Here is a 1,153,433-nt window from a genome sequence, read left to right as displayed (position 1 = left end):
TCCTGCAACTATATATATAGCTTTCTTGCCAGTTGCTGGTTGTCTGCCATTGCGAACACTTACGTGGAAGCATTCAGCCCATAGTCAGATCCTACAGTGTGTTTGAACCAGGAGGACCTGGGAATTCACACTGAGCCAGATTACTTTTGTTCATCATTGTATTGTTATTCAGACTAGTTCCAGGGTGCTGAGACCACGGACCTCGCAATCAAGACTAGGGAACTGTATTATCATTTGTGTTATACTCCAGACTAGTTCCAGGGTGCTGAGACCACGGACCTCGCACCCAAGACTAGGGAACTGTATTATCATTTGTGCTATACTCCAGACTAGTTCCAGGGTGCTGAGACCACGGACCTCGCACCCAAGACTAGGGAACTGTATTATCATTTGTGTTATACTCCAGACTAGTTCCAGGGTGCTGAGACCACGGACCTCGCACCCAAGACTAGGGAACTGTATTATTATTTGTGTTATACTCCAGACTAGTTCCAGGGTGCTGAGACCACGGACCTCGCACCCAAGACTAGGGAACTGTATTATCATTTGTGTTAGTCTCCAGACCTGCCTGTGATGCCCATCTTCCAGGGGTCACTTGCCATCGGGTCTTCTTGCTATTCAGCCTGGGACTCCGCCTCTTGGATGTCTCAGGCTGCTGCAAGATCTCTGCACTTCCAAAGGGAGGTATTTCTCATACTGCCAAGGACCACCTGTTCCTCGGGTGGTCCTCACTCAAAGTTATTACTGTTGCACCAAACACTCACACTAGATAGGTGTCCAGAGGATAGCAATATATCTGTATTATCAGTAATTCTGCAGTTCATTAATAATCAGGTATATATCTGTATTCTTGGTGATACTGCAGATCACCAATAATCAGATTCTCTCTGCGTGCTGACACCGATCGTCACATAATGTATATAGGAACATTAGCAAATGATTAAAATCCATATTTTATAAATCAAAAATATATATGTTTGAATTTTCGCAATTTAAAAGCACGATTATCAAAATTATGACAGCCTAACATCCAAACTTATGTGATAAAAAGGAATTCTCAGAAAACATAACCTATAAATTAAACCCCTTGTAAAGTTTTACAATCCAAGTTCAATTGATTTCTCCTAATCTTGATATACTGTGTTTTGCCTAAGTGATTCTGAAAGTTGTGCAAAAAGCACAATGAAAATTAAGTTATAGTAAAAAGGCTATTTTCTATAGTTTACCCAGAATTATTGACCTGACAACCACAGTTGTTTATTTTGTTCATATTTGTCCCTAGAGTGAAAATTTTGCTCACCTCTACAATTTATGGATTCTCTAGGAGACAATTTGCTATCTTTGCCATTCAGAGATGACATAACTAACAGTCTAGCTAAGCATGTTATATGCAACCTCTTCAGGACCATAATCGGGATTATTTTTATGCTATTATAATTTGCTGCTGTACTTGGATTGTGTTATTCTCTCTTGTCTCATCAGCTTGATAGTTATTATTCTGGTCACCCATTCTGTAGCCATGACACTTTCATCTGTAGTCTACCTCTCTCTCACATGCAGGTCATCAATCATTCTGACCTGCTGAACTTTTAACTTCACTTGTGTCAGTGTATCATCTCAGTTGCAAGGATGCAGCCAGTGGATACACTGAATTCAGAAAACCTGACCCCCATGCTTATTATAGGCCAGTAACCCAGAGACTGTTAAAATTAAAGAAACAATTCGACAGCAAGGTAAGTAGAACATTGTAGCTACACCTGTTTATACCTAGAGTGTGCCATATGGAAGACGCCGTTGCTGCTGCCTTCCTTTTCAAAATGCTACTTACCTGGCTGCTGTGCTGATCCTCAGTATTTAATTCCTACTGAATACCAGAATGCAGGTATGATTTTTCAACTCTACTGGCTACATGTTTATTGGAATTAGAAGCTGATGGAGGGGAAAAAATAGCATGACAGTCATGCAACTGGCAGTTTTTTTTAAAGGGACAAATGTGCCATATTTCCATATTTGGTCAGCTCAGGTACTCTTTAATTGACATTTGCCGTATTGTAATTAGAAAACCATTAGCATTGTATAATATTAAGTTAACAGTGCTGCCCTTCTTGCTCCTTTTACTATCGTTGAGCATGCATGTTTCAACAGTTCTTATTATATATAAAATTGTTCAGAAATCCAACTTGCACATTTCCACAATGTCAAAAGATATGTGATCCCACAGGGCTAGACAGTGGGCTGTTTTGTCTTTCTTGCGGGAATGGAGGGGGGGGGTAATTTTGTCAGGATTCATGGCCTAGAACCAGTATTCTAATATCTACTATGAATAACATGTGATAGTAGAATATAGTTAACATTACTTATGATTCATAAGATGAGTTTGTGAATCAACTCCATGGATTGCGTGATTTGGAATGTGGAAATATCAGATTTAGACAAACAGTTTTAACTACTTATGATGGTCGGCCTCTCAGGCTTACCCTACACATATTACATAGTTACATAGTTATTTGGGTTGAAAACAAACTTACGTCCATTGAGTTCAACCAGAGAAAAATATATGTCCCAGTGTCCTGGACACTGTTCTAAGTACAAGTCAGCTGACATAGGCATCACAGGCAATGCTACCTGAGCCACCAACCCTTGCTACATGCACACACACAGACATCTGGCACCATGTGTTTCAGTAGAACACAACCCACACACCAGATTAGCTGTGAGACCCTCTACCGATGCCTAACCCTAGGATCTCCTTCTACATGTGCCTCAACCCTTAACCTCCTTAGCGGTAATTCCAAGTTAAGCTTGGGGTGGGAAAAAAAATCCAGGAGCGGTAACCCAGAGCAAAACTCGGGGTTACCACCCGGAGGTCTATGCAGAGCAATGTGCGCAGCAGGCATTTTAACTCACCTCCTTGGGGGATCCCGACATCAGCCGCCATTCTTCTTTCTCTCCTCCACGGCTTTGCTCTTCACTGGGGAGATCGCCGTCTGTCATCATGACGACAGCTGGAAATCTCACTATAGGGTTACAGCGCCACCTGGAGGACAGAGGAGAAACTGCAGCGCTGGATACCAGGAGGTGATTGAGTGCTGGGCTGCTGCAGAACTCCCTAGCAGCATGATTTTTTCCAGGTCTTAGGATCTAAAAGCATGCAAAAAAATTACACTGCTTTTAGATCCTAAAATCCGGAAAGAATCATAATGCCAAGGGGGTTAATCCCCCCAGGTGGTGCCTAAGATTTAACCCCCAGGCGCCTAGCACTTTATCCTCCCCCTCCTATCCTTAACCTACCCCCATTTAGGTATCCTTAGGCGCCACCACAAAACTGCGGTTTGCGGCAAAAAATGTAGGTGCCTGATAAAATAGCGAGAGCTAAGGCGCCTGCTATGAGTGCTGCGATTTGCATATTGGCAGGCCTCAGCATGGCAAGGAATGTAAATTTGGGTGCCTGGATTGCGACTGCGGCACTGCAGAGAAATGTATATTTTATAATTGGCACCTATGGCTGGGCGCTTTTTCCCAAAGGGCTATTGTGCCCTTTTTTTTCCTATTTTGCTATTTATCATTTATACTACACATACAATTCATTATCTCATAAGATTATGTTCACTTAAAGTTCAATTTAATATACCTGTAGAAAAGTGTCAGTCCTGACCCCTTTATTTGTATGTAATACTCTTATTTAACAAATCATATAATTTATGAATTGTTTTGCTTTTTGTGAAAAAAATGTATTATATGTATCTGGCTGTACATTTTGTAATGAACTGTGCTGCCCAGAGTACAGCTGTTGTTACTGAATATGATGCAGACTGCCAATTCTCTTCCCAACACATTGATCACTAAACAAACTTCATTTTTCACACATATGTTCAGTGATTTCTCATAAGAATTAGCACAAAATTGTACTAACACAGTTTTAATCTTGTTTGCTTGTAAGTGGGTTTTGTGTGCTGTGGTTTTACTAGAAAGTTGAATAGATGTTTATAATATTTGTGCACCTTTATACTTAAAAATACTTTTTTTAGATTTGCAAGCAATCTGGACAGCATGGCAGTATTCGGTATCACTTGGAGTATCCAATGGAAGGGCAACAAAATTCCTAGTTCTGCCAGTAAGCCATAACCATTATAAAATGACAATATGTTATTTTAAGACTAGTGCCTTTAGGACTAGTGATGAACTGCCCAATTTGTGAAAGCAAGAGTTTTTGAGTTCCAGTGGCTTATCGCTAAAAGCAAGAGAAGAAACCACCTTAGCATATGGTAAAGTTACAGTAGCTGAATACCCACAACAAGACCGCGGAAGATGGATCTTCTGCAACCCGCATACCACAGGAACAAATGATGGGCGGAAATGCAACTTTGAACGATTACGAGAATTAGCACGGGGTCAAGGGTGATCAGAATGACCATCCGCTACAAAATTTGTCATGACAATCAATCAAAAGAAACAATTCTTGTGGGTAATCCACTGCCATGGGGAGACGAACTTTAAAAACTAGAAACATTTATGCTGGCCACAAAAGTGATGGAAAAGATGTTTCAAGGGGTCTAACACCTGGAGGGGGGCATGGATGAGTGGGATAGACGCCAATAGTGAAAAAAAAGGGGTTGACACAAAGCAGCGTTTTAAGGGCAGAAATCACATTGAATGCTAAATTGCAGGACTAAAGTGCTTTAAAACATCTTGCATGTGTATACATCAATCAGGGAGTGTAATTAGAGTACTGCTTCACACTGACACACCAAACTCACTGTGTAACGCACTGCAAACAGCTGTTTGCATAGTGACGGCCGTGCTGGACTGGTGCGCACCATGGCGATAGTGGTTTTTAAGCCCATATGGTTGCCGGGCTGTGGTAGCTCAATGATAGAACAACAGTGACTGTCCAGCTGATCAAATTTGGTCTGTCCACAATGAAGCAACGACCTTATTATCTTCTTGTATGTAGGTAGGCATAGGTAGGTGCCCCAGTATAGGTAGGTAGGCATAGGTAGGTGCCCCAGTAGTTAGCTAGGCATAGGTAGGAGTCCCAGTATAGGTAGATAGGCATAGGTAGGTGTCCCAGTATAGGTAGATAGGCAGAGGTAGGTGCCCCAGTAGTTAGCTAGGCATAGGTAGGAGTCCCTGTATAGGTAGGTAGACATAGGTAGGTGTCCCAGTATAGGTAGATAGGCATAGGTAGGTGCCCCAGTAGTTAGCTAGGCATAGGTAGGAGTCCCAGTATAGGTAGGTAGGCATAGGTAGGTACCCTAGTATAGGTAGGTAGACATAGGTAGGTGCCCCAGTAGTTAGCTAGGCATAGGTAGGAGTCCCAGTATAGGTAGGTAGGCATAGGTAGGTGCCCTAGTATAGGTAGGTAGGCATAGGTAGGTTCCCTAGTATAGGCAGGTAGGTAGGTATAGGTAGGTGCCCTAGTATAGGTAGGTAGGCATAGGTAGGTGCCCTAGTATAGATAGATAGGTAGGAAGGCATATGTAGGTGTCCCCATATAGGTAAGTAGGTGCCCCAGTAGTTAGGTAGGCATAGGTAGGTGTCCCGGTATAGATAGTTAGGCAGGGCCTGGCTGGCACAGTAATAGCAATTACCAAGGTCCAGCTGCAACAGATAGGGCTGTATAATGCAGTGTCAGTGGGCAACACACAAAAAAAACACATCAGGAGAACTTTAGCTCTCAAAAGAGCTGTTGAGGGGTGCTATTTTAGCAATAACAATCAGCCAGGAGCAAGCTAACAAGCCTACAAGAGCCTAACTAATCTTTCCCTATGAGAGTCTGCCAGCAGCTGTCCCTTCACTAATTAATGCAGGCACACGAGTGAGTGTAAAGATCGGGGCTGCCTGCCTTTTATAAGGGGGGGAGTGGCTCCAGGAGAGAGTGTAGCCTAATTGGCTACAATGTTCTTCCTGCTGACTGTGATGTAGAGGGTCAAAGTTGACCCTAATGGTGCACTATGGAGGCGAACCTAACTTCTGGAAAAGTTTGCGTTCCATGGTGAACCAGAAGTTCGCCTGGAACCGTTCGCCGGCGAACCGTTCGGGCCATCTCTGTCAATAAGATGCATTTTAAACACTTCGCAAACAAGAAAAGACTCAAAATAATTTCGATAGTACTGTTTAAAAAACTTTTTAGTTCTTTTTCAATTGCAAAATGGTGAAAAGTTATTTTAAAGTAAAAATGAAAAATGATCTCCTGGGAGAAAGCTACAGTATATGGCCCCATGGGCCATATGCAATTCACTTTTTCTACTGAGTTTTCTCCTAGGACATAATTTTTTATCTTCGATTTAAAATAACTTTTTAATACTTTGCAACTGAAAAAGTACCAAAAAGTAGGTGAAATGTAGGTATTTGTTTGCTTGCTGGCAGTTTAAAGGGCATTTTATTTACAAATTATGAAAATATCACCTAGGAGAAAACTCAGGTGAAAAAGTGAATTGCATATGGGCCCATGGGGCACACCTTATCATAAAATCTTTTTGAAGTCACAAGCAAGCAAGAAAATACTCAAAATAATGTTGATAGTACTTTTACTTTACTTTTTGGATTCCAAAATGCTGAAAAGTTATTTTAAAAAGAAGTTGAAAAATGATCTCCTAAGAGAAAACGCAAGTGAAAAAGTGAATTGCATATGGGCCTATGTGTCTTTTTGAAAAAAAAATGTTTGACATTCCCCAAGAATCAAATGTCACATTTCTGCTTAATTATGTGTAAGCATGAAATGACGGAACATAATAACGGTCACATGCAAAATCAATTATGAATTTGATGGACATTTTGCTTTATTATGATTTTTCATTGTACTTGTGAATTTTGATGGAAAATTAAAAGTATGCAAAATTGTTGCTCAACATAACTGATCACACAGGGATCCAAATATAAAACAGAGGAATATATTTTTTTTACTGTGGTTTCCAGTAATTGTGCTGTTCTGTTATACAGCTGCCTGTATTAGTTATCGTCACAAATGTGTTTTTACCTCCTCTTCATTATGCACCCATGTTTGCACAGCAGAAACTATACAAGACGATGGCTCTAGCAAATCAATAGGATTATTATTGCTAGTAACTGTGGTAAAAGAGAAAAAAGTTTAGAGTGAGAAAAACTCAAACTCAAAATCATTATGGGTTTTTCCTGTACATCACTGCATAAACGAGAGTCTTGTTTTACAGCATCAGTAAGCACATATAACCCTCTGAATGTGGTTATCTATAAAGAAAAACTCAACCCGCTATGATTGACGTGAGACTTATATGGGTCCCAAATCAATTCCTTTCTGCTGCTAGATGCATCCTTCTATTAAGAATCTAGTGGCTATTGTATCCTCAAGCTTGAAAAAAAAAAAAAAATAAGCATTCTACCTTGTGCCTGAAAATCTCCAGCTCAACTACATTCTCTCTCTGTACATGAAGAAATTGACTGCAAGGAAGAACGTTTGTAAAAGTATATGTGACAACTGACAGAAGTGAAAGCTGCCCTAATGCAGTGAAGGTACAACGCTTACTGGTAGGAATCAGTTTACCTTCTGCAATACGAAATCTTAAAGCAGAACTGTAAACAAGGATTGAACTTCATCTCAGTCAGTAGCTGATACCCTCTTTCCCATGAGAATGTTTACCTTTTCTAGAATAGATCATCAGGGACATCTGTGTGGCTGATATTGTGGTGAAACCCCTCCTACAATATGATGTCAGGACCAGGGCCTAGGTCCTGGCAGTTTCCTGTCTGTGAACCTTGTTGCATTGTGGGAAATAACAGCTGTTTCCAGCTGCCAAGCAACCAGTATCTCCCTCTTTGCATATGTATATCTATAAAAAATATATATATTAGCTTATCACAATGTTAGTGGGTGTGGTTATAAATGGCAGTTGGTGCTGTCTAGTTTTTTCTTGTCTTCCAGTAGTTAAGATGATTACACGGAAGCTCATTGTGTATCAAACAACATGAACAATTTACATGGCGAATATCTATCATTTCTTGATCTCTCTTCTTTTTTTTTTTTTATGTCTCACTTTGCAATATATTGATTTATTTTTTCCCTTTACGTTCCTCTGTAAAGCAGACCTAAATTGTGAATGTTAAATTAAAAAAGAGCCAAAATGACACTCACTCTGACTGGCATTCTTCCAGCATCAGTATTCAGCAAAAAGTGAAACACTGTGGCACCTCTAGAAAGTCCAAAACGGTTGGTACTGTAGGTAGTTTGTTAGAGCTAACTACCTTAAGACTACTAAGGTTGGAGGATAAGTTTAGCCACATTACTCCAACAAACAAATGAAAGCCTGAATTGCACGAGTCCACAGAGGAAATTAGATCACAAGTGTCCTAACACCTCTCCATTATAGTAGCATCTCTACAACACCATGTGGATGGAATGTTAATATGAAAATAAGCTGCTTCCTTCCTTTAAGGCAGTGCTATCCAATTTCATGGATATGGAGGGCCAAATTTTTCGAACCTACATGGTGGATGGCTGACTACAAGAAATAGGGTTACCAATAATGGGATATAATTAACACAAAAAAAAGAATGATATGACAAGCTGATTTACTTTTCTTCCCTTCCCCCAAACACACACATAATTTGGCAGCATACTCCCCCTTAAGAATACATAATTTGGCAGCATTCAGAGTATGCATAGTCTAACAATGTCTCCCACAAAAAATACACACAATCTGTCAGCATTTTCCCCAAAAATACACATAACCTGCCAGTGTTTCCCACAAAATACACATAATAAAGTGAAACACATCAGGCAGCGTTTTCTCCATAAAGTGAAGCAAAACCAGCAGCATTTTCTCAATAAAGTGAAGCACAGCAGGCACTGTTTTCTCTTTTTTTAAATATTTCAAATAAAGTGCAGTTTTGAGCAGCATATTCTGGTTTTTGTGCTTTTTGTGTCTTGTGTTTCACTTTATTGAGAAAGCAGTCATCAGGGAGAGTTTTCCAAATAAAGTGAAACACATCAGGCAATGGTTTACCACTAACGTGAAACACATCAGGCAGTGTTTTTCCAATAAAGTTAAAAACATCAGGCAACAGTTTCCCAACAAAGTGAAACAGATCAGGCAACATTTACCCTATGAAAAGAGAAGCAACAGGCAATGTTTTCCCTATGAAAAGCAACCCTCCTGCCTACCATAAAATACATCAGGTAGAGTTCCCCTTTATTAAAATGTCTACTGCCCTGCCCTAGATATCCCTGGCACCTGAATACAAAATATAATGTTCTTTCCTGGCAGGTGATTCTTCCAGTGCCGATCTCCAGACTTCCGTGTAGTAGCTCTCTCTGCAAATCTCCTGCCCCGGGCTGAGGTAACTAGCAATGTAGTTCCGGGTGATGTGGTTGGAGTATGTATCAATCTGCATCAACTCTGCTCCCATTACAGCCAGCCCGACATGGGCTAAGATTGCTCTGCTGCTGCTCTGCATTACAGAACTTTGCTAAGAGGAAAGGAGCAGAGCACAGCCAAACAGCAATTGGCAGATGGGCCACAGCAAGAGGTTTGGCGGGTCTGATGTTCTTGCCAGTTGGGCAGCACTGCTTTAAGGCAATTCAATGTCCATTTGCCCATTTTGTATATGTAAGATTTCTATTCCCTCTGGAATTCTAGATACTGTTTACCTTGTGTAGTACCTGGCCTGCATGAAATGCAATAGGTAGGTAAATAGTCCAATTAAGCTCAAGGGGGTAACTTGGAATTATAATTATATGAAATGATGATTTCCTATCTCAAATTTATATTCGTTAATGGCTGTGTGTTGCGAGCGCTGTAATAACAGCACAGGAGATTTGGGTGCAGCCAGCGCCACCATAGACCGTAATGAGAATTATAGCTATAGTGGTGCACAGTGAGTAACTTCGGTGCTGTCAGAAGACAAAGCTGAAGTTACTTTCTTTTAAAACACTGTAATTTGGCTGCCAGCAATAGCTGGCAGCAGAATTACATAATTCCCTGCCATCCATGTCAACCTGGAGGGGGAATAGTAATTAGCGCCGCCATGTATCCTGCACCAAAGTCTTCTGGCGGCGATTTCATAGGTATGCGTGTCCTGATAGGGGGATTAAATAGATTAAATGTATTGCTCTGCTAAGGCCATGTGTGGTGTTAATCCAGCTCTGGCGTTGCAGTGGCTCCCAGGTAACACTGATTAAGGTAACAATGAGGTGTCAGGTAGCAGTAGCTGCAGATTCTAAATTACTGTGGGTGCTAACTAGATCTGGTTAATTGGAGCTACTACAACTCAGCATCAACTGCTACCTAAGTAGCAGTTGGTGCTATGTAAGGCCTCGTTTCCATCTATGCGCTTCTGTCTGCTTCTGTCCGCTTTTCAGCAACATGTATCAATCTGTAACATTGATGTGCTGATAAAAAGCGGACAGAAGCGCACTAAGTGGAAACAAGGCCTAACTGTAGGTGTCAAATAGCCATGTGTACTGAGTAAATGTAAAATAAAGTTTAGAACACCTGGTGCATTGTTATTATCCTTGCTGCAGACTTCCAGTTGCTACTTACTCTTTCCTTCCTTTCTTTCAGTGTGAATGCAAGCTCTTGTAGAATCATGAGTTGCAATGGAAGGGGGAACTGTTCCTAGCCTATGTAATGCCTGTCAGTCACTGAATAATAACATATATTGCTAATAAATGCATTCATAGTCCCTGGACTGAGGTTTATGTTTAGAGGCAGGTATTTTTGTTTGTGTGTCAAAACTTAGTGTGATTTTTCCTAGGGTCCCACCTGAGGCTGACATCTAATACTTGACACAAATCCATTTTCCCTGGCAGATTCAATCACTGTGATCAAATCTGTTGGATACAGTGATGTCGCGAACCTCCGATTTTCGGTTCGCGAACCCTGTTCGCGAACTTCCGCGGAAGGTTCGGTTCGCGGAAAAGTTTGCGAACTGCAATAGACTTCAATGGGGAGGCGAACTTAAAAATTTAGAAAAATGTCTACCGGCTGGAAAAATGATAGAAAACATGTTTCAAGGGATCTAATACCTGGAGGAAGACATGACTGAGTGAAATACACATCAAAAGTCCCAGGCAAAAATCTACATTTCACATAAACCCCTATTTTAAGGTCACAAATGTTATTCAATGTTCAATTACAGGCCTACACTGCTTTACAACATCAGGCAGTGTATCCCTCTCTCCCTCTCTCCCCCACTCCCTCCTCCCGGAGGGAGGAGGTCTCATCTTACAGGGAATTGTAGAATTTCAAAAGCCAGCTTATATACCTTGGCCGGGAATTGAACCCAGGTCTTGGCCGGGAATTGAACCCAGGTCTGAGTGCATGGTAGATAGCTCTCTTAACCGCTATACCACCACCAACACTACATTCTGAAACCAGCCTAGCATGTACCATTATGATATATCCTAGAGAAAAATGAGCTTGCTTAAAGATGTGTAGGCTTTCAAAAGCCAGCTTACACATACCTTGTCTGGGAATTGAACCAAGGTCTGAGTGCACTCAGGTCTGAGGGAGTGAGGGAGGAGGGAGTGAGGGAGGAGGGAGTGATGGAGGAGGGAGTGAGGGAGTGAGGGAGGAGGGAGGAAGGAGGGAGTGAGGGAGTGAGGAAGGAGGGAGTGAGGGAGGAGAGAGTGAGGGAGTGAAGGAGGAGGGAGTGAGAGAATGAGGGAGTGAGGGAGGATGGAGTGAGGGAGGAGGGAGTGAGGGATTGAGGGAGTGAGGGAGTGAGGGAGGAGGGAGTGAGGGAGGGAGTGAAGGAGGAGAGGGAGCAGGGAGTGAGGGAGGGAGTGATGGAGGAGGGAGTGATGGAGGAGTGAGGGAGGGAATGAGGGAGTGAGGGAGGAGGGAGTGAGGGGTGAGGGAGGAGGGAGTGAGGGAGGAGGGAGTGAGGGAGGAGGGAGTGAGGAAGAAGGGAGTGAGGGAAGTAATAACAATTAGCTAGGAACAAGCCTATAAGAGCCTAACCAAACTCTCCCTAGCAGAGTCTGTCAGCAGCTGTCCCTTAACTAATTAGTGCAGGCAGACTAGTGAGTAAAACGGCACAAGGATATTTCCTTTTATAAGGGGGCGTGAGGGAGGAGGGAGGGAGGGAGTGAGGGAATTGTAGAATTTCAAAAGCCAGCTTATATACCTTGGCCGGGAATTGAACCCAGTTCTTGGCCGGGAATTGAACCCAGGTCTGAGTGCATGGTAGATAGCTCTCTTAACCGCTATACCACCACCAACACTACATTCTGAAACCAGCCTAGCATGTACCATTATGATATATCCTAGAGAAAAATGAGCTTGCTTAAAGATGTGTAGGCTTTCAAAAGCCAGCTTCACATACCTTGGCTGGGAATTGAACCAAGGACTGAGTGCACTCAGGTCTGAGGGAGTGAGGGAGGAGGGAGTGAGGGAGGAGGGAGTGATGGAGGAGGGAGTGAGGGAGTGAGGGAGGAGGGAGGGAGTAAGGAAGGAGGGAGTGAGGGAGGAGGGAGTGAGGGAGTGAGGGAGGAGGGAGTGAGGGAGGAGGGAGTGAGGGAGTGAAGGAGGAGGGAGTGAGAGAATGAGGGAGTGAGAGAGGAGGGAGTGAGGGAGGAGGGAGGAGGGAGTGAGGGAGTGAGGGAGGAGGGAGTGAGGGAGGGAGGGAGGAGGGAGTGAGGGAGGAGGGAGTGAGGGAGTGAGGGAGTGAGGGAGGAGTGAGTGAGGGAGGGAGTGATGGAGGAGGGAGGAGGGAGTGAGCGAGGAGGGAGTGAGGGAGGAGGGAGGAGGGAGTGAATGAGTGAGGGAGTGAGGGAGTGAGGGAGTGAGGGAGGAGGGAGTGAGGGAGGAGGGAGTGAGGGAGTGAGGGAGGAGGGAGTGAGGGAGGAGGGAGTGAGGGAATAAGGGAGGAGGGGTGAGGGAGGGAGGAGGGAGTGAGGGAGGAGGGAGTGAGGGAAGTAATAACAATTAGCTAGGAACAAGCCTATAAGAGCCTAACTAAACTCTCCCTAGCAGAGTCTGTCAGCAGCTGTCCCTTAACTAATTAGTGCAGGCAGACTAGTGAGTAGAACGGCACAAGGATCTTGCCTTTTATAAGGGGAGGGTGGGGCTCCAGGAGTGAGTGCAGTCTGATTGGCAACAATGTGCCTGCTGACTGTGATGTAGAGGGTCAAAGTTCTGCTCAATAGAGCATTATGGGGCGAATCGAACTTCAGGGAAAGTTCGCCTTCGCAGGCGAACGCGAACCACCCGAAGTTCGCCTGGAACCGTTCACTGGCGAACCATTCGCGACATCTCTAGTTGCATATAGATGCCCCAACATTTCAACTAAAAAAATTATCATTCGCTTTGGATGAAAGATCTTGCTTAAAAGGGATGGTACAGGGGAATGGTGATGGTAGCGATAGATCAATCGCTGGTTGACGGACCCCCCAGGTCTCCCCCCAAGTTTTAATTGTGTTCCCCAGGAGCCTTGTTTTGATGCCCACAATGAAGAAAACTTATCTGTCCACCAGTGTGCTCCCTCTAGGCTTCCTCCTGTGTTCTTCTGTCTCCATCCCTGCTGGCCTGCCTGTTCTCCATGACCTGGTGGCATGTTGACTATGGTCATGGACACAGGGTGATGAAGACAGAAGAACACAGGAGGGAGTGTGTTGGTGGTGGACAGGTGAGTGTGCTTCACTGTGAGTACTCTGCAGGATCTCCTGTGAGGTCTGTCAGCCAGCCCTGCTCTGCGGTGGTTTTATACATTTTTAATCAATTTCAAATTGAAATCTATTAAAAATGTATTTTCATTGTGTAGCAGAAATAGATCCCTCTCTGATCAGATTTCAATCAGAGATGGATCTATCTTTTGGGCACCTCAGCTGGCCCTTTGCCAGGGTACAGCCATCTTACTGGAGGTTTGAGTGGCAACTGATGGAGTTTTGCATAAAAAACATCCTAAAATGGGAATTCAGGCATGACTAAACACATCGTAACAAAATCTGGAATGCATGTCATCTATTAATAAATTGAATCTATAAAATGGTGGACACAACAGAATATAGAAGTTAACAGTATTTGCTTGCTAAATCAAAAAATAACTTTCAAATCCAATTTAGACACAGCATTGGAGTGAGTTCAGGTGCTTACAGCACGGGGGATATTCATATCTTTCATCAGAATCCATTAACATGATTGAAATAAGTATGTCTTCTCTTCTATAAATGTAGAATATTTCTCACCCATACATCTGCTTGCCACATGCTATATCTGTACCTTTAGGCGCACATGCTTTCCATTTGAAAATTTATGGTTATACTTTCTGAAAATAAAACACTGCATTTTTGCTTTAAAGACTGATTTTTGTCCCTCCAATTTCCCAGAGAATTATAATTTTGATCATTTAAATTCTGAGCTTCATAAACCATTCTTTGTTGCTGAATGTTAAGTGTAATGAAAAAGTTGCCACAGAAAATACATCTTTCATTTAGTATCCACACTTCCCAGAACTACAAAGATGCAAGACCTCAATTTCAAAACAACACAATTTTATTTTAAAGTTGTAATCTTAAGATCATCATCCTTATAATTGTGTTGTTAGATTTCTTGTCACGGACGCAAAACAATAATGCAGAACAACACTAATAAAAAAAACTTGGTCTGTTAAAGATGGTACAAAACATTTATACGTGGTATATGATTGGTTACTGAAGGCACAGTGTACTTTTACCTGATAAACCCGAAATAATAAAGAAGTGTTGTTGTTTTTTTTCCCAAAATACAAAAGACGGTAAAACATTTTGAAATATTGCATATCTACTACTCTATACCTCAGTGGCCATAAAGTAAATACATTTAACACCCCCAAAAACACACAAACAAGATTCCACTGAGAAAGGAGAGCATAGGCATAGGCTTTCCCCCCAGCGCTTAAACTATATGGTTTTACCACCTTGGTGCAGTACAAGAGTTCACCTACACATTCTGTTAATACAGTATAATCTCATTGTAATAAACTCTGGTACAGTAAACATTTGGGTATAGTAAACTGCCTCTCCAGGTCTCGACCAATCTCAATTTATAAGTGATTGGGGTTCACTACTTGTTTTTTGGATTGACCGCCTGAAAGGCACTTACAGGCAGAAGGATCTGGACACTCCAATTTTTGTTTTTTAGTACCACCACATGGGTGCTGATACCCTCTTTTTTCAAAAAATCTGTTGACTTGCATACTGAATGGAAGTGTTAAAATTGTGTGGCGGTTGATTCAATGATTTTGATATTGTTGATGCAAGGATCTGTCTATACTGTCCTTTATATAGACCCAGTTGATTCTGAAGACATCATAAGATTCAATCCAAGCCTTTTTCTTCTTACACAAATCCCTCAATCCAAAAAGAAAAAACCCGAAAAAAAACATTGTTCTAAAAAATACACATTTTGTCACAACAATGGACACCAGATACCACTGCCCAAAAGCTCCATCAGAAAGAGACGTAAAGAGGTATGTACATGTTGTGTACATGTATTAGGAATTACAGCTGGTTATTATCCTCCAGCTTTTGATCTCTGGCTTGGATGATGATAACTCTCCAGGTTCTGACTTCTGGCTCAGCTGATTATCACTCCCCAATGTCTGACCTATGCCTTGGCTGATGACCACTCTTTAACCACTTGAGGACCACAGTCTTTTCGCCCCTTAACCTCCTTAGCGGTAACCCCGTGTGTGACACGGGGTAAGCCGCTGGAGGGTGCCGCTCAGGCCCTGCTGGGCCGATTTTCATAAAATTTTTTTGCTGGATGCAGCTAGCACTTTGCTAGCTGCGCCAGCACCCCGATCGCCGCCGCCGCCCCGCCGCGCGGCCGATCGCCGCTATCCGGTGCGGCGCGCGCCCCCCCCAGACCCCTGCGCTGCCTGGCCAATCAGTGCCAGGCAGCGACAAGGGGTGGATCGGGTCTCCCAATGACGTCCCGACGTCGCTGACGTCGGTGACGTCATCCCGCCCCGTCGCCATGGCGACGGGGGAAGCCCTCCAGGAAATCCCGTTCTTTGAACGGGATTTCCTGATCGCCTATCGCCGGAGGCCGGGGCTGGGGGGATGCCGCTGCGCAGCGGCTATCATGTAGCGAGCCCTGGGCTCGCTACATGATTTAAAAAAAAAATATCAAAAAAAAACTGCTGCGCTGCCCCCTGGCGGTATTTTTCATACCGCCAAGGGGGTTAAGGACCAGAGCCTTTTTCTCCATTCAGACCACTGCAGCTTTCACGGTTTATTGCTCGCTCATACAACCTACCACCTAAAGGAATTTTACCTCCTTTTCTTGTCACTAATACAGCTTTCTTTTGGTGCTATTTGATTGCTGCTGCGAGTTTTACTTTTTATTATATTCATCAAAAAAGACATGAATTTTGTCAAAAAAATGACTTTTTTAACTTGCTATGCTGACATTTTTCAAATAAAGTAAAATTTCCTATTCATTTGAGCGCGAAAGTTATTCTGCTACATGTCTTTGATAAAAAAAAAAAACATTCAGTGTATATTTATTGGATTGGGTAAAAGTTATAGCGTTTACAAACTATGGTGCCAAAGGTGAATTTTTTTCAAGCATCTCTGACTTTTCTGCGCACCTGTCAGGTTTCATGAGGGGCTAAAATTCCAGGATAGTACAAATACCCCCCAAATGACCCCATTTTGGAAAGAAGACATCTCAAAGTATTCAGTGAGAGGCATGGTGAGTTCATAGAAGATTTTATTTTTTGTCACAAGTTAGCGGAAAATTATGTGTTTTGGGGTGTATTTTTACATATACCCATGCTGGGTGGGAGAAATATCTCCGTAAATGACAATTGTTTTATTTTTTTTACACACAATTGTCTATTTATAGAGATATTTCTCCCACTCAGCATGGGTATGTGGAAAAATACACCCCAAAACACATTATACTACTTCTCCTGAGTACGGCGATACCATGTGTGGCACTTTTTTGCACCCTAACTGCGCTAAGGGGCCCAAAGTCCAATGAGTACCTTTAGGATTTCACAGGTCATTTTGAGAAATTTCGTTTCAAGACTGCTCCTCACGGTTTAGGGCCCCTAAAATGCCAGGACAGTATAGGAACCCCACAAATTACCCCATTTTAGAAAGAAGACACCCCAAGGTATTCCGTTAGGAGGATGGTGAGTTCATAGAAGATTTTTTTTTTTTGTCACAAGTTAGCGGAAATTGATTTTAATTGTTTTTTTTTTCACAAAGTGTCATTTTCCGCTAACTTGTGACAAAAAATATAATCTTCTATGAACTCACCATACTCCTAACGGAATACCTTGGGGTGTCTTCTTTCTAAAATGGGGTCATTTGTGGGGTTCCTATACTGCCCTGGCATTTTAGGGGCCCTAAACCGTGAGGAGTAGTCTTGAAACCAAATGTCGCAAAATGACCTGTGAAATCCTAAAGGTACTCATTGGACTTTGGGCCCCTTAGCGCACTTAGGGTGCAAAAAAGTGCCACACATGTGGTACCGCTGTACTCAGGAGAAGTAGTATAATGTGTTTTGGGGTGTATTTTTACACATACCCATGCTGGGTGGGAGAAATATCTCTGTAAATGACAATTGTTTGATTTTTTTTACACACAATTGTCCATTTACAGAGAGATTTCTCCCACCCAGCATGGGTATGTGTAAAAATACACCCCAAAACACAATATACTACTTCTTCTGAGTACGTCAATACCACATGTGTGACACTTTTTTGCAACCTAGGTGCGCTAAGGGGCCTAACGTCCTATTCACAGGTCATTTTGAGGCATTTGGATTCTAGACTACTACTCACGGTTTAGGGCCCCTAAAATGCCAGGGCAGTATAGGAACCCCACAAGTGACCCCATTTTAGAAAGAAGACACCCCAAGGTATTCTGTTAGGAGTATGGTGAGTTCATAGAAGATTTTTTTTTTGTCACAAGTTAGCGGAAAATGACACTTTGTGAAAAAAAAAACAATACATATCAATTTCCGCTAACTTGTGACAAAAAATAAAATCTTCTATGAACTCATCATACACCTAACAGAATACCTTGGGGTGTCTCCTTTCTAAAATGGGGTCACTTGTGGGGTTCCTATACTGCCCTGGCATTTTAGGGGCCCTCAACCGTGAGGAGTAGTCTTGAACCCAAATGTCTCAAAATGACCTGTGAAATCCTAAAGGTACTCATTGGACTTTGGGCCCCTTAGCACAGTTAGGCTGCAAAAAAGTGTCACACATGTGGTATCGCCGTACTCAGAAGAAGTAGTATAATGTGTTTTGTGGTGTATTTTTACATATAACCATGCTGGGTGGGAGAAATATCTCTGTAAATGACACATTTTTGATTTTTTTTTACACACAATTGTCCATTTACAGAGAGATTTCTCCCACCCAGCATGGGTATGTGAAAAATACACCACAACGCCACATCCTGCAGCATCATAAACTGAGGAATATCTTTAAGCTTATGTATTCTTAAGCAAAGTCTATATACAGAAGTTGTATTTTTAAGATTCCATCTTTGTAATAATTCGATATGTCTTGTTTTGATATCCTGTTTGCTGAACTTTTCAATAAACCTCTTCAATATAGAAAAAAAATACACCACAAAACACATTATACTACTTCTCCTGAGTATGGCGATACCACATGTGTGACACTTTTTTGCAGCCTAGGTGCGCTAAGGGGCCCAACGTCCTATTCACAGGTCATTTTGAGGCATTTGTTTTCTAGACTACTCCTCACGGTTTAGGGCCCCTAAAATGCCAGGGCAGTATAGGAACCCCACAAGTGACCCCATTTTAGAAAGAAGACACCCCAAGGTATTCCGTTAGGGGTATGGTGAGTTTATAGAAGATTTTATTTTTTGTCACAAGTTAGTGAAAAATGACACTTTGTGAAAAAAACAATAAAAATCCAATTTCCGCTAACTTTTGACAAAAAATAAAATCTTCTATGAACTCATCATACACCTAACAGAATACCTTGGGGTGTCTTCTTTCTAAAATGGGGTCACTTGTGGGGTTCCAATACTGCCCTGGCATTTTAGGGGCCCAAAACTGTGAGTAGTCTGGAAACCAAATGTCTCAAAATGACTGTTCAGGGGTATAAGCATCTGCAAATTTTGATGACAGGTGGTCTATGAGGGGGCAAATTTTGCGGAACCGGTCATAAGCAGGGTGGCCTCTTAGATGACAGGATGTATTGGGCCTGATCTGATGGATAGGAGTGCTAGGGGGGTGACAGGAGGTGATTGATGGGTGTCTCAGGGGGCGGTTAGAGGGGAAAATAGATGCAATCAATCACTGGGAAGGTGATCGGAAGGGGGTCTGAGGGGGATCTGAGGGTTTGGCCGAGTGATCAGGAGCCCACACGGGGCAAATTAGGGCCTGATCTGATGGGTAGGTGTGCTAGGGGGTGACAGGAGGTGATTTATGGGTGTCTCAAGGTGTGATTAGAGGGGGAAAATAGATGCAAGCAATGCACTAGCGAGGTGATCAGGGCTGGGGTCTGAGGGCGTTCTGAGGTGTGGGCGGGTGATTGGGTGCCCGCAAGGGGCAGATTAGGGTCTAATCTGATGGGTAACAGTGACAGGTGGTGATAGGGGGTGATTGATGGGTAATTAGTGGGTGTTTAGAGGAGAGAAGAGATGTAAACACTGCACTTGGGAGGTGATCTGATGTCGGATCTGCGGGCGATCTATTGGTGTGGGTGGGTGATCAGATTGCCCGCAAGGGGCAGGTTAGGGGCTGATTGATGGGTGGCAGTGACAGGGGGTGATTGATGGGTGGCAGTGACAGGGGGTGATTGATGGGTGATTGACAGGTGATCAGTGGGTTATTACAGGGAATAACAGATGTAAATATTGCACTGGCGAATTGATAAGGGGGGGTCTGAGGGCAATCTGAGCGTGTGGGCGGGTGATTGGGTGCCCGCAAAGGGCAGATTAGGGTCTAATCTGATGTGTAACAGTGACAGGTGGTGATAGGGGGTGATTGATGGGTAATTAGTGGGTGTTTAGAGGAGAGAAGAGATGTAAACACTGCAATTGGGAGGTGATCTGATGTCGGATCTGCGGGCGATCTATTGGTGTGGGTGGAAGATCAGATTGCCCGCAAGGGGCAGGTTAGGGGCTGATTGATGGGTGGCAGTGACAGGGGGTGATTGATGGGTGGCAGTGACAGGGGGTGATTGATGGGTGATTGATAGGTGATTGACAGGTGATCAGTTGGTTATTACAGGGAAGCACAGATGTAAATATTGCACTGGCGAATTGATAAGGGGTGGTCTGAGGGCAATCTGAGCGTGTGGGCGGGTGATTGGGTGCCCGCAAGGGGCAGATTAGGGTCTAATCTGATGGGTAACAGTGACAGGTGGTGATAGGGGGTGATTGATAGGTGATTGATGGGTAATTAGTGGGTGTTTAGAGGAGAGAAGAGATGTAAACACTGCACTTGGGAGGTGATCTGATGTCGGATCTGCGGGCGATCTATTGGTGTGGGTGGGTGATCAGATTGCCCGCAAGGGGCAGGTTAGGGGCTGATTGATGGGTGGCAGTGACAGGGGGTGATTGACGGGTGATTGACGGGTGATTGACAGGTGATCAGGGGGGATAGATGCATACAGTACACGGAGGGGGGGGGGGCTGGAGGGGGGTCTGGGGAGAATCTGGGGGGTGGGGGGGGGGTGATCAGAAGGGAGTAGGGGGCAGATTAGGGACTAAAAAAAAATAGCGTTGACAGATAGTGACAGGGAGTGATTGATGTGTGATTAGGGGGGTGACTGGGTGCAAACAGTGGTCGGGGGGGTGGGCAGGGGGGGGGGGGTCTGAGGGGTGCTGTGGGCGATCAGGGGCCAGGGGGGGGGAAATCAGTGTGCTTGGATGCAGACTAGGGTGGCTGCAGCCTGCCCTGGTGGTCCCTCGGACACTGGGACCACCAGGGCAGGAGGCAGCCAGTATAATAGGCTTTGTATACATTACAAAGCCTATTATACCACATTCATGCGGCGATCCAGGTGCTAGTAACCCGCCGGCGCTTCCGAACGGTCGGAGGGTTACAGCGAACGGGGGGTGGAGCCAGTCCCCGGCGGCTGATCGCGTCACGAATGACGCGATCTCCGCATAGCAACACCCGCAGCCGCCCCCGCCGATGGGCGTATTGCGGTCGTTTGGGCCCGGACTTTGCCGCCGCCCATCGGCTGGGGGCGGTCGGGAAGTGGTTAAGCGTCTGATGGCTGGCTTAGCTGACAACTACCATCTTGACTCTGATCTGACACTCTCCAGCTTCTGCTCTGTAGATTGGCTGACAATCATCCTCTGCCTTCTGACTCATGCTTTGGCTACATCTAGACTTCTTCTGCCCGGTAGATCTCTGATAGGGATGGGCTTTAAGAGTGTTGATTTCAAAATAATTTGCTCACCATGGCACATTCTATCCCCCAAAAGACCAGTCTTGCTTCTACTCTCTGGATTCCTCCCAGATGTTAGCCCCTATGGGGCCCAGATGCAAGTTTTACATTGGGCCCCCCAAGCACTCTGTACATAACAATTGATACAGCGCCCCAAAACTTGTCAATGGCAACTACAGTGTCAGAGGTGCAAGATGGGAATGGGAAACAGTTTGTTAATGATTACTACTACTCAAAGTATCTATAGAAGTGATTATTATGAGCACAGGACCAATAGAGAGCTAAAACTTCAGTTGAAGGAGGGCCCTTCAGGGCCCCTCTGGCCCATGGGCCCTGAAGCGGTCGCAACCTCTGCACCCCTATTGCTACACCCCTGAGGGTATGTGTGGTTACTTTTTATATGGAGTAAATAACGTAAACCGTTAAACAATTAATTGCCACCATACTGCAAAGCCATACAATAAACATAAGTATAAACAAAGGTGGAACTAAAACACAATATACTGAGCTACTGCTTGAATATATAAGATATAACATTATTTAATCCACAGAATTCCCCATACTTTCATTTTAACTCTTTAGGCACCAAAGACCCCAAGTCATTGGCATAAGAAAAGTAACATTGATGTGTGCTGTATGTGTACAGCAATGTGTTACACATTGATCCCTAATTTTGTACCAAAACATATTTAACATTTTATTCGAATGTTGGGCTGTCCATCCCACATGTTGCAGACTGCACAGACATTCAATGATGTAAATAATTGAATCATTTTTTACAAATAAACTTCAGCCTTATCACCCATAATTTGCCATATGTTTTGGATTGAAAATGTGTGTTGCCAGGTGTTATATGTGAGCAACATGCAACCAAATGATATCACTCTGCATTACCACTACATTCTGACGCCTGCTTTTAGTCTTTCCAAACAGATTTTTTTCTTGATTTACTTGCTTACTGGGAGCAAGCCAGGCTTTGAAAGTTTGTGCCAATCTATAAATAAGCTTGTAGTTTTTTGGAATCACTTTTTAAGTAATGGGTCTTGGGCAAAAAAAGTGCTTTAAGCAAAAAAAAAAAAAAAAAACTTTTATTTTATGTGTGGTTATAAAATTCAATTTTCTAGCTTTATCTTTATTCAGTTAAATTTTTTTTTACTGTTTTTGTTTTCTGTACTTTAAGACATGATTCTTGGCATCTTTTGAATTGCTTTTTTAATGTTTCTGTTACTAATTGCTCAGGGCAGCACTTCTCTATAAACCTTTTGCTCAAAAGCTGTGGCTGATAAATAAAATACTAACAAATAAAAGTGCAAGTTTTCCACGAATCTCTTAAACTGACTAAAATGTATATTTTAAAAAAACAAACCTTATGTTCACTATTACAATGTATATATCTATTTACATCTTCATTTTTTAAAATGTTTTCATGCAGATTTTAAGATCATCATACATAAATAATCTCAGACAGAGAACATCTTTGCATGGAATACAACAGTAAACGTTAGGACTATTCCATTCTTATTCACAAAACTCCACATACTTGATTGTCTTAATCGCGATCCACCTAATGGGCACCCCTGGTGTAGACCACTAGCTCCAGTATTTATAATGTAGCAAAATGTGACACAAACCTTGTCCCTACTGCCATGCTACTTGGGGAAATATTGAAAAGAAATGTAAAAACATTTCTTGTCAATAGAAATTATGTAAAATTAATATTTGTTGTACATTTACCATGAAAGGATCTTGATTTAGGCTAATTTCACACCAGGATGTTGCGTTAGAGGGGGCGTTAAGGTCGCATAACGTCCCCCTAACTCAACGCCTGGTGGTGCTGGATCTGGACGTCAGAGTGAGCCGCGTTGTGCAGCTCACTCTGGCGTCAGTGATGCCGTGATGCGCACTCTTGTGCCCATGCGGCATCACGTGGTCCCGCCGGCCAATCGCCGCACAGAGCGGCTGCTCCAGGAAGTAAACACTGCACGTCATAACGTGCAGTGCATATTAATTAGCCATGTGCCTGGCCGCTCTCCGCTCCTCCCCAACATTACTGAGCATGTGCAAGCAGTCTAACGCGGCTCAGCCACGTCCAAAGTACTGCATGCAGTACGTTGTCTTGTGACGCAGCGTTACAATGTAACGCAACATCCGCACTGTGAATAGCCCCATTGATTTTTCATTACTGTGCGGTGGGCTGCGTTACAGGCTGCTCTAACGTGCGCCTGTAACGTCCCACTGTGAAACCAGCCTTAAAATCAACCAATGGAAGCTCTACTCAAATTCTGTTTTGTTTGATACAGAGATAATATGTCTACTATCCTTAGATGGTAGATTTTTTTTTTTTTATAACTTTCTGTAGATATGCAGCAACATACTGTACCTGACGTGATTACTGATTAGGCACCTTAATGGAATGGATAAACTCTTTGCAAGTTCTAATGTTTCAATAGTTATTCAATGCTAGTTTTCAATCAAACAGCCGCAATTTCCTGGAATTTTAGCATCCTATGAAACTGCCCTTACTTCCTAATTTTCCCAGCATGACACCGGCAGGAATAATTAAAAAAAAGTATGGTCTATCCTAATTGAGCGCTATCTTCAGCCCTGTGCCTCTCATTTGCTCCAGTTCCTTGCCTTCTGCCAACTACTTTCAAAGGTCATTTTGGCTTCAGGAAGTACTTCTACTGACAATTGAGTGATGACTTTTAGCCACCTGTTTCGCAATTGCCGCGCAAAGGCTTAAAAATCGCAAGTATCCCAAGTGGAATTTGTTATTTGACCAGGTTTGCAGGTGAATTTATAGGCACTTTCTGCTCTTTCCAGTCTTGTTTCCTTTATTCTTCTTTTGCAAACAGACAGCATAGTTCTGTGATCCTTAAAATTGTATTTTGTATAATTTTAAACACTGCTCTCTACACTGCTCTGTATTGCATTTGTGCATGCCATTATGGCATTTGGTGCAAGTGATTTGGTCTTTGTGGTAGGTGTATTTTTGTGCAACGTATTCAATAAAGATGATTCCAGTGGGCTAGAGCACATGCTTTTGTTTACTATCATTAGCAATGAAATTTGGATTTCAAATGGATTTACATTATAGAAGTTTTTTTACATCACTTTTGAACTTTATCAACATGAACTTTATCATCCTACTGTGCAAACCAGTTTATCCTCAAGAAGAAGACAGACGGAGTATGTCTGTCCTGTCTGCACCTGGAAATGCAATGTGCTACATTTATGTTGCAATGTTGTACATTTACGTTTGTCAGTTTTTATGGTCTAAATGAAGTGGAGAATCCTGCAACTTAATCCTTTTAAATGGACATTTTCTGGATAGTGATTTTATTGTAATTGATACTGTTTCAGCATACCTTGGATTTTCATGTATATTTTCTTGTTCCGTATGAATATCCTTGGTTATGACAGTACAGTAGTAGACAGTGGTTACCATGGTTATAGCAGTATAGTATTATTGCTGATTCTTTAGGGGTATAGTACCCTAAATGGGTTTGATGGAAAAGTATTCACATCCCATCTTTTCATCTTTTACATCTTTGTTATTTGGCCAGCAATGTCAGGATAATATTGATTATTCTCTTACTCCTTCCATGCAAGCTTCTTATTTGACAGCTTATATTAGAATTGGTAGCAGTTTGTGGTGTGTGTTGAGGTTTGTGGGGAGATGATTTCTGAAGAATGATTTTACGTTATGATTCAGCCACACGGGGTGGAGCTTCTTAACAATACCAACCCATGTGGCCCATATTAAAGTGAACTTCCAGACTAAAAATCTACTCAGCAACACTGAAAAGGCTTGGTGTTTCTTTAACAGTTTCACAGCATCAGAACTTTGTTTTTTCTTACACAAGCCTCATTTTTAGCTGCACAGAAGCTAAGCTTCCTCCCATCAAAGAAAATTTCCTGGGCATTTTTCCCCTGATGCTGTGCAAAGCATGATGGGATTTTTGATGTTGTTGTTCTTGTTGCCTAGCGAGCGCAGCTGGGAGGGGTGATCTGGACACAGGACAGTAGGAACTGTGTCTCATGCTCCCTGTCACCTCCTTTCAACCCAAAAAATGGCTGCCCCCATAAAATCACAAACATTTTCCTGTTCTTTTAAAACAAGGTGGGGAAGAGATTATATTACCTATCTACTGTATTTTCATTAACATAACTAATGTAACTTAATGACAGTATGTTTGTTTAGGCTGAGGTTCATCTTTAAAGACAAGGGGCTCATCCTATCTTCTAGTGTCCAGGACAAATAAGAATAGTAAAATCATGGGTTAAAGTACACGTGTCACCTGAACTGTAAAGGATATGGAGGCTGCCATATTTATTTCATTTTAAACTATACCAGTTGCCTGGCAGCTCTGCTAATCTCTCTTGCCTCATTGTTTAAAAAGAAATAAATATGCCAACCTCATGTCTCTCAGTTCAGGGGTACTTTAAGTCGTGAAGAAGAGATAACTCATGAGTTATGTCAATTATGGAGAGATATATTATGAGTTAAGTCAGTTGAGAATAGAAATATAAGGTGGTAAGTTAGTTAAAGAGAGATAAGTCAGATAAGTCATTAAAATAGAGGTAAATCATTCATTAATAAATAAGGTGTGATAATTCCAGGGATAGATTTTGAGAATCATCCCGTGTTAGTAAGGGTATGTCTTCTCTTGTTCCTATTCATGCAGTGTTTTTGTTCAGTATAGATTCTGAATCAATTAAATGTCTGAGCATTATGTGAATGTATGTGGACAAGAGCAAATGATTACAAAATATCTTCCCCAATAGTATTAAATTCTTTACAGTTCTTTACATGCAGCACTTAATTGTAATGACCCACTCTGTATGCTATTATTATTGCTCTTTTAGAATGTAATTAATTACATTTCCCTGCAGGATGAAATAACAATACTCTTTTCAATAATCAAATACTCCCTTTAGAATTAAGAAAACCATGATTTAGAATACAATCAGCTAATTATGTAACCCTTTCTCCATCCTAAACTAATTCAAATGTACAAATGTGAAAGAGTAACAGAAAGACAAATGAGATTGTAGTACGTAGCATAAATAGGGATGATGATACCTACTGATGACACAAAAACTTAAAGTGGATCCGAGATGAACTTTTACACATTGCATAATTGGGTTCCTTTCCTATTGTTTACAGGGCATTCCTCAAGCCAAATATTTTTTTGTTTTTGTTTTAATACTATAATTTCCTATAAACTAAACAAGCCACGCCCACAGGTTTTCAGAGAGCCAGGGCACTTTCTGACAGTAGCAAGGGCTCATGGGAGTTCAGTCTGGTCAGGAGGAGGGGGAGGTATTACTAGCCAGAGATTTCAGAGGCAGAGGGGAGGAGGGAGGAGGAGGGGGATTAGGTTTTTTTGCTCAAGATGCAGATAAGGCTGCCTCTGTGTAATGTTTACAAACAACATGGCTGCTGTCATTGTATCACAGGAAGAAAGAATCATATTATATTAAAGCTGTTTGCAGCTAGATTTGTTGTGTAAACTATCTAAACCTTAGATAAGATATATAGACAAGTTACTAGTTATAGTTAGTTTTTCATCTCAGATCCGCTTTAAGGTGCAGCAACTTTGCTTACACTGCTGCTGTCATTTGACTGGAATTAGCAGCAATATCATTGGATCTCCTTGGACCAGGTCTCCCTCCTACAGCAACACCTCAAAGCAAAGTTTTCCCATAATGGTGAATGTATAGCGCTTGTTATGGTAAACTGTCACAAACTGCAGGAGTAAATAAGCATTTCTACAGTTAAATTAAAATTAAAAAAAGTATTTTGTGATGCAAACATTCAGAAGGATCCTGGCAATCTTTACGGGTGCAAAAACAAGTATGTTTAACCACTTCACCCCCAAGGGTTTTTACCTTGACAGACAAGAGCAATTTTCACCTGTCAGTGCTCCTACCTTTTATACACCAATAACTTTATCACCACTTGTCACAACAAAATGATCTATATGTTGTTTTTTTGACACCAATTAGGCTTCCTTTGGGTGGTACATTATGCTAAAAATTATTTTATTCTAAATGCATTTTAACAGGAATAATAAGGAAAAAATGAAAAAAAAAAAAAAAGACTTATTTCTCAGTTTACAGCCATTATAGTTTTAAAATAAAACATACTACTGTGAATAAAACCTACATATTTCATTTGCCCATCAGTCCCGGTTATTAGAATTTTTAAACTATATCCCTAGTAGGGATGGCCCGAACGGTTCGCCGGCAAATGGGAACTGGCGAACTTCCGGGGTTCGCGATCGCGGAGAACCGCAAACTTTTCCGAAAGTTCGATTCGCCCCCATAGTGCATCATTAGGGTCAACTGACCCTCTACATCACAGTCAGCAGGCACATTGTAGCCAATCAGGCTACACTCCCTCCTGGAGCCCCACCCCCTTATAAAACGCAGGCAGCGTCAGGCATTGGACTCACTAGTGTGCCTGCAGTAATTAGAGAAGGTAGAGCTGCTGCTGCTGCAGAGAGCGCTATAGGGAAAGCTTAGTTAGGCTCTTGTAGGCTTGTTAGCTTGCTCCTTGCTGATTCTTATTGCAAAAAAAAAAGCACCCCTCAACAGCTCTTTTGAGAGCTAATCTCAACCACTTGCATTATATACAGCCCTGTCAGTCAGTCGCAGCTGGCCTTTGGCCCCTTGGTGGTAATTCCTACTGTGCCACTGCCAGGTCCAGCACATTCATTGAGTGACTACCTTTGTGTGTGACAGGCAGCTTCACATTTGTAATCCCAATCACTGCACCTGTTCACTGTTCAGTGCACCTACCTACCTATACCTACGTAAGCGCACGCATTGTTAAGACCACCAGTCATTGCACCTGTTCATGGTGTGTGTGTGTGTGTGTGTGTGTGTGTGTGTGTGTGTGTGTGTGTGTGTGTGTGTGTGTGTGTGTGTCTGTGTCTGTGTGTGTCTGTGTGTGACAGGTGCACATTTGTAATTCCAATCACTGCAGTGCATACCTGTAACCTGTTCAGTGCACCTAAGGGAGCGCAAGCAGTGTAATATACCACCAGTCATTGCACTTGTTCATGGTACCTGTGTGTGGCAGCTGCACATTTGTAATTCCAATCACTGCACCTGTTTACTGTTCAGTGCACCTACCTACCCACCTACGTGAGCGCAAGCAGTGTAATATACCACCAGTCATTGCACCTGTTCACGGTACCTGTGTGTGACAGCTGCACATTTGTAATACCAATCCCTGCATACCTGTTCACTGCACCTGTGTGACTGCACGCTGTTTAGTATACCATTCCGTGCAGACCTGTTAACTTAACCTGTGTGACAGCTGCACATTGTATTGTAATACCAGTCACTGCTACCTTTCACTGCACCTGTGTGACCGCACGCTGTTTAGTATACTAGTCCATGCATACCTGTTAACTGCACCTGTGTGACAGCTGCACATTGTATTGTAATACCAGTCACTGCTACCTTTCACTGCACCTGTGTGACTGCACATTGTATCAGTCAAGTCAGTGCATACCTTTCACTTCATCCCCCCCAATATGGACAAAACAAGGCAGAGCCAGAGGCAGGCCATCTGGCAGGTCTGTTCGAGGTCGCGCTGTCGTGATTTCGTGCAGCCCTCGACCAAAGTACAGTGTTCAGAAGAAGGCGAGTGCCATCAACCCCCAATATTGTCAGGACGTAGTTGACTATTTAACACAGAACACCTCATCTTCCTCAGCTTCCGCACGGAAGCATGACATATCTTCCTCTTCCTGCTCTGATTCTGGCACCCAACTTAACCCTCCATCGGCAGCCATCACCAAAGTGCCATCATCACAGGGCTCAGCAGTGTGGAATTTTTTGTGTGTGTCTGCCTCAGATGAGAGCAATGCCATCTGTACTCTCTGCCACAAAAAATTGAGCCGTGGAAAGACCAAGACCCGCGTAGGGACAACTACCTTACGAAGGCACATGATTACAAAGCACAAACTGCAATGGGTTGACCACCTGAGGAAAAGCGGCACACAAAAGCAAACTCACACACTGCAGTGGAAGATACCAGGCCGCAATTATTTCTCAAAAAAGGAGATACCTAAACTGTACCGTGATGTTGAAAGGCAAGTGGTGTCATCTCTGGCACACAGCATTGGGTCAAGGGTCCATCTGTCTACGGATGCCTGGTCTCCAAAGCACGGTCAGGCCCGCCCGAAGACTAAGTCAGTCCCCACACAGAGCATCTATGCCTGCACGCCGTGTGACTGGCTGCCAGTCCCAAGACTAAGTCGGTCCCCACACAGCATCTCTGCGTGCAGGCCGCTTGACTGCCACCACCAACAGGGTCCACCAGGACTCCAGGCGGATTACTGAATTTTTAAGGCCGCTGCTAGCAGCGGCCGCTATAATAATTTTTCTGGTGCGTGTACATGCCTGCCTAATTTTTCTGGCTGCACTGCAGCTGCAACAACAAAACAAAAGGCATGTACATGTGTCAATTCCCCTGCATGATCATTACCTTGCCACGGTGAAGGGGCTTGCGTATCACAAGGAAGCAATGACCGCTGGCTATATGAGTGTTTTGGGGTTGGGGGGCACACCTGACCCAAGAAGATAGATAATAAGGTCATTGCTTCATTGTGGACAGACCAAATTCGATCAGCTGGACACTCAGTCACTGTTGTTCTGTCATTCAGCTACCTCAGCCCAACCATATGGGCTTGAAAACCACCATGGCCTGCACTCTGGCCATGGTGCGCACCAATCCAGCACGGCCGTCACAACACAAACAGCTGTTTGCTGTGCATTACACAGTGAGTTTGGTCTGTCAGTGTGAAGCAGTACTCTAATTGCACTCCCTGGTTGATGTATACACATGCAAGATGTTTTAAAGCACTTTACGCCTCCAATTTAGCATGCAATGTGATTTCTGCCCTTAAAATGCTGCTTAACGTCAAATCCAGATTTTTACCCGGGACTTTTGTTGTGTATCCCACTCATCCCCCACTCATCCATGCAAAAATGTGGTCAGCATAAATGTTCCTATTTTTCAAAGTTTGCCTCCCCATTGAAGTCTATTGCGGCTCGAAAATCGGAGGTTCAGGCCATCTCTAGTCCCTAGTACAATGCATGACAAGAATATATTATTTAGAAATAAAGGTACATTTTTTTCAGTTTTGCGTCCGTCGCTAATTACAACCCTGTATATGCAAATATACACTCTTTTTTTTAAATGGTGTCTTTTTTTGTTTTGTCTTTGTTTAAAGTGTTTTTATTTTGGTAACTATGGGGGCAGGGGTATCAGGGAGGGGGGAAGGAGATATTAATTTATTTTTATTTAATTTAATAAGTGTAAAATATAGTGTGAAATATGTGTTTAATTTTTGCATGTATTTTATTTTACCACTTGATGTCCTCACACTCTCTGTCTCTGTGAGACTGAGAGGGTGTTGTAAGAGCTTCTTGTTGAAGCCATGATCTGTGCTTACAGGCACTTTGACTGGTTCAGGGAAGACTTTTTCCCTTTCTCCAATCAAGGCTCTGCGGGTACCGACGGTACGCAGAGCCTTACCGTCGGGGCCACAGTTTAAAACATACTGTGGCGGGGGCGACAGTTTAAAACGTACTGTGTTCTGTTAACAAGTACCAACAGAACATTTTAAAATGACGTGTGGGCGGGTAATGTGTAATGAGTATTCTGACTTCAGTCTTAGTTTTGGTAGCTTCCTACCAGAGGTTCGTTATGCCCCCTCATGGACAAAGGAAATTCACCAATATGATTACTTCAGTCAGATAGCGGAAGAACCATATCAGACATCTGTATCTTGATAATCACATATTTTAATGGTGCAGCAGATTTGGTGCTGGGAGATACATACCCTGATGAAGTTAAAAAAAGAATGTGTTGCTCCCCAAACCTCTGTAAAGTTACCTCAGATATCTTTCCCAGAATGCCCTGCTCAGACAGAGTAACTGTCAACAGAAAGGGGGAAAGATTTAAATAATGGAAAAAGGGCTTACAGAAAAAGACAGCAGGGTGGCATTACTGCATACTAACTGAACAAAATACATGCTGTAAAGAAGCACGACAACAGTCAGAAAGGCAATGCAAAATTGAACTTCAGCTGAGGCCGAACACTCTCCATCTGACATTGTTGTCACAATATTAAACATAACGAATGGTATGCATACAGTTGTTTGTTGTATCTGAAGAACCTGAAAAAAAAACAAAGAAAACCATATAAAGCAAATGTTTAACTGTAACTGGTGATAATTAAATAATCCTGTAATGGGTTCAAGTAATGTTCTTGATGTCTTCACAAGATTATTCCTCAAAGGGTAGCAATAAAATGAGTTTGGTAATGGGTCTGATAAAGGTCTTTACAGTTCCTAGTCTTGGAACTCTCACTTCTGCCTTGTTCACCTTTCCATGATGAGACCCATAGGTCAATCAATCCTTTGGGCTTGTTGAACCTTCACAAGTACAATGTACTCCAATACTTAGGTATGGAGTGTGTAGGTAGGTTGCTGCCCTTTCCTTCAAGGCTGAAAAAGAGTGAGGTACTCCGTCTTCCACTGACTACAGAAACAATTTGCTAGGTTTTGCACATTTCTGTTGACTTTGTTATGAGTCACTTTTTGTGTAGTCTCCTGAGGTGAGGATAGTGGGTGACTCTAGATTAACGTCTATATTATTTTCATGGCCCAGTAGACTAAAGGTGTCTTTAGCAGAAGTTTCTTCTGTATTGCATTTCTGGGACCCTTGCATTGCTGGCGTACCTTATGTTTTCTGGAAAAACCTCTGCCCAGCAAGATTAAAATCTTGTTGTGGTTTTCCAATGCAGGAATCTGATTTGCAAGGCGCCTACTTTCTACAAACTGGCTCCCAGAAGAGCTTTCCTTTGTGCCTTTTCAGCTTCAAGGAGGGATTCCTGTCACTTTAACTTTTCTTTTCTCAGCTAAGCTGTTTTGGACTTTCATGTGTTTAGTGGCACTGGATCTGTGAGATCTGGTTTCCTGTAGGCAAACCATGCGTAGTTCTGCCTTATTTTTTATGTCTTGTACTAAAAGGTTTATTTGCTGGGTGAGAGCCTCATGGTTATTTAGCTCTGTTAAGGAGTGTGTCTTGCTCTTCTAGTAATCATGTCCCTAGGCATAATAACAGTAAGATCAGTTGTTTCTCACTCCTCATACTATCTTGCTGCCACAATTGCATTGCGTAGAAAGTGTGGTTGAGGGGGACTTCAAATAGATTATTCCATCCAAATGTTCACAGGTTGGTATCTCCTATAAATATGGAATAATTGAACTGAAGCCATCATTGTCTTTTTGGTACACCGTCTCCCTATGTACTTTATTGCTCGTTGTTTAATTTAAGACTCCAGGAGCATGGGTGTTTCCATTCTCAAAATGACCCGAGTTGTTGGAATCAGGCTTGTGCTATTGTCTCTCCTGGAGACAAACTGGTGACAGGTTGGCAGAGTCTTGAGGACTCATGGATCATAAAGAATTGTGTGGTTGCTGAAAGGAAAGTTGCTTGGATCTGACAACTGTAAGATTGTACTTTCTGCAGTCATCTTGCATTCTAGGGTTGTTCTTGATGGTTTGAAACTTGTTATTGCTTTGGTGATTATTCCAATCAAATTGGCTGTTGCGCCATGAAATGTTTTGAAACATTCACAGGTCTGTAAACTCATGAGAAAATCTAAATCCTTGTACGCACAAGACACATAACCATTACTTTTATTTGGAGTTGCCACACATTGAATTTGCTGCACATTCTTGGCTTCTTTCTAATGAACTGATAGCTGGTATGAAGCTGAAGGAATGTGGTTTTCCTTCTTTACTGAAAGACGCATTGTCTCCAAAGAATACATAACATTCTTATGTTGTCGTCATTATGTATGATGGAAAACACACATACAGCTGAGTTCCTTCTATTATTATGAGGCTCATGTTACCTTCTTGCAAATGGTCAATTGATTTAATTTACCATTTGTAATATTCATTTAGACTACACCTAAAACTACAACTTTACCCTGTACCTGAAAAAAGAGTATAATGCAGAAAAAAAATCTAAACTGTACTGGACTTTCTCACTATCCGGCCTACATGGCTGGAGATGTGGTTAAAAATACATACACACACATTATAACAATGATTCACGTATGCAGTGCAAGATTCTATTATAACTCTTGTCTATTTTTTAACTCTTGTCTATTTTTTACCTGTAGCTACCTAATGCTAAGGGACACCTGTAGCTACCTATGACGGTTAAGGGAAGTAAGGGAAAAGTGACAGTTGGGACAGCCAGCACACTTGTGGTGCACTTCGGTAGGGGTTTGTAGGTTCATGGAGGGCGAAGTCTATGGTGCTGGGACATCTGTGCCTATAGGCTCCTGTGAGGTAAATCCGGGCCTGGTGACAGAGAAACATGATAAACAAATTCCATTTCACCCTCCAATACACACACCTAATATGGAGCAGTTACCTGTTCTTTGCTATTATAGTGTATTAGCAATAGATTTCTTAGCAGAAATAACAGCTTAAGAAATATCACTCCACTGAAACCCTATAAAGAGAAATTTGAGCTATTTTGACTAAACCTACATTTCCATTCTCTACTTCCAAACATAAATAAAAATGTATGTGAGAAATAGCAGTGATGTGACCAATAGAGTTCTCTTCCTGCCAATCATTTCCTGGTGTTTGAGAATGATAGCTTTGTAGGAGCTTAAGCTTTTCACAGATCTCAACAAGTTAGCCTTATGGCCTTATAAGTTTAGTTGCAACTATAAGGTTTTTAAGGGTAACAGGATGCCCATTGTTTATTCTGAATAAAAGAGGAACTGCAGTGAAAATAATGTAATGAAAAAAGTGCTTAATGCTTACAATAATTATTTATTATTATTTATTTATTGTATTTAAAAAGTGCTAACATATTACGCATCGCTGGACATTAGTTAAAGTTACAGACAATATTTAGGGGTTACATACAGCAATAGGACAATACAGGAATACAAGAAAAAACAGATCACGCAGCACAGTATAAGTACGAGGTAATGCTTAGTCTTTCACTGGATGGGAGCATGGGGATTAGGCAAGTTGCGTTCACTCAAATGCATAGCATGGGTGCACAGTAATGGAGGTGCATGATCAAGTAGGACATAAAAGAAGGAGGACCCTGCCCGAAGGCTTACTATCTAGAAGGAGAGGTAGGGACACGAAAGGTAGGGGAGCAGAGTTCCTCTGCGGGTTTAGAGCACTAGTGAAGGGTGGTAGGCCAGAGTGAAAAGGTGAGTTTTGAGGGCCTTCTTGAAGGTGTTGAAGGAAGGGGCTGCCCTAATGTGTGGAGGCAGGAAGTTCCATAGTGTTGGAGCAGCTCTTGAGACATTCTGGAGGTGTGCATGGGACTGGGTGATGCAGGGGAAGGTCAGGCGAAGTTCATTGGAGGAGCGGAGTAAGATCCAAAATGTAGGTTGGACAGGTTTTGTGGACAGATTTGTAGGTCAGACACAGTATCTTGAATCTGATTCTGGACTGGATAGGAAGCCAGCGGAGGGATTCACAGAGGGGAGCTGCTGTGGTGGAGCGATGGGAGGAGTGGATAATTCTGGCTGTTGTATTCATGATGGACTGCAGCGGACAATTCAGGTCATTGGGAGACCAGACAGAAGTGCATTGCAGTAGTCAAGGCGGGAAATTATGAGGGCATGGATGAGGAGTTTGGTGGTGGCAGAGATCAGGAAAGGACGGATCTTGCAGATGTTATGGAGATGGAATTCGAAGGACTTTGTGAGGTTTTGGATGTGAAGGAGAGTGCAGAGTCCAGGGTGACACCCAGACAGCGGGCTTGAGAGCTAGGGCGAATGGTAGTGTGGTTAACAATGACATGCACATCTGGGAGGTTCAGGGAAGGCTGGGGTAGGAAGATCATAAATTCAGTTTTGTCCAGATTTAGTTTCAGGAACCTAGTGGACATCCAGGAGGAGATGGCTGATAGGCAGGAGGAGACCTTGTCTATGGTAGTGGTAGATAGGTCAGGGGTGTGGAGGTAGATCTGAGTGTCATCTGCACAGATGATAGTTAAAACCCTTGGAGGAGATAACCTTGCCAATGGAGGATGTGAATAGGTAGAACAGTAGGGGGTCAAAGACCAAACCTTGGGGGACACCCACCGAGAGGTGGTTGGGGGTGGATGACTCATTGAAGGAGGTCGTGAAGAAGCAGTTGGAGAGGTAGGATGAGAGCCAGGCCAGGGGGAGGTCATGAATACCCATGGACTGGAGGGACTGGAGGGAGTTGGCATTGAGGTATTGGGTCAGGCGTTTGTGAACCAGACACTCAAGGAGTTTTGAGGCAAAGGGGAGGAGGGAGATAGGGCGGTAGTTGGAGGGTAGTGAGGGGTCAAGGGAGGGTTTCTTGAGCAGGGGTAGTACAGTGGCATGCTTGAAGTCTGAGAGGACGGTGTCTGTGGATAGGGAGAGGTTAAGCAGGGTAGTGAGGATAGGGGCCAAATCCATGAAGTGAGGATGGAGTAAATCAGAAGGGATGGGGTCAAGGGGGGAGGTAGTGGTATGGGAAGTCTACAGTAGGTGGTTGACTTCCTCAGTGGTAGTAGGAGTGAAGGAGGTAAGGGGAGGATAGGGTGGAAGAGGAGCTGGATGGTAGGGGGTGGAAGGTGAGGATTGAAGATTGGATATTTATCATGTGTATAATTATGTATAAACTAGGCAACCTAAGCCCGTTTAAAAATGGGCTCTAGGTCAGTCCTCACCACAGCATCACAGCGCGCATGCGCGCCCACCCATTGTGCAGCCGCATGTGCACACACCCAGCTGGCCCCCCACCCGGCCCTGTCCTGCGTCCTGTCCCAAGGATGCCAGTGCTTGACATGCGCAGTAGCGCAAAAGTACTGACGCACACAGGAAGCAGGGACACTTGCAAAGTATTATATAGGATGATTTAGTCAGTGTTTGCCAATTGTAAAATCTTTCCTCTTCCTGATTTACATTCTGAAATGTATCACATGGCGATGCACGTTACCCTAGCTTTAATGTTGGCAGGTGATGTCACTGGAAGGAGATGCTGGTTGCTTGGCAGTTGGAAACAGTTGTTATTTCCCACAATGCAACAAGGCTCCCACAGTGTAATATCAGGATCATGGTCATGACAACACACTGTGGGAGGGGTTTCACCACAATATCAGCCATACAAGAGCCCCCTGATTAACTATTTGAGAAAAGGTAAAGATATCTTGTAGGAATGAGGGTATCAGCTACTGATTGGGATGAAGTTTAATCCCCGGTTACAATTCCTCTTTAAGTTTGTTCATATTACAGATTGGGTTTGATCCACAAATTATCAAGCTTTATCGATTTTCCTTATGATTTATTTCTCGCTGTCAGTTTTAACTCATAATTTATGACTCCTCGGCCCCAATTCACTAAAGTGTAGACAAACCGAGAGCCCAATATAGGCCTCGATTCATAAAGCATTCCCGCATTCGGAAATGCAAAAAAACGCTCACTTTACCGACCACACACCAAAATATGCATTCATAAAGGCTTTTTCCGCATGAAAAGCCGACATTTGCGAGCAGAGTGATCAATCACCGCCTTGCGCGGTGATTATCACAGCAACAGTAACAAATGTCAATTCATAAAGATTAGAGGTAGCGGTATGCGGACGGGTATTACCGCTACCTCTGATGTGGCGAGAAGCGTGCGGAATCCGTTGCAGTGAATGGGACAGACCTCCCAAGCAGCTGCAGAGAGAACACCGCACGGAGGGATTCCGCCTGCTTCCCCTGTTTCCGCACGTCTCCCGACAGCCTAACGCCTGCCTACAGCGGAGTATCTCCGCACGTATATCACAAGTAGCTAAATTTTTATGAATTACCACCCTGAAGGCGGAAATACCGACAGCGGTGTTTCCCCGCTCGACTTTCCCCGCTCGCAGGCAGTTTTATGAATCGAGGCCATAGTGTAGTATGTTAAGCATAAATGAAATAAAGGTTATCGTGAGAAAATTATACTCACAAACATGGGTTACCACAAAGGCAACCACTGTATAGGCAGGTGAGGAGATTAGACCTGTCCTCACTCAGGGATAAGAAGTCGCTCTCTGTAGATGCGAAAGGGGGTAGATCACCCCTCCACCAGGGGTGGACACGGTAAAGCAGTAGGAGAACAGAGGCGCCAGCAGGATAAAAGCGGATAAAAACTTTAAAATTTGCTGGGAGGAAGTGGTGGACTTACCTCCATAAAGCAGACACGAAAGACTGTCTGAATAGTAGCAATCACATTTATTAAATAGTACCCCAAAAAAGTGCAACGCGTTTCGCAGGCCCAGCCCGCTTCATCAGGCAATAAACGTGGGAGAAAAAAACAGAATTTCGGCATTAGCAGGTGTAGCGCCTGAGGCGGGCTGGGCCTGCGAAACGCGTTGCACTTTTTTGGGGTACTATTTAATAAATGTGATTGCTACTATTCAGACAGTCTTTCGTGTCTGCTTTATGGAGGTAAGTCCACCACTTCCTCCCAGCAAATTTTAAAGTTTTTATCCGCTTTTATCCTGCTGGCGCCTCTGTTCTCCTACTGCTAATTCACTAAACTGTGGTAAGATTGTCATAAATAGGTAGTGCACAACAATTTTACCTTTATACAGCTGGCAGTGTAGCACTAGTTGCTTAATTAGCATGACCCGTGTTACTTAAGTAACATAAGCATTGCTCTGGTAATGCGTGCTACAATGCACGTTACCGTAGCTATGCTCGAGTTATTTAGGTAACGTGGATCACACTAATTAGGCAACTCATGCTAAGCTGCAAGCTGTCCTAGTGGTACAATTTCTGTACCTGCTTACAACAATCATTCTTAATTAATTAAGTTTAGTGCATTAGGGACCCATGTCTGCCTAGGGTCCCCTAACTGAAGGAAAAGGGATATGGAGGCTGCCATATGTATTTCCATTTCAGCAATACTAGTTGCCTGGCCATCCTGCTGATCCTCTTCCTGTAATACTTTTAGCCATAGACCCTGAACAAGCATGCAGCAGATCAGGTGTTTCTGACATTATTGTCAGATCTGACAAGATTAGCTGCATGCTTGTTTCTGGTGTTATTCAGACACAACTGCAACCAAATAGATCAGTAGGGCTGCCAGACAACTGGTATTGCTTAAAAGGAAATATGGCAGCCTCCATATAATTTTCACTACAGTTGTCCTTTATATCTATCTATCTTTTATTTTATTTACTTTTTTACTCTTATTTTTTATTAAATTTTCAAGGCGGCAATACAAAAGACAGCTCATGCAAAACACAGTTGAATGTATACAGAGTGTATAAATGCAAAATATCCAAAAAGTACAACAGTACAAGACAGTGCTTTGAGGTTAGATACAAATGACTCATGACTAGTGCAGTTTCTCTCATATGCAAAATTATTTCTATCTATCTTAAAGGGAACCTGAAGTAAGAGGGATATGGAGGCTGCCATATTTATTTCCTTTTAAACAATACCAGTTGCCTGGCAGCCCTGCTGATCCTCTGCCTCTAATACTTTTAGCCATAGACCCTAAACAAGCATGAAGCACATCAGTTACTTTGGCTCAGCTGACTCAGGTGTTACTAGATTAGCCATATGCTAGGGTTTTGACACTACGAATGCCAGAAGATCAAACAGGACAGTGTCAAACCTGGGAAAAACCCAGACCTTTGTGACTCTTACCGTCCCATTTCTCTGTGAAATTCAGATATTAAAATTTTAGCAAAAATTCTAGCCAGTCGATTGAAGCTGTTGATTGAGAAACTAGTTTTCCAAGATCAGACCGGTTTTATTCCCTCCCGTTCTACTAAATTGAATCTCAGACGACTTTTCACTAACCTCCAGTACTCTCATAACAACTCAGGCTCCAGAATTATCCTTGCTAACAAGGCATTTGATACTGTCTCATGGCAATATCTACTGGAGGTCCTTTCAGCATTTAGATTTGGGGATACATTTAAGAAATGGGTGAAAATATTATATACAAAACCTTGTGCCCGGGTTCGGGTTAACGATCTGTATTTGATATCGGGAGGGGCACTAGGCAGGGATGCCCTTCATCTCCCCTGCTGTTTGCATTGGCTATGGAACCCTTGGCCGCCTATATTAGAGATGATCCGGGTATAGGTGGTTGGGTCATTAAAAATTTTGAAAGAAAGGGGGAGAACCGAGAGCCCAATATGGTGTAGTATGTTAATGAGGTGATGTCTGATGCAAACACACACAATGGTTATACTCACAAGGACGGGTCGCCTCCAAGGCAACCACTGGATAAGCAGGCGGGGAGAATTGTAACCTGACCCCGCTCAGGGTTAAGAAGTCGCTCTCTGTAGATAGAAGGAAATGGGGATACACCCCTCCACCAAGGGTGGACTAAACAGTTATGTGGTATAACAACAGAGGCGCCAAGTAGAGTAAAATTAGTTAAAATTGTTAAAAAGGGGGAAGTGGGTGGACTCACCTCCCTTCTGAAAAAATGGCCAGACAACGGGCAGGTTACTTCAAGTTTAAAGTAACATTTATTATGAGCTCCAAAAGTGCAACGCGTTTCACGGACGGGCGGGGGGGGGGCTATGGGGGCGGCGGCAGCAACTCTGCTAAATTTGCCTCAGGCGGCAAAAAGTGACGGGCCGGCCCTGGCTCCAGGCCTATACATTTGTCTCTAGAGCTAATTACAGTCTTCATGTAAGTCTCCTCAAAATCTGCCTATTCTAAAGAAGAAATTTCTTCCCCCCAGTCCACCCACTTAGCTCTAACATTGGCCAGTTTAGAACTTTATGTTGAAGTTAGCAGGTTAGAGTAAAATTTGGATATTAATTTACTGGAATCCTTATTCAATAGCCACGATTCAACAATGCCCGGGCGCAGCACCACATTAAGACTACCAAATTGGGATCTAGTTGCATGGCGGAGTTGGAAATATTGACGACGAGCTGAGATCGGTAATTGAAATTCTCTTACAAACTGAGGCCACGATTTGAATTTGTCATTAGAAAAGAGGTGATTGAGGTATTTTACACCTCTTTTAACCCAAAAACCTACATTCTCCATAGACTGAAATTCTGGTAGATTCGAGTTGCACCAAAGAGGAGCGCTGGGGGAATATGGTGTCCTGCCTTCACCCACCAACTTCTGGCATTTGTGGAAAATTTTAAGGGAATATTCTAAAATTTCCATACAATGTAGCCACCTATACATGTACGTTAGCTGGGCAGCAAAATAATATAGCTGGAAATGAGGTAATGCAAGACCTCCCTTACTTACTGGTAGGTGTAGCGTATTCAATGACAACCTAGGAGCTCTATTGGCCCAGATAAAGTATTTTACTATATAATTTATTTTTGAAAATAGCTGATTCTGAACCCAGATAGGAGACATAAGCAGAACGTATAGGAGCTTAGGGGCCACTATCATCTTTATAGTGTTAACGCTACCCATAAGGTCCAGAGGCAGAGAGGACCATCTCTTTAATTTATCCTCAATATTTTGCATAGCTGGGAGTAGGTTTAACTTAATATAATCATCATTACAGAATGTAATCCATATACCCAGATATTTGAAGGAAAGGCTGACTTGTAGGGGGAGATCTTTTGGTAAGGAACTTGGGAATAACGAATCAACCGGACACAGAATAGATTTGGCCCAATTTACCTTTAAACCAGAAATATTCCCAAACATCTCACAAACTCCCAACACTCTATGCAGTGACGACCCAGGTCCATCTAAATATAAAAGAACGTCGTCCGCATATAGTGAAATTTTCTCGTGAACATTTTTAATGACCCGTTATGTGGTATAACAACAGAGGCGCCAAGTAGAGTAAAATTAGTTAAAATTGTTAAAAAGGGGGAAGTGGGTGGACTCACCTCCCTTCTGAAAAAATGGCCAGACAACGGGCAGGTTACTTCAAGTTTAAAGTAACATTTATTATGAGCTCCAAAAGTGCAACGCGTTTCACGGGTAACAGTCCCGCCTCTTCAGGCAAACAATTTTTGGAGGGAGCAAAGTCGGGTCAAGAGCCAGATATAGCGCCTATATCTGGCTCTTGACCCGACTTTGCTCCCTCTAAAAATTGTTTGCCTGAAGAGGCGGGACTGTTACCCGTGAAACGCGTTGCACTTTTGGAGCTCATAATAAATGTTACTTTAAACTTGAAGTAACCTGCCCGTTGTCTGGCCATTTTTTCAGAAGGGAGGTGAGTCCACCCACTTCCCCCTTTTTAACAATTTTAACTAATTTTACTCTACTTGGCGCCTCTGTTGTTATACCACATAACGGGTCATTAAAAATGTTCACGAGAAAATTTCACTATATGCGGACGACGTTCTTTTATATTTAGATGGACCTGGGTCGTCACTGCATAGAGTGTTGGGAGTTTGTGAGATGTTTGGGAATATTTCTGGTTTAAAGGTAAATTGGGCCAAATCTATTCTGTGTCCGGTTGATTCGTTATTCCCAAGTTCCTTACCAAAAGATCTCCCCCTACAAGTCAGCCTTTCCTTCAAATATCTGGGTATATGGATTACATTCTGTAATGATGATTATATTAAGTTAAACCTACTCCCAGCTATGCAAAATATTGAGGATAAATTAAAGAGATGGTCCTCTCTGCCTCTGGACCTTATGGGTAGCGTTAACACTATAAAGATGATAGTGGCCCCTAAGCTCCTATACGTTCTGCTTATGTCTCCTATCTGGGTTCAGAATCAGCTATTTTCAAAAATAAATTATATAGTAAAATACTTTATCTGGGCCAATAGAGCTCCTAGGTTGTCATTGAATACGCTACACCTACCAGTAAGTAAGGGAGGTCTTGCATTACCTCATTTCCAGCTATATTATTTTGCTGCCCAGCTAACGTACATGTATAGGTGGCTACATTGTATGGAAATTTTAGAATATTCCCTTAAAATTTTCCACAAATGCCAGAAGTTGGTGGGTGAAGGCAGGACACCATATTCCCCCAGCGCTCCTCTTTGGTGCAACTCGAATCTACCAGAATTTCAGTCTATGGAGAATGTAGGTTTTTGGGTTAAAAGAGGTGTAAAATACCTCAATCACCTCTTTTCTAATGACAAATTCAAATCGTGGCCTCAGTTTGTAAGAGAATTTCAATTACCGATCTCAGCTCGTCGTCAATATTTCCAACTCCGCCATGCAACTAGATCCCAATTTGGTAGTCTTAATGTGGTGCTGCGCCCGGGCATTGTTGAATCGTGGCTATTGAATAAGGATTCCAGTAAATTAATATCCAAATTTTACTCTAACCTGCTAACTTCAACATAAAGTTCTAAACTGGCCAATGTTAGAGCTAAGTGGGTGGACTGGGGGGAAGAAATTTCTTCTTTAGAATAGGCAGATTTTGAGGAGACTTACATGAAGACTGTAATTAGCTCTAGAGACAAATGTATAGGCCTGGAGCCAGGGCCGGCCCGTCACTTTTTGCCGCCTGAGGCAAATTTAGCAGAGTTGCTGCCGCCGCCCCCCTAGCCCCCCCCCCCCGCCCGTCCGGGGGTGGGGGGGGCGGCCGCCGAGCCGGAGGGGTAGCGGGCAGGTCGGGGGTATTGGGCCTAGTGGTGGGGAGGGGGGTTGGACCCCCCCCTCCCTCGCCTGGGTCCCCCGATCTGCGCTCCCCTCCAGCCTGTAATTAGTAAGCTGCTGCCAGATCGTAAGAGGCACGGGCGGGGAGGACTCACCTTTTCCGCGTTCCATCGTGCGCTCCATTGACGTCACTTCCTGCATCGCCGTCCACTTACAATACAGTGGGCGGCGATGCAGGAAGTGACGTCAGTGGAGCGCTCGCTGGAACGCGGAAAAGGTGAGTCCTCCCCGCCCGTGCCTCTTACGATCTGGCAGCAGCTTACTAATTACAGGCTGGAGGGGAGCGCAGATCGAGGGACCCAGGCGAGGGAGGGGGGGTCCGACCCCCCTCCCCACCGCTAGGCCCAATACCCCCGACCTGCCTGCTACCCCTCCGGCTCGGCGGGCGCCCCCCCCCCCGGGCGGGTGCCGCCCTTTGAAGTCTGCCGCCTAAGGCAAATGTTTCACCCCGCCTCATGAGCGGGCCGGCCCTGCCTGGAGCACACCAGAGGAGTTTTTCTGAGAGTTTTGAGTTTTTAAATCTGCTGCTAATGTTATCCTATGTGTCTGTGCACACTGGAGCAATGAGGTTTTGTAAAAAAAAACCCATAGCATTACATTGGGAAGAGCTTTTGAAACCTCTAGCGTTTGGGCGCTAGAGGTTTCAAAAGCTCTTCCCAATGTAATGCTATGGGTTTTTTTTTTACAAAACCTCATTGCTCCAGTGTGCACAGACACATAGGATAACATTAGCAGCAGATTTAAAAACTCAAAACGCTCAGAAAAACTCCTCTGGTGTGCACCAAGCCATACAGATGCGTTGGCTTCACCAAGCTTATTACACTCCTCAAAAGATTTCTAAATTTTCGCCAGACTCTAATGACGCTTGTTGGATTTTAAGCATATGACCTGGGACTATTCGTTGACACAGTCCTTCTGGAATAAAATCCTACAATTTATAAATGACGAGCTTGGTATTCATGTTGTCTCCTCTTATAAACATTTTAGAAATGCTGGAGGATGTCTCGTTAAGCTATAAGAAAAAAAACGCTAGTTTGTCTACTGTGCTTCTATGCCAGGAAAGCAATAGCTATAGACTGGAAAAAACCCTCTGAACCCTCTATGTCAGTTTGGAAACAATTGATAAATTCGGCCCTCCCTTTTTATCACTTAACATGGATGATTAGAGGATCTAGTTCTAAATTTGATAAAGTATGGGGTGTGTGGCTTCGTTGTGTTGGATCAACTAGTGACAATATGGATATTACTCCTAACATTATTGATATTATATAATTATTTCTTTATTCTGTACTGATTGTCGCTGCATTGATGGGAATGTAATAATGTACCTCTGTATCTCATTGTCTTTATTGATATTATTCGTATGAAAGTTATTTACTGCTATCCTTGATATATACTTCATGTCATTTTGCACTGCCGGTTGTCATGTGGTTTGTGTTGTTGGAAAACAATAAAAAGTCTTTAAAAAAAAAACAGGACAGTATCAGGCAACTGGCATTGTTTACAAGGAAATAAATATGGCAGCCTCCATATTACTCTCACCTCAGGTTTCCTTTGACATGTCCTCTATTTCTCTTTATCTGTTCATCACATACATTATCTCTTTTTGCCTAATTTAAGTAACTGTCCTCCAGAATTTTCTCACAGGAGATGCTTTCACACTTTTCAATAAAATACCTTTTAAAGACAAATGAGCACCAGGACTTTTTTTTTTTAATGCACATTGGAGTAAGCCTCACTATTGACCTACCAGGTGCTGGTAGGTCCTTTTTCACCCGGCCCGTATGGAATGCACCATCTTCTCCACAGATCGACCCCATCTGCTGAATTTTTAACTTCCCAGCAGTGTCTACTGCTCACACTGCAATGTACAATGTATGCCGGAAGATGTATTCCGGGGATGCAATAATATCTCTGTACTATTGACTACATCTCCTGGCATGCACTGTGGCGCATACATGTGAAAGACACTGCAGGGAACTACAAAAAAAACAGTAAGGCTCACCCCAATCCCCGCTTTCCTCCAACACCCCGCTATGACACACTTCTTACAAACCTCCATTTTAATAATAAATAATGATGCTCAGCTCCCTTTAAGAAATTGCTTAAAACTAGTTTTGAATACTTTTTTCTTTACTGGATGCTGAAAACAGATTTCATGGATTAGATGAAAAATGAACTCTTGGGCTCCTAAGAGTCCTTGGCCTATATGCAATTCTCTCCTGGGTTTCACCTAGGTGATATTTTCACACCTTATCAACAAATGCCTTACCAACAACAAGCAAGAAAATACATTTGATAGTACTTTTTCACCAACTTTTCGGGTACTTTTTCAATTGTAAAATGCTGAAAAGCTATTTTAAAGAGCAGATGAAAATTAACTCCAAGGAGATAACTCAGGAGAAACAGTTGCATATGGGTCCTTATCTGAGTGCAAAGCAGGAGCTCTTATTCAATGTAAACCATTTGTCAGAGACATTTCTTAGATAGCAGATGCCCTGTCAACAGAAAAAAAAATAAAACCCTGCTCAGGTGGCCTATGCTAGGAAATATTATATAGAGTATGTTTTGTGAGTGGTGTATGTATAGATGTTCTTCCTTTTCATATTGTAACACTGACTCCAGATAAAGAGGAAATATCGATATACTGTATTCTGACAGCATTTTATATAGTGTGCAAAAAAGACAAAACAAATACACTTTTGAAAAAAAATCCACTGTAAAAGGTCAAAAGAAAGCATGAAGAATCTTGAAAGACAAAATTGCAAGTTGAAGTTCTCGCAGCATTTAATCTTTCTTCTGTTTATTTCTAATAAGTCTTTGAACAAAATGCTACATCACATGCTTAGGGAGTATATTAAACCGGAGCGGCCATCCCTATCTGTTTAAAGTATAATTATAAGATTGCATCAGCAAATGTCTGATCCTGAAGCACTCCTGTTTTCAGGCATAATTATTAATACATTAGCAAAAAGATCAGTAATGGCGCTCAATCTAGCTGCTTTTAAATGTTATTCTCTATAAGCACACATTTGGCATTGTTGTAGTATTTGATTTTTGAAGTGAGTTTTATATTGCTGCATATGCTTCTCCGTGTTCCAAAATGATTTTAAACATGCTGTATGATTATTAGCTACTGAGTAACCTATCCGTTTCACTGTGTTTAGTCTACTTCCTTGATTGACACATGCTGCTGAGATAAGTCGTTACCCACCAAGTGGATCAACTGGGATATTTGAGAGTGCAGGACAGAAAGATACCTAACCTTTACTTATTATTATTGTGGTTGGATTGGATGGACAAATGTGTTTTTTCAACTAAACTATGTAACTATATATAACTATGTAAGTGCAAGCACTGTATCCAGAGAGTATAGCAATGTACAGACAATAGATATTTGTCGCCAGACTAGACCACACACCAGTACAGGTTTTTTCTAACATCTGCCACTTTAGCACTCCACAGCCATGGCTCTTCTTCAGCTGAGTGCTTTTTAAAGTGTTCATGTACTTATATTTTAAAGAGAACCTGAAATAAAGTAAACATAAGGATTTATAGGTGGTAGCCTCCCTTACCAGCCTACCAGGCCTCTCCATTCTCCCGCAGTCCGGACCTCTGCACATGCTCGGCCGTGGCCGCATGCTTTCTTGGTTGTGCTCCCATGGCTTGGAACCTTCTGTGCCTATGCAGTTAGTTAAGGCTTGTAACTGCACAGGCTCAGCAAGAGACTTCACCAGGGCAGACAGCAGAGGAACTGGCAGGACTGGATAGACATCAAGGGAGGGTCGCCCACGGTCTACAGGGAGAAGTAGGAAGCCCCAGGTAAGTGTAAATTCTTATATTTGCTTGATCTCAGGTTCTATTTAAAGAGGAACTATTATGCCACACAGCATAAATTATCCAGGATACCAATTTTTACCTTAAAGTAAACCTGTAACAAAACAAACCACTCGGGGGTTCTTACTTCAGGAGGGGGAAGCCTCAGGATCCTAATGCGGCTTTCCCATCCTCTCTTGCACCTCCAATCCAGCGCTGGCATCCCCAGAAAATGCACTGACTTGCTTAGCCAAGATCCTAACAATCCTGTGAGAGCCTCATGCAGGCACATTTGCAGCTTCCATTTGGGTTTAAGCGAAAATAGCTCTACTGCGCAGTAAAGCGGATCCAATTGGGCTCTGCTACTACAAATTGCAGCATAATATAGCAGGTGCTAATGCTGCAATTTGCAAATCATCAAGCCTCGGCGCCCACAATTTTAGCAGGCGCCTCCTGGCTACCAAATTTCCTTTCTTTGCCGCAAATCGCAGTAGTAGAGTAGATTAAGGTAAGGAGAAAATGGGGTTGGGGTTAAGTGATAGGTGCCACTGGGGGGGATTAAGTGTTAGGCACCACCTGAGGGGTTAAAGGTTAGGCCTCAGTAGACAGAGAGTTAAGAGTTAGTCTTCGGTAGAGGGAGGTCTTAGGGTTAGGCATTGGTAGAGTGAAGGCATAGGCATCAGTAGAGGGAGGGTTCTATGTGAGATTAGGGATAGGTTAAAACATAGTAAAATGTCTTCCCACTTCCATGTGCACCTGCAGGATTTCTCAAGAGCCTCCCCCACTCTCTGGAATTCCCTTCCACTGTCCATCAGACTTTCCACCTCCTTCAAAACATTCAAGTAAGCCCTCAAAACCCACCTCTTCAAGATGGCCTACCAACCCCTACCACACAATAACTCTCTAACTGAATACTTATTCTACAGCCTTACCTAGTGTGTCCATCTCCCCTCCCCTTAGATTGTAATCCTTTGGCAGGGTCCTCTCTTCCCTAATGTATTCTACATAATCTTGTTCTCCTTTCCTATGACTACCTCGTACTTGTATAACTGGGCCTACCTAACCAGCCCAAAATTGCATGATCATGTATTTTGTTCCATGTTTGCATGTTTGAAGGGCTTATAAAAGAGCAAAATCGGTCGCTAGAGATGACATACTCCTTGGAAGACAATCAGGGAGAGATAGGGGTAACTGCACAGCATGGAGATATTGTAAACATCATTAAGAAACATTGATATATTTTAACCAATGATCCTAAATTAAGCAGTCTCGTTACTGAAGAGCCCAGGGTGGTTTATAGGCGCGCTGTGTCGCTGGGGGACTTGGTAGTTGAGTCGTTTTGCTGGATGGGAAGTAGGCATCCTCATTATGTGGTGACTGGCAACTATGGTTGTGGTGGATATACTACACGTCACTATTTACAGGTGGGTAGGGACGTTATGCTCCCCAGTGGACATGTCTGGCATCTTCAACATTTTGTTAACTGTAGTACCCCTCTGGTAGTATACTTACTCTTTTGTCCCTGCGATGGGAAAACAAGATGTGACTGTCACGGAAGAGCCGTGAGACCAGAAAACGCAATCGCAATCAGTTTCCTGAACCGATTGCCGTTGACGTGCCAGATCAAAATCGTATGTCTATGGATACCAGACTGTCAAGCCTGGGGGTCTCTGTTGTCTTCATAGGTGTTAGCAGAGTTCTTTTCATGAGAGCAAGTATGCTCTCTGATAAAGCCTGTGTGGTTAATTAACTTGATCAAAAGAGTCCCTTTCCTGGCCAATGACACAGAGGTGTGAAAGCTCTCCAGCAGTAAGCCCCAAATGGCAAGTGTTACTGCCTTTTGAAGAGACAGGATAAACTCAGCATGAGACCAGATTGCCTGACTCCGTCAGAAGCAGAGAGAAAATGAATGCTGTATATGATTTTTTGCCTATTTATGGAATACTGTATCTAGGATAGTTATGAGAGTTGTATCATTGGGTTTGTAGTGTCTTGCTGAACCTTTTGATACCAGTCTTGAGGGGCAAGGGGTACGCTACAACCAAGTTATTAAACTTCTCAGGAACTGGACCCTCTACCCTAATCAAGTCTGATGTCATAGGAATTGTCATAATCTGAGGAATATTTATCTGTTATCAGCACAAATGTGGCATGTATCGGTTTTGAATTACAGTGTTTTAGAAGTTTAAACCTAAATCTCTCTCCGAGGGAATGAACTGTGATTGGTTTGTGAACCGGAGGGGGCTAGCTTTGTTCCACCCCCAAAACTAGCTTGCATAAAACCAGGGTGCATACAGGGAGGGGCATTCCTCCGATTCCATCCTCATGTGACCCTGCTGCTGTCTTGAGAACGGGCAGCGGCCATCTTCTCTGAACGTTGGCTCCTGAACTGAAACAAAGAAATGCCCGTGTTTTCCCAGAAAGGACATATTTCCACGAACTTAAGTATTTTCTCCCTTTTTATTGTTATACTGGCTACTAATGTCTCTATAATTGTTGATTTTCATGATTTTCAGTATATATTAATTATTTATATTGCATTAATAATAAAGACTTTATAAAAAGTAATTTTATTTGTTCAGCTACACCTGCTATTCAGCCACACAGAAAGATTCCTAGCTTCTGAAGAGTCGCTACTATTGTTGATAGCTAGATAAACTAGGGTGTGTTTAACCATTTTTATTTGCAGGTATTAGTCTCAGTATAGTTAGGGCTCCTACTCTTCTGTAGGATGGTGGCAGTTATACCCTGAAATAGTGTGTAAATTGTATTACCGTAACTCACAAGTTCCCTTCTAGTCGATCTGCTGCCAAAATCCCAGCGGTTTCTGTGCACCGATTGAGACCGCAGATTGCATGTTCTGTGTGCTGATACTGATTCAAAGGCATTGTGCCACTAGAGGGCTTGTGATAGTGACCTTAGAGATAGAGTGGGGAACATGTGGCAAATATCAAGAGTAGTACATCCACCATACCTGTGGCCAGACACTTTTAATCAGCACACGGCGGTGACTGGACTGAATACAAAGGACAGTAAGAGGCGGTGATGATGACCATCTCCTCCTTCAGGAGTAACGCTGGATCTTTGAAATGAAGGCTGGATAGTGACTTAGATGGTTTCCTGTTGCCCTGTGTCTGTTCCTTGAATTCCCTCTCCTCCTGTGTTCCGTTGTCTCTTGTGATATGGTGGTTCATTTTACTGATTTTGGTTCATTCTTGACTCCAAAAGTTCCAGGATAGGAAATCACTAGGGGTACAGTTTCCTCTATAATTGATTTATTTAGGTTGATACTGTATGACTAGTGACTGTAGCTACATTGCGATTATAGATATTTTTGATATCTTTATACAATGATTGTTTAACCACTTGCCGGCCGCCCACAGCCGATGGGCGGCGGCAAAGTGGATGCCGAAAGGACCGCAATACACCGAATGGCGGCGGCTCCTTTCGGCTCGTAGGGGCAGCGATCGCGTCACTGGTGACGTGCGCTGCCCCTGGCAACAGGCTTCGCCCACCCGCGACATCATCCTGCCAGCCGGTAGTAAGCGCCGGCAGGATGTTAACGCTCGATCGCCGCAATGTATACAAAGTGTATTATACAGGCTGCCTCCTGCCCTGGTGGTCCCAGTGATCGAGGGACCACCAGGGCAGGCTGCAACAACCCTAAGTCGCACCCAAACACACTGATCTGACCCCCCCCCTGCCCTCTGATCGCCCACAGCACACCTCAGAGCCCCCCTGCCCACCCCCCAGACCCCTGTTTGCACCCAATCACCCCCCTAATCACACATCAATCAATCCCTGTCACTATCTGTCAGCGCTATTTTTTTATTAGGTCCTAATCTGCCCTCTGGGGTCTCCTTATGACCCCCCCATGTACTGCTTACATCTGTTCTCTCCACTAATCACCTGTCAATCACCTGTCAATCACCCATCAATCACCCCCTGTCACTAACACTGCCCCCTGGGGGCTCCTGATCACCCCCCCCCCCACCCTCAGATCCTCCCCAGACCCCCCCCCCCGACTCCCCCCCCCCCTGTGTACTGTTTACATCTATTCTCCCCACTAATCACCTGTCAATCACCCGTCAATCACCCCCTGTCACTAACACTGGGTCCAGTGCTCTTCAATTTATTTATTAATGATCTAATAGATGCAGTAGTGAGCAATGTTGCTGTTTTTGCAGATGATACAAAATTTTGCAGAATCATCAACTCTCAGGAAGATAGTGTTAGTGATAGTGTTAGTGATAGTGTTGAAGATTGCAACAGGATCTGAATAGGATGGCTATATGGGCACATACATGACAGATGAAATTCAATGTTGACAAATGTAAAGTCATGCATTTTGGTCGTACCAATGGCCTAGCACCATACAAAATAAATGGGATACAGTTGGGGACATCAAACTTGGAGAAGGACTTAGGAGTACTCATCGACAACAAGTTAAATAATCGTACTCAATGCCAAGCCGCTGCAGCTAAAGCTAACAAAATTTTGGGATGCATTAAAAGGGAAATAAAAACTTGAGATGCTAGCATAATATTGCCCCTGTTTAACTCTCTAGTAAGGCCACATCTGGAATATGGAATTCAGTTCTGGGCACCACATTACAAAAAAGATATTGCAGTATTAGAGCAGGTGCAGAGACGAGCAACAAAATTGATACGTGGGATGGAAGGTCTCGCTTAGCAAGAAAAGTTAGATAAACTGGGTTTATTTAGTCTAGAGAAAAAACGCCTTAGAGGAGATCTAATTAACATGTATAAATACATCAGAGGGCAATATAATAGCTTGGCGGATGAGCTTTTTGTCCCTAGGCCTTCTCAAAGGACTAGAGGACATGATCTGCGCATGGAGGAAAAACGTTTTAGCCATTTATTTAGGAAAGGGTTCTTTACAGTAAGAGTGATTAAGATGTGGAATGTATTGCCACAGGAAGTCGTTATGGCAAATTCTATACCTGCATTTAAAGGGGGCTTAGATGCTTTCCTTGCGTTGAAAGACATCCATGGCTACAATTACTAGGTTATGCCTAATGATGTTGATCCACGGATTTTATCTGATTGCCATCTGGAGTCGGGAAGGAATTTTTCCCTTTTGGGGCTAATTGGACCATGCCTTGTAAGGTTTTTTTTGCCTTCCTCTGGATCAACAGGAATATGTGAGGGAGCAGGCTGGAGTTGTACTTTGTACTGGTTGAACTCGATGGATGTATGTCTTTTTTCAACCAAAATAACTATGTAACTATGTAACTGCCCCTGGGGGTTCCTGATCACCCCCCACACCTTCAGATCCTCCCCAGACCCCCCTCCCCATGTACTGTATACATCTATCCTCCCCTGTAATCACCTGTCAATCACCCATAAATCACCCGTCAATCACCCCCTGTCACTGCCACCCAACATGTCAGACCCTAACCTGCCTCTTACGGGCATCTGATCACCCACCCACACCATCAGATCGCCCGAAGACCCACCCTCAGATCACCTCCAAAGAGCATTGTTTACATCTGTTCTGCCATCTAATCACCCATGCACTGATCACCCATCAATCACCCCCTGTCACCAACTGTCACTGCTACCAATCAGATCAGACCCCTATCTGCCCCTAGGGCACCCAATCACCCGCCCACACCCTCAGAACGCCCTCAGACCCCAGCCCTGATCACCTCGCCAGTGCATTGCTTGCATCTATTCCCCCCTATAATCACAGCTTGAGACACCCATCAATCACTCCTGTCACCACCTGTCACCCCCTAGCACACCTACCCATCAGATCAGGCCCTAATTTGCCCCGTGTGGGCTCCTGATCACTCGGCCAAACCCTCAGATCCCTCTCAGACCCCTTTCCGATCACCTCCCCAGTGCATTGATTGCATCTATTCTCCCCTCTAATCACCCCCTGAGACACCCATCAATCACCTCCTGTCACCCCCCTAGCACTCCTATCCATCAGATCAGGCCCAATACAACCTGTCATCTAAGAGGCCACCCTGCTTATGACCGGTTCCACAAAATTCGCCCCCTCATAGACCACCTGTCATCAAAATTTGCAGATGCTTATACCCCTGAACAGTCATTTTGAGGCATTTGGTTTCCAGACTACTCCTCACGGTTTTGGGCCCCTAAAATGCCAGGGCAGTATAGGAACTCCACAAGTGACCTCATTTTAGAAAAAAAAGACACCCCAAGGTATTCCGTTAGGTGTATGACGAGTTCATAGAAGATTTTATTTGTTGTCAAAAGTTAGCAGAAATTGATTTTTATTGATTTTTTCACAAAGTGTCTTTTTCCACTAACTTGTGACAAAAAAAAAATATATTCTATGAACTCACCATACTACTAACCGAATTTTCCCTGGCATTTTTGGGGCCCTAAACCATGAGGAGTAGTCTAGAAACCAAATGCCTCAAAATGACCTGTGAAATCCTAAAGGTACTCATAGGACATTGGGCCCCTTAGCACGGTTAGGGTGCAAAAAAGTGCCACGCATGTGGTATCGCCGTACTCAGGAGAAGTAGTATAATGTGTTTTGTGGTGTATATTTACACATACCATGCTGGGTGGGAGAAATATCTCTGTAAATAGACAATTGTGTGTAAAAAAATCAAAAAATTGTCATTTACAGAGATATTTCTCCCACCCAGCATGGGTATATGTAAAAATACACCACAAAACACATTATACTACTTCTCCTGAGTACGGCGGTACCACATGTGTGGCACTTTTTTGCACCCTAACTGCGCTAAGGGGCCCAAAGTCCAATGAGTATCTTTAGGATTCCACAGGTCATTTTGAGAAATTTGGTTCCAAGACTACTTCTCACGGTTTAGGGCCCCTAAAATGCCAGGGCAGAATAGGAACCCCACAAGTGACCCCATTTTAGAAAGAAGACACCCCAAGGTATTCCGTTAGGAGTATGGTGAGTTCATAGAAGATTTTATTTTTTGTCACAAGTTAGCGGAAATTGATTTTTATTGTTTTTTTTTCACAAAGTGTCAATTTCCGCTAACTTGTGACAAAAAAAAAATCTTCTATGAACTCACCATACTCCTAACAGAATACCTTGTGGGGTTGGCTTTCTAAAATGACAGTGTGTGTTGTAGACGGATATATAAATAGTATTGAGATTTGATATCCCGTAGCTTTCTTTTGAAGTGTGTGTTGTATGTTGTGGAACGGCCCTTCCTTTTTTGGGTTCCAGTTTAAAAAAAAAAAAAAAAAACACACACACACACAAAAAAAACTTGTTTTGTATATGTGGGTTTTTGATTACTAAAGCAATTTTTTGCATTTGTATACCATAATATTATGAAGTAAGCTTTTTTTATTGTTGCACACACCTTCCAGTTTTCTATTTCTCCTGACTAGTACGTATGGCAACATTCCTTTTCATCACCAGATGTGGGTGTGTTCGGATTTTGTGTTGGTGCTGGCACCATATGTGATACATATAGAGGATCAAGGAGATACATGGCTGGATGTTGTGTATGAAAGTCAAACTGATAGCAGACATCCACTGGGTCTACACCAAGATCCATCTTATAGTTCAGAGCATGGTCACAGGGTGTTAAAGCTGCTTTATATGCAGCTTTACCACCAGTTTATTTTCATTAGAAGCATTTCAGGCTTTTGTTAAGAAATGGCATCACAAATACTTGCCTTGGCCTGATTTGTGTTGTTAGTGACCTGCAAGATATAGTGGAACATGAGTGCATAAACACACAACTTGTAAAGATGATGGGTACTGGAGCAGTGCAAAATTTCAAAATTTCCACTGAGGAAAAAAATCTGCCTGAGATTAAAAAGCTTTTACTTGACAAACAACTAACAATAAGTTAAAATTAAACTGAAGATCTTTTCTACATTTCAGCTGTGTTTAATACAAAGGTCTGAAGCTATGAGTGGAGTCAGAAGAACATCTGGTGAAAGTGTTTGGTTGTATTGACCATGGTGCATTCCTTTTTGCAATATAGCAGGATCGCATAAAGTTAAAAGCAATATTATTTGTTCAGCATTCCAGTGTAGACTGAAAATGTGTATTTGCTCTTGTTAGTGCTACAACCAAGAATCGTCTATTTATGTTTATTTTATTGCGTAAGTCAATGCACAATTAAATGCTAAAAGTGTTTAGCTGTGGTCTGAAAAATTGGAAGAAAGAAGTTCTGTTAAGGGCCTCTATTTATTTATGTTCCTAAGCATTTAGGCATAATTAGGCCGAAATCTGGTTTCTGTTTGGCCAAAAAGCAATTCTTAGTGTTTCCTTTAGTTTGTTCTCGGGGCAACAAAAAAAATATAGTGTTTTTTCTTTTATTTTTTTTCATTAGCATCTCTGCCCTGTAGTACAAAAATCTAAAGCCTTCTTTTGTTGCAACAGTCTTGTTGTAATTTATTACTAACAGGGTCTACAATCGTAATGGAATTGCGCTAATGGCATAAACTTAAAGACAGTGCTCTAGTCACTTGAGGCCTTGCATTGGTTGTGTCTTTATAGTGCGTATCAAGAGTTAGTAAAACTATCTGGACATGCTATTGAAAAGAACAAATCGCACGTCAGGGAGAAACAGTCGGAGGCTACATCTGGAATCACATATACAGATTCAAATGTTGTTTTGTTAACCCTTTTGTTCCCAAAAGCCCCGTAATGCTAAAGTTGCTTCATGTGATTCTTCTTTCAACAAACTCTGTGAACAATATCTGCTGAAATTAAACATTCCCTGGAAAATAGCCAATTGGAAAATGTATGGTATGTTCTTTAGGGTAAGTTCTGCAACACATATGGTTTATAGCATGCCATGAGTACAGCTGAGAAAATGATTTAATCCATGCAATTCCCTACAGATAGAGAACACAGATGTGGATCTGTTTTTGTTCTGCACCTCTAAATCCCTTTCTGTGCTGTTGTCAAAGCCGAATGTTTCACATATTTCTCACATTAGGTAAAGCTTCATGCGATGACAAATGGTAACTTGACTGGGCTGTACTCATGAAATTTGTATTTAATTAGTTAAATTAGTACAACAAAATGAAGAAATGCATGGATTATTACTGTTCATTTCTTCAGGAACCTGCTATCTACTGATATGGACAGCAGAGGCAGTACAGCTATCCATAGGGACCAATGTTCTCTGAGCCTTCTGCTTCTTCTCCAGATTTTATCTAGCTTTTAGTAAATTATGCAGAGCAGGGGAGATTCTGATTTCATGCATGGGTCCTGGAGGTACAGTTGATATGTGTCATTTCACTTCAGTTTTTCCTCTGCTGTTCTTTCCATTTATAGTGTAAGTAATTAGCAGAACTTGTATTCCAGCAGCTTTTTGAAGCTTCTTCTCAGTCCTAGGTTTTTCAGTATGAATAAAAGGTGAAATCCATTCTTAGTAGCACAGCCATCAATTTGTTAAGCAAACAATGATGTAACATTGGTGGAGAAAGAACAGGGGTTTTTCCTATCACGGTAATTCAAATTTTCTTAATTACATTTTTAAGGCACATTGAATTAAAAAAAAACTGATTAAGGCTAATTTCTGATATACCTGTTTTTTTTTTGTTTTGTTTTGTTTCGTTTTGTTTGGTTTTTTTTATGTGCTGATCTCCTCAATGATTATATCCAGGTACTGTACCTTCTAGACATGGACAAAAGCTTTGCCACATTTTCCATAGGGTTTCCAGGGGGTCATTATGCACTGCATACTGACCCCATGGAAATCCCGTTATAAAATTCACTTTTTTGTTGTTGTTGTTGTTTTTTTTTATATATATGTAAATTTACACTATTTAATGTAGTGTACATTTACACTACACTAATAGGTTGATACATTATATGTAATTTAACTGCATTTAAATGTAGACTTTTTTTCCTATCGTAACCTTAAAATCTATTTTCTCCAAAACTACAAGGTCTTTTCAAAAATGTGATCTTTTTGCTCCCACTGTTCTTCTTAACAACCCTGCAAATTTAGTGTTTCTAGCACATACATGGGCTTTGTTATTAAATGATAAAGTCGGCGGCCATTGACTTTAATGTTAAATGCAAAAGCAAACTTTTGACAAAAAAAAGTAAATTTGATGCGAACCGCAAACAATTCACCTGTAATTGTTCAGGCCATCGTTACTCTCCAGTCATCAGAAAAAAAACATAAAAATACAAAAAAAACAACACAATAGTATAGTCCTGCAAGATATTTTCAAACTTAAAGTGACCTGTGCTCCTCCTCTGTGCTAAAAAAGCAGAGGAGGATTCTAGAGAGCAAGAAGTTGCTCACAAGATTGACAAGATCAGAAAACTGCACAAAATTGTATTGTGTTTATGAACTTCATTATATTTTATTATATTTCTATTACTTTATTATACTTTACTATATTTATTATAATTGAATTTATAGACGGACATATGAACAGTTAAAGGAGTACTGCAATGGGTAAAGGGCAAAAAGAGTTGAACTTACCCTAGGGCTTTCAATGGTCCCCCGCAGACATCCTGTGCCCACGCAGCTACCAGTGTTGCTCGGATACCCCTTAAGCACGGATCTGAATGCGGCCGTTTTTATTGGTGCCGCATCCGGATCACCCGTGATTGCGACCCGTATTTTTGTTATGCATAACCGGCCCGACCCGTCTTTTCTGCGGCTACGCACGGCTACCATACACGGCCGTGTTCCAGATACTTTTATGCTTACCTGTATGCTCGCATGCGTAAAAATGTACGTGTGGAAAGAGGGAAGATACTTTATGCGTACATACATGTCCGCATGCGTAAAATTGTATGTGTCTAAAGAGATAGTGTATGCGTCCTTATTTTCCCGTATGCGTAACAATGCGCTTGGATGTGATCCGGATTCTGTATGCGTGCATATATACACGTATGCCTCCCCTCCTGTGATTGGTTGCTCTAGCCTGCGTCAGGGGCCTCTGATTGGCATCTTTTGAAAAAATACGCAATTATTGCCGCATCACAGCCGTGATTACGGGCCGTGACCCGTATTTTTTTACGCATGCCGTGATCCGGATTTGACGCGATGCCGTGATCCATGCTGATCACGGTATGCGGATCACGCCCTTCGTGTTGCTTACAAATGGCCGTGAATCACGCGTACCTGTGATCACGACCATCCGTGATAGCAACACTGGCAGCTACTCGCCAATGCTCCAGTCCCGCTGCGGGTTACTTCCGGAATTTGTAAATTTAAAGTCGCAAATCCACTGCCCTTACTGTGCTTGCGCGGCCTTCTACTCACTTTTGCTGACGTCCCAGGGAGCGTACTGCGCAGACCATACTGCGCCGGAACAGTACGCTCCCATGACATCAGCAGGAGCGAGGAGACGGCTGCGCAGGTGCAGTGGCAAATCTCGGAAGTGAACCGGTGGCAGGGACCAGAGCATCAACAAGTGGCTGTGTGGGCTCAGAACATCTGCAGGGGACCATTAGAGGCCCCAGGTAAGTTCAACTCTTTTTTTCCCTTTGCCCCTACAGTAATCCTTTAAGCACTGTACAGAAGAGACTGTTCAATTTTGAAAGGCCTATACCATCTTATGTACAGCACACCAATTGTTAAAGTTGGTGTTTGAATTTTGTACAAGTGGAGTTGTTATTTTTTTTACAGTAAGAATCAGTTTTATTTTAATTGTAAAATAAAACTGATTCTTATACTGATAAAAAATCAATGGCTCATGTATACGAGAATTCAGTATTACAGCTTCATATTTACTTGCACATATTTTCAGACCACATAGTGTGAATTGTATGAAAAAAACTGGACACTTCATTAACACTTCTTTGCTATTACCATGTAGGATGTATAATTTGTATTTTGAGTCAGGCTTTGAAGGATGTTCTTCTAAAAAAAAGAGTGAAAGAGAGACATCCTCTTGGCAGTAACATAGTTTATTCACTGTGTACATAAATTGTAGTCTGGCTTTGGCTTAGATCATTTGAAGTTTTTATGACAAATAAGAGAACTCAGTCATCTTATGACCCCTGCTGTTGGAGATTTAAATACATCTATTTTGCTCACGTTCAATATTATTTTTACTGTCTTCCAGTTATTGCTATGGTGGTGAACAACAACAACACCGTTTTAAAATGCAGCTAAACTACTTTAGGAAAGTACAGACATGCAGGAGTCCACAGCAGACTTATAGACATCATAAATGAACTGCTTGATGGGCAAAAAAAGCTATTTATCCTGCATGCCCAGTTTCATTGTCTGCACAAAACAAGGAGAAACAGTACTTGGCAGTTAATGCTTTTTTTTTAATTCTGTAAACAATGTATACAAATTGTTAAAATTATGGATTGGGGGTATAATGTTATGTTTGTTTATTGCACTGACACATTCTGATAAAATTTCACTATTTTAGTTACTGGAAAAAGGACCGAAGGAAATCAAGGGCAAGCAGAACTGGAACGAGGACAACAAAAATAAACAAATACAGAGTCTGTATTGTGAATTGTCAGTAAAGTAATGCTGGAATCTATCCAGGGACATGGGTGAACAAGGCTTCTGTGTAAAAAAAAAGCCTCTTTAGTTGTGAAATATTAGAAATTCCAATACGGCAAAAGTGTATAGAACAGATGTTTTATAAGTAGGCTTTATAGTATATGTTTTCTTCAAAATATGTGTACGTGTTTTTTAAGTACCACAGTGACATTAATTGCAGGCTTAGCAGGGACCAGATAAATAGGCTATTTGACACTTGAACATATAATAGTTCACATTATGAGCCTAAGAGAAGCAGTAGAGTGTTGCAGTGTTAGCCATCCTGATAAATGGTATCATCCTGATTCAAAACTTTTTGTTTTGATTATGTGTGTCACGATCTGTTCCTGCTGATGACATTTGTGAACTTTCACATGGACTTCCTCTGTTCACCAGCAGATGTCCCCTCTCTCAGCAAGAACATTTTTGCAATCCTCCTGAAGTTCCCTCTGCCCACCAGCAGAGGTCTCTGTACTCAAGAACTGTGTTTCTGCAGCATTTGAAGATGTCACATGACCATCCTGCAGAGTATATAAGTCCAGCTCCAACGGAACACCTTTGCTAGTTTATTGATGTGGATAGCCCCAGAGCCTGTGTTCTGGTCACTACTTTGTTACTTGGTCCTTGATTTGTGTTATTTGATTCTCGATTCCTGTTATCTGTACCTGTTTGTATGTTTTCCTGATTACTGTTTGCTTGACTTCCCTGTGTATGATATTGGCTTTTGACTGTTCTTCTGCTTACCAATTGTATTGCTTGACGTCCTGGTCCTGGATCTCGGCTTGTTGACTAACCTATTGCCTGCTGCATTTGTCCTGCGTTTGAATGTATATATGTAACGATTGGTGTCAGCAAGAACAGATTTCTCTGATCATTGGTGATCTGCAGTATCACCAATAATACAGACACTATACCTGATTATGTGTGATCTGCAGAATCACCAATAATATTGGTATAGCCAGGACCAGGACAACCAATGTGAGGGTATGTGTTTGGTGCAACAGTAATGATAGAGATACTCACTATTCCCAGAGGAGCTGGGAGATAGGATTATCTCTAAGTAACACAGGAATACAAACTCCAGCAAGCTGGAGATACAGACAATAGTGAGATAGTCCACCCTAGGAGCGGGTGGAACTATGTTACAACAAGTGTACTGATCACCTGAGGAATGGGTGATTCAGACTGTAATGTAGTCACTATTAGAGTTGGGCCGAACGGTTCGCCGGCGAACGTGGTTCGCGCGAACGTAGGTGGTTCGCGTGCGGGTACCGCACGCGAACCTTTTGCGGAAGAAGTTCGGTTCGCCCCATAATGCACTGAGGGTCAACTTTGACCCTCTACATCACAGTCAGCAGGCCCAGTGTAGCCAATTAGGCTACACTAGCCCCTGGAGCCCCACCCCCCCTTATATAAGGCAGGCAGCGGCGGCCATTACGGCCACTCGTGTGCCTGCATTAGTGAGAGTAGGGCGAGCTGCTGCAGTCTCTCATATAGGGAAAGATTAGTTAGGCTTAACTTCTTCCTGGCTGCATACCTGTTCTGTTCAGTGAGCCCTCAGCCCACTGCATACCTGTACTGTGATCCTGCCACTGCATACCTGTTCAGTGATCCTGCCACTGCATACCTGTTCAGTGATCCTGCCACTGCATACCTGTTCTGTTCAGTGAGCCCTCAGCCCACTGCATACCTGTACTGTGATCCTGCCACTCCATACCTGTTCAGTGATCCTGCCACTGCATACCTGTTCTGTTCAGTGAGCCCTCAGCCCACTGCATACCTGTACTGTGATCCTGCCACTGCATACCTGTTCAGTGATCCTGCCACTGCATACCTGTTCAGTGATCCTGCCACTGCATACCTGTTCTGTTCAGTGAGCCCTCAGCCCACTGCATACCTGTACTGTGATCCTGCCACTCCATACCTGTTCAGTGATCCTGCCACTGCATACCTGTTCTGTTCAGTGAGCCCTCAGCCCACTGCATACCTGTACTGTGATCCTGCCACTCCATACCTGTTCAGTGATCCTGCCACTGCATACCTGTTCAGTGATCCTGCCACTGCATACCTGTTCTGTGAACCCGCCACTGTATACCTGTTCTGTTCAGTGGACCCGCCACTGTATACCTGTTCTGTGAACCCGCCACTGTATACCTATTCTGTTCAGTGGACCCGCCACTGTATACCTGTTCTGTTCAGTGGACCCGCCACTGTATACCTGTTCTGTTCAGTGGACCCGCCACTGTATACCTGTTCAGTGAACCCGCCACTGCATACCTGTTGTGTTCAGTGAACCTGCCACTGCATACCTGTTGTGTTCAGTGAACCTGCCACTGCATACCTGTTCTGTGAACCCGCCACTGTATACCTGTTCTGTTCAGTGGACCCGCCACTGTATACCTGTTCAGTGAACCCGCCACTGTATACCTGTTCTGTTCAGTGGACCCGCCACTGTATACCTGTTTAGTGAACACGCCACTGCATACCTATTGTGTTCAGTGATCCTGCCACTGCATACCTGTTCTGTGAACCCGCCACTGTATACCTGTTCTGTTCAGTGGACCCGCCACTGTATACCTGTTCTGTGAACCCGCCACTGTATACCTGTTCTGTTCAGTGGACCCGCCACTGTATACCTGTTCAGTGAACCCGCCACTGTATACCTGTTCTGTTCAGTGGACCCGCCACTGTATACCTGTTTAGTGAACACGCCACTGCATACCTATTGTGTTCAGTGATCCTGCCACTGCATACCTGTTCTGTGAACCCGCCACTGTATACCTGTTCTGTTCAGTGGACCCGCCACTGTATACCTGTTCTGTGAACCCGCCACTGTATACCTGTTCTGTTCAGTGGACCCGCCACTGTATACCTGTTCAGTGAACCCGCCACTGTATACCTGTTCTGTTCAGTGGACCCGCCACTGTATACCTGTTTAGTGAACACGCCACTGCATACCTATTGTGTTCAGTGATCCTGCCACTGCATACCTGTTCTGTGAACCCGCCACTGTATACCTGTTCTGTTCAGTGGACCCGCCACTGTATACCTGATCTGTGAACCCGCCACTGTATACCTGTTCTGTTCAGTGGACCCGCCACTGTATACCTGTTCTGTTCAGTGGACCCGCCACTGTATACCTGTTCTGTTCAGTGGACCCGCCACTGTATACCTGTTCTGTTCAGTGGACCCGCCACTGTATACCTGTTCTGTTCAGTGGACCCGCCACTGTATACCTGTTCTGTTCAGTGGACCCGCCACTGTATACCTGTTCTGTTCAGTGGACCCGCCACTGTATACCTGTTCTGTTCAGTGGACCCGCCACTGTATACCTGTTCTGTTCAGTGGACCCGCCACTGTATACCTGTTCTGTGAACCCGCAAATGTATACCTGTTCTGTTCAGTGGACCCGCCACTGTATACCTGTTTAGTGAACACGCCACTGCATACCTATTGTGTTCAGTGATCCTGCCACTGCATACCTGTTCTGTGAACCCGCCACTGTATACCTGTTCTGTTCAGTGGACCCGCCACTGTATACCTGTTCTGTGAACCCGCCACTGTATACCTCTTCTGTTCAGTGGACCCGCCACTGTATACCTGTTTAGTGAACACGCCACTGCATACCTATTGTGTTCAGTGATCCTGCCACTGCATACCTGTTCTGTGAACCCGCCACTGTATACCTGTTCTGTTCAGTGGACCCGCCACTGTATACCTGTTCTGTGAACCCGCCACTGTATACCTGTTCTGTTCAGTGGACCCGCCACTGTATACCTGTTCTGTTCAGTGGACCCGCCACTGTATACCTGTTCTGTTCAGTGGACCCGCCACTGTATACCTGTTCTGTTCAGTGGACCCGCCACTGTATACCTGTTCTGTTCAGTGGACCCGCCACTGTATACCTGTTCTGTGAACCCGCCACTGTATACCTGTTCTGTTCAGTGGACCCGCCACTGTATACCTGTTTAGTGAACACGCCACTGCATACCTATTGTGTTCAGTGATCCTGCCACTGCATACCTGTTCTGTGAACCCGCCACTGTATACCTGTTCTGTTCAGTGGACCCGCCACTGTATACCTGTTCTGTGAACCCGCCACTGTATACCTGTTCTGTTCAGTGGACCCGCCACTGTATACCTGTTCTGTTCAGTGGACCCGCCACTGTATACCTGTTCTGTTCAGTGGACCCGCCACTGTATACCTGTTCTGTTCAGTGGACCCGCCACTGTATACCTGTTCTGTGAACCCGCCACTGTATACCTGTTCTGTTCAGTGGACCCGCCACTATATACCTGTTTAGTGAACACGCCACTGCATACCTATTGTGTTCAGTGATCCTGCCACTGCATACCTGTTCTGTGAACCCGCCACTGTATACCTGTTCTGTTCAGTGGACCCGCCACTGTATACCTGTTCTGTTCAGTGGACCCGCCACTGTATACCTGTTCTGTTCAGTGGACCCGCCACTGTATACCTGTTCTGTTCAGTGGACCCGCCACTGTATACCTGTTCTGTTCAGTGGACCCGCCACTGTATACCTGTTCTGTTCAGTGGACCCGCCACTGTATACCTGTTCTGTTCAGTGGACCCGCCACTGTATACCTGTTCTGTTCAGTGGACCCGCCACTGTATACCTGTTCTGTTCAGTGGACCCGCCACTGTATACCTGTTCTGTTCAGTGGACCCGCCACTGTATACCTGTTCTGTTCAGTGGACCCGCCACTGTATACCTGTTCTGTTCAGTGGACCCGCCACTGTATACCTGTTCTGTTCAGTGGACCCGCCACTGTATACCTGTTCTGTGAACCCGCCACTGTATACCTGTTCTGTTCAGTGGACCCGCCACTGTATACCTGTTTAGTGAACACGCCACTGCATACCTATTGTGTTCAGTGATCCTGCCACTGCATACCTGTTCTGTGAACCCGCCACTGTATACCTGTTCTGTTCAGTGGACCCGCCACTGTATACCTGTTCTGTGAACCCGCCACTGTATACCTGTTCTGTTCAGTGGACCCGCCACTGTATACCTGTTCTGTTCAGTGGACCCGCCACTGTATACCTGTTCTGTTCAGTGGACCCGCCACTATATACCTGTTCTGTTCAGTGGACCCACCACTGTATACCTGTTCTGTGAACCCGCCACTGTATACCTGTTCTGTTCAGTGGACCCGCCACTGTATACCTGTTCTGTTCAGTGGACCCGCCACTGTATACCTGTTCTGTTCAGTGGACCCGCCACTGTATACCTGTTCTGTTCAGTGGACCCGCCACTGTATACCTGTTCTGTTCAGTGGACCCGCCACTGTATACCTGTTCTGTTCAGTGGACCCGCCACTGTATACCTGTTCTGTTCAGTGGACCCGCCACTGTATACCTGTTCTGTTCAGTGGACCCGCCACTGTATACCTGTTCTGTGAACCCGCCACTGTATACCTGTTCTGTTCAGTGGACCCGCCACTGTATACCTGTTTAGTGAACACGCCACTGCATACCTATTGTGTTCAGTGATCCTGCCACTGCATACCTGTTCTGTGAACCCGCCACTGTATACCTGTTCTGTTCAGTGGACCCGCCACTGTATACCTGTTCTGTGAACCCGCCACTGTATACCTGTTCTGTTCAGTGGACCCGCCACTGTATACCTGTTCTGTTCAGTGGACCCGCCACTGTATACCTGTTCTGTTCAGTGGACCCGCCACTATATACCTGTTCTGTTCAGTGGACCCACCACTGTATACCTGTTCTGTGAACCCGCCACTGTATACCTGTTCTGTTCAGTGGACCCGCCACTGTATACCTGTTTAGTGAACACGCCACTGCATACCTATTGTGTTCAGTGATCCTGCCACTGCATACCTGTTCTGTGAACCCGCCACTGTATACCTGTTCTGTTCAGTGGACCCGCCACTGTATACCTGTTCTGTGAACCCGCCACTGTATACCTGTTCTGTTCAGTGGACCCGCCACTGTATACCTGTTCTGTTCAGTGGACCCGCCACTGTATACCTGTTCTGTTCAGTGGACCCGCCACTGTATACCTGTTCTGTTCAGTGGACCCGCCACTGTATACCTGTTCTGTGAACCCGCCACTGTATACCTGTTCTGTTCAGTGGACCCGCCACTATATACCTGTTTAGTGAACACGCCACTGCATACCTATTGTGTTCAGTGATCCTGCCACTGCATACCTGTTCTGTGAACCCGCCACTGTATACCTGTTCTGTTCAGTGGACCCGCCACTGTATACCTGTTCTGTTCAGTGGACCCGCCACTGTATACCTGTTCTGTTCAGTGGACCCGCCACTGTATACCTGTTCTGTTCAGTGGACCCGCCACTGTATACCTGTTCTGTTCAGTGGACCCGCCACTGTATACCTGTTTAGTGAACACGTCACTGCATACCTATTGTGTTCAGTGATCCTGCCACTGCATACCTGTTCTGTGAACCCGCCACTGTATACCTGTTCTGTTCAGTGAACCCACCGCATCAGTGCGCATACCTGTGCAGTTAAGTGAACCCACCTACCTACGTTAATGCACGCAGTGTGATATACCACTCCGTGCATACCCAATATGGACAAAACAGGTAAAGGAAGAGGAAGAGGTAGTGGCAGAGGCAGAGGAAGGCCACCCGGCAGGTCTGCGCGAGGTCGTGTAAATGTAATTTCGTGTGGACCTGGCCCACAGTACAGTGCTCGGAAGAAGGCACGTCCCATCACCTCCCAAGATTGTCAGGACGTGGTTGAGTATTTAGCGACACAGAACACCTCATCTTGCTCAGCCACCAGCGCTACTACTAGCACCACTTCCGCTGCATTTGACACTTCGCAAGAATTATTTAGTGTTGAAATCACTGATGCACAGCCATTGTTGTTACAGCCAGATGAATTTTCACCAGCTAATATGTCTGAGTTACGCGGCAACACTATGGATGTAACGTGTCAGGAGGATGAAGGACCTACTGATGGTGCAAGTTTGGATTTGTCTGAGGCAAGCGAAGCTGGGCAGGATGACTACGATGATGACGGTAATAGGGATCCTCTGTATGTTCCCAATAGAAGAGATGAAGAGGGGGACAGTTCAGAGGGGGAGTCAGAGAGTAGTAGGAGGAGAGAAGTTGCTGAAAGAAGCTGGGGCAGCTCTTCGTCAGAAACAGCTGGTGGCAGAGTCCGGCACCATGTATCGCCACCTATGTACAGCCAGCCAACTTGCCCTTCAGCATCAGCTGCTGAGGTCCCCATAGTGCCCACATCCCAGGGTGGCTCAGCGGTGTGGAAATTTTTTAATGTGTGTGCCTCAGATCGGACCAAAGCCATCTGTTCGCTCTGCCAACAAAAATTGAGCCGTGGAAAGGCCAACACTCACGTAGGGACAAGTGCCTTACGAAGGCACCTGGAGAAAAGGCACAAACAGCAATGGGATGGCCACCTGAGCAAAAGCAGCAGCAGCACACAAAAGAAAAGTCACCCTCCTTCTCCTCTTCCTCCTTCAGGTGCATCATCTGCTTCTGCCGCTTTCTCCCTTGCACCTTCACAGGCACCCTCCTCCACTCCGCCTCTGCCCTTGAGCGGTTCCTGCTCCTCTGCCCACAGCAGCAGTCAGGTGTCCGTGAAGGAAATGTTTGAGCGGAAGAAGCCACTTTTGGCCAGTCACCCCCTTGCCCGGCGTCTGACAGCTGGCGTGGCGGAACTGTTAGCTCGCCAGCTGTTACCATACCGGCTGGTGGACTCTGAGGCCTTCCGTAAATTTGTGGCCATCGGAACACCGCAGTGGAAGATGCCAGGCCGCACTTATTTTTCGAGAAAGGCCATACCCCAACTGCACCGTGAAGTTAAGAGGCAAGTGGTGTCATCTCTTGCAAAGAGCGTTGGGTCACGGGTACACCTGACCACGGATGGCTGGTCTGCCAAGCACGGGCAGGGCCGCTACATTACCTACACAGCCCATTGGGTGAACCTGGTGGTGAACGATGGCAAGCAGAAAGCGGCGGACCAAATTGTGACACCTCCACGGCTTGCAGGCAGGCCTCCTGCCACCTCCTCTCCTCCTGCTACATGCTCTTCGCTGTCCTCCTCCTCCTCCTTGGCTGAGTGGCAGTTCTCCTCTCCAGCTACACAGCCCCAGCTCCGCAGGGCCTATGCTGCATGCCAGGTACGACGGTGTCACGCCATCTTAGACATGGCTTGTCTCAAAGCGGAGAGTCACACTGGAGCAGCTCTCCTGGCTGCTCTTAAGAAACAGGTGGATGAGTGGCTGACCCCGCACCACCTGGAGATAGGCAACGTGGTGTGCGACAACGGCAGCAATCTGCTTGCCGCTTTGCATATGGGGAAGCTGACACACATACCCTGCATGGCACATGTCATGAATCTAGTGGTTCAAAGATTTGTGGCAAAGTACCCTGGCTTAGCGGATGTCCTGAAGCAGGCCAGGAAGTTCTGTGGGCATTTGAGGCGCTCTTACACAGCCATGGCACGATTTGCAGAAATTCAGCGTAAAAACAACATGCCGGTGAGACGCCTCATTTGCGATAGCCCCACTCGCTGGAACTCGACCCTGCTCATGTTCTCCCGCCTGCTAGAACAGAAGAAAGCCGTCACCCAGTACCTCTACAACTGGAGTAGAACGAAACAGTCTGGGAAGATGGGGATGTTCTGGCCCGACAACTGGACACTGATGAAAAATGCATGCAGGCTCATGCGGCCGTTTGAGGAGGTGACCAACCTGGTGAGCCGCAGTGAGGGCACCATCAGCGACTTAATTCCCTACGCGTACTTCTTGGAGCGTGCTGTGCGTAGAGTGGCGGATGAAGCTGCGAATGAGCGTGACCAGGAACCGTTACGGCAGGAACAGGCATGGGACCAATTTTCATCAGACCCAGCTGTTTCCTCAACACCTGCGGCAGCACAGAGGGGGGAGGAGGAGGAAGAAGAGAGGTCGTGTGCAGAAGACGAGTCAGACTCAGAGGATGATGAGCAAGGTGTTTCTTTGGGGGAGGAGGAGGAGGAGGAGGAGGGGACAGCGGCAGGAGAACAACCGCAGCAGGCGTCGCAGGGGGCTTGTGCTGCTCAACCTTCCCGTGGTATTGTTCGCGGCTGGGGGGAGGAGGTTGACTTACCTGACGTCACTGAGGAAGAGCAAGAGGAGATGGAGGGTACTGGATCCGACTTTGTGCAGATGTCGTCTTTTATGCTGTCCTGCCTGTTGAGGGACCCCCGTATAAAAAACCTCAAGGGGAATGAGCTGTACTGGGTGGCCACACTACTAGACCCTCGGTACAGGCACAAAGTGGCGGACCTGTTACCAACTCACCGGAAGGTGGAAAGGATGCAGCACATGCAGAACCAGCTGTCAACTATGCTTTACAATGCCTTTAAGGGTGATGTGACAGCACAACGCCAGCAAGGTACCACTGCCACTAATCCTCCTCCCGTGTCCACGCAGTCAAAGACAGGACGCTCCAGCGATCTCATGGTGATGTCGGACATGCGGACGTTCTTTAGTCCAACGCCTCGCCGTAGCCCTTCCGGATCCACCCTCCACCAACGCCTCGACCGGCAGGTAGCCGACTACCTGGCCTTAAGTGTGGATGTAGACACTGCTGTGAACAGCGATGAGGAACCCTTGAACTACTGGGTGCGCAGGCTTGACCTGTGGCCAGAGCTGTCCCAATTTGCCATCCAACTTCTCTCCTGCCCTGCCGCAAGCGTCCTCTCAGAAAGGACCTTCAGCGCAGCTGGAGGCATTGTCACAGAGAAGAGAAGTCGCCTAAGTCACAAAAGTGTTAAGTACCTCACCTTTATCAAAATGAATGAGGCATGGATCCCGGAGGGCTGCTGCCCGCCCCAAGACTAAGTCAGTCCCCGCACACACAGCATCTCTGCCTGCACGCCGTGTGACTGGCTGCCTGGCCTGCCCCAAAAAGACTAAGTCGCTCCCAGTCCCTCCACACAGCATGTCTGCCTGCAGGCCGCTTCACTACCTTCTCCGCCACCACCAACAGGGTCCGGGACTCCAGGCGGATTACTGAATTTTTTAGGCCGCTGCTAGCAGCGGCCGCTGTAATAATTTTTATGGTGCGTGTACATGACTGCCTAATTTTTCTGGCTGCACTGAGGGCAGCTGCAACAACAAAAGAAAAGGCATGTACATGCGCCCATTCCCCTTCGTGATCATTACCTTGCCGTGGTGAAGGGGCTTGCGTATCACAATGAAGCAATGACCGGCGCCTAGATGAGTGTCTCGGGGGGCACACAAAAGATAATAAGGTCGTTGCTTCATTGTGGTCAGACCAAATTTGATCAGCTGGACAGTCACTGTTCTGTCATTCAGCTACATCAGCCAGGCCGACGATATGGGCTGTAAAGCCACCAAAACCTGCACTCTCGCCATGGTGCGCACCAGTCCAGCACGGCCGTCACTAGTACAAACAGCTGTTTGCGGTGCGTTACACGGTGAGTTTGGTGTGTCAGTGTGAAGCAGTACCTTCATTACACTACCTGATTGATGTATACACATGCAAGATGTTTTAAAGCACTTTAGGCCTGTCATTTAGCATTCAATGTGATTTCTGCCCTTAAAACGCTGCTTTGCGTCAAATCCAGATTTTTCCCGGGGACTTTTGGCGTGTATCCCACTCCGCCATGCCCCCCTCCAGGTGTTAGACCCCTTGAAACATCTTTTCCATCACTTTTGTGGCCAGCATAATTATTTTTTTTTTCAAAGTTCGCATCCCCATTGAAGTCTATTGCGGTTCGCGAACTTTAACGCGAACCGAACGTTCCGCGAAAGTTCGCGAACCCGGTTCGCGAACCTAAAATCGGAGGTTCGGCCCAACTCTAGTCACTATTACCTGAGGTGCAGGTAGAGGTGATAATACTGTAGTGACTAATCACCTGAGGAGCAGGTGATTCAGACTGTACTGCAGCTACTGACCACCTGAGGAGCAGGTGATTCAGATAGTACTGCAGATAGTAATCTCCTGAGAAGCAGGTGATTCAGACTGTACTGCAGCTACTGACCACCTGAGGAGCAGTGATTCAGATAGTACTGCAGCTAGTATTCACCAGTAAAAGCAGGTGATACTGGCAGAGAATCCCTCACCAGTGACTAGGCTCACTGGTGAGGGTAGAAGAGTCAGACAAGCAGGTTTGGCAACGAGTGGACAGATACGGTATAGAGACAGAAAGCTAGATCAGAGTAGTATTTCAGGCAGAGTCGGCAACTATATCAGATAGGCAGAGGTACAGGGTCAGTAAACAGAAGAGTAGTCAAGCTAGCAGAAGGTCATAACAAATAATACAATTAAATTAGTACTTTAAGCTATCAACAGAATCTGGCTAAGTGTGGATCCCCAGCTCCAGCTGGTTCTAGCACACTTTGGGATCTGACTAGGTCTGAGTGCTAACACGTAGCATTTGCAACAGCAGATGCGGAGCAACTGAATGACCTGTCCTATTTATACTGCAAGCGCTCCACAGCGCCGCCCCAGTCACTCAGCCAATCCGGAGCATAGCTGGAGTCAGCTGATCGCCTGATCAGCTGACTCCCCTTCTAGATGCATAAAGGTCCTGTCACCTGGCGCGCGCACGCAAGGACCAGGCAGAGCACCAGCATGTAGCCGCGCGGCGGAGACCGCCGGCTGTGACCCGGAGATAGCCGCCATGCCGCTTGCTGTTGCGGCCGTATCTCCGCTATTCATTACAATATTATTCTGTGTATATATATATTAGCTAGTTAGCTTAGTTAGACAAGGTCCGGGGTTCACTGTGTGCACACTGTATATTTATATTCATTGGGTTGTTGTATGTCTGATCATAAGACATTCACCTGCTATTGTATTACCAGTTGTTTGCAATCATATTGCTACTTGTACAGATCACTTACATACACTTGTATTTATGTTCATGCACCAACTGCATTTTCACCCGTATATATCCTGCACTTTGTAAATAAACCTTAACTTTATTTCACCTTTATCCCGTGGTTTGGTCTTCAGTATTTCCACAATAAGTGACAATCTGCATTCAGTGCAAATCTGCATGCACTGCACATTACAATGTGCCTAACAAATGAACCAATAACCATATGGGCCTAGCTCAGTGGCATAGCAATAGGGTGTGCAGAGGTAACGATGTCATCAGGGCCCTTAGGCTAAAGGGGCCCCAAGGGGCCCACCCCTCAAACTTAGAATTAGCTTTTTATTGGTCCTGTGCTGATAATATTCACTTCCATAGTTGATTTGAATAGTTGTAAACATTAACACACTGTTTCCCATCCCCTTCTTGCACCTCTGATACTGTGGTTGTCCTTGTTGGTTTTGGTGTGTTGTATCAATTGCTATCTATAGCATGCTTGGAGGCTAAATTTGCACTGGGGCCCATGGCTTCTTAGCTATGCCACTGCCCTAGCTACTCATTTTTACCTCTGTTGCGATGAGAAGCTTTGTAATAAAGTGTGTGGGTAAAGTGTGTGGGTATGAACACGTTTGTTTACTTTTTTAATTATTTCATCAGTATGACGATGGGAAAAACTATGATTAGTGATGGTCAAGTAGATGCAAATAACTTTGAGTTGATGCAACTGTATGCACATTTTTGAAAATGAACCAATCAAATTGTACCTTAGCAGGATTTGATTGGTTCATTTTCAAGCTGCATACATTTGCATAAAATTTGCATAAATGTGCATCAACTTGAAGTTATTTGCATCTACTTGGCCATCACTAACTTTGTCTCAAGAAATTCACTTAACTCAACTTTGTGCTAAAAAATGTTGATTTCTAACTAAAACATTGATTTTCATCTCTGTACATCCTGGTTTAAAACCAGAATTATCCATTCTGACTTGCTAAAGAAATGCTGCTGCTTGATAGTGAAGCCAGTCAGGGCACCAGCCAGCCAGCAAACAAGAATGCCGTTTAAACAGAAAATCCATGTATTACTACAATGGATGCCTGTTATCAGTCAAAATAGATAAAGTCCAGATGGCCACAACTTTTATTCAATGGACCATGGCAAGAGCATATTGGATCATTAGAAGAAATAGCAACCAATATGGAGGACTTCATGACCACCCTCTCTAATCCACACTATGGATCTGCAGCAGAGGATAATTCCACTAAGGCACAGGTGGAAAAGGCTGGAGGAATAATCTCTGGATTCTGGACCTACCTGAAGCTGCGGAGAGCTCTGACTGAGGACCTACTTAGACAGCTTCTGCCTGTCAGTGTTTTCTCCACATAGATGATGGCTCACCAGCAACTAGAAAAACTGTGTGCTCAGGGGGGTATCCTGTTTTTACAGAGAAAGACTCTTCATTGGCAGCCAATGCTTTGTCCTACTATTTATGGGTGTCACTGCAAAGAGTGAAAGTTAGGCCTGGTGCACACCAGAGGAGTTTTTCAGAGCGCTTTGAGTTTTTGAAACCTCCTGCTAATGTTATCCTATGTGTCTATGCACACTGGAGCGATGAGGTTTTGTAAAAAAAAAAACCATAGCATTACATTGGGAAGAGCTTTTGAAACCTCTAGCGTTTGGGGAGTTTTTCTGGTGTGTCTCAGCCCTAAGTGGCATTTACAAAGGTCACTTTCGAAGGTTTGGCTCTACAAGGCTTTTAAACATGTCTTCACTGTTTTACTAAAAAATTATACCTATCATAAAGATAAATAGTGAAATTGCAAACAACGCAACATTTTTTTTCTTTAACCAGTTCACCCCCAAGGGTTTTTACCCTAACAGAGCAGAGCAATTTTCACCTGTCACTGCTCCTCCCTTTTATTCCCTAATAACTTTATTACTACTTATCACAAGAAAATGATATATGCCTCGTTTTTTTTTTTTTTGCCACCAATTAGGCTTTCTGTGGGTAGTACATTTTGCTAAGAATTATTTTATTCTAAATGCGTTTTAATGGGAAAAATAAGAAAATAATGGAAAAAATTCATTATTTCTCAGTTTTCGGCCATTATAGTTTTAAAATTAAACATTCTCCTGTGGATAAAACTACACACTTTATTTGCCCAGCTGTCCCAATTATTAAACCGTTTAAATTATGTCCCTATCACAATGTATGGCGACAATATAATATTTTGAAATATAGGTGTTATTTTTCTGTTTTTTTTTTTTGTTTGTTTTTTTTGTCCAGTCCATAATTGCAAGCTCCCATGTAGTAAAGTAAAAGTAATTTTCCCTCATAAAATATAGATTAAAAAAGCTGAGTCCCTAAGGCAACTATTTATTTTTTTTAAACTGATTTTTTTACAAGTGTTTTTTTTTTTTGGGGGGGGGGAGGGGGGATTTGGTAATGTAAGCTATTAATTGTATTAGTATTGTGTAAGTATGTGTGCCTGTATGTGTAATTTTACTTTTTGGCCACAAAAAACTTTCCCGTTATAGGAAGTGTTCACTTTTTTTTCTTTTTTTAACTACACTGTTACTGTTTCTTGTTGTATGAATGGACGTGGCCGCTAATCGCGGTCATGTCCTTTCATTCTAGGCATTGCGATTGGGTAGAGGACCACTCGGTCCTCTTCCCCAATCGCTGAACACGGAAACTCGATGGAAATGGCGGCGGGAGCGGCACGCACACGTGCTGAGCGGTGGTGGGAACGCGCAATGTATTAAAACGTCATGTTGCTGTTATAAGGCTAAAACATGACGTTTGAATACGCTAGAATGACATTAAGTGGTTAAAAGCTCTAGCAGCATTTCTAGAATCCATTTTGATGTTTATCTTTATAAAGAAATCATAAAACTGCAGCCTCCTGTATTCTCAGACTCCGGACTGGCAGAGAAGATCAAGTATGCTACCAGTCCACATCATCTTTTCCATAAAGTACTAATGGACCATAATGACAATAGCATTACAAGGGCATGCTTTCTTAGTACTCAAAGAAATACTCCTGAGCTTGCATTAAAGGGGATCAGAAAACAAGAGAGAACAATCATGTGACAATTATTTTGAGGTCTTATAACAAATATTTAGGGTGCTAATTATTTTAAGGATGTGTATTTTTATACAGTCTTTTTGTTTGTTTTGCTTTGTGGTTGTGGAGGAGTGGGGGCTGCGTTGACCAGTACCAAGCTAGCAACCAAGGATTCCAGCCCTGCCTTCCTACGATGGAGAATCTGGACACTGCCAAGCCTGATCCCTGGCCAGAAGGGACACATGCTCAGCCTACAAACCTGTACAGGCTTGCCAGCAACTTTCTAAGGTGAGATTACTCCAGGCATCCCTGCCTTTCCTATTGCTGGTTCTCTGAGTGCACTCTATTTCTTGTCTTTATCCTAGATTTCACGGCCACTGAAGTGGATTCTTAAAGAGACTCTGTAACAAAATTTTGAGCCTTATTTCTTCTGTCCTATAAGTTCCTATTACTGTTCTAATGTGGTCTGTCTTACTGCCTTTCCTACTTGCACTGTCTCTATAATAAATCGTATCTCCTTTCCTCTGTCGTGTCTGTCGGGCTGAGACTGGAATGTGTGGAATGTGCAGCACTGCTTGTCATTGGCAGAAGCTTTACACACCCCCTCCAGGCTCTGCATGAGTCACACAGTAAGCTAGTTCTCAGCCTATGTTACTCTGGTTAGAAGCCAGTCTTTTGTTTGTAAACACTGCCTAAAACTGTTAATTACAAACCAGGATTGCAGCAGGGAGTGGCAGAAACAGCACAGAGGGGCACAGGAGAACATAAGGAATAGAATGGTATGCTTTTTATTGTAAGAATTCTAGAGTACAGATTCTCTTTAAAGAGCAGCACCATTAAACAAGCTTCACTGCTCACTCCTTCTAGCTATAGAAGTAGCTACCTATACCATTGCGGGCAAGTGTTTTATGGCTTGCAATCAGCTATCAGTGAGAGTTGTGCTATGGTCCAACTTAAGTCCTAATGAAGAGAATGTGTCATTTGCATATCAGAATTTTTAAGCCTTATGAGAAGTAAAAATTAAATAAAAATGGAAAGCATACTAATTCCCTGTAAGCTTGGACGTGTACACATTTGTTTCATCATGTTACATATTAGTTCAGGTATCCTTTAAGTACAGATTATATTTTACTTTCTGTGAGGGTACCATGAGAACCTAAAACCTGATCAGCTTGATTTAGAAAGACCGACCTTTGTTTAGTCTTATCTCCTATCTTTTGAGTCTTGATGTTGCTCAAGGAGACTGGCCATCACATTATTGAACCATCGTATAATTACTAGAAAACTGGCGAAGCATGGCTTACTTTATTTGTGAAGTATAGTAGTGACTAGTTATGGAACCACCTAAGGACTTCACAGAAAACAAATTCTGATTATTCTTTTCTACATATAGACATTTTACTTTATTTACATCAAGTGGCAAAGGTTATTTACACTACATTTTATCTTAAGAAGGCTTCCTAAAGGGATGTGATCAATTAAGCATGTATACTGACCATAGATCTATGCAGACATTAGATATTAGTATTTCAGTGAAATCTTTAGTGGAGCTGGATACCAACCTTTGCATATGCATAGCTCCACCATTACTTAATAGAATGTGAAATGAATAACAGATGTTTCACTTAGTACACAGAGCTCTATGTGCATTTACACATCTTGCTTCAAATTTCTTCCCCATCCCACAATGCCACCTACATTGCCTTTCTGGAGGAATCCTCACTGGATGCCTATGGATAAATGAGAACTCTACTCAAGTTTGGTGATCATGATCAATAACTAAGTCATCCGAGTTTTAATAGAAATCCATCAGTTTTCTTTTTAAAGAGCGCCACATATAATAAATATATAAAACAAACCTCCCCCTAAGGCAGGTTCACAAATGCTGAGGGTTTTTAGGGTGGGCAACATGCATTTAATTACCAATTGGGGCTGCTCCATACCTTATCCTCTACGTGAGGACCCCTGTCTTTTTTGCCCCTGTGCCACAGAACCAGAGGTTCAAATACACATGGTGATGTGATGTGTCCCCTGGCTGTCAGAACTCATGCCAGGAGATGTAGTCTATTCATGGCTGAGAGAAGTAATAACATGAATGGAGTACATCTTCCCTCATGCACTCCAATGGGTGGGGGTGCACAACATTGCTGAAGGTACGGCAATCTGCACTGCAGCAGCACAAGGTCAGAGAAAATTGGAGGCCCCCATAAAGACAGGGGCTACATAGCAGCCCCCAATAGGAAAGTAAATGCATACTGCCCACTCAAAAAGCATTTACGAACATCCCTTGGGAGGTTCATTTTATATATATTTATTTTACTTAGGAGCAGGTGCTCAGATTCCTTTAACTGTTAATGCACAAGTGGATTAAAGGAAGTAGTACTCTAAAGGGGCCCATACACTGGTCAATTTCAGCCTTTGATCGATTGGTCGATAGATCGATTTGCGGCTGATTTCGATCTATTTGATCTTTCTGACAGGATATTTGCTTCTAGCAGCAGATCGATGGCCCATAGAGTTGCATTGGATCTAATAGTCCAATCATTATCGGACCATTAGATCCAATGCAACTCTATGGGCCATCGATCTGCTGCTAGAAGCAGATATCCTGTCAGAAAGATCAAATACATCGAAATCAGCCGTAAATTGATATATCGACCAATCGATCAAAAGCTGAAATTTACCAGTGTATGGCCCCTTTAGAGTACTACATTTAGATCGATTTTCAATAGATTTCCAATAGATTTCATTCTGAAATATATTGGAAATCTGTTCCTGGTGTGTGGCACACATCAGATAGATTCCTGTCAGATTTGACTTGACAGACATCTGACAGAAATCTATCTAATGGTCGAATCTGCTGTAAATCTATAAGTGTATGGCCACCTTAAGGGTTCTTTTACAGTACATCAGTTGCTATCCGTTATAACTGAATAGACAACTGATGTGCAAGGTAATGTCCATGTCTCCCTATGACTCAGTTCACATTATATGCATTTTAACTGAAAGGCTAGCTTTTTCACAATGCACTGCTATAGAAAGTTAAAACACATCAGTTTTTAGCGTATAGTGTAAAAGACACCATAATTTCTTTATTACACATAGACTAAGCAGCTGAAAATGCCGAAGTTGCAATAGTCTTATGATATATCATTGTCCATAATTGGACAATTATTGTAAATGGACAATTACAACTACAATATAAATATAAAAGCAATGGGTTATATAACTATTCTGGAGGTGTATATCACTGAGGACCATGAGAGCATTTTATATAGTGTAAGTAGCAAATAGTACTTCAAGTCTTCCTTGAAAAAATCTCTTAGAGATTCTGAACTGTGATATGCCTAACCTTTGTTAGCTCATTGCTAATACATTTATACAACAACCAGGCAGCAATTTCCTGTGTTTCTTCAGGCAATCATATAAATTGTATTTTAAGATAAGGAAAAGCATTAAGCAGAAATGGCTATCAGTCAGATAAATTCCTAGGTAAAAAGCACGAGTGGAAAGAAAACGTATGCATAGAAATTAGTCTTTCATTTTTTTTTGGTAGTTACTTAGCTTTTTCAGCATCTGTAGTTCTCAGGCCATAATGTAATTTTAAGTTCATTTATTTAATTTAATAATGATGTGTAGTTAGGTCTTTTGTGTCCCTAATTTAAATTCTGTTTGAATAATGTCAATCCTATGCAGTATTATTCCAAATGTATACATACAGTACATAGCCTTACAATCCACAATTTTTCATGGCAAATATCATGTATATAAGTTGTGTGCCCAAAAAAAACCACGGTTTCAAAAATACATGCATTTTATCAAAGCATTAGCAATTTTGTTTGCGAGAACAATTTAGGGAAAAGCAAAACCATCCCAGAGTGTGCGGGGGGCAGGGGGCGAACTGTGTATGGTTAAACGCTCACCTTGGCCATCACCTCCCTTCTGATGCATCCCACGCTGCTCATCTTCAGCCTCTTACACTTCTGTCTTCACAATGTAAATTCCAGGTTTGGAAGGCAGACATGTAAAAAGCTGGAGAGTAGAGTGGAGCGCATTGGAGGGACCCAATGGCCAAGGTGAGTAAACCCTTTGAGTACACAGCCTGGACCCCTGCACACTCCCGGGCGATTTAACTTTTTTGCAAAATCGCTTTTGCTCATCAACTGGTGCCTTCTTATCAGCTGAAGATTTCAGCAAGAAATATATTTTGGTGGTATGTCTGTGAGTTCAGTGGTAACAAACTGTAATAAGCTTGTGTTTAAGTGAAAACACGTTTTAATGGGGAGAATGATTAATGTTAACATAAAATTAAGAATTAACATAAAATATTAACATCAACAATGAATTCATTTAAAGGTTGTAATGTTACTATTATGTTTAGTTGCTTTATTAAGCCTGATGTCCTACACCCAGCTCAAGACGCCAATAAGAGAGCATAGTGAGTGTCTGTACACCTGCAGGCAATTCATAAACAAGTGTCTAATAACACCTACAAGTGATAATGTATGGTTTGAACACCTGTAACTTGGTGTATTTTATCACTGTAAGTAGTAACAAATGTAGAATTGGAAGCATCCCAAAGCAACAAAGAGCTCTATTCATAATTAACTATATATCTTAAGATAATGTAGAGGGTAGAAGACACCAATGCACAGGACCATGGCCAAACACCTTTCGAGTGCAGCTTATACCAGTATTTAAATGTCAAGTGGTCAAAAAAGATGATGCAGCAGCAGTGCACATCTAAGTAAAACTTCACCTTTAATCAAACAATTAAAATGGATTACAGGCAGCCAACCCCATGGTGGAGAGAGGTAAAAGCAGTGGGAGATTGACAGCTGTTTTGCACCTTACAACATGTGTGCTTCATCATGACCATATATCTTAAAGGACACCCGAGGTAAAAATAAATTAATGAAATAAGCAATTGTATCTATCCTCCTTTTCCTAAAAATGACTTTTTAAGATATTACACATTTTTATTTTATAGTTAAATCTACTTTAAGTTTTTTTTTACTGTTGTATTGTTTTTGCTCAATGACACATTCATTGAAGAATGCCAGAGCTAAATCTATGAACTATTGACCCTTTTTATCTTTTTCCTGCTCTCAGAAGCCATTTTCTGCTAGGAAAGTGTTTTATAGTTATAATGTCTTATTAGTAATGGTCACACTGTAGTCTGACCTTGTCCTGATTTAGACAGGAACTGCCACTTAAAAACCTGATGTTTAACTCTTTCAGACAGGGAAAGAAAAAAAAGGAACACAGCATAGTTATTTGTGTGCTAGGCACTGTAAATACACATGTCTATCTCATCATGCCACATGTCACCTTGGGTATCCTTTAACCACTTAAGGACCGTGGGCTTTACCCCCCTTAAGGACCAGGCACTTTTTTTCCATTCAGACCACTGCAGCTTTCACGGTTTATTGCTCGCTCATACAACCTACCACCTAAATGAATTTTGGCTCCTTTTCTTGTCACTAATAAAGCTTTCTTTTGGTGCTATTTGATTGCTGCTGCGATGCATCAAAAAAGACATGAATTTTGGCAAAAAAAAATATTTTTTTAACTTTCTGTGCTGACATTTTTCAAATAAAGTAAAATTTCTGTATACATGCAGCGCAAAAAATGTGGACAAACATGTTTTTGATAAGAAAAAACCCATTCAGCCTATATTTATTGGTTTGGGTAAAAGTTATAGCGTTTACAAACTATGGTGCAAAAAGTGAATTTTCCCATTTTCCAGCATCTCTGCCTTTTCTGACCACCTGACATGTTTCATGAGGGGCTAGAATTTCAGGATAGTATAAATACCCCTCCAAATGACCCCATTTTGGAAAGAAGACATCCCAAAGTATTCACTGAGAGGCATAGTGAGTTCATAGAAGATATTATTTTTTGTCACAAGTAAGCGGAAAATGACACTTTGTGACAAAAAAAAAGTTTCCATTTCTTCTAACTTGCGTAAAAAAAAAATGAAATCTGCCACAAACTCACTATGCTCCTCTCTGAATACCTTGAAGTGTCTACTTTCCAAAATGGGGTCATTTGTGGGGTGTGTTTACTGTCCTGACATTTTGGGGGGTGCTAAATTGTAAGCACCCCTGTAAAGCCTAAAGGTGCTCATTGGACTTTGGGCCCCTTAGCGCAGTTAGGCTGCAAAAAAGTGCCACACATGTGGTATTGCCGTACTCAGGAGAAGTAGTATAATGTGTTTTGGGATGTATTTTTACACATACCCATGCTGGGTGGGAGAAATATCTCTGTAAATGACAATTGTTTTATTTTTTTTTACACACAATTGTCCATTTACAGAGATATTTCTCCCACTCAGCATGGGTATGTGTAAAAATACACCCCAAAACACATTATACTACTTCTCCTGAGTACGGCGATACCACATGTGTGGCACTTTTTTGCACCCTAACTGCGCTAAGGGGCCCAAAGTCCAATGAGTACCTTTAGGATTTCACAGGTCATTTTTGTTTCAATACTACTCCTCACGGTTTAGGGCCCCTAAAATGCCAGGGCAGTATAGGAACCCCACTAATGACCCCATTTTAGAAAGAAGACACCCCAAGGTATTTCGTTAGGAGTATGGCGAGTTCATAGAAGATTTTATTTTTTGTCGCAAGTTAGCGGAAATTGATTTTAATTGGTTTTTTTCACAAAGTGTCATTTTCCGCTAATTTGTGACAAAAAATAAAATCTTCTATGAACTCACCATACTCCTAACAGAGTACCTTGGGGTGTCTTCTTTCTAGAATGGGGTCATTTGTGGGGTTCCTATACTGCCCTGGCATTTTAGGGGCCCTAAACCGTGAGGAGTAGTCTTGAAACCAAATGTCGCAAAATGACCTGTGAAATTCTAAAGGTACTTATTGGACTTTGGGCCCCTTAGCGTACTTAGGGTGTAAAAAAGTGCCACACATGTGGTACCGCCGTACTCAGGAGAAGTAGTATAATGTGTTTTGGGGTGTATTTTTACACATACCCATGCTGGGTGGGAGAAATATCTCTGTAAATGACAATTGTTTGATTTTTTTTTTACACACAATTGTCCATTTAAGGAGAGATTTCTCCCACCCAGCATGGGTATGTGTAAAAATACACCCCAAAACACATTATACTACTTTTCCTGAGTACGGTGATACCACATGTGTGGCACTTTTTTGCACCCTAACTGCGCTAAGGGGCCCAAAGTCCAAGGAGTACCTTTAGGATTTCACAGGTCATTTTTGTTTCAAGACTACTCCTCACGGTTTAGGGCCCCTAAAATGCCAGGGCAGTATAGGAACCCCATTTTAGAAAGAAGACACCCCAAGGTATTCCGTTAGGAGTATGGTGAGTTCTTAGAAGATTTTATTTTTTGTCACAAGTTAGTGAAAAATGACACTTTGTGAAAACAAACCAATAAAAATCAATTTCCGCTAACTTTTGACAAAAATAAAATCTTCTATGAACTTGTCATACACCTAACAGAATACCTTGGGGTGTCTTCTTTCTAAAATGGGGTCACTTGTGGGGTTCCTATACCGCCCTGGCATTTTAGGGGCCCAAAACCGTAAGTAGTCTGGAAACCAAATGTCTCAAAATGACTGTTCAGGGGTATAAGCATCTGCACATTTTGATGACAGGTGGTCTATGAGGGGCAAATTTTGTGGAACCGGTCATAAGCAGGGTGGCCTTTTAGATGACAGGTTGTATTGGGCCTGATCTGATAGGAGTGCTAGGGGGGTGACAGGAGGTGATTGATGGGTGTCTCAGGGGGTGGTTAGAGGGGAAAATAGATGCAATCAATGCACTGGGGAGGTGATCGGAAGGGGGTCTGAGGGGGATCTGAGGGTTTGGCCGAATGATCAGCAGCCCACACGGGGCAAATTAGGGCCTGATCTGATGGGTAGGTGTGCTAGGGGGTGAAAGGAGGTGATTGATGGGTGTCTCAAGGTGTGATTATAGGGGGGAATAGATGCAAGCAATGCACTGGTGAGGTGATCAGAGCTGGGGTCTGAGGGCATTCTGAGGGTGTGGGCGGGTGATTGAGTGCCCTAGGGGCAGATAGGGGTCTAATCTGATAGGTAGCAGTAACAGGGGGTGATTGATGGGTAATTAGTGGGTGTTTAGGGTAGAGAACAGATGTAAACACTGCACTTGGGAGGTGATCTGACGTCGGATCTGCGGGCGATCTATTGGTGTGGGTGGGTGATCAGATTGCCCGCAAGGGGCAGGTTAGGGGCTGATTGATGGGTGGCAGTGACAGAGGGTGATTGATGGGTGGCAGTGACAGGGGGTGATTGATGGGTGATTGACAGGTGATTGACAGGTGATCAGTGGGTTATTACAGGGAAGAACAGATGTAAATATTGCACTGGCGAATTGATAAGGGGGGGTCTGAGGGCAATCTGAGCGTGTAGGCGGGTGATTGGGTGCCCGCAAGTGGCAGATTAGGGTCTGATCTGATGGGTAACAGTGACAGGTGGTGATAGGGGGTGATTGATGGGTGATTGATGGGTAATTAGTGGGTGTTTAGGGTAGAGAACAGATGTAAACACCACACTTGGGAGGTGATCTGACGTCGGATCTGCGGGCGATCTATTGGTGTGGGTGGGTGATCAGATTGCCCGCAAGGGGCAGGTTAGGGGCTGATTGATGGGTGGCAGTGACAGGCGGTGATTGATGGGTGATTGACAGGTGATTGATGGGTGATTGACAGGTGATTGATAGGTGATTGACAGGTGATTGACAGGTGATCAGGGGGATAGATGCATACAGTACACGGGGGGGGGGGGCTGGGGGGGGGGGCTGGGGAGAATCTGAGGGGTGGGGTGTGATCAGGAGGGAGCAGGGGGCAGTTTAGGGAATAAAAAAAAAATAGCGTTGACAGATAGTGACAGGGAGTGATTGATGGGTGATTAGGGGGGTGATTGGGTGCAAACAGTGGTCTGGGGGGTGGGCAGGGGGGGGGTCTGAGGGGTGCTGTGGGCGATCAGGGGGCAGAGGGGGAAAATCAGTGTGCTTGGGTACAGACTAGGGTGGATGCAGCCTGCCCTGGTGGTCCCTCGGACACTGGGACCACCAGGGCAGGAGGCATCCTGTATAATACACTTTGTATACATTACAAAGTGTATTATACACTTTTTATGCGGCGATCCGGGTGCTAGTAACCCGCCGGCGCTTCCGAACGGCCGTCGGGTTACAGCGCGAGGTGGGCGGAGCCAGTCCCCGGCGGCCGATCACGTCACGAATGACGCGATCACGCCGCCCATGCCCCTACAAGGACCTCCGCCTTTGGGCATGAGCTGGTCCTTGCGGGCTCCACTTTCCGGCCGCCTCTGTGCGTTAGGCGGTCGGGAAGTGGTTAAGATAAGTGATAATGTATAAAACTAAACTGCAAAGCAATTATTCTTATTATTATTGGTTTATATAGAGCCAGCATCTTCTATACGAAATGAACATATATCCTAAGCAAAGTGATAGTATACAGTATCAAGTGATGTTAGCAAGCTAATAGTAATGCTGGGCGTAATGGAAAAAAACTACGCTTACGGATCATTACGCGTAATTTTACGTTATTACGCATTACGGAATTACGGTTACGGCGTAGACATTTATCTACGGTTCATGTCTGTAATTACGCATGGTCCTTACGCAATTACGCGTAAGAATACCGTAATGCTGGTTGTTACGGAACGGTCTTACACGTAATTTTCCTACTAGCAATTAATGCGTACGGCCATGCTCCCAAGCGGAAAAGTTGACGCATGGATCAATGTTAGGTAGCCGCCGACTTTAAGGGTTAATAGCAAAGCCCCCTTAATTGCTAAGAGCCTCAAATTTGGAGAATATATTAAGGAGATCAAAAGGAATAAGAGGAAAAAACATTTTTCAAAAAGACCTTATAGTTTTTCAGAAAATCGATTTTAAAGTTTCAAAGGAAAAATTCAGTTCATAGAAGATTTTTTTTTTGTCACAAGTTAGCGGAAATTGACACGTTGTGAAAAAAAAACAATACAAATCAATTTCCGCTAACTTGTGACAAAAAATAAAATCTTCTATGAACTCGTCATACACCTAACAGAATACCTTGGGGTGTCTTCTTTCTAAAATGGGGTCACTTGTGGGGTTCCTATACTGTCCTGGCATTTTACGGGCCCAAAACCGTGAATAGTCTGGAAACCAAACGTCTCAAAATGACTGTTCAGGGGTATAAGCATCTGCAAATTTTGATGACAGGTGGTCTATGAGGGGGCGAATTTTTTGGAACCGGTCATAAGCAGGGTGGCCTCTGAGATGACAGGTTGTATTGGGCCTGATCTGATGGATAGGGGTGCTAGGGGGGTGACAGGATGTGATTGATGGGTGTCTCAGGGGGTGGTTAGAGGGGAAAATAGATGCAATCAATGCACTGGGGAGGTGATTGGAAGGGGGTCTGAGGGGGATCTGAGGGTTTGGCCGAGTGATCAGGTGCCAACACGGGGCAAATTAGAGCCTGATCTGATGGGTAGGTGTGCTAGGGGGTGACAGGTGGTGACAGGAGGTGATTGATGGGTGTCTCAAGGTGTGATTAGAGGGGGGAATAGATGCAAGCAATGCACTGGCGAGGTGATCAGGGCTGGGGTCTGAGGGCGTTCTGAGGGTGTGGGCGGGTGACTGGGTGCCCTAGGGGCAGGTAGGGGTCTAATCTGATGGGTAGCAGTGACAGGTGGTGACAGGGGGTGATTGATGGGTGATCAGTGGGTGATTAGATGGCAGAACAGATGTAAACAATGCACTTTGGAGGTGATCTGAGGGTAGGTCTGCGGGCAATCTGATGGTGTGGGAGGGTGTTCAGATGCCTGTAAGAGGCAGTTTAGGGTCTGATCTGATAAGTGGCAGTGACAGGTGGTGATTGACGGGTGATTGACAGATGATTGCTGGGTGAATGACAGGTGATTGATAGGTGATTGAAAGGTGATTACAGGGGAGAATAGATGTATAAAGTACACAGGGGGGGAGGTCTGGGGGGGTCTGAGGTCGTTCTGAGGGTGTGGGCAGGTGATTGGGTGCCCTAGGGGCAGATTAGGGTCTGATCTGATGGGTAACAGTGACAGGTGGTGACAGGGGGTGATTGATGGGTAATTAGTGGGTGTTTAGAGGAGAGAACAGATGTAAACAATGCACTTGGGAGGTGATCTGACGGCGGGTCTGCGAGCGATCTGATGGTGTGGGTGGGTGATCAGATTGCCTGCAAGGGGCAGGTTAGGGGCTGATTGATGGGTGGCAGTGACAGGGGGTGATTGATGGGTGATTGACAGGTGATTGACAGGTGATCAGTGGGTTATTACAGGGGGGATAGATGCATACAGTACACAGGGGGGGGGTCTGGAGGGTCTGGGGAGAATCTGAGGGGTGGGGGGTGATCAGGAGCCCCCAGGGGGCAGTTTAGGGCATACAAAAAAAATAGCGTTGACAGACAGTGACAAGGTGTGATTGATGGGTGATTAGGGGGGTGATTGGGTGCAAACAGTGGTCTGGGGGGTGGGCAGGGGGGGTCTGAGGGGTGCTGTGGGCAATCAGAGGGAAGGGGGGGAGATCAGTGTGCTTGGGTGCAGACTAGGGTGGCTGCAGCCTGCCCTGGTGGTCCCTCGGACACTGGGACCACCAGGACAGGAGGCAGCCTGTATAATACGCTTTGTATACATTACAAAGCGTATTATACGCTTGGTGTGTGGCGATCTGTGAGCTAGTAACCCGCCAGCGCTTCCGAACGGCCAGCGGGTTACAGCGCAAGGGGGCAGGGCCTGTCGCCGCATAACAACGCCTGCCGCCACCGATGGGCGTATTGCGGTTGTTTGGACCCAGCCCTTTCCGCCGTCCATCGGCTGTGGGCGGTCGGCAAGTGGTAAATACATCGCAGGTGCTAGGTCTGGTGCCACAAGTTGTCAAATGCACCAACAAAAATAACCTAATGAACAGCAGGTTAGCTAATTAAGGGCATCATTAACTCCCTGATTATCAAACCACTCTTGCTATGGATCATTTCCAGTGCTGAAACCCTTACATTGCTGGACGTGATTGCTCTCACCTTAAAGGGATACTGTAGGGGGGGTCGGGGGAAAATGAGCTGAACTTACCCGGGGCTTCTAATGGTCCCCCGCAGACATCCTGTGTTGGCGCAGCCACTCCCCAATGCTCCAGCCCCGCCTCCGGTTCACTTCTGGAATTTCTGACTTTAAAGTCAGAAAACCACTGCGCCTGCGTTGCCGCGTCCTCGCTCCCGCTGATGTCACCAGGAGTGTACTGCGCAGACACAGACCATACTGGGCCTGCGCTGTGCGCTCTTGATGACATCAGCGGGATCGAGGACACGGCAACGCAGGCGCAGTGGTTTTCTGACTTTAAAGTCAGAAATTCCAGAAGTGAACCGGAGGCGGGGCCGGAGCATCGGTGAGCAGCTGCGCGGGCACAGGATGTCTGCGGGGGACCATTAGAAGCCCCGGGTAAGTTCAGCTCATTTTCCCCTGACCCCCCTACAGTATCCCTTTAAAACTTTATCTTCCTCTTTTTTCTAAAAAAAAGTAATCTATTTTGTAGTTAGTTTTGTTGTTTCCTTACAAGAGAGAAACCAATTTTCTTTTTTTTAGGTTTGTAGCCAAGAATTCCTGGAAGCAAATCTGATATGGTTGTACATTCCCAGATGAGAAAGTAACACTTATGAGCCTCAGACAGGATATGAACACTATCACAGACATTTAGTTGCCTGCAATTGTTTAATTGGGAGTATCATGAATGTTTCCAGTGGGATATTTTACATTAGATGCAGCATCTGTTAAAAAGTTAAAGCCTTTCAGGTGTGAATATGATGGGTTTAAAGTGACCCCAAGGTAACGTGTAACATAATGAGATAACCTTGCATTTACAGTACCAATAATACTAGTGTTCCTTTTTCCTTTCTTCTAACCGTAAGGGTTAATAACCCAGGGCTATAAGTCAAAGTTTCTTATTTAATATTTATAAAGCACAGAGGATGACATAGTCTGCAGCGCTTTATAGAGTATATATAGTCTTGTTACTAACTGTCCTTCAGGGGAGCTTATAATCTAATCCCTACCATATACACATGTCAATCGCAGTCTAGGGTAAAAAATTTGATGTGTGATGCCACTGTATGTTTTTGGGATGTGGGAGGAAACCGGAGTGCCCAGAGGAAATCCATGCAGAAAGGGGGGGAATATACAAACTCCTTGTAGATAGTGCCCTGGTTGGGATTTGAAACGGGGACTCAGCACTGCAAGATGAGTGCTATCCACTATGCCACCATGCTGTCCCACTATGCCACCATAAAGCCCCAACGCGATTAGAAAACTGAAAAAAAATAGTTGTTCTTGTATTGTAGATTACTGCACTTGAAAATTATCCTTACTGATATACCAATGTGATTAAACGGCATCATTTTTATATTTCCAGTTATATATTGCATGCAAAATATTAAAGAGAAACTTTAACCAAGGAATAAACTTCATTCCAATCAGTAGCCGATATCCCCTTTCCCACAAGAAATCTTTTCCTTTACTCAAATAGAGCATTATCTGTGTGGATGATTTTGGATGAAACCCCTCCCACAGTGTGATGTCATGACCATGGTCCTGACAGTTTTCTGTCAGTGAACCTCAATGCATTGTGGGAAATAATGGCTGTTTCCCACTGCAAAGCGAGCAACACCTCCCTCTGTGCTTAGAACTCTCAGGAACAAACTTTCCAAATACTTCACCTGCCATTAGCAAAGATGTTGCCACCTGTGATACATTTCAGAATGTAAATCATTCTAAATTATAAATTGATATTGTAAAGAAAAAAAAAAGCAATTTTATTCCTCACTACCTTTCCTCTTTAACTGTAGACAAAATATGTATGCAAATCATAGTTAGTACCCAGATAACAAGTGTATCCACAAGATCTCACAGCACACCACCAATTAAAGCACACCTTTTATTGTGCCAATATCCACAGTATTCCAACAATTGTTTCGGGGGCCAAACAGGGTCCCCCTTTATCAAGGCATGTGGTTACACTGCACATAAAAAACATTTACTCTATATAAGCTTCTAATCCCCAATACCCCACCCGTGAAATGACCTCACAATGACATCATGATAATTAGCATAGATAAATATACTCTAACTTTGCATATTATAAATCATCATAAAGCTGTTTACAATAACTATGCCTTCATAAGTGCACACTGTGCGACTCTGCCTCTGTACCTACCGACTCAGATGCCCCCAGATTGCCCTGGATGTGCTTCTGTGCCAATTACAGAATATTTCAAATCTCAGTGCCATGGGTCCCCCGTCCTCGGCTCCCCTCCAGCTTTAAAAAGTTAGGTCACTGGCAGGGCCGGCACGCCCATGAGGCGGGGTGAAACTTTTGCCTCAGGCGGCACTTCTGGAGGGGCGGCACCCGCCCGTCCATGGCTGTGGGGGGGCCGCCCGAGCTGGAGGGGATAGCGGGCAGGAAGGGGGTATTGGGCCTAGCGGCGGGGAGGGGGGTCGCACCCCCCCTCCCTCGCCTGGGTCCCCCGTCCTCCGCTCCCCTCCAGCTTTAACAAGTTAGGTCGCTGGCTGCAGCTATAAGAGGCAATGGGCGGGGATCACTCACCTCTTTCTCGTTCCAGCGTGCGCTCCACTGACGTCACTTCCTGGGACATAGCAGGAAGTGACGTCAGTGGAGCGCAGGCTAGGCTGGAACGAGGAAGTGGTGAGTGATCCCTGCCCATTGCCTCTTATAGCTGCAGCCAGCGACCTAACTTTTTAAAGCTGGAGGGGAGCGGAGGACGGGGGACCCAGGCAAAGGGAGGGGGGGGTCCGACAATGAAGCAACGACCTTATTATCTTTGGCGTGCAACCCCGAGACACTCATATAGCCGGCAGTCATTGCTTCTATCTGATACGCAAGCCCCTTCACCGCGGCAAGGTAACAATCACGAAGGAGAATTGACACATGTACATGCCTTTTGTTTTGTTGTTGCAGCCACAGTGCAGCCAGAAAAAATAGGCAGGCATGTACACGCACCAGAAAAATTATTATAGCGGCCGCTGCTAGCAGTGGCCTTATAAATTCAGGAATCCGCCTGGAGTCCTGGACCCTGTTGGTGGTGGCGGAGAAGGCAGTCAAGCGGCCTGCAAGCAGAGATGCTGTGTGGGGAGCGACTTAGTCATGGGGTAGGCAGTCACACGGCGTGCAGGCAGAGATGTTATGTGTGGGGACTGACTTAGTCTTCGGGTGGGCAGTAGCCCTCCGGGATCCATGCCTCATTCATTCTGATAAAGGTGAGGTACTGAACACTTTTTTGACTTCTCTTCTCAAGGACAATGCCCCCAGCTGCGCTGAAGGTCCTTTCTGAAAGGACGTTTGAGGCAGGGCAAGACAGAAGTTGTATGGCAAATTGGGACAGCTCTGGCCACAGGTCAAGACTGCGCACCCAATAGTCCAAGGGTTCATCGCTGCTCACAGTGTCTACATCCATACTTAAGGCTAGGTAGTCGGCTACCTGCTGGTCCAGGCGTTGGTGGAGTGTGGATTCGGAAGCGCTAAGACGAGGCGTTGGACTAAAGAATGTCTGCATGTCCAACATCACCATGAGATCGCTGGAGCGTCCTGTCCTTGCCTGCATGGACATGGGAGAAGGATTACTGGCAGTGGTACCTTTATTGCGTTGTGCTGTGACATCACCCTTAAACGCATTGTAAAGCATAGTTGCCAGCTTGTTCTGCAAGTGCTGCATCCTTTCTGCCTTCTGGTGATTTGGAAACATCTCCGCCACTTTGTGCCTATACCGAGGGTGTAGTAGCGTGGCTGGCCACCCAGTACAGTTCATTCCCCTTGAGTTTTTTTATACGGGGGTCCCTCAACAGGCTGGACAGCATGAAAGATGCCATCTGCACAAAGTTGGATCCAGACATACTATCCATCTCCTCTTGCTCTTCCTCAGTGATGTCAGCTAAGTTCTCCTCCTCCCCCCAGCCATGAACAATACCACGGGAAAGTTGAGCAGCACAAGCCCCCAGCAACACCTGCTGCGGTTATTCTTCCGCCTCATCCTCCTCCTCCAAAACAACACCTTCCTGATCATCTGACTCCTCTTCCCCAAATGACTCTTCCTCCTCCTCCTCCCCCCTCTGTGCTGCCACAGGTGTTGAGTAATCATCTGCTTCTGCTGAGAATTGATCCCACAACTCTTCCTCCCATTCCTGTTCCTGTTCACGCACCTCCACAGCTTGATCCACCACTCTACGCACAGCACGCTCCAGGAAGAAGGCATATGGGATCAAGTCGCTGATGGCACCTTCACTGCGACTCACCAGGTTTGTCACCTCCTTAAACGGCCGCATGAGCCTTCAGGCATTTCGCATGAGTGTCCAGTACTTTGGCCAGAACATCCCCATCTCCCCAGACTGTGTCCTTTGACTGTAGTTGTAGAGATACTGTTTGACGGCTTTCTCCTGTTGTAGCAGGCGGTCAAACATCAAGAGAGTCCAATTCCAATGAGTCGGGCTATCGCAAATCAAGCGTCTCACCGGCAAGTTGTTTCTCCGCTGAATATCGGCAAAGCATGCCATGGCCATGTAAGACCACCTGAAATGCCCACACACCTTCCTGGACTGCTTTAGGACATCCTGTAAGCCTGGGAATTTAGACTCAAATCTCTGAATTACAAGATTAAGCACTTGTGCCATGCAGGGTACATGTGTCAACTTTCCCAAATTCAAAGCCGAAATGAGATTGCTGCCGTTGTCACAAACCATGTTGCCGATCTCAAGTTGGTGCGGGGTCAGACACTGATCCACCTGTTTGTTCAGAGCAGCCAGGAGAGCTGCCCCAGTGTGATTCTCCGCTTTGAGGCAAGACATGTCTAAGATGGCGTGACACCGTCATACCTGGCATGCAGCATAGGCCCTGGGGAGCTGGGACTGTGTAGCTGGAGAGGAGATCACAGCACCAGTAGAGTTGATCTGCCATTCAGCCAAGGAGGAGGACGACAGCGAAGAGGATGTAGCAGGAGGAGAGGAGGTGGCAGCATGCCTGCCCGCAAGCCGTGGAGGTGTCACTAGGTCCGCCGCACAGCCACGTACTCCCTGCTTGCCAGCGTTCACCAGGTTGACCCAATGGACTGTGTAAGTAATGTACCTGTCCTGACCATGCTTGACAGACCAGGCATCCGTGGTCAGATGGATCCTTGACCCAACACTGTGTGCCGGAGATGACACCACTTGCCTCTCAACTTCATGGTAGAGTTTGGGTATCGCCTTTTTGGAGAAATAATTGCAGTGTCCCAATGGCCACAAATTTTCGGAAGGCCTTAGAGTCCACCAGCTGGTATGGTAACAGCTGGCGGGATAACAGTTCTGCCAAGCCAGCTGTGAGACGCCGGCAAGGGGGTGACTGGCAGACATTGGCTTCTTCCGCTCATAGATTGCCCTTACGGACACCTGGCTGCTGATGTGGGCAGAGGAGCAGGAACCGCTCAAGGTGAGAGGCGGAGTGGAGGCTGTGATTGTGAAGGTGCAACGGAGAAAGCGGCTGAAAATTATGCACCTGAAGGAGGAAGAGGAGAAGGAGGGTGGATTTGCTTTTGTGTGCTGCTTATCCTCAGGTGGTCTTCCCATTGCAGTTTGTGCCTTTTCTGCATGTGCCTTGGTAAGGCAGTTGTCCCTACATGGGTGTTGGCCTTTCCACGGCTCAATTTTTGGAGGTAGAGAGAACAGATGGCATTGCTCTGATCTAAGGCAGACACACTAAAAAATGTCCAAACCGCTGATCCCCCTGGGGTGATGGCACTATGGTGGCATCAGCAGCTGACGTTGAAGGGCATGTTGGCTGGCTGTACATAGGTGACGATACATGGCGCTGGACACTGCCACCAGCTGTTTCTGACGACGAGCTCCCCCTTCTTCTTTCAGCAACTTGTCTCCTCCTACTCCTCTCTGACTCCCCCTCTGAACTCTCCCCTTGGTGTCTCTTAGGATTCCACGTGGCATCCGTGGCAGTATCATCATCATAATCATCCTCCAAAGCTTCGTTTGTATCAGACACCTCCAAAACTGCACCAACAGCAGGTACTTCATCATCCTCCGACAGTCCTTTTTGTGGTTGCCACGGATGCAGCTGGTTCAGGTGTACTCAACCTGACTATTTGCCGGTGCCAAGTCTCAAATCGGACTGCTCACACGGTTTAGGGTAATCTCCAAACAGAAAGAAAGAGATGGCACTCCACTGGCTGCAATTTCAAATTGCTGTATTCAGGAACAAGACATTACATGTTACGGATAAACTCCTTCATCAGATGTCAAACAGCGATTGAATGCAATTGCACAAATATATAATCTCATCCCAGGTGCTCCACCCGAGTAATTGCAAACCCCACCCCTACATCAATTAACCCTGAAAAGTCCACGTCCTCCACAGTGGTTCAATTTACAAAGTGCATCATAATCTCACGGTCATATGGCACTCCTGATAGGTTACCAAATAAAACAATATCATATAACTGACCGTGATTCTGTCTGGCACTTAGTGCGCGCCGCGGACTGCCACATAACCACCTGTAGAAAAACATGCAGTTAAAACAGTACAGATACATTTCATCATAAAAAGCATTTGAGAGGTAACCTCTTGTTCATTCCTCTAGGAGATACAACATCTAACAAGTATATCCACTTTGCCTCTTTTTGCTTCAGCAATTTTTCAATATCTCCACCACATTTAGGTAGACTGACTGTTTCCAGTACACACCACCTCAATTGAGCAGAATTATGACCTGCATCTTTAAAATGCCTCGCTACTGAAGTGTCATAATTCTTTTCGCCCGCAGCATGTTTTGAAATCGCCCTCTTATGTTCTTGTATTCGTGTCCGGACCGGTCTCGTGGTCTCGCCCACGTACATTGAACCGCAAGGGCATTTAAAGGAATACTATCGATACCCAAGTGTTCTAAAATGACAGTGTGCAAATAATGTCTAAGTAGCTGTGTAAACATTTTCCTACTTTTCATGTTAAATATCAGAGGCAAAAACTGTAATTTATTGATGGTAGGATTTAGCTATATTGGGACAAATCAATTGCAGAAGGGGTGTCTGATATGCAACTCTGGCTGTGCATTGAAGCAGACTACAGAAAGCAAATATCAAACATATCAAACTCTGAAAGCAAAAACTGTATGAAATGCTGTGAGAATTAGTTACATTTCCTCTGCTCTCTTCAGACACTTCAGTGAGAAACACAGGACACAGGATCTGCAGCTGTTGGGAGCTATCTCTCTCTGTCACACACAGAGCTACACATAGAGTTAACTGATCAAGTGTGAGGGGAATTTCCCCTCTCCTCATGGCTCAGTCAGCCGTCAGTTTTGGCGTCAGTAAACTTTGAAAGTATTTTGCTAACAGTAAGCAATGAAGTTGCTACTAAAATGTATACACCAGTACTTAGCAGCACTTCTCAAACAATTCCTGTGTCAATTGAAAAAATATGTGAATCGATAGTATTCCTTTAAGCCCATATACTACCCCTGCTGTGGAGCAGTAATGCCTCCCCTTGATTCTGTTCTTTTAACCTGTATGTGGATGACATAAGGTGTCACCTTTGATTATTCCACTACATACATTTCAATTGAGGCATGGCACAGTCCCTGCTTTTCCAGTGTTGATCTCCTTTGTTTTAGGGGATGTATCTACATGTCTCACCCTATCCTGGATCGTTTTGCCTCTTCTGACAGAGAAGATGGGTTCATTTTGAAACAGCGGTCCCAGTTCTCTGTCAGCACTCAGCAAGGGCCAAAACTTACGCACCACTTGTTTGATCATTTGGGTATTTTTTCCTAAGTTTGTTACCAGAGGTATGCCTTTAATTTTTGCAGAACGCTCTTTTCTAGTTAATAAAGTAGACCTGTCTACAGTTCCCACTTCCTCTTTAATCCTCTCTATTTTGCAGGCACTATACCCTTTCTGCAAAAACTTAGTTTTCAGCTGTTTACTCGTTCTTTCAAAGGCCTGATCCTCAGTACAAATACGTCTGGCCCTGAGGAACTGCCCCCTTGGGATAGCTTTGGTTACGTGGCCCGGATGGTAGCTGTCCGATCGCAATAGATTATTGCGGTGGGCTTGCGAAATAACTCCGTGAAAAACCGACCTTCGCCGCGCTTAATCGTCACATCCAGGAAATTGACTTTGTCTCTCGACAATTCGCAGGAAAATTTTATGGTGGAATGAGCAATGTTTGCCTGTTCCACCATTTCAAGGAGCAGTTCCTCAGGGCCATTCCACAGCAGTAAAATATCATCCACAAACCGAAAGTATTGGAACAAATGTCCCCTATACTTTGGGTTGTTCAGGAAGAGGGTCCTCTCTAGCGATTCAGCAAATATGTTTGCAATGGACAGAGCAGCTGGCGACCCCATACTGGCTCCTTGTTTTTGTATATAGATATCTTTATGGAACCTAAAGTAATTGGATTTGAGTATCAACTCTAGGCTATCCAGCAAAAAATACACTAAACCATTGGACAGACTTGTTTCCAGCAGCCGATCTTCAATAATTGTAATAGCCTCATTCTGCGGTATTGCTGTGAAAAGGCTTTGTATATCAAGGCTGCAGAAAATTATGTCGTTTGGTACGTCCCGCACTGCCTCCAACCTCCTCAGTAAGTCTGTTGTATCCTTGAGATAGTGCTGGAACGCAGCAACGACAATCTGTAGATACCTGTCGAGATAACCGGCTAGAGGGTAAAGTGCTGACCCCCTACTAGACACTATTGGGCGTCCAGGGGGGTTAATAAGTTGCTTGTGCACCTTCAGGAGCAGATACAAGGGAACCTTGGGGTGTTCAACCTTCAACCCCTTTGCTGTTTTACTATCAAGAACCCCATCCTCCTCTGCTCCAGATAACAACCAATCTATTTTTTCTTACACCTTGGGAGTTGGGTCTTCATCACATTTTACATAATGCATGGTATTAGTAACCTGTTTTAACCCCTCATTCAAATAACAGTCAATGTCCTGAATGGCCATGGCCCCTCCCTTGTCCGCTTTTGTTATAATTATGCTGGGATTGTCACGCAGACGCTTCAGGGCCTGTTTCTGTGCTGCTGTTAAGTTGAGATGTGTATGCCTGCTTCTATCCCACCTCTGCAGCATTTCTTGTCTGACTGACTTTTCAAAAAGATCTATAGCTGGAAAGGCGTCCTTGGGTACCCAGTCTGATTTTTGCAGATATTTGGACACTCTGGGGTCGCTATCTCTATCCTCTTGATTTTTTAAAAAAGCTCTTAGCCTGAGTCTCCATGTGAACTTAAATAGGTCCACTTCCCAGTCAAAGGCAGAGTCACTGTGGGTTGGCACAAATCCCAGCCCTTTCTCCAGCACTGACATTTCTGCAGCATCAGGTACATACTGAGAGATATTAATCACATTGCTCACCTCTCCTAAGGCCTTTTCCTCAAATAGTACTCGTCCCTCTGTTGCTGGCGCTGGGCCTGTTTGCTGCTGCCTCCTCCATTGCCCCAAATCCCCCCCTCCCCCCGTTTGTCTGCCCCTTCTGATGTGCCCCTTTTGTCCAGGGCATGGGTCTTTCAAAAATCCTGTTGCTGGGAGTCTGAATCATCAGTCATAGAGTCTGCAGTTCCCCATTCGAAGCGTGGCCAAGCTCCACCACCTCACCGTGGTTTTCCTCTACACGAATACAGGAACACAAGAGGGCGATTTCAAAACATGCAGCGGGCGAAAAGAATTATGACACTTCAGTAGCGAGGCATTTTATAGATGCAGGTCACAATTCTGCTCAATTGAGGTGGTGTGTACTGGAAGCAGTCAGTCTACCTAAATGTGGTGGAGATTTTGAAAAATTGCTGAAGCAAAAAGAGACAAAAAGGATATACTTGTTAGATGTAGTATCTCCTAGAGGAATGAACGAGATGAACAGGTGGTTATGTGGCAGTCCGCGCAGGAAGTGCCAGACAGAATCATGGTCAGTTATATGATATTGTTTTATTTGGTAACCTATCAGGAGTGCCAGTGAGATTATGATGCACTTTGTAAATTGAATCACTGTGGAGGACGTGGACTTTTTAGGGTTAATTGATGTAGGAGTGGGGTTTGCAATTACTCGGGTGGAGCACCTGGGATGAGAGTATATATTTGTGCAATTGCATTAAATCGCTGTTTGACATCTGATGAAGGAGTTTATCCATAACATGTTATGTCTTGTTTCTGAATACAGCAATTTGAAATTGCAGCCAGTGGAGTGCCATCTCTTTCTTTGTGTTTGGAGACTTCATCATCCTCCTCCTCACACCTTACGTCCATAGTGTTGCCTAACTCAGACATATGAGGTGGTGTAACTTGCTTAGCGCCTTCATCTTGTTGTAACAATAATGGCTGTGAATCAGTGATTTCCCCACCAAATAACTCCTACGAAGTGTCAAATGTAGCGGATGTGGTACTTGGAGTAACGCTGGTGGATGCGGAAGATGAGGTGTTCTGTGTTAATTAGTCAACTACGTCCTGACAATCTTGGGAGTCAACGGGACATAGCAAAGAAATGAACAGCGCTACTTAAAAACAGATAAGTACCTACCTGCAAGAGAGTGCAAGCCCGACTTGTGGGATAAAATACACACCTAGCATAAACATAACCTGTCTACCACTGGAGGATGTTGGTTTCCTGTAACAGCTTGCATGCAACTTGTTAAGTACTCGTCCCTCCCGCTGTGGAGAAGTCATCCCCCTATGGGAGGAGACCTAACACTATCGAAATCCTAACCTATGCATATGCATAGCCTGGGTGCGCTACCAAGTAAAATTGAAAATTGAAAATTGCGCAGAAGGTGGATCAGCGCATCACCAGGCCGCCTCCGAATGGCCTACAATCAGAGGTGCGCTGAGCCCCCCCAGAAACAGCAAGCGCACCTTGAACCCAAACAGAAGCTCTGCATTCACACCAAAAGCAAGGCTGCTAAGTGGAAGCAGCTGACCAAAAATGAATTAAATTAGTGCATAGCAAAGAAATGAACAGTGCTACTTAAAAACAGATAAGTGCCTACCTGCAAGAGAGTGCAAGCTCCACTTGTGGGATAAAATACACACCTAGCATACACATAACCTGTCTACCACTGGAGGATGTTGGTTTCCTGTAACAGCTTGCATGCAACTTGTTAAGTACTCGTCCCTCCCACTGTGGAGAAGTCATCCCCCTATGGGAGGGGACCTAACACTAACTAAATCCTAACCTATGCATATGCATAGCCTATGGGACATGCCTTCTTCTGAGCACTGTACTTTGGGCCAGGGCCGCACGAAATCACGTCAGCACGATCTCAAACAGACCTGCAACGTGGCCTGCCTCTGGGTCTGCCCCTGCCTCTGCCTCTACCTGTTTTGTACATCTTGGGGGGGATGAAGTGAAAGGTATGCACTGACTTGACTAATACAATGTGCAGTCACACAGGTGCAGTGAAAGTTAGCAGTGACTGGTATTACAATACAATGTGCAGCTGTCACACAGGTGCAGTTAACAAGTATGCACGGACTGGTATACTAAACAGCGTGCGGTCACACAGCTGCAGTGAACAGGTATGCAGGGACTGGTATTACAATACAATGTGCAGCTGTCACACAGGTGCAGTTAACAGGTATGCACAGACTGGTATACTAAGCAGCGTGCGGTCACACAGGTGCAGTGAACTGGTAGCAGTGACTGGTATTACAATACAATGTGCAGCTGTCACACAGGTGCAGTTAACATGTATGCACGGACAGGTATACTAAACAGCGTGTGATCACACAGGTGCAGTGAACAGGTATGCAGGGATTGGTATTACAAATGTGCACCTGTCACACAAAGGTACCGTGAACAGGTGCAATGACTGGTGGTATATTACACTGCTTGCGTTCACGTAGGTAGGTAGGTGCACTGAACAGTGAACAGGTGCAGTCATTGGAATTACAAATGTGCACCTGACATACACAGGTACTGTGAATAGGTGCAATGACTGGTGGTATATTACTCTGCTTGCACTCATGTAGGTGCACTGAACAGGTTACAGGTATGCACTGCAGTGATTGGAATTACAAATGTGCACCTGTCACACACACACACACACAGGTACCGTGAACAGGAGCAATGACTGGTGGTATTAACAATGCGTGCACTCACGTAGGTATAGGTAGGTAGGTGCACTGAACTGTGAACAGGTGCAGTGATTGGGATTACAAATGTGCAGCTGCCTGTCACACACACACAGGCAGGACCCTGAACAGGTGCAATGACTGGTGGTATTAACAATGCATGCACTCATGTAGGTATAAGTAGGTAGGTGCACTGCACAGTGAACAGGTGCAGTGATTGGGATTACAAATGTGCAGCTGCCTGTCACACACACAGGTAGTCACTGAATGTGCTGGGCCTGGCAGTGGCACAGTAGGAATTACCATGGCTGTCTATGCAACACTGTGGGACACACACAAAAAATAGATCACAAGAACAAGATTAGCTCTCAAAAGAGCTGTTGTGGGCTGCTTTTTTAGCAATAAGAATCAGCAAGGAGCAAGCAGCATCAGCTCTCCCTTCTCTAATTACTGCAGGCACATGAGTGAGTCCAATGACTGACGCTGCCTGAGTTTTATAAGGGGGGTGGAGCTCCAGGAGGCAGTGTAGCCTGATTGGCTACAATGTGCCTGCTGACTGTGATGTAGAGGGTCAAAGTTGACCCTAATGATGCACTCTCGGGGTGAATCGAACTTCTGGAAAGGTTCACGGTTCTCCGCGATCGCGATCGCGAACCCCGGAAGTTCGCCGGTTCCCGTTCGCTGGCAAACCGTTTGGGCCATCTCTACATACTACCCTCTTCCCCCCACACACACACACACACATCAGTGCTGTCCCTCCCTCCACACACTACACCCCACCTTCACACTTAGAGCCTTGCTTAGAAATTGCTTAGCATCTTACATTAAGTGAACCTGAACAAAGTAAATTATTTAACATAAACACATGATGTACCTTCTGCATGATGTATTGAATATTACTTACTTCCCTTATCCTCAGTTGCTGTCAGAAACTCACCATTTTCTTCTAATAATGGTTCCTTCCAGTTCAGTTATGACTAGATCTAGTCACAACTGAAAGCTTTAGGGACCTTTTCCCTTGTATCATTTGCTGTCAGTTATAACTGAAAGAACAACTGATGTGCAAGGTATTGTCCATGTTTCCCTATGGCTCAAGTGGGTGATATTACAATTTCAGTAAACTGTTACTGGTTCATCTCCATTTTTAAAATGGAGGACAGTGAATTCCATTAATTACAGAGGACAAACCGCGTCATCATCAGCTTCATGTCATGAAAAAACACCCATGCAGTGGGTTACAAAGGAAAAATGACGTCTTCAGGTGAAAAATAGAGATGGCCCGAACCTCCGATTTTCTGTTTGCGAACTTCCACAAAAGTTCAGTTCGCGCAAACTTTCGCGAACCGCAATAGACTTCAATGGGGAGGCGAATTTTGAAAACTAGAAACACTTATGCTGGCCACAAAAGTGATGGAAAAGATGTTTCAAGGGGTCTAACACCTGGAGGGGGGCATGGCAGAGTGGGATACATGTCAAAAGTCCCGGGAAAAATCTGGATTTGACGCAAAGCAGCGTTTTAAGGGCAGAAATCACATTGCATGCTAAATTGCAGGCCTAAAGTGCTTTAAAACATCTTGCATTTGTATACATCAATCAGAGAGTGTAATTAGAGTAGTGCTTCACACTGACACACCAAACTCCCTGTGTAACGCACTGCAAACAGTTGTTTGTGTTGTGACAGCCGTATTGGACTGGTGCGCACCATGGCGAGAGTGCAGACCGTGGTGGTTTTATAGCCCATATGGTCGCCGGGCTGTGGTAGCTCAATGATAGAACAACAGCGACTGTCCAGCTGATCAATGAAACAACCCCCCCCCCCGAGACACTGTCGGTCATTGCTTCATTGTGATATGCACTTCACCGCGACAAGGTAATGATCACGAAGGGGAATTGGCACATGTAAATGCCTTTAGTTTTGTTGCTGCAGCTGCAGTGCAGCCAGAAAAATTAGGCAGGCATGTACACACACCAGAAAAAGTAGTATAGCGGCTGCCTTTTATAAGTGGGGAATGGCTCCAGGAGCGAGTGTAGCCTGATATAGAGGGTCAAAGTTGACCCTCATGATGCACTATGGGGGCGAAACCGAACTTCTGGAAAAGTTCGAGGGTCTCCGCAATCACGAACCACAGAAGTTCCCCGAGAACCGTTCGCCGGCGAACCGTTCGGGCCATCTCTAGTGAAAAAGCCTCGGGACTTGGCAGCTTATTTTAGCTTTTAAAACCAGATGTAATATCTAAACCCCTTTTCTCCAGATAGGCCATTCAGGGTTAATGTAATGTCTTGCTTTGTGAGTCCCTTCTGTCTGTCAGAGGTTGTGATTAAGATGATTAAGAACTGCACCTTACTATCCCTGCCATAAAGCCTGCTTAGAAAATTATTTTTTAGTTTTGATTTATTTTTTCTCTCTGATCAGATGAGCATTTGACTCCCTCCTTACAATTTTCAAATCTGTTGCTATCTTTATGTATTTGAATTAAATTAAGGAAGTGGTCTGTAATTGTGGCACAAGATCACATACTTCTCTATCTATAGCATGGGGAGGGGGGGAAGGGCACATGAATTTTAGTTACGCCACTGAGGTTAAATATGTTTAACCACCCAGCCCTTTTCCACTAGCAATCACAATCACAAATCACAAACGCCAGCGGTTGCGATTTTTCAATAATTCTGTTATGCGATTTGCGATTTTCATTTGCATTGCATTATCATTGTAAAAATAGCTCCAGAAAGCGATTGCGATTTCCAAATCGAATCACTGTAGTGGAAAATACTTCTCGTGATCGCTATGATAAAGTAACAACCCTAGCGATTTTAAAATCACTAGCGATTTGCGATTTTGCGAATCAGCAATCGCAATAGCTCTAGTGGAAAAGGGCCCTTATACTGTCCAAAACTAAAATAAGATGTTTCCAAGAATTTATTTTTAAAGAGAACCTGAACTGAAAATAAAATGTCAAAATAACCGTACACAGGTCATACTTACCTCCTGTGCAGTCTACTCCTCGGTCTCTTTCTCCTCTCCTGCGTCTCATTTGTCCACTGTGATCAATGGAATTCTCCATCCTCCATTTTAAAAATGGCCATTACCCCATAACAGTTTCCTGGTCAGCACACTGTTAAACTGTAATATCACCCACTTGAGCCATAGGGAAACATGGACATTACCTTGCACATTCAGTTGTAACTGACAGCTGCTGATATATAACTGACAGCAACTGGCATATTTCAGTTCTGACAAAATCTTGCCAGAAAAGGAAGGGATCACTGTAAGAAGAAAATGGTGAGCCTCTGAGAGGAACTGACGGTGAGGTAAGTATGTAATATTAATTTGCAGCTACATCATGTGTTTATTTTAAATAATTTTCCTCAGTTCAGGTTCCCTTGAAGTGTTTTAAGTTTTATAGTTTCTGTATCTGTGTAACTGGGTAAAAGGTGTAAAAGATTGTTAAAGGGGCACTACAGCGAAAAAATATGTGCAAACATATACAAATAAGAAGTACATTTTTACGGAGTAAAATGAGTCATAAATTTATTTTCTCCTATAATGCTGTCACTTACAGTAGGCAGTAGAAATCTGACAGAAGGGACAGGTTTCGGACTAGTCCATCTCTTCATAGGGGATTCTCAGCAAGGCTTTTATTCTGTATAAAAATATTCCCTAAAAAGGATTCAAACAATGATGCTCAGCAGCTTTGCTGCTCCCTACACAGTTTTTTGGCAGTTGGACAGAGTAACTGCCATTCACTAAGTGCTTTTGAAAATAAATATATTCCTCAGAATCCCCTATAAGAGATTGACCAGTCCAAAACCTGTCACTTCTGTCAGATTTCTACTACTTACTGTAAGTGGCAGCAACATAAAGAAAAGTAATGTATGGCTCATTTTACTCTGAAGAAAATGTACTTCTTATTTGTGTATGTTTGCACATATTTTACATTTTACAGTTTTTCGCTGTAGTGCCCCTTTAAAGGAGTCAAAAAGACCCCACCGGCAAACTTATTGAAGTCCAACTGCAAAGAATCTGGGAACATTTTACTTATCTTTTCTTTCAGTTGAAATGGCAGTTTTGCTGAAAATTGATTTTTATTTTTTTTAAATGCCAGCTCATCTCTAAGCGGAGACAAGACTGAAAATTTACTTTTTCATAAAAATTCAATATATCCACATGGTTTTATAAAACAATAATTGTAGACAGTTGTGCACCTCTTTCATCGATTCTGTTTGGTATGTTTCTTCTAAACAATCTGCTGTTTTAAGAACTTCAGACTACAATAATAACAGTAGTAAAAATAATAACACTCACAACCTAAAAACATTGTCATTTTTTAAGTGAGTTCAGTGTAGAACATGTTTAAAGAGGGGCTCTCAGCCATACTATCTCATAAAAAAACACATATATAAGCAGATAAATACTTGCTCTACTTACATAATATATGTATTGCACTGTCCACGTTTTGATTTTAGTGATTTTTTATAGTAAAAAAAAGAGAAAAATGTCTATCTTGAAGCCAATCCTGATGTTATATCCTCGCTTACTCTCCTCTGCCTGATTGTGTATGCATTGCCCACCCCCCTCCCAGGCACTTCCACCCAGCTCTGCAATAGAAAGTGCATTGTCTCAGCATGAGAAATATTGGCCAATCAGAGAGGAACAGAGGCGTGGGAGGGGAAAACAGGAGGGAAAGAGGCTTCAGCCAATCAGGCTGCATTAGTTAAGTCTAAGGGCAAAGTAAAGAAGCAAAAAAAGACGACCCAGCATGTCCTGCAGCTTCCTTTGTGTGGCAATGTATCAAATAAGAGTCAGGTAAACTGGGGAATGATCATTTATCAACAAGAAAAGTAATAGTGATTTTTAACTTTTGGATTGCCTGGTACTTGTTTACCAGATAAAAATAAAGACTTGATTTTTTATTTTATGCCCGACAGTTATACTTTAAAAGCATTAACTTGTTTTAGGATATAATCTAATGAGTTTAAACTTTCAATGTAAGCTAAAGATTTAGATTTCAAAACAATTAAAAACAATTACTATTTATGAAGTACCGTAGCTCACCTACCACAAGACCATGCCAACTGGTTGCTTCAGATATATGGCTTTGATTGTGAAATAAGGGGCCATCCCAAAGGGTGATCACTGCCCCCACGTATTGCAATAAAAATGTGAGGGGGATACCCAAACAATATAATGTGATATCAATACATTGATGCAAGGGTCACACTTGGGAAAAACGTCAGCGTTTTGCCGCATGCCGAAAACGGATGCGGAAACGCATGCAATAATAGTTTATGGTACAACCAACACTACTTTTCCTCACAACAAATGCTTTTTCTCATTGAAATCTATGGCTGCTGTAGAAAACCCATACATTAAAACAAACCCCAAAATGCACAACTGTGTGACAAAATGATTGCAGGGAATTGTCTGCAATTCCCACAGATGCAAGTGTGATCCCTCCTTTAAACTAAAAACTAGCTAGACCACTATAGGTCACAGTCTTTACAAGATAAAATCCAATTGTGTGTCTTATCCTGGGTACACACGATGCAATTTCCAGCCCGATTGACAGGTGATTGAACGGATAGTTGCATCGTGTGTACATGTCCAAAGTGCACCCGATTGAAAAAGCGATCGATTTTCCAGTTATAAGTACGCAAAAATTGATAACTTCATCGATCAGGAGCCGATCGTGAATCGGGCGGGAAATTGCATTGCGTGCATTAGGCATTTTACCCTGTACTATATACATTTGTAAGGATAAGTAAGTTTTTCAATCTTTTGTGTTTTTTTTTTATTTTCGTGCATTTTATTATTTATTTTCTCTTGGCACATATTTTTCTAGAATGCAATTTTTGCTTTCCACTGAGACATTTCTTCTGTTTTGACTTGCATTTTCTTTCCTTTCTTTTGTAACTTTTCACATGGATGATCTTCATTTTTTATTTGTTCATTATTTGTGCTTATATTTATTCCTAGTCCGTTCCCTTTGTAAGCATATTCCAATGTCTTAAATCTTGATAAAGGATCTGTTGAGGTCCAAAATGCACTAGTGGCATCACCATTATACATTGATTCTTATTCTTATCTACACTGGAATAATACGCATTTTTGGCTCCTTAGAAAATGGAAGCTTGGAACTTTTTTGGTATATGTTAAGCATAAGCAGGAGCATTTTGAATTTGTTAGATACATTGCTCATTGCTTCACATAACTCTAAGACAAAGATCTGTTCAGCTATTGCTATCATGTATGTGGGCTGTTGTTTTTCTAATTGGGTTCAGATTTAAAATGTAGAAAGTGATATCCCATCTGAATTTCAAAAAATTAGATGGGAACTTTTTTTTTTTGCACCTCAGTTGCTCATCAATTTGAATTATGAATTGGGATTCACATTTTCACATAAGCATTATGTAGGGTTCATTGTACAGTTGTTTAATACATGAACTGTAACCTCTAAAAGTGGGGTAATTCAGAGAGCTTCCTTGAATTTTATTTTTAGCCACTTTTTGGGGAGTGATCTAAAACATTCTAGCTCACTATAGGCAGACATATAGTGTGTGTTCCATGGCATCTTAAAGGGAGTTTCTAAGCTGGAGTTACAAAAAAATACAGTGAACTGGATCTCAGTGGTGAGGAGCATGTAGCATTTTTTTAGGTATACAAAATAAATGAATGGGGCAACACAACTGTATGATAAAAATAAGCTATTTATTGAAGGGCTAAAAAGACATATGAAACACCCACATGGACATTCTACTGTTTCAGTCCTCACCCTGCTGATTATCTTTCCAACTTCACAAAGGACGAGGAGCTCGAAACAGCGTATTGATGCTATGAGTTCTTTAATAAAGAACTTATTTTTTTTTACCACACAGTGGTTTTACACTTTTTTCCAGATCATTACAGTCCTGGTGGTGCATTGAAGGGGTCTTTTTTGGCACAATGGATCTATTATACATTTGTACTACCCCATCCTTGCTTTTTGCCTTTTTGTAGGTAAATACTTGCAGTTTAAAAGGGGACATGTGCATTATAAAAAAATATGGTTTTGTGTATGTTTCATGCAGCCAGAAGAACAATCTAATATGCTCATTGAACTTTGGTGAATCTGTTGATCCATTGGTTGTTACTTAATATTTGTTTACAACACATTTAAACGTCGACATGTATGATTTGGAGTTGACTTGTAGAAAGCTGAACTGCGGGCTCATTTAAAAGGAGCCTGTTACCCTATAGCTGCTCCTTTAATTGAAAAAGTTGCATATATATATATATATATATATATATATATTTATATATATATATATATATATATATATATATATATATATATATATATATATATATATATATATATATATATACAGGGCCGTGTGGAGGATCTTAAGTGGGGGCTGCTCAAATTTTAAAAAGGGGCCTTTCCCCCCCAATTCACACCTACAAGTGTTGGGGGATAATCCACCCAGCCCCCTTGCCCTGCAGTGACATGTGACATTTACTCCCCCCCCCCCCGGCTCTCCAACTGTCCCGCCCCTTCGCTTGACACATACGTTCAGTCACAGGAGCACTGGCAGCATTCAATGGTGTGGAGTCAGTTGGACCTGTCACCGATGGTTGCACGGTTCCCCCTCCTCGTTTCTGGCTAGGTGGGTATTGGTTGTCATGTGGGTACTGAACAGTGAGCGAAAATGCAAATATTCTTTTCGCCGAATTTTTGCCGAAAAAAGCACTAATTTATTTTTGACAGGTGAATTTTCGATCGAATATTTTCGCGTTAATTTTCGCCTAATGCCCGTTATGGTCGCGTCAAATACATGGTTTATCGCGTATGTATTTCCGCGTAGTCATAGTACCGCTATTGCGAAGCTTCGCCCGCTACGCGTAGTTGACGTATGTATTGCGAAGTCAACTACGCGTGCGGTAACTGTGTCTATACGGATCATTGCGCATGCGCAGAAATATTATTGCCCTTCTATTCGTATACAATTCCGCATTGGAAGGTGGAATGTACGCATGTATTAGTTCACCCATGCACGGATTATTGCTGACATTTTTCTGCATAAGGGCATAAGCGCTCGCATACAGCGGATTATTGCGGAAATTTTTCCGCATAAGGGTATAAGCTTCCGCATACAGTGAAGTTTCTTTGATTTTCGCTGCTGGTTGAAAACGCGAACATTTCCAAAGATTTTTGCGAAAATTCACCAAATTCAAAAATGGGATTTTCGATGCAAAAATGACTTGGGCGAAAATTCGCAAGCAACACTGGTGCTGAATGCAGATGCTGTGTACCATATGGATTCTGGGTACGGGTACAGGGTGCATGTGGATTCTGGCTATGGGTCGGTATCAAGTGCCATGTGGGTGTTGATTGCAGGTACTTAGTGCCATGTGAGATCTGGGTGTTTGTACTGGATGTCATGTGGGTGCTGAGTGCAGGTATTGGGTCTGACATGGGTGCAAACTCTTGGTGCCATGCATGTACTGGGTGCTGGCTATGGGTGGACATTGAGTGTCATGTGGGTTTTAAATGCAGGTACTTGGATTTTCAATGCAGGAAGGAGAAGTTATTGGGAGAGGTCACTGGGGAAGTTGGGGGAGAGAGAGGTCAATTTAGGTGCTGGGGAAGGTCACTATGGGTGCTGCTGGGGACAGGAAGTGTGCTGCTGGGGGAGAGAAAGGTCAATGTGGGTCCTGGGGGAGGAAGTGGTCAGTGTGGGTGCTGGGGAGGCAGGATGCCTGGAGTGATAATGCTGGGGAGGGAGAGCTCAGTGTGAGTCCTAGGTGGAGGGAGAGGTCACTGTGGGTGCAAGGTTGAAGGAGAGGTCACTGTGGATGCTAGAGGAGACACCATCTTACCTGCCCCCACACAGTTGCAGGCATGGTTACATTAGGATTCCTGTATGGCACCTCTTTACTCCAAAGTGTCCCAGATGGAGGAGGAGTGGGTGAGGTTTGTCGAGGTTAGTGGGCGGAGCTTATCTCACCCGAGGCAGGGATTAATTTTGGCAGCCAAAGGAACCTTTTTATGGGCATTTAAAAAGCGTGGTGATTGAGCACCCAGAGCCCCCCTCTGCACATGCCTGTATGTGTATGCATGTATATATGTATATATATATATATATATATATATATATATATATATATATATATATATATATATATATATATATATACATATATATATATATATATATATATATATTACAAGTGTCCCTGTGTCAGTGCTTTTGCGCTACCGCGCATGTCCTGCACTGACACAGCCGTTGGGACAGGATGCAGGTCGGGGCAGGAGACGGCCCGGCCAAGCGAGCGGGTCGGCGAGCGGTTGCGCACGCGCACAGTGGGCGGGTGTGCGTGCATACGTGCACGTCGGGCCAGTGTGCGCATGCGGCCGGCAGTGAAAGACCAAAAGGCCGTTTTTAAATTATATATAAATATATTCAGCTAGTATATATATATATATCTATATATATATATATATTTTTATTTTTTTTTTTGATCATGCTGCTGCTGCTTAATTTTGTAATAATCATACCTGAAATCTAACTCATTAACCTCTTCCCTGACCTACTCTCTAATACTTCTCTACTTTGATTTCTAACTCTTAAGCTCATAAACTATACAGAAATTGGTCCGGTGTCAGACTTTGAATAGAACTAGACATTTTCCTTTTGTCAAAAAAAAGGTGCTGTTGGTGCTATCTTTTAAAGACGAAGGTTTAAAAATACTGCAGTCAGGTGCTCGCCAGATCTCCCAGAATTGCTTTGCTTGCAAATGCTGCATCGGTTTAGCCTGCTACTTTGGTGCCCTTGCTCCTGTGGTGCCCTAGGCCATGGCCTAGGTGGTCTTGACCTAAATACAGCCCTGAGTCCCAGGGATGTAGATATTAGTCTATTGCCATGATTGCTGCTGTGCACACTCCCTTTGGCTCCCACATGCCGTTCGCGTCCCGATCCATTAGTATACAGATCAGTGAACAGGAACACAGTTCCCGTTCACTGATCGAAGTGCCCAATATCAATGAATACCAGCGTCAATGAGATGCCGGCGTACATTGACAAAAATTATTATATGGTAGAAACAAGTAGAAAGGCAGTTGGCACTGCAGCAGTATGTAGTCAGCATGGAAGGGGATTAGGCAGGTAAAACACACCTCACCCACAGTGTTGTAACTTGCGTGCTCTGATCCAAGGGAAGTACATACTTGGAAGAAGGAGAAGGAGCAGGAATGATCGGCACTGCAATGTACATTTATTCTTCAAAAAGTGAGGCACAGTCCGAATGCATAAATACAAAACAGTTGTGCAGCATACATGGACATACCGGTGCTCAGAGGTGTGATGGTGACGGTGGGTGCTGGGCACTGCTCGCCTGACGGCCGTTTCGCGCTGTAACGCGCTTCTACGGAGGCTCAAAGAAGCCTCCGTAGAAGCGCGTAGAAGCGCGTTACAGCGTGAAACGGCCGTCAGGCGAGCAGTGCCCAGCACCCACCGTCACCATCACACCTCTGAGCACCGGTATGTCCACGTATGCTGCACAACTGTTTTGTATTTATGCATTCGGACTGTGCCTCACTTTTTGAAGAATAAATGTACATTGCAGTGCCGATCATTCCTGCTCCTTCTCCCAAAAATTATTATATTGTGTGCGCATGTATGCCATCAAAAAATAAATCAAAATAAAGTGTGGTGGACATAGAGTAGCCAAAAAGTAAAATTACACCGTAAAACTGCAATGCTATTTTAATATATTTAAAATAGCATTGATTAACTCCTTACCTCCCCTCTCATAGTTACACATATAAAATATTTAATAAAAAAAATGACATTTAAAAAAATGCATAGTTAATTTAGGGACTAAACTTTTTTAATATGTATGTTAAGAGTGTATACTCCTGTTTTCCCAAATAAAATATTGTCGCCATACAACAGGATAGGGACACAAATTAATCAGTGTAATAACCAGGATAAATTGGCAAATAAAATACGTGGGTTTTAATTACGTTAGCACATATAATTTTAAAACTATAATGGCTGACAACTGGAAAAAAAATGTTTCGTTATTTTTCCTATTAAAATGCATTTGGAATAAAATAAGCATAATGTACCACCCAAAGAAATTGATGGCAAAAAACAAGGTATAGATAATTTTGTTGTGATTAGTAGTGATAAAGCTATTGGTGAATGAAAGGGAGCAACGCTGAAAGGTGAAAATTGCTCTGGTTCTAAAGGGGGAAAAAAACTCAGTTGTTAACTAGTTAAATCATATGTGTGTTAATGAATCCTATGGACATACATACATAGGATCCACTGACATGTTCATTGGTGACCATTATGGAAAAGGGCCTGATTTTGGCCCACATGTGAACCCAACCTAACCATCTCCATCATGTACGAATCCTTCATTACAGGTTTCCAGTTTTTGGTCACTAACTGGGGGAAGAAGGGAGATCTTGCAATTCAGAAAAGCACCAAGTTTCACTTGAAAGCAACGGTAAATGAAATGCTGTATCCATTCACCATAGAAATGATTGTGCATCTTGATTTGGTCAAAATAATCCATTCAAAATTAGTTTAAGAAGAACTAGCATAAATGCTTATGAACATTAACTGGTTCCCCGCCGCCGTACAGTATATCTACGCTCCTTTGGACTTCACTTCCCCGCCCGGAGCGTAGATATACGCACCCCCCGCCGCTACCGCCGCTACCGCCGATGTCCGCTCTCCCGCTCGCACTCCCGCGATCGTGCACGCCGCTGCCCGCTCGCCCGGAGATCAATGAACGGGAAAATACATTCCCGTTCGTTGATCTCTGCAACCGCAATGATCTGCTGCTTTCGCTAAGCAGCTCGATCATTGTAAAAAAAAAAAAAAAATACCAGCCTCTTTGTACTTCCTCCAAGCTTCCGGAAGGAAGCTTGGAGGTCACATTAAACTGTTGCCATCTTGTGGCCAAATAGTAAACTACACCCTAAACTATTTTTCACACACACATACATTACTTATACAAAAAAAATTAACTCATTACCTCCCACACTCCCCATTTTTTTTTTTTTTGTAATTAAAAAAAAAATAAAAAATGTACAATTAAAAAAAATACATAAATAGTTACCTTAGGGACTGAACTTTTTAAATATTTATATCAGGAGGGTACAACACTGTTACTTTATAAACTATGGGCTTGTAATTAGGGATGGACGCAAAACTGAAAAAAATGCACCTTTATTTCCAAATAAAATATTGGCGCCAAACATTGTGATAGGGACATAATTTAAATGGTTTTATAACCGGGACAAAAGGGCAAATACATTTCATGGGTTTTAATTACAGTAGCATGCATTATTTAAAAACTATAATGGCCGAAAACTGAAAAATAATGTTTTTTTTCCCATATGTTTTCCTATTTTCCCATTAAAACAGATTTAGAATAAAATTATTCTTGGCATAATGTCCCACCTAAAGAAAGCCTAATTGGTGGCGAAAAAAACAAGATATAGTTAATTTCATTGCGATAAGTAATGATAAAGTTATAGGCGAATGAATGTAAGGAGCGCTGAAAGGAGAAAATTGCTCGGATGCTGAAGGGGTAAAACCCCTCAGTTGGGAAGTGGTTAATTAACTAGATACTGACCTCTAGGTTAGCTTAGAAATCTTATTATAAGTAGGTTCAAACAAAGTTACTCACTTAGCATATTTATCTAGCAGGTTGTCGCTGTGCATAAAATAAGAACCATATTGATTCTCTTGTAAGCGTTTAGCTTTCTGCATGTTGAAAGGATTATTTAAACAGCATTAACCATTGACCGAGATGAAGTGACCTTCATCAAGAACCATAAACTATTGAGATTAAGATAAGTTAGCAATGTAAAATCCATTAATTTTTTAATGCTTAGAATAATTTAATGCTGTGGCAAAATGGAACCTGTGTGTGAGTTTTTCCAACTGATCATTATTTCTTCTAATTTTCACTTATGAGCTACAGAATATAAATTAACATGATAATCTATTATATTCCAGTATTATTTAGGACCTTTTCCACATTCTTTTACAATTAAAAGTGACTCTTTTTTGCATAGACTTTTATGGATTTCATATCAGTTTATAGGGTATCAATTAAATTGTATGAATTGTACTGTAGCTGCTTATTAAAATGAAGAATAAAGATCTACAAAAGGAATATTACAAGTAGCACAACAAGAAAATAAAGGGGAGAGAGAAAAGAGATAAAGTGGCAATAACTACCACCTGGATCCTTTATCATCTGCTCTTTACCAGCCATTATTTTTATACTTTTTACACGTATTTAGCTACTTTTCCATTTTCTAGTTGACAAATGTTATCATTAAGAGATCTGTCAGCTAAAACAACCATTAATTGTATTTCCAAGTCAGAATTGCAAAGTTAAAATGTGCCCTCAAATATTTATCTTCAGAATTCCCATTTCTGTTGGTTTTTTTATGTGTTTGTTTTTCATCTTTTACATTGAAATCTATAGGTATCCATTTTGTCACCTTTATGAGGTAATAATAAATACACATCAAACACAGTGAAGGGTGGACAGACAAACAACATGTGGTACCTCATCCCAAGTGATTCTGAACCATTATCCTCACCTAGTATGCCTGGTCAAGAACATTAGGCGTACTCTGCAAAAATGAAACAGAACGACCCCCCCCCCCAATTCTTTTGCAAAGTCTTGCTGCTAGGGTATTTTTCACCACATCTCTTGTGCCCCCTTTACCCCTAATGTTATGGACAATGTGTGGACTGTTATTGTTCAAAGGTTCAAAGGGCAAAGTTCATTTCCATGGAAAATACCAGCCTTTGTGGGGATAAGGGGTTAAAAATGTGCTGGAACTGGTCTTTCTTACCCATGTTGTTTGTTTGGTTCTGTCACAACATCAGTGATTCACCCGGGGGGGGGGTGGGTGGGTGGGTTTAGAGATCACGGGTGTTAAGGTATTTTTGGATGTTGTGTTAATACTATTACACAGATAAAGCCAATTGTAAACTATGAAGAAACAACAACAACTATTACTAGATATTGTGCACTATTACAAAGTCAGCAGTATGAGTTAGTCTAAACATATCAATTATTTGAACTCAATAAAACAACCTCATTAATTTTTCTTTTTTTTGAAGTTTACTGTAAAATAACAATGGATTTGAATACCTTCATTTGCTTGTATATTGCTAATTATTTTGCCATTCTGCTGAGCTGATTGACTGGCATAAACAATATCACAACATGTAAATGAAGAATAAATAGATTATAGAACCAAATAAATCTTAAATAAAACATTTGTGTTTATTTGCCCCATGGGCATGTTTCAAATGAAAGCAAAACATTAGAAAGATATTTGTGATGCAATGCACACGGCAAGAAAAAATATGTTTGCTTTTGACACATCATTTCATATGTCTTGTAAAGATTAATGACTGGAAAGAAACGATATTAAACTTCCTTGAAGATAGTTATATAGCTAACTGTTTCAATGATTTACACATTCTGGCATGGGGAAGCCAGAGGTCTCTCTTTGAGTAATGTGAATAGTACATATTGTATTCTTTTTGTCAAGTTCCTAATCACAGATTAATGTGGATTCGTCCAACATTCACATTTGATTTGTTGTATGTATACACTGACATTTAATTTTCCTTATTTGAAAAATACACTCATCATCTTCATGTTAAGCAAGAGGTATGTGAAAGCTGTCACGTTTATTTCCTTTTAAACAATGTACATTGCCCGGCTGTCCTGCTGATACTGTGCCTCTAATACTTTGAGCCATAGACCCTGTGACAAGTATGCAGATCAGATGTTTGAGTAGCTTTGCTGCATGCTTGTTTCAGGTGGGTGACTCAGACACAACTGGTGCCTGAAAGATCATCAGGATGCCAGGCAACTGATATTGTTTAAAAGGAAATAAATATGGCAGCCTCCATATCCCTCTTACATCAGGTGCCCTTTAAAGCAAATGTATGATTTACATTCCAAATCTGAATACCAGTATGTAAAATGCTCTCCTGTCTCAATATCTAAACTAACAAAAATTTACTGCCAAAAATAACCTAAATTATTAGTAAAAGTTAAAAAGTAGGCCAGGTGGAGTTACCAAGGCAATGACAGTTATGGTCTCCTCACAGGAGCTTGTTCCCATAGCAAGAACTAGCAAGAAGCTTCCAAGGCTGTGTGCATTTAATGGAAAACAAAATCTTTTAATCTGAAGCCACATGAGCCATATTCTCCAGAGACTGGATTCCTTGTGATGAAATATAGTTGATCTTTCTTACCTTGGGTTATAAGAAATGGTGACCTTGAGATCGCAATGTCCTTTGAAAACCCAGAAACTGATGAGAATGTAAGTTAATGAAAAAACCTGGGTTATTAAACAGACAAGGTCAACTCCTGAATGAGAGTTTGTAGAGTTTCCTAACAGTATCCCATATAGAAGGGATTGTTGAGGTAGAACTCAGAGGTCTTTCTCTCATCTTTGACCAAGACAGAACTCTGACACTTAAAGAACTAAAATTTTGTTCTGCCAAAATCCACATTTTAGAATCTCTGTTAGTGAACCTGTTTGCAAGGCAGCTGATTTATAGTAAAGATTAAGATTAGAGAGACCTATTCCTACATCTTCAATCTTCCTTGAAAGATGTCTGTAAATGTGTTGTAGGTGTTTGTTGGACTATGCAATGTTTATTATTGTAACTAACAAAATAATTTTAATAATTCAATAGTTCATCAGTTCATTTTATAAATATTACTTTTTCAACTATGAGAAAGTTAGTTTGTGTTCAGAAAATAGTCAAATTCCCACCAAATATCACACATTTAATTTGGGAAAGCTCAAAGTGAGTAGCAGTGATGCTAGCAGGAAAATTAAAGGGGCAATCCTAGAATACTCCAGGCCTCTGTAGCAGCCAATCAGCAGCTAGCATGGCATTGAAGCAAAAAAAATCATGTGGGGAAAAAATGTCTTACCACACTAATTTTGTGTTCACAGGTTTCTTATTGAATGCCTGTCATTAGAGATAGTCAATGAGATCATATTTTTCCAGTGTGCATGCAAATTTATTTTATTACAAATGAATTAAAGCTCAGAACAAGACCAATCAAATGCATTTCCTTCCAGTTTGATTGGACTAATTACAAACTGTAAATAATTTGCATTCAATTTGCGAGCCAGCTGCAAAAAATAGTATCTAATCTCCACCTGACATAAAATGGGATATGAAGCAGGCGCAGATTTCAGGGGTTAAGGTAAAGGGGGTGTTAAGGTTAGGTGCTAGGGGTTAAGTATAATTGCCCAGGGGGGATTTAGGTTAGGTGCCAACCAGTGGAGGATTTAAGGGTTAGGCACCACAATGGGATTAAGGGTTAGGCACCATCAGGGGGAGGTTAAGATTTAGGCACTCCAAGCAGAGGGTTCTGTGTGAGAGTAGGGAGAGGTTAGTCATAGTAAAATATTGGTAAATATTACCGATATTATACTATATGAATATAGTAGAATATCAGTAGATTCACTGATATTCTACTACCACTATTCTGTGCCCTTTGAATCAAGCTCCTTTTTAAAATATATGCGGCTTTATGCCCTCATACATCTACTGTAGTTCTCCCATATTAGATCAGGTAGTCAGAGACAATTCTGCACTGGTTTCATAGTATTAGCATTTTGTAAACTACTGTTACTATTCTTTGTTTGGTGCTCTGAGGTTTATTCTATAGCATTTACAGATTATTAGAAAAGATAGGCAGTTGGCCATCATCTTAGCCATCGCTGACATAAGCACCAACATTTCCTATAATGGTGTTCACCAGCCAGCTTTTCATTCCCCACATTTTGGAGTAAAAAAGAAAAGAAGCTCCCATCTAACCACTTTCATGTCTAGAGATGAGCAAGAATGCTCTTGCAAAAAGTGAGAATCTCCTGCAGTGTGTGGGAGGCGAGAATGAGATATGCATGGGTTAACTCACCTGGCCCCCAACCTCATTCCGATGCTGTCTATGGTATGTTCCATTGGCCTACTCTTCCTCATTCGGGGACAGAACTTTTAGCTCTGAATTTAGAAGTGTAAGCCGATAGCTGAATGTGGATAAATGTGACCTAAAACATCATTCAAATTGGTCATAATAGTAGGTGACGGAAACTACCTAGTTAAAAACAAAACACATATAATTATATTTTGTCATATATTTATTAAAAATTATCCAATAAAACAGAGTCTGTTTTTTTTCCTTATAGGACAACTGAAGTGAGAGGGATATGGAGGGTGCCATATGTATTTCCTTCTAAGTAATACTAGTTGCCTGGGTATCCTGCTGATCCTTTGCCGCTAATACTTTAAGCCATAGCCCCTGAACAAGCATGCAGCAGATCAGGTGTTCCTGACATCATTGTCAGATTAGCTGAATGATTGTTTCTGGTGTTATTCAGACACCGCTACAGCAAAATAGATCAGCAGTGTTGCCAGGCGAAGCTGCGGGCAGAGGAGGACGGCAGTGTGGGAGTGATCTGAGCGTATGGGGTGGAGAAAGCCCCAGGTATGTATAAATCTTTTTGCTTTCCTCAGCTCTGAGTCCCTTTAAACAATAAGCACTAGAGATGTAGGCGAAGAGCTTACTCGCTGCGAGCAGCGGGCCTTGTACTACTTCCGGGTCGCAATGTCCCACAGTAGTACGCCTGCCCATGTCTGCATGCATTCTTTAGTATGCATGCAATGGCCCAGTGGTGCACGTCATTACAATCAGTGAATTTTCGCCGAAGAAAAGCGCAATTTTGTCTTGCCAGGCGAATATTCGATCGAATATTTTTGCATTTATTTTCGCCTAATGTCCATTATTTTTGCGGTAAATTGCAATGCCCCCTTACAAGCTAGAATCAAATTAGCAGAGTGTGTTAAGGAGAACAGTGGGTATAAGGGGGAAAAATTATTTTTCAAAAAGACCTTTTTGGAGAAAATCAATTTTAAAGTTACTATAGGAAAAAGTATACATTTACGTTATTGGTTTTTGTTAAATGCCTCAATATACATAGTGATTTGAATAAAAAAAAATTATTTTATCAAGTGCACGTGTCAGTATTATTTATTACAGAGGCAGAGGGGAGCAGCAGCTCCTCAGAGTGATCATCAGCCCCATAAGTCAGGTCCAGGAGAAGCAGGCAATGTACATATCCCATAAAATGACAGTGGTGGGGGGAGCAGCGGCTCGGTCAGAGTGACCATCACTCCCATAAGTCAGGTCCAGGAGAAGCAGGCAATGTACATATCCCATAAAATGACAGTGGCAGGGGAAGCAGCGGCTCGGTCTGTGTGACCATCACCCCCATAAGTCAGGAGAAGCAGGCAGTGTACATATCCCATAAAATGACAGTGGTGGTGGGAGCAGCGGCTCGGTCAGAGTGACCATCACTCCCATAAGTCAGGTCCAGGAGAAGCAGGCAATGTACATATCCCATAAAATGACAGTGGCGGGGGGAGCAGCGGCTCGGTCAGAGTGACCATCACCCCCATAAGTCAGGTCCAGGAGAAGCAGGCAATATACATATCCCATAAAATGACAGTGGCAGGGGAAGCAGCGGCTCGGTCTGTGTGACCATCACCCCCATAAGTCAGGAGAAGCAGGCAGTGTACATATCCCATAAAATGACAGTGGTGGTGGGAGCAGCGGCTCGGTCAGAGTGACCATCACTCCCATAAGTCAGGTCCAGGAGAAGCAGGCAATGTACATATCCCATAAAATGACAGTGGCGGGGGGAGCAGCGGCTCGGTCAGAGTGACCATCACCCCATAAGTCAGGAGAAGTAGGCAGTGTACATATCCCATAAATTGACAGTGTCGGGGGGGGGGGGGGAGGTGTCAGCGGCTTGGTCTGTGTGACCATCACCCCCATAAGTCAGGAGAAGCTGGCAGTGTACAAATAAAAAAAAAACATCGGAAAATCGGCTTGGACACAGCGGCCATGCTTAAAGGAGAACTGTAGTGAGAGGTATATGGAGGCTGCCAAATGTTTTTCTTTTAAAACAAAACCAGTTGCTTGCCAGCCCTACTGGTCTGTTTGGCTGCAGTAGTATTTGAATCAAACCAGAAACAAGCATGCAGCTAATCTTGTCAGAAATCTGACACAAATATCAGAAACACCTGATCTGCTGCATGCTTGTTCCGGGTCTATGGCTAAAAGTATTAATGGTAGAGGATCAGCAAGATAGCCAGGGAACTGGTATTGCTTAAAAGGAGATAAATATGTCAGCCTCCATATACCTCTCAATACAGTTTCCTCTCAATACAGTTGTCCTTTAAAGGACAATTGTAGCGAGAAGAATATGGAGGTTGTCATCATTATTTCCGTAGAAACAATACCAGTTGCCTGGCTATCTTGCTAATCCTCTGCCTCTAATACTTTTAGCCATAGACACAACAAGCATGCAGCAGATCCGGTGTTTCCGACATTATTTTCACATCTGACAAGATTAGCTGCATGCATGTTTCTGGTGTGATTCAGACACTACTGCAGCCAAACAGACCAGCAGGGCTGCCAAGTAACTGGTTTTGTTTTAAAAGAAATACATTTGGCAGCCTCCATATACCTCTCACTATAGTTCTCTTTTAAAAAAAGGCTTTTGTTTTAGAATACAACTACAATCCAGCCTGCTGTAGCTTGTATTTGTGGAGATTTTCAAACCACAAACACACAATAGACTTCAAATAAATTAGCAGTAGCTAGCTAAGCTCTCTTAACACCTATCACATCCACTAACTCTTCCCAACGGAGGCTGGTGTGTCAGAGAGCTAGTCTTATACTCAGGGGGCTGTCTGTTGTCCGATTGGTTGTAGTTATATGTTTCCTGAGTCAATTGCGTTGCTAAGAATCATGGGAGGGCTAATATGGGGAGAGAAGACATTACTTCCTATCAATTTTCGATTTTTCGTGCTAAGCACATGTCGAATATATCAGTTATTTTCGAAATTTCGCACGTCCCCTTTAAATTTTGCTACTGATCGAAAATGCAAATATTGCTGAAGATTTTCGCGAAAATCCGGCAAATTCGAAAACGGGATTTTCAATGCGAAAATGACTTGAGCAAAAATTCGCAAGCAACACTGCAGGGATGCACACCGGCAGGCCAGGGCATGCATAATAAAGGACACTTGCAGACACTGGCAGGTGTACAACTCCGGGACATTGCGACCTAAAAGTAGTAGGCGGCCAGAATGCCCATAGAGGTTCGCTGGCAAGCTGTTCGCTAGCATCTCTAATAAGCTCTACTCTATGGGGTTTGTATGTTATAAATAGAATAAACGGTACCATATTTCTTATCTTTATCAATGTTCAAAAAATAAAAAATAAGTGTTCCTCTAATGGATTTTTAACAGCATCATTAACCTATCTTATGGTCAGCAGCTCTGAACAGCACATGTTAGAACATCACTAACTAGCAGTTTAGATGTGACACCTTTAACACCAATAATGCACTGCAATCTTCCTCAGAGCAAGGCTGATTTAATACATAGGCTGGTATGAGAAAGCTTGGCTGCCCTTAAGAAATTACAGCATCCAATGTGTTTTTAAGAACTCTCAAGCCAACACTTTCTCAGAATGTCAACACATTTGCTGAGTACATTTCACTTGGCATAAATGAACATTCTGCAAGACTGCCAGCACTAATGCCCTTTACTATTGGATGCAACTAAGATGAAAATGTTAAATATATTGTACAAGGTAGCATTTTCTCTGTCACTTATTGCTATTAGCTGACCTCTTCAATTAATGTCAGTGGACAGAAATAAGGAACAAGCTCTCATTATGTAAGCTGCTTATATTTCAACAAGAATAAACTATATGGATAATATAAAATGTGACACCAAGCCTCACATAACCTAATAATGTTTAAATCCCGAAAGATAAAATGTAACCTTGAGATTATATTTCCTACAAAGTCCTACCACAATTTAGGGCTGGTGTACACCAAAGCGGTTCTGAAGTGTTTTTTAAAACGTTTGCAGGGGGGAAACCGATTGGCTAATGAAAGTGAATGGGATGGTGCACACCAGATCGGCTCGTTTTTCCCCCAAACACAAACTCCTGTCATGCAGCATTTTTTAGATTTCTGAGGCATTTCTGCCTCAATGTTAGGTATAGAAAAGTGGAAAACTGCTCTGAAAAACACTAGATCAGAGCGGTTTTCCAAGCGTTGTTACAGAAGCTGTACTGTAACAAAATATGACATCTGCTACACAAAAACGCTCCAAAAAATGCTAGGCATGTTTAGAAAATGTCTCTAAATATGCCTAGAAAATCTGCTTCAAAAACCTCTAGCGTTCTGCGGATCTGTTAGAGGTTTTTGGTGTGCACTGGCCCTTTAACAGTATTAGGCTATGATCACAGTGGGGCATTGGAGTTGCAGTGTGACGTAAAAATCACATTGCAACCCAGGATGTCATACTGCAATGCACCGCCTATAGCAGCATTCACAGTGCAGCTGGTGTGCTGCGGTTTAATGGTGTGCGGCATCCCAGTGCATCATTGCAAAACATTCGCATTAACAGTGATATTGAATTATACTTTTCATAAATTGTTTGCTTTACAGTATGTGACGCAACGTGTGGATAATGTGCAGCATGACATTCCTGTTCTGTTGCATATCTGTTTTTACAGGGAACGCAATGCAATGCCCTCTGTGAATGTAGCCTAAAACAAAAATACCCCCTAACCCCCCTAACCTGGCCCATTTCCTCCTGCACTGATATGTTAACTACTTCACCACTATGACATTTTTCCCCTTATGGACCAGAGCAATTTTCACCTTTCAGGGCCCATTCACACTAGCAATCACAAAACGCTAGCATTTAGTGATAGCGTTTTGTGTGGGTGATTTTACCACGATTAGTGCAGTAAAATAACTGTACACTCTCGTGATTCCCTCACGATCAGTGCTTTTTTACGCACTTTATAGCAATCGCTCCAGAATCGCAGAAAAATGCTGCAAGCATTGCGTTTTGCAAATGCCGCTAATCGCGAATCACCCGTGCTCAGCGGCAATTGTGGCAGTGAGATCGCTGCCATTATTAGGTTTGTATTGCGCAAGCCCTTTAAAAGGCGCTAGCACTTTAAAAGGCGTTAGCAATTTGGCGATTAGCGGGAATCACCCGCTAAACACCCAAGTGAGAAAGAGCCCTCATCGCTCCTCCTATTCATTCAAGACAAGACAAATAACATTTTATATTGCGCTTTTATAAATATAAATATAATCTACTTTACCATGAAGAAACCAGTAATAATAAGGAAATCAAAATGTTATGAAATGTTTTTACGAAGGCATTGCACAACCACAATTTAGCAGCTGCCTTAACACAATTCTCAACTAGGGGGAGGAGGGTGATGATTATTCTAATGAACACAGATAACAATTGTGTATAGTTTTACTTTCAGATACGCATATAATAAAATGCAACCCGCCTTTCCCTGCATCCAAAACTACATAGCAGCACAAAGGTTCACTTGCCCATGAGCAATTAGATATTTGATGATCTTTAGAGCACAAAGGCAGCTACCAGATCATGATTTAGCTTCAGCATACAGGGAGAAAAATAATGAACAATGAAGCTAAAAAATTAATAACACTATAAAAGTTATGAAGCCTCAAGACTTTGCAGACTGAAATACACTTACAAATAAATGTAACTAAAAATCATTATAACTAGTTTTTTGCATGTTAATGTATCAGTAGGGTAGAATGAAGAATTAGTATGTAGAGACAGATTTTCAAAGTAGGTATATGCATAGAGATGTCACTATTGGAGGTGTGCCTGCTGAATTGAGAAATGTTATTGAAAAAACTAATGTCGACCAGCTATGCGACAGGGTGTGGGGTGTGAGGTTTGGAATGTATGGATTTTGTGTGATTTATGGTCGTGGATTCATTTGTGCCTATAAATTCCTGAGATACAAATACATCCATAAATATTTAGTATGGACCACAAAAAAGGACAATTTTGTTGACTCTATCTCTCTCTCTCTCTTTCTCTCTCTCTCTCTCTATCTCTTATTCAATTGGCTTTTTCTCATAGGTGATATTTATACACCTTATTAATAAAATGCATTTTAAGCCACCAGCAAGCAAGAAAATACTCAGGTTAATTTTGACAGTAATTACTACTACCTATCTACCTATATATCTCACCACCTAGAACTTACCACCTACTTTTTACTGCTTTTTAAATTGAAGAGTTATTTCCTAGGAGAGAACTTATGAGAAATATATACTGTACTTTTTGGACTATAAGACTCACTTTTTCTATACCAAAAGTGTGGCAAAAAAGTCACAGAGTCTTATAGTCCAAATGCAGGTCATTCCTGACTTGTGAACACCTACCAATACAAACCTTCAACCCGCCGTAATGTTGGGGACTCCCCTGTACTGTGCCCATGCAGAGGAGGACACGAGGACAAACAGAGGACACAGGAGGACACAAAGGGGCATAGAGGAGGACACATGGGGACACAAAGTGGCATAGAGGAGGACAGAGGCAAGGAGGGCACAAGGGGAATAGAGGAGGGCACAGAGAGACACAATAGGTACAAGATTTAAAGGGGGTTTAAGCCACAAGATGCCCCTTCACCATGGATGCACCAGATTAAGTATATATATTTTCCCCTGTTTTTTGTCCACTAAACCTCAGTGCATCTTATGGTCAGGAGCATCTTATAGTCTGAAAAATATGGTATATATTTTAGGTTATTCTTGGCAAAAAGTGTGCTGGGAAATCTGTATAATGTATGTAGTCAGGTAGTCTTCATTCTTCAGCTGGAGCCTGGGAAGAGTTTATTGAGAACTCTTTCCTATACTTATATAGATTAAAGGAATAGAAAACCTGTAATGGTGCCTAGAAGAAAAGAGCAGCATATGTTTTCTTACAGTTAAATACAACTTGACAGTAAAATTGTTTGAAAAATGTACAGTTGATTTGTTATGGTTCTTCAGAGCTGGGATGAATAAAAAAAAAAAATACTGTAGCAGTTATTAGGGCATGATCGCTGGTCATTGCTAATCCCCAATCCATCTTCATGTGGGTACTTACTACTTATCTTATACTTAAATGATGACTGTTACAGGCAGTAACAGTAATCATTCATAAAAACAAGTAACAATCTTAGGTAAATAGTAAGGCATTGTTCAAATGCACGTGCAAGTAGCAGAATATAAATTAAATGAACATATCGTTACCTTAGGGCTCATTCACACTGAGTGAGTTGCAGTGAGTTTTAACATTTTACAAGGAAACATGAAAGTCCATAGACTTTCATGTTATCATTCACACTACAACAGTGAGTTTCTGTGCAGTGCATTTCAACTCATTGGGAGTTAAAACTCATGCATGGAAATGCACAAAAAACTCCCAAACCCATTCACACCCATTCATGAGTTTTATTCATGCATTTTCATGTATTTCAACTCACTGACTAGTGTGTATGAGCCTTTAGGGTCTCAGATTTTTAAATATGTATGCCATAAGGGTGTATTACTGTTACTTTTACAAATAAGGGCTTGAAATTTTTGCTCGGGTACAAAAGAAAACAAACAAAAAATAGAAAAAAATACACCTTTATTTCCAAATAATATATTATCCCCATACACTGCACTAGGGACATAATTTAAATGTTAAGATAACCAGGAAAAATTGGCAAATAAAATGGGTGGGATTTATCTATGGTAGAATTGTTTATATTAAAACTATAGTGGATGGAAATGGAGAAATATTGTATTTTTCATTTGTTTTCTCATTTTCCCCTTAAAATGCTTAGAGTATAAAATAATTACTAAAAAAAAACACCTCCAGCTTAATTTGTGGCAAAAAACATAAGTTATAGCTCATTTAGGTGTGATAAATAGTGATAAAGTTATTAAAGAACAAATAGAGGGAGTACTGAAATGTGAACACTGTGAAAAGTCCAGGTTTGGATTTGTTGTATTCCTTTTGTTCTTCACTGTGCACCCTCCTAATATTTTAGACATCATGCTATTGAAACTTTAGTGCAGATGGGAATGATAGCCTAGCCAGTAGCCATAGTGGGAACATCTTAGCTGTATGCATTTAAGAAGGTTCATTACAGGTGCTCTATTGTATGTATTTCTTTCTTATAAAAAGAGGTAAATGAACAATGACTGCAGCTAAGATTGCTTAGAGCTTTGACTGAAAGCTGACTACATTTCAAATGTTCTATTCCAAATCTGTGTCCTCGTGTTAATATTCCAGATACAATTCTAAAACTTTAACATTCTTTGTGCCGCTGAAGACGGCTCATACCTGCGCAAAGATTGATGGTTACTGATAGCTTTTATCTGTGATTGGCATAACTCATTTCATTATTCTGCAAAGCTTCACCAGGTCAATCATGAGGAAACCAATTGTGTTCTCTTCATATTGATTGTAATTATGCTTGATGCCAATCATTCTTTGCCAGCTGCCTCTTTGTGGACCACTCTCATGTGAGAGCTAAAAGGAGTGAAGAAAGGAAGCTCACACATTAAGAAAGGATACGCAACTAGCAGGTGTAGCTTTGTAAAGATAATACTTAACACCTGTGCAACATCTTAATTGTACATCATGAATTGTTTAGATGTACAGGGGACACGCTGTCAGAACCTTGATTTCAAATCTGGGTATCAATGGTGCTGGTAAGTTCCTATAAGCGTGATGAAACCTGGCCTAAGTCTGTAATACCTTTTACACACTACTACTGTGTCTTTGAAATGGTATAAAAAAGGTGTATCATTGTGGTATACAACATATTTTTAAGTCCCATCCCTCTCTGATTAATGACAATGTAGAAAAAGCTGTGCTCAGCTTGTTCTTTAAATGATAATGCCTCACATTGGCTGGTAAAATGGTCAGTTTAGCAGACCGTACCAGAATGGATCTTAACGGATGCAATGTTAACCGATGGATTCGTTCACATTGCTTCATTAGAACAGATCCATTCGGCACGACTACAAGTTTGAGGTGGGCTGCAATAAATCTAGAGCACTGGACGCATCACATTTACATCGTGCTAAAGGAATGGATTAAAAAACTGATGCCTAATCAAAACTGATTCATTTCATGGATTAGTTTTTACATGGATCAGTTTTTGACCTGTCCAGTGGGAACTGGGCCTAAAAGTGCAGTAGATATTAGTAGAAAAAGCACCAACTAAAAGCAGATTGACTTCCTTACAAATATAGACATCATTTCATAGAACGCCTAAGTCCTTCTCCAAGTTCCACAACTCTTTGTTTTCTGTCCATTAGCCAGTTCCCTATCCATGCACACAAACTCTTCCCCAGTCCTTGCATCCTCAACTTTTTCACCAGACTGTTGTGGGTAACAGTGTCGAAGGATTTTGCAAAGTCCAAGTATATAAATTCTACAGCATTCCCAATATCCACACTAGCATTCATCACCTCATAAAAGCTGAGCATTTTAGTCACACAAGACCTGTCCTTAGTAAACCCATGATGATGCCGAGAAAGATTATGCTATGAAGTCTTGTATAGCATCTCTTAGGAACCCCTCAAATATTTTGTAAACACAGCTTATGTTAAGGTTACAGGTCTATAATTTCCCCGATCTGATTTTTTGCCTTTCTTAAATATTGGGGGGCTATGCACCAATCTATTGGAACTATCCCACTTGAAAGAAAGTCACAAAAGATAAGATAAAGGGGTTATTGATGACTGAACTTAACTCCCTTAGCACCCGAGGATGTATGCCATCCGGGCCAGGTGCCTTATCAGATTTGATTTTATTTAGTCTTGCCTTTGCTCCTTTCTGCGTTAAGTATTTAATATTAAAAATGGAAAATTGGGACCCTTCCTCGTCTGTACTCTGTAATTTGCAAAAACTATGTTTTCCTTGTGTAGACAGAAGCAAAGCAAGCATTCAATAGCTGCATCTTACTTTGGTTGTCCGCAACTTCATCCTTTAGGAGTCCAATACAGTCCACTTTTTTTTAGCTAAACTTGCAAAACGTCTTATTAGATTTGATATCCCTAGTGATTTGATTAGCAGCTTCAATCTTTGCCAGGCTTATTTCTTTTTTACAACTTTTACGGCACTCCTTATAATGTATAGGCATTATTTTTCCACTTCATTTTATCTTTAACCTTTCTATTGAACCATAGAGGCCTTTTTTATTCCTAGAAATGTTGTTTCTATATGGGATATATGTATTACAATATTCATTTTAAAAGTTACTGGATTTTTACCCTAAATATTATGGCACTTAAAGTGGTCTAAAACTCTGACATAACATTCAATAAACATGTGCTTTCCTACTTTTTATTACTCATACAGTTATCATACTTGCTTTTGTGCACAAGTAATATTCTCTGTCTACAAATTACAAGTTTCCAAAGTGTAGTTTATCTTGCCCTGATGTCTGCCATTGCATTGTATTGCAGCTGTTTTTTATTATATATTAAAATCTTCTTATGAGCTGTTCTGAACTGTATGTGTGCTTGAAGCACAAGGAGCTTCTCAGAGAGTGTTTTCAGTTGTTCACACACAAATGTAACAACATTGGAATGTAAACAAAGATACTGTTATCTCCAGTCTGGATGCGGATTTAAAGCTGAATAGCTTTTGCATAGCAGGACAAAGTGCTGTGTTTAACCATTTCAATGCTGTTCTGGTACAATTTTGTTTCTGGGATAGTAGCTTTAAAGCTGTAAGGAATCTTTTAGAGCAATGTAGAAACATTGACTTTCAGACCACTTTAAGGGTCTTAATGTAGAAATGGAATTGTTTGCATTTTTGAAATGATTGTTTGAGGATGTAGTTACATTGTGCCCCATGAACACCTGGTACCCTACGTTTTTATTTCAATATATTTTTTTACATATTTTATATAGAAGAGACTGATTGCTTTGGCCTGCATGGTAACCACCTTTTCCTAATGGCTGGTTAGTGTGGTGGTTGGGGACTCTGCTTCTGATGTGGGAGATCAGGGTTCAGGTCTCGGCTCTTCCTGTTGAGTGCCTTTTTTTCTCTTTTTTTCTTCACATAGTTCAATTTAACTATATATACATAGCACTCCAGAATTCCCCCATGCGTCCTCCACTATAGTCAAGTGCCGTATGTGTATATATAAGTATATGCTTGCTTTGTACTATACTGTATCTGATTGTATGTGTTGAAGATCGCATGTATGTGTTTGTACCATCACCGACCCTGTATGAGCCAAAAACAATTCCGGGTACAACCCCCGTTGTACTTGGCGAAATAAATGATTCTGATTCTGATATATATGTATATATAGATAGATAGATAGATAGATAGATAGATATTCTTAAGTTTGCTTTTATCTTTATTGTCATTTTTATTTTGAATGGAAGAAGTGTGGATTAAAATACACTGTATATAGGGACCTTAGTTGCATATAACTGCAACCATTTATGTTGCGAAAGATAGAGCCCCCTTTAACCTGCTGAGCGGTCTGGACGAGCTCAGCTCGTCCAACACCGCCAGAGGCTGCCGCTCAGGCCCTGCTGGGCCGATTTCCACCAAATAAAAAGCAGCACACGCAGCCGGCACTTTGCCAGCCGCGTGTGCTGCCTGATCGCCGCTGCAGCGCGGCGATTCGCCGCGTGCAGCGGCGAAAGAGGGTCCCCCCAGCCGCCCGAGCCCAGCGTAGCCGGAACAAACAGTTCCGGCCAGCGCTAAGGGCTGGATCGGAGGCGGCTGACGTCAGGACGTCGGCTGACGTCCATGACGTCACTCCGCTCGTCGCCATGGCGACGAGGGAAGCGAAACACGGAGGGCCGCTCATTGCGGCCTTCCGTGTTATTTCTTGCCGCCGGAGGCGATCGGAAGATCGCCTCCGGAGCGCCCTCTAGTGGGCTTTCATGCAGCCAACTTTCAGTTGGCTGCATGAAATAGTTTTTTTTTTATTTAAAAAAAACCCTCCCGCAGCCACCCTGGCGATTTAATCAGAACGCCAGGGTGGTTAAAGTGGGTCTGAACTCTTGCACAGGACAGAAGGAAAACATAGAGAAATTAACCCTGTATGTATTTAGAGAGTTTAGCCTGTTTAATCCCATTTGTGTCTAATCACAATTTGTAATCTGATCTCTCCCCCGTGTCACATGACTGCCAATGGCAGAGTTGGCAGATAAGCTCATTGGAAAGCACAGGCTGTTAACAAGATGTCTGCTTCCACGAATCTGGAAGTAGAAACAGTGCAGATTTATTTTAGGATTTGTATCAGCTGTAACAAAGAAATGTTTTTCGTTTAAAGGTTATTATGCTGTAGCATGTCTTTTAGAGCAGAGATGACTTTTGGGTTCAGGTCCGCTTTAAAGAGAAACTGTGACTTGATTTGGGATGAATTGAACTTCATCCCAATCAGTAGCTGATACCCCCTTTCCATATACGAAATCTATTCCTTTTCACAAACAGATCATCAGGGGGCTCTGTATGGCTGATATTGTGGTGAAACCCCTAACACAGGAAACTGTTAGGATCATGGTACTGGCAGTTTCCTGTCTGTTAAGCTCATTGCATTGTGGGAAATAACAGCTGTTTTATTGTTTACAGCTGTTTCCAACTGCCAAAAAAGCAAGCAGTGACATCACCTGCCAGCAGTAAAAATGTCACCATGTGATAAATGTCAGAATGTAAATCAGGAAGAGGAAAGATTTTACAATGGACACTGACTAAATCATTTATACATCATTATTGTAAAAATGAAGCACTTTTTTATAACATTATTTTCACTGGAGTTCCTCTTTAAAGAAGAGAAAGCAGGTGTTAGACAAGGCCGCTTTAAGTAATAATAATGGGTGTGGATATAAGCTTTGTGAGACATACAGTATACTGTATGTATATATAAGCAGCATTAAACTATGTAATGTTAGAATGTGCTGTCAAGAGACAGGTAGCCTACTGGGCTAATCACAGTGCGGAGATCACGTCCTATGAAGCCACTGGACCCAACGGGGCTCAGGCCGGGATGAGTGAAGTGGCCATTATGTAAATGGAGAGCATGTAATTTACCAGCACATCCTACCCAGCACTACCTCGCTTAGCATGTGCACAACTCACGCTGCTCACATTAACCTGCGCAATATATATTGCTAAAAAAAAAATAAAGGGAACACAAAAATAAGCAATCCTAGATCTCAATGAGTGAAATATTCTTTTTAAATACTTTGTTCTTAACATAGTTGAATGTGCTGACAACAAGATCAAACACAAAAATTATCAATGGAAATCAAATGTATCTACCCATGGAGACCTGGATTTGGAGTCGCACTCGAAATTAGAGTGGAAAAAACACTATAGGCTGATCCAACTTTGATTTAATGTCCTTAAAACAAGACAAAATGAGGCTCAGTAGTGTGTGTGGCCTCCATGTGCCTGTATGACTTCCCTACAATGCCTGGGCATGCTCCTGATGAGGTTGCAGATGGTCTCCTGAGGCATCTCCTCCCAGACCTGGACTAAAGCTTCCACCAACTCCTGGACAGTCTGTGGTGCAATGTGGAGTTGGTGGATGGAGCGAGACATAATGTCCCAGGTGTGTTCAATTGGATTCAGGTCTGGGGAACAGGCCCCCAGTCCATAGCATCAATGCCTTCATCTTGCAGGAACTGCTGACACACTCCAGCCACATCTTGCGTTAGGAGAAACTCAGGGCCAACCATACCAGCATCTTGTCTCACAATCGTTCTGAGGATCTCATCTTGGTACCTAATGGTGGTCAGGCTACCTCTGGAGAGCACATGAAGGGCTGTTCAGCCCCCCAAAGAAATTCCACCCCCCACACCATTACTGGCCCACTGCCAAACTAGTCATGCTGGAGTATGTTGCAGGCAGCAGAACGTTCTCCACGGCGTCTCCAAGCTCTGTCATGTCTGTCACATGTGCTCAGTGTGAACCTGCTTTCATCTGTGAAGAGCACAGGGTGGCAGTGGCAAATTTGCCAATCTTGGAGTTCCATTGCAAATGCCAAACGTCCTGCACGGTGTTGGACTATAAGCACAACCCCCACCCTTGGAGGTTAGGCCCTCATACCATGCTCATGGGGTCTGTTTCTGACCATTTGAGCAGACACATAAACATTTGTGGCCTGCTGGAGGTAATTTTGCAGGGCTCTGGCAGTGCTCTTCCTGTTCCTCTTTGCACAAAGCCTCCATGCTCTGGGCACTACGCTGACAGACACAGTAAACTTCTTGCATCAGCTCGCATTGATGTGCCATCCTGGATAAGCTGCACTACCTGAGCCATTTGTGTGGGTTGTAGACTCGGTCTCATGCTACCACTAGAATGAAAGCACAGCCAGCATTCAAAACAAAACATTAGCCAGAAAGTATAGTAACTGAGAAGTGGTCCGTGGTCACCACCTGTAGAACCACTCCTTTATTGGGGAGGTCTTTCTATTTACACTCCATTTAAATCGTATATGCTTGTCACCACAACGTAGCATAAACAGTCAATATTTCCTATTACAGTCTAACTAACATAACTGTGTTTTTGTGTTTTCAAAGAAATGGAAGAATATTAACACCCCCCCCACCACACACACACACACACACACACACACACACACACACACACACACACACACACACACACACACACACACACACACATATCTCCCTTTTCTTCATGTGCTTCAAATTCCCCACTCACTTTTCGAATAAAAAAAATTGTTTCCCTTCCTCAATTACGAAATCTTATTTGATGGGACAAAAGTCCTAATGCTGTACATTCATCAGTCAGCCGTTCAACCTCTGTTTCTAAAGAAATCAGTACTAAAACTTTTCCACCTTTCCAAAAAAAAGTTCAGTTGCAAAGTGAACACTGCTCCACTCCACCACTTCAACTGCAGTGCTCGACCTGGTTGGCAGGACCAAAAGATGCAGCACGCAAGGAAAGGTCTGTACTTGTCAGTTTGAAGTTACCTTTATTATGGACATGTCCAAAATACAAGTTCGGCAGGCATCAAGTAGCTGACATGTTTCGGACTTAACCGTCCTTACTCATAGCTCATAGTTTTCGGATGGTTAAGTATTTTGGACATGTCCATAATAAAGGTAACTTCAAACTGACAAGTGCGGACCTTTCCTTGTCTGCTTTCCAAAAAAAGTGTTGGACTTTTCATCACTATTCTTATTTTGCCATAAACTCAAGTTTTCCATTATAAAAACCTGGGCTAATTCTTGCCCTGAGAAACATACTTGGGGATCAGTTTTCCAACCATTTCAGAAACAGGCGTCATCTGGCTTTGGATAAGTAACGTAACTGATGGGGTTTTCTTTCTACGGTCTCAAATCTCTCTCAAGGAATAATTAAATATTCATTACTCTCAATTAGTGTTGGGCGAACAGTGTTCGCCACTGTTCGGGTTCTGCAGAACATCACCCTGTTCGGGTGATGTTCGCGTTCGGCCGAACACCTGATGGTGTTCGGCCTTTTAAGTTCGGGTTCGCCCCGAACTTCTAATGGCCGCCGAACAGGGCCGAACAGGGCCCCTGTTCGGCCGAACAGGGCCCTGTTCGGCCGAATACTGCCCCCCTATGGGGTCGCAGGCATAAGGGGGGAGCATGTCCCGATCGCGGGGGGGGTCGGAAATTCCCCCCACCCCCTCCGCTAGCGCTCCCCCCTCTGCCCGCTTCCCCATTCAAAAGTTTAAGCAAAGTACCTGTAGTGGATGGCCTGGCAGTGGGCGGCACTGTGGAGTGAGGAGGAGGAGTCCGGAGAGTGACGAGTTGAGGGAGGCCGGGCAGCGGGCGGTTCAGCGGAAGTACCCTTGTGGTACTTCCGCCCTTTCTCTGACCTCACGCCCGCTGCCCGGCCTCCCTCAACTCGTCACTCTCCGGACTCCTCCTCTTCACTCCACAGTGCCGCCCACTGCCAGGCCATCCACTACAGGTACTTTGCTTAAACTTTTGAATGGGGAAGCGGGCAGAGGGGGGAGCGCTAGCGGAGGGGGTGGGGGGAATTTCCGACCCCCCCCGCGATCGGGGCATGCTCCCCCCTTATGCCTGCGACCCCATATGGCCCCCAAAAGCTGGATGTTCGGAAAGTTCGGGGTTCGGCCCGAACATGCCGAACATCTCGGCCATGTTCGGCGAACTTTCCCGAACCCGAACATCCAGGTGTTCGCCCATCACTACTCTCAATCTAAGTCCAAAAAAACGGAGCAGGCCCCGAATTCACTTATCACCTTCAAGATGTCTGGGATCTGTGAAATGGCATCCTTAATAAACAATAAAATATCCATAAAAATTGCTTGTTGGAATATCCCCATTTTTTCCCTAAGCAGGTTTACCATGGGCCAAGTTGAAAACAGTGGAGACAACAGGCATTCCTGATGGGTACCTTTTTGTAAATCATTGTATTCTGAAATGCAAGTTGATATTACTATTTTTGTGCTTGGGTTGTTACACATCGCTTCTGATGCCCTAAAAAGGAACATTCACATTCTTGACAGTCAGGCCTCTCACTTTATTTGTCAAATAAATAGATATGGTGGCCTAGGAGTGCAATGCCTGGCAATATCCAGCACTAGGCACACAAAGTGCACAATTGCATGTGTGGTGTATAAAATGCTAAACTTTTTCTTTAACCACTTCAGCCTTCAGTCATTTTTCACCTTATCCATCCAAGCAATTTTCACCTCACATTCATTTGGCAATAACGTTATCACTAATTATCACAATGAATTGATCTATCTCTTGTTTTTTCGTCACCAATTAGGCTTTCTTTAGGTGGTACATTTTGCTAAGAATTATTTTTTTCTAAATGCATTTTAAATGGGAATATTAAGAAAAAATTGAAAAAAATATCATTATTTCTTACTTTTTGTCCATTATACCTTTAAAATAATACATGCTACCATAATTAAAACCTATGTATTTTATTTGTACATTTGTCCCGGCTATTACACCATTTAAATTATGTCCCCAGCACAATGTATGGCGCCAAAATTTTATTTGGAAATAAAGGTGCATTTTTTCAGTTTTGTGTCCATCACTATTTACAAGCTTATAATTTAAAAAATGTTCGTAATATACCTTCTTCACATGCATAAAAAAAGTTCAGACCCTTAGGTAACTATTTATGTTTTTTTTTCCTTTTTAATTGTAATTTTTTTTCATAAAAAATGTTATTTGGGAAATTTTTGGTGTGAGAGGTAAACAGTTAATTTTAAATGTAATAATGTGTGTTTATTCCATTAAAAAATGCATGTAGATGTAGTTTTACTAGTTGACCACAACATGGCCACAGTCAACCTTTTTTTTTTTTAGTCCTGGAAGCGAGCATTCTCGCTTCCAGGTAGTACAAGGAGGATGGGAAAAAATGTCTTAATGGGGGTGGCACTGGAGCGCACGGGCGTGCACAGCAGTGCACAGCAGCAGCCTTTTGGAAATGACAGTCGTTACCCTTCTCCTAAGCCACATTAACCTCATATTCAACATGCAAACAGAATGCCTAGGAAGACGTACTCTTCAAACATCAGTCTCCCCTCCCTCACTAAAGCCAGCCCCACGTGCATGTGTGCTCCCAGCCGGGGATCGTTAGCCCAGGAATCAGTGAGTCAAGCCATGGTGCCCGATCACTGGTTCCTCTCCCTCTTACAGAAAAAGCGACAGCTTCTCTCGGAAGCTTCGCTTTTTCTGACTCCTATGTCCCACTAAGTGAGTGATGTCATGTAAACAAACTCAAGGTTGCCATCTTGTGGCCAAAAAGTAAAACTACATCTAAAAGTAAAAAAAAAAATTAAAATGCACATATATTTCCCCAAATCAAATACTATTTACATCCCACCCTTGCAAAAATACTCACATAAAATGTTTAATTAAAAAAAAACAAAAAACATTACAATAATAAAAAAACCACATAAATATTTACCTAAGGGTCTAAACTTTTTAAATATCTATGTAAAGATGAAATGTTTCTATTTTTTTATAAGCTTGTAAATAGTGATGGATGCAAAATGGAAAAAATGCTTTTATTTCCAAATAAAATATTGCCGCCATACATTGTGATAGGGACATAATTTAAATGGTGAAATAACCGGGACAAATAGGCAAATACAATACGTGGGTTTTAATTATAAAGGCATGTATTATTTTAAAACTATAATGGCCGAAAACTGAGAAATAATGAATGTTTTCAGTTTTTTTCTTATTCTTACTGTTAAAATGCATTTACAGTAAGGTAGCTCTTAGCAAAATGTACTACCCAAAGAAAGCCTAATTGGTGGTGGAAAAAACAAGATATAGATCAGTTCATTGTGATAAGTAGTGATAAAGTTATAGGCTAATGAATGGGATGCTTGGATGCATAGAGTGAAAACGACCGCGGGCTTAAGTGGTTAATGTTATGGACAAGGGTCTCTACCCCCACCTTTGTGTGGCACCAAAAGCAAGGTGTGAATAATAGTATAAGAGGTGTTTATAGTGCTATCTGGTCATACCAAGCAATCAAATAGCCACCCCTATACAATTGATGTTGTGCACATGCGCAGAGCGCACCTGGCCATGGGCGTGTGATCAAGGACACATGCCTGCGCACTACTGCCCAACCCGGCTGACCCAGAAGAGGTTGAGGGGGGCTTTTAGGTGAGAGTGGAGGGGGATGAAGTAGAATGTGGAGAATGGGGAGAGCGGGGGGCTTGAGGACTGCTTTGCATACATGCCTGCTTCCTCATTTTTAACATTTTTGTCAGCTCTGGTATCCTTTAAAATAACTTTTCAGCATTTTATGGTTGAAAAAGTACCCAAAAGTTGGTGAAAAAGTACTGTCAAAATTATTTGTCAAGTATTTCCTTGCTTGCTGGTGGTTTAAAATGCATTTTATTGACAAGTTTCAAAATATGACCTAGGAGAAAACTCAGGAGAAAAATGTAATTGCATATGGGCCATACAGTGTTAATTATGTTCTCCTATCTATTGATCCCAACTAAAAGAAAAATCAAGAACTATTCTACTATTTTACATAGGATGCCGCTATTTGACTTTTTAATGGAATTTAGAGGACAGATTTTTCCCTAAAATATATTAATTTGGTTATGCAATTTTCATTATAGAGATATTTTTTTACATAAATCCCTTGGGTAAGTTTAGTTTAATGAACATATATTATTCTTAACCGCTGAAATTTGCTAAAGCTATAACAATTTAGACATGAAAGAGCTTCCAATGATGTATTTCCTACATAACAAGAGCAAATCAGTAGATAATACAATTCTATCTTTCTAACATCTTCTAATTCTTTTAAAATAGGCTTCAAAACACATATTCACTAGTCTTTTATTGTTGAAGAAATTTTAATTAACTAGAAGCACAATGCAGAGGTATTGCCATGATGATTTCCTGTGAGTTACTTTTAAGTCTGTTTTTAATAGTTCAGCATTTAATAGACTGCCTCTTGGATGTTAAGAAAATTGCTGCTCTAAAAGATGGACAGTCACATTTATAGAAATTTTCATTTCCAGATGAATGATAACCACGACCCGTGTGATTTTCATTGCAAATAGTTTGTTCCTCTGTTGACCTCCCAGAAAAATCACTGTAGAGCTGAATTTTACTCATAGTGATTCAGTGGCTTAATTTTAATAATTATCTTGTTATTTATGCTTTCTAAACCTAAGCAGTATTGTGTTTTATTGAAGTATTTATTTAACCAGTTGGCTCTAAGGTCCCAGTTTTTAACCTGGGACCCTTGAGCCAGGATAGGAAACTGTCCATATGCGTATCTGGAGACGTGCAAGCATGGCTCGTGCCATGGGCGCCATGCCTGCCACCCTGTCCCCATTGCCTGCACTACTCAGACCTCAGATCGGGTGACCAGACCTGAGAGGCGAAGAGAGGCATAGCAGCACACGTGCGACCTGCAGGATGCGAACACTTCAATGCCCAAGTGACGTCATTGGTCACTTCCGCATGTGAAGTGTACGGGTCCTGGTGGGTAGCGTGCGGGCTGCTATGCCTCTCTCTGCCTCTCTGGTCGCCATGATCTGAGGTCTGTAAGTAGCGTAGGCAGCCCTCTAGCCATGCAAAGTGCCCAGCAAAGTCCCCCAGCCATGCAAAGCGACCAACAGCCTCCCAGCCATGCAAACCCCACAGCCATGTTAAGCACCCAGCAAAGCCCTCCAGCCATGCAAATCACCCAGCAAAGCCCCCAGCCATGTAAAGCACCCAGCAAAGCCCTCCAGCCATGCACAGCACACAGAAAAGCCCCCAGCCATGCAAAGTGCCCAGCAAATCCCCCCAGCCATGCAAAGCACTCAGCAAAGCCCCCCAGCCATGCAAAGCCCCCTAGCCATGCAAAGCACTCAGCAAAGCCCACCAGCCATTCAAAGCGCCCAGCAAAGCCCACCAGCCATGCAAACCCCCCAGCCATGTTAAGGGCACAGTAAATCCCCCCAGCCATGTAAAGCACCTAGCAAAGCCCCCCAGCCATGCAAAGTACCCAGAAAAGCCCCACAGCCATGCAAAGCACCCAGAAAAGCACCACAGTCATGCAAAACACCCAGCAAATCCCCCCAGCCATGCAAATCCCCACAGCCATGCAAAGCACCAAGAAAAGTCTCCAGCCATGCAAAGCACCGAGACCAGCAAAAACTCCCAGCCATGCCAATCGCCTAGCAAAGCCCCCAGCCATGCAAAGCACCCAGACCAGCAAAGCAAAGCTCCCAGCAGAGCAAAGCGCCCAGCAAAGCAAAGGTCCCAGCCCTGCAAGCAAAGTACCCAGCCCTGCAAAGCATAACCCCTAGCCCTGTGAAGCAAAGCACCCTGCAAGGCAATGCACCCAGCCTTTTTATTATTGTTTATTAATATAGGGGAAGGGTGCTGGGGGGGCGCAATTTCATTGTTTGCCATAGGCTCCTTATTACCCAGATCCACCTCCGACACTGTCTTTATGGAGTTTTTATGTTCTCCCTTTCTTTACATAGAATTCATATGTCTATTGCATGAGGAAAATAGAGGTGTGTGCTTAAACCAAGCAGCACCTGTCTTATATGAAAATCCTCTGGGCACTTCAATTTCCTCTTACATCCCATATAATGTAGGTAGAAAAAAACAAAGGGTACTTACGCGTATTATCCCGTCGAGCAGGACGGCTCGGCAGTTAGACAGGCTGGAAAAGTGTATGCAACTTTTTTTCAGCAGCTGATTCATCATGAATTCCTTTCAGCTAACAGTGAGGGAAGGGTGGTGATCGCAGTGCAGTGGGCGGAGCTTGTGCTCCCGGCAGGATCCCTACCACACTGACTCCCTCGGGAGCTAGCGTGGGAGCAGAGGAGGTAGCGGGGCCGCACAGGTTGTGATGGAGAGTGACGAGTTCGGGCATGTCAGGGCACTGCCGTTCTGATTGGGGAGAAGAGGTAGTGGAGTTGCTGAGGGATCATCAGGCCGGATATAGAGTTCAGAGCTCTGCTCCCCACTGGCCTCTAGCTGCAGCCTGGGTCACTGTCACTCCCTCCCGAAGTTCGTTTGCATAGAGTTCCGGTCACCAGAACAGAGGCAGCCGACAACTCTATGGCAGCACAGCCAAACACTGAGTGTCGCGGCCTCGCCTCCGTTTGATACTACTGGGGGAGAGCTGACAGCTCCTGCAGAGCGGAGAGAGCGAGAACTGCTCTGTCTCTATTTACAAAGGTCCCCAGACAGTACGTTATCACACGAAACACTTGGGTACCTTGCCACAAGGTCACAAGAAAGTTGTGCGGAACAGAGCAGCTGGTCCATGGTGAATCAGCTGCTCACGAAACACTGTGCAGACTTTTCCAGTCTGTCTAACTGCAGAGCCATCCTGCTAGACGGGATATTACGTAAGTACCAGACAAAGTCTTGTAAAAGTGATAATTTTTAATGGCCAGGCTAACTAATAAGATTAAATTATGCAAGATTTCAGGGATCTAGTCCCCTCCTTCTGGCATATTTCCAGATGTTAGCTGAAGTAAAACACTGATGCAGGTAAACACAAAGATGACAGTTTTGCTGGTTACTATTTAGCAGTTAAATGTCAGTTGATCAATTGGCTGGAGCCAGTGATTGGCTGAATGGGACTGGGCGGCGTTGAGGAGTGCTCTGCTATATATACATATACATACATACATCTTGCCTGTCAGTTGCTGGTTGTCTGCCGTTGCGAATACTTATGTGTTAGCACTCAGACCATAGTCAGATCTCATAGTGTGTTAGAACCAGGTGGACCTGGGAATTCACACTTAGCCAGATTACTGTGTTATTACTTTGTTAAACTTTAGACCAGTTCCAGGGTGTTGAGACCACGGACCTCACACCCAAGCTTAGGGATACTGTGTTATTACTGTGGTATACTTTAGACCAGTTCCAGGGTGTTGAGACCACGGACCTCACACACAAGATTAGGGATACTGTGTCATTGCTGTGTTATTCTTTAGACCAGTTCCTGGGTGTTGAGACCACGGACCTCACACTCTAGACTAGGCCTCTGCTTGATATCTGTTATGACCTATTGCTCTCTTGACCCTTCTCCTGCTCTCTGATTCAGTACCTACGCATATCTGATTACCTGTTGCCAACCCTGCCTGTCCCTGGTTACCGAATCAGCCTTCTGTCTCTGTACCTTATCTGCTCGTGTGTTGCCAACCCGGCCTGGCCAACCCTTCTACCTGTGACACCCCCCGGTGGGGTGTCCAGTAGCTGCAGGGACTCCCTGTCTCTCAGAGGGACCTCTCTGCAATCCAGTCAGAGACTCTATCTCATAGGAGTCCTTTGACTGCAGTAGAGTCTGACTCCCAGCAGTTCAGGGAATCACTGGCTCTCTGGTTATCTCCAACCCTGACTTGGAGATACTCGTTATACGGTCTAGGGTCACCTGCTCCTCAGGTGGTCCAGGCTCATGTACTCTTGCACCAAACGCTTACACTTTATCAGGTGTCCAGAGGTTAGTTATACTTGTATTATTGGTGATTCTGCAGATCATCAATAATCAGGTATATATCTGTATTCTTGGTGATACTGCAGATCACCAATAATCAGATTCTCTGTGTGTGCTGACACTGATCGTTACAATTTATTTGTAAAAAATGTTTGGAATCATGTATGATTTTTGTTCCACTTCTCACGTGCACACCACTTTGTGTTGGTCTTTCAATTCCAATAAAATTGATTCATGTTTGTGGCAGTAATGTGACAAAATGTGGAAACCGCCAAGGGGGCCGAATACTTTTGCAAACTACTGTATATAGATAGATAGATAGATAGATAGATAGATAGATAGATAGATAGATAGCAAGACAGCACAGTAAAAAGAGAGAAAATGGGCTCATTTGGTAAGCAATACATTATTAGAATAATGTTATCTCTGCACTGTTATCTCTGCACTGGAGTTATTTTAAAGTCATTTTTGTGTCGATGGAGGTTTTCTACCTTTTTCATCATAAGGTATGTGAAAGACCCATGTTATTTCATGTTCTATTTTAAGAACTCGTGGAATTTTATTCATTATTGCAGTGTAAGAAAAATGAAAACTAGCTGTCAAATGTTTTGCATTTTTATTATTATTATTGTTACAGTAGGCATTCAATGTATATTCCTTTATAAAAGAAAAATGAAGAAAGAAAAAAATCTATGCACGTGTGTGGAGTTTTCACTGTAGTTATTGGACACATGTCTTGCAGTGGAAAGCTTAAAGGATAACTATTAAAGTTAACTAAAATTCTAAATGCCAGTGCCACATATACTTCCAGTAATTACTAGCAAATAGCAATACAAAGGCTTTTTTTCATCTTTTCATGTATTATATATGAAGAAAATATGACATTTATAGAGAACCGTTCTCATTGTGGGCATTACTATGGAGGACTGTGCCAAGCACATCCAGCATACAGAAACAATCTTCACTGGCTCTAATAATGTGACTGGAATCTGTTCAGAATGATAGGAGGCTGAAGCTCTGTGTTCCTGTCTGTGTGTGTTTATCTCTCTGCCACGCAGTGTAAAGTAAACAGTTTACAGCCAGGTTACAAAACAGCTGATAAACACAGCTTTTCTTTTCACACAGGCTGTACTGAGAGACCTCTGAAAAGCATTTTATTGTAGCTGGCCAAAAGCTCTATAGGTATGTGGGGTTTATAGAAAAACAGTTTCTTTGATAGTTTAATACAGCAATACAGAGATGATTTCTTTGGCTAATGCCAGAATGTCAAATAAAAAAAATGTGGGTCATTATTAAAGTTCACTAGCTGGGATGCTCAATAAGATGCTAATTGTAAGGAACTCACCTGCTGGCTCCAGCGATGCCCTGTTTTTGGCAGGCTCGCGCACACGTCCTAGAACTTCTTCTGCTCACTGCTCCGTTCCCGGCATCCATGGCAAAGAGGACGCTTGGGGAGTCCCTGGTGACGTCAATGGGCAAGCATCAGCCGTCAGGCACTCGTACTACACACTTAAACGCCAGAGGGTTTCGTGTCAGCTGACACACTGTCAGCTGACACTCTGATTAGAGCCTGGCATTGATTGGTTGCTGTGGGTTAAGGCCAGCCTTGGTCAGGCTCTAAGTGTATTTAAACCCTCGTCTCACATTCAGTCCTTGCCCGTGATAGCAATCAGTATGCTGGTTTTGCTAGGCACTTTGTCACTTATAGAAAATATTATATCAGACAGGGGAGTTCAATTTGTTTCACAGTTTTGGCGTGCTTTCTGCGCTCGACTTGGTATTGCACTTTCCTTTTCCTCTGGATTTCATCCTGAGACAAATGGGCAGACTGAAAGGGCCAACCAGACGTTAGAGCAGTATTTGCATTGTTTTGTGTCTGACTGCCAGAAATCTTGGGCTGAGTTTCTACCGTTTGCGGAATTCTCCTTTAATAATCAACGCAGTTCTTCTACGAAATGTTCACCTTTTCAGGTAGTTACTGGTCAGAATCCCAAGTTTTCCTTCTTGTCGACTTCACCTTCTTCTTTCCTGGCACTAGAAGATTGGCTCTCGCATATGGATTCTGCATGGACACAGGTTCAGTTAAATTTGAAGAAGGCAGTCTCCCAACAAAAGAATTATGCTGATCAGCACCATTCCCCAGACTTTGAGTTTCTTCCAGGGGACCTAGTGTGGGTCTCCACTCGTAATATTCCCCTGCATCAACCTTCCTCTAAGTTGGGCCCTAGGTTTATAGGACCATACCCAGTCCTTGAAAGGATTAATAATGTCACTTATCGGGTAACTTTGCCTCAGTCTATACAAGGAGTTAATTATTTTCATGTTTCTTTGTTAAAACCAGCAGTTAACATCATTCAAGCTTCTACTTCCCCTGTGGAGATTGACAGTGAACCAGAATATGAGATAGAAAAAATATTAGATTGTTGTAAGATTTGTAACTCTCTGCAGTTTCTTATCGATTGGAGAGGTTATGGGCCTGAGGAGAGATCTTGGGTACATGCTGATGATCTGGTTAAATTATTTTTTTAACATCCTGATAAACTTCATTTGGATTGTCCAGAGGCCACTCCTCGGGGGGGGGGGGGGGGGAGGAATGAAAGGAACTCACCTGCTGACTCCAGCAATGCCCCGTTCCCGGAAGGCTCACGCGTCTAGGCACGTCCTCTTCAGTGCGGCGCACTTCCTCCTGCTCCGTCCCCGGCGTCCATGGCAACCAGGACACTTGGGGAGTCCCTGGTGATGTCAATGGGCGAGCATCTGCCAGCAGGCGCTCGTACTACACACTGAGATGCCAGAGGGCTTAGAGTCAGCTACACGCTGTCTAGAGCCTGTCGTTGATTGGTTGCTGTGGGTTAAGGGCGACCTTGGTCAGGCTCTAAGTGTATTTAAACCCTTGACTAACATTCAGACCTTGCCTGTGATAGCAATCAGTATGCTGGTTTTGCTGGGCACTTTGTCACTCTGTGATAAACTAATTATTGTATTTCAATGCGACTCTTGATCAATCAATTATTGTATTTCAATGCGGCTGCCTGACTGACTTAGATTTGACCTTAGCTTTACTGACCACTCTCTTGCCTAGTCCTCTGTACCTCAGCTATTTTATCTCTTGTGTATGACCCTAGCCTGTTATCGACTCAGCCTTTGTCTCATCCTTTGTAGCTCTGCCATCTGATCTCTCGTGTATGACCCTAGCCTGTTATCCATCTAGCTTTTGTCTTAGCCTTTATACCTCTGCCATTTGATCTCACGTGTATGACCTTAGCTTAACCACTTCCCGACCGCCGTATATACAATTGGCAGCCGGGAAGTGGACGCCGCAAGGACCGCCGTATTGACAATTGGCGGCGGTCCTTGTATGGGCATGGGCGGAGCGATCGCGTCATCCGTGACGCGATCCTCCGCCTCCGCCTGGCGCCGCTCACCTGCCGCAACATCCCGCCGGCCATACGGAAGCGCCGGCGGGATGTTAACCCGACGATCACCGCATACAAAGTGTATAATACACTTTGTAATGTTTACAAAGTGTATTATACAGGCTGCCTCCTGCCCTGGTGGTCCCAATGTCCGAGGGACCACCAGGGCAGGCTGCAGCCACCCTAGTCTGCACCAAGCACACTGATTTCCCCCCCCCCCTGCCCCAGATCGCCCACAGCACCCATCAGACCCCCCCCTGACCACCCCCCAGACCCCTGTTTGCACCCAATCACCCCCCTAATCACCCATCAATCACTCCCTGTCACTATCTGTCAACGCTATTTTTTTTTTATCCCCCCCTGCCCCCCGCTCCCTCCTGATCACCCCCCCACCCCTCAGATTCTCCCCAGACCCCCCCCCCCCATGTACTGTATGCATCTATCCCCCCTGATCACCTGTCAATCACCTGTCCATCACCTGTCAATCACCCGTCAATCACCCCCTGTCACTGCCACCCATCAATCAGCCCCTAACCTGCCCCTTGCGGGCAATCTGATCACCCCCCCACACCAATAGATCGCCCGCAGATCCGACATCAGATCACCTCCCAAATCCATTGTTTACATCTATTCTCTCCTCTAAACACCCACTAATTACCCATCAATCACCCATCAATCACCCCCTATCACCACCTGTCACTTTTACCTATCAGATCAGACCCTAATCTGCCCCTTGCGGGCACCCAATCACCCGCCCACACGCTCAGATTGCCCTCTGACCCCCCCTTATCAATTCACCAGTGCATTAATTACATCTGTTCTTCCCTGTAATAACCCACTGATCACCTGTCAATCACCTGCCAATCACCTATCACCCATCAATCACCCCCTGTCACTGCCACCCAACAATCAGCCCCTAACCTGCCCCTTGCGGGCAAACTGATCACCCACCCACACCAATAGATCGCCCGCAGATCCGACATCAGATCACCTCCCAAGCGCAGTGTTTCCATCTATTCTTTCCTCTAAACACCCACTAATTACCCATCAATCACCCATCAATCACCCCCTATCACCACCTGTCACTGTTACCCATCAGATCAGACCCTAATCTGCCCCTTGCGGGCACCCAATCGCCCGCCTACACGCTCAGATTGCCCTCAGACCCCCCCTTATCAATTCGCCAGTGAAATATTTACATCTGTTCTCCCCTGTAATAACCCACTGATTACCTGTCAATCACCTATCAATCACCCATCAATCACCCCCTGTCACTGCCACCCATCAATCACCCCCTGTCACTGCCGCCCATCAATCACCCGCTGTCACTGCCACCCATCAATCAGCCCCTAACCTGCCCCTTGCGGGCAATCTGATCACCCACCCACACCAATAGATCGCCCGCAGATCCGACGTCCGATCACCTCCCAAGTGCAGTGTTTACATCTGTTCTCTACCCTAAACACCCACTAATTACCCATCAATCACCCCCTGTCACTGCTACCTATCAGATTAGACCCCTATCTGCCCCTAGGGCACTCAATCACCCGCCCACACCCTCAGAATGCCCTCAGACCCCAGCCCTGATCACCTCGCCAGTGCATTGCTTGCATCTATTCCCCCCTCTAATCACACCTTGAGACACCCATCAATCACCTCCTGTCACCCCCTAGCACACCTACCCATCAGATCAGGCCCCAATTTGCCCCGTGTGGGCTCCTGATCACTCGGCCAAACCCTCAGATCCCCCTCAGACCCCCTTCCGATCACCTCCCCAGTGCATTGATTGCATCTATTTTCCCCTCTAACCACCCCCTGAGACACCCATCAATCACCTCCTGTCACCCCCCTAGCACTCCTATCCATCAGATCAGGCCCAATACAACCTGTCATCTAAAAGGCCACCCTGCTTATGACTGGTTCCACAAAATTCGCCCCCTCATAGACCACCTGTCATCAAAATTTTCAGATGCTTATACCCCTGAACAGTCAATTTGAGACATTTGGTTTCCAGACTACTCACGGTTTTGGGCCTGTAAAATGCCAGGGCGGTATAGGAACCCCACAAGTGACCCCATTTTAGAAAAAAAGACACCCCAAGGTATTCTGTTAGGTGTATGACGAGTTCATAGAAGATTTTATTTTTTGTCAAAAGTTAGCGGAAATTGATTTTTATTGTTTTTTTTTCACAAAGTGTCATTTTTCACTAACTTGTGACAAAAAATAAAATCTTCTATGAACTCGCCATACACTTAACGGAATACCTTGGGGTGTCTTCTTTCTAAAATGGGGTCACTTGTGGGGTTCCTATACTGCCCTTGCATTTTAGGGGCCCTAAACCGCGAGGAGTAGTCTAGAAAACAAATGCCTCAAAATGACCTGTGAATAGGACGTTGGGCCCCTTAGCGCACCTAGGCTGCAAAAAAGTGTCACACATGTGGTACCGCCGTACTCAGGAAAAGTAGTATAATGTGTTTTGGGGTGTATTTTTACACATACCCATGCTGGGTGGGAGAAATTTCTATGTAAATGGACAATTGTGTGTAAAAAAATCAAACAATTGTCATTTACAGAGATATTTCTCCCACTTAGCATGGGTATGTGTAAAAATACACCCCAAAACGCATTATACTACTTCTCCTGAGTACGGCGGTACCACATGTGTGGCACTTTTTTTTACACCCTAAGTACGCTAAGGGGCCCAAAGTCCAATGAGTACCTTTAGGATTTCGCAGGTCATTTTGCGACATTTGGTTTCAAGACTACTCCTCACGGTTTAGGGCCCCTAAAATGCCAGGGCAGTATAGGAACCCCACAAATGACCCCATTCTAGAAAGAAGACACCCAAAGGTATTCCGTTAGGAGTATGGTGAGTTCATAGAAGATTTTATTTTTTGTCACAAGTTAGCGGAAAATGACACTTTGTGAAAAAAAACAATTAAAATCAATTTCCGCTAACTTGTGACAAAAAAATAAAAACTTCTATGAACTCACCATACTCCTAACGGAATACCTTGGGGTGTCTTCTTTCTAAAATGGGGTCATTAGTGGGGTTCCTATACTGCCCTGGCATTTTAGGGGCCCTAAACCGTAAGGAGTAGTCTTGAAACAAAAATGACCTGTGAAATCCTAAAGGTACTCATTGGACTTTGGGCCCCTTAGTGCAGTTAGGGTGCAAAAAAGTGCCACACATGTGGTATCGCCGTACTCGGGAGAAGTAGTATAATGTGTTTTGGGGTGTATTTTTACACATACCCATGCTGGGTGGGAGAAATACTTCTGTAAATGACAATCTTTTGATTTTTTTACACACAATTGTCCATTTACAGAGGTATTTCTCCCCCCCAGCATGGGTATGTGTAAAAATACAACCCAAAACACATTGTACTACTTCTCCAGAGTATGGCGATACCACATGTGTGGCACTTTTTTGCACCCTAACTGCGCTAAAGGGCCCAAAGTCCAATGAGTACCTTTAGGATTTCACAGGTCATTTTGAGAAATTTCGTTTCAAGACTACTCCTCACGGTTTAGGGCCCCTAAAATGCCAGGGCAGTATAGGAACCCCACAAATGACCCCATTTTAGAAAGAAGACACCCCAAGGTATTCCGTTAGTAGTATGGTGAGTTCATAGAAGATTTTATTTTTTGTCACAAGTTAGCAGAAATTGATTTTAATTGTGTTTTTTCACAAAGTGTCATTTTCCGCTAACTTTTGACAAAAAATAAAATCTTCTATGAACTCACCATACTCCTAACGGAATACCTTGGGGTGTCTTCTTTCTAAAATGGGGTCATTTGTGGGGTTCCTATACTGCCCTGGCATTTTAGGGGCCCTAAACCGTGAGGAGTAGTCTTGAAACGAAATTTCTCAAAATGACCTGTGAAATCCTAAAGGTACTCATTGGACTTTGGGCCCTTTAGCGCAGTTAGGGTGCAAAAAAGTGCCACACATGTGGTATCGCCGTACTCAGGAGAAGTAGTATAATGTGTTTTGGGGTGTATTTTTACACATACCCATGCTGAGTGGGAGAAAGATCTCTGTAAATGGACAATTGTGTGTAAAAAATTTTTACAAATTGTCATTTACAGAGATATTTCTCCCACCCAGCATGGGTATGTGTAAAAATACACCCCAAAACACATTATACTACTTCTCCTGAGTACGGCAATACCACATGTGTGGCACTTTTTTGCAGCCTAACTGCGCTAAGGGGTCCAAAGTCCAATGAGCACCTTTAGGCTTTACAGGGGTGCTTACAATTTAGCACCCCCCAAAATGTCAGGACAGTAAACACACCCCACAAATGACCCCATTTTGGAAAGTAGACCCTTCAAGGTATTCAGAGAGGGGCATGGTGAGTCCGTGGCAGATTTCATTTTTTTTTTGTCGCAAGTTAGAAGAAATGGAAACTTTTTTTTTTTTCTCACAAAGTGTCATTTTCCGCTTACTTGTGACAAAAAATATTATCTTCTATGAACTCACTATGCCTCTCAGTGAATACTTTGGGATGTCTTCTTTCCAAAATGGGGTAATTTGAGGGGTATTTATACTATCCTGGAATTCTAGCCCCTCATGAAACATGACAGGGGGTCAGAAAAGTCATAGATGCTTGAAAATGAGAAAATTCACTTTTTGCACCATAGTTTGTAAACGCTATAACTTTTACCCAAACCAATAAATATACACTGAATGGGTTTTTTTTTTATCAAAAACATGTTTGTCCACATTTTTCGCGCTGCATGTATACCGAAATTTTACTTTATTTGAAAAATGTCAGCACAGAAAGTTAAAAAAATCATTTTTTTGCCAAAATTCATGTCTTTTTTGATGAATATAATAAAAAGTAAAAATCGCAGGAGCAATCAAATAGCACCAAAAGAAAGCTTTATTAGTGACAAGAAAAGGAGCCAAAATTCATTTAGGTGGTAGGTTGTATGAGCGAGCAATAAACCGTGAAAGCTGCAGTGGTCTGAATGGAAAAAAAGTGGCCGGTCCTTAAGGGGTAGAAAGCCCTAGGTCCTCAAGTGGTTAAATTTTGACTACGTCTTATCTAGAACTCTGTGTATCTGTTTAGGACCAAGCGTGATACTAATGATTTTGAGTTTAAGAACATTATATGTTAATTTTATTCAAATGTGTGCAGATTTTGAATTGGATCAATCAAAATCTTTAGCTACTGCATAAAAGGTGCCCATTTTGTCATCAAATACGATCTTTCAGTGCACTTTTTACGACCTCTTCAGATATGATCATAAAATCCAACTTTCGGTTCAATTACATTTTCTGTTCCAATCAACCAAAGAATCGTTGTACATCAATTAAATGGGATCACACACTGTCCAGTTTTCTGTACAATCTGTAAAAAGTGAGTTAAAAGATCGCCTCTGATTTAGAAAATTGTACCGTTAATGGACACCTTTAGACAGATCCATTTCCAAGCTGTGTAAATTTGCATAAAATGAACATAAAATTTGCATTAAATTAAAATGATTAGTCTATTATTGACCATCGCTTTTTGTTACAGCAATCCTGGAAAAACATCCTTCAGATAGAAATGTATTATACTGAAATTGTGAAAATGTTTTAATTATCTCTACTTTTTATTTGTATCTCTTTTCTCTATTTCCCTCAGTTCCATTCCATCTTCCTGATCCTTCTATAGAACCTTACACATTGCTGTTTGTCATCTTATCACCAGCTCTAGGCAGAAGATAAAGTAACAAAACACGGCACTTGTAATGCTGCATGTTTAATTCTCTGTGAATAAGTACTTTTTGAGATATTTACTTTAAGCGTAATTTATCTTTTAAGCCATTGTTTTACCACTTCTGTCAATATTTTCAATTCTGAATTGACATTTCTATGAATATTCATTAAAATCAGTCACTTTTTGAGACGTTTTAGTTTAATACGTGCATTAATTCTTTTAAACTGAGCCCATAATCACAGAACATTTCTTTACTTTTTTATATGTTGATTGATAGATTTATTTATTTATTCCATTCAGGCAAGTAAAAACCCTAAACTAATTCCTTCTTAACTGTCTATAGGTATTCCAAGCAGGGCATATCTCTATGCAAGAATTGCGCAGAAAAAGTGGGATCAGCGCATCACCAGGCCGCCTCTGAATGGCCTCAGCTCAGAGATGTGCTGAGCCCCCCCCAGAGACTACAAACGCACCTTGAACCCAAACAGAGGCTCTGCATATACACCAAAGAAATTTCTTTGCTCAGCGCATCTCTGAGCTGAGGCCATTCAGAGGCGGCCTGGTGATGCGCTGATCCCACTTTTTCTGAGCAATTCTTAATTTTACTGGTAGCGCGCCCAGGCTATGCATATGCATAGGTAGGATTTAGTTAGTGTTAGGTCCCCTCCCATGGAGGAAAGACTTCTTCGACAGTGGGAGGGACGAGTACCTAACAAATTGCATGCAAGCTGTTAGTGGAAACTAACATCCTCCAAGTGGTAGACAGGTTGTATGTGTGCTCATTGTGTATTTGTATCCCATGAGTGGGGTCTGCACTTTTTTGCAGGTAAGCATTCATCTGTTTTTAAGTAGCGCTGTTCATTTCTTTGCTATGTTTGATTTAATTCTGGTCAGCTGCTCCCACTTGTTAGTTTTTCTTTGGTGTATATGCAGAGCCTCTGTTTGGGTTCAAGGTGCGTTTGTAGTCTCTGGGGGGGGCTCAGCGCATCTCTGAGCTGAGGCCATTCAGAGGCGGCCTGGTGATGCGCTGATCCCACTTTTTCTGCGCAATTCTTAATTTTACTGGTAGCGCGCCCAGGCTATGCATATGCATAGGTACGATTTAGTTAGTGTTAGGTCCCCTCCCATGGAGGAAAGACTTCTTTGACAATGGGAGGGACGAGTACCTAACAAATTGCATGCAAGCTTGTTAGTGGAAACTAACATCCTCCAAGTGGTAGACAGGTTGTATGTGTGCTCATTGTGTATTTGTATCCCATGAGTGGGGTCTGCACTTTTTTGCAGGTAAGCATTCATCTGTTTTTAAGTAGCGCTGTTCATTTGTTTGCTATATCTCTAAGCAAGCACTAGTAGTTATCTCATTTGGTGTTCTGCTAGAAAAGTTAACTATCTACTTAAACAGTTAAGGCAGAACAAAACTATAATTTTGATCAACTTTTTTAGAGCAGAAAAGTTCTTTTAAACAGAAGATGAAAAAATATCTCCTATGTCAAAATTATTTTTGTTTCTTGCTGATGGTTTAAAATGCATTGGGCCTTATTCAGTTCACTTTTTCACCTAAGTTTTCTCCTTGGAGATATTTTACATCTTATCAATAAAATGCCTTTTAAGCCAGTAGCAAGAAAGAAAATATTCATAATAATTTGGACAGCACTTTTTTACCTATTTTTTGGTACTTTTTCAATTGCAGATTGCTGAAAAGTTATTTCAACCACTTGCCGACCGCCCACTGCACATTGGCGGCGGCAAAGTGGCAGCCCCAGGACCACGTAACGCAGATTGGCATCGGGTCCTGGGACACTGTGTTGCCGGGGATCGCGCGCTGGGATGCGCGCGCATCCTCCAGCAATAGGCTCCGCCCACTCACGTCATCAACCCGCCGGCCAATCGGAAGCGCCGGCGGGTTGTTAACCCGATGATCGCCGCATAGGAAGCGTATAATACGCTTTGTAATGTTTACAAAGTGTATTATACAGGTGGTGCCCTGGTGGTCCCAGTGTCTGAGAGACCACCAGGGCAGGCTGCAGCCACCCTAGTCTGCACCCAAACACACTGATCTGCCCCCCCCCCCTGCCCCCTGATCGCCCTCAGCACCCCTCAGACCTCCCCCTGTCCACTCACCTGTCAATCACCCCTGTCACTGCCACCCATCAATCAGCCCCTAACCTGCCCCTTGCGGGCAATCTGATCACCCACCCACACCATCAGATCGTCTGCAGACCCGACGTCAGATCACCTCCCAAGTGCACTGTTTACATCTGTTTTCTCCTCTAAACACCCACTAATTACCCATCAATAACCCCCTATCACCACCTGTCACTGTTACCCATCAGATTAGACCCTAATCTGCCCTTTGCAGGCACCCAATCACCCGCCCACACGCTCAGATTGCCCTCAGAACCCCCCTTATCAATTTGCCAGTGCATTATTTACATCTGTTCTTCCCTGTAATAACCCACTGATCACCTGTCAATCACCTATCAATCACCCATCAATCACACCCTGTCACTGCCACCCATCAATCACCCCCTGTCAATGCCACCCATCAATTAGCCCCTAACCTGCCCCTTGCGGGCAATCTGATCACCCACCCACACCATCAGATCGCCTGCAGACCCGCCGTCAGATCACCGCCAAAGTGCATTGTTTACATCTGTTCTCTCCTCTAAACACCCACTAATTACCCATCCATAACCCCCTGTCACCACCTGTCACTGCTACCCATCAGATTAGACCCCTATCTGCCCCTAGGGCACCCAATCACCCGCCCACACCCTCAGAATGCCCTCAGACCCCAGCCCTGATCACCTCGCCAGTGCATTGCTTGCATCTATTCCCCCCACTAATCACACCTTGAGACACCCATCAATCACCTCCTGTCACCACCTGTCACCCCCTAGCACACCTACCCATCAGATCAGGACCTAATTTGCCCCGTATGGGCTCCTGATCACTCGGCCAAACCCTCAGATCCCCCTCAGACCCCTTCCGATCACCTCCCCAGTGTATTGATTGCATCTATTTTCTCCTCTAACCACCCCCTGAGACACCCATCAATCACCTCCTGTCACCCCCCTAGCACTCCTATCCATCAGATCAGGCCCAATACAACCTGTCATGTAAGAGGCCATCCTGCTTATGATCAGTTGCAGATGCTTATACCCCTAAACAGTCATTTTGAGACATTTAGTTTCCAGACTACTCATGGTTTTGGGCCCGTAAAATGCCAGGGCAGTATAAAAACTCCACAAGTGACCCTTTTTTAGAAAAAAAAGACACCCCAAGGTATTCTGTTAGGTGTATGAAGAGTTCATAGAAGATTTTATTTTTTGTCAAAAGTTAGCGGAAATTGATTTTTATTGTTTTTTCACAAAGTTTCATTTTTCACTAACTTGTGACAAAAAATAAAATCTTCTATGAACTCACCATACACCTAACAGAATACCTTGGGGTGTCGTCTTTCTAAATTGGGGTCACTTGTGGGGTTCCTATACTGTCCTGGTATTTTAGGGGCCCTAAACCGTGAGGAGTAGTCTAGAAAACAAATGCCTCAAAATGACCTGTGAATAAGACGTTGGGCCCCTTAGCGCACCTAGGCTACAAAAAAGTGTCACACATGTCGTATCGCCGTACTCAGGAGAAGTAGTATAATGTGTTTTGGGGTGTATTTTTACACATACCCATGCTGGGTGGGAGAAATCTCTCTGTAAATGGACAATTGTGTGTAAAAAAAAATCTAAAATTTGTCATTTACAGAGATATTTCTCCCACCCAGCATGGGTATGTGTAAAAATACACCCCAAAACACATTATGCTACTTCTCCTGAGTACGGCAATACCACATGTGTGGCACTTTTTTACAGCCTAACTGCGCTAAGGGGCCCAAAGTCCAATGAGCACCTTTAGGCTTTACAGGGGTACTTACAATTTAGCACCCCCCAAAATGCCAGGACAGTAAACACACACCACAAATGACCCCATTTTGGAAAGTAGACACTTCAAGTTAGAAGAAATGGAAACTTTTTTTTTTTTTGTCACAAAGTGTCATTTTCCGCTAACTTGTGACAAAAAATAAAATCTTCTATGAACTCGTGAGTTCTTCTATGAACTCACCATGCCTCTCAGTGAATACTTTGGGATGTCTTCTTTCCAAAATGGGGTCATTTGGGGGGTATTTATAATGAAACATGACAGGTGGTAAGAAAAGTCAGAGATGCTTCAAAATGGGAAAATTCACTTTTGGCACCATAGTTTATAAACGCTATAACTTTTACCCAAACCAATAAATATAGGCCGAATGGGTTTTTTTTTATCAAAAACATGTTTGTCCACGTTTTTCGTGCTGCATGTATACAGAAATTTTACTTTATTTGAAAAATGTCAGCACAGAAAGTTAAAAAAATATTTTTTTTCACAAAATTCATGTCTTTTTTGATGAATATAATAAAAAGTAAAAATCGCAGCAGCAATCAAATAGCACCAAAAGAAAGCTGTATTAGTGACAAGAAAAGGAGGTAACATTCATTTAGATGATAGGTTGTATGACCGAGTAATAAACCGTTAAAGCTGCAGTGGTCTGAATGTAAAAAAGGCTCTGGTCCTTAAGGGGTTTTATGACTGCAGTCCTTAAGTGGTTAAACAGAATATAAAAATTATCTCCTAAGAGAAATCTTAGGGGAAAAAGTGAATTGGATCAGGGCCCTTTTTATGACAAGGTGTAAGAATATCACCTAGGAGAAAATTTAGGAGAACAAGTTAATTATACTCAGCACTCATAGATCTAATCAATGTTCCATAAAAGCATCACACAGTGTGGCAATGACAGCACTAGTTACCCACACTGGCAGTTAGTCCATCTACAAGATGAATGGAAGTCCTTCTGGCATATACGTGGTGATCTGCTTACTTTCATGAATGTTCCATTCAGTCACAATGTGCTTCATGCCACCAGCATGTGGAACACTGAAATCTGTCTTCTTCACGTTCACATAGACCAACCATAGACCAACCAGAGCGGGCCACCTCGTGACTGCACTACAGGGAGGGATGAGGGACAAAACAACCTAGTGTAGAGTGTACCTCAAGTTGAATGCACGCAAGCCATGTGTAAACTTACAAAATAGCTTCTTTATACACAGCATATTACACATCATTACTAGGGATGCTCGTTTGGATTATGCAGAAATTGCATTTCCGCATCGGAATTCGGAAATCGGTAATGCCAGTGCGGTAGGTGGATTTTCACGGAAATTGCAGAAATTTTTGCTGACTTTAAAATTGATTCTCTCAAAATTTTACCTCTTGTTCTCACTCTTCTGCTTGACATACTCTGAAAATATGGTGTTTCTAGCACCTACAGGGGCTTTGCTATAAACCACTAAAGTCAGCGGCCATTGACTGTAAACTTGAAATGTGGAAATTCCTCTTTACCGATATGCGGTAATTTTAACCACTTGACGACCAGGTGTGGTTTGCCTGCTGGAGAGCCCACGCAGCACAGATCAGGATTATGCCAGGGCGATCAGACTTACCTCCTTTTTTCCCCACTAGGGGGATGTCCTGCTGGGGGGGGTCTGATCGCCGCACGCTTGCTGCGCTTTGCGGGGGGGGGTCTTCAAAGCCCCCCTCCGCAGCGTTTTCTGTGCTCCCTCCCTCTCCCTCCCTACCTCTTCCTCCCTGGGCTGCGCAGGACGGAATTCCGTCCTGCGCATTGAAGGGTAGGCTTCCGCCTATCAGATGCCGACGATCCCCGGCCAATCAGAGGCCGGGGATCGCCTTTCTGCCTTATGGCGCTGCTGCGTAGCAGCGCCGTTTGATGTAAACAGCGGGGATTTCTTCCCCGCGTGTTTACATTTTGCCAGCGAGCCACGATTGGCGGCTCTCTGGCTGTTCACGGAGACACACTCCGTGAACGGACATGGAAAGGTTTCCATGGAAACCCGCAGACGACCAGTTTACACCAATCGGCGTTAGCTGGTCGTCAAGAGGTTAAGCCAATCAGAAGACTCAGAATGAATAAGCCAGAGAATGCGGAAATTTCCGCCTAAATTCCCATTCTCTGATTGGTTTATTCATTCTGAGTCTTCTGTCATAAAATTACTGCATATCGGTAATGCAGATTTTCCGCATTTTACATTACAGTCAATGGCCGCCAACATTAGAGGTTAACAGCAAAGCCCCCATAGGTGCTAGAAACACCAAATTCGGTGGAAATTTCTGTGAAAATCCGCTGCGGAAATTGGTAGTAGTGGAAAGTGGAATCGGTAGCGGTAATTTGCAGTGGCAGAAAGCGGATTTTCTGCGGAAGCTGAAATTGACATTTCCGACCATCCCTAATCATAACCCCTAATGTATGATATGCTTTAAATAAAGAAGCTATTTTGTAAGCTCACACATGGCTTGCACGCATATTCAACTTGAGGTGCAGTCTGCACTGGATTGTTTTGTCCCTCCTTTCTCCATGTAGTGTAGTTACAAGGTGACCCATTCGGGTTGCTCATCTATATGGAAGTGAAGGAAATGAATTACTGCATTACACAAACTGGTGGCATGGAGCACATTGTGTATGAACAGTACATTCCCGATAGTAAGTGGATCACTGTGTATATAGCAAAAGGACTTCCATTCATCTTGTGGACAACTAACTGCTGGATTGGGTAACTAGTGCTGTCATTGCCACATGGTGTGACGCTTATGTGGAACATTGATTACATCTATGAGTGTCGGGGTATAATCTTTATTGTGTAATAAGCGTTACTAACTATGCCTTAGAACAGCTTAGAAAATTATAGAAAATGAGGTCAAGCCAATTAGACAATTAGCTACTGATAGCAAGTTATCCTCACTGGAGTCAACATGTGGATGTATTTTAAGGATTACCATCAAATTCACTGCATCTTTGTTTGACATAATGGGGAAAAGAAAAAAAGTCAAGGGCTCAGAAAAAAATTTAGACCTTGTACTGATACAGGAGGAAACAGGTAGACAAGTATCTACCAGTAACTCCACAATAAAATGAGTCCTATAATAACATAATTTGAAGGTCAAGGTGTTGGAGTGGGTATCACAAAGTTCTGACCTCAATTTAGTTCAAAATTTGTGGGCAGAGTGGAAAAAACATGTGGAGCAGGAAAGCCTATGAACCTATCCCAGTTATATCAGTCCCATCTGGAGGAATGGGTCAAAATGACTGGCCACTCATTAGGCTCATTTCAGACAATTTACAGGCAATGTAAGCATAATAACAGAGTCTATGTAATCTTGTGACCCTTTGGAATATAGTCAGTAAGAAGTAAAATAATCCGTGTTGTTGGGGAAAAAAAATTTGCCGGTCACAAATTAGGTGTCATAAACGATATGTCATATTTATGACATAGTATAAAAACTGAATAAAGTGAGTTTTTACAGAATTCATCCTAAGTGTATTTAAACTTTTAACTTCAGTAGCTGTATATATTCACTAAATCACCTTCTATCATATTGTCCACTAGGTGTCACAATAGCACAGATTCACATTGTTATTATTGTAAACAATATTGTATATTGTAAACAAGACAATATACAGGTCCTTCTCAAAAAATTAGCATATTATGATAAAGTTCATTATTTTCTGTAATGTACTGATAAACATTAGACTTTCATATATTTTAGATTCATTACACACAATTGAAGTAGTTCAAGCCTTTTATTGTTTTAATATTGATGATTTTGGCATACAGTTCATGAAAACCCAAAATTCCTATCTCAAAAAATTAGCATATTTCATCCGACCACTAAAAGAAAAGTGTTTTTAAAACAAAAAAAGTAAACCTTCAAATAATTATGTTCAGTTATGCACTCAATACTTGATCGGGAATACTTTTACAGAAATGACTGCTTCAATGCGGCGTGGCATGGAGGCAATCAGCCTGTGGAACTGCTCAGGTGTTATGGAGGCCCAGGATGCTTTGATAGCGGCCTTAACCACTTGAGGACCGCCCCCAGCCGATGGGCGGCAGCAAAGTCCGGGCCCAAACGACCGCAATACGCCCATCGGCGGGGGCGGCTGCGGGAGTGGCTATGCGGCGATCGCGTCATTCGTGACGCGATCAGCCGCCGGGGCCTCGCTCCGCCCACCGCTCGTAGTAACCCGCCGGCCGTTCGGAAGCGCCGGCGGGTTACTAGCACCCGGATCGCCGCTGCACAAATGTATAATAGGCTTTGTAATGTATACAAAGCCTATTATACTGGCTGCCTCCTGCCCTGGTGGTCCCAGTGTCCGAGGGACCACCAGGGCAGGCTGCAGCCACCCTAGTCTGCACCCAAGCACACTGATTCCCCCCCCCGCCCCCTGATCGCCCAGAGCACCCCTCAGACCCCCCCCCCTGCCCACCCCCCAGACAACTGTTTGCACCCAGTCACCCCCCTAATCACCCATCAATCACTCCCTGTCACTATCTGTCAATGCTATTTTTTTTTATCCCCCCCCCCCTGCCCACTGCCCCCTCCTGATCACCCCCCCACCCCTCAGATTCTCCCCAGACCCCCCCCCAGACCCCACCCCCCCCGTGTACTGTATGCATCTATCCCCCCTGATCACCTGTCAATCACCTGTCAATCACCTGTCAATCACCCGTCAATCACCCGTCAATCACCCCCTGTCACTGCTACCCACCAATCAGCCCCTAACCTGCCCCTTGCGGGCAATCTGATCACCCACCCACACCAATAGATCGCCTCCCAAGTGCAGTGTTTACATCTCTTCTCTCCTCTAAACACCCACTAATTACCCATCAATCACCCATCAATCACCCCCTATCACCACCTGTCACTGTTACCCATCAGATTAGACCCTAATCTGCCCCTTGCGGGCACCCAATCACCCGCCCACACGCTCAGATTGCCCTCAGACCCCCCCTTATCAATTCGCCAGTGCAATATTTACATCTGTTATTCCCTGTAATAACCCACTGATCACCTGTCAATCACCTATCAATCACCCCCTGTCACTGCCACCCATCAATCACCCCCTGTCACTGCCACCCATCAATCAGCCCCTAACCTGCCCCTTGCGGGCAATCTGATCACCCACCCACATCAATAGATCGCCCGCAGATCCGACATCAGATCACCTCCCAAGTGCAGTGTTTACATCTCTTCTCTCCTCTAAACACCCACTAATTACCCATCAATCACCCCCTATCACCACCTGCCATGGTTACCCATCAGATTAGACCCTAATCTGCCCCTTGCGGGCACCCAATCACCCGCCCACACCTCAGAACGTCCTCAGACCCCAGCCCTGATCATCTCGCTAGTGCATTGCTTGCATCTATTTCCCCCCTCTAATCACACCTTGAGACACCCATCAATCACCTCCTGTCACCCCCTAGCACACCTACCCATCAGATCAGGCCCTAATTTGCCCTGTGTGGGCTCCTGATCACTCGGCCAAACCCTCAGATCCCCCTCAGACCCCCTTCCGATCACCTCCCCAGTGCATTGATTGCATCTATTTTCCCCTCTAACCGCCCCCTGAGACACCCATCAATCACCTCCTGTCACCCCCCTAGCACTCCTATCCATCAGATCAGGCCCAAAACATCCTGTCATCTAAGAGGCCACCCTGCTTATGACCGGTTCCACAAAATTTGCCCCCTCATAGACCACCTGTCATCAAAATTTGCAGATGCTTATACCCCTGAACAGTCATTTTGAGAAATTTGGTTTCCAGACTACTCACAGTTTTGGGCCCGTAAAATGCCAGGGCAGTATAGGAACCCCACAAGTGACCCCATTTTAGAAAGAAGACACCCCAAGGTATTCTGTTAGGTGTATGATGAGTTCATAGAAGATTTTATTTTTTGTCAAAAGTTAGCGGAAATTGGATTTTTATTGTTTTTTTCACAAAGTCGTGACTAACTCGTGACAAAAAAAAGTCGTGACTAACTCGTGACAAAAAATAAAATCTTCTATGAACTCACCATACCCCTAACGGAATACCTTGGGGTGTCTTCTTTCTAAAATGGGGTCACTTGTGGGGTTCCTATACTGCCCTGGCATTTTAGGGGCCAGTGGCGTAGCTACAAATCTCTGGGCCCCGATGCGGATCTGGATGTGGGCCCCCCCCCGGCAACAACAGCCCCCCCTCCCCCGGCAACACCCGACGGATGCACACACATATCAAAATCCCTATAGCCAGCTATAGGTACCCCCAGTATAGGTAGTCAGGCATAGGTAAGCCAGTATAGTTGCCCCCGGTATAGGTGAGATAGGGAGGCGCCGCCGGTATAAGTTAGATAGATAGGTGCCCCCAGTACAGGTTAGCTAGGTGGGTGCCTCTAATATAGGTAGCCAGAATAGTTGCCCCCAGCGTAGGTTAGATAGGTAGGTGCCCCCAGTATAGGTTAGTTAGGTAGGTGCCTCCAATATAGGTAGCCAGTTTAGTTGCCACCTGTATAGGCTAGCTAGGTGCCCCCAATACAGGTTAGATAAGTAAGTGCCCCCAGTATAGGTTAGATAGGTAGGTGCCCCCAGTATAAATTAGATTAGGTTGGTGCCCCCTAGTATAGGTTAGATTAGGTAGGTGCCCCCCAGTATAGGTTAGATTAGGTAGCTGCCCCCCAGGATAGATTAGGTAGCTGCCCCCAGGATAGATTAGGTAGGTGCCCCCCAGTATAGGTTAGATGAGGTAGCTGCCCCCCAGGATAGATTAGGTAGCTGCCCCCCAGGATAGATTAGGTAGCTGCCCCCAGGATAGATTAGGTAGCTGCCCCCCAGGATTAGGTTAGAATAGGTAGGTGCCCCCCAGGATAGATTAGGTAGCTGCCCCCAGGATAGATTAGGTAGGTACCCCCCAGTATAGGTTAGATTAGGTAGCTGCCCCCCAGAATAGATTAGGTAGCTGCCCCCCAGGATAGATTAGGTAGGTGCCCCCCAGTATAGGTTAGATTAGGTAGCTGCCCCCCAGGATTAGGTTAGATTAGGTAGCTGCCCCCCAGGATAGATTAGGTAGCTGCCCCCCAGGATAGATTAGGTAGGTGCCCCCCAGTATAGGTTAGATTAGGTAGGTGCCCCCCAGGATAGATTAGGTAGCTGCCCCCCAGGATAGGGCAGGTAGGTAGGTGCCCCGTCCCCATAATGGAGGGGGGGGCCGCAGCCGCGGGGAGGGCAGCCCGACCTCTCCCTCCCTTCCTCTCCCCGGGCCCCCCCCCCCCCTCAGATGCAGAGTGAGCGGCTCACGGAAGCGCTGTAGGCAGAACTCACCTCCGTCCCTGGTTCCAATCGCCGCTGATCTCCTCTCTGGCTGGCTCTGCATAGATGCTTACACACGCAGCTTCCTGTTTAGCTGGAAGCTGCGTGTGTAACAACATCTATGCAGAGCCAGCCAGAGAGGAGATCAGCGGCGAGTGGAACGCAGGGAGGTGAGTTCTGCCTACAGCGCTTCCGTGAGCTGCACTCTGCATCTGAGGGGGGGGGGGCCCGGGGAGAGGAAGGGAGGAAGAGGTCGGGCTGCCCTCCCCGCGGCTGAGGCTCCCTCCTACCAGCGCGCACGGTCGCATGGCCCTCCAAACCCCCCGGGCCCCTCCCCCGCCTCCTCAGGAGCCGGGCCCGGTCGCCAAGGCGACCGCTGCGACCACGGGCCCTACGCCCATGTTAGGGGCCCTAAACCGTGAGGAGTAGTCTAGAAAAAAAATGCCTCAAAATGACCTGTGAATAGGACGTTGGGCCCCTTAGCGCACCTAGGCTGCAAAAAAGTGTCACACATGTGGTATCGCCATACTCAGGAGAAGTAGTATAATGTGTTTTGTGGTGTATTTTTACACATACCCATGCTGGGTGGGAGAAATCTCTCTGTAAATGGACAATTGTGTGTAAAAAAAATCAAAAATGTGTCATTTACAGAGATATTTCTCCCACCCAGCATGGTTATATGTAAAAATACACCACAAAACACATTATACTACTTCTTCTGAGTACGGCGATACCACATGTGTGACACTTTTTTGCAGCCTAACTGTGCTAAGGGGCCCAAAGTCCAATGAGTACCTTTAGGATTTCACAGGTCATTTTGAGACATTTGGTTTCAAGACTACTCCTCACGGTTTAGGGCCCCTAAAATGCCAGGGCAGTATAGGAACCCCACAAGTGACCCCATTTTAGAAAGAAGACACCCCAAGGTATTCTGTTAGGTGTATGATGAGTTCATAGAAGATTTTATTTTTTGTCACAAGTTAGCGGAAATTGATATGTATTTTTTTTTCCACAAAGTGTCATTTTCCGCTAACTTGTGACAAAAAAAAATCTTCTATGAACTCACCATACTCCTAACAGAATACCTTGGGGTGTCTTTTTTCTAAAATGGGGTCACTTGTGGGGTTCCTATACTGCCCTGGCATTTTAGGGGCCCTAAACCGTGAGCAGTAGTCTAGAATCCAAATGCCTCAAAATGACCTGTGAATAGGACGTTAGGCCCCTTAGCGCACCTAGGTTGCAAAAAAGTGTCACACATGTGGTATCGCCGTACTCAGAAGAAGTAGTATATTGTGTTTTGGGGTGTATTTTTACACATACCAATGCTGGGTGGGAGAAATTTCTCTGTAAATGGACAATTGTGTGTAAAAAAAACCAAACAATTGTCATTTACAGAGATATTTCTCCCACCCAGCATGGGTATGTGTAAAAATACACCCCAGAACACATTATACTACTTCTCCTGAGTACGGCGGTACCACATGTGTGGCACAATTTTTTGCACCCTAAGTGCACTAAGAGGCCCAAAGTCCAATGAGTACCTTTAGGATTTCACAGGTCATTTTGCAACATTTGGTTTCAAGACTACTCCTCACGGTTTAGGGCCCCTAAAATGCCAGGGCAGTATAGGAACCCCACAAATGACCCCATTTTAGAAAGAAGACACCCCAAGGTATTCCGTTTGGAGTATGGTGAGTTCATAGAAGATTTTATTTTTTGTCACAAGTTAGCGGAAAATGACACTTTGTGAAAAAAAACAATTAAAATTAATTTCCGCTAACTTGTGACAAAAAAAAAATCTTCTATGAACTCACCATCCTCCTAACGGAATACCTTGGGGTGTCTTCTTTCTAAAATGGGGTAATTTGTGGGGTTCCTATACTGTCCTGGCATTTTAGGGGCCCTAAACCGTGAGGAGTAGTCTTGAAACGAAATTTCTCAAAATGACCTGTGAAATCCTAAAGGTACTCATTGAACTTTGGGCCCCTTAGCGCAGTTAGGGTGCAAAAAAGTGCCACACATGTGGTATCGCCGTACTCAGGAGAAGTAGTATAATGTGTTTTGTGGTGTATTTTTCCACATACCCGTGCTGAGTGGGAGAAATATCTCTATAAATAGACAATTGTGTGTAAAAAAAATAAAACAATTGTCATTTACGGAGATATTTCTCCCACCCAGCATGGGTATGTGTAAAAATACACCCCAAAACACATTATACTACTTCTCCTGAGTACGGCAATACCACATGTGTGGCACTTTTTTGCAGCCTAACTGCGCTAAGGGGCCAAAAGTCCAATGAGCATCTTTAGGCTTTACAGGGGTGCTTACAATTAGGCACCCCTCAAAATGCCAGGACAGTGAACACACCCCACAAATGACCCCATTTTGGAAAGTAGACACTTCAAGGTATTCAGAGAGGAGCATAGTGAGTCCGTGGCAGATTTCATTTTTTTTTTGTCGCAAGTTAGAAGAAATGGAAACTTTTTTTTTCTTTTTTTTTGTCAGAAAGTGTCATTTTCTAACTTGTGACAAAAAATAAAATCTTCTATGAACTCACCATGCCTCTCACTGAATACTTTGGGATGTCTTCTTTCCAAAATGGGGTCATTTGGGGGGTATTTGTACTATCCTGGAATTTTAGCCCCTCATGAAACCTGACAGGTGCGCAGAAAAGTCAGAGATGCTTGAAAATGGGAAAATTCACTTTTGGCACTATAGTTTGTAAACGCTATAACTTTTACCCAATCCAATAAATATACACTGAATGTTTTTTTTTAAGAATAACTTTCGCGCTCAAATGTATAGGAAATTTTACTTTATTTGAAAAATGTCAGCACAGCAAGTTAAAAAAGTCATTTTTTTGCCAAAATTCATGTCTTTTTTGATGAATATAATAAAAACTAAAACTCGCAGCAGCAATCAAATAGCAGCAAAAGAAAGCTGTATTAGTGACAAGAAAAGGAGGTAAAATTCCTTTAGGTGGTAGGTTGTATGACCGAGCAATAAACCGTGAAAGCTGCAGTGGTCTGAATGGAGAAAAAGGCTCTGGTCCTTAAGGGGCGAAAAGACTGTGGTCCTTAAGTGGTTAAAGAAAACCTGAACTGAAAATTAAAAGTCAAAATAAGCGTACACCAGTCATACTTACCTTCCATGTAGTCTACTCCTCAGTGTCTTTCTCCTGTCCCGCGTCCTGTTTGTTCACTGTGATCAAGGGAATTTTCCGTCCACCATTTTGAAAATGGCCAGTACCCATAACAGCTTTCTGGTCAGCACACAGTTAAACTGTAACATCGCCCACTTGAGCCATAGGGAAACATGGACATTTACCTGGCACATCAGTTTTCCTCTTAGCTATAACTGACAGCAACTGATATTTTACTGACAACAACTGATATATTTCAGATCTGACAAAATATTGTTAGAACTGGAAGGGATTATTGTCAGAAGAAAATGGTGAGCTTCTGAAAGGAACTGATGGCAAGGTAACTATGTAATGTTAATTTGAAGTTACCTCATGTGTTTATTTTAAATATTTTTACTCACTACAGGTTCTCTTTAAGCTCATCCAGAGTGCTGGGTCTCTCAACTTTCTCTTCACAATATCTCACAGATTCTCTATGGGGTTCAGGTCAGGAGAGTTGGCAGGCCAATTGAGCACAGTAATACCATGGTCAGAAAACCATTTACCAGTGGTGTTGGCACTGTCAGCAGGTGCCAGGTCATGCTGAAAAATGAAATCTTCATCTCCATAAAGCTTTTCAGCAGATGGAAGCATGAAGTGCTCCAAAATCTCCTGATAGCTAGCTGCATTGACCCTGCCCTTGATAAAGCACAGTGGACCAACACCAGCAGCTGTCATGGCACCCCAGACCATCACTAACTGTCGGTACTTGACACTGGACTTCAGGCATTTTGGCATTTCCCTCTCCCCAGTCTTCCTCCAGACTCTGGCACCTTGATTTCCGAATGACATGCAAAAGTTGCTTTCATCCGAAAAAAGTACTTTGGACCACTGAGCAACAATCCAGTGCTGCTTCTCTGTAGCCCAGGTCAGGCGCTTCTGCCGCTGTTTCTGGTTCAAAAGTTGCTTGACATGGGGAATGGAATTGGTCCTTCTCCACAATCTTCCTCAGGGTCCAGTCACCTCTTCTCGTTTTCTGACATACTTTTTCCTTTTCACAGACTTCCCACTGAGGTGCCTTAATACAGCACTCTGGGAACAGCCTATTCATTCAGAAATGTCTTTCTGTGTCCTGCCCTCTTGCTTGAGGGTGTCAATGATGGCCTTCGGGACAGCACTCAGGTTGGCAGTCTTACCCATGATTGCGGTTTTGAGTAATGAACCAGGCTGGGAGTTTTTAAAAGCCTCAGGAATCTTTTGCAGGTGTTTATAATTAATTAGTTGATTCAGATGATTAGGTTAATAGCTTGTTTAGAGAACCTTTTCATGATATGCTATTTTTTTGAGATAGGAATTTTGGGTTTTCATGAGCTGTATGCCAAAATCATCAATATTAAAACAATAAAAGGCTTGAACTACTTCAGTTGTGTGTAATTAATCTAAAATATATGAAAGTCTAATGTTTATCAGTACAATACAGAAAATAATGAACTTTCTCAAGTTTTTGAGAAGGACCTGTACTCTGTACAGCGCTGCGGAAGATGTCGGCGCTATATAAATATTAAATGATAATAACAGTTGTCTGCCTTGTCTATGATATCATAAATATGTCTCCCTGCTCTTTAACCCTCCTGGCAGTAACCCCGACCTGAGCTCGGGGTAGGAAATACATGCTACTAATGGTAACCCCGAGCTCAGGTCAGAGTAGCTAAAAATAGCTCTGTGCGTTGTGCAGGAGTCCCGCGCGCCGATCTGCGCTGCTCAGCGGGACTCCTGCATCTGTCCCCCGCAATGTGGCATGTGTGTTTGGCCGCTGGGATCCCCAGATTCCCTGTAATCTAGCGGGGACCCGGCGGCTATGTGATCGGGGCTATTGGCGGCTGGCGGCGGCGTCAAATACCTGCTTTGCGGGAGTCCCTAGCATGATCGGTGCTCCCCAGGGACTCCTGCCTGGCTCCCCCAGCAGCATCGGCTCTCCCCTCTTCTTCTGCACGGAATTCCGGCCTCCGGGTCCCCCATCGCCCCAGAATTCTCCTGGGGACCCGGCGGCCAATCAGAGCTGAGCGGCGGGACGTTGGGCGGCGTGACGTCATGGGGGTGGGCGGGAAATTTGAAAATGATAATTTTTGATTGGCCCTAAAGTGAATTGTATTGGATACACGTGTATGAATTACATGTGTATCCAATACACTGTTGCCACTTGCATCCCTGCTGTGAGCTGTCAGCTGTGAGCAGTGATCTTTGTGATCTGCTTTGATCTTTGTGATCTGCCTGGATTTTTTGGATTTCTGTGTACCGACCTCTGTCTGAATTCCGACTACCTCTTTGCCTGCTGATATTGCCCGATTGGATTTCCGTGTACCGACCTCTGCCTGAACTTTGACCTACGCTCTTTGCCTGCTGATTCTGACCGAAATTGGATTTCCGTGTACCGACCTCTGCCTAAACTTTGACCTACGCTCTTTGCCTGCTGATTCTGACCAATTTGGATTTCTGTGTACCGACCTCTGCGTCGATTTCGACTACTCTGCCTGCCGCCTGTACCGACCTCTGCCTGGATTTTTACTACGCTCTTCTCCTGCCACCTGCCCGTCACCTGCTATGGCGTCATCTTCAAGGCATCTCACAGCGGAAGCGCTGATGCAGTTAGAGGACAGCGATCCGGATATGCCGTCGCTGGAGGACTCCAGTGACAGTGATGCGCCTGGCAACCTGTCGTCCGACAGTGAGAGTGACAGCGACTCCATCCCCAGCGACACGGAAGTCAGTGACGCAAGAGTTTGGTGCCCAGTCAACACCACTCGGGCCCCACCACCGCTTTTCCCTTTTACTGGGGAACCCGGCCTGAAGGTTGCTTGTGAACACTGCCCCCTGGCCTACCTGCAGCTGTTCTTCAGTGATGCTGTGATTGAAAAAATTGTGGTGGAGACGAACCGCTACGCCGCGCAAGAAATTGCTACTTTACGAAGGCCCCTTTCCAGGACCAGGATGTGGGAGCCAATTACCAAGGAGGATTTGTGGCGGTTCCTTGGACTGATTATTCTGCAGGGGGTGGTGGGAAAACCCCTGCAGAAATGGTACTGGTCGACCAACAAGGTCATCGCCACCCCGTTCTTTGGCACGGTCATGTCAGAGTACCGCTTTGGACTCATTATGAAATTTCTACATTTCGCAGACAACACTGCCTTCGATGAGTCCACCCACCCTGCGCCAAAGCTAAAGAAGATTTGGGAGGTTCATCAGCTGGTCGTGGAAATCTTCCGCAACACTTATGTACCCCAGAGGGACATAAGTGTTGATGAAAGTCTGATTGCCTTCAAGGGCAGACTGTTCTGGATCCAATATATCGCATCCAAGAGGGCCCGGTTTGGAGTAAAGTCCTACACTTTATGTGAGTCTGTCACCGGATACATCTGGAACAGCGTACTGTACACCAGGAAAGGGACACAGTTCAACCCTGCATTCAGCAATTACGGGCTGGCGACTTCATCCGTGCTGTCCTTGGTGGAGCCACTTTTGAATAAGGGGTACTGTTTGACGCCGGACAATTTTTATAGTTCACCTGAACTGTTTAAGTTTCTCATCAGGAACAAAACCGATGCCTACGGCACCGTTCGTCCTAACCGGCGAGAAATGCCTACTGCCTTTGCCAAGCAAAAGCTGAAATCTGGGGACATTGTGACTTGGCAGAAGCGAAAAATGTTGGCACTCCGCTGGCGTGACAAGAGGGACGTGTGTGCGCTCAGCACTGTCCACGATGCATCGTCTGTCACCACCAGAACGCGAGGAGGGAAAGTCCTGGACAAGCCGCAAGTCATCCTGGACTACAACCATACAATGGGTAGGGTGGACCGAGCTGAGCAGGCGATGACATACTACCCTGCAGTGCAGAAACAGCAAAAAGAATTATAAAAAATGTTTTCGCCATCTGCTGGAACAGGCATTGTGGATCTTGCATAAGCAACGCAGTGAAAGGCCAGTATCACATGCTGACTTCATATGGAAACTGTGTGAAACCATATGCCTGAAGTACCCAACTTCATCATCAGATGTGCGAGTTGGGCGCCGTGCATCATATGTGGTAAATCCTGAGCGCCTCACTGGCCGCCACTTTTCTGAATACATCCCACCCACTCCAAAAAAAGCGACACCAACAAGAATGTGTGTTGTTTGCTGCAGAAAGACGGATAGCAAGGGTAAGAAAGTCCGCAAAGAAACCCGTTTTTACTGCCCGGACTGTGATGTCGGCCTGTGTCCCGTTCCATGTTTTAAGATTTACCACACACGGGAGGTGTACTAGTACTGTACTAGATACTGTACTAATTATTGTATATACTGTACTGATTATTGTGTATATATAATCTGCTGCTTATTTGTACAGTTTTTCTATTATTTTAGTTTATTGATAAAAAAAAATTTTCAGCAAATTTGTGTTCCAGTCTTTTATTTATATGTAAAATGTCTACCATGTGTAATGATCGCTGCTGCAGCAGCTATTACTGGAAGTAGTAGTGCTGCAGCTCAGGCAGTTCTGATCTATTTCCATGCAAGCTGCATAGCTTTGTCTGTCTTTCCCTGCTGTCAGCTTGTGACTGATTATCATTCACCTGTGTGGGAATCTGCATGTCTGCTCCCATTGGATGACCTCAGTATAAAGATCTGCTTCCTGCAGGGTTTCCTTGGGTTTTCATAGCTTCAGTGTAAGCCAGTCTTGCTGTCGCTTTAGCCCCCGATCGTGTTTCTTGTTATAAAGATACTTTGCTGGTCTTTGCATCATATATTGGTTCATTGCCAATATATATGCATACCAGCACGTTTATTATTTTCCTTGTATTTGTGTTACGTGATACATCAGTGTCGCTGATGTATACGTACACAAACTGTTTATATCCTGTGTGCAGTTAGTCAGCTTTCCAGCACGTTTTGGTAGGTTGCGCGTACCGTGACCACCCGTGCTGAGGTAGTTACCCTGCTCCTGGTTCTGTTTGTGGATTGCGTTCATCTCTGCGAAGAGATAACGAATCCTTCTGAATCCTGTTCTGTTACCGTTTGTGGATTGCGTTCATCTCTGCGAAGAGATAGCGAATCCTTCTGAGTCCTGTTCCCTGTATTACTCCATTCCTAGTCAGCGTTCCTGCTTATGTCATATATCGGTTCATTGCCGATATATACATATGTTAGTCAGATGTTACAAATAGTTTCATTGATAGCTGTAATTGTAATGCGCTAGGAAAACATACTTATTGTATATTTATCTGTGTTACGTTCTTCTATCTCAATCCTGCTATTTCCTGACTATCCTGTCCTGTCTTTGTGAGGCACGCCATCGCCGCATCGCATTGGCTGCCTCATTCCAGTCTGTCTGGTTTTGGACGCTTGCTGTCGCTAAGTAGCCGCTAGCTAGCAAGCGTTCATTCTGTCTACCTGTCCTGATCTCCTCAGTTCTGGTTTATGCGCTCAGCGCTACTTTGCGCTGAGACGTTATAACGAAAGCATTGTTTGTGGCTGTCAGATCTGCACCGGCTCTGTGCGCCACAATCTCCTATTGGAGTCAGTCCTCCCCTCCACTATACTAGGGATAGCCTGTTTCCTGGTGCTAGTGTGTGTACCTCCTCCACGCCAGCTCATGCGTTGCATGCTGACTGTGGAGAATACACCACCAAGCCTTACATTATGAAAACCCCATTACCAATCCCCATTGTGGGGGGGATTCCCAGAAAGTATGACACTGTTAATTATGGTTCCTGTTCCTTTAAGAAATTTGAAGAACTTAGCTCTGAAACAGAAAATGAGTTTTTCTCTGAATGTGCCAGGTTCCTGACCAATCCTGATCTCCAAGCGACTCCTGTTTCAACCTGGGCACTCCAACTAAGTTATATTTTGTTTAAAGGGGAATTATTCCAGTGGGCATTTGATGTTCTCAATCATTCCGATTTGAAAGATAGACCGCTGGAATTTCTAGCGTTTGTGATCCATAACTGGTTGCGCATAGATCCATTGCCTTTTCCTCTTAATGAACTCCTGGCAGCAGGCCAATCAGCTGCTCCTTCAATTGCTTGCAAGAATGAGCAGCAAGCAGAAAGTGTTACTGATAATTTTCCTGCAGCTTTGAATAAATCACCAAAAACCGCAAGGTCAAAGGCAAAACGCAAACGTTCTAAGAAACGTGTCCAATCTGCAGAGTCGTTATCCTTAGCGACTGAGACCTATAATGAGATTCTGCCATTAACAGATAATGAAATGCAATTGTCTTTCAGGGGAGTTAAATGGACTTATGAAACTACTAATGAACTTTCCTCCCTGGCTAGGGAAAATAAAGATTTTTGTTTAAAAAAATTATCTGAGTATGATTATGAGGAGATATTACAGAGTATTGAACAAATCAACTTATTTGTAAAGCAAGGAAAGTTTGCATACACTACAGTTCAGCACTTGCTACAGGTATTGGAGATTCTTAGGAATAAGGAATCTGCCAATCACCTGCTAATTAACCCAATATATGTCCCTGCTACAATCATATCTGCAAACCATGATCTGCCTGTTAAGTATGCTTGGAATCCTCCATTTGAGAAAGGAGAGATGGAAGCTCTGGTCAATGAATGGAAGAATGATTCAAGTTCATTTTGTCAATTTTACAGTGCAAAAAGTGAATTGGTATTGAATGCATGCATTAACCACCCTGGCGTTCTGATTAAATCGCCAGGGTGGCTGCGGGAGGGTTTTTTTTAAATAAAAAAAAAACTATTTCATGCAGCCAACTGAAAGTTGGCTGCATGAAAGCCCACTAGAGGGCGCTCCGGAGGCGATCTTCCGATCACCTCCGGCGCCCAGAATAAACAAGGAAGGCCGCAATGAGCGGCCTTCCTTGTTTTGCTTATATCGTCGCCATAGCGACGAGCGGAGTGACGTCATCGACGTCAGCCGACGTCGTGACGTCAGCCGCCTCCGATCCAGCCCTTAGCGCTGGCCGGAACTTTTTGTTCCGGCTACGCTGGGCTCAGGCGGCTGGGGGGACCCTCTTTCGCCGCTGCTCGCGGCGAATCGCCGCAGAGCGGCGGCGATCAGGCAGCACACGCGGCTGGCAAAGTGCCGGCTGCGTGTGCTGCTTTTTATTGCATCAAAATCGGCCCAGCAGGGCCTGAGCGGCAGCCGCTGGCGGTGTTGGACGAGCTGAGCTCGTCCAGACCGCTCAGCTGGTTAAGTCTGCCTATAACCTAATAAAAACTGGTGTGTGTGAGTATGACTTTGTGGCTCCATTGATTGATGTGTGGGAACTGATTTTGGATGATTTTTTTGTGACTCCGAATTCGCAAATTTGGCGTTCTGACCCGCCTGCTTCAGCACCTTTGGCTGATTCAGCAGGTGATTCGGAGCTCTTTTTGTGTGAAATTGAAGTTCCTGCAATTCCACCCTGTACCATGGATAACTCAGTGTTACTTCCCAGTAAAACAGAAGCCACTGATACATTCTTAACCTTGCCCTGCGCAAATTTTTCAGCAGAGAATCCAGAGGTCCTGCTGACTTCCGAGTCCAGCCTAGCCAGTACTCATGACTCTTTGTTTAGTGAAACAGACACCAGAAAAATCTTGCCTGTCTCTGCAAACACTTCTGCAGAAATTACCTGTGTTAATAAAGTTCAACTCCTGTCTGATCCAGCAGATGCGCAAACATTGTGTCTTGATCTTCCTGTTTCTACACCTCGCTCTAGTTTCGTCAATAGCTCAGAGCATCTGCTATGTGAACCTGAAATCGCAGAATTATTACCTTGTTCAGAAAATTTTCCAATAAATTTGCCCTGTACCATGAATTGTGCAGTAGATCTCTCCAATGAAACTCAGGTCACAGAATCATTATGCTGTCCAGCAGGTGCTTCCATGGTTTTGCCCTGCAATATGGACTGTTCAGTGATCCTGTCCAGTGAAGCTGTGGTCGCAGAGTCTTATGCTTCACCCAGTATTTTGGATACTTTAAACCCTCTAGCAGAGGAGGCTGAAGCACTGCTTACCTCAGTTGGTGTTGCAGTAATATTCACTTGTCTAGCAGCTGTTTTGGAATTACAGTCTGCTCTAATAAAACTTGATGAATTTCTGCCCAGCAAAGCAGAAGCCATTGAAATTTTGTCCTCGTCAGCAAGTGTGTCAGATACCTTGTCCTGTACACAGTCTGATTTAACCAATGTTGTTGAGTCCCTCTCCAGTGTTGTAACAGCCGAGGAACTCCAGCCCTGTCCTCTGAATGTTTCAGAAGTCTTGCCCTGTAACATGGATAATTCTGATTCTCTGGTCAAAATAATAGAAATCTCAGAATTTCAGTCCGGTCTGATGAGTGTTCCTGAAACCCAGCCCTGTATCCTGAAAGATTCTGGTTCTCTGGCCGCTGTGGCAGAGGTTCCAGAGTCCCCTTCCTGTCCAGGGAATTCCTCAGTTTTGCCTAGTCCAGTGGGGGCTGCTGCAATACTGACTTGTTCTGCAGCGCCTCATGAGCTCCAATCCAGTGTATTAAATGAGTCTCTGTCCAGTCCAGAGGTAGTTGTGGAGTCCCTGTCTGGTTCAGTGCATACATCAGAAGATTTGTCCTGTCTTGTTAGTGCCCCTGAATCTGATTTGTTACTGACTTTGCTGGAATCAGCGACATCTAAGTCTGATCCAGCATTCTCGTGTAAAAGTCCAGTAGTTGCGAAGTTTAGTCATGATGATTTTTTTTTGTCCAGTCCTGGTTTTGGTCCTGTCTTGGCTGACCCTGAGGCTCACAGTTCCTTGACATGCCCAGAGGTTTCTCTTGTGCCGGTGTGCCCAGATGTTCTTTGTGTGCCAGAATGCCCAAGTGTGTCTAAGGTGTTAGCGTGCTCTGATGCTTCCTTAGTGGGAACACGTTCTGATATTGCCAGTCTGCATGCATGCCCAGAGATGGTTCTGGTCCCTGAAAGCCCTGATATTGATGTTTGTCCTTGTGGCCCTGACTCGGGAATTGCCCTAGGTTCCATAGGGGTTCTTGATGGTTCTCCATGTGAGCCTAAGGGGCATTCTGACCTATGGGGATCTCTTTGGAGCTTCAAGGTGTTCTGGGAGGTCTCTGAGAAAACTTGTCCTGGTGCCTTGGACTGGTTCAACAGTGGGTTTTGTGTTGGTAAAGACAGTACCGGTGGGCATTGCAAAGGCTTTGGCGTTTCTGAACAGTTCCTGGAAGGCGGTGGGTATCGCTCAGGGAGTTTCGGAGGGCTTTCTTCTGGAAATCATGGTTCTGATGGGTGTCACACTGGGGCTTGTAGTACTGATGGGCATGGTTCTGTAGGTTCTGGTTCTGATGGGTCCAGTCTTGTGGGGACTGATTCTGGAATTCGGTCTTGCCGGGCTGTCCCGGTCATCATGAATTATCAGTCAGACTGTTTTGTTGGGAATTTCAGTTTTGAAAAGCGTCTGGAATCCGCTTTTAAAGGCGGGGGTACTGTAATGATCGCTGCTGCAGCAGCTATTACTGGAAGTAGTAGTGCTGCAGCTCAGGCAGTTCTGATCTATTTCCATGCAAGCTGCATAGCTTTGTCTGTCTTTCCCTGCTGTCAGCTTGTGACTGATTATCATTCACCTGTGTGGGAATCTGCATGTCTGCTCCCATTGGATGACCTCAGTATAAAGATCTGCTTCCTGCAGGGTTTCCTTGGGTTTTCATAGCTTCAGTGTAAGCCAGTCTTGCTGTCGCTTTAGCCCCCGATCGTGTTTCTTGTTATAAAGATACTTTGCTGGTCTTTGCATCATATATTGGTTCATTGCCAATATATATGCATACCAGCACGTTTATTATTTTCCTTGTATTTGTGTTACGTGATACATCAGTGTCGCTGATGTATACGTACACGAACTGTTTATATCCTGTGTGCAGTTAGTCAGCTTTCCAGCACGTTTTGGTAGGTTGCACGTACCGTGACCACCCGTGCTGAGGTAGTTACCCTGCTCCTGGTTCTGTTTGTGGATTGCGTTCATCTCTGCGAAGAGATAACGAATCCTTCTGAATCCTGTTCTGTTACCGTTTGTGGATTGCGTTCATCTCTGCGAAGAGATAGCGAATCCTTCTGAGTCCTGTTCCCTGTATTACTCCATTCCTAGTCAGCGTTCCTGCTTATGTCATATATCGGTTCATTGCCGATATATACATATGTTAGTCAGATGTTACAAATAGTTTCATTGATAGCTGTAATTGTAATGCGCTAGGAAAACATACTTATTGTATATTTATCTGTGTTGCGTTCTTCTATCTCAATCCTGCTATTTCCTGACTATCCTGTCCTGTCTTTGTGAGGCACGCCATCGCCGCATCGCATTGGCTGCCTCATTCCAGTCTGTCTGGTTTTGGACGCTTGCTGTCGCTAAGTAGCCGCTAGCTAGCAAGCGTTCATTCTGTCTACCTGTCCTGATCTCCTCAGTTCTGGTTTATGCGCTCAGCGCTACTTTGCGCTGAGACGTTATAACGAAAGCATTGTTTGTGGCTGTCAGATCTGCACCGGCTCTGTGCGCCACAATCTCCTATTGGAGTCAGTCCTCCCCTCCACTATACTAGGGATAGCCTGTTTCCTGGTGCTAGTGTGTGTACCTCCTCCACGCCAGCTCATGCGTTGCATGCTGACTGTGGAGAATACACCACCAAGCGTTACACCATGCTTTTATTCTGACATATTTTGGTGAGTTATAACTTTTGAATCGGAGGCCCTAAAATTCTTGAAAACAATGTACCGCTTTTGACTCCTAATTCCAGACAGAAATGAACCGCCAGGAGGGTTAAACTTCACCCATGTCATGTGCAGCACAATCACGTGGCACGCCTTAAAGGACAACTGAAGAGAGAGGTATATGGAGGCTGCCATGTTTATTTCCTTTTAAGCAATACCAGTTGCCTGGCAGCCCTGCTGATCCTCTGCCTGCCAACTGGTATTGATTAAAAGAAAATAAATATGGCAGCCTCCGTATACTTCTTACTTTAGTTCCCCTTTAACACTGGGACACAGTGCATTCCAACCACTGTGAGTATATGTGTGTTCCGATTTGATATTGAGATGATATTTTCTGAAGTGAGTTATGATATTTTTTAAAAAATGGAATATGATCTACATGCATTTCAAATAATTTGTTTTTGTTTTTGCTCAGTGAGTATGACTCTACATTATGCTGTCTTTGATTAATATGGGAAAAAATATTTATTTTATACTAGTTTTGATTAAAATTGTTATTGTGAAATATGTACCATTTCCCCTGGCCTTTCCTTCACAAACAGACTTTCCATCCCCTACTAGAGATGGCCCGAACCTCCGATTTTAGGTTCGCGAACCTACCGTGAATGTTCGGTCCATGTGAACTTTCGCGAACCGCAATAGACTTCACTGGGGAGGCGAACTTTGAAAACTAGAAACATTTATGCTGGACAGAAAAGTGATGGAAAAGATATTTCAAGGTGTCTAACACCTGAGCTCGTTCAGTGACTACAAGAAGGGACATTTTTTTTTTCAAAAAGACCTTATAGTTTTTGAGAAAATCATTTTAAAATAACTCCTTCTGAACATGGAAAAATTAAACGCCCACTGACTTTAGCAGTTTATGGCAAAGCCCCTTTAAAAGCTAGAAACACCAAAATTACTGGGAATGTTAAGAAGAAGTGGGAGCAAGAGGAAACAATTTGAATTGAATTTGGCCATAGCCCTTTGAAAAATGTGAGATTTTGGAAAGTGAAATAGGAGGCCCAATGAAAGCCTATGGGGGATTTTACCACTTTTGCACCCCTGTAACTTTGGTTTGCAGCGATGTAGGGAACCCAACATTGAAGTACAAGTATAACAATATGCCTTCTACCTGCGTGAGACATGTCGTGAGATTCAGGCTTTGCTAACGGCCATGGCTGCGATTTATGTTCGTCAGAATCTCCACCATTAACATTGCCCAAATAAACAGGTTTTTGTGACCCTAGGCTAAGACCTCTTTGGCCTAGGGGCCCGAAACTCACCAGTCATGATCACCCTAAGAGTCCCTACAATGATAGAAAATGTGCCACTGCTGAGCCATCGCCCTTTGAAAAAATGTGAGATTTTGGAAAGTGATATAGGAGGCCCAATTAAAGCCTATGGGGGAATTTAGCATTTTTGCACCCCCGCAACTCTGGTTTGCAGAGATGTAGGGAACCCAACATTGGAGTACAAGTATAACAATATGCCTTCTACCTGCATGAGACATGTCGTGAGATTCAGACTTTGCTAACGGCAATGGCTGCGATTTATGTTCGTCAGAATCTCCACCATTAACATTGCCCAAATAAACAGGTTTTTTTGACCCTAGGCTATGACCTCTTTGACCTAGGGGCCCAAAACTCACCAGTCATGATCCCCCTAAGAGTCCCTACAATGCTATAAAATTTGTCACTGCTGAGCCATCGCCCTTTGAAATGATGTGAGATTTTGGAAAGTGAAATAGGAGGCCCAATGAAAGCCTATGGGGATTTTACCACTTTTGCACCCCTGTAACTCTGGTTTGCAGAGATGTAGGGAACCCAACATTGGAGTACAAGTGTAACAATATGCCTTCTACCTGCGTGAGACATGTCGTGAGATTCAGACTTTGCTAATGGCCATGGCTGCGATTTATGTTCGTCAGAATCTCCACCATTAACATTGCCCAAATAAACAGGTTTTTGTGACCCTAGGCTAGGTTTTTGCTCAGTGAGTATGACTCTACATTATGCTGTCTTTGATTAATATGGGAAAAAAATATTTATTTTATACTAGTTTTGATTAAAATTGTTAATGTGAAATATGTACCATTTCTCCTGGCCTTTCCTTCAAAAACAGACTTTCCATCCCCTACTAGAGATGGCCCGAACCTCCGATTTTAGGTTCGCGAACCTACCGTGAAAGTTTGGTTCGCGTGAACTTTCGCGAACCGCAATAGACTTCAATGGGGAGGCGAACTTTGAAAACTAGAAACATTTATGCTGGTCAGAAAAGTGATGGAAAAGATGTTTCAAGGTGTCTAACACCTCAGCTCTTTCAGTGACTACAAGAGGGGAACATTTTTTTTCAAAAAGACCTTATAGTTTTTGAGAAAATCATTTTAAAATAACTCCTTCTGAACGTGGGAAAATTAAACGCCCACTGACTTTAGCAGTTAATAGCAAAGCCCCTTTAAAAGCTAGAAACACCAAAATTACTGGGAATGTTAAGAAGAACAGTGGGAACAAGAGGAAAAAAATTGAATTGAATTTGGCTATTGCCCTTTGAAAAATGTGAGATTTTGTACAGTGAAATAGGAGGCCCAATGAAAGCCTATGGGGGATTTTACCACATTTGCACCCTTGTAACTCTGGTTTGCAGAGATGTAGGGAACCCAACATTGGAGTACAAGTATAGCAATATGCCTTCTACCTGCATGAGACATGTCGTGAGATTCAGAGTTTGCTATCTGCCACGGCTGCGATTTATGTTCGTCAGAATCTCCACCATTAACATTGCCCAAATAAACAGGTTTTTTTGACCCTAGGCTATGACCTCTTTGACCTAGGGGCCCAAAACTCACCAGTCATGATCCCCCTAAGAGTCCCTACAATGCTATAAAATTTGCCACTGCTGAGCCATCGCCCTTTGAAATGATGTGAGATTTTGGAAAGTGAAATAGGAGGCCCAATGAAAGCCTATGGGGGATTTTACCACTTTTGCACCCCTGTAACTCTGGTTTGCAGAGATGTAGGGAACCCAACATTGGAGTACAAGTATAACAATATGCCTTCTACCTGCGTGAGACATGTCGTGAGATTCAGACTTTGCTAACGGCCATGGCTGCGATTTATGTTCATCAGAATCTCCACCATTAACATTGCCCAAATAAACAGGTTTTTGTGACCTTAGGCTAGGTTTTTGCTCAGTGAGTATGACTCTACATTATGCTGTCTTTGATTAATATGGAAAAAAAATATTTATTTTATACTAGTTTTGATTAAAATTGTTAATGTGAAATATGTACCATTTCTCCTGGCCTTTCCTTCAAAAACAGACTTTCCATCCCCTACTAGAGATGGCCCGAACCTCCGATTTTAGGTTCGCGAACCTACCGTGAAAGTTTGGTTCGCGTGAACTTTCGCGAACCGCAATAGACTTCAATGGGGAGGCGAACTTTGAAAACTAGAAACATTTATGCTGGTCAGAAAAGTGATGGAAAAGATGTTTCAAGGTGTCTAACACCTCAGCTCTTTCAGTGACTACAAGAGGGGAACATTTTTTTTCAAAAAGACCTTATAGTTTTTGAGAAAATCATTTTAAAATAACTCCTTCTGAACGTGGGAAAATTAAACGCCCACTGACTTTAGCAGTTAATAGCAAAGCCCCTTTAAAAGCTAGAAACACCAAAATTACTGGGAATGTTAAGAAGAACAGTGGGAACAAGAGGAAAAAATTTGAATTGAATTTGGCTATTGCCCTTTGAAAAATGTGAGATTTTGTACAGTGAAATAGGAGGCCCAATGAAAGCCTATGGGGGATTTTACCACTTTTGCACCCTTGTAACTCTGGTTTGCAGAGATGTAGGGAACCCAACATTGGAGTACAAGTATAACAATATGCCTTCTACCTGCGTGAGACATGTCGTGAGATTCAGACTTTGCTAACGGCCATGGCTGCGATTTATGTTCGTCAGAATCTCCACCATTAACATTGCCCAAATAAACAGGTTTTTGTGACCCTAGGCTAGGTTTTTGCTCAGTGAGTATGACTCTACATTATGCTGTCTTTGATTAATATGGAAAAAAAATATTTATTTTATACTAGTTTTGATTAAAATTGTTAATGTGAAATATCCATACGGTAGTAGAAGAGAAGATGGAGCACCAGCTCTTGCAATTAGGATTTATTAGCGTTCACATAGGCATTACAGGTATACCAGTAGTGAGGGTAGGAGTACCGGCCTGACAGCCGTTTCGCGGCTACTGCCGCTTTCTCAAAGGCACAAGAAGGTATCAAACATTGCAGGACAGTGTAATCAATATATACAATATGTTGACACTTACCACACCCCTCCATCTCTGCATCACAGATTGGTACCACGCCGCCCGTTACAGCGTTCGCGTGCGCTTCCGGGTAGTAACCCGCCCATTTCCGGGGTCACGTGACTCATCCCCCAATCGGCGCTCAGGAACGACGGACCTATCCAAGGCTTGGGATAGGAGGCCAATCCGGCGCTACGTTCGGTCCACGTCACGACGAGCGTCTATAGCTACCATGGTAGCTCCAATCATGATGCAGAGTTTTATTTGGGGCGGGTACCTGCAAGCAAAGTGAAAATAAAGATTAAAGAATTAAAAGGCTACCTGCGTAAACAGATTAAAAACAGTTAAAAGGACATATAGCGAGGCATGCTGAATATAAAGCTTAGGAACTCCAGTTAATATGCATCTAAAAAACAGTGTAGTTCATTACGTTCATTAAGTCCTTGCGCATAACAGGCATAAGTTAATGAGATAATTTTTGCTTCCTCCTGTAAAAGAACTTGCTGGCGATTACCACCTCTATGGGGAATAGGTACATGTTTCAGGCCCATAAATTTTAAACCACCTGATCTTCCATTATGACATTCCCTCATGTGCAGTATAAATCTACCCGCTCCAACACCCGTACGTATAGAGTTGACATGTTGCTGGAATCGGGTTGCTAGTTGCTGTTCAGTTTTGCCAACATAAAATCCTTTACAAGGACACATGATTGCATATACCACGTAGGTGGACCTACAGTGCATATAATCCCTAATAGCAATATCTGTACCACCCAACTGTACACTTTTTCCAGGTAGGAATTGGTCACAATGATTACATGTTCTGCATCTAAAATTACCTTTGGGGTAGAGATTCTGAAGCCAGTTATCCTTTTTGATCGGTCGTAACTCACTAGATATGACAACATCACCTACTGTTTGGGCTCTCCTAAAGGTGATTAGGGGTTTCTCTTTAGAAATACAATTTAAGGAGGGATCGCATTTTAGGACAGACCAGTGTTTGAGGATACTGGTTCGTATCTGTGTAGCCATTGGAGAATAATCAAACACCATCGCTACTCGACCACCTTTAGAACATGATGTCTGTAAGTTCCAGAGGGACCAGGACGACTACTTAAAGGGACGGCTATTTGATTGGGGACAAGCATCCAACCCTAAACCTCACTACTGGTATACCTGTAATGCCTATGTGAACGCTAATAAATCCTAATTGCAAGAGCTGGTGCTCCATCTTCTCTTCTACTACCGTATAGATATTTATCTGAATTGTGAGCACGGCTACTAACTGGGAGCGACCACATTGTGTCTTCTGTCAGCCAGCAACTGGTGCCAACCGCATTTATCTCTCCTACTTGTTGAATTTGTATACTTGGAACGTGCACAGATGCAGGAACCCACATCAATTGAGGATCAAACTGCTATACCGTCTGCGAGTGGGACGGATAAGAATCCCGTGGGTCGGTTTTTAGCTGACAGAACAGACTGGGAGACCTTTTTAGTGGATCCCGCAAAAGGTAATGAATCCAGTAAAGTGTTGGGTGTGAAAGTAGCTGAGCAAAGACTCTTTCGCCTGTCTGAGCGAGAAGTTAAACTGTTCTGGACAGTGGCCAGCCTTAGAAGATATAAAGAAAAAGGCATAGCAGCAAGAGGTTTCAGACGATATAGCGAGGCTGCTGAATATAGGAATGACCCTGATTTTATGAAGCGATGGAATGATCAACAACTGGAAAATGCACTAAAACTTCAAACCATTGTCCTGGAGCGTACAGAGAAGGAGTATAATAAAGCAACTACAGAGATAGACGACTGTAAGAAAGAACTAGCTAAATTGACATCAGTAGAGCAACTAGAAATCATAGTGAATAAAGTAGAAAATAAACTGGTGAAAACACAAAGTGATATAAAAGAAAGGAAACTTCGTAAGTTCCAGAGGGACCAGGACGACTACTTAAAGGGACGGCTATTTGATTGGGGACAAGCATCCAACCCTAAACCCAGGAAAAGGAGACCATCTAAACAACGTAGAGGATATTGGACAACAGATTCAAGTTCCGATTCAGAGTCGGAGAAACTACCAAAATCATCTGACCCGGACTCCAACCCCCAGGAATCATGTGCAGGAGCCCCTTTAGGAGGAACACCCGTAGGGGCGGGCGGAGATTCAAAACACGAAAAGAGAAAGAAAAAAGTAACCTGGCAGAAGAAAACCCCTGGCAAACGATATCCCAAGAACAAATAATGAACTTTGAGATGCAGGAAGGACAGAAAATCATCAATATCTCAGGTAAAAATCTTTCTTTAGAATGTTTAAAGGGGTTGGAAAAAGGCCTCAACTTTTCTATGACTTGTCCCTTTGATAAACCTAGATTTGACGTGGACTGGTACAAGTCTATCAGGAGACTAAATATAGCCTCCTGGCAGAAAAATAGAGATGATATGGGGGCGGAACAACTACCGAATAACCTGGGCTTCATTCCAGAGAGAAATCTGGACACTAGTGATTTGGCAACATTACAGATACTTGAGTCTCTTTTGAGGGAAAACAATGATGTATCAACCTTGGAACTGATACCTGATGAAATAACCCACCCGGACTCTGTATATAATCCCAGGAAATCCACTAGAGACTTCCCCAGCACTCCCGGATCCGCAATAGAAAAATTTGAACTGTTAGTAAAAGCAGACATGAGAGCCCTCATTTACCCCCAAGATGAACTAAACATTAATCCTGGAGAACTGAAAGCTCTAAGACAACTCAGCAGTGATACTAGCTTGGTCCTTAAAAGGGCAGACAAGGGGGGTAATCTTGTTGTGATGTCTCGGGAATACTACGTTAGGGAAGCTTTGAGACTATTGGAGGGAACCCCTGGTGACTATATTAAGCTATCATCGAACCCTATAGAGCAGTACAGAAACAAATTGCAGTCTGTGCTGCGTATAGGTGTAGAAACAGGCCAAATCTCCAAAAAATTGGGAGAAGGATTGTTACCACCATTCCCTTGTAAACCGGTATGGTATTTTCTCCCAAAGGTTCACAAGGATGTACAGCAGCCACCAGGGCGACCCATTGTGTCTGCCAGAGGCTCACTGTCAGAACCCTTGTCCAAATACCTGGACCACACCTTGAAACCATTTTTGGGAGCAATACCGTCCCTGCTTATTGACACATTAGATGTCCTGAGAAAAGTGTCTGGTGTGCAATGGAGGACAGAGTATAAACTGGCCTCAATTGACGTTGTTAGCTTGTATACACGCATCCCACAAGATCATGGTGTAAGAATGGTGTGTGACTTTCTGCTGGAGCATGGAGGGGACCATGCAAAGGTAGAGTTCATCAGTAACTGTTTAAGATTCGTGTTATGCTATAATGCATTTCTATTTGAAGATAAATGGTACCAGCAGGCGTCCGGAGTTGCGATGGGGACAGCTGTGGCCCCCACATTTGCCAATTTGTATTTGGCTAGATGGGAGGAACTGATTATCCACAATGACTCTAACCCCTTTCGCGACTCGGTCGTCTGCTGGTATCGATTTGTGGATGACGTATTAATTGTCTGGAGAGGTGACCAGGAAGGTTTCGAGGATTTCGTTAAATACATCAATGTAAATACCTTCAATATGCAATTCACAGGAGTGTGGGGGGGAGACAGGGTGGAGTTTCTTGATTTACAATTGTTCACCAGGGGAGAAGAACTTGCAACTAGAGGGTATCGAAAAAATACCGCTACCAACTCTCTCCTAAAATATAACAGCTACCACCCTAGACATACCCTTGAGGGGATCCCATACGGACAGTTCTTGCGACTCAGACGAAATAATAGTCTTGAAGAAGACTTTGAGTCTCAAAGTTTTGAACTGGGTATGCGATTCCTAGCCAAGGGCTATCCCACAGAACTTGTGATTAAATCCTATCAAAAGGCAAAAAGTAGGGATCGTATGGACCTTATTTTAAAAGAGAGAAAGTCTAGACAGACATCATGTTCTAAAGGTGGTCGAGTAGCGATGGTGTTTGATTATTCTCCAATGGCTACACAGATACGAACCAGTATCCTCAAACACTGGTCTGTCCTAAAATGCGATCCCTCCTTAAATTGTATTTCTAAAGAGAAACCCCTAATCACCTTTAGGAGAGCCCAAACAGTAGGTGATGTTGTCATATCTAGTGAGTTACGACCGATCAAAAAGGATAACTGGCTTCAGAATCTCTACCCCAAAGGTAATTTTAGATGCAGAACATGTAATCATTGTGACCAATTCCTACCTGGAAAAAGTGTACAGTTGGGTGGTACAGATATTGCTATTAGGGATTATATGCACTGTAGGTCCACCTACGTGGTATATGCAATCATGTGTCCTTGTAAAAGATTTTATGTTGGCAAAACTGAACAGCAACTAGCAACCCGATTCCAGCAACATGTCAACTCTATACGTACGGGTGTTGGAGCGGGTAGATTTATACTGCACATGAGGGAATGTCATAATGGAAGATCAGGTGGTTTAAAATTTATGGGCCTGAAACATGTACCTATTCCCCATAGAGGTGGTAATCGCCAGCAAGTTCTTTTACAGGAGGAAGCAAAAATTATCTCATTAACTGATGCCTGTTATGCGCAAGGACTTAATGAACGTAATGAACTACACTGTTTTTTAGATGCATATTAACTGGAGTTCCTAAGCTTTATATTCAGCATGCCTCGCTATATGTCCTTTTAACTGTTTTTAATCTGTTTACGCAGGTAGCCTTTTAATTCTTTAATCTTTATTTTCACTTTGCTTGCAGGTACCCGCCCCAAATAAAACTCTGCATCATGATTGGAGCTACCATGGTAGCTATAGACGCTCGTCGTGACGTGGACCGAACGTAGCGCCGGATTGGCCTCCTATCCCAAGCCTTGGATAGGTCCGTCGTTCCTGAGCGCCGATTGGGGGATGAGTCACGTGACCCCGGAAATGGGCGGGTTACTACCCGGAAGCGCACGCGAACGCTGTAACGGGCGGCGCGGTACCAATCTGTGATGCAGAGATGGAGGGGTGTGGTAAGTGTCAACATATTGTATATATTGATTACACTGTCCTGCAATGTTTGATACCTTCTTGTGCCTTTGAGAAAGCGGCAGTAGCCGCGAAACGGCTGTCAGGCCGGTACTCCTACCCTCACTACTGGTATACCTGTAATGCCTATGTGAACGCTAATAAATCCTAATTGCAAGAGCTGGTGCTCCATCTTCTCTTCTACTACCGTATAGATATTTATCTGAATTGTGAGCACGGCTACTAACTGGGAGCGACCACATTGTGTCTTCTGTCAGCCAGCAACTGGTGCCAACCGCATTTATCTCTCCTACTTGTTGAATTTGTATACTTGGAACGTGCACAGATGCAGGAACCCACATCAATTGAGGATCAAACTGCTATACCGTCTGCGAGTGGGACGGATAAGAATCCCGTGGGTCGGTTTTTAGCTGAAAGAACAGACTGGGAGACCTTTTTAGTGGATCCCGCAAAAGGTAATGAATCCAGTAAAGTGTTGGGTGTGAAAGTAGCTGAGCAAAGACTCTTTCGCCTGTCTGAGCGAGAAGTTAAACTGTTCTGGACAGTGGCCAGCCTTAGAAGATATAAAGAAAAAGGCATAGCAGCAAGAGGTTTCAGACGATATAGCGAGGCTGCTGAATATAGGAATGACCCTGATTTTATGAAGCGATGGAATGATCAACAACTGGAAAATGCACTAAAACTTCAAACCATTGTCCTGGAGCGTACAGAGAAGGAGTATAATAAAGCAACTACAGAGATAGACGACTGTAAGAAAGAACTAGCTAAATTGACATCAGTAGAGCAACTAGAAATCATAGTGAATAAAGTAGAAAATAAACTGGTGAAAACACAAAGTGATATAAAAGAAAGGAAACTTCGTAAGTTCCAGAGGGACCAGGACGACTACTTAAAGGGACGGCTATTTGATTGGGGACAAGCATCCAACCCTAAACCCAGGAAAAGGAGACCATCTAAACAACGTAGAGGATATTGGACAACAGATTCAAGTTCCGATTCAGAGTCGGAGAAACTACCAAAATCATCTGACCCGGACTCCAACCCCCAGGAATCATGTGCAGGAGCCCCTTTAGGAGGAACACCCGTAGGGGCGGGCGGAGATTCAAAACACGAAAAGAGAAAGAAAAAAGTAACCTGGCAGAAGAAAACCCCTGGCAAACGATATCCCAAGAACAAATAATGAACTTTGAGATGCAGGAAGGACAGAAAATCATCAATATCTCAGGTAAAAATCTTTCTTTAGAATGTTTAAAGGGGTTGGAAAAAGGCCTCAACTTTTCTATGACTTGTCCCTTTGATAAACCTAGATTTGACGTGGACTGGTACAAGTCTATCAGGAGACTAAATATAGCCTCCTGGCAGAAAAATAGAGATGATATGGGGGCGGAACAACTACCGAATAACCTGGGCTTCATTCCAGAGAGAAATCTGGACACTAGTGATTTGGCAACATTACAGATACTTGAGTCTCTTTTGAGGGAAAACAATGATGTATCAACCTTGGAACTGATACCTGATGAAATAACCCACCCGGACTCTGTATATAATCCCAGGAAATCCACTAGAGACTTCCCCAGCACTCCCGGATCCGCAATAGAAAAATTTGAACTGTTAGTAAAAGCAGACATGAGAGCCCTCATTTACCCCCAAGATGAACTAAACATTAATCCTGGAGAACTGAAAGCTCTAAGACAACTCAGCAGTGATACTAGCTTGGTCCTTAAAAGGGCAGACAAGGGGGGTAATCTTGTTGTGATGTCTCGGGAATACTACGTTAGGGAAGCTTTGAGACTATTGGAGGGAACCCCTGGTGACTATATTAAGCTATCATCGAACCCTATAGAGCAGTACAGAAACAAATTGCAGTCTGTGCTGCGTATAGGTGTAGAAACAGGCCAAATCTCCAAAAAATTGGGAGAAGGATTGTTACCACCATTCCCTTGTAAACCGGTATGGTATTTTCTCCCAAAGGTTCACAAGGATGTACAGCAGCCACCAGGGCGACCCATTGTGTCTGCCAGAGGCTCACTGTCAGAACCCTTGTCCAAATACCTGGACCACACCTTGAAACCATTTTTGGGAGCAATACCGTCCCTGCTTATTGACACATTAGATGTCCTGAGAAAAGTGTCTGGTGTGCAATGGAGGACAGAGTATAAACTGGCCTCAATTGACGTTGTTAGCTTGTATACACGCATCCCACAAGATCATGGTGTAAGAATGGTGTGTGACTTTCTGCTGGAGCATGGAGGGGACCATGCAAAGGTAGAGTTCATCAGTAACTGTTTAAGATTCGTGTTATGCTATAATGCATTTCTATTTGAAGATAAATGGTACCAGCAGGCGTCCGGAGTTGCGATGGGGACAGCTGTGGCCCCCACATTTGCCAATTTGTATTTGGCTAGATGGGAGGAACTGATTATCCACAATGACTCTAACCCCTTTCGCGACTCGGTCGTCTGCTGGTATCGATTTGTGGATGACGTATTAATTGTCTGGAGAGGTGACCAGGAAGGTTTCGAGGATTTCGTTAAATACATCAATGTAAATACCTTCAATATGCAATTCACAGGAGTGTGGGGGGGAGACAGGGTGGAGTTTCTTGATTTACAATTGTTCACCAGGGGAGAAGAACTTGCAACTAGAGGGTATCGAAAAAATACCGCTACCAACTCTCTCCTAAAATATAACAGCTACCACCCTAGACATACCCTTGAGGGGATCCCATACGGACAGTTCTTGCGACTCAGACGAAATAATAGTCTTGAAGAAGACTTTGAGTCTCAAAGTTTTGAACTGGGTATGCGATTCCTAGCCAAGGGCTATCTCACAGAACTTGTGATTAAATCCTATCAAAAGGCAAAAAGTAGGGATCGTATGGACCTTATTTTAAAAGAGAGAAAGTTTAGACAGACATCATGTTCTAAAGGTGGTCGAGTAGCGATGGTGTTTGATTATTCTCCAATGGCTACACAGATACGAACCAGTATCCTCAAACACTGGTCTGTCCTAAAATGCGATCCCTCCTTAAATTGTATTTCTAAAGAGAAACCCCTAATCACCTTTAGGAGAGCCCAAACAGTAGGTGATGTTGTCATATCTAGTGAGTTACGACCGATCAAAAAGGATAACTGGCTTCAGAATCTCTACCCCAAAGGTAATTTTAGATGCAGAACATGTAATCATTGTGACCAATTCCTACCTGGAAAAAGTGTACAGTTGGGTGGTACAGATATTGCTATTAGGGATTATATGCACTGTAGGTCCACCTACGTGGTATATGCAATCATGTGTCCTTGTAAAAGATTTTATGTTGGCAAAACTGAACAGCAACTAGCAACCCGATTCCAGCAACATGTCAACTCTATACGTACGGGTGTTGGAGCGGGTAGATTTATACTGCACATGAGGGAATGTCATAATGGAAGATCAGGTGGTTTAAAATTTATGGGCCTGAAACATGTACCTATTCCCCATAGAGGTGGTAATCGCAAGCAAGTTCTTTTACAGGAGGAAGCAAAAATTATCTCATTAACTGATGCCTGTTATGCGCAAGGACTTAATGAACGTAATGAACTACACTGTTTTTTAGATGCATATTAACTGGAGTTCCTAAGCTTTATATTCAGCATGCCTCGCTATATGTCCTTTTAACTGTTTTTAATCTGTTTACGCAGGTAGCCTTTTAATTCTTTAATCTTTATTTTCACTTTGCTTGCATGTACCCGCCCCAAATAAAACTCTGCATCATGATTGGAGCTACCATGGTAGCTATAGACGCTCGTCGTGACGTGGACCGAACGTAGCGCCGGATTGGCCTCCTATCCCAAGCCTTGGATAGGTCCGTCGTTCCTGAGCGCCGATTGGGGGATGAGTCACGTGACCCCGGAAATGGGCGGGTTACTACCCGGAAGCGCACGCGAACGCTGTAACGGGCGGCGCGGTACCAATCTGTGATGCAGAGATGGAGGGGTGTGGTAAGTGTCAACATATTGTATATATTGATTACACTGTCCTGCAATGTTTGATACCTTCTTGTGCCTTTGAGAAAGCGGCAGTAGCCGCGAAACGGCTGTCAGGCCGGTACTCCTACCCTCACTACTGGTATACCTGTAATGCCTATGTGAACGCTAATAAATCCTAATTGCAAGAGCTGGTGCTCCATCTTCTCTTCTACTACCGTATGGATATTTATCTGAATTGTGAGCACGGCTACTAACTGGGAGCGACCACATTGTGTCTTCTGTCAGCCAGCAACTGGTGCCAACCGCATTTAACTCTCCTACTTGTTTAATGTGAAATATGTACCATTTCTCCTGGCCTTTCCTTCAAAAACAGACTTTCCATCCCCTACTAGAGATGGCCCGAACCTCCGATTTTAGGTTCGCGAACCTACCGTGAAAGTTCGGTTCGCGTGAACTTTCGCGAACCGCAATAGACTTCAATGGGGAGGCGAACTTTGAAAACTAGAAACATTTATGCTGGTCAGAAAAGTGATGGAAAAGATGTTTCAAGGTGTCTAACACCTCAGCTCTTTCAGTGACTACAAGAGGGGAACATTTTTTTTCAAAAAGACCTTATAGTTTTTGAGAAAATCATTTTAAAATAACTCCTTCTGAACGTGGGAAAATTAAACGCCCACTGACTTTAGCAGTTAATAGCAAAGCCCCTTTAAAAGTTAGAAACACCAAAATTACTGGGAATGTTAAGAAGTACAGTGGGAACAAGAGGAAAAAATTTGAATTGAATTTGGCTATTGCCCTTTGAAAAATGTGAGATTTTGTACAGTGAAATAGGAGGCCCAATGAAAGCCTATGGGGGATTTTACCACTTTTGCACCCTTGTAACTCTGGTTTGCAGAGATGTAGGGAACCCAACATTGGAGTCCAAGTATAACAATATGCCTTCTACCTGCGTGAGACATGTCGTGAGATTCAGACTTTGCTAACGGCCATGGCTGCGATTTATGTTCGTCACAATCTCCATCATTAACATTGCCCAAATAAACAGGTTTTTGTGACCCTAGGCTAGGTTTTTGCTCAGTGAGAATGACTCTACATTATGCTGTCTTTGATTAATATGGAAAAAAAATATTTATTTTATACTAGTTTTGATTAAAATTGTTAATGTGAAATATGTGCCATTTCTCCTGGCCTTTCGTTCACAAACGGACTTTCCATCCCCTACTAGAGATGGCCCGAACCTCCAATTTTAGGTTCGCGAACCTACCGTGAAAGTTCGGTTCGCGTGAACTTTCGCAAACCGCAATAGACTTCAATGGGGAGGCGAACTTTGAAAACTAGACACATTTATGCTGGTCAGAAAAGTGATGGAAAAGATGTTTCAAGGTGTCTAACACCTGAGCTCTTTCAGTGACTACAAGAGGGGAATTTTTTTTTTCAAAAAGACCTTATAGTTTTTGAGAAAATCATTTTAAAATAACTTCTTCTGAACGTGGGAAAATTAAACGCCCACCGAATTTAGCAGTTAATAGCAAAGCCCCTTTAAAAGCTAGAAACACCAAAATTACTGGGAATGTTAAGAAGAACAGTGGAAACAAGAGGAAAAATTTTGAATTGAATTTGGTCATTGCCCTTTGAAAAATGTGAGATTTTGGAAAGTGAAATAGGAGGCCCAATGAAAGCCTATGGGGGATTTTACCATTTTTGCACCCCTGTAACTCTGGTTTGCAGAGATGTAGGGAACCCAACATTGGAGTACAAATATAACAATATAACTTCTACGTGCATGAGACATGTCGTGAGATTCAGACTTTGCTAACGGCCATGGCTGCGATTTATGTTAGTCAGAATCTCCACCATTAACATTGCCCAAATAAACAGGTTTTTGTGACCCTAGGCTAAGACCTCTTTAGCCTAGGGGCCCGAAACTCACCAGTCATGATCCCCCTAAGAGTCCCTACAATGCTAGAAAATTTGCCACTGCTGAGCCATCGCCCTTTGAAAAAATGTGAAATTTTGGAAAGTGATATAGAAGGCCCAATTAAAGGCTATGGGGGAATTTAGCATTTTTTCACCCCCGTAACTCTGGTTTGCAGAGATGTAGGGAACCCAACATTGGAGTCCAAGTACAACAATATGCCTTCTACCTGCATGAGGCATGTCATGAGATTCAGACTTTGCTGACGGCCATGGCTGTGATTTATGTTCGTCAGAATCTCCACCATTAACATTGCCCAAATAAACAGGTTTTTGTGACCCTAGGCCTTGACCTCTTTGGCCTAGGGGCTCAAAACTCACCAATCATGATCCCCTAAGAGTCCCTACAATGCTAGAAAATTTGCCACTGCTGCGCCATTGCCCTTTGAAATGATGTGAGATTTTGGAAAGTGAAATAGGAGGCCCAATGAAAGCCTATGGGGGATTTTACCACTTTTGCACCCCTGTAACTCTGGTTTGCAGAGATGTAGGGAACCCAACATTGGAGTACAAGTATAACAATATGCCTTCTACCTGCATGAGACATGTCGTGAGATTCAGACTCTGAAGACCCTAGGCTAAGACCTCTTTGGCCTAGGGGCCCGAAACTCACCAGTCATGATCCCCCTAAGAGTCCCTGCAATGTTAGAAAATTTGCCACTGCTGAGCCATCGCCCTTTGAAAAGATTTGAGATTTTTGAAAGCCCAATGAAAGCCTATGGCATAATTCAGGACCCCTATAATTCTGATTGGTTATCACCCGGTAGACTTTAGCAGTTAATAGCAAAGGCCCCTTACATCCTAGCAACACCAAATTTGCAGGATATGTTAAAAAGATAGCAGTACACAATATTTAATGGACTTCCGAGGCCACAAATGTGAAAAAAGTTAAATACCTTTTCATAATCCAGATCCTTGGAGGACGCCATCCGCACCTTCCCGTTCATTCTGCCATGGCTCCCGCAGTAACTCTTATAATGCAGCTTACCACACTGCAATGCTTATCCTATCGCCTAGCGACGAGTGAGGGCGGGTGCATCGGCGGTGCCTTGGATGGCAATGTGGCGGTATTTAGTAACGTCAGGTTCAGCGTGCAGCCAGCCCCTGAATGAGTCGCTTTAATGAACCGCGTAGGGTGGAGCCAGGCTGCACACTGACGTTACGCTGCGCAGGTCACCCGGTTGTACGCACTGCCCCGAGTTGTGCGGCCGGGGCATAGAGTGGTCGTACGCCGGAAAACCGTGGCAAGCTGGAGTAATAAAAAGGCAGGTGGTGGATGGCTTGCTCTAGGTGGTGTGAGCCCTGGAGTGGGCTGTCTGTGCCTGTCCTCCCCCCCCTTCTGGAGTGATGTGTGTGAGCCAGCCCTGAGCCCTATAGCTCGGGGTGACCCATAAGTCACTCCTTTCCCATACAGTGCCCCCAAGTTAATGCGCAGTAGCAGAAAGCAATGGACGTTAAGGTAAGTGCCTGTTTTTAATTTTGGGAGGTGGGTGCGGATGGCCCTCCCCGGCGCTGGCCACGCTTGGGGGGGTCGTCTGCGCCACCCAGCCTCTCCCTCTGGGGTGTCGCTGTGGTCCCTAGGTAGTGAGAGAGCCTGGGGCCCCGCAGTCCCCCCGGTTGTATGGGGGTATTGGGAAGCCTCCCCGTGGCGCTCCTGGATAGTGCTATGTAGCATGAACTAATTCCCGCAGGGCAACCACTTCGCGGTATTAGTTTTTGACCTTGCAAAGTTTGGCATGCGAAAGCAAATGCAATTTTGCATGAGCTATGCCTCATGATAAGCCAATTTAGCCAGATTTGCACAGCCAGACTTGTAAGGGTTAAGCTTGGTGTTGAGCACGCATACATTTTCTTGTGGTTGGAGTAATAAAGATAACCTTATTGTTGAGCCGCCCGAGGGTCTGTTTATTTGATGTGCATGAAGCAAGTCGCCATCTGGTGAGTGGATTCACGAGAGGGAGAACCCAGTTGTGTGTATCCCTAAGGTTACCACCTTTTTTAGGCTTTGGTTGTAATGCTGCGTTGTGACTTTAACGACGCATTACAACACAACATCCCACTGTGAATGAGGCCTCAACCTACTCTGTACATTTATAAACATAAAAGAAAACCCTGGTATACTTAAATAAAATATTTTTAGGAGTAGGAGGATAAATATAATTGTTTACAGTATCTCATCAGTTTATTTTCACCTTGGGTTCACTTTACATGAAATAAATCTGGAATTTTATAAACACGCTGGTATATCTCCCAATATTTGCACGGTCAATGTCATCCACTATTAACTATCCAGCCTCTTTATAGAGTAATAGCAGAATTTCCGTTTTAAGTGTATAACATTTTTTTCCCTCACATCTCATTTATCTGATGAGTGCTCACAAAGAAGAAATCTCCTATAAGACCTTCTGTTAACAGTGCACACTATTCAGGTTTGACTTATCATTGTCTTTATTCTTTTAGATATTAGTTTGATAATAAAAAGATTAACATCACAGTGCATTTCACATTAGTTATTAGTCATAGTGATGGGAAGCAATCTTGCTAAAGCTCCATAATGAATACATATAAGCTTATTATTCTAAATCTGTGTTGGGTTAGCTAATTAAAGTAATTATTCGAAAAGGAAGAAATCAGAATGATATTATGTACTGTTTCTGCTTTTTCTTTTGCTGCAGGGAATGTGGGTTTCACATTCTCCCCATTACATCCTTAATATTGGAGGACACAAACTTACATACAAAATAGAAACATGATGAGATGGGACTAAAGGGTGTTACAAGTTAGCATGGTTTTCAGGTATAAAGTGAAATTATGTCTATCTGTCAATGTTATATTATTAAAGATTATGGTTATTAACAATAACTCATTTCCTTTCAATTCAGAGGAGTACTAGTTTAAAGTGGGATTGTCACCTTAAAAATCTAAATTTAACAGCAACTGGTCTGAATGTATTAAGTGATAAAGATGCTAATCCTGCATACAAAACCTTCAAACCTTTTTCTGCTGTTATGGTTTGGAGTTATCACATACATTAGGAGAACTGACCCTTTAATTGCCATTGCCAAACAGCTGCGTGCTGGGGGATCTCTTTATCTATAATATATTATTTTCTTCCCTTTATTTCCCCCTCCTTCTAATGACATAAGACAGTGCACTTTTTAGTATAGACCTCAGTGGGAGGGTCTTAAGACTCTAAGCGGAGGGTGGGTAACGAATACACAATTAGCAAGAGGAGAAAAAAAGAGTGAGGGAGGAAATGATGTCAGGATTAGCTTCATTCAAAGGTAACCAAGATGGAAACTACCTAGAATAGGATTCTCTGCTTTTCCTTTATAAAATTCACAGGAATCATAATGTGGACAGTGCAATACATCTGTTATGTAAGTAGAACTAGTATTTATCTACTTATATATGTGTTTTTTATTTTTAGGTTAGCATGGATATCATTTGTTCTTTAACCACTTAAGCTCTCAGTCGTTTTCACTTTATGCATCCGAGCAATGTTCACCTCCCATTCATTAGCCTATAACTTTATCACTACTTATCACAATGAACTGATCTATATCTTGTTTTTTCCGCCAGCAATTAGGCTTTCTTTGGGGGGTACATTTTGCTAAGAGCTACCTTACTGTAAATGCATTTTAACAGTAAAAATAAGAAAAAAATGAAAAAATTTATTTTTTGTCAGTTTTCGGCCATTATAATTTTAAAATAATACATGGCTCTATAATTAAAACCCACGTATTGTATTTGCTCATTTGTCAAGGTTGTTTCACCGTTTAAATTATGTCCCTATGACAATGTATCGCGACAATATTTTGTTTGGAAATAAAAGAGCAGTTTTGCATCCATCACTATTTACAAGCTTATAAAATAAAAATAGAGAGAAATATTTCATGTTTTCATAGATATTTAAAAAGTTTAGACCCTTAGGTAAATATTTATGTGTTTTTTTTTTATAGTAATGTTTTTTGTTTTTTTTATTAAACATTTTATGTGGGTATTTTTGGGAGGGTGGGATATAAATAGTGTTTTATTTGGGGAAATATTTGTGTATTGTAATGTTTTTTTACTTTTAGATGTAGTTTTACTTTTTGGCCACAAGATGGCAATCTTGAGTTTGTTTACATGACGTCACTCTAAGCGTACAATGTACGCTTAGAGGGGCATAGCGTCAGAAAAAGCGTAGCTTCCGAGAGAAGCTGTCGCTTTTTCAGCGGGGGAGAGGAATCAGTGATCGGCTCCATAGCCCGATACATTGATTCCTGGGCTAACGAATCCGCATCCGGGAGTGCGTGTGCACACGGGAGCGCGTGGGAGCGCGCATGTCCTCCTTGACGTTTTTATACGTCAAGGAGGACAAAGTGGTTAAAGAAAACTAACGGTGAGAGGGATATGTAGGCTGACATATTTATTTAATTTTAAACAATACCAGTTGCCTGGCAGTCCTGCTGATCCTCTGCCTCTAGTACTTTTAGCCATAGACCCTGAACAAGCATGCAGATCAGGTGCTCTGTCTGAAGTCTGGCAATGTATGCTTTTTTTCTGGTGTGTGATTCGGATACTACTGCAGCCAAAGAGGTCATCAGGACTGCCAGGCAACTGGTATTCAGGGCCGTAGCAATAGAGGATACAGAAGTTGCAACCACACCAGGGCCCCTGGACCAGAGGGGCCCGCTAGGGGCCCTCCTTCATCCATCTTATTAGCTTTTCATTGGTACTATGCTGGTAATGAACACCTCTATATGCACAATGAATAGTTGTAATGCTTGGCAAGTGGTTTCCTTACCCTGATTACACCTCTTGGACACTGCAGTTGTCCTTGGTAGGTTTTGGGGCTCCATATCAATACAGTGGTTGGGGCCCCATGTAAAAATAAAACTGGGGCCTTAAGCTCCTTTGTTACACCAAATAAATATGGCAGCCTCATTTTGCCTCTTACTTCAGGTTACAGTAAAGCATTGTGGAAAACCTCATATCTTCACTCCAACCTGAATAATCGCAAATACCTTCTGTTTTAAGAAGCCACATTTCTGAATCTATCACTGTGAAGGTTTTCTTGTGTTTGAGAACATGGTGACTTTATGTGCTCTTTACAAAAGACATATGTACCTGGAAACGGTGCGTTGCACTGAACATGTCTACATAAGTGAACATTGGCATTGTTGGTTGGCACAAAACATGTTATGAAAGTTCATCAGAAGGCTGCTTCTGCAAGCCACAGATTATTGGACTTCTGCTTTGTTGATTAATGATATACCGTATATATTTTTAGCTTGCTGCTACACAGTTATTCAGGTGAATGAAGTACTGCATCTGTTCGTTTCAATGGTCTAGTCTACAGACATAATGCTGTCTGCCCCAGATGTGTATAATACTGCTGATGTGCTTGTGTACCCCTAGAATACAGGGGGAGAGAGAGAAATAGCAGTTGTACGTGTGCGCCTACTCTTTCCCCAGAAACCCTACCCTTACTTAGAAAACCTATCTGTGCTGAAGACAGCCATAGGTGACCAAATACACTGCAAAGTTAAGTGTTTAAAATGCTGACAGGAAAACCATTGCCTTGCTCTTCCATGAAGATGTGCCATCTTTGGCATTTAATCAGAAAATAATTTATAATATCCTCACTCTATTATGGCATCCTGCTAGCCCTGCTCTAGTTGTCCTAACCGCGATTATGCACTTTTTTAGTTTTTAGTTCAGATTGCTTTCTGAGACCCCGAAAAAAACTTAGCAGCTGATTTCAAACCGTAATTGACCAGCAGTTGACCTACCTTTGCACTAAGCTTAAAATCATAAAAAGACAGGAAGTCATAGATCCAAGCACATTACCCTCAAGGTCAGAGGGCTGTGTTCAATTGGACCCTACTGGGTATTTGGTTGCTTGAGTGTTAGTATTTCTAACTACTTTGGTGCCTTAAACAGGATAATCCACTGTCACTGGCCACCTCACCCTCTAAAATACAACAAAATAACAACAATAAAGTAAACCTGTAACACTTAAAACTGAATAAAACTACATATTAAACAAGTGCCCATTAATAAAAGTCAATATGTAGTTTTAATCTTACACTGTCATTATCATCGAAAATGTAAATACATGTTTTACATAGAGTACACTCAAGATGTATATTTGCCCCAGAGCAAACTCCAATATAAGTAACTATTTTGTCACTTACAGCAGGTATTGATTTGACATTTCTGATAGGTTTTGGACTAGTCCATCTCTTAATGGAGTATTTTTATATTTTCTTTTATTTATTTTAAAAGCAACCCCTGGCAAGTGGCAAGGACTTATACAAAGATATCAGTTGGCCTTCCTACTTATGTGCACATTAATGTGGCTGTTGGACTATACCACTGCCACTCAGGGAGTGCTTTTGAAAATAAAGGAATTCTTAAGACTCCCCTCATAAGGAGTTGGACTAGTTCAAAACCTGTCAGAGCTGTCAGATTAATTGTACCCAATGTAAGCACTCGCTTCACTCCCTAAATCACTTTCTCTTGAATCCCTCATTCCTAATTTCTTCACACACACACACAGTTCTAAGACTTCTTTATGGCTGACCCCACTCATTGCAATTCCCTTTCTCATTTTATTAAGCGTGCTCTTTTAGTTTTAACATATTTAGTCAAGCCCTCAAAAACAAATGTTTACATGTCATCTGCTCTTCCTCTCTCTTAACCATAATAAATAAACCACAGTACCACTTCTATTCTACCTATTGTCTACTATATTCTCCTACTTCCTAGACTTTCAGTTGATTGGGCAGAATCCTCTTCTCTTCAAGTGTCTTGTTATGTATGCAGGTTTGTAATATTCAACCCTGATTTATTGTTCTGTGCTGTAAAATATGCTGGCACTTTATAAAAGATAATAAAATAATATTCTGTATAAGATTCTGTATGCAAATCACTTTCATCATTGAAAAGGGAAAATGTGTACCAACATAATATCAGCACATGTGCTCAGTCAATGTACAGACAGACAATTCATCAGAAATATTTGTAAATATGGGCATGATTAAATTAGTGCTGTGCTCCTAACTGTTCAGGTAAGCGTGGTGAGATCAAACGAGCTGTATGAGGACTTCAGAAAGAAGATTGTAGCAGCTTATACATTTTGTAAGGGATTTAAACAGATCTATAAAGAATTTGAAATCAGCCATTCTCTCTGGAAAATAATCTACAAGTGGAGCACCTTCAAAGCAACTGCCAACATGCCCAGATCTAGCCATCCAAGAAAGTTCAACCTTAGAGCAGAACAAAAGATGCTAAAATAAGTTTCCAATACCCCTAAATTGTCCCCATGGGACCTAAAACAGGCTGTTGTTACTATTGATGTGAAGGCATGTGCCTCTGCAATCGGAAAGAGACTGCACATCTTCAGCTTGCATAGTAGATGTGTATGGAGGAAACCTTTGCTCTGTAAGAGATACATTAAGGGCAGACTCACGTTTGCCAGAGAGAACATAGACAAAGACCAACACTTCTGGAATAATGTTCTGTGTACAGATGAGTCTAAAATGTAATGATTTGGACACCAGAACAGAGAACATGTTTGGTGTAAACCAAGTAAGGTATTCCAGGAAAAGAACCTCATACTAGCTGTGAAGCATGGATGGTTTGGAGAGGCATTGCTGCAGTAGGACCTGGCCAGCTCACCATCATAGAATCCACCATGAATTAAACCACCATGTATAAAGGGTGCTTAAGGAACACTTGAGACCAGCTTTAAGAAAATTAAAGCTGAAGCAGACCCTGCAACATGGCAATGACCCAAAACATAGTAAGTCCACCAAGGGCTGTCTAAAACTATAAGAAATGGTGAGTCCTGGCGTGGCTGAGTTAAAGCCCATGTAAGCATCTCACAGCTGGAAAAAATCTGCAAGGGGCAAACCTTCCTCAGACCAATATCAGACATTGGTAAATGACTACAAGAAGCGTCTCACTGCAGTTATTTCAGCCAAGGAATTTGCACTAGTTACTAGAGGGTATGGTGTCCTAACTTCTTCCTTAGTTAAAATACACATTTTTGTTTAACAATGGTAGACGTAAAGGGTGGCTGGCACCAGATGCTGGCTGCGGATTGGCTCTGTGTAGTATACTCCCCACAGGTGTGTGCTCACGTAATCCAGATGTATAATCCAATATCAAGAAGCAAAAAGACGGAGCACCAGCACTGCTCTTTAAGGGTTTAATTGTAGTTTACACAGGCATACAGGCAACAAGTAGGATGAGAGTACAAGATACCGGCCTTACAGCCGTTTCACGGCAACTGCCGCTTCTTCAGAGACCAACAAAGGTATCTAATACCTTTGTTGGTCTCTGAAGAAGCGGCAGTTGCCGTGAAACGGCTGTAAGGCCGGTATCTTGTACTCTCATCCTACTTGTTGCCTGTATGCCTGTGTAAACTACAATTAAACCCTTAAAGAGCAGTGCTGGTGCTCCGTCTTTTTGCTTCTTGATATTGGATTACACATTTTTGTTTATATCTTTTGTTTAATGAGAAAATCCAGATACATTGTTGTTATTTGCCTGTAATCAAATCACTTCCTTTTCTAGAGATAAATAAATAGTATACATCAAAATGTGAACATTTGCTAATTTAAAAAAATAAATATTTAATTAGGCATCCTATTTTTTCACTTGACTGTAACTTATTTTTACAATATTTATTATTCATCAATGTTCGTTCATTGTAAAATCTTTCTTAACCTTAATTTACACTCTTAAAGGACAACTAAAGTGAGAAGTATATGGAGGTTGCCATATTTATTTCCTTTTAAACAATACCAGTTGCCTGGCAGCCCTGCTGGTCTACTTGGCTGCAGTAGTGTCTGAATAACACCAGAAACAAACATGCAGCTAATCTTGTCAGAGCTGACAATAATGTCAAAAACACCTGATCTGCTGAATGCTTGTTCAGGGGCTGTGGGTAAAAGTATTAGAGGCAGAGGATCAGCAGGGCAGCCAGGCAACTGGTATTGCTTAAAAGGAAATAAATATGGCAGCCTCCATATCCCTCTTGTTACAGTTGTCCTTTTAATGTATCAGTGATGCTGGCATCTTTGCTGCTGGCAAGGTGAATCACTGCTCTTTTTTTTTCCTCTGTGAAGTGAGCAGGAACATCACATGATTTCCAAATAATTCTCTAGTAAGAGTGGACAGCTGATCACTGGCAAGGGAATCAGAGACTTCTCGGTGCTGGAAGAAGCCCCAGGTACGCAAAGCTGTATACAGCTTATTTCCCTCATGTATCCTTTACAGACCAGAGACTTTTTTCATTAATTTGCTGTGATCACTGTGATTGGCTCACAGTGATCACCTGGTAAGGAGCCAATGAAACGGGCTCCTTAACAATAGAAGCTCAGCAGTCATATGACTGCTGAATCAGCAACCGCACGTGCAACCAGATTCTACGTCAGGGTTGGGGAGACTCTGCCATACGCCGCTTAACCAGTTCAGGACCATAGGCTTACACCCCATAGTGACAAGGCTATTTTTTACAATTTAGTGCTCTGCAGCTTTATCAGCTTGCTGCAGAGCCATAACACTGAGCACACACATGACCCCCCCCCCTCTCTCTGTTGGTGGGCTCTGATTGCTGCTTCATTGTTTGTTTGTTTGTTTGTTTTTCTATTAATTTATTTCTTTTTTTTTATAAAATAATCTATTTTTTATTTACATAGTTACATAGTTATTTGGGTTGAAAAAAGACATACGTCCATCGAGTTCAAACAAAGAACAAAGTACAACACCAGCCTGCTCCCTCACATATCCCTGTTGATCCAGAGGAAGGTGAAAATCCCTTACAAGGCATGGTCCAATTAGCCCCAAAAGGGTAAAAAATCCTTCCCGACTACAGATGGCAATCAGATAAAATCCCTGGATCAACATCACTGGGCATTACCTACTAATTGTAGTCATGGATATCTTTCAATGCAAGGAAAGCATCTAAGCCCCCTTTAAATGCAGGTATAGAATTTGCCATAACTGCTTCCTGTGGCAATGCCTTCCACATCTTAATCACTCTTACTGTAAAGAACCCTTTACTAAATAAATGGCTAAAACATGTTTCCTCCATGTGCAGATAATGTCTTATAGTCCTTTGAGAAGGCCTAGGGACAAAAAGCTCATCCCCCAAGCTTTTATATTGCCCTCTGATGTATTAATACATGTTAATTAGAACCCCTCTAAAGGTGGCCATACACTGGTCGATTTGCCATCAGATTCGACCAAAAGATAGATACCTCTCTGATCGAATCTGATCAGAGAGGGATCGTATGGCCATACTGCAAACAGATTGTGAATCGATTTCAGCCTGAAACTGTTCACAATCTGTGGAGCTGCCGTTGCCTCCCCCCCCCCCCCCCCCCGCATACATTACCTGTTCCGGCCGGCACGAGTCCCCTTGTCCACCGCTGTCTTCTTCTCCGCCTGGTCCCGGCATCTTCTCTGCATCTGCTCCCGGCTGGCATCTTCTCCCATCACCTTCCGCATCACACATCCGGCATCCACGTATAACTTTCTGTCACTCCAGTGACAGCGTAAGTTCAAATAGAGCGCCCTCTATTTGTACTTCCACTGTCACTGCAGTGACACAGGAAGTAATGCCGGATGCCGTGATGCGGAAAAGATGCCAGCCGGGAGCCGGGAGGTGACAGCGGGGACTCGCGCTGGCGGAGCAGGTAATGTATCTCTGCTGTATTGTGTCAGCCGTCGGACATTCGAACGACGCTATCGACGTACTCCCGACCTGCCGGCAATCGAGAAAAATCTTCCGCACGGATGGATCGACGGGAGTCGACGGGAACGATGAATTTAGGACGGAAATCCATCATTCTGTCAACGGTGTGCGTGGCGATTTCACGGCCGTTTCGATCACTGTGATCAAAACGGCCGTAGTTCGGCGGGAAAATCATTAGGTGTATGGGCCCCTTAAGGTGTCTTTTCTCTAGACTAAATAAACCCAGTTTATCTAACCTTTCTTGGTAAGTGAGACCTTCCATCCCTTGTATCAATTTTGTTGCTTATCTCTGCACCTGCTCTAAAACTGCAATATCTTTCCTGTAATGTGGTGCCCAGAACTGAATTCCATATTCCAGATGTGGCCTTACTAGAGAGTTAAACAGGGGCAATATTATGCTAGCATCTCGAGTCTTTATTTCCCTTTAAATGCATCCCAAAATATGCATCCTGAAATTTTATTAGCTTTAGCTGCAGCGGCTTGACATTGAATATGATTATTTAACTTGTTGTCGACTCGATTTATCTTTGTTTTATTCCTCCCTCTCCCTGACAGCCAATGACAGCGATCGGCTCTCATAGGCATCAGCCTATAAGAGCCGATCACTTTGTGAGCCTCTCCAGAGGACAGCTGAGTGACAAGGCTGTCCCCAGTACAGTGCTGCCGTAGCATGCAGCACTGTACAATGTAAATAGACAACAGTTTAGTTGTCTAAGAGTCTACAAGCAGCGATTGCGCTGGCCGTCACTCAAGCAGGGATGCGCGCGAGATCTCCTGCAAAACCCCACCCCAGGACTTGATGCCTTTCAGCGTTAGGTGGTCCTAGGGCTGCCACCTTCCCAGCGTTAGACGTTCGGGAAGGGGTTACGGAGCACATAAGTGGGGGACAGACTAGTTTGCATTCCTAATTTATTACAAGGATATACAATACTTTGGTCAAAAAGTGTTCTCCTAACTCAGGATGACCACCAGGATTGGTAGAATGAACACACTGAAGAAAGCACACCAAAGGCTTTTTCTTCATAGTAAGATATTGGTGTGAAAATCACTGCAACATATTTTAGGCTGATGTCCCTCCTCATACCTGAGGAAGGACATCAGACCACAACATTCACCCCCAGTATATTGCTATAAAGCAGAAGCCTTTGGTGTACCATCTCCAGTTTGTTTTATTATCTGTGACTATACTACTAGATGCCATGTACCAGGTTGGTCTCAGCGCCCCATACCCAAGAAACACCTGGGTAGTGATGAGGGCTGAGGGCCTTTTTGTTTATTTATGATAGAATGAACCAATCTCTTTGCATCTTCAAAAAATGTTATTGAAAAACATGACAAAGAACTTTTTTCCTTGAAAAGAGAGTCTGTTGTTTGTCTAGTTCCAATTGTAACCAGAATGTGTGTTTCTTTAAATTTCCTAAATAATAGTTGTTTTACAGTAACAATAACACCCCTAGATGTAGGATCCACTCAAAATAGATTTCCAAAGGTTGTACCTCTACACAAATCTTGCAATATTTATTGGAAGTTAAAATAATATTTGAATTGAAGATATCAAAAGTTATCCTTGTCACTGAAATACAATTTATGCTGAAAATCCGTGCAAGGTTAATCTTCATTCGACTTAAAGGAAGCTGCCAATAGTAAAATGTAAGTGCCTATTCTTAGTTATATAAAATACTATTCCAAATCATTCTAGATGGTTAAAACATTTACTTTGTGTAATGATAGCAGTGCGAGCTTGTACTGCGCTTGCAGCTGGCAATACAAATACTTACCAGCCACAGGCAGGAGAAGCCTTCACCCCTTCCTCCTCTGCAGAAGTGACACATCAACAGCAACAGCTGATGTGTCACTGCTGTCAATTTTGCAGCTTTTATGTGACCACTATTACCATTTTCCATTACCATTACAACTGTACTGTTTTTTTTTTGCTTGTTTGTTTCTTTATTTTTTCCAATGTTTTGATTCAGCAGAAAGTGTTTGAGTTCCATGAGGGTGCTGGTAATGGCGCCCATACGCGGTACAATAAAAAAAAGTTTGATTTTCCTGTTTATTCGGCCAAAACAAGCAAATCAAATGAAAGTCAAAAATATATTTATTCTTTTTTATCAAGAAAAAGCATGTTTTTTTTTCAATAAAAATCTGATCAGACTTGTTCGAAAAATCATTATATTCAATCTAACAGAATAATCAAATAAAATTATCCAATTGAAAAAAAATGAAAAATGTGTACCATGTATGGGTACCATTAGGGCCTGTACACACTGCTGCATTTGCGCTGAGTTTTTAAAACCGCATGCATTTTTTAAATAGCAAGGTCTTTTGAAGACTCAAGAAAATCGTGATGCCCTGTACACACTGGAGCGATGTGCTTTTACAAAAACGCAATCGCAGTGACTGCTGCACTTTTTAGGTGCTGCATAAGAAAAAAAACGCATGCAAAATGGAATGCATACAGCTTTCGTTGCGTTTTTTAGGTAATCGAGGAAACCAGGAAAAGATAGCTTCAGCAAAATCGCAAGCGCACAAAAATTGCTGGTAGCAATCTGATTAAAAAACGCAATCGGATCACATTGTTAGTGTGTACAGTCCCTAAGCCGAGTGATGGAAATTAGGATTGTTTCAAGTAAAAATTTTGATTGCTCAGCTGTTTTGTCACTCATGCAAATGTATTATTATTACTCTAAATTTTTGCACATAAAGTACTTTTCTGAGCCTCACAGTATGTTTTTTTCACCAGAAATACCCAAAAAGAACAATTTGCAAATCTGCCTCAATGCAGGAATGATTCTTACTTCTTACTAAACTGGCACTAGCATCCTTAGCCACAAACTGTGGTGAATTTAAGGAGGAATGTGCCATTAAGACCAATGAAAATATTGGATATTAAGTGTCATTTACATTTTATTACTACAAAACTATAAGCACATATCATATACGTAAATGAAACTTTTATTCTCACAAAGAGCATAGCAATAATTATGCAAGCAGATAAGTAGAAAAACTGAAAGTTAATGGTTTTATGACATTTTGTTTCATGGATAAAAACAATTAATGGTGTTGAGTGAAATATATTAAATTCGCTCAGTTAGCAATTCTGGTAAATGTGGCATAAAAGGCATTTTGCAGAGTTTCAAAGTCTATATACAGTAGTAATGCTGTACGAATGACAATTAGAAAATACACAGTGATAATATATTTGGGAAAGTTTGCAACTTTCATATTCTCCATCATCCAAAATATCCATAAAAGTAAACAACTAAGAGATATGAAGTCCAAGAATAAAAGCTCAAGAGCAGCAGTGTGTATATTGTGAAGATTATGTGCACAGCCATAGCTATTCCAAGTTTGACAGATTAGTTCACTTATAAAAAATATACTGACTCAGACTCAAAATGGTACCTTGATCAATACTGCAGTAATGCCCTTAGGACTCTTTTGCATGGACAGGTGAGAAGTTAATGTTTTTTCCTTCAAGAAACTGTTGCATAACAATGCAAAACTTAGGTGCATAGCACTCTATGAGACACAGTACACATGGGCAGAATAAGTATCATTTGTTCAAAGTCATGCTTATCAAACAGCCAAGAACTATTCCAAACCAGTGACAAGCACTTAGTGGTGGCTTAGATAATGCAGTGAAAGATTGGAGGACAAAGGGACTATAAGGGCCCTTTTCCACCTGCAATCGCTAGCGTTCACGCTGAACGCTAGCGATTGCTGAATCGCAAAACCGGCGATTCCCCCGACGTTTGCGGCCGCGATTTTGCTATGCTATGCACTGCATAGCAAAATCGCGGCAATTATCGCTCCGCCGCGCGTTCGCGTTCCCGACAAAAGCGAATCGCGGTAGTGGAAATGACCTACCGCGATTCCTATGTTAAAAAGCAAACCATAGCGATTGTAAAATCGCTAGCGGTTTGCGGTTTTGCGATTCAGCCAGCGCAAACGCGCTGGTGGAAAAGGGCCCTTGGGGCTGAATCGCAAAACCGCAAACCGCTAGCGATTTTACAATCGCTACGGTTTGCTTTTTAACATAGGAATCGCGGTAGGTCATTTCCACTACCGCGATTCGCTTTTGTCGGGAACGCGAACGCGCGGCGGAGCGATAATTGCCGCGATTTTGCTATGCAGTGCATAGCATAGCAAAATCGCGGCCGCAAACGTCGAGGGAATCGCCGGTTTTGCGATTCAGCAATCGCTAGCGTTCAGCGTGAACGCTAGCGATTGCAGGTGGAAAAGGGCCCTAAGGGTAGCCAGGTGTGTGAAGGAGACCTTATCGTGATCAAAACTCACTGGTTACTTACTATGTACATGTGTTTCCAGTTAACCATCAGTCTACACAATGTGGTGGCTTGCTTACAGTTGGTCTTACAGTTTTCTTACATTTGTAGGCACAAGCGAATTCGGCAGGTAACTGGGGCACTACCTAGTGGTGAGAGAGTGTAAATACCCATGTACAGGTAGTCCCTGGTTTACAGACCCCCAACTTACGAACGACCCGCCAATACGAATGGCCCGATCCCATCGCAATGATGTAATTTTCATGGGGAAGTTTGAGGAAGCGGTTTCAAACGTCCCAACTTAAGAACGGATTCAAGTTAAGAACAAATCTACAGTCCCTATCTTGTTCTTTAACCGGGGGCTACCTGTATATGTATATGTTTGAGATATCTTTGTGTGTGTGTATCTATGTGTGTATGTGCCAGAAGTATAGGAATACCTTTTGTCTGCACTTTTTTGACAATTATTTGAGATTTGAGAGCCTAGTAAAAAAAATAAAAACTAAAGTATATGGGAGAACATGGAATCAGAATGGCCGTTGAGGTTTGATCAGACCATGGGTGTTATGATCGCTTCTGCAGCGTTTTCTGCTGACTGCAGTGGTATTGCAAACCAAGCAGTTCTAATGTCATTACATGCATTTGCTTGCATAGTTTGGTTTGCACTTAAACTAGTTGCTGATTCCATCTGCAGTCGCTCTGAAGTTAATGACAGTTTAATATGCTTTTGTGTAAACAAACATTGTCTGCTGCAGTGGAGGGGCGGTCCCTTTCCTGCAGGCTGCATATCATTGTCTGCCTTTTCCTGCTGTCAGCCTGTGATTAATTACCATTCACTTGTGTGGGAATCTGCAGGTCTGCTCCCATTGGATGACCTCAGTATAAAGAACTGCTTCCTGCAATGCCTCATGGGCTATCATAGTTTCAGACTCTATCTGTTACTCTGCTCGTGCCCCACCTCGTTCCTGGTCCGTGTGGACTGCGCTGACTCCTGCGAAGGGGTCAGCGAGTCCTCCTAGTTCTGCTCTTGTTCTAGAAGTTGCTACTTGCTTGTCTTGTGTCATATATTGGTTCATCGCCAATATATACGCATACTTGCGCATTTTGTTATTTTCCTTGTATTCGTGTTACGTTAATATATCAGTGTCGCTGATATATACGTACACGAACTGTTTATTTCCTGTGTTCAGTTAGTCAGTTTTCCAGCACGTTTTGGTAGTTTGCGCGTATCGTGAACACCCGTGCTGAGCTAGTTATCCTGTTCCTGGTCCTGTTTGTGGATTGCGTTCATCTCTGCGAGGAGATAACGGATCCTTCTGAATCCTGTTCCTGGTCCTGTTTGTGGATTGCGTTCATCTCTGCGAAGAGATAGCGAATCCTTCTGAGTCCTGTTCCCTGTATTACTTCAGTCTTAGTCAGAGTTCCTGCTTATGTCATATATCGGTTCATTGCCAATATATACATATGTTAGTCAGACGTTACGAATAGTTTCATTGATAGCTGTAATTGTAATACGCTAGGAAAACATACTTATTGTATATTTATCTGTGTTACGTTCATCTATCTCGATCCTGCTATTTCCTGTCTCTCCTGTCCTGTCTTTGTGAGGCACGCCATCGCCGCAACGCATTGGCTGCCTCATTCCAGTCTGTCTGGTTTTGGACGCTTGCTGTCGCTAAGTAATCGCTAGCTAGCAAGCGTTCATTCTGTCTACCTGTCCTGATCTCCTCAGTCCTGGTTTATGCGCTCAGCGCTACTTTGCGCTGAGACGTTATTACGAAAGTGTTTGTGGCTGTTCAGATCTGCACCGGCTCTGTGCACCACAATCTCCTATTGGAGTCAGTCCTCTCCTCCACTAAACTGGGGATATCCTGATCCCTTGTGCTGGTGTGTGTACCTCCTTCACGTCAGCTTATGTGTTGTATGCTGACTGTGGAGATTACACCCCCAAGCTTAACATTATGATAGCCCCATTACCAATCCCCATTGTGGGGGGGGTTCCCAGCAAAAATGACACTGTTTGTTATGGTTCCTGTTCCTTTAAGAAATTTGAGAAGCTCAATTCTGAAACAGAAAATGAGTTTTTTTCTGAATGTACCAGGTTCCTGGCTAATCCCGAGCTCCAGGCTACTCCTGTTTCAACGTGGGCCTCCCAGCTAGTTTATGTTTTATTTAAGGGAAGATTGTTTCAGTGGGCCTACGATGTCTTAGATCATACCAATTTAAAAGAAAGACCACTGGAATTTCTAGCGTTTGTGATCCATAACTGGCTGCGCAAAACCGATTTGCCTAGCCCTTTTGATAAGCTCCTGGCAGCTTGTCAATCAGCTGCTCCTTCTACTGCCTACAAAAATAATCAGCAAGCAGATAATTGTTCTGATAACTTTTCTTCTGCTAAGGCAGCAGGGTCTAAAGCCAAACGTAAACGCTCCAAAAGAAAGGCGTTACAATCAGCGGAGTCGTTGCCCTTAGCGACTGCGCATCAGATCTGTAATGAGACTCCGCCAGTAGCAGATAATGAAATTCAGTCACCATTCAGGGGAGTCAAATGGACCTATGAAACTACTAATGAACTTTCATTGCTAGCCAGGGAAAATAAAAGTTCTTGTTTAAATGAATTATCTGAATATGATTATGAAGATATATTACAGAGTATTGAACAGATCAATTTATTCGTGCAGCAAGGGAAATTTGCATACACTACAGTTCAACGCTTGCTACAGGTATTGGAGATCCTTAGGAATAAGAAATCGGCCAATCACCTGCTAAATAACCCAATGTATGTTTCTGCCACTAACACATTTGCAAACTATGATCAGCCGGAATGCTCAGCTGTTAAATATGCATGGGATCCTCCATTTGAGAAAGGAGAGATGGAAGCCCTGGTCTATGAATGGAAGAAAGATGCAAGTTCATTTTGTCAGTTTTACAGTGCAAAGAGTGAATTAGTATTGAATGCATGCATTAAGTCTGCCTATAACCTAATAAAAACCGGTGTGTGTGGGTATGACTTTGTGGCTCCATTGATCGATGTGTGGAGAATGATTCTGGACGATTTTTATGCGATTCAATCAGTTGATACCAGGGAAGACACACTGTCTAGTGGAGATTGTTCCACTTCCTCAGTTCCTGAGGACTCGCCTGCTTCAGCACCTTTGGCTGATTCAGCGAGTGATTCAGAGCTCCTTTTGTGTGAAATTGAAGTTCCTGTAATTCCACCCTGTACCATGGATAACTCAGTGTTACTTCCCAGTAAGACAGAAATTACTAATACTTCCTTAATCTTGCCATGCACAAATTTCTCAGCAGAGGACCCAGAGGTCCTGCTGACTTCTGAGTCCAGCTTAGCCAGTACTCACGAGTCTTTGTTCAGTGAAACAGACACCAGAAAAATCTTGCCTGTCTCTGCAAATACTTCTGCAGAAATTACCTGTGTTAATAAAGTTCAACTCCTGTCTGATCCAGCAGATGCCAATAGATGCACTACATCAGTTTCTGAGTCCCAGCAATCCTGTCCAGAAATCTCAGAACCCCAACATCTGAATTTTCCAATTTCACAATTGAATGGTGATTTAGATGCGCAAACATTGTGTTTTGATCTTCCTGTTTCTACACCTCACTCTAGTCTCATGAATAACTCACAGCGTCTGCTATGTGAGTCCGAAATCGCAGAATTATTACCGTGTTCAGAAAATGTTCCAGTGAACTTGCCCTGTACCATGAATTGTGCAGTAGATCTCTCCAATGAAACTCAGGTCACAGAATCATTATGCTGTCCAGCAGGTGCTTCCATGGTTTTGCCCTGCAGTGTGGACTGTTCGGTGATCCTGTCCAGTGAAGCTGTGGTCACAGAGTCTTATGCTTCACCCAGTACTTGGGATACTTCAAACCCTCTAGCAGAACAGTCTGAGGCACTGCTTACCTCAGTTGGTGTTACAGTAATATTCACTTGTCTAGCAGCTGTTTTGGAATTACAGTCTGCTCTAATAAAACTTGATGAATTTCTGCCCAGCGAAGCAGAAGCCATTGAAATATTGTCCTCGTCAGCAAGTGTGTCAGATACCTTGCCCTGTACACAGTCTGATTTAACCAATGTTGTTGAGTCCCTCTCCAGTGTTGTAACAGCCGTGGAACTCCAGCCCTGTCCTCTGAATGTTTCAAAAGTCTTGCCCTGTAACATATATAATTCTGACTCGCTGGAAAAAATAATAGAAATCTCAGAATTTCAGTCCGGGTTAATGAGTGTTTCTGAAACCCAGCCCTGTATCCTGGAAAATTCTGGTTCTCTGGCCGGTGTGGCAGAAGTTCCTGAGTCCCCTTCCTGTCCAGTGAGTTACTCAGTTTTGCCTAGTTCAGTGGGGATTGCTGCACTACTGACTTGTTTTGCAGCCCTTCATGAGCTCCAATCCAGTGTATTTGATGAGTCTCTGTCTAGTCCAGAAGAAGTTATGGGAACCCTGTCTAGTTCGGTGCATACATCAGAAGATTTGTCCTGTCTTGTAAATGCCCCTGAACATGATTTGTTAATAACTTTGCTGGAATCAGAGACATCTAAGTCTAATCCTGCATTTTTTAGTGACAATCCAGTAACTGTGAAGTCTAGTCATGATGATTTTTTTTTGCCCAGTCCTGGTTTCGGTCCTACCTTGACTGACTTTGAGGTTTGCAGTTCCTTGACATGCCCAGAAGTCTCTCTTGTGCCAGTGTGCCCAGATGTGCTTCGTATGCCAGAATGCCCAAGTGTGTCTGTGTTGGCGTGCTCACACGCTTCCCTAGTGGAGACATGTTCTGATGTTGCCGGTTGGCCTGCATGCCCGGAGATGGTTCTGGTCCCTAAAAACCCTGATCTTGATGTTTGTCCTTGTGACCCTGACTCTAGAGTTGCCCTGGGTTCCATAGGGGTTCTTGATGGTTCTCCATGTGAACCTAAGGGGCGTTCTGACCTGTGGGGATCTCTTTGGAGCTTCCAAGTGTTCTGGGAGATCTCTGAGGAAACTTGTCCTGGTACCTTGGACTGGTTCAACGGTGGGTTTTGTGTTGGTGGGGACAGTTCCGGTGGGCATTGTAAAGGCTTTGGCGTTTTTGGACAGTCCCGAGAAGGCGGTGGGTATCGCTCAGAGAGTTTCTGGGGGCTTTTCTCTGGAAGTCGTGGTTCTGATGGGTATCACACTGAGGCTTGTAGTGCTGACGGGCATGGTTCGGTAGGTTCTGGTTCCAATTGGTCTAGTTTTGGTGAGACTGATTCGGGAATTTGGTTTTGTCGGACGGATCCGACCTTCATGAATTTTCAGTCAGATCAGTTTGCTGGATTTCCCACTTCTGATTTTTTGGTTTGGGTGGTTCAGGAGAAATATGTCAGTTTTCATAGGCGTCCAGAGGCCGCGTTTAAGGGAGGGGGTACTGTTATGATCGCTTCTGCAGCGTTTTCTGCTGACTGCAGTGGTATTGCAAACCAAGCAGTTCTAATGTCATTACATGCATTTGCTTGCATAGTTTGGTTTGCACTTAAACTAGTTGCTGATTCCATCTGCAGTCGCTCTGAAGTTAATGACAGTTTAATATGCTTTTGTGTAAACAAACATTGTCTGCTGCAGTGGAGGGGCGGTCCCTTTCCTGCAGGCTGCATATCATTGTCTGCCTTTTCCTGCTGTCAGCCTGTGATTAATTACCATTCACTTGTGTGGGAATCTGCAGGTCTGCTCCCATTGGATGACCTCAGTATAAAGAACTGCTTCCTGCAATGCCTCATGGGCTATCATAGTTTCAGACTCTATCTGTTACTCTGCTCGTGCCCCACCTCGTTCCTGGTCCGTGTGGACTGCGCTGACTCCTGCGAAGGGGTCAGCGAGTCCTCCTAGTTCTGCTCTTGTTCTAGAAGTTGCTACTTGCTTGTCTTGTGTCATATATTGGTTCATCGCCAATATATACGCATACTTGCGCATTTTGTTATTTTCCTTGTATTCGTGTTACGTTAATATATCAGTGTCGCTGATATATACGTACACGAACTGTTTATTTCCTGTGTTCAGTTAGTCAGTTTTCCAGCACGTTTTGGTAGTTTGCGCGTATCGTGAACACCCGTGCTGAGCTAGTTATCCTGTTCCTGGTCCTGTTTGTGGATTGCGTTCATCTCTGCGAGGAGATAACGGATCCTTCTGAATCCTGTTCCTGGTCCTGTTTGTGGATTGCGTTCATCTCTGCGAAGAGATAGCGAATCCTTCTGAGTCCTGTTCCCTGTATTACTTCAGTCTTAGTCAGAGTTCCTGCTTATGTCATATATCGGTTCATTGCCAATATATACATATGTTAGTCAGACGTTACGAATAGTTTCATTGATAGCTGTAATTGTAATACGCTAGGAAAACATACTTATTGTATATTTATCTGTGTTACGTTCATCTATCTCGATCCTGCTATTTCCTGTCTCTCCTGTCCTGTCTTTGTGAGGCACGCCATCGCCGCAACGCATTGGCTGCCTCATTCCAGTCTGTCTGGTTTTGGACGCTTGCTGTCGCTAAGTAATCGCTAGCTAGCAAGCGTTCATTCTGTCTACCTGTCCTGATCTCCTCAGTCCTGGTTTATGCGCTCAGCGCTACTTTGCGCTGAGACGTTATTACGAAAGTGTTTGTGGCTGTTCAGATCTGCACCGGCTCTGTGCACCACAATCTCCTATTGGAGTCAGTCCTCTCCTCCACTAAACTGGGGATATCCTGATCCCTTGTGCTGGTGTGTGTACCTCCTTCACGTCAGCTTATGTGTTGTATGCTGACTGTGGAGATTACACCCCCAAGCTTAACAATGGGTTTTGTTCAGGTAAAATGTTCAGATTAGGGTTATTAGGGCAGAAGCAGGAAGAAGGTGAGGTTAAACATATATATGTAGTGTGACAGTTTTATTAAAGTGGTTTTAAACTCAGACAAAATATTCAAAAAAAGTGTTTTCCTAATTTGTATAACCCATACAATTATCATATTTGCTTTTGTGCACACGTATTATTATTCATTTAGAAATTATGAGTCCCCAAAGTTCAGCTTATTTACTTTGAAAGCTGCTGGTGCATTTTATTCATAACTGTTGTATTTCTATTTTAATTGCAGCCAGTAATGATTTCTGAGCAGTGTTTCAGTTCAGGACTCATTAGCAGAAGGTTCTGCACAGACAGAGAATGTTTACTTAATTGTATCAAGTGAAGAATGTAAACACAAGATAAGGTTATCACCAGTTTGGAGGCTGCTGCCCCTGCAGGAGAAAAAGTCAACCCTGTGATTTAACCCTTTGAATGCTGTTTTACTAAAAAAAAAAGTGTTAGTATATTGTATGCTGTAAATAATCTTTTAGAGCAAAGAAGAAATGCTGGGTTTCATTCCACTTTAAACAATGATTTCTTGAAATGTAGTGTAATATAGTGCCCCATGTCATTCCATGCATATTAACAATGTGGCTCTTTAATTTAAAAATGTCAGTTTTACCAAATTTTTTACATTTAAAAGTTCAGTAGAGGCTGTGTTCCCCTACTTCCGCTGGAGGCCCACATAAATTGCAGGCCGATAAGGATTGTTGTAATTAGTATTTATTGCACAGTAGCAGAGAGCAAACAAAAGCTTTCATCAGCAGGGAGGGGACGGGGCAGGACACATGCTTAACTTCACAGCCTGATGCAGGCTAAGGGCAGTGAGAAGGGGGAGGGGATAACTTCCCCATACTTCCTGGAACATAGCAGCAAATACAGATATTTAAAATCAGGAGAAAATGCAGGAAAATAAAGATGAAATAATCCAGGGCACTGCTGCAGATTGTCATTAAGATACTTTAGGTGATGCATTGCGTCTGCCACTGATTTTGAACTTTGTTTGGTATTTGCTGCTAAGATCCCTTTAAAGCCCTCGTTCAGTTTCATTCCTTGAACTGCATTTGCTCCCTCTCTCCTCCCATAGCTCTAATTCCTCTCTTCTTCTCCCAATTAAATATGGAGCAGATCACTAAGTGCAATCCCACCCACAGCCACACTACTATAGAGAATTAAAAAGTAGAGTGAATTGCAGCTTTAAACTGTCCTGTCACCTGAGCCAATTCTACATAATAAGGAGAAATGCAGGTGTTTTGAAGCAAGCCCGTGAGAGCACTACAATGCAAGAGCATTAATGTCCTGCAACAAAATGATTTGTTTTTCATTACATGATGTAAAGATCGCATGACTCAAATATAACCCTGGAAATATGACATGCCAAAATTTGTATAGTTTAATGATCACAGTTCATGATGAGTCCCGTTTCAGGAAGTGGAAGCCCGACACCTGGCTAGCTGTATGCGGCGGAGGGACTGGGAGAGGAGCAAGGACCACGCCAGGGGACCTCCCAACCTACGGTGGGCTGCAGAAAGCCCCAGGTAAGTACCAATTTTGTTTATTTTTAGAGCTCGGAGTCCCTTTAAAGTGTAACTGTCGGGCATAAAATCAAAAATCAATTCTTTATTTTTATCTGGTAAACAAGTAATACGGATGCTAACCAGGCAATCCAAAAGTTAAAATATCTATTACTTTTCTTGTTTATAAATGATCATTCCTCAGTTTACCTGACTCTTATTTGGTACGTTGCCTCAAAAAGGAAGTTGCAGGGTATGCTGGGTTGTCTTTTTTTGCTTCTTTATTTCCCCTCAGACTTAACTAATGTATAGAAGCAAAAAAGGACAACCCAGCATGCCCTGCAACTTCCTTTGTGCGGCAACGTACCAAATAAGAGTCAGGTAAACTGGGGAATGATCATTTATAAATAAGAAAAGTAGTAGAGATTTTAACTTTTGGATTGCCTGATAAGCATCCTTATTACTTGTTTACCAGATAAAAATAAAGAATTGATTTTTGATTTTATGCCCGACAGTTACACTTTAACCACTTCACCACTGAGGGGTTTTACCCCCTGACCACCAGAGCAATTTTCACCTTTCAGCGCTCCGTCCATTCATTCGTCTATAACTTTATTATTACTTATCACAATGAAATGAACTATATCTTGTTTTTTCTGCCACCAATTAGGCTTTCTTTAGGTGGGACATTATGCCAAGAATTATTTTATTCTAAATGTGTTTTAATGGGGAAAATAGGAAAAAATGTGGGAAAAAAATATTATTTTCAGTTTTCGGCCATTATAGTTTTTAAATAATGCATGCTACTGTAATTAAAACCCATTAAATGTATTTGCCCATTATTCCCGATTATAAAACCGTTTAAATTATGTCCCTATCACAATGTTTGGCCCCAAAATTTTATTTGGAAATAAAGGTGCATTTTTTTCAGTTTTGCGTCCATCCCTAATTACAAGCCCGTAGTTTATAAAGTAACAGTGTTATACCCTCTTGACATAAATATTTAAAAAGTTCAGTCCCTAAGGTAACTATTTATGTTTTTGTTTTTTTATTGTATATATTTTTTTTTTTTTTTAAATTACAAAAAAAAAAAAATTGGGGAGTGTGGGAGGTAACGAGTTAATTTATTATGTAAAACAATTTATTTGTATGTGTAAAATGCATTAGGGTGTAGTTTACTATTTGGACACAAGATGGCCACAGTGAGTATGTTAACATGCGACCTGTAAGCGACCAGAAGGACGCTTACAGGAAGCAGTAGGAGGCTGGGAGACTCACAATGATCGCGCTGTTTCTGAAAGAAGCAGCAGATCATTGCGGGGGCTTAGATCAACAAACGGGAATGGATTTTCCCGTTCATTGATCTCCGGGCAAGCGGGCGGCGGCGTGCACGAGCGGCGGGTGCGCGCGCACGAGCGGCGGTAGCGCGGACAGCGGCGGGAGTGCGGAAGGTACGGATTTCTCCGTCCCTGTTTTTTTAGGAGTGAAAAAAGGGGCGGAGAAATTTGTACCGCCGGACGTAAAGTGGTTAAAGGGACTCCGAGCTAAAAATAACCACTTGAGGACCACAGTGGTAAACCCCCCTAAGGACCAGGCACATTTTTACTAAAATGGCCACTGCAGCTTTAAGGCCAAGCTGCAGGGCCACACAACACAGCACATGAGTGATCCCCCCCCTTTCCCCCCACCAATAGAGCTCTCTGTTGGTGGGTCTGATCGCCCCCAAGTTGTTTATTTATTTTTTAATAAATATTTATGTTTGTGGGGTTTTTTTTACTGTTTTTGACTATTTTTTTATTTATTTATTTTCCAATCACCTTCCTCCCCCCAGCCGGCCAATCACGGCGATTGGCTGTAATAGGCTTCTGCCTATGAGAGCCAATCGCTCTCTTGTCCCCAGGGGGACAGCCGTGTCACACGGCTGTCCCCAGTACATTGCAGCACTGTACTAACAGTAAAGATGGTGGTTTCGCCATCTAACAGTCGAGACTGAAGGTGAGGCGGAGCTCCGATCCCCGAGCAGGAGATGCGCGTGCAGCCTGTGCGCGATCTCCTGCAAAATGCAGGCCCAGGACTTGACGCCAATCGGCATTAGGCGGTCCTGGGGCTGCCGCCACGGCCACGCCCGTTGGCATGAGGGGGTCCTGGGGGGTTAAAATTACTTTTATTCAACCAGCAAGTAATTTTTTGATGGCAAATGACATAGGTGCTTACCAAAAGATAATAAGACAATGCACAAGAGGCAATATTTTGGGGAAAAAATTATCCGCTTTTATTAACATTTCAGCAAAAAGTGTCCAGTCCAAAAATATTCATACCCTTCTCAACAATCAAAAGAAAAGCCTTTATTGGCTATTACAGCAATCAAATGTTTCCTATAATTGCAGACCAGCTTTTTGCATGTCTCCACAGGTATTTTTGCCCATTCATCCTTAGCAATGCGCTCCAAATCTTTAAGGTTGGAAGGTATTCTTGCCATCACCCTGATCTTTAGCTCCCTCTACAGATTCTCAATTGGATTAAAGTCAGGACTCTGGCTTGTCCACTCCAAATTGATAATGTTGTTGTCTACTAACCATTTCTTCATCACTTTTGCAGTGTGTTTTGGGTCATTGTCATGCTGAAAAGTCCACTAGTGTCCAAGGCCAAGTTTCTCTGCAGACTTCCTGATGTTGTCGTTGTTCCCAATTAATCAGAGTAACTAGGATACTTTAGAACAGCTTGGACTAGTTGGAATGGTATAGAACTTTGGATTTTCCCACAGACTGTGACAGTTTGTGAAGGGTATGAATAATTTTGGACTGAACGCTTTTTGCTCAAATGTAAATAAAAGCTGAGAAATGTTTTTTTTCCACAACAATGCCTCTTGTACATCGTCTTATTATCTTTTGGGAGACACCTATGTCATTTCACGTCAAAAAATTACTTGCTAGTTGAATAAAAGTAACTTTAAGTCAAAAATTGTCAGGGGTGTGAATAAGTATGGGCAGATATATATATATATATATATATATATATATATATATATATATATATCTGCCCATAATTATTCATATATCATAACATATCCATTACAGTAAAGTAATATGGTGATTAAAGAAGATGCTGTAATGTAATCTTGTTGCAGTCAGCAGGGTTGTTTCATAAGACATAATTCAGGTGTACGTTAATGTCACTTGCTTCCATGCATGTCACACTGTTGGTGGTGATACTTAGTGCAGTTACTACAGACTACTCTGAAATAAACCAACATATAATATATAATGTCTCTTCCAATAATTACGTGTCTCAGGTTAGCTGAGCCCCTTTGCATATGGAAAACAACTCTTTATCTATGATCTGTCAGGTTACTGATTTTGGAGATAACCATTAAAATATATCCTTTAAATATCTTTCCCTTTTCTTTGTATCTGGTAAAGCAGAATAATGTAAAAAATATTCAGCGCAGTGATATGGATGAAAGGTTATTATTACTCTGATGACACAGACAAAAAGATAACATCAGTAGGATGATGTCAATGAAAGGGTATCATTACTTTTTGTGCAGTGATCATTCATAGAGTTATAAAGAATACTGTGTAGAGCATTTATTATATTTCATTCCTTTATTAAGTGCTGAGCCTATCGCAGGGACATCTAAATTTCGTGTGATATTTTTCTTCTTTTTTTTTTTTTTATAAGGTTTCTATAGCTGTTTTTTCCATAAATAGCACCAACGAAAAAGAAAAAAGTTACTTTCTTGTAATTTTCATTCTTTTTACCCCTTGAATTTTCAGGACATGTTCACCTCCAAAGTATTTTTCTAAGCAAATTATATATAGCCAAAATAATGGTACCTTTGCACTTTTTCTAAGAATGCACTGGTTCTGACAGAGCTGTTAGGAATAGATTGGCATCCAAATATATATTTCTTTCCTTGCAGTAGCAAAAGAAAAAAATAACAACAACAAAAGAAGCTGGAAAAATACACCAAGAAGATTTCCATATTTATAATAGTTGCAAATTGACAATCAGTTTAAAGGGAACCTGAAGTTAGAGGAACACAAAGGAAGCAATCTTCATTCCTGTGTACACAGTTCCAGTTGCCTGGCTTTCATGCTGAGTTTATGAATTTAGTTGTTTTTGTTGTCACCCACCTGAAACAAGCATACAGCCAGTGGAGTCAGACCAAAAGTCAAAGCATCTGATCTGCATGCTCATTCTGAGCGAGTGACTTATAAGGGCCCGTTCACACTAGAGCCATTAGCGGGTGATTCCCACTAATCGTTGAAGCGTTAGCGCTTTTTAAAATGCTAGCTCAATATTAACCCTAAGGCAGTGATCACACTGCCACGATTGCCGACAATAGCAGGTGATTTGCGATTAGTTGCTAGCACCAAATGTGTTGCATGCAGCATTTTGCCGCAATTGTGGTGTGATCGCAATACAGTGCTTAAAAAAACAGCTGATCGCAATCGCTCAGAATTGATTGCTCAGAGTGTTCAGTGATTTTACCACGTTAATCGCGGTAAAAACACCCGTGCAAAATGCTAACAGTAAGTGCTTGCTTTTCCAAGTGTGAATGGGCCCTAATATAAGGGACAGAGCATCAACACAGTCAGGTAACTGGCATTGTTTATTAGAGAATGAAGATGGCAGCCTCTGTATTCCTCTCTGGTAGCTATGTGTGGTTAATATGTAGAAGCTTTCCAGAGGCGCCAATAGAATAAAAGTCACTTAAACGAGCTTAAAACCGACGTGGCAGTTGTTGTTTGACTGTTGATGCCACAGTCCTTCCTTTGTTTGCGTTGTCTGCATGGATGGGATAGGCCCACCACTGCCACATCGGTTTTAAGCTCGTTTAACCTCCCTGGCGGTATGGACGAGCTGAGTTCGTCCAGCAAAAACTTGCAAAAAGTGGTAATGACGAGCTGAGCTCGTCTATGCCGACAGGGAGATTTCCTGTTTCTCTGCCACGCCGGCTGCCTTTTTTTTTCATCAGAGGGATTCCCCAGGATGGCTGGATGCCTGACTGCACGCTGTGGGTAGCGATCTGTGCTACCCACAGCGTGCAGAACAAGCATCCAGCCACCCTAGGGAATCCCTGGGCAGCCAGCGGGGCAGAGAATGTGCGGGGGTTCCCCCTTGTATGCAGAGGCTATGTGGAGGGGGATCCCCCTCTGTGCGGGTGGGGGGATCCCTTTCAATGATGGCTATGTGGGCGGGGGGGGATCCCCCTCTGTGCGGGTGGGGGGATCCCCCTTCAATGATGGCTATGTGGGCGGGAGGATCCCCCTCTGTGCGGGTGGGGGGATCCCCCTTCAATGATGGCTATGTGGGCGGGGAGGGGGGATCCCCCTTCAATGGAGGCTATTTGGGTGGCCTATCCCCCTCTAAACCCCCTCCTTCCCGATCCCCCCTCCCCCCGTCTCAGCCCGTTGAGTAAATGCGTGTACTCACCCGAGGGCTTTCTCCAGCGACGGCTGCAGCGCACTGTCTCCTCCATCTCCGAAGTCTCGTTTGCCGTACAGTTACATTACGAGACTTGGTGACGTCACCAAGTCTCGTAATGTAACTGTACGGCAAACGAGACTTCTGAGATGGAGGAGACAGTGCGCTGCAGCCGTCGCTGGAGAAAGCCCGCGGGTGAGTACACGCATTTACTCAACGGGCTGAGATGGGGGGGATCGGGAGGGAGGGGGTTTGGAGGGGGATAGGCCACCCAAATAGCCACCATTGAAGGGGGATCTCCCCACCCGCACAGAGGGGGATCCCCCCTCCCCACCCACATAGCTATCATTGAAGGGGGGTCCCCCCACCCGCACAGAGGGGGATCCCCCCGCCCACATAGCCATCATTGAAGGGGGGATCCCCCCACCCGCACAGAGGGGGATCCCCCCGCCCACATAGCCATCATTGAAAGGGATCACCCCACCCGCACAGAGTGGGATCCCCCTCCACATAGCCTCTGCATACAAGGGGGAACCCCCGGACAGAAGCATACAAGGGGGAACCCCCGCACATTCTCTGCCCCGCTGGCTGCCCAGGGATTCCCTAGGGTGGCTGGATGCTTGTTCTGCACGCTGTGGGTAGCACAGATCACTACCCACAGCGTGCTAGGATGGGGGGGGGGGCATCTGGCAACCTATAAATATGGCTAAACACCTGGCTCACTATATTCCTGGCTGCAAATCTGGCTACCTATACATCTGGCTATACATCTGGCTAATTATACCTGGCTGCACATCTGGCTACCTATACATCTGGGTCTTATACTCACCATTGGCGTGCTGATCCCTCGTCTCGTACCTCCGATAGTTTCCCCAGTGTCTTCTTCCATGTCCCTTGGCAGATTTTGCTTCTCCCTCGGCGATCACATGTCCCCCGTTTATCGGCGTTGATGACACCAAGGTCATCGGCGTTGATGACAACAGCGTCATCAACATCTTGCAGAAAACACTTTTTTAAATTAAATTCAATACAATAACCTGTATTGAATTCAATTTAAAAAAAAAATTAATTGCAAAAAAAAAAAGGTTGAAAATTATTGGAAATTAATTGAAACACTTTTTGCACAGAAATCCTGGGGAAATTGAACGCCAGGGTGGGTAATTGACTTTTATTCTATTGGCGCCTCTGGAAAGCTTCTACATATTGCTAAGTCCACCCTTGGTGGAGGGTTGTACCCATCTTCTTCCCATCTACAGAGAGCAACTTTTAACCCTGAGTGGGGTCAGGTTAATCTCCCCACCTGCCTTCACAGTGGTTGCCTAATGGTAACCCTGGTTTGTGAGTATTAAATTGTTATATTACTAATTATTAATTATCATCTATATACAATATCACACTATTGGGCTCTTGGTGTCCCCCTCCCTTTATGTGTGGTTAATATTTTTTTTGTCTTTCAAATATCGCAATTGGTATTTTCGGGGGTAGGTACCAATTCTGTAAGATTTTTCCTCAAATGTGGTAAAAAGTGCGGAAAATGTGGAAAGTGCGGGGAAAAGGTGCAGTATTACAGTGGTAAGCTTGTGGTAAATAATAATAATAGTCTTTAATTGTTTTCCATAAGTTAGGATAGTCTTTGAAAGGTGTTTTTTGTTTTTTTTTGGTGGGGAAGGTGTATTTGATTATGTAGCAACCTATGGAAAGTATATTTATAGGCATTCCCTATAAAAAAAAATCAAGTAAATATATGGAGTTTTATTTCTACTATTCTTCTCTATTACTCAGCCTGAATAGGAACTTCACTAAAGCAGCAATACGAATTCCACTAAAAACTGCAAAATGCATACAAATTGACTTTACCACCAGGTACAGGATGGTCTTAATCTGATTGGTAAATTATGTGCTAACATGCCTCTTATTTTTCATCAGAATTCCGTTTTTGGTGAAATTTCGCTAAATAACACAATTTATGACCTCATTTATGACCTCATTTACCCCACTAGGTGGGGTCGGGGTAGGTCAAGTGCCCCCGGGCGCCGGGTCCCTAAGGGCGCCCAGCTGAGCTGCTTTTTTTTTTTTCTGGGGAGGGGAGCAGCGCAGAGAAGAGGGGAGAGCTGCTCTCCCTCCCTCGCTGTCCCCTCCATTAATGTCCAGGTGTCTGGCGCAGCGGGTGGAACTTACCTCCGTCTTGCTCCAGAGCCGGAAGTTCGGGTGCCGCAGCCGCTGCTCTGGTCTGGACCAGACCAGAGTAGCGGCAAATCCATCCGGTGCTGCGATGAGACGGAGGTAAGTTCCGCCTGCTGCTCCAGACACCCGGACATTAATGGAGGGGACAGCGAGGGAGGGAGAGCAGCTCTCCCTCTTCTCTGCGCTGCTCCCCTCCTGCTGGGGAGAGGGACACCTGGCTACCTACTCTGCGCACATATACCCCTGGCTACATATACGGGCACATATACCCCTAGCTACATATACTGAGCACATATACCCCTGGCTACAAATACTGGGCATATATACCCCTGGCAACATATACTGGGCACATATTATACCTCTGGCTACATATACTGGGCATATATACTCCTGACTACATATACTGGGCATATATACCCCTGGCTACATATACTGGGCATATATACCCCTGGCTACATATACTGGGCACATATTATACCCCTGGCTACATGTACTGGGGACATATACCCTTGGCTATATATACTGGGCACATATACCCCTGGCTACATATACTGGACATATATACCCCTGGCTACATATACTGGGCACATATACCCCTGGCTACATATACTTGGCACATATACCCCTGCCTACATATATTCTGGGCACATATACCCCTGGCTACATATACTGGGCACATATACCCCTGGCTACATATACTGGGCATATATACCCCTGGCTACATGTACTGGGCATATATACCCCTGGCTACATATACTGGGCATATATACCCCTGGCTACATATACTGGGCACATATACACCCTAGCTACATATACTGGGCATATATACCCCTGGCTACATATACTGGGCACATATTATACCCTCTGGCTACATATACTGGGCATATATACCCCTGGCTACATATATTGGGCATATATACCCCTGGTTACATATACTGGGCACATATACCCCTGGCTACATATACTGGGCACATATACCCCTGACTATATATACTGGGCAATGGATAAAAAAGGCTGCTACACTCACATTCACCCAACAAGGGAGCAGGGAGTCTTGACCAGATTCAGCAATGCACAAAGGAAATCCCGCTACACCAGTGTTGTATGGTGAAAAAGTAGAAAAATCTTTATTCCATATCCAAATCACAGCATCACAGCGTACAGATAAAAGCTCACGCGTATCGGAGCAAAGATGGCTCCTTAATCATAGCTTGATATATACTGGGCACATATACCCCTGGCTACATATACTGGGCACATATACCCCTGACTACATATACTGGGGACATATACCCCCACTACATATACTGGGCACATATACCCTTGACTATATATACTGGGGACATATACCACTGGCTACATATACTGGGCACATATACCCCTGACTACATATACTGGGGACATATACCCCCACTACATATACTGGGCACATATACACCTGGCTACATATACTGGGCACAAATACCCCTGGCTACATATACTGGGGACATATACCACTGGCTACATATACTGGGGACATATACCCCTGGCTACATATACTGGGCATATATACCTCTGTGTACATATACTGGGGACACATACCCCTGCCTACATATACTGGGCACATATACCCCTGGCTACCTGTTCTGTGGACATCTCTACCCCTGGCTACCTGTTCTGGGGACATATACACCCTGGCTACATATACTGGGCAAATATACACCTGGCTACATATACTGGGCACATATTATACCCCTGGCTACATATACTGGGCATATATACCCCTGGCTACATATACTGGGCACATATAACCTCCTGACTACATATACTGGGCACATATACCCCTGATTACATATACTGGGGACATATACCACCCACTACATATACTGGGCACATATACACCTGGCTACATATACTGGGCACATATACCCCTGACTACATATACTGGGGACATATACCCTCCACTACATATACTGGGCATATATACCACTGGCTACATATACTGGGTATATATACCCCTGGCTACATATACTGGGCACATATTATACCCCTTGCTACATATACTGGGCACATATACCCCTGGCTACATATACTGGGCATATATACCCCTGGCTACATATACTGGGCACATATACCCCTGGCTACATATACTGGGGACATATACCCCTGGCTACATATACTGGGCATATATACCTCTAGCTACATATACTGGGGACACATACCCCTGCCTACATATACTGGGCACATATACCCCTGGCTACCTGTTCTGTGGACATCTCTACCCATGGCTACCTGTTCTGTGGACATATACACCCTGGCTACATATACTGGGCAAATATACCCCTGGCTACATATACTGGGCACATATAACCTCCTGACTACATATACTGGGCACATATACCCCTGATTACATATACTGGGGACATATACCACCCACTACATATACTGGGCACATATACACCTGGCTACATATACTGGGCACATATACCCCTGACTACATATACTGGGGACATATACCCTCCACTACATATACTGGGCATATATACCACTGGCTACATATACTGGGTATATATACCCCTGGCTACATATACTGGGCACATATTATACCCCTTGCTACATATACTGGGCACATATACCCCTGGCTACATATACTGGGCATATATACCCCTGGCTACATATACTGGGCACATATACCCCTGGCTACATATACTGGGGACATATACCCCTGGCTACATATACTGGGCATATATACCTCTAGCTACATATACTGGGGACACATACCCCTGCCTACATATACTGGGCACATATACCCCTGGCTACCTGTTCTGTGGACATCTCTACCCATGGCTACCTGTTCTGTGGACATATACACCCTGGCTACATATACTGGGCAAATATACCCCTGGCTACATATACTGGGCACATATTATACCCCTGGCTACATATACTGGGCATATATACCCCAGGCTACATATACTGGGCACATATAACCGCCTGACTACATATACTGGGCACATATACCCCTGATTACATATACTGGGGACATATACCACCCACTACATATACTGGGCACATATACACCCTAGCTACATATACTGGGCATATATACCCCTGGCTACATATACTGGGCACATATTATACCCTCTGGCTACATATACTGGGCATATATACCCCTGGCTACATATATTGGGCATATATACCCCTGGTTACATATACTGGGCACATATACCCCTGGCTACATATACTGGGCACATATACCCCTGACTATATATACTGGGCAATGGATAAAAAAGGCTGCTACACTCACATTCACCCAACAAGGGAGCAGGGAGTCTTGACCAGATTCAGCAATGCACAAAGGAAATCCCGCTACACCAGTGTTGTATGGTGAAAAAGTAGAAAAATCTTTATTCCATATCCAAATCACAGCATCACAGCGTACAGATAAAAGCTCACGCGTATCGGAGCAAAGATGGCTCCTTAATCATAGCTTGATATATACTGGGCACATATACCCCTGGCTACATATACTGGGCACATATACCCCTGACTACATATACTGGGGACATATACCCCCACTACATATACTGGGCACATATACCCTTGACTATATATACTGGGGACATATACCACTGGCTACATATACTGGGCACATATACCCCTGACTACATATACTGGGGACATATACCCCCACTACATATACTGGGCACATATACACCTGGCTACATATACTGGGCACAAATACCCCTGGCTACATATACTGGGGACATATACCACTGGCTACATATACTGGGGACATATACCCCTGGCTACATATACTGGGCATATATACCTCTGTGTACATATACTGGGGACACATACCCCTGCCTACATATACTGGGCACATATACCCCTGGCTACCTGTTCTGTGGACATCTCTACCCCTGGCTACCTGTTCTGGGGACATATACACCCTGGCTACATATACTGGGCAAATATACACCTGGCTACATATACTGGGCACATATTATACCCCTGGCTACATATACTGGGCATATATACCCCTGGCTACATATACTGGGCACATATAACCTCCTGACTACATATACTGGGCACATATACCCCTGATTACATATACTGGGGACATATACCACCCACTACATATACTGGGCACATATACACCTGGCTACATATACTGGGCACATATACCCCTGACTACATATACTGGGGACATATACCCTCCACTACATATACTGGGCATATATACCACTGGCTACATATACTGGGTATATATACCCCTGGCTACATATACTGGGCACATATTATACCCCTTGCTACATATACTGGGCACATATACCCCTGGCTACATATACTGGGCATATATACCCCTGGCTACATATACTGGGCACATATACCCCTGGCTACATATACTGGGGACATATACCCCTGGCTACATATACTGGGCATATATACCTCTAGCTACATATACTGGGGACACAAACCCCTGCCTACATATACTGGGCACATATACCCCTGGCTACCTGTTCTGTGGACATCTCTACCCATGGCTACCTGTTCTGTGGACATATACACCCTGGCTACATATACTGGGCAAATATACCCCTGGCTACATATACTGGGCACATATTATACCCCTGGCTACATATACTGGGCATATATACCCCAGGCTACATATACTGGGCACATATAACCCCCTGACTACATATACTGGGCACATATACCCCTGATTACATATACTGGGGACATATACCACCCACTACATATACTGGGCACATATACACCTGGCTACATATACTGGGCACATATACCCCTGACTACATATACTGGGTACATATACCCTCCACTACATATACTGGGCATATATACTCCTGGCTACATATACTGGGCATATATACCCCTGGCTACATATACTGGGCACATATTATACCCCTTGCTACATATACTGGGCACATATTATACCCCTTGCTACATATACTGGGCACATATACTCCTGGCTACATATACTGGGCACATATACCCCTGGCTACATATACTGGGCACATATACCCCTGACTATATATACTGGGCACATATTATACCCCTGGCTACATATACTGGGCATATATACCCCTGGCTACATATACTGGGCACATATAACCTCCTGACTACATATACTGGGCACATATACCCCTGACTACATATACTGGGGACATATATCATCCACTACATATACTGGGCACATATACACCTGGCTACATATACTGGGCACATATACCCCTGACTACATATACTGGGGACATATACCCCCCACTACATATACTGGGCACATATACACCTGGCTACATATACTGGGCACATATACCCCTGACTATATATACTGGGGACATATACCCCTGACTACATATACTGGGGACATATACCCCTGGCTATATATACTGAGAACATATACACCTGCCTACATATACTGGGCATATATACCCCTGCCTACATATACTGGGCAAATATACCCCTGGCTACATATACTGGGCACATATTATACCCCTGGCTACATATACTGGGCATATATACCCCTGGCTACATATACTGGGCACATATAACCCCCTGACTACATATACTGGGCACATATACCCCTGATTACATATACTGGGGACATATACCACCCACTACATATACTGGGCACATATACACCTGGCTACATATACTGGGCACATATACCCCTGACTACATATACTTGGGACATATACCCTCCACTGCATATACTGGGCATATATACCCCTGGCTACATATACTGGGTATATATACCCCTGGCTACATATACTGGGCACATATAACCCCCTGACTACATATACCGGGCACATATACCCCTGGCTACATATACTGGGCACATATACCCCTGACTACATATACTGGGGACATATACCATCCACTACATATACTGGGCACATATACACCTGGCTACATATACTGGGCACATATACCCCTGACTACATATACTGGGGACATATACCCCCACTACATATACTGGGCACATATACACCTGGCTACATATACTGGGCACATATACCCCTGACTATATATACTGGGGACATATACCCCTGACTACATATACTGGGGACATATACCCCTGGCTATATATACTGAGAACATATACACCTGCCTACATATACTGGGCATATATACCCCGGCCTACATATACTGGGCACATATTATACCCCTTGCTACATATACTGGGCACATATACCCCTGGCTACATATACTGGGCATATATACCCCTGGCTACATATACTGGGCACATATAACCCCCTGACTACATATACCGGGCACATATACCCCTGGCTACATATACTGGGCACATATACCCCTGACTACATATACTGGGGACATATACCATCCACTACATATACTGGGCACATATACACCTGGCTACATATACTGGGCACATATACCCCTGACTACATATACTGGGGACATATACCCCCACTACATATACTGGGCACATATACACCTGGCTACATATACTGGGCACATATACCCCTGACTATATATACTGGGGACATATACCCCTGACTACATATACTGGGGACATATACCCCTGGCTATATATACTGAGAACATATACACCTGCCTACATATACTGGGCATATATACCCCTGCCTACATATACTGGGCACATATACCCCTGCCTACATATACTGGGCACATATACCCCAGGCTACATATACTGGGCACATATACCTCTGGCTACATATACTGGGGACACATAAACCTGCCTACATATACTGGGCACATATACCCCTGGATACCTGTTCTGTGGACATCTCTACCCCTGGCTACCTGTTCTGGGGACATCTATACCGCTGGCCACCTATTCTGGGGACATCTATACTGCTGGCCACCTATTCTGGGGACACCTATAGACCTGGGGCTACCTATTTTTGGGGAACCACTGCTGTCAGATTGAGTGTATTTTGGGGAACTGCTGCCAGGTGAGAGGTGTCTACCATATTAAGGGGGCATTCTGCCTATTTATGTGAAATGCTGTCTATTTATGTGCCTCATGACTGCTGAATTTGTCTTGTTGGGGGCCTCATGGTTACTGAATTTGTCTTGTTGGGGGCCTCATGATTTGTTGGGGGCCTCAAGATCGCTGAATTTGTCTCGTTGGGGGCCTCATGATTGCTGAATTTGTCTTGTTGGGGGCCTCATGATTGCTAAATTTGTCTTGTTGGGGACTCATGATTGCTGAGTTGGTCATGTTGGGGGCCTCATGTTTGCTCATGATTGCTGAATTTGTCTTGATGGGGGGGCTCATGTGTGCTGAATTTGTCTTGGAACATGCTGGAAGATACATACTGAGGGAGGGTGGGTGAGCGTGAGCCAGCTAACCTCCATGTACATTTGGCTCCACCCATAACTACGCCCACATTTATTATGTGGCCATGCACCCTTTCTGCGCGCGCCGCAACCTTCACCTTGGGGGGGGGGGGGGGGCGCATTAATAGTCTTTGTCCCCGGGCGCTGAAAACCCTAGCTACGCCTCTGAATACCGTGTGTGCAGTAAAACTGATGCTAAGCCTTCCAGAATGGGGGTCAATGTTTACCATGTCTGCTACATATCACTGCTTTAAAGACACATCCGAGCCATATGAAAATAAAAAAATCCACTTACCTGGGGCTTCCTCCAGCCGATGCCAGCCATTGTGTGCCATCGCCGAAGCTCCATTCACCGCCGGTGGCCCAGGGTCCCCTCCGGCGCAGGATGTCCACTGTGCCCACGAGCATCTTTGAGTTGCATTGACTGTACTGCGCAGGCACAGTAGTTCTGCACCTGCTGTGTACAGTCCGGATGACGTCAGTGTGACCAGTGAGCCTCACGGTGGAGCGCAGGAGAAGCCGACCCGGAAGCCGACCTGGTGAGCTCAGCATCTCCAGTGGAGGGGACCCGGAGCCACCAAAGCTCCGACAAGGGCACAGGATGGATGCAGGAGGCTGGAGGAAGCCCCAGGTAAGTGGATTTTTTTACTTTTAAAGTGCTCAGACCTTCCCTTTAAGAAGCTGGTGAACTGTTACTCCATTCAAATGAATGGAGCTAATGGCTCACCAATTTAGATTATAGTACTCATGGTCAAGTACTGATCAGCAACAAACAAATCCCAATCCCTTTTTATAAACATTGCATTATATAAGTGACACTGATTTTAAAAAATGGAGAACAAAAATGGGATCTAAATTTAGATCACCACTATTTATAAATAGGTTTTTAAAGAGGAGCTGTTAGGTATAGGGTCTCAGAGAAAAAAAACACATATATCAGTAGCTAAATATTGGCTGTACTTACATTACATATGCATTTCACTGTGCACGTTTGGATTTCACCGAATTTTTATATAGTATTTGCAGAGAATGATGCTCCTGACAGCTCATGGCAGGTTCCATGTTTGTCTGTCTGCTATGAAGCCAATTGTGATGTCATATCCTCCCTGCTTCCTGATGATTCGACTCACAAAAAAGATCATAATGGACAACACTACTGTGCAGTGAATATTAATTAGCCATGTGGCTAGGAACAATAGCGGGCTCATGCAGTATACTCTAACGGAATATGTGCCCTGTGATTTTTCAGTGCTGTGAATTAGGCTGCTGTTACAAGCTGCTGTAACATGAGCCTGTAACTTCTCACTGTGAAAGCAGCCTTAGGGAGTGATAGGGTAATTAAGGGGATGACCCAAGGTAGTGCAGTGGGGAGAAGAGGCCGCCCCAGAATGCTTTGCAGTATCTGTTATGCGTCCTGCGGCCTCCTTAGGAGCTTGGGAATAACCAGCCTTGCTGTTCAGCACACATCAAAGTAAGAGAGATTTTTAACTTCAGTATTGCCTTTTTGGCTTCCTTCTAAACTGGTTAACACAGGAGAATAGAGGTTTAAATTAGCTTTTGCAGCCTGACAGTTACTCTTTAAGTAAATCTTTCCTTTTTTCACAAAACTGACAGAACAAAATGACTGGCCATTCTTAAATGCTATAATATATATTTGCATTGAAAATGGCTTATTCATGCTATGTTTTTTAATGTTGCCTGTGTTGATCAGCAGGTACAGTACTGCTATGTAAGAAGCACATATTCATCCAGCTGTAGTCAGGAAAAGTTCATCTTATTCTGCTGTTAAGTGTCACGGCACACAATGCTGAACATAGAGACATAAAAGAACAGCAAAGAAGTGACTGAGGATGGAAAACAAAGAATTATAATGAAAAATGGGCAATTGGAAGGCTGTGCAAATATGCCATGGGCACAAGTGCAATTTACTGGTGTCATGGTAGAGTAAATTCAGTGGCAGTGTCACCACAGTACTGAATGTTTTATATTGTTGCAGGAGCTGCCAGAGTCACTGTGCATGAATGGGCAGGTGGACATTATCGTTTAATCATCCTTCCTAGCTGCAAGCAGACTACAGAGGCACAGGAAATGTCAAATGAGTTATGCCAAAAACATTTATACCTATCCATGTACCATGCAAAACAGCAGGGCAGCTAATGGAAAGCAGGTTAATTATTTTATAGAGAACATTGAACAAGTCACATCACAAACTGTCCCCTAGCAAAATACACAGCCTGTATATCTAATGTCCCCAAATAGAGAGAAACAAAGGGTACATCCTATGGGAGTATAGAACAATTCTGGTAGTTACAGTATGCGTGGTAAATATTTTTTTTTGCTGGCAAAATACAGCAATTGGTATTTTCTGAGGTTTTTGCACAAAGCAAAGGTCTTTCCAAAAATACGGTAAAAAGTGTGGAAAATGCGGTAAAAGTGCGGTATTTCAGCAGTAAGCATGCGGTAAATAATAATACTCTGTGTGTGTGTGTGTGCGTGCGTGCATGCGTGCGTGTGTATAGGTGTGTAGGTGTATTTGATTGTGTCGAAACCTATGGAAAGTATATTTATAGGTACCTCATATATAATAAAAAAATATATTCGGAGTTTTATTTATTCTATTCTTTTCTACACAGCCTAAATAGGAACTCCACTAAAACAGGAATAGGAACTGAATAGAAACTTCATTAAAAACTGCATAATGCACACAAATTGACTTTACCGACAGGTACACGCAGGTTTTAAACTAGTGGGTAAATTATGTGCTAACATGCCCCCTATTTTTCATGAGAATAGCAATTTTCAGTAATATATTACACATTTTATGACCTAATTTACCGCACTCATTAAATTATGACTAAAATCTACCAGAATAGCAAACTGCTTTTATCGCATGTGGTAAAATACCGCGTATGCGGTAAAATGGACGCTTAGCCTACCAGGATTGAGGCAAATGTGTGGGAGTGTAGCATTTAAATACTTCATCCTTGTGTACATATACAGAATGTAGTTTCAGGGGAAGCAGGAAAAAGGGCGCATATGGCTAATAGACAAAAAGGGCACACCCATGCACTGCAATGCAAAATATCAGCTATTGGGCGTCCGAGAGTAAATTTTGGCGCCCGAGAAATAGCGGTTGCAGGGATCGTGTCTACAAATATCGTTTACAAGTTCGTTTTTACTTTCAGTTTAATTTATTTTATCATTTTAAAATTTCAGAAGTGTAATAAGTACATTTTCGTTTTCATAAGTATATAATGCTTAAATATCGTTTTCAAACTTATTGTATTACAAATATATAGTTTTTGGTAAAAGGAGGGGGGACACCAAGAGCCCAATAGTGTGATATAGTATAGATGAAAATTAATAATGAGTAATACAACAATTTAATACTCACAAACCAGGGTTACCATTAGGCAACCACTGTGAAGGCAGGTGGGGAGATTAACCTGACCCCACTCAGGATTAAAAGTCGCTCTCTGTAGATGGGAAAAAGATGGGTACAATCCTCCACCAAGGGTGGATTTAGCAATATGTAGAAGCTTTCCAGAGGCGCCAATAGAATAAAAGTCACTTAAACGAGCTTAAAACCGATGTGGCAGTGGTGGACCTATCCCATCCATGCGGACAAAGCAAACAAAGGAAGGACTGTGGCATCAACAGTCAAACAACAATTTGCTTATACTCCACAGTAAAAATAGGCAACGCGTTTCATGGGCTCAATCCTGCTTCATCAGACCAATCAAAAAGAAGCATACAGCTTATCAGCATGAAAACCACACTGAGGCGCTCAGTGTGGTTTTGATGCTGATAAGCTGTATGCTCCTTTTTGATTGGCCTGATGAAGCGGGATTGAGCCCGTGAAACGCGTTGCCTATTTTTACTGTGGAGTATAAATAAATTGTTGTTTGTAGTGTTGGGCGAACACCTGGATGTTCGGGTTCGGGAACGTTCGCCGAACATGGCCGCGATGTTCGGCATGTTCGGGCCGAACCCTGAACTCCCCGAACATCCCGCTTTTGGGGGCCCTATGGGGTCGCAGGCATAAGGGGGGATCATGCCCCGATCGCGGGGGGGGGGGGGGCGGAAATTCCCCCCACCCCCTCCGCTAGCGCTCCCCCCTCTGCCCGCTTCCCCATACAAAAGTTTGACGAAAGTAAAATAGTACCGGTGGTGGTGGCTGGCTGCTGCAGTGGCTGGCTGGCACTATGAAGTGACTGAGGAGGAGGAGTCGGAGTAGGACGCGTTGAGGTAGGCCGGGCAGCGGGCGGTTAAGCGGTAGTACCCTTGTGGTACTTCCGCCCTTTCTCTGACCTCACGTCCTCTGCATACGAGGGTACGCGTCACGCGTACCCTCGTATGCGTCATCACGCAGAGGACGTGAGGTCAGAGAAAGGGCGGAAGTACCACAAGGGTACTACCGCTGAACCGCCCGCTGCCCGGCCTACCTCAACGCATCCTACTCCGACTCCTCCTCCTCAGTCACTTCATAGTGGGGAAGCGGGCAGAGGGGGAAGCGCTAGCGACCCCCCCCCGCGATCGGGGCATGCTCCCCCCTTATGCCTGCGACCCCAAAGGGGGGTCGTATTCGGCCGAACAGGGCCCTGTTCGGCCGAACAGGGGCCCTGTTCGGCCGGGCATTCAGCAGTTCGGGCGAACCCGAACAGTTTGGCCGAACACCACCAGGTGTTCGGCCGAACTCGAACATCATTCGAACAGGGTGATGTTCTGCAGAACCCGAACAGTGACGAACACTGTTCGCCCAACACTAGTTGTTTGACTGTTGATGCCACAGTCCTTCCTTTGTTTGCTTTGTCTGCATGGATGGGATAGGTCCACCACTGCCCCATCAGTTTTAAGCTCGTTTAAGTGACTTTTATTCTATTGGCGCCTCTGGAAAGCTTCTACATATAGTTTTTGGTATACTACATTTTCGCTTTCATAAGTATAATGCTTAAATATCATTTTCAAGCGTATTGTATTACAAATATATCGTTTTTGGTATTAACCTTGCTTTCAGAATTATAATGCGTAAATTATAGTTTTCAGATTTATTATCTTACTAATATATCACTTTTTAATATTACCGTTATTTTAAGATTTTTAATGCGTACGTGATTGTAACGCTATTTATTCTATTACAAATATATAACTTTTACTATTCATAATATTTTAAATGTTTACGTGATTGTAAGGCTATTTACTGTATTAAAAATATATAAATTATGCTATTCATGTTATTCGTAGTGAAATATTTTACGGTACCAAATATATTATTGTTTCAATGTGTGTAAGAGTGTTTGTGCAGTGGGGATGGTTAGGGTTAGGCACCACCAGGGGGTGGTTAGGGTTAGGCACCACCAGGGGGGTGGTTAGGGTTAGGCCCACCAGGGGGGTGGTTAGGGTTAGGTACCAACAGGGGGGGGTTTAGGGTTAGGCACCACCAGGGGGTGGTTATGGTTAGGCACCACCAGGGGGTCTAGGGGTTAGGGATAGGTACAGGGAGGGTTCTGTGTGGGAGTAGGTTTAGGTATAGTTACAGTAAAATATTTGAAATATATATACAATGCATTACATTATGCATATTTCCACAAAGGGGGGGTCTAGGGGTTAGGGATAGGGAGAGATCTGTGTGAAAGTACAGTTAGGTATAGTTGCAGTAAAATACCTGTAATATGTACAATTGTATTACTATGTTTAAAACAAGTGTAAATATAATTTTTTGTTATAGACGGTAGTTTGCCGTTTCATTTCCAATATTGTTTGTTGTTATACACGGTATTTTGCCATTTCATTTCCGTTTATTCAACATATTTAGCACTTGACTTTCATTTATAAGCTATTAACAAAAAGTGTTTTAGATAGAAACTTATCATTTCGGCTATATCCCGTGCCCTTATTTCCCGACACCCTTTTGCATGGACGCATTTCAGGTGCCTGCCATGGTCAGCCTATTTGTCCTGACACCCACCAGCCCCTTTTGTGAACTGTACATGGTACCTGTACTTCTCATTCATAAATCTCCCTCCTTTTGTAATTGAAGTTGCATACAGCTTCCATAGCACACTAGCTGGGTATAATTTCTGAAATCTTATCTGCACTCATTAATACATTGTATTATCATTCTTGTATATTTAAATAGCACTGATGTCTTCTGCAGTGCTTTACAGAGTTCTAGTCATATAATTAACTATAAATCCAGTTGGGTATTGGTTCGGTCTGGTGATTTCCTACCAATAGGTATGCTGCACTTCTTGTGTCGTATCTATACGCCATGCATTAAATGTTCTTCAAAAAAGTGTGCTTCCTCACAACTTCCTTAAACCTTAGTCCAGTATATAACCACTAGTTTAACTTTCCAGTTCTTTTTAGCCAATGAGAGGTCAACAGTAGTCCAAACCGCAATGTTTAATACAGTCTTCTACCGAGGATCAAGCTTCCAAGCAGACGAAGCAGTTCATCTCGGCGCGGCTCCAAGCGCCGAGCGCAGAAGCTGGGTGCCATCATAGCAGCAATGCTATGCTGCGCGCCCCACATAACAGTAATTTGGATCTCCGACGGTTGGCAGACCTCAAATTACATCTCCTTCCAAGCGGCGACAACTCGGAGGGGAAATAGTATTTAACGCAACCTCAGAGTTTAGAAGCAGCAGCGAGAGCTGTCATCATTAGGCCCACCCTGCGCCGAACTGCCCGGTGCCGAGATGACCTGCACTCCCAGCAGATGTGTATGCCCTCAGGAAAAAAAAAATAGTGCAGGCTACTTAAACACTATCAAGGGGCCTCCACTGGTTGGAAAATACTCCGTATGCCTATGCGATCACCCATCCTGCACCTTTGTGCATCCACCACCATCAGGAAATGTGCTTGCCTTATGTGGCACCTGCCCTGACCAACAGACAGCCCCACTAGTGTAAATCCTTTTGGGCTGGCATCAGCTCTTATCCATTGTCAATGTTCAACATGTTTGTATTATGTATCGTAGTACTATTGGTTTCATTTTATCTTTAAATTGATGATGAATAAAAAATAATTTTAATAATTATTATGCTTATTCAGTTGTGGCACTGACTAGGCCTCATTATCGTGTATACTGCCCAATTTTTTACAATTTACCTTCAATTAAACTCCATTTTCAGATCTTTTCAAGCTCATTTTTAACACTGGCTTTATTAAAGAAAATTTCCCATTGTGGGCTCCTGCATGAGATGCAAACACATAGCTGATAATTTTACTAACCTTTTAGCAACCCTAACTATGTTTCAGCATAGCTCAGATGGGGTCTGCATATTCCACAACAATAATAGTACACAGTTTTTTTATAAATGCAGTCTAAGTTTTCAGGATTACTTGTGAAATGGGGCAATTTGGGGTCCATGGACATAACCACCGTAGGTGAATGTTTAAAGTAATGGTAAACCCCCCCCCAAAAAAAAACTAAGTTAGATACTCACCTATAGAGAGGGAAGGCTCTAGGTCAGTGTTCCTCAAACTAAGGCCTGCAGGCCAACTGCAGCCCCCTAAGGCTTTTTTACCGGCCCCCCACACATAAAATGTATTACTTATAGATGTGGTCCACAGCATCTTTAAATAATGGTGGCCTGCATATAGAATAGCAGTTCTGGCACCACCGTTCCACATTGAAGCCAGAAAGCAGTCATTTGCTGGCTTCTGGATTAATGGCTGGAGGGGATGACTAGTAACAAGCATAGTCACATATATTTTGGTCAGTGCTGTGCAGAAATGTTATGGGATTGTGCTGCAGGCTTTTGTAGGCCATTGGGTGACATTATGGCTCACACATGACTTGCTGTGTTAGGGTCACGATATCTGCACTGTGTTGGTGGCATAGTAGCTGTAGCTGCACATGCTGTGTTGGAGGGCACAGTACCTGAACATGCTGTGTTGGAGGGCATACTACCTGCACATGCTGTGGTGGAGGGCATACTATCTGCACATACTGTGTTGGGGGGATACTATCTGATCTTAGTAAAATTGAGAGAGATCAACTGACTCTTGGGTGCATGTAGGAATAGCTTTATTAATGTCAATATCCAAATATCAAAACCAATAAAAGTACACATATAATACAATACAGTGCCCCAAACATCAACCCCCCCTTAAAACCTAGCAAAACCTTGAGAAAAAAACATTGCACTAACACCCTGAGTTGCACACAGAAAAGGAGCTTATGGAGGCTGCAGTCCTCCTAGCTCTCCAAAAAAAAAAATGTATATGCGCCAGCTGGTTTATAGAGTTTCTCCTTGTAAATTAGATAAGGAAAAAGGGGTTCATCACAGGTAACAAAGCCAGCATAAATCCAGCTAGATCGTTTGGCTGTTATTCCAGCAAATGTCAGTCCTGGACCCAAAAGCGGAACAGGAATATCTAGGAAACATCATAGATCATCAAAACATCAGAGGGCATCCATCTCTGGCTATTATGCACACTTTGCTACGCATTTATGTCAATGTTGGACTCAATCGCAGTCCTCCAGACGATCATGCAGATGTAATCACATTACAATATGGTCACTTAGATTGCTCCTCTAAATTCCAGCTTAGACGTGTTTGATCATACAAGATGCGTGAAGCGGGACAGATGCATGCAGATTAGCATAAAGCAAGCACAAGGTTATGCAGATTGACTGTATATTAGTGTCCATATATGTAGCCAGCGTTAAACTTTGATGCAGCTGTTTAGCTTAGATAAGGTCAATGTCATAAGCCATGCAAATTGTGATGCGTGATGACAAAGTTGATAATAGACTTGATGTCCGTGTGCATATAGCCACCTGTTGTGCTAGACATCAACGCATAGTCCGGATTAGGACAGAAGCATAGTTACCAGCCTGGCGCGTTGGTGCGTGCAAATTCCTGTGGGTGTAGTGGTTAGCCTCAGACGCTATACATCTGACATGTTTCGCCGTTCACTAACACGGCCTCTTCGGAGATAAGCGTCTGTTTGTATGCCGCGCTATGCGGCGTGCTTTCAATGGCGTTCTGTAGAGTCCGCCCATCTCCTCCATCCCCGCTCGGCCAATCACGGCACATCTCGTCACGGGGCCTAAGTTCCGCCCATGCCGCCCAACTGGCAGCGAGAGAGTGTGCGCCAAGCGCTCCACAGTGGGACGCAAACAGGAAGCGTCCCACTGCGCATCAGAGGGGGAGAAAGGGCCGGATACAGAACATTCTACTTCGTTATAAGAGCTCAGAAGCGGCTTATCTAGCTATATCTGTAGAATAAATACCTACATTAAGCTAACGATTTCCAATCATATATGATAACTAGAAACTGAGTATCATTTTTACATGCCTAACAAAACCCTCCACAGAAAAAAAAAATAATATATATATATATATATTCATGTAGCAATAAAAATTGCAAATACACTGAGGCAAAATCAAAACACACTTATATAAAAAGATCAAATGTGTGAAAGACCATATATATAAACGAAATTATTATTATATATATGCATGTGTGTTCCCATACGCTACACAGATCTTAAATTAGGGACACAAGGGACGCATTACTGCGAAAAAACACACAGTTTTTTGTGAGAGACAAGTAAAGGAGAGACAGACAAGGGAAAAACATGAGGGGGGAGGGAGGGAGGGAGGGAGGGAAGAAAGGAAAAAGAGAGAAGGAAACGAATAGAGAAAGGAGGGGGAAGGAGGAAATATAGATAGTAGATAGGTGTGTATATTGTAGATTCTTGAGTATGGGACCTGAGGTTGTGCTCCCGAATGGACGCAATTGGAAATTGCGCCATTTTGTAAACTGCAACACCATCTGTGTGATCTACTTGATGACATGCAGATGTGGATGCTTCTATACAGGAAAAACTACTCGAGCGTTCAAAGAACGCATCAAAGAACATATTGGTGATATTGGGGGGTGCAACTTCAGATCTCCCATCTCGAGACATATTAATTTGACACACAGGGGTGATTCCAGTTTTGTAAAATTCGTAGGTTTGGATAGAATACATCCACATGAAAGAGGGGGTGATGTTGACAGGACCCTCCTACAGGCAGAACTGAGGTGGATCTTTACTCTAGATGCAACTAAAGGTAAAGGCCTTAACGATGCAGTCCAATATGGGGCATTTCTTCCCACTTGAAAGGACCTATCTACTATCTATATTTCCTCCTTCCCCCTCCTTTCTCTATTCGTTTCCTTCTCTCTTTTTCCTTTCTTCCCTCCCTCCCTCCCTCCCTCCCCCCTCATGTTTTTCCCTTGTCTGTCTCTCCTTTACTTGTCTCTCACAAAAAACTGTGTGTTTTTTCGCAGTAATGCGTCCCTTGTGTCCCTAATTTAAGATCTGTGTAGCGTATGGGAACACACATGCATATATATAATAATAATTTCGTTTATATATATGGTCTTTCACACATTTGATCTTTTTATATAAGTGTGTTTTGATTTTGCCTCAGTGTATTTGCAATTTTTATTGCTACATGAATATATATATATATTATTATTATTTTTTTCTGTGGAGGGTTTTGTTAGGCATGTAAAAATGATACTCAGTTTCTAGTTATCATATATGATTGGAAATCGTTAGCTTAATGTAGGTATTTATTCTACAGATATAGCTAGATAAGCCGCTTCTGAGCTCTTATAACGAAGTAGAATGTTCTGTATCCGGCCCTTTCTCCCCCTCTGATGTGCAGTGGGACGCTTCCTGTTTGCGTCCCACTGTGGAGCGCTTGGCGCACACTCTCTCGCTGCCAGTTGGGCGGCATGGGCGGAACTTAGGCCCCGTGACGAGATGTGCCGTGATTGGCCGAGTGGGGATGGAGGAGATGGGCGGACTCTACAGAACGCCATTGAAAGCACGCCGCATAGCGCGGCATACAAACAGACGCTTATCTCCGAAGAGGCCGTGTTAGTGAACGGCGAAACATGTCAGATGTATAGCGTCTGAGGCTAACCACTACACCCACAGGAATTTGCACGCACCAACGCGCCAAGCTGGTAACTATGCTTCTGTCCTAATCCGGACTATGCGTTGATGTCTAGCACAACAGGTGGCTATATGCACACGGACATCAAGTCTATTATCAACTTTGTCATCACGCATCACAATTTGCATGGCTTATGACATTGACCTTATCTAAGCTAAACAGCTGCATCAAAGTTTAACGCTGGCTACATATATGGACACAAATATACAGTCAATCTGCATAACCTTGTGCTTGCTTTATGCTAATCTGCATGCATCTGTCCCGCTTCACGCATCTTGTATGATCAAACACGTCTAAGCTGGAATTTAGAGGAGCAATCTAAGTGACCATATTGTAATGTGATTACATCTGCATGATCGTCTGGAGGACTGCGATTGAGTCCAACATTGACATAAATGCGTAGCAAAGTGTGCATAATAGCCAGAGATGGATGCCCTCTGATGTTTTGATGATCTATGATGTTTCCTAGATATTCCTGTTCCGCTTTTGGGTCCAGGACTGACATTTGCTGGAATAACAGCCAAACGATCTAGCTGGATTTATGCTGGCTTTGTTACCTGTGATGAACCCCTTTTTCCTTATCTAATTTACAAGGAGAAACTCTATAAACCAGCTGGCGCATATACATTTTTTTTTGGAGAGCTAGGAGGACTGCAGCCTCCATAAGCTCCTTTTCTGTGTGCAACTCAGGGTGTTAGTGCAATGTTTTTTTCTCAAGGTTTTGCTAGGTTTTAAGGGGGGGTTGATGTTTGGGGCACTGTATTGTATTATATGTGTACTTTTATTGGTTTTGATATTTGGATTTTGACATTAATAAAGCTATTCCTACATGCACCCAAGAGTCAGTTGATCTCTCTCAATTTTACTATTTAAACTTACTGACATGGTGCATGTGGGAATTTATAACGTATATTTTTCTTTCTGATATAGATTACTTTACAGGTGATGTAAATCCCCTATTTTTTGAGGTTATTTGCTGTGTGGGTGCCCTTTTTCCTATTTTTTGTACTATCTGATCTTGTTGAGCTGGCGGGGCATACTATCTGGACATGCCAAATTTGTGGCATAATAACTGCACTTGCTGAGTTGGGGGAAGCTATCTGCACATGCTGTGTTGGGGGGATACTACTTGCACATGCTGTGTTGGGGGGATACTACCTGCATATGCTGTGTTGGGGGCATAACATCTGGTCTGGTTAAATGGGAAACATGAGGGCTGCCCATGTTAATAGGCACTGTCTACAATACCCAGGCTCAATAATCTGTTTTTCTACATCATTTTATGTATACTCCGGCCCCCCAGCAGTCTGAAGTATGTTGACCCCGGCCCTTGACTGAAAATGTTTGGGGACCTCTGCTCTACATCCAATAGAGCCTTCCTAGTCCTCTCTCTGTGCCCTCAGTCCACTGTTGTCCTCTCGTGAAAGTTCAACCAACTGGTCAAATATGCCTTCAGGAGTCCTTGTGATTGCTTCAGAAGTACTCACATCCCTGGACCCTAAGTAGTTTTGAATACGAACAAGTCCATATTGCGCACACCCAAGTACGTGTTTGCGCATATGCAGTACGGATGCACCCGTTTCAGAAGCACTTGCGTCCCCATCTTCCGAGGACTCCAGAAGACTTTCGGGGGGGGGGAGGGGGAGAAGCTGTGGACAGAGGGTATGGAGAGAGGACTGGGAAGGCTCTATGGGATCCATAACAAATACAAGCAATGTGCATTAAGCCAGTGGAGTGCCGCCTCTTCATTTATTTATTTGCCAATCGAGAGGTCTGGAATTGGTGACCAGGTTGGGGTATTAGCACCGGCTTCCAGGATTGTGATTCCTGAGTCTGCAGCACCGTGGATTACTGAATGTCTATGGGATCCAAAGCCTTTCCTCTCCATAGGTGAGTAGCTTACTTTTTTATAGGTTCACTTTATATTTGTGTTAAGATGGGAATATGAAAATGAGGAAGTGCTGCTTAAAGAGAGTCTGAAGCGAGAATAAATCTCGCTTCAGAGCTCATATTCAGCAGGGGCATGTGTGCCCCTGCTAAAACGCCGCTATCGCGCCGCACAACGGGGGTCCCTTACCCCCAAATCCCCTCCGTCCTCGCCGGGGATCTCTTCCGGATAGAGGCAGGGCTAACCGCCGCAGCCCTGCCTCATGCGCGTCTGTCAGCGCGTATCTCCTCCTCTCCCCCGCCCCTCCCAGTCTTCCTTCACTGAAAGGGGCGGGGGAGAGGCGGCAATGCGCCGCTGATAGACGGCGCTGAGAGGCAGGGCTGCAGCCGTTGGCCCTGCCTCAACAGCAGCAAAATTTACGACCAAGTTGGTCGTAGATTTTGCAGGGGGGGTTTGGGGGTGAAGGGACCCCCGTTTAGCCGCGGGATATCGGGGTTTTAGCAGGGGCACACATGCCCCTGCTGAATATAAGCACTGAAGCGAGATTTATTCTCGCTTCAGTGTCTCTTTAAATGAAAGCATTCATCCACAGTTAAGAAAGTGCAATTATCTAATTGACTATTCTGCTAGTTACATTTTGATTGGAATTATCTCTGTGGTTGGGAACAATCTGCAGTTTATGCAGAAGACTCTAAGCTTTTCCACTTCAGCAGAATAAAGTGTGTTTAAACTGGGTGGATCCATCTAAGCACTGCATATTGCCCACTAAGTAGAGGCCGGTATAATTTGCAAGCACTGGACAACAATACTCATAAATGCTGGCAATATAGCATAATGGTAATAACTTGCAGTTGCAGGTATTGGACACAAAATTAATTTAAGCCTTTAAAAAATGTTAGATGCAATTGTGATAACTGTGCATGTTTACAAATTGTTCAAATCATTGTTCTGTGTAGGCTTTAACACATTTTCAAGAGCCAACTTCAGATGATTCATTTAGAAAGCTAACAATATGTATTCACAATATCAGAGGCAGCAGATACTCCAGCTATGTAAACACTAAAAGAATAAAAAGAACATAAAAAGAACTAGTTTCAATATTTCTGTATTTGATTGTGCATTTTTAGCTTAATGGACAGCCTTGATATACTCATACAAAAGGCCAATGCTAAAGGCAGATTTGATGACTATTATTTATTCAATGCATTGTCCTCGTTTGTCTTCTCTAGTGTTTAAAGCATAAACATGAAAAACATTTTTGTATTTCATTTTCATATAATTACAGTTACAAAAAACAGTGTTTTTGTTATCTAAAAATCTAACAAATAGGCTGCAAGATGATAGCCAGCCCTTCTCTTCCTGTCCTGTGAGCAACTGGCCTGAACCTATGTCCCTGACAGTGGCAATTAATATAGCAGTGGGACAGGGTTTAGTTTAACCACCACTACAGCCATACTGGCCGGCTCTGGATAGGCTGTCGCTGTAAGGAGATATTTTTTGACCCTGTTCCCCATGGCATGGACTTGCATGGGTGGGGTAGGGAAGGTTTTTTTTCAAGGAAGGCTGGATGCGGGAGAGAGTACAGGCATTAAGCTGCCAGATAGAAATTCATATATATTTCTTGCTAAAACTAAATATTCTCGCAAAATAATTGTTAATGAACATTTTTATGATATGTGAATGTGGGATTTAAAGTTTATTTCCAGGAAAAATTTCTAAAGGAATCAGACCTTTGATATAGCAGGCACCAATGCCAGTGGCGTAGCATAAGGGGGTGCAGAGGTTGCGTCTGCATCGGCGCCCTCAACCACAGTATTAGCTCATTATTGGTCCTGTGCTGCTAATAATCACTTCTGTAAATGTTTTGAATAGTAGGAATAGTAGGAACGGAATATGTTGATGTTATAAATCAATAATAATAATAGTAGTAATCATTACCAAACTGTTCCCCATCCCCTTCTGTCATTGTGGTTGTCCTTGGCAAGTTTTAGTGCGCCGTATCAATTGTTATGTATGGAGTACTTGGAGTGGCCCCATGTATAACTTGCACCGAGTCCATAGCTCCTTAGCTTCGCCACTGACCATTGCCATGTAATGAATGCTATAGGACATTTTTGTTCCATTTCAGAATCGAGCTAGCTATGGGTTTTTTTCAACATACCTATAATTCAAAATGGTTTTGGGGCTGCATTGCCAGTATACCAGCAGTACATCATTTGGCAATGGAATCATAATAGAAAAACTCCCAGATTAAAATATGTTTGTAGTATGGGGAAAAATTGCAAGGTTGTTGGCAGCAAATATTTCATGTATGTGAGTGGAGGCCATTTAATATAGGAGTACGTATTTCAGCACCACTGAATGGGTTGAGTGCAGGGTGATGCCGCTAGTAAAAAATATCAGTAATTTAAATGACCAATATTTGACTATGCATCTAGATAAAGTTTGCAGAATATCCTATACTAAACGAAGGCTGGAATTATGCATGGGTACACTGCAGACAGTTCACAGATAAACTGCTCTATAAAGAACCATGATCGCTAAAAAAAATTAAAATTTCAAATGCATGTATACAAATACAGATAAAATAAAATGAGCTATAAGTTACTTTTCTCCTATCTTGCTGTAACTTACAGTAGTTGGTAGAAATCTGACATAACTGACAGTTTTTTTGACTAGCCCACTTCTTCATGGGGGAGTCTCAGTAATTCATTTTATTCTTTATAAAAGAGCTCCCTGGAAAGGATCTCTACAAAGATACAGGCCACCTCTCCTCCCTCCCCCCCCCCCCCCTCCATATTTGTTTGCACACTATTCTGGCAGTGGCGCTGAGAAAATGCAGTATACTAAGTGCTTTTGAAAATAGAGAAAACCCTGAAGATCCCCCATGAGGAGATGGGCAAGTCCAATACCTGTCAGTTCTGTCAGTGACAGCAACATTGGAGAAAAGTCATTTATAACACAATTAACTCTGGGAGAAATGTACTTTTAATTTATGTGTTTTTATATTTTTTCAATTCTACAATTTTTTTGTGATAGTGCTCTTTTAAGCAAGCAGCAACTGCTCATGCAACAGCTGAGCTGCCAGGAATCCTATACACTAAATAAAGGATGTAATTATTCTTAGCATAATGTTTACCTCCTTCCTTAGTGAGTGGAAATTTCACAAAATGTTTGGTAAAATTAGTGGTTTTCTGCTTTACTGCATGTGGTGATGCTTGGTGAATTGAAGCCTATGTGACAGTCCATGTCTTATAGTCCCTGTTTTTATATAGTGATAAGTGACAGCTATAACATGGTGGAATGCAGAGGGTTACTTTCAATGTTGAATCATATGGTCACACACCCCCTTAGCACTTGCTGCCAGGTATACACATGCTGAATGGTGTGAGCAGGCTGTTTTGTCTCTAGTTTATAACATGCAGGTTCAGTGACCAGATCTGAGCTTGCAGCTCCATTCCAACTTGACAAACCTCTGCTGATTTGAAATTGTTCAGTCACATAGGCATAGTACCATAGGCATAGTGCAGAGTTGGACTTACTAGATCACTCAGGCATGCATTGCCGGTAGGGATGCTCAGCATTTCCGAGCGGAATTCAGAAATCCGCAGAAATCCGTTTTACCTTAATTTGGTAATTTTAGCCCAATCACAGAATTTGGAAGCATTGGACCAATCCGAGAATGCAGAATTTTTCTTTTAGGCCAATCACAAGACTGATTTTCCTTTTTTGCAGATTTCTATTTTTCCAATTTCTGCTTTTCAGATGTTTGGGGTGAGTGGTTTGTTTTCAATATAACTAAAGGTTTATCATCACCGGCAGACAACTATGGTTGCCTTTTTAGTCCTAGTGTGACAGCCAGGTGTACTTCCAAAATCCTTTTACATGTTTGTAAACCAAATAGCTCTTATATATTGCAGTCATCCTATTGTTAATTCATGATGCACACAAATAAAGTAGGACAGATATTTACATTTCTAAGATTTTTCCTTCCTTAAGAATTTATATTGTATTATTTTATTTAAGCTCTTACAAAAGTGGGATTCACTTTTTACTCTTGCATGCTCAGAAGACAAAGACTTCAACAGCTACCCAAAACTTAATAGCTTATACGTTTTTAAAAAGTGTGTCCTTATGAAACTGTGTTACATCTTTTACAGCCAATCAGGATGTTAACTGACACTACATATAAGGATAAAATGACAAGCAGCAGAGGCGGGACAAGGTCCTCCAGCACCCAAGGCTGAGACACCAAAGTGCGCCCCTCCATCCCTGCCACCCCAGCCGTCACACACTGATTACTATTAGACTAAGAGGTGCCACAGGGCCCACAACCTCCCCAACACCTTAGTATCTAGTTATCTGGCTTGCAGTGACTGCTATGTATGCCCTTTTCTTATTTCTTTCTGCTTCATACACAATTAGGAATGACAGCTGAATGAATTGTGCGCCCCCTCCTACACTGCGCCCTGAGGCTGGAGCCTCTCCAGCCTATGCCTCGGCCCGGCCCTGCCAAGCAGCTCTTTTCAAGTACATCAATCTTTGCTTGAAAGCATTCCGATAATAGGCAGTTACAAATTAAAGTGTTTGATAAATCGTTCTTGCTTAATTTTATTCTCTGTCAAACAATCCATCACTGGTGGTAATATGTAATTCTAACAGTTCCTTTTAAATACCTTTTTAATGGCTTATTTTCCATACCCCCAAAAAAAATATTTAAACTAGCTACAAATTCTCAGCTACTGGTGTAAAACTGACTGCTAAGCTTTCTGTGGAAGTTATAGAAGGATATCCTTTGGTGAGAGCTCTGTTTCCTTCTCATTGATGGAGACAAATGTAGAGGAAAGACATATGGGAGGCTGTGTGTATAATTCAGTGTGGCGGGTACCACAATACCATAGTCATTTTAGGCAGAGATAAATTCAAGGGTATAGAAATGATGTAATAGTGAAAATGTTTCCGTTTTATAGCACAAAAAAATAAGAAAAAAAAGGGGTTTTAGTGGATGTATCCCACTTCTTTAGGTCAGTAATGACAATAGGCCAGTGGCTGGGCTTAGTCAGACTCTAGTGCCTCTAGTGACAGAGGCACTCAAGCTAGCTGTTGCCACATTATCATTATTGACCTGAAGAAGCGGGAGAGACCCACAAAACGTGTTGTCCTTGTGCTTTTGTTAAACAAAATTGAAAAATGTATACCACATAAGTCTGGTGTGTATCTTCGAGAGGTAAGCCTACAGTAACTTTCCTTTTAAACTGTTTTTAACCACTTCAACTTACAGGTCTACTCTTTTCACCTCAAGGACGATAGCAATTTTCCCTGTCATTGCTCCTCCCATTCATTTGCTAATAACTTTATCACGACTGATCATATGTAAATGATCTATATCTTGTTTTTTTTTGCCACAAATTAGGCTTTTTGGAGGTGCTACTTGTTTTCAGAAATTACTTTATTTTCTATGCATTTTATAGGGAAATACAGGAAAAAAATACACAATTTCTCCAATTCCATTCCCTATACCAGTTATCACAACATTTAAAGGGATACTGTAGGGGGGGGGGGGGGGGGGTCGGGGGACAATGAGCTGAACTTACCCGGGGCTTCTAATGGTCGCCCGCAGACATCCTGTGCCCGCGCAGCCACTCACCGATGCTCTGGCCCCGCCTCCGGTTCACTTCTGGAATTTCTGACTTTAAAGTCAGAAAACCACTGCGCCTGCGTTGCCGTGTCCTCTATGCCGCTGATGTCATCAAGAGCGCACAGCGCAGGCCCAGTATGGTCTGTATCTGCGCAGTACACTCCTGGTGACATCAGCGGGAGCGAGGACACGGCAAAGCAGGCGCAGTAGTTTTCTGACTTTAAAGTCAGAAGTTCCAGAAGTGAACTGGAGGCGGGGCCGGAGCATCGGTGACTGGCTGCACGGACACAGGATGTCTGCGGGAGACCATTAGAAGCCCCGGGTAAGTTCAGCTCATTTTCCCCCGACCCCCCTACAGTATCCCTTTAACCACTTCAGGACCACAGTCTTTCTACCCCTTAAGGACCAGGCACTTTTTTTCCATTCAGACCACTGCAGCTTTCACGGTTTATTGCTCGCTCATACAACCTACCACCTAAATGAATTTTACCTCCTTTTCTTGTCACTAATAAAGCTTTCTTTTGGTGCTATTTGATTGCTCCTGCGATTTTTACTTTTTATTATATTCATCAAAAAAGACATGAATTTTGGCAAAAAAATGATTTTTTTAACTTTCTGTGCTGACATTTTTCAAATAAAGTAAAATTTCTGTATACATGCAGCGCGAAAAATGTGGACAAACATGTTTTTGATAAAAAAAAAACCATTCAGTGTATATTTATTGGTTTGGGTAAAAGTTATAGCGTTTACAAACTATGGTGCCAAAAGTGAATTTTCCCATTTTCAAGCATCTCTGACTTTTCTGCGCACCTGTCAGGTTTCATGAGGGGCTAAAATTCCAGGATAGTACAAATACCCCCCAAATGACCCCATTTTGGAAAGAAGACATCCCAAAGTATTCAGTGAGAGGCATAGTGAGTTCATAGAAGATTTTATTTTTTGTCACAAGTTAGCGGAAAATGACACTTTCTGACAAAAAAAAGAAAAAAAAAAAGTTTCCATTTCTTCTAACTTGCGACAAAAAAAAATGAAATCTGCCACGGACTCACTATGCTCCTCTCTGAATACCTTGAAGTGTCTACTTTCCAAAATGGGGTCATTTGTGGGGTGTGTTCACTGTCCTGGCATTTTGGGGGGTGCCTAATTGTAAGCACCCCTGTAAAGCCTAAAGATGCTCATTGGACTTTTGGCCCCTTAGCGCAGTTAGGCTGCAAAAAAGTGCCACACATGTGGTATTACCGTACTCAGGAGAAGTAGTATAATGTGTTTTGGGGTGTATTTTTACACATACCCATGCTGGGTGGGAGAAATATCTCCATAAATGACAATTGTTTTATTTTTTTTTACACACAATTGTCTATTTATAGAGATATTTCTCCCATTCAGCATGGGTATGTGGAAAAATACACCCCAAAACACATTATACTACTTCTCCTGAGTACGGCGATACCACATGTGTGGCACTTTTTTGCACCCTAACTGCGCTAAGGGGCCCAAAGTTCAATGAGTACCTTTAGGATTTCACAGATCATTTTGAGAAATTTCGTTTCAAGACTACTCCTCACGGTTTAGGGCCCCTAAAATGCCAGGACAGTATAGGAACCCCACAAATTACCCCATTTTAGAAAGAAGACACCCCAAGGTATTCCGTTAGGAGGATGGTGAGTTCATAGAAGATTTTTTTTTTTTTGTCACAAGTTAGCGGAAATTGATTTTAATTGTTTTTTTTCACAAAGTGTCATTTTCCGCTAACTTGTGACAAAAAATAAAATCTTCTATGAACTCATCATACTCCTAACGGAATACCTTGGGGTGTCTTCTTTCTAAAATGGGGTCATTTGTGGGGTTCCTATACTGCCCTGGCATTTTAGGGGCCCTAAACCGTGAGGAGTAGTCTTGAAACCAAATGTCGCAAAATGACCTGTGAAATCCTAAAGGTACTCATTGGACTTTGGGCCTTTTAGCGCACTTAGGGTGCAAAAAAGTGCCACACATGTGGTACCGCCGTACTCAGGAGAAGTAGTATAATGTGTTTTGGGGTGTATTTTTACACATACCCATGCTGGGTGGGAGAAATATCTCTGTAAATGACAATTGTTTGATTTTTTTTTACACACAATTGTCTTTTACAGAGATATTTCTCCCACCCAGCATGGGTATGTGTAAAAATACACCCCAAAACACAATATACTACTTCTTCTGAGTACGGCGATACCACATGTGTGACACTTTTTTGCAACCTAGGTGCGCTAAGGGGCCTAACGTCCTATTCACAGGTCATTTTGAGGCCTTTGGATTCTAGACTACTGCTCACGGTTTAGGGCCCCTAAAATGCCAGGGCAGTATAGGAACCCCACAAGTGACCCCATTTTAGAAAGAAGACACCCCAAGTTATTCTGTTAGGAGTATGGTGAGTTCATAGAAGATTTTTTTTTTGTCACAAGTTAGCGGAAAATGACACTTTGTGAAAAAAAAAAACAATACATATCAATTTCCGCTAACTTGTGACAAAAAATAAAATCTTCTATGAACTCATCATACACCTAACAGAATACCTTGGGGTGTCTTCTTTCTAAAATGGGGTCACTTGTGGGGTTCCTATACTGCCCTGGCATTTTAGGGGCCCTAAACCGTGAGGAGTAGTCTTGAACCCAAATGTCTCAAAATGACCTGTGAAATCCTAAAGGTACTCATTGGACTTTGGGCCCCTTAGCACAGTTAGGCTGCAAAAAAGTGTCACACATGTGGTATCGCCGTACTCAGAAGAAGTAGTATAATGTGTTTTGTGGTGTATTTTTACATATAACCATGCTGGGTGGGAGAAATATCTCTGTAAATGACACATTTTTGATTTTTTTTTACACACAATTGTCCATTTACAGAGAGATTTCTCCCACCCAGCATGGGTATGTGTAAAAATACACCACAAAACACATTATACTACTTCTCCTGAGTATGGCGATACCACATGTGTGACACTTTTTTGCCGCCTAGGTGCGCTAAGGGGCCCAACGTCCTATTCACAGGTCATTTTGAGGCATTTGTTTTCTAGACTACTCCTCACCGTTTAGGGCCCCTAAAATGCCAGGGCAGTATAGGAACCCCACAAGTGACCCCATTTTAGAAAGAAGACACCCCAAGGTATTCCGTTAGGGGTATGGTGAGTTCATAGAAGATTTTATTTTTTGTCACAAGTTAGTGAAAAATGACACTTTGTGAAAAAAACAATAAAAATCTAATTTCCGCTAACTTTTGACAAAAAATAAAATCTTCTATGAACTCATCATACACCTAACAGAATACCTTGGGGTGTCTTCTTTCTAAAATGGGGTCACTTGTGGGGTTCCTATACTGCCCTGGCATTTTACGGGCCCAAAACTGTGAGTAGTCTGGAAACCAAATTTCTCAAAATGACTGATCAGGGGTATAAGCATCTGCAAATTTTGATGACAGGTGGTCTATGAGGGGGCAAATTTTGTGGAACCGGTCATAAGCAGGGTGGCCTCTTAGATGAAAGTATGTTTTGGGCCTGATCTGATGGATAGGAGTGCTAGGGGGTGACAGGAGGTGATTGATGGGTGTCTCAGGGGGCGGTTAGAGGGGAAAATAGATGCAATCAATGCACTGGGGAGGTGATCGGAAGGGGGTCTGAGGGGGACTTGAGGGTTTGGCCGAGTGATCAGGAGCCCACACGGGGCAAATTAGGGCCTGGTCTGATGGGAAGGTGTGCTAGGGGGTGACAGGAGGTGATTGATGGGTGTCTCAAGGTGTGATTAGAGGGGGGAAATAGATGCAAGCAATGCACTAGCGAGGTGATCAGGGCTGGGGTCTGAGGACGTTCTGAGGTGTGGGCGGGTGATTGGGTGCCCGCAAGGGGCAGATTAGGGTCTAATCTGATGGGTAACCGTGACAGGTGGTGATAGGGGGTGATTGATGGGTAATTAGTGGGTGTTTAGAGGAGAGAAGAGATGTAAACACTGCACTTGGGAGGTGATCTGATGTCGGATCTGCGGGCGATCTATTGGTGTGGGTGGGTGATCAGATTGCCTGCAAGGGGCAGGTTAGGGGCTGATTGATGGGTGGCAGTGACAGGGGGTGATTGATGGGTGGCAGTGACAGGGGGTGATTGATAGGTGATTGACAGGTGATCAGTGGGTTATTACAGGGAATAACAGATGTAAATATTGCACTGGCGAATTGATAAAGGGGGGTCTGAGGGCAATCTGAGCGTGTGGGCGGGTGATTGGGTGCCCGCAAGGGGTAGATTAGGGTCTAATCTGATGGGTAACAGTGACAGGTGGTGATAGGGGGTGATTGATAGGTGATTGATGGGTAATTAGTGGGTGTTTAGAGGAGAGAAGAGATGTAAACACTGCACTTGGGAGGTGATCTGATGTCGGATCTGCGGGCGATCTATTGGTGTGGGTGGGTGATCAGATTGCCCGCAAGGGGCAGGTTAGGGGCTGATTGATGGGTGGCAGTGACAGGGGGTGATTGATGGGTGGCAGTGACAGGGGGTGATTGATAGGTGATTGACAGGTGATCAGTGGGTTATTACAGGGAATAACAGATGTAAATATTGCACTGGCGAATTGATAAAGGGGGGTCTGAGGGCAATCTGAGCGTGTGGGCGGGTGATTGGGTGCCCGCAAGGGGTAGATTAGGGTCTAATCTGATGGGTAACAGTGACAGGTGGTGATAGGGGGTGATTGATAGGTGATTGATGGGTAATTAGTGGGTGTTTAGAGGAGAGAAGAGATGTAAACACTGCACTTGGGAGGTGATCTGATGTCGGATCTGCGGGCGATCTATTGGTGTGGGTGATCAGATTGCCCGCAAGGGGCAGGTTAGGGGCTGATTGATGGGTGGCAGTGACAGGGGATGATTGATGGGTGGCAGTGACAGGGGGTGATTGATAGGTGATTGACAGGTGATCAGTGGGTTATTACAGGGAATAACAGATGTAAATATTGCACTGGCGAATTGACAAAGGGGGGTCTGAGGGCAATCTGAGCGTGTGGGCGGGTGATTGGGTGCCCGCAAGGGGTAGATTAGGGTCTAATCTGATGGGTAACAGTGACAGGTGGTGATAGGGGTGATTGATAGGTAATTGATGGGTAATTAGTGGGTGTTTAGAGGAGAGAATAGATGTAAACAATGGATTTGGGAGGTGATCTGATGTCGGATCTGCGGGCGATCTATTGGTGTGGGTGGGTGATCAGATTGCCCGCAAGGGGCAGGTTAGGGGCTGATTGATGGGTAGCAGTGACAGGGGGTGATTGACTGGTGATTGATGGGTAATTGACGGGTGATTGACAGGTGATTGACAGGTGATCAGGGGGGATAGATGCATACAGTACACGGGGGGGGGGGGTCTGGGGGGGGGGTCTGGGGAGAATCTGAGGGGTGGGGGGGTGATCAGGAGGGGGCAGTGGGCAGGGGGGGGGATAAAAAAAATAGCGTTGACAGATAGTGACAGGGAGTGATTGATGGGTGATTAGGGGGGTGACTGGGTGCAAACAGTGGTCTGGGGGGTGGGCAGGGGGGGGTCTGAGGGGTGCTGTGGGCGATCAGGGGGCAGGGGGGGGGGAAATCAGTGTGCTTGGGTGCAGACTAGGGTGGCTGCAGCCTGCCCTGGTGGTCCCTCGGACACTCTGACCACCAGGGCAGGAGGCAGCCAGTATAATAGGCTTTGTATACATTACAAAGCCTATTATACAATGTAAATGCGGCGATCCGGGTGCTAGTAACCCGCCGGCGCTTCCGAACGGCCGGCGGGTTACTACGAGCGGTGGGCGGAGCCAGTCTCCGGCGGCTGATCGCGTCACGAATGACGCGATCGCCGCATAACCACTCCCGCAGCTGCCCCGGCCGATGGGCGTATTGCGGTCGTTTGGGCCCGGACTTTGCCGCCGCCCATCGGCTGGGGGCGGTCCTCAAGTGGTTAAATTATGTTTCTAGTATAATGTATGGCAACAATACATTATTTGGAAATAAAAGTGTATTTTTTTCTGTATTTTTTGTATCAGATCATAATTACAAGCCCTTATATGCTAATATAACAATAATATACCCTCATGAGATACATATAAAAAAGTCCTAATAAAAATTTTTTGAAAAGAGAAAAAAGCTGAGTACCTAAGACAACTATTTATGTATTTTAAAAATATATATATATATATTTTTTTTTTACAGTGTTTGGTTTTTGGACGGGGAAGGGGGGGTTTGAATGGATTAACTTTATTAATTTTTAATTAAAATGTTTCCTGACTGTATTTTTACTTTTATGCCATTAGATGGAGCTACAAACACTAGCTTAGGTTACCATGAAGTGCTCGATTTTGTTCTTATTTTTTTTTACTTTTACTATTATGAATGGACATGGCCCCTGAGCCCCATGTTTATTCATTCCAGGCACAGCCTGACACTTGACAGGCAGCCTATTGGGCCAATCAAAGTGCAGGGATCGTGTCCTATGAAGCTACTGGACCCAAGGTTGGGATGAGTGGAGCAGCTGTCACGTAAATGAAGCACACATAAGTGACCACCGCATGCTACACAACACTACTACATGTAACGTGCACACAACACGCGCTCCTTACATTAAGCTTTAGCAGCGCAGCTTAATGAATTAAATCCATAATTAGGTAGTATCTCACAAAGAAGTATAATAAGGCAATTTGCACCAAACATAATAAGCCAGTATTCCACAAAGAAAGCTAATAAGGCTAACGTGCCCCAAACATAATTGGGTAGTGTCCCCCCCAAAAATGTAATAAGGCCAATATGTATATTGGACAATTAGGGCTCTTTTCCACTGAAGGTGATCGTGGTGCTGAATCACAAAATCACAAAACTAGCAATTTTTAAATTGCTAGGGTTGCTGCTTTAACATAGGTATTTTCCACTACTGTGATTCACTTTTTTTTTTCAAAGTGGAATCCCTTTCTGAAGTCATTTTGAGAGCGATTTTGTATGTAAAATTGCAATCGCTTAACTAAATGAATGAAAAATCGCAATCGCTGGCGTTTGTGCTTAGAGATTGCGATTGCTAGTGGAAAAGGGCCCTTTGAGACAGCTGATATTACCTCTCTTCAGGGGTCACTGGGAGAATGGATTATAATAAACAAGGCTACAGCACATTAAAGAGAATCTGTACTGTCTGATTTGTACAATAAGAAACATACAAATCGAGTCACTGTGATCTCTTGGATCCCTCTTTGCCATTTCCGCCGCTCCCCACCACGATCCTGGCTTTTAATTACCAGTTTTACGCAGTGTTTACAAACAAAAAAACATGGCCGCTAACCAGGTGATGTTTGTGTATATATATATCTATCATGTTACAATATACTGCAAGTTTTTATTACATAGTGAATTATCTGCACTCAAGTCAGGGATTTTCACAGTTTCTCAGCATGGGCAGCTACCCCCTCAGACAAGCTGAAATTGAGAGCAGAGACCTGTCTATGAGGTATAAACAAAGCACACCCACAGAGTCTGCAGGGGTCGTGGAGGGGGGTGCATAACTTCTCCCTATCACAGCAGAGGCAGTGCATTCCTCTCTGGGTCGACAAAGCTTGACAAAGAAAAGAAGATTAGATATACAGGGAGTGCAGAATTATTAGGCAAGTTGTATTTTTGTGGAATAATTTTATTATTGAACAACAACCATGTTCTCAATGAACCCAAAATACTAATTAATATCAAAGCTGAATATTTTTGAAAGTAGTTTTTAGTTTGTGTTTAGTTTTAGCTATTTTAGGGGGATATCTGTGTGTGCAGGTGACTATTACTGTGCATAATTATTAGGCAACTTAACAAAAAACAAATATATACCCATTTCAATTATTTATTTTTACCAGTGAAACCAATATAACATCTCAACATTCACAAATATAAATTTCTGACATCAAAAACAAAACAAAAACAAATCAGTGACCAATATAGCCACCTTTCTTTGCAAGGACACTCAAAAGCCTGCCATCCATGAATTCTGTCAGTGTTTTGATCTGTTCACCATCAACATTGCGTGCAGCAGCAACCACAGCCTCCCAGACACTTTTCAGAGAGGTGTACTGTTTTCCCTCCTTGTAAATCTCACATTTTATGATGGACCACAGGTTCTCAATGGGGTTCAGATCAGGTGAACAAGGAGGCCATGTCATTAGTTTTTCTTCTTTTATACCCTTTCTTGCCAGCCACGCTGTGGAGTACTTGGATGATGGAGCATTGTCCTGCATGAAAATCATGTTTTTCTTGAAGGATGCAGACTTCTTCCTGTACCACTGCTTGAAGAAGGTGTCTTCCAGAAACTGGCAGTAGGACTGGGAGTTGAGCTTGACTCCATCCTCAACCCGAAAAGGCCCCACAAGCTCATCTTTAATGATACCAGCCCAAACCAGTACTCCACCTCAACCTTGCTGGCGTCGGAGTCGGACTGGAGCTCTCTGCCCTTTACCAATCCAGCCACGGGCCCATCCATCTGGCCCATCAAGACTCACTCTCATTTCATCAGTCCATAAAACCTTAGAAAAATCAGTCTTGAGATATTTCTTGGCCCAGTCTTGACGTTTCAGCTTGTGTGTCTTGTTCAGTGGTGGTCGTCTTTCAGCCTTTCTTACCTTGGCCATGTCTCTGAGTATTGCACACCTTGTGCTTTTGGGCACTCCAGTGATGTTGCAGCTCTGAAATATGGCCAAACTGGTGGCAAGTGGCATCTTGGCAGCTGCACGCTTGACTTTTCTCAGTTCATGGGCAGTTATTTTGCGCCTTGGTTTTTCCACACGCTTCTTGCGACCCTGTTGACTATTTTGAATGAAACGCTTGATTGTTCAATGATTACGCTTCAGAAGCTTTGCAATTTTAAGAGTGCTGCATCCCTCTGCAAAATATCTCACTATTTTTGACTTTTCTGAGCCTGTCAAGTCCTTCTTTTGACCCATTTTGCCAAAGGAAAGGAAGTTGCCTAATAATTATGCACACCTGATATAGGGTGTTGATGTCATTAGACCACACCCCTTCTCATTACAGAGATGCACATCATCGCGTAATTGGTAGTAGGCTTTCGAGCCTATACAGCTTTGAGTAAGACAACATGCATAAAGAGGATGATGTGGTCAAAATACTCATTTGCCTAATAATTCTGCACTCCCTGTATTACAGAGACAGTGCAACTGGAAAAGGCTGCAGTAACCCAGACCACATTAGAACAGGTATAGGAACTTATAGGATAGAAGAAATAAGGCTAAAAATGTTGTTAGAGTCTCTTTAAGGTCACTGGAAAGTTGATGTAGCAATCAATGTTAGTCCCAGTTCATATGGACGCTTGCCGGGCAGTAAATGACAGCCACAGAACTCGTCATTTAAGTGAACCTTTTAAACATGCGGCTTTTTCAAATGTATGCCGTGTGAACCAGGCCTAAATAAAAATAGCGAAAAGTATGGCACTGCTAAGACCATTTATTGGAGAGCTGTGCATTTCACAGCATTCAAAACACTGTAATTATTTATTGTTGATACTTTTGCAAACAAAAAGAAGGACATACCAATGTGGTGTGGAGATGGTGGTGCTAGGTGGGACATGCTTTAGGTAGGCATGCTCCGCCTAGCACACACCATCTCCATGCCACAATGGTATGTCCTCCTTTTTGTTTCATCAACTGCAGAACATAAAGGGCAACTTCCCAAGTGGAAACCCCAACAATAATAAAATCAGGATGATGCTTCAGTCACTTTCCATTCTATCCAAAGCAAAAAAAGTCAAGTTTTCACTGAAGTTTATTTTTCCGCATTGGTGGTAATGCCATACGGTTATTGCAGTCATAATTCTAAACAAAGCTGTTCAGATATATTTTATATATCATGCCTTGTTTTCTTTAACCACTTCCCGACCGCCTAACGCACAGCGGCGGCCGGGAAGTGGAGCCCTGAAGGACCGGCTCACCCACAGAGGCGGCGGTCCTTCTAAGGGCATGGGCGGAGCGATCGCGTCATCCGTGACGCGATCCTCCGCCGGCGCCTGTCACCGCTCGCCCGCCGCAACATCCCGCCGGCTATACGGAAGCGCCGGCGGGATGTTAACCCCGCGATCGCCGCATACAAAGTGTATAATACACTTTGTAATGTTTACAAAGTGTATTATACAGGCTGCCTCCTGCCCTGGTGGTCCCAGTGTCCGAGGGACCACCAGGGCAGGCTGCAGCCACCCTAGTCTGCACCCAAGCACACTGATTTCTCCCCCCCCTGCCCCAGATCGCCCACAGCACCCATCAGACCCCCCCCTGCCCACCCCCCGGACCCCTGTTTGCACCCAATCACCCCCCTAATCACCCATCAATCACTCCCTGTCACTATCTGTCAACGCTATTTTTTTTTTATCCCCCCCTGCTCCCTGCCCCCTCCTGATCACCCCCCACCCCTCAGATTCTCCCCAGACCCCCCCCCCAGACCACCCCCCCCCTGTTTACTGTATGCATCTATCCCCCTGATCACCTGTCAATCACCTGTCAATCACCTGTCAATCACCCGTCAATCACCCGTCAATCACCCATTGTCACTGCCACCCATCAATCAGCCCCTAACCTGCCCCTTGCGGGCAATCTGATCACCCCCCCCACACCAATAGATCGCCCACAGATCCGACATCAGATCACCTCCCAAATCCATTGTTTGCATCTATTCTCTCCTCTAAACACCCACTAATTATCCATCAATCACCCATCAATCACCCCCTATCACCACCTGTCACTTTTACCTATCAGATCAGACCCTAATCTGCCCCTTGCGGGCACCCAATCACCCGCCCACACGCTCAGATTGCCCTCTGACCCCCCCTTATCAATTCACCAGTGCATTAATTACATCTGTTCTTCCCTGTAATAACCCACTGATCACCTGTCAATCACCTGCCAATCACCTATCACCCATCAATCACCCCCTGTCACCCCCTGTCACTGCCACCCATCAATCAGCCCCTAACCTGCCCCTTGCGGGCAATCTGATCACCCACCCACACCATTAGATCGCCCGCAAACCCGCCGTCAGATTACCTCCCAAATGTATCGTTTACATCTGTTATCTTCTCTAAACACCCACTAATTACCCATCAATCACCCATCAATCACCCCCTATCACCACCTGTCACTGTTACCTATCAGATCAGACCCTAATCTGCCCCTTGCGGGCACCAAATCACCCGCCCACACGCTCAGATTGCCCTCAGACCCCCCCCTTATCAATTCGCCAGTGCATTCATTACATCTGTCCTTCCCTGTAATAACCCACTGATCACCTGTCAATCACCTGCCAATCACCTATCACCCATCAATCACCCCCTGTCACTGCCACCCAACAATCAGCCCCTAACCTGCCCCTTGCGGGCAATCTGATCACCCACCCACACCAATAGATCGCCCGCAGATCCGACATCAGATCACCTCCCAAGTGCAGTGTTTACATCTCTTCTCTCCTCTAAACACCCACTAATTACCCATCAATCACCTATCAATCACCCCCTATCACCACCTGTCACTGTTACCCATCAGATTAGACCCTAATCTACCCCTTGCGGGCACCCAATCACCCGCCCACACGCTCAGATTGCCCTCAGACCCCCCCCTTATCAATTCGCCAGTGCATTCATTACATCTGTCCTTCCCTGTAATAACCCACTGATCACCTGTCAATCACCTGCCAATCACCTATCACCCATCAATCACCCCCTGTCACTGCCACCCAACAATCAGCCCCTAACCTGCCCCTTGCGGGCAATCTGATCACCCACCCACACCAATAGATCGCCCGCAGATCCGACATCAGATCACCACCCAAGCGCAGCGTTTACATCTATTCTCTCCTCTAAACACCCACTAATTACCCATCAATCACCCCCTATCACCACCTGTCACTGTTACCCATCATATCAGACCCTAATCTGCCCCTTGCGGGCACCCTATCACCCGCCTACACGCTCAGATTGCCCTCAGACACCCCCCCCCCCTTATCAATTCGCCAGTGCAATATTTACATCTGTCCTTCCCTGTAATAACCCACTGATCACCTGTCAATCACCTGCCAATCACCTATCACCCATCAATCACCCCCTGTCACTGCCACCCATCAATCACCCCCTGTCACTGCCACCCATCAATCACCCGCTGTCACTGCCACCCATCAATCAGCCCCTAACCTGCCCCTTGCGGGCAAACTGATCACCCACCCACACCAATAGATCGCCCGCAGATCCGACATCAGATCACCACCCAAGCGCAGTGTTTACATCTATTCTCTACCCTAAACACCCACTAATTACCCATCAATCACCCCCTGTCACTGCTACCTATCAGATTAGACCCCTATCTGCCCCTAGGGCACTCAATCACCCGCCCACACCCTCAGAATGCCCTCAGACCCCAGCCCTGATCACCTCGCCAGTGCATTGCTTGCATCTATTCCCCCCTCTAATCACACCTTGAGACACCCATCAATCACCTCCTGTCACCCCCTTGCACACCTACCCATCAGATCAGGCCCCAATTTGCCCCGTGTGGGCTCCTGATCACTCGGCCAAACCCTCAGATCCCCCTCAGACCCCCTTCCGATCACCTCCCCAGTGCATTGATTGCATCTATTTTCCCTCTCTAACCACCCCCTTAGACACCCATCAATCACCTCCTGTCACCCCCCTAGCACTCCTATCCATCAGATCAGGCCCAATACAACCTGTCATCTAAAAGGCCACCCTGCTTATGACCGGTTCCACAAAATTCGCCCCCTCATAGACCACCTGTCATCAAAATTTGCAGATGCTTATACCCCTGAACAGTCATTTTGAGACATTTGGTTTCCAGACTACTCACGGCTTTGGGCCTGTAAAATGCCAAGGCGGTATAGGAACCCCACAAGTGACCCCATTTTAGAAAAAAGACACCCCAAGGTATTCTGTTAGGTGTATGACGAGTTCATAGAAGATTTTATTTTTTGTCAAAAGTTAGCGGAAATTAATTTTTATTGTTTTTTTTTCACAAAGTGTCATTTTTCACTAACTTGTGACAAAAAATAAAATCTTCTATGAACTCGCCATACACCTAACGGAATACCTTGGGGTGTCTTCTTTCTAAAATGGGGTCACTTGTGGGGTTCCTATACTGCCCTGGCATTTTAGGGGCCCTAAACCGCGAGGAGTAGTCTAGAAAACAAATGCTTCAAAATGATCTGTGAATAGGACGTTGGGCCCCTTAGCGCACCTAGGCTGCAAAAAAGTGTCACACATGTGGTACCGCCGTACTCAGAAAAAGTAGTATAATGTGTTTTGGGGTGTATTTTTACACATACCCATGCTGGGTGGGAGAAATTTCTATGTAAATGGACAATTGTGTGTAAAAAAATCAAACAATTGTCATTTACAGAGATATTTCTCCCACTTAGCATGGGTATGTGTAAAAATACACCCCAAAACGCATTATACTACTTCTCCTGAGTACGGCGGTACCACATGTGTGGCACTTTTTTACACCCTAAGTACGCTAAGGGGCCCAAAGTCCAATGAGTACCTTTAGGATTTCACAGGTCATTTTGCGACATTTGGTTTCAAGACTACTCCTCACGGTTTAGGGCCCCTAAAATGCCAGGGCAGTATAGGAACCCCACAAATGACCCCATTCTAGAAAGAAGACACCCAAAGGTATTCCGTACGGAGTATGGTGAGTTCATAGAAGATTTTATTTTTTGTCACAAGTTAGCGGAAAATGACACTTTGTGAAAAAAAACTATTAAAATCAATTTCCGCTAACTTGTGACAAAAAAATAAAAACTTCTATGAACTCACCATACTCCTAACGTAATACCTTGGGGTGTCTTCTTTCTAAAATGGGGTCATTAGTGGGGTTCCTATACTGCCCTGGCATTTTAGGGGCCCTAAACCGCGAGGAGTAGTCTTGAAACAAAAATGACCTGTGAAATCCTAAAGGTACTCTTTGGACTTTGGGCCCCTTAGTGCAGTTAGGGTGCAAAAAAGTGCCACACATGTGGTATTGCCGTACTCAGGAGAAGTAGTATAATGTGTTTTGGGGTGTATTTTTACACATACCCATGCTGGGTGGGAGAAATACCTCTGTAAATGACAATCTTTTGATTTTTTTACACACAATTGTCCATTTACAGAGGTATTTCTCCCACCCAGCATGGGTATGTGTAAAAATACACCCCAAAACACATTGTACTACTTCTCCCGAGTATGGCGATACCACATGTGTGGCACTTTTTTGCACCCTAACTGCGCTAAAGGGCCCAAAGTCCAATGAGTACCTTTAGGATTTCACAGGTCATTTTGAGAAATTTCGTTTCAAGACTACTCCTCACGGTTTAGGGGCCCTAAAATGCCAGGGCAGTATAGGAACCCCACAAATGACCCCATTTTAGAAAGAAGACACCCCAAGGTATTCCGTTAGTAGTATGGCGAGTTCATAGAAGATTTTATTTTTTGTCACAAGTTAGCGGAAATTGATTTTAATTGTGTTTTTTCACAAAGTGTCATTTTCCGCTAACTTTTGACAAAAAATAAAATCTTCTATGAACTCACCATACTCCTAACGGAATACCTTGGGGTGTCTTCTTTCTAAAATGGGGTCATTTGTGGGGTTCCTATACTGCCCTGGCATTTTAGGGGCCCTAAACCGTGAGGAGTAGTCTTGAAACGAAATTTCTCAAAATGACCTGTGAAATCCTAAAGGTACTCATTGGACTTTGGGCCCTTTAGCGCAGTTAGGGTGCAAAAAAGTGCCACACATGTGGTATCGCCGTACTCAGGAGAAGTAGTATAATGTGTTTTGTGGTGTATTTTTACACATACCCATGCTGAGTGGGAGAAAGATCTCTGTAAATGGACAATTGTGTGTAAAAAAAATTAACAAATTGTCATTTACAGAGATATTTCTCCCACCCAGCATGGGTATGTGTAAAAATACACCCCAAAACACATTATACTACTTCTCCTGAGTATGGCAATACCACATGTGTGGCACTTTTTTGCAGCCTAACTGCGTTAAGGGGTCCAAAGTCCAATGAGCACCTTTAGGCTTTACAGTGGTGCTTACAATTTAGCACCCCCCAAAATGTCAGGACAGTAAACACAGCCCACAAATGACCCCATTTTGGAAAGTAGACCCTTCAAGGTATTCAGAGAGGGGCATGGTGAGTCCGTGGCAGATTTCATTTTTTTTTGTCGCAAGTTAGAAGAAATGGAAACTTTTTTTTTTTTTCTCACAAAGTGTCATTCTCCGCTTACTTGTGACAAAAAATAATATCTTCTATGAACTCACTATGCCTCTCAGTGAATACTTTGGGATGTCTTCTTTCCAAAATGGGGTCATTTGGGGGGTATTTATACTATCCTGGAATTCTAGCCCCTCATGAAACATGACAGGGGGTCAGAAAAGTCAGAGATGCTTGAAAATGGGAAAATTCACTTTTTGCACCATAGTTTGTAAACGCTATAACTTTTACCCAAACCAATAAATATACACTGAATGGGTTTTTTTTAATCAAAAACATGTTTGTCCACATTTTTCGCGCTGCATGTATACAGAAATTTTACTTTATTTGAAAAATGTCAGCACAGAAAGTTAAAAAAATCTTTTTTTTGCCAAAATTCATGTCTTTTTTGATGAATATAATAAAAAGTAAAAATCGCAGGAGCAATCAAATAGCACCAAAAGAAATCTTTATTAGTGACAAGAAAAGGAGCCAAAATTCATTTAGGTGGTAGGTTGTATGAGCGAGCAATAAACCGTGAAAGCTGCAGTGGTCTGAATGGAAAAAAAGTGGCCGGTCCTTAAGGGGTAGAAAGCCCTAGGTCCTCAAGTGGTTAAACTGCCAGAGATATGTTAAGATGTGCCTTTGAATTCATGGACACGTGAATCAGTTTTAAAAATGGGGTACCAGACTAGCTGGAAATATATATGTGTGGTGGTTTGAGTAAATTTATTTTAGCTAACAATGTTTGATGGCTGACCTTGTTAACATGAAGAAAATAATCTTTATATGTTCAGGGATTATCATACCCAGATAAACACAATACTAAATAATGCATTTCAGCACAGCAAGATCAAAAACTATTAAGAGTAGAATATCTTATATTTCACTGGAAGTCTGCAAATGGAATTGCATTAGTAAATGACCTAGCTGCTAAGCAAAAAGAAATATTGTAAACAGATACATAAAGAAGTGCCTTTTTTTTGGAAAGACTTCTGAAAGTTTAGCAGATGAGCTAGGAGTAATGTTCATGTCACACATAAATCAAATAATAACTCAGCTTCCATTTCCATGGTTAATTGTCTCTTAGCAACAACGGATATTAGCAGTTACTGAGACTTCGCTAAGAAAGAAGGTTAATGAATCATAAGAATGCAATGTAGCAGGATTATTAGAGACAAAGGAAATCATAATTTCATCAAATTTTACGATATACAGCTTTATGCAGACAACACAGCTAATGACATCTTTAAAGAAAAGAAATATCACTGCTCTGTCTGACTTTTCTGCATCATTCAAATTTTATATAACCAAAGCTGTAGATTATTTAAAAAAAATACTTTCTACGATTTTTCATTGGGGTATGAGCAAAGGTCATAATACCTTCATTAAATAAAAACGACATACCTCACTAGTAGAAAGCCTTTGGAAAATTCAGCATTGGGTCATTCTGAACATATTTAATAAATGCTTGGTGAATTTGCTCTTGTGGCCACACTTCCATCCATGTACAAGTGTATCTCTATCTGCATGTGCGAGTACAGTCCACGCATGCCCAGTAAAATGAAGCCACTTATGCACAGCTTTTTTCCTATGTGCACACACATCTTTGTTCTACTCCTCTTATTCAGCTGTCTTTCACTTTTTGGCTTCCTCTTGGACCCCTCCTATTCTTTATTTATTCATGTGTATATTGGAAGATATAAACCCCCTGTGGAAATTGCTTGTCCTGATCTCTTCTTCCCCTCCTGAAACTCAGAAGACCTCTCCCTTTTCTCATTTCTCTCCTTCTTTTGAATGTCTTGGTGGTGTGCTGATCTGCAATATTAATATATCTATAAGGAGATTCAGATGTTTCTCTTTCCATCCCTCTCTCTGTATGGATCAACATTTTCCATTTTCTCTCTCTTTATTCTCCTCCTCTTCTCTTGAAACAGCTAGTGTATTGAGAGAGGTAGGTGGCATGGGGAGGGGGTGTGGGCACAAACTTTGCCTCAACCCCAAGAAGGATCCCGATGTGGTACAGTTTCGGTATGGGATGAATCCCAAAATGATTAGAATATCTCTAGCATGTCTCTGTTCCCACCATCGGCATTTACCGTTCACATGTATGTTGCAGCAATCGCTGCGATCAGTGTATGTGAGTGCTCCTAGGATTTATCCTGATGATGTCTTCTTAGTAAAGGACTCAGAAGGCAGAGTCCTTTACTTCTTAAAAAACCTTCCATGGATCCAGATGCTATGAGCAGCTACAGACCTGTCTCCAACCTCCCCTTCTTAGGTAAAGTTATTGAAAAGGCTGTCTATCATAAACTTGAAACCAGGCTGTCAGTAAACAACATCCTGGACCCTCTACAGTCTGGCTTTAAGAAACACCACAGCTGTGAAACAACCCTCATCCTAGTCTGCAACGATCTGCTCATGACAAGGGACAGAGGGGAATGCTCCATCCTAATCCTGTTGGATCTCTCAGCGGCTTTTGATACAGTTGACCACGAAATCCTGTTTAACAGACTGCAGGAGTGCTGTGGCATCAGTGGATCAGTCCTCCAGTAGTTCAGATCATTCCTGACTGACAGAACACAGAGAGTATCCCTAGGTCCTATAATGTCCAAACCTGCACCTCTACAATTCGGAGTGCCACAAGGATCAATCCTATCCCCTCTGCTGTTTGCAATCTACATGTATCCACTCGGTACACTTATCCAACGTCATGGCCTGACGTACCGCTGCTACGCCGATGACACACAGCTATACCTGTCCTTCAAACCTGATGGAACAGACCCTACTCCAAAAATAAACTCTTGCTTAGCTGAGCTACAGGCATGGATGAATGATAATTGGTTGAAACTGAATGCTGACAAAACTGAGGTCCTGTTTTCCAAAGCCAGCACTTGCCATCAAAACAGCTCTATCCTAAAGCAACACCAATCAGAATTGGGAATTCAGACATAAACAGCTCCAACCTTGTGCGCAGCCTTGGCGTACTAATCGATGGAAAATTGAGTTTCAGAAACCAAGTTTCATCTGTAGTTAAATCTTACTACTTCCATCTGAAGAACATTGCAAAGATTAAACAACTGATTTCCCCAGAGGATCTTCCAACCCTAGTCCACGCCTTCATCACATCACGGCTGGACTACTGCAATGCCCTTTATGCTGGCCTCCCCAAAAAGGACCTGCGTCGCCTGCAATTAGTGCAGAATGCTGCTGCCAGATTGCTAAAAACCAGCCTCGCCACTGTCACATTACACCGTTCCTTCGCTCACTGCACTGGCTACCAGTAGAATGGAGAATACTCTTCAAGATTGGACTGCTGACATTAAAATCCCTGCACAATCTGGGCCCTGGATACACGAAGGACTTGCTGAAGCTGAACCACACCTCTCACAACCTCCGATCAGCAAGTTCTATAAACTTGGTCACTCCCAGAGTGCTCCTCAAAAAATCTGGAGATAGAGCCTTCTGTCATGCTGCCCCTACTCTTTGGAACTCCCTGCCACACCCAGTAAAGACAGCACCATCCCTGGAGCTATTCAAATCCAGACTGAAAAGCCACCTGTTTAGCCTGGCATTTCCAGACTTATAAAATTCTTCCTCTGTACCACGATGGTCTGAGCCATGCTTATGCGCTTTGAGTCCCACAGGAGAAAAGCGCTTTACAAATGTTATTTGTTGCTGTTGTTGTTGTTGAAGGTTCCCATTCCACCGTGCATGCTGCTGCCCTTAATGTTAGTGGCTGTTTTAAATAATTATAGCTTTTGGGCGTACATATTAGTATACCGCCGGTAAGCTGGGTGCAGGGATAGATGATTGACAGCTCACCCTGCTGCCGCTCAAATTCCCGAGGGGCATTAAATACTATTCCCCCTTTGAGACCTAACAAAGGGAGGAGTATACGCGCCCCGCGCAGTATAACATTACTGCTATGGAGGCGCATTACACTTTGAAGGTGAGTTCATCTTCTCTTGCAACTCATGATCCAGAAACCCTGGGAAAATGCACAGAACCAGGATGGCAAGGGGTTAGAGTGCCTTGATAGAACAGCAGCAAATGAGTAGTTAGCCAGGCAGACATATCAGTAAAAAGGCATGAAGTGAAATGAGCAGAGGTTAAAGTGGATCTGAGATGAACTTTTACTCATTGCATAATTGTGTTCCTTACATATAGTTTATAGGGCATTCCTCAAGCCAAATATATATATATATTTGTTTTAATACTCTACAATTCCATATAAACTAAACAAGCCTCACCCACAGCTTCTCCAAAACACCAAGGCACTCAGACCCATGTGGCAAGGGCTTATGGGAGCTCAGTCTGGGCAGGAGGAGGAGGAGGTTACTAGACAGAGACTTCAAAGGCAGAGGGGAGGGGGAGTGAATTTTTCACAGGCTGAGAGGTAGAGATGCAGTTGCAGATTACCTGTGTAATGATGACAAACAGAACATGGCCGCTCTCATTGTATCACAGGAATACACCTTCATAAACTGTTGAAGCTGTATGCAGCCAGATTTGCTGTGTAAACTATCTAAACTTTAGATAAGATATATAAACAAGTTACTTGTTATAGTTAGATTTTCATCTCATATCCGCTTTAAGGTTTCTAGTCAAATGGTCAAAGTTTTAACAAGAAGGCTAGTAGTCAGGATTAGCAAGGTCAAAGGAGCAAAGAAGATAACACACTATAAGGACTAGATAGTAAGCCCCTCTGAGGGACAGTTAGTGACAAGACAATATACTCAGTACAGAACTGCGTAAGGCCTGGTTCACATTAGCATTCCCTGTCCGGATCCGCCTGATCGTATCCGGACCGTATACTGTACAAACGGAACGTACGTTCTGCATAGCAATGCAAAGTCTATGCGGACGTTCATGCGTACAGAACTGAGCCGGATCGGATCCGGACTCCGGACACTTTTCCAAAATGCGCTATTTTTCGGGTCCGGATCATCCAGCCCACGCACCCGGACCAGAGCCTGACTGCACCATCCGGAAATAGAAACCTATGGGGAACGGAAAGCACAGAACACACAGGATACCAACACCTGACGTTCTACCCCACTTCCTATGTGTATTCTAGCGGCCATTTCAGATGGGGACACATGGGCAGCAGTGGAGCAGCAGTGACTAACGTGCTGGAGCTGTTTGGCAGTATGTCGGAGGTGGAGGTGAGGCCTAAACAGCGGAGGACCTGATTCTACAGGTGCACCTTCTGCTGACCCCAACAATTTTATTAGTAATTTCGCTGTTTTTACCACACAAATCCGGATGGCAGCCTGATACATTCCTGATGCAAATGGACCTGATCCGGATCGGATCCGGATCCGGTCCTGATCCAATCCGGATCCGGTCCGTTTGCATGCCAAAACGCAAGTGTGAACGGGGCCTAATACTGTATGTATATAAATACTTAAATAAATATCTAGCTGTAGCACAGATCATTAATGCACTCTTGGCTTTTGATGGATATTTTGTGTAAAAATGTTTATGTATGAGTGAATTCTCATGCACGGAAATAGCACAATGCATAACCTTATGTCTATTGGCACAAAGTCCTATAGCATTTTATATATGCACATACACATGCCTAACATCTCAGCCGCATTCTGTCATGTATGGGCATTCAAGTGTGCTGGACACTAGGCCAGGGTGAGAAAGTAACCCTGATGTGAAGGGAGGTAGAGAACAGTGAAGGAGTCAAGGCAGCTAAAACGTCCTCTTCCAGAGGAAAGAGGGACAGAGATGACGGGCAAATAAAGATTGGGTTCTAAGACGACGCATATGGAAAAGAGTATACAAATTTTATAGCATTTCTGCCTTTCACCCTTAGTTACATTCAGACAGCTCCAAATCATTCACTTGCTTGTTTGTGATTTCTCTTAGGCCATCATCTCTAGAGGCAACCAGTCAAGATGTATTTCAATACTAATTCTATACTTTAGCAAATGGAAAACAGAAAGCAATAAAGTGAACAATATGTATATTTTTTATATTAGTTCATACATACAGTATAAGGCCATGCAAATTAAAATGTGTACAAAGTGCACTTTAGTTGAAATGGATAATTTAAAGCAAACCTGTAAGTTTTCAAGGAGAAAACATCAGACACTTACCTAAGTAGAGGGAAGCTTCTACTCCAGAGGCTTCTACCTCCTCCTCCAGACCACCAAGGGATTCCAGGACTCCCTGAAAGTTTGCAGCTGTGCTCCCATCTGTGAATGAGCATGGTCACACTGATTTGTTATATAGTATACACACCTGTATAGTGGCACGGAGCCACCCAGGCTTGTCTGCTACTGCACAGGTGCAAGGCATCGTTGGAGGAGATTTTCCAGAGGCTTCCCTCTAATGTGGTAAGTACCCATTTAGGACACTTTTTTCCTGTCAGGTTTCCTTTAAATGTTGGATTTTATCCTATTGATAAAGATGTACTACCCCAAATTGTCCACAACATGGCTATGGCATAAGTATAGGATTTATTCCAGGACAATCTGTCTACGCTAGCGCTATTGCTTAGCAATGACTGGAGCGAGACTTAGGCCTGTTGGTGAGGAAAAGCAGAAGCATGAAGGGGTGGAGTAGCAGCGAGATGCCAAAAGGTGGAAGACGCCAATCTCCGCCACACTAGATGTCAATGAGTGTGATGAAAGCCCATGGTTTGGTCCTCTGATGAGGCACCGAGTATAAGGGCAAAACGGCTGTTAGGACACAGTGGGCCACATGTCCCAAATAATGTGTTGCTATCCACACCACTGCCTGTTGCTAGCATGTCACTAAGCTTCAGACACGCAAGTATCTTAGCCTGCACTGCTAAGCTTTGTTCCATGCCACCATACTATGCCTGCTATGCTACAATGCTATTGCTGTGATGCTATGCTATTCAAATGCTGTTTATACCTTCTGACAGTAGATTCCAGGGATACTGTGATTAGTCTGTGGAATTATGTCTTTTTTGAAGGATTTAAAGGAAAAGCAATGTCAATTTTTACCTCTGTTGCACCTGTCTATTTCTGTATTACTATGGTACAGTCTTCATTTGTATTCAATTCCACCTCTGTTGGTAGTACTGTATATTACATGTAAAGACACTAAAACACGTCTGTGATGAGGTTAAAAGATTTTTTTTTTCAGGTAGACCTCAGAGCATACGGCTCATAGAGATTGATGACTATTCAATAGCTCTTTATAGACTTCTTCCTGGCCTGATTTATTAGTAACAAATCACCTTTCCCTTTCCTACCATTTTCTAATTTAACCTTTACTTACAGATCACTGTGCCTTTTTAATCCATCACCTTCAAGCAGCACTTGTTACTAATGTTTACAGACAGTGTTATACTGCTGGACCTGATATCGTTATTGCCAGAGGTCTGTTCAAAGGCTGTTATTATTTTGTCTTGCCACGGTTAAAAGACATTTAACGTTGTTTCATTAGAAAATTTGAAGTCCGCTAGAGTGATATAGATATATTTATATATAGGTGTTCTGAGATCTGAGATGGGAATTCTCTTTTATTTCAGATATGGAAAGAGACAATTTATGTCATGTGACTTGTACAGCATATCATCCGTAGGGCAAATACCAAAGATAAATCTAAACTCTAGCACTCATAGTCCACACATTGTTAATCTTCCATCTGAGGGGAACAGAACACTTTTATTCTTTACTTAGCTCTGTAAAAAGCATGAAGAGCTGAGTTTAAGTGCTATATAACTGCTAAGTTATTGCTGTGTTAAAGGAGAACGTGTGCCCTTTCATGCTTGAAAGCAAGTGCTTCAGCGCACCTCTCTACTGACAATTGATTAAAATAAGCTCATTTTGTTCAAATGATTATGGCTTATAGCCCAGGAGGAAACGGACTATTGAGGAAAACCTAAAATGCTACATGGAACACATTTTTTTGATCGGTGTAATTTGTAAAGAACAATACAAAATGTTTAAAAACTTAGCCTTACATCTTTTTATTTTATTTTTGAGAATTGTATTATAGACAATTCAGTCTCTTGATTGTGCTTACACTTTGTGCAAATTAGATTCTATTTTATCAATTCTGTTAAAAGAATAAAAACAAAAAGAAAGAGCAAGACCTCAACAAAGCTTGTCAAAATAAATGTAATTATAGGGTAAGTTTTTACTGGAATTTCAAGCTCTAATGTAGGTTTGATTTTCATATTTGCATGCCTGTTAAATGCTTTGTTTCTGCAAAGCCAAAGTTTAGGCTGAGAACTGTCAGTATTACCCAGGTCTGTAATGCAGACTGCCTGCACCTTCCCTCTTCACCTCTGGTGCTCAGGATCATAACTGCAAATCATCTGACACTAGCAAGCAAACACACTGTCATTAAGTTACATACGTTTTGTTAATTAAAATAGATAGGTAATATAATCTCTTACCCACACTGTTTTAAAAGAACAGGAAAAATGTTGTGATTTCATGAGGGCAGCCATCTTTTCGATTGAAAGGAAGTGACAAGGAGCATGAGACACAGTTCCAACTGTCCTGTGTCCTGATAACCTCTCCCAGCTGCTAGTCAATGAGAACAACAACATCAGAAATCCCATCATGCTTTGCACAGTATCATGGAAAATGCATGTGCAGTTTTCTTTGATTTGGTGGAGCTTAGCTTCTGTGCAGTCAAAAATGAGGCTTAGATAAGAAAAACAAAGTTCTGATGCTGTTAAAGAAACACAAAGCCTTTTCAGTGCTGCTGAGTAGATTTTTAGTCTGGAGGTTCACTTTAACCAGTTTGGCCACCGTGATCTCTACCCTAATATAGTATGGGCACCGGTGCATGATTCCCCATTTACATCAGGCATAGCCACAACAAAACCTGCTCTGGCTCCCTCAGGGACGCTGCAGCCTCTTTTCCACCTTAGAAGTGAGATTGTCCCAATCATGGAGGTAAAACCAACTTTAATGCCTACCACAGCCACACCTCCCTAGTGACTACAGCCAATGGATAGGCTGTTAATCACTTTGAAGGTGTGGCTGTGAAGAGGATTACAGCAAATTCCACCATTCCTACGAGTTGGACTACATCAAGACATTTACCATATGACTTCTGTTGAGATTAGATTTTCTCTGGGAGAAAGCATAGGAAGAAGGAGGGAGAGGACAAGTCCACTGCATCAATCAACTAAAATCATCTTGAATAAACATTTCCCAAATGCTGGCACACAAACTACCACCATACTACTATGCACAATAATAACATAGCTGAACAGCAGCAACCATTCCTCACACACTTGCCAGCTCCATCCTGAACTTATTTTGCTTTGTGCTAAAGTTTCCTAACACGTACATTTTCTGAGCTTAAAATGTACTTCAGGTGAGATGATGAAATAAACATGTATATGTACAGTGCCAAGCACACACATAACTAGGCTGAATTCTTTTTTTTTCTTTTTCTGCCTGGTAGAGTTAAAATTTTGGTATGCCAGTGACAGTTTCTCTCCAGTCAAGACCTAGTCAGACTATAGGGATCCCGCGATGGCGCAGCCTCCCAATCATCTCCAGGCTTCGCTATGGGGAGGATCGGGACTGCGCATGATGTCATGTCCGATCGTCGCCATAGTGACAGTGAAGCTCATTGGTGAAGCTGCGGCTCTCGTGGGATCACGGACAGGTAAATATTGCCTGTGGCAATCGGGGGGGGGGGGAGGGAAGGGTCAGAGAGGCGCCGGGGGACTTGGGACACATAGTTAGCAAGCCTAGTTCTAGCTAACAAATAGAAAACATTTTTTATTTAAAAAAATCCCTCCCTCGGACGCAGCTACTGCATCTGCGTACCGCCAGGGAGGTTAAAGAGAAAATAAAAAATCAGGAGTCTAAATACAATTGTTTATCTTTGTCAGTTTATTTTCACCTCAAGTTTCATTAAAAGTGAATGGGAACCGTCAGTAAAAAAAAAAATAAGCCAGATACTTACCCATGGATAAGGAAGACCGTGGGTCCTATACAACCTTCGAGCTCCTCTCCCGGTGCCCTCAATACAGCACTGTCCCAGGGAGCAGTCTAATTTAGTCAAATACTGCTCGCTCTGCTGCTGAAGGAGGCTTCAGAAAGTTTTCGGGAGCCCGAGTGCTCTCGAAGACGGACCGCTCCATACTGCAAACACGCGAGTGCAGTATGGAGCCGCCTGTCTTCAGAGGAATCGGCTCCTGAAGACTTCCAAAGTCCCCCGCGGCAGGGGATTAAATAAAGAAGAGCCAGCCCTGAACTGATGGCACTGGGAGAGGAGAGGGAAGGCTTATTAGAACCCAGAGCCTTCCAGGGGCGTAGCAATAGGGGGTGCAGAGGTAGCGACCGCATCGGGGCCCTTGGGCCAGAGGGGCCCCGAAGGGTCCACCCTTCATCACAGTATTAGCTCTCTGTTGGTCCTGTGCTGGTAATAATCACTTTTATAGATGCTTTGAATAGTAGTAATCCTTAAAACACTGTTCCCTATCTCCTTCTTGCAACTCTGACTCTGTGGTTGTCTTTGGCAGGTTTTGGTGCGCCAAATCAATTGTTATGTATAGAGTGCTTGAGGGGGCCCCATGTAAAACTTGCACCGGGGCCCACAGCTCCTTAGCTACGCCACTGGAGCCTTCCCTCTCCTTAGGTAAGTGTCTGGCCTTTTTTTAAATTCATGACTCCCAATAGCTTTAAAGTGGATCCGAGGTGAACTTTTACTCATTGCATAATTGTGTTCCTTTCCTATTGTTTATAGGGCATTCCTCAAGCCAAATACTTTTTTGTTTTTGTTATAATATTCTAATTCCCTATAAACTAAATAAACCACGCCCACAGGTTTTCAGAGAGCCCTGGCAGTAGCAAGGGTTTATGGGAGCTCAGTCTGGGCAGGAGGAGGAGGTGTTACTAGCCATTGATTTCAGAGGCAGAGGGGAGGCGGGGGGATTAGGTCTTTTTCACAGGCTGAGTGATCAAGATACAGATAAGCCTGCCTCTGTGTAATGTTTACAAACATCATGGCTGCTGTCATTGTATCACAGGAAGAAATAATCATAAACAAGTTACTTGTTATAGTTAGTTTTTCATCTCGGATCCGCTTATACTGCTACTGTCCTTTGTGAAATCAATTTTGAGTTAGTATGGATTAACTCTGTGCAGGTTGCATAGCACAATATAATGTGTGTGTGAACTGCAAAGGAGACTGGACATTAGACATTAATCCAAACGTTATACTTATTCACACTGTATGCATGCAGTGAGTTAGTATAACTAAATCCATTACAGTGCAGAGATGTGAACCGGCCCATAAAAGTGTATGGGCACTTGACACGCAGAGTTTTTCTGCAACACTACTGATGCAGTGTGAAAGCACCCTAAAGGTGCTGTTCACCTCCTTTGGGACAAAATGAATCTCACAGATCTTCTTGCTATTTTATAGCTTCTACACAGTCTTGCCACATAATACCTTTTCTAAGCAAAAAAAAAGTAGGGAGCATGGGATACATAGAGTGGATAGGCCTATATTTGTCAAAGAGCAGAGCAGTGGTAATACAGAAAGGAGGAGTGGGGAGAGAACACAAATCCAGTGAGTCAGGAAAAGTGTGGCCGGAAAAAAGTAATACTGGAGCAATCTACAGCAGCAGCTGGTGGGCACGTGTCCCCCAGTGTGGTGTATTCAGTCAGGAAAACTGAAGAGTGATTTTGTAAGATATTGACTTATTATTCTGTAATAGATAACATGGTCTATTATAAATGATAGTACTTTACAATTAAGTTTTTATTATCATTATTATTTTATGAAGCCTTGTTATCTCTTATTAACTATACATATAATAGATGGAAAAACGTGCCTCTTAAACCATCAAGGGAGATTTTCGATTTCACATGGACAAATGGCTGCAATGATTTTCTGTAAACCTCATGCTGATCTGCAGAATAATCTTTTTTTCTAGCCACAATATATGACGGTCCTGGCACCCAGCAACGCTAATATATTTGAGCGGCGCTGGGTGTAAAAGAACCATAACACCTTTCATTCATCCAATTTGCTGTAAATCAGGATCACAGGAGGGGTGGAAAGGAAAAAGATATGCTTCCAGGTGCAGTTTTGTCAAATACAGGTTTAATAATGTAAGTTTTACGGTAGCTTTTCGGATTCAAACATCAGCAATGCGAGCTACCCCTGGAGTACTAATTTATCATTGTGAAGCTTAAAGGAAAACAAGAGAAGTTAATAAGCAATTAATATACAGAAGCCTGAAACATTTGCTGTCATATTTAATGCCTTCTGTTAAACTATAAGGCTTTTCTCTTCGTGACCAAAAGCAACAATCCACATCACCATATAATTACTCAGTGTTTCACGATCTATGTTTTTTCATGCTACCACACACACAAAGTCAGGAGGCAACAAGAGGAATAGCAGATGGTTTTTAGCACAACTGTGCCAGCATCTAACTTACTTTGTACATGAGCTGATAGGGGTTCAGTCATCTAATTATTCGCAGGCAGCCAGTGAGACAGCCTAGCCCTCTTTTTCCAATAAGAACACAGTGTTCTAATAATTTTGTGCAGAAATTTGGTTCAGATCATTAAACTAATCTGCTCCGCTCCATGTGTACAATTACTTCACATTATTGTTGTATTATTCAAGTTACGGATAAGTCTTAAAGAACAGAAAATAAATTGATGAGGTTTACAATTGTATTTGTAGTTCTAGTTGAAATTCTACATTCCTATTTTGTACTTAAAAGCTAAAAAAAAAAACACAAAAAAACCTGTTGTTTGACAGTTTTAGATGTTTGACAACTTTTTTCTTAAAGTATTGACCATTTTTATCTATTCCTCTCACTCAAAATTATCTCTCTGCCTTTGCTGTAGTTTTATAGCCAGTAAATAAGGTATCAGTGAGAGTTACGCCTTATACACATGTAAGAGGACGGAATCAGTTGAAAAGTGTGCCTGAGCCCTCTGTATTAAAAGGGCGCCTCCAGTGGCATAGCTAAGAAGCCTAGGGCCCCAGTGCAAGTTTTGCATTGGTGCCCCCCAAGCATGCTATAGATAACAATTGATACAACACACCAAAACCAATCAAGGACAACCACAGTGTCAGATGTGCAAGAAGGGGATGGGAAACTGTGTGTTATTTATCACTACTATCAGCACAGGACCAATAAAGAGCTAATATTGTGTTTGAGGGGTGGGCCCCTCAAGGCCCCTCTAGCCCAAGGGCCCCGATGCGGTCGCTAGCTCTGCACCCCCTATTGCAACGCCACTGGGTGCCTCAATGGGCTTCAATGTTATTTCTGCAAATATGGGCTACAAGGTGGTGAAAAGGGCATCTGATTTTTTTTTCGGCTACAAGGTCTTCCATTCGGCTACAAAAGGGCGCCCCTTTGAAGCCCATATTTTTGATTCGGCTACAAGGTTTTCAGCGACAAGTTTTTTGATTCCGCTACAAAAGGGCACCCTTTAATAGCTGAGATTTTTGAATTGGGGGTTCAGGGGGATTAGGCATCACAAGCAGGGGGGAGGGCCTTAGGGTTAGGCACCACTAGTGGGGGTCTCAGAGTAAGGCACCACCAGGGGAGGGTTCTGTGTTAGAGTAGGGAAAAGTTAGGTCATAGTAATCACCAGGGAGGGGTCTTAGGGTTAGGCACCACCAGGGGGGTCTTATGGCTAGGCACCACCAAGGAGGGGTTAGGGTTAGGCAACATCAAGGGGGATCTTAGGGTTAGGCACCACCAGGGGAGGGTTCTGTGTGAGAGTAGGGAGAGGTCATAGTACTCACTGGGGGGTCTTAGGGTCAGGCACCACCAGGAGGGTCTTAGGGTTAGGCCCCACCAGGGAGGGGTTGGGCACCACCAAGGGGCGTCTCATAGTCTTAGGCACCACTGGGGGGTTAGAGTTAGGGACCGCCAGGGAAGGGTTCTGTGTGAGAGTAGGGAAAAATTAGGTCATAGTAATCACCAGCACCACCAAACTAAAACTAGATTTTCGGCTACACCAGGCACCCTTTGTAGCCAAATGTGGCATATGGGCTATACCAGGCACCCTTTGTAGCTGAATTTGGCATATGGGCAACACCAGGCGCCCATTGTAGCCGAATTTGGCATATGGGCTACACCAGAATTAGAATAATTTATTTCACCGAGCACAATGGTGGTTGTGCCCGGAATAATTTTTGGCACATACAGGGTTGGTGATAGTACAGTACAACATACCAGTGGCGTTCCTACCATAGAGCGCAGGGGGGCGTGGCGCACCGGGTGACTGACAGCTAGGGGGATATCACCACGACCCCCCACAGCAGCAGAGCAGGAGGGGGAAGCAGCGCTAGAAGGAGGGGCAGTGGGGGCAGCAGCAGGGAGGGGGGCCAGAACCCCCTTCCCTCACCTGGGACCCCATCTTCTGCCTCTCTTCCCCTCCATAGATTACCGGCAAGTGCAGGTTCAGCGGGAGGCATGCGGAGAATTACTCCCCTCAGTATGCCGTATTCGCTATGTCGAGCTATGTCGAGCGGAGCTGCCACAATCTGAGTGGCGCTCACTGCTCTGCAGCAAATTTCAGATGCCCCACATGGTGTCCAGGAAAGTACAGTAGAAAAAAAGAGATAGAAAGGAAAAAAGAAAGGAGAGATAGAGACTGAGAGTCCCCTAGTCCCCATGGTTGGAAAATATCTGTCCTCAACAGTCCTGGCCTGGAATACCCCAGTGGCCTTGCTTACAAATTTAGCCCATGGCTTACAGGCCTAGTCTGAGCAGATGGTCAGTCGACTGGCAGGGGGCATTGTTGATGGCACTGTTGAATGGCCGCAGTGGTGGTGTGGTGTGGTGGGCTCGGGCCGGACGCTGCTGACATGGTCACAGTGGAGGTGCGATTTGATGCAGGCAAGACCCTGCTTCCATGGCCGCTGTGGTGGAGCGGTGTGGTGGGTGCAGGCCGGATCCTGCTGACCTGGTCGCAGTGGAGGTGCTGTGTGATGTGATGCAGGTAGGACCGTGCTTTCAATGCCACAGTGGTGAGCGGAGCAATGTGGTGCAGGCAGGACCTACTTCCATGGCTGCGGTGGTCAAGCGGGCAAGTCCAGTGATGGTAGTGGAAGGGTGTCAGCTTTATTGACTTGAGCAGCTGTGGTCCTACAGGAGTAGCAGAGGCATCCTGGTCCTCCATTGCCGCGATAGTGGAGTCCTGTTAGCTAGGCGTCCTGGTTCGCTAGGCAGTGGCGGCTCAATTGGCGCACCTATGTCATTCACTGGAGAGTGGAGCAGGAGGCATGGGTTCCCCAGCCAGCCACGTGGGTAGTGGCTGAATCTTACTAGAGCGGCTTTTCATGATTGCTGGCACTCCGGAGAACGAAGCCCGGCCTATCTGTGTTCCCAGGAGGAGAGGAATCCATCATGGCAAGAGGATCGGGTGAACCACGAGGGAGAAGGAGGGAAAAAAGAATAAGAGCCAGAGCCCTGTGTCTCATGGCGTCCTCCTATGGCACCATCTTAGTGACGCCCTTTGTAGCTGAATTTGGCATATGGGCTACACCAGGCACCCTTTGCAGCCGAATTTGAATATGGGCTACACTGGGCACTCTTTGTAGCCGAATTTGACATTTTGCCTACACTAGGCTCCCTATGGGCTACACAAGGTGCCCTTTGTAGCCGAATTTGGCATATGGGCTGCACCAGGCGCCCTTTGTATACGAATTTGGCATATGGGCTATACCAGGCGCCCTTTGTAGCCGAATCTGGCTTTTATTCGTCTATATTCAACTATTCTAAAAGGAATTTCTCTGGAATGGCTGTATCAAATATGAACATTTTGTGAGTGATTGCATAGTCCCTTATTCCCTTTGACTAACCATGGAAAATCCTGGAGGAATAGTCCTTTGACAAACAGGTGAGAGAAGGCACCCCCCGCCCCCCAAAAAATAATAATTTATTGGACACTAAGGCCCATATGATGCAATTACCTTTTTGTCCTACGTTTCTCCCAGATTATTTTTCATCTTCCATTAAAAATAACTTTCCATCATTTTGCAATTGAAAAAATGCCAAACGTAGGTAGAAAACAGTTCTGTCAAAATTATTCTGAGTATTTTCTTACTTGATGATGGCTTAAAAGGCATTTTATTGACAAGGGCCCATATGCAATTAACTTTTTCTCCCCTGAGTTTTTGCCTAGGTGATATTTTTGCAACTTGTCAATAAAATCCCTTTTAAACCACCAGCAAGCCAAGAAAATCATAAAAATAATTTTGATAGTACTTTTTCGTTTACTTTTTGGTACTTTTTCAATTGCAAAGTGCTGAAAAGTTATTTTAAAAAGACATTGAAAATGTATCTCCTAGGAGAAAACTCAGTTTACTTATTCAATTCACGTTTTAAGATAATTTTTAATCTTCTATTGAAAATAACATTTCAGCACTCAGCAAACTGAAAAAATAGCAAAAAAGTAGGTGAAGAAGTACAAGATTATTCTAAGTATTTTCTTGATTGCTGGTGGCTTTAACTTCTCCCCACACCAATGGGCGTGGCTGCAGCCCCAGGACCGCCTAACGCCAATTGGCGTCAAGTCCTAGGGGCTGCATATTGCAGGAGATTGCGCGCAGGCTGCGCGCGCATCTCCTGCTCAGGGGGCGGAGCTCCGCCCCACTTCAGTCTCCGAGCGGCAATCGGGAGACTGTTAGGTGGTGTAACCGCCATCTTTATTGTTAGTACAGCGCTGCGATCAGCAGCAGCGCTTTACTGGGGACAGCCGTGTGACATGGCTGTCCACCTGGGGGACAAGAAAGTGATCGGCTCTCATAGGCAGAAGCCTATGACAGCCAATCGCCAGGATTGGCCAGCTGGGGGGTGGGAGAGGTTTTAAAATAAAATGAAAACAAATAGTAAAAAATAATACAAAAAAGAGAGAGCTCTGTTGGTGGTGGGAAAAGGGGGGGGGGGGGGGGATCACTCATGTGCTGTGTTGTGCGGCCCTGCAGCTTGGCCTTAAAGCTGCAGTGGCCAATTACAGAAAAAACAGCCTGGTTTGGGGGGGGGGGGGGGGGTTAGCACTGTGGTCCTGAAGAGGTTAAAGAAATGTTATTGATTAGGTGTGAAAATATCATCTAGGATAAAACATAGGAGAAAAATGGAATTGAATAAGGGCCTCAATATCCAATAAATTATTCTCCTTCCTCTACCAAGGTAGGATTGTTTATTTCATACTGCATCCCAGCTATTCACAATTTATGGGGGGGTGCCTCCTCCCACCTATGCAAGTTTGTTCCCTACTGGTTAGGGGGCTCCACTGTATTACTATATCCATCTGGGTTTTTATTCCTATATATCTCCATGGATACAGAATTCACTAGTTCTTTTCAGCAACCCAGCCTTGTAATTAGCATTCTTTTACCAGTTATCCCCTTCTTTGGAACACTGGACTATGACGCTCCTGGTTCTTCTGTATTTATTCCTATTTAGTTCCTGATGTTCATCTTTTGGATTTAATTCACCGGATACATCCATAGGCTTTTAACAGAATCCCACTCATTCTGGATTCGAGTACATTCTGAATGGACAGCGTTAAACAAGGAGCGCCAAGACCATTATTTAACGTTGCAGAACCGTCCGTGTAAACCACCCCTAACTCTGCCTGCCAGCTCAACCCAGATAAAAAAGTAGAATGCATTTGAAGGTTTCCACAGATGCACAGACTTTTGGGCACAGACTTTGCCCAAAAGCTGGACATAAACATCAAAGGTGTACAACTCACATGAGGTCATGAGGTAGACCATGAAGTCATCTTTGAAGGAAAATACATATATAGCATAACCATAACATATATCACAGTAAGAATAGCTGTTAGAAAGGATAGCACTGCCTCGACGTAGATCTCCCAAAAAGAAAAATCCAGTAAAGCAGTATAATTGCATTACTAATCACATGGTATCTTGGACTGTATATGTCATTGCATTTATTAATTGGTAGTTATATTTGGATTACATATTAAGAATAAGAGATTCAAACATATCAATGAACCACCTTACTAACAAGAACTATAACAAAAAAAATGTTCTTTACCAAGTACATGCTCTGTGTCATTAGCTTTTCTGTTGCAGAGTTGTAAATGGCATAAAATTGTAGTACAACCGTCTTTTCTAAGGAACAGAAAAGGACAATGTGCTCCTCCTGGAGGAACAATGCTGAATGAGTGTGGCTGTTGTGTAGACGCTACAATTACTGCTGGCTGCCATCCATACTCTGTTTGCACTCGCATTTAGTCTTCTGGACAGATAACTGACAGATCTTTGGCACACAGTTGTAATTCTGTGTTTATTTGACTAGTAGTGTAAATACTGTTTTGTAAATGTTACTAGGTATTTTAGGACAAAGAGTCTGGGTGCACATGATTGTGGGGTTTTTTTATACTGTTAACCAAACATTTTGCAAGAACCTGAATTGCTTGTATGCTAATATCTATTGAGTTGTTGTAAATAAAAATTTTGGAAAACGTTTTACGATCATATGTTTTCAATCATGTGCCATTTTTAGCTGCAAGGCTGTATTTACAGTGTTCAGGAATATATTATAAACGTGTTCATTAAGCATTTCTGCTAAGTATTTACTGTATATGTATTTTTTGTTTGTTTTTTTCAATTATGTGTACTAAAATAAAATTTAAAGAACGTTAATCGCTACCCTTTTTTGTTCCCATGACCTTAGACTTCCCTCACTAGGGCCATTACTATTCAATTACCTTTTTCACCGAAGTTTTCCCCTTGGAGAATATTTTTTATCTTCTATTTAAAATAACTTTTGAGCACTCTGCAAGTGAAAATGTACCACAATGTAGGTGGAAAGGGGCTGTCAAAATGATTCTCAGTGACATCACACAAACGCCACTTGCTATACGCAGCCATCACATGGTGGCTGCGGCGCTCAGGGGAAACAGCGGATGAGAAAAGGATCAGCTGAACAGTGGTGGCAGCTGGAGCAGATGAGATTTGAATGCATGGGCACTGGCGGGTAGGGATGATCAATAAGATGCAAATATTTCTGAGTTCATGCAGATTTATGTACATTTATATGCAGCTTGAAAATGGACAAATTCATTTAAACATGGGTGGGACTTGATTGTTCCATTTTCAAGGTGTATATTTTGTGCATAAAAATTTACATAATTCTGCTTGAGCTCGGAATTATTTGCATATTATTGATCATCCCTACTGGGGAGTACGTTAACATAGGCCAATTCCCGAGAATTCATGCTGAAATAGATTGAGAATCGACGTGCAGTGTATGGGAAGCCAAAAGATCTTTTTCAGATCAGATTCAATCAAAGAGAGATTTGTCTCTTGGTCGATCTGCGCATACATTGCTAGATGTATAGTCTACTGCAGATTCTCGGGTCTGCCCTTTTCATGTTATAGTACTTTCCTACCCAAAATGCTGGACTCCTTACTGACACCTTACTAGAAAGAGAAAGCCCATGCTACATGCTAGATAATGGGTTGGGAGGGTGTCACACTGTGCAGCATGCATTACATCTACATTACCCTAGACCTAAAAGTTAAACCTAAATATCAAATTTTCAATTGGTATAAACCAGGTGAATAGGATGTAAATGGTTGGACAAATAGAAATATTTGCAGAAATGTTATGCACCTTGAAGAATTACGGCCCTGCACTTGCCGTCCTCTGGAAGTTCATATTTTACCGAGCTGCATCATAAAATATAGCGTGGCATAAAAAAGTTAACACTCATTTATCAAGACAGTTTGAACTTTATAGGCTGTAACTCAGTTATTGGAAATGGTGTGTGGGACCATTATTTTTCATTGTGTAGACTGCTTCACTATTTCATGTCTGGGCATCAATGAGGATTCTGTGATGAGCAGTGATTTACTGCCGGTGATGTTAATAACATTTATTTAAAAACAGGTATGTGAATTTCATTTATGGATTTTTACTGTGCTGGTGTCCTTCTTTTTTTTTTGTTTTGTTACTTTTAACTCTTTTTGAATAGTCGAGGAGCCTGCAATGACCTTCACTCTTATTCATGTTGTTACTTAGGCAGGCTCCATACTATTACCATGCTCTTCATTCTGGGAGAGTCTGAGCAGCCGTTGATTTTCAAAATTGATGACAAAGATTTGTTTTGGGGAGGGGAGGCTCCAGCCCATTATCCTTGCAATATTAAAAGGCATATTGCTTTATATTGCATATTGCATATCGCTTAATAAGGAGAGCTTCACACTCCCTGTCTTCCCTTTTCTGGCCACCTAGTCTGCGTGTTTAGCCAAAAAAAATAAGATTATGAGAAAAATGGTTCAGGAATGGTGCAGCAGACCTACTGTGTTGTTTTTTGCAAACCTGCTTCACTTTGTCAACTCTGCTCACAATTTACTGTTTACACCAATTATTTTAAACTGTGTGGGTACATGAATTCATTACAACTTCCTCACTTTGCCAGCTGGCGTACTGTCACTTCACCTTTCTTTACCTTTGGTTCTCTTCTCTAAACCATTCCTTGTCCCATCATGTTCCCCATCTCCTCTTCAGCACCCCATACCCTCCACCACCCCCCTCTCCCCCCATCATGTTCTTCCCTGTCTACCTCCTCCTTTCTCTCTCTTTTTATCCTTTGCTTTCTTACTTCTCCCTCCTACTATGTTTTTCCCCACTATCCCTCTATTTTACCCTACCCTGCTCCCTCCCCACCTCTACTCCAGCATTCTTCCTTGCTTTCCCCACCTAACCCCCCCCCCCCCCCCCCCCCATCTCCCATTCTACATATTACGTTCTATTACCTTATACATTCGCCCAGGCATTGTTACTTAACGTTGTTTAAAACATGAGGAGTCACTTTTGTATGAAATTGACAGCTGTACTGTTACTATGTTTTTTGCTGTGAGGCCCCATTCACACTTAGAAACGCAAAACGCCAGAGATTTTTTCCAGCGTTTTGCAGGAGTGATTTTTCCTCAATTTCACATGGAAAAATCCCTGAACACTGCGGCGATTTTGCCGTGATCGCGTTTAGCTCTTCTATAGCACTGATACGCAATCGCCGGGAAATCGCCTGAAAATGGTGCAGGCGACGCGTTTGCGTTTTGCATTTTTTGCCCGTTTTGGGCTATTTGCGGCGATTAGCGCAAATCGCCCAAGTAAGAAGGGCCCATAGGGTTTCATTACGCTAGCGCTTTTAAAAAGCGCTAGCGTTTGAGCGTTTTGCCGAAATAGCGGCAAAATACTCTAGTGTGAATGGGGCCTGATAATGATTATCCCAGGAGATTTTTCTCCCAGGAGAAATGAGTATAGAGGTAAAAGTACTCCTTACCCATTTCCACAAAGGGTTACATGAAAAAAACACACAACCACGAATAAAGTCCTTTATTATTCTTAATTAACCAAAAATACTTACCTGTACCTTTAAAAAAAAATTCCCACGCCAATGTCCTCGGAAAAGGTCTCACGCCAATATCTTCTATCCTGCGACCTTTTTGATTAATTGAAGATCTCCGCACACCCGTCGACACACACCGCCGCTCACCGCGGACAGCTCTGCTAAATTGCACTGCGTACGGACCCCCTGGAAACTCCATCATGAAATTCATTGCTCGTTCTTTTGATATACGTAAATTTACTCTACCGTTAGGTTTGCTACATTATCTGTCATTTACCGCATTTAAATGTATTCTTTTTCCTATGAAACTTTTACATTGATTTTCTCAAAAACTATAAGGTTTATATTAACCTTAAATAATATTAAATTACATAGCAGGAAACTTCAAACCACTATTATATCTAATTCGATTCAGGATAAATCCAGCTTGCAATAGAATGTCAGAAAAAAGAAAAAACTCCAGTTGCTCTGCATTTCTTAGAGCATCATAACTCAGATCCCTCTAATCTAAAAGTAAAGGCTATCTACCACTTAAATCCTGGTGCTAGATATATGAACACAGATGTACAACTATATAAAAAGGAAAGTTATTGGATTTATGTTCTAGATACATTGAGCCCAAAAGGCCTAAATACAGACCTGAATTTAAAAGTATTCCTATAGTGGGGGATCGCTACTTACTATGATGTGTATATATAATGTCTGGTTCTATGTGCTGTTATTTGTCTTTGGAGTTGGGGGCTCTCGGCTCTCCTGTGGGGAGGAGAGGGGAGATGGGTGGGAGTACATAGTTGTCCCAGCCTAACGAACCCCTCCACTCAGATATCTATAGTTGAGAATTGATTGATATCTAAATAGATCGGAGGGATAAGGGGTAATTTTACCTAATCTATGGTCAGCAGCAATAATTTTATGTGGTAGGAGTGTACCTGGGATGATTAAATGTATTAGCGTAGGGAGTATATGGGCCTATTAGATAAGCTAGTAATGAATTTCTGTATTTTATAGGTAAAGAAACATATAGCCACAAGATGGTGCAAAATAACATCAATGGAACCTTACTTCTGAGCAGAAATGCAATAAGAAATATCCCCACAAGATGGTGCCAAACCCCCATGATGGGAAAAATATATGTAGTTATTCAACTGACCACTAGATGGTGATATGCCCCAGACGTCACGTTTTTTCGGCTATAGATACGGATCCTATGCGGAATTACGTGATACACGTTCTGACGAACCTCCGGGGGCGGGGCGAAATGCATTAGCGCGACTCACAAACACATCCGCACGCCAAGCCGCCATGCCAGTGTGACAACTACATTGCTGAACTTCTAAAGCAGTCTGGGCCCAGCAAACAGATATGGAGACATACAGCGCAGCATAAAGCGGATAAGTATCATCTTAACCTTAATGTCTGTGGACACTTATTTCTATAGAAGCCCCTGTTGCGAGTGGACAGGTGGACAATATTATTCCTATCAATAGGACTGAGACCAATCTCTTATATGCATGACGCAGATGATATATCTACACTATATATGCTGTGAACCACGAGGATTATACAGATGGCTTTTATTTATATATAAAAAAATAAGGAGGCCTAACTAGATGGTGGCTATTATAAACACTGTTGTTGCAACGAAGATATATGTGATGCAATTCAAAGTGCAGTCTCTGCCATAGATCCGGAATCCTATATCTATCTTGTGGTGAATTTTTAGAAAGCATGCTTACAACCTTTTTTCTGATGGTACCACAGTTTTTGTCTATGGACATTTGAGCTCTGTATATGGTCTGCAAATCTATAGTAGGCCCCTAGCTGGTTGAGTCCTTTAGGCTTTAATAGGCCCTAGCAATATATGTAATATTGTCATGACATTTCTATGTGCAATTTGAGCTGGCGGCAATATAATTATGATCATATTGGTCCCTAAATTTTTGCCTCTGTGAGAGTATTATTTGGTTACCTGGTCAAATCCCAGCTGGGAGGACTCAGGATACCTCACGTTATTTACAGGAGGCTCTGTGGAGTACCACTATGGTCTAAAATTATATATGGCGAGGGTTTTCCTATCCATGATGGGATGGGTGATGCAGGTGCACTCCACGGTTGGCTTGGCACTCACTGATATATGCTAATATTAGCTTTAACAATTTTTTCTATTTATTTAATAAAATATTTTCTAATTTTCGCAATATGTGTATGGCAATGAACTTTTTTCCATGCTTATAGTGTGCGACATATACTGGCTTGGCAGTCTGTGGTTTCTCGTTGATACATATCAGGAAATATGGCAGTAGTTTCTCATGTAGGAGTGGTCTGCATTCTGTAGTATTATTCTTTTGATCCACCATACACTCATTATCAAGATAGGTTTATTATTTAACAAATTATTGTAAAAAGGATTTTTATTTACTTTAAAGTCAAAATAAAAACAGGAGCCCTACTTTCAGTATATTCACACTAGAGCAGCAGTTATCAGTATGTGAAATGCTGGTAATTGTAATTCACCTGAAAGGAGCTTCTATGATGTTGTGAGATCGGCAACATCTCTCTAATCTCGCAGCGTGACAGGAACAATCTTACATTACTGGCATTTCAGATGCTGATAACTGCAGCACAAGCGTGGATGTGCTGGAAGCAAAGTTTCTACTCTTTTTACTTACAAAGAACTTAAAAGAAAATGTTTACAGTCCTTTGTTACAAAACTTACGCTAGGTTCACAGTGGTCAGTTGCATAATGCACGTGTTATAATGAGTGTGAACTGCAATGGACACTGGACTGGACATAGATTTTAATACAAAGCTTGCATGCTTTAGATGAATAACGTGATACATTATTGTAATCAGGCCCACTGAATTGTATGGGCAGTGAGTTAACGTCCAGAATTATTCTGCAACGCAACTGACCACTGTTAACATTGCCTTAAACTTTTTTATGGACAGTTTCTCATAGGTAGTATTTCTGGTAAATGGACACTTGGCAGTCATTGTCAAGAACAAAAATACCTAATGTTCTAGAAAAAGCAATCCAAGGTCATACTTTGCGGGGCTTATGCTGTTCATTCAAATAACAGACAGTGAGTAACGTACATGGTAGACAGATATACAGACATACAGAAATAGGTTTAAGACATCAAGGCTAATTAAGGCATTGGTAATTTCAGTAGTGCAAAAATACCAGGAGGCAGATAGTGAAGGCTAGGATTAACTGGAGAGAGGACTAGAGTTTAGGAGGAGGACTGCTTGGAGAAAGGTGGTGGTCTTTTCCCTGGAGGTTTGGGTGGGGATGGTTTTGCAGCAGGGGCTGAAGGGAGTGGTCATACCATGTCCTGTTGGTCCTGGACCTCAGGCTATATGTGTATAGGAGGACTAACATTGGCAGAGGTGACCTGGTGATCCTCTCACCAGCATTGATTACTCTTTGAAGTTTGTACCCATCGCTTGTAGTTGTGCCTGCATACCAGACGATAATGGAGAAGTATGGGATAGATTGGATGGTAGCAGCGTAGAAGCTGGCCAACAGCTCCCTTGGCATTCCAAACTTACTCAGTTGTCTCAGGAAGAAAAACCTTTGCTCAGCCTTTTTCTGGGTCTTGGTGGTATTCTCCCTCCATCTCAAATCTTTGGTGATGGTGGTGCCTAGGAAATGAATGCTTGGTATCCTGGAGATCACTGCCTTCAATGGAGACTGGGTTAAAGGGAAGGTCCAAGCGAAAAAAAAAATAAGTTTCACTTACCTGGGGCTTCTACCAGCTCCATGTAGCCATCCTGTGCCCTCGTAGTCACTCACTGCTGCTCCAGTCCCCCGCTGGCAGCTTTCTGACCTCGGAGGTCAGGGCCACATTGCATACATTTTTACGCATTACAGCTAGTGCAGGAAAAAAAATGTACGCGTTACCCCACTAACGCGTAAAAATGTATGTGTTAATGTCCCTGCACTAGCGGGAATGTGTAAAAATGTACGCAATTCGGCCCTGACCTCCGAGGTCAGAAAGCTGCCAGCGGGGGACTGGAGCAGCAATGAGTGACTACGAGGGCACAGGATGGCTGTATGGGGCTGGTAGAAGCCCCAGGTAAGTTAAACTCTTTTTTTTTTTTTGCTTGGACCTTCCCTTTAAGTGTGAGTGGGCACCTTCTGAAGTCCACAACCAGTTCAACATTTTTTTGCCTCATTTAGGATGAGTTTGTTGTCCTTGCACCATCTGAAGATTCTCTCAATCTCGCATTCTTGCAGGATTTCCAGGAGCTGTGGAAAGGAAAGATTATGTGGTACAATATCTCACAACATTTTGCCCAGTTTTTTTTCAGTTGAACTGATTATTGCTTTTAAATGTGCCCTGTAGGGTAATCCTTGATGCCACCCCACTCATCCCCTCTGCATAAAGTGTGCATATATATGTGGGAAAGGTAGAGGTTCACAGGTAGATATAAATTGGTTAAAATTGCACACTAGGATGTGTATATATTTATAGATCGCCCGAACGGTTCACCAGCGGACAGTTCCCGGCGAGTTTCAGCTGTTCGCATTCTCTGCGAACATATGGCGTGTTCGACCAGCCCCCTATACATCATCGTGGAGCCAAACTTTGACCCCTTACCTCACAGTCAGCAGACACACGGCAGCCAATCAGCTAGCACCGCCTCCTGGACCCCCCATCCCCCTATCAAAAAGCAGTTGCAATGGCCATATTTGATTCATTCTATGCTGGCTGCTGACTGTTAGTGAGAGCAGGGTCAGACTTGCTGCAGATAGGTAGGGAAAGCATTAGCTAGGCCTGTGTTCTTGATCCTCACTTGCTGTGAAAGCACCCCAAACAGCCCTTTTGAGGGCTAGCACATTGGTCTCCTGTGTTTTTTTGTGTGTGTGTGACAATCCACAGCCCACTGATACCCAGAGCTGCGTGCATACTACTGCTGTTGCTACATTAAGCTGCATGCACAGTACCACTCCAGTGCATTATTATGTAACTGTATTCTGACAGTACTATTGCATTTCTCTGTGTGTGACACTCCACAGACCATCAACACCCAGAGCTGTGCATAATGTGATTTCTGCCCTTTAGGGATTAAAACCTGAAATTGCGTCAACTCCGTAAATTTTGGTGGGAATTTTGCCATGGATCCCCCTCCGGCATGCCACAGTCTAGGTGTTAGATCTTTTGAAACAACTTTTCCATCACTTTTGTAGCCAGAAACAATCTTTGTAGGTTTTAAAATTGGCCAGCCCATTGAAGTCTATGGCAGTTCGCCGGGTTTGCATGTTCGCGAACATTTGCGGAAGTTCGCGTTCACTATTCGCGAATGGAAAATTCTATGTTTGCGACATCGCTATATACATATCCAATTGTACCACTTCTATGTATTATTTGAGCTTACCTACACAATCTGTTAATAGTATTGAAAATCTGTTGGCACTCATACTACTACAACTATTGGTCAATCAAAGTTGGATGTGTGTACACACCCTTACACATTCACTGTATGCACACAAGTTGTACAAATGCCCACACAATCCTCTAACTTACACCATGCTCAACAAGTACCAGTCTGCTAGTCATGTACAGTATATAAAACAAACGCATGAGCCAAAGCATAGGGCATATGAACACCATGGAACTTTTATTGGTATACATTAAAAAAATCAGAGATGCGTTACCTTAATCTGCAGTATTTACAAATTATACAATGGCTGTTTCCTTGTTAGGGACACCACTTCTTTCTCTATTACTCAAAGATAGGTACATGTAAATTTTATTGTTAGGTATCTATCACTGTAAAGCAAAAGAGGCTGACCGTCTGTACCCATTAGGGCAGTGGTCCTCAAACTAAGGCCCACGGGCCGAATAATGTTGCCCCCTGAGGCTTTTTACCGCCCCCCCCCCTCAAAACGAATTACTTATAGATGCGGTCAGTTACATTTGTAAGTACTGGTGGTCCACATATAGAATAGCAGTACTGGCACCACCTATCCACATGGAAGCCAGAAAGCAGTAATTCGCTGGTTTCCAATCAAATTCCACTTCAGGTGACACTGCTGTCCAACTAGACTGCAGGTTGTCACCTGGGTATGCTTCACTGTCTGGCCCGCAAAAACATCTACATCATTTTATATATACTCCAGCCCCCCAGCAGTCTGAAGTATGTTGACCCTGCCCTCGACCTAAAATGTTTGGGGACTCCTGCATTAGGGTATAAGGAGACGTCACTGTAGTATATGAACAATCACTAAGCACTTTGGGCCTGATTCATCAAGCTGTGCTGCTTAAGCAGAGCAGCTTAAAGGACACCCAAGGTGAAAATAAACATTGGAAATAAACAATTGTATTTATCCCCTTTCTCCTAAAATTACTTTTAAGTTATTCCACAGATATTCCAGTTTTATTTTATATTTAAATCTACTTTGTAAGTTTTTACTGTTCTATTGTTTCTGCTCAATGACACATTCATTGAAGTATGCCAGAGCTAAAATCTTTGAACTAGTGACCATGTTTATCTCTTTCCTGCTCTCAGAACTTCAGAAACAATTTTCTGATAGGAAAGTGTTTTATAGTTGTAATTTCTTATCAGTGAGGGTCAAACTGTAGTCTGACTCAGCCCCGACCCAGTGACAGGAACTGTCATTTACATACCTGATGTTTAACTCTTTCAGGCAGAGATATAAAAAAAAGGAACACAGCATAGTTATTTGTGTGCTTTATTTGTGTGCTAGGCACTGTACATACCAGTGGCGTAGCTACAAACCTCTGGGCCCCGATGCAGAATCTGGATGTGGGCCCCACCCCCCCCCCCCCGGCAAAACCCGACGCACACACATATCCGAATTCCTATAGCCAGCTATAGGTCCCCCCAGTATAGGTAGCCAGGCATAGGTAAGCCAGTATAGTTGCCCCCGGTAAAGGTTAGCCAGGTAGGTGCCTCCAGCATAAGTAGCCAGTATAGTTGCCCCCAGTATAGGTTAGATAGGCAGGCGCCGCCGGTATAAGTTAGATAGATAGGTGCCCCCAGTACAGGTTAGCTAGGTGGGTGCCTCTAATATAGGTAGCCAGAATAGTTGCCCCCAGCATAGGTTAGATAGGTAGGTGCCCCCAGTATAGGTTAGTTAGGTAGGTGCCTCCAATATAGGTAGCCAGTATAGTTGCCACCTGTATAGGCTAGCTAGGTGCCCCGAATACAGGTTAGACAAGTAAGTGCCCCCAGATTAGATAGGTAGGTGCCCCCCAGTATAGGTTAGATTAGGTAGCTGCCCCCCAGTATAGGTTAGATTAGGTAGCTGCCCCCCAGTATAGGTTAGATGAGGTAGGTGCCCCCCAGTATAGGTTAGATTAGGTAGCTGCCCCCAGGATAGATTAGGTAGCTTTCCCCCAGGATAGGTTAGATTAGGTAGCTGCCCCCCAGGATAGATTAGGTAGCTGCCCCCCAGGATAGATTCGGTAGCTGCCCCCAGGATAGGTTAGAGTAGGTAGCTGCCCCCCAGGATAGGTTAGAGTAGGTAGCTGCCCCCCAGGATAGATTAGGTAGCTGCCCCCCGGGATAGATTAGGTAGCTGCCCCCCAGGATAGATTAGGTAGCTGCCCCCCAGGATAGGTTAGATTAGGTAGCTGCCCCCCCCCCAGGATAGGTTAGGTAGGTAGCTGCCCTCCCAGGATAAGTTAGATGGGTAGCTGCCCCCCAGGATAGGTTAGGTAGGTAGCTGCCCCCCCCAGGATAGGTTAGGTAGGTAGCTGCCCCCCAGGATAGGTTAGGTAGGTAGCTGCCCCCCCAGGATAGGTTTGGTAGGTAGCTGCCCCCCCAGGATAGGTTGGGTAGGTAGCTGCCCCCTCAGGATAGGTTAGGTAGGTAGCTGCCCCCCAGGATAGGTTAGGTAGGTAGCTGCACCCCAGGATAGGTTAGAGTAGGTAGCTGCCCCTCAGGATAGGTTAGAGTATGTAGCTGCCCCCAGAGCTGGGACAAGGTCCTCCAGCACCCAAGGCTGAGACACCAAAGTGCGCCCCTCCATCCCTGCCTCCCCAGCCATCACACACTGATTGCTATTAGACTAAGACCTTAATCTCTAGTTATCTGGCTTGCAGTCACTGCTATGTATCCCCTTTTCTTATTTCTTTCTGCTTCAAACACAATTAGGAATGACAGCTGAATGAATTGTGCGCCCCCTCCTACACTGCGCCCTGAGGCTGGAGCCTCTCCATCCTATGCCTCGGCCCGGCCCTGGCTGCCCCCCAGGATAGGTTAGAGTAGGTAGCTGCCCCCCTGGATAGATTAGGTAGCTGCCCCCCAGGATAGATTAGGTAGCTGCCCCCCAGGATAGGTTAGATTAGGTAGCTGCCCCCCAGGATAGGTTAGATTAGGTAGCTGCCCCCCCAGGATAGGTTAGGTAGGTAGCTGCCCCCCCAGGATAGGTTAGGTGGGTAGCTACCCCCCCAGGATAGGTTAGGTGGGTAGCTGCCCCCCAGGATAGGTTAGGTAGGTAGCTGCCCCCCCCCCGGATAGGTTAGGTGGGTAGCTGCCCCCCAGGATAGGTTAGGTAGGTAGCTGCCCCCCTAGGATAGGTTAGGTAGGTAGCTGCCCCCCCCAGGATAGGTTAGGTAGGTAGCTGCCCCCCCCCCAGGATAGGTTAGGTAGGTAGCTGCCCCCCCAGGATAGATTAGGTAGCTGCCCCCCCCCCAGGATAGGTTAGGTAGGTAGCTGCCCCCCAGGATAGGTTAGAGTAGGTAGCTGCCCCCAGGATAGGTTAGAGTAGGTAGCTGCCCCCCAGGATAGGTTAGATTAGGTAGCTGCCCCCCAGGATAGATTAGGTAGCTGCCCCCCAGGATAGATTAGGTAGCTGCCCCCCAGGATAGGTTAGATTAGGTAGCTGCCCCCCAGGATAGGTTAGATTAGGTAGCTGCCCCCCCAGGATAGGTTAGGTAGGTAGCTGCCCCCCCAGGATAGGTTAGGTGGGTAGCTGTCCCCCAGGATAGGTTAGGTAGGTAGCTGCCCCCCCCCCAGGATAGGTTAGGTAGGTAGCTGCCCCTCAGGATAGGTTCGGTTAGGTAGGTAGCTGCCCCCCCCAGGATAGGTTAGGTAGGTAGGTAGCTGCCCCCCCAGGATAGGTTAGGTAGGTAGCTGCCCCCCCCCCAGGATAGGTTAGGTAGGTAGCTGCCCCCCCAGGATAGATTAGGTAGCTGCCCCCCCAGGATAGGTTAGGTAGGTAGCTGCCCCCCCAGGATAGATTAGGTAGCTGCCCCCCCAGGATAGATTAGGTAGCTGCCCCCCCCAGGATAGGTTAGGTAGGTAGCTGCCCCCCAGGATAGGTTAGATAGGTTAGGTAGGTAGCTGCCCCCCCAGGATAGGGAAGGTAGGTAGGTAGGTAGGTAGGTGCCCCCCCCCCCATAATGAAGGGGGGAGCCGCAGCTGCGGGGAGGGCAGCCCGACTTCTCCCTCACTTCCTCTCCCCGGGCCCCCCCCCCCCCCTCAGATGCAGAGTGAGCGGCAGAACTCACCTCTGTCCCTGGTTCCAATTGCCGCTGATCTCCTCCCGCTGTATAGATGCTGATACACACTGCTTCCGGCTAAACAGGAAACAGTGTGTATCAGCATCTATACAGCGGGAGGAGATCAGCGGTGATTGGAACGCAGGGACAGAGGTGAGTTCTGCCTTCAGCGCTTCCGTGCGCCGCTCACTCTGCATCTGAGGGGGGCAGGGGAGAGGAAGGGAGGGAGAGGTCGGGCTGCCCTCCCCGCGGCTGCAGCTCCCCCCTCCCAATAGCGCGCACGGATCTCCAAACGGACACGGGCCCCCCGGGCCCCTCCCCCGCCTCTTCAGGAGCCGGGCCCGGTCGCCGTGGCGACCGTTGCGACCACGGGCCCTACGCCACTGGTACATACACATGTCTATCTTATCATGTCACCTTGGGTATCCTTTATGTGCAGTAGTGCTCCCTACTGCACATGCTTTACATAGCAGCGCTCGCTGCTTTGTAGGAGCGTGCCTTCCCTTAGTTGTGTGCATTGCTTCCTTAGCAATGCGCGTAACTTTCAATGTGAGTGGTCCTGTAAAGTATCGCTACCGCGATACTTCACTAACAGCTACTACTATGAAAATTAACATGTTAATTATCATAGTAGCGTCTGTTAGTGAAGTATGGCGGTAGCGATACTTCACAGGACCATCCGCATTGAAAAGGTTAATTGTTAATTGTCATAGTAGCGTCTGTTAGTGAAGTATTGCGGTAGCGATACTTCAGAGGACCATCCGCATTTAAAGGGTTAATTGTTAATTATCATAGTAGCGGCTGTTAGTGAAGTATCACGGTAGTGATACTTCACAGGACCGCCAGTATTGAAAGTTAAGCGCGTTGCTCAAGAAGCAATGCGGGTAACTAAGGGAAGGCACGCTCCTACATAGCAGTAAACGCTGCTATGTAAAGCATGGAGTAGCAGTGCAGCTTGAGGATTCAGGCCCTATAAGTCAGTGCTCCCATTATCTTGTAGCTAGACAGTTGGACAGCTCACAACACCTTCTAGACACAGACATTGGACAATGTATATGCCTGTCCTCTATTAATTGAGTACCAAGTGTTTTCCTGCATAAAGAAACATACGGATATGAGCGGTTGTATGCTAGATAGACGGTCAGCCGCCTTTGCTTTACAGTGATAAACACTTAACAAACCATATACTGTTTGTGTTGCCTATCTTTGAGCAATAGGGAAAAGAGTGGTTTCCCTAACAAAGAAACACACTGATGGGAGTGCGCTGATTAGTTGTATATTGTATAATTTTTTTACAGCTAAAGGTAACTTTTTAACATATACCAATAAAATGTACATTTTATGAAAAATCCATATAGGAGCTATCTTTAAAGTTTGTGCTTGCATAGATTCCCCTTGCATCCTTTTAAAAAGTGTTTACAGTTCATGTATTTAAAAGCAAGGCTTTGGCATACAAGTTTATAAATATTTGGTTAACATTTCAAATTGTAATGTATTGTATAGTTTGTCTTTAAAGGACGTGTGTTTTAAGGGGATGTGTGTTTAACCACTTCACCGCAAAGGGGTTTTTACCCTAACGGACAAGAGCGATTTTCACTTTTCAGTGCTCATCCCTTTCATTTGCCAATAGCTTAACCACTACTAATCACAATGAAATGAGCTATATCTTGTTTTTGTCACCACCAATTGGGCTTTTTGGGGTTGATATTTGTTTTCAGTAATTACTTTATTTGCTATGCATTTTAAAGGGGAAAACAAGGAAAAAATGAAAAAATACACTATTTCTCCAGTTTCATCCCCAATAGTTTTAATATAAACACAGCTACTGTACATAAAACCCACACATTTTATCTGCCTATTTGTTCTGGTTATCACAGGATTTGAATTATGTCCCTTGTACAAAGTATGGTGACAATATAGTATTTGGAAATACAGTAAAGGTGTATTTTTTCTATGGTGTTTTTTTTCCCACTATTTTCACGTGAACGCGCACGGGAATGCACGTGCACGCAGGGGAGGGAGCGCACACATGCACAGCGGCAGCAGCACTGTCTGACTTATAAAAATGTCCTGGACCCATTAAGAGGCTCTAGCAGGACGTTTTTTTATAAGTCAGCTTGTCATTAAGTGGTTAAAGGGCATGTGTGTTATTAATAAAAATATATAACATTATACTAATTTTGTAAATGACAAGCTCCACACTAAGATTGATGAACTGTCTGAATTTCTGTGGTTTACAACAATGTTGCCTCCAGAGTAGTCTGTATTCCATGTATATTGTACTCCAGATGAAATGTTTCAGTACTTTTCCAGCCTCTTCATGCTTCTCCCTGCTCTCTGTACACCCCATGCAGCTGACCCAAAGGCAAACACAGGGGGGGATTACAGCTGCCCAGAATCCCCCCTCAGACCAGGGCCGGTGCAGTTTCTGGGGACAGGCTCAAGTTAAAACACCAGAATATCTGCAGGTATCTTGCAGCTCACAGCATTGCCCCCTTTCTTTCCCTGTTACAGGTGACTTTGGATGTAGCAGCACCGTGTGTACAGAGCATGGAGCAGCTCTGGGGAACTTAACAGAGGCAGGTATAAACACAGCCCTGTGCCTCTGCTTCCCCCTTCATTACCAATGTTGACTGTCCTCATTATTATCTGTATACAAACTGCTCCTGATCGATCCGGTTGTTGGTCAGGTGGATGGGAAATTGCATTATGTGTACCCAGCATGATGTCCTACCATATTATTATACTGTATTGTGCATGGAAGAGGGAAACCTTTCAGGAATCCCCCCCCCCCCCCCCCCTTCCCCTTGAAAATCCTGGGTTTGCCCATTTGATCATGTGTGTGTAAAAATGTACTTGATTTTGACTTACCTGCTTTTCTGGTGTTTGTGTTTCCCTTCCTGTTCCTGTCTATACCATGAAATAAGAGCAGGATTTATAGGAAGATAGTGCATATCACAGTCATGTGAATAAAACCAATGCAGGGATTTATAGACTCTAGAGTTTACGTACAGTGTCCAGAGTATAGAGACTACTATGAGAAGTGTGCAAACAATATGCATTAAGTGGGGTTTCCTGATCTCCTCATGGGGAAAATCCTTTATACGTTATGATTGTATTACTGATTAGGGTGCTGATACACTTATTCTTTAAAGTGGAACCAGTGGCGTAGCAATTGGGGATGCAGAAAATGCGACAGCACCAAAGCCCTTGGACCAGAGGGGCCCACTAGGGGCCCTCCCTCAACCACAGTATCAGCTCTTCAATGGTCCTATGCTGGTAATGATCACTTATATATATGCTTTGAATAGTGGATATCATTAACATACTTTTTCCCTCTGCTTACACCTGTCATACTGCAGGTGTCCTTGGCAGGTTTTGTGGCACTATATGAACTGTTATGTATAGAATGCTTGGGGCCCAATATAAAACTTGCACTGGGCCCCAAGGCTCCTTAGTTATGCCACTGTGTGGAACACCATCTGTTGCTGGACACTAAATTGGGTTAACTATATTTAAAATCCAAGGATGACAAAAAAGCTTTAGAAAAGTTTAAAAAAAATAAAAAAAAAATAAAAAAACACAATAATGAATTGGCATAAACTGAAAAAGTACACCAGGCAGGAAAACATGAAAAGAGTTATTAAATCTTCGAACCCCCTAAGCCAGTTACATCTTAGTTCATTGAAACTGTCAGTATATTAAGACATCCTCCTAATAAAAATAACCAGAGCTAAGAGACAGGTGCAAGAAAAAGGGTGCTTTAATTAATACTTCCTTCATTCAGCCCATCACACAGCCTGACAGAGAAGTGTGTAAGCAGGATGTAGAGGACTCATGAAGCAGCTAGACAAAGTGTCAGTAGGAAAAATACTTTATCTACATATGCCTAACGGTGTATGGCTGAACAATTAACGCTTATGCACTATTTCAAGTTCCCACTGTTCTTGAAGAAACTGTTCTTGTTGTTTGAAATATATTTATAAAATCTGATTTTAAATATCTAATTTGTACCTGGCAGGCTTCAATGGTCTTAAACATATGATTAGTGTAAATGGGCCTTTTCACTCTTCTTTGTTTTTGAAACCATGGTAACAAGCATCTTTTTTTTTTTTTTTTTGCCAGACCTCATGAACAGAAAAGAATGAGATGTTTGGATGTTTTTCTTTTTCACTACTGGTTTATAGCTCACAAATATTATTAAAATACCAACACCTCTAAAAGCATATTGCACTGTATAGATTGTACAGTATATTACGATATCACTTGTCTTAATTGGGACTACTATCTGTAAACGGCACTCTCTAAGAGGTTTCTAAAAGCTATTTGTGGTGATATTATTTTTAAAAGTGTGCATGCTATACAGCATTTTATAGTGTAGCATGTCTTGTGTTGTGTTAAAGGATACTTAATGGACAACATTGTTCTTTCAAAGGCCCGCTATCAGGAGAAACTGAAAAAATGTTAACGCAAACATATGATTTATATATTTCTCAACGTGTAAGATGCTCTATTGATTCCTTTTTTCCTGTGTTGTTGTTACTTACAGTAGATAGTAAAAATGTATACAAAGATGCCAGTGACTCAAAAGCTGTCAATGCTCTGGTTGTTCCTTCAAAGAGATGAGTTGCCAACTTGCCATGAATTGAGAGCAGGTGCTCTGTTCTGTAGCTGGATCAGTTGCCATGTATTAAAGGATACCACAACTGAAGGGTTGTGGTAAAAATGATTGCAGCACTGTTTAGGTAGTCATGAGCACATACCAGCTGTTCTTCCACCCCCATCCCCCCCCCCCCTCCGTCTGCCGCCATTCTCATTGTATCCCTCCTGGTGTGCGGCGACTTTCCTGAACTTTTCCCCGGACATACTGCACCCTGTGTGCGCAGTATGTCCTTCCCCCTTCACTTCTGGTCATGCATAGTGCGAGGCTCAGAAGCACGCTGTCCACTCTGTGCTGCGTGTGCGCTACATTACACCAAGTGTCACATGCTAATCATGTGACGCTCGGTGTAATGGAGCGCACACGCAGCACAGAGGAGACAGCGTGCTTCTGAGCCTCGCACTATGCGCCGGACAGAAGTGAAGGGGGAAGGACATACTGCGCACACAGGGCGCAGTATGTCCAGGGCAAAGTTCAGGAAAGTTGCCGCACACCGGGAGGGATACAATGAGAACGGTGGCAGACGGAGGGGGGGGGGGGTGGAAGAACAGCTGGTATGTGCTCATGACTACCTACACAGTGCTGCAATCATTTTTACCACAACCCTTCAGTTGTGGTACCCTTTAAGGCCCAGCCCCATATGCATTACGCAGCGATTTTTCCTTTGATTTTTCAGACTACTGTCGATTATTTTGAACAACAAGCAAATGTTTCCATGATCTTGTGGTGTGGGTACAAGCGCACGATTACACAAACAATGTTTGGCAATGCGTGGGGACAATGAACATCACGATGGATCTTTAAGATACAGAGTGCAAAGTACTGTGATTCCTTGAAGTCTCGTTCACACCCATCATGTGTTGTTGTGTGACGTCATGTATGCCCACCGACAAGAAGATGGATCAGGGAACGCTCATTGTCAGGGGACGTTGCTGGGATCCATCTTCCTGCAGCGTTAGGTGAGTATTCAGCTTTAGAGGAGGTGCTATTGAAAATCAAACTGAAACGGTCAATATATCATATCTTTCTATCGACATCATGGGCTGAAAACAATTGAAAGATCATGCTAACGTTGAGAAGGTGTAATTTACAAGGGAAAACCTCAGAAATCCTTGCTCTTGTCTATAGCCGCCGCATGGCAAAATTGGCTGTTGATCTCATAAGAATCACTATGCAAGATTGGGAGAAAAAAATTGCAGTGAGGCGGACTTAAAAATTTCCTTTGGTTATCTCTAGTCCTAGTCCAAGATCATTAATGCACCCAGCCCCATATGCAATTAACTATAATAAACTTGTTCTCCTGAGTTTTCTCCTAGGAGATAATTTTTGAAATTATATTTAAAATAACTTTTAAGGAATTTGTAATTTAAAAATACCAAAAATAGGTGAAAAAGAACTATCAAATTTGGGAGATAAATGTTCATCTTTTGTTTAAAATAACTTTCAGCACTCTGCCATTGAAAAAGCACCAAAAAGTAGGTGCAAAAATGTCTTCCAATATTATTCTGAGTATTTTCTTGCTTGCTTTCTGGAGCCTGGGGAGTGGGGGCTGTTAATGCTAGAGATAGTCCAGTGCTGGCCTGGAAATTAGAAAATAGGGTAGGGAACTGTGGCTACTGTCTATATTAAAAAAGGCACTAAAGTGTTTTCGCAGAGGTCACAGTCCACACAAACAAATTCAATTGTTTAACTTCTGCAGGTTTTCACTATTTTTCAGCTATCCACAGAATAGTGTAGGCTGAGCCAGGGGTGTGTTACTTACTGCGTAAAGTCTTTGGGTGAACACACCCATCACAAATATCTCACTTACATTAGTTATTTCAGAAAGGAAAATGTGGTGGTAAGTATGAAAAAAAAAAGTATTAGCTTAAATGTATAAATCAGTCAATACCATAAAAGGGCTTGTGGCAAATTGACTTTTAATCCAAGAACAGTTTAAAGTGGGTTACTCAGCTTTGATAAGCTGCCAGTTTAAAGTGGGTTATTCAGCTTTGATAAGCTGCAAAGTAGAGGACTTTACACTCTGTGTCACAGTTTTTCTTTTGGAAACTCAGATGTGTGCATAACTTGCACATGGTTAGTGCAGAAATTTAAATATTAAGATATTACAAAGACTGGGCATGAAATTTATTTAACAGGGGTTCCTGTTACCCATCCCACATACTGAGTGGCATTGAAAACAGTCTGCTGTGCTATTTGAATGACAGTTATTTTATGACTTATGTCACAAAAACTGTGTACACTATTAACCGGAACTGCCGCCTGTAAGTGAAGCTCACGTCCGGGCGGCTGCTGTGCTGTGGTGCCGCGCTTCAGCATGGGCATGCCCCCCGTGCCCCCGTGCTGTCCCCTGGTAGCCCTGGGATCAGTGAACGGAAGCATGGTTCCCGATCACTGATCCATGTCCCCAGCAGAGAAACCGAAGCGCTTTTACTAGAGGCTTCAGTCTTTCTGCACGTAAAAATTTCCACGTCCCCCTTGTGCTTCTACTTAGCAAGAAGCACAAGGAGGAAAAAAAACTGAAGGTGGCAATCTTGTGGCCAAATAGTAAAACTACATCTACATATTTTTTACATTACAATTTACACATATAATAACATTAAAAATTATCTGTTTATTTCCCACACCAAAATATTACCCAAATAAAATGTTTCATGGGAAAACAAAAAAAATTACAATAAAAAAAAGACATAAATAGTTACCTAAGGGTCTGAACTTTTTAAATATGCATTTGAAGGGGGTATACTACAAACATATTTTTAATTATAATCTTGTAAATAGTGATGGATGCAAAACGGAAATAATGCACCTTTATTTCCAAATAAAATATTGACACCATACATTGTGATAGGGACAAAATTTAAATTGTGTCATAACCGAGACAAATGGGCAAATAAAATACATAGGTTTTAATTATGGTAGCATGGATTATTTTAAAGCTATAATGGCTAAAAACTGAGAAATAATGATTTTTTTTCCATTTTTTCTTATTAATCCTGTTAAAATGCATTTATAAAAAAATAATTCGTAGCAAAATGTACCACCCAAAGAATGCCTAAATAGTGGCAGAAAAAACAAGATATAGATCAATAAATTGTGATAAGTATTGATAAAGTTATTAGCGAATAAATGGGAGGTGAAAATTGCTCTGATGCATAAGGTGAAAAATCCCTGCGGGCTGAAATGGTTAAAGATCCTTTGAAGGTGTTCCCTTGCAGACTCCTATCCTAGCATCCATCTATGCTGGCATCCTAGCTAGTGTGAAATGTTACATTCTGGTTCTGCTTGGAAAACTTCTAAGGAGGGAGGGAAAAGAAATGAAATCAATATTTAGTAGAGCCTCCTAGCCTCCTGTTGCAGAAATTACAGCCTCTAAATGCTTCCTGTAAGCTCCAATGAGGGTCTGAATTCTGGTTGAAGGTATTTTGGACCATTCCTCTTAACAAAACATCTCTAGTTCATTCAGGTTTGATGGCTTCCAAACATGGACAGCTCTGTTTAACTCACACCAAAGATTTTCAATTATATTCAGGTCTGGGGACTGAGATGGCCATTCCAGAACATTGTACTTGTTCCTCTGTATGAATGCCTTAGTGGATTTTGAGCAGTGTTTAGTGTCGCTGTCTTGTTGAAGAATCCAGCCCCGGCACAGCTTCCTGGACATTGGTCTCCAGACTCCGCTGATACTGAGTGGAATCCATGCGTCCCTCAATTTTGACAAGATTCCCAGTCCCTACACTGGCCACACAGCCCCACAGCATGATGGAACCACCACCATATTTTACTGTGGGTAGCAGGTGCTTTTCTTGGAATGCTGTGTTGTTTTTCCTACATTCATAACGCCCAAATAACTCAATTTTAGTTTCATCAGTCGACAGCACCTGATTCCAAAATAAAGCTGGCTTGTCCAAATGTGTTTTAGCGGCTCTGTTTGTGCTGTGGGCGGAGAAAAAGCTTACTCTGCATCACTCTCACATACAGCATCTCCTTGTGTAAAGGGCGCCAAATGGTTGAACGATGCACAGTGACTTACTCTGCAGCAAGATGATGTTGTAGGTCTTTGGTGCTGGTCTGTGAGTTGACTCTGACTGTTCTCACCATTCGTCGCTTCTGTTTATCCGAGATTTTTCTTGGTCTGCCACTTTGAGCCTTAACTTGAACTGTGCCTGTGGTCTTCCATTTCCTCAATATGTTCCTAACTGTGGAAACAGACAGCTGAAATCTCTGAGGCAGCTTCCTGTATCCTTCCCCTAAACCATTATGGTAAACAATCTTTGTCTTCAGGTCATTTGAGAGTGGTTTTCAGACCCCCATGTTGCTACTCTTCAGAGAAAAGTAAAAGAGGAGGGAAACTTATAATTGACCCCCTTAAATACTCTTTCTCATAAATGGATTCATCTGTGTATGTAGGTCAGGGGTCACCGAGCTTATCAAGCCAATTTGATTTCTAATAATTAGTTCTAAAGGTTTTGGAATCAATAAAATGGCCCAAATTTATGCACCTGCCTAATTTTATTTCAACAATTATTGCACACTTTCTGTAAATCCAATAAACTTAATTTCACTTCTCAAATATCACTGTGTGTGTCTCCTATATGATATATTTAACTGACATTTTTCATCGTAACAGCCAATGATTTATACAGGAAAATCATGCCGATTAACAAGGTTGTCCAAACTTTCGCATCCCACTGTATATTCATTCATTTGTTAGATACTAGCTGATGGCCCGGCGTTGCTCGGGTATGTATTTGGCTGGTTTTGGTTCCGCCCACTTTTTATAACCTTAACACACAATTACTCAATTACTCCAAGTAGTTTGTGAGCTTTGCGGCCTTTGGCATCAATAATTTGCATTGAAATGAAACAAATCTGATTGGCTGTGGTCCCACCCCCTTTTTTGAATTTGAACACCAGTCACCCAATGACCAACTGTACCAGGTTTGAGGCTTGTGCCATTAACAGGGCAAGAATGGCAGCAATTAAATATTTCCCTTGAAAATCAATAGGTGAATTTTGATTGGCTTTTGCAGGCTCCACCCACTTTTCTGAATATTAATTCCAGTCACCCAGTGACCAACTGTGTAAAGTTTGAGAACCCTACCATAAACAGTGTAAAAATGGCTGCTGTTTACCCCCCCCCCCCCCCCCTAGTTTGTATTTGTCTCCGCCCACTGATGACCCGGCATTGCCCGGGTATGTATTTGGCTGGTGTTGACTGTGCCTACTTTTTCTAACCCTAACACACATTGGGCCTGATGCAATTGTCAGATTGGCCCCGTTAAACGCTGGTGAGTCCGATAATCAGGCGACTATAAAGTCGCCTGATCCAATTGTATTTAGCCCTAGGCAGGGTGCTAAAAGAACTCGCTTGGGCGATATTATCGCCCAGCAAGTTCCTTACACCCTATCCTATTGCACTTTGCATGCCTTCGGGAAGCGATGCTTCCCGGCAGACCTGAGCGTCAGCTTAGACCTGCAAAAAGCAGGTCTAAACATGCTAACGCATGTCATCGCCGCTGCATCTGGGGGTCTCCTTTAATAAGGAGACCCCAGAGCTCCCCGCCAGCCGCCGCTCGTCTCCTCAACCCCCCACGTAGCTACAAAGTTAATTGTAAGCTATTTTCTCACCGACGCTTTACACCCACCAGCCGCCGCATCTCGCCGCTAGTCCCCGCTGTGTAATTACAGTGTACGAGTTACTGCAATTACACTCGCTAATAACAGAGTCCCGGCAAAGCCCCCATTGGTCACAGGCTGAGCCATTTTCATTGGTCCAGCATGTGAACCAATGGGGAGCCCCGGTAGCTGATTCAAAGATGCTTTGCCGGGACTCTGTTATTAGCGAGTGTAATTACAGTAACTACAGTAACTCGTACACTGTAATTACACAGGGACTTGCGGCGAGATGCGGCGGCCGGAGGGTGTAAAGCGTCAGTAAGAAAATAGCTTACAATTAACTTTGTAGCTATGTGGGGGGTTGCGGAGACGAGCGGCGGCCGGCGGGGAGCTCTGGGGGTCTCCTTATTGAAGGAGACCCCCAGATGCAGCGGCGGATGTTTGGCGGCAGATGTGCGCATGTGTGGGGAGCGAGGCCGTGGTGCTGATGGACAGCACCACAGGGTAAACTTTGCTCCACATTGCCCGGTAATAGGGAGCATCGCTTAGGCTTTCGCCTGAGTAATGCTCCCTAACGAACAGCCATCGCACGAGTGAAACTGGCAATAGGACTTGCCGGTAATCCTCGTGCGATGGCAAGGTGATAAGTAGCTCGCATCTGCAAGCTACTTATCACCTGGAATAGCATCAGGCCCAATTACTCAAGTTACTCAATGACTAAGTTTGTGAGCTTTGCGGACTTTGGCATCAATAATGCATTGAAATGAAACAAATCTGATTGGCTGTTTGTGACTCCACCCCAGTAAGACCGAATGACCAACTGTACCAGGTTTGAGGCTTGTGCCATTAACAGTGCAAGAATGGCAGCAATAAATATTCCTCTTGAAAAATCTATAGGTGAATTTTGATTGACTTTTGTAGGCTCCACCCACTTTTTATGAATATTAATCCCAGTCACCCAGTGACCAACTGTGCAAAGTTTGAGAGCCCTACCATTAACAGTGTAAGAATGCCTGCAGTTTACATTTCCCAGTAAAATTTGTATTTGTCTCCCCCCCACTATTTGGTCATGGGGATAAAAAGTATACTACATGTTATTCCAGGTAATGTACTATGTGTGTGCCAAATTTCATTCAAATCTGTTCAGCCATTGTGTGATTGAGTAACAAACATACAAACATCCAAACTTTCGCATTTATAATATTAGTGAGATGAACTTTAAGTGTGGAAAGTACTTGTCTTTTAGTGCAGGCATGATCAGACTGGAGTAAGTTTATGACGAGCGCTTTAAAACAGTGCAGGAGATTTGGGTGCAGCTGGCACCACCATAGGCCATAATAGGAATTACGACTATAGCGGCACACAGTGAGTAACTTCGGTGAAATCAGAAGACGGAGCTTAAGTTACTTTTAATTACTTGAGGACCGTGGGCTTTACCCCCCTTAAGGACCAGAGCCTTTTTCTCCATTCAGACCACTGCAGCTTTCACGGTTTATTGCTCGCTCATACAACCTACCACCTAAATAAATTTTGGCTCCTTTTCTTGTCACTAATAAAGCTTTCTTTTGGTGCTATTTGATTGCTGCTGCGATTTTTACTTTTTATTATATTCATCAAAAAAGACATGAATTTTGTCAAAAAAAATGATTTTTTTTAACTTTCTGTGCTGACATTTTTCAAATAAAGTAAAATTTCCGTATACATGCAGCGCGAAAAATGTGGACAAACATGTTTTTGATTAAAACAAAACCCACTCAGCCTATATTTATTGGTTTGGGTAAAAGTTATAGCGTTTACAAACTATGGTGCAAAAAGTGAATTTTCCCATTTTCCAGCATCTCTGACTTTTCTGACCCCCTGTCATGTTTCATGAGGGGCTAGAATTCCAGGATAGTATAAATACCCCCCCAAATGACCCCATTTTGGAAAGAAGACATCCCAAAGTATTCACTGAGAGGCATAGTGAGTTCATAGAATATATTATTTTTTGTCACAAGTAAGCGGAAAATGACACTTTGTGACAAAACCAAAAAAAAAGTTTCCATTTCTTTTAACTTGCGACAAAAAGAAAAAATGAAATCTGCCACGGACTCACCATGCCCCTCTCTGAATACCTTGAAGTGTCTACTTTCCAAAATGGGGTCATTTGTGGAGTGTGTTTACTGTCCTGACATTTTGGGGGGTGCTAAATTGTAAGCACCCCTGTAAAGCCTAAAGGTGCTCATTGGACTTTGGGCCCCTTAGCGCAGTTAGGCTGCAAAAAAGTGCCACACATGTGGTATTGCCGTATTCAGGAGAAGTAGTATAATGTGTTTTGGGGTGTATTTTTACACATACCCATGCTGGGTGAGAGAAATATCTCTGTAAATGACAATTGTTTGATTTTTTTTTACACACAATTGTCCATTTACAGAGAGATTTCTCCCACTCAGCATGGGTATGTGTAAAAATACACCCCAAAACACATTACACTACTTCTCCTGAGTACGGCGATACCACATGTGTGGCACTTTTTTGCACCCTAACTGCGCTAAGTTCATAGAAGTTTTTATTTTTTTGTCACAAGTTAGCGGAAATTGATTTTAATTATTTTTTTCACAAAGTGTCATTTTCCGCTAACTTGTGACAAAAAATAAAATCTTCTATGAACTCACCATACTCCTAACGGAATACCTTGGGGTGTCTTCTTTCTAGAATGGGATCATTTGTGGGGTTCCTATACTGCCTTGGCATTTTAGGGGCCCTAAACCGTGAGTAGTAGTCTTGAAACAAAAATGACCTGTGAAATCCTAAAGGTACTCATTGGACTTTGGGCCCCTTAGCGCAGTTAGGGTGCAAAAAAGTGCCACATATGTGGTATCGCCGTACTCAGGAGAAGTAGTATAATGTGTTTTGGGGTGTATTTTTACACATACCCATGCTGAGTGGGAGAAATCTCTTTGTAAATGGACAATTGTGTGTAAAAAAAAATCAAACAATTGTCATTTACAGAGATATTTCTCCCACCCAGCATGGGTATGTGTAAAAATACACCCCAAAACACATTATACCACTTCTCTTGAGTACGGCGGTACCACATGTGTGGCACTTTTTTACACCCCAAGTGCACTAAGGGGCCCAAAGTCCAATGAGTACTTTTCCTGGCATTTGTTTTCTAGACTACTCCTTACGGTTTAGGGCCCCTAAAATGCCAGGGCAGTGTAGGAACCCCACAAGTGACCCCATTTTAGAAAGAAGACACCCCAAGGTATTCCGTTAGGTGTATGGCGAGTTCATAGAAGATTTTATTTTTTGTCACAAGTTAGTAAAAATGACACTTTGTGAAAAAAAAAACAATAAAAATCAATTTCCGCTAACTTTTGACAAAAAAATAAAATCTTCTATGAACTCGTCATACACCTAACAGAATACCTTGGGGTGTCTTTTTTCTAAAATGGGGTCACTTGTGGGGTTCCTATACCGCCCTGGCATTTTACGGGCCCAAAACCGTGAGTAGTCTGGAAACCAAATGTCTCAAAATGACTGTTCAGGGGTATAAGCATCTGCAAATTTTGATGACAGGTGGTCTATGAGGGGGCGAATTTTGTGGAACCGGTCATAAGCAGGGTGGCCTTTTAGATGACAGGTTGTATTGGGCCTGATCTGATGGATAGGAGTGCTAGGGGGGTGACAGTAGGTGATTGATGGGTGTCTCAAGGGGTGGTTAGAGGGGAAAATAGATGCAATCAATGCACTGGGGAGGTGATCAGAAGGGGGTCTGAGGGGGATCTGAGGGTTTGGCCGAGTGATCAGGAGCCCACACGGGGCAAATTAGGGCCTGATCTGATGGGTAGGTGTGCTAGGGGGTGACAGGAGGTGATTGATGGGTGTCTCAAGGTGTGATTAGAGGGGGGAATAGATGCAAGCAATGCACTGGCGAGGTGATCAGGGCTGGGGTATGAGGGTGTGGGCGGGTGATTGAGTGCCCTAGGGGCAGATAGGGGTCTAATCTGATGGGTAGCAGTGACAGGGGGTGATTGATGGGTAATTAGTGAGTGTTTAGGGTAGAGAACAGATGTAAACACTGCACTTGGAAGGTGATCTGACGTCGGATCTGCGGGCGATCTATTGGTGTGGGTGGGTGATCAGATTGCCTGCAAGGGGCAGGTTAGGGGCTGATTGATGGGTGGCAGTGACAGGGGGTGATTGATGGGTGATTGACAGGTGATTGACAGGTGATCAGTGGGTTATTACAGGGAAGCACAGATGTAAATATTGCACTGGCGAATTGATAAGGGGGGTCTGAGGGCAATCTGAGCGTGTAGGCGGGTGATTGGGTGCCCGCAAGGGGCAGATTAGGATCTGATTTGATGGGTAACAGTGACAGGTGGTGATAGTGGGTGATTGATGGGTGATTGATAGAGAACAGATGTAAACACTGCACTTGGGAGGTGATTTGACGTCGGATCTGCGGGCGATCTATTGGTGTGGGTGGGTGATCAGATTGCCCGCAAGGGGCAGGTTAGGGGCTGATTGATGGGTGGCAGTGACAGGGGCTGATTGATGGATGGCAGTGACAGGGGGTGATTGATGGGTGATTGACAGGTGATTGACAGGTGATCAGTGGGTTATTACAGGGAAGCACAGATGTAAATATTGCACTGGCAAATTGATAAGGGGGGTCTGAGGGCAATCTGAGCGTGTAGGCGGGTGATTGGGTGCCCGCAAGGGGCAGATTAGGGTCTGATTTGATGGGTAACAGTGACAGGTGGTGATAGGGGGTGATTGATGGGTAATTAGTTGGTGTTTAGGGTAGAGAACAGATGTAAACACTGCACTTGGGAGGTGATCTGACATCGGATCTGCGGGCGATCTATTGGTGTGGGTGGGTGATCAGATTGCCCGCAAGGGGCAGGTTAGGGGCTGATTGATGGGTGGCAGTGACAGGGGGTGATTGATGGGTGATTGATGGGTGATTGACAGGTGATTGACAGGTGATCAGGGGGGATAGATGCATACAGTAGACAGGGGAGTGGGTCTGGGGAGAATCTGAGGGGTGTGGGGGTGATCAGGAGTCCCCAGGGTGCAGTTAGGGACCTAATAAAAAAATAGCATTGACAGATAGTGACAGGGAGTGATTGATGGGTGATTAGGTGGGTGATTGGGTGCAAACAGGGGTCTGGGGGGTGTGCAGGGGGGGGGTCTGAGGGGTGCTGTGAGCGATCTGGGGCAGGGGGGGGGGAATCAGTGTGCTTGGGTGCGACATAGGGTGGCTGCAGCCTGCCCTGGTGGTCCCTCGGACACTGGGACCACCAGGGCAGGAGGCAGCCTGTATAATACACTTTGTAAACATTACAAAGTGTATTATACACTTTGTATGCGGCGATCCGGGTGCTAGTAACCCGCCAGCGCTTCCGAACGGCCGGCGGGTTACAGCGTGAGGGGGGTAGAGCCAGTCCCCGGCGGCCGATCGCGTCACGAATGACGCGACCGCGCCGCCCATGCCCGTAAAAGGACCGCCGCCTCTGTGCATGCGCCGGTCCTTACGGGGTCCACTTCCTGGCCGCCTCTGTGCGTTGGGCGGTCGGGAATTGGATAAAACACTGTGATTCAGCTGCAAGCAATAGCTGAAAGCCAAATTATATCATGCCCCACTATGGACCTGGAGGGGGAATAGTAATTAACGCCGCTGGGACTTGTGCAGGAGCAGGTTAAGCCCTATATCGGCTGTATCCTGCGCCCAAGTCTCCCAGCGGCGTATTCATAAGTATGCATGTATGATGTTTAGTTAGGTTTACGTGATAATACTGTATTAGGAGAGGGTAACAGGTGGTTTAAAAGACAGGTAAATGTCAGTTATTTGGCATGGGTTAAAATTAGCACACAATTAAAATCAGGAATAATATGGATTGGGATTAGTAAAACATTAATATTAGTAACAGATTATAAAAAGGGAGGAGGTTAAGTTTAGGATAAAGTTAGAGAGACAGCTTAGTGTAAGAGACAGTTGGGGTAGATTCAGAGCAGATGAAGAATATGGAACATTTTAGAATATTAGGCACCATTTCTACAGCAGAAAACTTTTATTGTCCGTTTTACCACATCGGAAAGCTGACAGTCGATGGATCATATAGTTATTATAGATTCTGTTCATACTTGTCAACCTGCAATGGATCCATTGGAGGTTAGTAGAACAATAAAAATGAAACCTGTACGGTAATTCCCAGACAGCGGATGCATTTACCATAGAAGCCCGTGGAGGAAACTAATCTGTAGAGATGGCCTGGCCCACAACTCCGATTTTCGGTTCGCGAACCAGGTTCGTGAACTTCTGCAAAAGTTCGGTTTGCGCAAACTTTCGCGAACTGCAATAGACTTCAATGGGGAGGCGAACTTTGAAAACTAGAAACATTTATGCTGGGCAGAAAAGTGATGGAAAAGATGTTTCAAGGGGTCTAACACTTGGAGGGGGGCATGGCGGAGTGGGATAGATGCCAAAAGTCCCGGGGAAATATCTGGATTTGACGCATAGCAGAGTTTTAAGGGCAGATATCACATTGAATGCTAAATTGCAGGCCTAAAGTGCTTTAAAACATCTTGCATGTGTATACATCAATCAGGGAGTGTAATTAGAGTACTGCTTCACACTGACACACCAAACTCACTGTGTAACGCACCGCAAACAGCTGTTTATGTAGTGACGGCCGTGCTGGACTGGTGCACACCATGGCGAGAGTGTAGGCCGTGGCGGTTTTGAAGCCCATATGGCCACCGGGCTGTGGTAGCTCAGTGATAGAACAACAGTGACTGTCCTGCCAATCAAATTTGGTCTGTCCACAATGAAGCAACGACCTTATTATCTTGCATGTGCCCCCCCCTCCCCCCGAGACACTTATATTGCCGTCGGCCATTGCTTCATTGTGATACGCAAGCCCCTTCACAGAGGCAAGGTAATGATCACGAAGAGGAATTGGCACATGTACATGCCTTTTGTTTTGTTGTTGCAGCTGCAGTGCTGCCAGAAAAATTAGGTAGGAATGTACACGCACCAGAAAAATTATTATAGCGGCCGTTGCTAGCAGTGGCCTTAAAAATTCAGGAATCCACCTGGAGTCCTGGACCCTGTTGGTGGTTGGCGGAGAAGGCAGTCAAGCGGCCTGCGGGCAGAGGTGCTGTGTGGGGAGCGACTTAGTCTTGGGGCAGGCAGTCACATGGCGTGCAGGCAGAGATGCTGTGTGTGGGGACTGACTTATTCTTCGGGCAGGCAGTAGCCCTCCGGGATCCATGCCTCATTTATTTTGATAAATGTGAGGTACTGAACACTTTTGTGACTTAGGTGACTTCTCCTCTCAGTGACAATGCCTCCAGCTGCGCTGAAGGTTCTTTCTGACAGGACACTTGAGGCAGGGCAAGACAGAAGTTGGATGGCAAATTGGGACAGTCACAGTCACAGCTCTATACCGAGGGTCTAGTAGTGTTGCCACCGAGTACAGCTCATTCCCCTTTGAGTTTTTTTTATACGGGGGTCTCTCAACAGGCTGGACGGCATGAATGACACCATCTGCACAAAGTTGGATCCAGACGTATTATCCATCTCCTCTTGCTCTTCCTCAGGGACATCAGGTAAGTCCTCCTCCTCCCCCCAGCCACGAACAATACCATGGGAACATTGAGCAGCACAAGCTTCCTGCGACGCCTGCTGCGGTTGTTCTTCTGCCGCCACCTCCTCCTCCAAAGAAACACCTTCATCATCATCTGAGTCTGACTCCTCTTCCCCACACGGCTCTTCCTCCTCTTCCTCCTACCCCTCTGTGCTGCCGCAGGTGTTGAGGAAACATCTGGTTCTGAGAATTGATCCCACAACGCTTCCTCCCATAACTGTTCCTGTTCACGCTCCTCCACAGCTTGATCCACCACTCTACGCACAGCACGCTCCAGGAAGTAAGCGTACGGGATCAAGTCACTGATTGTGTCTTCACTGCGACTCACCAGGTTGATCACCTCCTCAAACGGCCGCATGAGCCTGCAAGCATTTCGCATGAGATTGAGTGTGCAATTGTTGGGCCAGAAAATCCCCATCTCCCCAGACTGTGTCCTTCTACTGTAGTTGTAGAGGTACTGGGTGACGGTTTTCTCCTGTTCTAGCAGGCGAGAGAACATAAGGAGGGTCGAATTCCAGTGAGTCGGGCTATCGCAAATAAGGCGTCTCATCTGCAACTTGTTTCTCCGCTGAATTTCTGCAAAGCGTGCCATGGGCGTGTAAGACCACCTGAAATGCCCACACAACTCCCTGGCCTGCTTCAGGATGTCCTCTAAGCCTGGGTACTTTGACACAAATCTTCAAATGACTAGATGCAGCACATGTGCCATGCAGGGTACATGTGTCAGGTTTTCCAAATTCAATGTGGAAATAAGATTGCTGCCATTGTCACACACCACATTGCTGATCACCAGCTGGTGCGGGGTCAGCCACTGATCCACCTGTTTGTTAAGAGCAGCCAGGATAGCTGCTCCAGTGTGACTCTCTACTTTGAGGCAAGACATGTCTAAGATGGGGTGCCACCGTCGTACCTCGCATGCAGCATAGGCCCTGGGCAGCTGGGGCTGTGTAGCTGGAGAGGAGATCGCAGCACCAGTAGAGTTGAACTGCCACTCAGCCAAGGAGGAGGAGGATGACGACAGCAAAGAGGATGTAGCAGGAGGAGAGGAAGTGGCAGGAGGCCTGCCTGCAAGCCATGGAGGTCTCACAAGTTGGTCAGCTGCACAGCCACGTACTCCCTGCTTGCCATCGGTCACCAGGTTGACCCAATAGGCTGTGTAAGTAATGTAGCGGCCGTGACCGTGCTTGGCGGACCAGGCATCCGTGATCAGGTGGACCCTTGACCCAACACTGTGTGCCAAAGATGACACCACTTGCCTCTCAACTTCTCGGTACAGTTTGGGTATCGCCTTTTTAGAGAAATAATTGTGGCCTGGCATCTTCCACTGTGGTGTCCCAATGGCCACAAATTTACGGAAGGCCTCAGAGTCTACCAGCTGGTATGGTAACAGCTGGCGAGCTAACAGTTCCGCCAAGCCAGCTGTCAGACGCCGGGCAAGGGGGTGACTGGCAGAAATTGGCTTTTCCGATCAAAGATTTCCTTCACAGACACCTGGCTGCTGTGGGCAGAGAAGCAGGAACAGCTCTGCTTAAGGTCAGAGGCGGAGTGGAAGAGGGTGGCTGTGAAGGTGCAAAGGAGAAAGCGGCTGAAGATGCTGAACCTGAAGGAGGAAGAGGAGAAGGAGGGTGGCGTTTCTTTTGTGTGCTGCTTTTCCTCTGGTGCTCTTCCCATTGCAGTTTGTGCCTTTTCTCCATGTGCCTTCGTAAGGCAGTTGTCCCTACGTTGGTGTTGACCTTTCCACGGCTCAATTTTTGGAGTCAGAGAGAACAGATGGCATTGCTCTGATCTAAGGCAGACACATTAAAAAATTTCCAAACCGCTGAGCCCCCTGGGGTGATGGCACTATGGTGGCATCAGCAGCTGACGTTGAAGTGCATGTTGGCTGGCTGTCCATAGGTGGTGATACATGCCGCCGGACACTGCCACCAGCTGTTTCTGATGACGAGCTCTCCCTGCTTCTTTCAGGAACTCGTCTCCTGATACTCCTCTCTGACTCCCCCTCTGAACTGTCCCCCTGTTCATCTCCTCTATTGGGAAGATACGTGGCATCCGTATCATCGTCATCATCATAATCTGCCCAGCTTCACTTGCCTCAGACACTTTTAAAACTGCACCAACAGCAGGTACTTCATAATCCTCCTCCTCACACGTTACGCTCATAGTGTTGCCTAACTCAGATATATGAGGTGGTGTAACTTGCTTAACGCCTTCATCTGGTTGTAACAATAATGGCTGTGCATCAGTGATTTCCCTACCAAATAACCCCTGCGAACTGTCAAATGTAGTGGATGTGGTACTTGGAGTAGCACTGGTGGCTGCGGAAGATGAGGTGTTCTGTGCTAAATAGTCAACCACGTCCTGACAATCTTGGGAGTTGATGGGACATGCCTTCTTCTGAGCACTGTACTTTGGTCCAGAGCTGCACAAAATCATATCAGCACAACCTTGCACAGACCTGCCGGGTGGCCTTCCTCTGGGTCTGCCTGTACCTCTGCCCCTACCTGTTTTGTCCGTTTTGTCCATATTGGGGGGGATGAAGTGAAAGGTATGCACTGGCTTGACTTATACAATGTGCAGTCACACACGTAAAGTTAACAGGTATGCATGGAGTGGTATATCACACTGCGTGCACTTACGTAGGTAGGTGGGTGCACTGAACACAACAGGTAGGTATATGCAGTGATGGGTATTACAAATGTGCAACTGTCACACACACACAGGTACCGAGCAGGTACAGTGACACTGCGTGTGCTCACATAGGTAGGTGGATGCACTGAAGTGAACAACAGGTAGTAGGTATATACAGTGATGGGTATTACAATGTGCACCTGTCACACACAGACAGGTACCGGACAGGCACAGTGACACTGCATGCGCTTACATAGGTAGGTGGGTGCACTGAATACAACAGGTAGGTATATGCAGTGATGGGTATTACAATGTGCACCTGTCACACACAGACAGGTACCGGACAGGCACAGTGACACTGTGTGCGCTCACGTAGGTAGGTGGGTGCACTGAAGTGAACAACAGGTAGTAGGTATATGCAGTGATGGGTATTACAATGTGCACCTGTCACACACAGACAGGTACCAGTCAGGCACAGTAACACTGCGTGCGCTCACGTAGGTAGGTGGGTGCACTGAAGTGAACAACAGGTAGTAGGTATATGCAGTGATGGGTATTACAATGTGCACCTGTCACACACAGACAGGTACCGGACAGGCACAGTGACACTGCGTGAGCTCATGTAAGTAGGTGGGTGCACTGTAAATAACAGGTAGGTATATGCAGTGATGGGTATTACAATGTGCACCTGTCACACACACAAACAGGTACCGGATAGACACAGTGACACTGCGTTCGCTCACGTAGGTAAGTGGGTGCACTGAACACAACATGAAGATATATGCAGTGATGGGTATTACAATGTGCACCTGTCACACACAGACAGGTACAGGACAGGCACAGTGACACAGCGTTCGCTCACGTAGGTAGGTGGGTGCACTGAAGTGAAGAACAGGTAGTAGGTATATGCAGTGATGGGTATTATAATGTGCACCTGGCATAGCAGTAATTATACCACCTAGGGGGCAAAGGCCAGCTGCGACTGACTGACAGGGCTGTATATAATGCAAGTGGGCCACACAAAAAAAAAAATAGATCACAAAAACAAGATTAGCTCTCAAAAGAGCTGTTGAGGGGTTCTTTTTTAGCAATAAGAATCAGCAAGGAGCAAGCTAGGAAGCCTACAAGAGCCTAACTAAGCTTTCCCAATAGGTCTCTGCGCTCTCCCTTCTCTAATTAATGCAGGCATACAAGTGAGTGAAAAGCCTGATGCTGCCTGCCTTTTATAAGGGGGGAGTGGCTCCAGGAGGGAGTGTAGCCTGATTGGCTACAATGTGCCTGCTGACTGTGATGTAGAGGGTCAAAGTTGACCCTCATGATGCACTATGGGGACGAACCGAACTTCCAGAAAAGTTTGCGGTTCTCTGCGATCGCAAACCCTGGAAGTTCGCCGGGAACCGTTCGCTAGCGAACCACTCGGGCCATCTCTACTCATCTGCTCTGGACTTCCACTGGACCACAACAGACTATTGGAGCAGACACTACACTGTCTGCTTCTGCTGGCCATTGGAGCTTCAGCTCCACTGGGAATCAAGCATTGGTATTTCTTTCTTTAATCCATTTCCTACACCTACACCAGACTCTAGGAACGAAGTAGTAATAGCATTTATATACCTGAAAAGGAAAAGGAGTGTTATATAAACTTGTGTGCTTTTCACCATACTCCTTTACAAAAAAAATACTTCCCAGAGAATGCAACAAAAGTTTCAGATTTGTTGATTTTAACATTGCAAAGTTTCCAGGCTATTTCTTATACATATAATAAACCGTTATCTATATAGTGATAACATCAACTCTATAGCAAACGTGATATTATGAATCAATACTGGGTATATAAGCACTAGCACATAAAAGAAAAAAAATGTAGTAAACCACTATCCGAGTGAATAAAAATAGGTTCCCTTGACAAATAAAAGTAAAAACAAATGGTAGGTTTAAAAAAGGCAGCTGCACAGTATAATGTATAATGTGCAATCGTAAGACAATCTACCATTTTAATTAGACTTGCTTACTAAATGTGAAATGTACAACTTTAACTGATATGGGGCTTGTTGCTTAATGTACTTTTGTAGCAGATTCTGGGAAACTGTCCAGTAAAGTAAAATCAAATATTAATACCGTAGGGATATAGCAGTTGGACCAACCTGTCTCAGGCTACTGTCTATTTAGCTTCTATTAATTCTTTGCTCCAGGCATTGTGTGTCCACAGAAAAATCATCGTGGCACATAGTATTCAGATTCTTTCAATTTCAAAGAGCAACATATGACAAATGAGAAGTGCTGATCGAGTATAGAACATACATCCCATAGTCTTTTGAGGTCAGTTACAAGATAATTATCAGTTAAGCCAAGCGAAAGCAAATTTGAAACTAATGTCATTTGGTGTTAAATTTAGATAAATGAATGTGTGCCAATCCAGCATGACAATGGTTACACTTTTGGCAGCAAGCAACCAACTGAAATAGAGAGTCTTATAAACATGAACTTTTCTAATTATTATACCTCGTGCTACGTCAGTATGGCTGTGTCGGAATCTTATGTCAATTTCCTGCTTTTTAATAAAGTAAATGTGTCACAAAATGTGACCAAACTAAGAATACTGTCAGACTGCAAGTACCTTGAGGGGGCCAAAAAATATCTTCAATAATCCTTAAATCCATTTCCGTGCAGCTGTGTATATCTAGAATCCGTATATGAATTTTAAACAAGGAGAGATCAGCTTTACTATCTTATGGCCTGACGCTCTAAACTTCAGTCAGGCTGCAATAACCAGCGCATAAATTACCAATATTTACAGCTCCTTGCTGATACTGTACCTGTCTTCAGGCCTAATTCATTATAGTAATGTTATTATGGATATTATTATTATTATTATTATTAATAATAAGAATTTATGTAGCACCTTCATATTCTGTCACTCTACAAAAAGCAAAATGTACAACACTGAGAAAAATTAGTCATGAAGAGAGTCCTATATATAATTGAAGTGGTGCAAATATACAGTTGAAGTGGTGCCAGTCTGTAAGACAGAAAAGCGCGCAGCAGAAAGCCACAATAATCAAGGCAGAATACAATAACAGTGTGCATTCCCATTGTAGTAATTGCATGTGCGAGGAATTGGCAAATGCAGGATATGTTTTTAAGTTGAAGATAACAAAATGTAGTTAGAGAGTGAAATGCAATCTAAATGAGAAAGCATACTTACATATCAGTGTTAGTGTTTGGGGGCTGAAGCTATAGGGATATCATTGAAATTGATCTCTTTATTGCCAGGAAGGTGAATAAAGGGTAGAAAAAATAGAATTTCTGTTTTAGGATTGGCAGGACATAAAGGGAGATTTGGCATTGGTGGAAAGACATTTGGGGAAATAAAATGGTGTAGTGATCAGATGGCTGAGCAAGATGTTTGTGTCATCCTTGTTAAAGTGGTATTGGAATCTAAATGAACTTAAAAGTTACCCAAGACCTTGAGTATGGATAAAGAAAACGAGACCAAGGGCATTACTTGTGGTTTCCTAACAGACAGAGATTATGCTAAGCAAGTGGAGTTTGTCAAATAGACAGTTTAGGAGGTAGTAAAAAAATAATAAAACCCTGTATACCTAAAGTGCTTTGAAAAACAAGGAAAATACCGAGAGCCCAATCTAGTGTAATATGTTCACAAAATCTGAAGAATGTATGCAATTAAGATTATACTCACAAACACAGGTCACCACACAGGCGACCACTAAAATGGCAGATGGGGAGAATTATCACCTGACCCCACTCAGGTTTAAAAGTCGCTCTCTATAGACAGGAAAAAATGGGGATACACCCCTCCACCAAGGGTGGACTAAATATAAGCAAACAAGAATAATAGAGGCGCCAAAACAGGATAAAACATTTTAAAAACCGTCTAAAGGAGGGACATGGGTGGATTCACCTCCCTCAGGTACATAAAATGACCAGGCCAAATTCAGCCGTTAATTTACAACTGTATTTATTCCAAAAACAATCTCCAAAATATGATGCAACGCGTTTCACGGGCCAACATCCTGCTTCATCAGGCAATCGAGAAAGCAGAACACAATTGTAGATCAATGTAAAGCCAGAGCGCCTCTATAGCTATAATACAGTTGTAAATTAACGGCTGAATTTGGCCTGGTCATTTTATGTACCTGAGGGAGGTGAATCCACCCATGTCCCTCCTTTTAGACGGTTTTTAAAAAAATGTTATCCTGTTTTGGCGCCTCTATTATTCTTGTTTGCTGTATACCTAAAGAGCAGAGAGAGTGCAAATGAGCAATGATTAATCTACAATGTCAAATGCTGTAGATTACAGATCAAGATTGCTGGGTATAGATTTTAGACACTAAGATCATTAGCAACTTTGGTGAGTGATATTTCTGTGAAGTGGTTGGAGTGAAAGCAAGCTGTAGATTATCAAAAAGGGGGATTAGTGAAGGGGTAGTTAGTTAGTTAGTTCTGAGTAGAATCTCTGTTTTATGACACAGCACTGCCCGTTATATGCTGCACCTAGCTAAATGTTCCTGTTCAGCTCAGATTACAGAGGTGCTCAAAGGGCAGAATATGTTGAGCAAAAAAAATGTCTCCTACCTCTAAAAGAAAGTGAAAGCTGTCAGTAGTGAGGGTGTGATACTGAAACAGAGGAGCAACTCCTCCAGAGGCTCTTACAGTAATGGCCCATACTCACGGGCTACAATTGTCGCCGCAACACACGGCGCGCGCGTGTTGCGGCGACAGGTCGCCCATGAGTATGGGCCGTTGAACGGGCGCGCACCCCGAACTGTCGCCCGTCGCTGATGTCGCCAGGCGATTGAAATGTTCAATCGCCTGGCGACAGTCGCCGCCGCAACTCCGCCGCAGCTGTCGCTAGTCCGCGTGAGTACGCAGACTAGCGACAGCAACCTCCATTGAGGTATGCAGAGCTTCCGGCGGGGGGAGGAGGAACGTCGGCGACAGCTTCCGTCGCGCCGCTGGTCTCTCTTCCGTGTGTGTACGCGGAGGGACCTGGCGAGGAGCTGTCGCCGGCCTGTCGCCCACATGCTCACGTGTGCTGGCGACAGGCCACTTTTGCCGCCCGTGAGTATGGGCCATAAGACTGCAAGCAACAGTGCGAGAAGACCTCTATCAACACGGATAGAGCCAGAGGGCAATTGTGTCTTCCTCTTACCAGTTCTAGCAATTTCCTTAAGTGGGGACAGATGTGTGAGGACCTTTATTACTAAAGTGGGATTATACTCCCAAAACTAAAATTTCAGTAACTACTAGTCTTGGTTACATACAAGAACATTTGAAAGCATTCCCTGTGCATACAAACCTTCATTTTCAGGAAATTGTAGCTTTAAGGAGTGTAAGTGTAAAGTAATGTGATAGTTACTTAATTGGGACTTCTTCCATTCCCCTGAAATCATCCTGGCCCCTTGCTGTCATTTTACGCTGCTCTGTTCCTCCATTGTCCCTCTTTAAACACTGCATGTGCAGCTCAGTACTGCGCACCTCCTCCATCATGCTCCCTTGGCAGGGAGTATTCTGCGCTTGCAAAGAAAGTAAAAGTTAGTACTGCACATGTGCAGAATGCTCCTAGCTACAGGAGCATGATCAAGGAGTTGCACTGCCAGCTCTGCGCATGGGCAGTGCCCAGTGATTTGGCTAGTTGCCCAACTTATGGAGAGGGACATCAGGGGAATGGAGCAGTAGGAATGATGATAAGGGACCAGGACAGTTTCAGGGGGCTGAAAGAAACCCCAGGTAAGTAACTGGACATGTTACTTTTTTTCACGTAACAGTCCCTTTAAGGGTACTTCCATACTTCACCAGAGGTCCCTCATTTCATTACCTTCACTTTTCAAAGTACACCCCAATATCAAAAGCCACTTAGGTTGTTATTGGTCAGGGTGTAAACTTGCCAGGTTCCACCTTACTTGCCACCCAAAAATTGTAATATCTTTTTTCTAAATACTACTTTTCAAACATTGTGCTTGTGTAAATGCACGTCCAGGCATATTTCATAAATGATTTGAACAGATAGCGCACCCAATTCTGCAATGTCTAGCGCTTGCACTTTTCCCAATTAATTTAAATGCAGCTGGGTGAAAACCAGACACAGATCCTGGTGTGCCAAAGACTGTAGTTTGTGGTTTATGCACCTCATGTCAACTCAACGGTTGGCAAGATGCTATCACATTCAGCATGGTAGCCAGATTCACACCCACATGAAGCAGGCTTTATAAATTGTACTCAAAAAGAATTAGAAGTAAAGTCAACACAACGGCCTGTCAATTTGTCAAACAGCATTTTTAAGAGTAAGTAAAAAAAATGTCCCCACATGTACCTCTTTCACTTTTCACTTCATCTTATTGTTGGAGACCGACCATCAGGGCCAGATTTCTGGAAAGGCCCAGGCCTTGGGCGGCAGCTGACAACAGAGTGGTGGGATGCTGAAGATGGATTGCTGCATATGTAAGAGGCATCTGCAAATGGAATAGAGAGGTTGCATATAAGACGTAACACATGGGAATAGGGAGTTGCTGCCCAAGCGATCTGTATATAAGTGAAGGAGGATGCTGTAGATTAGTATTACAGATGGAAGAAGGGGATGCGCATGGAATGGGGGGGGGGGCTGTTGCACATGAAAGGGGAGCCCCAAGAAAGCTGGCCTAGTGCTGAAAAAATATAAATCCTGCCTTGCCGACAGTGCAGGTGATGGCCAAATGTAGGCAAATGAATCAGCCTGGATTCCCTCTTTAATCATGTAAGCATTCATGTTTTATATTTTTTGCAAAAACACTGCATATATATTTCCTGGCAGACTGCCAATCTAAAGAGAAAGCCCAAAGAATTTGTGTTTTCCGATTGATCTTCCCATAGCCACTTTGCATGAATCTTTTTACCATAATATAAATTCATTCCTCCAAAATAAAACAAAAACAAGATAATGCAGTTTATGGGACACATTTATGAAAGAGCATATTTTGCCAAGTATTATTAGCTATAAAACTGTCAATGAAATCCTTTTCTTTGTAATCATTTAAAAACATGAAAAGAAGAAGATACGGCTTATGAATTGCGTCAATTTGCACAGTATATTAGAACGGGCACAGCAGGAATCCATTTACTGGTACTGTTCTACATTTTAAGAATTGGGAAATAAAAGACAGCAAATATCATTGTTATTAAAATAGTCACATCAGTCATGAGCTTTGTAGTTATACTAAACTGTGGTTCTTGCTGCAGCCCAAAAAGTAAGCTCTGGCATTATGTATACCATTACAATCAGCTTTATACGGTATTATTAAATATTTGAGCATTGGGAAATTATACTATTATATATGATCTGTTCATTTATATAAGCATTTGGATAAGCAAAAATAGATCTAGAGCTGTTCAAAACCTTTATCATTGGCAAAAAAAAATGGCAAAACAGAGGACATTAGCCATATTTTACCTTTCTATGGGCATGAACAAATGTTCTGGTAATGTGTGACAGGGGGGTTCAACTTGTACCACCAAGAAAAGACAAGACAAATAAAATTTAAATTGCGCTTTTCTCCTGGTGGACTCGAAGCGCTTGAGCTTCAGCCACTAGTGGGTGTTCTGTAGGTAGTAGCAGTGTTAAAGAGTCCAGCCAAAGGACTCCTTATTAAATAGGTGCTGGCTTAGAGAACAGGAAGAACCAAGATTTGAACCAGCCACCCAGCACAAAGCAGCAGGGACAAGGTAGTAGGGTTTCCCCACATTAAAGAGAATCTAGTCCCGTGCTTTGTTAGTTCATCTCTCAGTACCAATCACTTCGCTGCAAATAACCTCAGCTTTATTGTTCTCATTTTATATTTTTTGACAAATTGTTCTCACGATGGTGATGATTTTGAAATTATGTAAGATATTCTTCTACGTACAGTATTGCCGAGGAGAAAACTCAGGAGAAAAAGTGAAATGTATATGGCCCAAGGTGTTGAAAACACAGGAGAAAAGTTAATTAAATAAAAAAAGGGGATACTGCTGCACATAAAAGGGGATCCCCAACATAGTTGGTCTAGAGCAGTGATGGCGAACCTATGGCACGCATGCCAGACCCGGCACACGTAGTCTCATCTGCAGGCACGCTATAGCTGCTCATCTGGCCACCGTATGATTGCATTGAACTGGCCACGGCGTCTAATAGACGCCGCGCCAGTTCATAGCCTGCAGCCCCGCTCCAGCCTGCATAGTCTTCCGGCAGGCAGAGCAGGGCTACGGGAAGATGGCGTCCAAAACCCTGTATTGGAGACACAAATAGTCTCCAGTACAGGGCTTCGGGCGCCATCTTTCCGTAGCCCTGCTATTGCATTCAGTGTGGGAGAAATGCAGGAGGATCGTCCGGGGAGCTGCGCGCCAAAGGCTGGCCGGGAGAGGAGACTTCTGTCAGGTGAGTAAATTATTTTTTTTTTGCAGGTGAAATGTTGCCCTCATTGCGTTTATTTTCTGGTGAAAAGCTGCCCTCATTGCGTTTATTTTCTGGTGAAAAGCTGCCCTCATTGCTTTTATTTTCTAGTGAAAAGCTGCCCTCATTGCGTTTATTTTCTGGTTAAATGCTGCCCTCATTGCGTTTATTTTCTGGTAAAAAAGCTGCCCTCATTGCGTTTATTTTATGGTGAAATGCTGCCCTCATTGCGTTTATTTTCTGGTGAAAAGCTGCCCTCATTGCGTTTATTTTCTGGTGAAAAGCTGCCCTCATTGTGTTTATTTTCTGGTGAAAAGCTGCCCTCATTGCGTTTATTTTCTGGTGAAAAGCTGCCCTCATTGCGTTTATTTTCTGTTGAAAAGCTGCCCTCATTGCGTTTATTTTCTGGTAAAATGCTGCCCTCATTGCGTTTATTTTCTGGTGAAATGCTGCCCTCATTGCGTTTATTTTCTGGTGAAAAGCTGCCCTCATTGCGTTTATTTTCTGGTGAAATGCTGCCCTCATTGCGTTTATTTTCTGGTGAAAAGCTGCCCTCATTGCGTTTATTTTCTGGTGAAATGCTGCCCTCATTGCATTTATTTTCTGGCGAAATGCTGCCCTCATTGCGTTTATTTTCTGGTGAAAAGCTGCCCTCATTTGTGTTTATTTTCTGGTGAAAAGCTGCCCTCATTGCGTTTATTTTCTGGTGAAATGCTGCCCTCATTGCGTTTAATTTTTGGTGAAATACTGTCCTCATTGCGTTTATTTTCTGGTGAAAAGCTGCCCTCATTGCGTTTATTTTCTGGTGAAAAGCTGCCCTCATTGCGTTTATTTTCTGGTGAAATGCTGCCCCCATTGCGTTTATTTTCTGGTGTCAAGGGTATCTGTTGCTGCATTTATTATTTAACGGTTATAGTTGGCTATATTTGCTGCTTTTGGGTTACGGTATACTATTAAATAGCATTACACCATTTCTGCACACCCATGATGCGAATCCTCGTTTTACCACATCATGGCAGAAACACTGCTTTCTTATGCCTCACTGTTACATCATTACGTTAGCTTCACCCATAAAATGTCATGGCCTCGCCCATTTTTTCAGACCCCCGCCCCGTGTTAAAACCAGAAAAATCTGGTCACTGTAGGTTTGAGGGCCCGGTATTTGTCATCTCTTCTGAGGGGGTGGGGGGTCATTTTTATTCAAATTGGCGTGTTGGGACTTTACGAGAGACAAGAGACTTTTGAGTTGAAGTTTGGGCACTCAGTCTCGAAAAGGTTTGCCACCACTGGTGTAGAGGCTCAAAAAGTATAAATCCGGCCTTGGGAATATCACAAGTATATTCCACTACTGCTTACTTAATTGTCCTTCTTGACACATAATTTGGGGTTCAGCTATTGCCAGCACCTAAATTACTGTGATTTTAATGAAATCCTGCCCACCCCGCTATAGTCGTAATTCTTATAATGGTCTATGAAAATACACAATGCTTATTGCATATCATTCTTTTTATTATACAGACTTGCTGATAAGTTATTATTGTATTTAATAATTTTATATTTTCTTACCATGAATTGAAAGCTGTCATAAAAACCACCAAAAATACCTTCATACAGTTTATGTTTGATGGTAATTTCAAAAGAAACTTAGACAGCTGTCTGAACTGTTTCAGTGATCAAAAACATAACAATAATTCTGTACTTTGTGTAAAGGGAAGGTGCTGTTCTTCAGCTGCAAATGACTGGGTCTTAAATTGTATAGAATTTCTTTCGTATGTACAAAGAAGACATGGCAATTTTTATAATTTATATATTTTTGCATCCAGTTGCAACAGTAATCAAATACTTTCTTACTGAATTCTCAAAAATGTATTTTGTACCAAACGGTAAAGGACAAAAAAAAAACTTTATTTCAACTGAACACATACATCACTTCCAGTAAACACGCAATGAAAAATAAATAGATGGGTTTACCAAGATTTGTCTAAGCTGATTACCATAAATTGTGTGTTTATTAAATATTGTAAATATGTAAATATGACAATATTTAAATATTGTAAATATGTAAATATTTTCGGGACAAAAATTGGTCACATTGTCGATCGCGCATGCTGCAAGATGTAAGGTGACTTGCGCGACCGGGTGCGCGACGGGAAGGGAACGGTGTGCAATTTTGCGCCAATTGACGAACTCGATAAAACCCCCAACCCCCTAAGGTAAATGTCGTCGCCCCCCCATGCCCAGTGTAAAGTATGCATTAAATGTCCGCGGCCTGCGTGTGTCCCTCCACTGGCCTTGGCGCATTCCACTGTCCATACACGTACACTCAACGTGGTTTCTAAGTAAGGGCGTGCGTGTGGCATCACACACGCGTGCCCTTACTAGGAAACCACGTTGGGCGCACGTGTATGGACAGTGGAGGAATCCCGGAAGCCAGCGAGGGACAAGCGGAGGCCTGGACAGGTAATGTATAGTTTACACTGGGCACTGGTGACATTTTTCATTAGGGGGATAGCGTCGGGGGGCGGCAAGGCAGCGGATGCGGTGCACAAGGCCGATTCCGGATCAATTTCAGCATGAAATTGATTGGGAATCAGCCTGTGGTGTATGGGCAGCTGACAGATCTCTCTCTTATCAGATTTGATTAGACTCTTGGTTGAATCTGCCCATGCATCGTTATACATCTGTTTAAAGTTACAGATATGTCACCAGGTAAACAAATGAGGCCAGAAATGCAAATAGTATTAATGAAAGTCACTATATGCATTCCTGCAATTGGTAAATAGATGCAGTTGGTGGTCAATTCATGTGCAAGTCTGATGGAATGGGATATACACACTAATACTAATATTTGTTAGATGCAGTTGGTGGTTAATTCATGTGCAAATCCAAATTACAAGTATTTCTCTCCTAATACAATACAAGTTCCTATAAATGCATTTTTACGGATACTGCTAAAAAAACCAAAACATTCTAAATTGCAGCCTGGACAACAGTGCTCGTCTCCGTGCTCCTGTAATTAGCTTAGCAGCTCTCCCAGAAATATGCATGAACATTCTGATCATATTTACAGTTCTGTGAAATATGTTATCATTGTAACAGGAACCAAGAGTCCATAGTACTGCCAGTATAACTATTTTAGTCATTGTTAAAAAAACCTAAATTGCTTATGCACATTTCCCACGATCCTTTGTGGAATTAATCAAAATTCTATGGCTGTAGCAAGTGGTACTATAGTACTATGACAGCTCAAGGTAAGAGCAGGTTAAAGGGTTTATCTTACAAGTGCAGCTTTTACTGACTTATGACATGCTGTTCAGTGCTCATCCGGTTGGAGTGTTTGGAGCTCTGACAGAAAAAAATAACCATTATTTTTGGATGGCAGCCACAGCCATTGGCAATTTACTGTAGCAATGTAATAAATCTTACTATATTATTAACACCTACTTAGACACATTTTATTTTTGGACTTGAGCTACACTTAAAGAGGAACTCCAGTGAAAATAATGTAGTAAAAAAAGTGCTTCATTTTTTACCATAATTATGTATAAATGATTTAGTCAGTGTTTGCTCATTGTAAAATCTTTCCTCTCCCAGATTCACATTCTGACATGTATTACATGGTGACATTGTTACTGTGGGCATGTTATGTAGCTGTTTCTAGCTGTTTTGGCTGTTAGAGACAGCTGTAAACAGCTAATTCCTGTCTGTGAACATTGTTACATTGTGGCAGTTTGCCCAGAGTACCGCGGTACTCAGAGCTTCTTGTGGGAGGGGTTTCAGCACAAAATCAGTCATACAGCGCCCCCTGATGGTCTGTTTGTGAAAATCATTATATTTCTCATGTAAAAGGGGGTATCAGCTACTGATTGGGATAAAGTTCAATTCTAGATTGGAGTTTCTCTTTAAGGTTGCACATTTATACATCTGTGTTTGTATATTTGTAAACTTCTTAAAGGACCACTATAGCTATAAAAGTAAGCAGTTACAATCTGACAGAACAGGCAGGTTTGAACTAGTCCATCCCTTCATGCTGGATCTTCAGGGTTTTCTTTGCTTTCAAAATGTTTTCCCGAGTGGCTGTTTAACGGCAAAAATAGCAAGATACCAGCCACTTGCACACTATTTTTACAGTTAGACTGTTGTTCAGGAAATGCTTTAGAAAAAAAAGAAAACCTTGAGAATCCCCAATGAGGAGATGAACTAGTCCAAAACCTGTCTGTTCTATCAGATTTTGAGCCATACATTACTTTTCTCCTATGTTGCTGTCAGTTACAGTAGGTAGTAGAAATCTGACATTACCGACAGGTTTTGGGCTAGTCCATCTCTCTATAGGGGATTCTCAGCATGGCCTTTATTCTTTATAAAGACATTACCTGAAAAAGATTTATACACTGATGCTGGCCAGCCTCCCTGTTCACCGTACACTTCTTTGGCAGTTGCACGGGGCAACTGCCATTCACTAAGTGCTTTAAAAAATAAAGAAAATCTGTTGGTAATTAGTAGTCAGATTTCTATTATTTTACAGTAAGTGACAGCAACATGGGAGAAAAGTAATTTATGGCTCATTTTACTCTGGAAGAAACGTACTTCTTATTTGTATGTGTTTACATATATTTTAAATTTTAAGATTTTTGCGACAGAGGTTCTTTAAAGACATGGACATTTGCCTTTACCCTACAAAGTCATATTCAACGACATAGTTGATTTCATCACTCTTTTTTTCTGGCACAATGTTTTTTTCTTTGTTCTTCTAATAACACAACCTTTAGTATTTTGGATGTAAAAGCCTTCTGTCAGATTTGGCAGAATTCAATATTTTTTGGCGGAAGAAATTCATAAGAATTTTTTTTTACAGTTTAGATGTGTTTCTTAAAGGGACCTGAAGCAAGTAAAATTATTTAAAATGAACACATGATGTAGCTGCAAATGAATATTACATACTAACCTCACTGTCTCAGAAGCTCACCATTTTCTTCTTACAGTGCTCCCTTCCAGTTCTGACAATATTTTGTCAGAACTGAAATATACCAGTTGCTGTGAGTTATATATCAGCAGCTGTCAGTTACAACTGAATGTGCAAGGTAATGTCCATGCTTCCCTATGGCTCTAGTTGGTGATTTTACAGTTTAACAGTGTGCTGACCAGGAAGCTGTTATGGGGTAATGGCCATTTTTAAAATGGAGGACGGAGAATTCCATTGATCACAGTGGACAAATGGGATGCAGGAGAGGAGAAAGAGATTGAGGAGTAGACTACACAGGAGGTAAGTATGACCTGTGTATGGTTACTTTGACTTTTTATTTTCGGTTCAGGTTCTCTTTAAATTGGATCATAAAACCTTTTCCTGGCCATCTCCTCAGGGTTCTCCTTTATCTTTCCTCCCATTGAGATAGATGCACAAAAGGATGGTAAGCTTAACGTGCAGAGAGCACACAAGGGGCTCTATTCATAAAACATTTGCGGTAAAACAAATCTTGAAAGGAAAACACCACATCTGTATTTTAGACTTTTGTGAGCTAATTCATAAAAATGTTTACACGTGCGATAAAAGGTCGGGGAATTCCCGCACTAAACTAGCAGTGCTGGCTGAGTTGATACATTTTCTCTGTGCAGAGACAGAGTTACTATAAAGGAGGCAGCCCCAGCATCTCTTTAGATGTGCATTTTTTTTTAAACTGCCTCTCCTTGCCCTGAATCTGCTCTGAATCTGTCTATTAGTCTTTCTAAACAATCTATTTAATTGCCGCAGCTTAGAAGAACTTCAAGAAATATTACACATGCAGGCTTTCTGATGTGAAATTTATCTGAAAACAGGTACCCAGGGGGTTAAAAAACACAGCCTGGGTATTCTGGGGTGCTTTTGGCTCTTCTCTCACTGCTGCTGCCTGGGAGGTCTGTCTCCATTAGCTTGCCTGTTATCTTGCATGTTATTGCTGGCTTATCTTCTTTTCTAAACAGTCGGTATTCTCCGTTCACATTCCACCTGCTCTAATCTTTATGAATTGACATTAGTGACATGTGTTGTGATAATCACTGCATAAGGCGGTAATTTCCCCGTACTACTCACGAATGTCAGCTTTTCATGCGGAATCAGCTTTTATGAATGGACACTTTGCTAAATGGTCTGTAAAGTCAGCTGTTTAGAGCATTACTGCATGCGGGAATGCTTTATGAATAGAGGCATTAGAGTTTACCAAGTGTATGCAATTTACATAACAAGTTGCGTAAACAAATGTAACTCCCTTGATACATGCAACATTCACATTGCTTGTATAACAGGCGGCATAAGGTTGCATGTATTGAGAAAGTTGTGCTATCTGTGTAACTGGCTATGTATATTGCATAAACTCAGTACACTTTAAAGAGGATCCATAATGACTCATACCATAACATAAAAAAATATTCAGGATACCAACTTTTATATTATCTTTTTTATATCTATATATTGCTGTATATTGGTATATAACCCCACCCTCCCATTGATGTTTAGCCTAGGCTATGATGTCAAGGAGCCTTCTGCCCCCGAACACTGTGGGAGATAAATTGGCTTTCCTGCTCACTAGAAAGAGGAGGGGAAAAAAACATCCCACAGTAATTCACCTTGCCAGTAGTAAAGATGCCGGCATTAATGATACATTTAGGCAGGGGTCACACTTACCGGCTTTCGTACGCGTTTTCTGCACAGAAAAACTGACTTCAACTGAGAACTCATGTTAATCAATGAGCTAGGTCACACTTTAATGCAGATTTTGCATGCAGAAAAAAAACTGACATCTTGCGCAATTTGTCAGTTTTCTCTATAAATTACATTAGCTGTTGTAAGGTAGAGGTCACATTTGTCTTTCAGTTTTCTGAAAAGTGTAGAAACTGAAAGACAAGTGTGACCCCTGCCTTAAAAATATAAGAGGCAAGATTTTACAATGGCAGACATTGACTGAATTATTTATAAATTGATATTCTGAAAATAAAGCAATTGTATTAATTATGTTGTATTCAATACTTCCTCCACGTTAAGTGTGTGCTCTGTACACACTAAGCTTATTGTCATTTTGTACATCTAGAAATGCAAAACCTAAAGTTACACCAATAATATAATGCAGTTGCCTATGGAGCATAACATGCCGCCCACACTCTTGAGTTCAACAGCATATATCGAAAAACTCCAGGCATCTACTCAATTGTCTGCCTAGCCTACTCAACTGAACATTTTTTAAATGAATTGTAACAACAGTAATTAGCCCACAATCTTGCAAACAATACAACTTAATTGTAATTAATTAAAACTTATTAAACTTATTTAAACTTATTAAACTTATTAAAGTTTTTTTTCTATTTTTTTATTCATTTAGTCATCAGAAAGCTTCTGTTTTTTAACCCACGATTATCATATACAGATCCCCAGCTTTGCTCTCCAGCACTCACTGTAGTGAGAGTGTGTGCAAGTGTGTGTATTTATGCTGTGTTGTATGGTTTACATGATTGTGGTATAATTACTGTTGTTTTAATTCATTTAGTGAATGTTCAGCTGAGTAGACTACTTAGCACCTGGAGTATTTTTACATATCATTTTGTTTATCTACCCCATAGTTTCTTAAGGGGTGAAAGAAAACAATAAAGAGGACATAGAGATGATTTACAAAAGCACTATGGAAGGCCACTGAACAAGTGTAACATTGGGAACATACCAACTTTCCTACAACATGCCAGCAGGGAGGATTTGGTTGTATTTTTAACTTCAGCTGTTTTTGTTAACCACCACCAGTGATTGCGTTGCTCTACAGTTCAGTCGCTAAATACACAAGTGACGGGGCCCTCATTTGTTTTCCTTTCATACTTCTACTACTTCCATATTGTGTTGTTTATTTTACCTGCTAATGGATTATTTAACATTAGAGCTCCTTTAATGCTTCCCTGTCTATTTGTGCACAGCACTAGGTACTGACCTTCAGGCTAAAGCAATGGCCTCTTGCTCTTATCTGGTAGAGCGTGGGATATAACTGTTTCCAGTATGTGCAGATTACAACACAAGTCAATTAATGTACGGTGATCATACGTCCCGCATTACCCGGGACGCTCCCCGCCTTCGGGGTCCATTGTCCCAGGCTGCATGAGGTCCCAGGAAACGTCCCGCTTTTAGCCACAGGACGTCCCGGCCTCGGGACTCTGGCCACCATACTGAATGAACTGGCTGCAGCGTCTGATAGACGCTGCGCCAGTACATAGCACGCAGCCCTGCTCCAGCCTGCATAGTCTCTGGCAGGCAGAGCAGGGCTACGGGAAGATGGCTGCTGAAGCTCTGTACTGGAGACTATTTGTGTTATTTTCTGCTAAAATGTTGCCCACATTGCAATTATTTTGTGCTGCCGTGTTGCCCATTGCGTTTATTTTGCGCTGATATGTTGCCCACATTGCGTTTATTTTGTGTTGACATGCTGCCCACATTGCTGTTATTTTGTGCTGATATGTTGCCCACATTGCGTTTATTTTGTGCTGACATGTTGCCCACATTGCGTTTATTTTGTGCTGACATGTTGCCCATTGCATTTATTTTGTGCTGACATGTTGCCCACATTGGGTTTTTTTTGTGCTGACATGTTGCCCATTGCGTTTATTTTGTGCTGACATGTTGCCCATTGCGTTTATTTTGTGCTGACATGTTGCCCACATTGCGTTTATTTTCTGGTGTCTGGGGTAACTGTTGCTGCATTTATTATTTAATGCTCATAGTTGGCTATGTTTGCTGCTTTGGGGTTACGGTATACTATTAAATAGCATCACACCCATGCTGCGAATCCTCGTTTGACCACATCATGGCGTAAACACTACTTTCTTATGCCTCGCTGTTACATCATTACGTTAGCTCCGCCCATACAATGTCATGGCCACGCCCATTCCCCATTTTTCGCGCCCCCCCCATTTTTCGGTGCGCCCCCTCCCCCGCGTCCCAGGTTGAACCTACAAAAATCTGGTCACTGAAATTAATGCGAGCACAAAGAATTGAAATGCACAGGTATGTCACCTAATGGTCCCAGTCTTCACTTTACATCCCAGTTGCTGACCCAGTGTCTAACTCCATGTTACTAAGAATCAAGAATTCTTGCTATTATTGGTATCAACCAGATGAAAGATATGTCATGTCACCACTAGTAAGATGGTAAACATCAATATTTGCTAGTTCTTACTCATCATGGTTCATAACACAGTCATGATCAAGACCACAGATTTTTCAAAGGATTCCAATAGCACAGTCCTTTTGGAAAACTGTTACATACAACATTTCTTATCACATTCCCTGCATAATATCTAGATGTGCAGATGTAGATGTGTGATGTAGTAATGGCATTTTGATGTCATAATGGCATCATGATGAACAAATGGTACACAAAGTAAATCTTTTCAGAGTCACCAGTCATTTATGTCATTGGTGCCAGTGACTTTTTTTACATCCTATGAAGCAAAATGTAACTGGACACACCACTTACTATGATTATGGGGGGAAGAAACTGAAAAAAAAGATGTTCTGAATAAAAGAAACACCGGAACACATATGGAACATTCAACAGCATCCCCTGCTGGTTAACGCCAACATTGCGGTCAACACTCAACATGCCTTAAAGCGGATCCGAGATGAAAAACTAACTATGACAAGTAATTTATCTTCATATCTTATCTAAAGTTTCGATAGTTTACACAGCATATCTAGCTGCAAACAGCTTCAACAGTTTATGTTTATTTATTCCTGTGAGACAATGAGAGCGGCCATGTTTTGTTTGTCACATTACACACTGGCAACTGCATCTCCAGCCCTCAGCTCACTCTCCTCTCCTCCTCCCTCCTCCCCTCTGCCTCTGAAATCTCTGGCTAGTAACCTCCTCCTCCTTCTGCCCAGACTGAGCTCCCATAAGCCCTTGCTACATGCAATGCCAATGCACTTTGAGCTGTTGACAAGGCTTGTTTAGTTTATAGGGAATTACAGTAGTGGTGCTCAAATACCCCTTTTCAAAATTCGAGTTAGGTCGAATTCGAATAGTAAATTATTCGAGATCAGTCGAATATTCGAGTCGAATAATTTTTACTATTCGATTCGACCTCGGAATTCGAGCTCACTATTCGAGTCGGTATTCGAGCTCATTATTCGAGCTGACTATTCGAAATGGCCTTAAATAGCTTCCAACACTTGTTTTGAGGGTGAATGATGCAAGAAACCTCTTTTTTTCCAAGTAACAACAGCAAGTGATTATGTGGGGATGTTCCTTTAAAAAAAAAAAGTTGAAAAGAGAAGTTGTGTCCAGAAATTTGTTCAGTACTGTATATACTTCTTCTTCTTCTTCTTTATCTTCTATATCTTCTTCTTCTTCTTCTTCTTCTTCTATATCTTCTTCTTCTATATCTTCTTCTTCTATATCTTCTTCTTCTTCTTTTATATTGTCTTCTTCTTCTTCTTCATCTTCTTCATCATCATCTTCTTCTTCTTCATCTTCTTTTTCTTCATCTTCTTCATCTTCTTCTTCATCTTCTTCATCTTCTTCTTCATCTTCTTCATCTTCTTCATCTTCTTCATCTTCTTCTTCTTCTTCTTCTTCATCTTCTTCATCTTCAACTTCTTCATCTTCTTCTTCTTCTTCATCTTCTTCATCTTCTTCATCTTCTTCTTCTTCTTCTTCTTCATCTTCTTCATCTTCAACTTCTTCATCTTCTTCTTCATCTTCTTCATCTTCTTCATCTTCTTCTTCTTCTTCATCATCTTCTTCTTCTTCATCTTCTTCATCTTCTTCATCTTCTTCTTCTTCATCATCTTCATCTTCTTCTTCATCTTCTTCTTCTTCATCATCTTCATCTTCTTCTTCTTCTTCTTCATCTTCTTCATCATCTTCATCTTCTTCATCTTCTTCTTCTTCTTCTTCATCTTCTTCATCTTCTTCTTCATCTTCTTCTTCTTCATCATCTTCTTCTTCTTCATCTTCTTCATCTTCTTCTTCTTCATCATCCTTATCTTCTTCTTCATCTTCTTCTTCTTCATCATCTTCATCTTCTTCTTCTTCATCTTCTTCTTCTTCATCTTCTTCTTCTTCATCTTCTTCATCTTCATCTTCTTCATCTTCTTCTTCTTCTTCTTCATCTTCTTCTTCTTCATCTTCTTCATCTTCTTCTATATCGTCTTCTTCTTCACTTATTTCTCTTTTCAAATTTTTTTTTTTAAAGAAATGCAGCTATTTTTGAGCGTAACAAATAGCTGGTGGCGCACGCATGTTGGAAGCGCCATTGTATGTGCTCCCTGGCAGTGGAAACACACAGACAGCAGGAGGTAAATTCAGCAGCAGGAGGAGGAGGATGAGTGTGTGGCAGTCAATGAGGCAGGCAGCGTGACATAATAGCCCTGGTACCTAGCGGTGATACCAGGGCTGTAAATAAACACAGCAGGCAGGAGGTCCCAGACAGCGGTCGTGCAGCCCACATTGTGTCCAATACACAACTGGGACAACACAGTTTTCAACCCGGGCACCTCAGAAAAATTAAACCTTGTTTTTTTTTTTATGGTTTTGTAGTTTTGTTTTTACAACAAATTACACAGACAGATATAGCTATTTTTTGACGTAATAGCTGGTGGCAGAGTGGCAGCAGAAGGTAAATCTGTGTACCCTGGCGTTGGGAAACACAGACAGACAGACAGCAGCAGCAGCAGCAGGAGGAATGGAGGAGTAATGTGAGCAGCTATTGTTTGACGTAATAGCTGGTGGCAGAGTGGCAGCAGAAGGTAAATCTGTGTACCCTGGCGTTGGGAAACACAGACAGACAGCAGCATCAGCAGGAGGAATGGAGGAGTAGTGTGAGTGTGGCAGCAGGCAGGCAGCGTGACATAATAGCCCTGGTACCTAGCGGTGATACCAGGCCGTAAATGAACACAACAGGAGGTCCCAGACAGCGGTCGTGCAGCCCACATCGTGTCCAATACACAACTGGGACAACACAGTTTTCAACCCGGGCACCTCAGAAAAATTAAACCTTTTTTTTTTTTTTCTGGTTTTGTAGTTTTGGTTTTACAACCAATTACACAGATATAGCTATTTTTTGACGTAATAGCTGGTGGCAGAGTGGCAGCAGAAGGTAAATCTGTGTATCCTGGCGTTGGGAAACACAGACAGACAGCAGCATCAGCAGGAGGAATGGAGGAGTAGTGTGAGTGTGGCAGCAGGCAGGCAGCGTGACATAATAGCCCTGGTACCTAGCGGTGATACCAGGGCTGTAAATAAACACAGCAGGCAGGAGGTCCCAGACAGCGGTCGTGTAGCCCACATTGTGTCCAATACACAACTGGGACAACACAGTTTTCAACCCGGGCACCTCAGAAAAATTAAACCTTTTTTTTTTTTTTATGGTTTTGTAGTTTTGGTTTTACAACCAATTACACAGATATAGCTATTTTTTGACGTAATAGCTGGTGGCAGAGTGGCAGCAGAAGGTAAATCTGTGTACCCTGGCAGTGGGAAACACAGACAGACAGCAGAAGGGCAGTACACAGCAGCCCACTGTAGGTGTAAAATGTGTGGCTGCAGGCGACTTAATAGTCAAAGTGAACCAGGCTGGCTTAGTGAGCAGGAGCCAGGAGGTGGTAAAGGGTGGTAAGGCACATTAACGATGGTTCTTAGCCAGTTCATGTCCCCCTCTCGCCGACAACAGGGGCCAGGAACTCGCCTTCCACCCACGCCTGGTTCATCTTGAGAAACGTCAGTCTGTCCACAGACTTGTGAGACAGACGTGAGCGTTTCTCGGTGACCACACCACCAGCTGCACTGAAGCAGCGCTCGGACAGCACGCTGGAAGGGGGGCAGGACAGCACTTCCAGGGCGTACTGCGCCAGCTCGCTCCAGATCTCCAGGCGCTTGACCCAATACTCCATGGGATCAACAGGGGCATCGCTGTCAAGCCCGCTGTAGGACCCCATGTAGTCAGCCACCATGCGGGTCAGGCGCTGGCTGTGACCGGTGGAGGATGCTGCTGCATGCACCTCCTCTCTAGTCACTGCTGCCGGAGCCTCTACAGTCCTGTAGAGCTCGTGGCTGAGAGACAGCAGGTCTGTGGGGCGCTTGCTGCTGGATGCAGGCACCTGCTGCTGCCTCTGTGCTGGCTGCTGGACAGTGGGGGTGGAAGGCTGGGGGAAGGCTTCCACCAAGCGCTCAACAAGGGCCTGCTGCAAGCTCCTTATTTGTTGCGCTGGGTCTCCTCCTGCAGGCGGCAGGAACTGGCTCAACTTCCCCTTGAGGCGTGGGTCCAACATCATGCTGATCCAGATGTCCTCCCTCTGCTTCATCTGGATCACCCTGGGGTCTCTGCGCAGGCACGTCAGCATGTGCGCTGCCATTGGGAAGAGGCGGGCCACGTCTGCTGGCACATCGACGGCAGTGCTGCTGTCCTCATCCTCCTCCTCTGCCTCGTCAGCCTCATCCTCTCTCCACCCCCGCACCAACTCAGCTGCACTGTGCTGCTCCCCCTCATCAGCAGCAAGGTCAGGGACCTCCACCAAGTCCTCCTCCTCCTCCCCCTCAGAGGTGGACTGTGCAGCTGCTTGCCGCTCCTGCTGGTCCAAGGCTGCCGCTCCCTGTTCCAGCAAAGCATCGAGGGCCCTGTTCAGCAGACAAACCAGGGGCACCCACTCGCAGACCATAGCATGGTCCCTGCTCACCATGTTAGTGGCCTGCAGAAAGGGAGCCAGCACTAAGCACACCTGCTGCATGTGCCTCCAGTCATCATCGGGGACGATGGACGGGATGTTGCTGGTCTTGTCCCTTCTCTGAGCGGCGGAAACAGTGGCCAGGGCAAGGTACTGTTTGACAGCGCGCTTCTGTTCAACCAGACGCTCCAACATCGCCAGGGTGGAGTTCCAGCGAGTCGGAACGTCAAGGATCAGCCGATGGCGTGGCAGATCCAGCTCCTTTTGCACGTCTTCCAGGCTCGCACAGGCTGCAGCCGAGCGCCGGAAGTGACGCACAACGTTCCTTGCCGTTTCCAGCAGTTCGCCCATCCCCTGGTAGGTGCGCAAGAACTTCTGCACTACCAGGTTCAGCACGTGGGCAAGACAAGGGATGTGGGTCAGGTTTCCCCTGTCTATTGCGGCAACCAGATTGGCCCCATTGTCGGCCACCACCTCTCCGACTCTGAGGCCTCTGGGGGTCAGCCAAATCCTCTCCTGCTCCTGGAGTTTGGCCAACACATGGGTTGCCGTCAGCTTGGTCTTCCCAAGGCTGACCAAGTGCAGCAGCGCTTGGCAGTGGCGGGCCTTCACGCTGCTGCTGAGGCGGGGGGTTTGGCCAGGTGTGCCGGAGGATGGCAGAGGATCGGAGGAACCTGCTGCAGTTCCCCTGACCCTGCGGGGTGGCACCACCCACTGTGTTGCTGCTGCTGCTGTGCCCGCTGCTGCTCTCCCATCCTCACCCCCTTCCACCAAGCTGACCCAGTGGACAGTGAAGGACAGGTAGCGGCCTGTCCCGAAGCGGCTGCTCCAGGAGTCCATGGTGACGTGGACCCTTTCACCAACCGCGTGCTCCAGCCCTCGCTCCACATTGGCCATCACAAAGCGGTGCAGTGCAGGAATGGCCTTGCGGGAGAAAAAGTGTCTGCTGGGGAGCTGCCAGTCTGGGGCTGCGCAAGCAAGCAGCGCACGAATGTCGCTCCCCTCCTGCACGAGCGTGTACGGCAGGAGTTGGGAGCACATGGCCCGTGCCAGCAAGCCGTTCAGCTGCCGCACGCGACGGCTGCTGGGAGGCAGAGCCCTAACCACCCCCTGGAAGGACTCGCTCAAAAGGCTCTGGCGTGGCCTTTTGCTGGCACGGGAATCAGCAGACACAGCGGAGGAGGCCACTGAGGACTGGCTGCCAGAACAGGCCTCAGTGTCGGCGGCAGGAGTTGCAGAGGGGGGAGGAGCAGTGCGTTTCCGCACTCCTGCTGGTGCTGCTGGAGGAGCAGGAGGGCGGGTGGCTGCTGTTGCTGCTGCTGCTGAAGGCTGTGCAGTGATGGGTGTGGTGCCACTGCCAGCACCAGATGCCTTCAGCCTCTGGAACTCCTGATGCTGGTGGAAATGTTTCGCAGCAAGGTGGTTGATGAGCGAGCTGGTGCAGAACTTTAAGGGGTCTGCACCTCTGCTCAACTTCCGCTGACAGTGGTTGCAAGTGGCGTACTTGCTGTACACTGTGGGCATGGTGAAAAAGCGCCAGATTGGTGACAGAAACATCCCCCTACGGCATGGAAGCGCTGCTGCCTGTCTCCCTGTGGTGGTTGGGGGTGGGGCTTGGGGGGCTTGGGTGCGGCTGGTGGTGGTACTGGCAGATGCTGCTGCTGCTGCTGCTGAGCCTGAGACACCAGCAGGCTGTGGGACCTGCCTACTGCTGCTGCCAATGCTTGCAATGATGCGCCTCCTTGCAAGGCCCACAAGAGCATCCTCCTCCTCCTCCTCAGAGCTGCTGAGGACGACATCCCCTGGAGGTGGTGGCACCCAGTCTCTGTCTGTCACCGGGTCATCAACATCCTCCCCCTCCTGAAACATGTCCTGCTGGGATGAGGACCCCCCAAACTCCTCTCCTGATGCATGGATGGGCTGCTTGACTGTCGCCACAGTCTTGCTGTCCAATCCCTCATCCCCCAAAGTGCCCATCAGCATCTCCTCCTCAAGATCGCCAACAACAGCAGACAATTTACTCATGATGCCTGGGGTCAAAAGACTGCTGAATGACAGGTCGGCGAGTGACGGTGAACTGGCCTCCTCCCCAGACCCTGCTGGGCGGCTGCTGCGAACAGGGGTGGTGATGGTGGTGGTGAGGGTGGAGGCCTCAGATGCAGAGCTGATGGTGGGCTGCTCATCCTCCGTCATGAGTTGCACCACAGTGTCTGCATGCTTTTCCTCAATGGGACGTTTCCGACCCGGCTGGAGGAAAATCGGAGCAGGTGCTACACGCTGCTGCTGCTGTGTCTCTGCAGCGTGAGTTGCAGATGCTCCTGCTGGGCGGCACCCAAGGCGTCCACGGCCAGTGGCTATGGGAGGAATGTTAGCCACTGACGCTGCTGCTGCTGCTGCGGAACTGTGCATGGTGGCGCGCCCACGCCCGCGGCTTGCCACAATGCTGCTCCCTCTCCTCCTGATTCCCTTGCTGCCCTTCCCCTTGCCCAAACCGCGCTGGCTGCCACTTCCAGACATCTTCGATGTTTTGGGCGTATAGACAAAAGTTTTTTAAAAGGGCGGGTGAAAAGTGGGGTACTTTAATGGAGTGGGTTGGTGGGTGAGGTGACTGAGTGAGTGTCCCTAGTACAGTAAGTAAGTAGTAACAGTCAGGAAGTACAACTAGCAGTTACAATAATCAGTAGTAATCACAAGTAAATTTAGTGTGTGTACACTACAGACAGTGAGTGCACGCACGCGCAAACACGCGCAGGAGCTAGCCTATGAACAGTGACTGAGTGAGTGTCCCTAGTACAGTAAGTAAGTAAGTAGTAACAGTCAGTAAGTACAACTAACTAATTACAATAATCAATCAGTTATCAGAAGGAAATAGAGTGTGTGTAGTGTGTACACAGACAGTGAGTGCACACACGCAGGAGCTAGTAGCCTATGAACAGTGACTGAGTGTCCTAGACTCCTAGTACAGTAAGTAGTAACAGTAAGTACAACTAACTAATTACAATAATCAATCAGTTATCAGAAGGAAATAGAGTGTGTGTAGTGTGTACACAGACAGTGAGTGCACACACGCAGGAGCTAGTAGCCTATGAACAGTGACTGAGTGTCCTAGACTCCTAGTACAGTAAGTAGTAACAGTCAGTAAGTACAACTAACTAATTACAGTAATCAATCAGTTATCAGAAGGAAATAGAGTGTGTGTAGTGTGTACACAGACAGTGAGTGCACACACGCAGGAGCTAGTAGCCTATGAACAGTGACTGAGTGTCCTAGACTCCTAGTACAGTAAGTAGTAACAGTAAGTACAACTAACTAATTACAATAATCAATCAGTTATCAGAAGGAAATAGAGTGTGTGTAGTGTGTACACAGACAGTGAGTGCACACACGCAGGAGCTAGTAGCCTATGAACAGTGACTGAGTGTCCTAGACTCCTAGTACAGTAAGTAGTAACAGTCAGTAAGTACAACTAACTAATTACAGTAATCAATCAGTTATCAGAAGGAAATAGAGTGTGTGTAGTGTGTACACAGACAGTGAGTGCACACACGCAGGAGCTAGTAGCCTATGAACAGTGACTGAGTGTCCTAGACTCCTAGTACAGTAAGTAGTAACAGTAAGTACAACTAACTAATTACAATAATCAATCAGTTATCAGAAGGAAATAGAGTGTGTGTAGTGTGTACACAGACAGTGAGTGCACACACGCAGGAGCTAGTAGCCTATGAACAGTGACTGAGTGTCCTAGACTCCTAGTACAGTAAGTAGTAACAGTGAGTACAACTAACTAATTACAATATTCAATTACAATAATCAATCAGTTATCAGAACTTGGAAATAGAGTGTGTGTAGTGTGTACACAGACAGTGAGTGCACACACGCAGGAGCAGCTAGTAGCCTATGAACAGTGACAGTGAGTGTCCTAGTACAGTTACAGTATATAACTACAATACTAATACAATCAGTAGTAAAGGACAGCAGAAATACTGGTATAGAATAGAGAGAAATAAACAGAGGACAGGAGGACAGCTGCCCACACAGGCAGGCCCTGAGGCCTAAAGCTGTAAGCCTGCAGCAGCTGGCCTGTCTCTATGTAACACAAAAGCTACTAACTAAAATACAATGTCTAACTAACTAACAACAATATAGGTGTGTATAGGAGGTGTATGTGAGCAAAAACGCTAGGTAAATGACCACAATAAAGCTCTTGCTAAGCCAAAGCACAAAGGAGCAACTCTCTCTATATGCAAGTCTCAGGCAAGGACGGAGAAACGTAACATGGCGGCCGCTATTTATAGGGTAGGGGCTGGCCAGGGTCCCCCTCTGTGATTGGCTGCCGTCAGAGGGCCTGGGAGCCCTCTGATTGGCTCTAAGGACATCAATCTGGGCTATGACGCTATTCGAGCTCGGTACTGAGCTCGAATAGCGCCGTTTGCTCGAATAGCTCGAATAGTGAATGGGCTATTCGAGTGTACGCGAATAGCCCATTCGAATAGCTACAGCTATTCGGAGCTCGAATACCGAGCTCGAATAGCTGGAAAAGAGCTCGAATATTCGAGCTACTCGAATATTCGAGCTCTGCTGAGCACCACTGAATTACAGTATTAAATTAAAAAAAACGTATTTGGCTTGAGGAATGCCCTATAAACTATATGTAAGGAAGTGGCTTCGGACAATCTCACAATTTCGCCAGCTACGGCTTGATAGGAGCCTTTTCTGAAAAAATGTAGTGAACAAATGGTACACAGTGCAGCTAGCAATTTAGTTAATTTGGCACTGCCTGTGTTCTCTTACAAGATGATTCAAGAGAAATGCAGAATATGTCCTGTTATAGCAAATAAATCCATTCTCTTGCAGATTGATACGGTTCTAGACCTTATTCTTGCCCTTCTGCGCCTTTGAATCACTCTCAGCTGATAACCACTTCAAATAGCTCCATCTTCTCTGTCAGCAATGATCTGACAGGAATAACGACAGAGCAGTGAAGGAGATAACTAATCCTAAATTTAACACTAAACCACACCCACTTTCATATTCATGAATTGCACTTTCTTCCATTTTATCGCATCCTTACCGAATGATTACTGAATGCTCGCTAACAGCTGTATATAACTTTGATGAATCCTGAAATCAACTTATCGAGTTCTGTATTTTACCGAGCTGTCCGTAATTGATTCAATAAGTCTTGATGAATCGAGGCCATAGTCTTTCCTTTTAACAACTCCAAGACATGTGACTATCAGCGATTACCAGTCCATTATGCAAATAATATGGATTAATATAGTGACAGAGGGATGATGACTGGCAGGTTTAGTCATCTAATATAAATGGGATTGCATGAAGAATAACTGTCGCCCAGGCATGGTAACAATATCTAGATGCTTGATGTGTATTTCACAGGTGCTGCTGGATTCCTTCCTTCTAAAGTGAAGCCTTATTAGAATAAAATGCTTTTTGATTGATTTTATCTCAGCACACTTTGACTGCTGTACTTTAGAAATGGTGTATAATTGGCACATCACAGTGACTGGTAATTCCTGAGCTTTGATTATAGCTCCCCAGGGAGACAGCCAGAGCTTGAACACATGGCAATTTTACCACTAAGTATTGGCAGACCAATTATTTATTCACAAACTGTGTGGACATCTGCAATAAGTTATCTGACACACTCTAATTTTACAAGTAGAGTGTGTATAAAATGGCACGATAAGCCATTTGTGTAAATAATTATTATGGATTCTAAAATACAATCTCATGTATTTAATAATGTATTAAATAATGGAAAAGCAATGTGCAAAGTGCATAACTTATTGCATAGAATCATCTTTCATCTTTCATTGTTCTGGCTGCATACGGCTTTGTTCAGTCTGACACTGGATGCAGAAAAGCATCCACTACTTGCAGCCATTTCAGACAGCATTCTCTCACATTTTGTGCAAATAAATAAACAGGCAAGCCCCATCTGAAATTTGGTTGAGCGAGCCACTACCCTATGGATGTGTGAAGTGTATGTATTCCCCAATGTAGTATCAACCAGTATTCAGCATTAAGGGCATTTGGTCAGATATGTTTGCTGAGGGCGAATAAAGTCTCGTAGGAAACCTGTGGAAGTTTGCATAACAGCAAACAGGTGGCAAGACTGTTCTTGGCACAGCAGTAGCACAAGCTGCTCCCACCCCAACAGACCCATCAATGAATCTCAGTACTTGGCTGGGCTTATTGGTAAAGAAACCCTGCCAAGTCTCTTCCCTCTTCTGCTTGTCTCTTCAGGAACGGCTACCACACATCCAAGGAAGGCAGCAGGCATAGCATGCACGTCCCGAGGTAGTGACCAAAAATAACAATACAGGAGGACTTTCGAGGCCCTGCTTTATATGAGATGAATCAACTTTAAATCCTTTAACGAAAATCTGTTATGGAGGGCAAGTCTGCCATCCATTCAAGTGAAAGGTGTGCACTGACTGGCAAGTATAATACAATGTGCAGTCAAAGATGCAGTGAAAGGTATGCAGTGACTGCAAACAGCTGTTTGTGTAGTGAAAGCCGTTCTGGACTGGTGCGCACCATGATGAGAGTGCAGGTGATGGTGGCTTGGTCGCCGTGCTGAGGTAGCTGAATGACAGAACAGTGACTGTCCAGCTGATCAAATTTAGTCTATCCACAATTTATTATCTTGCGTGTGGCCCCCCCTTCCCCCCGAGACACTCATATAGCTGGCGGTCATTGCTTCATTGTGATAAGCAAGCCCCTTCACCGCGGCAAGGTAATGATCACGAAGGGGAATTGGCACAATGACATGCCTTTTGTTTTGTTGTTGCCAGCCAGAAAGATTAGGCAAGCATGTACACGCACCAGAAAAATTATTATAGCGGCTGCTGCTAACAGCAGCCTTAAAAATTCAGGAATCCACCTGGAGTCCTGGACCATGTTGGTGGTGGTGGAGAAGGCAGTCAAGCGGGCTGCGGGCAGAGATGCTGTGTGTGGGGACTGACTTAGTCTTCGGGCAGGCCTGAGCATGCTTTGCAGACCAGGCATCCGTGGTCAGATCTTGACCCAATGCTGTGTGCCAGAGATGTCACCACTTGCCTTTCAACATCACGGTACAGTTTAGATATGGCATTTTTTGAGAACAAATTGCGGCCTGGTATCTTCCACTGCAGTGTGTGGCTTTGCTTTTGTGTGCTGCTTTTCCTCAGGTGGTCATCCCATTGCAGTTTGTGCTTTGTAATCATGTGCCTTCATAAGGTAGTTGTCCCTACGCGGGTCTTGGTCTTTCCATGGCTCAATTTTTGGTGGCAGAGAGTACAGATGGCATTGCTCTCATCTGAGGCAGACACACAAAAAAATGTCCACACCGCTGAGCCCTGGGGTGATGGCACTTTGGTGGTGGTGGCCGACTGAGTGTTAAGTGGGGTGCCAGAATCAGAGCAGGAGGAGGAATATATGTCACACTTCTGTGCGGAAGCTGAGAAAGATGAGGTGTTCTGTGTTAAGTAGTCAACTACGTCCTGACAATATTGGGGGTTGATGGCACGTGCCTTCTTCTGAACACTGTACTTTGGTCGAGGGCCGCACGAAATCACGAAAGCATGGCCTCAAACAGACCTGCCAGGTGGCCTGCCTCTGCCTTTTGTTTTGTCCATATTGGGGGGGATGAAGTGAAAGGTATGTACTGACTTGACTAATACAATGTGCAGTCACACAGGTGCAGTTAACAGGTATGCATGGAGTGGTATATCACACTGCGTGCATTCACGTGGGTAGGTAGGTGCACTGAACACAACAGGTAGGTATATGCAGCAATGGGTATTACAATGTGCACTGGTCACACACAGACAGGTACCGGACAGGCACAGTGACACTGCGTGCGCTCACGTAGGTAGGTGGGTGCACTGACTGAGTGAACAACAGGTAGGTATATGCAGTGATGGGTATTACAATGTGCACCTGTCACACACACAAGTAGTCACTGAATGTGCTGGGCCTGGCTGGCAGTGGCACACACAGTAGGAATTACCAAGGCTGTCTATGCAACACAAGTGTCAGTGGAACACACATAAAAAAAAATAGATCACAAGAACAAGATTAGCTCTCAATAGAGCTGTTGAGGGGTGCTTTTTTAGCAATAGGAATCAGCAAGGAGCAATCTAAGACACCTACAAGAGCTTAACTAAGCTTTCCCTATGAGAGTCTGCAGCAGCTTTCTCTTCTCTAACTAATGCAGGCACACGAGTGAGTCCAAAGCCTGACGCTGCCTGCCTTTTATAAGTGGGGGAGTGGTTCCAGGAGGGAGTGTAGCCTGATTGGCTACAATGTGCCTGCTGACTGTGATGTAGAGGGTCAAAGTTGACCCTCATAATGCACTATGGGGGCGAACCAAACTACCGGAAAAGTTTGCGGTTCTCCGCGATCGCGAACCCCGGAACCATTCACCGGCGAACCGTTCGGGCCATCTCTACTAGCCACCCCTCTCCTTAGATAATATTGTCATGGGTAAAAGGAGCCTGGGACGGGGTTAGAATAATTAAGACACTAAAAGGGGATGTAAGTAGCTATCCCCCGGAATGGGCAGCCAATACGGTACATCTTGACAGCTTAATTGGTAAGGGAGATGGTGTGCACGCAGGCCTCGGAAGAAGCAAGGCTCACCCCATTTGTGCAATGGTCATAAGGCCGTGCACCCACTAGAATCCACAGCCATCTCCCTCACCCCAGCAGGAGCACATAATGTACCACGCATTGTTCAACTGTGAACCTTTATGATGTTACTATATGTTCATCTACAGTGACTTGCAAAAGTATTCGGCCCCCTTGAAGTTTTCCACATTTTGTCACATTACTGCCACAAACATGAATCAATTGTATTGGAATTTCACATGAAAGACCAATACAAAGTGGTGTGCACGTGAGAAGTGGAATGAAAATCATACATGATTCCAAACATTTTTTACAAATAACTGCAAAGTGGGATGTGCGTAATTATTCAGCCCTCAACTCACAGGCCAAACAATGAGAGTGCTGATCAGAAATGCAATCAAGAGGCCCATAGTAACTTTGGACGAGCTGCAGAGATCTACAGCTCAGGTGGGGGAATCTGTCCATAGGACAACTATTAGTCATGCACTGCACAAAGTTGACCTTTATGGAAGAGTGGCAAGAAGAAAGCCATTGTTAACAAAAAAGCATAAGAAGTCCCATTTGCAGTTTGTCACAAGCCATGTGGGGGACACAGCAAACATGTGGAAGAAGGCGCTCTGGTCAGATGAGACCAAAATGGAACTTTTTTGGCCAAAATGCAAAATGCTATGTGTGAAGGCAAACTAACACTGCACATCACTCTGAACACACCATCCCCACTGTCAAATATGGTGGTGAGCACATGTTGATGGGAAGATGAATGGAGCCAAATACAGGGCAAGCTTGGAAGAAAACCTCTTGGAGTCTGCAAAAGACTTGAGACTGGGGTGGAGGTTCACCTTCCAGCAGGACAACGACCCTAAACATAAAGCCAGGGCAACAATGGAATGGTTTAAAACAAAACATATCCATGTGTTAGAATGGCCCCACCAAAGTCCAGATCTAAATCCAATCGAGAATCTGTGGCAAGAGCTGAAAACTGCTGTTCACAAACGCTGTCCATCTAATCTGACTGAGTTGGAGCTGTTTTGCAAAGAAGAATGGGCAAGGATTTCAGTCTCTAGATGTGCAAAGCTGGTAGAGACATACCCTAAAAGACTAGCAGCTGTAATTGCAGCAAAAGGTGGTTCTACAAAGTATTGACTCAGGGGGCTGAATAATTATGCACACCCCACTTTGCAGTTATTTATTTGTAAAAAATGTTTGGAATCATGTATGATTTTCGTTCCACTTCTCTCGTGTACACCACTTTGTATTGGTCTTTCATGTAGAATGCCAATAAAATTGATTCATGTTTGTGGCAGTAATGTGACAAAATGTGGAAAACTTTAAGGGGGCCAAATACTTTTGCAAGCCACTGTATGCACTTGTGCACTTGCCATGTACCATTAAAGCTACAGTGCCAGACATCTCTGCTTTTCTCCTCCATTTGTCTGTGAACCCTGGTCTATTTGGTCTAGAGCACGTAGCCACTGCTGAGGGTTGGACTTACAGTTCTTGCAATAGCAAGCATCCTACTTCCACACTGTGTGCCTGCCTAGCCTCCTCTACATGTTGTATCTCTCATTTCCCCAACAACTTTTGAACTCGCTGCTAGAACTCCAGGCTCACTGCTGTCACATGACAGTGAGCCTGGAGCTTTAGTGGCCAGTTCAGAAGCTGTTCGGGACACACAAGACGGAGTGAGTGAGGATAGGTAACTATATCCTCTGCGGCACTCTCCAGGACACTAGATTGCATGCTCTGCGTGCAGCACACTGAATGGTTGGCCAATCAGTGGGTCATAGCTTTTTGCCTATTTTTTACACCAAAAGTGAAGGGTCAACAAATGCACACGAGGGCTTATCCATGCATTGTGCTTGATATCTAATCTGCATGCCCATTTCAGGTGAATGATTGAGAAATTAAGTATCAGCATTATAATGGCAAAAACTCTTGTTTTTGAAGGAGGATAGCAATTGCTTATCCAATACTTTTGTAATGATAAGTAAACTTTAAGGAAACACATATTGAGAGGAGTATGCACATGCTGCCTCACAAGGTTCCTGCCAGGGGAGTAACTACAAGGGAGCAGTCCCTGCAACTGCAGGGGGGCCAGAGCTGTAAGGCGGCCCCAACTACCTCTGGTAAAGGGGTCCATTTCTCAGATCAGGTGTTTTTCGGCTATACTTGTTATGGATGCAATGATTATGATTCCACACTTGTTGTATGGCCCTTGCAAGATGTGCCCCCAGGCTGTGAGGGTCACCAAGGAAAGCCAAGAGAAAGGGGGTGAACATTGGGGGGCCCCATCATGGTTTTGCTGGGGGGCCCCATGATTTATTGTTTTGCCCGCAGGTCCTGCATTAGTTTACCACATAAAGGTAAATATGACCATAGTTGTGTATTTGCCTGTAAATATGGCTCTCCTTATAAGCTAAAAAAAAAATACATATTTTTTCACTGTCTGCAGATAGTGTTCTTTTATTCAGGCTAGCAGAAGATTCAAGATATATTCTTTTAGCACTGCAGCAGTTTACTTTATAGATCTTCCTTTGCTTTTTTATTTTGTCTCAAGCAAAATAAAAAGGCTGCTGCTGCATGTGAATATATATCAGCAGACTGGAATATAAAGTAAAGTAAGGTAGTTCCTTATGGCCAATAGCAACGAAATTGGCTAGCTGTCTGCTTCTCTCATGATGAAAGCACCTGCAAATTCTGAAGCTTAGACCTTAGTCAGGGGTTGTTTACTTTGTTGTCATCTAATGCTTTTCTCTCCGTATTTTTTAGCTCTTTAAAGAAGAAAATACTAAAGGTAGATACAAAATAAACACAGAAAAAAACTACAGATACCTCAGTGTGAAGTGATACATCTGAAATTTGCTTAGCACTCAATTTTGAAAATTGATTGTTTACTTTCAATCTCAACCCCAGTTTGAAAAATAGTGCATATTAGCTGGCTTCTTAAACTTAGTAAAAATGTTGCAACAAACACAGCGATCTAGAAAGAATTTCTCCTATGAAAGTGAAGTTCCATATTACTGTAACAATACAGAACTTGAGAATTTGTAGGTTTGCACTGCAGATGCCTTTTATATTAAAGAATACCTGACCCAAAGCAAAGCTACCCAAAGTAGTGGTAGTACAGAGCCATGTCCATCCTGGATCCACATACTGTGCCTTGTACACTCCTCTCTTCATAACCCTTGGTCCCGTAATCACTTCCTGAAATTTTTTACTTTTGGCTAAAGTCAAATTTTCAGACAGGAATAGTCAGGCTTGCCGTTATGTTCCCTGCTATCACCCTTTCGTTCCTACCGCTTAAAGAAAATCTGTATTGTTAAAATCGCACAACAGTAAACATACCAGTGCGTTAGGGGACATCTCCTATTACCCTCTGTCACAATTTCGCCGCTCCTCGCCGCATTAAAAGTGGTTAAAAACAGTTTTAAAAAGTGTGTTTATAAACAAACAAAATGGCCACCAAAACAGGAAGTAGGTTGATGTACAGTATGTCCACACATAGAAAATACATCCATACACAAGCAGGCTGTATACACCCTTCCTTTTGAATCTCAAGAGATCATTTGTGTGTTTCTTTCCCCCTGCAGTTCTCATGCACTGAAGTTTCAGGCTGCTCTTTTCTTCCTGCAAACAGCTTTGCCCTTGTCTGTAATTCCTCAGTATGTGAAAGCCCAGCCAGCTCAGAGGACGATTTATCCAGCTTGTAAAAGATAAGAGAGAAGAGAGAAGCTGCTCTAATCTAAATAATACACAGGCAGTGTGCATAGAGGGGCCTGGAAGGGGGAGTTTATAGCAGAACCACAACACTGAAGAACTTGGCAGCCTTCCAGACACAGTCTGACAAGTCTGACAGGGGAAAGATACATTGATTTATTACAGAGACTGTGATAGTAGAAAGTGCTGCAGTAAGCCAGAACACATTAGAATAGCTTTTGGAACTTGTAGGATGATAAAAAACAGGATGCAATTTTTGTTACGGAGTCTCTTTAAAGAGGACCTATGACCAAGGATTGAAACTTCATCCCAATCAGTAGTTGATACCCCTTTTACCATCAGAAATCCTTACCAATTCTGAAATAGATCATCCGGGGGGCTCTGTGTGTCTGATAATGTTGTGACACCCCTACAACAGTATGATGTCAAAAACAACCTTTAAGCCTATCACATTGTTAGGGGGTGTGGTTATAGATAATGGCAGTTGGTGCTGTTTTTTTCATATTTGCCAGTAGTAAAGATGATTACATGCAGACTGATTGTGGATCAAATAATATGAACAAATGATATGGAGAATATCAATCATTTATTGGGCTCTCTTCTATTTTTGAACTTCTCAAATTGCAATGAATTTATTTTTTTGGGCCCCCTTTTCACTAACATTCCTCTTTAAGGGGGGTGAATGTGGCAAGGAAAAGGAGGGAATAGGAGGGTTTTTACAAGAAAAACTCACTTTTTGAGACAAGCATACGTTCTAACATAGGCTGTTCCCCTTCAACCGCTGGCTAAGTTGTGTCCCTTATTCAATATGATCTAGAAATGTACTGCCTCTAGGTACACACATTATATATTACCTCACCTCGTGTTTCCCCTATATTACTTTAGATTGTAAGCTCACAAGGGTAGAGATCTCTCATACTTTTGTGTCTTGGAATTTGTTATACATTTTGATCAACATGTTACACTGGTCGCTGAATTTACTATGTCTACTATTTCTGTATGATGTACCAAAGTTGATATTTTGTGTATACTATTGTCTGTATTATTGTACAACCTGTTTGTTTTCTACTCTTTACAGCGGCACAGAATATGTTGGCACTTTGTAAATACTAATAATAACAAACACTGACAAGGAGTCAGCATTCTAGAGTGAGCCTGTTGACAGAGAACGCAAAACAGAGGGGGAGAACCAATAAGAAGAACAGGACCTGCCAATGTGTAAGCCAAATGAGTCAGTGTCTGTGCTCAGCACTTCACAGTCCATGTCTGACAAGGAACCCCGTTTGGTGCTGGTGAGGACCAGGAGGATTTTCACTGGATGCTAAAATACTTTTTTTAGGGCTCTTTTACACTATATGCAATTCCGATTCTGAATCACGATTTTGATGCAATTTAACATGTAATTGTTGCGATCTGGTTTGGTTAGGATCATCTGCACTATGATGTCTTTGGTTCCTTTTGTTTGAGATGTGGATATATGAAGAGCAGTGGAGGAGAGTCCAGTCCCTATTCCATAAGCACAGCTGCTGTCTGTAAGGCGGGGCAGCCTTGCGGCAAGGTGAGTGTGCCATTTGTTGGCCACTGCATAGGGTGACACTGGTGATCCTGTAGTGGTGCTAAACTTCACTGGGCCCCAATAGGGTGATGGTCCCCCTACAAAAAGGAATACAGCAGACTATGATGCACTATGATGTTTCCCTTTGTGTTTCCTTTTTGATTTTTCTCCAACCGATTCTTCCTAAGTACCTGGATAATCAGTGACCTGGAGTGATATATAATTTAATATTTATATAATTTACTCATTTACGGCTACACCGGATATCTTGAACACATATTCTGTTATTGTCTGAAGATACAACCATTATGGGAAAGAGGTGGACCGCCAACTGAAAAAATGACCAATGAACCTCAGTTCTCTACCTCCTCAAAAGCTCTGCTACACCTCCATGTAATCGACTTACCCCCACAGGAGAGGTTTATACTAGCATATATAATCCTTGCCACAAGAATCTCCATTGCTGACAACTGGAAATCCTCATATATAACCAATATTTATGAGATATTAAAAACAGTAGACTTCCACTTACATGCTGAGAAATCTTGGGCAAGCTGTTCAGATTCTATTTTAACTTTTGCATGGAAAGCTAGTTACTGGCCACTAATATAATCTGAAACCAAATTATTTAAAAATCCCCTGCTGTAAATCAAACTCCATGTTTCCATGTTAGAGGTATTTACTCCTCGTTGGATATTCTTTGGGTTTTTGCAAATATTTTGCAAATATTATCCACATTTGGATCCATTATTATATTCTATGCATTTATTCATAAGTTTCCATTAACCATTACATACTGCCCATTTCCATACGTATGTGACTTCTTGCATTTTAGAAGGGTGTACCCCAGGTAGCCAGAAGAATCTCATATGTCCATTGTTTAAGTACCATTCCAGTATGTATAAGAAACAACCCCAATTTAACTCAATCTGAATGCAAAGAATACATTTTAGAAGGTTTAAGTTATGCTCTATTTTATTGATAGAATGTGTGCAATTGTATATGTAAGTTTTTGAAGTGATTGTTCAACACCATGATCCGTACATGAATCTGCTACTGTGTACTTTTATAAAACTATGACGGTGCATCAGTCTACCTTACAAGATACATTATTGTTGTAAACTTGAAAAACCCAATACAAATGATTGAAATATGTTTATTTATATAGCACTAACATTTCTATTGTACAGTACATAGTATGAACACAAAAATGGGGATATTATTAATTTTTATTCGTAGGGCCTTTTTTACCTGTTAGTGACAATGTAGTGTATATCCTAAACTTCAGTAAAATTTAGGTATGCAGACGGCGCATGTAAATTTTACAGAGCAATACCCAAACTACATAACACATTTTATATATACAATCAACGCACATGTGTGTATGAAGCAAGTGTGTAGCGTGCGTTACATAGTGCGCTTAACACCCTGTAAAATGTACATGTATATGTGCATTTTACCAATGTTTAATCAAGACATCCCAATTTTTTCCTGCCAACTGTGTAGGTGCCTCTTTATTAGAATGTTCTTCTCCAAGCACTGTTTACATGTAAAATAAAAACACCATAATGAGTGATAGACACCATCTAGAGTGGCAGAAGTGACAAGGTGGAGGCGACTTCCAACACTAAAGATAGAAGCAACATACATGGAAACATGCATTCCTTTGAACCCGTAGAACACACGCATTCTTTTGATTAGTGTGTCGGAGGCCATAAGTGCAAGCTTCAAAAAAGTACTATCTGAATAAGGTAAATCTACTTCACAATGCTAAGCTGCACAACTGCAGACAATGCTGCCGCACTAGTCCAATTACTATTAGTTTTATCAGAAATGTTTTATAACAAAAAAAATGTTTTTATATTTTTATTAGTGTTTGATAAACTTTATTATATGTTTTTAGTTTAATTAAAATACTATTTAAACAAAAATGGAGCATGCTCCCTCCTCCCCCTTCCCCATCCTCATTGATCCCTAGTAATTTTCCCTTTGTTCCTAATAAATGGTTGCAAATATATATTTTAAATTAAAATGCAATTAAATATTGTATGAAAATATCAAATAAAAATATTAATTTCATCCTTTAATCTCCTACAGGCAATGACAGATTTGACAGACTTCTGTATTGATTATTTTAAAAATATTCAACTGTCTTTTTTAATCCTTTAGCAGCCACATTAAGGCTTGCAAGGGCTCTAGGACAATTTATTTTAGCACATTTTTTTATTTTTAATGTGTAACATTTCCTTACTTCTAATTAGAGCTGCTGTATTGTCACTAGGGGGCAGTGTGAGACAATAACAGATCATTTCTGCTTTCAGTTTCTATATCCTCTACTAGCAGAGAGACATCAAAACATTCCAAGAATTTACAGCACAACGAGTTCTGCCGGCTGAGATCAAAAGCAGTGCACTATCTCAAATGAGATAATTCATTTGAAGCTGCTAATGGGTTAATTAAATCTTATTATTAAGATTTTCTTGTTGTTGTTGTTTTTTGTGCTTGTTTGCACTCCTGTGCAAAAGTGGTAACACAACCCAATTTACTGAAAAGATAAACACATATACTATATACCCATGGGGTTGTTATTTGTGCCTTTCAATGCTACCCCATGCAAATGTGGTGCTGCACAGTTCTTTTTAACCCTCAAACCAAACAGTTTTGTTTTCTACCCCCTATTACTTTGCCCATCTTTATACTGACTCCTTATTCTGGTGCTTTTTATTAATGTGATCATTATTATTCTGACTCCCAATTTAGTGCTTTTTTTTTTTACAGTACCCCCTATTATAATGTGCTCTATTATACTTCCTCCACGATGGGAAAAATGCCAAGCAACCCCTGCAGAGTACTCAAGGAACCCTGGTTGAGAAAGCCTGGCCTAGATGCTGCTTTTAAATGATGGTACTGTATTTAAAAAAAAAAAAGAGTTGATATAGGGAAGAAAGTATGTCCTGCCAACGTACAGTGTAACTGTTGGAATTAGCGGTAAAATGTAAGCTTTTCTCTTTCCCATGTTGCCTTCCAGGACACATAAACTGGCCACTCCCCATAGATGTACTGTGCTATATAAAGTACTATACACATTTCCCCCCTTTTCAAATGATTACACATTCCTGAGCAATTTGAAAAGCTTTTTGTGCCATTAGTTACATTTGGCCAATGTAGTTGCCCCCTCTCCCCCCACCCCCAACTGCGACATTCAAATCGTAAAGCGGACCTGAGCTCAGAACTTCTTCTCTGCCCTAAAAGATAGGCAAGAGCATAATAACCTTTAAATAAAGACATGTCTTTGGTTACAGCTGATACAAATCCTGCAATAAATCTGCAGTGTGTCTACTTCCTGCTTTCATGGAAGCAGACATAGGGTTAACATCCTGTGCTTACAAATTAGCAGCTGCGCCTGGCAGAAGAGATTCCTGAGCTGACACAGCTTAGACAGGCTAAACTCTCTGAATACATACAGGGCGCATTTCTCTATGTTTTCCTTCTATCCTGTGCAAGAGTTCAAGTCCATTTGCATCTGTTCAGCTGAACAGTCCTTGAACCAAATAAAGACATATTCAATCAACACTATTCAAGTTATCCAAACATACACTGCTTGATAATCCATGCAAGACTTTTTTTGTGACATGTTAATTTAGATTTCCAAATAAATCTGTATTTTTCAGTCAATGGCAGTTCTGTGATCTATTCTTCTTTTAAATTAAGAATGGTGACAATTCTCAAAGAATGGTTAAGAATCTAATCAAATACTTGCCTCAAAAGATTTATAGCAACCACCTCTTGTAAGCATTAATCAGAGGCTGTGCCCGTAATATATAATAGGAGGAGAGACAAAAATATTAGTGAGCACCCAAACTAAAGAGGTTTGAAGTGGAGAATGCTGTGCTGACATTCCCGTTCAATAATTAGTATGTACATCGCACAATCAAAAAAATGTCTCCATGTGTTTTGTTTTCTTCAATTATTCTAATTATAATGAAAGACTCTGCATGCAGTAGCTTAGTTCAATTGATACTAATATGCAGCAAATACCCCAGCCTAGAAACACTGTGAAGCAAACACCCACTCAAAGGTGAGGTTACAAAAAAGCATAAGTACCCACAAGGCTATTACGTCCTTTTGAGAAAATAATATGTTTCAAGAAGGCTCACTAAATCACTTTTAAAGTATTGATTTTGATCTGTAATAAAGGAAATGAGAAAAAAGACAGCCTGATTTGGTTGAGATTTACTGCACTTATTCCTGTGCGCTTGTAAATTGCAGTTGTATTACATGAGATCAGTTATACAACAAAAATAAACTTTTCTGATCAAACGATGAGAAGTGCGCTATAACAAAGAATAGATTTCTTGCACTTAATGAATCCCATACTGGCAGTTCATTTCGGTGCGATGTGATCACTTCTTTTCCGTCGCTGCAATGTACTCTTTTAGGAATTCACTTTTTTCTTTTTGACAGTATGGGGCTTTTCAACTATGATCAGCCTACAGCTCTTGGCAGGAGGTGCCAACGCATTACACATTATTGATGCTGATGTCCCATAAATCAACTCAGTCTGCAGCCTTGGAAGAGCCTGACATCAGTGGGATCAGTGAAAACCTCATTCTCTCTATAGGCAATGAAGAACTGGCAGAGCTTTGTCGTCAAGAAAAGTGTGAATGGTTTTATTAGAGAACAGCGTGTTTGCTGAAACATGTAATTTCTTTCATTAATGTATTCCTTTTTCTGGTTCGCTGAGTCAGTCTCCTTTATGTCTTGCCCCAGCTTGATAGATTTAATTTTGCATATTTTTCAAATTGCTTGATGTTTCCATAACAGTTTTGCCATAAAGTTGCTTCCTTTAGATGTACTTGCGTGCTGATTATTAGAAAATCAGCAAGTACTTATGCCCTCTAGTGGCTGCTCCCAGGGAGGAAGGCATGGCATCTGTTGTGCCAGTCACATTACTTAGAGATCAACAGGATATAAATCTGTTTAAAGGGAACCAGAGAGGAATGCTTTGGTAAAATAGAAAAAAGATGTTATACATACCTGGGGCTTCTTCCAGCCCCATAAGCCTGGATCGCTTCCACGCCACCATCCTCCGCTTCCTGGATCCGCCGGTACCTGGCCCGTCACTTCCGGCGGACGCGGCCAATTGTCCGCATCACAGGGGCTCACTCCATACCCGTACGCATGCGGCTGCGCAGTAAGCAGCCACACACATACCTGTATGGAGGGAGCCCCCTGTGATGCGGAGAATTGGCCGACTGGCCGACTCGCGGCAATGACGGGACCTGGTACCGACAGATCCAGGCAGCGGAGGACGGCGGCGTGGGAGTGATCCAGGCGTATGGGGCTGGAGGAAACCCCAGGTATGTATAAAAGCTTTTCTTCATCCTCTCTGGTTCCCTTTAGGCTGCTTACACACAGGGACGTTACAGGCGCACGTTAGTGCAGCCTGTAACGCTCCCCCAACGCACAGCAATGTAACACAAGTGGGCTGTTCACACTGCCCACGTTGCGTTACATGTAACGCTGCACGTTCTTCTGAAAGTGCAGCATGCTACGGCGTTACAGCGGCTTAAGCCGCGTTAGACTGTTTGCACATGCGCAGTCATGTTGGGGAGGAGCAGAGAGCGGCCAGGCACATGGCTAATTAATATTCACTGCACGTTGTGCCGTGCAGTGTTTACTTCCTGGTGCGGCCGCTCTGTGCGGCGATTGGCTGGCGGGACCACGTGATGCCGCATGCATCCAAGAGTACGCATCACGGCATCACGGACGCCAGAGTGAGCTGCACAACGCGGCTCACTCTGACGTCCACATCGAAGAGCACCAGGCCTTGCGTTAGGTGCACGTTATGCGACCTTAACTTAGCACCTAACGCAACGTCTTGGTGTGCAAGTAGCCTAAAGGTAAAGTTCGAGTTACTGACCAAAGACATTTCTGAACTCTTTCTTAACCTGCTGATTTTGTGTCAGCCCCTGGTTGGTATTAATGCCTTCATTTTCCCTTTGACTCATCTTGTCTGAGCTGTCTACTTGTCTTTTCCTAGTTTTACTATTACTGGTGTTGTCTCCAGGTTCCCTCATTTTTTTTTTCTGCTAACATCTGTGTTGGGTGATGCATCCATTTATTCTAATGGGCAATTTCCAAGCTACATGCAACCTGCAGGAATGCAGATCACTGGCCATCTGTACTGGTGACTGTGTCCAGTGGTAATAGCACATTTTATTAGCACCAATAATATTTTTTTTAAGGATTAGCATTTAGGAGTGCAACTTTTTTCCATCAGTTCCATGAGCATACTAATTTAAAGGACCTCTGTTGCGAAAATCTTAAAATTTCAAATATATGTACACATATACAATTAAGTACATTTCTTCCAGAGTAAAATGAGCCATAAATTACTTTTCTCCTATGTTGCTGTCTTACAGTAGGTAGTAGAAATCTGACAGAATCGACAGGTTTTGGACTAGCCCATCTCCTGATGGGGGGGTTCACAGGGATTTCTTTATTTAAAATGCACTTAGTGAATGGCAGTTGCTCCGTCCAGCTGCCAAAAATGTGTACGGTGAGCAGGAAGGCTGGCCAGCATCTTTGTATAAATCTTTTTCAGGAAGTGTCTTTACAAAGAATAAAAGCCATGCTGAGAATCCCCTACGGAGAGATGGACTAGCAGTAAACCTGTCGGTAATGTCAGATTTCTACTACCTACTGTAAGAGACAGCAACATAGGAGAGAAGTAGTTTGTGGCTCATTTTACTCAGGAATAAAAGTACTTCTTATTTGTATGTGTTTTAAGTTTTAAGATTTTCACGACAGTTCCTCTTTAAAGGGAATCTTAAATCAAATTTAAAAAAATATTTTAATTACCTGGGGCTTCTTCCAGCCCCCGGACCCCTACTGTACCCACAACCTCCTGCTGATCCCCTCTGGGCAGCAGCAACAACCCCTGCAAAGCTTAGCTGTCACTGCTAGTCGGCAGCTACTGCACATGCGCTGCACCAAGCACCATGCACCCTGGTCCCAGTAACGGGAGCGTTCTGCGCATGCACAGTAAGGCTGTGAAGTCAGTCACTTCTCATGCAGCTCCTCCAATCCGGTTGTCATACATACAACAGTGTGTCCAAGTCTGGGGGGAGGGATTCTTGCACACTCACAGTGAAGGTGGCCACACACTATACAATAATGATCTAATTTTACAGCAATTTGATACAATTTCCCAAAAAATCTAAAGCTTTTTTTTTTTTATTCAAGCAAGAAATCCGATGAAAATGAGTTTTCAATAATTTTTTTCATAATTGGGGAAAAATGTAACATAGGTGTGTGGTACATTGGTCAGATTTTTTAAATGTTACAATCAGTCAGAAAAATTGATTGCCATTCTTGAATTGGAAAGATATTTAAACAATTGTATGGTGTGTGGCCACCATTAGAGCTATTTAGCCTAGAAACTACCCTGGAATAGTGAAGTAGAGCAATTTAATATGTACCTGCGTAAATGATGAGTCATGTCTCTTTTTCTCTTTAGTGCAGCTTATAGCTAGATACCTCCATGAGCCTCCAGATGCATGTGCTCTCCCTTCAAGTGTGCCCTCATGGTGGAGGGCAGGGGAACAGGTTTGGCAACTCATCCCTTTAAATACTGACACATCTAAGTAATGCAGGTCCTGGGGCTACTTGCACATAGTTAGTGCCTAAGCTGCATCTAATTAACCACAACATCTGTATAATTCATATGTGTCAGTATTTAACCACTTGAGGACCTAGGGCTTTACACCCCTTAAGGACCGGCCACTTTTTTTCCATTCAGACCACTGCAGCTTTCACAGTTTATTGCTCGCTCATACAACCTACCACCTAAATGAATTTTGGCTCCTTTTCTTGTCACTAATAAAGCTTTCTTTTGGTGCTATTTGATTGCTCCTGCGATTTTTACTTTTTATTATATTCATCAAAAAAGACATGAATTTTGGCAAAAAAATGAAAAATGTGGACAAACATGTTTTTGATTAAAAAAAACCCATTCAGTGTATATTTATTGGTTTGGGTAAAAGTTATAGCGTTTACAAACTATGGTGCAAAAAGTGAATTTTCCCATTTTCAAGCATCTATGACTTTTCTGACCCCCTGTCATGTTTCATGAGGGGCTAGAATTCCAGGATAGTATAAATACCCCCCAAATGACCCCATTTTGGAAAGAAGACATCCCAAAGTATTCACTGAGAGGCATAGTGAGTTCATAGAAGATATTATTTTTTGTCACAAGTAAGCGGAAAATGACACTTTGTGACAAAAAAAAAAAGTTTCCATTTCTTCTAACTTGCGACAAAAAAAATGAAATCTGCCACGGACTCACCATGCCCCTCTCTGAATACCTTGAAGTGTCTACTTTCCAAAATGGGGTCATTTGTGGGGTGTGTTTACTGTCCTGACATTTTGGGGGGTGCTAAATTGTAAGCACCCCTGTAAAGCCTAAAGGTGCTCATTGGACTTTGGACCTCTTAGCGCAGTTAGGCTGCAAAAAAGTGCCACACATGTGGTATTGCCGTACTCAGGAGAAGTAGTATAATGTGTTTTGGGGGTGTATTTTTACACATACCCATGCTGGGTGGGAGAAATATCGCTGTAAATGACAATTTGTTAATTTTTTTTACACACAATTGTCCATTTACAGAGATATTTCTCCCACTCAGCATGGCTATGTGTAAAAATACACCCCAAAACACATTATACTACTTCTCCCGAGTACGGCAATACCACATGTGTGGCACTTTTTTGCACCCTAACTGCGCTAAGGGGCCCAAAGTCCAATGAGTACCTTTAGGATTTTACGGGTCATTTTGAGAAATTTTGTTTCAAGACTACTCCTCACGGTTTAGGGCCCCTAAAATGCCAGGACAGTATAGGAACCCCACAAATGACCCCATTTTAGAAAGAAGACACCCCAAGGTATTCCGTTAGGAGTATGGTGAGTTCATAGAAGATTTTATTTTTTGTCACAAGTTAGCGGAAAATGACACTTTGTGAAAAAACACAATTAAAATCAATTTCCGCTAACTTGTGACAAAAAATAAAATCTTCTATGAACTCGCCATACTACTAACGGAATACCTTGGGGTGTCTTCTTTCTAAAATGGAGTCATTTGTGGGGTTCCTATACTGTCCTGGCATTTTAGGGGCCCTAAACCGCGAGGAGTACTCTTGAAACAAAATTTCTCAAAATGACCTGTGAAATCCTAAAGGTACTCTTTGGACTTTGGGCCCCTTAGCGCAGTTAGGGTGCAAAAAAGTGCCACACATGTGGTATCGCCGTACTCGGGAGAAGTAGTACAATGTGTTTTGGGGTGTATTTTTACACATACCCATGCTGGGTGGGAGAAATATCTCTGTAAATGGACAATTGTGTGTAAAAAAATCAAAAGATTGTCATTTACAGAGGTATTTCTCCCACCCAGCATGGCTATGTGTAAAAATACACCCCAAAACACATTATACTACTTCTCCCGAGTACAACAATACCACGTGTGGCACTTTTTTGCACCCTAACTGTGCTAAGGGGCCCAAAGTCCAATGAGTACTTTTAGTATTTCACAGGTCATTTTGAGAAATTTCGTTTCAAGACTACTCCTCACGGTTTAGGGCCCCTAAAATGCCAGGGCAGTATAGGAACCCCACAAATGACCCCATTTTAGAAAGAAGACACCCCAAGGTATTCCGTTAGGAGTATGGTGAGTTCATAGAAGATTTTATTTTTTGTCACAAGTTAGCGGAAAATGACACTTTGTGAAAAAACACAATTAAAATCAATTTCCACTAACTTGTGACAAAAAATAAAATCTTCTATGAACTCACCGTACTACTAACGGAATACCTTGGGGTGTCTTCTTTCTAAAATGGGGTCATTTGTGGGGTTCCTATACTGTCCTTGCATTTTAGGGGCCCTAGACCGTGAGGAGTAGTGAGGAGGAGTACCTTTAGGCTTTACAGGGGTGCTCAAAATTTAGCACCCCGCCCACTTGCCAGGACAGTTAACAAACCCCACAAATGACCCCATTTTGGAAAGAATACACAACAAGGTATTCCATGAGGGGAATGGTGAGGTCATTGAAAATTTTATTTTTTGTCACAAGTTAACGGAAAATGACACTTTGTTAAAAAAAAAAAAAAATTCTGCTAACTTGTGACAAAAACTAAAATCTTTTATGAACTCACCGTGCACCTCACATAATACTTTAGGGTGTCCTCTTTCCAAAATGGAGTCATTTGTGGAGTCTGTCCTGGCATTTTAGGGTCTCTGCAATCATTACATGTATGGCCAGTATTAGGAGTTTCTGCTATACTCCTCATATTAGGTATACAAGTAATGCACTCTGGGCTGAAAGGAAAAATGAACGGCAAACATACCTTGCTCCACATCCATGGCAGATCTTCCTCCACATCAATGGCAGTGATAACCTCAGGAGAGAGACACCCCGTGCCACCCTGCACTCAGGGTGAGCCACCAACTTATGTGACTGGGCCTCAGAACTTTAGTATACAGCATTATGCCTGTAGGATACAGCAATATGCCTGCCAATAGAGATGACTCTGTGTGGCATTAAAGCATCATCATAGGCCCAAATCACATATAAACCGGGGGTGTCCACACTCAAGGGAAATTCAAACATGCCGTCTTATATCGCCAACCCAGGACAGATCAGCAATATCAAGCATGGAAACCGATCCTCCTTCCGACTTTTATGCTTACCCGTTGTTTTGGTTTTCAAGCTCACCTCTCCTCCACCTGGGACAATGTGCGAAAGACCACTGAGTGTGTGCCTACTCTTATGTCTGGAGTTCCCTAGGTTCTAATAGTGTACCTGCTCGTGGTACCTCTCAAAGCACTCCCCTACGCATAGGCCAGGCTGGTCAGGACAGCGGGGACAATAAAAACTGGTGTCATTCCTTCTTCCAGTCCTGCTGCAGACACGACAACTATTTCTTCGGATGCGTTGACCTGGGGCACACGGAATCTGATAGGCATAATGCCTACCATGCAGTCGGCTAGTTGCATCTGGGGGGGGGGGGGGGGCCCTGGCACCTCCTGGATACAGGATGTCCAGAATGATCTGTTCCTGAAATTGGAGGAAAGATCCAGTTCTCCCAGTCTTACTGTAGAGAACAAAGCTGTTGTAAACTGCCAATTGAATCAGATAAAAAGACACTTTCTTATACCAGCGTCTTGTTTTCCGGGTAATTAAATAGGGCGCTAACCTCTGGTCATTGAAGTCCACCCCTCCCATGTTGACATTATATTCGTGGACGACAAGGGGCTTTTCAATGACCTTAGTTGCCCGTTGAATTTGGACTGTCGTGTCTGTGTGAATGGTGGACAGAAAGTAAACGTCCCTCTTGTCCCTCCATTTCACCGCGAGCAGGTCTTCAGTACGCAAGGCGGCCCTCTGCTCCCGTTCAAGTCTGGTGGTAACGAGCCATTGGGGGAAGCCCTGGCGACTAGGCTGCGCAGTGCCACAGCATCGGATTCCTTCTAACTTTAAGTGCTGAAAGAGGGCCACACTTGTGTAATAATTGCCCACAAAAAGATGGTACACCTTCTGGAACAAGGGTGACACCAAGTCCCACACAACCTTTCCACTGCTCCCCAGGTAGTCAGGGCATCCGACCAGGTCCAATTTTGAGTCTTTTCCCTCATAGACCTTAAAACGACATGTATAGCCTGTGGCCCTTTCACAGAGCTTATACAGTTTCACCCCATACCGGGCGCGCTTGCTTGGGATGTACTGTTTGATGCCAAGGCGCCCGGTAAAGCGTAAGAGGGACTCGTCTACGCAGATGTGCTGTTCAGGGATATAAGCATCTGCAAATGTTGATGACAGGTGGTCTATGAGGGGCCGAATTTTGTGGAGCCGGTCATAAGCAGGGTCTCCCCTTTCATGACAGGTTTCATCGTCGTTGAAGTGCAGGAAGCGCAGGATGGACTCAAATCGTGTCCTGGACATGGCAGCAGGGTACAAGGGAACATGATGTACTGGGTTCGTAGACCAATACGACCGCAATACATTCTGTTTCATTAGTCCCAAGTGAAGGATAAGGGCCAAAAAGATTTTAATGTCGGGAACTTGGACTGGTTTCCACCCGAAAGGCTGGGCATACATGCTCTCCGGGTGCTCGGTGATGAATTGTGTGGCTTTACGGTTGGTCTCAACCACAATTAAGTCCAAGAGAACCTGGGTGATGAACAGCTGCAAAAAGTCTAGGGCCGTTCCTAGATGAGCTGTCGCCACCTGGACTCCAGACTGGGCGGTGAAAGGGGGCACTACGGGTGCGGCGGAATCAGGGGATTGCCAATCTGGTTGTGCCAGCACCTCTGGGAGTCTATGGGTACTACGGGCCCGTCTTCTTCTTGGTGGCTGCGACGGGGGTACTACTGCACTTGCCACCGTACCAGTTTCAACTTCCATGCTGATGCTCACCACTTCTCCAGGGTCTACAGAAGTACTGGTACCAAGTCCAGGAGATGCTGCGCTGCTGGTGCCTGTCTCACCAAGAAAACTATCAACAGCGCTAGCACCACCCTGCTGCCCTTGAGGCGGATCCTGCGCCACCTGCGGTCTAACGACTTGGGGTCTGGTACGCCTGGCTCTAGCCGGGACCAAAGCCTCGTCATCACTTTCGGTCAGGGAACCACTGCTTTCTACAGGTTCAAATTCGGACCCGGAAGATTCGACGGATGATTCTTCCCAAAAGAACTCATCCGACTGGTCCATGTACCTGTATACCTCGTCATCGGAAAGCCCCCTTCTTGCCATTGTGGATTGCTAAATTTATGGGGTTTTCCTCCGAGACTACCCAGAAAAAAAGAGCACCTACCTAGCAAAAAGGGAGTATTTGAGAGGTATTGGGGTTGGTGGGAAGTGGGGTCTCAGAGGCAATCAAACAATCACGGGACAATCAAATACAATTACAGCACAATCGACTCCAATCACAGCACAAGCAAATCTGATGCACTCGGAAGGTGGGGGGGGAGGGTGGGGTTGGGTGTGGTGGGGGGAGGGGGGGTTGGGTGTGGTGGGGGGGAGGGTGGGGTTGGGTGTGGTGGGGGGGAGGGTGGGGTTGGGTGTGGTGGGGGGGAGGGTGGGGTTGGGTGTGGCGGGAAGTGGGGTCTCAGAGGCAATCAAACAATCACGGGACAATCGAAGCCGATCACGGGACAATCAAATACAATCGCAGCACAATCGAATACAAGCGCAGCACAATCAAATCTGATGCACTCGAAAGGTGATGGGGGGTGGTGGTGGGGTGGGGGTTGGTGGGAAGTGGGGTCTCAGAGGCAATCAAACAATCACGGGACAATTGAAGCAGATCACGGGACAATCAAATACAATCGCAGCACAATCGAATACAAACACAGCACAATCAAATCTGATGCACTCGGAAGGTGATGGGGGGTGGGGGTGGTGATGGGGGGTGGGGGTGGTGGTGGGGTGGGGGTTGGTGGGAAGTGGGGTCTCAGAGGCAATCAAACAATCACGGGACAATCGAAGCAGATCATGGGACAATCAAATACAATCGCAGCACAATCGAATACAAGCGCAGCACAATCGATACAATCACAGCACAGTCAAATACAATGCACTTGGACGGTGATTAGGGGGGGGGGGGGTCTGAGGGCGATTTTAGGGGGTGGGGGGTTGATCAGGAGCCCGCACGGGGCAGACTGAGTCCTGATCTGATGAGAGGCAGACACAGGGGGTTACTAATCGCAGATCAGTTAGTGATTGCTGGGGAGGACAGATGTAAACAAAGAGCAGGGGATGTAATCAGGAGGGGGGTATGAGGGCAATCGAGGGCCTGGGCAGGTGATCGGTTACCCCGCGGGGCAGTTAGGGTCTGCTCTGATGGGTGGGGGTGCTGAGGGGTGATGGACAGGTGATAGACAGGTGATCAGAGGGGGATCAGAGGGGGATCAGGGGGTAACGTAGCTGTATACAGATGTATACAGTATACAGGGGGGTAGTCTGGGATGGGGTCTGGGGGTGATCTAAAGGTAGGGGGGGGATCAGGGGTGACTAGGAGGCAGTTAGGGACCTAAACTAAGGGACAGCGTCGCTAGTTAGTGGCAGGTGGGGGGGTGGGGGTTTTATAGAGGTGCAAGGGTGCTGGGCAGGGTTCTGCTGGGGTGATCAGGGGGGGTAGGAAGGCTGGGGTGGGTGATCAGGGAGGCTGAGGGCAAAAAAAGCAGTGTCAATGTATACTCACAAAGTGGTTCCTCCTCGCTGGTGGTCTCTGCAACAATGAGACCACGAGGCGAGGAGGAAGCACGTATAAGGCACTTTGTTTACCTAACAAAGTGCCTTATACATCCTGATTGGCTGATTTAACGGATTCCTCCGCTCGCCGGCTCTGCTAAGTGGCCGGCGAGCAGAGGCAAAATGCCGGGCTTCCGACTCCCGGCGGAGGATCGCGTCACGGATGACGCGATCGCTCCGCCCATGCCCCTACAAGGACCGCCGCCATTTGTCTATACGGCGGTCCTTGCGGGGTGCACTTCCCGGCCGCCATTTGTCAATACGGCGGTCAGGAAGTGGTTAAAGGGATGAGTGGGCAACACAGTGGGGACAAGGAAGGCACATCATTGCTGTTTGCTTTAGGCAGCAAAAAGTCTAGAGCCTGCCAATTTAAAGCAGGAGTTTTAGCAGTGTGCTGGTCTGGAACATTCAGGGGTATGTTAGCAGAATACTTAGGGAAAAACTTCAACAATTGTATTAGAGAAGCAATAGTTGCTACCCATTGATTTTGAGGGGGGGGGGGGGGGGGCTTGTTAGCCTCATCCCTACAATTTGAAGTCCGACATTTATAAGTAAGGAGGATTATTGGTATTTTCAAGACAGTTGGCACTCTCCCAAAGTCAGACCACGCAATGATCAAAAGAAACTGCAAAACAAAAAGCAAACAAGCTACATCTCAGATTGTATAGCCCTTATTTAGAATTAAAGTGATCTAAGCAGCTCCTGGCTTCAAATAGCTGAAAGGGCTGCCATGTTTCAGGAGTTCAAAAACTCCTGCTGCTTTTACAATGTCTTATCCAGGCTAGGTGTGAAATTCTTCAAGTGCGTCTTATGTTTTCTGTTTGAAGTACAATGGGGAAGGCTCAGGGTTTGTTTGTGGTCAATTAAGTCTAATGAGGTGATTTCTTATCAGCCTTCCATCATCTGTTGATCTCTGTCCACAGGTCCTTTCAGGGACCCAAGAAGTGTGTATTTTAACCCTTAAATGTAAAAAAGTTGAGGTAAAATGAAAGGTTTTTTTAATAATAAACCACATTTTTAGAATGCATTTTTAATTTGCTATAGAGCTGCACTGCGTGTTAAAAATGATGCTCGGTTCACTTTCATGGCAGTACAAACAGAAAAAGACTGTACACTTGTATAACTATGGCTTGTTTAGAGGGGTTGCCGGGAGAAAGCCTTATCACTACAAAACATGGAAGTATGGCACAGGTATGCAAAGTTGCATCTGAATAAACAACAAGACTTTTGGAGACCAAAGTGGAGATGTATGGCTATAGCGTATGGTTAAAGTCAAACATAATAAACAGTATCAGCACAAACCACTCACACAGCTGTCAAGCACAGTGGTGGAGGGGTGATGATCTGGGCTTGGTTTGCAGTTGCTAAGAACACTGGTCTACTCTAAAATCTCTTCACAGTGATGTGAGACTCAATGGCCCATATGCAATTCACTTTTTCTCCTGAGTTTTCTCCTAGGAGATAATTTTTCATCTTTGATTTAAAATAACATTTTAGCGCTTTGTAATGGAAAAAGTACCAAAAAGTAGGTGAAAAAGTACTGCCCTAATTATTTTGAGCATTTATTTGCTTGCTGGTGGTTTTAAAGGCAGTTTATATACAAGTTGTGAAAATATCGCCTAGGAGAAAACTCAGGTGAAAAAGTTAATTGCATATGGGCCATTAAGCCTTACAGAAACTGTTCTTTATAGAGGAACTGTAGTCAAAATGGAATCATAAATAAAATTGCTTCTTTTTTATAATATTAATTACTTAGTGGTTGCCCATTGCAAAAACCTTTCCACTTTCTTCTTTACTTTCTGAGAGTTATCACAGGCTGCAACATCTTTAGTACTGGCTGGTGATCTGTACATAATGTTGGTCTACTGAGAAGTTCTAAACCCAGTAGAGAATATAGCTGTTTTCCCAGAATCCTCTGGGGGGGGGGGGGAGAGAATTCCCACATAATAAGCCTCAGTGCGAGGGCAGGGCATTCTACAATATATTGTGACAGTTCCTCTATAAGTTATTGCTGCTAAAAGTCGTTCTGCATCCGGTTGAATCATTGGCTGTATACATAGTGTTTCACAAATGGCTTCTTCATTTTGGCTTCATATAATGTTGTAGTGGAATCTGTTTGTTTCTTGATGCTTGGGGTTAGATTTAAATTATTTTAGATCCTGCTGTAAAAGGATCCAGTTTATTTTTCTCGTGGCTGTGTATAGTTATATAGTACATAAAGGAGTAACCGTGCACCTGTCTCTTTAAGAGCTTTTATTCAGTTGTTCAGCCACAAATACAACAGTTCTGACAGATAGCAAGATGTATCAAACCTGTGTTACAGAGGATGTGCTGGTGGGTGAGGGAAGGTGACCAGGGGTTGATCAGGACGGCACTACAGCCGTTTCACGCCACACTGGCGCTTGCTCATGTGCAAATGTCCTTAGGGAGACAGCGCCGCACGACGCTGTCTGTTGTATTTGTGGTTGAACGACTGAATAAAAGCTCTTAAAGAGACAGGTGCACGGTTACTCCTTTATGTGCTATATGTCCTTTAGTTGTGCCCTGCACTGTATAAACTTGTTGCACGTCTCAAAGCTAGATATCTACAGCCAACCCAGAGGAGTGTGCGAATAAGTTGTGGATTTTGACTTTATATTGATTGCAGGCTTGCAAAACAAGGGCCATCCTCTCAATAATCAGCTGAGTGCCGGGTGAAAATTTTCTACTCCAGTGTACAAATTTGCTGTGTATAGTTACACCTCAAGACTTTTTGCTATACAATGTTAGTATCTTCCAATTTAAGCTTTCAGTCAGTTATGAATGCTCTTCTTTGCCAGCATAGAACCTGTGTCCTCTTTGTGGCATGTGGGCAGCCCATAAACCTCCCCTCTTGCTGTATGAGTGATAGGCTGCACAGAGCAGGAGCTTGTTACTTATTTTCACCATGGTGACTTATTTATTGATTGGCAGCAAATGAATACACTCCCATATCACATACTGTACATATACATTTTTTTAGGAATCATGCGGTATAATTCTAATATGACTATGTTTTACAAGCACACTTACAAATAAGCTAGCTAAAATTAAACTTTCCATTAACCTCCCTGGCGGTACCCAGTTTCAGAGACTGCGTCCGCCGGGAGGATTTTTTGTAGCAAATTGTGTTTTATATCAGTTAGCTAGCACTTAGCTAGCTAAATATGTCCCCCAAGCCCCACCGCCACAGGCAATACGTACCCCTCCGTGATCCCGCGAGAGCCGCAGCTCCCCATTGAGCTTCACTCGTTGCTATGACGACGATCGGAGATGACGTCATGACGTCATCCGCAGTCCCGATCGCCGCCATGGCGAGGCTTGGAGCTGATTGGGAGGCAGCGCCATCGCAGGATCCCTGGGTGGAACGTATTTTACGACGGCAATCGCAGGGCATTGGGGGGGAGTGGAGGCACTTGGAGAACATAGTTAGCTAGCTAAATGCTAGCTAACATATATAAAACACATTTTGCAAAAAAAAATCCTCCCGGGGCCATGTGATCCCCTGCTGCGGCTAGCCCGCCAGGGAGGTTAAAGCGGACCTGAACTCAGAACTTCCTTTCTGCTCTAAAAGATAAACAACAGCATAATAACCTTTAACCACTTAACGACCAGCTAACGCCGATGGGCGGCGCCTGGTCGTTAGTGGTATAGTCGTTAGTGGTATAGCATGGAAACTTTCCATGCCAGTTCATGGAGGGTGCCTCCGTGAACAGTGTGCGAGCCGCCGATCGCGGCTCGCACACGTAATGTAAGCACGCGGGTAAGAAATCCCCGCTGTTTACATCATACGGCGCTGCGCAGCAGCAGCGCCGTAAGGCAGATCAGCGATCCCTGGCCTCTGATTGTCCGGGGATCACCGGCATATGATAGACTGAAGCCTATCCTACAATGCACAGGACGGATATCCATCCTGCGCAATACATGAAGGCAGAGGTAGGGAGGGAGAGGGAGGGAGCGCATAAAACGCTGCGGAGGGGGGCTTTGAAGACCCCCCCGCAAAGCGCAGCAAGCCGGCGGCGATCAGACCCCCCCAGCAGGGCATCCCCCTAGTGGGGAAGAAAGGGGGGAAGTCTGATCGTTCTGGCTAAATCCTGTAAATCCTGATCGGTGCTGCGGGCTGTAAAAACATGTCTTTGTTACAGCTGATACAAATCCTGCAATAAATATGCAGTGTGTCTACTTCCTGCTTTCATGGAAGCAGACAGTGTTAACATCCTGTGTTTACAAATTACCAGCTGACACAGCTGAGAGATCATATTACTGTTGTGATTAGTCACGGAGGAGGGGGAATTAGACAGGCTAAACTCTCTAGATACATACAGGTTGTATTTCTTTATGTTTTCCTTCTGTACTGTCAAAGAGTTCAGGTCCACTTTAATGCCTCCAAATTTGCAATGTATAGAGTTAAAACAAAGTGATTGGTCTTTTCAATAGATAGAATCCATCGGACAAAGAGCAGCATGGATGAGCTTTACTTTAAAACCATGGGTATCTGTACTGGACACATGAGGAAAAGCTTCACACTAACTGAGTCCCTCTTCCCAGAGCAGGATCATCCACCAGGCAACCTAGGCAGGTGCCTGGGTCGTAGTGGTTGCCAAGGAGCCCACCAGCCACCTTCTCTGACTTCTCTCCACTGCAGCTTACCAAAAAGACCACAAGAGGGCACCAAATCTTCTACTTTGCCTTTGGCCCAATTACATCTTAATCAAACTCTGCTTCTTTCTGACCATCCAACATGCTCCGTTGCATAAGAAATTAGTTAGGCTTGGGAGGAGGGTTGTGTTTTTGTTTTTTTTGTTTTTTTGTTTTTTTACACACTAGCCATGCACATGTGGGGTTTTTTGTTTTTTTTAAAGTCTTCATCAGAAGATTGCCACAGCACAGTTTTTTTAAATAAATGATGCCACCTGTTATGTGAGTGCAAGTGGTAGAATGGTGGGAGCTGAAGCACATGCACAGTCCCATCACTAGGAGGGAGATAGCTCAGGTCTTTAGAAAAAAAGCTATATGACTCTCCCCATTTTGATGAAACCACAAAAGAGAGTAGTTTATTTTGGTTATTCTGCAGACATTATCAAAGGGAAAATTTGGGAAAAAAAATACTCTCCTTTAGTTTGATCTTTTTAACGTGTAGTTTTTAATTGTTCCCAATACAGTATAAATCCAGTTTATGCTACCTATTTTAAGGTTAAATATGTTTTTTTGGACTTTTCTTTCAAACAGAACAGAGTCATTTCCAGTCACCTGGTGTAACACCAGCGTACAAATGATCCTCAAGAGCACTACAATCCTAAATTATTCATAGACTGGATGGAGGGACATTCTGTGGCTGGCTCATAATACGTCTGTATACAGCATTTAACAGGTTGTTTTTCACCTTTAATATAAACAGAAATATTGGAAATGGCAGAACAGATGGAGAATGGGGAGAAATATAATACAAAAAGCTGGATTCTATTTATAATGATTTCACCTCACAACATTATTTTTCAAAACACTTAAAACACAAAATTCACTTGTGACTGATGAATAGATTTCTGCCACTTTTGGTAATGCATGCTGTTTTCAAAAGTTGACATGTTAGAACACAACTTTATTCAGAACTGGGTTTCAGGGCCCTTTTCCACTAGCAATTGCTTCCGCTTGAGCTAAATGCTAGCGATTCCGATTAAGCAAGTCCCTAATTTTTTTCTGCGATTGCAATCGTGATTTTGCTATGCAATGCATTGCATAGCAAAATCGCAGTAAAAATCACTCCAAGGCGCGATCACGCTTTGGTAAAAATCGAATCGCCGTAGTGGAAAATACCTACCCCGATTCCTACACCAGGACGGAAAGACACAGAAACAGATTCTTTTCCTCAGCTGTAAACTCTTTGAACTCCATGAACTCTCTATCTGCCCCCTCCCAGTAGCAATCGGTAGCACATGTCTGCACTGCTGCACATTTTACTTTTCTACATACTCGAGCTCAAACTTTGGGTAAACATTATGGTTAAACCGCTGTATCGGTACTGTTATTGTATTTGTTTTGTATGTCATTGTACTGTATTGTATTGCATTGTGTTGTATTGTATGTCTTGTTCCACACCTAGCCCTGTACATGCCGAAAACCAATTCCGGGCATGACCCAGTCGTGCTTGGCGAAATAAAAGATTCTGATTCTGAAAATTTAGCAAACCCTAGCAATTTGCGATTTTGCGATTCAGCATCGCAAATGTTCACAATGGAAAAGGGCCCTTACTCTCACTGGATCATATGACTGCACTGTGTACATGTGTATGTGTGTATATATGTGTTCATGTATGTGTTGTTTGTGTGTGTGTCTTTTGTTTGCATGTGTGTGCATGTGTATAATTAAGCATGTGTGCAATTGCATGTGTGTACGTGTTTGTGTCTGTGTATGTGTGTGCATGTGTATAAGGCCCGGTTCACATTAGCGTTCGCTATCTGGATTTTCCGGATCTGATCCGGACCGCATACTGTACAAACGGAGCGTACGTTCCGCATAGCAATGTAAAGTCTATGCGGATGTTCACACGTGTCCGTTCCGTACAGTACGGAGCCGGATCGGATCCGGACTCCGGACTCTTTTCCAACATGCGCTATTTTTTGGGTCCGGATCTCCGGCCCACGCACCCGGACCGGAGCCGGACCTGAGCCTGACAGCACCATCAGGAACACAGAAACCAATGGGGAACGGAAGGCACAGAACACACTGCCTACAAAAACCTGAAGTTCTACCCCACTTCCTATGCGTATCCAAGCGACTATTTCGGATGGGGACACATGGGCCAAGCATGTCTGGAGTGGAGCAGCAGTGACAGACATGCTGGAGCTGTTTGGCAGAATGTCGGAGGTGGAGGTGAGGCCTACAGCGGAGGAACCTGATTCTACACGTGCACCAGGCGCACCTTCTGCTGACCCCAACATTTTTTTTTTAATTTCGCTATTTTTTGCCCACGGATCCGGATGGCAGCCTGATGCATGCCTGATACAAACGGACCGGAACCGTACGGTTCTGATCAGGATCAGGTCAGGATCCGATCAGGATCCGATCAGGATCCGGTCCGTTTACTTGCCAAAACGCAAGTGTGAACGGGGCCTAAATGAGTAAGTATGTGTGCATTTGTGTGTATGTGTGCATGTGTGTGTACGTGTTGTTTGTGTGTGTCTGTTGTTTGCATGTGTGTGCATGTGTATAAGTGTGTGTGTGTGTGTGTGTGTGTGTGTGTGTGTGTGTGTGTGTGTGTGTGTGTGTGTGTGTGTGTGTGTGTGTGTGTGTGTGTGTGTGTGTGTGTGTGTGTGTGTGTAGTGTGTAGTGTGTGTGTGTGTGTGCTATTTACAGGCCTATGATAAAGAACTTAATTTAGTAAAGTTCCTCTGTGTGGAGAGCCTAAATGAACCTTTCCTGCATATCTCTATAAAGTTACGTACAATTTGGTGTCAAACGTCTCAAGAGGATTTAAAGTGCACCATGCCAAGGATTGCTGACAAGATACTAATACTAGGGCTACAACATTACTGAAATAAGGGTTATATTCCTATCCAAACACATTTATGCAGGAGAAGCCATACCCAGAGCAGGTTTGTTTAGAGACTCAAGCCTAGAGTTTGGCTTAAAAGGATATCCACTACTGATTATATTAACTGTAAAAGAAAAAAAATCCATTAACACTGTGTAGGAAATGGTACAATCTTTGAATCCTTTATTGAAGAATAAACAGTAGCAACATACAGTTATGTCCAGAATAATTATAAATGCCACCATAAACCGATCTGCATCTGTATATCCTTTACAATAATATAATCCCATTCGCGTAACTTGTTAAGCTACATTTGTAATACGCAGATACACCAAATATTTCAAACATTGATATATGAAGAATGTTTCAAAAGTGCACAGCTTCCTACCTGCAAATAGTGCTGGGCCGAAATTACGCATTAGCGTAATTACGCATCGTAATTCACTACAAATGCACCGTAAGCATTAGGTGTAAGGTTACGGTATTACACGTAATTAGTTACGCGTAGACCGTAGGTTACGTTATTATGCGTAACAAATTACGCGTAAGACCATAAACTCCTATTGAAATTACACAGTCTGCCGTAATCGCGTAATATTACGCTCCCGTATAATATAAAAAAGCCGCCGAATTTAAGGGTTAATAGCAAAGCCCCCTTAAGTGCTAAGAGCCTAAAATTTGGAGAATATATTAAGGAGATCAGAAGGAATAAGAGGAAAAAATTTTTTTTTCAAAAAGACCTTATAGTTTTTGAGAAAATCGATGTTAAAGTTTCAAAGGAAAAATATATACATTTAAAAACCCGCTGACTTTAACGGTTAATAGCAAAGCCTGCTTAAAATTTAGGAACACCAAATTCCTAGGGTATATTAAGGGGATCAGTGGGAATAAGAGGAAAACAATTTTTTTCAAAAAGACCTTATAGTTTTTGAGAAAATCGATTTTTAAGTTTCAAGGGCAAAAATGTCTTTTAAATGCGGAAAATGTCAGGTTTTTTTGCACAGGTAACAATAGTGTATTATTTTTATAGATTCCCCCAAGTGGGGAGAGTTTTCCTTACTTCGTTCTAAGTGTGGAAAATATTAAAAAAAACCGACGTGGGGTCCCCCCTCCCAGACCTCTTTAACCCCTTGTCCCCCATGCAGGCTGGGATAGCCAGAATGCGGAGCACCGGCCGCGTGGGGCTCCGCACCCTGACTATACCAGCCCGCATGGTCCATGGATTGGGGGGTCTCGGAAGGGGAGGGGCAGCCAAGCTTTCCCCTCCCCCTCCGAGCCCTTGTCCAATCCAAGGACAAGGGGCTCTTCTCCACCTCCGATGGGCGGTGGAGGTGGAGGCCGCGATTTCCTTAGGGGGGGGGGGGGTTCATGGTGGCATCTGGGAGTCCCCTTTAAAAAGGGGTCCCCCAGATGCCCACCCCCCCTCCCAGGAGAAATGAGTATAGGGGTACTTGTACCTCTTACCCATTTCCTTTAAGAGTTAAAAGTAAATAAACACACAAACACTTAGAAAAAGTATTTTAATTGAACAAAAAACATAACCACGAAAAAAGTCCTTTAATATTCTTAATTAACCATTAATAATTACCTGTCCCTTTAAATAAATGATCCCTCGCAATAGCCTCGGAAATGTTCTATCAGTTACAATGTAACAAAGTTATTACAATGTAACAACTTTGTTACATTGTAACTACGCCGCACCCGACGTCACTCGCCGCTCAGCCACCGCATACACTTACGCGTCCGTGCAGGACGCTAAGTCCCCGCCGGCTCCCGCTATCCACCCCGCCCACATCTGTCACCCACATGTCACCCACATGTAGGTGACATGTGGGTGACATGTGGGAGAGGCGGGGAGGGCAGCGGAGCCGGCGGGACTTAGCGTCCTGCACGGACCCGACAGAGCTCTGAGCTATATAGCTCAGAGCTCTCTAAGCATCTTTGAATTTGGGCTCCAAGGAGCCCCATTGGTCCTTAGCAGACCAATGGGGTTCCTTCTGATTTGAAGGAACCCCATTGGTCTGCTAAGGACCAATGGGGCTCCTTGGAGCCCAAATTCAAAGATGCTTAGAGAGCTCTGAGCTATATAGCTCAGAGCTCTGTCGGGTCCGTGCAGGACGCTAAGTCCCGCCGGCTCCGCTGCCCTCCCTGCCTCTCCCACATGTCACCCACATGTCACCCACATGTGGGTGACAGATGTGGGCGGGGTGGACAGCGGGAGCCGGCGGGGACTTAGCGTCCTGCACGGACGCGTAAGTGTATGCGGCGGCTGAGCGGCGAGTGACGTCGGGTGCGGCGTAGTTACAATGTAACAAAGTTGTTACATTGTAATAACTTTGTTACATTGTAACTGATAGAACATTTCCGAGGCTATTGCGAGGGATCATTTATTTAAAGGGACAGGTAAGTATTATGGTTAATTAAGAATATTAAAGGACTTTTTTCGTGGTTATGTTTTTTGTTCAATCAAAATACTTTTTCTAAGTGTTTGTGTGTTTATTTACTTTTAACTCTTAAAGGAAAATGGGTAAGAGATACAAGTACCCCTATACTCATTTCTCCTGGGAGGGGGGGTGGGCATCTGGGGGACCCCTTTTTAAAGGGGACTCCCAGATGCCACCATGAACCCCCCCCCCCCCTGGAAATCGCGGCCTCCACCGCCCATCGGAGGTGGAGAAGAGCCCCTTGTCCTTGGATTGGACAAGGGCTCGGAGGGGGAGGGGAAAGCTTGGCTGCCCCTCCCCTTCCGAGACCCCCCAATCCATGGACCATGCGGGCTGGTATAGTCAGGGTGCGGAGCCCCACGCGGCCGGTGCTCCGCATTCTGGCTATCCCAGCCTGCATGGGGGACAAGGGGTTAAAGAGGTCTGGGAGGGGGAACCCCACGTCGTTTTTTTTTTATATTTCCCACACTCAGAACGAAGTAAGTAAAACTCTTCCCACTTGGGGGAATCTATAAAAATAATACACTATTGTTACCTGTGCAAAAAAAACGGACATTTTCCGCATTTAAAAGACATTTTTGCCCTTGAAACTTAAAAATCGATTTTCTCAAAAACTATAAGGTCTTTTTGAAAAAAAAAATTTTCCTCTTATTCCTTCTGATCTCCTTAACCACTTTGTCCACAGGTCAGTAGATATACGTCCTCTGGGACTTCATCTAAGCCACAGGTCAGTAGATATACGTCTTGTAGCAGAAGCAGTGCTGTGCAGGATTGGGCTTGCTCCTGTGCACATTTCTGGCACTATCTGATGCAGCACTAATTGGTGAATGGGAATATAAGTTTCCTGAGCTAATGAGATTGATTTTTACTATGAAAAATACTTGTATTTTCTCATTTCATAGTGAAAAACACACTCTGTAGCATTATTTCAGAATCAAATATCTTCACCATAAATTATGACAGGAACATAATCTAAGTTTTGTGATAAGCAGTAAGAATTGCCAAACAAAATGTGTGTTTTTAATCTACAGTAGCACTTTTTATTTTTAAACTGGAATTGGTAAAACTGAAAAATACATGTTTTTTCTATTTTTTTCTTTGTTTTCCCATTAAAATTCATAGAAAACAAAATAGTTTGAGGGAAAAAATGGCATACAATGAAAGCCTAGTTTGTCTTGAAAAAAACAATATATATTTCATTTCTGTGTCATAAGTAGGGATAAAGTTATTTCTGATTAAATAGGGACATAGCTAAACTGTCAAAACTGCTCTGGTCAATAAGTACAAAACAAGGTCTGGATGCGAAGTGGTTAATATATTCTCCAAATTTGAGGCTCTCAGCAATTAAGGGGGCTTTGCTATTAACCCTTAAAGTCGGCGGCTACCTAACATTGATCCATGCGTCAACTTTTCCGCTTGGGAGCATTGCCTTACGCATTAATTGCTAGTAAGAAATTATGCGTAAGCCAATAACGTAACAACCTGCATTACGGTATTCTTACGCGTAATTGCGTAAGGGCCATGCGTAATTACAGACATGAACCGTAGATAAATGTCTACGCCATAAGCCTAATTCCGTAATGCGTAATAGCGTAAAATTACGCGTAATGATCCGTAAGCGTAGTTTTTCCATTACGCCCAGCACTGCCTGCAAAGTCAGCCAAGAAATGGTATCACCCAATACATAAACTGACTACCATGCTACATCAAGTGTTTTGTCATTTTTTTTTTACTTACTTTTGTTGTCTGTATCTCCAATGATGCAGTGTATCTACTCTTTTTAGCCTGTTTGTACATATTATGGGGGGAGTAAGAAAGACGCCCCCACCCCTCCAAAAACACACACACACACACACATATATATATATATATATATATATATATATATACAGTATATATATATATATATATATATATATATATATATATATATATATATATATATATATAAAACTCCCATCATATATACCTCATATCATATACACCCCCTTACACACCCCATTGGCGGTGAGAGATCACCATGGCCAGTCAGAGGGAAAGCGTTAGCACGCAACCAATCAGGCCGGGATGGTGGCACCAGACTGGCCAATCACAGCCGTCTGCTGATCCTTTTACTAACTGGTCTTGTGGGCAGGACCACAGCACTGTCCTTGGGCCAGTCAGTGCTCTCGATCAGTAGCAGTGATCTATCACAATGGAGCGGTGGTCAGGGGGAGCAAAAATAACATTGCGATCAGGCATGTTTGGGTATCGTTAGGGATCCAACATGTTGGATCTTTAAGTAATGTTGGCCGTATGCTGTGCACATGTCGGCCGAAGCATTATCACATATTTTAATGCTGGGGTGAAGAGCAGCATCCCAGGGTAAAGAATTATGTAATATATTTTTAAAATCTCTGCATCTTCAGAAAAGCAATGTGGAAGGGAGGAGTCTCACATTATGTAACATCTGTCATTCCTGTGATACTGGTGCTTTCACGGCATTTATGACCATCTCTAGCTACTGTATGTAGCAAAAATGGGTAATCCTTATAGACATAGCGCAAACAGATAAGACAATTGGCTTCCCCCTAAAAAATGACACTAAGATGGTTTTATGAGTATGGCAGGGATAGGATTGTGAGCTTCTTCGATAGATGGTTAGTAACAAAACTATATACTCTGTACTGTAAAGTGGAAGATGTCAGTGCTAGATAAATACAAAATAAGTTTAATTTAAAAAAAAATTGCCTATTTCACATTACCATGCTAATAGATGCCCCTGTTTCTCATCTCAAAAACTCCTGAAGACTTCTAGCAACATTTACAGGAAATAAAATATCAATGTTATTGTGTGGTATATTGACTTCAGTTTAACCTCCCTGGCGGTAACCCCCAGCTACGCTTGGGCTAACCTCCAGAAGCTCAATGCAGAGCAATGGAGTGCAGCGGGCGTTTTTACTCACCTCCCGGGGATCCAGACGCAGGCACCCATTCTACTTCCTCTCTACAGAGCCTCTTAATCACTCTGGTGAGATCACCGTCAGTGATCTCACTACAGAGTTACAGCGCCACCCGGAGGACGGAGGGAAAATTGTAGCACTGGAGCCTAGGAAGGTGAGTGAGAGCAGGGGCTGCCGCTGGTTTTCTGGCAGCATGATTTTTTCCTGGTTTTAGGGTCTGAAACATTTAGAAAAGACCCTAAAATCTGGAAATAATCATACCGCCAGGGAGGTTAAAGCAATATTGAAGTGAACCTGTAAAAAAGGAATCTGTAAAAAGCCTGTAAAAAAGGACTGCCCTCAGTCCCCCGCTGTCCCACCATGAAACTTGTTCAACCAACTGGTTGAATACAACGTTGGGAGTCCTCCTGGAGGCTTAGGAAGAACTAGTGTCCAAAAGTACTTCCAAAGATGAGCAGGTCTATACTGCGCATGTGCAAACCCAGACTCAAGTGTGCCAGTATGGATCTTCTCAAAAGTACTCAGGGACGCGAGTGCTTCCAAAGAGTCCCAAAGGCATGTACTTTCACAGGGGCACTGCGCTGGACCAGGGGCATGAAGAGAGGATCGGAAAGGATCCAGATGAACAAAAAATAATACCAAACGCTGCTTCAAGTCACAATTCTTCCATTTATTTGACTTGAATTAGGGTTTGGTATTATTTGTATTCACCTTGTTTAGCTTGCACTTGACCAAAGCTCTTCTCATTTGAGAGTATCACTATTCCGTAAGTTGCCATTGTGTTCCGGGACTTTTTATTGTATTATGAGTCTATGGGATCCAGAGCCTTCACTCTCCATGGTTGAGCATCTACTTTTTTTTACCGGTTCACGTCAGTATTGCTTTAAAAGACAAATGAGTTTAAAAAATGAAAAAAGCTTTACTTACCTAGGGCTTCCGCCAGCCCCTAGAAGTCTGTGTGTCACCGGCTTCTGCGCACGCAGGTTGCTGATCACTACGGGTGCTAGAGCAGGACCCTGGAGCACAGTGGACTGGACCCTGGAGCACGTAACTGGATAGTGTAATGGTTAAGGGCTCTGCCTTTGACACAGGAGACCAGGGTTTGAATATTAGCAATTCTCAGCTCTTGCTGTTCAGTAAGCCAGCACCTATTCAGTAAGGAGTTCTTTGGGCAAGACTCCCTAACACTGCTACTGCCTACTGAGTGCGCTCTAGTGGCTGTCTTGCAAGCGCTTTGAGTCTGCCATGAGAAAAGCACTATATAAAAACTGGAATTATTATCATGTATCTTTTAACCAATAATGATACATAGTCAATAGGATTTTACACCCTCATAAACTAATGACAGCCAATCCTGTTTTTTCAAAATATTCTTATTTTTAAAAAAGAAAAAAAAAATCATTGTTTAGACATCACTGTAAGCTGTATAAATTTTATGCACCCTATTTACGTTTTTTAAAAGTCCTTAACTGTGCTGTTATAAAGTGATTAAATTGTTTAAGAATTATGGTCTTACATGTTCTTGACAATATACTTTACAGCTGGTATGAATTATTAAAAGAACCAATTATAAAAGCTCATAATTTATCCCTTTTTATCAAGAACTTTCTTTATGCACTTTAAAATGTTTGGTTTTTATATGAGATATTCAAACACAATTATTATTTTTAAATTTATTATTAATGATGCCTTAGCCTTGCACTTAAAGCTTCTGCATAGAATAAATAAATAAAGCAAAAGGAAAAAGTAATTATTTATCATAGTTTTGTTCTTATACATTTATCATAAGTATTAAGATAGCAAATAAATGTCTGAATCTAACTTTCATCCAAATGGGTATTCATCCAGGCATTCACTATGGTTCCTAGTTACTAGGGTTCCTCTGAGCAGGAGAACAAAAGTGAAACTGCAGGCCCTATTTATTAATATGGGGACAAAAAATAGGTTTTAGTTTCATCCATGAAGGGTGAGGAGCAAGGGCTCCTGCTTTGTTCTGTATTCAGGAAAAGGAACAATTCACATCATGTTGAACAGAATATTAATGGTATGGTTGCTGGGTTTTTTACACTTGGTACAGGGCCATTTCTTGGGCAGTGTGGGCAGGGTGACCGCTCTGGGCGCAGACCGGCAAGTAGAAAAAGAGGGGGTGCAGGCAGAAGGACATAACCGCTAGGGACCTGGTGATGCGCTGTGCAGCCAAATGGAAGAGGAGGATTATCGGCTCGATCGCCTTCCTTGACTCCTCCTAGGCTGCCTGCATCAGATGTCAAGTCATAATCACGTCACCACCGTGTGATGACACCTGATGTCCTGTAACGGTACTGCAGGCTGTCCATGTGCTGCGTCCATGGAGGATTCGGCTTTCTGGGCTCTCTTCGCCTGTGTTTTTCTGGTTCCTGCTTCCTCCTGGATGAGCAGTTGGTCACTAGTAAGTAGGCAGATCTACTTGTGACCTGTGGCTGTGTGACTGTTCCTAAAGAGTAAGGATTCGTGAGTCCACAGGGGTGGAAGGAAAGGGGTGCAATTTTTACACCCTCGCCCTAGGTGTAATTTAGCCTAGAAACTGCCCTGACTTGATGCACTGCACCATTACACTCACTTTGGTATAAGCAGCAGAAACTATTGACAGGGACATGGGAGGCAACCTGCCTTCAAAAAGTCGCAACCCTTCAGTCACTTGTTTACTGCTGGACAGGAAGTCCATCATCAAAATATTTTACATGTCAAATGCACAGGTTTGTTGCATGGTATTATTGAACATCTACTGTTTGCTGGTTTTCACTTGGTCACTAAGACACACATTAGAAGTGGCTGTAAAAGACAAATGAACAACTCAGTCATTCAAAAAACAGTAGTTTATGTGATAATTATGCACCAGCTATTACATTTTTATTAATGTGTAAGTAAAGTAAAGGTGGCAGAATAATTGAAATAAGAGTTAAAATAGGCAACAAAGGCATTTGATGAAAAAACCCAATGTAGTTGGAATATTGGATTCTTATAAGATGGGTTGCAGAGATTCTCAACTGCCCAAAACAGCTGGGCTAGTTTGCTGGCTGACTTGTAATAGTCTATGGTTGAAAGCACGGAGGTTAAATTAGGGTTTGGGAGGAATAATATTTGGCATCAGAGGTGTTAAGCTAAATTTGGTTGCGGTGATCGGCAGGTATCCAAGCAGTGACTTGGGTGCCTGATAAGGGAAGTAGCCAATTGGCTACTTCATAGGAATTAATGATAACTAGTGGCCGTTTGGGTGCCTGGGTTCTGAAGTTCGGTTTAAGCATTTAGAGTTGGGGGCAGGATTAAGCATTATGTGAATGAATTTATTTTAGGTACGTAGTGTAATGATCCGCTCAGCTGGCTGCACAGGCAGACAGCTGTTTGACCATTCCTCTAGTCTGTGGGCTGCAGGTCTCTGGAAGAGAGACCTGTCTTTTCTTTGCAAGTTTCTGACCTGCTCTGCTGCTGAGGAATTTGCATACATTTGTTATGCAAATCGCCTAGCTGCCTCCTTTGAAGGCTGGCAGTATAAAAGCCATGTTTTCCCAGAATCCTTTGCTGGTCATCCTTCATGGTTTGTTTCTGATGAACTCTCCTAGAGTATCAGCCCTGTTGGTTTGCTAAAGTTATCTTAGAGTGATTCTTGGGACTGCGCTAGGCAGCTCCTCTAGTGCAGTTAGGTTGCTTATCTGTTTTGTCTGTGTTGCCTCTCTGCTGCGATTGTCCTGCCAGCGGTGGTCGTCAGGAAATCATTCTGTCTGTCTGGGGGTGCTAACCAGAGCAGCGGTTGCTACTGGTAGCCCCTTCTGTTCATCTGTTTGGATCGCACTAGCCCCTAGCGGTAGCGGCTGTGGATCCTTCTGATCTGTGTTCCTGCTTGTACTCGGATCGCACTCGCTCTGGCGGAAAGAGCAGTGGATCTTTCCTGTCCTGTCCCTGAACCCGGATTGCACTTGCTCTGGCGGAAAGAGCAGTGGATCTTTCCTATCCTGTCCCTGTACCCGGATCGCACTCGCTCTGGCGGAAAGAGCAGTGGATCTTTCCTATCCTGTCCCGGAACCTGGATTGCACTCGCTCTGGCGGAAAGAGCAGTGGATCTTTCCTGTCCCTGAACCCGGATCGCACTCGCTCTGGCGGAAAGAGCAGTGGATCTTTCCTGTCCTGTCCCTGAACCCGGATCGCACTCGCTCTGGAGGAAAGAGCAGTGGATCTTTCCTGTCCTGTCCCTGAACCCGGATCGCACTCGCTCTGGTGGAAGAGCGGTGGATCTTATCTCTCATATTCCTGTTTTCCGTTTGTCTGTCTTGTCTGATACGAACGCTTGCTGTAGGCTCGGTGAGGTAACCGTTTAGCAAGCGTTCACATTCTCTATTTTTGTGTTTGTCTGTCATTGGTTAGTCAGGGTGGCGTGCTTGTCTCTGTTGCGCTTTTCGTGCGGAGACCGGGCCGTTAATGCGTTCGCTGTTGCGAATGAGTGCGGTGTTCGCGTTTAGCTAGCGTTTGTTATTTTCGTTATTTTCTCATTGTTGTTTGCTGTGCCTTTGCTACTCTCGTGCTCTGTCCTTCTCTGTCTGGTGTCTCTTGGCAATCACCATTCTTTGCGATTGTGTTCTTGCTTTGCTTCTGCTGATGTGTGTTCACCGTTGCTGGGTGGCGACTAGTTTGGTGGACACACATTCATCCTGTTTCTGTGCTCTTTCTCTTTAAGGGCTGTTCAGCCCTGCATTGCCGTTATCTGTACAATTTCCATCTGGCATCTGTGGCAGCACAGAGGGTTTATTCCTCTGCACTCCACGACTCCATCTGCCGGTAGAAATTGCTCTCTGCTGGTGCATTGCACCTAACCTGGGTTCTCCAAATGACACGTTTGTGGAGGATTTCCGCTGTGTCAGCGCGCATCTTGTGCGCTGACCTCGGAAATAGAAACCCGCAAACGTTACACGTAGAAGGTGGATTAGGGTTAGGCATTAGGTGTGTGTGGGGGGGGAGTAGCTTAGACACTTACAGGGTAGGTTAGGCATTAGGTAGGGGTTTGGTTCAGGAATTATTAGGTGGGGTTAGAATTAGGAATAAGGTGGAGGGGCTTGGTTTAGATACTTAAAAAGGAGGCGTTAAGAGAGAATTGGTGCCGGGTACTGCATAGTAAAATATTGGTAAAATAATTTTGGGCCAGTGCACACCAAAAATCGCTAGCGTAAAAGCAAACGCTCAGCGCTTTTTTTAAGGGGATTCTAGGCATGTGGCTAGCGATTTTCTAAGCATGCCTAGCAACTTTTGGAGCATTTTGGTGTAGCGTTTTTTTATATTTTGTTACAGTAGAGCTGTAACTGAACAGCTTCTGTAACTAAAATGCTTGGAAAATTGCTTTGATCTAGCACTTTTCAGAGCGATTTTCCACTTTCCTATACTTAGGCTAAATCGCCTCTGAAATCAGCAAAAACGCTGCAGGACCCGAGTTTGCGTTTGGGGAAAAAACGAACCGCTCTGGTGTGCAGCATCCCATTGCAATACATTAGCCAAACGCTTTTCAAAGCGCAAACGTTTTTAAAAACACTCAGAACTGCTCTTGGTGTGCACCAGCCCTTACTGAAATGTTACATTCTAGAGGAACCACATGGTGCCCAACTGAAACAGTGCCACTGCAATATGTATCCTGTACGGGGGGGGGGGGGGGGGGCTGCAGGTATAATGGTTTATAACACCACATGCACTAAAATAGGCTTAGGGAATGCAAAACATGAATTATCAGCAAAACCCAAATAACTCAGCTGTAGGAAAATACATTTGACAGCTTGCCATGAAAACTCCCAGTGCCAACCTGTCAAGGCCAAAATTGTCAGGGACTCCCCATAAAACATGCTGACTGACCAAGCGGATTTTATCAGTGTCAGATTTATAGCTAATAATTACCAAAGCAGCAAAATAACTTTCATTTTATAAAGTCCTTATCTCTATAGTTTGGTAATCATATCTGTCTGTGTGCATGTTATTTTAGCACAATGTGAAACAATAAAAAAAGTGAATTTCACATTCTAAAACACTCCATAGAATGAAAGCTGTAAGAATATTGAGAATTATAGATGTATTCTTCTGTATGAAATGTCCTTGTAAACATTGTAGCTATATAAAGAAATGTAAATATACTTGTCTTTCATCCTTGCCCTTTGACTGTCTACTGTATGTCAGAATAACAGCAACTGTTTGGAATCCATCTGAACACCTATGTTTTGTACTTTTGCTTCTCAGCTGTGGAATCGAGTGCTGAAAATACAGCCTAAAAGCCCTGGTAATAGAACTGTAATTTTCATCAAGGTGCTGCTGAGAAATAAGCATTTTGAAGTAGAGTACAAAGGTGTGAGATAAAGAACTTACACTAATCAAGATATATGACAGCTCTTGCTTTGTAGAAAGCCTCCAGACACAAGAAGCAATACAACATTATGATGTTTGCTACTCTGCTTTTCAGAAGATTTTTTTTTCACAGCTGCGGAAATGCAGCCTAATATGAATGTTGTAAATGCATATATTTCTTACTGTGAAGTGAAACTCTAAAATTCTCTACAGACGCCTTGATGCTTTTGTTAACAATAAGAAAGGTGATTATTTAAAAATAATGTCTGCAGACACACTTGCCTCATCCCTTCTCCTCTTTTTTGTTCTTTACTATGATTACTTCTATTATGTGCAATAGAAGTGATGCTACTTTCATTGTTTCATCTACAGTGAACAAAGAAGTTTCCAGTATTCCGCTTTGCCTGCTAGGCTACATAGGGTTTGAGAAAAACTCACTGTGAACAGAGGATCTGCATGACTGTGTTGGGTAGGATCACAAAAAGGTCTGTACAAAGCTGATGATGGATAGCTTTGTGCTGCATTCTGTAATTTCATTCCATCTTAGTGTGAATAAATATCAGCCTAGACAGCAATGGAATCACACTATTTAAAGATTCTTTCCACTTTGTTGTTACACTACACCACTACACCACTACACCACCTTCCAAGCAGCCTGAAATTGAATTCCTATAGCAAACAAAAATATATCTTTGTGTTTAGCTCTGAGCTCATGGTCACATGACCATGGATTAGTTTCTACCTTTCAACCAGACCTCTGGGTAGAGTGGGGCCGAACCTCCGATTTTACCATATTTACCGCAATAGACTTCAATGGGGATGCGAACTTTGAAAAAAAAAAAAATTATGCAGGCCACAAAAGTGATGGAAAAGATGTTTCAAGGGGTCTAACACCTGGACCCCCAGGTGGAGGAGTGGGATACATGCCAAAAGTCCCCGGGAAAAATCTGGATTTGACGCAAAGCAGCGTTTTAAGGGCAGAAATCACATTGAATGCTAAATGACAGGCCTAAAGTGCTTTAAAACATCTTGCATGTGTATACATCAATCAGGTAGTGTAATTAAGGTACTGCTTCACACTGACACACCAAACTCACCGTGTAACGCACCGCAAACAGCTGTTTGTGTAGTGACGGCCGTGCTGGACTGGTGCGCACCATGGCGAGAACAGGTATGCAGTGGCGGGTTCACTGAACAGAACAGGTATGCAGTGGCGGGTTCACTGAACAGAACAGGTATACAGTGGCGGGTTCACAGAACAGGTATGCAGTGGCAGGTTCACTGAACAGGTATGTAGTGGTGGGTTCACTGAACAGGTATGCAGTGATATAAAAGCGCATTTCCGCCACCAATTAGGCTTTTCTTTGGGTGGTACATTATGTTAAGAATTATTTTATTCTTTTTATTCATTTTATTTGCCCATTTGTCCCGGTTATTGCAACATTAAAATTATATCCCTAGTATAATGTATGGTGACAATATTTTATTTGGAAATAAACGTACATTTTTTCAGTTTTACATCCATCGCTAATTTTTAGCCCATACATTTATAATAATATGCCCTCTTGATATTCATATTATTATTATTTTGTATTCCCTAAAGTCAGCAGATGTAATTTTAGTATTTGGCCACAAGATGTCCCCGCTGAGCAAAATCCTATGTAGTGTACTTGTAGAAACAAGGTGTTGCTATATTGTAACTAGGGAAGTGATGCAGGCTTCAATGGAAGCCTGCATCACGGGTGGCCTGCAGAGAGATTATTGAATGGGAACTTTGTTCCCTCCCATGTGTGGGATGGTAACAAAGTTCCCACTTTGTTCCCATTCATCAATCTACCGATCGATGGGCGGAAAGCTGCGGAAATTGTTGGCGGAAGTAAGCGTGGCGGCTCTATTTAAGAATAAAACACTGTTTTGAACAAAAACAATGTTTATTCTCAGCAGAAATGTACGGATTGGCATCCCCTGCAGCCAATCCTCCCTGTTACCGGCAACATCGCGATCACGGGCATCTGCCCACACGATCGCCTGCACAGCCCCCCAAACTGCAGGGACATGACTAGCGCGTCCATGCGGCTGTAGCAGCTGCTGCTGCGGACCTGAATCTCCCATGCGCGTGGCATAAATGGTTAAATAACATGTGACATGAACAGAAAACATAGGTACATATAGTACTAGTCCTATCTTAGGAATCCCGTTCTGCCAGTTTTTGCCTGCTGATGACAGCATTGACTTTCATGGACTTCCATTATTCCACCAACAGGTGGCTCTGGGGACTTTGCATGTCTTGGATTTTCGCTGTTCCACCATTAGGTGGCTCTATGCTGTCTGGAAACAGCTCTGCCACTGCAAGGGTTGATCTGTACTGTGTACTCCTTATATAAGAGCCCTGCAAGAAGTAACCTGTGCCAGAACTTCGTGCTCACAGGCCTAAGTATCTGGACAATCCTGGTTCTCTTGTGTTCTTGTACTCCTGTATCTGCTTTTCTGTTGCCTAATCTACATTCTGTCTGAGACTCTGATTCCTGCTTGCTCCTTTGTACTGCGATTGTTTTGTTGCAAAATTTACGTTATGTTCTGACCGTGATTTCTGCCTGCTCCCTTGCACTGCGATTGGTTGTATATAGTGATCCTGTGTATATTTCTTGTATATATTTAGTTAGATAGATAGGGTTTGGGGTGTATTGCACATTGCTCAACTTTGTATGGTGTGTGGTCTGTTTATGGTGTCTATGCATGTGGTTGCACTTAATTTGCATTATATTGTTGTATGCACGACTTTGCAATAAATACTTTTTGCACAGTATTCCCTGTCTCAATGTCTGTGTTGCTGCAAACTGTGATCAATCCCAGTTACTCCATTCAAACGTATAACACCTACTGAGAAATTGTATAATGTCAATTTCTGTTTTCCTGCTTAGCAAGTATTAACCACTTCTGGACCTTTGGTATGCATATCTACGCCCCGTATATACTTCACTTGGGGACCAGGGGCATACATATGCCTACTGTTTACTTACCGCCGCCGTTCGCAATCCCCGTGCCATTTCTGTTCACCTCGCTGTCGCAATCCCCTCCTTCTGCGATCAGGGTATGGGAAACAGCTGTTCTCAACCCCGATCATCATGTCTGTGATGAATATAAGCCGATGTCAGCGAGACGTCAGCGAGACGTCAGCTTTTATTCACAAAAACAAAAGTAAATTCACTTGTTCCCGTCTTATCAGGAACCAAGTGCAAAGCCATTGTGTGGCCAAAAAGTATAAATACACCCAAGTACACTATTATACACTACCTACCACATAGTTACCAAAATAAAACACTTACATCCACCTTTGTTTAGTGATAAAATATTATCATCATACCCTGTACTAGGGACACAATTTCAATGTTGTAATAACCGGGACAAAGGGGCAAATAAAATGTGTGGGTTTTATGTATCCAAGCATGTTTTATTTTAAAACTATAATGGCTAAAAACTGAGAAATAATGATTTTTTTCCTTTATTTTCTTATTATTCCCTTTAAAATGCATATAAAATAAAATAATTCTTAGCAAAAAGTACCACCTAAAGAAAGCCTAATGTGTGGCAAAAAGAAAAACAATATAGAGATCAATTCAGTATGATAAGTAACAATAAAGTTATCGGTGAATGAATGGGGGAGCACTGAAATGTGAAAATTGTTTTGGTTTTTAAGGGAAAAAACCTGTGGTACTAAAGTGGTTAAAAAACTAGAATTTTTAACAATGCAAATGAGCTTTCCACCAGCTTGTCAAATTCACCCCAGCTTTCTGTAAAGTAAATAGAAGCCAAACCCCTTTTATCTGGATGAGAAAGAAACTGCTGATAGCCTTTTAGTGGTAGAAAGTTTAACGTCATAATTTCTGTTTGTTTTGTAGCTGAATAAAGATGATTTTTTAGATCAGACTGTCATGGCTGCTGACAATAATTCAATCTTAAAAATGAAAAAAAAAATCTGAGACTCAATTCTATGTTACTGATGTTTTATTTGTTATTTGTACTACACATACAGTTGCTTATCTCTTAGGTTTTATTTCAGTTCAGGTCTGCCAAGGGAGTCATGATTAACCTCCCTGGCGGTATTCACGAGCAGAGCTCGGGCTGGCTGACACATGTCAGGAGCGGTAAGCCCGAGCTCTGCTCGTGTGAGCAAAATACATGGCTGCATTGAGTTCCTGGGTCCCGCGCGCGATCAGCGCTTGTCAGCGGGACCCAGGCTTCTTCCCCCCGGCCGCCGGAGTCCGCATTACCTTCAGATCTTCCGGGACCCGGCGGCCAATTAGCTGGGAGGATTGGCGGTACGTCGTGACGTCGTGGGCGGCGAGAAATCATCGGGGAGGGAGCCTGTTGTAAAAAAAAAAAATGCCTGCAGCCAATCCCTGGGTCCCGCGCGCGATCAGCGCTTGTCAGCGGGACCCAGGCTTCTTCCACCCGGCCGCCGGAGTCCCCCTTACCGCTCTGATCTTTGGGGACCCGGCGGCCAAAATTAGCCCATAATTAGCCGATCAGCGGCAGAGTGACAGGGGCAGCGTAGGGTCACAGGGGAGGGAGGGAGGGAGGGAGGGGAGGGGAGGGAGGGAGGGAGGGGAGGGGAGGGAGGGCGGGAGGGAGGGAGTATAAAAAAAAATTGAAATAAACTCCTCTGATTGGGCCAAAACAGCATTGTATTGGATACAATGGGATTTTGTATCCAATGCAATGTTGCCTTTTGCTTCCTGGATTGCTGAGGTGTTGTGGCTGTTGAGCTGGAGAGGAGCTGGCTGTGATCTCTGTGAGTGCTTATCTAATCTTGATTTCTGCCTACCTATTACCGATTTTTGCCTGGACTTTGACTACTCTTTTTGCCTTCTGCCTGGATTTGATTGATTACCCGTTGCTGATTTTGCCTGGACTTTGACTACTCTTTCTGCCTTCTGATTGGATTTGATTGATTACCCGTTGCTGATTTTGCCTGGACTTTGACTACTCTTTCTGCCTTCTGCCTGGATTTGATTGATTACCCGTTGACGATTTTTGCCTGGACTTGGACTACTCTTTGCCTGCTGCCTGCACCGACCTCTGCCTGGATTTACTATGGCATCATCCTCCAGAAGACGTCTCACCGTGGAAGCGCTGGCGGAGTTGGAGGACAGCGATCTGCAGTCACTGGCGGACTCCAGTGATAGCGACGCACCTGGGGATCTGTCATCCGACCCAGATAGCGACAGCGACAGCGACGCCATCACCAGCGACGTTAGTGATGTCCGGGTTTGGTGCCCCATCGACCTTTCTCAGTCTCCGCCACCGCCCCCACGTTTCCCTTTTACTGGGGAGCCTGGCCTGAAGAAGGAGTGCGAGTGCAACCCCCTGGCATACCTGCAGCTTTTCTTCTCGGAGGCGGTTATTGAGAGGATAGTGGAGGAGACTAATCGCTATGCGACCCAACAATTGGCTACTCCTCAAGGACCCTTTTCCAGAAGCAGGACCTGGGAGCCGGTAACAGCAGCGGATATTTGGCTGTTTTTGGGCCTGATCATTCTGCAGGGAGTGGTGGGGAAGCCCCTGCAGAAATGGTACTGGAGCACGAATAAGATCATTGCAACCCCCTTCTTCGGTACAGTTATGTCCGAGTACCGTTTTTCCCTTATAATGAAATTTCTCCACTTTTCTAACAATTAAACTTTTGAGGAGTCGACCCACCCTGCTCCAAAACTAAAAAAAATTTGGGAGGTCTACCAGATGGTGGTGGAAAATTTCAGGACCACGTATGTGCCACAGAGGGACATCAGCGTGGACGAGAGCCTGATGGCCTATAAGGGGAGGCTGAGCTGGCTCCAATATATTGCTTCCAAGCGGGCCCGCTTTGGGATCAAGTCATACACGCTATGCGAGTCAAGTACCGGTTACATCTGGAATACTATTTTGTATACGGGAAAAGGCACAAAATTTTGTCCCAGGTTTAGCGAGTTTGGAGTGGCGACATCGTCTGTATTGTCCCTTCTGGAGCCTTTGTTAGACAAAGGCTACTGTCTCACCACAGATAATTTCTATACCTCCCCTGAACTGTCTGAGATTCTTATAAAGCATAAGACTGACACCTATGGCACTGTTAGGGCTAACAGGAGGGAGATGCCGTCGGCCTTTGCCAAGCAGAAGCTGAAGACTGGGGACATAGCTGCTTGGCAGAAAGGGAAGATGTTAGCCCTCCGGTGGCGGGACAAAAAAGACGTCTGTCTCCTCTCTACTGTTCACGACACCTCCACTGTCCCCACCAGAACGAGAGGAGGAAAAGATATGGTAAAACCGCAGGTCGTGGTGGACTATAACCACACCATGGGTGGTGTGGACAAAGCTGACCAGGCGGTGACCTTTTATCCTGCTGTCAGGAAACAGCAGAAAAAGTATTACAAGAAGATTTTCCGGCACCTACTGGAACAAAGCATTTGGAATGCATACATTCTGCACAAGCAGGGAAGTGACAGGCCAGTGACGCACGCTGATTTCATCTGGAAACTGTGCGAATGTATCTGTCTAAGGTACCAGACTGCATCGGATGCCAGAGTTGGACGCCGTGCCTCTTATGTGGTAAATCCGGAGCGCCTCACTGGACGCCATTTTATGGAATACATTCCACCAACTCCCGAAAAAAATGCCCCAACTAGGACATGTCATGTGTGCTGCAGCAAAAGCGACGAGAAGGGGAAAAGAATCCGGAAAGAATCACGATTCTACTGTCCAGACTGTGATGTTGCCCTGTGTGCAATTCCTTGCTTTAAAATATACCACACACGGGAGGTGTATTAGGAGTATATATGTACATACTGCATAATCTGCTGCATTATTTATACAATTTTATTTCAGATTATTGATAAATTTATTTACTTCAACAATTTTGTGTTCCTGACTTTTATTTATATGCAGAATGTCTACCACACTTTTATTCGGATGTATTTTGGTGAGTTAAGACTTAAAAATCGGAGGCCTAAAATTAACGAAAAAAAATGTACCGCTTTTGACTCCTAATTCCTGACAGAAATGCACCGCCAGGGAGGTTATGAATTGTCTGAGGGGTGGGGAGACTGCAGCTAAGAAATTTAAAAAGGTGCAAATGGGTGATTAACTAGCTGAAAGTTTGTAACCCTTGGTCTTGCAATCCATTTGGACAGAAAAGTAACAATCCCAATTAGATTTGGAGTACAGCTATAAATATGGCCGGATTTGTACTCTTTACCGCCAAAGGCCACTGTTACCAGCCGCCCCCCTTCGGTATAGGTAGCGTGATGACCCCTGCCCCCTTCCCTCCAGTATAGGTAACCAGATGACTCCCTTAATCCCTACTTTTCCAACCCCCCTCCAGTATAGGTAGCCAGCTCGCCTTCACACCGCACTACAGCAGCCATCAGTGTCACTCATTTCTCTGCTCATCTCCAGTGCAGAAGCATCCACTTCCTTACCCTCTCCAATGCTGCCCATGTCCATAGCCACTGGCCACAATGAAAAACGTGCACAGAGAGCAAGGTGGCTGCTGCACTGGTGGCTAGCTGCAGAGTACCGCAGTCTGGCGCTCGCCTGATCTCCCTGCATTGCAGCATTTGCAAGCTTGCACCAGTTTAGCCTGCTGCTTTGGTGCCCTTGCTCCTGTGGTGCCCTAGGCCATGGCCTAGATGGCCTTGCCCTAAATCTGGCCCTGGTTATAAACACTCTCGCTTGTGCACTGTAGTCTGAGGAAGTTTTAAGTTAAACACAATGTTATTGGAGTACAAGTATTATGTGTTTGATTCTTCACACATGGTACTTGTACACTAGAGGGCAGTTTAGTTGGGTTTAGGGGGCATCATAGTCAATCCATTATAGTAAGTTTTGATATTTAAAAAAAAAAATCACATGCAAATAAAACTGAATAAATATTTGGTGTAAAATAAAAGCACCAAGGAATGTTTGAAAAGCATTTACATACACCTATTGACCACTCCTAACAAATCAGATGAATCACGGGATGCTTGAGATGATGTTACTTATAATCAGGGCCACCGCCAGAGTACAAGTGACCCACGTGGCGGCCAACTACCTACACTAGGCTGGGGGTGGGGGGCATCTGTCTAACTATACTAGGATGGGGGGGGGGTGTAGGACATCTGTCTACCAATCCTGAAGTGGGGGGGGGGGCAGTGGGAGGACATCTGAGTACCAACAATGTGCTGGGGGGACATCTGACTACCCATACTGGGCTGGAGGGTGGGGACATCTGACTATACCAATGATGACAGCAGCCCCTACATCAAAGGGGACCCTGTTACCATTACACAGGACCCAGTCCCAGGAAGTAAATATGAGGCACGCATGGATTCCTTGAAGGTAAGTTATCGTAACCCTCCCGTTGCTCTGCATGCGTTCCGTCCACAACTGTGCAATTTCCCCTCTCCACGACGGCTAAGTCTCGAGTAATGCCTTGCTCTCCCCTAGAAAAGGGACTGGCTACAATCGTAGAGAAAATATTGAATCAAATAAGATATAATATACCCGAATTTATATGGTGACTGAACAAAATATTCAAGATTTCTGGTTTCTTGTTAGGGACTCTTTAGCAATTTGTTTATCTCAAAGTAGAAGCCCAACAGCCTGGACCCCTAAAACTAAGCAAACTGGACCCTGATTCCATAAACTTTTCTCCTGATTTTTCTCACATGAGATATTTTCTCACCTTATCAATATAATAACTTTTAAGTATCCATCCAAGAGTACTCAAAATAAGTAATCTAGATCTAACTGAAGTTTAATATTACTGGGAGAAAAGTGCTTTACAAATGTTATTGTATTGTATTATTGTATTGTACTTTTCTTTCACATGTTTTGTAGCTGTGAGAAGACAACACCGTTTGACGGAAATCTCCGGAGAAATGTTTACTGAATCAGAGCCCCGGCTTGTTAAAAAAGCAGGGGGGATTCAGACTTACTTTTTCCTACCTTGACTATTGCAGCTCCCTTTTGTCAGGCCTCTCTTTAAACTGCATCACCCCCCTTCAATCCATAATTAATGCAGCAGCCAAACTGATCAACTGATCCCATCGCACTGTCTCCACAACTCCCCTCTGTAAATTCCTCCACTGGCTCCCCATCTGCTTCAGGTTCAACCTCAAAGTTCTGCGCTTGGCCTACCAATCGGTGCACATGACCTGCTCAACCTACATCTTTGATGTTATCCACAAGCACATACCCGTCCTCCAATCTTCCAACAACCTGTGCCTTTTCACACTGTGCACTTTTTTGTGACTGCAAAACTTCGCCAGGGCTGCCCCCCCTTTCTGGAACTCACTTTTACTAGCCATCAGACTTGTCCTCTCCTTTAATACCTTCAACTCAACCCTCAAAACTCACCTTTTCATACTCGTCTACCCCCATCAGTACCATAATACATTTTGCTGCAACTCATGTGCCTCTACCCCCGCCCTTTACATTTTAAGCCTCTGGCAGGGCCTCCTCCCTAATGTTTTCAGCTTGATCATGCTTCCTCATTGTCGGGGACCCTACTCATGGACTACAGCAAACTTGAACTATTGGTATCAAAGACATTCAGCCACATTGTATGATTTTGCTTTTGGTTCTGTGTGTCTTCTATGTCCTTCTTTATATATTAACCCCTTATATTTATTGTGCAGTGCTGTGTAATATGTTGGTGCATTATAAATTCAATAAATAATAATAATACTCCATCCACTTAGAGTGACACAGCAATGGCAATCATCTTGCACCTGTTTGACATGGCTTTGCATCACTTCCACTTTAGGAGTAAAGCTGTAATAGAGAACAGAAACTGAACCCAGTTTTCTTCTCCAAGCATCAAAAATAATTTTCATTTGAACTAAGGACTATGTGGTGTAACTGAATGCATAGTAGTATTTCTTTTTTTTAACATCTTATAGATTGATGCTATTTCTTATAGAGTTTGACTGCATTTTCCAAACCTAAACAAAAATTCTTAACCAAGAAAGGAAACATTGACTTCCTGCCTCCAGCCTGTAGGTGTCACTGCTACATTATCTACACTGAAGTATATTAGTATTTCAGGGTTTCTTCTAATTCTGTCTACTATCTCTTAGCCATAGCCAAGCTTTGTGTGGGCTAAGAGATAAAGCGGGCACTATTTGTTGACCTGAGGAAGTGTAGTACCTGCCCACGAATAGTATTTCCATAGCGGAAAAAATTCAACTTTTTAAATGCTTGCATCAAACCACCTTTTACTTTTTATTTTTATTGTTCTTAATATTTTTTGCCCAAACTTGGTTATCTCTTCTTCCCATTATCTCCCTGATATATTAGGGTGACCACCATCACAGTAGAGGGTAAACCAGTTGGTGTGAGCAATCTGAATTGTAGAATACATATATATATATATATATATATATATATATATATATATATATATATATATATATATATATATATAAATATATATATATATATATATATATATATATATATATATATATATATATATAGTGCTACCCATAATTATTCAGTAATATACCCCTGGCAAATTTTGACTTGAAGTTCATTTTTTTTTCTTTTCCAAGCTCAGCCCTCCCACCGGGGTATATCCTGATTTGTTTAAGGTATTTACCTTAAGTCAGGCACGGTTTGCATCATCGCTTGAAAGAAGAAACAAAAAAGCGAGAATAGGAAAGATCAAACTACTTATAGTACTTATTATTAAAGACTATTACTAATGCCAAAAAGTCAACACTACACAAATATAGTGTCTAACGATGCTCCAATTTTCCCATATATCCTTCCATTTCCATTTAGTGGTGGGGCAATATGATCTTTATTGGGAATAAACCATAATGGGTGGCCCCCGAGAACACTTACTAATGCCTTTATTATATATCCGTGACAGATAAATATTCCTTTATATTAGTCCAAACCTCTCTAAATGTTTTATATTGGGTTAGATTCACTTCAGAACCAGAAATCTCTAATCTATCATAGGCAATGTCCATTTCCCTAACCCAGTCTGAAAAATAGGTATGATCTAAGCTCTTCCAATTTTTGGCAATTAGCTTCCTCAGATAAAGAGTGCCCACCTCTTTAAAGAGTAACTGTCAGGCTGCAGAAGCTAATTTAAACCTCTATTCTCCTGTGTTAAACAGTTTAGACAGAAGCACAAAAGGCATTACTAAAGATAAAAATCTCTCTTAGCTTTGCTGATAAGAACACATCAAATGTAAGCTCCTAAGGAAGACGCAAGCCGCATTCCATACTGCAAAGCATTCTGGGGCCCTCCCCTCGGCTGCTAAGGAGAAGACGGGATCAAGTTTCAGCAGCTTCTAACTCAGTCCAGCCACAGCACAGATAAATCTCCGGGCAGAGTACACTGCAGGAGTCCGCTATTGTTCCTAGCCACATGGCTCATTAATATTCACTGCACACTGTGTTATTCTGTACGAGCTGTTCTGTGATCAGAAGCAGGCAGGACATGACGACACATTTGGCTTCACAAACATGGAACCTGCCATGGGCTGTCAGGAGCATCATTCTCTGCATATACTATATAAAAATTCTGTGAAATCCAAACGTGGACAGTGAAATGCATATGTAATGTAAGTACAGCCAATCTTTAGCTACTGATATATGTGTTTATTTTCTCTGAGACCTTATACCTAACAGCTCCTCTTTAAGGAAGGTACACTCTCTACTTTCCTTCTGCTCTGTTATGCCGAAAATTGCATTCGTTACTGACAAGTTGAAATTAGGGTCTATCACTTGTTTTCCAAGATCCATTAATTTTTCCATAAAGGTGAAACCGACGGGCAGCTCCACCACATATGTATTTCTGACCCCCCTGACCGCCCGCATCTCCAACAGTCACCGCTCATCCCCGATCTAAATTTACCCACCCGTTCTGGCGTTAAATACCACCTGGCTACCACCTTAAATTGCATCCACTGTACGTCTAAGTCATAGTTTGTCCACACAGCGGACCAAATTCTTGGCCATTTTTCTCTCAAAGAAGTTTTTAAGTTAAGATCCCATTTTTTACAGTAGGGCGGGAAATCACATTGATTAGTGATTTATAGACAATCATGCAGTGAAGACAATATTTCAGGTGGTTGTAACGATTGGTGACAGCAACACAGATATTTCTGATTATTGGTGATCTGCAGTATCACCAATAATACAGATGCTATACCTGATTATATGGTGATCTGCAGAATCACCAATAATACTAGTATAGCCTGACACGTGACAACCAGTGGAGGATCGTGTTTAGGAATACCAGTAATACAGATGAAGGAGCCTACCCGAGGAGCGGGTGACCCAGCCTGCAGCTGATGCTCACCTAATGGCGGGGTGAGTCAGACAGTACTGCAGCCAAGAAGGCTAACGTAGATGATACAATAATGCTGGATAACTGATCACCTATAGATCAAGTGATTCAGAGCGTACTGCAGCCCAGTAGTGTTTGGTGCACAGTATAAGGGGAGAACCACAGTAGAGCTGAACTCAGGCTCTCAAGAAGGACAGATAGAGCGGGCTGTCTTGCAGCCTAGGAGTAGTTGATACAATTGGTACTGGCTGAAGGTGTAATGGTTAAGGGCTCTGCCTCTGACACAGGAGACCAGGGTTCGAATCTTGGCTCTGCCTGTTCAGTAAGCCAGCACTAATTCAGTAGGAGACCTTTGGCAAGTCTCCCTTACACTGCTACTGCCAATAGAGCGCGCCCTAGTAGCTGCTGCTCTGCTCTGGCGCTTTGAGTCCGCAAGGAGAAAAGCGCAATATAAATGTTATTTGTCTTGTCTTTTGTCTTGTACTGTGGCCCGATTTGATTCAGGCGTTACTGCAGCCTAAGCTGGAGTGAGACAGACAGTACTGCAGCCTAGCAAGTGACACAGATAGTACTGCAGCCTAGGATACCTGAGGAGCAGGTATCCTGACTAGAAGGCAGTATCTTACACCTAGGAGATTGGTGCAGGAAACTGATTTCCCTCACTGGTGGCAGGGCCCACCAGTGCGGGTAGAGTGGTCAGACAGGCAGAGTTTGGCAACGAGCGGACAGACAAAGTACAGAATCAGAAGACTGATTCAACGTCAGGGACAGGCTGGGTCGGCAACGTGAATCAGATAGACAGAGGTACCGAATCGACAAACGGAAGAATAGTCAGAGGAAGCAATAGGTCATAAAAAATAAACAATGCACTAGTACTTTAAAGCCGGATTGGCTGAGGGATGGGGGCGGTGCTGTGGAGCTTGCTGGGTATATATAGAGCAGGCCTGTCAGTGGCTCCGCGTCTGCTGTTGCGTATGCTATATTGTGTTAGCTCTCAGACCTCAGTCAGTTCCCAAAGTGTGTTAGAACCAGCCGGAGCTGGGAATTCACACTTAGCTAGATTCTGTTTATAGCTTAAAGTGAACCTTAAGCCAGGAAAAAAAAATGAGTTTTACTCACCTGGAGCTTCTACCAGCCCCCTGCAGCAGTCCTGTGCCCTCGCAGCCACTCACTAATCCTCTGGTCCCCTGCTGCCAGCTAGTTTTGTTTTTGCCGACAGGCCCGCCAGGGCTGGCCACGCGTAGCTTTTTCCGCATTCGCGACTGTAATTAGCACTATTGTGGGCCGCAATGCATACAAAAATACGCGTTGCCGCATTACGCACGCATAGATATGCGACAACACGTATTTTTGTGCGCATTGCGGCCCGCAATAGCGCTAATTACAGTCGGGAATGCGGAAAAAGCTACGCATGGCCAGTCCTGACGGGCCTGTCGGCAAAAACGAAACTAGCTGGCAGCAGGGGACCAGAGGATTAGTGAGTGGCTGCGAGGGCACAGGACTGCTGCAGGGGGCTGGTAGAAGCCCCAGGTAAGTAAAACTCATTTTTTTTTTCTGGCTTAAGGTTCACTTTAAGCTATCAACAGAATCTAGCTAAGTGTGAATTCCCAGCTCCGGCTGGTTCTAACACACTTTGGGAACTGACTGAGGTCTGAGAGCTAACACAATATAGCATACGCAACAGCAGACGCGGAGCCACTGACAGGCCTGCTCTATATATACCCAGCAAGCTCCACAGCACCGCCCCCATCCCTCAGCCAATCCGGATGCCCGCTGGAGTCAACTGACTGCAGGATCAGCTGACTCCCCTCTTAGCTGCATAAAGGTCCTGTCGCTCTGCTCGCGCGCGCATAGCCCTCAACCTGTGAGCAATGGAAGGACCAGGCATAACTTGAGCTTTTAACCGCGCGGCAGAGGCCGCCGGCTGATACACGGAGATAGCCGCCATGCCGCTAGTCTCTGCGGCGGCATCTCCGCTATTCTTTACAGTGGTCTTTTATTAAGAAGGAGACATTTTTCAAATAGATTTACCACTTTTCTAATGGGCCCATTTTTTTCCATATAGCTTTTCACCTGAATAGCCCACCAGGTAGGATTTACTCGTATTTCCTCCATTAATCCAGTGATCCCCAGATCTCTATCTCCAAAAATATGTATTAGGCGTGTATCCCTATTCAGTCCAACCCTGGATTATGATTTAATGAAGTGATGGATGAAATGTCTCCCCCCGTCTGCCATTTTTTCATTTGAGTATACAGACTTCCCAGAGTGGGTTTTATTAAGGGGTGAGATGACGTCCTCCATAATTTATGCACATGAGTAAGATGCCAAGCAAATAACTGATCCAGATCTATCTCTTCTTTGTCTATCTTTGTCCATAATTTTTTTACCTGTTCCTAATGTATATTCCAATTTCCAGTCAATAACTCTTGTTAAATGTATACTATTGTAATATGCTAAAATGTCTGGAGCCGCCAACCCCCCCCCCCCCCCCCATTTTATCCCTGCAAATTATATTATAGCTTATTCTACGTGGGGTTCTGGCCCAGATAAAATCCTGGAAAAGTCTATTCCACCCCCTGAACCATATGCTGGGGAGGGCAATCGGAACACACTGCATAATAAACAAAATTCTTGGTAAGATACACATCTTTATTATTGAGATTCTGCCTAACGAGTTGAAGTAAGGACGATCCCATCCCCTAAGTTTTCTTTTGCTCTCTCCCATCACATTTTTATAGTTGTAATCATATAACTTTTTTACATCCCAACAAAGTTTTACCCCCAACTATTTAATTACTTTTGCCCAAGTAAATTTATTATATTCCTGTACCCGTGTTCTTGTTGCTTGTGTGCAGCCAAGATCTAAAATTATTGATTTATTTATATTTATCTTAAGATTTGAGCATGATCCAAAACTGTTAAGGATTTTTTCACATCTATATAAAGATTCCCCCGGGTCTCTTAGTATCAGCAGGAGGGCGTCTGCATAAGCCAATGTCTTTATTTCGTCGCCTTGTATAGTTACTCCCTTTATTTTTGCATCATTCTGAATAGAGCGAATCAGAGGTTTAAGGCAGAGGTTAAAGAGTCCGGGTGATAGGGGACATCCCTGTCGCACTCCATTAGACAGTGTAAAGGTCCTGGAGGTAGAGGAGTTAATCAGCAATTGAACACTCAGGTTACTGTACAGTTTCCTAATTCTATCAATATAAAGGGGACCAATACCAACATTTTTTAAACAGTTAAAAATAAAATCATGTGATAACCGATCAAAAGCTTTTTCCGCATCAATTGCTGCCAGAATAGTTTCTTCTCTCAGGGGAGCCTCTAGGCATAGGCAGTACAGGCCATTGCCTGGAGTGCCATTGGTCCTGGGGGTGTCATGTTGCTGGATTAAGCCATGCCCCCTGACATAAGCCATGCCCCTGACTAAGCCCCGCCCCCATGGGTGTTCTGCTTAGCATAAGTTGCAGTGGCTTGTACATCCTCCCCCCCCCCTCCTTTGTGCCTCCTTCTGTCCCTTTTGTGTCTCCTTCTGTCTTTATGTGCCTCCTTCAGTCCCCCTATGCCACCTCTGCCTCTTTCTGTCCCCCTGTGCCTCCTTATGTCCCCTTGTGCCTTTCTTTGTCCCCCTGTGCTACCTCTGCCCCCCTGTTCCTCCTTCTGTCCCACTCTGCCTCCTTCTGTCCTCATGTGCCTCCTTCTGTCTCCCTTTGTGCCTCATTCTGTCTCCATGTGCCTCTTCAGTCCCCATGTGCTACCTCTACCCCCTGCGCCATCCTCTGTCCCCTTGTTCCTCCTTATGTGCCCCTTTGTGCCTTCTTCTGTCTCCCTGTGGCTTTGTCTGTCCCCCTCTGCCTCCCTGTGCCCCATACATCCCCCTCTGCCTTTTTCTGTCACCCTTTTGTGCCTCCTTCTGTCCCCCTTTGTGCATCCTTCTGTTCCCCTTTGTGCCTCCTACTGTCTCCCTGTGCCTCCCTTTGCCCCCTTTGTGTTTTTTTCTGTCCCCCACCATGCCTCCTTCTGCCGCTTTTTGTGCCTCCTTATTTCCTTCTGTGCCTCCTTTTGTCTCCCTTTGTGCCTTAATCTGTCCCCCATTGTGCCTCAATCTGTCCCCCTTTGTGCCTCCTTCTGTCCCTGTGTGCCTCCTTCACTCCCTCTGTGCCTCTTTATGTCCTTTTTTGTGCCTCCTTCTGGCCCTCATGCCTTCTTCTGTCCCCCTGTACAACCCGCTGCCCCTCTGTGTACCTCTTTCTGTCCTCCTGTGCCTCCTTCTGTCCCCCATTGTGCCTCCTTTTGTTGCCCATGTGCCTCCTTGTGTCCCCCTGTGTGCCTCCTTATGTCCTCCTTTGTGACTTCTTCTGACCCTCATGCCTCCTTCTGCCCCCCTGTGCCTCCATATGTCGCCCTGTGTGCCATATTCAGTCTCCCTGTGCCTTCTTCTGTCCCACTTTGTGGCTCATGAAAGTGGAGCCCTGCCTATGTGTATTTTCTGGTGAAACACTGCCCGCATTGTGTAATTTCTGGTGAAACAATTGCGCATTATGATTATTTTCTGGTGAAACATTGCCGCATTACGATTATTTTCGGGTGAACCGCTGCTGCAATACGATTATTTTTGGGTGAAACGCTGCTGCAATACGATTATTTTTGGGTGAAACGCTGCTGCAATACGATTATTTTTTGGTGAAACGCTGCTGCATTACGATTATTTTTGTTGAAACGCTGCTGCTTTATGATTATTTTCTAGTGAAACGCTGCCGCATTACGATTATTTTTTTTTGGGGGGGGGGGGGGGGCGCCACAGGTTTTCTCGCCTGGAGTGACAAAATGGCTAGAGGCACCCCTGTCTTCTCTTTTAACTTTACTATTATGGATAATATTAATGGCTGTATATATATTATCCTGAAGATGTCTATTTTTCCTGAAGCCCGTTTGCTGGTTCCCCAATATTACCTCCAAGGCCTCCTCCAGTCTGTATGCCAATATACTTGAATAAAGTTTAACATCCGTATTTATTAGTGATATCGGTCTAAAATTAGCACAATACTGCAACTCCTTACCTTCTTTCGGTATAAGAGTGATAAGAGCGTTGTTAGTATGATCAGAGAAGGTAACATCTTTTACGTTATTAACCATTTTACAAAAGAGGGGGGCCAATTATTTAGCATATTAGTTATAAAATTCAGTGCAGAAATCATCTGCACCCGGACTCTTTCCCCTCGAACCCCTTCCCGCAATAAATTCTGATTCTACGATAGGATCTTCTAAAGCTCGTTTAAGTTCCAAACTTATCGTTGGAAGTTTACTCTGTTCCAGAAAACCGTTTAAAGTATCTGATTATTTCGCTTGGATATTATATATATGTGTATAAAAGTCGAAGAAAGTCTTGCTAATTTCCTCCTGCTCATATACCAAGTTACCCTTATCATCGGTTATTTTTTCTATAAACCTTGCAGTTAATTTTTTTTTTTTTTAATAAATCTGCTAAAACTTTTCCAGGTGTATTCTTTTCCTTTCTGAAAATTTCAGATAAGATGCAATAATTTTTCTTGCAGTCCTGATCCAGAATTTGATTTAGATCATTCCTTATCTTATCCATAAACTGAGTCGATTTTTGGGTTGAGCTTGATTCTTTATGAACTCTTTCTAATCTAGCTAGTTCTTCTAGAAGGTTTGCAATTTTTTCCCTTTTAATTTTATTCCTTACAGCTTTAATCCTTATAAGCACCCCCCTGATCACACACTTCATTGTATCCCATTTAATGTCAGGGGAGTGCTCCCCGGAATCATTGTACTTCAAAAATTCCAAGATGCTCAATCTAATTTTTTCCTGTACTTCCTCCTCTTCCAATAGCTTAGGATCTAATCTCCATCTGGTTCTAGGTGTATTCTTGTTTGTTAGCTTTAACGTTAAAAAACTGGAGCATGGTCAGAGAAGGTGAAGTTCCCTATGCCCGCTTCAGTAACATCCATTATATAAGTATGCGGTATAAGCCAGTAATCAAATCGCGAGTAGCTTTTATGTGGTGGGGAGAAATAAGTGTAATCTTTATCTAATGGATTCTTTATCCGCCAAATATCGATACGTTTATAAGAGTGCAGAACCTCTTTTAGTCTCTGGAGATTACCTACTTGGGATTTCCTGTTGCCCTTTGAGCAATCTAGTTCCAGGTTAAGAGTTAAGTTAAAATCACCACCTAATATAAGCATCCCTTTCGCCATTTTAATCACTTTTTTAAGAAATTTGCATAGGTAATCAACCTGGCCCATATTTGGCGCATATTCGTTTGCAATCGTTACAGGTGTTCCCCTTACCCTCCCCAACACAATCAAGCCCCTCGCTTCCTTATCTTTATATACTTTTTCGACTGTAAAATTTAATTTGGAGTTAATAATAATGGCTACACCGCATGTTTTTTTTTCCTATCGTCATTGTTTGTGATCCATTGTCTATACCTCTTGTCAAAAAAGGAGGGGATTTTACCAGTTTTAAAGTGGGTTTCTTGTATGAGGGCAATATCTATTTTCTTTCTGACTAATTCGTCAATGATTCTACCCCTCTTTTGGCCTGAATTGGCTCCTGTAATGTTAAAAGTCATCAATTTTAATAAATCCATTTTTATTTTATTAATAAGCAAAAAAGACAGAAAAAGAAGAAAAGAAGAAAAAACACAACATGAAAGAAAAAACAAGAGTTTTTAGATATATCGTGAGACATTTTCCTTGCCACCCCAAGCCTGAAGCACCAGTCACACCTAACATTCATACCCTTCCCCTCACTTGAGCCCAGTTTGAGAGCCCAGAGTGAAAGATGCCTCATCTCTGGACGTTTCAAACTTCCCAACCCTGATCCTACTGTATTCTGATCAAGGTGGACCTGTGAGACCGGGTGCCCTCCCCCCCCCCCCCTCCAAACCCTCCCACCCCCTACCACCTCCCCATTCTTGTAAGCCTTTAATAAACGGTCATCATTCCTCCCATTCTTTAATATCTATTATGGGCAAGTCCATAAAGGCTAGGAAGGGTTGCAGTGGTTCTCCATCTTTAAGCACAGAATATCTGGAGTCAATTGTTGCTCTCAAGGAGAGGGGAAAACCCCATTTGTATTGCCCCCCAGCCTTTTTAATATTCTCAAGAATTGGCTTTAGTAGCCTCCTTCTTTCTATTGTTCTTTTTGAAAGATCTTGATATAGCTCTATTTTAAACTCCTTAAATTGTATTGTACTTTGGGATCTTGTTTTGCCAAGATTTCCTCTTTAACTTTGTAATGGTGCAGCCTACAAAGAATGTCTGTCGTTTTGACTCCATTTATCATCTTCTACTTCCCGACTTTATGAATCCTGTCGATTTCTAATTTTTCATATGGAATATCTCCCATTATTTCGTTGAACAGATGTTGAGCTGTTTGCTGCAGATCTTTATACTGACTTAAAGTTACTTTTATTCAACCAGCAAGTCATTTTTGATGGGAAATGACATACGTGTCTCCCAAAAGATAATAAGACAATGTCCAAGCTGTTCTAAAGCATCCTAATTAACCTTATTAATTGGGAACAGCTGTTTTATTCAACTCAACAGGTGAGAAACAGCAGCTCTCTGCAGTCGGTTTGTGGACAGTCATGGGTCAGACAAAGGAGCACATTGAGGACCTGCAGCTGTGCATTGTGGCTGCTCACAAGTCAGGAAAGGGCTACCAGGCCATTTCTAAATGTTTTCAAGTTCCAGTGCAAAGTATTATTAAAAAATACGTGATGTTCCACACTGTGGAAAATCTCAGAGGATGTGGTCAGAAGCCAAAAGTGACACCTGTGCTGGCCAGGGGGATAGTGAAAAGGGTGAAAAGGAATCCAAGGATCACCACCAAGGCCATCCTGGTAAATATGGGCTCTGCTGGTGGCAATGTCTCAAGGCAGACACTCCAATGAACACTGCACACTGCTGGGTTACAAGGATGCAGACCAAGGAGGATGCTATATCTCCAGATAAGGCACACAAAAGCTCGCCTGGCCTCTGCAAATACTAATCTGGACAAAGAAGAAGACTTCTGGTCTTCTGTGTTATGATCAGATGAAACAAAAATTGAATTGTTTGGTCACAATGATGTTTCCTTCCTTTGGCGAAAAAAAGGAGAAACCTTCAACCCAAAGAACACCACCCCTACTGTCAACATGGTGGAGGGAACCTAATGCTTTGGGGGTGTTTTTCAACCAATGGACCAGGGAACCTAATCACAGTAAACAGCAGCATGGAAAAAGAGCAATACATGAGGATTCTCAATGACAACATCAGGCAGTCTGCAGAGAATCGTGGTCTTGGGCACCAGTGGACATTTCAGCATGACAATGACCCAAAACACACAGCAAAAGTGGTGAAGAAATGGTTAGCAGACAACAACATTAACATTTTGGAGTAGCCCAGCCAGAGTCCTGACTTGAATACAATTGAGAATCTGTGGAGGGAGCTAAAGGTCACGGTGATGGCAAGAAGACCCTCCAACCTGAAAGATTTGGAGCTCATTGCTAAAGATGAATGGGCAAAAATACCTATGGAGACATTCACAAAGCTGGTCTGCAATTATAGGAAGAGTTTGATTGCTGTAATAGCCAATAAAGGCTTTTCTGTTTATTGAGAAGGGGGTGAATCATTTTAAACTGGTTAATTTTTACTCAAATGTAAATAAAAGATGAGAATTTTTTTTCTTTCCCACAATAATGCCTCTTGTACATCGGTTTTCTGGGGCGGAGGTTCAAAACTTTTACAGCTTGATTAAAAAAAAGCAAGTGCTCTGAGGTCTAAATAGTTGCTGTAGGATAGATCTTACATAAAAGCATTTTTTTCTCATGGAACATGTTAATTATGAGCTATATTAAGGGTGATTTTATAGATGGATGGTACTGGCTAATTTTTCAGTTTACATCAGGACACATGATGACATAATGGACTTGATGAGATAAAGAGAAAATAACACTTTGGCTGTTTTCTGTTCAAATACCCAGTCTGGTTCAGAGAGAATCAAAAATGTGAAATTCAGAAATCTGGGTAAGTGAAAATAGGCAGGTAGGTAAATAATTACTTTATTCATAGCATGGTGCCAAAGGAACTTTGAAGTTCTTATGAAGTCATCACAGAAAGGAGAGTGTTAAAAAAAACTTAACTCTTTAATATTGCTGGTAAGTATTTCATGCAACGTCTCAATTGTAGGTTACTGCATATGTGCACAAACACCTACTCCCATGTGTGAATAGACGTACTGTCATCATGCGTCATGCTGGACCATTAGATCTTATCTTTATAGGTAATTGACATTTAAAAGAATAATAGATAGATGATGATACAGTGCAATCACTAGCAGAGCTGGGACAAGGTCCTCCAGCACCCAAGGCTGAGACACCAAACTGCGCCCCTCCATCCCTCCCACCCCAGCCGTCACACACTGATTGCTATTACACTAAGAGGCGCCCCAGGGCCCACAACCTCCCCAACATCTTAATCTCTAGTTATCTGGCTCGCAGTCACTGCCATGTATCCCCTTTTCTTATTTATTTCTGCTTCATACACAATTAGGAATGGCAGCTGAATGAATTCTGCGCCCCCTCCTACACTGCGCCCTGAGGCTGGAGCCTCTCCAGCCTATGCCTCGGCCCGGCCCTGATCACTAGTAATGTACATGCACTACACTGTAAATGTAGTGGAAAGTGTTATAAACTGTTCTTATCACCTTGCTTCGACACCATCGTCTCACAGACTGTGAGATCACTTGACTCACCACACAGCAAACAGGAAATAGACTTTCTCAGGCTTCTCCAATGTTTCCGTTGTTTATTCAAGTCACAGAAAGACAGATAGATACAGTCATCATATCCTAGCTATGCAAATCTTCATGTTGCATTACAAGCTCTTGATTAGACTCCCTACCGAAGTCTATCAGGTACCTTCTTCCTACCTACGTTACACTAAACTACCTATGTACATAGCATACATTATATCAGCTTACATAAAGGAATAACATGCTTAGAGGTCCAAGTCGGCCTTGCGAGCTAGTGCAGAAGGAAGAAGCAGAAGTGAGTTCTCCATCGCTCGCTCCAGATTTAATACCGACTAGGAAAGAGTTAAATATGACATCATCTTCGCCACCCCCTATATCAGTCTATTGGTGGACCCACTCATGGTGTCATCATACCCGCCTACTCGATTAATAATCAATGAGGCACTTGACCCAGATGCAGGCATGTAAATGTTTAGTAAACATGGCCAATGTTTACTGTTCCTGTCCTGTAAGTGGAGGTCAGAGTAAACCGATGGCCTTCTTTAGGAACATGTTCTCAGTATCTGCGTGTATCCTCTGCTACACGTAGACTCTGAGATGCCTCTGCCTGCATCACCAAACCTCTATCTATTTTAAAGGCATACACTGCGGACAAGCCTTTTACATAAAACTCAGGCCAAGTAACTGAGGCCTACTTAAATTATAACAGAAAGAGGCAATTAATGATCTGATTATGATTTCAGTGTTAAGCAGCAGTATAAGAGTTATTAGAATCAAATGCTTTAGTGAGGAGATTGACAAATGTCCACGCATAATTACACCAAAGTAATTATTTAAATTGTTTTTAAGCTATAGAAATTAAAATAAGGAAGTGATCTAAAGTTAAAGAGCAACTGTAGTGAAAAGAACATAATGAATAAAATTGTTTATTTTTATCATTATTAATTTATAGATTATTTAGTCAGTGTTTGCCCATTATAAAATCTTTCCTCTCCCTTATTTACATTCTGAAATCTATCATTAGGGGTGACATCTTAAGTTCTGCCAGGTGATCTGTACGGAGCGTTCATTACTGAGAGCACAGAGGGAGATATTGCTTGCTTGGCAGTTGAAAAAGCCGTTACTTCCCACAATGCAACAAGGTTCACAGACAGCAAACTGTCAGGACTTTGGCCATGACATCACACTGTGGGAGGGATTTAACCACAATATTAGCCATACAGACCCCCTGATGATCTATTCGAGAAAAGGTAAAGATTTCTCATGGGAAAGGGGGTATCAGCTACTGATTAGAATGAAGTTCAATCCTTGGTTAAAGTTCCTCTTAAAGGTCTCCACTGCAAGCAAATGATCCTTTCTGTTACTGTGATTTGGGACAGCCATAGCAGCAGACACTGCATTGTGTTCTCCTTCTTATTTCCAGGCACCATGATAATAAATGCAATGCATTCAAGTTTAATCCCACAGCACCACAGTCTTCTGGGAAACTAAACCTGAGATGCACCCTAGCAGCACCTAACTCATTTGTTAGACACTTCGAAGTAAACATGTGTTAGGAAAAAAAGTTGTAACTACAGTGAAGAATTGTTTATATTGTTCTTCATTGAAGTACTACAATAAGCAATAAATCTTTGAAGCTGGAGGCTGAATCTGAAAAAAAAAGAAAGAACAAAATTATTATTTTGTGTACTGCTCATTGTAGAAGAAAATCACGTAGCCAGTTAACTTGTTTTTCTGTTTGTTTTATTAGACCTGAACAGTGATGTTTCAGCTATGAAATGAAAATGAGTTGCTTTATGTGGGCGAAGTGCGCATTCACAGCAATGCCTTTTCTTCACATCAATTGATTTGTTAGCTTATCAAATTTAACAAATTAAATGGACAGCGTACCCCCTCATAGGTTATGCCGTGTACACATGAGTGGGCTTTTTTATACTGAATTTCCTGTGATACATGAAGAGTTAGTGAAAAATATTGTCTCTTTTGTTGCTGAGATAAAGCCTATTGACAACGTAAAAAATGAATATAACCTTTTTTGCTTTGCTTAATGCTTTCCTGTGATGAAAGATCCACGATTATCCTGTCCTTGACATGATCACCAAGCAACCAAGCATGAGCATTGCCCCCAACTCAAAAGCTATTTTTTCCAAGCTTAGTGAAAGGGAACAGAAGAGGATGGTGATATGTTTGAATGAGTCTTTCTACTCAGTCATTTTTAAACCTGTACACAACGCATTTCTTGCCACTGTTGCTCAGATTTGTGTAGGAAAGAACGCAGTGACTAGGAACACCCAGTTATTGGGCATGGGGTATCAGCAGCATAGGTTTCCTATGATACTTAGCTTCTGGTGGTACCTTAGAAACAGCCCGCACTCCCTATCTCCTAATGTAGACTTACCCTAACCAAGGCAATTGTAAATAACCAACCCTCCCACAGTGTCAAATTTTGACCAAAATCGCTATATTTCTTCAACTTCCCCACCAAATGTGCATATCATAGTCTACCTGATGTCATATTCTTCTCCTCACTGCCTAATGCTTAAAGAGAAACTCCAACCAACAATTTAACTTTATCCCAATCAGTAGCTGATACCCCCTTTTACATGAGAAATCTATTGCTTTTCACAAACAGACCATCAGGGGGCGCTGAATGACTGATATTGTGGTGAAACCCCTCCCACAAGAAGCTCTGAGGGCCGCTGTACTTTTGACAGTTTGCCACAATGTAACAATGTTCACAGACAGGAAATAGCTGTTTACAGCTGTCTCCAACGGCCAAAACAGCTAGCAGCAGCTACATAACCTGCCCACAGTAAAATGTCACCATGTAATAAATGTCAGAATGTAAATCGGGGAGAGGAAAGATTTTACAATGAGCAAATTTATACATAATTATTGTAAAAATGAAGCACTTTTTTATTACACTATTTTCACTGGAGTTGCTCTTTAAAGAGACACTTAAGTCAGAAAAAAATGAGTTTTACTCACCTGGGGCTTCTACCAGCCCCCTGCAGCAGTCCTGTGCCCTCGCAGCCACTCACTAATCCTCTGGTCCCCCGCTGCCAGCTAGTTTTGCTTTTGCCGACAGGCCCGTCAGGACTGGCCACGCGTAGCTTTCTCCGCATTCCCGACTGTAATTAGCGCTATTGCGGGCCACAACACGTACAAAAATATGCGTTGCCGCATTACAAACGCATAGATATGCGGCAACACGTATTTTGCGGAGAAAGCTACGCGTGGCCAGTCCTGACGGGCCTGTCGGGAAAAACGAAACTAGCTGGCAGTGGGGGACCAGAGGATTAGTGAGTGGCTGCGAGGGCACAGGACTGCTGCAGGGGGCTGGTAGAAGCCCCAGGTGAGTAAAACTCATTTTTTTTCTGACTTAAGGTTCACTTTAAAGAGTCTCTGTAGTGGCATATAGTAGAGTGCAGATAAGTATTCAGGATACCCATTTTTCCATTAATTATCCTGGTTTTAGCAGCAGAAACACTTCCTATATCTATATATTGATGTATATTGGTTCATACTCTATTAGTATATTGGTATACTCAATTGGTATATTTAGCCACACTCTACCAGTGATGTCACAGCATAGGCTATTTAGCTATGTGGAATTCACCTCCTAAAGCATTCTGGGAGACCAGGAATTACTTCTAATGGCTTTAGAACACAAAAGAAACAAACATTCTGCAGAGATGGGAATGGGACTACAAATGCAGAGTTTGAAGCATTAGGTAAAAAGGTGTTCCATTGTCAAAAGTAAAATTAACATAGGATTACTTATATCTTAAAGAACATAAATTTAAAGGACATCTATCGATTAAAGCATTTTTTCAAAATGCTGTATGTTAGGGCGCACATTACCACAAGTACTAGAGATGATCGTAATAAACAAATTACAATTTCACGAAATTTCACGTACATTTTCGCAATTATGCTTATACGTAATTACGATTTGCAAATTCAATTGATTTTGTGTAGTTATTCGTACTTTCGCATACAATTTCGAGAAATTTCGCGTAATTTCTTGCCGAGTTTAGCCCCCCCCCCCCCCTTTACATGCTATTGACACCAAAATTGCTACCTATGTTAAGGAGAATCGTGGGTACAAGTCAAAGAAGAATTTCGCAAAAAGACCTTATAGTTTTTGAGAAACTCGATTTTAAAAATTCAAGTAAAAATGTTTTTTAAACTCAGAAAAATTACAGTTTAAAAACTGACACTTATGACTTATACCCACTATTCTGCTTAACGTATGTAGCAATTTTGGTAACAATAGCATGTATGGGGGCTTTGCTATTAACCTCTAAAGTCGGCACAAAATTATGCGAAATTTCCAAAAAATTATGCGAAAAACTACGCAAGATTTTGAAATACTACTATTACATACGAAATGAATTACAATTTTCTCTGAAATTTCGCCTTACGATTATGATGCGTAATTGCGATTTCAATGCGAAGCTTCGCACATGCGAAATTTCGGCCCACCACTGACAAGTACTAGGAGCATTTTCTTTCCTCACACAGCTCTGCCTTTGTGTTGTAAAATCTCAAGATAGAAGAATGTGAAAATGTGTTGAGCCTGCAGGACAGACCATGTTCCTGCACAGGGGGGGTTGCTATCAACTCCTCAGTGTATAGTCTAGTAATCACCCAGATGAAAGAATCTTAAGGCACGTACACACACACTATTATAACAAACAACGGGTCCGTCAGACCCTCCCGCTGGGCGGACGTTCTGCCGACAGTAGGACGTGTGTACAGTCTGTCGGCAGACTGATAAGACTGTTTTTGACAGATCCACTGAGCGGATCAGTCTGCCAACAGACTGTACACACATTCTACTGTGGGCAGAACATCCGCCCAGTGGGAGGGTCTGACGGACCCATCATTTGTTACAATAGTGCGTGTGTACACGCCTTTAGTCAGGTGGTGATAAGGGGTTAAATTAGCAGAAATGTGTGTGTTATTGTCTTCACTTATTTGATTGTTCAGAAAGGCATTAGCAGCATATCTTTATGAAGGTTTCCTCTCTCCCAGCATGGAGCCACCAGAGCCTTGTTACATGGTACAGACTCAAGCCAGAAGTGTAACATCCCAAGCAGCCAGACAGTCAAGAGTAGTGTATATATATCTCCCTGACTGCTAGCTATATTACAGCAATATCACAGCACATCTAGCTACCTGTTACCGTATCTGATCAGATCAGCTTTCCTCCTCCTCCAGCCTCTGTGCATGCTGTGAGGAGAACACAGTGAAGTATTTGTGAGCTGTGTTAGGGCTCATTCACACTACAGAGCGCATACACGAACGTGATTTCATGTATGCATTGCCATCGTGCGGCCAACTCACAGGATACATGTTGTGGTGCGCTAGGAGCACAGACGTTGGCAGCCAACTAATCAGGACTCAGGAGACTGTGTGCGTTGTGCGATTAGATGTTCCCAGATGCGTTACATCGTATTACATTGTAACGCATGGGAACACACACCTGTAATGTGAATGGTAACATGAAAGTCTACGGACTTTCATGTTGCCATGTAGATCGTACACTATGTGCGGTGCGTCAAAACTGACAGCACAGCACATAGTGTGAATGAGCCCTTAGGAGTGAAGGATTTTAAAGCAGACAGAGAGAACTGGGGTAATAAATACAGTGCCCTGGCACCAGTGGTAATGTGAACCCTAATACAGGATATTTAAAAAAAAAATTGTTTATCGATAGTTGTCCTTTAAGACAAGTATAGAGCTATAGATACAGAATGTCACAATATCAAATATATTATGTTAGCACTATATTAAAGGGGACCCTTATGCTAATTTATACTACTCAAGAATCAGTGCTGCACAGTCAAACTGAATTAATTGATATTTATTGATTGCATAATGGATTCTGCACAGTTGTGGAACCGAAAACGTGCACAGTACACACTGAAAAGTCTTTATTCCACATGTAGTTGCTGAAAAAATCAGCAAGATTGGGTGCAGAATGGATGCAGAAAAACTGACTCCAATGAATGCCTATGGGCCTGTTTCCACTAAACGCAATTTTTCTGATGCAGATTTTCCCATAGGCATTCATCTGAGTCAGTTTTTCTGCATCCAATCTGCGAGTAGTGGAAATAGGCCCTTAGGCTTATCCCCTTTCAGTGCCCCCTGCAAGTGAAACCAACTTGTAAAACCGACAGGTTTTGAGCCAGTCCATCTTTTCATGGGCGATTCTCAGGGTTTTCTTTGTTTTCAACAGCATTTCCTGAAGAGCAGTTTAGCTGTCAAAATATTAATATATCAGCCAGCCTCCCTACTCACTTGCACACTATTTTGTATGTTAGACTTTGCAACTGCTGTTCAGTAAATGCTGTTGAAAACAAAGCAAACCCTGAGAATTCCCCATGAGGAGATGGACTGGCCCATCTCCAGTAGGCAGTTAAAATTTGTCAGATTTTAACTGCCTACTTTTTTGTGATAGTGGTCCTTTAAAATAGCATGGAATGTGTCCCACTGGCTTTTAGACAGTCAAAGCAAGCAAATGCTTTCCAGTTTTTGTTTCTGCTTTTAATGGAAAATGCTATTATGGCTCATTAACAGGAATAAATATTAAACATCTCTGCTCTCATTACAATTGTTAATTAGTGAATGTTTTTCATTTGTCATTAATGAAATACAGGTAGTATTTTGGAGCTTGGCTGCTTAACCTATTTTTAATTCCAGATTATCAGTTCTGATTATCATTTTTAAGGAAAAACAACATTTTATATTATAATGCTATGCCTATTCGATGACCTCTGCCCACTGTCTTACAATTTTACTTTTCTTTAATATAGTACATGTGTTTCATTAATTTCCCCACTGCCAATGAAAGCAGCAACTATCTATCTGTGCCCAGTGCGCTTCCCACTGTTGGCAAGCCTCTTTGGCAGACTGACAGCCTTATTTAATTAATAAAATTGCACAACAGTCTTAACAGGCCTGCTAGCATCTTGGCAGCAGATGGTTTTGTCCTCTATTTGCTGTCAGTGTTCCTGGCAATTTTCCCTGTGCAACAGTGTAACCCAGGGTTTTTCTTTACCTGCTTCATTAGAGCATATACAGTACCTCTTAATAAAAGCCACCACGTGCCAAGTACCTCCTGGTGTCACAGTATCTCAAGTACTTGACACATACATTCATTAGCTCTCAAACATAACTGTGGAACAGTTTATCTTGGCACAGATGAATCTCAGCATAAGAAGAAGTAGTGAGCAAATATGGCCGGTTTTGCATGAACAACATTTTTGCAAAAATCTTCCTGCTTATGTAATGATGAGAGTGTTATGTAATGATGAGAGTCAAGCACATTTTTCAGAATACATTGAAGTCAATGGGTAGAAGAATGCATGCGTGAAATGTGTATGTGTAGGTGTGCATTCATGCGTGTTTATGTTTTGTAAATGTCCACAATATTTTTCCGCAAAAATAGAGTTGAGCAAACTATAAACTTTTAGGCTACGATTCCATTGGTGCATTGCGGTGTGACGTAATGACTGGAATGCTGTACTCCAATGCAAAACCTATGCAACATTCTCAGTGCTGCACTGGTGTGGTTTAATGGCTTGTGGCATCCCAAAACATGCGTGCTAACAGTGATGCATTCTTTTCACGGACCATATGCGACACAATGCGCAGATAAGGTGTGGCATGACTTTCCCATTCCGTTGCATTCCCTGTGAATCTAGCCTTAATGGAATATTGTTGAAGTAAAATGAGAATCAAAGTGCAACAGTCCACATTTTCAAAACATTTTACTAAAACAAAAATGAATGCCACTCAACTATGCAACACAATAATCAGATACGGTAATTAAAAAAAATAGCTTCAAAGAGCAAATACATGTAGTATTTTACCGCTGCCAAAAGTCATAAGCTTAGTATAGGCTTACTAAAAAAATACTTCTTAAAGCAAATACATTTAGGACAAGCTTTAAGCACACACAAGAAACATTACAGAATGTATTAGGTCAGACCACTTATGACTAGGAGTGTTTCACAAAGCTAGTATGCACAGCTGTAGCCATTGTTGGATGAAAAACTATTTTTTCATTTTTTTTTTTAATTGTATAGAAAATTTGCAGTTTATGAAGGCAATCGATAGTGAACTATTCTTTGGTCGATTCCTTTATAGGATTAAATCAATCCGAAAGTTGGAAAATATGATTGAATTTGAAGAAAGAATCATTCCGTAAATGTGAACATTCGATAATTGCCTTCAGATTACTTACGATCATTCAAATTGCATCAAAAGTTCGCTTTTAGTGAAACATTGTACCGTTAATGGGCACCTTTATGTGTTCCATGCCTAACAGCCATTTTGCATCAAGGATCCATAAAGTGGATCTCACTTCACCCCACAAAGGGTTGTATACTAGTGAGACCTTCCAGTAAATTACAAAATAAGACTGCAGACTGCTGCAACAAACAGTTATAGTTCAGTGGTAAAAGTGCGTGTGTTCTATTATCACCATCTTGCATGAAAATCTTTTCCAAAGTTTGGTTTGTTTGTTTTTTTTCAAGTTACAAAAATACAGTACTTACTAATATCGCATACAGCTCTAGATAAATGCAATGAATTTATGAGCAGAAATATCCCCTGGAGCATACATGTCACTGGCTGAGATCTTGCGGTAAAACCCATTATCCTTTCTGCAGAGGCTAACATCACACTGATGCATAATTTATTATTATCATGCCATGAACACAGAGTATGTTTTGTAGTACAATTATAAGACATAAAAAAAGAAAAGTAAGTCTGGTATAATATCACAGGCAGTCAACTGGCCAGGGACGTAACAATAGCTCCTGCAAGGGATGCAGATGCAGGAGGGGTTATGGGGGGGGGGTGAAGCTTGGTGGGGGGCCCGTCCTGGGCCATTTTTTTGGGAGCGCAGCACCGGAAGGGGAGCAGTGGGCACACAGTGGTGGGTAACCTATACTGGGGCACATATAGACCTGGCTAACCTATACTGGGCCACCTATACCTGACCAACCTATACTGGGTCACCTCTGCTGGTGGCAGTGACATGGTGCGGTTTTTTTTTTTTGTGATGCCGCTTTGTGTTGCATCGCGTTGCACCGCACCACTCCATCGCACCACCACCAATAACAGACCTATTAATGGAGCACGCCTTACTGTGCCTACCTCCCTTACACGACGCCCAGGTTCCAGCCACTAACCACTCCTGTACACTTTCTCACGGAAACCCTCTCGCCATTACGGTGACCTAACGCGGCACTTATGTAGCGATCAGCACTATGCAGCAATCGCATCACTCCTCGACGAGTTGCTACGCAGCAGTCGCACTGTCCCCCTGCTTTCAGACCCTCCAGGGGAGATCAGTATATAATCTGAGACAGAAGGGGCATTTTCACGGTTGTTTATATGTTTTGATCTCTGTTTGTGAACTAATTGGCACCAATACCCTTAAACTCCAGAGTATTTCCTTCCTATATTATTATGGGGAATCAGAGGCTTAAGATCCATAGCATGGCTGCTACGACAACCAGCCTTGTTTACATATATATAAAATCATTTTAAATATTTTTATTTCTATATTATATTTTATATATTCAATTACCTATAGAATGCTCCAGTTGCAAATGGTTCAGCTTTCAAAATTCATTACTTTTTAACTACATTTTAATTTAATTAGTAATCCCCTCTCATGGGGCTGTCTTCATTTCCTGACAGCCCTATGAATATGCATTAAAGCTTTTACATAGCCCCATCCACTTTGATGCTGATTTGGCAGGCTTAAAATGCTGCATCATATATAAATTTGCATGCCGCCATTTTGTTTTTTTATAATCTCTTGACCTGAAGAAACGGAGGGTGTCTCCTCCGGGAAACGTGTCGTTTGTTAGTCCAATTGTTAGTCACTTACTGTTCCCCTGTAGTCCTTGATATAGTCACAGTAAGCGTTGCCTAGCAACTGCATGACTTCTCAGCCCTCCTTAGAGCTGCCAGCAGCACTGAAAAAAGGCTGATACCTTTGCCTCTTCTGTGGATTCCCTCCAAAGAGATCAACGGTCGTATCTAGCTACACCGCGCCTCCCTTCCTGCATCCTGGACTCCTTGCTGAGGTCTGGTGCCCACTGCTGACTGGGGAGCCCGGTCGCCGGCTGCCATCTAAGAGAGACACAAGCTGACTCAGGCTGATCCTTACCGACAGCCACTACATTCCAGGTGAGACCTGTCCTGGATAGAACAGTGTGATTGCCACTTACTGCCAATTTAATTAGTAATCCCCTCTCATGGGGCTGTCTTCATTTCCTGACAGCCCTATGAATATGCATTAAAGCTTTTACATAGCCCCATCCACTTTGATGCTGATTTGGCAGGCTTAAAATGCTGCATCATGTATAAATTTGCATGCCGCCATTTTGTTTTTTATAATCTCTTGACCTGAAGAAACGGAGGGTGTCTCCTCCGGGAAACGTGTCGTTTGTTAGTCCAATTGTTAGTCACTTACTGTTCCCCTGTAGTCCTTGATATAGTCACAGTAAGCGTTGCCTAGCAACTGCATGACTTCTCAGCCCTCCTTAGAGCTGCCAGCAGCACTGAAAAAAAGCTGATACCTTTACCTCTTCTGTGGATTCCCTCCAAAGAGATCAACGGTCGTATCTAGCTACACCGCGCCTCCCTTCCTGCATCCTGGACTCCTTGCTGAGGTCTGGTGCCCATTGCTGACTGGGGAGCCCAGTCGCCAGCTGCCATCTAAGAGAGACGCAAGCTGACTTAGGCTGATCCTTACCGACAGCCACTACATTCCAGGTGAGACCTGTCCTGGATAGAACAGTGTGATTGCCACTTACTGCCAGTCTCAGAGAGCTCTTTTTGTTTGTTTTTAACCTATACTGGGGCACTTATACCAGGCTTACTATACTGGGGGCACCTATACCTGGCTACCTGTACTGTAAGTATGTTGTTTTTTTCAATATCCCGCCTGGCCTGCCTTATCAATTTCTTTTTGAGGGAGGGGTGTTGGTGGAGAGGGGGGCCCAATGATTTCTAGTTATGCCCCTGCAACTGCCATACACTTCATGTTACCTAATATTACAACAAGCAAACAACACAAAGCAAGAAGTAATGCCAACAACTCTTCCAAGTACTTAGATGTTTAACACTATACTGAGACAAAAAATACTATGTACCATGTTGTTTTAGGTCTCATGTATAACTTATTATTTAACAGAATGCATATAGAAACTCAGAACACTGTAGGGCTAGTAGCTTGGACTTATAGGTATGATGGAATTTTCAGGAACATGAAAATTCACTGTTGGTAAGACAAAAGTTTGACTCAAATGAGGCCAGTTAACCACTGGAAACAATTTGACCTTGGAATTATACACCCCATGCCAGAAAAAAAAAAACTAAAATGAAGGCTCTATGAATTTGTTTTTCACGTTGTTGGTGGCGTTTTATTGACGACGTATTTTGCATGTGGATGGGGCCACGTTCGGACCTAGATACCTTCATTCAAGATTTAGGGGTTAGTTGTCCATCAATTAAACTAACGTCTCACTCTAGTAGTGAGCAAATTGCTTTCCTGGATACTACAGTCTTGTTCTGCAATGGAGTCTTAAGCACAGACTTATTTATAAAAAAAACGGACAGGAATGCAGTTCTTGAGTACTCAAGTTTCCATCCAAGACATATAGTGGAAAATATCCCTCAGGGACAATTCATGAGGGTCAAGCGTATAGTCTCGGATGCTGATGTGTGTGAAAGTAGATTATGGGACATGGAACAGAAATTTGTGCAGAGGGGATATCCTAAATCATCTCTTGAGAAACAAAGCAAGAAAAAGAGGGTTAAAAACTGTTCAAGACAACGTATTCCATGTGTAACCACTTATTCAACAGTTAGTGAACAAGTGTCCAAGATTATTAAAAAACATTGGAGTATAAATTCATGAAGCATATCCTAATACAGGATCTTCTCAAAAAATTAGCATATTGTGATAAAGTTCATTATTTTCTGTAATGTACTGATAAACATTAGACTTTCATATATTTTAGATGCAAATACACACAACTGAAGTAGTTCAAGCCTTTTATTGTTTTAATATTGATGATTTTGGCATACAGCTCATGAAAACCCAAATTTCCTATCTCAAAAAAATTAGCATATTTCATCCGACCAATAAAAGAAAAGTGTTTTTAAAACAAAAAAGTCAACCTTCAAATAATTATGTTCAGTTATGCACTCAATACTTGGTCGGGAATCCTTTTGCAGAAATGACTGCTTCAATGCGGCGTGGCATGGTGGCAATCAGCCTGTGGCACTGCTCAGGTGTTATGGAGGCCCAGGATGCTTCGATAGTGGCCTTAAGCTCATCCAGAGTGTTGGTTCTTGCGTCTCTCAACTTTCTCTGCACAATATCCCACAGATTCTCTATGGGGTTCAGGTCAGGAGAGTTGGCAGGCCAATTGAGCACAGTAATACCATGGTCAGTAAACCATTTATCAGTGGTTTTGGCACTGTGAGCAGGTGCCAGGCCGTGCTGAAAAATGAAATCTTCATCTCTATAAAGCTTTTCAGCAGATGGAAGCATGAAGTGCTCCAAAATCTCCTGATAGCTAGCTGCATTGACCCTGCCCTTGATAAAACACAGTGGACCAACACCAGCAGCTGACATTGCACCTCAGACCATCACTGACTGTGGGTACTTGACACTGGACTTCAGGCATTTTGGCATTTCCCTCTCCCCAGTCTTCCTCCAGACTCTGGCACCTTGATTTCCGAATGACATGCAAAAGTTGCTTTCATCCGAAAAAAGTACTTTGGACCACTGTGCAATAGTCCAATGCTGCTTCTCTGTAGCCCAGGTCAGGCGCTTCTGCCGCTGTTTCTGGTTCAAAAGTGGGTTCATGCTTCCACCTGCTGAAAAGCTTTATGGAGATGAAGATTTCATTTTTCAGCATGACCTGGCACCTGCTCACAGTGCCAAAAGCACTGGTAAATGGTTTATTGACCATGGTATTACTGTGCTCAATTGGCCTGCCAACTCTCCTGACCTGAACCCTGTAGAAAATCTGTGGGATATTGTGAAGAGAAAGTTGAGAGACGCAAGACCCAACACTCTGGACGAGCTTAAGGCCGCTATCGAAGCATCCTGGGCCTCCATAACACCTGAGCAGTGCCACAGGCTGATTGCCTCCATGCCACGCCGCATTGAAGCAGTCATTTCTGCAAAAGGATTCCCGACCAAGTATTGAGTGCATAACTGAACATAATTATTTGAAGGTTGACTTTTTTTGTTTTAAAAACACTTTTCTTTTATTGGTCGGATGAAATATGCTAATTTTTTGAGATAGGAAATTTGGGTTTTCATGAGCTGTATGCCAAAATCATCAATATTAAAACAATAAAAGGCTTGAACTACTTCAGCTGTGTGTATTTGAATCTAAAATATATGAAAGTCTAATGTTTATCAGTACATTACAGAAAATAATGAACTTTATCACAATATGCTAATTTTTTGAGAAGATCCTGTATACCAGAATTTGTGGAACCCCCGCTTTTGTCATACAGGAGAGTACCTTCTATTCGGAGTAGTTAAAATTAGAGATCATTTCTCCAGGAAGAACACAGTTCTGGAATTGCCATGTGTGCAATAACATTAGGAAGGGTCCCTGCTTTACCCATCCATCAACCGGAAAAAAAAATTACAATAAGGGTCTACTATACGTGTGATTCTGCATATGTGGTCTACCTGCTGAAATGCCCTTGTGGCTTAGGGTATGTGGGCCAAACCACCCAGAGATTAAAGGACAGGATCTGCTCACATAAATCTTCAATACGAACTAAGTGCAAGGAACAAGCTGTCTCTAACCATTTTCTGACTAATAGACACTCAGTTTCACAACTAAAATTTCAGGTGATAGATCTGGATTGTTATCTATCTTGTGGTAGTTTGTATAGCTAGTATGTTATTATTTCCTGAATATGTATTGTAACTGTATAATGCTTTATATAAATTTTTTATTGTTCTCTTCACTTTAGATGGGGGAAGGCACAGTGGAGGACCCTTCATTTTTACACTGCAGTAGTGAGTATGTATGATCTTTTTTAGAGTTAAGTCCCCTTTAAATATTCGTATCTGGGTGCTGGCAATATAACTCAGTGAGTAAACTGTTATTAAAGACTGCTATTGAAGAGGGCACTTATATATGTGTGATACACAGGATGTCTTGTACAGAGGCTGCATTTGTTTAGGTGGCGTCTGCTGCTTGGATTGAGCCGGCGTATTGTGTTTACAGGCTGTGTATCTAACAGTATGTGGCGGTGTCTGTATGACGCGCTGTATTTACCTAGCCATGTGTTCTCGAGTCCTTGGACTCTGATTGGCGGAGGAGGGAGTAAAGTCAATCCCCTACATTACGTCATTGATTTCCAGGTAGAGCGGCCGATTTTAATGTTTACACACCGCTTTTGCTGGCAAACAGATGGGGCAGACAGTGCAATTATGTAAGTGTGCTTTTTTCTATGAAAGCAGCAGGATCGCCGATGAATGAGGCTGCTTACCCCCGTGTTTGATGGGGGTTGAGTGAGTGGATGAGGGGTTCGCTGCGCACTCTTTTTCAGGCGGAGGGATCCCTTTGGTGCTGTCTTTGTTGTGCACACGGGATCCATACTATTTGCACTCATTGGTCCATCTGCCTTTGCACGCAGTCTTCCATCAGGTCCTCCACAGTGCTGACTCCTGATTGGTAGGTGAGGTATATATAAGTTGATGTTTTTGAATGTTTGGGTAGTGTGGGACTGTCCAGCCTGAAGAAAGGCGGAAGTCTGAAACAGCGGGCTGTCGTTGGTTATCAGCCCCATACCATTTTTCACCATTTTTATGGATTTTAATATATCCTAATAAAGAGCTATGTTTTAAGTAAAAGAGCATTTTTTGGAGGTGCTGACCACTTTCTTGGGGACATCACCCTTAAACGCATTGTAAAGCATAGTTGCCAGCTTGTTCTGCAAGTGCTGCATCCTTTCTGCCTTCTGGTGATTTGGAAACATCTCCGCCACTTTGTGCCTATACCGAGGGTCTAGTAGCGTGGCCACCCAGTACAGCTCATTCCCCTTGAGTTTTTTAATACGGGGGTCCCTCAACAGGCTGGACAGCATGAAAGACGCCATCTGCACAAAGTTAGATGCAGGCGTACTATCCCTCTCCTCTTGCTCTTCCTCAGTGATGTCAGCTAAGTTCTCCTCCTCCCCTCAGCCACGAACAATACCACGGGAAAGTTGAGCAGCACAAGCCCCCTGCGACACCTGCTGCGGTTGTTCTTCCGCCTCATTATCCTCCTCCAAAACAAGACTTTCCTCATCATCTGACGCCTCTTCCCCAAACGACTCTTCCTCCTCCTCCCCCCTCTGTGCTTCTGCAGGTGTTGAGGAATCATCTTCTTCTGCTGAGAATTGATCCCACAACTCTTCCTCCCGTTCATGTTCACGCTCCTCCACAGCTTGATCCACCACTATACGCACGGCACGCTCCAGGAAGAAGGCATATGGGATCAAGTCGCTGATGGCGCCTTCACTGCGTCTCACCAGGTTTGTCACCTCCTCAAACGGCCGCATGAGCCTGCAGGCATTTTGCATCAGTGTCCAGTTCTTCGGCCAGAACATCCCCATCTCCCCAGATTGTGTCCTTTGACTGTAGTTGTAGAGATACTGTTTGATGGCTTTCTCCTGTTGGAGCAGGCGATCGAACATCAGAAGGGTCGAATTCCAGCAAGTCGGGCTATCGCAAATCAAGCGTCTCACTGGCAAGTTGTTTATCCGCTGAATATCGGCCAAGCATGCCATGGCCATGTAAGACCACCTGAAATGCCCACACACCTTCCTGGACTGCTTTAGGGCGTCCTGTAAGCCTGGGTACTTAGAGAAAAATATCTGAATTACGAGATTGAGCACATGTGCCATACAGGGTACATGTGTCAACTTTCCCAAATTCAAAGCCGAAATTAGATTGCTGCCATTGTCACACACCATGTTGTCGATCTCCAGTTGGTGCGGGGTCAGCCACTGATCCACCTGTTTGTTAAGAGCAGCCAGGAGAGCTGCTCCAGTGTGACTCTCCACTTTGAGGCAAGACATGTCTAAGATGGTGTGACACCGTCGTACCTGGCATGCAGCATAGGCCCTGGGGAGCTGGGGCTGTGTAGCTGGAGAGGAGATTGCAGCACTAGTAGAGTTGCACTTCCACTCAGCCAAGGAGGAGGAGGAGGATGACAGTGAAGAGGATGTAGCAGGAGGAGAGGAGGTGGCAGCAGGCCTGCCTGCAAGCTGTGGAGGTGTCACAACTAGGTCCGCTTCACAGCCACGTACTCCCTGCTTGCCAGTGGTCACCAGGTTGACCCAATGGGCTGTGTAAGTAATGTACCTGCCCTGACTGTGCTTTGCAGACCAGGCATCCATGGTCAGATGGACGCTTGACCCAACGCTGTGTGCCAGAGATGACACCACTTGCCTTTCAAATTCATAGTACAGTTTGGGTATCACCTTTTTTGAGAAATAATTGCGGCCTGGTATCTTCCACTGCGGTGTCGCAATGGCCACACATTTTCGGAAGGCCTCAGAGTCCACCAGCTGGTGTGGTAACAGTTGGCGAGCTAACAGTTCCGCCAAGCCAGCTGTCAGACCCCAGGCAAGGGGGTGACTGGCAGACATTGGCTTCTTCCACTCAATGATTTCCCTCACGGACACCTGGCTGCTGCTGTGGGCAGAGGAGCAGGAACCGCTCAAGGTGAGAGGAGGGTGGCTGTGAAGGTGCAAGGGAGAAAGCGGCTGAAGATAATGCACCTGAAGAAGGAAGAGGAGAAGGAGGGTGGCTTTTCTTTTGTAGGCTGCTTTTGTTCAGGTGCTCTTCCCATTGCCATTTGTGCTTTTTCTCCATGTGCCTTCATAAGGCAGTTGTCCCTACTTTTGGCCTTTCCACGGCTCAATTTTTGGTGGCAGAGAGTACAGATGGCATTGCTCTCATCTGAGGCAGACACACAAAAAAATTTCCACATCGCTGAGCCCTGGGGTGATGGCACTATGGTGGTGTCAGCAGCTGACGTTGGAGGGCATGTTGGCTGGCTGTCCATAGGCGGCGATACATGGCGCCGGACACTGCCACCAGCTGTTTCTGATGACGAGCTCCCCCTGCTTCTTTCAGCAACACCTCTCCTCCTACTCCTCTCTGACTCCCCCTCTGAACTGTCCCCCTGTTCATCTCCTCTATTGGGAACCCAGGTGACATCCATATCATCATAATCACCATCATAATAATCATCCTCCCCAGCTTCGCTTGTATCAGACACTTCCAAAACTACACCAACAGCAGATACTTCATCATCATCCTCCTCACACCTTACGTCCATAGTGCCGCCTAACTCAGACATATGAGGTTGTGTAACTTGCTTAGCGTCTTCATCTTGTAACAATAATGGCTGTGAATCAGTTAATTCCCCACCAAATAACTCCTGCGAAGTGTCAAATGTAGCAGATGTGGTGCTTGTAGTAGTGCTGGTGGCTGCGGAAGATGAGGTGTTCTGTGTTAAATAGTCAACTAGGTCCTAACAATCTTGGGAGTTGATGGCACGTGCCTTCTTCTGGGCACTGTCCTTTTGTCCAGGGCCGCACGAAATCAGGTCAGCACGACCTCGAACAGACCTGCCGGGTGGCCTGCCTCCGAGTCTGCCTCTACCTGTTTTGTCCATATCGGGGGGGGGGATGAAGTGAAAGATATGCACTGACTTGAGTAATGAAATGAGAAGTCACACAGGTGCAGTGAAAGGTATGCAGTGACTGGTATTACAATACAATGTGCAGCTGTCACACAGGTGCAGTGAACAGGTATGCAGTGACTGGTATGTAAAACTGCGTGCTGTCACGCAGGTGCAGTGAACAGGTATGCAGTGACTGGTATCGATACAATGTGCAGCTGTCACACACACAGGTACCGTGAACAGGTATGCAGTGACTAGTATTACAAATGTACAGCTGTCACACACAAAGGTACCGTGAACAGGTATGCAGTGACTAGTATTACAAATGTGCAGCTGTCACACACACAGGTACCATTAACAGGTATGCAGTGACTAGTATTACAAATGTGCAGCTGTCACACATACAGGTACTGTGAACAGGTATGCAGTGACTAGTATTACAAATGTGCAGCTGTCACACACACAGGTACCGTGAACAGGTATGCAGTGACTGGTATATATAACACGCTGCTGTCACGCAGGTGCAGTAAACATGAACAGGTATGCAGTGACTGGTATTACGAATATGCAGCTGTCCCACACAGGTGCAGTGAAAAGGTAGTCAATGAATGTGCTGGGCCTTGCACAGTATAGCAATTAGCAAGGGCCAGCTGCGACTGACAGGGCTGTATATGAAAGTGTCAGTGGGCCACAGTGGTGCTCGGATACCCCTTTTTATTATTCGAGTTTGGTCGAATTCGAATAGTAAATTATTCGAGTTCGGTCGAATATTCGAGTCGAATATTTTTTACTATTCGATTCGACCTCGGACTTCGAGCTCACTATTCGAGTCGGTATTCGAGCTCATTATTCGAACTGACTATTCGAATTGGCCTTAAATAGCTTCCAACACTTGTTTTGAGGGTGAATGATGCAAGAAACATCTTTTTTTCCAAGTAACAACAGCAAGTGATTATGTGGGGATGTTCCTTTAAAAAAAAAAGGTGGAAAGAGAAGTTGTGTCCAAAATTCTGTTCAGTACAGTGTATATACTTCTTCTTCTTCTTTTGTATCTTTTATATCTTCTTCTTCTTCTTCTTCTTCTTCTTTTTCTTCTTCTTTTTCCTCTTCTTCTTCTTCTTCTTCTTCTTCTATATCTTCTTCTTCTATATCTGCTTCTTCTTCTTCTTCTATATCTTCTTCTTCTTCTTCTTCTTCTATATCTTCTTGTTCTATATCTTCTTCTTCTTCTTCTTCTTCTTCTTCTATATCGTCTTCTTCTATATCTTCTTCTTCTTCTTCTATATCGTCTTCTTCTACTTCTTCTTCTTCTTCTTCTTCATCTTCTTCTTCTTCTTCATCTTCTTCTTCATCTTCATCTTCTTCATCTTCATCTTCTTCTTCTTCATCTTCTTCTTCTATATCTTTTCTATATCTTCTTTTTCTATATCTTCTTCCTATTATTATTTTTCTATTTCGTATTCTTCTTTTTCTATATCTTCTTCTCCTTCTTCTTCTTCTTCTCCTTCTTCTTCTTCTTTTTCTATATCTTCTTCTTCTTCTATATCGTCTTCTTCGTCTTCACTTATTTCTCTTTTATTTATTTATTTTTTAAAGAAATGCAGCTATTTTTGAGCGTAATAAATAGCTGGTGGCGCACGCATGTTGGAAGCGCCATTGTATGTGCTCCCTGGCAGTGGAAACACACAGACAGCAGGAGGTAAATTCAGCAGCAGCAGCAGGAGGAGGAGGATGATTGTGTGGCAGCAGGCAGTCAATGAGGCAGGCAGCGAGACATAATAGGCTGTGGTACCTAGCGGTGGTACCAGGCCGTAAATACACAGCATGAGGTTCCAGACAGCGGTCGTGAAGCCCACATCACGTCCAATACACAACTGGGACAACACAGTTTTCAACCCGGACACCTCTAAAAATAATATCACAAAGTATTAATAAAAAGTATATATATGTTTATCTTTCTTTTAAAGAAATGCAGCTATTTTTGTGCGTAACAAATAGCTGGTGGCGCATGGTGGAAGCGCCATTGTATGTGATCCCTGGCAGTGGAAACACACAGACAGCAGGAGGTAAATTCAGCAGCAGGAGGAGGAGGATGAGTGTGTGGCAGCAGGCAGTCAATGAGGCAGGCAGCGTGACATAATAGCCCTTGTACCTAGCGGTGATACCCGGGCGTTTACTTTTTTTTTTTTTTTTTACAATTACACAGATATAGCTATTGTTGGACGTAATAGCTGGTGGCAGAGTGGCAGCAGAAGGTAAAATCTGTGTACCCTGGCAGTGGGAAACACAGACAGACAGACAGCAGCAGCATCAGGAGGAATGGAGGAGTAGTGTGAGTGTGGCAGCAGGTAGGTAGGCAGCGTGACATAATAGCCCTGGTACCTAGCGTTGATACCAGGGCTGTAAATAAACACAGCAGGAGGTCCCAGACAGCGGTCGTGCAGCCCACATCGTGTCCAATACCCAACTGGGACAACACAGTTTTCAACCCGGGCACCTCAGAGCTATTGTTTGATGTAATAGCTGGTGGCAGAACGGCAGCAGAAGGTAAATCTGTGTACCCTGGCAGTGGGAAACACAGTGGGAAACACAGACAGACAGACAGCAGAAGGGCAGTACACAGCTGCCCACTGTAGATGTAAAATGTGTGGCTGCAGGCGACGTAATAGTCAAAGGGAACCAGGATGGCTTAGTGAGCAGGAGCCAGGAGGTGGTAAAGGGTGATAAGGCACATTAACGATGGTTCTTCCGGCAGCCAGTTCATGTCCCCCTCTCGCCGACAACAGGGGCCAGGAACTCGCCTTCCACCCACGCCTGGTTCATCTTGAGAAACTTCAGTCTGTCCACAGACTTGTGAGACAGACGTGAGCGTTTCTCGGTGACCACGCCACCAGTTGCACTGAAGCAGCGCTCGGACAGCACGCTGGAAGGGGGGCAGGACAGCACTTCCAGGGCGTACTGCGCCAGCTCGCTCCAGATCTCCAGGCGCTTGACCCAATACTCCATGGGATCAACAGGGGCATCGCTGTCAAGCCCGCTGTAGGACCCCATGTAGTCAGCCACCATGCGGGTCAGGCGCTGGCTGTGACCGGAGGAGGATGCTGCTGCATGCACCTCCTCTCTAGTCACTGCTGCCGGAGCCTCTACAGTCCTGTTGCTGAGAGACAGCAGGTCTGTGGGGCGCTTGCTGCTGGATGCAGGCACCTGCTGCTGCCTCTGTGCTGGCTGTGGCTGGACAGTGGGGGTGGAAGGCTGGGGGAAGGCTTCCTCCAAGCGCTCAACAAGGGCCTGCTGCAAGCTCCTTATTTGTTGCGCTGGCCCTCCTCCTGCAGGCGGCAGGAACTGGCTCAACTTCCCCTTGAGGCACGGGGCATGGGTCCAACATCATGCTGATCCAGATGTCGTCCCTCTGCTTCATCTGGATCACCCTGGGGTCCTTGCGCAGGCACGTCAGCATGTGCGCTGCCATTGGGAAGAGGCGGGCCACGTGTGCTGGCACATCGACGGCAGTGCTGTCCTCATCCTCCTCCTCTGCCTCCTCAGCCTCATCCTCTCTCCACCCCCGCACCAACTCAGCTGCGCTGTGCTGATCCCCCTCATCAGCAGCAAGGTCAGGGACCTCCACCAAGTCCTCCTCCTCCTCCCCCTCAGAGGTGGACTGTGCAGCTGCATGCTGCTCCTGCTGGGCCAACGCTGCCGCTCCCTGTTCCAGCAAAGCATCGAGGGCCCTGTTCAGCAGACAAACCAGGGGCACCCACTCGCAGACCATAGCATGGTCCCTGCTCACCATGTTAGTGGCCTGCAGAAAGGGAGCCAGCACTAAGCACACCTGCTGCATGTGCCTCCAGTCGTCATCGGGGATGATGGACGGGATGTTGCTGGTCTTGTCCCTTTTCTGAGCGGCGGAAACAGTGGCCAGGGCAAGGTACTGGTTGACAGCGTGCTTCTGTTCAACCAGACGCTCCAACATCGCCAGGGTGGAGTTCCAGCGAGTTGGAACGTCAAGGATCAGCCGATGGCGTGGCAGCTCCAGCTCCTTTTGCACGTCTTCCAGGCTCGCACAGGCTGCAGCTGAGCGCCGGAAGTGACGCACAACATTCCTTGCCGTTTCCAGCAGTTCGCCCATCCCCTGGTAGGTGCGCAAGAACTTCTGCACCACCAGGTTCAGCACGTGGGCAAGACAGGGGATGTGGGTCAGGTTTCCCCTGTCAATTGCGGCAACCAGATTGGCCCCATTGTCGGCCACCACCTCTCCAACTCTGAGGCCTCTGGGGGTCAGCCAAATCCTCTCCTGCTCCTGGAGTTTGGCCAACACATGGGCTGCCGTCAGTTTGGTCTTCCCAAGGCTGACCAACTGCAGCAGCGCTTGGCAGTGGCGGGCCTTCACGCTGCTGCTGAGGCGGGGGGTTTGGCCAGGTGTGCCAGAGGATGGCAGAGGATCGGAGGAACCTGCTGCAGTTCCCCTGACCCTGCGGGGTGGCACCACCCACTGTGTTGCTGCTGCTGCTGTGCCCGCTGCTGCTCTCCCATCCTCACCCCCTTCCACCAAGCTGACCCAGTGGACAGTGAAGGACAGGTAGCGGCCTGCCCCGAAGCGGCTGCTCTAGGAGTCCATGGTGACGTGGACCCTTTCACCAACCGCGTGCTCCAGCCCTTGCTCCACATTGGCCATCACAAAGCGGTGCAGTGCAGGAATGGCCTTGCGGGCAAAGTAGTGTCTGCTGGGGAGCTGCCAGTCTGGGGCTGCACAAGCAAGCAGCGCACGCATGTCGCTCCCCTCCTGCACGAGCGTGTACGGCAGGAGTTGGGAGCACATGGCCCGTGCCAGCAAGCCAATCAGCTGACGCACGCGACGGCTGCTGGGAGGCAGAGCCCTAACCACCCCCTGGAAGGACTCGCTCAAAAGGCTCTGGCGTGGCCTTTTGCTAGCACGGGAATCAGCGGACACAGCAGAGGAGGCCACTGAGGACTGGCTGCCAGAACAGGCCTCAGTGTCGGCGGCAGGAGTTGCAGAGGGGGGAGGAGCAGTGCGTTTCCGCACTCCTGCTGCTGCTGCTGGAGGAGCAGGAGGGCGGGTGGCTGCTGTTGCTGCTGCTGCTGCTGAAGGCTGTGCAGTGATGGGTGTGGTGCCACTGCCAGCACCAGATGCCTTCAGCCTCTGGAACTCCTCATGCTGGTGGAAATGTTTAGCAGCAAGGTGGTTGATGAGCGAGCTGGTGCTGATCTTTAAGGGGTCTGCACCTCTGCTCAACTTCCGCTGACAGTGGTTGCAAGTTGGCGTACTTGCTGTCAACTGTGGGCATTGTGAAAAATCGCCAGATTGGTGACAAGAACAACCCCCTACGGCCTGGAGCCGCTGCTGCCTGTCTCCCTGTGGTGGTTGGGGGGGGGGGCTTGGGTGCGGCTGGTGGTGGTACTGGCAGATGCTGCTGCTGCTGCTGCTGCTGAGCCTGAGACACCAGCAGGCTGTGGGACTTGCCTACTGCTGCCAATGCTTGCAATGATGCACCTCCTTGCAAGGCCCACAAGCGCATCCTCCTCCTCCTCCTCCTCAGAGCTGCTGATGATGACATCCCCAGGTGCTGGTGGTGGCGGCACCCAGTCTTTGTCTGTCACCACGTCATCATCATCATCATCATCCTCCCCCTCCTGAAACATGTCCTGCTGGGATGATGACCCCCCAAACTCCTCTCCTGATGCATGGATGGGCTGCTTGACTGTCGCCACAGTCTTGCTGTCCAATCCCTCATCCCCCAAAGTGCCCATCAGCATCTCCTCCTCCAAATCGCCAACAACAGCAGACAATTGACTCATGATGCCTGGGGTCAAAAGACTGCTGAATGACAGATCGCCAACTGACGGTGAACTGGCCTCCTCCCTTGGCCCTGCTGGGCGGCTGCTGCGAACAGGGGTGGTGGTGGTGAGGGTGGAGGCCTCGGATGCAGAGCTGATGGCGGGCTGCTCATCCTCCGTCATCAGTTGCACCACAGTGGCTGCATCCTTTTCCTCAATGGGACGTTTCCGACCCGGCTGGAGGAAAATAGGAGCAGGTACTACACGCTGCTGCTGCTGCTGCTGTGTCTCTGCAGCGTGAGTTGCTCCTGCTGGGCGGCGCCCAAGGCGTCCACGGCCAGTGGCTATAGGAGGAATGTTAGCCACTGACGCAGCTGCTGCTGCTGCGGAACTGTGCATGGTGGCGCGGCCGCGGCTTGCCACAATGCTGCTCCCTCTCCTCTTGATTCCCTTGCTGCCCTTCCCCTTGCCCAAACCGCGCTGGCTGCCACTTCCAGACATCTTAGATGTTTTGGGTGTAAACAAAAAAGTTTTTTAAAAGGGCGGGTGAAAAAGTGGGGTACTTTAATGGAGTGGGTTGGTGGGTGAGGTGACACTAATCACTAAGTGATTAGATCGCTAAGTGATTACTAGTACAGTACTAATACAAAATACAATAATTCAGTAATCAGTATAAGTGTGAACAGTGAGTGTGTCCCCTAGTACACTAACTAGAAAATACAATAATCAGTAGTAATCAGATTAAGTAGAAGGAAATAGAGTGTGTGTACTGAGTGCACACACACACACACACGCAGGAGCTAGCCTATGAACAGTGACTGAGTGTCCCTAGTACAGTAAGTACTAGTAACAGTAAGTAGTACAACTAGAAATTACAATAAGTAATCAGAAGGAAATAGAGTGTGTGTGTACTACTGTACAGACAGTGCACGCACACACACACACAGGAGCTAGCCTATGAACAGTGACTGAGTGTCCCTCCCTAGTAGTACGTAGTAAGTAAGTGTACAACTAGCAATTACAATAATCAGTAGTAATCAAAAGGAAATAGATTGTGTGTACTGTACAGACAGTGCACGCACACACACACGCAGGAGCTAGCCTATGAACAGTGACTGAGTGTCCCTAGTACAGTAAGTACTAGTAACAGTAAGTAGTACAACTAGAAATTACAATAAGTAATCAGAAGGAAATAGAGTGTGTGTACTACTGTACAGACAGTGCACGCACCGCACACACACACGCAGGAGCTAGCCTATGAACAGTGACTGAGTGTCCCTCCCTAGTAGTAAGTAGTAAGTAAGTGTACAACTAGAAATTACAATAATCAGTAGTAATCAAAAGGAAATAGAGTGTGTGTACTGTACAGACAGTGCACGCACACACACACGCAGGAGCTAGCCTATGAACAGTGACTGAGTGTCCCTAGTAGTAAGTAGTTAGTAAGTACAACTAGAAATTACAATAATCAATAGTAATCAGAAGGAAATAGAGTGTGTGTACTGTACAGACAGTGCACGCACACACACACACGCAGGAGCTAGCCTATGAACAGTGACTGAGTGTCCCTAGTAGTAAGTAGTTAGTAAGTACAACTAGAAATTACAATAATCAATAGTAATCAGAAGGAAATAGAGTGTGTATACTGTACAGACAGTGCACGCACACACACACGCAGGAGCTAGCCTATGAACAGTGACTGAGTGTCCCTAGTAGTAAGTAGTTAGTAAGTACAACTAGAAATTACAATAATCAATAGTAATCAGAAGGAAATAGAGTGTGTGTACTGCACGCACACACGCAGGAGCTATGAACAAACAGTGACAGTGAGTGTCCTAGTACAGTTACTACAAAATACAATCACTCAGTAGTAAAGGACAGCAGAAACACTGGTATAATAAATTAACAGAGGACAGGAGGACAGCTGCCCACACAGGCAAGGCCCTGAGGCCTAAAGCTGTGAGCTTGCCTGCAGCAGCTGTCTGTCTCTATGTAACACACAAGCTACTAACTAAAATACAATGTCTATCTAACTAACAACAATATAGGTGTGTATAGGAGGTGTATGTGAGCAAAAACGCTAGGTAATTGACCACAATAGAGCTCTTGCTAAGCCAAAGCACAAAGGAGCAGATCTCTCTCTGTACAAAGTCAGGCAAGGACGGAAAAAACGAACATGGCGGCCGCTATTTATAGGGTAGGGGCTGGCCAGGGTCCCCCTCTGTGATTGGCTGCCGTCAGAGGGCCTGGGAGCCCTCTGATTGGCTCTAAGGACATCAATCTGGGCTATGACGCTATTCGAGCTCGGTATTCGAGCTCGAATAGCGCTGTTTGCTCGAATAGCTCGAGTAGTGAATGGGCTATTCGAGTTCACTCGAATAGCCCATTCGAATAGCTGCAGCTATTCGAGCTCGGTATTCGAGCTCGAATAGCTGAAAAAGAGCTCGAATATTCGAGCTACTCGAATATTCGAGCTCTGCTGAGCACCCCTGGTGGGCCACACACAAAAAAAAACATCAAAAGAACATTAGCTCTCCAAAGAGCTGTTTTGTGGTGCTTCTTAGCAATAAGTATCAGCAAGGAGCAAGCTAACAAGCCTAACAACAGCCTAACTAAGCTTTCCCTATGTCTACAGCAGGTTGCTCTCCCCTCTCTAATTACTGCAGCTACACCGAGTGAGATAATGGCCAATGCAGCTGCCTTATATAAAGGGGGGGGGGGATGGGGCTCCAGGAGGGAGTGCAGCCTGATTGGCTGCCCTGTGTCTGCTGACTGAGGTAGAGGGTCAAAGTTGAGCCTAATGATGTAGTATAGCGGGCGGGTCGAACTTGCATATAGTTTGCGGTTCACAGCGAACGCGAACCACCAATGTTCACGCGAATACGTTCGCATGCGAACCGTTCGGGCCATCACTAGTAGAATGTGGGGATTATGTTGATATTATTAAACACGACATACTTAACAGAAAAAAATCTTCTTTTCTTCTAGGCACTGCCTCATCTTCTGAGTTACTCATCCTTGGAAGTTGCTATGAAGCTTCTTTTCAAGTTCCCCATCATGGTTCAGCTCCCTGGACCAGCATGGAGAGGGCCAAGAATAGCCTATGGAGGGAGAGGCAGGCAGAGGAGCTCAGTAAGCCTGGCTTTGTCCAGCCTTATTCAAAACAGGAGGGACTGGTCAGTTTAAGGGAGAAAAAGTGTTAGTGCTACCATGGGAAACAGTTTACAGGACACGCTTTGCTTGGTATACTTTCCAATGAGAAGACATTGCATTGAACAATAGTGTGTCTGAATACTGTGCCACTGTATAATAAAGGTTGATGTACAGTGTACACTATAGAATACTGCTCAGAGGACATTATAATTAAATATTTGAGGTTGTATTTTTTTAAATTAAGCAAAACTTAGTAACTTTTGACCTCATATGCGAAATGGCTGAATACCATCAGTGAACTGGAGCAAGGCAGCTATTATGGGGCTTGATAACCCTACTGTCTCTACATATTCTCTACCATGTTCCTTACAAGTGGTGACATTAAAAATAAAGTGTCCCCCCCCCCTCCTTAATTTTGTCCAAACTAAATTAGCCTCATGGACTAAATTACCTTTATCAGTGGCAGGATGGGTGAACCTCATAAAAATGTTCTTATTTCCCAAGGTTCTTTATATATAATCATCATACATCAAACAATCATACATAATTTGCCCACATATACTCTAAACACCTTTTTTAAGGAGCTTAGATCCCTTTAGTTATCTATAACATGGGGCATGCTTAACTATGACATCCTCCAGTACCCCATGGCTTCAGGAGGTCTGGCCCTTCCAGTTTCCCATCTTTACTATCTGGCCTCCCAGCTGGAACAAATCTCTCATTGGTTCATAACCAATTCCCTACCATCTCTTGATTTTTTTGGGTTTCTCCTCCTGTGACAAATCCAACAATCTACTCTTTGCCCTCCTGAAAGGAATTCTGACCAATGCCTTTCTTGATAATACAATTCTAGAACAGGCCTCTAGGGTCTGTAAATTATCCTTTAAGTTGGCCACCTTATCGTGCTGTGAATATTATACTCCCCTCTGGCACAATCCTCTACTGCCCAAGTTATCCTCCCTTAAAAACCCTTTCCTTTGGGCTGATAAAGGAGTGTTGTACCTGGGCCAAGTTGTTCACAATTCTGTTCTGGTCCAATATATTAATCTGCAAGAGCAATTTTCCCTCCCTCCAATAATTTGTTTTATGTATGTTCAGCAATTTCCCTCTGGTCCCCCTAACACAGGTGTTTTACCTATAATGGAATTAATCAAAGAAGGCCCTGTGAAACACCATATTGGATCTTTGTATTCTCTGCTTCTAGAACAACAATCCACCCCTGTAATTGAGCGCTCCCTCTCCAAATGGGTTTTCAGGTGAATAACGAGGAATAGGAGGACTGCCTTCTGACCCCACGCTTGGTGTTTCCATGCATCAGGGAAAGACTTACCTACACCAAAGCTACCTCACCCCTGCCCAGATAGATACATTCTCTCCCAATGCCTCATCTATATGCCCTAAATGCTCCTGTTCCAACCCCCCTTTTCTCTACTTAATATGGTCTTGCCCTCCAATTGCAGACTTTTGGAAACAGGTCACTTACTTTCTTCATGATGTAATGGGCTTGCTGGTTCCTATGTTCATTAAACTCTGTGTGCTGAATCTTATAGAAGAAGACATACCCAGAGTCCACTTGGAAACTTTTGGTCCCAGAGCCTTCTGTCATGCTGCTCCTATGTTCTGGAACTCCTTACCTCAGCAGATCAGGACAGCTCCTTCCCTGGACGTGTTTAAATCCACACTGAAAACCCACCTGTTCAGTTTGGCATTTGCAGAAATATAACTTTTGTTGTGTGAATACTTCATCCTACTACCAATTACTGAATCTGAGAGAGCTTAAGGGCTTTGAGTCCTATGGGAGAAAAGCGCTATAGAAATGTTATTGTATTGTATTGTATTGTACCCCTAAGTTTAATAAAACCTTTTTGGCTGAGACATTATTTATTGCCAAACAATGCATCACCTACAGATGACTGTCGTCCATAATACCTACTCTTGATACTTGGAAATCTAAAAATCAGGGGCTGACTTCCCTACAAGAAATTGGTATATGCCCATAGAAACTGTCCTTCCAAATTTAAGGTTTGGGACTGATGGTGGAACAATACCTAGATTTCCCCCAAATTTAGTACCACTCTCTGAGCTACTGTGTGATTATTCTCTAATATGTGCATATATGCTATGCTTATTTCTTCTATGTACCTCTCGTTGGATTTGATACTATGTTTATCCAGATATTTGTTACTCCCCCGATTTGTAACATTTCTGATATTGCATATGCTTTGTTTTGTGTAAATTTCTCAATAAATCCTTCTGATAGATTAAAAAAATTAAGCAAAACATGAAGCATAGCTGTACTAACGCACACAAGTAAAAGTATCTATTTTCTTCCTAAAATGCATCAAAAACATCAACTGCATTCTTTACCTTGGACATTTGTAGAGACACCTGGCTACTGTGGCCTATATCACTCCTCCACTCCATACTGATAGTTATAAACAACAGTAATGTCTTCTTTTCTGTAAGTGGCTTTTGGCAGGGGCAATGATTCTGCTAGCCAGGAAGGGTTGTCCAGCATCATATTCACAGACTGATACAGCCCCCCACACCACTCCCAATGAAATTAGAAACCTCACCTTTTGTCTATCTCCCAGCTTCTTTATGTAGAGAAAATATGATACCACTATTGTTTACAACTGCCAGCATGGATTGTAGAGGCATTAGGCCATGTGACCAGATGTGACCACATCTTTGCATCAATTCTGTAGCCATGCCCCTGTCTAATTGACCATACGTTAGCCTCAGCACTAAAGCTTATAGCAGGTTCAGTGGTCCAGGCCTTACCAGTAACAGGGCCAGCGCTAACATTAGGGCAACCTGGGCAATTGCCCCAGGCCTACTAGTCAGCAGTGCCCCCCAGGTGTCCGCCAACTTAATTGTTACTTTCTGGGGAACCTGCAGAGTCTTATGCAGAGTACAGAGTAGCATATCACCTGTCCTGGTGAGCGCACTCCTCTGTCAGTCTGTGGCTCCATGCACTCCTGTCTTAATACTCACAGCGGTGCCTCTCCTCCGTGACCGCCACATGTTATTATGTAAGTACATGGGTCACAGAGAAAATGCAGCTAGCAGTGGATGAAGTCAGGGAGCACAAAGACACAGACTAACAGAGAAGTGCACCCACCGGGACAGGTGAGACGCTACTCTACCGATAACTCTTCAGGGGCCCCGGGGAGAAACAGTTTAAGTTTGGGGCATGTGAGACAGCTGGCTTGGGGGCCCTGGGGGGAATTAGGCATCAGCAAAAGGGCCCCTGATGCCACTTTAGGCAAGAGGGGTTAGGTCTGTCGGGGGGGCAGGTTAATTTTGCATTGGAGCCCCATTGAAGCTAGAACCAGCTCCTACCAGTAAATTCCCACCTCTCTCCTGCTCAACTAGTCATGTAGATGTACTAAAGTGGATGGTGGTTTTGCTGGACATATTTAAGTTCACTTGATTATAGTTCAGCCATCCCTTCAATGCAGAGGTTGATGCATGGTTGCACAAGTAGGGGACATGGCATCCCTGCATCATAAAGTTGACTGCCTTTGGCCCTGTGAATGTTCTGCAGACTCATCTTTGAAAACCGCCAGAATCACTAAAACTGCAAGAAGAGTGTTAAGTCTGTAAAGAATGCAGCATATAATGCATGAAGCTGCTTCACTTTAACCTCTCTGCCTAATAGAAGAAAGTCGAAATGTATGAAATTATGTATTCCTTTAATGTTTTCATTTCAAGTATACAAACTGCAGTAATGAGAATTATTTGATTTAATCCTGCTTACACAATAAGGTTAAGAAGCTGTAATGGCATTATTTGTTTATAACATAATATGCAATGCATATGTTATGTTGTAATTCCTTGTATAGAAACAGAATCACTCACATATAAATTGCCCATTGATTAACTTGTATGCTAATCTACTCTGCACCTTGAGTGCATTTCCTCAAGCAAACAGCTGTATAAGCTCTTTCATTTTGCAGGCCCCATTCCCCTCTGCTGATGTCTAATAAGAATAGAGTTGCTATGTTTCATTTGGTGTTGCGTACAACTCTGTATTTATTATGCTGCAAAAAGTTTCATTTCGACAGTAAAACAGTAGCATTTTTCGACCTTCTTAAAGTAAACCTGAGATAAAGGGAAGGAGAGGATTTTTACTTACCTGGGGCTTCATCCAACCCCTGTAGTCTGTTGGCTCCCTCGATGTCCTCCTGGTCCGCTGTGCTGCTGCGAAATTCATGATCCAGCTGGGTTGCGCTGTTGTGGGCAGGGGCGCCGCGAGGCATAAAGCAGACCACGCGGCCGCTTGGGGCCTCAAGATCTTAGGGGCCTCGGTGGCTCCGTGACGTCAGTGTGACATCACTGTTTTCCCGCAGCCCCGCGGGGCTGGCAGAGCAGAGCAGGGCTACGGGAAGATGGCCGCCGCCGAAGCCCTGCTCTGGAGACTATTTATGTCTCCAGTACAGGGCTTCGGGTGGCCATCTTTCCGTAGCCCTGCATTCAATCAGCGTGGGAGATTGGAGGAGGGAGGGAGCTCCGTGGGAACTGCACGCCTGAGGAGCCGGCCGGGAGATGGGGAGAGAAGACTTCTGCCAGTGCCAGGTGAGTAAATTCTTTTTTTTTTTGCAGCCTTAATTGCGTTTATCTGCTAAAAATGTGCCCTAATTGCGTTTGATTTCTGCTGAAAATGTGCCCTAATTGCATTTGATTTCTGCTGAAAATGTGCCCTAATTGTGTTTGATTTCTGCTGAAAATGTGCCCTAATTGCGTTTGATTTCTGCTGAAAATGTGCCCTAATTGCGTTTCATTTCTGCTGAAAATGTGCCCTAATTGCGTTTGATTTCTGCTGAAAATGTGCCCTAATTGCGTTTGATTTCTGCTGAAAATGTGCCCTAATTGCGTTTGATTTGTGCTGAAAATTTGCCCAAATTGCGTTTGATTTCTGCTGAAAATGTGCCCAAATTGCGTTTGATTTCTGCTGAAATGTGGCCCAAATTGCGTTTGATTTCTGCTGAAATGTGGCCCAAATTGCGTTTGATTTCTGCTGAAATGTGGCCCAAATTGCGTTTGATTTTTGCTGAAATGTGGCCCAAATTCTGTTTGTTTTCTGTTGAAATGTTGCACAAATTGCGTTTGTTTTCTGCTGAAATGTTGCACAAATTGCGTTTTTATTTTCTGGTGTCTGGGGTAACTGTTGCTGCATTTATTATTTAATGGTCATAGTTGGCTATATTTGCTAAGCTCCGCCCATACAATGTCATGGCCACGCCCATCTGTCGGTGCGGCGCGCTGCACGCGCCTCAATCACCCCCACATCCATTTTTCCCCGCAAACAGCCCCGCCCCAATCCGCCCTCCCGCTCCACCCACATGTCATGGCCACGCCCACTTATGCGGGATAGCCACACCCATTTTTCGCCACTTACTACAGTCCGTTTGGGGCCACAAAAACCTTAGCTGCACCCCTGGTTGTGGGCCACGTGTCTCCTCCTTTGCACTCCCATGGCCAGGAGCATTCTGTGCAAGCGCAGTTACAAGTCTCAATTAATTCCACTTGTGCAGAACGCTCCTGGCTAAAAATTGTATCACGCTGCTTGCTGATCACACAACACGTATTAAGTCTTTACAAAAGACCACTCAAAACCAATAAAACACTCAAAGATCCAAAGAAACAAAGCAATATGCAAATTAGTCATCATGATAAATAAAAAACAGTTTCTATCAATATATAATGTAAAGCTCCATACACCTCAGGGGAGGACTGGCCAGGGGGGAAGGGGGGAAATTTCCCCCCAGGCTGCCTCTCATTTAATGATTTAGGGCTGGCCGATCCACCAATCTTTTCGACAATTATTATTGAATCAGATGAAAACCTGTGCTGCCACAAGCATGCCCAATCAACGATTTGACTGATTTTGGGTGGAAAATAGTTGAATGTATTGATCTGAGATGCTGGGAAATCTCAGGTCGATGTGGTCGATCAAGTGCAGCAATCACGAACTATGAATGTGACGGAAACCCGGGCCATTGTCCCTCAAAATATATTATGTGCCCCCCGATGCCTGTCACGCTGTCCCTCAAGTGTCCTTGCTGCATTTCTGTATTGGCGCCCTACATTACCGTCGGCATATAGCACGTGGGGCGCATGTGTGAAATCATTTGGGCTGGGGCTGCCGTGAAAATGGGCCTCTAGTTTGTGTTTTCCCTCCAGGCCAAACGGCACCAGTCCTCCCCTGATACACCTGCTTGATTAAAGTCGCCTCAGGCGGCCAATAATGACCACCTCAGCAGTTAATCCAGTGTGTGTACAGAATCCACCGACCACCACCCTGCAAAAGACAACTTGGCTGAGCAATGGACAATTCCTTTGTGCCACTATTGCCCCAACAGCCACATGATGTCTCACACGTGACACACCATCATCCCTCCACACAGTGGACACGCATTGCAGTAGTTCAAATGGCAATAGTAACAATTGGCAGAGCCTGCATAGGACGCCTAGTTCCCACAAAGAAAACCAGAGCTCTGATTTTCCCTGTTTTTCATGGAAGGATTGTATTACATATGTTTGAAATATCAGCCCCTTCATTTATTTTTTAGGACAAATGTCCAAATTTACTCTGTTAGCAACAAAACAAGCACCACCATAAGAATTAAGGACATATTTGGGGAAAAAACATAGTGGCACATACCTAGTGTAGCAATACGTGACTATAGCATTATTGGACTAAGCTTATAGGTTCACACCATCTTTCACGTTCAACCAAGTCAGTAGTGAGTTTGTTGTTTCCTCTAATGTTTAGCTTGCAATGAATTTGGCTCTGTGTACTGTGTCACATTTGTATTGAACAGACAGTAAAGAAGTAAGGAAGCTAAGCAAATCCATTAAAACAAATGTTTGACAGTGAAGGAAAGAAAACACTTCAAGTAAAGTTACAATCAAGAAAATAAAAAAATATACCATATGTGTTTCTGCAGAACCATGAATATGTACATTGCGGATTAAATGCATACATTATACATCCAACATAATTCTTATTAATTATAAATCCAGGCAAAACTGATTTAACTGTATTTCTCCGCTGCCAGAATTTCAAAAACCCCATGTCTCATTTTGCCATTTTGTTACAGAAAGGGAACATTCCTTCCCATGAAAATCCCCCTTCCCGTGATGTTGATAGTCCTGTGACCACTCCAAGATTCCCTACACACGTAACTGGGATTATCCACCCCCTTCACCTTTTAAACAAGGCACAAAGGGCACACAGGTAAAAGGAAAGATCATTCATGTCCCAAAAAAGAAGCGGATGGCTTCCAAAATAAGATCTTGGAGGCCTGCCAGGTAGTTCCTGGGGATCAGCAGCAATTCAGTACAGTCACTTACTAGAAGGAACTAACACAAAAAAGAGTCATCCCACAAAAGTGCAGTACATAAAATTGTTGTGTTGCACTAAAACTGTAATTACATTTAGACTAGGATTACAGGGTTGCTTCTAACACCCAATCGGAAGATGTAGAGTACTGTGGGGATATATGCACAGTCACTACAGATGCCACTCCAAAAATGGTGCATTTTGGGAGCAAAGATTAATGGATCTATCCACAGAGATACGTACGTTGGAACTCAAACATAAAAGGTCCCTAAATCAAACTGACTTAGACAGACTCAAAGAAGCCAGAGAGACGTTGATGAAAATCCTGAATGAAAGAGCCCGACTTGCCGCACATAGATGCCAAAGCTTATTTTACACACATGGCAATAAATCTGGTCGCTTACTAGCCAGGGCTCTGCGTCAACAACAGCAAAGGAACTACATCCCCCAAATCATAGACGCCCAAAAAAAAAGACACATACGCAGCGAGTCTATCGCCAATTCATTCAGGGATTTTTACTCAGCACTATATAACCTTAAGCAAAATTCCACAGACAAAACACAAGGGCTGCAAGATAAAATAAAGAGATATTTGGCAGAGTCTGGAATGCCCCGCCTCCCCCCTGAGGCAGCAGAAACACTAGAGGAACAATGCACTGAGCCGGAGGTGCTTGCAGTGATAGCCCAAATTAAACCAGGCAAGGCGCCGGGTCCCGATGGCCTACCCATCGAATATTACAAAAAATATAAGCAGATGCTCCTCCCACACTTATGCAAAATGTTCAACGACATACTAGACCCTGATAAAATAGCTTCCTTCACTCCCCAAACATTGGAATCACACATATCAGTAATTCACAAGCCTGGCAAGGACCCTAACGCATGCCCAAGTTATAGACCCATATCCCTGCTTAACCTTGATTTGAAAATTTTTGCAAAACTAATAGCTAACAGAATTGCGCCTCTGATAGGGAAAGTTATAGAATGGGACCAAGTGGGGTTTATCCCCGATAGAGAGGGTCGAGATAATACCATACGAACACTGGATCTTGTCCAGTATGCCCGGTCGAGGGATATTCCATGCATGCTCCTATCCACAGACGCTGAGAAGGCCTTCGACCGGGTAGACTGGATGTGGATAAATGAGGTCCTTGGCTATATAGGGCTGGGTCCTGGGATGCTACGGGGCATATCTGCTCTTTACTCTAAACCATCGGCACGTGTGAGGGCCAATGGGGTCCTTTCTGATTCCTTTAATATATCAAATGGCACCCGACAGGGATGTCCCCTCTCCCCCCTCATTTTTGCACTGTCACTTGAACCACTCCTGTGCCATATTAGGGAAAACCCAGATATAAAAGGCATAGCAGTTACTGCTAAAGTACAAAAAATAGCTGCATATGCAGATGACCTGCTCTTTTACATCACGAACCCCCTGATTACCCTACCTAACTTAATGTCTGAATTTAAAAATTTTGGAGACCTTAGCCTATTCAAAGTTAATTATGATAAATGTGAGGCCCTGAATATCTCTCTGCCACATGATTTGCAGACCCACCTAGCAAAACAATTCCCGTTTCGCTGGTCTCCCTCCTATATTAACTACCTGGGTACGAAAATTGCACCAGACATAAAAGATGTCTTTCAGTTGAACTTCCCGCCCATACTCGAAACTCTGAAAGCGGACCTGACCAAATGGGATTTCCCACACTTCTCGTGGATGGGAAGAATCGCAATCTTAAAAATGAATATTATGCCCAGGTTACTATACTTATTCCAGACTCTGCCAGTTCAAGTCCCAGACTCCTTCCTACGATCTGCTCAGACGGCATTTGGGAAGTTTATCTGGAAAGGGAAGCCCCCCAGACTCAAAAGATCCATACTACACAGGTCTAGACAAATGGGAGGGCTAGCTGCGCCAGATATCAAAAAATACTACTATGCGGCAGTCCTAACCAGGATTGTAGACTGGCACAGACACCACACTACCAAACAATGGGTAGAGGTGGAGCATCACCTGTCCAAGTACCCCCCTACTACTTTACCATGGTCCTGCTCTTCTCCACGACGTAGTTGGACAGACTCACACCTAACACATAACACACTTAGAGTGCTGTCTATCACTAGACATAAAGAAGACATCTCACCCTGCCCCCCCCCCAGAGTGCCACTGTTTGATAACCCAGAATTTGAACTGGGCTGTCATCACAATTGCTTCAGGAAATGGAAATTAGCTGGCATCACTTTCACAGATAATCTTTGGAGTCAGGGAAGGTGGCTCACAATTGAGGAGCTAAGAGCTAAGACTGGAGTCTCCACCCTGGAATGGCTGAGCCTTATACAGCTTCGTTCTCTCTGCAGAGCGTTGGAAGTCTCTCCGAACCTGTCCAGATCCAAATCTGCTTTTGAATTGCTTTGCACTGCAGAGGGCCCATCACGGAAAACCTTGTCTGCAATATACTCCTTATTGATTTGCCAATCACCTAGATCACTATCATACTTTAATAAATGGGAAAGAGACCTCCAATGCACGTTTTCTGACGCTCAGAGAACCAAGATGTGTATACTCACCCATAAGTCCTCGCCTACAGTCAAACTACAAGAAATTAATTTTAAGATCTTATCGCAATGGTACCTTACCCCGCAGAAATTGCACACTATCTTTCCAGATAGAGAGCCTCACTGTTGGAGAGGGTGTCCATCGGTGGGATCCTTAATGCATCTACTATGGGAATGCCCCCTGATCACCCCCTTTTGGAGGACAGTGGAACACCTAATTAGAAAGATGACAGATAGAGAGGTCCACTTCAAACCGGAATTCTTTCTTCTCCATTTCAATAACTGGAGCATAAGGGCCTGCAAAAACTCTATAGTAAAACACATTTTAAATTCCGCCAAGCTGCTCGTGATCCGCAAATGGGGTACCCATACTATACCCACCGTGCAGGAACTAGATAAGGAAATGCGCCATATTAGTGAAATGGAGAACACACTAATGACCCTTCAAAATCGAACTGAACAATACACTAAGACATGGAGATTCTGGAACTATTATAGAGAATCTGAGGAATATAAACTTCTATTGGGGAGATCCTAAACACTCCAAACGATAGCCCTCCTCCTACCGCGCCCTCTTAATGTGCGTTGATTGGCAATATACACACATGTGATCTGAGCCGATGTTGGACATCCCGCGAACGGACCCTACACTCAATGTCTCTTTACTTACTTATGTCTTCTTTCTATCTCTCTTCATCTCTCTCCTCTCATAGTTTTTCTATAGTTCTGTCTCTCTCCCTTCTATCCTTACTCAATTTCAACCTGATGCACTGCTATGAGGATGGACTTTACATATGCATCAAAATGCAGTAATCGACCCTATTCATGAACACAAGCTCTACTGGACTCTACCTTTGCATATATATCCGCCTTCACACTATATGAATGGACTTGGCAATCAAGGCTAGTGGTACTGAATCCTATGAGTCTAAATACAACTAACCGCGGCGATGTATTTTTTTTTTTCTATTATATAACTACATGATGATATTACCTGAGTTTGTGTATATGCTCACATGTGGCAGTGTGATGGTTATCTCTGTCTTGTTTTGTGTAAAAAACTTTTGTATAAATAAAAGTATTTGAAAAAAAAAATGGTGCATTTTCATTTGAGAGGATAAGAATGCTTGAAATCATTATTTATTTCACGATATTAACCAGGGGAGAGTCAGAACCGCATGGCACGGGTGGGTTACACATTGCAGTGGTTCTGGGGCGGGAGAACCACACACTGTCCAAAAGTGTGTACAGCTGTAGCAAGAAATTATGCAGACGGAGCGGTCAAATAACAGGAATAACTGTAAATTACAAGACCCCAGGCTACATGCTGTAGCTGATGTGTTAATGCACCACACTTATTTCAACCAGCATGCAATAAACCTCAAATATTACTGTACCACAAGCAAGCATCACTGGCCAGTGTCACACATCCTTCTATGTATATAAATTAAAGTATATAAAAGGAAAAAACACTACAAACTCATAGTATTGTATTAAGCAAGCATTGCTTGGTAAAAATCAATGCTCTGTTCCATTTCAATGATACGCAGATAATACAAATAACAGACTGGTAGTTACTGTATGATATGCAAAAGATACTGATGAGCAGACAATATCAACAGGCAGGTAGCAATAATCATGTCTACCCAAGTATAGCCATGTGTCCCCCCCACCCTTCCTCCCCAGGTTAACCATGTGCTTTCAGTATTGCAATCTTGCTATAACGATCGGTGTCAGCACACAGAGAGAATCTGATTATTGGTGATCTGCAGTATCACCAAGAATACAGATATATACCTGATTATTGATGATCTGCAGAATCACTAATAATACAAGTATAACTAACCTCTGGACACCTATATAGTGTGAGTGTTTGGTGCAACAGTAATGACTTTGAGTGGGACCACCCGAGGAGCAGGTGGTCCTTGGCAGTATGGGAAATACCTCCCTCTGGAAAGTACAAAGACCTTTCAGCAGCCTGAGACATCCAAAGGGGTGGAGCCCCAGGCTGAATAGCAGGAAGGCCCTGTGGTTGAGTGACACCTGGAAGGCAGGCGTCACAAACAGATCTGGAGACTAATCTCTCAATGGAGAGGGATAGTTCTCAAGGTCGGACAAGCCAGGTCGGCAACACACGGGCAGATAAAGTACAAAGACAGAAGGCTGATTCGGTAACCAGAGGCAGGCAGGGTTGGCAACAGGTAATCAGATATGCGTAGGTACCGAATCAGAAAGCGGAGGGATAGTCAGGAATGCAATAGGTCATAACAGATATCAAACAATGCCTAGTCTTGAGTGTGAGGTCCGTGTTCTCAACACCCTGGAACTAGTCTGAAGTATAATATAATGATAACACAGTATCCCTAGTCTTGGGTGTGAGGTCCGTGGTCTCAACACCCTGGAACTAGTCTGAAGTATAACACAATGATAACACAGTATCCCTAGTCTTGGGTGTGAGGTCCGTGGTCTCAACACCCTGGAACTAGTCTGAAGTATAACACAATGATAACACAGTATCCCTAGTCTTGGGTGTGAGGTCTGTGGTCTCAATACCCTGGAACTAGTCTGAAGTATAATATAATGATAACACAGTATCCCTAGTCTTGGGTGTGAGGTCCGTGGTCTCAACACCCTGGAACTAGTCTGAAGTATAACACAATAATAACACAGTATCCCTAGTCTTGGGTGTGAGGTCCGTGGTCTCAACACCCTGGAACTAGTCTGAAGTATAACACAATGATAACACAGTATCCCTAGTCTTGGGTGTGAGGTCCGTGGTCTCAACACCCTGGAACTAGTCTGAAGTATAACACAATAATAATACAGAAGTAATCTGGCTCAGTGTGAATTTCCAGGTCCTCCTGGTTCTAACACACTGTGGGATCTGACTATGGTCTGAGTGCTTTCACGTAAATGTTCGCAACGGCAGACAACCTGAAACTGACCAGCAATAACTATATATATAGAGCAGCGCTCCCCGGCGCCACCCATCGCTGATCAACCAATGGCCACTCGCTCTGAGATCAGCTGACCAGCCTGGTCAGCTGATCCCTCCTCGTTTGTCATAAAGGTTCTGCCTCTCAGCGCACGCGCGCGTATTCCTCAACCTGTGTGCACTAACAGACCCAACCACATCAGACGCACGCTGCTGCGTGCAAACCGCCGAGCTGGACGCGGAATCAGCTGCCTTGCTGTCAGTCTGCACGGCGGCTTTTCCGCAATCTATTATACTTGCTTTCTATAATCATGCCATCTATTTAATGCTGACCAAGTGAGCCAGTAATATATGTTATACATGTTATACCTACAATGTGCATACCCTTGTTACCCACCTTGTAATGCTTGCAAATCTCTATATACAATGTCAACACACTGTAAAGTTTAGGAAATTAGGCCCTATGTATGGCCTGGATGTACAGTAGACGTTGCCTCTTTTTAGATGTACATAAGGTCCTGTTTATAGCCCTGGTGGCATTGCCCTTTTTAATAAAACTGAGTGTAGCAGGAAACAGAAAAGTGCAGGTGGAGAACTGTAGAGGTGAAAGGGCTTGGAACCTAATGTAAGACGGGCATGCCACACAGGAGCTCGGCTGAGATTTGGGAGCTTATCTGCCTTCTCCCTTCTTTTGCCAGTTGACTGAGTTCCTTCCTGACTCCAGGAGACTTGGGGACTAATAATGGGAGCATTGAGCCAGAGACCCATAGGTGCTGGGAGCTTTGGGTGAACAAGGCGTGACCAGCAAGGTGGGCCTTGAGCAGCTACTCCCACCCCTCTGCTACTTCACTAGGCCCAGGGGGCCCAGCAAGTAAGTGCTGACCTCACACTGCTTCAAGCAGATTCCAGAGTCTGATCTGAATGGTCTATAAGGAAAAGTCCCCTGGCCAAAAGAACCATGCCAATCCCGCCCACCCACAGTTGGAGCCTGCACATATAGCCCCTGGCTTCACTAGGCTGACTACGTCTCAATGTCGGCTGATTCGAAAAATATCCCGCTGTCTTCCCCAGTGGTTATCTGACTGCACAGACCTATTCCATCACCCAAAGACACACTAACAGGCTGCCAGTGGGCACCCCACCATGATGCTGGCATCAAAAGATAGTCCCTACATAGAACCACAATACATTTCAATGTGAGAACGAAATACCAGCCAAGAGTGACACAACCAAGCAAGCAAAATCCTACTTACTGAGAAAAGATTCTGAATCCCAAATTGTAAAAATGCGCTGAAAATATTTAGAACATGGAGCCACAATACTTAAGGTAACACAGCGGCCAAAAATAGTGTCAGGGGGATCAAAAACATAAAAAGTTACATTCAACACACGCAATACACCGGTAATGATGTTGGCCGCAAATGAGGAAGAAGAGTGCGGAGACAGAAGTGGACAGGTAAAGTATTAATGCACGGGAACCGAAGGGTTACATGTAAATTTGGGGGAAGGTGGCCGGGGGGCACTGAAGCCATGTCACTAGGCCGATTCCTGAAAGATTTCATGCTGAAACCGATCGGGAATCGGCCTGCGTTTTATGCGGCCAACAGATCTCTCTCCGATCAAAGAGAGATCTCTCTCTTGGTCGATTGGCCATCAAAATCGCTTGATATATGGCCACCTTTATTAATCATCAAAATATTATCTATTGCTGTGAAGTCTGTATCAGGCCATGCACCAATTTCTTCCTCCCTTCAACTTCCAAAGATCATTATTAAGATGTGGTGCTGGAAACGTAATCCTCTCCTACTAAACAGGAAAGAAAACTTTGCATAAATGCAGGAGGCAATCCGGGAGTATATTTAGATGAACCAATCTCCTGACATCTCCTCCTTAACAGTCTGGGAGGCCCATAAACTGTTGGTAAGGAGATTGCTCATTAGAATAGGTAAAAAGGCAAAATAAAAGTGTTAGTTGTCAGTGCAGTTAGTGATAGAATTAAGGTTAACTTGTTCATCAATGATAGGAACCAAATTTAAATATCACAAACAGAAATCAGAGTTTTTTTTAGCAAAGCAGATTGTCCAAATGATGGTGCAATTATGGAAGAAAAGTTACTTACAGATGTACTTGACTAGTTCGCTGGCATGCTTTAAACCTTACTTGTTAACAAGTTGCTCCTGTGTGGACAGATCGCTGACAAATCTTCCAGCCTTCTGTCTGTGTCTGAGGATTCTTCAAGCAAGGGGAGAGGAAAAGGGCAGCAAGGTGAGAAACACTGTGTGTAATTCCTTATCTTAGTAGCTAAATATTGCTGTGGACTAGAGCTTGTATTTTACAGACAAAAGCTTTTAATCAGGGTAATACCATTTATTATCTAATTTTAAAGAAATACAGTAAGCTTTCAGCTAGTAAGCATTCTTCAGACTCAAATCCTCTTGACTGACAACGTTAGAACAAACAGTATGGGCCTGATTCACAAAGCGGTGCTAGCAGTTAGCACGCTAGTGAAAAGCCCTTTATCACGCCTAAACTCAGTTTAGGCATGATAAGTTTAGGTGTGATAAGTTTAGGTGTGATAAGTTTAGGCATGATAAGTTTAGGTGTGATAAGTTTTTAGGCGTGATAAGTTTAAGCACCAACTGGGTTAGCACCGCAGTGCACAGCTGATCAAAAGTTTTGCGCTAGTAAAGTCTGGTGCACTTTGCATAGAGTTTAATGACGCTGCTTTGCGTGCGGGACTTTGCCCGCGATCTAAACTTATCTAAACTTATCATGCCTAAACTTATCATGCCTAAACTTATCATGCCTAAACTGAGTTTAGGCATGATAAAATGGTTATCACGCCTAAAGTCTTTAACTGGGTTATCACCGCTTTGTGAATCGAGCCCTATAAGTGTAATTCAGATACATGAATTACACAGGATTTGCAATGATTGTGGTATAATTATGGCAAATAGATAAAACCCTTGGGTTACTTAACACCTACAACTCAGGCTGACATGGAAGTTTTTTACAGACCCTATCCTGTTCAGTGTACACTGCTGGAATCTGGAAACAGTTAACTGCATGTTACTGACTGGGGGGGGGCACTCGAGGGGAAGGGGCACAGTGATTCCCAGGAGAGGCCAGTGCCCCAGCATGCCCCAGTGTAGCGCCGCCTATGAGTGGCAACCTTGAAGTGAAGCTTTAGTAAACTCCATGCCTAAGAGAGTACACTTACTACTTTACATTGTATCAAAGCATCACATCTTCAGTGTTGTCCCATATGACGATATAATAAAATATTTATAAAAATATGAGAGGTATACTCACTTTTGTGAGATACTGTATCAACAATGTTACAGGTTCTGGGGGTGATCCCGATTTGCTGTTAGAAATTTCTTTATGAAGATGCTTTGAATTTCTTACATTTCTGTATTAGTACTGTTTCAAATAGTACACTTGAGAGGAAATTACTCGGCACCCAGTAAGCGGAGATGAAGGGCCCAGCCCGCACATACAAAAAGCAAACATGTACTGTAGATAACGCCATGCAAAATCACTTGTATGAAAGTGGCTTGGTCAGCTCAGGGGCGTGCAGCCGGACAAAATTCAGAAACACACATAGAATTAAAATTGCTATGTACTTAAAGGGGAACTCCAATAGAGTCACGGAATGGGCGCCATCTCTTCTTTCCCCTCCCCCTCTTGGATTGGGGTTGGTACCTGTGTGTGTGGGGGACGGGGGGCATGACACTTCCCCCATAGCTGGTTGATGGCCAGGACCAGTGAAATTAGGTGGGGTTCAGGGGCGCACAGGCAGGGGGGCATTTTGTGTTTGGCCCTTACCCGTTTGGTGCGCCCCTTCAGCTTTAATGGGAAAGCATGGTGATGGTGTATTAACCCATCCCACCCTACACCCCCCCCTGATTCCCGATCCAGATGTCACGTACAGGACTTATTAGGATGGAATGACTTCCGCTGCCTGGTTGTACCCGGCTTCGAGTGTGTGTGGGGGAGTGGAGGCCCCCCTGCCCAGACGTGTGACTGTTCTCTCGCCCGTGCTTCCTGTGCCCCTTTGACTCTTCCCCTCCCTCTGTCCCCTGCTCATTCTCTCTTCCTCACCCCCCCCCCCTTTTTCCCTTCCCTATAATTTTTCCTAATATGGTCCCTTGTTGTTTTTAAGATACACCCCACAAGTAAGTTATGGATTCCCCCCCCCCCCCATCAGGAGGGATATTTATACACATTAGATGCACGTTGCACTTACCCTACCTCCTTGCCCTTTAAGAACAGGAATAGAATAGGCAGGGGGGGTGGGAACCCCCGCTTTTAAAGAGGTGAATACACCTCGTAACAGTCTCCTATCTGCGCACATGCATCCCCAGGACAACATGGGAGGATTAAGGAGGATTAAGCATCCCCAGGACAACTAGGAGGATTAAGATCCTTATTTTTACATGATTAAATAAAATGTGCTTTTATGTTTAGATGGTTCATACATGCCGCTGGAATGCCCCATATTAGAATACGCAGGGTGTACATGTTCACAATGTTATTTATGTCTATGCACGATTAATGCACAATGTCTATGAAGCTGGAAGTCACTGTATAGGTTTGCACAACTACAGTGGCTTGCAAAAGTATTCGGCCCCCTTGAACTTTTCCAAATTTTGTCACATTACTGCCACAAACATGAATCAATTTTATTGGAATTCCATGTAAAAGACCAATACAAAGTGGTGTACACGTGAGAAGTGGAACGAAAATCATACATGATTCCAAACATTTTTTCCAAATAAATAACTGCAAAGTGGGGTGTGCGTAATTATTCAGCCCCCTTTGGTCTGAGTGCAGTCAGTTGCCCATAGACATTGCCTGATGAGTGATAATGACTAAATAGAGTGCACATGTGTGTAATCTAATGTCAGCACAAATACAGCTGCTCTGTGACGGCCTCAGAGGTTGTCTAGGAGAATATTGGGAGCAACAACACCATGAAGTCCAAAGAACACACCAGACAGGTCAGGATAAAGTTATTGAGAAATTTAAAGCAGGCTTAAGCTACAAAAAGATTTCCAAAGCCTTGAACATCCCACGGAGCACTGTTCAAGCGATCATTCAGAAATGGAAGGAGTATGTAACAACTGTAAACCTACCAAGACAAGGCCGTGTACCTAAACTCACAGGCCGAACAAGGAGAGCGCTGATCAGAAATGCAGTCAAGAGGCCCATGGTGACACTGGATGAGCTGCAGAGATCTACAGCTCAGGTGGGGGAATCTGTCCATAGGACAACTATTAGTCGTGCACTGCACAAAGTTGGCCTTTATGGAAGAGTGACAAGAAGAAAGCCATTGTTAACAGAAAAGCATAAGAAGTCCCGTTTTCAGTTTTCCACATTGCCATGTGGGGGACACAGCAAACATGTGGAAGAAGGTGCTCTGGTCGGATGAGACCAAAATGGACATTTTTTGGCCAAAATGCAAAAAGCTATGTGTGGCGAAAACTAACACTGCACATCACTCAGAACACACCATCCCCACTGTCAAATATGGTGGTGGCAGCATCATGCTCTGGGGTTGCTTCTCTTTAGCAGGGACAGGGAAGCTGGTCAAAGTTGATGGGAAGATGGATGGAGCCAAATACAGGGCAGTCTTGGAAGAAAACCTCTTTGAGTCTGCAAAAGACTTGAGACTGGGGCGGATGTTCACCTTCCAGCAGGACAACAACCCTAAACATAAAGCCATGGCAACAATGGAATGGTTTAAAACAAAACATATCCATGTGTTAGAATGGCCCAGTCAAAGTCCAGATCTAAATCCAATCGAGAATCTGTGGCAAGATCTGAAAACTGCTGTTCACAAACGCTGTCCATCTAATCTGACTGAGCTGGAGCTGTTTTGCAAAGAAGAATGGGCAAGGATTTCAGTCTCTAGATGTGCAAAGCTGGTAGAGACATACCCTAAAATACTGGCAGCTGTAATTGCAGCAAAAGGTTGTTCTACAAATTATTGACTCAGGGGGCTGAATAATTACGCACACCCCACTTTGCAGTTATTGATTTGTAAAAAAATGTTTGGAATAATGTATGATTTTCGTTCCACTTCTCACGTTTACACCACTTTGTATTGGTCTTTCACGTGGCATTCCAATAAGATTGATTCAGGTTTGTGGCAGTAATGTGACAAAATGTGGAAAACATCAAGGGGGCCGAATACTTTTGCAAGCCACTGTATGTTTATATGTACCGCAGTCTGCACTATATGTTAGTTCCACGCCCACTGTTGTCTATATTCATGGCAACAGAAGTCACTGTTCCCCTTCGCCGATGCTCGGCGGATCACCACCTCTTCACCTTCCACCCCTCATGACGCCCCTCTCCCTGGGCCAATGGCGATGATGCTGGGCGTGGCCAAATGGCTTATCTCGGCTGTTGTGCCGTCCTACATCCCCTGGTCACTGTCTCCCCTACCCACCCTTCACCACCTGGTATTGTAGTTCAGAATTATCTTGCAAAACTTGTATGTATGAAGTTGTCTTGTATCCTGGACATGGCGGCAGACTGAATTAAAGCCTTAAAGGGAAAGTGCCTGGACTCACTTTTTTGCACTTAGTACTGTTTCATACAGTTTCATGTAGGTCTGCATCATACAGCAGAAATAAGCCTTCATATGACTAGAGATGTCCCGAACTGTTGGCCGGCTGACCGTTCCCAGTGAATTCTCTGTGAACTGCGAACATTTGGCGTGTTCGACGCACTCTCTCTATATCATCCTGGAGCCAAACTTTGACCCCTTACTTCACAGTCAGCAGACACATGGCAACCAATCAGCTAGCACCCCCTCCTGGACCCCCCATCCCCCTATCAAAAAGCAGTTGCGGTGGCCATATTGGATTCATTCTCTGCTGGCTGCTGTTAGTGAGAGAAGGGTCAGACTTGCTGCAGATAGGTAGGGAAAGCCTTTGCTAGGCCGATGTTCTTGTTCCTCACTGACTACTCACTGAAAGAAACCAAAATAGTGCATAGGGCCCCCTAAAACTCCCCTTCCCCTCCCATGCGGTAAGCACAAATCATGCGGTAACGCTTTGCAGCCTTTGGGTCCGCATTGTGGCAATTTGGATACTTCACGTCACATCACAGCAAGTGTGCAAGTCTCCATAAACTTGCATGGCCCTTATGGCAGGGATGCAGCAGGGAAGAGTAACGCTATGCAGTGTGCAAGGGGTCTAAGGTTTTTAAAATGTAAAAACATCAAAGAAAGGAAAAGAGGAATAAGTTAATGGGTGATTCAGTCTGAAGACCAGTCTTGTTGCAATCCCAGAAAGTTACAGCAAGCTACGCTTGAGATAAGGAACTATTTGTAGAATAAATGTATTATAGAACAGCATTCTTAAAAATTAAAAACATATTGTACTTTTTATTAGCGTTGTTATGTGACATGGCTATGGCAAAAGACTTGACATTTTAAATGCAGGTGTGCTTTAAGGTTGAGAGATGAATTGTTGGTCCTCATAACAACAGAAGGTTCCCATAACAACAAATCTTGTATTTATTTCATTCAGCTAGTGCAAGATGGAAGGTTGAAAGTGGGATTTGATTGGTTACTAAGAAAGGATTTGTCTCTTACTGCATTATTATGCATTAAAACATTGAGGTCAGTTCTGAATGCTTTGTAGATGTGTGCACTTACATTAAACCTCAATGTGATTAATGTACAGCACATGAGCAAGAAAAGATATGCATGGCATATTGCACAATGCTATCCGCTTAAGTGCTTGATTTGGTTTTTATAGCCTTTGGAAATAAATAATCAACAGATGAAGAAAAACTTGCGAGTAGGTACCCTATTTATCTCAACATGCTGTTGTAAAAACCTTCCAACTGAAGATATCCAAACCATTTGAATTTCTAAGGAAAAACATTGCACTGGTGAAAATGCCACACATGTTTGACCTTTTTATAACCTTTTACATTCTTCTTCATATGTATTTGAATGAGATGAAAAGGATGTTGCTGGTTGTGATGCAGTTCTTCTATGTATGACTGATATTTAGTGAAAAAATCAATACATTTCAAGTTTGTATATGCAGGTAAGCTGTGAAGATACAAATAGCCAATTTTGAACTGTGTGTACATAAAAAAAATATATTAACCAGTTCAGCCTTCAGTGTATTTTCACCTTATGCATCCGAGCAATTTTCACATTTCAGCACTCCTCCCATTCATTCGCCAATAACTTTATCCCTACCTATCACAAGAAAATGATCTATATCTTGTTTTTGCCCCCACCAATTAGGCTTTCTTTGGGTGGTACATTATGCGAAGGATTATTTTTTCGAAATGCATTTCAATGGGAATATTAAGAAAAAAATTGAAAAAAAGCATTATTTCTCAGTTTTTGGCCATTATAGTTTTAAAATAATATATGCTACCATAATTAAAACCCAAATATTTTATTTGCCCATTTGTCCCGGTTATTACACTGTTTAAATTATGTCCCTATCACAATGTATGGCGCCAATATTTTATTTGTAGATAAAGGTACATTTTTCAGTTTTGCGTCCATCACTATTTACAAGCCCATAATTTAAAAAACAATAGTAATATACCCTCTTGACATACATATGAAAAAAGTTCAGTCCCTAAAGTAACTATTTATGGTTGGTTTGTTTGTTTTTTTAAATTGTATTTTTTTTTATGCAAAAGTTTCATGTGGGTATTTATGGGAGAGTGTGGGAGGTAAGGTGTTAATTATAGGTTATGTGTAGATCTCCTTATTAAAATAATTGGGTGTAGGTATAATTTTACTATTTGGCCACAAAATGTCCTCAATCATTAGCTTACTGTGCATGCTTTTAGTAAGCAAAACAGGAAGCAATGAGTGTAAGGGTAATTACAGTGTTTACAAATGACCGCAGGCATCACATTGCTGCTGCGATCCTTGACACGGGGGCCTAAAACAATGAATGGGAACTGTGTTTCCATTCATTGATTTCCGGGCTAACGGGTGGCGGTAATAACAAGCACAGGATCGCACGCACGGGCAAGCAGGAGAGCGCAAAGCAGCGATTTCGACAGAGTACGTATATTTACTCCCCTGAGGCTTAGATGAAGTTTTTAGGGGAGTAGATATACTGTACTAAAACCATTAAGTGGTTAAACAACTAATTTCTGGGGCATTCAGGTGGCATTTTGGGGTTGATTCACTACAGGAAATAGCAAGAGTAACAGGAGATGTCAAGTGACAAGCGGCCTATTGGGCCAATCAGAGTGCACAGATCACGTCCTTTATAGTGATTGGACAGGAAGGGGCTCAGGGCGGGAGGAGAGGAGCGCTCCTTACTTGCTGGAAGGAGGCTTAAGGTAATAGCGTTCGCTATGCTACACTCCCAGCAGCATAGCGTGCGCTCCTGTGTATGCAAGCGCTACGCATCTAATAGCGCATGTAGCATGCAGCACATTACATTTAAAGCATGCTGTGGAAATAGCACGGGTAACAGGAGATTACTGAAACTATTTCCTTTATTGAATGAACCCCTTTGTGTCTTTCTGGATAACTTTTATAGGCTACTTTTGAAGATGTTTGCCACATTCTGCGTGCCTTAAAGTGTACCCGAGGTGACATGTGACATGATGAGATACACATGTGTATGCACAGTACAAAACATATTCTTAACCCGGCTGTTTTACTTGTTTTATTTTGCTGCCTGAAAGAGTTAATTTTCAGGTAGGCAAGTGACAGCTTCTGTCTTGAGGGTACCTTTCAGGAATATAGTAAACCTCGCTGATAGGCAAATTACAGCCACAAAAGTTTTCCTGGCAGAATACAACTTCTGAGAGCAGGGAAAAGATAGAAAAAGGTCAATAGTTCATGTAGTTTAACTCTGGGACACTTAATAGGTCGCCATTGAGCAGAAACAGCAAATCATTCAATCTACTTTGTAAATGTTTAAATATAAAGCAAAACCATGATTGCTTATCTCATCAGTTTATTTACATCTCGGTTCACTTTAAAGTGTACCTGAGGCAACGTGACATGATGCGATAACCACGCCTACTCATAAGGCGTCATAAACTCTATGTGCCTAGTGACAATGGCTGTCACTGGGTCTTCAAGTCTTTTCCTGCAAACTGCAATTTTAGGGCAATTAAACTAAAGCTTGGTGATGACACTGTGTACCACTAAATTAGGTAGCCAGTAAGTTGGAAAAAAAAAGTTAGATTCTTACCCATGTAAAGGGAAGCCTCCAAATGCTTCATGATCAAGTGGCAAGGCTATATATACACAGTACAGCGCTGCGGAATATGTCGGTGCTATATAAATACTAAGTATAATAATAATAAAAATGATCCACCTTGGAATCCACTGCTGTTGGATATGTTCCCATGGCCATGCTTCCCTGTACTCATTCATGAGTGGCTTCATGCTACCGTGCAGGCTTGGGCGTACTTGCACATGCACAGTATGGCTACGTTCGTACACAGATGGGAGCACAGCCGCGAACATGAAGAGGTACCTGGCTTTTTTCAAGTACAGGTTTGCATTTAAGCATGGGGCCTCCTCCACACTACAAATCTGGAAAGCGCACCAAGATCTCCACTGTTAATTCTGTAGATGGGGAAGAGGGCGTGACACCTGTGTTGACATGTTATCATGTTACCATGTAAGATTAGACTGCACTATCCCATTCTAGATGCAATGAGAACAGGTTGAGAAGTAGCTATTGAGAATTATGAGAATTCTGCAGTGCACAAAGATAAATTATATTTGAAATCTAATGGATTTAAGTTGTTGGTGCCAAAACAATGTCTACACCACAAACATACAGCACTAGGAATTCTGTGCCTTCAAAGGAACCCGAGGTGGGAGACCTATGGAAGCTGCCATATTTATTTCCTTTTAAACAATATGTAGTTGTCTGGCTATCCTGCTGATTTTTCTGGTCAGTAGGGTCTAAATCAGTGGTAGGAAACCTTGGCTCTCCAGCTGTTAAGAAACTACAAGTCCCACAATGCATTGCAGGAGTCTGACAGCCACAGTCATGATTAATAAAGGCAAATGCATGCTAGGATTTGTAGTTTTATCACAGCTGGAGAGCCAAGGTTCCCTACCACTGGTCTAAATCAAACACCTGATACAAGCATGCAGCTTGTCAGATTTGTCATAGACATCTGATCTGCATGCTTGTTTATGGTCTATGGCTTAAAGTATTAGAGGCAGAGGATCAGCAGGACAGCCAGGCAATGGGCATAATTTAAAAGGAAATAAACATGCCAGCCTCCATATCCCTCTCACTTTGGGTTCCCTTTCACCGTTCTTCTCTCTGTTAGGTGTTAGCAAGCAATATAGTATTTGCAAAGCCTTTCCCCAGCCAGGTGATTTACTGGACAGTGCATGTTAACAGCTAACTGTGTTCTCATCATCATGTGAAACACACTGGAACCTGATTGGCTATTTCTGCTTCCGATTACATGAACTTATATCAATGCAGAATCAGGTACATATTGTGGCTGCACAAAAAAAAAAAAGAATTATTCTCTGACTACATTACTGAATTAAATCTTTATTTTTCTTCATTGTTCTGGTGTTCAGCTTTAGCAATGAGAAAATGTCATCAGAATAAACACAGGACAATGAGAAGCATTTGGTACCAACAGCAGGGAACATAATGACTCTTATAATTTTAGTACAGCACTACTTCAGATACTTTTTTTTTTACTTCATTTTTTTAGATGTTGTCATAGATCAACAGATGCTAATTGCATTGAATGCATTCATTTCATTTTCATATGACACTGTAATTATTTGTGTCTCATTGTCATTAGGCACAGTTTTATCTGCAGTGTATCTCTTTATCTTTTAATAGTCTGAAAACGAGTTTGGAGGTTTATTTGAAGTAGCTAAAAGATTTCTTTTCATTTAAAATACATTTTTTCCATTATATAAACATGGCTGTTCATACATAGTACTGCACCTGTGTATTTGATGAAAAATAAAAAAACACACATACAGAAATATTATGGTCTGATAGTAGAGCAATCTTGATGTTTTTTAAGTAACTATAGTGAGAGGGATATGGAGGCTGTCATATGTACGGTATTTCCTTGTTAACGTGAACTGTTAGGGCCTGTACACACTGCTGCGCTTGCGCTGCGCTTTTCAAATCGCATGCGCTTTTTAATCGCAAGGTCTTTTGAAAAATAATGAAAATCGCGGAGACCTGTACACACTGCTGCGATGCGCTTTTCCTATTCTCATGAAGGCTTGCACTTTTAAAAATCGCATGCGATTTTAAAAGCGCAGCAGTGTGTACAGGCCCTAACTGAGGGATAAAAAAGGCCCCCTGCAGACATCCTGTGCCCTCGCCATCTCAAACCAATACGCCGATCCCCTGCAGGCAACCTGTTACATTTTCAGCAGTGCGCCTGCACGGCTCTGGCTGTGCACTTACTTGTTCGCGCTCCCGCCGCCGTGACCGTCTTGCACAGGCACAATACGCATGTACGCAGTGTATGTACTGCACCTGCGTATGACGACCACGGCGGGAGCCCAATCAAGTGCACGCGTGGCCAGAGCCGCGCAGGTGCACTGGCCGGCGACAACTAACCTAGCTGCCTGCGGGGAAGCAGAGGATTGGTTTGAGATGGTGCAGGCACATGACATCTGCAGGGGGCTGGGGGAAGTCCCAGGTAAGTGAAAATTTTTTTTGATTCCTCAGTTAAGGTTCCCTTTAACCATGTCAGTTGCCTTGAAGGAATACATGAAAAAAAGGCGCCTGGAAAAAAGGGCGCAGGGGATTCCTGCTAGCAAAATAATGCTAAAGTTAGCGATATTCTGCCACAGGATTTTGATAGTAAAATACTGGTAACATTTACAAATATTTTTCTATGGCTAAACCTAGCCCTACTCTCACTCAGAACTCTTCTCTGGTGGTGCCTAACCCTAACCCCCCCAGGTGTGTAGCCATAAGACACCGCCCTCCAGTGGTGCCTAAACCCCCCGGTGGCCCCTAACTCTATTCTAAAAGCTCGGATTTGTGGCAAAGAAGGTAGCATTCAGCCCCATGAGACACCCGGTAGCGGCCACCACTATCCGCCCAAATTTCCCTTTCATGACGCAAAATGCGGCATTCATTATAGGCCAGCAGCGTTTTTTCCGAAAGGGCTCCTGCGCCCTTTTTTCCTGCTTTGGCTTTGAAGTCCTTCTGATATATCTAGCTACAGAAACATCTGAATCACACGTCTGAAACATGTATGCCTTAAACCTGCTTGAACTTTAGGGCCCGTTTCCACTAGCCACTGAGCACGGCTGGGAGACGCGCGGCGGCACTTCCGGGTCTGCAGGAACGCAGATGAATCCCAGAAGCCGTGCCATACATGGCTATGGGATTCGCTGCCTCTCGTGCGAAAACTGTGGGCAATGCCGGCCGAATCGCTAGGGCAAGTGATTCGGCCGGCAGCTCCATTATTTCCTATGGCAGAGTTTCCCCGTGTGATTTTCCTGCGGGGAAACTCTGCAGATTCGGCCTGGTTTCCGCACTAGTGGAAATGGGCCCTTAAGCAGGCCATACACTGGCCCGATTTGCGCCCGTTTCGACAGCAGATTCGATCACTGGGATCGAATCTGCTGCCAATCGTTCACGCTACACGCCGAATTTCGATCCATTTCGTCCGATCCCGTCGATCGTGCCGTGCGGAAAATAACCGTCGATCGCCCGCGGGTAAAGAGCGCATCGCTAGCGGCGTTCGAGTGCCCGACGACCGACGCAATAGAGCCCGCATACATTACCTGCTCCGCCGGCGCGACTGCAGTCTCCCGGTCACCGCTGCTCCGTCTGCGCTCTGGTCTCCAGGTCCGGCATGCCTCACTTCTTCTAGCCCGGCAGGAAGTTTAAACAGTAGAGCGCCCTCTACTGTTTAAACTTCCTGCCGGGCTAGAAGAAGTGAGGCATGCCGGACCTGGAGACCAGAGCGCAGACAGAGCAGTGGTGACCGGGAGACTGGAGTCGCGCCGGCGGAGCAGGTAATGTATGCGGGAGGGCGGGGGCAGCAGCACCACCACAACAGATTGTGAACGGTTTCAGGCTGAAATCGGTTCACAATCTGTTTGCTGTAAAGGTAGCCATACGATCCCTCTCTGATCAGATTCGATCAGAGAGGGATCTATCTGTTGGTCGAATCTGATGGCAAATCGACCAGTGTATGGCCACCTTTAGTCAAAGAGCCTGATTTGCATCCTCATTCTGAGTCAATAGCTTAAAGTTTTATAAGCACAGAATCAGCAGGGTAGCCAGGCAACTGACACTGTTTATCCACTTGCTGCAAAATGGATATTCATAAACATCCTATTTGTGCACCTTTAGTGCAAATAGGACATTTGCATAAACATCCATTCTGCCAATGCGCACATTCCCATGCTTCATGAGAGAACATGCATGTTTGTGTGCATTTACCCTTCAGCCCATGGTATGAATTGGTTTAAGGGAAAGAAATATAGCAGCCTCTATATCCCTCTCACTACAGAGGTATTTTAAGTTTTTGATCAATCATCCATCTGGTGTGAAAGAAGTAAAAGCCAAAATAAGAGTTCTAAAAAGCTCTAATCATGTCAGATGTACTACTGATGTGATATGTCGGAAATAGCAGACTTTTGTATCTTTAACTATTTACTAGTTTGGATCTATGGTCTGTAGTAGTGTTGGGCGAACACCTGGATGTTCGGGTTCGGGCCGAACAGGCCGAACATGGGCCAGATGTTCGGCATGTTCGGCCCGAACGCCGAACTCAATGGGAGTCAATGGGACCCCCGAACATGCCCATTTTGGGGGCCCTATGGGGTCGCAGGCATAAGGGGGGAGCATGCCCCGGTCGCGGGGGGGGTCGGAAATTCCCCCCACCCCCTCCGCTAGCGCTCCCCCCTCTGCCTGCTTCCCCATACAAAAAGTTTAAATCAAGTTCAATAGTACCTGGGCTGGTGGCATTGGCTGGCAGTGGAGTGAGGAGGAGGAGGAGTCCGAATAGCAGAGTGACGTTGAGGCCGGGCAGCGGGCGGTTCAGCGCTAGTACCCTTGTGGTACTTCCGCCCTTTCTCTGACCTCACGTCCTCTGCGTGATGACGCATACGAGGGTACGCGTGATGCGTACCCTCGTATGCAGAGGACGTGAGGTCAGAGAAAGGGCGGAAGTACCACAAGGGTACTAGCGCTGAACCGCCCGCTGCCCGGCCTCAACGTCACTCTGCTACTCGGACTCCTCCTCCTCCTCACTCCACTGCCAGCCAATGCCACCAGCCCAGGTACACTACTATTGAACTTGATTTAAACTTTTTTTATGGGGAAGCGGGCAGAGGGGGGAGCGCTAGCGGAGGGGGTGGGGGGAATTTCCGACCCCCCCCGCGATCGGGGCATGCTCCCCCCTTATGCCTGCGACCCCATAGGGGGGCCGTATTGCGGCCTGTTCGGCCGAACAGGGCCCTGTTCGCCCGAACAGGGGCCCTGTTCGGCCCTGTTCGGGGGCATACAGAAGTTCGGGGCGAACCCGAACTTAAAAGGCCGAACACCATCAGGTGTTCGGCCGAACTCGAACATCACCCGAACAGGGTGATGTTCTGCAGAACCCGAACAGTGGCGAACACTGTTCGCCCAACACTAGTCTGTAGATCTAAAGTCTACAGAATTTGTTAATAAATTACCATACATTTCCTATATCAAATATAAATCTTCATTACTGGGAAAAAGGATTGTTTTTGTTTTGGGGAGGGCGGAGTTTTTTTTTTTTTTTGCTTTGTTTTTTTGCAATGTAGAACAGCCACACACCAACTGTGTTGGTTTTAGTAGACACCAAGTGCAAATTTAGAGTAGTTCCCATAAACTTTGGTAGTAGCAGGGATACTGACTGGGGTTAATGCTGCCTTCAGTACCTACTTTATTTGGACATGGGACTATATATTTCATAGGATCCTAATAATGCCTGATAACTGCTATTTCCCAACTGACAAAGCTGATGTCAGTTTGTAGCCTGCTAACCATGGTATGACAATGGAAGGAGCAAAATGACAGTAGCTGATTAGGCCCTGTTTAACCACTTAAGGACTGCAGTCATAAAACCCCTTAAGGACCAGAGCCTTTTTTTCCATTCAGACCACTGCAGCTTTAACGGTTTAGTGCTCGGTCATACAACCTACCACCTAAATGAATTTTACCTCCTTTTCTTGTCACTAATACAGCTTTCTTTTGGTGCTATTTGATTGCTGCTGCGAGTTTTACTTTTTATTATATTCATCAAAAAATACATGAATTTTGTAAAAAAAATGACTTTTTTTACTTTCTGTGCTGACATTTTTCAAATAAAGTAAAATTTCCTATACATTTGAGCGCGAACGTTATTCTGCTACATGTCTTTGATAAAAAAAAAAACCATTCAGTGTATATTTATTGGTTTGGGTAAAAGTTATAGCGTTTACAAACTATGGTGCAAAAAGTAAATTTTCCCATTTTGAAGCATTTCCGACTTTTCTGAGCACCTGTCATGTTTCATGAGGTGTTAAAATTCCAGGATAGTATAAATACCCCCCAAATGACCCCATTTTGGAAAGAAGACATCCCAAAGTATTCACTGAGAGGCATGGTGAGTTCATAGAAGATTTTATTTTTTGTCACAAGTTAGCAGAAAATGACACTTTGTGACAAAAAAAAGGGAAAAAAAAGTTTCCATTTCTTTTAACTTGCGACAAAAAAAATGAAATCTGCCACGGACTCACTATGCTCCTCTCTGAATACCTTGAAGTGTCTACTTTCCAAAATGGGGTCATTTGTGGGGTTTGTTTACTGTCCTGGAATTTTGGGGGGTGCTAAATTGCAAGCACCCCTGTAAAGCCTAAAGGTGCACATTGGACTTAGGGCCCCTTAGCGCAGTTAGGCTGCAAAAAAGTGCCACACATGTGGTATTGCCGTACTCAGGAGAAGTAGTATAATGTGTTTTGGGGTGTATTTTTACACATACCCATGCTGGGTGGGATAAATATCTCTGTAAATGACAATTTTTTGATTTTTTTTTACATACAATTGTCCATTTGCAGAGATATTTCTCCCACTCAGCATGGGTATGTGTAAAAATACACCCCAAAACACATTATACTACTTCTCCTGAGTACGGCGATACCACATGTGTGGCACTTTTTTGCACCCTAACTGCGCTAAGGGGCCAAAAGTCCAATGAGTACCTTTAGGATTTCACAGGTCATTTTGCGACATTTGGTTTCAAGACTACTCCTCACGGTTTAGGGCCCCTAAAATGCCAGGGCAGTATAGGAACTCCACAAATGACCCCATTTTAGAAAGAAGACACCCCAAGGTATTCCGTTAGGAGTATGTTGAGTTCATAGAAGATTTTATTTTTTGTCACAAGTAAGCGGAAATTGATTTTAATTGTTTTTTCACAAAGTGTCATTTTCCGCTAACTTGTGACAAAAAATAAAATCTTCTATGAACTCACAATACTCCTAACGGAATACCTTGAGGTGTCTTCTTTCTAAAATGGGGTCACTTGTGGGGTTCCTATACTGCCCTGGCATTTTAGGGGCCCTAAACCGTGAGGAGTAGTCTTGAAACCAAATGTCGCAAAATGACCTGTGAAATCTTAAAGGTACTCATTGGACTTTGGGCCCCTTAGCGCAGTTAGGGTGCAAAAAAGTGCCACACATGTGGTATCGCCGTACTCAGGAGAAGTAGTATAATGTGTTTTGGGGTGTATTTTTACACATACCCATGCTGGGTGGGAGAAATATCTCTGTAAATGGATAATTGTGTGTAAAAAAAAATCAGAAAATTGTCATTTACAGAGATATTTCTCCCACCCAGCATGGGTATGTGTGAAAAATACACCCCAAAACACATTATACTACTTCTCCTGAGTACGGCAATACCACATGTGTGGCACTTTTTTGCAACCTAGGTGCGCTAAGGGCCCTAACGTCCTATTCACAGGTCATTTTGAGGCATTTGGATTCTAGACTACTCCTCACGGTTTAGGGCCCCTAAAATGCCAGGGCAGTATAGGAACCCCACAAGTGACCCCATTTTAGACAGAAGACACCCCAAGGTATTCTGTTAGGAGTATGGTGAGTTCATAGAAGATTTTTTTTTTTTCACAAGTTAGCGGAAATTGACACTTTGTGAAAAAAAAACAATACAAATCAAATTCCGCTAACTTGTGACAAAAAAATAAAATCTTCTATGAACTCGTCATACACCTAACAGAATACCTTGGGGCGTCTTCTTTCTAAAATGGGGTCACTTGTGGGGTTCCTATACTGCCCTGGCATTTTAGGGGCCCTAAACCGTGAGGAGTAGTCTTGAACCCAAATGTCGCAAAATGACCTGTGAAATCCTAAAGGTACTCATTGGACTTTAGGCCCTTTAGCGCAGCTAGGCTGCAAAAAAGTGCCACACATGTGGTACTGCTGTGCTCAGAAGAAGTAGTATAATGTGTTTTGTGGTGTATTTTTACATATACCCATGCTGGGTGGGAGAAATATCTCTGTAAATGACATATATTAGATTTTTTTTTTACACACAATTGTCCATTTACAGAGAGATTTCTCCCACCCAGCATGGGTATGTGTAAAAATACACCCCAAAACACATTATACTACTTCTCCTGAGTACGGCGATATGACATATGTGACACTTTTTTGCAGCCTAGGTGCGCTAAGGGGCCCAACGTCCTATTCACAGGTCATTTTGAGGCATTTGTTTTCTAGACTACTCCTCACGGTTTAGGGACCCTAAAATGCCAGGGCAGTATAGGAACGCCACAAGTGACCCCATTTTAGAAAGAAGACACCCCAAGGTATTCCGGTAGGTGTATGGTGAGTTCATAGAAGATTTTATTTTTTGTCACAAGTTAGTGAAAAATGAAACTTTGTGAAAAAACAATAAAAATCAATTTCCGCTAACTTTTGACAAAAAATAAAATCTTCTATGAACGCTTCATACACCTAACAGAATACCTTGGGGTGTCTTTTTTCTAAAAAGGGGTCACTTGTGGAGTTCCTATCCTGCCCTGGCATTTTACGGGCCCAAAACCGTGAGTAGTCTGGAAACCAAATGTTTTAAAATGACTGTTCAGGGGTATAAGCATCTGCAAATTTTGATGGCAGGTGGTCTATGAGGGGGCGAATTTTGTGGAACCGGTCATAAGCAGGGTGGCCTCTTACATGACAGGTTGTATTGGGCCTGATCTGATGGATAGGAGTGCTGGGGGTGACAAGAGGTGATTGATGGGTGTCTCAGGAGGTGGTTAGAGGGGAAAATAGATGTAATCAATGCACTGGGGAGGTGATCGGAAGGGGGTCTGAGAGGGATCTGAGGGTTTGGCCGAGTGATCAGGAGCCCACACGGGGCAAATTAGGGCCTGATTTGATGGGTAGGTGTGTTAGGGAGTGACAGGTGGTGACAGGAGGTGATTGATGGGTGTCTCAAGGTGTGATTAGTGGGGGGAATAGATGCAAGCAATGCACTGGCGAGGTGATTAGGGCTGGGGTCTGAGGGCGTTCTGAGGGTGTGGGCGGGTGATTGGGTGCCCTAGGGGCAGATAGGGGTCTAATCTGATGGGTAGCAGTGACAGGTGGTGACAGGGGGTGATTGATGGGTAATTAGTGGGTGTTTAGAGGAGAGAACAGATGTAAACAGTGCACTTGGGAGGTGATCTGATGTCGGGTCTGCAGGCGATCTAATGGTGTGGGTGGGTGATCAGATTGCCCGCAAGGGGCAGGTTAGGGGCTGATTGATGGGTGGCAGTGACAGGGGGTGATTGATGGGTGGCAGTGACAGGGGGTGATTGATAGGTGATTGACAGGTGATCAGTGGGTTATTACAGGGAAGAACAGATGTAAATAATGCACTGGCGAATTGATAAGGGGGGGGTCTGAGGGCAATCTGAGCATGTGGGGTGGGTGATTGGGTGCCCGCAAGGGGCAGATTAGGGTCTATTCTGATGGGTAACAGTGATAGGTGGTGATAGGGGGTGATTGATTGGTAATTAGTGGGTGTTTACAGGAGAGAACAGATGTAAACACTGCACTTGGGAGGTGATCTGATGTCGGATCTGCGGGCGATCTATTGGTTTGGGTGGGTGATCAGATTGCCTGCAAGGGGCAGGTTAGGGGCTGACAGGGGGTGATTGATGGGTGGCAGTGACAGGGGGTGATTGATGGGTGATTGATAGGTGATTGACAGGTGATTGACAGGTGATCAGTGGGTTATTACAGGGAAGAACAGATGTAAATAATGCACTGGCGAATTGATAAGGGGGGGTCTGAGGGCAATCTGAGCGTTTGGGCGGGTGATTGGGTGCCCGCAAGGGGCAGATAGGGTTCTAATCTGATGGGTAGTAGTGACAGGGGGTGATTGATGTGTAATTAGTGGGTGTTTAGGGTAGAGAACAGATGTAAACACTGCACTTGGGAGGTGATCTGACGTCGGATCTGCGGGCGATCTATTTGTGTGGGTGGGTGACCAGATTGCCCGCAAGGGGCATGTTAGGGGCTGATTGATGGGTGGCAGTGACAGGGGGTGATTGACAGGTGATCAGTGGGTTATTACAGGGAAGAACGGATGTAAATAATGCACTGGCGAATTGATAAGGGGGGGTCTGAGGGCAATCTGAGCGAGTGGGCGGGTGATTGGGTGCCCGCAAGGGGCAGATTAGGGTCTAATCTGATGGGTAACAGTGACAGGTGGTGATAGGGGGTGATTGATGGGTGATTGATGGGTAATTAGTGGGTGTTTAGAGTCGGATCTGCGGGCGATCTATTTGTGTAGCTGGGTGATCAGATTACCCGCAAGGGGCAGATTAGGGGCTGATTGATGGGTGGCAGTGACAGGGGGTGATTGATGGGTGATTGACAGGTGATTGACAGGTGATCAGGGGGGATAGATGCATACAGTACACAGGGGGGGGGGGTTGGGGAAAATCTGAGGGGTGGGGGGTGATCAGGAGTACCCAGGGGGCAGTTTAGGGACTAAAAAAAAAATAGCGTTGACAGATAGTGACAGGGAGTGATTGATGGGTGATTAGGGGGGTGATTGTGTGCAAACAGTGGTCTGGGGGGTGGGCAGGGGGGGGGGTCTGAGGGGTGCTGTGGGCGATCAGGGGGCAGGGAGGGGGGGCAGATCAGTGTGTTTGGATGCAGACTAGGGTGGCTGCAGCCTGCCCTAGTGGTCCCTCGGACACTGGGACCACCAGGGCAGGAGGCAGCCTGTATAATACACTTTGTAAACATTACAAAGCATATTATATGCTTCCTATCCGGTGATCGCCGGGTTAACAACCCGCCGGCGCTTCCGATTGGCCGGCAGGTTGATGTCGCGGGTGGACGGAGCCTATTGCCGGCGGATGCGCGCGCATCCCAGCGCGCGATCCCCGGCAAAACAGTGCCCCAGTTTTTTTTTTATTTCATAAGCCTCGTACTCTCATTAATTAACTGTCCCTCAGAGGGGCTCACAATATAAAACCTACCATAGTCATATGTCTAGGTCAAATTTTAGGGGGGAGCTGATTGATGTATCTGTATGTTTTTGGGATGTGGGAGGAAATCCACACTGACACAGGGAGAACATACCAACTCAGTGCAGATAGTGCTTTGGCTGGGATTCGAACCAGGGACCCAGCAAGGCAAGAGAGCTATCCATTATGCCACCATGCTGCTAACACTGTAAATAAATAGGCAGTTTTAAATAAAATATGTTGTACATGGAAAACAGTTGAATCGCATTTATCAGGGAGTGGTTTGGGAGGAATACACAAATCATCAGACATACATAAAATAACATACATGTGCCTTACTGAAATATAGCACTACCATAGTCCCACTGTGGAGGTGATATACTGTAAACAAAACCATTTACCTACTGGAGACAGCGGGATTCAGATCATATGTAATTGTTTTCCTATGCATTTCTCTGAGAGTATCTGTATAGAGTCTTGGCATCTCATCAGCAGAAGCAGCAGATGGAGAACATCTTTCCTACGTGCTCTGTCAAGGGAATTAGAAGTTTAGGTGTTATAATAGCTATCAATGATCTACTGATGTGCAGAAAATTGCATGCTTTCATCCCTAGTGATTATCAGTGCCTGGTTGTAACCATTAATGTAAGAGAAAACAATTAGATTTTGTATTTCCCTACTGCATATGTTGTGTGTTAGGAATGCAGTCATGTTAAAGCACAAAATAAGACCTGGATGAAATCCTTTCTCCTCAGTGGAAAGTCTACACTTCCAATGATGCATGGCCCTTTGGGGATTTTTCCCTCCTTTACAATAAACTTGTTCTCCTTTAGCTCTTATTCCAGACATACCCCTGAGATTGTGATAAGTGCCTTCACACCCTCTCTGTGGTTCCTGGGCTGAGGTGTTTTCAGGGTCCTGCTGTCACACTGCAGTGCCTGCTCCCTGTTGAAGACCGGTGGAGGCTCATTGGGAGGAAGTTGCTGCAACCAAAGGATGACATGAGTTGTTATCAACACGGAAAGCAAAACTGTTCTGCCTAGGAAGTTGTGGCAGAACTAATGTAAAGACAAAACTGTGGTAATCAGATTCCTTGGAGCAATGGGTTATGAGGAAGAGGTGTGTCTCTTCCACTGCTTGGCACACTAAGCTTTCACCAAACTTTAATAGGGCTGGAAATGACAGTAGAAAATAATATCTGCTAAAAGGCTTTACTGTTCATGCAATGAAATAAAAATGGTTTATCTTGAATATTTTCTGTCTAATTGATTATAATGCATTAGTTTAAAAGTATTAAAATCTTAGTTGGATAATTCCTATTAAAGGGAAACCCTGACCAAGAGAAGTCCAGGGTCTATGGCGGTGAGCTATGTGCCTTTTGGAAGAGGAATTGAAGAAGGTTGGAGGTCCAAGAGCAGCCTTGGGTATGGTAAGAGGCATAAATAAATTAAGAACTTGGTGGAGAAGCAGATTAGAGGACAGTTGAAGGATACGGTGGCCCCAGTACCGATTGACACATTAAAGTCCGACCGCAGAAAAAATATCTCTGGATGGAGTGGAAAGCTATTTTATGCTGTCCGATTTTACACCTTAGAAAATGTCCTACACTGGACCTGAGAATAATATTTAGAGAGGAAGTGTCGAAAAAACCCTCCATTCCAACAGCAATGGGTTCCAACAGCACTGAGTAGTGCAAAACCATGGTGATCATTTTTCCTTTAAGGCCTCTTTCACACTTGGACATTGCGTTTTAGGAGATGTTAAGGTCGCATAACGTGCCCCTAACGCAACACATGGTGGTGTTGAAGTTGGACATCAGATTGAGCCGCGTTATGCTGCTCGTGCTGCGCTGTTTTCCTTCTATCTATACTGATAGAACAGCCGCTCCAGGATAGTGATGGGAAGTCCGGATCTTTTCAAGGATTCGGATGATTCGAATCAGATCGTTGAAAAGATCTGGATCTTTGAACCAAATCATTTGAATCCTTTTACTAGGGAAGCAGACTGGGGGTGAAATGACTAGCAGGACACGACTTTCCCTGCACTGTACATTCTGTATGTTCCTGTTTCTTCCAGACAGACATCCACTGTGAAACGAATCGTTCATTGTGATGATCCGGATGATTTGACTTACAAAAAAGATCTGGATCAAATGAACGATTCATTCATGATCCGGACAACACTACGAGTCCAGGTTACGTCACCACAGTGCAGTGAATATTAATTAGCCATGTGGCTAGTCACTGAGCATGTGCAAGCAGTCTAACGCAGCTAAAGCCCAGTATAACGCACAGCATGCTGCACTTTCATTCAACGTGTAGCGTTATAATGTAACGCAACGTGGGCACTGTGAACAGCTGTTAAGCTTGGGGGTGTAATCTCCACAGTCAGCATACAACACATAAGCTGACGTGAAGGAGGTACACACACCAGCACAAGGGATCAGGATATCCCCAGTTTAGTGGAGGAGAGGACTGACTCCAATAGGAGATTGTGGTGCACAGAGCCGGTGCAGATCTGAACAGCCACAAACACTTTCGTAATAACGTCTCAGCGCAAAGTAGCGCTGAGCGCATAAACCAGGACTGAGGAGATCAGGACAGGTAGACAGAATGAACGCTTGCTAGCTAGCGATTACTTAGCGACAGCAAGCGTCCAAAACCAGACAGACTGGAATGAGGCAGCCAATGCGTTGCGGCGATGGCGTGCCTCACAAAGACAGGACAGGAGAGACAGGAAATAGCAGGATCGAGATAGATGAACGCAATCCACAAACAGGACCAGGAACAGGATAACTAGCTCAGCACGGGTGTTCACGATACGCGCAAACTACCAAAACGTGCTGGAAACTGACTAACTGAACACAGGAAATAAACAGTTCGTGTACGTATATATCAGCGACACTGATATATTAACGTAACACGAATACAAGGAAAATAACAAAATGCGCAAGTATGCGTATATATTGGCGATGAACCAATATATGACACAAGACAAGCAAGTAGCAACTTCTAGAACAAGAGCAGAACTAGGAGGACTCGCTGACCCCTTCGCAGGAGTCAGCGCAGTCCACACGGACCAGGAACGAGGTGGGGCACGAGCAGAGTAACAGATAGAGTCTGAAACTATGATAGCCCATGAGGCATTGCAGGAAGCAGTTCTTTATACTGAGGTCATCCAATGGGAGCAGACCTGCAGATTCCCACACAAGTGAATGGTAATTAATCACAGGCTGATAGCAGGAAAAGGCAGACAATGATATGCAGCCTGCAGGAAAGGGACCGCCCCTCCACTGCAGCAGACAATGTTTGTTTACACAAAAGCATATTAAACTGTCATAAACTTCAGAGCGACTGCAGATGGAATCAGCAACTAGTTTAAGTGCAAACCAAACTATGCAAGCAAATGCATGTAATGACATTAGAACTGCTTGGTTTGCAATACCAGTGCAGTCAGCAGTAAACGCTGCAGAAGCGATCATAACAGTACCCCCTCCCTTAAACGCGGCCTCTGGACGCCTATGAAAACTGACATATTTCTCCTGAACCACCCAAACCAAAAAATCAGAAGTGGGAAATCCAGCAAACTGATCTGACTGAAAATTCATGAAGGTCGGATCCGTCCGACAAAACCAAATTCCCGAATCAGTCTCACCAAAACTAGACCAATTGGAACCAGAACCTACCGAACCATGCCCGTCAGCACTACAAGCCTCAGTGTGACACCCATCAGAACCACGACTTCCAGAAAACAACCCCAAGAAACTCTCTGCGCGATACCCACCGCCTTCCAAGGACTGTCCAAAAACGCCAAAGCCTTTGCAATGCCCACCGGAACTGTCCCTACCAACACAAAACCCACCGTTGAACCAGTCCAAGGTACCAGGACAAGTTTCCTCAGAGATCTCCCAGAACACTTGGAAGCTCCAAAGAGATCCCCACAGGTCAGAACGCCCCTTAGGCTCACATGGAGAACTATCAAGAACCCCTATGGAACCCAGGGCAACTCCAGAGTCAGGGTCACAAGGACAAACATCAAGATCAGGGTTTTTAGGGACCAGAACCATCTCCGGGCATGCAGGCCAACCGGCAACATCAGAACATGTCTCCACTAGGGAAGCACGTGAGCACGCTAACACAGACACATCTGGGCAGTCTGGCATACGAAGCACATCTGGGCACACCGGCACAAGAGAAACCTCTGGGCATGTCAAGGAACTGCGAACCTCAAAGTCAGTCAAGACAGGACCGAAACCAGAACTGGGCAAAAAAAATTCATCATGACTAGACTTCATAGTTACTGGATTCTCACTAAAAACTGCAGGATCAGACTTAGATGTCGCTGATTCCAGCAGGGTTATTAACAAATCATGTTCAGGGGCATTTACAAGACAGGGCAAATCTTCTGATGTATGCACTGAACTAGACAGGGTTCCCATAGCTTCTTCTGGACTAGACAGAGACTCATCAAATACACTGGACTGGAGCTCATGAAGGGCTGCAAAACAAGTCAATATTGCAGCAATCCCCACTGAACTAGGCAAAACTGAGTAACTCACTGGACAGGAAGGGGGCTCTGGAACTTCTGCCACACCGGCCAGAGAACCAGAATTTTCCAGGATACAGGGCTGGGTTTCAGAAACACTCATTAACCCGGACTGAAATTCTGAGATTTCTATTATTTTTTCCAGCGAGTCAGAATTATCCATGTTACAGGGCAAGACTTTTGAAACATTCAGAGGACAGGGCTGGAGTTCCTCGGCTGTTACAACACTGGAGAGGGACTCAACAACATTGGTTAAATCAGACTGTGTACAGGGCAAGGTATCTAACACACTTGCTGACGAGGACAATATTTCAATGGCTTCTGCTTCGCTGGGCAGAAATTCATCAAGTTTTATTAGAGCAGACTGTAATTCCAAAACAGCTGCTAGACAAGTGAATATTACTGCAACACCAACTGAGGTAAGCAGTGCTTCAGCCTCCTCTGCTAAAGGGTTTAAAGTATCCAAAGTACTGGGTAAAGCATAAGACTCTGCGACCACAGCTTCACTGGACAGGATCACTGAACAGTCCATATTGCAGGGCAAAACCATGGAAGCACCTGCTGGACAGCATAATGATTCTGTGACCTGAGTTTCATTGGAGAGATCTACTGCACAATTCATGGTACAGGGCAAATTTATTGGAAAATTTTCTGAACAAGGTAATAATTCTGCGATTTCAGGTTCACATAGCAGATGCTCTGAGCTATTCACGAAACTAGAGCGAGGTGTAGAAACAGGAAGATCAAGACACAATGTTTGCGCATCTGAATCACCATTCATTTGTAAAATTGGAAAATTCAGATGCTGGGGTTCTGAGTTTACTAGACAGGATTGCTGGAACTCGGAAACTGATGTAGTGCATCTATTGGCATCTGCTGGATCAGACAGGAGTTGAACTTTATTAACACAGGTAATTTCTGCAGAAGTGTTTGCAGAGACAGGCAAGATTTTTCTGGTGTCTGTTTCACTAAACAAAGAGTCATGAGTACTGGCTAGGCTGGACTCGAAAGTCAGCAGGACCTCTGGGTCCTCTGCTGAGAAATTTGTGCAGGGCAAGATTAAGGAAGTATTAGTAATTTCTGTCTTACTTGGAAGTAACACTGAGTTATCCATGGTACAGGGTGGAATTACAGGAACTTCAATTTCACACAAAAGGAGCTCAGAATCACTCGCTGAATCAGCCAAAGGTGCTGAAGCAGGCGAGTCCTCAGGAACTGAGGAAGTGGAACAATCTCCACTTGACAGTGTGTCTTCCCTAGTATCAAATGATTGAATTGCATAAAAATCGTCCAGAATCATTCTCCACACATCGATCAATGGAGCCACAAAGTCATACCCACACACACCAGTTTTTATTAGGTTATAAGCAGACTTAATGCATGCATTCAATACTAATTCACTTTTTGCACTGTAAAACTGACAAAATGAACTTGCATCTTTCTTCCATTCATAGACCAGAGCTTCCATCTCTCCTTTCTCAAATGGAGGATCCCATGCATATTTAACAGCTGAGCATTCCGGCTGATCATAGTTTGCAAATGTGTTAGTGGCAGAAACATACATTGGGTTATTTAGCAGGTGATTGGCCGATTTCTTATTCCTAAGGATCTCCAATACCTGTAGCAAGTATTGAACTGTAGTGTATGCAAATTTCCCTTGCTGCACGAATAAATTGATCTGTTCAATACTCTGTAATATATCTTCATAATCATATTCAGATAATTCATTTAAACAAGAACCTTTATTTTCCCTGGCTAGCAATGAAAGTTCATTAGTAGTTTCATAGGTCCATTTGACTCCCCTGAATGGTGACTGAATTTCATTATCTGCTAATGGTGGAGTCTCGTTACAGATCTGATGCGCAGTCGCCAAGGGCAACGACTCCGCTGATTGTAACGCTTTTCTTTTGGAGCGTTTACGTTTGGCTTTAGACCCTGCTGCCTTAGCAGAAGAAAAGTTATCAGAACAATTATCTGCCTGCTGATTATTTTTGTAGGCAGTAGAAGGAGCAGCTGATTGACAAGCTGCCAGGAGCTTATCAAAAGGGCTAGGCAAATCGGTTTTGCGCAGCCAGTTATGGATCACAAACGCTAGAAATTCCAGTGGTCTTTCTTTTAAATTGGTATGATCCAAGACATCGTAGGCCCACTGAAACAATCTTCCCTTAAATAAAACATAAACTAGCTGGGGGGCCCACGTTGAAACAGGAGTAGCCTGGAGCTCAGGATTGGCCAGGAACCTGGCACATTCAGAAAAAAACTCATTTTCTGTTTCAGAATTGAGCTTCTCAAATTTCTTAAAGGAACAGGAACCATAACAAACAGTGTCATTTTTGCTGGGAACCCCCCCCACAATGGGGATTGGTAATGGGGCTATCATAATGTTAAGCTTGGGGGTGTAATCTCCACAGTCAGCATACAACACATAAGCTGACGTGAAGGAGGTACACACACCAGCACAAGGGATCAGGATATCCCCAGTTTAGTGGAGGAGAGGACTGACTCCAATAGGAGATTGTGGTGCACAGAGCCGGTGCAGATCTGAACAGCCACAAACACTTTCGTAATAACGTCTCAGCGCAAAGTAGCGCTGAGCGCATAAACCAGGACTGAGGAGATCAGGACAGGTAGACAGAATGAACGCTTGCTAGCTAGCGATTACTTAGCGACAGCAAGCGTCCAAAACCAGACAGACTGGAATGAGGCAGCCAATGCGTTGCGGCGATGGCGTGCCTCACAAAGACAGGACAGGAGAGACAGGAAATAGCAGGATCGAGATAGATGAACGTAACACAGATAAATATACAATAAGTATGTTTTCCTAGCGTATTACAATTACAGCTATCAATGAAACTATTCGTAACGTCTGACTAACATATGTATATATTGGCAATGAACCGATATATGACATAAGCAGGAACTCTGACTAAGACTGAAGTAATACAGGGAACAGGACTCAGAAGGATTCGCTATCTCTTCGCAGAGATGAACGCAATCCACAAACAGGACCAGGAACAGGATTCAGAAGGATTCGTTATCTCTTCGCAGAGATGAACGCAATCCACAAACAGGACCAGGAACAGGATAACTAGCTCAGCACGGGTGTTCACGATACGCGCAAACTACCAAAACGTGCTGGAAACTGACTAACTGAACACAGGAAATAAACAGTTCGTGTACGTATATATCAGCGACACTGATATATTAACGTAACACGAATACAAGGAAAATAACAAAATGCGCAAGTATGCGTATATATTGGCGATGAACCAATATATGACACAAGACAAGCAAGTAGCAACTTCTAGAACAAGAGCAGAACTAGGAGGACTCGCTGACCCCTTCGCAGGAGTCAGCGCAGTCCACACGGACCAGGAACGAGGTGGGGCACGAGCAGAGTAACAGATAGAGTCTGAAACTATGATAGCCCATGAGGCATTGCAGGAAGCAGTTCTTTATACTGAGGTCATCCAATGGGAGCAGACCTGCAGATTCCCACACAAGTGAATGGTAATTAATCACAGGCTGATAGCAGGAAAAGGCAGACAATGATATGCAGCCTGCAGGAAAGGGACCGCCCCTCCACTGCAGCAGACAATGTTTGTTTACACAAAAGCATATTAAACTGTCATAAACTTCAGAGCGACTGCAGATGGAATCAGCAACTAGTTTAAGTGCAAACCAAACTATGCAAGCAAATGCATGTAATGACATTAGAACTGCTTGGTTTGCAATACCAGTGCAGTCAGCAGTAAACGCTGCAGAAGCGATCATAACAACAGCACATTGATTTTTCATTACTGTGAGTTGGGCTGCGTTACAGGCTGCTCTAACGTGCACCTGTAACGTCTCACTGTGAAAGCAGCCTAAAGAAGAACTTTACTGAATATGGTTTAATTAATAAAAATGCTTCTATTTAACAATATTACAATGTAAATTATTAGGTCAATGTTTGCCCATTGTAAAAAATATTTCCTCTCCCCGATTTAAAGCGGCATATAACCCAGCATTTCATCTTTGCTCTAAAACATTATTTACAGCATATTATATGCAACTAGCATTTTTTTTTTTACTAGACCAGAATTCGAAGGGTTACACACTGAGCTTGAAATTTCAGTGCAGTGAAATGCAGAGGCATCCGAACTTTAGATAATGTTATCTTGTGTTTACTTAAATGTATCAAGTGAGGAATGTGACACATTCTCTGACTGTGGAGAAGGAGCTCCACACAGACAGAGAGTCAAAGCATGTCTACCTGAATGAATGAATGAATGAATAAAACCAGTTATTAATAAAATGCAAAGACAGCTCACAAAGAAAAAAACTGTACTTTTGGAAACCTATAACGTCTAAATGAATAATAATACTTATGCACAAATGCAAATATGATAACCGTATGGCATATAAAAAGTAGGTAAACATGTTTTTATTGAATATTATGTCAGGGTTTTAAACCGCTTTAAATTTATTACAGGTGGCAACATCTTTACTGCTGATAGGTGCATTACTGCAGATGTTTGTTTACTGTATGTTCAGAAGTCAGTAGAAACAACATCAGGTCTCCAGAATGATTTGAGAGGAGAATTTTGTTGACATAAACAGCCTAGGCTGAACATAACTGGGATGGAGGCTTACATACCAATATACAGCTATATATATAGGATATAAGAAGTATTTCTGATGCTGGAACAAGGATAATTTATGTAAAAGTAGGTATCATGAGCACAGTAATTTACTACATTATACTATATGTTGCTAACTTTTCCGTAATAAAAGATATCATGTATAGCCGGCATTGTGTTCACTTGCTATGAAAGGGGAAGAAGGGATTGTGACATAGCCCTCCAGCTTCTTTTCTTTCATGTAATAAGATCTGAATAATCTGATTGAAAAAGGATTTTCTCTAAAATAGTACTGTTAATGGCCACCCTTAGTCATATGGAAAAATAAGCTGCATTAGAATTAATGATTGGTTTAAAGAACAAAGCATTAATAATGGTTACAGGGGGTAGCATTGCTCTTGTTTAATTTTACTCACTGCCTGGAATTCCACTCAGAGTAACCAAGACTTCTTGCAGTAAACTTCTTTAAGTTATTATGAAAGCATACAGCTTGGATGAAAGATTCTTTAAAGCGATGGTGATAGTGAACACAACAACAAATAATTAATGTTTCTGAGAAATGCCACTGTTATCATTTTCAAGATATATTGGTTACTGGAGCTCTGGTCAGTACAGAACAACATAATTTCACAGAAGGCACATAATTTCTGAAGATATATTTTAGTTTATGGTTTTTCATCTAACTTCAGATAGTGTTTATGGCTTTTAGGCAACCAAAACAAAGACACATTAATCATTATTCTCCATTACTCAGTGGAATCAGCACTCTTGGAGACCAGCAGACAACTTGTAACAATATATTTTAGAGTCACTCCTCAAAATAGACTGGATAGCAGTGCTTTTATATGTCAAAGCTTGCCAGAGTATATGGTGGGACACATAATAGTATGAAACAGCAAAGTTAGCTTAAAGCAGAATTATCGTTGCTTTGCTCGCTATGTGAGATTTGGACTAATTCACTATGAGACCAAACTTGTAAATTTCATTCACTTATCTCTACTGAAAAGTTACTATTACCAATGTTAAAAATACACACACCCAACACTTGGGGCTATATGCAATTAACTTTTTCTCCTGAGGCTTCTTCTAGGTGATATTTTTAATCATGTCAATAAAATGCATTTTAAACCACTAGCAAGCAAGAAAATAGTTAAAATAGTTTTGATAGTACCTGTCAACCCACTTTTTGGTACCTTTTCAATTGCAGTGTTGAAAAGTGATTCTAAATTAAGGATGAAAAATGATCTCCTAGAAGAAAACTCCTAGAGAATTGCATATGGCCCTTGGTGTCCATCCTATTTTCCTTAAAGTGGATCCGAGATGAACTTTTATTTTAATACTCTAATTCCCTATAAACTAAACAAGCCTTGCCCACAGCTTCTCCAAAATGCCAAGGCACTCAGACCCATGTAGCAAGGGCTTATGGGAGCTCAGTCTGGGCTGGAGTAGGAGGTGTTGCTACCAGAGATTTCAGTGGCAGAGGGCAGGGAGGAGTGAATATTTCACAGGCTGAGAGGTGGAGATGCAGTTACAGATTACCTGTGTAATGATGACAAACAGAACATGGCCGCTCTCATTGTATCACAGAAATAAATCATCATAACCTGTTGAAGCATTACGCAGCCAGATTTGCTGTGTAAACTATCTAAACTTTAGATAAGATATATAGAAAAGTTACTTGTTATAGTTAGTTTTTAATTTTGGATCCGCTTTAATCACATCCAAAACTCCTGAACTTTTTTTAAGTGGGCCTAAAGGGCTACCAGCAGAAAGCATGGTGAATCAAGTTCAGGTACATGTTCAAATGCAGTGATTGTGAGGGTGAAGCTTTGGTTCTTCACCCTGAAGCAGTAGCTTGAGATCTAGGATGTCTATGACATTTTAGTAACCTTTAAAGTGAACCTTAAGTCAAAAAAAAAAAGAGTTTTACTCACCTGGGGCTTCTACCAGGCCCGTCAGGACTGGCCACGTGTAGCTTTTTCCGCATTCCCGACTGCAATTAGCGCTATTGCGGGCCGCAACGCGTACAAAAATACACGTTGCCGCATATATATGCGTTTGTAATGCGGCAACGTGTATTTTTGTACGCGTTGCGTACCGCAATAGCGCTAATTGCAGTTGGGAATGTGTAAAAAGCTACGCGTGGCCAGTCCTGACGGGCCTGTCGGGAAAAACCAAACTAGCTGGCAGCGGGGGAGCAGAGGATTAGTAAGTGGCTGCGAGGGCACAGGACTGCTGCAGGGGGCTGGTAGAAGCCCCAGGTGAGTAAAACTCATTTTTTTTCTGGCTTAAAGGGGAACTGAAGAGAGAGGTATATGGAGGCTGTCATGTTTATTTCCTTTTAGACAATACCAGTTGCCTGGCAGCCCTGCTGATCCTCTGCCTCTAATACTATTAGCCATAGCCCCTGAACAAGCATGCGGCAGATCTGGTGTTTCAGTGGTTCAGACTTATAAGTCTGATCTGACAAGACTAGCTGCATGCTTGTTTCTGGTTTTAATCAGATACTACTGCAGAGAAATAGACCAGCAGGGCTGCCAGGCAACTGGTATTGATTAAGAGGAAATAAACATGACAGTCTCCATATACCTCTCTCTTCAGTTCCCCTTTAAGTGTCCCTTTAAGAAATGACAAAAATAGTCAATCATGATCAGGCTTTCATCAGGGAAACCATCCCTATTGTCCATCTGCAGGTACAAACACTGTTTGGGCTTAGGGAAATGAAGTGTTTTCACAGGGTTACTAGAACCGGGAGGAGGAGGCGAAGAGTTCATTGCTAGCTGAGAAGTACTAAACACCAGACAGGAAAAGGCTTTGCTAAAAATATGGCTGATCAAGTAGAAAAGAATCCTACCTGTCATATGTGTCCACCCTGGGTTACAGATTGAGGAGTAGGAGGAGGAGAGGCAAGCTAGTCCAGGAGTAGTGAAAAAATAGAGCAATGCTGCAAAGCAGAAAAACATCACCACCACTGTCACAACCTTAGGGCAGTCAATGTTGACAATCATTTCTGAGGAAGAGGAGGCCTACATAAGTGTCCTCCAAAAAATTTTTTAATTCAAAATATTTAGTTGCACCACTCTGACACATACAAATATAAATAAACACTCCTTCAAGCCTATGAGCATTTCAGGGCATGCTTTTCACCCTCCTCTTTGCATAGCTAGGGTTATACAGGTGGCAGCCATTAGCAATTCCTCCTTTGCTGGACACCATCTACTCCACCAGTTTGCCGGATTATTTGCCGGCAATATGAAAGGAAGGGAGGGGTTTCTCCAATAAATGTAAAATATTTTATGTTTGTCATCATGCAGCTGAAAAAAGGCTGGTATTTATTATTATAATTTAGAAAATAGATTTTATTTCTGAAATCTTGTATTTTTAGTTTGGGTCCACTTTAAAGGGAAGATTCAGGGTGCGTAAAAAAAATAAAATAAAATAAAAATCCACTTACCTGGGGCTTCCACCAGCGCGTGGCAGGCAGGATGTGCCCTCTGCGCCGCTCCGCAGGCTCCCGGTGGTCTCCGGTGGCCGACCCGACCTGGCCAGGCCGGCTGCCAGGTCGGGCTTCTTCTGCGCTCCAATCTGCGTTTCACGCGGGCGCACTGACGTCATTGGACGTCCTCCGGGCTGTACTGCGCAAGCTCAGAACTACTGAGCCTGTGCAGTAAACCCTGGAGGATGTTCAATGACGTCAGCGCGCCTGCGTGAAAAGCAGAATGGAGCGCAGAAAAAGCCGACCTGGCAGCCGGCCTGGCCAGGTCGGGTCGGCCACTGGCATGGGTGTCCACAGCCAATTTTCCAGGGGGGGGGGCAAAAAGGGGGGGAGGAAAAAGCGCGGGGAAAATTTGGGGTGGTGTTGTGTGGCACGCATAGCGCGCCAAAAAATGGGACTACGTCATGCGGCGCGCATAGCGCACCACGCCGAAAGATGGGTGTGGTCACAAACCAGAATGTGGGTGTGGCCGTGGGTGGAGACAAGTTTACAAGTTTAAAACAAAACATATCCATGTGTCAGAATGGCCCAGTCCAGATCTAAATCCAATCGAGAATCGGTGACAAGATCTGAAAACTGCTGTTCACAAACGCTGTCCATCTAATCTGACTGAGGTGGAGCTGTTTTGCAAAGAAGAAGGGGCAAGGATTTCAGTCTCTAGATGTGCAAAGCTGGTAGAGACATACCCTAAAAGACTGGCAGCTGTAATTGCAGCAAAAGTGGTTCTACAAAGGATATTTTTTGTTTTAAACCATTCCATTGTTGCCCTGGCTTTATGTTTAGGGTTGTTGTCCTGCTGGAAGGTGAACCTCCGCCCCAGTCTCAAGTCTTTTGCAGACTCCAAGAGGTTTTCTTCCAAGACTGCCCTGTATTTGGCTCCATCCATCTTCCCATCAACTCTGACCAGCTTCCCTGTCCGTGCTGAAGAGAAGCACCCCCAGAGCATGATGCTGCCACCACCATATTTGACAGTGGAGATGGTGCGTTCTGAGTGATGTGCAGTGTTAGTTTTCCCCACACATAGCTTTTTGCATTTTGGCCAAAACGTTCTATTTTGGTCTCATCTAACCGGAGCACCTTCTTCCACATGTTTGCTGTGTCCCCCACATGGCTTGTGGCAAACTGCAAACGGGATTTCTTATGCTTTTCTGTTAACAGTGGCTTTCTTCTTGCCACTCTTCCATAAAGGCCAACTTTGTGCAGTGCACGACTAATAGTTGTCCTATGGACAGATTCCTCCACCTGAGCTGTAGATCTCTGCAGCTCGTCCAGTCACCATGGGCCTTTTGACTGCATTTCTGATCAGCGCTCTCCTTGTTCGGCCTGTGAGTTTAGGTGGCCAGCCTTGTCTTGGTAGGTTTACAGTTGTGTCATACTCCTTTCATTTCTGAATAATCACTTGAACAGTGCTCCGTGGGATGTTCAAGGCTTTGGAAATATTTTTGTAGCCTAAGCCTGCTTTAAATTTCTCAATAACTTTATCCCTGACCTGTCTGGAGTGTTCTTTGGACTTCATGGTGTTGTTGCTCCCAAAATTCTCTTAGACAACCTCTGAGGCCGTCACAGAGCAGCTGTATTTGTACTGACATTAGATTACACACAGGTGCACTCCATTTAGTCATTAGCACTCATCAGGCAATGTCTATGGGCAACTGACTGCACTCAGACCAAAGGGGGCCGAATAATTACGCACACCCCACTTTGCAGTTATTTATTTGTAAAAAATGTTTGGAATCATGTATGATTTTCGTTCCACTTCTCACGTGTACACCACTTTGTATTGTTCTTTCACGTGGAATTCCAATAAAATTGATTCATGTTTGTGGCAAGTAATGTGACAAAATGTGGAAAACTTCAAGGGGGCCGAATACTTTTGCAAGCCACTGTAAGTGTTTGTTTGTTTGTCTATAAGGTCTCCCGATCTGACCCCCTTAGACTTTTATCTTTGAGGTCACCTGAAGGCAATTGTCTATACTGTGAAGATACGAGATGTGCAGCACCTTAAACTACTGGATACTGGAAGCCTGCTTGCATTTCTCCTGTGGTGTTGCTATCAGTGTGTGAAGAGTGGGAGAGGAGGGTTGCATTGACAATCCAACACAATGGGCAGCACATTGAACACATTTTATAAGTGGTCAGACACTTGTTAATAACTCATGAAAAAATAAAGTTACGTTAAAACCAAGCACACCATTGCTTTTCTTGTGAAATTCCCAATAAGTTTGATGTGTCACACAACCCTCTTCCTATTGAAAAAACAAAAGTTGGATTCAAAATGGCCTCCATGGTCACCACCCATCTTGAAAAGTTTTCCCCCTCACATATACTAATGTGCCACAAACAGGAAGTTAATATCACCAACCATTCCCATTTTATTAAGGTGTATCCATATAAATGGCCCACCCTGTATACATTTTTTCCTATCATAACTTTAAAATCTATTTTCTCCAAAGCCAGGGCCGGGCAGAGGCATAGGCTGGAGAGGCTCCAGCCTCAGGGCGCAGTGTAGGAGGGGGCACACAATTCATTCAGCTGTCATTCCTAATTGTGTATGAAGCAGAAAGAAATAAGAAAAGGGGATACATAGCAGTGACTGCAAGCCAGATAACTAGATATTAAGGTGTTGGGAAAGGTTGTGGGCCCTGTGGCCCTCTTAGTCTAATAGCAATCAGTGTGTGATGGCTGGGTGGGAGGGATGGAGGGGCGCACTTTGGTGTCTCAGCCTTGGGTGCTGGAGGACCTTGTCCCTGCTCTGTCCAAAGCTATAAGATATTTTTGAAAAATGTTTTTCTTCTTGTACCCACTGTTCTCCCTATCATATCCTGCAAATTTGGTGATCCTAGCTACTAAGGGGGCTGTGCTATTAACCGCGAACGTCTGCAGCTATTAGGCGAAAAAAAAAAAGCTAAAATGTTCGGGCGAATTTTCGCTTGTCGAAGCGAAAATTGCACTTTTTTTTGTGAACATAAGGTGAAAAGAATATTGGCATTTTCGCTCATTACTGCTAGGAAATCACTAGGGATGAGCTTGTACTGCTTCAAAATACATAAAAAAGGGCATGTCAAGACTCCCACGGCTCTGCGTAACACTGTACAAACCAAGAAAAAAGGTGGGGGCTGGTAAGGTAATATGTGAGATTTTAAACAGGCTTCAGAGTAGAGGCAGAGGGCCCAAAAGGAGGGGGGGGGGGGGGTCTTCCAGTCAAGAAATTTGACAGGCTTCACAGCTCTGTTACAAGTGATGTTTATACACAGGCCTTAGAGTAGAGGCAGAGGGCTCAGAGTGAGATTCTATGGACAAAAGTTAGCTGGTTTCACAGCTCCATTACATTGATATACATGCTTCAGAGAAGGAGCAGAAGGCCCCGAGAGGGTTCCTCTGGTAATATTTTTGTGATCAGGTACTTCTTGCAGGACTTATTATGGATCACATGCTGCGAACAACTTTTGTACTATCAACTGTGTGTAATGATCCGCTCAGCTGGATGCGCTGGCAGACAGCTGTTTGACCATTCCTCTAGTCTGTGGGCTGCAGGTCTCTGCAAGAGAGACCTGTTTTTCCATTACAAGTTTCTGGTCTGTTCTGCTGCTGAGGAATTTGCATACACTCGTTATGCAAATCCCTTACCTGCCTCCTTTGATGACTGGCAGTATAAAGAGCTATGTTTCCCAGAGTCCTTTGCTGGTCATATGGGTTAGTTCCCGTGTAGCACTCGCCTGGAGTGTCAGCCTTGCTCTTTGTTTGAAGATTAGCCTAGAGTAATTCCTGGAACTGCACTAGGCAGATTCCCTAGTGCAGTTAGGATTGCATATCTGTTTTGTTTGTCTGTTGCGATTGTCCTGTCCCAGCGGTGGTCGACAGGAAGTCGTTCTGATCCTTGTTCTTGGAGTATAGCTGGAGCAGCGGTTGCTACCAGCTATCTCATCTGTTCTGTCTTACTTGGATCGCACTCGCCTTGTGCTAGTGCTGTGGATCCTTCTGCTCTGTCTTCCTGGATCGCACTAGCCTCTTGCGCTAGTGCTGTGGATCCTTCTGCTCTGTCTTCCTGGATCGCACTAGCCTCTTGCGCTAGTGCTGTGGATCCTATCTCTCGCTTATTTCTGTTTTCGTGTATCTGTCTTGTCTGCTACGAACGCTTGCTGGAGGCTCGGTGAGGTAACCGTTAAGAAAGCGCTCGCGTCCTCTGTTTCATATTTGTCTGTCGGTGGTTAGTTAGGCGTGCTTGTCTCTGTTGTGCTTAACACGCGGAGACCGCACATAAATGCGTGCACTGTTGCGAATGAGTGCGGTGTTCGCGTTTAGCTAGCGTTTGTTATTTTCCTGATCTTCTCATTGTGTCATTTGCTGTGCCTTTGCTACTCTCGTGCTCTGCCTTGCTGTAGCCTTGTGTCACCTCGGGCAATCGCATCTCTTGCGATTGCGTTCCTACTTCATATCTGCTGTTGTGTATGCACCGTCGCGGGTTGGCGACTAGTTTGGTGCACACACATACAATCTGTCCCTGTGCTCATTCTCTTTCGCAATCGCTTCTCTTGCGATTGCGTTCTCACTTGGTTTCCTCTTGGTTTCCTTTGTTGTGTGTCCGCCGTCGCAGGGTGGCGGCTAGATTGGTGGACATACATACATTCCTCATCTGTGCTTATTCGGTCTTGTGTCACTGTTAGCAATCGCCATCTCTGGTGATTGCCTTCTCATTCTCACTTTGTCTTCATGGTTGTGTGTTCATTGTCGCAGGGTGGCGACTAGATTGGTGGACACACATGCCCTCTGTCACTTTGATCTCTCTCTTTCAGGGCTATCTTGCCCTGCGTTTCTTCCCTTCATGCAATTCCTGTCTTGCGTATGTGGCAGGGCAGAGGAGCTGTTCCTCTGCACTCCACAGCTCCACCTGTCGACAGGAATTTCCCTCTACAGGTGCATTGCACCTCTTGCTGGGTTCCCTCAAATTACACGCTTGTGGAGGATTTCCGCAGTGTCAGCGCACGTCTTGTGCGCTGATCACGGAGAGAATTCCACAATCGTTACACTGTGATAATGATGAACACTGACCTAGGGTGCTGCATAATATAGTAGGATAACCAAATTTTACTGGCCACTTTTTGCAAGACTTGTTATGCGCGTCACACTCTGTGAACAAGTTTTGCCCTATTAATTATAATAAGGATGTAAAAACTGTGGATAATATAGCAGGATAACACACTGTAACATTCATCTCAGCAGATTACAGCAGTGTACTGTATGTATAATAATACCAGTCTATCTATCTATCTGTCCGTCCGTCTGTCTGTCTATGAAACAATCTACCAATCTATCAGTAAAAAAAACAAAAAACTATCTATCTAGATATCTATCTGTCTGCAATGAAACAATCTATCTATCTATCTATCTATCTATCTATCTATCTATCTATCAATCTATCTATCTATCTGAAATTAATTTGTTAATCCATCTATCAGCAATACTGCAGCTAGCAAATAGAGGAACTGTGCCACTAGGACAGATCAGCTCACAAGTGCTGCAGGCAGCGAAGCCCCCTGCTAATATAGGGCTATGGCTGGCCTTTGATGCTGTGGTGTGTGAAAGCCAGTCATTAGCCAGCAATTTTTAGGTCAAAATTAATGGTAACCCTTATTCGAAGACCAACCCTAATAGCCATATTCAAAAGAATCAAATTGTCAGTAAAGGTAGGGTGGTGTCTAACATCTCCCTAGTGTGGGCTGAGCTTTCAGTGGAAGAAGTAAAGACTTGCAGGTCAAAAGAGCCATGAGGCTTCCACCTGTACTCCTCTGATTCCTCCTCCAGTCTTTTCCCCCATTCCAAAGGTGCAGAAAATGTTCCAGATAAGACTCAGTTCACACATGTTTTAAAAATGTATCCGTGGCTCCATTTTTTGGCCCAGACCAAAACTGGAGCCACGGATACCAATGTTAAAAATAGTGGCCGTCTTCACACACTTCAAAAATGGATCCGTGGGTGATTCGTTTTGAAAAACTGAACTGAGAGTCCGGATTTTTTCAGGACTTCATGGACCCCCATGGACCCCGGATACACGGAGGGGTAGTGAAAGGCAATACAAAAACGGAAAACTCCACACAGACAAAAGAGCACACAAAATGGAAGGAGATTCGGATTGCCTACTGCTTGCTCCTCCCCTCAACGTCACCCCATCCGACCCCCCACCTCCCGCCCCTGTGCCCGCTGCCCCCCTTCCTGGCTACTACCCCCTCCAGCTCTGCACCCCCCTCCACCCATGGACAGAGCTGGGGGGAAGTTTTAAAAAATGCAAATGGACCTGGAAACGTATGCTGCAAAAGGGCAGCATGGATCCATTTGCGTTCCGTTTTTTGAAAACCGGTGACCGGACCATGGATTGCATTCTGCAACCATACATAATGTGGACCAAGCCTTATACTAGTTATTCCTCTGGCTGCCAAGACTTAAGAGGGTGTAGCATGGATATGAGCCACAGAAATGAAAGCCAGCAGTGTATGAAAAGTACATATATTTTACTAGGAGATTACTGAGCTATTTTGATGGTATAACTGGGGGGGGGGGGGGGGGACCCATATTCTAACCACGGTACACACTCAACAATTTAACACAGTAGTACATGGGCCAGAACAGGAATCAGAAATGACATGTTTGTCCTAGCTTTAACAAAGGAGACCAGATTGGACCCAAAATGATCATTGGCATATGGTCATATGTCTTGTTCGTGTATGATAGGACTATACATTTGCACCAGGGGCGTCGCTAGCCCTATTTTGGGGGGGCACGTGCCCCCAATCTGTCCTGGGGTGCCACGGATCTCCGCCAGGCCGCCCCCTCTGTCAGCGGCTTCCTCCAGCCGCCGCCGCGTCCTCAGACCTCAGGATCAGGCGGCGAGCCGGCGACCAATCGTGCGGGCGCTAGGACCCAGCGCCCGCACTGATATGCGGAAGTGACATCACTTCTGCATATCGAGCGGGTGCTTCTGGCGCCCGCTGGTACTGGTCGGGTCGCCGCTGATCATGAGGTCTGACTCTGCTGCGAGGTAAGGGGGAGGGGAGCGGCGGCGGCGGCTGGAGGGGGGGCCTCCCTGTCACTCACTCACTCCCTAGGGGGCCACCCTGTCACTCACTCACTCACTCACTCACTCACTCCCTAAAGGGCCTCCCTGTCACTCACTCCCTAAAGGGCCTCCCTGTCACTCACTCACTCCCTAAAGGGGCTCCCTGGCACTCACTCACTCCATAAAGGGGCTCCCTGGCACTCACTCACTGCCTAAAGGGCCTCCCTGTCACTCACTCACTCCCTAAAGGGCCTCCCTGTCACTCACTCACTCACTCCCTAAAGGGGCTCCCTGGCACTCACTCACTCCCTAAAGGGGCTCCCTGGCACTCACTCACTCCCTAAAGGGGCTCCCTGGCACTCACTCACTCCCTAAAGGGGCTCCCTGGCACTCACTCACTACCTAAAGGGCCTCCCTGTCACTTACTCACTTCCTAAAGGGGCTCCCTGGCACTCACTCCCTAAAGGGGCTCCCTGGCACTCACTCTCGGCCTAAAGGGGCTCCCTGGCACTCACTCACTCCCTAAAGGGGCTCCCTGGCACTCACTCACTACCTAAAGGGCCTCCCTGTCACTCACTCACTTCCTAAAGGGGCTCCCTGGCACTCACTCACTCCCTAAAGGGGCTCCCTGGCACTCACTCACTGCCTAAAGGGGCTCCCTGGCACTCACTCACTCCCTAAAGGGGCTCCCTGGCACTCACTCACTACCTAAAGGGCCTCCCTGTCACTCACTCACTCACTCACTCACTCCCTAAAGGGCCTCCCTGTCACTCTCTCGCTCCCTAAAGGGGCTCCCTGGCACTCACTCACTCCCTAAAGGGCCTCCCTGGTACTCACTCACTTCCTAAAGGGGCTCCCTGGCACTCACTCACTCCCTAAAGGGGCTCCCTGGCACTCACTCACTACCTAAAGGGCCTCCCTGTCACTCACTCACTTCCTAAAGGGGCTTCCTGGCACTCACTCACTCCCTAAAGGGGCTCCCTGGCACTCACTCACTACCTAAAGGGCCTCCCTGTCACTCACTCACTCACTCCCTAAAGGGCCTCCCTGTCACTCACCCACTCCCTAAAGGGGCTCCCTGGCACTCACTCACTACCTAAAGGGCCTCCCTGTCACTCACTCACTCCCTAAAGGGCCTCCCTGTCACTCGCTCACTCCCTAAAGGGGCTCCCTGGCACTCACTCACTCACTAAAGGGCCTCCCTGTCACTCACTCACTCACTCCCTAAAGGGGCTCCCTGGCACTCACTCACTCCCTAAAGGGGCTCCCTGGCACTCACTCACTCCCTAAAGGGGCTCCCTGGCACTCACTCACTGCCTAAAGGGGCTCCCTGGCACTCACTCACTCCCTAAAGGGCCTCCCTGTCACTCACTCACTCCCTAAAGGGCCTCCCTGTCACTCACTCACTCCCTAAAGGGGCTCCCTGGCACTCACTCACTGCCTAAAGGGGCTCCCTGTCACTCACTCACTACCTAAAGGGGCTCCCTGGCACTCACTCACTGCCTAAAGGGGCTCCCTGGCACTCACTCACTGCCTAAAGGGGCTCCCTGTCACTCACTCACTGCCTAAAGGGGCTCCCTGTCACTCACTCACTGCCTAAAGGGGCTCCCTGTCACTCACTCACTGTCTAAAGGGGCTCCCTGTCACTCACGCATTGCCTAAAGGGCTCCCTGTCACTCACTCACTGCCTGAAGGGGCTCCCTGGTACTCACTCACTGCCTGAAGGGGCTCCCTGGCACTCACTCACTGCCTGAAGGGGCTCCCTGGCACTCACTCACTGCCTGAAGGGGCTCCCTGGCACTCACTCACTGCCTGAAGGGGCTCCCTGGCACTCACTCACTACCTAAAGGGGCTCCCTGTCACTCACTATCGGGGTCCCTGTCACTCACTACCTAACTGGAGGCGCCTGTCACTCACTAGCTAACCTGGGGGTCCCGGTCACTCACTACCTAACTTGGGGGGCTACCATATTAAGGGGGCATTCTGCCTATTTATGTGAAATGCTGTCTATTTATGTGCCTCATGACTGCTGAATCTGTCTTGTTGGGAGCCTTATGATTTGTTGGGGGCCTCATGATTGCTGAATTTGTCTTGTTGGGGGCCTCATGATTTGTTGGAGGCCTCATGATTGCTGAATTTGTCTTGTCGGGGGCCTCATGATTTGTTGAGGGCCTCATGATTGCTGAATTTGTCTTGTTGGGGTTCACATGATTGCTAACTGCGAGACTATGGGAAAAGCTGAATCCTTATCATATGAGACAATAGCATTAAACGTACTTTTTTAGCTTTTTAAACAGAAAATAAAACTGGGAGGTTCTAAAAAATTGAATACATTTTTCAGGAGTAGGATGGATGAAATTGTTTATCTTCACAGTTTATTTTCAACTTGGATTTTCCATAATGTTCATGTATGAGTTAAAACGTTTGTACAGTATTTAGTTTAAATTGCTGTTGCCACTTTGCGATAGATAAGTGACTTTTGGGTTGCAGTTCGGGCACTCGGCCTCCAAAAGGTTCGCCACCACTGTCATAATCTAATGTCCCACCATTGCTAGGTTCATGTAAATTTGTCTCCACCCGTTACCACACCTATATTCTGGTCCATGGCCCACCCATTTTTCGGTGCGGCGCAATAAGCACGCCGCACAACGTGATCCTCATATTTTTGGCACGCTAGCTGCAGTGTGCTGAATTCTGCTGCCTACAGTATGTACAGTATACGCTGTTCTCTAGTGCCTGCACTGTGTGCTGATTTACCTCCAGTGTGTACAGTGTAAGGTGTTACTCTGTGCCTTTACTGATTGTAAACCAGCTATATTGTATGCTGATCCCTGCTACTTTCAGTATGTACAGTATTAGCTGTAAAGCCTGGTACACACATACAATTTTGATTAGCCAATTTTAGCTCTGTTCATAAAATGCATTGTCTGTTGGCCCACTTACTGCACGGGGGTGGTAAAATTGGGGGTCAGTGATTGACCAATCAAAATTGTATGTGCGTATACATCTTTGATCTATGCCTATACTGATTGTAAATTATCTAAATAAAGGACAGGGGGCTCCATCCAATATTTCGATGGGCAGGCCCGTTATCTGTAGCTTACACCGCTGCTAAGTTCATGTACATTTGGCCCCACCCATGGCCACGCCCACTCACCTCATGGCCACGCCCATGTTTTGCCATATACCTCCCCGCCTGGTGCCCACAGGTGCCCCCGATCTCCAAGGACCCTAGAAACGCCCCAGATTTACACTGTTCCTGTTAGTCTGTGGCCCATATGCAATTCAGGTTTTTCTCCTGAGTTTTCTCCTAGGAGATCATTTTTCAACTTATTTTTAAATTAACTTTTCAGCACTTTTCAATTGAAAAAGTTCTAAAAAAGTAGATGAAAAATTGCTAGCAAAATTATTTTAAGTGTTTTCTCGTTTGCCAATGGTTTAAAGGGAATTTTATTGACAATTGTGAAAATATTACCCAAGAGAAAACTCAGGAGAAATATTGAATTGCATATGGCCCTGTGTGCGAATCTCTCCTTTTGTATTGAGAAACTACCTAAAGACATGCGACATATATTTGTTATTTGTCTCTAGTACATTTTAGTTGAGTTTATTTGTCAGAATCTGCACTGCTGGCCTTGTTTCCCTGGACTGCTTTGTTTCCTATGCAGCTTGCATAGTTCAGTGCAGGGAAAAGAGGCCTTTCTGTCAGTTTGCAAGGCTGACTGATTTGCATCCACTTGTCATGCAAATTGCTTGTCTGCTTCCTTTGAAGGTTTCTAGTATAAATGTCACTTCCTCCCAGAATTCCTCGCTCGACATAGTTCCTTATTAGGGAAACTTACCTTGGAGCCTCAGCTTCTTTTGATCTTGTTGCAAATATTCTAGTGTAGTTTATTCTTGGGGAGTGCACCCTGCACTCCTTTTAGTATAGTCAGGTTCTGTATTATTTGTACTGTTTATTCCTGTTCTGTCTTGTCCTGTCCTTGCGATTGTACTGTCACCTGCGGTGGCTGACAGTGAATCGTTTGGTCTCGCTCCTAGATCGCATTTACCCTAGCGGTAGAGGCGGTGGATCTCCCTTGTCTGACTCTTGGAGTGTAACCTTAGCTGCGGTTGCTACTGGTTACTCCTTCAGTCTGGCTTGTCTAGCACGAACGCTTGCTGTTGTCTGGGGTGAGGCAACCGATTAGCAAGCGTTCGCGTTATTTGTCTGTCGTCATTTTCTGTGTCCATTTGTTAGTTAGGGTTGGTACGGTTTGCCACTGTTGCGCTTAACATGCGGTGTCCGTACCATTAACGCGCTTGTCTCTGTGGTACATATCGTTCGGGGACCGCGTTTAGCGAATTCTTTTGTTATTTTCCTTGGCGTTCAGATTGTGGTAATTTGCTGTGTCTTCCTTACTCAGTTCACGCTCTGTCTTTGCTCAGTCTTGTGTTGCTGATAGCAATCGCTTCTCTTGCGATTAGCTTTCTCACTCTGACCTGCTATGATGTGATATGTCTACCGTCGCGGGGTGGCGACTAGATTGGTAGACATTCATATTGTCTATCCCTGTTTTTGCTTTCTTCTGAGTTGTTACTTTATATTGCTCAGTGTTGTTCAATCGTGCAATTTCAATCTGGCATCTGTGGCTGTACAGAGTATTTATTCCTCTGTACTCCACAGCTCCATCTGCTGGTTGGAATTCCCCTCTACAAATCTATACTGGGTATTTAGCTCTTTTGATTGTGGCGATGTCCTTCTGATTCAGCGCACATGGTGTGCGCTGACTGGAAATCGCCCGCAGATCATTACTTTATTCCACCAAACCATGTCATACTATGAAACAATCATGTATGACCGTGTACACTATAATTTATATAAATGTGCAATTTGTTTTTGTTTGTTAATTTAATCATTTTTTTATTCATGAAATAAATTTAAATGTAACTGTGCGTATAAGGTTGGAGCATAAAAAATATGTGCAATGAAAGCTGTTTTTGTGAGTATGAAGTATGGCAATCAATCTGCAATCAAAGCAAAACTGAAAATTCCTGGAAAATGAAATAACAGAGCAAATTAATTATTGCTGGCTTCGCTGCAAGTAACAGACTATTCCAAGTCTGAGGAGGAGTACATTTTCTGCCTCGTGTTCAGTTCCATGAATGTTTTGTAAGGCAAGGTTGTCATGTAGATACATATTTTATAATTTATTAAACAGAAATCATTTATGAAATTAGGAATATCTGGAGGTCTGCTCTGACGCAGGTGCTGCACAAACAACGTCCTGTGCCAGTTTGCCACATTGGGCAGACATCTTGTCATCCACCCAACTGAAATGAGAACAATCAGCACAGGATATCCGAAATGTAATAAGGCTTTTTACCTCAAAGCTTGTTTTTATTTGCCAACTGCTATGGAGATCCAAAGCTGCACTGTGATCTTGACAAACAAAATTTTGTCAGAATTGTGCTTTATAAATTGAATGTGTCTGCAGATTTAATGGGTTATAATAAGGACTTGTAATGCTGTCTGTTTTCTAATTTGTGGTGTGTACATTTTCTAATTTATGTCTATAGTCTGTCATAGTCTATAGTATGCAATCGAACCAGTTAATTTAAGCAGAGATCATGCCTGATAATTTGGGCAACGCCATAGTCCGCTGTAGAAATTGCAGCTATGGCAGATACTAGAGTATCCCTTTACTATAGTGTAACTCTGCCTTTTAAATTTTACTGTGAGAGCTGCTGTCAGGAAGGTAAATTGGGCGGTGGATCAATTGCAGCTATGGCAGATGATGTTATATTGTGCTATGGCGGGCATATAGTGGAACTCCAGCTTTCAAATTTTGCGGTGAGACTTGGGGCTGAGAAGGTAATTTTGGCACCAACTCAATTGCAGCTATGGCAGCAAAGGTTAGTGTTATGTGTAATTGGGGAGGAATTGTAATGCATAGATGGGGGTTAATGTAAGGTGTTGGTAGGGGAGCAGGGCCAGATTTGTATTTTCTAGCACCCAAGGCCCGCTGTCACCAACCGCTGCCCCACCACCACTCCCCTCCCATTGCGATGCTCTGCCGCCCAGTTGACAAAGAAGAAGTGCATGATCTGTCTACTCATGCCCCCTGTAATTTCTTGCTTCAGTCTGGATGTGCAGCCAATAGCGTTTTGAGCATGCCTACTTGAGAAATGACTCTTGTGTATGAGCAGCACTTGTCAAGTACACATACCCATAACATTCTTATTGCTGCTGCAATAAACTTCCCTAGGGGAAAATGTAGAGAAAAAGATAAGCATGCAAAAGGGAGAGAAAGAGGAATGCAGGGCTCAGGTCATTAATAGTGTCTGTTCGGGAATAAACTGCCTGACAGCTGGAGGTGAGGAGAGAGTGAACTAGTGTAGCTGATATTGCCTGTTTGTAAATGTTTGTTGTGCAGGAAAACTCACCAGTCAAGAGTTGTGCTCCCACATTTCTCAGAGAAGCTTGTATGTTACACTCATCAAACAGAGGACAGGACCATCAGGAGAAAGTAGATGTAGAAGAAGACTCTGTGACTGCCATCACACCTTACTCCCAGGAAGTGAGGGAGATGCAGGGATCTCTGGAATTCAGGCTGCAAACAGTGTGTGCAGAGAAAAGCAGAGAAACTCCTGCTGCCCTTCTGGTTTTCTGCCCAAGACTATGGCCTTTTTGGCCTTCCTAGAAATCCAGAACTGTAGGGGAGGGGTGATGTGAGAATTAGGTTAGGGTGAAGTGATAGTAGAATATCAGTAAATTTCAGTGGTAAAAAGAGGTAGTAAAATATTGGAAACATTGAATGATATACTACTATCAGGTAAATACACACCCATTTTAACTCACAACTTTTTTAAATGTGCGCCTCTGCCATTGTCTTCCTCAGTATATGTGAGTATATGGCTGTTGGTTTCTATATAAAATTTGTGACTGTCCTGCATTCAACTTTTTTTACAATGTTCTTCTGCAAATTAATAAATAAATATAACTGGATTGCTAAGGGCAACAAGCACAAATCTTTTCGACACATGAAGCCCTGGGATGCAGGGATATATCTCTCATTAAAAAGATGTTCTCGGTAAGCATTCCTTAACATTATTACAGCATGTAACCTGTTATAAAAGATGGTGTTTGCCGAATACACATTGTGAATAACAATGTTTCAAGTACCACTTGACACATATATCTTTGTAGAGAGTGCTCATCATTTGCTAAAAGTGCTATACAAATGTTAGCATTAGTCAGTTTCTTAATAGGCATTTCCCATCTTTTACAATCAACATAATGCAAGTGACAAGCAACTGGCAAGGCTGAATATTTTCAGCCCACTACTCAATCCTCAGGCAGTGCAGCCTTCTTCATAAAGCTCCCATCCTGCTGCTTCCGTCATAGATAGAAGTGCCTTTGTCCCAACTTGTGTCACAAATCATTGAAGTTCCCTGCTACAACAGCCACGCAAAACACATTGCAACCTCAAAGCAAATCCATTGTAAATCAATTCCTATGTAAGTAGCAACTGATTTCTGATGTAAGTGTACTTGTAATTCATGTCATTTGAGACATTGCATTAACTTCTAGATCTTCAAAAACCATCAGGAAGTTGAATCTAAAAACCTTAAAAGTTTTTGTTTGTTTGTTTGTTTGTTTGTTTTTAAAGTTTCCTAAAGGCAAATGGATTGGTTGCCTTACTGAGACATCTGGCAGGACTACAATAGAAGTGTAGGATAGACATAGCAACTATATGCATTGTATGGGATGCTTACTGACCCTAAATTGGGTATGATGCTCATCTGGTGTAATGTTTCTCACAATTAGCATTTTGGTGGTGGCAGTAAACCAAGTTTTAAAGTGCATGGTAAAATCCTAACGCCCATATCATCATATAACTTTTCTCCTCAGTTTTCCACAAGGAGATATGTTCAGACCTTGCTAATAAAATACTTGTAAAGCTCACTCCAAGCAAGAAATTACTAAAAATTATTAGATTTTTTTTAACAATATTTTTATTGAAAAGTTTTTCAAGATTTTTGCAGAACATGCAAAAACAAATAAATACAGAAATATCCAAAAGATATAGCCTCATTCTAGGGAGAATACTAGAGGAATATACTAAAAGAAAGTTGTAGCAAATAGCATGTGACCCCCATCTCTACTACCCTACAAATAAAGTATAGTTAGTGTACCAAGCTGAGCATGGGGTCCAAATGCCATTAAATTTGTTGTGCTTTACCCTAAATGCTGAGGTAATCTGCTTAAACAGTTAAGTCTTGTGCATTTTCCAAATGAGGGTATGTCTGTGCAAGGGTTCTGAGAGTATGTGCAAATGCGCATTACGGCGTATGCATTAGTGCCGCAAGGTGTCTACATGAGCATTGTATGCATGCGCACGTGAGGGTGCTCTTTCTCATCAGACACCAACTTTTACCTGTGGGAGCATTTTTTCACCTATCTGGTCACGGGCCTAGTCTTCAAGCTGGTGCACCTGCAAGCACTCCTCCTCCTTGTTTACTGGAAGTCCCTGTTGTGAATTGGAGCCTCTGAGGTTGGAAGTGCTGCTGAACTCAACACTGCAGTTTCCGTCGCTTCAGGTACATGACATTGTCAGAGAATCAACTATTCAGGGAGGAAACGAATCTAAATTAATGTCTGGCCTGCCAGTCTAGAGTAAACTAGGGTATATCAGAGTGGCTTCTAGATAGACCCATCTGGCAATGCAGCTAAGAAATATGAAATTATATGACGGGCTCCAAAAACTTTATTGATGTTTACTTCTTGCCAAAAAGTTGTATTGTATACTGGGGGTTTACCCTGGAGCTTAACAGACATGCAGGAAGACTCTGAGGCGGGACAGGAATGAGGCAGCGAGAAACGGGGGAAAACCTACAGGCCTACCCAGGAGGCATGGGGGAGAGCCCGTTAATACTCTAAGCTTATGTACCTGTCACCGGCATGTGAGTGCAATTTCTTAATATTTATTATATTAGATTAATAAAATGCACTCACATGCCGGTGACAGGTAGATGAGCTTAGAGTATTAACGGGCTCTCCCCCGTGCCTCCCGGGTAGGCGTGTAGTTATTCCCCCGTTCTCGCCGCCTCATTCCTGTCCTGTCTCACAGTCTTCCTGCACGTCTGTTAGGCTCCACCCGACGCGTTTCGTCACTGCGCGTTATATGGCAGGGTAAACCCCCAGTATACGATACAACTTTTTGGCAAGAAGAAGTAAACATCAAGAAAGTTTTTGGAGCCCCTCATATAATTTCATATTTCTTAGCTGCAAGAGCTGCTCATCTCATCTGCTCATCTAGTTTTTAGCCTAATGGAATTATGCTATGCGAGCCTCTTTTTTTTATGAGGTGCTATTGAGTGCTGGATTTGCCTAATATCTGCACGCTGAAGTGAGAGACAGCTGACAACCCACAGAGCCTGATGCTGGTTACCTACTGAGCACTGTATGACCAATCTAGCAGTGGTCATAAAAACGGGGTGAGTCTATTCCCTGGCGGGGTGTTTGGTGGTGGATAGAAGAACACTGTTGAGCGCTGTCTATCAAAATCAACATATAAATATACTGATTCATTTCTGAAGTACTTTCATGTCCTTAAAATTGATTCCAATAGGAAGAGCCATGAAAAGATACAATATCATAGGCATAATCTTCATTTTAACAGAGATAATGCAGCCTGATAATGAGATACCATAAGTCAATCCTGTTACAGTGGATGAATTTTAGTCAGCAAAGGAGTATAATATGTTTTGTGTAGGTCTTCGTATCTCTGAGTTAGGTGGACACTCAAATGCTTGAAGCCCACATTTTTATTTTTAAAGCCAAAAGGACCACAAAGAACATCACAAAAAAAGCACAACCCAGTGAGTGCCCCCCCCCTCCCCCCCTCCCCCCCCCCTCCTTTCCCACGCACACCTATGAGGTCTTGTATGGAAATATTGTAACAAGATGTCTAACAACATTTTAACGTTTATTTGCTGCCCCTGGAAAATGTATGCCCCTGAAATAAAACATCAGTGGTGTTAGGAGATTGAACTGCAGCATCAGAATTCTCACATGGCTTAAACATAGTGTAGGCCTACATAGATTCAGCATTGGCACAGACACCACCTTGGGGATAAAAGATGTAGAGTCACAGGAGTCAGAGTGAGCCGACATAAAGACTATGGGCTTGATTCGCAAAGCCATGATAACTCTTATAACGGTCGCGCCAGCGTTTTGCTATAATGCCCATAATGTTTTTTGCACGAAATCTCGGCTGTTTTCGCACGAAACTTAGCGTTTGCACGTGAAAATTTGTGTTTTCACACTAAACCGCTAACGCAATTGTGATAAGAGTTATTACGACTTTGTGAATCAAGCCCCATGTGGATTGTAACTTAGTAACAATACACATTGTCCACCCACTCTCTATTTTTTTCAAAATCTGGCCTTTTTGCCCTGAGCTTTTAATACAAATAATAAAAAAAAAATACTAAAACAAATCTAGAGCACCAACTCTGGGTATAGTACTTGTATCCTCTGTTACGTAAAATGCATTGTGTATACTCTACAGGAGTCAATGTATACTAGTCTGCCACTATATAATTCAGAACAGAATGCAGCTGTATTCAGTCTAACACCATAAATACACAGAATTTCTCTAGGACAATTGTTAGTTGTTCTGTTTCCAGTTGAAGCAACACATATCCCATGTAGGGTGTAATGATGGTTATTTTGTGTTCCCTTAACAACACCTAGGTCATGTACTTTACTAGTTATTATGTAACATAAAGAGAGAGCACATGGTAGCTGTAGATCATCTCTGTATTTTGTATTTTTTTTTTTATTTCCCCGAATCTTCACTGCTTAGTCTCTGTACTACATTCACAATGATATAAACACACTTTCTGTTGACTCATTAATAGCTACCTCCTGGAATAAATATCATAGTTTGGCCTTTGGGCTTAATGTTTATTTATGCCATAAGCAATTATTAACGTATGCTTACCCAGCACTCCTAAGTCATCATTTTATCGTCTACAGCAAGCTGGAAATAAGGCAGACAAACAAGAACTACCTTCTTTTGTTCCAAGACGCAGTTCATTTGTATAACAACAGTCATTAGCATTACTGAAAATGAAACGTTTGTCTATTTCTGACCTTGGAAGATATGTCAGTGATATTTTATAGGTAGCTTTAAGTAGGTTAAACGGTATTAACTCCATAGGGGCTGTTGTTTTAGTTGTTGTGGTTATTTTGGTAGAGGTGAAGGGTGAACAGTTAAAGGCTAGAGAGAAGAAAAAAAATCAGATGTAGAAGAAGGATGTTAATTGCTCTTTCAGCTGTTGTTTATTTGGGTGTCTTTCACAGGCCATTTTACTGTTCATCTGTCCCTGGCAAAAATAGTTAACGAATAAAAATGACTGAGAATCATGCCTGCTTCTTCCAGCAAAGTCCCTTCCAATGTTCCCTTTAATAATATGCCATTGTTCCCCTCCAACCACCTGCTATCATTGGCCCAAGGTCCTGTGCTCCAGACAATGGAACCAGGACACAGAAACAGGACACTTGGCTTCAGACGGAAGATCATTTGGGGAAATAGAGTGAAATTGCATCGAATTTCACACAGGCCAAATAACAGCTTTTTTTTTTCTCTCAGAGCATTTTAGATGGTATTTTCTGTGTGTTTCTCCGCTTCAGAAATTCAGTGATTTTATAAATGAGGCTGCTGTACTTTGTAGCTGTTATGTAGCATTTATGAATAAATATAATGTAGAGTATACAAAGCAATGGCTACATTACATTTTGAACTATTGTGCCTTTTGCTCTGTACGGACTCTATAAAGATTATAGCAGCATGGCACTGAACACAGAACCTGGAACTAATCCCCAAAGCAGCATTAGCTGTCATTTTATGAAGCATAATCTGCTTATTTATAGCTTTACTGTCAGAGGCCCATTAATATAGTTCAGGCACCTAGGCAGGGTAACTGCTTCAGGACCCGCAGCCCATAAGCCTTCAGATTACTTGCAAGAGAGGGAGCAAAAGAGAGAAAATAAAGAAAATTAGTGTGAAGGGGAAAGCATTTGTGTTAAACATGAAAACGAAAGAGAGGGAAGGGGAAATGGGGGAGATAAGGGGAAAAGAGGTGGCGGGTAAGAAAAAGCCATAATATATGGGTGATTACCTTGCTAATGGCATGGCATATCACTATGGCATTGCTAAGCTGGAAGCACGGTACAATACTCTACTGCTACTACATTGCTAAGCTGGAAGTCAGATTGGGCAGTGCATTTGGAACCAAGTATTGGGACAAAGGGTTTTGGATCATACTTCACAATGTCCCCCATGCGTACATGAATTTCATGAAAAATCGGGAGAAGGAACAATGCCGATAGTAGAATATTGCTAAATTTACTTATTCTCTACCATTTTGTGTTCATTTTTGTTAGTAGAATAGTAGAATATCAGTACCAATATTTTACTATAGCCAAACTTTGTGGTTCTTGGGTTTCTAACCCTAAGAACCCCTCCCCCGGTGGTGCCTATCCCTAAGACACACACACATACACACACAACCCCATGGTACAGAAAAAAACACGGAAAAAAGTAAAAAACAATAATTGCCAAATGCCGCCTGGCGCCCGAATTTCCGATCTGTCAGGGAAAAACCCAGCAAAAATTAATAAGTATTGTACGTTGCCTGCCGCCTGAATTTCCCTTTAGGCGATGACTAGCCAATATTTTCAATTAAAGTCTATGGCAGTGCCTGATTTGTCCAGAAGCCATATGCACCCGATTTGCCTGACACCAACCTGACCTATTCCTAATCTCACTGCATAGCCTCACTCTCTACCCTGTGCTTAACCCTGACCTCCTCTTCTCTCCTGTGCCTTACACTAAGGATAAAGTATACCTGAAGTATCATGTTGCATGATGTGATAAAATTGTATATATAGTAACAGCTTTACATATAAATTACCTGTGTTGCCTTTTTCCTTTTTGTTCCTTTTTTTCCTTGCTGTAAGTGGTTATAATCCAAGACTATATATCACAATTTCTCTGCAGTTGATGATGTTGGACTGCAGCACAATTCTCTCTAGTAAGTAATTAGAGATGATAAAACTTGTATGGATGCACAAGCATTCCTGACTGCAGGGGCAGATAAGAAGTCCAATAAATCATTATTACTATGTACAAAAGCAGAATAAGCATAAAGTGCACCAGCAGTTGTTAGGGAGACCGTAACCCTAGTTCACCCCATGGATTTTTTTATTGTAAGTAAAGGTGAATATACAATGCATCTTACACAATTTTTGTATATCATATTTGACGCAGCTATTTTATGCGTGCATGAAAAAAGGGCCCGGGTGGATAACGAAATGGCGCCCGTGGATAACAAAATCTCAATAACGATAAACATCGTTAGTGAAGTTGGTTAACGATAAATACCAGTTTAAAATAGATGGGAGTTGATAACGAAAATATGTTAACGTTAAAAATCATTACGTAATTAAACAATACAGCTTAACCAAATCCTACTCTCGCACAGAACCCTCCCCTGGTGGTGCCTAAAACTAACCACTCCCCTGGTGATGCCTAACCCTAACCCCCCTCACGGTGGTGCCTAACCCTAACCCCCCCCGGTGGTGCCTAACCCTAACCCCCCCCCGGTGGTGCCTAACCCTAACCACTCCCCCTGCAGAAACATCCTTTTACACATAGGAACGATCAGAGATGGGCATCCGAGTAATTCTAAATAGCATGCAACTCGGAATTGAAACGCTAATGAATCGCTGATTAATCAGCTGTAACCATAGGTGACGGGGGGTTAACTTTCCCAGAAGTCTGCGCAATTGTTTGCGATCCACTCGCATGATCGCATCATAGGAGAACAGTGAGCTGCGTTGCATGGCTCACTACCGTGCTTCCTCTTTCAAGCTGGTAGCTACTATAACTATAGCTATATTCCTATTCCTAGCTATAACTATAACCTAGCTACTAACTGTAAAGGGGCCCATACAATAGTCAATTTCAGCCATCGATGCACGATCTATCAGAAAAGCGATCAATTTGCGGCCGATTTCGATCGAATCAATCTATCTGACAGGATGGAAAGTCTAGGTCGATCTGCTACTGCCGCAAATTGAGGGCCCATAGGGTTGCATTGAATCTAAAGCTGGGAATACACCATCAGATTTTTTGCCAGATAGATGGTTCGATAGATAATTTCGGACATGTCCAATCTTATTTCCGATCATTTTTCTGATCGATTTCTCATAGAAGCTAAGAAAATCTATCAGACAGTAAATCTGCTGAAAAGTCTCATCGTGTATTCCCAGCATAATGGTGCAAAAATGCATTCAGATCGATTTTCAACACATTTCCAATAGATTTAATTCTGAAATCTATTGAAATCTGTTCCTAGTGTGTGGCACACACCAGATAGATTCTTGTCAGATTCAACCTTACAGGCATCTGACAGAAATCTATCTGATGGTCGAATCTGCTGCAAATCTATCAGTGTATGGCCACCTTTAACATGCCATGAAGAGATTAAATCAATCACTATATGATCAAATCAGTTGAGCTCTATCCTGTGGGTGTCACAGGGGGACATTTATCAAGAGTGTCTTGACAAAATATTGGTGGGTTTCTAGAAATCCTTGCAGAACTGTCTCAGACATCCTAAAGGTGGCCATACACTCGGTAGATTAGCAGCAGATAGATCATCAGATAGATTTCTGATCTTTCTGATGTGTTTAGGGACATTTTTTACTAGGAACAGATTTCCAATAGATTTCAGTATGAAATCTATTAAAAATTGATCTGATGGCATTTTTTTGCCATCAGATTTCCATTAGGTCCAATGCAAATTGATAAGCAATCTCATCAGATCGACCTAGATTTTCCAGCATGTCAGATCGATCGAAATTGATCGAAATCGGCCACAAATCGATTGATTGGACAATAGATTTGTGATTGATCGATTGATTTTGATCAATCAGCCGCTAATCGGCTGAGCGTATGGGCCCCTTAAGAAATAACTTAATAGTGCAGTTTCCTTCTTGTCTCTCAAACAGTGCAGTGTGTGAGGGAAATTGCTGTTGCTATGGTAACCAATACATCTGCTATATTGATACAGAAAACAGTAGTTATAATAGCTTAAATATATTATATATGGTAGATTATTTTAGTTTAACTGACAAGATGTAATGTTAATAAATATAAAATATAAATGTATTAGAACCGAAAAACAAAATCAAGCCTAGGGATCAATGCCCAGCACGGGAAGGGCTAAGCACAGAACAGCTCCATAGGATTGAGCAGCGGGGAGGAGCACTTCACAAATCATGTCTAGTCTGCACTATCTGTAGAACTGCTATTAAGCACTTCTTAATCTGCAGCAGTTTAGAAATGGATTTGCACTTTTCTTAACTATAACGCAGCTCTAGAAATCCAAGCTAAACTGCCGCTATAACGTAGGTTTTAGGAATCTTCTTCTTATCATGCAGAACAGTCCCCCCGCTGGTTAGAACTGTTTAAAGGGAACCTGTACTGAGTAAAATTATTTAAAATAAACACACGCGGTTACTTCAAATGAACATTAAATAGTTACCTTGCCATCAGTTCCTCTCAGAAGCTCACCATTTTCATCTGACAATGATCCCTTCCAGTTCTGACAACATTTTGTCAGAACTGACATATATCAGTTGCTGTCAGTTATAGCTGAGTGGAAAACTGATGTGGCCGGTAATGTCCATGTTTCCCTATGGCTCAAGTGGGCGATGTTACAGTTTAACAGTGTGCTGACCAGAAAGCTGTTATGGGGTAATGGCCATTTTCAAAATGGAGGATGGAGAATTCCCTTGATCACAGTGGACAAACAGGAAACAGGAGAGAAGAAAGAGATTGACGAGTAGACTACACAGGAGGTAAGCATGACGTGTGTATGTTTATTTTGACTTTTAAGTTTTCAGTTCAGATTTTCTTTAAGAAGAAAAAACTGTCAGTAATGCTTTGATAAATCTGGCCAACAGTGAGGAAGAAGTGCTGATCATATCAATTGAGCTCTATCCTGTGGGTGTCACAGTGAGGAATAAGTGTTGTGCAGATTAAGCTCCTCCCCCCTGCACCCTGGCACAGTTTCAGAGTTTGCTGTAAGTGATACAGTATTTCTCTAGTGACATTACTTAAAGTGAACCTTAAAGAAAACCTGAACTGAAAATTAAAAGTCAAAATAAACATACACAAGTCATACTTACCTCCTGTAGTCTACTTCTCAATCTCTTTCTCCTCTCCTGCATCCTGTGTGTTCACTGTGATCAATGGGATTCTCCGTCCTCCATTTTGAAAATGGCTAGGGAAACATGGACACATCAGTTCTCCTCTCAGCTGTAACTGACAGCAACTGATATATAACTGACAGCAACTGATATATTTCAGTTCTGACAAAATGTTGTCAGAACTGGAAGGGATCACTGTAAGAAGAAAATGGTGAGCTTCTGAGAGGAGCTGATGGCAAGGTAACTATGTAATGTTCATTTGAAGTTACCTCATGTGTTTATTTTAAATAATTTTACCGGGTACAGGTTCTCTTTAACTGTAAAAAAACAAAAACAAAACAGTTTAACCTGTGCATTTTACCAGCCCCTGCAGCCACCCTGTGCCCGCACCGGGACAAACCTATCCACCCGGTCCCCCGCTGTGCCCTACTTTTGTTTTTATGCTTGGTCTGCCCACCTCCTAATTGCACTCCTGTAGACTGGAGCGCTCTGCACATGCACAGTATGAAACAAATCTCTACTGTGCATGTGCAGAACGCTCCCTGCGACAGAAGCGTGATCGAAGACGCGCACAGCCATGGTTGCACATGCGCAGTAGCCCGTCTACTCGCAGTCGACCGTCAGGAAGAGGGTCGCTGTGGGGGACTGGGGGGACACTTAGTGACTGCACAGGCACGGGGCAGCTGCAGGGGGCTGGTAGAAGCCCCAGGTAAGTTAAACCTATTTTTTTCTACAGTTAAAGGAAACCAGAGTTAAACTATATTAAAAGATTTATACATACCTGGGGCTTCCTCCAGCCCCATCCACACGGATCGCTCCCTCACCGCCATCCTCAGTCTTATCCAGCTCCGGAGAATAGTACTATTCTCTGCCGGAGAGAGACGTGAGAGAGATGGAGAGAACACACTGTGCTTGAGCAGCCGCAGACTGGCTGCGACTGGCCGAAATTACGGGACCCGGTATCAGAGCTGGAGAAGGCTGAGGACAATGGCAGGGGAGGCTGGGAGCGATCCGTTTGGATGGGGCTGGAGGAAGGCCCAGGTATGTATAAATCTTTTAATATAGTTCATCTCTGGTACAACACTTAGCAGTAATATACCCTCACCACATACATATTTACAAAAGCTGAGTTTCTCTCTGGTGCGCATTGCAGTTATACTTTACCTGTCACGCCCGCTAGTGTCCACTGCTGTGTCTACCATATTTACGCATTCTTGTCCCGTCACACACATGATCCATGTGCTATAACACCGGCAACCATGTGGTGGTGCAAATGTGGAAGTACGAGGATGGCGGCAGTGCAGATGACAGCAGATAAAGTATAACTGCACAGAACACATAAAAAATTAGGGGGACAGTGGCCGGGGAAGAGGCAGGTCCAAAGATGTCCTGGGTATTATGGGATCCTAGCAACACCTTTGGCCAGCACTGCAGTTATCCTACTTCTACGCTGTCCACACAAAAAGGATGGTGCAGATGCCATTTTGCTGGAGAAGCGTTTATGTGCCATGTACGGCAGCGGATGTCCACCTGGTGCTTTCTCCTGGGTCTTTTTCCTGGGTTCATTTTTACGGACCCCTCTAGCTATGCCTTTACTCTACTTTCTACTCTATGCCTTGTATATGCATTGTAACTACTGTATGTATCTAATGTATGTATATGTATACGTCAAATAGGAGTGGGGTACCAAACATTGGCACTGCTGTGAACTAGAGGAGGGTTGCAGTTCAGCCACTCGGGGCCGGCTGGTTAGTCAAAACACCAAGTTGGCGTGCTCAGACCACAGAGTATATTGCAGTAGTGGGAGACAAAAAAATAAAGGTCGGCACAGCAAGCAATCCGGTTTATTCAATAAATAAGTGGAAATCAGCGATATATATATATATATATATATATATATATATATATATATATATAAGTACTGTCCAGTGCAAGAAAGCATGAGGTGCACATACCGGTCCCGGTGGGCAGTCAGTGTAGATGGGTGCTGGGCACAACTGCCTGACGGCCGTTTCGCATGAAGGTGCGCTTCTACGGAGCCTTGGCGTGGGTTTGCGGACTTCTTGGATTAATAGGTGTCTGACGTAATTTCCATGAACGTCGCAGCTTTCTACCTGTAATTTCTGCATAAGGCGTTATTTGGAACGCATACGTGTTCCAAAATGTTACACGCAGAAATACGCATGTATGCAACGAGAGGATGACGTCTTGCGTACTATTATCCACCTGTGACCATTGCAAACAGGGGTAGCTATTGCAGCAAAAAATACGTTGGAGGCCTGGGTATTAATCCAGGAAGTCCGCAAACCCACGCCAAGCCTCCGTAGAAGCTCAAATTTCTGCGAAACAGCCGTCAGGCAGTTGTGCCCAGCACCCACCACCCATCTCCAATGACTGCCCACCGGGACCGCTATGTGCACCTCATGCTTTCTTGCACTGGACAGTACTTATATACAGTATGTCGCTGATTGCCACTTATTTATTGAATTAACCGGATTGCTTGCAGAGCTGACCTTTATTGTTTTGTCTCCTGCTACTGTATGTATATGTATGCACTGTGTATATACTGTATGTCTACTGTACCTAATGTATGCTTACTGTACCACCACTAACCCTGTTTGTGCCAAAATTAATTCCGGGTAAAACTCAAGCTGCACTTGGCGAAATAAATGATTCTGATTCTTTAAAGTCAGGTGGTCTGAGCACACGGGGAGACTGGCTGCTGCCCTCTCAAAAGTTCCTTTCTGTATATCTCCTACTAGTTGACCTAAGCCCATTTAAAAATGGGCGTTAGGTCTTTTCACGCCACCGCCAGTCAGTGCGCATGCATGCGCACCCGTCCGCCACGCACACGCGCAAGCACCTGGTTGCCCGGCTCCCCGGCCCCGTCCTCCTGTCCCAACGGCTGTCCGTCCTGCACATGAGCAGAAGCACAACATACGGACACGGGGACAGCATGACGCAGGGACATTATTAGATAGGATGGGTGATGATGGCATAGGTGGATTTTAATCTCAGCAGGGAATTTAGTTTAAGCATCCAGGCATCCTGTTGTTTTAAATATATTTAAAGTGAACCTGAGATGGTACACTGGGCTTTATTTATACTTACCTGGGGCTTCCTCCAGCCCCATGAGCACCGTGGCCTCCCTCGCTGTCCTCTTCGGCCCCTCCGTTCTTGCGCTATGCCTCCCGGTAATCCAAATGGCCGTGCTCTTTTGCGCCTGCGCGGCTCGGCCACATGTGCACCTCTCGTCGAATGCACCTGGCGGCCGGAACATGGGGGGGGGGGGGGGGACCGACTGTATTACCGGGAGTCATAGTGTCAGAACGGAGGGGCTGAAGATGATGGCAAGGGAGGGCACAGTGCTCATGGGGCTGGATAAAGCCCCAGGTGAGTATAAATAAAGACCAGTGTACCATCTCAGATACACTTTAATGTACAAACTTTGTGCTCTGCTGTTTAACCACTTCCTGTCCCATAACGTGAAAATAAGTCTCTGCATTCCCCTCCCTACAAAATCCTAGATAACACTGTTTATTTATCTCTGGGCTGACAACAATGCTACACAGTTGTAAAGGAATGACAGCAACCCCCTCTCTTCCTCCCAGGGAATTCAATGGCAGGATTAATGTGTAAACAAGTGCAAAACAAACATTCCAGGAGCAGACAGATGTAACAAGAGAGTAGGGTATATACAATGTGTTACTAATACATATTAAACAAATTAACTGTTTAAATAGGAGACACAGGAGAGATAGACAAATAAAATGAGTGGGTTTAATGTACAATAGAAGCTATTTACATTAAAGCTATAATGTACGAAAGTGGATAAATTGTGTATTTTTTCACTTTTTTCTTTATTTTCCTTTTAAAATACATGGAAAATAAGGTCATTAATAAAAACAAGTATCAGCCACAAAAACCCTAATTTATCCTAAAAGAAACAATATATACTGTATGTGATAATAATTTATAAAGTTATTGCCATAGTAATGAGAGCTGAGCTGAACTGTGAAAATGACCAGGGTAGTGAAGTGGTTAAGTTTACTTTAATGTACATGAATAAATAATAATAATAATAATAATAATAATTGAAAGTGGAAGGCTGAACAGGGGCTTTAACAGCCAGCTATTATAGTTGAGGTATCTGTAACAAATAGATGTTTTGCAACTTGATGGTTTGTTATCACCCTGCAAATCATTCTCAGGGAGTTGTCTTTCTTTGGCTAGCTCAGCTATCTGCTGAAATACAAATAATTATGGTAATAACAAGTAGTCATATATAGTATTGAGCATGTAGTTGTAGAGGTGTGTGTTACATTACCTCCTTATGATGATTCAGAAATGACTTTCATGTTACGCCTATTTAACTACCATCCTAAATACAGCATATCTAAGCAATAACACAGGGTAGATGTTACTTCACACACACTAAACTGTGCTTTTCAGTGCCAGCTAGCTGGACTTTTTGGTCTAATTCTTTTTTTGGAATGAACGCATATTTCTGAAAACAATAATACTCTGGTTCGATCTGTTAATTATGAGGCAATACAGCTATCATTAGGTAGTTTACAAATGCCTAGATAGCCTGATCAACAACTTGGTATTGCTTTTTAATTAGTTCCTGAGTTGTTAGTTCTAGAGCTTCCCAGATTCATTTTGGAGTTAGAAGGTGTCTGAAGAGATGCCAACAAGGTAATGCAGTGATCATTTTCATATCACCTTGTATATTAAACCAACCATACAATGCTGATATAATAAAATTTTATTTTGGCTGCTGATGTTTTACAAATAGCTTGGCTCTTGGAATGTTGATTGCTCTAATGGAAATATATGACAGTCTGTTTCTAATAAGAGGACACTAAAGTGGAGAAGAAGCCCTTCTATAATTTTTTCATCAAACGCTGCATTCATTTTTAATTATACCTACCAAAATGTATTTTCTGTATATCAGTTGATTCCCAACTCAGCCCTTTGAACCAGCTGTGAAAATAATACAATTACAAGGTAAGCCACATAGATATGTTATTGTTTTAGACATTACAAGTCTGCTTAGTTAACTAAACAAACTTGTAATGACAATGGGGAATAGTAAAGAACCATCACTGTGACACACTATTCAGCAGAAAATAGAGAGTATGTATGTCAGCACATACAGTGAAGACGTCAGATGCAGTGAATAGACTTTCTATGCTCATGATCCCCAATCAGAGATTAAAGCCTCGTACACATGATTGATCAAAGTCGTCTGAGGCGGCCAATAATCAGGAGTGTGTACAGAGGCACCCGATCTCCAACACACAGACTCCCATCTGTGCAGCCTGGCCGAGTGATGTTGCCCAAGGGGATCGGGCCCCGATCCCTGACGGCCGGGTGACTTCCATCAAAGGAGTGTACACACCTTTAAAGCCTGAATTAGAAAATCCTTAGGCCACACAGAACAATCTTCATTTTAACTTATTATTGGGTATCTGAAAAGGTGGTTTATTTACTAAGTACACTTCCGATACAGGTTTGCTTTAAGGTGTACCTGAGGTGGATTAAAAGAAAAAAAAATTAGATACTTACCCAAGAAGAGAGAATACTATGGGTCCTCTAGAGGCTTCCTATGTCCTCCTGGCCGGCCCGCTTCTATGGGTGGGTGAAGTGGGTGCCCGCCCGGGGTGCTGTGAAGAAGGAGGGCGCATCCAGAGCAGTGATGGAGGGGGGAGCAGCAGCACACAGGGACTCCACCGCCAGATGGGGGACCCGACACCTCCCTTACTCACCTCGCCTTCCCCCCTCCATCGTAGCAATACATGGCCGCCGGAGCGGTGAAGGAAAAGACTCACCTTCCAGGCTCCATGCAAAGATCACTATCGCCTGGAAGTTCAGTCTCCAGCCGCTTACTCTTAAGGGGCCCATACACTCAGCCAATTTTCTGGCCGACCGATCGATCCCGATCGATCAATCGATTGATAGATCGTTGGCAAATCGGTTGGCCAATCGATCAATTTCGATGGATTTCCATCGCACTGGCAGGGTGGAAAATTTAGGTCGATCTGTTGAGATTGCTTATCATTTTGCATTGGCCTTAATGGAAATCTGATGGCAAAAAAATGCCATCAGATCGAATTTCAATAGATTTCAAACTGAAATCTATTGGAATTCTATCCTGGTAAAAAATGTTCTAAAAACGCATCAGATAGATCATCAGATGCATTTCTTATCTATCTGCTGCCACTCTAACTAGTGTATGGGCACCTTTACTACTTCCTGCTAATCAATACAATCAAGACACAATAACTCTACACTGAATATTTATTCCTCTATACTTCAGCCAAAATTAAACAATTTGTTTTGTGTGGACGAGATAACAGCATGCATCAGGGCTAAAGGTAGCCATACACTGGTCGATTTGCCATGGCATGCTTTGCTTCTTCCTGCCCGGCAGGAAGTTTAAACAGTAGAGCGCCCTCTACTGTTTAAACTTCCTGCCGGGCAGGAGGAACTGAAGCATGCCGGAGACCAGCGCAGACACGGAGCAGCGGTGACCGGGGGTAGTCGCGCCGGTGGAGCAGGTAATATATGCGGCTCTATTGCGTCGGTCGTCGGGCAATCGAACGCCGCTAGCGACGCGCTCCCTACCCGCGGGCGATCGACGGTAATTTTCCGCACGGAACGATCGACGGGATCGGACGAAATGGATCGAAATTCGGTGTGTAGCGCGAACGATAGGCAGCAGATTCGATCCCAGTGATCGAATCTGCTGTCGAAACGGCGGCAAATCGGGCCAGTGTATGGCCAGCTTTAGTCAAGATAAAAGCTAAGGTGCCCATCTACAATTTCAGAACAATTGACTGTGCGATTGATCTGTCAATCTGGGTTTCTGAATTATTCTTTTAGTCTGATCAGATTGATTATCATTTTTTGTTGGTAGGACTGAACAATCATATTAGATGGGTTGCAATGATCGGATTGTCCATTTACCAGGAAAATGGATAGTTAATGAGGTGGCCGACCATTAAAGCGGACTTCCAGTTCATATTAGGGACACTGTCTTCATATGCTATTATGTATTTGGATACTGGCACTTCTATTTACTCACCAGCTCGCCCACTCTACGCCTTATAAGGAGAAGGCCCCGCCTCCTTTATGAAAAAAATGCCATGGTGTTTTTTAAGAAGACAGGTTTACATCTTCCGCAGATCAGCCTGCAACTCTAGCCAGCCCCCAACTCTGTGGTGGTGGCGTAATCACGTGAGATTCCTCTTTGAGGAGAGGAGAAATCTAATGCGATTTTATACTACGGCCACAGAGCTGAGAGCTGGGCTGTGAAAGAGGTAATACCGCCTACAGAAAAACACCATAGCATTATTCCAAAACAGGGGTGGAGCCTTTTCCTTGTATAAAACAGACTAAGGGTCCTTTTACACTTAAAGGGGCACTATTGCTAAAAACCTCTTTTTTAAACCTTTTAGCACACATATTTGTTGATGGAGGACTGTTTTTCCACATTATGCACTCTTATTTGTATGTATTTGTTTGCACACAATAAACATTTAGAGACATGTAGTCACGTCAGCAGTTGCACCTTTAGAGTAGAGCAGTTACAAGGTGGGAAAACCGAACTGAAATGGCCAGAGGGGTAGAATATAACGACAACTCGCACACCACTACAAGCTGCCTCCCTATTGCAGAATGGTATGAACTAGATTGGCGTCGGAAAGGTACAACTGCTGACGTGACTACATGTCTCTAAATGTTTATTGCCTGCAAACAAATACATACAAATAAGAGTGCATAATGTGGAAAAACAGTCCTCCATCAACAAATATGTGTGCTAAAAGGTTTAAAAAAGAGGTTTTTAGCAATAGTGCCCCTTTAATCAGTTGCTTTCAGTTATAGCTGAAAGAAAACTGATTTTCAAAGTAATGCCCAGGTTTTCTAATGGCACCTTTCACACTTAACGCGTTTTAACTGAAATCTTCTTCCCAATGCACTGCTATGGAAACAGCGTGTACTAACGCATACTAAACGCTGACCAACTGATTGAGTGTAAATGGGGCCTAAGCGGGCAGGTGAGTAAATAGAAGTGTTGATATCCAAATGCATTATATCATATAGTAATGGGTAAGATGGAGGCGCCCAATGTGTGCTCTATTTTACTGTTTTAAAATATAAACAAAAATAAAGAACAGAGGTAAATGCTTACCTCTCCAGAAGATACAGACACAAATAAAACTGGAAGAATACAAAATGTCTTGATAGGGGATAGGGGATAGAGTGTAGGTGCTTCTACTCCTGTTTGTATTTAGAGATTGCCTGTCTAATTCTCCCTTATCTGTTAGTAATGAGCCACTGTCATTTGAGCTGTCAGCTCTGTCTAATCTGTGCCCAGGTTTGTGCTGCTCAGATAGGCTATATGTAAAAACAGGGGTTAACCATTTCTGTGCTTCCATGAAACCAGGAAGTAACTGCACAGCAGAATCTCGGTAGGAGTTCTGTGGGCTGTAACAAAGAAATGTTTTTCTGTAAAGGTTATTATGCTGTTGTTTATCTTTCAGAGCAGAATGGAAGTCCTGGGTTTAGGTCCACTTTAACTGAGTTCCTGGAGAAACACCACAGCCACACAGTCACCAATCATATACCACGTACCGTTAAATAGCCTGAAACCTGAATGGTTATAATTGGCAACAGCATGATATTTGCTTCAGTTTTATTACACTAGTCTGGATAAATCAGGCCCAATGTGTTGCTAAGCACATGCTTTGCTGCTTGTTGCTAATGTAGATATACCCTCAAATCAAATTAAAACATTTACACAACACCATGTTGAAATTCAAGTCATTTTGCAATGTAACTCATTCATTGTAAAATAAAGAGCACGTCTCATAAATGTATTCTTAGTTTTGTAGAAGGTGCTACTTTCCTCATTAATAGTTATCATGTTGCTGGTATGCCACATCCATAACAGTTTTGGAAGACATGGCAGTACCTCATGTTCACAGAATGCCGAAATAGCTCCCTAGTGTGTAGACAAACAGCATATGCATCTTTCAGGTAGCAAATCACAGGAGCTTCCAAGTGCAGAATGGCTGTGTGCATTTCCTGTGGCAGAATAGTGAGAAGTTATTCTACCTCCTTATGAGAAAGATCTGGTCTGGCTGTAAGGTCAGCAGCACTTCAGACTGTAATCAGTAAAATGTCTTCCTTGCTTGGCCATTCCCCACTCATCACACACAGCAGCCTGTCTGTTATTTAAACACTAATGTAGACAGCTAACAGCAATCTCCTCCACTGTGCTTATTATTTCTGCAGCTCCCTCTGTCTGCTAGCTTTACTTCATTTATCTTGTGACTGACACCACACTTTCTACAGCTGCAACACCCCACCATATGGATTCATTCTTACAAAACACAGAAAGGAGCTCTATGCTTCACCCAATATATTAAACTCCAGCCAGAAAGTTCTCAGCTTTGGACAGAGTACAAAAATACATATAATCATTCCATAATGCTTGCAATAGAAAGTGGCACATAGTTAAAATGTTCTGCCTGTCATTGGATTAGTGTAGGTGTTGAACATTTATAACAATAGTTGCTTTTCGGTGTAGGTTTATGGAGAATCTGTACCACAGAGAACTGTTGGCATGGCTGCAAAGACATACAATTTGAGTTTATGCTTACTACCAGTTGTTCATTTTATGTTTACCTGGCTGTAAATTGAAATGTTGGAAAGGTAATTTTATTAGCATTAATTTAAGGATCTGATGTTTTTGACAGTTTAATAATAAAAGTGGAATTTTTTAGTCACAGTGGAAACCTGATTGAGGCCCAGTGCACACCAAAACCGCTAGCAGATCCTCAAAACGCTAGAGGTTTTTGAAGCAGATTTTCAGAGCGATTCTAGGCATGTTTAGAAAAGTTTTCTAAACATGCCTAGCGTTTTCTGGAGCATTTTTGTGTAGCAGATTTCATATATTGTTACAATAAAGCTGTTACTGAACAGCTACTGTAACAAAAACGCCTGGAAAACCGCTCTGATCTAGCATTTTTCAGAGCGGTTTGCGCTTTTCCTATACTTTACATTGAGGCAGAAACGCTTCTACAAACCGCAAAGTGCTGCAGGACCCACGTTTGCGGTTTGCTAAAAACCTCAAACTGCGTTTTCACAGGCAGAAGCGGTTTGCGAAACGCTTCAAAAACCGCTCGGTGTGCACCAGGCCTGACTTTTCTGGGCCAATGGTCTACTTCTGTTCCAGTTTTTTTTTTTTGCATCTGTCTTTTATAATTAAAGAGGAACTGTAGTGAAAACAACAATTAATACAATTGCTTATTTTTTTACATTATTCATTTATAGATTATTTCATCAGTGTTTACCCATTGAAAAATCTTTCCTCTCCGATTTACATTCTGAAATTTATCACAGGTGGTGACATCTTCTGCCAGGTGATTTGTTTGGAATGTTTGTTAGGGCCCTTTTCCACTAGCAGTCGCTAGCGTTCACGCTGAACGCTAGCGATTGCTGAATCGCAAAGGTGCAGGAAACCTCCGGCGATTGCGTTCACGACTTTGCTATACACTGTACTGCATAGCAAAATCGCGGCAAAGATCGCTCCGCGGCGCGATCGCGTTTGACAAAAAAACAAAACGCGGTAGTGGAAATTGCCTACTGCGATTCCCATGTTAATGTGCAAACCGTAGCGCTTTAAAAAATCGCTAGCGGTTTGTGATTTTGCGATTCAGCATCGCAAATGCCGCTAGTGGAAAAGGGCCCTTACTGAGATTTCTATACAGTTGGAAAAATCTGTTTTTTTCCCACAATGCAATGAGGTTGACAGACAGCAAACTGTCAGGACCTGGGTCATGACATCACACAATGGGAGGGGTTTCACCACAATATCAACCTGATGATCTATTTGAGAAATGGTAAAGGTTTCTCATGGTAAAGGGGGTATCAGCCATTGATTGGAATGAAGTTCAAACCTTGGTTAAAGTTCCTCTTTAAGCCACACTGATGTTCACTTGAATTCTGTCCCAATTACCCTCTTTTGACCAGCCACAGCTAAGTCAGTTTTGTTAGAGGTTGTTCGCTAGAGGGATATATGAGGTGAAAAAAATACATGCACTACTCCTATAAATCCCACAGTTACTGCATAGATTTCTGAGACCAAACCATATCATGAATATAACCGGAGCTCATACCTACCGTAAGTTAAAAGCAGGAAATTATATTCATCAATTTGAATGAGACAAAACCAATCAAGGAAAATTGTGACCTAAACTGTTAAAAACAGGAATCGGGGGAGCCGTGACCCACATTGTGAAGCCCTGGCTAAGTGGATTGGTCCAATACAATTGCAACGCACAAGCCCTGGCCAGCCTTTATACAAGCCCTAACTGGTAACCCAGCATTGAAAGCGTCCAACTGATATCCAATGTTTAAATGGATGGCTGTGGAAGCAAACGGACAATCTCACCGCTCCTCCTCAGATGCACAGTAGCAGTCACTGGTTACCATCAGTGTAGAAGACCACATGACCACGACTTGTTATCACCGCTCGATCTCAATTGCAGTGTGTGTGGTGTGGGTGCAGTTGTATAAGACTGGTCCAATTAGTCAGGGCTTCACACTTTGGGCAATGGGGTCACCCTGATTTCTGTTTTTAATGAGTTCGGGTCACAATTTTTTCCTTGATTGGTTTTCTGTCATTCAAATTGATGAATAAAATGTCCTGCTTTTAACACAGTTATGAACACTGGTTACTTTATTCTGCTGTACGTATATATATATATATATATATATATATATATATATATATATATATATATATATATATATATATATATATATATATACATATACATACAGTGATGTGAAAAACTATTTGCCCCCTTCCTGATTTCTTGTACTTTAACATGTTTGTCACACTTAAATGTTTCTGCTCATCATAAGCCATTAACTATTAGTCAAAGATAACATAATTGAACACAAAATGCAGTTTTAAATGATGGTTTTTGTTATTTAGTGAGAAAAAAACTCCAAATCTACATGGCCCTGTGTGAAAAAGTGATTGCCCCCCTTGTTAAAAATAACTTAACTGTGGTTTATCACACCTGAGTTCAATTTCTGTAGTCACCCCCAGGCCTGATTACTGCCACACCTGTTTCAATCAAGAAATCACTTAAATAGAAGCTATCTGACACAGAGAAGTAGACCAAAAGCACCTCAAAAGCTAGACATCATGCCAAGATCCAAAGAAATTCAGGAACAAATGAGAACAAAAGTAATTGAGATCTATCAGTCTGGTAAAGGTTATAAAGCCATTTCTAAAGCTTTGGGACTCCAGCGAACCACAGTGAGAGCCATTATCCACAAATGGCAAAAGCATAGAACAGTGATGAACCTTCCCAGGAGTGGCCGGCCGACCAAAATTACCTCAAGAGCGCAGAGAAAACTCATCCGAGAGGCCACAAAAGACCCCAGGACAACATCTAAAGAACTGCAGGCCTCACTTGCCTCAATTAAGGTCAGTGTTCACGACTCCACCATAAGAAAGAGACTGGGCAAAAATGGCCTGCATGGCAGATATCCAAGGCGCAAACCACTTTTAAGCAAAAAGAACATTAAGGCTCATCTCAATTTTGCTAAAAAACATTTTAATGATTGCCCAGACTTTTGGGAAAATACCTTGTGGACCGACGAGACAAAAGTTGAACTTTTTGGAAGGTGCATGCCCCGTTACATCTGGTGTAGAAGTAACACAGCATTTCAGCAAAAGAACATCATACCAACAGTAAAATATGGTGCTGGTAGTGTGATGGTCTGGGGTTGTTTTGCTGCTTCAGGACCTGGAAGGCTTGCTGTGATAGATGGAACCATGAATCTACCAAAAAATCCTGAAGGAGAATGTCCAGCCATCTGTTCGTCAACTCAAACTGAAGTGATCTTGGGTGCTGCAGCAGGACAATGACCCAAAACACACCAGCAAATCCACCTCTGAATGGCTGAAGAAAAACAAAATGAAGACTTTGGAGTGGCCTAGTCAAAGTCCTGACCTGAATCCTATTGAGATGTTGTGGCATGACCTTAAAAAGGCGGTTCATGAAAGAAAACCCTCGAATAAAGCTGAATTACAACAATTCTGCAAAGATGAGTGGGCCAAAATTCCTCCAGAGCGCTGTAAAAGATTCTTTGCAAGTTATCGCAAACGCTTGATTGCAGTTATTGCTGCTAAGGGTGGCCCAACCAGTTATTAGGTTCAGTGGGCAATTTCTTTTTCACACAGGGCCATGTAGGTTTTGAGTTTTTTTTCTCACTAAATAATAAAAACCATCATTTAAAACTGCATTTTGTGTTCAATTATGTTATCTTTGACTAATAGTTAACGGTTTTTGATGAGCAAAAACATTTAAGTGTGACAAACATGCAAAAGAATAAGAAATCAGGAAGGGGGCAAATAGTTTTTCACATCAATCACTGTGTGTGTATATATATATATATATATATATATATATATATATATATATATATACTGTGTATATATATATATATATATATATATATATAGTGTTCATAAAAAAGAGTATTATCAGGAAACAATGTTATAATTTTGACTGAATCAGAACCAATGTCGCATAAACACACTTTATGCAAGGTGACTGAATCAGAACCAAAGTCGCATAAACACACTTTAAGCAAGGTGCCAAGACCATTCTTAAGGCACACATGCCTCTGTCACTGCATTACTGGTGTGGAGAAACACTATACTGGTTATGCGAAGAATACAGTAAAGATCTGACATTAGGTTTACTGAGAGGGTTGACAGTAGAGATATTAAATATATATGGTATTACACAGGGGAAAAGTTATGGTGTTCAGTTAAATTACATATACACTGAACTATCTACATCTTTTGATGTCCAGCTAGGAGTGGATGACATGTGCTCAGGTATAGAGTGCAAATAGCCCCAGTGTTCACCAGTATCCCTCAAATGATAGGTCCATAACCCTAGTGGGTACCAGACTATTTGGTGCTGTGGTCTGACAGGTCACAGAGCTGAGTATTGCCCTTCCATCTACCACTGGAAACAGGGAAGGTTACTGAAGACTCTAAAGCAGGGGTCCCAAAAACGTTTTCGGTCAAGGGCCGGGTCAACATAGTTCAGACTGCTGGGGGGCCGGAACATACATAAAATGATGTAGAAAAACATTACATTGAGTCAAGGTATTCATTCCTCCAATCATGCCTGGAGGAGAACTGCCAGCAGCAGCCATTCAGTCATGCGGCCACCGAAGAACGTCTTTGTGTGCCAGTGAAGCATAACCAGGTGACAACCTGCTGTCCAGTTGTACAGCAGTGTCACTTGATGCAGAATTGGATTGGAAGACAGCAAATTACTGCTCACTGGCTTCTACAGTATGTGGATGGGTGGTGCCAGCACTGCTATTCCATATGCGAGGCGCTGATATTTAAAGGTGCAGTGGGCCACAACTATAAGATTTTGTGTTTGGGGGCAAGTAAAAAAGCCTCGCAGGGAGGGGGGTTGCATTTGGCCCGTGGGTCATAGTTTGAGGACCACTGCTCTAAAGAGACTGGTGAAATGATGACAGAGATAAAATTGACTCCCCCCTGCATCCTGATTGGGGGTATAGACATAGGGCACCCCAGGTATTGTTTAGCTGACTAATTATGTTTGTCTATAGGACTGAGGCCCCCTTTAAACTGCAAATCCGATTTTGCGATTCCGATTTTCCCTAGAAAACCAAAAGAAAAACGTAAAAAATGCAGCAAGTACCGATTAAAAATCACAAATTGGAATCGCATGTAAAATCACAAATCGGAATCGCATGTAATGTGCAAGAGGCCTAAGGGTGAACACCAGAGGAAAAAAAGAAGTACAAACTTTAACTTTCTTGCAAGGTTTTGAAGTGAATTTGACCCTTTCATTATAGACATATAGTAGTCAGGCAGGGCATGGATTCTCACAATCTCCTTGATGAAGACTTCAGAGGTATAATTAGCAGGAATTCTCTTCTTGGACTGGCTCTTCTTGGACTGGCTCTTGGTGAGTCAGTCCATTACAACCATGCACAACCTAAATCCTTTAGCCTAGAGCAACTGTACAACACAACCCAACAAGATCATACCTTAAAGGGAACCATAGATGAACAGGAAAAATATGTTATAAATACCTGGGGTTTCCTCCAGCCCCATACGCTCTGATCGATCCCACGCTGCCGTCCTCCACTGCCCGCAGCTATGAGACCCGGGACCCCGCTCTGCCATCAGTCGGAGCCAGTCTGAGTGTAAGGGAAGTACGCTGTTTGCGTATCTCTGCAGCAGCCGCTGGAGAGATACGTAGAGGGCGCACTTCTCCTGCGTAGCTGGCTCCGATGACGTCAGTGACGGGACCTGGTTCTCGTAGTTGCAGGCAGCGCAGGACGGCAGCGTGGGACCGATCAGAGCTTATGGGGCTGGAGGAAGCCCCAGGTATGTATAACATCTTTTTCATGTCCCCATCTCTGGTTCCCTTTAAGGGCAAGAGAGGATGGAGAGAAGACTTAAAGAGAAACTACGACCAAGAATTGAACTTTATCCCAATCAGTAGCTGATATCCCCTTTTACATGAGAAATCTATTCCTTTTCACAAACGGACCATCAGGGGGTGCTGTATGGCTGATATTGTGGTGAAACCCCTCCCACAAAGAAATTGTGAGTACGTACTCCTGGCAGTTTCCTGTCTGTGAACCTTGCTGCATTGTGGGAAATAGCTGTTTACAGCTGTTTCCAACTGCCAAACAAACATGCAGCAGCTACATCATCTGCCAACAGTAAAAATGTCACCATGTGATAAATGTCAGAATGTAAATCAGGGGGAGGAAAGCTTTTACAATGGGCAAACACTGACTAAATCATTTATACATAATTATTGTAAAAATGAAGCACTTTTTCATTACATTATTTTCACTGGAGTTCCTCTTTAAGGTGGCCATACATCTAGCAACTTGGCTGCTGATCGACCATCTGATTCGATAATCATCAGATCGCATGAAAATTTGTGCAACCAGAAGCATGCCCGATCCACTATGCAACTGATTTTGGGACGAAATTGGTCAAATGCATCGATTGGACAGGCTGGGAAATCTTGGGTCCACATGGTCAATCGGTTCTGTTAAAAGCGCTTTTCTAATCGCTTTTCCAGAGCGATTTTGTAATTCACTCCCTGACGCAAGTCAGGAAGTGAACTCTTTCATCCGGAAAATAATACAATGTATTTATTCTTAAAAACGCAAACGCAATTGCTGCACAAAGCGATTTTGTTAGTGTTTTGCATTTTTCCTATACCTTCCATTCAGGGCAAATCGCCCTGAAAAGGGTCCATGCGGCGCTTATGTCAAATGACAGCGCACCGAGTGCCCCAATCTGAACTACCCCATAGGAAAGCATGGTGTAGCCGCTTTTAGGGCGCTTTTCAAAAATTGTCAGCACTTAAAAAAGTCCAAAAGCGCCTCTAGTGTGAAGCCCTTACAGTCCAACTAGCAATGGGTGACATGGAGTCACCCAGGGTGCAGATTGTAAAGAGTTCCCAGTCTTCACAAGAACACTGTGCAAAGGCTAGCCTGACTGGTACACTTAGTGGGTACCAATTTCTGTGTTATATACTTTTATAAGCCTTATTGGCAGTGGAAATGGAGTCCGCTTTTGCAATTTGCACTAAAAGATGTGATGCTAAATATGATGCAACAGTGTTTTATAAAGGAATTAATGCCAAAATATAGTAAATGTAAACCCTGTCAGCAACAAAGCAGCCAAACTGAGAAACCCCTGAAGACAGTAAACAAAACCTACTGTACATAATAATTACCCTATGCTAGTTACAGGGTGATCCTGAAATGTGCAGAACGGCATATCAATATCCATGTAAGCAAAGAAAACAGCTATGACCTCAAAAAACCGCACCAGATCAGCGTAATTAATGATATACAAAAAGCCATCCTTTATTGATATTACACATAAAATACTAAAAACATCATTAAAACGTGGGGAAGCAATAATCACCCCAAATAACGGAGAACCCGGAGGAAATATAAAGTGTTAGTAATTATTATAATACACCACAAAGGGTCTGAGAAAAGTGCACAATCAATAATGCTGGATCATTCAAGTATGCAATATACAACAATCAATAATAAAAATAGCAACCATATAACAGATGCAATTCAAATAGTGAAAGAAAAAAACAACAACCTGAAAAGGAATGGATGAAAAGCCCAGGGGCTATAAAGTGACAATAAGATAGTGCAAGGGAAACAGCGCTGCTCCGATAAGTATTGAAAGTGAAAACAAGATTGAAGTAATGTGCAGTAAGTGCAGAAAGCAGCAAAGTGATGTGAAGTAGGTCCTAGTCCTACCAGATAGAGTACCCCCATGAGTCCGGACCGCTGTTTCCCTTAGGTGATTATTACTTCCCCACCATGTTTTAATGATGTTTTTAGTATTTTATGTATAATTACAATAAAGGATGGAATTTTGTATATTATTAATTACGCTGATCTGGTACAGTTTTTTGAGGTCATAGCTGTTTTCTTTGTTTATAGCGCATGCTGCAAGACGTCGGGCTAAAGTTGGTTGGTCGGATGCGTGGCTGGAACAGCGTGTAATTTCCCCACGAATAACACAACCATCCGCCGCCTTGCCCTGCGGTGCCAAGGTGTATACATTACCTGTCCGTGGCCTCCGCTTGTCCCCCGCTGCTCCAGGCGCATTCTTCTCTTCCGCATACACACACGCCCCATGAGGTTTCCTGGTAAGGGAGCACGTGTGACATCACACAAGTGCGCCCTTACTAGGAAACCACGTGGGGCGTGCGTGTTTCCGAAGAGGAGAATGCGCAAGGAAGCCAGTGGGGGACAAGCGGAGGCCGCAGACAGGTAATGTACCACTTTGGTACGGCGGGCATTAGGGGCGCACAGCAGCAAGGCAGCATACAGGGCCAAATTCGGATCCCTTTCAGCATGAAATTGATCGGGAATCGGCCTGTGGTGTATGGGCAGCTGACAGATCTCTCTCTTATCAGATTCAATAAGAGAGAAATTTGTCTCTTGGTCGTATCTGTCCATACATCGCTAGATGTATGGCTATCTTAGCACTTGTAAGGTGATCCTACAAGGAAGCCTGCTACGGGATCACCACACTGCACAAATCTGTACTCATATGACCCCGCGGCAGAGTGCGCTGACATGGTCATATGCACAGGCCTGTTCCCAGCTCAGCAACATACTCTCTGCTGGTCAGTTATGCTGGGTACACACTATTAGATTTTCTGGCAGATTTACTGTCAGATCGATTATTTCCAACATGTCTGATCTGATTTCCAATCGATTTCCAATTGTTTTCAGATCGATTTCTGAGTGTTTTTCGTTCGCTTTTATCGGAAATTGATCAGAAATCAGATCGGACATGTTGGAAATGATCGATGTTACAGTGAGGCTACTTACACACCAGGACGTTGCGTTTAGGGGACGTTATAGGGCACATAACGTGCCCCTAACGCAACGCCTGGTGCTCTCTGATGTGGACGTCAGAGTGAGCCGCGTTGTGCAGCTCACTCTGGCGTCCGTTAAGCCGTGATGCGTACTCTTGGACGCATGCGGCATCACGTGGTCCCGCCCGGCCAATCGCCGCACAGAGCGGCCGCTCCAGGAAGTAAACACTGCATGTCACTGAGTGCAGTGAATATTAATTAACCATGTGCCTGGCTGCTCTCGACTCCTCCCCAACACTACTGAGCATGTGCGCACAGTCATAACGCACAGCATGCAGCACTCTCAACAGATGTGCTGCGTTACGATGTAATGCAACGTGGGCACTGTGAACAGCCCATTGATTTTTCATTACTGTGCGGTGGGGCTGCGTTACAGGCTGCTCTAACGTGCGCCTGTTACGTCTTAATGTGAAAGCAGCCTAAATCTGCCAGAAAATCTCATAGTCTGTACCTAGCATTAGTACTACACAGGGTCTGGCTGGGAAGTGAGCAGGTGTGAATTTAGACTGGGAATCAATTGGTTGCTTCCAAATTTGCATGGGGAAAAAAACGTACAGTTGGTTGCATTTTTATATGTCACAGTTATGCCTCATTCTCACCTAAAATCGCAAACACAAGCGCTTTGCGTTTTTGTGCGCTTCCCCCCCCCCTCCCAGCGCTCCTCTGCGAGCTGCACTTCTGGTAAAAGCGCTTTTCTAATCGCTTTTCCAGAGTGGTTTTGTAATTCACTCCCTGACGCAAGTCAGGAAGTGAACTGTTTGACCTGGAAAATAAAAAATATAATATATTTATACTTAAAAATGCTCACGCAATCGCTGCACAAAGCGATTTTGTGAGCGTTTTGCATTTTTCCTATATCTTCCATTGAGGCAAAATTGCCTCAAAAATGGTACAGGCACCGCTTTGCTGAGCGGATCTCAAACGAACCGCTCAGCTGTGAACTCTCTCATAGGGAATCATTGCACAAGCGTTCTTAGGGCGATTTTGAAAATCGTCTGCGCTTGAAAAAAGGGCCCAGAACGATTCAGTTAAGTACTCACATCAGACCAAGTGCTGGCGTGTCTCAGAGATGCACGCCACCAGAAGTGGAAACAAGCCCTATGTCACGGAATTACAAATTCCAGTATAATTATGGCTCACAACTTATTAAAATTGGAAATACATGTTTTATTAGTGCAAAATATGCAGTGGTTCGCAACAGTTGTGAAGACCTGAAAAATTCCTAAGCAAAAATCAAAGCTCACACTCAGACCCAGATTTACCTCACAGGAAGGAGCCTATAGACACAGATGTTCTGGCACCTTAGACTTTTCCCTCCATGAACTTACAAACCCTCACCGAACTGCAATGCAAATGTGCTGGCTGTCCCAGCTGTCACTCCTCCCTTACTTCATTACCCATCATAGACAGCTACAGGTGCCCCTTAACCACTTCACCACTGAGGGAGTTTACCCCTTGAGCACCAGAGCAATTTTCACCTTTCAGCGCTCCTTCCATTCATTCATCTATAACTTTATCATTACTTATCACAATTAAATGAACTATATCTTGTTTTTTTTCACCACCAATTAGGCTTTCTTTAGGTGGGACATTATGCCAAGAATTATTTTATTCTAAATATGTTTTAATGTGAAAATGTGGGAAAAAATTCATTATTTTTCAGTTTTCAGCCATTATAGTTTTTAAATAATGCATGCTACTGTAATTAAAACCCATGAAATGTATTTGCCCATTTGTCCCTGTTATAAAACCGTTTAAATTATGTCCCTATCACAATGTTTGGCGCCAATATTTTATTTGGAAATAAAGGTGCATTTTTTTCAGTTTTGCATCCATCCCTAATTACAAGCCCATAGTTTATAAAGTAACAGTGTTGTACCCTCCTGACTTAAGTATTTTAAAAGTTCAGTCCCTAAGGTAACTATTTATGTATTTTTTTAATTGTACATTTTTTTAATTTTTTTTAATTACAAAAAAAAAATGGGGAGTGTGGGAGGTAATGAGTTAATTTTTTATGTATAAGTAATGTATTTGAATGTGAAAAATGCTTTAGGGTGTAGTTTTACTATTTGGCCACAAGATGGCAACAGTAACTTTTTGTTTAACCTCCTTAGCGGCAACCCCGTGTGTGACACGGGGTAAGCCGCCGGAGGGTGCCGCTCAGGCCCTGCTGGGCCGATTTACATAATTTTTGCACTTTGCTAGCTGCGCCAGCACCCCGATCGCCGACGCCACGCGCCCGATCGCCGCTATCCGGTGCGGCGCGCGGCCCCCCCCCCAGACCCCTGCGCTGCCTGGCCAATCAGTGCCAGGCAGCGCCAAGGGGTGGATCGGGTCTCCCAATGACGTCCCGACGTCGCTGACGTCATCCCGCCCCATCGCCATGGCGACGGGGGAAGCCCTCCAGGAAATCCCGTTCTTTGAACGGGATTTCCTGATCGCCTATCGCCGGAGGCGATCGGCGGGGCTGGGGGGATCATGTAGCGAGCCCTGGGCTCGCTACATGATTTAAATTTTTTTTTTTAAAAAAAAAACTGCTGCGCTGCCCCCTGGCGGTATTTTTCATACCGCCAAGGGGGTTAATGCCACCTCCAAGCGTCCTTCCGGACACTTGGAGGAAGTACTAGGAGGCTGGTAAAGTTTTTTTTTCTTACAATGATCGTGCTGCTTATCGGACAAGCAGCGGATCATTGCGGGGCTTAGATCAACGAACGGGAATGGATTTTCCCGTTCATTGATCTCCAGGCGAGCGGCGGGCAACGTGTTTACGAGCTGGAGTGCGCACTAGAGCGAGCGGAAGCGCGGAAAGTAGGGATTTCTCCGTCCCTGGGGTGAAAGGAGGGAAAAAGGGACGGAGAAATTCATACGGGCGGGGGTAAAGTGGTTAATATTAGGTGGCCAGAAGTACCCTCAGTATTAAGTAGCTAGAGGTGCCCCCAAACTGGAGGGAGATCTCATCAATAGAATGCCGAACGCAGGGTGAGCAACCTCTCATTTACACTCTCATCAGAACTCTTCATAGGGAAGGAGGAAGGCACTTTATGGAAGGGAGTGAGCTGCCTTTCCATTATCAGGCGCCTGTAGGCATCTGCCTATCCTACAGTGCCTTATGGTAAAGAAGAATATTACTACAATTTTGGAGGTTGTGTATAAAGTACCAAAACTTGCAGTCATTCAAAATACATTTATTCATACAAACCTATAGATAAAACCTAAAGAGGGACAGCTGGACTTGGTTCCGAAATAAGGACTGGTCAGCGGCGTAGCTAAGGAGCTGCGGGCCCCGATGCAAGGTTTACAATGGGGCCCCCAAGCACTCTATACATAACAATTGATACGGCGCACCAAACGCTGCCAATGGCATCTATAGTGTCAGAGGTGCAAGAAGGGGATGGGGAACAGTTTGTTAATGATTACCACTATAGAAGTGATTAGTCTGAGCACAGGACCAATAGAAAGCTAATACTGTAGTTGAGGGAGGGCCCTTTGGGGCCCCTCTGGCCCCGATGCGGTCGCTACCTCTGCAACCCCTATTGCTACGCCCCTGGGACTGGTCCTGTTTGCAAGTATGCTTTATTACTGTCAGTGGATTGTATAGTTTACAGTAAGACTTCCTTTCCCACATCACGGTTCTCATATTACTGTATATAAAAGTGAATAAAGGCAAGGAGCTGGATGAGACAGCTGCTACTTATTTGCTATTCTCCCCAGTCCCCACCGTTCAGCAGCGTTATTACAGCACACAAGTTGTGAAGCATCGCATCCATGCGGAGATCATCTTGCTGGAGGAGAGGTGTCTATCAGTCCCTCCCTGGTCCAGATGTAGCGCTTCCTCCGTGACTCCCGGCTCAGTGTGTCCCGGGCTGGAGGATGCTCGGCTTCCCTCTGTATCAGCCGTGTGACTAGTTGCCGCCTGTATATCGCACAGCCACCAGCAGGCAGCTCGTCCCTCCTCGCTCGCAGGAATCAGCCCGGTCTCCGCTGTGCTTCCAGCAGGAGGCGCTGTGCTTGTGTCCCCTGGGATTACACATTCCCGAGCGGGCTTAGTTTGGTGTAAAGGGGTGACGTCACGGCCTCCTCCTCCTCCCTCTCTTCCCCCAGCCGAGCCCCTGAAAGTAACTCTGGACTGGGAGTGCGAGGAGGCGCTGAGCATGGAGAGCCGTGATTGCGGAGCGCCTGGTTCAGCTCTCATGTGATCTGCGGGGATCTGGCAGTGCTGCCCGCCGGGGATTGGTGCCTGTTGTGTGGATCTGTGTCTCCTGTGAAACTTGGGATCTCGTAGAGCGGAGGAAGTATGTGTGTGCTGGGGCTGCTGCTGCTCCTGTCTCCCGTGCTGGCGTCCTCCCTCCGCGGCCAGCTCTCTGCAGGTGAGTGATGCTGCCCGGAGAAAGTTCCCCCGGATCCCCGGGCTCACTGCTGGCGCTGTCCCGTGTGCGGAGAGTGCTGACCGCTCGGGAAACTTTCTCCCAGCTTGCCCTGGCCCGCTGTATGCCGGGGTCCCTGCCACTTCTATTGTTCCCTCTCTCTGCAGGTATTTCCTGCTGCCCGATCCCAGCTCTCTCTGCCTGTAGTGACATGCCAGCCCCTGTCCCGTGCTCTGCCTGCCAGCATATGGGGTCTGTTTACCTAAATCTGCATGTCAAAGGGCTGCTGCTGCTACACCTCTGCTGCTCTCAAACGCCATGGGGTGAAACCTCTGCCACTGGATGTGGCCAAAAGATCGATCCCTCTCCGATCAGAATCTGATCCAATCCTCCTACACACTTACATCTATAAAACTACTACATTCCTTACAACTGAGGTAATGATTTAAGTTGCTGTTCTCCCATCTGGTACGATTGACCAATCTGATGGACTCTGACCGAAGATCAATCTGATGATCGGTCAAGCCAGCATGTTGTGACATTGATTTCTAGCAGATCCGATCAAGGTGATCAAATCTGTGGTAAATCATATAAAAATGAAGTGTATGGGCACATTTATTACATTGTTTTCTTTTCTTTGCTGAGTTGTTTTGAAAAGTGTTGCAGAGGTTGAGGAAGTGGGGCTGGATTTCAGGTTCCCCCTCCCCCCTCCTTGTCTTCAGCGCAGGGATCAGTTTTCAGCTTTGCCATGGACAGAACTTTTTCTGTTTAAATGCCTTGTGGGTGGTTTGTGCAGCTTTCCAATAAATACCTGTTGCAGTTTTGTGGTTTGGACTCTCCTTCCAGCCCCTTCTGCTGTTGCCTGATTGTATTCCTTCAGCACACAGCATTGTTTGCCTATTTCTGAGAACTCCCTATTGACATAAAGCAGGCTTGTTAGCTGTAGACACTTGAATAACCCAAGTTAACTTTGCTGTGAACTTGTTCAACTGTTGCCTGCTCCCCCTTTCCTCAAACTCCTGCTCACAGCCAACTTACACTTACAGAGTCAGCAGGCTTTGAGCATTTTATATTCTTCTTTCCTAAAGAGGAGAAAAAAAAAGGTATAAGTTTTACTAGGAATTCACAGTCCTCCCAGGAGGTGAGTTAGCGATTTTAAAATAATTACCTCTTGGTGAAAATTCCCCTGTAGTGATCAAAATGTATAAGAAAGGGGGAAAAAAAGCATACTACTCAGCTGAAAAAAAAACCCTGTGCATAGCTGAAGTCTTCGATTAGCAGCGAGCTGAGCTATTCCTTCAAGCGCTGAAAAAAGCCTTGGAAGCATGAAGATATGCGGCCGGTCTGTGTGCTTACACTGCCTCCATGCAGAGAGTGTTGTAAGCCCCAGAACAAAGGATTATGCCAATTCTGTCACTACCTCAGGTATAAAGCAGGTAGATTAAGGCATTAAAGCATTTAAAAATGCCTTTCCAACAGTGTCCAAAATGATCCAAAAGCTATGCTGCTTAACCTCTCATTTTATTTTTTTTGGTCGGGTTGAATTCCCCCCCCACCTTCCTCTACACACTGCTGCATTGCCTAATGACCATGTTGTTTCTCTAATGAGTACACTTGGCTGTTTGTAAACTGACATCTCTGGTCATTACTGAGATCACTTGTAACCAAAATGAATGCGCCGAATAAGGTTCCTGCTCTGCGTTATTAAATTATTACAGTTTCGTGCCACTGAGTTGGATTGCTTATGACGTGTGATCATTATCTGGACTGCTCGTACCCTAAATAAATGGGCTTCTGTTTGGGATGAAACGATTGCAGTGCCATGTCCCACGGCTTTCACTTACTTGCATATAAAAAGTATTGGTTTACATAGGGAGTCTACATCCTGTTTTGTAGATCTATCCATTATCTTTTAAGTTCTTTTTCGAAGACCTTTGTTTATTGTTGTCAACAGGTTTATTGTACTTGTCAGTGTGAGATTTCTTTTTATGTAACTGCCGTATTGACAGCGATCGCCTTCCTTCTAGATTGCTTTTCTTTTCCATATTATTGTGTCATATCGTGTGCGAGTCGTCTCCTTAACTGTATAGATGATCAATTTTCTGAATGCGCTGAAAGGCTTTTCTGCTTATCCTGCAAACAGTGTGATTGCCACTGTTGCTGCTGATCCTAGGCTGTCGAGAGAGGGACGTGAAGTGTAGTATTGATGTCCCTGCGTAACTTGCCTTGCTTTATCGAGTTCTTCAGCTTACAGAAGTGTTACTGGTTAATTGAAACTTTCTTCCTTGGCAGGGTCATCATTGCATTTCACAAATCACCAAGGACAGGCTGCTGTTACCACTGTTGACACCGATGTAAAAGAAAAAAACCAAATCGCAAAGGTTATGGTTTTATTTCAGTCTAAGCTATAGGCATCTCATTGACTTGTAAACTCTTCTTTAGATTATGATAGCTTAGGTCATCGTTTTCTCTGCTGTAATTGGATTTTAATGTGTCAGTTTCTCCTTTATGCTTCCTCGTTAATTTTTTTGTGCCTTGATTAATCATGCGCAGCTCTCTAGGGCAATGGGTAAGTCTAGGTTACAGTAAAAAGTATTACATGTTTTCGGAGAAACAAAGTAATAGTCACCTTTTTAAGAATCGCCAACTATCATCTGATGCTAGCAGACTTTGTGCCACGATGATTATGATAATAATAATAATAATAATAATACAGATCTGTTTTAGGTGTGATCCTTGTTTGTGTAAATACAAGTCCTTGCTCTGGTAATGTTTATACTCTGCTAGACGGCAGGTAGGAAGAGAGAGTCTGGTTTTGCAGGTGACTGCTTCCTCCTCCAGGTATGCTTCTGATGATAGATGGCACTGGAACAAGGTGAATGAGGAGGTTAATGTGTTGTTTCTGATGCACACAAGTTTTATGAATGTTCATGGCACAGGCGGCAGTTTTTGTTCATATCCAAAGCTGCCGCTTGTCAGAAAGTATTGTTTCCTTTATAAACCTGATGATGATACAGTAGGATTGCCTGCTATCTGCTTTATTATAGCCTAGGTAATGGTATAATGCACCCCTTAGGAGGGACAACTGTGTATGTGTATTATACTCAAGTTGCAAAAGACTTTGCTTAGAAATTGCTAATAAATATACTTTTTCTTACAATATCATAGCATTCCCTAGTGTTCCATCACAGCTTCTTGAAATACTATGATGACAGCTTCAGATAAGATATTCTTTTCTTTCCGGCAGCTACAGTTTTGACACTGATTAATTAGACTTTAAGGATACATATTGGCGTAATGGCTACCGCTGCTTTAGTTTTATTGCATTTTTTTTTTTTAATTCCAGCTTAGCACCAACCCAAAATTGTACTTGTAGAAACAAATGGAAATATAATGTGTAAGCTGGAGCATAACTGTGTTTTGTGTGGGCACTGCTCCAACAAAGATCACACTGCCACCCTCTGCCCCCCCCCCCCCCCCCCATATAATGGCTGGAAGGTTGGAGGGGCTCTAGTTTGTGAACCCAGCTGAGGGACAGTGGTGCATGTCTTTAGATGTACTCTCTCTATAGCACTGCCAAAACTGTCAGAACTATATAAATGCCTAATGCTATGATTGCCCAATATGGGGTACAAGTATAAAGCTGCAGACAGATGCTAGATTTTCACTGTTGTGCAACAGCTGTTTGTGATCATCTTGTGCAAAAATCTAGCCTCTGTACTACTGACTGATGTTGTTTTGTGATCGGTCACGACACAGATCACAAATAGGCGCTTTTGTTTTGTATTGAGGACCACTCTGTTCAGTGCTTTTCCTCCTCTCCATAGTTGTCAATACACCATTCGCTCCATAAATTGGCACCCTAACATGTCACTTAATGGGCATTTGGGTGAAATTAAGTTTAACTTGATTACTGCTACTCCTTAAAAAGCAAACCAGATCCAGAGTAGCACTCATGTGAAGGAGAACTGGTATACCCAGACCTCCAGTCAGTGTACCATCAGGACTTTAAAATGCAGAAGGTTAATCTGGGTCAACACCACCCTGTAATAAACAGCTGTTTATTGTGGATCATGTGGTTAGTGTTTTAAAAAAGAATGAAGTACAAAGAAAGTAGCAGACTAAATGGAAGATTTGCTTACAAGCCTTACATTTGTATCTCTTAAAATCTAGTTAATACAAGGTTGAGCATATAATTCTGGAGCCAGTCTGTCCAGCCTGGCAGCCCTTTTGTTGGTGATGGTTGGGATTAATGAGTCTTGGCTACATACCTCCGCTTGAGACTATACACTGGTCGATGTGCCATTAGATCGACCAGCTGACAGATCCCTATCTGATCGAATCTGATCAGATAGGGATCGTATGGCTGCCTTTACTGCAAACAGATTGTGAATCGATTTCAGCCTGAAACCGATCACAATCTGTTCAGCTGCTCCTGCCGCCTGTCCCTGTCCCCCGTATACATTACCTGAGGCTGGCTCCCGGGCGTCTTCTCCGCACTGCACCGCACCGCTGTTCTTGCTCCATCCCGGCGCTTCCTGTGTTACTCCGTGACCAGGAAGTTCAAATAGAGCGCCCTCTATTTCAACTTCCTGGTCACCGGAGTGACACAGGAAGTATAAGCGTACACTGGGACATGCGGAAATGCGGTGCAGCGAGGAGAAGAGGACCCCGGAGCCAGCTTCAGGTAATGTATACATGCTCGGATCGGGCCCGAATCGTACGCCGCAAGCGACGCGCTCCTACCGCCGGGCGATCGAGGGTAATTTCCCGCACGGCGCGATCGACGGACCGATCCGATTTCGGGAGGGAATCGGATCGGCGGGTGCGTTTAGCGCAAGCGATTGGCAGCAGATTCGATCCCAGGATCGGATCTGCTGTCGAAACGGCCGTGAATCGAGCCAGTGTATGGCCTGCTTAATTGTTGCAGTTTTTTTCTTCTTGGGGTTTTGATAACTCTACACGATAATGAGCACAGACACAGTGGACCAGCACAGGGACGTGTACATACATTCCTACATACACAAACAGTCCACACACCATTCCATCTCACCTGCTGGTACTTCAGCTCTGCCCCACTTCTCATATGCAACCCTCAGATCTCTGCTTATAAGGCTGGCAGCAGTATGAGGGAAGGGTGAACCTTCTTGTTCTCCTCTACCTATCATGTTCTGTAGAAAGAACTAGCAACCAGAGCACCATGTCATGTAGTCACGGGTGGAACCGAAGCAGGAAAATTGCCTGGCATGTTGGAGATGCAAGCAGAAGGGATACAGCAGGAGCCATCTGAATGGTCAATGGAGCTTGATCTGGAAGTAGTGGCTGCCTCTGCCCATCTTTGCCCATGTTGTGATGCGCCTCTCTCACAGTAGAAGTGAAGTCTGCAGTTGTCTCCACCCAGCGAAGTTCCACCGCAGTAGTCCTTGGGGTTGACGCTCTGCCAGTTAATGCTAGCAAGTACCAGAAGGGGTAGGACCGGTGACTGCAGAACTGCAAAATCTTTGCTGCTTCAACAGTTTATTACAGGGCAATGGACTTGTTAAAGAGGACCCCCTTCCCCCAATGTGCATGTGGCCTGAAATGCCATGTAGGCCTTGCTTTCTCTCCCCATGTGTGCCTGCATCTATGCTTTAAGTGGATACAGACTAGTGTGGAGATACCCACAGTGTACTGTGTGATGTCATCATGCATGCATTGTGGGGTATATGCTGCCACTCAAAGTAGTTTGGGAGAGCAAATGCATGTTTGTGAGAGGGAGACGGGAGCAGCGGAGAAAGAACAGTATCTCTGCCCAGATGCAGCCTTGAGGTGGTCATACGCTACCTGTTTTGTTTTCTTTCCCCAGCAGATTTGATCACACTGATCAAATCTACTAGAAATCGATGCTCCCATGTTCCTGTCTGAGCGATAATTAGATTGATCTCGGCCTACTTGTGTGATTTCCCTATGCGCCATAAAGCCCCTCCTCCCAAAAATCACAATGAATGTAGAAAAACGTGATGCAATGCACAGGATTTTTTTTTAAAATCTATTATGATTTGCCATCAGAATCACAGCGACATTACAATTGATATTTGCTGTGGAAAAGGGCTCTTAAGAACCTGTCAATTGCTCATGATTCTCCATAGGTTTTTATGCCTGGTACACATGATGCAATTTTCCAGCAGATTGACAGTTGAATTTATTATTTCTGACAGGTCTGATCTGATTTCTGATTGTTTTTCCGACCACTTCTATACAAAATTGATCAGAAAAATGATCGGAAATCAGATCGGACCTGTCGAAAGTAATACATTTGACCGTCAATCTGACAGAAAATTGCATTTTGTGTACCAGGCATTAGAGAGTCAGAGACCTGGATTACCATTCGGGCTTAAAATTAACAAGGAATATCTATAGGATCTAAGGGTGTTTAAGATAACATTTTACTACATACTGCTGACTTCTTTCTGGTAATCCTAGAGAATGACACAGTAGGTAGTTTCTTCGAACCTTTATGGCTAATAACCTGGAACAACACTCAGGCAAAGGGTACATTTAAATATTTGACTATGGCAGTGGCAAATATTGTGAGTTATGTAAAAGCATGGATGTTTCCAATAAATGGCTACCTTGTTACCATAAGATAACGTATGTTTTAAGTTGGGCGTTATCTGCAGTGGAATAAGCTAGCAATATACTTTATTAAGCTGTTAGACATTCAATTTGATAAAAACATCAAAGCAAATGAAAATTGATTTAACAGCTACAGCCTGGTCAGACAATTTGTCAATACATTTTTGCAGATAGACAAGGGGCACTGATAAGCTCCTGGCTTGCCCAGAAAGAGAACCAGAGTTATGCAATTTATTTATTCAACATATTCCCATTGATACTGATGCACGTTACAGTAAAGTTGTAGCTTTTATAGACCGTTCAAATTAAAGTCCTTTAGTTTGGCCTCAAACCAGCTCCCAGCAGCATGTTTAACTCCGGTAATGTTCAAAAAACGTTGCCCCTTCAGGTGTTTCTTTAAGATTGGGAACAGATAATAGTCCAGAGGGGCCAGGTTAGGTGAGTAGAGGGGATGGTGGACCAATTGAAAACCTAAGTTGTTAAATTTGGTAGCCACAAAATTTGGGCATGTTCAGGGGCATTGTCCTGCATAAAAAGAAAGGATTCCCTTGGTCAACTTTCCACGGCATTTAATCTTAATTTCCACCTTCAGCTGGTCCAGGAGGTTAGCATAATACTGTCTAGTAATACTAGAGCTCTGGGGTCTGTAGTCCACCAACAGAATACCGTAGTTGTCCCATAAAATGGATGCTATGACTTTTGGGTGATTTCTGGGTGCAGGACTTTTTCAGCTCCTATAATTGCAAATCTTGACGTTTTTAACGTATCTGTTTCCGTCTTCTTACTATGCGCATGTGTGCACACACACTCGCGCGCGCGCGCGCACACACACACAGTCTCCTGCCAGTATTGAGACTTCATTCCTTAGGGAACAATTTGGGGCTGAGTTCTATTGCTATGGAGGGGGGACGGAGGGATGGCGGCATGGTGCAAGATAAAGAACGATACCCATGGCCTCTGTACACCTGCTAGATTCTTGTGCCTACGGCTTTAGACTCAGAGATTTTACAACCTGTTGCTTATGAGGATTGCCGTACAGTACAACTAGAGTGAGAAAAAGGCAACGCAGCCTAGTTCCATGTAGGAATGAGACTACATGCAGTACATTTAACCCATCATGTCACATTATTTTTGGTACCCACTAAAAAAAATCTTTTGTATTGATTAGGGATTGAGAACAAGATATACCCAGCATAATGCTTGGCTTGTTTTGTTATACCCTGTTCCTAGAATAAGAGCTGAATAGTCATGTGACTTTAGTTTTTTGGAGCCCATAAAATGGGAAATCATTTTAAAGTGAAACCACTTTTATTGAAAACTGCCTGTTTACCTGTTTGTTAGACTTGATGTCCGATTATGATGATTAATAACAGTAACTGAGTGTGTGTGCATACCTACTCTTCTCAGTAAACATAAATTCACCTTCTCAGTGGCCGTCCACTGTAGAGTGTTGGCAAGCCAGCACAAAGGCGCCTCAGAACTGGATAAAAGATTCATGGAGTCCTAGTTAGGCAGTTTGATCTGCTCATTACTTATCTTGCCACTGGAAAGAAAATCATTGCCTTTTGTTGGTTTGCACACAGTTTGAATCTCTAATTTTAAGTTGTCATGTTAATTTGTCTTCATTTAATGCTTTCACAAACTGCAGACATTTAAATTAGATCACCTGTAATGCAGTTTCCTCCAACTGAACTTATCAGACGTTGAATACTTGTGATTTTGTTTTAATGGCTGTGCGGAAGCCAGTCAGCTTCTCTGGTATTTCCACATTTTAACTGATTACTGTGGTGAGGCTATGCTGATGGCTTATTCAAACCCTGGAAAATCAGCTGGTGAGAAATCACATCTAACTGAGGAATGTCTTCAGCTGTCTGGATTTATTCTTAAATGGCTGTGAATCCTTATTAAACAAACACCTCCCATTATTAAACAAATGTTTCCTGTGCATGGGCACTAATTGTCATTTATACTGACAATGATGAGGCCCTTTAAGAGGAACTGTAACCAAGGATTGAACTTCATTCCATTCATTAGCGGATACCCCCTTTCCCAGGAGAAATCTTTAGCTTTTCTTGAATAGATCATCAGGGGGCTCTGTATGGCTGATATTGTGGTGAAACCCCTCCCACAGTGTGATGACATTGACCATGGTCCTGACAGTTTGCGGTCTTTGAACCTCGTTGCATTGTGGGAAGTAACAGCTTTTTCCACCTGCCAAGCAAGCAGTCTCTCCCTCTGTGCATAGAACTCTCAGTAGCAAACCTACCATACAAATCACTTGGCAGAACCAAAAATGTCACCAGTGATACATTTCAGAATGTAAATCGGAGAAGGAAAGATTTTACAATGGGAAAACACTGACTATATAAATTAATATTGTAAAAAATAACATTTGCTTATTTTCTCTACTGTTCATCTTTAAACATTTATGCCAGTCCTGACTGGAGCTGGTCATACACAGTAGATAGAAATCTAATAACTGGTCATGCCAGTTAGGAAGTTAACAGGCTCTCCCAGAGCCAGCCAGCAAATTTGGGTGCCAGTGGCCACCTTTGTAATTTGGTTGCTGCCATAAAACGTGGTATTAATTGCTGCTGCTAAAGTGGCACTCAGTGTATAGCTTGTAGAAAAAAAGAATCGCACACCTCTATGCAGCGGGTGCTGGTGCTGGATCCTTAGCAATCAGTAATCCATCAATCCAGAGTATGGATCTGCACACAGTCTTGTCAGCAACAATCTAACTTTTATTGTACCATCACACACATACAATAATCTGACCGTACTCCGACAATCGTTTCGGGGCCAATCTGGTCCTCTTAGTCAAGCAAAAGACAGACATACTTTGGATTGATGCACTGTATAGCTTGGGCTCAGGACATGGGCAAAGTAATGGCAGAGAAACAGGAGTTAGGCCAACTAAAGCAGTAGTAGAATGACAGTGATATTGGCAAAATTCTACTAGTGGCTTTACTGGGCGCCCTAAACTTGAGGACACCCTTTTTAAGTGTTTCCATAGCCTGCCCTAGACTAAACATCACTGGGAGAGCAGGTCTGCATACCGATATATAGATGTAATAAGTATTTCTAATGCTGAAAGCAGGATAATTAAGGTAAAATTGGCTATCCTGAGTAATTTATTGCATTCGACTTTATGGTTCTTTTTTCTCTAAAGATACATTATATAGAAGAAAGCCAATCTACAGGAACAGTGCAAAACGTATGAAAGTGTATGACTATGTTTCAGTTTTCAAACGTTTTCAAACGTTTCTGAAGTGTGGATATTTAGGATGTCTGCATGAGTAGCTATTTTGTCTTTTAGAATTCATTTTTCCTCTCTCTCTCTCTCCCTCTCCCCCCCCTCTCTCTCCCCCCCCCCCCCCCCCCTATTTATTATAGGGCACAGCTCTCCAAACTTTCTGCACTATTTCAGCAGAAATTACTTTCCAGTTACATGCTTAAAAACCAGCCTGTGTGTACAAGTGCGAAGAAGAAAGGTTCATAGATCATGGAGAGGGAGCAACATTCTCTCTTGCATTCACAAAATGTATTTAATTTCCAATTGAAGGCTAGCAGAAATGTTGCAGCAGAGTTGGTTTCATGGCAGATAGGGATGCTTTGTATACAGCAGGATTTCTGAAAGGCTGCGTCACATAGTGTATGGACTAATCGATTTCAGGCGCATGCAATCATTTTGTTTGAATTTTCCAAGTCTGTTGAATCTCAGAAGTTGACCCGTAAAGTTTGATGGATTTTTAAGGTTAGAATTGATTAAATGTGTGATTGGGGAAGATGTAATATGCTGGTAGTTCATATAGCAGCGGTTTTGATCATATTTTTTTAGCAAAAACGGACGGACGTCCTCCGGGCTGTACTGCGCAGGCTCAGAACTACTGAGCCTGCGCAGTACAGCCCGGAGGACGTCTGATGACTTCAGCGCGCCGCCATGAGGCGCATTTTGGAGCGCACAAGAAGCCCGACCTGGCCGCCGGCCTGGCGCACCACCGGAGACCACCGGGAGCCTGCGGAGCGGCGCCAAGGGAACCTCCTGCCTGCCACGGGCTGGAGGAAGCCCCAGGTAAGTGGATGGGGATTTTTTTTTTTTTTTTTTAAGTGTCCCTGAACCTTCCCTTTAAAAGGAAACATCCATATCCCTTTCAGTTAATGTTACCTTTAAAGATGTTGTGTAGCCTATGGCTCTCCCTGGTGTCAAGGTACCACCAACAGTACATGTTTTGTATAAATCCACAGGGGTAGTTAATCAGCTCTGCTGAGACACTAATTACCCCACCTGTGCATGTTGGTGGTTTCCTGCAAAATATGTACTGTTTGGTGGGCCTTGAAGAGAGGGTTGGGGAACTCTGGTAGCACATTAATCAGTAGACCCTGCTTAGAATTTAAATCCAATTTTCAAAAAAGTTGTGAATAGATTTTGATCTACAAATAATAGAAACCCTATATTGAATAGAAATGGTACAAAGACCGCACGTTGAGGCTGAGAATTGTTTGAATAAACATTCATTTTGAATTTAAAGCCAGCAGCACATCTCAAAAATGTTGGAACAAGGTATGTTTATTATCCTATTGCCTCACCTCCTCGTTTATCAACGTTTGATAAATGTTTAGTGTGAGAACAGTTGCTGCTCAAGGCTGTTGTTTACAAACATGGCAGTAGTTTAACCGCTTCTGGACCACAGTAATTGAAATCCGTGCCCTGTTTATGGCTGCTTATTCCTGCCAGGGTGTATATTTCAATTACAGCACTGCACGGACTTGCTGCTTGCGCCCTCTATCTCGTTGCTGCAGGCAGAGCTGTTTGAGCCGGTCGGGAGCTGATTTCATTGGCTATTGACCCCATGATCACTGTGAGCCAATCTCAAAAATGGGGCTTAGTGGCATCTTGGTGAACGGATCCGCCACTCTCCAACTACTGAAACCCACTCATTTCATTGGCTCCTGACAGGCTCACAGAGCTCTGCTGTCATAGAGATGGCAGAGCGAGTGGGCTTCAGTAGTTTGAGAGTGGCAGATCCGTTCAGCAAGATGCCGCTAAGCCCTGTTTTTTGTTACCAACAGTCTCTAGTCCTCACATGGCCACAGATTGCTGGTATGCAGGTGGTTAAAGTGCAAACTTCCCCCTAAAGGGAGGTTTGCAAATGACGTGTGTTGCAGTGGGAGGTGCACGAGGTTGGCATGTATTACTTTTAGCCTCCCCCGTCTTTATGCAGGCATTCATCTTCTCTGGGGAGAACCGCAGCTGCAAGTCTGAAGCATGCTATCGCGTCCTCCCAGCCAAAGCATTGCTTGCCAGAACATGTAGTCCTTTGATGTGAGCACATCTCCTGGCTGGGAGCATGCAACACCACCAGGAGCTTCAGTCTGCAGCGCCTGCAGCTCTACCTGGAGTGGATACAAGTGTAACTGTCGGGCATAATAGCAAAAATTAATTCTTTATTTTTATCTGGTAAACAAGTAATGAGGTTGCTAAACAGGCAATCCAAAAGTTAAAATCACTATTACTTTTCTTGTTGATAAATTACCATTCCCCAGTTTACCTGACTCTTATTTGTTGCACACAAACTTTGGTACACAAAAAGGAAGTTGCAGGGCATGCTGGGTTGTCCTTTTCCGCTTCTCTACTTCCCCCTCAAACTTAACTAATGCAGCCCGATTGGCTGAAGCCTCTTTCCATCCATTTTTCCCCTCCCACACCTCTGTTCCTCTCAGATTGGCCAATATTTCTCTTGCTGAGACAATGCACTTTGTATAGTGGAGGGTGGGCAATGCATACACAATCAGGCAGTGGAGAGTAAGGAAGGAAATTACACCAGGATTGGCTTCAAAATAGCCACACTTAAAATGGGAAATGCTAAGGATTTTTTTTTCTGTAGAAATGATCACTAAATCCAAAACGTGGACAGTGCAATACATATGTTATGTAAATAGAGCAAGTATTTATCTACTTATATATGTGGGTTTTTTTTTGAGGTAGTATGGCTGACAGCTCCTCTTTAAAGGCGTTGTCAGGCATATTTGAATAAAATAAACTCAACGGGGGCTTCCTCCGGAGCGACCTGGAGGTCGTCTGTACTGCGCCTGCGTGATCGGCGCTGTCAATCACCGCCACGTGATTGACAGCGCAGTCCGCTCCGGCCCACGTGGCGGTGATTGACAGCACCGATCGCGCAGGCGCAGTACAGAGCGACCTCCAGATCGCTCTGACGTCATTGCCGGGGACCGGGTCGGAGCTCCGGCAAACGGCTGCGGGCAGAGCTGCGGCGAGGGAGGACCTGGGAGCTTGGGGCTGGAGGAAGCCCCCGTTAAGTAGAGTTTATTTTATTCAAACATTCCTGACAACTCCTTTAATGCCAGCATATAGACAGAGGGCCAGGGAGGAGCCTCCTGAAAGTAAGTAAAAATCTGAACACCCCCCCCCCCCCCCCTCCCCCCTCATGGCATACTTCATTTATGAACCTCCTGGGGGGAGGTTTAGTTTATATACAGGTCCTTCTCAAAAAATTAGCATATTGTGATAAAGTTCATTATTTTCTGTAATGTACTGATAAAATTAGACTTTCATATATTTTAGATTCATTACACACAACTGAAGTAGTTCATTGTTTTAATATTGATGATTTTGGCATACAGCTCATAAAAACCCAAAATTCCTATCTAAAAAATTTGCATATTCCATCCGACCAATAAAAGAAAAGTGTTAAAACAAGTCAACCTTCAAATAATGATGTTCAGTTATGCATTCAATACTTGGTCGGGAATCCTTTTGCAGAAATGACTGCTTCAATGCGGCATGGCATGGAGGCAATCAGCCTGTGGCACTGCTCAGGTGTTATGGAGGCCCAGGATGCTTCGATAGCGGCCTTAAAGGGGAACTGAAGAGAGAGGTATATGGAGGCTGTCATGTTTATTTCCTTTTAATCAATACCAGTTGCCTGGCAGCCCTGCTGGTCTATTTCTCTGCAGTAGTATCTGATTAAAACCAGAAACAAGCATGCAGCTAGTCTTGTCAGATCAGACTTATAAGTCTGAACCACTGAAACACCTGATCTGCTGCATGCTTGTTCAGGGGCTATGGCTAATAGTATTAGAGGCAGAGGATCAGCAGGGCTGCCAGGCAACTGGTATTGTCTAAAAGGAAATAAACATGACAGCCTCCATATACCTCTCTCTTCAGTTCCCCTTTAAAGAGGATCTGTAACATGAAAAGATCCCCTGGGGGGTACTCACCTCGGGTGGGGGAAGCCTCCGGATCCTAATGAGGCTTCCCACGCCGTCCTCCATCCGTCAGGGGTCTCGCTGCAGCCCTCCGTGGAGTCCTTGCAGCGGTGACGTCAATATTTACCTTCCTGGCTCCTGCGCAGGCGCTCTGACGGCTGTCGGCTCCGAACTACACGGAAATACCCGATTGCGGTCGGATCTGCTCTACTGCAGAGCGGACCCGAATGAGATCGGGTATTTCCGTGTAGTTCGGAACGGAAAGCCGCCACAGCGCCCCCGCTGGAGCCAGCAAAGGTAAATATTGAACTGACAGTCGGCACAGTCGCCGGCTGTTCGGAGGGCTGCGGCGAGACCCCCGTGGGACAGAGGACGGCGTGGGAAGCCTCATTAGGATCCGGAGGCTTCCCCCACCCGAGGTGAGTACCCCCCAGGGGATCTTTTTAATGTTACAGAGTCTCTTTAAGCTCTTCCAGAGTGTTGGGTCTTGTGTCTCAACTTTCTCTTCACAATATCCCACAGATTCTCTATGGGGTTCAGGTCAGGAGAGTTGGCAGGCCAATTGAGCACAGTAATACCATGGTCAGTAAACAATTTACCAGTGGTTTTGGCACTGTGAGCAGGTGCCAGGTCATGCTGAAAAATGAAATCTTCATCTCCATAAAGCTTTTCAGCCGATGGAAGCCTGAAGTTCTCCAAAATCTCCTGATAGCTAGCTGCATTGACCCTGCCCTTGATAAAACAGTGGACCAACACCAGCAGCTGACATGGCACCCCAGACAATCACTGACTGTGGGTACTTGACACTGGACTTCAGGCATTTTGGCATTTCCCTCTTCCTCCAGACTCTGGCACCTTGATTTCCGAATAACATGCAAAAGTTGCTTTCATCCGAAAAAAGTACTTTGAACCACTGAGCCAGTGCTTCCTCTCTGTAGCCCAGGTCAGGCGCTTCTGCCGCTGTTTCTGGTTCAAAAGTGGCTTGACCTAGGGAATGCGGCACCTGTAGCCCATTTCGTGCACACGCCTGTACGCGGTAGCTCTGAATGTTTCTACTCCAGACTCAGTCCACTGCTTCCGCAGGTCCCCCAAGGTCTGGAATAGCTCCTTCTCCACAATCTTCCTCAGGGTCTGGTCACCTCTTCTCGTTGTGCAGTGTTTTCTGCCACATTTTTTTCTTCCCACAGACTTCCCACTGAGGTGCCTTGATACAGCACTCTGTGAACAGCCTATTCGTTCAGAATCTTCTTTCTGTGTCTTACCCTCTTGCTTGAGGGCATCAATGATGGCCTTCTGGACAGCAGTCAGGTCGGCAGTCTTACCCATGATTACAGTTTTGAGTAATAAACCAGGCTGCGAGTTTTTAAAAGCCTCAGGAATCTTTTGCAGGTGTTTAGAGTTAATTAGTTGATTCAGATGATTAGGGTAATAGCTCGTTTAGAGAACCTTTTCATGATATGCTAATTTTTTGAGATAAGAATTTTGGGTTTTCATGAGCTGTATGCCAAAATCATCAATATTAAAACAATAAAAGGCTTGAACTACTTTAGTTGTGTGTAATGAATCTAAAATATATGAAAGTCTAATGTTTATCAGTACATTACAGAAAATAATGAACTTCATCACAATATGCTAATTTTTTGAGAAGGACCTGTATTTGGAGTAATAGGCGCTTAGTGCACTCAAACAGAGCTTTTTCTTATCCTTGGTATACTTATTGGATGAAAAATAAATTGCTTTTAAAGAACCTTGTCAGGTGCCGCTATGCTATCCATACTATATACTTCTGGCTTACATTGCTATAGGCTGCGGACTTCTGAGTTTTTAGCTGGTGCCTGGCTAAACAGCAGGATTATACAAGCCTAGCAGTAGTCCCTTAACAAAAATCCTCTACCCCTTCCCCTGACATTGTTTAGATAACTCTTTTCTGCACGCTTTGGTCTCTGGGAATTTCTCTGCAGTGATGTCAGTTATTACACTATTACAAACCTACATAAATAATAGAAGAGGACAATATTTTCATTGCATGTTACAAATTAATGTTGTTCTGCAGTTCAGCTCCTCTGTCACTTTTCATGTGTGTTCAATATTAAACTAGATCAAAACTGTTAACCTCAGCTGGGTTGTTGGTGTAATACAGGGCTCTATTCTAAGGACACTTGTGTTGAGGTTTGGAAGCTCTGTTCCCAATGTCTGTAGACAAAGTGCTTTGTTTGACCGCTCAGAAGTTCACTGTTCCATTGAATACTTACTGCAGCAAACAACGTCTGAATTATACTGTTAACATGAACACAGTTCTGTTACAATAACTACAAACGATTGACCCAAAATGTCATTTTGATTTCCTAAGTGCAGCACTGATGGGCGGCACGTGCTAGACTTCTGAAATGAAAAATAAATCTCTCAGACAAAGGTGGTTCTTTATTACAGGATGTGACACTGATTTCCGTGCACTGGCCTCCATAATTTCAGCTCAGTACTTTAGTATTATTCATTTTTCTGGCCAAGCAGTGCTCTACTTACAAAGTACATTTGGCATTCGGGTTGAAGAATAGAACTTGGATTTCAGAACACGCATTTTAACGTTTGTTTGACAGTTCCAAAAGGGAAAGAAGAAAAAAAATCTTGGCAGGTTGAAATATATGCTCAGATCATGCTGGTGAATAACAGCTTGAAGTTAATCGTTGGCAAGTCACGTCTGATGGTGAAAACAGGCTTGTTTTATCGGAAAAGCTTGATTTGTTTTGCATAGAACACGCATCTAGGTAGAGGCATCATCTGTGCAGCAGTTTTTGGGAGGAAAATAAAAGCGTGAATATTTTTGCCATCTACTTGTAATGATGGTCACCTATTTATAGCTGATTTCTAATAGCCATGTTGTTTATCCAGTATCCCTGGTGATAAATACGCAGTATAGGACAGACCCATAGCTACGTGAGTGTTCAAGCTGAGTGGCATCTGCAGGCCTGATGCATCAAGCTGTGATGAAACGGGCAGAAAGTGTCCATTCACATGAATTTTCACCTGATAATCTCACTTCATTTGTATTATTAAAATTGGTTTGGACTTCTGTCGGCTAATGAGGCAAATATCGATCAGTCTGTTAGTAATATTGTCATGATTGAAGCATTAAATGGTACTTTTAGAGCTGCTTGCATTTGATTTGGAACTATTAGTGTATAGTTACATTTTCTATTGAACGTCATTCAATATCTGACATTGGCCTTTTTCCAGTATAGGCCCAATGTTGGACATAGACTGACATAGGGGAAAATGGATGTTCCTGCATAAAATTCGTCACAGTGCCTAGTCCGACACTTTGATTGCTGCAGGCACTATCATCCACCACTGCGCCACTTAATTTAAATATTACTTGGGGGCATTTAGGCTTGTTGTAGGGGCACTGCTCTGGTCCAGCACGGTGTCGCCCTATGTGGAGAAAGTGCTAGAGAAAGCCCAACACTTTGATCCCCTCCAGCACCAAACACTGCCGCATAACTATGAATTTCCGCTGCCGTGTGTGCAAGAGGGAGGCACCATAGAGCTTGAGCTGGTGGCAGGCCCTCCCCTGGATGCCAGGTGGCCTCCTCGCTGTAGTGCAAGGAGGTAGGCTCCCTGCCACTGCAGAGTTTTCAGTTACCCACCCCAGCACGCTGTAAAAATGAAGTGCTGGGGGGATGTGGGTGATCGTGAAAATGAATCAGAAAGGGTTCAGAAAACTCCTTCACAAATTTCTTTTACTACATCCCCCCAAAAAAGAGAGCAGGTATGTTTCACATAGGCACCTCCTCTTGATTTCAAAAGTGATCAATTACTTTCCATTTGTAAACTGATCTGGTAGTACGGTACCAGCCAATGTGCTACCTTTCATCATGCAGTCTTGTTCATATTTCACCAGAAAGCTTATTGAAAATCCATTGAGCCACTGCACCTGTTTCTGCTGTGTTTCATTGATCCAGGCACTGAGAATCTATGCAGCCACCTATCTTATTCTCCTCACTGCCTGCTCAACAAAAATACACACCTGCCTTTTCAGTTAAAGAGTAACTGTCGGGCATAAAATCAAAAATAGATTCTTTATTTGTATCTGGTAAACGAGTAATAAGGATGCTGACCAGGCAATCCAAAAGTTAAAATCACTCTTACTTTTCTTGTTGATAAATTATCATTCCCCAGTTTACCTGACTCTTATTTGGTACACAGAACATTTGGTACACAAAAGAGAAGTTGCAGGGCATGCTGGGTTGTATTATTTTGCTTCTCTACTTCCCCTCAGACATAACTAATGCAGCCTGATTGGCTGAAGCCTCTTTCCCTCCTGTTTTCCCCTCCCACACCTCTGTTCCTCTCTGATTGGCCAATATTTCTCAGGCTGAAACAATGCACTTTCTATAGTGAAGGGCGGGCAAATCAGACATAGGAGACTAATGCTGGGAATACACGGCTAATCGGCTGCCGGATCGACCCCCATCCACGCCCCCGCTTGTCCGCGCGGATCGATTGCTGCTCACCCCCACCGGCGCTTCCTTATCAGCGCTCAATTCTCTGCCATTGTCCGCCGGCGGGGATCGGGCGGGACTCGAATGGCTTGATCAGGCCAGCTGAATATTATCAGCTGGTCGGATCACCTGGTCGATACACGGTACAGAAACGTACCGTGTATCCCCAGCATTTGGGCGGATATTACATTACGACTGGTTTCAAAATAGCCACAGTAAATATGGAAACTGTTTAGAATAGGATTCTCTACTTTTCCTTTATAAAATTCACAGGAATCATAACGTGGACAGTGCAATACATATGTTATGTAAGTAGAGCAAGCCTTTATCTACTTATATATTTGCTTTTTTTCCTGAGATAGTATGGCTGACAACTCCTCTTTAACTGGCCAATGCCGATCTAAAGTTTATAGATCAGATGTGTTGGGTTTAAGAGACCACTGATAGATGTGATCGAATCATCTGGAAATATTTATCTGCAAATGATCTCCGTTAGCATTCAATGCCAAAGAGCCTGCAGGCCATCTAAATCCGATATGGGAGCTTTAGGGAGGAGTGGTCCTTTATTTCTTTCTCAAAAAGCTACTTTTTGCTATAGAGGATATATGCAAGATTTAGCATAGCAGAAGGTCACATGCTTACAGAAGCTATATAGTAAGGATAATTGTTTGCATGCCTTTTGTGCTGGGCTGGTACTGCCAACAGAGTTCTCCAGAGCACAAAGGCCTCAATTCACTAAGATCATGCTGGAGATAATAAGGCAAGAGAAAACTTACCTCCACATAAGAGAGAGTTATCTTATCTCTTCATTCCTTAAGTTACCTCCTCTGTAGTTATTTTCACATGCAGTTAATAAACAGCCTGTCTTTAACTCTGGAGTTATTTTAAGGATTGAAGAGTTAACTTAAAGACAGAAGAGTTAACTTTAGGTTTGCCTGAGGTAAAATGTTTCCTGAATACCACATGCCTTATCACCATGGTAACAACTCTAGAAGAGTTATTAAAGACAGAAGATAAGCTTAGTGAATTGAGGCCATTGTGATAAAACAGGTTGAAAACCTTGTCCATATGTATGTGTGCAGCTCCACCCACTCCTCTGCATTGAAATGAATGGGAACATTTTTGTTGAGCATTCCTGACAGATCCTGAGGCCAGTTGATTAATTTATTTGATTTACCTGTATAGTCTGTCAGCACATTACACCTGATTGCTATACCTGATATCTCTTTTATTAAGTGGGGGAATAAAGAATCAAACAAGTCTGAAAGCCTTGTGCAGCCACTGATAAAGCTCTCGAAAACTTCTTTTTGTGTATACTCAGTTGACTTTTATGTGTATTTTTATGCACCAGTATGTGACCTTCAAGTTGTATGATGATGCTTGCTATGACCATCTCTCTGTCACAACAGGTGCCCATGAGCACCAAAGGACCATAGATTTCACCAAAAGGAATCTCTCTAAGGCTCAACACACACCATACAATCTTAGTTGCTCAATCTTACCATTTCCATGTAGTATAAGAGCCTATCCAATCAATCATTCAAGGTATTTTCAATCTGTTGGCCCTTATACTACATAGATTTGGTAAATCTGTACAACTAAGATTGTATGGTGTGTGTTGAGCTTAAGGCTCAGCATTTTTGTGTAAAAGGGCAGTTGTGATGCACAAACACAAATGATTATGTATTTATATAGTGCTGGCATCTTCTGTAGCACTTCAGAGGATATCATACAAGTCATGTCACTTTTGTCAAATTTATTTCAGAGACTACAAACTTTGCAAGAGGGTACAAACACATTTGTCAAGGATTGTGTGTGTGTGTGTGTGTGTGTGTGTGTGTGTGTGTGTGTGTGTGTGTGTGTGTGTGTGTGTGTGTGTGTGTGTCTCTGTTGGGATATGACATTCTGGAGTATTAATAGCCCCACCATTAGGCTACGTTTTCACTTATGCGATTCCTGATCCGATTCCCTCAGAAGCCATTTTTTAGTTTATGGAAATCAATAGGCTGCATCCGAATTCTCATGTGAGGAAAAACGGACGGTCAGAAGCATATCACATCATGCATCTGAATCCTATAGGTGTGCAATGCATAGAGGAATTCAGATCGAACACGCTGAAACCAGCGCAGGAGATTTCGGTGCAGCTGGCGCCACCTTAGGACGTAATAGGGATTACGGCTATAGCAGTGCACAGGGAGTAACTTCAGTGCCATCAGAAGACGGAGCTGAAGTTACTTTTAAAACATAATAATTTGGCTTCCAGCAATTACTGGAAGCCAAATTATTTAATTCCCCACTATCCGTGGCGGCCTGGAGGGGGGAATAGTATTTAATACGGCCGGGACTTGTTCGGCAGCAGGATCAGCCATATACCGGCTGAATCCCGCGCCCAAGTCTCCAGCGCCGTTATCTCTCGTACGCATTCAGATGCCATCTGCCATCACAGCAAGGCATCATATCTTGCAGACGCATGCCGGCACTGTCGAAACGGGGCTAACTATAAGAAGTGGTGAGTTGCCGCTTCGAGTCTTCTGCAAGTAACATTCAAATTTTCTTATAGGTCAGTTAGTACTGTGCTCTCTGACCATAATTAAGTCTGCTGGAGGCTCACACACAAAACAGTCAGTGAAACAACCACTGTCTTATTCAGGGGGAGCAAAGTTACTTCCTTTTGCTTTTATGTGGGAAGTTTTCCCTGGTATAGGTACCTCTCTCATACATTTGTTTAGTGAAGTTCAGCAGTTAATACTTAGCTGTATAGGAATAAACAGACAGATCTAGGCAGCAGCTCTGTGAGAGATCAGGTTTACGTTAGTCTGTAACTGAGGTAAACCACAGCCCTGCCCATAAAAACAATTGTGATCCTTCATATTGTTCTTCGTTATGCCATGGCTTATTTACTTCTAGGAAAAGTGAGAAACTTTAACCAAAGTAACGTCTCTTTGTGAATCTTCGGATTGTAAGCTGGCAAGGGCAGGGTTCTCTCATCCTTTTGTATCTTGGCATTTGTTATACATTTTATTCATCATGTTAGATTTACCGCTGTAATTACCAATTCTGTACTTTGTATCAGTGTCTATATTTGGTGTATACCATTTGTCTGTATTATGTACCCCATGTTTGTTTCTTACTTTGTAAAGCGCTATAGAATATGTTGGCACTTCATAAATTAATAATAATAATGCAGCTCAGATGTCTCCATAATGAGGGGCTGCAGTATTATTTTTTAGTATTTATATAGTGCAGACATATTCTGCAATGCTGTATAGAGTATAATATATTGGCCTCAATTCACTAAGATCCTGCTGGAGATAAGGCAAGAGAAAACTTACCTCCACATAAGAGAGAGTTATCTTATCTCTTCATTCCTTAAGTTACCTCCTCTGTAGTTATTTTACCTCCTCTGTAGTTATTTTACCTCCTCTGTAGTTATTTTACCTCCTCTGTAGTTATTTTCACATGCAGTTAATAAACAGCCTGTCTTAAACTCTGGAGTTATTTTAAGGATTGAAGAGTTAACTTAAAGACAGAAGAGTTAACTTTAGGTTTGCCTGAGGTAAAATGTTTCCTGAATACTAAATGCCTTATCTCCATGGTAACAACTCTAGAAGAGTTATTAAAGACAGGAGATAAGCTCAGTGAATTGAGGCCATTGTCTTGTCACTTAAATGTCCCTCAGTGGGGCTCATAATCTATAATCCCTACCACAGTCATGTATATTTATGTATGTACAGTATCAGTCTAGGGCCAATTTTAGGGTGCAAGCCAATTGGCGTGCTGTAAAATTAGCGCAGGAGAATTGGGAGAAGCAGGTGCCACCATAGGATGTAATAGAAATTAGGGCTATAGCGGCGCTCCGTGAGTAATTTGGGCGCCATCAAAAGACAGTGCACAAATTACTACAAAACCACTTTAATTTGGCCGCCAGCAATAGCTGGAAGCCGAATTACATCTTTCCCCCACTATCCATGGAGGCCGGAAGGGGGAGTATTAATTAATGCAGCCAGGACTTGTGGAAGGAGCTTGGTAAGCCGTATATTGCCTTTATCCTGCACCCAAATCTCCCATCGACTGTGTAATAGGTACGCATCCAATTAACTTATCTGTATGTTTTGGGATGCGAGAGGAAACCAGCGTGCCCAGAGGAAACCCACACAGACACAGGGAAAACATACATACTCTGTGCAGATAGTGTTCAGGCTGGGATATGAACTGTGAACCCAGCGCTGCAAGGCATAAGGGGCTATCCACTACGCAACAGAGTTTTAGGCTGGACATGACATGTGGGGTTACAAATGCTGCCATTCAGCTGCATGAAATTGCAGCTGAACGGTGCTCGTGGCCAGCAGGCAGGAGGCTAAACTGCTTGTGAAAGCCTTTTTTTTTTTTTTTTTTTTTTTTTTTTTTTTAATTTATTTTTTTTAAAAGGGTACCTTGCACCCCACATTCAGTCCACTGTACCAGTGCAGAGGTTGGTATATGATTATATAGAAAGTTGGGGGGGGGGGGCAATTTATCACGGTTTATTGAAGCACAGCATGCTAATTAAGGCAACTGCAATGCACCCATAACCTTGCATGCAATTTGCAGACCTGAGTTAACAGACCTCAAGCTGAATCTGCACTTGGATATGAGAACCATTCTGCAGTCGTCGTCCCCATGCCTCCCCTCCTGCCCCCCCCCCCCCCCCCCTCCCAAAAAAAAAAAAAAAAAAAAGCACACAGCAGTCATTACAAAGTGACCATAAGCTTATAAGTTCATAATCAGAAATTGAAATATTGATGTCAATTTCTGTTCCCAAATGTATAGGAAGTGTTTTCCACAGGCAAACAAAAATGAAGGCGGTCTGCAATGATCGAGCATCGACAGTCCTTACCCACTTAATGCTGGAATGATTTTTGTGCTGCACTTCACAGGTCTCATGTTAATGAATCATCTGTTTCATGCACTGATTATTGTTGTCACAGTTCCCATGTATACACCCTGCATTATGGATGCATTCAGCTGCTAAAGTCACGCCTGTGTATGGCACATCTCATAAACCTTTCTAACAAAAGAAGTCTGGGCTCCCTGCTAATGCCCTGCCTCTAGATAAAACAGTAGGTGTGCCCAATTACCTCTCAGTTTCCACTCTTTGTAATTCACTGAAAAAAAGAGTTCCTTTGATTACTATCATTGCTATATTCAGCTGAATAATTACGTTTATTAGCACCCTTTCTCCTAATGAGACACCGTATCCTGGTTCTGCCCAGGGACTCTTAGTTACATCGTGAATGACACGCCTTCTGATAACTTGCAATACCTTCTTTGTATCCTTCATACTCCAGGGATAATAGATTCATGTGTGTAAACATGTGGTGTGGTGGTCCTTTTTTTCACCTTATGAACCGGAGTAATATTGGGATTTTCACTATGGTATATCTCATCCATAAATGTATTATTAATGATCCCTAAGTGATTTACAAGATGATCTCATTTCTGGGTATTTCAAACGAAGAAAGAATTTTTTTTTTTAAAGTACACTTTGAGGCCCCCCTATACACTTTTTTTTTGCGTTGCGTTACCCCTCCTGCAAGCAGGATAACGCAACAGAAAATAAAGTTTATGGGGTCTAGTTTCCAATTCGCCGCCAACCCACCACAGTCAACAGCACATTATCTTTGGATTTTTGCGGTGACTGAATGCATGCAAGTCAATGGGCGAGGCAGAAATTTTAATTACGTTGGTAGTGTGCATGCGTAAAACAATGCAAATACGACGGAAGGCTGGGAATCCCAGGAAAGTAATTCCTGTCCAGTAGGGAGTACGCCACTGGGAGAGAGAGGCACTAGCTAGCAGTGAAGGGAGTGCAGGAGTGGTGCTAGGCTAGGTCATGTGAAACAGTTTTCTGGGGTGGTGCGATGAGAGGAGCGGAGCATCACACTGCAATGCTCAACACAATTAGAAAACCGACCTCATTTTTCACACATCTTAACCCTTGAACATTTAGGAGAAATGTCACCAGAGAGGGATTGGGACTCGATCTCTGTTTAGTAAACGACACCTAAGCCTCCAGGCTAGCAACGCTATGCTTAGGGGTGGAGGCCTATAGAGCAGCGAATAATGAAGTGGGCAGGGCGAGGGATAAAACACCCTCTGTATCGCATGGCTGAGTCTATTCGCCATACCTAGCTACGGTGATTTGGGACCTCTGTACATACGCTTGATTCTCGGTAGAGGAAGCCCTGATCGGCCACCTTGGCTGTGAACCATCTAGTTCACAAAGCTTTCGTTTTAAGATGAGCAGTGCTGCAGTTCGAGACTTAATCCATCAAGTGACCGTTTTGGGGCAGAGTACTGTACAGATGTGTTGCTAACCTGCACGGCTTTTTTGAATAGTAGATCCGTTGCTATACATCCGATATGTCAGCAGGCCGCCACCCCCCACACTGCCCTGCAGCCTTAAAGCGAGTAGGAACGGAGGTTCCTTTTAGGTACCTTGTAGGACCTGAGGGCCCGTTCACACTGGCGCGTTGCATTGTGGCACATTACCGCACTGCTACCGCAGCCTAATGTAACCCTATGGGGAAGTTCATACATACCACGTTGCGGTAAGCTGTGCCAAATTTAACGCTAGCACAGAACCATGTTTCTGTGCGTCGACGTGGAAGTCATTTTAGTCTATGGCTTCCATATACCCAAAACAGGAAGTGACTGCAAGCACGCGACCCTTCCGGCTTGGAAGATTGTCGGACAGGGAACACAGTGTACTAACGCGGTGTTCCCTGAAGGCCTATTTTTGAGCGTTTGACGGGCGAGCCACGCGGCAATGCTACTGCCAGTTTGCAGTGTGAAACCAGCCTCAAGCTTCTTAAACATGCTAGCTTAATCTTGGCAGGGTGGCTGATAAAGACCACCTCAGGCAAGAATCAAGGGTGAATCTAGCATGTGTTCTGAGGCCCCCTGCTGTTGCCTAAAGATCCTGAATCACTTGAGTGTGGTTACAACAAAATACCTAAGCGGCTCTGGTGACCCAAAACTACTAGGAAAGTGTAGGGGCCTAAAAGAGACTGAAAAGCCCTCCTACTAAAAAAGCAATGTTCAGTGTAGTTTGCCTTCTTCACCACTTAAAGAGAACCTAAAGTCACAAAAAAAAGGAGATGAACTCACCTGGGGCTTCCCTCAGCCCCCTGCAGACGATCGGTGCCCTCGCAGCGCCGCTCCGATGTCCCAGGACCCGCCGGCGAGCACTTCCGGTTTGACCGTCACCGGCCGACAGGCTTGGGAACGCGAGTGATTGTTCGCGTTCCCAGCCTGTATATCGCCCCCATGCTGCTATTGCGGCAAGGAGGTGACGGCCAAACCGGAAGTGCTCGCCGGCGGGTCCTGGGACATCGAAGCGGAGCTGCGAGGGCACCGATCGTCTGCAGGGGGCTGAGGGAAGCCCCAGGTGAGTTCATCTCGGTTTTTTTTTGTGACTTTAGGTTCACTTTAAGGACCATAGGCTTACACCCTCCCTAGTGACCAGGATATTTTTTACACTTCATGCCACTGCAGCTTTAAGGGCTCGCTGCAGGGCCGAGCAACTCAGCACACAAGTGATTTCCCCCCCCCCCCCCCCCCTTTTTCTGCCCACCAACAAAGTTTTTTTTGTTGGTGGGTTCTGATCGCTGCTGCCCTGTTTGTTTGTTTTTATTTTTGTGGGTGTTTTTTGTTGTTTTGTTTTTTGATTTCCCAGCCCTCCAATGCTTGTCTCAGAAAATGCTGAGGTCAAATGATATGGGTGAAAGCCAGGTAATCATTTTGTTAAAGGAAATTAAGCCGGAATCGTGCATAATCTGTCACATCAGGTTCCTCTTCTGTATCCACGGTCATAGGGAAGGAAGCAGAAAGAATTTCAGCAGTATTTACACACCTTTTTGAAATCTTCCTTGAAGTTTGGCCTCCTGTATTTGGCACACGAAGCAGAGGTGAATCGCATACGTACACATTAGAGGAAATCTTTGCTAGAAAATGCAATACCTCCTTTGTCACAGGCAACTGAGTCGAGTTTAATGCTGTCTTACAAAGGAAAATCATTTTGGAAAAAATCATCGTTGCTTTAGCTTTCAAGTTTGCCCAAAAGAATTGATTGCCTTTTTATTTTGTCTCTCTAATCATTCTGCTCATAATTCTCTTTGAGCTTAACCTACCTACAGTGAACTAATCGCCACTTAACAAAAATTACTCAGGGGATCCAATTTCTGTGTCCTTGGGCTGAAGCAAAATGCCAAAGAGGGTGTATGGATCTTTTTTCTCCTCTTTATTTCTGATAGCAGGGTGACGTTTTATCTGCTTCAAAGATGCAAGAAGCATCAAAAAATCTTATTTAAAAGAGATTTTAATCAGGACTGCTCTAATTCAGAGATGTGATACACCAGGTTAACTTAAATCCTTTTTTCCCCCTTTGATCTGCTTGTAGATGAAGTTGTGCTGGAAAACACACTCTAATTCAACCCATCTCAACTTTCTGAGAATTTACGTAATGGCTGTTGCACAAGACTGACATACTCCATATTGTCTGATAGTGTACATTTGTTTTACAGCCATGCCACACAGGCAACTTCAGTGTTATTCCCAGAATTTTTTTTCCAGCCGGGTGGCATAAAAAAAGTAGCCGGGTGGCATGAAAGAGTAGCCGGGTGGGGCGAGATGAGAATGCTGGGCCGGTGCTGCTGTGGGCAACTCTGCTTACAGAATAGGAGGTGGTGAGCCTATGACAGCAGGGTGCTCACCAAAACTAGCCGGGTGGAGCACCCGGCTTAAAGAGCCTGGGGAGAACACTGCAACTTTTTCTTAAAGCAACAGGTTATTGTGACGTGTTGCTGTGACTAGCTGCACATAGATTCCAGCAGTCTGTGGTGGGAGATGCACAGTAACTGCGCAAAATCGTCCATGGAAAGCACCTGTGGTTTGCTGCACTTCTCGACACTAGGCCAGTGATCTGGAAACTTGGCTCTCCAACTGTTAAGGAACTACAAGTCCCACAATGCATTGCAGGAGTCTGACAGCCACAGACATGATTCATAAAGGCAAATGCATTGTGGGACTTGTAGTTCCTTAACAGCTGGAGAGGCAAGTTTGCAGATCACTGCACTAGGCCATCCTCCAAAAGTCTTCACCTCACTGTGCATGCAGATGCACTCGCACCTGCCTGCTGCCACACCTGAACATGCTCTGCACGGGTGGCCCATTGATCCTGCAGCTGAATCATCTTAATGAGATGGGCCTGTTGCTTGCTGGAATTTCTTGGGTGCCCTGAAGCCTTCTTAAAGTGGTCTGAAACTCAGCATTTCTTCTTTGCGCTAAAAGATTGAGCCTACTGGCACAAACAAACTGTAGCAGAACAGCATTCAAACAGTTAAACACACCACTTTGTCCTGCCATGTAAAGCCCCTTCAGCTTAGAATTCAATCCGAAGAGGAGATAACAGTATCTTTTGTTTACACTACTCAGTTGTTATATTGTGTGTAACAACTGAAAAGGAGCCCTCTGTGCTTCAAGTATACACACAGTTTAGAACAGCTCACTAGAAGATTTTAATATATAATACAAAACCGCTTGAATAAAATGCAATGGCAGCTTTCAGAGCAGATAAACTGTTCTTTGGAAACTTGTAATTTGTAAAAAGACAATATTAATTGTGCACAACAGCAAATAGGATAACTGTATGGGTAATAAAAAGTAGGAAAACACATTTTTATTGAATGTTATGTCAGAGTTTCAGACCCCTTTAACAACAAATACAAATTCCCTTGAAGTTGTTGATTTACTGATAAATGGTTGATTTAAGTGCAAGCTTAGTAGCAGCAATATCCTTGCCTGAGAAGCTTTTGCAACGCAATGATGACTGCATGTATTTCCTTACAGGTAACCATGATTAACAGAGGAAGAACTATTATTTCAAGCATCACTCTCCTTTTTAAAGCATCCAGTCTACTGTTGTAACTTAATCAGCATGACATAATGAACTCCAGCCTTGTTCTTGTCACCACTCTCACCTGTGTTAATGAGACGTTAACTGAAATAATAATTCAGCAGATCCTTTTTTGGCAGGGCTGAAATACATTGGGAGTTTTTTAGGGGATTAAAGTGATGCTGGAACAAAAAGATAAAATCTGATACTTACCTATGGAGAGGGAAGCCTCTGGATCCTGTTGAGCCTTCCCTGTCCCCTCATTCTAGCACTGTCACCCCCCCCCCCCATTCCACGTATTCGACCTTACTGGTTGAATACGTTTCAGGGAGCCTCGGTCTTCGGCAGACCCCTGAAGATTTCTGAGGGCTCCTCGAGGTGGTGAATTTGAACCAGGTACAGGCTGGAACTCTGGGACTGTGTGAGGAATGGGAAGGCTCAATAGGACCTAGAGCCTTCCTTCTCCGTAGCTAAGTATCTGCCTCCTTCTTTTAATATCACCACAGATTTGTTTCAAGTTCATTTTCATGGCAAAGAAGGACTTTGCCATTCATCTAATCACTCATAATACTATAGAGTATTTGCAATTTGCCATTATAAGAACTGAAGCAGGACATTTTGGGAAAACCAGTGTTTATGCCATTCTCTAAACTTTTGGCCATGACTGTACATGGACTAGGGAAGCAACTTATGTAAACATGAATGTACTGGTGCCCCAACTAACACTTTCAAGTGATATGAAACTCAGCGTTTTCTCTTTGCTCTAAAAGATTATTTACAGCATAAAATCTACTACCACAAAAAATTGTAGCAGAACAGCATTCTAACAGTTAAACACTGCTTTTTGTTCTTCAGTGGAAAGCTCCTTGCTTCATTGGGCAGCTTCTGGCCTCATCCAAAGAAGTGCTAACATTTATCTTTTGTTTACATTCCTTTGTCAGATACATTTAGTAAGCATTAGCAAACTGGAGAAACTGAGCTGAGAAATGTTCACTAGATATGTTTAATATATACATACAGCAGCTATGCAATAAAATGCATTGGCAGCTTTCAGAGCAGATATACCACACTTTGGGAACGTTTCATTTGTAAACAGACAATATTACTTGTGAACAAAAGCAAATAGGGTAATTGTATGGGTAATAAAAATTAAAAAAACACATTTTTATTAAATCTTGTTTTAGAATTTTTTTTCCCACTTTAAAGAGTTTAAAGGTGAGATCCACGGACATGTTTTTAAAAAATAAAAATACTTATCCACTTGCCTGGGGCTTCCTCCAGCCCGTGGCAGGCAGGACGTGCCCTCAACGCCGCTCCGCAGGCTCCTGGTCTTCTCCGGTGGCTCACCCGACCTGGCCAGGCCGGCTTCCAGGTCGGGCTCTTGTGCGCTCCAAAAAGCGCCTCACGCCGTCGTGCTGACGTCATCGGACGTCCTCCAGGCTGTACTGCGCAGGCGCAGAACTACTACTGGAGGAAGCCCCAGGTAAGTGGATTAGTATTTTTATTTCACCGTGAACCCTCCCTTTAAATAAACGAATGCCTCTCATTTTGTTGTAGGTAGAAAGCCGCCTAGAGTGGTTTGAAGATCTACATACACAATAGATGATGATGATGATGATTCACCAGAGTTTCCCACCTGACCATTATTTGTGTAATGACTACTGCTGATGAGCAGCTGTACAAGTGGGGAAGCACTGGCACTGTTCTTTTTGTTATGATTGTGAGCTATCCATTCATGTGTCTTAAGTCTGAGAAAATTGTGTAGTGGAATATCGCCAGTGTATTCGCTGGATCATTCAGACCTCCAGATAGGTCCAATTATATTATCCCAGTTTTCCTTTGGACTTCAGTGCAATGAAATGGTGGTCATGTAAATTTTGTTTACGCTTGGCAGTGAGCCATAATACTTCAAGAGGATGCCATGCTATTGCAGATGATACATTCATGTGCTTGTGTTTGCATAGAGTATTTATTTCCTTTGCTTGCGTGTTCACCGTCTGTGAAAGGAAAATACTGCCAAAATGAGCTGATTAGACCTGCTGAGAACATAAGACTAAAAGTAAAACCTGCAGAGTAAATTACTTTTAAGTGTATAGCAAGTTGCAGTACGTGCCAATCTTTACATTCCACCTGCAGCCAGATTAGTCACTCTGGTCCGAATTCAGCGTTTTAAGCATGAGCCTAAGGGTCTGTTTTACTGAAGTGGGATATGTAGAGGAGGGCCCTCCTTGGTCTGTTTGTTGGCAAAGTTCATTCTTGTTAGTATTGAAAGCAATGCTGGTTCCTTTTATTTGCTTGGAAGTTCTGGAAGTGAGTGGGTTTTTTTTTTTTTTTTTTTATGGAGTGCTGCTGTTCTTAATGAATAATTGATGTTTTTCACTTCATTCTGGAAATGGCACATCATTTAAGGATTACTCTCTCCTAATGCAACTTGGCATTGTTGTATTTGCTTTGCCATTTTGTATATTTACGCTTGCTGGGTGTGCTGTTTGCCTCTCCATTACTGTACCTGTGTTAAGCTACAGGCAAGCTAGATTTTCATCACCAGAGATCATGCTGATCAGGTAAATATATCTAGTGTGAGAAGTCAGAGGTTAAATTGGCCTTCCCTGCAGTAAGCTGTCATGTTGGATCTCTCATACCTGACCACTGTTGAAGTTCTATTGTCTTCCTATTGTGGGCAGCACTGTGATGTAGTGGATAGCACTCTCACTTTGCCACTTTGCAGTGTGGGGTATCCAGTTTGAATCCCAGCCAGTGTACGGAGTTTGTATGTTTTCCCCCATGGGTTTCCTCCCACATCCCAGAAACATACAAATAAGTTATTTGTCTTCCCCCCTAAATTGGCCCTAGACTACAAGGGAAACATGAGTATGGTAGGAAATAGATTATAGTAGTAATAGATATTTCGCATGAGAAATCTTTTCCTTTTCACTAACTGATCTTCATGGGGCTCTGTATGGCTGATATTGTGGTGAGACACTTCCCACAGTGTGATGTTCGGACCATGGTTCTGACAGCACACGGTGGGAGCCTTGTTGCATTGTGGGAAATGTCAGAATGTAAATGGTGGAGAGGAAAGATTTTACAACAGGCAAACACTGACTAAATCATTTACACATAAATGTAAAAATGAAGTACTTTTTTATTACATTATTTTCACTGGAGTTCCTCTTTAAGTAACAAGACTATAAACTGTGTAAAGCGCCGTGGAAGATTTCTCTCTGTAAATACTAAATACTACCTCCCACTCACCTCCCACTTGCCTTCCCCTTTCCTCTCCAAAGAACAGAGCACACTGCTCCACACTTAAAGAGAATCTGTGTTGTTAAATCCGCACAAAAGTAAACATACCAGTGCGTTAGGGGACATCTCCTATTACCCTCTGTCACAATTTCGCCGCTCCTCGCCGCATTAAAAGTGGTTAAAAACAGTTTTAAAAAGTTTGATTATAAACAAACAAAATGGCCACCAAAACAGGAAGTAGGTTGATGTACAGTATGTCCACACATAGAAAATACATTCATACACAAGCAGGCTGTATACACCCTTCCTTTTGAATCTCAAGATATCATTTGTGTGTTTCTTTCCCCCTGCAGCTATCTTCCACTGAAGTGTCAGGCTGTTTCTTCCTGCAGAGTGTAGACAGCTCTGCCTGTATGTAATTCCTCAGTATGTGAAAGCCCAGCCAGCTCAGAGGAGGATTTATCCAGCTTGTAAAAGATAGTAGAGCAGAGAGAAGCTGCACTAATCTAAATAACACACAGCAGTGTGCAGAGAGGGGCCTGGAGGGGGGAGATGCATCACAGAACCACAACACTGAAGAACTTGGCAGCCTTCCAGACACAGGCTGACAAGTCTGACAAGAGAGAGATAAGTTGATTTATTACAGAGATGGTGATAGTAGAACGTGCTGCAGTAAGCCAGAACACATTAGAATAGCTTTTGGAACTTGTAGGATGATAAAAAACAGGATGCAATTTTTGTTACGGAGTCTCTTTAAGCGTTGCCTACATAGTGATAATTCCCAAATTGCTACTTGAAACTATCACAGACCATCTTTGACATTAATAGCACCTGTGTTCTAGCAATCCTTTTCCCCAAGTGCTTCACCCAGCTGTCACAGTGCAACCCTCTAATAGGTGCTGTAATGCCAGGGCATACTGCAAGCATTCCAACAAAACATTGGACACTAACACCCCCCCCCCCCCTTGGGTGTGTGTGTGTATTGGGGGGAGGGGGGGCATGTGTTTGAAGAAAGGGAATAAAAGCTGCGAGAGGTGGGGCTGCTGGGACTGAGCTGCAAAGCATAGTGAGCGGAGGAAAGATTCACCACATAAGTGGGGGCATTGAAACCTTGGCACATGTCGCTCTGCCCACTGTTCAATGCTTAAACTTTTAAACCACGCAGCTACTGCTTAACCCCACTTTGATAAAATTCATTTCTGGGTAAGAACCCTGTGACATCTGAACCTTACACTTGGTTTCATGTAAGCTATCACTTTAAATTTTATGACACCAAGGAAGGTGCAAGTACTATATAAAATAACATAATAGTTGGCATTAACTTTTACATGCTGTGTAATATCCTATTCAGGTATATCCTATGTAGGCTAAGTGGTAATTTTGCCGGATAGATAAAAATACGGTAGCCTCATTACAAGACACTGAAAAATATGTTGGCACTTAATATAGTAAAAAGTTGGGGGGGGGGGGGGGGGGGGGCATAGATCATTTTACCTCATGACCCATGCCATGTCTGAGGTCCGCATTACAGATCAAAAAAATATTACCCATTTGACCTTTCATTTTATCATTCAAGGTCCACCTGGCAATTGTATATTTGTGCTGGAGCTCAGAATATGTTTGTTTACGTCTACTTACTCCTCTTTATTTGCTTTCTTGCTTTGCATGGATTGCTTATAGATTTTTTTTTATTTTTTTTTTTCCCTTTCCCCTACAACCAAAAGAAATCAATAAGCGTCTCTGGTTCCGTCTCCTTTTTGAGCATGATACATGTAAGGCTAGACTGTAGGAAGGAGTACTCTTGGATAAATTGTGTCTAAATACATCTCAGCATATTAACTAATAAAAAGACCTGAAATTCTATGAAGCAAATATTGTTCTTCGTAACCAGCTGTCATTCTGTCTATCCATTTCTTCAACTGTTTGGAGAGGTCTCCTATGCAGGTAGCACAACTGGTGCGCACATAAACTGAATGGAGCTAATTAATCGTAATCTATCCTGGCTTTGGTTGTTTATCATGCTTGATGTAATTCGTTGCTCGATTACTCATTGCGTTGATTTTGTAGCTCAGCTGTAATGCGTTTTTATTGCTCTCGTGATTGCTGAAATGTTCAGAACTTTTTAAAGCTGTCGCTAGTTAACATGTATAAGCTTGAAAATGAGCTATATGTGATTGATGAAGACTGTGAAATCAAAGCGATTGTTGAGGTGTGACATTGGTGGAGTGTGTTTTCAGGCTTTGTTTTTAAGTCCTCTTCAGATTATTCCTTCCAGTGTGTGTAATTATTGCCACAGAGATGAAACCAGAATCTGATCTGTGAGATCTCTTTTATCAAGGGTGACTGAAAGCAGGTTAGTCAGTGCTTATCAACTGCTCCCATTCACTGGTTTAATAGAACTCTGTATGGAGGATGGAAATGGCCCGAACGGTTCACCGGCAAACGGTTCCTGGTGAACTTCGGTGGTTCGCGTTCGCCAGCGAACGCAAACTTTTCTGGAAGTTCGCCCCCATAGTGCATCATGAGGGTCAACTTTGACCCTCTACATCACAGTCAGCAGGCACATTGTAGCCAATTAGGCTACACTCCCTCCTGGAGCAACTCCAACCCCCCACACACCCTTATAAAAGGCAGGCAGCTTCAGGCATTGGACTCACTCGTGTGTCTGCATTGATTAAAGAAGGGAAACTGCTGCAGACTCTCATAGGGAAAGCTTAGTTAGGCTCTTGTAGGCTTCTTAGCTTGCTCCTTGCTGATTCTTATTGCTAAAAAAGCACCCCTCAACAGCTCTTTTGAGAGCTAATCTTGCTCTTGTGATCGCTTTTTTTTTTTTTCTTTGTGTGTCCCACTGACACTTGTGTTGCATAGACAGCCTTGGTAATTCCTACTGTGTGTGTCACTGCCAGGCACAGCACATTCAGTGACTACCTGTGTGTGTGACAGGTGCACATTGTAATACCCATCACTGCATATACCTACCTGTTGTTCACAGTGCACCCACCTACCTACGTGAGCGCACACAGTGTCACTGTGCCTGTCCGGTACCTGTCTGTGTGTGACAGGTGCACATTTGTAATACCAGTCATTGCATAATTGTTCACAGTACCTGTGTGAGCGCACGCTGTGTAATGTACCACTCTGAGCATACCTGTTAACTGCACAGCTGTGACAGCCGCACATTGTATTGTAATACCAGTCACTGCATACATTTCACTGCATCTGTGACTGCACATTGTATTATACCTGGCAATCAGTGCATACCTTTCACTTGAATGGATGGCAGACTTGCCCTCCATAACAGATTCTCGTTAAAGGATTTAAAATTGATTCATCTCATATATAGCAGGGCCTCAAAGTCCTCCTGTATTGTTATTTTTTGTCATTACCTTGGGACTTGCATGCCATGCCTGCTGCCTTCCTTGGATGTGTGGTGGTAGCTGTTTCTCAGGCTCCAACTCAGGACCGGAATCGAACCTTGACTCCCCAGCCGTACGCTTTCTTTAACAATGGTAGAGAAAGAACCATCGACAGTATGAGCAGCGATGGACTACTGAGTGCGCAGGCTTGACCTGTGGCCAGAGCTGTCACAATTTGCCATCCAACTTCTGTCTTGCCCTGCCTCAAGCGTCCTGTCAGAAAGGACCTTCAGCGCAGCTGGAGGCATTGTCACTGAGAAGAGAAGTCGCCTAAGTCACAAAAGTGTTCAGTACCTCATCTTTATCAAAATGAATGAGGCATGGATACCGCCCCAAGACTAAGTCAGTCCCCGCACACAGCATCTCTGCCTGCATGCCGTGTGATTGCCTGCCCCAAGACTAAGTCGCTCCCCGCACAGCAGCTCTGCCCGCAGGCCACTTGACTGCCTTCTCCGCCACCACCAACAAGGCTCAGGACTCCATTTTTAAGGCCGCTGCTAGCAGCGGCCGCTATACTACTTTTTCTGGTTCGTGTACATGCCTGCCTAATATTTCTGGCTGCACTGCAGCTGCAACAACAAAACAAAAGGCATGTACATGTGCCAATTCCCCTTCATGATCATTACCTTGCCGCGGTGAAGGGGCTTGTGCATCACAATGAAGCAATGACCACCGGCTATAATGAGTGTGTAAATATTTTTGTTTTTTTATATAAATTTACCTATTTAATTTCCCCCTCCCCCCCCCAACTTCCTCCTTTCCCCCAGTCGGCCTATGATGGCGGTTGGCTGTCATAGGCTTCAGCCTATTAGAGCTGATCGCTCTCCTATGTTCCAGGGGGACACGGCTGTCCCCAGTACAGCGCTGCTGAAGATCGCATTGCTGTACAATGTTTATAATAGATCGCCGCTGGGAGACTTCCAAGAGGAGGCACGTGCGATCTCCTGCAAGCCCCATAAGAAGCCGTTCATGCCAATCTGTGTGGAGCGGTCCTGAGGCTGCCGCCGCATTCACGCCAATTGGCGTGGATCAGTCGGCAACTGGTTAAGATGGTTCTATAGATAATTTCCGACATGTCCGATTACCGTTTGATCGTTTTGCCGCTCTATTTCTCATTAAATTGAAAAAAAAGATAATAGAATTGAGCAGGCAAAACGATCGGGCGCAGAATCGAGAGCCAGAATTGACCTGTGTATGCCCAGCATACGTCTGTTGCTTGCACTCCTCAGATGCAACAAGTCCCAGTTTTTTGCTGCTGGGTAACACCACTTTGCCTCACATGATGGCACGCACACGTGGTGTTACAAATGCTGTTTCACTGTGTTACAAAAGTGTTTCACTTACCTGGAGCTTTTGCCAGCCCCCTGCAGCCGACCGGTGCATGCAAAGTTACCAAACGATCCACCTGTCCCTCGTGTCAGCTCACTTTAATTCCCGATAACTTACAAGTTGACGTCCACTGCTGTCCTCGTGCTCTTGTGGCCGGGAGTGTGCTTCGGAGGCACAGTACGAGAAAATCTCTGCTGCGCCTGCGCAAATGAGGACATGTGCGCAACTGCCAGAATCAAAAGTGTGCAGCCGTGGGAGGGGTTGGTGGGTGGTGTTTGGGAACGGAGGATCATTTGGTAACGTTGCGGGCACAGAGCGGCTGCAGGGGGCTGTCAGTACTCGGCCGTGCAGAGGCATCCGCCACATTGATCTATATGTGAGCGCTGCGGCTACACTCAAACGTGACATGATGTGGAGTTTTTCTGCAGCCTGGTAATTGCACCGCGTTTCAAGTGCTATCAGACTTTGGGTTACAAATGGAATTGATCATATGACACATTAGTGTATGAGCATTGTACGGATGGACCATATGGCTTCCAGCTGAACAGTGTGTATTCTATGGAGAAAGGAAGAGGGAGGCAGCATCAGTAAGGGCTCTGATGTCACCCAACTGATTCACGTCACGCAACGGACGGGGGAGTAGCATGAACAATGCAATCGGTGGGGATCGGCGTCACTGGGGTTGGGTAGATCCGTCAACTCGCGCATTGGTTGGTGGGTTCCGTATACATGCCTGATTGATGGCTGAGGCGGTGGTTGTTATTGGCCGTCTTATCTGACTTAAAGGGGAACTGAAGAGAGAGGTATATGGAGGCTGTCATGTTTATTTCCTTTTAAGCAATACCAGTTGCTTGGCAGCCCTGCTGATCCTCTGCATCTAATACTATTAGCCATAACCCCTGAACAAGCTTGCAGCAGATCAGGTGTTTCAGTGGTTCAGACTTTAAAGTCAGATCTGACAAGACTAGCTGCATGCTTGTTTCTGGTGTTATTCAGATACTACTGCATTGAAATAGACCAGCAGAGCTGCCAGGCAACTGGTATTGATTAAAAGGAAATACATATGGCAGGCTCTGTATACCTCTAACTTCAGTTCCCCTTTAAATCAGGTGTGTGCACGAGGCTTAACCCTTGTAGGCTAAAGATACATCTGTACATCACTTAGCCCTAAACCATTATCCGTGGGGTTGAGTTCCAGCCTCTATGGATGTCAGTAATTGTATGTGTGAATGCAGACTAAAGCTTAGTACACTCCTTCAGTTTTGATTGACCAATCCCTTACCAATTTTACTACCTCCATGTAGTATGAGGGTTTACCTACACAATCTGCTTACAGTATACAATATCTGTTGACCCTCATACTGTATGACGGTGTTAAATTTAATCAGCAGTTGGCCAATCATAATTTAAAGTGTGTACCAGGCATCAATTTCAAGGCATTAAAGGACACTTGCTGTGAGATGGATATGGAGGCTGCCATATTTATTTATTTTAACAGTGCTCATTCCCTGGCTATCCTGCTGAGCCTTTGTCTCTGATATGTTTAGCTATAGACCCTGAACAAGCATGCAAATCAGGTGTTCTGACTAAAGTCGGACTGGATTAGCCTCATGCCTGCTCCATGAGTGATTGAGACACTACTGCAGCTAAAGAGATTATGAGAGAAGAAAAAGAAGCGCTCCGATAGTGCATTAACTCCTTTTTAATTAGAAATGCAATAAAATATTGCCCTTACATTAAGAATTCTTTAGAACGAGCGTGCATGTGGCCTGCCCATGATACTTCCTCTGAGCCGTGGTCTGGCCAGGAACCAGGGCCACTCTGTAGTACCTTCGCGATGTTCCTGCGGTATAGTAAGAGGAGAAGAGGGGGTGTGAGCACCACGTGTGTGCCACTACGGCACTACCGTGTGCCTCTCGCTATACCGCAGGAACGTTGCGGAGGTACTACAGAGTGGCCCCGGGTCCTGGCCAGACCACGGCTCAGAGGCAGGATCATGGGCAGGCCACATTCACGCTTGTTATAAAGAATTCTTAATGTAAGGGCAATATTTGATTGCATTTCTAATTAAAAAGGAGTCAATGCACAATCGGAGTGCGTCTTTTTCTTCTTTCACTTTCTTCAGCATCTGGAACCACCCAGTGAGAAGCAGATCCTCAGTGCACCAACAAAGTAGATTACCTTACGTGTGCACAATTTATGAGTCCATTTACATAGCACAGGGTAAAAACTTTTTTTCTTAGCCAAAGAGGTTACTCAGAAGTAAATAGGGAAACCTCCATGTCACACTCACTTCAGGCTAAAGATCATGAGCTATTGTATTGCATTTATGCACCAAATGCAGGTTCAGAATGTAATTTGTCACTCTGATGTCTTGTTAAGTTAAATCTATTTCTATGCTTTCTCCTAAACAAGGATTATATACCCATCTTTAGTGTGCTTCTGTGACATCTCATTATTATCCTCAATAATTCTATTGGTTCTGCAAGCATTTAGCATTAGTTGCTGCTCTGCACTGCCCCCCTTCCTCTTGTGCAAGCAGTGCTATATCAGTGAAGCCTAGAGTCGGAAAGTAAGTGGTTAGAGTCAAAGAGAATGCAGGCAGTATCATTTCCAGAGTTAGAGGAGAGCAAGATTGATATCTTCTTCTTGCAGGCAATGATTGTGTCCAAAATCTGTTATTAATATCAATCAGTTGAAATGGCTGCCTTATTGATGATTATTTTATAGGCCAGGCATTATGTGCATTTTACAGGTTATTTAGACAGTCATTGGGGATTTTATAAACGGGGGTGCGACTCTCTGTGGAGTTCCTGATAAGTACAGAGGCATCAAGCAGTTGAAACCTTATTTGTGTTCCCTGAGGAGTGTGTGGCAGAGGGTGAGCTTCAGTTTATTTGCTTATCCAGTGACATTTGGTGTAATGGTGCTGAAGTAATATTGTGCACACTGTAGAAAGTGATACTCTCCAGTCCCATGCTGAGGAAATAATATAGCGGATCAGTCATCTGTCTCAGTTTCTTTTCAGCCATGCCTGCGCTGTAAAACCATTTTTTCCCTTTCTTTTTAAATTTAAATCCACGTTTTCAATTTCCATATCAACAAATATCACAGTGAGTGAACCACAGTTCTTAAAGGCACCAGATAGTGAGTCGCTGGCCTTCATCTATCAGTAATACTGGGGTACACACATGCAATTTTATGACAGATTTACTGTCAGATCGATTATTTCCAACATGTCCGATCTGTCTTCTGATCCATAGAGGTAAATGGAAAATTGATCGAAAATCATATTAGGCATGTTGGAAATAAGTACAGTACAGTAAATCTGTCAGAAAATTGCATTGTTTGTACCAAGCATTAGGCTGCATTATACAGAGATTTACTACCTCAATAATACTTGCTGCTATCACAAATTGGGATTTACAGAGCCCTGTTCGAGCTACAGTGCTGCCTATAATTATTCATAACCCTGGCACATTTTGACTTAAAGAGGTTCTCTTGCACCTTTTAGTTTCAAACGTTTTTATTGAACAGAAGGTAAAAGAACATCATACAGCTTTTAGGTTTTGCCCCTAGAGGGGCTAAATGCTGGAGATAACAGGGTATGTTGAAAACAAAGGTATTGGTACTACAGATACAATGCACACATTTTGTAGTTATACATAGGGAGTAAAGTTACCCGGGCAGGGGTAAGGGTTGTAAACAGTAAATACTTTATATTGAGAATGTACAGGAGCGGAGACCTAAAAGAGTGGAGGCGCTCATCCAGGGCTGCCATGTTTTCATAAAGGTGCCAAAGGTGTCGTTAGTGATAGCTAGTAGTCTTTCGGAAATTATAATATCTAATAGAATTTTGTCTACCATTTGGATTGAAAGGGTTGGTTGCTGCCATTGGCGGGCGATGTGCGATCTGGCAGCTTTAGCTATGTGCTGGGCTAATCGGTGTGAAGGATGTTTCCATTTTGGGGGTTTGTCTCCAAATAGGAGAAGGGTTGGGTCAGGGCTTAGAGAGGTTTCTAGCGCAGTATTGATTATCGAGGTGATTTTGGCCCAAAAGTTCTGGACCTCTGGGCAGTACCACCATATGTGCGCCATATCACCCACTCTCCCACATTTTCTAAAACAGAGATTTGATTTCGAGGTATCAATGTCATGTATTCTGGAGGGGGTGATATATGCTCGGTGCAAGAGTTTATAATTTGTGTCGATGTGGGAGTAGTAGCTACTACCTTTAGATAGAGTGATGCAGCAGTTTGACCATCTCTCTGGAGTGAGGGCAACTCCCAGGTCCGATTCCCAGGCTATCATAGTTTTGAGTTTCGATGGTTGTGGGGGTTGTGATAGATTGGAGTATAATAGGGATATAAGGCCTCCTTCCAGAGGTCTAAGATCGCACCATGCCTCATATGGCGATCGCTGGGGGACAGCAGTCCCCTTTAAGCCCACAGATGTTAGGAAGTGATACAGCTGCATTGCAGCAAAATACTCAGATGGGGGAGGTTCAAGCTTAGTCTTAAATTGCTCCCATGAGGGGATCTTGTCATTCACTATAAGGTGCTTTAAGAGGGTAATTTCCTTTGCTTTCCACCATCTGAAGGCTTTGGGATCTAGTCCTGGAGGGAACATGGGATTGCTAAATAGCGGTAGGGATAGAGGAACCCTTGTTTGGAGTTCTTTTTTGAATCTAATAGAACGCCATATGGACAGGGAATGGGCTGATAAGGGAGATTTTTGCTTTATTAAGGTGGGTAGAGGTGTCAGGGACCATTGTAATGCTGGCAGGGTGAATGGTTGTAAGAGATCTGTTTCGAGTTGTGCCCATAGCGGTGCGTTAAATTTTGAATGTATCTGCGCGAGTTGTGCAATCTGGGCCGCTCTGTAATATACTATAAGCTTAGGGACACCAAGCCCACCCCTTGTCCTGTTGAGGTACATTAGTGTTTGGTTTATACGGCTTCTTTTATTGTTATTGATGAATTTAAAAATTGCATTTTGCAGGTCTTTGAGTTTTTGTTGGGTAACTAGGAGTGGGAGGGTGCGAAATAGATATAGTAAGCGGGGGAGAAGGTTCATGCGTACTGCCTGAATTCTACCTGTCCAGGAGATAATTGGGAGGTTCCATTTTGCCAAATCTCTAAGGAGCTGTGAGATCATAGGCTTGTAGTTCAGATCATATAGGTCATTTGGGTTGGTAGAGATTTTAATGCCTAGGTATGTGATATACTTGTGTTGTAGGGTGAGGCCCAGCGTAGATGTCAAGTGTTCAGCTTGGACTCTTGGGAAGTTAGCGAATAGAATTTCAGTTTTGGCCACGTTGAGTTGGAGACCCGAGATGGAACCATAGTTTTTTGCTAGGGTCAATAGATTGGGGATTGATGTGTGCGGGGAAGTAAGTGTGAGGAGCAAGTCGTCTGCAAAGAGGCTTGTTTTATATGTCTTATTCGCTATTTTTATGCCCTGTATATCGGGAGATTGTCTGATTTCCTCCGCTAGTGGCTCAATCACCAGTGCAAAGAGTGCCGGTGAGAGCGGGCATCCCTGCCTTGTGCCTCTTCTAATTGGTATGCTAGTGTCAGAGGTAGATGGTAATTTCAGCTTGGCCGTGGGGGTTGAATATAGCCCTTTGATTGCTTGCAGGAAATTTCCCCCAATACCTGCTCTCTGTAGGGATTGTAGCATGTATTCCCAATCTATGGTGTCAAAGGCCTTCTCCATATCCAACGCAACTAGTGCTATAGGCTCTTTTCGTTGTTTAGTGACATGGAGAAGGCCCACAACTTTTCTCACGTTATCTGGTGCTTGCCTAAGGGGTATGAACCCCACTTGATCCTTGTGAATCAGTGGAGACAAGAATTTATTTAATCTAGTGACTAGAATAGAGGTAAAGAGTTTGTAATCTAAGTTGAGAAGTGAGATGGGGCGATAATTTTTTACATCAAGGGGGTCCCTATTAGGTTTAGGGATTACTGTAATTAATGACTGAAGAAATTCAGGCGGGGGAGTGTTGCCCTGGAGAATAGAGTTGAAAAATTTAAGAAGGTGTGGGACAAGGTGATTCTTAAATTTTTTATAATAAATGGCCGAGTAGCCATCTGGCCCAGGGGCCTTGCCGTTTTTAAGACGCTTAATTGCATTTTTTATCTCCTCTTTAATAATAGGGTGGTTAAGTTCTTGTGCTTTTTCAGGTCTAAGGGAGGGAAGTGGTAGTTGGTGTAAGTATGCAGCTGGTGATGTTTGAGGTGTAGTAGTGGATTTTTGGGCGTATAGGTTAGTATAGTATTCAGCAAATTGTTGGTGGATTTTTTGGGGATCTGAAGTGGTAGCGCCTTGTTTAGTTCGGATTTGGAGAACCTTATTGAGGCATTGGGTTTCTCTGAGTTTTTTCGCTAGCCAGGAATTGGGTTTATTATATTGGGCGTAAAGCTTGGATCTCGTCCATCTCAGGGCCTTTTCAGTTCGCGAGGATAGGTTAATGTTTAGTTGGGCCAGGGTCTCTTCAATCTGTCTCTGGAGGTAAATTGTTGGGGTACGGGCGTGGGCTGTTTTTAGTTTAGATAGTTTGAATTCCAGGTTGGTCTGTTGTTCAAGTTTGTGTCGTTTGTGCTGTGCTGCTAGTCTTATTAGTTGTCCCCGGATTGTTGCCTTATGTGCAAACCACACTGTTGATGGCCTGATTGATGGTAGGTCGTTAATTCTAAAATAGTCTAATATTTTTTCTTCGATGTCTAGTTCGTTTTCAGGGGAGGTTAGTAAACTTTCATTCAGTCTCCATGGCGGTCGTGTCAAGGGCATTGAGAGGGAAGTACACGTGGTCACCACCATATCATGGTCTGACCATGAACTTATATGTGTTCTTGAGTATATCAGATTGGGTACGAGAGATGAGGTAATGTATATAGCGTCTATACGCGAGTAGGTTTTATGAGCATGTGAATAGAAAGTATAGGATCTAGCGTGGGGGTTGTACTCTCTCCATGAGTCCACTAAATGTCGCGAATCCATGAGAGTTTGCAGGGTTTTTGAATGATGGGCTTGTCTATGGGAGGACGAGGAGGTCGATCTATCCAGTGCTGAGTTAGGGGCTATGTTGAAGTCTCCAGCCCAGATAATTTGGGCTCTGGGGTATTCTTCAAGCTTATTAAGGATTGTTTTGATGGTAGGGACAGGTGATTCAGGAGGGGAGTAAGAATTGACTATGCAGATTTCGCTATTTTGGATGAATCCGTAAAGGATCATATAGGTCCCATCATCGTCTGTTATCGTTTTGTCTACTCTAAAGGGTAGTGAGTTATGGAGGAGAGTGATTACACCTCTATGTTTAGTGGAGGCTGATGAGGCAAAATGGCGTCGAAAATGGTTATGGAAGTATTTAGGTCGGGAAGTTTTGGTAAAATGGGTCTCTTGGAGACATATGATGTCCGGAGAGCATTTTTGATAGTCTATGAATGCTTTTCTCCGTTTGATTGGCGAATTGAGCCCTTTGACATTGTGGGATAGTATTCTAAAGGAAGTCATTGATATTAAGGTAGTTTAATCTTTTTGTTAGCACCATTGTGCCTCCCCTGCCCTGGTAGAGTTGCTCTTGCACCTTTTAAAAAACAAAAACTGCCAATTACCTGGGGCTCCTATCGGCCCCCTGGAGCTGGAATGTTCCGCGCCATCCTCCTCCGATGCTCCGTTCCCCGCTGCCGGCACTGGTGTAATTGTCTAACTAGACTAATAGAACTGCGGCTGTGCCGCCGTGGCCGCGCTCCTGTGCACGCTATCGGGCGCTTACTGCACAGTAAGCGCCTGATGACGCGTGCCAGAGTGAGCATGCGCACGGACGTGCAGCTGCAGTCCTATTCATCTAGTTAGAAGAATAATTACACCGGTGCTGGCAGTGGGGAATGGAGCATCGGAGGAGGACGGAGCGGGACATTCCAGCTGCAGAGGGCCTAAGGAAGCCCCAGGGTAAATGGAAGTTTTTGTTTTTTAAAAGGTGCAAGAAATCCTCTTTAAAGGTACTTTTATTCAACCAGCAAATAATTTTTTGACGGGAAATGACATTGTTGTCTCCTAAAAGATAAGATTATGTGCAAGAGGCATTATTGTGGAAAAAAAATTCTCATCTTTTATTTACATTTGAGCAAAAAGTGTCCAGTCCAAAATGTGTTCATACCCTTAACATGTCAGTCTGTGGGAAAATCCAAAGTTCTATACCATTCCAAATAGTCCAAGCTGTTCTAAAGCATCATAATTACCCTGATTAATTGGGAACAGCTGTTTCAATCAACAGGTGAAAAACAGCAGCTCACTGCAGTTGGTTTGTGGACAGTCGTGGCTAAGACAAAGGAGCTCAGTGAGGACCTGCGGCTGCGCATTGTGGCTGCTTACAAGTCAGGCAAGGGCTACATGGCCATTTCTAAATGTTTTCAAGTTCAAGCAAAGTATTATTAAAAACTACAAGATGTTCTGCACTGTGGAAAATCTCATAGGACGTGGGCGGAAGCCAAAAGTGACACCTGTGCTGGCCAGGAGGATAGTGAGAGAGGTGAAAAACAATCCAAGGATCACCACCAAGGCCATCCTGGTGAATCTTGGCTCTGCTGTTGGCAATGTCTCAAGGCAGACAATCCAACTGCTGGTTTCATGGATTCAGACCAAGGAGGATGTCACTTCTCCAGATAAGGCACACAAAAGCTCGCTTGGCCTTTGCAAATGCTCATCTGGACAAAGAAGAAGACTTCTGGTCTTCTGTGTTAATGGTCAGATGAAGCAAAAATGTAATTGTTTAGTCACAATGAGGTTTTCTTAATTTGGCGTACAAAAGGAGAATCCTTCAACCCAAAGAACACCATCCCCACTGTCAAACATGGTGGTGGTAACCGAATTCTTTGAGGGTGTTTTTCAGCCAATTGACCAGAGAACCTAATCACAGTAAATGGCACCATGAAAAAAAGCAATACATGAGGATTCTCAACATTATCAGGCAGCCTGCAGAGAAACTTGAACTTGGGCACCAGTGGACATTTCAGCATGGCAATGACCCAAAACGCACAGCAAAAGTGGTGATAAAATGGTTAGTAGACAACAACATTAATCATCTGGAGTCCTGACTTGAATCCAATTGAGAATCTGTGGAGGGAGCTAAAGATTAGGGTGATGACAAGAAGACCTTCCAAACTGAAAGATTTAGAGCTCATTACTAAAGATGAATTGGCAAAAATACCTGTGGAGACATGCAAAAAGCTGGTCTACAAATATAGAAAGCGTTTGATTGCTGTAATAGCCAATAAAGGCTCTTATATTGATTGAGAAGGGTATGAATAATTTTGGACTGGACACTTTTTGCTCAAATGTAAATAAAAACAGATCATTTTTCCCCTACAATAATGCCTCTTGTACATCATCTTATGTTTTGGGGGCACATATGTCATTTCCCGTCAAAAAATTAGTTGTTGGTTAAATAAAAGTAACTTTAAAGGGATACTGTAGGGGGGGTCGGGGGAAATGGGTTGAACTTACCCGGCGCTTCTAATGGTTCCCCGCAGACATCCTGTGTTGGCGCAGCCACTCACCGATGCTCCGGCACCGCCTCCGGTTCACTTCTAGAATTTCTGACTTTAAAGTCAGAAAACCACTGCGCATGCGTTGCCGTGTCCTTGATCCCACTGATGTCACCAGGAATGTATAGCACAATCCCAGTATGGTCTGTGTCTGCGCAGTACGCTCCTGGTGACATCAGCGGGATTGAGGACATGGCAACGCAGGCGCAGTGGTTTTCTGACTTTAAAGTCGGAAATTCCAGAAGTGAATCCGAGGCGGGGCCGGAGCATCGGTGAGTGGCTGCGCGGGCGCAGGATGTCTGCTGGGGACCGTTAGAAGCCCCGGGTAAGTTCAACTCATTTTCCCCCGACCCCCTACAGTATCCCTTTAAGTCAAAATTTGCCTGGGGCATGAATAATTATGGGCAGCACTGCATGTATTCACACTAGATAGTTCTCAGTTGAGGCCACCTCTGTTGAGAATCCAGCATTTACATAGCAGCCCCAATCTGCCTGGTGGATCAAGTGCTGGCTTGAGGGCATTGCTCTTTACTCACCTGGTCCACTCTGTGTCACTGTCTTGCACTGTATCATCCTTGTGTGCATGGGCTTTACATCACCACAGTCAGACCAAAATCAGACCAGTTGAGGCTGTTATCTCCACCTTTATATAGGCTATTTACGGTAACTGACCTCTGTACAGAGACTAGGCTATGATACCATCAGAGGTGTGGGCAAGGGTGAAAGTGGGCGTGGCTGGCTTTTTGAACCTTTCCATATGGGTAACCATTGTTCCAAATACAGGTCAGTTCATATATTGGAAAAGGGGAAATTCCAGAATATAGTACGGGCGGATCCCTACTTACAAACAGGATCTCTTCCAGGAGATTGTTTGTAAAGTTGAATTTGTTAGTAAGTTGAGTCCTGGTGAAGCGTGAATAAATGAGTTACTTTTGTACAACTCTGGATTTGGACATATAGTATGATCGTTTTATTTAGTTGTTTTCGATGTGGTTTTAAAGGGGAACTGAAGAGAGAGGTATATGGAGGCTGTCATGTTTATTTCCTTTTAGACAATACCAGTTGCCTGGCAGCCGTGCTGATCCTCTGCCTCTAATACTATTAGCCATAGCCCCTGAACAAGCATGCAGCAGATCAGGTGTTTCACTTATCACTTATAAGTCTGATCTGACAAGACTAGCTGCATGCTTGTTTCTGGTTTTAATCAGATACTACTGCAGAGAGATAGACCAGCAGGGCTGCCAGGCAACTGGTATTGATTAAAAGGAAATAAACATGACAGCCTCCATATACCTCTCTCTTCAGTTCCCCTTTAAAGGTTTTTTTTAACTATTTATAACAGCTTATACAATACTGTAGCATTAGACAAAAATATGTATTAAAGTATTGTTCATTTTGTACATGGTGACAACTTTTGTTTTTATCACTGAAACATTGTAACTTGAGTTGTTTGTATGTAGAGGACTATCTGTATATATGTTACGGCCAGAACCCGAAGTTTGGCCAGAACTAGAAGTGGCCGGCCACTTCGGGTTCTGGCCGGCCAATGCGCGAACTGGCCGCTGCGCTGCGGCCAATGTGAGAAATGAAACAATTCCTGTAAGGTTTAATGTGATGTTGTGGCCGCAGCGCAGCGGGCAAAATGTATCACACATCTTTACTTTATTCAATGGCATTAAGCCGCCCGGCTTTTTCCTCTGCCTCTCTCTCCTCCCCCCCCCCCCCCCCCCCGCCTCTCTCTCCCCTTCTCTTATGGGCAGCCGGGCGGGGGACACGCGTGTCCAGGAGAGTCGTTCCTCGCGGCAGGAGAGCAGAGCGGGGAGGCTGCAGACATTGCTTCTGCCAGCACCCGCTCTGCAAGAACGGCAGGATTCCCCTGCCGCGACGAACGACTCCGGAGGGACACGCGTGTCCCCGCCCGGCTGTGCCCATAAGAGAAGGAGAGAGAGAGAGGCGGGGGGGGGGGGGGGAGGAGAGAGAGGCGGGGGGAGGAGGAGAGAGAGGCAGAGGAAAAAGCCGGGCGGCTTAATGCCATTGAATAAAGTAAAGATGTGTGATACATTTTGCCCGCTGCGCTGCGGCCGCAACATCACATTAAACCTTACAGGAATTGTTTCATTTCTCACATTGGCCGCAGCGCAGCGGCCAGTTCGCGCATTGGCCGGCCAGAACCCGAAGTGGCCGGCCACTTCTAGTTCTGGCCAAACTTCGGGTTCTGGCCGTAACATATACATAAAAACCTAACTGAACATCTGACAGGAAGTTACCCCCAAATATGATCCATTGAAGGTTACTCCTGGACCTCTGTGCACATAAGCCTGGGGCAAATAGGAGTAAGTCATTCATGGCAGTCTGTTGATGAAAATAGGTGGAATCCAAATGCACTAAGGGCTTGTTCATACTAAAGGTGGCCACACACCATACAATTTTTTTAACATGTGTTCAATTTAAGAATTGCAATCAATTTTTCTGACTGATTATAACATTTCAAAAATATGACCAATGTACCACACACCTATGTTCAATTTTTCCCCAATTCGGATAAAAATTATTGGAAACTCTGAGAAAATTGCTAGGGTGTGTGTATATTAACAAATTGACAATCTAACACACCATACAATCTTTAGAAAGATTGAAAAATAATATCTGGCATTCCGGATAGATAAAAATTAAAGAAACCGGGAAATCCGATCAGATTTTTCAGTCAAATGGAAAAAAAGCTTTCGATTTTTTTTTTTTTTTTTTTTTTTTTTTGGGAGATCCGATAGTTTTTATCGAATTGCCGTAAAATCGGATTATTTTGTTCTATCGTCAGTGGCCACCTTAAGAGCAATTTCGCTTTTTATCGTCTTAAAAGCGTTAGTGCAATGGTTGCTTGTTTATGTGCTCTCAAATAAGCGATCCGCTTTTTATTGAATCACAAGCGCAGCTCCTGCACCATTTTCTAAGCGTTTGTGATTCAATAGAAAGTATAGGGGAATCACAAAGCGCTTTGTGTAGCGATTTCCCCAGCACTTTCATGAATAAATACATTGTCTTTATTCATTTCTGGGTTAAAGAGTTCACTTCCTGACTGACATCAGGAAGTGTAAAAATTCATCGCTTCACAAAAGCGCTTAGAAAAGCATTTTTTTAGGCGCAAAGCGCAGGGAAAAGCGCTTTTAAAAGCGCTAACCAAATCACTCAGCGATTGCGCTAGCGATTTGTAATGTGAACAAGCCTAAATGTATGTTGGCATCACACTGCCTCTTTCTCTATGCAAGATAAAGAATATTTAGTTTCACTATTGTATTGATTTATATACATCCAAGGACCGCCAATCCAATAGAATTTCCATAAAATCGAAATGCGTGCAGGAAAATAAGCCATGGAGCAGCAGAATAGTGTAGGGGAAGGGATTGCTGAGCCAACACAAGCAAATGCTAGCGGTGCATTTTCTGTCATATCTGTATGTGTTTACATTCAAATCCCCCTCCTATTCAATATCATTTGAGTGCACACATTTTCTCCAAAAATGCATCCTGCAATGCATATTTAAAAAATGCAAGTTAAAAAGTAACGTACATTGGAAATGCTATTATGGAGTTCGCTGGCAACTCATATGCACATGTGAATTAATATTACTTCCCCTTTTTATAGCTCGATTTTTTTTTTTTTTTTTTTTTTTTTTTTTTATAATTTAGAGCTAACCTCTTCCACAGTGAGTTCATCAGAGTGCCAAAGCGTACATTAACAAAAGCACTTAAATGTGTATAGTGCGAAAGAGTCTTTATGTATGCTAGTGATGCCAGGCCTTTAGAAATGTTTGATTTGTTACTGTTGGAGGACGAAAGGTTTATATTGCCTATATATTGTCGTTTGCTGAGCTATGGCCCCAAGGTGTGAGAAACCTGACATGGTAATACAAGCCCTAGCCTCATTAATCAAGTGAATCAGAAGAGATCTCTTATACGTATTTCCTAGAGAGCTCATTTAGATGCAGCAGGTAGGCTAAGGTCTGTTCCCACTAGCCCTGTCACTAATTTCCCTACCACTGATCAGAGTAGATATCCCTAAAAGATAATTTTCCTAGCTTCCATTATTTCCAGGCATGATTTATACTACCTGGAATATTCTCAGGGTAGTTGACATACACATGGCTTTAAAGTGGACATAAACTGTGAATTTCAATTTAAGATAGAAGAGGACACTGTAACTGTTCTTTCTTCTTTTTGTCTGATGCAGCAGCTGATTTACATATTCAGCAGCAGGGAAGAACCACTGTACCTACAAAAGGCCCCATACATGGATAGTGTGGATGGCACTCCTCACCTTACCCCACCAACTCTCTTCTCCTCCCTGCATTCTGGTGGACTCGGGGATACCTTTCTGGCCACAGCTTTTTAAAAGTCCAGTAATTACATCATTTGGATGCTTCCAGCCTGTGTCAGATATCTTTTGGAGGTAGCAGGGCCGGCCTTAGGTTTCACAGCGCCCTAAGCGAAACCTGATTTTTGTGCCCCCCCCCCCCCCCCACTCACCCTCTTCCAACGTGCATATACACGCACTTACGTGTATACACACACACACACACACACACACACACAGGCCCATATGCAATTCTCCTTTTCTCCTGAGATATCTCCTAGAACCGTGCTTCCAAACCTTTTTGACGTTGTGACACATCATGCCAAATGCTCAGATCTCTGTGACACGTCACGTATGTATATTGGAAAAAATACTATTAATAACCACGAATGGATGGTAAGAGTGCATTATCCTGAATACACTTAAAAATGAAGGCTAGAACCTTTCAGGAATATTAATAAAAACAATCAGTGGGACAGTTAGCCGCCTTTCCCCCATTTAGAATGATAGCATAGCATTGACAATTTGCACCACGCGTTATAGCCGCAGTGCGCCCACCCCTCCAAAACGCCCTCAGACTCAGTATAGGTAGGTAGCCAGGTATAGGTGCCCCCAGTATAGGACCTCATGTGTAGGTGCCCTCAATATAGGTTGCCAAGCACAGGTACCACCAGTATAGGAAGTCAGTTGAAGGTCTCCATCCTCCCCATAGGTAGCCAGGCATAGGTGCCTCCAGTATAGGTAGCCAGGTGTTGGAGCCCTCAGTAAAGGTAGCCAGCTATTGGTGCCCTCAGTATAGGAAATCAGGTGTAGGTGCCCTCAGTATAGGCAACCAGCTATAGGCGCCCCCTTGGAGGCTGGCGCCCTGAGCGACCGCTCCGGTCGCTGATAAAGTCCGGCTATGGGAGGTAGTTTACCTTGTTGTCAGCGCCTTGTAGAGTAACAAATGCTACTTTATGGAAGTCACCATTGCCTGACTCCTGCTGCTGGATTCAAGTCAGTAATGCCCTGAATAGGGTTAGCATTGCTGACCTGGAACTAGTATGCAGCACATCAGGCATGGAATGCTTGTTGAGAAGAAGCTCATTGACAGGTGTTTTTGCTTTGTGACAGATTCCCTTCTAGTTCAGAGCCTGTGTGTATCCTTTGCCAACAGCTAATCATCAGTGTGTAATGTGTGCCATATGCTCATGGAACAGGTGCCAGCTGAGGTGGTGCTGGCATGCTCACAGAATGATATACTGCAGCTGTGTGCATACTTCTGCATGTCCCTAGAAAGCACAGTTGCTGCCGTTCTTGTATGTGTAATCATGTCAGATACTCAGATTAAGGTTTGAAATGATCTATTTTACCAATTTGTAAGGGCAGCTGGTTAAGGGTGTTGCCTTTGCCCAGGGTTGAAATCCTGACTCAAGCCAGTAGATAAAACAGTAAGTAGTCTCCCTAATATTCCTTGTCGCTGTGGAGAGCGCCCCAAGTGGCTGCAACTCTGAAGTGCTTTGACTCTGTTAGGAGAAAAATACCATAACATTTTTTTTTTTTGAATTTTTCTTTTATTATAATCTCTTTACTTAGTTAAATATACTCTAGACATTTTTAAAAAAGGTATACGGTACTTGCAGTGCGCAGCACAATTAAGCCAGCCATACATGGTCAAAAATAGCCCAGTATGGCAAGTGATCGATCATTTCCCTATAGAAAGTAATAGATTCTCTACCATGGACATAAACACTTGTGGATAGGCAGGGTTTAGAACTGTTTAAAATCAGCCATGTAAGTGTTACCACAAATGCTCCTGGCACTGGGATGTTTTGAAGTGAACAAGGGAAAATGGCATTGCAATTATTTGGGCACAGGAGAAAGCCACTAGTAGAATATTGGTAAAATGACAGATATTCTTCTATTGGGCAGTGGGTAATTCTGATCACTTAACCATCTTCTCACTTGAACTCTCCCACTACCGATCCCTAACCATCTATTCCCTTACCCCTCCCCTGCTGCAATATCTCCTAATAACATCCCTACTGTCTGCCGATATAGGCACCACCTATATCACTATTTATTTATAGGAAATCATCAATCAAATTACACAGTGGGTGTCCATCTATGTTACGCCCATTTCACCAGACTCCGCCCAAATAACCTGCTTCAGTTTGAAAGCTTTAGAAAATCGTTCATAGTATTATAAACTATGTTGCCACTATACTTGAAGCATGCAGCGTGCATTATTTTTAGTAATGTATTTTTAGTAGTGTTAACTTGTTTTCTTTAGTTTCCAGTTTAGGTGTTACACATCAAAGATCTTCACATTCCATAGATATTTCTAGTTAGATGTAGCAGCCCAAGCCTCTAATTTATACGCAGACAAATTCTTTTAACATTTGTCCCCACTGACTCATTCAAATTAGCATTTTGAGACTGACAGTTCAGTCTTTTGGAGTATTTGGATCTCTCAGGCAGCAGAAGTTCTGTAGCACTTTACATTTTGTGGAAGCGTATATTCTAGCACACGTTACTTATGCTGATTGTTGTCTCTGCACAGAAATGTCAGGTTACTGTGACAATGGTAAAGTATGTTAAGAAGTAAACTGGAACACCCTAAATACAGTAAATTCTTTAAAACTGCAGAAAACAAACTTTTTTTTTTTTTTAAATGAAAAGTTAATCTTAAAGCGATTCTGAGCCAAAGCTGTGGATCACAGTAAGATGCACACCTGATTAGAGGGAAGCCTCAGGATCCTGTTGCTGCCTCCCTCGGTGGTCCATGTACCCGGGCGCTGAGTGTGGTACCTCTCCACATCGGGGCCGACCAGCTCCTCTTCTTGCGGCGTGGCCGTGCAGCAGACACTTGAGCACTCTTGTCTACTGTGCAGCCACGCTACAAGAAGAGGAACTATGTGGCCACTATAAATCTTTTTTTTTGGGGGGGGGGGGGTATGCGCTCAGCGATGGGGGACATCAGAATACCTAGGGAAACCTCAAAAGGATCCTGAGGCTTTCCTCCGTTTTAGGTAAGTATCTCAATTTGTACCCGAGCTTCGGCTTCCCTTGACCTGTATTTTTAAAGTGAAGTTGAACATGTTTTGTTTACTACGCAGTCCCAGTGCTGGAGACGGGCAATGTGTGTATGAGACATGCATAATTATCTGCCTTAATGACACCCAAGACATGCTCATGAAAGATGCTGGGGTGCCTAACCTGTGTATTTAGCTATGTTTTAGTTCAGCTTTGCGCATTGCAACAATGTATAATAGGAAGTGTATTTCTCGGACAGGCTGTTGTGAGAGGTTTAGGATGCAGTGGAATGCATATGGATGCAGGAACTTTTTTGCTGTTTTGAAAGTCTAGTTTGTGACTACTCTGTGACCTAATTCAGTCCCTTTCTGTAACTATTGACGAGGCTCAACTGGTTCCTGCCTAGAATACCGTATACCCTGTGACTAGCATTGCTGACTTGCTTAGACGAGTGTATACATTTGATTGATATGTTTTATTGCTGATCCTGACAGTTATCTCCATGCTACCTAGGTGAGGTGGAGGCAAGTTGTCAGATAGTTTAAGTCCCTGCAGTGCCTGGCAGTTAAGCCAGAGAAAGGGGAGTAGGGAATACTAATGATGGGGAGTTGATTTCTGTGTATCTATGCAGTCTCTCCAAAGCCAGCTAAAGATACACAGGCACCATGTGGGAATGATAAGGAGTTAATGTGCTATGTCTCTGTGTTATAGCACTGTGGCTTGGCAGATGGTATAATTAGTCAGCAGTTGTGCATTGTGCTGTTATTAGCTTCCTTTTTTATTAGGAAGTATCTGATTTTATTGATCTTATTTGGAAATGTCATTATAAGACTACATTATATGCCTTTCACCTGCATGATCGTGTATTCCATAGCAGAATCTATGAACATGTGTACCTTTCTGTTCAGTGTTCTAGGCTAATTGTTTAATACATGGTTACATTGTTCTGTAGGCTCATTTAAATTGCTGTCTTTGTGTTACATTTCTGTGAGGATGTTTTTTGTTCAAATAAATCCGCTTTAAAGGGCATATACTGGGGTTGGGGGGCAATGGGGATTTAGGACTTTGTACTTGTATAGATATATCTACCCTTTAATCCTTTAGCAGCCAATTTATTTAGAGGCTTGAAAGTGCTCCAAGCCAATTTATTTTAGCTCATTTTTTTTTAATGTCTTATTTGTTAAATTTCTCTGCTTCTAATTAGTACTGCTGTATTGTGCATATATGGCCACTTGTTACTAGAGGGCAGTGTGAGACAAGAGGACTTCTGCTTTCAGTTTCTATATTTTCTGCTAGTAGAGAGAGGTGAAAGCATTCCAAGACTTTACAGCACGTCAAGTTTTGAGGTCAAAGACAGTACACTTATCTCAAACAAGATAACTCTATTGAAGCTGCTTATGGGTTAAAGGAGAACTGTACCTAGCTACCACCATATGGCAGTGGAGATAAGTGCAAATATGTGGGCCAGACATACCTGTCAAATGGTCAGGGTCTACTTAAAGAGGAACTGTAGAGAAAATAACATACTTGCTTATTTGTATAGAATATTCATTTATAAGTTAGTGTCCATTGTAAAATCATTCCTCAACCTGATTTCCATTCTGAAATGCATCACAGGTGGTGACTTCTTTAGTCCTGTCAGCTGCAGCTCTACGGATCGTTCATTTACGGAGAGTTTTTAATCCAGTAAAAAATATACCTAATTTCCCAGAATGCTGTGGGGTGGAGTTACTTACCAATATATAGTTCTACGAAGTGAATATGAATATAAAAGTATCCAGAATAATGCCTTCTACTATGTCATTATGATGCCTCTTTAATTGAAGTCATGGTGTACCAGTGGTTGTGTGTTCCCTCACCAAACTCCCTCTTTGTGGCAGCTGTTGAATATACAGTATTTAGTCAGTCACCTACAAACACCCACAGTAGAAGTACGTAGTTTTCAAATGGACCTCTTTGAAGCTCCTGCTGATATACACAAGTAACATCATAGACTGTGTCTACAGGTATATCCAGATATGACCATCTGACAGGTGAATATTGAACTCACCCCTGTACTCAGCCTCATCTATGCGATTTAAGTGGTGTTGGGTGGAGAATACCATACAAAATGATGATATTGTGGGTGTGATGATCCTTCTTAATCCTGCTGAAGGCCTCCACAATAACTTTGATGTTGATATAACCAGTTTGTGATCTCATATGAATGCGCAGTGCACTCTCCCACTCACCTGACTGCTTCACTTCCTGTTCATGATCGTACAATCTTATTAATTGTGTTTAATCTGTAATCCAAAGCATGAGGACCAGGGGATAGCACTGTACACATGTGTGTCAGCACCTAGGCATTTCAAGAATGACTATTGCTTTAATGTACGCCTTGCTTCCCAAAAAAGGTTTCAAATTAAAATACTGATTACACAAGTCTGGATTAATGTTTTTCAAGCGCCTGTGTAGAAATTTTTGATGGTTTGACAGTTAACCCTTTTTAGATGGCAGGCTGAAGTGACAAGCTACAGAACCAAAATAAAAATAGTGTAAATTCTTTGAGACCAATGTATAGTGTTGACATAATGGACAAGGGGGAAATACCATGCATGCATAAACAAAAAAAAAAGTCTGCAATCCCTTGCCAGTCACATGACCGTAAACCAGCTTCTAGTCCATTGCAGAGCTGGTGTGGTCATGTGGATGGGCAGGTGGCTCTTCCTGCATCAAAAAGTACGGGAGAAGCGCTCCATAGCGTCACTTATGAAAATAAGCATTGTAGGGTGAATGGTGAGGCTGTACACTATGCAGCTCTATCCCCAGCAGACACGGCGTTCAATATGATTTCTGGCTTGCTTTAAAATTGTAATCATCTGGCAACAAGTAGCTGATTTGAGGGAGCTGGTTTCAGGATCTGTGGATTTAAGGACCTCTGAAGCAAAAAAATCAGTTTTTATATATAGCTATGTAGAGTAAAATCTCTGGCTACCATAGAGTCTTCCCTGTCCATCATTCCCATACCATCTCCTGTGAAAGCCTACTAGCTCATCTAGTTCTTTGGCACTGCTGTTGCAGCCTTTGGAAGTACTTGCTTCCCTGTTTACTTCCAAAGATGAGCACATCCGTTCTGGGCATGTGCAGAACAGATGCTCTTAGCTTTGGGAGTACTTGGAGGTGCAAGCATTTCTGTAGGCTTCCCAAGCAGTGCTAAAGACGTAGACTAACAGGGTGCTCTCACCAGGGTCAGGACAGAACGAAGTTTACCTTCCACATAGCTATATAGAACAAATAGTATCAACTGCTATTCAGACTGCAAATAGACAGGCACAGTCTAAATCCAGAGAGCAATATTGCAGCCTATAGTAAGGGAGTCTAAGGTCCAAGAAGTGGCCAATTGCTGAGCTTCCAACCAGGGGTCCTTTTACAATTCTAGGAAAATATTTGTCTCTAGAGTGACACTATGCATGAATACTGCAGTTTTCATATAATAAATGATTTCAGAATGGTATGGCTGCTATTATTATTATTTGTTGCATTTATAAAGTGCCAACATATTACACAGTGCTGGACAATAAATACATACCATGATACAAAGGATGATAGACGTAACAAGGTTATACAACATAGGACAAAGCTGTACATGGCAAACCGGGTACAAAATAGGATGATAAATATGAACAATATATAACAGAAAAATATGCTACGTTTCTGCCTGTTGCTGCGTGAGTTACAACACACATGAAGAAAGGCGTACATACGGTAGGTTAATTTGGAAATTGCAGATAAAATTTCAAATCCGTTTCTGCATTTTTCCCTCATGTATATAATTTAAAATAGCAGTTGTGTATAATTAAGCAGTGTGCATATTTTGCGTGGGCGGTACACTCTGTGAATTTCCTCATCCTGTTTTGGGATTTGGTTTTGCATTGTCATATTTTGCAAGTAGGAGTTGGCTTTGATAACAGTGTTCTGCTCATCATTGTGTAAGAATACATATTTGATGATTGATTGCCTTTGGTAAGATGTTTTTGCCATCTCCCTTGTTCACACATGGAGAACATTTCGGCATCTGTTTTGTCATTACAATAAATATGTTCGTGTTAATCGAAGCCTTGCAAATCTCCCACTTAATTTCTGCAGAAGTGAGGGCACTTTTCAGATTGGCGTGTTTATAAACGTGCCAATTGGCTTAAAAGATTAGCACTTTTCAGCCTGATTGTCCCTTTTATTGGGCTTTACGGTTTATTTAAAGGGTACATAAAACTGATGAGATAAACAAAATTGCATCAGTCAAACTAATCCTAAATGGTACTTTCCTAAATTCTCATATTTTTGTTTAGAGAATTAGTTTGATTGAATTATCTCATTGGAATCTGCTGCACTTTGGTTATTCATACAGAGCTATCTATCGATCTATCGAACTTACCAGTTTTCTGCTGTCACAAATGTTTTCTGAGCCACACACACAAGTTTTATGACTGATAATTAGTTATCTGCTAGAACTGAGCTGCAGTGGTGTTTTTCCTAGTGCCAGGAAACACTGATTTAAAGCGCTGCATCCATTGTTAACCTTTGCAGTGGAAAAAAATAAGAGAGTGTAAACACCGGCAAGATCTAAAGCGTGTGTTATGCTGGAGATACACGGTACGTTTCTGTACCGTGTATCGACCAACTGATCTGGCCAGCTGATAATATTCAGCTGGCCCGAGCATGCCGCTCGACCCGCGCCCGCTCGATTCCTGCCGGCGGACAATGGCAGGGAATCGAGCAGTGATAAGGAAGCGCCGGCGCGGACGAGCGGGGATGCGCCGGCATCGAGCCGCCGGCTCGATCCGGCGCATAAAACGAGCCCGTGTATGCACGGCATCACACAAGCTTGATTAAACTCGTCTATGGAGGCTATTGGGAAACAATCTAGCTTGTGTACAGGAACTCCCGATGTCCCCTTAAGATTTGGCCCTTTGTAAGCATTTCCTACTTACCCTGCTTATCATTTAATCTCCATCCTGCGCTGCAGATTGTCCCTCCTCCCCTCTCCATAGCAACAGATGTGTCGACAGCCTCCAGGCCAGTGGCACAATTGTACAGCGCTCAACCCCGAATTGTTTATGGAGAGATTGAGTTCCGATACCTGCAGGCGATTGTCCTCCTAGGTGTGTACAAGGCTTACGTGAGATTTGTATTGTGTGCATATAGTATATGTATATCTCATCTTGCTGCATGTCAGTCTAGGTACACTCTGTTATTTTAAAGGATACCTTAGCCCTTTTCAAAATTAAAAAAAAAGTAAAAAATTGTCACCACCTGTGATACACAACGGTACAACTACATAGTGCTCACTGCCACGCGATCCAGTATGCACGGCACTGTGCCTCTGTGCGGGATAGAGGATAACTGCGGAGGGGGGGGGGGGGGGGGGGAGAGAGCGGTGGGCATGAGGAGAGCCTACACATGCCTGCTCCCCGTTTTTGAATTTTTTAAACTTAATGTATACTTTAGGTCTATTCTTACAAATGTCCCCCTACAGCCGCTTTAAGAAAAATGTAATGTATGTTTGTTTTTTTTACTTCTCTGAGTTCTTGTATTCACTTGAAGCCCTGACTCTAATTGCATCAAAAATCAAGGCCAGCTCTGGCTTTTCTCCAAAGGAGCATGTTTGGAAGCACTGTCAAAACCAATGTGCACGTTTTCCCAGTTACATGCTGTCCGCAGAGCATTGCATTGTGTGCTTATGGAAATGGAGTCCAACCCTCTGTGGAGCTGCATTACCTGCCTTGTATGCTAATGAGGATATTAGTATTTTTCATATCTTTTCTGCGGAGTGCAGCAAGGTGCTTCAATTTTGCGGTCTGTGTACACGGTAGAAAAAGGAGCCTATTGGCTGTGTTTTATTTCTTTTGATTTTATTAAAATGCCCCGTAGATAGGTTCTTTCTTGTCTGTTTATTTAATTTAATGCCCTCTTGGGCCAGGTTGTTCAACTCGATCTGTTCTTGCAGGAAAAACACTCGCTCCAGGCATGTTTGACTTTTATTTCAGACACCGTAATTGAATTAGATTGTGAAATGTAAATGTGGTTTGCAGCAGTTGTGATTTTTCAGCCTGTGAGTCTTGGCCGCAGCATCCTTCTGTGGCAGTAGTTTGTTTTGAAAAGTTAAAATATCTGTAGTTTTTTTTTTTTTTTTTTTTTTTTTTTTTTTTTAATATGCCCATATGGCACTTTAACATTTTGTCAGATGGAATTGGAACAGAAGTGGGAACATTAATTTTGTAGCAGCAGTGACACGCAGAGGTACATGGGTGCGAGGACACTGCAGCTATCAACAGATCTGCTGATGGCCACTTACATCAGAACTCAGAGCTTGTTTTTGTTTCTGTTTGTGCAGAAACTGCTTGATTATCTGATGTGAAATGACTCACTTTTAAAAGCCCCAGTCCAGCCTTCACTTTTCATTAGTAAAGGCATTCAAAAATAAGCAGCTTTTTTTTTTGAAAGCGCATTAAAGGTACACTTAAGTCAAACAAAAAAAATGAGTTTTACTCACCTGGGGCTTCCAATAGCCCCCTGCAGCTGTCCGGTGCCCTCGCTGTCTCCCTCCGATCCTCCTGGCCCCGCCGGCAGCTACTTCCTGTTTTGGTGACAGAAGCTGACAGGCTGGGGACGCGAGTGATACTTCACGTTCCCAGACACATTAGCACCCTCTATGCTGCTATATGGTATATGATATATGCTATAGCAGCATAGAAGGCGCTATTGTGGCCAGGAATGCGAAGAATCACTCGCGTCCCTATCCTGTCAGCTCCTGTCACCGAAACAGGAAGTGGCTGCCGGTGGGGCCAGGAGGATCGGAGGGAGACGGCGAGGGCACCGGACAGCTGCAGGGGGCTATTGGAAGCCCCAGGTGAGTAAAACTCATTTTTTTTGTTTGACTTAAGTGTCCCTTTAAAGTACCCTAAACCAGGGGAAAAGCTACTAATACCATGGTGGGCTAATTACCTTTTCAGAAGTGTCCTAGTGCTGCTTTTTGTCCATGGGGTCTACCTGTTCCGTTCTCGTAGCGCCAAGTTCCTCTAAACGGAGCACAGTTATTCTGCGTAGTCTGCGCAGTGATAATAAGCACTTGTGGACAAGCTTGCTTTCTCTGTGCTCACATGGCTTGAAACTTGCGCCTGCGCAGTTCAGTATAGTCGAAGAAAATAGCCAATAACCTACCAAACAAAAGTTCTCTTGGTATGTATACTTCTGGTGAGTGCCCACTGTTATACAATAGGCCTCAGAGGTTGTCTAAAGGCCCATACACACGGGGTTCGGCCGTCGCCGCAACCACGTGGCACGCGCGTTTTGCGGTGACAGGTCGCCCGTGTATGACGCGTGCGCCACGAACCGTCGCCCATCGGAGCTGTCGCCAGGCGATTGACATGTTCAATCGCCGGCTACAGCTGTCGCTGCAACTTCACTGGAACTGTCGCTAGTCCCGCGTGAGTATGCGGGCTAGCGACAGGAGACCTACGCGAGTGAATGGAGCATCCGGCCGGGGGATGCTCCATTCACAAACAGCTTCCGCTGCGTCTCTGCCTTTCTGGCGAGATGTGTAGACAGCTGTCGCCGGCAGGGAGCTATCGCTCCCTGTTCGTGTGCGCGCATGCAACGGGGGACAATTGTCCCCCGTGTGTATGTAGCTTTAGAGAATATTGGGAGCAACAACGCCATGAAGTCCAAACAACACACAAGACAGGTCAGGGATCAAGTTATTGAGAAAATGTTTTTTCCAAAGCCTTGAACATACCACAGAGCACTGTTCAAGCGATCATTCAGAAATGGAAGGAGTATGACACAATTGTAAACCTACCAAGACAAGGCCATCCACCTAAACTCACAGGCCGAACAAGGAGAGCGCTGATCAGAAATGCAGTCAAGAGGCCCATGGTGACTCTGGACGAGCTGCAGAGATCTACAGCTCAGGTGGGAGACTCTGTCCATAGGACAACTATTAGTCATGCACTGTACAAAGTTGGCCTTTATGGAAGAGTGGCAAGAAGAAAGGCATTGTTAACAGAAAGCATAAGAAGTCCCGTTTGCAGTTTGCCACAAGCTAAGTAGGGGACACAGCAACCATGTGGAAGAAGGTGCTCTGGTCAGATGAGACCAAAATGGAACTTTTTGGCCAAAATGCAAAACGCTATGTGTGGCAGAAAACTAACACTGCACATCACTCTGAACACACCATCCCCACTGTCAAATATGGTGGTGGCAGCATCATGCTCGGGGGGGGGGGGGGGCATCTCTTCAGCAGGGACAGGGAAGCTGGTCAGAGTTGATGGAAAGATGGATGGTGCCAAATACAGTGCATTCTTGGAGTCTGCAAAAGACTTGACTGGGCCGGAGGTTCACCTTCCAGCAGGACAATGACCCTAAACATAAAGCCAGGGCAACAATGGAATGGTTTAAAACAAAACAAATCTATGTGTTAGAATGGCCCAGTCAAAGTCCAGATCTAAATCCAATCGAGAATCTGTGGCAAGATCTGAAAACTGCTGTTCACAAACACTGTCCATCTAATCTGACTGAGCTGAAGCTGTTTTGCGAAGAAGAATGGGCAAGGATTTCAGTCTCTAGATGTGCAAAGCTGGTTAGAGACATACCCTAAAAGACTGGCAGCTGTAATTGCAGCAAAAGGTGGTTCTACAATGTATTGACTCAGGGGGCTGAATAATTATGCACACCCCACTTTGCAGTTATTTATTTGTAAAAAATGTTTGGAATAATGTATGATTTTTGATCCACTTCTCACATGTACACCACTTTGTATTGGTCTTTCACATGGAATTCCAATGAAATTGAAGCATGTTTGTGGCAGTAATGTGACAAAATGTGGAAAACTTCAAGGGGGCCGAATACTTTTGCAACCCACTGTATATCAGTTGTAACAAATGGTTTTTTCGTTAAAGCTTATTATGCTGTTGCTTTTAAAGCTGAGAGGAAGTTTTGAGTTGAGGTCCGCCTTAAAGGGTTATCTTCAATCCTTTTCTCTGCCAATGGTGGGACTCCATCGTTGTGGCAAAATAAGGGTAAAAAATAAGCTGATGACTTTAGGGCAATAACACCAATAAAGCTTTTTTTCAAATTTTAGGTGCTGGCTGCTTTCTGTTGGTAGGAGTGATTGAAGAGCCAGGATTTTAATAATGTATGTGTATTGTGCACTTTTATTCATACAGGTTAAAAATGATAGAAAACCAGGGCTTCAGGAAAAAGTTACCACCAAGGACTTTTAGTATGTTTTTCTTTTTGTAAATGTTGCATACGGATTTATCAAAATTCCATCTAGATAGAAATCTTTTCTGCTTCTGGCATGCCTTCTGTTTTCCAAGCTGGTAAGACAGAATATGTCTGTACAGTAACGTGCACAGTGTTCTTTGTTTTCTTCCAAATGAGTAGGTCACTTCTTGATGAGGTCTGAGGTATATAGATACCGGTTGGTATATACCCATAGGCATAGCAGTAGGGGAAGCTCAGGTTACGGCTTCGATGGGGGCCTCCATCACCTGTGGGTTTTTTTTGTTTGTTTGTTTTTTAGCTCTTTTGCTATGCTCTTGTTGCTGTGCTGGTGATGATCACTTCTATATTTGCTTTGACTAGTGATAATCGCTAAATAAATAGTTCCCCTTCTCTGCTTACACCTTTCTGACACTGTGGCTGTCATTGGCAGGTTTTGGTGCTCCATATCAATTTTTTATATATTTAATGCTTGAGGGAACTGAGTGTAAAACTCAAACTGTTTTACACTCAGTTCCCCAGTTTGAGTTTTACACTCAGTTCCCTCAAGCATTAAATATATAAAAAATTGATATGGAGCACCAAAACCTGCCAATGACAGCCACAGTGTCAGAAAGGTGTAAGCAGAGAAGGGGAACTATTTATTTAGCTCCTTAGCTACACCACTGTGTGTACTATACTTGAAGTGCACATGAATTTAAACAAAAAAGTATATTTTTCCTTACCTAGCACTTTATTTTCAGCCCCCTGTAGTCTCCCAAGTCTCTCAATGTCCTCCAGGTCCCCTCTGTTGTGCCGCTGCCCTCTCCAAAAGATTCTTCACTTGCACGGAAATGGCTACTGTGTATGGGCAATCGCATTCCTGCACCTCCTCGATTGGGCTTCTGTGGCCAGGAACTGCACATGCGCAGAAAGCAGAATGCAGAAAGAGTGCAAGACAGCTTGGTAGTTCCGGCATTGAGAAAATTAGAAGTCTGGACAATTTCAGCTTAAGGTGGCCATTAATGATACAATTCTTTGGACAATTGATCAGGAATGATTGCTAAGGCCCACTAACAGTGGGATAGCTTCTATCCAATTCAATCAGATTATTGGAAACAATTTGATAAATGGATCGATGCAATCGACATTACGATCGAATAGGAAAATGGATTATCCGAAGAAGCGTATTGTTAGTTGCCACCTTTAGTTGGTTTAACTGCATTGCCGTCAGTCTGGATTACATAGTCATTCTGCATTGCCATCAGCCTGCCTTTGCCCAGTGTCTGCTCCATTATACGTTGCTGCTGTAAAGCTGAACTGTAGTGTTATTAATGTGTGTTTTAGGTAAACATGTGAACAAGATTAGCTTTGTGTAATTCTTCAGACTGGGTTACATTGTTGGCAGTCGGTGCTGCTTGGCAGAGATGTTCGTCCATGTCAAGTGTCTTTCCTTTCACAGTTGTTTTAAAAGGAACTATAGACTTTTTGTTAAAGATCATTTGATTTTACTGTAGTTTTCTCTGCTATATGTTAACATTTTCAGAAATTCCTTTTCAAACTTTCTTTGTGCTGTTTTTCACTCCGGGGATATAGTTATGCCTAGGGGTAGTGTGCACTGCTCTTTGACATCAGTTCGCTGTCATTTTAACACTGGTTTCAGTGCAGGTCAACTTCAATTTGAAGTGAGCCGCTCAGTTTTCCAGGTGTACACAGACCTTTCTTCTGTAAGCTCAGCTTGATATCAGAAAGTGACAAAAAGTCAAACATGATAGCCCTTAAGGCTGCCTAAAGATTTAAACCAGTTTTAGCAGGTTTGTCCATTTTTGGAAGAGAATTGGTTTTCTGGCTTGGTTCTTCCATTTACTTTGCTGTTCTGCGGCTATTTTGCTGTCCTTGTGAGAAAAGGTTGCTAGGAGGTCTAGTAATTCTCTTCCCTGTCTCCTCTATAGTAAACAGTGTGGATGTTAGGGTTAGTATGCATGGCTGGGAAACATTCATTGTTCTATGCAGAGAGGAGGAAGGGCTTTACACATTGAATGAGCAAGTCGCATCCCTAAGTTTAAAGAACAAAGGCTACAACAAACAACTTGGATTGCTAAACAACATTGTAGGGCAGCTGCACACATCATTTTCTTGGCTGAGGTGACCATGAACAGTACTTTTGTATGAGGCTTAAAGGCGTACCTGTGGGGAAAAAAAAAAAGATTAAAGTTAGATACTTACCCTCCACAGAGGGAATTTCCCCATCCTTCTCAACTTCACCGATCCAGCGCTGGAACCCTTCAAACACATTTAACAAGAGCTTGTCAAATATATTCTTGTGGCGCTCTGCCATCCATGTATGAGTGCAAACAAACTGGACTGGTATAAGTACGGCCAATACATGGCTTTTTTTACCCCCGTGACTCCATGCAACTGCACAGGCGAGGGTCTTCCTTTGTTTGGGCGTCAGCACTAGCCTATTGTATAGGCATTCACAGGCGAATCACCCTACAGCTGGTAAAACCAATATCCTGTGCTTGAGTAACTAAAGCTCAACAACAATTGGGTAGTACGTTTATACAATAGCTGAGCGGTAGTAGCTAAATTAAACAGTCTGCACCACATAGCCCACTGTTGACCTGCATTGTTTTGTGGTGCCTAGTTTAAAATGTAACATGGTGGCCATTTTCTACTCATTCTTGACACTTAGGCTTGTCCATTGATTGGCAGCAAGCTTGGACTTGCCCTCAGCAAACCATGCAGATTGACTGTTTTATGTAAACAAGCTGAAATAATGTTCACCGCCGATCACAGCAATATACAGAGGCTTCCATCCTAGCCACCGTACAAGCTAGGTTGGAAGCCTAGCAGTTGCTATGGAGATGTACGGGGTGGAGCAAGGGAACTGCTTTTAAGTGAATGGGCCGGCTTGACTGGCCACACCCTGATTAAACACCCAATGTGGGCGTGAAACACGCCTGTGGGCGGTGCTATAGCCGGCGCAGTTGACGGCAACTTGATGACGCAGCATCCTGGAGCTGCATGTATCCCGGGCAGTCAAACCAGCGTGTTCAGCGTGGACACAGGAACACACGCAGCGGGATATATGCTTACAGCCTGTGGGGTGACTGGACCCGCAGCGCACTTGCTAAAATTACCGCTACAACGCCATTGGAAGTGAACGCGGAGCTGCCGTGATTACCATGGACTATCTATGCGGGTGAGACTCATCCATACTGTTATATCATACCTTTGATGCCATAATTTTACAAGTTATCCTGAACTTTACATCCTTTGAACTGGAACTTGGTATATATATATGGACATTTTGTCCTTGGCTGGATTTCCGTAAAGGAAGTTTAGGAAGGGGAGCCCCCCGGATATAGAGACTATGTGGCCGATTGAATGCTGTATGTATGCGTGGGCAGATGGATGTAGTGGATAAACTCTCTGGCCAGAGATAAGTTATTTCCATATCTGCACAAGTTGCACAAATGCGCCATGGCTAATTTGCACTGCATTGTTCTTTGGTTTTAACTAAGGGGGTGTTATGCTATATGGAGGGTTTTGTATTTAGGGGACTGTGCTTATTTGGTTATAATAAATTAAACTTTTTTGGTACAATTATGGTGGCCTTATGACCTAATTTTGTATATATTTGATTGACAATATACAGAGATGAACTGAAGGAACTGTATTTTTCTCAAAAGTAAGTTTTTTTTTTTTTTGCTTTTACTTTTATAAAATGTGAAGTGAGCATTGTTTGTAAATTGTTAGCATTCACATTCTGTAGCTTCCTTATTTAAAGGAAACCTGAGACAATGGGGAAAAAAATGTATACATACCTGGGGTTTTCTCCAGCCTCCTTCAGGCTGATCGTCCCTTGCCATTCTCTGCTAGGTGGCCCGGTAATTCCGCCAGATGGGGTGTACTGTGCACGTGCGGCCCAGCCGCATGCCCCTTTGCGCTCTCTAATCACCAATGGGAGGAATTTGGTGTGCTCCAGTTATTTAAATAATAATCACAATAACTTTTATAATTATGGTGTATGTCTTTAGCACTGACATCCTCTGCAGTGCTTTTGTATAGTGTATATAGTCATGTCATTAAAGGGAACCTGTACTGAGTAAAATTATTTAAAATAAACACATGAGGTAACTTCAAATGAACATTGCATAGTAACCTCGCCATCAGTTCCTTTCAGAAGCTCACCATTTTCTGCTTACAGTAATCCCTTACAGTTCTGACAAAATTTTGTCAGAACTGAAATATATCAGTTGCTGTCAGTTATGTCAGTTATGTCAGTTGCTGTCAGTTATAGCTGAGAGGAGAACTGATGTGTCCATGTTTCCCTATGGCTCAAGTGGGCGATGTTACAGTTTAACTGTGTGCTGACCAGAAAAGAAAGCTGTTATGGAGTAATGGCCATTTTCAAAATGGAGGACAGAGAATTTCATTGATCACAGTGGACAAACAGGATGCAGGAAAGGAGAAAGATTAATAAGTAGACTACACGGAAGGTAAGTATGACTTGCGCATGTTTATTTTGACTTTTAATTTTCTGTTCAGGTTTTCTTTAACTGTTCATCAGAGCAGCTCACAATCTAATTCCTACCACTGCCATTACCTTACATTCCTATTTTCCAGTTATAACCCAACCTTTATAATGATCTATAGTTTTTATGTTTCTTCTGGTGTCTTCAGAAATAATTGCAATAAAAGAGTAGATGTTTATATAGGTAGTGCTCTCCTGGTTTAGGAGCTCTTGAGTAATGGCAGCCCATGTCTCACTGTGACCACATCATGATAAGTACAGTATTGATTATATTTGCTGTATTCTGCAGAGTATAGGCAGGTGTTTGCCTGCCTAACATCTACAGAGTAGTTTTTCCTTTAGAATAATTATGTATCCAGTGCAGTCAGCGTATTCTAGTTCTGAAACTTTGTAGCTGTTCTGTGTGCTTATTAGGTTATATTTTCAGCCCCTCCATTCATCTCCTGACTACAGTAGTTAGTGTCACGTATGTGCAGCAGTCTGTCAGTGGGTAAAGGAAGTTATATTTCATCCTGTTTCAATGCCCCCCAGCTCCACTCCTCCCCAAGGTGTTTTGTCTGCTTCGTCTGAGGCAGTCATAATATGCGCTTTCAGCCTTTCTGTCCCCAGGGAAGGATAGAATCATTTTCCATTTTAATTGCGTGGTTTGCACTCTACCTGTTAGAGCCTGCAAATCCTTTAGCTGCAAATTACAAATGCACTATTTAGTTTTGCTCTGCTGTTTGGTTGTGTTTAAGCGTAATTATTTTGTGCCGGTTGCTATAAATGGCACACTTGTTCAGACTCATCAGATGGATGTTAAAATTCATTTCTCCTTTTTAAATTAACAAAGTAGAGGCATTTATCTGTGCACATGTAGTTTTGAAAGTTTTTATATGCAGTCTCGGAGTCTTGTCTAGCAAACTGTGGGTCACACACACACACACACACACACACACACACCCTCCCCCCCCCCCCATACACACACCCCCTCCACCCCCCCCCCCCCCATACACACAGCCCATCTCATTGAGATTGTTGGTGTGTGACAGGTTTGGTTTAGATGACGTTTATCTACAAAGTCATAAGGGCTGTTTCACACCAAGAGCGTCTTCTCGTTGCTTTTTCTTATCCTGCTTTTCAAAATGCTAGCGATTTTGAAAATGGCTAAAAAGTGCTCTTGGTGTGAAACAGCCCATACAGATATGGCTTATGTACTGTCATTCTTCATAATGCATGCCTTAATGTCTTGTGCTCTGCATATGATTCAATCTGTAGGGCAAGGGTCAACAAACTAAAATGGAATTCAGGAAACCTTATATCCAAATCGTGAGCCAATAGGACATTTGTGAGGAGCCCGCTCTAATCACATCATTTGGAGACAGTTTTTTTTTTTTTTTTTTAATGAACTCGTGCCTTTTGGGATTGTTCCATCTCTGATTTAAGGGGGCTACAGAAGGAAAATAAGATGAAAGTGTGAAGAGCTCAGAGGATTCTACTGCATAACATTTTCCATAGTAACCAATCCACAACCAGGCAAGCATCTTTTATGGAGAGCATTTCATAATGTCTATTTTCACTTTTTTATAGAAATTCTTGGGAACTTTTAGACCGGGTTGAGTATGAGATGGGAAGAAGTGATTAAAGGTTTTCATGCCACATAATACAAGCATCTTAGGTTGTCCCAATGTCTGGCACCCCCACAAAGTCTGTCCCACTATCCCAATACCAACATGTCCACTACTGTCTCACTACAATGCTCCTCCTGTAATTATATTTTTTATTTTAGTGCCTCCATTCTAATGCTCCTCTCCTGTTTTAAGGCTGCCTCATTCTAGTCTTTGCGTAAATGATTCTCTCCTCATCTTAGTGTTCTTCCAGAATGGCTTAAAGTTTACACTAGAGTGACATGAGCTCCATCCACCCCCTCCCCAGAAATGAGCTGAGATTGACATGTAGGAGCATCCTGTGTGTCACAAGGCCTCAGGGTCAGTGAAGGGCTGTGTTTCGGGAAGGAGCCTTGGAACAGTGAAAAGGGACCAGGCTGTTTAACGTGAACAAGCTGGTATGAGCTGCCAAATGCATCTTAAATATGAAAATCTCTATGTATCTTTTCCCACCAATACAACAAATGATTAGTGGTTAGCTTCCCTTTAACTTTTTAACGTTCCGGACAACCAAACCCTTGTGTATCATCTGTAGCACCGCTTACCACATGCAGTGTTTTCCTCAGGCTCTTTTAGCCGTGTGCTCCACCCAGCTAATTTTGGTGAGCACCTGGCTGTCATTTGCTAGCGTCCTCATCCTCCTCCTATGCTGTAAGCAGAGTTGCACTGTCCCGCCTTCCCGCGTCGCGCCCCACCCCGCTACTTTTTTATTTTACCCGGCTGGAAAACATTTCTGGGGAGAACACTGCACATGGGATACTATGTTTTGTACCGTAGTGCTCTTATTTGCTCTAGAGAACATCATCTTCAGCCACAAGACTGAAAATAGGTATACAATAAAATCCCTTGATCGTAAACTTCATTCACCCTGCCAAGTAGTAGTTTACTACATCAGTAGTTTACTATGTAAGGATTGGTCATGCATTGTATAGTCATTAAGGTGCGTACACACGCACTACCGCAGCCAACGACTGGTCCGTCGGCACCTCCCGCTGGGCGGGTTTTCAGCAGACTGTAGTGCGTGTGTACGCACGGTTGGCGGACTGATAAGGCTGTTCCTGAACGATCCGCCGGGTGGATCGTTCAGGAACAGCCTTATCAGTCCGCCGATAGGCGTCTGTGGCAGCTGTAGTGCGTGTGTGCGCACCTGCTGTAGTGCGTGTGTGCGCACCTTAATGACTATACAATGCATGACACCCCCCCTTGGTCACCTAGCTCTTTCTGCCTCTCAGAATATGTGAATCTCACAGCATACATTTCATTTTTTACTAGCTTGGAGAATAATACACTCAGTGGGGCTCCTTTGTTTTTTCTAAGCTTAACATTTACTTGTGTTGTGTTTGTTTGCTTCTCTCCTTTGTTTGAGTTGTTCAAGGTATAACGACAGTCTGTGGAAGGAAAATGAACAGTGTTTTGGCTACCTGCCTGCTTTGGCTTGTTGCCTTCTTTGTTTCTCTCCCAAGCTCAGTCTGTATTTTATACTTCAAACTCAGTTTTTTAAATTTGATTTTACGCATTTTAACATTTTTACTCGCAGTTCCTAAATGCTGTTCTCTGTTGGAATGACACCGTGGGGAAAAGGAAACCATGTGGAATAAAGTTAGTGTGTATAACAGCTTTCGGCTACATGAAGTATAAACTAATCTGCAGAACCAAAGTTAAATAAAGCAGCCTGGTATAATGCCAAGTTACCTTAGTAACAATGTTTAAACTCTTGCCCTTTAAAATGACATCCTTCTTTAGAATCTGTTATGTTATTACTGAGTATATTTTGCAGTCAACTGTCCCCTCAGGTGCTGTAGTTAAAGTCTTCTGTTTAAACTATGCATGTCTGCTGAACTTTTGTAGTACGTGTTCAATACAGATCTGGGGATGAGATTTTCTGCTGAAAAACGTTTAGTGTTATTACACTGAAATCAAATGTTCTTAAAGTGACGCTCTGATCTGTCATGCTGCACTCTTTATTTTGGGAAATAAAGTTATCAGTAGTAATCCTGTTCATTGTTCGCAGTAATGATTAGCAGAGGGTTAGGAGAGTAGAGCGATATTGCAGAAAGTCAGTTTACGACTGTGGGACTGATTCATACTGGGAATGACATGCCTGTATCTTTAAAAAGCACATAAAATAAATAACAATAACATTTCTATAGCACCTGCACTCTGTGGATCATCTCCCCATTTGAGACTTTTTAAACACACTAAGGCCTGGCAAATTATGCAAGTGCTGTACAATATTGAAAAGTGAGGGTCTTCAGATACTTTAGTAGCAAGCTTTTGGGTGAGAATGGGGAACATACCACGAAGCCTTGCACACACACACTAGATGGTTCTCCATCCTTCTTTCAAGAATACATAATTTTGCAGCAGTAGTTCAGAAATATGCATTAACAGCTGCTGATTATGTAATGGGGGAGTGCTGCAAAATAAGATCACATGGCATCGTATAGTATAAAATAATGCATAGCACAAGGCTTCATGAGTTCCACCAAACAGCTCATCTCATCAGAATTGGAAGTGGACTGTGGTACATTTATGTTTTTTGTTTGTTTGTTTTTTTATAGAAGGTTGTTCGTATTCTCAATTTATGTCTGGCTTAAATTTAGGCATTAGGTGAGATGAAACTTTCAAAGGCCTAGTTCTGCATACTTTTTTTTTTTCTAAATGCCTATTCTAAAACCTGAAAACTTTTGGTTCCAGAGCCTTCTGTCATGCTGCTCCTACGTTATGGAACTCCTTACCTCAGCAGATCAGGACAGCTCCATCTCTGGACATGTTTGACTCCAGACTGAAAACCCACCTGTTCAGTTTAACATTTGCAGAAATATAATTTTTGTTGCGTGAATACTTAATTTTACTACCAACTACTGAATCTGAGAGAGCCTAAGTGCTTTGAGTCCTATGGGAGAAAAGTGCTTTAGAAATATTTTAAAGTTACTTGGCTTTCTAGTCACTGTAGCCGCATTTCTTGTTGAGATCCGACTGTAATTTTAGTGGACAGAAAGCTTGTTAGACTCCACTCCTATTCTATCATTACTCACATGAGTTAGTTGGAAATGGGCCACCAGCCAGGCTTTCCATGTCAGCAGAGATCACATGACCTCCTTGTGTGCTAGCGGACCATTTATCCTTTGTGGCCAGCACTGCAACTAAGCAGTCTCCCGATGCTTGCCTACCATGTAGGCCATAATGAGTCTCGCTTGCAGAGTTAGGATTGTGTGCTCAGCTGTGAGATATGTTCAATACCTGAGGAACACTCATGCTCCTTTGGACAGCACGGTGGCGTAGTGGTTAGCGCTCTCGCCTTGCAGCGCTGGGTCCCTGGTTCGAATCCCAGCCAGGGCACTATCTGCAAAGAGTTTGTATGTTCTCTCCGTGTCTGCGTGGGTTTCCGTCGGGCACTCCGGTTTCCTCCCACATTCCAAAAACATACAGATAAGTTAATTGGCTGCCCATAAAAAATTGGCCCTAGACTACAGTACTTACAATACGTAATATAGACATATGGCAATGGTAGGGATTAGATTGTGAGCTCCTTTGAGGGAGAGTCAGTGACAAGAGATAGATAGAGATATATATATATATATATATATATATATATATATATATATATATATATATATATATATATATATATATATATATATATATATATATATATATATATATATACTGTACAGCGCTGCGTAATATGTCGGCGCTATATAAATACTAAATAATAATAATAATTCTCCTGGCAGCTGCAAGGCTTTGTGGATTCTGGGCTACATTACTACTAACCTTTCCGAAGGGAATCCCGCTATACTGATTGCATTTATTGTAAAAATTGTGTGGTTAACAGTCCCATATTCTCCTTAACTAATGTGCTAATAAAATGTACTTTTTCCTTTAACTGTGTCATCCTCAGAGGTAAGACACCTCTGTTTTTTCGATTTTATGTGTTTCTAACCTAGTTAAAGCCAATCCTGGGCACCTCTTTACCCCAGCTGTGCAAGTTCCACACCCTTCTTCCTCTAGATAGGGGAGTTAAGTAACAGCTGATAGTACTAGTTCCTTCTTCGGGGTTGTGTTCTCCACCTGCTTCATATGGTTGGTTGCCTCTCACGCAACCCACCTTTGTGAGTTGATATCTAACTGTAAGTTCTTCAAAGTGACATATTGCGCTGTTGGGCTCCCGTTGTCTGTTTTTTCCCAAGGTGTTCATCACCCAACCCTGTTTTGGTAACTAACAAATGTATGCTGTGTCTGTATCTTTTGGATGACAAATGGATTACAGGTGATCAGTAGCATACAGTTTGTAGGCCCCTTATGGTGCCTGTCTTGAAGTGGCATTGGCTTACAACAATGCCAACCCTGACAGGGGTCACTTTAACAGTTGCACCACTTGTGATGTCTGGAATTCATATAAAGTTGTAAATGGAAAAGGACAGCTGGAAAAACTGCTTAGCAGGGAACCTAGCCAAATGTCTCTGTTTTATGGGGTCCTCTGCTGTGGAAATACAAAGAAATCTTTGTGAAATATGAGGTGAGGAGATCACTTGAGGCTGTGTCACCGTTGGGTGCCTTGCCGGCTGTATCGGTGTTCCCTTTGCCTTTAGTGTAAATTCAGATCATTTTAAATTTCACCAGAAATCATTTTCCTCCTGCCAATGTCATTTAAATGTCAGTTAACCATGAACTTTTTGCCTGTAATCCCAGAATAATAGAGTAACTGTAGTGTATTGTTGAAAATCCCTTCAAAATTGACGTGAAAGGAAGAAAGCCCCAAATGCATTAGTTTTATTAAGAATTATTTGCTTCAGGAGGTTGCAGAAGGAAATGGGATGTCTGAGCAATAGACGTGTTTTTTCAGCATTTTTAGATTTTGCCTTCAGGTTGAGTTATGAATAAAGAGCAAGTGAAGAATGCAGGATGGTTTTAGCGTTTTAATCAAATCCGCTGCTTTTCACTGAGCTTTTCTTGCCGCAGCTAGTCTGCTAGTGCCTGAGTATCATATATTCATTTTTTTGTTAAAGGAATGCTTTCCACCTTCCTTCAGGCTCTCTAATTGCTTGCACAGAAGTGTGTATGATTGGGACCAAGTCAAGCCTAACTGCAGCCAGATTATACAGTAATTGTTAGCAAACCCTGGAGTCATTTGTGAGTGGAGCACAAATGCTTGGTATAAATAAGTGGAGGGTAGGGGAGAAATAAAGGGCTCCCGTGTTCAAACAGACTAGGAAATGTAACCGTTCTATTAGCAAGTACTTCAGATATTGCAGTTTTGTGTCTTGGTGTATTTGTGTCCCCTGTGTAAAATTTAGTTTGCTATGAATATGTGAAAGGAGCATGCCCGATTCTAACAAAGATTTATAGTGAAGGAAGGGGAATCCGATCAACATGGCAGGGAACATGGCTTGGTTTAGCCTGGAATTCCAGTTATGCCTTCTGAATTTTATGACTGGACAGAACTCTTTAAGTAAAAATGCTTACTGTAGCCACATAGACATGTGCCCTATAGTGGCTGTAACACCACATAGGAATAAACAATTATGATTACAGCATGAGCATGAAAAAAAGAAACTGGTGCACAAAGGATCTTTAAAGTGGACTTGAACTCTTGCACAGGGCAGAAGGAAAACCGAGAAATGCACCCTGTATGTCTATAGAGAGTTTAGCCTGTTTAATTTCCCCTCATTTGTGTCTAATCACAAGTTGTAATTTGATCTCTACCCTGTCACATGACTGCCACGTCAGAGATGGCAGATAAGCTTATTTGAAAGCACAGGCTGTTACCAATATGCCTGCTTCTATAAATCAGGAAGTAGAAACAGGGCAGGTTTATTTTAGGATTTGTATCAGCTGTAACAAATGTTTTTTCTTTAAAGATTATTAAGCTGTTGCATATTTTTTAGAGCAGAGGATGTTCTGCGTTCAGGTCCGCTTTAAAGAGAACCAGAGACGAAGCACCCTCATGTATTTTACCATATATATCAGTGGGGACATTAGAGAAAACGCCTACCATGCTTTCTGTTTTATACTTCACTGCTCAGCCTGCTTGTTATCAGCCCTGATAAAATCCCCGACTGAGCATTCAGTCTGGCTTTGCTCAGGAATCATTATAGCTGAGTCATTATAGAAGAGCCAGAAGGGGGCAGGCTTGGGCTTGAAAAGACATCACAGAAGACAGACTTAGCTATAATGATTCCTGAGCAAAGCCAGATTGAATCCTCAGATGGGGATTTTATCAGGGCTGATAAACAAGCAGGCTGAGCAGTAAAGAATAAAACGAAGAGCAGGATAGGTGTTTTCTCTAATGTTCCCACTGATATACATGTTAAAATACATGAGGGTGCTGCGTTTCTGGTTCACTTCGAGGAACTTTTTAATCAAAAGATAGTAGTAGGGGGAAAAAAACTAATCAAGACTTTGCAAAGTGAGAAGTATAAAAAATAGACGTTAGATCAAGAAATGATTGATATTTCCCATGAATGAATTCATTCATGTTTGGTCCTCCGGGAGCTTGCAGGTGAGCATCTTTACTTAAGGCAGACATGGAAAAAAACACACCACTAACAATGTGATAGGCTAAAATATTAAGATAGAGCACACACAGGAAGATACTGCTTGCTTGACAGTTGGAAACGACCATTATCTCCTGCAATGCAACAAAGTTCACAGGCCATGACATATCCGCCACACAGATTTATTCGAGAAAAGGTAATGATTTCTTGTTGGAACGGAGCTCTAGGCTACTGGTTAGGATGAAAATCAATCCTGAGTTAAAGTTTCTCTTTAAATGGTTAGGGCTCATTCACACTTTAAAAGCGCAAAACCGTTTTGCGCAGGTGTTTTTACCACGATCAGCACGGTAAAATCACTGTACACTTCAGTGATTCCCGACGATTGCGATCAGCACTTGCTGCAGGTAACACGTTTTGTGATTGCCATTAATCGTAAAACGCCCGCGATTGATGGCAAACGCAGCAGTGCGATCACTGCCATTAGATCTCTATTGTGCTAGCGCTTCGGCGATTAGCGGGAATCACTCGCTGATTGCCCTAGTGTGAACAGGCCCTTACTGTACACAGCATCAGGATTAGAATCCATAATGTAATGTACATGCATTTTTAGGGCTCTTTCACAGTTCCAATCTGCGTTAAAAATGACGGGTACTTTTTCTCCCACACACTGGGGTCTGTTTTTTCAGGCATGTTATGATGATATTTTAGTTTGCATCTCTGCCTGTGATCAGTTACACTAAAATGAATGCAAAAGCACTTGAAGCAAGCCTAAACTAAAAATAAATTTGAGATCATTAGTGGTAATTGTAGCTGTCCTTCCATTATCATCCCTTCCTCACGTAAAGCAGTGTGTGTCGAAGTGCTGGGAATGAACTACACAGGGAGGATAAGTAGTGCAAATAGTGAGGAAACATTTTACAAGCTATAGGAACAATTTTAGAAGCACACTTTCTTTCAGGAGTTATCATCACATACTTCAGCTAGTTCAGCCATCAGTAAAAAAACATTTAGGCCTTGTCACATTGGTATTCATTGTAAATGTTATGAAATTATTTTGGAAAGTGATTATTTATATAGCGCATGTATTTTTTTTTTTTTTTTTTTAGCGTTTCCTGCAGCTAGTACACCGGCCATAGAGGTGTACTGTGTTATCCCTTATGTGAATGCTTACCAGATGTGTAAAAGAACTTTGATGTTTGGCAGGTGTTCCCATAGACTCCACTTGTAACCCAAATGTTGGCCAAGCGTTTTATAAAAGATGCAGCAGGCTTTGATTTTATCAGCTATCTCTGAAACCAGTGTGAACTGTTCCATTAAAACTGAAGGGAAATTCACACCATTCTTTTTTTTTTCTCCACTTTTAGAAATCAGATTTTCCCTTTAAACTCCACTATCTTTGTAAAGTTGTATTTATTTATTTTTTTCCACCCCCTTTCTGCTAAAGGATGCGTTCAGTGCTTTAACCACCCTGGCGGTAATGACGAGCCTGGCTCGTCCAGCAGAAACCTGCTGAAAGTGGTAATGACGAGCCAGGCTCGTCAATACTGCCAGGGAGATTTCCTGTTTCTCTGCACCGCCGGCTCCACTTTTCCCTTATCAGAGGGATTCCCCAGGATGGCTGGATGCCGGACTGCACGCTGCGGGTAGCGATCTGTGCTACCCACAGCGTGCAGAACTAGCATCCAGCCACCCTGGGGAATCCCTGTGCAGCCAGCGGGGCAGAGTATGTGCTGGCTATGCGGGCGGGTGGGGGGATCCCCCTTCTATGTGTGCGGATGGCCGGAGCTGAGGCTCCCCCTTCTAAGCGGGGGGGAATCCGCCTTGTATGTGTGCGGATGGCCGAGCTGAGGCTCCCCCTTCTAAGCGGGGAGGAATCTCCCTTCTATGTGTGCGGATGGCAGAGCTGAGGCTCCCCCTTCTAAGCGGGGGGGGGGGGGGGGGGGGGGAATCCCCCTTCTATGTGTGCGGATGTCTGGGTACAGGATCCCCCTACTTTGAGGGGATCCCCCTTCTATGCGGCGTGCTGTGGGTGTCCCCCTCCTCCCATCTCCTCCCTCCCGATCTCCCCCCTCCCCCCTGCCCCCTGATCTGCCCCCCCCCTCGAAGCACCTTGAGGTGGAATCTACTCACCCGAGGGCTCTCTCCTGTGGCGGCTGGCACACTTCCTCCTCCATTGCCGAAGTCCCGGTCTGTGTAGTTACAGTACGAGGCTTGGTGACGTCACCAAGCCTCGTACTGTAACTACGAGGCTTGGTGTCGTCACCAAGCCTCGTACTGTAACTACACAGAGAACGAGACTTCGGCAATGGGGGAGGAAGTGCGCCAGCCACCGCAGGAGAGAGCCCTCGGGTGAGTAGATCCCACCTCAAGGTACTTCGAGGGGGGGGGGCAGGAGATCAGGGGGTGCAGGGGGGAGATCGTGAGGGAGAAGATGGGAGGAGGGGGACACCCACAGCATGCCGCATAGAAGGGGGATCCCCCACCCAGACATCCGCACACATAGAAGGGGGATTCCCCCCCTCCCGCTTAGAAGGGGGAGCCTCAGCTCGGCCATCCGCACACATAGAAGGGGGATCCCCCCCCCGCTTAGAAGGGGGAGCCTCAGCTCGGCCATCCGCACACATAGAAGGGGGATCCCCCCACCCGCAAACCTGGCTCCCTATACATCTGGCTCCCTATACATCTGCCTACCTATACATCTGGCTCACTACACATCTGGAAAACGTCTGGCTCACTATATACCTGAAAAAACATCTGGCTCACTATATACCTGGCAAAACATCTGGCTCACTATATACCTGGCAAAACATCTGGCTCACTATATACCTGGCTAAAACATCTGGCTACCTATTCCTGGCTAAAACATCTGGCTACCTATTCCTGGCTAATACATCTGGCTACCTATTCCTGGCTAATACATCTGGCTACCTATTTCTGGCTAATACACCTGGCTAATACATCTGTCTATACATCTGGGTCTATAGCCGCATCTACACACGTAGATGCGGCCGCGATGCTCCTTATCAATCGAGCCGCTGATGTGGCTCGATTGTTAAGATCCAACAGGACGGATCTTGCTTCCGCCGATTCCCTGCTCGCTCCCCGCGAGGGGACAATGGCAGGGAATCGAGCGGAAGATAAGCGACGCCGGCGGGGACGAGCGGGGAATCGTATGCGGCGGGCACGCGCGGGAACGCGGAAGAGGCGATCCGGCGGCTAATCGAGCCGCCGGAACGCAGCCTCATCTACACGTGTAGATGAGGCTTTATACTCACCATTGGCATGCTGATCCCTCGTCACGTACCTCTGATAGCTTCCACAGTGCCTTCTTTCATGTCCCTTGGCAGATTTTGCTTCTCCCTCGGCGATCACATGTCCCCCGTCAATCGGCATAGATGGCACCAGGGTCACACAGCATCATCAACATCTCGCAGCAAACACTTTTTTTATTTTTTTTTATTGAATTGAATACAATAACCTGAATTGAATTAAATACAATAACCTGAATTGAATATATAAAAAAAGATTGTTTGCAAAAAAAAAATTGGTTGACAATTATTGGAAATTAATTGAACCACTTTTTGCACGGAAATCCTGGGGAAATAGAACGTCAGGGTGGCTACAGTAGTGATCCACAGCTCTGTTCACTTGACTGGGGTCTCTAAATGGAAGTGGTAAATAGAAGTCTTTTTAAAATGAAGCTCCTCTATAGACTTTGAGGTCTTGTAACCACTAGAGCATTTTTTTGAGCTTTTAGGAATCGCTAGCGAATGTCCTAAACACTCTGCTAATGTAAATAGATGGGACAGATTCCACTAGAGCGATTGCGTTTAGACAAATCGCAGAAAATGCAATATTTTGTTTTCGATTCTAATGTTTTGTATAGGAGCAGGGAAACCGCTCCAGAAAAGTCAAATGGTAAAATTGGATGATTGCTGCTTATAGAGCTGCTCAGTGAGATGGTAATAATTCCAGGTTGCATGCATATTCTGTTTAGCTTAGAATTGGGCCTATCAAAATTTGCAGGGCATTTGATGTGCAAACATTCAAGCTGCATACAGTTTTCAATAAGTTTGCATGCAGGATGGAATTGGGTGCATATCCGCCTTGAACCTTTTCACACCACAATTCACAGAACTCAAATAACAATGTCCGTGTCATGCGATTATGATTTTGAGTATGCAGGGTGTTTTTTTTTTTTTCTTCTTTCCTTGCTGTCTTTTTAATTTTTTTTGTGTTCGCGGTTTTGTTCATACTCAAATCAATCCCATACAAGTTCAAACATGGAGAGAATGTAGCAGAAGAGGTAAGGGAAATCTGCAACGCAGCATGTAGCGTAGGTGGCGGTGGCTAGGGGGAGTTAAGCACCAAGTCATCCCCCCCCCCCAAGCCTCAGCTGCGTGTGTAAAGGTTCCGATTCGGACCAGAAGTATTCAGGAACAAGTTTCTGAATTTGAACATGTAAACATTTTCTTGATCTTGTGACTCCACCAATGTCAGCCTTCCTGTGTACTAACTCGGACTTGAATTGCTGGATCTCTGTAAAATTGCTTGATCATGTGTGCTATCATGTTGTATAACTGGTAGCTGCCTCTCTAGCTGACATCCCTTGTTAACATCGTATTTATCCCTATTTAATTTCCAGCGCTGCGTAATATGTTCGCTCTTTATGAATACAATAAATGAGATTTTTGATCCATTAACAATACAGTGGGGAACTATCTCATTGCTGGGATGATGGTAAATGACGAGGTAAAACTATTCAGGCCATTCTAACTGGTGAGTTTCACAAATAGGAGGCATGGAAGCTGCTCCCCTTTTCTTTATCTTTACCTCAGAAACTTGTGCCTTTGGCAGCGGCTCGCAAGTTCTGTGAGTTTTCCATTTTCAGTAATGGCACAGACTTTATCTGTGTTCTGCAGTCTTGTGAGTACACCATATAATCTATATCTTCAGAAAGAAGCCTTTTGTTTTTTAGCTCTGTTTTTGAGAGAAATAAGGAGAAATAACAAAAGCAAAGGTTTTTCAGATAAGGGTTTATCTCTTGTGACAAGTATTGTGGGCTTCGGGGCGCTCTCTCACAGAAATAATTTACATTCATCTCATTATATGAGCCTGGTCTGAGCTTTTTTTTTTTTCTAATTCATTTTTTTTTTCAGATGTTAAGAATGCTGTGCAAAGCCATACATGGCAATGTCTGAATTTGCTTAAAGCAAATCCTGTCACAATAGGAGATAAGCATATGATGGAAAAATACTTAATCGGTGAAAACTACGCGTCAGAAAAGATTAGCAGTTCCAGAGATGCAGGTTGCTGAAGCCAAAGCGAAAGTTAGTCATTTTCTATTGCCAGGATTTGTGACAGGTGTGCATTAAAGCAAACCTTCACTTGGTGCATACGAACGTGGACAAATTTGAATCGTCTAAAATAATTTGAAAATGATAAAAGTAATGGCCTCCCCCACCCAACTATTGTCCTACATTTAGCATAAATCAAACTTTGCCTTAGAGTTTGATTCAACAGAATATTTCAAATAATATTTGAAAATGGCAGGGACAAAAGTAATGGAGTCTGTGCAGATATTAATCAAGCTCTCCAACTGTGTGCCTTCACAAATCTAAATTAACCTTTACACCTGAATTGGGTTTTAAGCAAAGTTAATCTGGACTACTGCTATATATTCAGCCGGTTAGCCTGTTTGCAAGTTTCTTATAATCTGGAGGGTGGTGCCCTTTTAATATTTGGGTGAAATGCAGATTTATGGAAATCAATTTAGCTACCTTAGCTTAGGCAAAAAAGTGTTTACTAAAGTAAGCTTGGCTGTGTTCCATTTGCTGTATCTTTAAATACACACGCCTACATCTTTACATCAGAATGATGCAATATATGTTTGCATTCTAGAAACAATAATAATGTACATTGTGGGAGTTGAGGAAGTTTGAGTAAGACTTGGGTATTACGTCCTACCCTGGTGGAGAAGAGGAAATGGTAACAGAACAAGAAACATATTTTTCTAGGAGATTCAGACCATAAATATCAATTAATAGTTTTATGGAGGACTGGTTAATAACCCTATTTCTGGTACTGTATTTGGATGTATCCTGGACTTCAGCAGTCAATGATTTATAAAGTAGATGGCTAGGAATATTTTTGTATCCCTGGCAGTGTTTTAAGGGACCCATTACTCTACTGTAAGGCACATTGTACTCCCCTTAAAATAAGAGGTGCTAGGTTGTTGCTCAAAAATTCTGAAACTGTTGCAGCGAGGAGCTCTTCCACTTGGAAGTGATGGTCACAAGACCCTCAACCTGTATGGTTGAATATGAGAGGATGTTTTTGGGCAATCCCCACTGTAGTGGGTAGATTTGGGATATAACAATAAATAAGTAAATCCTGGAATTATGAAATAGGACTTTAATGTCATAGATGTAACTGTCACTCTGAACATGTCTGTTTAACTGGTTCTTGACCTTGATGATTGAAATGTATGCCCTGTGTGTCCTGTTACTCTGGCCAGGGTGTAGATTTCAATCATCCCCGTCACGCGGTCTTGACACTCTCACCATTTGCTGCTGTTTGCATCGCAGCACACACTCACTCTGCTGTCTGTGGCTTTAAGTATTAAAGCCAGATGATCAGCAGGAAGGCCAGGCAATTTGCATAGTTTAAAATTAAGCAAATGTGTCAGCCTCTATATTGTTTTTGCTTCAGGTGTGTTTTAAACAAGCTTGGAGAACTCGAACACACTCCGTTTTTGGTGTGTGTGTGTGTGTGTGTGTGTGTGTGTGTGTGTGTGCGTGCGTGCGTGCGTGCGTGCGTGCGTGCGCGCGCGTCCAGAACAGGCATGGGCAAACTTGGCCCTCCAGCTGTTCCGGAACTACAAGTCCCACAATGCATTGCAGGAGTCTGACAGCCACAGTCATGACTCATAAAGGCAAATGCATTGTGGGACTTGTAGTTCCGTAACAGCTGGAATGCCAAGTTGTCCCATGCCTGGTCTAGACTCAAGTTCCTTGTGTGGATCTCCGGGCCACATTAAATTTGAGAAAAATCATTTAACATTAGGTCCAGGAAAAACCTTTTATATTTGAAGGTATTGAACATCTGGCTATGTTTTATTGTTGTATTCCCTTTAGTTAGGTTTTCACTGATTTCCTGTCATGTTACTATTAACTTGAAGCGATTAAAATATTTCAGACAAAGGCACAGACCGGAATAGTAAGCACACGTTGTGATAGTGGTGCCAGATGTATTGTATTATTGTATTACTTTAAGCCATGAAGTGCTTATTAAACGTTTTCTTTTACTGGCACTGTCTTACACCCTGTAGTTACAGTGACCAGGAATCTCTATGGGGATGCTGGCAGTATTGACCAATGAAAGCATGTCTGTGGTATAGGAAACTAATATGCTGGAGTTAATGTCAAACAAGATTGGGCTGTACTGCACCAGTATGTTTCTACATGAGCAAAAGGCTCCTGGAAAAAAGGGTGCAGGGATTTGCCGCTAATAGAATTTCACAGTCGGTGGGAATTACCAATATTTTACTACAGCTAAACCTAACCCTATTTTCACACAAAACCCTTCCCTCTATCGGTGCCTAACCCCCCTGGTGATGCCTAACACTAAACCTCCTAAACCTCTACTGCCCCCTCTACCACAAAGCTAAGATATGCAATAATTTTAAAAACCGCGCGCTCGATAAAATCCCGCTATGCAGCTATTTCCAATTTCACAAGCCCTGGTAAATGATTGTCGGTAAGCATTACCACTAATTGGGCGCCTCTGGGCGTCACATTGCGTCAAATCCGCACATTGCGACCATTACAAAAGCCACGAGTAGTGGCAAAGAATGTAAATTGAGGTGCTCAATAGCAGCCGCCGCTGTGCGCCAAATTGTCTTTCTTTGATGCTAATAGCGACTTTTATAATAATAGCCACTTATTGCTGTGGTGGGGTTTTTTTTTTCAAAAGGGTTCCTGTGCCCTTTTCCTGCTTCGGTTTCTACCCACTCTGCATAGAATCGGCAAGCCCTAAAGAGCTGATCATTTCTGTGTCCTGCTTGTCTAATATAAAGGGTAAACTTGGTTTTTAAGTTGATGTACTATCCACAATCGTGCATTTATGTTTTAGTAATTGGGGTGCATGATTAAGTTATAAAGATTTTAACCACACAATTAACTTCCTCACCAGGAGCAAGGATATCATTTGTGGTGGTTTATGTAGTATGTAAATGTGACAAGAAAAATTGGTTTTATATTGTTTTTAACATTTTAATATGTAAAATTGAATTAGTTCACAAGAATGCAATTAAGAACATTCATCTTTTTAAATGGTGAAACGTGTGATCTAATGGTAGTTTGAGTTAATATACTGGAGGGGGTTTTTAAGTATTAAGTAGGGTAATGGCTGCGTTGCAGGCATAGGTCTCCATTGTATGTCATCTTGTCTTCTGCAGGCAAGGTTACATTTGCAGCAATTAGTAATTCCCATTGCTCATCACTATTTTCTGCGTTGATATAGGGCTTTAATTGGGTGTCATATTTTTGCCTTGTATAGTAAATGCAACAGAAGAATCACAAACAAAGGACGGCTGGAAAAGTGGCAATGTAACTTTCATTAAGTAGCATATTTTCCCGTCCCCCTGATGAGTGCTGAGGCTCATGTAGATGCTATTTTCACCTACAGGTATACTTTCTCACAATAGACAAATAAGGTAGCATAGCTTTCTTCAGCAATAAGTATATTCCTCTAAAGTAAACACATAATTCGGTTTGTAATTTGTTGTTGAGTTCATTGTGTAAAATTGTCCTAAAAAATCACGCCGTGGGTATGGGCCAATAGCCATACAGTATTAGTGAACGTTTATGCCTTTTAGGGCTAGGGCCATTTAATTGTGAAGTATTGCGATTTTCAGAGCGGTTTTTGGACTAATTCCCTTATTCCCTTGAATGCAATTGATCTGGGATTGCAGGAAAAATTCTGCTGGCATTGCTTTTGTGATCGGTGCACTTGAACCACCACGTAGGGCTCGACTGTTGCAGCACTTTTCTGATCACCGGCGATCAGAAAGGGCTGCTAGAAACACTGCAGTGGGTCCCAGCCCTTATACTGAAAGCCCATGTGCAGCAGCTAATTAGGGCAAGACATGCAGATAATGTATTCCCCATAGATATCTTAAAGCTTGATCTTTGTTCTTGTGACTTTTGTCCAGCTTTAAACGTGTCTCTTTAGGAAAAACCACATGGCACAATTAACAAAAATACCGTACATGGCTGAGATGTACCATAATAATTGTGTCTTGTAAAGCAACAGGCAGCGAATATGCAACTTGGCAGTGAAAGGGTTTATTTGACATAAAACAACTGATTTGAACAAACATGTCCAAATTTGGTACAACAGAGAAGTGATATGTAAGCCATGGTTTTCTGACCTGAGTAAATGCCAAGTTTGCAATTTTGTAATTAAATTTCTGGATTGATGTTCTTTTAATAACAACATTAGTCTGTCTGGAATTACCATCCAGAATCCATTACATTAGCCATTTAAACAATAATGCATAAAAATGAATCTTTCAGTTAATTTATTATATCTCTGTGCTTTTGACAGAGGTTAACTGGGATGGTGATGGGTTTGTAGATTGAGAAAGACATGGAAATGTTCAGTGGCTCATGAAGGCCAGTATTAAGGGACAACATTTTCAAGAGGAAATCTAAAGTAATTATTACAACTTGCTAAGAAGGGTGATTTTTTTTTTTTGTTAACTTTAATCTAAAGGTAGATTTCCATAATATAAATTTTTAATATAAAACCCCCTCGCTAATGTTCCTACTTAGTACATCAGTATTATTGTACCATTGGTCCGATGAAGCTTTTCTGTTTTACACCAGTGGTTCACAAGATTCTATTAACAGTGGTTCACCTTAAATGGAGTACTGAGGAGCAATCTTAATATATATAAAAAAAGTTTCCCATATAAAAATAATACTGAAGAGCATATATAGAAAGTACTAATATTTTGAAAGATAATTTCATATCTTGTTCTCTGTAGCAGGGCAGTGGAGTCGGTACAAAAATCATCCAACTCGGACTCCTCAGTTTATCAAACCTCCGACTCCAGGTACCCAAAATTGCTCCAACGTCTCGACTTGGTCTAATACTTACCAAGGCGATGGGTTTGGTACAAAAATCATCCGACTCCAACTCGGACTCCTCAGTTTATAAAACCTCCAACTCCCGGGACCCAAAATTGCCCCCACTCCGATTCCTCGACTCCAACTCCGACTCTACAGCCCTGCTCTGTAGTAATTTTGCAGTGTGTTTTTCAGGTAGAAAGTGCACAAAACCTTTGATGCCTATTAGGGCCCGTTTACACTTAATCAGTTGGCATGCGTTAGTGTGCGTTAGTATGCGTTGGTACGCGTTTTTTCCATAGCAGTGCGTTGGGAAAAAGATTTCAGTTAAAACGCGTTAAGTGTAAAAGAGGCCATAGTAAAACATGGGCATTACTTTGAAAATCAGTTTTCTTTCCATTTTAACTGAGAGCAACTGATTAAGTGTAAAAGGACCCTAACGGTTAATTTCTGGGGACCAGCCAACATGTTAGGGTCCTCTGCTCTCAGTTATAGCTGAAAGGGGAACTGATTTTCAAAGTAATGTCCATGTTTTCCTATGGCTAAGTTCCCACTATACGCATTTTAACTAAAAAGCTTTGGAAAGATGAATGTCCTCAGTTTTTCAGCATACAGTTTAACCTCCTGAGCGGTATGGACGAGCTCAGCTCGTCCATCACCGCCGGAGGCTGCCGCTCAGGCCCTGCTGGGCCGATTTTTATCAAATAAAGTGCATCACACGCAGCCGGCACTTTGCCAGCTGCGTGTGCTGCCTGATCGCCGCCGCTCTGCGGCGATTCGCCGCGAGCAGCGGCGAAAGAGGGCCCCCCTAGCCGCCTGAGCCCTGCGCAGCCGGAACAAAAAGTTCCGGCCAGCGCTAAGGGCTGGATCGGAGGCGGCTGACGTCAGGACGTCGGCTGACGTCCATGACGTCACTCCGCTCGTCGCCATGGCGACGATCTAAGCAAAACAAGGAAGGCCGCTCATTGCGGCCTTCCTTGTTTATTATGGGCGCCGGAGGCGATCGGAAAAACGCCTCCGGAGCGCCCTCTAGTGGGCTTTCATGCAGCCAACTTTCAGTTGGCTGCATGAAATAGTTTTTTTTTAATAAAAAAAAAACCCTCCCGCAGCCTCCCTGGCGATCTCAATAGAACGCCGAGGAGGTTAAAGAGAACCCGAGGTGTGTTTAAAGAATGTTATCTGCATTCAGAGGCTGGATCTGCCTATACAGCCCAGCCTCTGTTGCTATCCCAAACCCCACTAAGATCCCCCTGCACTCTGCAATCCCTCATAGATCACAGCCGTGCTGTGAGGCTGTGTTTACATCTGTAGTGTCAGTCTCCGCTGCTCCCCCGCCTTCTGCATATCTCCGGTCCCTGCCCCCGTCTCTTCCCTCCAATCAGCAGGGAGGGAAGGGATGCAGGCGGAGACTGGAGTTCTGCAGGAGGCGGGGAGAGCAGCAGACTGACACTATAGAGATAAACACAGCCAGCTCTGACAAGCTGTTTGTCAGCAGCGTGGCTGTGATTTATGAGGGATTGCAGAGTGCAGGGGGACCTTAGGGGGGTTTGGGATAGCAACAGAGGCTGGGCTGTATAGGCAGATCCAGCCTCTGTATGCAGATAATATTCTTCAAACCCACCTCGGGTTCTCTTTAAAAAAGGCTTTATAGTCCACAGGTGGTCCAAAGATCACCACAAAAAAGCAATTTATGTTGCAAGTGTGCATAAGTGCATGGACACTACTCATGTCTGCTGTCTTTAGCACAGCCTAGGAACTCATTCACACCGTGTGCTCTTATTTTAAATGAGTGATTCTAATTTTGAGTATTTTTTTTGTTCACCATATCTATAAAAGTACCAAAAAGTTTTAAAATATCGCCGTATTTCCTGTTCTTTCAATTTGTCACTCGTGGTTCACTAGTTTTAAGAATATCTCCATGCTTGTGTTAAAGCAAAAAACCCTGTTAACTAAGTAGAAAACTTTATAGGGGTCTATAATGGGGCTGATGAGCTTATTTCCCAAGAAAGTAGCATCGTTTTAGTATAAACAATCCCTGTTTTTCAGTTCGCCATACTTCTGAAAGTGAGAAATCTCTTCAAAATGAGCCAAAGTAATAGAAAGCTTTGACTACATTGCACCCACCACATTATAAATCGTAAATACAAGTGAACATATTCATAACAAAGTAGTTGCAATAATTTATTAGTTACTGTCACATTATCTTAGTTTATTTTTCTCTCTTGCAGGGGGTTGCGCATTCGATGATGGCCCAGCTCCTTGCGACTATCATCAAGACCTATATGATGACTTTGATTGGGACCATGTCAGTGCACAAGAGCCTCATTACTTACCAGCAGAAATGCCAAAAGGTAAGAAGAATTAAAATAAGTGGACTTTAGCAACAGTAGTCAACTAAAAAAATAAAATAAAATCGATGCTGGTTATGTTTTGATGTTGAAATAATTATGTCTTTGGAGAATGACAACCTTGTCTACACCAAATGTTTAAGGGCATTCTCTGGTATAGGTGCTGGGGGGGGGTTCAGTGCAGCTAGCATTTTTTTTTAAGGCCACCGTGGCGTTACATTTATTGAGGCCATGGGTGGCTTTAAAAAAAAATGCTAGCTACACTCCCCCCCCCCCCCCCCCCCCTCAAGTCCCCCAGCACTGTTCACCCCCCCCCCCCCCCCCCGATCGCAGCCGACGATATTTACCTGGCCGCGATCCTGCAATGGCCGAGACTTCAGCCATAGCTTCAGGCGTTGCTATGGCGACAATCGTGTATGGCGTCATGCGCAGTTCCGATCGCCGCCATAGCGACCCCTGGAGGCTATGGAGAGGCTGCCCCGGCGCGGGCTCCAGGGGGGTATGTATTCAGCGTCGATCGGGGGGGATCAGAGCGGGCCGGCAACGATCGGGGGGTGATGTAGCTAGCCAAGTGGCAACTACACCCCCCACAGAAAATTTTATTAAAAAATACCCTCCAGGGGCTGAGCAATCCACCGTGGCGGTAATGGACGAGCTTACAGCCAAGGTGGTTAAACCAAGACTGTCATCTTTAAAAAGGCATAGTAGTAGTATGACTGCTTGCTAGGCAGTGTCACCACTGTGCCAGTGATTTGAAATGGGTATCCATTGAGTCCCTGTCTTGCGCTGTTTCATACATGGCCTATGAACCAGCAAAGTTACTGAGCAGATAACACAAGATTGGGCCTGTATTTGGGCTCCAGCTGAATTTTGATTAGAGTTAGGATACCGTATCTCCTGTGGTTCTGTAGAGCCCATTTTTAACACTGAACAATGCTGACTGTTTATTAACAATGACTACAAATACATTGTAACCAAAATGATTTGCATCACTGTTTGACATTTAACAATTTCTATGTTGGTAGATTAAAATGTTGGTAGTTTAAAGTGGCACACCATTACAAAATGTTCCAAGGCGCCCTCTTGACCAAGGTGATAGGCCACACTGCTAGTAACAATAGCAAAGTCCAAAGTAGGTCAGCACACCACTGAGCAATTGCAGGTTTATTTAATACATCAACAGTCCATGGCAGATCCCCTTTGTCAAAGCAGGGTGAAGACAAAACATACATACACAGGAAGTGTATGTGTTGTCTGCACTATGCTTTAATGAACAGGACCTGCTGTGGCCCCAAAAGTATTGTCAGCTTTGATGGTGGGCAGTTGATGTATTGAATAAACCTGGAATTGCACATAATGGTGTGCTGACCTGCTTTGGATTTACTTGTGTACACTACCATTCAACTGTTTGCAGTTCAATATTTCCTTGCTTTTAAAGACAAAATGTGTTCTGTGTCCTTTAGTCTCTGAAGCAGAGAATAAGGGGGCCATGGTGGGGCCCGTTCCTGTGGCCAGTTGCAGAGCAGCGTCATCCATTAACTAGTTTCAGTGGAGCGACTTGTTTTCACTCTTCTCTTCACTATAGCCACTGTAAAGACTATCACCTTGCGGCTCCTGTCAGTTCATGTCATGTGACATGCATCAAGAGTCACTAGGAGATGGGCTGTATGGCGGCTACAGTGGAGAGAGGAGATATGTGTGATGCTGCTTCCAGAGCTGTCTCCGGGTCCCCTTCATTGGGCCACTATCCCAATATTAAAGACTGTCAATTAGATGAGTTGCAGGCTACTGTGCGCCAGTGGCCCTGACAGCGTGCCTCGTTGATCGTGGGATCGTTCTGTGCATGCACAGTTACAAGTCTTTACAAACTGTGCATGAACAGAATGCATCTGGCAACAGGTGCCCTTATGAGCAGGTGCCCCTGGGGCCCCACATGTGCAACAGCACGTGCCTCGTCTAGTCGCCGATCTTTCAGAAGGGGACAGGGAGGTAAGTCAATGGGCAGAAAGTTAGACAATTAGTCATAATGATTACCATGTTAGCTTGATATTAGTATTTTGTCGTAAGACTCTTTATCGATAAACCAGCAGTGGGCGCGATGGTGCTGCTGCCCTTAGTATGAAAGGTAAAGATTCAGAATATGTTGTTCTCATTTACGAAGAGGTTTTATCATTTACAGCTGCACATCTGGCTTCAGTCATTGGAGCCGACTTGACCCCTGTATGTAAAACAGCTTCGTCCCCAATGACATTGTATAAACGTTTTTAGCAAGTTACGGAATTAAAAAATCAAACATTGTCAGAATGAAATTCCCCTACCTCACAGGATAAGAGTACAATCAGAGGGAATGTGATTTATGTAAATGTTGGCATTGTTAATTACCATGGAGAGTCAGTAGCGAATAGATGAAGAAGGTACTGCCTTGCTGACCTTGCCTACTCACCTTTGATGAACAGCTTAATCGACTGTTCTAAGACAGAATGATATTCAGGGAAAATGAAAGCAACTAAGTTCAACTAAGTATTCAATTAATGTTATATTATGTAATTAATCATTTGATTGAGGTCACTGCTATTTAAGAAATGCTTGCTTTTGGCAAATTAAAATGGACAGCAGTATTGTCATTTCTAGGACTACTGTAGAGAATGTCAATCAGTTTATGGCTCAGCTATTAATTAGCCGTAGGTTTTTATGCATGTCTACTTTGGGGTGAGTGGCTTAAAGTGAAGGTCTTGCATATATGTCCATTTCCGAGATATAATGTATGCTGGCCATGACCTACCTGTGTGTAAAAATAGCAGTATGCCTCATCTAAGCTTCGTAGAGGTACCGGTAATTGGATATTGTAAAAGTTGAGAAAGAAGTAATTTGTAAAACCAAATAATTCAATAAAACACATTTTAGATAAGACTGTCATGATGCAATCAGCTAGTTAAAGGACCAAGGTACAGATTTATTTTCTGTCACATGCATTTGTTAGATTATGCATAAAATAGTTTATTGCAAATATTGTAGCATTTGTATAATACAAAGAAAGTATATTACTTCCTCAGACATGCAGATGCCTGCTCACTCGTAGTTGGGCTGAGCCACACCCAGTAAAGTCACATGGTCATGCATGGAAAGGCTGAAGCCACGCCCCCTGGTTAGTATGCCACATTGACAATAACAAACTATGTCCCAACAGGGGACCTGATGTAGTATGTCACATTGGAAAAACCTCAGTTAATTGCTTTTTTTCCATAAACGCTGCCTATGGAATCTTTTGCCTTTCATCTCTCCTCACAACAGGACCTGCTGAGTAACATGTCTGAAAAGCGATTCACTGTCATAAGACAGAGCTCTTAAGCTGCCCATGCTTTATCAATAAAATTGTTGTGGAACAGCAAATTTACCCGCCTTTTCTGCATCAGGCCCATGGTAAGCTGTAAGGTAGCAAATCCGGTGAATGGAAAATATCAGATATGGATCATATATCTGATGAACCATAGATTTTAAGAGTTTGTCTTTTTGTGCTGAAGGTGCCCCTATTTGCACTATGCAGTTTGTATGGAACAGGGCACATAAGCGCTTTGTTGAGATAAAACCATAGCATCCCTGTGATGACTATTACTGGCACCGGTAATGTCTTCTCACAGATATCCTCCCACTTTCATTACAAGACCTGGATTCCAAAGGCGCAAAACCCATTATGTTAATAATAATAATCCTAACATTTGTATAGCGATTTTCTCCTGTTGGCCTCAAAGCGCTCAAGAGCTCCAGCCATTAAGGACGTGCTCAAGAGGCCACCCTTATGTGTTAGGAAGTCTTGCCCAAAGACTTCTTACTGAATATGTAGCGACCCTAGCTAGGATTTGAACCCTGGTCTCCCATGACAAAGGCAGAGCCCTTAACCAGTACACTATCCAGCCACTATAACGTAGTGAGTGACAAGGAACATTTATATTTTGCTTTTCTCCTGGCGGACTCAAAGCGATTAAGCTGCAGTCACTAAGACTTGCTCAGTAGTCAGTAGCAGTGTTAGGGAGTCTTGCCCAAGGTCTCCTACAGGATAGTTGCTGGCTTACTGAGCAGGAAGAGCTGAGATTTGAACCCAGGTCGCCTGTACCAGAGGCAGGGCACTTAACCATTACACTATCCAGAGAGAGACTTTCACATTACACTATCCAGAGATGTTGACATATCTAAGTGCACTTACTGGCTTTTCCTTTGTATTTGAGGTTTGGTTGCACAATATAATAAAGTGCAGTGGCCAAGTTTCTCTTTTTGTCTTGAATTTTCCACATTGTCAAAAGGAAAAGCTTTAATGAACCTGGAAAGCAAGATTCATTCTCCTGACTGCCTGTCATTGCTTTACTGTTAAGATCACTGAAGCTTTACTTTTGATGGCTAACACAGGAGTCTGGCTGTAATATTACAGAGTAACAGCAGCAGCATGATGGCAGCATTTTCTCAGCAGCTGCAAATGGCAGATTACAGCGCAGCCAGAATGCTGTACATCTGAAGCTAATGCAGGAAGGCTGCAGCGAAGCTCAGACATGGTATTTAATACCAAAGTTAAAAAGAACCTGAAGCATCAGACTACCGAAAAAGTAAATGCTTACCTAAGGAGTAGGAAACCTCTGGATCCTTCATAGGCTTTCCACATTGTCCTTCCCTGCTGCCCAGGACCCCTCATAGCCATGCTTCTTTTCTGGCATGAGTGTGACATTGTTGCACCAGTGTGAGTATGGCCGTGAATGCCCAGTAGCACAACAAAAACAGGGTACCTGGAGCGCCCACCAAAAATCAAGAATGGTGTGCCAAAGGTCCTCACCCCAGTACCAAGGGGTCGTAGTAGTCCAGCAACAGCAAAGGACTGGCACCACATGATGTATTATAGCTCAAATTGGTTATTGCAGCATGAAAGCAATCATCAGCAACGACAGCCCGCTATTTCGGCCAAATGGCCTTTGTCAAGTTGCACAAAAGGTCATCACACCACATAAGTGCACAAACACCTTATATATACATAAAAACACACCCCTAATGCAGCAAGTAACCAATCCAAGCAAGGGGGGACAGAGCGGACCTGATGAGGAACAGGCTAGACAGATAACTAGCTAATAAAATTCAAGTATTGTTCAAAAATGACAACTCACCAATCAGATACAGCGGAGTCAGCTGGTCAAACAGCAATGCAGAGGTGTGTATTGTAATGGCGCATCATCCCCGCGCTGGCTTCCCCGATATACGGAAGTGCCCGGCAAACACAACATGGTCACGTGCATAGAAGCACATGGTCAGAGGGAACCAATCACATGCGCCCAAATCTCGACCAATGCAGAGCCGAAACAGCTCTGGCATCTAAGCGGTGGGAGGAGCGCCACTAAGTAACTATGGCAATGTAAACATAAATAGCCGCGTACTCACGCTCTCCGCCGGCCAGAATAAAGGAAACCGCCGTAATGCTCTGTCCACCCGCCCGGAAATCTGTGGAAATAAAAACAAGATGTTACAAAAAACATAAGAGCAATACATATAAATGTTAGCAGATGAAGAAATGTCAGTATCCAATACAAAAGCCAAAATCTACTGTATCTTTCTATTCAGACCTTCTCTCCCCATAGGATCCAAACGCTTAATCGACCCTGCCTCCAAACGCAAAAGTTCTTTGACCTGGTCACCTCCCCTCCACCCCGCTGGTACTCCATCTATGGCCATTACCCTCAATTGTGCTACACTGTGGCGACAACTAGAAAAATGTTCTGCCACAGCCTGGCCCGCAGTAGCCTTGACAAAGGCCATTTGGGCGAAACAGTGGGCTGTCGTTGCTGATTGCATTGATGCTGCAATAAACCAATTTGAGCTATAATACATCGTGTGGTGCCGGTCCTTTGCTGTTACTGCCTAGTAGCACGGAGCTACTCGTGCAAGAGCTGCTCTGGCTTACTGCACTGGCCTGGCTGCGATTGTTCCTGAAGAAGAGCGCGGCTGTAGGTCCCTACTGTCAAGCCCTTGTTGACAGAGTCTGGAGGATGGCATGGGAAGTATCTTACCTTAGAGTCTAAAGCAGGGGTGTCAAACTCTATTACAAAGTGGGCCGCAATTGAGCTCTAGGACCATGTTGCGGGCCAACCTCCATGTCTAGTGGACACCTCTCTCCCTTATAAAGTTCCCTGGTGTCTAATAGCCACCCCCCCCCCCCCATCCCTTATACAGTTCAGGGATATTTAGTGGTCCTCTCTCATCTATACAATTCCCTAATGTTTACTAATGCTCCCTCCCCATACAGTTTCCTGGTGTCTAGTGGCTCCCTCCTTTCCCTATACAGTTCCCTAGTCTAGTAACCCACCTCTCCAATACAGCTCCCTGGTATCTAATGCTTTTCTCCTCCAATATGGCTTCCCTGGTGGTCTAGGGCTTACCCTCCAATATAGCTTCTCTGGTGGTCTAGAGTGGGCCAAACGTATGTAAAGTGGGGAAACCACCCGAGGGCCAAGTCTGATGGCTCTGAGGGCCAGATTTGCCCCAAGGGCCGGAGTTTAACGTATACGTTTTAAAGGATCCAGAGGCTTCCCTCTTCTTAGCTATTTATTTTTGTACCCGAGGTTTGCCTCAGGTACACTTTAAACAGGACCCAAACTTAAAAATAAGCTGACCACAGTGCTGGTCTGGAACTTTATGCCTGTGTTTGGAGAGGATGTGTATGTGCACAGCATTTTTGTTTAAACATAATAGGTCTCCCATTTCTGGTGAACATGACGGAGAAGACACTTTTACTACATTTAAAGCTTATATAATGGCTTAGTTACAGTCATCCAATATGATCATTTCTGATCATACCATTTGACAATTCTAGAAAAAGATGCTGTATGGACTGCTTTATTTAAGGTATGGTGTAGGGGGGTTGGGTGGTGAAGGGAAGAGTGCTTGTTGACTTTTAGGGATCTGTATTGGCAAACCACTTAACTGTGTCATAGAACATTTGTACTTGCTCTATAATTTTGCCTGGGATGATCATGGAAATCTAGAGTGTGTACAGGGCTCGTGGAGCATGAGTACATTGGCTCATGGTAGTGGTACTGGTGTCACTGGTGAAATACAGAGCTGGTTCATGCCCTGAAGCCCAAGGTGTACATCTCTGTGAACATTGGTCCATGGTAGCTGTACTGGAGTAACTGGTGAAATACAGAGCTAGTTAATGCCTGAAGCCCAAGGTGTACATCAGCTCATGGTTGCAGTACTGGAGTCACTGGTGAAATACAGAGCTGGTTCCTATTCTGAAGCCCAAGGAGTACAGCTCTCTGTGCATATTGTCTCATGGTAGCGGTACTAGTGTTAATGGTGAAATACAGAGCTGGTTCAGGTTCTGAAGCCCAAGATGTACATCTCTCTCTCTGTGTACATGGGCTCAAGGTAGCAGTACTGGAGTCACTAGTGAAATTCCGAGTGGGTTTATGTTCTGAAGCCCAAGGTGTACATCTCTATCTGTTTACTTGGGTTTATGGTAGCAGTACTGGTGTCACTGGTGAAATTCCAAGCTGGTTCAAGTTCCGAAGCCCAAGGTGTATGTCTTTCTGTGTACATGGGCTCATGGTAGCGGTACTAGTGTCACTGGTGAAATACAGAGCTGGTTTATGTTGTGAAGCCCAAGGTGTAAATTTCTCTGTGTACATGGGTTCATGGTAGTGGTACTGGAGTCACCAGGAAAATAGAGCTGGTTCATGTTCTAAAGCCCAAGGTGTACGTCTCTCCATGTACATGGGCTCATGGTAGTGGTACTGGTGTCAATGGTGTAATACCGAGCTGGTTCATGTTCTGAAGCCCAAGGTGTACGTTTTCCCTGGCTGTGGTTTATCTGTATCTCAAGACATCTGAATGGTATATGCAAATGATGAAATATTTGACATATAATGATTAATTACAAAGCAATGTCATTTCACAGAGGACACTTGCAAGATTAAAAACTTCATATCTCTTGTGACACTTGATAAGCTGGGATGTTCCATCCCCTTTGCAGAACATTTAATATGTCTGTCCTTCACGAATCCTTAAATATGATATAATTTAACAATTTCAACCAAGTTTTATATGCTTTGAAAGCTTAATTGCTTTGTGCTATGCATTTGTTCATGGAATCTTCAGCGCCAAATGAAAATGTGATGTGTCACTAACTTTCAAAGTTAAACGCTAAAACAGTTAAATAATTTGATTGTCTCCACGTATAGTCACATTAATAACATTATTTAAAGGTAATTATTCAATTTCCCAAACCATTACAATAGTTCAGAAATAATCTTTCGAGCCCAGCAACAATAGGGAAAATGACAAGTAATCTGATCAATACATATGGTGATTGGGGAGATTTTACCGTTAATGGTCACCAAGGGAACCTAAACTGAGAGGGATATGGATGTTCCCTTTTAAACAATGCCAGTTGCCTGTCAGTCCTGCTGATCTCTTTGGTTGCAATAGTGACTCAATCACAGACCTAAAACAAGCATGCAGCTAAACCAGTCTGACTTCAGTCAGAGCACCTGATCTGCATGCTTGTTCAGGGGCTGTGGCTGAAAGTATTAGACACACAGGATCAGCAGGCAAGTCAGGCAACTGGTATTTTAAAAGGAAAAAAAAACTCAACATCCTTCTCAGTTTAGGTACTCTTTAAGATCTATCTTCTCTCACATGCTCTTGCTTATTATTTCTTCCTTCCTTCCTTCCTTGATAAAGCAGTCTTGTTTCCTCCCCATCTCTCCCATTCTCCTCTTTCTTCTCCCTCTTTCTTTAATTCCCTTTTCTCTCTCCCCACTTTCCTCTCTTCTCTACCTTTTTCACTCTCCCCACCTCCCATTTTAGAGAGGAAATGTTCTACCCTTTCACTGCTTCTAAAACCAAAGCACTTCTGAGTTGAGCATTTCCCAATTGACTGTTATTGATCACTCAGCAAGACTGATGATCAGAAGTGTGCATTGCGGCCAAAGATTTCATTTAGAGTGCCTTTTGAAGTGCCTAGAACACTCTCATTAGCTTTTGGTATCATTTTCTTATGCTGGGAATACACGGTTCGTTTTTGCCTTCGTTTAAACCTTCGATTCGTTCGGTAAACGAATCGAGTGTTGAAAATGTATGTGAAAATAGTCATAATCTCATTATAGTTTTGATTAATAGACCCCAAAAACGAACGACTAGTGATCGAACATGTTTGATATTATCTCTCTTTATCCATCTAATCGAGCCATTGGTAGGCTTGATGGCTGTTCAGATCGATTATATATTCGTTTATGCTAGTCCGTCCCTGTAAAAAGGGATTTTCGTTTCGTTTCTTTGCAGCCTTCGATCATTGGAAAAACGAAACCATCAGAATCGAAAAAAAAACCGAAACCGTGGGTGGTGATATTAACCGTATGACCGATTATTTCGGGATCGAAAAGGACAAAAGGCACAATCGAAACGAAGGTTTAAACGAAGGCAAAAACGAACCGTGTATTCCCAGCATAAGACGTTGAGCTCAAAGATATGGAGTACCAGGGTACATTTAAAAGACTGTTAGACACTACAATACAGCGGAGAAGGCGAGGGCAGATATCAATACTTTATTGGCAGGATTTGTTGATGGAAGCAGTTCACCTTTTGCCCTAAAGCAAAACTTTAATAGTTTTTTTTTCTTTAGTTTTAAAGTGAGGAATTTATAAAATGGCTACTAGTGTTTATTTTATTATGGTCTGTGTCCCTACTGGGAAGGACTTTTTCATAATCTTCTTGTGGCCTATGATACTAGGACAGGAAATTAACATTTTAGAGGTATTAATGGGAAAGGGTTCATGGGCTAGTAAGGACATTTGCAGTGACAGCTGCCCTGGGCAGGAATTCATCAATGTTGGTCACACTTCATGTAGCATGTTTTGTAACAGCTAATGAGTAGATTTTGTTACAGTAGGGAAACTTGCCGCTGTGAGATTTTATCCCTTCTCTACCCTACCCAGTACACAATAACAACCAACTGTTCACTGTGTCTGCATGGTTTTAATACCCTACGCAGCAAAACAAATAACTCTGCATATAAAGGAATAATTCACATTTATGGAAAAAAAACAATTTTCAGTTTGGTTTTGTAAATGTGTGGGGATTAATGGCAATCGCTGCTTACCTCAGTAGGTTTGGTTTTCTTTGCAGGAAATTATTGTGAACTTAAAAAGTGTGACTCATGCCTAGCTGGCTGCTAGTTGAAATGTATTTTTTTCATAATATAACATTGCAAAAAGACATGCAGCCCCCACCTATATTTACAGAAATGTTATAGTCACAGTGGAATGTCCCTTGAAGAAACACTTACACTACTTCTTCTCTCAGAACACTTCTAGGTTTCTGTGTGTAACATTCTTTTACTATTGTAAAGCAACTTGCTTTTGCTATGTTTTGATTGAAAGTTGGTAGCTAAACGCAGTGTTTTGGGCTAAGAAGGTGTCCCCATCTTTTTTTAATTGGTAGTAAAGCTCCAGTAGCATGCATTTTCCTACCTCTGAAAATCGCATATACCGGTAGTTACCCTGGCAGAATTTTTGATTTCTTAACCTTTTTAAATAGAATATGAATGGTAATGTGATTGGCTAGAAGCTATACACACCCTCTCCAGGCCCCCTGCAGGCACTGTATGACTCACACACTCTGCTTATGTGAGCCTATTAAAAGCTGGTTAGTTTGTTTGTAAACACTGCCTAAAACTGGCAATTACAAGCCAGGTTTACAGCAGAGAGGGGCAGAAACAGCACAGAGGGGCCCAGGAGAACATAATTAATAGAATGGTATGCTTTTTGTTGTAAGAATTTTAGAGTACAGATTCTATTTAAGTCCTCCTGAGGGATGGTTGTGCTTCTTTTAGACATGATAACATAACTGCACACTTGTCATGAAGTTCATCCTCCCATTTTCTTGCCAACTTGTGCCTTTTGGCTGCAATTTTTGTTTGTAACACAATTATTGTCAATTTTTGAAACATGTTCGTTATTAGTCCGTAAAAAATGCATTATGCTGCATCTAAACACAGCTGTGCGCGGGTGTAACGCAATACGGTGACCACCTCTCTACCACTCTTTCCAAGTGCTAGCAAGCACCCAGGCGTTGCATGGTAGCAGTTGACAGGCAGTTGTTTCACCGCATTTACCCTCCCCTGTGAAACAGGCCTTTATTATATAAATAGTTCAAAAGTAATATGCAAAGCACTGCATAAAATGTGTGTGCTGTGAAAGTGTGTTTTCAAGGATACAATGTGTACATAAACATTCACAGAATTAATAAAATGCTACTGATATTAAGCTAAGTACTTGCATGAAACAAAGATGAAATTGCAATATAGTAATGAGTCCATATCCTATAGTATGAATTTTTCTAATTCCCCTACTTTTGATTCTTTCATTCACCTATTTTATACACTTCGTTGCATTAATTTAATTTGTTTCTGTTGCACTGGAACATTGGACTCATTAAATGTTTTTCATTTTTCATAAGCTCTTAACGTCATAAATGAGTTTCTGCAGGTGCATTGTTGTTGAACTATTCTTGTGCGTGAGCGTATTACTATCTTTCATTTGAGATCTGTAATACAAGTAATACTGCTGTTGGTTGCAACTTTAAAGTTGAGCATCAGCCAGAACTGATAAGTTTTGGATGGCACAAAGAGAAGAACATCTGAGGTTTTTATTGCTCATTGCTCCCATTCAATAGATTTTTCCTCATCTTCTGTTCTGGATGATGGTTTTACTGGGGGAGGAAGAGAGGTGTATGTTCTCCACAGGAGCACAGACATCAGTCAAAACCTTCAATAATGTCCTAATGCCTGTACTATCCTCACTGGAGAGATTATGGCCTCAATTCACTAAACTTATCTCCTGTCTTTAATAACTCTTCTAGAGTTGTTACCATGGTGATAAGGCATGTAGTATTCAGGAAACCTTTTATCTCAGGCAAGCCTAAAGTTAACTCTTCTGTCTTTAAATTAACTCTCCAATCCTTAAAATAACTCCAGAGTTAAAGACAGGCTGTTAATTAGCTGCATGTGAAAATAACTACAGAGGAGGTAAATTAACTACAGAGGAGGTAAATTAACTACAGGAGAGGTAACTTAAGGAATGAAGAGGTAAGATAACTCTCTCACGTGTGGAGGTAAGTTTTCTCTTGCCTTATTATCTCTAGCATGATCTTAGTGAATTGAGGCCTATGTGCAGCATCTCCAGCAATTTAGATTGAAACTCCAGACCAGAGCGGTCCAACTCCAGTCCTCGAAGGCCATATCCATGCCAGTGTTTAAAGATGGGCTCAGAAATGTTTTCTACTTGATGAACCTCATCTTTCCAGATTCAGTCCTATCAATTAAATTTGATCTGTGCCAAAAATGTTTGAGAACGGGAGTTGGACAGCATTGCTCCAGACAAAGCCTTTTAGAATTTGATAAAGTGGAAAAGGTTTTTAACACAGGTCAGTTTTATTGTCTGTTGTCACTAAAGAGATCATCTATCCTTTTCTCTTGCATCGGGAAGTAACTGGTGGTTTACTACCAGGATCCACTGCGTCCCTCATTGAGATGAATGGCAGCATTCATCTCAATGCATTTACCATCAATTGTGCAGTCAGTTGACATTGCTGATACCCTGCGTGCAGCATCTATTGTCGGCTTTATTCTCGCAGTACAACATAAAGGAGCTGTGGACCTCACTTTCCTTAGGCCTGGTTCAGCTGCTACTCAATCCTCCTGTGGGTCACCAATCCACAGAGATGTAACACAATAAATAGGAAGGAGGCGCTCAACTGGCTCAATAAACTTGCATCTGTCAAATTTTTAGCTGTAACTTGACCTGTTTTGGGTTGGCCCCCTACGCCTGTAAAGGGGGTCACCCCCAAACTTGTTTTTTTTACTGCTGAGAATTTGATAAACACAATTTTATTTAGCTAATTGATTGCCTCTTTAATACTTATTGTATTATTCTCGCACTACCATGTCCCCATGAAAGCTCAAAACATCAGTAGCAGATAAGAGTTTAGTATTGGCTGTGTGAACCCGTCCTACAGCCGGCACGAATCCTTTGCCATTGTGCTCTATGCAGGCTTCCCACTCCTGTCCTCAAGTGCACCAATGGTGCATGTTTTGTGGAAATCCACAGAGATAGATCATCAGCTCTACTGGGACACTTATTATCTCACCTGTAATTATGTGCAGTCTCCGGAAAAAGCAATGTACTGTTTGGTGGTACTTTAGGCCAGGTTTGGGAAGCCCTGCCCTAAAATATAAAGAAATAACATAGAGTTCTTATTTATGTCTTTCTGATTACTTAGTAAAGCTTCTTACAGGTATGCGATGTCCTCAGTTCAAGAGGCAACCTTTCCTCTGAGGTCAGTACGAGGACAGGTTTTCTTGCAGACAAGCTTGGTTTTTGTTTTTTTCTAGCAGTATTTCCTTGGCTGATGACAGTACTTGCTAACAGACACTTTTTTTTTTCTTGCATTCACAGAGTAGCTTCTGCAGGCTGTCACCTTTCAATGCTGTTATGGCATTGCTTTATAGCTGTAACCTCCATGTAATTATGTTGTTTATTTTCTAGAATGTCATTAAAACAAAAGTTCCAAGCTTTACATTTAGTGATGACCATAATGATTGAAAGCACAACAAAATAACGCATTGTGTTGTCTGAGTGCGGCTGCAGTCGTGTTCAGATGTCACCCAATGCTGTAGCCACCTCTCTACTTCCTGTGCTGAGGGCTAGCAAGCTGTCAGCCACTGGTCAGGAGCAGCTGACAGATAGCTGGTATATATTTACTATAATCTAATAATAAATAATCCCCTCCTCAGCACATACTTATCTAAACCTCAAAGAGAGAATCGTGGATCAAGACTATAGATTGCACAAAAGAGGGGACGTCCGACTCCTCAGTTTATTGAAACCACCAACTCCAGTTGCCCAAAATTGCTCCGACTTTGATTCCACAGCTCTGCATGCGGACTCAGAGACCCTAGATGAGACACCCACTTTCAACCAGAACACTATTGCAGGGAATAATCCATCCTGTTTACCAAGAAATCAAGGAATTTTTTTTTTATTCCGACACATAAAATAGCATTTTTTTCCCCTTATGGAACTGTTGTATTCTTGTGTTCTGGTGTGCATGTTTGCAGAACATTCACACAGTCAATAAGGAAAAAGCCTAAACGATTGAAGGACTTATCTAGCACAATGCTGCACCTTTTACACATGGCACGAAGGATAATGGCCTCAATTCACTAAGATCATGCTAGAGATAATAAGGCAAGAGAAAACTTACCTCCACACGTGAGAGAGTTATCTTACCTCTTCATTCCTTAAGTTACCTCTCCTGTAGTTAATTTACCTCCTCTGTAGTTAATTTACCTCCTCTGTAGTTAATTTACCTCCTCTGTAGTTATTTTCACATGCAGCTAATTAACAGCCTGTCTTTAACTCTGGAGTTATTTTAAGGATTGGAAAGTTAATTTAAAGACAGAAGAGTTAACTTTAGGCTTGCCTGAGGTAAACTGTTTCCTGAATACTACATGCCTTATCACCATGGTAACAACTCTAGAAGAGTTATTAAAGACAGGAGATAAGTTTAGTGAATTGAGGCCAATGAAATAAAGATGCTGGGCTGGGGGGGTTTGAGAATATTCTGACATTTTCCGTCCACGTTTAATGCACAGCTACCTCCTCTTCTCTACAGATACAGTATGTACACCATTCCATAAACTTTACATGGCATGGTAGCCAACTCTAGAAGTTTGTGTCGGGGGAAGTTGTCTAGCTTGTTTGTGCTTAAAGAGGAGCTGTCAGCCATGCTATCTCAGAATAAAAACTCCACATATATAAGTAGATAAATACTTGCTCTACTTACATAACAATACATATGCACTGTCCACGTTTTGATTTTGGTCAATTTTCTGCAGTAAAAAAAAGAAAAATTCCTTCTTAGCATTTCCCAAGAGTAACTATTTTGAAGCCAATCCTGATGTAATTTCTTGCTCTACTCTCCTCTGCCAGATTTGCCCGCCCTTCACTATAGAAAATGCATTGTCCCAGCATGAGAAATATTGGCCAATCAGAGAGGAACAGAGGTGTGGGATGGGAAAACAGGAGGGAAAAGGGCTTCAGCCAATCAGGTTGCATTAGTTAAGCCTGAGGGGAAATAGAGAAGCAAAAAAGGGACAACCCAGCATGCCCTGCAACTTCCTTTGTGTACCAAATTTTGTGTGTACCAAATAAGTCAGGTGAACTGGGGAATGATCATTTATACGCAAGAAAAGTAATAGTGATTTTAACTTTTGGATTGCCTGGTTAGCATCCTTATTACTTGTTTACCAGATAAAAATACAGAATTGATTTTTTTATGTTATGCCTGACAGTTGCACTTTAAAACAGCCCTGTTGATAACAGTCTAATATAATATAATTACATTTTTAATTTAAAAATTTGAGGGTTTTAAAAAGTGTTTTATTTTTGGAATTATTTGCAAATCTGTTGAAAGGACAGTTTTTTTTTTTTTTTGTTTGTTTTACATTGTATGCTCCATCATGATGGGTTAAATTGCTGGAATTGTCCTGTTCTGACAAGCACAGTAAAGTGTGGAAGTGTTCACGCCTGTGGTGCTGATGCGGTGTGACAGCACAAAAGGTCAAATAATAGCACATCATTAAATAGCTGGGAAAACGGTTTCCCTCCTAAAGTGTGCAGTTTAGTTGTTTGTAGCTAAGAGCGACTGCAGTGGTTACACCTGCAGTTTTTCAGTATTATTACTAGGATGTGGTTTTTAAAGGATTACATAGGCTAAATGTTAGATTAAGCTAAAAGCAGCAAGCAGTTTTGTACAACACAGTACAGCACTTTCAGGGTGATGTAGGTTTGGCCTTGGACGCATGCCTGTTGCCAAATTTGGTGCATGCCTGTTGCCAAATCCTAATATTCTGAGTGGGATGTTGCTGTGTGCAGAGAGAATGGGGTGCATTTTATGATATTTACTTATAAATGATGTACAAACCCTATAAAGAAACAATGTATTGAATGTGGCAGTTATCAGTAGAGTTGGGCCGAACCTCCGATTTTAGGTTCGCGAACCCAGTTCGCGAACTTCCGCAAAAGGTTCGGTTCGCGAAAAAGTTCGCGAACCGCAATAGACTTCAATGGGGAGGCGAACTTTCAAAGTTTTAAAACATTCTATCAGCTGGAAAAATGATAGAAAACATGTTTCAAAAGCTCTAATACCTGGAGCCACACCTAATTGAGTGAAATACACATCATTGCTGGAGGACCCACCCTCCCTCCTCCAAGCAAGGTCCTTTATACCATTTGCCTACCTACACTAATTAGTTATGGGACAGCTGCTACACACTCTGCTAGGGAGATTTTATCCTCCCTCCTCCCTCCTCCCTTCTCCCTCCTTCCTTCTCCCACCTCCCTTCTCCCTCCTCCCTCCTCCCTCCTCCCTCCTCCCTTCTCCCTCCTCCCTTCTCCCTCCTCCCTCCTCCCTCCTCCCTCCTCCCTTCTCCCTTCTCCCTTCTACCCTTCTACCCTTCTACCTATTCCCTCCTCCCTCCTACCGGAGGGAGGAGGGTCTCTTCTGCCAGGGAATTATACTATTTTAAAAACCAGTATACATCATACCATAGCTGGGAATACATACATGAGTATACATCATACCATAGCTGGGAATCGAACCCAGATCTCACTGTGTGGTGGGCACGTCACCCTAAGCACTGTACCACTACAGAAGTAAGTGAAGCTTGCCTAAAATTTAACATTTATGCTCAATGCAATAGAACCATTAGGTTGCTTAAAGGAGAACTGTAGTGAGAGGTATATGGAGGCTGCCATATTGATTTCCTTTTAAGCTATACCAGTTGCCTGGCAGCCCTGCTGATCTATTTGGCTGCAGTAGTGTGAATCACACCAGAAACAAGCATGCAGCTAATCTTGTCAGATCTTACAAAAATGTCAAACACCAGATCATACCATAGCTGGGAATCGAACCCAGATCTCACTGTGTGGTGGGCACGTCACCCTAAGCACTGTACCACTACAGAAGTAAGTGAAGCTTGCCTAAAATTTAACATTTTTGCTCAATGCAATAGAACCATTAGGTTGCTTAAAGGAGAACTGTAGTGAAAGGTATATGGAGGCTACCATATTGATTTCCTTTTAACCACTTGAGGACCCACCCTTTACCCCCCCTTAAGGACCAGCGCTGTCTTAGCTGATCTGTGCTGGGTGGGCTCTGCAGCCCCCAGCACAGATCAGCGTGCAGGCAGAGCGACCAGATCGCCTCCCTTTTTTCCCCACTAGGGGGATGATGTGCTGGGGGGGTCTGATCGCTCCTGCCTGCCGGGTGTTGCGGGGGGGGGCACCTCAAAGCCCCCCTCCGCGGCGAAATCCTCCCCCCTCCCTCTCCTACCTGGCCCCCCCTGGAGATCCGGGCTGCACAGGACGCTATCCGTCCTGTGCAGCCAGTGACAGGCTGTCTCCTGTCACATGGCGGCGATCCCCGGCCACCGATTGGCCGGGGATCGCCGATCTGCCTTACGTCGCTGCTGCGCAGCAGCGCCGTACAATGTAAACAAAGCGGATTATTTCCGCTTGTGTTTACATTTAGCCTGCGAGCCGCCATCGGCGGCCCGCAGGCTATTCACGGAGCCCCCCGCCGTGAATTGACAGGAAGCAGCCGCTCGCACGAGCGGCTGCTTCCTGATTAATCAGCCTGCAGCTGGCGACGCAATACTGCGTCGCTGGTCCTGCAGCTGCCACTTTGCCGACGCACGGTATAAGCGTGCGGTCGGCAAGTGGTTAAGCAATACCAGTTACCTGGCTATCCTGCAGATCCTCTGCCTCCAATACTTTTAGCCCTAGACCCTGAACAAGCATGCAGCAGATCTGGTGTTTGACATTTTTGTAAGATCTGACAAGATTAGCTGCATGCTTGTTTCTGGTGTGATTCACACTACAGTGGCTGGATAGTGTACTGGTTAAGGGCTCTGCCTTTGACATGGGAGACCAGGGTTTGAATCCTGGCTAGGTCAAGTACCTATTCAGTAAGGAGTTCAAGGCAAGACTCCCTAACACTGCAGGGTGGCCTCTTGAGCGCGTCCCTGTGGCTGCAGCTCTTGAGCGCTTTGAGTCTGACAGGAGAAAAGCGCTATACAAATGTTTGGATTATTATTACTGCAGCCAAATAGATCAGCAGGGCTGCCAGGCAACTGGTATAGCTTAAAAGGAAATCAATATGGCAGCCTCCATATACCTCTCACTACAGTTCTCCTTTAAGCAACCTAATGGTTCTATTGCGTTGAGCATAAATGTTAAATTTTAGGCAAGCTTCACTTACTACTGTAGTGGTACAGTGCTTAGGGTGACGTGCCCACCACACAGTGAGATCTGGGTTCGATTCCCGGCTATGGTATGATGTATACTGGTTTTTAAAATAGTATAATTCCCTGGCAGAAGAGACCCTCCTCCCTCCGGTAGGAGGGAGGAGGGAATAGGTAGAAGGGTAGAAGGGGAGGTGGGAGGAGGGAGGAGGGAGGTGGGAGGCCAATTAAAATCTCCCTAGCAGAGTGTGTAGCAGCTGTCCCATAACTAATTAGTGTAGGCAGACAACTGAGTCAAATTGTATAAAAGGACCTAGCTTGAAGGGAGGGTGGGTGGGGTCTTTAGCACTGAAAGCAGTGTGCTTCACAATAACATGTCTGCTGACAGTAAAATGGAGGCGAAAAATTTTGCTCAATACAGCTTTATGGGGCGAATCGAACTTCCGCAAAAGTTCGCCTGATGCAGGCGAACGCGAACCCCCAAAGTTCGCCTGGAACCGTTCGCCGGCGAACCGTTCGGCCCATCTCTAGTTATCAGTTTTCTTTTCTCTTTTACTGGCTCCCTTAAGGGGAACCTAGCATTCGAAAAATTACATACACTCCAATCCCTTGAAAAGCGTACCAAAAGTTTCTTCCAGCTCTGGAGGAAGCAGGGCTGTGGAGTCAGAGTCGAGGAGTCTGAGTCGGGGCAATTTTGGGCACCCGGAGTCGGAGTTGGAGTAGGAGTCGTGGTTTCAGAAACTGAGGAGTCGGAGTCGCATGATTTTTGTACAAAATCCACAGCCCTGTTAAGTATTAGACTAAGGAGTCGGAGTCGAGGAGTCGGAGTCTGAGCAATTTTGGGCACCCGGAGTCGGAGTTGGAGTCAGAGTCGTGGTTTCAGAAACTGAGGAGTCTGAGTTGGAGTTGGGAGTCGGAAGATTTTTGTACCGACTCCACAGCCCTGGGAGGAAGTTTATCATTCGGACCTTTACACCTGAGGAAATAAAGATCCTGATGGGATTTTGTTTTTATTGATTTTGTGTTTACTTCGTGGTATTGCCTGGAGCAGATAGGGGGAGCTCTTGGAGCATTGGTGGTCGACTGACTTACGGATTTGTGGGTTACTTGGTGCTTTCTGTTTTTAACAGTCACTTAGGTTTGCCTTTGTCTGATCTCATAACTGCTATGGTGACAGTTATTTTAATATCCTTTATCTTGTTCCCTCATAGCCCAGTCACAAGGATGTGATTGATTGATATTTATTGGTCAACACTGGGGGAGAGGGGTGGAAGGGGAGGGATGCTATGGGCTTGGATTCTTAGATTATGTACCAGTTATGTCTGCTACAAATGTTGCCCATTGGGGTGTTGTAAAACTTTTGAAAAACTGATAAAATATTTTTGAAAAAAAAAAAAAAACTACACCAACATTTTGGAGGACAGCAGCCAGGCAATGGAGGTGGCATCACATGCTCAAATTGATCGAGAATCTATGGGCAGCCAACAGATCTCTCTCTGATCAGGTTTGATCAGAGAGAGATTTGTTGATCTGCCCATACATCGCTAGATGTATGGGCACCTTAAGTCATCTGTAACCATAGAGAAGTATTTTTAAAAACTGCTACTAGATTTCCCTGTACTAAAGCGATCATTCCTAAAGTGAGTACAGGTGTTCTGGCTTACCCTTTATCGATACATTGTCATTGAGATGCCTCTTTTTTTTTCTTTTTCTGCAGGAACTCAAAAGAAGTTTTTGCAATGTGATATCACTCATGTATCTCCCTTTACCATTTCCTTTTTCTCCATTGAGCAAAACATGTCGCTCAGCCAGGAGCCCAACACTGTGTGTTAGAAATCCTTCCCAAACTGCTGCTCAAAAGTACCTCTGAGGGGCCAGTTCACACTACCAGGGCCTTTTAAGCACCAGTGATTTGAAAGGCTCTTGGTGCTCTCAAATGCTATAGGTGATTTTTTTTTTTAAATCACATCCCTCAAATGATAACACACACATAGCATTACATTAGCAAGAGCTTTAAAAATCACTGGCACTTACAAAAGCATGAGCAGTGGGAACCAGCACTCAAGGTTATTTTGGGCAACAGGTGGTTAAATTGTATACTTGGCTTAGGTGCCTTAAGGTGGCCATACATCTAACGAGTTTGTGGCCTGATCGACCATCTGTTTCGATAATTTAATAAAAATCATATAAAAATCTAAAAGATTCAAAAGAACTTCTGACTGCTCTCCCCCCAAAATGTTTATATGACACCATCCAGCCCATCAACCCCCAGCTCCACCCCCAATGTCCATGCATTAAAATCTCTCACCTGTCCGGCTGCCGCTGAGTGTCTGTTCCTTCTTCCCCATTTGCGTTGTTCCACGTGGCTCCCATGTATAGACTTTGTGTGTCTGTGTGACATCATGGAGGGAAGTGTGGACATTGGGTTTGCTGGACTTGCCTAGCAGCCTAAAACGTGATGAAGAGAAGCTGTCACTTCACTGCTATGGCCCAGATTAAAAAAAAAAAAAGTCAACGTGTTTTTTTATTTTTTTTATTTTTTTTATTTACAGCACTATGGTGTGTGCTGCATGCTGATTATTTTTTGGGGGAAATCGTCTCTTTAATCGTTGTTACTACCGATCTGTACTAGGCTGTTTTCTATCCTTATGTTTAGTTCTACTTTGTCTCCTTTATTTAACCTTTCCATGATGTTTGTTGTCTTTAAGAGAACCACCTTTTAATTTTGTAATGTGTCACAATTTCTGTAGACAAGCTGGAAAGAAACTAATAAAACTATTTACTATGAAACGAGGGGTGTCAGGCCCCAGGGAAAGTCTGCTGAGCGCAGCCAGAAAAATCCAAACATGCTTTCGTATTGTGCTTCTACTCTCTATAAATGCCTCTAAGAAACATTTGTAATATTTGCAATGAAGCTGAGTTAGATTTGTGTTGGTGGGGTGACTTGCAGAAGGAAAAGGGCAAAGAGAAATGAATCCAGTGAAACCAGCAAAAATACAAATTGAAATGGGATTTGGGTAGCATATAGTAATCATGTTATTGAGCTGACACATGGGTAAGGAAATTAAAATGGGAAAAGTACAAAATGCTTAGCTGTGTTAGTCCAGCAGTAGAGAGCAGAAGGAAGCCTGGGATAGATTTGTTCAGCCCTGTTGCAGTTTCTGGCAGCTGCCCGCCTAAGACAGTAAAGGTGGCAAAAGATTAGTCATGAGACAGCCTGCACATTGCACATCTCATTGCAATGCATTGCATCATATGCATTTATTTCTTCCAGCTTTACTTGGTAGTCTGTTTATAGAACCTCCTTGTAAGTGAAGTTCAAGTGAAAATGACCAACAACATTATGCAACAGTCTAACCATGCATGAAAGGTAGCCCTCTGTATTTCTACTTCCTTGCCAGCGCAAGTGCCCCTTTTGGAATTGGGCATGCGCTAAGGGCTGGTTCACTTTCTAGTAAATGGATCCATGAAAAAGGATCCAATTTACAGTACCAACAGATCTGTTTCCATTCAATTGCCATCAGTTTTACAACGGAAGGTGCAGAATAGCTGCAGGGGAAAATGGCAGTGCTGTGTGTTGATGTTGAGAAAGGGCTAGTATTTGGATAGTGCTGACATCTTCTGCAGCGCTGTACTGAGTATATAGTCATATCACAAGTACGGACTATTCATTGCTGCATTCCAGACCCCCATCCCTTCCCCCCCCTAGACCACTATTACCAAAGTAGCTTTTCCTGGCTAGAGTGGTCCGTTTTGTCAGTGTGTTGTGCAGATCTGTTTCTCATTGCCTCCTATGCAGTGCTTCAGTGTCCATTTCCATTCCGCTGTCTGGAAAAATCCCTGCAGTGCCAAACTTGTGGTCCATTCAGGGGAGCTTTCGGAACGGATCCGTTTGAACGGACCAATGTGAACGGATCTATAGGTTAACATTGGATCCATTTGCATCCGTTAGGATCCATTTCGTTATGATCTGTGACACGACCGTTTTTGGTTCCAATGTGAACCAGGCCTAATACAGGAACTTTTATGCTTGGCATGTACCTGTGGACTCTTGAGCTCCCTCGGTGCACAGAAATCTATTGGAAGATCATTTTAGATACTTGAAGACACAACCGCCGTTTTAAAGTTTCACTTTAGAGCCAACGTGTAGGTAGTAAACAGTTAGGAATAGTATCATACACTTATGTTATGCTTAGCTAACAAATTCCACTATTACCGAGGCATCGTAATTAGTTTTGTCAGAAACTGTGTGACTTTGCAGGTTTACCATATGTTGTTTGTTAGCTGGTGAACAAAAATGTATGATTGCAGTTTCCGTATTAAGGATAATTTATTTTTCTTGGTACACAAGGCTCTCTCGTCAACAGATTATCAGAATATGCAATAGCATTTTTATTGTCTCAGTTCTCTGCAGTAAAATCAATCCCGCCGGTCGGCTGACAACCTGTGCTTCACTTTCCATACCAAATTATGCTATTACATTATGAAAACCGCAGACATGGACAAAATCTTTTGGACATGCTGGAGCTGTGGACTTTTGATTAAAGCTCCAGGAAAAAAATGGCTTTGATAGTACACACAATGATGTGAATCTGAGTTTTTAATGCTTTCTGTGTTCCCATTGGGGAAAATTTGTATTCTCTTCCATTCTCTTGTGATCCTGGCGATAGGCAATAAGAATGCACTACAAATGCTTTTTTTTGGTGAGATTTAACTGCTGTTGGCACAGGAAGTTAAAGGATGTAACAGTGGATGCTCCCTAATGCCGGCTGAGTATGCAGGCGGAAGGTAGTACCTATATTTTTCAAGGCTCTGTAAATATTTTTGGTATTTTTTTTCTCTCTATGTCTTTAGTGAAGACCATCTTGCAATAGATATATTCTTCCCAAAAGTTGGATCTGGTGAAGCTGGAATGTTTCTGCAGTTTACTGTTGGTCAAACAGTCTGTACACCTCTGTCCTCCAATCTGCAGAACGATCATTTCTTTAAGGAAATGATCGATAATGCAATCCTTCAAGATTGATTCAGCCCATCATAACCTGTAAGTGTGAAAATATTTGCCTAGATGGAAGCCACCTGCAGAATAAATGTCAAAACCTCCCTAACCTTCAAACAGTAAAGACCTTTGCCCATTATACATCACTCATTAAAGCCTTAGTTGAAGCAGAATAACTATACACATTTAATAGAACATTGTTTTAATGAGTGATAGATAAAAATGTGAAAAAAATGCATTTTTAGCAAAGTGAACTAGCAAAATAGCTGCTGTGGGAATGTCCAGCTTGCCTCCTCCCATCCCCCAGCCACAAGGGAGAGGGGGGGAGCCATGACTGACAAAGCCATCACACTTTTCTTTCATGCTCCCATGAATTAAAGGATACCTGACCCCAATCAAACTTTTCACATTAAGCACAAAGGTATTTTTGCAGGAAAGGTATGTACCTCTGTGCGTTTAAATTTGTCTGTTCTACTCCCCCCCCCCCCCCCCCCCCCCCCCAGTCTGCAAATCCATGAGATCCTCTAAACTGGTAGAGCAGGTAGTTAGTTTTTTGTTTTGTTTTTTGTAATAAAACTTTTTGTATGCATAAATGATTTACAATATTATTATGCATGTTAAAATAAAAACTGTGCCTGATTTATGTCCTTAGTGATATGGTCTGCATTGATATAAACCAGAGTTTAGATCTTTTTTTTTTTTTTTTTTTCTTCACTGAATTTAGCGGACACAAGTGCCCCTCAGGGCATTGATGCGATTTCAAATGACATATTGAAATCTGCTAGACCTGCTGGTGAACCCAACCCACCACTTCACTGCTGCATTACCTCATAGGTTTTACTCCTGTACAGTCAAATACTGGGCATGCATTCTTTGAATGGTGAGGCATTAGTGCTCCACTCAAAAGAGGTTTAATGCAAATTTAATACACAGTTAAGGCAGCCATACACTGGTCGATGTGCCATCAGATCGACCAGCTGACAGATCCCTATCTGATCGAATCTGATCAGATAGGGATCGTATGGCTGCCTTTACTGCAAACAGATTGTGAATCGATTTCAGCCTGAAACCGATCACAATCTGTTCAGCTGCTCCTGCCGCCTGTCCTCCCCCCGCGCATACATTACCTGACGCTGGCTCCCGGGCATCTTCTCCACGCTGCACCGCTCTGTTCTTGCTCCATCTCGGCGCTTCCTGTGTCACTCCGTGACCAGGAAGTTCAAATAGAGCGCCCTCTATTTGAACTTCCTGGGTCACTGCAGTGACCCAGGAAGCGCCGGGATGGAGCGGGTGCAGCGCTGAGAAGATGCGGAGAAGACGCCCGGGAGCCCGCATCAGGTAATGTATTTTTCATCGGATCGGCCGCCGCTAGCGACGCGCACTTTACCCGCGGGCGATCGAGGGTAATTTCCCGCACGGCGCGATCGACGGACCGATCCGATTTCGGGAGGAAATCGGATCGTCGGCGGCGTTTACCGACGATCCGGCGGCGTTTACCGACAATCTGTTTCGAATCTGCTGTCGAAACGGCCGGGAATCGGACCAGTGTATGGCCACCTTTAATACGTTTTTGTAAGTTAACCTAGTCAAACTACAGGGAGTGCAGAATTATTAGGCAAATTAGTATTTTGACCACATCATCCTCTTTATGCATGTTGTCTTACTCCAAGCTGTATAGGCTCGAAAGCCTACTACCAATTAAGCATATTAGGTGATGTGCATCTCTGTAATGAGAAGGGGTGTGGTCTAATGACATCAACACCCTATATCAGGTGTGCATAATTATTAGGCAACTTCCTTTCCTTTGGCAAAATGGGTCAAAAGAAGGACTTGACAGGTTAAGAAAAGTCAAAAATAGTGAGATATCTTGCAGAGGGATGCAGCACTCTTAAAATTGCAAAGCTTCTGAAGCGTGATCATCGAACAATCAAGCGTTTCATTCAAAATAGTCAACAGGGTCGCAAGAAGCGTGTGGAAAAACCAAGGCGCAAAATAACTGCCCATGAACTGAGAAAAGTCAAGTGTGCAGCTGCCAAGATGCCACTTGCCACCAGTTTGGCCATATTTCAGAGCTGCAACATCACTGGAGTGCCCAAAAGCACAAGGTGTGCAATACTCAGAGACATGGCCAAGGTAAGAAAGACTGAAAGACGACCACCACTGAACAAGACACACAAGCTGAAACGTCAAGACTGGGCCAAGAAATATCTCAAGACTGATTTTTCTAAGGTTTTATGGACTGATGAAATGAGAGTGAGTCTTGATGGGCCAGATGGATGGGCCCGTGGCTGGATTGGAAAAGGGCAGAGAGCTCCAGTCCGACTCAGACGCCAGCAAGGTGGAGGTGGAGTACTGGTTTGGGCTAGTATCATCAAAGATGAGCTTGTGGGGCCTTTTTGGGTTGAGGATGGAGTCAAGCTCAACTCCCAGTCCTACTGCCAGTTTCTGGAAGACCCCTTCTTCAAGCAGTGGTACAGGAAGAAGTCTGCATCCTTCAAGAAAAACATGCAGGACAATGCTCCATCACACGCATCCAAGTACTCCACAGCGTGGCTGGCAAGAAAGGGTATAAAAGAAGAAAAACTAATGACATGGCCTCCTTGTTCACCTGATCTGAACCCCATTGAGAACCTGTGGTCCATCATAAAATGTGAGATTTACAAGGAGGGAAAACAGTACACCTCTCTGAACAGTATCTGGGAGGCTGTGGTTGCTGCTGCACGCAATGTTGATGGTGAACAGATCAAAGCACTGACAGAATCCATGGATGGCAGGCTTTTGAGTGTCCTTGCAAAGAAAGGTGGCTATATTGGTCACTGATTTGTTTTTGTTTTGTTTTTGAATGTCAGAATTGTATATTTGTGAATGTTGAGATGTTATATTGGCTTCACTGGTAAAAATAAATAGTTGAAATGGGTATATATTTGTTTTTTTGTTAAGTTGCCTAATAATTATGCACAGTAATAGTCACCTGCACACACAGATATCCCCCTAGAATAGTTAAAACTAAAAACAAACTAAAAACTACTTTCAAAAATATTCAGCTTTGATATTAATGAGTTTTTTGGGTTCATTGAGAACATGGTGGTTGTTCAATAATAAAAGTATTCCTCAAAAATACCACTTGCCTAATAATTCTGCACTCCCTGTAAAGACTATGATTCGATTTGAGATAGATCTTTGGTTACAGCTGTTACTGTCCCTGGTTTGCTAGTTATGATTATGTTCTAAAGCAGGATGTGATCACAGCAAATCAGAGCTTAGCAAATCTATCAGCTGATCAAACAAATCACATGCTTCTCCATGAGTTCTCCTAGACATGACCATCACTATTGCTATACTATTGGCTATAGTATATATTTTTGTTCAGTCACTATTCAGTCTTTTCCAACTCTTTGCGAGCCCATGGAGCACAGCATGCCAAGCCCTCCTCTATCTTCTATTGACTCTCGAAGCTTTTCCATGTTTGTTGATTCCACTATACTATATACAGTGGTGTCAAAAACTATTTGCCCCCTTCCTAATTTCTTATTCTTTTGCATGTTTGTCACACTTAAATGTTTCTGCTCATCAAAAACCGTTAACTATTAGTCAAAGATAACATAATTGAACACAAAATGCAGTTTTAAATGATGGTTTTTATTATTTAGTGAGAAAAAAAAACTCCAAATCTACATGGCCCTGTGTGAAAAAGTGATTGCCCCCCTTGTTAAAAAATAACTTAACTGTGGTTTATCACACCTGAGTTCAATTTCTGTAGTTACCCCCAGGCCTGATTACTGCCACACCTGTTTCAATCAAGAAATCACTTAAATAGGAGCTATCTGACACAGAGAAGTAGACCAAAAGCAACTCAAAAGCTAGACATCATGCCAAGATCCAAAGAAATTCAGGCACAAATGAGAACAAAGTACTGTAATTGAGATCTATCAGTCTGGTAAAGGTTATAAAGCCATTTCTAAAGCTTTGGGACTCCAGCGAACCACAGTGAGAGCCATTATCCACAAATGGCAAAAACATGGAACAGTGATGAACCTTCCCAGGAGTGGCTGGCCGACCAAAATTACCCCAAGAGCGCAGAGAAAACTCATCCGAGAGGCCACAAAAGACCCCAGGACAACATCTAAAGAACTGCAGGCCTCACTTGCCTCAATTAAGCATTGTTCATGACTCCGCCATAAGAAAGAGACTGAGCAAAAATGGTCTGCATGACAGATATCTAAGGCGCAAACCACTTTTTAAGCAAAAAAGAACATTAAGGCTCGTCTCAATTTTGCTAAAAAACATCTCAATGATTGGCAAGACTTTGGGGAAAATACCTTGTGGACCGACGAGACAAAAGTTGAACTTTTTGGAAGGTGCGTGTCCCGCTACATCTGGCGTAGAAGTAACACAGCATTTCAGCAAAAGAACATCATACCAACAGTAAAATATGGTGGTGGTAGTGTGATGGTCTGGGGTTGTTTTGCTGCTTCAGGACCTGGAAGGCTTGCTGTGATAGATGGAACCATGAATTCTACTATCTACCAAAAAATCCTGAAGGAGAATGTCCGGCCATCTGTTTGTCAACTCAAGCTGAAGCGATCTTGGGTGCTGCAGCAGGGCAATGACCCAAAACACACCAGCAAATCCACCTCTAAATGGCTGAAGAAAAACAAAATGAAGACTTTGGAGTGGCCTAGTCAAAGTCCTGACCTGAATCCTATTGAGATGTTTTGGCATGACCTTAAAAAGGCGGTTCATGCTAGAAAACCCTCAAATAAAGCTGAATTACAACAATTCTGCAAAGATGAGTGGGCCAAAATTCCTCCAGAGCGCTGTAAAGGACTCGTTGCAATTTATCGCAAACGCTTGATTGCAGTTATTGCTGCTAAGGGTGGCCCAACCAGTTATTAGGTTCAGGGGGCAATTTCTTTTTCACACAGGGCCATGTAGGTTTTGAGTTATTTTTCTCACTAAATAATAAAAACCATCATTTACAACTGCATTTTGTGTTCAATTATGTTATCTTTGACTAATAGTTAACGGTTTTTGATGAGCAGAAACATTTAAGTGTGACAAACATGCAAAAGAATAAGAAATTAGGAAGGGGGCAAATAGTTTTTCACACCACTGTATCTATCTCATTCTCTGCCGTTCCCTCTTACTTTTGCCCTTGATCTTCCCCAGCATCAGGGTCTTTTACAATGAGTCCCACCTTCTCATTGTGATAAATCTATCAATTGATCTATCTTGAACCAACTGTTTTGTTTACCGTATTTTCCGCCGTATAAGACGCACTTTTTCTCCCCCCAGAATGGGGAGAAAAAGTCCCTGCGTCTTATACGGCAAATGCAGGGAATCCCCGACTTACGAACGCCTGCAGATACGAACCGCCGCCACGTCGGGGATTCCCTGCACTGGCTCCCTGTGTGGTCCGCTCCCCCTTCCCCATGTAAATAGTCTAATGGGCGGCATGTATGTATAGAGTGGCCCCCAGATCACTGCCTGGCACCCCATGTGTCAGCTTGCCCAATCCCCTCTCCCCGCATCTGTGTGCTCACCCCCGCTGATGTGTCCGCACTCACCCCCCTGCTGCCGCTGATGTCCGCTCACCCCCCGCCTGATGTGTCCGCTCACCCCCCCACCTGATGTGTCCGCTCACCCCCCGCCTGATGTGTCCGCTCACCCCCCGCCTGATGTGTCCGCTCACCCCCCGTGCTGATGTCCGCTCACCCCCCGTGCTGATGTCCGCTCACCCCCCGTGCTGATGTCCGCTCACCCCCCGTGCTGATGTCCGCTCACCCCCCGTGCTGATGTCCGCTCACCCCCCGTGCTGATGTCCGCTCACCCCCCGTGCTGATGTCCGCTCACCCCCCGTGCTGATGTCCGCTCACCCCCCGTGCTGATGTCCGCTCACCCCCCGTGCTGATGTCCGCTCACCCCCCGTGCTGATGTCCGCTCATCCCCGGTGCTGATGTCCGCTCATCCCCGGTGCTGATGTCCGCTCATCCCCGGTGCTGATGTCCGCTCATCCCCGGTGCTGATGTCCGCTCATCCCCGGTGCTGATGTCCGCTCATCCCCGGTGCTGATGTCCGCTCATCCCCGGTGCTGATGTCCGCTCATCCCCGGTGCTGATGTCCGCTCACCCCCCACGCTGATTGTGTCTACTCCCCGCCGGGTGTCAGGTTCAGCATAGCGGCAGTCTTACTCACTTTAGCCGCTCAGCCTCTCCGGGAATGCAGACCTGGTCTCCTCTCTCGCCGCCCCTCTAGTGATGGCTTCTATAATACGCGTCATTGATGAAAGCCATCACTAGAGGGGTGACGAGAGGAGACCAGGTCTGCATTCCCGGAGAGCGGCTAAAGTGAGTAAAACTGCCACTATGCTGAGCCTGACACCCGGCGGGGAGCGGACATCAGTGCGGGAGGTGAGCGGACACATCAGGCGGGGAGTGAGCTGACATCAGCGCGGGGGGTAAGCGGACATCAGCGCGGGGGGTGAGCGGACACATCAGGCGGGGGGTGAGCGGACATCAGCGGCAGCAGGGGGGTGAGTGCGGACACATCAGCGGGGGTGAGCGCACAGATGCGGGGAGAGGGGATTGGGCAAGCTGACGCATGGGGTGCCAGGCAGTGATCTGGGGGCCACTCTATACATACATGCCGCCCGTCAGACTATTTACATGGGGAAGGGGGAGCGGACCACACAGGGAGCTGGGGTCATTATGCTGTTGCTGATCTTTTAGAGAAGAGAGGAAGTTTTGAGCTCAGATTGCTGCACCATTTCTCTGGGTACACATAAGGGCTCATGGGGGACACTGGGACCACCTAAGGGCACATGGGGACACCTGAGGGCATATGGGGGACACTGAGGGCACATATGATACACCTGGGGGCCACACTGGGAACACCCAAGGGCACACGGGGGGCACCTGAGGACACCTAAGGGCACATGGGAGACACTAAGGACACATACGTGACAAGGGGGGGGGGGACACTGAGGGCACATGGGGACACTGAGGGCACATGGGGACACTGAGGGCACATGGGGACACTGAGGGCACATGGGGACACTGAGGGCACATGGGGACACTGAGGGCACATGGGGGACTCCTGAGGAAATTAATTGGGGTAGAACACCTACAAGACCCTCCTGGAATATAGACGCACCAGGTTTACTATGAATTCTTTTTTCCCCTGGTTTTTGCACTTAAAACCTGGGTGCGTCTTATATTCCGGAGCGTCTTATACGGCGAAAAATACGGTATATAGTATAACACAAATCTGCTTACAATACTGGTTTTAACTCACGATACAGTATGTGAATATTATATGTAACACCTTAGTACCTATCTTTACACACACACTAAAAAGAATACTGCCTATGCCAAGAAATCCCTGGCATTTTATCTATTAGAAATCTAACAAAAACCTTTGCAAGTAAAACTCTTTGACCATCAGTTGGCTGCATTGCTAAGTGACCTGAGAATAGGAAGCGCAGCTAAGCTCCATGCCAAGAGGAAGGTAATGTCTCTGGGAAAATTGCTGTTTGATTATATGTCTGCCTACAGGTTTTCACTAAAATAACTGAGAAAGTGTTCTCCGTATACACGAACATCCTCTACCTGGGAGCATAGTTTTGATATTTCCTAGCACTACTACATGTGCTGTTTTATGATGGAATATTTTGCTAGATAGTGGTCATCACTCTTATCTGAAAGATCCCCCTATGAGTGAGATTGTTCAATCGGAATGCCTCTAGCAATCAGACCGCAGATTAACACACTATCTTAAGGTGGCCACACTCTGTTAGACTAGTAGCAGACTTGGTAAAAGCTTTGTACATGTTAAACATGATTTCAGTAGAATCTTTCTCCAATACCCATATTACTACTGCAACTTGTAATGTACTACCTGATGCAGTACAGAACTGAACAGAGCCTTGAAGTCATGCAATTGCTGCCCATGCCCCCAATCTCTCGTGCCTCTCCCCCTCCCCCGAATGCTCTTGGTGGCTCCTGGTGAAATTTGTTCCTGCAAGAACAGACATGTTTTGTCTATGTGAAATCCATATGTCAATCAAAATACAGTAAAATCTCTTTATAGTAAACTCTGATATAGTAAACCTCTGGTTATAGTAAACTCAATCCTCAGGTCCCAGCAATTGCATCTGTATAAATATACAATGTATGAAAATTTCTGATATAGTAAACTTCTGATATAGTAAACTACTTTTCCTGGTTCCTTGGAGTTTACAATAAAAGAAATCTACTGTACTAATCAGAAATGCTATAGTTTCTATAGACTTTCATTAGATTCAATGTTTAGATAGAATCTAGTGTCTAATGAAAAAAATGACTAATGCATGGCCACTGTTACAATTATTACTCCATCTAATAGCAGTAGATGATCATCCACATGTGTATTTTGGCAGTTAGAGCAGTCCTTTGGCAAGTACGCTATTGTCAAATTGGACAGGGATCTGCCTGTTTAGTGCCACATTTATAGTTGCTTGTGTGTGATTGGTTAGTGGAGCATTGCGTACAATAATGTTTTTCAGAACTGTATTATTTAGCTTTTACGCTGCAGTCAGAAGAGCCTTTATTGCATTTTATGTACCACTATAAACACAGAGTTAAATGTTAACGGGAGATTTAAAAACAAGAAACATAAGGTGTGCTAATGACATTCTGTGCTAAGGGTGTCAGAGAGGCAGTAATATGTTTAGACTGATTAACCGCTTGTTATTTCCAGAGAGAATATGCATTTGGTTGATAAGAAGTAATCTTTCAGCGGTAAGACCCGCAGCCAAGACCAGCGCAGAGACACCAGGACTTTGGCTGAATTATTGCACTTCAGACTTTTTGGAATGGGCAGCTTTCAACAATTGATCATTTGCATATTTAATAGCATTTCAAGGGCAACTGGGAGACTAATCATGGAGGAAGCATTCTACACCCCCAAAAATATTCGTAGCCATAATGAATAATTCTTCACGTTCTGTCTTTTTATGAGAAGTACTTGCAGGGAATGCTTTGTGTCTTGTATCTGACCACTGTGCTTGCCTTCCTTAAATGTCAATCTGTAAAATGGATTTCCTTAACTGTAAAGCCTTTTTCCTTTCATTTTTTCATAATCGTGATTAGGCAAGATAAATTGCCTGCTTTATCCACGTTATCATGTCTATAGCTGTTAATAAGACTTCTAATGAGTAGCAGGCAACCTTTTCCCACAAGTGCAATCTCTTGTTAAAGGAGCGCTCTGCCAAGTGTCACTGGTCTGCGAATAAATTAGAAAGAAAACTTCTAATTTCTGCCTATTATTTGTTTTGTCCTTCAAAAAATGATTAGCAGCAAAACTTCTCAATCACGTTTAAACACTGTCTTTAGTCAGAAATGTGATTAACGCCTGGGACAGAATTAGGGAAACTGATATCTTTACTTACAGATCCAATGATAATGGAGTCACCTTGAGCAATAATAGACTCTGTCTGAGGGAGCTTGCTTATCTTAGCACAGCAAGAGTTATAGAAGCAGCTTCTGGTAGTTTATTTAAACAGAGTCCAAAGGCCCATACACACGTCGGATTTCCGCGAACGACGGGTCGTTTGAACGTCCCGTCCGCCCGCTAAATCAGGCGTGTGTACAGACTGTCGTTTGCTTGATAAGGGTGAGTTTCAAACTCACCCTTATCAAGCGAACGACAGTCTGTACACTCGCCCGATTTAGCGGGGGAACGACGGGGCGTTCAAATGACCCGTCCGGAAATCCGACGTGTGTATGGGCCTCAAGACTCGCTAACTTTTCAGTGGCAGATAAAAGGATATTTAAAGTGGGATAAAACTCTGACAAAACATTCAATAACAATGTCTTTAATTACTTTAATTACCCATTCAGTTACCATATTTGATTTTGTGCAGAAGTAATCTTGTCTGTTTACAAATAACAAGCTCACAAAGTACAGTTTATCTGCTCTGAAAGCTGCCATTGCATTTTATTCCATGGCTGCTATATTTATATATTCTCTATCTAGTAACCATTTCTCACCTCTCTGCTTCGCTGTGCAGTTCCGTTTCAGCACTCTGCCGGCTGTATACTAAAAGTATATAACAAAGGAATGTAAATAAAATATAATGTTATCACCTCTTCGGATGCAGCCAGAAAGAAAGGGGCTTTCCACTGAAGAACAAAGTGCTGTGTTTAACTGTTTGAATACTGTTCTGCTACAATTTTTTTTTTTGGGGGGGGGGGGGTGGATTTTATGCTGTAAATAATCTTTTAGAGCAAAGAAGAAATGCTGAGTTATATACCTCCTTTAAAGGAGTTATCAGGGGTAAATGAATAAAATAAGTTCTGCGCCTGCGCAATCCGCTCCGGCCCACGTGGCGGTGATTGACAGCGCCGCTCGTGCAGGCGCAGTAAAAGCTGACCTGGAGGTCAGCCTGCCTTCATCGCCGGGGAACGGGACGGAGCTGCGGTGAATGGCTGCAGGGAGAGCTGCGGCGAGGGACATGCTGGGAGCTTGGGGCTGGAGGAAGCCCCCGGAAAGTAGCACTTATTTTATTCATTTTTCCCTGATAACTCCTTTAAGGAGTTTTCAAAGTGCTTATAAGCAAGGGGAAAATGTGTTAATTGCCTTAACTGCGGTACACTTTTGGAGTCAATTTGTTTTATGGAATTATTATTCCCATCCAGGGCTGTGGAGTTAGTACAAAAATCTTCCGACTCCTTGGTTTATGAAACCACGACTCCGACTCCTTAGTCTAATACTTAACAGGGCTGTGGATTTTGTACAAAAGTCATCTGACTCCTCGGTTTATGAAATCAACGACTCTGACTCTGGGTGCCCAAAATGACTCTGACTCCACAGCCCTGTTCCCATCTCTCCCCTATGTTGGTTGGGGGGGAAAGAGGTAATGGGCTGTAGAGATGGCTATAATATATGCTATCGTGTGTCCATGAAGTAGTGATTTTCCAAGATTCTGCAGGAAGTAAAGCTTGGTTACTAGCTGAAGAATGATCTAAGTTACATTATATGTAAGAAATGGATTGTGGAGAACTTTGTAGTTTAAAGTTAGGAGTTTGTCATGGATCTTCTGGATTACTGGAAGCCATGGAAAAGCTTGGCAGAGAGGGACAGCAGTTGTAGATAAGCTAATTAGGGTTCACTGGATTGGAGAGGGTTATTAATCTGATGATAGGCCACAGTGGTGGATGTTACCATAATTAAGGTGGGGTATGATTAGGGCATGCCCTAGCATTTTAGAAGTACAGTTGAGTCTCAGTTATCTGGCATCAAAAGGGATCAGCTAATGCTAAGGGATCAGCTTTCTGGTTACTTGAGACTTATGCTGGGAATACACGTTTCGTTTTTGCCTTCGTTTAAACCTTCGTTTCGATTGTGCCTTTTGTCCTTTTCGATCCCGAAATAATCGATCGTACGGTTAATATCACCACCCACGGTTTCGTTTTTTTTTCGATTCTGATGGTTTCGTTTTTCCAATGATCGAAGGCTGCAAAGAAACGAAACGTAGTACAGGGACGGACGGCATAAACGAATATATAATCGATCTGAACAGCCATCAAGCCTACCAATGGTTCGATTAGATGGATAAAGAGAGATAATATCAAACCTGTTCGATCACTAGTCGTTCGTTTTTGGGGTCTATTAATCGAAACTATAATGAGATTATGACTATTTTCACATACGTTTTCAACACTCGATTCGTTTACCAAACGAATCGAAGGCTAAAACGAAGGCAAAAACTAAACGTGTATTCGCAGCATTAGTGTTAAAAATAGGCCTAATACAGAACTATACCTTGCTCTAGAGAAACAGAGAATGTCCGCACGATGTCCCACCAATCAGGTTCCTTTATTGTGGACGTATCCAAGCAAGCTCACATCATATAGCTGACATGTTTCGGACCAGAGGGTCCTTACTCAAGCCATGAGTAAGGACCCTCTGGTCCGAAACATGTCAGCTATATGATGTGAGCTTGCTTGGATACGTCCACAATAAAAGGAACCTGATTGGTGGGACATCGTGCGGACATTCTCTGTTTCTCTGACTTGGTGGATTGGCCTACATTGGTCCTGGCACTGTCCTAAGGGAGTGTGAGCGGTTTTCTCCAGTGGTTTTACCTATACCTTGCTCTACATACATACCATGAACTCTGTTAAATGTTAAAATACAGTAATTGAAAGTATATTTACCTTGGGGAAAGCTGTGGAACCCAGTCTTTGAGCACAGCAGAGCCCACAAACAGCCTTCATCATTGTGAGTACTCCTGGTGATTTGTGTTGGTTGGTTGAGACTGCCGGTTGGTTGAGTTCTGCATAACCGTGACTGTACTGTATCATGCATGAGGGGGAGGTGGATACAAGAAATGTTTTTGAGATAAGTGGAGGTGGCTAGGGAATGAATATTCAGAGAGCAGAGTCAGATGTTTCCTCTAGGCTTTTGTGCTTGCCAGGAAGGGGTTATAGGAGTGGTAACATCAATTTTATATGCCAGAGAAGTTGATTTAAGATGGTAAAATAATTTGCTTTTTTTTCTTTTGTTTTGGTAAGCAAGGGGTCATGAAAATAGTTGCGGTGTTGATATCCTGCAAATTCCAATAAAAAGTTATTGGTTGTTATGAAACCCAAAGCTGTAGGGTCACAAACAATCAAATCATGGTTATGTTATTATGGATTCACTTCCTTTCAGGTGTAGGCATTCAGTAATTGTTGAAGATACTGGTCCTTAAACTTGTAATGTAGCATTGATTGTGCTCTGCTCTGCGGAAGATGTTGGTTATACAGTCCAATGACTAAGGTAAAACAAAATGAAAACATAGTTGTAATGATGTGCTACAGTTTGCACGGAGCTGCCGCAGTCATAAACAGATGCTGCACTGTTATCACCAGTCATGTCTGTGGTGCGCTGCCACTCTTAAAATCAGTCATGTAAATTTAAATATTTATGACCCCTTGTGAAAGAGAATACTCTATTGCACAGTAGCATGATCTGATTCATCCACATGGCGGAGGACTTGAATGCATCAAACCATGCTACATTATTGCTTTAACCATGAGTTACTACATAATAACAATAATAAACCTTTGTATTACTCTTTTCTCCTGTTGGACTGAAAGCACTTGAGAGCCACAGCCAGTAAGGGCGCACTTGGTGTTAGAGAGTCTTGCCCAAGGAATACTGAATAAGCGACTGGCTTACTGCACAGGAGTCGAGGTTCGAACCAAGGTCTGTCTGAGGTGGAGACCTTAACCAGTACACTATCCAGCCACATACATTATGATTATTTGTAGTCCTGCTTAGCACCACTGCAAAGCTCCCCTAGATCTAATATGCTTAATAGAGACTGTTCTCTGGACTGTCGTTTACATAGGCATTGGGCAATACTCACCACTGGATTATTTGGCAATCTAAAGGTGGCCATACACTGGTCGATGTGCCATTAGATCGACCAGCTGACAGATCCCTATCTGATCGAATCTGATCAGATAGGGATCGTATGGCTGCCTTTACTGCAAACAGATTGTGAATCGATTTCAGCCTGAAACCGATCACAATCTGTTCAGCTGCTCCTGCCGCCTGTCCCCCCCCCCGTATACATTACCTGAGGCTGGCTCCCGGGCGTCTTCTCCGCACTGCACCGCACCGCTGTTCTTGCTCCATCCCGGCGCTTCCTGTGTTACTCCGTGACCAGGAAGTTCAAATAGAGCGCCCTCTATTTCAACTTCCTGGTCACCGGAGTGACACAGGAAGTATAAGCGTACACTGGGACATGCGGAAATGCGGTGCAGCGAGGAGAAGAGGACCCCGGAGCCAGCTTCAGGTAATGTATACATGCTCGGATCGGGCCCGAATCGTACGCCGCAAGCGACGCGCTCCTACCGCCGGGCGATCGAGGGTAATTTCCCGCACGGCGCGATCGACGGTCCGATCCGATTTCGGGAGGGAATCGGATCGGCGGGTGCGTTTAGCGCAAGCGATTGGCAGCAGATCCGATCCCAGGATCGGATCTGCTGTCGAAACGGCCGTGAATCGAGCCAGTGTATGGCCTGCTTAAATGTTGTATTTCTAGGGCCATACACTCATAGATTTTTAAGTTTGATTACTGGAAGATTTAATCACACTGATTGAAATTTCCCAGAAATCTGTACGACGATGTCAGATTGATCATAATTTGGATTGTTAATTTCAGGAAAATATTTTCTCTGACAGAAAATCTGTTGGCCGGGGCCTTAGCAGCAGTTGAGTGATGGCTCGTGTTGGATGCAGTTCAACACTGTGGTTCAATTGCTTTTCAGTAGATTTTATGTTGATATCTATCGATAATCTAGGTGAAGTGTGTGGTGGAAGGAATCAATCCCTCTCTGATCAAATTCAAATCAGAGAATGATCTATCTTTTGCTATATCAGTTGGCCGTCCAGTAGCAGTACAGCATCAATATTTTCAATCCATCAATCCTACTGTTTTTTTTTTTTTTTTTTTTTTTTTATTTATTTATTTAATGCTCATAGGTTGAAGTGTCCAACTATAATTTACATTTTAGTGGAATACAAGCTTAGAAAACATAGGTACTGCTGGTAGGGTAAACCCCAATTTCGAGAGGTGTTTTTTTTTTTTTTTTTTAATTATTTTTTGTAATTTTAGTTTTCGATAGTGATTTGGAAAAAACAAAATTGAAGATGGGCTTTAAAATGGGTTTTGTGGCTTGTTTTCACTATGGTGCTTTCACAGTGTGACCCTAGAGAGAGGTGTAATCATGATGCTCTGCTAAAAGGAGCTATTTTTCTTCTACATCATTGAGAAGCCAGAACAAGCTGAAACGAAAATGCCTTAAGTACTGTTTGATACGTATGAAAAGTCCTAAAACGTTATTTAGAAATGACTTTAGGCTTTTAGCTGTTTAAGGCATCATTAATAAGCCAAGAAGTTTTATATTCATGGCTACTGAGAAGGAAATGCTTTTTAGAATGTCTTGTTAACTGGCATAATAAAAACAGAAAATATTACCCTCTTTAATAATGTATATCAGGAATGCAGATTAGGAATACAAAAGATACATGATAGATAAATTTGTCTACATCACACTCTGCAGGTATCCTGCAACAAGTTTTGAATCAGGATATTATTTATTGGCGAACTTAGAGCTAAATAAAAAGTAAGCTTTTGGCTAATAAGCCTTACATTGGACTTAGCTCCTGTATATTGAATATCTGATGTCTGATGAAGGCGTATTAGCCGAAAGCTTACTTTTTATTTACCTGTAAGTTTGCCAATAAATAATATCATCCTGATTCAAAACTTCTTGCTTTTACTGATGGCTAAAGGGGACCATACACTTGTCTATTTCAGCAATCGATCGCTCGATCGATTCTATGGAATCGATCTATCAGAAATCTATTCTATCAAATCGATTTCGATCGATTTGATCTATCTGATAGGATGGAAAATCTAGGTCGATCTGCTGCTGGCAGCGGATCGATGGCCCATAGAGTTGCATTGGATCTAATGGTCCAATAATGCATTTAGATCGATTTCCAATACATTTTATTCTGAAATCTATTGGAAATCTATTCCTAGTGTTTGGCACACATCAGATAGATTCCTGTCAGATTCGACCTGACGGGCATCTGACAGAAATCTATCTGATGGTCGAATCTGCTGCAAATCTATAATTGTTTGGCCACCTTAACACAGTACAACACTCTACTGCAAGGTACTCTGCAAGTTTCAGTAAACTGATACAGAACTATAGAGTCCAGTTGGAAAGGCCGGTGTATTTTGGTATAGTTTACGTTGTGAAAATGGGAAATGGAAAGAAACTTTTTTTTTTTTCTTTGTAATTTTGCATGCGGTGTCTGAAATAAGCGCATATGAAAAGACCACCGGGTGTTAGTGGAAATTTAGCTTTAACATTATTTTGGTTTCTTTTCTTGCTTTTATTTCGGTATGCAAACATCAGCTCATTTCAAATGGTTTCCAACAGAAGACTATAGATGGGAGTGTCAGTCTGCTTTTCCTCAGCTACAAGTGTACAAAAATAGTAAGTTCCAGATTTGAGCAGCCTATAAGAGATTCAGAAAGATGGGAATGTGTGGGCAGTCTGCATAAAGGTGTGTACACGCATCCAATTTTGATTGGTCAAATCTACCACACACATGCCTGGTGTTACACCATGCCATTTCCCATCACACAGGTCGAAGCGATTATTTCCAACAGGTCCGATCTGATTTTCGATAGCGTTTCCAATTTTGTATATAGGTGATTAGAAAATTGATAAGAAAGATGATCAGAAATCAGATCGGACCTGTCGTTAATAATTCCACCTCTCAATCTGATGGGAAATTGCATGGTGTGTACCAGGCATTAAATGTAGTGTGAGCGTTCACCTACACAATCTATTTATAGAACCAAAAACCTGTTGGCCCTCATACTACATGGAAGTGGTGAAACTGGCCAGTCAGAATTGGAGATGTTCATGCACCCTAAACAATGTTGCCACCCTCTGAGTCCTATTAAACCCACAAAGGCAGGTGCTTATAAGTAGGCGTGAATGAAGAGTATTGGCTCTGAGTCCGTGTTGGGACAAGGTACTCCAGCACCCAAGGCTAAGACACCAAAGTGCACCCCTTCATCCCCCCCCACCCTAGCCGTCACACACTGATTGCTATTGGACTAAGAGGCAGCCTAGGGCCCCCAACAACTTAACCTCTAGTTATCTGGATTGCAGTCACTGCCATATATCTTTTTTTTTCCATTAACCCTCCAGGACAGGTATACATAGAGATCTGGCCCCTCCCAGGAAACAGGAAACATCCACCAAGCCTCTCTATAAGTAAAAATATTGATGTTTCCTGTTCCAGGGACAGGTCTCTCTATACCAGCGCTGCATGTCCTGGAGAGCCTGGGGGGCTAGGGGCTGTTGGTGCTGCGGGAACATGTGTGGGGCCATTAGGTAATGTTGCCCTGTGTTGCCCGCTTACCACTCTAAAAGGCATTGTGGTGTTCTGGGGGGAGAGATGGCAGCAGCAGCATGCTCTTCTGTTTTTGGCTTGCGCCGCCGGCTGGAATGGCGTCCGGACGCTGAGGAGTAGGCGGAGGCTGTGTTTGCATCAGCGTGCCAGTATCCATGATGGCGGATTGGATACTTCCGGTTTTCTGGTGACGTCACTTCCACCCGCTGGATTGAAGAGTCTGCGGCGTTCCCCGCGTCTCCGCACTCATGCAGGTCACAGAATGGAGGCACAAGCAGCGGCAAGTTTGGGAGCTGGGCAGGAGCAGAGACAGGAGTCTAGCAAGGTAAATGTCCAGAGTTCTGGTAATACCTGCTGCTATTGCTTATGGTGCCTGGGGGACTGTTAGTGATTATAACTTTCTGTAGGGAGTTTTTTTTTTTCACTTACGGTGTACTGATGTAGGTAGACTAGGGAGCAGGTGTGCTGATTGGTCTTTTGCTGTGTTTGTGTAACACTGAACACTGCAGCTTCTACTTCAGCTTTAACATCTTCTTCTGCTACTGAAGCATCAGAAGCTGCTGGGCCTAAAAAACGCTGTCCCTCTTGTAATGTAAAACTGCCAGTGCCTTGGAATAAGTCTTTATGCCAGCAATGTGCAACTAGAGTGTTAAATGAGGAATCTGCTGTTACAAAGAATGGTGCGGAAGGAAATGACTGAGTCTATGAAGCTTTTCAGAGAGTCTGTCAGCCCAAGCTGCTGTTAACCAGCCACCAATTGTCATTGCTCAAGTACCTAGTGGTTCTGGAACAATGTTTCCAGCTACACCTGTTTCGCAGCCAGTAATACAGCAGCCTGTGGTTATTGCTCAATCTCCTGCTACTGCAGGTCCAAGTTCACAACCATCACCTGTTCCTCATGTTATGGATCAATCACCTGTTATGGCTACAGATAATACTATTGATAGATCAACAGGGGAATCTTTACCATCTGTTACAGTGCATAGAAAGGCTACCTCTAAAACTGATCGTCCTGTCTTATTGGATTCTGAGCCCGAAGAATATATGGATGAAATTTCTGAGTGCGATTCTGAGGAAGAATTATCTGATAAGGGTCAAGATAAGCCATCTAAATTCAGATTTTCTGCCAATGAAACTGATGAACTGTTAAAAGCCATTTACGATTCATTAGGATTAAAGGCGGATGCTCCACCATCTGTTTCTACTCATGATGCGTTATACGCAGTGATGGAGGGTAATAAACCAATGGTTTTTCCAGTTCACACATCAACCAAACCATTGATTAATAGTCAATGGAAAAACCTGGATAGAAAGGTCTTTCTTTCAAGAGGCTTTAAAAGGAGGTTCCCTTTTGCTGAAGAGGACTGTAAGCAGTGGGATATATGCCCTTAAATTAGACACAGCTTTTTCACAAGCGCATAAGGAAAATGAATTCTCTTTTGAAGATTTGGGATTTTTGAAAGATCAGATAAAAAGGCAGAATTTGCTTTAAAAAAGTGGTGGACTTACCTCCATAAAGCAGACACGAAAGACTGTCTGAAAAGTAGCAAAACAAAACAGAATTTCAGTAATAGCAGGTGTAGCGCCTCAGTGACCTGACACCTGCTATTACTGAAATTCTGTTTTGTCCCCATGTTTATTGCCTGATGAAGCAGGCTTGGCCTGCAAAACGCGTTACACTTTTGGGGTACTATATAATAAATGTGATTGCTACTTTTCAGACAGTCTTTCATGTCTGCTTTATGGAGGTAAGTCCACCACTTCCTCCTAGCAAATTTTAAAGGTTTTATCCACTTTTATTCTGCTGGCGCCTCTGTTCTCCTACTGCAAAATCGTGTCCACCCCTGGTGGAGGGGTGATCTACCCCTTTTTCTCATCTACAGAGAGCGACTTCTTAGCCCTGAGTGAGGACAGGTCTAATCTCCTCACCTGCTTATACAGGGGTTGCCTGTGTGGTAACCCACGTTTGTGAGTATATTCTTCTCACTGATTTGCCTTACTTCGTTTATGTTTTAACATACTACACTCTATTGGGCTCTCAGTTCTCTACATTTTATTTGCTTTAAAAAAGACTTGCTCGGCAATCTGTGCGAATTTTCGACCAGCCGCAGCCACTACATGTGTAGGCCGTACTTTCGATTTATGGATGCATCAGGTAATGCGTCATATTAAAATGGGGTCCAGTAAACTATTTTAAATTCTTTCACTGTTAGGTTTAAAGCCATAAACTTTATCATTGATGCAGCAACAGAATCAATCCGCCTTACAGTAAGGGCAGCTGCTTTATCTAACGTGGCCAGAAGGAATGTCTGGAATAAAACCTCGGACGGAAGTAACGTATCTAAAAGCAAGTTATGTACTATCCCCTTTTCAGGCAATTTATTATCTGGATTTGGATGAGATACTAGAAAGGACCTCTGATAAAAAGAAAGGGTTTCCCAAGAAAATTCAATTCAGACAAGAGAAGAAGTTTTTTCGCAAAAACCGACAAGAAAAGTAAGTAACAAAATAGACGTAAGCCCTAGTCTTTTTCACGAGAGCAGAACAAACCAAACGCCTTGTTTGGGAGTTCTGAATCCACCACAAAAAAAGCAGCAGTAACAACGAAGATGCTGTGGGGGGAAGGTCGGGCTTATTCCTTCCACAGTGGCAAAAATTTGCAACCAGACCATTTATTCTCTGTTTGATCCAATCGGGGTATCACATTGTTTTCCAACAAAGACCCCCGACCAGATTTATTGTAACAAGAGTTAAGATCAAACGAGGAACAAATGGCCATGACTTCCATTCTGCAGGACATGCTGGTGAGGAAGGTGGTCACTTTGGTACCAATCCTAGAGCAGGGGAGAGGATTTTATTCAACGGTCTTCTTGGTAAAAAAGCCATCAGGGAAGTATCGTCTTATCCTAAATCTCAAACAATTGAATCCATTCATAACGCATCAGAAATTCAAGATGGAGTCAATTTATTCTCTCAGAACTTTGACTGCCAATTGCTTTATGCTAATTATAGACCTCAAGGATGCTTATTGGCATGTCCCAATCGAGTTGAAATACCAGAGATTTCTCAGATTTGCGGTGAAGGAGGGAGCGTTAGGGACTCATTATCAGTTCCGCTGCCTCCCTTTTGGCATAAAATCTGCTCCAAGGATTTTCACCAAAGTGATTGCCAAACTAGTTTTGGACCTGCACAAGAAAGGAATAATGATTGTTCCTTACTTGGACACCCTATTGATAATGGCAGAATCAAGACAGACACTATTACAACACAGAGAGATAGTTGTGAGAGAACTCCAGAAGGCCGGATGGATTAGAAGTCTGGAAAAATCACAACTGGAACCCACTCAGAACATTCTGTTTTTAGGGTTCATGATAAACTCGCTAGAACAAAAGATTTTTCTACCAGAGCAGAAGATTGTGAAAGTATTGCAACAGGTGGAAGATTTCAGAGCACTAAAAGTAATATCGATTGGAGATGCAATGAGGCTCTTAGGACTTCTGAATTCAGTAGCGCTAGCAGTTCAGTGGGCCATGAAGCATGCACGGTTGCTCCAGGCTTGGGTTTTAAAGAACTGGGACAAATCAATTCAGTCTTTAGATTAGGTGATAGTAATTCTGAATGCTGTAAAATACGACTTACAATGGTGGACTGTTCCTCACTCACTTATTTCTCTCTGCTTCAAACACAATCGCGGAATGATAGCTGAGTGAGCTGAGTACACTGCGCCCTGAGGCTCTGAGTTACTTTCTATAACAGGATTTCTTATATATGTTACGGCCAGAACCCGAAGTGTGGCCACTTCGCGTTCAGGCCAGCCACTTCGGGTTCTGGCCGGCCAATGTGCGAAGTGGCTGCAGCGCACCGGCCAATGTTAGAAATGTAATGATTACACTAAGCACAATGTATTTTACGGCCGTCTCGCTGCGGCCAAATGTATTACAACTTGCTTAATTTAATTAAATATAGCCAGCGGCAATGTAATAGATGAAGCCGCCGGCTTTCGCACTGCCTCCTCCCCCCCTCTCTTCTCTCCCTGCCTTGTATACAATACGGAGCAGCCGGGGACACGCATGTCCCCGAGAGTCGTTCGTCACAGCAGAGCGGGGAGGCTGCAGACATTGGATTCCCCTGGATTCCCCTGCCGCGACGAATGACTCTCGGGGACTTCTCGGCCGGCTGCTCCGTATTGTATAGGAGGCAGGGAGAGGAGAGAGGCGGGGGGGATCGGGGGGAGGAGGAGGAGGCAGTGCGAAAGCCGGCGGCTTCATCTATTACATTGCCGCCGGCTATATTTAATTAAATTAAGCAAGTTGTAATGCATTTGGCCGCAGCGAGACAGCCGTAAAATACATTGTGCTTAGTGTAATCATTACATTTCTAACATTGGCCACTTCGCACATTGGCCGGCCAGAACCCGAAGTGGCTGGCCAGAACGCGAAGTGGCCACACTTCGGGTTCTGGCCGTAACATATATAATGCCAAAAAGATGTTAAAAGCTGAGTCTGAGAAATTTCAGGCCATATGTGTGTCCCATGTTTAATTCCAGAATTATAGAGTTGCCATGTATTTTGTGACTCATTCTTAATTCGGCTTGAATGGTCTCTGATCAAAGCTGCAACCGCTTTCATTGTTCAGCTGGCAAAGCTACTTCTCTAGTAAATAAAGGTGTCACAATGAGCTTAAAACCCTAGGCTATGAGTCATGTTTTGTAATACATCTACTTATGTACACCAGTTACGGCCGCTCCTCATTTCGTGTTCTATGAGAAAAATGGCAGGATTATTTCTATATGATTTTTTTCCTAGACTGAAATTATTCCTGGCCAGGTGTGTAATCTATGTAATGGTTATGACGTTGTTTTTTATGTTTTTTTTTTTTTTTCTTTTAATGCTTTTGAATAACTGTTTTGTGGCTGTGTGCACGTAAAACCTTATGTTTTATTCATGTTAGTACAGTAGAAAAAGACCTAGTCATCTCCCACTGCAGGGTATTCATACTGTCCCCAAACAACTCTCACACAATGATTGGTTGTCACGGACGGTTGCGGGGCCGCAGGCGCGTCCTGGAACCGCCCGTGAAGAAAAAGCGATCGCACTCGATTCCCTGCATCGATTGCGCTTCAAATCGATACAATCGGGGTTGAGTGTGTAGGGGGAGCTGAAGTCCTTTTCTTAGCAGAGAGAGCACCATCCTAAAGGCTGGATGGCTCTTTTGATATGCTAATGAGCCTGGGCCCAGAGAGTCCCTGGCTTCAAGCTGTGCGGATGGCCCATCCATCAGGTATAAGGTGACACCTAGCTGATCTCATGTAGATGTTAATTAACCAAGGGGTGATCAGGATGCCTAGGTGCAGCCAGGCAGGCTACAAATCTCCGGGAGGTCTTGACACCTTGCTCACTGGTAAAGATCAAAGGGAAGCCAGCTGTTAGGTTTATTCAGGATGTGTTCTAGCTGCTGAGTCTCATAGCATAATCCATAACTTCCCAGATCTGTCATATTTCTGGGGTTCCTGAGATGGCAGCTTCGTCAAACGTGGGGGAAGTGTAGCATGAGCCCCGGTGCTGGTTCTGAGGAAGTTTCAGAACATTCTGAGGTAAGGACTGCCAGTTAGGCAGTTTGAAAATGCCCTGATGATACCACAGGGGTGCCACCCCTCATGTCTGGTATCAGGGCGCTGGGTAAATCGAGACAGACCTGAAAATGTTAATAAATCTGCCCTGACCTGTACGGTTCTGTGAGATAGAGCCCATATATGGGTAGATATGATTTCTAGCCCCCAGGATAAGGGGAGGGCTCATCTCATCTTCTAAGGGGGTGTATGGCTCCCCGCCCTCACTCCCTCCTACTGAAGCAGGGGCATAAGAATGGCTGAGGACCCAAACTCAGTGTCCTCCACACTGAAACATCTTGCACTCATCAGATGCCAGCTTGAGGATATGCTGGCATCCACCTGGTCTGAACTCTGAACTCAAATTGAAACCCAGAACTCTGTTTTCCCACAAAAAGGACATCTTTCCAGGAACTAAGTATTTTTCTCCCTTCTTTTATTTTTTATACTGGCTATTACTGTCTTAATAATTGTGATTTTAATAATTGTCTGTATATATTAATTATTTATATTGCGTGAATAAACGACTTTCTTCAAGTCATTCACTATCCGCTACCCTGCTTATCAGCACACGCAGAACTGATCCCGGGTCTCTGAAGATACGCTACTGTTTGTTTGTTGTTGGCTAGACAGAATACCGTGTGTTTAACCGTTTTATTCGCAGGACTAGTCAGTCAGTTAGTGGGCTCCACGGTCCCATGGTAACCGCGGTGGTGGCAGTTTACTCTGAACCAGTAGGTGACGTTGTAATTACCCGTGTCTCACAGGCTCCCTTCTGAGTTGTCTGCGGCTAATTCTTAACGGTTCCTGCGCATTGACTGCGACCAGAGTTCGTACGATCTGTGCGCTGGCACCGTTTAGAAGGCTAAGTGCGGTCAGCCACTAGGGCTCCTGTGACATTGGTAATTGCTTTATTTCACTCTGGACCTAATATTGTGTTTCTTTTGGAGCATTTGTATATAAAGTATCCATGTATAGGGGAGAATTTGTAGTATAGACAAAATACGTGTAAGCTTAAGCACTTATTCCCATAGTCCCTCTGCAGATCCATGAACTTTTTAAATAGTTGTACCAGATTCTTCATTCCTTGGGAGAAGAAACATTTTAAGTGCTGCTGAATCCAGGTCTGCACCAGAGGGAGTTATCCTTGTTGTGTATTGTTCGCTATTGCCGTCTGTGGGTCGCTATTGCCGTCTGTGGGTCTGGCCAGCCAGGGGACCAGGTGAGCGTGCTACGCTGGTGGTTGTCTCATGGTGAAGGCTGGTGATCCACTAAGAATATCACAGGAATCCTGTTATCACCTTCATGTCAGACTAATTTGTGTATCATAATCAGATTACCCTTTGTTGTTCTCCTTCTCATTATTCTTCAATATGTTTGAGGTCGCTGCAAGGCGACAATGAGAAGGAAGAATGTTCAAAGAGGACTTTTATGTTTTATATTGCTGTAGACATTAGTTTGATCACTCTCTATTGTTCGATTATAACCTAACATACCAAGTAAAGGTGTACGTGTAATGTTGGGCATACACGGTAAATTAATGCGCCGGTATCAAGCCAGCGGCGTCACCGCTCGTCTGCACGTGCGCGTGTGGATCGATTCCCGCTCGTCCCCGTGGGCATGCCTTATTAGCCACTCAATTCCCTGCTGTTGTCCGCCCGCGGGGATCGAGCGGGGAATCTATCCGGCGGGTCATCGGACCTGTCGGATATTATCAATCGAGCCATCAGCGGCTCGACTGATAAGGAAACAAACTTACCGTGTATGCCCAGCATAACACTGTTTGGAGGTGAAGCAGACCCAGTGTCCCAGTGCGTGTAGGAAGAGTGCTCCTTTTTCTTAACTTATTTGGATTTCTAAATAATATTCTCCACACATAGTATGGCCTTTCTTGCTAAGTTTACAAAACATTTTTTAATATTAATTGAGATGGTCTTCATTTTCAGTAGATTTTTTTTTTTTAATTTTATGTTCTTAACAAATCTAATGTCAATCTGTGAACATTTTTAAAGAGACTCCGAGCAGTGCAGAAACTATGGAAAGATGCACATCATTTTAAAGCTCTCTTTCTTCTCTTTCCAATGATATATAAACCACCACCCTACGTCTTTTAGTTTTCGCTATTTTCGCGATTGAAATTGCAGCGACCGCGATTTCGATCGCGAAAATAGAGAAAACTAAAAGGTGTAGGGCAACGATGTAGGTGTCGTCAGAAAGAGGAGAAAGAGAGCTTTAAAATGATATCCATCAAGCCATAGTTATATTGTATTACACAGGATGACACTTTCCCCAGTGTCAGCAGCTCCATTCTGCTGAATGCAGCTGCTGACTTTGACAAAAAGTCGCCCTGTGTAATACAATATAACTATGGCTTGATGGATATCATTTTAAAGCTCTCTTTCTCCTCTTTCTGACGACACCTACATTGTTGCCCTACGCCTTTTAGTTTTCTCTATTTTCGCGATCGAAATCGCGGCCGCGGCAATTTCAATCGCGAAAATAGCGAAAACTAAAAGGCGTAGGGTGGCGGTTTATATATCATTGGAAAGAGAAGAAAGAGAGCTTTAAAATGATGTGCATCTTTCCATAGTTTCTGCACTGCTCGGAGTCCCTTTAAGCGGTGTATGGCTAGCTTTACCTTTTTTAAATTCTTTACATTATAGTGTTGGCTGCTGAAACAGGTCTCTGCTGTTTTTGGTCAGATAGCGGGTAGGCTCAGTACCTCAATGTAGTCATGTGTTTGTGACAGATTTGAGCAATTGAATCCTTAAGCCCAATCTACATGATACAATTCTTTGTGCGATTTGATTACGATTCTATTTACGATCCGATTAAATCCATGTCCGATCGGGATTCGATACAATTCGATTTGCCATTGCAAAACAATGGCAAATCGAATTGAATCCCGCTGATTTAAACGGATTGTAAGTAGAATCGTAATCGAATCGCACAAAGAATCGTATCGTGTAGATGGGGCTTAAGTTTGCAATGGGACCCTGCTCACTATATTGAGCAGATGTTGCATAGGCTTTGCTTGCATTGGAGACAGGTTTGCTGCCAGCTTTGCTTGCTTGCAGCTATTGTGACCATAGAAGGGTGTTTGTTACTGATATATCTTGGGCATATTTCAAAATACTGAGCTGTCAGCGTCTGGTAAATTTTTATATACTGGTTTTTCTTAACTGACTGTTACTATTTACTGATTTTACAATCTAGATCTTGTATGGAAGTGAGGTTCAGAAACTGTTGACATCAGTTTGCATGCCCTTCAGAAGTGGGCTAGTGGTTCAAGACATGGTGAGAGGAGCCTTCGGAAAATGGAGTTGCCTCCCCAAAAGAGAACTCTGGCATTTGATTGTATTAAATATTGTGTAGCAATGTCATTTTTTTACCTTCCTTTTTTTCCCCTTAAAAATCCACTAAATTCTGAAGTTTTTAATAGACTAAGATGTCTGTCCAGCATTGTGGTCAGGAGTGCATAAGAGCTGTCTACAAACAAACGACAATTTAGGTAATACTTTTAACGACTAACTGTAGAGAGTTTTCTGCAAACTTTCGAACATTTCTTCTTCAAACATGATGCAGGACTGGATAAAAATCATACAAAAGTTAATGTAACATGCAGCATGCAGAGCAGCATATATGTGATATTGTAGGCTTATTCAGCAATCTGACACCATGGCCCTCATTCACTAACCTAAGTAATGCAAGACTCAGGTCATGCTAATCTCTGCAACATGCGTCAACAGTGGTAACTGTAAATTGATGTACACTGCCTGTGCAAGGCAATCTTACCATAGGTTAGTAAACCAAGGTGTGTGTTCTTAAAGCTCTGTACACAAGCATGAGACCTGTCGCCAGGCAGGGATTGGGATCTGATCTGTTGGGCAACATTGCAGAGCCGAGGCTGTGCAGACGCATCGCTAGTGCCAGCATAGTGTTGCGGGAGTGGTGGCAGACAGGGTGGGTGGGGAGAGCATTGTGCCTGACTGAATCGATCCGCCAGGCTGAATGGAGCATTGGGGGCTGCTGTACACACACTGTCATGTAACCTATACTTCACAGATCTATAATGATGCTTGGGTAAGTTGTAGAGTGTTAGTGAATGGCTACTTTTTATTCCCAATATCGAGTCATTTTATATTTGCTTGGGTTCTAGCTGTGTTTCTCTTTGATTCAGAGAATGGATTTCTGACAGTGAAAGGGTAAGCTTAGCTTGAGGTAGTACATGACACGGTTTATCCTGACCGCAGTGTCATAGTTTTATTTGTTTGCTACCCATGCACTGCTGTTATTTTGTCCTGAACACCTATTCAAGAGAAAATGACAAAAATGACTCTCAGGCATTTGGACAAAGACATTTTTCTTCCTGGTTTTGCCTAAAGACACAGGTGATCTGGCAGCTTCCTTGTCTGATGGATTCACTGGGTCTACAAACACTTTTGTCTGGGTAGGGAGGTTTTGAGGGCACCGTATCCTGGCGACACAGAGGGTGAGGCTGAACGTTCTGTTTTGTGCTTTCACTGTAGTTTTTCCTCACAATCTCACAAAAGTAAAAGGAGCTGCAAACACAGAATTTTAAATGCATTTTATTTGCACAAAATGATTTCACTCGTGGTTTTGGGTTTGTGTGTAGGACTGTTCTTTTATAACAATAATCACTAATATCATTACATGTAATAAGTCGAACAAAATGTTCTTTCAAAGTTGTGCAGCTAAAGTAAGCTTGTCACTATACTGGCAACGGAAACCAACTGTGTGATGAAAACGACTTATTAGTAGTTCAGGTCATACAAGCAGATGAAGCATTCATTTAGTTCCTGAGCTTTGGTACGAGTTAGTGAAGCCAACCATTAAACTAAAACCAATGCTAGCTGAAGTTTGAAATAACCATATTTAAGAGTGGCCAAATGTTTTTCTCTACAGCTTTGCAATGTGTCTTTACAGCACTCAACACCGCCTTTCCTCCGGAGGATCGGGTCCCTTCATGCTTTTTGCATGTGGGCGCACCTTTAGTTTTCTGTTGTTCAGGTACTCTGACGCTTAGATGTAGTTTGTTGTCTCATTGCATTGAACTCAGCAAAGCAGGTTATTTCAGCACTCAGCGCCGAGTGCCGAAGGTGGGCGCCGTCATAGCACTAGTGCTATGCTGTGCACCACACGCAAGAGTGATTCGGGACTCCAGCAATTGCCAGACCCAAAATGACACCTCCCTCCGAGATAATACAACTTGGAGGAGGAATAGTATTTAGTGAGGTCAGGGGATTACAATTTAACTGCAAATGTAGGCAAAGCCAGAAGCTGTATGTAGTTCCTGGGAAAACTCAATTGACTTTGGTGCTTGATTAAACGACATTAGTAAACGCTTTGAGATGTATGCTCCTATTTTTCTTAATTACAACGCACTGGATCCTTAGCGGTAAACATCAGAGACAAACTTAAAGGGATACTTAAGCCACCTAGAAAAAAAAATCACTTACCTGGGGCTCAAACCAGTCCCCTGCAGCCGTCCTGTGCCCACCCCAGTCCTCAATAATCCTCTGTTCCCCCGCTGCGGCTTAGTTTTTTTGCCGACTGGGAGTTGACGCGCGACTGCGCCTATGCATATCCTTGTTCGGATACCCGTCTGCAAGAACGCTATTGCGGACGGGAACATGCGCAAGAATACACGTGGCCAGAGCCGCGCAGTGGTCAGCGAAAACCAAACAGCTGCAGAGGATCATTGAGGACCAGCACGGGACAGGATGGCTGCACTGGGCTAGTAGAAGCCCCAGGTAAGTGAAACTTTTTTTTTTTTTTTTTTTTTTTAGGTGGGGAAAGAGGGATATGGAGACTGCTGCCATATTGATTTCCTTTTTAAACCATACCAGTTGCCTGGCTATCCTGCTTATCCTATGCCTTTTAATACATTTAGCTATAGACCCTGAACAAGCATGCAGCAGATCAGGTGTTTCTGACATTTTTGTCAAATCTTAAAGATAAGGTGCATGCTTCTTTCTGGCGTGATTCAGACAATACTGCAGCCAAATAGATGAGCAGGACTGCCAGTCAACCTGTATGGCTTAAAAGGAAATAAATATGGCAGCCTCCATATAGTTCTCGCTTCAGGTTCCCTTTAAGAGGCAGCAGCTGTGCAACTCCCTGAGTTTTGGGAAGCAGGTAGGTCCTGGTTGACCCTAAGGTTCCGTAAGCCAGTAAGTACTGGTTCATACAGATAAACAGTGCAGCTACTAGTTTCAAGTAGCTGAAAGGGCTGCCATGTTTGAGAAGTTAACCCTCCCTGCTCCCTTTTCACTACCATTATCCAGGCTAGGTGTGAAATTCTTCAGGTGTGACAAATGTTATCTGTATGAAGCATGGTAAAGAAGACTAGTTTCCCTCCTTAATGCTTAATGGGTTGGTTTGATCTAAGCTTGTGAGTAATTAGGGGAGTTCTTATCTGTCCTTCATGTTGTTTGCAAAAGGTGGACAGACAGAGGAAGTACAGGAAGTATTAGGATTCTGCCTGTAATTAACCCTTAAATGTAAAAAAATGAGATAAAATGAATTTCTTTTAAATAAAACACATTTTTTGCATTTTTCATTTGCTGTTGAGCTGCCCTAGGAGTTAAAAATGATGCTCGGTTCCCTTTAAGGCACTCACCAGCTATGGATCAACCTCTGCTTTGTCGCTCCTTTGCAGCGGATTGGGAGCATCCACCCAAGCACCCACCGTATAAAAAACGTGATAAGAGGCTGCTATCTGCTCAGATCTTTGTTAATGGTGTGCACTGTTCAAGCAGTGTGATACCACCAGCAGTTTCAGCTCCCCACAGACGCCCGTCATACAGCAGCTTCCAGTAGGTTAACCCACCACCTCTCATCGGTTATGTTAACTAGGTCTCAATCCATACACTCGTCCAGTTTTAATTGGCCAAGATTACCAATTCCATGTGGGAGGGGATCTTACCTACACGATTTTTTCATGGTATTTTAAAATCTCTTGGCCCTCATACTACATGGAAGTGGTAAAATTTCCCAATCATTGGCCATTCAAAATTGGATGTGTGTAAGTGCTGCGACTGGGGCAAATACACAAGAGAAATTAACTCATCATTATATGGGAGGGAGGAGGACATGAAAGAGATCAGCTCCATGGCAACTGGGTTTAAGAGTTTCATATACCCAGTGCTTTTTATATCTTGGTATCTAACAGAGAAGCAAGATCAATAATATAAGTATGTTGCCTTATTGATTGGAGTACCATTTTAACTCATTTTAACTAAAGCAGTGTAGAAGTGCTATTACACTTAATGTCAATAGAGGTTTCACAGAGCCTGATTCTGTGTGCTGAAAGGAATTGGATAGCTGTGTAATGTAACCTCTGTGCTAATGACTCGGCTGACTGTTTATAGGGACTAGTAATGCCTTTTGGTAACAACAATGTGGAATACTAGACGTAATTTGTGATAATTTTTCAGAAATTCTGACGTTCTTTTCTTCTTAACAAAAAAGAAAAGCAATAAAATTAAATACCCACTTCACCACCATTTTTCAATAACCATAAGAATAGGTTACTATCACTGGAAATTTAATGCCATCTCTGTGCCCTTTGAGGAAATTAACAATTACTTTCTGAAATGGGGAGAAAGCAAGTGTCACTCCACTGTACAATCTTCAAAGGATAACTATCTTCATCAGGTTCATCAATCGTTGCACTGTTGACCTCCACGCTCTCGATAAAGCCCCTGCAGCCAATTCCCATACCCCCCATCCACCGACATTCCCGATTGATCCATTTGCCTCATTTTGGTTGGACATTGTATGAAAGATTGGGCAGCCGTGTTGCGGCACCAATTTTCTTCCGATTAGATAAGGTCAGGCATCAATATCGAGTGACATATGGGCACCCTAAGGCACAGAGATCTCGCCTTCCAGATCACCAAATGGAAGACCTTGATGTTGCAGAACGCTGAGGTACATTTGTACACGCTTAAACTTTCAAGCCTAGAAACATCCCAGATGTAAAGCAGTGCCAAAAAGCCTTATGCTGGATACACACGGTGCATTCCCGCACTCGATGCGCCGCACGATTCCCGGCCGCTCGATTATTTCCGAACATTTCCGAGTGCATTTCGATGATTGTTAGGTCGATTCTCATGTAAAGTATGCCAAATCGACCTAACGATCCATCGAAGCGCGAATCGGACATGTCGGAAATAATCGAGCGGCCGCGAATTGCCGGGAATCGAGCGGCGCATAGAGTGCGGGAACACACTGTGTGTATCCAGCATTACATTTTTCACAAAGCTGGAAAGGGTTAAAGCATTTCACAGATTTAATTTCTCTCCGTTTTTAAAGCTGGTGAGATTTCCCCTTATGCCCGTGCCGGCCACAGGTATCAGGAAGTGAACTTACAGCAGATCTGTCATGCGATCATGCAACAATGCATAAGTAGGTGGCAAAATCCTATCAGGTTATGATCAGAGAGGGATTGATCTGTCTGCTGAACCGTGTGTATGGCCACCTTTACTTAAGGTTTTTTTTTTATGGTTTTTGTACAAAAAAAGTGTCATTTTAAATGGGAGAATAAAAGAGATATTTGGTGAACGTTTTCCTGACACTGTGCCCCCAATTGTAGCCAGATGGGGCATGGATTTCATGTTTATAGATGTAACATAGACTACTCCATCCAACTGCTTTCTGTGGAGATAGAAAAACCTATTTGAGGCCTGGAACCCACTGAAAACCGCAAATGCAAAACGCAACCGCTAGCGTTTTGTCTGAGCGGTTTGCAAGCGGATTCATGCGCGTTTTTGGTCGTGTTTTGCAACATTGTATTTTTTTCCCCAGCGGGTGCCTAGCGTGTTGCGTTTTGCATTTTTATCCTGATTGGTCCTGTGAATTATTTTTCATTTTGTTACAGTGTGCTGAACCGCAAAACGCTAGCAAAACCGCTCAGTTTAGGTTTTGCTGAGCGTTTCCGCTAGCGGTTCAATACTTTACATTGAAGCGCTAACGCTCCCAAAATGCTGCATGTCCTGCGTTTGCGTTTCTGAGAAACGCAAACGCTCCTGTGGAAGTTGCCCCATCCATTAACATTAGCCCAGCGTTTTGGCAAACTGCTAGCGTATCGCAGTGCTGCCAAAACGCTGCCAAAAGCGCTCCTGTGGGTTCCAGCCCTGATAGTCTATTTTTGTGGTCCATGACATGCCTTGAGAGTCTCCTCTTTCCTCACATGGGAATCTATCCAATACGAGCACAGACCATACTAAAATCCTCTTCACTTGTCTAAAGAGAATCCTGTGTATTGCTTTCTAAGCCATGGTTATAGAGATTCCTTTACTGTCTGCTGCCAGTGGCATTGCCTGAAGGGAAGGAAAACTTGCCTAAATTGGTGCACTACAGTAAAAGCAGGGGTGAGCTCTTACTTCCCCCTCAGTATCAAAAAAGGATAAAAATTACTTTGGCTCATGTTACAGTGTGCGCAAAAAAAGTGGCCTTTTTCTGCAAGTGAGAATTTGTGCATTTTTTCAGCACACAAGGTTCGGTTAGCACACCAGTGAATTGCTATGGGCCTGTTTACATTCGATTTGAAAATCGTATCCAGGAAGAAAAAACTGACAGCAGGGTTAATTTTTTTGGGATGTTGCATGCGGTTTTGGTGTGCATTTACAAATTTGCGGTTTTTGCACATTTTCACGTTGGCAATCAATAATGTCAATAAAACTTACTTCCTGGATCTTTGTAGAAAATACGAAAATATTTTTTAAGTGTGCATGCAATTATGCATTAAAAGTGTATGTATGCAAATTGAATGCAAATTTTGCATCCCAAAAATGACCTGTGAATCTCATGCCTAATGCAATCCGTCTGCTTGTAAGTTCAGTAGTGTGTGCAAATGAGTGCTTTTCGCAGATGTGCAGGGAGGAGTCGGCCCTATCTGCTGTTACCCATAGACATAAGATCATCCTCTGGAAAACATCAAGTGACACTCATCTGTCTATAGGCAGGTTTAGTCTGAGCTCTTATCAAAGTTTCCCGTGTCTTTGTAGTGTAAAGTTAATGAAGGACAGTCTTTTCCACAGGGTTAGCTTTTTGCATTGTCAGATGCTGGCAATGTTATCAGATCTGTACTCTCAATGCAGCTATAAAATCTTTGGGAAGGTGCTTTTTTCTCTGCTTTACACTGTTAAAAGTCTTTCAAGCAAATTCAGCATCCTTTCCATAGAATCTGTATGTCCTCAAAGAGATGAAAATTCCCTGCTGTGAAAATGGAAGCTCTGTTGACATGGGCTGTTTTTTTCAGATCCTGTGCTTAAAATAATTCTTTAACTTTTTTCTTTAAAGGTTCCTACATGATTGTGGATTCGTCAAAGCATGATCCTGGAGAAAAGGCTCGTCTGCAACTTCCCAACATGAAGGAGAATGACACTCACTGCATTGACTTCAATTACCTGCTCTTCACTCAGAAAAGGGATAGTCCTGGGACCTTGAACATTTTTGTACGTGTGAACAAAGGACCTCTTGCCAACCCCATCTGGAATGTCACTGGTGCTACTGGCAAGGACTGGCTGAGGGCTGAACTAGCAGTTAGCACCTTCTGGCCCAACGAATATCAGGTAAAGCCATGCTAATCTGAGCATCATAACACCATTGAGAATAAAGCCCATTACATCTAATGCCACGATTATCCTTCCATTTTCAGATAAGTACGGGTTTTAAAGAGGATTGTCTTTTCCTCTTCAACGATTTTACAAAACAGATTAAATCACAGTTTTGTTTGCCTGTTGAATATGGCATTTTACAGTAAGGCCGACTAAACAAATATGTTTTCATTTTCGGCGATGGGAACGACAAACATTTGTGACGTACAAGTTTCTTATTTAAATTCCATTGGATAGGCCATGTTTGCATTTTTATTATTTGAAAATCTATTTACACACTCAGATATCTAGTGTTAGCAATAGCAGGAACACTGTTTTCAGCAATATTGGGCTATGTCCTGTTGGGGATTTCTGTGCTGGGTACAGAGAAAAACCCCTCTATTGTGTATGTTCTGGGTTTTCATAATATCTATTCTTTAATTCCATAGAGGTATTTTAGGCAAAAAACAAAACTGATACAAAGGCTTAAATAAATCACAATTTATTTACTGAATTGTAAAGACCATTCATTATGTCATTACTTACCAGGCAGCTACATAGAATATTTTAATAAAATGGGTAGTTTTCTTAGTCCTATACCTAAATTGCTTATTAACCCCATCTGCCCCCTCCTTGCCCCCATATAACACACTTGCAAAAACACACAACAAAAAAACAACCACCAAGTGATGGAATTTAAAAGCATATACATAAATTGTTACCTTAGGGATTCAGCTTTTTAAATATATGTAATAAGGTTATATTAGTTATTTTTGCAAATAGGATCTTGTAATTCTCAAGACTGTATAGTGAGAAAACAAAAACTTTTGTTGTCATACATTGTACTGGGAACATAATTTAAACGGTTGCGATAACCAAGACACATGGGCAAATATAATCTGTGGGTTTTATCTACAATAGCACTGTGTATTTTAAAACTATAATATACTGTATGTAAATTGAGAAATTGTGTTTTTTTTTTCATTTTCCTCTTATTTTTTTCATTTAAAATGCATAGAAAATAAAGTACTTCTTAAAAAAAGACACAATATAGATAATTTAGGTGTGATAAGCATTGATAAAGTTATTGGCAAATGAATAGGAAGGAGTGCTGAAATGTGAAAATTGCTCTGGTCCACAAGGAAAACAAAGCCTGTAGTGGTGAAGTGGTTAACAATAACTGTTACTCTAAATGTACTTTTATCTAACATGCTCTTGAGTTCTTTTTTTAAACTGCAAACTGTATTTAAGTTTAAATGTAGTAAAGGTAGCCATACACTGGTCGATTTGCCATCAGATTTGACCAACAGATAGATCCCTCTCTGATCGAATCTGATCAGAGAGGGGTCGTATGGCTGCCTTTACTGCAAACAGATTGTGAATCGATTTCAGCATGAAACCATTCACAATCTGTGGTGGTGGTGATGCTGCCGCCCCCCCCCCCCCCGCATACTTTACCTGCTCCACCGGTGCGACTCCCCAGGTCTCCGCTGTCTTCTCTGGTCTGGTCTCCGGGTCCGGCATGCTTCACTTCTTCCTGTCTGGGGGAAGTTTAAACAGTAGAGCGCCCTCTACTGTTTAAACTTCCTGCCGGGACAGGCAGAAGTGAAGCATGCCGGACCCGGAGACCAGACCAGAGCGGAGAAGACAGCGGAGACCTGGGGAGTCGCGCTGGTGGAGCAGGTAATGTATTGCAGCTGTATTGCGTCGGTCGTCGGGCACCCGAACGCCGCTAGCGACGCGCTCCCTACCCGCGGGCGATCGACGGTAATTGGCCGCATGGAGCGATCGACGGGATCGATCTATTTCGGGACGAAATAGATCGAAATTTAGCGTGTAGCGTGAACGATGTGACGGCAGATTCGATCCCAGTGATCGAATCTGCTGTCGATCGGCGGGGAATCGGCCTAGTGCATGGCCAGCTTAAGGCAAAAGTAGACTAGTACCTTCTTACCCCTCTGTCCAGGTTTTACTAGTTTTATGTCCCTCACCATAAGCTCCTGTGTCTTTTTGTGCTGCATCTTCCTTATATCCAAGATGTCTTATTAAATCTTTGAGTTCTACAGAGACTGTAGTGATGATTTATAAAAGTGCTAGTTTTCACCATTGGGAAATTAAATACATTAACAAAATATAATTTTCCTTTGCTTGTGATTGAATTTTCAAGTGAATTTTGGTTTGAATAAAAATGACTTTCTCGAAATCACACCTTTTATACCCGATATGTGGGAAAAAGGAAAGCACATAGCAGTTTCCACTAGCATCTACATGCATGTGAGCCTGAAAAAGCAACGCGTTTCTGTACATTAGACACATTCAAAGCTTTTTGCGAAAGAAGGCTAAATCCTGCTGAAATTATGCTCATCTAGGATAGACAAAATTGAAGTTCTCATTTACATAACTGAATGTAATGTAGAGATGTGAAATAAAGCTGACCTTAGGTATACGATGCGCCCCCATAACATTTGACCCTTTCAAGTTGATAAATATACATAGACTGAAGTACAAGAAAAAAGTATTGTTGTTCCCCCTCACCAAAATTAATATCCAGTGACAACTATTGCCATATCAATGTCCCCTAGTACAGCCATTATTATTTGTACACTGCTACAGAAGATAATTTTGCTGTATAGAGTACAATGCAGATAATGGTAGGAATCATACAAAAATAATGTACAGGACATTCAATAACACAAGTTCAAAACTTTGTACATAGTCAGTGCATGATATGAAGATATCCAGAAATACATCTACATGTTTAATTGATAGAATAAGTACCAAAGAGATGAAACATTTTCATTGCTATCTTACAATTCAGAGAAGTGTGGTATAGAGACTCTAGGCAAGGAAACAGAGGACATAGTGAATGAGGCAGACTGACAAATCGTAGGCTTGTTTTAAAAGGTACTGAGTGACAGAAGTCACCAAGCAGTCCATCAAGTTAGCCAAACCCTGGCTTAGTGGTGGAGGGTGGGCCCCGTGTTTTTAAGTGTTAGGCTTAGGTAAAGAAGGGGTTAGTGTTAGGCATAGGTAGGGGAGGATTACTGTGAAAGGTTAGGGAAGCTAATAGCTGAATTTTGGTAAGATTACCAATCTTGTATTGGCAATACTTTAACATTTGATCCAGCACCATAATTACCTTGGTGCCTTTTTTCTTTTTTACACATACCACCAACACAGCATAGATGCCACCAATACTGGTCCCTAATGAGATGTTTGCGTTAACCTGAAGTGTGTGTGTATATATACTACTGTACCCATTGATATCTACATAAAAAGGTAGTTTTAGTAGAAGAATTTATTTCTTGCCATATTTATGTCTAATTGCATAATCTCGACAATACAAAGTTTTCTTTTGTTTTGTTTTTCTAGTACATCACTACATTTATTTGCTAGTTTTACAAGCATGATGGAGCTTTTTTATTAAAATTAAAGTCTGTAAGAAGCTTGCTAGATGGTAGCAGTCTATAGCAACATGTGCAGGACTGATTCTTCTTTATGATAATGTCCAACTGCTGAAAACTATCATTTAATGGTTGTTTTCAAGCAGTCTTTTGGAGAATTAATTTTCTTGCAATGGGCAACCAATCATTCTGATTGGACTAGACGTTGGTTAAGTGTAGGGATGGTCAATGATGTCTAAATGACTAGGTGATGCAAAACGTTAAGCTAATTTGAAAATATATGCAATGCTATGTTTTCAAGTTTCCATAAAGCAACCCCCTTCTTCAGCTACACCACCTAACAACAATTGGAAGGAACACACAAAGCTCAGAAAATTTAGTACAACTTAATTGGTCTCAAGCTACCAATCCAGTCCTTGATTGTTCATGTTCAATTCCCTGCAAATTCAATTCATCTGCTGGTAATCCATTCCCCCAAAATGTTTGATCAATTGAATTTTAATCAATTTTGACCAAAAATGTATCAAAAGAATCGATCGTACAGGACACAAAATCTAGGTCAATCTGGGGCAGGGCAGAAGCAGTCCTCTATCGCATGGCACTGCTAGAGGGATTAGAATGCGTACTCGCATAAGCACAAGTGTTGGCGTCCATCTCTGAGACACAAGTTGAAACGGGGCCCTGGCATATATTTTGTATAAAACAATAACTTTTTTGCCGTTAAACATTTGACATGCTGTCTTTGTACTAAGGCATTGTCAGTTGGATTGCTTTGATGCAAATCCCACATGTTAATAGGTGTTACAGTAAAGTCCCTATTATCTGACACCAGTGGGGATCGCCTGATGCCAGATACACATGCTTGCCGGTTGCTTGAGCAACTGGCTGAAAAAAAGCACATCCTCCCCCCCCCCCCCCCCCCTTTCTAAATGCTCACTGAGCCTCCAGCGACGTCTTGCAGCCTTCCTTTTGCTCCCAGTGGCTTTCCGGCTTTCCTCATGTACGGAGGCCGGCGTGTCGCACTTGACGTGTCGGGAGCCGCGAACGGAACGACGATAATTGCTATGAGCCCACTGGTAGCAAGAGGAAGGCTGCAAGACATCGCTGGAGGCTCAGAGGCTGCAAGCACCCCAAAAACTAAAGTCCCTGTTGTCCCCTCAGGCATGCCAGTTACTTAAAAAGAAACTCCGACCAACAATTGAACTAGCTGATACCCACTTTTACATGAGAAATCGATTCCTTTTCACAAACAGACCAACAGGGGGCGCTGTATGGCTGATATTGTGGTGAAACCCCTCCCACAAAGAAACTCTGAGTACGTACTCTTGGCAGTTTCCTGTCTGTGAACCTTGCTGCATTGTGGGAAATAGCTGTTTACAGCTGTTTCCAACTGCCAATAAAACTTGCAGCAGCTGCATCACCTGCCAACACTAAAAATGTCACCATGTAATAAATGTCAGAATGTAAATCAGGGATTTAAAAGATATTACAATGGGCAAACACTGACTAAATCATTTATACATAATTATTGTAAAAATGAAGCACTTTTTTTATTACATTATTTTCACTGGAGTTGCTCTTTAAGGCTTCTGGTGTCCTGAGTTCCGAATAAGGTGGACTTTGCTTTATATTTATTTTAGTAGATTAAAGTACCTAATACTCTACTGATGGTGAATTTCTGACAGCAGCAGGTCGTAGCCACATTGAGTGATCAGTGTGGGCAGTTTCCAGGTTTGCATATTCTTTATTTCCTGTTGATAATGACAATGCTCTGCTCATGGTTCTATACCAGACTGCAACTCAGTATGGCAAGTGCAGGCAGATTTCAGAATCATTTTGAAAATTAATGAATTCCTTAAGTAGTTTGGAAAACAGTTGTTAAGCACAGTCTTTCCTGCGTTTGAGCAAGTGCCAGGAGCTTATAGTATCCTGGCACACAGTTATTTGCTCTGCATGACAAGCCCAGAAGGTGATGCGTTTGCCAGTGTACTTTTGGCACACAGGAAAGATTAGGAATTGGCAAATGATACTCCGTCGTTGTTTCCTACTGTCAGATGGCCATTTCTTTTGTCGCTCCTTTTGCAGCTAGCGCACCCATTGAATAACCAAGTGGGATAATTTCTCTACAACCATTGCTCATTAAAATGCTTGCTGTTAAAATGGGGGGGGGGAGAGGAATAAACCATTCATGTTAGTTTTTTTTTTACTTTTAGTCCATCAAAGCTTTATGCTTGTTCCAGGGAAATAAACATTAAAACCTAGTAAAATATTTCAAGAGCAATAAATAGCAGAGCAAACGTTAAAGGTCAGGACTCTGTGGTGTTCCTACACATTAAAGAGGAGGGACAAAGATTTGAAAATTGTGGGGGGTACATTTTGGACATGGGATCGCTGGTTCCCAGGAGGTGTAAAAATGGTAATATACATGAAACTTGCGTCATACTGCTTTACAACATCAGGAAGGGTATTCTTCCCTCATCCCCTCCTCCTTGTCTTCCAGGGAATTGTAGGATTTCAAAAGCCAGCTTACATACCTTGGCCGGGAATTGAACCCAGGTCTGAGTGCTTGGTAGATTGCTATCCTAACCATTATACCACCACCAACACTACATGCTGAAGCCAGCCTAGCATGTACCATTATGATATATCCAAGAGAAAAATGAGCTTGCTTAAGGATTTGTAGTATGTCAAAAGCCAACTCACATTGGCCAGGAATAGAACCCAGGCCTACCGCTCTGTAGGCTGCTATCCTAACCATTATACCACCAACACAACACACTACAATGCTACATGCTGAAGCCAGCCTAGCATGTACCATTGTGATATATCCAAGAGAAAAATGAGCTTACTTAGGGATTTGTAGGATTTCAAAAGCCAACTCACATTGGCCAGGAATCGAACCCAGGCCTACCGCTCTGTAGGCTGCTATCCACACCATTATACTTCCAACACTACATGCTGAAACTTTTTGGAGCAGACTTACTTCCTCCAAAAGACACACATACATCCCCATAAAATCATTCAACAGCAACTGCGTGCACAGTCTTTGTGGTACAGTCTCTGTGGCATAATTGGTTAGCGTGTTTGGCTGTTAACTGAAAGGTTGGTGGTTCAAGCCCACCCAGGCATGGCCTTGCCTTTTGTATTCAACAGTTGTCCGAAGAGAACCCCAGATAGCCATGTAGATTCATCTCTGTCTCTAGTAGGGATGGTCACTGCTTTCCGCGGAATTGTATTTTCCGCAATTTTGGGAGGAAATTGGTCATTCCATTCCGTTTGGTCGAAACGGAATTGCTTTTTCAATCCGGCGGAATTCCGAAATTGCCTGTGAAATTCTGCCAGTATCCATTGATTGATAGAGAGAGAGAGAGCGAGCGCTCATTTTTCTCTTGGGTATATCACAATGGTACATGCTAGGCTGGCTTCAGCATGTAGCATTAAAGTGTGTTGTGTTGGTGGTATAATGGTTAGGATAGCAGCCTACCACGCAGTAGGCCTGGGTTCGATTCCTGGCCAATGGGAGTTGGCTTTTGAAATCCTACAATTCCGTAAGCAAGCTCATTTTTTCTCTTGGATATATCATAATGGTACATGCTAGGCTGGCTTCAGCATGTAGCATTGTAGAGTGTTGTGTTGGTGGTATAATGGTTAGGATAGCAGCCTACCGAGCACTAGACCTGGGTTCGATTCCCAGCCAATGTATGTAAGCTTTTGAAATCCTACATTTCACTAAGCAAGCTCATTTTTCTCTTGGATATATCACAATGGTACATGCTAGGCTGGCTTCAGCATGTAGCATTGTAGTGTTGTGTTGGTGATATAATGGTTAGGATAGCAGCCTACAGAGCTTTAGGCCTGGGTTCTATTCCTGGCCAATGAGAGTTAGCTTTTGACATACTACAAATCCTTAAGCAAGCTCATTTTTCTCTTGGATATATCATAATGGTACATGCTTGGCTGGCTTCAGCATGTAGTGTTGGTGGTGGTATAATGGTTAGGATAGCAGCCTACCAAGCACTCAGACCTGGGTTCAATTCCCGGCCAAGGTATGTAAGCTGGCTTTTGAAATCCTACAATTACCTGGAAGACAAGACCCTCCTCCCTTCTGGAGTGAGGGAGGAGGGAGTAATATAAGGAATAACAATCAGCTAGGAACAAGCACAACAAGAGCCTAACTAAGCTTTCCCTAGCAGAGTCTGTCAGCAGCTGTCCCTTAACTAATTACTGTAAGCAGACGAGAGAGTAAAATGACAGGAGAACCTTGCCTTTTAGAAGGGTGGGTGGGGCTCCAGGAGTGTAGTCTGATTGGCGACAATGTGCCTGCTGACTGTGATGTAGAGGGTCAAAGTTGTGCTCAATGAAGCATTATGGGGGCGAATAGAACTTCCGCAAAAGTTCGCCTTGGCCGGCGAACGCGAACCACCTAAAGTTCGCCTGGAACCGTTCGTGGGCGAACCGTTCGGCCCTCTCTATTCACAAAATGACCAAATGTAAAACAAGAAGTTTAAAGTTAAAAAACAAATTGTAATCAATTCATAAAACCACTGATAAATAACTTAACACCTAATTTATTAAAATAACCTTCCAGCACATTTATAAGCAAAATAATCACTCAAATTAAGTTGTTCCTAATTATCTTAATTTCAATATTACTTTTCTTACCTTAATTCTATTATATGCTAGAAATTGATGCTGCAAACTATGCCTGATAGTTTTTCAGGCAAATGCGGTTGATCATGCTGGACGGAAAATATTGATAGTTGATGTGTTAGGAGCGTGTGATGGTAGAGGTGTTTGATTTGGAGATGACCAACACAGAGTGTTGGCATCAAAGCTAACTCTCACCTGTTCTTGGACGTACCTCCACCCATTCCACCTATGTTCTAAGTCTTTTCTCCATGCTGTGGCGCTCCTCCCTTTGTCTTTTCTCTTGGCCGACTGTGTCATGTGATAAACACTAGTGGTCAAACACTAGAGTCCCGGTGGTATACATGCTGGGCCTATTTTGTTATGTCTCTAGCGTTTGTCCCATAACGCAGGCACCCTGGGAGAGAAATGAGCACTGTGAAATGGAGAGAAAGGCGTACCAGCAGACAGTTGAGCTAATTCTCACCCAACACCCAAGAGGAGCATTTTAGATGGGGGACTCCTGGGGTGACTCCACAGATTTTTAAGAGATTTTATGTTGAAATCAATTGAAAATCTGTGTACAATGTGTGGAAGGATTCAATCCCTCTTAGATCGGATTTGATCTGAGAGGGATCGATCTGATGGTCGAATCTGGTGGCCATCGGGACCCAATCCCCTAGGACGACACCGCTGGCCGTCCTGTACAGACACATTTAAGCCATGTAGCTGACAGCGCATTCTGTTGCTATGGCGGGGCAAGGAGTAACACGTGCGTGACGTCCTAGAGTGGATTGCCGTAGACCAGTCGATCTGCTATCGCGTCAGTGAGATTGATCCACTGCTGTACACACGCCTGACTATCAGCTCAGGCGGTTGTTATTGGCCGCTTTATTCAGGCATGTGTACGGGCCTTAAGTATATGGCCACCTTTACTTCTGTAATTAGCCAGTCTGCTTTTTGTTGCTGATTATCATTTTCAGTTTTTGTTTGTATATGTCTATCTGGTTTGTCCTCTACTATGAGTACAGCAGTAACCTTGATAAATCTATACATAATGTAGTTTTTATCAGGTAGGCATGGGTGGCAATCTCCCTCCCAGACAAAGACAATCAGTCAACAAATTCTTTTGTCTCTTATGTAACATGGGTACTAAAATGTTGAGCATCACTTTAAGTATGATGGACATGAGTGCCCTAGCCATAACTTTTAATGTGGTCAGGAGTCATTAAGTTTTAGTAATTGGGCATTCCAACATCTAAAGCTCTACCACAGTTTACATTGCCATCATTGGCATTAATCATGAACCGCTCCCTATATGAAGAAGAGGTAATGAGAGAGAGAGAGAGAGAGAGAGAGAGAGAGTGTGAATGTGAATGAATATGAATTTATCTCAACCCAAGTTCCTACTCAAATTGTTTATTTATGGAATGGCTTTTTCAACCAATGTACAAAAGAACTCTGCTCAAAATATTCAGTAGTTTGTATTTGTATCCCCTCGGGTTGAATTTGGATTCCTAAATATTAGTTTTTGGTTTTTTTTGTCATCTCCTTGTTACTGAACATGAGTTTTGAGCATGCAGCAGGTTAAGAATTCAGGACCGTTTGCTGTTTAATCCAATCAATAATTATAAGAATTTGCAAACAGCTCAAGTAGTTGGGGCCTTTTTCCACTAGCAGTCGCTAGCGTTCACGCTGAATGCTAGCGAGTGCTGAATCGCAATCCCGCCGATTTCCCGATGTTTGCGGCCGCGATTTTGCTATGCTATGCACTGCATAGCAAAATCGCGGCAAATATCGCTCCGCCGCGCGTTCGCATTCCCGTCAAAAACGAATCGCGGTAGTGGAAATGACCTACCGCGATTCCTATGTTAAAAAGCAAACCGTAGCAATTGTAAAATCGCTAGCGGTTTGCGACTTTACGATTCGGCCAGCGCAAACGCGCTGGTGGAAAAGGGCCCTTAGTGTGTTTTCTTTACCTTTTTGTAGCTCTTAAATGTATATGTTACGGCCAGAACCCGAAGTGTGGCCACTTCGCGTTCTGGCCTGCTACTTCGGGTTCTGGCCGGTCAATGTGAGAAGTGGCCGCTGCGCTTCGGCCAATGTTAGAAATGGAATGATTTCTGTGAAGATTAATGTATTTTCTGGCAGTCTCTAGCCAAATGTAGCAAAAGTTAGTTAATTTAATTAAATGAAGCCGGCGGCAATGTAACGGGTGAAGCCGCCGGCTTCAGCTCTCTCTCCTCCCCCCTGCCTCCTCTCCTCCCCAATACTAGCAGCCGAGGGGGGGACACATGAGTGTCCCCCAGAGTCGTTCGTCGCGGCAGGCAATCCTGCTGTTTGTTCCTGCAGAGCGGGTGCTGGCAGAAGCAATGTCTGCAGCCTCCCCGCTCTGCTTCCCTGCTGCGACGAACGACTCTGGGGGGACACGCGTGTTCCCCCCGGCTGCCCGTAGGAGAGAGCGAGAGAGGCAGGGGGAGGAGTGAGAGCTGAAGCCGGCGGCTTCACCCGTTACATTGACGCCAGCTTCATTTCATTAAATTAACTAACTTTTTCTACATTTGGCCAGAGACGGACAGAAAATACATTAATCTTCACAGGAATCATTCCATTTCTAACATTGGCCGCAGCGCAGTGGCCACTTCTCACAGTGGCCAGCCAGAACGCGAAGTGGCCACACTTAAGGTTCTGGCCGTAACATATACACTGATCTGACATCAATTTATGCATGCCAAAATAATGGATATTCTTGTCTCAGTAGTTTTGCCAGGACTTCAGTATAAAATCTTTACATTTCATAGACTGATGGAATTCTCTAAATCCTACAAGTCGCATAAGAGATCCTTTAACCACTTGAGGACCTAGGGCTTTACCCCCCTTAAGGACCGGCCACTTTTTTTCCATTCAGACCACTGCAGCTTTCACGGTTTATTGCTCGCTCATACAACCTACCACCTAAATGAATTTTGGCTCCTTTTCTTGTCACTAATAAAGCTTTCTTTTGATGCTATTTGATTGCTCCTGCGATTTTTACTTTTTATTATATTCATCAAAAAAGACATGAATTTTGGCAAAAAAATGATTTTTTTAACTTTCTGTGCTGACAGTTTTCAAATAAAGTAAAATTTCTGTATACATGCAGCGCGAAAAATGTGGACAAACATGTTTTTGATAAAAAAAAAACCATTCAGTGTATATTTATTGGTTTGGGTAAAAGTTATAGCGTTTACAAACTATGGTGCCAAAAGTGAATTTTCCCATTTTCAAGCATCTCTGACTTTTCTGACCCCCTGTCATGTTTCATGAGGGGCTAGAATTCCAGGATAGTATAAATACCCCCCAAATGACCCCATTTTGGAAAGAAGACATCCCAAAGTATTCACTGAGAGGCATAGTGAGTTCATAGAAGATATTATTTTTTGTCACAAGTAAGCGGAAAATGACACTTTGTGAGGAAAAAAAAAAAAAAAAAAAGTTTCCATTTCTTCTAACTTGCGACAAAAAAAAATGAAATCTGCCACGGACTCACCATGCCCCTCTCTGAATACCTTGAAGGGTCTACTTTCCAAAATGGGATCATTTGTGGGGTGTGTTTACTGTCCTGACATTTTGGGGGGTGCTAAATTGTAAGCACCCCTGTGAAGCCTAAAGGTGCTCATTGGACTTTGGACCCCTTAGCGCAGTTAGGCTGCAAAAAAGTGCCACACATGTGGTATTGCCGTACTCAGGAGAAGTAGTATAATGTGTTTTGGGGTGTATTTTTACACATACCCATGCTGGGTGGGAGAAATATCTCTGTAAATGACAATTTGTTAATTTTTTTTACACACAATTGTCCATTTACAGAGATATTTCTCCCACTCAGCATGGGTATGTGTAAAAATACACCACAAAACACATTATACTACTTCTCCTGAGTACGGCGATACCACATGTGTGGCACTTTTTTGCACCCTAACTGCGCTAAGGGGCCCAAAGTCCAATGAGTACCTTTAGGATTTCACAGGTCATTTTGAGAAATTTCGTTTCAAGACTACTCCTCACGGTTTAGGGCCCCTAAAATGCCAGGGCAGTATAGGAACCCCACAAATGACCCCATTTTAGAAAGAAGACACCCCAAGGTATTCCGTTAGTAGTATGGCGAGTTCATAGAAGATTTTATTTTTTGTCACAAGTTAGCGGAAAATGACACTTTGTGAAAAAACACAATTAAAATCAATTTCCGCTAACTTTTGACAAAAAATAAAATCTTCTATGAACTCACCATACTCCTAACGGAATACCTTGGGGTGTCTTCTTTCTAAAATGGGGTCATTTGTGGGGTTCCTATACTGCCCTGGCATTTTAGGGGCCCTAAACCGTGAGGAGTAGTCTTGAAACCAAATGTCGCAAAATGACCTGTGAAATCCTAAAGGTACTCATTGGACTTTGGGCCCTTTAGCGCAGTTAGGGTGCAAAAAAGTGCCACACATGTGGTATCGCCATACTCGGGAGAAGTAGTACAATGTGTTTTGGGGTGTATTTTTACACATACCCATGCTGGGTGGGAGAAATACCTCTGTAAATGGACAATTGTGTGTAAAAAAATCAAAAGATTGTCATTTACAGAGGTATTTCTCCCACCCAGCATGGGTATGTGTAAAAATACACCCCAAAACACATTGTACTACTTCTCCCGAGTACGGCGATACCACATGTGTGGCACTTTTTTGCACCCTAACTGCACTAAGGGGCCCAAAGTCCAATGAGTACCTTTAGGATTTCACAGGTCATTTTTGTTTCAAGACTACTCCTCACGGTTTAGGGCCCCTAAAATGCCAGGGCAGTATAGGAACCCCACTAATGACCCCATTTTAGAAAGAAGACACCCCAAGGTATTCCGTTAGGAGTATGGTGAGTTCATAGAAGTTTTTATTTTTTTGTCACAAGTTAGCGGAAATTGATTTTAATAGTTTTTTTTCACAAAGTGTCATTTTCCGCTAACTTGTGACAAAAAATAAAATCTTCTATGAACTCACCATACTCCGTACAGAATACCTTTGGGTGTCTTCTTTCTAGAATGGGGTCATTTGTGGGGTTCCTATACTGCCCTGGCATTTTAGGGGCCCTAAACCGTGAGGAGTAGTCTTGAAACCAAATGTCGCAAAATGACCTGTGAAATCCTAAAGGTACTCATTGGACTTTGGGCCCCTTAGCGTACTTAGGGTGTAAAAAAGTGCCACACATGTGGTACCGCTGTACTCAGGAGAAGTAGTATAATGCGTTTTGGGGTGTATTTTTACACATACCCATGCTAAGTGGGAGAAATATCTCTGTAAATGACAATTGTTTGATTTTTTTACACACAATTGTCCATTTACATAGAAATTTCTCCCACCCAGCATGGGTATGTGTAAAAATACACCCCAAAACACATTATACTACTTTTCCTGAGTACGGCGGTACCACATGTGTGACACTTTTTTGCAGCCTAGGTGCGCTAAGGGGCCCAAAGTCCTATTCACAGGTCATTTTGAAGCATTTGTTTTCTAGACTACTCCTCGCGGTTTAGGGCCCCTAAAATGCCAGGGCAGTATAGGAACCCCACAAGTGACCCCATTTTAGAAAGAAGACACCCCAAGGTATTCCGTTAGGTGTATGGCGAGTTCATAGAAGATTTTATTTTTTGTCACAAGTTAGTGAAAAATGACACTTTGTGAAAAAAAACCAATAAAAATTAATTTCCGCTAACTTTTGACAAAAAATTAAATCTTCTATGAACTCGTCATACACCTAACATAATACCTTGGGGTGTCTTTTTTTTCTAAAATGGGGTCACTTGTGGGGTTCCTATACCGCCCTGGCATTTTACAGGCTCAAAACCGTGAGTAGTCTGGAAACCAAATGTCTCAAAATGACTGTTCAGGGGTATAAGCATCTGCAAATTTTGATGACAGGTGGTCTATGAGGGGGCGAATTTTGTGGAACCGGTCATAAGCAGGGTGGCCTTTTAGATGACAGGTTGTATTGGGCCTGATCTGATGGATAGGAGTGCTAGGGGGGTGACAGGAGGTGATTGATGGGTGTCTCAGGGGGTGGTTAGAGGGGAAAATAGATGCAATCCATGCACTGGGGAGGTGATCGGAAGGGGGTCTGAGGGTTTGGCCGAGTGATCAGGAGCCCACACGGGGCAAATTGGGGCCTGATCTGATGGGTAGGTGTGCTAGGGGGTGACAGGAGGTGATTGATGGGTGTCTCAAGGTGTGATTAGAGGGGGGAATGGATGCAAGCAATGCACTGGCGAGGTGATCAGGGCTGGGGTCTGAGGGCATTCTGAGGGTGTGGGCGGGTGATTGAGTGCCCTAGGGGCAGATAGGGGTCTAATCTGATAGGTAGCAGTGACAGGGGGTGATTGATGGGTAATTAGTGGGTGTTTAGGGTAGAGAATAGATGGAAACACTGCGCTTGGGTGGTGATCTGATGTCGGATCTGCGGGCGATCTATTGGTGTGGGTGGGTGATCAGTTTGCCCGCAAGGGGCAGGTTAGGGGCTGATTGATGGGTGGCAGTGACAGCGGGTGATTGATGGGTGGCAGTGACAGGGGGTGATTGATGGGTGGCAGTGATAGGGGGTGATTGATGGGTGATTGATAGGTGATTGACAGGTAATCAGTGGGTTATTACAGGGGAGAACAGATGTAAATATTGCACTGGCGAATTGATAAGGGGGGGTCTGAGGGCAATCTGAGCGTGTAGGCGGGCGATTGGGTGCCCGCAAGGGGCAGATTAGGGTCTGATCTGATAGGTAACAGTGACAGGTGGTGATAGGGAGTGATTGATGGGTGATTGATGGGTAATTAGTGGGTGTTTAGAGGAGAGAATAGATGGAAACACTGCGCTTGGGTGGTGATCTGATGTCGGATCTGCGGGCGATCTATTGGTGTGGGTGGGTGATCAGATTGCCCGCAAGGGGCAGGTTAGGGGCTGATTGTTGGGTGGCAGTGACAGGGGGTGATTGATGGGTGATAGGTGATTGGCAGGTGATTGACAGGTGATCAGTGGGTTATTACAGGGAAGGACAGATGTAATTAATGCACTGGCGAATTGATAAGGGGGGGGGGGGGGGGGGGTCTGAGGGCAATCTGAGCGTGTGGGCGGGTGATTGGGTGCCCGCAAGGGGCAGATTAGGGTCTGATCTGATAGGTAACAGTGACAGGTGGTGATAGGGGGTGATTGATGGGTAATTAGTGGGTGTTTAGAGAAGATAACAGATGTAAACGATACATTTGGGAGGTAATCTGACGGCGGGTTTGCGGGCGATCTAATGGTGTGGGTGGGTGATCAGATTGCCCGCAAGGGGCAGGTTAGGGGCTGATTGATGGGTGGCAGTGACAGGGGGTGACAGGGGGTGATTGATGGGTGATAGGTGATTGGCAGGTGATTGACAGGTGATCAGTGGGTTATTACAGGGAAGAACAGATGTAATTAATGCACTGGTGAATTGATAAGGGGGGGTCAGAGGGCAATCTGAGCGTGTGGGCGGGTGATTGGGTGCCCGCAAGGGGCAGATTAGGGTCTGATCTGATAGGTAACAGTGACAGGTGGTGATAGGGGGTGATTGATGGGTAATTAGTGGGTGTTTAGAGAAGATAACAGATGTAAACGATACATTTGGGAGGTAATCTGACGGCGGGTTTGCGGGCGATCTAATGGTGTGGGTGGGTGATCAGATTGCCCGCAAGGGGCAGGTTAGGGGCTGATTGATGGGTGGCAGTGACAGGGGGTGATTGATGGGTGATAGGTGATTGGCAGGTGATTGACAGGTGATCAGTGGGTTATTACAGGGAAGAACAGATGTAATTAATGCACTGGTGAATTGATAAGGGGGGGTCAGAGGGCAATCTGAGCGTGTGGGCGGGTGATTGGGTGCCCGCAAGGGGCAGATTAGGGTCTGATCTGATAGGTAAAAGTGACAAGTGGTGATAGGGGGTGATTGATGGGTGATTGATGGGTAATTAGTGGGTGTTTAGAGGAGAGAATAGATGTAAACAATGGATTTGGGAGGTGATCTGATGTCGGATCTGTGGGCGATCTATTGGTGTGGGGGGGTGATCAGATTGCCCGCAAGGGGCAGGTTAGGGGCTGATTGATGGGTGGCAGTGACAGGGGGTGATTGACGGGTGATTGATGGGTGATTGACGGGTGATTGACGGGTGATTGACAGGTGATTGACAGGTGATTGACAGGTGATCAGGGGGATAGATGCATACAGTAAACAGGGGGGGGTGGTCTGGGGGGGGGGTCTGGGGAGAATCTGAGGGGTGGGGGGTGATCAGGAGGGGGCAGGGAGCAGGGGGGGGGGGGATAAAAAAAAAATAGCGTTGACAGATAGTGACAGGGAGTGATTGATGGGTGATTAGGGGGGTGATTGGGTGCAAACAGGGGTCTGGGGGGTGGGCAGGGGGGGGGTCTGATGGGTGCTGTGGGCGATCTGGGGCAGGGGGGGGAGAAATCAGTGTGCTTGGGTGCAGACTAGGGTGGCTGCAGCCTGCCCTGGTGGTCCCTCGGACACTGGGACCACCAGGGCAGGAGGCAGCATGTATAATACACTTTGTAAACATTACAAAGTGTATTATACACTTTGTATGCGGCGATCGCGGGGTTAACATCCCGCCGGCGCTTCCGTATAGCCGGCGGGATGTTGCGGCGAGCGAGCGGTGACAGGCGCCGGCGGAGGATCGCGTCACGGATGACTCGATCGCTCCGCCCATGCCCTTAAATGGACCGCCGCCTCTGTGGGTGAGGCCGTCCTGCAGGGCTCCACTTCCCCGCCGCCCCTGTGTAGTGGGCGGTCGGGAAGTGGTTAAGAAAAAAAAATCTAGTGGGCTTCAGTGGCTTAAATGGCCTGTCAAAATTTTAGAAAGTTATCTGTTTGGCTTTCACCATCTAGTATATATGGGACAACGTTTTTTAGGCAGGAGAGAATTGTGTGAATTCTTGAACCGAGGGATTTAGTGCACTCCACACATTCACTAAAGATTTAGTCTATAGTTGTATAGTGTTGTGGGAGTTGCTATCCATTCTTACAGTGTTCTTAGTCTGACTAGATAGTAATTTTAACCTTTACCTTTAGTAATGTTAAAGAGAACCCGAGGTGGGTTTGAAGAATTTTATCTGCATACAGAGGCTGGATCTGCCTATACAGCCCAGCCTCTCTTGCTATCCCAAACCCCCCTAAGGTCCCCCTGCACTCTGCAATCTCTCATAAATCACAGCCACGCTGCTGACAAACAGCTTGTCAGAGCTGGCTGTGTTTATCTCTATAGTGTCAGTCTGCTGCTGTCCACACCTCCTGCAGGACTCCAGTCCCCGCCTGCATCCCTTCCCTCCCTGCTGATTGGAGGGAAGGGATGGGGGCAGGGACCGGAGCTATGCAGGAGGCGGGGGAGCAGCTGAGACTGACACTACAGATGTAAACACAGCCTCACAGCGTGGCTGTGATTTATGGGGGATTGCAGAGTGCAGGGGGACCTTAGTGGGGTTTGGGATAGCAACAGAGGCTGGGCTGTATAGGCAGATCCAGCCTCTGCATGCAGATAACATTCCACCTCGGGTTCTCTTTAACCTTTATTCATTCCATTGAAATGCAAAATAAAAGGTTTTTGTTCCATTTTAAATATTCTACCAGTTATTCCACTACTAGCCATTTCTGCGGCTTCTAAAGTCAATGGTGTCCTCCTTACTGGGCAGTTATTGAATGAAGCAGGTGCTCTATTTTTGTTTACATTACCATGCTGCACTGTAGCGTACCTGTATTGGTTATTGCCACAGCTGTGCACAAATTTACAGGTACTGCTGATAGTGTTGTGCATAATTCTAGATACGGGTGTCTGCCTGAAGTTCTATCCTAAAAGGACCGGTATCTTCCAGTTTAAATTGGAATGTCTTTGTCACATCTGTAGATGGTAGCGGTTTGAATTTACAGGAGAAAAGAGCAATATATCTCGTAATAGAACTGTTGGATGTCAGGCATTTCATAGTAACTGGAACTAGTTGGATAGTTTCTAATGTTTCTTTTTTTGCCAATTACCAAAACAGCAGTCTGTGAATTTTGTTTTGAGTTTTTTCTTGTGTTTTTTTAATCTCAGAAGCATCTTCAGCTTTGATCTGACACCAAATAAATTGGGCATGATTTGTAAGTGAGAGTAACCTGTGTCATTCATGCATGGTGGGGAATTTATCATGCTAAGCAAGATTATCTGGACCCAAATTACAGTACAACGTATTCTTAATATACTTCTCTAAAATTGCATTAAACCCACATTAAAGATATTCACAGCAGAACTAGTGACTAGTGATGACTAGTTCAGCACTAGCTTGAAGTGCTCACTGTTCCCTGCCACATTTTTCCATAGATAGTGGGGTGTGTGGCCTCTCTCCTGAATGGCTTTATCTGCATTGCTATGGTATTGATGCTGCACCTTACCTCTGGTGTACCTTTTATTGCTGATTATCTGTGGTATGCATATTCACCACATCATCGAAAGTCAGTAACACAGTTCCAGATGCATACCTTTTTTATGTAGATTTCTGCAAAGAAAAGAGGTCACACACCACACATCTTATAGAAAAATGTTTTGCCAAACAGGGAGCATTGCAGGCTAGTGCTGCGTTAGTCACTAGCGGTGCTGTACATTTTATTATACGTCTTCTCTGTAAATCCTAGTCATGTAAGTGTGCTGCCTCTTATTTCACCCACCTATTGGCACTGTCAATAGAGGGGGGTTGATGCATCTTTGGTTTCCATTTAAGCGATTCTCCTCACACAAATTCGGATGTGATTTGAAAGTCTATTGAAATTAATAGGCTGCATCTGAATTTGCATGCAGGGAAATAAATGTACAGCATGCAGCATAAAATTGGGTCTCACATGTTCGAATCTTGGCTCTTTCTGTTCAGTAAGCCAGCACCTATTCAGTAAGGAGACCTTGGGTAAGACTCCCTAACACTGACACTGTCTATAGAGAGTGTCCTAGTGGCTGCCTAGTGGGGCTTTGAGTCCACCAGGAGTAGGGTTGCCACCTCCATCCCTTTAAATACCGGCACATATGAATTATACATGCCTTGCGGCTAGTTAGATGCAATTTAGGCACATATTATATGTAAGTAGCCCCAGAACCTGTATAATTCATGTCTGTATTTAAAAGGAGTGATTTGACTGTGATCCCACATCAAAGCAAGTGTTGGCATTGCATCTCGTAGATGCATTCTGGCACAGGGGAAAGGAGGCCTAAAAGATGGTTGAATCTAGAACCATCAGCTGTGCTGTTCAGTTTCTAGAAGCTTATTAAATAGACTCTGTGTTATTAAATGCTTACTGTTAGTTACCATACATAGGGATCTAATAAGGTTAGAAATAGCTGAAGATGATTATTTTCCTGAAACGGTAGAGTGATAAACATGAAGTTTAGTCAATAAGGAGTAATGTTCAGTGAAGCCATGTTTGCTTCAAACTTCCTACCTTGTGCTACTACATGGCAATGCTCTTTAGCTGTGGTAGGCTTCATCGGTAAGTAAAACTTGCCTTATGCTAACTTTTTTAACACTGTCAACTTTATTTAATAAGTTTCCAATGTAAAATATTTGATCAGTCTCGGGCTAATATCCTCTTAGCTGAAGGTAGCAGTTCCAGTTTCTAGTGCAGCCCTCTCTGCATGAACATTAGACACAATGCCCAGCTGCTCCTTTCCATTCTTGCTGGAGAATTTTCTCCATTGGAAGTCTCTCGCAGCAGCTCAGTGCCGCAAGTTTATTTGCAAGCTGGCTAACTGTCCTCCTGCTATGATATTAATGAAGTGATTAAGGTTTGTGATGTGGAACCACGGGCAACACTTTACCTAAACTGCTCTGTTGCATTAAGTGGCTATAACATTTTGATTAAGAAAATATGAGTCTCTTTATTGGCCACTCGGTGTGCAAAATATTCACAGGCTTTTCAAATTTGCTTTCCAACATCTAGGAGCGGATCAGAACTGAAATAAAATTCCCCACTCAAAGGTCAGCGCTAACAACCGCATCATTATGTAACTAACCCAGTCAGTTTGCAGATAGAAAGACTCAAATGTCTAATGGTCAATGATGACTTTCCGGCACTCAGGAGTGTAACTAAAACTGAATTTTACATCTTCTTGGTATTTACATATTTTTACAGAAGATTGGATACGTGCAAACTGCAATGACAGAACACACACACACACACACACACACACACACACACACACACACACACACACACACACACACACACACACACACACACACACACACACACACACACACACACACACACACACACACACACACACACACACACACACACACACACACACACACACACACACACACACACACACACAATGAGAGAGTAAAATGCTGTACACATACATATGTAGACACATGTACGCTGGCCATACACTATGCAATGGACTATCAATATTTCTCTTATGTAAAATCAGTCATCAGTCGGGGACTATAGAAAGTTTTACCTCTTTGCACCATTTGCTTTTTTTTTTTTTTAAATCAAGTTTTACAGAGCAAATATATTGAAACGTTAATCAATCTGAAGTTTACACTTTGTACTGATCGATCTAGTGCAAAGCCATGCAACTACTTCTTCCTACACACAATCATTAAAATCTTCTGCTTTTCGTGATCAAGTGTCATATCCAATGATCTTTCAGAATTTATTGGCTAATATATGTGTTGATTAAACACAAGACGCTCTGCTAGATATTCAGGATATTCAGTTACCCACGGAACACAGATGAGTTGTCAGACAGGCATGGCATGCTCTGAGCACAATAGACCTATAAAAGTACCCAGGGTCATAATACTTGGTCAGCTAAAATGCCCAATATTGCCCATTGGAGTTGTCTACTGTACAACAGATTTTTTCTTTTAGGGGTGGTTTAAAATATTTTTTTTATTAAACATATTCTTCTAGTGGAGCACTAGGCATGTATTGCATATACATAGTAACCTGCTCAGGTGTGAGGAGAGAACACAGAGAACATGGTGGGCCCACCACTGGTTAAACTGGCTAACCTGGTTTCAGATGGCACTGTTTCATAGACTTGAGGGTCTATTCTGTGGCTTTTGCCACAGTGCTACAATGTCATGTGGTCCCTAAAGAGTTTGCTTCAGCAGTCCATGTGCAGGTAACCTTCTTTTCTTGTGGCATCATGTTTCTAAACAGCTGCTAATGCTGCTCTGTAGTGCAAACTTACATGCAGTTTTCATAAAATTATCTGACACTTAACTCCCAGGAATCTATGTGGTTATATGTGGAATAAAATACGAGTGGTGATGCACTATTAGATGATAAAACTACAGCTGGCACTAGAGGAAATGGTCACTAACCTCCAAAAGGAAAAAAAAGTATATAGAATATCCTTTTGCACTAGTAAATCTAGAACTCTAAAGCTAGAGTTTCTTCAAGTCTCACCATCCCTGGGCTGGAAAGCAGCACTTGCTGGTTGTCGTACAGAGAGGTCAATGTGGTTGAATGCCAGCACCAAAACAGTTGTTGTCCCCAACCTTCAGAAGAGTATAAGCCTCAGAAGAGTCTCTTCGCCCTCTAGATTCTTTTGGGATGTGTTTTTAGCTTTCACCCTATTTCAGGCCAAAGATTCGAGGTGCAGACTCCTCTGTCTTCTGCTACCTGACTATGGACCCCTAACCTAGGCTGGTTCATCTGCACTAATCTAGCAGCTTGAAAATAATGCATAAGTAGAGGTAGTCTGTCTCCTTGGTACCTTGACCTGGATTAGGTACAATACAAAGTGAACTTCAATATTTGAAGAAAAAAAAATCTGTTGTGATGGGGAGCTTAAAAAGTAGAACAGTGATATGGATAATAAATTAATATGACCCCAAATAGGGATGCAATAGGTTTTACAAATAACGGATTGTAATTTGCAGGGGAGAAGTGCTGACAATTTCATGTTGCCTATTTGTTACCTGGATCCCTGAATATTTTAGCCCCTTTTAGGACCATTAATATTTAAAAGCTCAATCTCTAACAAGAGAAATGTAACATGTCCTGTGACCCTTTAATAAACGTGATCCTGAAGGTCTGGGATAAATTAGTGAAGCATCAGCACATTTCATCATTCTTTAGTTCCATGATCCCTGAATTCGAGGAACCCAGGAGCATGTAAGCTCTTCAGCATTTAAACATCTCTTGCAGACTGGTTTGAACACTTATAAAGATCTGGCTGGGGATGGAGTGATGAAGATATTATAGCAGTTATCTCCTAAAAAAAAAAAAGCCAGCTAATGATCCCTCTGACCTTTTGGGATACTGGGGGATTAAAAGCGGACTAAACAAATAATGTAGACTAGGAGATCTTGCAAGAGACCTCTCGCCATTGGAACTCACCCTATTAAATGACTCTACATGCAAATATGCCATTTCCAAGCTTTATAAGCTCCTTAACAACATAATACTGGATAAACCCCAGGGGTTTATGGAAGCCTAGTCTAGGAATTTAAGTAAAGAATTTACTCCCTCGACCTGGCAGAAGGGCCTAAGCTAATCCACAGGTGCTCAGTTACATCAAGAAGTTGAAAAGTAGTAGCAAGTAGCAAGGTGGTATAGAACCCCAGTCAATGGTCATAAGTTTCTCATTGATTCCATATATTTGCCGAGCTATAACAAACAGGACCAATGCTGCATATCTGGTGGTGAGGGCATTGAATTATATTTGGACAGAATATGTGAGACTATTAAATCTGTATCATCTCTAAAGGTCGATTATTCTCCCAAATCCTTTCTTAATATGAATCTTATGTCGCCTACCAAATATTTGAAGTCCATCTTGAACCATGTGCTCACAGCAGTTACAAAATATGATCCCAAACCACTTGAAGTTAGCTGGTTCTCCCTCAGTTGAATGAATAGCTTGAGGAAATGGATAAAACCAGCAAGATGAAAGGATGTAACAAACCAAGACTTTGAAACTTGGCTATATGGGTTAATTTTTACAGGCTCAGAGATGGAATGGGCTAATCTTGTATAATCAAATACAATTTTTCAACTGGAACCAGCCACTGTACTAGTAGGGAATGTATGGACTTGGTATATAGTATTGTATATGGTATTGTCACTTGATGTGGCAGATTGCCTTAAAGCGGACCTGAACTCACAACTTCCTCTCTAAAAGATGCACAACAGCATAATAACCTTTAAAGAAATGTTTTTTTGTTACAGCTTAAACAAATACAGCAATAAATCTGCAGTGTGTCTACTACTTGCTTTAATAGAAGCAGACATGTTAACATCCTGTGTTTACCAATTGGCTTGCTCTGCCATGGCAGAGGAGATTCCTGAGCAGAGAGCTTAAATTACAGTGGTTATTGGACACAGATGAAGGGAAATTAGACAGGCATAAATACATACAGGGTGAATATCTCTAGGTTTTCTTTCTGTCCTGTGCAATAGTTCAAGTCCACTTTAATACCAGTTATGTTTACAGTGCACAACTATATTATCATTTTTAAAGCTCACTATTAAAAGTTTCCAGCAATCACAGTTATTGTGGGTTAAATGGTCAAGTAAAATACAATATGCAGACATTGATGATGCCATAAGTTGTAGGTAAGGCTGTCTGCAGTAAAATTGGAACCAAACTGGTGCAACAATGGAACAGTTTCTCTGGGAATCTGAGAATCCATGGTTTGACCAACTGCTTCAATTGTGTATCAGTTCTGCTCCAGATTTTCATTGTATTGGTTTGTATTTAGAAAGTTGGCCACTGCTGCTCTATGGTGTCTATTGGCTAGTCTGCATATGGTAAGCTAGATGTAGAGGTTTGCTAGCCTCCCATTTGTAGAAGGGATGGAGAATTGTTTCTGAATTCTGCTGAATGGTTTCTGAATTCTATACTAGGTCACAAGCAGAATACATGCACAGACTGCAGTTTATATAGTAGGTTGCCAGGTTTCTTAGATCACTTTGTAGTAAAGTGGATAGGAAGTAGTTTTAAGTAGATGCACTGTTGATTACAGGAAGTATACGTTATTAATTTAGGCGCTTGAATGTATTAAATAAATTACATTTGCTGCCTAAGCCCCAACTACAAATGTTACTATTTAAAAAAAAACCACATAGAATACCTTTAACTTCAAATTAAACATTTATAATGTCTACATCCAGGAAACACTTCACTTCACTTGTAAGATAAAAATTCCTGATTATTTTTTTTCAGATGTGCTTTCTGTCCTCCTTACTTCTGGAGAAGCCTTGTGAGTCTGTACAGTAGTTATCTGCATCCTGGTTTCATTACTACCATTGCATTGTTGACATCTTATGCAAAGGCTGACTTAAAGAGTACATGAACTGAAAATAAAAAGTCAAAATAACCATACACAGTTAATACTTGCCTCCTGTGTAGTCTAGTACTCAATCTCTTTCTCCTCTCCTGTGTCTCATTTGTCCACTGTGATCAATGAAATTCTCCGTCCTCCATTCTAAAAAATGGCCATTACCCCATAACAGCTTCCTGGTCATCACACTGTTAAACTGTAATATCACCCACTTGAGGCATAGGGAAACATGGACATTCAGTTGTAACTGACAGCAACTGGTATATTTCAGATCTGACAAAATATTGTCAGAACTGGAAGGGACCACTTTAAGAAGATAATGGCGAGCTTCTGAGACAAACTGACGGTGAGGTTAGTATGTAATATTCATTTGCAGCTACGTCATGTGTTTATTTTAAATACTTTTACTTCTTTTGCTTTAGGTTATCTTTAAGAATTTTTGGGTGATGCAGACGGATAACAAAAGATCTGAGGATGTAAATTGTTGTTGGAGTAACTGGGAGGGTATTTTGAAATGAGAAGTCATCCCAGCTTATGATAGGCCGGGGGTCTCAGTAAGGTCTAAGGTTGAGTATCCATACCATATTCCAAATGGCTAATTAGTTTGTCTTTCTTTAACCACTTGTCTAAGCAGGTAACAAATGGTGCAAGAAAGTACGTCCAGAAGCCTTATTCTAATCAGATATGAGGTTCTTATCTTCTGATATTTGAAGCTCCAGGTGTTATCACGCCATCTTTCTTCAGTGGTATCACTATTCCTGGCAGTTACTATACCAATGGATAGTGATATGGGAGGAAGTTTGGCAGAGCTACAAAGCTGGATTTTTCATTGCTTGCTGTTTACTTCTTTAATCAGAATCTGTAATCAAATCCAAGTTATACTGGCAAAACACTGAAATCTCTACTGGGAGTCAAAGAAATAGTGCCTGCTAATATCCTATTCTAAAAATTCTTCTATTTAAAACAACGTGCATAAAAAAGTATTTCAAGCCAGAGCTAGAATTTGTCATTGCTAATGTGGCAATTCATGGATCACTCATCAGTGGCAGATATTCCAGACTTGGGAAGCAAAACTATACTTTAAGAGAGCTACTCTATCTTCACCGTTATTTTGCATTTATTGAACCAATATGTTTGAAGTCTAAGAGTGTGGAGTATCTGTGGAAGAGGCCAAAATAGTGTCTTAAAGCACATTTCATTAATATATAGTAGACATGATCTATGGTGTAATTCGGAGTAAGTGAAATGCCCTATGGGACATTGATCCCCAGGGTCATTAATCCTGGCTGTCTGTGTGGTCTATAGATAACCTCCAGCTGTGTTACTAATTTATTTTCTGTGTGTGCCGGTGTCTTTCATTCTTTCAAATGAATAACTAGTTTACACACCTGAACTGCATATTAGGATGGATATCTTTTAACTGGAGCAACATTGTGGTTTTTAACGTGTAGGAGCTGGTTCCATTTTGGTTTCACATAAGGATAAATTAGTTTACCCATTTTAGTGCTCTTAACCTTTAGTGGTTGTGGTCTATACGCTATACTACTTGCATGTTCCCCCCCCCCCCCCGTAATATGTCTCGTATTGCAAATGCTAAACTGTAGGTCATTTTATTTCCTCGTATTTAACCCTTGTTTTTAGAATGCTTGTTTACTTGCATTATGTAAAATTTGGAAGTGAATCGCTTCCAAAAGCTTCTCATTCAAGGAGCTCCTGTTAGTGCCAATATATAGTGTGACCTACAGTACTCAACCTCATTTTTGATGATTTTTATCTAGCTAAAGCCTAACTGAACTTTTGCTATGGCTACTGGTTATTAGTATTTCTCAATACTGGTTTAACTTTATAAACCAGAATTAATAACAATCTACCATAATATTTATAAACCAGAATTAATAACAATCTACCATAATATGTCAATATTTTCCTTCATACAATACTATGGGCATTCAGAGGCAAAATTAAAATTGGCATGCTTTACTGCAATATATAAGGGCACCTAATATTATAAATTGACCTTCAGAAGGCCGATTCACCCTTGGATGAAATTAAATAATATATACCGTATCTTTTCCAGTGAGATGATATGCTATTATTAAGGACCATTGTGAGTCCAAACGTCAGTAACCTGGCTGTGTGAGTTTTGGGCCAGTCCATGTCCTCGGGGGATTCTCAGGGTTTTCTTTGTTTTTAACAGCATTTCCTGAACAGCAGTTTAACTGTTTAAATACTAATATACCAGCCAGCCTCCCTACTGGCATACGGTTTTGTCATTTAGACTTTGCAAGTGCTGTTCAGGAAATGCTGTTGAAAATGCAGAAAACCCTTAGAATCTCCCATAAGGAGATGGGCTGGCCCAAAACTTGTCAGTTCTGTCAGATTCTAACTGCCTGCTTTTTTTTGCGATAGTGGTACTTTAATTCTCTTGCCAGCTTCCTCAGTTGCGGAGCTATAGAGAAGCAGCGAGCGGTTAGGGCTGCCTGGAACCTCTGCTAATGCACATTACCCAGCATGCATCTTTGCAGGCAATATTGAATTGACCTAGTCACATGATCAGTGGCTTTTAGCTTTCTCCGCTATAAAATGTGAAGTAACCGACAGAGTAAAAGCTGGATAACTAATCCTGCTAAAGATAATTGCAGGGTTCAATTCTTTATGTCCTCTTTAAAGATCTGCTTCGAGATGCACCATTTTATGAAAATTAACCCAGTAATCAGGAAAAAATTAGGGGAAATTAGTTTTCTTTGGCAGAAGTAAAGAGTGCTGCACTTTCTATGGTTCCTTCAATAGCTTTCATGTAGCTGAGAGAATATGAAATGTCAGCCAGTGTTAGAGATTCAACTGCTCTTTTCTCATTTGTCTGTTCCCAAATAATAGAGAATGCTTAGTTAGTATCCACCAAACATTTATAATCCACCTGTCATTTATGGGAATGCCAGTGAGAATATATGTAGAATGTAGTTTTGCGTGAAGACAACGATAGATTAGCATACGTTTTATTAAAGGATGTGCATTTAAACTAATGGAAAAGATGCTCATTTGTTTTATGTAATTGTTGCAATCTCCTCTCCTTGCCATGTCAGCTGTTTACAAGTCTGCTCACGCTGTTATTTTGTGAGGTGCTAAGTACTGTAAGTGTTATTAATGTACCATCTCTGGCAGAGTGCGCTTGTTTGTGGAATTGAGATGCTGCTGTTTCAGAGATGGACAAAATAAATATGTATGACCATTATTTCAGATACAGGAGAGAAATTTGAAGGCGCTAGGTAAGAAATCTCTTGGCTTAAGTTTCACTTGTTCCATTAGATATTAGTTATTATTATTATTATTATTAATAATAATGTTAAGTTATAGTCAACAGTACAGTAAGGCCTCATTCACACTTTGTGCGCTTTCTTTTAGCACATCAATGTTACAGATATACAGTATGTTGCTTAAAAAAGTTAACAGAAGCGCATTGGTGTGAATGAGGCCTAAATGTTGTGTGTTTTGCTCCCAAAACCTTCACCGAGCCCCATGTCAGTCAACCCCCTGCTAAAAACACGATGGTGTTTTCTCTACTTGAGATAGAGAAGTCATGTACTTTTTCATTAGGGGGTAGGACTACACCAAAGAAGCAGTTTGAGCTCGAGAAGGGATATGGAAGAAAAGGACACGACAGGTAATTATAACTTAATATTAGAAGAGGACCCATTGAATGTGTAATTTAAAGTAGAGGTCCGCTTTAGAATTCTGAAGTTTTCTAGATTTCTTCCCAACTTCTGGATTGGAAGATCAGTAATACTGGCAACGTAAATAGTGATTTCTTTTTTTAAAGTGTTGGAACATTATCATCGTATGTATTTATAGAACACTGACCTCTTCTCCAGTGCTTTATAGAGTCCGTAGTCATGTCACCAACTGACACTCACTAGCTAAACATCCAGTAGAGAAGGTGGGTGCAAGACCAAGTAGCCAGAGTTTGTACAAGTATCAAAGGAAGGTCCACACACCACTTTAACAGGAATTCTTATTGCTTCATCACCATATGCACTCAATCAATCTAAAGCAATGATTGTTTTGGGGCATCACAGGGTCCCATTTGTCAAGCCACAGTTACGATCATGATCGTAGCTGTGCATCGACAAAGGGTGTCAGGAAAATATTGGGGTGCTGATGCTGTTAAGGATAATACAGTAATATATTTTCATTTTCCCATTTTTATATCTGCTGTGGTATGTCAAAGGTGTAGATATGCAGGCTAGATTCATGGACTTTCATTCACAACAAAGATGTATGAAGATCCGGCACTGCTTCTCGCTTTAAAAAGAGCTTTATTGCCAGCGGCTCTTTCAACATGCAAAAAAGTTTCCAACAAGTTTCCAACAAGGTAATTCATGCGGTAAAAACATGCAAGGTGCACATACCCGTTGTGGTTAGTAAAGGCTGTGGGGCATGGTGGTAGGAACGGCCCGCCTAACGTCCGTTTCGCTTCAGTAGCGTCTTCAGAGGCAGTGTGGCAATTCACGACTGTCCGTTTCCGGGTTAAATACTGTATGAGGAATCATTTCCGGGTCGCTTCTACGCGTACAAAAGTACGCATGCTCCCACTAACGTACGCATGAAAGCGTAATGACGTCAATGGAGAATGCGCACACTACCGGAGCTCCCCTGCGTCGTTTCATGCTTACGTAATTACGCATACAAACATCGATGCACGCATGCAAGCGTATGAACATCGATGGGAGTATGCAAACCATGCTTAAGATTGCCATTTACAAGTCGGATCTAGCAATCTGCTACATGGCCACAAGGTGGCAGCACAAACGGGTATGGGCTGGTGTATTAGCAATTTAAAGAGATAAAATATATAGGGGAATATATCTGCACATCAGGAGATGCAAAAAGCTCCCAACAAAAAATTGTTGAGGGCTTCATGGAGCTAAGACTGGGCAGTGGCCCCCCCCGTTGACAAGAATTCATTTGAGAGAATATTTTCTACTGATTAACATATTAAAGCAAGTCGGAGACCCACGTCCCAATCAGCCCCATTATGGCACTCCCGATGCGCAGAGATCGCCCCCATCCTAAAAACAACACACTTCCTATAGTAAAGACATAAATGGACCTACTCTATACTCTCAATTTTTAAAGCTAAACCATACTCTAAGGATCCAGGAAACATGCCATTTCTATATTTTCGTTCAGGCCTAAAGGGCCCATCGCATCTGTTTTTATGATCCAATTTGATTCCTTTCTTAAGAGTAATCGTTCTCTGTCTCCTCCTCTATGTGGCACTGGCATATGGTCTAAGCCAGCAAAGGTTAGGCAGTTCACATTGCTTCCATGAGCCATCCTGACATGCTCTATGAGCCTTGGGCATCCTTTCCCTGAATCCACAGATCTGAAGTGCTCCAACACTCTCGTTTTCATTTCTCTAGTTGTCATACCTATGTAAAACCGGTGACATGGGCACCATATTATATAAACCACGAACTTTGTTTGGCAAGTAAAAAAGTGTTGTACTTTCGTGTCCACAGGACCCACTCGTACATTTCTCCCTCTGCCTAATTGTGGGCAGATTGAGCAATGCCCACACCTGTAATTACCTTTGGTCTGTCCTCTTTCTAGCCAGTTAAGTTCCCTTGGCATCGTGAACTCACTGGAGGTGACTTTATCGCCTATGGTTGGGGCTCGTCTAAAAGTTATCAGGGGCGGCTCTTTGTAAATATCTTTCAGGGATGGATCCTGTTTTATTATATTCCGTATGCGTAATTACGTAAGCATGAAACGACGCAGGGGAGCTCCGGTAGTGTGCGCATTCCCCATTGACGTCATTACGCTTTCATGCGTACGTTAGTGGGAGCATGCGTACTTTTGTACGCGTAGAAGCGACGACGCGACCCGGAAATGATTCCTCATACAGTATTTAACCCGGAAACGGACAGTCGTGAATTGCCACACTGCCTCTGAAGACGCTACTGAAGCGAAACGGACGTTAGGCGGGCCGTTCCTACCACCATGCCCCACAGCCTTTACTAACCACAACGGGTATGTGCACCTTGCATGTTTTTACCGCATGAATTACCTTGTTGGAAACTTGTTGGAAAATTTTTTGCATGTTGAAATAGCCGCTGGCAATAAAGCTCTTTTTAAAGCGAGAAGCAGTGCCGGATCTTCATACATCTTTGTTGTGAATGAGCTTGATATCTTTGTTTTCTTGATCCTGAGCACGCTGTGCTGTACATGTGCGGATACCTGGTGGAATCAATGCCTCTTTGTTTTGCAAGCTGTGACATATTTTGAGTGCCGCCGTAGTGCCAGTCGCTATACCCTCCATTGTTACTAGCTGTTTGTATCTTCTCTTTTGACTTGAGCACACGGCATGCAGCGGAGAGACACTTGCAACGATAATGTATCTAACGATAATGAGGATTTAGATCTAGAAGAGGATTTCTCAGATTCCAGTGGAGAAAGTGTAGTAGAAGAAGCTGTGGAAGCCGGAAGGCAGGATGCAGAAAATTTGTTTGACAACCCAGCTGTCTTGACTACGCGGAATAAGGTTGTGGGAGCTAAGGTGGCAGAAATCAAACTAGGGAGGCTGTGTGAAAAAGAAGTTAAGATATTTTGGACAGTAACTACTCTTAAAAAATATAAAAGTAAGAAAATTGTGGCAAGAGGGTTCAGGAAGTATCAGGAACCAGCAGAATACCAAAATGATACCAAGTTCATGGAAAAATGGCGTGAAGCGCATCTAACATACGTAACAACTTTACAAAATATAGTCCTAGAAAGGACCGAAGAGGAGCATACGGGGATCCAGAAAGAAATAAAGGATCTGAAAGAGCAATATAAGGGTCTCGTAGACCAGGAACGCTATAGTGGAACCCTAAAGAAAATCGATAAAAGGCTAGCCCCAATTCAGGAGGAAATAAAGAAAAGGAAATTACAAAAATATCTTAGAGATACTGACGATTTTAAGGCCGGGAAAGAGTTTAATTGGGGTTTTTCCAGACCACGTTTTGGCAGACCTGGAGGTCCGAGACCACAACGTCCTTAGAAAGGTTACTGGACGACAGACACAGAGACCAGTGAAGAAGAGACTGCAAAAGTAATACCCAAAAATAATAAAAAAAGCAATCTTGAAAATAATCAATCAGAATGTGCATCCAATCCAAAGAGTGCCCCTTTAGGGAAAAAACACGCAGAGGAAGGGGCCGTCTCAAAGGGAAAAGGAGGGAGGCAGCTAACTTGGGAGGACAGCCAGAGCAATCCAGTCCAACAGAAATCAAAGAAAAGGAAGTACTACAGAGGGAACAACAAATAGAAATAGTCAACTTGAGCAAAACGCCACTACCGGCAGCATGTGAATCAATATTGAAGAAAGGACTTAACTTTTCGGTTACACAGAAATTCGACTTTTGCCGGTTTAAGGTGGATCTCTATAAGGGAGTGAGAAAGATGAGCATCAAACAATTTTTTCTGAAGAGAGAGACCTTTCTTCAAGCTAAAGCCGAAGAAGCGTCGGTGGGCCCTTTGGGGTTTACGCCAAATGCATCTTGGACAGATGAGGATTTGGGGAATTTAAGGATCTTGGAGGAACTTCTAACAGATAATAGGGAGCATAGTGAACAGACCCCCCAAATAGAGGATCACCTAGAAAGCCAACAAAAATTTATACCTTGTAAGTCAATCAAACCATTCCCGGTGACCCAGGGATCAGCACTTGATATTTTCCAAAGCCTAGTGGAGAAGGACATTAAGGCCCTCACATACACCCAAGCAGATCCTAATTTAAATCAGGATGAAATGAAAGCTCTACAATGGTTTAAGGAAAGACCAGAACTAATAATCAGAAAAGCTGATAAAGGGGGAGCGATAGTGGTACTCACAGCAGAGCAGTATAACAAAGAAGCTTTACGCCAGCTAAATGACCCAACGACGTATAAAAGAGTAGCAGGGGATCCAACTTTTAAATTTCAAAATGCTATGAGGTCGCTACTGAGAAGGGGGGTGGAGGGGGGCTTTCTGTCCAAGAAGCTAGCAGAGGATCTTTTGCCAGAGTTTCCTAAAAAACCTATCTGGTACCATTTACCAAAGTTCCATAAGTCCCGGACCAATCCGCCGGGACGTCCCATTGTATCGGGTATTGGTTCCCTCACCGAAAGAATGTCTAGGTGGTTGGACCATCTCCTGAGGCCCTTGCTAGGACGGGTGCAGTCCCACATCAGAGACACATTGGACGTGCTTGAAAGCATAGAAGATGTGGTCTGGAGAGAAGGGGATGCTTTGGCGACCATAGACGTGGTGAATTTATACAATCGCATACCGCATGATATCGGAGTCCTTGCTGTAAAGACGTTTTTGTCTCAGACTGACAAAGATGAAAATTTCATTGATTACATATGTGAATGCCTCTATTTTGTACTTACGCATAATGCGTTTATGTTCGATGGTAGGTGGTACTGGCAGCTGTCCGGCACAGCTATGGGGACCTCGGTATCATGCACATACGCCAATCTTTTTTTGGCATGGTGGGAGGAGAGGTATGTGTATGGTACCGATGTTCCCCATGGGGGAGGCCTCAGGAGATGGTCCAGATACGTGGATGACGTGCTGCTGTTTTGGTCCGGGACTTATGAGATGTTTATGCAATTTATGGGCTACTTGAATGATGGTAAAGAAAACATGCAATTTACACATGAATTCAGTAAGGACAAGGTAGCCTTCTTAGACCTAGAATTATGCATAGTAGAGAACCAACTAGTAGCAAAAGGCTACAGGAAGCCAGTATCAGGAAATACATTCTTGCATCGGACCAGCTATCATCCATCTCACGTCTTCAAATCACTACCGTATGGCCAGTTTTTACGCCTGCGTAGAAACAATACCACTTTTGATGATTTCCTTGAACAAGCAATGGACCTTAGAGCAAAGCTATTGGATAGGGGTTATACTCAGACAGAACTAGACCAAGCAATACAAAAAGCTAGCTTGATAGATAGGAAAGATATAGTGAAAAAGAGGAAAGAGGAAAGAATCAAATAAAAACATAGGAGAGAGGTTAGTGTTCTCATTTGACTATAATCCAATGGCAGACGCAATAAGGCGCAATATTTTAGAGAAATGGAATATAATAAAACAGGATCCATCCCTGAAAGATATTTACAAAGAGCCGCCCCTGATAACTTTTAGACGAGCCCCAACCATAGGCGATAAAGTCACCTCCAGTGAGTTCACGATGCCAAGGGAACTTAACTGGCTAGAAAGAGGACAGACCAAAGGTAATTACAGGTGTGGGCATTGCTCAATCTGCCCACAATTAGGCAGAGGGAGAAATGTACGAGTGGGTCCTGTGGACACGAAAGTACAACACTTTTTTACTTGCCAAACAAAGTTCGTGGTTTATATAATATGGTGCCCATGTCACCGGTTTTACATAGGTATGACAACTAGAGAAATGAAAACGAGAGTGTTGGAGCACTTCAGATCTGTGGATTCAGGGAAAGGATGCCCAAGGCTCATAGAGCATGTCAGGATGGCTCATGGAAGCAATGCGAACTGCCTAACCTTTGCTGGCTTAGACCATATGCCAGTGCCACATAGAGGAGGAGACAGAGAACGATTACTCTTAAGAAAGGAATCAAATTGGATCATAAAAACAGATGCGATGGGCCCTTTAGGCCTGAACGAAAATATAGAAATGGCATGTTTCCTGGATCCTTAGAGTATGGTTTAGCTTTAAAAATTGAGAGTATAGAGTAGGTCCATTTATATGTCTTTACTATAGGAAGTGTGTTGTTTTTAGGATGGGGGCGATCTCTGCGCATCGGGAGTGCCATAATGGGGCTGATTGGGACGTGGGTCTCCGACTTGCTTTAATATGTTAATCAGTAGAAAATATTCTCTCAAATGAATTCTTGTCAATGGGGGGGCCACTGCCCAGTCTTAGCTCCATGAAGCCCTCAACAATTTTTTGTTGGGAGCTTTTTGCATCTCTTGATGTGCAGATATATTCCCCTATATATTTTATCTCTTTAAATTGCTAATACACCAGCCCATACCCGTTTGTGCTGCCACCTTGTGGCCATGTAGCAGATTGCTAGATCCGACTTGTAAATGGCAATCTTAAGCATGGTTTGCATACTCCCATCGATGTTCATACGCTTGCATGCGTGCATCGATGTTTGTATGCGTAATTACGTAAGCATGAAACGACGCAGGGGAGCTCCGGTAGTGTGCGCATTCTCCATTGACGTCATTACGCTTTCATGCGTACGTTAGTGGGAGCATGCGTACTTTTGTACGCGTAGAAGCGACGACGCGACCCGGAAATGATTCCTCATACAGTATTTAACCCGGAAACGGACAGTCGTGAATTGCCACACTGCCTCTGAAGACGCTACTAAAGCGAAACGGACGTTAGGCGGGCCGTTCCTACCACCATGCCCCACAGCCTTTACTAACCACAACGGGTATGTGCACCTTGCATGTTTTTACCGCATGAATTACCTTGTTGGAAACTTGTTGAAAACTTTTTTGCATGTTGAAAGAGCCGCTGGCAATAAAGCTCTTTTTAAAGCGAGAAGCAGTGCCGGATCTTCATACATCTTTGTTGTGAATGAGCTTGATATCTTTGTTTTCTTGATCCTGAGCACGCTGTGCTGTACATGTGCGGATACCTGGTGGAATCAATGCCTCTTTGTTTTGCAAGCTGTGACATATTTTGAGTGCCGCCGTAGTGCCAGTCGCTATACCCTCCATTGTTACTAGATTCATGGACTGTTCATGTGATTGTGTGGGTGGGTCACTAGACCTACATTTGTATCTAAAGAGGACTTCAGTGAATAGAGCTTGGGTAATCAGACAATGGCAGAAGTGAAGTGTTGAAGTCCTTGACACTTGAAACATTTACACTTCTGTTGAGGAAGTGAAGAACTCTAGACTAAGTCAGGAAGAGTCGCTACACCAAAAGTTGACGTGTGTTAAACACTATTTCATTGTGAGGAAATTGAATTATTGGTGGAGGTGCAAACTATACCCTGTAAATCACATCTATGGGAAGGGGGTGGAAATCTCTGCAGACTTTAAAAACGGAGACAGGAAAAAGCCTTAAAGGGAAGGTTCAGGGAAACCTGTAAAAAAATAAAAATCCCTATCCACTTACCTGAGGCTTCCTCCAGCCCGTGGCAGGCAGGAGGTGCCCTCGCCGCCGCTCCAGAGGCTTCCGGTCGTCTTCGGTGGCCGACCCGACCTGGCCAGGCCGCTCCAAGGACGGGCTCTTCTGCGTCCCACGCGGGCGCGCTGACGTCATCGGACGTCCTCCGGGCTGTACTGCGCATGCGCAGTAGTTCTGCGCATGCGCAGTACAGCCCGGAGGACGTCCGATGACGTCAGCGCGCCCGCGTGGGACGCAGAAGAGCCCGTCCTTGGAGCGCAGAAGAGCCCGACCTGGCAGCCGGCCTGGCCAGGTCGCGTCGGCCACCGAAGACGACCGGAAGCCTCTGGAGCGGCGGCGAGGGCACCTCCTGCCTGCCACGGGCTGGAGGAAGCCCCAGGTAAGTGGATAGGGATTTTTATTTTTTTACAGGTTTCCCTGAACCTTCCCTTTAATCAAGTTTCCACCTGGAGTTGAAAGCCTCACTTCACAATCTTTTGATGTATAGACTTTTACCTGGAAATGGAATATGTGTGAGATTTAATTAAAAACTAGTTCCTCCCCTCCCCAAGGAAGTTGCAGCCTCCAGGCGTATCTCACAGTATAAAACAGCAGCTAGGATAACCACAACTTGTAGTTCTTGGAGGCAGCACACACGGCTAGAACTAACCTGGTTCCTGACCAGAAGTGCGTACTCCTGCAACGCCAGATCGATACGCTGGTACGTTTATTTCCCCGTTTATTTTGGTAAGCAAAATCGCTTTGTGTGTATTTTTGTACTTTGATCTTTGTAACTTTTTACTTTGTTTTTGTAATCTTTTGTATATATTCTGTTCTGCATTGTTCCACCTTTTTCCCTGGAATATTAAATTATTATTTAATAAGCTTGACTTCTGCCGTACTAAATTAACACTCATAGCCTAGAAGAGATTGAAGTGTGTATAAGTCCATGCCTAATTGTATGCTTGAGCAACACTACCATATGAAATTGTAATTGCATTGTGTGTGGGGGCGTTTGTCATACGTTGGCCTAAACCGCGCAGCTGACCCAACGTACGAAAAACGCCAGTGTGAGTAGTGACAGCAGAGTGGCTAACAGTATCGTTCGGAACGACTGTTAGTGGTTTTTTGCTTCACTACAGTGTAAGATTGCAACTGTGTGTGTGTGTGTGTGTGTGGGTGCGTGGCGTTCCCGTATTCGGCCTAAGCGCAAAGCTGACCCGAATACGAAAACACGGAGTGCGCGCTGAGGACTCGACAGCAGAGTGGAAGTGTCTAGCGAACAGCTAGTGGTGGCAGTGAGAGGTGTTCTGAGGGGTCCCAGCCTTGTTTTAGCTCAAATACGGCTGCTCCCCGCTTGATCTGGTCAAACCCGCAGTCGAGAACCGTATACGCAGGCGTGCCGCGGGCCGGTTCCTGACCAAGGGGACCCTGGGTGTGCTCCCAAAACGATTGTTGGTTTTACAATCGATTGTGTGAATATGGTGATGAAGCAATAAAAAGTTCCTGTTAAAGTCGTGTGTGGACCTTCCTTCGATACTTGTACGGACTTTGGCTACTTGGTCCTGCACCCACCTTCTCTACTGAGGTTTATGTGCGATCTTTTGGAAAGGTATAACGAGCTGGTGCAGCACAGAACAGGAAAAACTGATGCCAACATAACAAACTGATCTATTTGAAATGGAAAACGATTAGTTTTTACAGGATCAGTTTCATCAGATACAGTGTAAACACAGCCTACGAAAGAATTTATAATACCATAGTTAATTTAAGAGTGAATATTAAATCTACCACCTGTGATTGCTTTTGCTGAGCCTTTCCTGTGTATATGAATAATAACTAATTTAGCTATAATTATTTGGAAAGTCTCGATATATTTAACTGTATTGTTCCTAACGCTGTATATACTTTTTTTTCCCCCCCATACCAACATACCCGCCAGACTATTTTTTTTTTTGTAAATGCTGTCAACCACTAAATGTGTTCTTGTCACCACAGTTGCATTTATAGTTTTTCTTACTTTACTTCTTCTTAGCATTATTTGGCTTGGAGGAACCGTAACCCACAAACAAATATATGAAGAAAAATAATGATTTGACTAAATAAGCACAATTAAAAGGGATGAAACAAAGCGTGCCTGCTTACCCTGGAAACTAGAGGCACAGCTTGGAAATGAGGTGCTCAGTTACAGCACACTGGTTTTACTCAAGGCTCTTTATCATGAAGAACTGCTTAACAAGTTGTAATAGCTATATTGTTCAGTGGGGCATGGCAGTGCAGTGGAGCAGCACTAACTATATTGCTGGAGCATCCACACCACACTCCAACGTATTGCTGTGTTCCATTCACTCTGTGTCCGCTACCTTCACACAGCTGATTTATATTGTGCTTTAAACTAGGTTTCATCATTACTTGGCGCTTTAGGTATTAGTCTGTTGGTGTTTTGCTTACCGATGTTATAAGGCACGGTTATTGAATAATCAATATGGTAAATCATTTTTATTACTAGTTTTTAGTAGACTGGTGTTCAAATTGAATTGGTGCACTCTGCAGTTGATCAGCTCAGGGAACTCCTGAAGTCACCACCACCAGTTTACTGCATGACAGTGTGAATCAGTGGCCTGCATGCTGCAAGTGGTGGAGAACCTCGACTAGCCTACCTTTGTACATTATTGGGCTACTCTTCACTGGTGCTTTGTACAATGGCAGGAGGAGGCATTTTACACCTAGCTTTTATGCCTAATTCATCATCTTATGTGATGCTACTTTTAAACATTGATTTCTCAGGCAAAACATATGCAAAAATGCAGACTTTTTTTCAGACTGTAGCCAGAACGCGACTTGAATAGTCCTGGCCGACCAAGTCTCAAACCTCCTTTACTGCTGCCTCTTACCGATTTGTTTCCCTGCACCTCTGTTCCCCTCCAGTTGCAACCATAAGCCACAGTTATAATCAGGAGGAAACGCACCGTGCAGGGGAAGGAAACTGTGCTCTCGGGCCAACTGGATTGTTGTGCAGCTGCAGTGCCCTTCCTGCCAGCTTCAGGACTCACTCAAAGGGCACAAAAGAGAAGCTGCAGTAGTGGAAAGCTACAGTTTCTGAACTGCACAGCAGGGACTCGGAGGCTCATAGCTGCATCGGGAAAAGCACTTTTGGATTTGGCCAGCCAGGACTAGTCAGATTGTGCTCTGGCCAGCCACAACCTAAAAAAAAAGGCAGCAATTCGTGTATTGACCGCGTCTTCCCATTTTCCATTTTGACTGGCCAGAACCTGAAGTAGTGTGACTTTGGTTTCTGGCTGTAACATATATATTATCTTATTAACATCTTAATCAAAAAATACATTTTAAATAGCCTATAGCAGCATTTCTTTCCCAACCCCGTCTTTAAGGCTCACTCATGGTGCATGTTATGTGAAAATCCACGAAGTAATGTTAATTAGCATAGGGTTGGAGAACAAGGGAGTCAGCAAACGTTGAGTTGTTTTCACTGACTAATATTAACCTGCATGACTTTCAGCATTGGAGGCAATGCCTTGCAGAGGGGGGAGGGGGGGGGGCAGCAAAACCTCTCCTATTGCAGTGCCCTTGTTCCTTTGTTGAGGGGTTCAGCCTCTCTTCAGGTGCCCCAGTGGAGATTGGGGAATAGAGTGAGTGGGGTTTATTGTTCTGTCTGATTGCTTTTCCAATAAGGGGGTGACCAGATAGTTACACCTGCCCAGGCTACAGACGAGGCAGTGCAATGCCTGTTGGTGAATTGCGAAGCATGCCCATACATGCACTAGTCCCTGTCCATTTTAACAGGGCTGATTGTGGCTCCTGGTGTGCAGAGATCCATGTGACATAACTGTTCCCTGCACATCCTGGCTGCCTGGCTGATTGATTATACTTTTTAAATGAAAAAAAGTCATAATTCTTTCATAGACTTAGTCCTCTCCTTCGATTGCATGTAAAGGTTAGAGCTAGTGACAGTGTAGGATATATACATATGTTGGCACAGTGGATGGCACGCTTGCATTGCAGCGTTAGGTTCCCAGGTTCAACCCTGGACTAGGACAGAATGTGCTTGCATGGGTTTCCTTTGGGTCTGGATACTCCAGTTTCCTCCAACACTCTAGAAATCTATAAGTAAGCTATTAACCGCTGCTCAAAAATTGACCTTGCACCTCAGAGGGACAGTTGGTGAAGTGTAAAGCGCTGGTCAAAGAGTTCAGCGCAATGTAACCACATGATGATTTTATGATCGATATTATGCAAATATAGTTTTCGGATGTACTGGCACAAGGCAATGTGCAAAGCATAATCTAAGGCTTGGCAATCAGTGGTAAAATTGGCCAATCGCTGACCAATTTTACCACCGTCATGTAGTATGAGGGTTTACCTTCACAATCTGCTTATAGTATTCAATATCTGTTGACCCTCATAATACATGGAGGTGGTAAAATTGGTCAGTGATTGGCCAATAATAATTGATAGATTTTTGGGGCGTGGGAGGTGGTGTGCTCAAAGGAAACCCACACTACCACAAGGAGGACATAGAAACTCTATGCAGACAATGTCCTAGCTCAGGTTTTAACCAAGGATCCCAGCACTGCAAAGTGACAGAGCTATCCACCACGTCACTGTGCTGCTGCCCAAGTTGCCACATGTTATAAACAGCTTTATAAAGTAAGTACACGATTGACTGGATGAGAAATCACATTGTCGCATTTGACTTTAAAAGTTTTCTGTTTAAAGGAACACTTTAAACCTCTGGCACCTAACTGAGCTACTGCTGATTTGTATTTCCAATCCTTTGACCTTTTTAAGGGAGTACAACTATTTAAATAGCATAGTTGAAGTCTTTAAAGAGAAATGTGAATTCCACAAAGAGGCATTGGAACGCCTTAGATTGTGCTACAAAGGAAATACATTTGTGCATTTCTGTTATTTTATATTACTGTCACAAGTCAGACTTAAACTCCTAATCTCTTTAATAGTAACTGCAGCCTGCCAGATTTGTACTGACGCTGTAGGAAGCTATGTTCGCTGCGTTATGGGTAAAGTACGACTGGCCCTATCTCAAAAACTTTCAATTGTCAGGAATTTAATTAACTTTTACACTGGTACTTCATGTCTTCATTTTAAAGAAAAAGTGGCTGACTACTTTGCGTACATTCGCGTTGTGTATGGCGTATATCCAAAATGCTTTATAACTCTGCGGTTGTATAACTGTGTGGTTTAAGAGGGTGAGTGTAGTTATTTGCCAGAGTTAGCAGTAAAAGGTATGTTTTATCTCTATTTTCTTTCCAGCTCTTGGATTTGAATGTACATGCACTGAATTTTTCTTTACTAATGCAACAGGCAGTGCTTGTATGTCCTGAATTTAAATGGCTGCCAGCTGTTACTGAACTCTTTCATAATGTGTATTCACAGGGCCTGGAGCCAGTGGGGAATATTGACTGATGTGCCCCAGTTTAGCCTCATCTATATCAGTTTGCTACCAAAATCTGATTAATACTGATAGATACTGCTCCAGTGAGCATTCCTACGCTGCTTTAAATAGTAGTACAATACAACTGCTCCGGGATGTATGTTATTAAATGTCTCAGTCTTGTAATAGATCTAATGGAGCATGGATATGGGGACACAAGCTCTTACAGCTGTAGGTAAAGCTGGCCATATACTGGGCAATGTGCATAAAGGCCCGTACCAACCTCACGATTTTTCAGATGATCGACGACTGGTGAATACATTTTTGGGCAGTGGCGAGCGATTGTTTACGCAATCTCCTGACGTGGGTTCAAGCGCACGATCACGCAAATGTCGCTAAGTGTCGCACATCGATAACAGTCACGGCTGATTAGTCCTTTAAGATCCCTGATGACTTTCGCTTAAAGTACCACGATCGTTTAAAGTCTTGTTGCACCCGTCGTACACATTGCGCATACCCGGAGGCCGAAAGATGGTGGAAGATGGATAGGGGGAGCGTTCATCAGGGAGACTTCGCTGGATCTATCTCCCTGCATCTCGAAGTGAGTACATAGCTTAACCACTTGCCGTCCACATCACTCTGATGGGCATGGCCGTAGTGGCAGCCCCAGGACCGCCTGACGCCGATCGGCTTAAGGGCCTGGAGCAGTGGTTTGCGGGAGATGAAACAACAAACAAACATCTGGGGAGCAATCAGACCCCACCAACAGAGAGCTCTGTTGGTGGGGAGAAAAGGGGGGGGGGAATCACGTGTGTGCTGAGTTGTGCGGCCCTGCACCAAGGCCTTAAAGCTGCAGTGGCCCTTTTCGTAAAAATGACCTGATCTTTAGGGGGTTTAAGCCCTGAAAATTCAGCTTTTTATTGTAAAAACCTGTTCAACTTTATTGCCCTAACTAAAACGCCGCATCCCGTGGCTGAAATCTAACCAAATCCCCCCCCAAACTCCCTGGGGCGCACTGCGAGGCTCGCTTCCATGAGAGGCAGAGTTTTCAGCTGCAGCTTTGCCTCTACACACGTCTATCAGCGCATATCTCCGCCTCTCCCCGCCCCTCGGCCTTCCTTCACTGAGACGGGCGGGGGAAAGGCACGGAGATGCACGCGGATTGATGCGCATGGAGGCAGAGCTGCAGCTGAAAGCTCTGCCTCCTGAGGCAGCAAAATCCACGACCAAGAAAGTCGTGGATTTTGCAAGGGGAGTTTGGGGGGATTTAGTTAGATTTCAGCCGCGGGGATGCAGAGTTTTAGTTAGGGCGATAATGTTGAACAGGTTTTTACAATAAAAAACTGAATTTTCAGAGACTTCAGAGTCTCTAAGTCAAGAAATAGAACCCTCTCAGATAAAAGCTTAAGGGGGCTGCATTCGGCCTGTGGGCCTTCGTTTGAGGGCCACTGCTGTAGGTGCTTGAATGTTTTCAAGTGAGAAATGTTTTGCTGTTAGCCCGCAGACCTGTTTTCTGATCTATTCTTACATTTTCTGGGGAATTGAGGTGCAACTTGTAAGAGGTGGTAAAATTGTGGTCAGAAATTATCTTGGTGTGTTATTAATATTATTAATAAACCTAGATACAGTAGTACATGTACACGATTGTTTTAGTAGTACAGTGAAAAGTATTATTTGACTTGTATGTTGCATTTGCATACATACTGACTTCTGCCTTTTCCCATCAACATGACTATTCATTTTGGCTTCTGTTTATACTCTGAAGAAATCTATGTATACAGCACTTCAGAACTTTGTGACAAGATGTTATATTGCCCATCAGTTGTTGTCCTCAGGCAGTCATGTATGACCTGACCCTTCAAAGCACAACTAAACGTCTAAACATGAACAAGGCAAATTATCTAAACCAACATGTCAATTGGTTTGAATAATGATTATGATGTTTGGAACAGAAGTGTAGCTCTGCACCCATCCAGACCTGAACACAGGTGTCAAACTCAAGTCCCACATTTTGTGATCTCTGAAGTCTGAGTAACATCCATACATTGATCCAAAAGACATTTTCCCCCCACTTTTGCAGGTACATCTTCTGAATTATTTTTATGCTATTTTAGAGTTTGTCTTACCAGGCTTTTTTTTTAATGCAAATTGATGGATGTATAATGTGACACAAGTGCTGAGGCGTCATTTGCTAGAAAACTTGTGCAAACAAATGCATTGCGTTTTCTACACCCTCACAGCTTGTACTGGGAACAAGCCCTTAGCAAAAACAATACGATTAGAATTGCTGTCTAGAAAAAGCAGTACTATATCATTAATTTGTGCATTGTTATCCTTCTCAGTTGTATGGGGTTTCTTTCTTTTCTTTTTTTTTTTTTTTTTTTTTTTTTTTTCACCAGCTGCAGTAATTTTAGAGCTGCTAATTTGCTTAGCATATCTTTACAATGTGTAAATTGAGGGCTGGCTCCATTATGTTTTGTGTTGAAGAAATAATTAAAGTTTGTAAATCTGATTTTGTTTTTTGCTATAAAATAATTGTCCAAGGGTCACTAGGGGACTGCGCAGTGCAAGTCTGGACTACTCTGTTTGTAAATAAGCCTATAACTTCTAAACACAGCTTACACAGCCCATTTAAATGTAATTTTATGTTTAAATAGATGAAAGCGAAAGAACATGCCAGCGAAAGTGATTTATGTGATGTATTTACTATTCTGGTCTCTGGATGGCCTTGCTAATCTCAACAATATATTTTTATTAGTCTGTTATATTTATCCAGTGAATGGAATGGATTTTTTTTAAAATAATACAAACACCATGAAAGAGTACTCTTAATACAGTTGGCCAATATGGAGTGATAAAACTGCAAAATATAAAGTCAAGCCACTGTGGAGTGGAAATGTCCTTTATGCTGGGAATACACGGGTCGATCCGGCGGCTGATTAGCCACCGGATCAACCCCAGCCGCGTCCCCGCTCGTCCGTGCAGATCGATTACCGCTCGTCCCCGCCGGCGCTCCTTATCAGATGCTCGATTCCCTGCTATTGTCCGCCGGTGGGGATTGAGCGGGCGGGGGTCGAGCAGCGTGATCGGACCAGCTGAATATTATCAGCTGGCCGGATCAGCTGCTCGATAAACGGTACAGAGACGTACCGTATATCCTCAGCATTACAATGTGAAATCTCAAGCATTTGACGCCCACTGGGCTAAGATGTGTGTAAATATGTTAGGGTGTGGGTTTATGTGGCATACATCCAAAACTCACAGAAACAGAAACATTCTCTTTATTTATGATATAAAAGTCACTGAAATCTAAATGTGGACAGTGCAGTACATATGTTATGTAAGTAGAGCAAGTATTTATCTACTAATATGTGTTTTTTTTCTGAGATAGAATGGCTAACAGCTCCTCTTTAAAGGTGTGTATGCACTTTAAGTACTTGCCAATAAGATTAATCCACTCCAGCCCTAAACCTTAACCATTTTTATTGGTGCATACAAGTTCATCAAGCAGTTGAGCACCAGTTGAATGTCAGAACACTATCTAATATGTATAAAGCCTGTAGAAAAGAATTACGGAGGCATATGGGCTTTTTTAGAAGGCGCAATAAAATCGTGAAAAGGGCTTTTTGAGTTTAATCAATCTTTGATGTTATTGGTGCTTTATTCTTTATTTACAAAGCAGTAGTAAATAAGTGAACTGTATTGTTCAGCTCATATTCCTGCCCCTTATGAATAGTTATAGGCCTCATCACCCACAGGGAAAAAGCATTACAATTATTTTCACTGCATAAGTGTCAGTACTGACATCACAATGTCTATTTGAGGTAGATGGAAAAACAGCCCTGAGTGCTTTTCTTCTTGTTCTCAATATCACTGCTTTTGTTGGTTGTTGGTTTTTTTTTTCCCCCTTTAAATATTAGTCATTCTTTTACTTTTCAATGGCTTTTTTTCGTCCATCACACATGGCCTGACAGTTTTCTTTTTTACCCTTTTCTAAATGGCTACATACGGCGAAGAGAGGGGAAGATGTAAAATGTCATTTATTGTACATTTTTTTCTTTTTACATACTTGTGTTGCATTTAAGTTCATGTTAGAGCTGCACGACGTTTATGTGCAGCCCAGCACAACAGTTTTGCTCAACAGCAATATAAGTGTATGGAGAAACCATACTTATTTGCCAAGATTAAGCCGAGACCTTTATTGTGTCAGTAGTTATCTAGTTGTCACAAGCTCTGTATCCTACTTTTTTCTAAAATGTCATGAACCAGTGTTGGTGGATGTCCTCACTATAGTTATAGACCCTGCATTATGCATCCTCTTTCATCCAGCTTACCCACTGCTACTGACACTAAAAAAAGAACTGCAAAATATCAGGGCTAATGACACTACAAGGGTGGGGACATTTGGCTGACTATGATAGGTATTAGATCGTGAACTTCTTTGAGGGCCTCTTAAGCTGTATATGCACGCTTGATCACAACAACTATCTACCAATGGATCTTTAGCAGAAGCATTAAACTGAGTACCTGGAGGTGCATAAGTAGCTACATGTGAGATGTTTGGAGTAATCGTTAGTTATTGTTTACGAATGACTAACATGGATTATCGTCCGAAGGCAGCAGGAAGGATCGGTCTACATGGACGATAATCGCTGTATTTTTCCATCGTTGATATCCTTTATTCAATGATTTTCTGCCAACCCATCATTCCTCGTTTCTTTAAAGGGAACCCGAGGTGAGAGGGGTATGGAGGCTGCCAGATTTATTTCCTTGTAAACCATGCCATTTGCCTTGCAATCCTGTTGATCTTCTGCCATAAGTAGTGTGAAGATCAACACACTACTTATGCCAGAAGATCAACAGTGAGTGAAAACCCTGGAACCCATGATATGGCTAATCCAGTAAAACCTGAGTCAGCTGAGTCTGAGTACCTGATCTGCTGCATGCTTGTTCAGGTTCTTCGGCTAAAAGTAATAGAGGCACACTATCAGGAGGACTGCCAGGTGACTGGCATTGTTTAAAAGGAAATATGGAAGCCTCCATATCCTTCTCACCTCAGGTTCCCTTTAAAGTGGCAACAGTCAAGCGTGTGTATGGAGCTTAGGTGACATGACTGTGTAATAATATGTAGACTGCTGCAGAAGTTGTCAGCACTGTATAAACAGATTATAATTAAAATCTATCTAATTTTTTTTTTTAAAGTGAATAAAGCCAGCAGCCTCTGTATTACTCTCATCTCAGTGTTGTTTCATGGAAATGTCCATAAGTTGTTTTTTTTTTTTGTTAGTTTTTTTTCCTTTTTTTTTGTGTTTTTTTTCTTTATGTAAAATCTTACAGCTACCATGGTTGCCATTTTGGAGGGTCTTACTGGGGGGGGGGGGGGAATACACCCTGACAGAATATTTGCACAGATGTTGTCCTTTCCCGCCTAAACTCTATGACCAGGAATTATGATTAGTTTAGACTGTACATTCTGAATCTACAGTAGTTGATTATTTGCCAGCTGTAAAGCACAGGCCAGTTCTAAGCAAAATCACCACACAGACCAGATTGTTTTTAATCTCAAGTGCAGCAATTTGTCGTTTTTGCATTGAACGGTCATTTTTAATTACAGGAGCGTGATCACCAGATAATTAAATGTTATGATCCTTCTGAAGTGACACTGCTTTTTAGAGTAAGCAGCGCAGCACAGAAGGAGCAGTTTGACTCTAACCAGCGTTTGGACTCCAGTCTCCTGAGCGCTGATGATTTTGATGTGTGGTTGAGTGACCCTCTTTCTTACATTTCATGAGTTGACGGTGCTCTCCGAGGGAAGCATCTTTACAAGCTGTCTGAAGCTAGCGGAGGTTACATATTGCTCAGTTTGCTGGAAGCATTTCATTGTGCGGCCTTCCCATTCCATCTGTGCTTGCTGAAGTAATGCGTGCCAGGATTTGTAGGATGTCTGCTCGAAGCAGTTAAAAGTGGATGCAAGCAAAGAACAAGAGAGCAGTGGCCAGATTGTTATTTGGAAATGGCACAAGAGGAAACGAAAGCTATTTCCAAAGTGTTTCCAATATTCTAATTAACAAGGCATTGTTGGAATTATAATCAATTTGTTTGCCTGTGCTGAAGTATTCTGGAATTGTATTCCTATACTTCTTTCTAGCTTTAGCCAACCATACATCAGTTATGAAACCTGTTAGCGGATGCCTGATTGAGATTAGCAATCAAACATGGTCAATAAGGTGTTTATAATTTGATGATGCAAATTGTTAATTTTATGCATATTTAGCTTGGAAGTGAACTTATCCAATGCGGAGGATTTTAATTGGTCCAAGTCCAAGCCGCATGAGTTTGCATAAAGCTTACATAAAATTTGCATCAACTAGTTTCTCACTAACCATCTCTAACAGAAGTTAATAAAAGTAGGAAGTGTGTGTGTGTGTGTGTGTGTGTGTGGATAGGATTAACTGTATGTATACAGTATTTGCAAATGGCCAAATCTGATGATTGTGTGGCATCTAGAAAATCAAGGTCATAAGGTCTATACAAGTACTATCCCATCTAAGCAATATCTGACTGGATAGGTGGTAAAGCCAGCTGCAACTTTATATATGCACAGAGCATAGACATGGAGTTTGTATGTTGTCGCCGTGTCTGTGTGGTTTTCCTCCGGGCACTCAAGTTTCCTCCCACATCCCAAAAACCTACAGATAAATTAATTGGCTTTCCCCTCGAGATTGGCCCTAGACTACAATACATACACTACACAATACATAGACATATGACTATGGTAGGGACTAGATTGTGAGCTCCTTCGAGGGACAGTTAGTGACAAGACTATATATACTCTGTACAGCACTGCGGAAGATGACTCTATATAAATACTAATAATAATGATCTGATAGCCTGCACATGCATGTGCATATTATTATTATTATTATTTATTGTATTTATAAAGCGCCAACATATTACGCAGTGCGTATATATCTTAAGGAACCCAAGGTGTGAGACCTATGGAAGCAGCCATATTTATTTCCAAACTATTGTAGTTGCCTGGCAGTCCAGCTGATCTTTCTGGTCAGTAGGGCCTGAATCAAGCATGCAGCTTATCTTGCCAGATTTTCAGACATCTGATCTGCATGCTTGTTCAGGGTCTATGGCCTAAAGTAATAGAGGCAGAGGATCAGCAGGAGAGCCAGGCAATCTGCATTATTTAAAAGGAAACAAACATTTCAGCCTCCATAGCCCTCTCACCTCAGGTTCCCTTTAAAAGCTAACTAAACTGAGAACTGAACGCAAATTCTAATAGCAATCAGGTTGATGTGACCATGTGACACAAACTTAGTAGAATAATGGGAGGTGACTGAAATTCCTAAACTTGCTGTAGAAAAAGTATAGCGAAGGGTAGATCATGGAAGTAGCAGATGCACGTGTCCTGTGTTTCCTGTCTGCTATGTGTTTGGGGAGTATGCTGGAGAGGTGATCAGAGCGTGTATTTGCTACTGCCAGTTGTGTTGCTATCCCGTAAAGCAGGCTGACTCATGATTTTTTTTTTATTTCACTTGCCACCAACCTCATTCATATGTGTTATATATTAGAGATGGATATGGATCGTGGACAGGTAGATATGCATTCATCCGCACACTCCAATGTGCGCTCTAGGGGGCCCTGCTTTTGGTATATCTCTCACAGATAAGTTGACCTTCACTTTACACCGAAAATTTGGCTTACAAAATTGGCTTTGGTATATATTTCAGGTAAATGTCAGCGGGAGTCAAATATCTATAGGAAAGGTTCAATCTTTATATAATCCTGCATTCCCATATGTATACCAAACCCAGCAATATACATGAATAAAAAATGAATTGCAGCTAATCCCGGTTTTATAAAAAGTAATTAATCGTTAATGAAAACAACTAGTTTGCAGTAAAAATGCCCCAGTGCCTCTGCTGAATGGATATATAGCATCATGTTCCACATCAACATGTTAGTCTGTGAAACCTGATGCTGTAGAGCCAGATGAACCTAGATAGCATGTGCTTTTGTTTACCTGCATCCAAGAGCAGAATGATGAGCCTGAACTGGCTTTGCTTCTCTTCACCTGCCTTGGAATAACTCTATAGCCCCATCTACACAATACGATTCTTTGTGCGATCCAATTACGAGTCTATTTACGATCCAATTAAATCCGCCATGTCCGATCAGGATTCGATTCGATTAAATTCAATTTGCCATTGTTTTGCAATGGCAAATAGAATTGAATCGAATCGAACCCAAATCAGGCATGTCGGATTTAATCGGATCGTAAATAGAATCGTAATCTAATCGCACAAAGAATCGTATTGTGTAGCTGGGACTTAAAGTGAACCTTAAGTCTGAAAAAAATGAGTTTTACTCACCCGGGGCTTCTACCAGCCCCTTGCAGCAGTCCTGTGCCCTCGCAACCACTCACTAATCCTCTGGTCCCCCGCTGCTAGCTAGTTTCGTTTTTGCCGACAGGCTCGTCAGGACTGGCCACGCGTAGCTGTTTCTGCATTCACGACTGTAATTAGCGCTATTGCGGGCCGTACAAAAATACGCGTTGCCGCATATCTATGCATTTGTAATGCGGCAAGGCGTATTTTTGTACGCGTTGCATCCCGCAATAGTGCTAATTACAGTCGTAGATTGCGGAAAAAGCTACGCGTGGACAGTCCTGACGGGCCTGTCGGCAAAAACGAAACTTGCTGGCAGCGGGGGGCCAGAGGATTAGTGAGTGGCTGCGAGGGCACAGGACTGCTGCAGGCGGCTGGTAAAAGCCCCAGGTGAGTAAATAAAAAGTAAGTTTTTTTTTTTTTTTCCCTTCCGGCTTAAGTGTCTCTTTAAAGACTTGGAGTAAATAAGCAGACTGTACCTGTCTATCTCCCCTCCCCTTGGATTGTAAGCCTTTGGCAGGGTCCTCCCTGCCCTACACAATTGTGTGCTCCTTTCCTATGACAGCCTGTACTTGTATTACTGGGCCTACCTAACCAGCCCAAAATTGCATGATCATGTATCTTGTACCCTGTTTGCTTTGTATAGCTTTGTCTTATGTTGTATAACCTTGTTACGTCTGTCATTCTTGTATCATTGTATGTATTTATTGTCCAGCACTGCGTCATATGTTTGCACTTTATAAATACAATAAATAATAACAAACTGGAAAACTGAAGAATTGAACCAAAGGCACTCCTGTGGGCTAATGGCAACGTGTTTTGAATTGCAATTGAAAGGACCACTATCCCGATAAATGTTAAAATTGACAATACACATACAGATAAGGAGTATTTTTATTCCAGAGTAAAATGAGCTGTACATTTCCTCCTAGGTTTATGTCACTTACAGTAGTTAAAGTGGTTCTGAGATAAACTTTTACTCATTGCATTATTGTGTTCTTTTCATATTGTTTATAGGGCATTCCTCAAGCCAAATACTTTTTTGTTTTTGTTTTAATACTCTAATTCCCTTTAAACTAAACAAGCCACGCCCACAGCTTTTCAGAGTGCCTTGGCATTTTCAGACAGTAGCAAGGGCTTATGGGAGCTTGTCTGGGCAGGAGGAGGGGGGGGGTGTTACTAGCCAGAGATTTCTGAAGCAGAGGGGAGGAGGGAAGAGAGGTAATTAGGTTTTCACAGGCTGAGTGCTGATGGTGCAGATAAGCCTGCCTCTGTGTAATGTTTACAAACATGGCTGTTGTCATTGTATCACAGGAAGAAATAATCATATTCTGTTGAAGCTGTGAAAGCTGTTGCAAGATAAGATATATAAACAAGTTACTTGTTATGATTGGTTTTTCATCTCAGATCAGCTTTAATAGAAATCTGACCAAACTGACAGGTTTTGGACTAGTCCATATCTTTATGGCGGATTCTCAGTATTTCATATTTTTTTTTTTTTTTTACAAAAGCACTCTCTGGAAAGTATTTATACAAAAATTCAGGCTGCCCCCCTCCTGTTTGCACACTATTCTAGCAGTTGGACTGAGCAACTGCCTTTCACTAAGTGCTTTTGAAAATGAAGAGAACCCAGAGAATCCTCCATGAGGAGATGGGCTTGGCCCAAAACCTCTCCGTTTTGTCAGATTTCTACTACCTACTAGTAGTAAGTGTGATAGCAACATAGGAGAAAAGTAATTTATAGCACATTTTACTCAGGGAAAAATATACATTTTATAATGCATTAATGTGTGTTAATGCATTTTAAATTTTTACAAATTTTTGCGATGGTGATGCTTTGTTGTATGAAGCGTAAAAATGGATCGGTCAAGAATGCCAAGCAGTGCATTTATTAGTCCAATTCCAAGCTGCATACATTTTGCATTAAATTTGCATGCAAGCTGGAGTCATGAGCATCGCTTTTATGATTGCTAGTTCTGAAGTGCTGTGTAACCAGGAAGGATCTCAGTGGCTTTCTGATACTTTCATAGATACACCATGTTAGATCCTACAGTCTTTCCAATTGCCCACCCCATTCCCTTTATCCTGCTTATAAATAGTGGATATCACTTTGACAGCTGCTGCATTAATTCTTTTTGCAGTGAATTATGAAGAAATAGTCTGGCTTCGGGTTTTCGTAGTATAAGGAGATCTTGTTTAGGTTCATTTCCATTCCTCTTCAACTGATGAGTTATGCATACATGTTCTGCATCTTTATAAGTCCAGTCTTCTCTCCGCTTTCTTTTTTTTCTTTTTTACGCCAGATGTACTTGTGGAAATGGCTTCCTTCAGGGCTTAGGAGATTGAAGAGAGAGAAAAAGGCAGAACAAAAACCTCATTGAGTGTCCAGAGCTGACTGCAGCATAGCATTATTTCATCATTCACAAGTGCAATCATTTCTCAGCCCATCCATACCTGACTCTGGAAATTAGAAATTGAATTTGATGTAACCTAATTCTATGCAATATTAAATAGAAGCTACTGGTGTGGTGGATGTTTGAGCATTAGTCCAGGTGCAAATGTTTTCCTAGAGCTGCGTAGGCATTCAGTGACAGAGTTTAAGTTTCTGTATATATGCTTTGATTAGCTGATTTGAAACCTGTCGCTTTTAAAGTAGCTAGTTGCCTATATCCCCATCCTGACCTGAAGCACTAAGGCAGGGGGCACATTTGTTAGAATCGTCATTGTTTTCTCCACATCCAAAATTGCATGACAGTGTAAGTCAATGAGATGACTCACATTTGTGAGTTGAGATCAGGAAAAACATCCCACAGCATGATCTCTCACACTGCGTGCACTTCTTAATAGTGAAAATGTAGCTGCTGTGAGTTGACGGGGATGACCTGCACACTGAAGAAGTTGTGCTCACTGCTGAAATGTCTGTGTGATAAGCTGCAATCTTTTCAAACAGATCTAGCCTGTAGTCTGAACACTGGGGATACATTTAAAGTGATACTGCAGTAAGATGGCTATAGGAGGTGTTACTTTTATTTCCTTTTAGGCTTCTTTTACACTTAGACGCTTTCGTTGCATTACCCTTTCTACACGTAGGTTAACACAGCTGCAATGAAACCCTGTTGCATTTTGGCAGAAGTTTCCAATCGGCCACCCACCCACCACAAAGTCAACGGCGTATTACCATCAGACTACTGTAGTGCTGGAATGCATGGGAGTCAATGAGCTATGCAGAGATTTTAAATTTGTTAGTGGCGGTGCGCATGCGCGGAACGACACAAGTACTGTAGAGAAGTCGGGAATCCCAGTGACGTGTTTTCTGTCCAGCAGGAAGTACCTCACTGGGTGAGTTGTGGGGAGAGGGGGCGCGGCACAATGCATATGAGCCAGTTGGCACATTCTTCCACAGGGTTATATGAATGTAGTTTTTTGGGGTGCGATGGGGCAGAGCATTGCACCGCAACACATGGGCCAGGTGTTAAACCTGACTCAAACAATTCCAGTTTGGGGCAACAGAGCAGCATTCAACAAAGCAGGTGGAGCAAGTGAGAGAACAATTCCAGTGGCTGAATCAATCCACCAGCCATCTCGCTTGCCGAGGCACCAAGTGGGAGAGTGGGATCAGGCACTGCTTTACACACACAAGAATGTTGCCTGAGGTGGCCTCAACTGCCGTCTCAACCGAGGACCATCTAAAATGTATATTAGTCTGAACTGTTGAATTTACAATTTATTTCAGCACATCTCCTTCCTCCCTCCTGCATAGAGTTGAACAGGCAGGCTTAAATATCTTATTTGATAACTGGTGTCTTGTAACACTTGCAGACAATGGTTCATTGAAGCGTTATTAAGTATGCTTGTTTTTCTTGTACTTTGGCAGGTTATCTTTGAAGCTGAAGCCTCTGGTGGAAGGGGTGGATACATTGCCATAGATGACATTCAAGTTTTGAGCTACCCTTGTGGTAAGGATTAATTAAAATATTTTCTCATCTGTGTTTTCTTGTAGACAATCTATACCCCAGCAAATGATTATCCCCTCCTAATGCCAGGGGCTCTTATGCAGCTGCTGTATCGTTTACAGTGCCACTTCTCCGAAGACAATGCCTCAAAACAACAATGGTTAAACCTCTTTTGTTTGTCACTCCATGCGGAAAATGATGTGCTTGCTACATTAATTACTGTCTAATCTGAACTGTGAAAAAAGACTTTAGTAAATAACAGCTAATCCTTAATTAAAAGAATAAATGCATTATTTGTGCTCCAACTTAATTGGTTACTTTCAGTTATGGCTCTGCTGTTAGACACTATAATGAAGATACAACTGCTCACTCCTTTAATATGACTCAAGGGATTCCGTACTTCTATCATTCCACTCTCATTTGTTGGTTTTCTTTTGTGTTTCTAAGTAGATCTTGCACTCCTCCCTGCTACCTAGAAGGGATCAGGTTAGAATACAGTTATTACATTACACATATTTGTGTTTAAACAAAAACTGCTCTTTTAAATCTGTCTTCGCGGAAAACTTTAGGTGGCCATACTTTTATCGATTTGGAGGCCGATCTACCATCCGATTAGATAATTACTATTGAATAGAATGAAAATCGGTGCCCCCAGGAGCGCGTCCGATCAACAATGTGACCAATTTTGGGCCGAAATTGGTCACATGTATCGATCACATTCTGACAGATGTCAGGCTGTTGTGGTCGATTGGGTGCACAACAGTAATGGCGTACAATTTTAAGATGAGCGACGAACCCCCGGGAGCTTTCCCCCTAATGTAAAATGTGCCCCCTCCTGGTGCAATATACTTTACCTGTCCATGTTGGCAGCTTGCTTCAGGCTCCATCAGCAATCCATCACACAAGTGCCCACGTATACACCGGCAACCGTGCGGAGCCAAGGATGACACAGGTAAAGTAACCTGGTGGGGGAGGGCCACATTTTAGTTTGGGGGGACAGCGCATGGAGCTACGGATGCAGCATCACAAGGCCGATTACCGAGAGATTTCCTGCTGAAATTGATGGGAATCTGCCTGTGGTGTATGGACATTCGATCAGAGAAAAATCTCTCTTGGTCAATCTGGGCACCTTTTCAGAGCAGCCCTGGACGCGATGCAAGGATACTGCCTAATTTATTTTTTTCTAGTGGGTATTGGGGAGAAATACACGGAGATAGGTTCATAATCTTCTCTAGGTTTCGGTCGTACACATCAGGAGACATACGGTAAGATAAAACGGCCTGCAGTTTACATACGGCTTCAAAACCTGGTATCCGCATGCACTTCTTGTTTGCACTTTCATATACTTGCTTATTGACAATATCCCTACACTAATTCTTCAATGTATGGCCAGATGGACCATTAGATAGATCCCTCTCTGATCAAACCTGATCAGAGACTGCCTTGCGACCAAGATTTTCCTCCACTTCAATCCATTTTACCGATTTAAGCCGGAAATAAACGAAATGGTTGATTGAGTGGCACAGATTGCCTACCCACACACTCCATGCTGAAATCTATTGAAAATCGCTGTGAAGTCTCTATATGAAATCGTCCTGCCACTTCCTCCTCTCTGCTGGAGTGACTCCTGGTAACACATAATTCAGCACATGTGATGTCACACATGAGCCAGTGCCATGTGGTACAGGTGCGCGCAGTGATGGCAGACACTCGAGGAGGATAATTGAGCCTTTAACATTGCATGCAGGGGATGGCATTTATCCACTGGGGGGGGGACACTGGCTGGTGTCCATCAGTTGTTGCGATATCAAACCTTGTTATTGCCTTGCGACCAAGGATTTTTTCCATTTCAATCTATTTGACCAATTTAGGCCAGAAATCAACTGAAAGAACGATCAGGTGGTGATATTGTGGCACAGATTCCAATTTGAAGGGTCGATCGGGCCAAAATATCGAGTTTTGTTTGGGCACCCTAAAGCCTACAGTAACTTTCTTTAACTCTAAACCACCTTTAATGACTGTTCCGGCAGACTATTTCCCACAGATAACTGCACAGACTTACTTGTTTGGCTCTCAGCCAAGCAGCATGTAGCATCTTATAAAAGAGTGGGGGTGAGAGGTGTTCGGCTGAATGAAACACAATGGAAATCGCTAAATAAAATGTATCCCAGCCCATTGCAGAGCATGATAGGAATACTGACATGAATGTTATCCAGTATCCTCAGTCATTTTTGGATGACAGAAATCTAATATGTAGAGTAAAGCATATTTTTGGCTACAGAAAAAGGATGTTATTGATTTCCTTGTGGTCAGGCTGAACCCCAATGGTCTGTTATAACTGCAAATGCCATGAAAAAAACAAACACAAACAGGGAAGAACAGATTAATTGGGAAGAGCTTAGTTTAATTCCAGTTTCATCTTAGCTGGCTGTGCAATGTAACCCTTCATGAAATTCAGCTGAGGCAGCCTTTTGGGAAAGTCCTAGATCAACTAGGGGTAGAGGAAGGGATGCACACCATAGTGCGTGGCCTATATAGTTCTGGGTGGTAACTGGATGCCCACTAGATCAGAAGAGTAAATGGTCAGCACTCCAAACAAAAGTTAACTGTCTTTATTGCTGCATATTAAAATATTCTAACATTTCGAGACACCGATTTCTCTCTTTCTCAAGGAAAATAATGCCAAAGCAAGTATACTCTCCTGGAGAGATAGCTTTCTCTTTAGGAGTACATTTGCTTTGGCATTATTGTCCTTGAAAAAGAGGCGCATCGTTGTCTCGAAACTGTGGAATATTTTAATATGCAGCAATAAAGACAGTTAACTTTTGATTGGAGTGCCGACCATTTACTCTTCCCATTCGGGAAAGTATTGACCGAGAATCTAGCTTGGATATAGGCTCCTCCCGAGGCACTTTGGATTTTTAAATGACAACCAAGAGCGTGTTGCTCCCCTCCTTACACCACCTGCCAAAAGCTGCTCCATTGGGGTGGTTGTCGTCCCTCCCAGCCCCAGTACAGGTCACTCTGATATACCAGAGTAATACATGTGTACAGAGTTCATTCCCTTAAGGTGGGTACACACATTAGATAAAAGTCTTTTAAAAATGAAGGATCACGGACCAAATTTACACAATTCCATGTAGTATGAGAGCATACCTGCACAGTCTATTCTATTGAACTGAACTCTCCATCAGATAAAAATCTTTGCAAGATGCTGTTCACATTCAAAAGATCAGTATCTGCAAAAGATCAGTTCCTGCAAAATATCTGTTCCTGCAAATTGCATTCATAGTCTGACATCTGCAGATCTCATACACACCTTGTTTAACGGACATTCATCTGCAGATCAGATCCACCAGAATGCATCTTCAGATCAGCAGATGGTCTGATCTGCAGATGAATGTCCGTTAAACAAGGTGTGTATGAGATGAGCAGATATCATAGACTATGAATGCAATATGCAGGAACGGATCTTTTGCAGATACTGATCTTTTGCATGAGTGCAGCATCTTGCAAACAGGGATGCTCGGATGTGCCTCATCCACGAATTCGGAAATCCGCGTGGTTGCAAAAAAAAATCCGCATTCGGCCCCGCCGCATGCGGATTTTCGTCCGCGTCCACGCGGATTTTCTGCCGTGAATGGCGTAATCACGCGTGGATTCCCGCCCGGAGGCGGATTTTCTTTTAACGTTAATAACAAAGCCCCCATACATGCTACAATCCCCCAAATTGCATGGATTATCGAGGTGATAAGGGGCAACATAACTTCAACATAAACAATTCCAAAAATTTTTTTTTTCTAGAGAAAATGGATTTTAAAGTGAAATCAACACTTTAATTGGGGCTGTTAATTGGTAATAAGTGGTTTTAAAAAGGGATATACGCGTTAAGCAGTCAAAGAGGTGAAGGCGAGTTCCAATGGCACTTGGCGGCGAAGGTACCGCTGGAGGAGGATGAGTGGCTGACGCCAAAAAGGCCCCAGAGAGGTTTTTGTAATTTTTTTTTGTTTTTTTTGCAGCAATTAGCAATGACATCGCAGCAGAGTTGTCAGTGGACACGGGCAGTGTGAACGCAGAGTGCAGTGGTGGTAGCGACTGAGTCAGGAGAAGGACTATGCGGGCGGTCAGTTCAGCAGCACAGAAGGACCACGGCAACATACTGGTAGTAGTAGTAGCAGCACAGCGTCATAGTGCTGGCCAAAAAATTAAATGCACCCGGTGACCCGGGCAGTGTGAACGCAGACAGAGTACATTGGTGGAAGCGACTGAGTCAGGAGGAGGAGGACAATGCGGGCGGTCAGATCAGCAGCAGCAGCACAGAAGGACCATGGCAACATACTGGTGGTAGTAGTAGTAGTAGCACAGTGTCATAGTGCTGGCCAAAAAATTAAATGCACCCGGTGACCCGGGCCGTGATAACGCAGACAGAGTACATTGGTGGTACCGTGGTAGCGACTGAGTCAGAAGGAGGACAAAGCGGGCGTTCAGTTCAGCAGCAGCAGCAGCACAGAAGGACCATGGCAACATACTGGTGGTAGTAGTAGCAGCACAGCGTCATAGAGCTGGACAAAAAATTAAATGCACCTGGTGACCCGGGCAGTGTGAACGCAGAGTGCAGCAGCGGGAAGCGACTGAGTCAGGAGGAGGAGGACAATGTGGGCGGTCAGTTCAGCAGCAGCAGCACAGAAGGACCATGGCAACATACTGGTGCTAGTAGTAGCAGCACAGCGTCATAGTGCTGGCCAAAAAATTAAATGCACCCGGTGACCCGGGCAGTGATAACGCAGACAGAGTACATTGGTGGTACCGTGGTACCGACTGAGTCAGGAGGAGGAGGAGGACAAAGCGGGCGTTCAGTTCAGCAGCAGCAGCAGCAGCACAGAAGGACCATGGCAACATACTGGTGGTAGTAGTAGTAGCACAGCGTCATAGTGCTGGCCAAAAAATTAAATGCACCCAGTGACCCGGGCAGTGTGAACGCAGAGTGTAGTAGCGACTGAGTCAGGAGGACAAAGCGGGCGGTCAGTTCAGCAGCTCAGGAGGAGGACCATGGCAACTTACTGGTAGTAGTACCATAACACCAAAAAATTAACCAAGGTAGGCACTAGGCAGGTAGTAACTGTCTTTATAAAGGCAGGCATAGTTAACAACAGCACATGCAGCAGCCACTTCATGTCCCCCTGTGTCCGACAATAGGGGCCAGGAACTCACCTTCCACCCAAGCCTGGTTGATTTTCAGGAAGGTGAGTTTGTCCACAGAGGCGTGGGAGAGCCGAGAGCGCTTCTCTGTGACCACGCCACCGGCCGCACTGAAGCATCTCTCTGAGAGGACACTGGAAGGAGGGCAGGATAGGAGTTCCAGGGCGTACTGGGAAAGCTCGCTCCAGATGTCCAGTCTCTTGACCCAGTACTCCAAGGGGTCCACGGGGCTGTCGGTGTCATTGAGCCCGCTGGATGACCCCATATAGTCAGACACCATGGTGGTCAGTCGTTGCTTGTGCTGGTTGGTGGTGGATGCTGTGGCGGGCACCTCTGTTCTGGGCTGCTGCACTGCATACAGGCTCTTGCTTAGGCTCTTCAGGTCTCCGGGGCACCAGTTGCTGCTGCTGCTGGTGGTTGTTGTTGTGCTGCTAGTGGCAATGGCAGGCACCTCTTGCTGGCTTGGCAGAGCAGTTACAGTGGGGGTGGAAGGCTGGGGGAATGCTTCCAGTAGTCTGCGCACAAGGGCCTCCTTCAACTCCCTTGTGCGTTGCTCGGTGGTGGATGGCGTCATTAAGTCTCCCAGCTTCCCCTTCAAACGGGGATCAAGCATCAAGGTAATCCAGATGTCCTCCCTTGAACGCATCTGGATCACCCGGGGGTCCCTGCGAAGGCAGCGCAACATGTGCACAGCCATGGGAAACAAGTGGGCCCTGCCAGCAAGATCTTCCTCGTCCTCGCCATTGTCCCATAACGCATGCCTGTCCTCTTCCTGTGCCATGTCGTTGTCCTCCTCAAACCGCCATCCACGTACAATGCCTGCTGCACTCTGCTCCTCCTCCTCCTCATTCAGGTTAGGGACCTCCAACTCTTCCACTACCTGCTGTGAGCCCTCCTCTGAGCTGGACTGTGCTGCCATCTGCTCCTGTTCTTCCAACTGCCTCAGGGCTTCATCCCCACGCTCAATTAAATTGTCCATTGCCTGCTCCAGTAGACAAACCAAGGGCACCCACTGGCACACAGAGGCCCGCTCCTCACTGACCATCTTGGTTGCATCCAGGAAGGGACTCTGCACCAGGCATACTTGCTGCATCAGTGTCCACTGAGTGGCAGTAATCATGGGGACTTGCTGGTTGCTGGGGACACTTGGGTCTAGCATGTAGGCCCTAAGAGCCAGCCTGTGCTGACACAGCCGCTCCAACATGGCCAGAGTCGAATTCCAGCGAACTGGCATGTCGATGATCATCCGGTGTTGTGGCCTTCCATACTGCTGCTGTAAGGTGGACAAGAGTGCAGAGGCAGTGGCTGACAGGCGGAAAAAGCGTACCACCGCCCGGGCATCCTGCAGCAGCTCACTCATCCCCTGGTAGGTGCGCAAGAAGCGCTGCACCACAAGATTGAGCACGTGGGCCAAGCAGGGGATGTGCTGGAGGTTTCCCTGCTGCACTGCTGCCACCAGGTTGGCCCCGTTATCGGCTGCCAGATACCCCACTTCCAGGCCTCTGGGGGTCAGCCACCTCCGCTCCTGCTTCCTGAGGGCGGCCAGGACGTTGGTGGCCGTAAGCCTCTCCTTCCCCAGGGTCACCAATTTTAAAAGGGCTTGGCAGTGCCGAGGCTTGGCGCTGCTGCTGCCAAGGCGGGCTTGCTTTCCGGGTGCAGAGGGAGTGTCGTGACAGGACCCTTCTGCATCCCCCCCGATCCCGCGTGGTGGCACCACTAGCTGAGCTGATGCGCTCTTGTCCTCCCTCCCTTCCATCAGTGTCACCCAGTGGGCCGTAAAGGACAGGTAGCGACCTGTCCCAAATCTGCTACTCCACGAGTCCATGGTCACGTGGACCCGCTTGCCCACAAAGTAGTCCAGGGAACGGGCCACGTTTTCCACCGCAAACTTGTGGAGTGCTGGGATCGCGCTCCTGCTGAAATAGTGGCGACTGGGGACTTGCCACTCGGGGATGCCAAATTGGAGCAGCGTCCGCATGGTGCTCCCCTCCTGCACCAGGGAGTAGGGAAGCAGCTGTGATGCCATGGCCCGGGCCAGCAAGCCATTTAGTTTGCGGATCCGCCTGTGGCTTGGAGGCAGAGGCTTGGTCAGACCCTGAAAGGTGTCACTCAGCAGGGTCTGACGACGCTGGGATGCAGGGGAGACAGAGGAGAGAGACGAACACTGGCTGCCAGCCTCAATGTCTGTGTCCTGAGTAGCCGAGGTGGAAGAGCGCTTGCGTGCTACTACTGCTGCTGCTGTGGGGGATTCACGACCCTGAGGGAGGGATGATGCTGCTGCGCTGGTGGGCCTTCTGCTCTCAGGAACCCCTGTCAGCAGTGCCTGCTTCCTCTTAAAGTCCGCATACTCGCGGCAGTGGCGGCTTCTCAGGTGGCCCTGGAGGGATGAGGTACCCATCTTGCTCAGACTTTTCCCACGGCTCAATCTTTTGCTGCATAACCTGCACACAGCATACCTTTTGTCATCAGTACATTCCTCAAAGCAATCCCACACTGGTGACTTTAATTTACTGCGGCCCCCACTAGCAGAGGGTGCAGCGGAACAATGTGTGGTAGTAGTTGCCGGGGGGTGCATGGTGGTGGTGCCGGCTGAAGCAGTGTCCTGTCTACTTCCTCCACGCCCACTGCTGCCGATGCCCATGCCTGACATATGGCGATATCCTTGCCTAGGCCGAGGTGACTCGTCATCCTGCTCTGCCTCTGACCATTCTTCCACGGACTCAGCAGGCTGCACATAGTTAGGGTCCACAACGTCGTCATCATCATTAGCATCTTCATAATCCAGCTCTTCCTCTGACTCCCCTGCCTCCTCTTCTGTCCCTACATCCCCAGACACAGACCTCTCTTCTTCATCACCAGAACTCAACAACGCTTGTGATTGTGGCCCGATCTCAATCTCTGCCACATCAGTCCCCAGTAAGTCCTGAGCTTCTTGCATCAGCAGGTTCCCAGAAGCCAGACTGAGGGACAGAACGCGGTCATCCTGGGAGGGCTGCTGACCAGTGGGTGCTGGGGTGGATGTCACAACAAGCGTGGGACGTTGGCTGCTGCTGCTGCTTGGAGTGGTGCTCACAGTAGAGGTCTGGGAGGAAGTCATGATGTCCATGATTACGTCAGGTTCCATTTGCTCAACCACCACACGGGGACCAGAAACTTTAAAATATTTGGACAATGGTGTCCGCTGACTCGGCCCAGGCTTTGCTGCCCCCCTTTCTGCTGCATCACGACCACGTACAGCTGGGCGTCCTCTCCCTGGACGTGGAGCAGTCCCAGAAGTGGCTGAGGCAATTGAACTCCCTTTCCTCTCACCCCGCGAAACCCTGCCAGACATGTTGCTAGTAATGAATCACTGGATGCAGTGGGCACAGTACAAGGTCACTGAAGGATGCACCAGGCACAGTACAACGGCACTGAAGGATGCAGTGGGCACAGTACAAGGTCACTGAAGGATGCAGTGGGCACAGCAGTGGGCACTGGATATACACCTAGGTCACTGAAGGATGCAGTGGGCACAGTACAAGGTCACTGAAGGATGCAGTGGGCACAGCAGTAGACACTGGATATACCACTAGGTCACTGAAGGATGCAGTGGGCACAGTACAAGGTCACTGAAGGATGCAGTGGGCACAGCAGTGGGCACTGGATATACAACTAGGTCACTGAAGGATGCAGTGGGCACAGTACAAGGTCACTGAAGGATGCAGTGGGCACAGCAGTGGGCACTGGATATACAACTAGGTCACTGAAGGATGCAGTGGGCACAGTACAAGGTCACTGAAGGATGCAGTGGGCACAGCAGTGGGCACTGGATATACACCTAGGTCACTGAAGGATGCAGTGGGCACAGTACAAGGTCACTGAAGGATGCAGTGGGCACTGGATATACACCTAGGTCACTGAAGGATGCAGTGGGCACAGTACAAGGTCACTGAAGGATGCAGTGGTCACAGCAGTGGGCACTGGATATACACCTAGGTCACTGAAGGATGCAGTGGGAACAGTACAAGGTTACTGAAGGATGCAGTGGGCACAGCACAAGGTCAGTGAAGGATGCAGTGGGCACAGCAGTGGGCACTGGATATACAACTAGGTCACTGAAGGATGCAGTGGGCACAGTACAAGGTCACTGAAGGATGCAGTGGGCACAGCAGTGGACACTGGATATACCACTAGGTCACTGAAGGATGCAGTGGGCACAGTACAAGGTCACTGAAGGATGCAGTGGGCACAGCAGTGGGCACTGGATATACAACTAGGTCACTGAAGGATGCAGTGGGCACAGTACAAGGTCACTGAAGGATGCAGTGGGCACAGCAGTGGGCACTGGATATACACCTAGGTCACTGAAGGATGCGGTGGGCACAGTACAAGGTCACTGAAGGATGCAGTGGGCACAGCAGTGGGCACTGGATATACACCTAGGTCACTGAAGGATGCAGTGGGCACAGTACAAGGTCACTGAAGGATGCAGTGGGCACAGCAGTGGGCACTGGATATACACCTAGGTCACTGAAGGATGCAGTGGGCACAGTACAAGGTCACTGAAGGATGCAGTGGGCACTGGATATACACCTAGGTCACTGAAGGATGCAGTGGGCACAGTACAAGGTCACTGAAGGATGCAGTGGTCACAGCAGTGGGCACTGGATATACACCTAGGTCACTGAAGGATGCAGTGGGAACAGTACAAGGTTACTGAAGGATGCAGTGGGCACAGCACAAGGTCAGTGAAGGATGCAGTGGGCACAGCAGTGGGCACTGGATATACAACTAGGTCACTGAAGGATGCAGTGGGCACAGTACAAGGTCACTGAAGGATGCAGTGGGCACAGCAGTGGACACTGGATATACCACTAGGTCACTGAAGGATGCAGTGGGCACAGTACAAGGTCACTGAAGGATGCAGTGGGCACAGCAGTGGGCACTGGATATACAACTAGGTCACTGAAGGATGCAGTGGGCACAGTACAAGGTCACTGAAGGATGCAGTGGGCACAGCAGTGGGCACTGGATATACACCTAGGTCACTGAAGGATGCGGTGGGCACAGTACAAGGTCACTGAAGGATGCAGTGGGCACAGCAGTGGGCACTGGATATACACCTAGGTCACTGAAGGATGCAGTGGGCACAGTACAAGGTCACTGAAGGATGCAGTGGGCACAGCAGTGGGCACTGGATATACACCTAGGTCACTGAAGGATGCAGTGGGCACAGTACAAGGTCACTGAAGGATGCAGTGGGCACAGCACAAGGTCAGTGAAGGATGCAGTGGGCACAGCAGTGGGCACTGGATATACAACTAGGTCACTGAAGGATGCAGTGGGCACAGTACAAGGTCACTGAAGGATGCAGTGGGCACAGCAGTGGACACTGGATATACCTCTAGGTCACTGAAGGATGCAGTGGGCACAGTACAAGGTCACTGAAGGATGCAGTGGGCACAGAAGTGGGCACTGGATATACAACTAGGTCACTGAAGGATGCAGTGGGCACAGTACAAGGTCACTGAAGGATGCAGTGGGCACTGGATATACAACTAGGTCACTGAAGGATGCAGTGGGCACAGTACAAGGTCACTGAAGGATGCTGTGGGCACAGCAGTGGGCACTGGGTATACAACTAGGTCACTGAAGGATGCAGTGGGCACACAAGGATGTCACACTGTGTAATGAGATGCTCATATGCCAGCGAGCGAGCAGTGGGCACTGGGCACGGCACAAGGTCACTGACAGAATGAATGAACAGCGCTGGCAGAGAGTGGCGGCGCCGGCGGTGTGACTGACTGCCTGCAAATAGTACAAGTGTATAACTGTCACTGGAATATGCAAGTGAACACTGCAGTTGCACTAGCCTGCCTGCACTACACACAGATAATCCCCACTCCCACTACACTGACTACACTGCAGCACTGAACCTGCCTGCACTACACACAGTTAAATAATCACTAGACTCCCACACTCCCACTACACTACACTGACTACAACTAACTACAGCAATCACTCACTGACTAGCTAACTGTGTACAGTATAAGAGCAGTGTTAGCAAAAAAAACGCTTTGTTTTTAACACAATAAATGCACTTGCTCAAACAACAATGGCCTGGAGATAATCCTCTCAGCACCACAGTCTAGCAAGGACAGAGCTTTTCCATCATGGCCGCCGCTTTATATGCAGGAGGGGAGGGCATAGCTCCCCTCCTGTGATTGGTTGCTAGGGCCTGGCTGGGGCACTCTGATTGGCCTGCAATGTGTCACTTCGGCATAGTTTGACGCATTTCCGCAAACCACGACTTCAGCGCCGGGTTTCACGAGCGTGAATGCGGATTTCTGTCCGCATTCACGCGTAGCCGAAGCAGATTTTCGTGGTTGAAAATCTATTCACGGATTTTCGTGTCCGAGGCGGAATGCGTCAAAATGGTCGTGAATCCACGCGTAAGCGTGATCACGACCTGGCGGTGAGCACCACTGCTTGCAAAGATTTTTAGCTGATGGGGAGTTCAGCTCAATAGAATAGACTGTGTAGGAATGCTCTCATACTACATGGAAGTGGGTAAAATTGGTCCATGATCTTTCATTTTCCAAAGACTTTTATCTGATGTCTGTAGCTTTAGGCTACTTTCCCACCAAGACGTTGCGTTTTAGGGGACGTTAAGGTCACATAACGTGCCCCTAACGCAACGCATGGTGGTGTTGAAGTTGGACGTCAGATTGAGCTGTGTTATGCCGCTCTCAAAGCAGCCGCCCCAGGTTAGTGATAGGAAGTCCGGATCTTTTTAAGGATTTGAATCAGATCATTGAAAAGATCTGGATCTTTGAACCAAATCATTTGAATCATTTTACTAGGGAAGCAGACTGGGTGAAATGACTAGCAGGACAGGACTTTCCCTGCACTGTACATTCTGTATGTTCCTGTTTCTTCCAGACAGACATCCACTGTGAACCGAATCGTTCATTGTGATGATCCGGATGATTCGGCTCACAAAAAAGATCCGGATCAAATGAACGAGTCGTTCATGATCCGGACAACACTACAGTTCCACCAAGAGTCTCCACAGTGCAGTGAATATTAATTAGCCATGTGGCTGGCCGTGGAGGAGGAGGGGAGCATTACTGAGCATGTGCAAACAGTCTAACGTGGCTTAGCCCAGTATAACGTACAGCATGCAGCACTTTGTTTAAACGTGGTAACGCAATGTGTGCACTGTGAACTAGCACATTGATTTTACAATGCTGTGAGTTAGTCTGTGTTACTGGCTGCTGTAACGTGGGACTTTAACGTCCCACTGTGAAACCAGCGTTATACATTCTGACCTCTCTATAAAGCACACTATATATTGCCTGGCCATGAGTCATGCAGTTTCTTTCCATCATCACTCTTACACTGCCTCCTGAAACAATATGTGAAAATTGTCATGGGTGATAAATATTAAATGTGTGTACACAGCTTGAAACTAACTTTGAAACTGAGGCGGTATTCACTTTTTACAATATTATTATAGGTATTAGTGATGATTGTAATCTGCTCAATACAATTACTTTGAATTTCACATACATATTCGTAATTACTTTTGGACATTAAACTGGTTCCGTGTAATCCATTCGTAATTTTGCATAATTTTGTGCCCCACTCATGCTAGTCTCCAAAATTACACCGCATATTAAAGGGAAGGTTCAGGCAGCGCTTAAAAAAAAATAAAAATCCAAATCCACTTACCTTGGGCTTCCTCCAGCCCGTGGCAGCCAGGCTGTGCCCTCGGCGCCGCTCCGCAGGCTTCCGGTGGCGAGCCCGACCTGGCCAGGCTGGCTGCCAGGGCGGGCTTCTTCTGCGCTCCACAATGCGTGTCATTGGTGCGCGTTGACGTCATCCGACGTCCTCCCGGCTGTACTGCTCAGGCGCAGAACTACTGCGCCTGCGCAGTACAGCCGGGAGGACGTCGGTAGACGTCAGCGCGTGCCAATGACACGCATTGTGGAGCGCAGAAGAAGCCCGCCCTGGCAGCCAGCCTGGCCAGGTCGGGCTCGCCACCGGAAGCCTGCGGAGCGGCGCCGAGGGCACAGCCTGGCTGCCACGGGCTGGAGGAAGCCCCAGGTAAGTGGATTTGGATATTTATTTATTTTTAAGCGCTGCCTGAACCTTCCCTTTAAGGAGAAGGGTAGGAACAATAAATATTTTTTTTTTTTTCAAGAAGACCTTGCTGTTTTTGAGAAAATCAATTTTAAAAATGCAAAGGAAAAATGACAGTTTAAGAACCATTTTTCCTTTGCAATTTTAAAATTTCAAAAAGGTCTTATTGAAAAATTCCTTTTTTTTTTTTTGTCTTGTTCCCACTATTCCCCTTAATATACATATAGTAGCAGTTTGGTGATGGTAGTATGTATGGGGGCTATGCTATTAACCACTAAAGTCACTGTTATGACACAACAATTATGCAAAATTGCAAAAAATACAGTTCCTAATTACGTTTGCAAGCAAAATTAATAACGATTATTCCCAAAATTCCACATTACGATTTTGCATTGTAACTGCAAATTATGCTGCAATACTACATTTATGTGAAATTTGTGCTCATCACATTATTATTATTATTACCACCATCATCATCATCAGTATTGTCCTTTATTTATAAAGCACGAAGATACAGTATTATGTAGTGCTAGGCAATACATCATTCTGGAGTATAGATGATAAATGTGAGGCAGATAATCAGGAGACATGACAGAAAGGGCACCGTCACTTCAGGCGTACACTCCTCTATAGTAGCTGACAGGGTTTCGGACTCCATCTGATGCCACTTTGATCTTGAAGTCACGGCTCCAGCCATGTTCTAATCCTCAAAGGTAACCTTACTGAAGTGTATAGTGAAACGCTCCAACCAGTAAATAAGCTATTGGCTATTGGCAAAGGATCTGCAAAAAATGAGCCATGAAATCCTGTCACAAGTTTGTTAGCCTTTAGTCATTCTTTTTAACAGCCATTACTTACATAGAGTTCAGTTCCATTACACATAGCCGGTGAGTATTGTATTTCTCTGAAATGTTCTCCCACTAGACTTCCTGTGTTAAAGTGTTAGCTCTCATAGGACAGAGACATTGATCCACACAAACTCAGCAGCGCAAGTGCTTCATCTGGGCTATGCGAGTCTTGCAGCATTGCCGATTCTCTCTGTGACTGAAAGCTGAAGTGATGACAAGTGGAATTGTTGTCTGTGGCAACTGGATAGGCGATCAATGTTATATTCCTAGCATCCTAGCATAAGCTTCACCAATATGGTCCCCAAACTGCCTTTTCCCGGTTTCTTAAACCATTCTCATTTTAGCTTGCAATTTTATTTCAAGTGGGAACTGAAGTATTTCCGTTTCCCCCCAAATAAAGTTCTGTTTCCACTGTGCAACTTAAAACACACAAGTCCATAAGCATAAGTATGATCAGGTCAGCACACTGGTGTCTCAATGCAGTTACGCGTTTATTGCATCATGAATCATTGTACGTCTGCACTTTTTCTAAAGAAGGGGACCAGTTTTTGGCCCTGAAACAATTGTCAAGTCAGTGTTGACTGATGCAATAAACTCCTAACTTCATTGAGACACCAGTGTGCTGACCTGATCATACTTTTGTTATAGTAAGATGAGACGAAGGCTCATGATGGAATGAGGGAAAAAATGCGCTCGCTCATGCTGGACCTTTAAGCGACCTTGAGGGACACACCTGTACACACACTGGATTCTATACCTAGATTGCCGCAAGGGACCGATTTAACCAGTCAGCAAATCAAACACAGTGGCTGATTTGAAATTTAGGGTAAATTTGGGGCTGTTGAGTCTGATGCTACGTACACACATGCGACAACGATCGTTCGTTGTTAACGACGAACGATCTTTTAATTGACGAAAGAACGACCGAAGTAAAGTTAGTTGTAAAAAGTGTGTAACGATCACATCGTTAGAACGAACGTTACACCATGTAAAAGCACTTATTGCGCCTGCGCATAAAATTGTAAAGTTCCTTGGAGAAAAAGTGAAATGCGCATGTCCAGCCTGGTACGAACGATCGTTTCCAACGATGTACCACTTTTGCTAAGATCGTCGGTGGTAAAAATCCGCCAAGACAGAACTTTGTTTTGTAGCGATTTGACTCGTTCGTCGTTTGCCTTAATAGTCGTTGGTTCGTTTTTTGTAACGATCGTCGTTGGTAAAGATCGGGGAACGATCGTTACAAACGACTATAGTCGCATGTGTGTACGCACCTTGAGTCTAGGAGTCAGAACAATTTTTGGGTACCTGGAGTTGGAGTCGGTTTCATAAACTGAGGCGTTGGATGATTTTTGTACCCATTCCATAGCCTTGCAAGAGCCTGTAGTTTGAATCGTGGTTTCATAAACTGAGGAGTCTTGAATCAGAGTTTGAGTCTGATGATATTTGTACCAACTCCACAGCACTGGGAAATATACACCGGGCATAAAATGAGATCCACAGTAAGATAAAATTGCTAAGTAAGGAAGACCAACCAACCCCACCTACCTTGCCCGATGCCTAACCCAAATACATGTTAATGTTAATAGCTCTAATTAATAGCTGGTAATTTGGGCTCCTGAGGCATCCGATAAAATAGTAGGCGGCGCCCTGGCACCCATATAACTGCTAATTGCTGCTAATGCCGACTAATAACTTTGCCACCTACGGCAGCACCCTTTTTACCTTTTTGCGCCCCAGTCTGCACTGTATTTCTCACATGGTGACATCAGGTAGGTGTACTTGCATTGCACAGATGTGTTTGACCTCTGTGGAGTTGACGGGAGACTGATACATGCAGTGGGGATTATCAGAAAAGGCCGGTATGTTCGGTGTATGTATGTTCAGCCATACTTGCATGTTACATAGGCAGCTTAATTATTTCCTACTGTAAAAGAAATGTGCAGCTGTAGCTTCCATTTAAAAAGATAGGGTTTCTGTAAATACAGGCTCTTCACCTGTTATAATGATGGCAATCTATATAAGTGTTTACCCTAGGGCCACATGGGTGATTGCTAATTGCATTTTTTTTCCTGTTAAAACTCATGAGATCAATAACATTGCATGTATCACATGATTTAAAATGAGAGCCGTTACATTGATTTTCAGTCATGCAAAGAAGAGATTGATCTCCCTTGGTCGTGCACTGCCACAAGTCTGTCATGTCATGTTACATATAAACCATTCCATGGAGATTAGTGAAGCTTTTTTTTCCTCCAGTGTCCTTTTTTTTTTTTTTTTTCCCCTTTTCTCCAAACCTCTATATAAAGCTAATACATTTAGTATAGATGTCAATCTGTTTGCCGCAGAATGCTGACAGTATTCATATTAATAATTTTATAATACCAATATTATCCTATTGTAAACATAATGCTTTCATCAGACTCTTTTCCTAATCCCTCCTCTCATACTAACTCATCCTACGCCCAATGCACCGAACACTAACCTCACTGCTGCTACACCTAACACTACCCTTCCTGCCCCCACATCTTAAATTGACCTTACTTACAAATGTATGATGTTAGTTGGCCGATCGTCATTCAGTTGCACCAGCACTTCCCATTTACAGTACCATTGCGCTGGCACTTACCAATCACAATACAGTTCTGACATTTGCCAAGTCACGCTGAGTCTTTTGCCGAGTGGTGCAGAATCTAAGAACTCTGGTGATCCATGGATGCAAGTAATCTTGCAGGCTAATGTACCGCTGACGATGCCATGTGTGTCTAAAATGAGTGCTTCACTCACTCATCATGCAAAGATCCAGCACAGTAATTCGTACATGTGATTTTATTTGGATTAAAAAAATCACCCATGTAGTGTAGCCCTTGGGTTCTTTAGGGTAGTTCAGACTGTAACTGAAAAAATAAGCAGCAATACTAATTTTTACTCAGTTAAACATAAAAATGTTTGAAAAGTCTTAAAAAAACATTTTACAGTTATGGATTATGGATTACTTACCCAGCTTCTTAAGCTGGCCACTAACGGTCCAATTTCTAGCAAAAAATCGTTCGAGCGATCAGAAATTCTGATCGGACGAAAAATCGTTCACTACACCATCAACTAACCAATCATTGCTTCCTACCTATCACGACCACCAAGAAAATCCAAATTTTCGTTCGACGAAAATTCATTCGGGCGACATTTTTTTCACTCGTTCATAATCGATTGTGTCCACCAATGGAGATTATTTACAACCAATCCGATCAGAATTTCTGATCGCTCGAACGATTTTTCGCTAGAAATTGGACAGTTAGTGGCCAGCTTTAGACATGCTAGATAATCTTCAGCCAACACTTCTTGTTCAGCTGCCCCCAAGGTAATTTAGCTATACTTTCTGCAGTATCACTAAACGATGGACAAGCACACACTTACCTGTCTGCTGAAACTCATTCTCCTGTGTGCCACTCTTCTGTCCCTTCTCCGCCCTGTTGCACTACATGCTCTTTGGCTATAGCTGGGAAGTGTCTGTTCAGTGTTTATTCCTTATGTTATCCTAACAACTTAGTAACAATCATTAATGGCAACTTAAATCCAGTGTGTGTAGCTGGCTTAACACATATAAATGCTAGAAATGGTATTTGTCATAATAAGTTACTTGGCAAACACCTTTTTTTAAGTAAGGGATATGTGCTATAATAATGTTGGAAAGCACTGTTGTAGCCCTCAGGTTACAGATTATAGAACAGCTAATCTACTTTCTTGCTGGGTGTCGGCCAGGCAGTCATGGAGGTGCAACACGCACTTGGAAAACAACTGAGTCACATCTCCAGCAAAAGCCAATGATAACACTAATATACAGGGAATGCTTAAATGTATGCTTTGTTATTAAGTTAGCAATTCATGTTAAACTATGGCAACCAAACAAATTTTGTTTCCATTAAGCTAGCTGGAACGAGAATGTTTTATGCAATTGCTATTGGTTATAGTCTGTTTGTGCCAAGCCGTGTAATTAAGTCAGCCAAATTGTGATAATGATGTTGCGTCAGGGCACGTTAGCTTGCATACTTGCTTCTTGTTCCAGGCAGAAAACATTTCTGCCTGCATTCCCATTAACCCAGTGTCCTTCTGTGAGTGCTGTCTACCTGGGGCGCAAAGAGTCATTAAAACAAAAAAACACCCTGTTTTCAGGTGTCTGTGAGGACCTGTCCTGAATCACAGCCCTGTGTGTCACTGTGTGGAATACAAGTGATAGATTCTCATATGAAATTGCATAACAAGGCAGCATTTCCCTGCTAAGAAGCCCAGTGCAGACCAGACCTGTTGTGCCACAGTTTTACCTGATCCAATCTACAAAATAATGTCCTTTTTGGCATTGTTTTCCTTGTTTTAGTCTTATTTTTTAAGACTGGTGATGGCATAAAGCATCTAGATGAGGAATCTATTGCATCCACAAGTTAGGGCTTTTCTTTACCCCCTTTTTTCCCTGATTGCATCTCGCAGTGTAGATTGCATACAGTGGATATCATTTCACATACCAGTGCTCAGCATGTAGTGTTATTAGAAGTCAATAACTCTCCCTGTGCATTTCCTATTCATATCTGCTTAGAGCTGATGTAGCTCAGCGGGGTGTAGACAGTGCACTTTTCCATTAAGGAAATGTCAACACATAAGTGTGCCTGTCTAACTCTGCTTTTAAGGTGGTCCTGCTCCGACAGTCTGTTGTTTGGAAATTAAAGACTGCTTCAAAAAGACTATTCTGTTCTTCATTGTTTCACCTTAATCAAAATACAAATCTGTGGATGACAGTTGTGCCGCCCTCCACTGGATTTGAATTTGGGGGGGTAAATTTCTCAATGAATTCAGAATCATGTGGATTCCGAGCTTGCATTATGAATACGCAAACCTGTAATTTATTGCAAATATATTTTCACACTATAACAATAAGGTTAAATATAATTAGTGAAAATGTGTTCAAAATAGGTTGCAAATTCTCTTAGGCTTCTTGCACACGGTCTATTGCATTGCGTCGCAACAGATGATATTGTTGCTTTCACAAAGCAACGTTATTCCTATGGGGCTATGATATTGTTTGCAGTGCGTTTACAGAGTTATGGGTTTGTTTACAGTGGCAAGTGATGCGTACATTCAATGGTAATGTATGATTTACTGTATACGTAGCAATGTATTGTATGTTTACCCTGCGATGCAACTTTGCTGTTCTCTTGTGATTCAATCGCTCGAGAGTCTCACATCTGCATTGTTACTTTAAAAGCATTTAATTTATTGAAAAATGTTAAAGTAACATAAGTGCTTTTGGCAGCCACAGCCCGTTGTTTCGGGCAAACAGCCCTTTTAGGAGCACTTATGTTATTTTAACTTTTTTTTTCAATAAATTCAGTGCTTTTAAAGGAATACTGCTGATCTGAGACCCTTTTTCGCATTTTGGACCTTGTCAGTACACAGGGAAGATCCTGCACATTCCATACTGCTGGTTCATGAGTGCAACTTACAACTTTTACATTTTTGCTTTTTCACATTCTTGAACCTCAAGCGCATGCTCAGTAGAAATTTCTCACTATTTATGTTAAATTAGAGATTGATGTTTTCTGAGCATGCTCAAGGCACAGGAGCGCAAAATGAGTTCGGAATCTACAAGTCAGAATTCAGTTAGTTCCAGATTCCGACTTTGAACTTAATATTGCGAAATTCTGATGCAAAAATCCAATGCACTCATCCTTAGGGACACATCACTTGGGGGATGGCATAAGCTAATCTTCGCACTGCTTGGTGTCTGACCATATACAGCATCCTGCTCCATTCGTGTTCTAGCAGTGCTGGGTTCTCAGGTAATCATGTCCATTTCTCTTCTCTGCAGATAAATCCCCTCACTTCCTAAGATTGGGAGATGTTGAAGTGAACGCAGGACAGAATGCTACATTTCAGTGTATTGCCACAGGAAGAGACGCAGTAAATAATAAGCTGTGGCTTCAGGTAAGCTTCCTCTCTACTTTCCTTCTGCCTTTCAGCTTTTCAAAACACACTTTATATTTTCCTTCCAGAAAATGTTAGTTTAACGTTTAAACTTGTTCTAAAGTGCCATTAGGAAGAATTTTATCTTCATATATGAAAGATCTGTAGAAAAGCCCTCACGTGTTAAAATGCGCTCTCAATAATGCATCTCCATGTATATTTTATTTAATTTCCATCATGTGTAACCTCTTAATGTGCAGGGACTAAGGTTGCGTATGAGGAACACATGAGAGATGTCAGATGTCCTAATAATAGCTCTGGGCTTGTATAATTGTCACAATCCATCTCCATTTTCCCTCACGGGCCTGATCCCTCTTTAAATCGTTGTCCGCATCTGATATTCTTAAAAATTTCCCAAGGCGGAGGACACAGTAATTCAACATTTATCTGACTGAATGCATCATGTAGCAGTCTATGTTATAAATGACTAGCAAATGCGTTAGCAAGTTGTCACTAGGCAGCAAAATGGAGCAGTTTGTCATGTTGCACATGTCAGTCCTCATGGAACATTGTATGCCATGCACATTATTATAAATGAACTGTTCCTTTATGATTAACTACTTTATCTCCAGGGCTTTTAATCCTCCCGCAAGTATATATAGTGTTTAAATATTTATTTTTTAACACTCATCTGTATTCTTTAAGGGGGTTTCAAGCCCTGGAGACAATAAACTGGAATTTGCATAATATTTAATACGTTTAGCGGCTAGCCTATCACTAACGGTCACTTTGCCTATCTGCAGAATAGGTTTTTAAAGTGAGATGCCCATTGGTCTTATGGGTATTGTCTGTGCCGGTGTGCACTGGTCAGTGTTATGCATCCACAGTTGCATAGGACAGAGACTTGTCGTGTGGTGGGGGTGTGGCAACACTGTGCACTGAGAGTATGTTGGAAAGACCGCGCGCTAAACAAAGTTGGGTGCTGACTGTCAGCATAAAAACAAAAGATTAAAGGTGGCCATTCATCAGAGGACTTGGTGGCTGATTTGATTATTTGTATTGGATGAAAGCCGGAACCGCAATTGGTTGCATCAATCGGTCGGACATGCTGCAAGATGTCGGGCTGACTTGCTCGATCAGGTGCGTGGCGGTAATGGCAAGCAATATTTGGGCGAACGACAAAACCCTCCGCGCTGTTTCCGCAATGTGAATGTCTATGGGCCTTCTTGCAAATCACAGCTCTTTGTGATGGCACAGCTCTTTGTGTTTGGCAATGTACCAGTTTTAAATTGCATGTTGATTTTTCCCGCAAACTATATGTGTATTGCATGCGATTCACATGCAATACTCCCCTATGGAGTCACAAAAATACATACATTGTGCGTTTTTGTATAAAGAAAGGGATGCTTTCTTTATACAAAAACGCACAATGTATGTATTTTTATATAAGGTCATATACAGTATATACTATAGTGGTATACTGGGTGTAGGCATAAAATATAATGTATGAAGTGTTTAGGCAGACCAGTGTAAACCTTTTTTCAAGGATTGTCAATAAAATCAGTGAACCACTATTTTTCACCATAACCCATTTTTTCATGGTAGCCACCTATATCCAGTCATTTCCATCCAGAAATTGCCATTACTTTCTACACATCTTCCACTCAGATTCACGTATGTTCTACCGATCTTCCTCTCTTGGCACTTGGCATTGAGAAGATGGGCAGGGTTTACATTTATATTTGGGCATAGAAACAAAATCCACTCTGAGTTCTAGGTGACTGCTGACACCCAGGTTTGCCTGTGGTCTCATAGAGATCATCACACCGACTGTGACCAATGTCTCCCTTTTACAAAGGGTCATCTTTACTTTAAAAAGTCTCTTAGCCTGGAGCCTACTACAGCAGTTTTCTGCAATTGCAAAATGCTAGCAATTTTAAGTAAGTACCTTCATTTTCAGTGAGATTCCTGGAAAATTGCGTTTTTTTTGTTGTTTTTTTTTTTTTTTTAGGACACCCGAGGCGAAAAGAAACGAATGAAATAAATGATTGTATCTTTCTTCTCCTAAAAATGACTTTTTAAGATATTCCACAGTTTTATTTTATGTTTAAATCTACTTTTAAAGTTTGAACTGTTTTTATTGTTTTTGCTCAATGACCCATTCATTGAAGTATACCAGAGCTAAAATCTATGAGCTATTGACCCTTTTTATCTCTTTCCAGCTCTCAGAAGCCATTTTCTGCTAGGAAAGTGTTTTATAGTTGGAATTTCTTATCAGTGAGGGTCACACTGTAGTCACTTCCTGTCTGAGTCAGGACTCGTGGGAGTCAGCCACTTACATACCTGATATTTAACTCTTTCAGGCAGAGAAAGAAAAAAAGGAACACTGCATAGTTATTTGTGTGCTAGGCACTGTACATACCCATGTCTATCTCATCCTGTCACCTCGGGTATCCTTTATTCACAAACAGTACCATTTTGCAATTGTGGAAAAACACTGTATCTGGGCCCCGGTTAAAGCCACTATACAGCTTGGAAATACATTTTTCAGTTAATGGTGTGATTGTCATGTCTTCTAAAAATTTTAATTACCTGCCTGCTCCATTCCTCCCCAAAACCTCCTGGAACCAGTGTGTAGCCCCGCCTCCTGCTGGAATAACATCAGTGTTTTCTTTGCTCGAGGTAGGAAACACCATGTCAGCTCCCCAGCAGGGGGCGCGACTACGCGCTGAAAGACTGCAGCCACAGGTTTTCCGGGTGGTTTTCTGGAGGAACGGAGCCAGTAGGGAAGTATAATATTTAAAGGAAACCAGAGCTGAGGCAAAAACAATAGTTTTATACATACCTGAAGCTTCCTCTAGCCCTCTACGTATCTCTTGGGTGGCTGCTTGAGAGATAAATAAATAGTGCACTTCATTTGCGTCAGACTGGCCGTGAATGGATGAAGTAACGGAACACGGTACAGAAGACTGAGGACAGCAGTATTGGAGCAATCCGAGCGCATGGGGCTGGAGGAAGCCCCAGGCATGTATAAAACTTTTATTGCCTCAGCTCTGGTACACTTTAAATGACATGATGATACCATTAAATAAAAATGTTGTTTTCAGGCTGTATAGTCTCTTTTAAATTAATAGAAAACCCACTTAACCTTGTGAAATGTAATGCTGGATAGCAGGTAGCCAACCTTTTGTGTGGTTTATGTAGAGGGTGCCAACAAAATATCCACACAATGCCTAAAAATATACCTTTTATTGAAGATTATATATTTAAATATGTATCCTCTTTTATTTTTATTTTTTTAATCAGTCTCTTATACCAGATTGATAAATGCAGGTGTTCTGACATGTCAAGCTCATCATTATACTATATCCATATACTGCTGCTTCTTGTTTGGACACATACACCCCCACTCCCCATTTGGAAGGCTTCTTTCTGCTTGTTTCCATATCAAATGCAGTGAAGTCATCCTGTTGCTGTTGGCCTCTCAGGGGAGAGCTGCCATATGGTAATAGATTCTGGAGTACCATCCCTAATGCAAAGTTCTGACTGTACCAACCCATTCAGCCATCCATCCCTTTTTTCCTCAAAGGTTTACTTTAATGTACCTGAATCATATCATATCTGGTAGCCGTGCAGAAGCAATCTGCTCTGTTTCAGTTTAGCCAGAGACATCCCCGGTGGATGATTTGAAATGTGATTGCTCAGTACACAAGGGCTCTCAGGCTGTTGAAAGAGCAGACTAGAATTCATTCTCTTTGACAGCTGTGAACGGCTTCAGGTTTTTGCAATTAAAGTGGGTGGATGCACTACACTTCTACTCAGGAATGAGCAGTATTGGGAGGGGGATCACACTCTGGCTCAACCAAATCAAAAAAGAAGAACCAAGAGGGCCAGACACATCTGATTAGTTTTAACATGTTGTTGACATCCGGAGCAATTAGTACTTTGCTAATTAAGTCATCAGTCACTTTATTTACTTTATCAACTGCTGCTTTGTCACACAGTTTAACGCTTAACTAAAGTCATACGGGGAAGAAAAGGCAACACAAAATCAATGGAAGTTAACAGATTCACATGTTTCCACATTAAAGTGGACCTGAACTCTTGCACAGGTCAGAAGGAAACCATATAGAAATGCACCCTGTATGTATTTAGAGAGTTCAGCCTTTCAAATCCCCCCTCACCTGTGTCTAATCACAAGTTGTAATTTGATCTCTCCCCTGTGTCAGCTGACGGCCACGGCAGAGCTCATTGTAAACACAGGATGTTAACAATATGGCTGTTTTCATGAAAGCAGGAAGTAGACACTGCAGATTTATTGCAGGGTTTGTATCAGCTGTAACAAAGAAATGTTTTTATTATGCTGTGGCGTATATTTTATAGCAGAGAGGAAGTTCTGAGTTCAGGTCCGCTTTAAACTGTTCGTTACTATAATAATAAATACAGTATGTAATAATAATTGGAAACAGATTCAGCATATAGCCATCCGTGTCAATGGACACGGATAAATGACTTGTGCTAGAAAACTAGAGATTGTCAGAGAAGCTAACAATTCCCTAGGGGCTGGAGAAATGTCCAAAGAAAATAAGGCATTGGTAGCCCCTACCTAGAAGAACAGTGGGGGTGGAAGAGGGAGGCCTCTGTAAGGTTTTTACAAGTTCTGTGCTAGTTTATGCTTGGTGCTTTTTAACTCTTCCAAGTGTTAAGTTGCTGTGGCAGGGTCTTAGCAGTAGCTAGTAATAGGGCCAGTGCACACCAAAAACTTCTAGCAGATCTGCAAAACGCTAGAGGTTTTTGAAGCGGATTTTCGGAGCTATTTTAGAGAGGTTTTCTAAACATGCGTAGCGTTTTTGTGTAGCAGATTTCATATATTGTTACAGTAAAGCTGTTATTGAACAGCTTCTGTAACAAATTTACAAAGTTTGCGTTTGTGGAAAAAACGAACCTCCCTGGTGTGCACCAGCCCATTGAAATACATTACCCAAGCAGTTTTCAAACAGCTAGCATTTTTAAAAACACTCCAGAACCGCTCTGGTGTGCACCAGCCCAAATAGATGGTCCTCTATTTATTTAGAACCTGCAAAGCTGCTGGTCCTCGTTGGAACATTGGCCTCAATTCACTAAGATCATGCTGGAGATAATAAGGAAAGAGAAAACTTACCTCCACACAGTGAGAGTTATCTTATCTCTTCATTCCTTAATTTACGTCCTCTGTAGTTATTTTCACACGCAGTTAATTAACAGACTGTCTTTAACTCTGGAGTTATTTTAACCAGTTCACCCCCAAGGGTTTTTATCCTAACGGACCAGAGCAATTTTCAGTTGTCAGCGCTCCTCCCTTTTATTCCCTAATAACTTTATTACTACTTATCACAAGAAAATGATCTATACCTCGTTTTTTTCGCCACCAATTAGGCTTTCTGTGGATAGTACATTTTGCTAAGAATTTTTTTATTCTAAATGCATTTTAATGAGAAAAACAGAAAAAAAAAGAAAAAAAATCATTATTTCTCAGTGTTCAGCCTTTATAGTTTTAAAATTAAACATTCTCCTGTGGATAAAACAAACACGTTGTATTTGCCCAGTGGTCCCGATAATTAAACCGTTTAGATTATGTCCCTACCACAATGTATGGCGACAGTATATTATTTTGAAATATAAGTGGTTATTTTTCTGTTTGTTCTGGCCATAATTACAAGCCCCTATGTAATAAATTAAAATTAATTTTCCCCCATAAAATATAGAATAAAAAAAGCTGAGTCCCTAAGGCAACTATTTTTTTTTTTTTTTTAAGCTAATTTTTTTTTTTACAAGTGTTTTTTTTGGGGGGGAGGGTTGGAAGTGTAATTTTATTAATGATGTGTATATACTTGAAAATGTATGTATTTTGTAAGTGTAATATACTTTTTGGCCACAAGATGGCGCTGGTGAACACTCATAGGACGTGTTCACTTTTTTTTTTTTTTTTTTACACACTTTATTAAACTGTTACATTTCCTGTTTATGTGAATGGACGTAGCCGCTGTTCGCGGTCACGTCCATTCACTCCAGGCACTGCGATTGGGTAGAGGACTGTTCAGTCCTCTTCCCCAATCGCCCAGCACGGGATCCCGACGGTAATGGCGGCGGTAGCGGCGGACACACGGCGGTAGCAGCGGCGGGAATGCGCGACGTATTAAAACGTCATGTTGCTGTTAATAGCGGTAAGCATGACGTTTTAATACGTTAGGATGGCGGTAAATGGTTAAGGATTGGAGAGTTAACTAAGACAGAAGAGTTAACTTTAGGTTTGCCTGAGGTAAAAGGTTTCCTGAATACTACATGCCTTATCACCATGGTAACAACTCTAGAAATAGAAACGTTATTAAAGACAGGAGATAAGCTTAGTGAATTTAGGCCATAGTGTCTTTGTTAGGGAAGAATCATATGATCTCTACAACCATTTTTAGTAACTCCACACTACCTTCCTCCGATTTGTCATGCACATTGCACTGCCCTGAAATTGTTGTCCTCTCTTGTTGAGAAAAAAAATCACATCTGGCCTCAGAGCTTGGAAAGATACTTTGATTACTTAACTGAGCAACTGTGCTATGCATCCACCCAGCAACATGCTATGTTTGCATGCCCTTCTCATGTTTAACTGTTTAGAACACTATCCTAATTGAGTAATACCTGACAATTAATCAGTCAAACATTCTTGATTACTTTTTTGGGAAGCAGAAGGTCACATGGATCAAAGCAATTTAATCTTCAGATTATTAATTGGAACCATCATTGCATATACTGTATGCCAAATTTTCAACACCAAGAACCTAACCCTTTGGCTAAAGTCCCTAAAAGCAACAGTTGCACCGAGATTTAATTATACCAATACTTCAGTGATTCATAACATTACAAACTTTGTGTTATAAGTCATACAGCCATAAATGACTCCACTAATATATATAGGTACATTATATGTGTCAGTATGTCCACATGCACTTCTGTACAACGAAGTCTTTTATTTTACCGTCACAGTAAGCACGTCATTTATAGAACATGGTTTCATCCTTCTGTGTATAGCCATAGCAAAAAAAGTTATGCTTGGGTGGGCTGCAACTTTGATGCCAGATAGGAAACTTTCAACTTTTGGGTAAACCCGAGTCTCAAATAGCATTACAATGCGATTGTGCAATTTTTAAATGTACTCATTGCCTTCTATTGCTATGCGTCTCTGACCGCAACGGACAGAAATGCATGCAACAGTTACAAAATTGCATACCACAGCAGCATACAAACGTGAACAAGAGAATATAACTGTTCTAATGTCCTTGCGGATCGCATAGCCGTATGCTTTGCTGAATAACAGACCGCCATGCATATAATGTGAATGAGGCCTAAGTCATTACCACATCTGAAATGTAGAAATAAATCCAGCAAATAGTTCTTCACAAATCTATGATGTGCAGGTGATGAGCACCTGTGCATTGCTTCTCTGTGCTGTGACATGTTTCTTTAAATATACACCCAGATTTTTTTAATTTAATTTAACACATTTCCATCCATTCCATTATCTTTTTTTTTTTTTTTACATGACTTTACTCATGCTGGCATTAGTCTGGGATAAAATTTTGACAGACATCAAATCTTGCCAACAAAAAAGCCGTAGACGTTTAACACATCCAAAACGACGTCCTAAAAAGTGTCACACTGTGTCTTTCAAATATATGCCATTTTCTAATCGCAAATGTCACCCATTGGTGCTAATGGCAACCTATTGATGGCCTTTTTCTCAGCCTTGGAAAATGTGAAAGTTTCTTTTCAGTATTATGTTTAATGCTGGCATTCATTTTCTGTTAATAGGAGGAGCTAGAGTGAAGTTAAGTGAGCAATATGTTTGTTCCATTACATCAATAAAATAGCAAATGTAGAAAGGAGGCTGGCACCACCAGAAGTAGAAAAGTAAAAATTAGCTCTTTATTGATCAGTCATAAAATGACAGCATGGTCAAAAATAAGGCTTTGGCGGCGACAGCCCGCTGTTTCGAGCCCATACAATGTTAGCAACAATGACCACACCCTTATATACTGGTCTATGCATCAATTAGCCAATCATTTCAAAATCAGAAACACCAATCAGAGTGCAAGGGCATGTGGATGGACCTGATGGGGAACAAGGCAGTGTGTGATGTCATCAAAACATACCTCTCAGTCAGCTGACCAAGGACAGACCATCGCAGCATGGTAGAGAAAGTTCCACATGTAAAAGCAGGAAGTGCATTGTAAACAAAGATCACATGCACCAATAGGGACAGGCTCCAACAGCCCACCCATCATAATATGGCATGGTATACGCGTACAAATGTCCGCATAATATGCATCCTATAGACGCGATATCAATGCATAATAGCCGCCGTAACTCGCCATCCAAGCGCATTATCAAAAACGATGCGTACAGAAAGACGCATAATGCGTAATAATGGACGCTAGAAAACCGCATACTGCTACTAATGCCAACGCAATAATAATGCGTACAAATCGACGTAAAAACGCCCCTGGCCGCATAACTCTATAATGGACGCGTACAAAAAGACGCATAACGCGTGGTACTGAACGCAACATAGTCGCATACTGTTCATACCAATGCCATGTTAATGCGAAAAAAAGACGCAAAAATGCCTTCCGGGCGCATACAGAATGGATGCATAAAAAGAGGATATAATGCATAGCATCATGGCGGAACTCAAATCAAGTCACGCCTAGAACTAATGCACAACATTATACACGTGGAAATCGCATAGCTAGAAAGAACAATTCTCACCAGGCCACAAAGTTCTTCCCTCCATCAGCTCACAGGGACTAAAGAAAAAGAAAAAACACATCACTGCAAAAAGTATCAGAGTATTCAAAATATTATAATGCTCCCAACCAGTACTCCACACCTCCTAGCACAGCATAATAGTTGCCTCTTATCATAGTAAATATCCCACATCACTGTTTACAGATTCAACAGGAAAATTAAACACAAAAACTTAGATCGTATTCCCTATTAAGTCCTCCCTTTCCCATCACATGCAACCTTTTAATCCACCAGGCCTCTCTTTTGGCCAACTCATCCTGTCTATTTAATCTCCCTCGCCAATTACTCGGAACACTGTCAATAACCTGAACTTTAAATTGGGACAAATTGTGTCTAGCTGAAACAAAATGGCTGGACACAGCCTGGGTCATATCCTTGCCACGTATGGCTGTCTTATGGCCAGACATTCTGACCTTCAAAGCATTGGTGGTCATACCCACGTATCCCAACCCACAGGGGCATTTAATTAAATACACTACGTAACTAGAATCACAGGTGTATCTGTGTCTAACCGTAAATCTTTCCCCTGTGGTGGGATGCGTGAAAGACCCACCTTTAGCTATATGGCTACAAAGATGGCAACTGAGGCACGGAAAAGTACCATGTCTGTTTTGCATGACTTGTGTCCTCGGCTGGTGATGATGGAAGACCTTGTCTCTAACAGTAGGGGCCCTTTTGAAAGACATTAATGGAGGGTACCTAAATTCAGGTATCGTGGGAAACGCATCTTGTAACAGATGCCAATGGTGTCGAATTGCCCGTCCAACCAGTTCGCTACACGTGTTGTATGTAGAGACAAATGGCATACGAAATTGCTTAAGATCACGACGAGTTTTGTGATTTCTTGGAATCAGGGTCCTGTCAGGATAACCCCTGTCCAAAAACTTTTGTTTTAATATATTCTTCTGAGTTACTGCCTCAGCATCACAAGAGACTATTTTTTCAACACGTTTTAACTGACCGGTTGGAATGGCATTTTTCATTGGGGGGGGGGGGGGGGGGAGCTTTGGTAGTGTAGCAATGAATTTCTATCGGTGGGTTTTACATATAAATTGGTAATTAATTTATCCTGTCTCCTAATAATACGTGTGTCCAGAAAAGTTGCCTCACAGCTGTCAGCATGTACAGTTAGTCTAATCGCTGGACAACAAGAATGTAGGGAGGCAACGAAGTCAACGAAGGTCGAATGTGGCCCCGCCCACAAACAAAAAATGTCGTCAATATATCTCCACCAGCATTTAGCGTGCTGGTGAAAAAGTGGGTGGGTGTATACAACACTGTCTTCATACTGACCCATGAAAAGTCCCGCATAGGACGGGGCCACATTCGACCCCATCGCAGTACCTCTTCGCTGGACATAAAAGGAATCCTGAAAAGAGAAATAATTACGTCTCAAAATAATATTCAACAGCTTCACAATGAACTGTCTCTGAGGTTCAGACATATCTGCATATTGCATCAAGTACCATTCTACAGCCTCTACACCCCCATCGTGAGGGATGGAGGTGTAGAGGCTCTCGACATCAAGAGTAACAAGGAGAGTCTCATCTCTCAGCCTTTTTCTCAGCCTTGGAAAATGTGAAAGTTTCTTTTCAGTATTATGTTTAATGCTGGCATTCATTTTCTGTTAATAGGAGGAGCTAGAGTGAAGTTAAGTGAGCAATATGTTTGTTCCATTACATCAATAAAATAGCATTTATTTGCTTTTTAGCTCCATTTTCTAGACTCTAAAGAGGGAAAAAAACTGGTTGCGTGAGAGCGAAGACTCTGAGAGCCTTGTGACTCTTCTTGTCAGTCCCTGTATTTCTCTAACTTGGGATACTACGTTTTTCCAGTATATTCAAGAACTGACTAAGCGGAGCACTTTCAGGGCCCGTTTCCACTGTTGCGACGCGATTTCGCCGGCATCCCGGCGCTTGTAAAAACGCATGCGGATGCGTTTTTACCCGCGATTTCGCGTGCGATTTCGCATGGCAGGGTGCCATGCGAAATTAACCATGACTCTGCCAGGGCAAAATAACATTGAAAAAGGTGCGAAATCGCACGCGAATCGCGGGTAAAAACGCATGCGTTTTTCCTATTAAATACATTAGCGGCGATTCGCATGGATTCCCGACGCAGGCGAATTCTGTGGGTCCCGTCGTGCAGATTTGGCCCGCCACCAAATCGCTCCCGCACGCCGCACATATGGAAACAGCCCCGGCCACTTCAATGTACCAAGCGAATCCGCATGTCGGCGCCGCATGCGGATTCGCTATGGTGGAAACGAGCCCTTACATCATTACCTTGTGTGATTTATTCTCTGCTTTCTGTACCAAATACGACCATTGGCAGGATAGAGAAAAACTAGGCTGAAGAAATGTCTCATTAAAAAAAAAAATTAGAGAACCTGATCTAGTTATATTTTTGTGTGTGTATCTTAGAACCGAGGTTCCCATCATGGTAGAGCGAATGCCGCAGGAGTTACTTGAACTTATTGCAGTCAATTCATTTTTTAGAGTTTTGAAATAAAAAAAAAAAAAAAAAAAAAAGAAAAATTGATAAATGAATGAGAACAAAGTTGAATAAATATTGTTGTTAATAAAGCAGACCTGTGACCAACTTAGTTAAAAAAAACAGATACTTGCCTAAGTACTGGGAAGCTTCTGGATGTGTCAAATGCTTCCCAGATCATCCTTATATTCACTGTTCCTGCTCGGGACCACTTTCTTCTTTGCATCCACGCTACTGTCCATATATGAGTGAAGGCCATACAGCTCATGCGTGAGTACAGTAAGGGCATGCAGAGTAGCATTAAGCTGCTCGTGCAGAGAGGAAAAAAGCTGTGTGCAAGCAGCTCCATGGTACTGGGCATGCTCAGATCATACTCACACAGGCTCCAGCCTTTCTGGAATGGGAGCAATGCATTGAGAACATATTCAACATGCTCTTGTTGAATATTTTCAGACAGTCCCTGCAGTGGGTACCAGGAGGATCTTGTAACATCTAGGTTATCCACATTCTTCCGCCTACTGAGGCAAGTATTTTTTTTCCCTTCAGGTTCCCTTTAACGGATATAAAAGGTTTAGAAATCCTTCATACACAATTTGAGTGCTTCTATCAAGAATAAATATATCAATTGGTACTTGACCTTTGGTTACTCACCAAAGGGTGTACTTGGCAAACTCCACCTTTCACACATGGGTACATGCTAATATAATGTTAAGAAACATGCTTATGATGTAACCACCTTCTGAACATTGCAGCAGATGATTAAATGTGGCCTTTACTCTGTGATTAAACTTTTAAAGGACAACTGAAGTGAGACACATATGGAGTCTGACATATTTATTTCCTTTCAAACGGTACTAGTTGCCTGACAACCCTGCACTCCCTGGAAACAGCCTGTTTTGGTTGAAAAAATCAAACTGTCTGTAAATATTGGGACTAGGCAACCAGTCATTTGATGTCTGTGTGTAATCTGTATGTATTATGAAAGAAACCCTGAGAGGGCACCAGCTGTAATGTCATTCCACAATTATATTGGACAAAGGCTTTTGCCAGTTTTGTATTTTTGGAGGTTACTTAGCACTTTAGTCTGTTTGGAGTCCTTATGGCTATACCATTGTATGCACCTACCGTAATCAAGTAAACAAACCAGCATATAGTCTCTATAATTGCACTGTTACGCATTTTAAAACTTGCGGTTTTGTAGTGACACTCTCTATGTATGACCTGTGAGGGTCATGTCATTGGACGTCCCGAAGTTGTGAACTACTAGTAATATTATTCAGTGCAGCTGTTATTGATTGTAAACAAAAGTGGTCAATAAGATGCAAATATTCCAAGTTTGCATATACACTGCACAGAGCTAGTCAGCCAGAGGCCACAGCTCCTGCACTTGTTAGGCATAATTCCAAGCTGCATGCAAACACAGGAATGTTTCCATTATATCAGCCACCACGTTCAAGGAGCTTTAGCTTCACGTAATTATGGATCAATTGTCAGGTTACCTAGCATAAGTTTTGCATCAGTTTAAAACCTACATGTCAAACTCTGGCCTACGGGCCAAATCTGGCCCTCAGTCATTAAATTTGGCTCTCAAGTGGTTTCCCCACTTTGCATTATGTTTGGCCCACTCTAGACCACCAAGGAATCTATATTGGAGGAGAAGCCCTAGAACACAAGGGAAGCCATTCGGGGGAGGTAGGGGGAAGCACTAAACACTAGTTAACTGTATAGGGTTGGGTGTGGGCCTCTAGACACCAGGGAACTGAATAGGGAAGGGTGTAGGCCTCTAGACACCAGGGAACCATATGGGGGGCAGGAACACTAGACACCAGGGGTTGGAGGCAGGGTCATTAGACACCCGAAAGGTGGCCAATAGACATTGATGTTGGCCCACGACTAGGTCTCAGTGTACAATTTCAGCCCACTTTGTATTTGACACCCCTGGTTTAAAGCAATCATGAAGTGAAAATAAATTTGAGATAATGAAATGTATGTGTAGTACAGCTAAGAAATAAAATGTATAGTAGCAAAGAAAAGTCTCATATTATTTCCCAGTTTAGGAAGAGTTAAAAAAATTAATTTATCTATGCAAAAGCGCTTCTCTGAGTTCTTTGACTTGGATCCATGGCAGTCCTGTTTTCTGAAGCACTTAAAAAAGAAACTCCGACCAAGAATTGAACTTTATCCCAATCAGTAGCTGATACCCCCTTTTACATGAGAAATCTATTCCTTTTCACAAACAGATCATCAGGGGGCGCTGTATGACTGATATTGTGGTGAAACCCCTCCCACAAGAAAGGTCCTGAGGAAGCACTAATTTGTATAGTGCGAAACAGCTGTTGACCAGTCTTACATGCTTATCCCTCTCTCTCCTGGCATTATTGTGTTGCTGATGCTAACTTTTAAATGTTTACAATAAAAGCTTTTTTTTTTAACTGGATGTGCCCAGCCGCTCTTGTCTACATAGTAACTCCCTCCCACAAGAAACTCTGAGGACCGTGCGTGGTACTCCTGGCAGTTTCCTGTCTGTGAACCTTGTTGCATTGTGGGAAATGGCTGTTTACAGCTGTTTCCAACTGCCAAAAAAAGCATGCAGCAGCTACATCACCTGCCAACAGTAAAAATGTCACCATGTAATAAATGTCAGAATGTAAATCGGGGATTTAAAATATTTTACAATGAGCAAACACTGACTAAATCATTTATACATAATTATTGTAAAAATAAAGCCCTTTTTTATTACATTATTTTCACTGGAGTTCCTCTTTAAACAAGAAACAGTGAGAGACAGCTTGAGATAAGGATTTGCTGCAGGAAAGTTCAAACTGTAATTATTTTTGCTTTGTTTTATAGCTTAAAATACAGAGTGTGGTTTGTAAACTACAAATATGACAGAATGATGCAATATTATAAAAAGCTCTTTTATTTGCTACTAATGTTGTGTTCATTATCCGTACCACACATACAATTCATTATATCATAAGTTGTTTTCTGTTTTTTGTTTTTTTTTTTGTTTGTTTTTAGCTTCAGGTTTGCTTTGAGTCAGTTTATTTAGAAAATTCTGCAGAACATCAACCTGATGTGAAAACTGTATACAGGCTATAAAGAATGGGAAGTTAGTATGTGGAGCTGTTAACAGCTGTGGCCCACTATCCGTTTCAGTGGTCACCTGAGAAGGCATAGATGTACTTTTTTGTTAGTGACTGCTGTATGCACGGTTGCTGCCTTTATTAGACTTTAATTCTACTTCACTGCAGCTTTGACTCATCAATATACATGATACTGGTTATGTATTCTAGGGACTGTGTTTTTTTGGTGAGAAATGTGTGTGACATTATTAATAATGGTAAAAGAACTGTCTAAGCTAGGCCTGCATGTCATCTTTTCCTGTCTAATGTGATTGAGTGCATAGAGAAGTTTAATTTGTTCCTTAGCCCGGTAGATGGTACAGAAAGGTTACAGTGTTAATAGCTGTATAATCACTCTCAATTGACATAAACGTCCTTTTCATTTGATGACTAAAAGATCTGGAAGTTTATTGGTAATCACAAGACATTTTTGCCTTGTTTTCTTATTTTTCTTTTTATTGCAACAGTCCCTTTCGGATGCAGGATTTTATCATCTCTGAACGGATGGTGTGTTTTGTGGGAGATCACAGTCTTAAAACAATAACTTCCCATATCCTTTCCATCCATCTGTACAGCATTCTGTCTTAATGCCTTGTTATTTGTCATTTCCTCCTACACTGTTGCTGCGAATTATCATACTTGGGTTTGTATGTATTGCTCGTAAATCCTTCCATACCTGCAGTTTTTTGTTTCAGTATATTTTTACTAAATAAAATGTATCTTAAATGGAGAGTAGTAAAACAAGCACAGATATAACAAATGTGTAAACGTGGCGTATAGGTAGCAATTCACAATTCGATATTTCATGGAGATTTGATCTCCTTCATAGGATCTGCCAGTGATTTATTGACTTCCAGCATATTGAATGAATAAACTTCACATCAGTTTTCAACAGTATATCAATTGAAGGGGTGCACAGTTTCAGGTTTTGTTGAATTGAGGGGCATGGATAGCTGCATAACTTTGTACTGCATTTAAAGAGTAACTGTTAGGCATGAAAAACAAAATCAATTCTCTATTTCTATCTGTTGAACATATAAAAGGAATGCTAAAAAGGCAATGCATAACTTTAAAATCAATCTTACTTTTTTATTGCAGAGATTAATCCTCATGTCCCCAGCTCCTTAGTACGCAGCCAGTATTCAGCCGCAAAAGAGAAGTTGCAGTGCAGGCTGGGGCGGGGGGAGTTTCTGCGCAGACACAGCTAGTTCAGCCTGATTGGCTGCAGCCTGTGTCACTCTCACTCATTTTCGTTTCGTTGGCTGCCTCCCATGACTGTCCATGTCTGCCCACACTCCAGCCCGACAGGCATCTCAGCCGATTCATGAGGGCAGTGGCTGCAACCACCGCATCGCATCCATGGGGACCTCCGCCCCTGCTACCATTTCCTTAGGGATTCCCTGCATTTACAATCAACGCTTGCTATTGGTGTGGAGAGGAGGGAGGAGTAAGGGAGGAAATGACCTCACCATTGACTTCAGCTGGAGGGAGTAAAGATGGCCCCTGTCAGCGAACAGAATTCTCTCCATTTATTTTTTATAAAGTTCACTGAAATTAACACTTGGACTGTGCAATACACATGTTATGTAAGTAGAGCTAGTATTTATCTACTTGTATATGTGCTTTTTTTATCTGGAATAGTATGGCTGACAGCTCCTCTTTAAAGGACACTTGACCCGAGAGAAAGCTACTTAAGATGATGTTCATGCTGCATCCACATACCTCTGTGTGTTGTCTGTTCCTCTCCTCGCTCCCCTGAGACCTCATAAGCACTTCATGAAAAAGTTACGTTTGGCTTATCTCAAATTTTCAGACCGGAAGGGACAGGCTTGCTATTATGTTCCCTCCTATTGCCCACCCTATTCACTCCCATTAAGAGAGGGGGGGGGGGAGTGAACATAGCAGCAAGCCTGCCTCGTCCTGCCTGAAAATTTGACTTTAGCCAGAAGACACATTTAAAAGGAGTAATTTCAGAGTGCAAAGGAAACAGAGAGGAAAGGGAAGCTAAACTGAGAAGGATATGGATTTTTCCTTTTATAATAATACCAGTTGCCTGACTCTCCTGCTGGATTAGCTGCATGCTTGTTTCAGGTGTGTGATTCAGCCACTACTGCAGCCAAAGAGATCAGCAGGGATGCCAGGCAACTGGTGTTGTTTAAAAGGAAACATCCATATCCCTCTCTGTTAAGGTTCCCTTTAAACAGAAGATCAACTAATTCCTCTTCAGATTTCTGCTGAAATCTGAGCCAGTGAGGTAAGATGGAACATGGGACAGTACTACCAAGATCATTTCCAGCTGAGGAGTGATCAGTTGCTTGCTGAATCAAGACCCTTTCAGCCTCAGTATGACCTTTAGATGGCTCACTATCATTAGCAAGGCCGGCCCGCTCATGAGGCGGGGTGAAACTACTAACACTAGCTTTTAAGTAAGGCTGTAGCAGCACACCTAAAATATATCATTTGCGATCCTATTGGGCACACCCTAACTATTGACTCTAAAGTCCATAGTCCACCCTACTAATATCTATGCCCTGCCCTAGCTGTACCCTCATCCCATTTCATCTCCGGTAGCAGATGATGTAAGCTGTCCCAAGAAGATAGATTGAGCACACACACGCCAGCTCTGTATATGTAACAGTTACACACTATAAACCTGATTTCCAGAGACTGTGTGCTAGAGATTCATGCAAAGAGATTGGAGCAGTTGGTTAATCGTTTACAGTATCCCACGTGTAGATAGCTATTACAATTACAGCACCAATGAAAGCAGCAGCTAAATGTGGGTCCTCGGGTTCAGAAGTTCCAATATAGTCAAAACTTCTCATCCCTTATAGTTAAACCACTAAACAGTTGTCTACTCGGGAAGCACTTCATCTTCACTTTAACAACATACTTTTTTTTAGTAGGTCTTGTAGGTCAGAAGAATTTAGTTATGTTGCCACTGTTTAAAATCTTTGCAATGGAAACAGGCGCCAGCAGAGTAAAAATTGATCACAGGTAAAAACAGATAAGTACAGCGCCTCTGAGGCGCTGTACTTGGCTACACAACTTTTGAATTACTTCTATCTTTATTATTGCCTGAGGAAGCAGGCTAGAGACCCGCGAAATGTGTTGCCTTTGTTCTGGAGTACCAAATAAATCTTGTCTAAACCATACATAGTGGTTGTGTTTGGTTTTGGGGAGGTAAGTCCACCTTTGCCCCCCAACTTTTATCTGTTTTTACCTACGATCAATTTTTACTCTGCTACCGCCTCTGTTTCCATTGCAATTATTGTTATCCACCTGGTGGATGGGTGAACACCCCTTCTTTCCTTCTTCAGAGAGTGACTTTTTAGCCTGAGTGGGGACAGGCCTAATATCCCCATTAGTGCTTTAAGTGGTTGCCTGAACCCGGCAACCCATACTTCTGAGTATATTTCTAATTGCTGCTACCCTGGCATTCCTTTATCATCAATAATACACTATTGGGGGGCTCTCGATTATGTTTTTCCTTTCTTTAACTATTTAAAATCTGTTCGTCAGTCTATCAGTAGTTTTCATTTGTCTTAAAACTATAGTGTAAAAATTATTTTTATAAGGATTTTCAGTCTTTGCATTGAACTTTTGGGTCCATGTGAATAATTTACAGCTTCTGTCCTCTTATTAGACTCTTCCCTCTTCTATTCGTGAGAATAGTATGATTATAAGTATTCCTCTTAGCCCTGCAGCATTTTGCATCAGTAGGATGTCCTTTAAAATATTAACGAAACATAATTAAAATTCTTTATTGAAAGTGATGCTTTGAATTTCTGATCTGCTGAAGGCTGAAATGCCCTAATTAAATGGCACAAAACACTTGTTAAAGGAATATTACTGTCTTTGCAGTTGCTAGTTGTAGCCAAAATAAATTGGATACCATCCTTGCTTTGGTAATGATGGTCTAAAATATGTTTTTAATTATTAGAGACAAATTACACATTGTTGGATCAGCTCGTATTCTCTGGTTTTACATGTTCGTTTTGAGGGCTAGTACTTATGATTGGGTCCTCACTGCCTTCTCAAGTGTACTATGCAGTCAGATGTTGAACAGATATGCATTGTATTCTTACAGTAACACTAAAATTATTTTTTTAACAAGTTTTTTTATTGAAAAATGTTCACATAGTTGAAATGAAATAAAAACAGACATACATATTGAAAATGAGATGCATCAACCGGCAATAACAAGAAAAGACATGTTTACTAATGCAAGATATATAGTAGTCAAGCTGGGGAGTAGGTGACCAGATGGAAGAACTTGCTAGTTGCACTGCCTAGTGTCATAGTTTACTAGGGGAGCTCGGGTGATTTTTCCCTTCTATAACCGCTACCCCTGGAGTTTCAAACAACTAGCTGATGCAGTAGCTTAAAGAGACTCTGTAACAACATTTTGAGCCTTATTTCTTCTATCCTATAAGTTCCTATAGCTGTTCTAATGTGCTCTGTCTTACTGCAGCCTTTCCTAGTTGCACAGTGGCTGTGTTATCTCTGTTATATGATCTAATCTTCCCTCCTCTGTCGGGCTGAGGCAGTCAGGCTGGAATGTGCTGTGCTTCTTGTGATTGGATAGAAGCTATACACACCCTCTCCAGGCCCCCTGCACACTCTGTATGACTCACACACTGAGCTCCTCTCAGCCTATCACTTGCTATGTCTTTTGTTTGTAAACAATGCATAAAAATGGCAATTACAAGCCAGGATTGCAGCAGGAAGTGGCAGAAACAGCACAGAGGGGCCCAGGAGAACATAATTAATAGAATGGTATGCTTTATATTGTAAGAATTTGACAGTACAGATTCTCTTTAACCACTTGAGGACCCACCATTTACCCCCCCTTAAGGACCAGCGCTGTTTTAGCTGATCTGTGCTGGGTGGGCTGTGCAGCCCCCAGCACAGATCAGGGTGCAGGCAGAGCAACCAGATCGCCCCCCTTTTTTCCCCACTAGGGGGATGATGTGCTGGGGGGGGGGGGGTCTGATCGCTCCTGCCTGCCTGGGTGTTGCGGGGGGGGGCACCTCAAAGCCCCCTTCCGCGGCGAAATTCCCCCCCTCCCTCTCATCCCTGTCCCCCCTGGCAATCTGGGCTGCACAGGACGCTATCCGTCCTGTGCAGCCAGTGACAGGCTGTCCCCTGTCACATGGCGGCGATCCCCGGCCGCTGATTGGCCGGGGATCGCCGATCTGCCTTACGGTGCTGCTGCGCAGCAGCGCCGTACAATGTAAACAAAAGCGGATTATTTCCGCTTGTGTTTACATTTAGCCTGCGAGCCGCTGCTTCCTGATTAATTAGCCTGCAGCTGGCGACGCAGAACTGCGTCGCTGGTCCTGCAGCTGCCACTTTGCCGACGCGCGGTATGAGTGCGCGGTCGGCAAGTGGTTAAGGGGAACATATTGTTAAAGAGGTTAACACTATACAAATCAAGTGGCAACGTGCCAAATAAAGCTCTACAGTAGCTCAGAAACCTTGTTACTGTAGGTACTTTTAACTGGTAGGTGACACATCCCTATTAGGGAAGCCAAAAAATTACCTCAGGGAACAAAATTATAAAGTGGGTGGGGGGGGGGGGGGGGGGAGTGGAAAAAAAACAGGTTTGCTGCTAGGGAGCCATTAGTACCAAGACTAAAATTAATTGAAGGCAAATAAACAAAGCCAATGAACTATACTATGCACAAACAAGAACACCTCCTGTGTGATGGAATAGTTAATTATGTAATAGTTAGGCTAAAGCTTAGCCACAAGTCACCACTGGGTGGTCAGAAGAAATGTGCACCCTCTTTCTTCTGGCTGATTGAAGTATCTCTTAGCTTTGTATCCTATTGCCGTGGGAATTGTGGCAAAATGCTTCATTAAATGAGTGCCTGTGTCTATAAAGCCTTATCTACACACGTAGATGAGGCTCCGATGTGTGTTATGCGGCTCGATTGATAAGATCCGACAGGTCGGATCTTGCCACCGCCGATTCCCTGCTCATTCCCCACGAGGGGACAATGGCAGGGAATCGAGCGGAAGATAAGCGGCGCTGGGCGGGGACGAGGGCGGATCGAATCCGACGCGCGCGCGGGGATGCGGAAAAGGCGATCCGGCGGCTAATCGAGCCGCCGGATTGCCTCCTCATCTACGCATGTAGATGAGGCTTAACAGCCTGTTCTTATTGACTGGGCCACAAGACTATCCAATCTGAGAGTAATTCATTAGATTATTGAGTTTACAGCAGGTAGAGCAGATAAATATTTTTAATTGGTTGCTGTGGCATTTTGTGGTGTGCATATTGCTGTCTGCCATATGGAGTAATCTGAATATTTTTTACAATATTTATCAATTATTTATTCAGTGTTTGCCCATTGTACAATATTTCCCACTCCTCACTTACATTCTGAAATGTATCCCAGGTGGCAACATCTTTAGTCCTGTCAGGGGCAGCTCTGCAGAATGTTTGTTTCTGAGAATTCTGAAGCCAGTACAAAATATTCCTCTTCTCCCAGAATGCTCAGGGGCGAAGAATTCTACATAGCTAATCAGCCTAGGCTAAGCATCGTAGGAAGGGCAGGCTACATTTAATATACAGCAATACTGTACATAGCAAGGAAATGAACAGCGCTACTTAAAAACAGGCAAGTGCCTACCTGCAAAAGAGTGCAAGCCCCACTTGTGGGGTCGAATACACACCGAGCATACACATGACCTGTCTACCACTAGAGGAGGATGTTAGTTTCCTGTAACAGCTTGCATGCAACCTATTAAGTACTCGTCCCTCCCACTGCGAAGAAGTCAATCCTCCATGGGAGGGGCCTAACACTAACTAAATCCTAACCTATGTAATAGCCTGGGTGCGGCTAATCAAATAAAATCGAAAATTGCGCAAAAGGTGGATCAGCGCAACACCAGGCCGCCTCCGAATGGCCTCCAATCAGAGGTGCGCTGAGCCCCCCAGAAACTACAAACGCACCTTGATCAAGGTGCGTTTATAGTTTCTGGGGGGGCTCAGCACACCTCTGATTGGAGGCCATTCGGAGGCGGCCTGGTGTTGCGCTGATCCACCTTTTGCGCAATTCTGTACATACATAGGTGTTTCTGATGCTGAAAGCAGGATAAGTACAGTAAAAGTGGGTATCTGCATTCTACTATATGTCACTATAGTGCCTGTTTAAGTAATGGATTCCCAGAATCACCAAGATTTTGTGTACTGGATTGAAAAGAACTTGAAGAGGAACTTTAACCCAGGAGTGATCCCAATCAGTAGCTGATGCCCCCTTTCCCACGAGAAATCTTTTCCTTTTCTCAAACGGATCATCAGAGGGTCTGTATGGCTGATATTGTGGTGAAACCCCTCCCACAGGGTGATGTCAGGACCATGACAGATTGCTGTCTATGAACCGTGTTGCATTGTGGAAAATTGCTTTTTCCAACTGCCAATCAAGCAAGATCTCGCTCTGTGCATAGAACTCTCACTAAACGGACATTCCTTACAGATCACCTGGCTGAACTAAAGAGGTACTGTACCAGTAATGTACTGTATTTCAGAATGCAAATCGAGGTGAGGAAAGATTTTACATTGGGCAAACACTGACTAAATAATATTTAAATGAATATTGTAAATAATAAGCAATTTTGTTTAGTGTTATTTCACTACAGTTCCTCTTTAAGCCCTGTAATTAAAAAAACAAACAAACTAAAAACAAACCTACAATATTTAGTATTTATTTCTCAAATGTACAGGATAATAGGATATTATTGCTTTCATATGTGTGAAAACAAAAAAATAATGCATTCAGGATAAGACAAGAAACTGAACATTTATATCATGCTTTTCTCCTGGCGAACTCAAAGCCCCAGACCTACAGCCACTAGGGCGAGCTCTATAGGTAGTAGCAGTGTTAGGAGTCTCCTTACTGAATAAGTGCTGACTTGCTGCATAGGAAGAGTAGAGATTCAAACCCTGCTATCCTGTGGCAGAGCCATTAATCACTACACTATCCAGCCACTGTAAGGCCTCCGTTCACACTGGGGATCGCAAAACGCTAGCATTTTGTGGAGGGCAATTTTCTGTGATTATCCAAGTTTTTTTCATCGGACATTTCCGCAATTTTTGAGCAATTGCAATTTGTAATTCTTTAACGTTTGAACCACGATTGCTCTAAAATTGCGGAAAAGTTCTGCTTGCACCACATTTGCGTTTACCACAAATCACCGGGGATCGCTGCAGTGAGATCACTGCCATTTTACTTTTGTGCTTTTTTATTTGTGTTCTGTTTAAAATGTACCTTTGATGTAATTTTAAACATTGTGACCTTCTTGCCTCTGTGAAGTGTTTGACTAGGACAATAGACAGTGAGCTGAATTAAATAAGAATGAGTCTTTGCGGACACTCTAAAATAACAAGTTCTAAGAGATTCTGCTGTTCATAGCTATATGCACTCTCATGTGATTAATGCTGTGATTTCCTCTTCAGAAGCTAGTTGGCTCAAGGTTCTTGATTTTATTATAGGAATTGATTGCGGGGTGATGGATTCTAGATAGAAGTTGGTGTATGCTGAGACCACTTTGTTGTCTATTTAGAGATTGCTGCTGCTAATCAGATGTTGTGTATGTGTTTGCTGATAAAGGTGTGAATTATTTTTGTTTAACAGGATTACAGTTATCTGATGCTCCTTGGTTTGGAAAACTTGAATGTTGTATTCTCCTTTGATAGTTGTAGAAGACTCTTCAAATGGCTGATTGCCTCTGGATTTAAAAGTTATTTCCACACAGCAGAGAGCTCAAACCATTGACAAAATATATAACTATAACACATGACTGTAGGACACTGTAAGATAAATAGCAGAATTAGAAAGAGAAAACTGAACACAATTACAGCTACTGTTGTGTAAAGGAAAATCTGCATTGGTTATCTACAGGATGGATGGGAATCATCTGAAATTGATGGGTTCTAAATGGAATGGGGCCGTAGGCAAAAATCAACATGGGGCCACCCGACCTGACTGGCTGACTGCCCCCCCCCCCTCCCCCCAGGTCTTCCCCCAAGTTAAAGTAGACCTGAACTCTTGCACAGGTTAGAAGGAAAACTTAGAGAACTGCACCCTGTATATATTTAGAGAGTTTAGCTTGTCTAATTCCCCCTCATCTGTGATGAAGCACAAGTTGTGATTTGATCCTTCAGTTGTGTCAGCTGACTGCCATGGCAGAGAGCTCATTTGTAAACACAGGGTGTTAACCATATGTCTGCTTCCATGAAAGCAGCAATTAGACAAACTGCAGATTTATTGTAGGATTTGTATCAGCTATAACAAAGGAATGTTTTTCTTTAAAGGTCATTATGCTGTGGCACCCCTGTAGAGTTCTTTCAGCAAAGTAAACTTGTCCAGCCGGCACGCTCCCCCTTTAGTTTGTGTTCTTTCGTCTTTATCATCAGCTCCTGTGATCCAGCGGCATATTGCGTATTTGCTCCATAGTGTTTATTTTTATTGCATGGTTTATTCAATGTGTATTTCTCACATTCTTTTGATGATCTAACTTGTACAATATAAATGTTTTTCCAGAAAAGAAATGGAGAAGATATCCCTGTAGCCCAAACAAAAAACATCAATCACAGGAGATTTGCAGCCACCTTTAAACTGCGGGAGGTGACAAAGGCAGACGAAGATCTGTACAGATGTGTAACCCAATCAGAGAGAGGATCTGGAGTCTCCAATTTTGCTCAGCTGATAGTCAGAGGTATGTAATTAGAGTTCCGTGTTTACAGTGGAGACCTGCAGAAAGTAGTGGCGGAATGTACATGGTGTATGTATTGTATGTGTTTTTGGCAGTGCTCACTAATGGTACATGATGTAGATAGACAGATCTTTAGAAGAAGAATCTTGTTTTTTTACTCTTAAAGTGAATCTTAAGCCAGGAAAAAAAAATGAGTTTTACTCACCTGGGGCTTCAACCAGCCCCCTGCAGCAGTCCCGTGCCCTCACAGCCACTCACTAATCCTCTGGCAGTGTTGCCAACTCATCCCTTTAATTACTGACACATATGAATTATACAGGTTTTGTGGCTAGGTAGATGCAGTTAAGGCACTGATTATGTGCAAATAGCCCCAGAACCTGTATAACTTAGATGTGTCAGTAATTAAAGGGATGAGTTGGCAACACTGTCCTCTGGTCCCCCGCTACCAGCTAGTTTCGTTTTCGCCGACAGGCCCGTCAGGACTGGCCACGCGTAGCTTTTTCCGCATTCCCGACTGTAATTAGCGCTATTGCGGGCCGCAGCGTGTACAAAAATACGCGTTGCCGCATATCTATGCGTTCGTATTGCGGCAACGCGTATTTTTGTACGCGTTGCGGCCCGCAATAGCGCTAATTACAGCCGAGAATGCGGGAAAAGCTACGCATGGCCAGTCCTGACGGGCCTGTCGGCAAAAATGAAACTAGCTGGCAGCGGGGGACCAGAGGATTAGTGAGTGGCTGCGAGGGCACAGGACTGCTGCAGGGGGCTGCTAGAAGCCCCAGGTGAGTAAAACTCATTTTTTTTTCTGGCTTAAGAGTCCCTTTAAGCTCTGTACACGCCTCAACTGCTGTATGTATGAACTATTACAAATAATCTCTCCATTCAAACAACTCCCACGTGGCTAGCTACGCACTTTCAGGTCCTTAGTTTAGCACTTCTGCTAACGATCTGATTGGTAGACCACCAATGTCGATTAATTCAAATGTACACTGCTGTTTGTCGCTAACCGTCCAGGATTGCTTGCTTTACGACGACTGTGATCGAGCATGTGTACTGAGCTTTAAAGTGATCATGAAGGGAAAGAAAGTGCCCCCAAAGGCATAATTTACAGCTGGAAAGAATGTTGACGTAAAGCAAACCTGAACTGAAAATAAACTGATGAGATAATCAGTTGTATCTATCCTTCTACTCCAACTCAATATGAAGGGAGGGTGTGATGACACATTATGACCTAATAGCAGTCAGGACATCCAGCCTCTCTAGCAGGTGGTACAGCGTGAACAGAACCCTGACGGCTGGCAGATATGTGTATGAATGGCAAGCACTAGGCAACATTCATCTAATTTCTAAAGGTACATGTAATTGTACCCATAAACACGATCACAACAAGATCTGACTCCTGCGCGGATAGTGAAATTAACCTGCCTGATGGTTTTGCCTGAGTGAGTATGCCGATATACAGAGCAGATTTACCTGGCGTTATGTATTGATGGAAATCTTAATCAGTCAGGAAATTCCATCTGCAATGAGCTGGCTGCAGGGTGCCTGCAGTAGTTTAATACAGATATAAATAGGATCAATAGTAATCTTCTGCATCAACTGACCGTGATGAAATGGTTTTCGTGTTGTTGTTTTTTATTATTATTATTCTTCCATCATAGGTTATGTGCATTTCCTTATAAAGGTCATTTTGGCACTAACAATGTACAGTATATTTGTGAAACTGTGTACTTTATTTTTAAGCAGCCATTTCCTCGTCCCTCCCCCATTGCAGAGAATAGCACACTTTATTGTGCTCAACTTACACAAGGAACAGACAGTTGTATTGGGGGTACTGCAGGGCCCCCCTTTATGAAGGTGTGTGGATGCTTTGATAAAGGGGGACCCTGCCTGGCCCCCAAAACTATTGTCCGTTCCTTGTGGAAGTTGAGCACAATTAAGCCTGCTATTCATTGCAACATTGGTGCGCTGATATCTTCTGGAATTTGGTTGCAGGGTGGCATTGTCTATGCCACCATATCAAACACCCGGCCTTTTGACAGAGTGCCCGCTCAAACTTCTGCTGCCCTCCCCCATTATAGTTGACACTAAAGTTGTTTGTAATAGAATACCCCCTATCTGATGACCCCCTTTAACTTTAATACCTTCCTGATGCTTATCCCTAATCTTGCCTTTTAACATGAGCTTCTGCATGATGCCCAACCATAACCTCCACTCTGAGATTAAACCCTTCCTGATGGCGAACACCCATCCCCCCATATGTGTTCCTTTTCCCGTACCCGTAATACTAACCTTCCTCAGTAACCCCTATTCCTAATATATAACAATAGCTAATTGACACCATCTATTATTCCACTTCTCGGCTATATGATAACTGAGCATCCAGCACCAAATCTAGCCATCAGTAGCAGAGAACGGCATTTGGTTACTTACCGGTAATAGCTGAATGCAGGACTTGCCCTTTTAGCAGTTATGCAGGCTGTAGTTTGGTGTCTGAGAACAAACACGTTTCAACTGATTAAAAGGAGTATTGCAAGCATATTTATCTATATGCCAGTTCAGAAAGCAGCAGATCAGAGCAGTGCATGGTCGAGTCTAGCAGACATCAATCTTGCAATTGCCATTTAGATCGATTTCCAGCTGAAAAGATCTTGCTCGAAACTGCTCAGTCGAGTGCATGATGTTTTGAGGTATGATTTGTCCAATGACCAACGGACCTCTGGCCGGTTTCACCCCATGTAAAATATGTACCCACCCGGCCTGTGGTGAGCCTTGTATCCTCACCTGTCCCCTGATACACCTCCTCCTGTGTACCGTGTCTTTCTCCATGGTCACCAGGGGGCACCTGTAGCATGCAACACCGCTGCATGTACGGACATTGTGTGCATACGATGGGGTACAGACCCCTCCCCCCAGCAGTAATGGAGAAAGATGCAATACAGGAGGAGGTGCACCAGCAGACAGGTGAGCCTGCAACATTCACAATGGGCCCGAGGGGTACACATTATACGGTGGAGACGTGGGGCTGGCAAGCGGAGGCAGCTGCAGATTTCCAATAGATTTCATGTCAATATCTATTGAAAATCTGGTTGTACTACACTGGCAGGAATAGATCCATCTCTGATACGATTGAATCAGAGAGAGATCTATCTGATGGTCGAATCTGCTGACCATCTGCCAGTGTATGTGCACCTCGAGAGACGCCTGTTATCTCTTTTCAGACTCTGATGGATACAGTTCTATGTAATAGGCTATCAGATCTCACCATGCCCATATTGAAAGCTGTATATTTTATTTTCTTTGACTGGCGATACCCTTTAAATAAAATAAGGATTGGATGGTTAGATATCCTTTGAAGGCTTTCTTTTATCCAGGTCATGATATATCCAGAGACTATAAAGATAGATAAAGCCAAGCAACTCCTACAAATATGGAACATTTATCCTAGCTGTGCATGTATTAAAGGCTGGCCTGTGATCACTTCAGCCATATAAAGGAGATAAGAGAATGGAAGATATATATAGCTGATAAAATCCTGTCTCTATTTGTAGGAGTGTTTTGAGTATACATAAAGAAAATCGCTGGATTTAAAAGTGAAAAAGCAGGAAAAGCAGCGTACATAAAAAAGCTTAATGGCATGTTAAGCTTGTTTGGTGTTATGGTGCCCATTTAGTATTGCCAGAGTGTTTACGAATACTTTTTTCTTCTGTACCTTATGTTGAAGCTTGAGATTATTCAGTATTTTGTTGACAAACAAGATGCATTTAAGAGCTTACTGTAGTGTGTTTTCGCTGCATCCTTGTTTAGCCCAACAAATCATATTAACTGAAGTTAATATTTCCCTAATCCCAAGCAGGGTTAAGCTTACGTGGTGTTAAAGCTACATTGTATTATGGATTTATGGTGGTGACAACTCCAGTATCTCCATGGCACGTTAAATCTGACATCCTGCTATAACCAGAGAAGAGAGAGTAATTCTAAGGGAAAGTTTGGGGCCACTGATGTGAATTCCCTTTAATGCAACTTGGCAGTATATTGCCCGTTGTCAACCATGACCCAGGGGCAAGAGTTTATTAGTGCATTTCCTTCCAAAGCAAATGTGACAGGGTATGCCCAAAGCCTTAAATTTTTCCCTCTTAAGTTCATAACGAATGAAAATTTCTCCATAGAAAGCAGCTTCGGTGTAATATTGATCTGGGTGTTAACATAGCCAGAGGATGAAGAAAAAGCTTACAGTTTATTTTGTCATGGTTTTAACATTGCTTTCAAGTCACTGTGACTAATACTAATGTCTTTGGCTTGTAGGCTGTGAAATTTTTTTTTTTCCTTAATGAAAAATAGGCGGCGTAGGTGTATGACATATATTCTTAATGGGGTTTAGCAGTGTGTGTATGGGCAGATATCTTACAAGGAGCAACAGGTAGGAAGTGTCTGCCCAGCTGTGAATGTTGTACGTCGTTGCCCAATGAGTTGTTATGAATTCATTTACATTATAGCGATATTTTAGGTCCATAACTTCTGAAAAAAAAATTATGTTCAGATTTTAGCGGATGAATGTTCATTTTTGGGATATTGCCCAACCATTGTTTAACAAAAATGTGTTAAATGATTTTAAGACCGCCGACATACCGCGATGATCATTCGTATTAAATGACAGATCAAATTGCGGATGATCGTTCAGATTTTTACTAAAGACAATGAAGTCAATAGCGTAAAATGTGAACTCCGTTTAAATGACCATTTGCATCCTGTCCGCTTTTCGTGTTGCACAATTCTGAAAGATGGATTGGGGAATGATCGTTCATGGATCGGGGAATGATCGTTCATTGGCGGAGTTTCCTCAATCCTTTTTTCCGTAGGTACTTGGCCTTTGTTTCAACTAGCTGTAAAATTTGTGTACAGCAAGTCTAAGTATCCATGGAAAGATGGATGGAGGAACCTCCGCCAAACGACCGTTCCGGATTCTTCTTTCAGAATCGTGCAACCCGAAAAGCGAACAACAGAATGTGAACGGTCATTTAAACAAGCATTTTAAATTTAGCTCTAGTCTATTGACTTTACCGAAAATCTGAAAGATCATTCACAATTTGATCCTTTGACAGTTGTTCAAAATGATTATCATGGTACATGGCAGCCTTTAACCATCGTTTAATGAATTTCCCTAAGTGATGGTTGCCCGATATCGCAAAATAAATCTTTCAGTGCGTATGGACTTATAATAAAGAATGCTTTGTTACTGAAGCGGTCAGTTTCCAGTGTAGACATTCCTGACAGATTATTATACCTGATAGTACAGCAGCATGTTGAACTGACAATGGACCAGGCACTTCTGGAGTGGCATTAGGATGTGGCCACAACACATTTCCCATTAAAGCAGAACACCTGGACAGTACCCATCCGTTCCTCAGGGTCCTATGAAAAGCACCATAACTCACATCTACCTAACAAAATACAGAATCTTGAAATCTCCTCCGCTCTCCCACTGACTCCTATGCTGCCAGTACAACCAACAAGCTGTTTGATATAGAATTTGCGGGGCATTCCCACAGGAGTGGTGATATGTCAACAGCAGCGAAAGTCTGTAAAGACTGCTGCAGCTCAAAAGGTCACAGAAGACCTCCTACTGTGAGAGCAGTTCTAGCCTCTATTATGCAGTAGTTGGTCAACTAATTCTCAGGGTTGGAGAGAAATCGGCAGGGGGCGATTTGGCATCATATTTCCCTGTCACCGTTATACTGTATCTTTTTTTTTCTGTATTAGGTTTAAGTTGCAATTATAATGCTGGGAATACACAACGCATTTTTTTCCGCTCGATTCTCTGCTCGATCAATTTTGCAGCTTGATTCTCCACTCGATTCTCTTATCTTACGCTTGTTTTTCTTCTCTTTTCCATTCACTTCTATGAGAAATTGAGCGGCAAAACGATCGAACGTGAGCTCGAACATGTCGGAAATTATCTAATCATCTATCTGCTGGAAAAACACACGTGTATACCCAGCATTAGTCTCTGAAGAATCTCCCCACTGACTTGCCCAGTTCTTGTACCAGTTCAGTGTATTTCTGGTCACAGAAATAGGAGCAGCACTGCTTTCTATGTTGCCAGGCTGAAGTACAGTAGCCTTGTTAGTATCATGCCCCATTTATAAACGGTTTTTATTATGGGCATATTATTGCCCAAATAGCTGCAAATGTGTCCCATTTTCCTGCCTGACCAGCATTCTTTCCTCTGTAGCCCATTTATGGAGTAGTTCCCAGAAGTTACTGTTTAGACCTTTCTCTGAGCTTTCTGGTATTAATCATATTCTTAGTCCCTCATGTCAAATAAGACCTCCATAAGGAAGTCTGCTGTACAGAAACTCCTTTTAGAAAATGAGAATTTTTAGGGCTGGTAGTAATATTTTTCTATATTGTACAAACCTTTGAAGCTATAAAAGGTTAAATGTTTTTTTTTTATATTGTTTCTACGTTTTTTTTATAAAATAAATAAATAAAACTTCAAAATGTCTGGCTGAGGTTAAAATATCTAATTTTCCTCTCATTAATTTTCTCTTTGTTAGCTCTTCACATCAAACCCACAAAGGACGTACCAGTTCAGAGAGAACATTTATTTTGCTAAAGTTTTCTCTCCTAATAATTTCATGTTTGAATTGTTAGAATTAGACTCTTCTCGGAGCTTTCTCATCTTCAAGGAATTTATTTCTAATCATTTTTAATGCATCTAGCCGTCATTTCCTGCCCTGAGCTGCGTTTCTAATTGATGATCTTCTCATTTTCACCCTCTGCACAATCCGAGAAGGAGACATTTGTCTTGAATACCTATGAGCTGCTAAATGGTAATAAGATGTACAGTGTGTGAATACCGACAGGTGCACAGCTGGACAGCAGAGTCATTAAAGTAGTTGAAATAATATGCAACTCCAATAAGGCTTTCAAATAAAGCCATCTAGAATGAAAACATTAGCTGTAGTACTTAATCAGGGTGGACATTCTTGTGGTTTAGGCTATTACTCAGAGTAGAAAACCAGTATGGTAGTGTAATAGCGGTGAAAAAAGCCCTTATTGACCTACACTGAAGTAGCCAAAAAGTGAAGACACATGCCAAAATTTGTCATTTTCTAAGGTGCTCACTACTATCAAAGCTTTTTCGCAGAGTATGCTCCCATTTGTCCTAAATGAGCGAGTGCTTGACTTAGGGTGGGTTCTTCAGTGTCAGTCAGTCCAAAAAAGCAACCAACCTTCTTGAAGATATGTACAAGTAGAGCAAATCACTGCACTCATACTAAAGTGTGTGCTAGAGCCCGTATAAAGTATAGCCAAAGAAAGGGATTAAGCTCATAGAAACAGCACCACACTTTTTTTATGCAAAAGTAACTAAAATTTTTATAAAGTATGAGTCATTCCACAAAGAGAAATAAAAACCATTAAAAACCAGTCATACCCTCTGTCATAATAGTAATCACATAATAATGCATCTGCACAATATTTTTAGCACTTCATATAAACAATGCAATAAAGATTATTCAATGTAGAGCACCCGCAGACTGAGAACTCAGAGGTTCAGAACCTCTGAAAAACTGAGTGAGTGCAAATACATTCAATATGAATTATAAAAGGTGCTGCAAAATGAGTGAACACAATCTATCAATTCAAGACCCCATAATAATACTGAGGGTAATACAGTGCATAGTTTGAATGAGACAGGTATAGGTTAGTGGTGCAGACAAATAGGAAAAAGTGTAGAGGAGGTATACTTAGCTGGGCAGAAGTGTGAGAGACAGGCGGTATTGGAGAACAGAATCCCCCGGTGGACTACTCCACCGGTATCGTGTCCGTCACACCGCTTTTTTTTCAAATAGCGGGGGGGGGGGGGGGGGGTTCTCCAATTTCAAATATATGATTATATAATCTTTATTGCATTGTTTATATGAAGTGCTGTGATTTAAATATTATGCAGATGCATTATTATGTGATTACTAAAATGACAGAGGGTATGACTAGTTTTAATGGTTTTTATTTCTCTTTGTGGAATGACTAGTACTTAATAAAATTGTTGTTACTTTTGCATAATCGCAAGTGTGGTACTGTTTCTATGAGTTTAATCGCTTTCTTGAAGATATGTAGCATAATTCAGCACAGTCACAAAAATGACAGTGCAACTCCTGTGGCATGGTGTGTGAAAACAAACTGCAGCTATTCGAGATCATGGAAAGCAGGTCAGAAAAATACTCACCTTTTCCCTCCAAAGATTTACCTGGACAAAGTGTGCTTTTGTTGAGATATGACGCTTCTGCATAGAGCAGAACCAAAGCTGTCTTTACCTTCACTCATCCGGGAATGGCCAGATGGGTTGGGTAAAAGCGACATGCCAGGTATTAGGAAGTAATCAAAGCCAGCAAGCAGGTCTCTAGAAACCATCCATACACTTTACAAGACTTATGTGTTCTTTGGAAAGATTGTCTAGATTATTATAATAGAAATATACAAAACCGCCAAGGTAGGCAGCTATCAGAAGCAGTTTACTTGTACAGATAGTTAATTGAATTTACTATGCTTGTTTGCAATGTACCATGGTCCCACCTCTCTTAACACTGCCAGGTATATAAGCTGAACGGTGTGAGGACAGGCTCTTTTTGGTCTTTACATGGATATTGATCTATAGAATTTTGGGAAAATCTGAGATACTATATGATATAATTGGTAAGGTTGGATGTTCATCTAAATTGCATTGTTTCCACCAAGCTAATACTCTTTAAAAGGAACTCAAGGTGTGAGACCTATTAAAGCTGCCATATTTATTTCATTTTAAACAATACCAGTTGCCGGGCAGTCCTGCTGATCGTTCTGGTCAGTAGGGTCTAATGCCTGGTACACACCATGCAATTTCCCATGAGATAGACAGGTAAAATCGATTTCACACACCTGAAACAGGCATGCAGCTCATCTTGTCAGATTAGTCATAGACACTTGATCTGCATGCTTGTTTAAGCTTTATGGCTCAAAGTTTAATTCTCTGATAGATTTACTGTTAGATCGATTAGATCCAAATTCCGATTGATTTTCCATTCACTTTTATGGAAAATCGATCAGAAAATTGATCGAAAATCAAATCGGACCTGTTGAAAATAGTCGATCTGACAGAAAATCTGTCAGAAAATTGTATTGTCTTTACCTAGCATTGGTGGCAGAGGATCAGCAGGACTGCCAGGCATTGTGCATTATTTAAAAGGAAATAAACATGTCAGCCTACATATCCCCCTCACCTCCGGTTCCCTTTAAAGGTTTTACTTTTTACTCATGCCCCTCTGCAGGAAGCTACATGTGCAATCAGTCAAGCTGAGCTTACTTTACAGCACTCAGTTGTGATAGTCACTTAGTCTTAATAGAACAATCATTTTTTGATCGTTTTGGCGATAGTCTGATATTTTTAAAGGCTTTTTTTTTTTTTTTTTTTTTTTGCTGTGGACAGCAGGGAGACTCCTGCTTCTCCTTTGTCTCTGTTCTTTATGGGACAGTGTATTCCACTCCTCCAAGCCAAGAATGCATGAAGTGCTAGTGAATGTTGGAAGACTTCTGACCAAAACAATCATTTCAGCTAGTTAATGCCCCTGCCACAGTCGCACATACTACAGTCCTTCTGCTCTGTTGCCAGTTAATCTAGCAGAATATTTTTGTTATGTGGGAGGAAATGCCTGGAGGAAGCACACTGAGACTCACTGAGAACATAAAAGCCCTTTGCAATAGTGTGTTTGGTAGGAATCAAGCCCAGAACCTACAGTTCCAAGGCAAGAATGTTTCTCCATTGCGCTGCTTGTAGAACTCATCAATTTAAGAATTATTTTTAACATATTTGCATCTAATTTACCAAGTGTACAAATTCTGTAATCAGTCATAGAGCAATAATTAGAAATGCCCCATTTAGTAGTTTCAGCATGTGTGGACCAAGAATAAAATTTGACATAATATCAGTAAACAATAATTCCCTAGCCTCTGATGTTTATTTTGTGAAATCAAGAAATGCAGCATCTTGGTTTCACAGTGTCTCGGAACTAGGCTGTTAGGATAATGTATTGCTCAGCGTTTGCGGAGGATTTTGCAGCTTAAGGAGGAGATCTGTTTAATTTTCAGCGCTGTTAATAGGCTTACTTTTTGCTTCTGCTAGTTTTTTCTTTTTTGTTTATTTTTTATATATAAATTAGAGGATGTATTTTCAGTCTGAAGTTTGTGTCTTGCTGCAGTAGTATGGCGCACTACAAACACACTGGTTAGTTTAATCCTATGTGGTGTTTACTGGTTGGTGGGCGGGGGAAGACTGGTGACTGACCCATGAGTAGAAAATCAATGAATTGAATGATTCTCCTTTGTCCATTTATCTGCAGCTCTGTGTACTTAACCTTTTTTATTTTTTTGTGTACCGTATTCTTATATTTTTATTTTAACCACTTGAGGACCGCAGTGTTAAACCCCCCTAAAGACCAGGCCATTTTTCTGTAAATAGGCCACTGCAGCTTTAAGGACTCGCTGCAGGGCCGCACAACTCAGCACACAAGTGATTCCCCATCCCCCCCCTTCTCCCTATCAACAGAGCTCTCTGTTTGTGCGGTCTGATTGCTTCCCTATATATATATATATATATATATATATATATATATATATATATATATAATTATTTTTGTATTAAATGTTACCATTTTTAATTTATTTTTGCAGCTGTATCTCCCTCCCCCCGCCAGCCAATCAGCGTGATCGGCTGTCATAGGCTTCAGCCTATGACAGTTGATCACTTCCTGCACTACAGAGGGGACAGCCATGTCACACGGCTGTCACCAGTACAGCACTGCCTTAGATCGCAGCGCTGTAAAGGAATAAAAGACGCCGGTGTCGCCGTCTAACAGTCTCCTAGCGGCGATCGCTGCTGGGAGACTGAAGGTGGGGCGTAGCTCCGCCTACCAGAATGGTATCCCAAAAATTAATTTGATTTCCATCACAATGAGAGGTAAGTTTGATTGGTTCACACTGACCATAAGTTCACCCACAAATTGATCGAGAGTGCAACGTGGCCCCCAGAGTATCGCCACACAAACATGCAATCCGTGAACGCATCGTTGAGCAACCTGTCGCTTGTCATTTTGTACAAAACAATCGTAATGTTGGCCAATTACGCTGTCAAATTATTGACAGTGTTCTATTATTAAAGAGAGGAGGTGATAGACATAAACGACTGTTGCTCCGCGAGGCATACTGGATTCGAACCTTAGACACTCTAAAACCCCGGGGCATGAACCGGGAATAGGACCTACTGCCACTTATCTAATTTTTCAATTTTACTTTCATTTTATTTGTATTAATATTTTTTAAATTTGCCAAGGTTGTCTAGCATATGCTGATTATACTAGAGATGTACAGGTGTATTTATATTGGTGGACCTTTTCCCTATTAACATACAACTTGGCTAACTTTTTAATATTTGTACTGTTGCCTTCTGTAGTTAGTACGCACTGTCAGCCCCATTTGTGTTCCATCGCTATGACAGCGCGGATTCCAGCCGCTGTTGTCATTCCGGGAGACGGAAAGCCGACTGATTCGTGGATACTTTCCACGTGATCAGCCGGCATCAGCAGTGACGCAAGCCTCCTACCTTCTTGGAGGCGGGTGGACTCTGCCGCTCGCCTCCATGCCGTCTCCCAGGTAACGTCTGTGACGTTACAGCACCGCCCCGTTCGCACGGCATTCCCCATCAGGTTCGCCTGACCGGTGGGTGTTGCCATCTGCCCTGACGACGGGTGTGGGGCTGTACCTTAGTGCGTGCATAGTCAGGAGACAATGTGGAGAGGATTTGCTAATTTCCATTGGTCCTTATCTGTTTAAAATAGTTCCCCATCAGGTCCGCTCTTGACACAGTGGACAGGTATTGGTTCTTTTTGTATCGTGAACTATGATTGGTGCTTTCAAATGTTATGATGTAGTATATAAGCTGCTTTGTGAATACATGTAATTGAGACTGTCATGGCTTGAAAAAGGAGCAGGTCATCACTCCGAAACGTCGCACTCTGTACTTGTGTACTACATGACAGTCTTTTAATAAAAGTAAATGAGCATTGATGGTGTCGGCTGCATCTTTTCTATTTAATACGTATATATGCATTTTCCCATTGCCCACTGCTATATTTTGTGCTCTGTGTAACACTGCATCCGATTTCGATTTTTAAACGTTACTGCATGCTGCGTTTTTTCCTCTGTTTTTCTGTTGATTGTATTCAGGGAAAATCAGATTGCAAATCGGAAACTGAATCGGAATCACAAAACTGATTTGCAGTGTGCAGGGAGCCTAATGAGCAGTAAACCTACTGTAGCAGGTGATATGACACGCGGGTTAAAGATTTTGTACATTTCTTTACTGATGGTGAACTAGATGATGCTGAGTCTAGATTGGGAGCAATGCAAACAGTGGATGAGACCGGTTCAAGGATCAGCAAAGTAAAGGTCTAGCTTTATCTTTCCAGGCTGTCAGAATCCATATGATGAATGGCTTTGTTATGACTAAACACATAGCCCGGAAACGGACGCATGTATCTGCTCATCTGCACATTATCTGTGTGGCGTTCTGCAATGAAACTCCTCCTGACTCGTTATCATAAGTTAAATAATAGATTTGGAATATACATCAGCAGTTGTTTAGGCAAAGCAAGTTGCATGTCAAGCCCTCCTGCACACTGTAAATTGAATTAGCTCCTATTTATGCAGTGTTGCTGCTGACAGGCTCTTGTAAGCTATGCTAATATGAAAGGTAATTTGTTACCTCCTGAAATCACTTTCCTTGTGGTTAGTGATCAGTGCTCTAAAACATGATAAACGATTTAAACCACAGGCTGGAGACAAAGATGAACTGTATGTATGAATTGTCTGTATTCTGGCTGAAAGTTTATTTGCATGCTGTCAGGGGATTCAGATGGCTTTTTTGTTGCCTGTATCATATTTAGCGTGTATAATCGCATTTGCCGCAACCATGTACCAGGATTGTGATCACATCACCGCCACAAATAGAATCTTTGTTACTAAGTTAAGGTAGTTTCTTTTTGAAGTACTGTACAATCACAGATCTGCTGCCCCTTTCTATGGGGAATTACTGATTGTTTAAACCAGAAGTGGCAGCCAGATTTATAAACTGCCTCTGATACCTGGTACACACCATGCAATTTTCCTTTGGATAGATGGGTCAATAGATCATTTCCGACATTTTTCGGATCGATTTTCTGATCACTTGTATTCAAAACGATCGGAAATCAGATCGGACCTGTCGGAAATTATCTATTCAGTGTTCTCCCCCAAAATATTTTCCAGCCGGGTGGCAGGAAAAAGTAGCTGGGTGGCATGATAAAATAGCTGGGTAGGGTGAGATGAGAGAATGGAAGGCCGGTGCTTTTCTGCACAACTCTGCTTACAACAGAGGAGGAGGTGAGCCAATGACAGCAGGTTGCTCACCAAAGCTAGCTGGGTGGAGCACCCAGCTAAAAGAGCCGGGGGAGAACACTGCTATTCAACCCATCTATCTAACGGGAAATTGCACGGTGTGTATCAGGCTTAAGGGCCAGTTTCCACTTGTGCGGTGGGAATCACCACAGAAAAAAATTGCATGCGGATGCGAATTTCACATGCGGTTCTTGCAAATTCTCATATGATTTCGCATGGATGACTATGTATGTGAATTTAACCATAGCAGTGCAAGGCACTTTAACTTGTAACTTGTACCTACGCATGGGCAGCGAACTGGGCATTTGTGGTGATAAAAGGCAAGCATTGGTTGAGGCCCATTTCCACTGTCTAGCATGCAATTTGAGTACAGTTGCGAACATGTGGTTTTCATGCAGTCTGTGAAAATGCATGCTTTTATGTATGTTTTGAATGCAAATTTTCACTTCTAGTTTTTATCTCCATAGCAACTTGACATCACTTTGACTACATAGGAGGGTTTTTTTTTTGTAGGAACAGATTACAAAAAAAATTGCATTCAATGGAAACTATGCCACTGAAATTGCATTGGTGTCAGTACTAAAATGCAAATGTTCGCATTGCAAATTCACACTCCGTTTAAATGGTCCCTTAGGATTGTGCTTCAAAACAATGTGTTTGCAGAGTTCCCCAACCCTGTCCTCAAAGCCCACTAACAGTACATGTTTTGCAGGAAACCACAAGCATTCACAGGTGGGGTAATTAGTGTCTCAGCAGAGCTGATTATCTACCTCTGTGGATTTCCACAAAACATGCACTGTTGATGGGCCTTGAGGACAGGGTTGGGGAACACTGCTTAGGGCTGGAACCCACAGGAGCGCTTTTGGTATCGTTTTGGCAGCGTTGCGATACGCTAGCACTTTGCCAAAACGCTGGGCCAATGTTAATGGATGGGGCAACTTCCACAGGAGCGTTTGCGTTTGCCAGAAACGCAAACGCAGGACGTGCAGCGTTTTGGGAGCGTTAGCGCTTCAATGTAAAGTATTGAAACGCTAGCGGAAACGCTCAGCAAAACCTAAACTGAGCGGTTTTGCTAGCGTTTTGCGGTTCAGCACACTGTAACAAAATGAAAAATAATTCACAGGACCAATCGGGATAAAAACGCAAAACGCTACGCAACCGCTGAGCAAAAAAAATACAATGTTGCAAAACGCAAACGCGCATGAATCCGCTTGCAAAACGCTCAGACAAAACTCTAGCGGTAGCGTTTCGCGTTTGCAGTTTTCAGTGGGTTCCAGGCCTTAGAGGATAATTGTAGTAAGTATTGGCTTTGTAATTTGTGTTTGCTAAATAAGGCTGAGTATCATTTTCATATTAAAGAGAGCCGTAAGTGAGAAGTATATGGGGGCTGCCATATTTATTTCCTTTTAAACCATACCATTTGCCTGGCACCCCCGAAAGAGATAAAAAGGGTCTGTTTCAGGAAAGCGATGAAAAGGGTCAATAATTCATAGATTTGAGCCCTGACATACTTCTTTGAAGGTGTCATTGAGCAGAGACAATGAAACACTAAAAACTAGATTTAAATAGAACATAAAACTGTGGGATATCTTAAAAGAAAAAAAGTTATTTTTAGGAGACTGATGATGGATACAATTGTTTTTCTCAGTTTATTTTCACCTCGGATGTCCTTTAAATTCACCAGAAATTAATGCTGATAAACTCACTGCAACAAATGCAAATCACTATTTCTAGTGGGCCGTCCTTACACAAGTGGTTAGGGCAACCACTATGCTCCAAGTAGCTTTTTTTTTTTCTTTACTGCCCTCAACTGTGCCACATCGAACCCCTACAGTCAAACACACTGGTTTTAGAGGGTTAAACTGCAGTGGTTTACATCAGTGTGAACAAGCCTGAGAGCGTTTACTGTTACTAATGAGGGAATAATATGTGGCTAATTCACAATTTTTATGGTTCCTTTATTAATTTAAGAAAACACTGCATGCAGTGTTTTTAGCTATGCATACAAAACAATGGAAAGCTTTCATTCTGCAACTACCATTTCCAAATGTGTGTAGCTCACTGTGTAAAACACTAACACCAGCTTTTCATATTATAATTAAAGGAATACTATCGATTCACATATTTTTTTCAATTGACACAGGAATTGTTTGGGAAGTGCTGCTAAGTACTGGTGTATACATTTTAGTAGCAACTTCTTTGTTTACTGTTAGCAAAATACATTCAAAGTTTACTGAAGCCAAAACTGAGGGCTGACTGAGCCATGAGGAGAGGGGAAATTCCCCTCACACTTGATCAGTTAACTCTATGTGTAGCTCTGTGTGTGACAGAGAGAGACAGGACACAGCAGCTGCAGCTGTTGCGAGCTCTGTTTCTGACTGAAGTGTCTGAAGAGAGCAGAGGAAATGTAACTATTTTTGCTTTCAGAGTTTGATGTTTGATATTTGCTTTCTGTAGTCTGATATGCAACTCTGGCTGTGCATTGAAGCAGACACCCCTTCTGCAGTTGATTTGTCCCAATAGAGCTAAATCCTACCCTCAATAAATTAGTTTTTGCCTCTGATATTTAACATGAAAAGTAGGAAAATGTTTACACAGCTACTTAGACATTATTTGCACACTGTCATTTTAGAACACTTGGTTATCGATAGTATTCCTTTAAGTCATATTGTCTAAGGAGCAGGGATTCAGCCAAATATTTGTAATACTGGAGAAGCATTAGAACTGAGTGTTTGTGGCATTCTGTGTGCTCCTCACTCGTCTCCTGGGCGACACCTGTGGCCAGGACAGGAAGTACAGGGAAATCTGCTCAATCCGATTCTTTTATTCTAATTATTCTAATAACTTAACTGAAGGTGTGCATGTACCTCTTTTAGGTGGCACCTATGTCAACATAGTAAACTAAATGTAGCCATACAGTGATGTGAAAAACTATTTGCCCCTTTCCTGATTTCTTATTCTTTTGCATGTTTGTCACACTTAAATGTTTCTGCTCATCAAAAACCGTTAACTATTAGTCAAAGATAACATAAGTGAACACAAAATGCAGTTTTAAATGATGGTTTTTATTTAGTGAGAAAAAAAACTTCAAGTCTACATGGCCCTGTGTGAAAAAGTGATTGCCCCTCTTTGTTAAAAAATAACTTAACTGTGGTTTATCACACCTGAGTTCAATTTCTGTAGTCACCCCCAGGCCTGATTACTGCCACACCTGTTTCAATCAAGAAATCACTTAAATGGGGGCTATCTGACAGAGAAGTAGACCAAAAGCACCCCAAAAGCTAGACATCATGCCAAGATCCAAAGAAATTCAGGAACAAATAAGAACAAAAGTAATTGAGATCTATCAGTCTGGTAAAGGTTATGAAGCCATTTCTAAAGCTTTGGGACTCCAGTGAACCACAGTGAGAGCCATTATCCACAAATGGCAAAAACATGGAACAGTGATGAACCTTTCCAGGAGTGGCCAGCCGACCAAAATTACCCCAAGAGCGCAGAGAAAACTCATCCGAGAGGCCACAAAAGACCCCAGGACAACATCTAAAGAACTGCAGGCCTCACTTGCCTCAATTAAGGTCAGTGTTCATGACTCCACCATAAGAAAGAGACTGGGCAAAAACAGTCTGCATGGCAGATATCCAAGGCGCAAACCACTTTTAAGCAAAAAGAACATTAAGGCTCTTCTCAATTTTGCTAAAAAACATCTCAATGATTGCCAAGACTTTTGGGAAAATACCTTGTGGACAGACGAGACAAAAGTTGAACTTTTTGGAAGGTGTGTGTCCCGTTACATCTGGCGTAGAAGTAACACAGCATTTCAGCAAAAGAGCATCATACCAACAGTAAAATATGGTGGTGGTAGTGTGATGGTCTGGGTTTGTTTTGCTGCTTCAGGACCTGGAAGGCTTGTTGTGATAGATGGAACCATGAATTCTACTGTCTACCAAAAAATCCTGAAGGAGAATGTCTGGCCATCTGTTCGTCAACTCAAGCTGAAGCGATCTTGGGTGCTGCAGCAGGACAATGACCCAAAACACACCAGCAAATCCACCTCTGAATGGCTGAAGAAAAACAAAATGAAGACTTTGGAGTGGCCTAGTCAAAGTCCTGACCTGAATCCTATTGAGATGTTGTGACATGACCTTAAAAAGGCGGTTCATGCTAGAAAACCCTCAAATAAAGCTGAATTACAACAATTCTGCAAAGATGAGTGGGCCAAAATTCCTCCAGAGCGCTGTAAAAGACTCGTTGCAAGTTATTGCAAACGCTTGATTGCAGTTATTGCTGCTAAGGGTGGCCCAACCAGTTATTAGGTTCAGGGGGCAATTTCTTTTTCACACAGGGCCATGTAGGTTTTGAGTTGTTTTTTTTTTCCTCACTAAATAATAAAAACCATCATTTAAAACTGCATTTTGTGTTCAATTATGTTATCTTTGACTAATAGTTAACGGTTTTTGATGAGCAGAAACATTTAAGTGTGACAAACATGCAAAAGAATACGAAATCAGGAAGGGGGCAAATAGTTTTTCACATCACTGTACATCACTCGATCGACCATGAGGCAAATCCCTCTGTCAAGTCCTTAAGCGGTTTTATTAATGAAGCATATCCGCATTCACACTGGTATGTGACACTTTCATTCAGGGGTCCTAATTCCTTTAGGACCCTTTGGCAAGCAGTCCTTCCCACACCAGTGGTATTCAACACAATGTCAATCAGCAAACAGATGTGGTACAGGTGCTCGCATTGATAGCAGACACTGGAGGAGGCCAGGAACCAGTTGGCAGAGAGGTGAGACACTGCTAACATGGGGGGAGGACACTGGCTGGGTTGTTGAGAGACTGAAAGTCGTTACCACCGTGCACTTCATCGAGCACTAGTAACCAATATTTTCTAGCATGTCTGATAAATCCTTTTCACCGACTTTGGACAGAAATCGGTTGAATGATTGATTTGGCAGCCATGTTGTGGCACCAGTTTTCTTCCAATGCGATGAAATTATCAAATCAGAAGGTCTATCAGGCCCCAATATCGAGTGGTGTATTGGTACCTTAAGAAGAACAGGGACATAAAAATCTCTATCTGCAATCTGTTAAAAGTTTTTCTCCTTCTCAAGTGTATCGAACATTATGAATAATAATAATTAAAAAAAAACTTCCCAAGGGTGCTCTAAGCCTTTTATAAATGTAGCAAGTGCTTTACATTTAGGGAGCAAGTTATCTTATTTTGCAGCAGTTGGTAACATTTCAAGACTCCCATTCTGCTATACTGTATTAACCATAAGAAGGTGATTAGCCGTTTAGATAAATGGCTTATCCGATTCTCACATGCAGGTAATTGTGTACAAACACTCACCACAATTCATATGATGGTTAGATATGCAGCACAGGCAGACATAAATGGCTTTGTGGTATTAATCATGATATACAGTTAGAACAGTTAATGCTTAATTGTCTAAGCTTCCATCTGGGCAAGAGATCAGCAGTCCTCACTCAGTTGCTAACTACAAGCAGCATAGTGTGAGAGGATTAATGGGAATCCCCTGCAGCACTGTTTACTGTTAAACCAGAAATAGAAAACACTATGGCAAAACACCAGCTTATAATAAGCGCTCTAACAAATGAATTTAAATTAGAAAATAACAGTTGTTCAGATGGAATAAAAACAGAAACACAACAACCCTTTTCACTTTCAGTGATGACTAGATCCAACTATTGCTCCATTTATCATGAAGTCACTGAAACAGAGCAAAGACCACCGTGAGGTCCCGAGCCATAGGCCTTTCTCCAGCCCCATAACTAAACTCCTCTTCTTGACATGTAATCCTAACCTCAACCCTCCTGATCCCTAACCTGCCTTCTCACACACAAAAAAAATCTCCCTTTCTGAACCCCCCCTCCCCCCGCCTCCCCTCCCATTTCCCCTTAACCACTTGCCGACCGCCCACAGCCCATGGGCGGCGGCAAAGTGGACGCCTAAAGGACCGCAATACGCCTTCAGGCGGCGCGTCCTTTAGGCATGCCGGGGGAGCGATCGCGTCATTGATGACGCGCGCTTCCCCCGGCAACTGGCTCCGCCCACCCGCCGTAACATCCCGCCGGCCATACGGAAGCGCCGGCGGGATGTTAACCCCGCGATCGCCGCTACAAAGTGTATAATACACTTTGTAATGTATACAAAGTGTATTATACAGGCTGCCTCCTGCCCTGGTGATCCCAGTGTCCGAGGGACCACCAGGGCAGGCTGCAGCCACCCTAGTCTGCACCCAAACACACTGATCTGCCCCCCCCCCGCCCACTGATCGCCCACAGCACCCCTCAGACCCCCCCCTGCCCACCCCCCAGACCCCTGTTTGCACCCAATCACCCCCCTAATAACCCATCAATCACTCCCTGTCACTATCTGTCAACGCTATTTTTTTTTTTTCCCCCCCTGCCCCCTCCTGATCACCCCCCCACCCCTCAGATTCTCCCCAGACCCCCCCCCCCTGTGTACTGTATGCATCTATCTTCCCTGATAACCTGTCAATCACCCGTCAATCACCCGTCAATCACCCATCAATCACCCATCAATCACCCATCAATCACCCCCTGTCACTGCCACCCAACAATCAGCCCCTAACCTGCCCCTTGCGGGCAATCTGATCACCCACCCACACCAATAGATCGCCCGCAGATCCGACATCAGATCACCTCCCAAATCCATTGTTTACATCTATTCTCTCCTCTAAACACCCACTAATTACCCATCAATCACCCATCAATCACCCCCTATCACCACCTGTCACTTTTACCTATCAGATCAGACCCTAATCTGCCCCTTGCGGGCACCCAATCACCCGCCAACACGCTCAGATTGCCCTCTGACCCCCCCTTATCAATTCGCCAGTGCATTAATTACATCTGTTCTTCCCTGTAATAACCCACTGATCACCTGTCAATCACCTGCCAATCACCTATCACCCATCAATCACCCCCTGTCACCCCCTGTCACTGCCACCCATCAATCAGCCCCTAACCTGCCCCTTGCGGGCAATCTGATCACCCACCCACACCATTAGATCGCCCGCAAACCCGCCGTCAGATTACCTCCCAAATGTATTGTTTACATCTGTTATCTTCTCTAAACACCCACTAATTACCCATCAATCACCCATCAATCACCCCCTATCACCACCTGTCACTGTTACCTATCAGATCAGACCCTAAGCTGCCCCTTGCGGGCACCCAATCACCCGCCCACACGCTCAGATTGCCCTCAGACCCCCCCCCCCCCCCCTTATCAATTCACCAGTGCATTAATTACATCTGTCCTTCCCTGTAATAACCCACTGATCACCTGTCAATCACCTGTCAATCACCCATCAATCACCCCCTGTCACTGCCACCCATCAATCACCCCTGTCACTGCCACCCATCAATCAGCCCCTAACCTGCCCCTTACGGGCAAACTGATCACCCACCCACACCAATAGATCGCCCGCAGATCCGACATCAGATCACCACCCAAGCGCAGTGTTTCCATCTATTCTCTCCTCTAAACACCCACTAATTACCCATCAATCACCCCCTATCACCACCTGTCACTGTTACCCATCAGATCAGACCCTAATCTGCCCCTTGCGGGCACCCAATCACCCGCCTACACGCTCAGATTGCCCTCAGACCCCCCTTATCAATTCGCCAGGGCATTATTTACATCTGTCCTTCCCTGTAATAACCCACTGATCACCTATCAATCACCCATCAATCACCCCCTGTCACTGCCACCCATCAATCACCCGCTGTCACTGCCACCCATCAATCAGCCCCTAACCTGCCCCTTGCGGGCAATCTAATCACCCACCCACACCAATAGATCGCCCGCAGATCCGACGTCCGATCACCTCCCAAGTGCAGTGTTCACATCTGTTCTCTACCCTAAACACCCACTAATTACCCATCAATCACCCCCTGTCACTGCTACCTATCAGATTAGACACCTATCTGCCCCTAGGGCACTCAATCACCCGCCCACACCCTCAGAATGCCCTCAGACCTCAGCCCTGATCACCTCGCCAGTGCATTGCTTGCATCTATTCCCCCCTCTAATCACACCTTGAGACACCCATCAATCACCTCCTGTCACCCCCTAGCACACCTACCCATCAGATCAGGCCCTAATTTGCCCCGTGTGGGCTCCTGATCACTCGGCCAAACCCTCAGATCCCCCTCAGACCCCCTTCCGATCACCTCCCCAGTGCATTGATTGCATCTATTTTCCCCTCTAACCACCCCCTGAGACACCCATCAATCACCTCCTGTCACCCCCCTAGCACTCCTATCCATCAGATCAGGCCCAATACAACCTGTCATCTAAAAGGCCACCCTGCTTATGACCGGTTCCACAAAATTCGCCCCCTCATAGACCACCTGTCATCAAAATTTGCAGATGCTTATACCCCTGAACAGTCATTTTGAGACATTTAGTTTCCAGACTACTCACGGTTTTGGGCCCGTAAAATGCCAGGGCGGTATAGGAACCCCACAAGTGACCCCATTTTAGAAAAAAAGACACCCCAAGGTATTCTGTTAGGTGTATGACGAGTTCATAGAAGATTTTATTTTTTGTCAAAAGTTAGCGGAAATTGATTTTTATTGGGTTTTTTTCACAAAGTGTCATTTTTCACTAACTTGTGACAAAAAATAAAATCTTCTATGAACTCGCCATACACCTAACGGAATACCTTGGGGTGTCTTCTTTCTAAAATGGGGTCACTTGTGGGGTTCCTATACTGCCCTGGCATTTTAGGGGCCCTAAACCGCGAGGAGTAGTCTAGAAAACAAATGCCTCAAAATGACCCGTGAATAGGACGTTGGGCCCCTTAGCGCACCTAGGCTGCAAAAAAGTGTCACACATGTGGTACCGCCGTACTCAGGAAAAGTAGTATAATGTGTTTTGGGGTGTATTTTTACACATACCCATGCTGGGTGGGAGAAATTTCTATGTAAATGGTCAATTGTGTGTAAAACAAATCAAACAATTGTCATTTACAGAGATATTTCTCCCACTTAGCATGGGTATGTGTAAAAATACACCCCAAAACACATTATACTACTTCTCCTGAGTACGGCGGTACCACATGTGTGGCACTTTTTTACACCCTAAGTACGCTAAGGGGCCCAAAGTCCAATGAGTACCTTTAGGATTTCACAGGTCATTTTGCGACATTTGGTTTCAAGACTACTCCTCACGGTTTAGGGCCCCTAAAATGCCAGGGCAGTATAGTAACCCCACAAATGACCCCATTCTAGAAAGAAGACACCCAAAGGTATTCCGTTAGGAGTATGGTGAGTTCATAGAAGATTTTATTTTTTGTCAAAAGTTAGCGGAAAATTGATTTTTATTGTTTTTTTCACAAAGTGTCATTTTCCACTAACTTTTGACAAAAAATAAAATCTTCTATGAACTCACCATACTCCTAACGGAATACCTTGGGGTGTCTTCTTTCTAAAATGGGGTCATTTGTGGGGTTCCTATACTGAACTGGCATTTTAGGGGCCCTAAACCGTGAGGAGTAGTCTGGAAATCAAATTTCGCAAAATGACCTGTGAAATCCTAAAGGTACTCATTGGACTTTGGGCCCTTTAGCGCAGTTAGGGTGCAAAAAAGTGCCACACATGTGGTATTGCCATACTCGGGAGAAGTAGTACAATGTGTTTTGGGGTGTATTTTTACACATACCCATGCTGGGTGGGAGAAATACCTCTGTAAATGACAATCTTTTGATTTTTTTACACACAATTGTCCATTTACAGAGTTATTTCTCCCACCCAGCATGGGTATGTGTAAAAATACACCCCAAAACACATTGTACTACTTCTCCCGAGTACGGCGATACCACATGTGTGGCACTTTTTTGCACCCTAACTGCGCTAAAGGGCCCAAAGTCCAATGAGTACCTTTAGGATTTCACAGGTCATTTTGCGGAATTTGATTTCCAGACTACTCCTCACGGTTTAGGGCCCCTAAAATGCCAGGGCAGTATAGGAACCCCACAAATGACCCCATTTTAGAAAGAATACACCTCAAGGTATTCCGTTAGGAGTATGGTGAGTTCATAGAAGATTTTATTTTTTGTCACAAGTTAGTGGAAAATGACACTTTGTGAAAAAAACAATAAAAATCAATTTTCCGCTAACTTTTGACAAAAAATAAAATCTTCTATGAACTCACCATACTCCTAACGGAATACCTTGGGGTGTCTTCTTTCTAAAATGGGGTCATTTGTGGGGTTCCTATACTGCCCTGGCATTTTAGGGGCCCTAAACCGTGAGGAGTAGTCTGGAAATCAAATTCCGCAAAATGACTTGTGAAATCCTAAAGGTACTCATTGGACTTTGGGCCCTTTAGCGCAGTTAGGGTGCAAAAAAGTGCCACACATGTGGTATCGCCGTACTCGGGAGAAGTAGTACAATGTGTTTTGGGGTGTATTTTTACACATACCCATGCTGGGTGGGAGAAATAACTCTGTAAATGGACAATTGTGTGTAAAAAAAATGAAAAAATTGTCATTTACAGAGATATTTCTCCCACCCAGCATGGGTATGTGTAAAAATACACCCCAAAACACATTCTACTACTTCTCTTGAGTACGGCAATACCACATGTGTGGCACTTTTTTGCAGCCTAACTGCGCTAAGGGGCCCAAAGTCCAATGAGCACCTTTAGGCTCTACAGGGGTGCTTACAAATTAGCACCCCCCAAAATGCGAGGACAGTAAACACACCCCACAAATGACCCCATTTTGGAAAGTAGACACTTCAAGGTATTCAGAGAGGGGCATGGTGAGTCCGTGGCAGATTTCATTTTTTTTTGTCGCAAGTTAGAAGAAATGGATTCTTTTTTTTTTTCTTTTTTTTGTCACAAAGTGTCATTTTCCCCTTACTTGTGACAAAAAATAATATCTTCTATGAACTCACTATGCCTCTCAGTGAATACTTTGGGATGTCTTCTTTCCAAAATGGGGTCATTTGGGGGGTATTTATACTATCCTGGAATTCTAGCCCCTCATGAAACATGACAGGGGGTCAGAAAAGTCATAGATGCTTGAAAATGGCAAAATTCACTTTTTGCACCATAGTTTGTAAACGCTATAACTTTTACCCAAACCAATAAATATACACTGAATGGTTTTTTTTTTATTAAAAACATGTTTGTCCACATTTTTCGCGCTGCATGTATACAGAAATTTTACTTTATTTGAAAATTGTCAGCACAGAAAGTTAAAAAAATCATTTTTTTGCCAAAATTCATGTCTTTTTTGATGAATATAATAAAAAGTAAAATCGCAGGAGCAATCAAATAGCACCAAAAGAAAGCTTTATTAGTGACAAGAAAAGGAGCCAAAATTCATTTAGGTGGTAGGTTGTATGAGCGAGCAATAAACCGTGAAAGCTGCAGTGGTCTGAATGGAAAAAAAGTGGCCGGTCCTTAAGGGGTAGAAAGACTGTGGTCCTCAAGTGGTTAATGAAAATGAAATGCTTTTTGTGCAGCTTAAAGAACACTTGGGCCCATATACAATTCACTTTTTCTCCATTATTTTATCCTAGGTGATAATTTCACATCTTAAAGAGACTCTGTAACAAAATTTTCAGCCTTATTTCTTCTATCCTATAAGTTCCTATACCTATTCTAATGTGTCTAATGTGGTCTGTTTTAAGGGGCCCATACAAAAATCGATCAATTTTGTCGATTGCAAATCGATTGAGCAATCGACCGATTTGCTGCCGATTTCAATCGATCTGGCAGGCTGGAAAATCTAGGTCGATCTGTTGAGATTGCTTATCATTTTGCATTGGCCCTAATGGAAATCTGATGACAAAATAATGCCATCAGATCGATTTTCAATAGTGTATGGCCACCTTTACTGCAGCCTTTCCTAGTTGCACAGTGGCTGTATTATCTCTGTTATATCATCTAATCTTCTTTCCTTTGTCGGCTAAAGGTCCGTACACACGCCGGACTGGAGGCAACAACGGGTCCGTCGTCACCTCCCACTGGGTGGGCGTTCCAGCGACAGTCCGGCGTGTGTACAGTCTGTCTGCAGACTGATATGGCTTTTTCTGAGCGCCCACCCAGCGGGAGGTGACGGACCCTTCGTTGCCTCCAGTCCGGCGTGTGTACGGACCTTAAAGGTGGCCATACACTCGTTAGATTAGCAGCATGTAGATCATCAGATAGATTTATGATCTATCTGATGTGTTTAGGAACATTTTTTACTAGGAACAGATTTCCAATAGATTTCAGTTTGAAATCTATTGAAAATCGATCCGATGGCATTTTTTTTTTTAAAGATATTTTTTATTTAACAAATTTTTATCACAAAAGATAACATATAACACAAAGTCACATACTATGTATAAAAGTAAGGAACATAGGCAATGGTCAGCTGTCAGTGCTGACTTGATGAGAGTTGCATCACAGTATGGACATAAAACAAGCACATGATGGACCTTATGAAATAAATCAGGCAAAGAACAACAATATTAGCTACACCAGTAACCTATCAATCACATGGCTGCCCCCATGTGTGCCCAGGTGGAACCTCTACCTTAGACTCCCCAATAGGGAGGATTCAAAACTAGGGTGGGTCCGGGGCCCTGAGGGAACAACCACCCAGACCCAACCTTTTATTAGGAAAAAATAAGACCTAGAGATTCATGCTACATGGTGTGACTTTTTAGGCTGACGGGTGACAGAAGAGATCAAACCCTTCTGACCCGGAGCATCTCTACTTATACAATACAACTAACAGTAGGGAAAGAGAAAGTCTCTAGAAAGAAGAGGAATAGAAGAAAAAAGAGAAAACAAAGAGAACAAAGAAACTGGAGTGTAAACTCGCGGCCATTTAAAGGGCAGTAAGGTGGTGTGAGAAATAGACCTCGGTGAAGGGTGAGGAGGAGGGGAGAGAGAGCAGGGCCCATGAAGCTTTCCGTCTGCATACGTCTCAATGTCCACGTATGCCAACCCCCCGATTTTTACTGAGTAAAAAGAATATCCAATCCCTTATGTGCGTGTGTGTTGTATGAACTCATCTGTTTGCTCATATTCATGCCAGGGGGCCCACGTACGGCTAAACTGCTCCTCCCTATCATGTATGGACTGGGCGAGGCTCTCCATCCTTTTGATATGTTGCACCTCCAATAGCCACTCCTGGACCGAAGGCGCGGATGCGGATTTCCAGTGCCGGGCAATGAGCAGCCTAGCAGCATTTTATCAAGTGTTTGGATAATGATTTTTTATATCTGCTCAAGCTTCTGGGGGTGTTGTGTATCAGATAGTATGCTGGATCCGTGGAGGGTTCTACTCCAGTAACCTTGGACATTATTGTCCTCACCGACTCCCAATATGTGGCAAGGTCTGGACAGCTCCAAAAAATATGCAAAAACGTCCCCTGCTGTAACCCACTTCTCCAACAAAGGGGGCTCACTGAGGGGAATATTTTATTAAGTTTAACAGGCGTACGGTACCATTGTGAGAATAGCTTGTAGCCTGACTCCTGTATATGAGCAGCAACGGACGTCTTTTGGGCTAGAATAATCACCTTTTGCCATTGGGAGTCAGAGAAAACAGTGCCCAATGTATCCTCCCACCTAGAACGCAAATATAATGCAGGTTCTCCATAGGAAGATAACATCATGTAAATCTGAGATATGCTTCTGGTGATATAGCCTTCACCCCCGATGGCATTTTTTTGCCATCAGATTTCTATTAGGGCCAATGCAAAATAAGCAATCTCAACAGATCGACCTAGATTTTCCAGCCTGCGAGATCAATTGAAATCGGCCGCAAACCGATCGATTGGTCAACAGATTTGCAATCGACCAATAGATTTTGATCGATTGGCCAAAAATCGGCTGAGTGTATGGGCCCCTTAAGGCTGGAATGTGATGCTCTACTTGTGATAGGAAGAAGCTATACACACCCTTTCCATGCCCCCTCCTGGCTCTGTATGAGTCACAGACTGAGCTTCTCTCAGCCTATCACATGCTGGTTAGCAGCCATGTCTTTTGTTTGTAAACACTGCCTAAAACTGGCAATTACAAGCCAGGATTGCAGCAGGGAGTGGTAGAAAAAGCACAGAGGGGCCCAGGAGAAAATAATGAATAGAATGGTATGCATTTTATTGTAAGAATTTTAGAGTACAGATTCTCTTTAACAATAAAATGCCTTGTAATCCACCGCCAAGCAAGAAAATACTTGCAATTATTTTGATACCTTATTTTTCGGACCATAAGACGCAGTTTTTCTCCCCCAAAAATGGGGAGAAAATGTGAATGCGTCTTATGGTCCGAATGCTAACTTTTGCCCCCCCACCCCGCACATCACAAATATCCGCCGTGGCACCTGCAAATGCCCGACACCAGCCAGCCTACTTCAACTCCTCTCCCAGAGATCAGCTGATCTCCCCACCTCCAGCCTTGAGTCCAGGCTTTCACAAGCAGCTAGCAGCTCCATGTTTGCTGTGCATCCAGCTCCCACGTGTGGCTCCAGGTTATTTCCACATCTGTTGTCTGGCTGCTGCTGGGGGTGATCCCGTTAATCCATGTGTGGATCCAGGTTATTTCCGCATCACTGTCATCTGGCTGCTGCTGCTGGGGGCAATCCCCTTAATCCATGCGCGGCTCAAGGTTATTTCCGCATCTGTTGTCTGGCTGCTGCAGGGGGGATCCTGTTAATCCATGTGCAGGCTCGCATTGGGAAATAAAGGCAGTGTGGGATGTGCAGTAGCCGCGTTCCCTTCTGGGAGCCCGAAATTCTGTTTATTTTCTGTTTATTTTACGAGCATGGCCGGCAATAGCGTGTGGCTGATGCATGCTGCTCCCATACCAGGACTACTTTTGGTTCATGTAAAATTAATGTAAAAACACACAGGCACTGACATGGTTAGAATTGCATACTTACAAAAATACACAAACGCATATGCATTTCGCATTAAAATTTGTATACAAAGGCGTACGGATTCGCATCTGCATGCAAATTCATTTACACCTTTTACGCAATGGAATCGCACCTCACTAGTGGAAACGTAGCATTGAAGGGAACCAGAGACGCCGGACTTATGAAAAGAAAAAAGATTTTATACATACCTGGGGCTTCTTCCAGCCCCATAAGCCTGCATCGCTCCCACGCCGCCATCCTCCGCTTCTTGGATCCGCCGGTACCGGGTCCCGTCACTTCCGGCGGACGCGGCCAATTGTCCGCATGAGCAGGGTCTCCCTCCATACCCTTAGGCGTGCGGCTGCGCAGTATGCAGCCGCACGCGTAAGGGTATGCCGGGAGCCCCTGTGATGCGGACAATTGGCCGCGTGCTGACGCCGACTGGCCGAAACTACGGGACCCGGTACCACCGGATACAGGAAGCGGAGGACGGCGGCGTGGGAGCGATCCGTGCGTATGGGGCTGGAGGAAGCCCCAGGTATGTATAAAATCTTTTTTCTGGGGCCTCTGGTTCCCTTTAAGAAACTTCAGTTGTTATCTGTGCAAAAGAGCTTCTGTTAACTCTGCGACTTTATAAAGTCGTGGACAGTACTGTCTTTTGAAGCACTTATCTCAACTGTCTCTCATTGTTTCTTCTTTGTTTGTTTTTTTCTGCAGAGAAAGTTCAAAGGGTCAGTAGCCTGCTCTGTGAAATCATTTAAAATGCTGTGTGTATTGTGGAAACTGCAATTATTAGAGAATGATGCAATGTTATAAAAAAGTTATATACCTGAAAATAAAAATGACACTTTTTTTTTTTTTTTGCTACTAATGTTCTATTAATTATCTGTACTTCAGTACCAATTCATCATATCATGACGGGTTTTTTTGCTTCAGTTTTACTGTAAAAGGTCCTATGAACTCTGTGGCTTCCTATTGGTTATTTCCTATTTGCTAGCAGTTAATGTACACAACCAACACAGGTCGGTCTGCATCCACCTATCCCTGTAATTAATCACTCACTACTCCACATTGCTGTTTGTCGCAAATCTGTATTCTCTCTCTCATACTTTTTTATAAACCGAAAGCTGCAAAGATATGGGAGTGCCTTCCTGCTCATTCGAAAGAGCATTGTGTATAGCACCCATAATCCCTGGAGCTTTGGATGTGTTTCTGCATCTAAATAATAAGAGCTAAACAGAGCTGTCTTGATGCAAGCGGAACTCTGTGCTCCAATGCTGCTTATGTGGTTGGCAGCGATGCTGATGTAATGCAGATGGGCATGGGAGCACCATATCAATTTCACATGCTGGATTTTGTGCCTTGATTGCTCTTTTCTTACACAGAAAATATTGGCTCTATTTACTCCAGTAAATTCTTTATTTTTTTCCGGTTTTTTTTTTTTTTTTTGTTTAAAACAAAAATTGTGTTGAGTCTCCCTCTGTCATTTTCTTGCCTGGTGTATGAACTTTTTACAGCGTGTGCTGACCAAAGTAAAATATGTCTGGAGTTTTGCTTATTACATGAAGAGGGATAATAAAATGATTGCCTCAGTGTTTCATATCAAGGTGAACAAGATGCCATAGTGATGCATAGGATAGGAAATTCAGTATGCAGAAGTTAGCAGTTTCTGGCGTGAAATAATTCCAATTTCAGCACTTCAAGCAGCCGGTAAGTGGCATGTCACAAAGATTAAATGCTCCTAGTCCAACTGTGCATAGAAAGATGGTGAATGTGGAGTTGTACGACTTGTGTAGTTCAAAGGCTCAACTTTCCACTTAACCTCTCAGGTGCCATTGTGCAAATGATCCAGTCCTTTTTTGTCCATGTCATAGTTATTACTAGAATTTACCTCATAACGACTCTTAAAGTAAACGTGCCACATTCACATGAGAGATACCATCATATTTCTTTATTTTTATGAGCCTGCAGTAGCTGAGGGGCCTCAGAGCTCAATATGTAAATGACGGCTATCTATCTGTGTATATGTAGGATTTTTCCCCTCCTCACAGAGCACTAGTTTCTAGGAACCAAATGAGATTTTTGTAGCCTACCATATTCAATATACATTATAGGCTGTAAGAAATTACGCATCTGCCTTACCCAGAAAGACATCATAAATCATTGTTCCCGACGTGCTGACTAAACTGTTTCCTATAATGTCTTTTTGCTCTAGTCAATTCAGCTAACACATTTAATAAAAAATAATTTGCAAGGACCCTGTGTTATACATCGGTAGAGGGGAGAAAGAATCGTGTGTTTTGTAGGAGCGCTTGCTCTTGGCATGATGCTATAGTCAGAAGATGTTTGCTGCCTCAGAAGCCTACAAAATGGCTCTCAGTAATTGGCTAAACAATTTTGAGTGTACAGGAAAGTACTTAGCTGTGCAGACCCCAAAATTTGTATGCTAATATGCTGATAACCCCCCCAGAAGAAAGCAGTTGTGTTTAGCAAATCAAAGCTGCTGGCATATGGATTAATTCAGAGATTGTTTGCCTCAGCTTAATTAGTTTGTTAGTAATTATAGAATTAAAGCATGGAATTTTCCAGACTTTTTACCAGGAGTATGTATCTTACAGGTAACATCAGTTGCTGATGTGGAGACATTAAAGTTAAACTCTAAGAACACAGATGACGTTTTTCTACAAATCAATTCTCATTTAGTTAATATCTGTATGAGAATGTATAAATCTATTTCCAACAGCCCACAACACACAAGGGGTAACAGGTGGTGCCCAAAAATGTATAAAATGATTGAAACTATTCAAAAATGTTTTTTATAAAAACAAGGAAATGTATGGTATGTTTTACCTTTCCTGTATTATTCAAAACACCACTACAACTTAGAGTAGCTGTCAGCAAATACGATCTCAGGAAAAAAACAAAACCTATATAAGTAGATAAGTACTTGCTCTACTTACATAACAGATGTATTGCACTGTCCACGTTTTGATTTAAGTGATTCTTCTGTAATAAAAAAAAGAGAATTCTCCATTTGAACTGTGTCTATCTTAAAGCCAATCCTGATGTCATTTCCTCCCTTACTCTCCCCTGCCTAATTGTGTATACATTGCCCGCCTTCCTCCTAGTCTTCAGGAACTCCCACTCAGCTCTGCAATAGAAAGTGCATTGTCTCAGCATTAGAAATATTGGCCAATCAGAGAGGAACAGAGGTGTGGGAGGGGAAAACAGGAGGGAAAGAGGCTTCAGCCAATCAGGCTGCATTAGTTAAGTCTGAGGGGAAAGTAAAGAAGCAAAAAAAAAGACAACCCAGCATGTCCTGCAACTTCCTTTCTGCGGTGATAAGGGAACTAGGGGAGGGAAATTTTTTTGACCATAAATCACCCATTACACCACCTTCACTAGGTAATTTTTACCCAACCGCCACAATTGTATCAAGCAATTTCAAACGTGACAAGATTGACGTGAAAAATGTAAGGATTATTTTATTGGTTGCTTTGTGACTATACCAAAACGTAAAAAGGCCGTGTCAGAGCACAACACAATAAAAAACAGCGCTGTTGTACAATAGCTGTATCAACTTCCTTTGTGCGGCAATGTACCAAACAAGAGTTAGGTAAACTGGGGAATGATCATTTATCTACAATAAAACGAGTAGTGATTTTTACTTTTGGATTGCCTGGTTAGCATCCTTATTACTTGTTTACCAGATAAAAATAAACCATTGATTTTTGATTTTTAACCCCGACCGTTACACTTTAATAGGAAGGTCAAATATTTGTTGCAAAATGGGCTCAGACAATGCATTTCACTGGCATTCCCTAGTTTCATCAGTGATGACAAAAAAAAGTGCTGTTGGCTCAAGTTCGATGTTTTGGTCATCACTGACCATAGAAAGCAGGGAGTGGCAGCGAAATGAGTTGTCTAATCCTATTGTGCAATAAATAATTGTTCTTCCTTTTAAGTCATAGTGGCATTTTGAATACTACAGATGAGGTAAGCTAACTATCTCTCTTTCTTAAAATGTTTTAAATAGTGGTATACATTTTACAGTGCTTCTAACCACCTGTTATCACTGTGTATACCTCTGTTGGGAGGTGGCAATTATAGCATGCCGGACTAACCAAATTACCAGGAGCACAACATTTATGGACTTTCTTTGAACCCGAGTGGGCACAGGAATTCATCCATAAGCCTTGTTGGTGGTTGCATTCTTTGCGGCTCGATTTTGAGCCATTTAGATGGCTCGATAGATAATTTCCGACATGTCCGATCTCCCGCCCGATCATTTCGCCGCTCGATTCCGCATTAAAGACAATGTAAAAGGAGCAGAAGATGAGAGAATCGCCTGCGGAATCGAGCGGGGAATTGAAGAATCGAGCAGCAAAGTCGAGCCGTTTATGCCCAGCATTATATATCTTGGTATCCCGGGTTTATTGTACTATTGGCTTTTGGTGCTTTTCTTGTCCCCTTTGTGTCTTTTCACTTAGTTCCCTATTCCATCCTCGTCCAACACACAAGTAAGCTTGTTTATAAAATACATATTTGGGGACTCAAATCAATTAGTAAGTTTGTGCATTCCGGCTGCTTTTTAAAATGTGGTTTACTTACATTTATTTTAATAATGGCCTGTGCAGACATGTTCAACATCAACAATGCTGATAGTGGTGATTTGTTGTGGTAACGTTGACTATTGACAGGTATGTTATCTCAAATGGCTACTAGTGGTCACTGTGTGCCTTCACTGCCCCTCCATTCAAATTGATGTAATAAGACACACTGAAAGGGGCCTATTACAAACAGTAAGTCAATGGGTGAAGACAGCTTTACACAGTCCTATAAATAGCCTGGCCACCTTCATCATATTCAAAGAAATGTCTATACCTTGTTGTCACTATGTGGCAGTGACAGCTTAAATAAGCTGTCACTGCTGTTCTGTAACTTATGACCTGTGAAAAGAGCGCACAGAAATAAATGTGTCCTTCACAGTTTTGCACACTTGTGTATGTATAGTCCCGTGAGCAGACTTTCTATAATTCAGTTTTTCTGCATGAGAATGTCTTTTCAGAAGATCCAGGGTGGATTGATGTAGAGACAGCATTGCACTTTGCTGCAGGTGTGTGAGAACATGTCAGAGTGGGGCTTCCAATCTCAGAAAAAAATGGTCACTCCCAAAGCTATGTACACACATCCAGCAAAGTGCACGACCAACACCACAATATGACCGACACCATGACAAACCGTTTACACGACGTGCATTTTCCATGCACCAACCAACTGAATGATCAACTCATCTACATAATGCACACGCAAGACAAAACTTTCGGATTGTACAACATGGCTACATTCAAAACAAGTACGTCGTTCAAACAACATTGTGCACACTTAAGGTGGCCACTAACGGTCCAATTTCTAGCGAAAAATCGTTCGAGCGATCAGAAATTCTGATCGGACGAAAAATCGTTTACTACACCAACAACTAACCAATCATTGCTTCCTATCTATCACGACCATCAAGAAAATCCAAATTTTCGTTCGACGAAAATTCATTCGGGCGACATTTTTTTTCACTCGTTCATAATCGATTGTGTCCACCAATGGAGATTATTTACAACCAATCCAATCAGAATTTCTGATCGCTCGAACGATTTTTTGCTAGAAATTGGACCGTTAGTGGCCAGCTTAAGGCAACTACTCAATATCAGACCAACAGTCATGTGAGTTGATTCGCCAGATGGATCAGGCAAACCTGCTCGTATAAGTTTCTCGTCTAGTCGTTTGCCACACGTATACATGCCAGACTGTCGTCCAACAGACCAAAATCAGACGACAATCATGCGGTTTTGTTGAGCATGTGTACGTGCCATAAGTCTTGACACACAAGCAGCTCAATGCTTAACAACCGATCACTCAGGGCTGGTGCACACCTATAAGTTCTAGCGTTATCACAAATGCTAAGAGTTTTTTTTTTTTTAAAGCTATTTTTCAAAGCTGCTTCTATGGCTGAATTGTCCTGCTGATGTGGATTTCCTGAACAGCCTTATGCAATTGTCATCTTCTATTTTTTCATTACCCTGCTACTGAATCCTCTTCTTTGTATAATCCTGCTAGCTGAATTGCTCTATGACTGGATTGTCCTGCTTATCTGAACTGCATTAACAGTCCTATGTATATTACCACCTGAATAATTAGAGACCGTTGTTTCACTATATCCATTTGATTGCAATGACAGCTGCATGAACATTCTCTCCTTATGCTGGGCATAGACAGTTAGTTCCTCCTCATCAATCGAGCCGCTGATGGCTCGATTGATAATTTCCGACGTGTCCGATACCCTGCCGGATCAATTCTGCGCTCGATCCCCATGGGCGGACAATGGGAAGAAACCGAGCGGAAAATAAGGAGCGCCCGCGGGGAGAAGCGGGAATCGATCCGGGCGCAAGCGGGGGCGTGGCGGGAGTCGATCGTGTATTCCTAGCATTAGGAGGAATATAGCTGTGGTGACCCAGCCTTTTTTTTGGTTTCTGTAACCGAGTACCTGATAGATATATCGGGGGTTAGATGGTTGCAAGTGTGTGAGATGGTGCAACATGGCCACGGATCATACATTTTTTTTAATATATATTTGAGTTGTTCACTAAAGAATTATATTTTACTAAATTTGTTTGTTTATGGCATAATTGGAGTGCACACTCGACCCTTTTACTCTAAAATTTTCAATTATTTTTCAAAGCAATATCAGGCATATGCCTAGCGATTTTCTAGTTATGTGGAGCTTTTTGGTGTAGAGATATTTAATTTTTATGTACATTTTTATGCAAATATATGCAGCTTGAAAATAGTCCAACCAACTTAAACCTGGATGGGACTCGATTGGTCAATTTTCAAGCTGCATATATTTGCATAAAACTTTACATAAAGCTGCATGTACTCAGAAATATTTACATCTCATTGATCACTCCTAGCGGGCAGGATGATTAGGAGAACTATGTGCTCAGGGGCGGGTTGGGTGTTGGACATCACTAATGAGCTGGCATGTCGGTTAATCAGTGTCGGGGGGGATAGAGGTATCTCCTGTATACATACTAGATTCTTGCTTCAGGCAGTCCTTATCGGCTGCCCCAGCCAAGTATATCCCAGCCTGTGTACATAGCTTTATTAGCCCTATGCAAAGTTCTTTTTCAGCCTCCATTCATTCCAGTTATTACAAAGTAAAAAAAAAAAAAAAAAAAAAGTTCATTGGAACTTGGTGGCATTTTTATGTTGTAGTGATCATGTTACCTGTGTGAGTATCACCTGCTTGTAATAAGCACAGGACTTGGCTTACAGGACTATAGCAGACAAGTGGATCAAGCACATCGCTCCACAATCACTCTCTGCTTCTGCAGGAGGCATGACAAGCATGTTTGACAGATGACTCACACATAAATACCCGGAATTCAGTTTAAATAGCAAATTCACAATTCTGCTGTTTTTGCAGCATTTTTGAACAGCTGTTGAAAGACTCCTATTACCTTTATGCAAGCTTCATATTGTTATATGAGTGTTAATTAGAAAGTATACATTTGCTGCAGTCTATTTAGATTCAAGTCAACAGCCTGGACCTTAGGGATTCTCAGACACTTGGCTTGTCAGGACTGATATTCTTTTCTCTGTGTTTTCTAAGGAATAGTAAAATAGCTGCTGAACACTTTCTTGTTATATCACCAACTGATTAAAATATATGCATAATTTATAAGTACACGCAGTTTTATAAATAATTATTAACGCAACCTCCATGGTCTCTAAGCAAAATGCATATATGGTAATTTTCTAACACAGGATTTCAACAACATAACATCATAATTGTTCTAATGTTAAAGTTATTAAGAATTGTCTGGAATATGTGAGTGTGAGAACATGAAAAAAGTAAACTTCAACTGCATCCAAAACATGTTTGATCAGCTCGTGAAGAAGCAGTGTCTGAAAAGAAACAGATTCTTACCTGTTTTCTTATAGGTAGTTCACCTGACCTACAGAGGGAGCTTCCATTCTTTTCACTATAAAGTAAATGAGGCCTGTTTCATTTGAATGTGCCCACTGTCAGATCAAATCCTCTCTAGTAGGGCAGCCCTGACTTGTCCCACTACAAAGCCATGTTGAACAGTGAAGACCAAGAAAAACCATGTGCCCTGAAAGAACTTTAAAGCTGGCCATACACTGGCCCGATTTGCCGCCGTTTCGACAGCAGATTCGATCACTGGGATCGAATCTGCTGCCAATCGTTTGCGCTAAACGCACCCGCCGATCCGATTTCCGATACAGGTATACATTACTGGCTCCCGGGCATCTTCTCGGCGCTGCACCGCTCTGTTCCTGCTTCCATCCCAGCGTACATAAACTTCCTGTGTCACTCCAGTGACCAGGAAGTTCAAATAGAGTGTACGCTGGGATGCGGTGCAGCGCGGAGAAGAGGACCCGGAGCCAGCTTCAGGTAATGTATGCGGGGAGGGGGGGGGGGGGGGAAGGACAGGCGGCAGAAGCAGCTCAACAGATTATGATCGGTTTCAGGCTGAAATCGATTCACAATCTGTTTGCAGTAAAGGCAGCCATACGATCCCTCTCTGATCAGATTCGATCAGATAGGGATCTGTCAGTTGGTCGATCTAATGGCAAATCGACCAGTGTATGGCTACCTTTATGCTTCTTCCAAACCCAGATCCACAGGTCCTAATGAGTCCCAATAAACACACCACAGCGAAAATCAAAGAGGACTATGTGGATAAATGGAGGAGTGAAATAAAATAAAAAGCTAACCATATACCAGTCCCTATGGAGAGAATATAAATTGGTCCCAAACTTGGAAAATCTCCAAAACTCTCGAGAGGCAAATGTCTACAAACTAGAGTGCTTACAACCTTGAAATGGGGTCTGGGAAACAGACAGACATACAAACCCAGGAAAACTAGACTATGCCAACACTGTGAGTAGAACATGCTCGAAGATGAGAATACCTTCCTGCTGCACTGCCCCAAAATATGCTGCAACCAGGGACACCTTCTTTAAAGGGTAACTGTACTGAGAGGTATGTGGAGACTGCCATATTTATTTTTAAACCATACCAGATGCCTGGCAGTCCTGCTGATCTATTTGGCTGCCGTAGTGTCCTAATAACACCAGAAATAAGCATGTAGCTAATCTTGTCAGATCTGACAATAATGTCAAAAAATGCCTGATCTGCTGCATGCTTATTTAGGGTCTATGGCTAAATGTATTAGAGGCAGAGGAACAGCATGATAGCCAAGCAACTGTTATTGCTTAAACGGATATAAATATGGCAGCCTTCACATACCTCTTGCTACAGTTGTGCTTTAAGAAGTTGATGGAATGATTTCCAGACTTTCATTTATTATAGGATGAGAGAAAATTCTACCTTCTACTAGTAGAAGAGGAATCCACAGGGACAATCGCTGCATGCTATGTCACAGCATGCCACTGACTGAGGAGCATAAATGAACTGTAAATCTTAAAATATGTCCACAAACTGCTTATCCCCACTGTACCTCTATCCCACCCCCAATCCCCAGGACTCACCCCCTTTCATGTCCCCCATTTCCCATTACTTTGGCGAAGCTTGTATGTATCTTGGTCATGCCAATAAAGCTACTTTTGATTTGGTTCTGTGCATTTAAGTGAATTTGGAGACATGGAGGGTGCACTTTAGATGTCTTTTGAAGGGTTGTGAACGCTCAATATTAGCACTTAAGGGTTCATTCACCCTAATGTGGCAGCATATTTCTGTGGCAGTCAGTGCTATAAAATATCAAGTGGATAGGAATGCAGGTCACAACTCTCAGAAATGCACCCTATGGAATTTCTATTGGCTGGTATTGTACTACAGTGCTGTGAGAGGACTACTATACAAGTCAGCGAGAGAGAGTCCTTTGAGTCTGGATACACTGCCGCAATGCACTCTGCGTGAGTGCGTTGTGAAGTTATCTATAGACATCAGCTGATTGTTTCTCGATCTGACCATGCATTTGCAAAGCTTGTTATGCACATCTGAGTTTTGCTGCCCAATAAAATCTGTAAAGGTGGTTTCTGGTGGCAATTTTGGAACAATGGCTATACAGATACACTGGTCTGCTTCTGGCCTGAGCAGCGTGCATTGCTCTATGAAGAGGGGAGGGGATGGACAACCAACAAGCTTCCTCTGGAGGTCCCTTATGGACAAATGACATCAGGAGAGGCACTCGGTCCTGTTGGCTTACAGCAGAGAAGGCTAGCAATGCCAGAACACGCACACAAATTAAACTTCTAGCTAAGAAAATCACAAATGATTGTTTTGGGCGAGGGTAATCTAAAGTGTGTACGGAGGTTTAGATTCTGAAATGGGATATGCTACACCTTTTGAAATTGGTTTGCTAAATTTACTCTGTGTGCAAGCTTTTCAGTGAAATTATCTTTTAGCAGCTTCTCTGTGCATGTGTATCCACCTACTATCTTGCTTCTTCAGTAAGATTTGATTATTGTTGCCTAGTTGAATGGTGCCTGTTGAAATTAATGCTTTCAGATTTCTGTCTTTACCTTGAACTGTATTCCGTATTCATTACAAAAAAAAAAGTCCTGCAGGGCAGCGAAATATGTTGCAAGGAGTTTGGTAAACATTACTACATCAGATTATATTTTCTATCATTATTCTCTATTCCTGGCCTAAAGACAGGTAATGCCATTCAGCTGCTAAGTGCAAGTGATAACTTGTTATGTCTTCACAGGATCAACTGAAGCTTCTGAAACAAATTTGGCATCTCTAGCTTTTACTTATATTTGTATACTCCCTTTCTTCAAAACATTCCCCACAGAAAAAAGAGGATTTCTCAAGGAAATGCTAAAATCACTGCTACCAGTTGCGTACACACATCTAATCTTGATTGGCCAATTTTTTTCACCTCCATGTAGTACGAGAGTTTACCTACAAAATATGTGTATAGTATTCAAAATCTTTGGGGCCTCATACCATGTGGAGGTGTTAAAATTGGTCAATCAAGAGGTGTGTAAGCACCTTTACTCACTTTAGTAGATACATGAGAATTTGGGGCTGTCCTATCCACCAAACAGTGAGCTGTTTACAAGGAATAATTATTTGTATTGTATGGCATAACTGGAACATTAAAGGGGACCTAAACTGAGAGGGATATGAATGTTTCCTTTTAAACCATACCAGTTGCTTGTCAGTCCTGGGGATCTCTTTCGCTGTAGTAGTGGCTGAGTCACGCACCTGAAACAAGCATGCAGCTTATCCAGTCTGACTTCAGTCAGAGCACCTGATCCTCATGCTTGTTGAGGGGCTGTGGCTGAAAGTATTAGAGACACAAGATCAGCAGGAGAGTCAGGCAACTGGTATAATTTTAAAAGGAAAAATCCATATCTTTCTCAGTTTAGGTTCCCTTTAAGTTTGTTGCACAAGGAAATAGAAAAATATTATTAACAGATGGTAATAAAAGGGTTGTGTATCTATGGTTTATCAATGTTTTCACAAAATGGATTTATTCTATGGCAAAGTCTAGTATGGTATGATATAAATATATATCTTAAAGCACAACTGAAGTGAGAGGTCTATGGAGGCTGCCACATTTTGTTTCCTTTTAGAGAGGGATTGTCAGCCACAAAATCGAATTCCATTTACCCACTGCTGTGTTTATTATGTAGCTTGGAACCTTACCCTGCATTGCAAGCACTCCAATCTATTCCGCTATGTTTCTGCTGTAATAAATCTTATCTTAGTCAGCCTGGTTTTCTCTTTGCCATTGCTAAAGAAGGATGAGAGGGAAGTGTGTCATCACCCCTCTCACATTCCTGCTCCCCACCCTATTGGCTGAGTGCAGCCAATCAGTGGCTGCACAGTGAGTGCAGTTCACTGTTAAGATGAAATGGAGTCTATGCCTGTGCTCTCATGAGTTACAAAGCAAGCTAGCTATGACAGTGCCGATTCTAGGATTAAAAAGTAAGGGAGGAAATGACATCAGGATTGGTTTCAGTTAGATGGGACTAAGATGGCAAATGCCAGGAACAGAATTCTCTTTATTTACTATATAAATGTAACTGAAATTAAAATGTGGATTGTACAATATATGTTATGTAAGTAGAACAAGTAGTTATCTACTAATAGAAGTATGTGTTTTTCTTCCTGGCATAGTATGTCTGACCCTGTTGCTTTAAGTGATACGAGTTGCCTGCCTATCCTGCTGATCATCTGCCTCTAATACTTTAGCCATAGACCCTGAACAAGCATGTAGCAGATCAGGGGTTTCTGACATTTTTGTCAGATCTGACAAGATTAGCTACATACTTGTTTCTGGTGTGATTCAGACACGACTGCAGCCAAATAGACCAGAAGGGCTGCCAGACAACTGTTATTGCTTGAAAGGATCAGGGGCTGATTATTCCTCTGAATGAGGAATTGTGTGTGTGTGTGTGTGTGTGGGGGGGGGGGAGACACCCAAGCAAGTAAGTTCTCATGTATTCCATACAGAAGTACTGTAGTTCTTCCCTGGCTAGTATTTTATGTTGACTTTATAATTTAGCAAGAATAAAACCGTGGCAACAGCTTCTAGTTTATAAACATAAATTCCCCGAGTATTCTATACCTTCTCACTCCTGTAATTAGCATGAGGCAGATGTGCATTTCCTTTATTTAAATTACATTTTACTTGGTGGTAGCAATTATAAAAGATTCCTTATTTGGGAAATGTTTTCTTCTAAGCATCTCTAGTAATCGCTATTCTTCTTTATATCTGTAGAGAAAATTGCAGTGTTTTCAGTCTGAGTCTGTATAATGTAAACACTATTTCAGTTTGATTACCTTGTTTTAATATGAATATAAAACATAATTCTATGGTGCTTCTAGCAATCTGGGTGATAGGAGTGTCAGCTTGCAGCCGGTCAATGGATTAGTGCAGGTGAAAATGAATAATAGGCTCCTGCCCTGTACAGGGAATTACTCCTGCAGGTTAAAAACCAGTAATAAAGGTACCTGCCCTGTACAGGGAATTACTCCTGCAGGTTGAAAACCAGTAATAAAGGTCCCTGCCCTGTACAGGGAATTACTCCTGCAGGTTGAAAACCAGTAATAAAGGTCCCTGCCCTGTACAGGGAATTACTCCTGCAGGTTGAAAACCAGTAATAAAGGTACCTGCCCTGTACAGCGAATTAGGCCTGGTTCACTTTGTACCTGACCCGGGACGGATCCAACGAAACTGATCCGTTTTCCGTTCGATACGTTTTGCAACCATTTCGCATACGTTCTGTTCCGGTACAGTATGAATGAAAACGTATGGACAATGGGGAAGGGAAAGGGGTTGGCCAGGGTGGGGTTGGAGAGGGGGATGGTTTCAGTAGTTGTTTTTATCTATTGAGTTGTAGTTCTGGCTGGGTGATGTGGCTTGCAATGGGCCTATGTTGCTGGGTCTATGTTGCAGTGTGCCTATGCAGCAGACAGACAGCCTGGAACCTGCTGTGTCTGGTGTGGTGTGCATCAATTTGTGCCCCGGAAGTAGAGAAAATCAAAACAGGAAGTGATCTTTTGGTACAATTCAGGTATGTTTTCTAGCCAATGGGGTCGGTATTGTCCGTTCCCCATTGAGATACATTGCATACGTTCAGCGTTCAGGTCCGTGTCAGTTCCGTGAAAATGGTACAGGTCAGGAACGTCCAATCAGTTTAGCGGAACGTAGCAAGCGGATCCGTTTTAAAATACCAATGTGAACTTTCCCATTGAAATGTATTGCATCCGTCCACAGATACGCTTCTACGCTCGGCTTAACGCTATGGTTTTTGTGCAATGTGAACCAGGCCTTACTCCTGCAGGTTGAAAATTAGAATAAATGTTCCTGTCCTGTACAAGGAATTACTCCTGCCAGTTGAAAATGAGTGATAAAAGTTCCTGCCCTGAACAGGGAACTACTGCAGGTTGAAAACCAGTAATAAAGGTACCTGCCCTGTACAGGGAATTACTCCTGCAGGTTGAAAACAAGTAATAAAGGTTCCTGCCCAGTACATCCTGCAGGAAGGTGGCAGTTCCTGGTCCATTTCATAGCAACGGTACTAAAGTACACAGACTACTGTTGCCAAGGTTGTAAAAAAAAAAAATGAAGTTTGGGTTACTGTCAGCTTTATGACTTTCTTAGCTGGCTGCAGATTGAGATGGATATATGTATTATTAACCTGCTGGGCGGTCTGGACGAGCTCAGCTCGTCCAGTACCGCCGGAGCCTGCCGCTCAGGCCCTGCTGGGCCGATTTGGCTCAAATAAAGTGCAGCACACGCAGCCGGCACTTTGCCAGCCGCGTGTGCTGCCTGATCGCCGCCGCTCTGCGGCGATCCGCCGCGAGCAGCGGCGAAAGAGGGTCCCCCCAGCCGCCTGAGCCCAGCGTAGCCGGAACAAAAAGTTCCGGCCAGCGCTAAGGGCTGGATCGGAGGCGGCTGACGTCAGGACGTCGGCTGACGTCGATGACGTCACTCCGCTCGTCGCTATGGCGACGATATAAGCAAAACAAGGAAGGCCGCTCATTGCGGCCTTCCTTGTTTATTCTGGGCGCCGGAGGCGATCGGAAGAACGCCTCCGGAGCGCCCTCTAGTGGGCTTTCATGCAGCCAACTTTCAGTTGGCTGCATGAAATAGTTTTTTTTTTATTCAAAAAAAACCCTCCCGCAGCCTGCCTGGCGATCTTAATAGAACGCCAGGCAGGTTAATAATAATAAATTACAAAAGGCCTTTAGCAGTGCCGAGCTATGTGTATGGCAATTTTATAACAAAAGTAGAATTTCTGCCTGGCACAGTGCAAATGTCATTGATTTATTAGATGAAACTGACATTTAATGTTGCTGGTTTGACTCGCAATGCACAGGGAACAGTAGCAAAGTCCCTTAAATCGGTTTGGTGTCAGCAAGAGGAATTAGAAAAAAAATCCTTTTTCTAGACACTAACATTTCTCTTCATTCGTATGTAATCACAGCAGGAAAGGCTTTGCCTTGTTAGAAGGGCAGAAAAGCCGTGACTTGGACCACAGGGTCAGGTAGTCTTTGAACACTCTGTTTGAAATTCATTTTCATGGTTGAAAGAGAATTTTACACTTTCCTGAGTTAGCTGAAAATCAAAACAATGTTTACTTAGCTTGCTAGGCCAATATTCAGCAGGCCCACAAGTACAATCGGAGAATGCTGCAACAAATGTCTTTAGTGCAAATGGGTTCTTGTTATGGATTCTAGCTGCTGATTCCACTGGTCACCAAGCTCATGGATCTGTGCTGGGAATGGTTTACTGTATTATATAAAGGCAAATTAAAAGTTTTAACACCTGCATGAATAGTTATAGCTTAAAAAAAATGGGCTGAGCTGTCACCTATAGAGAATGTCATGCTTTTTGAGAGGTTTTTGTGTGTATTACAGGCTAATTGTGAGAATTTCTTTCCTGTTTGCCATATAAAGATATTGCTGTATTTTATTTATGTGCCAGTATTCCTTGCAGCTCAGTAATTGGCACATGCCGTTTAGCCTGTCACTTTGGTGCTACAAATAGCACTGATTGTAGCCAACATTAAAGTGCTCTTATGGAGCGGATAAGTACTAAGCTTGGGTTGTTAAATAAATAAAGTATATATATATATATATATATATGTATGTATGTATGTATGTATGTATGTATGTATGTATGTATGTATGTAAGTATGTATGGATGTAGTATTATCCTGGTTTTAGCTTTAGAAAAACTTCCTATATCTATATATTGCTGTATATAGTTGTATGTAGTCCTGCTCTTCTAGTGATGTCACAGCCTAGGCATTCAAGATATGTGGAATTCTTCCAGAGCATTCTGAGACACTAGTTATTATTTTCTCTGGCTTTGGAGCGCTCAGTAAACCTTCCACAGAGATGCACCTGACAGAATGAAAGATTTTACAATGGACAAACGCTGACTAATTTATAGAGTAATATTTGAAAAAAAAATAATTTTTTATTCATTAAGTTATTTTCAGTACAGTTTACCTTTAAGTTAATTCACAGTCTTTCTGAAGTGGAACTCCTATTTGAAGGATCATCACATTTGCCTTGATGATAGTATTCTGCAGTCAGTTGTGGTGGTGCCACATTATCCAGCATGCATTGTGTGTCTGTATGTATGATGGGCCTGAACCCACTGCTGCATTTTAAAAAATGCATAAGTTTTTGAAACCAGTTTGATGCATTTAAACACCATTTCCATGTGAAAACATATTAAAACACCTGAAAACGCATTTCAAAAACGCATGCATTTTTATGCGTTTTTTAAAACACAGACGTGTGCTCAGGCCCTTATAAGTTCACACTACACCAGCCGAAGACTTGAGTAGCGTATGTCCGCCAGTTCAGGGCTTGATCCCTCAAATGACAGTTGGGACGTGATGCTGTACTCATACATTGCTAGCCTAAGCCTACAGGCTAGCGACACATTATTTTGCTTTGGAGAGGAGAGACGATGGCACGGCACACCATAGAATGGCAGAGTCGTCCTGCCAGGTGGAGCACTTGCCAAAGCATCCAGGAGGATCAGGCCGCTTTGCAAATTCTGGCTGCCTTGGCTGAAAACCATCTAACGTGTGTGAGCAGCTTAAATGATGGCCAGTTTTCTATGATTCTCACTATTGTCGATAATCCTTGGCAATAAGTGACAATCACTATATTTGTAAAGCCGCATTAAAGAGGAACTGTAGTGAAAATAATAAATACAATTACTTAATTTTTTTTTGTACAATATTTATTTATAAATTATTTAGTAAGAAACTGTCTAGTAACTTAGAAACCAATAATATGGTTTTAGCTATTAGTTTTATGCTGTTAAACCACTTACCGACTGCCCACTGCACAAGGGAGGCCGGAAAGTGGATCCCGCAAGGACCGCCGCATGCACAGAGGCGGCGGTCCTTGTACGGGCATGGGCGGATCGATCGCGTCATCCGTGACGCGATCCTCCGCCGGGGATCGATGGCCGGGGATTTAGCCTTCAGCTCGCCGGCCAGTTAGCAGCGCCGGCGGGCGGAGGAATACAGAATTCCGCCGATCAATCGTATAATAGGCTTTGCAATGTATACAAAGCCTATTATATAGGCTGCCTCCTGCCCTGGTGGTCCCAGTATCCGAGGGACCACCAGGGCAGGCTGCAGCCACCCTAGTCTGCACCCAAGCACACTGATTTCCCCCCCCCCCCCCTGACCCCTGATCGCCCACAGCACCCCTCAGACCCCCCCCCCCCTGCCGACCCCCAGACCCCTGTTTGCACCCAATCACCCCCCTAATCACCCATCAATCACTCCCTGTCACTATCTGTCGACACTATTTTTTTTAATTCCCTAAACTGCCCCCTGCTCCGTCCTGATCACCCCCCCCCCCACCCCTCAGATTCTCCCCAGACCCCCCCCCCCCCCCCCCCGTGTACTGTATGCCTCTATCCCCCCTGTAATAACCCACTGATCACCTGTCAATCACCCCCTGTCACTGCACTGCCACCCATCAATCAGCCCCTAACCTGCCCCGTGCGGGCAATCTGATCACCCACCCACACCAAAATATCGCCCGCAGATCCGACGTCAGATCACCTCCCAAGTGCATTGTTTACATCTGTTCTCTACCCTAAACACCCACTAATTACCCATCAATCACCCCCTATCACCACCTGTCACTGTTACCCATCAGATCAGACCCTAATCTGCCCCTTGCGGGCACCCAATCACCCGCCTACACGCTCAGATTGCCCTCAGACCCCCCCTTATCAATTCGCCAATGCAATATTTACATCTGTTCTTCCCTGTAATAACCCACTGATCACCTGTCAATCACCCATCAATTACCCCCTGTCACTGCCACCCATCAATCACCCCCTGTCACTGCCACCCATCAATCAGCCCCTAACCTGCCCCCTAGCGGGCAATCTGATCACCCACCCACACCAATAGATGGCCCGCAGATCCGACGTCAGATCACCTCCCAAGTGCATGGTTTACATCTGTTCTCTACCCTAAACACCCACTAATTACCCATCAATCACCCCCTGTCACTGCTACCCATCAGATTAGACCCCTATCTGCCCCTAGGGCACTCAATCACCCGCCCACACCCTCAGAACGCCCTCAGACCCCAGCCCTGATCACCTCGCCAGTGCATTGCTTGCATCTATTCCCCCCTCTAATCACACCTTGAGACACCCATCAATCACCTCCTGTCACCCCCTAGCACACCTACCCATCAGATCAGGCCCTAATTTGCCCCGAGTGGGCTCCTGATCACTCGGCCAAACCCTCAGATCCCCCTCAGACCCCCTTCCGATCACCTCCCCAGTGCATTGATTGCATCTATTTTCCCCTCTAACCACCCCCTGAGACACCCATCAATCACCTCCTGTCACCCCCCTAGCACTCCTATCCATCAGATCAGGCCCAATACAACCTGTCATCTAAAAGGCCACCCTGCTTATGACCGGTTCCACAAAATTCACCCCCCTCATACACCACCTGTAAAAATTTGCAGATGCTTATACCCCTGAACAGTCATTTTGAGACATTTGGTTTCCAGACTACTCACAGTTTAGGGCCCGTAAAATGCCAGGGCGGTATAGGAACTCCACAAGTGACCCCATTTTAGAAAAAAGACACCCCAAGGTATTCTGTTAGGTGTATGACGAGTTCATAGCAGATTTAATTTTTTGTCAAAAGTTAGCGGAAATTGATTTTTATTGTTTTTTTACACAAAGTGTCATTTTTCACTAACTTGTGACAAAAATAAAATCTTCTATGAACTCGCCATACACCCAACGGAATACCTTGGGGTGTCTTCTTTCTAAAATGGGGTCACTTGTGGGGTTCCTATACTGCCCTGGCATTTTGGGGGCCCAAAACCGTGAGGAGTAGTCTAGAAAACAAATGCCTCAAAATGACCTGTGAATAGGACGTTGGGCCCCTTAGCGCACCTAGGCTGCAAAAAAGTGTCACACGTGGTATCGCCGTACTCAGGAGAAGTAGTGTAATGAGTTTTGGAGTGTATTTTTACACATACCCATGCTGGGTGGGAGAAATCTCTCTGTAAATGGACAATTGTGTGTAAAAAAATATATCAAACAACTGTCATTTACAGAGATATTTCTCCCACCCAGCATGGGTATGTGTAAAAATACACCACAAAACACATTATACTACTTCTCCTGAGTACGACGGTACCACATGTGTGGCACTTTTTTACACCCCAAGTGCGCTAAGGGGCCCAAAGTCCAATGAGTAACTTTAGGATTTCACAGGTCATTTTGCGACATTTGGTTTCAAGACTACTCCTCATGGTTTAGGGCCCCTAAAATGCCAGGGTACTATAGGAACCCCACAAATGACCCCATTCTAGAAAGAAGACACCCAAAGGTATTCCGTTAGGAGTATTTTTGTCACAAGTTAGCGGAAAATGACACTCTGTGAAAAAAAAACAATTAAAATAAATTTCTGCTAACTTGTGACAAAAAATAAAATCTTCTATGAACTCGCCATACAACCAACGGAATACCTTGGGGTGTCTTCTTTCTAAAATGGGGTCACTTGTGGGGTTCCTATACTGCCCTGGCATTTTAGGGGCCCTAAACCGTGAGGAGTAGTCTTGAAACAAAAATGACCTGTGAAATCCTAAAGGTACTCATTGGACTTTGGGCACCTTAGCGCAGTTAGGGTGCAAAAAACTGCCACACATGTGGTATCGCCGTACTCAGGAGAAGTAGTATAATGTGTTTTGGGGTGTATTTTTACACATACCCATGCTGAGTGGGAAAAATATCTCTGTAAATGGACAATTGTGTGTAAAAAAAAAATCAAACAATTGTCATTTACAGAGATATTTCTCCCACCCAGCATGGGTATGTGTAAAAATACACCCCAAAACACATTATACTACTTCTCCTGAGTATGGCAATACCACATGTGTGGCACTTTTTTGCAGCCTAACTGCGCTAAGGGACCCAAAGTCCAATGAGCACCTTTAAGCTTTACAGGGGTGCTTACAATTAGGCACCCCCAAAATACCAGGACTGTAAACACACCCTACAAATTACCCCATTTTGGAAAGTAGACACTTCAAGATATTCAGACAGGAGCATAGTGAGTCCGTGGCAGATTTCATTTTTTTTTGGTCGCAAGTTAGCAGAAATGGAAACTTTTTTTTTTTCTTTTTTGTCACAAAGTGTCATTTTCCGCTAACTTGTGACAAAAAATAAAATCTTCTATGAACTCACCATGCCTCTCAGTGAATACTTTGGGATGTCTTCTTTCCAAAATGGGGTCATTTGGGGGGTATTTATACTATCCTGGAATTCTAGCCCCTCATGAAACATGACAGGTGGTCAGAAAAGTCATGGATGCTTCAAAATGGGAAAATTCACTTTTTGCACCATAGTTTGTAAACGCTATAACTTTTACCCAAACCAATCAATATAGGCTGAATGGGTTTTTTTTTTTAATTAAAAACATGTTTGTCCACATTTTTCGTGCTGCATGTATACAGAAATTTTACTTTCTTTGAAAAATGTCAGCACAGAAAGTTAAAAAAATCATTTTTTTGACAAAATTCATGTCTTTTTTGATGAATATAATAAAAAGTAAAAATCGCAGCAGCAATCAAATAGCACCAAACAAAAGCTTTATTAGTGACAAGAAAAGGAGCCAAAATTCGTTTAGGTGGTAGGTTGTATGAGCGAGCAATAAACCGTGAAAGCTGCAGTGGTCTGAATGGGAAACAAAGGGTCTGGTCCTTAAGGGGGGTAAAGCCCGCGGTCCTCAAGTGGTTAAAGCTCTAGACACCAGATGAAATTTATAAGAACACTTTCTGTCCCTTTATGCAAAAGATGTAAGTGTGGAGAAAAAAATCACATAATTTCTTAAAGATAAGAAATTCAAAGGATTGAAAATCTCTCAAGACTGACATCTACGTTTAATTATTATTTCTGTGCTCCCATAGCTGTTTGAATCATTTGTGTTTCAGTATTGGTTATTACATAATTCCGAGCTCCCTGTAGGCATCCTCAGTTACTGCATGAGCTCCTTAGGTCACTTTCAATAGATCATGATTTTCACACAGTTTAACAAAGCAATACATTTGTTAGTGCCTGTAATGTGTCTTATACAGATCTGCATGAAGTCTGCAGCAGGGAGTTGTTGGTTAAATATTTATATACCACTAGTGTTTAATGCTTTTCAGGATTTAACAAGCTGAAGTCTGAAATAAATGTGAAGCATTTTTGGTAAATTAGGGCAGTGTGTAGTCAGTCGAGGGCACAGCACAGTGTCATTATAAAGGGACATGGGACACTGCAGTTACCTTATTTTTCTGGGCCATAAGACGCTCATGACCATAAGACACACTTAGATTTAGAGGACAAAAACCAGGGGAAAAAACAATATATAGTAAACCTGGTGTGTCCATGATGCAGGGGTGTCTTGTGGATCTTCTCCACACAGTTATGTCCCCCTTGTACCTCTTGTGTCCCCCTTGTGTGCCCCCCTGTGTCCCCCTTGTACCTTTTGTGTCCTCCTCTGTCCCCTTGTGTCCTCCTCTGTCCCCCTTGTGTGTCATCTTCTGTCCATTCGTGCCCTCTTCATGAGCCCTCCTTTGTCCCTATGTGTCCTCCTCTGTGACTCTGTATCCTCCTTTTCTTCTTCTATTTCTTTGTATCCTCTTCTGTCTCTGTGTCGTCCTTCTGTGTGCCAAAGAGCTTACCAGACTGGGGGGCATCATGCAGGCTGTGATCTCCTTAACGAGAGCCAGAGGAGAGAGGCTCCCTGCTGGTCAGCGATGTCTGGGAGGCTAAACAATTTACCAGACTGGGGGCATCGGGCAGGCTGCAATCTCCTTAATGAGAGCCTAAGGAGAGATGCTCCCAACATGGCTGTAGGTGAGTGGTGTGCAGCCCTGTCAATCACGGCTGCCCACTTAGTTACTGGCACCGATGGTCTCGCAGATAGGACTACAGCGCCATTATTTGGCCAATCCCTGAACTCGCTGTTACTAAGCGAGTTCAATGATTGGCCTTATGACGGCGGCGTGGTACCGCACACAAGACCATCAGTGTCAGTAACTAAGCAGGCATCCGTGATTGGCAGGGCTGCACACCACTCACCTACAGCCATGTTGGGAGCTCTCAGGGAGATACGTAGAGAGCGCACTTCTCTTGCACAGACTGGCCGAAGTTACGGGACCTGGTACCAGTGATACAGAAGGCTGAGGACAGTGGCGTGGGAGAGATCCGTGTGCATGGGGCTGGAGAAAGCCCCAGGTATGTATAAAACTTTTATGTTCTATCATCTCTGGTACACTTTAAAGGGAATCTTAAATTGGAACTATTAAAGAAACTGTCTTTCTATAAACCCCACATACCTATACCTATTGAGCAGCAACAATAGAAAGATTTTCAGAAATCTCTGATGACTGCCTGTGTGAAAAAAATGCATCGTTTATAAGCTTTCGTAACGGGGGGGTTGAGCTGTACCATGTAGATAGGTTCCACTTCTCTGTCACTATTCACAGAGAATTATGTACTATTCTGCCCTGTACACACGCACACGCACACACACACACACACACACACACACACACAGCTTTCTCACAGATCATATGAGAACAGCTGAGGGTTTTCTTTTTTAGCTACAGAGAAGGGTCTGTTCTTGGATGCTTTATCCCCCCCCCCACAACTTCCCATTCAGAATTTGCTTTTTCTGTAAACTTTGCATGAGGCAAAGAGAGAGAGGAACACAGAGCTGTAGCTGCAGCTGATGAGTTATTTAAATACTAATTGAAGCTATATTTCTGCTTTCTATAATTCTGAAGAGATTCCAGTCACAGTATTACAGCAAGTGAGGCTTGTTTCTGTATGCTGGATGTTCTGGACACAGTCCTCCATAGTTATGCACAGAGTGAAAACTGTTCTCTGTAAATGTCATATTTTCTTCACATAAGAAATTAAAATATGAAAAAAGCCTAAGTATTGCTATTTGCTAGTAAATACTGGAAGTATATGTGGTATTTAGAATTGTAGTTAACTTTGATAGTTGTCCTTTAAGTACAAAAAAAAGGCAGTAAAATGTGACTAGTAAGCAGAAATAACCAAATATACTGTATAACACGCAAGTCTAACTGCCTGTGGTGAGAAGTGAGAAAAATGTGACTCTGAGCGAGGGCTTTAAACAAATAAATGATTGCTATCTGGCACGTATTTCTTGCTTTTTTTCAGACAGGAGTGTGTGGAAAGTTGCATTATTTTTGTCTTTATGTAATTGTTTCACGTGATCTATAAGTAAGTATAGTTTTACTCCTTTTTGTTCTTTGTCTTTGCTTCATAAAAGCAGGGGATGTCTCACAGTCCGCATCAAATTTAATACAAAACGACCTTTGAGGTTATATCTCTTTTGTGTTCTAAAAATAAAAGTGCACTGGAGTGTAGTCTGACTCTGTTTATTCAGGATATTTGTTTTGGCTGATGAACATACTATTGTGGCGTGTTTCCTCTGGGATACAGTACATGTTCTTCATAGACTTTCATTTATGCACAGCACTTGGTATGATACCATCACATTTAGGGGCAGACAATAAAGGGCCTGTCTTCTACCATGCAGATGGGTTATGCCGTGCCTGGTTTTTCAAGAGCTTACATGATTCATTCTGTAAATCAACCCTGTTCTATAAGTAAAGGATGTTTCAAGAATTCCATCATGATTGGTTAGTGCTATATTTGTGCCCATTGAAGGAAATAGTAATTAATTTTTCCAGACGATGTCACTCAGTCCCCCTACAATATGATATGGACATAAAACCGGTATTGTTGGGAAGTGCAGTGTTTCTGTTGCAAAAATCTAGATATTGGTATATAATTGTTGCAGGTTGGCAGGCAAAAAAAGGGTCTGATAAATGACTTAAGCTAGGTACACACAGAGCGATGTTACTTATCGGCTCGATTGATAAGATCCGACAGGTCCGGTCTCGCCTCCGCTCGATTCCCCGCGAGCGGACAATAGCGGGGAATCGAGTGGAAGATAAGCGGTGCCGGCGGGGACGAGCAGGTACCGAATCTGCCGCACGCGCGGACGAGCGGGGACGCGGCAGGTATGCGCGGGGATGCGGAAGAGGCGATCCGGCGGCTAATCGAGCTGCCGGATCACTCCGTCTAGATTAGGCTTAATGCATTGGCACTAACAAAATGTTAATCAAATGCGCATCTTTAGTGTATCTTTTCCTACTTCGGATATGTTTGGAAAGCACGTGCATACACCCCAAATAATATTGCCGCCACGTCCTGTAATAAATCTTTTGTCTGACAAATTATTGTTGAAGAACAGTGTTTGTGATTAAAAAGAACTTCCTGAAGTATCATTGGATTGGCCATTTAACGGCAATAAGTATTTCTTTTGACCTAAAATGAAGCATCAGCCCAGATAATTGTTCTAGGTAGAAGTATTGTCTGATCCTCTGAATGTACTATCATTTTAGCCACTTTTGTTCAAGGCAAAAATATAGCTAGGTATTTTGATTATAATATTTTTTTTCTTACATTTATTTTACAGAGCCACCACGACCAATAGCTCCACCACAGCTCCTTGGTGTTGGACCAACATACCTCCTCATCCAGCTGAATGCCAACTCAATCATTGGAGATGGGCCTATCATACTAAAGGAAGTGGAATATAGAATGACCACTGGGACTTGGACTGAAACCCATGCAGTGAATGCCCCAACTTACAAGCTGTGGCATTTGGACCCAGATACCGAATATGAGATTCGAGTTTTGTTAACAAGGCCAGGGGAAGGTGGTACAGGACAGCCTGGGCCTCCACTGATCACACGGACAAAGTGTGCAGGTAATACACCAATGCTAGGTCAATTGACAGTGCTGTTTTAATCATAGTCACATGTCAGCAGATGTCTGTATATTTGGCTTACAAGAGGAAAGCCTGACACTGGTGAGTAGGACCAGATATTTGAACATTTCTTCTAAGAAGGGTAAACCTGTAGTTATATGTTGAACTTGTAGACTTGAAATTTTGGGATCCAGCTAAAAACAGGCTTATAAATAGATAAGGGCAATTGTGAAAATTCCTGATTTTTATGTAGCACTGGGTGCTACATAAAATTAGGAATGGGTGTCAGTTCTTCAGAGAATGTGTGGCATTCCCTATAGCTCTGTTCTTCTTTATGGAGCAAAAGATGAATGTATGTAGGAGATGCTTTCTGGCAGTAGACAAAGGTAGAGGTCATTTTAGTATTAGTAATGCACGCTGTATCAAGAATTAATGGGAAATGCAGAGTTGTCCGTTATAACAATTAACAAATGTCAATCCTGCTCCTACATACATGCACTCTATTTATCCCAAGGGCTAACATGATTACAAGAATGTATATTAAGCTGCTATTAATTAGCAGCATGCATAATGTGTCAATATAAGTATACAGTCCAGTGGCTCTACATGGTTGTTGTGAGCTATATTAAGCACTTTTAATTTGGTTATTTCACTGAGTTGTCTTTGTGCTTCCACTTAAGCCTAATCATATGCAAATATTTTCACACAACTTCATTTTATTAATATTTGTCCTCTGTCTGCCCTTGGAATAAGGCTCCATTGTGTAGACTGCAGCGGATTGCAGGAGAGAGAGAAGAAAAGTTAGTAGCCATGGTTCTGCAGTGGGCACTGACTACTACCTGTCAGTGAACTGTATCTTATAGACTTCTAAACTGCTAGCATTGCTATGATTTTCTTTTGCTATACTTAAAGAGGAACTTCAGCCTAAACAAACATACTGTTATTAAGTTACATTAGTTATGTTAATTAAAATAGATAGGTAATATAATCTCTTACCCACCCTGTTTTAAAAGAACAGGCAAATGTTTGTGATGTCATGGGGGCAGACATCTTTTTGGTTGAAAGAAGGTGACGGGGCAGCATGAGACACATTTCCAACTGTCCTGTGTGCTGATCACCCCTCCCAGTTGCTAGGCAACGTGAATAACATAGGAAATCCCGGCATGCTTTGCACAGCATCAGGGAAAAAAGCCTGGGCAGTTTTCTTTGATGGGTGGAGCTTAGCTAAAAATGCAGCTAAAAATTATGTTTTGGTAAAAGAAAAAAAAAAAGTTCTGATGCTGTGAAACTGTTAAAGAATCACCAAGCCTTTTCAGTTCTGCTGAGTAGATTTTTAGTCTGGAGGTTCACTTTAAGTATGCCACACTCTGTAATAAGAATGTCAAAAGGAAGTTCTCTTAAAGCAGATCTAAACTCAGAACTTTCTTTCTGCACTAAAAGATAAGCACCAACACAATAACCTTTTTAAGCATTACTTTGTTACAGCTGATACAAATCCTGCAATAAATCTGCAGTTAGTCTACTTCCTGCTTTCATGGAAGCAGACATCGGGTTAACAGCCTGTGTTAATTAAATCTCTGCCATGACAGGCAGCTGATTACGGCTAAGGGATCAAATTACAACTTGTGCTTAGTCCCAGATGAATGGGAATTAGACTGGCTAAACTTTAAATACATTCAGGTGCATTTCTATATGCTTTCCTTCTGTTATGTGCAAAAGTTCAGGTCCACTTTAGGATAACCTGGATGCAGAAGGCTCAGTTACACCAAAGCATTTTCTTGCACTGAGGAACGGTCTAAGAGCCCATTTACACTGAATCAGTTGGTATGAGTTAGTACGCGTTGGTGCGCGGTTTTTTCATAGCAGTGCATTGTGAAATAGATTGCAGTTAAAACGCGTATAGTGTAAACTGTGCCATGCGAAAACATGGGCAGTACTTTGAAAATCAGTTTTCTTTCCGTTATAACTGTGAGCAACTGATTAAGTGTAAAAGGGCGCTAAGTGGAACTGGCATTTGAATTTCTGAGTGGAGCGTGCTTGTCTTTAGCAAAGCAGATATGCTAAGCAGTTCTTCAAAGGCTTGTTTTGTTAGGTCACATCACAGAACTGACAAGTACATTTGGCACTGTTAGCATTTAAATCACATAGGCCTCAATTCACTAAGCTTATCTCCTGTCTTTAATAACTCTTCTAGAGTTGTTACCATGGTGATAAGGCATGTAGTATTCAGGAAAAATTTTACCTCAGGCAAACCTAAAGTTAACTCTTCTGTCTTTAAGTTAACTCTTCAATCCTTGAAATAACTCCAGAGTTAAAGACAGGCTGTTTATTATCTGCATGTGAAAATAACTTCAAAGGAGGTAAATTAACTACAGAGGAGGTAAATTAACTACAGAGGAGGTAAAATAACTACAGAGGAGGTAACTTAACTACAGAGGAGGTAACTTAAGGAATGAAGAGATAAGATAACTCTCTCTTATGTGGAGGTAAGTTTTCTCTTGCCTTATTATCTCCAGCATGATCTTAGTGAATTGAGGCCATTGTCTATGGAAATTCTTTGAGATTAAAACAACTCAGCCAAGTCAGATGGTGAGTAGAAAAAAGCCTAATGAGTTCCCCCTTCCCCATGCTGCCTTTTCTGCAACATGCCTATACCAAGCAATAAGGCTGATACTGTATCTGGTATATTTGCTACGCCATCCTTAACCACTTGAGGACCCACGCTTTACCCCCCCCCTCCCTTAAGGACCAGCGCTGTATTCTGTGATCTGTCCTGGGTGGGCTCTGCAGCCCCCAGCACAGATCAGGTAGCAGGCAGAGCGACCAGATCGCCCCCCTTTTTTCCTCCCTATGAGGATGATGTGCAGGTGGGATCTGATCGCTCCTGCCTGCGTTAGGTTTGCGGGGGGGGGCACCTCAAAGCCCCCCTCTGTGGCGACATTCCCCCCCTCCCTCTCCTACCTCCCTTCGTTCGGAGATCCGAGGCTGCACAGGAACGGATCTGTCCTGTGCAGCCTCTAACAGGCTCCTGCCTGTCATGTGACAGCGATCCCCGGCCGCTGATTGGCCGGGGATCGCTGATCTGGTACAATGCTGCAGCATTGTACAAATGTAAACAAAGCGGATTATTTCCACTTGTGTTTACATTTAGCCTGCGAGCCGCGATCGGCGGCCCGCAGGCTATTCACGGAGCCCCCTGCCGTGAATTGACAGGAAGCAGCCGCTCGCGCGAGCGGCTGCTTCCTGATTAATTAGCTTGCAGCCGGCGACGCAGAACTGCGTCGCTGGTCCTGCAGCTGCCACTTTGCCGACGCGCGGTATGAGTGCGCGGTCGGCAAGTGGTTAAAGAGTACTTCATTGTGACTGCCAATAAGTTCTGGATTGTATTTAAATAGTGACCAGATTTTTGTGGGTCCAACCTGGGACAGGGAGGGGGGCGCGGGGAGAAAAGTGGGGAAGACTGGGGGGGGGGGGGGGGGGGGGCAGTGCGCCGCGGCGAGAAATGGGTGTGGCCATGACATTGTATGGGCGGAGCTAACGTAATGATGTAACAGCGAGGCATAAGAAAGCAGTGTTTACGCCATGATGTGGTCAACCGAGACTTTGCATTATGGGTGTGCAGAAACTGTGTGATGCTAATAGTATACCGTAACCACAAAGCAGCAAACATAGCCATCTATGACCATTAAATAATAAATGCAGTAACAGTTACCCCGGACACCAGAAAACAAACGCAATGGGCAACATGTCAGCACAAAATAAACGCAATGCGGGCAAACATGTCAGTACAAAATAAACGCAATGCGGGCAAACATGTCAGTACAAAATAAACGCAATGCAGGCAACATGTCAGTACAAAATAAATGCAATGCGGACAAACATGTCAGTACAAAATAAACGCAATGCGGGCAACATGTCGGTACAAAATAAACGCAATGCGGGCAAACATTTCGCCAGAAAATTACTGCAATGCGGGCAAACATTTCCCCAGAAAAGAAACGCAATGCGGGCAAACATTTCCCCAGAAAGTAAACGCAATGCGGGCAAACATTTCACCAGTAAAGAAACGCAATGCGGGCAAACCTTTCCCCAGAAAAGGAACGCAATGCGGGCAAACATTTCCCCAGAAAAGAAACGCAATGCGGGCACACATTTCCCCAGAAATGAAACGCAATGCGGGCACACATTTCACCAGTAAAGAAACGCAATGCGGGCAATCATTTCCCCAGAAAAGAAACGCAATGCGGGCAAACATTTCACCAGAAAAGAAACGCAATGCGGGCAAACATTTCACCTGGAAAAGAAAGCATTTACTCACCTGGCAGAAGTCACCTGCTCCCGGGACCACCTTCCTCCTGCTCTTGTCTCCCGCGCTGACAGGGCTACGGCAAGATGGCGACCGAAGCCCTGTACTGGAGACACAAATAAACACAGTTGATATTCTAAGTTGGGTCAGATTGGATGGTGGAGTTTCCAAGCTTTAAAATGAGCTTCCGACTTTTGACTTCATACCACAAATGCTCAATAGGATTGTGGTCAGGGGAATGAGCTGCCCTTGTAAGCAGGTTAAACTCTGGTCTGCTGCTGCTAAAGCCCTTCCTTTAGGCATATCCTAATGCAAAGTCTCTTGCTGTGCATTGGGATGTGCTTTGTGATGCACCTGCATTGAATTCAGCTGTAATTTGTTGTGTTGTTGCCCATCTATATGCGTGCTACTTGCCTTTCACCTCTCTCATTCACCAGCCAGAATAGTCCTGATAACTTGAAATGTTTTCCTCCATTGCCCCTCTCTGAACAACTGCCCCTCTCTAATTACCCGAGGTACTGTTGGCAAGAAAATCCTAAAGGAGTTGTTGTTTCAGAGATGCTAGCAGTAGCTCTTCTTCCGCTGACTATCGTTACTTGTTCAAAGTCACATAAATCTTTTGTCTTGCCCATTTTGTTGACCTTCACAAAAATCAGACGTTTTTATGCTGGCTTATTATTCCTGCTTTGAAAACGCTGTCTTTTTGCTTGCTGTCAAATTTATCCCACCCCTTGACAGGTGTCATTATAACAAGATAATGTTATTCATGTCACCTGTCTTGGGTTTGAAAGTTGTTGCTGATCGGTGTATGTGTACTTGATTTAATTTTTTGGGGGGAGTTTTGTTGCTTTTTTAAAATGGGATATTTGAGCTACTTCAAGCTTTGTTGCTCAGCTTATTTAGTGTGACTGTTTAAAAAGTGGAATGCAATATATGAACTGGTAAGTAAGGCGCATACACACGTCCTAACAATCTGCCCAACTATCTTCTAAACTTTGTCTGTTGGAATGTAGTTGGGCATGTGTACAGCTGGCAAACTACCAGGCGCACAACTGATAACCGGTTGTTTACCAGATCCAACTGGTGGATCAATCTGCCCAACTATCATGCAGGTTGGAACATGTGTAAGAGTCCTTTGAACAACTTTGTTTTTGAATGCAAACCTGTTATGCATTCAAAAACAAAGTTGTTAAGCTTGCGGACATAGTATTTAAATAAGTTGGTTGTTTAGTTGGCCAGTGTTTACGTACTTGTTGTGCGGTTGGTAATTATTATTGTTATTACTATTGATTTATAAATGGTCATTTTGTGCATGTCATGATTTGGTCATGTTGTGCATTATGTTGGACATGTACCTGAGCAGTGCATGAACAGAAGTACACGTCTGCATTCATCTGCTGATTGCAAGAAAGTTGTATTTTGAAATCATCTGTTTAGATCTTGTTTTGCACAGCATATATATCTCCAGTATGTATTTGCTCTACCAACTGTAGAAAAATGGAAGCAGGTCCCGTATACTACAGGAAAAGTATTGTAATTAAATCTGCACAAGATCTTTTCCTATTGTCATTTAGTTCTATACAACAGTTTCTTACCGGTAACTGAACAGGATTATACTATTTCCTTAAAGTTCTCGTGAGAATAACACGTGCCGATAGATACAATTTGGTTACTTAAAACCCTTTATTTTTCCGCATTGAAACCAGTACGTCAGGCATTGTGATATGCCGTGACCTTTCTGCCTCTTGAGAGGCCCCTTCTAGTGTTTTTTGTTATCACAAAATGGGAAATCAACATCTGTGTGTCTAAAATTTCGCTATTTGGATGTCCAATTTGATTTTTCAAAGCACTTCATACTACTACTGCTTCAAGAAGTAGCTATTTTCTGACTATTGCAGAGTCTTTATTCAACTACTGTCAACTTCAGAGTGTGTGTGTGTGTGTGTTTTCTCCTCCTGTTCCATTAGCCTCTAGCCACCATTTTATCAGGGGTAGGATAACTGGTATTGATTTTACTGTTGTCTTAGATGGTTATCAGTGATCGTGACAAATCGTCAGTGATTATCTGCCTGCAGGCCGGAATCTCATTAGGTTACAAGACATAGTTAAGCAATTGGTGACTTCTTGAAATGTGGGTTGTTTAATTTGTTGTATTGACAAATTTCCAACATACAGCCTAAAGGTTTACATACACTGGCCCGATTTCCCGCCGATCGACAGCAGATTCGATCACTGGGATCGAATCTGCTGTCAAACAGTGTGCGCTAAACGCACCGGACCGATTGATTTCCTCCTGATATCAATCGGTCTGTCGATCGCGCCGTGCGGGAAATTACCGTCGATCGCCCGCGGGTAGGGAGCACGTCGCTTGCGGCGTACGATTCGGGACATTTCGACGCATGTATACATTACCTGAGGCTGGCTCCCGGGCATCCCGTCCGTCACTGCTCCCGTCATGACACCTCCGGCATCCTCGTATAACTTCCGCTGTCATGCCAGTGACAGCGGAAGTACAAATAGAGGGCCCTCTATTTGAACTTCCGCTGTCACTGGTGTGATGGCGTAAGTTATATGCGGATGCCGGGGCCGGAGGTGCCACATGACGGGGACATCACGTCCGGGAGCCAGCCTCAGGTAATGTATGCCGGGGGGGGGCGGCGGACAGGCGGCAGCAGCAGCTCAGCAGATTGTGAATCGGTTTCAGGCTGAAATCGATTCACAATCTGTTTGCAGTAAAGGCAGCCATACGATCCCTATCTGATCAGATTCGATCAGAAAGGGATCTGTCTGTTGGTCGATCTGATGGCAAATCGACCAGTGTATGGCTACCTTTAGTTACCCATGATGAACAAGAAATCCCACAAGTGCCAGCCGCTAGAATTAGATTTTCTCAGGTAGATTTTTATGCTGTTGTCAGATATCAGACAATTTGGTGTTAACCATGTAACTGGGAGTTTTTTAGGGAGTGGTATACAGTCATTGTCATAAACATAGGCTTTGAAGGAAAAGCTGTGAAAGGATAGAGTAGAGGCCATGCACATCTACCCAATCCATGCACTCTTGGTGGCATCACTCTGGCAAAGAGCTAGCATTTCCAGAGTATATGTTTCCATTAAGGTGAGCATACAACAGGCGACTTGGCGGGCAATCGTCCATCCGATTTGATTATGATAATCAAATCTGATGAAAATAGGGGCCACCAAGTGCATGCCCAATCAACTATGTGATCCGTTTTGTGCTGAAATTGGTTGCTTGAATTGGTCAGACATGGTGCAAGGTGTAGGGTTGGCTTGCTTGATCGGCTGAGTGGTGGTAACGATGAGTGATATCGAAATGAGCGTCAAATTCCCTGACGCTGTCTATCCCCTAATGTGAAATGTGCCCTCCCCAGTGCCTAGAGCGCTATGCATTACCTGTCTGTGGCCGCCACTTGTCCTCCGCTGGCTCTGAGCGCTGTCCTTGATCCATATAAGTGCCCCATGGGGTTGCTGGAGTAACTGGGGCGCGTGTGTGACATCACACACATGCCCATGTGTACGCCGGCAACCACATGGGTCGCATGTATGGACAAAGGACAGCTCAGATTCGATTAGAGAGAGATTTGGCGAATTTGCCCATCATCGTAATGATAGGTACACACCATACAATTTTTCTGGCAGATTTACCTGCCAGATCGATTATTTCCAACATGTCTGAATTTCGATCGCTTTTTCGATTTTCTGATTGTTTTTTTTAAATCGTTTCTTGATTGAGTTTCATTCAGTTCTATGAACGATAAAAAAAATTGATCGAAATTCAGATCAGACATGTTGGAAGTAATCGATCTGGCAAGTAAATCTGCCAGAAAATTGTATGGTGTGTACCTAGCATTCGATGTATGGCTACCTTTAGATGTAATGCTTATATTGAATCTAAGGTCTAATCTAATAATATAAAAAATTACTATATGGCCACGTTTAATGTTTATCAGTAGTAGCAATGGTTAAAACAAGTCATTGTCTTGCTTTGACTTTCAGTTATTAGTATTTTCTTTTTGTAGACTGTAATTATTCAGTGTCTGCTTTCTTTAAACATTCTTATGCTAAATAGCCTTTGATTAATGCTTAAAGAGCTACATTGTTTTCTTTTTCTATGCAAAGTAGGCTATGTCTGAGATGTGCTGTTGGATATGTGTGTTTGAAGGTGTACAGCACTTTTAAAAGTTTTTTTCTTTGTCCCAGTTTCAAGGATGGGATGCAGAAAACTTATGTGGAGGCAGTAAATCATAAGCATTTACTGGATGTAGTGTGCTTTTGAGTTGACATTCAATCAGCGGGTAGTCACATATATGTCTCTAGGGCTTGATTTGTACCAGTGTGATGAACTGCTATTGCATATCCATGATTACGTTAAAGCGGATCTGTACATAGAAATGAATCTTTTACCACTAAGGTTTCTGTTGGGTGGAACAGCGAGAGAGAACAGCGCAGGCCCAGTATGGTGTGTGTCTGCACAGTACACTTCTGGTGACATCAGCGGGATCGAGGACACGGCAACGCAGGCGCAGTGGTTTTCTGACTTTAAAGTCAGAAATTCCAGAAGTGAACCGGAGGCGGGGCCGGAGCATTGGGGAGCGGCTGCGCCAACACAGGATGTCTGCGGGGGACCATTAGAAGCCCCGGGTAAGTTCAGCTCATTTTCCCCCGACCCCCCTACAGTATCCCTTTAATGTAGATATGGAGCCGCACATGCACAGTTACCCAGCACTGCTGGCATCCTTCATATACTGGGGATGACTTAATCTTACAAAGAGATGGAACAAGTATACAATAGTTATGGCTATACATGTCCCGTTCAATGAATCGGTCTAGAGACATACACATTTTACACTTTCTCGCTTTAACCTATTGTTTTTCATCATTTTGGGTGATATTTTATTAATCTTTGCTATGCATATGTGTTGCTCTGATGCTGACTGACTGTGGTGTTTTGTTCTGTGAAGGGGGGGGGGGGGGGGGGGGGGAGATGAATGGGAAGCAGCCATGCTACAGAAGCTACACTGCTCATAGAAATAAAGGGAACACTTAGACAACACAATGTGACGCAAAGTCGATCACACTTCTGTCCACTTAGGAAGAGGCACTGATTGACAATCAATTTCACATGTTGTTGTGCAAATGGAATAGACATCAGGTGGAAATTACAGGCAATTAGAAAGAAATCCCCAATAAAGGAGTGGTTCTGCAGGTGGTGACCACAGACTACTTCTCAATTCCTATGCTTTCTGGCTGATGTTTTGGCCACTTTTGAATGCTGGTGGTACTTTCACTCTAGTGGTAGCATGAGACTGAGTCTACAACCCACATAGGTGGCTGAGGTGGTGCAGCTTATCCACATCAGTGAGAGCTGTGGCAAGAAGGTTTGCTGTGTCTGTCAGCATAGTGTCCAGAGGATGGAGGCGCTACCAGAAGACAGGCCAGTACATCAGGAGACCTAGACGAGCCCCGTAGGAGGACAACAACCCTGCAGCAGGACCACTACCTCCGCCTTTGTGCAAGGTGGAAAAGGAAGAGCAATGCCAGAGCCCTGCAGAATGACCTCCAGCGGGTCATAAATGCATGTGTTTGCTCAGTCAGAACATATTCCATGTGGGTGGTATGAGGCCCTGAAGTCCACAAATGGGGGTTATGATTACAGCCCAACACTGTGCAGGGCATTTGCCAATCTTGGTGTTCTCTGGCAAATGCCAAATTCACCACTAGTGCCCTGTGCTCTTCACAGATAAAAGCAGGTTCACACTGAGCACATGACAGACATAAGAGTGTGGAGATGCCGTGGAGAATGTCCTGCTGCCTGCAACATCATCGAACATGACTGGTTTGCCAGTGGGTAAATAATGGTGTGGGATGGCATTTCTTTTGGGGGCTGCACAGCCCTCCATGTGCTCGCCAGAGGTAGCCTGACTGCCAATAGGTACCGAGATGAGATCCTCAGACGTCTTTTGAGACCATATGCTAGTGCAGTTGGCCCTGGGTTCCTCCTAATGCAAAGACAATGCTAGACCTCATGTGGCTGGAGTGTGTCAGCAGTTCCTGCAAGATGAATGCATTGAAGCTATGGAATGGTCCATCTGTCCCTCAGACCTGAATCCAATTGAGCACATCTGGGACATCATGTCTCGTTCCATCCACCAACGCACATTGCACCACACACTGTCCAGGAGTTGGTGCGTGCTTAAGTCCAGGTCTGGGAGGAGATTCCTCAGGAGACTATCCACAACCTCATCAGGAGCATGTGCAGGCAATGTAGGGAGGTCATACGGGCACATGGAGGCCACACACACTACTGGGCCTCGTTTTGTCTTGTTTTAAGGACATTTCATCAAAGTTGGATCAGCCTGTAGTGTTTTTTTTTCCCTCTAATTTTGATTGTGACTCCAAATCCAGACCTTCATTAAGTATTTAATAAGAATATTCCATTCATTCAGATTTAGGATGTTTTATTTTGTGTGTTCTTTTTTTTTTTTTTTTTTTGAGCAGTGTACATTAGCAATGACAAAGTATTTTCCACTTTAGAAACCTGCCAAAGGGGAGGTTGGCCACACCTTTAAAAAAAAATCTGGATTAAGCTGTCACAAACAATCATTTTGGGCAAGAAGCGCATGTTGAATGTGAATTTAATGTATACAATGTTCTCAGACACCACCTATGAATTCAACCTCTCACTAGAAGTTGATATCTAAGATTATAAAGGTCTATGCACTCATAGGCAAACACGGGGGGGGGGGGGGGGGGGTTGGGGGGATTACAGCTGCCCAGAATCCCCCCTCAAACCAGGGCCGGTGCAGTGTCTGGGGGCAGGCACAAGTTGAGACGCCAGAATAACTGCAGGTATCCTGCAGCTCACTGCACTGCCCCCTTTCTTTCCCTGCTACAGTTGACTTTCAATGTAGCAGCCGCGTGAGCACGGAGCATGGAGCAGCCGCGTGAGCATGGAGCAGCGTCAGGTATGAGCACAGCCCTGTGCCCCTGCTGGGTGAATGCTTCACTTTCCCTTTCATTAGCAATGTCTGCTGTCCTCATTATTATCGGTATCCAAACTGCTCCTGATCAATCCTGTTCCTGACATTTAGGAAATAATTGTCAGTCGGATGGGAAATTGCATTATGTGTACCCACTACCCAGTATGATGTCCTATCATGTTATTATACTGTATTGTGTGTGTGGCTGAGGGAGACCTTTCAGGAATTCCCCCCTCCTTGAAAATCCTGGGTTTGCCCCTGGCACTCATTTTCTGTTTCCACCTCAGGATATCCCTGATGATCTCATGTTTCAGGAAAATTGTGTTAGCCCATTAACTTTTCGTGTAATATTATAGAAAATGATTACCTAATGAAGTATTATTATTTTGATCAATATATTCAAGCATGTCTGATTTGCTTCTGATTGAGAAAGAGATTGATTATGAGCTTGGGATTGGTCGCTGGCTATACATATGCTGTATATTTTTTGCCTGATCAAATCATTTTCCTGACCGGAAGTAGAATCTGAAGTAAAAAAATGTATGGTGTGTACCGGGATGAGCCAGCATATTACACGTATTAAAAAAAGAATGTGGCCCCCAGTCAGTAGCCGGCGGCCTTGACCGGTTAAACTTTGCCCAGGCCTGTCATAGACCAAAGCCCGCTTTCTGCAATTTGGTCAGGTCCACTAGTTTGTAAGAAATAAGGGACACAGGAGCAAACACTAAAGCTAAAATTGCACACCAGGATCTGTGGCGTTTGGCTTTTGACACAGAACTTATTATTCGATTGGTGGCATGGATAGTGTTTCCTGCTGGGTTGCGCATTTATTACAAGCTAGTGGTTGTATCCAAATTACAGCAAGCAGGAAGCAGCCATGGGTCCCCTCAACTAGACTACCACCTATTATCCCTACAAGTTTTGTGTGATACAAGACGTTTTGAATCAGGATGAAACCATTTATTGGCTAATTTAGAGGAAAACAAAAAAGTAAGCGTTTGGTTATTAAGCCGCTTTCAGGCAAAGTCTGAAGAAGGCTTATTAACCACCCTGGCGTTCTGATTAAATCGCCAGGGTGGCTGCGGGAGGGTTTTTTTCAAATAAAAAAAAAACTATTTCATGCAGCCAACTGAAAGTTGGCTGCATGAAAGCCCACTAGAGGGCGCTCCGGAGGCGATCTTCCGATCGCCTCCGGCGCCCAGAATAAACAAGGAAGGCCGCAATGAGCGGCCTTCCTTGTTTTGCTTATATCGTCGCCATAGCGACGAGCGGAGTGACGTCATCGACGTCAGCCGACGTCCTGACGTCAGCCGCCTCCGATCCAGCCCTTAGCGCTGGCCGGAACTTTTTGTTCCGGCTGCGCAGGGCTCAGGCGGCTAGGGGGGCCCTCTTTCGCCGCTGCTCGCGGCGAATCGCCGCAGAGCGGTGGCGATCAGGCAGCACACGCGGCTGGCAAAGTGCCGGCTGCGTGTGCTGCTTTTTATTTGATTAAAATCGGCCCAGCAGGGCCTGAGCGGCGACCTCCGGCGGTGTTGGACGAGCTCAGCTCGTCCAGACCGCTCAGGTGGTTAACTGAAATCTTACTTTTTGTTTTCCTCTAAGTTAACCAATCAGTGGTATCATCCTAATTCAAACGTCTTGCTTTTACTGACTGCTAAAGCAGCCCATACACTCAGCCGATTTTCTGGCCGACCGATCGATCGCGATCGATCGATCGATCGATCGCAAATCGGTTGGCCAATCGACCGATCGACGGCCGATTTCGATCGATTTCGATGGATTTCCATCGAACTAGCAGGGTGGAAAATTTAGGTCGATCTGATGAGATTGCTTATCAGTTTGCATTGGCCTTAATGGAAATCTGATGGCAAAAAAATGCCATCAGATCGAATTTCAACAGATTTCAAACTGAAATCTATTGGAATTCTATCCTGGTAAAAAATGTTCTAAAAACGCATCAGATAGATCATCAGATGCATTTCTTATCTGTCTGCTGCCAATCTGACGAGTGTATGGGCACCTTAACACCATACATCACTCTACTGCTTCTACAATGGCCTCAATTCACTAAGATCATTCTGGAGATAATAAGGCAAGAGAAAACTTACCTCAACTAGTAAGAGAGTTATCTTATCTCTTCATTCCTTACGTTGCCTCCTCTGTAGTTAAGTTACCTCCTCTGTAGTTATTTTCACATGCAGTTAATGAACAAGGATTAAAGAGTTAACTTAAAGACAGAAGAGTTAACTTTAGGTTTGCCTGAGGTAAAATGTTTCCTGAATACTACATGCCTTATCACCATGGTAACAACTCTAGAAGAGTTATTAAAGACAGGAGATAAGCTTAGTGAATTGAGGCCATTGTGTGATGCAGTGAGCCTGTGTTTGCAGAAAGACATTCAGTCTCATACAGCGGAGATTCTTTATATTTCTGTGCTCATAAATTGATTGTTTGAAGAGAACATGCGCCACTTCACTGCAATTCCCTTTTACTTTATTAAAGGGATACTGTAGGTGGGTCGGGGGAAAATGAGCTGAACTTACCCGGGGCTTCTAATGGTCCCCCGCAGACATCCTGTGCCCGCGCAGCCACTCACCGATGCTCCGGCCCCGCCTCCTGTTCACTTCTGGAATTTCTGACTTTAAAGTCAGAAAACCACTGCGCCTGCACGCCCGTGTCCTCAATCCTGCTGATGTCACCAGGAGTGTACTGCGCAGACACAGACCATACTGGGCCTGCGCTGTGCGCTCTTGATGACATCAGCGGGATCGAGGACACGGCAATGCAGGCGCAGTGGTTTTCTGACTTTAAAGTCAGAAATTCCAGAAGTGAACCGGAGGCGGGGCCGGAGCATCGGTGAGCGGCTGCGTGGGCACAGGATGTCTGCGGGGGACCGTTAGAAGCCCCGGGTAAGTTCAACTCGTTTTCCCCCGACCCCCCTACAGTATCCCTTTAAATCTCCTCCCTTATTCTTTCCTTCCCTTCACAGAGCACCTTTGTTATGTCTTTGTTACAGATGCTGTGTGACAGATAGGAAGGAACACATGATTAGTGTATATTCCATTTCTCTCTCTGCTCACATAGCCTCTGCTGTTCCTTTTCAAAGCATTCCAGAGTGTCACAATAAATCTCTAGAAGATTTAGTAACCTGGCGGGCAGGGAGGTTAGTCCTCTACCTAGTGATAGTGCTGTGCCTCCCTATATCATGGCAATGGAGGAAAAATCCCAGCTTACCAGCTCTTTCCCTTGACTCATAAGAATGAGAACATTGGAATTTTTAAAAATTCCAGTTGGGAACTGGTCTTTTCATCAATGAAATTATTGTATAGCAAACAAGCGCATTTACATACAAACACTAAAGATTTTTTTTTAATGCATTATAGTCAGCTTTCACAGCTAGTTTATTGTAAACCATAGTATTATTTGGTTCTAAGTTATGCCTGGCTTTACATGGATAACTGTCTTAAAGTGATGCATAATTGGAGTAACATCTTGCTCATATTAAGCTCAGAATTTGCAAATACTTTTTGTGTTGGGAAGGCAAAATAAAACTTGGCAGTTTTTTTTTCAGTTGAGTTTGCACACATCTTTTCCTTTTTGTACTCTATAAAGGTCCTAGTGGTTCTGGGTGTCCACAACTTAACTAGGTACTAGGCACCTCTGCATTACAAGTCCTACCATAGAGTAGGAGTAAATTGCACTGATGTAGGCTAAAAAAGCCTGAAGCAGCTGTCTGGGAGGACTTTGTAAAATGAATGTGGTATAGTGGTTCAGGTTGTTTGCCTGACTTCAGGGACATATAGAATTGATTTGCAAATGCATTATTTGAGCTGAATGGTTCATTAAGTGAGTCCATTATTGCTCACGTGAAGCTGAATACTTACAAATAACCTCTGTTTTAAAGTGGACCCAAATTAAAAATACAAGATTTCAGAAATAAAATCTATTTTCTAAAGTATAATAATAAATACCCTTTTTTCAGCTGCATGATGACAAATATAAAATATTTTACATTTATTGGAGGAACCCCTCCCTTCCTTTCAAATTGCCGGGATTTTTCCGGCACACTGGTGGAGTAGATGGTGTCCGGCAATGGAGGAATTGCTAATGGCTGCCCCCAGTATAACTCTAGCTATGAAAAGAGAAGAGTGAAAAGCATGCACTGAAATGATCATAGGTTTGAAGGAGTGTTTATTTATCTTTGTATGTGTAAGAGTGGTGCAACTAAATATTTTTCATTAAAAAAATGTTTGGTTTGGGTCCGCTTTAAGAGTTCAATATTGTACATGGCATACATTATTAATGTAAACTCTTGGCATTCCTGACACATTTACTGAAGCCCTTTACATTTAGGCTCCTTTCACATCTAACAACGCGTTCCTGCACGCGTTGAGTAGCCTGCGGCTGTCGTCGGGAATGTACGGTGCGACGCAGATTCCCGATGATAAAATGCGCCCGGATGCGTCGCACCGCAACGCATCGAAATGCAGCGTCGGGTGTGAAAGGTAAAATGAAAGTCTATGGACTTTTACCTTGGTTAACGCAAAGTATAGACTTTGCGTTAAAATGCTGAAAAAGGGCTCTGGTGTGGAAGAGCCCTGAACACAACTTTTATTTTTTAGTACTGAAATACAGGGCAAATTTTAGGGAACAGCCAATATACCTACCATCACAAATCTTGCTCATCAATCACCACTCTCACAGCCTTGCCCAGCACGTACGTTTTTCATTATTTAAAACCAAAAGCTTAGAGCAGGGTCACAGACAGCTGTTGCTCATACAGAACAAATTGCTTGCCACCATGTCTAAACAGGAACACTACCTGAAAAGAAACATTTATGCCAAACAACTTTTGTGTAACGCTTTGCTTTGTGCAAAACTACAATATTTGTATAGTAGCTTCCAATGCAGTTCTACTTAGAATAGGAGATGGCCTAAAATGATTTTATAAAATGTATTTAAGAAAGGTGTAAGAGTGCATTAAACAGATAAACTATATAGCGCAAAGTAATTAGCAGTAACGAGGTAGATTTTATTTACTATTTGTCTTTTCTAATCTTTGGGGTAATTGTGGATGCTGGGGTGATTGAGTTACAGTCCAGAGACTGTGTGTCCAGCTCCACTTGCTTGCGATGTTAAATTGGAAGGCTTTTATGCAACAACCCCATTGGGTCCACAGCGGGAATCCCAACCAAGGCACTATCTGCACTGAGTTGTTGTTGTTGTTATTATTATTATTATTGATTTATAAAGCGCCAACATATTCTGTGGTGCTGTACAAAGTAAGTAACAAACATGGGGTACATAATAATACAGACTATGGTGTACACCAATATACAGGATACATAATTAGGGGCAAAATACAAAAAATGATACAAAATACAGAATTCAAAATATAGAATTGGTAATGACCGTGATAAAAGTAACATGATGAATAAAATGTATAATGATTTCCAAGACACAAAAGGGGGAGAGAGCCCTGCCCTTGCGAGCTTACAATCTAAAGGAGTTTGTATGTTCCCCTCGTGTGTGGGATTCCTCAGAGCACTCAATTCTTTCCCCACGTCTCTAAAACATACAGATAAGTGAGTTGGCTCTCCCCATACATTGGCCCTAGACTACAATGGACATATGACTATGATAGAGATTAGATTGCTAGCCACTCTGAGGGGCGTACATATAGTATGGCCGCCGGTGAGTTGGGAGCATGGCTAGCCGAATGACAGCTCTTCCTGCTGCCGCTAAACTCCCTGGTGGCATTAAATACTATTCCCCCTCAGAGTTGTAGCAGCTCGGAGGGAGGTGTAATTCTGGGTCTGGCGATCCCTGGATCTCCGATTTTGCTCTTGTGCAGGGGGTGCATCATAGCATTGCTGCTATGACTGGTGCACAGCTTCAGCTCTGAGCGACATGCGCCAAAGTTAACTGCTTCGTGTAAGGGAGAGTTAGTGACATGCCTGTAAACTCTATAAAAGTGCTGTGGAAGATGTCTGCGCTATATGAATTCTAACAAAAATATTAATTGGATGTGGCCTACCTGGGGCATGTGCTGAGATCCCAAAACAAAGAAAGGAATGACATGAATTGAATGTCTGTGGCAATACTTCCTTCATCTAACTATGCACTCTAAAAAAAAAAAAAAAAAGTGTCTGTCCCTCTGGCAGCAGGCTTCTTTAGTGAAATCACTTTATGGTATTAATTATATGAAACTGAATTGCATATTCTTGGGCGATGTGATTTTTAGACTGCTGCAATCTCCAGAGTCTATCTTATAGTAAACAGAATGCTACTTTACATGATTTCAAGTGATTAATCTAATGAGCGAAAATCTCTCATGATTATACTTAGCAGCAATCGTCCTTTTTGCATCACATTGATGTCAGATGCATTACAGATGATATGATTTCTTTTTTAATCATTCTACAGTTTGATTACATCCTTTAGTCACAGTATGCTGTAATTTAATCTCATAATATGAACAATAATGCCTTTCATTACATTCATACATTTTAATGTTTCGATGTTATCACATAACATTTAGGCTATAAAATTAAGTTGTTATATTATTCATTTGAAAACAACTTTATCTCTACAGAACAAATAAATTACCTGTTGGTCATATCTCGTGGATGATGGGGATTTTTTAAACTACATAATAGTGGAATTGAGCCATTTGATTCACCTGGTATCAGAATATGTTAAAACGGATATTGCAAACCTGTGCGCCTGAAATCCCTACTATGTCCTGGTTGATATTTGGTCTAGGTACCAATGTGAAAGAGTCTACTGTGGTAGAGTTGCCAACAGTGTTCAAATTGGGCATCCCTTAAATATGACTCAGTTGGTCTACAATTTTACATACAAATGTTTTAGATGAATTAAACCCAGTATTTGAGCGAAGTGACTAGAAAGTAGAATGTTTGGCACTATCTGACACAGGTCTAGTTACTGATCCTCCGGGTTCCCGCCTTCTACACTTCCTGTAGCTATCAGCGGCTTTCTGATGTCGTCTGTGTACGGCTCCTGATGTGTTGCACACTCACCTTGGAAAAAGCTTGGCGTAAGCCACGCGAAACAGTCGTCGAGCCGTGCACCCTTTGGCACCCACCACCGCTGCCTCCAACCTACACCCAGGTATCACCAGAGACACTATTGGTATGACTTGTGAATTGCCATTTTGACATGGTTGTCATATCTCGCTGATGTTCACCAATATCTGCATACTTTGTGCCATTTTTCTGCATAATTAAACACTATAGTGCCAGACTTTTTCTCTTACTTTTTAGTTCATGATAATGGAAACTTAGCCTGTAAGCACACACACATATACACACACACCACATACGTGAATGTAGTTCTGAAAATTGTAAACCTACTATAGTGATACATTTATTGCCACCAGACAATGTTTTACTTTTTTTTCAGATGTTCAATCTAAAAGTGAATACAATATCAAATGTGTCAAAATCATTTCAGGTGGTATTACCTAAGCTATACCACATGCAATGTGCTGGGTCTGTACCATCCATCAAAATAAATGTATAATCATTCCTGAATCAAACTGTAACTGAGTTGTCCAGACAAGCACCTACACTACTTAGCACTGCACCTTCAGTACCTGGTATCCTAATATGGAAATACTGCCACACCAGACAAGTTCAAGTGCCTGTACAAGAACACCAATGTAATGTTAAAATCTCTATCGTAAGGTAGAGGGGAACGCTGCTTACCGATGGTCGTGTTAAATTCACATATTTGGTCGTGTTAAAGTCAGGTTAAGATACCAGATACAAAGATGTCTTACAGCACAGCTTTTAATGAATGTTGTTGTTATTATGGGTGGGATGCTTGTGCTGTTTTCTTATGTGCTTTAGCTTGTGTGTACATTTTAATTCATGCTTCTTCTCAAGTGTCCTGCTGGCCTAAATGACATTGATTTCTCTCTGGTCAATGAATGCTATGAATTGCAGTTAATGTCTTCATGTCATACAGAGTAGGATCTGGATGCTTTATTGTCATCTGCTGGATCTTTCATCATGTAGGGTACTCCCCTCATATTTTTATAAACATTTTATCTGCGATTTCATCAGTGAAAGTGGTGCTTATTGTTGCTGCCCAGTGATGGGTAAAATCTGTATCGCGTTAACAAACACATCTAGCTCATCTCTTGAACGAAGTAGGTTTTGTTTAATGACTAGTAGCATTTAGCCTTGTCACAAGCACAGTGCAAGAACAGAGCCAAAGATTACATCGACTGCTAGTTTGCCAGATTAATTGGATAATGCTTTCTACATCTTCTATAGATTAGATTGCTGGAGACACCGCAAAAGCCATTAGAGAAGTAATCAGAACTGGTCTAGTAATTGTATTAGCAGTGAGTATCTCACCTTTCCCGTTGACCCTTCTGTGAATGACTGCAATTACAGTCAGTATAAACAGACTCGGGTCACATAGGGCCTAATGACTTCCTCTAGATCAGCTCTTGACTACACTGACGCAGAGCCTACCTAGATTCCAGTGCAGACAAGTCATTTTAAATGCTTATTATTGCTTTTACAAATGTGGACCGTTTGCTGCTAGAGGTATTAACAGTATAATGTATAAACAGATGTCACCTGCTGTTATTGAAGAGATGCTTTCAGCAATGTTCTGTCTTTCTTTTGTTCGAGTGCGGTGTTATGGTAACACCTGGCAGCCGAGTAAACAGCGTAGACCAAGGAGTTGTACATTTACATTTACAAAACCATGCATTTCTTTTTATTATATCATGGAAACGTTGTTGTAAATGGTATGTTCAGTCATAGCACCTGTTATTGTCTTTTATTTGTTTTAAGAACAGCCCGGTTCGCCCTGGCTGATAACGCCCTTTGCAAGAAGGGATGAAATGACATTTTGATTGAAATCCGCTAATTGAGAGGCCTGCCATGTGGCACTTTTCTGCTTTAGTACTAATACAGACCTGGAAAGTTGCTTGAATTACTAATTTTTGGGACCATGAACCTCTCTAATCACCTCCTTAAATTCTACTTGAAGCGAGATGATGACATAAACATAGGTACATATAGCCCTAGTCCTACTGAGAAATTGTCTGACGTCCATTACTGTTTTCCAGTACAGAAAGTGTTAAAAAACTAGACTATATTCCATGTCCAGTAATGAAAGCTCCTATATATGCATGTGTGATCCCATATTTTAACACACATGAAACTCATTCAGAAGTGGATGATTGGCGCTATAGCAAGTAGTAGCAATTATTCATTAAAAGTTAAAAAAAAGGTTGCAGATCTTATCACAATATGAAATAATGGTTCCCCCCCCCCCCTCCCCCGTAGTGAAGTGTTAACCCCTACTTAGTCTATTAATCCCTTGTGTCAGCTGTACTTGGCCTAAAGATGTGTGCACCACTAATAGCGGTCATCCGTAGCAATCATATGCAATTGATAGGGTGACAGTTTGAGGCCCAAATGCTTTGCTCTGCCATTGGCTAGTGATGCATTTGTACAGTATTTGGGATTACAGTATTTGAACGCTCACCCTAGAGATCATGTCCTATCACTACACAGCTGCAGTCTGGGGATGAAAGTCCACTACAAGTCCAACTAGTAATGAAGTAAGCGTATATGGTGTCATTTTAACTGGGAAGATGCAGAGAATAATGCTGAGGTGTAAAATAGTGGCAATTTTAATGTGAACATTAGGAAGGGTGAAACATGAGTGAAAAACATGAATGACTCGCACACCACAGGCCACATCCTGTGCATATCAGAAGCCCTGTTTCACACATAGTACAGACCACAGCCACACTCTGTCTATATCACAAGCCCTGTCCCACATGGTGAAAGGAATTCATCTGGGATCACACTTCAGTTTTCTGTGCACGGTTTTCTGTGTACAATTTCTGCACACCATGCATGTCGTTATGTGAGAAAATGTGCATTTTTTCACAGAAGCTATTGTAATTGATTGAGAAAATGCACACAGTTCTTGCATGCATTTTTCACATGCAGAAAATCAACTAAGAGCAATGCAGTACTGTCAGAAAACGCATGCAGAACACTGATAGACAAGTGTGAATCTACCCTTATGGATAGGTTGATTGGTTGCAACTGGGGCAAAGGTCCTTCAAGGCACCTTCCAAGCAGTGCCTAGGGTGCTCCCATGTAGATCTGTAACGGCTCAGGAGCCCAAGAAATACCGTAAGTGAAAGACACTGTATGCAGCATCCGCCATCCTTGACACATAGAATATGAGTGCAATTTTGCCATTCTCTGTAAACCCATGACCAAATGTTATTTTGTTTTATTTGTTAAACTAGATTTTATAATCTACTGTACTTTCAGGACTTGTTTAAAAAGGAAATTATTTAGGTGACGTTAATATTAAAATACATGTATATAAAAATGTTTATAGGGTTCCCAATTTCTCCAGCACCAATGTGCATAGCACAATTCTGGTTTCTTTACTTTGGGATCAATGCTGTATGGTTAACCAGTGAAATATGCTCCTGTCCAGCTCCTTTTTATCGTCTTCATGTGTCTTTATGCAAACACTAAATTCAGGTCTGGTATAAAAATATTTTGCCTGCTAGGTGCTCTTGGGTAACCATGCTATTTGGCAAGTAGCCGTGTATTTGGCAACATCATTCTGGAATCCTTTCCCTCACACAGTATTTATTTCTTGTACTTCATTACACTTAAATCCACCTATGGAAGATCTAAGGATGGCATTGACTTTGTAGTCTACCAGCACACTTATCAGCCTCTCTGCAGGCAGCTCAATTTGAATTTTAAAGTGAAAGCCAAATGAATTTGTCTCTCATTTGAGAAAGTATGCGGGCTGCAGCAAGTTCCTATGTTTCTTCAAAATGTTCTCTAGCTGAGAAAGCAGAAGATTATTGCAGAGATTTTTATTGTGGGTTGATATATCTTGCATACATGGTTGCATGTAACTTCCATATTAAGGTGTAACTGAGGTTTTTGTCACACAAATCGCTCAGTAAATCCCTTTAAAAAGAATTTTTTTTGGGGGATACTCTAAATTGTTAAAATAATGAATGTCCTGGGCTGTGTTAGGAACCCAAAGAGGATTTCCATCATTCCTGTTTTTTAGATTGCAAAGAGGTAGTGATGTGCTTGTCTACATGGCCTCCTAACTTGCCTCCTAACAAAGCTTGTATACACCTCTTGTTGGGCAACACCACACCATTAGTTCATTATAAAGTGCTTTTTCCCAAAGAATCATCCTTAAAAGGAGTAAGAATAAATCAGTACTTTGTTCAAGCACTTTTTTCCTCTGATACCGTTTAGTTTTCACCAAGGCAATCTTATCTACAATGTATCTTTCTAGAAACTTTAAACTAGCAAGTCAAAAATGGGTAAGGAAACCAATATCAGACTGAAATCATTTTGGAACAACGTATTTTTGACAGGCAGCCAGATAGTGTAGTGGTTAGCAACACCATATTATTGCCTACCGTCCTCCCCAGGGAGTATACATACCCAGTTTTTAGGGACAGACAACCCACAAAGGTCAGACCACATAAAAGGGCTCACAGCTCAGCGGACATTTTGTCTTCTAAACTTTCATCAACAAAGAACTTTCTCCAGGCATGCGTTCTTAGGAGGACTGAACGCATGCTTTGTTTCAAGGACTCTGATATAAATGCCTGCATTTGAACTGGACTATATTTTATTAAATCCCAAAAGGACTGCATTCAGCTAAGTAACTCTTCTCATTTACTCCGAAATGGCTGGATCGGGGGCGATCGGCTACTTATACTAGCTAGCCTAGTGCTAGCTAAAGCTTTTACAGCCATTGGATCACAAATGGAATGCAAGATGACATTCTTCATAGAAATGATAGGAACTCTCAAATTGACGAGATTTTTTTTTTTACTCTAATAAGGGAACAAACTTTCGGAAACAATGTTTACTATGAAAGAAATCAGAAATGTATCTGTAGGCCTAAATAAGAAATATCATTTTTATTTGTAAGTGTGTCTCTTGTGGAATTACTACCTGTTTCGTTTCCAATTACGGCATTATTTCATGTTTAATGATTAAAATTATAGAGCTGTAAAACAAGGACCTAGAAAGCTCATGTTGCTTGGAGTGTTTAGATAGAAGCAATATAATAAACCACCTGCAGCAGCTTCAGTACTGGTTCAGGAGCAGCATTTGCCAGGTGTACATGAAAGAAGCCATTAGTTCTGCAATATAAATGTGCGGGTTTTGCATGTTAGATGTGCTGCTCATCCATTTTTATGTCTGTGGTTTAATATTTAATAAAGTAGAATTGTAGTGCCATATCAAACTGTTAGAATAGTTAGCTTATGAAAAATAGGGTTCTGTTGCAGAGTACCTTTTGTCACAAATCGTCCCTAATGCTGGGTACACACAATACGTTTTTCCGCTTGATTTTCCACCTGATCGTTTTTTCTGCTCGATTCTGCTCTAGATTCTCTTATCTTACGATTGTTTTCTTAGCTTTTTCCATTCACTTCTATGAGAAATCGAGCACAGAATCGATCGGAAGGAATATCGGACATGACGGGAATTATCGAAACGATCTATCGAGCAGAAAAATGTATTGTGTGTACCCAGCATTAGAGGAGCACTCAATTTAATTCCAAATATAATCCTAGTCTAGTAGACCAGTTTGGGGTGATAACCAGTTAACTTATTAATATGCTTTTCTGCTGTTGTAAAAGCTGGCATGTCCAGAGAAAACCTATGCCAACACAAGATTTGAACCTTAGCACATTTTGTATTTTTTTTTTCTTGCATATACAAAGAAAAAGTGCTAAGGAAATTTGGGTGAAACTGCTAGTAGAAGATTCTACTATTGGGCACTAAATAATCGAATTTTGGTAATTGTATGGCTTTATATAACATTCCTCTCACACTAAAGGCCCATACACACGTCCGTTTTTTGCGAACGACGGGTCGTTTGAACGACCCGTCGTTCAGTCGTTCGCCCGCTAAATCGGGCGTGTGTACAGACTGTCGTTCTCGTGATAAGAGTGAGTTTGAGCGATCCAAAATGGACGTGTGTATGGGCCTTTACTCTCTCCCCCTATCTACACCTAACACTAATCTACCACTATCTAAAGCCCCTTACCTACTCATGCTGACTTACTGCTATCTAAGCCTAAGGTCCCTTCCCCACTTGCGATGCGTGCAATGCAGGCTACTGTCACAATGCACTGCATTGCGATTCTCCCCAATGCAGTTGCAATCCCATTCATTTTTAATGACCAGAATCTCACTTTGTTGCACAAAAAATGCTTGCAACCATGCATTTCAATTCCATGCTGAATTGCAACAATGTACTTCTGATGTCCCTGCGGATTGCATACACTGTGCAAAGGCCTAACAGTGACCCTCCTCTATAGGGCTGTAGGCCTAGTGCACACCAAAAACCGCTAGCAGATCCGCAAAATGCTAGCAGATTTTGAAATGCTTTTTCTTCTTTTTCTGTAGCGTTTCAGCTAGCATTTTGCGGTTTTGTGAAGCGTTTTTGGTGTAGTAGATTTCATATATTGTTACAGTAAAGCTGTTACTGAACAGCTGCTGTAACAAAAACCGCCTGGCAAACCGCTCTGAAGTGCCGTTTTTCAGAGCGGATTGCGTTTTTCCTATACTTAACATTGAGGCAGAAACGCATCCGCAATCCAAAATCTGCAGCAGCCCGGGAGTATGCGTTTCTGCAAAAACGCCTCCCGCTCTGGTGTGCACCAGCCCATTGAAATACATTACCCTAGCGGATCCGCACCCGCAAGCGGATCGCAAACCGCAGCAGAACCGCTCTGGTGTGCACTAGGCCGTAGAGTTGGAGTCGGAGCAATTTTGGGGTCCTGGAGTTGAAGTCGTAAAAATGTACAGATTCCAGCTCTTAATAAGCTTAAACTTTAAAAGAAACAAATCATAAAATGTTCTATCTCTCAGGCAATGGTCATCATAAATAACTTGTGTATATATAGTAATAGAGCTTAGTCCACAAAAGTGAAATAATCAATCAAAGAAGGTTTTTTTTTTATTTTTTATTTTTTTTTTTATTTGTGTGTGTGCTGCTTTAACAAAGCAGTCACCATATCTTTAAAATCAGATGTACATATCAGATTGTTTGATGTGTACACAGACATCCTTTATATATAATATCATCTCTGCTGTAAGAGTAAAGCCAGAGGAGTTGTTCTGTCACTAGTCACTGTATCGAGCTGCATACATTTTCATACAAGATTTGCATAATCCTGCTTCAACGCTTTAACCTCCCAACTCTTTGCATCTCATTGACCTTCCCTAGTCACTACTACGATATCTCAGCTGAGCAGTTATGACAACTGACATTCATGTATCGTTTTAATATGTCATTTTAGTACATTACTAAAGAGTAATAATTTTATATGAGCTGTAATTTTTCGAACAAGTGCATTTGAGTGTTAGCAAATGTAACTATTGAAAGCTCCTGTACCAATTCTACGTGATTTTCAAACTCCCTTTGCTCATGAAATTCATTAATTTGATATGTTATTAAATTGGATCGGTAGCTACAAATTGAGTTACACAGTAGTACTGTACTTTACATATGCACTCACTGCACAGCTGTTGTGAATCCACTGAGAATGTTGTGCACATTGCATGCAGAGGTGTTGTCTATCATCCATAAACCTGGCTCAGATTGTCCGTGAAGAATGTGTCATAATTTCCCTTCAGTGTAACTGCTCATCACTCTTGCATGCACCCACTGTTAGATTACCTAGGGCCTGATCGATGATGTTTGTTCCTATCTGTACATTTACGCCTACCAAGAGCTAGCTTTGGCAGTGATGAAATGCCTTTTATGTTATATACTTTCAATCAACAAGATTGTTATATGTAAATTAGAAGAGTTGGTGTCAGGGGCAACATACACTTTAGAGATAAAAGATTCTTGTACCGATTCCACAGCCCTGCTTCACTACCTACTCCTAACTCTAGGTGCACACTATACAATTTTCTGGCACATTTACCTGCAAGATCGATTTCCAACATGTCCGATCTGAATTTTGATCGAATTTATTCGATTTTCCAATCCTTTTTTTTTAAAGTTTTTTTTTTAATCGATTTTCATAGAACTGCACAAAAATCAGTGGGAAAATCGATTGAAAATATGATTTTAAAAAATCAGAGAATCCATCGAAATTCAGATCGGACATGTTGGAAATAATCGGTGTGGCAGATATATTTGCCAGAAAATGGTATGGTATAGGCCTGAAAGATAAATCGAATTTAAATCGGAATCGCGATCACCAAGATCACAATTTCAGAATCGTCAGAGCGGCGAATATCGCAATCACGTCATTGCCACAAGAGGAAGTTTGAAGAAGCGCCTTCAAACTTTCCCAAAGTCCCAGTGCCCGCAGCATTGGACATACCTTCCATCCTCTATCGCCCTCTGCCGCCTCTTGTGCTTGGCAAAACTTCGGTTTCCTGTATGTCACATGATAGTATACAGGAAGTATGCCGTGCATTCGAACCTGCAGGAGGCAAAGTGGATAGACGGGCATCTCTGGACTCGTGCTTGAAGCTATGTCCAGAACTGATGCAACTTGGGGGACAGAGGGGGCACAGAGAGAGACAGCGTGGGCACAGAGACACAGGAGACACAGAGGGGGCACAGAGAGAAACAGTGGGCACAGAGACACAAAGGAGGCAAGAGAGAGACTCAGAGGAGGCATGAAGAGACAAAGTGGGCACAATGAGAGACGGGGACAGAGAGGGAACAGACAGGCACAAAGGGGAGAACAAAGCTTGATTTGAAGGAAATCGTGAATCAAATCGAAATCGTAATTTTGGACAGAAATCGCTCAATTCAATTTTTTCCTAAAATCGTTCAGGCCTAGTATGGTATGTACTTGGCAATCTCCTCCACCCCTGGTGCCTAGGCTATATCCAGCATCAGCCCATCACTGCAATCTCCTCCATCCCTGGTGCTTAGGCTATATCCATCATCAGCCCATTACTGCAATCTCCTCCACCCCTGGTACCTAGCCTATATCCAGCATCAGCCCATCAATGCAATCTCCTCTGCTCCTGGTGCCTAGGCTATATGCAGCATCAGCCCATCACTGCAATCTCCTACACTCCTTGTCCCTATGCTATATCCAGCTCAGCCCATCACTGCAATCTCCTCCATCCCTGGTGCTTAGGCTATATCCAGCATCCGCCCATCACTGCAATCTCCTCCATCCCTGGTGCCTAGGCTATATCCAGCATCAGCCCATCACTGCAATCTCCTCCACTCCTGGTGCCTAGGCTATATCCAGCATCAGCCCATCACTGCAATCTCCTCCATCCCTGGTGCCTAGGCTATATCCAGCATCAGCCCATCACTGCAATCTCCTTCATCCCTGGTGCCTAGGCTATATCCAGCATCAGCCCATCACTGCAATCTCCTCCATCCCTGGTGCCTAGGCTATATCCAGCATCAACCCATCACTGCAATCTCCTCCACCCCTGGTGCTCAGGCTATATCCAATATCAGCCCATCACTGCAATATCCTCCATCCCTGGTGCCTAGGCTATATCCAGCATCAGCCCATCACTGCAATCTCCTCCATCCCTGGTGCCTAGGCTATATCCAGCCTCCGCCAATCACTGCACTCTCCTCCATCCCTGGGGCCTAGGCTATATCCAGCATCAGCCCATCACTGCAATCTCCTCCATCCCTGGTGCCTAGGCTATATCCAGCATCAGCCCATCACTGCAATCTCCTCCACCCCTGGTGCCTAGGCTATATCCAGCATCAGCCCATCACTGCAATCTCCTCCACCCCTGGTGCCTAGGCTATATCCAGCATCAGCCCATCGCTGCAATCTCCTCCACCCCTGGTGCCTAGGCTATATCCAGCATCTGCCCATCACTGCAATCTTCTCCATCCCTGGTGCCTAGGCTATATCCAGCGTCAGCCCATCACTGCAATCTCCTCCACCCCTGGTGCCTAGGCTATATCCAGCATCTGCCCATCACTGCAATCTCCTCCATCCCTGGTGCCTAGGCTATATCCAGCATCAGCCCAATCACTGCAATCTCCTCCATCCCTGGTGCCTAGGCTATATCCAGCATCAGCCCATCACTGCAATCTCCTCCATCCCTGGTGCCTAGGCTATATCCAGCATCAGCCCATCACTGCAATCTCCTCCATCCCTGGTGCTTAGGCTATAACCAGCATCCAAATTGTTCTCTGGGTACTGCTATAGCCACAATAAGGAGGATAGTTCTAGTGTGAACAACCTTTGGCTTTGTAGCACAGCACGTCCATACATCGGAATGCTTAACCAGAGTTTGCCACCTTGATTTTTAATTTAGTTAGAATTTAGTGCTTTTCAACTGGTGCTTACAACTAGTTTTTGCCTTACCTTTTCTACAGCCCATTTTATCATGTTATGCCCAGTTTATAATGTTCTCCAAATTAAAAATAACTCAAAGTAGGCTAATGAATAGAAAAATCAAGTATGAGGGTACAGTTTGTTCTATCTGGACCCCTAAAATATAACAAAAAACAGTAGTACTGTACTTTACATATGCACTCACTGCACAGCTGTTGTGAATCCACTGAGAATGTTGTGCACATTGCATGCAGAGGTGTTGTCTATCATCCATAAACCTGGCTCAGATTGTCCGTGAAGAATGTGTCATAATTTCCCTTCAGTGTAACTGCTCATCACTCTTGCATGCACCCACTGTTAGATTACCTAGGGCCTGATCGATGATGTTTGTTCCTATCTGTACATTTACGCCTACCAAGAGCTAGCTTTGGCACTAATGTGTTTTAAAAAGTAAATATTTTTTAAAAGATGGTTGTCTCTTTTACATTCCTTATTGCATTAACACCTAAGCAACACATCCAACTATATTTCTCCTGAATAGCGGCATAGGTCTGTGAAGTAATGTGTGCTTAGCCACGTGTCTGTTAGTAAAAGCTGTAATTTTGCAGAATGTTTTCAGCCATTGTGTGTGTGCCTTTTGTTAGACAGCCATATTTTAGACTCCAGTCGGAAAGGTCTAGGCCACTTTCCAGCAAAATCAATGGGCACCACAATCGCGGTTTTATTTTCTAACATTATTAACCATTCTTTTTCAAAAGGAGAAATATAAATCGACGATAATAAGCTATTTTCAAGCAGGAACTTAGAAATTAGAGCCACAGTTTAATATGCCCAGCTAGTAAACACCTTTTCCAGACATATAACATTTTTGTACTCGCTGAGCTTTTATTCCTTTTTTTATTCTTATGGTATTTTTTTTTTTCGAAATGTTGATGTGAAATTGTATGAGGCTGGATTGGCATAATTATTTGCATGAAAAATGTGTTTGACCTTTAAAGAAAGTATGCAAGTTCACGAAAGAATCTAATTTATTTAAATATTTGATCCACAGACTATTAGGTGCAACATATTTTACCCCTGGGAAAAAAATGGACAAGGATATAGCCGTTAATAACACAGTTTGCTGCCTGTGAATCAAATTATGGATCATTAGACCTATGCTGCTTGGCCTCTTTTCTTATATTGTTAAATGCACTTGGACACAATAAATCCATGTAAATAATTTAGTTTAATGAGACCTTCCAGTGCAATAAAACATTATTTTATTTACTTATTGAGGCTAGAAGCCTTTTCCTTCAGTGGAGTAGAAAGGGCATACCAAATCGGCCTGTCAGCTTCAGTCTCCTGTTTAACACTTTATTTTACATGCAGTAGTTGTTCTCTGCTATTAAATAATACAAAAAAAAAAAAGTTAGTATCATCGATGCGGCCTCTTTCTACCTGTACTAATGATTTGAATTATTAAGAAGAAAGGTCAACCCAGTTTTTCATTGTTATAATGCAAGGTTATAATATTAGTGGAACAATCATTCTGCCAGCTTCTTCGGATAGGAGAAGTAGCAGCAATATATCCTGGTAACACCCTAAAACTTGGCTAGCTGTGAAAGCACAGTGTGTGTGTGTGTGTGTGTGTGTGTGTGTGTGTGTGTGTGTGTGTGTGTGTGTGTGTGTGTGTGTGTGTGTGTGTGTGTGTGTGTGTGTATATGTGTGTGTGTGTGTGTGTATATGTGTGTGTGTGTGTGTATGTGTATATGTGTGTGTGTGTGTATATGTGTGTGTGTGTGTGTGTGTAGAAACTTGAAGCAACAGGTACAGCCCAGGAGAAAAAACACAGCCCAGCCCATGAGAGAAAAATACACAGACACACACACATATTTATATTTGTTCCACTTACTTAACATATGCATTGTATTGTTCACATTTTGATTTCAGTGAATGTTATATAGTAAGTAAAGAGAAAACTGTTACAGGCATTTTACATCTTTACTCCCTCTGACTGAAGCCAATCCTGGTTTCACTTCCTCCTTTACTATTTTTTTTTCTCCCAGAAACTGCACTGCCATATCTAATAATGGAGGATTCTCATTATTTAATTTATTCTTTACACATGCATTCCCCCCCCCCCCCCCCACACACACACACACACCACCAGTTTGCACACTATTCTGGCTGTTGGACTAAGCACCTGCCATTCACAAAGTGCTTTTGAAAATAAAGAAAACCCTGAAAATACCCCATGAGGAGATGGATTAGTCAAAACCTGTTGGTTCTGTCAGATTTCTAATACCTACTGTATGTGACAGCAACATAGGAGAAAAGTAATTTATAGTGCATTTTACTCTGGAAGAATCATCCTACTTACTTGTATGTACATAAAGTGAAAGTAATGTGCCCAGTTTAGCTTAACTGAGGCTTCTTGTAACCCCTGTAATCCTTTTGGTCTTTTGTGATCATTCAGTTCTGTGCCAGTCAGCAGCTGTCCCCTCTACATAAATGGCTCCAGGCCATGCGACTCCTCGATCATACTTCCCTGGCCAGTTGAGTTCAGCACATGCACAGTTGCAACTTTTCCAAACTGTACAAGCACAGAACATTCCAAAACACGGCAGTGCAATCAGGGAAGATCCAGATGCTTCCCCCAATCGTCTTATGCCCCTCTGTTCCTGTGTTAGGACCCTTTTCCCCCCTTTTTTGTTTATACTTTTTAGGCATGGACCCTGAACAAGCATGCAGATAAGATGCTCTGTCCCAAGTTTGACCAGATTAGCCACATGCTTGTTTCAGGTGTGCGATTCAGACACTTCTGCCGCCAAAGAGATCAGCAGGACTGCCAGGCAACTGGTATGATTTAAAAGTAATTATTATCTCTGCCACTCACTTCAGATTTCCTTTAACTATTGCAGTGTCAGTCCTTAACACTTATCTTAAGAGAGTCTGCCTCTGGTGTATAATACATACTCCAATTCAGCTTTAAATATTTAGCCATGTTGTCAAAGCTGTATAATTTCGCATTTAGTATATCACCAACATTCCTATAATTTCTATGCCCACAATGCAGTTTCTTTTACCTGGCACAACAAAACTTTGGAAAGCTGCCCAAATCATAACTATTCATGTGAATTGTAGAGTTGTAAATCTGAGCCAAGGTTCACAGGATGATTGGCACAGCACAGGCTGCAAGCATAACGCATCCTCTGTGTATTGCTTCACTTGTGGGTTTTCTATTAATTATGCCTTAGATTCTCATTCTCTTGAAGCGCTATCAAGTTTGACCTTGAAGCTTATTTTGACACATGTATAATTGCTCCCCTTGGGGAATCGTGTTAGAATGAGGTATTGAATAGTGTGTTTATTCTTTAATGACCAGAACTGTCAAATTGCATGATCTGTTAAAAGCTTAAAGGGAAACTACAAGTCTTCAGTCAATCTTATTTATTTTTGGACTGTTTATAAATTTACAGACTAATATTTGGCATTATTTCAATCATTTATTTTAAAACTGTTTATACATTTTATTACAGGATGCACCATTATTACTCGGTTTCTAAAGCCGTATGGTTTTTAAGATTACCAGGCACAGTAGTAGCTGAATGCTTGGAGGCAACGCTCAGTGAGCAGAATCTTTACACCTACTTGTCCGAAAAGATAGCCATACACTGTAATGCTGGGAATACACCATACAATTTGCTGTTAGATTTACCTGCCAGATAGATAAAGTTCAACATGTTGGAAATGTATCCATCTTACCATCTATCTGCCGAGCAATTAGGCATTGTTCTACTCAGCAGGAGATAAACAGAAGACAATGCAACAGAGCTAATGACCATTCTCTACAGAAAATAATTATGCATTCTAACAGAAAATCTAACAGAAAAATCTAACAGAAGAATGTAACAGAAAATTGTATGGTGTATTCCCAGCAATAGACTATTTCACTAGACTTCACTGAATTTAAAACAATCCTTTGACACCATAGTTCTTTAAATCAAGATTGAAGATGCCTGTTCAATAGAATTGAAGTTGCCTTTAGCACATTGTTGGAGTTTGTGTAGGATGGGAGTCAAGAAAGGATCTGCATAGTTTTGTACTGCATAGGAGAGAGTAAAACCAGCAGATGCAGCAGTAAGATGGATATTAACCTTTTGCAGACATAATCTCCCATGGCTGCAGCTGTCTAATGACAGCTGAGCTCCGTGTGCCCGTCAGTAGTCAATTTCATTGGCTCTTGACCCTGGGATCACTATGAGCCAAGCACAGTGATCACAGTCTAAGTCTGCAAAAAACACTCTGATGCTTAAAGGAAACGGTTAAAAAAATGTATGCATACCTGGGGCTTCCTTCAGGCTGATTGCTCCCTCACTGTCCTCCCGAGCCACCTGGATCCTGCACTGGCTGCCCTGATATTTGCTCCAGTTGGGGCATACTGTGCATGTGTGGCCTGACCACACGCACGCCCCAACGAGTTCCCATAGCTGGAAGCGTTGTTTGTGCAGGCACAGAATGTTCCCGGCCATGGGAGAACGACGGGGAAATGCGTGCGACTCGACTCCGATTGCGCTGATGGGAGGAATTACAAACTGCCTAGCAAAGTATCGAGGCTGCCTGGGAACATGGCAAAGGGGTGATCAGCCTGAAGGGGGCTGAAGGAAGTCCCAGGAATGTATAATTTTTGTTTTTAATTGTCTCCAGCCTGAAAAGCTCCCCCGCATCCATAGAAAGATTTTTGTTGAAATCTTGTTTAATATCGAATGGTGCAGAATTGTAGAATTACCAACCATCAGGATATTAAACTTCTGCTTGATCTACTATTAATCTTTAAGGCTGGATTCACACTAAAATCGCTTTTGTGAGCACTTGTGATTGCCGAGAGTTTGCTGAGCGCTTTTTCCCATTCATTTTCATTAAAATCACGATAAAAATCACATAAAACACACACCACACACCACACACCACACACCACACAACACACACCACACAACACACACCACACAACACACACCACACAACACACAACACACAACACACAACACACAACACACACACACACACACACACTAAAGATTTTACGTGATTTTTACAGTGATTTTAATGAAAGTGAATGAGAAAAAGCACTCAGCAAGCGCTCAGCAATCACAAGTGCTCACAAAAGCGTTAGTGTGTGGATCCAGCCTAAGTGTATGGTCAGCTAAAAAAATGTAGTCTGCATTGACAGGTGTTCCAGTTTAAACAGCAGTAAATGTGTGTTAATTGTTTTTAGTCTATATGTCTGTGACTCCGCCTGCTGACTTTAACTGATATCACAGGTTGTGAGATATTAATTAGATCTGTGCATTCTCTGTACAGTAAAAAAATATATATATATATATATATGTACCACACTTTCCCCTCATTAGAGACAGTGTTAACTTTGCACAGAACGCATAAGGGCTTTTCGGATCACCATCAAATTGCTAGTGCAGTGTCTCCCTATGGAAGTGTTCACACTGCAGCCTTGCAACTGCAGAAGCGTACGTGTAGCCTTTCTGGAGCGAAAACATCGCCTATGCTTTTTTGGTATGAGACAGCCCTAAGGCCCGTTTCCACTACAGCGAATCTGCATGCGTTTTCTGCATGCAGATTCGCATAAGCAATAGAAGTGGATGGGCATGTTTCCACTTGTCCAGTATTCTGTGCGGTTTGTTGTGCAGAAGAAATCTGCACGGCAGACCCATCAGAATTCGCACGCCGCACACCCGCTCGCGATTCGTCGGTAATGTAGTTAATAGGAAAATCGCAAGCGTTTTAGTCTTGCTGTTTTCCATGCGATTTTGAGTGCGTTTTTGCATAAAAACCCACGTCAATGCTTACCGGCATTGACATGGTTAAAATCGCATAGCGCAAACCGTGAGCGATACAAATACGGTCCCTCATTGTCCTTTATAGCAGATGCCAGTTAATGTACTTGAATATTTTTAGTTTCTGGTCAAGAGCCACGAAACCTTTTATTAGTATGAGTAGTAACCACAGTAGTGGTACTTATGCATCAAATTACAAGTAGTAACAGTTTAGCTACAATAATATCAGTTAACTGTTAAGGTGCCCATTAACAGTACACTTTTTCACTAAATGCGAACTTTCGATGCAATTTGAATCGTAAGTAATTTGAAGGCAATTATTGAATGTTCACATTTACTGAACGGTTCTTTCTGCAAATGTGATCATATTTTCCAACTTTTGGATCGATTTTTTTAATCCTAAGAAGCAATCGACCAAATAATCATTCCTTATTAATTGCCTTCATGAACGGTGAATGTTCTATACAATTCGATCATAAAAATCTCACCAAAAGATTGCATTTGGTGAAAAAATTGTACCGTTAATGGACACCTTTACACATATATGCAAGCAGCATTGGTTTGCCTGGAGTTTTTCTTTTGATAAAGAAATTGTTAAAAATTGAGAGGATTGCTTTGTTTGATAAGCAACGATATTTTTTCCTGCTATTTAGCAGCTTGTATTGACTCTATCATTTAAGGTGTGGATTTCATTTGACTTATTTTGTTAGTATACCGAGGTTAAGAGCGTCCCACCTGGTACCGAAATTATAAATGTGTTTTAACCTGAAGAATAATCTTTGTGCTCTGTGATGCTACATTGACAGGACCCAGAGAGCAAGGGCTCATGCCTCCAATTTATCAGTGTGAATGTTTTCTGTGCAGCACTGTCAGTCTGCCCAGCAGTGCTGTATCTGTGCCCATCTCACTGTATTGTCAAGGGCTTTCTGAGTGTCAGTAACTGGCGCTTGGGGACCTCTGGAAATGATCAGCGCACTTTTGTTAAGCTACAGGGTCTCTGCGCTGGATGGTACTATAATTTGTTGGACTTCATTTACTACGGTTTTCTTGGGTTCATGTTATCTTTCTTTTAATTTGTTCCTTTGGCTTAGTCCTGCTAGACAACATATTTTGGCTGCTGCCTCTCGTTTCAGGAATAGAGGAATTAGCAAACTAACAGAAGCACTTTAGGGATTTAGGCTCGGCATACCATCTGTCTGTTGTTTTCCTGTAAGGTTTACAAGCTAGTATGAAAACTGAACCACGGCTATCTTCAGCACAGAATCAAAGTCTAGTTTGCAGTTAGCAACTTGAGTTCACTTCAGGTGTAGCTTGGCATATATGTACGCTCGCATACTGAAATACCTGTCAGCCCTTAGGGGGCAAAACTAATAATTAGACAGAAGTTCCTATCTTGGAGGATGCTATTTCTCCTTGAGAACTGTTACTCTCGTCTGATAGTACCGACTGACTCCAGATCTAATTGGCCAAAAATTAGATCTGGAGTCTGTCGTCTTATTTCTATGGACACCTTTAAAGTGAGGTAAAAAATAAACTGATGATAAACAATTATATATATATACTTCTACTGCTCCTAGTCCTAAAAATTACTTTTTTAAATACCCTACACTTTTATTTTGTGTTTAAAAACTTAAAAAGTAGATTTAAATGTTATATTTTCTCTGCTCAATCTATCAAGTGTCCCAGACTAAAATATATGAACTATTTACCTTTCCTATCTATCATACATACACGTTTGTCATGTCGCATGTATCCTCGGGTACAGTGTAACGGCAAACTTACAGAATTCAGCTGAAAAATCACTCAAACTTCCGCAAACATTTTTAGATTGAAGGGCAAGCAGTACCAGACTGTTCTACATTTTAGCTAAACAGATTCCAAAGGTTGTCTTTTGTAAGGGATGTTCCAGCATGCCAGGCAATGTTTGACACCCCGCAATCTGGGACACACCTTGTCTAATAGGCAAAAAGAATCGGAGACACTACTACATTACAGCTTCTCCTTTAAGCTGGATAATGCTTTAGCACATTTATGAAGCAGTAGTTTTGCACATTTATAAAGCAGAAGTAGATTTTGAGGCTGTGGTGGTGTTAAACATATTTAGCTGAATTAACTTTTACAGTGAACCTATCAAGGGTAAGTGCGGAGACTGTAATTGCTTACTTTGCAGACCTACTTAATACCACTGGTTTCCTAGCTTTCATGTCACTGCTCTTCTTTCTAAACTTTGAGTCAAAGAAAATAAGTACTTCCAATTAACCCAAAATGAATAAGCAGTGCTGTACTCATCAGTAGTTACATGGTTGGTTCAAGTGTGTGAATAAAAATAGCACAGAAACTTTTAGACCAACATGACAACAGTGTAAAAAGAATGAAGGTGTTGTGCAAAATGTAAAAAACATAGCAATTTTCCACATTTCCCTTATGTGTGTGTGAGTAGGGATGATCAATGAGATGTAAATTGTTCTGAAATTATGCAAGTTTGTATGCAGTTTGAAAATGGACCGACCAATTTAAACCCAGGTTTAAATTGATTGGTCCATTTTCAAGATGCATACATTTGCATAGAAATTTGCATCAACTCGGAACAATTTGCTTATCTGTGATCATCTCTATTGGTGACAGGATTAGTGGGCTCGAGGTAGGGATAATCAATGAAATGCAAATATTTCAGACTTAATGCAGCTTTATATGCAAATACATGCAGTTTGAAAATGGCCCACTCAATTTCAACTCCGATTTAAACTGGTTGGTCAATTTTCAAGCTGCATATATTTGCATAAAAAGGTGCATAAACTCGGACGTATTTGCATCTCATTGATCATCCCTAGCTCCGGGCTTATATTAGCCTATAACATCTCTTCCTGTAAGAGACATTAAACTACAGCACAGGATCTCATTTGTGGGAAGTGTTTTTTTCCCCCTAGCAACCGGTTATATTTATTATTTCATTTGCAAATCAACTTTGTAAAAGTTGGAAGTTAGACACGCATTTCAGGGAAGCCAACAGTCATTCTCACATACAGTGAGGAGGGCAAATGCAAGGCACAGAGACGCATATTTGCTGTTAGACCCGATCATGTTACAAAACTTTCCATATTCATGCAAATTTGCCAGCATATTGCACTTGTACCAAAGATTTTGAGCAGTGGGGTTTCACTGCCTGAACAAAAGTCAGCAATCCTCAATGGCAGGGCCAGATTTACAGCTCAGAGGCCCAAAGGCACAGATGTTCTGGTGCCCTAAACTCCACCCCTGAACACAGGTCACTCCCCCAGGTAAAAAATATTCTGAACTCTAATCCCTTCCATAAGGGGCCCATACACTGGTCGATTTCAGCCATCAACCGATCGGTCGTTTCTGTAGGATCGATCGATCAGAAATCGATTCTTTCAAATTCCCAAATCGATCGATTTGCGGCCGATTTCGATCGATTTCAATCGATCTGGCAGGGTGGAAAATCTAGGTCGATCTGTTGAGATTGCTTATCATTTTGCATTGGCCCTAATGGAAATCTGATGGCAAAAAAATGCCATCAGATAGATTTTCAATAGATTTCAAACTGAGATGTATTGGAAATCTGTTCCTAGTAAAAAATGTTCCTAAACACATCAGATAGATCAGAAATCTATATGATGATCTATCTGCTGCTAATCTAACGAGTGTATGGTAGGCATTATGCTGCTAACTGTTTTAGAATCTTACACTCTAATTGCTGTCTCATATCATCCTTAAGGTGGCCATACACTTATAGATTTGCAGCAGATTCAACCATCAGATTTGTCAGATGCCTGTAAAGTCGAATCTAAAAGGAATCTAGCTGATGTGCGCCACACACTAGGAACAGATTTCCAATAGATTTCAAAATGAAATCCATTGGAAATTGATCTAAATGCATTATTGGACCATTAGATCCAATGCAACTCAATGGGCCATCGGTCTGCTGCCAGCAGCAGATTGACCTAGATTTTCCATCCAGTCAGATCAAATCGATCGATTGGCTAATTCGATGGAATCTATTTCTGATCGATTGATGGCTGAAATCGACCAGTGTATGGGCCCCTTAAGTGTCATTAAACCAAGTTTAAAGTGTAAGTGCCTGATGATAGGGATATGAGGCAGGGATTAGACTGTAAGCTGCTGAGGTCAGGGATCTGAGAAGATGGGCCACCTCTCACACACAAGGCGCCTGTAGGCATATGCCTACAGTGCCTTATGGAAAATCCTCTGCTCAATGGTGTGAAACCTGTATGGATTCATGAACGGCTGCATTTGAAAATGCAATGCCAAAATGGATACTTTTAAATTTTTTGCATTGTTCTATTTATTTACACTAAACCTCGTGTGCCCTTTCAGAATATAATAACTTCAGTGTTGGGTTTAGTTGATCTTTATTGTATTAGGGAGATTTCAGAAAGAAAAGTGAAGTAGTGAACAGCCTCGCTCAAGCTCAACAATACTGTGGTTTACGGGATTTCTGTATGCAAGCAGTAGAAATAGTTTGACATGCTTTTAGAACAAAGTGGTTTTGCAGTGCTTCAAGAACATAAGATCTGTGTTCATTTGAAATGCTTGATTGACTGTAGTCCTTCTGTAGTTTCTCGGAGTGGCACATGCAGAGCATTTGAAGTCTCTGTCTGGTGCTGAATTATACATACACATTTTGATAAGTACACCACACGGATGTAAACCACAATATGTGTCAAAGTACAAGCTGTGTAATCCATTTTAAATTCACATTTTAAGCTGTGTTGCATTTCATTTAATATCAGCATCAGCTATTATCTGCTTGTATTCCCTGCAGTCTTCAGAGATCAAAAAGAACTTATTCTTTTGCATCAGACAACATTGCCTAAAATTGTAATAAAAACATAATTAAGCTGATAACTGCAGTAACATCAGGGCTCTTTAACATGACCAACGTAACATGGACATTCAGCCACTTACCGCCTCACAGCCATTACCCTTGCTAGCTACACACACGCTAGATGACACTCCGCTAAGGTGGAAATGTCAAGAATCTAGCCTACGTACAGGTGACCCTCAAGGTCGCATAAATATCTGGCACATCAGATCTTTAGCTACATCATCACTCCAGCCCTTAGTTATCCTACTTATCCCACCCACCAGAAGCCACTCTCCATCGGTTGCCCCTGCTCTCTTCTCCATAGAGTCTGTTCATCACTCATTCACTGCAGTTTCGCCCTAAGGATTAAAGAGACCCTGATGCAGAGTAGGAAAAAAAAGACATCCTTCCCAAAGAATAGCGAAGGAAGCCTCTGGGTCAATCAGAGGCTTTCCCCCATCTTCCTCCAGACCACCACCGCCTGGGACCCTCTGGAAGTTTGTGTCCGCACTTCTCTTTGGGCACAAGGGCGGCCATGCTGCGCCTGTGTGGCAACTGACACAGGCGAGTCACTATGGCCTCAATTCACGGAGCATTATCAAACGTTTAGCAAACACTTTATCAAACGTTTGATAATTTACCTCATGGGTAAAATCTCACCAAGATGTTATATATTTGTTGAACGTTTTATCGGTAAAACATTCAATAAATATATAACACTTTAGTGAATTTAAAATGAGATTTTACCCATGAGGTAAATTATCAAACGTTTGATAAAGTGTTTGATAAACGTTTGATAATGCTCCGTGAATTGAGGCCTATGCTGCTAAAAGTTTGTAGTTGCCCGTAGGTCAACTATAAATGTCAGGGAGACCTGGGTGGTCTCCGCAGCCAGCTTGAGTGCCCTGGGGATTAGTGAGGGATTTTGACAGCAACAAACAGGCCCCTAATGTCACTATTGGTGGGCAAGGGGGGTTCAGAAGATGATAGGTGGGGGGGGGGGGGAGTCCGTTGGTAAATTTTGCCCAGGGGGCCTATTGTAACTAAAACCGGACCTGCATTCTGGTTATAAAACTGAAACTAGATACACACACTTAGTGAGTGTCACCCATCAGGTTGGAGCTTAAAGAGATCCTGAGGCGGTTCCTTTGGGGGCAGATGTGACACAGAGGCATGTTCTCTGCCTCATGACATGCATCTGTGACCCCCTACCGCCACTCTCTACCCCCCCTTTCCCCGCCACGCTATAGCCCCCGAAATTGGCGACAATATTTGTCGCTAACTTGGAGGGCAATGGGAAGAGAGGGATTGCTTGGTCAAAACACCCACTAGGGGCATTCCTGCAGGTTTTCTAGAGCTGCCATTGGGCGCTCTCTCTCCCTGGCCATGCTCCCTGCCGCTTCCCCGCCTCCTTGCATGCTACTGTGAGAGAGAGATCTCTCTCCTTTCAGCGTCGTGACCCAGAGGTCATGAAAACGAAAGTTGGGCAGTGCAGGCCACAGGAGCTGCGGCTTTGGCGGCTACCTGATCCACTCAGCCCCCCAGACCAGGAAGCATAATTTATTTTTTTATTTTATGAGCCCACCTCGGGCTCTCTTTAAGGCCCTCATACACTATTAGATGGATTTAATGGTAGATGCGATATTTAATTTGATGAAAGCAAAACCCATTAAGAAAAAGGGTTATTTTTTAATTTTCTGTCAGTAAATTGATTGGACCTCATTCAGGAAAGGCCATCTGCTGAACTGTGATGGTTTATCACATGGTGAAGAAATTTAAATGTATTAGTAGAAGAAGAGCTTTTTGGTTTACAAGTCTGTATTGACAAAGTGAATAGATAGGATTCCACTAAATGTAGCCCCACACTTATCGAATTTTCAGTTCAATTCCCAGAAAATTCCATCGCTCTGATTGAATCTGGCCAAAATCTATGCCTCAACATGTCTGAATGTAATTTTTATCGATAGAAAGTATTAATAGGACAGAAAATCTACAGTTGTGGGTTGGGTAGGAACAGTGGTAGATCGACTACACACAGCAGGTTACTGTATCAAATGTATATTTAGCATAGCATTTTTAGTAAGAGGAGTTTATGGTTTCTTTGAGCCCCTTACACTTTCTTACAGGAAAGCACTCCATGGCCCATATGCAATTCACTTTTTCTTCTATTTGATACTTTCACACTTTGTCAAGAAAGTGCATTTTAAACCACCAGCAAGCAAGAAAATTCTCCAAATAATATTTATAGTACTTTTCATATACTTTTTGGTACTTTTTTGATTGCAAAATGCTGACAACTTACTTTAAATAGAAAATTGGAGAAAACTTAGAAGAAAAAGTTAATTTCAAATGGGCCCTTATGGTCAAAAGTAAGGAAGGTTTCTGCTAAGAGCAGTTCCCCTTAGGAAGTTCCTGACAATGTCAGTAGTGACTGATCAGCAATTCAGGCTTGAGAGTAGACAAACCACTATGAATGGGATGACCATTAGTAGGTGTAGAGAGGGAGGGGGATTCCAGCTTTCCAGCTATAATTCTTTTATTTAAAGCGGACCCAAACCAAACATTTTTTTTTCATAAAAAATATTTAGTTGCACCACTCTGACACATACAAAGATAAATAAACACTCCTTCAAACCTATGATCATTTCAGTGCATGCTCACCCTTCTCTTTTCATAACAAAGGTTATACTGGGGGCAGCCATTAGCAATTCCTCCATTGCCGGACAACATCTACTCCTCCAGTTTGCCGGATTTTGTCCCGGCAATTTGGAAGGAAGGGAGGGGTTCCTCCAATAAATGTAAGGCTAGATTCACAGTGGGACGTTGCGTTTTGATGCCACGTTAAAGTCGCACCGCAAGCTTACAACGCAACGCGCCCAAAAAGTGGCAACGCAGCGTTACCGTCGCATACAGCAGATACAGTAAAAAATACAGGCAATGAAAAGTATGCTTCCAAGTCATTACTGAGCATGTGCAAACAGTCCAACGCAGCTAATAACGTGTATAACGCACTGCATGCAGTACTTTTACTTAACGTGCAGCGTTAGACACCAACGCAACGTGTGCACTGTGAACAGGGCATTGATTTTTCATTGCAGTGAGTTATTCTGCGTTAAATGCTGTTTTAACGCGCGACTTTAACGTCCCACTGTGAACTTAGCCTAAAATATTTTATATTTGTCATCATGCAGCTGAAAAAAGGCTGCTATTTATTATTATAATTTAGAAAATAGATTTTATTTCTGAAATCTTGTATTTTTAATTTGGGTCCACTTTAACAGAAACAAAGTCAGGGAGCGACAGAGAGTGTGCGTGGCTGGGACAGAGTACCGGGCCATCCCGCGGGGTATAGGAGCAGCGTGGGGAGACAGCGAGGGACTGAGCAGCCTTAAGGGGGCTGAAGGAAGCTCCAGGTAAGTATGGAACCTGAAACCTTCATCTCGGGTACACTTTAAGTGGAAAGTTATCTCTGGTACCTCTGGTAATATGACACATGGATCACTTACGTCATGGAATAGTGTTTGATGTAGTATTTCAGCGTAAGGAGGTACCACCTTTATTTTCGCCTAAGGTCCAATTTTGTCCAATTCCAGCCCTGCCCCTGTTTATAGCATATTAATGATGATCCATTAAAGCAGAAATTGTTTTCATAATGCTGGTCGTTGAGATAAATGAAGATAAAAAGTCGCCGTTTCACTTGAAGTACTAAGCGATCGTTTGTCATATCTTTGTCAATGTTCTAATCTTACAAATTGATTCCAATAATTAATCACCCTCACTGTGCCTGTTTTAATTACGCTCTCCGTTGGATCCTTTTTGCCGGCCGGTAATGTGCTGTGACACATTTCTTCCATTTTCTCTGTATATCTCAATGCTTGTTGACATGGCTGCTTCATGTTTCACTGCAAATGAATGAAGGGGGGCATAATCTCCAGTCCAGAAGGACTCTGAAGAGGTCATACCTTCTAATCACTGTGGCAATTCTTCTCTGAACAGCCATATATCTACTTTTAATTTAAACTCTGAGAAATGTACTGCGATTTTTGCAGTGCAGCATCCAGGATCGATGCAATTTATTATCATGGGACATCTAATCTGTAAAGCTAATGCTTGGCTTCCTAGGTATTGATTACACATGAAGGATACACAAACAGTTAATCATTCATGGAAGCGATAGAAAAAAAACATTGTATCAAAGCAAATGGACAGGTAATTGTCAGTGGAGCATTTATTACAGTCTCCTGTTCGCACTTTCAGCCAGGAGTGGAACATGACTATTATTTTATTACTGCTGCACGCCAGCAGGACCTAGAAATATGCCTTCTGCCCTGGGTAGGATTTCATTTACTGTATGAATTGTCTCCATCTCTTCTAGAACGCCATGTCGTGCTGCTCCACTGTGCGGTTTCTTTACACACAAATAAAAAGGACACTTTGAAGTACTTAGTCCAAGGTTTTTCTTTATATTAAACTTTAATTTTCCCTCTCATAAATTGGTAAATAAATGTATACTTTCCAGCCACTTGCTGAACCAAGAACTGGTGCTTCTGAGCAACTGTTCACTTTTGCCTTTTCATTAGTTTTGATGAGCAAAAAACTCCCAAAACTACTGTATATATTTGTGCATAAGTCGCCAATGAACCCACCCACCTATTTTTGCCTTGAAAAGCGGTGACCCATGGATAAACCCACTACCCCAAGTATTTCCACAGCCCCACGTATAGTGTGCACATTGGAAGCCTGGGAGCCCTGTGCGTTGGAGGCAAGGCCATAGCTGTAGTTACCTCTCCCAGCTCTGGCAGCAATCATTGTGTCTCTCCTGCAGCTTCGCAACACACCTCTCTAGCTCCGGGGTCACTCCTATGTGAACCCACAGAGGGCTGAATTATAAAAAAAAACTACTGTTTTAAGAAGGCAATCTAAACTGAGCATTGTTTTTAGTAGGAGGGCTTTTCTGTCTTTTAGTCCCCTATACTTGTAGTTTTGGGTCACCCTGGGCTGCTTGGGTATTCTGTTATACTGGTCCATACTCTATCCCATGCCCTGAGGAGGACAAACAGTCTAAAACAGGCCTGTTGGGTTGATGTAGCTCTGTAAATTTTATAAGCTATAGGTTTGCTATACACCAGCGGGTTTGGATTTAAGTCGGGGCTTCAGGGGCATAAAGAGATAGTTTGCATATTCAATAGTGATGCATTGTGGGAGACCACAGTCGCTCACTTAAAGTTTAATGTTCAGTAGCTGATTTAGCTCACTGCTCCTTTCAATAGTTTGATGGATACTACTTTTGCTAGCAGGTGTTACATATAGTAAGCTACAGGGCTATTAGGATCCATGCTTGACAGAGGAGACATAACTACTCAGAATCATGCATGTCTTTGTAAATTTATACCTCTGTTTTATCATTTGTATTACAGACAGGTGATGTATTCTGAATGGACTGTATTTTTGTGGCTGCCCGTGTGCAAAGAGTCCATGTTTTTTGCTATTTTGAAAGGTCATATTTTAAATGCAGTTGCTACTGCCAGTTTACAATATAGTACATCAAATGTCTGTGAGCAATATCTGATAGTTAAGTACTAGCTTGAAATAAAAAATAATCAGTCACAGTACAGTCCTTACTCTAGTCTGCCTCAGTCATGTTCGTTTATTATTATCATCATCATCATTATTATTATTATTATTATTATTATTATTATTATTATTATTATTATTTTAGATTACATACAGTTATGTATTCTACGTTTTGTATGAAATATTACTGCATGCCGGTAACACAAGAAAGCAAATATGGATTTATACTCTTAGGTAAAGGTCTTTTGCTCACATGCTTGAAACAGTGGTGCGGTGATAGGACTGGTGATGCTTCAGTATCTCTTGGCAACTATATCCTATTGCCATATGTCTACGTTTTCTCCAGCACTCAAAGGTTTAATATTGGGCGATAGCCAGCAAGGCAGGAGATGTCATTGCATCCAATTTCATGCTGACAAGTGGGTTTTCCCAAGAGGTCAGGGGAATGATGCTCCATTCTCACAGACGGGTTAAATTGAAGCGGGCATTGCAATCTACACTTCTAGCTATTGCTGAAAGACAGCAGAGAAACACATTGTCATTCTGCAAACTTCTTGTTGAACTCACATCTTTGGAAATAGCTTTATGTCAAAAGCTTTTGGGACATCTCTGTAGATTTCCCCGTATTTGACAGTTGGATAATGTTTTATCATTAAGATGTGCTCAGAGGGAAACATGTTGTGCTATTGTTTTGCTTTGCAAGTGTGGAAGGCTTGAGCTCTCTCTGGTGCTGGGAATAATGGGGCATTGTTTGTATACAGAGGTCTGTCAGTAATAACTGTTCATTTAGTGATTCTGTCTATTCTCTAAAATTAATATGTATTCCTACTTTATTGAACACTCAGTGACTGCCTTAAAGAGGAACTTTACTGGATGTAGCTTAATGATTAAAATGCTTATGTTTTACAATATTCATTTATAAATTATTAAGACAGTGTAAAACATTTCTTCTCCCTGATTTTCATTCAAAATGTATCACAGGAGGTCATTTCTATACTGCTGGCAAAGTGAATCATTGCAAAATGTTTGTTGTGAGTTCATTCCGAAGTGAGCAGAGACAAAACCTGATCTCCCAGAATGATCTGGGAAAGAAGGCTGCTTAAAGGGAACCTGAGGTGAGAGGGATATGGAGGCTGCCGTATCTATTTCCTTATAAACAATACCAGTTGCCTGGCTGTCCCTATCATGTGTCTTTTATACTTTTAGCCATAGACCCTGAACAAGCATGCAGCAGATCAGGTACTTTGACTCAGTTGACTCAGGTTTTACTGGATTGGACATATGCTTGTTCCAGAGTTTTGATTTAGACACTACTTATGCCATAAGATCAACAGGGCTGCTGGGCAACTGACATTGTTTACAAGGAAATTAATATGGCAGCCTCCATATCCCTCTTACCTTTGGTTCCCTGTAACTAAATAGCCTAGGCTGAACATCACTGGGAGGGTGGAGTTACATACCAGTGTAAAGCAATATATACATAAAGAGCTTTTTCTGATGCTAAAACCAGGATAATGTAAAATAGGATATCCTAACTAATTTACTACATTCTACTAAATGTCATAGCAGTGCCTTAAGCTGGCCATAAACTAGGCCGATTCCCCGCCGATCGACAGCAGATTCGATCACTGGGACACATCGTTCCTGCTACACACTAAATTTTGATCTATCCCGTCGATCGCTCCGTGCGGAAAATTACCGTTGATCACCCGCGGGTAGGGAGCGCGTCGCTAGCGGCATTCGAGTGCCCGACGACCGACGCAATAGAGCCCGCATACATTATCTGCTCCGCCGGAGCGACTGCCCCCGGTCACCGCTGCTCCATCTCCGCTCTGGTCTGGTCTCTGGGTCCGGCATGCTTCACTTCCTCCTGCCCGGCAGGAAGTTTAAACAGTAAAGGGCGCTTTACTGTTTAAACTTCCTGCCGGGCAGGAAGAAGTGAAGCATGCCGGAGACCAGACCAGCGCGGAGACGGAGCAGCGGTGACCGGGGGCAGTCGCGCCGGCGGAGCAGGTAATGTATGGGGGGGGGGGGAGCCGCGGCAGCACCACCACCACAGATTGTGAATGGTTTCAGGCTGAAATCGGTTCACAATCTGTTTGCAGTAAAGGTAGCCATACGATCCCTCTCTGATCAGATTCGATCAGAGAGGGATCTATCTGTTGGTCGAATCTGATGGCAAATCGACCAGTGTATGGCTACCTTAAAGCTTAATACTGTTTCAGGATTTGATAAGGCAATAGTAATCCATAGCAACAATAAACAGGATACTTCCATATTTAATTAAAAGGTAGAACTGGTTTCTACGGGTTACTGCACATTACCCACCCTACATGATTTTGTACTTGCCTTATCAATTTGATTGTGTCAGTTGAATAATGAAATATGTGTTAAGTGTGTCCCTCCAAAGCCACAGTTTTGTCTCCTGTTATTGAGAATTATTTATTTTGTTGTAACCTATCATATCTTTCATTGAATAGATGGCAGCTTTCTTATTTAAAAAATACATTCAGAGTTTAGGTACACTTTAAAGTAAACTTGTAACCTTAAGTAAGAGGCTTCCCACGTCCTCCTTCCAGAGGCTTCCCATGTCCTCCGCAACCCCCCTGCTGCTGCCTGGAATCCTCTTCTTGTTTGTGGCTGAGCTCCCTCCATGCATGAGCGCAGCTATACAGTGTATGAGCGAGTACGGCTGCACCTGCGCAGTAGCACAAATCTCTTTGTGGATGAGTGGCTTCATACTACTGCACAAGCTCTCCTCAGATATGTACAGAGGGAGTCTCTGAGGAATGGTGAGCTCATGGTTGGATCCAGGGCTGTGGAGTCGGAGTAATTTTGGGTACCTGGAGTCGGAGTTGGTGGTTTCAATAAACTGAGGAGTCGGATGATTTTTGAACCAAATCCATAGCCTTTGTAAAAATTAGACTAAGGAGTTGGAGTCGAGGAGTCTGAGCAGTTTTGGGTACCTGGAGTCGGTGGTTTCATAAACTGAGGAGTCTGAGTCAGATGATTTTTGTACTGACTCCACAGCCCTGATTGGATCAAGAAGCCTCTGGCCTATACAGAGGCTTCCTCTACCTCAGATTGCTTTAAGTCAGACAGATCTAGTTAAAGGGAACCTAAACTGAGAAGGATATGGATTTTTCCTTTTAAAATAATACCAGTTGCCTGACTCTCCTGCTGATCCCGAGTCTCTAATACTTTTAGCCACAGCCCCTTAACAAGCATGCAGATCAGGTGCTCTGACTGAAGTCAGACAGGCTTGTTTCAGGTGTGTGATTTAGCCACTACTGCAGCCAAAGAGACCAGCAGGACTGTCAAGCAACTGGTATTGTTTAAAAGAAAACACCACTATCCCTCTCAGTTTAGGTTTCCTTTAAAGAGAAGTAAAAAAAAGAAATTATAAAACAGAAGCTTACAATAGCTGAAAGGTTGTTGATGCCTCAATCCTTCCAGGCATTGCAGCAGTAATTTTGAACTGGTATCTCTAATTGTTTCTATTAAATTTTAATCAGAAAATCCACATTTGGATGCCAATTATTTGAATTGGGTTGCACTTCTTGGCAACAATAAGTCAGTGTTATGACCTTATTAAGCTAGACTTTGTGCCTCACAACAAGCACTTTCATTAGCTAGGTGTATGAGAGAAAACATTGTAATATGTCATATCCAATCCTGTGGAGAATGTGATGGTTTGTATTAGACCTCAGATTGAACCAACATGCTTTCTGTGACCTATAGAAGGTAATCGCCATAAATTCCAGTGTTAAACAGCACTAAAATATCTACACTAAATAGTGCTGCAAGCCAAAGCTCCCTCATTTAGTGTAAATACATTGATTACATACAGCAAAATATCTTTTTAAGGTACAATAAAAAGTTACTTTATAGCATATTATACTGAGGTTCTCACCACTTAGCACTCCTAGTCCAAGGAGTACTTACCTTGGCCCCAGTGGTTGCTTAAACTTTTGATATTCAAGCAATTAATGTTTTAAAGAGAACCCAAGGAGAACCTTAAAGGAATACTATCGATACCCAAGTGTTCTAAAATGACAATGTACAAATAATGTCTAAGTAGCTGTGTAAACATTTTCCTACTTTTCATGTTAAATATCAGAGGCAAAAGCTGTAATTTATTGAGGGTAGGATTTAGCTATATTGGGACAAAGCAATTGCAGAAGGGGTGTCTGCTTCAATGCACAGCCAGAGTTGCATATCAGCCAGAGTTGCATATCAGACTACAGAAAGCAAATATCAAACTTATCAAACTCTGAAAGCAAAAACAATATGAAAAAGCTGTGACAATTAGTTACATTTCCTCTGCTCTTTTCAGACACTTCAGTCAGAAACAGAGCTCCCAACAGCTGCAGCTCCTGTGTCCTGTCTCTCTCTGTCACACACAGAGCTACACATAGAGTTAACTGATCAAGTGTGAGGAGAATTTCCCCTCTCCTCATGGCTCAGTTAGCCATCAGTTTTGGCGTCAGTAAAGATTGAAAGTATTTTGCTAACAGTAAACAAAGAAGTTGCTACTAAAATGTACACACCAGTACTTAGCAGCACTTCCCAAACAATTCCTGTGTCAATTGAAAAAAATATGTGAATCGATAGTATTCCTTTAACCACCCTGGCGTTCTATTAAGATCGCCAGGGCGGCTGCGGGAGGGTTTTTTTTAAATAAAAAAAAAAATATTTCATGCAGCCAACTGAAAGTTGGCTGCATGAAAGCCCACTAGATGGCGCTCCGGAGGCGTTCTTCTGATCGCCTCCGGCGCCCAGAATAAACAAGGAAGGCCGCAATGAGCGGCCTTCCTTGTTTTGCTTAGATCGTCGCCATAGCGACGAGCGGAGTGACGTCATGGACGTCAGCCGACGTCCTGACGTCTGCCGCCTCCGATCCAGCCCTTAGCGCTGGCCGGAACTATTTGTTCCGGCTGCGCAGGGCTCAGGCGGCTGGGGGGACCCTCTTTCGCCGCTGCTCGCGGCGGATCGCCGCAGAGCGGCGGCGATCGGGCAGCACACGCGGCTGGCAAAGTGCCGGCTGCGTGTGCTGCTCTTTATTTCATGTAAATCGGCCCAGCAGGGCCTGAGCGGCACCCTCTGGCGGTAATGGACGAGCTGAGCTCGTCCATACCGCTAAGGTGGTTAAAGCGGATCTGAGATGAAAAACTAAATATAACAAGTGACTTGTCTATATATCTTATCTAAAGTTTAGATAGTTTACACAGCAAATCTATCTTCAAACAGCTTCAACAGTATATTAATATTTTTTCCTGTGATACAATGGGAGCAGACATGTTTTCTGCTTGTCACTATTACACAATTACACACACAGGCAAGCTTATCTGTATCTAGGCATGCTAATCTGCATATTCTGTGAAAACTCCACTCTTATCTCCTCCATTACACAGGCAACTGATCTGTATCTGCACTGCAGCTCTCAGATTGTGAAAACTCTGCCTCTGAAATCTATAACTAGTAACACCTTTTTCACCTGCCCAGACTGAAATCCCACAATCCCTTGCAAGCGCCAAGGCACTCTGGAGAAGCTGTGGGTGTGGCTTGTTTAGTTTATAGGAAATTAGGGTATTAAAACAATACAAAACAAGTATTTGGCTTGAGGAATGCCCTATAAACAATAGGAAAGGAACACAATTATGCAAGGAGTAAAAGTTCATCTCGGATCCACTTTAAGGAAAAAATGAGACGCTTACCTAAGAAGAAGAGAGCCTCTGGACCAGGCTTTCTCAACCAGGGTTCCTTGAGGACTCTGCAAGGATTCCTTGGCATTTTCCCCCATCGTGGAGGAAGTATAATAGAGCACATTATAATAGGGGGTACTGTAAAAAGAAGCACTAAATTGGGGGTCAGAATAATAATTAGCACAGTATAATGAGTGGCAGTGTAATAGGGGGTAGTGAAATTAATAGCCTCACCTACTTTTAAAGACTATGCCTCCTGCAAAATAAATGCAGGGGTTCATCGAGATTACAAAATTGTTTGCAGGGGTTCCTTGAGATCGAAAAGTTATTTTCAGGGTTCCTCCAGGGTAAAAAGGTTGAGAAAAGCTGCTCTGGAGCCTCTTGCCTCCAACAGTAAGGATCTGCTTAAAGTGGACCTGAACTCTTTCACAGGACAGAAGGAAAGTAGATAAATGCACCCTGTATGTGTGTAGAGAGTTTAGTTTCCCCCTCATCGGTGTCTAATCGCGAGTTGAAATTTGATCTTTCCCCTGTGTCACCTGACTGCCATGGCAGAGAAGCTCATTTGAAAGCACAGGATGTTAATATGTCCGCTTCCATGAAAGCAGGAAGTAGAAACACTGGAGATTTATTGTAGGATATTATCAGGTGTAACAAATGTTTTTGTTTAAAGGTTATGCTGTTGCTTATCTTTTAAAGCAGAGAGGAAGTTCTGAGTTCAGGTCTGCTTTAACCTACACTGTCATCAATAAAAAGGGGTCCATGCTATAATAATGTTGCAAAGTACTAAATGAGTAAACCTAGTAAATCAAAAGCCATGTCTACAGGTATCCGATTTTGACAATGGCACAATGCCAGAAATAAATGCAACCAATTTTTATTGGAGGATTTTTAGCCAACACAATAATCTAATATCTGTCTTTGTGTAAGTGGAAACAGGCCCTTAACCTCCCTAGCGGTATAATTATTTCCAGATTTTATTGTCTAAGAGCAGTGCAATTTTTTTCACGAGCGTTTAGAAGCTAAAAGTCATACTGCTAGATAGATCTGTGGCAGCCCTGCGCATTACACATCTCCCATGGATCCAGCTCGGGGTTACTGCTGCAAATTTCCAACCCGAGCCTGACTCAGGGTTACCACTAAGGAGGTTAAAGGACCACTATCGCAAAAAGGAGGCAGTTAAAATCGAACAGAACTGACAAGTTTTGGGCCAGTCCATCTCTTCATGGGGGATTCTCAGGGTTTTCTTTGTTTTCAACAGCATTTCCTGAACAGAATAGTAAGATATAAAATAGTAAGATACCAACCAGCCTCCCTACTCACTTGCACACTATGTTGTCAGTTAGACTTTGCAACTGCTGTTTACGAAATGCTGTTGAAAACAAAGAAAACCCTGAGAATACCTCATGAGGAGATGGAGTGGCCCAAAACCTTTCAGTTCTGTCAGATTTTAACTGCCTACTTTTTTTCACAATAGTGGTCCTTTAAGTAGAATTTGCCTAGCTTCTTTACAGTTACAAATAACCAACTGCTTGTTGTCTCACTGCAACTCACAGCAGAAAGTACATCTGCTCATCATCCCTTCTTCCTTCTCCATAGAACACAATGATAGTTTGGGATAACACTTATCTAACCTTTGTACACAGGTTTAGAGTCTGTGTGAAGTGAGTTATAGCAGCTCCAGAGAAGAGTGATTGCTAGCAGGGCCGGCCCGCCCATGAGGCGGGGTGAGGCGGGTTCCTCAGGCGGCAGGAAGTGGAGGGGCGGCACCAGATGAATGGCTGTGACTGAGCGGGGGGGTGGGAGCCAGAGCCGCGGTGAGGGCAGCCCGACCTCTCCCTCCCTCTCCCCGGGCCGCCCTCCATGCTCCCCCCTCGGACTTTAGGCAGCAGAGTTAGCGCGCAGGGAAGCGCTGCTGTACACAGTCACAGCCTGTTACTCACCTCCCTGGATCCGATCGCCGCTCCCGCCCTGCTGGTCTCCTCTCTGCAATGTAGCCGCTGATACATTACACACGCGGCTGCTTCCTGTTTACACAGGAAGCAGCCGCGTGTGTAATGTATCAGCCGGCTAGGCAGAGAGGAGACCAGCAGGGCGGGAGCGGCGATCGGATCCAGGGAGGTGAGTAACAGGCTGTGACTGTGTACAGCAGCGCTTCCCTGCGCGCTAACTCTGCTGCCTAAAGTCCGAGGGGGGAGCATGGAGGGCGGCCCGGGGAGAGGGAGGGAGAGGTCGGGCTGCCCTCACCGCGGCTCCGGCTCCCCCCTCCGCCATTATGAGGGGGCACCTACCTGGGCAAGCTACCTATCTATCCTATACTGGGGGGCACCTACCTAATCTAACCTGTTTTGGGGGCAGCTACCTATCTATCCTATACTGGGGGGCTCCTACCTAATCTAACCTGTTTTGGGGGCAGCTACCTATCTATCCTATACTGGGGGGCACCTACCTAATCTAACCTATACTGGGGGCCAGCTACCTATCTATCCTATACTGGGGGGCAGCTACCTATCTAACCTATACTGGGGGGCAGCTACCTATCTATCCTATACTGGGGGGCACCTACCTAATCTAACCTGTTTTGGGGGCAGCTACCTATCCTATACTGGGGGGCACCTACCTAATCTAACCTATACTGGGGGCCAGCTACCTATCTAACCTATACTGGAGGGCAGCTACCTATCTAACCTATACTGGGGGGCAGCTACCTATCTAACCTATACTGGGGGGCAGCTACCTATCTAACCTATACTGGGGGGCAGCTACCTATCTAACCTATACTGGGGGGCAGCTACCTATCTAACCTATACTGGGGGGCAGCTACCTATCTAACCTATACTGGGGGGCAGCTACCTATCTATCCTATACTGGGGGGCAGCTACCTATCTAACCTACACTGGGGGGCAGCTACCTATCTAACCTACACTGGGGGGCAGCTACCTATCTAACCTATACTGGGGGCAGCTACCTATCTATCCTATACTGGGGGGCACCTACCTAATCTAACCTGTACTGGGGGCAGCTACCTATCTATCCTATACTGGGGGGCACCTACCTAATCTAACCTGTACTGGAGGGCAGCTACCTATCTAACCTATACTGGGGGCAGCTACCTATCTATCCTATACTGGGGGGCACCTACCTAATCTAACCTGTACTGGGGGCAGCTACCTATCTATCCTATACTGGGGGGCACCTATCTAATCTAACCTGTACTGGGGGGCAGCTACCTATCTAACCTATGCTGGGGGGCAGCTACCTATCTAACCTATGCTGGGGGGCAGCTACCTGTCTAACCTATGCTGGGGGCAGCTACCTATCTAATCTATACTGGGGGCACCTACCTAATCTAACCTGTACTGGGGGCACCTACCTAATCTAACCTATACTGAAGGGCAGCGACCTAATCTAACCTATACTGGGGGGAAGCTACCTATCTAACCTATACTGGGGGCACTTATCTAACCTGTATTGGGGGCACCTACCTACCTAGCTAGCCTATACAGGTGGCAACTATACTGGCTACCTATACTGGGGGCACCTACCTAACTAACCTATACTGGGGGTACCTACCTATCTAACCTATGCTGGGGGCAACTATACTGGCTACCTATATTGGAGGCACCTACCTAGCTAACCTGTACTGGGGGCACCTACTTATCTAACTTATACCGGGGGGGGGGGGGGGGTGCCTGCCTATCTAACATACTGGGGGCAACTATACTGGCTACCTATACTGGAGGCAACTACCTGGCTAACCTATACTGGGGGCAACTTTACTGGCTCACCCATGCCTAGCCACCTATACTCTGGGGGGACCTATAGCTGGTTACCTATACCGGGGGGGGGGGGGCGCAATTTTTACACCCTCGCCCTGGGTGCATTTTAGCCTAGAAACTGCACTGTTGCCGCCGGCCTCCGAGTCCGATGACTCTGAGCTCTGCGGCCTCTCCTGTCTCCTCCAAGGCTGCATGCTGGTGACGCTGCCTAGTGCCTAAGCCTGCTGATTTGCCGCCGCCCGCTCTGCTGCCCTGGCTGCGGCTGATTGTCACGGTCAGTCACTGAGCAGCGAGCGCCGCCGACGTGTCGATAATGATGATAAGGCTGGCTGGCTGCCGCAGTGCCGCCGGCCGCCGCTCATGTTTTGTAGAAATATTGGGGGGGGGGGGGGGGCGCCTTTACGATCTTTGCCTCAGGCAGCAGAAAGTCCAGGACCGGCCCTGATTGCTAGCATTATAGAGAGAGTTAAGGTGCATACATACGGTAGTATGTGTCACCCGGCCTATGGACAACACTTTGGGGGAACAATGGCATACAGATGTGTCCCTCGGTTACAGCTGTGTAGCGTGTTATGTCATTTTGGTGGGAGGGACTATAGGTGCAGTGTGCCACAAAGCAGTGCATTCGGCCTCAAGTGTTTATTGCATAACCCAGGTGTCTCCCAAGTGATACTTTGACATTTTACTTAATGCATTTACAAGTGAGGCTGGTGTGGTTTACCCAGAGATGCAGTGTCATCACTTCAATACTGTAAATTATACTGTTACTTTTCGTAGAACTTCTTTTTACAAGTCTGACAAATGCCTATCTTTGTCATCATTTTTTCTCATCCTCAAATAAGTTGGTTTTACATAACTTACTGAAATATTCCTGGCGTCCCGTTCTCGAAATCTGATACCTGTAGACATGGCTTTTAATTTACATTGTTTCATAATTTAAACATATGAGAGTGGGGAAATGATTCTTACGGGCCCATTCACACTTGTGCGGGAATCGAGCGATTCCCGCTCACGGCAAACCGCTAGCGGTTCTGCAAGAACCGCTACACAATGTAGCGAGTGGCAGTGTTCTCACTGCCGCGGTTGCGGTTAGCGATAACCGCAACCGCGCTGCATGCAGCGGTTTGCCGGCGACAAGCATTCCGCGATTAGCGATCGTGATTAGCGTGCACAGCACGCTAATCGCGATCGCTCCAAAACCGCCGCAGTGTCCAGTGATTTTTCTGCGCTAATCGCGGGAAAATCACTCCCGCAAAACGCCGGCGGTAATCGCCGGCGTTCTGCGGTTCTAAGTGTGAATGGGCCCGTAGAGTGACAATGTCGCTGGAGAGAAAAAGAGATTGATGGCAACCTGGGGAAAGTCTCTTGTTCTGCTGGTGATTTCCAGCTGAGTGAAAATCTACTGCAATGACTGAGTCTTACTGGCAAAAATGGAGGGAAAATGCCACAAAGTTCTTTCCCGTATAATCTGGATACATTGGCTATCATTCATGAACAGGCTGTCGGTAAGGGGAACCCGTGCGGGAGAATACCGCCGTCGGTAGTTTATCCTTCTGGGTGGTCATTCATAAACTTTGTGCCTGGGGCGGTAGCAGTGCGGAGGTTTTCTGGAGAATGGTGTCGGCAGGCGGGCGGTAGGCATGCGGAAACAGAAAAGCTGTCCGAGTCCCTCCATGCGGTGCTCTCTCTGCTGATGTGTGGGAGGTCCGTCCCATTCACTTACATGTACTCCGCAAGCTTCCCGCTACATCCAGGGGATCGGTAATCCCCTTCCGCATACCGCTATGCGGAAATGTTTATGAATGAACATTTTGATACTTTTTCTGGATAACTGCGTATCCACACCGCACAAGGCGGTACGTTGTCACTCTGCACGAGAATGTCAGCTCCGCATGCGGAAAGAGGCTTTATGAATACAAAACTTGCTCAGTGCTCGGTAAAGTCAGCGGTATTACGCATTTCCGCATGCGGGAATGCTTTATGAATGATAGCCATTATGGTTAAAGTAAGTCTCTGTTTAACTGAAATATACCAATGTAGATTTGAATGTATCTAGGTAATGCCTTATTTTGTTGTTGGCCTGCCCTGGGAGGGGGGTGGGGGGTGGAGTTAAACACTGGGGCACTGTAATATGTTTACTCTGCCTTTCCCTATTTATTTTCTCAATTTTTTCATCTTCCTTGGTGATTCTAGACACTTAAAACGTTAAAGTGGATCAGAGATAAACTTTTACTCATTGCATAATTGTGTTGCTTACATATAGTTTATAGGGCATTCCTCAAGCCAAATACTTTTTTTGTTTTGTTTTAATACTCTAATTCCCTATGAACTAAACAAGCCTCGCCCACAGCTTCTCCAGAGAGCCTTGGCACTTTGCGCCTTAGTAGCAAGGGCTTATGGGAGCTCAGTCTGGGCAGGAGGAGGAAGCGGCGGTTACTAGCCAGAGATTTCAGAGGGGAGGAGAGAGGAGGGGGGTTTTCACAGGCTGAGGGCTTGAGATGCAGATCAGCTTGCCTGTGTGTAATCATCACAAACAGAACATGGCCGCTCTCATTGTATCACATGAATAAATAGTCATAAACTGTTGAAGCGGTTTGCAGCTAGATTTGCTGTGTAACTTATCTAAACTTTAGATAAGATATATAGACAAATTACTTGTTCTAGTTAGTTTTTCATCTCGGATCCGCTTTAAAGAAAACCTGTAACAAAAAAAAACCTCCCCTGGAAGGTACTCACCTCGGGTGGGGGAAGCCTCCGGATCCTATTGAGGCTTCCCCTGTCCTCCTCGGTCTCACGGCGGCAGCGATAAAGCTCCACGAACAGCGGGGTTGTAAATATTTACCTTCCCGGCACCAGCGCAGGCGCAGTATAGGCTCTCCACTCAGAGATAGGCGGAAATAGCCGATCGCTGTCGGGCAACTCTACTACGCAGGCGCAGGTCTCCTGCGCAGTAGAGCAGACCCAACAGAGATCGGCTATTTTCGCCTATCTCTGTGCGGCAACAGCTCCCCCGCTAGAGCCAGAAAAGGTAAATAAATCCGTGCTTGTCAGGCTTGTTGAGGGAGGATTCCGGGACACTTTGGGGGAGCCAGCGCTGGACTGCCTGCAGCTACAGGGGAGGGTGAAGCCTCATTGGGACCCTGAGGCTTCCCCTTCCCAAGGCGAGAACCCCCAGGGAAACTTTTTTTTTTTTTTTTACAGGTTCTCTTTAAGTAGATTGTTCTGAAAAAATTTCTCTCAAACGTAGCACTGCCTTTTTCCCTATGAAGCAAGTCAGCATTGCCAGGGGCCCTGATTTACCCATCCCCAGTGGTGATACCAAAAGTAATACAGCAAATCTGTAGTAGATTAAAAAGAATATGGCTATTAGGTGGTAAAAGATTGCAATTCCCAACATCCTTGCAGTTAAAGTTGGAACATAATCGGGGTTGCCAAGGTTAGAAAATCAGTTTTATTCACCCATAGTGAGAACTTATTTCTTTTTTTCTGTTTAGTAAGTGCAGACTGCTCTGTGTACAAAAAAAGAATTTCTTTGAATGCTCCGTGGCAACTGCATTCACACAACCATTACTTCCCTCACTATTTGCGACCCGATTACGGTGAAATAAAATAAAGCATCAATAAAATTCATAAATTCAGGATGCTGTGGCCGAGCTTTAAGCCTTTCTTCTCCTGAACTGTTGCCTGTCTTTGTTCATTTCCCATAGTATTGATGTACCTGAGTTTTATTTAGGTTGGATTTTATGTTTTAATATTTGAGAAAAAAAGTAACAAAAGGTAACAAAAACCTTCAAACATTTTGAAATGAATAAAATATCAGGAAGAGGTCCTTGCTTTAGTCGTATGATGTTCTGCTTCAAATACGTTTATCACACATTCACAGAGAAGGATCATCCGCTGGCAACTGCCTGGGGCCCAGTGGGCATCAAGGGCCACACTGCTACTTTCTTTGACCACTCTCCCACCTTAACTGACCAAAAAGACTGTAGGAGGAAGTAATGGCTAGTACCTTGCTTAGGGCCCCATTTCATCTTAATCGTTTTCTGCATATTCATAATATTATTCCTTAAAGAGAACCCGAGGTGGGTACTGAGAATGCTATCAGCACACAGAGGCTGGGTCTGCATATAATGCCCAGCCTCTGTTGCTATACTACTCCCCCCAGGCCCCCTCTGCTGTGCCCCCATAAATCAAACCGCCATGCTAGCGACATACAGCGTGTCGCAGCTGGCTGTTTACCTTTTGCACCTTTTACCTTTTGGGATGGAAGGTCTCACTTACCCAGAAAAGTTAGATAAACTGGATTTATTTAGTCTAGAGAAAAGACGTCTTAGAGGAGATCTAATTAACATGTATAATTACATCAGAGGGCAATATAATAGCTTGGCGGATGAGCTTTTTGTCCCTAGGCCTTCTCAAAGGACTAGAGGACATGATCTGTGCATGGGGGAAAAACGTTTTAGCCATTTATTTAGGAAAGGGTTCTTTACAGTAAGAGTGATTAAGATGTGGAATACATTGCCACAGGAAGTCGTTATGGCAAACTCTACACCTGCATTTAAAGGGGGCTTAGATGCTTTCCTTGCGTTGAAAGACATCCATGGCTACAATTACTAGGTAATGCCTAATGATGTTGATCCAGGGATTTTATCTGATTACCATCTGGAGTCGGGAAGGAATTTTTCCCTTTTGGGGCTAATTGGACCATGCCTTGTAAGGGTTTTTTCGCCTTCCTCTGGATCAACAGGGATATGTGAGGGAGCAGGCTGGAGTTGTACTTTGTACTGGTTGAACTCGATGGACGTATGTCTTTTTTCAACCAAAATTACTATGTAACTATGCAGTGTCAGTCTCGCCACTCCCCCGCCTCCTCTGTCGCCGTTCCCCGCCTGCGTCCCTTCCCTCCCCGCTGATTGGAGGGAAGGGACACAGGCGGGGAGCGGCGACATAAAGGAGGCGGGGAGCAGCGAGACTGACACTGCAAAAAGTAAACAGCCTTTCCCTTATGAGGGAAAGCAGAGCGCGGGGGGGGGGGGGGGGGGTGCAGTATAGCATGAGGCTGGGCGTTATATGCAGACCCAGCCTCTGTGTGCTAATACGGTTCTTAGAGCCCACCTTGGGTTCTCTTTAATATTTCATAATTTGTACAAGCGATTCAGTACTAATACTGGTTAGCATCTCTCGGTTCACACATGTTATGGTCTACATGGATGTGGGGTTTTTTTTGTTTTGTTTTTTTCATTTCCAACAAACCTATGGCACTTTCTACCTGTTTGTGGCTGTGAATGTCAGTAAATACCAATTTTTTTCTGTGTTTTATTTTAAACTCCGGTTTTAACTGAGCAATTAGTCCATTTAGCAGGCTGCATCAAAAAGCAAGATTATTCATCAAAATCCAGGGGATATCGGTGCTTTCCTAGTATGATATATCCGCTAATTTACTACCCAAGAAAAAAAATTAAAAGCGACAGCTGCACAGGCTTCTCATTGTATCCCTGTGCATCTGCTCCAAGCACTATTAAAATGGATCATGCTATTAATTAACATTTCCTGTTTAATGTCTTTAAGTCTTAAACATTGATTAAAAACCCACAGGGAAGATCTCAGCACGGCAGGGGATGATGAAACAAAACAGCTATGGTGTCCTACCTTTAGGGGGCTCTTGTCAGGGCTGCAGCTGTGAGTGATTGGTTTTTATCTTGAAAAATCCTTGATTCCTCTCTTGTTGTCTCTGCAGCACTTTCCTTTTTATGTGCTTTTAATTTTAGTTTATGCTGAACTGTTGCCATGCATAATTATATATTAATGATGGTAATGTACAGCAAAAAAAAGTATATAATAAGAAACCAATTATGCGTGAAGATGTCTGACAGTATTGCAGCTCCCTGCTGTGATGTGTGTACTCTGGTGCAGAAGCATAGGCTGTCAATAAGAGTGGAATGGCTACACCTGCTGGAAGAGCAGCCTCTGCCCTTGGCCTATCACGAATGTGAAGCTGAAACTGAAGGAGGGAGGAGGAGGATGTGACCCTTATCTGGGTCATTATTAAAGAGGAGCTGTCAGCTATACTATCTCAGGAAAAAAAAGCAAATATATAAGTAGATAAATACTTGCTCTACTTAAATAACATATGTATTGCACTGTCCACGTTATGATTCCTGTGAATTTTATAAAGGAAAAGTAGAGAATTCTATTCTAGACAGTTTCCATATTTACTGTGGCTATTTTGAAGCCAGTCATGATGTAATATCCGCCCTTAGTCTCCTCTGCCTGATTTGCCCGCCCTTCACCATAGAAAGTGCATTGTTTCAGCCTGAGACATTTTTGACAATCAGAGAGGAACAGAGGTGTGGGAGGGGAAAACAGGAGGGAAAGAGGCTTCAGCCAATCAGGCTGCATTAGTTAAGTCTGAGGGGGGTATTTGTAGAAATGCACTCACTGTCCTGGTATCACAACGACGTGCCTAGGCTGTAGGACCACCACTCCTGAAGCAAGAAGAAAAAGCAGCCGGCACCATCAGCTTAATGCTCTTTAAGGATTTATTGTTGCTCTGTCTTTAGTTCAGCATGACGTTTCGGAGTAACATCTCCTTTTTCAAATGCATGACAGGTACCTGTCATGCATTTGAAAAAGGAGATGTTACTCCGAAACGTCATGCTGAACTAAAGACAGAGCAACAATAAATCCTTAAAGAGCATTAAGCTGATGGTGCCGGCTGCTTTTTCTTCTTAAGTCTGAGGGGGGAAGTAGAGAAGCAAAAAAAGACAACACAGCATGCCCTGCAACTTCTCTTTTGTGTTCCAAATTTTCTGTGTACCAAATAAGTCATGTAAACTAGGGAATAATAATTTATCAACAAGAAAAGTAATAGTGATTTTAACTTTTGGATTGCCTGATTAGCATCCTTATTACTTGTTTACCAGATAAAAATAAAGAATTGATTTTTGATTTTATGCCCGACAGTTACTCTTTAAGGTGGACACACACCATACAATTTTTGAAATATCTGTTCAATCCAAGAATTGCAATCAATTTTTCTGACTGACTGTAACATTTCAAAACATGCGACCAATGTACCACACACGGTTTACTCCAATTATGATAAAAATGATTGGAAACGCTGAGAAATTTGATAGGGTGTGTATATTAATAAACTGACAGTCTAACACACACCATACAATCTTTAGAAACATTGAAAAAAAAAATCCAGCATTCCGGATCGATAAAAATAAAAAAAAAGGGAAATCCGATCGGATTTTTCAGTCGAATGAAAGAAAAGCTTTCAATTTTTGGGGGGAGATCCGATCATATTTATCAAACTGCCGTAAAATCTGATCATTTTATGTCGTGTGGCCAACTTAAATAAAAATAGCTGGTACTTCACCGTTTCATATTTTTTTTGCAAAAAACTAATATGTTTTCATGAAGTATACATTACATATAAAATTATTTCCATATAAATGCTTACAGACAAAATGTCCATGAGGTTCAGGCATTAACGGAAGACTAAATTTACCCAAAGTTGTTCTTTCATATACAGTATTCATTGGCAAACTAAAACCACTAAAGGCTTCTTGGAACACTTGGAACTATAGTATCAAGATTCACCACTGTCATGTCAACATCTTTGAATACAGCAGTACCATTTTACAGATGCGTCTGAGTGAAATGCCATGCATAGTCTGAGCATAGCTGGCTATGCAATTCTTTGTACAGTAGTGACTCTTATTACAGTTCAATTGGTTCAGGTCTATGTAAAGGTTTGTTTTTGAGATTACGTTGAGATTGAGATGACATTGCTTTGAAGTCTCATTAGCTGCTTTATTCCGGTATATTTATATGTTTGTATATCAGCTATAATAAGTGATGCTGCCCATACACAAGAGCTTGTTTCCAGCAATGTAATGAGAATTGATGTTCCCAGTATGACCAGGTGATAGATTTGTGATGCTCTGACTTGTCACGATTGGAGTTGATGAAAGATGCTAATAAATTTGAATTTAGGGATATATTGTGTTGATTTTTTGAAATCTATGAATCTTGGAATTAGACCAATGAAATGCTTTAACTGGTGATTTTCATTGGTCCAGTTCCAAACTGCATATATTTGCATACAATTATGTTAGCTTACACTCAGTTATTAACATCTCATTGACCTGCTTTAGTCACAATCGTATGTTAACCCTTTAGCAGCCAATTTATTTAGATGCTTGCAAGTGCTCCAGGCCAATTTATTTTAGCACATTGTTTTATTTCTTATGTTACATTCCCCTGCTCCTAATTAGTACTGCAGTAATATGTATTTATGGCCACTTGTCACTAGAGGCCAGTTTTAAACAACAGAGGACTTCTGCTTGCAGTTTCTATATTTTCTGCTAGTAGAGAGAAATCAAAGCATTCCAAGAATTTACAACACAAGTTCTGCCGACTGAAGTTAAAAGCAGTGCACTTATCTCAAAGGAGATAAATCTATTGAAGCTGGCAATGGGGTAAAGCATAAAGTGATAAAGACAAATCATCACCTATTCCATCACAATGTATATGGGATATGTTTGTGGAAGTTTGTAGAATTGCAATCAGTATTTAACCTACAGCGCCATGAAATGTGGAAAATGTTATGCAAGGTAATACTATAACAGGTCTTGTAGAAAATCCCTTAGTCTTCAGGCCTGGTAATTCTGTTAACGTTTTTTCAAACTGGAATGCCAGTCGTGCTGGTCTATGCCAACTTGAACTGTTTTAGTGGAGCTACAGTTTACAACGCAAGTTAAAGTATAGTTGACCGTTCCTTCATTTTTATCATTGGTCAATCCAATAAATGTTTATATGCTGCTATAAATCACTCCGCCACTGCTACATATTTGTGTTAGAAGTGCAAACTGTAGCTGTGCTCGTAGTAGGCACCCATGAGAGTTCATCTATGAGCTAATATTGTGTGTATGGTTGCTTAATGTGTATGTGTAGTTGTTGTGTTGTTGTGTAGTTGTTAATACAGAACAGTACAGTACTTTGTACAGCGCCATGAAATATGTTGGCACTATATAAATCAATAATAATAAACAGCCGTTTTAAATTTATAGTTTTCTCCAGCTACACAACAAGTTAACATATGTTAACTGACCCTGTGTTTATTTTTGTATTCCTTACACTTTGTTCTGTCTTCTATTTTTTTAGAACCCATGAGGACACCTAAAACTCTTAAGATTGCAGAAATTCAGTCGAGACGCATTGCTGTCGATTGGGAGTCACTGGGTTACAATATAACTCGTTGTCACACCTTTAATGTCACCATTTGCTACCATTACTACCGAGGCCATGGTATGAACAAAGCAGACTGTCTGGACATGGACCCCAAGGCTCCCCAACATGTGGTGGATCACCTACCACCTTACACAAATGTCAGCCTGAAGATGATTTTAACCAATCCAGAGGGAAGGAAAGAAAGCGAGGAGACTGTTATCCAAACAGATGAGGATGGTAAGCAAAAAGGACCACAATACATTTCTTTGCTAGAATTTCTGTATCTCTTCCCATTCTTGTTGAAGTTTCAGTATAACTCCTCCTCTTGTGAGGTGGCTGTACCCAGGTCAGCATTTTTGGAAGATTAAACAGCTGTGAGTGAGTCTGTCAGTGGTTTGTTAAATGCAGCATAACGAGTTGATAAACTTCTCAGTTTGTAGATAGTTTGTGTGATTCAGATGGAAGTATAACTTGTAATAAAAGAAAACATATATCATGAATATATAAAAATGTAGATAATGGTCAGCTCTCAGAATGTATGCCTGACGCACATTTCGCAGGCAGAACGGCCATTTCTCTTCAGAGGCTTCATGCAAAGAACGACGTTGTCCTGCCAATGCATACAGGTGAAACCCCAAAAATTTGAATATTGTGCTAAGTCCATTTATTTTAGTAATTCAACTTAAAATGTGAAGCTAATATATGAAATAGACTCATTACATGCAAGCGAGATATTGCAAGCCTTTATTTGTTATAATTGTGATGGCTTACAGCTTATGAAAACCCCATAATCAAAATCTCAGACCATTAGAATATTGTAAACATGTTCAATATTCTAGGCTCAAAGTGTCAGACTCTAATCAGCTAATTAATCCAAAACACCTGCAAAGGGTTCTTATGTCATATATTAGGTTCACCTTTTAAGTTGAATTACTGAAACAAATGGACTTTTGCAAGATATTCTAATTTTCTTTTTTGAGTTTCACCTGTATTTGTGTTAAAAGTAATTATTTGTTCAAGGAACCAGTGTGCATCCAAAAATATTACCACAGTCCTCACTATAGACACCAGTTAAGGGCAATAGAGTGATCACAACTTAATGTTGAAATGTTGACAAGGCAAAAGTCTGAGCGGCCTTTTTTTGGGGGGGGGGGGGGGGGGGTTGTTGGATGTATAACATGTACTAGATGTCACTGGAGTGCAAGAGGCCAGAAGAGGGATGGGAGGGGTAGAAGAAAAAGGGTCAAGACTCTTACACAATAAGTGGGACTGGATAAGGTATCAATAGGTGTCCAGTAGGATGAGATAATTTCACATTTTAAAAGTTCATAGGAGAATGTTTACCTCCACCATGAAGGGTTCCCATTGTACTGGGATGTGGGTTTAAGACTTAATTCAAGAACTAAATATATGTAACTGCAGAGAGTCAAATAATAAAACATAATGAAGTAAGCACATCTGTGCACACAGAGGCACTTACTCAATCTCTGCGGTCCCCCGAGGGAGGGGAGTGTGCTCAACAAAACATTGTTGAATAAATAGGAATCCAACATACTTGCGCTTTTACTCTGAAGAACCATTTATGGTTGGAGGTAAGACATCCTTATATACATTTTCTTCTTGTCCACTATTTTGTTCTAAGGTTTATCTTTAATGCATCATTCAAAGTTTAAACATCTGATTATAACTCCTGTGCACCACCTGATCAATGGCTATATGAAACTGACATGGCAGTTTTAGTTATCTAAAAATGCTTATTAACAGACTTCCATATTCATAAAGCATGGGAGATGCGAGTCTGATTCGCTAAAGGATTACTGTAACTTTCAAAAACTATTATTATTTGTTTACTACTCAGGATAGGAGAATGTACAGGAATAAAAAGCACATATTTATGGAACGGTTTGTAGTGAGCACAGGGAAGAGCGCTTCTCTCTTCATGAATTATTCCTGTACTGCTAGTGTGTGATTGGTTTTGTTTTGTTTTTTTCTAAGATTCAAATTTTTGTATTCCAATCCCATGTAATGTAAGCCCAGCAGTCTCCTACAAAGCGTAGATCATTGTGGTGAGGCACCTAGAAGACTCACACCCATCTTTTCAGCAGTACCACAGGCCAGCTATAGATCCGGTTTATTTAGTAAAATATATAATAAAATGAAAACTGAAAGCTTATAGATCAACTGGACATTGAGATATCCCAAATATTGTCCTATAGATTGTAAGTTCTCAAGGGCAGATGTCCTGATTGTACAGTGTTTTTAACTTCTGATGTATCTATGCTCCCCATTACTTGTTAATACAACGTACAACACTACAGAAGATGTTGGGGCTATGTAAATAAAACATAATTATTAACAGCTTTACCCCACAGCAAAAGCAGATTTGTGTGTCATTGCTTGATAGGGGTGATCAATAAGATGCAAATATTTCCGAGTTCATGCAGAATTATGTACATTTTCATGCACATATATGCAGCTTGAGAATTGACCAATCAATTTATACCTGGGTGGGACTTGATTGGTCAATTTTCAAGCTGCATATATTTGCATAAACATTTAAATAATCTTGCATGAACTCAGAAGTATTTTCACCACATTGATCTTCCCTTCTGCTTGAGTTTCTCAGGCTTTAGAGACTCCTATCAAATATCAGCCTGGTCATACTTCTACCTTATTTCTCAATCACACTGAGAAACGGGCCTATTTTTATGTGACAAATAAATAGGGAACAGTAAAGCTTTTTAGCCACTATAGCTGGATATTTCAGTGATGCTTTGTAAACCAATCTGTATTTGTGCAAGCCTTCCATTACTTTGCAAGGTTAAGAGAAAACTCCAATCAAGACAGAACAGCAGCTGATGGCAGCCTAAGCCTATTCAATGGCGTCAATTCACCAGAGGTTACCAACCTATTTATCTCTTGGGAGGTAATTTACCTCCTGTGATATCTCCAAATAGCAATTCTCCAGAAGTATAGGGGAAAATATCGACAGAGAGAAATGCAAGAGATAAATGTGAGATAAGTATGAGATAAATAAGTGATAGTTAGTAGTTAGTTTTTCTCCAAATCACAATTCACCAGGGAAGAAAGGGGGTGTGGCCATTCGTTATTTTTTTCATTTCTTTATCCCCTGAATGAACCTGGAGATATCGTGGTTTTCACACAGCAGCTGCTGCTGTGGAAGATGGAGCCTTTTGAGCTTACTCTGTTAGGCCTGGTGCACACCAAAAACCGCTAGCAGATCCGCAAAATGCTAGCAGATTTTGAAACGCTTTTTATTATTTTTCTGTAGCGTTTCAGCTAGTATTTTGCGGTTTTGTGAAGCGTTTTTGGTGTAGTAGATTTCATGTATTGTTACAGTAAAGCTGTTACTGAACAGCTACTGTAACAAAAACCGCCTGGCAAACCGCTCTGAAGTGCCGTTTTTCAGAGCGGTTTGCGTTTTTCCTATACTTAACATTGAGGCAGAAACGCCTCCGCAATCCAAAATCTGCAGCAGCCCGGGAGTATGCGTTTCTGCAAAACGCCTCCCGCTCTAGTGTGCACCAGCCCATTGAAATACATTACCCAAGCGTATCCGCAGCCGCAAATGGATCGCAAAACGCAGCCGAACCGCTCTGGTGTGCACTAGGCCTTAGAGCTTGCTTCTATTATAAGGAGACGAAGGCGCAGGAGGAGGGTCTGTTTAATCGCCCCTCGTATTTTTCGTGAGAGAACAGTTCTTGATAATTTTACTGAGACAGAGGTGGTGAAGAAGTTCAGACTCACTCGTGATATGATTTATGATATGATCTGGCAGTAAAAGGCGGGAATACTCTGGTCACGTAGTGGTAAAACTCCGCCTCCTACCCACAATGCTTCACTTTCAAGATTACAGAGAGGAAAAGAATCCCATGTAAATCATTAATACCGATTACCTAACTCTCTGCTTTCTCACACTTTCCTCATGCATATCTCTCCATTATCCCCTGCTATCAAACACTTTTCTCTCTGTCCTCTCACACTGGTGAATTGACTCCAGAGTGTTAAAATACCTCATGAGATAAACTACCTACCTTTTTTCTCTTAGTAAATCCTCTCTGGTGAATTGACGCCAATGTCTTGACACACACAGCCTGTCATTCTGCATTGGCCTTTAGGTCTTTGCAGTCACATGTCAGCCAGCGAAGGGACAAGGCAATGCTTTTCTCCTCCTCGCCCAGAGTCACAGCTGACAGCTCATCTGTCTCAGGGAAGATGCATGTCACATGCCCTCCTTTTGGTTAAGGAATGCTTTAATCTCTTGTGTCACCCCCCTGATTTCCACATTGAATATGTTAAAGGAGAAGCTTCAGATGTACAAACATCTTTTAACAAGACTGAACAAAAAGTGTCCCAGTTGCCCATATTATTTCACTAAGCCTCAATTCACTAAGCTTTATCAAACACTTTATCAAACGTTTGATAATTTACCTCATAAGTAAAATCTAATTTTAAATTCACTAAGGTGTTATAGATTTATCGAATGTTTTATCAATAAAATGTTCAATAAATCTATAACACCTTAGTGAATTCAAAATTAGATTTTACTCATGAGGTAAATTATCAAAGGTTTGATAAAGCTTAGTGAACTGAGGCCATTGGGCCTGATTCACAAAGCGGTGCAAAGTTTTTCGCGGACTTTTGCGCGCGCAATTTGCCGCGATTCGCACGATCGCGGACTTTTGCGCGCGCAATTTTAAGGATTGAAATGTTAACTTTAGAGATCTTAACTTTAGGTTTGCCTGAGGTAAATTGTTTAGTGAATACCACATGCCTTATCACTCTGGTGATACCCGCTTAGAAACGTTATTAAAGACAGGAGATAAGCTTAGTGAATTGAGGCCTATGTGAGAAAATGTAGTCCCTTTTTAGCCAATGAATAATTTTTCCTGTGCAGTGTGTTTTTTTTTTTGTTCAGTAGAATTTGACTGATTGACTGGGTGCCCTCTCAAATAACGTTTTTCTTGGACACTTGGCGGGAAGCACAACATATTTTAAACTAAAGAAGCCAAATTAAAAAAAAGTGTACTCTAGTAGGCCTGAACGATTTATCGATTTTAAACCGAAATCGCGATCACGGAAACTGCGATTCCGTGATCGTCAGAGTGGCGATTTTTACGATATCCCCCGCCCTCCCGCTCTGCACTCCCCTTGCCGCTCTGTGTACAAGTCACTGCAGCTCAGCGGCTCTCATTCCCGGCGGTTCGCCTGCAAACTTCATTCTCCCGCTGTGCGCCGCCTCTCCTCCTCCGTCATCAGCTCTTTTGGCTTCTTCCTCTGCCTAGCGTGTCATCAGCTGGGCGGGTGCCGGGCATCAGACTCCGCCCACAGGCTCTCACTTGTTTCCCTCTGCAGGACAGTGGACCATCAGAGCTGCCGCAGGTAGACTTTTAGGAGCTGGAAGAACCCGGCAAGTAAAGCTTTACTTCTTTATTTTACCTCAGAGCCTCCACACGCGGGCTCTCACTTGTTTTCCCTCTCTCTCCATTGCTAGCTGGGCCTGTCAGATAAAAATAGTGTGGCCAGCAATCAGGCTTAGGAAATGGAATTACAGGATCACAGTTCAGTGCCCGCCTCCTTTGCACAGTAGAATTCTGAATGAGGCTTACAGCCTGCTAAAGCTTGATTTGAAGAAAATCGTGGATCGAATCGAAATCGCAATTTCTGACAGAAATCGTGCGATTCAATCTTTTCCTAAAATCGTTCAGGCCTATACTCTAGGTTATTGTCTCCCCTTTACCATTTACAAAAAATATATATATATATATTAGAACATATTGTCAATATAATGTGCTTACACGTGCAGTAAAATGGGGGAAAGGCATCTATTGACAATTATCTCTTAACATTTTGTGTATTTAGTGAAAACACCCCCCCCCCCTCCCCCTCCGGTTTAGTTATTTACTAGAGAATCCTGCAGATTATAGTTGTTTTCCCCCAAATCATTTGGTATGGTTTTGGCCCTTTGAAGTGTAATATCTCTGCTTTCAGCAAAAAACTAGGCTGCTTTATACAGCATGTGGAGGAGCAAAAGAGTAATTGCAGTTCATAGGAAGTTGTTGTTCATAGAATCATAGCTGATGGTTTTTGGAGCTGTGTTTCCTTCTGCAAATCACAAAAAAAGTCAAAATGAAATGCATTTTAGGCTCGATTTTAGCAATATAAGGAATAGTCATTTGGTTTTAGGGTTGTAAGTCTTAAGGTAGCCATACACTGGTCGATTTGCCATCAGATTCGACCAACAGACAGATCCCTATCTGATCGAATCTGATCAGAGAGGGATCGTATGGCTACCTTTACTGCAAACAGATTATGAACCGATTTCAGCCTGAAACCGATCACAAACTGTTGTGGTGGTGGTGGTGCTGCCGCCGCTCCCCCCGCCCGCATACATTACCTGCTCCGCTGGTGCGACTGCCCCCGGTCACCGCTCTTCTTCTCCGTCTCCGCTCTGGTCCGCTCTGGTCTCCGGCATGCTTCCCTTCTTCCTGTCTGGGGGAAGTTTAAACAGTAGAGCGCCCTCTACTGTTTAAACTTCCTGCCGGGACAGGAAGAAGGGAAGCATGCCGGAGACCAGAGCGGAGACGGAGAAGAGCGGAGACCCGGGAGTCGCGCCGGCGGAGCAGGTAATGTATGCGGCTCTATTGCGTCGGTCTTCGGGCACTCGAACGCCGCTAGCGATGCGCTCTTTGCCCGCGGGCGATCAACGGTTATTTTCCGCACGGCGCGATCGACGGGATCGGACAGAATGGATCGAAATTCGGCGTGTAGCGTGAACGATTGGCAGCAGATTCGATCCCAGTGATCGAATCTGCTGTCGAAACGGGCGCAAATCGGGCCAGTGTATGGCCACCTTTAGTCCTTCCCATGGAATCTTGGGCCTGAAAATATTTAAAAAACCCAGAACAAATAACCTTGTAAAAGTAGTGGTCTCTATAATGAAATGAAAAGGACAGGAGTACACGTGTAGGCCATGTATTATCCAGCTCTGTATATCACACATCCACAGACTGCTTTCATAAGACCTGGAATGCTTTTTCAAGCTCATTCCCTATGAGCATGTTGTTGATTCATACAATATAGCCACAATCACTGTTAAAGTGGACCCAAATTAAAAATACAAGATTTCAGAAATAAAATCTATTTTCTAAATTATAATAATAAATGGCAGCCTTTTTTCTGCTGCATGACAAATATAAAATATTTTACATTTATTGGAAGAACCCCTCCCCTTCCTTTCATATTGCCGGGACAGAATTCAGGAAACTGGTGGAGTAGATGGTGTCCAGCAAAGGAGGAATTGCTAATGGCTTCACCTGTATAATGCTGGGAATACACGGTTCGTTTTTGCCTTCGTTTAAACCTTCGATTCGTTCGGTAAACGAATCGAGTGTTGAAAACGTATGTGAAAATAGTCATAATCTCATTATAGTTTCGATTAATAGACCCCAAAAACGAACGACTAGTGATCGAACATGTTTGATATTATCTCTCTTTATCCATCTAATCGAGCCATTGGTAGGCTTGATGGCTGTTCAGATCGATTATATATTCGTTTATGCTAGTCCGTCCCTGTAAAAAGGGATTTTCGTTTCGTTTCTTTGCAGCCTTCGATCATTGGAAAAACGAAACCATCAGAATCGAAAAAAAAAACGAAACTGTGGGTGGTGATATTAACCGTATGACCGATTATTTCGGGATCGAAAAGGACAAAAGGCACAATCGAAACGAAGGTTTAAACGAAGGCAAAAACGAACCGTGTATTCCCAGCACAAGTCTAGTTATGAAAAGAGAAGGGTGAAAAGCATGCACTGAAATGTTCATAGGCTTGAAGGAGTGTTTATTTATCTTTGTATGTGTCAGAGTGGTGAAACTAAATATTTTGAATTGAAAAAATGTTTGGTTTGGGTCTGCTTTATTCCTAATTATAGAACCTTTAATGGGCTTGTTCTTCAAATACTTTTCTTACAAGTGACCTTGCCCCTTCTATAGCATGGGAGTAAGCTTTAGGTCACTCATTTCATAAATGCAGTCGCCTGTAACAGGAGAAAAAAATACATTGAATAGCATCTGCTAAAATTAAACTAACCCCTTATTTTTCAATACTACTCTGCAAATAACCTTCATTCTTTCCATCTCTTTTGAAAAACAAAATATTCACTAAGCTCAAGGTTGCAAAAAAGTCTTGTTTTCATGGCAACCAGTGAGGCAGCATTTAGGAGTACATTAAGGGGACATTTTGTCAGGTATACATTTGTATGTTCTATAGGTTTTATATTTAAAAGACCATATTGGGCTATTTTAATTTGTATAAGAAAACTGGAGAAAAAATTGGATTTTTTTTTCTCCCTAAATGTGCAAATATGTAAAATAGTCCATCACACCAGGAGGGACCTTTTCTCACCTGGTGTGGTGGACTATTTTACACAACCAATGACCACAACCAAAAACTGATCCACCCTGCTTTGGCAAATATCCTGGCGACGTTAAATACTATTCCCTCCTCTGAAGCTGTCGTTCAGCGGGGCAGGACATAATTCAACCTCCATATACTGTATTGCTGGCGGACAATTTAAAAAAAAAACACAGCATGGTGGCCTAGTGGTTAGCACTTTCGCTTTGCTCTGGGTCCCTGATTCAAATCCCAGCCTGGGCACTATCTGCACTGAGTTTGTATGTTCTCCCTGTGTCTGCATGAGTTTCCTTCAGGCACTCCGGTTTCCTCCCACATCCCAAAAAGTTAATTGACTTAACCTAAATTGGCCCTAGACTAAAATGCATACACTACACTATACATGGACATAGGATTATGGTAGGGATTAGATTGTGAGCTTCTCTGTGGGACAGTTGGTGACAAGACACTATATAATCTGTACAGCGCTGCGGAAGATGTAAGCGCTAGACAAATACTAAATAATAATAATTTGGGCTCTGTATTTTGCCAGCGCCCAAATTACTCACTGAGCACCCCTAAAGCCTTAATTTACATTATGGCCAGTGGCAGGGCCCAAATCTTGGCTACCACGCCAAAATTATCTGCCTCGCAGTAGCAGTTGCACTTAAGAGCCAGGGACCGGTCTGGCCAGGATCAGTGTGCTGGGGAGTGGTCCTGCCACTGGAAGTTCAATTGGTGGCTGCAGTGAACTGGAATGGTTCCAGATAAATCTGACTGGGCTCAGTGATGTCAGGTAATTGAATGAGCAAGAGCTCAGATTTTATGCTGGGAATATACGGCTCGATTTTGAGCCATTAAGATGGCTCGATAGATAATTTCCGACATGTCCGATCACCGTTCAAACGTCTTGCCGCTCGATTTCTCATTAAAGTTAATTGAAAAAGATAAGATAATTGAGTGGGCAAAACGATCAAGCGCAGAATCGAGCGCCAGAATCGAGCCGTGTATTCCCAGCATAAAAGCTGGCTTTCGGGCTACTGCAAGAACAGGATGTAGCAATTCAATACAGCTAACATGTTTATTTGTTCTTAGTGAGCTCAAAGACAATGCGTTTCATAGAGGTAGTCTCCCCCCAACTTCAGCAGATAACTTAATAAAAGTGTGGGGAATATACCCCTACGAAACACGTCTTGCAGTACCGGATGCAACAAATTTGATTTTTGTCTTGAATCAACAACAACATTATTGATTTAAAGGGATTCATTGTCCAGTGCTGCGTAATATGTTGGTGCCTTATAAATACCGTACAATAAATAAAAAAATTAATACTAAAGGGAAACCTCAATAATTAAGTATATGATCATTTTATAAAATGAACCCTATGTATGCAAACTTATTGTGGTATGCAATTACTTGGTTTCATGACAATCTGCATGAATATTGTCTTATTTTCCCAGTGGTTTTTGTCACTTTTGAATTCCGAGATTGGTGTAGGCAGCACAGGGCTGTGTGACTGTGTCAGCTAGTTATAGGAAAATTGAAACTGCATCCTCATCATCATCGCGGTATTATTGTCATTACAACTGCTTTATTTTTATGCCAGTGCATGTTGTCTTTAGGTTGTCTCTATCTTGATGTACTGTGTATATAAATGTGTAAGACATCTAATCATATTCCATTCTCCTGCAGTACCTGGACTGGTCCCATTCAGCTCGTTGAAAGGCACGCCATTTGAAGACAAGATCTTCCTGAACTGGAAGGAGCCCACAGAGCCAAATGGCATTATCACTCAGTATGAGGTACCAGAGCTCACATCTGGTGAAATGTCTTTGTTAAAATAATAGCCATAATTAATCATGTTGCGTTATACAGATTGTTGTTTGAAAGTTCCAAGCAGCTTGAGGTTGTTGGACCGTCATGAAGGGCACAGTAGTAATGAGAATAGCGAAACCCATGGACAGGTGCAGAACAGTCTGTGCTGGTCACATTGTGGATTCTTGTAATAAATTACTACGCTTGCTGATCGTTAGCATTTTGACATAAAACAAAAAATCTGCCGATACATGGTTTTGTAAAGATTTTCCAATGTTACTTGAGGTTTCTGTGGTTCAGCAGTGCAGTGTATTGTTATAACGTGCATGTCGTGATGATGAATGCCATTTTGTAAGATGTCTTTCTTTTGACAGGTGAAGTACAACAGTATTCGGTCTTTTGATCCTGCAGTGCCTGTGGCAGGTCCTCCGCAGACTGTGACTAAGCTGTGGAATAGTACGCACCATGTTTTCTCTCAGCTTCATCCCGGCACTACTTATCAGTTCCTCATAAGAGCTAGTACCATTAGAGGATTTGGTCCTGCAACAGCCATCAATGTTACCACCAACATATCAGGTACAGGCAACTTTTATACCCTCTAAAAATATGAAGGGCTCGTTCACACTAGTCAGTGAGTTGAAATGCATGAATAAAAAACTCATGAATGAATTTGCAAATTGCTGTACATTTCCATGCGTTTCCATGAGTTTTAACTCCCGATGAGTTGAAATGCACTGCACAGCAACTCACTGTTGTACTGTGAATGATAAAATGAAAGTCTATGGACTTGCATATTCCCATGAAAAATGCACTATGTGAAGTGAGTCAAAACTCACTGCAACTCACATAATGTGAATGAGCCCTAATGAAATTGGTGTATGCTAAACAGATCATATTTGAAAATAATAAATTCATAATCGCAAAATCATGACCTCATGCAAATTCAGTTCAAATTTAGCTGAGCGCTACTTAGCTTTCCAGTCCATCGGTGCTTGCTCACTGTTTGCTGTTTCTCACAGCTCTATTCACTGTTCTAATTATATGTACATATATAACAAAAATTAATTGCAAATGAGGAGTGACCTTGTCCAAAAAAGAAGTAAGAGGAAGAAAAAAAAAAAATATTCAGTGGTTCCCAACCTTTTTCAACTTGTGACACATCACACCAAGTATTCCGATATTTGTGACACATCACATGTATAGTAGGGAAAAAAATGTCAGCTGATAATTAGTGGCTACTGCTGCTGCTGGTACAGTAATGGCTGCTACATCTGCTAGCACATTGGTGGTGAGGACTGAGTGATAGTAAGGGCTGGCTTAAGGTTCTAGGGGGTTAATGTGCTGAGTGTGTGTGCAGAGTTAAGTAAGGGTGCTGGATGGGGAAAGGAGGATGAGAGGGTGCAAGCTGGGGACTGAAGGGTGACGGTGCTGGCTGGAGATGAGAGGGTAAAGGCTTGGGGACAGGTGGATGAAGGTGCTGACTTGAGACAGGAGAGTGATGGTGCAGGGTGGGGATGAAAGGTTGCAGGGAGGGTGACATTTCTGGGTGGGAATGAGGGTGCAGGCTGGGGACAAGAGAGTGGGGATGCTGCGTGGGGATGAGAGAGTGCAGCTTTGGGGACAGGAGGAGGATGACATTGCTGGGTGGAGATGAGAGAGTGCAGCCTGGGGATGGGGGTGGGAGTGCTGGGTGGGGATGAGGGAGTTGCAGGCTGGGGACAGGAGGGTGAAATTACTGGATTGGGACAGGAGAATGCTGGGTGCGAAAAGCAGGTGAGGGTGTAGTATAGCTTGCTAAGGTTACCAGCTTGGGAAACATTGCAGCTGCACAGTGCGATATAGTGCTACATGGCACCCCAGTTACCTGCCTCGGTACTGTAAGCAGCAGCAAGTTCATCCAGCCGGAATAATAAAAAAAAACAATCTCCGCCAACTCAAGTACAGTCCTCTATATTCTTCTGCAGAGTCCTCTCCTGGCGCCTTCTGCTAAGCCCCGCCTCCATTTCAGTGATTGTTCCGAGCTCATGGAGGCGGGGCTCAGTAGAAAGAGCCAGGGGAGGATACTGCAAAAGAATATAGAGGACGGCATTCGAGGAGGCGGAGATAAAGACTCTTTAGCCCGCATTTAAAAAAAAATCATTCTGTGCCAGAGAATAGGGCAGATCATCAGCGACACATGAATATGTCGCAACAAACGGGTTGGGAATCACTGGTATAATTCTTCTAGAGGATCTATGACTATATGGTCAACTTTTTTTTCTATCCTGAACCAGAAATACTGAGAAAATAGTGCAGCTGAGTGTATATTCCTTTATTAATACCTGGAATCATTCTCTACTTTGCATGTTTTCACTTGCATTCCTTTGCAACCTGTGTATTGGGAAGTTTGCTGTAAGCTATCTAGCCAGATGAGAGTAAAGGTGCCTGTTAATAGTACAATATTTTCCTCAGATGCGATCATTTGATCAGATTTGCAGGATCATAAGTAATCGAGAGGGGCACTTCTCTCTTCAGATTCCATCATAAAATCCAATGTTCTGAGTGACAAATTTCTGTATTCTAATTGACTGTAGAATAGTTTCATGTCAAATTTCTCCACATACCGGTACTGCGTTTTCTGCAGGGCTGTGGAGTCGCTACAAAAATCATCTGACCCAGACTCCTCAGTTTATGAAACCGCTGACTCCAGGGACCCAAAAATTCCTCGACTCTGACTCCAAAGCCCTGTACAATTTGGTCATAAAAGTCTGATTAAACGATCATGTCTGAGGAAAATATTTTACCGTTAATGAGCACCTTAAAGGTGCCCACTAATGATAGTCTTGATTGTACAATCTTACCTCTTCTATGTTATATGAGGGACTACCTAAGGATTCCATCCATTCACAGTATATTCTCTCAATAGATTTGATAAGATTGTACAATCAAGATTGTATCATTAGTGGGCAGCTAAAAGGACCTTTATTGTGAAAAAGTGTAAATTTTAAAATACATGTAAAAACATACAAATAAGAAGTATGTTTCTTGCAGTGTAAATTTAGCTATAAATTACTTTTCTCCAATGTTGCCGTCACATACAATAGTTAGAAGAAATCTGACGGAAATGACATCCATCTCTTCATGGGGGATTCTCAGTATTTCATTTATCCTTTACAAAAGCACTCCCTGGAAAGGATCTATTCACACCTGCCAGCCACCCCCCACCTGTTTGCACACTATTCTGGCAGTTGGGCTGAACAACCACCATTCACTAAGTGCTTTTGAAAAAAGAAAACCCTGAGAATCCCTCTTGAGGAGATGGGCTAGTCCAAAACCTGTCAGTTTAGTCAGATTTCTATTGCCTACTGTAAGTGACAGCAACATAGGAGTGTTTTATCTGTAATTTATTTGTTGAGTGAGCCACATTGGGCATAGTTTTTTGTACATTTAATAAAATAATTTTTGCAATTTAGTCCCACAATTAAAGCAACCCATTATTATTAAAACATTTTGTTTGCTCTGGAATTTCTTCTCTGTTTTGGAAGATATCCTCTAAGGCTATAGATCTGTATCCTTAGAGGAAATCTTCCAAAACCGTACTCTTCCAAAACAGTACATTTTAAAGATTGCCCACAACATTTTAAACAAGAAAATATAGGTTTGGCTCAAGGGTCACAAGCACACAGGACAGAAGTCATTGTAATTGTAGATATTTGTCATTAGACTGCACAAAGTAGATGAACTGATACCTCCACTACTTATGTTTTTTGAGTCACTAAAATTTTCCATTGAGTGAAATCTTTAAAGCAAACTTGAACTGAGCAGGATATGAAGGCTGCCTTATTTATTTCCTTTTAAACAATACCAGTTTCCTGGCAGTCCTGCTGATCTTTCAAACATCAGGACTATCTGTATCACACACACACCTGAAACAAGCATGCAGCTAATGCAGTCAGACTTGAGTCAGAAACACCTGATCTGCATGCTTGTTTCAGGCATGCAAGTCCGATACTACTGATGTATGAAAGATCAGCAGGACTGCCAGGCAACTGGTATAGTTTAACCACTTAAGTACCAGCGGTCTCTGCCACCTAAAAGTGGATCCGAGGTGAACTTTTACTCATTGCATAATTGTGTTCCTTTCCTATTGTTTATAGGGCATTCCTCAAGCCAAATACTTTTTTGTTTTTGTTTTAATACTCTTAATTCCCTATAAACTACATAAACGATGCCCACAGGTTTTCAGAGAGCCTTGGCAGTAGCAAGGGCTCATGGGAGCTCAGTCTGGGCAGGAGGAGGAGGTGGTGTTACTAGCCATTGATTTCAGAGGCAGAGGGGAGGAGGGGGGGATTAGTTTTTTTTTCCACAGGCTGAGTGATCAAGATGCAGATAAGCCTGCCTCTCTGGGTAATGTTTACAAACAACATGGCTGCTCTCATTGTATCACAGGAAGAAATAATCATGTTCTATTAAAGCTGTTTGCAGCTAGAGTTGCTGTGTAAACTATCTAAACTTTAGATAAGATATATAGACAAGTTACTTGTTATAGTTAGTTTTTCATCTCGGATCCGCTTTAAGGACCAGAGACCTCTGGTATCAGAAACTGACGCATAACATCGAATTGCCAGAGCCGGTCAGGAGCCGCTTTCATTGCCTCTTGACCGTGTTATCAATGTAAGCCAGTAGGAGTTGCTTACATTAATGGACAGGGTCAGGAGCCGATGAAATCGGCTGTTGACTGGCTCACAGGGCTCTGAGACAGCAAGGCTAGTGAGCTGCAGCGGAGAGAGACTGCGACGGGAGTGGTGAGAACGTGTGATGGCGGTGTTGTGAAATCTACACCCTGGCAGGTATTAGAGCACCAAAATGGGGCATAGATTTCAATCACCGCCATCTGGAAGTGGTTAAAAGGAAATAAATATGGCAGCCTTCATATTCCTCTCGGTTGAGGTGTCCTTTACTATAAAACATCTTTATACATTATTTTTATATTTCTTTCTATCACATTTATTTTTTCAGCTCCAACATTGCCAGATTATGAGGGCATTGATGCATCCCTTAATGAAACTGCCACAACCATTACTGTGTTGCTTAGACCTGCACAGGCCAAAGGGGCTCCTATCAGGTATGTTGCGCCAATCGCTTGTGGAAATGTTCCTTGTTTATAATATTAATACACTTTACCATATGTTCAGTCCTGAAAGACTGAGATATTTTCTTGTTGTGAATGAAGAAACAGATGTATGTCTGTGTGATAAAATGTATTTTATGAGTAAATATTTGAGGATGATCAGACCGCCAACATGTTTGTTTGGGTTGCATTACATGCTACAATCTATTTTAACCGCTTAGGTACCAGCCATCTGTGGCCCCTTAAGGACCAGAGACCGCTGGTACAAAAAGCAGGGCCTACCGACGACAAGCCACATGAACCTGCCAATCGTGCCACTCTTCGTCGCTGTAGCTCACTCCCTCTGCCGTTGCTATGACAGCAGAGCTCTGTGAGCCGGTCAGGATCCGACTTCATTGGCACATGACCCTGTGATCAATGTGAGCCGATGAGATTAGCTGTCACACCAACAGCAGGGTGAGTGAGCTGCAGCAAGGGGAGAGTGGCGCGATCGGTGTTAGCGGCAGGGAGATTGAAATCTATGTCCTGACAGGGATAACAGGTCCCAAACATGGGGTTGATTTAAACTTGCGTCCGAAAGCTATTAAAGTGGACTTGAACATATTTGAAATAAACTGTCAGTGTTCCTAATATATTTGCCATTAGCTGAAGCCTTTTGTAAAACCCATCCTCCTGCTAAGCCACAGAGGGTCTCTTATAATGAAGAGAATAGATTTTCAAAGTTTCTAGTTTTACTCTGTCATTACTCGATTGGTGGCTCATGTGGCATAAGTTAAAGCAAGGGCAAGTATTAAGCACCAGGGTGTGTGTGAAGGTCTTCCAAACAAGATTTTATTATTTGCTAAAGTAAATGTACATATTACAGATGTGAAATAAAGAACACACCAAAGAGCGACAATTAAGAAATGCCGACACCTTGGACAACCCCACATTCTTCCTGGTTATTTTAGTGATCCTCTCAGATGGTCCAGAAATACACCCTTAACTGACTTTACCTGCTCCTCCTCCTGCCCTGTTTCATACTTAGAGGAACTGTCGCGAAAATCTTAAAATTTAAAACACACAGAAATAAGTACATTTCTCCCAGAGTAAAATGAGCCATAAATTACTTTTCTTCTATGTTGCTGTCACTTACAGTAAGTATTAGAAATCTGATATTCATCCGAAACGCAGCGTCTGGGTAATTTAGCAGTGTTAGAGCCTCGCTCTCTCTGTTGTCGCTTGCTTGGACTATTTGCACTTCAATTTGTCTATGGACATTATTATTGCATCCACTTATGGTCAGCACTGTCATTTGACATTATTTTGTGACCACATTTGCTACCTATAGCTGCATTGATAATTGAGAACTATTTTTGCTCCTTGCTGTAATTTGCTTGCATCCCTTGCATCCATATATCAGTGTTTGGACCATGGTGTATTCTTGTATATTTTATATATAAGGTGTATGTTACCACTGACATGTTTTTTGACCCATTTTGTCTCAATACAAACTTTTTTACTCATTGCAAACTGATCCCATGGTGTGCGTGTTTTATGTACATATTTTGTAGTTTTTATTATGACATAGCACCTAGTCTGATTTATATTTCTTAAATCCATTAAGAGTGGTGTGCATCCTCATGTGTTTTGCAAGTTTTCTCTTGCCTTATTATCTCCAGCATGATCTTAGTGAATTAAGGCCAATGTCTTTATAAAGAATAAAGGCCATGCTGAGAATTCCCCATGAGAAGATGGACTAGCCCCCGGTTAACGAACGAGATAGGGGACTGTAGGTTCGTTCTTAACCTGAATCAATTCTTAAGTCGGGATGCTGTGCCTTCTCTGTCCCCTGTGCTCCTAGTGTCCCCCTCTGTGTCTTCTCTGCCCCCTCTGTGTCTCCTTGTGTCTTTATTATACCTCTTGTGCCCCCTTAAGCAGAGTATGTGCAGCAGAAGCGATTACAAGTCTCACCTATTCCATGGCGGCTCCAGGCCAATCAGGGCGTCCTCTCTCCCTTCACCATTCCTCCCAGCGGATTCACTAGTAGTGTCGCGTAACGATGCAATCAGAAGAAGCCGCGGAGACTCTTATTGATTGCGTCATTATGCGACGCTAGGGAAGCCACTGGGAGGAACATTGAGGGGAGAGAGGACGCTGCTGATTGGCCTGGAGCCACCACGGATTAGGTGAGTCTTTTAGTTGCTTCTGCTGCGCATAATCTGCTTTAGAAAAGGGGGCACAAAAGGTAGTCTCTGGCTGCGTGACGTCATTGCGGCGGGTCAGCGGGCGTTCGTATCGGCTGGACGTTTCTAAGTCGGGCGTTCGTAAGTAGGGGACTACCTGTACTTACTGTAAGTGACAGCAACATAGGAGAAAAGTCATTTATGGCTCATTTTTCTCTGGGAGAAATGTACTTCTTATTTGTACATGCTTTAAATTTTAAGATTTTTGCAACAGTTCCTCTTTAAATGTTAGTAACCTTACAAATCTGGACCCATCAATAATTGGGTCTCCACTTGAACAATGAGAGATTGTTCATTAAAGATTTGTTAACATTTGCTGGTCAACCTAGCCTTGCATTAGTGTCACTTATTGTTCATCATAGGCAAAGAAAAACATGGGCACCAGTAAAATGCACACCTCTGTGTTTAATGATGCAATGCAGCAAACATTCCAACAGATTTGACAGCAAAAAGGCAATACTTCACCCCATCCAGGTGCACCCAGCATAGAGACCCCTCGGTCAACAATTGTTTCACATCAGAGATGCATCATCAAGGACCCTTAGTGATCTTGGCAGCGTGGGTCGGAGCTCCACGCCAACAGGACAGCGCTTCCCTTTAAAGAACTTCCGGGTGCGCTCACATGATCCCGCCGGCCAATCAGATTCGCCTGCACGCATGACGCAGCCGCATGTGGACAAAAGTACGCATGCACGTATGACCTATACGGGCTAGCTGCCTCCCACGACTGAATGTCGCATTCCATGCGTCCATTCATCCTCGTAGGATATATTATGCTGCTAGACCCTTGCAAAATACCTATTGCCTCTTTGTGCAGGGTTACTGATCGACCAGGGGGAGCAATGACCAGGCGGCCCATACATCCAAGCTGGAAGAATACTCTAGATAGGAGACACAGTAATTCATACATATAAATAATCACAAGAACCATTAGTAAAAAGTGAGAAAAGGTCACCAAGTGTAATGATATATTGGTAGGTGAACAGAGGCGCCAGAAGGATAAAAGTACATAAAATTTTAAAAAAATTGCTGGGAGGAAGTGGTGGACTCGCCTCCGTTAAAGCAGACACCAAGGACTGTAAATATATAGATATACACATTTATTGAAAATACCCCAAAGATGCAACGCGTTTCGCGGGCACAGCTCACTTCTTCAGGCAATAAGCAGGGGATAAACAACAGCAATTCAGTTATAGCAAGCAGAGCACCTCTGTGTGTACAGAGGTGCTCTGCCTGCTATAACTGAATTGCTGTTGTTTATCCCCTGCTTATTGCCTGAAGAAGTGGGCTGTGCCCGCGAAACGCGTTGCATCTTTGGGGTATTTTCAATAAATGTGTATATCTATATATTTACAGTCCTTGGTGTCTGCTTTAACGGAGGCGAGTCCACCACTTCCTCCCAGCAATTTTTTAAAAATTTTATGTACTTTTATCCTTCTGGCGCCTCTGTTCACCTACCAATATATTTGAGTCCCCTCCAGGTGGAGGGGTGATCTACCCCCTTTCTTCCTATCTACAGAGAGCGACTTCTTAATCCTGAGTGAGGACAAGTCTAATCTCCTCACCTGCCTAATGAGTGGTTACCTAGGTGGTAACCCGTGTTTGTGAGTATTACCATCTCACTGTTTCATTTATCCAATCAATTTTGACATACTACACCATATTGGGCTCTCGATTTCTCTTCAACCAAGTGTAATGAAACACACACACATTAGTGTCACTTATAGTAGCACTGACCTGCTGAGCAGTCTCTGCAGAAAAATTGCAGTGGATGCTAAAGCAACAGCAAATAGTGTTCTTCTATTCACCACAGGTCACACACACACACACACTCACACTCTCTCTCTCTCTCTCTCTCTCTCTCTCTCTCTCTCTCTCTCTCTCTCTCTCTCTCTCTCTCTCTCTCTCTCTCTCTCTCTCTCTCTCTCTCTCTCTCTCTCTCTCTCTCTCTCTCTCTCTCTCTCTCTCTCTCTCTCTCTCTCTCTCTCTCTCACACACACTCTCACTCACTCACTCACTCACTCACTCACTCACTCACTCACTCACTCACTCACACACTCACTCACTCACTCACTCACTCACTCACTCACTCACTCACTCACTCACTCACTCACTCACTCACTCACACACACACACACACACACACTCTCTCTCTCTCTCTCACACACTCTCTCTCTCTCTCTCTCACACACACACTCTCTCTCTCTCTCTCACACACACACTCTCTCTCTCTCTCTCACACACACACTCTCTCTCTCTCTCTCACACACACACTCTCTCTCTCTCTCACACACACACTCTCTCTCTCTCTCACACACACACTCTCTCTCACACACACACACTCTTTATCACATTTTTCCTATGTCACTTACAGTAGGTAGTGAAAATACGACAGATCTGTCAAAATTTGGACTAGTCAATCTCCTCATATGGGATTCTCTGGCTTTTCATTATTTGCAAAAACACTGAACTGCAGTTGCTGCATTGCCAAAATACTGTGCAATCGAGTAGGGAAGTTACCTGACATCTTTGTATAGATCCTTTCCAGGGAATGCGTTTGTAAAAAATGTAATATTGAGTTGAGAACCCCTTCATGAAAAGACTAGTCCAAAATCTGTGAGATCTGTAAGCTTTTTACTACCTACTGTAAGAGACAACAACCTAGGAAAAAGGTAATATATGTGCATTTTACTTTGGGTGAAATATACATTACATATTCATCTACTTTAAATGTTTTAACTTTTCCCAATAGTGGTCCTTTAAATGTATGTTAATGGACCACTAATGAAAATAGTAAAAGTTAAAATACATGTAAACTTTTATACAAATAAGAAGTGTGTTTCTTCCACAGTAAAATGAGCCATAAAAGACTTTTATTCTTTATAAAGACATTCCCTGAAAAGGATTCATACAATGATGCTGGCCAGCCTCCCTGCTCGCTTCACACTTTTTTTGGCAGTTGGACAGAGCAACTGCCATTTGCTAAGAACTTTTGAAACTAAACAAAACCATGAGAATCCCCCATGAGGAGATGGGCTAGTCCAAAACCTGTTGGTTCTGTCAGATTTCTACTGCCTACTGTAAGTGACAGCAACATAGGAGAAAAGTAATTTATGGCTCATTTTACTCTGGAAGAAACATACCCGTATTTTTCGGCATATAAGACGCTCCGGCATATAAGACGCACCTAAGTTTAGAGGGCAAAAATTAGGAAGAAAAAAAAATAACTAAACCTAGGTGCGTCTGCAATGCAGGGGCATCTTATGGACCTTTCACCTCCTAAAACTGTCTCTAACCTACTCTATCTACACTACACTATCCCCTGCTGCCCTACCAACTAAGCTACATAGCAATTCACGACACAACGCTGCACTAACACACCACTTCAATACACTTCACTACACTATTACTGCACTAACACAACACACCACTTCAATTCACTTCACTACACTATACTAACACTACAACACCATCAATACTACACCTGATCCTGCCGCGGCGCTCCTTTCCCCCTTCTCTCCAGCTGTGATCGTCTTCTCCCTCTGGAAGTCAAGTTCGGTGAAGCTGCTGCCGCCGCTGGGTCCTCTGTTCCTCCTGTGATGAAAATAAAGATAGGTACATCAGCCGCACGTTACCGATAGTCTATGCTCATCCGAAATTGCCCTTCCATGCACCTTACGGAAAGCCGCCCCCTGCCGCTACACGCTGGGTCCTTCTCGCTGGCCGCCTCCTTCCCCGTCTTCACTGCACGTGCGCCGCGTCATGCGTGACGTCACGCATGACGCGGCGCACGTGCAGTGAAGGCGGGGAAGGAGGCGGCCAGCGAGAAGGACCCAGCGTGTAGCGGCAGGGGGCGGCTTTCCGTAAGGTGCATGGAAGGGCAATTTCGGATGAGCATAGACTATCGGTAACGTGCGGCTGATGTACCTATCTTTATTTTCATCACAGGAGGAACAGAGGACCCAGCGGCGGCAGCAGCTTCACCGAACTTGACTTCCAGAGGGAGAAGACGATCGCAGCTGGAGAGAAGGGGGAAAGGAGCGCCGCGGCAGGACGGGTAAGAGCTTCCCTGCGCACTCTGCACCCATTTTTTTGTATCTTTGGCATATAAGACGCACCCACTTTTCCCCCCCTGTTTGGGGGAAGAAAAAGTGCGTCTTATATGCCGAAAAATACGGTATTTCTTATTTGTATGTGTTTACATGCATTTTAAATTTTACATGGTCCTTTAAGTAAAATAAAATAAACATCTATAGTACGCCTCCATGTTGCATTTGTCCGAGTGGCCTTTGTTCATCTTTTATTGATACTTGAAACAAGCATGTGGGTTGGATTCTCTGTTCATGAAGGCTTCCACTTCTCATTGCTGAGAGCCAGTAGCTAAATGGGAAGAAGGCTCATTACTGGAATCTGTAATTGCAGATATGACGAGCCTTCCTGGAACCTTACGAGTTTCTGCCGTCTGTCAATTATGGGATTTCTTTCCCTCCTCTGTGGTTTGGAATCAGCTGAGCGCCATTCATTATTAAGTTTTGATGCTAGTGACTTGAAGCTGTATGCAGTGTATTAGACTTGTATTTCACACGTAGGGAGACGGAGCTTCTTTGTTGTGTGGCTCAGATTTTCTTCAGTCACATTTCATTCAACTCTCTGCTTTTCCGGCAAGAAATGTTTGCCTTTGTCATAACAGTTTTCAAGCATATCAGCACAATTTTGTGTGACATACAGCTCATCTTGGAGAAAAAAAAGCCGCATCATTACTTAACCGCACCAGGCAAATTGCTGCTATAACTAGGTGGCAGTAATGGCACTCAATGCCGTCTTTATCTTCACGTTGGTTTGTTTTCTCAACCTTGCTCGTCTAAGCAAAGTGCATATTGTCAACGTTAATACTTGGTAATAAGCAGCACTCTCCACTAATGACTTAATGTCAAGGAGTGCGATAAAGCAAAGGTATGGAAGCTTGAAACACAAATGGAGCTGGATGAGCCTTGACACATAACCAACAGCCATTCATTTGAGGAGCTATGCGGTAACAATATGACAACACTACTTAGATTGTGAAGGGTCATAGTTATCGTCAGAAATGGGCTCTTTACTCATTACAACTCATTTTTATCAAAATTCAGCAGGGTGTCAAACTCCCTATTTACTTGATTTTACACCCTTTTTATTCCGAACACACACGTGTTTTTATCCTTTACACCAACAATATATGCTGAGAGGAGGAAGAGTGCCATATACAGCGTGAAAGTAATACTTTAGATAAGAGCCAACAGTGTCACATCAGAGCCAATGCAGCCCAATCAATTAGTGGACTTGTAAAATCTTTATTCACAAAATATAGTAAAAAAAAAAAAAAGACACCAATATTTTGCCTTGTGATCCAAATTGATATAAATGGCCCTCCACTACAAATACTGTAAAGCTGGCCATACACTGGCCCGATTTGCCGCCGTTTCGACAGCAGATTCGATCACTGGGATCGAATCTGCTGCCATTCGTTCGCGCTACATGCCGAATTTCGATCCATTTCGTCCGATCCCGTCGATCGCTCCGTGCGGAAAATTACCGTCGATCGCCCACCGGTAGGGAGCGCGTCGCTAGCGGCGTTCGAGTGCCCGACGACCGACGCAATAGAGCGGCAATACATTACCTGCTCCGCCGGTGCGACTACCCCCGGTCACCGCTGCTCCGTGTCCGCGCAGGTCTCCGGCATGCTTCAGTTCCTCCTGCCCGGCAGGAAGCTTAAACAGTAGAGGGCGCTCTACTGTTTAAACTTCCTGCCGGGCAGGAAGAAGTAAAGCATGCCGCGGCCGGAGACCAGAGCGGAGAAAACATCGGAGATCTGGGGACTGGAGTCGCGCCGGCGGAGCAGGTAATGTATGCGGGCAGGGGGAGCGGCGGCAGCACCACCACCACAACAGATTGTGAACGGTTTCAGGCTGAAATCGGTTCACAATCGTTTGCAGTAAAGGTAGCCATACGATCCCTCTCTGATCAGATTCGATCAGAGAGGGATCTGTTGGTCGAATCTGATGGCAAATCGACCAGTGTATGGCTACCTTATAGTCTTATATAATCTTATACACTGCTCAAAAGAATAAAGGGAGCATACAAATAAGACATCCTAGATCTGACTGATTGAAATATTCTTATTAAATACTTTCTTTACATAGTTGAATGTGCTGACAAAGAAATCACACAGAAGTTATCGATGGAAATCAAAATTATAAACCCATGAAGCTCTGGATTTGGAGTCGCACTCAAAATTAAAGTGGAAAAAAACAGCACAGACTGATCCAACTTTGATGTAATGTCCTTAACCTCCCTGGCGGTACAATAAATCCGCCAGGGGGCAGCGCAGCACTTTTTAAAAAAAATTTTTTTATTTAAAGCATGTAGCTAGCCTAGCGCTAGCTACATGCTTCCCCCCTCCCTTTGCTATCCCTCCCACCCCTCCGATCGCTGCCAGCGCTTTTACCCTGCAGGGAATCCCGTTCTGAACGGGATTTCCTGTATGGGCTTCCCCGTCGCCATGGCGACGATCGCGATGACATCACCGACGTCATCAACGTCGTGACGTCAGCGGGCACTCCGATCCACCCCTCAGCGATGCCTGGCACTGATTGGCCAGGCAGCGCAAGAGGTCTGGGGGAGGGGGGGGGGCGGCGTGGCGAATCGGCGGGTGGCGGCGGCGGCGATCGTTATGCACACGCAGCTAGCAAAGTGCTAGCTGCGTGAAGCAAAAAAAAAATATATAAATCGGTCCAGCAGGGCCTGAGCAGCACCCTCCGGCGGCTTACCCCGTGTCCAGCACGGGGTTACCGCTAAGGAGGTTAAAGGAGTACTGTAGAGTGGTAGGTGGAAAAGAGTTGAACTTACCTGGGGCTTCTAATGGTTCCCCGCAGTCGTCCTGTGCCGACGCAGTCAGTCACTGATGCTCCAGTCCCCGCCTTTGGTTCACTTACAGAATTTGCAACTTTAAAGTCAGAAAACCACATCACCAGGAGTGTACTGCGCAGGCCCAGTATGGCCTGTGCCTGTGCAGTACGCTGCTGGTGACATCAGGGTCAACTTGGCAGACAGTCTTATTTCTAAGTATCAGGAATCAGGAATTCTTTATTCGCCAAGCATGACCGGGTCATGCTCGGAATTGGTTTTGGCACAGTACATATAGCTCAGGAAGAGACAACGATAGGTAGCATAGAGCAGCAGAACAGAGTTTACGCTACACTTACATACAGAGAGGACAAGCAATTACATTTACATTATATAGCACTTAACATTTTCATTACATTATATTAGCAGCAATTTGGCTCTAGCTAAGGTCACTGGAGATGGTAGTGCCCAGGAGACGGGCACAAGGCACTCTAGCCACTTCTGAACCGTCGATGTGAATTGGTGGTGGGGTGGGAGTGGATTTCCTGAAGTCAATGATTAGCGCTACAGTTTTTGTGGTGTTGAGCACTAGCTTGTTCTCCTTACACCATTGGGAGATTCTTTCCACCTGCTGACAGTACTCCTGGATGTTGTCCTTGGTGACGAGTAGAGTTGGGCCGAACCTCCGATTTTAGGTTCGCGAACCTGGTTCGCGAACTTCCGCGGAAGGTTCGGTTCGCGTTAAAGTTCGCGAACCGCAATAGACTTCAATGGGGATGCGAACTTTGAAAAAAAAAAATAATTATGCTGGCCACAAAAGTGATGGAAAAGATGTTTCAAGGGGTCTAACACCTGGAGGGGGGCATGGCGGAGTGGGATACATGCCAAAAGTCCCGGGGAAAAATCTGGATTTGACGCAAAGCAGCGTTTTAAGGGCAGAAATCACATTGAATGCTAAATGACAGGCCTAAAGTGCTTTCAAACATCTTGCATGTGTATACATCAATCAGGTAGTGTAATTAAGGTACTGCTTCACACTGACACACCAAACTCACCGTGTAACGCACCGCAAACAGCTGTTTGTGTAGTGACGGCAGTGGCGGGTTCACTGAACACGAATACAGTGGCGGGTTCACAGAACAGGTATGCAGTGGCGGGTCCACTGAACAGAACAGGTATGCAGTGGCGGGTTCACTAAACAGAACAGGTATACAGTGGCGGGTTCACTAAACAGAACAGGTATACAGTGGCGGGTTCACAGAACAGGTATGCAGTGGCAGGTTCACTGAACACAACAGGTATGCAGTGGCGGGTTCACTGAACAGGTATACAGTGGCAAGTCCACTGAACAGAACAGGTATGCAGTGGCGGGTTCACTGAACAGGTATACAGTGGCGGGTCCACTGAACAGAACAGGTATGCAGTGGCGGGTTCACTAAACAGAACAGGTATACAGTGGCGGGTTCACTAAACAGAACAGGTATACAGTGGCGGGTTCACAGAACAGGTATGCAGTGGCAGGTTCACTGAACACAACAGGTATGCAGTGGCGGGTTCACTGAACAGGTATACAGTGGCGGGTTCACTAAACAGAACAGGTATACAGTGGCGGGTTCACAGAACAGGTATACAGCGGCGGGTTCACAGAACAGGTATGCAGTGGCAGGTTCACTGAACACAACAGGTATGCAGTGGCGGGTTCACTGAACAGGTATACAGTGGCGGGTCCACTGAACAGAACAGGTATGCAGTGTCGGGTTCACTGAACAGGTATACAGTGGCGGGTCCACTGAACAGAACAGGTATGTAGTGGCGGGTTCACTAAACAGAACAGGTATACAGTGGCGGGTTCACAGAACAGGTATGCAGTGGCAGGTTCACTGAACACAACAGGTATGCAGTGGCGGGTTCACTGAACACAACAGGTATGCAGTGGCGGGGTCACTAAACAGGTATACAGTGGCGGGTCCACTGAACAGAACAGGTATGCAGTGGCGGGTTCACTGAACAGGTATGCAGTGGCGGGTTCACTGAACAGGTATGCAGTGGCGGGTTCACTGAACAGGTATGCAGTGGTGGGTTCACAGAACAGGTATGCAGTGGTGGGTTCACAGCACAGGTATGCAGTGGTGGGTTCAATGAACAGGTATACAGTGGCGGGTCCACTGAACAGAACAGGTATGCAGTGGCAGGTTCACTGAACAGGTATGCAGTGGCGGGTTCACTGAACAGGTATGCAGTGGTGGGTTCACAGCACAGGTATGCAGTGGTGGGTTCACAGAACAGGTATGCAGTGGTGGGTTCAATGAACAGGAATACAGTGGCGGGTCCACTGAACAGAACAGGTATGCAGTGGCAGGTTCACTAAACAGGTATGCAGTGGTGGGTTCACAGCACAGGTATGCAGTGGTGGGTTCACAGAACATGTATGCAGTGGTGGGTTCACAGCACAGGTATGCAGTGGTGGGTTCAATGAACAGGTACACAGTGGCGGGTCCACTGAACAGAACAGGTATGCAGTGGCAGGTTCACTGAACAGGTATGCAGTGGTGGGTTCACAGCACAGGTATGCAGTGGTGGGTTCACTGAACAGGTATGCAGTGGTGGGTTTACAGCACAGGTATGCAGTGGTGGGTTCACAGCACAGGTATGCAGTGGTGGGTTCACAGCACAGGTATGCAGTGGTGGGTTCACAGCACAGGTATGCAGTGGTGGGTTCACAGCACAGGTATGCAGTGGTGGGTTCACAGAACAGGTATGCAGCCAGACAGGAACAAGTTAAGCCTAACTAATCTTTCCCTGAGAGACAGTCTGCAGCAGCTCGCCCTACTCTCACTAACGCAGGCAGCACACGAGTGACCGTAATGGCCGCCGCTGCCTGCCTTATATAAGGGGGGGTGGGGCTCCAGGGGCTAGTGTAGCCTAATTGGCTACACTGGGCCTGCTGACTGTGATGTAGAGGGTCAAAGTTGACCCTCCATGTGCATTATGGGGCGAACCGAACTTCCACAAAGGTTCGCCTGCGGGACGCGAACGCGAACCACTGAAGTTCGCATGGAACCGTTCGCAGGCGAACCGTTCGGCCCAACTCTAGTGACGAGACCGACGATGGTGGTGTCGTCGGCGAACTTGATGACCTTGACTGAGTCTGCCTTGGATCTGCAACTGTTTGTGTAGAGGGAGAACAGCAGAGGAGACAAGACGCAGCCTTGAGGGGCACCTGTGTTCGTGGTCATGGTTTGTGAGTAGATATCACCCAGCCTGACGGTTTGGGTCCTGTTGGTGAGAAAGTCTGTGATCCAGAGGCGTAGGCTTGAGTGAACACCAAGTGTGGCTAGTCCTTCTTGTAGGATGCGTGGACAAATAGTGTTAAATGCCGAGCTAAAGTCCAGGAGTAGTTTTCTGGCATACGTGGCCATAAATGGACAAGATATGTCAGAAATGTGTGACCTGAGCAGGATCTGTCCTGCTAATCACATAATAGGTGGGCTCTGTAGTAACTCCTGCTGCATTCTGCAGTACCTGTAACATTTTGCTCCCAGAAGTAAATATAGTGGAGCTATCTGCTGAAGACAGTTGCAAAGAAATCTGGAGCAAAAGTGCAGTATTTGCCAAGAGCAAATAATCCGGTTTCATCAGTTAAATTAAACAAGGGTTCTCATTGGCTGATCTTGACAAACTGATCTACTTTTTGTCCAGTGTTCTTGTACTGTACTTGTCATTTGAAATTAGACCCAGAAAGCAGAAATACTAACAGATGTGAAACTGTGTGAGTAGTAGCCGGGGCACTGTAGTAACACTCTCTTAGAACTCACTATTCAGACAAATAACAGCACACAGCTAGCACTCTAATCATTTAGTATTTATACGTTTTGTAGAGTTTCTTAAATTCAGAACAAGTCTAAAAACAATTGTAAGCAGCACCATATGGACTATGTGTTTTCGGATACTATTATATTTCAGCCGCAATGAATTCTGGTGATGAAGCCCCGTATAGGAGAAGGTATATGCTGAAAGTTTGCTTTTTTGTTGTTACTTTACAAAAGCTTTGACGATTCAGGTTATATACCATCTGCTTCAGACATTTGTGAAGATCTTGTCTTACGCTGTTGTAAAGATGCAAGGCAGTCTATTTTGGTACAGTGGACAGATTTCTGTACATCTGTGCCTATATTACAGTATGTCAGTTGTAGTTTAGTTCTGTATAGCTGTAAGCCAACATAGCGAGTGAGCCGCAGCAAGGTCAGGAGGTGGAGATGCCTGTCAGCTCTTTCTGTCTCTAATGATATGACAACTGCAAATTGGTGCCTTAAGCAGAGCCCACAGTCAGTCATTATGGTCAGGCCTCAGTCTGAGCCTTCCATAATATAATTTCAGAAGGAAATGCTAACAGGAATTGTTTGCATACAAAAGGCTAAGAGCTTAATCTGCTAGGAGTCCTATGTAAATGCCTGGTACATTCGAGGTTAGGCGGCACTTTGCATATTAAGCTGTAAATTATATTTCTTTTGGCACACATGTATATTTATTCAACTACTTTTTTACGATACTAATGCCTTTTTCTGGCTGCTATTCTTTAAGTCCTTGTTATGCATTTCATACTCTATCTGTAACCCCATATACAAATACATGCATATGGCAGACCAGTTTTGGCTTTGAATTTGGGTTGTGGGATGAAAATACGGAACACAAGGAACATGCCTTGCCAATACATGTGAAACATGCAAACACTGTACATGTAAACTTAGTGAATATAATATTTCTCCATAGCCTGTAGGGCACAGGTGTTGAATTCCAGTCCTTGTGGGCCAGATCCATGCCAGTGTTTGGGATGGATTGAGAAATAGAGAAATGTGTTCTACCTGATGGACCACACCTTTCTTGATTCAGTCCCATCAATTAAATTGAGCTTTGCCAAAAATGTTTGAGTACCTCGGCCTTTGAGAACTGGAGTTAAACATCCCTGCAGTATCGCATATGCGCTTTGCCAAAACTGATAACAACATTTCCTGTTATTCAAAATGTTAAACTTTACAGACTTTTGTAGAACTGTGGTGTATGTTTTCTTTTTATATGTGTCTTTGTGCATGGTTGGATTGTTATCTGGCGGATTGGTTGTAGTGTAATACACCAGAAAGCTACTTAAAGTGGACCCGAACTCTTGCACAGGACAGAAGGAAAACAGAAATGCACCCTGTATGTATTCAGAGAGTTTAGGCTGTCTAATTCCCCATTTGTTTCCCCCCCCCCCCCCCCCCCCCGTGTCACATAACTGTCTATCGCAGATAAGCCCATTTGAAAGCACAGGCTGTTAACAATATGTCTGCTTCCATGAATCAGGAAATGTTTGTTTTATTATTCTGTTGTGTATCTTTTAGAGCAGCGAGGAGGTCTGAGTTCAGGGCCACTTTAACCTCTGATTAATGTGAGCTTAAAAAGATCAGTAAGCTGGTGCACCTATTGCCGGGCTAATTCCATTCCTTTTTCATTGTAATAGCAATGATCTGCTGTGTGCTGAAAATGCATCCAGCAGTGCATTGTGAGCTGCATCAGATGTGTTGCCATTGCATTGTTTTGGCACCACATCTGGGCGGCAACTGATGTGCAGATTCCGTAAACCACCTCCAAGGGATTCAAAAATGCATGTTGACAGAAACGGTGAATCTGATAAAATCAGACATTTTTACCACACTTCTTGCAAATCTGGCATTGTGTGGACCTAGCGTACTTTAATTTCCAGCATGTAAATAATTTTAAAATTGTCTGCTTTATGACTTGTAAAACTGAAGAAACTGCATCTCTTTTCTCTTTCGCAGTGCCTATCAGGTTGTAGTAGAAGAACTGAACCCCCATCGCTCCAAGAGGGAGACTGTAGGAATGGAATGTTATCAGGTTCCAGTTGCTTACAACAGTGCTGGGAGTGGTGGCTCCCCATACTACTTTGCTGCAGAGCTTCCACCTTCCAACCTTCCCGAAGCTGGACCTTTCACCGTTGGTGACAATAGGACTTACCAGGGATTTTGGAACCCACCTCTTGCTCCCCGCAAAGGTTATAATATCTACTTTCAAGCTGTGAGCAGTGTTGAGAAGGTGAGCATTTCTGTAGATTGGGCGTAATTGGTCTGTTACACTGATAGTTACAGTTATTTTGGTTGAAAAAAGACATACGTTCATCGAGTTCAACCTGTTAAAAGAGACACTGAAGCGAAAAAAAATTATGATATAATAAATTGGCTGTGTAGTACAGCTAAGAAATAAAGCATTAGGAGCAGAGACATAAGTCTAATATTTGTTTCCAGTACAGGAAGAGTTAAGAAACTCCAGTTGTTATCTATGCAAATAGCCGTTGAGCTCTGCGACTTTGAGGGCCCTTTTCCACTAGCAGTCGCTAGCGTTCACGCTGAACGCTAGCGATTGCTGAATCGCAAAAGTGCAGGAAACCTCAGGCGATTGCGTTCACGATTTTGCTATACACTGTACTGCATAGCAAAATCGCGGCAAAGATCGATCCGCGGCGCGAACGCGTTTGACAAAAAAAAACGGATCGCGGTTGTTGAAATTGCCTTCAGCGATTCCCATGTTAATATGCAAACCGTAGCGATTTAAAAAAATCACTAGCGGTTTGTGATTTTGCGATTCAGCATCGCAAATGCTGCTAGTGGAAAAGGGCCCTGAAAGTCGCAGAGAGCTCTGACTTCACTGATTAGGTTATCTTAACTGTATTGTGTTTTTCTTTTGCAGAGAACAGTTCAGGACAGGTCAAATGTTCACTGCCTGTTCTGTTAAAACTTTTAGGGCCTGTAGAATGCTGAGTAATGTGTAAACTGCAAATATTACAGAATGGTGCAATGTTATAAAAAAACAGCTGTATAACTGAAAATAAAAATATGAGAATAATTTTTTTGCTACCAATGTTCTAGTAATTACCCCTACTACACAACCAATTCATGATATCATAATTTTTTTTTTCGCTTCAGTGTCTCTTTAAGCAATGAATCTTCATAAACTGAAAACTTAAGCTAGATCACCTAAAGACCATGGAGACTAGTATAAAAGTACACCTAAAGTGGAGAAAAAAGTAAGCTATTCACCACAGTACTGGAAAGCCTCTGGATTGTCCAAAAACTCTGTTGATTTTCCAACAGCCCACCATACTAGCACAGGGTCCCTTTATACATACTCCACTAACGCCGGTTAAATAGATTTCTCGTGTTTTTGAGCACCGACATGGATGAGTGCATTCGGACTGGAGATGCTCCAGTTGAGTCCACCTCATAGGAGGACTCTACAGTCCATTCCCAAGTATAAGGAAGCACTTGCCCAGAGAAATAAAGTGGAGGATGAGAAACTTTGTTCTACTGGACGTATGTGGACCTTAATCACACATACCCAGTCTGGAAGTACTTATCCATGACTGGGAGCATGGCCAAAAGATGATGCGGAGTGGTGGGCTCTATGAGGATCCGAGAAGCCTTTGGACCATACAGAGGCGTCCCACAACTGAGAATAAGTAACTTTTGTTTTGTTTTTTAATCACTTCAGATGTGCTTTAAGCTATACACAGCTGACTTCCTCAGTAGTCATCCTATTAAAAGGCCTACCGATATCCCCTTGAAATAGACAAGATGGTGTGCACATGCAAACACAGACTTGCCGAACCTAGCATATCCTGTTGAAGAATTTATTCTTATGTCTGTATGCAATATAAAGCCCATCTCTAAGCACATGTATTGATTTTGTATAGTGTGAAAGAATTTCGAACTTTTAGCAAGTTGCTGTCAGTGCCATCCTAACTACCGCTGGTAAGAATACCCCTACTTCCTTTCCCAGCCACACCAAAAGTTTACCCTTTAAAGCCCATTTCCAGGCATCTCTGTAAAAAATACACTGCTGTCCAATTTCAGAGAAGCAGAAGAGAGTCCCTTCTGGTGCAGGTGTTAGGGGACTGAAAAACAACATTCCACCCTCACATACTTTTAGGATAGCAGGTCTGATAACTACAGATGAGTTGCCAGGTTTAACAAAATGAACTTGAATTTTAGATTGTGATAAAGGGGGATCTGCGGTGTTGGGTCAAACACCTACCTGTCAGAAGTTGTTTCCATTGTGCTCAATTTCAGGCTCTGCTAAAACCATGGTGCACTGGGGGCAAATTAAAGGCACTTCATTAAATTTGAAGCCAACAGCAATTTTTAGACCAATTGCAGCTTACAATTGCTTTTTTTCTAAGCTTAAATATAACATATGGGGAGCTGTACCCTCTAGTGATGTAATACAGTACATTTATTATCTGTGACATTTTCTTTGAGGACTGGTGAAGGGTCTTGCTCCTTTGCCACCTCCCTAAATGAACATTGTAAACTTTGAATAGCCATTCCCTCTTGATATATTTAGTTATGGGGTTATGACATGCTTTACAAGACTGATTACACATGTTCTTGTATGCAATGAAAGTGTCAATTTTAAACACATTTTTTCTTTGGCTGGATATAATATAGTGTGGGAAATTTGCTGATTTGGTGGTGTTCCCAAATTTGTCTGTAGGGAGCTGAATAATGCTATCGTCTTGAAGCATCTTCCAGAAGCTAAGCAGTTATGTTATCCACGAAGATATTCCATGCTTGTAAGGGCATAGTATACCTATTTATCCTCTGTTAAAGAGGAACTTCACCCTAAAGAAACATACTGTCATTAAGTTACATTAGTTATGTTAATTAAAATAGATAGGTAATATAATCTCTTACCCACACTGTTTTAAAAGAACAGGCAAATGTTTGATTTCATGAGGGCAGCCATCTTTTCGGTTGAAAGGAGGTGACAGGGAGCATGAGACACAGTTCCAACTGTCCTGTGTGCTGATCACCCCTCCCAGTTGCTAGGCAACATGAATAGCAACATAGGAAATCCCATCATACTTTGCAAAGGATCATGGAAAAAAAGCCCGGGCAGTTTTCTTTGATGGGTGGAGCTTAGCTAAAAATGCAGCTACAATTGATGCTTTGGTAAAAGATGTTTCTGATGCTGTGAAACTGTTAAAGAAACACCAAGCCTTTTCAGTTCTGCTGAGTAGATTTTTAGTCCAGAGGTTCACCTTAAAATGTCTATTCTCAGGGGAGCCATTTGGGCTCATCTTTTCTCAATCTAGCCATTTTCAGGTGGTAGTTTTCTACTGTCTATGGACAGCTTTATTTGGCCTTGCATAGAAGTGCAGGGATTTTTTTCCTTTATGCCATGTTTACTATATTTTGCTTAGTTTTCCTTTTTCCCCCTCTTTTTTTTTTATAAACACGGCAGAGAAAGTAAACAAGACTGCTTAAGGTCAGGACTGATGCCTGTGAATGATATCCTTGTTTAAACTGAGTAAGAGGAAAGCACAGCATGAAGAGAAATAACACAAGATGCTTTAAAATCCAATTTGAGAATCTTCCTGTAGATAAGTAGGATCTTACTGGAGACCACAGCATCCTTGTTGCAGAGTTACCATGCCAGGTGTCTGGGGATTAGGTGAAATTGCTAGGATATGCAGCAAGATTGATAGATGGGGATCTGTACCTGAACATGTAGAAATAAAAGGAAATTGAACGTGTTTTTTTTCTGCTGTTGTTTGTGATTTTGATAGTATGATATCTGTAAAATTGTTAGTTTGCAGCATTATTTTGCTGCCCTTCTGGTAATAGAGGTCAAGTCACAGTTTTAAATGATTATGCATCCACTCCGTGTGCATCAAACTGTTGTGCTAGCAGGATTATCTCTTTGGAGGAAGCTTCTGCTTCTTACTTTATTGGATAAATTGATGATTTTTATTTATTCATTAGTAACAGAAATCTGTTGCTAATGTTCTTGTAGCAGTGTGTGCAGGAATAAGCGTGAAGCTGATGATAGCATAGCTTCCTTATTATGGCCCAATTCTGACTTCTTTGTTGAGACTCATTTGAATTTTTATTTGCTATTTGAAAATGCTTCCCTGATGTCCTTGGCTTATGATTTTAAACATCTTTGTAAATAAGACTTCCTAGTAACACACTAAATTAAATAGAACATCATGTTAACTTTTATCTTTTTGTAGCATATAAAGTTATATCATTCAACTTGAGAATTGTTCATTTAAAGGGAATATGAAGTAAAAATAAACTTATGATATAATTATTTGTATGTCTAGTACAGCTAAGAAATATATCATTAGTAGCACAGATATGAGTCTCATATTGTTTCCAGTACAGGAAGAGTTAAGAAACTTCAGTTGGTATCCATGCAAAAGACCAGAGCCACACGTTCCCTGTTCTGCCCTGAGATTGGCTCACAGTAATCATGGGGAGCCTAACCGAGATGCAGAAGCTCTGCTGTCACTGAGATAGCGCAACGACGGAACCGCGGTGAGGACCGCGTGAGTGCACGGCAGTGGACAGTTGGAATCTACTTCCTGTCAGAGCCAAACGGCCACCTGCAGAATGTAGATTCTAACCACGTCCGTACGGAATCGGTTAAACCCTCAATCTACTAACAAACCAGTCAGGCAGTAGAGGTCTTAAATGCAGGATTTGTATTTCACTCGGATGGGACTCTTGCGCAGCAAGGATGGTGGTTGGACTTTGATGGTGTTGGTATAGAATAGATTGTACCAGCTATAAAGCGAACAGAACCAGCTTCTATTTAGATGGTCACATGACTGCAATGGTGTATTTAAAGGTAAGTTAATTAGTAAGCTCTACATTCATCTCTGCATAGACTGACACTTTGTTGTAGTTTATTTCAGACTCAATATATATTAGCTAACAAAAGGTGTATCCCACTGATGCATGTTTTCTTTTTCACCAGGAAACTAAAACACAGTGCGTACGAATTGCAACTAAAGGTAAGAACGTGCTGCATCCGCCAAAGAATACTTTAGGCAACCGATGTATTTTGTGAAGTTTTTGGTAGCCGAGTTCTGTTTGTTTCTTGCATTTGTGTCCACAAATGCAAGGCGCATTCACCTAGTATGCTCCTGTTATCAGGCACACAGCATGTACTGTAGGGAGGGGTGCAGAGCCTGGGAGAGATTTTTCCAATATTTCTCACGTGTGCTTTGCTGGGCCTTGTTCTTGGAAACAGCTGGAGAATTAGCAAAGCAAAAATCTATCTTGTTTGTTTAGAAAAACATGAATTGTAGCAATAGAAATCTGTTCTATGTCTGTACATTCTGCTTCATTTTCATAATCCGCAGTTTGAGAACTGACCTGGGAGGATGTTAAAACCTCCCTGGCGTTCAATGCCCCCAGGATTTCTGTGCAAACAGTGATAAAATTAATTTTTATAACCATTTTTTTCCTGTAACTTGCCAAAATGTGTCAATCTAGGGTTTAGTATACAGTTCAGGAGAGTATTGATGTGTATACATGTTTATACTGTTCACAGCATGTTTTGTATGGACGTATATATCTGTCAATACCACTAGGGAGGTTTTACGTAAAGGTGTACGGTGAAGCTCGAAGGAGGAAGATATACATTTTCCTTGATTTATTTGGACATGGATATGTAGATGTGCTGTCTGTAGCTATTCTCTGACATATATAAAAAGTCTAGTAATCCCCTCCCATGTGTAAACTACACCCATCCTATTTCTTTCTTCAAAGTAAGAAACCAGGAGGACCAGCTGTGCTTATAGCCTAATTTCGGCTTTGCTTGTACTTGCTTTAAAGTCAGAAGAGGGTTATCCTAAATGCTGCCTAAAAAATGCATAATGCTGCATCAACTTGGAATTATTTACATATTTCAAGTCAAGTGTAAAATTGGCAATAAGCCAAAACTTTTTACTAAATGCCTTTAGATGTACGTGGCAAAGGAATATGTGGAAGCAAAAATGTCTATAGACATTCACGGCAAGCAGAAGTAGTTTTGTTCTAAAACACTTTAGACGTCAGTGGCATATCAATGTGGAAACACAGAAATACCTATAGAAGTCTACGGGTTAAATGCACAGCAAGGTAACTGATACCCCTGAATGCCGGTGTACATTGGCCCATTATAATCTATGGGAATTTTCCAACAAATTATTTGATTTGCTACTCAGAAGCTCAAAGCAAATCTGTGCCAAAATCATTGTATAGATATGATGAGTGAAAATGAAGACATGCCTACTGTCTGTTATTTGTGATCTTCATGTTCTCTAATTCAAGTTTTCAATCTATCCTGGGGAAAGAGGAAGTGTTTAGTTCTTTGCCCCGCATTTGCTTTCTTCAGTGTAAAAAATACTGTTGGTTCACCTAAAACATTGCCCTGTGTCCAGCTGTCACTTTTGCAGTGTTTATTTGCAGCTGAAACAAGAAATGTAACCGTTTGTTATGGGCAACTGGCAAAACACTTCACTCCCATAAGGCCCGTTAGTAAGGTTTGTGGAAAACAGGGAGCGATCATAAAACAGCAACACCCATAATAGTTGCACAGGCTTGTAATACTTTATAAGCTTGGCATACAGGTTTGCTTTAAATTGCTTCCTCTAAACGCCGATGTGAACAAGAAAATGTTGTGATTTAAGGATTTGAATTGAAAGTTGGATGAATTGCATTCAAAGTCACGGTGCTAGGTCTTCTCAGGGCACTGCTCACCTTGAGTTGCTGTCTTTCTGCTCCTTTGCCTGCCTGTCTTGTCACACAACTACAGTGAACCATGATTGTCATTCTCCCAGGTGAACTTTCTGCTGTCACTGTGATGTCAGAAATGATTGGGTGCAAAGACAGAAGTACTTCTAATGCTCAGCTAGTCTAGAAGAAATGCAGTATTATAGAGCAGGCTAGCAAAGGTATCTGCAAAATCTATACAATTAATTACAAAACATAACAAAGAGGTTAATCTTACAACAAGAGATGGTCTCTTATCAATGGTCCAAGCTATCTTGAACATCAGGGAGACAAGATGTTCTGAATCACAGTACACCAGAAGGTACAGCGATAACGGGGCAGAACAGAATATACATATAATGGGCTTATAGTTTGCTCAGCACAAGAGAACCTGTCTTGATGCACAATACTTTATCAAGAGGTGCCTGGCTCTTCTACTGACCACATATGCTATTGCTCCGTTATTGCCTGATGAAGCAGGATCAAACCTGTGAAACACGTTGCATATTTGGAGTTCAAAAATAAAATAGATTGACTGTCTTTACTACAGTCGTTGTGTGTCTACTTGGAGGAGGTAAGTCCACCACTACCTCCTCTATTTACCAAGAATTTGGTTTTTAAGCTCGTTTAGCTTCCTTTTATCCTTTTGGCGCCTCTGTTCTCCTGCATAATACTTTATCAAGGTAGCAGTGATTATAATGCATATGATTAAAATACTTTATACTTATACAAGTTCTACACACATGTATTGTGCCCCAGGACAGATGTAGAAACTCACGTCTTCTTGGTATGGAAGAATTGAAGCATAGCATGTTCACCCTTTTTTTTTTTAATATGTGGGGAAATATCTAGTACTGTAATGCAATCCTGAAAGTAGACCCTTCTGTCAGGAAACCTTATTTGCTGGAATGCTGCAAATAGTCACACAAGCAGTCAATAGAAACCTTCAGGAGGAAGGGCCAGGACTCCAACTCCAGCAAGCAGCAATTAATTTACTGATCATTCCTTGCAAAGAATATTTGAGCCACAAATGTAAAGAAAGTGGACGCTGGTGGCTTATGTATTTAAAATCGTATAGAACCTGAATTGTCCAATAATCTGATTTTAGAAATGGGTACCAATGCTGGGAGGGAGCAACATTTTACTTGAAAAATGCACAGCTACCTACCAAAAATATGCTTTCCTACACAGCATCAGTTTTAGGTCTTCACATCGCCCCTGCCCTGGAAGTGTCTAATCCAGGTGTGCTGCTTTGTAGTGTCCACGTGATGGCGGTCCAACTTCATCCAACCCCCTCCACATGACTGTGCCAGGACTCTGTGTAACCCTACTGTTTGTGCTTCTACTGTGAAAATGCATGGCCAGAAACAGTAATTCGAGCTATAATCGATCAAAAGCAGTCAAAATGTACAGCCAATTCCTGTGCAATCAACAACAAAAAATCATCAGAAGTTTGATTTTCAGCCCAATAGCAATCACTTTTCAATGACAGAACAGCCAAAAGTGTATTTGATTTAAAGGGAACCTTAACTGAGAGGGATATGCATATTTCCTTTTAAACAATACCAGTTGCCTGGCAGTCCTGCTGATCTCTTTGGCTGCAGTATTGGCTGAATCACACACCTGAAACAAGCATGCAGCTAATCCAGTCTGACTTCAGTCAGAGCACCTGATCTGCATGCTTGTTGAGGGGCTGTGGCAAAAAGTATTAAAGACAGAGGATCAGCAGGAGAGTAAGGCAACTGGTATTATTTGAAAAGGAAAAATCCATAGCCTCTTAGTTTAGGTTCCCTTTAAGAAACAAACCTAAAGTTTGATCAAACATAAATATCAATGCATGTATGGCTACCATAAATGGTCTGCAGACCAACACAGTTTGGCATAAGACGTATACATTTTGCATCATTTACACCTGTTTACCAAAAAGGTGTGTGGATGTGTGTGTTTGTGTGTGTTACCGAACACAGAAGAGAGGGAGGTATCACATGTCTGTGGGAATAGCAGACGATTCCTCGCAAGCGTGTTTAACGATATGAGCGTTAATACATGCTTTTTTTTTTAACTACTGTGGCCAGTGGTTTTCAATGAGGAATCTCATACGTTGTATGGAAAAGTAGTGCGGGTTACATCTTTTGTTTTTTCAACGCTATACAGAATTGCACATGGGCCTTGTAAACACAGCAGCCCCATAAGCAATCATTTGTTGGATTGCAGTAAAATGCATGCAATTTCCCCATGTTTGACCCCTGCAAAAATCTTTTTCTGCTTAACTTACCTACACATCTACACAGCTCCGGTGCTCCCTGGTGTCCCGCTGGCTGCCCATAAGGCTCACTGACTCATTGGCACTTCTGCGCCCGCTGACAAACACGGCCACATCCCTTTCAAAGCTCAGAGCCATAACATTATGATTACTTGTCTTGTACTGTTAACTATTGTATTGTTTATTTTGTATTGCTATACACTGTAGTCTATTGCACAGCACCACAGAAGATGCTGGCGCTATATAAATCAATAATAATAATAATAACTTACAACTTGTAGCGGTGTTTACATGCATACCCCTCCCCCACCCCCGTCCAGGTTACATTGCAAGAAAAATAACCTAACACTAATCCCACAGTGCCAATAACTGTGCTTTAATGGTTGAATTTACATGGAATTTAAAGCTTCATCTTTTGTATTATAGTGTAAGGAGGCCAAAAAGCTCTCAGAAATAGTGTGTCTGACAGTCTGAGTCCCAAGGGTTCCTTTTTTTTTTTTTTTTTTTGGGCTTTGTGTAGATCAACTGGAATTTGTAGGACCTACTCTTTACTTATTTTATTTTTCTCCTGGTTGAACTTGATGGATTTTTTTTATTCAGCCAAGCTATGTAACTATATAAATGGCACCCTACAGTGGCATCTATACCTATAACTGTTTGTCCATTTTGAGTGCAGTTTCGCTGTAAGGGCTAAACTTATTTGCTAGATTTAGATTTGCTAGATTTAAAAAAAAAATCAAAATTTCTCTTGATCCGTTTGTAAACAGTCAGTCAAGGAACGCAATTATACTATTATTTTGATACTTTGAGATAGTAGTTTCTTTAAGATATCCATTTTTATTGCATTGGGTAAGAGATCTAAATATATTTTTCTTTGTATGACATCCTACTGTGAAGCATTTAGACAAGCACTTTCTACATTAAACTGTAAACACCTTAGAGAACCTTCGTATCACTACACTTTCTGCTTTAAGGCCTCTATCTAGTGAGAAGTGGCTTAATGTGCAGTTAACTATACATTATCATTCATCCAGGTTAATGGGGGTTACTGGATCATTACTGCATTTGTTCAATTATATGCCTCTTTCCCTCTCCCCAGTGGCATTTTCTGCATCTGTTAGCTTCTTTCAGTTGTGTTTGCTTCTTTTTTTTTTCTATACCTCACTGAAGCCTTGCTGTAAATCTTTATGCGTCTGTTCCTCTGCTGAGCTGTTAGTTTTCATCTTTAGACAGCTCACCTAATTAAGTTATTGCTGAACCTTCTTTCTGACACAGAAGCAGTGGGGTGGCAGTAGCTGTCACTGTGGAACTTGCCACTTTGATCATTGTCCTACAGTCCTTTGGTCCATGCACTGTTTATCCTGTCATATGCAATTCAGATCAGCATTTGCTTTGTCACAGAGGATTTAGTTCACTGCTCTCTTTAGAGACCTATCTTTGCAGTAAGTATTGATCAAACTGTTGTGTTTCATCAATTTTGAATAAGGGTCATTGTATGTTAAACTAAATTCCAATCACATCTTACTGAATGTACAGTATTTAGAGAAGGTCTTTCAACCTATTTTTCCTAGTTGGTTGAAAACCTGTAGCCACTTCATGGCAGTGTTGTTAAAAGAAAAAAAAGTGTATCTATATTTTACTGAATAAAAGAAAAATCCTTCTCAAATCATCTCTATTTAGTTACAGTTTTTAACCTACTACAGTGTTCTCCCCGGGCTCTTCTAGCCGAGTGCTCCACCCTGCTAGTTTTGGTAAGCACCCGGCTGACATCGGCTCACTTCCTCATCCTCCTCCTATACTGTAAGCAGAGCTTGCTCAGCCCTGCATTCCCCCGTCACTCCACCCAGTTACTTTTTTATGCCTCCGGACTGGAAAACGTTTCTGGGGAGAATATTGCTACTGTATTACATAGACATACTATCACAATGATACGTGATGAGGTAACGTACTAGTGTATACACAAACAGTAGTACGTAAAGCGTAGTCAGGATCAGGCCGTAGTCGTACACAAAGTCAGAGGTATCGAGGTACAGAGTAGCAAGGAAATATCGTAGTCAATAAAAAGGCAGGGTCATACACATAAGTCAGATGTTAGTCGTATTGTAAGGATCAGGCAATAACAAAGTCAGGGACAGGCCGAGTCGAACACATGTATCCGATGGCAGTGGTACAGAATGACAAGACAAGAGTGAGGTCAAGAGGCAGGCAAAAGTCGGTACACAGATAAATAAACAATAAGATGATATATTACGATAATATAACTAAAAAAAACAAGACTGACTAACTAGAGTACATATATATTGTGCATCTACACAATATATTAATGTAGCTCTCGAATCTCACTAGCTAGGCCAAGAACCGGCGAACTGATTAGTATCAAGGCCAACGAGCAAGTGAATACTCTGGCCTTAAATACCCAGGAGGCAGAGCACAAGCCCAGCCCCCAGAAATGACAGCACCTCCTGCAAAAAGGTGTCAGCTGATGACCTCACCGCTGACACCCCATCAGGCACACCTCCTTAGCCTATAAAGACAGCTCTGAGCTACGCGCGTCCTGCCAGAACAAACACGCCGACCCACATCTATAGGGGAGCCGGGGATGCCATCATTTTGTTTCATGTCTACAGGGAAGTCGAGGATGCCTTTAATCAAAGAGGAAGAGGAAGCTTGCTCCAGCTGCTCCAAACTATCAGAGCAGCTTGCAGAGACCACAGAAGGTAAGTTTGTTACACATACCTCATAACAAACCTTGTGTTTCCCCAGGCCTCAACTTTATAGTTGTCCATGTTTCATAGTGAAAACCGATTTTCTTTACTCTCAGCTGTTAGTAAGATGGGGATGATTGCTCCAACTACTGTATAGGCATGTCCATCATACCAACAGATAGGTATGATCTCTTCTCACTGGGCCATCCCCTGTGCCATCCCTTCTCACTGTGCCAATGCAGTCCCAAAACTCAACTGAGCCTCCTCCACGTTTCACAGTAGATATGGTTTTATTTTGTGTGGATGCTTCATTTTTTTCATCCCTGTATCTTGCTGAAAAGTTCCAGCTGTTTCTCATCTGTCCAAAGGGCATTCTCACAAAAGCATTGCTGCTAGTGAATAAGCATTTTAGCAACTTTGTTTTTTTTGGTTTGTTTTTCTTGAGGTTTTTTTCCCCCATCATCAGTGACATTCACCACCTCTTTTTGTGTTTTTACTGTGTCCACTGTCGATCACAAAGTGGCTGATGGTGCATTCAGACACTGAAGGGCCTTCACTTTGTATCTCTTTAAAAATTGTCCTTGACCCTTTGTCTGCCATTTCCACTACAAATATGCCCTCCTGCCTATTCTGACGTTGATTTTACTTTTTCAGCAGGGGTTTGACTATAGAATAAGGGACCTTGAACTTCGTACCGTTTCCAGCTCTTGTCCCAGGATCCTCAAGCTGCTTGAAGATGATCTTGCAGTGTTTGTCATTAGCATGCGTGTCTATAATTTTCTTCTGATTTAGTTTGGGATACACAATGATAACAAAGACCACAATAACTTCTCAATTTCAAGAAGCCAAATGACTGATTACATGTTTGAAAATGTGGGATGCTAATTAAAGAAAGCAGCTAGATTGCAAAGTGATTCTAATTTTTTTTTTATTTAGTATTTATGTAGCGCTGAATGTTCCCATACCACTTTACAGAGTATATAGTCTTGCCACTACCTGTCACTCAGGGGGGTTCACAGGCTAATCCCTAGCAAATGTCCAACATAGTTTAGGGCCAATGTAGGGGGGAGCCAGTTGACTTATCTGTATGTTTTTGGCATCTGGGAGGAAATCTACACAGCCTGTATGGTATAACATACAGATTCCGTGCAAATAGTGCTCTGGCTGAGATTTTTAAAATTCAGACCATTTTAGAATATCTTTGCACAAAAGCAATACTTCATATCATTTCATATTGCTTTTCTTTACTCAATTAATTACATGCAGATATGGATAGGACGATTGCTTTTCTTTTAATCAATTTTTTTAATAAGCATAAAGCACTTTTTAATAAGCATAAAACACTTTTTCAATGAACCGTAAGGGTGCCAACAAATTCGGCTGTGTATTCATCTTGCAGTACATTGTGTAATTTAATTTGCTTATCTGCATGAATGAGAATTTTCTGTTATACATTTTTTTAGAAGCCGGGAGGACGGGGTGCATAGAAGTGCTAAAAATATGAAATGTGACTTGCTGTTATAGAAGTGCACATATCAGCTCTAGTTATTATACTTTCCATACGTGTTATGCTAACTAGAGATGAAAATGGTTATCTGGTGGCCGCTTACAAATTATACTTTTGTTCTTGCACCTCTTTTAAACCAGCCTCACTGCTTGTCAACAATGGGCTTCACTCATCAAACATTGGTAAATACTGCAGTGCACAGGGCCGGTGCTGCCATAGCGGCAAAGGAGGCAATCGTCCCAGGGCCCCAGAACATGTAGGGGCACCCAAGGTGTCTTCCCCCCCATCTTAACTGTTGCTCACCGGGGCCTCTCCAGAGTCTTTGGCTAAGTAGCATCACCCCTGTGCTGGCGGGCACGTGAGATGCTACACTGCCAAAGACTCTGCAGGGGTTCAGGGAGCACAGTTAAGTTGGGAGGTGATTAGGAAAGAGGGTCAGCAGCACCTAATGCCACTTTGTGGTCGGGGGGTATCTATTGGGATCCCCCCAGGTTGATTTTGGCCTGGGTTACCATGCATTACTTATGTTAACACTAGTTAGTAACGTACATTACTGTAGCAATGACCGTGCTACTCTAGTACTGCGAGTCACGAAACTGGCGTACTTCTCAAGGCTGCATGCAGAAGTGAAGGTATTATTGCCGTGTGCTGTGTGTGCACCGCAGTATTACCAATGTTTGATTATTCAACCCCAATATCGCCAATAAAATATTTTGCTGGAAATATGCTGAACGGTTTAATTGTGACACTAAACAAAAGTCATATTTTCCCAGCCGTGTTCTGTAGCTTGCATGAATGTAAAGGCTTCATGTACTCCACAGTCAGAGGCAGATGCTTTTACATGATATACTTTATTTCTCTTAACAAGAAATGTAAATTGTGGTGTGTCCTTTTGATGCTCTCTAACCCTTCTGGTACCCAATGCCATTCTTCATTAATCAAGAAATTGCCAGGGTCAGGAACTCTTTAGCATTTCATAATTCCTTTTGTCATTAAAATAACTTCTCATAGAAGATTGGATGAATTCATCTTTGTCATTTTACCTTAGCAATAATGAGTGGTATGATATTTAATCACCCTACTTACCTCGGATAGTACAGAGCTTTAACCTTGACTACATAAAAAAAAGAATCAGCCATCTCCTTTGTATTTAACAAAGATGCAGACTGAGAGATGTCTTGCGTGAAGTACTGTATGAAACTGTTCACACGTAATATTTTTTTTTTATAAACTGTACAACTGTATAAAGGAATTTATGGTTATAAAAGAAATGCATTTGAGAAATAATTGAATAGAAAACCAGAGCTAGCACAAGGTCAGGTGAAAGATCACTAAAGAGAACTACCATAGGTCTGTCCATACAGTTGTCCAACCACAATGATCAGAAATAGCAGATAATTGCCCTTATTTAATACACTTTTCTCATAAGTTTTCTCCTAGGAGATAATGTTTCATCATCAGCTTAAAATAACTTTTCAGCAATTGAAAATGTACCAAAACGTAGGTGGAAAAGTACTGTCTAATTTAGTCTGTCATTTCTTGCTTGCTGGTTGCTTAAATAGCATTTTACTGATAAGGTGTGAAAACATCAGCTAAGACAAAACTTTGACTTGAAGAAGTATGTTTAAAATATGCTAGTATTTATTACAATCATAGGTACAACAAGAAAAGTATTTTAAAAAGTGCATAGGAGGAATATTTTGATTTAGGAGTTGCCCATGGCTTTGTGGGTTTTGTTTATGCTAGTGATGTAACTTTATTTTTTTTTTGGCCATTACGATGACAATGTATACTGGCATATTTGAGTCACACTAGTTCATTGATCTTTTTTTGATTCACATTAGATTTGGAATTAATGAGCTAATAATAGTGAACAGAAAACATCACAACAGTGCTAAATAGAAAAACCTGATCAATTAATCTTAACCTGAGTTTTTAGTTTTTTTTAAAAATGCAGTACAACCAGATAAAGCCGGTTACTCAGAAAGGTTCTAAAACTGCCTGCGGACATTCAGTTTTAGTTTGCAGGTCGTAGACCTGCAAGCAGCAGAAGCAGAGCAATGTCTGCTAAAACAGGGCCCATAATTCTATTTTATCCTACTGACGTTGGTTGAAAGTGTGCTGACACAGCAGTGAATAGAATGCTTCCATCTACCATTGTTTGACATAACTCTAACCCAGCTCATGTCTGGAAAAATTTCTCACTGTGCATAGGCTTTTTATCAAAGTATGAACTTTTTTCTCAAGAAGCAGAGTTTTTTCTTGCAGGAAGTGGTCAGCTTGGGTGGAGGTTATGTGTGTGTATGGTTGTCACAGTGAACAGCTGGCAGTCGCTGGATTTGCAAAGCCGAGATTACTGCATCCTTGTCTTTTAAACTGTTTGGCATGCTCCTGCCACACTAGGTCTTTACGTACTTCTTACTGGTTATTCTAGTTCTACAAACATACCTAAAAATGTAGTATATTCGTGTACCCTCTGGTTAGTCCAGTATCCTGACATCCAGCAACTTGCCTGTCGAATTTTTCAGCTATATAATCCACATGAGTTGCGTTACTCAGCCACATCCTGATCAGTACATGTCGAACTCCTTCTATAGCCCAATCTACACGATACGATTCTTTATACGATTCAATTACGATTCTATTTACGATACAATTAAATCCAACATGTCCGATCGGGATTCGATTCAATTCGATTTGCTATTACAAAACAATGGCAAATCGAATTGAATCGAATCGAATCCCGATCGGACTGTTGGATTTAATCGGATTGTAAATAGAATCGTAATCGAATCGTATAAAGAATCGTATTGTGTAGATGGGGCTTATGACACCACACATTCCTGCCTTTGGTAAATTGTACTTACTGCTGGCAATACTGGGTGGCATAATCAGTGGGGATGCCCAGCATCATCATTGCTATCAGCAGTCTGTTATGACTTAGTGCAGTGTTTCTCAACATTTTATTGGTATGCACCCCTTTTAAAACCCTGTACTCACCAAGTGCCCCCTAGCATAGTAAACATTATCACAAGTACCCCTTGACAAATATATATTTAATCATAGTACATTATAATTGGTTCTAAACAATTTCCAAGTATTTACTATTGCTTTTAATTAGCTAAAACATTAATTTGGTGTTGTTTAAATAAGATTTATCATATTCTAAAACGCAAATGTATTCTTGGTTAAGTATATCAAGCCCAAGTAACCACTGGAACCAACAGAAGTACCCCCTGGGGTACGCATACCACACGCTGCACGTTGAGAACCTAGGACTTAAGACTTAATGGAATGCAACATGTTAAGGTTATTAAAGCAGGCTTCCAGATTCCGCAATAAGTACCACTCCTGCACCCCCTACAGCCATAATGCTACTTCTAATTTCTCCTAGTCACCAGAGGTGGGATAGAGCCCCCTGTAATTAGCGTTAGCCAGGAGTGCTTGCAATACTGAGGATGATTTCCAGTCCCTCTTGCCTTCATGCAGAGCACTAAACAATGTTAAAAACCATATATGCTGGTGTTGCTTAGGGGGTGGAGTCCTAACCTGGGAGGCTCTGCTTTCCTGGCCAATTCCAGCCCACACAGGGAATAAAGCCTTAAAAAGACTAAAAAATGTAGGACCTAAAACTGTTTTTTTGTTTTTGTTTTGTTTTTTAATAGTATCCCACACTTTTTGGGACAGTACTCAAAGGTGGTTATGGCCAGGGATGGTCAATGAGATGCAAATAATGCCAAGGTTATATAGGATTATGCAACTGTGGTATACAAATTTACACAGTGCAAATGCTGCGTGCATTTGCATAATTTTGCATCAATTCGGAATTCTCATTGACCATCCTTCGTCATGACCTCCAAAGCGATTTTGGTTTTTATAGCATGTTCAAGGACTTTGCAGTTCACTTGGAAAAAAGACCAAGATGGCCACCCATAGAACTATATGCAGAAATTGGAATTCCAATCTATACAGTATAGAAAATTAAGTCTGATTTCGAATCCTACTAGTGGCAAGATTTGAATTTTGGAATTCAGGTATAATACTTTAACAACTAATTGATGGTGAAACTTAGCTGAGCTGATGTGTGGAGTACAGCAAAGATGCATTATATTACAGAGTTTGATTAGAAGTAATTAGGGCTGGTTCACTCTGTGAGCGTTTGCACTCAGTTAGCGCTACAGCAGTGTCACCCTATGAGTGTGTTCTCACTGCAGCATTTCGGTTTTGAGAATATCAAAAACCTGCTGCCTGTACCATTTTTTTTTTTAGCAATTTTTCTTAGGAATGTGCAAAAAAAACATACTTTAAAACCTTTAACTTTTAATACCTTTAAAATTGCTCTGGAAATTGTTTTGCAAAATCCCAATCACTTAGGCTACTTACACACCAGGACGTTGCGGTTAGGGGACGTTATATGGCACATAACATGCCCCTAACGCAACGCCTGGTGGTGTTGGAGCAGGACGCTACCAAGAGCCGCGTTACAAGCAGCTCTTGGTGCGCCTGCTCTGTCGGAGGCGCTGCGGAGACCACGTGAGCGGAGCTCTCCGCATCACGTGGTCCCGCCAGCCAATCAGCGGCCGCTCCTGGAAGTAAACACTGCAAGTGCAGTCAATATAAAGTAGCCATGTGCCTGGCTACTGTAGCGGCCTCTCCCCGCCTCCTCTCCGCCCCTAAAATAAAAAAAAACACCCGTACTGAGCATGTGCTAACAGTCTAACGCGGCTTAGCCGCGTATAAAGTACTGCATGCAGTACGTTGTCTTGACGTGAAGCGTTACTGTGTAACGCAACGTGGGCACTGTGAACAGCCCATTGTTTTTTCATTGCTGTGCGGTGGGAGTGCGTTACAGGCTGCTCTAACGTGCGCCTGTAACGTCCCACTGTGAAAGCAGCCTTAGCAATTGTGATTGTGTTTTGTAGTGTGAACTAGGCCGTATAATGTAGAAGCAGCAATATGTTGGCACTTTATAAATCAATAATAATATTAATATGTTAAGTTTTGTAATAAGCAGCTTGGTTCATCCTTGCTCTTTGCATATGCTCATTAATTGAACAAGCCCATTTTTGTCCATAGATTTCTTGCCTTTACTTTCACTTATGACTGCAGTCATACAATGCTTTCAGATACCTGTGCTATAGAGTTATAATGCTTGAATTATTATTATGTTAACATACTGGAATCCTTTTGAATAAAAAATCAGTTACACTGATAAATTGTTACATTCATATACACAGGTTATTCTTTTGAACCACCCCCTGCTGGTTTGTATGATCTATGGGGAAATGTAGAATGAAATATAATCCATGGGCTTTAAATCTCTTACTAATAGTGTCAGTCTTGGTGAAAACTGTTCTATCTATTACTGGGTTGCTAGCAGCACTTTGTAGCCTCCTGCTGAGTGAATGGCTGTAAACACCAATAAGGCTGGAGTTTTTTCCATCCGTACTCTGTTCATAGTGGTATAGAAAGGATAGGTTACCCTGTGTTGCAGTTCTTTCACAATAGCATTTGTAACTACTGTCCTTGGAGATTTGTATGGGTTGTGTTTCCAGTATTAACCAGACATGAATACTCCATTTTTAATTCCTTATTAAGTAGCTGAGCTTACAAACTATATTTTAAGTACAAAATCAAATAAAAGAAGCATTAGTATACTTCCTTTTAAAATATACTATAAAAAGAGTGACTTTATTTATTTTTATTTATTTTTTAATTTAGAATCAGGCGACTCTTCAGACTCGGAATAGCATCCTTCATGTGTAGTATATTTTATAAACAGTTGTAAAAGGATTCATAGACTAGTAACAGGCTGCTTTGCAACAGCACTTTTAGCATGTTTTTTTAACATCTTAGCAGAAACTTTTTTTCTATATAGCTGTGTTTTTATTTCAGCATTGGGAATGGTCAGAAATCACATGGTGCTATATCTGCTCAGTTTTGAGGGTGTCCCAGTGCAGCTCCACCGTATCCAGTTACTGCTGGCAAAACAGCGACATAGCGTGGTGGTGTCATGGAACAAAAAGACACTTTTTCACATGCGCTACAAAAGAGCATCAAAAGTAAAAAGACTGCATGGACTGACTTTTCTACATATGCTCTAAGCAACAGTGCATAATTGTAACCCACTGCAGCATACACTGTTTATCTGAAAACAGCACTGTCCCATTTAGTGTCAGTGAATGGGTTCAGCACCACAATGGAGAGCAATGCAGGCACCGATTTTACAGGGACTCTGATTTCAATTTAAAAATCGCGGCTGCCATCTTGGCTGTGTTATAACTTCTGGGTCACCCCTGTCTTCTCTGTTAGAAAAGTGCATCACTGAATGAAGCAGGAAGAGGAAGTGTTACACATGGCCATTGCAAGAGGCTCCTCCAGAGGGGTCATAGCACGACTTTGTTGGAAGTCGTCTGGCTTAAAGGCATGCCCATGAAGAGGTGCTCGGAGTCCCTTTAATGCACAGCCACCTGCGTTGCATAGTTTGACCAAGACCTTTCTTGAGCAATTCCGGTCTTTATTTTTGGCTCCAGGTAAAAAGGGGTTTAATAATGTACATAGTAGTCGCTGTGTACTGTATGACCGTAGTGAACTCATTGCTGTAGGCTCTTACAGTACACATCAATGAATATTATAAGCTTATCTTTGCCCACTGAGGGACACACAGACTTGATGTGACAGAACAGTGAAGAGTGTGGCAGTCCAACTGTAGGCCCAATTAATCATGTCAATTCATGGTGTCCACAAAAATTCACAGCTTCCCGTCCTCCAAAACAGAAATGGAGATAATCTCAATAATTTTCAATTAACCTAGCAGTAGTAGCCTTTTTTTGCATTTGACTGTAGGCACACACAAAAGCTAATGTACTATTCTTTTAACTTAATCTGGGTGACGATGGCAAACTTTTGTCCTCTAATTTCAGATACCTTAGCAATCTGCATGAAAGAGCTGTTGCAGAGGTTTGTCTACATTCTGATGCCGTCTTTTAAAGCTGATACAGTAATCAGCCGGGCACAGGGACTTTTAAACATGTTTGGCAATCCCAGTGTGTAATTGTGTAGATTTCCCGACACCGGAAAATGTGACTTTTCTTTGTACTTCACCCCTTCAGAGGCTCCTTATAAGATGTGCTCTATTTCTTGTGCAAAGCTTAGAAATGTCAGGTTATGTAAACTCATTTTTATTAAATAAGGCAAAATGGGTGACAACTAAGCAGAAGCCTCTTTCCTGTTTCTGCAGGCTTGCTTGCTAGACTATAATCAGTTCCTGCATAATTATTTGTCTATCTGACACAAGTGTTGAAGGGAGATTGATTTAGACTTTCAAACGCTTCTCATTTTCAAATCCTTGCATCCCACACATCAGCATGGCAGAGCAAAGTATGTATTTTCCCACTTCTCCAGTCATTACTATGTATGTGGACCTTTCTTAATTTCTGTGCTGTAATCAAAGGTAAAACTGGAAGGCGCTGTAGATAAAAAGCAGAGCTCTAGAAATTATACAATGCATACAGCTTTCATTACACTGAAGCATGTGTAGCTAATTAAGGAGAAATTGCTGGAGTAGTTCAAGAAGCAATACTCCAAGCTCATTTATTCCTTAGAATCTCCAGTCATCTGCATTTATCAGCACAAGAGACTCAACTGTTAAACAGCATTCTAGTACCTGAAATAAAACAGCACATCAAATGAAAATTAACTCCTGCATGTGCCTATCACAGATTTTCTATTTGTGAAGATGCCGACAGGTATGCTGATTAACCCTTTAGCAGAAACTTTATTTAGAGGCTTGCGAGTGCTCCAGGCCAATTTATTATTATTTTTTTCACTTTTAGGCTTTTATTGAGCTCAAAAAGCAATAAAGAAAATAAGCAAACAGTATAATAAGAAAGAGGACAATGATATAGGCAGGTGAAATGCAGTTTACATTATCTAAAGGGTAGAGAAGTGCACGTTTACAGTTTAGTATTAACAGCAAATTAAAGATAACGTAGTCCTGAATTGGTTGAGGCTAATTTTCATAAAGAAATGTGTCATCAGATATAGTTTCTTAGAAATAAGGGCAAAAACCTATAAAGGTTTCAGGGCTGTAGAAAGACATTTTTATACTCCGGGGAGTCTTTAAAATCGTACCATAGGGCCCAGGTTTTGACATATTGGTCAGATCTGTCTTGAACTGTGAGAACAATCTCCTCCATCTCGGCAATATAGTTAACTTTGTCCCACCATTGCTTGATCGTTGGGAGAGTTGTGGTTTTCCAGAAGCAAGGGATGATTGCTTTGGCAGCGTTTATCAAGTGTATAAGAACACTTCGCTTATAAGACTTAAAAGAGAGAGAAACGTCATGAAGAAGGTAGGTTTCAGGTGTGTTTGGTATCGGGATGGAGGAGATCTTCTCAGCCCAGAAATGTACCTCCTTCCAGTATTGCTGAATCTTGGGGCATGTCCAAAAAATGTGGAGCAGGTCACCCCCGGGGTTTCCACATCTCCAGCACTTAGCGTTTTCTATAAGGCCAGCACGGTGAAGTTTACTAGGAGCGTTGTACAAAAAAGATACAATTTTGTAGTTCAGTTCTTGAATGCTTACGCTCAAAGAGCCTTTATGGGAGTTGGTCAATATGCGATCCCATTGTTTCTCCGACAAGCTCCTTCCTAACAGGTTATCCCATTTATTCTGATAAAGTGGGGTCTCAGGTAGGTTCAAATAAAGTAAGGCCTCATACATCCAGGAGACTGTATGTCTATGAGAGGTCTGATTTAAAACCTTAGTCTCGAAATCTGTGAGTTTTCTCTTAGGATTGCATGTTTTGGATGTGGAAACTATAAAACTTCTCAGCTGCAGGTAGGCCCAAAGAGGAGTCCTTCCTGTTTCCAATAGGGCATCTACCTCTACTTGAGTCAAGAGGCCATCTCTTTTATAGACGTCTTTTAATCTAATGTCTCTAGACTTTAAGTGCTTAAGAAAGGATGGATCTGTACCTGGTGGGAACTCTGGATTTCCCAGAATCGGAGTTAGGGGCCCAGGGATAGTTGTGAATTTGTTTTTAGCAGTAAAAAGGTGTAAGGTTCGAAGCGTTGCTGCAATCAGAGGAATTGCTTTTAATACTTCGTTACATGCCAAAGGTCTAAGCCAGGGCAAGTTGTAGATTGGGTATGTAGAAAACGCTTGTTCTACCTGGACCCACCTTTTAGTAGAGTCTGGTGTACACCATTCAAACAGTCTACTAAGTATAGCTGCCTGATGGTATTTGTATAGTAGTGGGTATCCCAGGCCCCCTTCTCAGGCCAATTTATTTTAGCACTTTTTTTTATTTCTTCTTTGTTAGATTTCCTTTGCTTCTAGTTAGTACTGCAGTAATGTGTATTTATGGCCACTTGCCACTAGGGGGCAGTGTGAGACAATAACAGAGGACTTCTGCTTTCAGTTTCTATCATTTCTGCTAGTAGAGAGAGATGAAAGCATAGAGATAACTCTATTGAAGCTGCTAATTGGTTAAAGGGAACCTTAACTGTGGGGGTAAAAAGAAACTTGCTTACCTGGGGCCTTGCCAAGCCTCCTGCAGCCGTCCTGTGCCCGCGCCGGTCCTTCGGTGCCCTCCGGTCTCCCTCCGCAGCTAAGTTTCGTTTTCGGCCGACTGCCAGTCGTCCTCCGGCAAAGCGTCCTCCTCTTCCGCATTCCCTGACGTAAAGCGCGTCATCCGGACGCGCTTTACGGCTGGGTATGCGTTCCATGGGCGCACTTTACTTCAGGGAATGCGGAAGAAGAGGACGCTTTGCCGGAGGACGACTGGCAGTCGGCCGAAAACAAAACTTAGCCGCGGAGGGAGACCGGAGGGCACCGAAGGACCAGTGCGGGCACAGGACGGTTGCAGGAGGCTTGGCAAAGCCCCAGGTAAGTGAGTTTCATTTTTCCCCCACAGTTAAGGTTCCCTTTAAGGGCCTGTTCACACTATAAAACTTGTGCAGTATCGCAATATCGTGCATGCTTCTCACAATGCATGTCATACATGACTGTGCGTTATAACACAGACATTGTGTAGCCCCAATAATATACAGCCTGACGGGAAATCACGTGCGTCGGCAACTCAGGCGGGGTTCACACTTATTAAAATTAGCATGCGAATTGTGAAAACGCATTTACCACACATCTAATGGAAGGCTAAGGAAATGCACACTTACGATAAAATTTACAGTTGCACATTGCATGCCATTCCCTTTGACTTTCTTAAACTCTTTTTTTTATTTTATTTTATTTTTTTAAGTGTGCAAAAATTTTCATACGAATGCAAACGGTTTTCGCAATGATTAATGTGAACCCTGCCGTAGATGTTTCCAGAAGTGTTGCATTGCAATGCAAGGGAATGCTCTCTGGATTCTCAATGGACTTTCATGTTACCATGCGGATCACACACAGTGGGCAGTACGTCATGACTAACAGCACCGTACATAATGTGAACAAGCCCTAAAATGCACGCTTGAATTAGAGCATTTTTTACAAATGGTAAAAAAAACCATTTTTTTTAATCATTCCCTCAGTTACAGATTATTGCAGACAAATTCTAGCATTTGTACCCTCATATATGTCAGTTTGACGCATAGATAGATAGATAGATAGATAGATAGATAGATAGATAGATATTTTTAATTGTGGATCAGTTGTGTAAGTCTGTGTATGGTAGAAGTTGGTGTACATCCACAGGTCAGCCAAAAATCATGTTTATTCTTATTTGATGGGGTTGCGGGGAGAGTTAGGTAAGGGACATCTTGCAAAGACAGAATACATCAGTGATTGCCTGAAAATATGAATTGAATGTGATTGCTATTGTTGCCAATGCTATGTGCCAGAAAATGCTCAGAAGTAGAATCATTGAAAAGAGTTTGATTGGACCATAATCATCTCATACCTGTACGCAGCAAAACTTCAATCTTCCTCTTATGTGTAGGCAAATCAATCAAGTTCACAAATCACAAATATAACACACCGTTTAACTTTTCAATTTTGTTTTTTTTTCTTATTAATTTTTTTTTACCCTTTTTATATTTTGCCATCACAGCACTTTGTGTAGTGTGGTGTGGAGATCAGGGGGGTAACACAAATACACAAATGGTTAATGCATAGTCTAGATATGTGTTGAAATGGCAAATGCATACCAGTGCATGCAACTGAGGCAATGTAGTAATGCGTATGGTTGAGGCTGACCATTCACTCTAAAGACAATAAGCAATTAGAGGCAAGTCCTGATCTGGCATGTTTACAGAGTAGAAGGAATGATAGCAAAACAAGGCTAGGCAAAGAGTAAACTGCAAGTGGCAGTATGTATCCTGTTGGTATATGCAAGAATAAAAGTTGATAAGCTGCACTCAAGAAGATTCCTTAATATTACAACTTCCTGGTCTGATAATACAGGGTCCTCCACCTTTGGTCACCCAGAGTGCACACATTGCTTAACAGATTGTTGACCAGTACTACATTGGTCTAAGCACCCCCCCCCCCCCTCCAACAACAGAACACGTTGGCTAGTGTTCAGTTTTATGAGGTTGAGATTATTGTGGGGCAATGGATGGTGGATAGTATTAAGGCTTATTGGGTGGGGAACTAGGAAGTTTTTTGTAGGGTTGCTCATAATCAAAATTACAAGTAGCACTTACTAGCCACAGGGGAGGGGGTTAACCTACCTATGCTGCCTATAACCTATGCGCTCCACTCACATTCCACATCACTCCAATGTTTCCGCCTTCATCTTGGAAGGTGGAAGCACTGGAGTGACAGGGAACACAAGTGGAGTGCATTGGCTATAGGTAGCATGGGTACATTAGCCCCACCCCCCCGCCAGTAAGTGCTACTCGTAATTATGATTATGAGCAAGCCTAGGTTTGTGAAGTGTTGAGGATGATGTAAGGTTAAATAAGATTGGAGCCATTGTTATTGTTGCCCTAATCTCTGTACCAGGATGGCCATGCTGAAAGCCAGAGTGCTGCAAAGAGTGGGCTTAAATGCAATCCATTCATTGAAAAGTTTGCGTTTAGCCTAAGTAAATCATTTTATAAATAAAAAAGAAATAATCATCCCCAATTATACAATTTTTATTTATACCTTTATAAGTTAAAACACTATAAGTAATCACACTAGTCTTGTAATCTTAAACCCCCTTTAAAAAATGAATATCAAGTCTTCATTCCTGATTTAGGTCTGAATGCCTGTTATCCACATTTTTGTTATTAGCTTTCTGGGGGTTTTAATGTCACCTGTATGGAATTGTTGACATTGTTTATGATGGTAATGTAATGTGCCCAGTATGAAAGCAGTCTCTCTCTGTACATATGCTTGACACTTCCTTGCCTCTTCTAGCCTGGTATTATTGCAGTGATACAATGTTTAAAACCCTTGATGCTCTTAAAGCCATCCATATGTCACTCTTAAATCTTCTCAAATCTGCAAAAATAAAAATCAAGACGATAGTTTGTGAGCTTAGACCCGATGAGCTGTGCGCTGAGCTGCTTGTGCAGATAAAGATTTGTCAGTTGGATCCCTAATACTACTAAACCTCTAGCATTGCATACAGCACTTTTCAGCATTCATCCTATTATGTCTAGCCATTGTGAATCATTTTGCCAAGAAAAAGAAAGTCCTACTTTTAAATGAAAAGCATATCAGCAACATCTGTGTTACTGCCCAGAGCCCTCTCCTTATGTGGCAAAATCAGCAGAGCTTTTCTTAGCTGTGCTGTAGGGCATAGACTGCTGCAATAGCTTTGGGATGCACTATAAAGTTAGTCTGCACCGCTTCTTTTTGTATTTCTCTTATATTGCTGTAGCATCAGGTTAATGGTGCTTCTGTTATTCTGTGGAGCTGTCCTAGTAAAGCTTTCTAACTACTGTATATATGAAATGATGTATTCACTGTAATGATCTGCTCTGCTGTCTGCACAGGCAGACAGCTTTTTTACCATTTTTTTAGGTCTGAGTGTTGCAGGTCCCTGGAAAAGAGACCTGTCTTCACTCTGCAAGTTGCAGAGTTGCTGTTCTGGTGAGGAATTTGCATCCACTTGTCATGCAAATTGCTTAGCTGCTTCCTTTGATGGCTTGCAGTATAAATACCATTTCCTCCCAGAATTCCCTGCTGGTCATGAAGGTTTGTTCTTGCTAACTTGCCTGGAGTCTCAGCCCTCTGCTTATTGTTTGCTAATATTGCTATCTTAGAGTAGTTCCTTGGGAGTGCACTGGCATTCCTTCTAGCATAGTAGGTCGTGATTATCTGTATTGCATATTTCTGTCTTCCTGTTACGATTGTTCTGTCGCCAGTGGCGACTGACAGGAAATCGCTCTGTCTGTTTGGATTGCATTCGCCCTAGTGTTAGAGGCGGTTGATCTCTCTGTATTCTGTCTAGGAGTATAGCCAGAGCTGCGGTTGCTACTGGCTACTCCTTCTGTCTGTCTTGTTGTGCGGATCGCACTCGCTCTTGCGGAAGAGTAGTGGATCCTATCTGACCTGTTCCTGTTGTCTGTCGGTCTGGAGTAAACGCTTGCTGTTGCCTGTGGTAAGGCAACCGATTAGCAAGCGTTTCTGTTATTTGTTTGTTTGTGTTTTCTGTGTTCTTTTGTTAGTCAGTCAGGGTTGGCGCGTTTTGTCTCTGTTGCGCTTTTCGTGCAGAGACCGCGCCATTAACGTGTTTTGTCGTTGTTGTGCTTCTCGTGCGGCGACTGCGTTTAGCGAGTACGTTTGTTATTTTCCTTGGCGTTCTGATTGTTATGGTTTGCTGTGTCTTTCTTACTACACCTATGCTCTGTCTTTACTCAGTCTTGTGTCGCTATTAGCAATCGCCATTCTGGCGATTGCTTTCCCACTTGTTCTTCGCTGGTGTGTGTTCACCGTCGCCGGGTGGTGACTAGATTGGTGGACAGACATACATTCTGTCTCTGTGCTCACTCTCTCTCACTAGGGGCTATCTTGCCCTGTATTGCTTCCCCTCGTACAATTCTTATCTGGCATCTGTGGCAGTGCAGAGGGTCTATTCCTCTGCACTCCACAGCTCCATCTGCCGTTGGGAATTCCCCTCTACAGGTGCATTGCACCGAAGCTGGGTTCTGTTATTCGGACGCTTGTAGAGGATTTCCACAGTGTCAGCGCACAGCTTGTGCGCTGACCACAGAGATTATTCCACAATCGTTACATTCACATGTTTAGATTTGTCAGTTATTTGACTACTTACCTAGGCATAGCGTGGCAGATTAATACTGACTACCATGTTTATATATTGTATTGTAGAATTATGGAGTGACTCCGTCTTAAAGGACCACTACAGCAAATATAAATTAAAAATATGTACGGTACATATAAGATGCACCTTTGTCTCAGTGTAAGATGCACTATACATGACTTTTTACCTAAGTCATTGTCCCTCTCTTTAGGTAGTTAAAATCTGACTGAACAGACTAATTTGGACTAGTCTATCTCCCCATGGGAGATTCCAAGCAATTTCTTTATTTTGAAAAGCATTTCTGCCCTAGAGGAGGTTGGTCAATCCAACTGCTAGAATAGTGTGCAAACGAGTTGGTAGGTTGGTCAACCTCTTTTTCATGATATTGATCCTTTCTAGACTCATTCAAACTAGAGTTATGTGGAGGCCGGGACTTATACGACAATGTAGAGCCACTTGTATTGCTTTTCTCTATACAATGATTTGTCTTTCCAGAGATTGCATTCTGTGGTGTACCTTCTAGGGAGAGATGAAGTAGAGCCACATATATATCATCTGGAGTGCTTTGTGCACATGGCAGCTAATGCTCATTTTTGGGGAAAAAAATAGACTTTTTTTTCATAAAATAAACCTGATATTAGATGCAGGTTGTAGTGTACATTTTCCACTCAGCTGAGTTACAGTTTCACATGTAACAAGAATTCCTGGAGGCTCAGTCAGGGAACTTCTAGGCCAGGATTTCATTCTCTGTGTGGCGGTAGCATTGCTACAGCGTTTCATCTGTAGCATGTAAAGTATGTGCGGTATGTGAAGTCAGGGCACATGCGTGATGCTGATCTCCAGGCAGACAATGCAAATCCAAGCTCAAGGAAAACTAACGTGGCTTCCCTCACCACGGAGGAGTCACAGAAGTGAATCATTGTCTTAAAATGGGGTCTGGATCAGTGATGCATTATACTTACTGTTGAATTGATCTATTTTTTTTTAAGATACTGGCTTGTTAACCCCTGTAAATAAAGTGTAAATTGGTAGTATGTGTATATAGTAATCGTAAACTAGCTAGTCTTTGTTTAAACAGAGCTCTTATAATGTTCCCATCTTTTTGAAGTGTTCCACCTCCCAACCCTGGTTATAAAGTGTCCTTTAAAGGACACCTGAGGTGAGAGGGATACAGAGCTAGCCATATTTGTTTCCTTTTAAACAATACCAGTTGCCTGGCAGTCCTGCTGACCTCTTTGGCTGCAGTATTGTCTGAATCACACACTTGAAACAAGCATGCAGCTAATCCAGTCACACTTTAGTCAGAAACATCTGATCTGTATGTTTGTTCAGGGACTATGGCTAAACGTATTAGAGACGGGTTCAGCTGGATAGCCTGGCAACTGGCATTGTTTAAAGGGAATTAAATATGGCAGCCTCCATATCCCTCTCACTTCAGGTTCTTTTTAGAATACCTTTGTAGATGTTATCAGCACTTCTTCCAATCCAAAGTACAGGACTATGTGCCAATCAGAAGGCAGTTTTTACTGTAAGTGGTGAAATGCTTGCATTTTAAAATAAGAACAAAATTAATAATTGAGTTTTTGTTATTTTCGACAGTTCCCTGACAGAACAGCTCTTGTTCAGATAAATTCAACACTTTTCCAATTAAATGTGTTTGATTAAAACCATTAATGTGAGTTGTTTTTTTTTCTTTTTAAACTTGTAAATGCCTTTCAGCGTTCTACCGGTTTCACATGTTCGCAGTATGTTATTTTCTGTGGTTTCAGGTGTCTGTTGTTATAGCAACCAGAATTTCCTCCCCACAAGCTATACATGAAGTTTGTTTTACCAAGTCTTGGTGCCAGAAGTTAACTCAAGGCTTTGGCCTGTAACTGTATCTTTGGCTGCAGTTCACAACTATAGCCTGTGGCCTAAGCTCAGCATGTTATGAATTGTAGACTGACTATATAAGGTACAATAAGCTTACTAAGAATTGTGAAAGATTTCATCAGAGTTCCTGTACAATGTCATATTGAATTACTGCTTAAGAGTTGTACTTAGGAAGGAGGGAAGGAAAGATGGGTGTGTGACCATATATATGAGCTGTAACAATCGGTCAGAATAAACAAGGTAGTGTAGGAACAGTAGAACATCTGTCACCTTCTATAGAAAAGGGTATTTGTGTGCTCCTTTTTAGACTTCGATAATTTCCTCTGTCTGGTTGTGCTTCCACATGAATGCTTCAGCCTTCTAAAACTGGAACTATGTCACCCTTAACAATCGGTACTCGATGATTGGGGTGAAATTAAAGAGGACAACCACTGAACAGAACAGACCCAATTGCTCCTCAATAGAGGAATGCCTCTGTATAAACCAGAGGTTTCGACTGTCTTTCACCAGCTTGTTCCAGCTCTGTTTACTACGGGAGATGTTTTGCAGGTCCGTGCTACTGCGCAGGTGCAGTGTGGTGGGCTTTGAGAGAACACAGCACTGGAATGGCGAGATGGAGGGAGATGGAAAGCCTCTGAAGGATCCAGAGGTTTCCCTCTCCCGAGGCAAGAATCTCTTTTTTGAATGCAAATCTCAGAGGGTTGCTTTAAAGCGGACCCAAACCAAACATTTTTTTAATTCAAAATATTTAGTTGCACCACTCTGACACATACAAAGATAAATAAACACTCCTTTAAGCCTATGAGCATTGCAGTGCATGCTTTTCACCCTTCTCTTTTCATAACAAGGGTTATAGAGGTGGCAGCCATTACTTCTGAGCTTAGTAGGAGGTTTTAGATCATGGGTGTGTTTCTCATCAGCTACCCTCCCTCACAGGGGCGTCGTCTATGTGAAATCTCACACAAGCTGACATCACCTCCCCCGTGACATTAATAGCAGCCTGTGTTTTGTTTTTGTTTTTTATCTCCTCCACCAGTTTGCCAGAAAAATCATGGCAATATGAAAGGAAGGGAGGGGTTCCTCCAAGAAATGTAAAATATTTTATATTTGTCATCATGCAGCTGAAAAAAAGGCTGCTATTTATCATTATAATTTAGAAAATAGATTTTATTTCTGAAATCTTGTATTTTTAATTTGGGTCCACTTTAAGAGACCAAAGAGTAACCCCTTCCCTTCAAGCCAATACCAACTCACATGGCTTTCAACATTTCAACATTGGGATTACCTTTCAAGTCAGGGGGATGGCAAGGCAGTTGTTCATGGTGGCTAACTTGTCACCCTTCTAATAAGGGGGCAGCTAATTGTCCACTCCTACCCCTATGAAAAGTAGTTTTCTGAACCATCACCTAATCTCCACATAGAGTAAAGGTGGCCATACAGTTATAGATTTACAGCAGATTTGACCATCAGATAGATTTCTGTCAGATGCCTGTCAAGTAGAATCTGACAGGAATCTAACTGATGTGTGCCAGATTTCCAATAGATTTCAGAATTAAATTACATTGGAAATCTATTGAAAATCGATCTAAATGCATTATTGTACCATTAGATCCAATGCAACTCTATGGGCCATTGATCTGCTGCCAGCAGCAGATTGACCTAGATCTTTCATCCTGTCAGATTAAATCGGCCACAAATCGATCAAATGGGAAGTTTGATAGAATCTATTTCTAATCGATTGATGGCTAAAATTGACCACTGTATGGGCCCCTTAAAAAGGCAGCAGATCAGTGGCTTTGCCTTTTCAGACGTCAGTGGCTTTGTTTGCTTGATGGGCTAAGGACACACATTAAAGCTGGCCATGCACATATAGATTGCCACCCGTATGTGGCAAAAGAATCGATGCCTCTCTAAATGGGATCAATACAGGAATGAGTTCCTACTGTACACTGTACATCAATTTTCAATGGACTCCAGCAGGAAAGCTACCACCCTTCCGCCCTGCCCCATTTTGCCCAATAGATAGTTTCTGCTTTCCATCCAATCTAACAGAACTCCTAGCATCTGCAGGGGCAGATTTTTCATAAGACAATTGACATTTGAAATAGTTAATCTTGTTTATTCCTGACGTCACCCAAATCTGTAAAATGCTAAGTGGTGGTGAGTTTATTGACTAGTTTACTGACTGACGAAGCGCCTGCTATGCCACGCCACCATTTGCATTTTGCAAATCCCCGAAAATGACTCTGCTTGCCAGTAATCGGGCGCCCAAGTGTAACGTCTTTGCTGAATATCGTGAATTTGCACTCGGGGGAGGGGGTAGTTAGGCACCACGGGGGGGGGGGGGGCGTAGGTACCAACGAAGGGGCTCTTAGGGTTAGGCACAACTGGGGGGAGTATTAGGTTAAGGCCTCACCAGGTGAAGACCTAGGTTTTAGTCATATGGGTATTACGGTTAGGCACCATCAGGGTGGTCTTAGGGTTAGGAATCGGTAGCGTGAGGGTTCTGTGTGAGAGCAGGGTTAGGTTTGGTCATAGTAAAGTATCTGTAAAACTTACCGATCTTTTACTATCGTAATCCAGCAGTAGAATATCACTAATTTTAGCAATATTCTACCAGCAGCAATCCCCTGTGCCCTTTTTTCCAGGCGCCTTTATTTCATGTATGAAGAGGCAGTGCCCTTAACCATAGCACTATCCAGCCACCCAGAGCATTCTGGAAGACCAGGTATATTTTCTACTGGCTTTAGAACTCTCAGTAAAAAATTTCGCAGAGGTCACTTGACAGGATTAAAGATGTCACCATAAATTTCAGAATGTAAAACAGGGAGTGGAAAGATATTATAATGGGCAAACACTGACTAAATAATCTATAAATTAATATTGTAAACAATCAGCAATTTTATTCATTGTTATAACATTGATTACTGAAAATATATTTACAGAGGAAATGGAAGCGAGTGTGTATTTTCAGAGTACATACATTTTTTTGACTTGTCGGTTTTTCTTTATCAGCAATGTGTAGATTTCCTTAAACATTTACAAATCCAATGCCTAACATTTTCAGTAACTAGCGTGCTGATATGTCTTTCTTTAAACAAGTGTATCACTTTATTATTAAACATGAAAACTGCAGGCTTGAATTGCTGAGCCAGAACAGATTGTGATGAGCACTATATATTAAAATGGCAATGATGATAGATTCTTGGCGCTTTGAAGCAATTTCTCTGTTTTGTAATTCCCCACGTTTTGTTCAGAATCAGTAAAGCACCGCAATCCATTATTGTGATAGATACTATGTGTGTTTGTGTGCCGGACTTTACGTCAAATTATATTCATCTACTTTTCTCTGAAAGCTTGTTTAACTAGCTCTGGCTGGTTTGTCGGAATCCGTGCCAAGATATTTTTTATTAGAACGTAAACTGTGGTCAGGCGACAAGAGCGTATATAATACTGCTGCTGGGAGGCTGCCATCTTGTCCTCTTCCTCCTAAAATTCTTGGTTGTAATTCTGGGCATAGAGTGTGAGGTTTTCCCCTCCACTAGCCTGGGGAATGTATGCAGATCAGGGAATTTGAGGTACTTGACATGTATGCTTTTCTCAAACAAGGGATTTACAAAGTATTATAGTCAGAGGATCAGCCTCACAGATGGTAAAATAGCACCTTTAAGTGTTACAGTACTTAGACTTGTGTGTGCATGAATGTGTAGAAATCGATCTTGATCATTGGTGCAGTATATTGTAGCCCTGTTTTAAAGAGAATGTGAAACCATTTATTTTAACTTTTTATTGCGCAGTTACCTTAAGCATTAAGATCCAAGCTGATTCGCCACATCCCCGTTGATAAGGTGTGATCTTTGATAAGGTGTGATATTTGAGTCATCACGGTTTAGTGAGTCAAGCCCCTTAAGAGGCAGAGCTACTGCACACAGCTCTGCCTCTACCAGGAAACAACATTTTGTGACCGTAGACATTTTGCCCTAGGATTTCAGAGGGATAAATACCTCCTTCTGCCGCTGGGGTGCGGCGAATCAACTTGGATCTTAATGCTAAAGGTAACTTTGCAATAAAAAGAGATAAAATAAATGGTTTCAGACTCTTTTTAAAGGGAAACTGAAGTGAGAAGGATATGGAGGCTGACAAATTTGTTTAAGTTTAAACAATGCACATTCCCTGGCTGTCGTGCTGATGCTCTGCCTCAAATAGTTTTAGCGATAGACCCTGAACAAGCAAGCAGATCAGATTTTTCTGACAAAAATCTAAAATGATTAGCTGCATGCGTGAAACATTTTACTCTGGTAGAAAATACATGTTGCTGAACAGGGATGCTCGGGTAGTACTTTTTACTACCCGCCCGAATCCGGATCCGGGTACCCAGTTATTCGGATCCGAATTTGACATTTTTTCTACCCGAACAGAATTCGGATACCCGACGCTATTATCTGTGGTATCCGCCCGGATTCGGATACCCGAACTGAAAACCATAAACCATCGTTTTAAAACTTAAAAAAAATCTCTCTCTCTGGATGGATGGATGGATGGATGGATTGGAGGAGGAGGAGGAGAGGGAGATTTTTTTTAAAATCTGTGATTCGGGTAGTCCGGGTAATTCGGATATCCGCGGGTATCCGGATCAGTGGTGGAACTATCTTCAGATAGCTATCCGGATATCTGCAGAACTATCTGGAATCCGGATCCGACTCGGATAATAGAAAAAGGTCGGATACCCGGGTTAATTCGGATACCCGAGATCCGAATGAGCATCCCTGTTGCTGAATATGCAAAACAGCTTTGTTGTCCCTTGATTTTAGAGCAAAGTAGAAATGCTGACTTTCAGACCACTTTAATGTACATATTTGCTAGAAAAGAGTTTGTAGGTGGCATGGTCTTTTTTTTTTCTTTCCATAATGCAGTTACCTATATAAGCTCGTGTACAGTTTTGAGGCGGAATTGATACACCCGGAGGTTAGAGACAGACAAAAGGCGGGAGCGCAGCAGCTGGATAGGTGTGTGAAATAGGACCGCAGTGGACCACTATTATCTTAAGGGGAGCCCTTGGGGGGGGGGGGCGCTATGAGGCAGCTTTGGGTGCCTAGGCTACTGCCTGCCCTGATTTGAGACCATAGACTTTTGCCTTATCCATCAGCTTACTACATTTAAAATGACCATATCTAGAGCGTGTGGGTCCATAGCTAGCCCAGCCATGTTTCTACTGCTAATTTCTACTTATAACCATTATGGGATAATATTTTATCCCAAAATAGCTCCATGAATTCCATTGCTGGTCATTTGTTTTGCTTACTGCACAGTTCTCATAATCATAAAATAGCAATGTAGTTATTTAGCATAGCTACTGCTGTCTCTACAAATAAGAAACTAGTAGTGCAGTATCGCTTTAAGCAACTGCATAGCATACATATGGTGTGAGGGTAAACATTACCAAAGCACGTAATCCTCGGAACTGCAGCATGTGCTTATAATATTCCACATTTTCTGAATTCCTTAGCTGTGTCCTCTAGCTCAGAAATGTACATTTGTCTGTGCGACATTGCTAGCTTCCAGACAGCACATTATCTGGAGGATATAAATAAAAGACAAGAAACCTAAGGTCAAATGTCAAAAACATCAGTTCCCAGTAATTAGTTAGAACTCAGAAATGAATAATTCAGCAAATGACTGTGAGGTTAGGGTAACTTTTCATTGCTGGTCACTTGTGTTCCTTGCTTTTTATAGCTTTGCAAAACTCCTCCAGCATAATATGGCTTCACTGCCAACATGGTGGTTAGAATGTGTCAATCATAATCTGTCTTTCAGACCCTGGAATGATTCAGCTTGAGATGCGGCATAACCAGGCCATGTTTATGGCATTGCCTGTGTTCTTCCTATTCTTACTAAGTTTGCTCAATTTTCATACCACATTCGAAAAACATGCTGATAAGTTAATTGGTCTCCCCCAATAACTGACATTAGACTATGGCACAGAGATAAATAAATATGATGGCAATTAGATTGTGAGCTCTTCTAAAGGAAATTTAAGGTTGGGCGCCCATTATAGTGCTTTCAGTAGGCGGTACCTAAAAGCGCTTTGGTACTAAAAGGCTACGGGAGTAAGACGACAGCAGCGTGTTTGCAGTGCGATTGCAGAAGTGCTGCCTGCAGCATTTTTCCGATTTCCCAAGAGCAATTGCATTCATGACAATTAGGGCAAAATCTCAATCACTCAGGAATCGTGGGGAAAACACTTTTTTTGGCAATTCGGAAAAACTAGTGAGTTTGAAATTGTCGGGAATTAATGAATACTGCCACAAGTGAGCGCCCGGCCTTAAATGACCACTATCTCGAAAAAAGTAAAATTTAAAATACATGTAAACATATACAGTACAAATAAGAAGTACGTTTCTTCCAGAGTAAAATAAGCCATAAATTACTTTCTTCTATGTTGCTGTCACTTATAGTAGAAAGTAGAAATCTGACAGAACCGACCGGTTTTGGGCTAGTCCATCTCTTCATGGGAGTCTCCCCATGGCCTTTATTTTTTTATAAAGACACTCCCTGAAAAGGATTTATAGAAAGATGCTGGCTAGTCTCCCTGCTCGCTGCACACTTTTTTGGCAGTTGGACTGAGCAACTGACATTCACGAAGTGCTTTTGAAAATAATGAAAGCCCTGAGAATCCCGCATGAGGAGTTGGGCTAGTCCATGACCTGTCGGTTCTGTCAGATTTCTATTGCCTATTGTAAGTGACAGCAACATACAATAGAAGTAATTAATGTCTCATTTTACTCTTGAAGAAATGTACTTCATATTTGTAAGTGTTTACATGTATTTTACATTTTATGATTTTCGCGATAGTGGTCCTTTAAAACCATGAGTACGTATTCTGTTGAAAATGTCAGCACTATATAAATCCATCATTCTTAATGTGTAACAGTCCATAGCAACCAAACGGTGATCAGTCTGTGAGTTAGAAATGATGACTGGTTGCAGTAGGTTGCTGCATGTTACTGCATGCTGTTTGTCATAGCTGTAGTGCTTGATTATTTTGATTTATTTTGAGGAATACTAAGTGCAAGCTAAACGGAAGCATGAGCAAAATGGTGTTTTTTACATTGTTTGTTGTTATCATTTATAAAACACCAGCATATTGCACAGCTCTCTGCAATACATTAATAAGATTACAAACTGGAAAGATCAGTCAGAAAACATGAAGCGGGAATGGAAGAGAGCGGTGCCCTTTCAGGCATTGATGCGCCCGCATTTCAGATATTGTGTTTTGATTGGGCTGGGATAGGCTACAGCTGAAGGCAAAAGGTCATGGCAGAGTGATTGTGGAGCTGATAACTAGGTATGGCTGTTCAAGAGTTCCCTTTATCCCTGAACTCCTGGCACTCTGAATAGATCATTAAAAGGGAGCCCTTAATTTGTTACTGTATTGTTTATCAGGAATAAATAAGATACACATAGACTCCTTCTGGCTGATGACATAAAGAGAACCGTAATTGTATACAGAATTAAAAGAAAAAGAACATATTAACTGTTTTTGTCCCCTCTTAAGAGAATTAGAGCCTTTCTTTAGCTGGCTAATACTCTAGGCTAGAGCTTTGTTTCCATTACTGTGTTTCCTGTCTTATTTCCTGCATGCAAATTCAGATGTGATTTTTCAGCCTATTTAAGTCAATAGGCTGCATCAAATTCTCATGCTGAGAAAAAACAGACAGCATGCAGCGTAAAATGGCGGCACACATCCAAATGAAGGGATTAAGACTGCCTCCACAGCTTAAACCCGGTCATAAGCTTAAAGTTTACCCGAGCCGAAGCTCGGGTACAAAATTAGATACTTGCCTAAAGAGAGGGAATCCTCAGGATCCTATTGATGCTTCCCTCTGTATTCTAATGTCCCCCATCACTGAGCACAGCCCTTCTCCCTGTATCATGGCCGTGCAAGCCCGCCCAAGCATGTGCAGTAAGCCGGAGACGCGAGCTCCGTGTTACTGCGCATTTGTGGCCGTGCTTGTGTGTCTACTGCGTGGCCATGCTGCACGATGGAAGGAGCACGGCCCCGATCTGGAGGGAAGCCCCACTCAGCAACAGGGAAAAGTAACGAGGGAAAACTTAATAGGATCATGAGATTTCCCTCTCTTAAGGGGAGTATCTGATTTTGATCCTGAGCTTCGGCTCGGGATCGCTTTAAAGTGAAACATCAGACTTACTAAAACTAAAGCACAAATTGCTGTCTATCACTGGGGAAAGCTGACTTTTTTTACACCCAAACTTGGGGTGTAAGGTGGGCCGCAGAGTGGGGTCGGCTTACACTTAAAAGATATGCTAAGAGCGGAATCTCCTATGCAAAGTGCATGTTGGAGCATCCGGACAAATGCATATCTACCTGTCCGCACACCAGCTTGCATCCACATGTCTATCCAGCAACTTCTGACCTAGCTACTAGAGCTCCAAGCTCAGTGAAGCCACATGACAGGTTGGAGCTCTAGTGACCAGTGTAGAAGCTGCTGGGGAAACATGGGGACATGAGCTGGAGTGAGGAGGGGTAGATATGCTTCTATTAGCATGCTCCATTGTGTACTCTGCATGTGGGGCTAGGGTGCTAAATGGAGGTGGAGTGTTGGCTAATTGATGGATCGCGGGTTTTGGCATGTTTTTTTTAGGCCAAAATTGGAGGCTTGAGCTTATTTGCGCAGCTATATGGTACATTTATTTTCAAGCTTGTTTTTCAGTAAGCTGTCCCAGGTATGTCCTTCTGATTAAGCAACCAGGTACAAAGAGGTCTTGTTAGTTATTTTCCACACCTGCACTAATAAAGTAACTGGCAGTGGCATGGAGGCTTACAAACTTGACAGGCTGTGTTAAAGTGGTCTGAAACCCTGTATTTCTTCTTTGCTCTAAAAGATTATTAACAGCCTTGAACCTACTACTAGGAAAAAAAGTGTAGCAGAACAGCATTCAAATGGTTAAACATAGAAAGCCTCTTCAGCTTAGGATCCGCATCCAGAAGAGGGGATAACATTATACTTTGTTTATATCCCTCAGTTGTAACGCAGGTGTCCTAACTCTGGCCCTGTAACATGCATAGTACAAACATGCAAACATTCATTGCATCAAACCTATTTAGGGATTAGGAGCACACATCCTGACGTCCTCTCCTGGGACAGATGGCGCATCATACCAATCGCACAAGGGAGCTAACGTAATGTATCCATGCGCACCCCCTTCAGCACCTCCCTTTTCTTAATAACTTATTTAATGTCCTAACTAAAGGCAATGTGCCTGGATATATCTGTTTCTTTTACTTGTTACTGACCCCCTGTGGCCAGGGTTTTAATTCAGTGCACTCCCTCCTTCCCCTGTCTGTGTTTTTTGTCCGAATACATGCTGGTGTTTGTGCATAGTGCACATGGATACATTATGTTAGCTCCCTTGTGCAGGAGAGGACATCAGGATGTGTGTTCCTAATCCCTAAATAGGTTTGATGCAATAAATGTTTGCATGTCTGCACTATGCATGTTACAGGGCCACAGTTAGGACACCTATGTTTACCTGGGTACTTCAGCGCAGTGTAGGTGACTAAGCAAGATAATGCATTCTTCTGTGAACTAAGACCCCAGCTTTTAACTTAGCAGTAGGGATAACAGTGGTATCTGGATGAGTGAATCTGTGAATGCATTTGTTTGAACATTTGCATGTGAGTGTGCTAAGGGTTAATACTTTTTTTTGCCATTCAGGTGTTACAATTACTGGTAGGTACACAGTAAGCGATGTGCAGAAGGAACTGCTAGGAGCTGACAAGCAGAGACATATGAGAAATTATCACTAGATAGCTGCAGTATTTATATATTAAAATCTATTAATCGAATGCAATGGCAGCTTTCAGTGCAGATAAACTGTACTTAGGGAACTTGTAATTTGTACATGGATAATATTACTTGTGCACAAAGGCAAATATGGTAACTGTATGGGTAATAAAAATAGGAAAACACATTTTTATTGAATGTTATGTCAAAGTTTTATTCCACTTTAAGATCATTTTGGAGAAGCTGTGGAGGGAATGGGGGTCTGGGTGCCTCGAAGCAAGGAATGAAACAATGCTTTGCATTAATCCTTAAAATGTGTAGAGCTGTGGCTTCTTCAGATCGATGTTTCAGGGATTGTGGTCACACAGCTGACCAGGCCCATTGCTGGTGGTCCTGTCCAGTTGTTCAACAGCTGTGGGTTATGCTTTCAATTAGCGTCTTCTGTTACGGAAGTTTCCATCCATCCTGATCCTTGGGTAACTCTGTTCCATAACGCCTCTCCCATCCTCTCTAAATATCAGAACCTGCTCCTCAACCTGCAATTCTGCAATGCGGCTCTGATTGCCAGAGAGTGGAAATCTCCCTTTACCTCCCAGAAGCTGCAAACAAATTTCCTACTGGAAGAAATTACCTTTCCCTTAAATGACAGTGCTAGGTTCACTAAAATATGGTCCCCATGGGCTGATTGGCGCTCCTCATATGGGAGGTTGTGGCCTTAGGGGCATTTCCTATCTGCCTGGTTTTGTTGGTCGTGTCATGTTGCGAGTGTTTTTTTTTTTTTTATTGATGGGATCTTTTTTTGTGCATTTCAAACTCACTGTTATACTTCTATACTATATGTGACTGCATGCAATGTGCTTTTATACTTAGTTATTTTTTTCCGATATGGGAATTATTCTATGCAAGTTTTGGTTTATTCAGTAAACACTTGTTGAAATGTGTAGAGCTGAATTCTTTCAGATTTGCTGATTTCTTAATAAATGAAAAGATTTGAATTGAATACAGATGTTATATTTTAATTTAATTTTTATTTCTTTAATCTTTTCTCAGCTGCTGCGATCGAAGAGCCAGAGGTGATTCCTGATCCTGCAAAGCAGACAGATCGTGTTGTAAAAATAGCTGGCATCAGTGCAGGAATCCTCGTTTTCATCTTACTGCTCCTAGTTGTCGTTTTAATTGTGAAAAAAAGGTAAGAACTCCCAATAGAACATTTCAATTATCCCTGCTGCTTGCCATAAAACGATTACTGCTGCCCACCTTATGCGTGCTTGTCGGATCCCATGATATGATATAATTGTGTGTACCTGTAATATAATGTATGTATCTTTTGATGCTTTATAGCATTTTGAATCTGCATTATCCATGCATAAAGCAAAGCTCACAGTGTGCTTTTTAGTTCCAGTGTATTATGCTGAGAATACGGTTACGTTTTTCGCGTTCGATTCGGCGCACGATCTATTGGCCATTCGATTTTCTGCTCAATTCTCTGATCTTTCACTCGTTTTTCCTATCTTTTTTCCATTCACTTCTATGAGTATTCGAGTTGAACAGAATCGAGCGGAAAATCGGACATGTCGGATTTTTATCATCGAAGGCATCGGCGCACGATCTATTGGCCTTTCGATTTTCTGCTCGATTCTCTGATCTTTCACTCGTTTTTCCTATCTTTTTTCCATTCACTTCTATGAGTATTCGAGTTGAACAGAATCGAGCGGAAAATCGGACATGTCGGATTTTTATCATCGAAGGCATCGGCGCACGATCTATTGGCCTTTCGATTTTCTGCTCGATTCTCTGATCTTTCACTCGTTTTTCCTATCTTTTTTCCATTCACTTCTATGAGTATTCGAGTGGAAAAGAATCGAGAGGAAAATCGGACATGTCGGATTTTTATCATTGAAGGCATCTATCGGAACAATTCTTCGCAAAAGATGGAACGTTTATTCCCAGCATTAGACAAACAATCTTTCCCATCCAAGTTATCTTATTAGTCTGTAAAGCAAGGCACACAGTGTGACTTTAGTGCCAGTATTAAATGTTAATTGATCATAAGTAATCATTTACATCTACGAGCCAGTTGGACTCCCTTTTTACAAAGTCATTGTAAAGTTTGGTCTGACCTCTCAAAAAGGATTCTCTGTGTCTGTCAAAGCTTTAAAAAAGCTTTGCTGAACTGAGTTCTGTTCAACTCCTCCTTTTGGGTATGATGGCCTTAGTTAAAGCAATTCAAACGAAAAGTAAAATGATTTTGACACTAGGAAATAGTAATTTTATTGAATATCCAGTACTATTGCTGCAAATCCAGCCTGTCACATTGCTTCCACTGACCCCACCCAGAAGGTTCAACCAATCAGTATGTGCAAGTGAAGTTCCACTGCCTGTGGTGGTTGCATATACCCAGTCTGGAGCCAGTGTGGAATCACTTCAGGGCTAGCCTGTAGAGCGCATTATGTAGCATCTTAATGCTTAATATTTCATGCGATTTTGTGCAATGCAAAATCACACATAATGCTTTTCCGTGAATATGTGTGCAATTATGCAGAAGTACTAGATTTTATTTTTTTTACCATAGTTCATGTATGTTACACCATTTCAGGTTGTTTTCACCTTATGGACGAGAGTAATTTTCATATTTCAGCGCTTCTCCTTCATTCCCCAATAACTTTATCACTACTTATCACAACAAAATGATCTATACCTTGTTTTTTTTACCACCAATTAGGCTTTCTTTGGGTGGTACATTATGCTAAGTATTTTTTTATTCTAAATGCATTTAAATGAGAATTATAAGAAAAAAAATTCGTTATTTCTCAGTTTTCAACTATTATAGTTTTAAAATAAAACTTTAAACTGTGAATAAAAGCCGCACATTTTATTTGACCATTTGTCCTGGTTATTACAACGTTTAAATTATATCCCTAGTACAATGTATGGTAACAATATTTTGGGGGAAAATGGTGCATTTTTAAAGTTTTACATACTTTACTAATTTCAAGCACATCTTTTAATAGTAATATACCCTCTTGACGTACATATACATTTTTTTTCTATTGCATACAATAAGTCCGCTAAATAGGAAGTAATATGGGGCTGTGTTACTTCGAAAGTGACACAAGCAACTCATTGATGCCGGCAATCACAGTCAATCAGTGCCAAATAATCAGTTTCTGAAAAAAAAACAATGATCATTCTCACCGGACAAGCACAGATTGGCTCAGGGTACTTCTGTCCACTGCCACCAATCCCCCCGTGTTGCCGGGACCATCACGATCGTGGGCTTCTGCCCGCAAGATCACACACGCAGCCTCGCAAACTTCACTGACATGAGTTTCACCTGCCTGCAGCATAAAATTGCAAATAGCGAGCGATTACCATAGACTGCCGGCAAGTGGTAGAGGTCTGTGATGGGGAAGCGCACGAGACATAAATGTGGTACGGTAGCAAACACTACAAATCCTGATGTTCTTTGTAACCACAAAGTCTACAGACTGCATGCATATATGGTTCTATTTGGTTCTGATACTGCTGATTCTTCTTCAAGCTTGTAGGCGCTGACGATATGCAGGATTTTAGCTGTAGATGTGCTCCTAGAACACAAGGGTTGAAGTGTAGAGGGGATGCAGGGATGGTGAACTGTGTTCTCTTCCAAAACTGTAGCTGGGTGGTCAAAACTTAGCTGGAAACAATAGTGGGCTGTGCCATATACAACATTTTTAGTGTGCCAAAGTTTGAGTGCCCCAGCCTGTTTGGTGAATTTTCCATATGTGCTGCAGTGTTCTAGTGCTATTCAAAGTATATCCCAACTTTCCAGCACTTCTGTGTAGTAACCCAAAATATTTCCTAACAACCTTTATATTCCATACATTGAAGGAAACCAGAGATGATAAATGAAAAAGATTGTATTCATACCTGGGGCTTCCTCCAGCCCCATCCGCCTGGATAGCTCCCACGCCGCCGTCCTCCGCTGCTTGCAGCTATGAGAACCGGGTCCCATCACTGACGTCATTGGAGCCAGCCTACGCAGAAGAAGTGCGCCCTCTACGTATCTCTCCAGAGGCTGCTGGAGAGATACACAAACACCTCACTTCTCTTACGCTAGGCTGGCTCCGACTGACGGAAGTGCGAGGACCCGGTTCCCGAAGCTGCGAACAGCGGAGGACACCCCTTTTGTGAAAACTGCTGTGTGTAGTAGTGTTTTTTATTTTTTTATTTTATTACCCATTTGCTGTATTTTAATGTGAATCTGCTTAGAATGTGTTACCGTATATACTCAATTACAAGTCGAAAAATTTAGGACTGACTAAAGGTATAAAAGTGAGGGAGTCGCCTTATACTTGGGTGATCCTAAATTTCTCAACCTATAGCCGGGAAGGGGGGCCACCACTCTCTATCCTTCAAGCAGTGGCGAAGTGTTGTGTAATGATCCCCCTCCTCCTCCATTGTAGCCAGCGTTGTGTTTACTATTAGCTATCCCGCTCCATTGTGGGCAAAGTGGTAGTCTCCCGCTGCACCGGTGCCCCCCCCCCCCCCCCCCCCCCAGCGAGCTTCAGTGGTAAGCTTGAGCATACTGTCCCTTGTTATGCACAGTGAGCTGCTGTAATAAGAGATCCGGAAGCCTCCATTCATGAATTTCACACCGGCCGCAGTGTCCTGTCACTCGCGCTCTCTCACGCTGTTCTGCCTGTGTCAGCGTACCTCTGACTCACGTGACTTCGGGAGCAGGGGCAACGCTGACACAGGCAGACCAGCATGAGAGAGAGAGCGCGAGTGACAGGACACTGCGGCCGGTGCGAAATTCATGAATGCAGGCTTCTGGATCTCTTATTACAGCAGCTCACTGTGCATATAAATAAACAAGGGAAGGTAGGCTGGCTGCTTTTGCTTGCCGGGGAGGGAGTGGCGGTGCTGCGGGTGATGTTTTGCTTACTGCCCCTAATAAAGGGGAAAATTTAATACAATGCTGGCCACAATGGAGGGAGGAGGGGGTAATTTAACAGCACTGCCCACAATGGGGTGGTGTTGTGACATATTTACAGAACACTGGCCACAATGCAGGGGGGAGGGATGTTTAATTCACAATACTGGCCACAGTGAGGGAGGTGGGGGGCAGGGGGATTGGCTGCACTGAAAATGGACATGAACTCTTGCACAAGAAGGAAGAAAAACATAGGTAAATGCACCCTGAATGTATTTAGAGAGTTTAGCCTGTTTAATTACCCCTCATTTGTGTCTATTCACAAGTTGATCTTTCCCCTGTGTCACCTGACTACCATGGCAGAGATGGCAGATAAGCACATTTGAAAGCACAGTGGGTTAACTCTACTTCCTGATTCATGGAAGCAGACGTAGTAACACTACAGAGAGGATGTTCTGAGTTCAGGTCTGCTTGAAAAGGGGAAACAGATACTTGGGGACATGGTAAGCCACAACGATAAGGGGAGCAGGGGGATGCAGGGGCCTGGAGGAGTTTATGGCTGCACTTGGGTGCCAGGAGGGGTTGATGGCTACCATACTGTATGCAGTGCAGCCATTAACCCCTTCTGGTGCCCAAGTGCAGCCATTAACTTTGCTGGATAGACTTATACTTCAGTCTTTACAAAATTCCAGCTTAAGAGGGTCAAATAATGGGGTCGACTTATACACGAGGCCGACTTATATCCAAGTATATACGGTACATCAAAATGCAAAATGGTTGGAGCAACAGTTTCTCCCATGTCCTTGCATTTACCATTATTGTGTTTAAATACCTTTGTAAAGTCTTTTCCAATGGAAAGCGTACAGGAAGAAATTGACTGATCAGAGTTTGTTCAGCTTGTAGACTAAGCATCAGTTAATATTTAAATGATCAAAAATGCAATGTACTTCAATCACTGATTTTACTTCTACACAAGTCCTTTACACCCTTATCTACTGCTTCTGTTGATATTGCAGAAATGGTTCTGTAGGAGTTCATTCTCTGTACCCATTGTTTACAGATGTTATAAGAAACTGAATAGAGTGATAATTATGAGTCCACAGAGACAGTGTAACCCTGCTTAAGCAGTGGAAAGGATTCCAACAAGGATTCCAAACAGCACAGACAGTAGTTTGTTTACTATAAAGCGGTCTATACACTTTACCCTTTTTAATTTTTTTTGCCTGAACATTCAGTTAGATCAGGGGTGCCCACACTTTTTCGGCTCGCGAGCTACTTTTAAATTCGCTGAGGCCAGGAGATCTACCGATGTTTCAAAGGCAACCGTCCCCCCGCCCCCCCCCCCCCGGAGGCCCCCTGCAAAGGTAGTTAGGTATATGTGCCTTCAGTATGGGTTAGCTGGGTGCCTTCGGTATGGGTTAGCTCCCCTGGAACCTTCCTGCAAAGGTAGTTAGGTATAGGTGCCTTCAGTATAGGTTAGCTGGGTGCCTTCAGTATAGGTTAGCTGGGTGCCTTCAGTATGGGTTAGCTGGGTGCCTTCAGTATGGGTTAGCTGGGTGCCTTCAGTATGGGTTAGCTTGGTGCCTTCAGTATGGGTTAGCTGGGTGCCTTCAGTATGGGTTAGCTGGGTGCCTTCAGTATGGGTTAGCTGGGTGCCTTCAGTATGGGTTAGCTGGGTGCCTTCAGTATAGGTTAGCTTTAGTGTAGGTTAGCTGGATCCCTTAGTGTTGGTTAGCTGGGTCCCTTAGTGTAGGTTAGCTGGGTGCCCTTAGTGTAGGTTAGCTGGGTGCCCTTAGTGTAGGTTAGCTGGGTGCCCTAAGTGTAGGTTAGCTGGGTGCCCTTAGTGTAGGTTAGCTGGGTGCCCTTAGTGTAGGTTAGCTGGGTGCCCTTAGTGTAGGTTAGCTGGGTGCCCTTAGTGTAGGTTAGCTGGGTGCCCTTAGTGTAGGTTAGCTGGGTGCCCTTAGTGTAGGTTAGCTGGGTGCCTTATTGCAGCCTTAGTGTAGGTTAGCTGGGTGCCCTTAGTGTAGGTTAGCTGGGTGCCCTTAGTGTAGGTTAGCTGGGTGCCCTTAGTGTAGGTTAGCTGGGTGCCCTTAGTGTAGGTTAGCTGGGTGCCCTTAGTCTGGGTATAGGAGCCTGGGTGCACGCAACTTACCTCCCTCCAGCTCCAGCGATGGCGTCCTGGCTTCACCCCCTCATCCGCGGCTGCCTGGAGGGCAGATATGCAGTTCGGCGGCTGAGGTAGGCTCCGGCGGGCAGCGTGAGTGGAGGCGGAAGTGTTGTCTCCAGCGCCGCCCCCCATCCATGACACTGCGTCACCGCCCCTGGGCTCTCAGCCGCGCCTCGCGCCTCTGTCCTCCCCGCGGCCAGCAGCAGAATCTGACAGGACGCGGCCGGTCAGCTGCTGGCTGCTAAATTCAATGGGACGCGGCCACGAGGCCGCGATCTACCAAACAGGCGGTCGCGATCTACCGGTAGATCGCGATCGACCTATTGGGCAGCCCTGAGTTAGATGAACGTCTTATTCGGCAAAAATTGTTTTTTGCTAATTGCACTGAAATTGACCCATGATCAACATCAGCGTAACTGCTATGTTGGTTCTTGGTGTTGTCGATTGGGGGTCAATCGTAGTGTCAATCACAGGCCGATTGCTTTAGTATAAGTGGTTGACATGCCTGCATTACTACTCAGGGACCCATCATAAGTTCTTTTTAAAGTACACTGCCTCTTTATTTTAAGTGTAAGGGACTATTCACATCTTCTGTATTGTGTAACACATGCATTAAAAACACATATAACGTCCCGATTTAAGAACGGATTTAAGTTAAGAACAAATCTACAGTCCCTATCTCGTTCTTTAACCGAGGACTACCTGTATCTGCATCCCAATGCTATATCATGCCTACAATCACTTGCATCCAAACATACTGTGCATGAAAAATAACGCATGGAGCATTGTGATAAAATGAATGTACAATGTGAACGCCCACATTCAGTGCTATTGGTAGTGCATTGCTATGCATTATTTATATGGGCAAAATAATGTGCCTAGTGTAAACTGTCCCTTAACACCCTGGCGTTCTGATTAAATCGCCAGGGTGGCTGCGGGAGGGTTTTTTTTAAATAAAAAAAAAACTATTTCATGCAGCCAACTGAAAGTTGGCTGCATGAAAGCCCACTAGAGGGCGCTCCGGAGGCGATCTTCCGATCGCCTCCGGCGCCCAGAATAAACAAGGAAGGCCGCAATGAGCGGCCTTCCTTGTTTTGCTTATATCGTCGCCATAGCGACGAGCGGAGTGACGTCATCGACGTCAGCCGACGTCCTGACGTCAGCCGCCTCCGATCCAGCCCTTAGCGCTGGCCGGAACTTTTTGTTCCGGCTGCGCAGGGCTCAGGCGGCTAGGGGGGCCCTCTTTCGCCGCTGCTCGCGGCGAATCGCCGCAGAGCGGCGGCGATCAGGCAGCACACGCGGCTGGCAAAGTGCCGGCTGCGTGTGCTGCTTTTTATTTCATCAAAATCGGCCCAGCAGGGCCTGAGCGGCAGCCGCTGGCGGTGTTGGACGAGCTGAGCTCGTCCAGACCGCTCAGCTGGTTAAAGTTAACCTGAGATGGTTCACTAGCACTTATTTATACTTACCTGGGGCTTCCTCCTGCCCCATGTGAACCATGGACTCCCTCGCTGTCCTCCTCGGCCCTTCTGTTATTCTGTTATGACTCCAGGTAATCCAGGCAGTTGCACCCTTCTGTGCCGCGCAACCCTTGTCACACTTCCGGCCCGCGCAACCCTTGTCACGCTTCCGGCCCCTGGAGCAATCTCCGCCTGCACAGTAGTACTGCGCAGGCGCAGAATGCCCCAGGGGAATGCACAGCCGTACTGCGCATGCGCGGAAGCCCACAACTGGTAGTGACTGACTGGGTTACCAGGTGTCGTAACGCCAGAATGGAGGGGCTGAAGAGGATGGCAAGGGAAGCCACGGTGCTCATGGGTGGAGGAAGCCCCAGGTAAGTATGAAATAAGCACTAGTGTGCCATCTCAGGTACATTTTAAAACTCTGAAGATTCTGTCCTGATGAAAACCCCTAGATGTGCCTTGCAGATAGTCCCATCATTTAAAAGGAATTTAGACTTGTGTTCCGCATTTCCTTTAGATTGTCTACTTCAGAGATATGGGGAAATTCCACTTTTCTTGTGAAAATTGCAATTTCTTAAAGGAAACTCTCTTCAGGTTTGATACTTCTAAGTAGAGGCAAGGCTCTGAGTAGTCCAGTTCCTCCATGTGATCCGTCGTTCCATCACTGTCTTCTTGTGTAGCCATTTGACCCATAGTGGGTTGAAGAACACTTTGACACTACTGTGTCCCCAAGTAGTTCCAAGGACAAGCACATCCCTACTGGGCATGCGAGGACCAGACTTGTACATGCCCATTATGAACGCACTCCTCCTTGGAACATCTCGGATACTAGAGAAGTTCCAAAGAGCCAGGCAGTCCAGTAGCTACGCTGGAGGGCAACACTTGAACAATGGGTCAGATGGAGGAACAGGAATTCTCCTTGCTAAACAGTCTTCCCTCTACTAAGGTCATTTTCTCACATCAGGGTTGCTTTAAAGGGGTTCTTTCGCGAAAAAAGTAGGCAGTTAAAAAATGTGACAGATGACAGGTTTTGGGCCAGTCCATCTTTTTAAGGGGGATTTTCAGGGCTTTCTTTGTTTTCAACAGCATTTCCTGAACAGCAGTTTAACTGCCAAAATAGCAAGATACCAGCCGCCCTCCCTAATAACTTGCACACTATTATGTCAGTTAGATTTTGCAACTGTTGTTCAGGAAATGCTGTTGAAAACAAAGAAAGCCCTGAGAATCCCCCTTAAAAAGATGGACTGGCCCAAAACCTGTCATCTGTCACATTTTTTAACTGCCTACTTTTTTCGCGAAAGAACCCCTTTAAAGATAAACTCACACCAAGAATTGAACTTCATCCCAATCAGTAGCTGATACCCCCTTTTACATGAGAAAGCTATTCCTTTTCACAAACAGACCATCAGGGGGCGCTGTATGGCTGATATTGTGGTGAAACCCCTCCCACTAGAAACTCTGAGGACCGTGGTACTCCTGGCATTTTCCGGTCTGTGAACCTTGTTGCATTGTGGGAAATAGCTGTTTACAGCTGTTTCCAACTGGCAATAAAGCAAGCAGCAGCTACATCACCTGCCAGCAGTAAAAATGTCACCATGTGATAAATGTCAGAATGTTAATCAGGGATTTAAAAGATTCTACAATGGGCAAACACTGACTAAATCATTTATACATTATTTATTACATTATTTTCACTGGAGTTCCTCTTTAAGTTGAGTTCCATATATTGTAAAGATTGCCAACATTAACTGAGCTTTTTCCTGTGCATGATGTAAGATACAGTAGTTGCCGTCAGTAACTGTTAGATAGGGGAGTCACAGTTTGCTGCCAGTCTATGGATTAGTCCCGGTATTCTGAATAGCAATGAATGAGTTGCAATGACTGCTCATCTGTGCAGCTTATTATTTATGCAGCAAGGGGAGACTTTATGGATAATCTCATGGCAACAGAACACACAGTATGGTTGCTAAGCTACCGAATAACAGTTTGTTTAAAAGTTCTTAGATGGCTGTGGATAGAATTAATAGATGATTCCCAAAGACATTAAATTGCAAAAGGGACCTCTGCAGTGTGGTGGCCCAGTAGATAGCACTAGAGTCCCAGGTTCAAACATCGGCCAGAAAACCATCTGCATGGAGTCTGTATGTCCTTCCATTGTTTCTATGTCTACTCCCACATCCCGAAAACATACTGATAAGTTAATTTGTTCCCTCCTAATATAGAAAAAATGATCTTGGTCTATAGAGTTTAGATTGTGATTTCCTCTAAGGAATAGTTGATGATACGTCGGTTTACTTTGTAAAGCACTGTAAAAGGTTTTTAGCACTATATACATACATATTAATGATAAAAGGTAATGGTCAATTTAGAGCAAACAAGTGGAATTTCCCTCTAAGCTCTGTACAGATATTAGCTAGACATTAGTAGTAAAACTAGTCAGGGATCCTAAATTTGTTCATTTGTCACCCATCTGCGAACATTAACTCATGGGTATAGATAAAGGCAAAGGTTTTCTTTTATATTTGTGGTTGCATTCCCTTGCTGTAAGGTAGTTTTCTCCCCTCCCCCCCCCCCCCCCCCCTCCACTCTTCAGTACCATCAAGCTACAGTATCTAGCATTGTTAAATTACTGTAATCCAGAACAGTCATTGGCGATCGTGCCAGATGATGTCTTAGGAACTATTGGCGCTCAGATGTGACACGGATACAGCTGAGCAGGCTGTTCTGTTCTGTGTAGAGATTCGGGAGGATGATAAGTTGCAGACAAGCTGCAAGCAGCTTGTTCCTGAGACAGTAAAAGATGATCATCTTTAACAGCAAAGTCTAGCACCTGTATGTGCTCATTAGCACGGACAGCCCATGTTAATTAGTGGCTTTGTTCACACCTAATGCGTGTCTGTGTTTGTGTTTGAAAGAACTCACAATATGCTATTATTTTAAAGACGTAGGTTTTTCACCCAATGTATTTTATGCAGACTGGCATGTTTTAGTGTATAAGACCACACTTGTTAAGTTCACATTCTCTTATCACTAGATAATGTGAACATAGCCTTAAGGTGTCCATTCATTACATCATTGTGATTGAATCTGCCAGAGATCGATGGTGCAACATGGCGGAAATCAGTTGAAATGAAAGATTGGACAGGATGGGAAGTTGTCGCTTGAAAGGGGCCGGTCAGATGTGTCGCAGTAACGGCATTCAATTTTGGGTTGAATCTGATAGCCGTCTATTAGTGTATGGGTACCTTTTGTGATTACTCCTGGCCAATATCTAGTATAGGAAATCCAGATTCTGCACTCAGCTTAAACAAATGATCATAATACTGCTAAATGGTCAAAACTGCTTCTTATGGTAAGATATCTTACGGTTTAACCACTCTTACAGTAAAGAACCTCAATCTAGATAGATAGCAAAAAAAATTTTGGGGGACAATACACATATCATGTCCTCTTGTCCTTTGTGCAATCCAGGGACAAAAAGGTCACCTACCATATGAAAACTTTTTTTTTTTATTTTATTTTTTTACCCTGGCTTTGTGGAGGTGGTTATTAGCATAGCTTATATGGCCTTTTCAACACTAAGAATTATTTTCCCATAAATTACAAGAGTAATCTTTATTTTCCCTCTCTCATCCTTTGAGACCTGAGTGTAGAATTGTCTAACTGGATGTGCCATACTACTGCTGGCCTGAGACATAAATGTGGAACGGTCACAAACACTACAAATCCTGATGTTCTTTGTAACCACAAAGTCTACAGACTGCATGCATATGGTTCCATTTGGTTCTGATACTGCTGATTCTTCTTCAAGCTTGTAGGCGCTGACAATATGCAGGATTTTAGCTGTAGAGGTGCTCCTAGAACACAAGGGTTGAAGTGTAGAGGGGATGCAGAGATGGAGGACTGTGTTCTCTCCCAAAAACTGTAGCTGGGTGGTCAAAACTTAGCTGGGGACAATAGTGAGCTGTGCCATATACAACATTTTTTGTGTGCCAAAGTGAGTGCCCCAGCCTGTTTGGTGAATTTTCCATATGTGCTCCATACTTTGCTGCAGTGTTCTAGTGCTATTCAAAGTATATCCCAACTTTCCAGCACTTCTGTGTAGTAACCCAAAATATTTCCTAACAACCTAGTCCCCCCCCCCCACCACCACCACCAGAAAAGGTCTAAAAATAGCTGGGGAGAACATTGCAGCAGTTGGGGGTGCTACAGGTGTACGGGGGTTGGTGTGCATAGGTGCTACAGGCATGAAGGTGTTAAGGTGTGAAGGTACTGAAACCAGTTGAGGTGTATGGAAAGGCTACAGGTGTTGCAGGGCTTGAGGTGTGGAGACACTGTAGAGATGTCCAGCGGTTAGATTATTAAAAGCTGCAGGTAGTCAGAGGATAAGGTGCAGAAATACTGGAGACATCCTGGGGTTGGAGTATTGAAATGCTGCAGACATACAGGGTGTGAGGTCTAGAGGTAATCCAGGGGATGGAGTATGGAAATTCTGCAGGTGTACAGGCTGGTTGAGCACCTCTCCAGGGCCCCTCTGGTCCAAGGGCCCCGGTGCGGTCGCAACCTCTGCACCCCCTATTGCTACGCCACTGGTTGCGAAGACACTGGAGATGTCCAGGGGATGGAGTGTGGAAATGCTGCAGGCATACAGGAGTTGGGGTAAAGTACAAACACTGGAGATGTCCGGAGGTTAGAGTATTGAAATGCTGCAGGTAGTCCGATGATAAGGTGCAAAGGTACTGGAGACATCCTGAGGTTTGAGTATTGAAGTGCTGCAAATATACAGGGAGTAAGGTGCAGAGGTAATCCTGGGGATGGAGTAGTATGGAAATGCTGCAGGTATATAGGGGTTGGGGTAAAGAGACACTGGACATGTCCGGAGGTTACAGTATTGAAATGCCGCAGGAAGTCAGAGGTTAAGGTGCAGAGGTACTGGAGACATCCTGAGGTTTGAGTATTGAAGTGCTGCAAACATACAGGGAGAGATGTGCAGAGGTAATCCTGGGGACGGAGTATGGAAATGCTGCAGGCCATCAAGGGCTGAGATATGGAGGCATAAAAAGGTAGAGGTGCTAGTAATACTTCATTCAATTTAACTACAGGACTATGTTCTACATTGTAATCTAGAACAGCATCCACATTTATATATTGGTCTTAGTCTTCTATTATATCAAACAGGTGTTTTAATTTGATAAATGTTTACAAAAGAAGTACTTGACAACAGTTGGTTATTGTTTTACCTGTGCATGCTTTGCATCGTATATTCTCTCCTGCAGTATGACACTGTACTTGATCTTTTATCTGTCGCCTGTGCTCCTGTCTTCACTTCCCAAGAGTCAAGATGAAAATCTAGCTTAGAAGTTTTACTTTCTGTTGCTTCTTCTGCTTGGGGAATAAAATAAAAAAAAATAAACAGCACCACCATGTGGCAGTCTGATATAGCACAGTTATTGATGACCATTACAGAAGTGTTATTCTTTGCATGGCAGTATATTCTGCTTTCAAACTGTATGTAATGATAACCATGTGCTGTTTTCATTATGCTTTACAGTAATATCTGTTCGCTGTAGAATAACTGTAGATGTGTGCTAGCATATGTTGTGTATCACCAAAATAACTAGTATTTTATTTGCACATCAAGTAATTTTGCTGTAGATGTATGCTGTAGTTCATGTTGTAATGTTTTCTTACTGGACTGATTAATTATTGCCTTTTTACACTTACTTCCTGGAGATATATTACATGGCGAAGGAACTTCTGCATTAGAAGCCTTAGGTATGCTTCAAGTATCGTCTGCAAGCCAACTTACTCATGTGCTTTCATGTATTTATTTTTGTTATATGAAATAGTGCTTCCTGTTTGATATTGTGGTTGACAAGCTATCATTCACTCACAAAATTCTTTCCGAGGAAGTTTAATGAATAGATCAGTCAGTGATAGGTGTTGAGTTGCAGGAAGGTTATCACTGATTTCTTATTGCTAACTCAGAGCTTTGGCTGTGAATTCTCCAATGCCTGAATCGTGACCTACATACTAGGGTTATAACATAAACGCCTCATTTAATTGAACCAGTTTTTTTTTTTTGTGAAATGTAATCTCAAGGAAAATGTAGTAAAGGTCTCAAGACTCCATAATGACGTGTGCAGAACGGAGCCTTTAGTTGGGAGATCTGATTGCCTTAGCTTCTAAAGGTGCGTACCCACATGCGACTATAGTCGTTCCCAGATCATTTCAAAGGACGATCGTTTAAAAAAAAAAAAAAGCAGCCAACAACCATTCAGTCTAACGACGGACGAGCTAGATCGTTAAAAAACGAACAATCTAGCTTGGCGGATTTTTTCCACCGACAATCATTTGCAAAAGTAGTACATCGTTGGAAAACGGTCGTTCGTACTAGGCTTGACATGCGCATTTCGCTATTTCTCCATGGAACTTTTCATTTTTATGCGCAAGTGCAATAGTTGCTTTATGTGATGTAACGTTCGTTCTAGCGATCAGATCGTTACACACCTTTAAAAGCTAACTTTACTTAGGTCGTTCTTTTGTCAATTAAAAGTTCGTTCGTCATTCACAACGAACGATCGTTGTTGTATGTGTGTACGTAGCTTAAGTGATGTAAGAAGACAGTAGATGAATCAGCCTACAAGAATTCATCTATAGCTGCTGAGCTATCACTTTAAAGCATACCTGAAGTGACATGATGAGATAAATATATACACACATAGTACTATCCCTGCAAATAAATTATCAGAAGTGCCTTTCTGTTTTCCACTACAGCAAGAGTTTAGCCTAATCTACACGATACGATTCTTTGTATGATTCGATTACGATTCTATTTACGATCCGATTAAATCCGACATGTCCGATCAGGATTCGATTCAATTCGATTTGCCATTGCAAAACAATGGCACATCGAATTGAATCAAATCGAATCCTGCTCGGACATGTTGGATTCAATCGGACCGTAAATAGAATCCTAATCGAATCGTACAAAGAATCGTATCGTGTAGATGGGGCTTTAAAACAACTTAAATTCTTATCTATGCAAAAGAGCTTATGGACTGCTTTTCTGTGAAAATAAGCCAAAACAGCTGAGAAATAGTGAGATATAGAGTATTATGAGGTTTTACTGTAGGATAGTTCAAGGGGTCATTAGTTTCAGCTAAACACAGCAGAGTGTGAGTTCTAAACAGCAGCTCTAACAATCTGATGCAATCTTTGAAATAGTTATAAAAATAAAAATGAGACTTCTATACTACTATTCTATTCATCATCCATACCACACATACAGTTCATTATCTAGTAAGTTTATTTTCACGTCAGGTTCACTTTAACCACTTGAGGACCTAGGGCTTTCTACCCCTTAAGGACCGGCCACTTTTTTTCCATTCAGACCACTGCAGCTTTCACGGTTTATTGCTCGCTCATACAACCTACCACCTAAATGAATTTTGGCTCCTTTTCTTGTCACTAATACAGCTTTCTTTTGGGGCTATTTGATTGCTCCTGCGATTTTTACTTTTTATTATATTCATCAAAAAAGACATGAATTTTGGCAAAAAAATGATTTTTTTAACTTTCTGTGCTGACATTTTTCAAATAAAGTAAAATTTCTGTATACATGCAGCGCGAAAAATGTGGACAAACATGTTTTTGATAAAAAAAAACCCATTCAGTGTATATTTATTGGTTTGGGTAAAAGTTATAGCGTTTACAAACTATGGTGCAAAAAGTGAATTTTCCCATTTTCAAGCATCTCTGACTTTTCTGACCCCCTGTCATGTTTCATGAGGGGCTAGAATTCCAGGATAGTATAAATACCCCCCAAATGACCCCATTTTGGAAAGAAGACATCCCAAAGTATTCACTGAGAGGCATAGTGAGTTCATAGAAGATATTATTTTTTGTCACAAGTAAGTGGAAAATGACACTTTGTGAGAAAAAAAAAAAAAAAAAAAAAGTTTCCATTTCTTCTAACTTGCGACAAAAAAAAATGAAATCTGCCACGGACTCACCATGCCCCTCTCTGAATACCTTGAAGGGTCTACTTTCCAAAATGGGATCATTTGTGGGGTGTGTTTACTGTCCTGACATTTTGGGGGGTGCTAAATTGTAAGCACCCCTGTAAAGCCTAAAGGTGCTCATTGGACTTTGGACCCCTTAGCGCAGTTAGGCTGCAAAAAAGTGCCACACATGTGGTATTGCCATACTCAGGAGAAGTAGTATAATGTGTTTTGGGGTGTATTTTTACACATACCCATGCTGGGTGGGAGAAATATCTCTGTAAATGACAATTTGTTAATTTTTTTTACACACAATTGTCCATTTACAGAGATATTTCTCCCACTCAGCATGGGTATGTGTAAAAATACACCACAAAACACATTATACTACTTCTCCTGAGTACGGCGATACCACATGTGTGGCACTTTTTTGCACCCTAACTGCGCTAAAGGGCCCAAAGTCCAATGAGTACCTTTAAGATTTCACAGGTCATTTTGAGAAATTTCGTTTCAAGACTACTCCTCACGGTTTAGGGCCCCTAAAATGCCAGGGCAGTATAGGAACCCCACAAATGACCCCATTTTAGAAAGAAGACACCCCAAGGTATTCCGTTAGTAGTATGGCGAGTTCATAGAAGATTTTATTTTTTGTCACAAGTTGGCGGAAAATGACACTTTGTGAAAAAACACAATTAAAATCAATTTCCGCTAACTTTTGACAAAAAATAAAAACTTCTATGAACTCACCATACTCCTAACGGAATACCTTGGGGTGTCTTCTTTCTAAAATGGGGTCATTTGTGGGGTTCCTATACTGCCCTGGCATTTTAGGGGCCCTAAACCGTGAGGAGTAGTCTTGAAACGAAATTTCTCAAAATGACCTGTGAAATCCTAAAGGTACTCATTGGACTTTGGGCCCTTTAGCGCAGTTAGGGTGCAAAAAAGTGCCACACATGTGGTATCGCCATACTCGGGAGAAGCAGTACAATGTGTTTTGAGGTGTATTTTTACACATACCCATGCTGGGTGGGAGAAATACCTCTGTAAATGGACAATTGTGTGTAAAAAAATCAAAAGATTGTCATTTACAGAGGTATTTCTCCCACCCAGCATGGGTATGTGTAAAAATACACCTCAAAACACATTGTACTACTTCTCCCGAGTACGGCGATACCACATGTGTGGCACTTTTTTGCACCCTAACTGCACTAAGGGGCATAAAGTCCAATGAGTACCTTTAGGATTTCACAGGTCATTTTTGTTTCAAGGCTACTCCTCACGGTTTAGGGCCCCTAAAATGCCAGGGCAGTATAGGAACCCCACTAATGACCCCATTTTAGAAAGAAGACACCCCAAGGTATTCCGTTAGGAGTATGGTGAGTTCATAGAAGTTTTTATTTTTTTGTCACAAGTTAGCGGAAATTGATTTTAATAGTTTTTTTTCACAAAGTGTCATTTTCCGCTAACTTGTGACAAAAAATAAAATCTTCTATAAACTCACCATACTCCGTACGGAATACCTTTGGGTGTCTTCTTTCTAGAATGGGGTCATTTGTGGGGTTCCTATACTGCCCTGGCATTTTAGGGGCCCTAAACCGTGAGGAGTAGTCTTGAAACCAAATGTCGCAAAATGACCTGTGAAATCCTAAAGGTACTCATTGGACTTTGGGCCCCTTAGCGTACTTAGGGTGTAAAAAAGTGCCACACATGTGGTACCGCTGTACTCAGGAGAAGTAGTATAATGCGTTTTGGGGTGTATTTTTACACATACCCATGCTAAGTGGGAGAAATATCTCTGTAAATGACAATTGTTTGATTTTTTTACACACAATTGTCCATTTACATAGAAATTTCTCCCACCCAGCATGGGTATGTGTAAAAATACACCCCAAAACACATTATACTACTTTTCCTGAGTACGGCGGTACCACATGTGTGACACTTTTTTGCAGCCTAGGTGCGCTAAGGGGCCCAACGTCCTATTCACAGGTCATTTTGAAGCATTTGTTTTCTAGACTACTCCTCGCGGTTTAGGGCCCCTAAAATGCCAGGGCAGTATAGGAACCCCACAAGTGACCCCATTTTAGAAAGAAGACACCCCAAGGTATTCCGTTAGGTGTATGGCAAGTTCATAGAAGATTTTATTTTTTGTCACAAGTTAGTGAAAAATGACACTTTGTGAAAAAAAACCAATAAAAATTATTTTCCGCTAACTTTTGACAAAAAATAAAATCTTCTATGAACTCGTCATACACCTAACATAATACCTTGGGGTGTCTTTTTTTTCTAAAATGGGGTCACTTGTGGGGTTCCTATACCGCCCTGGCATTTTACAGGCCCAAAACCGTGAGTAGTCTGTAAACCAAATGTCTCAAAATGACTGTTCAGGGGTATAAGCATCTGCAAATTTTGATGACAGGTGGTCTATGAGGGGGTGAATTTTGTGGAACCGGTCATAAGCAGGGTGGCCTTTTAGATGACAGGTTGTATTGGGCCTGATCTGATGGATAGGAGTGCTAGGGGGGTGACAGGAGGTGATTGATGGGTGTCTCAGGGGGTGGTTAGAGGGGAAAATAGATGCAATCAATGCACTGGGGAGGTGATCGGAAGGGGGTCTGAGGGTTTGGCCGAGTGATCAGGAGCCCACACGGGGCAAATTGGGGCCTGATCTGATGGGTAGGTGTGCTAGGGAGAATAGATGCAAGCAATGCACTGGCGAGGTGATCAGGGCTGGGGTCTGAGGGCATTCTGAGGGTGTGGGCGGGTGATTGAGTGCCCTAGGGGCAGATAGGGGTCTAATCTGATAGGTAGCAGTGACAGGGGGTGATTGATGGGTAATTAGTGGGTGTTTAGGGTAGAGAATAGATGGAAACACTGCGCTTGGGTGGTGATCTGTTGTCGGATCTGCGGGCGATCTATTGGTGTGGGTGGGTGATCAGTTTGCCCACAAGGGGCAGGTTAGGGGCTGATTGATGGGTGTCAGTGATAGCGGGTGATTGATGGGTGTCAGTGACAGGGGGTGATTGATGGGTGATTGATAGGTGATTGACAGGTAATCAGTGGGTTATTACAGGGGAGAACAGATGTAAATATTGCACTGGCGAATTGATAAGGGGGGGTCTGAGGGCAATCTGAGATTGTAGGCGGGCGATTGGGTGCCCGCAAGGGGCAGATTAGGGTCTGATCTGATGGGTAACAGTGACAGGTGGTGATAGGGGGTGATTGATGGGTAATTAGTGGGTGTTTAGAGGAGAGAATAGATGGAAACACTGCGCTTGGGTGGTGATCTGATGTCGGATCTGCGGGCGATCTATTGGTGTGGGTGGGTGATCAGTTTGCCCGCAAGGGGCAGGTTAGGGGCTGATTGTTGGGTGGCAGTGACAGGGGGTGATTGATGGGTGATAGGTGATTGGCAGGTGATTGACAGGTGATCAGTGGGTTATTACAGGGAAGGACAGATGTAATTAATGCACTGGCGAATTGATAAGGGGGGGGGGGGGTCAGAGGGCAATCTGAGCGTGTGGGCGGGTGATTGGGTGCCCGCAAGGGGCAGATTAGGGTCTGATCTGATAGGTAAAAGTGACAGGTGGTGATAGGGGGTGATTGATGGGTGATTGATGGGTAATTAGTGGGTGTTTAGAGAAGATAACAGATGTAAACGATACATTTGGGAGGTAATCTGACGGCGGGTTTGCGGGCGATCTAATGGTGTGGGTGGGTGATCAGATTGCCCGCAAGGGGCAGGTTAGGGGCTGATTGATGGGTGGCAGTGACAGGGGGTGATTGATGGGTGATAGGTGATTGGCAGGTGATTGACAGGTGATCAGTGGGTTATTACAGGGAAGAACAGATGTAATTAATGCACTGGCGAATTGATAAGGGGGGGTCTGAGGGCAATCTGAGCGTGTAGGCAGGTGATTGGGTGCCCGCAAGGGGCAGATTAGGGTCTGATCTGATAGGTAACAGTGACAGGTGGTGATAGGGGGTGATTGATGGGTGATTGATGGGTAATTAGTGGGTGTTTAGAGGAGAGAATAGATGTAAACAATGGATTTGGGAGGTGATCTGATGTCGGATCTGTGGGCGATCTATTGGTGTGGGGGGGTGATCAGATTGCCCGCAAGGGGCAGGTTAGGGGCTGATTGATGGGTGGCAGTGACAGGGGGTGATTGACGGGTGATTGACGGGTGATTGACGGGTGATTGACAGGTGATTGACAGGTGATTGACAGGTGATCAGGGGGATAGATGCATACAGTAAACAGGGGGGGGTGGTCTGGGGGGGGGGTCTGGGGAGAATCTGAGGGGTGGGGGGTGATCAGGAGGGGGCAGGGAGCAGGGGGGGGGGATAAAAAAAAAAATAGCGTTGACAGATAGTGACAGGGAGTGATTGATGGGTGATTAGGGGGGTGATTGGGTGCAAACAGGGGTCTGGGGGGTGGGCAGGGGGGGGTCTGATGGGTGCTGTGGGCGATCTGGGGCAGGGGAGGGAGAAATCAGTGTGCTTGGGTGCAGACTAGGGTGGCTGCAGCCTGCCCTGGTGGTCCCTCGGACACTGGGACCACCAGGGCAGGAGGCCGCCTGTATAATACACTTTGTAAACATTACAAAGTGTATTATACACTTTGTATGCGGCGATCGCGGGGTTAACATCCCGCCGGCGCTTCCGTATAGCCGGCGGGATGTTGCGGCGAGCGAGCGGTGACAGGCGCCGGCGGAGGATCGCGTCACGGATGACGCGATCGCTCCGCCCATGCCCTTAAATGGACCGCCGCCTCTGTGGGTGAGGCCGTCCTGCAGGGCTCCACTTCCCCGCCGCCCCTGTGTAGTGGGCGGTCGGGAAGTGGTTAAACTGTGCTGGTCTATTCAGTATGGAAGCAGGCATTTGTATAGGCAAGGCAAATTTCATAATCATGAGAGCACAGGCCACGTAATCATTAGAAACACCTAACCTTTATTACCAACTGTATGCATTGACATAGGTAGTGAAGTGCCTAATGCAGCAGTTTTGACAGAATTGGGAAGTTATCTTTTATCTCAGTTTCAGACACTGCAGGCCACTTTTCCATGGTGGATTGATGAGATGCACGAAGAAGGAAGGTTTTTTTTTTTTGTTTCTTTTTTCTCATTCTGTGGTACTTGGGGGTCAAAAGCAGAGGCGCCGCGCCACGCCACCATGCTAAGTTTTACATAATGGTCACATGATCTGTTTTTTTCCCTGCAGCTTGAGGCAGGGGCCTCACTGACAAGAAATGCATGCGCACACAATCGCAATCACCATTGAAGTCAATGGCCCACTTGAGAAATGAATAATTTTTGTGTTCGTTTTTCCCCCCCTAACTCCTACCCTACCCCCAGTCAGCCAGTGACGACAATTGGCTGTCATAGGCTTCAGCCTATGAGAGCTGATCGCTCTCCGGTGTTCCAGGGGGACTGCCGTGTCACACGGCTGTCCCCAGTACAGCGCTGCCTTAGATCGCAGCGCTATACATTCGCCGTCTAACAGTCTCTGAGCGGCGATCGCCGCTGGGAGACTGGAGGCATCTTCAAGGAGATGCGAGCACATCAGCGTGGGGCGGTCCTGGGGCTGCCGCCGCGTTCACGCTAATTGGTGTGCAGCGGTCGGCTAGAAGTTAAAGTTATGAGACGAAAACGTTTTTTTTAAAATGCAGTTAAAAACCTATCGGTAGCGTAAATATATACATATGTCCAAAGAAAGAACAGTCATGTCAAGGATGAACACCTGGAAACCCCGGTGGAACTTGCAACACTTCGGCCAGGGATCGCTGTATGGCCGAAATATTGTTGTAAAAGGATCCCTGGCAAATTTAGCTGTGATTTGGCCATTAAAAGGTTACATAAAAAAAAAACATGGGATCACCCCCTTCTGAGCCTCTTTAACCCCTTGTCACCCATGCAAGCTGGGATAGCCAGAATGCCGGTCCCAGACCGCAGGTGCTCTACACCACAGGTGGCAGGGGTGTCACAGGGCAGGGTGATGGGGGTGCCCTGACCTGTGTGACAAAAGATGTAACCGCAGAGAGAGTGGCAGCTGCCGCGGTTGTGGGATTGCGATGTTAAGTATAGAAGATGGGAATAAAGTTTATATAGTCACATTAACACATTTTTAGTAGATAAATACAACACTTAAGTACATTAGATCTAAATGAGGCAGGAAGAGGGACAGAGGGATTTGGTACCAAACAGAGGCGCACAGTTGGGAGTAGTATCACAGTCCCTGCCGAAGATCACACTGAGGTTTCTTTGTGAAAATGGCCTGTTTGTTTTTTCCAGTTAAAGGCAAGGAATATATTAGCGCTAGAGAAAAGCATAATGGTCCAGAGCTATTTCAAGCATTATCTCTTTGAGATATTGCCTCCATGAAGACCTTGAACAACACGTCTTACACCTTCTAAATTGAATTGTTATAGTCTGTCACTCTGTTACATTATTATAAACATATGGCAAGTCCTTAAATGCCTTTTCTCATTTCATACCATTAAAAATTCATGTTTTTTTTCCCACTGTTGTACTTAGGTTACAGAAAATATGCACTGGTCATAGATGAGCATGTCATTACATTCCTACTTGACACTAGAGAAGTTCATTTGGGTTTGTAATTGGTCATTAGACGCAAATGAAGTGTTTTTGCGTACACCAAACAATGAAACAAAGTACACTGGCTGTAATACCCCTACTTAGCAGGTCTCACATTGAATTAATTAGTTATCTTCAAGTTGCTATAAATTACTCTAGAAAAGATAATAATGCAACTAGCACAAGGCAACCATTTAGAGGAAAGCAGATGCTTACATACACACTACTGCAAGATTCAAAGATTTTTTTTTCATACGAACCTGTGACATCACTAGCAAAACTAGCATGATGTCACATGCAAAATAACAATGATGCCTTACTGCAATAATCTCAAACTCTAGTAGTTCCAAAGTGAGGCAGGCACACCTTCCGTTTCTTGGGGTGCTTGGTGAGGTGGCATAGGCAGTGCCACACTCGTAAATCAATCACAGAAATCTCACCAGCACACCTCAGATTAAAGCACACCCTGTATTGCATCAATACCCAGCACTGGAACGGTTAATCACAGAACCGCTTCACAGGAGGAGTACTTCACAAATCACGCATAGCCTGCACTGCTGCACAATCTGTAGAAGTGATATTAACCACTTGAGGACCACGGTGTTAAAACCCCCTGGTGACGGGCCATGTTTTACTAAATTGGCCACTGCAGCTTTAAGGCCTCGCTGCAGGGCCGCACAACTCAGCACACAAGTGATTTACCCCCTCCCCCCCCCCCCTTTTCTGCCCACCAACAGAGCTCTCTGTTGGTGGGGTCTGCTCGCTCCCCCAGTGTTTTTTTTTCCAGAAATATTTTTCTGTTTTACTTTGTAATATTTTTACTTATTTTATATCCCTCCCCCGCCCGCCAATTAGCATGATCACTTTTGTGCCTGCCAGGGAGACAGCTGTTTTCACATGGCTGTCCCCAGTTCAGCGCTGCTGTAGATCGCAGTGCTGTACAATGTTAATAAACAGCGGTTTCGCCGTCTAACAGTCTCCGAACAGCGATTGCCACTGGGAGACTGAAGGCGGAGCTCTGCCTTCCAATGCAGAGATGCGCACACATAAGCAAGCGCAATCTCCTGCAATCCCCATTCCATGCGATTCAATCCAATCGTGGGGTGATCCTGGGGCTGCCGCAGCGTTCACGCCAATTGGGGTGGAGTGGTCGGCAAGCAGTTAAGCACTTCTCAATCTGCAGCAGTTTAGGAATGGATTTGCACTTTTCTTAACTGTAGTTCAGTGTTAGAAATTCACACTAAACTGCAACTATTAAGTAGGATTTAGGAATTTTCTTATCTAGCAGAAAAGTTCCCCTGCTGTTTAGAGCTGTTTAGGAAGAAAAAACTGTAAGTAATGCTTTGATAAATCTGGCCCAATGTGTGCACCCCGGAACAACAAACAATTAGACATTGAATTGCCAACCTTTAGCCAAGCCCTCCAGACTTCTGAATATGCTAAGCCCAACCCATTTCTGAATCATTTTATTCTCCCAGTGTTTAATAGTCCTGTTTGGGAGTCAGTCTTTGTGACTGAGGCTCTAAAACTAAATTGTTATGTGGTGTGGTTTAGCACAAGAAATGAAGGGGATTGAAGGGTTTGAGGTCTCCAGCTATAGTGTGACTAGAGTTGGGCCGAACGGTTCGCCTGCGAACGGTTCCATGCGAACTTCAGTGGTTCGCGTTCGTGTCCCGCAGGCGAACTTTTGCGGAAGTTCGGTTTGCCCCATAATGCACCATGAGGGTCAACTTTGACCCTCTACATCACAGTCAGCAGGCCCAGTGTAGCCAATTAGGCTACACTAGCCCCTGGAGCCACTTCCCCCCCCCCCCCCCCTTATAAAAGGCAGGCAGCGGCAGCCATTACGCTCACTCGTGTGCCTGCGTTAGTGAGAGTAGGGCGAGCTGCTGCAGACTGTCTCTCATAGGGAAAGATTAGTTAGGCTTAGCTTGTTCCTGGCTGCATACCTGTTCTGTTCAGTGAGCCCACCATACCTGTTCTGTTCAGTGAGCCCACTGGATTCCTGCATACCTGTTCAGTAAACCCGCCATCGCATACCTGTTCTGTAAACCCACCACCGCATACCTGTTCTGTGAACCCACCACCGCATACCTGTTCAGTGAACCCACCACTGCATACCTGTTCAGTGAACCCGCCACTGCATACCTGTTCTGTTCAGTGAACCCGCCACTGCATACCTGTTCTGTTCAGTGAACCCGCCACTGTATTCCTGTTCAGTTAACCCGCCACTGCATACCTGTTGTGTTCAGTAAACCCGCCACTGTATACCTGTTCAGTGAACCTGCCACTGCATACCTGTTCTGTGAACCCGCCACTGCATACCTGTTCTGTTCAGTGAACCCGCCACTGCATACCTGTTCTGTTCATCAGCCAGGCGACCATATGGGCTGTAAAGCCACCAAAACCTGCACTCTCGCCATGGTGCGCACCAGTCCAGCACGGCCGTCACTACACAAACAGCTGTTTGCGGTGCGTTACACGGTGAGTTTGGTGTGTCAGTGTGAAGCAGTACCTTAATTACACTACCTGATTGATGTATACACATGCAAGATGTTTTAAAGCACTTTAGACCTGTCATTTAGCATTCAATGTGATTTCTTCCCTTAAAACGCTGCTTTGCGTCAAATCCAGATTTTTCCCGGGGACTTTTCGCATGTATCCCACTCCTCCACCTGGGGGTCCAGGTGTTAGACCCCTTGAAACATCTTTTCCATCACTTGTGGCCAGCATAATTTTTTTTTTTCAAAGTTCGCATCCCCATTGAAGTCTATTGCGGTTCGCGAACTTTAACGCGAACCGAACCTTACGCGGAAGTTCGCGAACCCGGTTCGCGAGCCTAAAATCGGAGGTTCGGCCCCACTCTAAGTGTGACCCATGGAGACTTCCATTGTACAGAAATTGATTTTCATAGTATTGCAGGTATTATGAAGTGCCCACAACACGAGACAGCTAATTTGGGCACCGCACTGCGCCAAGGACTTGGGTGCCTCTATAGGCCCTAATGTTAGTTACAGCTATAGCAGCTCTCACTGTGTAATTTGGACATTGGGGCGTAACTAAAGAGGGAGCAGCCCCTGCGGTAGCAGGGTGTAACTAGAGGGGAACAGCCCAATAGCAGGGTGTAACTAGAGGGGAGCAGCCCCTGCGGTAGCAGGGCGTAACTAGAGGGGAGCAGCCCAATAGCAGGGTGTAACTAGAGGGGAGCAGCCCAATAACAGGGCGTAACTAGAGGGGAGCAGCCCAATAGCAGGGCGTAACTAGAGGGGAGCAGCCCAATAGCAGGGCGTAACTAGAGGGGAGCAGCCCAATAGCAGGGCGTAACTAGAGGGGAGCAGCCCAATAGCAGGGCGTAACTAGAGGGGAGCAGCCCAATAGCAGGGTGTAACTATTGGGGAGCAGCCCAATAGCAGGGTGTAACTAGAGGGGAGCAGCCCCTGTGACAGGGGCAGAACTGTGGGGAGCCCCAACAACTTCCCTTCCCTTCTCCAAATCAAGGGTCCCTCCTCCAGATCAGGTGTTTTGGTGGCTACACTTGTTATGGATGTGAAGATCATGATAGCCACACTTGTTTTATGACCCTTATGACATAGGCTCAAGGCCATAAAGAACTCGAAGGGGAGGGGGTGTAAACATTGGGGGCCCGATTTGTTTTGTTGGGGGGCCCATTAATTGTAGTTATGCCACTTTTTGGGCTACATCAATAGCGCAGTCTTTTAGAGTCTCCCTGTGCCCACATTTCCCCATTCTGTTTTCATACTTATGCCCTACAACATGCCTACACACTTGCAGTGCTGTCTGGTCATTCTTTGTATAATAACTAGTTCATATTAATATTACATTTAGCCATGTGCAGTTTGCTTGAGGTTATTTTATTATTTTTTGTGCCCCTACTGAGTTTTCAGATTAGTATTTCATCAGTATCTGTAGCATGAAGCATGTCCATATAGAATCATCCATTCTCTGATAAGATCCAGTGCCTTATGCCTTTAAAAACAAATCGCCTTCCACCTAGATACCTCATTACTACTCCTGCAGGTCTTCAATTAACCTTATGTAGTTCTTGTGAGAGAAATGCAACTGTAGCCCAGAGTCTTGTGTAAAACGTATTTGATATTTAATCGTATCACCCTTAGCAGCATCCTTTGCCCCTTCTTCCATGTCCAGCATAAGAAAAATATAGTTGAATATAGGACAGATGTTCAGGATCTTGTAGTCATTTTCACATCTGTAGTAAGGCAGATGCAGCTCTGCACACAAGTTCTAGATTTCAAACTTGAATTCAAACCATATGCCCCCAAAAAGGAAACCACCTATAAGCATGTCCTATTCAATCATATGTAAAAATGTTATACAACTTTCTTCCATTTGAGGGTGCAGAGAGTATGTGGAGACCTTTCTTCTCCAGTCTCAAAATTTAAAAAATGTATTCTCCTTCCTTGCTTCCCAGTTCCCTCCCCAATGCTATGCACAGGATACCAGTGACTTTCAAAATGCAAAAGTTAGATATTCACCTTGGTAAAGGGAAGCTCTGGATAATCCTGAGACGTCTTTGTCCCTCTCCACCTCGCTGTTCCAGTGCTGGGTCCCCCTGAAACTAATCAGCAAATGATTGTTGACGGAAGCCTGGCTTTACTCAGCAGGCGCAAGGTGGGAGCGCCTGTGCAGTAGCATGGAGCCGCTCTACCTTGGTTTTTTCCACCGAGCAATAGCCACTTGGTGCTACTGCACAATGCAGCCATGCCCATTTACGTATGGGAGTGGAACCTTTAGCTACCTGAGGGTACCGGCATCCAGCTGTGGTATCCATGAGGATGTGGGAAGACTCTCCCTATATACGTAAAAGTATTTTACTTTAATGGGACGTGGGAAGACTCCGTCTGCTAAGGAAAGTATCTCACTTTTGTGTCTTTAAAAAGTCACAGGCTTGCTTTAAGTACCTTTAAGCACTCATTTTGGACAAGACCAGCCTAGCAGCAGCATACTTCGACGTTTATTCAACTGACACAGTGGGCCTGATTAAATAAACCTCTCCAAGACTAAAGATTATTGGAGAATAAAAATGAGCCCCCAAGACTAACCTGCAGTTAAGTCATCTGCTATCCATAACCAGGGTTTACAGGCCACAGATGCAGCATTCTGAACCAAGGCAAGGGGTGTTGATAGGATAGTGAATTGGCAGTTGAGCACCTGCAACAAGAACAGGTTTTTAATAAATCCTAAGTGAGGGCTGTAATTTCTTGCCCTGCAATCGTAGATGGTTTTGAATATCAGGTTGAATTTGCTGAATCACTTATGTTCCTCATTGATCTACAGCTCTAGAGAACTTTAGTAAACCAAGGTCAGTGTTTAAAAATATAAAGCATTAAAGGGACCTGATTTTGCTGTGCTTAACCAAACTTCCTCATACTTGTGTATGCTGGGAAGCTTACAAGCTGGTGCAAGGAAGTCGTGTGGACTTCCACGTTCTTCAATGGGAAATGTATTTTTCATAATGTTGCCTCCTTTATAAATGGGTGTTGCACAAGCTTTGTTTTGCAATTTTATATTATAAATATCTTCTCATTTCGATCTGCAGCCAGCTAAGGTTTTCTAAAACTTACCAATAAGCTCAAATTGGGCTTTTTTCAGCTTTTGCAACAGTGTACTGTTTGGAGTACTGTTGCCATGAGACCTCCCAGAAACTCACATTCCTGCGGAAATAATGAGCAGCATAAGTCGGAGGACTTTGTTACTCTTTTTTAACATGTGCACTAATCTACAGTATTAGCAAGAAACAGTTTCTGTTAGCTCCACTGAGGAATGTCTGCAGTTTATATGCACATACAAAGTCATCAAGCTAAAATATTTGCCTTTAATTCTAGCAAAGCATAGAAGCAATCTGGAATTGTAGAGTTTTTCTTAACAAAATTGAAATTCCCTTGAAGGCTTTCAGACTGTCACTTGACTTGAGTAGAGTTAAAATCCTTCTACAAAGCAGGCCACACACCAGTGCTCTTTCACTTAAGTCAGGTAGCAAAACTGCCATGTCTTTATGGCCTTCCCATTCTTACAGTTAGGCCCATTCACACTTGAAAGCGCAAAATGCCGGCGGTAATGCAGGGGTGTTTTTTCTGCGATTTCACGTGGAAAAATCACTGGACACTGCAGCGATTTTTCCGCAATCGCGTTTAGCTCTTCTATAGCACTGAAACACGTTTGCCGGGAAATCACCAGAAAATGGTGCAGTCTACGCGTTTGCTTTTGGCGATTTGCCTTAATCGTCGACGCTTGAGCGTTTTGCCGACATCGCCGGCAAAACGCTCTAGTTTGAATGGGACCTTAGCCCAGTTTTTCTAATTTCCCTATGTATTTTCCATGTTGTGCTACCATTGTAGGACTGTCATCGTTTCAAATACTCTTTGCGCTGTGAAGTGTTACCTTTAAAGATGCTTTGTTATATTGTAGGCAGTGTTGTGAGAAAAGGAATCTCATGGTAGCGGTCAGAGGAGGGTAGTGGTTTCAGGTGCTGCTTCCTGTGCAAGATAGTATCTAGAGTGAAGGAAAACAAAAAGAGAACATGCACTGAAATAGTGGTATAGATGCAGAGAGAATGCCTTAATGGAAAGGTTTCACCTTGTATGTGGGGCTGGAGACACCCATAGGGGCTACTAGCAGTCAAGCTTTTGTCCCTCTTAAGAGCTGGGGACCGGGCATTAAACGGTAGATCCTCAGGTTCTGGTCTTCCCTTCTTTTGCTTCAGGCAGTGTCTGGGGAACTGTAATAGGTTCCAGTATAGCCGTGTGTGTCACGTTTTGTGTGTGGATAAAATGTGCTCTGCTGCAACAAGCTTATCCACCAGCTGTGATAAGGAGATTGAAAACCACGGTGAATGGCCACAATGGCCTTAAAGCGGTATTGTCACCATAAAAATCAAATTTCAACAGCAACTGGTCTGAGTGTATTAAGTGATAAAGATGATAATCCTCCATTCAAAACTTTCAAAACTTTTTCTGCTGTTAAGATGTGAAGTTATCACATACTTAAGGAACACTGGCCCTTTAGTAGTCATGCCAAAGAATTGCATGCTGGGGGTTCTTTTTATCTATAATCTATTCCTCCTCTTCCCTTTATTTCCCTGCCAGCTTCTTATCTGAAACCTAATCCCCTACTCACTTGTGTTTACAAGCAAGGCTGAGGCGACTCAGCAATTGGAGGAGACAAGAAAAAAAGTAAAGGGCAGAAATGACATCACGAGTTAGCCTTAACTGTGGGCAAAAGACATGGCCCCCACCAGGAACAGAATTCTCGTAATTTACTATATAACATTCACTGAAATCAAAACATGGACAGTATAATACATGTGTTATGTAAGTAGATCTAGTATTTATCTACTTATATATGTGTTTTTTTCCTGGCATAGTATGGCTGATCCTACTGCTTTAATTCACTAAGCGTATCTCCTGTGTTTAATAACGTTTCTAGAGTAATCACCATGGTGATAAGGCATGTAGTATTCAGGAAACATTTTACCTCAGGCAAACCTAAAGTTAACTCTTCTGTCTTTAAGTTAAGGTGAGATCTCTAAAATTAACTATTCAATCCTTAAAATAACTCCAGAATTCTAAAGTTAAAGACAGGCTGTTTATAACTGTGTGTGAAAATAACTGCAGAGGGGGTAATTTAACTACAGAGGAGGTAACTTAAGTAATGAATAGATAAGATAACTCTCTCACTGTGTGGTGGCAAGTTATCTCTTGCCTTATTATCTCCAGCACCATCTTAGTGAATTGAGGCCAATATGCTTTAAAGTATACTACTATTACTGAATCTAACTTTTTGCAGCCATTCACCTCTGTTTTTAATCTTTTTACCACACACACAGCCAGTGGATAAGTTTGTTCCAGCTGAGCACATTTTATCCACACACATAACGTGAAACACACACAGCTACACTGGAACCTATTACAGCTTCCCCAGTCATGGACTTATGCTGGGTACACACATTGCGATTTCCCGCTCGATTCACAGGATCGATTGGATTGATTCGATTATTTCCAACATGTTTGATCGGGTTTCGATGGATACATCCGTCGATTGTGCATGCTTAATATGCAAAATCGACAGCTGTATCCATCGAAACCCGATCGAACATGTTGGAAATAATCGAATCGATCCAATCGATCCCACGGATCGAGCGGGAAATCGCACCGTGTGTACCAAGCATAAGGAAAAACCTGGAACCAGAGGATCTACCGTTTAATGCCCGGTCACCAGCTCTTAAAGTGGTATGAAACTCAACATTTCCTCTTTGTTCTAAAAGATTATTTACATCATAAAATCTACTACCACAAAAAATGTAGCAGGACAGCATTCAAACTGTTAAATACAATGCTTTGTTCTTCAGTGGGCTTCTGGCTGCATCCAAAGAGGTGATATCATCTTTTGTTAACATTCCTTTGTCAGATACATTTAGTAAACATTCAAACTGAGCTCTACTGAGCGGAGAAGGGATCACTAGATAGATTTTATTATACTAATACAGCAGCTATGCAATAAAATGCAGTGGCCACTTTCAGAGCAGATAAGCTGTATTTTGGGAATTTGTCATTTGTAAACAGACATTGTTACTTATGCACAGCAGCAAATATGATAACTGAATGGGTAATAAAAGTAGGAAAACACATTTTATTGAATGTTATGTCGCAGTTTTATCCCACTTTAAGAGGGCCGCAAGCTTGATTGCTGGTAACCCATAAGGGGTGTCTCCAGCCCCACATATGAAGTGAGACCTTTCCAACAAGACATTGCCCCTGCATCTGTACCACTATTTCAGTGTGCACTCTCTTTTTGTCTTCCTTCACTCTTGTTATATTGAAGCCTTTCAAGTAATTACACATGCAAAAAGTTTTTGGTAAAAATAAAAAAAAGTTGTGGATTTTGTATAATGAAAGAACTTTAACTGAAGCACAGAATTCTCATCTGCCTGCCCACTCGTCCCCCTCAGTCAGCGTAAAGGCATGTTAGGTAACCTGTAGGAAAGCGTGGCCTCAGCTGACAGAGCAGGCCCCCCCTTTGTGACAAATAGGGGGTGATTCAGACTGACTGGGGGAAGCAGAGTGAGCAAGCAGCTTGTAGGTTGGTGAGTAGGAGATAAGGAATTATATTTTGGATCAAGAGGCATTTTCCTTGCTTTATGCAAAACCTGTATTTTCTACAAAACTTTTTGTGTGTAATTATTTCAAATAGTTTTCTTTCGCATGAATATAAAGCTGTGCCTGAACTGAAGTTTTAATGAAAAAAAGCATAGAAAAGAGCGTTCTTTTATTCAATGCAATCATATTTGACTATTTTCTAGCCTGGTTTCATTTCTGTGGGCTAATTTAGTTTTTGTTTTGTTTTAAAGCCATATAACCTTTCCAACGTGTCAGTATTAAAATCCTGATGGTCTGCCTCTAGTAGAGCTGTGCTTTACACACCTATGTCTGCATTGTTTGCAAGCTTAAAGAAAACCTGTAACATCAAAAAGTTCCCCTGGGGGGTACTCACCTCGGGAGGGGGAAGCCTCAGGGCCCCAGTGAGGCTTCCTACGCCGTCCTCCGTCCCTCGGGGATCTCGCTGCAGCCCTCCGATCAGTGGCGTTGTAAATGTTTACCTTCCCGGATCCTGCACAGGCGCTGTTGCGGCTCTCGGCTCCAAAATAGGCAGAAATACCAGATCGCTGTCGGGTCTGCTCTACTGCGCAGTCTCCGGCGCCTGCGCAGTAGAGCGGACTCGACTGAGATCAGGCATTTCCGTCTACTTCGGAGCCGAAACCCACGACAGCGCCCCCACTAGAGCCTGGAAAGGTAAATATTGAACAAGCTGATGGATTTGTCGGGCCGCTGTTTGGAGGGCTGCAGTGAGACCCCCGTGAGACAGAGGATGGCGTTGGAAGCCTCATTGGGACCCTAAGTCTTCCCCCTCCCAAGGTGAGTACCCCTCAGGGGAACTTTTTGATGTTACAGTGTCTCTTTAAAGGATTGCTGTAAGGGGGGGGGGAAGAGTTGAACTTACCTGGGGCTTCAAGAGTTTAACTTACCACAGACTTCATCCTGTGCCCGCACAGCCAGTCACGAACGGTCCGGTCCATGCCACCGGCTCACTACCGGAATTTGCGACTTTAAAGTTGCAGTGGGATTGCGGCTTTAAAGTTGCAAATGCCGGATGTGAACTGGCATGGGGACCAGAGCATCAGTGACTGGTTGGTTGGGCACAGGATGTCTGCGGGGGACCTGAGTAAGTTCAGCTATTTTTTTCCCCCACCCCCCTTACAGCATTCCTTTAATATATGCTGACCAGAGATGTTCAGTGAAACACTATTAATTCTGCCTCGCATACAAATTATATGCAGCTTTATATTTAGTCACTTGGGATTTACAGGAAGTGCCCTTTGATTGGCCCAGTTCCAAGCCGCATATAGTTTGCGTTAAATATGCATGTAAGTCATAATCATTAGCTTCTCATTGGCCCTTTGTAGAAGTAACTGCAAGCTAGCTTGACATTCACATTGTTTGATCTAAACCTTAGAATCTAGCTTTGTCCATTTGTGATGGACTATCATTTTGTAGCTAAGCCAGTAAGCCAGTCTACTTTAGGAATGCATATAGTGCATACACTACACTTGCTTGAAAGCCATGAACCCATGTAGGTTCAGGTCATGCATGGAATTTGTCGGCCTAAGTGGTTTATTTCCATACTAGTTGGTGCTTTGAAACCACCAATTAGATCATCTTAGTGAGGGACGGACAGCATTCTGTGGTCATTATCTCACCTTGCCATGAAAGGATCAGGACCAGGTGCTTTGTATGAAGAGAAGTACTTTGCTTCTCACAAGCAAACATTTTAAAGGGAAATTATCATGAAAGCAATATTCAATCTGTGATCCTTATTTGCTTAAGGAAATACTTAATTGACATTTTTTTCTTCACTACAGCAATGTCTTGGAGCTCATTCAGAATTTGTGTGGTGCATTGCTGTACAACACACACCACTCATTTTGATGATACTCGAGAGCATCGGACATTGTGTAGATTGATGTTCTTCTCGTTTGCTGCCTTGCAGTATCACACTGCTGCATGAATTTTTGTGTGTGCTGCCCCATTCAGTGTAATGAGGGGGTCAGTATGACAGCAGAAAGGTCACCTGCTTCTACCCTAGTATGGATGAGCGCTTAGTTGTAGGTCCACAGTGACCTGCAGCCAGCAGTGTTAGAGTGAAGTTGTTCTGGGTCAGCGTTCTAGAGTGGTAATGTCAGGATCAGCACAACAACCAGCTGTATTGTCTCCCTTCAGGTTTACTTTAATGACATGGAGGCAGTTCATTTATGTATGGGGAGTAGCGCAGATATTTATAAGAATGTAATATTGCCTAGTGCTTAGCTCATGTAGGTGTGAGGATGTATAACTGTACTGGGGCTTCTAACCCAGAGTTCCTCAACCCTGTCCTTAAAGGGAACCTTAACTGAATAGGGGGTAAAGAGTTTCACTTACCTGGGGCTATTACCAGCCCCATGCAGCAGTCCTGTGCCTTCGGCGCCGCTCTGGAATCCTCTGGTCCCCCGCTGTCACTTAGTTTCGTTTTTGACGACTCACCAGTCGCCGGCCGCCATGCGTATTATTGGACGCATTCACCAATGCAATTAGCGCTATTGCGGACAGCAACGCGTACAAAAATACGCGTTGCCGCAAATATATGCGTGCGGAATGCGGCAACGCGTATTTTTGTACGCGTTGCGGTCCGCAATAGCGCTAATTGCATTGGTGAATGCGTCCAATAATACGCATGGCGGCCGGCGACTGGTGAGTCGTCAAAAACGAAACTAAGTGACAGCGAGGGACCAGAGGATTCCAGAGCGGCGCCGAGGGCACAGGACTGCTGCAGGGGGCTGGTAATAGCCCAAGGTAAGTGAAACTCTTTACCCCCCGTTCAGTTAAGGTTCCCTTTAAGGCCCACCAACAGTGCATGTTTTGCAGGAAAGTACAAGCATTCACAGGTGAGCTGGTGTTTCAGTTGAACTTACCTCTGTGGATTCCACAGAACATGTAATGTTCGTGGACCTCGAGGACAGGGTTGGGGAACATTGTTCTAAGCTACATTTTCATTATAAAGGGATTCCACTGGCATAGAGACATCTCGTATGACTATCTTTGACCTCTTCTGCTAGGATAGCCACTGGTAATGTGAAGATGTTTGAGGCTCCACTTCAGTAAATATAAAGAAGTTCCTTTTGTGATCGTTCTCTGTTTTGTACTCCGTATAATATTCTTAAACTAGGTTAGTTCTCAGATTTTTCTAATGTGATCATGATGGCAGGGAACCCTCCAATCTACATTGCCATTAATCTTTCTGTTGTGGTCTGTTACCAGCGTCGTTCTTACAATAGAAGTGGTGAAAATACAGAGTTAGGCTGAAAATGCATTGAGGACAAGCACTGAAACAGTATAAAGTGATCACTTCGCCCTTGTTTTAATTTTATTTTATATAAAATCACTCCATCATAGTTCCTTCCTAAACCAAGACTGAGGTCATGTTAGATATTACTCCTTTTCCAGTTCCAGTAGATTGACTCCTTTTCCAGTTTATTTCCAACACCCAAACTGGCCTGAAATGCGTTAGGAGTGTGTTTACTTCCTCTCGCAAAGAGTTTACCGAAATTGTGGTCTTTAGATGCTGCTCCTTATATACATATCATTTCTGCCACTGACCAGCGTCGGTGTATTGCAGGCGTCACTGCGCTCAACTTTAGGGACTTATTGTCTGCATCAAAAACATATACCATTTAGTTGTTCCTTATTAGTATTTGTGTTTTTTTTATTATTTTGCACTGTCCGCATGTAATCTTCACAAGTTATCTTTCTTTTTTCTTGTAAATTCATCATATTTATTTAAGTATATACATCATTATGCTAACATGTACTTTGTTTTATTGCATGGCACCATTTAGTGCATGAAGGCATTCCAATGCTAACAAGTGACATTTATATCAAGAAACTACATTATATTTAATGAGCTCATTGTTTTTCTTTAATTTATCTTTTTATTTTTATTGTTCTGCTTTGTTGAATGTGGATGGTTCATGCTTTTCATTCACCATTGCTTCTCTTTCCTCACTGTTTGTGATTTGCCTACCAGGAGGAGCTACTATTCTTACTCCTACTACCTGTAAGTAGAAATTGGCCAGCTGTTTTGTTTTAACTATTAACGCTTAACACAAGACGCAAGATCCCTTTAAAAATAAATACGGCACCCGGATCACAGAGCTGTCCAAATAAAATCAATGGCTAGTGTTAGGTATTGAATCTTTTCTTGTGCTGCTAATAGGTAATGTTTTATGCAGCACCCAAACACAGCACAGCTGCACAAATAAACTGGTAAGTCAAAGCCCAGACAAAACGTCCTAATTTCACCAGAGAGAACCTCTGACAGTTTATGCTCTTTATTGTGGCCCTGTTTGGTAAGTTTTTACCTGTCCCAGAGAGACACTGGGATTCAGATTTAAAGGACCTCTATTCAAAAAAATTGTAATGCTAGGTACACACAATACCATTTTCTGGCACATTTACCTGCCAGATCGATTTTTTCCAACATGTTCGATCTGAATTTAGATCGATTTTCCATTCACTTCTATGGAAATCGATCAGAAAATCGATCGAAATTCAGATTGGACATTTTGGAAAAAATCAATCTGGCAGGTAAGTCTGCCAGAAAATTGTATCGTGTGTACCTAGCATAACATTTTAAATACATGTAAAATGTACACTTCTTTCAGAGTAAAGTGCACAATAAACTATTTTTTTCCTTTGATGCTGTCTCTTGCAGTAGGCTGTATCTGTCAGGTTTTGGACTAGTCCATCTCCTCATTGAGATTTATCTTTTACAAAAGCACTCCCTGGTTTGAGTCTATATAAATACGTCAGCCAGGTTCCCTACTCATTTGCACTCTATTTTGGCAGTTGGACTGAGCAACTGCAGTTCAGTACGTGCTTTTGTAAATAAAAACATAACTGAGAATCCCCGTGAGGAAATGGACCAGTCCAAAACCTGAGCTGTCAGCCAGATTTTCACTACCTACCGTAAGTGACAGCGACATAGGAAAACATAGGAAAAAAGTAATTTATGGCGGACTTTATTCTGGTAGGAATGCACAAGAGGGTTCCACCTCCTCTTCTCTATACAAGTAACATTTGTTCTTCTTTTAGAGATCCCCCCCCCCCCCACAAAAAAAAAGAAAAATATTAATAATAATGCTAATACCCATTTTACTATGTTCAAATGTTAGGATATACCATGCCATTAGCTTTGGCCTTAGTTGAGCTGTAATTTATTTTCCAAAAGTTTTCCGTATTACTTTAATTTACACTTCCAGCACAGACATATTAAATCATGATATTTCAATTCAATGTGGCCACCAGTTAAGGGCCTTCAAATCTGCCTTTGGCCCAGTGCACACCAAAACCGCTAGCAGATCGTCAAAACGCTAGCGGTTTTTGGAGCAGAGAGCAGATATTTGGCCGGGTGCACACCAAGCGGATTTTGTATGCGATCCACCAGCCGCATCAGCCAGTGAAAACGCTTGGCTATTGTATTTCAATGTGTGGTGCACACCGGCGGTTTGAGGTTTTTTAGCAAACCGCAAACGCGCAGCAGGAGGCGCGTTTGCGGCTTGGCAATAACCTCAAACCGCCGGTGTGCACCATCCCATTGCAATACATTAGCCAAGCATTTTTCCAGGCGGATGCGGCCGGCGGATCGCTCCAAAAACCGCTCGGTGTGCACTGGGCCTTTCTCACGGTCATGATTTTTTTTTCTGTGCTTGTAATAATTAAAGGCCTTTGTTACCATTATTGTAACAAAACTGTACTGTGTCCTACCAGGCACAGGCTTTTATTAGTATCAAAAATGAAACAAATTGGAAAGAGTAACTGAAAGTGGCAGCAATAGTCCTTTGCTTTATTTATTTTTAGAGGGATATCATGTAGGATGTGTCATAAGTCACTAACACTTTTTGTTGCACGCTTTGTGATGTTGGTCATAGATCCCCGCTTTTAACAACCTGTTTGTCAGTTCTTGTTTGTGAAACAATTAGATGCTAGTTTTAACTCCCAAGGATGCTGCACGTGGTGGTGTTTAATTTGGGTCAGTAGTATTTGGTGGTGGTAAATTTGTAGAAACGGGACTTGCATAGGGCTGGATTGCAGGTAAGTACTTACAAAAGGACTGGTTCTTTTCTAAAGGAACAACAGCAGTAGATTTTCTTTCACAGATTTCAGCACCATATATTCCTTTCTAATCATTCTACAGAGCCCACAATCCTGAATATGTGGGAAAATGGTACTAACTTGCCTACATCTGCATTCCTCCACCCATAAGAATGTGTTTGCTGACAGAACAGTTTCAGTTTGAGAGACACGATCTGATGTTTTGTTTTATATTCATCCTGTTCTTCCAGAGGTTGCATGGGGGCAGATCGAATGTTTAAACATTCTTATATTCTGTTGCTTTTATTTATTATTATTATTATTATTTTTCTAAATATGGCCAATCCAATTACCTGTATCCAGATATAACATTATTTTTGATGTGTATTTAGAGGTCATCCACCTAACAAATTGCTCAGTTTTCAGGTCTGTGGTGTTGTTCAGTCATGTTCGACTCTTTGCGACCCCATGGACCACAGCAAGCCAGGCCCACTCTATGTTCTACCACCTGCTGAAGCTCGTGTTTGTTGCTTCCATGCTACAATATAGCTTTCTCATTTTCTGATGCCCCCCCTCCTTTTGTCCTTGATCTTTACACATATGTAATAAAGGTTTCTGAAATTATAAATTTTGAGGTTTCGGGAGGCCTTTTGTTGTACTGACACACAGTTTGGCCTTGTGATGATCTGTGTGTAGGAGAGGGGGTGGAAGAGCAGGAATGAGCTGCCGGTGTTTGTGATGGTAAATATCAGTAACAATTGGTCATAGTTTCCACCCACAGTTTGTGGGCATCATATGATGTGCGGCAGAGGAGAGGGGAACAGACAAGGAAGAAGCCAGGAAGCCTGCGCATGTGCAGAGAGAACCCGCAGGCTTCCTGTTCCAGGGGTTACAGTCAGGGGCGTAACAATAGACCCTGCAAAGGATGCCGCCACAGGGGGCCCATGGAAGGAAAAGTTTGAGAGACTGACAGCTAAGGGCATGGAACGAAAAACCCATTCTGCTCTCGCACCATTGTTATATTGACTGCATATGTCCACAACACAGATAAGGACTCACTTTGGAATTTGTACACTGTCCCTGCTCCCTAGGAATCGTAAAAAAACATCTGTCTCTCACTGCTGCAAAGGTCTGATGACTTCATGTACAACTTTACAAACAAAGGAGTCACATTTTGAAAAAAGTTGTAGACTTTTCCTTTTCAGCAAAGGATTCCTAGATTTTTATCACACACAGGGTAATGACCTTATGGCTCTGATTACTTTTACAACACAGTGGAGTGGAGATTGATGTCTGACTGACCTCATTAAGAGCTTGTGTCTCACATGGAATAACAGTATCAATAAGTGACATTCTGAATGTTTTGCCAAAGTCACAGTGAATACTATATCTTATGTTCAGCATGTCATTGTTGTTCCTCCATATAGCATGTGCTCTCATGTAGTAAAATAATACTGCTGTGTGTGTATGTATGTACTGGGAGCAGAGCTGCAACGAAGTACTTGTTGGCTACAAGGGGCTGGAGGAAGCCTCGGGTAAGTAGATCTAGGGGTAGCATAGATTGCCTGACGTTTCCTTTAAGTCTAAGGGCTCGTTTCCACTTGTGCAAATCTGCATGCGTTTTCTGCATGCAGATTCGCATAACCAATACAAGTGAATGGGCCTGTTTCCACTTGTCAGAAATCCTGTGCGGTTTTGTGTGCAGGAAAAATCTGCACTGCAGAGCCATCAGAATTCGCACACCGCCCTGCGGTGTGCGATTCGCATACAATGTATTTAATAGTAAATTTGCGTGCGCTTTCGTATGCAAATTTTACTGTGAATTTTGCCACAAATTTGCGTGCGTTTTCGCATAAAATCAATGTAAAAGCACACAGGCACTGACATGGTTAAATTCGCATACTTACTAACATATGCGAAAACACCCGTGAATTTGCGGTAAAATTCGTATCCGCGTACAAATTCGTTTTGTGTTTTCAGCGACTAATTCGGTACGCACAAGTGGAAATGAGCCCTAAGTGTTTTTATCTGCATGGGGAAAACACATTGGTCCTCAGTTTTCCTGTGCAGAAAGCGAGGGGGGTGGGGTGCCCATCCAAAGTTTCGCAGGGGAGCCCGGTGATGTCTAGTTACGCCCCTGGTTACAGTGCGACTTTTGGCAGAGTTGCCACTGTAATGTATTTTGGAATGGAAAAACGGGGAGGCAGAGAGCTTAACACAGGGCAGGGTAAGTGTATGGGCATAACCATTTATATGTGGGTATGCTTAAATACATACCCAGTGCTACTGCTCAGGGTCCCTTTAATTCAAAGCATGCATGCAGCGAGTTACAATAATTGATCCATTATGACACAGTGACATAGAATTTTATGGGCAGTGAGTTGACCTGCAGAATTATTCTGCAACGCAATGGACGTAGCGGGAAAGGACCCTGAAGGTTCGCATAACAGGAAGGCTATGTAGTGCCACTGCCTGCACGTTTTATAAATTGCCTTTTCACATTAAACCACTCTACCTTTTACTAGATACAGAAACTTGCTGAGCAGTGCTACTGGTGCACACCACTCTTCACACTTGCTCTTTAGGAGATCACTCTTTTGCCATTTCTTATATGGTCCGATTGGGTAAGGAGTAAAGAAATGTTTTCAATATTTCCAGAAGAAATGCTTGTGGCGAGTGCACACCTTTCATTAATTGCATCAATAGTGGTCATACATGGTGGTGGTGCAACATCCCGAGAATCAGCACAATCAATAGGTTTAAAGAGAAGAAAAAGGCTCCAGGAGCAACTCACCATAGCCTTAAAACGTTCAACTTTTAACGATTTCCATTTAAAAATACTTGCATGCAATTGAAAACAATAACCATTTGTAATACTTATCAGGCACATGAGATGTTGGAGGTGTGGAGGTAAGTTGACGGCCGTTTCGCCCCTCAATTAGGGCTTTCTCGAGACCGAATACCCCCTCCTTACCTGGCGTTTGGCTATATACAGGTAGTCCAACCCCTCTACATCACCCACACCTGGGCTGCCTACCTACCACTTTACTGGGAACCAATCGGCGCCTTCGGCTACCTGTATATAGCCAAACGCCAGGTAAGGAGGGAGTATTCGGTCTCGAGAAAGCCCTAATTGAGTGGCGAAACTGCCGTCGACTTACCTCTGCACCTCCAACATCTCATGTGCCTGATAAGTATTACAAATGGTTGTTTTCAATTGCATGTAAGTATTTTTAAATGGAAATCATTAAAAGTTGAACGTTTTAAAGGAATACTGTAGGGGGGTCGGGGGGAAATGAGTTGAACTTACCCGTGGCTTGTAATGGCCCCCCGCAGACATCCCGTGCCCACACAGCCACTCACCGATGCTCCGGCCCCGCCTCTGGCTCACTTCTGGAATTTCCGACTTTAAAGTCAGAAAACCCCTGCGCCTGCGTTGCCGTGTCCTCGTTCCCGCTGATGTCACCAGGAGTGTATAGCACAAGCCCAGTATGGTCTGTGCCTGCGCAGTACGCTCCTGGTGACATCAGGGGAAGCGAGGACACGGCAACGCAGGCGCAGGGATTTTCTGACTTTAAAGTCAGAAATTACAGAAGTGAACCGGAGACGGGGCCGGAGCATCAGTGAGCGGCTGCGCGGGCACAAGATGCCTGCGGGGGACCATTAGAAGACCCGGGAAAGGTCAACTCATTTTCCCCCGACCCCCCCCCCTACAGTATCCCTTTAAGGCTATGGTGAGTTGCTCCTGGAGCCTTTTTCTTCTCTTTAAACCTAAAGAAATGTTTTCAGCTGGACATAATTGTCTCATGCTGCACCCTTCATCATTCCAGTATTGGCATATACCATATATCAGCCCAGTGAAGCTGAGGTGGTTTTAGATTCCATTTTCAAGCCAAATACATTTGCATTCAAATGTTATATTTATATTTCTGCTTGAGCTCAGAATTATTTGAATTTCATTGGCCATCCTTGCTCAACATTATCCCAAAGCTTTTACATGTGGAGTGCAGTAAAGGTGAGCAAAAATCTTTTGTTTCACAAATCTGACTTGAGCTGACCATACACTGGCCCGATTTGCCACGGTTTCGACAGCAGATTCGATCACTGGGATCGAATCTGCTGCCAATCGTTCGCGCTACACGCCGAATTTCGATCCATTTCGTCCGATCCCGTCGATCGCTCCGTGCGGAAAATTACCGTCGATCGCCCGCGGGTAGGGAGCGCGTCGCTAGCGGCTTTCGAGTGCCCGACGACCGACGCAATAGAGCGGCAATACATTACCTGCTCCGCCGGCGCAACTACCCCCGGTCACCGCTGCTCCGTGTCCGCGCTGGTCTCCGGCAGGCTTCAGTTCCTCCTGCCCGGCAGGAAGTTTAAACAGTAGAGGGCGCTCTACTGTTTAAACTTCCTGCCGGGCAGGAAGAAGTAAAGCATGCCGGGGCCGGAGACCAGAGCGGAGACGGAGCAGCGGTGACCGGGGGACTGGAGTCGCACCGGTGGAGCAGGTAATGTATGCGGCCATGCGGGCGGGGGGAGCAGCAGCACCACCACCACCACAACAGATTGTGAACGGTTTCAGGCTGAAATCGGTTCACAATCTGTTTGCAGTAAAGGTAGCCATACGATCCCTCTCTGATCAGATTCGATCAGAGAGGGATCTATCTGTTGGTCGAATCTGATGGCAAATCGACCAGTGTATGGCTACCTTTAGTGTCAAAACTGCTAGGGACTGTTCATTTAGTGGCCTATCATGTCATTTACAAAAAGTGCATGGCAATGTGTGTGTTAAGCACATGTTTTCAGTGTAAACAAAGTCTAAGGCCCCATACACACATCAGACTATAGTCTTTGGAAAATGAAAGATCACAGACCAATCTTACCACCCTTCATGTAGTATGAGAGCCACACTCTACACAGTCTTTTCTATGGAGCTGAACTCCATATCAGAAAAAAATCTTTGCAAGATGCTGCACACACAGATGCTGTACAGACACAAAAGATCAGTATCTGCAAAAGCTCTGTTCCTGCCAAAAAATCCATTCCTGCAAATTGCAATGATAGTCTATGAGATCTGCAGATCATCATACACACATGATTTAACTGACATTCATCTGCAGATCAGATCCACCAGGATGGATTTTCAGATCTGCAGATGATTGCTTGATCTGCAGATGAATGTCAGTTAAATCATGTGTGTATGATGATCTGCAGATCTCATAGACTATCATTGCAATTTGCAGGAATGGATTTTTGGCAGGAACAGATCTTTTGCAGATACTTATCTTTTGTGTCTGTACAGCATCTGTGTGTGCAGCATCTTGCAAAGATTTTTTTCTGATGTGGAGTTCAGCTCCATAGAAAAGACTGTGTAGAGTATGGCTCTCATACTACATGAAGGGTGGTAAGATTGGTCTGTGATCTTTCATTTTCCAAAGACTATAGTCTGATGTGTGTATGTGCCTTAAGGCTGCATCTGTGTAGCTTGTTCTACATCACGGCTAGCCATTGCTTTCCAGCCTTTGGGTCCCATTTGTTACCACTATGCACATTATGAGAGACCAGGACTGCCAGCCTGTCATACACTTCTGCCCCTCCATTGCATGGATACAGGGGTTTGGTGCTCAGTCACAGGCAGGCTGTATAATCATGTGAAGGGGAGAAATCTCTGAATGAGCAGCACTCCAGGATCAACCACTGTGGCAGAGGCTTTGCAGGACAAGGGGTAGATCCTAGAAGAAAGGATTATTTTTTGCAGATAAGTATGCATTTTCTTATTCAAGCATGCACCCCTTCAGTATCCATGCTAGAGTCATAGATGTGCACATATATTGCAAACCATGCACATATAGCCCCACTGCAACTGTGAAGGATGACTGGAGGAATTGGCATACAGAGATCTGGAGTTTCCCACAAGTATGAAAGCCACTATTTTTCTGCAAGTGACCCCTTCTGACATTTGAAACTTACTATGGTTTCCTTATGGTGCCCATACACTGTACAATAAAAAATGTTAGATTTTCCCATTTATTCAACCAAAATGATCGAATCAAATAAAAGTTGAAAAGAATATTTTTTTTCAAGAAAGGAAAAAAATTAACGATTATCCTGTTTTTTTTTTTTTTAAAAATCCGATCGGATATGTTGGAAAAGACTTTATATCCGATCTAACAGAATAATCAAATTAAATTATCTAATCGAAGAGAAAAATTGCACCATAAGGAAGATGTCCACTACTTTATTTTCATTCTTGCGCTGATAATTTTAAAGGGAACCCGAGGTGAGAGGCATATGGAGGCTGACATATTTATTTCCTTTAAATTATTGCACATTGCCTGGCAGTCCTCCTGATACTGTGCCTCTAATACTTTTAGCTATAGGCCCTGAACAAGCATGCAGCAGATCAGGTACTTGGACTCAGCTTACTCAGGTTTTACTGGATTATCCATATCCTGGGTTCCAGGGTTTTGACTCAGACACTACTTATTCCAAAAGATCAACAGGGCTGCTAGGCAACTGGCATTGTTTACAAGGAAATAAATATGGCAGCCTCCATATACCTCTAACCTCGGGTTCCCTTTAAGGCTGAAAGCCTCTTCTTGGCTCGATAATTTAAGTGTTAGGTGTAAGGAAGGGGTAAGGGTTAATACTAGTTTAAATATTAGAGGCTAGTATTAGGCGTTCTGCCAAAAACGCTGTCTTTAACAAAAAGGTGGTATCCAGGAGCAGTACACTGAAATAAGAGTGCTATAAAAAGCTTACTTGACCATTGCATCAGGCGCACAACCAAAGCATCTGAGACTTGTATACATGGTTAAGATCGTGCCACCGAGCGATTTTATGGTTTGCTTTTCCAAATTTGCAGCACGCTGATTATTTGCAAAAGTGATTATTGTGAATAGAAGGTAACAGTGATTGGTTTCATGTAGGCTTTGTGGATCCTCATCAGCCATCAAACCGATTTTTGAGGTCTCCAGCTGTAGGAGAAACACTTGCACAACATGGTAGCTTCATAATTGGTTGTAAAATCCTGATGATTTGAAAACATGACCTTTACAAGGCTTCAGCAGGACAAACTCATAAAAACTGCAGCCCAGTTGGGAATGAAAGCATAACAAAAATGCACAGATAAAAGATAAGGGGAAAATGAACACATACAAGACCCCCCTGTTGAATCCCTAATGTATATGACACATGGCACAGCTGGCTATTTCTTTTCCGTGGCCTTTTGTTGAAATTATTAACACACACTAGAGGAATGTACGTATGTAGTTCTGTTTGTACTTGCAATGTACTGTACAGTATTGCCGACCTATAACTATGTATAAGTAGCTGTTGGTATTGAGCTTTTTTTGTAATGTCCACTGACTGCCTGTATAAGGTGCTATATACATCATACTACTTCAGATGAGGCTTGAGATTCATGGAGGTATAGAGGCTCTGGAATTAAGAACAGTTTGTGTGTATCTGATGTGCACTCATAAAAACTGTCCCAGCAAGCATTGTGTTACCTTGCAAACCATCAGTGTGGGGGGAACAAACTCTAAGCAGAGCCTGAAGGTAGTGACATATATCAATATTTAAAGCAGTCTTTGTGTGCGATAGAGGTACTGATGTCATGCCACTTTCATTTAATCCTTTTTCTTTATATACCACAGTTTAAGCAAAATTCCATAGCCGAAGCAATGTGAAAGGATAAAAAAATGAAATCCTTAACTCAATAGTCATTTGTATTCATTAAAAATATAGCTTCATAACATTTACAGCACATGCTATTTGCAGCAGTTGACCTTCTCCCCCTCCATTTCTATTTCAACTACTCAGAAGTGCTTCTGATTACCTGATATAAAAGCAATTTTTCCTGCATAGTGGAGTTGACAGTAGGTCAGACTTTAAATAGTCTATAACATATTGCAGTAATCAATAGGCAAGTCGATTTATAGATGGGTTTTTATTTCTCTTCAAAAGTTCACACTGAAAAGTGTTTCATAATGACTTGTTTTTTTTTTTACCCACAAACTTCACCTGGAAAAGCAAAATTATATTTTTTTCAGTATTTCTCCACAAAAGAGACCTACACTGTGGTCTGGTTTTTTTTATTCTTGTCCTAAAACTAAATAAGAATTACATTTGAACAAACGATTTGAAAAACCTAATGCTTGATATTTTCATATTTGTGTGCAGCAAAAGAATGTGACCATTTGCTTTCGATAATTGGTGAGCCCTCTTTTGGCAGCAATAAGGGTCAGTAAATATTGCTGACTTGGTTAGTCACCTTGGTTTTAGGATTTGTATGGAAGGAATTCCTCCTGACAGAATGACAACTCAGGGACTTTGGGCTTCCTGTCATAAGCTGTCCACTTCAAGTACTTTAGCTCTGTAGTTTTGAAGTTCGGACTCTATTTTATTTTAACTGTCATTGAGTAGATTGCATTGTTTGTTTAAGATCATGCTGTCTTGAACGTTGACCTAGTTATGGTTGATTATCCCATCCCTTTTCTGCAGGATTTCCTGTTGCATATCAAAATTCTTACTCCCACCAATGATGGCAAGCTATCTTGATCTACCGAAAGCAAGGCAGCCCCCATCCATGATACCATGGCCGTGTTTATAAAAGAGATATGGTTCTTATTCTGGAATGTACAGCTTCCCTATTGCCGAACATACAGTACCTCTCAATTGTCATTGACCTCTTGTTGGGAGTATAGCAATGTTAATGAATTGCCCTATTCGACCGCAGTCTACCTGACATTTTAGATGTATTTTTTGTAATCTTTCCAAGCTTGACATGTTTTTCAAAGACTGTAAGAAATCTCCTATTTGCAGGCCAAGGCACAATTCCACAGACATGTTTTGAAGACCTGCCTTGGACAGTGAAGACTAGATTGGATAGTGAAGACTGGAGTTGAGCTTTTAATTTGATGAAATGCTATATTTTATCATATTGGAAAGTGAATGAGCTGGACTAAACTGGAACTTTGCATGTGGCTGAGCTGATTTAAGAAATGCTGATTAATTGACCTGCAACTTGGTTAATTAAGCTTCTGATTGATTAGTAGCTCTCCAATCCAATTAACTTTTTGCAAAGTTGTGGGTCAGCTCTGTTATTTCTGTATCTGATAAGTGTATAGCATTTGATTGAATCCAAAACTTAACAAGGCAGATTCTTATAGCAATAGGGCAGATAAGGGAATTGTAGGCAGAAAAACTTTTACATGGTGTAGACCAGGGGTAGGGAACCTTGGCTCTCCAGCTGTGGGAAAACTACAAATCCCAGCATGCATTTGCCTTAATTAATCGACTGTGGCTGTCAGACTCCTGCAATGTATTGTGGGACTTGTAGTTCCTTAACAGCTGGAGAGCCAAGGTTCCCTACCCCTGGTGTAGACAAATGTATCAGCACACAGATGTAGCAATAATTCACGCTCTTTTATTGAGCCATGCCTTCCCACAAAGGTAAATCCGACAATTGTTTTGGGGGCCACACAGGGTCCCCCTTCTTCAAGGCGTGTGGTTACAGACACACAAAAAGATTCAACAGACATCACATACTAAGATAATCCCCAATAACCCCACCCACAATGAGACCAAACAGTGATGTCATCTCTATTGTTTACATATCAAATATGCCTTATTATTAATCATATCTTGCAATCAAAATGCTTATCAAGATAATAGTACTGCTCAGTGCACACAGCGCTACTGTACCTATAGTTTCATACCTGTCAGAAGATTCACAGCTCGCATCCTGTAATCCAAATGTGGATCATTGCCCCAGCAATTTGAATGCTCGCGGCGACAGGCAGCCGTTGTCTCCAGCCCTGGTTGGCCGTCCCTCCGCTCCCTGCGGCATTCAGTCCCACCCCTCGCTTCCTATTGGCAGATGAGTGAAGACCTATCGGGACGACGCTTCACATAGTCAACTTGCTTCCGCTCAGGCACGCCATTAGGCCCCGCCCATTGCATGTAACGTTTACATGGGAGAAATGTGCTTGGAACTGCATTACTGCTTGCTTTCTGACAACTGTAGATTCAGCCAATCAGTATTAACTATGTGATTCCTAAATTAGAAATAATAGTGGCTACACTACATTTTCCATAATTTCAGTAGAAAACATGGCTGAAGGAAACTGCAAAGGGCAGTGACAAAGGCAGCATAAGTATGCTAATACCTTGCAAATTTGATTCTTTAGATGCAATGTGTACAGCGTAAGAAAGACCCTGGATTTGTCAAATGAAACCCCTAACCACATCCTGAAAAACATCTGGCTATGGTAGCATTTGTTGCTTATTGGTTCCCAGACAGAGCTCCTGGTACCTGAGCAGAAGCAGATAAGATGGAAAATCTTCCACAGGTTGAAGCCAATTCATAAACGTCTGCAATGACTTTCTACATATCGAGAAACATGTGCTCCCCCCAGTTAAAAATGGGATTCATTCTGGCTCATCCAGTTTAAGAAGGTGAAATATTTTGCCGCTTTTGTGATGGAGGTGATTTTTTGAGGAGATGTAGACCATGTCAAGTCAAATCATCACTGAAAGAAAAAACGAAAAGCGCTCCTATAGTGCATTAAACTTTTAATGTATAAAAACGCAATATACAAATTGCACTTACAAGATGGATGTCTTTAGATCAGCGTGTTTCTAGGCCACCCAACGATCAACTCCTCTACCGCTGTCTGGCCAGGATCAGGTCTACCTGACCTGAAGAAGGAGTGGAACGCCGAAACCGGTAGTGACGTAGAGGCACACTCGTGTGACGGGCACGCCCCCTCATCCCCTCCACGCTACAGCGCGTTACAGCGCAGATCCATCGCAGCAGCCGCTGATCCTGGCCAGACAGCGGTAGAGGAGTTGATCGTTGGGTGGCCTAGAAACACGCTGATCTAAAGACATCCATCTTGTAAGTGCAATTTGTATATTGCGTTTTTATCCATTAAAAGTTTAATGCACTATAGGAGCGCTTTTCGTTTTTTCTCTCTTTGCATGCTACCCACTGGTTCCACCCAGAAGAGAAGCTGCTCCATAGTGCACCAACGAAAGATTATCTGAAAATTCAGTCTTGCAGTTAGACAGCGCTAGACAAAATTGTTTTTCTTTTGACAAATCATCACTGAAGCATTCTATTTTTGACCTCTGAGAATGCTGCTGGAGAATTTTAAGTATGAATACTGAGAAAGTGATCCAGTCATTTATTTATTTGTTGTATTTATAAAGCGCCAACATATTACGCAGCGCTGGACATTAATTTAGGTTACAGACAATATTTAGGGGTGACATACAGCAATATGACAATACAGGAATACAAGAAAACCAGATCACACAGCACAGTATGAGTACAAGGTAATGCTTAGTCACTGGATGGAGCATGGAGATCACACAGCGCAGTATGAGTACCAGGTAATGCTTAGTCAGTCACTGGATGGGAGCATGGAGATCACACAGCACAGTATGAGTACAAGGTAATGCTTAGTCATTGGAGGGGAGCATGGAGTTAGGCAAGTTAGGTTCACTCAAATGCATAGCATGGGTGCACAGTAATAGAGGTGCATGATCAGGTAGGACACAAAAGGAGTGAGGACCCTGCCCAAAGGCTTACAATCTAGAGGGAGAGGTAGGGACACGAGAGGTAGGGGACCAGAGTTCGGCTGTGGGTTTAGAGCAATTGTGAGGGGTGGTAGGCAAGAGTGAAAAGGTGAGTTTTGAGGGCCTTCTTGAAGGTGTTGAAGGAGGGGGCTGCCCTAATGGGTGGAGGTAGGGAGTTCCATAGTGTCGGAGCGGCTCTTGAGAAGTCTTGGAGGCGTGCATGGGACTGGGTGATGCGGGGGACGGTCAGGCGAAGTTCATTGGAGGAGCGGAGTGAGCGGCTTGGTGTGTATCTCTGAGTAAGATCAGAAATGTAGGTTGGACAGGTTTTGTGGATGGATTTGTAGGTCAGACACAATATCTTGAATCTGATTCTGGACTGGATAGGAAGCCAGTGGAGGGATTCACGGAGGGGAGCCGCCCTGGTGGAGCGATGGGAGGAGTGGATAATTCTGGCAGCCGCATTCATGATGGACTGCAGTGGGGCTATTCGGGTCTTAGGGAGTCCAGACAGAAGGGCATTGCAGTAGTCGAGGCGGGAAATTATGAGGGAATGGAGGAGGAGTTTGGTGGTGGCAGGGGTCAGGAAAGGGCGAATCTTACAGATGTTACGAAGGTGGAAGTTGCAGGACTTTGTGAGGTTTTGGATGTGGGGAGTGAAGGATAGTGCGGAGTCCAGGGTGACACCCAGACAGCGGGCTTGAGAGGTAGGGTGAATAGTAGTGTGGTTAACAGTGACCTGCACATCTGGGAGGTCCAGGGATGACCGGGGTGGGAAGATCATAAATTCCGTTTTGTCTAGATTTAGTTTTAGGAACCTAGCGGACATCCAGGAGGAGATGGCAGATAGGCAGGAGGAGACCTTGTCCATGGTAGTGGTGGATATGTCAGGGGTGTGGACCTGTCATGACCTGTAACAATGGATAAAGAGATGATACTCCACTGTCAGTCAGTGTGAAAACGAAAAAACGATTGCTGGCTTAGCCAATCCAAGCAGAATAAATCATCATTCATTTTAAATGATGGTAAAACTTTTCTAGGATGCAGAGGGTTATTTTTGGTAGATTACGTTACAAGAAACCAAGTTAATCACAGTGACAGCCTGCTAAAGAAACCATCAGAATTTAAAGGATGAAAAGAGTTCACTAAACTGTGTGTTCCCACCAAAATAAACTATGAAGCTACATTGTTTGGCTATCTTTGCTGCCTCGGAATGTTTTGTACATGTTTCTATGATATACTGAAGGAAAATTATAAACCTTTCATGAAGGCTGTCATTGGCAAATGCATCACAAAGAGTCATATTTACAGTGTTGACTGTACTTATTCATACCCTCTGCAATTGGTTTTTGCATGGTGTATATCAGCTTCTGTGCCAAATCCTGACTGATAGTGATCCATTCTTGCCTTTTTTGTGCTTTCAGTTGATCACAATTGATAGGTTTCTGCTTGCCCATCCACTTTTTGAGAACTGACCACAGGTTGTTGATTGGTTTGGGACATGAGGAGTTTCCTGACCATTGCTCCAAAATTCTTTGGGCCACTTCAGTTTGCTAACAATTTTCACGTGGACTGTTGGCAGAATTTAACCTTGGAGAACATTTTTTTATACTATTCTTCATTCATGACCGTTTTCAGGAGTGAGTTTCCTCCCTTAGATGAGAAGCAACCCCACACATGGCTTGTCTCAAGATACTTCACTATTGGCAGGGACTCAGGACTCATTATGGCTCTCTGCTTTTCTTCTCCGGACAAAAGATTTAAAATATGTCACAAAGTGGATTCTTAAATTATCTTTGCAACAATCTCTTGCTGTTCAATCTTTGTTCTTCCTGTAGAATTTCAGTCTGTCCTTTTTTTTTTTTTTTATTTCTTTTTTCTAAGGAAGTAGTTTCTTTGCTGCCCTTCTGACCGTTGTCCAGAAGTGTTCACCTCAGTCTGCATGCAGACGCATTCACACCCACCTGCTGCCAATATTGAGCAAGCTCTGCATTGGTGGCAACACAGTCCTTTGCTGGCTCCCCAAGAGGAGACACTCCTAGTGCTAGCTGGACAATCTCGGACATACTGAAGTCTTCTTCACCACAACTGAACCCCTCAAATGGAAGTATTTGATAATCTAGTAAATGATTCTTTCCATTGCAATATTCTTAGCAGCCATTTCCCTGCATGTGAAGCCGTTCTGATGCAGTGATGATGGCTACACATGATTCTTTGAAGTTCAACATTGCTAGTACAAGAGGACAGTGATTTCAAGCACATCTGTCCTATTTATAGCAGTCACTCTGCACTTATAATCCAAACAAAATGGTAGAGCGATTTTAGCAGTGCTTGTTTGTACCTCCATCTATGCTTTATGAGGTGACTTTTCCAAAGTGAGTTTAGCTGTTTGTGCTATGGCCAAAATGCAGTGAATATGGGTTTTGGCTTTTGCCATAGTCACCTTTTCACCTTATACCTGTCCATTCTTTTTCTGCTTCCAACACAGTGCCCTAAAAAACCGACTGCTCACTTGCTTCCTAATATATGTCACCTCTTTAGGTTTTATGTGTATGTGTGTGTGTTTTCAATATTTTTTTAATCACATAGCTTTTATGTGTGTTATTTCCACCAAAATGTGTCCCACTTCATGTTCAATATGTATATATTGTAGCATTTTACTTTATAAATGCTGAATACCAATCTATTTTTTTTTTTTTGGTGCCATTATCCTATAGTTGATTTGGCCAGTGTTTTGTATCCCTGAATGCAGTTACTGTTGTACCTAAGTTCTAAAATACTGCTGTGCTTTTGCATTACTCAGCAGACATGCTTTACAAGTTGTCACTTCATGAAAATGTATTGTTGTTTTCATGCATTTTTCATCAATAAACTAAAACTTGCTTTGATGAATTTTTCTTTAAATATATACATATTATGTATTCTTCCAGTACTTCACAAGACTGATCTTTTTCTGCTCTGATATTCAGTGTATGTTGCTTTTCTTCTGTCTCAATCATCAAGCCTTCTTAGTGAAATATTTATAGTGTGGTGTCTTATGGATTTTTGAGGTATATGAAGGAATTTGAAGTCTGTCGCTTTGACTTTTACAGCACCTTCAGTTCTGCCAGATATTGAGCATTGCCAGCATATGGCCAGATGTTTGACAGTTTGTTGTTTGCACTGTGCAGCACTACCAAGTGACACATTTAAATTTCCATCACAAATGTGATAAATAACCTGATCAAAATTGAGACCTAGATGGTAGCTTTTAAACTTCAGTCATTGGATTAAATAGCGAAGGCATAAAATGATGCATGATTTACAAAAAAGGTCTGCACACCCTTTTAATCATAGAAACTCAAGTAGGATGCTATGGGTGCTGAGTCTGTAAAACGGGCACGAAATGGCCCTAAATGCCAAAGTATATACAAAGATAACTCGCACACCAGGCAAAAAGTAAATGCAAAAAGTCTGTATTTCAAAATGTCAATAAATAGAAATAGCGACAATATAAATGGCAAACAATGGCCTGCTTAGCAGACATCACAGTGTGGTGAACATAATACAGATCACACCAGTGGAGTCAAGTTAGAATACATACAGGAGCATACAGAAGCATAAACCTAAACATCAATCATAGTAATGAGCTGTACAGATTATATCAAGCAAAATGCACAAAGTCATGACCCCATGGTGAAAAAAGTATACCCTGACAGCGCGCTGTTTCGTAACCTTCGTCAGAGAGTATACACAATAGGCTGCTGCTGGCTGCTGTATCAGAACAGTATAACACACAAGTTTAAATACCTGTATAGACGCCGAGCTCCCGCCCTGGACACCTGGGGTAGCCCATCTGACGCATGAGAAACTACGCGGCGGCCGGCGCGAGTCCCTCCGCGTCACTTCCGGAAATGTCAATCTCCGCCTCCCGTGCCACCAACCATACGGGGATAGACATCCCCAATATGGCCGCCGCACGTGCGCAGTGCGGAGAAAGCCACCCAGGCCACACACGCTACATGCAATGTAAAAAATGAGCAACAAAAACAGTAAATAAGCTGGTAGCGATGTGAATGATCCAGGAGACGGGTCTTCAGTACTTTAGATACAGTGGTGTCCAGGTGCAAGGCTATTCATATATCAGGTAAATCAGTATAGATCTAAAAAGTAAAAACAAAAAAAATTTTTTACAAATCAGCAGTAACACCTTTATTCAACAGCAATTAAAGGGAAAGAACCCATAAAGTGCTAATATGTAAGACCACGGAAATTAAATCTGAAAATGCTCACATATATCCAAAATAGATCGCACGGACCCCAGAGCAACAGTCATTATCTCAAAAAAGGTCTTAGATCCACCTCCTCATTCATACCACTTGGTGATTTACTGTCAAGTTTATAGATCCAAAATAACTCTCTCTGTAGCAATTTCTGCTCCAGATCACCCCCCCTAAATGATGGGGTCACCTCTTCCACTACCCTAAACCTCAGCTGAGAAACATTATGGCCTGCTTCCAAAAAGTGGCGTGCTACTGGCGAATCCAAGTCGCCGCAGCGTATGTTGCTGCGGTGCTCACCGATCCGGGTCCTAACTTCCCGGGATGTCTGCCCCACATACACCCGACCACAGGGACAAAAGAGGCAGTAGACTACGTTCTTAGTAGAGCAATTGGCAAACCCCCTTAGTGTGATACGTTCCCCTGTCCGGGGATGTGGAAAAGAGGGGCCCCTTTGAACATAACTACATTGTACACAGTGGCCACAAGAAAACATACCAATAGGCCTTGGTAAGCTGCTAAGCCAGGTGTCACGGGTCGATGGAGATGAGTTAGTGCTTTTAGCATGGACCAGAGAATCCCGCAAGTTCCTGGAGCGGCGGAATGCACATACAGGTTGATCACGGAAGGTGTCAGCTAGGACTGGGTCACTGCGCAACACATGCCAGTGCTCCTTAATAACTCTACGTGCCTGCAGGGATAAAGGAGAGTAAGTCAAAATCATTGGAATACGCGAAGCGCCCACCTTTGGCTTATGTGAGAGCAAGGCCCTGCGGTCCTTAGCCGCAGCCCTCTCTAAAGCCTGACTCAAAACATTGGTGTCATAGCCTCTCTGTCTGAAATTGTCAAACATGACTCCCGCCTCTCTATAAAATGCCTCGTCTGTGGAGGAAATTCTCCGTAGACGTAGAAATTGACTATAAGGAAGCCCCTTCTTGAGTCTCTGTGGATGGTAGCTCTTTGCTTGGAGGTACGTATTTTTGTCAGTTGGTTTTCTATATGGTGCTGTATGTAACAGATCACCCTGCACCGAGATCAAAACATCAAGAAAATGCACTTCTGTGGAGCTATACTCCAAGCTGAATGAAATAATTGACATTGATCTATCAAGATCTTGCTTAAAGCTCAGTAGCGAATCCACTGTGCCTGCCCAAATTAAAAAGACGTCATCTATGTACCTCAGCCAGCACAAAGCATGGCTGAGGTACAGAGGATGAGTATAGACAAAATTGACCTCAAAAGCCTCCATAAAAAGATTAGCGTAACTGGGGGCCACATTACTTCCCATTGCGGTTCCCTGTTGTTGTTGGTAGAAGTTATTTTCAAACCGGAAGTAGTTCTTCATCAGAACCACTTCCAGCAGTTGGAGGAGAAAATTAGTCAGGGCTGGAGTAAAATCCATTTTCAACAAGTTGTCCCGGATGACAGAAATGCCCTCAGAATGAGGAATAGAGGTGTAAAGGCTTGTGACGTCCATTGTGCATAAAAGAACCGGAAAGTGAAAAGAACCAAAGCCAGAGAGTTTAGAGAGAAAGTCAGTTGTGTCCAACAGAAAAGAACGCATGCAAGAAACCCTAGGCCGGAGAACCTGATCCAATAAGACAGCCAGTGGTTGAAAAATAGAGTTAGTGCCTGCCACAATAGGTCTACCTGGAGGATGAGAAAGTGTTTTATGAATTTTAGGGAGAATGTAAAAGAGTGGAGTTAGAGGAAATGGAGTAAGAAGAAAGTCATATAATCGTTTGGGAATGATGCCAACCTCAAGGGCGCCTGAAATCAGGCTGTCGACTTCCTGTTTGATCGTTGTTGTGGGATCCCCTGAAAGTTTCAAATACACATTAACATCATTAAGTTGCCTCATGACTTCTGCTCTATAATCACTGCTATTCATAACCACCGTGGCCCCGCCCTTGTCGGCAGGCTTGATAACCAGCCCTGGATTAGAGCTTAAAGAAATAAGTGCCTGGCGTTCTCCACTAGGGAGATTACTATGAGCTGGACGTTCAAGCCGACCGACATCGCGGAGGTCACGCTGGACCAGGTGTATGAATGTCTCCACAGTGTGGGATGTAGTAGGCGGTTGCCACTTACTTTTGGCACGACACATGGTTAAGTCGACCTCCGGGGGAAATTGATGGGAAGAGGGTCTGCTGGCAGTGACTTGGCTGGAGAAGAAGGCCTTAATACGTAAAGTCCTAAAGAAATTAAAGAGGTCACAGTCTAATTCTAGAAGAGACCCTGAGTGTGTTGGGACAAAGCCCAGGCCCCGCCCCAATACCTTTCGCTCAAGATCTGTAAGTGTATGATCTGAGAGATTGACCACTAATTCCTCTGCTGCGCCTGGCTCCTGGTTATCCTGGAGTCCCCTGCGCTGCCGCCTGCCCCTCCTCGTCCTCTTCCTCCTCGTCCCCTCGGTTGAGCCCCTAAAAAATGGTCGTTGGAGCCAGAAGTACCCTCCCCCGAGCTACTGTCAGAAGGGGGATTAGTGCCGTGAGGTTGTTGCCGATAACGGCGTGTGGGTCGTCTGTCAGACCTCCAGCTGTACACCCTGTCCTCCTGGTAGTCTAGGGTGTCCCGCCTAAACTTGTCAAGTTTTTTTGTAAGTATATCCTGTTTGTAGCTCTCAAGAGCAGAATCCTGAAATTCAATATAGATAGTAAAGTCGTCCTTAGACAGTACAGATTCAAGTTTCGACCTGAGATTGGATGCAAGTGATTGCAATCGTGTAATTTCACCCAGGTAGACCTATTGTGGCAGGCACTAACTCTATTTTTCAACCACTGGCTGTCTTATTGGATCAGGTTCTCCGGCCTAGGGTTTCTTGCATGCGTTCTTTTCTGTTGGACACAACTGACTTTCTCTCTAAACTCTCTGGCTTTGGTTCTTTTCACTTTCCGGTTCTTTTATGCACAATGGACGTCACAAGCCTTTACACCTCTATTCCTCATTCTGAGGGCATTTCTGTCATCCGGGACAACTTGTTGAAAATGGATTTTACTCCAGCCCTGACTAATTTTCTCCTCCAACTGCTGGAAGTGGTTCTGATGAAGAACTACTTCCGGTTTGAAAATAACTTCTACCAACAACAACAGGGAACCGCAATGGGAAGTAATGTGGCCCCCAGTTACGCTAATCTTTTTATGGAGGCTTTTGAGGTCAATTTTGTCTATACTCATCCTCTGTACCTCAGCCATGCTTTGTGCTGGCTGAGGTACATAGATGACGTCTTTTTAATTTGGGCAGGCACAGTGGATTCGCTACTGAGCTTTAAGCAAGATCTTGATAGATCAATGTCAACTATTTCATTCAGCTTGGAGTATAGCTCCACAGAAGTGCATTTTCTTGATGTTTTGATCTCGGTGCAGGGTGATCTGTTACATACAGCACCATATAGAAAACCAACTGACAAAAATACGTACCTCCAAGCAAAGAGCTACCATCCACAGAGACTCAAGAAGGGGCTTCCTTATAGTCAATTTCTACGTCTACAGAGAATTTCCTCCACAGACGAGGCATTTTATAGAGAGGCGGGAGTCATGTTTGACAATTTCAGACAGAGAGGCTATGACACCAATGTTTTGAGTCAGGCTTTAGAGAGGGCTGCGGCTAAGGACCGCAGGGCCTTGCTCTCACATAAGCCAAAGGTGGGCGCTTCGCGTATTCCAATGATTTTGACTTACTCTCCTTTATCCCTGCAGGCACGTAGAGTTATTAAGGAGCACTGGCATGTGTTGCGCAGTGACCCAGTCCTAGCTGACACCTTCCGTGATCAACCTGTATGTGCATTCCGCCGCTCCAGGAACTTGCGGGATTCTCTGGTCCATGCTAAAAGCACTAACTCATCTCCATCGACCCGTGACACCTGGCTTAGCAGCTTACCAAGGCCTATTGGTATGTTTTCTTGTGGCCACTGTGTACAATGTAGTTATGTTCAAAGGGGCCCCTCTTTTCCACATCCCCGGACAGGGGAACGTATCACACTAAGGGGGTTTGCCAATTGCTCTACTAAGAACGTAGTCTACTGCCTCTTTTGTCCCTGTGGTCGGGTGTATGTGGGGCAGACATCCCGGGAAGTTAGGACCCGGATCGGTGAGCACCGCAGCAACATACGCTGCGGCGACTTGGATTCGCCAGTAGCACGCCACTTTTTGGAAGCAGGCCATAATGTTTCTCAGCTGAGGTTTAGGGTAGTGGAAGAGGTGACCCCATCATTTAGGGGGGGTGATCTGGAGCAGAAATTGCTACAGAGAGAGTTATTTTGGATCTATAAACTTGACAGTAAATCACCAAGTGGTATGAATGAGGAGGTGGATCTAAGACCTTTTTTGAGATAATGACTGTTGCTCTGGGGTCCGTGCGATCTATTTTGGATATATGTGAGCATTTTCAGATTTAATTTCCGTGGTCTTACATATTAGCACTTTATGGGTTCTTTCCCTTTAATTGCTGTTGAATAAAGGTGTTACTGCTGATTTGTAAAAAAAATTTTTTGTTTTTACTTTTTAGATCTATACTGATTTACCTGATATATGAATAGCCTTGCACCTGGACACCACTGTATCTAAAGTACTGAAGACCCGTCTCCTGGATCATTCACATTGCTACCAGCTTATTTACTGTTTTTGTTGCTCATTTTTTACATTGCATGTAGCGTGTGTGGCCTGGGTGGCTTTCTCCGCACTGCGCACGTGCGGCGGCCATATTGGGGATGTCTATCCCCGTATGGTTGGTGGCACAGGAGGCGGAGATTGACATTTCCGGAAGTGACGCGGAGGGACTCGCGGCGGCCGCCGCGTAGTTTCTCATGCGTCAGATGGGCTAGCCCAGGTGTCCAGGGCGGGCGCTCGGCGTCTATACAGGTATTTAAACTTGTGTGTTATACTGTTCTGATACAGCAGCCAGCAGCAGCCTATTGTGTATACTCTCTGACGAAGGTTACGAAACAGCGCGCTGTCAGGGTATACTTTTTTCACCATGGGGTCATGACTTTGTGCATTTTGCTTGATATAATCTGTACAGCTCATTACTATGATTGATGTTTAGGTTTATGCTTCTGTATGCTCCTGTATGTATTCTAACTTGACTCCACTGGTGTGATCTGTATTATGTTCACCACACTGTGATGTCTGCTAAGCAGGCCATTGTTTGCCATTTATATTGTCGCTATTTCTATTTATTGACATTTTGAAATACAGACTTTTTGCATTTACTTTTTGCCTGGTGTGCGAGTTATCTTTGTATATAAAATGATGCATGGCCAGTATTGGTTTAATTGCTTGATCAATTGAAGGCTTGTAAAAACGGAGCCGTTAATTGAAGCGCAAGTTGAAATGGGCGCGGCTATTCCGCCAATGCATTTATCGGCTATATCAGTCTGTCACGGCGCAGACTGTATAATATGGGCGCATTTAACGGCTATCAGGCTTTAATGTGTTTTTTGGGGTTTTTTTTTTTTGCGGCTATGGCTCCCTAGCTTTATTTTGATTGTTTGTGGCTATGGTGCCTGCGGCTATGATTTTAATTACATTTTTGTGTCTGCGCCTGCCGCTATGGATTTCTTTTAATTTTTTGGTGGGTATGGTGCCTGCGGCTGTGACGGCTATGTGCTGTGAACACGCTAATAATAGTGCAAGTTAATTTTCCTATTATTTCCTCTGTTTTGGCACGCTTCCCTGCTATTACTTCTCCACTTTCTCCGCTACTCAATTGACAGCTATGGCAACATTTTGCTCTATCCTGGTAGGGTGGCAATAATGTATCAACTTCCTGTGCGGCTATATATACTTGTCACAATATTGCCATGTACATTTGAGAAATAGCGGTTATAGTTCCTCTACGATATAATTATCCTCAAGCTGTAATTCATTAGATTGAGTGACACAGTGATCTGTAGCCTATGGTAGCGGCTATAATGAAGTTAGGAGTCCTTATCTACTCCATCCAAGACAACGTGGGTAATTAACGGAGTCCAATGTTGCCTGCTGTTTCCATAACGATGGTTGATGCCCCTGTAAATGTCAGCATGGTGCAACATACTTGCAGAATCAATACACAATGCAGGCTAGGCACCTCAGTTTGGCTTTTATTGCTCCTGGGCACCTATATCTTCGGTTCCCAGCTCCAATTTCAGTGCCACTTCGTGGGTCCAGAACCACACACGTCAGCAGTGGCTATAGGAGTGGGTGCTCTACTTACTATAACCAACTTAATTAACTGTGGATGTCTGCGCTTGAACTTTGCTTTGGGGGTTTGACAGGGGAAACAGCTGTGGGGCTGCAGACACTGTCTGCAGTGGGTTCTGAGGACTGGCTGCGCCTCTAGGAGCTCATCTTTACTATAGCCAGGCAGGGGCAAGTGTGTGTGGGGGGGAGGTGGTTGCGCAGGGTTTTCAGCTGTGTGGGCTCTTGGGGGTCCAGCTACGGCACACAGCTACGGCTGTTAAAGGCAGGCAGTGAATAATAGTCACTATAGGAATATCATTAGCAATATTCAAATAACCTCAATAACAACAACCCCCCCCCCCCCCCCCCCCAGTGAACAGGCACATTTACAAACATAAGAACAAAAGAGACATCAGGTCACCTGGGCACCAAATACATCTCCTGGTGCAGCCACCATCTTACCCGATCAGTTTTACATGGAGTCAGCAAGTGAATCGATAACAGGTGTACTTACCGATCAGGGGAGTCTGAGTAACAAATCTAACAAAATCTACTTGAGGATGCCACAGTGTGGATGCAGTGGGAGCCTGTCCAAGCAGCGGCTTCATAAAGTGTCATTGCCGCTGTGCATTGTTGTTGGACTGTTCACTTTTCTAGCCAGTGGCTACTTATACTAATACAGGCTGATTGCTTTGGGCCAGCGGTGGAATTGAAGTCCTGCTCTTTGGCAAGAACATGTTTTCTGTTCACCTGCTGTCTCCAATTACAGAGAAAGATGTCCCTGCTCTGCAGGTGATGTCTTTGGTGCAGCTGTGTACAGCTGATCGTCTGAGCTGACAAAGGCTACATGAGGCAGCCATGGCGTGGATGCAGTCTGTGCAAAGTTATTGGACTCCACTCTGGTCCTACCAACAATTAACAGGTATTGTTGTCGCAAATGCTTTTTGACTGGGTGCCTGTCCAAGCAGCTGCTACATGAAGTATCATTGTCGCAGTGCACAACCATTAAACTGCTACTTATAAATGTACAGACTGTGATTGGGTAACTTTGTGGGAGGGTTAGTGCTAGTTTTAGTTTAGTGTTAGGATGTAGGGTAGAGAGGGGGTTAAATCTTTTAATGCAGCATGTGGTTGCCATTCCAGAAGAGGAAGCAACATTCCTCAGCTCCTGATGTAGCCACTGTACAAGGGTCAAACCTAAAGCAGCTGTCAGAACAAAGCCGATGACCTGTAAACGAACTACAAGTCCAGCACAGGCAGAGAATATATTGCCTTCCTTGTGACAGCCCTTATCGCTTTTAGTTTCCCCAGCGGCAACATTATATACTGAACTACATTGAACTGACCAGACTTGTTAAACTTGGACTCGTTAGAGCCATTAAACTATTACCCACGTATCTTGGATGGAGTAGATAATGACTCCTAACTGGATTATAGCTGCTACCATATTATAATCCATAGCTGGATTATAGCTGCTACCATACCACTGTGTCACTGGGTCTAATGATTTACAGCTTGAGGCTAATTATATTGTACATGCACTATAACCGCTATTTCTCAAATCTGCAAATGTTATATAGTGGCAATAACTGTTACAAATGTAATGTAACAAGTGGCTGTTACAAATGTAATGTAACAGCTCTGGTCAGTACATTTGCAGAAGCAATATGGATGTTATTATCGCATTGCATCCAATGCAGCTGCGGGTATCATGGTTCTCATTTTACACCATTAATCAAAAGTAACAGCTATTAATCTTTTCTGAAAGCACATGCGCTATCACATAACTGGGCAAACTTAAGTTTGTGGGTTATTTCATGCGCAGATAAATAGCAACTTTAGTAATACCTTTTGTATGTCGCAATAAAATTTGCCCGACTACTTGTTGTGGCGATAAATAACAACTTTAGTAATACAGTACCTTGTGTGTACCGCATTTGTGAGCATAAGTAGGCAAACTCCTTTTAACAATATTTTGTTGGGCAGATAAATATGGACTTTATTAATACATTGTCTACTGCTCATTAATAAAACCTCCGATAAATAACAAATTTAGTCATAATTTGCATGACAGTTATTGTACTCAATAAGTATAAGGAAAGCTGCGCTTAATTGCCATAGCGGGCATAATTCATTGCGGCTTCCTCTGCTGCCTTCGCTAATGCAGTAAACCGAAAACCACGCCAATGGGCTTCATCTCATTCTATTTACGATAACCGCTCCCATTTCAATTTGCGGCACTTTTAAATGTACGCTTTTAGCGTTAGGTTATCTCGCTGTAATGGAGGGGGGGGGGAGCCACAGAGAGGGCAGCCCGACCTCTCCCTCCCCTTCTCTGCCCGTGCTGCCCTCCGTGCTCCCTTCTAGGACTCAGAGTAATGCGCACCGACACAGGGAAGCGATGTAAATACCTACCTCACCTCCAATTGCCGCTCACTCGCCGCCGGTCCTCTCCTCTCTGCATAGCCGCTGCAGCGGCTATGCAGAGAGGAGAGGACCGGCGGCGAGTGAGCGGCAATTGGAGGTGAGGTAGGTATTTACATCGCTTCCCTGTGTCGGTGCGCATTACTCTGAGTCCTAGAAGGGAGCACGGAGGGCAGCACGGGCAGAGAAGGGGAGGGAGAGGTCGGGCTGCCCTCTCTGTGGCTCCCCCCCCCTCCATTACAGCGAGATAACCTAAAAATGTTTCCGACGCTAAATATACACATATAGCCGCAATATAGGAAGGGAGAGGTCGGACTGCCCTCCCTGCGGCTGCTGCTCAGGCTCCTTTTTCCATTACAGCACATAACCGATAAATAGTTAGAACAATAAACAGACATATAGCCGCTATAGACATATAGCCGCTATATAACAAGCACGATAATCGCGCCCAATTCAACAAGCGGCTAATTCAAATGTACGCTGTAAAAAGGAAAACAGAACATTTTATTATCCGTTTACATGAAGCAAATTCTCATCTCAGTAAATGTATGTATGACAACTAAGGATGCTAAACTTTTGCTCCTGCTGCTACACATGATGGGGGCATTCTGTTCATAAGCAGCGTTCCATCACAGTGGTTCTAAAATGGTGAAGTTTGAACCTCCTGACAATTTACAAAAATTGAAACTGGTTGTAGATTGAATTGAAAAAAGGATTTTTTTTATAACATTAAACAGATAACATTTAGTGTGTGTGTGTGTGTGTGTGTGTGTGTGTGTGTGTGTGTGTGTGTGTGTGTGTGTGTGTGTGTGTGTAGTTAACCACTTAACGACCGCCTAACGCCGATAGGCGTCGGCAGGTCGCAAGTGGTTTCCCATGGGATCGGCCGATCGTTCAAACAGCCTTTCCATGTCCGTTCACGGAGGGTGTCTCTGTGAACAGCCTGCGAGCCTCCGATCGCAGCTCGCAGGCTAAATGTAAACATGCGGGTAAGAAATCCCCGCTGTTTACATCACACGGCGCATCATAAGGTGAAAATAGCCGGTGGCGATCAGACCCCCCCCCCCCAGCAGGACATCCCTCTAGTGGGGAAAAAAGGGGGGAAGTCTGGTCGCCCTGGCTCTATCCTGATCTGTGCTGTGGGCTGGAGAGCCCACGCAGCACAGATCAGATAAAATGGCCTGGTCCTTAAGTGGTTTGTTCAACCAGGAAGGCAATTTTGATAGGGTTTGTATGGTCTGCATTGGATTTCATGAGATTCTTCCAACTGTAACAATTTTCTTCCAGGTCAAACCAGGTCCATGAATAATACTCTGAGGTAACTACCCATGGAAGTTGCATGTGTAGGTTCCTGTATGATAGTATGATCATAAACTATTGTTTGGTGAAGAACTGCTTAAAGTATGTTGATGCAGAAACTGATCAACTAATGTTTAAACTTTGTCTGTATTGGTCTTAAACACTTCTTATTGCCATGTCACTTGGACATCTGAATTGACAGCAACTAGTTAGCAGATCTATCAATCATCTGCTTTTGATAGCAGTTCCATAAAGATGTATTAAAGTCTAGGTTTAATTTCTGAATACTGAGACTAGTTGGCGGTATGACATGATCATTGCTCTGAAACAATATTTATCTTGATTTTGTCTTTCCTACACCATTGATCTTGATTCTTTTCTATGCCTTTCAGTAAATTGGCCAAGAAACGTAAAGATGCCATGGGTAACACACGCCAAGAGATGACACATATGGTGAATGCAATGGATAGAAGTTATGCCGACCAAAGTACTCTGCATGCTGAGGAGCCACTATCTATTACCTACATGGACTCTCACAATTTCACCCCCAGATGTAAGTAGATCTTAAGTAAGATCCAAAAAAGTACATGGGGTGACATCACAGCACCAAAAATAGCATTTTAGATGGATAATAATGGAAGAAGAATATATAACAAAGCATAATTTTTTTATACGATGACTATTACTATCTTAAAATATGCAAATTAATGCTAGGTTACATATTACAATAGTCTTACAAGGTTTACAAAATGTCTAATATTGATGACTGAACATCTGAGCTAATTTTGCTGTGTTGATCTCTGAAAAAAATAATTGCCCTGCAGTACATTAAAAGTACATACGTTGCACAAAGTACAGTGTATGGCTTCAGTAAACATAGTCTTAGGGATGTTATATTGAACATCAAATCTACCATTTTTAGAAAGCTAATAACTGGTCTAACTTAAGTGACTCTGAACAAAACAAAGGTTTCTGCAAGCGAACACAGCTGGTGCAATAAGTCACCCAATGTGCCGTTGGCTTATATTTTTATTTCCTGTGCTGTCCTTGAAAGCTTTGACTCATGGTTGATACCTGGAGATTCTGAAGTTAGTATATAGTATATACCGGTACATTCACAATCCACGTGGCTGCATTGTCTAATGATTTGTTAGATCACACACAGGGAGAGTTTAAGCCTACCACAAACAACCAGGAAGGAGCATGGTACCAACAGAACAAATCATTAAATGAAGCGACTGAATCATTTTACCTTGGAGACAATTTTTTTAAGAAACAGATTAAAAACTGGTCAACTCATCTAGCATTCATTTTGATTTATCAGTTTCAGTTATTTTTCTAATTGTCCCATTTTATTTTTTCAACTGCCTGTCATATTTGCCGCAAACATTCTTTGAGGCCCAGCCTATGGCCTATGAATGCCTAGTATGCAGCCCCCAAATTGTAAGACCAAGGAACATTAGGTCGCATTTACCTGTGTTGAGAGACCAGCATAAAGGGAACCTGAGGTAAGAGGGATATGGACATCTTTTCTTTTAAATTATGCACATTACCTGCTCTTATAGTTTAAGCCGTGGCCCTGAACAAGCATGCCGATCAGATGCCTATGACAAATCTGACTAGATTAACTGCATGCTTGTTTCAGGGGTGCGATCTAGACCCTATTGATCAGAAAGATCAGCTGGACTGCCAGGCAACTTTTGCTTAAAAGGAAATACATATGGCAGCTTCCATAGGTCTCACACCTCGGGTTACTTTTAATTCTTGCTTTCCATGCAAGCCAATGAAAATTTTAATGGAAAGCAAGAACTGGAAAACATTGAAACCTGAGACAGTGGCCTCAATTCACTAAGCTTATCTCCTGTCTTTAATAACATTTCTAGAGTTATCACCATGGTGATGAGGCATGTAGTATTCAAGAAACATTTTACCTCAGGCAAACCTAAAGTTAACTCTTCTGTGTTTAAGTTAACTCTTAAACCCTAAAATAACTCCAGATTTCTAAAGTTAAAGACAGGCTGTTAATTAACTGCGTGTGAAAATAACTACAGGGGAGGTAACTTAACTACAGAAGAGGTAACTTAACTACAGAGGAGGTAACTTGATGAATGAAGAGATAAGATAACTCTCTCACTGTGTGGTGGTTTCCTCTTGTCTTATTATCTCCAGCATGATCTTAGTGAATTGAGGCCTTTGTCATGTTTGGTAATTTGCAAACCATTTTTATTGTAAAGATACATGCTTTTTGATCAGTCAGGTAAACACTATGTAATATGAATGAAATTAACAAAAAAAAAATAAAAAACCCTTACTAAAGTGCAGCAACATCCAACCACCCTCAGAGGAACTTAAATATAGGGTTTTGATGCACAAAGGCACATTTTGCTCAGCTGAGCATACATGTTAGTGCAGGGAATCCATGTAGAAATGTCTCCATCGCTATCTTAGAAGGAATTAATTATAATGATCATAGGTAAGAAAATAATAATAATAAAGTTCCAATAGCATTATCCAATAACAAAAGCACATTGTGTATTTTTCAGCTGTTTGATATTAGTAGCTACTTTTTTTTCCTCAGTATAAAACTTTGATATGGGACTCCTGGAGCCCATCGCTTATTAAAACCACTTTCAATACAGGTGGCAGAAGACAGAACCAGAAAGGTGTCACTTGGGTAGGACCAATAGCACAGAGGGTAACTACAAATCATGGGTCTCCCAGCAAAATGCTGATGGGGCCCCCAAATTTTCACACCTTTTTCCTTGCCTACCCTTGGTGACCTTCACAGCCTGGGGGCCCATCTTACAAAGGTCATAATAGAACAATTGTGGCCAATGACCATCATAATCTTCACAACATAACAAGTGTAACCACAAAAACAACTGATCTGAAGGATAGACCTCTGTAGGGAAGGAAGGTTAGTAGTTAGATCCCCTGTGCTTGCAGGGGTTGGTCCCCTGTAGCTACGCCCCTAACCAGTAGAATTCCTATCACCCAGTTACAGTATTTATGTACCATGCACCAAAGTAATGGTCTCACTAGGAAAATGTACATATTTACTGTATCTTCAAAGGCGTTTCCAAAAATGTGCAAGCTGTACTGCCTGACTCTGCACTAGCTGTAGAAGTGGCTAAATGCCAGCAGGCATCCCTAGTGCCAGTTTGCTAAATTGAGAAATCGCAATCGGCCAAAAACATTCACAATGGGCGACTGTTATTTTCCAGAGTGGGTCCACTGAAGACCGCATTTCTCTGCAATGTATAGATATGAGAATCATCACTTAACCTGTGATCAATCAGCAAAGTCAGTGATGAATACCTCATAATTGTGGTTATTTTGCTCATAGATCTGCAGTTTCTGATAATCTGACATTATGAATATAGTTCCAAATGATTTATATTTTCACTTTAAAATGCCACTGTGTCCACATTTCTTACTGTGATGTTTAGTTGCTTCTTCCATGCATTTTTTGCAGCAGTACTGTGATTGGCTGTTGGAATGGTCATTTATTTGCTAAGCCTTTCATCTGTCACATCGGCTTATAAGAATGCCCCATCTGCCCACAAATAATGCATGTTATTTAAAGAAAGTGAATCCAACACATGCATTGGCACTGTGTTTGTCCTGTAAGGTAACATTAGGGCAACCTTTGGTTCTTGTTTTTTATTGTAATAATTGGGGAGAATATAATAGCATGTATCCCAATCAGTACCCAAATTTTAACTTGAATTAGATAAAAAAAAATTAAAGAATTACAAATAGCAGTTTTCTCATACCAGTTTGCAACCTGTGTGGGTGGAGCACATTGGGTGGGGCAATTGAAGACTAAACAGTCCTGAAGAATAAAGTTACCCTACCCCATTCGAAATGGACTAGATTTGTTTTTAGGTCTGATGCAGATTTTGCGCTCCCGTGTAGGTATGGTTATGCACTTACATATTAAATCTCGGCTTGTTGGAAGAATTTTCTTTTCAACAGCCATTGATATGCTGTTCTTATTCCTTTGAATGTCTGTTTTCCAGTTGCCCAAACTGGAGGTAATATGAATTTTCATAAGCTTTGTTTTCCTGCAGTGCCCAATGACCCACTTGTGCCGACTGCTGTGTTAGGTGAGGACCTAGACTGGCATCATCACCAGTTCATGCATGAATGATCTCGTTGCACGTGACGCTCATCTATTAAGAGCATTTTATTTCTAGTGATTAGTTAGCAGGAATGTGATGAAATAATGTGCATTTGCTTTAAAGCCCCACTCCAGGCACACGTTTTCCAAGTTTTTTTTGTAGGCACTGTGTTGCAGAGATTGTTTTTACTTGTCTATAAGCTCCTTGATTAGCTAATGTCAAATAATTTTGTCATAAAATACTTGGTCAGCAGCCCAGACACTGGTCACTTCCTGCACCGCAGACCATCTGTGCTATAGGCTGCAATCTTTTTAGATCCATGCCTTCCCTCTTACAGTTTGGACAGTGTAGATGATGCAAGCCAGGCATCATCAGCCACACCCATGAACCTTGAAACTATTTCACTCTGCTCTCTTTGGTCATGTGGTTAAAATTTCAAGACCGCTGCAGAAATCTCCCATGCAAAAGATGACCTCTGAGTATCTTGATTGCCAAGCTGTTAGATGGTATTTTTAGATATGTGCCTGGAAATGGGCTTTAACTAAAGGAGTAAAAAGTTCAGTTGTGTGATTAAAGGGGCCCATACACTCAGCCGATTATCGGCCATCGATTGCAAATCGATTTCCCGATCGATCGATTTGCGGCTGATTTCAATTGATCTGACATGATGGAAAATCTAGGTGGATTTGTTGAGATGGCTTATCATTTTGCATTGGACCTAATGGAAATCTGATGGCAAACAAATGCCATCAGATCGCTTTTCAATAGATTTCATACTGAAATGTATTGAAAATCTGTTCCTAGTAAAAAAAAAAAAAAAAAATCCTAAACATAACAGATAGATCAGAGCTCTATCTGATGATCTATCTGCTGCTAATCTAACGAGTGTATGGCCACCTTAAGAAGATAATCATGTAAATCAAATTAGGGGTACAGCAGCAAGGAATGCCATGCTGTTTGGCACCTTTATGCGTTTTTGTGCATGGTGTACATTGAGAATAATGAACCGAGACAACTTGCTACATTAGTAAATTGCACAAATTGGTTATGAGCAAAATGGTTATGTGAACAGGTTATAAAATAAGTAACAGATTCAGAACTTAAGCACCTTATATTTGTATCAGGGCAATGACCTAGTAGATAGATTTAGCCCAGTGCCATTCATATTTTACTTTGTGGCACCTATTGAATAACCATGATGGCCTCTAAGCAGAAGTCATTTTAATTCCTCAGCTGTGTAATTAAAATATATTTATTATTATTAATAATAGTTTATATAGTGCCACATAATAATATGAGTGTTTGTTACGAAAATTTTGAAAGGACTGGCACTTACTAGTTGTTTAGTTACATGGAAAATAATAGGTTTGGTTACATTATGATCTCCTGGGTCAGAAACCATACATATACCGTACTTTTGATCAGTAAATGTAAACTTTACAATGAGCTATATTACTGTTTCAGCAGTCCTCTGTAGTGAGACAGCAATTGTCCATTGAAATTATTATCCATATGTGTTGCTCCAGGTACAATTATATTTTTAAAGTACCTATATACTTGAATTTTTTTTATTTTTTTTTTTACCAAGCCAACTTACACTGTAATTAGCCATTTACCCCGTTAATTTGGAGAGGGCTTTTTTTTATTTTTTTTTATTTTATTTTTTATTGAAGATGTGCTTATTTTCCCAATTTCCTGTCCCTTGGACCTCTTTGGGGGGTTTTTGCTTGTAATATGCAGAATTATAGTCCTTGGGACAGTAAATTATGGTCAGAATTTAAAGAAAAACTGGTTGGGGATTCTAAACCTTCTCTCTGCAAAGTGTCACTATTCCTGGTCACAGTGATGCAAATTTTCGCAGATAACGAACACAGGACAGCAATAGAAACCCAAAAGAGGTTCTCCTGGAATTGGGGTTTTTCTTAAATCTTTTGGCAGGCTACTATATAGATTGTCATCTTTCCTCTTATTCGTTTTCTTTAGATTCTTTTTTTAGTTTCATTGTGGCTAGCTGCCTGTGAGGAATGTTGGAAGAAATTGTTACCTAATTCTTCAGATATTTCATATTTGTTGATTTGCCGCTTGGTGACATAAAGGCCTGTACACCCGCTAGATGGGTGGCGCACAGTGGGATTGGGACCCCTTGGGCAACATAGCAATGGGCCGGGACTGTACTGATGTGCAGTTGGCCTGCAGGCCACTGACGCATTCTGTTGGATTGCAAAAGGCTCAGGAGCAGCTCAGATGTGAGTACATGCAGTAGGTGGAGCAAGCGGCAAGAACAAAGCTATTGACCATTGCTCGACTGAGTTGATCTGCCTGGCTGATCACTAGCCAGGAATTGCCATACACACACCCAATTATCGATGGAGCAGTCATTATCAGCCACCTTAACTTCATCTAGTGTGTGTATGAGCCTTTAGTAATTGTCTCTAGTCTTAGTAGTTAGTTTGTGAATCTAATCTAATTATGTAGGTTTGTATTTTCATGTTATATAGGATAGACTAGCCTTCAAGTGACTTAAACTGTTGCTGCAGGATCACTAGACGTTCCTGCCAGTAAGTGTTAATTTTTTTCACACTTAACCATAGTAGCAATAACGCTGTCATTTGAAGTAGAAGGCATAGTTGTAAGTCCTGCTGGGAAGAGCAGCATGTCTGCTGACAAATTGGTTTAAACAGAAGGCTCTGGTAAAATTGAACACATTCTTTAAAATAGTCTACTTGAGATTATATCTACTGTTTTCTGAGCCGTTTGGTCTTAGTCAGAAAATTATTTCAGGTTCTGTTTTCTATTTCACGCCTCCGATACACCATTTTCCCAATGATCTCGTCTATGGTAAAAGCTTAGCAAGAAATAAACAAACAATGTCAACCTATTTCAAGGGCTTTATTTTCTTCTTGATAAAACAAAAAAGAAAAGAAGGCTCTGATAAAATAAATGCCAGCAGGTGACCTGGCTGTATTAGCATGGTTTAAACAATAAAGTAACAAAGACAAAAAATCTTTCCAAAAACATCAATTTCAAAAGGTAGAGGAGTGGGTCAAGTTTTGATTGCATTATTCAGTTTAGGTCATGTTGGAAGTATGAAAATAAAGATGGTAATAGAAGAAAAAGCAATATATGCTCTCCTTGCTAAAATATATACCGCAGATCTGTCAGAAAGGAAATATATATTGTATCACATATTAAGATGATATAGAAAATAAATCATTCTTTAAAAAGTCTGCAAAATATAAGTTTAAACAGTTCATTAAAGGATGTTTTTAGTCTTATATAAATGTTTTTTTTCTAACTGTGATTTCAGTTATGTCAGAGGTGCGGTTTACACCTTGTAGATTATATACTCTTGTGCATTGCTTTTGGTAGTAGTAATAGTTCTTGCAGTTATTTGCTGTTGTGGGTGCCTTTTAGTTTTTTTGTGTGTCTGCATGGCTGTATTGTTCACTCATTCCAGCCACCCTCGCTACCCATAAGCATACCACAATTTTGCATGCTTACCAAATGTTATCTGACCCGCGTAATTGACAGGTTTTATATATCACAACTTTTTTCTTCTTTACCTGCTGCTCTGATGCAGTGCCAATCACTGGTAAGTAATGGGACGTATGGGTTACTGTAGTCATGTATTTTAAGGTATATTTCTTGCTGGTGAAATCCGTTATTGTTTTGACATTCCCAATAATTAGACAGCTAGGCTTAACAATCTAGCAGAGAGGTGCTACTCTGTTAATTCTAGTCATCTGCCACTCCCAGCTGCTTCTGGCAGCTGCCTGCCCTCCGTAGCTCAGGTCTGGATTATTTCTAGTGATTACAGTATAGAAGAAAATACATCTTACATATTAACTGAAACACTTGGGGTTCTATTAAACATACATTGTGGATATTCAATAGAAGACTAGTTTACTTCTGTAATCCATTGCATTTCAATTCAGATGATATGGTTTTATATTGTTCTTGCCATGTTATAAAACTAGATCTATTGATGATGCAAGGTCATTATAAATGTGATGTAGTAGATAAATGTGACCTGCATGAATGATGAATGATGAAGGTATGATGGTAGCAGAGAGGGGCATAGCAATGGATGCCCAGGCCCCCCGGAAACAAAATGATCCACATTTCCTGATGTTTCATGCTAGGGACCCGTGTATGCAAAGTGTGTGGCTTAGACTGCTGGGACGAAGTGGAGACACAAGGCGGGATTGGGTAAATATGGCTGTGTTCTGTGTCCTCACTAGGGATTATCAATGAGATGCAAATATTTCCAAGTTAATGCATGATTATGTAAATGTATATGTACATTTATGTAGCTTGAAAATGGACCAATCAATTTAAACCTGGGCAGGACTTGATTTGTCAATTTTCAAGCTGCGTAAATTTGCATACACTTTTAAATAATCCTGCCTGAACTCTGAAATATTTGCATCTCTTTGATTAGCCCTAGTCCTTACTTGGTATTGTACTTGGGCGGGAGGAGGGGAGGATCTGGGCCCCCACCCCACAACATTGTGGGGGTTGCAGGAGCTATTATTACACCCTTGATCTCCTGCCTTGCAACAATCAAGTTCCAGGTTCAAGGTTAGATTGTGAGCTCATCTGAGGGACAGTTAGTGACAGTTTTTATGTACCTTTTGAAGTATGATAAATTTGTTGCCAATGTTGAATCTGTTCTGTCAGCTGCAAATCTTGGGGAAATAATTCCTAAATTAATTTTTTTTTATTTTTTTTTTGGTTTGTTTTTTTTAAACCCTTGCATTTGTTCACCAGGCATAACACTATTCAGATGGATGTTGCTAGGGCTTGTCACACATGCTTGGCCAAAATCAATGAGCATGAATATGTAACAAGTAGATCTTTGGTCTACCGTCAGGTGTCCGAGTATCTCAGTTCTCCCTCGTTATCTATGCTCACCTCTTCCAGTTTTCTCTGCCATGACCTTATTATTCAATAAGTTGCAAAAGGAAAACAGGTTCTAATAAATTGTCGGCGGATGCTTTCCAGAATTGAAATGAATCTAGTACTATTGACCCTTCTACCACCATGCGGTATTCAGTGCTGATCAGATGTCCGTTCAGTGCAGTAAAAATGCTTCGGGAATGTCGATTGGGTACGGATCGCACTACACTCGCTGCAATCAAAAATTACATGTCTGATTAACGTTTATTTGATAAAATGACCAAACATTGATCAACATATATTTTAGAATAAGAAGTTTTCATTGGATTTAATGTTTATATCAAGTTTAAAATGAACCAATAAAATAGTGTATTCCAACCTTTAACCAGAGACAAAGGAACACCTCATTTTCTGCACCATGCCCTCTACTGAAGATCTAGTGCTTTTTCACTCAGCTGGCATCTTGTTTTCTCACATGGCATCTGTAACACAGCAAGAGCATTTGAATTAAAAGCTGTTTGTGCAATACCATATTGACTGCCAGCACCAGCAAATTGTAATATCAAATGGTTTGTCTTTGGAATCCAGATGGCAATCTAGGCAAAACCTATTGTATTTGAAAAATGACCTGCATGAAGAAAATGTAGCCTCTGTTGTAAGGCTGTCATTCCTAGTCCACTTATCTAGTTACATTTTTTGTTATAACTTCGTTTTGGTTTTTTTAACTGCAGGGATCATGAATGATTCTCAGGAGATAAAATAGCATCTATATGTTCATGATTCTTCTTTGAGTATCTAACCTTACTTATGTACACAAACCAGCATGTTGAGCTACCTTCTCTCCACAGATATTATCTTTAGGGCCCTTTCACACCTGGGTGGTGCTGGGCGTTAAACGGAGGCACTGCTACCGCAGCCTAATGCAACCCTATGTGGAAGTTTATACTTCCCACATTGCCGTACGCTGCACCGGAAGTCCCTAATCTAACGCTAGCGCAGAACTAGGTTACCGTGCGGGATCCGCGGTGATCTGCATTGGCCCAGAAGTCATGTTAGTCTATGGTGCCCCTTTTGTTTTAAAGTTGATGTCGTGGCGCACACTTCCACATACCCCGAAGCAGGAAGTGACCGCAAGTGCGCAACACTTCCTGCTTGGCTGGTGGCCATACAGGGAACACCACGTACTAACGCGGTGTTCCCTGAAGGCCTGTGTCTGGCAGTGCGGCAGGCGGGACACGCCGCATCACTGCTGCCAGTTTGCACACTGTGTAACTGACCTCAAACTTGTGTACTTGTGCTAGATGAGACTTAACCGTGGCTGCCGATAACTACCTCTTCTGCTCGGAATCTAGTAATGTGTACAGCAAACCTCATTGTCTCCCAATGTCTCGGCCAGTAATTTGCCCATTGGTTTCACTCAGGCAAGTGTTGGCCGAGAGCATTGTACTCCCAACTTACCCCACCTGCTGTGATGCAGCCCGTGCTCTGCTCCATCGGCCCTTCTCCCCCTGCATAGCTGAATGTCTGTATAGCCTCAGCCCTGCAATGTCACCAAAGGGATCGAGCTCAAATCCCTGCCAGATGACATGCCTTATACTTGTGTACTTTGCTTTAATCTTCGTGTCTTCTCAGCTGATAGCTACAAAATGCTAATAAAAGAGATCAGTACCAGCTATAATTCTCTGCTACATTTATTTTGGCTAACATGAACCTAAAGCCTCATACACTCAAACAGGACATGTTGTTTGGCAAGGATCAGGACTCAATCCCTTGGGGGACAGTGTCGGGCCAAGGCTGTACAGACGTGTCATCAGCCTGCAGGCTAGCATCACGTTCTTTTGCTTTTGAGAAGGGCGAGGTGCATGGCCAAGTTGTTCTTCCAGATTGATTACTAGCCTAAGGGTCGGGAGTTGGGAAGCGTCAGAGACCACTGTCATCTTGAAGTGCTTTGCTAATGAAAATATATGCATTTTGTTTTGCAGATGAAAACCACACCGCCACAGCTGAATCCAGCCGTCTCTTAGATGTCCCTCGATATCTGTGTGAAGGAACAGAATCTCCCTACCAAACTGGACAGCTTCATCCAGCCATAAGAGTCGCTGACTTACTGCAGCATATTAATCTTATGAAGACATCTGACAGTTATGGGTTCAAAGAGGAGTATGAGGTAACATTTTGACTCAGCTGGTCCTAATGCTAGACACTTATTTGATCACACAAATTTTCAGGTGATGCTTGGAGATTTTGCTGTACACTTTATGGAAAAACTTATTTCATTACAAAAATGTGTACATGTTTATTGTTACAGAGTTTCTTTGAGGGTCAGTCAGCCTCCTGGGATGTTGCCAAGAAAGATCAAAACCGAACAAAGAACAGATATGGAAACATCATTGCCTGTAAGTCAGCGATTGTAACCTTAAATCCATGTGTCTGATACCCTTTTCACATATTAAAAACAGTTCTAGATACAATTACACCAGTATTGTTTAATGGGAAAACTCCAAAGATGGTAAGGCACTGATACCCCCCCTACTTCCAACCTGGTATATTACATACCCAACTAAGACATCTCCCCCATATGAAATGTAATCCCCTGTTTAGTGATACCCTGGTCACATGGAGGGAAGTCAATAAGGAATATGACCTACTAGGACATATGTCCCCAAAGATGCCACTTGTTGGTAACTTGGGTTTTAAGCTAGGATCTAGGCATGCGGCCTATATGGAGTGGAAAGCCATGGGAACAACACATCTTCAAAACTTGCTAAATACAGGAGGTAAACTCCTTTCTTTTCAAGATGATGTCTCACGAAGGTATGTTTTGCCCAGTCATTGCTTTTACTATGATCAGGTCCAAAGCTTTGAAACAGGATATAAAGGTGGAGCTGTGAGGGAGAGGACGCCTCTGTCCAATGGGCAGTTTGATGATTTGCTTTCTGCTCAGATGGAGAAACAGTCATTACTCTGGCTATACTCCTTCATTAGAGAAACACCGGTATGAAGGAAGGATTTCTATGGATAGCTCTAGAAGTGGGCAGACCACTTTGGGATCTCCAGCAACAAGTTGTTTGACTATGCAAAGGAAGGCTGGAAGGTGGTACAGAAATAATTATAGGGGAGGATTGAGGGAAATGTTTATTAACACAGTGTATATCCCTATTAAAGGGCCCTATGTACATGTAAGTGGTAATCTGTCAGGACCTATCTCCAACCCTACATCACATGCTGTGGGCTTGTGGCTCTCTACAGGAATTCTGGTTGGAAACCTTGGCTTTTTCTCAGAAAATTACACATACTGACTGCCAGGTTAATACACTAATGTGTCTGTTTCATAATGCTGAATTATTGGAAGGTGAAGACACACCTACAATAACCAAATTTGAACATATGCTTTTAACAGCAGCCAAGAGTCCTGAAAAAATCGGTTAGTGCCCACTCCCCCAACATTAGATCTACTAGTGGAGCTTTTAAAGCACCTGATGCAGATGGAGAGACTAAACTTTGAGAGGCATTAGAATAAATCACTTAAGTCCATTTTTTAAAACTTGGAGGCACTTCATAGAAAAATAATTTACGAGAGGTCAAATTGTGCAGTTGATTAGGTGTTTTGAAAAGACAGAATGTTAGTATTTAAAACATAGGATGGGGGGAGGGGGACCTGCATCTCTTGGAAATATTATTTAGGTGGAGAATGGGGGGTTGTTGGTAAAGTACTACATGAAAAATGTGTCTGTGTGTGTTAAGGAGGGGGGGGGGGGTGTAATTGTATGATTTGTACAGGACTTTTTCTGATGTAGTATTTTTGATTCACATAATACCAGCACCAACACAAAATTAATATTCAAGTGCTAGCTTTCTGAACGCTACATCATTGCTGTGCTTAAAGAAAACCTGAACTGAAAATTAAAAGTCAAAATAAACATACACAAGTCATACTTACCTCCCGTGTAGTCTACTACTCAATCTATTTTTCCTCTCCTGCATCCCGTTTGTCCACTGTGATCAATGGAATTCTCTGTCCTCCATTTTGAAAATAGCCATTACCCCACAACAGCTTTCTGGTCAGCACACAGTTAAACTGTAACATCGCCCACTTGAGCCATAGGGAAACATGGAGACATCAGTTCTCTTCTCAGCTATAACTGACAGCAACTGATATATTTCAGTTCTGACAAAATGTTGTCAGAACTGGAAGAGATCATTGTAAGAAGAAAATGGTGAGCTTCTGAGAGGAACTGATGGCAAGGTAACTATGCAATGTTCATTTGAAGTTACCTCATGTGTTTATTTTAAATAATTTTACTCAGTACAGGTTCTCTTTAAGATGTCTGGGCTTAACAATCTGTGGCTCGGGCACAGAGTGTACCATTGTGAGATTTAAGGTGGCCATACACTCGTTAGATTAGCAGAAGATAGATCATCAGATAGATTTCTGATCTATCTGATGTGTTTAGGAATTTTTTTTTACTAGGAACAGATTTCCAATAGATTTCAGTTTTAAATCTATTGAAAATCGATGTGATGGCATTGTTTTGCCATCAGATTTCCATTAAGGCCAATGCAAAATGATAAGCAATCTCAACAGATCGACCTAGATTTTCCAGCCTGCCAGATCGATCGAAATTGGCTGCAAATCGGTCGATTGGTCAATCGATTTGCAATCGATCGATCGATTTTGATCGATCGGCTGAGTGTATGGGCCCCTTTAGGCAACACATGCCAGTGTTTTTACTATCACAGACAGTGTCATTTTCTTTGTTCTGTAGCTCTTTAAATTAGATAGCTATATGGCAGCCCCTATATTATTGGTAGCTTAGTTTTAGGCATCGGAGGGGGTATAGTGTTGGGCATCGAAAGGAGAGGCTAAAGGCTCGTACACACGCTCTACTTTCAGGAAGGACGGGTCCGTCAGACCCTTCCTCTGGGCGGGCATTCCAGCAACAGTAGAGCGTGTGTACAGTCTATCAGGCAGACTGATAAGGCTGTTTCTGAATGATCCGCTGTCTAACCCTGAAGGCTTGTACACACGCTCTACTTTCAGCTGAGCGGATCGTTCAGAAACAGCCATATCAGTCTGCAGACAGACTGTACACATGCTCTACTGTCGTAGGATTGCCCGCCCAGCGGGAGGGTCTAACGGACCCGTCGTTCCTGAAAGTAGAGCGTGTGTACGAGCTTTAGGGTTAGACATCAGCAGAGGAGGGTGGTCCAGTTTAAACATCAAAGGGGAGTGGTTAGGTTCAGGCATCATTAGAGGGAGGGCTCTGTGTGAGAATAAGGTTAGATTAGGCTGTAGTAAAATGTTAGTAATAATTACTGATATTTTACTATCTGAATAACTCACCAGACATTAGTAGAATGTCCGTAATTTACCGATATACTACTTGCGGCTATTCCGGGTGCCAAACTTCTTGCGGTGTCTATTTTACATGTATGTGATTTCCTGGCATCGGTTAATACCTTTTCTGTTATCTTGTTTACATTTTGTTTTATGTGTCCAGTTTTAAATTTATGTTGTGCAGTAAAGCCAAGAAAACAAGAATGTTATTTCTAGAGGTAGCATAGTTGCATTACCTCTTCTAGTGTTTGGCATATTTCACATTTATTATCTGGAAAATTCAGAACAAAGCAGTGTCACCTTGTACGCTGTTCTTTATAGCAGTAGATCACGGACTTCATGAATCAAAAAGTTTGTTTTTTCTCCTTTGCTAGATGACCACTCCAGAGTCATCCTGCAGCCGGTGGAAGATGATCCATCATCCGACTACATAAATGCAAATTATATTGATGTAAGTCAGTTGCACGTCCCTCTCCCTTGATATTCCCTTTGCATGCCTTTAGCTTTTGGCTTGTTATGTGTGCGTTTTATTTCTCCTTCCGCATGTCATGCTTATAAAGTTGATTGCAAGTGTTAAGAAAAAAAAAAAAGAGAAACTGTACACTTTCCTTGTTCTGAGTCTCTCAGTATTCACTGACATTGTTGTGCTTTCTTTCACACCTGACTTTGGTTTGGGCTGTAGATATGGCTGTACAGGGATGTAAGTACCATTATATGTGAATAACAGAACCCTACAGTATACATTTAATATAGACATTGTTCCCGATTACTTTGCAATGATTTGTACCTAACATCTGTGCATGCTTCACCTGAAGAATTTTTTTTTGCACTTTTCTTTCTTTTGATTCTGTTGTGGGTCCTTTTTCATATAATAGTATGTAGTAGAAATTCTGTAACGGGCAGCATAGTCCAGTGTTTTCTATGGTCCCTGAAATTGCTTTTCTCTTCTTCCTTTTGATTAACATTTCATGCTCATTATTTATTTTTAACGGTTTGGTTGTCTGGCTGCTTCATTATATTTTGGTAAAATGTATTCAATGTAACGGAATATTTTCAAGTTGTTCTATTTTGCTTCCATAAATGAAATGAAGATAATGTCTGTCTAAGACTACAGCACATCTATGCTACTGCAAGCGGATCTCAGAGTAAGGCCTAGGAAAAGCGCAAACTGCGCGGAAAAACGCTACATCAGAGCATTTTTCCAGGCGTTTTTGTTACAGTAGCTGTTCAGTAACACCTTTACTGTAACAATACAGGTATATGAAATCTGCTACACAAAAACGCTCCAGAAAACGCTAGGCATGTTTAGAAAGCATCTCTAAACATGCCTAGAATCGCTCTGAAAATCTGCTTCAAAAACCTCTAGCGTTTTGCGGATCTGCTAGCGGTTTTGGTGTGCACTGGGCCTAACATAGTAATTTAGCAGTTGTATGGGAGAGCAATAGAAGTATCTATAGCACAAGATTGCGCAATAATCTATCATGGGTTACCAGGAAGTGTTTGATCACTTTTTAAGACATTACTTTTTACTTTACTTTTTATGAATGAACATGGCTCCTGATTGGAGTCAAGTTAATTAATTCCCAGGTACTTCGATTGATTTGGGGGACACATGTTCCCCTTCAGCAATCCCTGACGTGTAAATCCTGGCCTGAACGAGTGGTGGGAGCACACACACTCACCGCTGATTGACAGGACAGTACATCTAGATAGAGTTAACAGGTTATGTGGATCTAAAGTGTAAAAATAAATTCCATGCTGTCAGCACAGTTTGTAGAAGTTATAATAGAGTAGCATGAATAAATGTTTAAAAACTAGAACCTTTTGCACCAGAAAGTACAGATTTTGTTGTTTAGCGACAGCCCCTGCTGAAAATTGTCACAACCGTTTTCTGCCATTGTAAAGGCTTCTAAGAAATTGTGCGATAGGAGGTAGGCATTAAGCCCAATCTACACAATACGATTATTTGTGCGATTCAATTACGATTCTATTTACTGTCCAATCGGACATGTCGGATTGCAAAATGATCTTGCTGCATTGGGTAAAAAAAAGTGTGAGCAGTCAGTAAATATCACTCTATTGTTCTTTTTGGAATTTACACTTTTGGTCTACTTTAATCTAGTCCATGTGCGCTGGTTTATTTATGGTATCCTGCTGGAGATGCTTGCCTTAGTAATTCAGACTTAAAGTGCACATCAGCGCTGCTGCTGTGATGCTGCAAAACTGTCCTGCTTTTTTACAAAGTAAAGCGCTATTAGATGTGATGTGATGGGTTTGCTTGAAAAGTGGGGAAGGGGAACTCTGGGATTTATTTAACTAATGCTCTCATGGCAGGTGAATACACATCAATGCACATGCTTACTAACTGCTCATCCACTACGCTTTAGCAACTCTTGTTTTAGTCTGATTTGGTCAACTTGAATGTTGTAAATCCTGACCACCTACAATGCCTTGTATATGTCCTTGGCCTTTTCCACACTAGGCAGGGTTACAGAATGGAATCATGATTTATTAATTTAGGATTTCATGATTTGATTTAACTAGCCTTTTTAATGCTTTTTCAAAGGGCAATTTTTGTGTGTGTGGCATAAAAGATAAACATAAAGCAGACATTTGTTGACTACATATACCGTATATTTACTAGTATACACAATTTGGGCTGATATTATAGTAGCAGTGCTTGAGGGTATGTCTTCCTTTTCACATCTGGATCCTTTTTTTTTTTTTTTGCCTTCCTACTTGACATAGAATTACTTTAGCACGAAAATATTGTTGTACAGCACTATGTAGGTCATGCCACAGATTATTATGGTCTGAGTTCTAGGTTTTGACTGATTTATTGTAAGGGCTGTTTTACACCAAAAATTAGATTAGCGATTTTGGACCAATTTCTATTTAGAAAGCAATTTTGTAATGCTTTTCACAGTGCTTTTGCTTTTCTATGCTTTCTGCAGAATTGTAATAACTGCAAAAATGCTGTATGCCATGTTTTCCTTAGTTTTTTTTTTTAAACCAATCACTACAGTGTGAAATAGCCCATTTGATTACATTAACCAAGCACTTTTCAAGACACTAGCAATTGGAAAATCACAAAAAAAACTGCTCTTGGTGTGAAACAGCACTTAGTTTTTAAATTTGTTTATTTTATATCACAGAAGTCTTGCTTAAGGCCCATACCCAGTACGCGATTTTCCAGCCGATTTTTCTGTTGACCGGCAAAGTTTTGAGTGACAACTATTGTTTCCAGGAGCTCGCAACCAGGGATAGGCTTCCGAGTAGTGATCTACTCAAATTCAGAATTCAGAATTATAATGAAGATTAATTACGGCTCCTGTGACCGCGGGATCGGGGGGGTTAACTTACCCAGAAGTCCGTGGATCCTATGACTGTCATTGCTGTAATACGCGACCTATGGGGCGTGTGCCAGCACTCACTACCACACGTCCACATCCTCCTCCCGGCAGAAGGAGGAAGTGCAGTAGTGAGTGGTGGAATGCGTCCCATAGGTCGCGTATTACAGCAATGATTCTTAGGATCCACGGACTTCTGGGTAAGTTAATTCCCCCATCCCGTGGTCACAGGTGCAGTAAATCTTCATTAGAATTCAAATTTTTTTCCGAACAGTTATAGAAAATTCTGCTTGGCAGATTTTTTTCATAGATATGATCTTAACTGGTGAAGATATCACAAGTTCAATCCTTTAATGGTGTGGATAGACTTGAATGATTTGAAATTGAAAATATTACTGGCTAAAAATTGTACCATTAATGGCCACATTTAGACTATAAGAAGCAGTAATATGGTAGGGATCAGATTGTTAGCTAAGGGACAGTTAGTGACATGACTATTAGAAGGCAGCACAATATAGATGCATAATAATAATAAGAAAAAGGTAAAAGTAGACCATGCATAACTACACTATTAAGAAAAAGGAGGCCCAGAAATACAAACAACATTTAGCAAAGAACAAGGTTTGCATAGTAATAACTCATGTTAACCACAGCTAGACATGTATCCTCTATAATAAAACCCCTGTGTCTCTATGTCCCGTGTCTGTGTGTGTGTGTGCCCCTGCGTTTACGCTACTGCGCATGTGCCCTAGGGACACCCTTTGGACAGGGAGCAGGACAGCCAGGGGTGGGTGGACATGGGCGCGTGCTTTTGGACTGGCGGTTGCGTGTGGCGGACTGGTGGGTGCGCACACGCGGCGGGCAGAGGCATGCGTGCTGGCAGGTGGCGGCCGTTTTTAAACGGGCTAAGGTCACTAGTTACTCTAATAAAAGGAAGTATCCATGTTGCTTTAGGAGTAACTTTTTCACTGAATGTGTTGGCACTTTATAAATCAATAATAATAAGATTTAAAATAAATAAATAATATTTCAGCATATATTATTATATACCGGTAGTTACTAATATTACATACGATGAAGGAAAAAAACTAGTACTTTGTTTTCTTTGCCTTGCTTCATTTGCAGTAATATAAAATACTTTGTAGACAAAACATGAAAAAATAAAATACAATTTTCTTTTAAGTGTGTAGCATGTGCTTGCTACCTGTCATATACTATAAGAAATAGTTGGATTCATGTTCATTTATAATCTAAAAAGTGGCCCCTTGATTAGGCTATCTTTTACTCCTTATGTTAATAAATTAAAAATATCAGATGCCGAAGCATCTTACATGCCAGGATATCCCGCCATTGACGACCATGACTTCTACGTTTGTTCATCAGCTCTACTAACTGTGATTGCTCATTAGGACTTTTGTTCATTTAGTGAACAAAATGTGCCTGCTCATTAGGCACTGCACAGTTTGTCTGAATTAGAGCCAGTTGCATAGCACTGGGGGAAGCTAAGAGTGAAGTGTGGAAGAGAAAGGGGTTGACCTCTGAATTCAGTTTTCTATTGCTATGTTAGGATAGCAGGACTGAATATGGCGGAGGGGTAGAAAGTAGATGCTATAAGTTGTTTGTTAAAGCATTTAGCCCGTGCTGAAAGACATCATTTGCCAAGTAGTTCCAGTTTGAGTAACGTCATCTAAAGTATCCCTTTGCTCAAATATATTTATTAGCACTACGTATTTCTTTTAAAGGAATTGTTTAGGTTTTCAGTGAGCAAAAAATTGTGTTTCTAACGTAAGGCCCATACACGCGTTAAATGGATGTCGCCCGACTGGTATCGGGATCCGATCCCACGGACAACATCTCTGGACCAAGCTAGTACGGACGCATAGTTAGCTTGCAGGCTATGTGTTCTGTTGCATTGCAGGAGGATGGGTAGCTGACGAAGCAGCAGAGCTGTGACATGAAGCGGCAAGCAAAGAAAACAAAGCAACTGGCCATCGCTCAGCCGAACTGTTCCACGGGGCAGATTGAAAGCCAGGCAGCCATCTTTGGTTAGGGGCTGCTGTACCCAATTATCGGCAGAGGTGGTCATTATCTGCTTATTTTATTGTACTGTCTGTACGGGCCGTTACTATAATGGGTTAGCTGCGGCAAGGTTAAGTGCATCCTCATCTCATCATAAGTACCCCTTGGGGTACATGTACCATAGACTATAAGTGAATAGTGTTTTGCTGCACTGTAGTATAAAATAGCCCTGTGGCAACAACACACCATCTTTCTTGACTGATTTATAAAATCTGGAGCAATGTTGGCTAAGACAAGTAAATTTAAAACACCACCAACACTCCCCCCCCCCCCCCCCCCTCCACTAATACCCAGGTTCCCACTTTAACACCATAACATTAGCCTGGCACTCCCCAACATGAAAGTACAAATAAAAGAAGTGGGGATAAAACCACATGTATGTAACTAGTAGGAACATACCCTCCCTCATAGTCTCAGGGGATTCCATTCACTGCTCTAAACCAACAGTCTGCTCCGGGCTCACTAGTTACTGTAGGTTACCTTGTGAGTATTTACATCATGACCTTTCCCAACCAGTAGCATACTGGAATCATGTTCCATTTTTTTAATATTCATGAGCATGGCTCATTGTTTGTGTCCAGCTGTTTAATCTGCCAGAAAAGCAGGGCATCTTCATGGACCATATAACATGATATATTGTCTGAAGATTCCATTAGACTTCAACCAATGCTAATCAAACTATTTCTCAGGGAAAAAAAATCATTTTAACAAGACAGAGACACTCCTGTTCTTGCCTTCTTTAAAGTGATTATGAAGTAACATCAAAGAATAGGCTTAAAGAGGACTGTAAGGTGGAAATTAACTCACCACCAGTCTGAAGCTGGTGTGGTAGGTTTGTCAGGGAAAACCAAGGTCATAGAGCAGGAAAAGTCCTGCAGCCAATGGAAATCCAGCTGAGAAGGTGAAACCCCACCCACTCTGTTGGCCTAATTAAAATTTGGCTTGTGCACAGCTTTGTGGGAAATGACCTCACATGCAGCTCATTTCTGATTTGCATATGCTGATATTAAAGGCTCAATATCTCAGCACTCATACACACTTCAAATTGTGAGGGTGGAGAGAAACCCCTAAATTACCTCTGTGCCAAATTGCTGCCCCCGGGTTCACAAGATAGCTTGGGTAGACCCTATCTCAGGAATAGAGATGTGGCGAACGGTTCCCAAACCGTTCGCCGGCGAACATCTCTGGATACATGGGGCTTATACTACTTCCGGGTCGCTCTGACCCGGAGTAGTACGCCTGCGCTGCCCGGCGAAGCGCGTCCTAGGTCGCGCTCCTGTTCCCGGGCACTTTCTGCGCATGTGCGTGACGTCATGCTCATGCGCAGAGAGTGCCCGGCAACAGGAGCGCGATCTAGGACGCGCTTCGCCGGGCAGCGCAAGCGTACTACTCCGGGTCAGAGCGACCCGGAAGTAGTAAAAGCCCCAGAGATGTTCGCCGAGCGAACAGTTCGCAACATCTCTACTCAGGAACCAGCAGGGTTGAAGGGCTTCAATTTGGCACATAGTTAGGAGGGGCTCCTCTCTACCCTCACAATTTGGAGTGTATAGGAGCGATGAGCGCTAAAATATTGTGCCTTTAATATCAGTAGCATAATATAACACTTTAGACATAGGAGGATCAGACACCGCAATGGCATAGCAGCCTAATAGAGATCAGAGAAATAGCAAAAAATAATAGTGTGAAAAGCAGTCTGTTTCATACTGAAAATCGTGACTAAATTTTTCACGATTGCACTTGCAATTCTCATTCAGGGAATGATAATTGCTCCCTGAACAAGAATTGCAAAGAGAATTGCGGCAAAATAGCAATGATTTTGCACAGATTTTCAGTGTGAAACAGTGCCCTTAGCAATCTGGATAAATGTTGGTATCTATATAAGATAAAAAGGAACATGTCTTCAACTAAGGGAATAAAAAAAAAAAAAACCTCTAGCCTTGCACGCCAGTAGTAAATATGATTCCTCCCATGCTGCATGAGGCACTTTTTCTACATGACACTGGCAGGGTAAGAGTATTTTTTTCCAGGATTTTTTTTTCCCTCTGTTTGCGTATCTCCTCTTCTTGTCCTCATAACAATCTCTTTTCCTTTGTTTTGCAAGAAAAATCTTCTTACAGTTCCTCTTCAAGACTGAAAGTACATGAATACAAATGTATTTATTGTGCTACCACAGTAGGCCCCAACTGCCATACTGATGAGCAAAAAAAGTTTAACATGCAAATCTCCACTGAGGCAGAGAACACACTTAACTGTTTTTGTACGTGTTTTCTGCACACAAAAAACTCATGTTAATCAATGGCCTAGTTCACACTTAATGTGTTTTTCGCATGCAGAAAAAAAAACTGACATTCTGCATCATGATTCTGCACATTTTGTCAGTTTTCCGTATCACTTACGTTGGCTACTGTGAAAAAATGCATGTGTTTTTCTTCATAGAAACACACTTGCAGGTGTGCATGGAAAGTATGCAGAAAAACGCACGCAGAAAACTGAAAGACAAGTGTGTTCCATGCCTGACACAGAGGAAGTTTGATTTTGTCATTTAATTTCTCTAGCTACTCATTAGATAATTGACCAGTAGATCTTTGGTTTGATTCTCCTGTTTTCCCCCTTCCTGGGTCATTGGAGATTTGCAGTCCAAATCTATAGTGATGATTGTAACGTAAAAATGTCGTTATGGTGGTGACCCTGTATTGCAAGCCATCCATACACTTATTTATATATTTTCCTTTCAATAGTTTTTTTTTATTGAATTTATAATCGACAACATACAAAACAAAGCAAGACAGAAAGTTGCCAAAATCTGTACATCCCAACAACATAAAATGTAGACATAAAGAATATACAGTGGGTTGCAAAAGTATTCGGCCCCCTTGAAGTTTTCCACATTTTGTCATATTTCTGCCACAAACATGAATCAATTTTATTCCACATGAAAGACCAACACAAAGTGGTGTACACATTAGAAGTGGAACGAAAATCATACATGATTCCAAACATTTTTTACAAATAAATAACTGCAAAGTGGTGTGTGCATAATTATTCGTCTCCCTTTGATCTGAGTGCAGTCAATTGCCTATAGACATTGCCTGATGAGTGCTAATGACTAAATAGAGTGCACCTGTGTGTAATCTAATGTCAGTACAAATACAGCTGCTCTGTGAGGGCCTCAGAGGTTGTCTAAGAGAATATTGGGAGCAACAACACTGTGAAGTCCAAAGAACACACAAGACAGGTCAGGGATCAAGTTATTGAGAAATTTAAAGCAGGCTTAGGCTACAAAAAGATTTACAAAGCCGTGAACATCCCACGGAGCACTGTTCAAGCGATCATTCAGAAATGGAAGAAGTATGGCACAACTGTAAACCTACCAAGACAAGGCCATCCACCTAAACTCACAGGCCGAACAAGGAGAGCGCTGATCAGAAATGCAGTCAAGAGGCCCGTGGTGACTCTGGACGAGCTGCAGAGATCTACAGCTCAGGCGGGGGAATGTATCCATAGGACAACTATTAGTCATGCACTGCACAAAGCTGGCCTTTATGGAAGAGTGGCAAGAAGAAAGCCATTGTTAACAGAAAGTATAAGAAGTCCCGTTTGCAGTTTGCCACAAGCCATGTGTGGGACACAGCAGCCATGTGGAAGAAGGTGCTCTGGTCACATGAGACCAAAATGCAAAACGCTATGTGTAGCGGAAAACTAACACTGCACATCACTCTGAACACACCATCCCCACTGTCAAATATGGTGGTGGCAGCATCATGCTCGGGGTGCATCACTTCAGCAGGGACAGGGAAGCTGGTCAGAGTTGATGGGAAGATGGATGGAGCCAAATACAGGGCAAACTTGGAAGAAAACCTCTAGGAGACTGCAAAAGACTTGAGACTGGGGCGGAGGTTCACCTTCCAGCAGGACAACGGCCCTAAACATAAAGCCAAAACAACAATGGAATGGTTTAAAACGAAACATATCTATGTGTTAGAATGGTCCAGTCAAAGTCCAGATCTAAATCCAATTGAGAATCTGTGGCAAGATCTGAAAACTGCTGTTCACAAACTCTGTCCATCTAATCTGAGTGAGCTGGAGCTTTTTTGCACATTGCAAATCAAAAGCGTATAAATACAGTATTGGCTCTAGAGGTAGAGATACCAGAAAGTAAAAGGAGTGCAAATGTGCAAGATTTTCTAGAGATAATGAAAATAGTAACAGTACAAATCAGTTTAGTGGAGTAAAGAAAACTGGATGCATGGTAATTTCCCAGGAATCCTACCAGTCCGGCACTGTAACCAATCAAAATTTTAGAACTAGAAGATGTAGCAGTGGTCTCTCAAATGACATCTGGATAGGGGGTAGTGGGGATACTCTTCCTAGGGGGTGAAATAGGTGTAATGTTGTTGACCTAGGATAGGTAATGGAGTTATGGAAAACTGAGACTTGACGGGTTGGAAGGCTAATGGGAGGCACAGACAGGAAAAAAACATAAAGGTAAGGGAGGAATAAAGAGATGTGGGATGAGACGAAACAAGGACTATTTATTTGCAGTGTGACCTCACAATTGTGTTAAATAGGTTCTCAAATGGGCAGATTTTCATTTTTACGTGTTACAACTGCAAAATAAGACAGTACCAATTTTTTTATGGTGTTATGGGGTTGATGCATTAATTTGTAGTAATATTGCCATGCACAGACCGCACATGGCAATATTATCCTTATTATTGGTGCTGTGCACCACAAGTTACTCATGGTACTCGACTAGCATGCCCGTTGCTATAGTAACACACGTTTCTAATGAGCGATTCCATTAGTAGTGCATGTTACCTTAGCAATGGCGGCGCTAGTCGAATACCATGGGCTGTGCTAATAGTACACAGTGCCGATAATAAGAGTAATATTGCACGGCATGTGCTGTATTTGCACAGCAATATTACCAGGATTGCATACATCAGGCCCATTGAGTCATATAGCACTAACCACTAGCATAGTACTGTATCAACTAAAACATAGTGGGCTTTAACATAGACATTAGAAAATAAATGCTTGAAATATTAGGATGTTTCGACACAACACAACACAACCCATTTAAAGCACTGGCCTTCTGCTATGCTTGATGTGTTTTGGAAACCGCAAGAGGGTACAGCTACACGGGGCCCTGTGGCCTTGGGGCAGACTGCAGGGTTGGGGCCCCCTGTGAAGCCCCCCCCACCACCACCACCACCACCACCATTACCCCTCTGCTCATCAGGGCCTTGCAAGTATATTAGAAGCAATAATTACCTCAGTCCCGGCTGCACTTTGAGACACGCTGTCTCTCTCTCTCTCTCACTCTATGATCTGGCACGTGTTTACACATGACGCACTGGGTCAGAGAGTGAGAGGGTGACAGCGTGCCTCAAAGTGCAGCCGCTGCCCGCCTGCTCACACGCCAAGACTGATAGCCAATTATTGCTACTAATATACTTTCAGTGCCCAGGGAGCAGTGCGAGCGGGGGGAGCAGGCAGCCAGGGTCGGCGCTGCGGGGCCTCAGTAGAGGTCGGGCCCACGGGCAATTGCCCCCTTTGGCTCTATGGTAGCGCAGCCCTGCAGCTACAACAAACCTGTAACTGGTTTTTACCTTGCTGCCCAAGCCCATTTAGTGCTTTTTAAGCCTCATCTACATGATACAATTTTACATCAGATCGGATCTATTAGACGGATCTATTAGATAATTTCCAACTGGTCCAATCGGATTGTGTTCGATTTTGCAATAGATTTTGGGTACTTATCAAAGAAAAATCTATTGCAAAATTCATCTGAAACAATTTCGACGTCTACACACAATGCAATTCCTTATTAGATCTATCTAATAGATCCATCTATCTGATGGAAAATTGTACCGTGTAGATGAGGCTTTAGAAAGATGGAAGTTTTTGCATTTGACTGTATGCAGACTGATAGTAAGGGGTGGGCTTTCGAGTCCAGAAGGACTCGAATTCGGAATTCAAATGAAGTATAATTACTTCAGGTGTGACCACAGGCAGCGGGGAGTTAACTTACCCAGAAGTTTTCGGGGATGTCTGCATACCATTACAGGTCATAGGCGTAATGAAAGCCGCGCTCCATGACTCACTACAGCCCTTCCTCCTTCCGTCTTGAAAGCGTAAGGAACGCAGACATCCACGAAGACTTCTGGGTAAGTTAACTCCCCGCTGCCTTTGGTCACACCTGAAGTAATTCTACTTCATTTGAATTCCAAATTAGTCTTTCTGGACACAAAAGCCTATCCCTGCTGACAGTTATTTTAATAGCTTTATGCATGCAGTTTGTTGTAGCAGCTTTTATTTATGTAAATGAAATAGTTTTACTCTCTAATCCTGAGAGCTTCTTAATTCTATTTAGGTAAATATTTCTTCTAGAGACTCCCAAGGTAAACTGTTCCAAAGAATTTTGCTCGCATTTCCAAACAAGAGCTGTTTTTAAATCCATGGTCATATCTCAATGCCACAAACAAATAATGATTCTTCCCATATGATTTAAGTGCCGACTATGATGATAACAAAGGCTTGTGCTACCTGACATTAAAGAAACATTTCAGGATTTTTTCTCTCTCCCACTTTATTAGTAGAGGTCTATATTAAAATACGGTTGATATAAATACAGGTGACATTTGGAAAATTAGAATATCGTGCAAAAGTTTATTTATTTCAGCATTTAAACTTAAAAGGTGAAAATAATATATGGAATAGGCTACATGCAAAGCGAGATATTTCAAGCCTTTAATTGTTATAATTTTGATGACTATAGCTATGGTCTGATCAGTATGATTCATCGGATTGGGTACATGTTCCCTTCCCATTAGTGGACCCGATCACATTTATCTGAAAAGCCGGTTAATCGTTCAAAAAGTGGTCCATTAGTGGACACTTCAAGATGGGGCCTGACATAATTACATTTGTGTGTGTATTTAGGTGATAAAAGCTCACTTACTGATAATACTGGCAATATTAAAGATACCGACTGTTATATTTACTAATTCAGTCTGTGCTGACAGATGTTTAAGGCGTTATTTAATGGCCGAAATCAGTGCAGAGTTTTTCACCTGCCACACTCTCTAGTGATAAGGTTGGTTGATCTACTCAAGAGGGTGTCTTTTTGCACCAAAGTGAGCTTAATTCTTATTAACTATATTTTATACGTTTGATAAAAAATTTACAAAAAAAAAAAATACAATATGTGCTCCCCTTTACTGGCCTTTTCTGTGGCTTTTTTCTGTTTGAAAAAGGCATTTAAATTACAACAGCAGCAGCATGCGATCAAATGCAATACAATACATAGTGAAAGTGCATAGTTCAATACAGTACAGCACAGAAAGATCTATTATAAGGGTATGTAAAAAAAATTAAGCATATGATATAGATGTTATTTTAGTTATGTTTAACAATGGCTTGGAAGACATGAGTTTTACCTACATCTTTGCATCTTTTTAATTCCTTATCTCATGCTGGTTGGTATTATACAGAATAGCTAAGCTTGAGACTGCAAGGCTCTTTTACCTGACCAATACCAGCCCACATGGTCTTTGACATTGGAACATACTCTGCAGGAAGGGTTGAAAATCCCCTCTTTAAGAATTCCAGAAAGGAGGATCCTAGATATTGGACCCTTCCATCCATTCAAGGGGGAGATTAGGAGAGCAACAATAGCTCCTCAAAAGCATCTTTGACTACTTCCTGTAATATGAATGTTTAAAAATGTCCTATTTGTCCACCTTTAGTGCAAATACAACATTTATGTTCCACTTGAGCATACTTGCGCATGCATTTACTACCTTCAGCCCATGGCTTCAAGTGGTTAAATATCTCTCTCCCTAGCTCACCATTGGTCTATTGATCTGGACCAATAAGAATCCTTCCTGACAATAATTTTTATTTTGCCACGTCTTGCAAGAACACTGAACTGAATGAGAGTCCTAGAAAACGCATTTTTGTATTTCCTTCTGGAGGTCCCAGTCCATTGATCAGACCAATGAGAAATGTTCTTGTTGAGAATTCATACTTTATCAAATCAGTGAACCAATAAGAAACCTTCCGTTCAGGTGACTGTTGCAGCAGGATGGTGGCCCTGTCAAAAGCATCTTTGAATCCCTTTCTGGAACTACCCATTGATCTGACCAAAACAAATGCCAGGCAGGAAGAATTCTTCTTCCTTCTGCTCTGCTAAAGCTCCCAGTTGGTCAATTGAGCTGGACCAAAAAAAGAATCCTTGGCAGGAATGTTCGTCTTTTACAGAGTAATAATCTCTCACTCCCTTACAGCATGGGGCTAAATATTTATACTAATCTGAATCTATTTTAGAGTATAACGCTTCTTTACATTTTTACAGTTTTTATTGTAGAATGTGCAATTATTGACAGCTCGGTTTGTGATTTACCATTACCAAGAATTTTGTTGAGATTACGTAATACTTGTAATTAAATGAGTCTAATAAACTGTGGAGTTCCTGAGAATGAGCGGATGTTTGCCTCTTGTTTCAGGGCTATCAGAGGCCAAGCCATTACATCGCCACCCAAGGTAAGCAAACTGGTTCTTCTCACTGCTTTTTAATGGTTTTATTTACGTCAGCTGGCAGGGTTCCACTTACTCTGTAAAGCGTATACTAAGGTATAAAGATTATCTCCACTGCTGTAACGGTAGCCATACACTGGTCGATTTGCCATCAGATTCGACCAACAGATAGATCCCTCTCTGATCGAATCTGATCAGAGAGGGATCGTATGGCTACCTTTACTGCAAACAGATTGTGAACCAATGTCAGCCTGAAACCGATCACAATCTGTTGTGGTGGTGGTGGTGGTGCTGCTGCTGCTGCTGCCGCCGCTCCCCCCGCCCGCATACATTACCTGCTCCGCCGGCGCGACTCCAGTCCCCAGGTCATCGCTGCTCAGTCTCCGCTCTGGTCTCCAGGTCCAGCATGCTTTACTTCTTCCTGCCCGGCAGGAAGTTTAAACAGTAGAGCGCCCTCTACTGTTTAAACTTCCTGCCAGGCAGGAGGATCTGAAGCATGCCGGAGACCAGCGCGGACACAGAGCAGCGGTGACCGGGGGTAGTCGCGCCGGCGGAGCAGGTAATGTATTGCCACTCTATTGCGTCGGTCGTCGGGCACTCGAACGCCGCTAGCGACGCACTCCCTACCCGCGGGCGATCGACGGTAATTTTCCGCACTGAGCGATCGACGGGATCGGACGAAATGGATCGAAATTCGGCGTGTAGCGCGAACGATTGGCAGCAGATTCGATCCCAGTGATCGAATCTGCTGTCGAAACGGCGGCGAATCGGGCCAGTGTATGGCCAGCTTAAGATGAGATAATTGTACTAGTAAAACAACATTTTTACGAACACAGTGCAATATCTCAGGATATATTCAGCATACGTCATTAGGTTCTGATTTTTTCATTTTTTTTTTATTTTTTTTTGCTCACAGCTAGAGTGAGGGTAAACTTTAATTATCGATGTATGTGTAATTGCTTCTAGTTATTAAAATATAGATGTTTCTGAAGGCATTGAAAAGCACTGAATCAATAAAGAGAAACCACTTCACTTTGCTGGTTTTCTCTTAAAGTTATTTTTGGGGTTTAAAAAAAATTGTTGTTTTTTTATAACATTTTCATTAATTTTGTTGAAGGATGGAGGATTTCTCTCAGTTGACATTCAAGGTTCTTGGATAGTAATGCAAAGCATTTTAAATTGTTTCTGCCAAAGGAAGCAATACCAGATATTAGAGCTAAGGGTGCCGTGCTAGCAGATGGAAATTGCACTTTTTGTTATTTTTGTTGTTGTTCTTGACTGTATAATTGCCAGGGGTTTTTTGCAGCTGAGGTGTACTTCATTTTTTATATCAGTCAATGTATATTGTATGTATGAGTGAATTTGTCAATGTTACTTAAAGTTTGATAGTATAAGGCAGTCTGTACCTAATACACATGAAGTCACACATATAGTGCGTGTGAATAAGTAAAACTGGTGGCAAGACTGTACAGTGGGCAGGCTAACACTGTGACTGTTCACTAGTGCACCTAAGCAGAGCTCTGGTCAACCCCAGCAGGCACCTCAAACGAACAAAGCTTCTGGGTTTGGAAACTCACCCCAAAGAGGATTTAGGTATAATGTGGCCCTATCTTAGGCACCCTTTACTTGAACTTATAGGTAAAGAGAGCAGTGGGTCATAGGGATTAGAGGAAGAAGCAGGGAGGCCACTTGGCAACTGCCTAGATTCACTCGTGGATGATCTGATTCTGATGCCCCCTGATTGCATCAAATACATGCCCTTACATAAGTGCAGTGAAAAGAAATACAAAGGGTTCATGCAAAGGGTGGTCCAGCAGTTCGATCTTACTTTGATTTCAGCTGACTTTCAGAGATTTGCTGAGGCTTAAAATAACTTTATTTTAGTAAAACACGTGGCACAGACAAGGTCATCAGTTTTATTAGTTCAGTGCTAGACCTCAAATTCACTGTATTTATTAGCCAGTGGAAGAATGAGACGCGTTCACTTCTGTATATTTCTGTATTTCTCATTTGTAGTTTCTTCTGTTGGTATTCCAGGCCCGGTTCATGAAACCGTATATGATTTCTGGAGAATGGTTTGGCAAGAACAGTCTGCTTGCATTGTGATGGTTACAAATCTAGTGGAAGTTGGCCGGGTAAGAGAACATTTTATTCAGTTACTGTGACCAGAAACAGCAGATTCCTGCATTATATTCTAAAAAGTCCTCATCAGAAATACAAAAGTTCTTTATGGGTTGCTTTGTTGGGCTTTTCTATTGTAATAACTAGAGGTTCTATTGTAATAACTAGAAAGTGTCAATGCTGTTTCCTCTACATCTCATAGCTCCCTGATTATTCTGTCATCCTAAAGATACTATGCTTAAGCGTGTTAGTGAGCTGACCATTAAAGTTTGCCTGTAAGGAGAAAAATATCCCCTGGGGGTACTTACCATGGGAGGGGGAAGCCTCTGGATCCTAATGAGGCTTCCCTGTTCTCTTCAGCCTTGGGGATCCGCTCTGGCATCCCCTGAATATTCCCAGCAAGCTTGTCAGTGGTAATCTGCCGCGCACAACAATATTTACAATCTGAGCTTCTGCGCAGGTGCGGTACAAGCATCTCCTCGGACCCTGGCAGAAATATCCGAGCCCGATTAGGTCCGCTGTTCTGCGCAGGTGAGAGTTGGACCCGATTGGATATGGTTATTTCTACCGAAGCCCAAGGGAAAGTTTGTACTGCGCCTGTGCAGTAGTGCAGATTGTAAATATTTTGGTGTGAGTGCAATTCGGGGTTTGTCAGCACTGGGTGTTCTAGGCTGAAGAGAACAGGGGAAGCCTCATTAGGATCCAGGGTCTTCCCCCTCCTGCAGTAAGTACCCTCCCGGGTGAGCTCTTTTTCTCCATACAGGTTTACTATAAGACAGTTAGACAACACACTTCACAGGTCCACACCTGCTTCTGCAGGTCAATATATAGTGTCTTGCAGATAAAGTCTGAATGGCTCAAAATGCCTGTAGCTAGTCCAGAAACCTTTAGAGACAAGACATTGTATTAGTTTGATTTTTAAATTTCTTCTTGCTATATCTACCATTTTCTAGAGTGCAGCCGACCTCCTCTAGAAATCAAGAGTTCTTACCGGTGGTCTGACAGACCACATCCAAGCACTCCACTGTGGTTGCCGTCACAGCAACTGGGGTTGTGCCACTGTTTTATTTTTATACATTGCCCTTTGTACAACATACTACACTTTACGAGGCTCCCGGTCTCTTCTGTCTTTTTTATCTGGTAACCTGTAGGTGACCCCAGACATATCCCCCACAGGAAATTTAAAGTGTATGGGGAGTTTCGAAAATTATTTGTGCACAGAATTACACAAGGCAAGTAGTGCATGTTTGCTAACATACATGTTCAATACCCCAAAAAAGTGATGATGTGGCCTGTGGTCACCGTTTTACATATCTGTTTCATTTTTATTTTTTGAGAGGGGGTGTGGCTCTGAGCAGGTTTGCACCGCCTCTCCTCCAGATCATCACAATGTGATATAATTTCTTCCCTCGGTCTGTTAGGGCCAGTTTCCACTGTCCCAATGCGGTTGCATCACTCTGTATCTAGCCGCAGGTGACTTCCGGAAGTCCAGATGCGGCTTTCTGTTTCTGCTTAGGGGAATCTGATGCGTGCTGTGGATATCTGCAGCATGCCATCCATCATTTTTCCGGATCGCATGGCATCTGAAAATTTGCATGCAGTGGAAACTACTCCATTGACATGCATTGGCTTCAGGTCTGATGCGTTGCAAATTCGCGGCTAGCGGAAACGGGACATTAGTATTCCACCTGTATGAATATAGATGTGGGCCAGTGAGATTAAAGCAATCTCAGTTGTTTTTGTTTGTGTAAAGCATTTTTTGACAACAGCTGCAGGGTTTAATGAATTCATATACGTGTCATAAACAGTTATTGGATTTTATGTTGGCAGCCCTGAAAGCATGTTGTCCCATTACTGTGACTGGTGTTGCAGGTTAAAGTTAATGCACATATTACATAATTTACATTATCTACATCTTACAATAAAGGGACATGCCTACCGCCATTTTGCCTTTCATTGAATATTGCATAGGTAAATTTGGATCCCGTTTTTTGTTTGTTTTGCCTGCATGGTGGTTATTGTCTTAGAGGTGTTTTCAACACTGTGATACAGAACAAAAAGGATTCACAGCATTTATACACCTGCTTTGACCAGATACCTAGGGCTGGTATCCAAAACAATTGGTAAATGAAATGGAAGCACTTTCTTTTCACTAGTAGAAAAGACATTAGAGAAAGGGAGTATAAATTCCATTGTCCCTGATAGATTTAGTGTACTGGGCATGTAACAGTAAAACTAAATAACAATTCACTTCTCCACTTGACTTTCACTCATGTTAATTTAGACATCTATGAATTCACTCTATTGCTTTATTTGAAGACCATTTTCTGGTGCAAGGTGTTCTTAAAGTGGTATGAAACTCAAAATTGCATTTTTGCTCTGAAACAATAAACACAGCAAAAAAAACTACTAGTAAACAGAAAAAGACTTCGCTGGAATTTATTTATTTTATTTATTGTATTTATAAAGCGCCAACATATTACGCAGCGCTGAATGAAAAGTTAAGGTGCGTACAGACTGTACACACGCTCTACTATTGCTAGAACCGCCGCCCAGCGGGAGGGTCTGACGGATCATTCAGGAACAGCCTTATCAGTCCGCCGACAGTGCGTACACACACTACAGTCTGCTGAAAACCCGCCGAGCAGGAGGTCACGACGGACCCGTCGTTGGCTGCTGTCGTGCATGTGTACGCACCTTTACACTTCACTGAAGTTAATTGATAACATTAGACTGATTATCAGATTGCCTTGTAATTAATTAACTGTTGAGCAAATAAAGCAGAGACAGTTCTTTGCTTCCTTCCTGGATACAGCAGAAGCTTTTCAGCATTGGTAACTTATCTTAATACAGCTCAACACAATCTGATCATTTTGGACAGGAGGGAAATAGAAGTTTGAATTATTAACTCTTTCAGCAATTTGCAAACCAATTCTATTTTTCTTACTATTAATAGTGCGCTGTGTTTAATGCTTCAGACTACAGATTAAATGTAAGTTTCATGTCACTGTAAGGCAAGTTCGCAGTGACCTTTCCCATGTTTTTATCATTCATATTGTTATTTCATGATAAAATATATTGGGTTCAAGAAAACATTATTTTTACAATATTTGCATTTATATTTCATTTGGGCTTGTTGTCATGGTTACAGGTGAAGTGTTACAAATATTGGCCTGATGATACAGAAGTCTATGGAGATTTTAAAGTAACATGTGTAGAGATGGAGCCACTTGCTGAATACGTGATCCGCACATTTACACTTGAAAGGGTAAGAAAGTCCTGACTTATTTTTAAGTTTGTTCCTAAAACCATTCCACAAAATAGTGTTTATTGAGCCCTATTGACCACACAGGCTGCAATGAACACTGTTGATTTAGGTAGTGACTAAATAACACTGACCTCTTCTGCAGCACTTTGCAGAGTGTATGGCCTTGGCAATAATTGTTCCTCAGAGGGGCGCACAATCGAATCCCTACCACAAGTTGCTGAACACGTTACTTTATTTTCTTGCTGTATGTTATTACACAATAATGTTTAAATATTTTCATAGCCATTTTGTAGAAGTATAAGGGTGGCCATACACTGGTCGATGTGCCATTAGATCGACCAGCTGACAGATCCCTATCTGATCGAATCTGATCAGAGAGGGATCGTATGGCTGCCTTTACTGCAAACAGATTGTGAATCGATTTCAGCCTGAAACCGATTCACCATCTGCTGAGCTGCTCCTGCCGCCTGTCCCCCCCCCCCCCCCCCCCCCGTATACATTACCTGATGCTGGCTCCGGGTCCTCTTCTCCGCATTGCACGGCTCTGTTCCGGCTCCATTACGGCGCTTCCTGTGTTACTCCGTGACCAGGAAGTTCAAATAGAGCGCCCTCTATTTGAACTTCCTGGTCACTGCAGTGACACAGGAAGCGCCGGGATGGATGGAGCCGGAACAGAGCCGTGCAATGCAGAGAAGACGCCCGGGAGCCAGCCTCAGGTAATGTATACTTGATTGGATCGGCCGCCGCTAGCGACGCGCACTTTACCCGCGGGCGATCGAGGGTAATTTCCCGCACGGCGCGATCGACGGACCGATCCGATTTCGGGAGGAAATCGGATCGGCGGCTGCGTTTACCGCGAACGATTGGCAGCAGATTCGATCCCAGAATCGAATCTGCTGTCGAAACGGCCGGGAATCGAGCCAGTGTATGGCCTGCTTTATTGAATAAGAAAAACAAATTGCATTTTTACATTAGAAAATGCATCTTTAGAAAAGTCTGTATTGCTTATATATTTTAAAAATAAATCAAATGTGAGCTGTATGGTGTTTGAGGTGATTGTATAAAAGAACATAATAGAATCTAATGTAGTACCTTCACAATGTGTATAGAAGGAAGTTTATATATGGAGCCATAAATAATGCCATTACAACCTTTATATTATGGTTCATGTGTGCTTAGCAAGAGATTGGCAGTAGTAAAACCCACTGAGAAGTGAAATGAGCGCTGAGGAACGTTTATACTCACAGAACAGAATGTTCCAAATGTAGGGACATCACATTTGCCTTAAGCCCCCCCCCCCCCATCTAAAATATCAGAGGATTTAGTTGACATAACATTGCTGTATGAAAGCAATGCAGTCGAATTAATAAAGAGCAGAGTGTAGTGCCAATAAGTCATAATGACTAGGACTAGTCAATGAGATGCAATGAATTCTGATTTGATGTAAGAATTATGTATTTTTATGCACGTTTGGATTCCATTGGTCCATTTTAAATGTTTAAGCTGCATAAATTTGCATGAAGAATTTAAATAAATCTGCTTAAATTCGGAATGATTTGCATCTCATTGTGACCTATGAGACTTACCTGTGACCAAAGCAGGAGACTTGGGGGTTGGCTCACTAAAGAACATTAATCTTAATGTGTGCAAATTGTGCATGTTTAGATTACTGGCATTTACATACCGACTTGCGCAAATTGCGTAGCACACTATATACATGCACCACTTACGTTTTATGTTACTCAAGCAACCTCAAGTGGTGCATGTATATAGCTTGTTATGTAATTTGCGTTAATCACTGCATAACTTGAATAAAGACCGATAATCTTAACTTGCATTCTCTGCACGTTAGATTCATATTCTTTAGTGAATCAACTCCTTGGTTGCTGTAATGTTAGTGGCTGCTATACTACAAGAGCAAGGCACGATTCTGCATGCCAGTTAAAACACTGATGTCTGACATAAATAACTGTTAAAAAAATACATAATTTTAAAATTAAAAATAGGAGATTAAATCAGGCAATTTCATGTTCAGTGAGTGTATGTTATTGTTAAATACAAAAAAGAGAGAGGAATGTAATTTCCATAAAACGTCCATAATGTACCATCTGTAGTACATCCATACTAGATGGAAGCAAATCAAATGCTACTGATAAGATGTATTCATTACTCCTCTACTGTAATGTAAGAATTGGGAAAGTTGTTCCAGACAGAACTGAATAGAGCCTTGTCCTGAAATGTCCATTAGCAGTTAATGATTTTATGTCACCCGCAGTCTGCCTTGCTTGTCAGGCATTTACCTTTGCCTGGTGGTGTTCATGCTGTTCCACTTACAGACTTCCATTCTAAGCAGCACTGTGCAACACAGAGGGATCGTTTTATCTCTAAGTGACCGGCAAGGCACTATTCAAGCACTCGGTTTTATTCATTGCAAAAACTTTTGTAAGATCTTAGAAATGTGTTCCCTTACCGCTGGGAACAACACAAACCATACATCATTTTTATGTTCGCAATGTCTTCTGTAGGAAGTTGACACTTAAATTGTCGCTGTAGTGATTACATTGTCCTGTTCAGCTCTAACTGTTCCAGTTTAGAACTATTTATAGGAGAGAAAAAAATTTCAAAAAAGCCACTCCCCATCTTTAGTCTGTCATACCTGGAAATGTCTAATGCAAGGCAGAACACTTGGCAAGAAAGGTTGTCGAGCAACAGTGATTGTCTACCACAATGTCACAGCTCTGGAGGAGCTTAGTATTTTCATTATAAAGTTCTGCTTTTATTAAGGACAACTATTGTAAAATTTTAAATATATATATATATATATAATATATATATATATATATATATATATATATATATATATATTACACTTTTTTTATCAGACTAAAATGCACTATACATTATCTTTTTCCTATCTCGCTGTCACTTACACTTACAGTAGAATGGTGGAAGTTTGGCAGATTTGTCAACTTTTGGACTAATCTCCTCCTGGGGGATTCTCAATTATTTCTTTATTTACAAAAGGGCTTGCTGAATGGGAGTTGCCCACTCCAACTGTCAAAATAATAGTGGAACATGAGTAAGGGAGGCTGGAAAACAGATTTGTATGGATCCCTTGCAGGGAGTGCTTTTGTAAAAGATAAAAATACACAGAATCCCCCATAAGGAGGTGGACTAGTCCAAAATCTGTCAGAACTGTCAGGTGTATATTACCTACTGTGACAGCAACATAGGAAAAAAAAGTAATTTATAGTGCATTTTACTCTGGGAATATAAATAAATAAATTTACATATTATATGTATGCATTTGAAAAAAAAAAAATTTAATTTTTCTGCGATAGCTGTCCTTAAAAGCTGATAGTAAAACACAAAGAAAACTGAGCTATGTGAAGAAACTGCAACCAATTACATTCCAAGTTTACAAAATATTATTGGTGACATTTTTTTTTTCATAAATGATGGCAAAACCATGAATTTGATCAGCACTGGGATATACTGTATTCCTTAAAATTATGTAAAGGGCTTAGAAAAGGTAGCATCAGTCTTCCATCTGTTCAGCCTCTTGTCTTCCAAGCATTATCCAAAGGGACCCTTTCATTTTTTGCTATAATAAAATCAACATTTTCTCCAGTTTTAGGAATTGTGGCAGGTGTTTATAGACTCTGGAGACAGAATGCCAGGGATGACTCCAATCATATTCCATCCCACATGCTGGCCACTCCCTGTTCTATAAAAAAGATCAGTTCATGTTAAGTTTCAGAAATGGCCACAGTAATTTGAAATGCTAAAACATGTCTTTAATTGCTGCATAAAATTATCAGTAGTAATAAAAAAAAAAAAAAAAAAAAAAAAAAAAAAAGGAAAAATCTCTGATGTTGATGCCTTGTTCTGTGATTATTTACTTTACTCTTTTTGTTATCTGTTATTTTCTTGGTAGAGTATATTCTGTTCTGCCACGTTGATTATTTGTTACTGTACTTTGAAAATGTGTTGGCTGCAGTGCACTGGAGCAAGATATTGTGAAGTTACATTGTCTTCCTCCTGCAAACCGTTATTTGGTAGAAATTGATAGCTTGATGGTACTATAAAATATCTTGGAATAAAGCAGTCATCAGCCTGCTTCCAAACTCTATAACTCAGGACTCAAAGAAAGCCCAGTGCACACAGAATGAAATAAATGCACTTTAGGGATAAAGTAATGCATGTATTATCTTAAATCGCCATTTTTCATTTTGGATTTTGTCATAATGATATACTACACATATATACTGTATTTGTTTACCACATCGTGTGCTCTTTTTCAAGGACAAGCATGTATGTAATATAAATTTACTAAACCCCAAAAGGCCATCCAATCAAATTTGTATTTATAAGCCATTCATGAGTTTATGCCCTGAAGGGATTGGAGGACCCACATGGCTGCCTGTTTATAAATGTTTTCCCTTAATACCAGCAGTCTAAACATCATTTACAGCAGTGAGGCTTCTGCCAGCTTCCTATGCTCTCCCTCTGCCCTATAAACCCCTCATCCCGCTATATTACTAAGCATTACTTGTCTGCTTGTCATGTCTGATCTAGGCATATAAAGTAAAGGTGTGTACACATGCACAAGTACGGTCGCCTGCAGGGGTCAGGACTTAACCCCTCGGGCAACACTGTGGGGCTGAATGCAGTACATAGGCATGTCGTTAGCCTGTAAGCTGGTGATGTGTACTGTTGCTATGGAGTGAGGAAGAGGGACAGCCTGCAGCACATGTCCAAGTGAAAAGTGTAAGGAGGCTAACAATGAATGCACTTGGCTGAGAAGATCTAGCACTCTGCATCTCGCATGGATGGTCGTGGGGCCACCATACACATACTAGATTCTTGGCAGACACGGCCCTGAACAGCCACCTTGGCCAAGAATCATCTAGCGTGTGTACAAGGCTTGACACAGTGGGTTACCAAAATGATTATTTTATTTATATAGTGGCAAAAACATCTTCCGAAGTTCTGTGCATAATACAAAACAAATATTGGAGAGCATAGCTACATGAGAAGTTCAAAGCTCAGTACAATCAGGACACCCAGCAATACAAGTACAAATACATACAAGAGCTGATGTGTGACTTGAGACATAACCTATACTTTATTGCATATGATACATTTTACAACAGAAAAAAAAACAGCAGGAGGTGGTCCCTGCTCTTGCAAGCTTACAAACTACTAAAGGCACTGTGCTGACTAAGACGCAAATAAACAAGCTCAGATAAATGGTAATGCTTCCTAATGTAGTGGTGAGGAGTTCAAAAGACAGTGAAAAAGCAGTGGAAGCTGTATATACATACGTACATACATATTTTGTACACACACATTTTGTACACACACATTTTGTACACACACACACACACACACACACACACACACACACACACACACACACACACACACACACACACGTACATAATTGTTCATAGTTTATTATTTCAGTAAAAACGAAAACCTTCTATCTAATGAATGTTTGCGATATTATTTTTTCTTGTAGAGAGGATACAATGAAATCAGGGAAGTCAAGCAGTTCCATTTCACTGGCTGGCCTGATCATGGAGTGCCATATCATGCCACTGGCCTGCTGTCTTTTATCCGAAGAGTAAAGCTATCCAATCCACCGAGTGCTGGCCCCATTGTGGTTCATTGCAGGTTTGTATCCTTTTGTTAACCATATCTATCATTTTGTTAACTTACTTTTAAAGAAGCAGTATGCTTTCCTGAGTTTGTTCTTTTGGGTTCAGTAGTTTAAATCACTGGACTGGAACAAGAGTGCAACACCTAATGTGCATACTTGTTTTACATCAACTTTTTTTCCATTTTCTTTAAGAGGAATACAACTGGTTGGATATTTACTTCATTGCAGGTTTTCATGGAAGTAGGACATTTGGGTGCCCATTAGTTGCAAATATTTAAGCGGTTAAGGTTAAGTTTGGTGTCCGTGGGGAGGGTTTTAAGGTTGGGGGTGGTGTGGGGGGGAGGGGTGGTTCAAAGTTAGGGGGTAGGGGGGTTTAAGGTTAAGTGTGCAGAGGGGGAGTCTTAAGGTTAGACATCAGGAGAGAAGCTTTGGGCATCGGCAGGGAGATGGTTAAGGTTAGGCATCAGAGTGGGAGACTTAGGGTTAGGCATCAACAGGGCAGTGGTTAGGGTTAGGCATCAGTAGAAGGGAAGGATCAATGTGAGAATAGGGTTAGCTTTAGTTGTAGTAAAATATCGGTATAATTTACTGATATTTTACTATCATAATTGGCAGTTTAACAATGTAGAATATCTGTAAATTTACAGATCATCTACATGCTGAAATTGGTAAAAAACAAAACAAAACAAAAAACGTAAACAGTTAAAATCTGACAGAACGAAGGTTTTGGGCTAGTCCATTTCCTCATGGGGAATTCTCAGGGTTTCCTTTACTTTCAACCGCATTTCCTGAACAGCAGTTGTGAGTAGGGAGGCTGGCTGGTATCTTACTATTGTGGCAGTTAAACTGCTGTTCAAAACAGAGAAAACCCTGAGAATCCCCCATGAAGAGATGGACTGGCTCAAAACAGATTTTAACTGCCTACTTTTTTCGAGATAGTGGTCCTTTAAGGCCCCTTCACACTAGAATAAAGTTGCTGAGGAGGAGTCTGATTAAAGTTGGCTGTATGTGTCAGTACAGTCTTAGTTCAGCAATGTCTCTAGAGGGGTCCCTTCAGGGGACACCTATCTATCGTGTGTACAAGCATTTAGAATAGCTACTTCTGAGCACTTGTGCACTTTCAGCTTGTTGCCCTATACACTCAAACACAGGACTTACTGATAACAGATCGTACAGTTCTGGAACTGACCAAACATGTCTCAAAGGGTACCTCTAATAATAAGAAAGTAAGCAAAGTAATTGAGACAACAAAGCTTGCATCCTTAGGTGCTGTCACATATGACTGCTTTCCATCTTTATTACCTATGACCACCTTAGATGAACATTGTATACACTTACCATACTGGAGCTCAATGGCTCTTTTGCATAGATAACTGGAGTTTCTTAACTCTTCCTGTACTGGAAACAATATTAGACTTATGTCACTGCTCCTAATGTTTTATTTCTTAGCTGTACTACACATACAAATCATTATATCATATTTTTTTTTTTTTCGTATCAGTATCTGCCTGTAAGCCGAAATGATTTGCTTCTTATTGAGTATCTCTACTGTAGACTTGATATCCGTGACTAAATATAGTGCTTTTCTTATTCATTATTAATGTATATTTATACAGCAGAGAAAGAAACTTGGAAATGATCTTTAAAGCCTAAGTTGAGACTCAGGATTTCTTTATATGCATTTTAATAGCATATAAAATAGCGTTTTGCCAACAAACATGGATTTAGGAAGCAAAATGAAAACTTTTCTTTTAATATTTTCTTTTGACCTTGCAAACTTTAAAGCAAGGATCTTTCCTTGCCACTATTTACATGTTAATTTGTTTTCCAGAGCATATAGCTTCCCTTTGTTTGAGCACAAATAAATCTTTGTTTCCTGCAGTTGAGATGTTTTGTTGCCATTTCAGATGTGAGCTCTTCCTTGTTACATCCCCTCCTAAATGCTGGTGTCAATTCCAGACAATGAGCCAGGTGCTTTGAATAACACAGAGGAACACCGTTACTTACATTTTGTGGAAGGAAGTGGACGGAGACTGCACTGCTAATAAATCAGACTATCTGTCAGATGTGCTTCTCCTCTTGTTTTATTCAGGTGGTGGTGAAGTGTAAACAAATAACAGTGCCAGAAAGCTCTTGGTATTGATCCCCTATGATTGAATGCTGAGGCAGGATGGAGAGTCAGAGCAGATCTCTGAGCCTCACCCTATACCAGACCTACTAATGAGAAACACTGGAAGTAGGAGAGGAGAGCTTCTTTCAAACTCGGCAAACTGTATTTGTATAAAAACTAAGAAAAAAACAATGGCTCGTTAAATAAGATAAAGAGCATATAAAAAAAGCATAATAACCCTCACCAAGAACAGTCTGAACAGTTGATATGGCTTATTCCACTTTGAGATATCTATATATATATATCTATATATATATCTATCTATATATATATATCTATATATATATCTATCTATATATATATATATATATATATATATATATATATATATATATATATATATATATATATAATTTTATTTATATAATGCCAGCATCTTACGCAGCACTGTACAGAGTATATATTGTCTTGTCACTAACTGTCCCTCAGAGGGGGCCCACAATCTAGTCCCTACCATAGTCATATGTCTATGTATGTATTGTAGTCTAGGGCCAATTAACTTATCTGTATGTTTTTGGGGTGTGGGAGGAAACCGGAGTACCCGAAGTAACCAACGCAAACACAGGGAGAACATACAAACTCCTTGCAGATGTTGACCTGGCTGGAATTCAAACCAGGGACCCAGCGCTGCAAAGCGAGTGTGTTTATCACTATGCCCCTGTGGGGCCCAAATAAAAAAATGAAATAAAAAAAATATACATATATATATATATATATACATATATATATATATATATATATATATATATATATATATATACATATATATATATATATATATATATATATATATATATATATATATATATATATATATATATATATACATATATATATACATATATATATATATATATATACATATACATATATATATATATATATATATATGTATATATATATATATGTATATATATATATATATATGTATATATATATATATATATATATACACACATACACATTCACCAATTTGTTTTTGTATAGTAGAGATACAATGCCATCATTTTTTACATGGCTTGCTCATACTGCAAAGGCTTTCTGCAGGGCATTAGAGCCACCATGTGTCTCAGAATCTGTGTTCTCCCTGGAAAGGTAATTTGGCTGGGAGGTGGAAAAGTGATCTCACCATTGGGGAACTGGGGAACAGGCCCACGTGCTACATATTCAGCGTGCCAAAGTTCTACTGCCCACATTTGTGTGGTGAACCTTTCCTGTGCTCTTCATATTTTGGTACAGTTTTCTAGTGTACTTCAAAGTATATCCCAAATTTCTAGTGCCCCATATTGTAGACCAGTCCCAATACCCCAAGTCTCTCCCAGCTTTCTAGGTTCCTGCTCTATTGGTCCTTCTGAGTCTAAAGATGCCCATACATGGTACAATTTTGATTTTTTTTTTCAATTAGATAATTTAGTTTGATTTTTCCGTTAGATCGAATATATAAAGATTTTTCCAGCATGTCCGATCAGATTTTTCTACAAAAAAAAAGCGGGATAATCATTCGAATTTCTTGATCGAAAAAAAAAATATTTTCAACTTTTATTCGATTCAGTCATTTAGATCGAATAAACGGGATAATTGAACGTTTTTATTGTACTATTTATGGTCACCATAAGACTCATTGTGACTCTGGACAGTTGGAAGGAAGTTGGTGCTGCTGGAAACAAAACAAAAATAAACATCCAAATCAATCCTGTATTTATGGAGAGACTCACTGATGGTATTTTCAAATGTTTGAGTTATTACCTTTTTTTTTGTTTGTTTTGTTTTTTTACCATGTAGGCAATAACACATTATTTGTCATTTTTTTTTGTTTCACCATGCAGCGCTGGCGCTGGCCGCACTGGTTGCTACATAGTTATTGATATCATGCTGGACATGGCAGAGCGTGAAGGTGTTGTAGACATCTATAACTGTGTGAAAGCTTTGCGATCCCGCCGTATTAATATGGTACAAACAGAGGTAAGTAACAGGATTTGGGGGGGTTCTTTTTTGCAATATCTGACTAAAATTATTTTTTTTAAGTTATTCTCTTTTTTCATTAAGTAGAAAATATATCAGTTTTACACAAGTCATTTTGTAAGATTTAATTATTCAATCACCTGTTCAAGATTCCTGCCTCCTCTGCACGGCTTTTACCTCTGTATAAAACCGAGGAACCTACTGTACCCAAAATCTACCTTATATGTACCTAGTCGGGTTTCTCAACTTTTGGGTGTATATCAAACAATTAATTTCCCTATTCGTGTGGACTGCAAGACTCCCTCCTGCCCTACTTATAGCATGGCTGCCTTGGCACTGGGTCCTAACCCAGCTACACCTCTTTTTACAGATTGCATTGGGTCAAAGTGAATGGTGAGCCAGCCTTGCCCACTTTTCAAGCTCAGGAATAACTATAGGGGTGCAGCCACTTGTAGCCACGAGGCCCAGGGTTGTTGGGGTGCCAAAAACGTACACTCTCACCAATACAGGAGCCCACCTTATCCTCCATATTAGTTGTTGTTGTGGCCTCCCTTGTTCAAGGGGAAGGGATCATAAGAGCCACACTTGTTAAGTGACCCTTGGAAGATGTGTCTGTAACAGGCTTTGGGAGTCAGCACAGGAAAGGGGAAAATGGTTGTGGGGGGCCCAATATCCCATTATCATGTTCAAAAAGACAGCTTCCAGTGGAAAATTAATTCTGTTTACGTGCTTTAAAGTGTATATGCAGTTTCCCTAAAGGTCTACCACCTCTGCTCTCCTAGCTCCAAATAAGAAAAATTTAATATACGATTATCGTTCACACAGTAAGAGCCATTTGCTTTTAACTGTTACGCAAGGTAGCAGCATTAACATGAAGTTCCTCCAATTTCTCCCACCCACAGGTGGGGAGTGTGATGCTACTACATCAAAGGGATTGGAAACTTAGTATAAAAATGTTACCCCGTATTTTGCGCCGTATAAGACGCTCCGGAATATAAGACGCACCCAAATTTAGAGGGCAAATACCAGGAAAAAAATACTAAACCTGGTGCGTCCATGTTCCAGGAGCGTCTTGTACATGTTGTGTGCTCCTGTGTACCTCATGTCTTTACCTGTGTGCCCCATCTGTCCTGCTGTATGCCCCATGTGTTTTTCTATGTGTCCAGTGTGCCCCTTCTCCCCATGAGTGCCTGTCTCCCCCATGTGTACCCTGTCTGCCTGTCTCCCTCTGTGTCCTGTTTCCCCCATGTGTCCTGACTGCCCCTTCTCCCCATATGTCCTCCTGTGTCAGTCTCCCCATGTGTCCTGTCTCCCATATGTGTCCTGTGTGTCCCTTCTCCCCATGTGCGCCTTGTCTACCTGTCTCCCACATGTGTCCTGACTGCCCCTTCTCCCCATGTGTCCTCCGGGGTCAGTCTCCCCATGTGTCCTCCTGTGCACCTCTCCCCATGTGTCCTCCTGTGTCAGTCTCCCCATGTATCCTCCTGTGTCAGTCTGTGTCCTTCCCATGTGTCCTCCTGTGCCCCTCTCCCCATGTGTCCTCCTGTGTCCCTCTCCCCATGTGTCCTCCTGTGTCCCTCTCCCCATGCGTCCTCCTGTGTCCCTCTCCCCATGTGTCCTCCTGTGTCAGTCTGTGTCCTCCCCATGTGTCCTCCTGTGTCCGTCTGTGTCCTGCCCATGTGTCCTCCTGTGTCCCTCTCATCAGTCCTGTTTCCCCCCTTGTGGCATGTGCCTGGCTCCCCTGCGTGCTTAAAGAGAACCTGTACTGAGTAAAAATATTTAAAATTAACACATGAGGTAACTTCAAATGAACATTACATAGTTACCTTGCCATCAGTTCCTCTCAGAAGCTCACCATTTTCTTCTGACAATAATCCCTTCCAGTTCTGACAACATTTTGTCAGATCTGAAATATATCAGTTGCTGTCAGTAAAATATCAGTTGCTGTCAGTTACAGCTGAGAGGATAACTGATGTACCAGGTAATGTCCATGTTTCCCTATGGCTCAAGTGGGCGATGTTACAGTTTAACTGTGTGCTGACCAGAAAGCTGTTATGGGTAATGGCCATTTTCAAAATGGAGGACGGAAAATTCCCTTGATCACAGTGGACAAACAGGACGCGGGACAGGAGAAAGACACTGAGGAGTAGACTACATGGAAGGTAAGTATGACTTGTGTATGCTTATTTTGACTTTTAATTTTCAGTTCAGGTTTTCTTTAAGGTGTCCCCCTCTAATTTCCTCCTGCCCCCTCCATGTGTGCATCTCCTCGGTGTCCCCCAGCCCCCCCCGCGCGTGTCTCCGATATCTAGCCTTCCTCTCTCCGGGTCTGCAGCTGCAGCGGCCTACCTCATATATGCCGCCGGGAAGACTGCAGACACCCGGCTACTCCATGTGTTTCCTCTACTGCGCGGCTTGTACTGATGACGCAATCAGTACAAGCCGCGCAGTAGAGGGAACACATGGAGTAGCCGGGTGTCTGCAGTCTTCCCGGCGGCATATATGAGGTAAGCCGCTGCAGCTGCAGACCGGGAGAGAGGAAGGCTAGATATCGGAGACACGCACGGGGGGGCGGTTCACCGGGGAGATGCACACATGGAGGGGGCAGGAGGAAATTAGAGGGGGACACCTTAAGCACGCAGGGGAGCCAGGCACAGCGAGCACACACACAGGCAGGGAATCCCCAATGGCGTCGGGTCGGCGGTTCATATCGGCGGGCGTTCGCAAGTTGGGGATTCCCTGCCTTTGCCGTATAAGACGCAGGGACTTTTTCTCCCTATTTTTGGGGTGGAAAAAGTGCGTCTTATACGGCGGAAAATACGGTAAATGCTTAAACATAGGTGGCGATTATGTGGAGAAATAATCAGAACATACGGCGGCCCTTTTTTCATTAACTTTTTCTCCTAAGTTCTCTGCTAGGAGATAGTTTTTCATCTTCTGTTAAATAACTTTTCAGGGCTCTGCATATGAAAAAGTACCAAAAAGTAGGTGAAAAAGTACTGTCAAAATAATTGTATTTTCTTGATTGCAGGTGGCTGAAAAGGCATTTTGTTGATGTGTGATGTGTTAAATATATCCTAGGAGAAGACTTGGGAGAACATGTGAATTAACCCTCCTGGCGGTTTGCTAAAAAATCGCCAGGGGGCAGCAAATCTTTTTTTTTTTTTCATGTAGTGAGACAAAGTCTCGCTACATGATAGCCGCTGCTCAGCGGCATCCCCCCAGCCCCTCCGATCGCCTCCGGCGATCGGCGATCAGGAGATCCCGTTCAAAGAACGGGATCTCCTGGAGGGCTTCCCCCGTCGCCATGGCGACTGACGTCACCGACGTCGTGACGTCAAAGGGGATTCCGATCCACCCCATAGAGCTGCCTGGCACTGATTGGCCAGGCAGCGCACGGGGTCTGGGGGGGGGGGCTGCGGCGCGACGGATAGCGGCGGATCGGCGGGTAGCGGCGGCGATCGGGCACTGCACGCAGCTAGCAAAGTGCTAGCTGCGTGCAGCAAAAAAAAAATTATGCAAATCGGCCCAGCGGGGCCTGAGCGGTGCCTTCCAGCGGCATAGCCCGAGCTCAGCTCGGGCTTACCGCCAGGAAGGTTAAATAAGGGCCAGTGCCTAAGAATTCAAAAAAATGCATTCCATAAACATGACTTTACTGTCTAAACCCCTTGAGAATAAATCGGCAATACCTGAAGCATGTTCTTTGTCTTCTCCAATGCTCTCAAGATTCCTCTATACCAGTGATGGCTAACCTTGGCACTCCAGCTGTGACAAAACTACAAATCCCATCTTACCTCTGCCTCCCCGAGTTATGCTTAGAGCTGTCAGAGTATTGCAATACCTCATGGGACTTGTAGTTCCACCACTGGAGTGCCAAGGTTAGCCATCACTGCTCTATACCTTATTTTTGGTTTTTCAGAAGGTAATCATATAAACTGTCATGTAAACTAACTAATAAAAAAAGAAACAGAGATAAATTCTTATTTGGAATGGTACTGTATGTACACTATTACCTTATCATGCTTTATATCACTTTAGATATACTTCAAGTATATTTTGTAGTTGGTTTATCTTTGTACCACTTAAAATTTACTTGATCCACACTTTTTTTAAAGGCTACTAAGGGGGGTCATGGAACATGTCATCAAAATACAGTCATACTTGTCTTGAGACATATGAACAGCATACATGGAAATAAAACCTTTTTTGATGTGTTTTTGTTTGTTTTTTAAGCAGCAATCTTATTTCTTTTGTATTCCTTTCTGCACAGGAGCAGTATATTTTCATTCATGATGCCATTTTAGAAGCATGCTTATGTGGAGAGACTGCCATACCAGTCTGTGAATATAAAGCAGCTTACTATGACATGATCAGAATAGACTCACAGACGAACTCCTCACATCTCAAAGATGAATTCCAGGTATTATCAGTATGTATTAGAGGCTTCTCTATCTTTTGCCCTATATGTAAGCTGCATGCCAATGGTTGATGGTCAAAAATTGTAATTCATCCACTCATGAATGTACCGGTGGAAAAAAAGAAATATATTCTTATTTCTTTGTTTCAAACTCCATAATTCCCAAATAATGCCATTATTTAAAATGACCACATATTTAACTTCTCACGCCTTCTCTTCACACCCGAGCATGTAACCTACAAGTACCACAAAGCAATCACATGCGTTTCAGCTGTGTAATTCCGTACTGTTGTATCTGTGCATGAAGATGCAAAGCATTTCCATAGTGTAATTATTATTATTACTGACTGGGAGCATGCTTGCTTTGCTTTTGGCAATATGACTAGGGCACTGGAGAATTTCCCTGACTGCCACACAGACTCCTGAGTGATTTCATAGTCCAAATGTCAGGCTCACCTGTAGATGCAGGAAGATGACTTACGGTGACGTTCCCTGATCTTCCTGCCTGTGGGAACACGCAACGGCACATGACTGGCCTGACTGAGAGTTCCAACGATTGTGGCACTTTGTGCAGGAGTTGTTGGGGACAGTCCCTATCGCCGAGCATTGCTACATTTTTGCCTATTCACGCACTCGTGCCCACGTCATGAGAATCGCGCACAAAATCGTGATCTGGGTTCGACCTTTTACAGGCATCTTAAACCATGCTCAGGATACAAAATTCCTCATTTTTTTATTTTAGTGGTCTGAAAGGAGTGCCATCCAAAACCATCCTCTTATAGCGGACCTGAACACAGAACATCCTCTCTGCATTAAACAATACGCAACAGCATAATAAGCTTTAAAGAAAAACATTTTTGTTACAGCTGATGCAACTACTAAAATAAATCTGCACTGTTTCTACTTCCTGATTCATGGAAGCAGACATATTGTTAACAGCTTGTTCTTTCAAATGGACTTATCTGCCATTTCTGCTATGGCAGTCATGTGACACAGGGAGAGATCAAATAACAACTTGTGATTAGACACAAATGAGGGGGAATTAAACAGGCTAAACTCTCTGAATACATACAGGGTGCATTTCTCTATATGTTCTTTCTGTCCTGTGCAAGAGTTCAGGTCCACTTTAATGACACTATCTCTAGGCATTAAAGTTTGATCCATTTCCCTAAAAAAGCAATACTTTTACTTTTTAATTTACACCTTTTGGGGCCAAATTTCCTTGCAGGGAGCCATGCTGTAGTGTTACAAGGACATTAAATAACTGCATAATTTTGTTGAGTCCGAAAAGAACCCTTTATCCAGCTTCAACTTGACTTTGCTGCACTATATCAAATGTTATTACCGATACCTTCAAGTAGTTAATGCTGTTCACCGCAATGAAAAGATGCAATGCAACAACTGTATTTCTCCATCTCCCTAACCACAATTTTTCTTTTATATATGATGATCTGGAAAACTTACCCCAGCTCGATGGGTAGATTCCATTTAGAAAATGTCTTGATGTGCCCTAAGTGTAAACAAAACAGTGACTTAATTTTTCCTGAGTTTTATAAACAAAATAATTTGATATAAATTCCATATAAAACTGTGCACGAACTGGGGCTTTCTTTGTAGATTTAACATTTATAAATGGTAAGTCCACATTAACAAATTAATTACAGTATATACTAGTGTATAAGCCGACCCCCCCCCAACTTTTACATCAGAAATCAGGAAAAAATGATCGACTTGCTTATAAGCCGGGGGTAGGGAATTCAGTGGCTTAAAACTCCAGTCAATGTTCACAATCTACAATTACGATACTGGACTAATGACAGGCAGAGCTCATTGTAAGTACAGTTAATCAGTACAATCTGGAAGTCAGCTGCAACAAGGACTTGTACATGTGCTCACTGTTAATATTACAGTTAGCACATGTGCAAGTCCTGCATTCAGTGACTTCAAGATTAAACTGGAGACTTACCCTACCTAACAAGTTCTGCCTGCCATCAGCTGCCAGCATTTTTTTTTCTTTTTCAGTAGTCCAGGAACCCTCTTTAGCCTCTATTCCTCTCACACTGTATCAAACTTTTCAGGTGTGCACACTAACCTTCTGCAGGGCGCGAGTGTAGTGTGCAGCCAACAGTGTGGGGTAAATGTCATCTAGTGCAACCTGTGGATCCAATGAGTGGCCGGGTTGAACGGAGACAGAGTGGGCGGGTTTTACTGACCTTAAGATCCTGGAGTTACAGTGGCATGTGCAGCGCCGCTCACTTTTGCAGTGATGAGCGACCGGTAAGAGAGTAGACAGAGCGGGCGGGCTTTGCAGGCACACCTGGAGTCAGAGCATGTGTAGCGCTGCACAGTTTTGCAGCGATGAGCGGATAAAGAGCATGCAGATTTTGCAGGCATAGCACGCCAGGAGACGTCTGATGTGCAGCACTGCAATCCGGAGAAAGAGCGTGGAGTGTGGCGTCAGCTCTGTGTCTCATCCCCATGACGCCCTCTAGCGGCATCTTGAGCCTCTCACACTGTGTCTCAAGACGCTGCTAGTGGGCGTCAGAGATGAGACACAGAGCTGACGTCACACTCCACGCTCTCTCCACATCACACATTACAAGTCTCCCTGCGTGCTATGCCTGCAAAATCCACCCACTCTTCATCCGCTCATCGCTGCAAAACTGTGCAGCCCTACACATGCACTTTCTCCAGGTGTGCCTGCAAAGCCCGCCGCTCTGTCTACTCTCTTACCGGCCGCTCATGACTGCAAAAGTGAGCGGCACTGCACATCTAGTATTTACATGCATGGGCATCGGGGGACATGTAACATTTGGCTGGGGGTTCATCACTTAGGTCAATCGACCCATTATCACACGCTGTTACTGTTGCCCAATCGACCACGCCTACCAGAGATTTCTCAGCATACAATTTCGGCCTGCAATTGGTCGAATTGTTGATCTAACCAGATGGTCGATCAGCCGCAAAATCGACAGATATATGGCCACCGTAAACTGTAATGCAGTGTATTTGTATTTCTGATCCTTCTGTTCTAAAGCCCCATCTACACAGTACAATTTTCCATCAGATCGACCAGTGATCTGATAAGAAATTGCATCCAAAATGTTTCCAATCGATTTTGCATTAAGTACCCGAAATTGATCGGAATCCAATCGGACCGGTCGGAAATTATCTAATAGATCCGTCGATCTGATATAAAATATGTACCGTATAGATGGGGCTTTAAATACAATCTTATCGATGCAAGTTGTTTGTTTTGCAAAAATGAGCCATAGCAACCTACTCCCATGCTAAGTGTTTGCAGATATTATCAGCACTACAATAGAAGGAAGAAAACAAGTGTGGAGAATCTATTTACAACTAAAGGAGCAATGGGGACAGTTCCTAAATAGATTATTCAAACAGAGCTCAGCACACACTCTAATGTGCTTAATGTCAATAAATGCACAGTTTAAAAGCTTGTCCTATCCATTCATAAGTTTATATGATTAGCTTAATGCAGGTGTGATGTATTGCATTATTGATCAGGGCTCAATTTAAGACATTTTAAGTACACTTAAATATAAGTACACACTTTAATATCCCCTATATCCCTCTAGGTGTAAGAATTCAGGGTACATAACAAATTACAGCTAAATACCATCCATTACTTTAAGAATTTGGGTACTGATGGCTGTTGAGATTTCTGCTGCAAAGTGCATAGGCATTAAAGCAACTCTCTCCAAACTGCGTTACCTACAGGCTGTTTTACATCTATGATCTGCAGGGAAAATACTGAGGATGTAAATTGCATTGCACAAGGGAAGCTGCCAGTGGAGGGAATTAAGAAGCAGTGACTGCATCCTGCTTTATTTAAGATATTTATGTATAAATTCCCCACTTTATTTCACATTTTGTCACGTTTGTAATGATCACCTGTTGTTTTCCTTTACAAATAATCGACTGGGTTGTTATACTTTTTCTGAAAGGAAACCATCATAGACCACGTATCTAAGTAAGGACTGGTGCACACCAGAGCGGTTCTGGAGCGTTTTTAAAAACGCTTGCAGGGGGGAAACCGCTTGGCTAATGAAAGTGAATGGGATGGTGCACGCCAGAGTGGCTCGTTTTTTCCCACAAACACAAACTCGGGGGCTGCAGCATTTTTTAAATTTCTGAGGCATTTCTGCCTCAATGTAGAAGTATAGGAAAGTGGAAAACCGCTCTGAAAAACGCTAGATCAGAGCGGTTTTCCAGGCGTTTTTGTTACAGTAGCTGTTCAGTAACAGCTTTACTGTAACAATATTTGTAATCTGCTACAAAAAAAGCTCCAAAAAACACTAGGCATGTTTAGAAAACCTCTGTAAACATGCCTAGAATCGCTCTGAAATCTGCTTCAAAAACCTCTAGCCTTTGCAGATCTGCTAGAGGTTTTTGGTGTGCACTGGGCCATAGTGTTACTCCAGCACTGTTTGTTCTTCCCAACAAGGTAATAGTTCAGTCTGTGTCTCAGCACAACATCGAGAACATCAGCAACTCATCTTTTCATGAGCATGGATGACCATGTTTATACTAATAGACAAATATGGTGCAGTAGTATTTAGGTCACAGTTTTAGTTTATTACGCAAAACATTCTAGGTTAGTTTTAGGGTGGGTTTATTTTAGGGATAATTAGTATTAGCCGTAGTGTAGAGAAAGCGGGCTGGCACTACAGTAAAAGCAAGCATGCTCAGGCGGCCTTCTGGATGCCCCACTTTCAGCTGAGCATGCTCTGGTATATAGTATGTTCAAAGTGGCAGAGGAGGCCAAAAGCAGGAAGAACCGGCATTGCTAAAAATGCTGTTTTTAATTGAAACTTCATCAAACGTGATGCATACAATATACATGCATAGTAAAAGCAAACTTGCACTGTGCGGAGATCAAAAATACAAGTGGGGTACCCTTGGTGCAGAGTGGGTGCTGGATTGTTAAGCCTGACGGCCATTTCGCGCACGTCTACGCATCTACGGAGTACAGCCTCCGTAGATACGCAGACGTGCATGAAACGGCCGTCAGGCTTAACAACCCAGCACCCACCGCACCAAAGGTACCCCACTTGTATTTTTGATCTACGCACAGTGCAAGCTTGCTTTTACTACGCATGTATATTGTATGCATCACGTTTGATAAAGTTTCAATTAAAAACAGCATTTTTAGCAGTGCCGGTTCTTCCTGCTTTTTTCCTCCTCTGCCATAATAAGTATTAGATCTGAAAGTTTTCGGTGGGCGATACAGTCAGGATAAACAGACCAACTGGCATGGGCTTTAGGGGCGAAGGAAGGCTCATAGCTTCTGGAAGTACACATTCTCCATGTGTTAATTGCATTTGGCACTTGATTTTAGATATAATGAATGAAAACTCCTATTAACTTCTATCTTACTTCGTTTTTTTCAGACGTGTACCGAGCTTGTAGTGGGATAGCCTTACTATTCTCAAACTTGAAAGTCATTTTGTTTGCAGCTTCCTCTTTACAAATATTTTCATTAATGAAGTACTTACTATGTACTTACTATGAACATACATTATGTCATTATGGCATTTTTGCAAAAGACAACAGCCTCAGGTGCTGATACAGTAAATGGCCTATGATGAGCCTCTTGCCCGGCTTATACTTGCAACCCCCCCTCCCACACACACACTTTCCCAGCAGAACTGATCGGGCAAGGACCTAGCATTTATCATCTGTGTACAGTTAATATTTATAATGTTTTGTTTTTTTTGTTTGTTTGTTTTTGTTTTTTTAAGTAATCTAATGGTGCATGGCCAATAAGGGGCAAACAGAGAATCACAGTCAGAGGTGCAGATAACAAAGAAAGCTGTGTTAGCGCGCTGTTTATGTCAGAAGATGTGAATGAGTCCAGTGCATAAGTGCTGGTTCAGACAGGCGGCAGGTGGGACGGCTTAGGTGGCTCATACATGCAGCAGATGGTGGACCGTACATGTAGCGTCCAATTTGAGAAGCTGAGATCTACCGCTGCTTTTAGGCAAATGCCACAAAAACCTATCGCTATTATTTAAAATCGATTCCAGACGTTTGAATGGAAATCCGGTAGATCCCTTTCAAACAACACTTTTGTTGACTGCCAAAACCCTACATGTTCTGCCCCTATGAACCAGCCCTTACTGAAGGAGACTAGATAAAAGGCACTGCTGGGGGACGAGTTTTATACTATCATGGCTTTAGCTTAGTATACCATCCAACTAAGAAGTCCTTATCCAAAGGGAACAAATACAACTTTCAAACTTTGTAATGACATAAAGGGGATTTATTTGACGAATGTTAAAAATGATGGTATGATTTGTTCCATAATACACCCACAAACACCTTGTAAGAATTTTTTGATCGTTTCCCTTTAAGGCATGTTGTGTCCCTTCTGCACATTGTTTCAGTGTATGTTGCATGTGTATATTTTTACTGACAAACTATTCCAGACATTAGAATGAGCTGTAGCATGTAGCAGAATCCTTGTCTTAATGATCACGGGGGTGGTATTGTGTTTCTAATGAATTTCTCTCCTACAGACTCTGAATTCTGTGACCCCGCGATTACAAGCCGAGGACTGCAGCATAGCTTGCTTGCCAAGGAACCATGACAAGAACCGCTTCATGGACCTGCTGCCGCCTGACAGATGTCTGCCTTTCTTAATTACCATAGATGGGGAGAGCAGCAATTACATCAATGCAGCGCTGGTGGATGTAAGGAGACCCCCTCTCAGTGTGATGTGTGTAGGGAACCAGAGTCAAACCTTATCCACAATGATTGATGTAGTAGTGCTAGAGGAATACTCCAAAGCAAATAGGAAATTAATGGGCAGTAATTAAAGCCCTGTTGTCATTCACTGAAATTGGATTCCCATGAAATATTGTCAAGTTGTTTGTCATTTTCAGGGTTCACCTCAAGTGGGAATGGCTGCTTCACATGGCCCATTACTTTTACTCTTGCTGTTAGTACAGAGCCTGGAATCACTCAAGGTTATCCAGGCACAAACGGAGGATCTGACTGCAGCTCTGAGGCCACCGGTCTCTGTGACGAGTTACAAAAGTGTTCCGATCTTCCCAGATGTCATTTAGCTGTAATGTGCGCTCCTCTATTTCTTGTGTCTGTTGCTGCGAGAGTTCCTCTTCACATCTGCTCACTTCTCTGGCCAAGTGTCACTTAAAGGGAGCTGACTGCATGATGCAAGCTGTTCTGCTAAAAGCCTGATAATGTCAGACAGCCAAGTGTGCTTCAAAAGCCGTAGAACGGAATTTTTATTTTTTACAAAAGTAGAAAAAAATACTTGCAATTTCTTTTAAAATTGCTCCTCCAGAGAACTATAACAGGCACCCTTACACACAGGGGCGTAGGAATAGACCCTGCAGCCCCTGCAGTTGCAGGGGGGCCCCTAGCAAGTCAGGGGCCCGGAGGAGGAAAGGCTGTCACCACCGGCGTACCTACCGGGGATGCGACTCTCTCAGCCGCAGGGGGGCCCGGCCGCCCGGGGCTGCTCTGGGGCCCGCTCACTGTCCGTGGGGGGAGCGCTGCTCTGGACCCCCCAGCAAGGTGCTCAACTGGCCGCAGCGTCTAATAGACGCTGCGCCAGTTCATTCCCCGCAGCCCCGCTTCAGCAGCCTGCATAGTCTCCGGCAGGCAGAGCAGGGCTACGGCAAGATGGCCGCCGAAGAAGCCCTACACTGGAGACTTTGTGTCTCTAGTACAGGGCTTCGGCAGCCATCTTGCCGTAGCCCTGCACTCTGCCTGTCAGCGCGGGAGATGTGCTGCAGGAGGACTCGGGGAGCTGCGAGCCAGAGATGCCGGGAGAGGAGAAGACTTCTGTCAGGTAAGTGAATTGTTTTTTTTTCACAGGTGCATTTTTTTTTCTAGTGTCTGCTGCCTACATTGTGATTTTCAGGTGTCTGCTGCCCACATTATGATTTTCTGGTCACTGCTGCCCACATTGCGATTTTCTGGTGTCTGCTGCCCACATTGCGATTTTCTGGTGTCTGCTGCCCACATTACGATTTTCTGGTGTCTGCTGCCCACATTACGATTTTCAGGTGTCTGCTGCCCACATTACGATTTTCAGGTGTCTGCTGCCCACATTATGATTTTCTGGTGTCTGCTGCCCACATTGCGATTTTCTGGTGTCTGCTGCCCACATTACGATTTTCAGGTGTCTGCTGCCCACATTGCGATTTTCAGGTGTCTGCTGCCCACATTGCGATTTTCAGGTGTCTGCTGCCCACATTGTGATTTTCAGGTGTCTGCTGCCTACATTGTGATTTTCAGCTGTCTGCTGCCCACATTGTGATTTTCAGGTGCCTGCTGCCCACATTATGATTTTCTGGTGTCTGCTGCCCACATTACGATTTTCTGGTCACTGCTGCCCACATTGCGATTTTCTGGTCACTGCTGCCCACATTGCGATTTTCTGGTGTCTGCTGCCCACATTACGATTTTCTGGTGTCTGCTGCCCACATTACGATTTTCAGGTGTCTGCTGCCCACATTACGATTTTCAGGTGTCTGCTGCCCACATTATGATTTTCTGGTGTCTGCTGCCCACATTGCGATTTTCTGGTGTCTGCTGCCCACATTACGATTTTCAGGTGTCTGCTGCCCACATTGCGATTTTCAGGTGTCTGCTGCCCACATTGCGATTTTCAGGTGTCTGCTGCCCACATTGCGATTTTCAGGTGTCTGCTGCCCACATTACGATTTTCTGGTCACTGCGCCCACATTGCGATTTTCTGGTCACTGCTGCCCACATTACGATTTTCAGGTGTCTGCTGCCCACATTGCGATTTTCAGGTGTCTGCTGCCCACATTACGATTTTCAGGTGTCTGCTGCCCACATTACGATTTTCTGGTGTCTGCTGCCCACATTACGATTTTCTGGTGTATGCTGCCCACATTAGGATTTTCTGGTGACTGCTGCCCACATTGCGATTTTCTGGTGACTGCTGCCCACATTGCGATTTTCTGGTGACTGCTGCCCACATTGCGATTTTCTGGTGACTGCTGCCCACATTGCGATTTTCTGGTGACTGCTGCCCACATTAGGATTTTCTGGTGTCTGCTGCCCACATTACGACTTTCTGGTGTCTGCTGCCCACATTACGACATTCTGGTGACTGACTGCTGCCCACATTAGGATTTTCTGGTGACTGCTGCCCACATTAGGATTTTCTGGTGACTGCTGCCCACATTACGATATTCTGGTGACTGCTGCCCACATTAGGATTTTCTGGTGACTGATGCCCACATTGCAATTTTCTGGTGACTGCTGCCCACATGGCGATTTTCTGGTGACTGCTGCCCACATTGCGATTTTCTGGCCCACATTACGATTGTCTGGTGAACACTGCCCACGTTACGATTGTCTGGTGAATGCTGTCCACGTTACGATTTTCTGGTGAACGCTGCCCACATTACGATTTTCTGGCCCACATTACGATTTTCTGGTGAACACTGCCCAAGTTACGATTGTCTGGTGAATGCTGTCCATGTTACAATTTTCTGGTGAACTCTGCCCACATTACGATTTTCTGTCCCACATTACGATATTCTGGTGAACGCTGCCCACATTACGATTGTCTGGTGAATGCTGCCCACGTTACAATTTTTTGGTGACTGCTGCTCACGTTACTATTTTCTGGTGACTGGTGCCCACATTACGATTTTCTGGTGAACTCTGCCCACATTACGATTTTCTGGCCCACATTACGATTGTCTGGTAAAATGCTGCCCACTTTACAATTAATTTACAGTGAAACGCTGCCCCATTACGATTATTTGGCACCTATGGGGGGGCCCCATCCAAATATTCGCAGGGGGGCCCAGTGATTTCTAGTTACGCCCCTGCTTACACAGCAGTATGTGTTCTTGTTTACATGTCGGGAAATTACAATACTATAATTTTTATGTTGTTTTCCATAATTCAACTAAGCAGTTCTTCAGTCTGAATAATGAATGGATACATTAATTGTAAATGGAGGCCGTAATGAACTACATTAGACAGTGCATTTTATATTGCTTTTGAGCAGACATCACTGTTTATTTCATTTAGTGCAATTAGTTACATATTATACTGCAGAATGAAATGCAGTAGCTACATTTCATGCTTTGATCTTCAATCTTTGTTTATGGTAACTGGATCTGAACCTTAAATATCATCTCATATTATGCTTTATGGTTCATTTATAATGACACAACCTTAGACTATTTTGTTAGCGGCTTTGAGCTTGCTGTAAGGGAATAGCTAGTTTTAGCTTGTTCTATCAGCCAACGCGCCATCCATCTTGATAAAACAAGCATCGTTCTCGTCCCAAAAAATATAGCTGCTGCCGGGGAGCTTAACAGGCAGATATGTCTTTGCTTGTCTGTAGCTCATTATTCCAGTATATACACTCTCATTCTCCATCTCTTTCTTTGAAGGAGTGTTTTGCAGAATGTAACATGCCTGATTATGGTCATCTTGTTATCCATGTACAGCCTGTTTATTTATTAACCTATGGTGGCTTCAAGATAAATAGAACCAAAAAGTTACAGGTCATGTGATTCCTTTTCAATGCAAGACATATACAACTGAGCAGTGCAATGTCCCATGTCAAACTATTATTATTCTTTTTATAATTTGTCTAGTGCCATCATCTTTTTTGGTGCTTAACAGATTACAATATGGACGTGTGTGGGTAACAAAACTAAATATAATATAAAGAAGTGTAAACAAATATACAAATACAGTATGTGTACTGGTAGAACATGTATAGCACAACATAGGCTGAGGTAGTGACACTAAGCAATGAATAAATTGTAGCTGATGAGCCAGCAGGCTCAGGAGGAATCAGATGATGATCAGTGTCTGCTAAATTAATAGGTCAGGTTGTATGTTTGGTGAAGTGGGTTTCAAGCAGCTTTAAGGTGCGTACACACGCACTACGTCCATCAACGACAGGTCCGTCAGACCCTCCTGCTGGGCGGACTTTCAGGTGACAGTAGCACGTGTGTACGCACTGTCAGCGGACTGATAAGGCTGTTTCTGAGCGATCCACCTAGCACAACCGATGCAGTACAATACTAATTTCCGAGGAAGTGGGGTAATTTTCAATGAGAAGTCTTGACTGTGAGAGTATAGGCAATAACCAGGGTGTCCTATTTTGGAATTTTGCATGCAGAGCAGTTTACAATTAGTATGGTATGTTAAAATTAATGAAGAAATGTATGGATGTAGATTTGTAATGGAAGAGCATTGTGAGTGAGGGTTAGCAGTGTGAACAGATTTCTCTGGATAGATGATAGCATGAGGGGAGTAAGTGGAGAGGTAGATGAGTTCAGTAGGGATTGGAGAGTTGACAGTTTGTTAGGACACAGAGGATGTTGCAGCAGTTAAAGGGAACCTGAAGCGAGGAAAATAATTTAAAATAAACACATGACGTAGCTGCAAATGAATATTACATACTAACCTCACCATCCGTTCCTCTCAGAAGCTCACCATTTTCTTCTTACAGTAATCCCTTCCAGTTCTGACAATATTTTGTCAGAACTGAAATATACCAATTGCTGTCAGTTATATATCAGCAGCTGTCAGTTATAACTGAATGTGCAAAGTAATGTCCATGTTTCCCTATGGCTCAAGTGGGCAATATTTCAGTTTAACAGTGTGATGGCCAGGAAGCTGTTATGGGGTAATGCCCATTTTTAAAATGGAGGACGGAGAAATCGATCAATTGATCACAGCGGACAAATGGGATGCAGGAGAGGAGAAAGAGATTGATAAGTAGACTATGCAGGAGGTAAGTATGACCTGTGTATGGTTATTTTGACTTCATATTTTCAGTTCAGGTTATCTTTAAGATAGCATTATATAAGGGCATGCAACTTACACCATTAAAGGACAACTGTAGCGAGAGGTATATAGAGGCTTCCATATTTATTCCCACCTAAAAGAGAACCTGAACTGAAAATTAAAAGTCAAAATACACATAAACACATCATACTTACCTTCTGAGTAGTCTATACATCTATCTTTCTCCTCTCCTGTGTCCTGTTTGTCCACTGTGATCAATGGAATTCTCTGTCCTCCATTTTAAAAATGGCCATTACCCCATAACCGCTTCCTGGTCAGCACACTGTTAAACTGTAATATTGCTTGCTTGAGCCATAGGGAAGCATGAACATTACCTTGCACATTCAGTTGTAGCTGACAGCAGCTGATATATAACTGACAGCAACTGGTATATTTTAGTTCTGACAAAATATTGTCAGAACTGGAAGGGATCACTGTAAAAAGAAAATTGTGAGCTTCTGAGAGGAATTGACTGTGAAGTAAGTATGTAATATTCAACTGTAGCTATATCATGTGTTTATTTTAAATAATTTTACTTAGTTCATGTTCCCTTTAAGCAACACTAGTTGCCTGGCAGCCCTGCTGATCTGTTTGGATGCAGTAGTGTCTGAATAACACCAGAAACAAGCATGCAGCTAATCTTGTCAGTTTCGACACTAGTGTCAGAAACACCTGATCTGCTGCATGCTTCTTCAGAGTCTATGGCTAAAAGTATTAGAGACAGAAGATCAGCAGGACAGCCAGTCAACTGGTGTTGCACAAAAGGAAAAAAAAGGCAGCCTCCCTGCAGTTGTCCATTAAATGCAGTGGGTTGCAAAAGTATTCAGCCCCCTTGAAGTTTTCCACATTTTGTCACATTACTGCCACAAACATGCATCAATTGTATTGGAATTCCACGTGAAAGACCAATACAAAGTGGTGTACATGTAAGAAGTGGATCGAAAATCATACATGATTCCAAACATTTTTTTACAAATAAATAACTGCAAAGTGTGGTGTGCGTAATTAATCAGCCCCCTGAGTCAATACTTTGTAGAACCACCTTTTACTGCAATTACAGCTGCCAGTCTTTTAGGGTATGTCTCTACCAGCTTTACACATCTAGAGACTGAAATCCTTGCCTATTCTTCTTTGCAAAACAGCTCCAGCTCAGTCAGATTAGATGGACAGAGTTTGTGAACAGCAGTTTTCAGATCTTGCCACAGATTCTCGATTGGATTTAGATCTGGAATTTGACTGGGCCATTCTAACATAGATATGTTTTGTTTTAAACCATTCCATTGTTGCCCTGGCTTTATGTTTAGGGTCATTGTCCTGCTGGAAGGTGAACCTCCGCCCCAGTCTCAAGTCTTTTGCAGTCTCCAAGAGGTTTTCTTCCAAGTTTGCCCTGTATTTGGCTCCATCCATCTTCCCATCAACTCTGACCAGCTTCCCTGTCCCTGCTGAAGAGATGCACCCCCAGAGCATGATGCTGCCACCACCATATTTGACAGTGGGGATGGTGTGTTCAGAGTGATGTGCAGTGTTAGTTTTCCGCCACACAAGCGTTTTGCATTTTGGCCAAAAGTTCCATTTTGGTCTCATCTGACCAGAGCACCTTCTTCCACATGGTTGCTGTGTCCCCCACATGGCTTGTGGCAAACTGCAAACGGGACTTCTTATGCTTTCTGTTAACAATGGCTTTCTTCTTGCCACTCTTCCATAAAGGCCAACTTTGTACAGTGCATGACTAATAGTTGTCCTATGGACAGAGTCTCCCACCTGAGCTGTAGATCTCTGCAGCTCGTCCAGAGTCACCATGGGCCTCTTGACTGCATTTCTGATCAGCGCTCTCCTTGTTCGGCCTGTGAGTTTAGGTGGATGGCCTTGTCTTGGTAGGTTTACAGTTGTGCCATACTCCTTCCATTTCTGAATGATCGCTTGAACAGTGCTCCGTGGGATGTTCAAGGCTTTGTAAATCTTTTTGTAGCCTAAGCCTGCTTTAAATTTCTCAATAACTTGATCCCTGACCTGTCTTGTGTGTTCTTTGGACTTCACGGTGTTGTTGCTCCCAATATTCACTTAGACAACCTCTGAGGCCCTCACAGAGCATCTGTATTTGTACTGACATTAGATTACACAGGTGCACTCTATTTAGTCATTAGCACTCATCAGGCAATGTCTATGGACAACTGACTGCACTCAGATCAAAGGGGGCCGAATAATTATGCACACACCACTTTGCAGTTATTTATTTGTAAAAAAAAAAATGTTTGGAATCATGTATGATTTTCGTTTCACGTCTCATGTGTACACCACTTTGTGTTGGTCTTTCATGTGGAATTCCAATAAAATTGATTCATGTTTGTGGCAGTAATATGACAAAATGTGGAAAACTTCAAGGGGGCCGAATACTTTTGCAACCCACTGTAAATGGGCTGTGCTCGCATAGGGGCAAGATGGCTACAGCCTGAAGCAAGACCACAATGACTGCTAAAACATACACACAAGAAAGGTTGGTTATGCTCCTCCTGCTTTGAGATCAGGATTTTAAAGCTGACAGCATTTATTGAGGGGAGTGGTCAACTTAAAAACTCTGATACATGCACTCATAGTGGTCAATCAAACTATTATTGGCCAAAACAGGTGCCAATTCTTAACCCACTGAAATTTTTCATGTTTCTTAAACATCCATCTTTAGATATTTTGGGTAATATTAAAGCGGAATATAACCCTGCATTTCAACTTTGCTCTAAAACATTATTTACAGTACATTATATGCAACCAGCATTTTTTTTTACTAGACCAGAATTGGAAGGGTTACACAGGGCTTTAAAGTTCCTGGAGATTTCTGCAGACGCATCCGAAGCTGAAATAGATACATTTTGTTTACATAAATGTATCTAAGTGTTGAATGTGACTCATCTCTCTGACTGAGAAGGAGCTTGGAGGACAGCCAAAGAGTGTGTAACATTTATCAATAGATACATCTAACTAAATAGAATGTAACAATCTGAACTTCTGCATATCTCTCCAATGAACTTGAAACCTCTGTGTTTAACCCTTCCAATGCTGTTCTAGTAAAAAAAAATGCTTTTTGCATAGAATATGCTGTAAATAATGTTTTAGAGCAAAGTTGAAATGCAGGGTTGTATTCCGCTTTAATCACTTTTCATCCATTATCTGAAAATGCAATCAATGTTTCAGTGATTCGACCGCAACATACAGTATAATCTACTAACAAAGCCTCCAGTCTTGGGGGAGGAGAAAGTGTCCTGGCTGGGGCACGTACAGGACCTCTCGAGCATGGGTCTAGTCACATCCATTGCAACTGGGCCCTACACTGCTGCCCCTACCAGGTGCCCCCCCTCCCCCCCCCCAGTATAATGTAGCCAAAGGCTTTCCCCAGTAAAGAAGGTTCCCCACCCACATAGTTAGCCAACGTTTGACCCCCAGTATTGAAAGCCTGCCCCCCCCATAGGTAGCTCCTGGTGGGCCCATCTCACCACCTGCCCTAATGTCACCCCTTCTGCAGTGACGCCAGGTGCAGGCCGCCCCCCCTCCCCAACTAAGTGATGCCACTGTTCAGGCCTGAAACTATGTATGTAAGTGACCCTTGAAAGCAGACTTGTTAGCAAGATGTTTCCAAATGAATTGCAGTTACAGAAAATAGTATATATACAGTACTCACTTTGTAGAATTCTTCTTTACATCTAGATACAAAATAATTTGCCTTTACAAGACATAAAAATAATGTACTCTATGTGTTTGTTTTTGCAGAGCTATAGGCAACCAGCTGCCTTCATCGTCACACAGCATCCCCTGCCAAACACTGTGAAGGACTTTTGGAGATTAGTATATGACTACGGATGTTCTTCATTAGTGATGCTCAGTGAAGTGGATTTGACTCAGGTAATTCTCCATTACGTTGTTGAAATTACAAAATAGACCCTGTTAGTAACTGATTAATTTATTTTATTATTAAAATTTGTTTCAAACAATGCTACTGTTTGTCACAGGGATGTCCACAGTACTGGCCTGAAGAAGGCATGCTGCGGTATGGCCCAATTCAAGTGGAGTGCATGTCTTGCTCAATGGACTGTGATGTCATCAGCAGGATCTTCAGGATATGTAACCTGACACGGGTATATATATATTTATTAACAGAAAACATTATACCATTACCTTATTGTTTTATTATTGAAATGATTATTAGTAGTTGTTATTGCTTACCTTTTTATCTAAATATGTAATCACTTGAGATTTCAGTAATCCACAAATGTCATAGAATTTTTCATATTTTAGGAATCTATGATAATATGGCATTCATCAAAGCAATGCAAATGTCTAATATTGAACTAGTTTTCAAATAATGCTGACCTTATTGGAATAGTCATAGCAAAGAGAATCAGCGTTTTACTTTCCTTAGCAATCTATATTCCATTCCATGGTTCGAATCTTGGCTCTGCCTGTTCAGTAAGCCAGCACCCATTCAGTAGGAGACCTTGGTGAGGTCCACCAGGACCTCCAGACACTGAAACTCTTTCTTTCCCCTAGCTGTCCGGGCCCTAAACTCAGCCTCCCCCCTCTCCAAACCGAGTCACGCAACTAGCGAAATGCCTTGCAAACTGTACTGTAAAGTGCAAATCGCATTGTAAATTGATGAATTGTATTGTATTGAATTTGTTACCCATTCTCTCTGTACTGCCAAAAACAATTCCTTGTACGATCTTGTACTTGGCGAATAAAATCTATTCTGATTTGGGGCCGTCTCCCCTTAATCAGGAAAGTGGCTTTGTACTAAGTAGCCCATTTATTACTCATGCAGAACTTGCCTCACTTTATTATTTATTTATTTTTTCATTTTTAGTAGATAGCCACCTCTACAGATAGAGCAAGTAGAGCTGCAGAATGTAAACCCTACCACAGCCTCTTGGCAAACAACAGTATTTTAGAACAAAAATGCTACAGTAATGGCTGGCTAGCTTGCATTTCACCAAAATGTTTATTTGAATTTTGATTTAAAAGTGGCTTACCTTCAATGTCAGTGTGTGCAGACTTTAAACACCAAGTGGTTTGTTTGCTTTGAACAGCCTCAAGAAGGATATCTCATGGTGCAGCAGTTCCAGTACTTGGGATGGGCAGCTCACAGGGAAGTGCCGAATTCCAAGAGATCTTTTCTCAAGCTAATACTGCAAGTTGAAAAATGGCAAGAGGAGTGTGATGAAGGGGAGGGACGCACAATTATTCACTGCCTGTAAGTTGTCCATTATGAGATGTTGATTAGTGTGTCATCCTTGTCAGACTTTTGTTTGTACTGATATACCTGGCTGATATAGACAAAAATGACAACCAATATCAAGTCACTTTTTTGTTTGAAATTATTGCTGTTTATTTTATTTATTTATTTTTCTGCTCTTGCAAGAGTAAAACGTGCTTAATGGACCAATTAATGTTGCTTAAAGTTTTACCCTAGGTGACATTTGACTTGATGAGATAGACATGTGTATGTACAGTGCCAAGCATGCAAATAACTAGACTGTGTTCCTTTTTTTCTGGCCTGAGAGAGTTAAACATCAGGTATGCATGTGACAGTGTCTCTCCAGTATAGTGTAACCCTCACTGACAAGGGATACCAAGGGATAACCATCATAAAACTCTTGCCTTTTAAGACAACAGCTTAGGGGATAGATAACAGAAAGTTTAATAGTTCATAGAATAACTCTAGTGTATGTGAATAGAGGCAAAATCGCACAAGAGACTATTTGCAATTGCTAAGTTGCTAGTATTTTGCTACTAATGATATCCAATACAGTTGCTAACAACTATGGCACATAACAGCTTTATATTGCTGTAGTTCAAATGTGTCTTAGATACTAGCATTTGCATTGATACGACTACTATCTATTACCTTTGTTGACAAATCAGAAATCTTTTCAGTTCAGCTATGGCATACTGTTACCATTAAAGGCTGGGGATTGCAATGAGATGCAAATATTTGTCTGAAATGGTTTCATATTAGATGCAGCTACTCTCTAGTGTTTTTCTGCATGGCTACAGTGTTATTTCCACATCATAAAGTAGCCATTGTCTCCCAGTTGTAGCCATAGGTTCCACCTTTGATGCACAAAACCTGTCAGATCTGTCTGAATTTTAATGCTTACTATAATCGCCAGGCACATTGGAGAAAAGTAATTTATAGTGCATTTTAATCTGGGAGAAATGTGCCTCTAAGTATGTGTACACATGTATTTTGATTTTACAATTTTTCACAGTGGTCTTTTAAGAACAGTGTGCTCCACACACAGCATGAGACTAGCTGTGTATTACATTAAGAAACAAAATAGATTTCTGCTTGATACTCATTTCTTTAGCAGTGGTTACTCTGTTCTTTCCTTTCTGAGAGTGAGGCAGCAGCCACGGCCCAAGTCAATGAGGTGTTCTTACTTCCCTGTGGAGGCTTATAGTAGGGGTGTGGCAAAGCAGCCATGTGAATGGAGTCAGGAAGGAATTTTTCCCTTTTGGGGCTAATTGGACCATGCCTTGTGGGGGTTTTTCCGCCTTCCTCTGGATCAACAGGGGTATGTGGGGGACGGGCTGGAGTTGTACTTTGTACTGGTTGAACTCGATGGACGTATGTCTTTTTTCAACCAAAATAACTATGTAACTAAGTAATGCTGCTTAATGCTGGGAATATACGGAGTGGATCGACTCCCGTCGCGGCCGCCCGGATCGATTCCCGCTCGTCCCCGCGGGTGCTTCCTTATCTTCCGCTCGATTCCCCGCTATTGTCCGCCCGCGGGTATCGAGCTGGGAATCGATCCGCGCGGTCATCGGACCTGTCGGATATTATCAATCGAGCCATCAGCAGCTTGATTGATGAGGAGCTATCGCTCCGTGTATTCCCAGCATAAGGTCTTTTTTAAAAAAAATGGGTGCTGATCTACTCTGCTAGTTTCAAAAATATCAGATACTTCTTTGATTATTTGTAATTGTTTTGAATCAATTTCTTGCTGGTAAGGAATTTGAACATAACTGATTGAATTTGTTTCTTAGGAATGGTGGAGGAAGAAGTGGAGTTTTCTGTGCCATTAGTATTGTATGTGAAATGATCAAGAGGCAAAATGTGGTGGATGTTTTCCACGCAGTGAAAACACTCCGTAACAGCAAACCAAATATGGTGGAAACTCCGGTGAGTACTGATGAATCATTATTTAAACAAACTATTCCACTAAAATACTTCAAGCATAAATCTGGGCATCATGCAAACCGCTCCAGGTGTTGGTACGCTTATATACTACAGAAATGCCATGCCAGGTTTTTTTAATTCCATATACATTTTTTTTCCTGTTCTACTGGTTGATGGATTTAGCATAAGCATTGTAAGTGTTGTGACTGACATCCTTCTCTTCTGCCTTGACTTACATCTTGCATAGGGCCATTCCTAGCCATGTGACCCTCTCAGCTTTTTGAATAACATCTAGATACTACTGTGCATGTACTGTAAGCAAAGCTGCAATGTTATTTTGGGCACATTTTCCTAGAGTGTACAGGCGTCCCCCAACATCCACATATGGAATGGTCGAATGTGCTGAGAAATCTTGCCTATTCACTCATGTAATGTACCACTCAGCTTGTTCCCCATTCCCCCTCCCTTCATAGAGCAGAACATGCTCAATGACAGAGTGAGTGTATAGAGAAAGTCCATCTGAAACAACCAAGAACAATCAGTTCAAATGACAATTAGTGCAAGTGTGTATGGCCTTCAGTGTTGGATTGCGGAAATTAGTTTATCTCTATATTACATTATACATATCAACACTACTTTCTGATTTTATTTTAGGTTGAGTATATGCGGTATTTTACATTTTTTTTATTAGTATATATGTATTGCATTTCACTTAATTAGAATAGTTTTTAGTTATGTCTTAATTTATCTGTCTGATTTTGTCATCCTTGATATTCAATGGGTTTCCAAGTCCGTGCTTTATGATGCTAGGAATTCCCATTGACTGGTAGCCTTACTCTTTAATCAAGCAATGGATTATTTCTTCTTGAGCACCAAATGAAAAGGTTTTTCACTTGGTAGTCTACAGCTGGCCATATCAAAACAGCTGTCCGTGGCGGCGTGGACATTTGAGCACCTGATAAAATAGCAGGTGCTGAGGTTGCCCGCAATGCAAATTGCGGCAATAAATAGTGGGCACAAAGTGCCTGTTCCATAGCGGGTAGTCCCGGTGAGCGCTATTTTATCTGGTGCACAAATTTCTCCTCGGCGGGGGTTAATTGTTGGGCATCAGTAGAGGGAAAGTTTTGTGTGAGAGTAGGGTTAGGTCATAGTAAAATATCTGTAAACATTACTGTTATTTTAATACCCGAATTTAGTAGAATATTGGTAATTTTACAAATATTCTACTAGAGGCAATATCCATCACCCTTTTTCCACTAGCTTTTACTATATGTACACAACCATAGTCCAGTTAACCTTTCAACCGCCAGTTGAATCCTTCAATTTTAAATAGCAGACTGTTTACCAAACAAAAGGATGATTGGGCTTGTTGGAAAATGTCTGATGAAAGGGCAGGGGGTGTCTGCATAATGTTGTCCTGCATCTAGGGCCAGTTTCCACTACATACAGTGCAATGCGGCTACATAGGTTATGCTGGTTATGTGGTGCGGAGCGAGCATGCTGCAGATTCTCGCACGGCCGCATCCGCCCGCATCTAGGTGCCATCTCCTCCATTCACTTCCACATTAGGAGATGGGGAAGTGACGCAAATGAGAACAAAAGTGATGCGATGCGGCTAGGTAGCTGCACTCGCATCACTTCGCAAATGGAAAAGAACCTTTAGACGGGCAATGCTAGCAGTGCAGTAGATTCTTCTCTAAATGAAACTAGTTTTCTTCAGTAGCAAATAACTGCTGGAAATTTTGCTCAGAGCAGGAAAAACTGAATAAATTGTAATGGTAGGAGATGGACATGGGAAAAAACCAAAGGTTTGAGATTTAAATTCATCCACAATGCTGTAAAAGTTTCTGCCGCCCTGGCTACATATTCTGCAAATCGGAATAGATCTCAGGTGAAACAAAATGTAAAAGATACTGAACAACATTAAATTCCAGAATTAAAATGCGCACAGATACCCTGTACATTACAGTACGACATTTCATCTCCATTTAGCAGTGCTCATCAATTCATGGTAATCTAGTGTTTGCACAGAATGCGGTGTCCCCCAGGATCATCTGCATATATCACTTTTGCTGAGGAAATAATGGAACCGAGGCAAATTATGGAAATACTGCAAAGCAAACATTCCTCAAATGAGCTGTGCAGTTAATGAGAAATAATATTGGTTTGGATAATTGCTTTCTAATTATTTTTGTGTGCAATTTTTTCCATAATGAAGTTAAAGGGGATCTGCGTGAATTGTTTTGACTGTAAAATTGCCCCCTCTATAGGGGTTAGTCTAACATCTTTCTACAGTGCATTTTCGGTTCTTATCCTCTTGAGGACTGCAGTGCTAAACCCCCCTAGTGACCAGGCCATTTTAAGCAAAATGTGCCACTGTAGCTTTAAGGCTAAGCTGCAGATCTGCACAATACAGCACACATGTGATTTCCCCCGCCTTTTCTCCCCACCAACAGAGCTCTCTGTTGGTGGGGTCTGATCGCCCCCAGATTGTTTTTTTTTTTGTTTACAAATATTTTTGTTTCTTTTTTTATTAAAAAAAGCGTGTTCTTTTAAATCTATTCCCTCCCTCCCTCCCTCCTTCCCCACAGCCAGCCAATTGTGGCGATCGGCTGTCATAGGCTTCTGCCTATGAGAGCCGATCGCTCTCCAGTGTCCCAGGGGGACAGCCGTGTCACATGGCTGTCCCCAGTACAGCGCTGCTGCCGATCGCAGCGCTGTACGGGTAAATAGACGGCGATCACGCCGTCTATCAGTCTCCCGAGCGGCAATAGCCGCTCGGAGACTGAAGAGGGGGCGGAGCTCCGCCCTCCGAGAATGAGATGTGCGCGCAGCGTGCGCGCGATCTCATTCAAAACAGAGCCCCAGGACTTTACGCCAATTGGCGTTAGGCGGTCCTGGGGCTGCCGCCGCGGCCACGCCTACCGGCGTGACGCGGTCGGCAAGAGGTTATACTTGTACACTTACAATTGCTACTAAAATCTAATTCTAGAATGTAAAAAGAAGGTACACACACACCTTTCCACTGGGTCAAAAGGTGTGTACACGCCTTTCATGAATGACGCCTGTCGTGGATTGAGACGTGGTCCCCTTGAGCGACATCGCTGGGTCGGCTGTGTAGCTGACTATGCACTGTGTTGCTATGTGGGGGAAGCAGGTGGTTCACGGAGCGGCGCTTGTGTAACATCACACGAGGGACAGGTAAGCTGCATAAACAATGGGGTCCGCCATCATTGTGGGAGTTGATCTACCGGGCGGATAGATTGCGAATTGGGGGTCGCGAGCCACTGTACACATGGCTGCTTTTCGGCTGGGGTGGTCATTATCGGCTGCCTCAGCTGACTTTAGTCAAACAGTCCCCCCTTTGTGTCCTATTTAAGCCCTTCCTTCCTTTTCTTTTGTATTCCGCTGCCATTACCACCACTCTTCCTTTTCCCTCGGTGAGTGTGGCAATGTACTATAAATGGTTTAGTGATTACAGTGTACTTATTAGCTAATCTACTAGGCTAAAGATTCAAAACTCAGCATTCTGTAATTTTTTTTAGTTGCCATTTATGAGCACATATACTCACTGTTCACTGGGAAGGATTGTTTAAACTTCAAGCCACAGATTCTTTTTTTCAAGAACCCCTCATGTCTTCATTTTTGCGGGGGGAGGGGGGCAGAAATAACATTGCGATCGGTCCTGCTAAGTGTTGGGGGCCTGAGTAGGATAGATCAGAAGAAGCTGTACACACAGAGCGATCTGTTATTGAAATGGTCGTTATTGACAGTTTCGGGTGATGGTTAGCGCATGTGTGTACCTATCTTTACATTTTACCAGAAAGCTCTGCTCTATTAGTACCTGATTATAAGTAAGAGCTTAGATCTTCTGTCCACAGGTTCAGAATACTAGCAACACAGGTAGATGCCACTGTATGACAGAATGAAGGACATAGCTTCCTCTCAGGATCACGTAAAGATATCATTGTTTTTTATCTAAAGGCTCCTTGAGATTGCCCAGCTCTTCAAAGGCCAGGTCTTCATCTTTTGAGACCTGAGAAAAAGATGCATCCAACTGAGGACACTTGTCCCATAATTAACAATCTCCTCTGTAAAGGGAAACCTTTTGAGTCGCCTATATAATTTCTTTCTGGCTCTTTTCATTCTTTAATAATCAGCTGTTTTATGGCCCTTTGGATATAAAACACACCCTCTTCTATATTGTTCAAGCCTTAATATAATTTATTATGGACAAAACCTCTTCTACAATGTTAAGATTATATACTAATGAGTTTTTCTTTGTCTTCAATAGTGAAATTAAATTTAGATATTGTCAAGTTTCTCATAGCTTTCTGGTTTGCTCTCTCTCCTCTAACTTCATTCCCGTCAGCCTCGTCAGCCCTAGGAAATGAGGATGAGGTCTTATCTACCTCATCCACATGTGCTGATCTCTCACGGGGTCTGCCATCTTTTACTTCTTAAAGGACAACTGTAACAAGAAGGATATGGAGGCTGTCATATTTATTTCCTTTTAAACAATGCATTTTGCCTAGCAGCCCTGCTGCTCTATTTGGCTGCAGTAGTGTCTGAATCACATCAGAAACAAGCATGCAGCTAATCTTATCAGATCTGACAATGATGTCTGATACATCTGATCTGCTGCATGCTTGTTCAGGGTCTATGGCTAAAAGTATTAGAGGCAAATGATCAGCAGGACAGCCAAGCAACTAGTATGGTTTTAAAATAAAAGAAATATGGTAGCCTACATATCCCTCCCGTTATAATGTCCTTTAAGAGGGTGCAGAGCCCAATGTCCTCAATTCCAGTCATTTAAAGTGTTAGTAAAGTCTTTTGTAAATGCTTGGATAGCAGCATTAATGGAAGTTAGATCTTTGTAGCAAAAGATTTTGTAACTTTGTGACTGCTGAAGTAGACTCTGAATCAACGTGCCAGTTAGGAACACACATCGGTCTATATGTAGTCTGTATGTGTTCTGCGCAGCACTTTGCAGACTTCCCCATGTGTTCAGTGGCTGCTTTCTGGCCATGTAAAGATTCTGCCCCTCAAACTGAAGGTAGCAAACCAGAAAAGGGGAACCTAGTATCATCCTGATTCAAAACTTCTTACATTTAGGATTGTGTCCTTGCATACCTGTTAGAGATGCAGCCCTATCATCTTGCAGTACAGTGCGTCTCCAGATGCCCTGGGAGCTTCAAAGTCTCTAGCTTGGAACCCATAACATAACAGTCAGTGGACCTCGGGCAGATAATATATGGTAATTATTCCAGTTAATCCAGCAAAGCTGAAGGGGCCAGTCTAAGGGGAGAAGCTCTGGAGTCCCATTAACCCCACCAAAGCCACTGAAGACATCAGCCAGGACCTGCTGTACATACTGTCTAAACCCCACTGACCATGAGCAAGAAAGAGCAGGGTTCCAAGAAAGAACAACATAGCTGCGAACACCCTCCCTGCTTGTCTGTCTTCTCCATAACTAAGAGAAGGAAAGCATGGTAGATCAAATGCAGGGCAACAGACTTCATCTATGGCCGCAACCTATGACTGTAGCCTAGCTCAGTCTTCTAGGGAAAGATAATGCCATGCCTGGATGCAGGAAACCTCAGCAAAGAGGGAAAGCCTAAGGTTAATATCAGAGTATTTGTCCTAGAGGGTAATTTGGGAAATAGTCTGCCACTGACTATTGTATCTTTGTGTGATGGGTGGTCTTCATATAACTAGCACATTTTTGCTTGGAGTTGGACTTGAAAAATATAAACTTCATTATCTGAGAGAAAAACAAAACAAATCACTGTAATGTAAAACTTTGATTAAGCACTAACCTACCGCCGCCATGCTTATTTACACCCCTGTATACTTTATCTCTGGCAGAGGCACCGCAATAGATAAGTGTCTATTGCGGCGTTCTATAAGTGTCGGTCCCCCATGCGTTCTTGACACCGCCCATTAGTGGGGAGATCAGTGAATGGGAACGCAGTTCTCATTCATTGATCTAAGTCCCTGTATCAATGATCGTTGGCATCAATGAGATGCCTGCGGTCATTGTAACAAATACAGTAACACAGCCACGTGTTACTTCTTGTTCGCGTATTAGTTGGTAGGAATCCAAATCCTCTAAAACCCCCATAGAACCTACCCACTGGTGCAGGATCAGGTGAGCCAAACCGTGGCTGACAGCAGGAGAAGGAAGATCTGCAAATCACCCTTAGTCATAGTTGACTATGACTAAGGGAGAACCTTGAGCCCGACACGCATCAGTTGTTCCTGTGGCTTTTTTCGTGTTACTGTATGTGGATTCTATAATAAAAATATACCAGCTTTTACCTACCTCACTGTGATTTGTGGATCTTCCTTCTCCTGTTGTTCGCGTATTAACAGCACGCACAGGAAAAAAAAATGTGTAAGGACATCTTATGGCCAAATAGTAAAATTATACCTACAAATATTTTTTTTTCTTTTTTATAAAAAGACACATAAACACCCTTAGAATTAACCCCTTACCTCCCCCACTCTAATAGTAACCCACATTCAATATTTGCACATATATAAAACAATTTCACTTAAAAAAAATACATAAGTAGTTACCTTAGGGACTGAACTTTTTAATATGTACAGTATGTCATGGGGGTATATATAATTGTCGCCATACACTGTACTACGGAAATATTTTAAACGTTGTAATAACCGGGACAAATGGGCAAATAAATTATGTGGTTTTGCCCACAGTAGAACATTTCATTTTAAAAAATATAGTGCCCGAAAATTGAGAAGTAATTTTTTTTCTATTCTTTTTCTTATTATTCCATTAAAATGCATTTGGAATAAAATAATTATTAGCAAAATGTACCACTCAAAGAAAGCCTAATTGGTGGTGATAAAAAAAAAAAGCTGTAGATCATTTCTTTGTGATAAGTAGTTATAAAGTTATTGGCCAATGAATGGGAGGAGCACTGACAGGTGAAAATTGCTCTGGTACAGAAGGGGAAAAACCCCTTAGTAGGGAAGTAGTTAATATTGGCTTCAATTCATCAAAGGGTGTTCGATAACAAAATCCCAGTCCTTAAAATACCGCATTCGGTATTTTACACTTCACTGTGCTAATTCATCAATATTTTCACACATGTGGTAGATGTTCGGTAAGTTACTGAAGAGGTCCGTGCAGTGAGGGCATTACAATAGGAAAGAGGCAGCACCGACATCCCCATACATGTGCCTTTTATATTTGTTGTGCTGCCTCTGCTCTTGCTGAATCTGTCTCATTAGTCTTAAGTTTCTATTTACTTGCCACAGCTTAGATGAACTGCTGAGAAACATTACACATTCCCTGCTTAGGTCATTTTGCCCTCCCACTTGCATCCCTGCATATTTAAACAGGTACTCAAGGGGTTACACTACCGAAGGGTGCCTAGAAAAGAAGGGTGCCTGGAAAATAACTTTAATTCTTTTCTCTCCCCTGGCTGCCTGGGGGGGTCTGTTCCACCCGAGAAGCCTGGCCAACCTATCAGCAGCACTTGCAGGGGACAGGGGAGGTTTCTATGGTCCTGTCACACACGAAGAAGGCATTCCAAGCTCCTTATCGACAAGGGAGAGCTGGAGATAAACACTGCACATGTTACCGAATGCTGTGAGCTTGATGAATTAACATTTGCTGACATTTTACTGACGTGTTGAGGTAATCACTTAACAAGTCGGTAATTTATCTCTCTGCACAGGAATGTCTGCTTCTAATGCGGTAACTGCTTTGATTAATTAACATTTTACTAACTGCTCCGTAAAGTCAGCTGTTTTCAGGGCTGGTTCAGACGGACGCTTGCAGAGCGTTTACAGCCAGCGTTCGGGGCTTGGCGTTAAACGCTCCCATTCAAGTGAATGGGAGCGTTTGTTTGTACCAAGCTTTCATGCGTGTTTGCACGAACGCGGCGTTCGGGTCCCGATTTTCCCTGGCGTTCAAGGAGCCCCTGGAAGCTACTTGTAGCTTCCAGGGGCGGTTAATTGCTACGGGTAATGTCCCCCTAGGGGAAGAAAAAACGCGACCGCATCCGAACGCAACGCGAACGCTGCTGAAAGCCCGAACGCATTACCGCCGCGACGCCAATGAACGTGACGCCTCCAAACGTCCGTCTGAACCAGCCCTTACCGAATGCGGTAATGCTTGATGAATTGAAGCCATTGTCTGGAAATATTTATTTTTTACATTTACTGTTGAGTTTAACATAAGTTTAGTTGTATAGCATTTACAAGCTCCTGAGATATTAATGGATGCAAACTCAGGGATATGTTATTAAATGACAAAAAGCAGACCCAAGGATTAATCTGTAAAGAATGCAAGTTGTATTTACTTGTGAAAAGTAGGTCACTGACTTGTTTAAACAACTTCTCTTCCATAATAATAAACTTGCTTTGTTCTCACATACTCCTATATTCAGGAGCCAGAAATGGCTGCACCAAAGTTAACACACTGCGCCTGGTGAAGATCAAGCACTAACTCATTTTTATGATGCCGTTCGGTTAGGAAGTCAAAGCTAATGTGATTTACACATACTGTTGCAGTATAGGGGAAAAAAATGGCTTTACCTTGCCGGCGCACACTTTCTTTTAAAAATATGCCCTTATACATGTAGTGCAAAGATCATGGATGTATTAATTTAAGCAGATGCCTGTGATAGGCTTTTACCATGGAAGAGTCTTTGCTAAGTGCCTCATTATATTTTGTTTCTTATTTGTTTAAGGTAGACATGATCAGTATTAAGTTTTTTCCCTTCCTCTTTCTTTTAACTCTTTATGGTATTTAGTTTATATTCTCATACAGGGAGTGCAGAATTATTAGGCAAATGAGTATTTTGACCACATCGTCCTCTTTATGCATGTTGTCTTACTCCAAGCTGTATAGGCTCGAAAGCCTACTACCAATTAAGCATATTAGGTGATGTGCATCTCTGTAATGAGAAGGGGTGTGGTCTAATGACATCAACACCCTATATCAGGTGTGCATAATTATTAGGCAACTTCCTTTCCTTTGGCAAAATGGGTCAAACGAAGGACTTGACAGGCTCAGAAAAGTCAAAAATAGTGAGATATCTTGCAGAGGGATGCAGCACTCTTAAAATTGCAAAGCTTCTGAAGCGTTATCATCGAACAATCAAGCGTTTAATTCAAAACAGGGTCGCAAGAAGCGTGTGGAAAAACCAAGGCGCAAAATAACTGCCCATGAACTGAGAAAAGTCAAGTGTGCAGCTGCCAAGATGCCACTTGCCACCAGTTTGGCCATATTTCAGAGCTGCAACATCACTGGAGTGCCCAAAAGCACAAGGTGTGCAATACTCAGAGACATGGCCAAGGTAAGAAAGGCTGAAAGACGACCACCACTGAACAAGACACACAAGCTGAAACGTCAAGACTGGGCCAAGAAATATCTCAAAACTGATTTTTCTAAGGTTTTATGGACTGATGAAATGAGAGTGAGTCTTGATGGGCCAGATGGATGGGCCCGTGGCTGGATTGGTAAAGGGCAGAGAGCTCCATTCCGACTCAGACGCCAGCAAGGTGGAGGTGGAGTACTGGTTTAGGCTGGTATCATCAAAGGTGAGCTTGTGGGGCCTTTTCGGGTTGAGGATGGAGTCAAGCTCAACTCCCAGTCCTACTGCTAGTTTCTGGAAGACCCCTTCTTCAAGCAGTGGTACAGGAAGAAGTCTGCATCCTTCAAGAAAAACACGATTTTCATGCAGGACAATGCTCCATCACATGCGTCCAAGTACTCCACAGCGTGGCTGGCAAGAAAGGGTATAAAAGAAGAAAAACTAATGACATGGCCTCCTTGTTCACCAGATCTGAACCCCATTGAGAACCTGTGGTCCATCATAAAATGTGAGATTTACAAGGAGGGAAAACAGTACACCTCTCTGAACAGTGTCTGGGAGGCTGTGGTTGCTGCTGCACGCAATGTTGATGGTGAACAGATCAAACCACTGACAGAATCCATGGATGGCAGGCTTTTGAGTGTCCTTGCAAAGAAAGGTGGCTATATTGGTCACTGATTTGTTTTTGTTTTGTTTTTGAATGTCAGAAATGTATATTTCTGAATGTTGAGATGTTATATTGGTTTCACTGGTAAAAATAAATAATTGAATTGGGTATATATTTGTTTTTTGTTAAGTTGCCTAATAATTATGCACAGTAATAGTCACCTGCACACACAGATATCCCCCTAACATAGCTAAAACTAAAAACAAACTAAAAACTACTTTCAAAAATATTCAGCTTTGATATTAATTCGTTTTTTGGGTTCTTTGAGAACATGGTTGTTGTTCAATAATAAAATTATTCCTTAAAAATACAACTTGCCTAATAATTCTGCACTCCCTGTAGTGTTCCTTGTGTTCGTCTCCAGCAATAAATAGCCTTGACATTCATATTCACATTCAGTGAGAGCCAATGAACTGTAAAAAAGATACAAGTGTAGGCTTCCATACACATGCTAAATAGATCTCATCCTAGGCAGATGTTGTTGGCCAGACCTCTCATCCACACATTGGGCCTGCTCTACACATGCTAGATTCTCAGTAGTGGCAGCCCCTCCATGCATTGGTGAGAGGTCTGGCCTTCCAGATCATCTTGTCCAAGCACAGGCTGAGGCTATTGCCCTCCTCCTTACCCTTTGCAATCCTGTGCCGCACCATCATCCCTCCTCCTCCCTCCAGAGTCCAGAAGAACAGACCACATTGTTTGCTATACAGAACTTGGGCCCACATTGTCACCAAACTGATCAAAAGTAAAAAATTTAAAAAATGTAAAGGATTTCCTTCCCCCCCCCCCCCCTCCCTTCTTGTAGTATCAATACCCTTGTCTTTTATTTCCACATGCTGTGTAATTAAAGCAGTAAACCTCATTGTTGGGTCAGAAAGTGTTAGAATCTATCCTAGTGTATTTAAAACATTTCCAAACATTTTTATAAGTTTATTAGTGATCTGTGAAAAATTACACCATTTCTGTTTATGATAGTATTGTAAAAATACTGATGTTTTTCATCTTTATTTTAACAGGAACAATATCGCTTCTGCTATGATGTCTCATTAGAATACCTTGAATCGTCATAGTTGGATGTGCCAACTTGCACAATTTGAACAGACGTTACTCCAGCTGTGCAAAGGGGGTTTTTACATGGGACCTTTGATGTTTTAAACACAAAATGAAGAGAAAGTATTTTTACTATGACTTTCTGTATCTTCACAAAAAGGACTTGAGCTGTTTTTATGACTATAGAGTATTGATGGATCTAGTGCCACATGATCACACACCAGGCTGGAGGCCAGAGCAGCACAGTCTCCAAGTCACAAGGATTTGTATTTATTTGTATATGCAGCCGTCTCATGAGACAACATTAGAGCTAATCTGTTGCATGTGTCATCTTTTACTATGTGGCAGTTTCTTCCTTTATTTTTTAAATTTTGTTTAAAAAAAATGCAAAACAAAGCCGTGCGGATTTGATGGTAAATCCTTTATACATTTCAAGTGTCAATCTGTACTTGGCTTACTTTTTCTTTCTTTTTTTTTTTGTACATTGATGGCTGGATCATACCATATATATATTATTTTGGAAAAAGAATCCCAAACATAAGCCAAAGAGTCAACTGTAAATATGTCAATATGGAGAAGCACACTCTGTATTTATTGCTTATTTACATTCCTTTCTTTTGATGGCTGAAGGAACAATCATTTTTTTTCGGGGAAAGCCTTTTGCTGAAATTGATGGCGGATTATTTTTGTATGTATTGAGTGTAAGTAAGAGGCTTCTGTTTTCGGCATTAATCCAAGAGCAATGTCTAAAAGATGTTTTGGTGTGCTCAAGTTTATGTGACTCCAATTGGTTCTGGACCTTCTTTGAAAACCGGGCCAAAGTGATGTACAGTTTTCCACAAACTCTATCATACCTGCGGATCAAAACTATTCGTATTCCTTGTGGGACATCAGTGCTTACAGACTTCTAGATCTGAGCCATGAGCTCAATGCAAGAATCATTCCCGATGGTTGATCAGGAGGCTGAAATATTGTGGTCCAGGGAATGATAACGTATAGTTGGCACATTGTATAAAAATGTATATCTTGATGTTTACAGAACTGTAAGCTTTGAGCTCAGCAAAATGATTTGAAATAAATGAATACTCTATTCCTGGTGTGTGACTTTTCCAGGTGACCTTCCCTACTGTCAGGAACTTGCTTTCACATTTTATTTTTTTTAACCAATAAAGTTTATTAAGCATGTAATACTTGTACAGGCAAGTACTGCAATCATAAGAAGAATCATTAATAAAAGGAGCAGTTATAAATGTAAACATAAGCACAGACCAAGTTTAGATGCCACATATCTAACACTCAAATTCTACATATCAAGAAATGTCAACAGGTAAGGCATTTTCATTAATAACAACAAAGTATAGCATGAAGGAGTGAGTAAACATGTCAGATGCAGTTTTAACAACAATAGGAAGCAGTAAGGGAGAAATAGCACTTAGAGTATGACAGTGCGTGACTCATAAATTGCAGGTGCTGTTGTGTAACCGCAATTTAGGATATAAAGTGTCACGTCACTGACATGCAATGGTGAAGTAGGCATATTAGATTAAAAGGCTGGATTTTATTTACGGTTTTTCCACTGATTCCAAATAAGGTGAAACTGAGGTATTCGACCCCTGTGTGTATAGACCAATTTTTTATAGGCCAACCCATCATCCAGTCGTTTAATCCAACCAGAAAGAGGCAACACTACAGGAGACAGCCAATGCAGGGCTATCTCCTGGCACGCCGCAAATAGAGATTCACGAACAAATGCCTTAGTGCAAGGTTGTAGACCCTCATCCTAGATGACACCCAACACAAACAAAATTGGGTTAAAGGTTACAGGTGAACCCATCTTATTGTGTAAAAATGTTATTACTTGCTTCCAGAAAACGGTTATTTGAGGGCTCCTCCAAATTAGATGAAAAAATTAGGGTGAGTCGAATCCACATTTTGGGCATAGTTTGCTGGCATTAGCATTGTATTTGACCACTCGAGACGGAGTAAGATATGCCAGATGTAAAATATTTAGTTGGGTGGCACGGTCCTTAATGCACACAGAGACCCTTTTAACTGCCTCCAAGACCTCATCCCAGTCGTCATCTTCTAAAAGCAGTCCCTCATTGAGCCATTTCTCCTTAGATACTAGAGTACGATCACAGGCTCTACTTTCTATTAGTTCTTTGTAAATGTCTCCTATTTAGTGTTTAGTGGGACCTTTTTCAATTAATTGTAATATGTTGTGAGGTTCAATGTAGATGGATACATTTTTAAACTGCACTTGGAAAGCATGTTTTAATTGCAGGTATCTAAAATGGTGAGATGCAATTGTGGGGTGGCGTTCCAGCAGGGTGTCAAATGAAGCAAGGTTCTGTCCATTTACTATGTGGCCTAAAAATACAATCCCAGTCCTTTCCCAAATAATTGGGCCAGGGATGGAACTGAATTCAGGAAGCTGTGGGTTGTGCCAAAGAGGGGTGTGGTAGTCATACTTTGGAAACGAGTGGGGGGTCTTTACTCTTTTACTGACTGTACAGGCTTGTACTAAAATTGTATTATGTAATTTGTTTGAAGGAATGTGTTCACGTAAAATATCCAGAGCAACACTCTCCTTTGTCAGGTCATTATCATATCCCAGGGCTTCAGGGTTATATAGGTTTTCGGTGGAGAACCAGGTAGCTATGTGCTAGATCTGTGCAGCGAAGGAATAATGCTGAATAGATGGGAGGGCTAAACCACCTAGGCCATTTGGGTTTATCAAAAGAGAGTATTTAACACAAGGCCTCCTATAATTCCACACAAAAGATAGGATAATGACCCTGAATTTCTTAAAAATAGAGAGAGGTATGTATATAGGGGAGTAGTGAAGGACATATAGAAGTTTTGGGAGCAGCACCATTTTAACCAGGTTTATTCTTCCCACTACTGATATATACAGTTTGGACCAGGCTTTGCATTTTGTCTGCACAAAGTTAATAAGGGGCAATATTTCCGTTACCATGTACAGTTTGGAATTCGAGTGAATTAATACTTCAAGGTATTTGAAGGACTGCACTACTTGTAATGGAGTAGATGACTGGGATTGAGGCAAAGAGGCATCTAAGTACATCAAGACCGATTTAGATTTATTTAGCTTAAGGCCAGAGTAGTAATCAGACTCCTCTATCGTGTCCAAAGCAGCTACAAGAGAGGAGTCTGGGTCCTCTAAGTATAAGATTCTGTCATCAGCGTAGAGACCGACCCTTTCTTCTGAGTGCTCTGTATGAAATCCATGGATCGTGGGATTGGCTCAGATACGACAGGCTAGGGGTTCTACAGCTAGAGCGTAAAGCAGGGGTGAGAGGGGGCACCCCTGCCTAGTACCACGGCCTAAAGAGAACAACTCTGAGATCCACCCATTCGTACCCACCCTTGCCCTGGAAGCCTGGTATAACAATTTAACCCATTTACTGAATACCTCTCCAAAACCAAACCTGGCAAGGACTGCCTGGAGGTAAGGCCATTCGACAGTCGAATGCTTTGGCGATGTCCAAAGAAGCGACAACTCTACGGCCGGAATTAGAGTGGTTAGCTTGTAGGTTGGTCATTAAACGTCGAATATTTATTGCCGTATTTTTGCCGGGCATAAAGCCGGTTTGGTCAGGATGGATTAGTGTTAAAATTACTGAGTTTAGTCTAATGGCCAGTACTTTTGCTTGATTTTAATGCCTGTTGTAAGAAGAGAAATTGGGCGATAGGAATCGCATATAAGGGGGTCCTTGCCAGGTTTGGGTAAAACTATAATGAGGGCTTCTGTCATGGAAGAGGGGAGCTAGCCTGCTTCAAAGGCCGCTTCGTAGGTTTGTAGCAGTAAAGGTATAATGGAGTCAGAATATTTTTTATAGACTTTGATGGGGAGACCGTCCAGGCCTTGAGCCTTTTTATTAGGAAAGCTTGCTATTGAAATGGATAATTCATCTTGAGTGATAGGGGTGTCTAATAGCTCCGCTTGTTCCAGGGTTAGCCGAGGGAGAACTAACTCAGATAGGAAGATCTCAGAGTCGGTTTGTGAAGCCAGGGTTTTACTGGCATATAGGGATTTGTAGTAGTTATAAAAGGTTTTAATAATGTCAGCACAACCAAAGACTGGAGAACCAGTGTTATCGCTGATATGGGTGATTACAGTGGGGAAAGTATAGACTTTAGAGATTCTGGCAAGTAGTGTACCTACTCTCTCACCCTGCTCAAAGTGAGCCAGTTTATTGAAAAAAGTTTGCTTTTGGTAATCTCTTCAATCATTATTTTGTGTTGTTGCTCTAGCGTCTGCCATGTAGCTAGTCTCAGGAGAAGGATTATGTATATATTGAGCTTAGCCTGATCGATTTTTTTTTTAATAAGGTCGGACTCACGTTGTTTTGAATCGGCCTTACAGGTAGATACAGCTTGGATCATTTCACCCCTAGTGTAAGCTTTAAATGTTCCCCAGGCCAAAAGCACATCCTCCTCGTCTCTGTGGTCAAATATAACATTTTCTAGTTGTGTAGTTATTAGGTCATGCATGTCTATTAGTTCTAGCCAGAAAGGAGTTAACTTCCAGAATTGGAAGGGTGGTTTGAAAACCCCAGTCCAGGGAGAGAATTATTGGCGTGTGATCAGACACCAGACGCGGCAGCGCTCCAACCTCAACCACACACCTCAAAGTTATGTGTTGTCAGAAAATAATCTAGCCTTGAGGAAGTTTTAAAAGTGGCAGAATAGCATGTATAGAGTTTACTTTGCGAATTAAAATTTCGCCATACATCTACTTAGCCCATTTCTGTTATTAAATTTGCAAATGAGGTGGGTTTATCTGCACGAGGGGGAATCCTGTCAAGGTAAGCGTTACCCACTGTATTGAAATCCCCCATCCACAGTGCCTTAGCGCAGTGATGTTGTGTTGCAAATTTTGCTCCCTCTGGAAGCACTGTGGCACTATATGGAGGGGGGATGTATACATTAAATAGGAGCAGTGCAGTTCCATTTATCTTGCAATGAATAAAAACAAATCTACCAAACTAATCACATTTAATGTGCAACGGCTGAAACTGTAATGATTTTTTGATTAAAATAGAGACTAGTGAATATTGGGAAAAGGTGGAGTGATAAGACTACCCAACCCATCCACGATTTAGTGCCATTATTTTACCTCCAGAAATGTGGGTCTCCTGAAGCACGACCACGTCTGGCTTATGTCTATTGAGATAATTAAAGATCATATGCCTCTTTATAGGGTCATTCATTCCCCTTACATTCCAACTAATGAACTTCAGCTTAAGTGACTATATTCAGATAATCTCCTCATGTTTAAATGCAGAGTGCGGTTGTAGTGGTTTTGTGCACTATCATGTTGATAAATATTGTGCCAGATGTGCGGTTGTATTTGCAGAGAAGCCTGTACATTATACTAATTGTAGTGTTCTGAACATTTATAAACTTAACTAGAAATAAAATCCCCGACCCTAAAACTACCCCTAACCCACCCTAGTCGGCCCAAAAATGGGCAGACCCTTATACCCGGAACTAACGACGACGAACAACAGCTAGCCAAAAATTGACCAACGCTGTTGGGGGGTACCTAGAAGAGGCCTATACTGAACCCAGAATTGTATTAATAAGGAAGAACTGCAAAACAGAAAAACTTGTATATTAACCTGCAGTTGGGGGTGGCGGGGAAAAGGGAGACAGCCCAAAAAAAAAGGCTAGCGCCTATTTCCCGGCCCTCCCGCCACCGCAAAACACATATTTCCCATGACCGCATTTTGTTCCCATAAGGAAAACTTTTAGCCATTCAATATATATGTTACGGCCAGAACCCGAAGTGTGGCCACTTCGCGTTCTGGCCAGCCACTTCAGGTTCTGGCCGGCCAATGTGCGAAGTTGCCGCAGCGCAGCGGCCAATGTTAGAAATGTAATGATTACACTTATTTTACGGCCGTCTCGCTGCGGCCAAATGTATTAAAAGTTGCTTAATTTAATTAAATATAGCCGGCGGCAATGTGATAGATGAAGCCGCCGGCTTTCGCACTGCCTCCTCCTCTTTCCCCCCCCCCCCCCCCCCCCCGCCTCTCTCCTCTCCCTGCCTCCTATACGACATACGGAGCAGCCGGGCGGGGACACGCGTGTCCCCTAGAGTCGTTCGTCGCGGCAGGGGAATCCTGCTGTTCCTGCAGAGCGGGTGCTGGCAGAAGCAATGTCTGCAGCCTCCCCGCTCTGCTCTCCTGCCGCGACGAACGACTCTCCCGGCGGCTCCGTATTGTATGGAAGGCAGGGAGAGGAGAGAGGCGGGAGGGGGGGGGGAGAGGAGGAGGAGGAGGAGGAGGAGGCAGTGCGAAAGCCGGCGGCTTCATCTATCACATTGCCGCCGGCTATATTTAATTAAATTAAGCAACTTTTAATACATTTGGCCGCAGCGAGACGGCTGTAAAATAAGTGTAAACATTACATATCTAACATTGGCCGCTGCGCTGCAGCCACTTCGCACATTGGCCGGCCAGAACCCGAAGTGGCTGGCCAGAACGCGAAGTGGCCACACTTCGGGTTCTGGCCGTAACATATATAAGAAACATAGTATGTACATGTAAATGGCGCACAACCTGCAAAACAATGAGGAATTAAAGCACCTATAGTGGAACAAAGTTCTTGCTGTGCTCTCTTAAAAAGGGGGGGTCATTAAAAAAAAACCCTTTTATGGCTGGCATACGGAGAGCCTGCAGAAGCCGGCATTAGAGGCACGCACTAAGCAGAGTGCAGGGTGAATACTGTTGAGGCAGTTGGTGCGTTGAGCATACTAAAACGTATGAAGTTTATCGGTCTAATGTAGAGCGTAGACTAGTTGGCCAGCAGGTGAACCTTACAGGCTACCTATGCCAAGGTAGTGGTGTGGTGTCAACAACGCACACAGGAAAAAAAGGGGGTGCAGCAGTGATTTAAACCTCTAGGTCGGAGCAAGCATTTTGCATATCCTGAAAGTGTATGTAGCGTTGGGAGTAAAGGGCTGTGGCTATGTAATGAGGACTTGATTATAAAGGTGAAGTCATCCGGCTAAGTTATAGCTTGGCACTGCCGGAACACACTTGGAACAAAAACGTGGAGTGAAGGAAAAGCAAAGTTTAAACGCCAAAGTGGACAGTCATAAGAACACTGAGGCCAGGCCGCCAAAACATTATTAGGGAGGTTGTAGTCATAGTGTCGGACCAGGCAGCGTGCTTTAAACAGTGGGGGGGGGGGGGGGGGAAGCCACGGGAAGAGTCTCGGGCAATAAGTGCGCCATTATGAATGTGCACCCGGGTTGCGGGTAACAGGCGTGGGGCTGTAGTGTACTCACTTATCCGGTGAATTCTGGTTGCACGCAGGAGAACGGTTGGCAGTCAGTGCCAGGCAGCGCTTAGGGGTGGATCGGGATTCCCTCTGACGTCCATGACGTCATCCCGCCATGGCGACGAGGGAAGCCCTGCAGGAAATCCCGTTCTGAACGGGATTTCCTGCTTACTCTGATCGCCGGAGGCGATCGGAGTGGGTGGGGGAATGCCGCTTGTCAGCGGCTATCATGTAGCGAGCCCTGGGCTCGCTACATGATTAAAAAAAAAAGTGCTGCGCCGCCCCCTTGCCGTCAGAATTGGAACGGCAAAGGGGTTAAGAATATGTTGGGGGGCTACTACCAGCAGCACAGCACCAACCATTGTCGGGATGAAGGAATGGGGTCTCCACTCTGCACCTCTGAGGGCTGGTTGCGGCTTTGGAGAACACTTTAAAACTTGTCCGGCCAGGTCCTGTAATTTTGCATTCTGGCTGACCAAAGTCCAGAATTGTTCATGAAACACATGCTTATTCATGTATTGGCCACATCATCCAACTTTGGGATTTAGCCATAACATATAAACTAACCAGAGATTTTCTGAGCGTTACTGAGTAGCAACTGCCAAATCAAAGCTTGGAAGAGAAATGCATACATAAATATGGAGGCTTTCACAGTATCATCTATAATGATCCCAATACAAGTAGCAAAAGCAGAGGCAAATGCAGTGACACTTGTAACTTTATTTTCCTGTACTTTTATAGATATATAAGGTCTCAGAACTGCTTTGAGTTCTGAGACCATGTTATGATGTACTGAGATCCACCATTACAGGATCATAGGTAGTGATTACAGTGATCTTCACCCTGCACTCTGCCACCCATTTATGGGAAGTGGGACTTCAGCTATATTGAAACCCTTGGTTAAAGGCCAAGTTAATAGCTAAGCCACTGATCTCTCAGAAAATAGGTAGCTTAACTTTACAAGAAGATTACTGTGTCCTGTCTTTGCCCACTGCAGACTCCTTAAAGTGGAACTGAACTCAGAACTTCCTCTCTACTCTAAAAGATACGCGACAGCATAATAACCTTTAACCCCTTTAGCGGTATGGACGAGCTCAGCTCGTCCATTACCGCCGGAGGGTGCCGCTCAGGCCCTGCTGGGCCGATTTTCATAATTTTTTTAAATACACGCAGCTAGCAAAGTGCTAGCTGCGTGCCTACCTTGATCGCCGCCGCCGATGCGCCGCTACCCGCCGCGTTAGAGAGGCCTCCTTCCCCCAGACCCCATGCGCAGCCTGGCCAATCAGTGCCAGGCAGCGCTGAGGGGTGGTTCGGGACTCCCGATGACATCGGTGACGTCGTCATGATCGTCGCCATGGCGACGGGGGAAGCCCTAAGGGAAATCTCGTTCAGAACAGGATTTCCTTATGGGAAGACTGCACGGCTGCGATCGGAGGGGCTGGGCGGATGCCGCAGGGAGGGGGGAATCATGTAGCTAGCGCTAGGCTAGCTACATGATAGAAAAAAAAAATCAAAAAATAGTGCTGCGCATCCACCATGGCACATTCAATAGAATGCCAGGGTGGTTAAAGAAAACATTTCTTTGTTTCAGCTGATACAAATCCTGCAATAAATCTGAGTTCAGGTCTACTTTAAAAAGACTCTGAAGTCTCAAAGTCTTTTTATTTAACAAATATGTTTAATATGTTAGCAGTAACTAAACCGCCGCATTCCTGATGCTATACACTATCTAAATCCCCCCAAACTCCCCTGGGGCAATCCGGGCAGCGCTTCCGTGGGAGGCAGAGCTATGAGCCGCAGCTCTGCCTCTCAGCGCGTCTGTCAGCCCAGATCGCCGCCTCTCCCCCGCCCCTCTGTCTTCCTTCACTGAGAGGGGCAGGGAGAGGCGGAGATCCGTCGCTGACAGACGCGTGTGAGGCAGGGCTGCAGCTCATAGCTCTGCGTCACATGGAAGCGCTTAGGGCAGCAAAATCCACGACAAAGAAAGTCGTGGATTTTGCAGGAGAGAGGGAGGGCGAGTTGGGGGGGATTTAGATAGTTTACAGTGGCAGAAATGCGGCGGTTTCGTAAGGGATAATTTGTTAAATAAAAAGATGGGTTAACAACATGTGTTTTTTTTGAGACTTCAGTGTCTCTTTAAGCTGGCTCATTATACATCACTGAAAAACCCTGGACATTCCCCATTGATGTTTATTAATACATTCTTTATATAGGGTGCTTAAGAACTTTTGAAAACATGTAAAATCAAAATAAATATTTGAATGTGTATCACTATTGTGTGGAGAGGGAATGGTTGCTAAAGACTAAGGGAGGGGTCAATATAACAAGGTGTACTACTAAAACATTTGCTGTCAGCTTTTTTTTAAAGACAGCAGCCATTTTGCACCACTGTGCCCTTTGCTTGTAACCCTAGAGCAGTGATGGCTAACCTTGGCACTCCAGCTGTGGTGGAACTACAAGTCCCATGAGGCATTGCAATACTTGGGGAGGCAGAGGCATGATGGGTTTTGTAGTTTTGTCACAGCTGCATATAGCTTCATCTTATAGCCACACAAGATAAAAGCACCGCCTGTTCAATCAAAGTGAAAGCAGTTTCCTGAAATATCAGGTAAAAAAATCTTTTACAACCCTTTGCAGAAAGATGCCTTCCACAAGACACACCTCTCCTTACACTAGCGCGCCTTAATGACCTCTGCTTGCACATGTCATGTGCTAGTGGCAGCATAGCGTGTGTAACTAAGCAACGGTCGCTCCTTACAATAACCGCAATACTGCACTAGCATGGCTGCTGCTATGTTAATTAACCACTTCACAACTGAGGGGTTTTACCCCTTCAGCATCCAAGCAATTTTCACCTTTCAGCTCCTTCCATTCATTTGCCAATAACTTTATCTCTACTTATCAGAATGAAATGTGTTAAATGTGTTTTTTTTATCACTAATTAGGCTTACTTTGGGTGGTAAATTATGCCAAGAATTATTTTATTCTAAATGTTTTTTAATGGAAAAATAAGAAAAAAATTGGAAAAAAATCCTTATTTTTCAGTTTTCGGCCATTATCATTTTTAAATAATGCATGCTACCATAATTAAAATCCACGTAATTTATGTGCCCATTTGTACTGGTTATTACACCATTTAAATGATGTCCCTATCACAATGTCTTGCACCAATATTTTATTAGGAAATAAAGATGCATTTTTTTCAGTTTTGCATCCATCATTAATAAAAAGCCCATAATTTATAAAGTAACAGTATTATACCGTCTTGACATACATATTAAAAAAGTTCAGTCCCTAAGAAAACTATTTATGCATTTTTTATAATTGTAAATTTATTTCATTGTATTTTTTTACAAAAAAAATAAATGTTGGTAACTATTGGGGAGTGTGGGAGGTAAGGGGTTAATTTAAAATGTAAAAACAGGTCTTTGCATTTAAAAAAAATACTTTTAGATGTAGTTTTACTATTTGGCCACAAGATGGCCTCAGTCTTTTTTTTTTTACACGTCCTGTAAGCAAAATATGTATGCTTACAGGAAGTGTACTGAAGATGGGAAACTTTTATTTATTAGAATGATCGTGCAGCTTCTCATAAAAGGCGCCGATAATTGCTACGGGGACTTAGATCAATGATTAGGAATTGCTTTCCCATTCATTGATCTCCTGGTGGGCAGATGGCAACATGAACGAGCGCACAAATAAGCGGGAGCGCTTACAGCAGTGGTATCAGCGGGAGTACGTATATTTACTCCCCTGGGCGGTTAGATGAAGTCTGCAGGGGAGTAGATATACTGTACTGGAGCTGTGAAGTGGTTAATATAGTAGTGATACTTCACCAGAGCGGCCGCTATTATGTTAGTTAACATAGTAGCAGCTATGCTAGTGAAGGATCATGGTAGCAATACATCACTACTGTACATCTATTGTAAGCAGCAACTGCTGCTTAGTTACGCACGCTACGCTCCCACTAGCGCACGTAGTGTGCAATCGGAAGTCCTTAAGTGGTGCTAGTGTATTGGCGCAAGAAAGGAGAAATAACTTTAATGAATCAACCCTATTGTCCCATAAATTGGTGTTTTATAAGAAACTGAATTACTACTTTATTATCACAGAACAGCTTTCTCATGACCCATTGAGTGTTAATGTAAGAGACATCTTAATAATCTGTTCTGGCGTGCCACATTACGCTTGGTTCACAAAACTTTTCTCATGAATTTATCTAACTCTATAAAACCTTTGAAGCATCCCACAAGAAATAAAGTACTGAAAGCAGGCCTGTTTTCAGTGAAAGAACTACAGGCGGCTTTCTGAAACCCCACTTGCTCAAGCAGCGCATGTCCATTGTCTCTGCGCTAATGATCAAAAAGATCATTGGCAGGAGTTGCAGCTTTCCGATTCCATTTTCAGTGCTGCTACCGTGTGGCATGTATGCAGGCTGCCTGCCCCTCATCTACTATTTCTTCCTCTCTCCCCTTCTCTCTCCCCTCCCCTTCCCTCTTGCACGGCTGTGCTGCCCAGACGTCTTGGGCGCAAGTCACCTGAGGGTGATTCCTCCACTGCAGAGCAGATTGTTCATATGAATAATCATTCATAAGTGGCCACCTTAAGAGGCATCTGAATAATCTATATTGGTGTTCCACATTGAGGTTGATTAACCACTTTACCCCCGCGCGTACGTATTTCTCCGCCCCTTTTTCCATCCTTTAACAACCAGTCACGGAGAAACACATACTTTCCGCGTTCCCGACGCTGCCCGCGCTCCCGCTCGTAAACACGCCGCCCGCCGCTAGTAAACATGCCGCCGCCCGCTCGCCCAGAGATCAATGAACGGGAAAATCCATTCCCGTTCGTTGATCTAAGCCCCGCAATGATCAGCTGCTCTCCTATGGGCAGCGCGATCATTGTGAGAAAAAACTCAGGTGTCCAGCCTCCTTATACTTCCTCCAAGCTTCCGGAAGGAAGCTTGGAGGTCGCATTAAAACAAAAAGTTACTGTGGCCATCTTGTGGCCAAATAGTAAACTACACCCTACACATTTTTCACATACAAATAAATGACTTTTACACATAAAATTAACTCATTACCTCCCACACTCCCCATTTTTTTTTTTTGTAATTAAAAAAATTAAAAAATTTACAATTAAAAAAAATACATAAATAGTTACCTTAGGGACTGAACTTTTTAAATATTTATGTCAAGAGGGTATAACACTGTTACTTTATAAACTATGGACTTGTAATTAGGGATGGACGCAAAAATGAAAAAAATGCACCTTTATTTCCAAATAAAATATTGGCGCCAAACATTGTGATAGGGACATAATTTAAATGGTTTTATAACCGGGACAAAAGGGCAAATACGTTTCATGGGTTTTAATTACAGTAGCATGCATTATTTAAAAACTATAATGGCCGAAAACTGAAAAATAATTATTTTTTTCCCCACATTTTTCCTATTTTCCCATTAAAACACATTTAGAAAAAAATAACTCTTGGCATAATGTCCCACCTAAAGAAAGCCTAATTGGTGGCAGAAAAAACAAGATATAGTTCATTTCATTGCGATAAGTAATGATAAAGTTATAGACGAATGAATGGAAGGAGCGCTGAAAGGTGAAAATTGCTCTGGTGCTCAGGGGGTAAAACCCCTCAGTGGTGAAGTGGTTAACAAAACCTTTCTCATGACTTTTTCTCACCTGGTGTATGCCAAACCTTTCACACAATCCCACAAGAAACACCACATGGCAGAAGTCATATCCTAGATAAGGTTTATCAGAAACAACTAATTCTAGGTGATTTTTCATTTATTTATTTTTGTAGGAGAGATAATGCATTAGAAGTTTGTGATTCAACTCCATTGTGTGTTTAATCTGTTGCCTAAACTGGCACCGCAGTATGATCTTTGTAAACATATTTTATGGTTTCAGATAGTACATTGCTTGATGTATGGCCACCTTTACAGTAGGTAGTAAACATCTGACAGATCTGACAGATTTTGAACTTTTCAATCTCCTCATAAGGGGATTCTCAGTATTTCATGTATTTATTTACAAAAACACTCCCTGGAAACCATCTTTATGCAAAGATTTTAGCCAACCTTTCTACTCACTTGCACACTATTTTGGCAGTTGGACCGAGCAACTGCTGTTCAGTAAGGGCTCTTGCACACTACATGTGATTCCGATTTGTGTTTTTTTTTTTTTATCGGGACTTTATGCTGTGTTTTCTCTGCGGTCATTTTTTTTCTTGTTTTGGTAGAATCCAGGGAAAATCAGGATCGCAAATTGGATTTGCAGTGTGTAGGGGTCCAAGTGCTGTTCCAAAACATGTTTGATCTGCAGATTTTTGCTACTTACTATAGGTAACAGCAACATGGGAGAAAAGTAATGTATAGTACATTTTATATGTATCCAAACACGTGTTATTATTTTACTAATTTCTTACACAGTGAATATCAAAGTGAACCTGAACTGTTCAGTGGGAAAAGTTGAATACTTAGGTGTAGGGAAGCATTTTAGTTGTCTAGAGGCTTCCTATGGCCTCCTCGACCTCACAGTTACTGCGCTTGGACCATCTGAACAAATCTGATAAGAACTTGGCAGATATGTTCTGGTGGCCACACACCCCGCCGTGTATGAGCTTAATTGTACTGTTCCTGCATTAGTACGGAAACGTCTGCACATTAAGATAAAGCCACTTGTCCATGAGTGTCTAGGAGGACATAGGAAGCATCTGGACTATCCAGAGGCTTTCCTCTACCTAGGTAAGTATCTAACTTTTTGTTCCTTGGCTAGTACAGATTTTCTTTAAACAATAAGCTTTGCTGTTTATATAATTAGTTCAGAGGACAGAATGTTACATTTGATATGATAAATTTTCACTAATGAAGCAGAGGAAGTACCAGTAATTCCATCTGTGACTTGCAGTTATTCTGTGGGCTTTCAGGAAGAGCCGCAGCATACACAGTATAGAATTTCTGAAATAAAAAACAAGATTAAGCTGGTTAAGGCTTAATCGGATAGTTTGATTTCCATTAAATGCATATTAATGTCTCATTGTTAAATATTTATGCTCATTGAGCAATCTGTGGGATTTGGAATAACTCCTAAAATGTCCAGGATGTGATGGGATATACAAATGCATACTATCTTTTTGGATATCGTGGGAGGTGTGTTCCAGCTGTCACAATTTCCACTGTATACCTGTGCTAAATGTTCATTTAACGTTCAAATGCTGGCCAGCACAACCAAATTCTATTAATGCTCTTTTATCAGATGAATAAAAGCATAGACTGTCACAGCAACATTTCTGAGCATACCACTCCTTTCTCAAGCTGGACAATAGTCTCACAATCTTCAAATGGCGCTTAAATCTTAAAAACAATAAATAATCAGTGCGTCCTTCATAAATATGTATATGGGTTAGATTGTTAAACACAACCCCTACCTTTACACTACTCTGTAGGCACTCTGCTGGATGGACGTATATTTAATAGCTGTGCCCGGTAGTTTGGGTGCCAGATAATGTCGATAGAATATTGGTAATGTTATTGATGATCTACTATTGCCTTCCTCAATCTTAACCTCACACTAAGCTACCTAAACTTAAAACTAACCTCACTCCTTAACACTAACTTCTCTAACCTTTCTCCTATCTACAGCTATTACTAATGCCCCCATTCCATTGGCGCTTTCTGCAGTTGAACCTCTGGCATCTAAATGAACTCCTGGTGCTTTGTGATACTATAACCAAGCAGGGCCAGGCAGAGGCGAGTGAGGCTCCAGCCTCAGGGCGCAGTGTAGGATGGGGCACACATCTCACTCAGCTATCATTCCCCTATTATGTTTGAAGCAAAGAGAAATAAGAAAAGGGGATACATGGCAGTGACTGCAAGCCAGATAACTAGAGATTAAGGTGTTAAGGCCCCTGGGGTGCCTCTTACTCTAATAGCAATCAGTGTGTGATGGCTGGGGTGGGAGGGATGGGGGGCGCTCTTTGGGGTCTCAGCTTTGAGTGTTGGAGGACCTTGTCCCGGCACTGTAACCAAGTGCCCATTTCTGAAGTCAAAACGATGGAGCTGAGCGCATTTTGACATAGCCAAACCCCCGGTGCCCACTGTCGAACTGCCAAAGCAAGAATGAAACTAAGAGTGAAGACCAATATAGTGCAGCCAAAAAGAGTAACAAATTTACTAATATGACGACATAATACAGTCCCATGAACAGGTTTAGATATTGTCACAGAAATATACACAGTACAAGAATTACTGGGTGTGCTGAAAAAATGTTGAATGAATACATGCAATTATGAACTTCAGAGACAGTGAAACTTTACAAAAAGTAAATCCAAGTTACAGGCATCTTGAATAATGGAATAATTAAAGACCAGTCACGATCTACAGGAAGATAGAACCACTAGAACAGATCCTTCATTCCCATGAGTTCATTCATTTTTTCAATTACAAATGAAAGCAGTCTGTAGATGAAGAAAAGATAATTGGCATACTCTGCAACCTTATGTTACACCATATATTTAAACCCAATATATAGCAGCCTTTTGCAGAAGAAAGATATAACACTGGCATTTCATGTTTAAATCACCTTGCAACAGGATGATTTTTGTAGCTCTGCCCCTGCTCAGTGACGTGCTCCTTGCTGGACAGAAAGTATGTCAATGAAATTTGAGGTATCGACGCATGCGCACCGCTACCGCAAGTATCAACATAGATTTTTGTGGTGCCTTTGACTCCAATGCAATTGCATGTCAAGCAGCACCGCTCGGCATTGCACTGTATATTCTGCATTGTCTCTGCGTCATCCAAAGTACTTCAGTCGCATCGCATGGCACCGCGGGTAGTGTGGCCAGTGTCTAGAGACTAATGGCCACTGCAGCATGGACTATCACGGTGTTGCACAAATTGTTTTATGAAGTGGTGTAAAGAGAAATATGTCTGGAATAGGGCAAAAATTGCACTATAGTCTATGAAGTTGCCAAGCAGCAACTAGCACTGCTGCGCCAAAACTACCCGCTTCGCAAAATAATGCCTTAGAGCTTGTTGTAGACTCATTGTTGACGCGTTAAATATTTAAAGAATAATAACTAGGGGAGAAAATTGAAAGCTGGAGTTATACGATAGTACATTTTTTTAGACTAGATGTAACGGCAAGCTGTAATTCATATCAGAGGATACCAATGGATCTGTGGCAGTGGACAGGTGCCATCAAAAACTTGGATTAGTAATATGCCCAAAGGACCATTTATGAGAATAAAAAGAAATTGTTATTACATCGAGTGCTACATTGAAGAAGGAGAGATTTTTTAAAAGTTTTTAGAGAAAGGCTACGTATCCTCCAGAGTGGAAAAAGCTTTTAACATAAAAAAGGATTAACTATTAAAACACAAAAGAGACCTAAAAATGAAATGGTCATCTGAATATTTTGTACTATAATAAAAAGTCTTACTAAAATTCACAAGCCATTAACAAACATCACTGTTTACACCAATATACTGTAGATACTGGCCAAAATGCTACCCTCTACATTGAAAATAGTATACAGGAAGACAAAAATGACTGAAAATATTTTGGTGCACAGCATTTTACATTGTTACATAGTTTGGTTGAAAATGCAATCAGGAAGTATAGTACTACCATCAATACACCTAGGAATTACATAGAAATTATAGCCATAAATGTCCATCAATGCATAAACGCAGATGTAGCATTTGCCATACCTACTTCCTGTGATATCAATAACAGGCCAATAGTATCTGCATGTCATTGATTTCAATGATGAACATGTATCAATACTTATCAAATGAAACTGTGCTCAGGCCGCACGCTATAAATGAGAGTATGTTCCCACAGTAAATCCAATCACAATAGCAGCGCCAACAGAGTTCAGCCTTGTCAGATCCAACCCTTAAATATAAGCAAAGAAAAGAGGGGTTCCCTCATAGCGAGTACTGCCTTATCACAACACCCTTGTGCTCAAAAAAGGGTTTTTGAGATGATTAGACTGTCACCAATAATGAGAGTGTAACTATGATGTGCTGTTTTTCAAGTTGATTTTATGTGTATTTTTTATTGGGGCCTTGGGCACTCTATTAAACTGTTTTACACTATGAGGAGGAGTTGTATCCCGTATATTTTTTAGACGCTGACTCATGGGATATGATATGCAGTATGCCAAGATACTGATCCGGTGAGCAGGGGAAAACAGGGGGGGGGGAGGCGGAGTGTGTCATCTCCCTTTCCTATTGGTGACAGTCTAATCACCTCAAAAACCCTTTTTTGAGCACACGGGTGTTGTGATAAGGCGATACTCACTATCAGGGATCCCCTCTTTTCTTTGCTTATATTTAAGCGCCGGCCATGGATAGTTAATGTATAGAGTGCACTGGGGGGGCACATTAAATATAAGCGGGAACAGCATCAGTGGTTTTGTCACGTTCATTGCTTGTCTCAATATCGCTTGCTGTTACTGCCGTGCACCCAATTGAGCAAGTCAGCCCTACATCTTGCAGCATGTCCGACTGATTCATGAGTTGAATTTCGGCCCGAAATTGGTCACATCGTCTATCGGGCATGCACTTGGTGGCATATATTTTCACTCAATTATAATAATCGAATTGGATGGTTGTTAGACCACCAAGTCGCTTGATGTATGGCTACCTTTTACCTCCCCATGCCTAACACAAGCCCTCCCCTTTCCTCGCATAACCCTAACATCCTACCTCGGCATTGCTGCTACATGAGTTTGGCTACAATGTAGCCAAACTCAATACCAATCCAATCGCCGGTCCCACCGCACCGACCACTCAGCTGTCTTATAGCCAAGGCAGTGTGCCAAACTTAAGATCAGCTATCTCTTAGCCTAGCACCCTATTGGCTACTTTGTGCACCAAGTAGCGAGAAAACAGTGACATCTGTGCAACAAAAATGACTGCTTCAGACAGATGGCGATTGTTACATTCTAGTTGCAAGCAGTTAATGATCTATATATTCTAATGTAAGGTAAATACTAAAAGAAAACAAAAAAATTCTCATTACCTCAATTCCCAGGAAAGAACGGCCACAAGGGCAGAATCTTCTTGACTGGATCAAGGCACTGTATTGCCCGTCACACATCTAGCAATCATAGCTGTGGATTCCCTATAAAGTAAAGCCAGTAAGCAGCCAAGCTTCTTTTAAATGAAAGTGAACAGTTATGAAAACAAAACAGCTAGATGGGTGGTTGAGTATTCCTTCACTCATGACAATTATCCAACAGCTATGTATTCATCCCAAAACACTGCACAATGCCTGACACATCTACTAACTTCATCTATTTTGCCTCCCAGTCCTGACAACCCCATTTTTAACATAAAATCTTCCATTAAATTCTTCCTCTCCTCTCCATAAAATTTTGCTGCTAAGCTTCCCAACCTTGGGTTGGAGTGGGGTTGACTTTATGTTGAGCATACAGGATTGGCTGCTGTGTGGGGTCAAAGGGCTTACCTAGTACATTATGGGAATGCAAACTGTCCTCTGATTTTTAAGTGAACCTAAGGTGAGAGCGATTTGGAGGCTGTCATATTTTTTTTTTTACTTTTAAGCAATACCAGTTGCATTACTGTTCTACTAATCATCTGCCTCTAATAGTTTTAACTGGCATTGTTTAAATGGAAATAAATATGGCAGCCTCCATATGCCTCTCACCTCCAGTTCACTTTAAATTGGTAGATATTAATCAAATAAGACACATTTCACTTTAATCCTCAGATGAAAATTGAATGAAAAAAACAACTAAATCATTTTTTGAGATTTTGCTTACAACTCGAATTATAACAAGCTGATGGCGTCTTTACTTCCTTCCCAGCAGCATGATTATCATCCAATCTTGCAGCATTGAGAGTACTACGTATATCAGCTGAAACGCCTAGTGATCATACTTCTGCTGGTCCATATTTGTAAATATGGTGCTATGTGTATACTGTGATTGCCTTTAAAAAAATGTTCCTCCTTGTTTTGGGTGGAAATTGAAACCATGTAGAGATGTTAATTGATGCCACTGGCCTCTTCTTCAGTAATCCACCCAGATGGATCACCCTCACAAACTTCAGAGGAATGTCCTACAACCAGGTGCTACTTGTCCTTACCCCATCCCTCTCCATAGAACAGGGTGTCTGTACAGGTTTAATTAGTAAACTGAAAACGTTCATGTGGCTTAAGTACTTGTGAATGGAATGAGTGCATTAAAGGAATATTTTGAAAGCATAGAGTAGAGTCTCAGTTATCTGGCACTGATGGGGATTGGCTGATGCTGGATGCTTTCTGGTTGCTTGGTACTCTGTTTTAAAAATAGGCCTAGCTATTACAGAATTATACCCCACACTATATACATAACATGAACTCTGTATTAAATTTTAAAATACATCCATTGAAAGTATAATAACCTTGGGGAAGCCGTGGAAAGCAGGTTTAAGCACAGCAGAACCAACAAACTGCCTAAGAAGGCCTTCACCACTGTGATGCCGGCGATTTGTGCTGGTTGATTGGATCTTCTGGTTGGTTGAGTTCCAGATAAATGGAAATCTACTGTATAAACAATGAGAGCTGGTGCACCCCAAGCGGTTTTGGTAGAGTTTTCAAAACCGCTGTCGCCTGTGAAAACGCTTGGCTAATGTATCTTTATGGGCTGGTGCACACCAGCAAGTTGAGGTTTTTAGCAAACCGCAAACGTGGCTCCTGCAGCATTTTTGCGGTTTGCAGATGCATTTCTGCCTCAATGTAAAGTATAGGAAAAGCTCAAACCGCTCTGAGATACGCTAGATCGGAGCAGTTTTCCAGGCATTTTTGTTACAGCAGCTGTTCAGTAACAGCTTTATTGTAACAATATATGAAATCTGCTACACAAAAATGCTCCAGAAAACGCTAGGCATGTTTAGAAAACCTCTCTAAACATGCCTAGAATCGCTCTGAAATCTGCTTCAAAAACCTCTAGCGTTTTGCAGATCTGCTATAGGTTTTTGGTGTGCACTGGGCCTCAGTGCGTTTATGTCTTTGTGCAAAATGATACATAATATGTTATCCATTCCCAGGGGTACTTACTATATGCAATGGGTTATTCAAAACTTGGGCATCAGCAAATCCTACATCTATCTACTTTCTACTTACTATATTCATTCTTAATTTCTGAGAAACACTCCTAAATACAATATTGTCACGGACGGTTGCGGGGCCGCAGGCGCGTCCTGGAACCGCCCGTGAAGAAAAAGCGATCGCACTCGATTCCCTGCATCGATTGCGCTTCAAATCGATACAATCTGGGTTGAGTGTGTAGGGGCAGCTGAAGTCCTTTTCTTAGCAGAGAGAGAGCACCATCCTAAAGGCTGGATGGCTCTTTTGATATGCTAATGAGCCTGGGCCCAGAGAGTCCCTGGCTTCAAGCTGTGCTGATGGCCCATCCATCAGGTATAAGGTGACAAGCACCATGGCAGAAGCAATCTAGTTGGGGGGAAGCCAGACCCACTGGCTCCCTCCCAGCAGGGGAGGTGACACCTAGCTGGCTGCTCCAAACTTCAAAGAGCCTTTGCCTGGGAATAACCTGAGTCTCGTGGCATATCCATAACTTCCCAGATCTGTCATATTTCTGGGGTTCCTGAGATGGCAGCTTCGCCAAATGTGGGGGAAGTGTAGCATGAGCCCCGGTGCTGGTTCTGAGGAAGTTTCAGAACATTCTGAGGTAAGGACTGCCAGTTAGGCAGTTTGAAAATGCCCTGATGATACCACAGGGGTCCCACCCCTCATGTCTGGTATCAGGGCGCTGGGTAAATCGAGACAGACCTGAAAATGTTAATAAATCCGCCCTGACCTGTACGGTTCTGTGAGATAGAGCCCATATATGGGTAGATATGATTTCTAGCCCCCAGGACAAGGGGAGGGCTCATCTCATCTTCTAAGGGGGTGTATGGCTCCCCCGCCCTCACTCCCTCCTACTGAAGCAGGGGCATAAGAATGGCAGAGGACCCAAACTCAGTGTCCTCCACCCTGAAAACACCTTGAACTCATCAGGTGCCAGCTTGAGGATATGCTGGCATCCACCTGGTCTGAACTCTGAACTCTGATGGAAACCCAGAACTCTGTTTTTCCCACAAAAAGGACATCTTTCCAGGAACTAAGTATTTTTCTCCCTTCTTTTATTTTTTATACTGGCTATTACTGTCTTAATAATTGTGATTTTAATAATTGTCTGTATATATTAATTATTTATATTGCGTGAATAAACGACTTTCTCCAAGTCATTCACTGTCCGCTACCCTGCTTATCAGCACACACAGAACTGATCCCGGGTCTCTGAAGATACGCTACTGTTTGTTTGTTGTTGGCTAGACAGAATACCGTGTGTTTAACCGTTTTATTCGCAGGACTAGTCAGTCAGTTAGTGGGCTCCACGGTCCCATGGTAACCGCGGTGGTGGCAGTTTACTCTGAACCAGTGGGTGAAGTTGTAATCACCCGTGTCTCACAGGCTCCCTTCTGAGTTGTCTGCGGCTAATTCTTAACAGTTCCTGCGCATTGACTGCGACCAGAGTTCGCACGATCTGTGCGCTGGCACCGTTTAGAAGGCTAAGTGCGGTCAGCCACTAGGGCTTCTGTGACAGTGTTAGGCAGCGGTTGGGATCTGTGTTGTGCTAAAAGTATCTAAGATAGCGCTAGCGCTATCAAGAAACGAACTAATTCGTTGGTGTAGCTGGAAGGCAATATATTTTTTATATATACAGAGAGACTGTGTAGCCAGTACCCCTCCCCAAAAGTTTTATTTTATTTGGCATGGAAATGTCCGGGAATTACCAGAACATGTGCCTGTCGGACCTGCAAAATCTTTGCCAAGCAAGAGGCATTGACGTCGGCCGCAGGAAACAACAGGACCTGATAGCAGACTTGTCCAGATGGGATACCCAGCAACTGCAGGAGCCGGGAGTGTCCGCTGAGGTGGATACCAGCCCATCTGACAATCGAGGGGAACCAGAGGCTGAAGATCCTAGGCGTACAGAGGTTGAGCATCCTGCGGGCCCTGTTGCAACAGTTACGCCAGAGACTGTCAGTATGGACCCCAATCCCAGAGTTTCTGACAGTACTCGCCCGGAACTGGCCAGTACTGGACTGTCCATGGGTGCTGACCCGGTAATGCAGCAGGCATTACAAAAGCTGATGGAGACTGACCTGGAAAAGTACATGCAGTACATGGAAGCACGAGAGGAACGGGAGCGCCAATCTGCAGAACGCAAAGCTGCTGCTGCTGCTGCTGCTGAACGCCACGCGGAGAGGGATGCCGCAGAGGCGCGGGAGAGACGACAGCATGAGCTCAACATGGCAAAGGTTCAACAGGCCAGCCGGAGTTCACCGCCCAGCCTCCCTGCTGAAGGAGCTGCACCACCCGTAAGTGCAAAATTTAAATTTGCTAATATTGAGAAAGACACAGACATTGACTTGTTTTTGCGGTCTTTTGAAAAAGCATGCCGTCAGTATCGTCTGTCCCAAGACCAGTGGGCCAGACATCTGACACCTCTGCTGCGCTACAAAGCGCTTGATGCCTTCGCAGAATTGCCTGCGGAGAAGGATAATGATTATGCTGCTATAAAAGACGCTATCATTACTAAGTACCAGCTGACGCCAGAAGCCTATCGGAAAAAGTTCAGGGCCTGGCAGAAAAAGTCTTCTGATTCGTACCGAGATGTGGCCAGCAGCTTGCTCACCACACTACGCCAGTGGACTCTAGGCCTCACCAAAGGGTCTTATGGCGTCCTGGAGGACTTGATAGTCCTCGAACAATTTCTGAACATTTGCCCTGCTGATGTACGACAGTTTGTGTTAGAACGCAGGCCGGCTTCAGCCACTGTCGCTGCAGACCTTGCTGAGACTTTTGCAACTACCCGGGTGGCTGATACCCGCAGAACTGTCCCATCCAGCTGGAGAGGAGGTCAGCCCAATACCTCGGCAGACCCTCCTGCCCCTGTGAGCCGTCCGCCACAGAGGCCACCCAGCGCAGCTGCTGCACCCAGGCCTGCAGCGCCTGGAGAGGTCACCTGTCACTACTGCCGCCAGCCCGGACACATGAAATTCGACTGTCCGGAGCGGAGACAGACACCACCAGCACCTGGATCATCTGCATCACCTGCACCTCACCCACAGCAGAGGCAACCCGCCAGCGAACCACAGCCTGGATCATCAGATTTTGTCCTGTTTGCCCGCGGAAAGGAAATCCGCGACCGAACCGACCAGCAGCAACTTGTTAGAGTGAACGGCAAAGTTGTCACCGGATTCCGAGACACCGGAGCTGACATCACGTTAGTTCACTCACACCTTGTGCCAAAGGAGAGCATCAGCTCCAGCCGATCCCTTGCCCTTACTGGAGTAGAGGGCACCCTTTTTCACATAGCCCACGCGACAGTGAAGCTGGATTGGGGATTAGGAATCCAAGAAAGGGTTGTTGGGGTTATGAAGGATCTCCCAGTCCCTGTGTTGCTTGGGACTGATTTGGGCAAGCTTGTGTCCTACTATGAACCTGCCACGACCGCCTTGTCGCTCACGGAAGGAGACGGACTCTCCACCCACCACCAGGTACTTTATACACTTGGGGGAGCACCAGGGGGAGGTGGGTTGAATGTGCCCAGTTCAAGGGTACCAGGTTCAATAGTGCCTGCTTCAAAGGCACCTGAGTTTGATGTACAGACTGTCTGTTGTGATGATGCTGTAACTGTACCTGAGTTCACTGTACAACCTGTCTGTAATAAAAAAATGTCTATACCTGTCAATGTCATTACTGCATGCAATGATGATTTGAGTAATGTCCGTCTGTGCCATTCTGACAGTGTACCTGTGCTAGCAGTACCGCGCAGCTGCACTGCTCAGAACCCGAGCTCAGAACAGGTGGAGGGGGTTCCGGCCTCCTCCCCCTCCTCTGACCGCAGGGATGAGACCTTTCAGCCGCTGCCCTCGTGTGACATGAGCCAGTTGGCTGAAACTGACAGCGCCGTATTCTCAGCCGCACTACAAAGTGACCCAAGCCTGGAGGTGCTCAGGCAGCAAGCCGCTGAGCCCCTCGCAGACGGGGCCGCTTTCAAGGTGTACTGGGAAGGTGGGAGACTGTACAGTGAGTCTGTGCAGCCCCCTACAGGTAGATCCCACGCGAATACCAAATGGCTTGTGGTCCCGAGTGCGTTCAGGGGACATGTGCTGAAATCCGCACATGGTAATCCTCTGACAGGGCACTCAGGGGTCCGCAAGACACTTGCCGGTATTCGGAAACAGTTTTATTGGCCCCGGATGAACAGGGATGTAGCAAACTACTGCAGAGCATGTGCCGTCTGTCAAGAGCTGGGAAGGTCCAGGGATTCCCGCGGGGTTCCCTTAGGTCCACAGCCACTTAGCAGGGGAACCCTGCGTGGGCTGGCTGTTGACCTAACCAACCCACTGCCCGTTGTCAGCAGTCCCGGCAGACACCACGTCCGACTGCAGTGGCGCAAACGCCCTGTCCAGAACGGTCCATGTCGGGTCAACCCTGAGGGTAGCAGACCGCGACCGGTCCAGGGGAACCGAGCCACAGGCTCCAATAGGTTTTCCCGCCACACCGGCAACCCGAGACCCGTCAGCCAGGTTGGCCGACACGCAGCGGGCAGCCGACCCCAGAACGCCAACGGGGAACTAGATCAGATCTCGCAGGTTAGCGGCAACGACACACATCTTGCTGATGAATGTCTATCTGCCTTCTCCCCAGGGAGGGCTGTCACGGACGGTTGCGGGGCCGCAGGCGCGTCCTGGAACCGCCCGTGAAGAAAAAGCGATCGCACTCGATTCCCTGCATCGATTACGCTTCAAATCGATACAATCTGGGTTGAGTGTGTAGGGGCAGCTGAAGTCCTTTTCTTAGCAGAGACAGAGCACCATCCTAAAGGCTGGATGGTTCTTTTGATATGCTAATGAGCCTGGGCCCAGAGAGTCCCTGGCTTCAAGCTGTGCTGATGGCCCATCCATCAGGTATAAGGTGACAAGCACCATGGCAGAAGCAATCTAGTTGGGGGGAAGCCAGACCCACTGGCTCCCTCCCAGCAGGGGAGGTGACACCTAGCTGGCTGCTCCAAACTTCAAAGAGCCTTTGCCTGGGAATAACCTGAGTCTCGTGGCATATCCATAACTTCCCAGATCTGTCATATTTCTGGGGTTCCTGAGATGGCAGCTTCGCCAAATGTGGGGGAAGTGTAGCATGAGCCCCGGTGCTGGTTCTGAGGAAGTTTCAGAACATTCTGAGGTAAGGACTGCCAGTTAGGCAGTTTGAAAATGCCCTGATGATACCACAGGGGTCCCACCCCTCATGTCTGGTATCAGGGCGCTGGGTAAATCGAGACAGACCTGAAAATGTTAATAAATCCGCCCTGACCTGTACGGTTCTGTGAGATAGAGCCCATATATGGGTAGATATGATTTCTAGCCCCCAGGACAAGGGGAGGGCTCATCTCATCTTCTAAGGGGGTGTATGGCTCCCCCGCCCTCACTCCCTCCTACTGAAGCAGGGGCATAAGAATGGCAGAGGACCCAAACTCAGTGTCCTCCACCCTGAAAACACCTTGAACTCATCAGGTGCCAGCTTGAGGATATGCTGGCATCCACCTGGTCTGAACTCTGATGGAAACCCAGAACTCTGTTTTTCCCACAAAAAGGACATCTTTCCAGGAACTAAGTATTTTTCTCCCTTCTTTTATTTTTTTATACTGGCTATTACTGTCTTAATAATTGTGATTTTAATAATTGTCTGTATATATTAATTATTTATATTGCGTGAATAAACGACTTTCTCCAAGTCATTCACTGTCCGCTACCCTGCTTATCAGCACACACAGAACTGATCCCGGGTCTCTGAAGATACGCTACTGTTTGTTTGTTGTTGGCTAGACAGAATACCGTGTGTTTAACCGTTTTATTCACAGGACTAGTCAGTCAGTTAGTGGGCTCCACGGTCCCATGGTAACCGCGGTGGTGGCAGTTTACTCTGAACCAGTGGGTGAAGTTGTAATCACCCGTGTCTCACAGGCTCCCTTCTGAGTTGTCTGCGGCTAATTCTTAACGGTTCCTGCGCATTGACTGCGACCAGAGTTCGCACGATCTGTGCGCTGGCACCGTTTAGAAGGCTAAGTGCGGTCAGCCACTAGGGCTCCTGTGACAAATATGAAGAAAAAAACTATTCTCTTTTAGTAATATATATGTGTATTTTTATATAAATATTTAAAGATCTGTCTTTGATTTTTGTGATGATGAAAATATTTAGTGGACGATTCACTGAAGCTAATACAGGGGTTGGACAAAAAATTGGAAACACCTTGAAAATCAACAAAATATATTTTAATATGGTGTAGGTCCACCTTTTGCAGCAATTACAGCCTCAATTCTCCGAGGTATTGATTCATACCAATTGTGAATTATTTCCAAAGGAATTTTAGCCCATTCTTCAGTTAAAACACCCTCCAGTTCTTTTAGAGACGATAGTGGCGGAAATTTGGCCTCTTTGAAAGTCTGAGAGGTCTGCCATTTTTATAAAACTATAACCAACTTTTGTCTAAATATCTGTAAAAAAACAATTATTTTAATTAAACATATCAAATAACAAAAATAATAAACAAAAAAAATTAACATATGTCAAGTTTTGATTGCTTAAAACATGTTCAAAGATTATGATGCCAAAATGTTAGGTGTTTCCATTATTTTGTCCAACCCCTGTAGGGGACTTCCCACATAGGTGCACGCAAGTTTAAAACTAGTTCTCTGCACATGATTGCTTCCTTATTTCAACTGATTGAAGTGAAATTTTGCTGCCTTTTACCCCACATCTCCTTTTATGAATCTTCCAATTTAGTGGTTTTATGTTTCTTTTCCATCTACCTACGGTACTTATTAAAATTGCCAAGTTGCCAACAAGTTGCTTGCTATTCCATAGACCTTTAAACTGATATTTTAATGCTTATGAGAGACTGGTTTTATTTATGTCTCCAGTTTTGAATACAGTGGAAATTTAATCAATCTGAGGCAAGGACATATTTGTGAGCAGGAGATTACTAGTCTGTAAACACTTAAATAAATCCTTGGGATAATCTATACAGTATTCCTGGCTGTCATTTCCAGAATATAGTTACAGTATTTACTGTCAGAAAACTTATTCCAGTTCACTGAAATGTTTCTAACTCCTAGATGAAGAGACCATAAACCAGCATCCCTTCCAGTCTAGCAAAAATTACACAGTGTTCTCAGACGTCAAACACATGTTGATGGGATATTCTGAAATGGAGAAGGATCTTCTTGCTAAACCTCAATGCTAAAGGAAAGCCTTCGCACTCCTTATTATATGTCATACGGAGATTGCAGAAAATGTCAGGGATTACTTTTTAGGATGGTATATACATAATCTGTCCGAAGAAGAGGGACAGAGGATGCAGTTGCCATAACAACTGATATGCCATCATATGTGGACAGAATACTTAAAATAAATACTGAGACTATGGTTTTATTTTTTCAAGATAGTACGTGTGAGAAGTAAGCAGAGAAAAATGGCAATTTAGGGATTTTGCATGTTCGCAACTTATGTTTTTTCATATTTATTCTTTTTCAACTTTTTTTTTTCACATCCTCTGATAACCACTGAATGCCCTGTTAGATACCAGGAACACTGAAAAACCATGCCTGATTATTCTTATTATACACACCACCACCATCACAGTCTACTCACTTCTGCTCATCCTCTGTCCTCCTTTACCCATAGAACAGTACAGGTCAATAGGCAGATCACCAAACAGCATATTTATATGGGGAAAGGCCTTCCAAAATGTTTTAAAATAATCTTTTTAAATGGCCATCATTTCTTAATGTAGCATGAAATTCAAAGAATGATTTATTACCCATTCCCCATATAACACGCACAGCCATTACCCGTACCCCATCATGTTAGTCTGCCTGTCTTGCTTGCTGTCCTAATCCCTGCCAGCACAGTCTTCTGTCTTTATTCTTGCTCCCTGCCAGTCCAGTCCATAGTCCTGTCTACAGGATGTCAATCCAGTCCATGGTTTACCATTCTAATCCTTACCAATCCAGTCAATAGTCTGTTTTTAAGATCTTTGACAGTCCAACCCATAATCAGTCATACAGTTCCCAATCCTGCCCTCTCCACACTACAGGGTTAACGCTCCTGTTTTTCCTGTGACTGGTGAGGGCAACCCCAGGTGTTGCAATCTGGGTACCACAAGCAGCAAAGTCCATTGACCCTCACAGGACATTCTGGTGAAGCCCAATGTTCTCCACCAGCAGGGCAGTTTCAAGGCCTAAATGCACCCAGAGCGAGGGTGTAAAAATTGTGCCCCCTTCCCCCTGCTGTGGAGCCAGGTATAGGTGCTCGCAGTATAGGTTAGCCAGGTCTAGTTGCACTCAGTATAGGTAGCCAGCTAAAAGTCCCCCCAGTATAGGTAACTAGGCATTGGTGCCCCAGTATAAGTAGCTGGCTATAGCCCCCCCCCCCAGTATAGGTAGCCAGGCATAGATGCCCCAGTGTAATTGCCCCCAGTATAGGTTAGCCAGGTAGGTGCCTCCAGTATAGGTAGCCAGTACAGTTGCCCCCAGTATAGGTTAGATAAGCAGGTGCCTCTGGTATAGGTCAGATAGGTAGGTGCCCCACTACAGGTTAGCTAGGTGGGTGCCTCTAATATAGGTAGCCAGAATAGTTGCACCCAGTATAGGCTAGATAGGTAGGAGCTCTCAGTACAGGTTAGATAAGTAGGTGCCCCCAGTATAGGTTAGATAGGTAGGTGCCCCCAGTACAGATTAGATAGGTAGGTGCCCCCAGTATAGGCTAGATCAGTGATCTGCAAACTTGGCTCTCCAGCTATTAAGGAACTGCAAGTCCCACAATGCATTTGCTTTTATGAATCATGACTGTGGCTGTCAGACTCCTGCAATGCATTGTTAGACTTGTAGTTCCTTAACAGCTGGATAGCCAAGTTTGCAGTTTACTGGGCTAGATAGGTAGGTGCCCCCAGTATAGGTTAGATAGGTAGGTGTCACCAGTTCAGGTTAGATAGGTAGGTGCCCTCAGTATAAGTTGGATAGGTAGGAGCCCCCAGTACAGGTTAGATGCACACGTCTGAAGAAGCCTATTGGCGAAACGCGTCACGTGTCCAGTGACGTCATCCCGCCGGAGCTCCCGGCGGCATCGATCCACCCCTAGCCTCCGCCCCTCTTCCTTTGCCGGCTTCGCCCTGGTGGATGCCATCGGCGCAGGCAACTTTTCAAGACAAGCCGGTCCCCCAGTGGTCCAGTGACCTAGATGGAGCCAATGAAAGTGACGGCGAGTCCCTGCCCTGCTAACTAGTCAGGGCGCGTGAGTACCAGCTTGTGTGCGGACTTTGCTTTGACAAGTTGTGGAGCTGATGAAAATGCTATTGTAACGCAAGCCAGTTCACCAAGTCACCTTTTGCTGGATGTCACTTGTTTAACCTGCCTCGGTGGAAGCCTGGACGTGACAGGGTTGTGTAGTCAGTTGCTACACGTAATGGGGGTGTTCCTTTTTGGAGAGACTTTACATAGAGACTCTTAGGAATATTTTATATAAAAAGGGTGGATTGAAGATATTGCCCTCTGGGATGACTATATACAGCATACTGCACAGGATTTAAAGGGACCCGAAGACCTTTATGAATATACCGGTAACAATAGATGAATAGGTGCACCTTAAGTCTTCTTGAATAACTTGGCTGGCCTGGTGTAGGGTGTTTGCTGTAGGAATGCGATTTTTAATTGGTTTTAATACTCTGTGGTGGTGTTGTGATATTTAAAAATAGGCGAATAAAATGTTTGATATTTTTGCATAAATTCAGCCTCCCTATACATCTCTATTTAATTGTTATTTATATGCAGTTGATAGGTGAGACAGGATTGAATTATTTTCAGGTTGATATCCCGCAATATTGTTGTTTTTTGTTTAAGTTAGATAGGTAGCTGCCCCCAGTATAGGCTAGATAGGTAGGTGCCCCCAGTACAGATTAGATAGGTAGGTGCCCCCAGTATAGGTTTAGAAAGGTAGGTACCACAAGTATAGGCTAATTAGGTAGGTGCCCCCAATATAGTCTAGATAGATAAGTACCCCCAGTACAGGTTATATAGGTAGGTGCCCCCAGTATAAGTTGGATAGGTAGGTGCCCCCAGTATAAGTTGGATAGGTAGGTGCCCCCAGTATAGGTTAGATAGGTAGCTGCTCCCAGTGTAAGTTTGATAGGTAGGTGCCCCCAGTATAGGCGAGAGAGGTAGGAGCCCCCAGTGTAGCTTAAGTAGGTAGGTGCCCCTAGTATAGGCTAGATAGGTAGGTGCCCCCAGTATAAGTTGGATAGGTGGGTAGGAGCCCCCAGTACAGGTTAGATAGGTGGCTGCCCCAGTATAGGTTAGATAGGAAAGTACCCCCAGTATAGGCTAGATAGGTTGGTGCCCCCAGTATAGGTTAGATAGGTAGGTACCCCCAGTATAGGTTAGATAGGTGGGTACCCCCAGTATAGACTAGATAGGTGGGTACCCCCAGTATAGACTAGATAGGTAGGTACCCCCAGTATAGGCTAGACAGGTAGGTGCCCCCAGTATAGTCTAGAGAGGGAGGTGCCCCCAGTACAGATTAGATAGGTAGGTGCCCCCAGTACAGATTAGATAGGTAGGTGCCCCCAGTAAAGGTTAGATAGGTGATAGGATGATGTTGGCGCTTTATAAATACTAAATAATAATAATAGGTAGGTGCCCCCCCCAGTACAGGTTAGTTAGGTAGGTGCCAGTGGCGTGGCAGTTGCTATGGGGCTCGCCCTGTCCCTATGCCACAGGGGACCCGCAGCTGAGAGGACTTTTAAAAAATATATATATATTTATGATGAAGCCAGGGCCAGGCCGGGCCCCCCTCCTCCCCAGTCCCCCTCCTTCCACGAGTATAGCAGGTGAGGGGGGGACTATTTTGGCCGGAGGATTGATGGCCAGCCCAGACCCGACAATTACTTTTTAGTTCCAGCCAGGGAGGAAGGAGGAGTGGAGTTCAGTTTCTCTCTCGTGGATGTAGAGACTGAAGGCCCATACACACATCGGATTTTTCCGAACGACGGGTCGTCGTTGAAATCAGTCTTATCACCCGATTTGGCGTGTGGGTGACTGAACGACGGGACGTTCAAACGACCCGTCTTTTGGAAAAATCCGACGTGTGTATGGGCCTTTAGGCTGCCTTTTATTCAGTGATTTAGGGCTGGTCTGGTGTCTGGTGTATTCAGGTTTGTTGTTGTACAGAAACACTAGGCTAACTGATAAAAGTGCAATTAGAGGGCAGGCAAGCTGGTAAACATACACAGCATGGTGCAGAGCTTGCCTGGAGGGTCCGTGGGAAAAAAATCTGTCTGGTCTCTCCCCATTGTTCTAATGACTGCATGTGCAGATAAGGTGTTAAACAGGTTGAAAAGTTTTGACAGTCCCTAGACTCCAGGAGGCTGCTTTCTGACTTGTGTAAGAGACAGCAGTCCTATTACCAGCAACTAGTCTCTGTGTAATGTGGGACTGCAATACAGATTAACTCTCTGCTCCATCTCCTGCTATTCTCAGTCTCACTCCACTCCTCCTCTCTCTGGGCTAGTGCACTACAAAATCGCAATAGCATTCGCTAGCAATTTGCAAATGCGACTTGATAATTTGGGCTGAGGCTGCCATGATAACGGGCCTCAAGTCTATGTTTCTCCCCAGGACAAAAGGTCCCAGTCCTCCCCTGGTAGCAGCATAGTGTATGTCTGTGTGCTGTGTGTGTATAGTGTGTGCGTGTGTACTGTGTGTGTGTACTGTGCATAGTGTGTGTTGTGCGGTGTGTGGGTGTGGGTGTGTATAGTGTGTGTGTACTGTGTGTGAGTGCATGCTGCAATAAGTATATTTTATGGTGAAACGCTCTGCTGCATTACAACTATTTTCTGGTGAACCCATGCCACAATAAGTGTATTTTCTTATTTTCTGTTGAAACGCTGCTGTATTATGATTTTCGGGGGTCTTGGGGTGGGGTTCACCACGGGGGTGGAGGGCAATCACGGGGGGCGCCACAGGATTTCTCGCCTGGAGTGACAAAATGGCTAGAGACGCCCCTGCCCACAGCACCTGTCATACAGTCTATACTATGAACTGTCTTTTTCTTTGATCTTGAGGTACAAGTCAGGCGAAGACACGGAGGGAGGATCTGCAACACCAAATTGAGAATTAAATACCTGGACTTATATTGAGATATATATATATATATATATATATATTGTATGTATATGTATATATATTCTATGTATATGTGTGTATATATATGTATATATATATATATATATATATATATATATATATATATATATATATATATATATATATATATATATATATATATATATACACACATATACATACAATATATATATATATATATATATATATATATATATATATATATAAAACTTTTTGATATAAGTTCTTATATTACTAGTGGGAGTTAAGTGTTTTATCAGCCATGCTTGGTGCCAAGAAATGCACTTACAAGTTGCTGAACCTTGGCCGATGCCTATTGTTTACAGAATCTGCATGATTCTCTACCTTGTGTAAATTCAAACTCTGCAACAAGTAAGGAAAAAAGGATTAAAATAAGATAGGATCCTAGGCAAGATAGCAGTTTTTGCCCACCACTGATGATCACCTGGCTTACTTTTAAAGTGTAACTGTCGGGCATAAAATCAAAAATCTATTCTTTATTTTTATCTGGTAAACAAATAATAAGGATGCTAACCAGGCAATCCAAAAGTTAAAATCACTATTACTTTTCTTGTGTATAAGTGATCATTCCCCAGTTTACCTGACTCTTGTTTGGTACTCACAAAATTTGGTACACAAAAAGGAATTTGCTGGTTTGTACTTTTTTGCTTCTCTATTTCCCCTCAGACTTAAAGAGGAACTTCAGCCTAAACAAACATACTGTCATTAAGTTAAATTAGTTATGTTAATTAAAATAGATAGGCAATATAATCTCTTACCCACCCTGTTTTAAAAGAACGGGCAAATGTTTGATTTCAAGAGGGCAGCCATCTTTTTGGTTGAAAGCAGGTGACAGGGAGCATGAGACACAGTTCCAACTGTCCTGTGTGCTGATCACCCCTCCCAGTTGCTAGGCAATGTGAATAACAACATAGGAAATCCCATCATGCTTTGCACAGCATCAGGGAAAAAAGCCCGGGCAGTTTTCTTTGATGGGTGGAGCTTAGCTAAAAATGCAGCCAAAAATAATGCTTTGGTAAGAAAAGCAAAGTTCTGATGCTGTGAAACAGTTAAAGAAACACCAAGCCTTTTCAGTTCTGCTGAGTAGATTTTTAGTCCGGAGGTTCACTTTAACTAATGCAGCCTGATTGGCCGAAGCTTCTTTCCCTCCTGTTTTCCCCTCCCACACCTCTGTTCCTCTCTGATTGGCCAATATTTCTCATACTGAGACAATGCACTTTCTATAGTGAAGGGCAGGCACATCAGGCAAAGGAGAGTAAGGGAGGAAATTACATCAGGATTGGCTTCAAAATAGCCACACTTAAAATGTGAAATGCTAAGAAAGATTTTCTCTTTTTTTTACTGTAGAAAAAAATCACTAAAACATGGACAGTACAATACATGTTATGTAAGTAGAGCATGTATTATATATCTACTTATATATGGCTTATATACTGTATGAGTTCTTTTTTCTGAGATAGTATGGCTAACAGCTCCTATTTAATAAGATTTGGTGGGGGGTAGCATCCACCAGGCTTCTAGTCTCTCTCCAGGCCCTAGGCAACTGCCTAGGTATGCCTTGTGGATGATCCAGCTCTGATCCACACTCAAGAGTCTGTCTACATTGTGTGAACTTCTGCTGTCACTTTTATTTATTTCAAGAGGAATCTTAAACCTACAGCCTGATTTTTTGCTACCTTTGTCAAGTTCCTCTGTAAGGAAAAATGCTCATAAGGAGGTACTGTCTAGGTGAGAGCCATCTTGTTGCTGAGACACAATTTTCTGTCTTTACAGGCTAACTAAGAACATAACATGTTTTAGAACCTGTTTTGGTGCGGATAGCACCCAGGGCAGCAAACAGAAGCCGGGAAAATAAAAACAGATTAAAGTAATTGCTAGAAAACTGGTGATGCTTATCTGAGTTTTAGAAATACAGGTGTTTATTTTATTTATTTTATTCCTTGGGTAGATTCTAATCCTGGAATAAGTGTACAATGCTGAAACTTTCCTCATGGAGTTGAGTATAAAACTGACTGTGTTAGAACTGTTTGCATCCAAGGCTATGTCTTAAAGGGAACCTAAACTGAGAAGGATGTGGATTTTTCATTTTAAAATAATACCAGTTGTCTGACTCTCCTGCTGATCCTGTGTCTCTAATTCTTTCAGCCACAGCCCCTCAACAAGCATGCGGATCAGGTGCTCCGACTGAAGTCAGACTGGATTAGCTGCATGCTTGTTTCAGGTGTGTGGTTCAGCCACTACTGCGCCTAAGGAGATCAGCAGGGCTGCCAGGCAACTGGTATTGTTTAAAAGGAAAAATCCATATCCCTCTCAGTTTAGGTTTCCTTTAAGTAGCGGTTTCTTAACCCCAAGTTGAGCCACCGAACCAAACTACAACCCAGTGAGACATAACACCAGAGGGTTTTTTTTTTTGTTTTTTTTTACCATAATGGACCATGCTGGCTTGTAAGGAATAGGTTGCAGAGTCTCATGCCGTTCAGCTTAGTGAACCTGGCCATACCAGCTGGGATGGGGACAAGCGGTTGAAGAGGTTTGGGGAAAGGAGTAAACATAGTGAAACAAAAATGGTGCAGAAAAACAGAATTCTGAGGTGAGTGAAAAACCACTCACCTGGGCAAAGCAGGTGGCTCTTAGTTTTGCCAGGAAAACTCACTTGCCTGCATCTAAAATATTTAATGAAATCAGTGAGAAAGATCTTGGGACCAGTAAAAAAAATGCCTGAGACAGTTTTTTCTCACGCTGCATGCAAAGTTGATATTTGCCCAGCAGTGCAGCGTTATTTGAACCAGGCAATTGAAAAATTGCCTGTTTTTAGCCATTGCTTGTTACTGGTGAGGTTTTATAATTGTATCAGGCATTAGGACTGCGTTAGGCTGTAGACACACGACGAGCGCTTTTTGAGAGCTTTTCTGACCCTCATTGCTTTCTCAGCGTTTTTTTTTAAAACACTCCCTTTGACTTGCATTAAAAAGCGTGCAAAATTGTGGTAAAATTGCCACAATCCCGATTTTTGAAAATTGAAGCAATCCCATGATTTTACCATGATTTTAATGTAAGTCTATGGGATTATTTATAAAAAAAATGCTCAGAAAGAGATGAGGGTCAGAAAAGTTCTTGGAAAGGACTCATGGGGCTTGATTCACAAAAGGGTGCTAACACAGTTAGCACGCCTAAAAGCTTTGGACGTGCAAACTAGGGTGCTAAGTAGTTTGCACGTCCAAAGCTGTCACTGATCGCGCGCTGGTGCGCCCGAAACTTCTCACCGGTGCGCACGAAATGTCGCACTGTCCACATGCAAAGTACGCTTATCCAGCTATTTTGCACGCAGACGGTGCAACGTTTCGCGAGCACCAGTGTGACGCTTCGTGCGCAGCGCTAACCTTTGCACGCGCAAACGCTTGCGCGCATATTAGAGTGTGAAGAGCCTGTTTTCGCATCCTAAGTGCCTTTTCACTGGTGTGCTAATGCTTAGCACCCTTTAGTGAATCGAGGCCATAGTGTGTCTACAGCCTAAAAGTGACAGTTAGGAGAAGGGCAAACATTTCATTGGAACTAACAGTCACTTTCACATACACTGAGGAAGGCAAATGCAGGGCACTGAACCATATTCTTTCTGTTTACCCATGAAAGATAGGAAACATGAATTAGATCTACAGACTACACGAGAAGACAGGCAGAGAAATGTGAGTGAATGCATTCAACTTTATAAAGCTGATTTAAATAGCGGTTTGGTTTAACTATGCACACTGCAGCTTTAGTAAATCAGGCTGAATGTCTTTCATTCTTCATCCTCTTTTCTTGGAACTTCACCTTATAACAAATAGGCTGGCTAAGTATGTAAATTTCTGGCATACTGTTAAACATTGATGACATTTAACAATTGTTTTAAAAAATGACAGGTGGCTCTGTGGGACTCCTAGATATATCAGTGAGTGAGCATGGTCATTATTTTACCATCCAAGTATGGAAATACTGTGCTAAGAAAGACAAAGCATGTATGCATCACATCATCACATACATAGGATGCTTAAGCTACCTGAATTTCTGTCCCTTTTATCACTGAGGAAATCCAGCTTTTTATGCTATTTTATATCAGTACGATATAAAACAGCATAAAAGAAGGTACATTTTAACCTTAAAAGCAGTTAGTTGACAAAGCACACGTGCTACTTGTTTTTTAAAACATGAATTAGATCACCTAGAGCTAGGCAAACCACCAAGGAGCAAGTGGTATTTAAAATTAATTTGGAAAGTTCTTCATTGTACCTCCAGCTGTCAGAAATGCACTTTAGATATGTCAAGCATATTTCAGCCTGCTTCTCCCGCCTTTTCAGGATATAGTAAGTAAATCCTAAATCTTTAATAGACAAGTGCCATTTAATGAAAGGCATGGAGGCAGTTCAGTTAAAACTCTTAAGGAACTGAATATATTTAATGTACTATATGGAGGAGAAAATAGCTTCATTTATCCTTGCCCGGCAGAGTTATTTCCAGCCAATTAAAGATGTCCCAAATGTTGCTATTTTTATGTAATCTATTTTAGATAAAGCTTTTTATCTGCAGTAAAGGATGAGTCTGCTATTTTATTTATGCATTTACTAGTAGCTTGCTGTTTTGCGGTAGTTGAATTTTAACATTAATTTGATGTGCTCTAGTGTTAAACTTTAGTTTATACTACATTTTTTATTCCTTGTATTCAATATTCTCAAGGCAAATGTTCTCACTAGATATGGCCCAAAATTAGCCATAATAAAATAATTAGAATTATGGTCTGCTGGCAGTTTGCTAAGTCCACAGCTTTATTATTCGGCTTGCAGGCTGTGGACTCTTTTCAGGAATGATACTATGAGGGCAGTTGGAATGATACCAGCCTAATATACCCGGTGAGGTTTCTTGGACTTTTATACATTATATTATAAATACACAAGACACACTTAAATAGCACATTTATTGTTTATTACATGAAAATAAATCTGTTTCAATCCTACTTATAAACAATGCATACAGGAGCACAACATGATGTCCAGCACAGTCTTGGCCAGGGTTCCCCCCCAAACATCCCAGTGTAAATTGCCTTAACCATCATATCCTTTAAAGCCATTATACTCATGGTGGATGGAACTTGGCCAAGGTGGCTGTTTGGGTCCTTCTTAGCTGGGAATCTCACGTGTGTACAGCTGTCCCTTGAGCTTGTTTATTCCCTTCAGTACCAGCAGTCTCCAACCCTTAAAGTGAACCTCCAGAATAAAAAATCTACTCAGCAGCACTGAAAAGGCTTGGTGTTTCTTTAACAGTTTCACAGCATCAGAACTTTGTTTTTCTTACCCAAGCCTCATTTTTAGCTGCACAGAAGCTAAGCTTGGGCAGCACGGTGGCGTAGTGGTTAGCTCTCTCGCCTTGCAGCGCTGGGTCTCTGGTTCGAATCCCAGCCAGGGCACTATCTGCAAAGAGTTTGTATGTTCTCTCCGTGTCTGCGTGGGTTTCCTCCGGGCACTCCGGTTTCCTCCCACATTCCAAAAACATACGGATAAGTTAATTGGTTCCCCCTAAAAAAAAAAAAAAAAAAAAAAATTGGCCCTAGACTACAGTACTTACACTACATGGTATAGACATATGGCAATGGTAGGGATTAGATTGTGAGCTCCTTTGAGGGACAGTTAGTGACAATATATATATACACTGTACAGCGCTGCGTAATATGTCGGCGCTATATAAATACTTATTAATAATAATAATAATAATAATAAGCTCCGCACCACCAAAGAAATCTGCCCAGGCATTTTTCCCCTGATGCTGTGCAAAGCATGATGGGATTTCTGATGTTGTAATTCTCCTTCTGCTGTTTTGGCGCAAATTAGTTTTTTTAAATTTTGAATTTGAGATTTGAAGCCTAGTGCGCGCAGCTGGGAGGGGTGATCAGGACACAGGACAGTTGGAACTGTGGCTCATGCTCCCTGTCACCTCCTTTCAATCAAAAAGATGGTTGCCCCCATGAAATCACAAACATTTGCCTGTTCTTTTAACCACTTGCCAACCGCCCCCACTACCTATGGGCGTCGTCAAGGTGGCACCCCCAGGACCGCATAACGCCAATCGGCGGCGGCACCTGGAGGACTGATTAGCCAGGGATTGCGCGCAGGGATGCCCGCGAATCTACCGGCATTAGGCTCCGCCCACCCGCTATGTCAACCCGCCGGCCAATTTGCAGCGCCGGCGGGTTGTTAACCCTCTGATCTACCGCTAGAAAGTGTATAATACACTTTGTAATGTATACAAAGTGTATTATACAGGCTGCCTCTTCCCCTGGTGGTCCCAGTGATCGAGCGACCACCAGGGGAGGAGGCAGCTGTGTATGTGAAAGCACACACACACACTGATCCTGTCCCCCTGCCCACCTGATCGCCCACAGCACCCCTCAGACCCCACTGATCACCCCCTCAGACCACTGTTTTCACCCAATCAACCCCCTAATCTTCCATCAATCACCCCCTGTCACTATCTGTCAACACTATATTTTAGATTAGGTCCTAAACTGCCCCCCGGGGGCTCCTGATCACCCCCTACACCCTCAGATCCTCCCCAGACACCCCCCCCCCCGTGTACTGTATACATCTATTCTCCTATGTAATCACCCACTGATCACCTGTCAATCACCCATCAATCACCCCCTGTCACCACCTGTCACTGCCACCCATCTGATCACCCGCCCACACCCTCAGATCGGCAGCAGACCCGCCCTCAGATCACCTCCCAAGTGCATTGTTTACATCTGTTCTCCCCTCTAATCATCCACTAATCACCCATCAATCACTCCCTGTCATCACCTGTCACTGCTACCCATCAGATCAGACCCTAAACTGCCCCTTGTGGGCACCCAATTACCCGCCCACACCCTCAGATCACCCTCAGACCCCCCTGATCACCTCACCAGTGCATTGCTTGCATCTATTCCCCCCTCTAATCACATCCTGATCCCCTATCAATCACCCCGTCACCACCTGTCACTGCTACCCATCAGATCGAACCCTAATCTTATACCTGCTTGATAGCAAGATGAGAACTTGGGCTGAGGAAGTCGCTGATGAAAACGAGGAGGTTTTTGATAACCCCCTGGAATTTGTTAAATTGATTGCAAAATGTTTTGCGAAAAAATACAAACACATTCCTACTGATTTCCTTTCTACATCCTGCAAGCCATATGATCCAGCAGACACTAATAGAGGCACTACATCAGTTCCTAAATCTCAGAAATCATGTTAAGTAACCTTAGAACCCCAGCATCTGAATTTTCCAACTTCACAGTTGAAGAACTGTGGTTTAGATTCGCAAACGCTGTGTCCTGATCTTCCTGTTTCCACACCTTGCTCTAGTTCCGCGAGTGGTTCGGAGCATCTGTTATGTGAACCTGAAATCACAGAATCATTGCCTTATCCAGAAAATGTTCCAGTAAATTCGCCCTGTACCATGAATTACTCAGTAGTTCTGTCCAATGAAGCTCAGGTCACAGAATCATTATGCTGTCCAACAGGTGCTTCCATGGTTCTGCCATGCAACATGGATTGTTCAGTGATCCTGTCCAGTGAAGCTGAAGTCGCAGAGTCTTATGCTTCACCCAGTACGTTGGATGCTTCAAGATCTCTAGCAGAGGACTCAGAGGCTCTGCTTACTTCAGTTGGTGTTGCAGTAAAATTCACTTGTTTAGCAGCTGTCTTAGAATTACACAGTCCTGTCTCGTTAAGCTTGATGAATCTCTGTCCAGTGAAGCAGAAGCCATTGAAGCATTGTCCTCGTCAGCAAGTGTGCTAGATGCCTTACCCTGTGCACAGTCTGATTTAGGTAATGTTGTTGAATCCCTGTCTGATGTTGTAGCAGCCAGGGAACTCCAGCCCTGTCCTCTGAATGTTTCAGAAGTCTTGCCCTGTAACATGGATAATTCTGACTCTCTGGTAAAAATAACAGAAGTCTCAGAGTTTCAGTCCTGTTTAGTGAGTGTTCCTGAAATCATGCCTAGTATCTTGGAAAATTCTGGTTCACTGTCCAGTGTGGCAGAGGTTCCAGGGTCCCCTTCCTGTCCAATGAGTTCCTCGGTCTTGTCCAGTTCAGTGGGGTTGCTGCAATACTGACTTGTTTTGAAGCTCTTTTGGAGCTCCAATCCAGTGTAGTAGGTGATGAGTCTCTGTCCAGTTCAGAGGAAGTTGTGGAGACTCTATCTAGTTCAGTGCATACATCAGAAGATTTGTCCTGTCATGTTAATGCCCCTGAACATGACTTGTTAATAACCTTGGTGGAATCAGTGACACCTAAGTCTGATTCTGCATTCTTTAGTTAGTGTCCAGTAACTGTAAAGTCTAATCATGATTATTTTCTGTCCTGTCCTGGTTCCAGTCCTATCGTGACTGACTCTGAGGTCCGCAGTTCCTTGACATGCCCAGAAGTTTCTCTTGTACCAGTGTGCCCAGATGTGCTCTGTGTGCCAGAATGCCCAAGTGTGTCTTGTGTGTCAGCGTACTCAGATGCTTCCTTAGTGGTGACATGTTCTGATATTGCCAGTCTGCCTACATGCCCAGAGATGGTTCTGGTCCCTGAAAGCCCTGATCTCGATGTTTGTCCTTGTAACCCTGACTCTGGAATTGCCCTAGGTTCCATAGGGGTTCTTGATAGTTCTCCATGTGAGCCTAAAGGGCATTCTAACCTTTTGGGAACTCTATGGAGCTTCAAAGTGTTCTGGGAGATTTCTGAGGAATCTTGTCCTGGTGCCTTGGACTGGTTCGACAGTGGGTACTGTGTTGGAAAGGACAGTTCCGGTGGGCATTGCATTAAAAGTTTTGGCATTTTTGGACAGTCCCTGGAAGGTGGTGGGTATCGCTCGGAGAGTTTCGGGGGGCTTTTTCCTGAAAATCAGAGTTCTGATGGGTATCACACTGGGGCTTGTAGTACTGATGGACATGGTTCTGGAGGTTCTGGATCCGAGTGGTTCAGTCTTGGTGTGACTGATACTGGAATTTGGTCTTGTTGGGCTGTCCTGACCTTCATGAATTATCAGTTAGATCAGTTTGCTGGATTTTCTGCATCTGATTTTCTGGTTTGGGTAGTTCAGGAGAATTATGCCAGCTTCTATAGGCGTCTGGAAGCCGCCTGTAAAGGAGGGACGTACTGTCAGGATCTCTCCTGCAGCATGTTCTGTCGCTTGCAGTGGAGCTGCAACTGGGCAGTTCTGACTTGTCTGCTTGCATTCGGTTGCACATTCGCAGTAAGTCTTATTGTCATTTGCAATCACTCTGCAGTTCAGGGCAGTTCAGGATGCTGTCAGGATTCTTCCTATGGTTTGCTGCAGTTGAACTGCAGATAGCCCTGGATTTCCTGCATGCATGTTGTTGCATAGTACTGCACGCATTTGTTATGATAGTCTTTCAGCTAGCAAATGGTAATCAAGCTAGCTCAGGATTGAATGATTACCATTCAGCTATGTGGAAATTTGCATACCTGCATCCATTGGCTGATGCCGACATAAAAGTCTGCCTCCCATTTCAGACTGACATAGCGTTCAGCTCTCAGAGTTGTCGTTGGGTGTATGCTGTGAAAGTTGCTATTGTAAAAATGTATAATGCCTTTGTGATGATCCACTCAGCTGGCTGCACTGGCAGACAGCTGTTTGACCATTCCTCTAGTCTGTGGGCTGCAGGTCTCTGGAAGAGAGACCTGTTTTTCCATTGCAAGTTTCTGGTCTGTTCTGCTGCTGAGGAATTTGCATACATTCGTTATGCAAATCCCCTACCTGCCTCCTTTGATGACTGGCACTATAAGAGCTCTCTGCTCCCAGAATTCTTTGCTGGTCATTCGTTCAGGGTTTGTAGTAAACACTCCTAGAGTGCCAGCCAAGCTACTTCTTGTTAAAGTTATCTTAGAGTAATTCTTTGGACTGCACTAGGCAGTTTCCTTAGTGCAGTTAGGATTGCATATCTGTTTGTTTGTCTGTTGCGATTGTCCTGTCCCAGCGGTGGTCGACAGGAAATCGTTCTGTTTGGGGTGCTAACCGGCACTGCGGTAGTTACTGTTGGCCCCTTCTGATCTGTCTTGTCTGGATCGCAGTAGCCTCTAGCGGTAGTGGCTGTGGATCCTTCTGATCTAGTTTCTGGAGTGTAAGCTGGAGCTGCGGTCGCTTCTAGCTACCTCGTCTAATCTGTCTTGCTTGGATCGCAATTGCCTCTAGCGTTAGTGACTATGGATCCTTCTGATCTAGTTTCTGGAGTGTAAGCTGGAGCTGCGGTTGCTTCCGGCTACCTCATCTGATCTGTCTTGTTTAGATCGCACTAGCCGCTAGCATTAGCGGCTGTGGATCTTTCTGATTTGTGTTCCTGCTTCGATCACACCTGCTCTGGCGGAAGAGCGGTGGATCCTTTCTGCCTAGTTCCTGTTTCTCGTTTGTCTGTGTTGTCTGATACGGGCGCTTGCTGTAGGCTCGGTGAGGTAACCGTTAAGCAAGCGTTCACGTTCTTTGTTTCGTGTTTGTCTGTCGGTGGTTAGTTAGACGTGCTTGTCTCTGTTGTGCTTAACACGCTGAGATCGCGTTATAAACGCGTTCGCTGTTGCGAATGAGTGCGGTGTTCGCGTTTAGTTAGCGTTTGTTATTTTCTTTATCATTCTCATTGTATTATTTGCTGTGCCTTTGCTCCTCTTGTGTTCTGTTCTAGTCTGTCTTGTGTCACTTCTGGCGATCGCCTTTCTCGATTTCTGGCGATCGCGTTCCTACTTTTGTTTTTGCTGATGTGTGTTCACTGTCGCAGGGTCGCGACTAGATTGGTGAACACACATTCGTCCTGTCCCTGTGCTCTTTCTCTTTATGGGCTGTTCAGCCCTGCATTGTCTTGATCTGTACAATCCCCAGCTGGCATCTGTGGCCGTGCAGCGATTGTACTCGTCTGCACTCCACAGCGCCATCTGCCGGTGGGAATTGCCCTCTGCTGGTGCATTGCACCTAGCCTGGGTTCACCCAATTATAAGCTTGTAGAAGGTTTTCGCTGTGTCAGTGCGCATCTCGTGCGCTGACCACGAAAACGATTCCGCAAACGTTACAGCCTTGCTCTGTATTTTCATGTCTGCTGGACGTTTGCTGACCTGCGGGGGTCAGTGAAGTCCTTCTGATCCTGATAGTTTGGATTCTGCCAGCACCACGTTGGTGACTGGTAGTATTCCTTCTAGCCTTGTTCTTGCCTTGTTCTTGAGGACGAACTACAGCAGCGGTTGCCATTAGTTTTGCTCCTACCTGTTAGTCTTGTCTATCTCAGTGTGAATGTTGCCGTCGCTGAAACAGCGACTAGATTGGCTGAGCATTCCGTCTGTCTGTCTGTTGTCTGTCTTGTTAATTGTCATTACTTGTGCTTTACCTAGTGAGTTATTTGAGAGCTACATTTCATATATTGCATCAGCACAATATATATGTACTCTAGTCAGTCAGTATTGTATTATTTGTAATATTGTATTGTGTACCGACCTTTGCCTGCCTCTCGACTACGAATCTGCCTAATCCTTCCAATACAACTGACATCTAAATTAATGTGCATGACCTAAGCCTTTTACCGACTAATTCTGATGTGTATTGTATCACTTAGCATCTAGCCTGATAGGCGGCCCAGAGCTGCAGTTGCTCTGGGCAATCTTGCTCCCTTGTTCGTTACCCCTGTGTCCATCTGTGGAGCCTCTTCCATTATCCAGCTACTTAGCCTTGTTGTGCTGGGTGGTCAAAGTACGCCCCCCCCCCCCCAGCATTACAATAATATACGCCATCTACACTTTAAAAACAAAGAATATTAGTAGATTTTAAAAAAGATTTTATTAACAATATGGATAATAACGATACTTTTACTGAAGAAACCCACGCCCATTTTTCCTCACACCCCTTTTTCATACAAACACCACACAGCTACAAGTTTCAGCAATATTATACATGAAACAATGGTGTATAGAAAAGGCAGTTGGCACTATGATGTGTATGAAACCTGGATAGGGCTGCATGGCGACTGCTGACAAAAATATAGTGTGCTTTGGCCAATATTAGTAGCTGAATGTCAAAGGTAAATAGAAGAGTGGCGGCCAACACTGTTTGCGATACTTTATTGATGTGCACAAACAATCACCATATCAATTATATATGTGAAAAGAGTGAATTCATCAGGCACATACCAGAGCACATTATTGGTGGGTGGCTGCCGGGTACAAACAGCCTTGGCCAGTGCCGGCCACTACTCTTCTCTTTACATACTATAGATGAATCTTATGGAGATGCATAATAATCCCTGGGGCACAGGATTTGCAGATTGCCACATCCTGTTTTGTTAGTTTATAATAAGCCTGTCTATCATCAGTTTGATAAATTAATGGATGAACCAGTTAGTCCAGTATATGTTAACTTCCCAGAATAAAATGAAACAGAGTCCTCCATGTTATAACTTGTGCTTTTGCTCATTTTAAATCAGTTGTTGTAAGGTCCCATAAGAATAAAAATAAGACAATTTTAAGGTTTCTAAGGATGTATTTTTTCACCTGAAACCCTTGTGTTGTATTACTTGTCCTAGTGCTTGGGGATACAAAGTACTCAGTCACTTGTTAGAAATACGATGAGGGCATTGCGACTACAGTGGCTTGCAAAAATATTCAGCCCCCTTGAAGTTTTCCACATTTTGTCACGTTACTGCCAAAAACATGAATCAATTTTATTGGAATTTCACATGAAAGACCAATACAAAGTGGTGTACATGTGAGAAGTGGAATGAAATTCATACATGATTCCAAACATTTTTTACAAGTAAATAACTGCAAAGTGGGGTGTGCGTAATTATTCGGCCCCCTTTGGTCTGAGTGCAGTCAGTTGTCAATAGACATTGCCTGATGAGTGCTAATGACTAAATAGAGTGCACCTGTGTGTCTAATCTAATGTCAGTACAAATACACCTGCTCTGTGACGGCCTCAGAGGTTGTCTAAGAGAATATTGGGAGCAATAACACCATGAAGTCCAAAGAACACACCAGACAGGTCAGGTATAAAGTTATTGAAAAATTTAAAGCAGGCTTAGGCTACAAAAAGATTTCCAAAGCCTTGAACATCCCACGGAGCACTGTTCAAGCAATCATTCAGAAATGGAAGGAGTATGGCACAACTGTAAACCTACCAAGACAAGGCCGTCCACCTAAACTCACAGGCCGAACAAGGAGAGCGCTGATCAGAAATGCAGTCAAGAGATTCATGGTGACTCTGGACGAGCTGCAGAGATCTACAGCTCAGGTGGGGGAATCTGTCCACAGGGCAACTATTAGTCGTGCACTGCACAAAGTTGGCCTATATGGAAGAGTGGCAAGAAAAAATCCATTGTTAACAGAAAAGCATAAGAAGTCCCGTTTGCAGTTTGCCACAAGCCATGTGGGGGACACAGCAACCATGTGGAAGAAGGTGCTCTGGTCAGATGAGACCAAAATGGAACTTTTTGGCCAAAATGCAAAACGCTATGTGTGGCGGAAAACGAACACTGCACATCACTCTGAACACACCATCCCCACTGTCAAATATGGTGGTGGCAGCATCATGCTCTGGGGGTGCTTCTCTTCAGCAGGGACAGGGAAGCTGGTCAGAGTTGATGGGAAGATGGATGGAGCCAAATACAGGGCAATCTTGGAAGAAAACCTCTTGGGGTCTGCAAAACACTTGAGACTGGGGTGGAGGTTCACCTTCCAGCAGGACAACAACCCTAAACATAAAGCCAGGGCAACAATGGAATAGTTTAAAACAAAACATATGTATGTGTTAGAATGGCCCAGTCAAAGTCCAGATCTAAATCCAACAGAGAATTTGTGGCAAGATCTGAAAACTGCTGTTCACAAATTCTGTCCATCTAATCTGACTGAGCTGGAGCTGTTTTGCAAAGAAGAATGGGCCAGGATTTCAGTCTCTAGATGTGCAAAGCTGGTAGAGACATACCCTAAAAGACTGGCAGCTCTAATTGCAGCAAAAGGTGGTTCTACAAAGTATTGACTTAGGGGGCTGAATAATTATGCACACCCCACTTTGCAGTTATTTATTTGTAAAAAAAAATGTTTGGAATCATGTATAATTTTCGTTCCACTTCTCACGTGTACACAACTTTGTATTGGTCTTTCACATGGAATTCCAATAAAATTGATTTATGTTTGTGGCAGTAATGTGACAAAATGTGGAAAACTTCAAGGGGGCCAAATACTTTTGCAAGCCACTGTAAAGCCGGTTTTGCACCTATTTTTTGTGGTTTGGTGGGATGCGATGATCTTGCCGCATTCTACCACAAAGCTAACAAATGACAAACATATGGCCATGTGGCAGAGTGCGCCGACAAAATAATATTATTATTCAGTATGTATATAGCACCAACATCTTACGCAGTGCTGTGCAGAATATATTGTCTTGTCACTTAACTGTCCCTCAGAGGGGCTCACAATCTAATTTCGACCATAGTCATATGTATGTATCGTGTAGTGTATTAATCATAGTGTAGGCCAATTCAGGGGAAGCCAATTGAGTTATCTGAATGTTTTGGGGATGTGGGAGGAAATTCCGGAGTGCCTGGAGGAAGACCACAGGGAGAACATTAAAACTCTGTGCAGATAGTGCCCTGGCTGGGATGTGAACCGGGACCCAGTGCAGAATAGTGCCGTTCCCTGCTCAGGGACATACTACTTGTTGGGCTTCATTGCTTTTGCGCCCCTTGCAGAAAAATATGGTAACGCAGCACAGGTTTACCCTGCTAGTGTAAAAGGGGCCTAACTCCAGTCAGACTGGTGTTAAAACAACCTCCTTAATATGATTTCCCTCCACTTCCTTTTCTTGGTGGCCATATCATAGACAAGATTTGGGAAAATATCTTTCACAGACAGTAATACAAATGCCACAGATGTTCCTTGTGATTGGTGTTTTGGCCCCATATAGTCTGTCTCACCTTGCCTGGTTCCTACGACCATCATGCAGCCGAAGCCTCCATTCACCTCTCTGCACTATGCCCTGTGAAGCCGAACATCCAGGTCCTGGCTTAATGATGTAATTAAGCCGGGACTCGGATATTTGGCATCGCAGGGCTGAAAGCAGAGCGGTGAACGGAGGCTCCGGTTGCAGGGTGATCGCAGGTACCAGGCGAGATGGGCTGCAGCTTGCAGCTTCTTACTACTAGCAATCTGGCCATGGAGGGGGAAGAGATGAAGGATCACTGAAGATGGATACTGCAGTGATCGTTCATCCATGGGGGGAGGGGAGCGTACTTATTGGCTATAAGGGAACATGTTCCCTTTCACCAATTATTAATGCAGCTGAAAGTGCCGGGGGAGCGCGCCAATGCAAAGCTGTGCTGCAGGGACAAATCATATATCTACGTCCTCATGGCTTTAATGAAGTCACAGAGGACGTAGATATACTGTACTGGTGGGAAAAGTGGTTAATAGATGGGAGCAGATGATTGTTTTCAGCAGATCAGTGCTTGCAGAAAATTCAGGATCTTAGAAACTATCTTACTGTTACTCCATCTTGGAGCTTAAACCCTTTTAAAGTATTAGAATACTGTACACTTTGTATTCTAAGGCCATTTTCCCCTAAATAATTTGAGAGCAATGGGTAAATATTACATCTATTTTTCTCTAATTCCTAATTTTATTAATTGGCAAAATGAGCAGTGTGCATCACCGTCTATGGGCTTGATTCACAAACCGGCGCTAAGTGTTAGCGCCGTAGTAAAAAGCCACTTAGTGCCCGAGAAGTAGCTTTGCACGCACTAAAGTCGCGCAAAGCTACATCGCGCCGAAAACGGGGCATATGGTTATCGTCGCACCGCGCGCCATTATCGGCGCCCTGCGCCGCGGGCAGAGTGCACGGTGCTGTGTGTGATGTGTGGGCGCAAACAACGCCCTGGTTTGCACCCACAAAGTGTTAAGGCTCACTAACCGGCTTAGCGCCGGTTAGTGAATCAAGGCCAATGTGGTGATTTCTGACCCCTGAGCATTGAGGTACCATGTAATAGTGTCTCTGATCACAGTAAGGCCCTGGCTTTCATGGGAAAAGGAAGTGAGGGGGGATCTTTCAAACATAAACAACAGCAACCATCAGAGTCTGACAGATGTTGTAAACTATTCCCATTGCATACAGAAGTAAAAAGAAAAGTTCTGACAATGTCATAAAATGTTGAAAGCTCTGACAATGCAGCTTCATAATGACTAATCCTAACACAGGAAACAGTATGGAATCTAATGTGACTGTGATATCTGAGGACTGCACTCAGCGTGTGGTGAGAGATGTCAAAGCAAGCAAGATAAATGTGGGCAAAGGTAATAATCTTACTTTCTAAGCTTTTCAATCCTTTTTTTAATGTCTATCTTAACGTTTGATAATCATTTATAGCATTTCCTGTATTGTAATGCTTGATGATGCATTTTAATGTTTTTTTTGGGAGGTTTTATTCCATTGTTAAAATATAATGTACTGTATGTGTTATACCATTTACATGGCAGTGTGTGTATTACTGAATTTCATGTGTGGAACTGAAACTAATGCTTCATACACACTTGAGATAAAAGTCTTTGGAAAATGCAAGATCACAGACCAATTTTACCCCCTTCCATGTAGTATGAGAGCCATACTCTACACAGTCTATTCTATGGAGCTGCACTCCCCATCAGATAAAATCTTTGCAAGATGCTGCACACAAAGATGCCCGTACACACTCAAAAGATCATTATCTGCAAAAGATCTGTTGCTGCAAAAAATCCATTCCTGCAAAATGCATTCATAGTCTATGAGATCTGCAGATCCTCATACACACCTGGTTTAACAGACTTCATCTGCATATCTGGCAATCATCTACAGATCTGAAAATCCATCCTGGTGGATCTGATCTGCAGATGATCTGCAGATGATTGTCTGTTAAACCAGGTGTGTATGAGGATCTGCAGATCTCATAGACTATGAATGCATTTTGCAGGAATGGATTTTTTGCAGCAACAGATCTTTTGCAGATAATGATCTTTTGAGTGTGTACAGCATCTGTGTGTGCAGCATCTTGCAAAGATATTATCTGATGGGGAGTGCAGCTCCATAGAATAGACTGTGTAGAGTATGGCTCTCATACTACATGGAAGGGGGTAAAATTGGTCTGTGATCTTGCATTTTCCAAAGACTTTTATCTCAAGTGTGTATGAAGCATAAGACTAGCCAAAGAGAGCCTGCAGGTAAAACAGTGTGGATCAGTGATTGGAGAGCAGGATGGCAAGCTGCTGGGATCAGTTATGACATAGTGGATGGGACAGGAGGCAGCAGGAATTACTGCTGGCAAAGGGGAGTTTTACACATTCACAGTGCCTGCCCATTTCCTGAATTTGGCAGTGGTGGTGGAGAGGAGTGATGTTTACTTTACAATATGATAATGTTTGACCTGTCATTTGTCAGAGTTTTGAGCCAGGGAACCATTAAAACTACAGAATGAATTTACAAAAAGTAACATTTTGCAGTGGCGTAGCAATAGGGGTTGCAGAGGTAGCCACCGCATCGGGGCCCTTGGGACAGAGGTGCCCCGTAAGGCCCTCCCTCAACTGCAGTATTAGCTCTTTACTATCCTGTGCTTGTAATAATCACTTCTATAGATGCTTTGAATCATAATAATCATTAACAAGCTGTTCCCCATCCCCTTCTTGCACCTCTGACACTGTGGTTGTCCTTGGCAGGTTTTGGTGCACCGTATCAATTGTTATTTATAACGTGCTGGGGTGGGGCCCCAAGTATAACCCGCACTGGGGCCCCTAGCTCTGAAGCTACGCCACTGATTTTTAGGGCTCTTGCACACTACATGCGATTCCCATTTGCAATTTTGACACAATTTTACCTGCGATTCCAATTTGCGATTTTAAATCGGTACTGCATGCTGCGTTTTTTCTGCGTTTTTCCACTTGTTTTGATAGCATCCAGGCAAAATCGGAATGGAAAATCAGAACCGCTAATCGGATTTGCAGTGTGCAGGGGGCTTTAAACAGCTCAGGGGCTTGCCCAAGTCTTGTAGGCTGGGATAGCAAGATATAGGGCAAGGAAACCGAAAGTAAATGGTAAACGTATAAATAAGATTCATAATGTGTAGGCACGCAGTACACGATAGTAGGGGACAAGTGGTGTCAGGCGAGGTCAAAATTAATAATAGTAGGTGACCTGTAGTGGCAGATAGTGGGTGACAAGCAGTGACAGCTAGAGGAGGACAACTGGTGGCTGTATTCAATGTCAAGCAGTAGCAGCTAAAGCAAATCAAGTTCTGAGTTCATAAAGCAGAAAATCATAAAAAGATAACACATTTGTATAGCGTTCCACTGTAAAATGAAATATGGACTTGTGATATCTAGCAGTTATTTAGTTAACTATACCACTTGTAACTGAGGCGCTACACCTGCTATTGCTGGAATTCTGTTTTGTCCCCATGTTTATTGCCTGATGAAGCGGGCTCGGCCTGCGAAACGCGTTGCACTTTTGGGGAACTATATAATAAATGTGATTGCTACTTTTCAGACAGTCTTTCGTGTCTGCTTTATGGAGGTAAGTCCACCACTTCCTCCAAGCAAATTTTAAAGGTTTTTATCCACTTTTATTCTGCTGGCGCCTCTGTTCTCCTACTGCAAAATCGTGTCCACCCTTGGTGGAGGGGTGATCTACCCCTTTTTCTCATCTACAGAGAGCGACTTCTTAGCCCTGAGTGAGGACAGGTCCAATCTCCTCACCTGCTTATACAGTGGTTGCCTGTATGGTAACCCACGTTTGCGAGTATATTCTTCTCACTGATTTGCCTTACTTCCACGCCCGTTTCTTGGGCCATGCGGGGCGTGCCCCCGCCCGGGGCGCTGTTGGGAGGGGGGCGCTATAATGGAGGGGGGAGCCCGACCTCTCCCTCTCTCTCCTCTTCGGGCCGCCCTCCGTGCTCCCCCCTCCAGACTGCAGAGTAATGCGCAGGGAGCGCTGTATACAACATTCCTCCCTGCGTTCCAAGCGCTGCTCTCTCGCCGCCGGTCTCTTCCTCTCTGCGGCCTATACGATGATATACACGCTGCTTCCAGCTAACAGGATGTGTGTATCATCGTATAGGCGGCAGAGAGGAAGAGACCGGCGGCGAGAGAGCAGCGCTTGGAACGCAGGGAGGTATGTTGTATACAGCGCTCCCTGCGCATTACTCTGCAGTCTGGAGGGGGGAGCACAGAGGGCGGCCCGGGAGAGGGAGAGAGAGGTCGGGCTGCCCTCCCCGCGGCTCCGGCTCCCCCCTCCATTATAGGGGGGCAGCTACCTATCTAACCTATACTGGGGGGCACCTACCTAATCTTAATCTAACCTAAACTTACGCTGGGGGGCACCTACTTAATCTAACCTACACTGGGGGGGAGCTACCTATCTAACCTACACTGGGGGGCAGCTACCTATCTAACCTACACTGGGGGCAGCTACCTATCTAACCTACACTGGGGGGCAGCTACCTATCTAACCTACACTGGGGGGCAGCTACCTATCTAACCTACACTGGGGGGCAGATACCTATCTAACCTACACTGGGGGGCAGCTACCTACTCTAACCTACACTGGGGGGCAGCTACCTATCTACCCTACACGGGGGGGCAGCTACCTATCTAACCTACACTGGGGGGCAGCTACATATCTAACCTATACTGGGGGGGGGGGGCACCTACCTAATCTAACCTATACTGGGGGGCACCTACCTAATCTAACCAACACTGGGGGGCAGCTACCTAATCTAACCTACACTGGGGGGCAGCTACCTATCTAACCTACACTGGGGGGCAGCTACCTGTCTAACCTACACTGGGGGGCAGCTACCTATCTAATCTATACTGGGGGGCAGCTACCTAATCTAACCTACGCTGGGGGCAACTACCTATCTAACCTATACTGGGGGGCACCTACCTAATCTAACCTACACTGGGGGGCAGCTACCTATCTAACCTATACTGGGGGCAGCTACCTATCTAACCTATACTGGGGGGCAGCTACCTAATCTAACCTACGCTGGGGGGCAGCTACCTAATCTAACCTACACTGGGGGGCAGCTACCTGTCTAACCTACACTGGGGGGCAGCTACCTATCTAATCTATACTGGGGGGCAGCTACCTAATCTAACCTACGCTGGGGGGCAACTACCTATCTAACCTATACTGGGGGGCACCTACCTAATATAACCTACACTGGGGGGCAGTTACCTATCTAACCTATACTGGGGGGCAGCTACCTATCTAACCTATACTGGGGGGCAGCTACCTAATCTAACCTACGCTGGGGGGCAGCTATCTAATCTAACCTACACTGGGGGGCAGCTACCTATCTAACCTATACTGGGGGCACTTATCTAACCTGTACTGGGGGGCACCTACCTAGCTAGCCTATACAGGTGGCAACTATACTGGCTACCTATATTGCAGGCACCTACCTAAATAACCTATACTGGGGGCACCTACCTATCTAACCTGTGCTGGGGGCAACTATTCTGGCTACCTATATTAGAGGCACCCACCTAGCTAACCTGTACTGGGGCACCTACCTATCTAACTTATACCGGGGACGCCCGCCTATCTAACCTATACTGGGGGCAACTATACTGGCTACCTATACTGGGGGGACCTATACTAAGTGCAACTAGACCTGGCTAACCTATACTGCGGGCACCCATACCTTGCTCGGGGGGGGGGGGGGTGCAATTTTTACACCCTCGCCCTGGGTGCATTTTAACCTAGAAACTGCACTGCTTACTTTGTTTATGTTTTAACATACTACACTATATTGGGCTCCCGGTTTCTCTACAATTTATACCACTTCTAAGTCTTTCTAAGCATGTTTCTTTTTTGTACTCTGGTTTTTTGCGAACAGATTTTGTAATGATAAATGCTATTTTTCTCAAATGGACTGCCAATAGAATGTCAGCCATACAAACCTACTGAATCTTAAGTCTTGAACGGAAATCAGAAGGTGATTGAACAAGCAGACACTCTCTGAACATCTATATTTTGTTAGACAGTACATCAGTTAGAAGGCTCTCCACCTGTGTAACACTTGTGATCCTGCAGATTCTCTTGCATCAAAGCAGCGCTATAATAATAGTAATAACATGACAGCAGGAGTTTAGAGGCTGCCCAAACCTCAAACTTTATTGTTGCCTGCTATAACCCAATACAAAACACGGTTAACACATTCTGTGCCAACCACTGGCTCCTAATGTATATCTTTTTATGGGGGTGGCCTGAAATGCATCTGATGTGTGTTTTGTTCTCCGTTGCTATGGCAGCAATAATATTTGAGACTTGAGTGAACTCAAGTCTGAACAAAACTGACAGGAGACAGGCATATTTTGGGACATATTGCATGTCCTAAGGCAAATCCATGCAGGAGGTCATATGAGATCATAGGTTATTCTGAAATTGCCTGCATTTATTAAAAATTGAAGTGGCATCTTATTTATATGCTGCCTTCTCAACACCTAGTCAATAAAAAGAGATTGAATGTAAGATGTCCATGACTTAAAGATTGATATCACTTTTCTCACATTGTTCTCAGTATTTATTTATTTTTTTGCTTGTTTGATGCTGAAATGGTACTACAGAGCAGAGATGAGAAATCTTTAAGGGAGAACTCTAGGGTGTGGTTAATAAAGCTCTTACTCTAGTAAGGAGAGTAAATATTTCATTTTACAGATTACATTGAAGAAATGTAATCTGGTTTCTCATGTTTTTCCGGGGCCTAGCTAATACGGTCTGTATCTTTCAGTAGAGTTGCTTGTGTGTTGTGAGCCAATAGAGAAGCATGTTAAAAGGTCGATCAGGTGATAGATTTGTAAGGTTCGGATTTGATTCATCTATCCTGGACCCATCTGCTGGCCCGATTGGACTTCGTTCCCAACTTTATTTTGTTTGGACTATTAACAAAGGACTTCTTACTAACTTCTTGCACTTACAATTCTAATGGACACAGTAATACCATAGACTACCACAGACTTCTCAGACTTTTTCAGTTTTGTTACTACCTTATTCCCCAATAATTAACTATATCATCTCATTCGTAATTTTTGACATTTTTTTGTAATATTTTTTGCATGATTTTGTTTACAAAATAAACAATTAAAATTGTTTCAGTCTAGTGCTTGTTCTGCATCCTATCCTCTGCATCGAATTCAGCCTTTCGGAGAGAGGGTTACCATAATTGTTTTATTATTATATTGTTATGTATAGTTAGGTTGTTGAAAACAAACCCTTTTCCTACAGGACTAACTATGTAATGATCCGCTCAGCTGGCTGCACAGGCAGACAGCTGTTTGACCATTCCTCTAGTCTGTGGGCTGCATGTCTCTGGAAGAGAGACCTGTCTTTCCTTTGCAAGTTTCTGACCTGCTCTGCTGCTGAGGAATTTGCATACATTTGTTATGCAAATCACCTAGCTGCCTCCTTTGAAGTCTGGCAGTATAAAAGCCATGTTTTCCCAGAATCCTTTGCTGGTCATCCTTCATGGTTTGTTTCTGATGAACTCTCCTAGACTAGAGTATCAGCCCTGTTGGTCTGCTAAAGTTATCTTAGAGTAATTTGTGGGACTGCACTAGGCAGCTCCTCTAGTGCAGTTAGGTTGCTTATCTGTTTTTGTCTGTGGTGCCTCTCTGCTGCGATTGTCCTGTCGCCAGCGGTGGTCGACAGGAAATCATTCTGTCTGTCTGGGGGTGCTAACCAGAGCAGCGGTTGCTACTGGTAGCCCCTTCTGTTCATTTGTTTGGATCACACTAGCCCCTAGCGGTAGCGACGTAGGATCCTTCTGATCTGTGTTCCTGCTTGTACTCGGATCGCACTCGCTCTGGCGGAAAGAGCAGTGGATCTTTCCTATCCTGTCCCCGAACCCGGATCGCACTCGGTCTGGCGGAAAGAGCAGTGGATCTTTCCTATCCTGTTCCTGAACTCGGATCGCACTCGGTCTGGCGGAAAGAGCAGTGGATCTTTCCTATCCTGTCCCTGAACCCGGATCGCACTCGCTCTGGCGGAAAGAGCAGTGGATCTTTCCTGTCCTGTCCCTGAACCCGGATCGCACTCGCTCTGGCGGAAGAGCGGTGGATCTTATCTCTCATATTCCTGTTTTCTGTTTGTCTCTTGTCTGATACAAACGCTTGCTGTAGGCTCAGTGAGGTAACCGTTTAGCAAGCGTTCACGTTCTCTATTTTTGTGTTTGTCTGTCATTGGTTAGTCAGGGTGGTGTGCTTGTCTCTGTTGCGCTTTTCGTGCGGAGACCGCACCGTTAAAGCGTTCGCTGTTGCGAATGAGTGCGGTGTTCGCGTTTAGCTAGCGTTTGTTATTTTCATTATTTTCTCATTGTTGTTTGCTGTGCCTTTGCTACTCTCATGCTCTGTCCTTCTCTGTCTGGTGTCTCTTGGCAATCACCATTCTCTGCGATTGCGTTCTTGCTTTGCTTCTGCTGATGTGTGTTCACCGTCGCTGGGTGGCGACTAGTTTGGTGGACACACATTCATCCTGTTTCTGTGCTCTTTCTCTTTAAGGGCTGTTCAGCCCTGCATTGCCGTTATCTGTACAATTTCCATCTGGCATCTGTGGCAGCGCAGAGGGTTTATTCCTCTGCACTCCACAACTGGTAAACGTAGAGATAGACAGCACTTCCTGTATGCAGCTTCAGTGATGTGCCACGGTCAAAGAGTCAGGCAGCACTCCTGGCTCACAAGTAGAAGTAGTAGTATGAAGACCGGCACCATCGATTAGTAATTATGCTCTTTATTGGTTAAAAAGACACATAGACATGAAGCACGACGTTTCGGAGGGATATCCTCCTTTCTCAAGTGGATGTCCGTGTCTAAATAAAATCACACTCCTCGACTTCATCTGCCGGTGGAAATTGCCCTCTGCTGGTGCATTGCACCTAACCTGGGTTCTCCTAATTACACGTTTGTGGAGGATTTCCGCTGTGTCAGCGCGCATCTTGTGCGCTGACCTCGGAAATAGAAACCCGCAAACATTACAAACTATAGTTAGATTCACTTCTTCCCACACTTTTGGGTAGTGTTGACATCATACCTGATCTCTGAACGAGATTGCAGATTGTATCGATTGTACATGCAATTTAAATCAATCCAAAAGGTGACTTTATCTGCAGTGCTCAGTGCTTTCAGAAGGCTCTAGTTCTGTTTCCTGTGTAGTCTAAATAAGGAAGTGATAACAGCAAATCACAGCCTTACAAATCTATCACCTGATCAAACTGATGACATGCTTCTTCATGATTTCTGGTGTCCATTTGTGTTTCTTGGTGTTTACATCTGCTTCAGCTTCTGTTGGGGAATTCAACTTTTTGATACTTACACTGAAAACAGTCCAAAACTCCAGCATTGGTGATGGCAGAATTAGGATTCCCCACCCTTGGAGTGCTCCTCATAAGACAAATAAATCAGTAGGGAATTCAGCGCACTAGACTCTAACCGTATCCAATATATCACTTTTTAAAATGTTTGCTGTGACATCCATTATGTCTGAATTAATTATGGCATTCCTGCAAATCTGTAATCTCCAATATTATTCTGAAAAAGTGTATTCTGCTGCAGCAGAGACCGAAAGAACTGCTAGCCTGCAGTCTGAAGTTTTGTTTTTACTGCAGATATATATACTCATTACATGCCTTCCGATCTTATTGGGTTTTTTTTCTGTCGGCTTATTGTCTTTGAAGCTTCAGTCTCTGAGAATATGAGCTTGTTTCGGCATTGTCTGACAACGTGTAAAATGTTCAAAGAACTAAAGTGTAGAAGGTGCACAGTTTGTGGTTAGTATTACCACAGCATGTTCTGTCCCACAAAAGACAAAATGCAAGCAAATGATAATTCTGAAACCAGGGTAATAGGTGTGCATGGTTGCTTCCACCAAGACTACTTAAAAAGACACTTTCCAAAACTGCGTGGTAGGAATGTACAGGGCATTTCCCAACAGTCTAGCACAGAAAGTATGTGCGTTTGTGATTGCTATAAATCCTGTTTAATCAAAGCCATGCATGACTCCCTTTATTTGTTTCTCTTCCAGCATGCCTACTAATGTGTGCCTTCCTGGGATGCTTTAATGTATTTATATAGCATCAATATCTTACGCAGCGCTGTACAGAGTATAGTCTTGTCACTAACTGTCCCTCAGAGGGGCTCACAATCTAATCCCTACCATAGTCATATGTCTATGTATGTATCGTGTAGTGTATGTATTGTATTCTAGGGCCAATTTAGCAGGAAGCCAATTAACTTATCTGTATGTTTTTGGCATGTGGGAGGAAACCGGAGTGCCCAGAGGAATCCCACGCAGACATGGGGAGAACTTACAAACTCCTAGCAGATGTTAACCAGGTTGGGATTCAAACCAGGGACCCAGCGCTGCAAGGCGAGAGTGCTAATCACTATGCCACAGTGCTGCCCCGTGGATACCAGTGGATATCACTCTTCATCCTTTTTGTGAACAGCTGAGTGGGTGCTGTTTGCTGTGGGGAGAGATCACCATATCTGTGCCCTAAGTGGATGGCGTGGTCTATATTCCCATGCTGATTCCCCACCATGTGCAACCCCAACTAGTGCTATGTGTGGTGCTGTGGGAGCTACACGGAGTAATGCATCAATTATGTTTGCTTCTGGAACACGTTTATGTTTTGGGAAAACACAGAGCCTTCTAAGATGCCTAATTTTGTATGGAGTGAACTGTGCATTATTATGTTATTTGGTAGAATACGCTGGCTAATTATATTGCTTGGAAGTATGTTCTTCAATTATGCTGTTTTATATTAGTATTAGTATACTGCCTAATTATTCTATAAGCAGTTGTTGTACAAACAGTGCAATACTTACACAGTCTACTTTATTACATCTTATATGTCTGTTTGTATGGTACTTAGGCGAAGTTCACACTCTGGGCCCGATGTAACTCACATTTTCTCCTAGGTGATATTTTAAGCCACCAGCAAGCAAGAAAATACTCAGAATAATTAAATTATTATTATTAATCAAATAATAGTCCTTTTAGGTACCTTTTCAATTGCAGAGTGCTGAAAATTATTTTAAACAGAGATGAAAATTATCTCCTAGGAGAAAACTTAGAGGGAAAGTGAATAAGATTGGGCCTCATGTGTGAAGCATAACACCAACACCCACATAACACACATGATCTTTAATAACAGTGGCTCCTAGATCCAGGCCTTAACCTCCCTAGCAGTAACCCTGACCTGAGCTCGGGGTAGGAAAAATGAGCTGCGAGGGGTAAGCCCGAGTTTAGGTCGGGGTAGAGAATTACATTGTTCCAATGCTGATTAGAGATGGCTCGAACCTCCGATTTTCGGTTCGCGAACCTCGAACGCGGACTTCCGCAAAAGTTCGGTTTGCACGAACTTTTGCGAACCGTAATAGACTTCAATGGGGAGACGAACTTTGAAAACTAGAAGCATTTATGCTGGCCAGAAAAGTGATGGAAAGGATGTTTCAAGGGGTCTAACACTTGAGTTTTTTCAGTGACTACAAGAGGGGAAAATTTTTTCAAAAAGACCTTATAGTTTTTGAGAAAATCGATTTTAAAATTCTCCTTCTGACCATGGGAAAATTTCTGGGAATGTTAAGAACAGTGGGAACAAGAGGAATTTTTTTTTTTTAAAAAAGACCTTATACTTTTTGAGAAAATCGGTTTTAAAGTTTCAAAGAAAAAGAGCCGATTCATTAAAAAAGAGCCGATTCATTAAAAAGAACCGGATCATTCATGAACCGTTAGTATAGCTTAGAATGCGTCCTGTGCAGGACGTATAGCTGCCTGCTCCCGCTGTCTCTCCCCACCTGCCTTCACCTGTCACCCTCACCTAAGCTGGCACCCGGTGCACCAGGTGCCAGCCTAGGTGAGGGTGACAGGTGAAGGCAGGTGGGAGAGACAGCGGGAGCCGGGAACTATGCGTCCCAAAGGACGCATTCTCTGCTATGTGGGGGGCAGCGGCGATCTTCAATCAACTTAATTGAAGATCGCAAGATAAGAGGATACTCTATTCATGGGATCATTTACCGAGGATATTGGTGTGGGAATTTTTTATTAAAGGTACAGGTAAGTATTTCTGGTTAATTAAGAACATTAAAGGAGTTGGTGTTTTTATTTCATTTAACCCTTTGTGGAAATGGGTAAGGGGTACTTTGTACCTCTATACTCGTTTCTCCTGTGAGGGGGGTGGGCATCTGGGGTCCTCTTCTTAAAGGGGACTCCCAGATGCCACCATGAACCCCCCCCCAGGGAGTCGTCGCCCCCACCTACTCCTGGGGCACCGGAGGTGGGGAAGAGCCCCTTGTCCATGGATTGGACAAGGGCTCGGGGGGAGAGGGGAAGACTTGGCCGCCCCTCTCCCCACTCTCTCCCCCCCCATACCATGGACCATGCGGGCTGGTATAGCTCATGGTGCAAAGCCCCACACGGCCGGGGCTCGGCATTCTGGCTATCCCAGCCTGCATGGGGGACAAGGGTTTACAGAGAGCATGGTAGGGGGGACCCCACATCATTTTTTTCAGATTTCCCACATTCAGCACATAAAAATAATAAAAACATTTTTTTTAAATATTGTTTCCTGCTATCATTAACATATCCTGCAAATTTGGTGTTGCTAGGATGTAAGGGGCCTTTGCTATTAACTGCTAAAGTCAGCGGGTGATAACCAAACAGAGTTATAGGGGTGCAAAAGTGCTGAATTTTGCCATTGGCTTTCATTGGGCTCCCTATTTCACTTTCAAAAATCTCAAATCTTTTCAAAGGAAGAT

The 1,153,433-nt window shown here is 43.2% G+C and overlaps 3 protein-coding genes and 2 long non-coding RNA genes across 18 annotated transcripts in view; all 5 read left to right on the top strand.

Annotated features, from left to right (window-relative positions):
- Positions 1-164,380: 164,380 nt before the first annotated feature.
- LOC137504784 (piggyBac transposable element-derived protein 4-like) lies at positions 164,381-165,691 on the top strand. Its single transcript, XM_068233374.1, has one exon. It carries the CDS (start codon positions 164,381-164,383, stop codon positions 165,689-165,691), a length of 1,311 nt encoding a protein of 436 aa, XP_068089475.1.
- Positions 165,692-413,571: 247,880 nt separating this feature from the next.
- Positions 413,572-429,795, top strand: LOC137570757 (uncharacterized). Its single transcript, XR_011031168.1, has 3 exons — positions 413,572-413,724; positions 416,962-417,007; positions 429,453-429,795. It is a non-coding gene; the product is annotated as an uncharacterized lncRNA (long non-coding RNA).
- Positions 429,796-522,441: 92,646 nt separating this feature from the next.
- PTPRK (protein tyrosine phosphatase receptor type K) lies at positions 522,442-1,094,076 on the top strand. Of its 11 annotated transcripts, XM_068231517.1 has the most exons (35): positions 522,442-522,835; positions 610,302-610,424; positions 666,666-666,937; positions 720,179-720,260; positions 740,283-740,398; positions 764,388-764,562; positions 817,537-817,830; positions 881,417-881,719; positions 891,588-891,697; positions 892,085-892,286; positions 896,709-896,814; positions 911,744-912,017; positions 916,743-916,779; positions 951,926-952,064; positions 965,151-965,192; positions 987,169-987,198; positions 1,015,353-1,015,513; positions 1,019,034-1,019,069; positions 1,022,665-1,022,676; positions 1,025,966-1,026,150; positions 1,026,292-1,026,379; positions 1,029,696-1,029,772; positions 1,030,004-1,030,021; positions 1,043,261-1,043,297; positions 1,045,329-1,045,426; positions 1,048,564-1,048,680; positions 1,054,205-1,054,359; positions 1,058,342-1,058,477; positions 1,062,748-1,062,906; positions 1,069,437-1,069,610; positions 1,078,501-1,078,632; positions 1,078,740-1,078,865; positions 1,079,814-1,079,977; positions 1,081,777-1,081,912; positions 1,092,946-1,094,076. In XM_068231517.1, exons 1-35 carry the CDS (start codon positions 522,763-522,765, stop codon positions 1,092,997-1,092,999), a joined length of 4,443 nt encoding a protein of 1,480 aa, XP_068087618.1. In that variant the 5' UTR covers positions 522,442-522,762; the 3' UTR covers positions 1,093,000-1,094,076. The 11 variants fall into 11 exon arrangements, with proteins under 11 accessions (XP_068087618.1, XP_068087609.1, XP_068087610.1 ...); XM_068231508.1 differs by lacking the exons at positions 1,019,034-1,019,069; positions 1,022,665-1,022,676 and having other exon boundaries at positions 522,443-522,835; XM_068231509.1 differs by lacking the exons at positions 1,019,034-1,019,069; positions 1,022,665-1,022,676 and having other exon boundaries at positions 522,444-522,835; positions 1,062,748-1,062,897.
- A 12,411-nt stretch (positions 1,094,077-1,106,487) lies between these two features.
- On the top strand, positions 1,106,488-1,120,821 carry LOC137503880 (uncharacterized). The gene is made up of 2 exons (XR_011019362.1): positions 1,106,488-1,106,652; positions 1,120,512-1,120,821. It is a non-coding gene; the product is annotated as an uncharacterized lncRNA (long non-coding RNA).
- Positions 1,120,822-1,129,217: 8,396 nt separating this feature from the next.
- The window catches only part of THEMIS (thymocyte selection associated), a 173,158-nt gene continuing 148,942 nt past the window's right edge, over positions 1,129,218-1,153,433 (top strand). For 3 of the 4 annotated variants that reach the window (XM_068231522.1, XM_068231521.1, XM_068231519.1), the window contains exon 1: positions 1,141,871-1,141,946. In XM_068231522.1, the coding sequence (XP_068087623.1) occupies positions 1,141,935-1,141,946 (12 nt within the window). In that variant the 5' untranslated portion in view covers positions 1,141,871-1,141,934. Of the gene's footprint in view, positions 1,129,298-1,141,850; positions 1,141,947-1,153,433 lie in introns of those variants that run through there. The other variant, XM_068231520.1, reaches the window with a different exon arrangement.

This window comes from Hyperolius riggenbachi, chromosome 4 (genome assembly GCF_040937935.1).
Source record: "Hyperolius riggenbachi isolate aHypRig1 chromosome 4, aHypRig1.pri, whole genome shotgun sequence".
NCBI lineage: Eukaryota > Metazoa > Chordata > Amphibia > Anura > Hyperoliidae > Hyperolius > Hyperolius riggenbachi.
The sequence above is the reverse complement of the archived record's forward strand: the minus strand, read 5'-3'. Positions and strand labels throughout refer to the sequence as shown.

Bases quoted from the DNA above. Each gene is read 5' to 3' on its own strand.
- PTPRK (XM_068231517.1), top strand. From the start codon at position 522,763: ATGTGTGTGCTGGGGCTGCTGCTGCTCCTGTCTCCCGTGCTGGCGTCC. The intron at 1,058,478-1,062,747 runs GTAAGTAACAGG...CTTTCTGCACAG, and splicing joins TTAATATGGTACAAACAGAG to GAGCAGTATATTTTCATTCA. The intron at 1,078,633-1,078,739 runs GTAATTCTCCAT...TGTTTGTCACAG, and splicing joins GTGAAGTGGATTTGACTCAG to GGATGTCCACAGTACTGGCC.
- LOC137504784 (XM_068233374.1), top strand. From the start codon at position 164,381: ATGGCGTCATCTTCAAGGCATCTCACAGCGGAAGCGCTGATGCAGTTA.